We start from the raw sequence: 1066753 nt of genomic DNA, 5'->3' as shown, positions 1-1066753 counted from the left end.
TTTAGTACGTGGCAATTTGGATGTGTCAAAAAAGCGCGTGCCAGAACGCACTTGTTTTTAAATGTCAATGTTTGCCACAAATTACATTTTGCATTTGCGTTTTTAACCCCATAAGGACGCCACCATTTTATAGCTTAAGGCTCAGTCCCATTTTTTGGATTCTGACTTGCGTCACTTTATATGGTTATAACTTTTGAACTCTGTTACTTATCTAAACGATTCTGAGATTTTTTTTTTCTTCATATGTTGTACTTCATTTTAGTGGTAAATTTTGGATGATAAGTTTTGCGTTTATTTACAAAAAAATTGAAAAAATTATGAATTTTTTTAAAAATTTGCCATTTTTGAAATTTGAAATCATTGCGTTTTCAGGCAAATAGATTTACCACCTAAATAACTTGCAGAATAACATTTCCCATATGTCTACTTTACATTTTCATAATTTCTGATGTCACGTGGCTTGCAAATAGAGTATCGATTTTCTGTATTTTCAAAATTTACTATTTTGGGGATAAATACTGTTTTGAATGAAATTTTACATATTTACCATTAAACCCCCTATATAACCACCCCATTTTCAAAATCTGCAACCCTCAAACTTTCAGAAACAGCTTTTAGGAAGATTGTTAACCTCTTGAGATCTTCATAGTAATTGAATCAAAATGGAGGTGAAATTTAGAATGGTCAAATTGTGTCAGTTATACGCTCATTTAGCCCTAAAGTTTACACATTTCCACAAGATAAAAAGGGAAAACCCACCATACAATTTGTTATGAAATTTCTCCCGATTAGAGAGACCCCCCACATGTGGCCGTTTTATGGGCACACAGTGAGGCGCAGAAGGGAAGGAGTGCCCTGCAGCTGGCAGGATTTTACTTTCCTCATTGGCCCCTTTTGTAGGCTATAAAATTTTCGCTTTTTCATTATTGGGGCCATGTGACGGCATTTTTTTTGCGGAACGAGATGCTTTTACCAGTGTTACCATTTTGAGATTGGTATCCCCTATTGTTGAAAATTTAGGAACTTTTTTTGAGGTCACGAGTAGAAAAGCATCAATTCTGTACTGGATTTTTAACTTTTTTTTTTGTGTTCACCGTAAAGCCTAATAATCATGTTATCTTTATTCTATGGGTCAATATGATTACAGGGAAATCAGACTTGAATATTTTTTCTTATGTTTTACTAAATTTGCCAAATAAAACCCTAATGTGGGGGAAAAATCTATCATTTTTACATCCCCGTCTTCCAAGTGGCATAACATTTTTACTTTTTTGGCTACAGAGCTTGTTGATGGCTTGATTTTTGCAGGACATGTTGTACTTTGTAACAGTATCATTCTGGAGTTCATATGTTTTATAGCATTTTTTGTGGGATTCAATAGGTAAAAATCATATTTTTTGGCGAGTTTTTAAAGTTTTTTTTTATGGCGTTCATCGTACAAGTTAAATAATTATTTCCTTTTATTCTATGGGTTGTTACGGATGCGGTGATACTATGTATGTGGGGTTGTGTTATGATTTAGACTTTTTTGAGCGTTATATGTCTCTTTGGGGCTTATGGGCATTTTTATTGATTTATTAACTTATTTTTTATTGAATTACATTTTTTTTTACTTTTTTACTTGTTCTACCATGGGACATGAACAAGCAATCACCTGATTGCTTTTTCATGATAATACTTTGCAATACTGATGTATTGCAGAGTATTAGCAGTGTCAGCCTATGCACATGCATAGGCTGACACCGTGCCTTTAAGATGACGTCAGAGATGCCATCTTGAAGGCAGTGCCTTCAGGCATCTCTGGGGTCCCGATCGGACCCCAGAGATGCCATAGCAACGATTGGCGCCCACGAAAATGGCGCAGGGGGGCTGTTCGTGGGGGAAAGACCCCCGGAAGGCAGGTTAAATGTCACGGTCGCCCTGACTGCGGCATTTAACGTGTTAAACACCTGCGATCGGAGCCCACTCCAACCGCGGGTGTTACCCGGGGATGTCAGCAGAACAGATGTTTCAGATGTTTTTTTTGTGCAAGTGGGCATGGCCAACCTTTTTCACATTTATGTGTCTTTTGTCTGCATTTTTTGGCACAAATTTTGGTGCACAATAGACCAGCAAAAATGGTCAGACAGCAAAATAAAGGCGCAGTCCATGTAAGCTTTTGGCGCACATCTCATTGATGTCAGCATTTTTATGGCGCACGACTGATTAGTTCCGTCTACCCATTAATTACTTACAGACGTGGGCCATTTTAATATATCGGGCTGTACTTTCAAGAGACTGATCTCCGATGCCGACAGAATTAGTAAATCCCCCCAATGTGTTTCTCGATCTCCGGGTTGCTGCGGTTCTGATCTGCTTATGCGCAGGGCATTCTGGTAATGCAAGATTTTGTTTAAATGAGGTAAGCGTGCGACGTGGGTAGCACTCACCAGGCAGCAGAGTCTCTGTGTCTTTTGCTCTAGATGCTCCAGTAAGTCCAGATACAGGCAACATGACAGAAACCCCTGCCAGAAGATTGTGAGATTGAGTTTTTGTGACTGGCATTCCCCAGGGCAGGAGGAGTCATGCTTACTGACTGATTCCAGGGCAGACTGATCAGGGCAGTTATAGAGACTGCAGAATCTGATAAGGACACTGAGTTATCTCTACTCATCATGGTTTAAAAAACTCACAAAAAGTCAGACCCTGGTGTCAGATTTAAAACGGTCTATAAATTAGATCCTCGCGTGTCTGCTAAATGGCAGTTGGTTCCCAAGGAGAACCTGTCTCTAGATAAACTGCCCATGAATTCTGTCTTTCTTGCAGAAGAGTCTGCTCACCTAAGAGATCCTCTGGATTGAAAGATGGACGCTTCCTTAAAACGATCTTAAACTCAATCTGTGAACTTGCTTTAGCCTCTGTGCCGATGGCGAGAGCGCTCAGAATATTGCTCAGTCAACTGACTAATGATATCCAAGATGAGGTACCAAGAGGTGACCTCCTGAAAGACCTTCCTTTGTTGAAATCTGCATCTGAGTTTTCTGTGTGACACATATATTGATGCAGTCATATGAGCTTCAGCTAATCTAGGTCCTTATGGATTAAGCTTTGGCCGGGCGATGTTCCTGTTAAATCGAATTTTTGCAATTTACCCTTTCAGATGAAAACTGAAAAAAATTCAGCTGAATTGTAAGAAATTCTCAAAGGGATGAATGACGATAAATCATCAAAGGCTGGCAGTTCAAGGCTAGTGATAGACCTGACCTATCTCAACCAATATTTGGTGAAGAAGAGATTAAAGATGGAGTTGATGCGGACAGCTGTCATCATAAATGCAGAAAATTGTTTAATGTAATGACAACAATAGATCTGAAGGATCCATATCTTCACGTTCCAATCCTTCAGAGCCACAGGGGATTCCTGTGAGTAGCTATTCAACAGAAAGGTGTAGTCCTTTATTATCAGCTAAAGTGCCTCCCTTTCTGCCTCAGTTCTGTGCCCAGAGTCTTCACAAAGGTGGCAGTTGTACTTTCAGCTTTCAGCCTTGGACGACCGGCTCCTAAGCTCCCAGACAGAGGACTTGATGAAAGAAAATCTAACAATAGTACTGTTAAGGAGGTCGCACTGGTTTCGGATGCCATCTTGACTACTGTCTGCCATCTTAGATACAGCGGCCATGTTCCCTGACCATTGTCAAGTTAATGTCATGATTCAAACTTCATTTTAATGTAACCTGTTTGCTCGCCTGTCAGCTAATATCCTTTGACATTTAATGAGAAGCCAGTCTGTCCTTGATTATATTATGATTCTTGAGTCCACTTATCTTCTTCTTAGAATAAACAATATCTGTGTACAAGGTCTCTGAGAACTGAGCACAATTAATTACATTTTTTCCCAGAATGTGCTGATGTCCAATGAAATCGAAGTGCCTTATCTCCTTTCATACAACACCCAAAATGCTGATTTCTCTGTTTTAAAATACAGCTGGGGTTTTTTGAAATAAACAGTTGGATTTGAGTGCATCGGAAGACCAGACTGTGTCTTTCATTTACTCTGTCATCTCACTGCCGGCAGCTATCTCATCCTCCCTCAAAGGGTTAATTAGGACTCACCTTACAAAAGTCAAGAGGGCTGTTGGGGCCCTGCATGAAAATCCCTATCAGTACTGAAAGGTTTTCAAGACCATGGATTTTTAATAATACTAATAATAATAATAGTTCTTTATTTATATAGTGCATACAGATTGCAATGTCTGTTTCAGGTGTGCTAACCTTTGCCATAGACACAGTGCCACAGGCGAAAGCTCACATAGGGAAGCTACAGTTGTCAATCCTGTCTCAATGGTCAAGGAACCTGTATTCTCTAGACAAACCCATGATTGTTCTAGTACAAACTACCCAAGAGCTTATCTGGTGGTCTAGAAACCTCCTTAAAAGGGAAGTCACTCCAGTATGGGGAACCTATAGTCCTCACGTTGGACGACTCAAATTTGGGCTGGGGTGCCCATACAGAGTATCTTTGGGTCCAGAGAAAATGGTCCTCGCCAGAACAGAACCGGCTAATCTGAAGGATCTGAGAGCAGTCCATTTAGCCCTACTGTATTTCCAAGGTCTTCTCCAGAACCAAGAAGTCCTGATCCGTTCAGACAATTTAACAGTAGTCTGTTATATAAACAAACAGGGGGCACAAGGAGCAGTTCTCTATCCTTGGAATGCACCCAGCTGAACTCATGGGTAGAAAAGAATATCCAGACTATTTCAGAAATCCATCTCAGAGGAGTATTGAATATAAGATAAGAGCAGACTGGCTGAGTGATCTCTGAACAAGGAAGTTTTCGGTATAGTGGTCCATAAAATGGGGTTAACTAAGATGGATCTGATGGTGACAAGCAACAACTCCCAACTTCCAATATTCCACTCCCTAAACAAAAAGGAGAATCCATAGCTGTGGATGCCCTGAGAAAACTGGTTCCAGTACGTGTTTTGACCCTACCAGCTCATTCCGGAGGTTCCTCAAAAGATCAAGAGAGAAAACGCTTGTGCTGGCCATAATACCCTATTGGCCAAGAAGGTCATGGTTCTCTCTGCTCCTAGCCAGGTGAAAGAGACAATTCTGGAAAATGCCCCTCTGCAAGGATCCAAAAACTCTGAAAGTTTATCAGCGTATTTGGAAGATCTGCAGACAGTGGTGCTCCATGAAAAAAACCTCTGCTACTGCAGTTCCAGGACTGTTACAATCCCTTCAGGATGGCCTGAAAAAAAAGAATTGAAATTTGATACATTGAAGGTTCATTTTACGGCCATATATTCCACCATGGGAGGTGTCTCTTAAGAGAACCTGCTTATCAAAAGATTTTTTAGAGGTCTAAAAAGAATCAAACCCCCGGTTTTGATAACTCCACTTCCATCATGGGACCTGTCAGTTGTCCTGAAACACTTAGCTCGGCACCCTTTTGAGCCAATCCAGGTCATAGACCTACATCTTCTCTCCTGATAAAATGTATTTTTGTAGCCATCTGCTCCCAGAATAAGTGAGATCAAGGCCATCTTGTGTAAAGAGCCATACATGAGAATTATCGACGATTGTTTGATCCTTCGTACAATCCCAGGTTTTCTTCCCAAAGTTCCCTTGCAGTTAGTCTTGAATGAGGAAACTTTCTTAACTCTCCTGGGGATGAAGTCTTGTTAGGAAGAACAAATATGACTGCAGGACTGCCAGCCACTCTGGTATTCTGGGCCCCGGCTGCCTCCAGGCCCCAAGAAAAGGCTAGGCCCCGGTGGGGGATGTTCTCTGCAAGCTTTGCCCTGGTCCAGCAAGTTTTAACATGCTATGTCTATCTCTCCCTCTCTCTCTCTCTCTCTCTCTCTCTCTCTCTCTCTCTCTCTCTCTCTCTCTCTCTATATATATATATATATATATATATATATATATATACACTCACTGGCCACTTTATTAGGTACACCAAGCTAGTAACGGGTTGGACACCCTTTTGCCTTCAGAACTGCCTCAATTCTTCGTGGCATATATTCAACAAGGTGCTGGAAGCATTCCTCAGAGATTTTGGTCCATATTGACATAATGGCATCACACAGTTGCCGCAGATTTGTCGGCTGCACATCCATGATGCGAATCTCCTGTTCCACCACATCCCAAAGATGCTCTATTGGATTGAGATCTGGTGACTGTGGAGGCCATTTGAGTACAGTGACCTCATTGTCATGTTCAAGAAACCAGTCTGAGATGATTCCAGCTTTATGACATGGCGCATTATCCTGCTGAAAGTAGCCATCAGATGTTGGGTACATTGTGGTCATAAAGGGATGGACATGGTCAGCAACAATACTCAGGTAGGATGTGGCGTTGCAACGATGCTGAATTGGTACCAAGGGGCCCAAAGAGTGCCAAGAAAATATTCCTCACACCATGACACCACCACCACCAGTCTGAACCATTGATACAAGGCAGGATGGATCCATGCTTTCATGTTGTTGACGCCAAATTCTGACCCTACCATCCAAATGTCGCAGCAGAAATCGAGACTCATCAGACCAGGAAACGTTTTTCCAATCTTCTACTGTCCAATTTCGATGAGCTTGTCCAAATTGTAGCCTCAGTTTCCTGTTCTTAGCTGAAAGGAGTGGCACCCGATGTAGTCTTCTGCTGCAGTAGCCCATCTGCCTCAAAGTTCGAAGTACTGTGAGTTCAGAGATGCTCTTCTGCCTACCTTGGTTGTAACGGGTGGCGATTTGAGTCACTGTTGCCTTTCTATCACCTCGAACCAGTCTTCCCATTCTCCTCTGACCTCTGGCATCAACAAGGCAGTTCCGCCCACAGAACTGCTGCTCACTTGATGTTTTTTCTTTTTCGGACCATTCTCTGTAAACCCTGGAGATGGTTGTGTGTGAAAATCCCAGTAGATCAGCAGTTTCTGAAATACTCAGACCAGCCCTTCTGGCACCAACAACCATGCCACGTTCAAAGGCACTCAAATCACCTTTCTTCCACATACTGATGCTCAGTTTGAACTGCAGGAGATTGTCTTGACCATGTCTACATGCCTAAATACACTGAGTTGCCGCCATGTGATTGGCTGATTAGAAATTAAGTGTTAACAAGCAGTTGGACAGGTGTACCTAATAAAGTGGCCGGTGAGTGTATATATACATATTGTAGAAAGGCTCAAGGTGTTGTGGTGGATGGTAGATACGTGTCACCGTGGTGCCTGACCTCAGTGAAGTAAAAATTAGTATTGCTGGTGTCAGCGGCGTTCGGCCACTGACACACTTTTGTTATTTTAGCGTAGCTGCAATGCAGCTGATCCGGGACGGGTTTTTTCTGGAGCAGTCACAGTGCTGGGTGGGATGGCTGCTCCCACGTTCCAGGACAGGGCTTGCAGCCCTATGTAAAGTTGTGCTCAGGTATGTATCCCAGGCTTCCCAGACTAGCAGAGTGAAGTCACTGTATCACAAGATGACAACACGGTCTTGAGCCACCATATTTAATAAGGGAAATTACCATTAGGCTACATTCACACGGCCATATGGGGGGCATATATATGGCCGACACATATATACGGCCGATGTATATACGGCGTATATACGTCCCCCATAGACGCAATGGCCGCACAGTGCCGTACAGGAGCGGGACGGTGCTGCACACGTATGGTACCATACCATTCCGTAGCCAGGAGAAAGATAGGACATGTCCTATATTACCATGTAATATGGCGCAGTGCGCCATATATCGCTATAGCGTGGTGCGCTAGTGAGGGTTAAAAGAGCAAAGTTTATTAAATCAAAACACTAAAAAAGTGATACAACTAGAGAAGAAACTGGTAAATGGACCTCCATACAGGTCCTTGATAATTCTTAAACATTTCTTGTATATTTCTCATGTTTTATTGAGAGAGGATGCTCGGAAGAGAAATCAGAGATGTAGCCTCCTCCAATCAGATGACATAACACCGTGAATGATGTATGATAATGGAGTAGTAGGTAAGTAAAAAAAGTCAAGAAAAAAATAGTCAATAATTAAGAGATTAGCATAAATTTATGGATTATATATCAAACGCCAAAAACGCACAAACGGAAAACAATTGAATACCCATGAGAACAAACATAGCATAGTACACAAAAAGCAAGTCTTTTTTATAATTTAAAGCTTTTGGGGTAATGAGTATTAACAAGCATTATTCAAAATGCTGCTCTAAGATGTACTTTCTTGTTACTGTCTTCCGTCTTACATCTGCTTTTAGTCACATGTTCAATGTCTATGACCGACATCATGAAGCTAGAACCTCCAACACATTGACAAAAATGCTCAGAGACACCAGAAACCTGATTGAAACTGGGGCCTCTAGAAGAAGCTGGGGCAACGTAAGTCGGGTCGTGCGGACCCCAACCGTAGTATAGGAAAAGAAAACAGTTAGGTACAGGTCAGAAAGAAATCGCCACCTTCACCATACACCCAATCCACCTACTGGATTTGCAGGAGCACAGTTCGGATTGCTGACTGAAACTGTTTTCCCAGGTGACCACGATGTGTGGCATCCTCTGTTCTGCCTGAGATGGTGCCCACACAACAGCATCTAAGATAAGAGGATGCTGTATAGTGAGAAATGGAATAATCGACTCCATTTTACTACTGTGTATGCAGCAAGAGGAAAGTATTAGTAGACTACTCGGGACTTTGCCTGTATAGGTGGCCCCCTGAGAAAAGATATAAAGAATCAGGAGAGCACTTGCAGCAATACAAAATGTTCCCTAACCCTATCACTCTGGTCCCCAGTGGGCAATTCATTACACAGTGGGCTTCTATTATAATAAAACTATTATTTTGCCAGCGGAGGGCAAATCAAGTTGGTACCCCCTCACACAACATATCCCATACTGTACAAATGAGTTCCTACAGTCAGGATCTATTTTCAGTATATGCAGAATGCATATTGGTGCTATACTGTAGATACTTCAATGTTTTATATCCCTTTTTAAAGTTATTTAATAAAAGTGACATTTTGATGCACATACACTCACATATTTTACATGTCCCTTTTCACCTTCTTCTTTTAGTATTCTTTAAAAAAATGTATATAAAGCTTAGACTTCATTCCACCACAACAGTATCTGCCCTCATTTTTTAGCCATGTATTGTGATATTATTGGTGGTTAAACAATTGGGAGAAAATTTGTTGTAGGGGTTTTTGTGAATATAAACAGTATACTGTCTATAAGAACTGTATCATTGCGTAGTGTTGGGAAGTAATTTCCCACCAAATCATTTCACAGGTGTGACTTTGTCCACAGTGGCAGCCAAGGCAAAGTTCACAGACTTTAGGCAGGATCGTAGTCGGGCACAGGCAGGAAGTCAGGAATGGGCAGCAAAGATTCAGAGTCAGGAAGGGAGCAACAGATCAGGGCAGGCGGAACAGGATCAGAGTCATATACGGAACCGGGTAACAACAGGAAATCACACAAAGAATGCAGGGGATCAGGGAACAAGCTTTTTCAACGGCACTTAGCACGAAGATTGGTCAGGGTATGCTGGGAGAAGCCGACTTTTAACTAAATCCTAGAATGCCCAGCACCAACCACTGGTGCACTGGCCCTTTAAATCCACGTGTGTGTGGCCTAGGAGTCAGAGACTTGCGCACACAGCCGCGGGAGACGGAGCAGGAACGGGGACAGGTGAGTGGCGCGGGCTGAAAATTTTCCATACCCACTGTGCATGTGCAAGTAGATTACAAGTAGATTACATATTAAGCAGTTAGACAGAAAACTGGTGCAGCCAGTTTAATATATCTGGACTATTATCTTGACCTGTTCCCTTAGTAATATTACTTACTACATTAGTCTTAGTTTACGTCACAAATTCCCACCAACCAAGGTTTTTTAGTATAATGTATAAAATATACTATATTATAAGGTTGCATTCACACACATGTATGGGGGACGTATATACGGCCAATATACGTCTCCCATACGCTTCTATGGGCTCACGCCGCCCTACGGGAGCGGTACCGCTCCGTACCCGGGAAAAGGATAAGACATGTCCTATCTTTACCCGTAATACGGCGCCGTGCGCCATTTATCCCTACGGAGAGGGGCGGGGGTGAGCAGCATGGTCACCTCCTCCTCCTATGCCCGGGCGCTGCCGTGTGCCCGCCGTGCTACGGCACGGCAGGCAACGGCAGTGTGCATGTAGCCTTATACTCTACTTTGGAAGCTACTAGACTACTATGTCTAAATGATTGAAGTCTAAATTTCCTTTGCTGGAGGTTTCTTTGTGTAGCAATGATCTACTTTAATCTTTTGGTAATAAATATATATTTATTGCAGAACAATATCTTTAAATCATGTAAGTGTACCAAAAGAGGGTATACCTGTATTTACAAATTAAAGAGAGCCAGCCTCCAATGACGTTATTCGGATTTCATCACTCCCAAATCCGCCGGAATCAGGTAGAGACCTAGATGCAGATGTGTACGTAGCTGTACAGCAGAGAAAGGGTTAATCCAGAAGAGCTTACCTGTCAAAGATAAAGTAGCCATTATTTAATGTTATCCTAAATACTATCGATTGTAAGATTAAGCAGGGTAAATGTGAGCAGATTGATGATGTATGTACGTTTATATAGCAAAGGAGGAGCATATTACAAGGCAACTGTTTATAAAGAAAAACTATACTTTGCTGTCATTTGTAATGATTTATCCAGTCAGTGACCTGTCATAAACGACACCAAACAATAAGATTCTTGAACAAACAGTGAGGCAATGTAGCAAAGCAGTGACAATGAGCAGGAATGCCCTCTAGTGAAGGAACCAGTCCCCAAAATTCCTTGACAGCACCGTAAGGGTTACATTGTTTTTCCCCCAGTTCTTCTCATGTTTAGTTTAGGTTCACACAATGAGGTTTATTATAAGACCAGGCGGAGTCCATTAAACAGGAAATCACTGAGGAGCTAGCAGGGAAGGAACACATGGAGGGCATAGAGGATAACTGTCTGCTGTGAACAACAAGCCATTCAGTACTTATCCCAAACGTTTACTCAGCATACATCATATATTCTTCATGTGTATAGACCACATGCTCTCACTTTAAGACTGTATATACTTCACTGAAAGATACTGAATCTTTCTCTTTTCTTTTTAATAATAGGTATTTCTGGAGAATGTAATATGATTTTTTAGTAAATTGAATGTATATGGACCATGGGCAATCTTTTGTACAATGGCACTCTTTCAGTGTATCAAGCTAGATGGGTATAAAGTGAGAAAAGTATTTTAGGAACGCAAGTAGGGGCTGTGGGAATTAAGACATGTTACCTGAACCTCTGATACTGTGAAGGAGGGAGGGTACCTTCACCCACCAGCCAATTGCCCATTTTTCTCATCTAGCAGATGATTGAATATTCATAGACTCTCCTCCTCCCACTAACCTTACCCCATCTCAATGTGTCAGAGGGCTGCATCCTAGATCTTCCAGTATTTGGGGTCTGGAAACACAGGGCTAGCTGGAGCTCTAGCCTTGCTGAAGGATTTTTAGGAAAGCCCAAGTGGCTTCCTCTCCCCATCCCTGCAGGACCTGTGGCCACCAGAAGCTAGCACCATGGTCAGTGTATGGGGAAGCCTGCAGATCTCTGTGATCCTTCATCTCATCTGCCTTTCCCTGGCACAGTTTGTAAGTTATTTACTACATTTTTGGAACATTATTTAGTGATATATTCAAGAGGAACTGGTTGTAGTAATGAAGTTCTCTGGTTTCATATTAGTTTGCCATTCTTTGATGTGTTGCTTTTAGAATTTAGCATTTACTTCCCATTTCATACATTTGATTACAGAACTAAAAAGAAATCTGTAAATAAGACTGAACTGCATTATAGCTGAATAAAGGGACACGGTGCAGGGCACCCTACTGGTCATATAGGACATTAGCTGGTGCATATATTTGCCAAACCTGAGCAAGACTTTGAAACAAAATAGATTTTCTCTTTTGACTGAGCTGAAAGAAGCTATTTTATCTGGAGTTAAAATGTTAAAATGTTGGAATGATGGAGTTAGAAGTTATATGTCTGAGGTACCCAGATACTAGTTATGTGAAGGGTGCAGGTTACATATGGTATACTGGGCCTATAGAGTAGGAAAAGAGATTATTAAAATATGTACTCATCTTTTTATAGGTATAACATAAATAAGATATATATATATATATATATATATATATATATATATTTGTCGTCATAGTAAAATTAAAATTAAATGCATTTTATCCCTATGATATAGTTTGCAATGTCCTCTGGGATAGTTATACAAATGTGTTCAACAGTTTTGGAATTTTACCATCTACATACATTTCTAGAAAAGCTTTGTGACCACTAGTAAAGTATTTTAATAAGATTTTCACCCAACTTTTTCCAACTTCTTTACATCAAAACTTTTCATACAGTGATACATTACCTGGCTCTGCCTCACTAGATAACTCGACAGTCCCTATGGATGCTATTAAGTTACCATATTGGTTACCACCCACCTTTCCGAAATGCATATGTGTCTTAAAAAACAATGAATACAATTTCAATAAGCAAGGGGCAATGTAATTTTATTTTATGTAAAAGTATTTCCACACTGTACAGAGCTTATGGAGCGATGAGAGTGAGTGTGCTGGGTATGTGAAGGTGATTGTAGGTCAGGAGGCAGGAGGAATGCAAAACCCTGAGACATTTGGCATTCATATGTGAGAACAAAGTTTGCCATTCAGGACTCAGGAGTCGAATCCTGTTCCCCTCACACTCACCGAGCCCCTGAACACAAACAAATGAAAGAACCACTGACTGACGCTTGCTGACATGAATGCTAGCTAGTCCTTTACAGTCTCCTGCTGGGAAGGCCTCAAACTATGGAGACATAGTATAGACATAGACATTTATTTTGAAGGCCAGAAATAAATGAACAATGTAAGATCCCATAGTATAACTTACATATTTATCATCCACATTGGCACTCCAGTATAATGCAAGTATAGATCATGGAGCTCTTAGCTGTACATTAGGTATGTATAGATTGGTATCTGAAATAATGTCTACCTGGATTCATGTGGCCTGTTAACTTTTATTTAATATACTGTCTATTTTCAGTTCAATATTTAAACTACTTTTTTAAATGGCCAATTATCGTAGTAACCATCATGGAAGAGACTAATCCAATCTTTATATGCGGCCTCTAATCAGCTTATTAAATACCTTTCTATACAGTAGATATTCAGAAAGGACAGCCACTTACAGTATTAGAAGCCATAAGAGGCTCGATAACCTTACTTTTAATATATTCACATTTAGCAGCTTACTATATACCATACAGTCAGGATTTACAAATGACAGCCACCCACAGTAGTAGCTGTAATTTAGTTATCCCCTGATTTGTAAATTTGTCAATTTGATCAATGTTTTTGCTTAGCAATTCATATCTTAGTCAGACAAAAAAATAATCTTCTTTTCACTTGTTTTTCATGCGCTGTAAATAATATGTGATCATCACATAAATACATTCAACAAATAACATGTCAGCCAATGAAGAACAAATTTCACTGTTACAAAACGCTGATATCCTAAGCCACAGGACCACAGTATATCGTTGTTCCAGAACACTGTATTTATTAGCAATACCTATAATCCTGTCTTGACCGTGTGGACACTGTTTATCTTGTTACCAACCTTGAAGACTCATCTAAAAACATAGATTATATAGGAGAATGTTCTACATGTTTTAGCCCATGTTTTAACCTTTAGCCCATCATTCGCATGTAGAATCTGAGAGGCCTCCATGTAATAAGGGGCTAATTTTATTGTAGCATCCATTCTACTTCTGATAAGTAATGTTGAAAGTGATATAGAGGCAAAGGCCTTCTTATGGCCCCATGTAAACTTTTATTTCAAAATCTACAACATTGGATGTGATCAAAGCTTACCTTGTTATCACTCCACTCATGTTACAGGAAGTTGAGATTATATCTATGGTACAGAATGAACTCAGTGCAGATTGTGGTCAACAGAGGTCACCAAGAATCCTTGTAAATACTTTTGCAGTGTTGTCTATAGTTGTTCAGCTATAGCTAGATATTATAAGCTTCTGGTACAAATGTGAAATATATAGCCCTACACCCTCTCTCTTAGGCCAGTCCAAAAGTAAAAAGGAAACATAGAAAATATTATATTTAGCAAAATTACTTTTATATTTTATTTCAAAAGATTTTCTCTGTGTTTTAAAATGTTGACTGTTATGCAAATACAAATACATTGTAGTATATACATTTTTCTCTAATCACTTACTTCTTTTTCCTACAGGCTGGTCCACCAGGTCCACCAGGGCCTCCTGGTCCACCTGGCCCCCCAGGGATCCCAGGATCAGATGGCATAGATGTGAGTATACAAACCAGAAACAAAGGGCCTCTGTGTGCATCAGACAGAACACGAATACTTATAAACCACCACTAGATGGCGAGAGTAGACAGTTAATCTTCATGCACATCCATTTCCAGATGGACAAAGGTTATGTTGAATATATAATATGGACATAAGGTGCTGTCTCTTCATAAGATGAGGTGTTGCCTTAATTATTTTTTTTTTACTAAAGATATTTGAATGAATACCTCTATAACACATTGTTATGCTTACATTTGTTTTAATGTAATATTATAATGGTAATTATATCCTGAACAGTGGCAGTAATAGCAGGGAACTTCAGAAGGGATTCAGACCTCTGCAGCTCTGTGAGCTAAATACAGATGGCTTCTGACATCCCCTGTGTTTGTTAGGCCATTCATTGTGCTGTGTTTCCATCAGTGATGTCGAAGAAGATAGATAAACAACATAGGGCACATCCACATAGTCCACCTTCTGCACATGGCCAATACTCTGCCCAACATGGTATGCTGCCCAATTGTCTGACCAGTGATGGCATGATATCCTGCATGGTTACATTGCCAGTGCATGTGTGGATAGCATACTGTGACTACGAAGAAATAGAATTACCAAATAACACAACTACAGCCACCAGGTTGGGCGGGCATACGTTCGGCACGCTGGAGAGGAGGAGTTGTGACCCCTCCCCTCTCCATAGAGAAGAACAGCATACAAGGAAAGATAGGATATGTTCTATCTTTGACCTGTGTATGGTCAGGTACGGTGCCATACGTGTGTGGCACTGTATCGCTCTGTGTGCCTATTGTCGTCTATAGGGACATATGTATGGCTGCAAGCTTGCCTTACTTAAGTTTGAAGGAGGTGCAGACAATAGTCACATGCCCATTATAATGTGCTGCATTACCATGAGCCAAATGGAGAAGGTGGAGCCATTGCTGATCTTTGCTTACTAGAAAATTCACAGCATAGCTTAGAGTAGATCTCTGGGTCGTGGGGATTTCCTACAACACAGCAGAGACCTGCTGGCTCAAGTCAAAATACTAGGGAACCACTTGTGTTTACAGAATGCCACCAGTTTCTTCAACTAGCTCTATATTCCATTACTTTATATTTTTTTAAAAAGGTATATACTTTTTTTTATATTATTTAAAATTTAAAGGGGTTGCATCAAGTTTGATCGTTATTTCCTATCCAAGGCGCTGGACCTCAGGGGTAAAAGGTTTCCTTTTATTCAGAGATATTTTGGACAACGCGTTTCACACTACAACAAGTGCTTTCTCAGGTCTAGGCTTGTTGTGCTGGAGTGGTGCAGCCTAGGCTGACAAATATGTTGCAGGCAACCCCAACCACCTGTCAACCCCAACCACGCATATTCATCCTTTATTTCCCTTTTGGTTATGCGCTCAGCACCAAACCTTCCAACATATTCCCTCTTAGAATCAGCCGTAGCTGTGTGACAAAATTCTTTACCACTAAAGGCTGGACGGGTTTATATCCTGGATGCCGAGGTCCAATGAGGAAGCAGGAAGTCAGGCCCCAACCAGGCCCTCCCCCCCGTGACCTCACCCTCTCTGCTGAGCTCCCCCCTCCAACGACTCCTAATTTAGCCCTAGGCCTGCTTTTACCTCTGGTTAAGGCGGGCATACGGTTAACTGATCCACCTGACGTCCTGCCCTTTCCTGTCTAGCAATATACTTTATTCCTAAAGATCCTATAGATGCTTTCTAGACTTGGTTATTTGTCTTTTTATTGGTTTTAAGGCACTGCTGCTCTTCTACGCGGGTTAAACAGTAAACATTAAATACCCAGCTTCCATTATTTCTAGCAATGTCATCTGCCATGTGATTTCCCTGGGTAAAGAGGGTAAAGATTAAGGCATTTAACAGATTGTCCATTGTCTCAACCCGATAACCATTCAAATGAACATATTTCATGTTTCTTTTCCATGATAATGAGCTCCAAATGTTCAATTTGATAAATTAAAGCTTATGTGGTTTTCTATATCTCTTTGTTTCCTATTACTGATCTTACTCACATCTCTGCAGTCCACCTCCCAATTGCATATTTCTAGCTATCTACACTGTCTTGCTCTTTACATTTGTAGCTGCCTTACCCCAATCCCTAGTAGAAAAGCTCCACCAACTTTCTAGGCATCTTTAACTCCAACACATCTTTGCCCTCCCCACTGATGTGCAGCCCTTCCCTACCATAGAGTCTGTAGCCAACTGCAAAGTCAGCTCTGTTCTTCAGAAAACCAACCCCTCCTTCTTATACCAGTTCTTGAGGCACTTGTATATCTACTTAATCTCCCACTGTCTTTTTGTTAGTGCATGTAGTACACCTAATAAATTTTTTTTTTTTTTTTTTTTTATTCAATATTTTTTTTTTATTTATTTAAATTTAAATTTTTCTTTTTAAATACACACATAGAAACCAAAACCAATTATATAATGATGGGTAACAATCATCACAGTAGTGTTGGAAATTTCCTGTATAAACCTATACACAGCAGTTGTTGAAACAGTTTGGAGCAACCTCATTATATGGGGTAGCGTTTAATTAACAATGAAATTTGGTTTGCTTTCTTTAAAATTGAGAAGTAGACACTCTAGTGTATACTAAGATTTTATGATTAACGTACTCCCCTAATATCTTATAATATTATAAATACATCTAGAGCCATAATATGAGGTTGCTCCTCTATCCTTAAGACCTTCATTGCCCATCCACCTTTTATGTCCCCCCCCCAAACTCCGCCCCCCCCCTTCCCACTCCCCGGGGGAAAATCGTAATGTACAAACAGCGCGAGCAACCAGGATAAAAAGGGAAAAAAAAAAAAAAAAAAAAGAGACAATCTTAGATGGTAATTGATAGTCATCACATTGATACAAGGGATTTCCTATGAAACCTATACTCAACATTCGTAAAAGCATTTTGAGACAACATCCTTGTGTAAGACGTCATTTAGTAGTCCCTCGTAATAAATTGATCTCTTAAACATGGGGGGTAAGCTCCGGAGTACATTCGATAATTTGAAGTGGGAGTACTAATGCAGTTTTATCCGACTCAGATTATCTCCCACGTTTTACCGGAGCAAGTCAGAATTACCTCTGGAACATAATGTAAAGTTGTTCCGCTGTCTGTGTAGCCTTCATTACCCCTAACACCTTTAGTATTTCCCCCTACCCAGCCCTCCAGACCGCCCCCCGCCCTCTGCCTGGGTGAAAAAAAAAAAAAAAAAAAGGGGAAGGGAGAAAAAATTCATTCCATTGTTCCCCATAACTCCTCCCATTGTGCTAACTGATTTCGATTTCCAAAATATATTTTTTCATACGTCTTTATCTTCTGTGTCAGGTCCTCCCATTGTTTAAATGTCGGTGTGTGCGCCTTCATCCAGTTTCTCGCCAACAAGACTTTAGCCGTGAGAGACATTCTACAAATAATAGTTTTTTGTTCCTTAGATATCCCACCCCTGCGCACATTTTGTAATTCGTTCAAAATTAATACCTTGGCAGAGAAGGGAATTTGAAACCCCAGTTGAACCTCAATCTTTGCATGTATTCTTTGCCAGAAAGATTTAATATCAGGGCAGCTCCAACTCAAATGTGAAAAGTCTGCTTTAATACATTCGCAACGAGGGCACCTATCATCTCTATACAATTTCATTTTTTTGAGTAACAGTGGAGTATAGTATATCCTGTGTATAAAATTAAATTGAATCATTCTATAGTTCATATTAAGTGAACAGAAAACTGAGTTCCGATAGACCTCACACCATTGACCCTGTGAAAGACATATCCCATCTGAATCCCAGTGGGAGATAGCCTTAAATTTTACATCCTTTGTGTGTTCTCTAAGTAAGAGATTATATATTCGTGAAACTGTCATTCTTCCTTGCCAATTAAGAAAAAGGTGATCTATCAGTGTATTATTGTGCACAAATAATAATTTTTTTTCCTGTGTCTTATTAAATGCATCTTTCACCTGTAAGTAGTGGAAATACATATTCCTTCCTAACCCGTGAATTCTTTCTATGTCATTAATATGTCATTAATATGCCATCCTGAAATAAATGACATACCCTAGTTACACCTAGTGCTATCCAAACTTCAACATCCACCATTTTCCAAAATTCTTTCAGGTTTGTGTTGTACCACAAAGGGGAGACCTGTAGAGCACCCCTCTCTTCGCCCATCTTCTTCAGGAATTTCCAACTCTCATTTATTAGTCTGCAGGCGGGAAGATGTTTTAGTCCGCCCTTCGCCAGTTGGCCAGATTCACAGATCTCCCAAAAGGACATATTGCCCTTAGTCTTACCCTGTAGTTGTAGAAACAACCCTGAATTGTGCCATTTTGATAGAAAGCAGACCTTAGCTGCCAAAAAGTATAATTTAAAGTTGGGGATTGCCAATCCACCTTCTCTTAGACTTTTGTATAGGTAACAAATTTTAATTCGTACACGTTTCCTCCCCCAAATCAACTCATTACAGAGCCTTTCAATAAGTCTAAAAAGCTTTTCGTCCACCCACACCGGAGATGCCGAGAGGGCATATAACAGTTGTGCGAGAATTATCATTTTTAATAGGCCTATTCTGTCAGCCCTGGTAAGAGGCAATTTAACCCAGGTGGAAATTTTTGACCGAATTTTCGCTATCAGTGGTCGAATATTTAGCTCAACATATCTCCTGACGTCCTTGGAGATCGAAAGTCCCAGATACTCCATGGTTGCATGTGGTTCCAGTACTTGAAGGCTACTAAAGCCTACAGTGGGAATCTCATCTATTGGAAGCAACACTGTTTTATTCCAATTGATTTCTAGACCAGAGTAAAACCCATAGTCTCGAATCAATTGAATCGCTTTTGGGATAGATACAGCCGAGTTACCCACAGATAACAGTATGTCATCGGCATATAATAGTATGTTGTCGGAGCATCCCATACAACCACATCCAAGAATATCCGGGTCCCCTCTTATCAGGGACGCCAAAGGTTCAATGAAGAGGTTGAACAATAGTGGAGATAAGGGGCATCCCTGCCGAGTGCCCCTTTCCAATGAAAATTTCTCTGAGACCGAGTCGTTGGTAAGAACCCTGGCCATCGGGTTTTTATATAATAACTTAACCCAAGACAAAAATCCTTCCCCAAAACCAAACCTTCTCATAGCAGCCCAAAGGAAGGGCCACTCCACCCTGTCAAACGCTTTAGCCGCGTCAAGGGACAGGATGGAGCGGCCCCCCACATCCGCCCCGAGCTGCATACCCAGAAACAACCTATCCAAATTGTCTCTAATGTTGCGGCCCGGCATGAATCCTGCCTGGTCTGGGTGAATAAGGTCTTGAACAACCCCCCGTAGTCTCAACGATAGTGTTTTAGCCAGGATTTTCACGTCCGTATTTAACAAAGAGATCGGCCGATATGATTCTCTTTCTAAGATGTTTTTTCCTTTTTTGGGAATAAGGACAATTAATGCCTCCATCATTGAATCTGGGAGGTTTTCCTTCACAAAGCTAGCGTTAAAGACTTCCAATAGTAGAGGAAGCAGGATATTGCCGTACCTTCTATAAACTTCGAACGGTAGTCCGTCGGACCCTGGACTCGTATTCCCTGAGATAGTAGTGAGGGTTGTTGTAATTTCTTCCAGAGTCAGAGGTTGGTTTAACAACTGACTCTGAGCAACCGATAGCTGGGGAAGGGTAACTCTGGATAAATACTGATCTAGCTCAAAACAGTCAATTTTTAAGTCTGTGGAATATAGAGTCGAAAAGAACTCCACAAAAGCTGTATTAATTTCCTGTGGGGACTCCACTACCTCCCCCCTCTGGTCCAATATTTGATGGATGTATTGGCTATCTTTTTGGTTACGGACTACTGAGGCCAAAAATTTTCCTGGCCTACCCGACTCACAAAAATATTTCTGACCTTGGAAGAAGGCCTTCTGTTGTACCTTTTCCCTCATATACTCTTCATATTCTACTTTAGACATTTGTAGCCTCTTAAGTTGGGCTTCTAGAGGGAACCTGTTGTATTCTGCTTGAGCTTTTTCCAGTGTATTCTTTAATATCTCTTCTTTGTATTGGTAGGCTTTTTTTTTCCCCTTAATTTGATATTGCCACCATGCTCTCATATGGACTTTCAATGAGTCCCATACAGCTCCGATGTGGGTGGAGCCGATATTATCCCTCCAAAAGGTATTTATTTCCTCCTGTACTTCCTCATCTTTTGAAAGGAGAGAAAACCAATGTGGATTAATTTTAGGTGGTTTCCCTCTCTGGCTCTCACCCATTTCTACCTCCAGTGCCACCAGAGCGTGGTCCGAGTGACTCGCCCTCTCATATTTCATTTTTTTCGTACAGAGAAGGGCCTTATCAGAGGCCAGAATAAGGTCAATTCGAGACATCACTCTGGAGGAGCTGGAGAAGCAGGAGAAGGCTTTACGATCCCCGTATTTCATTCGCCACACATCCCTTAACCCTGTTTCTATGCAAAATTTGGAGAGGGGTGAGACAATAACCTTTGGAGCACCTTCCTTACTGCTACTAACTCTGTCTATGGATGGATTCATGACGCAATTAAAGTCTCCACAGATCCACAAAGGGCAATTGTCTTTTTGCTCCAAAAAGGTCAACAGGGACTTCAAAACCTGGGAGGAGAAAGGAGGGGGTATATACACGAAAGCTAAGACACATATCAGTCCATTCATTTTCCCATGCAAAAAAACAAATCTACCCCCGGAATCCACTTTATGGGAGATTATTTGAAAATTTACGGCACTATGGATAAAGACACTAACACCTCTAGCATATGTAGAAAACACAGAGTGATATTCTTTAATAGCCCATTTTCTGCCAATTCTTTTCACCGTGTCAGAACTAAGATGGGTCTCAAGTAAGCACACAATCGCTGGGAGGTGTCTTTGGACAACATCAAAAACGATACGACGTTTAATCCTCTCCCCCAAACCTCTAACATTCCATGTTATAATGGATATCATTATTGTTTATATATGGAAAGGGAAGGGGGAGTAGGGAAAAAGAAAAGAAGAAGAAAAAAAAAAAAAAGAAAAAAAAAACAACAACCCCCAGGCAGAGGCCCAACCACCCAACCCACCCCACTTCCATCCCAACCCTGATCCCCCCCCTCTACGTGTACCTAACATTAGTTGTGGTACTCTTCTTCCCTAGCAAAGCCCCTGGAGCCTATCCAGTCCCCCAATCATAGCCGTTAAATTGTGTCTAATGTCAGGGGTGCAATCATACCAGTCGCCTTATAGGCCCTTTGACTCAAGCCATTTAAAGCCCTCTTCTGGAGAGGAAAAAAAGAACGTATTTCCCTGGAAAATTACACGCAGTTTGGCAGGGTAAATTAAAGAATATAGAAGGTCCTTCTCTGCTAATTTTTTCTTAAGTTCCTTAAATTCCTTCCTTTTCATCATGGTAGCCCTAGAGTAATCCGGGTATGCAGAAATTTTTGACCCATCAAACAATGTTTCCCCAAGATTACGTAGCACCCTGAAAACCATGTCTCTATCCTTGGAGCATAGCATCTTGACCAATATAGGTCTTGGCGGTGCGCCGGGGATTGGTCTGCGGCCCGGAACCCGGTGAGCTCTTTCCACTATGAATGTGGGGGTAATGCTTTCTGAACCTATAACACCGACCAACCAGTCCTGAATAAACTGACCGGTATCCCTTTGTTCGGCCCCTTCAGGGAACCCCACAAAACGGATATTACCCCTCCTGGACCTATCTTCAAGATCAGTTATTTTAGCTTGTAGCTCTTTATTCTCAACTTCCATTTTGGACATTGTGTTTTGAAATTTTCGTGATGCCCCTTCAATTTTGGATAGTCGCTCTCCCTGCTCGTTGGTTTGACCTCTCATTTGGTTGAGATCATCCCTAATAGCCGAAATCTCATTTCTAGTGACCGCCATCTGATCTTTTAACCCCTCTATTGATTCATTTGTCTTTTTAACTACTTGGAGAATTTCCTCCCAAATGGCGGGGTTGTTTTCATGTATTTCCTCACCCTCGGTCTCAAGAGGAGAGTACCTTGAGCCGGCGTCGGCCTCTTTAGCTGTTTTTGGCGGTTTCCCTGACGGGGATTTTAAGTATTTATCTAGTTTGGTGGTTGCTGACTAAACCTGGACCATGGACATAAGTGAAGCGTGTACACAAAAAAGTTGTTTAACGTTACCAAACACCTCTCCGTCCGGATCTACGGTGTGGCTCTCGTTCCTGTCCTCACTTCACTCCTTGGGTCCAGGTGCCTCTCTATTGCGATCCTCTTAGAGCTACCTTTTACTCCGTCAGAGGCTAAGAGTCAGCATGTCACCCCCGGTGATTAGAATCGGCAACTCAGCTACAAGCAGCGACCAGTGAACCAGCAACCAGTAACCTCAAGCAAGGGGTCAGCATCTTGTTCCTCCGTGCGTCGCGCGGCCCCAGTTGCGTCGTTCGGGTGGTTCAGCGGTAATGTGCGGTAGCAGGGGGTCAGCGGGGAACAATCCCGAGTAGCACGGGCCTAATCGCGGCAGCTGGCAGTCATCGGTATGATGGGGGCGGGACAGCTCCACGGAAGCGGCGTGTTACGTCATGCCGCACCTGCCTCCCCAGTCAGCCAACCAATTTTTCGCACCTAATAAAATTTAACCTTTTTACCAGAGGAACAGTGAGTCATGTGATTTTGAGACTTCCTGTGATGTTTCATGTCTTGAGAACTTCCCATGGGTCAGGGGGCCATGTTCTTGTTGCTGAATGATGTTCCTAAGGATTTCTTTTATTCTAAATCTAAACTCCATGATAGCAGAAATACAGAGTTATATCATTTATGCTAATTACACACTTGTTTTAACACGTGTTTTCTTCCTTGTTAGCTGCAGCAGAAACTAGAAGTAACTTCATGGTTTGTTTTATACTAATCTGATTTTAACTTGAGCCACTGGAATAGTGGAGGTTGATATAGATCACATGCCTCACCATAGCCCCAATTGTTTCAAACTACTGAGAAATAAAAAGATGAGAAAAAGAAAGCAGTATTCCTTATAACCACCAGATGGTGCTAAATGAATGCTCATCACCATCAACTCAACGGGAAACATAAACATTTTTATTTTTGTTAAAGTGGTTCTTCAGTGTTTGCACATAAATGTTATTGTTTGTATGAAGTTTTGGAATAAAGTGCTATTCACAAATCCATAGCTCTTAGGATGTTCAATAACTTTGCCTATTATCTTGATTAAATATGTCCAACAGTTTTCCTTGCTATCCTCCTCCGTTTAGCCTGGCTCTGCACTAGCTGTGTCTCCAGCCTGTGCTGAGTATCTCTGTGATTCCATAGAGTTGTTTACAAATATGGTTTCACAGATTGAAGGGGCTGCTGCTTCCTTCTCAAACAGCAGGGAGGAGAGTGAGGTCATGGGACTGTGCTTACTGTGTGTAGCTGAGTGTGTGTTTCTCTGTGTCTCCCACACAGAATAGTGAGGTCTAAGATCCCCCTGTTCCCTATCAGCCCCTACATCAAATCCTGTAATTCTGCAGAACTTTCTCTGTTTCTCTCTCTCTCTGCACCTCTTGTTGTGTCATACACTCCTTTGCAACCCCATCCCCCACCTTCTGCTCTGTGGACACTTTCTGCATAGCAGGGATCTGTTAAATTCTAGTGCTCACACAGTACTACATACTTCATGTAAAAGTTTCACTGCTGGTTTCTACCACTTATTATAGTCTGCATGCTCCTCCATGTGAAGACAGCTGCCATTCTAGTCACTGTATAGTTTTGCGTGAAAACCATGCACATTTTCAAAGTAAACATTTGCATGGTCTAAGTAGAGGGCAGACTTGGGGCAGGCCAACTCAGTGGCCACGTGATTTCACACAGTTGCATGACTCGTGAGTCATGCACCTGTGGGACACATGACTGTGAGCTGATTTTTTTCTATAGGAAGTAAACAATGAAGCTTTTTATAGAATAACAACAGGGATCTAGAAAACTGTGGGCAATTGACACAGAAAGTATAATGAAAAATTGTGTAACTTTATATTTTAAAAACAACATTTATTATATGAAACTGGACATATTCTCTGATTTTATATTTGTTTTAATGAGGTCTACATTAAAAATAATACAATTGAAATAGCTCCAACAGCAGATGAACAACCATACCTTAGGTTGGATCATAGTACCTCATATTTATCCTTACACGTTTCTACAAAATGATCATCACCACGAAGGCTGGGTTATCTTGATTTTGGTTCATGAACAGCATATCAGGAAAGCTCTTGCTAAACTCACTAAAGGGATCCATAGACTTATACTGGCAGAAAAAGGGGCAGAAAAATCCTTTTTGCCTCCGTCTTCAATGGATGTCGCATCCAGCAGGAAACACAGGATCAAAAAGCACTGCTGTCTGCGTTTTTCCATCCTGCTTCCTGCTGGAGAGTGTAGTATTTGCTCAGCAGAAACCATAATAGCCTCTCTGATAGATGTAATAATATGAAAACCAAATTCTTTTAGAAACAACCCTTTTTTATAAGGTGATAAAACCTAATTTACAGAAAACTGAAAACAAATGTTTACAGAAAACATATTTAACAAATGTCTTGTAATGCAGATAAAAATTTTGGTAAAAGGAGCCTTTCATCCACACTTATAGTACCCAGGAGACCATCCAATAAAACTCCAATTTCTTTCAACCTGCTAGAATGCAAGAATTAATTTTAAGCGTGATCTTACAAAAAATGTAACATTTCAATGTGTTGAATTAAGTAAGAGGTGTAATAAGGCTTTTCTATGCGTTTTCATTAGATAAAGTGATCTTTTTGGTGACAGGTTTCAATAGTTTATGCTACGCTGTTTTTAAAAATACCTGGCAAGCATTCTGAATTCTGCTACTACTGTATCCATTTTATTTCTCATTACCTGGTTCCCTGCCTGCAGCATGTGGTGAGTCCCCAGGAGGGGGGTCAGATGCAGCCTGTATCTCCTCATGCATTCTTCCTCTCCTCCACACCATCCCCCTCCCTCCCAGGACAGGAAAAGTAGAGGAGCAGAGAGAGCTGTATGAGTGTGGAGGAGAGGAGACTGAGGCACAGGCTGTTACAGCATCTCCTTACCAGACTCACCTCATGCTGCTGGCAGGGCACCAGGTATTGTGAAATAAAGTTTTATAAGGCACTGGCTTTATTTAGAATGCTGACAAAGGCATTTTAAAATCAGCAAAGCATAGGCTATTTAACAAGCTGAAAATGATATTTCTGTTGACTGATTCTGTTCAGTTTAAGCAAACTCTTAAAGAGTATTCCCATAGAATAAAAATCCTGGAGCGTCTTAATAAATTGAGTGTAAATTGAGAATGAAGTGGGTATTGCCAGATGTGGGTGTGCTCTTTGCACTACATTTCCAATCACTGCTGATAGTGTTATGGCCTGTTCCCATGGTTACGTCAAATGCAGTAGTTTTTAATGCACCCTTTAAGTTCCCATTTTCTTAACACGTCTGTCTGCCCCATTCTATACACTTTGGAGGACCCAGGTGGCGTGTGATGATCACACTTTGCCCGCATCCTTCCATAGTGCTAGAACCCAGCAGAAGAGCTTGGAAAAGAACAAGGCAGCGGGAATTGGTAGGTAAGTATTAAATTGATTATTTTATGAATTTCCACATGGTGGATTGTATAATGGGAGGGGGTATATACTGGGTGTAGGGGGAGAGGGGGCTGCAAATAGAAACTGCGAGTGGGTGGCTGTACTTAGTCACTGGGGGTGAGGACGGAGGCTGTATATGGATAGTGGAGGTGGGAGAAGGATGTATTTAGATAGTGGGGATAGGCTGTATATAAATATTGGAGTTGGGGGGCCTGTATATAGCTACTGGAGTTGGGGGCCCTGTATATAGATACTGGGGATGGGAGTCCTGTATATAGATACTGGGGATGGGGGGCCTGTATATAGACACTGGGGTGGGCGTTTACATAGACACTGGAGGTGAAATGGGCTCTGTATATAGATACTGTGGGTAGTGGGTGGTGGCTGTATATAGATGCTGGGGGTGAAGGGGAGGCTGTATATATATACTGGGGGTGAAGGGGAGACTGTATAAAGATAATCAGACACATATGTGCTATATTAGTAGGAACATGTGTTTTACATTGTTATTTGTTTTTACTAATGTTAAAAGACAAAACACATGTTGTTACTTCTATAAATAACTTACACAAATGCATTTAATGATTTGTATTGCTTTATGTGCTCGCACTTGGTTTTAAAACACAATTCATATATAATAATAATAATTATGGGTTTCTGTGTGTAGGCCTGTTATCCAGGTGACATTATATTGTGACATTATAAGTGACAGTGGTATTTTAGGGGCCCAGTGTGGAAATGTGCTGGATAGAACAGAAGATACATTCCTGATGAAGCAGATTATATCCTGTAAGGTACTAGATGCCACTAATTTCTAAGTCACTGACTGATACTATTGTGTGAGACAGCATCAGCCTGTGTAGTGTCAGTTAATAGAAAAGTTGTAAGAATTTTCTGATCAGGGTGTGGGCGCTTTTTATCTCTTAATTCAGTGGGACGAATATAGCAGGGGATTAGTTGGTAGAGTGCTTTTCTATCTATTTACATATTACCTATCTACTTTCTATAATGTATCTCATATCTATCTGTCTATCTAGAAAAAAATAGTTGCACCCCAGTTCACGTATCAGGTGAAATAAGCTGTGATGTTTGATGAGTAGCATTTTTCATGCTTGAAATATTGCAGTTTATTTAACCTGAAGGGAGCATCTTGCTGAGTGTGACAGTACATAAAATAGTTTTATTTTGGGCCCACACTTTTGCCCAGGGCCCCACTTTGTCTACAACCGGCCCTGTTAGGAGGATAAGTGAAAAATGGATTGTTCACTTTAACCCCTTAAGGACGGAGGGTTTTTCGCCTCATTTCTCGCTCTCCAACTTCAAAAATCCATAACTTTTTCATTTTTCCGTGTACAGACCTGTGTGAGGGCTTATTTTGTGCGTAACAAATTTTACTTTCCCGTAATGATATTTATTTTAACATGCCATGTACTGCAAAGCTGAAAAAAAATTCCAAATGTGGAAAAATTGAAAAAAAACCGCACGTGCGTCACGTTTTTGTGGGCTCAGTTTTTACGACTTTCACTCTTCGCTCCAAATAACACGCCTACTTTATTCTTTGGTTCGGTGCGATCGCGGTGATACCAAATTTATACAGGTTTTATTGTGTTTTAATACATTTTCAAAAATTAAACGAATGTGTACAAAAAAGAAAAAAATTTTTTTGCCATCTTCTGACGCTAATAACTTTTTCATACTTTGGCGCACGGAGATGTGTGAGGGGTCATTTTTTGCGAAATGAGGCGACGTTTTCATTGCTACCATTTTGAGGTCTGTGCGACATTTTGATCATTTTTTATTTCATTTTTTATGTTATGTAAAAAGGTGTAAAAGTCGCATTTCGGACATTTGGGCGCCATTTCCCGCCTCGGAGGTCACCGCCGGCCGTAACCGTTTTTATATTTTGATAGATCGGGCATTTTGGGACGCGGCGATACCTAATATGTCTGTGATTTTTACTGTTTGTTATGTTTTATATCCGTTCTAGGGAAAGGGGGGTGATTTGAACTTTTAATATTTTATTAATTTTTTTTATTTTTTAAACTTTTTTTTTTCTTTTTTTTTTCACTATCTTTTAGACCATCTAGGGTACATTAACCCTAGATAGTCAGATCGCTGCTACCATATACTGCAATACTTCTGTATTGCAATATATGGCATTTTTGCAGCACATTCATTACAATGAGCCACTGGCTCATTGTAACGAATATGCAGCTGCCAGATAGCCTCGTGTCAAAAGAAGACACGAGGCTACCATAGCAACTGATCGCCGCCCCCCGATGACGTTCGGGGGCGTGGCGATCGAAAAAAAGATGGCGGCGCCCACGCGCCGCCGTCTTTTAAACGCCGCCGGCGACTTTGCCGGCGGCGTTTAGGGGGTTAATAGCCGCGATCGGTGCAAGCACCGACCGCGGTTATTAGCGGTGGGGGTTTTGTGCAAAATGCAAAAACCCCCACCTTTGTATGAAGAGGACTCAGCCCGTGAGCCCTCTTCATACATCCCTTATACCTCTGCGCCGTAGAGCTACGGCGCAGAGCGTTAAGGGGTTAAAGAGAACCTGTCACCAGAAATTTGCCTTATAAACATCTACCAGTATATTGTCAAACAGCTTTACTGCTTCCAGATCATGTTTCTATTAAGGCTAGAGTGATGGCATCATCCAGAAAATCATCTTTGAAGTGAGATGTAAAGTCAAGGAGGCGGAGAGTTTGGCACTGAAGTAAAAATCTCCTCACCTCTGAACCTCTCCTTCCCTGTGATTGGCATCATCCATCAGAATTCAGCAGATGTGGTTGGTGATATCTCTGGATACAGGACCATCAATTACAGTGAATGGGGTGTCCTGAGTTGGGGAGAGCTTGACTTAAGAGTTAAACTCTCCTTCTCCTTGACTTTTACAACAAATTTTTTTTTCAGTTCAAAGTTGATTTTTTTGGATGATGTCACCACACTGAGCTATGAAAGAAACATGGTCTAGAAGCTGCTCAGCTCTTTTACATCATGCTGGTAGTGGTTTATTAGGTCAATTTCTGATGACAGGTTCATGGATGAGAATTGTTTGTCAGTTGAATATAGCCTCTGCCCAAGTGTACACAAACCAAGGGTGAAATTGTATGATTTTGGTCAGTGAAAACTCAACTCAATTTCTCAGTAAAAAAGTGAGAGTTTGATCAGATTGTGTTTAGAGTTTGGTCAAAGGGCATCACTCCCAAGTCCCAACAGTCCCAGGACAGTCCCGGTTTTTCAGGGCAGTCCTGCCGTTCCGGATGGTTGAGAGTTTGTACCAGCTTTCCCCATTATGTTCCAAACATCTCTTCTGCGTCCCACCTCCTGTTCATAACAAGAATCGCTAATTGGAACTATGAGGCAGAACGCAGAGGAGATGTGTGGAACACAGCTCCTACATCCCCTACAACAGTGCTCTATTTAGTAGTCTTCCTGATGTGACAGCTGCACATTTGCAGTGCAGTGATAGGGACCGGGAGGTGGGTAAAATCTTACCCCAGCACATCCCACAGGTAAACCCCGCTCCTCCTCCTGAGTAGACAGTGCCCTCAGAAAGCTGCTGGGGAAGGGGCAAGGTATGAGGGGAGCTGCTGCTGGGGAAGGGGCAAAGTATGAGAGGAGCTGCTGCTGGGGGGCACAGTGTGAGGGGAACTGCTGTTGGGGGGCACAGTATGTGACAAGGAGCTAGGGGTATGCAATGTGAAGGGGCATGGGGGCACAAATGGGAACTTTACTGTGCTTGGAGGTGTAGTAAGGGGCAGGGAAAAAGGTGTTGGTTTGGGGGGAAATTCATCGGCTTTTGTCCCTCTTTTAAATATCCAAAAGTTGGAAGGTCAGAGTGTGTTCATAGTTATTCAGAGATCAGTCCGAGTGCCATGCTGCAATGTATTTTTTGTAGCTTAAATCATCTTTCAGCTGGGTACAGATTCTCCCTGCTCTCAGCCACTCCCTTGAAATTTGTGTAGGAAAAACTGACTGCATTGGGATGTGTCCTAGATCTGTCAGGTTTTTTCATACAGTTTTTTTTTTTAAATAGGTCAATAGGTCTTTGAGTTCTGTCATAGTGCTATCAAATCATCCATTTTTTGTAGTTCTGTAGATCTTTCAGCTGTGTCAGATTTTCTCAGATATTTGCTTGAAACTCCTGCAGGAAAAACTGATACATCCAAGTGCAGTCAGTTTTTTTTTACATAACCATTGAATTAAGGGGGCATATTTCTTGCAGGAGATGCACATACAGTGAAAAAAATCTGATGTCTGAAACTGAGAATAAACCATCTATGTTTCAGAGTTCAGACTGAGTGCAATTCGATGACAAATCAGACTGCACTCACATTGTGTATCCTCTATATACTCCATATCCTTAATATTGTACTGTCCATAAAAGTAATTGAATGATGAACTTCAAACATGCTCTTATAACCCATCTATTTAGTAAAGCCCATCTGTATGCCTTAGAGCTGAACTCCACACCTAATTTTACCACAAAAAAAAAAAAAACTGGGAAAAGTTACTGACAGGCTTATAAGCCCTAGGGTACGAAATGGAGCTGCTACTCATAAAATGTCAATAGCTGAGTTACCCTTTGAAGAAATGTTCACAGTAGATGCCCCCTTTAATGAAATGTCCACAGCAGATGTCCCTTTACATAAATTTCCTCAGCAGGTGCCCCCTTTAATGTAATGTCCACAGCAGAACCCCCTTTAAAGGAAACCTACCATTTCAAAATGGCCATTTTGACCTAAACATACCTTTACCTTGGCGTATGTAAGCTGATGCTGGAGGTGGTCTTGATAAGGCACATAAATCCGCAATTTCTCCCAGGAGCGCCAAATGGTGTCATTTACTTAGTGTAAAAATAGATTTTTTTTGGCGAAACTGCAGATTAATGAGTCTTATCAATACCACCTCCAGCATCACGTCTATTAACGTGTACTCACCTTCTCCGTCGCTCATGATGTCCCGCGCCATGCTCCATCTGTAAACAAAACAGGGGCACGGAAGCTGTGCTTGGGAAGCTTCGCAGCCGGCCACTCCCATCCGTCACCATATACCAGCACCTAAGTGTCCCTGTAAATAACCCCTTTAGTCTTTCTGCTCTACATGCCCATCGTCTTCTATGAGCCTTACTTTCAAGCAGCATTGATTCTCTCGCCTATCTCATGTGCCTGGATCTATGTGTAAGAGTCCCAGGTTAATCATGCTTGATTTAGATGGTAGATTTTCTTGAAGCTTTAAAGAGTGGCACATTATTCACTATGAATAATGTCTTTTCCTTGGGATTATTTATAATGAACAGTATGTTGTAACTTGTTCCAATACCTAATCTGCAAGTCCTTTAAAAGGGCTCCATCAGGAACTAAGAAGATGCCACTGCTTCCTGGTCTCTGATCACAGAACTGAAGCCTCTCAAATGATCTGGTCATATGTCATCATGCGTCTATGGCGTTACTTTAATTTCCAGGAATATGAATTAGATAGTGTGGGCTCTCTGATTGGGGATCAATTACCATTTTTTTAGTGTAATGTTCGATAGTAATACCAGTGTTGTTATTTTGCTATAATTTTACTTTGTTGCTGGAGTCTGTAATATTTGTGATCTAATTGTAAAAGACAAGTAATGTGTCTGAATATATCAATATATTTAGAATATGTATATATACACTCACCGGCCACTTTATTAGGTACACCATGCTAGTAACGGGTTGGACCCCCTTTTGCCTTCAGAACTGCCTCAATTCTTCGTGGCATAGATTCAACAAGGCGCTGGAAGCATTCCTCAGAGATTTTGGTCCATATTGACATGATGGCATCACACAGTTGCCGCAGATTTGTCGGCTGCACATCCATGATGCGCATCTCCCGTTCCACCACATCCCAAAGATGCTCTATTGGATTGAGATCTGGTGACTGTGGAGGCCATTTGAGTACAGTGAACTCATTGTCATGTTCAAGAAACCAGTCTGAGATGATTCCAGCTTTATGACATGGCCCATTATCCTGCTGAAAGTAGTCATCAGATGTTGGGTACATTGTGGTCATAAAGGGATGGACATGGTCAGCAACAATACTCAGGTAGGCTGTGGCATTGCAACGATGCTCAATTGGTACCAAGGGGTCCAAAGAGTGCCAAGAAAATATTCCCCACACCATGACACCACCACCACCAGCCTGAACCGTTGATACAAGGCAGGATGGATCCATGCTTTCATGTTGTTGACGCCAAATTCTGACCCTACCATCCGAATGTCACAGCAGAAATCGAGACTCCTCAGACCAGGAAACATTTTTCCAATCTTCTACTGTCCAACTTCTATGAGCTTGTGGAAACTGTAGCCTCAGTTTCCTGTTCTTAGCTGAAAGGAGTGGCACCCGGTGTGGTCTTCTGCTGCTGTAGCCCATCTGCCTCAAAGTTCGACGTACTATGCGTTCAGAGATGCTCTTCTGCCTACCTTGGTTGTAACGGGTGGCGATTTGAGTCACTGTTGCCTTTCTATCAGCTCGAACCAGTCTGCCCATTCTCCTCTGACCTCTGGCATCAACGAGGCATTTCCGCCCACAGAATTGCCACTTACTGGATATTTTTTATTTTTCGGACCATTCTCTGTAAACCCTAGAGATGGTTGTGCATGAAAATCCTAGTAGATCAGCAGTTTCTGAAATACTCAGACAAGTCCTTCTGGCACCAACAACCATGCCACGTTCAAAGACACTCAAATCGCCTTTCTTCCCCATACTGATGCTCGGTTTGAACTGCAGGAGATTGTCTTGACCATGTCTACATGCCTAAATGCACTGAGTTGCCGCCATGTGATTGGCTGATTAGAAATTAAGTGTTAACGAGCAGTTGGACAGGTGTACCTAATAAAGTGGCCGGTGAGTGTATATTTAGAAAGATACACCTCAAAATACCTTCACAGTGCAACACCAAAGATTTTTAATAAAAATAATTAGAGTATGTTTCCCCAATTAGTATGGTCACAACTTTCATATCTATACAATATGCCATAGTAAAATTTTAAAAGTATTGCAAAACCAGATCCATTTTACAGCCTCTGTATTATTATAATATTATGACTTTCGTAAGATGCTACCTTCCTTAGGAAATGGAAATTACATTTTACAGTTACAAAATGACCTTATTTCACAGGCATTTACATTAAATGTTTTTAACCAACAAACAATTAAGCTACGAGAAGTTAAAAAATTTCTTAGTTAAATGATGTTTATTGCTACCCATGGAGCAGTCAGAAAGAATTAAGAGTTGGATTGTTAATTGACCTCTGCTTCTCTACAGGGTGACAAAGGGCCTCCAGGAATCGGACCTGCTGTGAGTACCAATTAAACATGGGTTTCAGAACAGCATACCTTAGCCCTCTATTTATTTAACAGACATGATTGCTTTTGATTTTCTATTCAAAGTATTCTAGTTATTATGTTGCGTGGCCATTTTAGGAGTAAACTTATTCAAACTAAATTGAAGTATTCATGTATCATGAAAGATCCAAGAAAATTGTCATAAGTCCAAGAACAAATATTTGAAATATCATGAAATAACATTATCTATTTTATGCTTTGCACACTACATTTGATAAATAATGGAAAAAGCAAGAAGGAGCTGTACCTTTTACAGTCTCTATACATAGTCAGTCTGGCTGTACACAAACATCTGATCCCACAGACTGAGCACAATGCAGTGGAGGGAGTCCTTACATCATAGAGAAATATGATACAAGGACTCTCTGTCTAGCTGAAAAGCAGCATCAACATTATAATGACTGTTAGTGTTGGTGATGCTGTTTGGCCTGCGGACAGGGACAATTCAATATTATGCAACAACTCCATTTCCATCCACTTGATTGTACTCAGTCCATGTGATCTGACCAGCACATGGGCCCACTTCCATGCACATAGCATGTTTGTGTGCAGGGGGCTTTATTATCACTCATGCCAAAATAGATTATAAATAACGGTGGAATCCACCTAGCTAATATAGCTAAATCGGCTAAAAGTTACGGTATGTATTTAAGTGGACCAGTCAGGACAATCTGAGACACTAAGCTAATCAAAGCTCCTTATGGATCTGTTGTGTAGTATCCTAAATTACATTTTATTATCTATGTCTGTGGCACTAATAAAACAAACCCCATACTGCTTCCATGGTCATCTCTAGTGCTCCTGGCCCCTGTGTGTTGTTTCACTTATACAGTGAAGCTAGAGTGTACTACACAGGCTTCACTGAATAACAAGTGCTGAACGCTGTGGACCAAGGAAGGTATAAGTGTATTACCAACCTGACAACATCGGCCAATTTGGGACAGTAAATGAGGATGGTTTAGTGTCCCAAATTGGCCTGACAGTCTCCCTTTAATTTTGCAACACACTTATATGAATATATAAAAGAAATGCAATACATTTGCAAAGTATTATATTCTTGTTGGAACATTGACATGGTTAAAGGAAATATATTTATAAATCTGTAAATCTGACCATAGATTGCATGCTGACAAATCAGGGGAAATTCATTAAGATTGGCGTTTAGAACGCCAGTCTTAAAATTCCTTTTGCCGACGGTCCTGCTGTCCTATTCACTAATCGTCCCACTCACTGCCGTACGCCCCCAGCAAACTTGCAAAGAAGAGGGAGATTCAAGAGCCTTAAAGGCATAATGAATTTCCCACAATTTATTTTGACTGGTCTTTTGCTTCTTAGGATAACTATTGAGTCTCAATATGTGTTGACAAAATTGACTGACCAATATATTCTTTTGGTGAATATATGTGCAAGATATGTCTGCATCAACCAGTCACAACTGTATTCAAAAGTGTAGCAGTCATATGATCCCAACAATTGTTTTTTCTTCTGAAAAGTGGTCAGAATATTTAACAATATGAAATCTATTCTGTGTGTAAATATCTCTTTCTAATAGCTGACATGAATTGTCGTGATTTTGCAGGGTGCAAAAGGAGAACCAGGCCTTCCGGGTCCAGATGGACCTCCTGGTGAACCTGGAATTGATGTAAGTTAAAAATTATATAGATAATGGCAGAAGACTTTTAATCAAAACAATGGGGCAGATTTATCAAGCTGTCTGAAAGTCAGAATATTTCTAGTTACCCATGGCAATCAATCACAGCTTCCCTTTAAAATATTCATGAGCACTGGTAAAATGAAAGCTGAGCTGTGATTGGTTGCCATGGGAAACTAGAAATATTCTTACTTTCAGACAGCTTGATAAACCTGCCCCAATATGTTAAAATTAATAATTTTTATTTAAAATTTATATCAATAAAAATAAACTCATTTGCAATTTGTAAATGAGCTACAGTTTTGATAATAGGACCAAAGATGAATGTCTCTGTAATCTCAAAAGGGTTGTCTGGGGATAAAAATAATTTGATATATTGCTGAGGGGGCTTATACTCGCCTCCTCCTGCGCTCCCATTCTCCTGTGCCGCCATCACTGTTTGTTTACATAGGCTGGCGGGGAGATCAGGGAGTAGTAGGGACTGCTAAAGTTAAAGCTTATGGATGACATTTGGTAAATTCTCATACACTATTCTGTTTCCATACAACCCAGCAAATTAGCTGCCAATGAGTCAGAACTTAGTCTTCATCGAGGTTCATTTTATTTTTTTCATTGGCGAAACAAGTACTGGTTTATAAGGTAAAGCATTACCCAATTTTAACAAACATTGGTCAATGTATATAAACTCTAGTGTTCAACTCCATCATGCAATTCCCCATATGTTACTAAAAATGCACTTCTATTGCAGGGGCTAATTGGAGCTAAAGGAGATCCAGGGCCATTAGGCCGCCCAGGACCAAAGGTATGTAAGTGCTTAATCTTCTAACTTCTATACTCCTATTGTTCTATATGACTTTACTCTGTAATGTAATATTATATTTGTATATGTCCCCTATGATTTGTAAAGCGCTACAGAATTTGACAGTGCTTTATAAATAAATTTTATTATTGTTGAATTATTATAGTTGAACTAATGAATGCTCTTTGTACACACACCTGTGTCTACATTGTACCCATTAGGAAGCTTTTATAGAACTATGCAGTTTTTTTGGATTTCTCATTAAAATAAAAGAACCTAAAAAGCTTTTTAGTACAAATTTGGATATATGCCATGTGTAACAGTACCTTGGCACTGGTCCTGGTTCTTATGACAACCCAACATTTTTAAAATCCAACTTCCTGTACTGTTTGAATGACCAGATTAATCTGTGACTGGTAGTGCTGCTCACTACTAGGCCCTGTTATGTTTCATGCAGGAGATGAGCCCGTTACTATGTAGCTTATTATAGTTTGCTTACTCATTCTCTTACCTGCTGCTATAATAACTGCATTACTGTTGGAGTTGGAGTAAAGGAACTGATGTCGCAATTAGTGAAAGAAATGAAATGATATTTTATATGGTGGATAATAAATAGTGGCTGACAAATTCTATGTGGGTTTTGTTTGTTTAGTGTTGTTTGCTCCCATTTAATACAATAATTTCTCTTTATAACATATTGTTTAATATAATGTTACATAGGGCCAGCCCGGACTTTCAGGGCCACCCGGCAAGCCAGTAAGTATGAATGTATATTAGATTATTGCAGTATTATTCAAAAAGAAACAATATAACTCATTTACTTTTTTTTTCCATTCATCTTAGGGCCCAGGGATTGCTGGACTTCCTGTAAGTGAAACTTTTGTTTTTCTGCCATAACAAGTTCAACTAGCAGAAAATGTGACAGTATGCATTTTTTATAGGGCAGTCCAGGACCTGTTGGACTTCCTGGAGAAATTGGAGCCACCGGACCAAAGGTATGATGCTTGTGCTACTGCTTCTGTTGTTTTTGAAGGCAATGCATAAAGGTATGCTAATGGTTTGGTATGGAAAACCAGATTGGATTGCCTGTGCCTTGGGCTTATTCCAACCAAACACTGTGATAAAGTAGACTGCTAGCAGTAAGCACTTATCGTACAACCTTGGATCCCTTCCTGAGAATAAGAATATCCCCTGATTTTTACTTATGTCTTCATTCATAGAACTAGGGAATTGATTTATATTTACAAATGTCTTTCTCAAGTTGTATAAAATGTAAAACCACTTTGATGTTTCTACATATCCAAAATCCTTATGGATGCACTTCCTTAAGGTTATGCTTAAAGGGGTTATCCAGTCACAACAAGTTAGCTTATCCCGCTGCTCTCTTCATGTCTGTGATGCTGATAGAGATAACTGAGCACCATACACGGTTATCTCCATAATATCCAAAGATGGTGATTGAAGCAGCCGGACGTATGTCCCACTTGTCGCTTCCTTTTTTTTGGGGTGTAACAGGTCCAAAAGACCCCTGTTCTTGTGATCCAATGCAGTCCCACACCTGAGACCCCCACCAATCCTGTGGATGTGCACTAACATGTTGTGACTGGATATCCCCCTTTAATTCACTCAATTTTGAAGATTCAGGTCTGTTAGTTAGTCTTCTTCTTCTAAAGACTTTACAAAGCTATTTAAGCTAGTCACAAGTATAAAATATAAAGTTAACTTTTTCTGGAACTATTCAAAAGTGAATATATGCAAGTATTGCTTTGAATGTCTCTTCTATGGTCCAAATTGTCTTAAAAACCTTCAATTTAAGTGAAGCTCCAATTTCCTAATGATTTTACCAAATTGTCATATGTGAGTCATACTTAAAATGAAAAAAAATAAAACAGAACGTTGCTCATATAGTTTTGCTCACCCTTTTCATTACAGAATTATGACATTTTTATGCTTTAAAGCTACTTGTCAGAAATCCTTCTCAGCAGCAGTGAAGTGGCCAGAGACTAACCTCTACCTGTATCTGCCCTGAAGTTGATTGAAATTTAGGATGCCCATAGTTCCCATGTTTGATTTGTGTTCACAAACAGAAGGAGGGGAAAGGGTGTTGCAGAGGAGTTTATTAAACAAATTGAGGTGCAGAGAGAGACAAAGAAAGTTTTGCAGAATCACGTATAGGAGACAACCCTTGAGGGAGTATTAAGGGAGCCTTTCTACCACTCGAGGCTCTCCTCTCTGTGCAACCGTCCTGTACATTTGTGCATCCTTTTCAGACTGATAGGAATTATCAGTAAAGCCAGGGGCACAGCTATTGTGGGTATAGGGTAAACTGTGGAGAACAGGAAAGAAAGTGCAGTACACAGGTAATCAAGATAAGATACAAAGTTGTTCTTCATCCCAAGAAAAAAATTTTGTTGTTTCACTTTAAGAATTAGGGTGGCTAACATTAAAAAATAGCATATTCTACATCAGAGAACACAACTTTTACACTGTTGAGAAAGTTGTATTCCATTTACACAAATCTTATCCAAATTCTGCTTCAAAGTACGGACCATGTTATTTAATGAGGTTTTAACGTTCTAACATTTTAAAAGTCTGCAGCAGATTCCATACACGCTATCAAATATTAGATTCCCTTTCTGTTGTGGAAGAACCACTGATTTTAACAGCAGATCTCACATATTGCAATGTAGTGAATGACAAATACAGTGAAAATAATTATTTAAAAATAGAAATAGTCATGCTTTGTCTTCTGCATTCTTTTTTTTAGGGCATTAAAGGACCTTTAGGGCCACCAGGACCACCTGGACCTCCTGGAAAACCAGTATGTATATTTTATTTTTTTATACTAAAAGGAAACTGTTATGTAATAATGCCTAATCATGTTTTTTTTCCTTTGAACATGACTTATGATTACTTAAATTACACGCTCTGTTAAATAATATTGAATTGTAGCTTTGATTAAATCTACCTGTGCCATAAATCATGGCAAACCATAAACCAAAACAAAAGGATGCAACACATCCATGGCGCTTGTTTGTGGTCATGCAAAATGTAAGTTTTGCACACAGAACAGTAAAAAGGCAAAGTAAAAACATAGTGAAGAGAAGAAATAGAAGTAAGGTAGAGGTGAAAAAGAAAGGAAATTGGAAGAAATAATAATAATTGGGGAATAATGTTGCCAAATTAACCTGCACTACTTAAAGGGGTATTCCGGGAATATGAAGGTCTGACACAAAAACCCATGATGATATAACTAAATGAATACAACAATACTCAATGTCATTAGTCACAAAACGGAGCTTAAATAATTTGATTTTATGATTTACAAAGTTTATGGCCTCTCTAAAGTAGGTGGAGTTATCACTAAGATGGCCGCCACAGGAAACTACAAGTTCCATGATCCTTTAGTTCTCAGTAACTCCTCCTACCACTTATGCTCTGATGATATAACAGACTTTCTTGCTCTGTTACCATAGTAATGATGTGTAACTGCCATCACCACAACACTGACCATACTGGATGCACTCCAACCAACAACAGCCAAACATAGTGGTGATCACATGACCTGCCCAGGCAGGTGTAGGACATGTGATGTGAACATGTGACCGGCAACCATCTTCTGTCCTGCAACGGACCGTGCGGAGGAAATTAATGGACTGATTAAAGGGCCAGTGGCATTTTAATTCTTCATTACAGTCCATGTTAACAGCATTTTCTGCTAAGCGGAGCAAAATTTTAAATAACAACTAATTACATATTAGCTTATATTTTGAGTGCCCATTTGTATATGAATTATGCTGATTCCTGGAATACCCCTTTAAGCATGGACCCACTAGGGTCACATTCATCACCTTTAAAACAAATAGCCAAGGCTCAGGTTGCATGAACCAGAAGAATCGTCCAGCCATGAACTGAATCAGATGCTCTCCTTAATTGGGATCCAGGAAAGCCACTCTGTCAATATGTTGTTTATGCTCATCAATAAGCAGATATGTTCAAGCTTGTTGACCCATTCTGTTACCCAAGAGATATCAGGGACCTAAATCAACATAAGGACCCAGCTCATTTGCTATGTGGCATTCGCAAAGCCTATAAGGTACTGTATTCCTTCAGGAGTCTTGTTCTGGTAACGCTGTTTTTGGTGTGGTTTACCCCAAAGATCAAATTAACTTTTTTTACTTTTATTTTTGTTTGATACACCAAATAGCATGATGTTATTTATGTTCTATGGTTCTTTACGATTATGGCTATATAGCTATTTATTTTACTGTCCCACTCTAGGAATTAAACAAGCAATAAACGGATGGCTAATTCAAACTTGTGCAATGCTATGCGGAAGTATAGCAGTGTATTTCAGTAGTCAGCCTAAGCAGAGGCATAGGATGAATGCACAATGACAGATCATGTCAGAGCCAGGATCTGTCACTTAGCAACTCAAGGCAGTCCTGGGGTCACTAAACGGATCCCGGGGCTGCCATGCAGATCATTGGCAGCCCCCAAACCTGGGGGTTGCCGATCATGGAGGGGGAGTGGGCTGAGAAATCCCTATTCATGCCATGTTCATGTTTGACTGGGGCGCCTAAAGGGTTTGAAAGCTGGGATTGGAACTATCTCTATCCCAACTGTTACAGCAAAAGCCTGGTTTTGGCATACAACTGGTCTCCCGCACTGCTGACACTGTTGACAGTTGTCATGGTGACAGCAGTGCAGGACAAAATGCATGTACAGGGGCATGTACCTGCCAACCTGGATGTGCAATTACGTCCTAGGTTATTAAGGCGTTAATTAAGGCTACATGCAATGGAACATATGCTTCTACCTGGCCACAAACAACAGATACGAGGTCCATTGTTGCCGTCTCTTTGTCTTTTGTGTGTTGAATACATTACTGAGCAGTATGTCTGTAAAAAAGTATGCCTAAGCCACAAACATGGACAGGAATAGGACCTACTCTGGGTTTTGTGGCTCAGACTCACACAGCTCACAAACATATCTGTAGATGAGCCCGTAGAAATGAATGTGTATGTGTGCTTTACTTTGACTCAACAGATATCACACTGATGAAAACAACCTTTGTGTGCATGTAGCCTAAGGCATTCTGAGTTGTGCAAGGAAGCACAGTCCAGCAGAGAATGAAAACTTCCATGGGTCCGTATCTAGTAATCCCCCTAATTATCATAGCCAGCCTCCAGTAACTAATATAGCCAGTCCCGAGTAAGTAATATACTCATCCCCCAGTAATTAAAGGGGTTCTCCAGTGACAAAGATTGACCTCACTATACCTTATCTCCCCACACTTATCACTTGACTAATTCAGTGTCATTAAATCTTCTGCCCCCTTTTCATGAAATCAAAGTCATTCTTATGCCCTGCCAGATGTAATCTTTTAGCAGAATGGGGGGCAGCCATCTTGGAGTGATGCAGCTGCAGCAGTGAGACGAGTGTGACAAGTGCATGAAACCAAACTACAGTGCCCAGGGTGGTGAGATAAGGGTGTGTAACTATAATAAATGCAAAAGAACTTATAATGACCAGAGAACCCCTTTAATGTATCCAGCCTCCAGTAATTAATATAGGCAGCCTAATTTATTTGGTGCCCCAAGTAATTAGCTTAATAATATAGGCAGCCTAAATTATTCAGCACCCCATCATGGTTACCATGCCTCACAAAGAGAACTAGATAGTCTTGAAAGCCTGCAACTGTCATCATCCTGAGGACTCTACTTTCATCTATGTAACCACTGGCTAACACAGTATAAAGAATCTTTGAGACTTCTATGTAGCATTTATACAACCAATCAGGAGAGTGATTATTTCAAAAGTTTCAACATGAATGTTTTTTCACTGTCATGAAATGGGTCATCAAATGTGTAATTAAAGGACCTCTCAACTTTGTGTACACCCTTAGGGCACATTCACATGGCCTTCTGCGGGGACGTACATGCGGCCGGATGTACGTCCCCATAGACGGCAATATCGGCACGGCGGGGATCCGGTGTCACACATGTGTGGCACCGATCTGGCCCGCACACCGCAAAAAGATAGAGCATGCTCTATCTTCTGGTGTGTGTGTGGCCGTGCGCCGCTATTCTCTATGGAGGGAGGAGGGGCCGCCTCCTCCTCCTCTCCAGCACACGGCGGTATGCCCGCACGGCGGGCATACCGCTGTGTGAATGTACCCTTAGGTGCTAAAGTCACTTTGAATGTGACAGAATGAGACATCTTAGGCTGGTACTCCAGTTTGTAAAATAAAAGTGCATCTGCCATTACTGAGTTAAAACACATCCCCACTGTGACATTTGTTTTATTTGCATACATTGTTACTTTTATGTTATATATTTGTGTTTTATATTATACGCCTTTTCCCCGCTGTGTATTAGTCTGACTGCACTGGCAATATAAATAGACACTTGAGCAACTTGGCTAGCTGAATTTCCCATTAATAACTGACCTCCATAGAGACTTATTTTTGCATATTGTTCACATATTTTAGCAGGATGTTCTATGAAACTGTCACCTTTCACCATTTACCTCCAGGGTATGATCTGTTCTTCCTGAGAGTATATTCTTCTTGCTATAGTCTTTTCCTGCTGTATTTTGCTATTTGCATTGACATTTATTATGTGAAACTTATTATCTGCTTTCTTTTTTTTCTTTCCTCTGAGCTGTAAGACTCAGTACTATCTGTGTAACACATTGTCCCTGTACAATTCCTAAATTGCAGAATGAACAGTAAATGCTGAGTCTGTAATTATCAGAATTTACGAGTACAGCGCAGAAATGGCTAATAAGACAGTAGAGCATTCCACAATGGATTAGTCCTGCGGATTCAGTAAATGAAATTTACTGTGAGGTTTCACATTCCCTTTGTTTCAGGGTCCTTCAGGGAGCATCCAAGGCTTGGAAGGCAGTGCTGATTTCCTGGTGAGTGCCCTTTTTGGGGGTAATTCAGTTACTGCACTGTTTTTATTTTATTCCCAAAATATCTCCTTTTGTAATTGAGGTTTCTTTGTAATTCTGAACTTACTGCAGAGGGAAATTTCCTTTTGAATCAAAATAAATGAATGCTGGAAACATAGTGATCAAAGAGCAACTATATATACAGTACCGTATTAGGAGTTGTGTACTCACAGCAGAGGGTCTGAAACTGCCATAGCTTGACAATGGGCATCCTCTTTTATGTTGGATAAACAATAAAGAGAGAAAACATTGAACTGAAAATAATTGCAGTTGCTTCTGAAAAACAGGAAATAACAAGCGTTACTTTTAATCTACCAGCAGCCAATCAGAGGCTTTATTAAAATAAGAAATAGCATTTGATTGGTTTAAATGGCAGTTTGTGTTTTCATAAATATATTTAGGGATATAGTTCGTATAATACTAAATACTTAATACTCCCTCACCCTGCCCTCCCTTTCCTTATGAGAATACAGAAGGAAGTGCTCACTCCACAAGTACCGAAGAGGGAGGGCGAGACAGTGGAATAACCCTTAAAGCCAGATCACAAAGAAATGATTTTGCAGGCTAGTGCTAGCCAATTGGGTTTGTCTATTGTGGGCAGATTGATATGCTTTGTAGAATGGATATATTTTTGATTGGAAGGACCTAAGGAATTTTAGTTAAAACTATCCAGCATTGGAGTCATATTTACTGACTGATTTAAATGTACTAAAAATTGTATCATTTTCTAAATGATCCTTGTTTAAACTATGATTTTTTTCAGTGCCCTTCAAACTGCCCAGCTGGTCCCAAGGGTCCACAGGGTCTTCAGGGAGTTAAGGTGAGCATCTCTGTTACATACTATAGTCTTCCATGGTTTTATAGGCCTTTTTTTCTTGCATTTTATTAACACTTCAATGGGAACTGCCTTTTCAACAAACTGCAAAAATCAACCATACACCTTCCTCTTACTCTCCTAATCTACTTTCCCCTTTGAAATTGTGGCTAGCAATTGCATAGCTCCCAACCGTCCCGATTTTGCCGGGAAAGTCCCGTTTTTCTTACCTCTGCCCCGCGTCACGGGCAGCTATGAGATTGTCATGGATTTTCTCCCCAGGTCCCGCTGTGTCCCAGCGCTGTGTCCGCAATGTAAATACTTTGAAAGCCAGAACTGATAGTACAGAATGGCTTCTACAGACATCGGGCAGGGAATCCTTTTCAGAGAAGTTTCGGCTTAGCGGAGAGAGCAGGGACCACGTCATCAGGTTCAGATCTCTATCCATATATGGTCACTGCATCTCCTAGGGTTCCCCAGAGCAGACATCGGGCAGGGAATCCTTTTCAGAGAAGTGTCAGCTTAGCAGAGAGCAGGAACCACGTCATCAGCTTCAGATCACCATCTGTCCATATATGGTCTCCAGGGCTTCCCCAGACACAAGCTCTTTATTTAATTAAATTAAATAAAGTTTTGCCCAGGCTGAGATTCAAACCCTCTGCACCATAGACAGGAGCCTTAACTGACTGAGCTATAAGCCCAGTGATACAGAGCTGAGGATTTCTGGTAACTAAGAAGTGTTATCTGCCATTTACACTGTGACACAGACTTACTGCACTGATATATAGAGAGGGATCTTCTCAGAGGTTATTATTGTAATTATTGAGACTATTATTATTATTATAAATTTTATTATTTTTATTATTATGGAGCTGATTATTAATAATAGTAAAAATAATAATAATCATCTCAATAATATTATTATTAATAATAATAATAATAATAATAATAGTCTCAATAATTACAATAATCTCTGAGAAGATCCCTCTCTATATACCAAGGCATTAAATCTGTGTCACAGTGTAACAGTATTGACTACTAACACTACCTAGGGTAGCGCAAAAAATTCCCATATCCGGACAGAAACGAATGATAAAACGTCACTTTTAATGGTAATTGAAATAAAAAAGTGGTAGTGTGTGAATAGCTACTCCACTCGAGAAACGATGTGTTAAAAATACAGGTGCCTAGGACTCTTGAATGACACTGTTAAGGGCTATAGCAAGAATGTAGGTAGAGGATGGGCCTGTAATCAGAAGAACGAGTGGTCACCACAATGTTAGAGTTAGAGTGCTGAGGGTAGCGAAGGTAAATGGTATAGTGCGTCCCTGGTGTAAAGGGTTATTGTATTTAAACCCAGTACAGCGGGTTCGGTAGTGGGGGGATCAAAGTGAAACTCTCACATACCGAACCAAACTATGTCCCTCAAATGCGTCCCTGATGCAAAGGGTTATTGTATTTAAACCCAGTGCAGCGGATTCAGTAGTAGTCCCTGCCGTGACAGTTGGTCCTATCTTCTATTTTTTGATATACAGTGTAACAGTAGTCATAGTTCTTAGTTACCAAAATTCTACACCGTGTTAATCACTGAGATTATAGCTCAGTTAGTTGGGGCGCTGTGACATGGACACTGCAGGTTCTGGGTAAAAATCCCAATGAGGATAATTTTTTTTTTTTTTTTAATTGAGATGATTTTTATTATTATAATATGGCTAAAATTTGGGGCGTGGTCAGGGAGTGATTGGGGGTGTGGCTTAGGGGAGGTATACAATTGTCTGGCTAGCAAGATGGACAGAAGTTCACTAAGAAGTTTACATATTACATAGAAGCTCTATGGAGTATGGAGGAGTAAGTCACAGCAGCTAGAGCTCCACCAACACAGACTGAAAATAAATACCAGAAAATGAAGAAAACAAATCACATTGTGTACATAAACAGGGTAATTCCTCAATTAAACAAACTGGACTACTAATTTTGTTGAAAGTTGAGGCACACAAATGGCAATCATTTATTAATTTTCAGAATATAAATGACATTAAGACATCCGTGTCACTTGTATTGGAGCTTAGCTGCTGTTATCCGTCTTGCTCACTTCACAGAGAGCTGAGATCTCGGCTCAGATTTCTATTTTAATTCTGGCATTATGATCAGACTACAATCAATTTGTTTTTCATGATCCTATGGATTGGTTGTAATTTTAATCCTGGTGTACAACAGCAGTTATGTCATTATGGGGTACATTTTCTTATATTGTCTAAAAGTCAGACAAAGTATCAAAATGCTGGATGATAAATATGTCTCTAGGACTTTCCAGTTTTACACTAAACTCCTATCTTTTCTTATCCTAACCACGTCTACTTCCCACTAATCTACAACCCTTTTTTAAGCAACGCCACAACCTTTTTTATACATGTTTTAAAGGTTTCTAAAACAAATTATTTGGCACAAAGAATTTTAGCCAATTTTTAAGTGCAATTTCTGATAACCAAATCTTCCTTTTAGGGACATAAAGGGCGTGGAGGTCCCCTAGGTGAGCCAGGACCACAAGGAAAATCTGTAAGTATTTCAAACAATTATTTATCAAAAGAATACTATTCATTGTGAGAACTGTACATACCTGCAAATAATCCATTCATTGAATTCTGCATTCATTGCAGAAATATTAAATCATGTTTTTGTATCCTTCATTGCAGGGTTCAAAGGGAGATGTTGGCATTTCTGGAGAACAAGGAATTCCAGGACCCCCGGTAAGATGAAAAATGTCGGTTTTTCACTGACTAAAACCCTGATCGCACCCTGATCAGACTCTGGCGTGATCTGTAATGCAAGTGTTAAAGGGGCCTTAGTGTATAATGTTACTTTAGTAAAATGATTTCCTGTTGCGAGCAATAGACCATTACTATACAGGCAGTCCCCAGGTTATGTACAAGAGGTTACATTCTGTAGTTCTTAAGTTGAATTTGTGTATAAGTCTGAATAGGTATATTTTGTATGTATAATTCCTGTGACAACATTTTTGTCTTTGTGACAATTTCATTTTCAAAATTTTGGGTTGTCACCTTTGATAACTCCAACAGTTGATCATGGTAGCCTGGAGGTAAAGTTTTGTAAAATATCAGCGTCCAGAGGTCTGTATTTAGCTAGGGGTCATCTTTAAGTTGGGGACTGCCCATACATACTTTTTCTATAAAAATAATATGAATGTCAGTCCTTTTTAAGAGTTGCTAAGATAATGCCATCTAATATAGGTAGCATTTCATTTTTTATAGGTTTGCCTAGGACTCTCCACTGGTTAATGTCCTCTGTAAACTTTCTTTACAATACGATTTATAATGCAGTATGACAGTAAAGTATATTGTAAAAATCTAATACCCAATAAACTTACTATATAGTCTCTCATTGGTGGAAAAAATGTTATACAAAACAAATCTGGATAGAATAGATTGGAACGTACAGCATAATAGACTATGCAAAAATGGAGGGCGATGGACCACTGGGAAGAAAACCTAACAATAATGACTTTTTCATGTGACTCACAAGTAAAAAATAATTATGTATGTATAATATTGTATGTATACAATGTATCATTAAGTATCTTTCTTTAATGAACTCTCTTAAAAACTATTTTTGTTACAGGGACCACAGGGTATCCGTGGTTATCCAGGAATGGGGGGACCCAAAGGAGAAACAGTAAGTGCCTCATAACTTGAACCTTTCAGAGAATTTAAAGGCTGGGATTTTTCAAGCTTACAAAAAATCTCAATTGTGCTTTGCAAATATTTTGTTTGTTTTAGATAAATATTTGGTTTGTTTTAGATAAATATTGGAAAATCAGACTTGATTTGTATGTACCTGTTGCTGAAGTGTTCTAAAAATTGGACATTCAAATATTAAGATCCCCAAAATTGCCTTAAAATCTTTATATCTGGTGGTGTAGAAAGGGAGATGATAGTCAGTTTTTTCATATTGAAATCTGGTCTTTTTTACCTCTCCAAAATCCATGTTAGATCTATATTCCCGTATTTCATTAACTTCGTTGTAGACTTTTCACACCTTCTGCAGACTAAAAGGAAATTTCCATTTTTGTACACAATCAATGTTACTCTCAGGCATGGGTTCCTCTAAGTCAAAAGAATCAATCCCTATGAGGGGTACAGATTTGATAATAAGAAGCAGGATACAACAGAGGTGATTAACGAAAAAGCGTATGAGCAGTAAATTGTACTATATAGAAAAAAATTACTCCTGCAACAAAATCTTAGCTGTCAGGTTCCAATATAGTATCAGATTTGGAAATAGCACCCCTCTTCCCTTTTTCCAGTCTTGTAGTTTTTTTGATCCGGGTGCACAATTCCTGCTCTCTCATTTGGACGCTATAACATACCTTCCAACTTTTGGACTAGAGAAAGAGGGACAAGTCCCTTCCTTTTTTCCCTCAACTACGTCCACTGCCCAGCCCATTGCCCCACCTGTAAAGTATAATATTGATGCCAGTTGCCCCATCGTCCCTCATATTGTAGCCTCCTGTCATCCATCCTCCCTCATATTGTGTGCTCCTGTACTCCCTCATATTGTGACCTCTTGTCTTCCATCCCCCCTCAAATTGTTGTCTCCTGTACTCTATCCTCCCTCATATTGTGGCATCCTGTCCTCTATCCTCCCCTATTTTGTGGCATCCTGTCATCCATCCTCCCTCATATTGTGGCATCCTGTCCTCCATCCTCCCTCATATTGTGCCATCCTGTCCTCCATCCTCCCTCATATTGTGCCATCCTGTCCTCCATCCACCCTCATATTGTGGCAGTACACAATAGATTGGCTAAGAAAACTCTGTTAGTCAGTCTTATTATGCTCCAGAAGTATCATAGTGACTGATGCTGATGGTTTTATTTGTTGTAATATAAGACTAACCTTGTTTATAACATAGTCTCACCTTTTAATTACTTTTACTTGTCTTTGTTTACATTTAAAAATTGCTATGTAAATTTGGCACAGTCAATATGAACTTAGGTTACGTCCACTCCCCAAAGCTACACTTCTTAAGTGTAAGCCATGGCCTTTTTTTCACCCAGAATTGTTGAAGGAAATTTTCATTTTGCATGCACCCGTCCCTATTTTAATTGTTGGAATGGAAGTAGTGAGATGAAAAAGATAGGAATTCTAGACTCTGATGGTATGAAGCAGTCTATATGAGATGTGAAATGACATCAGAACCTATTTAGTTCTTTAAAGATAAATGAATTATGAAATGTCACACAAAATAATTTTGTTGGTATTTTGTGGATGCTCATCATGACAAATATTGTAATACATTGGATTGTGTGGATTACTGTGTAAACATTGTTACACAATACTGAGGTTATTCTAATAAAAGACTTTTATTAGGGTCCAACCGGATATAAGGGAATGATCGGATCAGTGGGTGCAGCAGGGAAGCCTGTAAGTTGACCTTCTTCATTTCTATACATAGCAAACTTTTTATAGCCTGTATTAAAATGTATTAACTTTATGCAGTGATGTTTCTGAGTTTTAATATACAGTACTCAGAAAACATCACATTTTATTCCATCAGGGGAAACAGAGGTGAAATCCCACATCCTGTTAGTGCGGATTTCTCAGTCCTCATTATAGAATTCCCTGGAGAGAAGGAGTGTTTAATAAACTGCACTTAGGGTGGCTATTATCTTTAATGAGTCTGGCCTCCAAGTCTTTACTTCTTTATGTCTGTTTCAGGGTGAGGAGGGGCCAAAAGGGCCTCCAGGAGAGCCGGGTGAGAAAGGAGACAGGGTGAGTCAAATTTCTTTCATCTTCTGTTTAATATTAAAATATGACTTCTTACTGTTAGGAACTATTTCAGTTTAAAATTAAGTAATGTCTGTTTAAAGGAGATCAGCAATGAAATTCTATGAACACATACACATTCAAGAGTAATCATATGTTTGGTTAATCATATTCATGTTTTTCCCTTTCATGCATAATAGCTTGGCATCAGGGGAAAAAAAGATGTTAGGTCAGGGAAGTTAGGGTCTAAGTCATTGTTATGAATTAATCTGTAAATCGGTGTTTATACTCACATATGCATATGGAAAAATGATTTCCAAGCACATAAGAAATGTCTTTATCTTCATATATACATTATATGAAGACACTTTAAGGCCCTTCTAGATCCATGATGTAGCAAGGAGTTTGACTACCTTTTACATCCAGCAACCTCCATACATATGCACACTGTGTCAGAATAAATGTCTGTTAAGGGACATTCTACAATTATTATTGACTACCTATCCATTTCAGATAAGTGGGGTAGACAAAGGTTTATATTAGGCAGGGGCGTAACTGATAGCAGCCACTATGGGGCCTGCAGTGTCAGGGGTCCCATCATCTGACCTGACACACTAAAGAATGGAGGACGTGCACCATTATATACATATTATGCTGCACCCTGTACAGCATAATATGTATATAACATATATGTGACATGTATATTCTGTATGTGTATACAGTGTATGGTGTCTGTATATACTGTATGCGTGTATATATGCTGTATGTTTGTATATGGAACTGTATTTGTGATTGTATTCTCTGTATGTGTGCACTTGAGTGTATAAGTGTGTAATTGTAACTTGCATGTGTGATTATACCATTATGTAGATTTTTTTAAGTGGGAAGGGAGGCTCCATGCAGAAGCCTGCTATTGGGCCCGCCTCTCCTAGTTACGCCATTGACATAAGGCAAAAATTTGTGGCTGAACATTGACCACTGTGAATGAGACTTTATAGTTTTGTATTTGTACTTGGTGTTTTAATCTATCTGCTTGTTAAGTCACCAATACATTTATATTGTAGGGCGCTCGTGGAGTTATCGGACAGATTGGAGCGATGGGGCCCAAGGGCAACCATGTAAGTTTTACTTATGAAAAACGTGTCTAAAGAGAGAGTCAACAGGGAAAATATCACCAGACATAAGCTCCATAGCATAAAGATAGATGATCCAAACTAAACAATATATACATAAGCTGCAAAATAGATTAGAGTAGGTTTTATTTATTTGATTCCTGACGTCATTAACCTTTGCCATTATCTAAAACGGTTTTCTTATGTGCCACTTACAGGGCCTCCCTGGTATTGATGGCAAGGATGGTACCCCAGGTGTTCCTGGATTAAAGGTGTGCACCTACATAATCCTTTTTATATCACAGTAAATGTTCTGGGTTTTTTTGTAATTCTTCTTTCTCTCATGTCTAGGGCAGCCCTGGCCAAAATGGTATCCCAGGCGCCCCTGGTCATCAAGGGTTACCTGTAAGTATCTGCTTGACCTTGGAAATAAATGTATATGTTTGTTGTATATGTGTTGGCAATGTTTTCTTAGTATCCGTCAGGATATGTGAAAATATATGCTGTCTTGGTAATCCTATTCTACTAAATGATACCTTCTGTATGTTTCTTAGGGTTTACCTGGGCAGCCTGGCACTAAAGGAGGACCTGGACAAAAGGTTTGTAGCTGATATTTTTAACAATGTTTCACACCCACGTTATTGGACAAGGAGAGGCTATTTACCAATAGTATGTCTTTGTAGACTTTGTACGATTATTGTGTCAGCTTGTGCAGAAAGCCTAGACACAATAATTTGGGGAAGGCTGAAATAACTTTTTTTAACTGACCTATGGTGTTTTCTTTTTCACATGTTATTACCACCATTAAATGGGTATTCCCACTAAATCAAGATGCTTAAATATACTCAGAAAAATAACACATTCTTTAATTCACTATTATTTACAAAAATACAGCATTTATCAGATATAATTTCAACCTGTCTCTATCAGTCCTGGTCTATACAACTGCGGTTGCCCCAGGATCCAACTGTAAAACTTCTGACTATGGTCCGGCATGGCAAATTCTTCTCAAATAGCTTTTCCTGCCCCTCCCCTTACCACTGTAAGACCAGCTCAGACACTTCTTGACGGCAAGCAGCAGCGTACAAATACTTACTCTACAAGAAACAGAGAGATCTTTATAGCAGGTGAAGGAGGTATAGCACAGATGACTTTGTGTGTTTTATAGTTGAGATGTAGCAGGGCTGAGAGTGTCATTCTGTTTAATATCCATCTCATGGATATTATCATCCCTCATTTCTGATCTGTCTCATCTCTCTTTTTCTATGTGTCAGATGTTAGCAGAATGCTCAGAAGCTAAATAAAAGTGTAGATAAACCTGGACCCTTATAATGTAAGCACATTGTCAGCATACATCATGTCATGGCACAGAGGATTCATGAGGCGTCTGCTTAGAGAGTTCCCGTCCACACTCTGGAATTTTACACTGACCATTACTGCGTTATAGGACCTAAAACATCAATAAAATTGAGTAAAATGCTAAAGTAAGGGGTTAAAAATGATCTTTATTTTATACACATCACTAGGGGATTAAAATCTGAGAACTTTCTTTCATGATCAAACCCCTCTGTACAGATATCATCAAGGACCTACACCTAAAGGGGACCCTTAATATGTCTTTAATAAAGATCATTAATCTTAGCTTTAATGACAAAACTATAGCTTATTTATTTTTCCATCAATGTGGCAGTATGAGGCTTCATTTATAACAATATCAAATTTGTGAAGTTTATTCTTAAGGTTTACTTACAAAAATAGTTCTTGCATTGATCCCCTGCATTGAATTAGGTTCCTTAGCTGCAGGTATCCTGCTCCTGCATTTTACTTATCACCACATTTGAGCAATGACCTTTGCACCAGGAAGATAGTGGAGCACATTTACTTTTTGGGGCACATTTTTTTATGTCCAAACTTCTTGCATGTGTATTTATGAAGTGTCTGTGCCACATATGTGTCACACACGACCCTTTTATGCCATGGCTGCACTATTCTTGTGCACGACACAAATTCCGTCACTGAAATGCACTTTCAGGTGTACAGTTGGACCAGGCACCACATTTAACATGCAAAGTGTGACAGAAATGTGTTGCAAGCTTATGTTAAAGGGGTTATCCGAGTTTAGGAATAATTTAGGGCCGGGGTAGGCTATTTAAAAATAATAATCGTGTACTTACCTCCTCTGGCACTGCTGATGTCCCGCGCCGCGGTACGTCTGATCTGTACGCTGGTTTGTTTACAAGGGCACACACGGCCAGAAGCTCCCATACGACACTATCTCCCACTGGCCTACAATGCTGAGAGATAGGGACGGATGGGCATGGCCGGAAATCAGCGACGCCGGAGGAGGTAAGTACACATTTATTATTTTTAAATAGCCAGCTCCAGCCCGGCCCTAAGTAATTTCTTAAACCTGGATAACCCCTTCAAAGATGCACCAAAAAAGGAGTTGGTGTACTCTGTCGGGGCAGTGCAGAGAGTGCCACAATTCATGAATCTAGAGCCCTCTAAACACTACACAAGTACAGTTTGCACTGTTTTTAGTAATTGTGCCCTAGTGTGGGGACAACTTGCTTAAAAGGGGATTCTCATTCCAGCTATAAATGTTATTGTTTTGAATAATTAAAAGTTACACAATTTTCCAATTACCCTTCTTTAGTTTTCTAGATCTCTGCTTGCTGTCATTCTATAGAAAGCTCCACAGCGGATAGAAATCTTTAACTATTCTCTATGATACTAATGAGCTGTACACCTGTGTGACCATGGTCAAATTTCTATCCACTGGAAGCAAATACAGAAGCTTTCTATAGAATGACAGCAAGCAGAGATGTAGAAAACTGGGATGAACTGATACAGAAAGTTTATTGGAAAATTGTATAATTTTTCATCATACAAATCATAACATTAATTTGCCAAAATGGGAATAACCTTTTAATTATGAGCACAAAGAGAAATCTCTACATTGTTCCTATGCAATTTAATATTTAGTTGGGGGGGGGGCACACCTCATTAAGGAGTGGTGGGATTAGCAAGGTAGAGGACATGTGAGAAAAGATTTTGTGATTTTTGTTCTAATTTATTGAAATCTGAAAAAGATGTACCGTATATACTTGAGTTTAAGCTGACCTGAGTATAAGCCAAGGCCCCTAATTTTACCACAAAAAAACCTATTGACTCGAGTATAAGCCCCCTGTAGTATACAGCCACTCCCCAGTAGTATACAGCCAGCCCCCTATAGTATACAGCCAGCCAGCTCCTTTTGTAGCCAGCCAGCTCCCTTTAGTAGCCAGCCAGCCCCCTTTAGTAACCAGCCAGCCCCCTTTATTAGCCAGTCAGTTCCTTTTCGTAGCCAGCCTGCTTTATTAGACAGCCAACCCCTTTGGTATACAGCCAGCCCCAAGTTTGCCTAGCACTTAAAAAAATTAATTTACATACTCACCTTCAGGTGGTTCCAATGTTGGGGTTGGCTCCCTGATGCTCAGCGCGGCTCCTCTTCTGTCTTCTCCGCAATGCTCCGGTTCCCGCAGCTACTCTTTCTGTCTGCTGTAACAGCCAGCAGAGCCACGGCCATTCGCTCTGCCGGCCGGCGCATACTATGATGTGGCTGCTGATGACATCATAGCATGCGCCGGCCAGTAAAGAGCGCATGGCCCCGTCTCTGCCAGCTGTTACAGCTGTTATCGCGGAGAAGACAGAAGAGGAGCTGCGGCGACATTGGTGAGGTGCCTCGAGCATCAGGGGGGGGCCGGAAAGTAATTTGTAACTTTATTTTTTTTATTGACTCGTGTATAAGCCAAGGTGAGTTTTTTCAGCACATGTTTTGTAGATGGGTATACACGATAATTAGAAATTTTAAAAGTTAATTACAAAAAAAACCTACTGACTTGTCAAGCTTGTTAGTAAAATTATACATTCCACGGATGATCTCAAAGACTGTGAACTGTAACCTGGCATATGCTTATTTGTCACAGGGAGAACCAGGCTCTCGAGGAGAACCAGGATTCACTGGAGCTCCAGGAAAGCAAGTGAGTGCTGATCATTTGTTATGTGCTTTTCATTTTACACAAGTGCATTTTTTTCTTCATTTCACAAAGATAATATCATATCATTTGTTCATCATATACAACAATATCTAATGTTGAATAAAAGACTGGAAATTCATTTCAGTTTTCTGTATCTCCTAGGGAGAGAGAGGTCCACCAGGAGAGGCTGGCCCTAGGGGCATTGTTGGAATAAAAGTAAGTAAATAATTTTATATTAAAAGGGTTTTCAAGGAAATAAAAGCATAAAGGAAGGTAAGTGTTTACACAATACTGCATCTTGAGTAGAGATAAAAGAGAAATAACTTTCAAATGACCTGTGTGTTAGAGAGGAGTAAAGCTTTTATGTATGGATGTAAGTTGGAGAAGCTCAACTAGTTGTGTATGTGTATTTTATGTGGGACCATATGTGGTGGGGCTGATGGGAGGATAGTGCCTTTTATCTATATTGGACTGCTTTTTTTTAGAGGGGAGTGATCTTTGTGTTGGGGGGGGGGGAAGCTGGAGAGTGATGTGTCAGGTATGTTGGAGGGGCTGATGTTGATTCTGTTTATTCTGTCCGGCGCCCTTAAATCCTCCAAATACACTGAGTTCAGTGCTTCTCTGTAGGAATGGAGGGATGTCCATTATTTTTAACAGGTACAGATGTAGCCATCATTGAAGAGAATCTCAGCAGTTTTTACCATTCTTAGGTGGAGACAGTGTTAGATAGCAGTCCTGGAGTTCTGTACCTTTGTGCGTGTGTTGCTGGTAGAAGAAGGAATTATTTACATTTCAGGAGGGACTTGGTGCACAGCTGTGTGAGATCTCTCCATCTAATTGCTCCAAATTCCTCCCCTCTGCTCTGAATAAAAGCTGTATCCAGTTCTGATTCAATACTACATCTTGCAGGCTGTAGCAAAAAAGGAGCTGTGGAGCAATAGACTGCAGAAATATTGAAGCACAGTTTCATAGGCTGTTGTGTCCATGGCTGGATAATGCGGATCTTCCTTAAGAATTTCTGTGTAGGAAATGTTTCAGCAACTTTTTGTAAGAATATCTTTTTCTGTGCTCTACCTTTGCCCTTTAAAGTATTATGATATTTGTAGCCTTCTGCTGGCTCTGAGCCCTTGTTCCCTGGTTGTCTGCTTTCTGTAAAACTGATGCTTTCTTATTCCATTTTGTGCGTGGGTACATTTGGAGGGTCTGATGTATGTATTTGTTTGCACACCAAATCCAGTTACAATTCTGGAATATTAATCCATTTTGTACCCCCACAACTTGCACAGACTCATACAAATTTTTTTACATTCTTTCATACTCATTCCTCGATACATTGGCTACATGAAATAAATCATACACACATTCATCATCTACATGAGGGCAACCATACACATGTTCCACACATAATAGAGCTGGTTGAAAATGATTAGCCTATTGCAGTTCATATGTGTTGATAGTCCCTAGCTAATAGATGCCAAGACTTTAGTTTTTAGTATCAGTTTTTGGATACATTTGTTATTTGGATAAAACATTATAGTAAAGCTGAGAAATTCAGGACAAACATGTTGTGAGATGTATCCATGATCTGACACAATGAAGTGGGGCTGAAATAATAAGCAGTGATGGCAGTGACTAACACCGATATAGTAGGTGAGAGATAAAAAAATATTTTTATTAGTCACTATTACTATGGTAACAGAGCAAGACTATTATATTATCTCTTCGGGGATCACTAGGAGCAGAGCATGCATGGGAAAATCTGTAACTGGGATTTGAGAGATTATAGGAGTTGTAGTATCCTTTGTCCACCATCTTGGATATACCTCCACCTAATTCAGAAAAACGCACAAGATTTAGTAGATCATTAAGATAATCTATTTTAGATCCATTTAGTAATTTATGTAAATGTGTATTTTTTTATTGATTTATTTGTAACATCATGAGTTTTGTATCATATTATTTGTTCATATTCTTGGAATACCCTTTTATGCATTTAACTCTACTCATTAGCATTATTGCAATCGTTTTCATGGTGATAAACAATGGTCCTAAAAATTCAAAAGTTGAACTGTAATTTATAACTGTTATTATAAGCTAATTTTTATAATATCCTTATTTAGGGGGACCGTGGTGAAAGAGGACCTGTTGGGCCCATCGGAGTTGAAGGAAAAGTAGTAAGTATTTGTTTATTACCTGTAAATCCTCACTTGATTTGATGACATACTTATATATTGCTTTATATTTTAATATACAGTTGGATAGATAGAAAGGTAAATAGATAGATAGATAGATAAAAAAAATAAAATAAAGTAGATAAATAGTGAGGACAGATTAACTGGTGGAGACAGAGAAAATAGATGCTGTAGATAGAGGAGACACAGATTGCAAAGAATCTAGTACATATCTACTATTTCTCACAGATGTTAGTGTAGTTGGTGCTTATATGATAGCTCAATGCTGTTTCCCTCTAAGGGGCATTTCCTAGTCAGTATTAACATCTAGGATTAACTAAGCCAACAAATGTGCTGTGTTGTCAATTTTTATTTTATGGAAATAAGCAAAGTATAAGTGTAAAAGTAAATGCATTGTAATGTTCCTTACCAGCCACAACCTACAGTGCCTGTACCTTTACTGTAATCCCTTACCATAAATCCTTACCATAGAGTCACACAAGACATACACTATGCGAGATATTGAGGAGAACTGTCTGCAGTATGTGGGATTGTTTATTGGATTATTTGTCCTGCATGGTGCTTGAAAGTTGAGGCATTATAACAAAATTACAATTAACCTATGAAACTAGTTTAGTACAGTAACCTATAAAATGTGTTGATAAGATAAAACTCTGTAAAATGTAGATTGTACAAAGTAATAGTGTACTACACCAGTCTTATACAGACTGTATTGTCTTTACACTTATTTGTTGGCTTAGTTTTATGTCCGAGAATGCACCATTTTAGTGCCACAATTTTTGCCAAGCCTACTTTTTAGGACGTGCCCCTATTGCAATACATGCCTTATGTATTTATTGAAGTAGCTGCTAAAACATGTGGCACAAAATGTGGCACCCAGCATGTAAGACACAAAAAATGTCAGACTTATTTAGATACGGTAATATATATATATTTGGCAGATGTGAATGAAATGTGAATGCGCTGATGAAAATACCCCTTTAATTTAAAAACTGCAAATCTGTTGTAGAGAAAAACATCTTAGAGTTGACATATATAACAGCAAACTATTTTCGTAATTTCAGTCTATAATCCAAAATTCACAAGTCTAGAACCAGAATGTAGCAGATGAAACAATTTAGGAGATTCCTGTATTCATGTAGCATATATTCCAATAGTTTTTCAACTTGGACTGTTTTTCCTTAGGTTGTTCACTTAGGCTCCATCATTTTTTAAAACACATTTCTATATTACTGCCACTGTATTTTTACTACACACTCCTCTGCTTCCAGTCATTGCAGTGGGAGTCCCATTGTCCATTATTATAGCTCTAAAGCTTGCATATTGAATGAAGTTTACATTAACACCCATCCCACTTTTGTAGGTTACTGTAGTATCTTCAAGTTAATATGGAGTTTATGTATTTTTGCAGAAGCTGAATATGTATTTTATTGAAGCATCATTATTAATTTGAAGACAGTTCCTAAAAGATTTAAGAACCAAGTAGAACTTTTGTCAAGTCTAGACAGTTTGGTACTGGTGTCCATCTCTTCTGATTTAAGGGCTTTAGGACCAAGTCTGATTTTTTTAATCTGCCATGTGTAGATCTACCCTGAGAGGTTATAACTTTGTAATGCTTTAACATATCCAGGGTATTTTGAGATTGTTTTTTCGTAACACATTATACTTCAAAGTAGTTGAAAAATTTGGATGATATCTTATGTGTTTAGTTAGAAAAAACACAGAAATTTCCAAAGTTCTTAATTCTCATTTTCAGGCAGATAGTTATAGCACCCAAACAACTTCATAACTAATATTTCACATTGTCTTCTTTATATTGAAATGGCTTTTTATGCATCTTTTTTCTAGGTTGTTAGGAGGTTCAGAATTTTTGGTGCAATTTTTTTTTTTTTAAATTGCCAAGAACTGTATTTAGAGGCAGCTGCTCAACTTTGAGTGACTGTAGGAGGCCTAAATAACAGTAAAACCCACATAAATAATGGCATTATAGAAACTACACCTCTCAAAGTATGAAAAATCTACTTTCAGAAGTTTGTTAAAGGGGTTATCTAAGGGTATAAAAAACCCTTGGGTGGCCGGAATGGGGCCTGTTAAAAAAATAAATGTGTACTTACCTCCATGGTCCCTCTCGGTGTCCTGCACTCCACGCTGCATTCAGCTTTCAGCTGGTGGAGGTGGCCGGCCACGCCCGCATGATGAAAAGCTGAGAATAGGGATAAGCGGGCATGGCCGGCCACCTCGACTGGCCGGAAGCTGAATGTATCATGTCTGAATGCATGGAGAAAAACGATCGGATCGATGTACGCCAGGAGAGACCACCAGTGATCATTTAATCACTTGTTCAGTGTAATATACTGCAATACCAGTAATGTCCTATAGACGCTGCAGTCACCACGACAATAGCATCTAGCATCAATAGCTCCCCTCTTTTTTTGTTTAATTACATTAACCCTTAAATCTAAAACTTGGAATTTATTTTAAGAAGGCAGCTTTCATATGATCATATATAGCAGCTGTATTCGAGAAATTTGGGAAACCTGGCGGAAAAACGTGATTCGGGACCCTTGGTAAATGTGCCCCAAAATGTTCTGTCAAATCATTCTTAGGGATTACAAGGGTATTCCCAACTACATTACAGAATATGTCACAAATAGATGACCTGCACTTATCTCAACAGATGTGCTTTGACCATGATGATATTTATATGATCTTTATTTTTATCTATTTTATAGGGAGCAAAGGGTGAACAGGGTCCTCCTGGCATACCAGGACCACAAGGTATTCCTGGAGTAAAAGGAGACAAGGTAAACATTTACTACTTTTTTCTCTTCTTTTTTCTCATTTTCTTCTCTTCTTTCCAATTAATTCTCTACTTATTCAAAATAATAGCAAATAGCTCTGTATTTAATGTGACACATTAAAAAAAACATTGAAATGCTTAAATGTCTAAACCAAAACAAAATGTATTCAACTCTTCAGGAAGAGACCTACGAGTTTGACTTTTATCCCAATTTATGTCACAAGGACTCTTTTCTTGAATCTTTGGCTTTACTCTATAGGGAGCTGCCCTCTAAAAGCTCTAGAGGCATAGATTTAATTTTGCCATTGAAATGTATTTCAATATATCTGTCCCAGAATTCTCAGGCAAGTTCCTTAAGAAGATATATTCCCCTTCCTGAAACATATTTAAGACTTTTTTTTTACTCCTTAGGGCTTCCCAGGAAAAGTTGGAGGAAAGGGTGAAGTGGTATGTATTGTCCGATGTTTTGCTATACGTTTATTGGCAGATCTTACCCATATACAGTATGTTATATACACACATACTGTATATTATGTATCCACAAAGCTGTCAATTGTCTTTTTTTCTTCCATTGCGAATTTACATGTTGCTAAAAATGCCGTTTTCTTTAAGGGTGATCCAGGAGTTGAAGGCTTAGCTGGTGAAAAAGGAGAAAAGGTACGTAATATGGTGCATAACAGATAGACAAAACTTATTTAACTGTAAAGTAGCAAAGCTGGATATGTGTTATATCTCTGTGAGGCAGCAAGATTTTCTGATCCTCATAACACTCTGAATATATATTATAGTATATTTTTGTCTTTGGTTAACATTAAACAAGTAAGCATGGATTTTAAAAACTGAAAACCTTCAGTTGACTTCTTTTCAACTTTTTCATACTTTGGTGTCTGGAGCTGTAAAAGGTGTCCTCTTTTGTGGGATGAGCTTCAGTTTTCAATAATATCAATTGGGGACTGTGTGACCTTTTGTTATTTTGAAATTTATTTTTTTTAAAAATTTTTTATTAAATTTGTGTTCGCAAAAAAGTGGCAATTAATATCAATGTCGCCGAGGTGGTTTGTAGTTAACACCTGTGTTTGGTGCCAGCTAAATCCCTCTGTGTATGGAGCAGGCTCAGCCCTTGAGCCCGCTTCATACATCCTTAACAGACATGTGACGTACAAATATGTCACATGTCATTGAGGTGTTAAGGGTAGGATCAGATCCGTAATCAGGGAGGGGAGTTCAATTATTTGAGCCCCCATTGGTGTACATGCCCTAAATTCACATGAAATTCACCCCGCTGTTCGTCCTGCACCAGTATTCTCTTAGATTCTCTATCCCTTTAGTAAATGTCCACAGCCTCAGACCGGTACACTAAATCTGAAGTGGCAGAAGTTTTTGCTATAGTCAGCATCGGTTTTACAGTGAGCCGGCATTCATGCCACCGTACGCCCTTCACTCCGCGTCCTCTCTCCGCCCTGACATACCCATAGTGGTTGCGGGTTAGATAAGGCCAAAAACTGTTGGGAAGAGGGCGATTCATGCACTTTCTACACCAGAAAACTCTGCCAATGTATACAACACTTCTGTCCCCTGACATCTGTCATCAGCAGAGAGTTGGTTGGTTGTTGGGTTTGGTCCGTATTCATCTAATGTGTATGGCCAACTCCAGATCACAGATGTTTTCATGTTTAAGACAACCTCAATTCTGCTGCACTTATCTTAAACTTTTCTACATTTCTCTTTTCTCTATATAGAAAGCATGTTTCAATTGTACTGTGATAGTTATAATCAGGGCATTGTGAATAGGTTTACATGTGTTGAGCAATAGTATTGGGTTGAAATAATGAGATCAGATTTTTATAATGTCCTTTTCATTTTATAATGTATGAAAAAAATTGTATTGTGATGTATTTTAATTAAATTTTAGGAAGATAATCTACAATAATTAATAGATGTCTGTTTTATAGGGGGATTCTGGGGAACCAGGCCCCAAGGGACAGGTGAGTATTTCTTGATGTAACATTTTAATTACAGTTGTTGATAGCTGGTGGGTTCAATGCTTTCGTATGCCTCTTTACAGCAAGGTGTACATGGAGAACTTGGATATACAGGTCCCACTGGAGATCCTGGTCAGCCTGGAATACAAGGTCTTGCAGGGCTACCAGGTCCAAGAGGCCTTAGTGGAGAAAGGGGAGTCCCAGGAATGCCTGGACGCCCAGGAGTACCTGTGAGTAATATCAAAATGTTCATAAATGGCCAGCAAGGAACCAAAACAACAACAACCAGCACTATTGAAATGTAGCAATTAGCCCAAAGCACACCAGACTAAATTGTAGGATGAAAAATGCAGAGGCATGCCATGTATCCATTAATAAACACACTTTATTAGATCAACACATATACACCACAATACAGAAAGCTTAAAAATATTTAAAAGGTTAACTAACTCACCACAAGTATACCTACTAAGAAAAGCCCAATATGTGTGTTGGCTATCCTAGTAAATAGTATACACTATTTATGAATTTATGATCTGAAAAAATATTATGCTCGGAAATTGAAGCTGCACAATTGCAAGCTCAAACAATGGGAGCCAAAAAGTTATATAATATCAATAATTATTAAAAAATAATACATGTTAACCCAAGCAAAGAGAGTATCAATTTTACCTGTAGAGTAAAGAGGTCAATCCAGTCTGGGGAAGCTGGGGTTTAAACCCCACGCCACTCAAGATGGCTTCCTTCAGGGGTCATAAATGGTCAGCACAGCATCAGCTAACATGATCACTAATACATATAAATACAACTGTCAGAAAGCCAGACAGTCATGTCTAGGACAAGCAGATCTCAAAGTGACATTGTGACTTTCACAGCGTTCTGTCTGATACAGTTTCGGTAATACTTTTCTTTCAGGGAAGAGATGCAGGAGATCAACACATAGTTGAAGTTGTTCTTAAAATGTTGCAAGGTGAGTATATAATTAAACCAAAGAGGCAAGAAAAACTGTTAAGATTAAACAATGTTCCATGCACCCATCAAATCCTACGGCACATGGCCAGTCATTTGTTACAGTTCTGAAAATCTGAAATTTAGGTCACCTATGCCATGCCTTGCCCTGCAGCGTTTCCCAGGTTTTTCTTACTGCCAGCTATACTGTACATCTGGCTCAAGATGATTAATGCTATTCTACATATTTTAAATCACCACCATCAACAATGAGGGATCATACATAATTACTGAATTCCAGGATGTGTCCTACAATTTACAGCAACTACGTGAAAAGGAGTTTCTGCCTTCAAAATGATGTGAACTGCATGTACTGTAAGTTCACATTTGTATTTGGCAGCTTCTGTTATGCCCTTTCCTTATTCATAATGTAAAAGAAGCACAGCAGCCCATTTTATTTTTTTGTGCTATGAATAAAGGAAACCACTACTGTACATTGAACATTACAGGAAGCTAAATTTTATTTTCCCATTACACTCTTCTAATATGAATAGTGTTCCAGAAACCCTGAACTTAAGTGTTAACCGGGATTTAAAGTGCTTGACTATTTATAGGAAACTTTAACACAATGGGCCACATTTACTAAACTGGCTGTGCCAGTTTTCTGCCATGCTTTGCTCATAAATACATATGCAAATTGCTTGCACATGTATTTTTGAAGTGTTTGCATCATATTTATGTTGCGGCGCACCTGATGGGACGCTGCAGTGCACATTTATGTTGAAAGTCCGACAGAAATGAAGTTCACTTTAAACAGGATTGGTGTATACAGGATCTGGAGCACTTTGCACTATTGATATCTCTTGCTCAATATGTATAAGACCCTAATAGGGTCCCCCGTATAATACCTACCCTGATAAAGTTTCCTGTTCGCCGACAGAAAGCATGTGTTCCTATGACATTCCATGGCTTCTCACAGATGGAGAGGGCGTGCAGTCATTACTGTCTCCATGCCCCATCCATCATAACCACTCCCATATCATATTTAACCTACCCCATATATATCCGCACAACCCTACAACCACTAATATGGGAGTGGATATGGGGGGCCAAGTAATGACCACATAGCCGTCTCTATCTGATGAAAACCAGCAAGAAACGGGGTCACATGAAACACATCACACAGGAAACTACAGTGCCTTGAACTTTTCTACCTTTTGCCACATTTCAGGCTTGAAACATAAATGTATAAATTTTTTTTTTAAAGAAACAACAAGTGGGAAACAATTGTGAAGTGGAACAAAATGTATTGGATATTTTAAACGTTTGTAAAAACTAAAAAACTAAAAGGTGGGACATGCAATATCATTCGGCCCCTTTACATTCAGTGCAGCTAACTCACTCCAGAAGTTCATTGAGGATCTCTAAATGACCCAATGTTGTCCTAAATGATTGATGATAAATATAATCCACCTATGTATAATCAAGTCTCTGTATAAATAGACCGGCTCTGTGATAGTCTCAGAGTTCTGTTTATAGCACAAAGAGCATCATGAAGACCAAGGAACACACCAGGCAGGTCTGTGATACTGTTGTGGAGAAGTTTTAAGCCAGATTTGGATACAAAAGCATTTCCCAAACATTAAACAATTAAACATCCCAATGAGCACTGCACAAGATCCTATTGAAATGGAAGGAGTAGCAGACCACTGCAAATCTACTAGGACCCGACCGTCACTCTATACTTTCATTAACAAGGAGAAGACTGATCAGAGATGCAGCCAAGAGGTCCATGATCACTCTGGATCAACTGCAGAGATCTACAGCTGAGGTGGGAGACTGTGTCTAGGGACACTGCACAAATCTGTCCTTTATGGAAGATTGGCAAGAAGTAAGCCATTTCTCAAAGATATCCATAAAAAGTCTTGTTTAAAGATTGCCACAAGCCGCCTGGGAGACACACCAACACATGTGGAAGAAGGTGCTATGGTCAGATTAAACCAAAATCAAACTTTCTGGCCACAAAAGCAATACAGCTCATCTCCCTGAACACCATCCCTACTGTCAAACATGGCGGTGGCAGCATCATGATTTGAGCCTGATTTTCTTCAGCAGGGACAGGTAAAATTATTAAAACTGATGGGAAGATGGATAGAGCCAAATACAGGACCATTCTGAAAGAAAACCAGTTGGAGTCTGCAAAAGACCTGAGACTGGGACGGAGCTTTATCTTCCAACAAGACAATGATCCCAAACATAAAGCTAAATCTACAATAAAACATATTGAGGTGTTAGAATGGCCAAGTCAAAGTCCAGACCTGCATCCAATTGAAAATCTGTGGAAAGCTAACTACTGCTGTTCTCAAACAATTTCCATCCAACCTCACTGAGCCCGAGCTGTTTTACAAGGAAAAATGGACAAGAATTTCAGTTTCTTGATGTGCAAAACTGATAGAGACCTGATACCCCAAGCAACTTGCAGCTGTAATCGCAGCAAAAGGTGGAGCTACAAAGTATTAACGTAAAAGGGACCGAATAATATTGCATGCCCTATTTTAAAATTTTTCAGTTTATTATTTTTCACAAAAGTTTAAAATATCCAATAAATGTCATTCTGCTTCACAATTTTGTCCCTCTTGTTGTTGATTCTTCACCAAAAAATTACAATTTTATATCTTTGTGTGAATCCTGAAATGTGGCAAAAGGTAGGCTCTCAAAGTAAAAAACTTGCATTCAGCCCTTTCCTATTTTTGACAAATGTCACTTATTTTAGCAGAACATGAAACTGTGTGAAAAGTTTTGTTTTTTGTATATAGTTTTGCAGGCTTGAGTATTCTTCTAGTAATTTATCTTTATGACAAGTTACCTATAGATTTATTAGTGTATGTATCGGTGAGTAATGGAGTGTGAGGGCGCTAAAGTCACATCTGCCAATTACTTGTCTCACAGTAACCTGCATCTCTCCATAATCCTGCATTTTTTTGTTTGTTATTTCAAAAACATTTTAAAATTTTGTATATAGAGCAATTAGCAGCTGTAGCTGTAAGTGCTAAGAGAGCAGCCCTTGGTGGAGCTGGAATGATGGGACCACCTGGACCTCCTGGACCACCAGGTCCACCTGGAGAACAAGGACCACATGGACCATATGGACCTCGGGGTATACCTGGCATTATAGGAGTTATGGGCCAAATTGGAAATACAGGACCCAAAGGTATGTATAGTTGTGTAGCTAGAATTAGCTAAAAAAAATATGCACTTTAATTGAACCAATTAAAATAAACGAATTAATTAATAAATGTCATGAATATTTATAATTAATCTTCTTGAATGCTTCTCTGTGTTTCTGCCTTATCAGTAAAAGTAAGGGGGGGGGGTAGATGTATTCATTTCTTAGTATGGTTATTTCAGCAGTGTTCTACTTGTGCTTTTATTTATTAATAGGAAATCACAGGAGGAAAGCTCATAGGTTGCAGTTCAGAAAGTACTAGACTGCTATGTGAAATAGGGTTCTATATTTGCCTGAAGTTAAAGGCTTTGCTGATTTCTTCCAGGTAAACGTGGAGAGAAGGGAGACCGGGGAGAAACAGGCCGTGGACACCAAGGTCTTCCTGGACCCCCTGGAATTCCAGGTGAGACTGGAACAGATGTTGTTTGATCAGATTTTGTTCTACTTTCCCTTCTGACTTTACATTTTAATCTCAGTCAGTAATTTATACCTTACGGGTGTTATTTTACATTTATAAACAACAATTATTTAGAACAAAGACTTGTGAGTCGCTAATAATAGATTATTTTCTCTTTTTAAGGTCTTCCTGGCATTCCTGGTCAGGCCATTAATGGAAAAGATGGGGAAAGAGGCCCCGAGGGTTCTGCAGGACAACCTGGTAGACCTGGCTTGCCTGGACCAGCAGGTCTGCCAGGATTCTGTGAAGCAGCAGCATGTTTGGCAGCATCTGCTTATGCCCCGGCTTCTCTGACAGAACCTGGCACCATCAAAGGTTAATGATCATACTGTTCTTTTCACGTAATTCCCCAGGACACAGGAGATGAACTGAACATTTCAGAATAACATCAAATGGAGCCAATTACCTGCTGAATGGACCTTCACCCCAAGTAGACCAACCCAATGGGTCCTTACAGCAGAGAGGAGGTTATTGTGAGCATCAGAACCAGTAACTTTGGGAGGAACAAGAAAGAATTTCTAGAATTTGTTGTCATTTTAAAATCAGTGAACATGGACTATCAACCACTTTCCTCCTAAATCCTGACCTCAACACTATCCTTTCTTTTACACATTCTTCGGATATTTGAGGATGTATCTGACTTCTGTTTTGGCTTTGGAGGATGTCACAGATTTGTACCCACCAGTGGACATGCATTAAGCAATATGTATCTGTGTCTGATACGGCAGACCTCAATGACGGCATTTGGTCTGAATTTTGTTTAAAAAAATGAAATATATATTGTCTTGACTGGTTTTGCTTTTTTTTCTTTGGCTTTCATTTGGCCATATGTAATGTTGGTTATTTGACACAGACAGGTCACAGACACCTTGTTTACTGAAGGAAGTACATAAATAAATGTGAAAAAATTAGGTTTATTCCAGTAATGCTTTCTATTGCCTTCACAGTTGAGAAACTTTTAATAATATGTGTGACCTTTTTAATAGAATAGCCTTTCATGTTATAGAATTAAAGATCTGTCGGCAAATGCTCATTACGGCACAAAGCCTAGTAAGTATAAATTCATTATAAATCACCAGTATTGGACACAACATCCGCACAATGGAGATGTACAGTACTTTGTTTTATGTTGTAATGTCAGCACAACTCAAGTTTTTCTTCAAACGACATCTGCCATCAGGATCAAGGATTGTAAACCAATAAACCAAGCCCACTGACATACTGGTGTGTGCTACCCTGGCCAGATCTGCTCTTCTTTTAGCTTCTACTGTTCTGGTTTTTACAAAAAAGGGCTTTTAAAATTATGCAAATGAGCAAGAGGGGCCCAAATCTCCGTTAACAGCTATGGACCCCGGAGGCTTAGGCATAAAAAGCTTAAAGAAGAGCAGATCCTGCCAGAGGGGCACACACTAGCATATAAGTGTGCTTGGTTTACAGTTCTTCATCCTCCATTCTCCTGTCCTCTAATCTAATCTAATCCAGGCATTTCATTACAAATGACATAACCGACAGTGAAAGATGTATCAGAACTGATGCAAATGAACCTGCAGCAGACATGTCCAATCAGGTTACTAAGGGTTTCCCCAGCAACACAGCAGCCTTACTGAGCCATCCATGTGTATTGGCTGGACTGCATATCAGATTTTATTGGTGAGATTTCTCCTACCTTGATGTGATTGTGTCACATTCTAGTTCGCTTTTCTCTGAGCATCTTTATTTTGTCTTCTGGTAGTTGTATTTGTGCACATCTTGTTGTGTCTGTCTCTATGTTGTCCTATGTGTGTGTTCCATGTTGTATTAAGTTGTGTATTATTTGTCTCTTCTGTTTGCGTTATGTGTAATAACATCATACGATTGTTTCATCCATTTTCCATGTGATGTTATTCATTTCCCTGTCTTTGTGTTCTGTATTTAGAGGTGTCTAATACAGTGTCTAGGTTTCTTGTGAAACATGTTTCTAGCAACTCTATTACAGTGTGTTTGTTGTCGATCTGCTTTGTGTTTGTCCTGCATTTATAGAACATTTTGGACTTTCTTAATGTCTGTTCGTCTTGATGTGGTTTCCTTCTGAGTGTTTTTTACACTTGCTTCCAAGTTAAGGGATCTAGATACCTGCATTCTTTTGCATTTCTATGTTTAATGTGCTTTAATGTCAAAATTGCATTTCTCTGTTTTCTTTGTGGGAAGCATGAAGCATGTACTGTATTTCTTTAAAGCTTACAATCTGCAGCTACTTTCCATTTGCAGTGTTTATGTCCAAAGATGGTTTAAGACTGCCATGGGTCCTGGGCTGTATGATTATAATAGCCCCTTCTGGAATTCACTTTCTACATCTGCTACTAGAATCAAGCTTCTTGTGGAATGAAGGATCCTCCCCAGATTGGTTCCCTTTATGTTGAGTGTTGTTACTTGCATTGTTGTGTTTGCACACATGACACAGTCTCATCGAATGTAGGACATTTTCACAAAGTTTAAGTATCAAACATGTGTCCTTAAAATATAACTAGTAGCTATTATTCCAATACTTTTAATCCTAGGGGATGTGATGAGACAGAGATGCTCATTGACCTGATGTCTGCATTTTAGAGATGCATATCCTCAAGTACGTTTTATGAGATGGAAGGTTAGTCTACTGAAGTCTGCATTATAGGAGGTCAAATGTCAAGTGTTCTTCATTAATCCCCATTGTCATTTATATCTATTTTAAAGGAAATCTACCATCAAAATCTATCATGATTAATCAGGGACACCTACTCATAGATCCAGACACTGTGACTGTGGTAGCCTTTTTATATTTGTTATTCATGGCTTCCTTCCTCCTAAAATCAACTTTTACAATTATGGTACTAGGCTACTCTTGCCACTGTGATTTTGCTTCACATGCTGACACACTGTCTTACCTCCCCCCCCCCCCTGCTCTCTCAGCACTTAGATTACAGCACTAAGTGCTCACTGCACAAGTGGTGAGGGAGCATGGAAAGGGGGGGGGGGATCAATTAAACAGTCTGTAAAGCCAGATCACAGAGGGGCTAGGGGAGCTCCTCAGGCTAATTAACTTAATTTTAAAAGTAGATTTTAGAAGGAAGGAGGCCATGGATAACAAATATAAAATGATTACCACAGTCACAATTCCTGGATCTATGACTAAGTATTCTTGGTCCATCATGCTTGATTTTGATGGCAGATTTCCTTTAGTATGATGTCTCCTTTTCTTCTATATTCTGCACATTATACCAATTTGACTCATCCCTCCCCTCTCCTTTACCATTTTTGTTCCAACAAAATTGTAGGTAAGGCCCTTTAACCAAAGTTCATGTTTGTTAAACTGTAATTTAAGTGTGTTTGTGTTGTATTTCCAATTCACAATACTTTAGCTGTTCATAGCTCAATGGATGGACTATACTATACCACAATGGCCTTATTTTTCTGTTCCTCTAACTGTAAATCTATGTAAATGATTATTTTATAAATAATTGAAAGAATTATGCGTAAACAAAGAATAAATCAAGTTGGGGTGTAGTTTTTTTCTGCTATTGTTGTGCTTTTCGATGTTTATTGCCTGATAATATTCTAGTAGACATTAAAGAACATCTACTACCAGGAAGAAGTATTGTAAACCAAGCACACTGGCATACTGGTGTATGCCCCCTCTGGCAGGATCCACTCTTCTTTTAGTTTCTTATGCCTGATTTTTACAAAAAGAGGATATAAAAATATGCAAATGAGGCTGAGGAGCTCCGGGCTCCATAGGTGTTAATTGCAGCCTGAAGCCCCTAAGGCTCATTTGTACAATTTTAAAGCTTTTTTTAATTTAGGCGTAACAAGGCATCTAGACCCTTTTTGAAGCTCTCTGCTGTTCCTACTGTGGCAGTTGACAGTTCTCATAGTAAAAAAGCCCTGTTGCCTCTGGTGATTAAACCTTGATTTCTCCAGACAGTGCCCCCTCACCTCATCTAGTTGTTTTAAACTTTACTCATAACTGAGACCCTCCATACCCCTTATCATTTTTGTGGCTCTACGTTGAACCCTCACCAGCTCCAGGGCATCCTTTATATGGACCGGTGCTCAGAACTGGACAGCATATTCCAGGTGAGGCTGAACCAATGCCTTGTACAGTGGCAATATTACATCTCTATACCTAGAGTCCAAACCACTTTTGAAACATGACAAGATCCTTCTGGCTTTACAGGCAGCTGTTTGACATTGCATGCTGTTATTCAATTTATCTACTAGTACCCCAGGTCCTTCTCAACAAGGGACTCTCCCAGATTTACTTCCCCAAGGACATACACTCACCGGCCATTTTATTAGGTACACCTGTCCAACTGCTCGTTAACACTTAATTTCTAATCAGCCAATCACATGGCGGCAACTCAGTGCATTTAGGTATGTAGACATGGTCAAGACAATCTCCTGCAGTTCAAACCGAGCATCAGTATGGGGAAGAAAGGTGATTTGAGTGCCTTTGAACGTGGCATGGTTGTTGGTGCCAGAAGGGCTGGTCTGAGTATTTCAGAAACTGCTGATCTACTGGGATTTTCACGCACAACCATCTCTAGGGTATACAGAGAATGGTCCGAAAAAGAAAAAACATCCAGTGAGCGGCAGTTCTGTGGGCGGAAAATGACTTGTTGATGCCAGAGGTCAGAGGAGAATGGGCAGACAGTGACTTAAATCGCCACCCGTTACAACCAAGGTAGGCAGAAGAGCATCTCTGAATGCACAGTAAGTCGAACTTTGAGGCAAATGGGCTACAGCAGCAGAAGACCACACCGAGTGCCACTCCTTTCAGCTAAGAACAGGAAACTGAGGCTACAATTTGCACAAGCTCATAGAAATTGGACAGTAGAAGATTGGAAAAACGTTGCCTGGTCTGATGAGTCTCGATTTCTCTGTGACATTTGGATGGTAGATGGTAGAATTTGGCCTCAACAACATGAAAGCATGGATCCATCCTGCCTTGTATCAACAGTTCAGGCTGGTGGTGGTGGTGTCATGGTGTGGGGAATATTTTCTTGGCACTCTTTGGGCCCCTTGGTACCAATTGAGCATCGTTGCAACGCAATAGCCTACCTGAGTATTGTTGCTGACCATGTCCATCCCTATAAGACCACAATGTACCCAACATCTGATGGCTACTTTCAGCAGGATAATGCGCCATGTCATAAAGCTGAAATCATCTCAGACTGGTTTCTTGAACATGACAATGAGTTCACTGTACTCAAATGGCCTCCACAGTCACCAGATCTCAATCCAATAGAGCATCTTTGGGATGTGGTGGAACGGGAGATGCGCATCATGGATGTGCAGCCGACAAATCTTCGGCAACTGTGTGATGCCATCATGTCAATATGGACCAAAATCTCTGAGGAATGCTTCCAGCACCTTGTTGAATCTATGCCACGAAGAATTGAGGCAGTTCTGAAGGCAAAAGGGGGTCCAACCCGTTACTAGCATGGTGTACCTAATAAAGTGGCCAGTGAGTTTATGTTGCCTGTGGATTATTAGTACCCAGGTGCATAACCTTACATTGATCCACATCCACATTGAACCTCATTTGCCAAGTGGATGACCAAACACCCAGGGATACCTGGGGTACACCACTCATAACTGGTGACCATTCCGAGTAGGAATCATTGACCACAACTCTCTGGATACGATCCTTCAGCCAGTTTTCAATCCAATTGCAAATGATTCCTTCCAAACCACTAGACCTTATTTTACCCATCAGTCGTCTATGAGGGACAGTGTCAAATGCCACAAGTGTATAAAAATAATAAACTTACATACTCACCTTCCGATGCTCCATGTGGCTCCTCTTCCTTCTCCTCTTTATGGGTAACAGAAGGGGCAGAGATGCATCCATGTGCACACTATGATGCTAGCAGTTGTAGCTACACTGACGCATAATAGTTACATGTGAAGAGAAGGAAGAGGATCTGCGTGAAGCATCAGAAGAGGCCCCGAGTGTGCTGCAGGAGAACCTGGTATACCTGGCTTGCCTGGACCGGCAGGTCTGTCGGAATTGTGTGAAGCAGCAGCATGTTTGGCAGCATATGCCTCTTACAGAACCTGGCTGTAATGGTTAATGATCATACTGTTCTTTTCACCTAATTTCCCAGGACACAGGAGATCCCTCAGGACTCTGAAACCCCTACTCCTTTGACACTGGTTGGAGAGGCATCCTTAGTACGCTTCTCCAATCAGTGTTAGCGGTTGTAACAATGGAAGAGGTGGAGAGTACTAAGCACAGTTTAGCGCTCATTCCACTGACTTGTATATATTTGCATTGAAGCTGTGTACACAAAATGTTAGGATATTATAAACTAAAATATAGACACACAATAATAAAAGAAAAGTGTTGTTGCTCCACTTCAGCAGATTTGTATAGCTCTCATCATAATTAGTGTTTGTTTACCTATAGACTGAAGTGAAAACAGGAATTTCAGTAGATCCGCTGAAACCCTTTTGCATCTGATCTCACTGGCATCTAAAATCTATGCTGTACAAGCACTCTCATTGTGCATCTGCCTTCAGTCTCTGTGATATATATATAATCTGGATCACTTCCCAAAAATGTCACCATGCCAAAGAGATTTACTATCTGAACTGTAACTTATTTGATATTTTGTGAAGTGAACGCTGATGTAATGTCATTAACATGCTTATTAAAGCAAAAGCAAACAGTAAGTATAAGTTTCCATTTACCTAATTCCAAAAGTAAGAGATAATTCTTAATGTTTCTCAAGGTTAAACAGTTTCAATGAAACTCTGCCACCATATGACCTGCTCAAGTCTCTACCAGTTGATGGATGCAATGGTGGATCCCCATTAGGTGCATATGGGCAGCCATCTAAATCCCTCTAATCACAGAATATTTGTGACTATCTTTATGAACTGCAATGGGTCAGGAAGAGATAGCATATACCGTAGTTAGGTGTACACATAAGGTAACATTTTAACCACATGGTTTTTAGTAAACACTTATGCTGCATTGGTACCCTGGTGCTTAGCGCTAATACATTTATTAACTGTCATCCTTTCCTTTGGCTGCTTTTTTGTTTGATAACAACTTTGGCTGAGACGTAACAATATGTGAAACTTTGTTCGCAAATAATAAACTTTTTCATGATGCAAATCATGTGTGAAATTGTTTATTCTGCTAACCATGCTGGCTATAAGGAGTTCGCACAAGATGCCCCAGCAGTACATAGGAGACTCTATTGATTTATAAGAGGGTCTGTCTGGGTTCCATTCTGGTGTTTATCATGGTAAGAACATGGCCACAAGATGATTCCCCTTTATTTGCACTAAGGAGGGGTATATCTATATACACATATATAGACCAACAACATAACAATATAGAAATCGTGTACAATCCATGCGAAACCAATTGGTGGGGCTTGGGTATAAGAATGTGTCATCCTACCTATCATCTGACTACTATTATTCATAGTGTAAAGAATACTGTCACAGATTTCTTTAGGAAACAAACAATTGTGCATAGCCCATAAAAAACATTATGATCACAATCTTTCCCCAACATGCTACAAGTGGTAAGATCAACATTGTCCATGGCATACAGAAACAGAGGTTCATGTTCAGCTGTGTCTGTGTCCTCCAATCTTTTTCTGTAACTGTCCTTGTAGTTTCTACATGTGGATGTGCCACAGGTGTTTGGGTGCTCATGAAGCAACACACCTGAAGAGCAATTCCAATCATCTGGTTGCGGGTCATGTTTCTCTATCTACTTTATCAAGTTCTGGAACTATAAGTAATTCTTGGGTGCTGGACTTTCCTTACATCTGGCAACTCGGACTAAACACCATTAGCACTATTCATGATATAGACAAAACAAATATTTATATCTTTGCTATAATCTACAGGGCTTTATACAGTGCGCGGCCAGGTGAGTGGAAGGCGTGGCCGGCCGGGTGTTACTGTCCCCACGCCTGCGCATTTGAAGGCTCTATACACAGATGTAGCTTGCAGATAATACAGGAATGTGAAGTCAAGAATGGAGAACACATACAAAAAATGGTTTCTGTTCTCTCACAATGAGGCCCACTTGGAGGGTAGAACAAAAGCACAGAAAACATAAGGCCTAATCATACTCAAGACTTATTGTAGCATTTTTGACCAATATTCTCATCTTAATCATCTGAAACTGCAAGAAAGATATAACCAGGTCCCATGGGGAGTTTACTATGCAGATGTGTGTATAGTTTTCAATCTGTCATCTGATGGTATCAGATCATCACAGTTGGGATGGACGGATGGCCTTGTGTGGCTCTGTGCTAGCAGTGGTTATCCAAGGCCAGATTTCTGTTGTTGTTGTTGTGTCCCACAATTGTGACCATGAGAGGGACAGTAAAAACGTGGATATAATTGAGGGACGCTAGTTCCTATTAACCCCTAAGCGCACATGGACGTAATAGTACAGCTATGTGGGACGCTGGTTCAAGTTCAAGTTTGTGTAAAGTAAAAAAGTTTAAAACATTAAAAAAATATATATATATATAAGGCCAAAATATAACACATTCCTATACAAACACTTAATAAACACAAAAAAACACACATACCAAAACATATTTGGTATCGACGAGTCTGTAACAATCTGTATAATAAAACAGAATTGTTACTGGGCCCACATGGTAAACACTGCGAACCCAAGCCCCCCCCCCCAACAATACCCTTAAACAATGCTCTAAAAAGTGATCAAAGAAAGTTACGCACTCTAACATAAGACCACTAAAAAAAACAACTCTTCTTGCATATAAGCCCTTGCATATAAGCCCTCAACCAGATTCGCCAGCCGAAAAATAAAAAAGTTGTGCATCTGAAAAGATGGTGATGGTAAAATTTTGATTGGATATCAAACTTTGTGGAGCCTTTTTTCTTTTAGTCCATTGTGAATGTTTAATTTTTCACCCAAATGTATGAATGTATTGTCAAAAAATATTACAATTTTTAGACTGCACCTCTATTTTATTTTAACCCAAATAAAACACATAAAGGGTTAAAAAAAACTTCTTAAAAGTGCTTTTTCATAAGTTGAGGTGTGTAGTTTCCATAATGGGGTAATTTACGATTCATAGTAAATTGAAAGTTGAGCATGTTTTGGTGGTTTTCCACCCAAATTCTGAGCCTCATAACATTCTAGTAAAATATATGGAATCTTAAAAAACCATGCCAACATAAGGCAGACATTTGGGAAATGTAAGTTATGTATTAATTTGGGTGCTATTACTATCTTCTTCAAATGTAGATAATTTTGAACTTTGGAAATAAAGAATTTTTCTAAATATTTGCCAAATTCCCATTTTTTTAATAGCTAAACACAAAAAATATCATCCAATTTTTTAAACTAAATTGAAGTACAATATGTCACGAGAAAACACTCTCAAAATCCCCTGGATATGTTAAAGCGTTCTAGAGCTATAATCACTTATAGTAATATATTCAAAAGAAGAAAGAAGTATGCTGTAAGACCCAAATTCAAAATATAAACAAATTTATTTGTACCGTGGTACACCACAACACAAAAACACATAAAAACAATTAAAAAGTGTGAAAAACACACAAACACAATGCAGCAGGAAGACCTAGCATATGGTGATACTGGTCCTCCTGACAGCCACCAGCTCCCCCTACTCTCAGCGGCCTCTCCTAACTGCGTGTATATCATAACAGTATAAACTGAAAAATGATGGCAATACATAAAACCAAGATAGCAAAACCCAAACAAACAACTGTATGAAGGTATGGAGTACTCAATTGATAATAGAGCCAAATCGCTATTTTGAAAGTAAATAATATGAAAAAATGCTCATAGGTCAATGAGGGTATCTACCTGTCATGTAAAGGATCCAAACCAAGGAAAGGTAAGGGGAAACTGGGGCACAAAGCCCCATGCGTATCGCCAACCAACTGGCTTCCTCAGGGGTACTGTGGTGTATATTGGTGTCCGCTTTATAGTCCGGCGTCCCTCCAAAAGCCCTCTGGTGCCGGAGCTTGTGACTTCCGGTCGCGAACCGGGAGTCCAGTAAGTAGCTAGTAAAAGTGTCGCGCGGGGTCCGCGCATGCGCCAAAAAGTGGCTCCCACTCCCCCTGCAAACAGTGTCCCTTAGCTGTTCCAAAGGCGAACTGCCTAAGTGGTGTGGCGAAGAGCTGAAGTGAAAGTGTGTGCACAGGTGAAACATCTAGAGGGAAGTGGAAACCAGCCCCCCCTAGTGTCTATGTGCGTGTTGGCATGTATACTAACATAAGTGTATGTAAAAATAGCTCTAAGCCTATATCATATGCGATTACTACGTTCAAGTGAACTAAACTCCACTGTCTAAATGTAACACAAATATATAAATAAATAAATACATATAACCAAGATTTGTAAAAGAGAACTATAAGACAAACCAAGCCCATGTATACAAATATACATCTAAACATTATGCATCTAAAGAACGTATGAACTTATGTCAGAAAAACTGTTGCTTAACCCCTTCCCGACATTTGACGTAATAATACTGCATGGCGGGAGGTGCGTTCCCGCAAAATGCAGTATTATTACGTCATGCTTCTGGCACCGGCTCCTGAACGGAGCCGGCGCCAGAAGCTGCGGGTGTCGGCTATATATTATAGCCGACACCTGCCTCTAACACCCGCGATCGGAGATTTCTCCGATCGCGGGTGTTAACCCCTAACACGCCGCGGTCGCGCTGACCGCGGCGTGTCAGAGGCATTTAAATGCAAGGTGAAGGGAATCGGACCCCCCCGCGGCGCTTACCGGGGGGGTCCGCTGCTCCGATCGCAGCCCCGGGACTGCCGGTGCCCGGGGCTGCGAGATCTTCATCCGGAAGCCGGGTCCTGCCTTCTGGCAGGACCCGGCTGTAAGACACTGGGCATGCGCAGCATGCTCAGTGTCTTACATTACACAGTGCAATACTTCTGTATTGCACTGTGTAACCTGTAAAATAGCTTGAACAAGTGATCAGAAGATCACTTGTTCAAGCTTAGATGTCATTACCTGTAAAAAAAAGTTAAAACAATAAATAAAGGTTTTTAAAAATAAAAATAAATAATAAAAGAAAGTGAAAGTCCTCCGAAACACCACATTTCCCTTTACACAAGTAATAAAGTATAAAATACACTAAATCACAAAAAAACCCCACTTATTTGGTATTGCCGCGTCCGTAACAATCTGTACAATAAATCCTAATCATAATTGGACCCGCTCGGTGAACGTGGTAAAAAAAAACCCCAAAAAACTTGCCAAAAATTAAAACTTTTTATCAAATTGCTTTACAAAAAATGTTCTAAAAAGTGATCCGAAAAAGTTACAAGCGCCAAAATGATACCACTGAAAAGAACAACTTGTCACGCAAAAAATAAGCTCACAACCAGCTCCGTCAACTAAAAAATACTATAGTTATGCCGCTATAAAGATGGCAATACTAAAACAAATTCAATTTTTTCTATTCTAGTTTTCCTTCAATAAAATTGGACAAATATAAATAAAACTATATAAATGAGATATCACTGTAATCGTAGTGATCCGTAGAATAAAGATAATATATTATTGTTATGCTACAGCGAACCCCCCCCTCAAAAATGCTAAAAATCCAAAACAAGAATTGATGATTTTATTTTCCTCCACACGAAAAAAGTTAATAAAATTGCTTCAATAAGCTAAACACCCTCTAAAATAAAGTTTTTTTTACAGTGCATCGCGTCTCGCAAAAAATAAGCCCTTATTTGTCTAAATTGCTTAAAAAATAAAGATTGTATAGCCTATTCCCAACGCGCGTTGTAATAGAACGGTGCGGCGGGTAGTGACTTGCCAACACGGTTCAGACACAGTGATCGGGGCAAGATGGCAGCTGATCCTAACAGCCATCCATCCTGCCCCATGGACCAGAAGGGTTATGTCCCCCCCACACACCCCCAGTTTATTATCGCTGCTATTGGCTCATCAATTCAGACGAGCCAATAGCAGCGAATTTACTTATGACGTCAGTAATACCGGTCACCATGTCTGTAGACACGGTGATCGGGGCAGAGTGGCGGCTGTTCCTGACAGCCACCAATTGTGCCTTGTGGTTCAGAGGGGTTTTGTTGCCACCCTCTGTCCATGTTTGCCGCTATTGGCTGGTCGATTTGGTCCAGCTAAAAGCAGCAATATTCGTCACAATGGGCATCGCTAGGGTGAATAAGAGCAACACTTGGCGATAATTTCCCTACTAAAACGAAGATATGGTACAAAAGCGCTGGCCGTGTACATTGTACAGATTACGCTGTACAACTCTTACGAGCTGTTCCAATGTGCAGGTCCTGCCGTATCATTTCTACGTTTTCAATAGGAAGATATAAGGAAACTAATATTGGGACAAGAAGGACGGGGCCCCTGTACCTCTGGTTTAGATGTTCCTGTATTTTGCCAGGACAGCATTTTCCCGGTGAATTCTGCTGCTTCTAATGGTAAGACTCAATAAAGAGTCTGTTCCAAAAGAGGAGTTAGGATGGACACTATATACTAAGGATGGACACTATATACTACTAAGAGACCTGCGACAACTCCAAGTGTGACAAAAGTTTAGATGGTCCCCTGGTCTATTCTACCTCCTTATACGCAACACATTCAAAATTCACGCCCAACCTGTTGTGAATTCAGTAAAATGAATAATTGTAACAACTGGTAAGTCACGTTGCTCCCTATACCCCTCCACATTATTTCATAAGGGGCGCCACATAACGGGCACTGAACGTTCCAGAAATAATTGCAATTTCCATCTTGGACTCCATCGCACATCGTATTTGGAAACCACCTGTATGTTCAAATGCTCATTTCACCACGTGTATTACCCTACACCACATATTACACCTTGCTAAATTCCCCAAGGGGTGTGCATTCAACAATTAGGGTCACTTTTCGGGTTTTCCTCTGTTTTGGTACCACTACGTCTCTCCAAATGTATCCTGACACATGTGAAGGATTTCTTGCAAATTTGGCCTCTAAAAGACAAACACCCCTCTTTTCCTCTACTGTGCGCCCATAAAGCATTTTATATGCACATGTGGGGTACTTCTACACTCAGGAGAAATAGTTTTACACCTTTTTCGGGGTTATTTAATATATTATCCCTTGTGGCTTACATAAATTAGGGGTAAAGTGACATTTATAGGAAAATTTTCACCTTTTTAATGTTTAGGGCCTAATTGGATCATTCACCTGTAGGGGCAAATACATATATTGCACATTGCAAAATTCTCTAAGGGGTGTGTGTTCAAAAATTAGGATCACTTTTTGGATTCTTATCTGTTTTATACCACTAGGGCTCTCCAAATGCATGTCAAACATTTCTGTCAAATTTGGCTTCTAAAAGGCAAACCTCCCCCTTTCCTTTTACTGTGCGCCCATACAACATTTTATATACACATGTGGGGTACTTCTACACTCAAGAGAAATAGGTTTACACATTTTGGGGGGTTATTACATTTTTTTTATCCCTTGTGGCTACAAAAAATTAGGGGTACAATGACCTTTATAAGAAAATGTTCACCTTTGTCCTATTTAAGCCCTAATTAAATCAAACACCTATATGGACAAATACTCATATTACACCTTACTAAATTCTCTAAGGGGTGTGCTTTCCAAAATGGTGTCACTTGTTGGGGTTCCGCTCTGTTTTGGTACCACTACGGCTCTCTAAATGCATCCTGACACATGTAAAGGATGTTTGTCAAATTTGGCTTCTAAAAGGCCAATGCCCCTCTTTCCCTTCTGAGCTTCACTGCGTACCCATACAATATTTTATTTGCATGTGTGGGGCAATTTTATACTCGGGAGAAATGCTAGTACACATTTTTTGGGGTTGTTTCATCTTTAATGCCTTATGGGATACAAAAATTAGCCGTAAAAGTGACTTTTTTGGGAAAATGTCCATCTTTTTCCTTTTAGGGACCTAATTGAAGCAAACACCTGTGGGGGAAAATACACATATTACACCTTGCTAAATTCTCCAAAGGGTGCACTTTCCAAAATAGTGACACTTGTTGGGGTTCCCCTCTGTTTTGGTACCACTAGGGCTCTCCAAATGCATCCTGACACATGTAATGGATGATTGTCAAATCTGGCTTCTAAAAGGCCAAAGCTCCTCCTTCCCTTCTGAGCCCCACTGTGTACCCATACAACACTTTATATGCAAAAGTGGTGCAGTTCTGTGCTTAGGAGAAATAGTTTTACACATTTATGGGAGTTGTTTCATCTTTTATCCCTTGTGGCTTACAAAAATTTGGGGTAAAAGTGACTTTTTTGAGAACATTTTCACCTTTTTTCCCTTTTGGGGCCTAATTGAATCAAACACCTGTTTGGGCAAATACACAAATTACACCTTGCCAAACTCTCCAAGGGGTGTACTTTCCAGAATGGTGTCTCTTGTTGGGGCTTTCCTCTGTTTTGGTACCATTATGGCTCTCCAAATGCATCCTGACACATGAAAACTTTTTCAGCCATATTTGCCCTGCAAAAACGAAACAACGCTCTTTCCATTCCAAGTGCCCCCCTGTGCCCGTACAGAAGGGTACAGTGACAAAATGGGCATTGGCATGCTCAGGAGGAATTTCCTTAAACATGGTAAAATGCATTTTCCTTTTTAACCCATTGTGAAGGTGCAAATTTTAGTGTTCAATGAATCTATTGTAAGATAAAATTACATTTCTGTAATTTCACTTTCATTTATCTTTCACCCTCATGAAACGCTCAAAGGGTTAACAAAATTCCCAAAGGTTGTTTTGAATATTTTGAGGGGTGTAGTTTCTAAAATGGTGTCATTTGTGGGGGGTTTCTATCATGTAGGCCTTATAAAGTCACTTCTAACTAAACTGACCCTCCAAAAGTAGGTTTTGATGATTTTCGTGAAAATCAGAAAAATTGCACCTAAAGTTATAAGCCTTTCTAACATCCTAAAAAAAAGGAAAAGATGTTTGAAAAATGATGCCAAGTTAAAGCAGACATATGGAAAATGTTAGTTATCAAGTTATTTTAGTGATATGACTAACTTTCCAAAAAGTAGAAAATTTTGAATACATAGTTTTTTTCAAAATTTTTGGCAAATTTCCATTTATTTCATAAATAAATACCAAACATATTGATAAAATTTCTTGACCAACATGAAGTACAATGTGTCACGAAAAAACAATCTCAAAATCAACTGGATATGTTAAAGTGTTCCAAAGTTATAACCACTTAAATAGACATGTCAGATTTTAAAAAATGGGCCGTGTCAGGAAGGTGAAAAGTGGCTTCAGCGTTAAGGGGTTAATAATATATCTCATTAGCCTAGATAGGCGAATAATGCAGAAATTCATGAAATTATAGCCAAAATCCATACTAACAACTACATACATGCCAAAGTCATCATTCATCCGTTCATGGGCCCATGAACATACATACACACACTCAACCTCAAAACCATGAAAAGTGCAAAGTGTTTGTGCAAAAAACGCCAGTGGATACACTTGCAAAGAGGGGGCAAGGGAAACAGAGGGGGGGGGGGAGAGGGGGGAACACAGAAAGTACAAAACGGACTACAATGTGCAATATTATTATATAAGTACAGATATACATCACATATGTAGCAACCTGATCATCAAAATATATAGCAGCCTTATATTACAGATTGATAATTTTCATTATTTTCCGCCAGTGCGTGCTGAGGTAAAGACTAGTTTCGGAGAGAAAAACATCCAAGTGAGTTATTCCCTGGGTTGTATGTAGTCAGATGTCTTCAAATGGTAGAAGGAGCAAAACTTGAGGACCATCAATTAGAAGCCAAAAAAGAAGAAAAAGGTGGAGCAATGACCTAAACGGTAAGTATACAAAACTTAAATAACATAAAATGAATAAAGGAACTCTTGTAAATGCCAGGTGAAAGGTATACAAAAAACTGGCCCGTCTGCCCACAAATAAAGCCGTGTATGAATGGCAGACTAATGTACCATAAAAAAATTAGTAAAGATAAACTAAACACCAAAGTGCTAAAAAGAGAGAAAAGAAAATGACGAATACATGAATACATCCCAAAAGTGTTATATGGGCTACTTACTAACCCTGAGTACAGTAAGTGATGAGGGGGTCACAAACAATCACCACCATGAATTAGGGTGACCCAAATTGTGCAAGACGACGTGTCAACAGAAAAGACGTGCCAACAAAATCAGTGCCAAAGTGAGCAAGCCCCATGAGGCTTTGTGCCCCAGCTTCCCCTTACCTCTCCTTGGTTTGGATCCTTTACATGACAGGTAGATACCCTCATTGACCTATGAGCATTTTTTCATATCATTTACTTTCAAAATAGCGATTTGGCTCTATTATCAATTGAGTACTCCATACCTTCATACAGTTGTTTGTTTGGGTTTTGCTATCTTGGTTTTATGTATTGCCATCATTTTTCAGTTTATACTGTTATGATATACACGTAGTTAGGAGAGGCCGCTGAGAGTAGGGGGAGCTGGTGGCTGTCAGGAAGACCAGCATCACCATATGCTAGGTCTTCCTGCTGCATTGTGTTTGTGTGTTTTTCACACTTTTTAATTGTTTTTATATGTGTTTTTGTGTTGTGGTGTACCACGGTACAAATAAATTTGTTTATATTTTGAATTTGGGTCTTACAGCATACTTCTTTCTTCTTTTGAATATATTATTGGTTGGTTTGTGTATGACTTTTGACCCTGACCATATACATTCAAGGAGTGCTAGTCCCGCCCCTTTTGTTTCTCGATAATCACTTATAGTGACACAGGGCAGATTTGAAAAATGGGGTCGTGTCTTAAAGGCCAGAATAGGCTGAGTCCTGAAGGGGGTTAAAGGAAATCAACCACTTAAAAAACATTTACAAACCTACAAACAGTCACCTCCGCTTTTCATTATCTTTACAACAAGAAAGTTATGAGGTGCATGCCAGTTCTAAATTCATAAATATACCTCAATAAACTGTAATTACTTTGTTATAGAGACTATGAACACAATAAAGTGCAAGTACTAGTCTTATGCCATGATCAAAAATTAATAAAGTGCCATATGGCAAGAAACAATAGCTCAGTACATACTTATGGAAACTGAATTACCGGTGAAACTAATTCCTTTTTTCCATATCGTCCCCCATGACGGCCCCCTGGAGACATACCAAATTATGCCCAGTCAGAGAGGGACCAGAGCCTGAAGTACTTTCCGGCCGAAGGCCAGATCTCTGGAAGTTAGAAAATTAAGTCTATAGTGCTTAACAAAGGTAGTATTTGAGCTCCATGTGGCAGCTTTACAAATCTCTTCAACAGAGGCTCCCCCTCGCTCCGCCCAAGATGTAGACATAGCCCTAGTAGAATGGGCTTTGACTGAAAGCGGTAGGGGAACACCCTTGACCTTGTAGCATTCTTTAATGGCTTCAGTAATCCATCGTCCAATTGTGGTTTTTGAAGCCTTCTTGCCTTTATGTTTTCCTGCAAATTGAAAAACAGATTTAAATCCTTTCTCCAAGGACCAGATGCTTCAAGATAATTAAGCACTGTACGTCTTACATCCAACAGATGCCATTTCTCCTCCATAGGACTTCTTGGATGCTGGCAAAATGTTGGTAAGACAATCTCTTGGTTCCTATGGAAATTAGAGACAACCTTAGGCAAGAAATTTCTGTCAAGCTTAAGCGTAATCCTATCCTCAGATATAGACAAATAGGGTTCACAGATAGACAAGGCTTGCAACTCACTTAACCTTCTAGCCGATGTGATGGCTATAAGGAAGGCAGTCTTTAAAGTCAAGAGACGCATGTTGTTAGAGTCATTTGGTTCAAAGGGGCTCTCAGTTAGGGCGTCTAAGACTAAATATAAATCCCACTGAGGGGATGACTCTTTAACAGTGAGACGTAGACATGTACAGGCCTGGAAAAATCTTTTAACCCACCTGTGTTCTGCAAGTGCGGTGTCATAGAATGCACTCAGGGCCGAGACCTGGACTTTCAAGGTGCTAGGTCGAAGCCCCTTTTCAAACCCGTCCTGTAGAAAATCAAGGATTTGACACACATTAGGAGAATCCTGATTAGGCATATCCTTAGACCAGGAACAAAACTTTTTCCATATTTTAAGTTATATGGCATGAGTTACTGGATTCCTACTATTTTTTAAGGTCTTAATTACCTTATATGATAGTCCCTTCGTTTTCAAGAAGGCGCTTTCAGGATCCAGGCTGCCAATTTTAGAAACCCTGGGTTCTGATGCAGGACTGGTCCCTGATGTAGAAGGTCTGGCCTCTCGGGAAGAATAAATGGAAGGTCCACTGCTAACTTCTGAAGAATTGGGAACCAACTCTTCTTCAGCCAGAAGGGTGCGACCAGGATAAGACTGGCTGGACTGATCAACAGCTTCTGCAGTACCTTGCTTACCAACGGGATTGGGGGAAAGGCATATACCAGATCTTGGCTCCAGACCTGTGAGAATGCATCCATCCAGCCCCGAAGGGGCCTCCCTTGGATTTAGTGAGTAGAACTTCTCTACCTTGCAGTTCTTTCTTGAGGCAAACAGATCGATGGCTGGTAATCCCCATCTTGAAATGATCTCCTGAAAGACCTCCTCATTCAGACTCCACTCGTGTGGAAGGATCTGAGATCTGCTGAGATAATCCGCCACTACATTTTCTGAGCCCTTCAGATGGATGGCGGAAATCGAGCAAAGATTTTCTTCCGCCCATGAGAATATTTTCTGGGATATCTTTAGCAGTTCCCTGGATCTGGTTCCGCCCTTAAATTTCTGCTGATCTCTGGTTGAGCAAAAGCCACGAAAAAACTGTTTCTTTGTCTGTTGCTTCGCTTCCGGAAACCCTTTCTTACTGTCAGCTGCTTTATCTAGGATATCATCCAGCTCTGTGCCAAACAAAAACTCCCCAGAAAAAGGAAGGCTACACAACTTAGCCTTAGAACGCACATCTCCTGACCACTGCTTAAGCCAAAGTGCTCTTCTGGTTGCATTTGACAATGCGGCTTCCCTTGCGGAAAAACAAATAGTCTCTGCTGATGTGTCCGCTGACTTTAGTAGCAGGATGGAATCTAGAATCTCTTCCCTAGACATACCGTCTCTAAGGTGATCCTCAAGCTGTCTTAACCAAAAGAAAAGAGTGCGAGAAACTGAGGTAGTTGCAACATTAGTTTTAAGAGTCGCCATAGAGGCCTCCCATGCTTTTTTAAGCAGACAGTCTGACTTCCGATCCATAGCATCCTTTAACTGGGTAGAATCCTCAAAGGGTAAATCAGTTTTTTTGACAACTTTGGAAATGGGAACATCAACTCTGGGCACACTATCGTTAATTTTTGTCTCCTCAGGGTCAAATAATAAACGGTTCCTAAACTCTTTGGGGATTGTTAAACGTCTCTCTGGGTCTTTCCACTCATCCAAAACAAGATCTTTCAGATTTTCAATGATTGGAAAAACTCTCACTTTCTTCCTTCTCAAACCTCCAAACAATTCGTCAACTACTGACCTTTCTTCTACTGTGTCCTCAATATTAAGGGTGTCTCTTAATGCCTTAATAAGCCCATCCATATCTTCATTTGGAAAAAGATATTTAGGGTCATTGGGTACGGATTGTTGCATGATATCAGACTCCTCAATATCCATTTCATATGAACATGAAGGTTGCTCCTCGTCAGTATCTACACATACAGGATTTCCTCTGACTTTCTTATGCGGCGGACTTCTAGAAGCTTTAATCTCCTCATGCATCACAACCCTTAATTCATCCATAAATGAAGATTTCTCTTCTATTAATATCTTGTCCAAACAATCCTTGCATAAGCTCTTTTTATATGACACATCAAGTTTTGTATTACACATCTGGCAGCGTTTAGACAATGCCTTTTTTGGTCTCTCCTTATCACATTCCCTAACTTTCTCCTTGACAAACATGTCCTTCTCCTAATTATAAAAACACAAAAACACAGGAGTGATGCTTAATCAAAAAGCCAACTCCCAAACACAGCATATAGTGCCAGTAACATTGGCGTTCAGCCAAACGTCCTACTCACAGAACCCAGGGATATGGAACGATTTTCAGCCTCCTCTGCCATCTTGTTCCCATAGACCTCAGCAGATAGCGACTACACCGCGGTCTTATACATGCTGCCGGCGTCTGACGTCATCTTCCGTGGCCCGTCCCCTAGGCTGTGACGCTGAGACCTCTGACGTCAGTTCTGGCAAAACCGGAAGTGACGTCGCGCACTGAGGAGGCGCTATGTGGACCCGCGGACCCGTGAACGAGCCGTAGAGCCGCCGGCAACTGCCCGATGGCAACCGGAGCCTGAGGACCCCAAGTAGGACTCCCTAAAGAGGCCGGACGAGGGAAGCCCCGGGGGAACAGGTACCCACGAGGGGTACAAGATTCCACCCCCCCTGGAGGAGAGAGAGGTTTACTCTCAACCCTATCCCTGTAGGGACAGGAAAAACACTGGTGGGAGGTTGAGGGTGGGGCCTTTTAATACTCTCAATTTCCTGTCCCTACAGAGGAAGGGGAAGCAACCTCCAGGGGGCTGTCATGGGGGACGATGTGGAAAAAAGTTTTTTTATTATGATACAGAATTAAAATAAAAATTAATTAATAACCAAATAACTAAAGTGTTAATTACTTTACTTATAACTGAAAAACGACTTCTGAAGCTTATCTGTACATGGGAAAAGGGATATTGGTATTGTTCACCTCTCTTACTACAAAGGTAATTCACTGGAAGTGGTACGAGAGTATAATAGGCAATAAAACCTAATGTTTATTAATAAAATATCTAAAATGTAGGGATAACCAAAATTGGAGACACTGCCCTTTAGGGGAGTCGGCTGTAGATAGAGCATATTGCTGCAATTGTCTGTTCTGCACACTGAGGGCACGGAGGGTGGTCTCTCTATGTGGGGACCGCAGCCTCTATTCTTTGTATTAGTGATCAGCCTCCCAGTATGTACCATGGATCCCAGCATGCATCGTTATCTAGTATGCTGAAGCTGGGGTCGGATCTTGACTTTCAAACCCACTTTGGACATTATGCATGATGTCATAAGGGGGAAGGGGGGGGGGAGACATTTGCTGTTTCTACCTAAAGTATCTTGTCCCAGGCTGCAGCAACACATCATTGTCTTTTCCAACAATCTCTTCTTTCATGCTGTATTGTAGATCTATCTCACATTGTTAACACATTTTGTCTTCATTCTCACAAGAGGGTCAAAACAACCTTTTTTAAAATATGGATTTTACAGGAACTGTAGCTGAAAAGCAGAATATTACTTTAGCATACAAACTGACAGCTTTATAGTGTTAAAGGTTCTATCTTGAAGCAAAGCATGGCCTTCAGATTCAGCTAATTGATTATTTAGGGGAATATTATTTAGAGGAACATTGGATAAACAAAACAACTGCAAGATATAACTAAGGAAAGTATATTTACAGATACCTAAAACATTTGAAATAGATCATTGGATTAGTAGAGATTTGTCAGTAAAAATTTGCCAGTAGAGGCAGGAAGAAACAGTCTACACTGCTTAGAATGTCCAAACTGATAAGAGACACAACAGTAACTTGCATCACCCATAGGCACTCAGCTAACTATGCATATATTGTTATTAAGTACAGCTCTCTACATATCCCCATATCTCAGCGCCTGATACAGCTCTGGGAATGGTGTTGAGAGGGAGTGCAGCTTCCTTGCCCCTCTAAACAAACAGGGGCATGACCCGGGACACCAGGAGGAACTGAAGCGGTAAGTGCAAGTTTATTTTTTTTGTTTTTGTGTTTCTGTTTATTAACTCATTTTATTCCAAAAGCCATAACTTTTTAATTTTTTTTTCCCATTTATAGATAAGTATGAGGGTTTGTTAATCTGTGGGACAAACTATACTCTTTAGTGGCACCATTTGATACATTTTCTTGTGGGCTCTAACAACTTTTACCGTGCACTTTAACTGACACCTCCCCACATTCTTTGGTCAGTGTGATAACAGGGATAAAAATTATATAAGTTTTATTTTGTACAGAAAAAAATGTATCATATATTGCCATTTAGTTCAATTTGGGACCTACATGGTAGGTTGGCAATTTTTAATTCACATATATATGGATGGAAAAATGGCAAAAAGTGGAGATTTGGGCATTATTTCCCAGATGTTCATGGCTGGGAATAATTTTCTTTTTATTGATAGAACAAGCATTTGGGGACATAGCATTACCTAACACGTTTATGATTTTTACTGTTTATTTTTATGTTGTATTTGTTCAAGGGAAAGAAGGGCAACTTAAACTTTTACATTTTTATTTTATTTTTTAATTTTTTTACTGTTTTTAATTTTTACGAAAAATTTTGCCCGCCTAAAGTATGGCGATGGCTTATAAAATTTATACAATTTGTCGCAGTAGTACTAAAACCACAGCATCAGTATGAAATTGGATTAATTTGGATTGATTGATGAAAACTTTAATGGCACCCTACCATAAGTTAGAATTACAAACATAATGGCCCACATTTACTAAAAACAGTGCAGTCTGTACTATGTGAAGTTTGCCTGAGTAGTGTGCAGAGTGCGCCAGATTCCGGATTTCTATCACAAGTTCTCCATAAATCTGGCTTCTCCCTTCACTGCTCCAGTACACCACAAGTTTTTGGTGCAACGTGATAAATATGGCGCATGGTCCGACTGAGCACCAGAACGCTAGTTTCAGTGCTGTATGGTGCAGCTGCAACAAAAATGTGACCTGTGCGACACAAATGTGTCTCAGACACTTCTTAAATACATGTGGAAGCAGATTGCACTGAAAAGGGCAAAGTCCAAATACTACACTATGCAGACCCCAGAAGAGCAATGAATAGCTGCAAGAACAAACCCTAAATATACAGAATGTAAGACATAAACATAAGACATAATGTTTTACAGTGAAATCCATGTGAATCACATTAAAAGTGTGCATTGAATTTGCTGTGGATTTCAGTAGTATTACAAATGGTAAAGACAACTGCATAATAATATTAATAATAATAATCATTATTTATATAACACAATCAAATACTGCAGCGTTTTACAAATCATGTGTGCTTTGTTGAACTACTCACCAATACAGTGTGAAATATATCCTTTATTGAGGTGCGTACAGGAACAGAGCGGGGCCAGGCGACGGGCCGTTTCGCGCTAGTCTAGCGCATCACCAAGCCAAATGTTCATTTGGCTTGATGATGCGCTAGACTAGCGCGAAACGGCCCGTCGCCTGGCCCCGCTCTGTTCCTGTACGCACCTCAATAAAGGATATATTTCGCACTGTATTGGTGAGTGCCGCTACTTTCTACGTCTTACATTTGGACTGTCTTTGTTTCTGCTGAGCACCACCGTTATGCAGACTAGTGCAATATGGCTTAACTACCCTGTCAAGATCCATGCCGAGTTTCACTGAAGGTACACAACACTGTGGTCGGCTGGTGCCAGACTACTGCCTTCTTCATTGATTCGCTTTGTTGAACCACAAACATCAGATCTGCGATCAATTGTTTGTGGCCCATGTGTCATTGGTGTATGACGTTTGCGTACAGCCAGATGATAAAAATAAAGAATGAGCCACGCACACCGGGAGCAATACGTCCTGTCATGAAAACTGAGAGTTGACTGGAAACCAAAGCCATGTTAATTAGCCCCTAGGAATCCATTTATCCGTAGACTGTCCATTATAATAATAGGTATTACAAACACTGTGGATTTTAAAGCAAAGTCACTGACAAGTGCAGCACATTTGTGGGAACTTCTAAAGAAATTCTGAAAACAAATTCCAAAAAATAAAGAATAGTTGTTCTATTCTCTGCCATCAGAAGGACCATTTCAGCAGTGCTTAAAATCCAAAACCTAGCATTACTGGATAGGAGATGACTTTCGATAAACCCTCGCCAATTACAAGAAAATTGCGGCCTTATAATGATAAAAGAAAGTAGTGGCTAGTTTTGAAAGCACATCCATCCATTCCTTTCTCTAAGGGTCTGTCAGGAATAGCCGGAGTGTTGTGCTCACAAGATGTCCCATAGGAGTGAAAAGAGCCACATGCACCACCAGCTAGTCCATTCATTTTTGGGTATAATGGATCCTTTTCTTATTTTAGGGGTCCCTGCAGTCAGACCCCAGTCATATCCCATAGGCACAGAATAGTGGATAAAGTTATATATCCGGAAACCCCTTTAAGTGATAATGATAAGTTCTCTTTAAAAGTATATTATGCTTATCTTATTGTATATTATACTGTTAGCTATTACCAGGATAATGTCTCTCCGGTTACACACAACATACTTTCTCCTGCTTCTTTAAAAAGCTGAACATTTTTGTGTATTACATTTTTGTCCATTAAGATTATTACTACTATTATTGTATAATTTGCTAGTGTAAAGTAAATTGATACATAACATTTTATTAACAATAAAATGTACATCATTCCTCTGCATTCGTTTTATCTCCAGTCATAGGAATTTTATAGCTAAATGAGTGGGGGTGCTGGATATTAAGCAAATAATACTCCTTTCCTTAGGATGCCTCGATAATTATACCACTGCTGTTAATTAACTACAGTCTCCTGCCCACAATATGAGCATATGAAAACCTCCATAAATGCAGGATTCTTTAATATTCAACAATATGGAATTTGGTTATGAGGATGTTTTTGTAACTCATCAAGTTTCTAACCCTTGATTTTTTTATTAAGAGATTTAACTTTTTATTGAAGTTTGCTACATCTCACAAAATAACATTTGAATCATAGATGAAGGATACAAAACCATTGATACATTAACTACATTTATTTATAATCTCAAATACTATTGATTCCAATACTGGCTGGTTTCACAATGTTACAGAAATTAAACAATTTGACCCATATGACCCGCAGATACACAATAAATGTCTTTGACAGAAATATCTCTTGATGAGAATCAGTAGGGAAAATGTGAAAATACATTTATATTCCAAGATTGTAGCTTGACTTGTGAGAGATTGTTACTCTTTTTTTACCTTATCAGACATTCCTGTACAAAAAATGGCAGCAAATGGAGCGTCATGTGATCTTATTTGTCCTGGAACTATCATCTTGACAGGAGCTTGATCTTATTATATTCATGAATACTATCATAAGGCAATTGCTCATGGACAGATAAAAATCACATGACCCTCCATTTGCTGCCATTTTATGATCAAGAATATCTGGCTAACGAGGTTCAGACTTTGCCAAATAAAGCTGCCATGCAGGCATGTGGAGACTTAAGGCCATTGATGCTCCTCTATGGGATTCTGGGAAACATGCAAATAAGTTTTTCAGGATGGGACAATGAAAACCATGCCTCTTTTGCTACCTTTTAAGACAGCTCCAATACCATCAAGCATGACTTTCAGGAAGCCTAATGGCATGATGTGGGATTAAAGCCAAAGCAGTATATCTATTCCAGATGTTCCTTCTCAGACTGGTTTGGCTTTAATCCCCCATCATGTCATTAGGCTTCCTGAAAGTAAAGCTTTATGGTAATGGGGCTGCCTTATAAGGTAGGAAAAGAGGCTTGGCTTTCCTTGTCCCATTCTGGTAAACTTGTTTGCATATTTGGCTGATGAGGTAAAAGACAAGAGACTTCATTTTACATATCAAGAAAGCAGAACAGAACTTTTAATACATGTATATTAGTAAATTACCTAATATCCTGCCCCCACACGCACGTTACAAAAAAATTAGGTAACGTGGCCAACCCCTTTAATATAAAAATACAATATGCATCGGTATATTGTTAACTAGTACTGAAAATGAGGCATACAAAATACCTGGAGGTAACATGACCATAAGGCACAACAATGTAACAACAAGTATGGTGTTTTATGTATACAACAAACTAATATGTTTCCCAGCAACTTGAAGTGATTAAAGTAGGTCATACATCCTGTATAGAAGTCTTGGAAGTTCCTTGCCATTGCAAGCAGGGGACTAGTTAAGTAGATGCATTTGTTTGAAACAGTATGAAAATCTAATTGAAAATGTAAAAATGTAACCACTGGGAGCCACTGGCAGTCTCTTTATATACAGAGTAAAAGGCTTTGTTGACCCTGTTTATTTTTATCCTACAGGCACAATACAAAAGACTACACCTACAATTAAGTTAGCAAGAGGTAGGAGACATATAGCAAATTGTATGAATGCAGAATAAGTCTACAAAGAGTTTGTTTTGAAGTCTGTTACCATAGAGACATGTAGACCTGTTTAGGTGTTATACAAACAATACAATACTTATATATTCATTAGTATTTACTGTGAATATGCATTTGTTTTGTTTTGGATACTTCACATTGAAACATTACATTAACGAAGGATGCAAAAGGTGAACTGTTTTTTCATACGTCCTCAAAAAAAGTCTGCCCTAAGGGTACATTCACATGCGGTATGCCCGCCGTGCGGGCATACTGCCGTGTGCTGGAGGTGAGGAGGAGGTGACCCCTCCTCCCTCCATAGGAAATAGCGGCACACGGCCGCACATCCGCCGAGAGATAGAGCTTCCTCTATCTTTTGCGGTGTGCGGCCCGGATCCCCGCCGTGCCGCTATTGCCGTCTATGGGGAAGTACATGCGGCCGCAAATTTGCAGTGTGAATGAGCCCTAAGTCTTTAGCAGTAAAAGCATGTTTTTTCTCTTCACAGACTTGATTTAATCTTATGAGGTATACATTTCAATATTAAATAGCCTTTAATGAAGTGTCATGGTGATTCTTGACCAAGTCATAAGAAACCTCTTATATCATTAGCTGGAGTTTCATTGTGTTGAACTTCAAGCATTTTCTGATTTCTTCCAATACCATGTAGTGTATTGAAAGGTTACCAATATTCCATTCCTTGAAAGTATCCAGAGAATTCTAAGTTGCTGTGCCAATTAACCAACTACAATGAATGGCTTTCTCTTTATTGATAGGTTGTCACTTACAAATCACTGGTTTAAAATAACAAGGGAAATAGATATTGATTACATTGTAATCATGTAGTCTTCCTGTTGGCTATACAGTACCTGCTGACACCAGAATATGCAGCTATAGAATACTTTACAATAATTTTGGATAGTTCTATAAGTGACATAAGTGGAACTTTTGGACTCTGATTTGCGCAGAATGACTGTATATGGATTCTGAAAATATATGGTTTTCCTGATTTAATTAGTAGAATTGTTCTGATTACAGACTGCAAACACTGTTATCTTGTAATTATCGCCAGGAGCACGCCATTAGCACATGATTAAGAGCACTGTCTGCCTGCCTAGACCTCTGCTTGCAAGATGCTTTATGATCTTAATTAGCAGGAGATGATGGAGGAGGAATGAAGATGTTTCCAAAGAGTAAGTAGATGTCTCTTTTCAACAATAGGAAATGTTTAATGAAGGCTACTGTAATTGGGATTATATTATAGGCCTATAGTTACAATTGCATAAAAATCAGATGGCCTTTTATATGTATTATCTGTAAAAACAATGTAGTAATTTAAACATGATACAAATATGTGGCTAAAATAGTGCCAATCTAATGATTTTCTCATAAAAAAATAAGGTTTAGTAAACTATTAAATAGGACTAGTCACTGATAAATTTAGAGAGCATTGTTGAGAGGTAAATTCATATATAAAGCAGATAATCTTATTGTGGCTTGAAGAAAAGTCTTAAACGTTCCTGACTTCGTTTAAGCCTTATCTTTTAAGCCCCGCATCCAGGCCTTCACTACATCATGTTACCTCCACTTTAAGTACATTACCCGCATCCGATTCTTTCTCAGCCTCAAGTCTCCTAAATGTTTAGTTCGTGCCCAATCATCTCCCACTTGGACTACTGCAACATTTTTCCAGGCTCCCAGCTAACTCTCTTGCACCTTTCCAATCTATTCTTAACTCTGCTGCACTGCTAATATATCTATCTGCCAATCCTTCATATGGTTTCCCTATGAACAACTAATTCAGCTTAAAATATCAACCAGGATTTAAGAAACCATCCACAACCTGTCCCATCTACCCTCTGTTTCCACACAAGACCTTCTTCTTTTCTTGCCTACCATCTGCTCATGTCACAACTATCCTCAGAATTTCTCCTGCGCATCCCCCAAACTCTGGAAATCGCTACCAAAACATGTAAGATTGTACCCCAGATTTCAAACCTAATGTTACCTGAAGACCTATTTAATAAAAGGAAACATTTTGTTATAATAGTCTACAGCATACTCTTGAATCATTTTATTTATTCAGATTATCAGATTTGCAAACTGGAGCTAAAGCTCTAATGTGACCATATTCTACGAACTGTAACAGGAACATAAATTACTGAGGAATTGCTTAAACAGATTTTTAGAAGTGGACAATTAATGGCCGTGTTCTGGAGTTTTACTGGTTGCCATTTATTTATGTACTTGTTTTCTTATGTGTTTGTATGTAATTTATAGTATAAGATGAGTTTCAGAGGAATCAAAAAGTGAGTGTTCGTGTGTTCAGGAGTGTTGCAGACATAGAGGACAATAAATGTAGCAAAAGTTGATGTGACATGAGACACTGGAGAGCAGAAAGAGAATTAGAGAAGAGCCAGAATACTGTTACAAGTTGAGTCCATACTTAAAGGGGTTGTCCGTGACTGTAGAAAAAACAATGGTGACCGGGAGGGGGCTGCTTAAAAAAAATAAATATGTGCTTATAAATAATATAATAATAGGAAACACCTTCCTCCACAGAGGTGAAACTCACAAACATTAATTAGTTACGTATAGGAGTACAGGCTATATGTTTCTTATAGACACCTTGATATATTCAGTCAAGAGTTTAGGAGGCATCCTTATGCACAGATAGTTCTAATCAATAGTAATAAGCATCGGGTGCACTGACACTGAAAGGGAAGTATAAAACAAAGAGTCTAGACTGTTAAGAAATCTTAGTAATAGCACCCCTGATGCGTTTTTAAAAAACATGGGTGTTCTAAGCCTGGTCTAGAAGATTGTATTGACCTGTTGGGACTGTGTATTAAAAAAAACAACATAATCTGCTGTCTGTAAATTTCCATCACATCCATCACACTGGTCTGGTCAATAAAATCTGGGCAATTACCACATTCCTTGTGTGCGATTGTAGTTCTGTTTAGAGCTATGAAAACGTTCAGCAGCTTATATTGATATTATAAATGTACTCGTATTACTAATGTTCTGGGTCATGGTCCAGGTTAATGGTATATGACTGTTTATTAGTGGAGACCACATTTTTGCATGCATGGAGGTACAAATAACTTCTCATCATATGAAGAATGCGAACCTTGGAAAAGTGAAATTGAAATTGATTCATTGATCCACTATACTCCTAAACTATCACCATTTTGTCTGCTTGCATTGTCAGCTGAATTACATTGTAGATTGTAGCTATTTATTTTTTACCTAATTAAAGGTCCCAATTTTGAGGCTTTTTCTTTTTTAGATTTACACAAATATTACCCTAAAAAGTAAATTTATTTTAGAAATATTATCATTTGGATACTGTAACTCTGTAATAAGCCCCTCACAAATGTACTTTTTCTCTTCACAGCATCTGATGCCATTTCCCAGCTGGAACTTCGCCTCAGTGCCTCTTTAATTAAGAGTAATGGCTGGTCAGCTCTAGTAATGAGGTGTCCTCTCTATGACAGACACAAGGGTTTATGGAGCCTGACAAAGAGACAGTCAGTGGGACCATCTCATGGGACCTCACTTTACGAAGATTGGAGAGACAGCTGGGCTCACCTGACATGGGCATTGAAGCTCTACAACAAGTGATTCTATTGGACATACAAGAATGCCTACTATGAAGGATGATCTGCTGCGTAAACTTTCTACATATTTCCATATTATTTTAAAAGTGTAACATAACTTTTTATGTAATGTAACAAATATTAGAGGGTTTGTGAAAGACAATTCCCTCTATGCCCTCCTATTCAGGACTAGGATTACATTTTTTAACAAGAAGTTATTTCTTTTCAGGACACCTCCTCCAATGGGCAAGTTGGGGGGCTGTCTGAGATCATATGACTGCTGACCCTCCGACCAAAAACATAATAGTGGCGTCTGTGTATATCCCCCAACTTAAGGGTACATTTAGACAGCCGTCTGTGGGGATGTATATTCAACCACAAATTTGTGGCCACATATACGTCCCCATACATGGCAATGGCGGCCCGGCGGCGGTAAATTTCCACACATGTGTGGCACCAGTCCACGCTCCATCTTTCCCCGTGTGCGGGCCATACATCGCTTTTCTCTATGGAGGGGGGAAGGGTCACCTCCTCCTTCTCTGCAGCGCACAGTGGTATGAGAGTCTGGCTGTGGCCGGACATACGGCTGTGTAAATGTACCATAAGGGACATCTATCACCAGATTTACTGGAAGTAGACTGTCCCCAGACAGGCTTGTTACCTTAGGGAGTACTGAGCACTGTTTTACTTATATTTTCCAAGGTCCACTCTGCTGAGAAATGCACTTTATAAAAATATGGTAATGAACTGGATGCACTCAGGCATATGTGACCTGAGCGCCTTCAGCCTCCATCTACTCATCAAGTTATCATGCCCCTTGTAATCAAAATTCATGCTCTTCCGTCCCGCTAGCGCAGCAGACAGTCTGTGACATCACCCGGCTGAAGTCTCAAGTATGCACAATAACTCTTTCCTTGCTCAAACGGCTGGAGCCCAATGCGGCGGCACAAGGAAAACCAGCTGGTGTTAATGCGCATGTGCAAGACTTGCAGACAGCTGGGTGATGTCACCGGCTGTCTGCTGGGCTAGCGGGAGGGAGGAGCATGAATTTTGATGGAACAGTGTAAGATCCCCCTAAGGTTAACATTGAACCAGTATGCTTTAACTGCAGGTTACACAGGAGTCAGCAAATGATACTAGGTCTAGGAAATTGGACTGGACTTCACACAGGCAACTATAGATGACACCTAAAGAACAGACCTGAGATGCAATACTAGCCCTACGACTATGACCCACAGCCTTTTTTCCAAACTCTTTAGTGAATGTAACTTCTCCCTGATTTTAATATGCTGATGGACTTGGAGCGAAAATTTACATTTTACTTCCAGGTGTAATTAATATATTAAATCTGATCTTATTACCGATAATGTAAAATTTAATAATCAATTCAATAAACAGTCAAACTGTGCAGTGATCAATATAGAAATGATCAACAAAATACACAGTGTATTGATCCCGGAGCTTTCTGATTGATCACATAATTCAGTATTGATTAGGATATTATGCTGTCCTTTTTGCCCTGGTAAAAAAAGATATGTCCTTTTTTTTCCCTTTTAATTTGGATGATGGTTCATTTTCCGGGATATTTATGTTCCCTTTGTCAGACCTCACATAATTTCTTTTAAAAGCAAACCAATAAAGGACATCAGAATTACAGCCTCCCATAATAAGCACAGAGTAACCTTGGCTAGTAGAAGGAGATCGTAAAAACTGTCTTTACTCCTCCAACATGACTTTGAAATAGATGTGACACTAAACACGTATTGGGATGTGTCAACAGTTGCTACTGAATATCTGTCCACTTAGAAGTACCTAGAAATGACTGTCCCATGGTCAGCAGAGTGGTTACCTGTCAGGGCTTAGTGATCATACCTTTGCCTCCGGTAGGTTGCTGTAGAAGTCAATGAACTGCTTTTATGTTTTATTTAAGGGACAGTAAACTGGGGTTTTCTATACTGAAAGCCAGTATATGTTGTCACAAGAGTTAACACCATTTTACCTTAGTGGAGACTATTGTTATACTTATGACATCTTTTCCTTTACCATGGTGCAAACAGATAAGTCTGCCTAATTTTGGAGAAAAATCTGCCAAACACTGGTGCTTGTATGGTGCAGTTCAGATCCTGCTGCTTTTCAAAATAAATGATACCCCTTTTATGATGCCAGGCCCATTTGTGTTACAAGTTGTAAAACGAAAATTTTCTAAAATACTCAAATGCTCAATTGTGTTTAGGTCAGTCCTCTGGCTGGGCCAGAATGGTCACAGAGGTGTTCTGAAGCCACTGCTTTGTTATTTTAGCTGTGTGCTTCCATAGCACTCTGGAAGAGGTTTTTATCTAGGATATTAATAAACACGGCCGCATTCATCTTTTCGCCAATTGCAACCAGGTGTCCTGTCCGAGCAACTGATGCTGATGCCACCACCACCATGTGTCACTGTTGGGATTGTAGTTGGCAGGTAATGAGTAGTGCCTGGTTTTCTCCACATATCCTACATAGAATCAGTAACAAAAAGTTCAGTCTTCATCTCATCAGCCCAAAGAATATTATTTCTCATAGTCTGGGAGTCTGTCATGTGTTATTTTGTAAACTATAAGCAACTTTCATATGGAGAGGCTTCCGTCGGCACGTTCTGCCACCTCGGCTGTTGGAGGGCTGCAGTGATTGTTGACTGTGGAACTTTCTCCCATCTCCTTACTGTATCTCTGGAGCTTAGTCACAGTGATCTGGGAATTCTTCTTTACCTCTCTCACCAAGGCTCTTCTTCTACGATAAATAGATAATAGATAGTAGATCGATAATAGATAGATTGAAAGATTCATTATAGAGAGTAGATAGACTGATATAAGATGAATAGTCAACAGATGGATAATAGATAAATAATAGATAAATGGATAGTAGATAAAAAGTTAATAGATAGTATAGATAGATACATAGTAGACAGATACATGATAAATAGACAGCAGATAGAGTGACTGAAATGGGAGCTGAAATGCATTGGTCACTATTTGGAGAGACACATGGAGTGCTGCCATGTTTTCTTTTCATTTCTGGAAGGACTTTGTCTGTATCCTAGGTCTTGCACCTCAGCATTGATATTTTTTGTATGTGATGCTATTCATTTTCTCGCATGGCTAGATAAATATGGAACTGAAATGGAACATACTGATTATAACAGTAATTGTTAAAAAGGATGTCGGTTGAAGAGTCAGTTTGTAATAAAGTTTGTAAAGAAGTTGGAATACCATAGCTCTGATATGCTTAATATAATAAGGTAATTTATTATACATACACACATAAATGATGCATGAAGTATATATATATATATATATATATATATTCTCCATATATGGTCTTATATGCAGGGTCATAAGAGAAAGAAAACCATTGAAAAGAAGGGATATGTCTGGAATATGGCAGCACAATGTGCAAGTTTACCAGGAGTGTTGGTAAATTGTAATGTCAGTATCCCATTGAGGCGAGTGCTATATTGATTAGCTGTCCATAGTAACAACTTTAGATGTAAGGTCATTGCTCCATGTGTAGTGCTAATGCTTCTCTTCCCCAGAGTATTTCACCCTGATTATGGGAGATCATAGAAATACATGAACGTGCAGAACCACAGCAGCAATGGTGCAAACCCTAAAGGTACACATCTTCATCTTCTTCAGATGGAAACATTTTTTATATAGACAGAGAACGCTAGAAGGGAAGTATGAGATGGATAAATAGAATGTCTTTATTTAGTCATACTTAGTATTTGTGAGGTCAGGCACTGATGTTGGACAAGAAGATCTGGCTCACAACCAGTGTTGCAGTTCATCCCAAAGGTATTTGGTTGGGACAAGGTGCTCTACATGAGGGATTTTTTTAAACTATCTTTCTGTGTATCTATGGATGTTTGATTGGGCAGAGGTCTGAGCTAAACGCCTAAATGAAAATTTGTTTTATTAACATTTTACAAATTCTGTGAACTCATTTCATCAAGATATGTTTTTATTGGTATAAAAACCAAACGCCAAAAAGAGGATATATCCAAAAATTGTATATTTTATATATTAGCTAAACATATGGCTTTGTGGTTGATGTGCCCTGTATCATAACCCTGCCTTTCTTAATAAAACCTGTGGCCAGTGTGTGTGTGGGGCAGATCTGGTATTTCTGAAACCACAAAGTTAAGAATGGGTACCCCTAATGCATAGCTCTACTCAGAAAGGTGCATACTACGCCCTGCTCTGCCATTGCTTTACAATGTATAGACAGCTCAAGGATGTCAGTATCCCCCCTCCCCTCAATCTCTTGGGCACCATGCAATAGCTTAAGTAAATCCAGTATCCTGGAATGCAGGGAGGTATTTACAGCTTTTAGCTTATGATGTCTGGTAACCCTCTGTTGTCCAAAATTACAAAGAGCACAGAGCCCTGTTGGTCACAGGTGAGTTTTCGACTTGAAACTGGACAAGAGACTGTGGATAACCTATTATAAGTAAAAATTCCTATGCATTCTGGTGCATCATTTCTCAAGGAAAACTTTTTTTTTAAGTAGGACTAATAAGGCATTATGATTGCTTAAGTCTGGGGTGTTTTAATAATTTTATAGAGAGTGAAACATTACAGATATTGCATGATGTCTTACTTAAAACACAGTTACGTCCACAGAGTTGGCGACATTCTAATTGGCTGTCTCCTAAAGTGTACCCTTCTTTCTTAAAAAATCCAGACAGGGGCAAACAGTAATTTGAAGTGGCGCAGAATGTGCCCAGACTCAGGATAGGCCCCGGCTAGGCCCCGGTGGGGGATGTTGCACCAGCAACTTACACCAGTGACACCAAGATGATACTAAGTAGGCTGTCGCCCCCATCATACGTACCTCAAGTTCACAGTGCAATATCTATGATCTTGCTCCACTAGGCAGCTGCAAACACAAAAAGCCATGTTGGGATCATACACTGTCATGGAGACTTTACGGTGGTCTCACAGTGTGTTCACAAGTTACAGTTAATGGGGGAAATTTGTTAATGTGTCCCCAGCTCCCACAATGCAGCACCAACACCAGTCTTTCTGTGCAGCAGATTCATCATTTTGATAATTAATTATGTCACAGTATAAACTGTTGGGTTTTTTAAAGACCTGCTTTTAACTGGTCTAAGCTGGTCTAAATAGCTTAAAGGGGTATTCCAGGAATAAGCATAATTCATATACAAATGGGTACTCAAAATATAAGCTAGTGTGTAATTAGTTGTTATTTAAAATTTTGCTCCCCTTAGCAGAAAATTAGAATAAACAGAAGAATTAAAATACTACTGGCCCTTTAATCAGTCCGATAATTTCCCCCGCGTGGTCCACTGCGGATCAGACACAGAACTGAAGATGGCCACTGGTCACATGTCCACATCACAGGTCCTGCACCGCCTGGGCAGGTCAAGTGATCACCACTATGTTTGGCTGTAGTGGGTTGGTTGAAGTGCATCCAGTATGGCCAGTGTTGTGGTGATGGGCAGGGATGGCAGTTACACATCATTACTATGGTAACAGAGCAGGGCAGTCTGTTACATCATCACTGGGAGCAGAGCATAAGAGGGTGGAGGAGTTATTGAGAACTAAAGGATCATGGAACTTGTAGTTTCCAGTGGCGGTCATCTTGGTGATAACTCCACCTACTTTAGAGAGGCCATAAATTTTGTGAATCATAAAACTATTTAAGCTCCGTTTTGTGAATAATTACATTGAGTATTGTTGTACATTCATATTCCCGGAATACCCCTTTAATATTTTTTGGTCAAACAGAATATTTACTGACTGTCCACGCCCATTTCAAGATACCATGTTTTGGACAAGTTGGAAAAGGGGAAAACATAATGTAAACGTCTTCATAAATGAGCCCGAAGGCATCTCTTGGCACAAATCACACCAGAAGTCTAGACAAAGTGGCTTCATAAATACCACCTATGGCCTTTCACCTGTTAAATCAAGAAACTGGACCTAAAACCACATCAAAACGGAGTGTGAATGCACCCTAAAAGAGCTCTGTGATCAAAAAGACATAGATCGACTACTAACATGTGGCAAAGAAAACTGATAGGATGTGTTCACACATGGCATTTACTTTGTATACTGAAACACAATTCAACAGCTGTGGAGAGGAGATGTGCCTAATTGCATTGCATAAACATAGTGTTAACATTGCATTTACAAAATGCAAAGTTAACACGATATTAACAATATGCAATTAGGTACATCTCCTCTCCACAGCTGTTGATTTGCGTCTCAGAGCGCAATGTAAACGCCACATTTCAACACACCCATAGAGTTCCACTTTAAATGCTGATTAGGATGGGACATTGAGCTGTGATTGAACACATTTGTCAGCTATGGATTAAACAGTTAGTGTAGTACAAGATTAACATGAGAGAAACAAGTGGATCTAATCCCCTGAGTGCTGGAGAAATAAAGACATTATCACCAGATCCAACTTGTACACTGCTTTCTATCAGATGCTTAACATCAGAGGCTGCTTGATTTCTGGCTGCCTTTTATTTTAAGGGTAGTGTGATGGCTATCTCATCACTGCTGACAGAATTGCCAGAGGTGCGTATTATGTACATTAATCGCCTTGGCGTAATTAATGAAAAAAAAAGAATGGAAAATGTGAGAAGTGACCACAAGGTGGCAGCACAGACACACAATCCAACTATCTGCTTCAATTTCTTTCATCCTGGAATGTGGGGCAGATGCAGCATATTTTTCAGGATTCTGCTGTTACCTTCCATCATAATATCTGGCCTGATATAATATTGCATTCAGTGCTTCAAAAAGAACGGACACTGGAAGGTAAACTTGATCAAATAACTCAACCAATCTCTTAGTCATTCGCCTATCAGTGGTGATGAAAGCCAAAGCACTGACATTTTTCTTGCCCCTGGAGCCTCACTTCATTAAAAGGGTAAAGAAAGTAGTAGTAGCATTAGTAGTAGTTGCATCCTGGCCCTGTTGCCTAGAAAACTTAAAAACTTTCTATCTCATAAGGGGACACCAGTATTCTTAAAGCAACTAGGATCCCCAAAACTACAAGTTACACCTCTGTTTATGTAGATGCATTTCCTGAAATCTATTTTTTTTCAATTTTTTAATGGTATGTGATGTTAAAGAATATACTATTACTGTAACCTACTGTACTAGAACTGAGCTTTCTACATACAGTCAGTTCCAGGAACAAGTATATTGCAAACTCACAGTACTAAAAGCAAACTACGCAGATACTATACCAGAATCATACAGTACCAAAGCCACCCTTACTGTATAGATACAATTCCAGAAGCCAAGTCTACTACGAAGACACAGTACAGATTACTTTATACAGTAGTAGAAACAAGCATAATGCACCGATACAGTACCAGAACAAACCTTAATACATAATTGCAATAGCAATAATGTATATATTTTATAATATAGGTCATTATGATACAATTATACTACACTTTTTTATTATTTAGCATATAACCACTAAGCAGCAGGTGATCAAATTTAATATGGCAAAGATTATACACATATATAGCAAAGTAATTAAAAAACATTTACTATGCTGATATTGTGCTTTAGGCTGTTTTATCACACACTATGGCTTTGGGATAGTTATCGCACCAAAATTTTCCAGTAAAACTTACATTACTGGAAAGCAAGATCAGTGGGGCAGATTTACTTACCTGGTCCATTCGCGATCCAGCGGCGCGTTCTCTGCGCTGGATTCGGGTCCGGCCAGGATTTATTAAGGTAGTTCCTCCGCCGTCCACCAGGTGGCGCTGCTGCGCTGAAGAGCATCGGAACGTGATGGAGTTCACCGGCTCGGGCTGAGTAAAGGTAAGTGCAAGGTCCGCGACAGATTTTTTGTTTTAAATGTGGCGGTTTTTCCGAATCTGTCGGGTTTTCGTTCGGCCACGCCCCCCGATTTCCGTCGCATGCATGCCAGCGCCGATGCGCCACAATCCGATCGCGTGCGCCAAAATCCCAGGGCAATTCAGGGGAAATCGTCGCAAATCGGAAATATTCAGGTAACACGTCGGGAAAATGCAAATCGGGCCCTTAGTAAATGACCCCCATTGTGTGATAACCAAATCACACAATGGGTGTGGTCTTGTCTGCATTTGCGTTTGCAGCGCCCTAAAAGCTTTTTCACTGCATTCATTGTGAACGTGGTCTTAGGTAGCAGCATGAGTACATGATCTTTCCTATTGTAAGCTGCCATTGATCCCATGATATGCCTATACAGAGAGATACTGTGCAGCTTTATGTCATTGGTATATATCAGCAGTTCTCCAGACATACACATATGATGGAAGGAGAAAAAATATGAACACAACCTTATTTGATTGAAACCTAGTGACATTGTCCCTTCATACAAATTTGCCAACTCTCCAAAAATGTCCAGCAAGCAGACAGAAAATACAGAGAACCTCTAGAGTGCAAAAAATGTGGGCAAATCTGGGCAAAGCCCAGCAGAAAGCACTGAAAGACCTGATGGAAGTAAGTGGGTTGTCTTGTCCATAGGCTGCAGTGAATGATGATCATTTGTCCTTAATAAGCCTTAACCCCTTAAGGACGCAGCCATTTTGTAGCTTAAGGCTCAGCCCGATTTTTTGGATTCTGACCTGCGTCGCTTTATATGGTTATAACTTTTGAACACTGTTACTTATCAAAGCGATTCCGAGATTGTTTTTTCCCCACATGTTGTACTCCATTTTAGTGGTAAATTTTGGCTGATAAGTTTTGCGTTTACTTACAAAAAAAAAGGAAATATGATAAATCTTTTTAAAAATTTGCCATTTTCGAAATTCAAAATCATTGCGTTTTCAGGCAGATAGATTTACCACCTAAATAAGTTGCTGAATAACATTTCCCATTTGTCTACTTTACATTTTCATAATTTATGAAATGTCTGGATAATATATTTTGATGTCACGCGGCTTACAAAAAGAATATCGCTTTTCCGGATTTTCAGAATTGACTATTTTGGGGATAAATACAGTTTTGAATGAAATTTTACATATTTAGCATCAAAACCCCCTATATAACCAACCCATTTTCAAATCTGCACCCCTCAAGCTATCAGAAACCGCTTTTACGAAGATTGTTAACCCCTTGAGATCTTCATAGTAATTGAATCAAAATGGAGGTGAAATTTAGAATGGTCAAATTGTTCCCTTATATGTTCATTTAGCACTAAAATTTACACATTTCCAAAATATAAAAAGAGAAAACCCACCATACAATTTGTTCTGCAATTTCTCCTGAGTACAAAGACCCCCCACATGTGGCCATTACTTGTGTTATGGGGGCACAGCGAGACGCAGAAGGGAAGGAGAGCCCTGCAGCTGCCAGGATTTTAGTTTCCTCATTGGCCCCTTTTGAAGGCTATACAATTTTCGCTTTTTCGTTATTCGGGCCATGTAATGCCATTTTTTTTGCGCGATGAGATGCTTTTTCCATTGTTACCATTTTGGGGTTGGTATCACCTATTGTTGAAAATTTAGGAACTTTTTTTGAGGGCAGGAGTAGAAAAGCATCAATTCTGTACTGGATTTTTTACTCTTTTTTTTTTTTGGTGTTCACCGTATAGCCTAATAATCCTGTTATCTTTATTCTGTGGGTCGATACGATTACGGGGATACCAGACTTGAATATATTTTCTTACGTTTTACTAAATTTGTCAAACAAAACCCTAATGTGGGGAAAAATCTATCATTTATGTATTGCCGTCTTCCAAGTGGCATAACATTGTTACTTTTTTGGCTACGGAGCTGGTTGATGGCTTATATTTTGCGGGACATGTTGTACTTTGCACCAGTATCATGTCGGAGTACACATGGTTTTTTGATCACATTTTATAGCATTTTTTGTGGAATTGAATAGCTAAAAATCATAATTTTTGGAAGGTTTATAGCAGTTTTTTTTTACGGCGTTTATCGTGGGGGTTCAATAATGATTTACTTGTATTCTACGGGTTGTTACGGACGCGGTGATACTATATATGTGGGGTTTTTGTTATGATTTAGACTTTTTTGGGGTTATATGTCTCTTTATATGTTATGGGGCTTATGGGCATTTTTATTGATTTATTACTTTATTTTTTATTGAATAACATTTTTTTTTTTACTTTTTCACTTTTTCCACCATGGGAAATGACCAAGCAATCATCTGATTGCTTGTTCATGATAATACTCTGCAATAATCATGTATTGCAGGGTATTATCAGTGTCAGCCTATGCACTTGCATAGGCTGGCACTATGCCAGTAAGATGACGTCACAGACGCCATCTTACTGGCAGTGCCTGCAGGCAGTGCTGGGGACCAGATCGGACCCCAGCACTTCCATAGCAGCGATCGGTGCCCCCCGAAAACGGTTCGGGGGGGCCGATCGTGGGGGAAAGACACCCCAGGGACATGTTAGATGCCGCGGTCGTGCTGACCGCGGCATTTAACGGGTTACACACCCGCGATCGGAGCCGACTCTGACCGCGGGTGTTACACTGGGGTGCCGGCTATTAGTTACAGCCGGCACCCCGTGTTTCCCGATGCCGGTTCGGCTCTGATCCAGAGCCGAGCCGGCATAGGCGCCGTGGCGGATATATCCGCCACTGAGCGCTAAGTCACTGCGCTCCATGGCGGATATATCCGCCACAGAGCGTGAAGGGGTTAATGTGACACAAAGAAAGTGTCTGTAAAGGATTAACACACAAAATCAATTTTTAATCAGAGGAAATATATGTGTTATATGAAAGTTGGGATTGTAGAGATATTTTGCACAGATTTTTACAGTCTAATATGTATTATATGAGCTTTTTATGTATGCCATGCTTTAGCGCAGCCACTTATGTGCATCTGCTAGTAAAACTAAACAAGCGTCTTATGAGGAAACTGGGAATGAGATTGGAAGAGATTTGTTTATTGCGTGTTGTGCATGAAAGGAAATTGGTCATCTTAGTTCACTGCCCTCTATACAAGCTGCGTTCCCTCTTTTTATAACCCTTCGATGCCTGCTTTCACCTGCCTCCTTTTCACAGTCCAGGTTAAACAGCTAGATCACAGTCATCTGTATGGGGCACATGAATCAATTTTACAATGATTGCTTTTATATTCCCAGGACAGCAGGGTTTAATAGCTGAAGCATGGCAACGCCCTCCAAGCCAGCTTCATGCAAACAGTCGCCGTGTATAACCCATCAATATGTTCTTTCCATATTTGTGAAAGCTTTTATTTCTCCCGCTATAGCTAACTTCACACAATGGCACAAGTCCTTAACCCATCAGTGCTTCTTTCTTCTGTTTGTCCTCTTTTGCATGCAAAGACATGCAAATATCCACAGCTTGGTTATAAGGACAGTGCATTGGTCACTGATCTCTGGCTGATGTTCTATTACAGGCTGTTCACTGACTAATCTCATTAGGAAAGGAAATTTTTCTGTTGAAGCTAACATCATATACAGCGCTAAGCAAGAGGATAGATTATTGCAGGGCTGAAACCCAAAGCCAGTTGGTAAACCTCTCCCCAATATGTTGAATGGTGATGGGTAGTTGACAGTAGTTGACACTGCCATTTAATAATACCAAGTGATCCCAGATAATCATGATACCAGAAATAGTACTGTGCATTACCCATAGAGTATGTAGGATGAGAACTGTAGTTCTGTGCTGTGCCACATAGTAGTTCATTGCCCAGGCATGCAGGATGGGAGGAATGGTACTCTGCAGTCATACCCTTACTGAATGAGGCCCCTTCCACACTCGTGTTGCATTTCACGTTAGAGTTTGACCAGGGTGCGATCAGGGTTTGGTCAGTGAAAAACGCACATTTTGCATCAGAGTGCAATCAGTTTTCAGTCAGTGTTTGTTCAGTGTCTCAGTTTTTCACGCGCGTTTTTTATGCAATTTCAATGCGTTTTTCACGCGCAGAAAATGCGTGTGAAATGGACTCAGGACTGAGCTCTATCTTTTCTATGGCAATTGCTGCGTGAAAAACGCATTGCACTTGCATTGCACTTGCAAGTGTCTCAGAGTGCAATGCGTTTTTGATGCGTCTCCATAGACTTGTATGGTGCGTTTTTCACGCGCATGACTTGCAAAAGTACAGCATGTTGAGATTTAAACGCGCGTTAAAAAAAACGCGCGTGTGTGCGTGAAAAAAAATGCAAGTCTGAAAAGATCCATTGGTTACAATGGGTCAGAGTGCAATGCAAGTTCTGCGCGTCAAAAGCACGCGCAGAAAACGCGCGTGAAAAACGCAAGTGTGAAAGGGGCCTAAGTGTAGTAGTAACTCGTTATGTACAGGATGGGTGTAGAAGTACACTGAACTATTAGGGACATTTATTATTGACTTTCTGACAGGTTTTTGGCAGATTTTTTCCCTTGGAGACTGTAGGAGCGTTAAAGGTGTGTGACCTGCAACAGCGATCAGTACAAGAGAAGTTGTGAGAACCATCAGTGCCTGACATTGAGCAGAGGTTGTGGAATAAAAGGCCATATCTCTTACAGCCTTTGGGGAAGTACTACTACGGAGACTGGCTTAGTGATATAGGGCTGAAAGAAGATTACAAGAACACTTAAGAACACTTAAGCACTAGCATTGCTGTTACTGTTGTATTTATTGCAGAGATTCTGAGATTTTAGCACGTGTTAATGTCCCTAGTGTAAGACCCTTGCACACAGACTTTTATAACAGTGGGGGGCACACCACATGTATTTTTGGTGCCCTAGGTGTTGTTTTTTAATGGCGATTTGCAATGTTTTGGCACACAGCTGTAAGATGAACTAATGAGCATCAGATATACCAAACCAAATTCAGTCTCATTTATTAGTCTAATTTTGCCGCAAAAAATGTGCCAAAAAAGTGCCCTGGTCGTCCTTGAAAGACAAATGAAAGGCAGGACAGAGTAATGTGGAGAATCTCCATGGGTAATCATTTCAACACTGCAGCTGGCATTGCTTGCAGTTCAGGACTGAACAGGGCAAGGATCTGTCTCATCATACAATGCCCTGACATTTAAGAGCATTCGGAATAAAAGTCCAGTCTGCAATGACAGGGAGAAGAGTGGACAAAAAAAGACAACAAAACAGTGTGAGAGACTAGTGGTGTCCTGTGGCTGCAGATGTGCTGAAGTCATTCATAGTAAAGGCCTGAACACTGATTGATGACTGTTGTAACCTTCAGAATTTACTTATAATCTTTCTCTGTCATTGCTGTTCTCTAATTATGATCATCACAGTTTTTTTTAAAAAAAACTAGAGTTTTAGTGGCATGTTGTCCCCCTTACAAAAAAAAACATCAAATGTTGATCAATGAAGATTACATTATTTCTGAAAACATCAAGTGATCATACATTGTTCTCTAATTTTGATCTCCAGTGTATATTGATAGAGGGAACCACCTCGATAGATTCTCTAATACTCACTTACTATGAATTAATGTAATCAAACAGATTAATACAGATATTCTGCAAACAACTAACTTAAAGAGAACCTACCACCACGATTCTACCTATAAAGGTAGATCGGGTGGTAGGTGGATGTAAGGGACGCTAACTTTTGGTACACTTTATTGAGCTAATATGTAAATTTCGTTATGCGGCTACTGGGGCGTGGAGTAGCCGTGCACGAGGCTACACAGTGCGGCTACTCCACGCCCCAGTAGCCACATTACTCCTCCTACCCTGTTGCGTGTGGCGCGCAGCTCCTCGTAGCTGTGCGCCCCCATCCGTCATGATGCAGTAGCCGGCTTGTCGGACGAGGGTGCGCAGCTACGAGGAGCTGCGCGCCGAACGCAACAGGGTAGGAGGAGTAATGTGGCTACTGGGGCATGGAGTAGCCGCGCTGTGTAGCCTCGTGCTCGGCTACTCCACGCCCCAGTAGCCGCATAACAAAATTTGCATATTAGCTCAATAAAGTGTACCAAAAGTTAGCGGGGACGTGAGGATTAGCTCTAAAAAGAGCTATCCTCACGTCCCTTACATCCACCTACCACCCGATCTACCTTTATAGGTAGATTCGTGGTGGTAGGTTCCCTTTAAGGCCCTGCATAGAACATACAAAAACTTTCTATTCTACTGATAAAATTAAGGACACTGAAAATTAGCTTCTTTTTCATTCACCATGCGGTAAAGTGAACAGCATCATGTGCAGTATTGAGAGTAGGGAAAGAGTAAAATACATTTCACACTAAATTTTGTGGATGACAACATGGGTTGGTAAGGTCTGTTTTCGAGGGCTGCTTTTTAGTCCTCAAATATAAGTATTCCTATCTCATTAGTAGGATATTTCACTACTTCAAATGACCTCTGGTATCTACTCTCCACAGCTGATTCAGTGCCATATCCCTTTCACAGTCATTCCCTGCACAGTAGAACTCCTGGCCATTTGGTGTCCAAGGAATTGTCACCCATATTTATTCAAGTGAAAAGCCAAGAACTTGTGAGCATTGATGTACAGGAAAAGTCTGAAGAGATTGCCCCTTCATTTTCATAACTGGTGGGGTTTCAAAGGTCATAAAACGAAGACATACCTTAGCGATATACTATTCATTTATTTAGAAAAGGGACAATACCTTTAATTCTTCCATCTTTGTAATGCTTAGGTCAGAGGTAAAATAAAGCCAAAAAAATCCTGACCCTATTGAGTAAATAAACAGCATACAGTAAATGTGAATATACCATGCCTTCCCAATTTCCTCACTTAATTAGTTCTCTGTTCTTTCAATAATGAATGAATCTTACAAATGGAAAAATCTGTTCTATGCCAGATATAATCAACAATAATGTTACTGCTCCCATAATTAACTTTTTAATTGAGAAGATAAAGTTGTAGTATTTCTACCTACTCAAACTGTTCTCCAGAGCTGGCAACATTGAATACTGCGCACACTGCAGTTACTCATGTGATCAGTGAACAAGTGACATAGCCTAGAAAATGGTGGCTGGTGTACATTTTCCATAGACAACCGATATACCTTATTAACACATATCATTACATTTCAAGCAGTTGTGATTATGATACATAGTGCAGACATAAGGTTGGCAGATTGTTACTAGACATTTTCCAGCTTTAGGATTATTCACACATGGTAAGCTATATTAGTTTTTTTAAGCAGTCTACAGAAATAGGAAAGTTACCAAAAGATTTAGTGGGGTGTACATAAATGGAGAAGGTTAACTGAGTAATTTTTGTAAATAAATAATCAGAAAAAAATGCCTGTTTTGAATTATTTGACTTCACCAAAAGGCGGCATAAACTGATTAATAAATGAGAAAACCTTAGGCTAAAAGAGAGGTCCAGAAACATAAAAAGATACATGCTGGGGCTGTAAAAATAATAACCTCTTATATTCCATCACTCTGTTTGTGTACAGAGTCTGGCAGTGAAACGGCAACCACAGACGCAGTCGAGATTGGATCGCCAGGCTCCTTATACAAACAGAGAAGTCACGGGTGACCCACGCGATCCATGTCTCAGATCGCGGGTGCACCTGTACGCTGCCTGTTCTCGGTCAGAGTCGTGGCACGGGTGCCCCGCAATCCATGTTGCGGATCGCTGGTGAATCCGTGCTCCGTTGCCTGTTGCTGCATCTGCCTGCCCCCCCCCCCCAGGTCAGTACTTACCTGTTCCGGCTCCTGATGGCTCCATCGCGGTCCCGTCCAGGCTGCAGGTCTGTCTCCTGTGTAGGCTGCATGCTCCCACGATACCTGTGTTCCGTGGTGTTCCCGTGTTCTGTGGTGTTCCTGTATTTTGGTTTCCTGTGGCGGTCCTGGTGTCCTGTGGCGGTCCTGGTGTCCTGTGGCGATTCCGGTGTTCCTGTGGCGATTCCGGTGTTTCTGTGGCGGTCCGGTGTTCCTGTGGCGGTCCAGTAATCCAGCAGCTTTCCGCAGTCCTGCCAGCCATCCGAGGTCCTGCCAGCCATCCGTGGTCCTGCCTTCTCGTGGTCCTGCCTTTCCCGTGGTCCTGCCTTTCCCGTGGTCCTGCCTTTCCCGTGGTCCTGCCTTTCCCGTGGTCCCAGTGTCCCTACCTTGGTTGCCACCGCGGTCCTAGTCGCACCCGCGGAGCGACCTGGTGACTCCCCGCCGCAGCAAGACCATCCCACTTTGCGGCGGGCTCTGGCGAAGACCACGAGTTCAGTTAGCCCCGGGTTGCGGCTAGTATTGTTATCCCCCGCGGTGGTCCATGGAGTCCACAAGACTTTAGTCCTAAGGGACTATTCCCTGAGACTGTAACAAGAGACCATCAGTCCTAGACTGTGCTGCAGCTGAACATGAGCACTGGAGTAAGTGAGTTATTCCTGGACAACCCTTTAAGGCATTATGAATTATTAGCACCCATGGGTTCAGAGTGGTGATTCCCTCTACATTACATTGCCATACATTGCACACAGGGTTTAAATCCCTCTCTGCATATGGGAAAGCTTCTGGCAGTTCTGACTGATATCATCCAATCTGGCAGCAAATTTTAGAGAAATGCACTAATTTCCAACATATCTATAATTATTTAGGTCCATTGTGGCGTTTCCAAGACATTTGCAGTTTTGAACTATTCCAGTGAGGCTGTTGATGTACCCAGGGTGTGTCCTTCGCACCCTGGGCACTGCTATTTTATTTCCTCTTCTTTCATAGTTGGCCCATGCTTCTTGCACAACTAAGTTCCTGCATATCTGAAAGAGAGGTGAGTGGTTCAGGTAGGAATAAGGCCTCTTGCACACTAGCGTTGCGTTTCACGTCAGGGTGCAATGCGTGAAAAACTGACGTTTTTGCTGCGTTTTTGTTTCATTTTTGTTCGCGTTTTTTTGCGTTTTCGGTGCGTTTTTCACGCACGTTTTTTTAAGTCAATGGGACTTTTTCAAAGGGACCAAGGTTCGGGAATAAAATGTTTTATTTAATTGAAAAATAATGTCTTCTGATAAGTTGCAAACATCTGCGATCTATTCTTCACTGTTCCGCGCGCGTATATTATCTCCCGACAAGTTAGCAGATGTGAAGAACAGTGAAGAATAGAATAAAACCAGTGAACACAGTGAAAACAGTGACCACAGGATCATTTAAGAGAAAAACACAGTGCAGAACACAGTGCAGAATAGATTACAGATGTTCGGCACATCTGCTTACTTGTCGGGAGATACGCGCGGAGCGGTGCGAACAAAATAGCATGTGAAGAACAATATATATGTGTGAAGAAGACATTGCAGATGTATGGAAACATCTGCAATGTGTTCTTTACACACATATATATTGTTCTTCACATGCTATTTTGTTCGCACCGCTCCGCGCGTATCTCCCGACAAGTAAGCAGATGTGCCGAACATCTGTAATCTATTCTGCACTGTGTTCTGCACTGTGTTTTTCTCTTAAATGATCCTGTGGTCACTGTTTTCACTGTGTTCACTGGTTTTATTCTATTCTTCACTGTTCTTCATTGTGTTTTTTTAATTAAATGATCGTTCGCGAGCAGGGGAAATACTGTTATACTGGTCACCTAGCAACCCTTACGTTTAAAACGCATTGCACTCGCATTGCACTTGCAATGATTGCGAGTGCAATGCGTTCTTGATGCATCTCCATAGACTTGAATGGGGCGTGAAAATTGCGCGTGACTCGCAAAAATAGAGCATGCTGCGATTTTGACGCGCGTGCAAACGAACGCAAGCACGCGCGTTGAAAACCACGCAAATGGAGAAAGACCCATTGAATACAATGGGACAGAGTGCAATGCGAGTTCTGAGCGTCAAATGCACGCGCAGAACTCGCGCGTGAAAAACGCCAGTGGAGAAGGGGCCTAACAGTGCTCCTCCAGATGCTAAGAACATGTCCTTGATGCACCAACTACCTTATTAGCATAAAATTGGAATTTCTCAGTAATTGAGGTTTATTTAAAAATAATATGGAGGTTTATGAAATGTTGCAATTCTTTACTAAATGCTGTCAGCAGCTTTTTATCCTCTGGGAAGCTGAAGGACTCCCTCTAATTTCTAGGGCCACATATGTACCTGCGAAATTAGTCTTCCCGCAGTCACTACTTGTCATTGAAGTCATGTCTTTTATGCCACCTCTCAGCTAGCACATGTCAAAAAAGCATGTTTTTGTCTTTTTGTAAGTTCTACAGTTACTTAAATGGGTATTCTCATCAGGAAATTCACATTGAATATAATTTATGTGTCAAATACAAACATTTCTTCAATTGCATCCTATTTAAAAATATGAACCTGTGTGAAAATAATTTCCTTTAAATGTAACTATATTGTTAGAGATGAAGGGAAAATATGCAAATACGTTTTCCAGGATGGGATAAGGAAATCCATGCCTCTTTTAGCTACCTTGTAAGGCAGCTCCCTTGACATCTAGCATGACCTACAAGAGGCCTTATGACATGGTGCAGGATTAAAACCAAACCAGTATATCTATTCCAGAAGGAAGAAACTCCCAACCTACAAGAGGCCTTATGACATGCTGCAGTATTAAAATCAAACCAGGATATTTATTCAAGAAGGAACAGACTCCCAACTGTAGACAGCACTGTTTCTATCAGGTTGGGTCTCCTCGGTGCAGTGCAGGGAGTGCAGCGTAGGGAGAAGCTTGTGTGTCAGAAAGTAAGACTTCTTTTTTAATATATACCAGAGAAGATAAAGTGACTGGCACCACCTAAACACAAGCACAGAAAAAAGTCCAAGTCCGACAGTCACAGCCACACATTGGGACCGGCAATCAAAGCAGTACTGCTGCGGGGTGCTCGTCCAAACTTCACAGTAGAAACTATTCCAACATCCGTAGAAAAAAGAGACATCGGCACTCACCGGTCACAAGCAGGAGAACTTTATTCAGGAAGGAATCAGGGCAGGGGTGATGCACGCCACGAAAGGCAGACGAGCCGTTTCGCACTGAAAGCGCTTTCTCAAGCCTCGGACATTGCGAGATCTCAGGACGCAGGTAATATACCCGCCCCAAGCACACGTAGTCCTGGCAACGAGACACAAACAAGGAAACACACAGTATCATGGGTGCCAGCACGGGCAAAGAACGAATACATGGAAATCCATAATGACAAAACATGATACATAGTTAAAAACAACACCGCAAGGATTGCGGCTTACATGTGCAACATTTAAAAAAATGGAAAAATGTTGCACATTTAAGCCACAATCCATTTTCTTTTTTAATATGACCACCTCTGCTAAAGTTATTGCACAAAGAAACAAATAGTTTTTGCATATGAAATTACTGGGAGTTACTGCGTGTCCCATACTTTCTATACTTTATTGGAATTTGTTGACAAAATGGTATATATATATGTAACGGTGTGGTTCAAACACATGTACGAAGGAGGCGGAGCCTCTGAAACATTGCTGTGTATGCTGTTGTCTTGGTGAAACACCCCAGTTGTCTACATGATCTGGAGTGGAATCCTGGACTATTATTGGTCAGTTTAATACATTTTCTTATGATAAGAGAGAAAAGATGAAGATTTTTAAGTAAGATTGTGTCAGTGGTATATTGCCATAAGGAGACTTACAGCCATGGAAGCCCCACTCGGGAACTCTGGGAAAACATGCAAATTAGTTTTCTAGGTACCATGTAATGCTGCGCCCAAGACACGATGAGGGATTAAAACCAGTATACCTATTCCAGAAGGAATTACCTGGTTGTGTCTCTTCAGTAGTGTATGGAACAGGTTTGCCTAAGTGAGAGACTTGTGACTAGGGTCAGAAAGTAAGAGATCTTTTTGAATATGACTACCTCTGCTGAAGTTATTTCACAAAAAAACAAACAGTTTTTGCATATGAAATGACAGGGAGTTACTGCGTGTCCCACTGCTGTCCTATGGTAATGAATGCTAAATCCAGGTGCAATGGCGGATCTTCAAGTAGGTGCTATCCCATGGCTTGCAAGGGGCCCACGCCGCCCATATATAAAGATCTGCCATCTAAAAAAAATAACCTATACCTGCTTTGCGTCTTCTTTCCCAGCCCGCATCTTCTCCACATGACTCCGTCTTCTCCTCTTCCAGCCCGGGTGCATACACGATGGCGTAGTAGTGTTGCCGCAGTAAGAGGTGTAGACTGAGCCATGGGGCTGGGAAGAAGAAGCTGAAGGTGAGTATAGTTTCTTTTGTAGGTGAGCATCAAGAGGGGCAGTATTTGTATTTTAATATGTCTACCAGCTAGAGGTAGATGTCCTTGAACACAGGTATGTTTTTTTTAATAACATGCAAATGCAAAAATATTTGAATATGTCAGAAGAATTAAAATAAATGTGAATGTCCAGATGAGAATACCCCTTTAATGCTCCACTGTTTGATATGATCAGTTTGATATTGTGCACCCCTCGATGAAGGATGCTTTCTGCATTTAGTGCTACAGATTTCTCTCAGGTTGGGAATTGCCACCTTATACATTTCCCTTGCCCAACCAATCTCCTAATTATATGGTCTGGGACTTTCCTAAAAGGAAATCTACCATTAAAATCATCAAAATCCACAATAATAAACAGGGACACTTACTCAAAATCAACTTTTAGAATTATCCTAATGAGCCAGAAGGGCTTAGGGGCTTTTAACAGAGAACCTTGGTGCTCTGGCTTCACAGAATGTCACACTGTCTTCCCCTACTCCCTCAGCACTTCCTTCTCTTTCTACCTGCTGTAATTTCACAGTTTGGGGGAAAATGCTCCTGTACATTTATCATGCTCAATTCCGTAAAGATCTTGCTGCAGCCCCATGAGTATACTGCACTAGCAGTAAACACTATAAATAGCAAAAACTTTCTTGCCCTTAGGAGCTACCCACGGTTCAGGACCGGTCCACAAAGGGTCCTACAATAAAAGAGAAAAAACATAGTTTTTTTACTCTGACCGGAGCTCCAAAGGTTTTCTGTATGACTTCTCTGATCCAATGTCCACCAGATACTCTGTATCTGCTGCTGATGATCAGCACAACTCCACAGATCCTTCATTGCTTTTATTCCTGGTGACGAATCACTGGAAGAAATACGCGTATTAAAGTACGTCCTTTAAATTTAAAATTTATTCAAAATACAATATGCTCATAAAATGAATATAAAAATGCGCATATCAAAAGAACGAGACGCCAGCCTCACATAACCGCCCACACTACAAATAATTGCAGCAACTACAGTACAAGTGAACAGACTGCATATCAACCAGCAGGCTGCTTCTTCAGTAGTAGTGCTTCTTTGGCAATGGACTACCTTGCAGGAGCACAGTTAATGCTAGTTTATTCTTGGAAAACCCCTTAAAGGCAGGTATGGCCATGATTTTTACTTTAGTGCTTTAATTATAGATTGTAGCAGCTGCTGAATTGCAAAATTAGAACTATCCTTAAAATTGCAAACCGTCTTTAAAGTTAAGAAGTGTTATAATGTCTTCCGGCTATGTTCACAGGAATCCAACAGAAAACTGAAAAATCCAACATTTATTTGTAGTTTAATCTGTAGTATAAATCTGACATTGCTGTGCCTAAGTATTCTGGCTGCACTCAGTTATGACCCTAGTAAAGGGGTGACCTCCATTTGCGGATGTTTCCCATTGGCAACAATAGAAAAAGGAAGCAAGTTTTTTATGCCGATTTCAACCTGGAATATAAGGCAAAATCAATGTTAAAGGGGTTTTCCCATGAAAAGTGATCTCTCCTGCTATTGGCTGATGGTTATATAAAACCCTGGTGCAGTTAGAGGAACCATACCCCTAGACGAAAGCTAGCAGCGAAACGCGCGTTGGGGAATCTGGTTGTGGCAGACGGGAGATAAATCATGGCCAAGGGTATTTTTACATATTACTATTTGCATATGCATTGCGCACTTTACATGCCATTAGGTAAGCAGCGTACACCAGGTTGGCACAGCTAGCACTTAGCTCAGTTATATGGAATTTATTTGCACAATAGTCTACTACCAGGCATGTGATACCTCATGTACTGTATAATGTGACCCTATACTGCAATATACCCTACCTCTCATTTCCATCCCACATGTTTTTAATGCTCCTATGTGATAGTCTCATTGACCCATGTGATCTTCCACCAGGCAGCAGACATGTTTCTCCATGGTCTTCTGGTGAGAGAAAGAGGAAGATAGAGCCACCACAGGAAGTGATAAATACTACTGCTGGGTCTGACCCCTCTCACAGTACCACGCTAGACCCTACATACTCTGCCCTTTAAAACAGGACCAACCCTTATTAAATGAATACTGCCCCCCGCTCCAAATAATAACCCCCCCCCCCAATTAAGCATGCGCAGAAGATTAACGGTCGTATCCTGTGACAACCAAAATTGTATAAACCAGGACTGATAGAGACAGGTTGGAGTTATATCAGTGAAATGCTGCATTTTGTAAATAACAGTGAATTAGAGAATGTGTTATTTTGTTATCGTGAGTATATTTAAGAATCTTGGGTTAACCCTTGGGTTACTGCAGACAAATCTAGGGCTTTTATCATATACTTTTTAATTATTCACACTTGCAAAACAGAACACAAATTCAGCCTTGGCTTAGGCACATGCAAAAACATTATAAAAGTAATTCCTGCCCGGCTAGGCGCTGTCTAATACATTTGGAGGACCCTAGCTATCCGGGTACCAGGCTGCCTGGCACCCGCTCTTGGCCAGCATTAAGACAGGAGACCCTCAGTTACCTTTGCTGTGAGAATGCAATCTCGCTTTCAGCTCTCCAGGTAGGGCCTCTCCTACTGCTTCTGGCCTGCAGACTAAATCAGGCTCTAACGAGGCCTGTGACCCGCACCTGTGGGCAATTCACAAACCCAGGACCGAAGCCCGGGTGGAGTAGGAGTCCCACTACCAGCCTACCCCTACTCCATAATAAGCAGGCCCAGTACGGACATTACAAATGTGTCTGTGTTAGCTAGGCCAAAACAAAGACAAAACAGACTATTCCTGCTTATCATGTCTGCATTAACCCTTGGGTTACTGCAGACAAACCCAGGGCTTTTACCACATGCATTTCATCTGCCTATAGGACAGATAGCGGTTTTCCCACACAATACCTCTTACTTTCTCACATACCCTCCCCCTCAGTTCAGACCCACCGGGGCGAACTCCTGACATTAAGCAATGCGTTCGTGACAAGGCATCCGCATTGCCCTGTAGTTTCCCGTCTCTGTGCTCCACCGTAAAGCTGGAGGGACAAGAACCACCTAGTGACCCTGGCATTCTTCTCCTTAGTTCTACTCATCCACGTGAGAGGAGAGTGGTCAGTTATGAGACGGAACTGTCGTCCCAGCAAGTAGTACCGTAGGGACTCTAATGCCCACTTTATTGCCAGACATTCCTTCTCTACGATACTGTAATTTTTCTCTGCTGGCGTGAGCTTCCTGCTCAGGTAGGTAATGGGGTGTTCTTCTCCATTCACCTCCTGAGAGAGGACAGCTCCCAGCCCTACATCTGACGCATCCGTCTGTACAATAAACTCTCTCTTGAAGTTTGGCGTAATAAGGACGGGGGATCCACACAACGCAGACTTCAAGACCTGAAAAGCACCTTCTGCTTGTTCATTCCACCGCACCATGACAGGCCTTTTACCCTTCAGCAGGTCTGTCAGGGGAGCGGACACGGTGGCAAAGTTTGGTATAAACCGTCTATAGTACCCGACAATGCCCAGGAATGCCCTGACTTGTTTCGTGCTCACTGGTTGAGGCCAACCCTGTATAGCGTCAATCTTGTTGACCTGAGGTTTAATTATACCTCGACCGATCACATACCCCAAATAGTGTGTTTCCTCCATTCCTAGCGCACACTTCTTGGGGTTTGCAGTCAGGCCCGCTGCCCTTAGAGAGTTTACTACGGACTGTACCTTGGCCAGGTGACTCTCCCAGTCTTGGCTGTAAATGATAATGTCATCTAGATAGGCGGAGGCGTATCTCCTATGTGGCTTTAACACTATGTCCATTAACCGTTGAAAGGTAGCGGGGGCCCCATGAAGCCCAAACGGTAACACAACATAGTGAAAAAGGCCCTCAGGGGTAACAAAGGCTGTCTTTTCTTTAGCCCTATCTGTCAGGGGTACCTGCCAATATCCTTTAGTTAGATCCAGGGTGGTGAAGTACCGAGCACCCCCTAGTCTCTCAATAAGCTCGTCCACCCGGGGCATGGGATAGGCATCAAACTTAGACACCTCATTCAATTTTCTAAAATCGTTGCAAAATCGCAACGTCCCATCCGGTTTGGGAATTAGAACAATTGGACTGGCCCACTCACTTTTGGACTCCTCAATAACCCCTAGCTTCAGCATCTTCTGAACTTCTTCTGATATGGCTTGTCTATCAGGAGTAATCTTACCTTTACTCCTGGCTCAGTGACAATATCATGTTTAATTACAGATGTGTAGCCTGGCAACTCTGAGAACACATCTGTATTTCTTGCTACAAACTCTCGAGCCTCTCGCTGTTGCTCTTTGGTAAGGGTATCGGCTATTCGCACTTCTGCCTCCGGCACAGGCTTATCTGCTGCCTGTGAGGGTATCGCAGGAGGTGGACTAGCCAGAACCATCTCTGTATGCAGACTCTCTCTGTCTTTCCAGGCCTTTAACAGATTTACATGATAAGTCTGCTCGGGTTTTCTCCGTCCGGGCTGACGTATCCTGTAGTTCACCTCTCCTATTTTCCCTATAACCTCATACGGTCCTTGCCATTTAGCGAGAAACTTACTTTCGACAGTGGGGACTAGCACCAACACACGATCACCGGGATTAAAGGTCCTTACTTTTGCTGACCTGTTATAAACCCGGCTTTGAGTTCTTTGTGCCTCCTCCATATGCTCCTTGACAATGGGCATGACGGCTGCTACCCTGTCCTGCATATCTGAGATATGGTCTATTACACTTTTGTGGGGGGTGGGCTCTTGTTCCCATGTCTCTTTGGCTATGTCCAGGAGACCCCTGGGATGTCTGCCATACACTAACTCAAACGGCGAGAACCCAGTAGAGGCTTGTGGGACTTCTCGGATGGCAAACATTAAATATGGCAACAGTACATCCCAGTCCTTCCCATCCTTGTTTACCACCTTTTTTAGCATACTCTTTAAAGTTTTGTTAAACCGTTCTACCAATCCATCCGTCTGAGGATGGTACACAGAGGTGCGTAACTGTTTAATATTAAAGAGCCGACATAGCTCCTTAGTGACTTTTGACATAAAAGGAGTCCCCTGATCTGTGAGGATCTCCTTGGGAAGTCCCACCCGGCAGAACATGGCAAACAACTCTTTAGCAATTAGTTTCGCCGAGGTGTGCCGGTAGTGGGATGGCCTCAGGATATCGGGTAGCATAGTCCATGACTACCAGGATATGCTGATGCCCCCGAGCAGATTTAACCAAAGGACCGACCAAATCCATGGCGACCCTTTCAAAGGGTACCTCAATAATGGGCAGAGGTACCAACGGACTTCGAAAGTGTACCATGGAAGCATGCAATTGACAATCAGGGCAAGTTTCACAATACCTTTTTACCCTATCGTACACTCCGGGCCAATAAAAACGCTGCAAGATGCGTTCCAGAGTTTTTGTGGTACCTAGGTGCCCTCCCATCACATGCTTATGTGCAAGGTCTAACACCATCTGACGATATGGCTGAGGTACCATTAACTGCTCCCGGGTTTCACCGTGGACCTTATCAATGCGGTACAATAACTCCTGATTTACCACCACTCGAGGGAACAACTTATCCGCACCTGGGTGCTGAGGTACACCATTAATCTCTACCACATTTTCTCTGGCGCGGACCAGAGTGGGGTCCTGGAGTTGTGCAGTACCAAAGTTGTCACGGGATACCTCCAAATCCGACAACTGCGGTCCTGTCACTACCTCCTCAGTTTCGCCTGCCATAACATCTAGGGGAAACATTACACTTCCATCTTCTGTGGCGGTCACCCCTACGGCAGGAACTCCAGAGTCTGGGTCATCAGGCTCGGGTTCAGAGATCTGACCAGACAACACAGGAGAACAACCCCCCAACTCTTGGTTTCCCCGCCATAGAGTCCAGAACATGGGGAAGTCCCGTCCCAAAATAAGATCATGGGGCAAGTTCATGACAACCGCTGCCTCATGTAGAGTCTCTCCACAAGAGGTCTGGAAGTTAATAACTGTGGTGGGGTAGTCCTTTAGGTCCCCATGGATGCACAGGACTCCAATTGTGCGCCCTGTGACCGTCTTGGGGTCTGTGAGGGACCCATTAATCAAGGTCACCCGACTGCCTGAGTCCAGCAGGGCCAACGCTGGATGCCCTGCCACAGTCACCCGGCACAGGTGGCGCTTATCAGCAGAGTCGGGGCTAGTAGCTGTGTAGACAGGGGCAGCATAGAGAGAAACCCTTCTGGCAGAACTGCAGTCCATGGGCTCTGAGGAATTGGGGCAATGGGCTGCAATATGACCTGGCTCATGGCAGGTCCAACAGGTGGGAGCCTCCCCCCTCCTCCTCCCCTGGGGTACTTCCCGGACATTGGGCGTTGTCCTGCCCCGGGAATTTGTGGGTGACAAGACCTTCCGTGCCTTAAGGCCTGTCTGGGTATAAGGGGCTTTCTTTGTTAGGGCCTGAGTGGCACAAAACCTCTCCACCAACCCCACCAGCGCCTCGGCATCAGACGGGTCCCCGTGTCCCACCCATTGTTGGATCTCACCCGGCAAGGCCCTCAGGAAACGGTCCAAAACAACCTTCTCGACTATCTGGGCTGGGGTTGATGTCTCCGGCTGAAGCCACTTGCGGACCAAGTGAACAAGTTGGTGCATCTGCCCCCTCGGTGGTAGCGCCTCCTGGTATCTCCAGCTATTCAATCTTTGAGCGCGTAGATGCTGATCCACTCCTAGTCGGGCCAAGATCTCTGCCATGACCTTGGAGTAGTCCCGAGCATCCTCCTCGCTCAGGTCGTAGTATGCCTGCTGGGGATCAGCGACGAGGAAGGGGGCCAACACCTCTGCCCAGTGCTGCTGTGGCAACCTCTCTCGGGTGGCCACCCTCTCAAAGCCTGTTAGATAGGCCTCCACTTCATCCTCGGCGGTCATCTTCGTTATAGCTTTGCGGACCTCTTTCCTGGCGTCCTTCACCGTCATTGCTGGGACAGTCCTTTGCTGAGCAGCGGTCAGCGCTGTTACCTGCTGGAGCAGCAATCTGTTTGTCTCTTGCTGCTGCACGTTGGACTGGACAAGCTGCTTGATTAACTCCTCCATGGCCGTGGCTTGCAGCTTCAGTGCTGTCCAGGACATGCACTAGTGTATACTTCACTGCACTATGCCCGCTCCAATCCACCATGTGTGGGGAATTGCTCTTGTAGTTGACTGGTAGCAGTGCAGAAAGCAGTGACACACGCAGGTTTAAAAGTCCAACTTAAGTGTTTATTCACACTTGCAAAACAGAACACAAATTCAGCCTTGGCTTAGACACATGCAAAAACATTATAAAAGTAATTCCTGCCCGGCTAGGCGCTGTCTAATACATTTGGAGGACCCTAGCTATCCGGGTACCAGGCTGCCTGGCACCCGCTCTTGGCCAGCAGTAAGACAGGAGACCCTCAGTTACCTTTGCTGTGAGAATGCAATCTCGCTTTCAGCTCTCCAGGTAGGGCCTCTCCTACTGCTTCTGGCCTGCAGACTAAATCAGGCTCTAACGAGGCCTGTGACCCGCACCTGTGGGCAATTCACAAACCCAGGACCGAAGCCCGGGTGGAGTAGGAGTCCCACTACCAGCCTACCCCTACTCCATAATAAGCAGGCCCAGTACGGACATTACAAATGTGTCTGTGTTAGCTAGGCCAACACAGACAAAACAGACTATTCCTGCTTATCATGTCTGCATTAACCCTTGGGTTACTGCAGACAAACCCAGGGCTTTTACCACATGCATTTCATCTGCCTATAGGACAGATAGCGGTTTTCCCACACAATACCTCTTACTTTCTCACAATATATATATATATATATATATATATATATATATATATATATTTATATATATATATATATATGCACCCTTTATGTGCGAGGAAGGGTAACCAAACCACAAACCAAAACAATAATAAATTATTTCAACATTTATAATACCACGAAAAAGCTAAAATGAAAGTGGCCCTGTGGACTTAAAATGGCCTGGTGTGCAGTGAGAAAGCAAATGTTCTTCTGTTTACTATCGTACATGAGGATTTTAGACATAGAATTTTAGAGACCTCCTTATGTTGTTAGATTCTTGATAACAAGATACAACTCACATAAGTAGTCTGTGGATTCAACAGTATTCAAAATTTACTTAAAATGATATGAATTTTTTACATACATCTAAGACATTTTGCAAAAAAATGGTCTTATATCACTAGAATAACAAGAGTCCTTCAATACTTTCTTTCTGCAGTAGTAATTCTTCATGGCTTAGGGCTGTAATTTAAAAATTAATTATGCAACTTTATTAAATTTTCTACCTTGCTGGCAACTGAATTAAAAAAGAAAATATTTGCTCTGTAAGGAATAGTATGCTTTCTATAATGGAGAAGCCAGATCAAAATGGTCACACTAAAAGATGTGGAAAAAATAAGGAAATAAAGGAAATCTGCACTAGCAGCTGTTAAAAAGTAGAAAAAATCTTCATAAGTTTATGCGTGACATTTTAAAAGCGTGACATCACAACGGGGAATAGCATAATTACAGGTGACGCGTTTCGGACAAAATATATTCCTTAATCATACCTGCTGGAGGAGACATCGAGTCAAATTTTATTATGGAGGAGAACGCCACCGGAAACAGTATGGTGGGCGTGTGAGAGGCGTGACAGGGGAGAAGGACTTAGAATTGAATCACATGACATTCAGGGAGAGGGGACATGTAAAGACCGGAATGGAAAAAATGTAAGTAAAACGTATGTGGGAGAAACATTAATAGACTAACATTAGATCGTTTCTGTAGTTCATCCCTTTGGGAAAACGGGTATTCAGCATCATAATCCAGCATCATAATCCTTTATTTCCTTATTTTTTCCACATATTTTACCTTGGATCCGGACCAAATGTCATTTTTTATCCAGCACAGCCTACAATCAAGACGTACCTTGTAAGGGTGAGCACACACAATTTTGTTTTTTCTCTTTTCCCACACTAAAAGATATTGGGGCACATTTACTTACCTGTCCCATCGCAATCCCCGAACCGGACTGTCTGACGAGGATGAAGTCCGGCGCGATTCACCAAGATCGTGCGCCCGAGATCCTGCATGTGTCGCTTTCCCACCGCACCTTCTTCTTCCCAGTGTATGTGAGTGCATGTCTTGCGACACAATTTGAGATGTTAAATCCCGCGCTGTCCGAATCCATCGGATTGTCCGACGGCCCGCTCCCCGATTTGTGTTGAGTGAAAGCGGCGATGCACCAAAATCAGACCGTGTGCGATAAAAAGCCCTTAGCGGAAATTGGCGGATATTCCCACGATAGTGCGGTCCGCGGACCCTTAGCAAATGAGCCCCATTGTCACATTGGACATTGATAGCATAACAAAAGGATTTTCATTATATGTACAGTAGATGTAGGTTTCATCCCAACCTCCATCTTGTTGCTACTGTGACCACAGCCGCCATCAGGGGGTTTAGTAGAGATTTGTTCAGGGGGCCCTAACTAGAGAGGGGACAGGAGCCACCCCCCAGAGTCCCTTGAGAGCAGTGGGGAACCAGCACAGACTCTCAGCAGCAGTCAGAGAAGAGAGGAGGGGGCGAGGCACAACAGGAGATCAAACCAGTCTCAGAGTACAGGAAGAGGAAGCAGAGGGAAGTGTTTAACCGTTTGTCTGACCCAGCATAGCTTCCTGCAAGCTCTATTGCCCTCCTGCATCAATGACAGTATGTGATGCATACATTATAATAATAATAATAACCTTTATTTATGTAGCTCCATCCAATTCTGTAGCGCTTTACAGATTCTGGGGAACATACAAATAAAATAAGACATTACAGTGTACCAACAGTCATGTGAAACAATAGAAGTGAGGGCCCTGCTCGCAAGAGCTTACATCCTATGAGAATGAGGGGGTGACAAAAGAGGTATTAGAGCTTGTATAGTGGTCCAGTACTTTTATAAGAGGAAGGTTTGAAAATAATTTAATTACTAAAAATGCTGCTGCTTGAACTAGACATCAGCCACGATCTTATATACAAAGTCCAAAGTCAGTGGGATTGCAGAGACAGGGTGAGTACCTAGAATTGGTTGATAAAGAGTTACTGTTGCATGGAGTTCGTGATAGGCTTACCTAAATAAATTAGTTTTAAGAGAAAGTGTGAAACATTGCGGGTTGGGTATTAGTCTGATAGACAGGGGTAGGGCATTACAGAGTATTGGTGCAGCTCTGGAAAATTCCTGGAGATATGTGTGGGAAATTCAAATTAAGGAAGAGAATAATCTAAGATCACTAGCAGATTGGAGAGCATGGGTTGGACGAAAGACTGAGATGAGAGAGGAGGGGTAGGGGGGTGCAGCATTATAAAGAGCTTTGTGGATGAGGGTTATAAATTTAAACTGTATTCAGAAGGAGACGGGCAACCAGTGCAGTGACTGGCACAGGCTGGAGGCATCCGTGTAGCATTTGGTCTGAAAGACGAGCCTGGCTCCGGTACTGACAATAGATTGTAGAGGAGAGAGTTTTGTAAGTGGAAGACCGATAAGTAGTGAGTTACAGTAGTCTAGACAAGAGTGACAATTAGGCCCCTTTCACACTTGCATTTTTCACGCGCGTTTTCTGCGCATGCTCTGACCCATTGTAATCAATGGGCTTTTTCACACTTGCATTTTTTTTAACGCGCGTTTAAATCTTGACATGCTCTACTTTTGTAAGTCACGCGGGCGAAAAACGCACCATACAAGTCTATGGAGACGCATCAAAAACTCATTGCACTCTGAGACACATGCAAGTCCAACGCAAGTGCAATGCGTTTTTCATTGCAAGTGCAATATCTTTTCATTGCCATAGAAAAGATAGAGCTCAGTCCTGAGTCCTTTCACATGCTTTACCTGCGCGTGAAAAACGCATTGAAATTGCATTGAAAACGCGCGTGAAAAACTGAGACACTGAACAAACTCTGACTGAAAACTGATTGAACTCTGATGCAAAATGTCAGTTTTTCACTAACCAAACCCTGATCGCACCCTGATCAAACTCTGACGTGATCTGCAACGCAAGTGTGAAAGGGGCCTTAGAATTTCAATTGTAAGAAATGTTTGGATTCTATAAATATATTCAATGTGCAATGGTCAAGAATGAACAAAAGATTGAATATACAGTGCAAAGGAGAGGTCAGAGTCCAGCAAAACCCCAAGCGGGCCTGCTGCCTTGGGGTTATAATGACATCACATACAGAAATGGAGAGATTAGGATTAGGTCAGTTAGTAGACGGTGGAAAGACAAGAAGTTCAGTTTTGGAAGGATTACGTTTAAAGTAGAGAGAGGCCATGATTTTAGAGACAGCAGAGAGACAGTCACTGGTGTTTTGCAGTAAGGCAGGGATGATGTTACATGCAGAAGTATACAGCTGGGTATCATCAGCATAAAGATGATACTGAAAACAAAATCTGCTGATGATTTGCCCACTGGGGGCAGTATACAGGGAAAAGAGAGGAGGACCTGGGACTGAGCCCTGAGGAAGAGGAGAATAGAAATATCCAGAAAAGGAGACTCTGAAGGTGCGGTCAAAGAGATAGGAAGAAAACCAAGAGAGTGCAGTGTCCTTCAGGCCAATGGAGCGTAGCATCCTGAGGAGGAGCTGGTGATCCACAGTATCAACTGCTGCCCAGAGATCCAGTAGAACGAGGAGAGAATAGTAGGAAGAACAGTAAGAAGATCGTTGGAGACTGTAAAAAATATTAAAAACAAATTAGGTAAAAAATTTAAAAAGTTCAATAAAAAGTGATCAAAATTTTTGTACAGAAGGTTTTAGTTTTTGTAAATGTATGAAAACATGATAAAACCTATACAAATTTGGTATCCCTGTGATCGTACCAAACCAAATAATAAAGTAGAAATGTCATTTGGGGCGTAAAGTGAAAGCCGTAAAATCCAAGCCCACATTTGGAATTTTTTCGTGCTTCCCAGTACATGGCATAGAATATTCAATACCATCACTATGAAGTGCAATTTGTTACGCAGAAAACAAGCTGTCACATAGCTCTTTACGTGTAAAAATATAAAAGTTATAGGTTTTTGGAAGGTGGGGGAGTGAAAAATGGAAATGAAAAAACAAAAAAGGGCTAAAAAAGGGTTAAAACACAGAACCGCAGGCAATGCAGTGTTGTCCTGCTGGATCCAGGTTTCAGTGATGGCCAGCAGGTCAAATGACTTTGAAAGAAACAGATCATAAATAGATACAAGTTTATTGCACACTGAGCTGGCGTTCCAAAGGGAATATTTAAAAGGAGCTGTAGGAGGATCGATTTGGCAAAAAAAAGCTGTGTAGCGCTGCGTGCTATATAAATAAAGGAATTGTTATTATTATTAGGAGGATAGATAGAGGAGGGGATGCACTGGATATTGAGGAGGTTTGTAAGGTTTCTATGAGTAGTAGAAAGTTGGGCACTAAAAGTAGTAGGACCAGGGTTAGGAGAGATATCACCTGCTGCTACTAGGAGAAGAATAGACAGAGAAGGGAGATGGTGAAGGGACTTTGCAGAAGAACAAGGTGGAATGGAGTGGTTGAATAAAGAATAGATTGCATGAGAGGAGTACAGTTGTGAAGAAAGGATGGAAGAGATGATGTGGATGGAGGGCACTAAGAGTATAGATGGAAGGTAGGCGAGTGCCTGTATGTATGTTTCTGCGTCTGCATGTGTGTGTGAAATAAATGGACATGCAGTATATAACCTGTGTGTGTGTGCCTGACATATATATGATTGTACATATTTCTGTATGTAATTGTGTATTTATGTATGCATATTTGTATTTATTGTTGGGTATATATAATAATATGAATGTGTTTATTTCTTTTACATGGTTGATTTATTTGTGTTTAGGACATTATTTATTAGCGATGTATAGAACGCTATATTATATTTGTAAGGCCTCCTCTCCATTGCACCCTTGGTCCTTCTGTAATGTTGTTTATAACAGGGAAAATAGAGCTGCAGTGTATGTCATTTTTTATGTTATATTTAACCCCTTAAGGACGCAGCCATTTTGCAGGTTAAGGCTCAGCCCGATTTTTTGGATTCTGACCTGCGTCGCTTTATATGGTTATAACTTTTGAACACTGTTACTTATCAAAACGATTCTGAGATTGTTTTTTCCCCACATATTGTACTTCATTTTAGTGGTAAATTTTGGCTGATAAGTTTTGCGTTTATTTACAAAAAAAAAGAAAATATGATAAATTTTTTGAAAAATTTGCCATTTTCGAAATTCAAAATCATTGCGTTTCCAGACAGATAGATTTACCACCTAAATAAGTTGCTAAATAACATTTCCCATTTGTCTACTTTACATTTTCATAATTTCTGAAATGTCTGGATAATTTATTTTGATGTCACGCGGCTTACAAAAAGAATATCGCTTTTCCGGATTTTCAGAATTGACTATTTTGGGGATAAATACAGTTTGGAATGAAATTTTACATATTTAGCATCAAAACCCCCTATATAACCAACCCATTTTCAAATCTGCACCCCTCAAGCTATCAGAAACAGCTTTTACGAAGATTGTTAACCCCTTGAGATCTTCATAGTAATTGAATCAAAATGGAGGTGAAATTTAGAATGTTCAAATTGTTCCCTTATACGTTCATTTAGCCCTAAAATTTACACATTTCCACGCAGAAGGGAAGGAGCGCCCTGCAGCTGCCAGGATTTTAGTTTCCTCATTGGCCCCTTTTGAAGGCTATAAAATTTTCGCTTTTGCGTTATTGGGGCCATGTGATGCCATTTTTTTTGCGCGATGAGATGCTTTTTCCATTGTTACCATTTTGGGGTTGGTATCACCTATTGTTGAAAATTTAGGAACTTTTTTTGAGGGCAGGAGTAGAAAAGCATCAATTCTGTACTGGATTTTTTACTCTTTTTTTTTTTGGTGTTCACCGTATAGACTAATAATCATGTTATCTTTATTCTATGGGTCGATACGATTACGGGGATACCAGACTTGAATATATTTTCTTACGTTTTACTAAATTTGTCAAACAAAACCCTAATGTGGGGAAAAATCTATCATTTATGTATTGCCGTCTTCCAAGTGGCATAACATTGTTACTTTTTTGGCTACGGAGCTGGTTGATGGCTTATTTTTTGCGGGACATGTTGTAATTTGCACCAGTATCATGTCGGAGTACACATGGTTTTTTGATCGCATTTTATAGCATTTTTTGTGGGATTGAATAGCTAAAAATCATAATTTTTGGAAGGTTTATAGCAGTTTTTTTTTACGGCGTTTATCGTGGGGGTTCAATAATGATTTACTTTTATTCTACGGGTTGTTACGGACGCGGTGATACTATATATGTGGGGTTTGTGTTATGATTTAGACTTTTTTTTTAGTTATATGTCTCTTTATATGTTTTGGGGGTTTGGGGCATTTTTAGTGATTTATTACTTTATTTTTTTATTGAATAACATTTTTTTTTTTACTTTTTCACTTTTATACCATGGGACATGAAGAAGCAATCTTCTGATTGCTTCTTCATGATAATATTCTGCAATACTTATGTATTGCAGAGTATTATCAGTGTCAGCCTATACACTTGCATAGGCTGGCACTGTGCCAGTAAGATGACGTCACAGACGCCATCTTACTGGCAATTCTAGCAAGTATCGGACCCCAGAGTTACTATAGCAACGATCGGCGCCCCCCGAAAACGGTTCGGGGGGGGCGATCGTGGGGGAAAGACCCCCCAGAGGCATGTTAGATGCCGCGGTCGCGCTGACCGCGGCATTTAACGGGTTAAGCACCCGCGATCGGAGTCAACTCCGATCGCGGGTGTTACACTGGGGTGCCGGCTATTAGTTACAGCCGGCACCCCGTGTTTCCCGATGCCGGTTCGGCTCAGATCTTGAGCTGAACCGGCATGGGCTCAGCGTCCGATATATCGGACGCTGAGCGCTAAGTCATTGAGCTCAGCGTCCGATATATCGGACGCTGAGCGTTAAGGGGTTAAAGGACATCTACCACCAGGATGAAGGATAGTAAACCAAGCATCCTGATATACTGGTGTGTGCCCCCTCTAGCAGGATGTGCTCTTCTTTTATCTTCTTATTCCCTTGTTTTTAAGAAAAAAAAAGGCTTAAAAATGTATGAAAATGAGCCTTAGGGGCTCCAAGCTCCATTAACACCTATGGAGCCTGTAGCTCCTTAGGTTTGTTTGCATAACTTTAAAATACTGTATTGTATATACAGTATAAACTGTACTGTAAGAATACTGTATTTCTGATATAAGTAGTTTGGGTAAATCAGATGTAATTTTTTTCTTAAGGATGTACTTGCTCATGTGTGATGCATTTGTTTCAAGGGCCCATTCACTTGTATAAATAGCTTTTTCATGGATCTCAGACAGCAAATAGCCAATATTTTATACATATGTATGTTAAATTTTATTTGTACTTAAGTTGAATTTGAATGTAAGTCGGAACTGTATATTTTATAATTATCAATAACGCTTCATTACAGACACCTTACAGCTGATCATTGCAGCCTGGGACTAAAGTAAGGGCTCATTTACATGGCCATCTGCGGGGACGTAACTGCGGCCGCAAACATGTGTGGCACTGATCCGGGCCGCACACCGCAAAAAGATAGAGCCTGCTCTATCTTTCGGCCTGTGTGCGGCCGTGTGCCGCTATTCTCTATGGAGGGAGGAGGGGTCACGCATACTGCGTGTGAATGTACCCTAAAGCATTCAGAGACCTTCACCAGAGGTCACAGTGGGGGTTGTCCACCTAAAATACATTTGCATTTATGGACTTATATTCTGGACATGCACGTTCATAAACAATAAAAGCTGCTGGATCATGCAAATCTTTACTGTATCCATTTGGCCTCTAGGCTGTCTGGACTATGCCCTCCAGTGCTTCCCAAGGTGTTGAGAAAGTTAACAAAACAGCTCTAGATTGACAAGGGGAGCAGACTAAGCTCTTGAGTCCCTATTAATCTGGGCAAGTCCCCTATTTCCCTGTACAGTAAGGGAGCATCGGGGCCATAGAAGCATGCTACAATATCACTCAGCTAAGGTGAAACACTGCTTTTATTAATCTGCAGCAGCATGGGCATATTACTACATCCTTGCTGAACTTGCATAGTTCACTGCAATGGACTTTAGACTACATCTCAAGGCTACAGAGCTGCACTACTTTATTACTCCACAACAGTTATCTCTCCCATTTGTAGATTACTCCACTCTGGTTGGACTTATATATAAGGGTTTATACTTTTTAACTGTGGAGTGGCACTTCTTTATTAACTTTCAACAGTTACTCCTCCCATTCACATATTACACTCCTGCTGGATCTTTTCAACGGTGCATTTCAATTTATAGTCCTTAATTCACCTTCTATCATAGTGCTTTACAAAGTACCTACCGTCATTCTTGTAACTGGTGACCTGTATCTAAAGTCATGATTCTTCTCAAATCTAAAACAGTGGAGAGACTTTGCTAAAGGCACAGCAGCATAGACCTCCAGATCCCCTCTTCCTCCATGGACTGCATCAAATAGGGCAACAAAGAATTCAAACACCTCCACGGATACGGAGGAATAAGTGGAGTAACTCACTCTGAAGCAATTGACTGCGCAGGTCCTATCTGCCTTTGACGCTTGTAAGAACTGACCAACAGGCAAGCTGGATGAAGTACATGTAAGTCTCCTGAGACAAGAGGTGCAAAACTTGCAGAAGAGGGAATAACATACTGAGGAACAGATGTTGTAAATTGAAGATCATGCAGCACCCATTCCCTTAACTCAGTTTCTGTACAGCTACGATGGATGGTGTACGACTTAAAAAATAGACTGAGATGCAATGAAATCAGAGTGATTAGCCTAATGGAGAGGGCAGAGGGTCGCTTGTCTGAGGTACTTGGATGAAGAACCTGTTCCCGGATGTGGAATTCTTGTCAATATTCCTGGTTGCGAGAGCACATAGGATGCCTGCAAGAACCCTGCAGGGCTGAAGCAGGGACATCACCTCGCTTTTTTTAGCACAATTTAAGAACAGCAGAAACAGAGATAAATTCCTGCAATTAGCTCGATGCTTTCAGGAGATCAGAAGGGATAATGCAAAAGTTTCCATCTATCCAGATTTTTCTATGGAATTACAGGAGCATAATGTGACCTTCATGGAGGTGGAACACAAGCTTTGGGATAAGCAAATCCCCTATTCCATGACTTACCGAGCAAAACTAAGAGTGGTGGACGGCAACAGAGCAGTCTTCTTCTCCTCCCCAGGTGAAGCAAATGATTGACTACGGCTTGATCTCCACCCTGCCAAACTGTCATATGTACGACCTGCTGCCTGAAGTAATTTTTACAGGGTGTAATATAATTACAGGGTCTGTAATTATATAAGTTACTCACTGGTTCTGCTATTCTAAATGTTTGGGTTAATTTGTAAACTATAAACCAAAACACCGAAAACAAGGAGAGCAAAAGACAATCTGCTCAAAGACAATACAAAATACCAAATATATGAATAAAATCTTTACATACAATATAAGCATGACTGCAGCGTGTAAGTGTCCCCACCGTGGATCAGAAGTACTAAAAATCCAAAATAAAAATTGATGATTTTGTTTGTGTCCCCCTAGAAATAGTTAATAAAATATCACGAATAAGCTTAAGACCCCCCAAAATAATTAACTATACATTGTATCTCATCCCGCAAATAATAATCTGTCATATGTTTGCATTACCAAAAAAAATTTATTTTATAGCTTGTACAATGTAACAATACAAATCTGCTGTGAATGGTGCTGCTTTCATTTTATGCGTCCATATATTAGTTTACCACCACATATGGGGTATCAGTACACTCGGGAGAAATTGGGCATCAAATGTTGCAGTGCGTTTCATCATTTAATTTACTATGAAACCATCATTTTTGGCCTAAATGAATTTATTTTCCCAAAAAATTCAAATGTTTCTAAATCGCAGGTCCATATTGTTTTAACCCATGTGAAACACTTAAAGGGTTAATAGACTAAGTAGAAGTTGTTTTACATGCGTTGTGGGTTGTAGTTTCCATAGTGGGGCAATTTATGGGGTTTTACTATTATTTAGGCCTTTCAAAGTAACTTGGAAGCTGAGTTGTGGGGATTTTCATGAAAATGAGAAAAATCGCATCTAAAGTTCTGCGAAAAATGAGAGGATGCATAAAATATCATCTCAACAGAAAACAGACATTCCATAAATGTTAATTATCAAGCTTTTTGGGTAGTTTTACTTCCTGTCTGGAAAGCAGAACATTTCAAACTTGGAAAATGAAGAATTTTTACGAACTTTTGACAAATTTTCACTTTTTTTCAGACCGAAACGCAAAACTTATCACTTAAGTTTTACAACAACATGAAGTACAATGCGTCACTTGAAAACATTTTCAAAATTACCTGGATATGTTAAAGCGTTCCGAAGTTTTAACCAATTATCGTGACACAGGGAAGATTTGAAAAATCAAGTCTGGTCATTAAGCTGAAAACTAGTGTCGGTGATAAGGGGTTAATACATCTCTGATCTAATCCCCCATAGCTCCCCACGCATAATCTTCAAACCTCACAAGAGCTTATTCTTTGCTTTCTTATTATCCAACGGCCCATCCCACGATTTGTGTCACATGAAAGTCGGCGCAGTTGCAACACAATCCCCTGCTAATTCCCTGTTCTGGTGGCGCGATCCCCAAAAAGTCGGAAAACCCGATGGAAATGTGGCCACGGGACCCTTAGTAAATAAGCCCCATTATTTTCTACAGAGCTTTAGTTGCTGTAGTTAAATATTGGTAGATGGTGGCTAAAAACTGATAGCAGTTAAACCTGTCAATCAGGGCAGGGCAGTGCAGTGAACACTACATATGCATATATTTGGTCTCACCTCAGGTGAGTTGCATATAAGTTTTTTCTACCATTACAGCCATGGAAAGGATTCATTTAGGGATAATGTCAATACTGTTTGATCATGGTTTTTAATTTGAATGGCAGGTTCCCTTAAAGAACTGCCATGGGAAAGTTAAAGCTAAGCTCGGATGGTTGCCATGAGCAACTAGAACAGTTGTGATAAATCTCCCCCTATGTTTTTTCCCCACCAGCACTGATGTTTTTTTATTTTGGATAATTGTTATAAATAACCTTTATGAGATGATAGCTCCGACTCATTGTTTTGAAATTGCTTTCTTATCCACAGGGATGGGATAATACAGCTAAACCATTACTGCTGCTTTTACCATTATAGCATGAGTATTGGCACCATACAAAGGCCAGTATTTCCACCAACACTACAGTGACTATATGGCCTGCAGTTTACACTCTGTGCTATATATATATATATATATACACACTCACAGGCCACTTTATTAGGTACACCTGTCCAACTGCTCGTTAACACTTAATTTCTAATCAGCCAATCACATGGTGGCAACTCAGTGCATTTAGGCATGTAGACATGGTCAAGACAATCTCCTGCAGTTCAAACCGAGCATCAGTATGGGGAAGAAAGGTGATTTGAGTGCCTTTGAACGTGGCATGGTTGTTGGTGCCAGAAGGGCTGGTCTGAGTATTTCAGAAACTGCTGATCTACGTGAGCATTGTTGCAACGCCACAGCCTATCTGAGTATTGTTGCTGACCATGTCCATCCCTTTATGACCACAATGTACCCAACATCTGATGGCTACTTTCAGCAGGATAATGCACCATGTCATAAAGCTGGAATCATCTCAGACTGGTTTCTTGAACATGACAATGAGGTCACTGGACTCAAATGGCCTCCACAGTCACCAGATCTCAATCCAATAGAGCATTTTTGGGATGTGGTGGAACGGGAGATTCGCATCATGGATGTGCAGCCGACAAATCTGCGGCAACTGTGTGATGCCATCATGTCAATATGGACCAAAATCTCTGAGGAATGCTTCCAGCGCCTTGTTGAATCTATGCCACGAAGAATTGAGGCAGTTCTGAAGGCAAAAGGGGGTTACTAGCATGGTGTACCTAATAAAGTGGCTGGTGAGTGTATATATATATATATATATATATATATATATATATTATTACAGATAAAAAAGATTTTTCAGGCAACAAATTTTAATGGTCTATTTAAAAAAGTGTTATTTCAGATAATTAGTAATATTGTGTGTGGGGGAATGTTGTGAGCATTTTAAACATGCTTTGTTAAGAAATTCTACTTAGTTTGCAATGAAACAGGCAAAGATCCCCATCTACCTGGCTGAAGTCAAGACTCTTTCTCCTCTCTATTTGTTTAAACAGCCCTGAGCATTCTGCTTTCTTCGTCCCTGTGGTATCAAGCGGTGAAAACTAACAGAGGAGATTAGATGTAAAAGCCAGCCTCCATATACATACACTGTGCAGGCTGAAATATATATCTCTGCAGGAGGGAATTTTATTGCCTGATTTTTTTTTTTTACAAACTAAGCTATAACTATATCAGAAAAATGTTCTCAACACTCCCTCTCACACTATATTAAAAAATATCTCAAATGACAGTTACATTTTAAGAATTAGCGTATATTTTTGGCTGACCATTCATGTTAAGTTTTGTGATCAGTCTTTTGTGGTAGAGCACCAACTCAATAAGTTTTCTTCTGCAAAATATCTACATTATCTTTATCCCTATTTCCACTAAGGTATCATGGAGGTGCTGAAACCAGTTCCAAAAACCCCTTGCTAAAGAAACATCCAACAATAATAGGTGAATGGCACACAAGGATCATTTGGCAATTTCTACATATTATTATGAAGCGCCTTGTGTTTTTTAGAATTTAATATGAGATCATGCAGGGTCTGGAGCTTGGAACCTGCAACGATGTGCTATTATCAGACAGAATAGGAAGCAGATGGCTCCATCCACTGTGTAGTGGCTGTGTCAGAGTATTGCAGCTGTTCTGACATTCATGAGAATGGGAGCTGAACTTCACTGGCACAGAAAGCCACAAGAGAGAGGTTGGAGCTGTCTACTCTTGTTTCAATTAACCTCAGGTGCATAGAGATTGAAATGAGTCCCACAATGGATCACTATTCTTGTTTCGTGAGTGCCATTGTGAGTATCACTTGTTTAATGAATAACTGATATAATACCAAAATATTGTCCTTGGGCCACCCCCCATTTTTATAGAGCCAGATCATGTTGAGCGGGTACAAAGGGCTATTTCTTTGCATAACCTGACATGCATTTTACAAGGAGTGGTGTATTGTTTAATATATCATGTGGAAACTGCAGATGATATATCCTACATTGGCAGAACACTTACTGTATGTAGGGTTCCCCATAAAGGATATGTATGGAGGTCCATGTAGCAGGATACTCTGTGATCAGCTCATCATGGGGACATGTATTACAAAATATGACTGTCAAAAAAAAGCAGACACTCAAGACTGATGACGAGCCCAATTCAGGCTTTAAACACATCTCTTCTTTGTCACTATTAGCTGGGGTTAGTCTATGCATTGAAAGTTAACCCTTTTATTATATCTTTAATGTTTGTAGAATAATAAAGTAATGACTAAACATACTGGTAAAGCACTCAATAGTGGATATTTTTCACAAGCCCTATGTTTGGACTTGCATCCTTACTAAAGCAGACACTTAAAAACACTAGAAGTACATTTCCAATATCATAATATACCATATTTCCCATTATCCTTAATACAGAGGTCACAGTAGACAAAGCAATGCAAAAATTTAGATTTAATTTGAATTCCAAAAATTTAAAATAGCTTTTCAAAATCATGAAAATTAAAAGGCAAATTGAACAAAAATGAAGCCTCATATACAGAGACACATAAATTAAACAGTTTATATTGCAGACAAGCCAGAGTGTGTATAGATTACATATATACAGTCATCTTCTGTAAACAAGGCATTTGTACATTTTTACATTTACAAAAAAGCTCATCACTACCATAGGATACAATAATCCAAATAGGACATAAAGGATTCATTTTCATTTAGATTTTTTTAATTTCTATATTTTTTTAACCTGTACAAATTCTCTTCATAAAAATATATCTCTGTACAAAATAGTCTATTTATTCTGTTTGTCCTTTCCACGGGTAGTAAGTGGGTCGCAAAGGGGGAGGCCATTGGCGGAGCAATGAGCTGTTTCATTAGTCCTGATAATGTTTGCATTTCAGACTGGATGAGCTGGGAACAGACAGGGAGAAAGAGAGTAGCCTCATTGAGAACCCGAGCTAGCCAAGTACACCATCTGCATATCAGCCATATTCCGCAGTCGGCTCAACTGTGTTGTGCAAAGAGGTTAAAGCACCGATAAAACAAGTTGCTAAACATATTATTCACTTTTAATATAATGTGTTTCTGCCTGTTTAGGATTAGCTAAAATACAACACTTAAGAATTTAACTTATTACGCATAAAAATAGAATAGAAGCTACTGGGCTCCTCACATTCTAGTGAATGGCTGTTCTTTCTTATGGAGCTTTGGATCAGCCACATTATGGAGTATTCTAGGAATCAGTAAACAGACAGAAACACCTTTTCTATAGAAATAGAGAGACTTGTTTTTTTCATTCCTGAATGTCAGTGGACAAACAATATATTTAAATATAAATAAATATATGGGCTACATTCAACTTTTCCTTTCTCTTGATAACAAGTGCAATAATAACTGCTACATGTGCCTGTACAGCATGTCCCTTTGACACTACAGTAAATTGAGTTTATCAGTCGTATGATTATCTAACTGCCAACAGCAATGAGTTATTGTACAGTAAATTGTAGCAATGCATTGCAGGCACACATGTGGGAGTACATGCCAGAACACAGTGTGGTAAGATATCTGTATAGAGGCGCATTATAGTGCCAAATATTACATTTGTCACTGAGTTTTATTAGTTGAAACTATGACTCCCAACATTCCCCAATTCCCTGGCTTAGTACCACAGAGCTCTGACACTTGGCTCTCAATTGCTGGAGGACTGGAGTTGGCATTAGTAAAAAACATTGATTTGCACTACATATGCTTCCAATACTGTCCTATAGCTAAATGTTACCAAACATTTGATGTGACATCAAACTTTGCAGAAATCAGTAGCACAGTGTATATATGTGAAATAACACTAATCCTGAATGTTATGTGACCTGTAATCCTCTCCAGCAGCTCTCATCTCCCTGCTCCCTCCTCCCCTATACATAGACCTTGTATACGTCAGTCAGCCTCTGTCTTGTTGTTAGCAAAGCAAAATGCAGGGAAGTTTCAGAGTTGAAATCAGATTAGGAGGGAGGATGATAAGAGCCAACATAGTGGACAAAGAAGCACTTTTTTGTTGTCCTTTATACTATTGATTTATGCAAAGTTGAAAAGTTAGTGTTTTTTTTTAAGATTGTGCCACATTTATGTATGTTGTATGAGAAGAGAATGCGTGCAAAGCTGACATGAGAAGTACACAGTTTAACATTTGTTTGAAGGCTCAGAATAACAAATGATTGGCCTGTTTCAGTTGTGCATATGGCAAAAAAGAAAATACAATGGGTACAAATGTCCAACAATGATGAATGACTGTACCCAGACAGTGTCAGGAGACAAAAATGCCGCAAAATGTTCAGCACACAAGAACAGAAGAGGTAGTCAATGGTTTTAGCATGAATAGTAGCACAGTAACACCAACCAGGTAACTCGGTATAAAACAAAATATTGTGTAATAAGGTTCTGGAAACTACTAAATGAGTTGATAGAAATCTGATCATTAGCACTAAAGACTTCTAAGTAAAGGGCTGGGTTTGAGATTCATTTTTGGTAGAATTCATAGAGAACTACATATATCCCTTGTAAATGCCTGAAATGAGAAAATAGACCTCTATGGACTTGCAGTGTTGGTGATTTGACATAGCCTGGTATAAGATAACATTCAAAGAAATCTTAATTTCATTCATTGTCATTGAAGGAGGTATTTACTATAGACTGTGACGCTACCACACATGACTAGTCTGCCTCCCTCAGTGGCAGAAGAACATTCAAGGTCCAGATCATTCTTCATATAGTCTGCATACAGTCTCCTGTTCAGTCCATCTTGGTATGGGTCCTTCCTATTACAATAATTTGTACTTGAAATGCCTTTTTTAACAAGGAAATACCAATGACAAACCTTAAGGAACCTGCAATGCATTGCTCACAAAAATGCAAACTTCCTACTCAACTTGACTTTGAGATCATGTGGGCAAACTTTCAGAATGATGTACGGTGGAAACATAGGTTGGTTAAATGCATCCATCTCCAGCTGGTACAGCAAGCACCGATGCACACAGTTGACCAATAGGAAGGGCTAGTTTGGGACACAGTTGATAAACAGCTCTCCTTCAAGTGTTGGCTGGTTGAAGACGAAAATGCCAACCTGGGACGTGGGGTGTAAGGCTGCGCTCCCCCTTCCCGCCAACGCCACACAGTCTGTTAAGTGCTGCAGGGATCAGGCGGAGAAGAATGGAGGAAAAGCACTTTTTGGAACTGGTTCTTTGCAGAGTAAAAATATGTATATTTCTATATATAGGTTTGTTAATATCCACTGCCAACCAACATTGCATGTATACATGTTCGGTATAAAAGCACTTGCACGGTGTCCCTGGAGGATAAGGACCTCCTGAGGTGGCAGCCTTACCACTTGTTTTGAGACACCCAGTTGCCAAGGCTGCATGAGACTTTAGCAGATTGGTGCAGAAAGGATGTGGTGTCTGCTATTGGCATTATTTCATCTTGGTACATTGGGTATGCTTCTGGTTTCTTCTGAATCCACCAGCCGGGCACACATAGGATGTCATCAAAAATTGGTGTGACTACAATTGGCATTGGTGAAATCAGCTGCCCAATGATGATGTTCAGGGCAAGGGATAGACAGGACGGAGACTCCAGGTAAACCCAATTCACTAAAGAAAGAAAAAAAAATGAAAGATTTTTGCTTTCTCAAAGTTTTTCTTTTAAGTTCCATTCAGTGAAGTAAATTGGCTTATTGCTCTGAACAAGAACAATGTAACAATGATTTATTACTTTCTTAGCCCAAAATTGTAATGGCACTCTGGGCTATAATATAGGGTCACAACCAAAATAATTGAATAGCGCCTTTTTATTCTATGTTTTTATCAACAATTCATATGAATAATAAAATTAAAAAATGGATACCATTAATAGAACCACCCCAATTACACCACTCCACTCCCACCTGGCACAAAACCAAAAAACAGTTGGAAACAAAAGTAAAGAGTAAGAAGGTAAAATTGAGATTGCAAGCATAAATCAGGAAGAAATTTTTCCTGGAGCTGTTTTTTAGACTTTGGCATAGAATATTAAACATCAACAGCTGTATACAAATTCTCCCTTCCCCTATTAGGTATAGCAAATATTGTCCTTCCACATACCTAAAAAATGGGCAGGTGCTATACAGCAGTGCACACTGTGCTGACCGTGAATTCTGTCTCATTTGCTACAATTTCTGCAGGCTGCACATTTCGTTCATACATTGGATTCTCAAATGTGGCTCGGCCATTTGTATTTTCATGTCCGGCAAAGCCATTAAAAGGAACCTTAGGTCTTCTACATAGAGAAGGAAAAATCAGTAAACAATCACATTACATACAGAAATAATACAGAATTTATCATTAAGTTGCACTCCATGAGTTTTATTTGTCCATGGTGCTCATGACCTGCACTACACATTGCACTTTAGAAAATGTAAAAATATTGTCTCTGATATTTTAAATGAACCGAGCAGCTGCATTTTATTATTAATAATTATAAGTTTGACATTTCACTTAATATATCACAATACTAGCTTATCATTTACATCCACAACCTGGTAAGGGTATCTCATTTCTCAACCAACATTTTGGAAGTATTTTAGAATTGTAAAATATTTTCTTTTTTCCTGTTATATATAGGATGAATTATGCTTCATTACAGCCCTGTAATATAACTGCTGAGAATACAGATGTAAACTGTACGGATCATACCTGTGTTTGTAGAGATATAGAACAAAACCAGCAATGATGAGAGCTATAAAAGGCACGAGAATAGCAGCTGCCACTGAGCTGCTGTTTGATGGGAAGTGTCCTATGGTGTCAGGACTGTTTTCTAGTAGTCTCCTGTCTGTGGGAGGAAAACACAACACTAGTTGATCATTTATTCCAGGTCCACACATCCATATCACAACTGTAGCTTAATATACCTATCCTTTGAAGTCCAAACTGGCCAAATCCTTTCCCACGCACAAAGCCCTGATAAACATATGTTCCTCCAGCAGATTCAGATGATACCTAAGGGTGTAAAGGGAAGAACAGTAGTAACCACCAGCATTATTTATATTATTAACTGTTTTTTATTGAGCTAAAACTTAAAAGGGTTGTTCAGTTTCAGTAAACAAATATTATTGTTTGTATAGTTCAAAGTTATTATACAATAGATATGATATTCTCCATGGATGTCTGTCAGCCAAGGTGAGGTAGGGTCGCATCCTCTGACTTGGCCATGTTGACCTTTAAGTTAGACCATTTACTAAAGCGTGGTAATTTCAGAGAGTAGATAAGGTTGGGAGCTAGGGGCTCAGTAATACGAAATAGAACATTATCAGCAAATGCTGCGCATTTGTCTTTGGTACCAGCTATAGTGATTCTATGAATATCTAGATGCCTTGTATGTTGCCTTGTAGCATTGTGTATCCAAAATGAGGCTGATAGGGATGACAACCAATAGGTTTTCAAAGAGAGACAGGATTTTGGAAGTAAAGATGTGACCCAGTCCTATTTGCTGGCTCATTTGTGAAATGGAAGGCTATAATATCCTATCAAAAGTCTTCTTGGCATACAAGGATGATCATCAAACTAATGTTTTACCTCCTTAACTCCTTAAGGACGCAGACAGTTTTTTTTTTTTTTGGCGCAGGCACATTTTTTGTAGTCTGACATGCGTTGCTTTATATGGTTATAACTTTTGAACACTTTAACGTATCAAAGTGATTTTGAGATAGTTTTGTCATCACATGTTGTACTTCAAGTTAGTGGTAAATTCAAAATTATCTTGTTTTCATAATTTTAAAATGTCTGGATATTTTATTTTGATATCATGTGGCTTACAAATGAAACATCGGTTTTCTGTATTGTCAAGGAGATTTCAGAATTAACTTTTTTGGGGATCATTATTGTTTTTAATGATATTTGAAATATTAGAAACCCCCTGCATATCACTCCATTTTCAAAAGCAAAACAAAGTGGTGGAGCGGCACCGTGAAAAAAATTATAGGGTGCAGGTCTTCGTCGGGGTCCGACAACCCCTCCAACAATAGTACAAGGCAAACGGATGAAGCAGCACTCCAGGAGAGGTAAAGTGAAAAATGTGTTTATTCCACCATGGATGCGTCGTTTCGTCTTTTCTATAAAGACATTCTCAAGCATGCCTTGTACTCCATTTTCAAATATGCACCCCTCAAACTATCAGAAACAGCTTTTAGGAAGATTTTTAACCCTTTGAGATTCAGAAAGGCCCAATTTTGGCAGTAATATACTAATTTAGCCCTAAAATTTACCCATTCACAAAAGATAAAAAGAGAAAACCCATATTTAAATTTGTTCTGCAATTTCTCCCGAGCCCATAGACACCCCACATGTGAATGTTCCTTGTTGTATGAGCGCACAGCGAGGCACAGAAGGGAACGAGGGTCATACAATAGCCAGTTTTGCCCTATAGAATTTAGTGGTTTTTAGGTTTTTCCCATTCATTTTGCCTTATAAGAGCTCATTGTTTGCAGATGAGATGAATCTTTCAGTGTTATCTAAATAATAAAAAATAATCTCCATTAAACGTTAAAAAACCAATACTATGAAGATCTGTAAATTATACTCACTATATTTGCGTAAGTGAAATTGGATGGTATTAATTGCTGCATGATGGGGATGCATGAATAAAGGTTAATAACATTGCATGTGACAAAATAAACTGAGTTTCTCCATTCAAAATGTTCAAACATTTTGAGGACCTCGGATCCATCTTTGAGGAAACCCGGTATCCTCAGAACTAGAGGCTGAAGGTATGCATCAACCCAAGCACTGAGCCTCTCATTGAGGGATCCAATGCCTGAGATGATAGGCCTAAAGGGAGGGGGGAAGATGTCTTTATGTGTTTTGGGAAGGCTGTGGAATATGGGCATGCATGGACTGTAAATAACTAAATATCTAGCTAGTTTTTTTGTTCAACACACCTAAGGCTACCCCCCTCCGAGATGGTATGACACAATAAACTTTTAATTTGCTTTGTGGGATCACCTGGTAACTGATGGTAGGTGTTCCTGTCATTCAAAATAAGGTATGCTAACCTGGTGTAAAGACCAACATCAAAGACAACAACCGAACCCCCTTTATCCGATTTGCGGATAACAATGTTGTTAATTTTCTTGAGGTTATTCAATGCTTCAAATTGTTTGAGGGTGAGGTTGTTGCCTTGTTGAGTTCATGTAATTCCTTCTCAACCAATGTTTGAAACAGATCCAGTGCAGGAACCCAAGACCCTAGGTGGGTAAGTTCTGTGTCATATTTTTTTGTTTGTTCTCCTCTATAGATTTATGTTTACATGTACAGCTTTTGTACATTTTAAAGATGAAGAAATAAAGGAATTTGAATTAAATCCTGGATGTGCTACGTAATACTTTGCTTGTGAAAACGCCTACTTAGCAAGTCAGCCACACGTGTGCACTCCAGCTATGCGAAGCCTCCACCAGGGTATGTGAAACAAATGAGCCAGGGTATGTGAAACAAAGCTTTCCGTTTTACTGATATTTTTCAGTGTTACTATTTATGGTTGTTGTGTCCTTTTGCTGAAAATGTATTAACTGGAGCTGAGGAGGGAGAGCTGGGGTGCCACAATTTCATTGGGAACTGGAGAGATATAATATCTGGTGGAGATAAGAAAGCACAATGTCAGGGGGAGCAGAGGAGCCATAATGTCATTGGGAGCTGGATAGGCATAAAATCCTGTGGAGCAGAGGAGGCACAATTTTATTGTGAAGTGGAGATGAATAATATCTGTGGGAGCTGGGGAGGCACAATGTCATTGATAGCAGGAGAGGCACAATGTAATTGGGGGCTAGAGAGACATAACATCTGGCAAAGATGGGGAGGCACAATGTCAGAAGTGTGCAGTGCCAGGACCTCCTTCTGAATTAGACCTTAAGCCTGCCTTTTCGCAACAGACTAGTGGGGTATCAACAAAGCTAGTCATAAATGAAGTCATAATTACCTAAGTAGCCAAAGTGTAGGTTCTGAATACTAGGCACAAGAAGAAATCCCATGCGTTTCACACTAGTGGTTTTGAAATATGTAGTTAATTCACAACATCAATTCTATATATTGATTGTAGGTTGCCTGGTTATGTTTGTATATAAGTTTACCACTGGGTACTGGGGCTACAGCTCTGTTGCACCAGCTTTTTAAATGTTTTAAAATATGAACTTTGGAATAATGATTAAAATGAATTTATCTGTTTGTATTGCATTTTAAAGGGCATTTCAAACACATTAGTAAATCATGTGTTTTGCCTGTTAATCTCTAATAATGGTGTGCCTGATTCAATTGCAGTGCGTTTCGATACTTAATGTAAACACAAAGTGTGAAAAAGACCAGGAATCTACAGGTAATATTTTCATGAAGCAGTAGGTGGGCCCCCAGAATCAATTTCACTGGTGGGTCCTAGGCTCTTCAGTCCGACACTGTATTTTATGATGTTCCAATGGTCCCTGTCACCAATAGTCATATCAATATTTCTTTTTTTTTTTTTTTTTAGTTTTTTTCATATATTTGTAAGGGGGCTTGGGGTTGGTGTCCCTTAGTGGTATTAGAGTAATGTTGTGAGCATATCAATGTATGAAGTAAAAATAAAATATGCAGAGCTAAGAATAGAATATGCAAATTGCTAGACAAGGTTGGTGGTGATCTGCTTTTATAAAGCAGATCTGATATGAATGCACATGATGTTTCTAACATGCAAAAATCTGCAGAATAGAGAGATAGTATGTGCCAATAGATAAGAGGCTCTTGTTCTTTCTGCAGTAAACCGATTAGATTCCTGTTCTTCATTTATATTCCGGGGAGCTGAATGTCTTTCTCAGTCATTCATAACTTGACTGTATTCACATGACAATGAGGAGTATCCTTATCATTCCCTCATCCATCCCTATTCTTACAAGCAATGAATAGTTATGCACTGAATACAGCTTTAGGCCCTTTTCTGAGCTACTGTATGATTGTCAAAAATGTAACCATCTAATAAAGGTTAAAGATTAACTCCTCTTCCCTGAAAAATAGTTTCCTTTGTTGGTGTTGATTTACAAGTAATCGAATGAATTCCTTCTTTGCATATTTAAATGATTATATAACTGGCAAACTTACATGTCCATCTAAAGCCCAGCTCTCCATCTTAAACTTCTCCATGACTATGTCCTTTGGTCCTCGTATCTGGTATGCCTGAAGCAGGAGGTGGAATTCTTCCTTTTTGAAAATGCCTAAATACGAGACATGTAATAAATGAGGATCTCAGTCTATTACCACATTAACACTTAGTCTATTACCATCATGTATGTGCTCACCACAACATGATCAGCTGTCAAAAACCATTATGAGGGGCATGATCTGGCCCCAATTTGTGTGCCTAGGTCATGGTCCCCAATACGGTCGTGTGGATGGGGCTGTATATACTATGTCCTATTCCAGATGTCCCTAGTAGTAAACGTAACATACAACTATTGCATTGCAACTACTGCATTTAATTTTTTAAATGAACTTTTTGCATTTTAGTTGCAATGCAACTACTTTAATGCTAAACAAAAGACTGTACTTTTAAGTGTAGTCAGAGTAGACTTCCTCTTATGGTCTGAACCGACATGGTGTTATATTGACCAATAAAGATTCAGCGTATGACAAGACATTATTCTTAATGGATGCCTACTAGCTCAGAAATTTCCCCATAAGTAGGACACTTTATAAACTTTCCAGAATCACATTTTTTATATTTATGCAAATTAGCTTCTCATTGCACAAGCACCAACAAGCAGAATCCCTTTCTTACAATAATTGGCATTGCTTGAGAATGAATATGTAGAAAGAATTTCCGTCCCTGTATTACTAAGAAGTTTATTTGCACAAAGATAAAAAAAAATCTTCAAAATGACACATTTTTTGGAAACAGGATAGTATATATGTAAAGCTTATAAAGTGTCCTATAACATGCTGATGTTACTTGCGGGGTTATAATGTAGTTGGTAGAATCCCTCTAAGCATAGAAATTTATAAATGTATATATATTAATGTAATGTATATATATATATTAATGAAATCAAATTTAGAACAAATAGAATAAAAGCAATGATAATTCCAAAACAATATAAACAAACTGTACATTTCTTTTACTATGTTGTGACCCAATGACTTTCTGAAATAATATAGAACATATGGAAGAATATTGTACTTGAATATTTTCCATCAAATGTACTGAAGCGAGTTATTCTTAGATCTCATTAAGTTAAACCGATCAATTGGGATTGCATCTGATCAGCTTACCAGACACTTGAAGCTCTACCCCACTGTGATCAATCATAGTAGCATTCACTTTACTGCTAGCAACCTCATAGCTGGTGACTGTAAGCATTGCTGGCTGTTTCCTTCCTTGGTATTCATAAGATCCTTTCCAAAGTGAATCTTTAGCGAAGACATCTGCAGGAACTGAAAAAGCAAGGTCATATTAAAATGTTTCTATCAATGGCTACTTTAATATCTCAGTTATCTTTTATCACAGTTATTAAAATTTTAGATGTTTCCGCTTCATAAAAGGGTCTTCCTACAAAAGACATAATTATGCAGTTTTTCTAACCTTCGCCCATTTCTATGGTAGTTCTGAAGACTATGAGATCGATAGGACAGGATCTTGGGATTTCATTTTAGCAATATCTGTGGCAATTGCATCAGTCATGTACAGATATAGTGTAGCAGTGTCTAATGTGACTTGCTAAAATTGTTAACAGAAGTGATAACTCTGTAGTGATCAGTTACACAACCGATCATAGACCCTTTTGTATGTTAACACACTTTAGGTCATGTCAGTGACCAGTGCTACATCTGTATGGCTATCTCTTGGAGATTTCTTAAAAATCTTTCATGCGAAAAGTACTTTAAGATCAGTTCACGTGGTGGATTCTGCTACAGATTTTCTGCCAGTAAAAACTGTGGCACAATCCCTCTGCCATTGAACTCAATGGTAGTCTGCCCTGTCTTTTTTCTCTGAGCCACATTGAGGGCCCTTATTGTATGATCCATCATAAAGACAGACCTGATCCAAAAATCCTAACAGGATGAAGTAGAAGAAGCACCCCCCCCTCCCAACAGTTTAATTCATAATATTACTTTAGTGTAGTTTTGGATGGAGTTCCCCTTTAATATCAACACAGAGGTTACATTTGTTACCTGACGCTTTATGGATAGGAGGCTCCTTAGCTGGAGGGATAGGTTTTCCACTGGGCCTTATATCAGCTGAAAAAAAAACAGTAGTAAAGGATTATAATTTTAGTTCAGAATAAACAAGTTCTTATTACAGTATTTCATTATGTAAACTAACAAATTGTATTGTTTATTTATATTAGAAATAGATTAAAGAAGAACTTGTTCATAATAACACTCTTAATAAATATGTAAAACATTATCTGACCATTAATGAATTGGAAATCAAAAGATAATTCTAGGATATAAGCAGAACAAAGATATGTATACCACCATCAGCTAAGCCTCAAAAACATATTCTTATCTTTTAAAGAATCACTAGTGATCAACTGCAGGGACCCACAAACTCTAAAAATGAGTAATCTGGTTAAAAACCATGACAAGTAGCTGGCACAGTGCTGCTCATACAATATTCTGTGAATAGAAGTAGTATAGTTTATTATCCAGACAGGTAAATTTGGAGTGGAGATCTATGTATTTCAACAATTAAATACACAAAGGCAATATATCGGACAAAAATAATAATACAGACAAAAATAGAGATGGACTAATAATACTATTGCATAAATTCTTAAAATTCATAAGATTCATTTGAGATATAGAATAAAAACATAATCAACATGATCAACATATTAATATGAAATAGATATGTTAATTTTTTTTTATATATATTGTGTTTATTGTGTATATATTTTTTTCTGAGGATATAGTTGCCCAAATTGCATTTACCTGTCTGGATAATACACAAAAAGAGGGAAAAAAAATTCAGCTCAACTTTCGGGAATGTGTCTGCAGCGGGATCTTTTGTTGGTCCTTTGGAAGTGTCTGGATAATAAACTACCCTACTTCTATTGGTGAAGTATTCTATTATCAGCATCGTGCCAGTTACTTTTCATGTTATTTAACTACACTACTCATTGTGTATACCATGGCCTCATTCTTCTCTAATGATCAAGCGGACCATCTGAATGTTTTTTACATGCTTGCATTGAGACGATCAAGGTGTGTTTCTTGGGGGTACATTTTGTTTTCTGTTCCCCCCTATATGTTTCTACCTTGTCACCATTTATGACCGTTACATGAGGCACTGTTGTCTACTTTTGTTTTTGTATTTACTTTCTAGTCTAAAAATGAAGGAACTGTATTGCTAACCCAGTGCTGCCTTCTCTTCAGTATTGGTCCTAGCCACTGGCTGTGAATGGGTCTGCTAGAATAGGGAAAATGAAGCCATGCATATAAGACATCTCTCAGCTAAACAAATACCCGGACAACAGTTATCTTACCCAATCTCTCCATACATACACACACACTCAACTAGACCATCATGCCACATTGTGGTCCTTTCTGATTATTGTGCTGGGTTTTAGAATTAGATCAGGTTCAATGAAATCTTGATATATCTTGGAATTTGGCTACAATAATGCCTTAAAAATGACTGAAGTTCTCACTTACCAAGACAAATGGGTGGCTTCCCTGTCCAGCTCCCATCAACTCTGCAGGTTCTATGCTCAGAACCTCCAGTCAGATAAAATCCAGACTGACAAGTATAAATCAAGGTGTATCCCAAAGATGGAAGATCTAATGCTCCAACATTTGCATGGGGAGGGGTCTCAGGTTGTCTGCAGTTGTGAGCTACAGGAAAGAAAAAATGTACATTTGTTCATATTAAGCTGTCTTCTGTCATTCATACTTTTTTTTTTAGGTAATGTATTTCTAAAACATGAGTAGATTTGTTGGCGACCAAATTTACTTAAAAGGGGTTGTCTGAGAGATATAAAAAAATTGTGGCTGGGGAGACTGCTTAAAAAATAAACATGTACTTACCTCCTCGGTCCTCCTGTTCTCCTTTGCGGTCTCTCAGTGACATGCCCCTGTTTGTTTGTGCTCAAACAGCTTATAGTCAGCCATGCCCACCCGTTCCCTGTCCCAATTGCTGTATCAGGTAATGAGATATGGTGACGGGTGGACCAGCTTCCATTTCCCTATAAAAAACGGGCACACCACGGAGAGACAGTAGCATGGGACATCAGGAGAGACCGAGGAGGTAAGAACCTATTTACTTTTTTAGTACCTTTATGATTATCGCACCTATTATTATTCGCACCTATTATTGCTTAAAGACTACTTCCTAACCATTTATAATAGAGTGCACACTGTTTATTCCTATTTACAGAAGTATACCCTAAAAATGCTATTTGATGGTTTACTATGTAGCTTTAATCTATGTTTTCTTGAGAGACATAACAGCTCATTTAGGCCACTTCTACACTTGCTTTTCACCCGCGTGTTCTGCGCATGCTTTTGACGTGCAGAACTTGCATTGTACTGTGACCCATTGTAATCAATGGTCTTTTTTAGACTTGCATTTTTTTCCATGCACACACATGCATTTTTTTGATGCACATTTAAATCTCAGCATGCTCTACTTTTGCAAGTAACGCGCATGAAAAACACACCATACAAGTCTATGTAGACGCATCAAAAACGCATTGCACTCTGAGACACTTGCAAGTGCAATGCAAGTGCAATGTGTTTTGCCATAGAAAAGATAGAGCTCAGTCCTGAATCCTTTTCACATGCGTTATCTGCGCCTGAAAACGCATTGAAATTGCGTTTAAAATGCATTGAAAACGTGCATGAAAAGCTGAGACACTGAACCAACTGACTGACCAAACCCCAAACCCTGATCAAACTCTGACGTGATCTGCAACACAAGTGAGGCCTTGAGGACACAGCCATTTTGTAGCTTAAGGCTCCATCCCATTTTTTGTATTCTGACCTGTGTCAATTTATTTGGTTAAAACTTTAGCTAAGTGATTATGAGAATGTTTTTTCCCCACGTCTTGTACTTCATTTTAGTGGTAAATTTTGGCTGATAAGTTTTGAGTTTATTTACAAAAAAAAGAAAAAGTGGTGAATTTTTTGAAAAATTTGCCATTATCGGAATTCAAAGTCATTGCGCTTTCAGGCAGATAGATTTACCACCTAAATAAGTTGCTGAATAACATTTCCAATATGTCTACTTTACATTTTCATAATTTTGGAAAGGTCTGGATAATTTATTTTGATGGCAAGCGGCTAACAAATTGAATATTGATTTTCTGTATTTTCAGAATTGACTATTTTGGGGATAAATACTGTTTTGAATTAAATTTTAAATATTCAGCATTAAAAAATATATCATTCCATTTACAAATCTGCACCCCTCAAACTTAGGAAGATTGTTAAACCCTTAAGATCTTCATAGTAATTAAATCAAAATGGAGGCGAAATTAGAAAGGTTTTGTTGGTTTTTATGTTCATTTAGTCACATTTCCAAAAAATAAAAAAGAGAAAACTCATCTTACAATTTCTTATGCAATTTCTTCCGAGTACAGAGACCCCCTGCATGTGGCCGTTACTTATTTTATGGGCGCACAGCAAGGCGCATAAGGGAAGGAGCACCCTGCAGATGCAATGATTTTAGTTTCCTCATTGACCCCTTTTGTAGGCTATAAAATCTTAGCTTTTTCGTTATTGGGGCCATGTGATGGCATTTTTTTTGCAGGATGAGATGCTTTTTCCAGTGTTAGGGCAGGAGTAGAAAAGCATCAATTCTGTACTGGATTTTTTCTTTTTTTTCGATGTTCACCGTATAGCCTAATAATCATGTTATCTTTATTCTATAGGTCAATACGATTAGGGGGATACCATACTTGAATATTTTTTCTTATGTTTTACTAAATTCGCCAAATAAAACCCTAATGTGAGGAAAAACCTATCATTTGTTCATAGCCGTCTTCCAAGTGGCATAACATTTTGGCAATGCAGCTAGTTAATGGCTTGTTTTTTGCAGGACAAGTTGTACTGTGCAACAGTATAATTGTGGTGTGCATATGTTTTTTAATCACTTTTTATAGCATTTTTTGTGCGATTAAATTGAAAAAATCTAAATTTTTGGCAGATTTTTAACAGTTTTATTTTTATAGTGTTCGTCATGCAAGTTCAATAATTATTTACTTTTAGTCCACGGGTTGTTATGGATGCAGTGATACTATTTTTGTGGGGTTTGTGTTATGATTTAGATTTTTTTGTGCATAATATGTCCGTTTGTATGTTATGGGGCTTATGGCCTTTTTTGTTTATTTATTAATTTATTTTTTATTAAAAAACAATTTTTTTTTACTCTTTTACTAGTTCCACCATGGTACATGACCAAGCAATTACCTGATTGCTTGTTCATGATAATAGTCTGCAATACTAATGTATTGCAGGGTATTAGTTGTGTCAGCCTTGCATAGCACATGCATAGGCTGACACTGTGCCTTTAAGATGACATCGTAGGCGGTTTTGGCATCACTAGCTTTGACAGCAATAAAGTGATAATCATTATAATATAGATGATAAGACTACGGTTAGAAAGCTTAGGGTTAGATTGTTCTTTCTTTAACGGCACTGCCTGAAGATAGCCCTGGATCTCAGGGCTGCCAGGGGAACAATTGGCACCCCCGAAGGATGCGGGGGGAGGGGGCGGTCGTGGGTCAGAGACCCCTAGAAGGCAGTTGAAATGCAGCGGTCATACTGAATGTGGCATTTAATGGGTTAAACACCCACAATCAGAGTCCACTCCGACCACTGGTGTTACACTGGGTTGTTGGCTATTAGTTAGAGCCGGCACCCAGTGTATCCCTATGCCGCCTCGGCTTAGATCTCAAGCTGAGTCAAGTCGCTGCGGACCCGGAAGGTGTTAAAGGGCTTTTTCAAGTTAATTATATTGATAACCTATTCTTAGAACATGCCATCTATATAAAATAAGTAAGAGTTTGAGACTCCAGACCCATGCTGCTTGGTTTTGGCATCACTAGCTTTGACAGCAATAAAGTGATAATCATTATAATATAGATGATTAGACTACGGTTAGAAGGCTTAGGGTTAGATTGTTCTTTGACAGACTGCTCTTTGGCTGGGACATTGTATAGGGACTGCTTGAGAAACAGAACAGGTTGTGAATAAAAATAATTTAGAAATTCGAATAACAAACCAATTTATAAAAAAGCTTTACAAGACTAAACCAACTACATCTGTTGTTAGATTTCTCTAGAAGGTAAACTTACGAATACACTCTGGCTGCACCCCGCTCCAAGTCAAGTTTGGAAGACAGGTCCGTGTAGTAGATCCTTGTAGTAGATACCCTTTTTGACATTTAAACAATACAGTACTGCTAACCTGTAGAAAAAAAAGAGACATATGTTCCATAATTTTAAAGATTTTAAATAGAAACTAGGCACAAAAAGAAGAAACATAAAATTCATATCACTGAAAACATATTTTCTCATAAAACACCTGCTGTGGATTCATCCAGTTGAAGATGAAAATGTTATGTAATAAAATAGTTTGACACATTTTATAATGTTGAATACAATGACAAAGAAAATAAGTTTTCCTATCACATACTACAAATATGCATTGGGGTATGTCCCCCAAATTTTTTACAAACCTAGAAATGCCAATGTTTGTCTTTGATGACTGACAGACACAGACCGGTGAACCAGTGAATGCAGCCAATTTGTGGGATTGTAGTATGGGCTACTCTGCATACCCTGAGGAAAACTTCCTTTTGGGGTAATTATAAGGATAATGAAGTAAAAAGCAAAGAACACTAATTGATGAAAATGGAGACAGGTCAAAGGGAGAGATATAGGAGACTGCTAGGCAGAGCTGCTTCACTGTTTTATTCATTAGGAGAATTAGTCAGCGCTGTCGCACCACACTGCCATTCTGTGTACTTCACCTGTTGCTTAATAATTTTAGTGCCACAGTCCTGTGGTAATGTATAAGTATACCCTGTTTTTATTCATTTAGGAAACCTCCAAGTATGGAGTTTTAGCATATGTTCTTTGGAAATGTAGCAGGTGCAAGGTATTCCCTGTGATTATGTAATTCCGGAAACATCTATATATATTTGGTCATGTTGGAAACATCTCCAAAATACATTGTATTTTTGTGACGTAGAGACTACCACTGCTACTACTTCCACTACAGAAATAGTTTAGTACTTCAAGCTTTATTTTGTACAGCCGCCGCTGCCAGCATGTCTGCTCCTACTACTACATAACTGGAGATCTTGTGCCTCAACCTTCATGCTTCATTATCTACTACCGATGCTACTAACCCTACACTTCCTGTCAATTCCTGCTTTGTCCATGCCAAAGCTGCTACTACTTAACATACTACTATCAGGCACAATGCCACATGTATTGTAGAAAGAATTCGCCATATCTGTTATTTATGTAACACCAAACCCTTTGCTATTTCCCAAAATGTTAATAATTTTGGACTTAAAAATCATTGCTTCTTCTCATACCTCTGTGTGTATAAACACAGACATAAATCCACCTATATCAATAGAAAATTTGTTAACTTTATTTAAAAAAGCTACATTCTATTCTGTTATTAAGGAGACTGTAATGAAAAATAACAGTAATATATATGGGTAAAGCTAAGCACATGGTAGCCTTCGGTAGAAAACAAATTGTTAATTTTAAAGAGCCGAAACGTGATTGGATACAGTCTACGACACGTGGGGTAGGTTACACAAATTTAAGCACTTTCAATTCGGAACTAAATCATTAGGTCTAAAAGTCAATAAAGGTCTGAAACTTAGGCGTGGTTGCTACACAAATCTGGCAAGTGCAGCTAGTCTCTGTATGGCTTGGAGGTAGTGTTGTATGGGAACCTGTCATCAGGATTTCACATTTTTACCTAATAACAGGATTCCATAATCTTTTTTATACTGATTCCCAATCTGCTTTTATAATTAACACTACTAGTTACACTCCCTTTTAAAATTATATAAAAGTATACATGGCTCCCTGCCAGGAAAAAGGCAGCGAAGGAAATCTCTGTCAGCTCAAGTCTGCAGGAGACAGGGGGAAGGAATAAGGGAGGAAGAGCTAGCAGAGAAGAGATGATGATGATGACATAGGCTAGGGAGCTAGGTAAAGTTATCTGCTTTTAAAAGTGAGTGGATTCCGTAATGTTGATTATAAAAACAAATTGGGAATGCCGAGCGGCTCATTTACATATTCTTTAAAAGTCATTTACTTTATGCATAAACACTGTTTGAATTAGTGCATATAGAAATTGCCATGTATTGTTAGATTTCTACAATCAGTCAAACTGATGGTAGATGTCCTTTAACTTGATTCCATATAAGCAGAACACATTTTCTTTGTTTCAGGAAATAGACAGCATACCATTAAAGTGCCACAAGTTAAATGTTTCAGAAATGAAACATAATGATTTTTTTTCCCATTAACTTCATGATGTATGATACAAAAAAAACTATAAAGAGGTTTTGGGTCATATATTATAGCTACATTTATAACTGGCCAATAACAATAGTTTTTCTTTAATAACTCGTACATGAAATATTAAAGTTAATTATGGCTTTTCTTTCAATTTTTACTGTCCAGGCTTAGTATTAAATGACCCATGCTAATTACAAAGAGTTGTGTTTTTGTGGGGAGATTTGAGTTAGTGAACTCCCTTGGAAACTATACAATGAAAATAATGGGGGATAGACCTAGTTATTTAGCATAGGACTGTGCCTTTAAGTGAACCTGCAAGAAGAATTTCTGCTGATAATATGTCATATCAATAAACTTTACGGAAACCTATTAAGATAGTTCTGATGGTAGGTTTATTTTAACCCACTAAACCCTAATCTATATTTTCTTAATCATAGAATACTTTCTAAACTAATATAAACTTTATCTACCTAATATGTAAATGCTTCTGCTGCTCACCACTCCATTGGAGCTCTGCGCATCTATGCATGTGCATTGGCACTAACGCACAGGGCTCTGATGGAGCAGTGAACAGCGAGAGCAGTGTGATCAGTGCGTCATGAATGTGCAGTTAGGGATTGCGAGGCTATTGCGGCATGGAGTAGCCTTCGCTCCCACTGCCCGGAGAGGCTACTCTACACCCTGATGGGCTCCATTTACATATTAGGTAGATAAAGTAGTTTAGAAAGCATTACAGGATTAGATAAAAGTATATTAGGGCTTAGTAGGTTAATAAGAACCTACCATCAAACTCGTATATGTAATATACCTAATATGTAGATTTACAATGGTAGGTTTTTCCTTTAATAGAAACTATTGGTCACAAATATATATGTATGTAAACATATGACCTTTTAAATCAAGTGTTCTGCAGAATAAGCACACATGTCAATTTATTTTTATTCAATATTAATTACCATTTTGATTATTGCCTAGTTTCATCACCCATTGCCTGTTACCAAGCCTGATTGTGATTGCGTCCTGCTTTCCCAGAATAAATGGGTTACATCTATGGAGCACTGGAATGCTCAAGTAAATTGGACTCTTAACAACATTGTTCTCCATAGATAATAAAAGATTGCTGGGGGTTTCCAGTAGAAGTACACTCCAGTCAAGCTACATCCACAATCAAGTTTTTCTGATTCCACTAGGTGGAAATTGGTAATCTCTGCAAAATGTTTTACATATTGTGCCAAAATTGGATGGAATTGGAAAACAGACGCATTGTATATTCTCTAGTTCAACAGTACATTTGAACAATAGGCATATATTCTCCTATACTGAGCATATCAATAACTGTTAATGCTACTTGAGGGAAATGTTTTTAGGCTGTGCCCGAGAGTGATGTTTTAGCTACTCTTACAGGCTCAATTTAGCCAAATTTAGCCAATTGTAAATCACTTAAATAACATAACTTTTAAGGCAAAACTTTTATAAGGCAAAAAAATTCCCATACTTGGAATCCTTGAGAACCGTTCTGCATTCCAAATGTTGGGGTTCCTGGATCTGAGCAGGTGGTGTGAGAGGGATCTAACAAAAAAAAATTAAAATAGAAGTGATGCTGAAGTGATCTTCAAAAACTGTTTTTCACTAAATCATGGATATTTGTTGTTACATGTTGTGAACTGATTTAACATAATTTATAGTACAATATTTCAAAAAAAGAAAAATACTCATAAACTGGACATACAAAGCTAACATACAATATTTTTACAAGTGATTTAGAAGAGTTGCACAGTCGGAATTTGTAAAATACAAGAAGATGACTGGCTGTCAGCATAAACTAACCGATGCAGCTTGGCTGAGTTCCACTCCAAGTGCCGTCTGATTGGCAGAACCTCCTTGATGATCCCACCAAGACGAGAGGAGGAGGGCATGAAAATGATATGGATGACCGGTAGCTGAAGCCTCTGTCTACTCTCCGAGCGTGGGCTGGAATACCAGGATCCCCACAGAACACCGCTGTAAATGTTATTACATACATTTTTTTAATACATTGCTTTAAATTGTGCTTTTATTTATGTTCTTTTCTAAAAATCCAACTTGCACACTTACGGAAGCATTGTGGAACCTCCCCTACCCAGCTCCTGTTGCTTTCACATGTCAGGATTGCTGGGAAGGATAGTTGATAACCTTCTAAACAAGTGTATGAAAGGCTGGAACCCCACAAAAAGTCAGACCCCACTGCTTTCCCATTAGGGACGGATGGAGGAGGAGGGCAAGTAATTGCTAAAAAGAAGAGAACATATAATCTCAGTTTCACAGCAATTGAAAGTGAATTATGGACAGGGATTTCAATTTGTACCTTTGCAGATTGGTTTTGTTCCATTCCAGGTGCGATCTTTTGTACAGTACAGTGTTTTTGCTCGGTCTGATTCCATCATATATCCAGGCAAACACTGAAAGGAAACTGTGCGATTGTATCGGAAGTCATTGTCTAGACGGATACCATTAGATGGTGTTCCAGGGTCCCCACAGTTGATTACTGTAAAAAATAGGCAATGGGTACATTTTAAATTAACAATTCTAATTTTTAAGTTATTTCTATAGTATTTTATTAATCTCTCTTTTTAATAAAAAGAAGCTAAATGTACCTGCACACTCAGGAGCAGTACCGGCCCATGTGCCATTTACAGTGCAGTCCCTTCTCAGTGGTCCATTGTAGTAGTAACCCTCACGACACTCATATACAATGGAGCTGGAGAATACTAGGCCATCATTGAATATCACTCGTGAGTTGCTGGGTGTTCCTGGGTTTCCACATGAAACCACTGCAAATTAGGAAAGGAAATTTAAACAAGAAGAACAGCTAGTAATATTTTCTACAGCTAGCACTTGTCTCCATTCTTTTCTATGTGTTCATGCACAAGACCGTGGAGTCAGTAGATAAGCTGAATGCCAAGGTCACAAAAGATAGGGCAGCTCCCATTCTTGCCCATGCGTGAACAGCGCTCACCCAATGCTATCACACTGGATGCGAACAAAGTTCCACAGAACATTTGCTTGCATCTCGAGAAGGTACAGGTAGCCTTATTCTGTGATAGGATGATGGTTCTGTGTTCTGGTAACAAAACAAGTCTCTTACTTGACTTAATTGTTTCTCATTTTCAATATTCAATGCTGAAGAATTTAATTTCTCTAATAAACGGATGATAATAATTGAAAGCTGGAGGGGGGTGGTGGTGTAAGTAGAACCTTTCTTTATTTTTAATTATAAACCTCCTGCAGGCACAGAACCAAGGTAAATGGGGCGTGTAGTGCCACACCCACCATTGCAATGTGACATTGATAGAAGAAATTCCATCAGGAGAAATTTGTCCTTTCTCTTTTAAAGAATTTAAGTAAAAGCAGATTCGACCATTTTAAATGAACAGATATTTACACTATTACAAAACATTACAGTAATATTTTACATTTATTGATAATACATATTTACTTTGTACTGTATTACTGTTATGAATAACCTTTTTTTTTAATAACATTTGAGTTGCCCCACGATCTATAAGGGACCCCACAGCATAAGAATAAGGGAATATTGGGGCCCATTCACCATTCACCATGTGAATGGTGTGCAGATGTGCCCCTTTCACTCCTATGGGGCTGCAGGCCATTTCAAAAGTCCAAGAGATACAAATGGAGGGCAGGTTGGGTAACTCCAGCTCCACATGAAGATCTTGTGATTGCTGGGGGTTGCAACACTTATACTCTATTAAAAATGATCACCTATCCATTTTTTTCAGGTTCAATATGCCTTGTAGACATTGTAGATTTTTGTGTATTCATTCTGAAAATTATTATATAATTAATATTATAATTAATTTAGAAAATAAGTACATTATACAAAATAGAAATAAAAAGTATTATTGTTGTAACTTTAGACATTGGAATGACTGTTTATATGGAACATAACTTTTTTTAAATGATAATGAAAAAACAAAACATTAATTTACTTCCCACAGTGAAAGTACCTTCACACTCTGGCTGGAATCCACTCCATGACCCATTGACCAGACATTTTCTCTCAGCAGATCCCCGCAGGATGTATCCAGCTTCACAACTGAAGCGCACTACACTATCAATGGTAAACTCATTGCCTTGTCGAAGACCGTGCGAAGGCACTCCAGGGTCCCCACACTCACTGGCACTTCCACCTGCAATACAAATAAAAAGATTTCACTTTATGTATTCTGATAATAATTATTATTAACTTCTGTTGAGTAGAATCCAACCCCTGGCACACATAAACAGTGATTTTTCTTTAGACTTGACAAATTAGTATTCATGATTACTAATGGGCATGGAGATGTTTAGCTGTGTGTGACTCAAAGTAATTTAGCAATAGTTACAAGGCTATTTGTGACCTTTTTTTCTTGTAATATAATAATGTATGTTTCTTGTCAATTTTACCATGATCAGACTGCTGTCCATCTGACACAATGGGGGTCATTTACTAAGGGCCCGTTTCGCGTTTTCCCGAATATTTCCGATTTGCGCCGACTTTCCCTGTATTGCCCCGGGATTTTGGCGCACGCGATCGGATTGTGGTGCATCGGCGCCGGCATGCACGCGACGGAAATCGGGGGGCGCGGCCGAGCGAAAACCCGACGTACCATATACTGGTAATCTGAATTTTAGAACACAAATGTGCGTGTGATCCTTGTAGATTGTTATATTTCTAAAATAAAAAATACTTGACAGTTTCACTTTCAGCATTTAAACAGTACAATGTAAAGTCATGTGTTAACATATTAAACATAGTTCACCTTACCACAGCCCCATAATGATGTAGACCACAAGTTACCTGAATCGACAAAACACAGGAAATACTCTGGGATAATTATCCATAGCTGGAAGATATCCAAGAGTATTTTCTACTGTTTTGTGTTGCATCATGTGGACCTTAAAGCAAACCTGTCACCACACAAACCCCCTAAGTCCTCAGTGTTTGTCCCCTGGGGGTGTTTGTAGCACTTCTAGGTTGCAGCATGAATGAGAAATCATATTTTATTCTTTTGTAGGATACAGTCAGGTAACCCCACTTCCTGTAGTCTGCTAACCCTACCTCCTGCAGTCAGTCTGCTCTGCCACCTCCATGTGTCTGGCCCAACTTTGCCTCCTCATTGGGATGTCATTCTCTGGCTATCTGCAGACCTAGGAGGCAAGTTCAGATGCATGGAGTGGGCAGAGCAGACTGAGGGCAGGAGGTGGTGTAACAATATGAGGGGAGCTGGTGGAGGTACAGATTGCCTTTAAAAAGTTCTCACACCTAATGCTGAACCTTAAAGGGGTATTCCCACCAGGGCATTTACATTTAATTGAATTTATTTGCCATATGTAAACATTTCTTCAATTGGATGTTAATAGAAAAAATGTTCCTGTGTACAGATAATTTCTCATAAATGTAGTCATGTTGCCCCTTACAAACGAGATAGCTTCCTCGGATACGACCACCCCACACTCTGGCAGCAGTGGCCAGACATGCGCTATTGACCTCTGCCTGACCTCCTGGCTTCAGCAATCATTACCACAGGACAGATGTGGGACATACAGTAACTCCCAGAAATTTCATATACAAAAAACTTTTGTTTCTTTGTGCACTCACTCCAGCAGAGGTGGCCGTAACCGAGGAGGCTATCTTGTTTCTAAGGTACAACATGACTACATTTATGAGAAATTATCTTCACACAGAAACATTTTTTTTAATAACATCTAATTGTAGAAATGTTTATATATGGCAGATTAATGAAACCGAATGTGAGTGCCCAGATGAGAATATCCCTTTAAGTCCGTGTTCACACAATGCACTTTAAAATGCATTTCAAGCGCATTTGGAGTATCTTCACCCCAAACGTGTATGTATTTAGACCCTTAATGCTTGGTCAGGTAAGTAGTAACGAGTGGTCTTTTTAACATGTTGCTACATGCCAGAAGCAGGCTACTTGCTTGCTTTCGGGCAGGAGATACTCCAGACGCGCTTGAAATTGCGTTTCCAGAAACAATTCAAGTTCAACCTGTGAACAAGGCCTTAGGTTATGTTTCTGCATTAAATTTTAAAACTCATTGCAAACACAACAATAAAAATACAATCAAAATACAACTGTGGTTTTTCCATCATTTTTGGATGCATTTTGCCTGATGCATTTTCAATGAGTTTTAAAACGCAATGAAAACGCATTGTGAGAACACTGTTTAAAATTGTACATCTAATGTTACCAGACAGTAGTAGGTGGTCCCACATATTCTATTTCGCTGCTGGGCCCTAGGCCACTTCGACTCTTGAACTATCTTGATGAAACTGGCTCCAAAGACCATTTCCATCATGTCCACCTGTAGACTTATGGCATATTATGTAGAGACACCACATACATAACAAAACTGTCAGCAGCTACTTGAAGATATTTTTTTGACATGAACAAGTTGAACTGGAACATTTGTGAAAACTGCACGCAAAGGTTAGCAATAAAAATCAAGACAAAACAAAATTCAAATTCTATTAGTCAAGTAGCCAACATAGTGGATCATCATTTATAAGGAGGTCTCCACAAGTCTTCTCCTATTCACAGGATTGGAAAAAATTATTTGATTGGTTAGGTCCGATCAATGGGGCCCATATTAATCATAAGAACAGGACTCCGCCTGGCAGTCCTATAACATTTGCCACTCCCTGCAGGTTGAATGGGACCTGTGTTTTTTCATCTCCATAGGTCACCAGCACCATTACAGGTACAAACCCCTTTATACAACAAAACTTAAAGGGGACAATTATGGACATAAAAAAGACAGCCGTTGCTTTGGAGCAGATGTGTCAGCACTCAGTCCACTCAGCATTATTATTATTAGGTAAATGTGGCTTGTAGTGTACTTAAAGGGGTTCCACCACCTCCAACCTCAAGCACAGGAAAATATAACCAGCACCATTTCTTTGAATAAGAGACAACAGATTTTACAGAAAGAAGCTTTAGAAAGTAAGGCCCCTGGCACACTGATAAGCTAATTTGCATCAAAATAAATTTTTTTATTTAAAATGACCAATTTCGAACAGAAAAGGTATGGCTAGAAAACATATAGAGTGTCCAACATAGTTCTGGATTTCTTGTGGGTAACGTAGGAGTTGGTAGACTCCCAATAAAATGCCACAGAAAAATTTAAGGGTGGCTAGACCTAACACTGCAAGAGTTAATCACCAATACTTATTTCAACACTCACATTAATCTTCCTAAAACACTTAACTGATTTCTTTTCCTTTTACAGCAGCCTAAAACACGGGCCATAAAGATCCAGGGTTTATGAGTTGTGACATAAAACTGCAGGGCAGATTCATAAAAAAGAGGGAAGGGGAAAACTTAGCATAGAGGAGAGAAACACAGACCTAAAATTCAAATAATGTTTCAAGGTTATCAAATACTACCGGCTGAGAAGACCTGGGAAGTAGAACAGACATGGAGGGCACTTTTAGATAAAGTGCTGTATTTTTAAGTAATGGGTATCATTGAATAAATGCATTACCTCATTACTGCATAACTACAACCTTTTTAGGTAAATTAATATTAAGTTGACTTTAAATTGACTTTCGGGACAAAATGACATATATTTGTTCATGATGGGTATCTTTTTCACCAATTTACAATGTGTATTGTCACGGGTGCTCCCGCGATCCCTGTCTCGGATCGCGGGCGCATCCGTGCACCCCCGTTTGCCCCCGCTGCAGGCCCGTCGCTGGACTCACCTCTCCCGGCTCCAGCTCTTCCCCGGACTGCTGTGCGCGCGCGTCCCCGCCTCCTAGGGCGCGCGCGCGGCTCCTGCCGAAAATTTAAAGGGCCAGCGCACCGCTAATTGGTGCACTGGCTGAACCTCACCTTTAAGAATCCTGCCTCTTCCTGTGTCCCCTGCCGGATCTTTGTGCCTCATAGCCTTAGAGAAAGCTTCCAAGCGAGTATTCCTGCGTTCCTGTGTATTCCTGCATTCCTGTGTATTCCTGCGTTCCTGTGTATCCCTGCGTTCCTGTGTATTCCTGTGTTCCCGCTCCTGAGTCCTGTGTTACCTGAGTTCCTCCGTGTTGCTGTGTTCCGTGTGCCTGTGTTCCCGTTCCCACCTGCCTGGACCTCCCGTTGCTGACCCCGGACTTGGACCTGACGTTGCATCTCTGCCGCCTGCCCTGACCCTGTGCCTGGACCCGACTACGAGTTGTCATCCGCTAAGGTACCTCGACCTCGGCTGCCACCGTGGGCTAGTCACACCTGGGAACGACCTAGTGGTATCCTGCCGCAGCAAGTCCAACCCGCTTTGCGGCGGGCTCTGGTGAATACCAGGTGCCGCTGGGCTCCGGTTCCGGGTGTTGGCTAGTTACATCTCCCGCGGTGGTCCAGAGGATCCACAGATCCTAACAGTAAGATCCGGCCATGGATCCCGCCGAGGTTCCGCTTCCCACTCGACCAAACTTTGCCGCCATAGTGGTCCAGCAATCCCGGGAGATTGCCGCTCAACGCGAACAGCTGGATCAAGTTACCACTATGCTGCAACAACTACTAGCCGCCCAGCAACAGCAACAGGTTCCCGTGTCTGCTCCCGTGGCTCCTGCAACCCCGGTCTGCCTTCCTGTTGCTGAACCACGACTACGGCTGTCTATGCCCAGCAAATTTGACGGAGACCCCAAACAGTGCAGGGGTTTTATTACTCAGTGCTCCCTACAAATAGAACTTATGCCTTCGCAATTTGTCACGGAGCGTTCCAAGGTGGCATTTTTCGTCAGTCTTCTCTCTGGGAAGGCCCTGGCCTGGGCCACTCCTCTTTGGGACAGAGGCGACCCGGTCACGACTACTCTTGCGGCTTTTCTGGCGGAGTTCCGGGCCGTTTTTGAGGAACCAGCACGGGCTTCTTCTGCCGAGACTGCGTTGTTGAATCTGCGCCAAGGCAACTCATCTGTGGGAGAGTATGCTGTTCAGTTCCGCACCCTGGCCTCTGAACTTGCCTGGAACGATGCAGCTCTCATCGCCACCTTTAAAAAAGGACTCTCGCCGCAGGTCAAAGATGCGCTGGCGGCTCGGGATCTACCGTCAACTCTGGGTGGTCTCATCTCACTGGCCACTCGGATAGATGTCCGGTTTAAGGAACGCGCCGAGGAACTTCGCTCTGAGCATCCTCAAGCTCAGGTAAGACGTTTTCCTCGCCTCGCACCTGCCTTCCAAAGACCGCTCCAGCCTCCGCCTGTGTCGTCTGCTGAGGAACCCATGCAGGTGGACAGAATCCGGCTCTCTCTGCAAGAGCGTTCCAGAAGACGACAGGAGAACCTTTGTCTGTATTGTGCCAGTCCAGGGCACTTCATCGGGACTTGTCCTGTTCGTCCCCCACGTCCGGGAAACGCCAGCACCTAGGGCTCTTGGGAGAAGCGTCCCTAGGTGTGTGCAAAGCTTCTCCACGTCTGATTATTCCTGTGCTCCTCAGCGTAGACACCGGCACCCAGATTCAAGTTTCTGCTTTCCTGGATTCAGGCTCTACAGCGAACTTTATGGACGCAGCCCTGGTCTCCCGGCATCACTTCCCAGTGGTTCGTCTTGAGAAACCATTGTCCATTGCCTCAGTCAGTGGCCAGATCCTTTCCGTGCCCATCCGGTTTCGCACGGAACCCCTGCTTCTGCAAGTTGGAGCCTTGCATAAAGAAAGACTTTCTTTTTTTGTACTGCCCCAAAGCACTTCCACCCTCCTGTTGGGTCTCCCCTGGTTGCAGCAACATGCCCCTGTGCTGGACTGGTCCTCTGGGGAGATTCTCCGTTGGGGCCCGGCTTGTTCTTCTCATTGTATGGATGTCCCTCGTCCGCTCTCTGTCTGGACTTCCACCTTGCCTCCCAAGCCCCTGGAGGGGCTTCCCGCTCCATACTTGGATTTCGCAGATGTGTTCTCCAAGAAACAGGCAGAGACTCTTCCTCCACATCGTCCCTATGATTGCCCCATCGACTTGCTGCCCGGCTCTTCTCCTCCACGGGGTCGGGTGTACCCGCTCTCGGTACCCGAAACAGCCGCCATGTCTGAATATATTAAGGAAAATCTGCAAAGAGGTTTCATACGTAAATCCTCCTCTCCAGCTGGCGCAGGTTTTTTTTTGTCACCAAGAAAGATGGCTCTCTTCGCCCCTGTATAGACTATCGCGGTCTTAACAAAGTCACCGTTAAGAATCGCTACCCCTTGCCGCTGATCACGGAGTTGTTTGATCGTCTACGGGGCGCGAGAGTCTTTACCAAGTTGGATCTTCGTGGTGCCTACAATCTCATTCGCATCAGGAAGGGTGACGAGTGGAAGACTGCCTTTAACACCCGTGATGGGCATTTTGAATATTTAGTTATGCCCTTTGGACTTTGCAATGCACCAGCCGTTTTCCAGGAATTCGTTAATGATATCTTCAGGGACTTATTGTACAGCTGTGTTGTGGTTTACCTGGATGACATCCTCGTGTTTTCTGCTGATCTCGAGTCCCATCAGTCCCATGTACGGCAAGTGCTCGGTCGCCTCAGGACTAACCATCTCTATGCCAAACTGGAAAAATGCCACTTTCATCAAAGGAGCCTTCCATTTCTTGGCTACATTATTTCCGACAGAGGCCTGCAGATGGATCCTGCTAAACTATCTGCAGTTCTTCAGTGGCCACGCCCAGTGGGACTGCGTGCTATCCAAAGATTCCTGGGCTTTGCCAATTATTATAGGCAATTCATTCCACATTTTTCTTCCCTGGTAGCTCCACTGGTGGCGCTAACAAAGAAAGGTGTCAATTCTCGTCTCTGGCCCCCTGCGGCTGAGGAGGCCTTCACGAGATTAAAGACGGCGTTTTCCTCTGCATCTGTTCTTACCAGACCTGATACCGAGAAGCCATTCTTTCTGGAAGTCGATGCCTCTTCCGTAGGAGCTGGAGCGGTTCTTACCCAGAAGGGGCCTAGGGGCCGAACTCTCTCCTGTGGCTTCTTCTCCAAAACATTTTCCTCCGCAGAGAGAAATTATTCTATAGGGGATCGTGAGCTTCTGGCTATCAAGCTTGCCTTGGAGGAATGGCGTCATCTACTGGAGGGAGCTCGATTTCCAGTCAGTATTTTCACGGACCACAAGAACCTTCAGTACCTGCAGACAGCTCAACGGTTGAACCCACGTCAAGCCCGGTGGTCCCTATTCTTTTCCCGTTTTGACTTCCAGATCCATTTTCGCCCAGCCGAGAAAAACATCAAGGCTGACGCCCTGTCACGTGCTTCCGATGTTATGGGGAAGGACTATGCTCCGAGACACATCATTCCTCCAGAGCGGCTTGTGCTGGCAGCGCCGGTGGACCTTCGGCAGTTACCTCCCGGCAAGACTTATGTACGACCTGGACTTCGAAAGAGGATCCTGACCTGGGGACATTCTTCTCGAGTGGCTGGGCACCCTGGGGTGCAGCGCTCTGTGGCCCTGATTTCCCGTTTCTATTGGTGGCCTGATTTGGTCAAGGATGTTCGGGATTTTGTGCGGTCTTGTGCCTCTTGTGCTCGCAATAAGCCCTCACGACAAAAACCAGCTGGTCTTCTGTTGCCGTTACCCGTGCTTACCTGCCCGTGGTCTCACGTGGCTATGGACTTCATTACTGATCTGCCGCCATCATCTGGCAATACCGTTATCTGGGTGGTAACAGACCGCTTCTCTAAGATGTCCCATTTTGTCCCTCTACCAGGTTTGCCTTCTGCCCCACGTCTTGCCAGTCTCTTCTTCCAGCACATCTTCCGTCTTCATGGTCTTCCCCGGCACATCGTTTCTGATCGAGGTGTTCAGTTCGTGTCCAAGTTCTGGAGATCTCTGTGCAATCAGCTGCAAGTGAAATTGGACATTTCCTCTGCCTATCATCCTCAGTCCAACGGCCAAGTAGAGAGGGTGAATCAGACTTTGGGATGCTATCTCCGCCACTTTGTGTCCGCTCGTCAGGATGACTGGGCTTCTCTCTTACCATGGGCGGAGTTTTCCTACAATTCCCTGGACTCCACTTCTGCTGGTTCTGCTCCCTTCTTTATTAATTACGGACTGCACCCACGGCCTCCTCTTCCGTTACCTGTGTCTGCAGATGTTCCTGCTGTGGAGGACTTGGTACAGGATCTAAAAGCCATCTAGGAACAAGTCCGTACCTCATTGCTCCAAACCTCTGCCAAGACCAAGCATCAAGCGGACAAGAAACGTCGGCCTTTTCCTGTCTTAGCTCCTGGTGACAGGGTCTGGTTATCCTCAAGGTACGTCCGACTGAAGATCCCTGGCTACAAATTGGGACCCCGGTTCTTGGGTCCATTTGAAATCCTCAGTCGCATCAACCCGGTAGCCTACAAATTGCGTCTACCTCCTAGCATGCGCATACCCAACTCCTTCCACGTTTCCCTCCTCAAGCCAGTCATCTTAAACCGCTTCACCCAACAAGTTCCTCTCCCTCCGGCCCCACAAGCAGACTCTACTGATGTCTTCGAGGTGAAGGAGATCCTGGCTACTAAGACAGTGAGAGGTAGGCGGTTGTTTCTGGTAGACTGGAAGGGATTTGGTCCTGAGGAGAGATCTTGGGAGCCAGAGGATAACATCTTGGACAAGAGCCTGCTCCAACGTTTTCTCAGGCCCAAGAAGAGAGGGAGGCCGAAGGGGGGGGGTACTGTCACGGGTGCTCCCGCGATCCCTGTCTCGGATCGCGGGCGCATCCGTGCACCCCCGTTTGCCCCCGCTGCAGGCCCGTCGCTGGACTCACCTCTCCCGGCTCCAGCTCTTCCCCGGACTGCTGTGCGCGCGCGTCCCCGCCTCCTAGGGCGGCTCCTGCCGAAAATTTAAAGGGCCAGCGCACCGCTAATTGGTGCACTGGCTGAACCTCACCTTTAAGAATCCTGCCTCTTCCTGTGTCCCCTGCCGGATCTTTGTGCCTCATAGCCTTAGAGAAAGCTTCCAAGCGAGTATTCCTGCGTTCCTGTGTATTCCTGCGTTCCTGTGTATTCCTGCGTTCCTGTGTATCCCTGCGTTCCTGTGTATTCCTGTGTTCCCGCTCCTGAGTCCTGTGTTACCTGAGTTCCTCCGTGTTGCTGTGTTCCGTGTGCCTGTGTTCCCGTTCCCACCTGCCTGGACCTCCCGTTGCTGACCCCGGACTTGGACCTGACGTTGCATCTCTGCCGCCTGCCCTGACCCTGTGCCTGGACCCGACTACGAGTTGTCATCCGCTAAGGTACCTCGACCTCGGCTGCCACCGTGGGCTAGTCACACCTGGGAACGACCTAGTGGTATCCTGCCGCAGCAAGTCCAACCCGCTTTGCGGCGGGCCCTGGTGAATACCAGGTGCCGCTGGGCTCCGGTTCCGGGTGTTGGCTAGTTACATCTCCCGCGGTGGTCCAGAGGATCCACAGATCCTAACATGTATTCTACATTCTGTAATACTTTTTTGCTTTATAGGTTCTATCTCTGATTCTATGTTTTCCTTGAAGTAGTAGATGGCAGCTAATGGAGAAAACTATATTGGTCTAAGGGAAAACCCCCTGAGGTGTCACACAAAGAATTTAGTTGAACATTTTAGCACAGATCTGCAGCATAATACAGCACCATCATAATGATTGGGAATTCTACAAATTCATTCCACTCACTGAATACAAAATCAGAAAGAATTTATGTAGTGGATTTGGAATCCACAGTATGTTACTGTATTGCTGTGGATTCTGGGTGTGGAATTCAACCCTAGAAATACAATGATTGAACTTTGTCCTATGACAGTAACAGGCTGGCCTATTTGGTTTCCTGCTATGTAATTTCTGCAGCCATTCTACTGTGTCTACTGTAAAATCACTATATAGGATGCTAATGTGAGGAAATAGAGCGCTTTGGGTTAGATAGAAAACAAGTTACAAAGTTTCTATTGATTTCTTCAAGGTTTGTTAAAAAGTCAGTGACCGTATCAATCAATTGTTCAGGTCTTACAAGTATATATTGTATATTGTATTTACTGACAGCAAAGTTCATCAGCTTGTGGACAGTTCGGGTCTACAAAATTCTTAGTATTGTTGCAGGAAATAATTCCTAATATTATTAGGATTACTGTTTATAGTCACTACAGTCATACTCACTTGGTATGTCAGTTACTTTAACTACATTAAAAATACTTACTGGAAGATTTAGATTGATCTAAAACAAGAAAAAAATCACTTGAGCATTTCTATGCATTTTGCATACCAGAAACACTTGCACAAATATGTAATTTTTTTCCACGATGAGTTTTTCTTCAAAACCCCTTTTTTAATTATAGCCACACCTGGTGTCCCGTTCTCACAAATTGATAGATTGGCAGGTCTGGCATATGTCCATACTATTTGAGCATTGGAAATTGCCAAGCACAGAGATCTACAATTACCACCAGGTCCATAGTATTGATTGGAATTGCAGGACGCATGCTCAACTTGTCTTTCCATCAATTAGTAAAATGGGACCCTGGTTCTTGTGATCGTGTGGGTCCAAGCAGCTAGTCCCATCTCTGATCAGATTATCCAATTCATTACAAACCCTTGAAGCAGTTATCAGAATTTCTGTATTTAATAACCTACAGATGTAAAAAAATTAGTTGCCCTTTTGAAAGTGAAGCAAATAGAAAAACCAGCTTACCTGAGCAGTGAGGTAGGAAGCCACTCCAGCGTCCATCAAGCTGGCAAACACGGGTGGCATTCCCAATAAGGGTTCGCTTTCCAAGACAGCTATACTGGACTGCAGAACCAACTGTGTATCTCCTTCCTGAAACCTGGGCATTGGGTGGAAGGCCAGGGGAACCACAAGAGATCACTAGAGACCAATAAAAAGAAATACCCATATTTAGTTGGAGATATGGCAACAAAATTTGCCAGACAAACAAATCTGTTGTAACCAGGTAATATCTGTAGTAGTAGTCTACCCAATGAAAAACATTTTGCTCCCACATTATTTGATAAGGTTACTTACAGTGGCAGCTAGGGAGATCTCGATCCCAAGTACCATCTCCCTGGCAGGAAAGAACATGTGTTCCCATCAAATAGTAACCATGACTGCACTCATAGGAGACAGATGTACCAAAGCTGAATCGATCTGGACCTTTCTGTAGAACTCGTCTGAGACCATTTTCCACATGTCCAGGATCTGTACAGTTCAAAACTTAAAAAAGATAATTGAAAGCTAAGTGAATAAACAGAAGCAAAAAAACAAGAAATGACAACCAGCCTCTTCATATTAACAACCACTCCTATCAGAGATAGGTCATCAATTTCAGATTTGGAACTCCCACAGAACTCCCTCAAATCAACATAGTAAACTGTGCGACAAGAACAGCTCTGTTCTCTGTGTAGTGGTAGACTTGGGTAACATCAGCTCATTTCCTAATTAAGGTAATGGAAATTCAGTTGTAGATGTAGAGTTTAGCCAATATATGAAGATCAGAACAGTCCTTCCACTTCCATTCTCTATGTTGATTCCGGTACCAATCCCGGACCCCCATCATCAGTTATTGATGACTCTTAATATAGATCATCAATGTGAAGAAGATGGAATGTCCTTTAAGGTTATTAAAAGAAAATACCTTAAAATTGTGCTGTACTCACTTCTGCATATAGGCAGGGCCTGACTCCATTGTCCATTGGCTTGGCACTGAGCTTGAGTTACACCTTGTAAAACATATCCAGGATTGCATGCAAACTTCACTATGTCATTTAGGTTAAATTGAGATCCTTGAGTCATTCCATTTCCAGGGTTACCGGGATGTCCACAAGTGATTGCTGTATGCAGAAGTTAAAAAGAAATGAAGAAATAAACACAAAAACATTATTTTAAAATCATATTTATTCCAATCACTTTATGGTGTTGTTAGTACAAGACTAGATGTTAGTATCCATTCACACATGATATTAAAGGGGTTGTCCGAGTTAAAAAAAAAAATATATATATATATGTGGCCGGGAGCGGGCTGCCTAAAATAATAAAGCTGTACTTACCTTCCGGTGCCCTCCGGTATCCAGCGCTGCTGTCGCTCCAGGCGCCATGTAAACAAACATGGCCGCCGGAGCAGCGCTGCATTCAGCTTCCGGCCGGCCGTGGCCGGGTACGCCTATCCGTCCCTATACACAGCATTGTGTATGGGGGCCGGAAGGTTGTCGTGTCCGGGCGGAAGCTGAATCCAGCGCTGCTCCGGCGGCCATGTTTTTTTACATGGCGCCCGGACCGGAGCGACAGCAGCGCTGGATACGGGAGGGCACTGGAAGGTAAGTACAGCTTTATTGTAAAACTCGTTTTTCCTCTTCCAAGCAGAGGAAAGTAAAAATTCTCTTTGCGGAGACTGACAATTAAGGCCACCATGTAGGCGTGTAGAGGCTTATATTGGTACACTACTAGGGGGATTCTGGGAAAATATGCAAACTTTTCCAGGATGGGATAAGGAAACCATGCCTCTTTTAGCTACTTTATAAGGCAGCTCTCTTGACATCAAGCATGTCCTACAAGAGGCCTTATGACATAATTAAAACCAAACCAGTATATCTATTCCAGAAGGAGCATATTCCAAATATTCCAGGGCGAAACAGTGCTGCCTACATTTGGGAGTCTGTTCCTTCTGAAATAGATATACTGGTTTGGTTTTAATGTTGATTGGTTGATGTCAAGGGAGATGCCTTACAAGGTAGCTAAAAGAGGTGTGGTTTTCCTTATCCCATCCGGGTAAACCTTGCATGTTTTCCAAGAATCTTCCAAGCAGAAGCAGACATTGTTCCTGGGTGAAAACAATCTTGAGTCTCATTTATTAAATAAGCGACAAGGAACCTTTTCAAAAGACATGCCCCAAATCATGATAATACATTATTTTTTGTTGTTTTTTTTTTTCAATTTTGATCTTGCCAGATTTGTCTTTTTGATAGATTTTCCATGTTAAGTAGACAAGTGGCATTAATGTATTGGTGACCCCTTTTTTCCCAGATTTAATCCCACTATTTGTACTTGTACTTACAGACACAGATGGGGGACCTCTCTGACCATCGATGGTCCTGCTGACATATCCTGACAGATTTTCCAATCAATCGGAAGCCTGCATTACATTGGTATACCACACTGTCTCGATAATTATAATTCTGCCCATTAATGAAGCCATTAACTATAGGTTCTGGTGTTCCACAGTGTCCAGCTGTGTTAAAAAACAAATATCAGTGATGAAAGTAGAATAGTAATGAGTTATTGCTATAAAATACATAGAGAGGAGTTGTACTGGTAAATAATTGGTGCATCCATAATACATGTACTTGCTGAGTATTCCAGAGTGAGGGACTTTCTAAAATAGAGGGGGTATCTATATTTTCTCATAAGCAGTATAGGATGGTGGATATGTCGATGGTTTTACTTAAAAATCCTTTTCACTGATCCGTTATTTCCATTATATTGACCTGAATACTGTTTTTGTTTGTAAATATGCAAGAGGTCTGAGAAGCTCAATAACACATTAATACTCATAAAGTGCAGCTCTGAATACATTAATGCATATTAGATTTTAATTATTTTATTTCAATATATCTGTTATCTGTATTATAAAGATGGACTACATGACGCATTAAGCGACAGGATACATAATTAGAATAAAAACAGAAAAATTAGAGAACCGATGACTTCTTCTGACTTCTTTGTATTAGAAAATATTTGTTTTCTGCTATTTGTCCAAGTAATTAGTGAAGGAATTAAAAATTATTTCTAGGAGGAATAACAGATAAATAGAATAATATGAATTATATAATTATATGACAGAATTAGATGAAATAATATTATTATTGGTTTTATGGGGCATACAAATATTTACTCTAATTTGTCTGGAGTAGTCAGTAGCAGTCTTCATGGCTGGTTTCTTCATTGAAAAAGAGCCTGACAACAACTAGCAGTGGTTACTCAGCTTTTAAGGTAGAAACATTTCTTTCTTTTGCAAAGTCAACTGGAAATATTCCAAGCATGATAAATTTTGCACTTGATGAATTTGGTATACATAATTTAGTCAAATGTGGGACTTAAATCTAAGGTTTGGAATCTTTTCTTATGTACTTACCCAAGCACTTTACTTCTTGTCCACTCCACAACCCATTTGCCATGCATTCTCGCACACGAGACCCCACCAAAGTGTAGCCACTATTGCATGCAAATATGGCAGTTGCCCCATACTGAGTCAACATGCCAATTTTATTTCCATTTGCTGGAGTTGGAAGGTCCCCACAGGAGATAACTGTGAAAAGAAAGTAAGTAAAGTGAGGTTTTGAATATCAAATCTGAATAACACTGATATTTCTGGAACATTACTAAACTAGCTACTCTAAATAGAGAATCCATTCCTCTCTCTTCGGGCCAATTATGGAGCAACTCTATTAAAAAAAAAAAATTACTTGATTATTTATTTTTTTTTTATGAAGATATGTCTACGAGATAAAATGCTACCAAGGTATGTAAGGAGTTAAGCCATTAGCCACTTCTCCTTATATGTGTTCTCTCTATGTGAACAGACTGGAGGGTTATTATATTAAGTGATAGGTGCACTATACTGGATAGTATAATATTATCACCTGCACTATTCACATTTCATTTATAAAATTAATAAGTATAAACGCTTTACATTACTCAATGGACTATTCTATGAAATACAATATATTGTACTCTGTATTTACAGAAAGTTTCATTTTTTAAGTATTAGACCTTGGAACCAGTATTACTGCAAAGGAAAATGTGCTAAGGAATATGACTACACAATGTTGCTATTTTTGATGTATCCACTAGTGGTTCGAGTCAAATAATAATTCTTTTTAATATGCCAACCGCATTTTCTTTATTCAACAAAGGAAATTGCAGCCTTCTATTAAATATATCAATCTGTAATATGACATATGGGTCATCCAGTAATAGAATAGCTTAGTGTTATCCATTGATATGGTAACTAAGTATCACGCTAGAATATGAAAGCTCAGCATCAGGCAGTAATATGACAGTTTTGCTACTATTCATGTTCTGAATAGCTCAAAATGACCCAATGATAGAAAGGCATATTCTACACTCTCAATGACACAATGTCCTAGTGATTTATAATATGGAAATGGCTTTCAATATGTCTCACTGTTGCAGGTTGGCACGTTCTCGCCCACACTCCATGATCCATTGGCTTGACAACTAATAATGCGTGGTCCCATGTAGTAGTAGCCAGGATCACAGATTAACATAAGCTCAGCTCCATACTGATACTGAGTTTTATGGATCAGACGCCAACGACCATGTTCTGTATTTAAACTGTTGATTTCTGGACATGTGACAGCTGAGAAAGAGAAATTAAAGATGTAAGAAGATGTCAAGTGTTCTACACTTTACCAACATGGACATGTACCGACATACTTACCTACACATTGTGGAGGGTTGTTGCCGTTGCTCCAGTGACCAGATGGAAGGCACTCTGAAACTGTATCCTCAGGACTCAAGAGATGGTGTCCTTCATTGCATTCATAGAGAGCCTTGGTGCCTACAGTGTATTCTTTCCCAAATACTGCCCCGTTCTTGGGAGCAGCTGGGACTCCACAAAACATCGCTAAAAGGAAAGGGTGGTAAATGGTCACAACTCTTGATACTGATAATTTTGTAATTTAAAACAACATACTGTAGGATTGTGAGGCAAAGTTAGTTTAAGTTTTGTAAGTAGATACAACCATAGCCCTTACAGTCTCTAAATAAAGAATACCCTAGTCAACAATGCTAAACATTGTTTATAAGAAAAAGGTCTTTCAAATTATGCAAATTAGCCCATTATGTTTCAGGCTCCATTGACAGCTATGGAACCCAGAGCCCCTCAGGCTCGTTTAATAATTTTTAAAGCCTTTTTTGTAAAAACAAAAAACTAGAGCTTAAAGTGTAACCGTCATTTCAAAAAACTAGGGCAGGTAATTTTAAGCCCTTTTGCAATTGGATTAGTTACCCCAATCTTGCTCCTTCCTCTTGTATTCTGCAGACTTCCCCTAGATGGCAGTGATAATCCACACAGACAGATATTGCAGCCCCCCTCCCCCCCCCCCATCCTTCTGTTCATAATGACGGTTACACTTTAAGAAGCTAGAGTGAAGCTATAGTGGAGCCTGCTAGGGGGGAAAACCCCCTGCATGTAAGGTGTACTTTTACAAATTGTAAACCATTTACACCTTACATGCAGGTGTTTTACCCCCTGGCCGGCTCCATCCTAGTAGATTTCCTTTATTGTTTAGTATTGTTGACTTGGGCATCGGACTTCTTTCTTTTAAACAGATCAAAAGCTTTATCTGCATAAGGAGTCCCAATGGGGACATTAGCCAAGAGTTATAAAATAATTACATTTTTCATAAACAATATTGAGGGATTTTAGAGTAATGTATGTGTACAGTGGTGAAGCTACCACTATAGCGGCTGCTACAGGCCTGGACTGACGGTTCATTGAATCTTCATCTTTAAAATAATCAAACATAATTCATTTATAGAGCTCCCCAGCAGGACTTCCTCCCTGTGCCCCAACATAGCGCCCTCTTCTGTTCAGGACTTCCAAAATGTAGAAGCAAATGCCTAGTTCTAGTTGATTTGAATTGTATTGGGTGAGAAAATCCACTTATATCTTTCCAAAATTCTAAAATAATATATTTCCATATATCTTTGGTGCTAGAGGTTAAATCTCCTAACACATTTATGACAAGCGGTAGTCAGAAAATCATAGGTTGGTACACAGAAGTCTAGACCATTGTGGCAGCATCATATGGCAAGTGGAGATGCAGCCAGGGGGCCAAATATCACAAGCAGGGAAATGATAATCTAACCATGAATTGTATGAATATAATTGAAAATTACACATGTGATTAATAAGACACAAGAATCATTTTCTTTTCATTCCTGCAAAACTCCTACAATGGTTAAATAACTGCATAAGGGAATATATAACTTTCCCACAATATGACAGCATATTGTACACAAAAAGTTTGAAATGGATAAAAAGCAGTGTGGAGGGTCTTTTATATAGTTTTATGTGTTCTGCAGCCTTCAGCTTTAAAATTCAATTGGAATGGCTGTCTGATTTCCAGAAAATTAACTATGTAAGAAAAAGGTGAATTAAGTGCAGACACAGCTCACAGAGGCCAACACTCAATTATTGTCTCAAAGTGTGGCAGCTCCTCCAGGCCTGGCCTGGTAACAAGGAGCCCGGCATCTTGTGGTGGCAGGTAATTTAGTGGCTGGACAGAAGAAGGGGGACACCTCGTGCCTCCAGTTGAAATGATAATTATGACAGTGTCAGGCTGGCTGGGAGGGAAGCTGAGGGAGATCTCCGTCTAGACTGCACGCTGTGCAGAATTCCAATGTACTAAGTGGAAGAGTGACAGGAATAAGTGTTATACAAAATCCACCTTGTGAAAAAATGCAAGCAGCAAACTTGATAACTATGGCGGTTTTGTTGCTTTTGCTAACATACATATTAATACATGATTCATTTTAATTACAATAATTTGGGGCACATTGAAAACATCATTTTCATCTAGAAAGCAGGGCATAAATAGGTGACTATGTAACTGAACTGTGCACATAAGTCTCTGTAGTAATATAAAAGGCTGAAATAAAAATATAGGCAAAAGTAAAAGCAGCCAAATTATGTTACATTTTTAGTAACAGGTGATTGTCCTGATATAAGTTGTTAGAATAATATAGACACTGACAGCCATCTGCCATCGGGCGATATCTTTGTTTCTGGCATATGTAAAACCTAAAGCACAACTTTGCCTGTTACTTGAATTACCTATGTCCAGCAGTTTCTTTTAAGGTTAGCCTCTCCCTGCAGTAGCAGTCTCCTCAGGCTGTATAGCTCTATCTCTGTGAAACCGTCCTTAGTTTACACTTATTTTCTAAGGGTTCTAACTGCTTCCTGCTTCCTCTGGAGGGAAGAGGGAATCATGTGTGTAGCTATCAGGAGATTCTTGTATCTGTGAAGATCTGTAAGTGAAGAAAGTCTCTACACAGAATAGTGAGGTACCCCTGATCCCTATCTGACCCTCCATCACAGTTTTTGAATCTGCAGAACTTTATCTGTTTCACTGTACCCCAAGCCCTGCTCTCCAATATGTACATAGAAGGGAAGCTGTTAACCCTTAGTTGCCCCACTACACTTTATGTAACTGTTTAACTGCTGTATTATACTACTTATTGCATGCAGCAGGTTCCTCCATGTGAAAGAAACGGTCAATCTAGTCACTATATACTCCTGCATATACTCGCTATGCTGAGTTTAGAAAATGTGTTTGTAGTAATCTCACTGGATTTACTGAATTATTTTAGTTACTTCTGAGTCACTGGAATTACATTTTCAGAGAACACAAACTATCATGGGAAGTGAGGGCTGCTTATCAACTCAGCTTTAGGGCAAAGACAGGAAGAGGTTACTGTCTAGCCACTTAACTGCTGCTGAGGAAGATTTTTTACAGGTAGCTTCAGAACATAAATTGCCATAACACTGGGAAGAAAAGGACAAACAGCACCATATGGACACCATTGTTTTGAAAGGGGGAATAACACATGACAATTTGGTAAAAATTATTTTTAAATCAAAGTTTTAGCTTTAATGAGATAATAAATCTTCCCAAATAACATGGTAGACCCCAAATAGCCTTACTTGTTTTTTTCGGGAACATGAATAAAAGCAAATGCTATAACATTGTATTGCACACAACATATATCATTTTCTGTCACTGTAAATTATAGATTATATTCTATTAATATGCTGAATGCAAAAAACTTCTTTGCTTTAGTACATTTTAGCATTTTTTAGAAAAACTTGAAATAAGGCAACTGCAGATGAGTTGGAAAAGGTGTCTAATTCTAGATTTCACAGGTTTGTTATGGATTTGACTGGAAAACTATATTAAACGCTTTGGGATTAGTATTCTAAACTTACCCTGACACAGTGGCACTTCTGAATTCCAGTCATAATAGCCTTGAGGACGGCGTAGGCATGTAGCTGAGTTAATTCCGATAAGTCGATAGCCAGGATTGCAGGTAAACCGCACAACTCCTCCAGGGGGGTTGATGACAGGACCCAGTACAGAGCCATGGAGAGGAGGACGGGGGAGACTACAGTATGCAGCTAACAAATAATATATAAAATAAAGCATACATAGTATATCATGAGCCGGATTTATTTTTTTTAATGTTCATGAAACAATAGCTGTGCAAAGGACATCATTGCTTTTGCTGCATCAACATAAAAGCACAAGCATACTAACAAGCACAGGGTTCATTGCACATCATGTCAATAAAACCTTGACTTTTCTCATCAGCCATACTAAAAAAATATTTACATCTACAAAAAGTTCAATATATCTAATCATAGGTCTCATGTAGTCATTAGGAATCTCAAGTCTGCCAAAAAATGTCTAGACTACAGAAGTCATACAGTATTTGTATTAGTGTAATTCTGATAATTAAAGGAAACTGTCAGGACTCATTTTTTCTATAGATACCAGCCCCAGCATTTGCAGCCTCATAAAATAATCCTTTTTCTACTACAGAAAAGTCTTGATATCATTTTTTAAAAATAGTTTTAAGCAAATTTTCCTTAATTGGTCACATGTTTTGGGAGAAGCTTTATATAGTCAAGTTGGTTGGTAGAAACAGTAAGGAACATGTGAATCACAGCTCACAGAGCGCTATTTACTACTATAGCTAGAAGACTAGATTATGCTGCTTCCTGGGTATCCATGACTATTTAAGGCCACTAAAATTTAGAAAGAAGCACCAAAGGAAAGGTCATTGCTTGAAGCTGAACATGCTGGGTCCATTTCTCTTTTAAATGTGACACTGGTTGTGTCTGAGAAGTAGAAAATGTCACGTTATTATATGTTACATTTCCAACTACTTCTGCACATTTTGTATATCTACTCCCACATATATTTATACAACTGTTTCCTAAAAAACTGTCAGCACTTATCTATCCTCAACCATTGGCCATGACAAACAATTTGTCCATCTTACCTGAATATCTTATCTTAAAACCCTTCCTGCTATACGCATGGTCAGATATCCACCGCAGAAGAACCTTGTTTCCTGTACTTGTAAAGGTCATGGGAGCTGAATAGTTGCCACTCAAGGATGAGAGCAGTGTGCTCTGACCAGAGGGTCCTAAAAAGAGATGATACAAAACCAAACCCAATAAAGCTGCACGTATGATACATATACAGTATGCAATGTTTATAAACAAAATATATTTTACTTCTAGAAGACAGCCATTACAGTAACTTCTATAGAAATAGCTTCTTAAAGGGGTTGTCCGAGTTTAAAAAAAAAAAAATATGTGGCCGGGAGCGGGGTTACTAAAACAAAAAAGCTGTACTTACCTCCCGGTGCCCTCCCGTATCCAGCGCTGCTGTCGCTCCGGTCCGAAGGGCCATGTAAACAAACATGGCCGCCGGAGCAGCGCTGGACTCAGCTTCCGGCCGGCCGTGGCCGGGTACGCCTATCCGTCCCTATACACAGCATTGTGTATGGGGACCGGAAGGTTGTCGCATCCGGCCGGAAGCTGAATGCAGCGCTGCTCCGGCGGCCATGTTTGTTTACATGGCCCCCGGACCGGAGCGACAGCAGCGCTGGATACGGGAGGGCACCGGGAGGTAAGTACAGCTTTATTGTTTTAGTAACCCCGCTCCCGGCCACATATATATTTTTTTTTAAACTCGGACAACCCCTTTAATGGGAATTATGTTGTTTATTCAATGTTTAGTTATTTTGGAATACTAGTAATGTAGATCACAGAGCACAGTAATAAAATAAGATTTTGCCAGCAGCTTCTTAACAGTTAACACCCACGGTTGGTGCCAGTTGTGATTGCGGGTTTTTACTTGTGTGGGTTCTCATTCGATAACCAAATGTAGACTCAAGCAGATTTTTAAAATTCCGGAATTTTAACTGGTCTGCTCATCACTAGATATGACTTGATCTCGGGTGTGTAACCCTCAATACAAAATCTGCTGCACCTACAGTACAGTGGACTACTCATAATGCTTCTCTATTTTGGTGTAGTAGTAGAGCCTTTGGGCAACCTCAGGCACAAAGATCTGGGATCCCTACAGAGGGAGCCTGAGAATGTGTAAATTGGTCTCCCTTGGTCAGTGCTGCTTTTCCTGTTAAATATATTTCAGTATTGATCTTATTGCTTGTATTTGTGTGATTTCCTGGCTCACAATGGAGACATCAGTGCTGTTCTTCCAATGCACACATAAGTTTCCATAGTAGTGTGTTATACACACAATTAATAGCAGAAATTGCTAGTGGCCTGAGTACCTGTTGCCTGTTTATGATCAATATTCCAAAATTTCAACAGGTTTAACTCTCATAAAAATGATAATGTATCTGTGTATCAGTACTGAAATCTAAGAAAGCTGGAAGCTTATATATATTAGTGTTGTTTTCATTGGCTGGTGATATATAAAACTATAAATATATATATCTATATCTCTCTCTCTCTCTCTCTATATATATATATATATATATATATATATATATATATATATATATATATATATATATATATAACCTGGCACATTTTTATTGAAGTCCATTGCAATTCATAACATGAAAGAAGTAAACTGGCATTATTCTTTTGATGAATTTTATACTGTTAGTGAAATTTACAACATTTTGGGGATTATTAGTATGATTCCTTGGGGACGACTTTCCATTGTAAGGCATTGAACGTTTGTGTTCACATTATCATTTCGGCTCCAGTTTTTTCCTAGCTCAAATCCCTTATATACATTTGTGTGCATGTAGCCGTATTATGTTACTATGACAGCTTTGCCAAATTCTGTTTTTGAGTTCACTGACTGACAATTTATGTGGTCAGATCATGACCCCAATACGGTGGTGTCCTGGGGGCCTTCGGCCCATTTCACATCTCCATTAGATCTTCAGTTACTTCCTTCATGTCAAAACCAGAAGTGGTAGAACACACAGAACAGTGCAAGTCTTTCCAGCGACTACAAACAGATAAGTATAATGGTTTACAGTAACTGAAAGAAATAATTTAACACCTAACAGAGATGTGAACTAACCCTAATTTTAAACTTTGGTCTATTGTTGTTTCAAAAAAGGACCACTGATGAAATAATAAATTTCTAAATAAAGCATTTATACCCAGAACGATTACAAATAACATATTTTGTATAATTTGCAACCTATATACAATAGTAGCATTAACTTTTTTGAATTTTTTAAAAAATTGATTGATTTTGAACTGGATTTTATCTCACCGTCAAAAATGTCAAATTCATCATACTGCTTTTCACTCAAAAAATATTCCACTGTCAGTGTCACATTGTATCCAGCTTCAACTTTAATAAGCCAGGAACACGTTTGGAATTGAGGGTAAGTGCCAGGATAACTCTGGCTGAGAATGACTCCAGTAGAATCTGTTAGGATTTCATTGGCTGGGCAATGTACTGCGAGGAAAATGCAAATAAAAACATTATCAGAACAGCATTCTGAATTTACTAGTGAGAATCCTTTCTTTAGCTGAATTTTATTCAAGAAGAAAATCACGCTGGGATAACTACAGATTTATCTGGACCTTTAAAGGGGTTGTCCGAGAGATATACAAAAATGAGTAATGTTGTTTGGTTTGCTGCTTAAAAAAATAAAAATGTGGTCTCTTTGTGTCGTGCCCGTTTGTTTACAGGGGCATGGAAGACCAAGAAGGTACGTACATGCTCAGTTTTTTATATCTGTCTGATAACCCCTTTGAATTGCAGAGTTTCAATGCCTTTTTCTGACATTCATCATGACAGATATCAAGCATCCTAGATCCCCTAGAGTTGTCCTGGGTGTCTGCCAGGTTTGCCAGCTGCTAATGTTAAGAATACAACGGTGCTGAGGTTTTTGTAATACTTCAATTTTTTGCTGCATAGTTCCCCCTGGGCTTCTAACTTTTTTTCTTCACCATAGATTCTAAACTATGATGCAGAACAAGTTCCACATCTGGAAATGCACTAATGAACCAGCTGTGTGTCCAGAATAAAACAAGTATGCTTAAGGCCCAGGGCAACCGAAGCAGCTGGGAGAGAGAGGCAGAGCAAATTACAATTCCAATGAGCCACACCCCTTTTTAAAAAAAAAACAGTCGGAAGGGTCAACTAAGTAGTTTGATTGTTCCCGAGAGCAAGAGCAACAAAACAGTTGGGATACCTTGCTCAATATTCTATAGCAACTCTGCCTTTAAGAAGGACCAAAATACTAATATTTTGGTTAGTAATATCTTAACGACATGCAGTTAGACTTAAGCTACCTTCACATGTCGGAGGAGGATCTTCAAACTGCAAACGATTTCCAAGTCGACATATCAGGATCTCTGGCCCCATCAATGTGAATCCCGGGAGGCATTTATAACGCACAATGTCACCTAGGGTATACAATTAGGTAAAATAAATTCTATGTGTTACGATATATTGTATTGCATATACAAGATATTGTAGTACATTGTTATAAATCTATCTGTACCCTGATAATAAAACACTTAGTCTTGGCTCAGGTTGTTACTAAAATACTCTAATAAATCTATATATAGCATAAAAAATAGGTTTTGCATGTTGGTAATGCTGACAATGTATTCTTTTCATATCCTCCTGCATAATGATTATAACAGATGCATAGCTGGAAAAATATCTTCAGTTTCATACTTTCTCGCTCTATTTGCAGACCACCTTAAATTACTACCTTTCTATATGTGGTGTGTTTTATGATTTCAGTTTTAGTAAGATTGTGAACCTTGTGCATCTACTTTAAGTTTTCATATTTGCTGATGTACTTCAAGTCCATAAAGGGAACTTATTAAAATAACTAGCTACTTTGATTTGACACTAATTCAATATGATATTTAAGACTATAAAATTAATACAAACATAATAGTTATAGGCCCTAGTTGATTAACCCCTTCTTGCCGCAGTCCTTTTTCATTTTTGTGTTTTAATTTTTCACTCCCCACCTTCAAAAATCTATAACTTTTTTATTTTTCTGTGTACAGAGCTGTGTGATGGCTTGTTTTCTGAGTAAAAACATTTTTTAAGCCGCCAGCAAGATGGCTGGTTTGACACCCACTATTGGTGCTAGCACTGATCATGGGTGTTACCGGTAAGTCTTTGCTGCCCGTGAGCCCTTTCCATGCACTCGCACCCAACGTGTGATGTACTATTACATCAGATGTTGGGAAGGTGTTAAAATCTGGTCAAAAGTCAACTATATAGGGTTAGTCAGGGGTGTAACTTGAGGAAGATGCGGTCTTAGGGGATTTAAGGGGCCCATAAGGTGTCACTTTCTCATACATTATAGTCGGGGGCCTGGCACAGACTTTGCACTGGGGACCATCAGCTTCAAGTTTTGTATGCTTCCTAAAATCTTCCAAATCTGCTTCCCATTCTGCAGTGTTCTGCCATTATATTTAGATTTTAAATGACCCCACTTCCAGGAAATATGGATGCACTCAAATTTTGTTTACTCTTATTGTCCTCACAAGGTCTGGTTAAAACCATCTCATATTATTAAAACTACAAACAAGTAAGCTTTCAAAGCAGAATATTTTGTGCAACTACCATGGAAACTCACCCATTAGAAATTCCTCACTACCTGACAGAACCTCTCCATTTGGCACAGTCATTGGAGGTTTACATTTCCGAAGTCGGTATCCTGGAACAAAAATAATTTTTCGTTTCATACAATAATATGGTTTCAGGTATAATCTGCTTTAGATACGGACTGCCCAGACATAATTTACATTAGCAATAATTTTGCCTTTTTCTAATTGGAAACCAGCAGATTCTGGCTCCAAAAGTATGATTCCTTGCATTACGTGCCAAGTAAGGATAAAAACATAACTACAATACAATAAAGGTAGAAAGTACATGTGACAGAAGTTGTTTATTTCCATTCACTTTGTCTTGCTCACCGTAGAAGTACAATGCAAAGATTCCTCCATTTGCAGCATTGCTATGAAAGGTTATAAGAACCTGGTTGGAGGAGCTCATTGTAGACCTCTTATTGGAACTGCTAGAGAAAACACCAAGCTGAGTATCCGTTTGATAAGGACCATCCCTGCACAAAAAAACATAAGCAAAAGGTTTGTTAAAATAATTGTTGAATTCAGAATTCATTGAGAAATTTATCACCATTTTAATCTCTACTGATGCTTTTTTTGCCTAAACTGAGACTTTATTAGGGTAATTTATTTTATTTTTTTTCTCTTATAACTTTTTCATTCCAGCAATGTTCGTTGCAGTTTGTTTTCAGTGTTGCACCCAATATATCTTTAAAATCCAGATGTGAGTATATAAAAAAGATGAAAATGTTTGCACAATCACAGGAAAAAAGTCAACATTTTTTCTGCAAAAAAAACTGTCCTGAGCAGACAAAAGCAATAGGGATAAGTAGTTCAAGACTGTGACATTTGGTAGACTTTTTTTTAAATGAATTGTTAAAACCAACAAACTCAAATGCCAGATGTGCAATGCCCCCAAAGATTAATCAAACAAGTCCAAAACCTGGACAAAACTAAAAAAGACACACAAATGTCCTCACCAAAGATAAATGACCCACTTTGTGTCTCAATTGAAACTAAAAAGATTTTAACAGAGACAAGAATGTCTTAAAAAGTAGTACAAGAAACCAGACAACATGGTGATAAATCCCCCAATGTATAGTAATGCTTAATGCATTATAGATGTCTAACTATATAATTTTTCTTCTTAAAAAACATGTTACTGGTTTGGAGGGAAAAAGGAATGTTGTATAATGTAACATTTTGCACCATCATGGCATACGCTAAGCTAACTAATAAACATTACACTACAATATTATTATCCAGGCCGGCATCAACCACCTTGATAAATATGCTACATTTTCTCACTGTCTACTCTTTCCAAGAATTTTATTGGAACACTAAGCATCGCCTAATTTTTTTTCTTACATTAAAAAAAAATGTTTGGATAATTCCACCTTTCATATTAGGCAGCATTTTAATTGCATGAAGAAAATGTTATATTACATGTTACACAAAATTCCATTTTAAAGAAATATACACAACCCAGACACAGTTTTACATGAGAAATACAGAATATCATAGTGTACAGAATACAAATAGGAGACAATAGATATAAATGTGAGAGAGCGGCTGCATCACAGAAATGAGAATTTGAGAAGTACAATATTCCTCAGGTCAGACGAGTGACAGTTTCTGAAAAGTGAGCAATTTGTCAGTGTCAAGTGAGTCCCCATCCTCCCAGCTTCCTCCTGTCCTATCCTCAGTATGCAGGCCTGTGGCCTTAGCACCAGGGACACTTTGACAATGTCCCCATCCTTTCCAATTATCTTCACTTGCTTTTTAAATGAGTGTTAACGAGCTGTCCTGCCACAATCCATCAGCAACCTCAAGGCTCGACCTTCAGTAGGAAAAGCCCACAAGTATTTATCAGCCGAGAAGTCGCACCATGAAATAAATCATGGATAAAAGAATGTAAATACAAGTAAAGAACAAAACAAAAGAGCGTTAAATACCACAGAGGATGGGTGTCATGGGAAACAAAGGTCTAAGCTTCTTCCACAGAAGTGAGGCTAGATTTATACCTTGTTTTTGCTGTCTCTGTTGTAAGTATGTGTGTTGAGGCCTACAATGCAGGGCTAGGACGTAATGCACTGTATGCTCTTACAGTGAGATATGTCCTCTGGACATATTTGGACAATTCCATCACTGGAGAAACACCCATAGCATAGGTTCAGTGGGATTCAGGCGCACAGACAACAGCACTTTTCAATCCAGTGTTTTCTGCTGGGCGCAACATAAACTGAGCACTGCATAAACCTATAAAATTATTTATCGGTGATTAAAATATGTACACGATACACAAGTTAATATGTCTGACTTATTGAAACATTTCTCAGACAAACATGAAGGCAATACAACAAATTTACAAGTCATTCTCTTTCGAAAGGGTAGCCTGACAAGTGAGGGGCGGAGATTGGACACTAGCCCTACATTCTCGTGAGGTGTTCTTGATCCTAATGTTGCAAACTCGATCCCAATCCAGTTTCAATTACAAAAATGACCTTATTTCATGTGGTTTCATGTGGTTTTTTTTACATGTTAAATGTCTTTTCTCTTCCTTCGATCTCTTGTTCCTGGTGTTCCATGAGTTAACAGGATTACATGACACGACCTAAATCTTGTTTCCGGTCAGGTCACCATATGCGCCAAACAGGGAATTGTTCTGAACTGAATCTCCCCTTTTATTCCACACAACGGTTTTGTTTCTAGGTGCCACAGGCATTGAGATATCAACAGTTAAGGTTAATGTTAGGAATGGGAGTTGTTTATAAAAAAAATTTCACTCCCGACTATAAGGCTGCTTTCACACCGAATGGCCTGGTGAGCATTTGGCACCGTGCTAGAGAGAGGGAGCTTACCCCTTCCCTCTCCATAGGGAAACCTGCGGCACACCTGTACTTACTGGGGAATATAGAGCCTGCTTGATCATTCCCCCTTGGTACGGTACAGCACAGTGGGCTGGATGGATGTATTGCCCATTGAAAGGCATGGGAATGTATGCAACCCATACCGCAATGGTATGGTTCGAGTTGCACATGGCTGTTTTTACAGGTTTGTGTGAAAGCGGCCTTATATTGGAAATCTTAGTTTTGGGTCACCTACAAAAATTAAAGGGAAGATTCTCCTCCTTACAATTACACTATGTTTCAAGGTACCATGGCTCCAAAAATATGGCCGTTTGTAACTCAGTCTTATTTTTGCGCTAGGCCTTATATATCCCCCAGAGGAAGCCATTATAGGTGAAACACGTGTCGGGGTTGGTTCTCTTAGCCTGTGGTCGATATATATATTTGATACGGGTGATCCTTTGCCTTTTTTACTATTATTTTTGCTTTATTCCCCTTTTCCCATGTTTTTCACATGGGTACAATCAATATAGCACTATATTTGCACTTTTGCCTATGTATACTGCATTTAATCTGATTATGCTGCTACTTAGCATTGAATATTGTTAGTGTTTTTTAAGGTTTATGATGTTTACACCAGGGCTATGTGTAATTTTTTTATCTGTGTGTTGCTCTCATGTATTTCCCAATTTTACAATTATGAAGAATTTGTGATTAAATAATAAAAATATGCATTTCTATGACTTTTTGCTTCAAGCATTTACTTTTGATAGATGAACTTATTAGCCCTGCTCTCAAAAGGCTGAAAAAGTATGCTTGGGCTTATTTTTGGGGTAGGTCTTTTTTTCAGGGAAGGTATATGATAAACACGTCTACACATCTCTTAGGGATCCTGATTTCTGTTCTGTACAGTTTATTGTTTCTATTAGATATAAAACAACAGAACATGGATTTCAGGCTCAAATCCATCAGTCATGAGGCAAAGTAGGCATAAGCATGTTTAATCATCCAGCAAATGAATCTTTCAATGGTATTATCCATTACTCTTGTGGCATATACATATGAGAAAGTGCAGCATTTTTGGCACATTAAAGGTTAAGCAGCCTGTCCAATCCATTCTGTGCACAGCAAGTTCTCCCTACAGATAGCCGGTTGCTTTGATATTCCTGGTATATAGACTCGGCATGAATTCTGTGTAAGTGAGAAATGGACTGAAGGTTTCCAGCTATGCAGTAAGAGAAGAGAGTAGGGTGGGACACCTCCATCCTCGGCAGGATCTCACAGCCCTCACCTACAGCCCAGCATGAGGTTTTCAAGATGTATCAGACATGATGCCTGATGAAACCCTATGTGATCTCTTAACATCCTTTACATTCTAAGCATCAGGTTTCAGAACTCAACAAAAAGCCTTATGTAAGTGCAGAATTCTAAGACTACTTTATTATTCAAGAAGGAAAAAGACATTCAGTCTTGTCTGCAGATCTTTAGATTTTACTCCCTTTATGTTTCCTGCATGCTATGCTTCTTGGAGCTTTACAGTTACTTACTTTGACTTAACAAAAGACATATCTTTTAAATTATAAAAAGAAAGTCATCCTAGTTTACAGAGCTTTATACAGTATGTTGGAAAAAGGCAAATATTCATCGAGTTCCACATGTTTAAAAATAAAAAAAAAACTAAATAACATGAATTGTTAGTTTATTTTAAACCATACTTCATTATATAACATATAGCCCCTTTTTAATGCTGACAAGGATTGTGCTATTACTTGTCTGGATTTACTGCAGGGAGTTTTATGTCTCTAGCTGTAAGGAACCCCAGACTATAATACTACTTGTTGTTCCCTACTCCTTTGTAAATTCATTGGAAGACCAGATACAAGTAATTTATTTGTAATAACAACACATAATCATGTATATACCATCTTCTCAGTCCGGCTTTAGTATATCCAGGGGAAGGTCTGTGCAGCCAGATAATTCTATGCCAGACAGGGCCATGGCACAAGCTATAGCTACTCTGCTGATGCACACTCCACGATCCTTCCCATTCACTTGGAGTGGAGGTAGCATAAGGAGGAGAAAAGTAAGTACAAAATCCTCCCCTGTGATTGTATCTGTCTTTTAATATACTCTAAAACATTATTTGCATTTTCAGCTTCAACTTGAGGTACTTAAAAACAGAATACCCAAAATCTTCACTTATTCTGTTGCCCCTAATTTTATTACATTTCATTTAAATGAACAAATATAGCACGACTGTGGCTGGACTGTGGTGCTTTTTGAAACTTTTCATTTGACAAAATGAATATTCACCTACAATGTTTATGCTGCAAAGATAAACTTACAGTATATATGTTGATTCGGGAAAACGTAATTCTTATTCTATTTGAGGCCGCAATAATGTTTTGTGAAGCAGTAAGTTCACGACCCTGCCTGCATGTCCTTTTTTAGTACTACAAACGTATTCTGCTTGTGTTGATTGCTTTAATATATAATTTATATAGATATATGTGTGTGTAAATATACATATTTATTCATATGCATTTAGGACTGTCTCCCTTTACATTTGTTGTGCCATCTATTCCTCAGTTTCTCAAGATCGGAAATCAGGGGAGTAAGTTGAATGAGTGCATAAGGCTCAGGGGAACCCCGTGCTTCGGAGCCCAAAAGATGTTGTTTTTTTAAAACTGTATACAGATTTTACATTGGGCCCAGCAACTTCAAGTGAGGCATCTGTCAGCTAATTTCAAGCCCAATCAAAACATTTGCTTATAAATGGTATTTGACCGATTTTGAGCTTCATACTAGTAGTATACTGCATGATCTGTCCAAGCTTTACTCATTTATTTCTATGGTAAACTATAGTGTCAGATAAATAGGTAGAAGGAGCAGCACTGTGGATAACCGGATTAAATCCAATGTGGGTGCAGGCTTCAAGGAACTGACTCAGGATCCCATATGCATACAAACTCCAAGGAAGGAAGCAGCACTCCAAGATAAATAGTGAATATTTATTCCACAAGTGGTAAGTGCTACGTTTTGGCTGACTCTATGCAGCCATTCTCAAGCTCAAATGCATAAGAATGGCTGCATAGAGTCAGCCGAAACGTAGCACTTACCACTGGTGGAATAAATATTCACTATTTATCTTGGAGTGCTGCTTCCTTCCTTGGAGTTTGTATGGTAAACTATAGAATATTCTGCTGCTCTTTCTATAATAAAACAAATAACGTTGAGTTCTACAAAGTATTTCTCTAAAGAACTCTAGTTACAGTACCTACCAAATAGTGATGTGATCATTCACAGGTTCTGTCTCCAGGATAGTGAAGTTGATGTGAATTCCATATCCTAGTGGCACAGTAATGGTCCAGGAACAATCCTGGGAATTTGGATACTGGTTAGGAAAGCCAGGAGAATAAATGGAACCATTGAAGGCAGTGACGTTTCCTCCACATGGCACTAAATAGCATATTGAAAGATACAAATATTGTAAAATATTAAAGGGGTATTCCCACAAAGATAAAATACTTAATTATACTCACAATAACAAAATAACCCATTCTCTAATTCAATGTTATTAACAAAAATAGAGCATTTCACAGATATAATTCCAACCTTTCTCTATCAGTCCTGGTATTTGCAATTGGGTTGTCCCTGGATATGACCATAAACAGACGGAGGGGTGAAGTGGAGACCGCAGCAGCTCTACAGCAAGATAAGCTCTGGATCCAAGGAGAGGGGCATAGCAGTGCTTATTGTGTGTATTATTAGGTGATTGTAATTGAGGCTTGTAGCCTTTATGTTTTTTTCTATCCTATGTACTGTGCTGTATATTTCTACTTTTTAAGAAGGATCAAATAAATTTTGCTATTTTTATTCATTTATCGACTCCCCGTGCTCAGCTGGATGTTTCCTCAATTACAATTATCTGCTCTGTGCACACCTGTGGCCAAGGTTGTCCATGCGGGAGCCATTGGAGTCAAAGAACTGAACTGTCTGGACTTTCTGGTGAGCTGATTTTTCTTTGAATATATCATTAGGTGAGGTAGCAGAGCTGAGTATGTCATTGTGTCTTATATGAATCTCATGACTCTGATCTGTCCCTCTCTTCTATCAGATACTAGTACAATCATTAGAAGTTATATTGTAAAGTGTAGTTAATCCCTGTACATTGATACATTAAGCACATTGTCAGCACACAGCATATCATGGCAGAGAGGAATCATGAAGTGTCTGATCAGCTAGTGCGCGCCCACACTGCTGAATCATACACTGACCACCACTGAGTGATAGGAGTAAAAACAGCAATAAAACTGTAAATGGAGTAAAATTGTAAAGTAAGGGATTAAAAATCATCTTTATTGTGTAAACATCACTAGGAGATACAAATTTAATTTCATGGGCAATCCCCTTTAATTACATAATCAAAATAATGACATTTTTGCTAGATCTTTCTTCATTTTTCAATTTTATCCTACATGTTGCAAATCTATGTAATTACATTTAGACCCAATAAACATATTATTATGAAGCTGGAGATTAGTTAAATTGGAATTAGAGGCTTATTCCATCCTGTACTGCAAAATTCTGCTTACGTATTTTTATTATTTCCGTACAATTGTCTGAGCTGGATTAGTCCTATGTGACTTACCTTCACACCTAGGAAATGGGTGATCCCAGTTTCTGTTGGTGCCATGCTGACATGTCAAAACAGCATGGCCTATCAACTGGTATCCGGGAGAACATTCAAAGGAGATTGATTGTCCTACGTTGTATCCAGCTCCTCGAACAACACCATGAGAAAATGGTTCTGGATCTGGACACTCCTGAAGTTCATAGGCTGCAGAGCAAAGACAAAATACATAAAATGCTACAATAAGTTTCACATTCATGTAACCCAAATACCTTTTATAAACAAATGGTTCAAAGACTTAGAAGATTTTTATAGAATATGGCCTTTGTAAAACTGAGAATGTTATACTAGTCTGACATCTTCTTTTAAGTTTGACTTTTGTAGGTGACACATAAAAGATGATTCATAATACCTTCAGACATAAAATCCACACATTTTTCTTGAAAACCACTATCACTAGCTAAGGAAAATGATAGAACTCTGCAAGAAGTCTTTTAAACACTGTATTTCACCATAGAAATGATTTCTTCTTAGATTAATGCAATCATTCTTCTACCCAACACTTTCTATATATGATAGCACTCTCCTATGAAAGGGGGGATAACAGAATGACTATGTGCAGACTATGTGTGTCTTCTTTATTGCAGTTAATCTATGTTATCTAATCTCTGTAACATTTCTTACAATTACCTTGATATTCAAGTTTAAAACCTGGCTTGTTCTGAGAGTGGTCACTGTGGAAATAAATTGATGTTTCATGGGACGTGGAAAGTAAGTTGCCTGGCGTCTCTGACCCACTAAACCGTCCAATGACACTGCTGGTATCATGAGGTCCATTGCGGATTTCTACAAAGTCATGATTGGCTTCACTTGAGAAGCTGAGAAACTGGACGTGTGCTCCTGTAAAAAGTACATCGATAAAGATTAGCTAGTACAGTATAGCATTATTTTATTGGTTTAATATTTTTATCCAGTCTTGAGAGAGAAGTCATTTCCTGAGCATATTTTGTTTGAGTAAGACAAGGCTTATTATACAGCTAACACATTTATAGAAACATAGTCTATACCAACTTACAGTGGCTGGACTCAGGAATATGTAATAACTTTGGGTGTTTTTATTACTTCCAGTCATCTCAACAATGCTTTTACTGGTACTTTACTATGGATGGTCAGCTTTGGGATCAACTAGGGATCGCTAGTATGATAACAGCCATACACATTTATTTTACTTACTATATAAACTATTGCCAAATAATTAACCTCCAATATTTTGGAAAGGTGATCAACAGGTTCTCTATAAAAGAAACTAGTTATAGTTTGGCCTTATGTAGATACATTTTAATATGTTTCAACATTTTCAATATGTGTTACATGAAAGGCAGGTTAAACCAAGTTTCAACAGATGGTCCAGTGGTTTAACAAGATGGCAACCTTGTAGAACTGCAAAATGATTTGGCAAGCTCTTTGTAATGCTGTGCAATCTGTGATTGATGTAAACATATATAAGTGACCAAGAACTTTTAATACAAGGCCTGAGGCAGGGTAACACTAAAGAACTTACATAGTTCAGAATAAACAGGAAATGAGTCTTGCTAAATGTCCAGCAAATACAGTAGAGGGTTCTTGTGAAGGAACCCTATACAGCCCACCTTATTATCCCCTATCTTATAACAAAGTATCCTCCTTACATCTCTGCAACAATCTATTAATATTTGTTTGCCACAAAATTAATAAACATACAATCTAATAAACAGTGGTAGCTAACAAATAAAATTACGGTATTAGACATACAGTTACAAAGCTACCAACCCCATAATGTGAAATAAACTGAAGAAATATTTGATGCTATCAATTTTCATGCAATATGAAAAATAATAAAGCACAGAGGCTTTGAAGTTATTGAAGTTAAATAGTTAAAGTCACACCTCATTATAGCTTAGCTTTAATTAGCTGGGATAAGTATTTTGTGCTTGGCAGAATACACCCAATTAATTCCACACATTGACCACATTAATATTTAATCCGCTTATTTTCCCCTTATTTCTCCCCTTAGTTACAATGTAAGAAGTGAATGCATATGGGTTTTATCAAAGATTGCATGCCTCAATGAAAAGAAATCCTGATGTTGTGACTGGTTCTTATATTGTGTTAAAATAAATTTTTCAGTTTAGAAAGTGGCTCATGCACAATTAAAAAGCTGTGTTATCTACGAGGATGCTATATGGTGACACACAGCAATGTAAATACAGCAGAGATCACATGGATCTGATCTCCCAAGAGATGGGATCAGCATCTATCAAGTATTTGTTACATATTCTGTGGATGTGTCAAGAAGTGTTCATGAGAAATAAAGTTAAAAAATGGATGTTCCTATTATTTGTAACTCATTTTTAAGGCCTGTTATGACAATAATATCTTGTCTAAAATACTGATAACATGACAGTAAAAAAAAACAAAGGAAAAGAAAACTTTGTCTGTAAACAAAGAATCTTGAACATCTGTGTATCTGACATCCTAATAGTAAAATATTACCATGCTACCAACTGTATTCCACATCAGACAACATCCCATAACCTCCACTGTCACAGTTCATTAGGCAGGAGTTACCAGGCTGAAGTATGTTGTATATGAAATGTGACTGCGCTGCCACTCACCAAATCCCACTGGTAAAGAGATCTTCCAGGTGCAGTCCAAATTGCTGGGATAATTTCCTGGGAATCCAGGACTCAGTATAATACCTTCCATGTCTTCTGTCACACCTCCACATTGGGCTGAATGGAAGGAAATAAAAAAAAGTACATTTGAAAAGTGGTATATCATTTTGTGCTTTTGTATCACTTGGACTAAGTGAAGACACAGAAAGTGATCTATACCATATATCCTGGCACAAAGTCATTCATCCAGGGTCTATGAGGATACATTAAATTAGTGCATTGTGCTAGATGCACAACATTGTATGACAAAGCTGACTGAATCCGCTGTATTAATATGCAGCTAGCGTAGAGACATGATATGGAAGATGAATTTCATGCAGAATAAACGGTTCATTCATATTTTGTGCATTTAATAGATCCCATGAAAATATTATGAATAATGAATGTGTTTATTATGCTGTCATCTGTACACATGGCTTGTTTTTTTTTTGCCTTGGCAAAACTAATATTCCACTTACCAGAAGAAAATATAGAAAAGTACTGCTTGTTACAATGTAAAAGGTACAAAACATTTTACGACGCTACAGATACGAGTATGGTTTATGCAGCATTAAAAATGCATCGGAAACAGCACAATGGAACTTTTCCATATTGTAATACAAACACCATAAGAGGCAGAGTATTTCATAGAAAGATCTGCTCCTGATATTATTGCTGTTATTTAGATGCTGATTATTTTGCAGTAGAGTGTGAATGGGGCTCATAAACTGAAATACCTGCAGACTGCAGATATCTCTATTATACCTTCCTTGCAAAAGAAGTGAAAGCATTATTTGTGACAGAATTTGACAGCATATTCTGCCATGTAACAATGGGGAAGTTTTACATATGGGCAAAAGGCAACATGACAGATTTGTGAAATTCTAAAATACACATTCCAGTGACACCACCAACTTTGGTTCAGGTTTTCTGTTCAGGTGTGGATCACAACTGAAATAATTGAGAACTGCTACTCCTCTTTTTTTACTCAACTCCTGATTTGGACATGAAAAATGCATCCAGAAACCTGAATTTGTGTACTGACCCTGAGTATTTGGCAAATAAGATTTTTTTTTTCTAGGATTGCATACTTTTTTAATGGAGTTGTTATTATACAGCAGAACTAGATCAAAGAAAAGTTCTTCACATACCAATGCACAGAGGAGGTGGATAGTTCCAGCGTCTTACTGTCCCCGGCATACATGAAATATGTGAGTGGCCCTGAAAGACAAAGAATACAACCCATAAAAACATCATATACTATAGTTTATATATTTTTTTTATTACATACATAAAACTCAAACCAAAACTTAGAACCTGGCACTACAACTGTGGAGATAGATTTATTTTTTTGCTACATTGTAAATCAAAATGGCAAAAAAGTCCCTTTATCAATGTGGAGCATCTAGAACGTTCTTGGCCAGTGTCAATGCATAAAGTCTACGCTGTGAACAATGGCATGGATATGTTGTTTTACAGCATGTAAAGTCTCTCAATGTGAAAATGAGTACAACCTTTGAAAAACATTGACCAGTATATAGTCAAATGAAATTTGGTTTCTATATAACTTCTCAAAGCGGTGGCCGAATTTTCTTTGCATGAAATGTGTTTTTATAAAATTAATGTGCAAGCTAACTTAAAGGTTTGCAACTTTACATTATGTTTTTACATAATTTTACATAATGTGTGTATAAATGTGGGGGGCGGGATATTAAGAAAATTACCAATATACATCTATTAATAGTTCTGCGTCACTTTCATGAAATGTAAAGTAAGTCCCCCCTTGTTCAAAAATGTCTCTTACCTTAACAGCTGCCATTCCTGTCTGTAAAATGGCAGCAAATGGAGGGTCATGTTACCTAATTTCAAGCCACCCCCCGCCCCACAAACCCCTTTAACCAAATATCGTCAGTTCATATGCTTGAATGGACCATTTCACTGGTCAGACTGATAAATCTTTGGAACATGTAGGGTTTGAATCTTCATATCCATCCAATACCCCATGGGTACATACATACAGTATAGGACAGTGGTGGCGAACCTATGGCACGGGTGCCAGAGGCGGCACTCGGAGCCCTTTCTGTGGGCACCCGGGCCATCACCCCAGACAGGACTCAAAGAATCTTCCTGCAATTGCAAGCCACTTAAAAGATGCTGCTTTCAGACATATTATGATACTTACTTTGCTACTTCAAACTGTAGGAAGAGGGAGAATGAGTAGATGGGGCCGAATTATCTTTGGAGGACCTCCTGCTGGCCCCCACAATTCTCTGTGTACAGAGGGACACTGGAAAGAAGCTAAAGTGATGCAAATTTTCCATCTTTCTACTGTGTTGCTGTCCTCAGGAGGCCAGTATGATTGAAAGTTGTTGAAGAACAGGGATCAAAAACCTACTGCTTTCATTTTTGGTTGGCACCTCGCGATAAATAAGGGGGGTTTGGGTTGCAGTTTGGGCACTCGGCCACTAAAAGGTTCGCCATCACTGGTATAGGAGAATGATGATGCAGCTTGAGGTGGCAGAAGTACCTGCAGAGTGTATCCTGGTTCACACTGGAAAGAGACCACATCATTCACAAGGTATCTTTCTCCAATTTTCATTCCATTACTAGGAACTGCTGGTTCTGGGCAACTGGCAAGGCCTACAGCTAAAATCAATTGAGATACTAAGGTTATTAACACATTCTTTAGGACCGCAGAATATTGTACTAGCTGTGCATTACACATGTTACATGTGGACTGAAATCTAGTACGTAGCTAAACTTTTCCACAATAATTGTAAGCTATAGGTCTCATTTATGCTCCAAGGGAGTTGAACGTTAATACAAATAAAAAATGTTACATTCCAGATTAAGCTCTCCAAAATATATGAATTCTTCTTTACTGAACAACCTCAAATCCATTGACAAATAAGGATTAATATGTTTTTGGTGCTATATGCCCCCTTACTCATCTACCATAAGGACTGCCTGAGAAATAGGCAGGAAGTATTGCTCCTCCCAGTAATGAGTTAACTGCTGTTAGTTTGCATAGATTAATTGCTTTTCAGCAAATCTATACAATTTGCATTTGCAACATCCTCAATTAGCAATGTGGAGACTCAGCAATAAAGCCAATACTACCTGTACTGTGATAGCTTTAAATATAAGATTTATTTGTTCTAGGTAATGGCAGGCTTACTCAGATACGCATGAGTCTAGCTTAGTATGCAGAAAGAAATGCTTCTTTACTGGTTATTTTAATGTTTAAAGAATAAAAACCCAATAGATGAGATATCATTGTACATATCATTGTAAATTGTTACATACATATCATTGTAAATTGACAAAGTGTAACAAAAACTTAATAGAATAATGGTGGATCAAGAAGTGATGCAGAGATTCAGCATATAAAATGGAATACTCTCCATTTTCTTTCACATAGTGCTAACTATGGTGGGTAACTTTCAGCAGCATGGAAAGCATGATGGATCTATACTCTAGTACTTTCAAATTATAGAAGTAGTAGTCTTCCATTTAATTTGAGGGCATCATCTACATGTTCTTTCTACGTGTGCCTTTTTTCAATCCAGGAACATGCTGATAGGATACATATGTTTTTGTACAATTTCCTACAGGATAGGGACTGACTTGCTGATCGGTGGAGATCTCAGTGATGGGACCCCCACAGATCAAGGGTCTGTTGTAACCCCTTTGTACCCTGGATGAACACAGCAGCCAGTAACACATGTGCCAGCTGATCTATTCATTTCTATGGCGCTGACTGAGATAGACAAGCGTCACACTTGACTATCTCCATCAGTGCCATAGAGATAAGTCACTCTGTTCATCTGGGGAACAACAGCGGTACAACGGTTCCCCCATTCTCATGATCTGTGGGGGTTCCATTGCTGAGACCCTATATTATTAATAGGAGCTAACTTATTGTCACTGGAGAACCTCTTTAATGTATTTCACACCAAATGGTGACAAATGACAATCTGAAGAATGCTGTGAAATCTGATCCACTGGACCAGCATCAGAAAATAAATCAGTAGTATTAAAAAAAGGATTTTGGATGGTACAGCTATAGATGACATGGCTTGCAGTGCAATGCTGAATATGTGACACAGAAGAGGTCATCATCTATCAATTGCACTTTGTGAAAGGCACAGTTGCATCAAAATGTAATGCCCTCAATAACCCGATCTTACTTTTGTATTCCAGATGAAAGCCAGCAGCCGACACACTGATATCAGAGAAGAAATGCAGGTAGAGGTGGTTGGACGTGCTGTTCAGTAATGCCGGCACTGTGGTTCCTGAAATGAGGCAAAAATATATAAAACCTTGGACAGAAAATAATATTTGTATACTGCTTTACTTATTGAAGTCATCTTTCTCCACTGTCCTACAAGATGAAAGAAAGGGCATAGCTGTTATCATAGACCTGCACTATTTACTGCTTAACTATTCAGTCTATGTGAAGACAGATTCTATTCCACAGCTCATCTCTCCTTATGCTGCAACATTCATTGCTTTATTTGCAGCTGTATATCTGTAAGAGATCCAGAGGTGCCTAATAGAAAGTACCTGCCATAATATTGTTGTCATACGTACTAAATTGTTGAGATCACTCATTTTTCAGGCAGTAAAGGGGATGTACTTTCTTTTCCTGATTACTTCTTTTAAGACTACATGGAAATACCTATAATTACAGTTTATCATTCATCTTATTTCCTTGTGGTTCCTCAACCTGGATATCAGTCGTAGTTCAAATGAATGACATTGCTGTGTCGCCTTGGACCTTAGGATAAAGCCATTTCCTGCCCAAGATCCAGGCATGACAGTCCAATAAGTACCCATGTTAAAAATGATGACACCATTTTTAAAATTTTTTTTTTTTTCAACATAGTCCCCTTTTAGGAAGATACACTTCTCCCAACGTTCCTGCCATTTTGTAACCCCTCCAAAAAATGGGATTTGTTGAACTCTCCAAAATACGCCTCTGTCTCGGCGATGACTTCCTCATTTGAGCTAAAATTTTTTCCTGCTAACCATTTCTTCATGTTAGGGTATAAGAAAAATTCACAGGGAGCCACATTAGGTGAATACGGGGGGTGCGGCAGCAATTCATAACGCAATTCATGCAGTTTGGCAGCAACAACTCCGGATGAATGTGCTGGTGCGTTATCGTGTTGAAACGGCACCTTCTTTTTTGCCTAATGTGGCAGTGTCTCCTTCAATTTTTTTTAAAAAGTGGTCCAATAACTCACTGTAGAATTGTCCAGTGATCGTTCTTCCTTTTTCTGAAAAATCCATGAAGATGACGCTGTTCGCATCCCAAAAAATCGTCGCCATGACCTTTCCAGCCGATGGAACCGTCTTTGCCTTCGTTGGAGCAGATTCACTGGGAGAAATCCATTGTTTTGATTGTTGCTTATGCAACATCCCTCACCAGGGTCTAGCCTTTTCTTGGGGCCTGGAGGCAGCCAGGGCCCAGAATACCGGAGTGGCTGGCAGTTGCGGCCTAGGCACGCAGATGTCACGGTGCCTGTTATGGTGACTGGAGGGCTGACCTACAGCTTGGCAGGTCTCCAGCAGGTGGTGTGCGCAAGAAATGTAGAGGGAGAGGCTGATGTACTGGTTCTCCCTGGGGCAACACCTGAGTGTCTGTTATGTCCCTGGGTGATGGATGGGGAGCCCTTGGTGGTACAGCTTTATCCAGGGAACAGACGGAGGCAATGTAGTGCTAAATAACTCATGGTTCTTTATTAGAAAAACTGCAGGCAAATGGCCAAAACAATCTTGGAACAGATTCTGGATTACTGGAGATTCTGGATTACTGGAGTGGTCATGGAGAGTGGTCCTCAGGAATTGGTTCACCAGCATGGTAGCATATGCAGGCTGGGATGGAGCTTTGTCCAGTTATAGATGCTGCAGCTCTTGCCCTGGGATTAACTGAGTGCTGATGGTGCACAGAGCTGAGGCCAATAGGCCTGTGGTAAGAGCATGTGCTCTCAGAGGTTTCTGGAACTCACTGACTTCTCTGGTAAAAGACCTCTGAGGTAAGACCTAGCCCCTCCCTGTCCAGGGTTTTTTTATTACCCTGGTCAGGTGGTGCTCACTCTCTAATCTCACTCCAGTGTACATGGTGCAATACAATTGGTAGACAGAATCACATCCACTTAACCCTTGCCTGTTCAGGCAGAATCTACAGCTGCTGATTACCTAATAACCAAGTGTTAGAACTTACAAGAAGGTTCATGACTCCTTCAGACAACTCCTAACCTGGAGAGGGTGCAACTACTCTTCTGTCCATGTATTGGCAGGGGTGTTGCACTTAGTTTCTGGTGTGTAAAAATGAATCCAGGTTTCATCAATGGTGAGAACTCCACGCAAAAACTCCCTCGGATCTTGCTTAAATTGCTCCAAACACTGCTTCGAAATTAACAGCCGCATCTGCTTGTTGTCCACTGTGAGCAATCGCGGCACTCATCAGGCCGACAAATTTTTCATCACCAACTTATCATGTAAAATATTCCGGTTGACACACCTACAGCCTCTGCTACTTCTCGCACTTTCGTTCGTCGATCAGCGAGTATCATGTCGTGGACTTTTTGAATGATTAATTAATTAATTATGGTTGGTCTAGTTAAATCCAGAAAACTGTGGCAAAATATTGTTGCGTTTGCTTCGTTTTTGCTGCACTCGTTTCCCTATAAAACCTCACTCCATGCTCTTTTGTCATAAAAGTATATGAAAAAGAGATTTAAACCCCTTATAGCTGTGGCACAAGGCTTTTAGAAGGAAGTTTGGAGAAAATTAGGACAAAACTGTATTGCAAACTCTTCATCTTTGAGTGCCTGCATAAGCATGTTTAAGTTCTTAAAATCTATGTTTGCTTTTTAACCCCTTAAGGACGCAGGGTATTTTCGCTGATTTCTCGCTCTCCATCTTCAAAAATCCATAACTTTTTCATTTTTCCGTGTACAGAGCTGTGTGAGGGCTTATTTTGTGCGTAACAAATTTTTCTTTCCCATGATGTTATTTATTATTCCATGCCATGTAGTGGGAAGCCGCAAAAAAATTCCAAATGTGGAAAAATTGAAAAAAACTGCATGTGCGTCATGTTCTTGTGGGCTCAGTTTTTACGACTTTCACTCTGCGCTCCAAATAACATGCCTACTTTATTCTTTGGTTCGGTACGATCGCGGTGATACCAAATTTATATAGGTTTTATTGCGTTTTAATAAATTTTCAAAAATTAAACGAATGTGTACAAAAAAGAAAAAAAATTTTTTGCCATCTTCTGACGCTAATAACTTTTTCATACTTTGGCGCATGGAGATGTGTGAGGGGTCATTTTTTGCGAAATGAGCCGACGTTCTCATTGCTACCATTTTGAGGACTGTGCGACATTTGGATCATTTTTTATTACATTTTTTATGTCATCTAAAAAGGTGTAAAAGTCGCATTTTGGACATTTGGGCGCCATTTGCCGTTCCGGAGGTCACCGCCGCCCGTAACCGTTTTTATATTTTGATAGATCGGGCATTTTGGGACGCGGCGATACCTAATGTGTCTGTGATTTTTACTATTTATTATATTTTATATCAGTTCTAGGGAAAGGGGGGTGATTTGAACTTTTAATATTTTATTATTTTTTTACATTTTTTAAACTTTTTTTTTTCTCTTTTTTTCCACTGTTTCTTAGACCATCTAGGGTACATTAACCCTAGATGGTCTGATCGCTCCTGCCATATACTGCAATACTACTGTATCGCAGTATATGGCATTTCTGCTCACTATACATTACAATGAGCCACAGGCTCATTGTAATGCATGTGCAGAAGCCATGTATCCTCGGGTCAAACGAAGACCCGAGGCTACCATGGCAACCGATCGCCGCCCCCCGATGACGTTCGCCGGCGGCAAAGTCGCCGGCGGCAAAGAAGAGGTTAACACCCGCGATCGGTGCAAGCACCGACCGCGGGTGATAGCGATGGGTCTTTGCTGCGATATGCAGCAAAGCCCATCACTGTATGAAGAAGGCTCAGCCCGTGAGCCTTCTTCATACAACCTTCACAGCTCCGTGGCGGATATATCCGTCACGGAGCGTGAAGGGGTTAATAATATACTGTACCAAATTACGGTGCAACATATTTTGTTGTATGTAAATTCTTACTGTGGCATTAATTGTACAAACCAATGCAATATATATATATATATATATATATATATATATATATATATATATATTAAGAGTGTGCATATAGTGCATATTAATGTTAACACTACACAAAAATAATGTTATAAATGTGTTAAAGAAAACCTACCATTTGATGTGATGCATTATGAAGCAATCATACCTTGAGACTGCTGTAGTTAGTTACACTGATGCAGAATCATATCTTGTTTAATCTGTGCTGAGTGGTTTTTCTGATAAAATAGATATAATATTATGATAATGAAGCTTTTTCGCTTCTATGGCTGCTTCAGCGCTTCTCCTAGCACATGAGTTATTCTCTGCAGGAGAGGATGATGTAATCCCTGGCTTGTGCCTGCAGGCAGAATAATCAACTGTTGCACCATTCCCCAGCTGCTGTATATGAGTGATCCAGCTCAGGTTTATTAGTCGTGTCTTGACTTCCCTCCATTTGTAATTACAAGCTCCTGAGTGTAATGTATTTATGTCAGCCAGCCTGACCCAGCTTTCTCAAGGTCCTGAATGTTATATTTGTTTTTTCAGCAAAACCACTTAGCTCAGGGATTACCCAACATATGATCATGCATCAGTGTAGCTACAGAATTCTCAAGCTATGTTATATGTAAATATGATGAAGCACTAAATTCTATCCACTCATGTAACCTGTCAGAACACAACACAATCTAAATGAGTCAAGTAAATGTAGACAACTGAAAGAAATTAAGGGGTTCATTTGTCTTTTTCCCCTTTCCAGTGATCTTTTTGCACCACTAGTGAGTCTATTTTTTGCACCTAATTTATCTTTGCAGTTTGGGCTCTTCGTCAAATGCAGGGTTTTTTTTTTGTGTTTTTAGGCACAAATGTAAAAAATATTTTTGTGCAACTCATAATACTGTCTTTCCTAGGGATGGTAGAGTCAAATGTAAAATTATGCACAAACATCCAAAAGCAGATAAAATACGAAGACAAATTAGGCACAAACCAGGATTACTGCTACACGGCAAACTCCGGCGCACTGCTCTAACCCCTTAACGACCAGTCCCTTTTTGGTTTTGCGGTTTCATTTTTCACTTCAAAAAAACATAACTTTTTTATTTTTCCATGTAAAGAGCTGTGTGATGGTTTGTTTTCTGTGTACCAAATTGCATGTCATAGTGATGGTATGTAATATTCCATGCCATGCACTGGAAAGCAGGAAAAAATTTCAAATGCAGTGAAATCGATGACAAAATGTGTTTGCGCCATTTTCTTGTGGGCTTTCACTGTGCACCCCAAATGACATGTCTCATTTATTCTTTGGGTCAGTGTGATCGTGGGGATATTAAATTCATATAGGGTTTATAATGTTTTCATACATATACAACAATTAAAGGTACAAAAGAAAATCCTTAATTTTGCCATCTTCTGCCGTTAATAACTTTTTCATACTTCAGTTTACGAGCTGTGGGCGGTGTAATTTTTTTGTGACTTTTGAGGATGTTTTCATTGCTACAATTTAGAGGACAGTACAGCCTATAGATCACTTTTTATAGATTTTTTTATATTTTGCAAAACGGCAAAAATGTGGTATTTTTGACGACTTTGGGCACTAATTTCCATTATGGGGTTACGGCGTTATGGGAATCACCGTTATAATGTTTTGATAGAGCAGAAAGTTTGGGATGCGGTGATACTAAACATGTTTATGATTTATACTGTTTATATTTACTGTATATCAGATCAAGGGAAAGGGAGATAATTTTTTTTTTTCTATTAATTAATTTTTTTTTACCATTCTTTTTACTTTTTTTTTTTTAACTATTTTTCAGACCCCATTGGGTACTTAAACCCTAGGTTGTCTGATTGATCCTACCATATACTGCCATACTACAATATGGCAGTATATAGGGATTTTTCACATGATCTATTACAAAGTGCAAATCGCATATTGTGATAGATGGGTAGTAATATATTTTTTATGGGTTAAAAAGTTGCTAAAACTTTAACAAATAACCCAATGTGCCAGTAATGTCACACATATAACCAAAAAAATGCATTAGCTAAGAAAAATCTGCCCCTAATAGCTAGTAAAATACCTGAAAAGCTCCCAAGCATGGTGGCAGTGTTGTCTGCTCCATCAAAGACTTCCAGTGAGTCCCAATTTTGCTCAGTGCCAAAGCTTATAACCTGAATCTAAATAAAAAAGAAAGAGAACAGGTAGGTAATGTGAAATAAACATGAATTTTACCCAGATCAAACTTTAATTATTATCCTTTCACAAAGTTTCAAGATTGTGATCGAGTAATGCTCATGTTGGTAGATTCAATTACATAATGCACAATAACAAAGACACATCTCACAGAAGTAGAAATGTTAGACAAATGGTATAAATGGAAACATTTTTCAGTCCTTTCACTCTTATAACATCCTACTACTTTTATTTCAGGAAAAGCCTGAAGATGAAAAGACAATTTTCACATCCGGAGCAGATGCTGCAGGAGAACTGAATTCAAAGACTCTTAATCTGTCCAAAAATGTGGTTCATCTCCAAAGAAGATATCTCTGGAGCACGGGATGCCATGCATTGACATCTACACCACGGTTGGATTGACTAAAACAGAAGTAGACATATGCTTGGCCAAATTTGCATCACAGTAATTAAGATTTCTAAGAAATTTTTTGAAACTCAGTTTATTCCTTAGTTGGGCCGAGGACAAAATACTCCCACTGAACCATCGAATGTGCAATCCTAGCAACAAAATACAGATGACCACTAACACAGATTATAGTGCTACAATCAGCTATTGTGGAATAGATAACAATCTAATATATAAAAGTGAGTGTGTATATGGATTTATGTGTGGGTGTGTATGTATATATGTGTTGTCCATAAAGAAATACACTGCTGCATTTGCACATACTGTTCAAGTAACCCATGATGGGAATGTCATAGACTATAACTTTTCACCCCAGAAATTTTCAGAAATTTTCACCCCATGTTTTGAGAAAAAAACACTTAGCAACATAATTTCAGACTATAGGAGCACTTGTCTGTTGGCTGCTGTGGCATTTGGTCTGGACAGAATCTAAATACAACTTATCTTCTATTTTTCTACAGATCATTAATATGAGCTCTGATTGATTGCTTTAGGCAATTAAGGACATTTTAATATAAGACACTTTATGATTTAGTTAATAAGATCTGTGTCACAATTCTGTCTCTAAGCTCCTTGAGCAGTTCCGTAGACCTCATGATTCTCATGTGCTCTGACATGCACTGTGAGCTGTGAAGTCTTATATAGACAGGTGTGTGCCTTTCCTAATCAAGTCCAATCAGTTTAATTAAACACATCTGGACTCCAATGAAGGAGTAGAACCATCTCAAGGAGGATCAGAATGAAATGGACTGCATGTGAGTTAAATATGAGTTTCACAGCAAAGGTCTGAATGCTTATGGTCATGGAATATTTCAGTTTTTCTTGTTTAATAAATCATCAAAAATATCTGTTTTTATTCTATCAAGAAGGAGTGCAGAGTGTACATGAGCAAAATAAGAACATTTTGATCTTACAAACTGGCTGCATTAAAACAAAGTGTAAAAAATGTAAAGGGGTCTGAATACTTTATGTACCAACTTTATATAACAATAGATAATTGCAGCTTTGGGTGCATCTATCTACCATTATATAATCTTAGACATAAGTATAATATAAATATAAAATTTATTAGTTTCATTCTTGTAGTTGTCACCTAAATTTGACAGTAGAGGCACCTCTCCTTTGTATACCATTACATTCATGTTTTCATAAATACCTAACAACCCAACACTGTAACTTTTTTTTGCCCCCAAATGATTCTACCTCAAATCTTTGCAGTTTTCTTATGCCAGATATCTATTATGTAATGAAGCCTTACTCACAAGCTTTACTTACAAGTTATACCAGTCAAACCTTTTTAAAAGCTTTCTACTACCAATATTACCATCCTGTGTGGAGCATGTGCTTAAAGGAAACCTACCACTTGAAGTGGCAGGTTTCAGATGGAAATACCGGGCACCAGCTCAGGGTGAGCTGGTGCCGGAGCTTAGTTTTGTTAGTGTTTTAAGCTGCTGTATTGCGGTTTAAAACACTTTTTAAACTTTATAGCCGGCGCAGGGAGGTACGCGCTCGGCGCTTACCATGCGCGCGACCGTGCGCGTGGCTACATAGGAAGTGAAGGAGAGCTGCACACATGGTAAGCGCCGAGCGCGTACCTCCCTGCGCCGGCTATAAAGTTTAAAAAGTGTTTTAAACCCCAATACAGCGGTTTAAAACACTAACAAAAATAAGCTCCGGCACCAGCTCACCCTGAGCTGGTGCTCGGTATTTCCATCTGAAACCTGCCACTTCAAGTGGTAGGTTTCCTTTAACAAAATGTAATAAAAACAGGATTTAACAGAAAGATGATTCTATCCTATAATGTAACAGACACTTTAACAGACATAGACCTTCACAAATCCTTATATACAAGTTACTCTAACCCTATAATGTTCATAAGACTATACACACTGAATATGCATGTAAATATATACACTTTCCCTCTACTGAAAAGTAACAGGATATCATAGAATGAAGAGAAGATATACTTGCAGTTCTAAACAATACTGACAAACATCAGCAGGAGATCTGCCTAACAGGGTCTGATATGAAATACAAAGATGAAATAAGGTGTCAGAACATGTTTTCTTCGCTTGGATACAGAGCTCCCAAAAACTCAAATATAAAATGTCATGCAGAGAATTTTTCTGCATTATTAAAAAAGATAAACATGGAAACAGATAACAAACCGTTCCAGATCTCCCCCTATGCACAAGCACACAGCTACCCCTTCTGCTATATAAATATGAGCACATGCTGGTTTATCTGTGCCCTGGCAATGAATTGTACACTTATTAACAGCGCAACTGGTATGTGCAGAAGGTCTAAGTTCTGGCCCAATGTGTCAACATACTTTACAGTAAGTGTTCAGAAGGGACATTATACCCGTAACAAGAATGAATGTACTACACCACAAAACATTGAACTTGGTGACATTCAGAATTTGTGACGTTTCTGAATGTCCCCTGGAGAGTAAGTTGGAAAAGCTATTAAACTGAACTTCAATTAGGAAACGAGCCATAAATATTGCACAGCAGTGGTTCCTGGGCAAGTGATTTCTGTTTAATGAATGTCCAGACCACCATACAGAGATAAAAGATTTCTCAAGAATTTGAAAGCTGCACAAATTATGTACGGACTTTAATGATACATTTACAACAAAAAATATACGTAACATAGAAATAACAATGGAAGCATTTACAATTCCACCACAGCACACAATGCAGAGTGATTCTGCTCAGGAAAGAGCTTTAATTGCCTGATTGGATGGACGAGCTCCTGACCTCCTCTACCAAGAAGATCTACAGCTGGCAACCAAAAAAAGCTACGTGCCAAAAGAACCACACGTATTTAACACCAGAACACTTTGAAGAGATACAACAGACTGCCTTATATGAGGATGGAGTCGGCTTAAGCCCCTTTCACATATTGCATGCAGAAATTGTCAGATTTTTGGAAGAGTTTGGGCAGTAAAAAAAAAAACCATGAGGGGGTCATTTATCAACCTTTTTTTTAGCATAATTGTGCCAAAATTTTACACTGCTGCACATGCTTTATCTTAAAAATCCAGATGTGGACATCTGAAAAAGTGACAAATATTTTCTCCAGTCTAGAGCAGGCGTAGACAAGGGTTGCTTAAACATTTGAGACTTTCAGACAAAAGTCTCAAAAAACCAAAATGCTCACCTGCTTCATTTATCAACCAGACTTAAAGACTTAAAATAAATGTCCCGCTATATCCATCAGATTTCAAGCACTTTTTGATTTCAGTAAGGTTTTGTTCAGTGTGTCAGTTTTCAGAGCTTACACCTTGTTTCTGATCACATGGATGTAAATTTATTACTTTGTAATATTACTGTATTTAGAAAAGATTTTTATACTTTATTATGAAATTATTATTTCTTTTTTATAATAAAATGGAGAATGAAATGGAATGGAATGGCCAATGTCCACATAAAAACGAAGAAGCTGTCCATGCTTGCAGTTAAGATATAAATATTCAGGTTTTGTTATCTAAACTATATATAAAAGCTACACATTTTTAAGGTTAACTTTTTGATTGTGATCATAAGCAGTAAAGGAAGTCATTCCACATTCCCATATACATATCACCTACACTTTAGTCCTTTCACTGCATAAGAAATGTGAAAATGATGCATACATATTCCTGGTACATTTCCTACCTGAATTCCGGCTCCCTCGGGTACAGTGATCTTCCATACACAGTTTAAACTATTAAGGTATGGCTCAGGGAAACCTGGAGAAAGAATGGTTCCCTTGCGTTCAGTCAGATTCCCTCCACAAGGCACTAATTAATAAAAAAATAAGACCATATGTTAAACCTAGTGCCATATTGCATTAGAATATATAGTGATTGTTTACTTTTTAACAAATTAACATTGAAATCAAAAAGGAGGAGATTTAAATTTTTACTGCTAAAACCTAGAAATATCAGAAAATATATCAAATATATCAAAGCAACTGCTTTGCTATAAATGTTTTATATGTTTGGTAAATTATGGGGAGGCAGAGGGGTGAGCACTCTTCACCACTTCTCCCTCCATAGATAGACGCGTGCCCAGATGTGGGGTATAAATGCCCTGGGACAGCCCACCCCGTGGCTGGGGATGGCCCACTTGATGTATCTCTACTCTCTACTTTGGCATAGAGGTGGCATAAGGAGGAAAATAGTTGCAAATCTCTCCTTTGTTTCTTGCGTTTTAAGCCCCATTTTTATTCTAGTTGGGCACAAAACGTTTCTAAGGTGTCTAAAGTTACAAATAATGCATTTGGAACAAGGCCTGTCTGCCAGATATTGGCACAACTGGAGTACATTTAGAAACTAAATTTATTAATACAATAACAATCATCAGTAAACAATATAGTCAGTGGTTTGCAAGCAAATGCTGAACATTGTTGACAAGGTACTTACCAACACAAGAGGGTACTGATGTGTTCCACTGTGCAAGGGCTCCCATTACCGCCTGACACTCAATATTCCTAGAGCCCTGCAAAGCATACCCAGGAATGCAGTCAAATCGGACAACAGCTCCAACTGAGAAGTCATTCCCAATTCTTCGTCCATACTTGGGTTCTGGTATTGAGCTGCACTGAGTGGCACTAGTACGAGGAACAGCTGTAAGAGGCAAACAGATGGTTGCAAATACTGGTGGAAACAGCATCCAGAGAAGGTAGAAGTTCCAGTAGTAATAGCAATGACATGAAAAAAAGAAAGATACAATTTCAAGTAAAAGGATGCAGCGTTAGGCTCAGTCCGTGGGAACAGATCCGTGTGCTTTTCAGATCCCACAGTCAGAACAAAGTACAATGGACAAGAATCCTTGCATCATTGTGAATAATGATGCAAGGACTCCCAGTCTGCCATCCGAACAGCAGTAGTTGTTATAGTGTCTTTGCTACGTTTCAGCAACCTATTTTTGTATGATGCAAGGACTCCCATCCTGTGCAATGTGTTTGGTCTGTGGGATCGGACCAAAATACAAGTCCATTTCCATGGGTGAACACGCAAACTATTGTATCTGACTTACTGTCGAGTAAGTCAGAACCCTAATTTAAGTGTAGTGCCTTAGTGAGGACCACACCATGCAACAAGGTTTTGAGAAATCAATGGTTCAATATACAGGAGAAATAACACTCCTCATTATGTGACATGCAATCTTCCATTTCTTTTTACTTTTCTCCACTCTGTACATGTAATAGCAGATATCTCTGAGCTGGTGGGTAGAGATCTAATTGTGACTCTCTGCTGCCCCCTATGCTCTATACTAAACTTCTATGTAACCGGACACCCAAGGGAACTTCTGTTTTGTTAGCAAAATGAAATTCAGAATAAAAAGCCAAGACATAAGGAGTGCAGGAATAAGCGTAACATAAAGAAAAAGCTACGTTCCTCTGATAAAATATATCCCAGCGTTTCTTCTATACTTGTATGGCTTGTACTATAGATTTATGCAAAGCTTTTGAGTTTGTGACCATTTATGGTATCCATATAATAAGTCAGAATTTTTCAATAGGGCACATTTACAAATGTGTTTCCTAAACCTGAAAACCGATAAAGCCTGTGAATATATGCAGTGGAACGTATTATATTTTCTATATAACTATGTGCTGGCATATGGATTTCTTTAATTCAAAGAACACAATGAGGAGTTGAATAATAGAAAAGAAGTGCTGGTTTTATGAAGTATGTTTGGGCTGCTGCTGGTATTACATTTTCATTACAAAATGCACCCCATTACATCATGTTCAATGTTCCAGGAAAACAGATGGGAGCCTCGCATTGTGTGAAAAAACGCCCTGATATGAAGATAATAAGTCTTGGCAAAAGAAAGATCTTCCATTTGTGCTCAGTTCAAGATACATTAGTATATACTGTATGGTACATTACTCTCTTCAAACGCTGATATATATCTCAAATCCCAGTTGTAAACCATATAAAATACATTGCTGCAAGGTGTATTTCCTCCCGAGCTCTGCACCTGCCAAATCCGCTTCTTTTACTGTGTCCCTTTTCACTTTCCCAATCAAGCCATGTGACAGTTTTTAATATCTGTATGACAGTCCCTGCAGGTTTCATGCATTGCTTCAATAACCACAGGACAAGACACGCCATTTATCCACCTACCTTGGTACACAAAATGAAATCCTTTGGCTGTCGCCTGTCCCTTGGCACTGAACTTAATTAAAATCTGATTGGAAGTTGCAAGAGGTAGAGATTCACCTGTAACGGCAGAGCGCACGTGTTACCGAGCGGGAAGACCTGCCTCTTGTAGATAAACCGGCTGCTGGGATATGCTGATCTGATCACAGTGTGTGAGATAGACTGGTCTGAACTCTGGGCATGGGAACACTTTATTCCGGCTGGAAGGGGAGGAACTAAATAGATAACCAAACTTATGTACGCTGATGTGAAAAAATGTAATAGCGCAGATGAGTAAAGATACAGAATCATTGAAAACAGCTGTGGAAAAATGTTTTTGGTTAGCTTTCTTCCTAGTAATAAATATTAGTAATAACACCCTTTATCGTACTGTTACTCTCAATATATTTCTAAGCCTTGAGCTCCATATAATGCTTGTATAAAACTGTATACCATGTAATGTATTACTCCCAATAGGATTTGACATAAAGAGAATGTTCCCCATTTCATACATGTATGGATGTGATCATGTAAAGTGCTAAAATGTTTAGGAAATCTCTCAACATATTTATCATATCCGGGTTACAGCCAGGAGCAGATGAAGACTGGCATGGACCCTGGGCTGTATGAATGTTATAGCCCCTACATGTCTGGAATTCACTTCCTACATATCGTACTATAATCAAGCTTCTTGGGAAATGAAGGATGTGTCCCTTCCGATTGCTTACAAAGGTCCTGAAAATGCTCTTGTGTACATGTGTATCGAGAGCAGGAACATATGTATCAGGATCTAAAGGGTTCAAGGGGGTTTTCCCATAAGCAAAAGTAAGGCCCTATCCAGGGCCCCCCAGTGATCAGTGGGGGTCTCAGTTAAGATCACACAGATCACAAAAACGAGGGGTCTGATGGGTTCCCACGTACCACAGTCAGACCCCTCGCCACTCCGTCAGACTAATGGAGCAGACGACCACGCATGACCGTTCTGCTCCATTAATCTCTATTAATTGTCGAGCGCTGCAGTCAACAAACTGACTGAAACATCTATCTGTCTATGTTCCTACTGTAATTTTCTGTTCACATTTGGTAGACACTGGGAAAAGCTTCTTACATATACATATACCATGTACTTTTACAGACCTGATGAGTCCCCAAAAAATGTACCATATTTTTCAACTCAAATATTTTCCTTGTATTGGGGGGTTTAGTAATTATAAGTGGTTGACAGATAATGATGTGTGTCAGGGGAGGAAGGTATTTTGTATCAGAGACGTGTGTGTTTGTGCGCAAATGTAGCAGAGTTATCTGTGTACATGTTACAGAGCCATTTGTTTGTGTGACAACCAGGGAATTTAAATTGGTGCAAACTATAATTATTTTTGTTTTATGTCCAAATATGGTGTGTGTCTTATAGTTATAAAATACAGCAAACATATAACATTAAAACATTCCTGGACATGTGGTAAGTAGAAATATGATGATATTTATCCTCCACTGGTATGGACCTCCATCCCCGATACAGATGCTTTAACCACACACAATCCTTAAGACATCCAACCTCATACCAGTATGTGATCCAGAGAGAGAGCTGAGAAGACGAGCCTGTTCACTGGGACCATCATGGACTTCCACTACATCATTAAGTGCAGTCTGGAAAAAGGTGAACTGCCCGAAAACCACTGAAAGAGAGATGCACACACATTACAAATAATCTTTTAACTGATCAAAACAAGGATTTATATACATTGGACAGTTATGCAAACCCTTATATCTTGTCATATCATTCATATAGGAGACTATACAGAACATCTGTAGAGTCTCCAGTAAATATACATTAATCAACTATCCTGTTGTTAGGTAATAAAGGATGTTTGTGAGAAAACTCATTTACAATGTAACTTAATCGTTCACACATAATCTTCAGATATGAATAGAGCAAGTAATAACAGTAAACTTTGTAAGGTGCTTCATAAACACCTTAACGACATGTGACTTGTCTGTATATCATATGTCATGGGCTGAGCCCACTCCATAAACAGTGAGTTTTAGCTACATTATGCAGCCAACACCCAGGGATAGTGGGTGTGAACCCCTTAAGTTTTACCATCAAACACAGCCTTATAGGGGGTTATTTATCATTATGCCGGCTCCTTGGGACAGTTCTATGTCTATTTTTGGAGCTTTGCTGACCATTAGATTCATTACAATGGCTTTGGCCCTTTAATAAATGTTCTTATGGTTAACATTCTGCCTGGAATTTTATTTCAAAAAGTCCCAAAAAAAGTCTCAAAATATATAAAACCACCAGCAGGGGACTGGAGTAACTATGATAATTTTTATGGGACTTTTTGCACAGTGTTGCACTAGCAGTAGTTCTGTGTTTATGCCAGATTAATGAAGAGGTGTCAATAGCCCTGTGAGACATTTTAGCAGCAAAAAATCTCAAAAAACCTCAATGTGACTACTAAAACAGCCTTTTTCTCAAAGTTTCAAAATGTTTTCAAATTTAACCCCTATATATTTGACCTGTTATAGTTAACACTATGGTCTACAAGTAGGATTGACAGCCTTGTGAGTTGCTCCAGTACATGACAAGATATTTTTAGTTTTTTTTAATGAGCACTTCAAAAATCAACACAGTTATACAACCTGAACTTACTGACTCATTCACAGTACTCACAGTTGTGAAATCTCATGATTAACATTATACAATTGTTTTATATTGACCTATAAAACCGAAATGGATGAAGATTGAGCTTAGAGTCCAATTTGACTATTAAAGACAGTTTAAAGAAGACAGTGTTATTCACATCTTTTGACATATCTTTTTTATAAACCCCTTAATGACCAGAACTGAGAAGTCCTTATAGGGATTTTCTCAGATTTTATTGTTATGTGTTATGTGTTATAGGGGATAGAAGATACAATATGAGCACAGAACTCCCCACTCACCATGAGAAGAGGGCTCCCTTTTCCATTTTTTTGCTGGAGCTGCAAGTAGAACATGAATCCTACTGCTCCATTCAATGTTTGTGGGAGTGTTGGGAATAGTTTAACCAATTGCTCAGCTCAACAATGCATGAGAATGCATTAGAAACCAGAAAACTGTGCTCAGATATTTCTGGCACTCCTAAAGATATTGTATCTAGTGGCAGAATGCATTCTCAACCTGAAATACCATTATAAAATGAGAATGAGACCAAGTCTTTTTCCCATATCCTGTGTATGCTTAGGAAAACAACTTGTTGTTTTTTTATTACAGTATTTTTATTACACATGTGGCAAATTTACAACTTTGTGTGTTAGCTCCCCCCCACCTCGGCCTCCCCCCTCTTCTTACACTCAAGGAACCTGTGAGGTAGAGCACGATCCAGGATGTTGTCCTTGGGCTCCGAGGATCTCTCCTCCGGCCCGAACCCCTTCCAGTCAACGAGAAAGTATCATCTCCCTCTTACCGACTTCATGTCCAGAACCTCCTTGACTTCATAGACATTGGTGAAATCAGCCACAGGAGCAGGAGGAGCTATTTGTCAGGAGAAACGATTCGAGATGACAGGTTTCAGTAAAGAGACGTGGAAATAATTTGGGATGCGCATGGTGGAAGGAAGGCGGAGCTTATACGCCATTGGATTAATATGCTGTAACACCTCGAATGGTCCCAGGAAACGTGGACCCAGTTTAAAACTGTGAATCTTCAATCGAACATACCCGGTGGACAGCCAGACTTCATCTCCTGGAGAGAAGATGGGAGGAGACCTGCGTTTTGGTGCGGGCGGATGCCCGAAGCAGAGACTGACGAGTCTGTTCCCACATGGATTTAAGGTCTCCTACCAACTCTTCCACAGCAAGAACATCGTCATACACGAAGAAAGGTAGGGGTGGACGTGGATGTCTCCCATACACAACAAAAAAAGGAGCGGCACCGGCAGACTCAGAGTCCAGGGAGTTGTAGGACAACTCTGCCCATGGGAGCAGAGTGGACCAGTCGTCCTGTTGGGAGGAGACAAAATGGTGGAGATAACAGCCTAGGATCTGGATAACCCTCTCGTCTTTTCCATTAGACTGAGGGTGATACACTGAAGAAAAGTCCAATTTCACCTGGAGTTGGTTGCACAGAGAACCAGGAAACAAACTGGACCCCACGGTCAGATACTTTATGCAGGGGGAGAACATGAAGCCGGAAGATGTGAGTGAAGAACAGGCTGGCAAGGTAAGGAGCAGACCTGGCAGGGGGACAGAATGGGACATTTTGGAGAATCGGTCTGTTACCACCCAGATGACGGTATTCCCAGAGGAACAGGGAAGGTCCGTTACAAAGTCCATGGCCACGTGAAACCACAGGCAGATGGGTACAGGCAACGGCATCAGAAAACCAGAGCACAGAAGGTGCAGGAACCCAAAAAATCCTGTACGTCTTGGACCAGATCTGGCCACCAATAGTAGCGGGAAATGAGGGCTATGGAGCGCTGCACCCCAGGATGCCCAGCCATACGAGAGCAATGTCCCCAAGTCAAAATCTTCTTCCGAAGGGCTGGTCGGACATAAGTCTTGCGAGGTGGGAGCTGCCAGAGGTCCACTGGAGGTACAGGAGATTCTTGTGGTCAGAATATACACTGAACGGATGATGAGTTCCTTCCAGAAGATAGCTCCACTCCTCCAAGGCAAGTTTAATAGCCAGAAATTTGTGATCTCCTATGGAGTAATTCCTCTCAGCCACAGTTAAGGTTTTAAAAAAAAAAACGCAGGTAAGGGTTTGGCCTTTGGGCCCTTTCTGAGTGATCACAGCAACAGCACCTACCGAGGAGGCGTCAACCTCAAGCTGGAACAGTTTCTCTAATTCTGGCCACATCAGTACAGGAGCAGAAGCAAAGGCAGACTTCAGTTTTAAGAATGCTTCCTCAGCCGCCGGAGGCCAGAGTCTGGGATCAGCACCTTTTTTAGTTAAGGTACAATGGGTAATACAAGGGAAGAGAAGTGAGGAATGAATTGCTGGTAATAATTTGCAGAGCCCAGGAATCTCTGTATAGCGCAAAGTCCTTCTGGGCGAGGCCACTGAAGTACTACAGACAACTTGGTTGGATCCATCTGTATGCCTTTATCGGAGATGATGCCAGTTTGGCATAGAGACGATTGGCCCTTAGGCGCCTAAGATCTTGCCGTACATGGACTTAATGAGACTCCAGATCAGCAGAGAACACCAAGTAGACTACGACACAGGTCTCTGAAGATATCATTAACAAATTCCTGAAATACTGCAGGTGCATTGCACAGTCCAAAGGGCATAACCAGTTACTCAAAATGCCAGACTCGGGTTTTAAAGGTGGTCTTCCACTCCAGATGCGGATAAGATTATATGCGTTGAGTTCCCTATAGTCAATGCAGGGGCAGAGAGATCCATCTTTCTTGGCCACAAAGAAGAAACCTGCACCGGCAGGAGAAGAGGATTTGCGGATGAACCCCTTCTGCAGATTCTCCTTGATATAGGCTGACATAGCCGTAGTTTAGGCATCGACAGTGGCTAAACTTGACCTCCTGGAGGTGATGTGCCTGGCAAAAGCTCTATAGGGTAATCATATGGACGATGCGATGGTAGGCTCTCCACTTGCTTTTCAGAGAAAACATAAGCATAGTCCAGATAAGCAGCAGGAAGACCCTCCTTGAGAGAAGAGGAGGAGGGCATAGTAGAGACTGGATGGAGAGCCATGAGACAGCGAGACTGGCATTCAGGACACCAGTGAAGAACCTCCCCAGTCTGCCAGTTGAGAACAGGTGTGTGTTACTGCAACCATGGAAGTCCCAATAAGACGGAGGATGTGGAATGGGGAAGTACATAGAAGGATTGTCTCTCCTTATACAAGGCACCAACTTGCAAACACAGTGGTTCAGTAAGATACTAGAACAGCTCTGAGAGAATCTGGCCGCTAACTGAAGAGATGACTAGGGGGTTCTGAAGGCGGATCACTGGGATGTGATGCTGTGAGACCAGTGTAGCATTCAGAAAGTTTTCTGCAGACCCAGTGTCCAAGAAGGCACACACTTGGAACTGGCTACCGGTACCAACACTGAGGAGCACAGGATTGACCAGACGTGGAGAAGCTTTGCCCACACCTAGGGATGCTACTCCCAAGAACCCAAGGTACTGCCATTTCCCAAACATTGGAGACAAATAGGACACGTCCAAAGAAGTGCTTCGGACTGGCCAAATACAGGCAGAGGTTCCCCTGACATCTTCTGGAATGCTCTTGGGAGGAGAGTCTGGCTTCATCCACCTGCATAGGCTCCTTTGCAGTCAGTACGGCCAGAGGCAGGAGCGGCCAGAGGCAGGAGCGGCCAGAGGCAGGAGCTAGGGGAGGTAGGCAGCATGGATGACCTTGGGGTTGCTCCTGACGTAATTCCTCGGTACGCTCCAAAAACCCCACGTCAATCCGAGTGGCCAAGGTGACGAGACCACTCAGGGTAGACAGCAGGGCAAAACGGCCATTGCATCATTAACTTGAGGCGAGAGACCCTTCCTGAAGGTTGTGGACAGGGCTGCGTCTGAGTTCTGAGGTAAGGGTACGGAACTGGACAGCATATTCTCCCATGGAAGAATTCCCCTGGCGCAGATTCATTAACGCAGTCTCAGCAGAGGAGGCCTGCGCAGGTTTTTCAAACATAAGCCAGAATTCCGCCAGAAATGCTGTGTGAGTAGCCGTGACCAGGTCGTCTCTGTCCCACAGAGGGGTACCCCTGGCCAGGGCCTTCCCAGAGAGGAGGCTGATGATAAATGCCACCTTGGATCACTCTGTGACAAATTGAGATGGCATGAGTTCAAAGTGCAGAAAGCACTCGGTGATAAAGCCCCTGCATAGCTCGGGTCCCCAACATATTTGTCAGGCATGGACAGTCATAGCCTGGGTTCAACAGCAGGAACACAACCTGGGCTAGCATAAGACACCGCAGGAGCATTATAAGGAACCAGATGCTGATGCTGAGTGGCTAGCAACTGTTGCAGCATGGTGGTGACTTGTCCCAGCTGTTTGCGTTGCAAGGCAATCTCCAGGGACTGCTGGACCAAGATGGTGGCAAGATCGGGCCGAATCGGAAGTGGAACCTCAGCGGGATCCATGGCCAAATCTTACTGTCAGGATTTGGGATAAGTGGATCCTCTGGACCACAGTGGGATATAATACTAGTGGACACCTGAGACCGGAACCCAAGTGGCACCTGATCTTCACCAGAGCCCGCCACAAAGCGGAATGGTCTTGCTGTGGTGGGGTACCACTAGCTCGTTCCACATGTGGGACTAGCCCAGGGTGGCAGCGGAGGTCGAGGTACGTTAACAGGAGAAAGTCTTGTCGACAGGTTCAGGCACAGGGTCAGGGAGGTGGCAGAGATGCAAGGTCAAGTCCAATCCAGGGTCAGCAACTGGAGGTCCAGGCAGATGAGTACGGGAACACACGGGAGCATGGGAATAGGAACGCAGGAACACAGGAACGCAGGAACATAGGAACGCGGGAACACGGTAACACAGGAACAGGAACGCAGGAACACGGGAACTCGGGAACTCAGAAGCAGGAACACACAGGAACGCAGGAATACTCAGGAATGTCGCAGGGGAGCTTTCTCAATGACATAGACTCAAAGATCCGGCAGGGAACACAGGAAGGGGCTGGAAATTTATCTGGGAAGGGGGCAGGCCAGTGTCAATTAGTGGCGCGCTGGCCCTTTAAATCTTTGCTAACCATGGAACCTGCAGAGACCTCTCCTGGAGCCAGGAGAGGTGAGTTCTCCTGCGGATAGGGTCTGGAGCACAAGGAGGTACACGGGTGCATCTGTGACCCAGGATATGGGTCGCAGGGGCACCCGCGACAGGGACAATAAAGATATACATAAAACACTGTTAATATGTATAAGACAACATAAATGAGAACTGTAAATATGCAATACAGATCAGAAGAATGCAGAATGTGCAATCAATCACATGTTCAATTTTGCTTAGAAGTAAAAAAAGTCATAACATTATAACATTTTCTCATATTTTATAAAAATGGAAACAGTAAAAACATAAACATATTTTGCATTGCTATAGGTAATTCTCCAAAATATTAAATGTTTGTATCATGTACAGTGATGTCTGTTTTTTGGTAAATTAAATCTTTAGAAAAAAATAAACGCAAAGCTACCAAAAAGTTATAAGTACCCCAAAATAATACCAATACAAATGTCAGCTTATTCCCCTAAAAAACTGACTGAAATCTGTATTTTATTTTTTCATTTTAATATATCTGTTTCACACTAACGTGAAAACCAATGAGATGGAATAGCTTATTACTAAAAGAAAACACAAAAGAAAAAGTGGATATAATTTACTGTACATATCAAAATGTAAGAAGTTGTCTTACCATAATCCTTTGGAACAACAATGAAGTAGGAGCAGCTCTGTCCAGAGGTGTAATTACTGGGGTAATTAGGAGAAAGAATCACTCCATCTTGGCTGACGTACTGTCCTCCACAGGGGGCTAAATGAGAAATGGAGATGTAGCACACATCAACTCCAATGGATTGAATCCACATTTCATCATTTATCAATGGGACCAGAAATATGTCTTTGTGCACACAATGGGTTGATTTATGACAAGAGCAATAAAATCATTATTCAAAGCAACCCTTTTTCATTTATATAGCTGTATTTTGTCATGGACACTGTACAGTTTTCATAAAAGTCCCTTAATATTCAACTATAAATGTATTAAAATGTCGCAGTTGGTTAAAATAGGGTCCGATTGATCTACTAGGATATGTACTACTGATCCAGCAAGAGACAATCCTATTTAAAGACCAAGTTATGGCCAAGAGAATATTTATCTGCATCCAATACACAGACTTCTCAAGAAAGGAATGCTTTTGGTGCAGGTTGCTTCATCTACAATGTCATATGTTTGGTTTATATGTAACCTGAGGGCTGACAGGTTCTCTATAAACTGCTCAAGTACATAGCACAAAATGCAAAATGGTAATATAAAAGTAATTTTAAAATATTAGTTCTTTAGAAAAAAATCTTTTTTAATAACACATTAACATTTAAGAAGTGGTTATATAATAATTGGAGTACCACAAGAGATATATGAATTATTCATGCACTTGATTAAAACCAATGTTTTATTTTTCCTCTCCCTCTTTTATATAATTGTAGACTTGAAAAGGATCAAAATGGCCCATGACAAGGCATTGGGATGGAGAAAAAATACAATCACTGTATATGATGTATGACAGCAAGTATTATATAATATAGAATCATACTACAATGCAATCACCTATACAAGTAGGACGGGGGAAATTCCAGATTGGCTTTCCATCTCCTCCCATCACACAGGTTAGAGTAGATGCTCCATTAACCTCATAGCCACTATCACAATAGTAAGTTACAGTAGAACCAAGTTTTAGGTCGCTTCCGACACGAGTGCCATTCTTTATTGCTCCTGGATCAAAACAGGACTCTCTGGGATTTTCTGGAAGAAAGGAAGACACATTTGATTAATACACAGTAGATAACCTATTGTCTTCTGCAGGCGATACACTTTAGGTCACAAAGTGATAGTAAACAGAGTTACAGGTTGAAAACAATAAAGTTTGAAATTCTAGCACTGTAATACTACCGACATAAAAAGAGGCAAGGTGAGGAGACATTTAAGTCGAATATTGCGTAAAATATTAATATTTATAACTCTTCACAAAAGATATATTAAAACACAATGATCTTACTGACTGACATCTACTGTGAAGCGCTAAGAATTTATACATTCAACAGATATCCCCAGGAGTTATCATTTGGTATAGTGTAATGGCATGCATTTTAAGCTGACAAAAGTCGCTAAGCTGACCCTGATATGTGACATCAAGCAAGGGATGAGAGAAACCGCAATGCAGAGGGATTCAATATTCATGGCCTGCATACACTATAGAATGTTATCACTAAACTGCTGAAATTATTAGGCATCATTAACATCTGATAATAACAATTGTACATGAAGAAGAGCCTTACGCCTGGAAAGCCCTGTACTTACACAATGCAGCTCATGTGGAGCTAGCCATAAAGTATGGGAAGAATCAAGTCCATTCAGACATTAAAGTGTTTTACTGAAGTGTGACAGAGCTTTCAGCACATACAATGGACCACCCCCGACAGTGCAATCCGCACTCTCAAATTATCTCACATTCACTTTTCCTGTTACCGGGTTTGAGTACAGTTTTCTACTTCTTAGACAACATTAATGTGTTAATCTTGCATAATAATTTCCTAGAAGGAATTTTGGCAGAATAGACATTTTATATTCAAGACTTTGAGCACCATTTCACCATGTTTTGAACATACAGGGGCACATTTACTTACTCGGTCCAGTCGCGATCCAGCGGCGGGTTCTCCGACGCTGATTCGGGTTCTGCTGGGATTCACTAAGGTCCGTGCGCCGATATTCACCAGGTGTCGCTGCTGCGCCGAGGTCCGCTGGAGTTCACCTGCTTTTTTCTGGTGTATGTGAGTGCTTGATCTTGCGACACAAATGGCTTTTTAAATTCTGCGGTTTTTCCGAATCCTTCGGGTTGTCCGGTGGCCACGCCCCCCGATTTCTGTCGCGCGAAAGGCGGCGCGATTGCGCCAAAAATCGATCGCGTGCGCCACAATTCCGTGAAATACAGCGCAAAGAGGAAATATTCGGGAAAAACCCGACGGATTCGCGGCTGCGGACCCTTAGTAAATGTGCCCCACAGTTATTGATTGTGTGTGACTATGGGCAGCACGGTGGCTGAGTGGGTAGCACCTGTGCCTTGCAGCGCTGGAGTCCTGATTCAAGTCAAGTCAACATCTGCAAAGAGTTTGTATGTTCTCTCCGTGTTTACATAGGTTTCCTCCGACACTCCAAAAAAACCCATACTGTTAGGTTGTTTAGATTGTGATCCCAATGGGGACAGGAGCCAATTTGACATGCTTTGTGCAGCACTGCATAATCTGTAGGCACCATATAAAGAATTATAATTATTACTATTAGATAGGCACATAGGTGATCTCTGCACTATAAGGGCAGAGACAGGAAATTTTTGGATAAGACATTTTTACAACAACATTTCAATACATATCTTAGTGCTGCATAGACAGTTTGGTAGTTTTATTTTTTGCATGACATACTGGACTCAAATAGAATTTTATATACTCCATATAGTAGAATAATTGCCAATCTACAGTTGGGTGTGCAAATACAGTTTTTTGTGAACTGTTTTACAACATGACACCGTTAAGGGAAACTCCATACAAAGGATCCCAGAGAGAATACAGTTTATGAGGATCCATGGAAACATATGAAACACTGATACCAATCGCCCATGAGAAATGGAAATTAATGACCATTTTTCAAGACTGCTTTTGGAAAAGTTTGTGTGCAGGTAGTATAAGAATTAAAGAACCCTACAGTATGTTGCTTTAAGACAAACTATTTTCAAGATACTCAAAGAATAAATTGTTTAACGCCATTATTAAATTCTTAGTTACAGTCGGTCCCTGGTCCCTGGACGTCTCTGCCCACTGTGACCACTTCTGAAGCTCCCTGGTTGTTTTACTTTGGTCATAGGCTGCAATGATCACCTGTAAGGTATTTTCTTCATTATCCGTGTCCCATGACTTTGAAAATCAAATTGTCACAGGGACAAAAAATGTTTTTTTCTGAAGTTACAATTATAAAGTATACCAGTTCTGACTTACATACAAATTCATCTTAAGAACAAATCTAAAGAACTTATCTTGTATGTAAACCCAAACTGTCTGTATTATGGGCTTAGCTATGGCTGACTTAATGTAATTCAAGTCTACTGCTTACACCAAGTGTGATAATCTGCTGGCAGAATGTTGTAGATAAATACACTTGGATTGACGCATACATTTATTATTTCTGTACATTATTCTGTTTACAGGATATTTCCAATTAAGGCTATAATCTAATGAATTCAGTTGGCGCACTGGAGTTGTGTCCTCATAAACCGAAGCATTGCTTTTCCCACCAAAATCACTTCTCTTTTCTAAAATCTCCAGTTTATATGTTAAAGAGGGCAGTGGTCCAAGTTGGAATAGCAGCACTCTGGGTGCTAGGTACATAACCATGGCTCAAAAATTCACTCATTAGCATTAGAATTGCAGGAACATCATTTCCTTCAAAAAAAGTTTGAATTAGATTTGGTGCCAGAAAAATAGCACATTCATACCAAATATATGAATTGCCAAATAGATTCACTCATCTCTAAGAAATAAAAAGGATATTATTAAAAAGTATACTGAATGGGAAGATAGTAGACTCCATTTAAAGTTATTAAGGCTAAAATGCATGTGCAAATAACAAATACATAGTCCTAAAACAAGCAAGTGCCATTCACAAGGGACAAAAAATGGCTTCCTCAGAGACCATCATGCTCTACACTGTCATTCCCATACTATAGGCCTGTGATGGCGAACCTTTTAGAGGCCGAGTGCCCATCTGTACACAGATAATTCGGCCCTGTCTATTTCTCCCTCTTCCTACAGTCCCAAGTAGCGAAGTAAGTATCAAAATATGACTGAAAGCAGTATCTTTTAAGTTGCTTGGAACTGCAGGAAGATTCTTTGAGTCTTGTCTGGTGTGCTGGGGCGATGGCCCGGGTGCCCACAAAAAGGGCTATGAGTGCCGCCTCCACCCGTGCCATAGGTTTGCCACCACTGTTATAGTTTGTTGGAAAAGGTGATCTTTAAGTTACTTTTGAGCTTTCATGACAATCAAAGTTTTATGATGGAATTGCTTACAATGCAATTTCCTATTTCCCACCTAAGCTCCAGCCAAACAGAAGTTACACTTTATAATTTACCTGCTTTTATTTTCACACATTATAGAGAATTGCACATAGATATTATTTTAAGCCAAAACTGATTAAGATGCAATTTTATTCCTAGCAAGCATGATAAATAATTCATGTAGCAACCTCTTTACGGTGTGCACACTTTAGAATAGTTGTCATTAGAGTCTGCCCTTTGCTAGATAGAAGTCCACTCCTTTCAATTAAATCAATATCTGGAATTGGAGCAGAGAATTTGAATTTTACAACCAAAATGAAACATTCATGATACCTGTTAAACAGCGATAAAAGCCATTAGGTGAAATATTGAACATGATATTAACCTTTCTGCACTGATTATAATAAATGTTATGAAACAAAAAGTAACCCAATGTTCTCTTATTAGGAGGCAATGGAAAAGATGGTCTACTGGTCTTTTTATGGGTATTTTTATGTGATTTTATGACCAGTTTCATGATTTTCATATATTTGGTTTTAATTTTCATGTTTAGTGAAATGAGTAAATATACAAACATAGTAATCCCTCTTTATATGCAGTATATTTGTTCAGAAATGTAGTCTTCTCTGGCTGAGTTTCTTTTTTAATGCTCTGCCCTACAGACAAATATCTGAAATCAGATTGCAACATTTAGGCTCTGTTCTTTCATGTTTGTATTGCTTTTCCCCTGTTAGGGGAAATATGTCATGATGGAATATGTCAAGGTTCATTAGTTATGTTCCATTTTATGTTAAAAACATGAAATGAAAACTTTTGTGTCAGTGTTCACGGAGTGTTCCCTATACAGAAGTGTAATACGGAATGGAGAAATTGGATGATAGCAAGAGGCACTTCATCCAGTATTATGGATGTTTCCTTCCTCAACATACCACTCTCAGATTCACAAGATAGTTAGTTTTTCAAGATAACATTGTTTCTTACCATTGTGTCACAAAGTTATTTCCTATCAATCCCTATATGTGTTGTGTCAAGTTTTTGTTATGTAAACTGCAGCATTTAAACAGTTAGTCTATCAATATTGCTTTGAATTGGTTCTGTAAGAATCCCCAACTTTAACCAAATCATTGTCTTGTCACAACTATTGACCAAATGGACATTATATAAAACAGGCCAAAAATAAATGACATCAAGTATCTCCTATTTAAGAGAAAAACCCTCCCTAACAGGAAATGTGGAATCAGAATACTCCCAGAATACTCCAAATCTTTTGTGACCAACATTCATTTTACGTTGATTATAAACATTAATGCATTTGTTATTTGTTATCTACTCTGTTATAATTGCTGCCATATTTTGCCATTACTTCCTCCTGGATTGGTACATTCCATCATTTATTTTTATATTGTTTTTCATAGACCACAAAATCCAATGATTAGTACTCATCAACAATATATCCTATTAAGTATATTTGAGTTCACAGATGGGATCTCTGGATCTTTACTCTGCAGAGCAGTTAAAACTGAGACAAGTACATTGTGTCTGGCATAATACCAATGTTCACACTTCAATATAACCTCATTGTAAATTGCCTTTATTTAATAAATAAATTAAATATTAATAAGTTATAGACAACCCTGGACCCACAAAGGGGGGCACGACATTGGTGAGGGGGACCTATATTGCCTGCATTTTTATGTAGTTGAATTGATTTAATGTGTTTGGTCTGTTTAAGAGGACCGAGTATGTGGTGGCTAGTGTAGTGGAAATATGAGAAGACCCAACAGTAGATGTCACTTCCTGTCCTGTATCTCTCTTCCTCTTTGTCTCACAAAAAGACCAAGAGGAAATATATCACTCCCACCAGCCCCATTCTATTACTACTCTACAACTAGTATACATGTATAAATATGTAAACTTTATTGTATGTTAATTGTTGGGTCCTAACTTTCTGTATCTTGTACCATGCAATATAGTTTATTTGACTACTTAATGATGATAAGAAATAGGCATTATCCTTCTAAGTCCAAGGGAAGGGCAATCCTTTAGCCATTTTTTGTAAAGGTCTCCTCCACAGGGTTTTTTTTCTCTCCTTAGTGCTGTGGGATGACGCTTTGTGAGTCAGAGGATTTCCAGATTTTATAGCTTGTATGGACATTACGCTTTAATATATATTTGCATGACTTTTATTCAAAATGAAATATGAAAAGAAATATATATTTAAAATAAAATTTTATGTAATAAAATATAGCAGATTTTGCTATCTGTCACAGCTTTGAGTTGGCAGTGGAGGAGTCAGGTGGAAGTTGCTGGTGGAATAATTTTAACTAATAGATGTAAAATCTCATAGTGGTAAACAAGCTGAACAATGTCACTAGGGGCTGGCACGCCAGTGAAACACAGGACTGAGAATCTTCAAAAGGGTCATTGCTGCCCTGGCTCTGATAGAATAGCAAGAATCTACCACCTTTTTATTGCTGTCTGGCCAGGCAGCTGGAAGTCTCACTGTCCCCATGGGGCTCAAGTTCTAAACAAACTACCAGTATGTTTTGGAGTGTGGGAGGAAACTGGAGAACCAGGTGGAAACCCATGCAAACATAGAGAAAACATACAAACTCTTTGTAGATGTTGATACCATAAAATATAGGTATTTGTTTATTTATTCCAGACACAATGGCCCAATTATATTAAAACTGTGCATTAATTTTCATTTGCATTTTCTTTGTGCAAGTTGTTATTATTATTTAACCCCTTAATGGCCTGGCCCTTTTATGTTTTTTCATTTCCATTTTTCAGTCCCCACCTTTAAAAATCTGTAAATTATTTCTTTTACACAAAAAGAGCTCTGGGACAGCTTGTTTTCTGCGCAAGAAATTGCACTTCATAGTGATGATATTTAATATTCCATGCCATGTACTGGGAAGCGGGGAAAAAATTCCAAATGCAGCGAAAATGGTGAAAAAAAACGCATTTGCACCGTTTTCTTGTGGGCTTGGATTTTACAGCTTTTATTGTTCACCGTATATGATATGTCTACTTCATTCTTTGGGTCTGTGCGATCACGGGGATACCAAATTTGTATAGATTTTATAATGTTTTCATACATTTACAAAATTAAAACCTTCTGTACCAAAATATTTTTTTAGATTTTGCCATATTCCAGAAAAAACGTTATTTTTTTATATATTTTTATATATTTTGATATATATCGGGCATTTTTGGATCTGGCGATACCTAGTGTGTTTATGATTTTTACTGTTTATTTATATTTATATCAGTTCTAGGGAAAGGCGGGTGATTTAAATTTTTTTATTTTTATTTTTACTATTTTTCAGACCCCTTAGGGGACTTTAACCCTAGGTTGTCTGATTGATCCTACCAAATACTGCCATTACAGTATGGCAGTATATGGGGATTTTCCTCCTAATTCATTACAATGTGCAAATCGCACATTGTAATGAAATGGTTAAAACGAGACAACCTGATGCTGTCATGGCGATGGATTGCCACTCCCTGATGACGTTACGGGGAGCAACGATCATCGTCATGATGGTGGTGCCCATCTCTTTGAAGCTGCCGACCGGCGCTTGGTGGGATAACACCTGCGATGGGTGTTAGCACAAATCGCAGGTGTTACCGGTAAGTCTTTGCTGCAATATGCAGCAAACACTTACTGGCTATGAAGAGGGCTCAGCGCGTGAGCCCTCTCCATGTACCCACACCCAATGCGTGCCGTACTATTATTGCAACATAATTGTGTCGTATCTCAGTAATAAATGTGTCATAAACTAAGAACAGACAATTTCACACCCTTTGAGTGCACACTGTTAAAATGTGGCAGTCAAAATGCAACCGCGACACAATTTTGTTGCACAGGCATAATAAATACATGTGCAAGCTCCAAATACACTTTTTTATATGCAAATGTGGAACAAAAAACTGGCAGAGACACAATAATGTATCTTCTTCATTGTTCTCTTTAGCTTGAGTCCCATATCAAAATGTCAAGTATATTTATGGGTTCCTCACATGCTCTTGTTATTATATTACACAACACATTGCTCTTTGTCATTATTTTTACTAAATTATTCCCAAAAATCATTTTTGTAACTACACTACTATCATTTTATCTATGGTAAAGAAATAAAATCTCTACATTAGGAGTACAGGCGGTCCCCTACTTAAGAACACTTGACTTACATACGTTCCCTAGTTACAAACGGACCACTGGATATTGGTAATTTATTGTACTTTAGTCCTTGGCTACAATAAACAGCTGTAACAGTTATCAAAGATGTCTGTAATGAAGATTTATTGTTACTGATTCTTATGACAACCCAACATTTTTAAAATCCAATTGTCACAGAGACCAAAAAAGTTCTGACTGGGATTACAATGATAAAGTATACAGTTCCGTCTTACATACAAATTCAACTTAAGAACAAACCTACAGACCCTATCTTGTATGTAACTCGGGGACTGCCTGTATTGCTAATGGGAACTGTCAATTCAGTGACAAAGCAAGATATGGAATTGTTTGTGACACCAGAATGCTGCATTTTGGTTAAGTACCACTTAAGATTAGAATTATTAATTGACCTTGAACATGAGCAGGTGCACACAGGGAAAATAATACTTATAGGGAATAAAAACACAATATCTAGGTTCTGCAACCCAACTAACTATGGAAAACTGTTTCTGAAAAAGAGCCGAAACATTACACAACTATAAATAGGATTCACAAAAAATGTAGTTAGCTGATGTTTACAGGCTGGATCCTACCTGACCACCAACATCCAAGACTAAGGAGAGACATGTATTTGTTTTAGAACTGACTCCATCCTTATGGACACCAGCCAAAGCTAAATTATAATAATATAGGACCGGTCTGTTGGTTGATAGACCCTGTGTGCAAACCCAGTTGTACATTTCCAGATGATAGGTACAATTGATACATTAGTAGTGTTGAAAGAAATTAATTCACTCTATGTGAAATGTGGGGTTTCTTCTTCTAGCACATGAGATGGTCCCATTTATCTGTCATTGGAAAGTTCTATAATACCTGTGTAATCAATGACGAACCCTCCGCTGCTCACAGAAGCATCGCTGCGAAATGCGATGAACAGATTGTTGCTGCTGCTCTCTATCCGGTCAGGAAGCTGGGAGCCATAAAAACTTCCTATTAGTGGGCTCAGTGAGTCTGGCCCATCATAGATGTGCAGAAAATCATAACCAGGCTCAAGATTAAAGCTAGAATAAAAGACACAGAGAGAAATGGTGAAAATAATGACAAAAGCAGATTGCTGTGCGGCTTTATGCTTTCTCAACAAATGGAAGGTGGCCAAGGAGTGAAACCTATTGCTAACAACTTGTTAGAAAACCCATTTACGGTAGAAAGAAAATGATAGCAACTAAAGCAACTTTTTTAACCTTCGATTGTGTGGACTTTTTTAACACTCCACCATCTTCTAGGAAAGGGAAAAATAGATACAGTGAAAGCTATGAATACATTATCATCTTCTATGTATGTTAATACAAGCTATCTATGATTTAATATAAATTGTACACAGCATGTAAGGTTTTCACACAGGTTTTAAGATTTAGTATCACCCTAGCAAGGCGTGTTCTCAGCTGAGGAGTGTATACCTCTGGAAGTAACTAAAGCAATGCTCTACGGGCTGCACACGTCTAGTAGTATTTTGGAAAGCATCGGGCTATTCTGCATGCATAGAAATAGCTAGGGTAGATTAGAAACATTGGCATTCACATTTTGTAAGATAAGAACAGAACAAAGTGTTAAGCATTGACAGGATGTAAGAAAGAGTTTTTAATTATTTTAATAAAAGATGAAATCTTCAAAATGGAAAAAAAATGGTATATTAGAACATTTTAAAACATATGATTTATACAATTATTATGTTTTATTTACCACTAAAAGTATCGACAGTGCCATACATTTTTGGGAAATTTGGGAATTTATCAGGAATCAGGATTTTAGACTGGAGGTTGAGTTGTTTACTAATCCTATGTGGCAGCAAGTCCTTTGTGTCCCCCATATCTATACTTATATATAGTGGCTAAGATGCTATATTTAGCATATGCATATTTAGCATTTAGTATATGTAGCTCAAGTGCTATCTATTTTTAGTGGCTTTGATGACTCCTCCCACTGCATAAACTATTTCTGCTGATAATTACTATTGTATATACAACATTTTTTATTTTCTCTTGATGACATTTAACATGGGCATAAGACTGCTGCAGTAGTGACCTTGGTAATGGCTGCTGCAGCTAATGCCTGCCTGCAGAATTTTGCTGTCTATATTTGAAACATAATCGCTAAAAGACAGGATACCCACTGAAAATCAAGAAATTACTAAGTTTGTTATATCACACGATTCCCAGTTTTTGGCAACACGTTATCCTTTTTTTTCTGTTGGATTGAATTTCAGTGTTTACCTGTATTTTGTCTTGGAGGTTAGCAATAGAGTTCCTACATAATGAAGAATAATACCTTTTCATTGCTGTTTCTAATAAAAGTTTAATCCTGAAAATTCATAATTGAACATCAATGAGTGGTTCCACTGCATTAATATTTAATTAAACATTTGGAGAATTCAGTTTTAAAGATTGCAAAGGAATCCATCGCAACAAAGCAGCGCTGTCTGAGGAATACTATTCACCATACAGGGTGCAGTCAGTATAAACAAATATGTTATAAGATATATGATTTGCTATGCTAGTATATTGTCAAGCAATTCTTAGCCAATACATTAAAAGGTATATTTCACTTTAACAGTGTAAAAGACATTGGTTACCTCCCTCATCAATACCACTCTCAATACTGATTCAATTCTTTAATGACTAAAGTACTAGTGCATGATATTATATTAGAGGCGTAAGAGTAATATACCTTTGCCCTACCTCCATAAGAGAGTATTTTTCATAAGCTAATTTTATGGTCCCTTGGCCACACAAAAGAAAAAATGAATGGCAGGACTCAGTAGGACTGTTTTGATTTGCTCATCTTGTGCTGGAGTGGGGTAGGAAGTAAAGAAACCATTTAAAGAGGACAAATTAGGTCATTTGGGACCCTAAACCCACTACAGGTCATTTGGTTTAGGGTCCCAAATCTTCCTTTTTGAAGTGTGCACATGGAGAAAAATAAACTTTTATACTTACCTAGATGGGAAACCGAAATGAGGATTATTCACATGTGCCATAACTACGACGCCTGTGCAGTGAAGCTAGAATTTATTGCGCCACTGTCACGTAGCGCAAAACGCAGGCGGTGAAAGGAATATGGAACAAGGTAAGTATGAAGTTTATTTTTTCCCTGAATGCTTAAAATTCTTACAGGACGATTTTGGTCCACTAAATCACCGGTCAATAAGAACCTGTGGGTGGTTTGGGGTCCCAAATCGCCATGACAGGTTCCCTATAGTGCACTTTCACATAGTGCATATTAGTCTATTAATTAATTCACATATAATCTGAAGTCAACTGGAGCACAATAATGTCTCCTATATTCTCCTATATGGCCAAAGAAGGCATTGAGTAAAAAACAATGCAATATAGAGATGTTTACCCTGCCCCTACATGTATAGATTAAATGCAATTAATTATGCAAAGAAATACATTCCCCAATAAATGATTTAGTTAATTGGTCTTTTTATAAACTTTGAATAAATAATGGTTAAATGTGGAAACACTAGCACTTATACACTTTTTGGCCTTGTACTCTGTAGGCTCTATCTCTAATTATCAAGTCTACCCGACTTGACAGTTGAGACTAGTTGCTATGATGTCTCATAGAGGACACATAGAAAGTATAGGGGAATCTGCTTCCTAACTCTTTCTTACTCAGTCAGAAACATTGTTGAGAACAGTACCAAACGGAGTTGATGTTAATAAAGTGCTTGGTGTGAGAAAAAAAAATTACTATGAACTGTAACAGTCTCTGTGTCTTTACTTACACGTCACTCTTCTCATTTTACTTTCTACACACATATTTGTAATCTGATTTCTCGTTGAGTTGCAATCCATCTTTGAGATTTCATAGTGATATGTAAGTTTAGAAAGTATTATTGATTTAAGGTTTGTAAAAATGTCAGTAATTATTTGGTAGACATTTACCATATCTATTATACACTCACCGGCCACTTTATTAGGTACATCTGTCCAACTGCTCGTTAACACTTAATTTCTAATCAGCCAATCACATGGCGGCATTTAGGCATGTAGATATGGTCAAGACAATCACCTGCAGTTCAAACCGAGCATCAGTATGGGGAAGAAAGGTGATTTGAGTGCCTTTGAACGTGGCATGGTTGTTGGTGCCAGAAGGGCTGGTCTGAATATTTCAGAAACTGCTGATCTACTGGGATTTTCACGCACAACCATCTCTAGGGTTTACAGAGAATGGTCCGAAAAAGAAAAAACATCCAGTGAGCGGCAGTTCTGTGGGCGGAAATGCCTTGTTGATGCCAGCGGTCAGAGAAGAATGGGCAGACTGGTTCGAGCTGATAGAAAGGCAACAGTGACTCAAATCGGCACCCGTTACAACCAAGGTAGGCAGAAGAGCATCTCTGAACGCACAGTGCGTCGAACTTTGAGGCAGATGGGCTACAGCAGCAGAAGACCACACCGGGTGCCACAATTTGCACAAGCTCATCGAAATTGGACAGTAGAAGATCTGATGAGTCTCGATTTCTGCTGCGACATTCGGATGGTAGGGTCAGAATTTGGCGCCAACAACATGAAAGCATGGATCCATCCTGCCTTGTATCAACGGTTCAGGCTGGTGGTGGTGGTGTCATGGTGTGGGGAATATTTTCTTGGCACTCTTTGGGCCCCTTGGTACCAATTGAGCATCGTTGCAACGCCACAGCCTACTTGAGTATTGTTGCTGACCATGTCCATCCCTTTATGACCACAATGTACCCAACTTTCAGCAGGATAATGCGCCATGTCATAAAGCTGGAATCATCTCAGACTGGTTTCTTGAACATGATAATGAGTTCACTGTACTTAAATGGCCTCCACAGTCACCAGATCTCAATCCAATAGAGCATCTTTGGGATGTGGTGGAACGGGAGATTCGCATCATGGATGTGCAGCCGACAAATCTGCGGCAACTGTGTGATGCCATCATGTCAATATGGACCAAAATCTCTGAGGAATGCTTCCAGCACCTTGTTGAATCTATGCCACGAAGAATTGAGGCAGTTCTGAAGGCAAAAGGGGGTCCAACCTGGTACTAGCATGGTGTACCTAATAAAGTGGCCGGTGGGTGTAAGCAGGGGCTTAATAACTAAGGGTCCGTGGATCGCATTTCCATCGGACTTCCCAACACTTTCGGGATTTGTGCCACTGGGACAGGTATTTAGAAGGGGATTATGTCGCATGTGATCACATTTTGCCACAGCGGTGCCGGCTTTCATGCAACAGAAATTTTGAGGGGGAGGAAACTATGGTAGACCTGATCTGGGAAACAACACATGCAGGATATCGGGTGCACAATGTTAGTAAATCGCGGCACAGTGCATTCCGGTCGGACGTCAGGGAACGGGCCAGAGATGGGTAAGTAAATGTGCCCCATAATGTTGTTTTTGTTACGATTTGCATAATTTTATGTATAGGTCTTAGTGTCTTTTATATGTGAATTTTGTGCATGCATATATTTAGTGCTTTGTTTCGGTAAATGCCGCTACTATTCTCATCCTTGGAGAGATGATGTGAAATAGTGAGTGTCTCTTGGGACTTCTGGATGACGATAGTAAACTAGGAGGGCTCATCAGTGTTAATTACAAATACCCTCTCCAAACTGATAAAAAAGTCTATGACCTCCCTATATCTAGAGCAACCTAGCATTTCTTAATTTGTCATGCAACACATCACACAGTTCCCCAGCCACTACAAGTTAAAAATCTAATAGAAGCTCAGATATATGTGTCTGTCCCCTAGGGACCTTATTATCACTGGCGATCTTTTCTTCACCTTATAAAAGCAAATGACTTCATTAACAAGTTCTGTCCAACACTTAATGGCAAGAAAGACATTAGCAAGATACATTAAAGGCAATTCTATTGCTAGTGTGCAGCTCAGCCCATGACTGATACAAGGTAACAGAGAGGCTTCGCTAATTAGAGATCATTGGGAGCTGAAAAATAGCGGCAAATTATTGTAGAAGCCATTTCTGGAGAAATCAGAAAATACAAAGCAGAGATATTTTATTTTATTTCCATTTCAAGTGCGTTTTCAACATTAATCCCATCCTGCAGCCAAAACAATCCATGTGTCTGCTCCAGCATATGAAACAGCAGATCTGCTAGAAATGTTCTCCAGCCTGGTCTGAAGCTCACGATTCACAAACCTCCCTTTCCAACTGTAATAAGGGTTCAGATTACTTCCTTATGAGAACTTAGGGAAATATACAAATAGGTTTTCTGAGAGAGACAAGGAAAACCATGTCTGTTTTGCTACCTTGTAAGACACCCCCCTTACCTTCAAGCATGACGTTCAGGAAGTATAATGACATGATGTCGAATTAAAACTAAACCAGTATATCTATTCCAGAAGGAAAGTGGTTGTGTTTCTTCAGTACAATGTAGGAAACTAGTTTAGAGTGAGAGGCTATTGACTAGGGTCATGAAGTAAGAGTTCTCCTTACGGAGACTTTGCCAATTTAGGCCAACCTGCAGGCATATGGAGACTTATAGCCATTGATGCTCCTCTAGGGGATTCTGGTTAAAGCAAGGAAAACCATGTCTCTTTTGCTACCTTGTAATGCAGCCCCTCATACCTATTGTTTCATCTGATCATGTTATTATTCTGCAATGTCTTATTTTATTAGTATATGTGCCCCATGATCTTTAAAATGCTACAGAATAGGTTGGCACTGTATAAATGAAGACTTATTATTCTCTATCTTGTGCCCTATATGACATAAACATTAGATGGGGTCTCGTTTACAGGTCAGATAGGTCCTAATTAAGCTCCCTGGTAATAATTTAGAACATTAGGAAACATATTAAATGCATGAAATAGACATTTCAACTTCTTCAATCTCCATTTCACTTCTTATTACATGTGCAGAGCTATAGCAAATTAGTGATACATACGTGTTAAATGAAACCGCAATCACATAGTCAGAAGACACGGTCAGTTTCCAATCACACTCTTTTAATGGTGGGTAAGGCTCAGGGTATTGTGGAGACAGTATCACGCCTGTTGGTTCAGTTAAATTTCCACCACACGGAGCTGAAAGCAGGAAAGCAGAACTTTACCTTGGAATTGAAATCATCATGTATGGAAATAGTCTACTTCCAGAGGTCAATATAGAAGGATAAAGAACTTTCTGAATGTCTAGAATATTGCATTAAAATAAATGACTTTCATGTATAACATTATAATAATTATTGAAGTTATTATAATTTTGGCTGACATTGGCATTTTTATAATAAAACCAATTCCAAAGATAGAATGAAAGTATCTGCAGGCTGAAAAATTACCTTTGTCGAAATTAGTTTATCAGCCGGAGCTGAGAGAGAAGTTGTCAGTGTTTTTTTGCAGTAACAGAAGCATTTCATGTCAAGCGGACAGAAAAATCAATGTTGTAGGTCTGATCTACCGGAGTCAATCAGCATGTTGAACATTCGAGCTATTGATTTCAGAATATTTGCTTACAATCTTAGACGTAACAATGAGCCAATAACAGACAACATCCACGACTTCCTTTCTCAGACCCCTTAGATTTAAGCAGCCACCATGTTATGCATCTTCACTCCCAGCACTTCTACTTAATGAAGCATTTTAATGGGTTCAAAATGCAAAGCATTTTATTCCAATACCTAAGCAAAGGCCTAGGGAACTAGTCACAGAAAACAAACATCAAATCTAGTAGAGGCCAAAAAACAATGACTTGCGGAGGCAGCTTGCACATGTGTTTTAAATTGTAGAATATTTTATCAAAATTAGCTAGCAGGTATTGTATGGTGTAAAATATATATAGGTCTGGATCTGAATTAAAATATCTAGGTGGACCCTGATAAAATATACTGTACAGAAATGTACACTATATTACAATTGTAAGGTATATTCATATGATGATGTTTGAGATTTTGTTATTTGGCAAAAAATCATATAGGCCCCCAAGCAATTCAAGCTGTAGGTAGCCATATGAATTGATAGGAAACAGGAAAACTTATGGAAATTGTGAAAAGCATGGAATAGTTCTAACAGTAATGAGAAGTTATATAGCTGTTCTAAAATAGATACATGTTTATTATAGACATGTAACATAAGGGTAAGTCATCACACTACATTTAAAGTCAAGAAAGTAAAAATTTCCCTCTTGGGATGCCACACCAAAGTAATTTAAGACACCAAAGGATAATAAATGGTAACACACTTTCAGTCAACTAGACATTCCAGGTTAGATTTAACCTAAAGAAAGGTTTATTCGGTCAAAATGTCTAGTAAAAATTTTTTACATAGGACCTGGAAAATTTTGGTGACGGATCACCGGACCAAGATTTTTCCTTTCTTTACATCAATACTTCATATACTGTAGTTCTGAATAAAACTATGCTTTTGTATAGAGGGAAGTGGAGCAGACATTACAAATGTAAGTTATAGTCAAATTCATAGAAGCCAATTGACTCTGTCTCACCAATGCAGACAGGAGGGTTTGGATTCCAATAGAACCGATCTGCAATCTGAACACAGTTGATCTTGGCTTCACCCTGTAAAAGGTAACCTGGGTCGCACTGGAATACAATAGAGTCCCCGGCATCACGACTGTCTCCACTGCGGCTTCCATTTTGAGGTATTCCGGGATCATTACAGGAAGTAGCTGTAGTAACTATAAAAAAAGAATCAGAGCAGACCATAGAGCTAATGTCACATTATCATTAATATTATTCTCAATCATGTTGCTCTATTTCTCCACTGTATCTGTACTTAAAAAATATAGATTTTATCATCTAAGCACAGATTTTCATATCACTGCCTGTAAAATTCATAAGACAATGTGCACATACTGTACACAACAGATCTGTCTAACTTATCTAATATAAACCAGAAAGAGAGGACACAAAAACTAGCCACTATGCTATTAAGGTCCACACATCACAAACTGCACTATGTAATAATGAAATGTGAAGCACGTAGAGTAAAATAAATTAACTCGCAGTGAGGAAAATTGGGATTGGTCATTAAATGTTATACAATGCTGCAGAATACATCAACCCACCAAGAGTTATCTTGGTTATCATGTGTAACAGACCGGCATCAATGACCCTACGTGGCAGCTCAGAGTACATTCTGTAAGCAGATAATACATTTCACCTCTATTTGCAGTGGCTTATAACGTGGGCATAGATTCAATTTATTGGAGACAATACTGAACCATAATGTCTACAATGAGATGAGCGAGGGATGGGGGACAATCATCTCCAACTTTCAGCACGCTATCATTTCTACATTAAAAGGTGCGGGTTCAGCAGGGAGGGGAGCCTGTCAGAGGCTAAACGCCTGATTAGCTTTCTAATCTAATCTGATATTAGAGAAACATTATTTTCTCGCTGTTTCAAGAGGCCTGTGCTTTTTTTATCGTCTTCAGGGAGAAGGAGACACTTGATGGCAATAAGTTCATGAATATAATTTGTGTGGTAGGCATACCTTATGCATGCTAACATCTGGGAAAGGGGGGTCATTGTAAATAAGGGGACAGAAACCTATGGTACATACAGTACATAAAGAATGGCATCCAAATTCAAAACGCATCCAAAGAACAACATGTAAAAGTAAAGATTGTTCTTCTTCCCCTTACATGCATGATTGAACTATATGACATACATTGCACATATTCTGGCACATCTGTATTTATAGGTTTGTCTGGACTTTTCATGCTCAATTTGACTGGCATAGGAAAAAAAAATACGAAGGCGAAAGTTTACCAGGATAAGTACAATGTGGATGACCCTATTGAGGGATTGTGGTTACCTGGTTAAACATTTTTATTTGCAGAAAACACCTTTAGGCAAATCTATAACTGTTCTAGCTTGAAAACATCAGATACTAGTAAAATAGTGAAATCTCTTTGAGAAGTTGTCTTCTAGGGGGAAGTAGGACCAGTATGAGTACTATTGTGCATAAGTTCTGGTCTGGATAAGGGGAAGGTAAACTTAAAGAGGAGCTTTCAATGTACATGAAATTTTTTTAGGTCTTACCTGAGAAATGAATGGAAAATCCTTGTTTGCTCGTGAAGAAATCAGTATTGAATTGCAAAGTAACAGAACTGAATGTGCTGTGTATGTCTGGAGGCAAAGTGGAACCACTGAGTTCTTTCATGAGAATGCCACTCTCCATGGATCCATCCCATATCTTCATGACATCATGAACATCCTCAGTGTGAAAAACAGTGAAATGTAGTCTATGATAGAATCAGAAAGAATTATGTTTATAGATTTGTTATATCCATTACAGTAGACACCTATGACAACAACCCAAACTTAATCTTTTAACGGAGGGATCTGCTCAAAGGAAATAGTGCCCCAAATACAGTTTAGAGTGTCCAATTGAGTCAGCAAACATGTACAGTCAAAAAATAATGATGAAAGGGTCCATAATCATGTATGTTCTGTAAGGTACCACATTAGGATTTTACAAAGAGCTCTACTTAAACTAGTACTAATGAAACAACCGTGACACTCTACAGAGGTCACCCAATACCCTACACATAACCATAATGTACAGTACAGACCAAAAGTTCTGACACGCCTTCTCATTCAAAGAGTTTTCTGTATTTCCATGACTATAAAAATTGTAGATTCACGCTGAAGGCATCAAAACAATAAAGTAACACAGGGGAATTAACACAGGCGGTCCCCTACTTAAGGACACCCAACTTACAGACAACCACTAGTTACAGACGGACCTCTCTGGCCACTGTGACCTCTGGTGAAGCTATCTGAATGCTTTACTTTACTCCCAGGCTGCAATGATCAGCTGTAAGCTGTTTGTACTGAAGTTTTATTGATAATCCTTGTTCCCATTACAGTAAAAAAATTTTGAAAATCCAATTGTCTTTGTACCTCCAGAAAAAAATTTTTTTGGCCCCAATTATAAAATATACAGTTCCGACTTACATACTACATACATAGTTTCTGACTATCTGACCAGGAGGCAGAGGTTGCGGTCGCACCCGGGCCCAAGAGGTTTAGGGGGCCCTTATGGTGTCACTTTCCCATATGAGAAGACTATTACTATAAACCATACATTATATTCGGGGGCCTGGCACAGCCTTTCCACTGGGGCCCATCAGCTTCTAGTTACGCCACTGTACCTGACCTTCATTTCTTAAAGTAATGAAGGCCACTTGTTTTTCTTTACTAAGCTCCATTATTCTAGCAATAATACATAATACAAATACAGTCTATTCAGTAGGACTATCAGCTGTGTATCCACCTGACTTCTGCACAACACAACTGATGGTCCCAACCCTACTTATAAGGCAAGAAATCCCAATTATTAAACCTGACAGGGCACACCTGTGATGTGAAAACATTTTCTGGTGACTACCTCTTGAAGCTCATCGAGAGAATGCCAAGAGTTTGCAAAGCAGTAATCAAAGCAAAAGGTGGCTACTTTGATGAACCTAGAATATAAGACATATTTTCAGTTGTTTCGCACTTTTTTGTTAAGTGTATAATTCCACATGTGTTAATTCATAGTTTTGATGCCTTCAGTGTGAATCTACAATTTTGATAGTCATGAAAATACAGAAAACTCTTTGAATGAGAAGGTGTGCCCAAACTTTTGGTTTGTACTGTAAATAGTTCATTCTCTTTCTTAGCCAACATTTGGAGTTATTTATTTTCTAGTTCAGCATGGCAGCATCATCCATGTTCTTCATATCTTTGTCCTCCAAAGGAAATCAACCACTGCTATACAGTGGTCCTAAGGACTGATCACTTAGAAGCTGCAGAAGATGAATCGTTGAAGCTGAAGCCCATTAACGTTATGATTGCAGAGAAAAGGAGTTTTTAAAACCCTTTACACAGCAGGCCTAGAGTGCCCGCGGGAGGTGGAGGACAGCTCAGGCTCTTCCTATATGCATAATTATGCATGCCTCTCGCAGCTTGAACCGGGCCTCATACATGGGAATGAGAGGAGGGAGGAAGCACCTCCCCCATCTTCTGCAGCATGGCAGCAGTATGTAAGTGATTGTGGCTCAAAACCACTGTATAGCAGTGATTGATTTCCTTTAGTATTGGTCCTCAATAAGATTTCCTTTTAATTTCTGATGCCACCATGGTTCCACTATCATTTTGTGACGGCCTATTTATTACATTAGACACAATATTTTATACATTTGGTGGGTCTGTAAGTTTAGCACTTTACTCAAGAAATTTTTCTTTACTTTATTCTCCATTAACACAGTAGAATTGTTTTTCAACAATTTTTGGACTTTTAAAAGTGTACTGAATGGTGTAAAAATCCAATATATTGCTACAATTTAGCTCATTAGGTCACATAACTCTACTTTTCAAAATTTTTAAGCTAGAATTTGGGGTTATTGTCATCACAAAAAGCCTGTTTAGTTTTCTCAATGGGGTCTAACTGATAAAAAAAAAGTTTTGGAAGAGGGCTGGTCAGCTCATAGAAGGGCAGTTTTTACAGAGAATAATAAAAAAAAATCAGTTGCGTAAAAAAAAGTATTTTAGTAAGTAAGAGGTCTTATCAAAGCAGTAGTTTTCTGGAGAGGTTTCATCTAATATTATGACTGGAATATCCCATTCTTCTACATCTGATGATCTATGTAAACATGTCTTTGTGTGTGTTGCTAGTTGTAGCAGGAGAAATATGAGAAAAATTGAGCTGGAGCACTGGGAAGTCACCTCAAACTATTGTGTTCTTAGATTTTTTTGCATTTAAATTGCTTTATGGCTTTATCTCTAACCAGAATCCTCATAGATGTGGAGAGCTCACCTAGGAGTACACCCTAGTGCCCCATGTCCAGATTTTTCACAGTCCTGCTGCTATTAACAAAATACATAATGGTTTCACAGTTATTGTTTCACAGATCGCTAGGCCTTCTTCTTTCTGCAGCTTTGTATGGTCAAAACTGATTCCTTTTAAACCCTTGATGTTCAGGGCCCTGGGAACTGATCAGTGCTCTCCAATAATTCAAAAGGAGGGTGCCATTTAAAGATGGTGGTAATGTAATGTGGTTTGACATAACAGGTTAACTAACATAATCAGTTCCACCACTGACCAGCAGTTATTGGCAGGTGGCAGTTGTTTAATATTCCATGAAATATCACAATGCAATAAATAATTATCTGCCTTTTATTTCAGCAACATGCCTCCGACACAGACAGTTATAGGATCCATTTCTAAACTCTTCCACTATGAGTTAATAGTTAATGATCATATTGGTATACTTTTCTTTTTTCATCTTCTATGTGACACTGATTTTTTTACTAAATGACTTCACAACACTGGTTTGTGGGTGCACACAAGGAAGGCCCTCTTGATAAAGGCCTTGCTAACATCACATGAGAAATTAAAAAGGCTCCGTGGTTGTGTGTTATTACAACCTGTCAAATATCTGTCAGCTTTGTCGTTGATTAGCATACATTGTATCCAGACATCTATTTGCATTTATATAGCACTTTTATCCAAAATTGCAAGCAACTGTTCTGTACAATCTCAGACAGAGCAAAGGGGATTTCGGAGATCAGCTTTATACAGGCAGTGAAATGAAACCCACAGATTCAAACAGACAGTCTGCTAACTACCTGCCCCCAGCTTGTCCCTTCCACCCTGGGTGACAGTGACACTCAGCCATGAGGGACTATCTGACCGAGTCTGTCCTCTGTGGTGACGCATGACAGTGACAGAGTGAGAAGGGTCTCTGCAATGAACATGTGCCTTATGTCTGTAGTGACACTGATTGGCCGGGAGGCTTCTTCATTGTATTCTGTCCATTGTATAGATATGTCATTGTCCATGACTAGAGTGTACTATGAAACAGATTTCTCTTCTTCTGATATATAAAAATAACTAAACAAGAAGATGTGAGCAAGAAATTAGTAAAGAAACTACTGAAATACTAACATTTATTAGAAATAATTTAATAACAATGTAAGTATTTATTTTACAAACTACTAGAATAACTATATACATATTTTACTGTATGTAATATATAGAGAAATAACACAAGTCTTTCAGGTGTTCTTTACAATGTCTACGTATGATAAGGAGAGTATTACTAATGCCAATATGCACATAGTACCAATAAGAAGGGTTATTTTTTTGTCACAGCACGGAGTGACCATGTATTAATGATGATTTTTCCTCCATGTCACTGTAAGATGTATATGGCCCTAGGTCATAGCATCATAGTATCATAGTATATAAGGCTGGAAAAAGACAAAAGTCCATCAAGTCCAACCTTTAAGAATTAAATAAATGTTTTATCCCCATAACCCGTGATATTTTTTCTCTCCAGAAAGGCATCCAGGCCTCTCTTGAACATGTACATAGAGTCCGCCATAACAACCTCCTGCGGCAGAGAGTTCCATAGTCTCACTGTTCTTACAGTAAAGAACCTTTGTCTATGTTGATGGTAAAATCGCCTCTCCTCTAGGCGTAGAGGATGTCCCCTTGTCCTGGTCACAGGCCTAGGTATAAAAAGATCTCTGGAGAGATCCTTGTACTGTCCGTTCAGGTATTTGTACATTGTAATGAGGTCTCCCCTCAGTCGTCTTTTTTTCTAAACTAAATAATCCCCAATTTTTTAATCTGTCAGTGTATTCTAGTTCCCCCATTCCCCTAATAATCCTGGTTGCTCTCCTCTGCACCCGTTCCAGCTCTACTATATCGTTTTTATGCACTGGTGCCCAAAACTGTACACAATATTCCATGTGTGGTCTGACCAGGGATTTGTATAAGGGCAAAACTATGTCTTTATCAAGAGAATCTACCGTATATACTCGAGTATAAGCCGACCCAAGTATAAGCCGAGGCCCCTAATTTTACCACAAAAACCTGGTAAAACCTATATTTTGTTTACTCGAGTATAAGCCGAGTTTGGGTTTTCAGCACATATTTTTGTGCTGAAAAACTAGGCTTATACTTGAGTATATAAGGTATTCCTCTCTTGATACATCCGATAATTTTATTTGCTTATGTCAGGGGTGCACAACCTTTATCAATCCAAGGACCACATTATCGGATTACTCAACTTCAGTAACTAGTAACCAACACCCTAGATGCACCAAAAGTGCAGAAAACACTACTGCAAAATACTACATTTGTACAATAACTAATACAGACTGCTCCCCCCTACAGCTTGCCCCCCCAGGCGTTGTCTCCCTTTTCATTCAGGTACTTAGCCTATGTCTGGTACCCCCTCCTTACTCAGCAAACCCCCAGATCTGTTCCCCTATATAAAAGAATATAACTACTAAACCACCTCTCTCTATGTACAAAAATATAATGACTATAATACTACTCCCTATACTCCCTAACTACAACAATATAGCTACTATAAAACTTTTCCCCCTGAAAAGACAGCAAAACATAATGCAAACGTTCCACCCCCCACTTGCACAGTGGATACATCGTGAGGATACCTCATGAAGTATTTGGAGGTATGCTGCGCCGGCTCTGACCTGCTGTAGTTTTGGGTAAAAACCTGGGAACATTCACCGGTGATAGGGCAAGATCATAGTGCAGATCACACAGGTTTATAGCTTGTTTTAAAAGTATTTATACACTACTTCTACTCACAAGAGTCATAAAATTATAGCGCTTTTCTTCAAACATTTGGCAGACTGGGACCAGGACCAGTGTGACCAGGATCTAAGGTTGTGTAGATGAAGAGGATAGCACGGAGGTTTGAGAGTACCATTTAGAATTAGCGAGACCACTGATTTTAATTTGACTCTAAAACGTAAATGAAGGTGAAATCTTGACAATAAAACTTTGTATTAATGCATGAACAATTATGGTCCTGAGATAAATTGTGAGTAGATGCTCCGTCCCTTTGGAAATGCTGCTATCTTTTATTTTCATTATACTAAAAAGTTGGAAGCAACAAACTGAAAATAAACCCCAGAAAGGATGAAAATACTGAATTTCATACCATAATTCAATTCATATCCAAGGTTTGAATACTGACTTTAGATAATAAGTCAACTATGATTATTCCTCCAGCTCGGACAATTGCAATTATGATATTCATTCATGAGCAACGTGATCAAAGTTGAAAGATAAAAACTAATTAATAAAGAATTATCTCCTGCTAACAAGGATGTGTATTATAAAATGCTCAATGGTGTCCTGGATCTCATTGTGTCTTGTACAACTGTTATGTCATTCTTTCCATAATGCAAGCCAGGCAGAAAAGTGTTACCATCAATGGAAACAAATAGGGTGTGAAGGAGAGAAATTCAGATTGTGTCTTCACCAGACCATAACACAAAGTGTAATGAACCAGTGGCAGGGAACCAAGGGTGATAGATTATACACAGGTAACCAGCACAGATAGTCTCTGAACTCCGAGTGGAACAATTCATTTGCAGGATCCTATGGAAGAATCTTCCCGGCATTAGAGAATAAACATACTTCAATCATGGGCTGTTTTGATAGATTATCCTGTTTTTTTTAATAATAAAAATGTGCTGTAAATCTTCCAGCTAAACATAAAAAAGGGGACCTGACAGAAAATATTAAGCACTCAGGCTGCCAGACCGGCTTAATACTGTAGTGTGCTGTGGCTGACTGCTGTCTGTAAAAGCTGATTTTTGTGTTGAGTTGAAAACATTATGATGTACAAATTTTAGGAAAGTTAGCACTTTCCTTATAACTGGAGTAGGACATCCTCATCCAAAGATAATTAACCACAGTATCTATGCCCCTTATGAACTAGAGATATAATAGAAGCAATTTACTAATCATTTCTACAGGGAGGGTATATACATTGAAGGAGTTGTCTTAAAATAAGAAAAACATTTCTTTGGGAAACAGCAGCACATGTCATATGTTGTGTCTGGTGCTGCGGTTCAGAATCATTGATGGTTGGCTATGTGCCAAGCAGCATTCAATTTACACTCCGTAAGCTAGAGTATATAAAGGTTATGGGTGTCATAATATGGTGATACAAAGAAAAGGTTTTTGTTAAATTATTTTATTCCAAGATTTTTATATAGCAATGATAATTCCCGAGAATAGTTATATTTTCCTTTTCTAGATTACCGCTTTAATTTCATTTTACAACTTTCTGAATAGCAAATACCACTGAAGTTGCAGTACACATTTCTTTGTCTCTTTTGTAAAAAGTGTGAGGCCAGGTAATGGGATCAATGCCTCGTGGATAAGGATTCAATGTATGGCCAATATTTTTGCTTCAACTTGAGACTTTTTTTTTTTACTATTCTTCAGAAACAGCCGTCATTTTGCCATGAACTAGTTAAATAATTGAAATTAATCCTCCCATTCCCCAGGAAGGGCGTCAGAGCCTTTGCTTGGCACGGAATAAATTTCCTAACAAATTATTCCATTTCCTTCGCCGTCCGTCACACACAGTTTATGCCTCGTGAAAAGTAATAAGAGAACCTGATCTGAAATTCAATTGTTCAATTTCTTTGTGTGTGCGATCAACGGAGGGATTCCAATGCCATTCCGGAATCCCTAAGAGCTATATCTTCCATCAGAAGATTGAGGGCAATATTCGGAAATGATAATATAATCAGTCCATCAAGCATTTCTTCTACAGACATGTATAGGTTTTAACATCTAAAAAATCAGATATTGCCAGATACAAAGAGAAACACTTTAAACTGGTTATACACTGGTGGGGCTATATCACAAAAGTGACACTTAGTTATGAGCTAATGCAATGTGCTGCAAGACCCTCTGGCAATGAGCTGCTATAGAAGGACCATCCATTTCCCATTATTATCTCATAAATCTTGACAATCATTTACATTTAATCAAGTGCAAAAATCTTTGGCCATTGAACAAAACCTCATATGCCCATATAATAGAATATTAACTTCATATTGCATACAAGTTGTAAATTATTCTTCTGTACCTCATAAATGTAATTTTACTTAAAGCTTGGCTACATAATTAGTTATCTTACGCCAGGAATAGTCATCATGGGAAAGCATATACAGTAGTATACAGAAAAAATGCATCATGGTAGCATCTGGGTTGATAACTGATAAAACTCATGGATACTGTTACCAATAATCCTTGCTCTCAGTTCTCTCAGGAAACTACATGCATTTTGCTTTTCTATATAACCTGTAAATCCTTCAGGTAATTTATGCTGCCAGAGTCACAGCAATGTAATCCCGAAACAGAGCTTAACATATTGGCTGGTGAGCTTAGATCATATTTTAATGCTTGAAGAACAATTTTGAAAATCGACAAATACTGACAGAGATGAGAAGGTTCAAAGATGTCTGTACAGTTTACATAGCAAATAGAAAAATAGATAAAGTCAAAGAAAGTTTTACAAATCAATGGAATCAATGAAGTTTCATACTTTTAAAATAAACTTTTACATCTTTAGCCCCTTGTTTTTGCAGCCAACCACAAAATAGAGTATACATGTCTGATGCTGCATGTCCTTCACTTTTGACTCATGATCATTAAGATCATAGCTTTTACCCAAAGTGTCATGCTAAATGATTGCAGATGGCAGGACGCAACATCCCCCACCGGGGCCTAGCCTTTCTTCGTTGTTTGTAGGCAGCCAGGGCCCAGAATACCTGAGTGGCTGGCTCATGCAGCATTTGGGCATGCAATGATCACGGTGCTTGGTATTGGGACCGGAGGACAGGCCTACAGCCTGGCAGGTCTCCAGCAGTTGGTTTGTGCAAGAGAAGTAGAGGCTGATGAAAGAGGTTTCTCCATGGGACAACCCCTGAGGTGTATGTAGGATTCCTGGGTGATGGATGGGGAGCCTGTGATGGCGAAGCAGCCCCATCCAGGGATCACACAGAGGCACATTATGCAAATCAACTCACCCACTTCTTTATTGGAACTTGAACAGCAGGCAATGGCCTAACATCAATGGCAGGTTCAGCGGGCTGGAAAGGTGGTAGGAGATAGCTGTTCCACAGGAAGGGTTGCTCACAGCCTGGTAGTAGCTTCAGGTTGGGCTGGTATATGGAGCCAAGTCTGGACAGTGGACTTCTGCTCTGAGGCTTAGTCTCCTGATTTGCCCAAGGTATCAGGCAGCTGGCCTAAGACACCTCTACTTCCTGGTAGTACGACTCTGGCTTGTGAAGCACAGACAGGTGCTACACTCTCCTCTGCTTCTGGAATCTGCGGACTCTGTGCTCCCACCCACAAGGGATTTTTATACTCTCCAATCATCTTAAAGCTTGCTTTACAATGAGAACACATCATATCATTGGTTACAGACAATGGTTATGTTAACTATTGCCCACCCAGGAAGTGGCAATTACAAAGTCTCTCACTTTTGGAGACCTCCTAGTGAGGTGATCAGTCTCCCTAGGCAGTTCCTAATTTGAAGAGGGTGCTATTCACAACGACTACCTACCCTGTGCATTGGCATGGTTGGTGCAAGGATAGCCCCCACAACACAAACATGTAACCTTTCCAGAGCCCGACCAGACAGCTTGATTACAGACCCTGAGGAAGACCTGTCACTAAAATTCCTTTAATATTCTCAAATACAGACCCAATAACAAAATCTCACTTAATAAATACAGACCCCTGATGAAGCTGTCTACTTGAATTCTGAACTAGATCAAAAATACAGACACAAGACCCATAAAAAGTTAGCATAAAGAAAATGCTTGTGACTATGTTTGATACATGAAATGTCTGGGATGGACAACTCCAAATCTAACTTCATTGCGAGAAATGCCCATGGCCCAGATGTTGTAAACATTTTCTGATTCACAGATTTTCTTCCTGATAAAGCACAATCATTAATAGATAGGCAAATACTTATTATTTTCTTGCTTCTTTGAAAAAGCAGACAACCCCTCCCTAAAAGTGACAATAACAAGATGAAAGGTTACTGCACATCCATCCTTGACACTGGAAGGCACATAATATAATAACTGATGATGTTTCTTGAGAAACAAGCAAAGTGTCAATATATTGTGAAATAAACCTTTGAACAGAGAAATATAGAGAAAAGTATTCTACTGTATTCTAACTAAGTACAATGGTTTGACTCTTCACCAGATAAGTCCATCATACTGCCCATGATCTACAATAAGGTGATTGCATATTGATTTCGCCCAATTTCACCAACCTGCTCTAAGGTTTCTACAAAAGCTGAAACTTTGTTCTATTTTTTTTCTACAGAACATTGTAAGAAACAAAGGCAGTGATTTGTCCTAGCTGGAAGAGCGGACATGATGGGGAGAACTTACTGTCTCCTCAAGGTTCATCTGCTCCTGACATTTATTTTGAACTCTCTTATTCACCCAAAGGTTAGCATACTAACTGACATCCACTTTACAATACTTGAATATTCTCAGCTTGAAGCTCTGTCTTTTGTTTTTCTCTGTCTAAAACTACAAACGATACTACAGTACGTGATGGAACTTAGGATAGGAGATGGAAGACAGATCCATTAAAAAGGTCAAAGGGCTCTGTATGAGAGTGAGAGGGAGAAGCAGTCCTGTAATGAGTACCATTTTTTATAATATTACCTAAAGGACTTGCAGCAAATCTTTATAACCGACTGATACTAGATAAAAAAGGTTTTTTTCATAGAGACACTATTAAATATTAATTTGTATTTGTATATTAACTAGTATTTCTCATCTTACAAAAACCCTTGCCCCTGTAAAACTATACCTTATAAAATAAATAAATGACTTTTTTTGTTCTGTATGTAAATATGAAATGCATAGTACAATACAGATTTATCAAAAGTAGTGCAATCTGCACTAAGGGCAGGTTGTACCAGATTATTGAATACTGGTGCACGGTCTTCCATTATATGGCACAGCCTGCACTGCTCGGAAAGTGTGCACCATCTTTTTATTTGGGTGCACCTTTAAAGGGAGCCTGTCAGCAGAAATTGACCTAATAAACCACTACCAGTAAGTTGTTCCATGACCCAGTGTGGTAACATCATCTAGAAAATCAACTTTGAAGTAAGATTTTATAAAGTCAGGGAGGTGGAGTCACTGAAGTCATGCTTGCTTTTCCTCAGAAATCCCCCTTGACTGTAAGTTATGGTCCTGCATTCAGAGATTCATTCATTTAGAGGAAGCATTCAGAGCTCCCCACCTTGACTTTAGTGTTAAACTCTCTGACTCTTTGACTTTCTACAATCAATTTAAATTTCACTTCAAAATTGATTTTCTAGATGATGCTGTTTGACAATGTTCTGGTAGTGGTTTATTAGGCCAATTGCTGATGATAGGTTCCCTTTCAAGGAAATCTATCACCAAGATGAAGAATTGTAAACCAGTACACTGACATATTGTTGCACACCTCCTTTGGCAGGATCTGCTCTTCATTAAGCTTCCTTTGACCTTGTTTTTAAGAAAAAAGGCTTTAAAATTTTTATTTTCAACACAGACACAGGCAACCTTGGTACACCAAACAAACTTGTTTCCTTCGGGCAGTGCTCCAGGATTGCCGAACGTCTGTGGAGAAAATCACGCAAATCTGCAGACTTTCTACACTTCAAATTTATGCTAAAAACCTATAACTCTGCCCTTTATCTTGCTAAACAGGTCTATTTCACTAATCTATTATCCTCTCTCTCTAACAACCCATTACTAACACCAAAGGTGCAGCCACCTGTCACAGACCTTGGGGCTGAAGATCTGGACACCTACTTTTCAAGGATAAAATTGATTGCATTTGGCATGAAATAATTGCTCTCATCCACTCATCCCACTAATCCCCTTCCCTCTGGTACCTTACCTTGTTCACACTCTTCCTTTGAACCAGTCACAGAAGAAGAAGTGTCCAGGCTGCTTTCCTCTGCTCAACCTACTAATTGCATCAGTGACCCCCATCCCCTCACATCTAGTACAGTCGCTCTCTCCAGCAGTCACTTCTCACCTCACTAAAATCTTCAACCGCTCTCTCTCTCTTCTGGTGTCGTCCCCTCTTATTTCAAGCATGCTGTTGTTACCCCTTTTCTAAAGAAACCTTCACTGGACCCATCCAATGCTACGAACTACAGACCAGTTTCTAACAACCCTTTCATCTCCAAACTCCAGGAATGCCTGGTATATTCTCGACTAACCTGCTATCTCTCAGCTAACTCCCACCTTGACCCCAAACAATCTGGTTTCCGCTCTATGCACTCCACTGAAACTACTCTTTCTAACGTCTTTAATGATCTCCTCACTGCAAAATCCAAAGGTGACTATTCGCTCCTCATTCTTCTGAATCTATTAGCAACATTTGATACTGTGGACCACCAGCTCTTCCTCAGGATGCTTCACTCCATTGGCCTAAAAGGCACTGCACTCTCTTGGTTTTCTTCCTATCTATCTGACTGCACTTTCAGTGTTGCCTTCTCTGAATCTTTCTCTTCTCATCTTCCTCTCACTGTCGGGGTTCCTCAGGGCTGTGTCCTAGGTCCTCTTCTCTTCTCCCTCTATACTGTCCCCATTGGACAAACCATCAGCAAATTTGGTTTCCAGTATCATCTCAGTATGCTGATGACACGCAGCTCTATACTTCTGCATGTAACATCACCCTTGCCTCACTCCAGAACACTAGAGACTGTCTCGGCCATCTCTAACATCATGTCTTCTCTCTTCTTGAAACTTAAACTTTCTAAGACTGAACTTCTTGTCTTTCCACCATCTACTAACCGATCTTACCCTGACCTCTCCATCTCCGTCTGTGGGATCACTATAGCACCGAGGCAGCAGGCCCGCCTTGGGGTTGTGCTGGACACTGACCTTTCCTTTTCACCATATATTCAATCTCTTGCTCACTCTTGCCGAATGCAACTCAGAAACATCTCCAGAATCCAACCATTTCTGACAATTGAGACTTCTAAAATGCTAATTGTTGCGCTTATTCACTCTCGACTAGACTACTGTAACTCCCTACTAATCGGTCTTCCACCCACTAAACTCTCGCCTCTACAATCTATTCCTAATACGGCAGCCAGACTTGTCTTTCAGACCAAGCGCTACACGGATGCTTCCAGTTTCTGTTAATCCCTGCACTGGTTGCCTATCACCTTCCGAATTCACTTTAAAATAATAACCCTCATCCACAAAGCTCCGAATAATGCTGCACCTATCTATATTTCTTCTCTCATCTCAGTCTATCGCTCTTCCTGTGCTCTTCGATCTGCCAGTGACATTAGATTGATCTCTACCTTAGTTCAAACCTCTCATGCACGTCTCCAGGACTTCTCCCAAGTTGCTCAAATTCTCTGGAATGCCCTTCCCTGGACTCTAACACTAATAACCCATCTCTTTAGGCAAGCCTATCACACTCGCTAACTGCATGAAACGTCCCTTTACTAATCCATCCTATGTCCTATCTCCTGTCTGTTATAATTTTTTATAGCTTTTTGTTGTAAAAACCATTGTATGTAGAAGAGCAGATCCTCCCATACTGAACACACACCAGTATGTCAGTGTGCTTGGTTAACAATCCTTGATTTTGGTGGTAGATGTCCTTTAATATACAGTGTGCAGCACAGTTATGTCGAGTCACAGTAAAAAATGTGTCGCAAACTCGACTAGGCACTCCCTTTTAGGTGCAATTTTTTTTCTGTCTTGTCGGACACAGTGCAGCCACGACACAAAACTGGTGTAAACACTAATTAAATGCTCCGAAGACATTCCTTTCAGTGCAAAGTCAGGCATAAAATTGGCGCAGCATTTATCTACTAAACACCCAAATAATTGTAATCCCTTTGTCATCAAGCCAATTAGGAATAAATGATCATCATTTTGTATTTCTTTAAAGAGCCTGACCTTTGTTTCATTTTATTTGCAATATGGGGGGAATTTATTAAGACTAGAGTTTTAAACACCAGGCTTAAGCCCATCCCCCCGCCCAGAGCTTAGTGGTTGTGTATATCTGTAGGTGTGCTTTGCCACTCTCAATCTCCTAGCGGAGATTTCTAGTGAAGGCTATAGTAAGTAATGTGGGCCATGGTGTTGTTTAGCAAGATGGCCAAGGCCTATTCTAGTTAGTTAGACCTTAAGCAAGTTTAATGTGTACTACTTAATCTAAGATGGAGGCCACGACATTGAATTTGATACAGCTACTTAGTTGTTATTAGTTGTAACAGTCAACCCATGTAAATGTTACATAAGAATAACAAAAAAAGCATATTTGTTATATTTACCATATGGACATAATATCAACCCAATATACAATCTTTTATATTCAAGCTGGTAATTTTTTGAGTAAAATTGTACATTTATCTTTCTTCTTTGCTTTGCACAATGAATAAAACCACGTAGGAAACATATGCTCCTCATAAGAACAGGAAATACAGTATTCCTCTAGTAATAGCGCAGACTGTACTTGTTGTTCTTTCAAGACATTGATTGGCACAAATGTTTTTAGTCTTCTGGGTCAACAATACTTTTTGCACTTTTCATTTGTAAAGCTGCAAAAATAAATAACTGCGACAAACAATAACAATAAAACATCCCACACAATTTTGCAGCCGCTCTGCAGACCCAGTAAAGGATTTCAGCATGCAAAGGGAAGTACTGACAATTTGACAAGTTACTTAACATGGTGTTTGACAGAAACATACCGCAAAAAAGGTTAAAACTGTTAAAGGTCAGTGTGGCAGCAATACGTGCAGGCCTTTCAGCTAGGACCACTTTCTTAATGCTCCTGTACATGCTGCTGTTACTAATAAGATCATGAAGAAAGGTACTGTAGATGAATCCCACATCAGCTATACCACCCCCATTCATTTTGAGGACAAAAGAAAAATCTGGCTATGAAATTGAATAAAAAAAGAACAGTTCCGTGCACAAATCTTCACTACTTGAATTAATAATAAAATGTCTTCTCACACAATCTGCTCATTATTTTGTTGAGGGGGAAAGGAGCATTTCAACTTTCTTAGGGAAGTGTCTTCTAATGAGAAGATGGTGAAATGTAATGGTAAGTCCTTTTTCTATTTCAATGGTAAGTATTGTAGGCTTTTTTGACTTTTATTTTACATACCGTATATTCCGGCGTATAAGACGACTTTTGAAGACAGAAAAATCTTCTGTCTTCTCTGGGGTCGTCTTATACACCGGTAATCGCGACCACCCGCCGTGTATTCACGGCGGCGGTCGGGTCGCGCTGCATGGAGAGGGCTCACGGGCTGAGCCCTCTCCATACTGTAGTATGGCAGTATATGGTAGGATCGATCAGACAACCTTGGGTTAAAGTACCCTAGGGAGTCTGAAAAATAGTATAAATAAAAATAAAAAAAAGTAAAAAAAAAAAATTATAATAAAAAACCCTAAAATTTCAAATCACCCCCCTTTCCCTAGAACTGACATAAACATAAATAAACAGTAAAAATCATAAACACATCAGGTATCGACACGTCCGAAAATGCCCGATCTATCAAAATATGGTAACAGTTTTTCAAAGCGTTTAACCCCGTAACGGAAAATAGCGCCCAAAGTCGAAAATGGCACTTTTTTGCCATTTTGAAAAATAAAAAAAAATCTATAAAAAGTGATCAAAAGGTCGCACTGTCCTAAAAATGATATAATTGAAAATATTTTCAAATTTCGCAAAAAATGACACCACCCACAGCGCCGTACACCAAAGTATAAAAAAGTTATTAGCGCCAGAAGTTGGCAAAATCAAAAATATAATTTTTGTACAGGAGGTTTTCATTTTTGTAAATGTATGAAAACATTATATAACCTATACAAATTTGGTATCCCCTTAATCATACCGACCCAAAGAATAAAGTAGACATGTCATTTGGGGCGCTCAGTGAAAGACGTAATATCCAAGCCCACAAGAAAATGGCGCAAATGCGTTTTTTCACCATTTTCATTGCATTTGGAATTTTTTTCCCGCTTCTGAGTACATGGCATGGAATATTTAATAAAATAAAAATTTAAGGTACAGTATGATAACATTTAAAGTAAAATGGACGATGGTAATGTTGTTGTTGTATGCCTTATGTTTATGAGCGACAGTTTTCCTGCTATATACCTGCATGTCATAAGAATTTAAATTAAAAAAAGGACCATGTTAAATTCAAATCTGTTTTTTTTTTTTAAATGTTACCGGTGTTTTGTATGCGTTGGAAAGGGGGTAGTCTTATACGGTGAATATATCTTAAACTCTATATTTTAACAGGAAAGTAGGGGGGTCGTCTTGTACACCAGGTCGTCTTATACGCCAGAATATACAGTATGATTCTATTTTTTTTATTATGGTTTATCATGTATGTGTATCATCTACTCACCCAATGGTGCAGCCAGCATCAGCTTCAATAATCCACACACAATTAAGGTTGTGATCATAGGGTGCAGGATACCCAGGAGACAATACTCTACCCACTGTTTCTCCACGGATAAGACCTCCACACTCCGCTACAGAAATAAAAAATAATGCAGTTGCAGCAGGTATTTCAAGGTGTTGTACCGTTATTGAAATAGTTAATGGATTCATTCTGGGTTGAACAGGCCCACCATAAAAAGAAAAAACCTAATTGGAAGTACAGTCAATTCACTAGGTTGATTCACAAATAATATGGATTATTAAATCTTATTGAGAAGAGGATTTTGTAGATGCCTACTACCTCTGGTAGGCCCATCATCCAACAGTGGGATAATCCAATCCATAATTATAACTATTTGTTGAATGGATGATGCTTAGTCTTGCATCTCTCTTTTTTTTTCTCCTCAGGTACACAAGGGATTCCAGGGACCCATCTTTATTATCAATGGAACAGAGAAAGAAGTGAAACTAGTGGTCCACTAAAATAGAAACATAATAATAATAATAATCTTTATTTATATAGCGCCATCAAATTCCGTAGCGCTTTACAAAACATCAGGTTATGCAGATCTAAAATTGTTAATGGACGGTTCAGTCTGCCCTATTATTATACATAATGACTAAGCATGACAAGCATGGGTAAGGCCCCATGCACACAACTGTATGGGGGCATATGATCTGGCCACACAATTTGGCCCTATCGTTGTCTATTGCACATGATCATGGTACAGTAAACATGGCTGCTCAGCTTCCTATGGAGAGGGGAGGGCTCTCGCACAGTCATGTAACTGAGGCCTCAGACAAATTTAAATTAATTAAAAATAAACAATTTAATCTTTGCAACTTATTTCAATCTTAAATATCTTAAAGAAGTATTTTAGGATTTTGATTATGCATGTTCTGCCCTTGAAAATGTCATCAATATATTAGTTCGGTCTCAACTGCTGGCTACCAACCCCTTCTCTGATCATCTGTATGTAGTAGTCACAGTAGACCTGGACTAGCACAGCTCAACACTCATTATAAAGGTAGGGAAAGGAACTGCAAGCTTAGATTGATTCACTTACATGTGACTAAGCTTGCAGTACCTTTCTTAGCCAATACACATTATAAAGATCATTGCTAGTTATCGGTCATGTTTTATGGCTAACAGCAGGTGTCAGATCCCTGCAATGCTGATAATAATGACCTATCCTGAGAATATGTCTTCCATATGACAACATATGTAATTTTAGATGATGGCCATCTTGAAGATAACTCTGCCTACTTTAGAAATCTGATTAAATTTATGAATCATAAAAGCAAACTTTGCATCTAAGCTCCATTTTGTGATTAATGACATTGGGGCACATTTACTTACCCGCCCCATTGCGTCCACCGATCCGGAATGTCCGATGAGGATTCGGAGCTGCCGCGATTCATTTACATTGGGCGCCCGATTTCCTGAATGTGTTGCTTCCCCGCTGAGGTCCGCCGGAGTTCACCATCTTTTTACCAGTGCATGTGATTGCTGAATTTTAAATTCCGCGGTTTGTCTGAATCAGTCGGGTTGTCCGACGGCCACGCCCCCCCCCCACCACGATTTATGTCTCATGAAATCCGGTGCCAATTTGACAAAATCCGATCACGTGTGCCAAAAAACCCTGTGCCACTCAGGGCAAATCAGAAATATTCGGGGAAACCCGACAGAAATGCGTCCGATGGACCCTTAGTAAATGTGCCCCACTGAGTTTTGTTGTTTTCATTTATTTATAGCACTATGGGTTTTCCTATCAGAAAATTTAGCGAAATACCCCTTATAAGTCCCTGAATACTCATTTAATACAAAAAGTAAACTGACAGATTGTATACTTGTATGCTAGGACTCGCTCAAGATTTTATGTAAAAACACAGATTACATATTGGGGTATACTTATCATTGCTGACATGCAATACCTGTTCCATTAAATATACAGTATTGTGTTTGATGAATATGATGCATCTACTGCACAGGCATAGCTGACTTCCAGAAAGATATGACTGTGTTAGAAAACTATCAGAGCTGTACTGATAGACATACCCCGCTGTGTTATATGACAAGTTACTACTGGAACATCAGAATTGTTTTTCTATAACTGAAATAAAAGCCACGTAAATGTCAGAATTTCTTTTAATCATGAAGGTAAATTTCATACCTATGCATATGGGAAGTGGCTGATTCCAGACTCTGCGCTCTCCGGTCAAGCAAACTAAAACGCGGCTCCCACGTAAGCTGTAACCAGGATCACAGTTGAAAGAGACAGAACTTCCAGCAAAATGCCCCTCATCTTTGTCCTTGTAGCCAAACATTGGTGTCCCTGGGTCCTCACATTTAATCAACTCAAAACCTGCGGAGCCAAGACAAGGACATTAAGGGAAGACATGATAATGCTGCAGGATTGACCAGTCTGCCTGCAGCACTGTCACTTTGTCAGCTGGTGGATAATTACAATTAGTGCCAAGTTTGAAGCCATTAAGAAGCGTTGGAGAAGCACGACAGTCTTGTCACTATGTCTTTAGAGAGAGCCATAAGGGACAGTAGCAGATTGCATACTGTTATAAACCAAGTGATTTCAACTACAGACAAACCATGTGATAAGAACAAAGCATTAATACAAGGGACAGCTGCATAATAAGTCATGGTCATCTGCTATCTTAGGACTGGAGAAATAAGCCCCCAGACTTTGACAAGCAATTAGCCATTGGATAGTAATGTATGTCCTGCTATAGTCAAACTCATCAGGGATGATCTGGCAAAACCTCTTTTGCGGAATTTCGCTAATAAGAGACTGTGGTGGCAACCTATACCAAGCTCGCCCTGTCAGCGGGGACTGACTTCAGCTAATTATTATATGTTAGAAGTTGTGCAGGCCATGCTATAGAAAACTTGTTTTGAAGTATATATTACATGAATATTTCATCTGAAACATTTGAGACTTTTTACAATTAGTCACTAGATAAATGTTGAGGTTAATAATGTAAATTTAAGCAGGATTTGGTTTTTACTTTAATGGGGACCTACTGTGATTTCTTGCAATGAAATAACATATTTACATATTTTCCAAACTTCTGGTATACGTAAGATCCTGTGGAACAGATTTAATGTAATTCAGTTGTCTTTTTTATTTATTAAGTTAGTCTGTTTTGGATAGTCAGAAACATTTTTTGTATTAAATTGCATTGTGTATGGAAATCTTTATTTGAAGTACGATGAAGAAAATGTGACATGATCTGTGTGATCTGTTACATTTTGATCCCATAATGAGGTTGCTTATTAGTAACTAGCACAAAGGACAACGTGTCTGCTTCTACCAATATCATCTTCAAAAGATGGTCGATAATGAGACAATCCTCAGATGGCTGCTTCCTCTTTCACATGGACATCTGGGAGAATATCTTTTAACGGAAAGGCCTGTCAGTCTCTTGATGTTATTATAAAAAAGTGTGGTCGGCAGGGGTCAATTGCCCAAGATGTGGTGTAGATTGGAGTAACATATGATGTATGGTGGTATAGTAGGTTAAAGTAATTGGTTCACAAAATCCAAAAATTGCATCTGTAGTTAAAATAATAAGAAAGGAAAATATATTTACCACTGCTTTAGATTCACATTGTGACTAGAAAGTGATAAAATACACACAACCATTATGTACAATATTTGAACGAGTAGAACTCTGTATCAATAAAGTTAAGTAAGAGTATATTGATGCTTTGTAACATTTACCAAATCACTAGTTCAACAAAAGTACAAAGGTCAGCATGGGTACTGGGACTCAATTAGAATGGGAGAGGTTGGAGATACATCTTTTTATAACTTTTTGGGAAGCATAGACAACACATGTAAAGGAGTTCCCTGGATACACTGCCACGCCTGTCCTTGGATAGTTTTTGGGATTTCAGTTCAGCTCTGTTGATATTGAAGTGACTAAACTACAATGACACACACATCAAGTGGACAGGTGTGGAGCTGTGCTTGAAAGAAACCATCCACCAAGTTCTAGACCTGGATGTCTCATTTTGGATGTATTGAACCATTGTACATTATACATTACACAGACTGACTGCTTATTTAAAGAGGCTCCAGTGGTGTCATATATATTTAAGTCAGCTTGCCTATGGTACTGTATATTAAAAAGGGAGCCATGCCAAGGACCAGTAAGATATATGAGAAACTGACCTTTAAACATGGGGAAACAGGAAACAAGTACTAGAGTACTGTGGTTTTGTTACTATGAGCTACGTGTACTCTTTGTTAGTGTAAAGGTATGACCTTACCTAAGGTATGAGATCTCTAGAAAAGTCCCTATATTACTGAGAAGTGATGCTTGTACACAGGAAGGTATGACGCACAGCAGTGCAGGTATCTCGTGTCACTCCATTACACTTAAGGTTGCAGTAATTGTATTTCAGAGTCCAGACAGCGTGTTATTATTAAGTCCCTGAAACACTATTATGTGAGGTTCCTCCAGAGAGAAATGATGTTGTTCAAACTTAACTCTTTTAGCTCTTCCTCTGAAAATTGGGTCATCCAAGAAAAAAATAAGGTATGTTCACATTGCATTTTCTGTGCTAGGATTATTGTAGGACATATCAATAGAATTGTGCACTGTATGATTCTATAATCAGTGTTGCTGAAAAAGGGGCACAGTTGCCACAGTTTATGTACATAATACAGCATTTAAACCATTGTATGTGACTAGAGATGAGCAAATCTATTTGTTAGTTTGTGAATTTGATACAAATTAAATTGTTTCCGATTCCCTTTGGGGAAATCTTTTATCATGGCGGCTAGCTACTGAAACGAGATATGAGCTTTTTATTTAAAAAGATCTGTGTTTTAGAGGACAATAGGAGTTTATTTATCAATTTCCTGGACAGTTGGAGTAACATTGCTGCAAATAGATTCGGACCTTTAGGGAAAAGGTGCTTCAATTAACCTCTGTAGAACCTCAAGGCTCAGTTTCCGATCTCTGTCATGGACCATATGACAGAAATACCTGTTAGATTTTTCTGATGTGTGTGTGTGTGTTTGCTGAGTGAAATTCCCCATAATTATTGTAGTTTAAAAGAACTTTTATGTCTGGGCTTATGTTTATATTTATATTGCACATAGATTTACCCATAATAGTTTTTCTTAATACTTATACTTACTGGAATAAAACAGCTCAAATCCTTTACTGGTATTTTCTGCATCAGTGATAAATTCCAACCACAATGCACTAGAGGTGCTATTCAGACTCCGTCCTAGCATCTCAGAAAGGCTAAACTTTCCAAGAAGTCGAGCAGAATTATTATGCCCATCATAGACCTAGAGAAGAGGAAATACATATGATATAGATGGGTGAGCAAAGCCAAGATTTATATGAATAACTCTATTGCTTAACGATAATGGTAACTGTAATTTTACTGCTAATACAAAAGTTAAAATTTCTGTTACTACATCATTTACAGTATGTTCAATAACTAGGAATCTAATATATGGTACCGGAAAGTGATGAGGTTAAAAAAGCCAAGCACAGATATGGACTAATAACACACAGTAATGTTATTCAGATATTATATAGCGTAAGAAATGTAAGACCTTCAGGTAGTCTCCTGGTGCAAGGTCAAATGTCCGAGCTCTCAACTGTACACCTTTCCCGGGTTGGCTCTGGATGGAGTAGATGCACTCATGGTGGTTGCTATAGTTGGCTGGATAGTTTGGAGACAACAAGACACCCTGTGTTCCAGTGACTGATGCTCCACACTCAGCTGAAATATAGGAAGGGGGCAAGGAGTTAAGATCTACAAAACAATCTAGAACTTTTAATGTTTGGGGGGGGGGGGTATCTCATTTACTATATTTAGCTGTATAATTTATCAGATAACTGTCTTTACTTAGAACAGTCTAATATTTGTATTTGGCTAAAAAATGTCAACATGAATACTTCTCCTTTAACAAGTCCTATACCCGCAACTCAAACTAAAATTGTTCTGGTGTACCCATAGGATCCATGATACAAAGATGTACCATTTTGTGAGTAAAAAATTGCTAACATCAATTTACTGACCTCTTGCTCCTCACAAAGTTCACCTTCATCTTCTAGGAAACACAGTAAACAGCAAAACCACAAATGCAGTTTTCTACCAAGAACAGAAATCACATTATTGATGGAATATTACTTAAGTTTGTTTCCTCTACCAATGATTCTTCCATCTGTGATTGATATGTACCATGTCATGCATTGTTCTGTATTCTGTTTATTATGAAATATAACCACTTTGTTAACTTTTCTGACATTCTAAGTTATTATCATTTCTTTCTATACCTGCAGTTGCACACAGTATTTCCCATCACTTGTAATGACATGCAAATTGCAAATTCTGGTATTGTATTTCATGTCTTCTTCTAATTTAGTCATTAATCATGTTGTGTATTTATCACTGGGGATCACACTGGAAAATGTCAAGTTGGCAGTTTAGAATCTATCCCTTTATGATATGAATTACTCAATAAAATATATAGTTATGCACCCCAAATCAAAATGAATGATGTTATTTTCATTAACACTTACTGTGCACAATTTTCTAGGTGTTACAGGCTCTAGAAGCTTGTGTATATTGCTGTGCTGTGTTCATATTCTAGCATGCATGATGTTGGCGCTATGATGCTAGTAAGTTATAGTCCCTTGGACTGAGCATATATATTCTTATATCTGGCCTTTTTCATAGGATTTTGCTGAATACCATCTAAACCTAAATAATCAACGCAAATCTAGGATACTATGCAGGAATTGATCTGAATACAAAATCCTCCTTCTTTCTGGACTTTATCACCAACTTCATAAATTGTAAGAGATTTCTTAATGTTCAAATAAATCCAAACATTCTTAATCTCTTAAATTCATCACAAAAGATCTAATTTAACCACACGACTATTGGTATGAAGACCTTTAATAAAACTGAGTGCTGAGATCAGACCATGGCTAATAACCAAATACTACTGCGGAGGAGTAGTGACAAGAAGAACATAGCGCATGGGAAGTAACTACACTATTATATCATAACTACATCTACACCACTATTGTTTTTTCTAATGAATATTTAACTTCAAGCCAAATATAACCTTACAAAGCTCTATGCTTAAAATAATAGGGATATTTGCATACTGAAAATTATTATTTAATGGGTAAGGGAACCAAACAAAAATGAAAGCACAGGACCACCTACCAACACACCTTGGGAGAGGCGAACTCCACACACGCCGTCTACCTCCCAGGCAGGTGATGCGAGAAGCTCCTTCCAAACGGTATCCGGGGAAGCAAGAGAATGTCAACGAATCTCCAACTCCGAATTGTAGACCTTTTCGGGTGCTGTGGGCTGGAACTTCAGGTTCATCACAGGGCTCCAAATCATACTCTATTGTAAGAAACCATATATAATGTTACACACAAACGATAAATATTCTAATCTTCATTGTCATTGTAAATGAAAGGTTAAAATTGATTGGGAAACCATTTAAATGGAGCTGTAAATTCCAAGTCCAGGATATTGAAAAAAAAAGACATCCAGCTGCTATATGTGATCTCTATCAGTCCCAAGAGATTACATAGGGAAGTAGAATGTGTGACTGCCAGTAGAATTCAGGACTGCAGCATAAAATAGTGGGGTTCTCATCAACCAGATATTTGTCATACATTTGTCAACTAGCCAGGTCCTTAATTTAGAAATGGAAAAGGCAATTTAATGCAAAAGGTCAAGCTATGTCTATACTGTTCTTGTTTACTTTGGTAAGGTACACCCACACTCCTGGTCCTCATGTAATACCTGTAAATGATTAGACTTTGGGCTGCCTACTTCCAAAAAAGCACAACATTGCTAGGAAGCAGCACTTGCTGTCAGCCCTATAAAATAAATTATACATTGTAACTGGCAGGAACATATGATTAGAGAAGTGGATGCAGTGTATACAGAGCAGCAGTGTTACACACACAGCCTCTGGCAGAACATTTGTATCCGTCACAAGGAAATTAAGTATGAGCATCAAGGAAGGATGAGACGGGTAGAGCCGACTAGAGGTCTTGCCTTCTCACTCACTCAAGTGCTGAAATCAGGATTACTACTAGGAACATTGTCAACCCCTTCACTGCCTGAATATAATCCATGACTTTTAAAAGTTCCTATCTTTATAAGGAAGGAGAATGAGAGATCTCAGCACTACAAGACACAAGGTATTATTTCATGTCTTCCCTTAAATTAAGTCCTCAGGCAAATAACTTATGAATGCATTCACAGGCACCTTCCACAGTCCCATGACATACAGTACAATCAATAGTCAAGTTTTAGAAGAAAGAAAAAAAAAACAAAGGAATCAACTCACCCAAAATAGATAGTCTTTGAGCGGATCAGGAGAAGCTGAGTCAGGGTCATAATGAAGCCAAAACAATGGAAAAAGTGATCCAGCAAAGTAAATTTCAAGGGAAAAAAATTCTTTAGGTTAAAAACATTTCTTTATTTCATGTAGTTAAAAACATCTGATGGATCCCTGATGATTTTAACTACATGAAATAAAAGAAGATGTTTATAACCTAAAGAATTGTTTTCCCTTGAAATTTACTTTGCTGGATCCCTTTCTCCATTGTTAATAGTCAAGTTTAGTCAATGTAATTTTCTTTAGTAATGATTTGCTTGCTCATATATTTTTTTAAAGGGAACTTGTGAAGTCAATTTCGGAGATTAAACTACCTACAGGTCTTGTGGTTCAGCCGCGGGCTTATGGACCTATATAAACACTGTCTATCACTGCATTTAAAAAAAAAAAAGTGTCACAAAAAATCTGGGAAATCTAAACATCCTTAAATGACATTTACCATCAGATTACCTGATGGTAGATGAATATGATGTACCTCCCCGTGTGTCCAAAGATTCATTTCTTATATCTTTGCATAGTCGCATTTCTGTAAACAATAAGTTTGTAAGATATGCAAATTAACCAGGGGCTCCATTGTAATATAATTTATGCTCTCCCTGGGGCCGTGCAAGACGCGTTCTGAGAGCTGATGACATCCCTGACTCTTAGAACAGAAGAAATAAAGCTTGGGATGCACGGGGATGAGGAGCTATGCAATAGATGTCCTTTAAGTCTGAAGATGAGATAACCAATTCATTAACTTTATAAATTTTCACATTTTTATTCATCCATTGAAATAAACTGATTTGCCATCAATTAGCCAACAGGTCACAAAACACCTTTACTTTTTTACTATTTCACTTTGACTTGAATTTGTGTGAATGAACTATGTAACTTGGTAAGTTAATCAATAGTTTTTCCCATTACTCATATCTGAAAGATATTGTAGCAGCTTTTACAGGACTTCTATGCCTATAAGGAGTTTACACGCTTTTAAATAACTCATCAAATAAAAATAGCCCCATCTAGGGCAATTTCTAATGTTTCTTCAAGATATTCCTTGAATATTAATCAATCTTGGACAAGTTGGTCCCACATGGCAAAGACAATGAAAACCAGCACATACATGGAAAGCTTAGATTGTGTCTTCTATATGGCTGTAATAGGTCAATTTACAAGACATGTTCAGAAGATTTATATTCATGATGCATATGCATAAATGATCTGTAGCATCATGATTTACAATTCTATACATTCACAGACACATACCGTATTTTCCGATGCGCCTTATATATGGAATAATTCCATATATAAGGTGCATCGGACTATAAGGCGCAGGGTCCGGGGGCGTGGCGGAGGTCCGGGGGCGGAGCGGATACCCGACGAGAAGAGACGTGACGCGACCCGGAGACGAGACCCGACGAGACGCGGCGACGTGAGCGGGGAAGGTGAGCAGGAGGTGGAGGATGGCAGCGGACCATACTTACATAGGTCCCCGCTACCGGAGACAGCAGATCTCCAGCGGGAACTGCAGACCGACGCGGCAGAAGTTGTTCGTGCCACGTGGTCTGCAGTTCCCGCTGGAGATCTGCTGTCTCCGGTAGCGGGGACCTATGTAAGTAGGGTCCGCTGCCCTCCTATAGGGCGCACCGGACTATAAGGCGCACTTTGGATTTCCAAGGAAATCCAAGGCTTTTATGTGCGCCTTATAGTCCGGAAAATACGGTATTCATTTTTTTTAACAAAAAATTTAAAAACAGAAACCTTCTTACCAGAAAAGGTAACGTTAAATCCCTCATAAGACATTGAAAAGTCTGAGAGAAAGCGTAGTTGTGCCGTGAAGTTTCCGTATAGCCCTGCATTAATGGGAGCCGGTAGTCTTGATCCTGTAAGTCTCGTCAGTGGCTGGCTGAAGCTACCGTTCTCTGTGATGAGTAGAAAATCATGGCCGCTCTCCAGGTGAAAGGTATGGAAGGTGAAGAATACACCTGAAGGATAGTTATAAAGTTAGGATTTTTCATTCTAAAATAAAAGGTTACAGCTATTTGATTCCAGCTCTGTGTTACAAAGGTCTTTACACATGAGAAAACATAAAGGATTGTGCCCTGTACTTATAAACGATTGCTGATTTAGCAATACTGTAAAAGACAGATGATTATGTGACAACATGAAATGATAAATGAAATTTTTATCTTGAATGATTAGTTTGTTCAATTAAATGGGACAATCTTTAAGACCGCTTATTATCAGTTCTATCGGATAAAATATTACTCTGCTCAGTAGAAAGGAACTCCTACATAGAGTTTTTATCCATATATTATCTTTACAATCTTTTTCATTGGGCATAGAAACAACAGATATTAAAACATGTAATAGACATACACTCATTCATGGCCCCTCAGTGCCCCTGTTCACCGTTACGTCAACCTCTTAACTGCAGATAGGACATTTATAATAATACAATAAGTTATTGAGACATTATAGTGAGCTTTCTAGTTAGCTGCCACTAGAGGGCATTATCACTCTCTTGCCTAGTCTAGGAGAATAACATCAAAATCAATATTTTCATTTCAATTTATGAGCATTACTACATCTGTGACTAAAGACAGCTGCCTCTTTAACTTCTACTGAACTTAAAGGAATCATGCCCTATGGGTAATAGGTTACAGATTGTGACTGGCAAGGGTTTTCATGCATCTGTGTGTGTGCATATTCAGTGTGGCTATTCTTCAAGATCTCATAAACAAGCCACCAAAGTATCACTAGTAATATAGCCATGTATTTCATAAATAATTGGAGATATTATAAAAGTTATGTAACTATTTCATGCAAATTCTGTGGCAGATATATAATTTAACCACTTAAAAGGGTTCATCCAGGATTTCAACAATTTTATTTACTTCTGGGAAGAGGGCTATAGAAACAATAGACCACTTATACTCACCTCCACCAGTGCTCTCATTCACACACGCCGACAACTGCCACAGCTTGAATCTCATGCTGTAGAAAGCATGGGATGGTAAACAGAGACCCGGCAGTTACAAAAGGCGCCATGGGTGGAGGGGCACACCAGAGGAGGAGAGTACAAGTCATTTGGGATGAAAATTTTTTTTACATGTTACAAGGGAGGGGGGAGCGATATAAACCTAAAATGGTGTCACTGTTTGGGATGGTAAACTGAGACCTGTCAGGTGAATGAGAGGGCTGGAGGAGGTGAGCATATATACAAGGCATGTATACATTTTAAGCTATGATCTACAAATAAGTGGAGTTTTAAGTCTCAAGGAAAAAATTTGGGGGCCCATGGACTTCATAGATCTCAGCCCATGAAAAGCATGGGCCAGAGAAAAGCTGTTGGTCAGTCTGTACGGGCAAGAAATAACCAATGATATCTGTCTCTTTAGGGTGTAGTTACAGTTGACTTGGAGAGTGCTTCAAAAGAGAGACCTATGCATGCACCCTCTCTAAGATGCAGGCAGCACAATGACATTATCCTTCCACAGAAGCTAAATAATTACAAGTGCTAGCAAGAAGCTAGCATTTGCGATTATTTCAGGGCTTATATGCCACTGACGGCTGCAGCGAGTGTGCAAGTGCAGGGGCAGTAACACCCTCCACACAGCCGGCCACGCTCCCATTCATGGCCCTTCACGCCCCACTAGTGTGAAGGTGGCGGATTGGGCTAAATATTTGCAAGTGCTAGCAATAAGCTAGCATTTGCAATTATTTCAGGGATTCGTGGTGCAGAGGCCCTGATAAATATACTTTAAGGCAGTGATGGCGAACCTATGGCACTGGTTCCAGAGGTGGCACTCAGAGCCCTTTCTGTGGGCACTCAGGCCATTAACCTAGGACAGAGTACACTAAACAGGACCAAATCCATTAAATCTTCCTGCAGTCCTAGGCAACTTATGAGATGCTGCGCTCTGCACTATTTGACAGCGACACTTCATTGACTGTTTGGAACTGCTTGAAAAGTGCGAAGGTCCTGCTGGACCCACCATTCTTCCTAAACAGAGAGACCCTGGAGATAAGCTACAATGATAGTCTGAATTTGCCCACCTTCTTTCAACTGTATTGGTGGCCTCAGGGGGCCGATACAATTAAAAGATGTTGAAGAACAGATAGCAATAAGTTACTGCTTAATATGGCATGTTGGAGTAAGGAGTAAATAAGTGGGTTTTGGTTGTAGTTTGGGCACTCGGTCTCTAAAAGGTTCGCCATCACTGCCCTAAGGTCTTTATCAGGCAGGGAGACATATAGCAGAGCTAACTATGTGTGAAATAGATGAGTTAGTAGAGCTGGAGTATGTTATTGTCCATCTCATGGATCTCATCATCTCTCATCTCTCTTATTTTATGTGTCAGATACTAGTTTACTGTTCAGAAGCTAAATAAAAGTGTAGATAAACCCGGACCCTGATAATCTAAGTGCATTGTCAGCAGACAACATCTCATAGCCCAGAGGAATCATGAGGTGTCTGCTTAGAGAGTCCCAGCCCGCACGTTTTTTCATGGGCAAACCCCTTTAATTAAGTGAGCAAGGCTAAAGTGGGTTGAGCTGCAGTACCAAGATCCCAGGAAATATGCCAATAAGTTTTTCAAGATGGTCTTTTCATACTTTAGTAAGTTCTGTTTTTATCCCTTTTATTTTATCAAACTGTTTATTTTTTCCACTATATGTGTATGCCTGTTTATTTTAGGTTACAAATGAACAAAATAATCCAGCTCTCTTTCTTCAAAAGTTATTGGTCTTAATTCATAATGCATCCAGGACATCAGGTGAGTTACAACTAAGCGATGTGTTTCTGACACCCTTCGGTGTCTTTCATCATGGCTAATACAATTTAGATCATACAAGCAATAAATACACCTTTAATTACACGATAAAACCAACGTGCATATGTAAATGAGACATGGTCGTTAAATACTCTACTAAGTTCAGTTTTTATTGCTTTTATTTTATCAAACTGTTTTTTGTACTGTATGTATATTTCTGTTTATTTTAGGCTACACTTTGTATGATAACCCCTTTGTATATAAGCACTGTCCTCTATAGTATTAAAACTTTACTTTACGTCCATGATCCTGAATCCCTTAAATCTTTAATGGCAGAATTTGCCTAAGGATTTCTTCTTACTTCCTGATCCTAGTACCAGGATACCAACTGGTGTGTTTTCTGTTGCACCTTAACGTTGAAGGTTATTACATCCTATTTTTTTACTACTACTGTTCAAGGGGACAGAATGTGGCTGAAAATACATGCATGGTGCATATCAAAACTTGACAAAGTTTTGACTCAACAAAAGGGGCGTGTTCTAAGAAAAGGAGGCACGGCCTTTTGCCAAAAATGTCCATGCGTGAGAAATACTGCTGTCCCGACAGAAATGTGTCCTAATTTTCTGGCATAGAGTAAGTCAACTAATAGAAGGTGCAGAGTGTAACTAGACAGTCTTATACTAGGACAGATTTATCACCAAGCACCAGATACTGGCGCATAATAAAACTGTCTAGTCTAACTCTGCACTGTCTAACCTCAGGACACTATTTATAAATCTGCCCCATAGTTTTGCAGGCGAAGTTTCCTGCATCAAAAGTGTCTTGAATGAAGAAAAACATTGTCTAAAACATTATTTAGATGCACACTTTTTGTTCGGTTTCTTGACAGTGCCCTGCTCCACTGTAAAACTTCTCTGCATACAGGCCACCTGTTCACTCAAGAAATTAGATACCCTACTTAATCTTAGAAACAAGTAATAATGCAGGACTTTTCTCCAAATTGGACATTTGTTAAGTTTATATGCAGACAGGTAACCTTTAAAAATGTAACATGCTATAGCTCTCCTTATTTCAAAGATATGCTTAAAACTAAAGTCTAATTCATTTTAGTGTTTCTTATTCACACCGCTAACACATTTCTTTCCATATTTTCCTAGTATTGGACATGCGGCAAACATCAAATAATACTGAAATTCGAGTTCCCTGGAGTATAAAAAGTTATGTGTCTCTCCATGAACACTAAATGTTTATTGGTTTCTGCAGTGAAATGGAAAACAGAAATATGTGACACAAACAAAACAAGAATGTGAAATATAAGCTCTTACCTTTCCCATGTGATGTTTCTATGGTCCAAGTGCAATTTAGGTTATTGGGGTAAAAATCAGGAAAACCTGGAGATAAGATTGTACCACTTGATCCCTGTATGTAACCCCCACAAAGAGCTGAAGGAAGAAGAAAATACAGTAGGTTGAAAAATTGAGAATGGGCCAGATCTATTATTCTGGCTGCGCTAGTTTTCGTTCTGACATTTGACTAGAAATAAGTTCATTGGAGCTTGCACAACACAGAAAAATTTGCACCTAAAGGGGAGGGGTAGTGCTTTGTCAGAGTTCTGTAATTTCTTACAGCGACTAGACAGAATTGTGTTGCACACTAAGGGGGTCATTTACTAAGGGCCCGATTCGCGTTTTCCCGACGTGTTACCCGAATATTTCCGATTTGCGCCGATTGTACCTGAATTGCCCCGGGATTGTGGCGCACGCGATCGGATTGTGGCGCATCGGCGCCGGCATGCACGCGACGGAAATCAGGGGGCGTGGCCGAACGAAAACCCGACGTATTCGGAAAAACCGCCGCATTTAAAAACCGAAAAAGTGTCGCTTGGGGAGCGCTTACCTTCACCTGGTCCGAGGTGGTGGATTCCGGCGCGATGAGATGACTTTCAGCGCAGCAGCGCCACCTGGTGGACGGCGGAGGAACTACCTTCTTAAATCCCGGCCGGACCCGAATCCAGAGCAGAGAACGCGCCGCTGGATCGCGAATGGGCCGGGTAAGTAAATTTGCCCCTGTATGTTAAAGGTGCACCTAAAAAAAAGATGGTTCACACTTCCAAAGTGCAGGATGCACCAGATAACTGAAGACTGTGCACCAGTATTCAAAAATCTGCCATATCCTGCACATTCATGAGACAAACAGCACTCACTATTGATTAATCTGGGCCAACGTGTTCCAATTTGGACAAATGTGTAATAAAATATAAATTATGACAAATGTAACATACATCAGAAATAATATCACATGTCAGTAATGTATATGAGTTATTGTGGTAAAAATAATATTTTTGTCTCTGCTATCTCTCGCTTATTAGGATAATCTACAGGAATTTTTTTATTTATCAATGAATTATGTATAATTTCACAAAATTCATAAAAATATCACTTTCAGGTTTTCATAACTACAGTCTAGACAATACAGGCCAGCATTAGGTAGTCCTCCAAACTTCCCTATACAATCGTGAAGTCTGAATAATTACATGCACAAACCAGCAATTCTGGGCTTTAAATTGTTTTTCTGTAAATTCTTCTTGCATTTCATAATGCATCATGTTTCCAAAGGTAGATAAATAGTCTATTGACATGTTCTACGCTACTAGACTCGGGTGTGCAGTTCGCTGAGACGCCAAACGTTCTCTGCTACGTTTCAAAGGTTCCACCTCCTTTGTGCTTAATGGAGGAAGCGGAGCCTCAAGAAAGGTAGCAGACTGTGTAATTTCACAAAATTTCCATCAAAATTCACACAAGCTTTCTGCATTGTTTTCAGGTAGTATGTTAAAAAGTACCTTCACAGCTTGGTAAGGGCCTGCTCCACTGAAAGTTGGGCTCACATTCCAGTGCCTGGTCATCACTGAGAGTATACCCGGAATCACAGCTGAAAGTCACAAGAGCCCCCACATAAAAGTCATTGCCATGACGCTGTCCATTGACTGGGATTCCTGGATCAAGGCAGTGATCTGACTGCAATTTTACAGCTGAAGAAGTAAGAAAACATTATATGAGGTTTAAAACATCAACCTCTTCACATACACTTGAAAAATGGGAAATGGGGGTTGGATATTTAAGTTTTTACACATATTTTAGTTGCTATCTTATATTAAGTAATACTAAGGCTGCATTCACACGCGGTATGCCCACCGTGCGGGCATACCGCTATGTGCTGGATAGGAGGAGGAGGTGGTCCCTCCTCCCTCCATAGGAAACAGCAGCGCACGGCCGCACACAAGGGAAAAGGTAAAGCATGTTCTTTTCCATTTGTGGCACTGTACCCCCACCGTGCCGCCATTGCTGTCTATGGGGACGTATATGCGGCCGCAGTTTTGCGGCCACATGTACGTCCCTGCAGACAGCAGTGTGAATGAACCACCCTAACTGTATTTGCGTACCTTTAAATGAATTAAAAATGTAACAAATGCATAATATTTAATTGATATGATATTTAAACACATTAAACTGTATAATATTATTTTAAATTAAATGTTTACATTTTTAATGTATTTTTGGCTTTAAATTCAGCCCTCTTGGGGGTTTGAACATGTGATCGCTGGGCTGCATGAAGAAGAGAGGGAAATACCGTGCTTACATAGTCTTTACAGTTGTAGCACCCAGCTACCATAGTTCCTGAATGGATTTTGCAGGAGAGCTGTTCGACCATTAGAGGAAACCCCTCACCTATGGTGACATCTCACATGCAGTCATTGCAATTGACAGTGGTGTCTGTTAGAAGCCATGTATTGCAGATTTCAGCATGGTCACTTCTGTCTTGTGAACCTGGTGACAGCTGCTACCACTGTGATCTCTATAGCTACCACACTGCATTTCCAACTTCCATGAGATTGACTGTACATTGAAGAGCTAGCAAAATATTTACCTCAAAATTCTTACAGCAAAATCTAATGTATATTATGAGTATTGCTTGAAAAGACAAATCAACATAGTAAATTTGCTAAGACGTTTTTCACCTGTTTAAACAAATTAAAGGGATTGGTTCTAATGTGTTAGATATTTCTCTGTTTATGGTGTTGCACTGTAACCATGTAGAGGTCTTCTTCATCAACATGTCATTAGGGGAAAAAATGTCACTGTCCAACCTTGAGCATGCTATGGTCTACATTAGATACGAATTTCACAGACAATTTGATTCGCCACGATTCGTGGGAACAAGGGTTTTTTTCCCCTCTTTTTTAGCTAAATGGGTGCGAGCACAATGTGTTACATGGGGCAGAGAACTTTGGGGGTGTTCCTTTCTCCTTCCCAATGACATCTGAAGACCTGTAGGCCAATCAGCTACCGGCAGGCTTATGTGATGTCACACAGCCCTATGAAACTGTCAGCCATTTGCAATCTTGGCATATCACACTGCATGTGCTGTCTGTAGTGTCCAGCTGATTCTACTGTACTGTGCTGTAGCGATTTCTCCTCAAATCCCATTTTGTTTACATTTAGGGGGATCTGTATAACCCAAATAGCAGTTCTTTTTTGTTAATGAAGCGACTAGGAAGAAATCTGTTTCATATCCACACAGCTGCTGTAGTGATTTTTGCCCCTCTACCAGGGTGTACGTTGAGGGGCATCTGTCTACCTCAAATACTTTTTTGTAACTGAAGGCAATAGGAAGAAATCTGTGTCATATCCACACAGCTGCTCTAATGATTTCTGCTTCTCTCCCAGGGTGTGCATTTTGGAGCATCTGTATAACGCAAGTTACAACAGTTTTTTGTTGCTAAAGTTGAGAGCAAGAAATACGTGTCAAATCCACATAGTTTATAGAGTGATTTTCGCTCCGACTACAGGGTGTCCATTGTGGGGTATCTGTATAACACAAATTCCAAAACTTTTTTGTTGCTAAAGTTGAGAGCAAGAAATACATGTCAAATCCACCTAGTTGTTTAACCACAATTTCAGACAGGTGGCAGGTGGAGCAGGCATAAGTAAGGGGACATCACAGCAGGGGTGAGTCTGTGAGACAAGAACTGCCATTGTCATCTAGCAGCAATGTGTTGATCAACAACCCAAAGGTTGTTGATTGGTTGACTAGGTCATCCAATTCTTTAAATATAACATCTGACAACCTCAGCCAAGAGTCCATGGGTTCATCAGATACAACAATTAGCTGACATGGCCCAGGAGCATGTAAGCGGCCCTCACCTGTCCTCAACCAGACTCTGTCCTGTTCATTTTGCTCAGCCAGAGAGCTACTAGGTGGTCTAGGCTCAGCGCCACTATACAGTGAGAACAAAGTGTTTCAAGACAGTAAGCAGCTGCTTGGCAGCGAAGAGGTGGGGCAGACATCTGCTGCTTCGTGTATTAGGCAGGCTGTGAGGAGAATAGCAGTGACAGGGAAATGCCGATCGCACTTGGGAGCCGGGTGTAGCAAGGGATTCATCATCGTCGGGCGAAGACAGTTTCAACTTGCGCGTCAGGCAGCAAGTCCCTACTTTGGCCGTGAGTCAGCAGGGTGGCAACAGTGTGAGGATCGGAGCCAAATGGCCGCTGGGTACAAATCCCGATTCACAGGACCTTGTAAGCATTGGCACAGGGGCTCAGCAAGGCAGCTCAGTGCACTCAGTGCAGGCGGTAAAATCACCATCTCGTTGGTGTCGCAGTTTTTTGTTAAGATACCAGAGGACCTGAGCTTGTGTATATGTCAAATCTGTGGGCAAAAAGTGAAGCATGGCCAGGGAACACATGCAGCGTCACCATCCAATGGCCTGGGAGAAAAGGGTCTCAGATGTGGTCCATCCTAGCGACGCAGCAGCAGCACCTAGTGGCACACATGCCGTTTCAGCCAGTCAAGGCTCCAGCACCTCGGCTGAAAGGAGCTGTTTGTCTTTGGCATCATCTCCCAGTCCATATGCTCCTGCTCCTCGCTACGCATGGTGCCAGCAGTCGTTGAGCGAGGCGATTACAAAGAGACAACTGTATGCGTCCAGCCATCCTAAGGTGCAGAAGCTGAACGTGCTCCTGTCCAAGTTGTTGGTCCTGCAGTCCCTCCCTTTCCAAGTCGTGGACTCTGCACCCTGCAGAGAACTAATGGCTTGTGCCGAACCGTAGCGGAGAGTTCCAAGCCGAAATTTATTTTCCAAAAAGGCAGTACCAGCCCTTCAACAATATGTAGAACACAAGGTGGGCCAGCTCTTGAGCTTATCGGTTTCTTCCAAGCTGCACTGCAGCGCGGACGTATGGAGCTGTAACTACGGCCAGGGCCAATACATTTCCTTTATGGCCCACTGGGATACATTCTAGACATTCTAAAAATGGCCATTAATGATATTTTGATGATGCAAGCGAACAGGAGTACTCCCCTGTGAAACTTTGATGTTAGCCACTGGCAGTTCATGCGTGACACCTGCCTTTTGCCCAGGAAACATTATTGAAGAGGCAACATTATTTGTCAGTCACCAGGAATGTGGGATGAATAACGTCATTCCACTGCTTAATGTCCTGAAACAGATGCTGCAAAATCTGTCTGGTCATGACACTGGAGAAGTGACGACTACATCCCATGGCCACATGAGTCCGGTGGGGGCTGAACTGGGGGAGGAGGAAGAGCTCACGACATTGGAGCACAAGCAGTGTCTGGTGAAATTAGTGTTTTTTCTACTCAGGTGACAGGAAAAGAGGAGCAGGAGCATCTGGAGGAGGTAGAAGACTAGGCAGATGACCCAGAAGCACTGTGGCAGTATACAGTGGAGATGGAGGCCGGGAGTCCCTCAGAGTCACTTGTGCAGATGGCCTGCAGCATGCTGCTTAGCCTAACTAGTAACATCCGGCATAGGGTTGACTTTTGGCTCTCCACCCTCTTGGACTCTCGCTACCAGTCAAAAATGGTTGCCTTTTTCCAAGCTGCCGAGAGGAAGGAACAGCTGGCATACTACAGAGATGTACTGTGCAGCTGCCTATGTGCGCCATTGTCCATCCTCTAACAGTTCTGAAGAGGGGATTCCTGGCAGTCATCGCTCACGTACTAATGCCATGGCTGCTGGGGGGGGGTGGCGGAGCAGTAGCAGGTCCATCAGCTGGAGCTTAAGTCTGGAGTCCTTAATGATCAGCTTCCTTCACCCATCTAGTGAGGAGGACAGCGGCCTCCAGCAGCAGCAGGACATGCCTGGTCAGTAGTGTGGCATCAGAGCGGGTGTTCAGTGCGGTGGGGCCATCGTTACCCAAAGGAAAACCCGCTAGTCCACTTGTAATGTGGAGAGAATGACCTTTGTCAAGATGAATCAGGCATGGATTGGCCAGCATTTCAACACACCAATGCCTTATGCATCATATTAGATCAGCCATGACGCCTCCCCCAAATGTTGAGAAATGAGTCTGTATTCTAACTACCTGCCTCAGCCACTATTCTGATGCTGCAACCCACCTGATGCCATACATCTGCTGCCAGTTGTTCCATCTGCCTCCTACCATCTTTACCAGGGACTGGAATTGTCAACCACCTCCACACTTTGTTATTGTACCACTCTCTGATCTCCTGCTGCTGCTGGCACCTCCACACTATATCATTGTGCCACTGTGTGGCCTACCATGTTGCTGCCACCTCCCGAAATTTTCATTGTGCCACTCTCTGACCTCTTGCTGCTGCTGCTGCCACTGCCGCCTCCACGCTCTTACATTGTGCCACACTGTACCAGCTGCCACCTCCCAAATTTTTCACTGTGCTACTCTCTGACCTCATACTGCTGCTGCCATTGCCACCTCCACGCTCTACCATCGTGCCATACTATGGCTTACCATGTTGCTGCCACCTCCCGAATTTTTAATTGTGCCACTCTCTGACCTCATGCTGCTGCCACTGCTGCCTCCATGCTCTAACATTGTGCCGCACTGTGGCCTACCATGTTGCTGCCACCTCCCAAAGTTTTTATTGTCTCACTCTCTGAGCTCATGCTGCTGGTGCTGCCACTGCCACCTCCACGCTCTAACATTGTGCCACACTGTGGTCTACCATGTTGCTGCCACCTAAAGAATTTTTCATCGTGCCACTCTCTGACTTCATGCCGCTGCTTCTGGCACCGCCAACTATGAAGTTCTTTTTTGGCAAAGACATAACATTTTCAGGGAAATTGTAATGGATGATGCATGTGGCATCTCTAATCTTCAAATTTCAATTAAAATTTTTAGCTTCAAATTCATTTCAAACTTCAAATTCATTTCAAACTTCAAATTCATTGTGCCACTCTGCGGCCTACGATGTTGCTGCCACCTCCATAATTTGTCAATGCGCCACTCTGTGGGCTACTCATGCTGCTGCCAACTAACCGCTGTCTCCCTGGAACACTGTGATTTTCATAATGCTGTTTTCACCCTCCACCACTCTATGACGTTGCCACTATGTTTGGTTTTCCCCTTTATTTCATCTGTCAGAAGGAATGAAAAGCTTCAGGATTTAAAGCCAAACGCAGGAGTGGATACAGAACACAGAGGACATGCAAATATCGCATTTACTGGCCATCTCCGTTCTGGATCCTCTCCTGTTTGGCTTTTTGGCTTTAGCAATATTGATGGATTAATGACCGATTAAAAGCAGACACTGACGGATGAAAAGAAGGGCAAAATGATCAGTGACGTTGGTGCAAAATTTCTGTCGACACCCTCTCCACTCTTTTGGGGGGGTTCTACATGTTCTGTCGTTATCTATGGAATCATCTGATGTCACTGTAAAAAGAGTGCACTCTTTGATGTTATAGTGGGATCTTGGCCCTCAGCTCAGTCCTTTCAAGCTGGAACAGACATTACCTTGTCAGGCTGCGGTCCAGCTTCACTTATTTGGTGGAGTTGGCCCCTGTAAGTGCCCATGGAATTGAAGAGTGAAGTGATTCTAAGAGTGGCGGCTGTCATGTGCCTGTCATACTTAAACACAGCATTGTTTGAAGACCAAACCACGCTCCCTATGCATATTTAAACATGGCACAAAGTTCTACAACACCCTACAGGCTCTCTGCAGCCATGGTATACCTGTTTTCAATGTCATTCAATGATTCAATTTGGGTCGCATCAAATTTTTTCTAAAAATTCAGCGAATCCCATCTCTAGTCTACATACAATTTAGATGCTCATTGTTTACAAATCTGAAGGTTTCTGGTTAATAAAAGTAGTCAAACGTGCAGCAAATGTGCTGAACCTGTTGACTGTACTTATTGGCATTTATCTCACAGATTTCTGTTCATAACTTTACTTCCAAAGAAAGACGTTATGTGCAGGTTGAATGATGGTATATGTTAGAAAACTGCTAATAAATCCTCCCTTAATCTAGGAGTAAATGGGATCATCATGACGTACAGTATTATATTGTATCATCTTGTGAACTGCAAGCTTACGAGTCTTTCTTTTGATCTATTAATTTTTATGTTCAACTTCAGCATACATAAAAATTCTTGAAATAAAGAAGTAACTTAAAATCTTGGAAGGCAAGTAAGGAGTAGTCACATTTTCATAGCAGATGTCTTGAAGCTAGGAAATACATTAATTAGATATTAGTATGGCTGCTGTCAGTGTGAATGAAGTCAGAACAGGAACATTTTTAAATATTTTCTGGGGCAGGTCTTCACAAGGTTATCTTAAGGCAGAAGTTGCAGGCAGCACAGAAAACATAATTAAAAATTATAATTTTCTTTCTGTAGAAACCTAATAGAACTACAGAACATCTGTCTGGTTAAGAAATACAAAAGTATTTTGCTTTCACAGTGTATTCAACATGACAAATCTAGCTTAATGATGAAGTTAAGATATGAAGCCACAGTCTCCAAATGCTGGTCTGCTGCCCTAGACAGGACCGTGGAATGCCTAATATTGGGCTGCTGCTAAAGACTTCATGAAAAGAGAAATAATCAAATACTTTTCACTCATTCCCCTGCAGCAGTCCTCTCCTCTTTCCTTGCTTGACTATTCAAGGCTCTGAAGCCAATGTAGCAGAGCAGAAAAGAGAACTACTGACAAAGAGGAATGGGACAAGGTACGTATTTATTCATGGGGGCATTATAAGTGAGGGGCTAGAAAAAAAGCGGCAGTAAAAGGAGGTTGTTAGAAAAAATTATAATGAGGGAGATAAAGAAAAAGGGGCATTATAAGTAGAGGGGTATCACAGGAAGGGGGCATTATACTATGTGGGAAACCCTAAGCGGGAGAAAATATAGGGGGTTCATCAGCAGTTAGACGCAGATCTGCTTTTACTATAGAAAACAGCAGGGGCATAACGATCACAGTCGCAGGGAGTGCAACTGCAACTGGGCCCTAAAGAAAATTGCTTCCTGCCAACAGTTGTTTAATTTTATAATAGGGAACAGTCAAAGATGAGGGGATTTTTGGGTTCACTGCAGCTAAATACGAGGGAGGTTCAATAAGCTCCCATGGCTACTGAGGAAGAAGCCGAGAAGAGGCTCGGAAATGCGCCTAGCTAGAAATATTTTTTTCGTGGAGAGAGACATACAACAGCACAGCATACTGCTCTTTAATAGTAAATTTTGTCAGTGGAGAGATTGTTGGATAAACCCATTTGGCATCCAGCAATGAGGAACCTCTACTGTGGAGACCATAACCCATCTGAGAGGATTGAAGCAACAGCGTGGAAATCACAACCCAGCTGTGTAGACTAGGAAGATACTCACATGCGCATGTGAAAAAGTAAAACACAGAGGTAAGAACCTGTGGCTCCATACCACACAATCGCGGCACTCTGTTCCAAGAAGAAAGTGGTCGACAAAACATGAGTCCCCATATTTAGTTGGAGAAAACAGCTCACTTATATACTTATTATCACCATATAGAAGTGACATTTCCACCACAGCCACTATTTCTCCTATATGACTGTTCACCACCCATGTATCTGGGCCTCACGTGAGCTCTGAGCACATTGGGGGTCATTTACTAAGGGCCCGATTCGCGTTTTCCCGACGTGTTACCCGAATATTTCCGATTTGCGCCGATTGTACCTGAATTGCCCCGGGATTGTGGCGCACGCGATCGGATTGTGGCGCATCGGCGCCGGGATGCGCGCGACGGAAATCGGGGGGCGTGGCCGAACGAAAACCCGACGTATTCGGAAAAACCGCCGCATTTAAAAACCGAAAAAGTGTCGCTTGGGGAGCGCTTACCTTCACCTGGTCCGAGGTGGTGGATTCCGGCGCGATGAGATGACTTTCAGCGCAGCAGCGCCACCTGGTGGACGGCGGAGGAACTACCTTCTTAAATCCCAGCCGGACCCGAATCCAGAGCAGAGAACGCGCCACTGGATCGCGAATGGGCCGGGTAAGTAAATTTGCCCCATTATATGAGCTGCCAAAAGAACACACAACTAAGGTTGCAACAAGTACCAGTATAAAGTTTAAAACGTGACATTTATATCCTGAATGGCCAGATACTGATTTACAGTCTGATTTGGAATGACATCATACCTCCCTGACAAATAGAAAGCTCAATATTACGATAATTTTTTTATGTTTTTATTTTTTATTTGTTTACAAGAAGCATATGAAGTACAAAGAACTTGCTATCTGGACTTTTTAACGAACATATATGATTTTATGATATTACAATCCATACTTTATGATCTATGCTATTTTTGTAATTTTTTTTATCATTTTCAATCAGTTTCACACTTTTTGTACAGGTGGGCACTTGGGCCCTTCAGTGCCACCCCACTCCTCGCCCAGCCTGTGATCTTAAATGCATTTAATGTGATGTTTCCTTTGTTTACTTTGTTTACTTAGTATACATCATAGAATTTAAGTGAAGATTTAGGTATATATTTCTTTTTTATGTTGCAGGTCCTATACGTTCTCACATTTTGAACATAGAATTGTATACTACACATATGTTCCAGTTTTAGATCCAATAAACATTTTTATTGTATATCTGGTGTACAGTGTGAGTTGGTGCTAGGTGTTTTCATTTCAATAAGCACCCGTGTTTGACGACAGAGGGCATTCCTGAGGGAAGTTGGTGTTATCATCATGTGCTGCCATCTATCAAATGACGGCAAAACAAATTGCAGACTGATTGATAGGTTAGTTTGAAATTGGCAGCCATTTGAGTAAGTCGTGTTTTGTGATTTTCGCTTAGATGGAAAAAGAGTATTATTGTTCAGTAATTCGCTTTTTGTTTTTGGATGGGAAAAAATGTGGGGAGATAAAATCAAAGTTGAATGCTGTTTTTGGGGACACTTTGCCATCTATGACCACAGTTAGATATTGGTTCAACAAATTTAAACGTGGGCGAACATCTGTTTTTGATGAGGAACGACCAGGACGCCCGGCAAACCTGGATTCATCATTATACACCATAAACTAAGCAACAATAGAAACAATGGATTTCTCCCGGTGAATCTGCTCCAAAGATGGCGAAGACGGTCCCATCGGCCGGAAAGGTCATGGTAACAATTTTTTGGCATGCGAATGGCGTCATCCTCATGGACATTTTAGAAAAAGGAAGAATGATCACTGGACAATGTTACAGAGAGTTATTGGACCGCTTCGACAAAAAATTGAAGAAGACACGGCCGCACTTGGAGAAAAAGAAGGTGCTGTTTCAACACCATAACGCACCAGCACATTCATCCAGAGTTGTCGCCGCCAAACTGAATGAATTGCGTTATGAATTGCTGCTACATTCAACCGATCTGGCTCCCTGCCACTTTTTATTGTTCCCTAACATGAAGAAATGGTTCGCAGGAAAATTTTTTAGCTCAAACTAGGAAGTCATCGCCAAGAATTTTTTGGAGGGGTTAAAAAAAATGGCAGGAACATTGGGAGAAGTCTATCTGTCTAAAAGGGGACTATGCTGAAAAATAAAAAAAAAATTTGGGGGGAAAAAATGGTGTCTTCATTTCTAACACAGGTACTTATTGAACTGCTCTTGTAATTTGGGGAAGTAAATAAAGTTGTTATCTATATGGTTATACATTATTTAACCTATTTTCTCCTCAGTATATCATATAATGAATAACTGTTGGAGTAATACAATCATAACTATATTCTGAAAATGCACCTACAGAGTCAAACACTGTAGGCTGCTAGAAAATGGTCTTTTGGCAGCTCTCATTCAAAGCAAAAGGAAAAAGAATCCAAATTAAGGAGGAATAAAAGCATCTTTCTTATTCAATAATACTGTCCAGAAGTCATTACTCTAGTTGTTATGGTAAAAGAAAATCAATAAAGATGATCAGACTGCAGAGTGCGGAACAGCTTCTAATAGATTTAAGTTCTCCAAACACCATGCAGCCGCCCAGCTAACACAATGACGCCAATTTCTCAGTATTTGAGGGGTACATTGCCCAGCCTGCTGAGATTACAGCTACACAAATGAACAATCCCTTCAAGACTTGCCTCCACCTTCTTTTCACCGTGTAGAAGTAATTATTTTTAACGAAATACCGCCAGCTAGTCTCTTTTTTTTGCCTTTTTTTTTCTACTTTTGATCAATTGCACAGACTTTCAGCTGAAATTTGTGTTCAATTACATGCAGCTATTTTGTGTTGTATTGAAATTGATACAGAAAAAGACTTACTTTCATAACGAATTTGGAACCCGACATCAGAATGGCTTTTGTCCGTGCTGAAGAGGAGATAGAGGAAATTGCTGGTACTGATGAGAAATTGGGGAACCTGTGTACCATCATAGACCCCAATCAAGGGAGAAGAGTAAGACTTTCCATCTCTCACCTCCAGAGTATCATAATTTACTTCAGTTTTAAACCTGCAAATGCAGTAAATGACATCATGTAGTAAATGGAATTTATACTTTTAATAAGATCAACAGTAAGGATGTTAAACCTCATTAAATCCGACGGCCTTCCCATGTCAGGGCACAAAATGAAGAAATTAAGTGGTATTTTGTTAATGCAGTCCTATTTGTAGGAAAAGATTTAGTATACTTCTGTTTGTCATTTATGCATAAGCATAAAAAATATGCACTGTTAAATCTATGATGGTGCTATGAAATCATTGTTAGAAAACTGAATTATATATGATTTTTGTTGGCACAAGATACCCTAATACTTTGATCCTCTTTTCTGTTTGGAAATAAGTTATTATTACCCCTCCCTCTTACCCCTCCTTAATGATAGTGATATGCACCCCTACCCACACCATCACAAAAATAAGGGTCTGATGACCCCTTTACTGAAGCCGGGCCAAACGCACAGTAGGCTACTATCGATTCAAGTCTAAATAAATGCCAAAAATAGCATGGATTCTGCTATTTTTGGTGATCCCGTAGACCTAAATGCTGAGAGGCATTCCAAAGGAAAACAAGTATAATGTGAGAAAAAGGAAATTGTCAAAAATTTCATGGATACCAAATAGTTGAAAAGTATATTCCATTTAAATGTACATGCATAACTTTTCTCTTCTTATTGTAATGTTTTTGTTTCAAAACAATTACATATAAGGCTTGAAAGGCGTCTTTGTGCTCTGAGCTCAGAAATGAACAAACAAAACAACAGATCTATAATACTATATTTAGTATGGCAGAAATCGATTTGCCTTTTTTTATTTGTCTTATTTCTAACATATCTAAAGTTTTATTAATGACCTTTTGCTATTACCTCCAGTTGTTATATTTTATTATTAGGCTTAGAAGCTCCACAAAAATTCTACAGAGAACTGACTAATAGTCACTCAAGACACAAAATATTATAAATCTGTTTCTGTGTCACAGAATCCTGAATGATTGATTATCCAGCATCAATCATATCACATTAATGTGAGATTAGAGGAATTTTATTGCACATTATTTCAAACATTTTACTTTTTCTTTGACTTAAATCTCACATTGTTGAAAACAAATTTGCACGGGAAATGAATTGATGGTGCCATAAGATGTGTGCATTTCACAGTGTACCACTTTTATTAAAATATATTATATAAACTATATTATACATGTGGCACACATAATAGTTATCCCTCTTTGTTTTGAAAATAAATGTATTGCATTTCCCCATAAGCATCAATAATTGGCTTATTTACCTATTATTTTCCTATATTATGCTTATAGAAGACTGACTGGGGTAACGTGCTGAATTTTAGTGAAGATTAATATAAAACCTCTCATATTTAATGTAACGGCATTTCTACCTGATCTTACCATATTATCAAGTCTATGGTTAATTTGCATATCAATGTAGTTAATTTTATTTTAGGGAAAGCCAAGTAAAAAATTAGACAAAAAGGATTTAGGGATAGTGCAGGGAGAGGGAATCTACTTCAGAAAGTAGATTCCTGATGGTAGATATCCTTTAACATTACTGTATCATTTCCAATATGTAAAGGGGTTGTCCACTTTAAGCACATTCCAGCAAATAATTGATATTCTTTGTGTACTGAAAAATTATATAATTTTCCAATATACTTTCCGTATCAATTCCTTACTGTTTTCCACATCTCTTCTTGCTGATATTCTATAGGAAGCTTCATTGTTTACTTCCTGTAGATAAACATTGGTCCTTGGTCATGTGATGTCACACAGGTGAATGAATCGTTATAACACACAGCTCTGATTACTCTTTGTGATATAACGAGCCGTGCAACTGTATGAAATCACATGACCATGGACCGATGTTGATCAACATGAATTAAATAATGAAGCTTCCTGTTGCATGATAGCAAGAGCTCTAGAAAACCATGAAGAATTGATAACGAAAGTATATTGGAAAACTAAATAACTTTTCATTAGACAAACACAGGGAACAAAATGAAGAAATTACACAAACAATATTATTTGCCCTAATGTGTTTAAAGTTTACAGAACTTTATAGAAAACAAGTCTTCCTTAGGTCACACAGATTTCGTCCAAACTTACTTGTCAAATGTGATTTTGATGGGGTATCCAGGTTGCGCTTCAAGAACCCACACACAGTTTAGGGAGTCCTTGTAGAAGCCAGGCCATCCAGGAGACAAAATCATTCCACTTGGAGCAGTCAAATGTCCACCACATGGAGCTGTTAGAGGAGAAGTAGGATATCATCAAAATATACCTAGTGAATGTTATGTGTTAGCAACAAACATACCGATAACCTTTAATTAAACTTATATATAAGTACAGGCAGTCCCGACTTACAGACAACACCTAGCTATAAACAGACCTTTCTGCCTACTGTGACCTCTGGTGAAGCTCTCAGAAGAGTTGTGAGAGGTGTCTGCAATCAAGCTTATTGTTAATCCTTGTTCCCGTGACGACCAAAATTATGAAAATGTTATTGTCACAGGGGTGAAAGAAAAACTTTGTGTGATTTACACATTTAATATACATTTTATAGTATATCATTTATGACTTAAATACAGTAATAAAGTAAACTTCATCTACACCTTCCACGATGGTAAATGTTGCTGGAGATTCAAGCTTCCCCCAAGCACACAAGATTGTCATACTTTTACCACTAAAACCTATTTTTTTACTCGAGTATAAGCCGATTTTGGGTTTTCAGCACCAATTTTTTTGTGCTGAAAAACTAGACTTATACCTGAGTATATATGGTATATGTATGTATGCAACTTTGGAAGTACAATACAACAATTTTTACTCAAATCCGACGTTTAAGTATACAAAAAATAATTTCCTAATAAGAAAATGGTTTTGTTTCTACTATAAGCAAAAGATTTTAACGGAAACTGTGTATCTGTTTACTGTACTTAAACAATTACTCATTAGTTCAGCTGTAAATATAATAGGACAGTTAAGTTCATTGCATGTCAAGGCGAGATATTACGAGCAATGAACTGTGCCCTATCTCTAGCTAATACATAAAAAATAAGTTACCCTTGTGACCAGTGACAAGCCTTTAAAACAGGAATTGATAGATGTAACATTTCCCAAAGGAGATGCTAGGATTCTCAGAGTGCCTTTGCTGGGTATTACATTAGAGAATTATAGGATCTGTGTGAGTAACAAAGATTCCTCAAGGACTGATTTCTGTTTTCTGTTTTTTTGCTTTCACTCTATCACCTTTCCATTTGATGTGTAAACAGTGCTATGCTGGTAAGGGTAATTTCCAGTAATGTCTGTTATTTGGCTAGAAGGTGCAAGTCGTGTGTTTATTTTATGACCCTGTCTTCTAGATTCACACCTATTGGCAGGTTAAATACTGACCTGCCCCCTGTCTACACTGTTTGATGTGCTGACTCTGAAGATCCTGCAGTGAGGAGTTATTCTTAGCACCGTTTTATTCCTTTGTGTCCTTCTTTATGATTGTTTCCTGCATTTACAAACCCCTTGTGTACTGCTAAATTTTAATGTTTACAGCAGTTGGAAAGATAGATCAGGTCCAGACTTAAAACCTGGAGAGATGAGAGAATTTCTGTTGCTCAGTATGATGTTGGTAGAGAAACATTGTTGTCTTCTCATATTTGTTCTTAGATATTTTGTAGGTAATGTTAAGCAGAGTGCAAAGTTCATGTCTGTGCCAAATTTTGTGTGTTCGGGTACCCAAACCTGCATTTCAGTCAGAAGTTTGGGTCCGGTTCAGCTCAATCACCTGACCAGTAACACCACAATAGGTGCTGGCACTGATTGCAGCTGTTAACTCTTTAAATGTTACAAGCAAAGCCAGTGTCAGCATTTAAATCAATGTGGCATGTACATCACATCACTAGATCTAAGTAGCTGTATTACTACAATTAGTGAATAAAAGGAAAATATGTTTTTATGAGAGCAATATCAGTAAGTTCCAGCTCATAAAAGGATGATGAGGCAGAAGTTGTAGCAGACGGAAGGAGTGGAGGTGCATTGACAGGGAACTTCTGCTCCTCACACATCACCCATAATACCAGTATGACTGTACAGGTGCTACCAGCAATAGGAGGTGTCCGGAGCAAAACAAGCAGTCAATGACCACTCCTGCTGTGTGAGATGTGAGGAGCAAATGTGGTCATGCACTTCCACCATAGCTTCAGTCAGAGGTTGCTTCTTTTGCTGTGGACAATAGGAGGTATGTAGAGTATAATCACCATTGCCAGGCACCTCTACCACATCTTCAGTCAGAAACCACACATACCTCAACCCCAGGGGAACAAGTAGGAGGGCAAGGCACCATAGCAGACTTCTGAATGGGGCCTCCTACTCCCTCCAAAAATATACATATTTGTATACACACACATTTATACACTCTACACACATACACCCATTTAGACACTTACACACGCATTCATGCACTCATGTATACATTTATACACTTATGCAGATTTGTCCCAGCATCTGCTGACCACATGGGGAAAGTACATAGCAGGAATGAGATATAAGAGATCCTTAGTCCTGTTGCTCTGTTGTCCCCTCCCTCTCTTGTACCATTTCTTATCTGATATGCCGATTCATGCTGTGTATTATGGATGATGTACACTGTTGTATACATATTTTGCTGTGCAATGTGCAGGATAATATACATACCCTCCATTCTTTAGAGTGTCAGGTCGGGTGCTGGGGCCCCCTTACACTGAGGGCCCCAGAGCAGCTTCTATTTTTGTTACCTGTGCATTTATGGCCCTGCTCAAAGCCCTATTAGCAACTCAGGTAATGCTCAGAAGTGGATGTCATATTTCCTGTACCAACAGTAAAACTATATTCAACTCTCCCTCAATCAGATATATACAGCAATAAAATTAGAGTGATAGGATGATTAATAGGTTAATGAAGCATCTGTGTCATCTGGAATTATATGGATATCCGTTTAAACCTTTAATACAAGTACATGTAGAATTATGCAAGTCTGGAGCGGAACTGTGAAATAGGATCAGGTCCTGGTTCAGGTACTTGCCTCAAAAGACTTCTGACAAAATTGGGATTTATTCACCCATGTTACAACGTTTCAGCACTTATTGGAACCTGCAAATGGCTTCAATGAAGAGCTGAAACATTGTACTGTACCATGAGTGAATAAATTCCACTTTCTTCAGGCGTGCCACTTCTTTGGATTTTTTTGCTCAAAGCACAAGTGTAGATTTCAAAAATGTGTATTGGGATTTGAACTCAAGACTTTTATACTTCGATGATAATATACAGAAATATCTTGAAATTTGCTTGTAGTGGTAAACATTACTATTATGGTTTTAAGGTTTACTACAAAAGTGACAGGAGAGCCTGTCATTCACATTGTTGATTCCACTGTCTGGAGTTCAAATCCCACCCAATACATTATTTCTATTGCCCAAAATATTTACAGAAATCTCAGTAGCAGTGTGAGAGTGCTCAGGGGTGACTGTTTTTCAGCACCAAAAATGGAGTGGGAGTGTTTCCTTTGTAGAGAAACTGGTCATCAATAATATAATGGACAAAAAAAGCTCATATAAGATGTCAAAATTTGCAATGATATCCTATATATAGAAATGTTTAAAAGACTAAAGACTATTTTCAGGACAACCTTAATATAGAATAACTTCTACCTAGTTGAAACATTTTGATGTCATATATTGAATGGAAAATTGTTTGCAACACAAAGGCAAACAATTTTATTTTGTGCAATGACCTTTACTTAACAATAATAAGATATTAATGGAAGTGTAAAAGACCAAAATGTTGACAGAAAGGGGTTAATTGTAGCTGCATTATATTAGACAGTTATGGCCTAGCAGGTCTCTATGAGAAGGTTAGCCGGTGTCAGTCTTCATTGGTGTGTGTATAAGTACCAATTAGTACAGGGTCATAATTGCAGAGCTCTATAATGTGTCAGTGATAATAGGTTATTAGAATTCTGCGCATACTGTTAGAGTCTTATTATCTGCATGGAATACAGATTTCCACTATGACATCTCACCACTGTTCTTCTTCCTTAGGCAGTTTGGGCACCACGATTGGCAAAGCATTTCATTAGATGTCATAAACGGCATTTATATAAAGAATGACTTGTGATATAATATATTAACCCAATCAGGTTGTTATTAATTCAGTGATTGATGGGGATGTTTTCATATGCTATACAAATATTCTTATTTCGAGTTTTCTAGAAACACATTTAGATCTGGTATCTGGTATCAATGGCAGACAAACAAATTTAGAAACCCCCACACATAACACTGTAGATCCAGGAGGCCAGGTATAACATGATTATAGCATGAGGCAAAGCAAAAGTTTGTGCCCAGTAAGTAGATGACACCACTTAGGACATGCAATGGTATACAATAAGGAGTATAGAAAACACATATCTAAGGAAGTGATGGGCAAAGAAAAAAAGATGAGTTGGCTTCTTAAAATTGAACATGTTTAATTCTTCCTTCCTCTGGCAACAAATCCTGATACTCATGCAATGCTTCCTAAGTCTTCCTTAAACCATGGCTTGGCTGATTTTGCAGTTAGGATTATAGACAACTTGAGATAAAATTGTGGGGAGAGAGGGTTTTCTGTGCCAAAATGAAAATCAAACTATCAACAGTGATTGGATATGTAGAACTTTACTCCTGAACACCAGCTTTTATCATGGTCATGTTTTCTTAATTTGATTTTGGAGATTGGATTTTAGTATGCTGAAACTTCTTCCTATGTGAATGGATGGATGGAGGTGACAACCATATTGGGAGTGGCCAGGGCAGGGACTAAGTTTCTCTTCACTATCTAATGCCAATTTTGCATTGTACAACTTATTTTTATTCTTAATGTGATTAAACTAGCTAATTTTAAGGATGGCTTTGTGTGTAGTGAAGGTCACTGCACTGTAGATTGGGAAGGATTCAACCTGTTTTGGTTAGTTTGGGAAACTACAGTTCTTTGCCTCTTTTGTTTCTTACACAGGTTTCTTTCCTCCTGATATGGAAAAGGTTCAGATGACTCCATCCATATGCATAAACATGGCTTGTTTTAGCCAATAACCATCATTTACTGTATAGCCATAGCCAAAACCCCACTAAAAATTAATGAAAACATTTATCACTATATTCTGATCTCTAGGGTTGGATGATCACAAAATTTCTTTGCATATGATTTGTTTACATGACTGTTTGAACCATGGGTAAGGTCATAATTTGGTTATGAGAATTCACATTCACAGGGTTTTGTCCTATTAACAGAGACCCCCATATCTCTATGCAGTATGGTGTTGATGGTACAGAATTACTTAATCCAGTTTTAGTATTGCATGTTTCATTTTTCCAGATTTTATCTTCGAGGCACATCACTTCTTCAGCAGGAAATTAATTATGGATTTCCCTATAAACATTGTTGTGTTAGATACAAAATAAATAGGATCATTTTTTAAAATGTATTGATGTGTTTACTTATTTAGGCTCAGCCCCTTCATCTTCGAACTAAATGAAGAATGTCTGTTGGTCATAGGGTTATACATCTTTCATCCAGTATTTGAGAGAATAATTATGCACTTGTGTAGTTTTGTCCTAATTTTAGTGAAATAATATGCAGTGCAGGAGTAGCTTCGCAGACTGATATATAAGGTGAGTCAAAGGACATCCTTCTATTTCTGAATCAAAAGGGAAAAAGGGCATGTCTGAGCACCCCAACAAAAGTTGACAGAGGATACCTATCTTTAAGGCTATATCCGGAGTAGACAGCATCTTGCAAGCCACCATACTATCTACAGTGGGAAGGTGGTCATGTTGCATATGAAAGAAGACCAGAATAACCACAGAAATAAATTGCTGCAATCAAATCTGCAATAGCTCTTGTAGTTGAAAATCCACACAGAAAGCTGCAACAACAACTGGGAATCTTCCCTGTAATATATTGTATATGTGATTGGACATGCTGTCCATGGTGCTGAGCACAGCGTTCAAACCTTAATCCTGCCCTGAGTAAGAGACCGATGCTCTGCAAAATCCTACTGTATTGAAGCATATGGTGAAAGTGATCAGCCCCCCTGGGATCCTCTACAATATAAAAATACAATAAAGTTTTTTTTTTAAAGTTTAAAAAAATATAAAAAACCTAAAATTTCAAATCACTCCCTGTTCCCTAGAACTGATATCAAAATAAATATACAAGTACAGGCAGTCCCCTACTTAAGGACACCCGACTAACAGATGACCCCTAGTTAAAGACGGACCCCTCTGTCCCTCTCTGGATGCTTTACTATGGTCCCAGGCTGCAATGATCAGCTGTAAGGTGTCTGTTATGAAGCTTTATGGATAATCCTTGTTCACATTACAGCAAAAAAATTTAAAACTCCAATTGTCACTGGGGCAAAAAACTATTTTGCCTGGATCCACAATTATAAAATATACAGTTTTTGATTTACATACTAATTCAACTTAAGAACAAACCTATGGAACCTATCTTGTACGTAAACCGGGGACTGCCTGTATAATCATAAAACTAAATTTTAGGTATTACCGTATCAAAATATAAAAATGGTTATTCCTGTAATGAATAATGGTGCCCAAATGTCCGAATTTCCACTTTTTCGACAATTTGCATCAAATAAAATTTTTCATATAAAGAGGTCAGAAGGTCGTACAGTCCACAAACGGTAGCAATGAAAATGCCAAAAAATGACACCTTACACAGCTCCGTACAACAAAGTATGAAAAAGTTATTAACGTTAGGATAGGGAAAAATAATTTTTAAAATCTATTCATACAAAATGAAACCTATAAAACCATTTGGCATCTCTGTGATCGTTTCGATCTAAAGAATAAATCTGTTGTTATTTTGAGCTTACAGTGAAAATCATAAAAACAGATCCCACAAGAAAATTTTTTTAGCAGAATTTTTACCACATTTGGATTTTTTCCCATTACATGGGATGGAAAGTTAAATATTGTCACTAGGAAGGACAATTTGTTGAGTAAAAACAATCTTTCATACAGCTCTGTACTCAAATCCTCTGTAAGCAAATAATTGACATGGTTTGTGTAAGAAAAAGTTTCAATTTCCCTATATACTTTCTGTATTAATTCCTCACCGTATTCAAGATCTCTGCTTGCTGTCCTTTGATAGATAGCTTCTCTGTTTACTTTCAGCTCATAAAAATCTATCCATGGTCTTATGATAAACATGCAGGTGCACTGGCCATTATTACCATTATATTAAACCCTACATTCTTACTGTACAGAGACACCCTGGTGAGAAGCTACAATGATGGTCTGAATGTGGCCTCAAGGGGCCGATACAATTGATAGATGTTGAAGAGCAAATAGCAATAAGTTACTGCTTAAAATGCAAAGTTGGCACTTTGTGATAAATAAGTGGATTTTGGTTATAGTTTGGGCACTCGGTCTCTTAAAGGTTCGCCATCACTGTCCTAGGCCATCTGGACTGCGCCTACGGCACAGCCTCCCAAACAATACAGCGGGTCAGCTCACAATTGTTTTCCCCATGTGCAGAGTGAGCCCTGTGGGTCAGCACCGCTCAGCTTATATCGGCCCAGCACAGCTGTAGACAGATAACACAGACAGCCCAAAACCCAGACTGTCTGGATGGAGTGGGGCCCTCCCTCACTTCCCCACTCCAGCAACACAGGTCCCCAGTAGGTTTCAGAATAATCAATGCAGAGACGTCTGCAAAAGAACTGACATCCTGGTCGATTTTAGAAACATGTAGTTGTGAGATACCTTTGGAAATGTATACCCCATCCACCACTTCTCCAGACAATGGGGGTCGTTTACTAAGGGCCCGATTCGCGTTTTCATGACGTGTTACCAGAATATTTCTGATTTGCGCCGTTTTTCCCTGAATTGCCCCAGGTTTTTGGCGCACGTGATCGGATTGTGGTGCATCGGCGCCGGCATGCACGCGACGCAAATCGGGGGGCGTGGCCAAATGAAAACCCGACAGATTTGAAAAAACCACCGCATTTAAAAAAAAAAAAAAAAACTGTCGCCTTTACCTTCACCAGGAATAGGCTTGTGCACTCCGGCGGACCTCCGTGGACTTCAGCGGAGCAGCAACACCTGGTGGACGTCGGAGGAACTGCCTTAGTGAGTCACCGGAAGACCCGAATCCACCGCAGAGAACGCGTCGCTGGATCGCGAATGGACCGGGTAAGTAAATCTGCCCCAATCTGTCACACCACGTACAGTGGCCGCATCTGGTATTACAGCTCAATGTATCTGAGCCATATTCCAATACCTGGGACATAGCAGCAGTACTAGGTACATCTCTTACTAACAGTAATAAGAGAAGGGGTTCTTACTGGGGTCCAATGGGCCCCTATACGTTTAGAATTTGAGAACTGCACTTCTACAGATCTAATATTGGCCTTTCCTATGGTGTTATATTTTGTAGAGTTAGGTTTATTTTGTTTAGAAAGCACAAATGTATTTTACTAGATCTAGCACAGAGGCAAACGGAAAATAATTAATAAATATTAAAACAGAAAACTAGGGCGAACTAGCGAGTCTGGCGTCCACATGGTGGATTTTATATGCACATGATTTTATTCTATTTTGTGAGTATGTTTTAATAAAATAAATTCCATATATTTGAACATACTACCCTATCTGCTGCTTAATCTCTTCTATAGTAGCTGTACACAATTTGGCTACAGGATGCAAGAAAACGCAGCTTAAAACTGTCTGAATAGCGATCTATTCCCATCCAAATACCGTTTGTGTGGAAGTGTACTGAAGAATTTGGAACATAGTTGGGAAAAGAGTGAAATCGTCGATTTATCAAAGGATATATAAAAGGACACACAAGGAGCTCCGGTCAGACTGTTTTATTTTTACTAATTACATGAAGTAATTTAATTTAATGGCATCAAATCATCACTTATTTCAACAAATGCAAATGTCTTCACAGTCCTGCTGCATCTCAGAAAAGGATAACTTTTAACTGCAAAGAAGGGATAGTTCTAATGGTCATGACTTCCTTTGAAGTCTGAATATTTCAGGAAATATGTGATTGAGCTAAGGAGCAAAGCGTAAGACGGAAAGTGCACGTTTATAAAGTATATTGGGGCACATTTACTTACCCGGTTCCTGTGTGATCCCCGAGGTGCGTTGTCCGATGAGGATGAAGTCTGCCGCGATTCAACAAGATCGTGCGCCCGAGATCCTGCATGTGCCGCTCAGGTCCGCCGGAGTTCACCTTCTTCTTCCCGGTGTATGTGAGTGCATGTCTTGCGACACAATTTGAATTTTAAATCCTGCGCTTATTTGAATCAGTCGGGATGTTTGACAGCCACGCCCCGCCACTTTCAGTCGCATGAAAGTCATCGCGATTGCGCCAAAATCTGATTGCGTGCACCAAAAGCCCCTGTTAAATGCAGAAATAGTCGGGAAACTCGGCGGAAATGCGGTCTGCGGACCCTTAGTAAATGTGCCCCATTGTTCCAGCACCTCACATACTTGATTATACTGTAGAGGATTTATGTGAATGTTTACATCTTTATTAGAGGTTTTAACACAAATAATGTCATAATGACAGAAACCCAACATCAATAGGATGTATCGGGTATATATTATGACACATCTGACACTACTTAAATTTTTATTGTGTTCCTGTACCTCACTATGTTGAAAGATTCCCTATGAATGACATTACCTTCACATCTCAGTACTGCGCTGTTCCAGACAACATTTCCTTCTTTTAAGATACAGGTGATGGTTTCTGAGCCATGCGTCCGGATAAAGCCATCATCACATAGGAAGGACACTGAGCTCCCCAGCTGCAAGCTCTCTCCGAACCTCTTTCCATTCACTGGCACGCCAGGATCAGGGCATTCATTGTGTCTGAAAGCTGGATAAAGAGGCAATGAAAAGTTTAGGAAGTTATGCTATGGACCAAGCCAATTTATACAAGCTATCCTTCCCATCACTCATTTTATACTGTTTTCAATGACTACCTACTGTGTTACATACCTCACCACATCTCTGTATAGTAGTGGCTGAACCGAATAGAGGATTAAATGAGATGAAGCAGCGGAGATCATAAATAATCTATACTATTTACAATCCGTCAAACAGGTCGTTAAGATTATCATCAATTTTTGGCTGGAAATAGTTTATGAATCAAGCTCCATAATGGAATGTCTCACTAAATGCTTGTCTTAATTAATGAGGAATCTTATTTTCCCACCTCTATCTTTATTTAATGCAGGGTTAACACAATTTCCTTTCATGCATATGATGGATATGGCTATACATTTATGAATAAATAATTTCCAGCATTTCTAAATATTAGCTTGTTTTTATTGGACTTCACTTAAGCAAAGCAAAGCATGAAGAGATGAAAAGGAAATGGGGTTTAAGTCACCAAGAATAATCCAGCTGGCTGTCTCTGGCTGTTCTACACGTAGGAAAACAAGGTCATATACTTCATGCCAGGTTCTCACAGAAGCTTTGCTGCTGCAACATTATCACTACAGGAAGTCACATACACAAAAATCTGTTTGGGACCAGCAACTGTGGCTGTAACAATAACGTGAAAATACAATCTGTGGCAACAGTTGGCATAGGAAGCTGCATTGCAGATGTCCATACAAAGGCATATTATGTGCAGTGATTTGCATTCAATGATGAGTAGCCACACATTTCATTACATGAAGAAAAGCCAATCTTAATGCTGACTTTATATGGCACTCAGTTATATGGCACTGTGTATAGGATTTCATCTAATTATTGCGTTGTTTGTTGCTAGATGCACAGTAGATGCTATATTATAAATAATTTAAATCATAGTCATAAATTTGTGTACAAATCATATTACATAGCTAATCAATGAGTAAGAAGCTACTAGTATGGGAAATTGATATAAAGCATATGGTTATATATGTGTATTTCTATCACTTATACAATGTATAATTATAATTCTCTAATGAGTTAGATAATTTAATTTACAGTACATTTTGTAAGTTTGGGAAAACTCCAAATAAGACATTGTGCCCAGGATAGTGTAAAGTAGAAGAAAAATAGTGCTGAAGAATCAAGCTTTCTTTTATTAGTGCTACAAGTTTTATCAGGTACAAGTTTTAATCAGGTTTTGATGGAGTTTTGAAACCAAAAGGTTGAAGTTTATATTCTAGATAAATATATGTGTGTCTAAAAAGTATTAATCTGCTTTATAACACACCGGTTTATAAGGTTAATTTCTGCTGACAGGTGTGCATTAGTCTGCATTAGTCTTCTGCAAGTTTTTTCAAATTTAAAATCTGATTTAAAAAGTCATTATGCAAGACCCTAAGCTGTGTCTCCTCCCGGTAGACCCTGAATTGTTCCAATCCACCGCAGAATGAGCTTTCATTACTGAAACTCTGTATTACGCTAAGAAGACAGTAGCCAGATTTTGGTTGGCTGCACATCCCGCCTCTCTCTCTTGCCATCTTGCCCTATTCTGGTTACACCATAAGAGGTGGCCCTGGGGTGGGAATATGGTGCAGATGCGTGGTTGGGTGCTTTGTGTTTGTGTTTCAAATTTGTTTATTGTTACAAGGGCATGTGCTACACTTTATTTGAACCCATTGTTGTACTGCACACACTGCACATGCATGACTATAAACCTGCTGGATCTTTTTTACAAGTTATTTTCTTTTTTTTTACTGTGGAGACGATTCATCTATGGTAGCAGACCAAATATACATACTGTATAATTGTATGGTCTTTCCTGTTTTTTTTCTCCTTTATTTTTTTCTCCTGCAAGATCACCATTTATGTGCTTTACTCATTGTATACATTGTATCTCCAAATGCCAATGTATCTGCATTGTATCTCCAAATAAAGTTTCATTGTTGTTTTAAAAAAAAAGCATCATGCAAGCAACCCTAAAAAATATTTCCATATTATAGACTGATCACTTTTAAATAATGTTGCACTAAACAGGTTTTCCAGAAGTAAAGATAAATGTCTGCAGCTCAGTTTTTATTAAAAAGGTCTCCAGCTAAAATATCCCTCTCAGCTCATGAGCAGCTGTGCTACTGCTAATGAGAGAAAGATGCCATGTTTGTTCAACCCTACAGAAACTCTTTAAAGATGTTGTAAGAGAATAAAAAATGTTATATTTTATTGGGGGGGGAGGGATGTCTATAAAAACAATAACCATTAATTCTCACATTCTGCGGTGCTCTCCGAGGCTTTTGTCGCCTCATCACTGCTGGCCTCTGAAGAGGAACAGAGACCAGACAGTAATACAGTAATATGTGCAGTGGGCAAATGGGAGCGGAGGAGTAGGTGAATATAAGGGGTTTATTGTTTTTGTAGTTCCCCCCCTCCCCTGACAATATGTAGCATTTTTTATGCTCCCTTTAACAATAATTAAGACAATTGGATCTTGTATAATATATATTTATAGTACAGACTACAACAATGACAACTTTAAAGTGACATAAAAAAGGTTTATCTTAATTACTGTCACATTCCTGTTCCGAGGGCTGGCATGGGTGGTAGGCGGGAGTTAAAAGTGAGTATTTTTTTTTTTGCTGTCACTTTCAATTATCCTATTTGATTCCTATAAAACAAACCTAGTATTAGATTTCTTTATCAGAGATTAACTTCCTGTGGCTTATTTCTCTTTTGCTGTTGTGGTGTTCTTTGTCAGTTGACACTTGTATTCTTGATTTTGTACCTCATGTAAAATCTTGTGTTTAGACTTTGGACTTCCTGGCTTCTCTTGTGCTTATGACATTAACTTACATTACCCCTTAGGTATTACCTCTTCTGACTACTCTTCCTGTATACTCCACCTGTCTGCTACACATTCCAACAGCTGCAAGTCAGAAAAAAAGGCAGTTTTTTCACTTGACACCTGATCACTTTTTCAGCATGTTTCAGATAGTGGGATTGCGCCTACCGGTAAGGTTCAATTCACTGCAGGCAGGGAACAATACAATTAGATATGACAAATTAAACTTACTTGTAAATGTGATATTGAATCCTCGCTTTTCGGTAGAATGGTCAGTCTGGAATTCCAATCTCAAAATGTGACCACTGCTAGTTAATGATGGTGGTACTTGGTTTCCAGAGAAAGTTCCCAGGACTGGTGACTCTGGAGAACCTCCATCTTTCACTGCCAGGAAGTCGAATTGCGGTTCCACGTCAAAGTCATTGAAAGCCAAATGGATGCGACTCTCAGGCTTGGCTATGATAAGCCATACACAGTGCAAGTGATTGCTGTATTCTTCGGGGTAGTTTGGAGACAGAACATTTCCAGATGGGGTGGTGAAATTAAAGAAGCAAGAAACTGTAGGAAATCAAACAATGGCAAACAAAGTCAAAAACTATATTGATTATATGTATGCTTTATACATTGTCAATAGTTGAAAATTGAATTCAGAAATCCTCAATGAAAATTATACCTAGTGAGGAAAGTGTGCCTTTTCTTTGGTTGTTTAGTATGTTTAAAAAGTAAAAAAAAAATATATTGCAGACCGTGCAGTATATATTGGCCTCATTTATAATTTTATAGTTTATAATTATAATGTATAGTTTTCCATAAGAGCATACACTTTCATGTAATGTGCAAACCAGTAGAAAACCAGGTATAATTTTTCAACAAAAATCATTAAAATATTAAATAATTTTCTAATAGAAATTATACTCCTCAGATAGCAAAAGCAATATTTATTTATTAATATTTTTGGTAAAAAATAGATGATTAAAAAAAAAATTAATTTGAAGGATGGGCTAGGTTTAAATTGCACTGAGACAGATTTACTAATAAAGATTACATAATTTGTAACAAGAATTCAAGGGATTATGGTTTTGTAGATAAAAGTTAAGGAGTAACACAATGGGGGAGATAAACTAATGGAATACAAAAGTGCCCTGGGGTTATTTGTTCAAAAAACTAACATGTCTAACATGCTTTGTAACAATTTGTATGTGTTTTAGACAGTAACCTAAAACACACCTTCACACCTCCATGCCAAGTGGGTGTGGAGGGTTATGAAGGTGGAAGTGACGGGAGGTGTCAACATTCGGCCTATCTGGAGGCTGCAGCCACTCAATATATTTTGCACATGCAGGGGTGGGGATTCTACATCTACAATTGATACATCATACACCAGTGTGTGATAAATCTCCCCAATTAATTAACTTTTTCCCTTTGTGCGACAAATCTCAGGAGCTGATTCTGATGAAATCCGCTTTTTAACTGTCTAGGCTTAGTTTTAAACACTACTAGAAATGTTGCCAATGTATTTGTTGAATACATTAAAAACATCTCCCCATGTGCTAATACAGTATGTTTCTACATGTCAGCGGTACGGTATTGCAATAGAGTGTGCTTGTAAGATACTATGGGTGACACTTATTATTTGCTGGCATTTTGTGCGCAAGAGTTTGATGAACTCCACTGGATACATCAAGAGGCTCAAGCCTCCTAATCCTGGGCCTGGCCATGCTGGGATTCTATTGTGCTATTGCTGGTGACTGTTCAGTTGAATGCAAGCCCTGATAAATGTCCTCCTGTGAGCCATAGTGATTCCAAGATTCTCCAGATATATCATCCAGCATAAGTCAGTGTGATACTGTAAATCTGGTGTAAGGTAGGCGTTAAAAATCTACTGTCTGTTACAGTTGAAAAATACAGCATTACTATTTGCTGTAACATTGTGAGTGCAGAATGACAGAGTGTTTCTGATATCAGTAAAAGGTTTAATGCTAAAGCTGAGGGCTCCTTTATTTTCATAATTATCAAAAAAAAAACCTAAAATATAGTTTTGAGGAGTATGATTTCCTGACAATAATACAGACAGTATGGTATGTGAAGAAAAGGACCCAGCAGCTATTACAATATCACACTAGACTTTTATCTTTCCATTGTATATCAAGCCCATAAAGCAATTGAACAAATACAATGTAAATTTCTTATCCATCTCTTAATCCAGTCAGAGCCAGTCATGTATAAATGTCTATACATTTGACTATTCATTGATTTTTATTTAATCAAATGTGTTAAAATGCATGAAATAAGAGAAGTAGGAATTCTGTTTAAAATGTAGAAAGCCGTAAAAGAAGTTGTTTTTATGTACTGTAAGGCAGGCATGCAATGTGCTATGGAATATAATGGCATGCAGAGTGGTAGAATGACATGCATAGCAATAAGAAGTCATGCCGAGCAAAGTACAGTACTGACCAGCATAGCGGTGTGTAGTGATAATATCCAATGTGTAATCATGGAACTGTGACTACAACCACAGAGTCCTCTGCAGCTCTTCAATCTTGCTATGACCTCTAGATTGAATGGCTTTCTGCGGCAGAGCAGTAGACTAATTCTTTATGACTATGATTTTTTTTGTCACTTATTATTTCATAGGAAGGTAGTGCTGGCTCCGCAGCATCCATTAGCATATTAGTTCTGTGTGACACAGTTGATCTTTAATTGGACAGCATTACGAAGCCACACTGACCTTCGGGCACCCTTTCACCACCCATCTTATACCAATGTTTCCGAAGCAGGAGGGGGGGATGCTTTAATGCATTGTTTTCCCATCATTGTCACCTTTTGCTATCTCCCTCTGGGTTCAATAAACCTGTCTTATGTACCAGTCGCCTGCACTTAAATACTGCTAATAAGGTGTAATTTAGAAGGCCCTAATAGCAGGTTATTAACGGTGTGGTACAGCTACATGCTATTACAGTGATGCGACGATAAACATTCTGATTTTGTAGGTATTTTTGCAACAGTCCTAAAATGCACAACCTATAAAATCTGAGGCTATGTAGATAGCGATAGTGGTTGTTGATTTTTACAGTTATTTCAACATTTGCAATTATTTACTCATCTACAGTAACTGTATTATTTACATTTCTAATAAGAAAAAAAAGTATGTTTCCTGTTATGACATATACAACAGCTAGACAGTGATACTGTGCCAGTCTACCATAAAGTGTGGTTTTACCCATAAAACAAATCAAAGACATTTATTGGGGCCCAAGAGGCCATGGGGCCCCATACAGTATTGTGATTCCAAAAATTCTTCCAGAACAATTTTGGGATTGCTTAAAGAAAAGCTACCATCAAAATGAAGTCTGATAAACCAGGGAAATTTACTCTTAGATCCAGGCACTTTGACGGTGGTAATCTTTTTATATTTGTTATCCATGGCCTCCTTACTTCTAAAATCAACTTTTAAAGGATGCTAATGAGTAGATTTTAGAAGGAAGGAGGCCATAGATAAGAAATATAAGAATATTACCACAGTCATAGTGCCTGGATCCATGAGTAAGTATCCCTGGTTTATCAGGCTTGATTTTGATGGTAGATGTCCCATGCCCACAGAGTTTAACCTATACCACTGCCATGCAGGCAGGACAGTGCATTTGGTGGGACCCCAGACATAACATAACTTTAAGCCCCAGAAAAGGCAAATCCGCCCCATGTATAACATTTGTGTAGGCCATAAGACAAATGTATGCCAAATGTAGCCATTCAATAGAATCAATGCCAATACTATCAGAATAATTTGTAGTGTAAAAGCTATAGAAAAGAATTTATTAGAGCCTGTACGTCAATTTCTGGCATACAAGTCCTGAAATAACACAAATTCCTGGCACATGGTCAGAAATTGGGACTATTTTCCTCCTTAAAGAGAAATTGGCCTTAAAAACCACTACCAGTATGTTGTCAAGCAGTTGAACAGCTTCCAGTTTCTTTCATGACCCAGTGTGGCTTTGTCTCTGGGCGTTTCTGTCTCTGTCTGTCTCTGACTGTTTCTGAATCTTGTGTTCTCTGTCTCCGACTGTCTGTGTCTGACTGTGTCTGTCTCTTTAACTGTCTCTGTCTGTCTCTTTAACTGTCTCTGTCTGTCTCTGTCTGTCTCTGTAAATCTTTGCCTGTCTCTGACTGAGTTTTTCTTTGACTGTCTATGTCTCTAACTTTTGCTGACCAATTCTGTCTCTGAGTTTCTCTTACTGTCTCTGTCTTTAACTGTCTCTGACTTTCTCTATCTCTAAATCCGGTGTTCTCTGACTACTGTTTATGTCTCCTTCTGTCTCTTTCTCTGAATCTGGTGTTCTCTGTCTGTCTCCAACTGACTGTGACTAGCTGTGACTGTCTATGTATTTGACTCTGAGTGTCTCTGTCTCTGGCTGTCTTGTCTCTGTGTGGAGATTTATCAGAAGTGTCTGAGAACAGAATTGTTGTAGTTGCCCAACGCAACCAATCTGAGCTCAAGTTTAATTTTCCTGCAGCTGTTTTTAAAATTACAGTTGATCTCTGACTGGTTTCTATGTGCAACTGGAACAGTTTTACCTTAGACATTTCTGATAAATCTCATCCATATATATCCCTATCCATCTTACCTCCCACATAAGCTGTCTTAAACTCATAGTAGCTAGTCAAAGCTCAGAGCTCATATTAATGAGCTGACCTCTGTCAGAATAGCAACCAATCACGGCTCAGCTTCTAACTGCTACAGCTCCTGTATATGGTGGTTAATAAGTGTATTTTGGAAAGCGTGGGGTGAAAATTTTGTCTCAAAACCTCATATATGACGTTCCCCAAGTCACAGAGAGCGGCTATGCAAAATTTGGTGATTGTAAGCACAACAGTGCAGATTCCTTTACTAGACATACACACACATACACACATACATATATTAGATGTAACTAACATTGAAACAAAGTTTTAATAATTCAGTAGAAAATTATGTGTCCATAGGTAATAGAAAAAATCTGACCATTTTTTGTCTATATTATGTATTTTCTATATCTATATTCTAAATGATCAATGAGGTGCATGAAGACTAACTGCTCTCACAAAGCTCTCCCACATTCTGCTTCTCTATAGGTTTGTAAGATGACAGCCAATAAGCTGCAGTTCTGTTATTCTAGCAACTCGGAATCAAAATTCAGCTGGAAAGTCAGAGATAAGCCCTTTAAGATGACCTCATATGGTGGTCATATGGTAGCTGTACGAACAATAGCTAGCATACTGCCGCCATAGGAGTGCATTGTGCACAGCACAGTATGGTGAGCACACACATGTGTCACCATAATGTGTGATCACTGGAAAAAAGATAGAGCATGCTCTATCTTTAACCGTAAGTACAGCCTGGAAGCACACCTCCCCATGAAAAGAGGAGTGGTGAGGAGCGCTCACTCTTCCACCTCTCCAGCCAAACATATGCTACAGCCAGGTCCAGGCCTAGCATATGTTCATGTGAGAGCTGCCGTAAGCTGAGGAGGAGATATTCTGTGCTGCAATATATGCACAATTTGATATATTTGCCTATCATTACTAGTTTGTGTAAAGTTTTTTCTAAATATTTACGATTCATATATATTTTGTCTTTTGCCGTTGAAGGTAGTTTTCCTAAATGGCCAACTTCTATGGAAATGCTGTCCTCAATAAAGAGTCATTGCTGGAGGATGAGTTCTTAGTTTATTTTTTTAAGGGGGCACTCTGATGGGCATTTTATTAATGGGGGCTCTCTACTTGCCATTACATTAATGGGGGCACTCTGCTGAACATTACATTAATGGGGGCACTCTGCTGAACATTACATTAATGGGGGCACTCTGCTGAACATTACATTAATGGGGGCACTCTGCTGTACATTACATTAGTGGGGGAACTCTGCTGGACATTACATTAGTGGGGGTTCTCTGCTGGATGTTACATTAATGGGGTAACTTTACTAAACTAGGTTAAAAATGTGGGCACTCTGCTGGGCATTATATTTATGGGGGCACTCTGCTGGACATTTTATTAATGGGATCATTCTGCTGGACATTATATTTATGGGGGAATTCTGTTGGACATTTTATTAAAAGGATGGGCTGCTCTGAACATTTCATTCATGAGAGGCGACTACTAGACATTTTAGTGATGAGAGGAGACTACTGGACATTTAATTAGAGAGTATTAGTAGAATTTCCCACCCTAGGCTTATACTCGAGTTAATAACTTTTCCCAGTTTTTCATGATAAAATAAGGTGCCGCTGCTTATACTGGGGACTTCTTACACTCGGGTATATACAGTACTTAATACTGTATACTATATTGTATAAAATAAAGCACTAGCTTTCATTTTCTTATATCTGAAATTATTCACTACTAGACTTTGTATAAAAAATGTACCATGTAATAAATATTTATAAAATTATATAAAGACATGTTCCAGTCTATTGTAATCTGCAGTAACTACCTTCCTTCTATTTTCAAGATGCTAACTGTACCTCTGAGACAAGAAGGAAAAGTGCAGATTTAGGTAAGTATAATGAATCACATTACTGCATACATATATTTTCATATATCTAGTCTAAATAGACATATCTTCTGGGCTTCCTAGTTTCTCCATTGTAAAAATCATGCTTTTTAAAGAGTTTTCCAGACTCTCGTGATTCATCATCAGTATGAAAAATGTCTGTGAGATCTTGGAAAACTCCTTTAAGTCCCTCATGTCTTGCCCCAGTGATGATATAAGAGCTGATGCACTTATTGGTGTAATAGATTCTTATTGCATATATAGGGCCATAGGCTTTTGATCACATTTGTTTAAAAAAGAATACCAAACAGCAGCACACAAAATATTACAAGTACATTGAGAAGAACTGTAATGAATTTACATGTCACCCTTGACAACACTTTGGCTGTTTTTCTTTTAATGTGCTTTGCATTTTTTATTGCTTTATTAGAAATCTTTGTAAATTAAGTTCAATATGCAAAATCTGTCACTCTGAGAAGCAAACCCCAGCTGCCATATGCCATACCGGTAATCCCAGAGAACAGAGTATAGTTTCTGGCAATAACATCTCCACTATGGTAATAAAGATAAAGTGGAAAGGGTCAGGGAAACTGCATTTTACCTTGAATAGTACATATATTATTTATTCAGACAGTAACTGCTGTCAGGACACAGCAAAGAGTAAAACGCTATTAATGGACCTCAATGACAAGAAAATAAAGCTGAGATTCGGCTACTTTCCCAGAATGAAGAAGACTACCATTCTAATGCTTTTATACGAGCTGCCTTTTACACCAGACAGGCCTATCACATGCTCAAGCATTGTTTTAAGTTCCTGGATCAAAAAGAAGGAGATGCAAGAATTGCTGCTGGGCTCATTATCCAAATAAACTCCAACCGTGTAATACTGAAACATTATTAGACTTACTGCCGAGATAGGGAATTTGCAAGCAAAGAATTCTCAATGTACAAGCCAAAAATAAATGAACTAAGCCCCTCTGCTATCAAATCAGAACAAGTGGGAAATAGCCCAGCAGTCCTTTAACCAGCCACCAGGGCACGGACAGAAGATAATAGAGCACGCTTCAACCAGAGGTATTACGAAAGCCTGCCTGTTTTCCAGAAAAAAAAATGTAGACGTCTATATCTCAGTACCTATCTGATTGCTTTATTTCCGTTCCTTTCTCTCCAGATAATAGACTGAAATATTTGGACCCTATGCATCAAAAATTCATTAGCTGTCATTAATTTTTAAATAACTGGCTTCATTTTAATGTTGCCACTGACTGTACTCTTTATACAATTTTCCTGGTCCCCTGCACTGATCTTATTTAACATGTACCATGTAAATGGAGATATCTGACAGAATAAATTACTGCTTTACTGAATGTGGCAACACAATAAACTGAAGCTACCGATATTCCTCATGTTACCTGCAAGCTCCTCTGACTTTATTTTTGTTAATGGCTGGTTAAAGGGTACCTAAGGATTTATTTATGATTCACTATTTAGGGCGAGTAAAAGAAAAGCAGTTGTCACAGAGAAAGCCACACATTGATTTCTTCTTGCATGACGCAGAGCATTTCCTCCATTGTGTGACTAAGTTTGCCCCGGCAAACCAGGTGTAGAACTGTGTGACACCGCTGTGCCCTGCACATGGAGCAGCACTTGTAGACCTGTAGAGCCTGAGGTGGTGGTGGAGAAGGAGGAGTTAGACATTGGCACAGGAGCAGCAGTTTGACAACATGGAGGAGAAAGCAGCATCTCTTCTTCAAGTTGTTGGTGTGGCTTTCGTCTTGGAACTCTGCACCTCGGTTCGACACAAGCCATAAGTTCTCTGAAGGGTGCAGAGTTCATGACTTGGAAAGGGAGGGACTGCAGTACCAACAACCGGGACAGGAGCACAGTCAGCTTCTGCTCCTTAGGATGGCTGGACGCATAGAGTTGTCTCTTTGCAGGTAACATGAGTAATATCAACAACTGCTGTCCTACAGAACAGATTGGTGATGGCTTGAGGACCGAAATCCTTAAGACAGGTTTTGTATTACAGAGAAGGATAAGATACTGCCACACATCTTAAAGTTTCTGTTCTCTAGTGAGACAACAAAATTGGGTGTATGAAAGCTTGATACATGTCTTTCCTGACTGCAGTTATACATTATTGAGATTCTTGAAATCAAATGGCCCAGTTTGTACATTTTGGATGCCTAGACTGCAGGAGAGTTGGGACAATAATTTGTCACATTAAAGGAGGTTGAAAAACATGGCACCATTCTTTAAAAAAAGAATATAGTAGTACATGGTATTGCAACTAAATTCCATTTATCTCTACAGAGCTGAGCAGCAATATCAGCACAAATCATGTCATGCACAGTGCTGTTTGTGGAAGAAAGTCATGTTTTCAACCTCATGAAAACCCCTACAACCTTTGGGGTGGCACATCCCTATGCAGCACAATCTGCTTATAAAGTGAGAACGGTAAATTCATGACCTTGCTTCATGGAGCACATTTAATTAGGACATAGATCTATAGGTTGATGGTGGAAAAGTGTTCATAAGGGGTGCACAAGTATTCAATAATCTAGCACATCCTGCATATTTGAGAGGCAAACTGCCCTTAGTGCAGATTGCACTACATTTGATAAATCTGGGCCAATGTATTTACTTTAGATTGCTACTTCTGCATACTGCACAGTATTGTTTTTATAATGAGAGAAAACTAGTGAAGTATCCTTCTATATTCCTATTCAGTGGCATAAGTCACAGGCCAATGAAGTCTTCAAACTTGACCAGAAGGATGCTGCAAAAGACAAACCTATCCAAAATAGTACATTGGATCACTTGCTTGTTTCACGACTAACTTATCAGCAGAATTCAGAAGACAATTGTATTATACATGTAGACCATAAATGAGGATATATAAGTGAAGTGATATCAGATTATCCATCTCTAGTAAAGAGATGACGGAACATGATGTTACAGCTTTTGTAAACAGATTGAAGGTAATACTACATCTATTCTTTTCATGGGAGAAGAATGCTTGCTCAACTGTATGCGGAACTTGCATGGAATGGATAAGAGTGAACTGCCTGCATCGGTCATTTATCTCTGTCTTCATTCCAGAAGTGGAATTCAAATATTGAAGACATTGCAGGTTATTTATTATATGCCCCGCCTCTCAATGTATTCGGTGGGTTGCTGCACTGCATTTTATTAATATGCCAGGTCTAACCTGGTGTAGAAATAAGCACAGCCGGTGACTTTTCATTCGTGAAAAGTTGATGCCAGCACAGGGACAGGAGTGGCTCTGTGCTTGATCCCTCCACCGCCAACCGCGCCTCCAAATGCCACTACACGTCCCCCTGGCATGGAAATGGTGGATTGGGGAAAATAATCACAATCTTACAGCTAACATTTTCAATTATTTCAGGGCTTCTACGCCACATTTGTGGCAGAGAAGTCCTGATAAATACTCCCATTGTCTGAGATGGAAGATAGTCTTTAGCAATATCTGATCAGTGGAGGCCTAACATCAGGCACCCTATGTGAACAATTGAATAAAAGAGCTTTATGTATTTTTGCTTATGAATTTCTTAGCTAGTGCTGTGGCTGATTTTACAAGTAAAGAACCCAAACCATATCATACATATGAATTCAAAGGAAAAAAGAATTCCAGGGTTGATATCCACAGGATAAAAGTACCTGTGTCAGCCATAAAATAGCTCCTACATATCTTATTCCATAGGCAGCTACTCAAGTTCTATAACTTGCCAGATGTTACAGCAATTTAACCTAAACTGCAACTTAGAGTTTGTCCTCCCGAAAAAGGCCTGAACAGCAAAGTCTGGAGACACGACGAGTAGCTGCAGGTCACATCACTAAATACACCATTCTTAACAAGACATAATAGTTTAGAGGAATTTGCTCCAGTCACATACACCCTTGTGAGAAAGGCCCAGGAGTTTTCTAACAGACAGCTTAAAGATGTTCACTGTAATAGAGTTTCCATGTTGAGAGCCACATATGTAGCGGTGGTATCTCAGCTACTTGCTTTTGATTGTGTCTTGTTTATTATTTATTGACTTTGCATGTGCTCAGTATACCTTCTCGATAAAAGAACTTTTGACTAGATGTTGGCTAGGGAATTGGTTTACTTAGAGGAGAAAATTATGTTGCCCTATATTATTTGTATAAATAGTGTTTTTCTCAGATAATTATATTAAATAATTTAAAAGCATGCAACTATGAGTCACTTTAAGGAATTGAAATATAAATCGTGTATATTTAGGCCCCTTTCCCCCAATCAGTTTGTAATTCATTTCAATGCATTGCATAAAATGAATGGTCTATCTTTTCTCAGGCAACTGATCAGAGAATAATGCATTGCATTTGCATGTGTCTCAGAGTGCAATGCTATTTTGATGCATCTCCATAGACTTGTAAGGGGTGTTTTTTAAACGTTTGACTTGCAAAAGTAGAGCGAGCTGAGAGTTTCACGTGTGAGTTTGCGTAAAATACATGCAAGTCTGACAAAACTGAATGAGTACAATGGGACACAATGTAATGTGAGTTCTGCACCTCTTGTTTATTCCCTCTATTCATCTGTTGGTAGAGAGTTATGAGGTGTCTACACACAAGATTGTTGTAAAACCAGACTAAAGATTGCAGTTTATGATGACTTTCCTCTCATGTCAATGGGTTCATTATTTCAAAGCTTGACTAGTAAACCTTAGAACCAATATTTAACAACACCTAAATAGTGATTCATAACTCTATATGAATCTGATCCATGCAACATGGTTTCATACAAACATACACAAACACACCCTTTCTATACAATCAAGCCATATACGTAAGGCAAACTACACCAGCAACGCCAAAATTGTGTGCCTCTTGGAGGTTGTCCTTTGGTGAGTAGTGTCCAGACATATAATGACACTGGTTGAAAAACAACTAAAAACCAATGAATAAAGAGGATAATTTTAAATATCAGGTTATGAAAATGAATTTCATTAGATTATGTTCACATTTGCATTGTGGATTCAATTCTTATTGTAAGTCACAATGCATCACTGGAAATGTAATATAATAAAGCATTGTTACAGTGCTATTTTATCTTTCAAGTATGACAGGATCTGCAACGGAGATGGTGAATTGTGCTACAAAACAGATGTCAGTAATGTCTTTACCTAGCCATAGATTGTTGTCAGTCAAGTCCACCGACTTTGGTGGCTAAGGGATTGAGTTATTAGATATTAATAAGAATAATCCTTTAATTTTCACAAAGGACACAATGGGGCACATTTACTTACCCGTCCGTCGCGATCCCCGGTGTGCGGATCTTCCGCGATTCACGTAGCTTGTACGCTCAATTTCCTGCATGTGTCGCTTCCCCTGTTGAGGTCTGCCGGAGTTCACCTCCTTCTTCTTGGTACACGTGAGTGCTGATCTTGCGACACAATTTCATTTCTAAATTCCGCGGTTTATCCGAATCAGTCGGGTCTTCCGACATCCATGCCCCCCCCCCCCGAATTTGTATTGCTTGCAAGCCACAATCCGATCACGTGTGCCAAAAACCCAGGTCAATTCATGGCAAAACGGTAAAAAGTCAGGAAACCCGACGAAAATGCAGTGTTCGGACCCTTAGTAAATGTGCCCCAATATGACATCTCCTTTCATCCCTCTTCTCTCCCTCTTCTCATGCATTTATCAGTGAGAGTTCAGTGTGACAGCTACAGCAGGGAAGTGTACAGAAGTTTATAGCCAGTTTTAGTGTTAAAAGACTCGCGGATGCACAAGTGCTTACAATGCTTACAATGTGAAACCAATTTCTAGGTAAAAAATGACATATGTGGAGATCTTGAAGCTTTATTTAATGGGACATTACTAAATAAAAATAAAAAACGGCATCTTTATGTTAGTCCTTGTCTTCTCATTACTACCATATCAAAACTCAGCTTACATTAACAGTTAACTATCATAAAGCCATATAAACTAACACTTGGTGATGATGTTACTTTGACTTATTCAGATTTCTTAACTTTTTTTCAAAATATGTTAAAAGCAAATAAGAATTTGGGCAGCATGTTGGATGCGCAATTTGCATATCCATATAGCTGTTTCTTCCCTGATGAAAGTTAAAATAATGCTTATAAATTTCACTGAAGAAAGTCATAGAACATAAGAGAACTGTATGTATATAGCAGTTACATTTATTCTACTCATCTATTGCCTTTGCATTAATGTCGGGTTGAAAGACACAGCTGACTTTGCAAAAATGCAACAAATAGCAGCAATAGTTGAGTGCAACATTCAATGTTATTGATTTATATGTACAGGTGGTCCCCTACTTAAGAACACTCGACTTACATACGGCCCCTAGTTACAAACGGACCTCTGGATATTGGTAATTTATTGTACTTTAGTCCTAGGCTACAATAAACAGCTGTAACAGTTATCACAGGTGTCTGTAATGAAGCTTTAGTGTTAATATTGATTCTTATGACAACCCAACATTTTTAAAATCCAATTGTCACAGAAAACAAAAAAGTTCTGGCTGGGATTACAATGATAAAATATACAGTTCCGACTTACATACAAATTCAACTTAAGAACAAACCTACAGACCCTATCTTGTATGTAACCCGGGGACTGCCTGTATTCACCCTTAGCTTTCCTAATATATGTCTAGATAAATATGTTATGAGAACACCATCTTTTCAAAACAATATTGTTTTGTCATCACAAAGTCAAACCTTACATGTATCTATGTTGCTAAATTGTTTATCATCTGAGACAGTATCTTAGAGGTGAATACTTTTATAAAATAATATGCAACCACATCTATAAGATAATATGGACAGTGAAATTATTAGAGTAGGTTCATCTCCAAACCAAAAAGCCTTTTTTGATTGAATGTATGTTTGTGTATGTTTCCATTTACATTTAGTGCTATACACAGACATTGCTAGGTCAAAAGATCCAGGGTCTGTGCCCTGGATCTTTTGGCCAGAGTCCCACATCTCTCTCGGTCAGCATGCCCGCGGTTCGGGCATTACCTATCAGTAATGAGAAAGTGTGCAAAAGACAAGCTGCTTTACCCTACAAGACCTGAATTGACATAAATTGATGTAAATCAGGTCTAGGAGGCTACAGGATGATGATGTCATGTCATCATATGACCTGCAGGGGAAGGCAGTGCACAGAACTGCACTACCTCACCAGTAAAGTGAGAGGGAAACATGAAAGGGGCTAACTGAGGGGAAAAGGGGAGAACATGTAGGGGGGTACCTGAATGAGGAGGGTTAACTGGGGCACATGAGGGGATATCTAAGGAAGAGGGGATATGGGGGTAATTGAATAAGGGATAACAAAACGAGGAGGTGGGACATGAGGTAGGGGTATCTGTATGAGGAAGGGGGGAAAGGGGAGGTAACTAAACGAGGAGGAGAAACATGAGGGGGTAACTGAAAGAAAAGGGGGTAACTGAGTGAGGAGGTAGTGAGAATATGAGGGGGACGCGGCGACGCGGGGAAGGTGAGTGGGGAAGGTGAGGGGGAGGTGGAGAAGGGCAGCGGACCATACTTACATAGGTCCCCGCAACCGGAGACAGCAGATCTCCAGCGGGAACTGCAGACCACGCGGCAGAAGTTGTTCGTGCCGCGTGGTCTGCAGTTCCCGCTGGAGATCTGCTGTCTCCGGTCTCCGGTAGCGGGGACCTATGTAAGTATGGTCCGCTGCCCAGCGCCATACATAGGGCGCGCCGGACTATAAGGCGCACTTTGGATTTCCACGGAAATCCAAGGCTTTTAAGTGCGCCTTATAGTCCGGAAAATACGTTATATAAAGTATATTGTTAGCGTGAGAGTTTTTGCTTTCAATCTGAACTATTCTGCGTAAAAATGGAAAAACTGTTAATGGCTTATTGCTCTCTGGAGTGTGACAAGGCATAATATCAATGTAAAACATTATAGAATATCGTTTGGAAATAATGACATTCTTTGGTAAAAAATAGACAAATAGCGACATTTTGCATGTTAACATTGCCCAAAAGATGTATGATATGTATATGTATTTGCTCTCCAGGGACATATCTTCCTCCCACTGGTCACGGTGGACTACAGGATGACAAATGGCTGGATTGGTCTGTAGAGAAATCACCCTGGCATTTAACTGTATGTCGCAGTTTGAGGCACATTCAGCATGGAAAGAAGAGCACAATTTGTATGCCATATCTCATAAGCCTGGTTCAGCTATGTAAAGTCCATCATGTATATTTGTTGTGTCAGGACCATTTGAAGGGGCAATGGGAGCAACTGCCAGCGGCCTGAAGTGCACAGAGAATCTAGCGACATTTCCACAAGAGCCTAATACGTTCTCACTGCACACAGACATGCAGACAAATAGTTTAATGCGTCTGCCATGATGCATTCTAGTTAATCTCCTAATTCTTTTTAATTCATTTTGTTAAAGACCTAGGATTTGCCAGCAAATCTCTTTTGTGAATCATTTCTGAAAAAAGATTATTACAGTGTATCCTTCACTATTGTTACGAATGGCCACTTTTCAAAACAGATACAAAAAAATTCATAAAAAATATCATAAATATGCTAAAATGTGTAGCTTTTTGGAAGAATATAACCTGTACCAGAATACTTTAAATTGTAGTATTAATAGATGAGATGACATCTGCTGTAGCCTGATAAGCTATGATCTTTCAATTTTGGGTTTCTTGGAGTAAAACTGATGATTTTGGGTTCAATTCTGAATGGAAAATTGCTGTAAGCAGGTACTGTACTATGTAAGAATGGAGCAAGAAACAGTGTACATCTCAAGAATTGTGCCTTTTTATTGAAGTATAATGCTGCTTACCACTGACCGGTGTAAATGAAGGTGATGTGCAGACACACTGGCCCACATTTATTAAAGTGTTTTCTGTCTGACTTTGCACTGAAAAGAATGTGCAAACTGCTTGCACATGTATTTATAAAGTGTCTGCACGTTTTGTGTCGTGACTGTACAGTGTGCTACAAGAGTGGTTAGTGGTTTAGCAGAGTTTGCACCACATTTATTACTGACCTGCACAACAATTCTGTCTGTGTCACAATACTGCAGCATGAACAAAAAAAAATGGTGCAAACTTCCAGAGCAGTGCAGGGGGCACCAGATTCATGAAGACAGTGTACCAGTTTTGATGAATCTGGCGCACTTTGCACACTCCACAGGCAAACTGCAATACAGACTGCACTAGTTTTGATAAATGTGGGCCTCTGATAGTACCGTAATAGTAATTAAGGAGTTTTGTTTCTTATTGTATACATTTTGTATTGGCAAAGACGTAGCATTAACAAGTAAAATGAATACGGAAACACTACCTCTGAGATATCCATGGATAATAACAGATAATTTTCATGTCTGCCTGCAATCCTTCTCATTAGCTCAACTGATAGTATATAATTATCACTAGATAGTCTATACATACATGTATATTTATTAGCACTAATCCGTTTTATTTGCTTTGGGTACTTAACCTGTAGGGATTAGCTGGTGCTGAACAGAGCAGAAATGGACTGTCTCTTGTCCCTTTAGCTGATTATCTAATGATCTACAATAGGCATTGTTCATTATTAGTTCATTTAAACGTCTCTGTGCTACAAAGAATCATTTAAGCATTTGACAATTCTTAACCTCTCAGCCATTAGGATTTTGTATCTAGAAGATGAACTGGTTACCCAGAACATACTGTCTTGATACCTATTATAACTATTATAAGTCAGTGGGCAGAAAGGGCTCTAAAGGCATAATGTGACTGCAGCCTTAGCCACCATTTAAAACGGGTGACGTACATGCCCCCCCCCCACCGCGCGGACGCACAAGCCGCTGACCATGCGCCCAATCTATTCCACCTTATGTCCACATCAGCTGGCGCAGGTGCGTTCCGCCTTTTTTATTGGTTGGCTTCTTTGATTTAATCTCCATGCGTTCTCCTTAGCACCACCCCTTGACAAAGTCCTGTGTGGACAAAACACGTGTCAGGGAGGTGCTGGGCAGCTCTCCCTCTATGCGCCAACTATGTTTTATATTTCAGGTATAATTTGTGATCCGTCTTTTAGCGCTCTAACCACTTGTGTTTACTCAGTATGGATTGTCTCTTTGGGCTTTGCACTATGCACTTTATGATGTTACATAATATTATGCCTAATGTCCATTAAATATTGATGCTGCCCAGCACCTTGTTGGTTTTTGCCTTGCAACTACCCAGAATTATGTTCTATTTTTAATGTATATCAATAAACTTTACATTTTTTAGTGACGCGTGGTCACTCTATTTTCTTTGTTGGTCATTCGCTTTCTGAGCGTAGCATTCTTTATATTTTTGGTGCCCTATTCTCACTATAGCAACATTGCTGGGATTTACGTTACGAAATTAGTTCATATTTTGCTCTAATAGGATTTTCTTAGCCACCATTTAGACATGTGACTTTTTAAGAAAAAAAAAAAGAAAAAAAGGAGGTTTTCTTAACTAACTTTTCTTTATCACCTTCTTCCTAGGTCTGCTTGCTACTAGCTAGTATACTGGATGTGTCTGCCTGCCTATTCCTTTATTAACATATAAAAATGCCACTATAAAGAACATTTCCCAAGTCTCTTTCTTAGAATGAAATTTTTTTACATAATTGTAAAATATATTTTGCTATCTTGTGATATGTCAAAGTAATTGGTTAAATTTTTAATGTTCCCAAACTCTTGGTACACATTAATCGTTAGAGGTGTAAAAGAAAAAGTAAATATCTTTAATTAATACACACAGCAGTCCCTGAGTACTCCCTGCGGAAAGAAGACTTGTCTAATCTCAGCATGATGTAAACTGAAAAACTATTTAATGTACAGGTAGTCCCCGGGGCACATACAAGATAGGGTCTGTAGGTTTGTTCTTAAGTTGAATTTGTATGTAAGTCGGAACTGTATACTTTATCATTGTAACCCCAGCCAAATTTTTTTAGGTCTCTGTGACAATTGGATTTTAAAAATGTTGGATTGTCATTAGAACCCCAATTAGCAATAAAGCTTCATTGTAGACACCAGTGAAAAGTGGTACAGCTGTTTAATGTAGCCTAAGACTAAAGTACAGTAAATTGCCAACATCCAGAGGTCCGTTTGTAACTAGGGGTCGTATGTAAGTCAGGTGTTCTTTTGTATTACCAAAACCAGGGGCAAAAAAGTCGACAATTTTGTAAAAGCAGCCAATATACTGTAGTATCAACTCTCCACTGACTCGGTAGGTCTCATCTATCTTAAGCGTTTCTCTATTTTTGGTGCATTTGTATATTTGCGCCAAAATTTGTGGCTTTTTCACTAGGCTAGCAAAGTTAGTCGTGCTAGAATCTTCCAGTGTTACGCCTGTTATATCTTAAAAATCCAAATGTGGACCCATGAAAGCCTCGACCAGGGGCAGGAAAAACTTTAGAAGGGGTTGCAGAAGAGTTTCAGTCTCAAAAACTCCACAGACGCAACTGCCTGATGTTTGAACCTCTAAGATGAATGCCTAAAATAACCAAAAAAAAAAAAAAGAAACACACAAATATACTGACTAAAGATAAATGACTGTCAACTCCTCAAAAAACAAAGGCACAATATGGTTATTTGTCTTAAATTATCTTATATATGTCTTGTTAATATTCTGCCAAACAAAAATCCAATTGTTAAAAGAAAAACACTTGGACTCACGTATTGCACTCATCGCCTATACTTACTGATTTATAGACTGAGGACTAAAAGAAAGTACCACAATGGAAGTTTGAGACATATTGCTTAGTACTTAGTACTGTATGTATGTTCACGTGTATACCAAAGGTAAAGTTTTAATGCATGGGTCAATGTATATTCCTTTATGTCTTCTTGGCTTTGTAGGTAATTTCTACTATTCTCTGATGTATCATAGACGGTAGAGACTAGTTCTGATGAAATTCCCCATACACTGCACACAAAGAATAGAGTTTATGGCCATCCTCTCTCTATCCTCTCTCTTACCCAGAGCACATCCTCATAAATAGCATCAGTAGTGAAATTATGCAGCACTACTAATTAGTTCAACTTCTTTTTTCCTTCCCCCCTCCACAGAACATTTCAGGTTGTTGTTTTTGTCTGTGATCTGCTAAACTGTCAGAAAAAGTCATTCAAGTGAGTGATCAGTCTTGCATGCAAGGGGAAAGAAATGAGTCTGATAAATGGGGAAAGAAGTTTTACCATACATCACGGCATACTGTATTAGGTAGCCCAATAGGTTTGTTTGATTGGACCTTTGTGTAATCTAGAAGTAGAAGCAGGACTGAGAGAAATATGCACCACTACATTAGATTGACTTTGTGCATTGGGGGAGTGTCCTGCTGTGCTGAGAAATCTTTGTACTCCTCGAGTTCTCCTTACAGAAACTGTCACTTAAGGCCACCATGTAGACATGTGGAGTCTTATAGCCATGGATGCTTAACAAGGGCAATTCTGGCAAAATATGAAAAGTTTTCCAGGATGGTATGAGGAAAACCGTGCCTCTTTTAGCTACCTTGTAAGGCAGCTCCCGTTACATCAAGCATGACCAACAAGAGGCCTTATGACATGGTGCAGGATTAAAACCAAATCAGTATATCTATTCCAGTAGGAACAGACCCCCAACTGTAGACAGCACTGTTTCTATCTGGTTGGGTCTCCTCAGTACAACGTAGAGAACTGGTTTGGCAGGTTCAGGGGCTTGTGACTAGGGTCTGGAAGTAAGAGTTCTCCATATGGGGACTGCCAACTAAGGCTGCCATGTGGGCGTGTGGAGTCCTATAGCCATGGATGCTCCACTAGGGGGATTCTGGCAAAATATGCAGTTTTCCAGGATGGGATAAGGAAATCCATGCATTTTTTAGCTACTTTGTAAGGCAGCTCCATTGACATCAAGCACGACATACAAGAAGCCTTTTGACATAATGCGGGATTAAAACCAACCCAGTATGTCTATTCCAGATTTTGACCTGATTGGGTCTCCTCAGTACAGTGACAGGAACTTGTTTGGGTGGGTGAGAGGCTTGTGACTAGGGTCAAGAGTAAATTTTTTCCCAGAATCCCCCTAGTGGAGCATCCATGGCTATAAGACTCCACATGCCTACATGGTGGCCTTAATTGTCAGTCAGTCTAAGGAGGAACTTACTTCCTGACCTTAGTCACAAGCTTCTCACCCAGCCAAACAAGTTCCCTACACTGTAGTGAGGAGACCCTATCAGGCTAAAACAGTGCTGTCTACAGTTGGGAGTCTGTTCCTTCTGGAATAAATATCCTGGTTTGGTTTTAATCCTGCACCATGTCATAAGGCCTCTTGTAGGTCATACTTGAAGTAAAGGGAGCTGCCTTACTAGGTAGCTAAAAGAGGCATGTTTATCTTATCCCTTTCTGGAAAACAATGCATATTTTAGCAGAACTCCTCAGTTGCTCTCTGAGTGAGTGCTTTAGTGTCCAAACAGAAACTTGAGTTTTTATTCAGAGCAAAAGCTATGGCCACGAAGCAGTTTAAACCCAGAGATCTAAGGACACAGCAGTTTGAGGAGACTCTTCAAATCCTCCAGGTCCTGCTACAATCCTGTAAAAACATTCATAGATCAAATACCTACTTCTACTAAGAACAAATGCAAAGGTATGAATATATAACTATGTAGTATGACCAAAACAGCTTACACATTCCCTTTAAAATATTTGTATATCAATGAAAAGCCTAGTGAAATAATTACATTTGTATAAAGCAAAAGCAAGGTCAATAAAGGTACATTATATTCCGGTTGAGACTATGTTCCAAACTTTACAGTATTCATCTTTGATAAAATGTTTGCAGGATCAATGCTGTTCAAGTTGTCTCTAAACCTGCTTAAAAAACATAATCCTTTGGACAGCCTTGAATGGAGCTGATTTGAAAAAGCAGATGCCACAAAATTTTCTAATCTCATATAACCACTTTAATGTATGTCGAATTTGGCTCAATAGTTATCTGGCATTAAGATACTTCAATTACGTAACCACTGTGGTAAGGATTATGCAAAATCTTATTCATATTACAGTACTCAGACATAGCCTAAACTGTACTGTATACCCCTTTTAGGGTTGTGATTGCCAACAGAGATCCAGGCATTTAAACTGCTGCAGGCTACAGTTTTAGATGGAGGTAATAAAGATGTGAGGCTATCCATTTAACCCTTTTAGCTAACTCGTTGCCTTGTGATATGTCCATGTGCAACTTATTTTGAGCATATCTGTAAAGGCAGATATATGAAAACAATAAGCACTGGTTTCTATCTAAGTATTTGAAAAAAGAATCCTTTCTATTTGAGAAAAATGTATATGGTGAGCAGGAAACTGTGCTTAGTATTGTTAGTTAGGACCTACCATAAGAATAGCATTGCTCTTATTCCTTCAAGGGTCAAAACAAAAATACTCTGTACATGGCCGTAATGTTACTCTGTGTTCTCTGTACATGTTGCATTTTTCAAATAGATTTGCTAACCACAATACATCAAAATAAATGGTGTAAACACTGATTGCAGTTAATGACAGTGCTTGTATTATATATGTGCTTGTATATATATACACTCACCGGCCACTTTATTAGGTACACCTGTCCAACTGCTTGTTAACACTTAATTTCTAATCAGCCAATCACATGGCGGCAACTCAGTGCATTTAGGCATGTAGACATGGTCAAGACAATCTCCTGCAGTTCAAACCGAGCATCAGTATGGGGAAGAAAGGTGATTTGAGTGCCTGTGAACGTGGCATGGTTGTTGGTGCCAGAAGGGCTGGTCTGCGTATTTCAGAAACTGCTTATCTACTGGGATTTTCACGCACAACCATCTCTAGGGTTTACAGAGAATGGTCCGAAAAAGAAAAAACATCCAGTGAGCGGAAGTTCTGTTGGCGGAAATGCCTTGTTGATGCCAGAGATCAGAGGAGAATGGGCAGTCTGGTTCGAGCTAATTTGCAAAAGCTCATCGAAATTGGACAGTAGGCGAAGATTGGAAAAACGTTGCCTGGTCTGATGAGTCTTGATTTCTGCTGCGACATTCGGATGGTAGGGTCAGAATTTGGCGTCAACAACATGAAAGCATGGATCCATCCTGCCTTGCATCAACGGTTCAGGCTGGTGGTGGTGGTGTCATGGTGTGGGGAATATTTTCTTGGCACTCTTTGGATATTGCGCCATGTCATAAAGCTGGAATCATCTCAGACTGGTTTCTTGAACATGACAATGAGTTCACTGTACTCAAATGGCCTCCACAGTCACCAGATCTCAATCCAATAGAGAATCTTTGGGATGTGGTGGAACGGGAGATTCGCATCATGGATGTGCAGCCGACAAATCTGCGGCAACTGTGTGATGCCATCATGTCAATATGGACCAAAATCTCTGAGGAATGCTTCTAGCACCTTGTCAAATCTATGCCACGAAGAATTGAGGCAGTTCCGAAGGCAAAAGGGGGTCCAACCTGTTACTAGCATGGTGTACCTAATAAAGTAGCTGGTGAGTGTGTGTGTATATATATATATATATATATATATATATATATATATATATATATATATATATATATATATCAGTCTTTATTGAAGTACACTGGTGGGCAATGCAATCAAGGGTTTGTTTTGGGAGTCCCCATAAAGTAAAGAATGACTAACCCTGATCCACATTACAATCTTAGATAAATTGGCTTTTCTCTTGAAATCATGTCATGAGGTTGCTCAATGACCTATATAACCAGACTGTAATATAACTCAGTCCAATAAAAAGTAAGGAGAATGCTCCAATAGGTTTAATTACATAGCAAGAAATCTTATCTTGCACCTTTCACAAATACATGTTGTATCTTTACCCCATGGGTATGACAAGCTCATAAAAAGAAGTCTAGAGAAGTAGTCCTTCAACTCAGAGCCAACATCGAGAGAGTTAATTCAACTAAAAACGTAGCACAAGGTACATTGAAAAAACTGCCTGATTGCTGAAATTCTCTTCCTCTAAATTAAAACATGAATATTTCATGATAAAAAATAAGGTTCTCCTAGAGAGGCAGTAACTCCAGCTGCACCTCTCCCTCGTTGAGCGGCTTAAATTACTGCTGAAAATGGAATATGAATGTTATTAGCATGCGATTAGTATTTTCATTTGCATGGCACTTCGAATCCTTATTGCCTTGGGCGGGGGGTGGGTGGAAAGATGAGTGGGTGCATGGCACCCATTGTTGTCTGGCTGGCCTGGTTTTACACACACACAAACGTCTCTCCTCACTTACACACACAACTAGGTTTTCTGGCAGACCACTGGCTGTTCTTTTGGCATGTGATTGTCGACTGCCCAACCAGCTCAAACGCTGGCTGGCACTGGAATACCAGAGTGTCTCCATGTCGGAATCTTGATCCATCTCTTGTTCCAAATGCTGGAATTCCTGGGTCCCCACAGCTCCCCTGATCTATTTCTGAAAGACAAGAATAGAATATAGTATACTCAGAAAACTTGCTTCATATTGCAAAGTTACTTTTTCTCTTAAGTTTCTTGTACTTGTCATCTCTACCATTCTTACATTTAGTACTGTCATTGCAAATCACAGATTGACATATTTTAGGCACATGATCAGACATCACGGTCACTATCAATAAGCACCATTATCAGACACTTAGAGGAGGAGAATGAGATGAGGCGCTCCAGAATACTCAGGTTCAGCAGCAGCTGGTGATAAGTATGCTATTCTATTGTACTGCATGCAGGAGAGCGGTAATCAAACTCAATATTCTGTTTGTCTTGAGGCTTCATTGCTTGAGAATTTTTAACCACTTGATGCAAAAGCTGAAAAAGAACTTTCCCTCAATTACCTCTTATAGACAGCTTTATAAATTGCGTGTTTAAATCACATGGAACTTAACAAACCACAAATATTTAGGCAACAGACAATGGGAATTATACATATATTTGCATACAATAATGTGTGTTGAAGCTCTTAGTTTTAAGCAGAAAGTTCTCATTCCCCTTGGTAATGTAATGCCTTGAATTTTCACTCACGTATTGCCAGACAGGGCCCCTTAAATGTATGATTTTATAATGAGAACCATTATGGTGATTTATTATGTAAAAATATTACTTCAAGGAACAGATGTTTTATAGTTATACCTCATTGTGCATCCCTAAAGCCAAACAGCAAATGTACATATAGCTAACACTATGCTGTACATAGAGGGAAATTAACAACAATGTATATTTCTTACAAATATATGGATTTAGAAAGAGCTGCCCAATGGGATTTTGAAGTGTTCAAAACTGAGTTCTGGGATTAGTTTTTATTGTGTTTTGAGTTAATTTTACAATAATTGCAAAGCCTAAATGAAGTGAAGCTGTAAACCAGAATTCTCTTTCTCATTCTTCTTCTAGTTCTACATCTGTGAGAGTTTGCCAAATTGGTTTGTATGAAAAAACAAAGGACAGGGGTTATAGGATGATTACTTTACTGCTTGTCTATAGCTTCCACTGTTGAACATAGAAAAGTCAGGCAAAACTCCCATCGGCTTTATATGTTTACATACTATATCATGGGGGTGCTCAAAAAATTTGGATTTCTGTGTGGCCATATTAATTATTAAGATAGCTATAAACAGGGGAAATATTGCCAACCATTACAATGTCAACATGTACAACCTGAGAGGTTGCTGCTAGCAGACAACTTTTCTCTGCCTATTCAGAAGACATGCTTAATTGCTTAGCATATGTATTTTTATGGCAGGTGTGTTGAAGTATTAACTGTTAACAAGCATTTTATTAGAAAGTATATGGTCATCTTTTGTCTAGACAAAGTAAAATCTGAATGGACCTGATAAGTATATCAAAATATGAGGCAAGACCATAATTAACACTAGATAGAGCAAAATAATGAGTGCAATAAAATATTTACAAGGTAACTCAACTTCATACAGTGTATAGAGTCTATCTATCAGTCCACTGGACAGATTTCACAGACCAATCACAGTCCTGAGTACGGGACTCCAATCCTCATAGTTATGTTTGATGCACAAAGTCCCTTCTTTCCCTTCAAAGAATAGTTCTGAACTGCAATCCTGCTTACAATTCAGCGCTGTTATTCCCCAGGGAAGAAGAGACTCCTTGTGTCACACATAACTATGATGCTTGGAGTCCTGTCCTGTGGTTAGTCTGAAAGCCAGCCAATGCATGACTGTGGAGTCACAAACAATCCACAGTTGTGTGACACTGGCCAAGGGTTGTGAACCTTATACGTACACCAGTGGGAGAACTTACAGCAAGGCAGCGTCCTACAGGAAGAGATGTAGTGCAGTTGGAGACAGACAGGTGGTTTGTCCTAAGAGGACTGGAATTCAACAGGAACTTTGGATCTCAGCCAGATTGCCGAATATGGACCTCACAAGAGTTACTTTTCATCTAGAAGTTAGGGTTCTAAAAATGATGTATTGTGTCCTGTGTGAAAGAGGCAGTTTTTCTTTTAATTCCTACAATCATTTAAAAGCTGAATAAAGCCATTTCATTTGGATTACCAAAAGCTTCAACACTATTTGTATGGTACTCAGTACCACCAAGACATCTGTATGGCCCAGGAACCTACCTTTGATGATAAATAACTTCAAGCCTCACAACAGATACAGAGACAGGTAACACTCAAAGAAGAGCATATGCTACCTTAAGATTCCTCCAATACCCTTGGAATTTATGCACCATTCATACTATGTAGCTAAAAATTTTTCCAATTGTATTATTATAATGAGTCCTGCTGTGTATACAATGAAAGACCAATACTATGAGGGTAATTTATGTCCTAATGAACACAGCCCATGCAGTCTGCTCCGTCTGTTGTATAATATGCTAACTGTCCATCTGCATCCGGTTAGCTTTTTGGAATGACTAAGTAGTCTCTCTAGATACCAGTTGCTTAAGGGAATATTCATGCATAATTTTCCTATTATAGTCATGGGTCATAAATAGACAGAAAACAAGCTTTTATGTCTCCTGGCAAGATAGAAATACTGGACTGACCATCTAGTTTTGGTTCCAGTACATCATCATATAGACATAATGCATGGATCTGTATGCAGATTACAGATAGGAATACTTATCATTGTATTATACTGAAAGGCTCTTATTACTGCATTAAGCTATTATAAGAATAACATTTAAAGCAATTTTCTCTGGCTGCATTTCAATTAGCACATGAGATTACATTGGAGTTTTATTAGCTTGCAGCAATGGCCTCACCACCTCCTAATTTGTAATGTGCCTAAAAGAACAAAAGTGGACTAAGAGAAATAAATAGTCTGTTCCGTTGAACAATATTTCTAATATAACTTTTTTAAATGAACCTTTATACACAATTTAGTCTGGCATGACTTATAGACATGACTTATAGACCACTTCTTGTATTTTAGATAATTACAATTAAGGTAAAGGAAAAAAGAAAACTCCAAGTGTTAGTTTTACCTTGTTTCCCCTAAAATAGAATATCCCCCGTAAATAAGAGCTAGTTCAAGCTTAGAAATATAAGGCCTCCCCTGAAAATTAGAACTAGCGGCAGTCATTGCAGTAGCTTCCCGCACATTATACATTAGTAAATATTTTAGATGTTGCAGAAAGTTATGACATGGGTGAAGAATTCATTAAATAAAATCACTGACTGTTACACTGCAAATGCCATACAAGCAGCTACTTTGACAAGTAGGGCTCTTTTAAGGAAAGTGATATTACTATACATGAGATAGGGCCAATGATTCCAATAGAAATAGAGTCACAAGAAATTCAGCATGAAATTCAGAGTTTGGAGAGTTTTTAACTTCTTTACGCCCTGGCGCAGAGGTGCTAAAGCTGTATGAAGAGGGATCACAGAGTTAGACCTCTCCATACACAGGTGGGGTTTGCTGCATATTGTAGCAAACATTCACCGCTAATGCTAGCACCATTCATGGGTATCAACTCTTCTGATGCCGATGGCGGCATTTAAAAGACAGTGGCATGTGGGCGCCTCCATCTTTGTTCCAATCTTCACTCTTCTGGATGCTATCACGGAGCGTCAATCGGTGGCCATGACAGCCTCAGGTCTTTGTCAGACCCGAGGCTGCATGTGGCATCTTCAGTTTCAGTGGCTCATTGTAATGAATACTGTGTAAAAATGCCATATACTGTAATACAGGTAGGAACGATCAGACCATCTAGGGTAAAAGTACACTATAGGGTCTAAAAATAGTAAAAAAAAAATACTTTAAAAAAGTTTCAAAAATAAAATTCTTAAAAACACAAAAAATTCAAATCACCCTCCTTTCCCTTGAACTGTTATAAAATGTAATAAACAGTAATAATCACAAACATGTTAGATTTTGCTCCATCTCAAAATGTCCGATCTATCAAAGTATAAAAACTGCTATTCCCCCAGAAAACAGCGCCCCAACTCTTCGAAACACTCCTTTTACACCATTTTACATCACATAAAAAATGTAAGAAGTGATCAAAAGGTTGCACAGTCCTTAACCAAAGAATAAAGTAGATGTATCATTTGGAGTGCACAGTGAAAGTAACGCAAATGCCTTTTCACCAATTTTCAGCTTCCCAGTAAAGGACATGGAATAATAAATAACGTCACTGACAGGTAAAACGCAGAAAAGAAGCCCTTACATAGGTCAGTACATAGAAAAATTTAAAAGTTAAGGATTTTTGATGGTGGAGAGAAAAAAAATGAGCCAAAAATGCTGCGCCCTTAAGGGGTTAAGGGGTTAGAGAAGTTATTTTTTTGTTCAAAAATAAATATGAATTCTTGTTCTTGGAAAAATAAGAATTGCTCTAAAAATAAGAACTAGTGCCAAGACCTTTTTTTTAGGGAAATACAGTACAATATCTTTCAAGAACACCTGACTTAATAAACTCATATGTTCAGCTGACTTAGGTACATTTTATAAATTTAGTAGCAACTACTATACCTACTATAGATTTAGTATAGATGTAGTAACTACATTTTAGCAGATATAGAGCAGCAGAAATAAATGCTATTAAAAGTGCTTATAAAGAATTTATCCCCACAAAAACACATGTTAACCTGCTTGGCTCCTCTTGTTCTCTAACATGCTACCTGCAGATAGGCCACTATGTATAATCTGTACAGCTCTTCCTGCTCTATAACAGGCTGCCTAATGATAGGGCACTGTGTACACTGTGCTCATCTACTCCAAGTGTGTAACACACTTTTTGTTCATAGAACACTATGTACAATTTTCTCGGCATCTCTAGCTCTGCCTCCATATATATATATTAATCACTCTGTAGAATCCTGCTCTATAACATGCTCCCTGCAGAAAGGACACTTTGTACAACCTGCCCAGCTCCTCCTATGCTTCCTACCGGTTACATGATCTTTTGTAGTGACAGGTAAACTTCTTGTTGTACAGAATATCAGTATTTGATTCAATGTATGTACCTTTTAGTAACTGACAGCTGCATATGGAAATAATTAACCTATCAATTACATATTTAATGGTTTAGATCTAATATGTAAGTATAGACACAGCTTCTATGATGTTTTACTGTCATGGTGAATGGTACACAAAGTGCTTACAGTGTGTAATATATACACAACTAGATTTAGATTATTTTTACATTCAGCTCTGTTTCCGTGAAGCTTCAAACAAGCCCCATTACAGAAGAGAAACTAGAGCAAGTACTTTTGACACATTTCTAAACATGGATCAAACAGATTGTTTTCAAAGCTTGATGCTTTTTTGTTCTTTTTAGCAACCTTTCAAAAATTGATCAAACAGGACTACAGAAAAGAGGGTGTGGGATTAGGCAATCAGTGATATAGGGGAAATGTCATCACCTCAGAATAAGTTCCTAAGATTTCCAATGCACTAGGATACACTTGGACCTTGTTAATGGAGCTCTATGAATTGAGATAGACATGATACCACCTTTTTCAATTGAAAATCTACTAATGCTTTTAGTAAACTTCTTTCTATTGCTGGAAGAGTGTAATAATGGAACTGCAACACCCTCGCCGATGCAATGGCGAGGGAGGGTTTGCGAATACGTCCCACCTGCATGTAATCACCTTACACTACATGGTCCTGATAGGACATAGGGGTATTGCAGTGGTGAATCCTGCCTGGCAAGGCAGAGGTTAAGTATTTTGTATGATGCAAGATGCTGTTGTCCAATGATATGTGTTACATCCTGTGCTCTGTAAGCTGAGATGTGATTGGAGGAGCAGCCACCACCTGACCAAAGGAAGGTAATAAAACTCCCTGGCCAGGAATGTTCTGGGTCTCAGATCTCAGAGAAGTCTCAGATTCTGGAGAGAAAGAGGACTTTAGGAGAATCCTAGAGAGTGAGTGAGTAAGTAATCTCTGTCTAGCCCATACCAGAGCAGGAAGAGCTTAGCCCCTGCCTCTGAAGAGTGGAGTATTAGACTAGAGTTAGTGTAGTGAGGAAAAGGGGTATCATCTTACCTTTAAAGGTGATACCTGAAGCCCTACAGGACAAGCTGAAGCTTCCTACCAGGACACAGCTGCCTCCCAGCCTGCCCTCTACCTCCAGGCTGGTGAACTATCTCCTGAGGCTCCCTCCAACTCCCATCTCAGCACTTCCTTTACCTGTTAAAGGCACGTTGCTGCGGTTCCTGCCGGTTCAAATAAAGAACTGTAAGTTGTTTTCTTCAACTTCTGTCTCCGTCTGGTCCCTGCTAATACGGCTGCCTTCATCACCGGCACCCTGTCCATCACCCAGAGACTCACCCTCGGGACATTAAGGGGTTGCCCCAGGGAGATCCGCTATAGCAGCCTCTCCCTCATCATTTCTTGCCAACACCACCCTGCTGGAGACCTGCCAGGCTGTAGGACAGCCCTCTGGTTCCTCCGTACCAAGCACCGTGACAATAGCGTGCTTAGGCCGCAACCGCCAGCCACTCCGGTACCGCGGGCCCCGGCTGTCTCCAGGCCTCACCTCAAAGGCTAGGCCCGGTGGGGGATGTTGCAGAACCTTGTATAGTAAAATAACCTTATATAGTAAAATAAATTGTACCTTCTGCCTTCTCATTCTACCATAAGTAAATGTAAATAGGAATAGACATGTCATACACTACATTATACAACATAACTGTATTACAGTATTTCATATGTTCACTGCAATATTGTAATGTGCAGTGCTGGACTGTAGATGGCACCAAATAAAGTTTTTCTATAAAATGTTAAGTAGCAATACCATAGGGAGTCAGCAAGTCTGTGCTAAAGATCAGTAAATGTAAATGTGTCAATCCCTTTAATAAAAATGGCCCATGTGTTCCATACTAGAAGCTGTGTGTGGATCATTAAATATTGGAATGCTTAGAGAAAAATCTTAGAAAGACATTTTCATGTTATCCTGCTGTGTGTTTCTTCATAAAGCTGCTTTTTATGCTGTATGCCATTCATTTCAGACCCAGACCACTGTATTTTCCTTTTTAGCATGAAATAGGTTAACAGACATTTTCCTCCTCCTCCCTATGCGCTAATTTACAGCTAAAGTTGTATACACATTATTTCCATCCTGTCCTTTAGCTTGCACTCCATTAAACAGTTCTGTTCACAGAGTTCAGCACCAGCCATCAGCAGGGAAAGATTGGCAAAGTGGGGAGGGGATGAGTTGGGAGAATGCATTAGACAAAAATGCCCTTTAAATATTCAGCAAACATCCATTAGGCAGGTCAGGCACTCAGGAAACAACTCTGGAGGTGGTGCGCCTATAGCAAGTGGACCTTGGTACTATTCGGATAATCATCTGGAATTATAGAGCTACGGTAGGAAGACCTGATGCTAATGATGCTGAGGAGAAGGAAATCCTGGCAGTATGCAAGGGATGTTACTCTATTCCTATCTCTATGGTTATAGACATACCAGTCTATGGTTCATTAAAGAAGTCTTGGAGAGAATTAAACCTAATGAAAGAGGAGGTGACCTTAGAAGAAAACTACTCAATTGTTTTTGGATACTCCCAAAAGATTGTATTCACCCCAAAGGTCTTAATGTTAGAAATACAGGTGGTCCCCTACTTAAGAACACTCGACTTACATACGACCCCTAGTTACAAACGGCCCTCTGGATATTGGTAATTTATTGTACTTTAGTCCTAGGCTACAATGAACAGCTATAACAGTTATTACAGGCGTCTGTAATGAAGCTTTATTGTTAATCCTGATTCTTATGACAACCCAACATTTTTCAAATCCAATTGTCACAGAGACCAAAAAAGTTCTGGCTGGGATTACAATGATAAAATATACTGTTCCGACTTACATACAAACTCAACTTAAGAACAAACCTACAGACCCTATCTTGTATGTAACCTGGGGACTGCCTGTAATTTGGTGTTAAACTACTAATGTATTAACTGTTGGTCTTTTTGTTTTGCTTTCTTCCATAGGATTTCTATTTAGTACATGATGTATTTACTAGAGCAGCTGACTACTTAGCACCTGCGTAGCTTTAGCCTTTTGACTTCCGGTGGGTGCAATATATCAGCCAGCTCTTTAGCTTTCTATGGCATCTATGACTTAATACCTGTTGGTTTGAAATTTGTCATCCCATTTTTTATAACTGTACAATGCCTGTATTGTTCCTATATATGAATAAAAAATCTAAAGATTTTACCAGACCAAGTGAGTGGGGATCTACTCTTTTATCTGCTGTCCGCAATGTTCTTACCAAGCTTTCTACAGACCCTGAGTGACCTTTAAATGCTAATGGGTTTGTTCACATCTCTTTGTAGAAATTTGAGGTCCTGGGCTGGGATTCCCAAGGACCACTAATAAAATTCATTATTGGAGCTCTTTGTTTCCCTTAGATGCAACTAGTACCTGATCCCATTTGTAAACTGAAACAGTGTAGAGATAAATTGCCAAACCTTAATCTCAGTTTCTGTAATACAGGCTTTTCCTGCAGATGACAACTAGATCTGGTCTCCAACTGTTTCTTTTATGCCCAGCTCTTGCCTTTGACTGTTTCTGTTATGTGGGCCCTTGCAATAAACGACTAATTAGCCTTGAATGTTGATGCTCTCATTAGACCGCTGCTAAGCCCTGATCTCTGATTGTTTCCGTTTCAGGGGCCCTGTCAGTAGTCAACTGCTTAGCTCTTGTCTCTGTTTCTTTCTGAGGAGCCCTGTCTTTAGCCTACTACCTAGCTCTTGTTACTGATTATTTCCATTTGGGGGTCCTATCAGTAGCCTGCTGCCCAACTCTTGTATCTTATTGTTCTGGCTTTGGGGGCCCTGTCAGTTTTTGGGCCCTGTCAACAGCCTGCTGCCCAGCACATGTTGTTTCTGACAGTTTCTGTTATGGGGGCCCTGTCAGTAACCTGCTGCCTAGCCATTGCCTTTTGCTGTGTCCGTTATAGGAACCCTGTTATCAGCCTGCTTATCAGGACATCTCTCTGATTGTTTCCTTTTCAAGGACCGTGTCAATAGCAGTCTGCTGCCGGACCCATGTTTCAGTCTGTTTCATTGATGCACGCCTAGACCTATGTCAATCTCTTTTATAGGGACCCTGTCAATCACCTGCAGACAGGCTCCTGCATTGAAATAGAACTGGCCCTCTTAAATGTTGATGTAGGCCCTAGAGCTACTTCAATAGTCTTGGATCTGGTGAGGGAAGTTTATGGTTTGTGTGCATCACTGCTAAGATGTTATCTCAGTAATATGTATATTTGTAAATAATTTACTCAGCTAGTTATATGGATGCTTAGGCTGGCTGGGATGATATGTGCTTGTGTGTAGCAGCAATCATACAGGAGGCTGGGGGCTACTATGACTCCTTGGAGATCTACCATGCAGTGTACACACCACACACATCTTTTTAATCATTGGGGAAAATGGATATTTTAGACTTTTGCTCATGTCCTCGGAAGATTGATCTAGGTGCTGCTCCGGTTGAGTACATTCTCTGCTCTTTTTATACAGTGTATTCCCACATTTTGTTTTTGTTGTAGTTTTACTGTTGGTTTTATATTCGAGCTATATAGTTTACTGTCATGACATGATCTGTTGTTCCTAGTGTTTGGTTATACCTCACTGTGTATATATAGCTGCATATGCCTTGCACAGGTTTAAGTGGTTACAATGCTATTAAAAATGTCATCTTAAGAACACTATGCCTTTAAGATGAACGTCTTGAAGTAACCTGGATTCCCATTCTCTTCAGGGTTAAGGCACCTGCTCTCTAGTTTACTGGAAAGAAAAAGCTTTCCTGACACGGTGTGCTGGGAAGTAAGAGACAGTCATTAATTATCTGCGCGTTTTATATTTATTTTATATCCAAGATTAAAAGAACATCTGAGGAATTTAGTTCTAAGCCTGGGAAATGCCAGTGGCTTGTCCCTCCCTACAATCTGGTTACAGGAGATTAGTAACTCAAACTACAAAAAATAATAAAATAAATGCGAGACGCTCAGACAGTTACCGAAAATGGATTCATTAGGGCTGCCTTTCACATTTAGGAGGAATCAAAAGGAGCAGAGAGTAAAACAGAATTAATCCTGATTAATTGAGACACTATCCTAAGGATATGTTGAGGCTTTTGGAGCTTAATAAAGTTACTGACATGCAAATATAATGTTTCCTATCTGCCTTTAAACTTTAGCCTCTAGACAGGGGCGTAACTACAGTGGTAGCAGCCATAGCCACCACTATTGAGCCTGCAGTGTCAGGGGGCTCCGTTATCTGACCTGACACTTAACAATTGTGGATATACCCCATTATATACATATTATGAAGCACATTGTACAGCATCATATATATATCACATATGTAATGTATATATGATGTATATGTGTGTGTGAGTATATAAATGTGTTTAAAGTGTATAAATGGGTGTGTATGGGTGAACTGTATGTTTATATATATAGGTATATAAATGTGTGTATATATATGTGTGTAGTATGTATATGGGAAGGGGCCCCATTCAGAAGTTTGCTATGGGGCCCTGCTTCTCCTAGTTACATCCCTTCCTCTAGATCTATCTTTCCTTTTAAATGAGCTTTTGTTATTTTTACAGTAGGCATACTAAATATTGCTTTATGTGCCTTGTCCATTTCTGTCAGTCACAAGTTCCCTTAATTTCCCTTAATTTTCCTAAAGACTGCTGCTTCCTCTGTTCTTCAAATATTATTTTATATGGGTAATAAATGGAAAAACAATATAGTCATAACTTTAAAGAGTTTGTATGTTCCGGTTTCCTCCCACACTTTAAAACATACTGGTAGGTTGATTAGATTGTGAGCCCCATGGGGACAGGGACCGATTTGTCAAGCTCTGTGTAGCGCTGCATAATCTTTGTATGCCATAAAAATAAATAATAATAATAATAATTATTATTATTATTATTATTTTGTTATGTCAAAGCTATTCTCTAGAAAATAGGAGTATGCAGGTAGGATGAATTGTTTGGCTGGAGCTATGGGGTAATCACCACTGCATGCAAATAGAAGGCACCACTGATCACCACCTCCAGATCTTTTGAGGGAGGGACAAGCTACTTTTGTTTCAAGTGACCCATACTCATATTATGAAACTTCATCTTTGTAGTGGTTTTGTATATGTATTTATATATGGGGCTAGCTACATGCTAGCTACAGACTGGACCAACTCCCCAAATGCCACTATTAAGCACTTTCAGAGTATGTATTCCAAGTGAACAATGCTTAACACATATTGCTAACTTACATGAAGATACAATAAACACAAGGATTATTGTGAACATTTGACTTGTTCTGAAAACATTTTGGTTCTAGAAACATCTCAAATACTATTCCAGTTTCATTATAAACATACAAACTATATAAGCGAAGCATATGGATTACAACTCCAATTTGCTGCACACTGGACATGTGGATGTTTATTCTGTACACAGTGGGGCAGATTTATATAAAGTGTCCTAAGGTTAGAGAGTGCAGACTTTGACTAGACCGTCTTATTCTGCACCAGATTTATAAAATTGTCTAATGCTGGATGATAAATCTGTCCTAGTATAAGACTGTCTGATTGTACTCTGCACCTCCTATTAGTTGGCTTACTTTAAGCCAGAAAATTAGGACACATTTCTGTCGAGTCAGCAGTATTTCTGGTGTACGGGCCTTTTTGGTGCAGGGCCATGCCCCTTTTTTTGAGCCAGTCATAGGAGAGCCAGAAAACTGTCTAAAACCCTTTATATGTGGTGCAGACAGTTTTTTAGTGCAAACAATGACAGAATTCTGTCTTGGACAGATTAATAAATATCCCCCAGTATTTTCAGTTTAATTCTTCACTATTCTCTACTTGATTCTGTGCATTAGGCCCCATTCACACAAACATTCATGGTGGTCGTATGCTAGCTGTACGAATGGCACCCATAATTCTATGGCTACAGGTTTTATAATGTTTTCATACATTTAAAAAAATTAAAACCTCCTGTACAAAATTTTTTTTTTGATTTTGCCATCTTCTGGCGCTAATAACTTTTTCATACTTTGGTGTACGGAGCTGTGGGTGGTGTCATTTTTTGCGACTTTTGATGGCGTTTTCATTGCTATCATTGTTAGGACTGTGCTACCTTTTGATCACTTTTTATTAATTTTTTTATATTTTCCAAAATGGCAAAAAAATTTCATTTTTGACTTTGGACGCTATTTTCCGTTACGGGGTTAAACGCAGTGAAAAACCGTTATTATATTTTGATAGATCGGACATTTTCGGACGGGGTGATACCTAATGTGTTTATGATTTTTACTGTTTATTAATATTAATATCAGTTCTAGGGAAAGGGGGGTGATTTGAATTTTTAGGTTTTTTTAATATAATTTTTTTTTTTTTAACTTTTTTTTACTTTTACTTTAATTATTTTTCAGACTCTCTAGGGTACTTTAACCCTAGGTTGTCTGATTGATCCTACCATATACTGCCATACTGCAATATGGCAGTATATGGGGATTTTACTCCTCATTCATTACAATGTGCTGATAGCACATTGTAATGAATAGGTTAAAGCGAGACAGCTTCGGGCCTTCGTGAGGCCCGATGCTGTCATGGCAACGGATCACCGCTCCCCGTGACGTCATCGGGGAGCGAAGATCCGCGCCAAGATGGCGGCGCCCATGCGGCGCCATCTTTTTGAAGCCTCCGGCAGCATTGCATAGCATAGCATAGCATTGCTAGCACCGATCGCGGGTGTTACCGGTAAGCCTTTGCTGCAATATGCAGCAAAGACTTACCGGCTATGGAGAGGGCTCGGCCTAGTACGGCGCGCGTCGGGAAGGGGTTAAATTTTTTTTTTAGCTCTTATATTTGTGACTTTTTATCATGTATATTTTTGCATATTTGTGCCAAAATTTTCCACGTTTCCACACACCAAAAAGTCACAATTTTGGCGGGATTTGTGGTAAAATGGCTCAATAAACTCCAGTCCTGAGCAGGCATAGGCAAAAGTTTAAGGAGGGAGTTGCAGAAGAATTTGCAACTTTTTAAAAATAAAGGCGCAACAAAAACAACAGACACACATGTCTGATATATCACCTTCTAATATAAATAAAACAATTCCAAAACCACAAAATAGCAAAAAGAAAAGACACACACACAAATGTCCTAAAGATAAATGAGCACCCCCAAGTGTCTTTACCCGTTTCCCACAGTTCCCACACCTGGTGGAATGTTTGTCCACTCTTCTTCACCATATTCCAGGGCCAGTATAATACCTTGATTCTTTTATTTCTTTGCCATTCTCTTGTGTATATGCTGGTGTGCTTGAGATCAATGTTCTGTTCCAAGACCCAGTTTTTGCACAGCTTTAGATATTAAATCATTTTTGCTTATTTGACTCTACAAAACTTTGATATATAGAGGAGTCCAAGATTGACTTGATGACTGCAAGTTTCCATCTCCAAAGGGTATAAAACAAGCCCAAATCATCACTTCTTGATCAGCATCTTGACCATCGTGCTTGACGGTTGTTTTAAAGGGTTTGTTTATTGTGGCCAGACATCTCCACTTTGATCTCATCCAGATCAATGTGTAGAGTACATTGTTTCAAAGTCTTCTGGCTTGTTTATTTGTAATTTTATAAACTAGTTCTTTTTCAGATAAAGACACCATCTCTTACAACCCTTCTAAACAAGCCAAGAAACAACACTTGTTCAATCTAATTGTACTGACATGAACTTGCATGGTCTGAGCTTGGGGCAAATTTTCTAGAATATTCATTTATGGTCTGTTGTTCAACTGTCCTGGAAGGTTTTTTTTTTACTTGTAAATAATCTATCTCACTGTAGAAGCTCTAGAAAGGGAGGGAGTATATATCCCATCTCCCTAGTCTTAGGATACATGCTACTCAAATCAGAAACTAGATACTGAGCATACAGTTCTTCAGTGCCACCACAGATTTCTTTCAGTGATGGGCACCTGGATAAGCACCCAATGGTACTCTATCATGGGGGTGGGGAGATATAGCCCATTCAGAAACCATGCATCTTCAAATATAGTCATCACTTTGGAAGTTCATAAGTGTATAAGGTTTTATAGTAAATTGCAAAGTATTCTAAGGTAGTGTTCAGATCTGTAACCCGGGGGCCAGCAATATCCTGATAACCAAATGTGAATGGAGTTCTCTAGATGCCTCTACGTGGACTGCATCTGAAACAATCTTGCCATAATACTCTAGACCAGTGATGGCAAACCTTTTAGACACCGAGTGCCCAAACTACAACCAAAACCCATGCATTTTTTGCAAAGTGCCAATGCGACAATTTAAGCAGTAACTTATTACTCCCTGCTCTTTCGCAGTTTGAATGGTATATGCATCTGAGGACGCCAATACAGTAGAAAGAAGGAGAACAAGTTTGGATTATCATTGTAGCTTCCTTCTAGGGTCCTGGGCTGCAAGAGGCCTTAAGTCCTGTCTGTCGAACACTGCCCTTGGGTGATGGCAAGGCTGCCCATAGAAAGGGCTCTGAGTGCCACCTCTGGCACCTGTGCCATAGGTTCGCCACCACTGCTCTAGACCAACAAACTGCCAAAACTTCTGCTTTCATAGAGCTGGTAATAGTTTCTGATGATTAATAAACAAAGAATACTTGACTAGAAGCACATGGCTGATACCTAGGTCTGTACTGTAATTCATTCTTTACACATTGTTTCTGCATTGTGGCCTAGTTTTTATTTAATAGTGACACAGTGTAATTTGTCATCTGTGTTTTTGCTGTATTAAATAACAAATTTATTTTTATCTTTATAAGTAAAAGCATTCAAATTAGGTACTTTATAGATTTTTTCATGCGTATTAAATGTGTAGGCTCTGTATGACTATGGATCTCCTCATAAGACACAATAACTCATATATATATATATATATATATATATATATATATATACTATCACTACTATCAATAAATATATAGAAACATTACCGAATACAATAATATGAGATAAGATGTATGGCCTTTACTAACAAAGGTTAGATTAGGAATGAAAAGAAAATTCTGTGTGCTTTGAAAGTAATGTTCTTTGTGTTCAGAGACATATAGTTTCTTAGTTTCTTTTCTCTAGACGCTGAATGGCGCAAGTGATACATATGGTGGACCATCTGTGTACACATTATACTTATGAAAAGTCTTGCTTACCTTCATAAGAAGCCTTAAAACCAAGGTTACTCCCTGAAGAGTCAGTCCTGAAGAGAAGCCACATCTGGTGGTTGCTGCTCACTATCAGATCAGGAACACTAGCACCTGTCAGTCTATTGGAAGAAACATAAAACACAGCAAGATCAAAACAAAACAATGAAAATTTTATTTGTTTATATAAATATAATACATATCTCTAAATAAAATCCATCATAATTTTTAAAGAATAGCATTATTAATTCCATTGTACTTACACATAGAGTACAGATTTTTGGTCCTCCGGTTTTCCACCATCTCCAACTGTGAGAGTGTCATACCCTCTTTCGAGCTCAAATTCTTCAAATGTCAGCTTGATCACCTATCAGAACATGGAAACAGCTGAGTAAATGCTACAGCAGACGTTCTATGTAAGTGGGAGTCTATAAGGAAAACAAGCACTGATAATCTCATTGGTAATATATTGTATCTACAGACACCAGAGAAGAGACATCTTTGCTGATTTGTAAAGCAGAAAATATTTATCTATTATTTCCTTGTATAATTATTATTAAAAGAAGGGGAAGATCATTTTTAATACTATTTCATTCTAAAGTTGGACTTAAAATTCCTGACAATGTAATTTTTATGATAAGGTAACAATGCACTTTCTAATAAACTGGAGTGGGCAGAGAACATAAATGCACTTCACAGGAGGGGTCAGAGCCGGCTACACCTGCTGAGGAGGCTGAGGGCATTCGGAGTGCGGGGGGCTCTTCTTAAGACCTTCTTCAACTCTGTAGTGGCACCAGCCATCTTCTTTGGCATAGTCTGTTGGGGAAGCAGCATCTCAGCTAGGGAGAGGAGCAGACTGGACAAACTGATTAGGAAAGCCAGCTCTGTCCTGGGGGGTCCTCTTGACACAGTGCAGGTGGTAGCTGAGAGGAGGACACTGTGTAAGTTGAAGTCTATTCTGGAGAATAGCTCCCATCCCTTGCATGAGACTGTGGTGGCATTGGGGAGCACATTCAGTGACCGACTGCTTCACCCCAAATGTGAGAGGGAGCGTTATTGTAAGTCATTCCTCCCCGCTGCCATCAGGCTGTTCAACAAACAAGGCCCAAACAGAAGTAACCTGCGCCCCCCACCTAACCAGTCCATGCAGGTCCCGTCCACAGACTAAACATCAAACTGTCTCTTTTTTGTCTTTTTATCCCCCTTTTAACTTAAAAGTGTATATAAACTCTGTAAAGGACAATCTCAACAGTGGTCAACCAAAAGACATTCTTGATATTTCTCTTTTCTTAAAATGAACATTATTGTAATATTTCAATGAAGAACTGTCATGTTCATAATCAATTTAACAAAAACTTTCAGTTAGACTAGCTGTGTGGCAAGGGCATACATATTTGTGAAGAATCCCAATAGAAAGGATTAAAATTGGGCACTAACTAAATCTACCAAAACCTTCAGCCAAATAGGACAGTAGGACATGGTGTTAACGTGTCCCCTATCTCAAATAGTATAGGACCTCTGTAGAGAAGATCCATTCTAGTATGAGATGCAGTCAACCTTCAGGGGCACCAAAGCAATTAAACTTGTTAAGATTTATGTAAGGCCCTTTAGGGTGGGGGGGGGGCTATTTTGCTTGGTCAAGATACAGTGAGGAAAATGCACAAATGTGTGTCACTTCACAGCGACAGAGCTAACCGGCTAGCCACTCATTTCCTATTAGCATCAGTGGGGGGAATGGTGCAAGTGGCCAAAGTCATAGATAAATATAAATAGATCAAATTTAACACTATCAGCCATGTTTTGCAGCACCATTGGTTGGGAGAGGACTGTTCTTGGACCAGTAGAAAGATATATAAACCCTATGCCATAGGTACAGTATTTTTCAGACTATAAGGCGCACCGGAGTATAAGGTGTACCATCAATAAATGCCTGCTAAAACATCTAGGTTCATATATAAGGCGCACCAGACTATAAGGCGCACCTGATTATAAGGATGGATGACCAGCAGGTGGCAGACCTATGCACAGTTCAAGGCAGCTGTTGTCTGTCAGTATGGTTCATATATAAGGCGCACTGGACTATAAGGCGCACCTTTGATTTCTGAGGAAATTAGAGGATTTTTTGTGCGCCTTATATTCCGAAAAATATGTTAGATGATTAAATAATAGAGATGCCATTGATCATATGGATATTTTTTGACTGTGTGTACTATACTTCTGTCAGTTTTGCTTTCTCAAGGATTTTTAAAGGTGTGTTTTTAACTGAGGTGTGATGATCTCAGAGCGTGACATTCATTCATCAAATTTGTGATTTAATTAGCTGAACTAATAATGTGATCAGTAGAACCGTGTGACTATACCATTTGAGGCTAAATAATTATACAGCTCATCTAATTGCATAGGATTTATTAATAGGTAGAACCGACTTCTTATCTTTTTGAGCATATTCAAGTACGCAATTATTAAAAGTAAAAATACTAAAACTGTTCTCCGGAGAGATCTAATACCTTATTTTGTTTCATATACTGAAGATATTAGGTCAATGATCAAACTTAGGTACATTGCTCCCCTCTACCGTATAACTGTATACTAATGAGCGTCTAGCTCTCATTTTCTGAGGTCTTCTTTAAACTAATAGCTGATACCTTTGTGACGGGGATAATCAATTATTTGCAGTTTCACATGTTTTCATAAATTTCCCAAATTGTCCATCTTTGGAACAAATAATATATTTAATGTAACACGTTTAAAATTCCAGATTATAAAATAGGATTAATAATCAGACACATAAATGTCTGCACAATTTTGTACCAGTACATTATACCGTACAGTAACATAACTTTCTCTATAATGACATTTAATTTATGTATTTAATTTAGGATGTTTTAAGAAATGTCATTACAGGCTGGTAAAATATACCAAATGCAGAGCTCTGCAGGAAAACTGACCTCATGTCACCAGCACTTCTCTTAATTCCAAACTACTGCAATAAATCTGTTGCTTAAAATACCTTTTCATGTCTTTGCAATGTCCCGCAATAACTATTATCTGGGAGTCTGTGTTGTGCCCTGAGACATTTGCTGTCTGTATTTTTAGAATATGTTGCTACAGTTACAACTAGAATCCAAATCAAATGCAAGAGTCACGTCTTTTTTCATTATGGTCATCAATTCTCTCACAGAGGTTTACTTGTCCTCATCCATATTTACTTGGCATAGTATTACTATGTCAACCAAATTATCGTTCTTATGAAGGCCATTTTTGCATAATTAAAAACAATCTACCAAGAAAATCAAACATAATAAACACTTATTAATAGATCCAGGCACTGTGATAAATTTAAATTTGTTATCTATTGCCTATTGCTTCCTTCTAAAATCAACTTTTAATATTGTGCTAATAAGCCTGAAAGGCTTCTGGGGTGTTACCAGAGCCCCTCCATGCTGTAGCTACACCAACTGTTGCACTGTGCAGTAGCACTTCCCCCCTGTGTGAGTTTACAGCGGGAAGAGGGAGTGGGGGGTCTGAGGGAGCAGGGGGAGGGGGAAGTGCTCCTCCACTGTGTAAAAGCCTTTTGAAGCCAGAGCACAGAGGGAATCTGGTAATGCCCCACAGAGCCCTTCTGGCTCATTAGCACAATTTAAAAGTTGATTTTAGAAGGAACAGATAAAGTAATATTTAAAGTGTCATAGACAACTCATATGTGGTTCCAATATGGCTGTTTTATTGCCATAGTCTGACTCTCTAATTTTGAATGAAAGACATAATGGAAAATCAATTTTGCCAAATGCCTTTTACAGATTTAGTAATGGACATTAGAGCAGCAACAAAGGGTCTAATTATGAAGCTACAGTGTAAGTGACAAGAAAATTCTTATAATAAATTCAATGAGTCAACACAAAAGGCAAAACCCAGGTTTGGAAAATTTTGAAGGCAAGTGAGACATGTTTTATTATGCTCTAGCATTTTTAATATCTGTGAATACATGTTGGAAACAAAAAAAAAAGGAATATGACATAGTATTAAAAAACTGAAAGCTTCACACAAACGTGAACTACATTGCAGTAAAAAGTTGAGAATGATATCATATATAGTCTTAGTGACCTTCATTTGGAAAGTAGGCTTCTCCATGGAGAAGTTTCTTGAGTTTTTGTGTTGGCACTACTGAGGTTTTTACAAGTTATGGTTCATACAGGCAAATAGGATTTGGGGACATGTGCTAGCACAAATCCAAAATCGCCTCTACAGGCTCATGGCCCCATGCATAAGCCAACTGCACAGGCCAATAAAGATGGTCCCTTCATGTATCACCAATTATTTTCTCTAGCTGTTTTTGGAGGTACTCATATTTTATATGCAACTGTAAGCTTAAAAAATGTTGTCAGTTTTCAGGTATACCAATGTCTCACAACGGTCTTAACTGCCATACAGGTCTATACAGATTTAGCAAGTGCCACTAGAAAGTCGCAAATAAAGGTCCACTCCAGTCCCCTTCTGGCATAGGAAATACTTAAGAATTAGATTTAAAAAAATCTCACATCTCCTCTGATGATTTCTATTTTCCCACACAACTGTAGTGATCATTTCTGATTAAAGTATTAATTGATCTTGTCACTAGTTAATTTAGGAGGCACAATTTACTGTTTATTTTTATGGACCTGACTATAATTCTTTGCTTCATTCACCTCTAATCACAATCTGACAAGCATGATACTTAGCCAATAACTTGCCTTACCAGCTCTTAGATTAAGATAAAGCAAAAGCTTTATTTACAGTTAGAGTTGGAAGCCAGTATATATTTTTGTCCTGTTTACCTATACATGTCACTGAAATAAAACTCTAGTTTCTGTCATAAGGTGTTTAATTTTTTTTTTCTAAATAGAATCCCTAATCCAAGAATTTCAACTTAGTTTGAGGTGAATGCTTCCTATTCCATCCCTCAAGTTCCAACCTCTAACCTCAAACCTCCCTAGTGTGCAAAACTCTAAAGCTTGTTTGCTGTTGAGTCATCCTTCACACTGCTCTTTGCTTCATTTTTCACATTCAAACCCTCTCTAAATCCTACCGCCTTCATTTAAGAAGCAATTCTTGAACCTGCTTCTTGTCTTCGAAAAGACATAACTCCTTCGAAATAGTTTTCTTCCAACTGTCAAACTCCAATCTATTTTAGATGCTACTGGTATACTCCAATTCATTCTCCTCGGTCTTCAAAAAAACAACCCCCCCCCCTTTTTATCTGCTTCTACAGTAGTTTTTCTATTCCCTTCAGAATTTAATTTAAAACCTTGGTTCCAACAAGTAAAGCCTAGAGCCAGAATGGGAATGCTTCTTTGCTGAGGCAACGACAGAACAGAAAGTTCTGTAATCCACTTTTTCAGGCCTTTAATGGATCAGATCCAACAAGAAGTCACAAAGTGACTAGACTTTGCCATACATACAACATGAATATGAAATAAGAGGTTTAACACAATTTTCTATTCATCTGATATTCTAAAGAAGTTATTTCCTGAAAAAGATTTTCTTACCTGCATGCTATAGGAATTCATAAGAACATGTATATGAATGAGGCGCAATACACATGAAAGTGTTTACATAAAATGCTAAGTATGACAAATTCTGGACATACTGAGATTTATTATTGCTGTCTTATATGTAGCTTAAAACATGACTGGCCGGCTGAACATGCACTAATTTAGACTCACAGGGGGGATTTATCAAGGCTTGGTGTACAAACCTTGGAAAGATTGCAATTTCTCAGCCTGTATCTTCCCCTCTTTGGGCTGTCCAACGGAGTGGTCACCTTGACCCAGCACATTAGTTATAGCCTGCTGCTGTTGCAGGTTAAGGTACGATTGATCTAGGCTAGAACCTCTTGGTATATCCTGGACAACCTGCCGGGCGGGGTGAACATCAAACCAAACACTGGTGCACTAGATACATTTTCCCCTTCTGATAGATTGGATGCAACTTTCAAGATATAAAGCTAGAGGAAGGGACTACAATGGGGCTCATTTACTAAGGGTCTGCGGACCGCGATTCTGTCAGGTTTACCAAATTTCTGTCTGATTGTGGCGCATTGGCGCCGGCTTGCATGCAACAGAAATCGGGGGCAAACCAGGGAATTTTAAAACGAAATTGTGTCGCAAGATCAAGCACTTACATGCACCAGGAAGAAGAAGGGGATCGCGACGGGACCTGGTTAGTAAATCTGCCCCAAAGTGTTTCATTCTCTGAATGACCTGGCTATTTCAGTTGACATTTTAAAAATAATGTTTAATACTGATATAAATTGATATGCATAGTAAATATATATATTCTATTAATTTATTGATCTATCAAATTATACACATGATTATGATCAAGGAACATCCATCTTTGTCAGGAAGGCATTTTAGAACATATAAAAATCTATTCCACAGTTATATTCCGTAGAATTCTTGTTATTCTATGTGTTGGAATTCATTTCTTTTGTGTTGCTAGTAGTAATGAGTGGAACCAAAAAAGTTTATATTCAGTCAAGTTTTAGCTTGGTTGCAAGTGTTGTCTATGGCTTTGTATCAGTCATCATATAATTTCATCTTCCTGTTTTACTCAACAACATTATATACTTTTATTTCTCCATTATGATGCTTCCATTTTCCTTACTCCCAACGAATATTTCATTGTCCTCTTGAAATCTCGAATACAATATATTCATTTTGACTAAATGAACCTGCCACATCAAATTCCCAAAATGTCCTTTAATATTTCAGATGTATATAACCCATCAATCTCATATTTTTTGAGAGCCATCTATGAAACATTTTCATAATTAAGCACTGCAGTTTCCATTGGCAACATTTTTTCAGCTATTACAATGAAAATAATTACCAAAATTTCAGCAAATTGACTGCACTCCTAGGCATTGCAATAGCGTAAAATTATTACATTTCATTTTAATGAATAAGATTGTGTTGGCTGAAAAAATGAGGCTTACAGAAAAGAAATTGTAAAAAGGTACAAAATGATGAAGGCTTAATAACAATATAACACTGTTATTAAAATCCAATAACGGCAATATTTTTATACACTCACCTTTTAACAGGGTCACATTCCCTACATCCTAAAAACAGACAAATATAAACCTCCACACAGGGTAAGAATACAAACAATATTATTCTCCTTCCTTTAAGTCACCACGAAAATGACTTGTGTTCCAATTTCATTTTGGCTGATGAAAGCCAAAGACAGATGGCAATTGCCATCTCAATAACCTGTTTCTTGGGACGTTGCCTAGTAAATCAGAAGCTCACAGGATGAAGCCACATTTGAAACATACAGTTACGATGACAGTGGACTTTAAGAATTACAATTTGCTAAGAATTTACATTGTACATTGGGGAAACACTTTTTATGATCTGTTATCATTTGATTACACTGAGAAAGAAATCGCAGCAATTCTAGTTGCCCTAATTTAGTGCATCACACACAAACAGGGGCACATGTATCATTGTATTTCAGCTGCCTCTTTTCAAAGTTGTCTGTTGTCGGCATAGTGGTGTCTTCTTATGTATCTCAGTTTGAAATACATAAGAACATGGCCCAGTTTTATTAAAGCCTTTGTGCCAGTTCTCAGTCTAACTTTGCACATTGTTTTTAGTGCAAACTGCTCACACATGTATATATAAAGTGTCTGAGACACGTTTGTATATTTTGCTCTATTTTTGATAAAACTACGCCCTTGTGCTTAAGTTTGTTATTTAAAAAAAATAAAATTTGCAACTTTTTAAGCGCAATTTAAAACATGTAACTTCCAAATTCACCACATCACCTGCCACTAATAGTTCACTAAACACCATTTACCAACCCCCGCTGTTGTTTATAGTCTAAGGCTGCTTTCACATGAACGTGTGATTTCTCCAATATTCTATTTTCGTGCTGTATTAATCCCTATATATGTAAACTTTTTCAGCCATTTGTGTACTTATGTTACTGTATCCGTATAAAATACGGAAGGCTGGCAAATGATGGCTGGCTGACAGAATGGACCTCCCACTGGCTCTGATCTCCCTTGATACCGCACGTATATACATCAGCATACAGTGCACAACCATATGCAGCACCTGTGCAACCCATATTTTATACGTTCCCATAGACTTCTATGGGGCATACAAAATGGAAATATATCACAGAATAGGCCGTGCTCTATATATTTTTTTACATCTTATAAACAGTATAGTATGGTGCACAATATGGCATTGAAATGGATTGCTGTATTTCCCATTGAAATGAATGGGGCCTTATGCTACACGTATATACCTCCGTGTTAGGAAGCCTAACATGGATCCCCCTCATTGTTTTAGTGAACAAGGAAATACCAAATACTTTCATTGCTTTTTGTATGTAACCCTGCATTCAAGAGAGAGGGATCCAGTCTCTTCTAGCCTGGCTTCATATTCTGTATCTGAAAGTCTAATGCGCTGATTTAAGAATGCCTGTGCAATATGGGCAAATACAATTGTCAGCTGTTGTTTGAATTACTTTTAAATGACACCTGAATTCCATGACAAGTTAAAGTGCAAGAGAGATGTCTTCTAAAAGATTAACCCTCTCCTTCTTGATAAAATAGCACTCAAGTATGTGCCTTAAATAGCTAACAGTTATAGCTAAGCTATTCACATGTGATGCATATCAATGAAAGCCACAGATTTTGATTGATAGGTGAATAGTCTCATATAGGTGAGTAGTCATCTGCCACCAGAATCTCTCCTGATGGTGTATGATGGAGTAAAGGAGGATCAGATATCTTGATATTCTCAAGGAAATTTTTTATGCCCTCTTCACACTGAAAACACATACACACTCCACCTTTTAGAGTTCACATGTTCAGGAGGGGTTTGTCAAAGCGATCAGCCAATATATGCATTTTGCAGGTAAATATTCAGCACTTCTAGACAGAGATCAAGGATAGCTGCATGTTAATAACCATCTATGATCTAAAACCAATGTTTTCTATGAACTTAAATGGTCTTAAATTGAAGCAATTTTTAATATCCCAATCCAATAAAACATGTTTATAATCATATAGCATACAAGTCAGATTGTAGAGCTCAACTTCCAGCTTTTCAAACATGATCACTTTATAACGCAACTCATGTTTTATACCTAATTGGACGCTGGGCCTAAATCAAATCAGCTTTGCAATTAGAATTTTGTTTAATTGCAATGTGATGGTAAATTGAAGTTAAGAGATCGTTATTTCTCAGTGGTGATCAGATCTGCTCCCATCAAGTTCTACAAGACGGGGGGAAATGTGAGATGGAAATAATTTAGTGTTATGGGGGTGTACAATGAGATTCTGAGCTAGGCACCAATCTCTAGGGAACATGTTTTACTGCCACGGCTGCTTAAAACCCTTGAAATTATTTTTCAATATTTAACCCCTTAGAGATCAGTCTGTTTTAATCCAAGATGTCCCGGCACTTTTCATAATTTTTTTTACTCTCAACATTCTAAAACCAAAACTATTTAAGAGCTAAGCCATAAAAGTATGAGGACCTTTTTCAGGCTGAGCTGAATTTATTTAATAGCCACCATTTTTGGATACATGAGGGAGAGAAAAATCTGAGAGAAAAACTGTTCTACTTGCCCATGGCAACAAATCAGAGCTCAGCTTTCATTTTCCCAATGTAAGCTAAGCTCTAATTGGTTGCCATGAGTCACTAGAAGGGTTTTGATAAATCTTATCCAGGGCAGTTCTAGAAACACCAAATTTGTATTATTTCTTTTCAATTTTTTTACTTTTACATGATGAAAACCCTAAGCCACATTTCAAGACTCACGATTGCTTAATTTTTCTGCCTAAAGGCAGTTTTTCAGGCTTATTTTGTAGGATAGTTTGTGAAGTTGTTAAACAAAAAATAACATTTGTATCTTACAGTCTTTCATGACATTTACTGTTGGAATACAAATAGTTCTAAGAGAATGGACCCTGTTTTAGTGAACTAAGAAATACCAAATACTTTCAGTATGTTTTTATATTAACATTTTCATCAATTACTATTTATTGTTTGTCTCACATCGGGACTTAAACATGTGGGTAGTATTTTACCAGGCAGCCTATAGACCCTGACTAAAATAGTTTGCTGCACATACCAGAATGAAGTAACTTAGCCTGTGGATGTTAAAGGATTTTAACACAATTTTGTGAGATATTTGAGTTAATTAGTTAATTAGCAATTTACTAAATCAAGAAAAGTACCAAATGTTATATACTATATACTGAATTAGTGAAATGCCCTAAATGTATGCACAGCCATGCTGTGGGGCAAACATGTACATTATGTAATATGAGGAGTGCACTTGTTATGCACAAGTAAGCAAAGTAATTAAAGGCCACAGTACTGGGTCTTAGCGTAGATTTGTACTTTATACTGTACACTATGAGCAGTGACTCAGGATTGAGGCTCTTGGAAAAATTAACCCTGGAGACCCAAAATGATGATTACATCTGCACCGCAATTTGGACTTCTAGAAACTGGTAAGGAGTATAAAATGCTGATCAAATTCATTCCTGTGTCTATGGCAAATGCATCAGACTATCTGTAACGACTATGAGTAGTTTCAAAATGACTAATACCTTTCTGCTCCAGAATGTCTGAGAATGTGCACCACCTGTGTTACCCCTGTTTGAATTAGGGAGCAATGTCCCATAATGATGCACTGTTAGTAACCAGACAGCCTACTGCCTTAAGATGAAAGGGACAGTGCTGAACACAAACTGTGCATTCATAGGGGACATTTATCAGTGTTTCTACACCAGTGTCAAAAAAATGGAGATTATCAATGTACTTATGCCACCCATGGGGAACTGAAGGGGCATGGAAGGGTGCGGTCGCTGGCAGAAAGGCCACTTCTGCCCACATTTTTAATGCATACTTTTTTAATGCAAAACTACGGCAGGTCGGACCTGGTGGCAGAGCTGTCCGACATATAAATTGAGAGGCCTATGCCACTTGATGTATCCGGCGTGACAGGAGAGGGTGTGGCCTTTTTCATACACCGTTGGTGTATCATATATACCTCTCATAGAGTTTAGTATCACAATGAAATCAACACATGTACTGAGCTGTGGATAAATTGTTTATGTAATCCCTAATCATTATTTAAACTCTTTCTAATAAAGAAAAAATTTGTACTATTTTTTTTGCTTTCTGTAACTGTTTCCCCAACAGGGGGAACAACCCCCAGTTGGGGAAATGGCTAATCAGTGCTGTTTAGGACCAGCAGCTCTGCTTGACTCTTTCAGACCCACAGTGTATGCAAATGCTGGGTCTACAGAGCTGGCACTATTTACTGCATAGTTCTCCTTGAGCGCTATGCAGTGACGAAAGGAGAAGGCTGGAGCGGTAATAAATCTCTTCTACCTCCTCGCTAAGGTCTCTGGCTGTCTGAGAATCCCATAATTAGTGTGGGAGTAGGAGAAACTACAACAATGTCTAAAGACGTTGCTGTAGACTTGGGACCAACACACTGTGATGTCCTATGCCAGTGGGCAGTCGCAGACAATATGGGCTAAAACTAAACAGTTTGTGGCTGTTGGCAACCATCACATTAATAATAATAAATCTTTATTTACTTTATATACTGAAATCATATCCCTTAGAGATCATGGGGCAAAAATAAAAACAAAATAAGAAATTATAGAGTAATAAAATAGTCACCAGTTGAAGCAATAGAAATGTTTCTCTGTAAAAGAGTGTCATCACCAATAACTATACCTAGGCAAAGATATTAAACTACTGAGGTTGTACTTTAACTGAGAGACTGCTTATGACTGCCATGCTCATTGCCTCCTGCAGGATAGACAGGACATAACAGTTTATTTTATTCTGCCATGTCTGATGAGTCCTCCGACATTTAGAAATGCTACCATTACATGGCCAAAACTTCTGCTTAGGTCTGACTTGCTTACAAGCAGTTCTTTATAAGTATGATTAAGATAAAGTTTAATCAAGGTGCCATTATTAAAAACAAAAAAATTGACTGTATTTCTAAATAAAATCATTCAAAGGGTTTAACAATTGATACTCATGTCTCCCTAACGGAAAACATTCTTTTATGCAATTGACAGAATTTCACTGATGATTTCTTTACCTCTTTCTACTGGTAATTATTCCCCCAGACTGACATGCTGTGAAGTTTTTGTCAGTTTTTTTTTATTTTTATTGTACAGCTATAAATAAAGAATTAACATAGAAAACAATTAAATGAGTAATTGACTTCAGGGTATTTAGCAAGCAATTAAAATAGTCAAATTCTTTTAGGGAAAGTTGAGGATGACCTTTGCCTATTCCTGTTTTATTTGGGTAATGAGTAAGGCTACATTCACACTGCCGTTGCCCGCCCGTACCGCACCGCAGGGGGCAACGGCAGTGCACAGGGAGAGGAGGAGGAAGTGAGCGCAGCTCAACCCCGCCTCTTTCCATAGGGATACATGGCGCACGGCGCCGTATTACGGGTAAAGATAGGACAGGTCCTATCTTATTCCCGGGTACAGAGCGGTACGGTGCCGCACGTAGGGCGCCGTGCGCCCATTGCTGTCTATGGGGGGCGTATATCGGCCGTATATACGTCGGCCGTATATACGTCCCCCATACTGTAGTGTGAATGTAGCCAAAGGGGTAAAGTTTATATAAAGTCATACAATGTCAGATTTGGTTATTGTTGAAGCAGTCTACATCTGGGGACTCCTCTGGGCTAATATTTCTCACATAGAGGACAGAATGAAAGAAGGAGATGATATCATGGTACAGGAATAATAAAAGTAGGGTCTCTTCTGTTCATTTAGTACATCCAGTTATCCTTGAATGCAAGGACAATGAGCACTGCAGGTGATAAAGTAACATATAAACAATCAGAATTCTACATAACCTTTGGATTTTTATGTATTTTCAACCAGATTTTCAAGGGCATTTTTAATAGACTTTTATGCCCATTAAATCTTGCAATCATTTAGATAGCATGACAACATGAGTTGGTAATCATTCAGTTGTTTACAGTATACTGAAAAAAGAATTTCACATATGGCTGTCTGTCCATTTTTGTATTTTGTACCTTGATATATAAACTGAAAGTTATTTTATTTTGATTTTTGAATATACATATGAAGATTTCTTATTGGAACACAGAAAGTTATCTTACCTTAGATGGATTGATAGCTGTAATGATCCATACACAGTGTGCATTGCTGTCATACTGGACTGGATAATTAGGTGAAGTGATGATGCCAGAGGGTCCGCGAAGATGAGCATCACACATCCTTGCTGGAGGGTAAGATCACATAATTTATTAGGTCATCTGATTAAGAAATTATGGAAATTTGTTTGTACGATGTTACCTATGAATTTATAAATTACATTTTAAAGGAGATTTGGTTGTCATGGTAAATTAATCTGAAGGTAAAGAAGTTCCTGCTCCATTATTGTGAGAGATGATGCTGACAAAAGCAGCTCAGCTCACACATGCCAATACACATGATGATGTAGTGTGTTCTTTTTTCTGTATCTAGCGGGATGATATAGTATATCTTGGTTACAACATACTTGACATAGATCAGCTGCTATCAACAGGACAGGCTCAAACTGCTGATTTTAAGCCATTTATGCCCCTCAAATATAATTTCCTTAATATCATTCACTTTTGACTACCACAACACCCTCTGTTCAACATAAATCATAAATTATTTCCAGACTTAAGTGTATGTACTTTTGTGTATGGGGTATAGTCAATGTTAAGGGAAACATTAGAAATAAAGACAATAGTAATTTGCCAGATTCAATACTCTCAGAGAAATTTTAAGGATTGTATAGAAAACATCTTAAGAACAGCTGTCAATACCGTGGATCTAATCAGTTGGCACTGTGCGGCAGATAAGTCAACGGGTTTAAGGTCATCTTCTTTACACAGGGAATTGGATGAGAGCCAGGATTTAGAGCTATAGTGTCTTATGGAATAGTAAAACGTCACTTAACCCAAGGGTGTGATTACACATATAAGAAGCAGGAGGTTAAATGCACCTTAAACTTTGTTCATTTCCAAGTAGAAACATCTGGCACAGGAAAGGTTAAGCCAAGCTTTTCTGTTCAGATAGACTCATAGAGAATGAAAGGAGGGGGAAGATTTCGTATTTGCAGCTGATCTGGACAGACTCTGGCTCCCTCATTCTTCCCAATGAAGACTGCTAGGCTTGTCTCCACCTCCCCTGTGCGTGGAGTGTGTTTGGGGTGGGTGTGTGGCTGTGAATATCAAGTGTTGCTAGGACAGTGCTGCAGTGAAATGCGATGGCTGGCTGAAAATCTCACTGACAAGAAGGAATGCTAATGAACGATCCCCATGCCACCATTCTGCAGGACACTTCTTGGCTTGCTTGTCAACCTCTTCTGAATGTATGCAAAGGGTTAAGCTGTTTCTAGGTGACCTTGTGACAGCTAGCATTGGACAGAAGAGTAAGAGAGGACCCAATCATTAATGTACAAAAGGCAGGGACAATTATTTTCCATTCCATTTACAAAACCTTGGTAATTCATCATGCACCAGTCACACGCGTCCTGCTCTTCTGTTTAATGCAATGTTAATGCTCCCTCATCACCACTCCCTACCAAATGCCTGGCAGATTGACAGACGCATTGCTACACTTCTGTGACACGTCCGTTAGGTTGCACAAGGGTATTTCTCAGCTTCACAACAGGGAGCAGAGGGTGCTGGTACAATATGTCAAAAAATAATTATCTTCCAAAGTCAATACAAGTCTGCTTTATCTGCAGCATCTTGTATCGGAACGTTGCTTATATCAGCTATTGTGTTTGCAATACTAGACACTCTCTGAAGAATTTTGGATAAAAATAGAAGAACCTGTTATAATGCTTTGCATATTTGTAGACAAATCTATTCTATCTATTAAAGTGTTACCTTTAAACTGAATGTGCATGGGAAATACTTGCACAACAATTTACAATAGCTGCAGCTTTTAAAATCCAAAGCTGACATGCTTCTTTTGCCAAAGATTCTCTGGGAAAGGGATAATACCCAGTTGAACCTGGAGAGTGGTTTGGTGGCCACTAAAAGCATTGTAATACTGGCCTCCTGCATGTCTATTGAGAAATAGATTCTCTTTGTCTATGAAATTGTCTTGAATTGTTATAAATAAGATGTCTATGCAACACCCTCGCCGATGCAATGGCGAGGTAGTGCTTGCGAATACGTCCCACCTGTAGGTAACACCGCATTACACTACATGGTCCTGATAGGACAAGGGGAAATTGCAGTGGTTAATCCTGCCTGGCAAGGCAGATGTTAATGTATGATGTAATTATGTCAACCAATGTCTGTGTTACATCCTGTGCTCTGGAGCTGAGATGTGATTGGAGGAGCAGCCACCACCTGACCAAAGGGAGGTAATAAAACCTCTGGCCCAGAATGTTCTGGAGTTCTTTCAGCAAGGATTCTAGTTGAGAGAGATCTTGTAGACTTAGTGAGTGAGTGTGTGCGTATCTCAGTCTGGCCCATACCAGAGCAGGAAGAGCCTAGCCCCTGCCTCTGAAGAGTGGAGCTATTAGACTAGAGTAGGGTAGTGAGGAAAGGGGTATCATTCCTACCTTCAAGGGTGATACCTGAAGCTCTACAGGACAAGCTGAAGCTTCCTATAAGGACACAGCTGCCACCCAGCCTGCCCTCTACATCCAGGCTGGTGAACTATCTCCTGAGGCTCCCTCCAACTCACATCTCGGCACTCCATCTACCTGTTAATGGCACGTTTTCTGCAGTTCCTGCCGGTTGCAATAAACTGTAAGTTGTTTGCTTCAACTTCTGTCTCCGTCTGGTCCCTGCTAATACGGCTGCCTTCATCACCGGCACCCTGTCCATCACCCAGAGACTCACACTCGGGACATTAAGGGGTTGCCCCAGGGAGATCCGCTATAGCAGCCTCTCCCTCATCTTTTCTTGCCAACACCACCCTGCTGGAGACCTGCCAGGCTGTAGGACAGCCCTCCGGTTCCCCCCGTACCAAGCACCGTGACAACAGCGTGCTTAGGCCGCAACCGCCAGCCACTCCGGTACCGCGGGCCCCGGCTGTCTCCAGGCCTCACCTCAAGGGCTAGGCCCCGGTGGGGGATGTTGCAAGTGGCGTCACGAACAGGATATAGACTTCTGTGCCTTATTACGGCATTAAAGACTTTCCTTTATTAAAAGACTGTGCTGCCTAACCCTGCTGCCATCCGGGTTTAGGCCTAAGGACTTGTGTGTTTCTGAACTGCGTTATACTGCTGCCACGTGCTGCCGAGCGTCGCTCCAGCACTCCAGAGGTTAATCCTGGCAAGAACTGTACCCGCTCTGCTACATCCGGCGCTGCCGCGCCTGAAGATTTTTACCTCAGAAACTGTGGCGCAGCAAATAATTCAAGCCCGCCAAAACCTTCACTGGCGGGAAATCCAGATGACGCACAAAGCTCCACCCACGCGCGAATGGCGCGAACCCCGCCTCCTGTGGCGCAGGAAAAATTAGAGCCCGCCACAGCTCTTGGCGGGAAGGACTCTGACTCCACCCCCTGGCCCGAGGCGGACGTCCTGCCCTGCCTCAGAGAAGCGCCAGTTCTCAAGTGGATGTTGAGCGGTGAGGACTGCATCATGTGGGGTCCTCCGCCCTTCCCTCCTGTGGAGCGACCAGACTTCTACGAAGTCTTTGAAACGATGGTGGTCGTCTCTGCACAGCCCGTCCGACGACCTTCCGCTGGACATCGGCTGCATCGAGGAATTACTCGGGCTTTCGTCACCCGGACCTGCTACCAGACGGTGACGCACTACCCGATTCCTCCCGGGCGGATCCTGGTCCCTATCCCGGCTGCCATCCCGGTAGCGCGGGCCCACGTGGAGGCGCCACGTGGAGAGGCCCCGACTCCTGCGGAGCCAACGCCTGGGCCTAGTACGACCGCTCCACCTGCTCCGAGGTCTACCCCTCCGGCTACGCGGCCTGCTAGCCCCGCTAGGGTGGTTCCTGACCCTCCGGTGGTTCCTGCTCCTGTTCCGGCACCTACCTGTCGCCCCAGGAGATCCGAGCCTGCACCGGAGCCACGAGCCCCAGCACCGGCACCTCCGCAGCCTCGAGGCCGAGGTGAGGCCGCCCGCCGGCGACTCCGAGACGCTGTCTCGGACCAGCGACGCCGAGAAAAGGAGGCCCAGCAGTATATGGCCGGCCGATCCACAGCTGGAGCTTGGGTCGAGAAGAACCGCACCACCGGCATGGTCAGGTTCTTCGACAAGCGGAAGGGCTATGGCTTCGCTACCCAGGACTATACCGGACGGGAAGTATTTATACCCCGCCGGTCCGTCAAGAGGCCTGATCTGCCGGAGAGCCAGCACAACCTCAAGCCAGGCGAGTGCATAGAGTTCTCCCTGCAGGAAGGACCGCGTGGACCCTGGGCGGCTGGTGTGATCCGGATCCCCGACTCCGATGAGGACCGCTACTACCCGCAGGATGACTGGTATGAGGACGACGAGTGGCCGGAGTCCCCGAACACCTCCTCTTCCTCGGCTGCGAGTCCCCGGGCGGTGACCCATGTGAATGCCCCATCCACGGTAATCGTGAGTACGGGTCCCATTGCCATCCATGGGCCGGGCATGATACAGGGCGCCACCCCCACCGGTTCCCCTGCTGGGAGCATAGCCAGGTCCCGCGGCTCTTCCGTGGGTGAGGACATCCCGGCCGGTGAGCCTTGTCCGGAGGCTTCCACTAGGCCCTCTTCTCCAATTGTCACCTACCAGTGGGGTGATGACCCGGCCCCAGAAGAACCGGAGCCGGAAGGAGCCGCGGCGCTGCCGCAGGTTCCCATTTATTTTTTCCTGGACCCCTCTGTGGTCCCTGGCTCAGTTGAGCCCCCGGCTGGAACAGCCGACACCCCGGGCGACAGCGCTCCTCCCCCTGAAGGTCCGGAGGATGTTGCTGCACCTGCAGTACCCACTACTGCCACCGGGTGTCCCCAGCCGGCATCTACTCCCGCTGAGGATACACAGGACTCCCCGCTGGAGCCGGATCCTGTCTTTGTTGAACCCAGCGATGCAGAGTAACCCCTGAAGGGCTGTAGCCCACTTCAGGTATCGTACTATGTAAATATTGTGTATATTTCCATTTTCCCCAAAGAGCCAGAGACTTTCCTGAGACTCTCACCCATATTTATCTCAGTCAAGAGACATACCTTGAACTGATTATTGGCCTGTGCTATGATAGAACCCTTCCTCTGCCACAGCAGAGATTTCTTCAAAGGACCCTGTCCCTCTACTCATAGAGGAGACCCTTTGTTTCTTCATTGCACTTTTCCCCCACATCAAGGGCTGTACCCAGAAGATGGACTTTGTCAGTAGAGACCTTCTGAGAGACTTTTGCCAGATACTACCAGGGAAAAGTTGCTATTACTATTGACTACTATTTTGCACTTAATGCCTTCCTTTTAGGTACGGACATTATGCTTGCACTTTTTTATGCCTTTCCTTTGCAGGAAAAGAGACATTTGCTACCGTGCTACCCTGAGTAGCCTATCTATCTGTAACGTTATGTTATAAGATGTGTACCCATTGGGCTCCTAAGCCAATGTGATCTTAACCTGTTTGCACACTGTCAGAAGATATGCCAGTAGTCTGCACTAACCCTTTCATAGGCTTTTCAGGTTGTAGAGTGGCTGTGTCGGACCGTCTCTATGTAGTACTATGTTTTATTGTGTCACATATGCCAATGAATGCATATACACACACTATATAATTGCCGCCAGGGAAGAAGCGTTGATACAACAAATATACAGGCCTTGGTGCAAGGAGTGGATTACAGGACATGACACCACACCTTTCCTACTGTACAGTTCGGTTTAATGGCGTCAGCGACCAACTGTCATACAGCTACATGTTTTTGTCTTAGTCCGACACCAACCCAGGTGCCTGTCTCCAGGACCATGGGCGGTTTGTCCCTACACCTCACACAGCCTGCACTTCCCAGAAGTGCCCTTAGCCCCCTCTGTGCCCCAAAACATCTATAGTCGAGCCGAGGGCGGCTCTTTCAATTGCCCCCGGGGTATGCAACACCCTTGCCGATGCAATGGCGAGGTAGTGCTTGCGAATACGTCCCACCTGTAGGTAACACCGCATTACACTACATGGTCCTGATAGGACAAGGGGAAATTGCAGTGGTTAATCCTGCCTGGCAAGGCAGATGTTAATGTATGATGTAATTATGTCAACCAATGTCTGTGTTACATCCTGTGCTCTGGAGCTGAGATGTGATTGGAGGAGCAGCCACCACCTGACCAAAGGGAGGTAATAAAACCTCTGGCCCAGAATGTTCTGGAGTTCTTTCAGCAAGGATTCTAGTTGAGAGAGATCTTGTAGACTTAGTGAGTGAGTGTGTGCGTATCTCAGTCTGGCCCATACCAGAGCAGGAAGAGCCTAGCCCCTGCCTCTGAAGAGTGGAGCTATTAGACTAGAGTAGGGTAGTGAGGAAAGGGGTATCATTCCTACCTTCAAGGGTGATACCTGAAGCTCTACAGGACAAGCTGAAGCTTCCTATAAGGACACAGCTGCCACCCAGCCTGCCCTCTACATCCAGGCTGGTGAACTATCTCCTGAGGCTCCCTCCAACTCACATCTCGGCACTCCATCTACCTGTTAATGGCACGTTTTCTGCAGTTCCTGCCGGTTGCAATAAACTGTAAGTTGTTTGCTTCAACTTCTGTCTCCGTCTGGTCCCTGCTAATACGGCTGCCTTCATCACCGGCACCCTGTCCATCACCCAGAGACTCACACTCGGGACATTAAGGGGTTGCCCCAGGGAGATCCGCTATAGCAGCCTCTCCCTCATCTTTTCTTGCCAACACCACCCTGCTGGAGACCTGCCAGGCTGTAGGACAGCCCTCCGGTTCCCCCCGTACCAAGCACCGTGACAACAGCGTGCTTAGGCCGCAACCGCCAGCCACTCCGGTACCGCGGGCCCCGGCTGTCTCCAGGCCTCACCTCAAGGGCTAGGCCCCGGTGGGGGATGTTGCATCTACAACAAACATGACGGAGCTTAGTGTATATAAATTAAAGGTTGCATGTTCTTTGTACTCATACTTCTTTGGTTTTTGAGGGATTGGACTCAAAATAATGGGGGAGATTTATTATGTCTTCTCTATCAGTGTTCTCTCAGAGAAGGCACATGCATCTCCCAATATACACCAGTGCAAAGATTTTATGTATAATTAATTTTATGTATATGGAAATTACCTGCACAAGCTACTCAGGATGTGGAGCTCCTGAGCTAAGACTACTCCACGCACCAAGTAGCCTCGCCGGGTCATAGCTCAGTGAAGCCGGCAGAGGGTCAGGAGCTTCCATGCATGTGCAGAGTCTCCTCTAGCCAGAAATGCACTGGACACCACTGTGTTCACAGGCGGTATGGACACGCAGGGGTTGGCTCTGTAAAGGTTACTCATGTTGCGGAGTAGCCTTTGCATGTAATATGCATATACATAAAAATGAGTCTAAAAAGCTTTACAAGAAGTAGTAAAAGCTATACAGTGATCGGGTAGCTGCCACTGTTCATAGGGTATCAAGGTTCAGGAAAACAAAGTACTTTCTGATGTCCACTCTTGCTCAAGGGACCCCCAGCAGTGTTTTATGGCACCGTAGCACTGGTGAGTGTCAGAATCATCTTGTCATATACAATCTGCTTCACTGCTCACAGCTTGCAACTCAAGAACTTAGACAAGAACACATACAGAGTATATAACTTGCTTACATAGCAGCAAAAAAGATGACCATCTTAAAAGGCTGAAGTGTCTGTTCAAGCATTAACACTATAAGTGCCTGCTTTTTCTAGTCTTTATGGATAGCACAAGAATAAGGGAATGAAGAAGGAGATGATAGTCTTATAAAATAACTAATTAGAATAACCTCATATGACCTAAAAGCAGAAATAACTTTATGGCTTGGTCTCACTGGACTTGCAAAAGCTCCCTGTATATGATATGTTTACCTGGATCATTAAGGGAGATGTAGCCATTGCACGTCAACAGCACATGAAGCTGCAAAGAGTTTTGCATACTGGATGATCTAACAACTTGGTTTGATTCTAGGGAATTGCAGCTATATTGTATTTAGTAGCCAAATTTAAAGCATATAATTAAGTGATTCATAGTGGTTATGAATCTTCACTGTACAAATGCCTCATGTTCGTAGATCTCTGCTTGCTGCCATTCAACAGGAAGCTTTATTGTTTACATACTGTAAATAAAAACTGGTAGATTGTCATGTGATGTCACACAGGCACATGGCTCATTACACAAATCTGAGATGCATGTTATAATGAAGCATGCGCCTGTGTGACGTCACATTACCATGGGCTGCTTTTTACTTATAGGAAGTAAACAATGAAGCTTCCTGTTGAATGAGAGCAAGAAGACATCTAAAAACCATAAGGAATTTTTACAGAAAGTATCATGGAAAATTGGATAACTTTTTTTTTTTAAACTATATCAATTAGTGGACAACCCCTTTAACAACATTATTAAGTTGGGCAACAACACTAACAACACTTTGGCTCTTTTGCTGTATACATATTCAGATGTAGAACTGGATAGCTGACTGTGTGTAAACATATTAGGGGTATTTACTTTGTCTTGTCTGATATTAAGACCCTTTTCCATCAGTTTTGTCAGAATTCAACCCCGCAAGCCACTTTTTCCCCATACTTCCCCCGAAAAAGAGACTATAGCTGAAATCTTCACTTGGTCAGACCTGGTCTCTCAGAGAACGCTTCAGGAGACCCAAATCTGGGCTGCAGAGTGCCAGCAGGGGAAAAACTAAGACTGGAATTGAAGATTCCCCAGATTCCCCAGATTTTATTAAGAAGGACCAGTTCCCACTTATCACATCACAGTTCACTATATTCACGAATTGCCACTCATTGAAAAATAATTCTGGTATATATGTAAATATGAAAATACTATATACATACATTCATACACAATGCAAACTACACACTAAGTTACCTCTGCAGATAGGTCGGTGATCACTCCAAGCAGCAAACATGTCGCTCACTTTCATGCAAGTGATGCTTTTGGAACCTTGTAGATCATAACCATCGTTGCACAGGAACTGGATGCTGGAGCCAAGCCTACCGGGAATAACACGTGTGTAAACAGATTGTGATAGGAATAGTTAATCTCAGAAACTGGATGCAAATATAAAATGGCAGGTAATATGATTTGAAAAATCCACTATGTACGTTTTGCCAAGCAACCTGACACTTTCAGTAGACATCTGATGATATGCAAAAGTAAAGGTAAAGTTTTGAATGAATGCAAAGAGCTTAAAAGAGTTCTTTTTTTTCTAGCCCGTGAGTATCGTGATTTAAGACTTGCATTCATCTTCCATGTGAGGATGATAAAAAAAACTAATAATTGATAGACAGAAGAGACACACACACAATGATAGATAAAAGCTACTTTTTGAAGGTAAATGCCATTCCAATACTTTGTATTTATATTCTTCAATAAGCAGCAATGAGATTTTCTCCCTTTCCAATTCCCTAACCACATTAGTGCCTACCAATTGTGGCAGGCTTGAATTAACCCCTGTATTTGTAAGATATTGATTTTCTGCTCCACCTGATAACATTTCAGGACCCAATCTTCTATGCTGAAGAGATGTTTGATAAATATCGACTACTCTCTCCCTCTTTCTATAAAAACAGCATCATGTACAATATTGATATCCAGTATTTCCCAGCAGCTCCATGATTTATTGTATTATCACTGTCATTACAAATCTTCTAGATGATTCCGTAGCTAGGGAACTGGGAATAGCATTGCAGTGCATCTCAAACCCCATCTGTCGGCAGAATTTGTCATCTTCATTACAGTATTACGTAGAGAGGAAAGGTTATAGCAGTAGCATGTTAGAGCAGGGCACTGATATACAACACTGGATGCAAAAGGTGTCCATTTCATCTGTAGAATCATTATGTTGGGCTGTATTTTTCAATTGCATTTAAAAACTAAAGATAGGTATCTACATATAAAAAGTGCCTTGATGTCTAAAGCTGTAAATGTTCAGATAAAAATTAAATAAAAATCTGGGATTCTGCTGCTGTATTGGCAATTTAGGTATTTAGGAGAATGCAATGATTTATGAATAGACAGATATGGGAAATAGATTACAGAATAAAAATACCATGTGGTTCCTGAAATTGAAATTACTCCAGAAAATCTATTTATTTTCATATATTTGGAATTACTATTCTGAAACATCATATATGCTCTTTGACCTTTACTACACAGTCACAAAATGTCTCCAATTCATCACTATTTAGAAGACAACAGAAATAACAACATGCAGACGCTCCTAACAACAAGACATTAACATTTCTACTCTTCTACATTTGTTCATGTTTACTGTAATATTTACAGGTAGTTCATGAAATTCAGCAGAAACATTTTAATACATGATGGGTTTTAGATCTTCACTGCAACATATTCTACAAAATAGGTCTATTTAAACCATGATTAGAGATGAGCGAATCTGTTCATTGATTCGAAGATTGGGTACAAATCTGGCATTTTGAGGCACCAAATAGATTCTAAATCTTTTCTGATTTTCTCGTGAGGAATCCTTCAAAATGGCAGCTAGCTAATACTGTCATTTATCCCACAGCTTAGGCGGCTGGGGGTTTCCACTATATAAACATTAACAAACTGAGACAAGAGCTTTTTATGAGAAATTTTGTTTTAAAGGACTGTAAGGGGTTTAATATCAATTTCCAGGACAACTGGAGCAACATCAATAATTGTTTTTGAGCGATTTGATTGAGAACCAATACAAATCTTTTGTCAAAGATTCTACAAATCTTTTCTTGATTGATTCGCTCATCTCTTCTTATGATCTTACTGTATCTTGTCATTTACCTAAGGTTGTGGTACAACCTCAGACTGTCAAATCTCTCCACATTTAATACCTGACTCAGATTTAATAAAGTGAAAAGCTTCAGAAACCACATTGTTAACTGTTAAATAACAGTATACAATATGGAAATGTTTATCCATTATTGGAGCAAACTATCTCCCCTACAAAAGAAAGAAAGCTAACTTGCTCTATGAAATGCCTATGGTGTAAGGAAGTACTTCCTCTAAATATGTCTACACCATTACCAGATGGACCTCCTCAATGAGAAGGGGTACCATTGTACCCTTAGGACTGCATAAAATTTCATCTGGTCATCCAGTACTCTGCACTGTTCTGACACAAGGCAATTCCAGAACAACTATATATAGCTGGGCTTTCAGTCTCCTTTTGGAATAGAGCAAATTTGCTTTGTTTCTCATGTAAATTGTACTCTAGCTTGTCATCTTGGATCAAAACCATTGTCTCCATACATGGCGCCAGTTACAAAGCTTAATGCTACAGCATTAAGGTCAATATTTTATCCATTCTAATTTGAATAATCAACTCCAATATCACCAGAAGGAGCCTAAAGTCTCCATAAACAGTAATGGGCTCTCTCTTTATAGAACATCATGAATTATGTTGTAATGGACGTCCTAAAAGTGTTGTAGGTCTTTATTTCAAGGAGACATTTCATAGACTCTCACAAAAATTTCAATGTTAAACATATAAATACAAATGAATCCCCTAGTTTCAAAAACATGTTCACAATGTTATAGTAGTGCATTGATCAGTTGCCAATAGAAAACAATGCATAAAAAAGCTGAAAAAACTGTTCTCTCACCTGAAATCAGAACCTATTCTTTTTCCATGTTCTGGAGTTCCTGGGTCGGGACACAAGTGGTGTCCTTGGTAAACACCCACCTGAGTTACTATAATGCAAAAGAGAGAGCATACACAGAGAGGAATCACTCCACACACAGCTGACTGTAAGAGCAAGGTTGTTGGATTATATTATTAGTATACAATTACTGACATTTTAGGGTTTCACTTACAAATAAGGTAATTGAATGAACATGATTTGCTCTCCGAACCAAAAATGCATTTTTATTACCTTTACATATTAGTTTTAATGGTTTCATATTAGTTTCATAAATGTCAAGTAGACTATAATGACTTCACCCATTTTTTAAGTGCAGTTCAGGAGGAATTGATGAACTAGGTCAGAAGTAAGTTTGACTTTGACTCAGAGCTTGATGGGTGCTTACATTCGTTACAAAGACATAATGCATTAAGACCTCATTAAAGCAGGTCTTAACTTTGAAATGGAATGTTGTTTTCCAGGATCCTTGAGCAATATTTGATTAAGTAATCATTTGTAGACTTGAAAAGACAGTTTGTTATAAATCCTTAAAGCTGGTAGATATCAGTTTTTCTCTTAGACAGAACTGTATATTCAGAGTGATTTTCAACCAGTAAAGAACACTAGAAACCTATTGGTAGCATACATTCACACACACTCACACTCAAAGACACTAACATCACCAGCGCAGTGGAAGGATATAGCATGTGGATATGCATTCTGTATGTTTCCATTATTTGGAAACATTACCTGGAATATTGCCTAAGAGTCGCATGGATAAGTGGCATGATCCAAACTGGAAATGAATTTTAAGCAACAAGACATTAACTAGTTTATAGTATTACACTCAGCTTATGTACTATATACTGCAAACTTCCAAATACTGTATATCACCACATTTATATAACCTACATCCCATGAAATGATATAAAAAGGTCACTGCCCAGTCAACATTTTGTCACAGAGTTTTGCCTGGAAAACCCAATGGAAACATCCAAGGATCCTTAAAACACATAAGGGTTGTGCTCAAGAAAATTGGCTTGAATGTTATTCCATGCATTATATACCACAGATGTTGTGTACTAGTTCACTTTGCTACCATCGCATCCCCAAACATCCTTAGTACTGTAGGTCATGTTGGTAATGATTTCAGTGGCATAAAATAGTGAGAAAGTCTTATCAAAATTTCTATTCCTCATGACAATATTACTGAATTTGGATAAAAGATTTTTACTTATTTTTTATGAATAAACATAATTACATATGTATTCACTGCATGTGTATAGATAGAAAGCTAAAGTCCCCTCTTTTTTTAAAAAAAAAATAATTTTTAAAGACAAATGTTACATTTTGATAGTTAGAATGAATGCAAAAGAAAAACAGAGAACACTGAGAAAGAAATAACAAGTAAAAATGGGCACCTTGTGAATGAATGTGATGTGAAGCAAGGATGCAGAATGCACTGAAGAATGATATGCAAGGTAGAGATTTTTAGAAATGTATATGATAAAGCAGTGATCATGAAGGATGACTGACAATGGTTAGAAGTGGCATAGCGACATGCCAGTATCGGTGAAGGATTAGTACATAGAAGTTTGTTTAGCCAGCTGGCAATTCACAAGAGTAAGGCCATGGAGACAAGAGCTGGGATTCTTGAGTTGAATACTATTCTCAATTAGTGAAATGAAGAAGTGTCAGGAATGCACCAGTCACATGCAGTGGGTTAATGAAAGCCATGTAAAATTAACACTTCATCAAAAGAAATAAAGGAGAGATGTGAGAACAGAACTATTTGATATATTTAGAATAAATACTAAGTTATTCCAATGTATGCTTCCCCTATAAATGTCTTACAGTAAGCTTTGCCACAGAAACAACAAACGTTGATGTCTCTGCTGTGATGTACTGTACCTATATTTCTCACATTTCTCTGTCTAAGAATACCTGCTACCCTTGATATATAACATTTTTGTACTGCACCTCCACAGACTGGTCACTCAAAGACAAGTCAACGTGTCATGAAACCAGGACATTACCTGGTTTAAGTTCATATGGAGAAAAGATCAGACACACCTCTGGAGTTTCAAACTTAAAAGGTGGGAATAAGTAAGTTACAAGACAAAAAAAACTGGTAAAATACACCATGGGTTCATGGATAAAAGATTGCAGGTGAAGGTTTGGGGAATTCATCCATATGGTGGTGTAAAACATCTAAAGTAGTAAAGTCAAGATATTGACTATGACAACACAACATAAGAAAGCAAAGTTAGGTATAAAGAAAATTACAGGTGAGGTGATTTGAAAGGTCCTCCATGTAAAAATCTGAATTTCACAGATAAATTCAACAAATCAGCTTTCTATTCAACCACCTAAAGCTCAAGTTACTGGAAGATCTAAATGGAATGAGTGATTGAATGACTTAATGCAATTTACCATAGGAAATAGTCCAATTTAAGAAAATAGACAAAACAGCTCTCCAGAACAAAAGTATTGTTATGTTATGACTCTGGTGGCCCCTCTCTCTATATATATATATCAAAAGGATAAATGGCAGCACTCCATTATCGTGAAACAAATGGTGTTTATTCTACCCTTTGCAACGTTTCAGCTGTATCCCAGCCTTTGTCAGCCTTTGTCAAGTTAGTACATATATATCCCTAAAAATTACCCGATGAATAGCATTACTACCATCATGACCCTTGATTCTTAGAAGAGTTGTCCTTGATTAGTGAGATGAAGAGACTTTAGAGACTATAGACTTTCTACCATTGTCATACATAGCCAGAAGCTGTGCCTTGTATTGCAGCTCAGACATGGCCCTCGATGCAGAAGTTTCGCTTACTAAAGTGTCACAACTGCTTCAAGCAGATGATGAGTGTGGGTGCCAAGACCCCCACTGATCTCAAAATGATCACTATACAAGACGAACCTCATGAAAATGGACAACCATTTCTAATGATCCCTGATACCACATTTCCAAAAAGATATTTAGATTTTTTTTCAATTGGTATTCATCAGATTTTATTATGTCAAAAATACAGAATCCCTTGTCAGAATTCAGCAGAAGTGTGAACATTATCTAATATTTGTGAATGTATAACTTCACAGTGTGTTTGGTAATAGGAACTATGTGTGGCATACCTTTGGAAAAACCTAGGGTAACTAAGACTTTGTATTTACCCTACCTATGTTTCTACAATCCAGCACTACAGTAAAAACATAAGGAAGAAAACTCTCATATGTCATCTCAACTAGCTGTGAATCACCTCACATACCTCTACTGAAAAATAAAAGTAAATGTATCAGTTTTTGCTGATAAAGCCTGTTTATTTGTGTAAAATGGTGACTTACTATATGAATCATTTAATGGAAAGAAATAAAGCAATGGCATGAAACATGTCAACATACCTTGCAAAGAAACAAAACTGACATCAGGAGGAAGCAGTACAGTATGTCATATATGCAAGGTATTTCAATTCACTTATTTATATTATTCCAAAATGATTCTGAAATTATTTTGTTATTATTAGATTTTAAACATAGATTATTTTAGCTATTTAAACCTTTAATTTTATTCTGAATTTATCCTACCGCTTTAAAGACATCTACCACCAGGACCAAGGATTGCAAAAGAATCTCACTGACATACTGGTATGTGACCCCTAAGGCAGGATCTGCTCTTCTTTTATTGTCTTATGCCCTTGTTTCTAAGAAAAAAAAAGCTTTAAAAATTATGCAAGTGAATCTCAGGATCATTTGCCAAATTTTTAAAGCCTTTTTTGTATAAAACAGCTTAAGAATCTAAAAGAAGAGCAGATCCTGGCAGAGGGGATACACACCAGCATGCAGGTGTGCTTTCTTTACAATCCTTAATGTATGATATTAAGCATCATAAAGTATATATTGGCTAGACATATATTTGTAATTTGGACTCATAGCCAATATTTAACAACATATAAAAACGCAAAGAAAATAGATGTATTGTAAATGACTAATTCTACAAACTCTGACATATCGAGAGTTAAAAGTCACAAGTGCGATTGATTAATAATATACGTCCTTACAGAAGAGAGCATGTCAATAATTGAGATCTCCAATACCATATGCTTTCCAAATTAGGTTTGAAAAGCTATGTTACCTAGGAAACCAAATGGATCTAAGTCTGGGCTTGTGACACGGGCCACCAAGCAGATAATACATAGTCCTAATTAATAAATGTATTGCAATGGTCTTACTTCCTAAAGCTGCAGCCTCTGAGAGGAAAAAGAGGGGCAGCTTTGAGTCTCTGAAAAAATTGGAGGGAGAGGGAAAAGAGAAGCTGGAAACATCCGTCAGGTGCTGCCGTGTTGCCACGGCAACTCATCCAGGATACAGTGGCGCATATTCACGGGGGTGAGCCTCTTTGGCACCTCTCTCCCATCCATCACTCAAAGGGTTAACCCTTAACTAGCCGCCTTCTAAACCATTCATTAGGAACAAGTGCAGCCTTTGAGGATAGAAATGCTCTAGACAATTATTTGTTTCTAGAACAAGAATTCACACAACGGATGTGACTGCTTTTAGAAGCTTTAAATCTTTCCTCACAGAGCAAGCGTTGTGAAATCGATGACTACAGCAGTAGAAATAATCCTAGAAAATGACGTACTTTGCAAAGCTAGTGTTAAACATGCATTTTTTACACATACTTATGAGTTCAACAACGTGGCCTGGAATATTCTCTGCCACCATAGCAAAGCCCTTGTGCCTACCACATCGGATGCTGTACCTAGCGTTCTTCAGAGAATAGAAACTTTTAATGCTTCCTTCACCTAGCAATTCACCTACAGCTGAGGCGAATGGAAAATCTAAGGGATTTGTAGTTGACCTTTCCTAGATAAGGCATATGGACAAAGCACAGTGTCCTTTACACAGGGATATTTCTGGTTTTACTCAGCCCAACAATATTCGGTGAGCTGCGCAGGACACAGAATTAGAAGCTCTAGGTGAGCAGGTGCAGACGAATGAGTGAAAAGCTTGTGTAAACATGAAACCAATAGAGAGGCCTTACATCTGTAAGCTACTGTACAGTCTTGACGTTCCCTCAAAGCGCTCTTGCTATGCTATCCTTGGGTTGCAAGAACAACTATAGAAGCTTATCCAGTTAAATTAACAGTTTCTAAATTTCCCTATCAAGCGTGAAATAGCTGGGCTACACCTTACATTTCTTTAGTTTGAGTCCAAACGTTGGGGGAAGGTCTGTCAAATAAGCTGTATTTCCTTAGCGCCTCTAATATTGAATATTGGCACATGATTTCCCCCAAAAAAGAAACAATAAGAACTTTTATATTTATGCTTTGTCTTATGAATTTAACATCTATACTTTAATATTTTATTATATGGGGTATGATCTTCTACTTATGAACTGTGATTTTGAATATGCAGTTGTATCTGCAGTCTTCTTAGAAGAAGGGAAAACAAGGCAATGTTAAAGCATACCCCCATCCACAGTAATGAATCTATGTGCGGTGAAAGGAGAGCCATCAATCCACTTTTGATGATGCAGGAGGAATGGTCTGATAATGGCAATGCATGAAGGTGTAGGAAATGGAATTAAAAACTTACACACTGATGTCTTCTGGTTGCTGTCCTTGTTGGGGAGAAGTTTGACTCCTCTGGATTTCATCTCCATTTGTTTTTTCACTAAAGGGTTTTAACAAAAAACTTAAAGTTAACAAGTGAAAAAAAAAGCCAGATTATAATACAATGATACTTAACATCTTTTGTTATAATAACTGAAATGTCTTTTCCGGGATCAAGATTAGCATGAGTACTTTTTATTGGTTACCAGGCACAATAACATTCATGTAGTCCTAGATATATCCAGGGGCATATTAAGACTGCCATGTGGCTTTTATAATGGGGGGGGGGGGTGTATAAAAATAGGTGGCACTGACAACTCTAGTGTTTTTTTAATTGATTTACTTCTGAAATACAGTACCAGGACTATGCTTCTTGGGTAAGGAAAGCTACCTCTTCTGTCGACTTTCAGTTCTGAAGTTTAAGGATCTCTTGTAATTCTTGTACACATTTGTGCTCAGGGTTAGACTGCCCCACCAGAGTTCAGACTTCCGGAAATAGGCAATCTAATTTATAAGCTACATGCAGTATGTGAAGAGAGGACCAGCAGAATCTATATTTCAAAAATGTTTATCAACTTTTATATAGTTTTTATAGTCTACAAATAATAGCATAGACCTTACACAACCTACTGCTGATGTTTCCTAAAGCATCATTATGTTTCTTCTTCCAAGCCAAAGTACAGCAGTTTGGTCAGCACCTCTATACGAGTAAACAGATGCTAGTCAATGGAGAATGACCATGCAGAATGCATACACATACTTGTGTAATGCCAATCACACACAGTCCAGTGAATTCTGCCACTCGTAATTCACACATGTATTTGTAGGTCCAAATGTAGATAAAACAAATGCTTCATTTCTAAGACTGCTGTGCACTGAAGTCATGTTTTTCAGTCTTTTCATGCATTCATAATGTTTACCATGAATGGGTTGTTCCCACTTCAGCAAATAAATATTATTGTTTGTTTAATGAAAAGTTGTACAATTTTCAACATACTTTCTATTAATTCCTTACGGTTTTCTTGATCTCCGCTTGCTGTCATTTTATAGGAACCTTCTATGTTTACTTCTGGTGGACAGAAATCTGTCCATGGTCACACAGGTGCACGGCTTTTTATATCACACAACTCTGATTACTCTTTGATATAATGAGCCGCTCACCTGTGTGACCATGGTCAGATTTCTATCCCCTTGATGTAAACAATAAAGCTTTCTATAGAATGAAAGCAAGCAGAGATCTAGAAAACGGTGAGGAATTGCTACAGAAGGTATATTGGACAATTATATAACTTCTCATCATGCAAACAATAACATTTATTTACTGAAATGGGAATACCCCTCTAAATGTCCATTTTTGTACCTTCTGGAACTCAATAGATACCATTTGTGGCCTGCTTCCCATTCATAATTTATGTTATATCCCCTGTGGACTTAGGCTATAATTAAAGGGATTTTCCAGCTTCAGCAAATTAATGTCATTTGTATGAAAAGATTTCCAATAGATTTTCTGTATTAATTCCAAACAGTTTTTTATACCTCTGCTTGCTGTCATTCTAAAGAAAGCTTGTGTGTTTACTACCAGTGGATAGAAATCTATCCATGGTAATGTGATGTCACACAGTTTCATGGCTCATTATAACACACAGCTCTGATTAGTCTCTCATCAGCAAGCATTGATCTAAAAAAACAATGATGAATTGATACAGAAGGAACATTGGAACTTTTCAATATACAAACAAGGACATTTATTTCCAGAAAAGAGGACAACCCCTTTAATAGACTCTGTACCACATGGATTTTCATTTACCAATAAACTTTACTAAAAAAAGGCATTTACTATGTGTATTGAAAATTCATGTTTTTCAGTATATCCAGCCATCAGTTTTAAAATGTTTGCTTACTGTACTTCTGAAACCCAATACAAAACAAGGTATACAGTAAGCTCTGATTTACATATTTTGCACTTTTTGCACAGTTCGGTAGCCATAACCACATATGAAGTGGCCAGATACAAATGGATGCAGGCAGCATTCTGTTTTCTGAGATAGCTGGAATTTAAAAAGCTGTACCATATGCCTAAACAATGCCATAGAAATAATAGGATCAAGTCTTTCCCCTTTGTCCTGGATACAGCAGTATGATCACAAGAAGGATGGCAACAAGTATATTCTCATTGTGACTGCACAGTACAGTAGGGGCAAGAATTCATGCTATCAAACTGCAAAAGCTTACAACACACTTGGATGACCACTATCAAAATATTCTTGGTATGGAACTAGTTTTTGTAACAACAAAATAACAATAACACATTATTCTAAGAGAGTGTAAATGGCTTTTCTGGCACCTAGTTTTGGTTTCTGGATAGCTGACAACTACTTAAACTTGAAGGGCAAGCTGTCAATATCTCTGTGTGGAGAGAAAACCAACCTTATAGAACATTCAATTCAATAACAGGCACCAGAAAAGACTAAAAGGGCTTGGCCACTTACCAAAGTTTAATAGGGTATGTAGATAAGTAGGAGACCCTAATAGCGTCACCCATATTATAGCTACCCTGTGAAAGTGTGCCATTTCCGTTTTTCTTAGTTAACCTACTACAACATCCAATGAATATTTGGAGGCCTGACTGTATAGGTGTTTTCATACAATCACCGATATGGCCGCTTGTGTAAATCAATCAATAAAATAGGTTTGCAGGTCATCGCTCATAGATACCTATTGTGACAAAGTATCACAACATGACATTGTCTTGAATTGTTGATTGTCTCATGACACAAATATTGGAAATATTTATTCAAGAGGAAAGAGAAGAAAGAACAAATCTGTATCGTGAAACCACACAGCAAGGAAATAGAAAATATTCATAAACATGACACTAATCAGTCACCTAGCCTTTGTTTTATCTTAAGTACATATATGACTTTTTACTGAATTTCTCAAGTGAAGGTAAAAGAAAAACTCACTTCTAATGGTACTTTTTCCCATAACTGACACAACATGATAAAAAAAAAAGCTTGGTATTGCTACGGATGCAGCAATACCAAATTCATTTGCAATTGTTTTTAATTCTTGTGCATAATAATAAGATGGGAAAGGGGGTATTTGCAAGGTTTTTGAGTATTTTCAATTTTTTCAAACTTTTTTTTCTTTTTTGTCCTTACAAAAACTAGACGATGCCTTTAACTATTTTATTTACCTCTTAGGTGCAACTTTCATTAGCGATTGTGGCATCTAAGGGGTTAAACAGCCACTTATGCAATTAGTATGACTTACAGGGAACCTGTCAGCAGAAATTGAACTAATGAACCACTACCAGCATGTTGTCAAGCAGCTGAACACCTTCCGGATCATGTTTCTTTCATGACCCAGTATGTTGGAATCATTAACAAAATCTACTTTGAAGTGAGATGTAAACTGGTTGTATAATGTCAAGAAGGCGGAGATTTTAACACTGAAGTCAAGCTCTATCTTCCTCAGAAAACCCACTTCACTGTTATTGATGGTCCTGCATCCAAATGACAGAGGAGGAGGCCTTCAGAGCTCACTGCCTCGACTTAAGTGTTAAACTCTCCTCCTCCTTGACTTTGCATAACAATTTACAGCTCACTTCAAACATGATTTTCTGGATGATGCCATCACACTTGGGCATGAAAGTGGTTAAGCTGCTTCACAATATTCTGGTAGTGGTTTGTAAGGTAAATTGCTGATGACAGGTTCCCTTTAATGGTATGCCAGGGTGTGCTGATTATTAAAATGGAAGGCTGTGATAAGTTTTTTTTAACTTGCTTTCCTTCTGTTCATGTGCTTTCTAGGAGATTATACATTTTATGTGATAGATTTTATAGGAAACTAACTCTACAAGTCAACCCCTTAACAACATCAGTCTCTGTGGACTTTTCCTGAATGCCAGAATAGAAAATGAACAGCTTTACCTGCCACAAATAACATAAGGCATAGTTTACATTCTACAAAGGTTATTAGACTGTATTACAATGCTAGGGATTTATGCACAAACATTGGTTTCTGTTTTTCAACCATTTAAATTGCCTTTTGATCCTTCTTATTTCTCGGTTATCTAGTAATCTCTGCAATCTTTGTGAAAGAACAACGCTTCTGGAGATTACACATTAAGGAATTGAATTTTCCTTTAATAATAACCTTACATTATTTCTAAGGATCAGTTACTGCACATTGCATAGATATTGATGAAAATCCCAGGATAGATGCAAAACATGCTGGTTTATGTCAGGCGTAAAATGAAGCGTTGTTCTATTACATAACAGGTAGTAAAGATAATTATCCACACTGAAAATGGAAAAAATGGAAGCTTTTATATGACATTACATACTGTATGTAGTAGTCATTGACCAGTGTATTTTCTTATTTGCGGCAAAGTCCATTTTTTGCAGCATTTGCCACCAGAGCCCCATGACCTCTCTGGTTGTAAGTTCATTACTATTATTACAAAATCATTCATTGCAACATACACATGACCAGATAGTTCCCTAACAGTGGCCTTATAGAAAACGTGAGCCTATAAAGAATCCTCCCTGTTGATCAGCCAATGAGATCTTCTAATGAGACTGCTGCGGGCTGCACAAATGCTCAGTGTCGGGAGACTCCCTGCAGCAGGATTTAATACCTTGAAAGCATAACAAGGCCTGAAAAATATATTAAAATCTGAATCATTACTGAAGTAAAGGACACACGGGGGACATGAGAAATATTTCTGTGCAGATTGTTCTACCAGCGGCAATAAGGGATAAAAGAATAATGTCGCTTAAAGACCCTACTAATTCTCACAAATGAAATCTTTCATTTATAATTTATGGGGAAATATTTTATCTAATTAAACAAAAAAATGAGACCAAAACAAATAAGTTGTATAACATTATACTTATGCCCCAACTGAGGCCCTGGAATGTTAGATGAGGTATTTCTGAAAGCTTGCAGCCTGGAGTATTTGCTATCTTTTGTTTAGATATTACATAACAATGCCGAGCCAATATCACCCATCTGGTGCCAGACATACAAGTTATTGCATTTAGCTACGCTTTTGTGTATTTCTCCCTGTATTAATTTAACTACTTGCTATGATTTTACAATTTCTAGAATGTCGTGTACATAAATCTAGCGTTATTTGCAGTGATTTTACTGAAATATCATACTTCATATGTACATAAAGGGCACAAGATGCGTGATAATATTTACCATGGGTTCAGTTCATCTTTCAGTGAGATATTACATGAATATTAACCTTTTCCATGAAGAGTTTTCCATGAAGACTTTTTCCAAGAAAATTTGGAAACCTTTGGAACCTCTCCTTCTCAATCCAGACAATGTATAGGCCACAGCATTGAAGGAACAATGTAGCCGGCTACCTGGATGTGCATAAAACTGTGGCAGTTACCCTACTGTGCAATACAAAGCAGTGAAGGGGCTGTAGCACGAAATTAGCACAGTGGCCCTATTTCTGCCTGGGTGTCCTAAAGATCAAACCCCAATATAAAAGAGTGGTAGATGGAAACACCCCTTAAACAATCAGCCAATACCAAAGATAATGTTGTTTCCAAAGTCAGCTATAGTTAGGAGTAGTGATGAGCAGACTCAAACTGCCTAGCAACCATAGGCATGTCTTCTATTGGCATGCCTGTGATTGGCCGGGAGACAGTATAAGAGCAGGGTCACATGCACAAACACCATAACACATAGCAAATAAAGCTAGGCAGAGGTGCTCTTCATAGGGTCAGTCAGATAGGCAGGGACTTCTCATAACCCAGCAATTTCCTTTTAAAGGCACTTAGGTATAAAGAGGAGGGTGAGGTTATAAGGGACCAGGCACAGCACTCAGCTTATAGCCACATTGCCGTCTACTGCTGACCACTCCCAAGGCAACCCAGGAAACAAAGGCCAATAGACAGGGTTTCTGAAGGTTGGCATTTTTTCCACAAAGAATTCAGAAGACAGAGCACAAATCATTTGCTCACTGTGCCACCAGTCCATAAGGTGTGCCCAAAGCCTTAACAATCTAAACACCCCATGTATGACCAGGCACCTCCAGCGTAAAACATAAGCTGCTGTGACGGAACTACCTGTAAACACTTTAGCCTTCCCCTGCTGCTTCAGTTGGCCCACTCCGTGCCATTGCCTCTCAAGTCACAAGGTCACCAGACTACCCACAAATGGAGGATGTGACATCCCCATCACTGTGCATAAGTGAATTGTCCAGTTTATTTTCTCTTTGTATGCTCCTGTAAGCCTTATTTTGCTTCTTTATAAGTTTGTATGATTTAAGGTGAGAAAATAATTAGGTCAGACTTGAGGTCCTCTATGAAGGAGGATCTGATGGAGGTAATACTATTTCTAAGAACAAATTCATAGACTCACTAAATGAATATTATTCAGTTATTTTTTGTTGCAAACAGTTATCATTCCACAAAGTATTTTGAATAATTACAGTTTATTGAAGTTATAGTTCTACAGTTGCATTACCATCAATATTTTTAAGTTCAACCTAAATAACTTGGTTATTGTATCATAATGGTGATATAAAGGGCTTATTATTACTGTAAATGTAGCACTTAAACATGACCCATGTATGTGGTAGTCTGAGTTAGGGAAATCGAGGAGTTGGAGGTTTAGCTTACCAACTCCACAGCTCTGCCAGTAGCACCTACATCACCATTACCCTGCCTAACAACACCATTGATTCAAATCTACATCCCCAAATAATGGAGAGAAAGCAGAAGTATGGCCCTTTGCATGTACAAGCTCTGGTCCTGAATAGGAGCATTTCCAAATAGTTGGCCTTTGAAATACTGCCATTCAGGCTGGTTGAAATCAACAAGATCTGATGGTGGTAACTGTCTCAAAGTATGACGTTCCTAGAACTTTAACTTAAAATTTAGACTTTCTGTATTTGGGGAGCTTGAACTTGAAATTTTGAAAATCCTCATTACCAGAATGTAATACTCAGAGTAAGGGCTTGTGGTTTTCCTATTGCTTCTTTTACCTCAGAGAATAACTGGGACTGGACACCCCAAGTTCCTTTTACTGCAATGAGAGAAAGGGTTGCTAGTTTACCCAGTACTTCTTTTAACTTATCGAGAATAAATAGGTCTGAACACCCAGAGTGCCTTTAACCGCAATGAGTGGAAGGGTTTGTGGTGTCCCATTGGTTCTTATACCACAGAAAAAATACCTGGGTCTATGTATAAAGAGCACCTTTTTCCACTGTGACATAATGTTTTAAATTATTTTTTAAAATAATTTTAGCTTTGTTTATTTTTTTAACAACTGTCCTGTTATTCCCATCATTTTTCAGTCGTCCAGCCTTTTACTACTCTAATTTTAAATCCATTTTTGGTTGTTGAAATCCTTGTTCCCATTGAGTTAATGTGGTTCGTGCTTGGGATCAAGTTCAGCCGGCACCCAAGACGAATTTTTCTGCAGAATTTAGATGTTTAAGGTAGATATTCATTGTTTAAAAAATGACATCAATATGACTTGGTTAGGCTTTAGACAGTTTGGCACATATGTTGAAAGTGTACCATAAACATTCAGCAATTTTTGCTTTAAATGGAGTATCACTTTTAATTATTTGTCTTTATTTGTAATTTTTTTAATTCTATTTTTTATTATGCTTATGGGGTCCACCATCTTAGCCCAAACTCTAGAAACAGCATTTAGCCATATGCTTTACATCAGCCCCATGGCCATAGACAAAAATGGGCTTGAACAGACTCTTTGAGGTCTATGGAACATATTCCAGACATGCTCTGTGAAGATAGAAGGTGCACTAAGCTGTAACATCATAGAAATGGAATTTAAACTAAAAATGTTTAGCAAAATGACATGATTTAAAATAGGTAATTTATCTGGTGACACTTCAGATCCCTCTGGTCATTAGAGGGCCTCCTATGTGGTCTTTCTAAGGGTATCATCTATCCATTTCAATGGGACTGGTGAGGTTCAGCATAATGTCCTCTGGAGGTGCCATATAACTTAATGCACATACAGAACCTGATGTACCATTCATATGGGGCACAAGAGACTCAGTAACAAATAAATTAATATAAAATAGGTCACTGTCTAATATATAACTGGCCATTGATCTTAATGCAATAAACAATCTACTCATTAGTTTTAGTGTATTTATGCTCCATGGAAATCTCAGTTGATCATCTTTACTTATATATTCCCTGTGCCTTATGATGACCTCACTGTGGATTTGTTGATTGTTAAACCTCAATCCTTCCCAAGATAGGCATTGTGTGACATTAATGAAGAAGACTCAAATAACAAAAGGCACAGCATGTCAGTTCTGCCTTTTGGGATATCTGTGTTTCTGTGAATACAGCTGCAGAGTTTGATAGACTAAGGAAACAGATACATCTTCTCATGAATGATTTATAATGCAGAAGTAGGTTTACTGTATATAAACAAGACTGGATTATTCCATAAGAAAAAAACATCAAATTTATGGAGCTGAACTATTTTCTACAGCTGCCTACACTAGCATAAAACCAGCTTATGAAGGTCTAACTAAAATAGAGAATCCCTCCCTTTATTTTTATGTCAAACTTCCAGGGGTTCAGAAAGTATGGAAGGTCATCATTATAAAGAGAACATTTCAAAGGGCTGTCCTACCTTATTATACTGTAGCCACCCTAATCAAAGTTCTTCCTGAATATCTAAATCCTGCCAAACAACTGTTAATGCCAATGTTACTATAGCAAGGCAGCCATTTAACTATTCATATTTACTGACATGTTTAGGCTAGATTCACATCACAATTTTTCCCTCAGTTGTCAGGACACATTGGGAGTCTTCCTGATTCATTGTTATAATAGGACTACTACAATGTATTCTACTATATGCTTGTACAGGCTGATAATTCTTTTGGCTTGGCTTATGCATCATCAGCAGCATCCAGTGCTGTGCACTCAGCAGAGGTCGGGGATGGAAGCAATACAATTGCATCCATCCACCATAGGTTATTATGGCCTCTAATGGGTGCGTACTGGGCTCTTTAGCAGGTAGTAGAATGGAAAAACTGCTAAAATTCTTCATCCTGTATTTCCTGCTGGATGGACATATACTTAGCAGTCAGATGCAAAAAGGCTAAAAAGGAGACACCTGTAGCTTTACTAGCGTACATCCTAAATGTGTACACAAACTAGACGTGAACCCAGTATTATTAAACAATTTTCGGTTGTTTTTCTTATAAAATGTATCAGTTTTTTTTGTAATTGGGGTTTCTCTCTGTCGCAATCTATTAATGTCAGAACTAGTTAGACAGTACAGGCAGTCCCCTACTTAGGAACACCCGACTTACAGACGACCCCTAGTTACAAACGGACCACTAGATGTTGATAATTTACTGTACTTTAGTCCCAGGCTACAAAAAACAGCTGTAACAGTTACCAAAGGAGTTTGCAGTTAAGCTTTATCCTGGTTCTTATGACAATCCAACATTTTCTAAATCCAATCGTCACAGGGACAAAAGAAAATTTTGGCTGGGGTTACAATCATAAAATATACAGTTCCGACTTACATACAAATTCACAACCTATCTTATACGTTACCCGGGTACTGCCTGTACCAATATTCCAACTCATAAATCTCCCTAGACTAACCATTTATACATTTCTATAAATAACAAAGTAATATCTAACATAGATATGTTAGGGAGGATTTTAAGATTTTTTATTACTAGTACTAGTATAATACTAGTATACTAGTCAAAAAAAGGTGACATGCTCTCTTTAAGCACTGGTGAAAAAAAAACACAGGTGAATGTATGGATTCTCATCTGGTTTATACACACCTTGGTATTGTGCACTGAATCCCTTCTGTCTATGATTGCCATCAGAGGTAAAGTGAATTCGAAGCCAATTCTTGCTGCTAATAACTGGAGGTGGTAAATTGGATCCTGTAAACCTGAAAAAGAAGTAGATTTTAAGGTTAGAAACTGTATATATTAACAATACAGCTAAGACACAGTACATAGTGATATATGAAATGATTGATAATCAAAACTTTATTTAAATGTATTAATTACATTCAAATTCAGTTGTAAATTCTTTGCTTGTTATAAGGCATCGTTTAACCTTTAACTTTTACCAAATCATCTTACCGAAGATGAGATAAAGATAAATGTCTGTAGAAAAGTGTGGGGGCTTATTTTTTGCTTTAAGACTTTTAAAGACATTTTTTTATTTGTACAACTTTGAGGTTCATAGAGATTCATATTTTGTTTGTCTTATGGGATAAATACTATTATAGTTTTCTAGTATGGGTTAGCACAGGTAAAGAAATAGAAAATGTGTTTACTTTTTCTTTATATTTTGTAGAAGGGCATTTTTTTGTGTATGGAATTTTTACTTTTATTAAAAACTTTATTTTTTTAATTTAAGACTGCTTAGAGATGGACACTGACATGAGATCACTTGATCTCTGATATAAAACACTGCGATACCCATGTAGTACAGTGTATTATACAGGCCTTCGCCAACTTAAAAATAACCAACTTAAAAGTAACTGTTGGTTACAGATGAGCTTCTCTGGCCACTGTGATCTTTGGTAATTTTCTCTGGATGCTGGTAATTTAGAGAATTATAGCCCCTGGCTTCAATGGTCAACATAATAGTTATAAAAAGTGTTTGCAATGAAGATTTATTGTTAATCCTTGTTCCCAAAATTATGAAAACCACATGGACAAAAAATACTCTGTCTGGAGTTACACTTAAATATACCAGTTCCGGCTTACATTCAACATACATGCAATTCAACTTAAGAACCTATTTTGTACGTAACCCGAGGACTGCCTCTCAAGCCTCAGCCATGGCCTAAAGAATATAACACAGGTAGCCCTGGTGAATGACTCAGTGAAGTCATTAGCACCTCAGGATCACAGGTATGGAGCACCAATGGTTAACAGAGGGAGCCTCCTTCCTCTGCACCCACCTAGACAAAGAAGGTGATACTTGAGATTTTAGCTTTTTTGATTTCAGGTGTTAGCACTGTGATAACAGAGCCCAGCTCTGGCTCCTGCACAACCTGATATCCTGCAAAGTTCTTTTGATGCACCACCATAGAAAACCAGAGCATTAGATGAACTACCCTGAATTGGGTTTCACAGCAGTTGTTAAGGGGTTAAATGGCAATTTAAAAAAACAAAATCTAAAACAAAAATCACTGCAGCACAATAACCCATTAAAAATTCTTCATTCCTTCCATGAGTGCTCATATCAATTTGACAACAAATAGTTGGGTTATTGTAGTGTATGAGCCTCTTGGTTTGCTCATTGAGGATGAGTTCATTCATTTAGATGTAGGACCACTTGAGAGGAAGACATGTTCATTAGGCAGTTACAGAGAATCCACTATGACTATTATGCTCATATTTATCCTTATTGTTCTAGTCATAGAGGTTAAACAATGCTCTCAAGTAAAAAATATTTCATTAAAATGTCACGTTGTGTTCAGGAAAATCTAATCCTGCTCATTTGTCCTTACAAGTCAGAATCGGTGCTGATAATATATGTTTAAAGTCTAATTATGTGTGGAAAGCTAGCGGGGTAATCAGTTTAACCACTCCGCACAGAATGAACCACTTATCTGGGTACTCTACCAAAGAACAGATATATCCAGCATGCACATGTACACAAAGCACTTTATTCTCAACTGTTGGAAAAAAAATTACATCAGTAAAAAATAGATTTAAAAAAATGTTCCTTTTTTTCAATTTTGCAAAAGACCTCCTGAGTTATAAAGTGACTTTAAGGGAATTACATCTGAAGTGTGTACCAGTCATAAAATTATGGTTCTTTTTAAAGCAAAATTACTCAGTAAATAACAAGGACGTACACCCAAGCTGGCAATTTACAATTATGGTGGATGAAAGGATCTCTTCAGGTGAAAACCACTAAAGTGGCATGTTCTTCAATATCTGCTAGAAAGTACTTTCTATACATGGCTCTCACACACCCACCTAGACTCCATTTTTATTTTAAAGGAACAAAAAGGGCTGGTAAATGACAAAAAACCTCTCTGTACTGAAGATATTATCAGACACTACACCTGACATCTGTGTAGAATAACCATAGTAAAACTTCTATGATAAATATTGCAGAGCTGTTTTAGTGGATACCATGAATAGGAGGACAATATTAACATAGAAAATGTGGGAAGCATTAAACCAAATAGATATTTTTAGACTATATTTGATTAAATATGAATAAAACAGTAACAGGATATTGCGTGTTTCCTAGCCTTGAGGATATCAAGTCTCTGATTGAAGAAAAGAAAGATAGGATAAGATATAGGAAATGTTTTTTCACCGCATGGATCTGAAGTAATCATTGTGATGACCTATTAGGCCCTATACATATCTTATCCGTATATTGGCTTGTGTTGATAAAAAGATCATGCATTTTGTATCTGCTTTTGTCAGTGGTGGTACCCAATGCTTGTTGGTCCATGGCCAAATTTAAATGACCAACTACAGGCGGTCCCCTACTTAAGAACACTCGACTTACATACAACCCCTAGTTACAAACAGACCTCTGGATGTTGGTAATTTATTGTACTTTAGTCCTAGGCTACAATAATCATCTGTAACAGTTATCACAGGTGTCTGTAATGAAGCTTTAGTGTTAATCCTGATTCTTATGACAACCCAACATTTTTCAAATCCAAATGTCACAGAGACCAAAAAAGTTCTGTCTGGGATTACAATGATAAAATATACAGTTTTGACTTACATACAAATTCAACTTAAGAACAAACCTACAGACCCTATCTTGTATGTAACCCGGGGAATGCCTGTACAGTGCAGACAACAGGATTCCAAGCATAACAGCGATATACTATATGATTAAGAAGGGGACAACTTGCATCATATTTTGCTATAATGCTCATAGTTGCGTCTTAAGACTGACCATTACAGTTCAGACTGACCTTGTTTGCATTTTGTTCCCTAAGCCCAGAAATGGACTGAAGAAATCATTGCTGGGTTCAGTTTTGGAAACAAGCTACTATAGCTGAAACAAAGGAAACCTACCTGAACGCTAAAAAACATGCCTTTTCTGTGTTTATCTGATATTTTTGCTGATTTTAAAGACAAAAACCATCACTGATGTGATATTGATGGGCAATCCTATTCACATATATTCAGCACTTCTGGTCCAACTTGGCTACTGGAAAGAGAGCTGCTGTAGCCATGATATACATTATTAGGTCTATTTTTTAAACAAAATCAGCATATGGCAGGAATTTCTACACAATCTGGATTACCCATTTAAGGTTAAAAAAAAACAAAAAACATTTTAATTAGTTTCCATAAATGTAAAGGATTAAAAAAAAATGATGCTCAAAGGGCAAAAATGTAAATAGCACAATCCCAAATAACAAGAGTTGAAATTACATTTAGGATTTGCAAGCAAAATAATAATTCAATAAAAAAAAATCAAACATATGAGGTCTTTAAAATGGTTTACCAACCGCAAAGTATTAATGACCTTTACATGGGATAAGTCATTTACAGTTTATTGGTGAAGGTGCAGCAGCAAGCACCCCAGAGACCAGCTGTTATATACAAAACATCTCCAAGCATATTCTATCAGCTTAAGTAACGGCTAAAGTGCAGGTACAGCTCTTATTAAAGTGACTCTGATCTCAACAAAGTCCCTTGTGCTTAGATTCACTATTGACACACAATTCCTACTGTGCGCAGATTTTGGCACACTGGTCAATTAGTATTGTATTTGCATTATCCTTATAACTTCAGCAAATACTATAAGTAGTTTTCTTTCTTTAAAGAGGTGGCAACTGGGAAAACTGAGATAAACCCTGTAAAGAACGAAGTGCCACAGGAAGAAGAACTAAATAATGAATGTGATTATTTTATATCAATTCCTGTAAAGTGGAGCTTCATTAGAGGACTTGGCATAGAAGAGGAAATCCTATTCTATTAATTAGTCGTATTAGAGGTAGAGAGGAGTATTTGAAACTTTTTGAAGCTATTGAACCCATGCCGTGAGACTTTGTTCTTAATGACATGCCACCTACTGAATAATGATTCTTAACTTAGGAAGGAAACTTACTACTAAAATACTCTTTGTAATGCATTTCTACTCTCCTACTGTTTTGGGGATATTCTCTTTTAACCCACATGGATTGGGCTTTCAGTATTCAAATCATAACAAATATTGAATAGAAAGAGATTGTCTTCTAATCAACATCAAAAGGTATCTCACGTCTAGGGTCCAACCACTGAGAACCTCAAAAACCATGCGTTCTACCCCTCTATTAAACATATGTGATATTGAAGGTGATGGCCATATGCATTTGTAAAAAAATAAGTATTAAAGCTGTATCAACCACAGACATAAGCTATATGCGTACAACTGTTATTGTGGCACTGCACCAGATCATAACCACATTAGAGGTTTATGGCACCAGGTCATGGTGCACTGCATGATGATCTGGCTAAGAGGCTGTGGTCCTATCTTTTGCCAAATTTTGGCTGCTTGGCTTTCGATACAGTGGAGAGAGGAGAGAAACACTCCCCTCTTCTGCACCTGTCTGGTTGCTCACCTGGGGTTTTGCCCGGTAAAGCACACAGGCATGTTGATGTAGCCATACACAAATTACCCACATGTAACAAATTTCACAGCAATTTGTGGGATCACATCCTGTGATATTGAACTTGCCACCGATAAACAAGTTGGACTTGCAACGGCGAATACCACCAGGGCGCTCCACAGTTGCGACTTGCTTGTGGTGGCGGCCAAGGTGAGGTTCAGCGCCAGCGGGAAAAATCGGAGTTGATGTCAGGCGGAAGAATAGGACAGGTGGCACAGGATTGTAATGGAAGGTCAAGAGAGGCGGCAAAGCATTGAAGTCAGGAACGTAGCAGGAGGTCACCACGTTAGGGATCGTTTTCCGGCGTGGTATGCGGGAAGAGGTTGGCTATTTATAGATGTTACAGATTGGCAGCTGACCAGCGCCAATAAACGGTGTATTTGCCCTTTAAATCAAAGATGGCTGGCGCAAACGGGCCCTAGAGGGGGGGGATGGCGCGTGCTGGAGCAAGGAGACCGTCGCTGGAGCGCGGCAAGGTAAGTGAACCTGGCATCGGGAGGCATCGGGTGGCATCGGGAGGCATCAGCGGTGCGTCTACAACCCGGAACATGGGTCGCAGGAGAACCCATGACACAATTCTGTCTATTTTTTGGGATTGTCTATACAGGGGCTGAGCCTAAGGTCGGACAATTTGAATTACTTGAATTTTTCCGATGTGCATATATAATATATATATATATATATATATATATATATATATATATATATATATATATGCCTGATAATCCAATTAAACAAGTAGTGTTGTTATCTAGTGTATATAAAACAGCAAGCATTGACATCAGCCTATGTACTTGATACACTGTAAATGTTGTAGTCATGGTTCATCAAACATCAAGATGTTGCCTGTACATGCAGCAATTTCACTTAACATGTAAAAACATCACAACTGTCCCTTGCTTTACAATTGCTCATTATTTCAAAGGAAATTTAACTTGATTTCTAGCTTAATAATACAAACAGGGGTAATTTATCATGAAACATTATTCTTAAAATGGATAAAGGGTTCTTCCATGGCGTCAATATTACCTTGGTGGTGTACAACACCGAGTACCCCCACCAGTCAGAATCAATTTGCTTTTATGCATTGTGAACCAAACATACCTTGAGAATGCTGAGAATGCTTAACCGAGTGGTATTGCTGAAAAAACTATTATAAAATTATAATAATGAGGCTCTGTGGCTCCTGTGGCTGCCCGACGCTCTTCCTCACCCTAATTATGCACTGCTCCAGCCTTGTGCTGCCCAAAATATGTAATCACTATGTTGTCCCTGACAGGCAGAAGTAATACAATCGTTGCCCCATCCCCCAGCTGAGGTGTATGAGTCATCCAGCTCAGGTTGATTAGTAATCCAGCTTCCCCAAGGTTCTGAATTGTATAATTGTTTTTTGAGTGAAACCACTCGGTTCAGGGATTAAACAAGATATGTTTCTGCGTCAGTATCATGGTATGTTTGGTTTACATGAAAACAAATGGATCATTTCCTTTAATCTTAATCTCTTCTAATTGTCCAAACTCTTATCGCAGTGACGTAACTCTCAGCGTCCGGTATATCGGAAGCAGAGCTGATGCCGGTTCAGCTCAAGATCTGAGCCGAACCATCATCGGGAAACACAGGGTGCCGACTGTAACTAACAGCCAACATCCCAGTGTAACACCTGCGGTCAGAGTGGGCTCCAATCGTGGGTGTTTAACCCAATTAAATGCCACAATCAGCGCGACCGCGGCATTTACCCTGCTTTTGGGGGGGGGGTCTTTCCCCCACAATCTGCCACCTTGCCGTTTGTTTGCCTTGGGCGCTGATTGTTTCCCTGGCAGCCCCGAGGTTGCTTCTTCATGTCCCATGATGGAAATAGTAAAAAAGGTAAAAAAATGTTATTCGATAAAAAATAAAGCAATAAATCAATAAAAATGCCCATAATCTCATAACATATAAAAAGACATATATCACAAAAAAGTCTAAATCATAACACAAACCCCACATATATAGCAACTGCATAATGACTTCCATTATACAGTATACAGTATAAAAGACTGCCATCTTCAAAAAAAGAACCTTGTTTAACAAGAACAGATATTCTCGGACAGATTTTTTATGTCTACATTACTTGAAAATGATAGTCTCTTAAAGCAAACTCCCCTGTTTGCATCAAAGTGATTAATCAAAGTTATAATTTATTGTCAGTGTCTACATCTCTCTTTACACTTCTCAGGTTTCCACAAGTAAGTGTGTGGCCAGAGGTTGTGGAATCCATCGGGATCTGGGTTTGAAGCAAGAGCAATTGAAATTTGTTTATAGAATGGATAGTTTTTATTGACAGGACAATTAAAATGTAATATTGAATATCTGAGTGCTGCAAGTAGTGACAAAGCACCGATTCCCATTGATGCAAGCCTGGTAAGTTTCCTACATTAAAAGTATGTTTTATTTTCCTGAATGATGGCAACAGTTAACATAAAAGAGTAAAGTAAAATCAGGATTCCATTACTGTTTATGGGATGCAGTTTTAAGAAAACTCTCTGCAGATCTTTTTGGAAGAGAGAAGTGATGTTTTATAGCAATAGGAACTGGAATTGTTTGTCTTGCTGTTGAGATGTTTATATCAATATAATGTGAAATGTAGCCTTTAGTTTAAAATATCATAAACTTATATATTCTGTATACTGCAGTGAGCTACTTTAAGTGGTGACTTGGACTTTTTGTGTGGGAACACCCCAGGAGTTTTGTAAGATGCTGTCACACGTAATACAAAGCAGCTGGAAAGACAGGGGTTGTTCATTTAATGAAATCATTACTTAAATATTTTGCCACACAACAATTGATGCACCATCTGTGTGCAATAATTCATCTAAAGTGAAGCTGGAAACAATAATGTGTTTAAAGGCAAGTGTAAAGCGAATAAGACATTGTCATATTACCATTAAATAGACTAATCTGCTCCATACACTACAGTGAACCAGAGTTCTCCGATAATTTTATTCGCAAAAAGCTTAAACAGAATCGATCAGGTTGTTTTCCAGCCTAAACTGGCATTCAACATTCAGAAATTACTTCTCCTTTTGTGTCCCTTACTATATATTCTGTTGCTAAAAAGTCCAGTTATAAACTTTCAAAACCTTAGATCAGCATATATCAATCGCTGTCTGATGCCCTCCTGTAGTGCCAGTCAGTACAATGACAACATAACTAGAAGAAGCTGCACTTTGTCCCAGCAACTTTTCAAGATAAATTTACCTATGATAATCTAAGGTTTTAGAATCTTATAACTTGACTTTTTACCAACAGAAAGATTATCGAGAATTACCATAGAAAAGGTCATTACTTGATGCTGCACATGCTGAGGTCAGTTTATACTGGAAAAAACACCTCAAAGGTTCCCTTTATGCAATAAAAAGTTCTAAACCTTTTCGATTCACTTTAAAGTTGAAATCATTTTTTATTTTTCAAGGTTTGATCTTGCCGTGACACCAGTTATTTGACTATTTTGTTCAAGTGACACTCTAATACACTGAACAAGCGTTACACTTTGGATACATAATGCATAGAAAAGGCGGACAAGGAGAGACCAGAAAGCACTCATAGAATAGTATTGTGCAGAAAAAACTGTTAATGACAGAATAAGAATAAGGCTCACTAGAAAGGGTTGTGCTGATTTCAGGCACAACGCTAGTTAAAAGCTTAAGAGGGGTACCATATGGTGCTACCCATTGACAGGATCATAAGAACACAGTTGCCACACTGGATCAGGTTGATTGGGTGATAGGGTGGTTGTCACTCTGGCTCACAGAAATAATCAATGGAATTCAGAGTAATCTTCATAAGAAATTGTTTATTGATGTCTAAATAACACAACACATTTCAAAATCTTACAAAGAGACTGAAAGATTGGGTGTATCCTACTTCCCAGAGCTGTCCGAAGACCTGAGGCTGTCTTGTTTTCACCCATTCATGAGGAAGAAAATCTGAATATACTGCCATACTGTAGTATGGTAGCATATGGTAGGATCAACCAGACAACCTAGGGTTAAAGTGCCTTAGGGGGTCTGAAAAATAGTAAAAAATAAAAAAGGAAAAAAAAAAATTATATTAAAAACCCTAAAAATTCTAATCACCCCCTTTCCCTAAAAGTCTTGTAAATAAACAGTAAAAATGATAAACAGATCTATCATCGCATCTATCAAAATATAATAATGGTTTTTCACTGTGCTTAACGCCGTAATAGAAAATAGTGCCTGAATTTGAAAATGGTACTTTTTGCCATTTTGAAAAATATAAAAAAAATCAATAAGTGATCAAAAGGTCGTACAGTCCACAAAATAGTTACACGGAAAATGCCATCAAAAGTTGCAAAAAATGACAACACCCACAGCTCTGTACACCAAAGTATGAAAAAGTTATTAGTGCCAAAAGATGGCAAAATCCTAAAAAAAATGTTGTAAATATATTTTTTGTAAATATATATGAAAACATTATAAAACCTATACAAATTTGTTATCCCATCAATTTGTGATTGCACCAACCCATAGAATAAAGTAGACATGTCATTTGGGACGCAGAGTGAAAGCTGTAATATCCAAGCCCAAAGGAAAATGGCGCAAATGCGTTTTTCACCATTTTCACTGCATTTGGATTTTTTTCCGGCTTCCCAGTACACAAAATGGAATATTAAATACCATCACTATGAAATGTAATCTGTTATGCAGAAAACAAGCCAACACAGAGCTCTTTATGTGTAACAATAAAATAGTTCTAGATTTTTGAAGGTGGGGAGTGAAAAATGGAAATGAAAAGACAAAAAAGGGCCAGGTCGTTATGGGGTTCAGGGCTTTTGTGCTCATTGCTCAGTGTTTGCATGTTATTTCTAGTATACAATGAAAGTTTGGCTTCCTTATTCTGTCACAAACGCTCTTCACTATTTAAGCATGATATATTTACTGTAGAATAGTGTCCTGCCATTTTAATGAAGCAAAAAGAAACTCTAAAATACCATGCATGTCTCATTCTTCACTTACACATGAAGAGTGAACTTGTGAAAATTATTTTTAAAGACTATCAAACATAATATTCAGGGGGATGTTAAGGCATCAGGTAGTCAGGTTTAACCCTTTCAGCAAGCGATAAGCCTGGGAAGAGAATAATAATCAACTTTGGCCAAGCTTCTCTTCTAGTTTGCATATAGTTTCTCTTAATTAGCAGCAGAACACTCTTTGCCCTGAAGCAATGCATGCAGGGAAGGCCACCTAAATACAGTTGCTGGTGAAATAAAGCAATGTCTATGTTGTGACACAAATATGGGCACAAATCCACCACTAATGAGGATGACCTGAGGAATCAGGGCCAAGCTGACTTACAGCTAGTTAGTTAAACAGGAGTCATCATCACCAGCTTATATTTAGTGAGCCATAAAAACTTAGATATACTAAAAAAACACTATGAAACACTATATTTATAAGTTATCATATTTGGAAGGGTTTTACTGTAAGATTCATCCAAGATTTCCACTTGTGAAAGGAAAGAATATCACTGATCATAGTTTTTCCTTCTCCATGTAAGCATTGAGCTCTGCCAATATAATTCAGATATGGAATTCAATTTCCTTAAAGGATTTTTCTTTACATCTGATTGAATTCACTAGAGAGTTATACTTATATACTGCTTCTTGGAGGTAGATTATTTTTCTTCTGATGATATGTACTACATTGTCATAGAGGAAACATATCCCCATCAGCCAAATTCATTGAGAATTCAGGATGAGAACCAAGAAAAAAGCTGCGTCACTGAGGTCTGTTCACCTTTGGAAATAAGCAACAGGGGTATTGACACTTTGATCCTCCGATATTACTATTCTAACATCTAATGATGCTGCATCTACCTCCCGGGCAATGTACACTCAATGCTTGGTCTTTTTGGTTATTGAAAATTGTGTGTAAACTAAAGGTTTACATTGGAATTAATTTTACTTAATAAAACATATAGTTCCCTATAAGAATTCACCTTGAGGCCTTTAGCTACAATATAATAAAAGATGCTGAAAACATTTGAACTTTATAATGAAACAAAAGAAGGCTATGAAATATGTGTTTTCATTGTGGTATAGCTTAAAAGGAAGAATAAGATTTGAAGAATACATTGATCGTTTCCATACAATAAAAAATCAAATGAACAATTTAGAAAGACATCTTGTTTGTTATTAAAATAATACATATTTTACACATGTGTATCTAATAGGTCTTTATTGGAATATATATTTTGGTCTGTAGATTCATGCTCTAAACCTTTAGAATCAAAGTTCCATGATATCATCAATAAGGAGAAAGATGTACGTTGCTGCCAGATAAAATCTCTTCTGAGGGATCAAGGATCAAATTTCACCATACAAAAAAATCAAATAATAGATGCTTACCTCTTCAATTCATCAAATTTCAACCAAGAAAGTTCAAACAAGGAAGACGAGTTCATGGACAGTTCTCACCACATTGAGAGTGGAAAAAAGATATTCAAGACAAGGACATGTAACATGTCTTGAGCTATCAAAACACCATGCACATTGGACTCTTCCTTTGGTTTAAAGCTGAGATCAGCAATTATGGATGTCTGATGCATACTAAGTGTTAAAATGTGCACACATAAGAAGCTGGAGCAAGCAAAATCTGGGCTGGCATCTGGTCTTGATGTTTTTAAAGGGGGTAACCGCTATACCTCATGTTTTTGTAATACGTGTAAGTATGGGGGATAGGATATTAGGTAATTTACCGATATACATCTATTAAATGTTCTGAATTTTTTTTTTCTTATGTTAAATACTCACAGGCCTGAGGGAGCTGTGTCTTCTGCCACGTTGAACCCAAAAACAAACAAAAAATACTAAATATATAATGTGCCAAGCTAAGCTAAAGGTGCTCTGCCTGTGTATAATGCTCGGTGTGCCAAATTAATTAAGAATGTGCACCAGAAATCATGAATCTGGCCCTTCCCTGCACTGACCTGGCAGAGTTCACCAACTTTTTTGTGGTGCACCTTTAACAAAGGGCGTGCAACAGACTTTGCATGTTAAATCTGGCACACAGTCCTACTGAGCACCGGACCGTTCCTACTTTTTATCACATGGTGCCTAGTGTAGCTGCACCACAAAACGGTCGTATGCGAAACATTTGTGGTGCAGACACTTCTTAAATACCTCTGCAGGCAGTTTCCACTACAAAGAATGTGCAGAGTCTGACATAAAACTAGTGCAAAGCCAATAGTAAATGTGTCCCTATACGTTAAACAGAGCTCTACAACATCTTTTGCCAAATTTAGCTTCTACAAGTCTTTTCTGTGATAATTAACAACACCAGTCATTTAAAAAAAAGTCATTGTTAAACCCTTCCTGCTTTGCGACAGATTTATCTGTTGCTTAGCTAATGTCAGTTTAGCTCATCACCAAAGCATCAGAAAACAACTAATGGCAAGCACACCAGTGTAACATCTGTGGTCAGAGTGAAGAGTGAACTCCGATTGGGGGTGTTCAATATCTTCAAACTATTGACCCTTCCCCCACACAGACAGGATCTTGCAGTCTATATCAACCTATGCATCTGTATACGCTGTCAGTGACAATACCCTGCAACACATTAGTATTGCAAGGCATTAATAAACAAGCATTTGCTTGTTCATGTCTCATAGTGGGACTTTTAAAATATGTAAAAAAAAATGTTTAAATAAATTAAATATAAAAATACCCCAAACCCACATTACATACAAAAATTTACTTTAAATCCTTCATCTTTGTCCATAACGACCCGTACAATAAAACCATATTATTATTGAACCTGCCCAATGAACTCCATTAAAAAAAAAACACCAAAAATGTTTAATTTTTAGCTACTTTGACCCACAAAACTGGCACTAAACAGTGATCTGGAGTGAAACGTATCTACTCCAGAATGTAAAGTACAGATATGTCCCATAAAAATAATCAGTCAACCATCTCCCTAGGCAAAAAAAAAATTATTACTCTTGGAAGAGGGTGCAAAACTATACACTATACTGCACTGAATAAGGTGTCCTGTGCATAGTCGGACCGTGTGTCACATTTATCATGCAGAGTCAAACAGAATTGTATTGCACACCCCATGTTAAAGGTGCACCCAAAAAAGTTGGTGCACTCTGTTGTAGCATTGCAGTGGGTGCCAGATTCATGAAGAACATGCAACACATTTCATGAAGCTGTCACACACTGCACACTCCACATTCAGTCTGCACTATTTTTGATAAATGTGGGCTTTTATGTTTGGTTCTTCAAAATTTGTAAAATGTAAGAAAATATAGAAATATGGTATTGCTATAATCTTGTTGACCCATTGAATAAAGGTACCATGTTTATGAGGCTACATGGTATAACACAAAAATAAAAGACTGATTTAATGTATTAACTACCCCCAAAGGAGGGGTGGTGGGTGGCTATAGGGAATAGCCACCCAAAAATAGTAGACAAGGAAAGTAGACAGCAATCTACCGGTATACAACACTACCGTATATTGAAAGGTTAGAAGTTGGTGCTCACGGCTGTTGGTCCAGGTGCAAAAACCCAATGGCAATTCATTTAGTTGAGGAAGCCACAGCACTTGTAGATTTGAACAATAATCTTGTATTCTTTATTCACCCAAGCAATGTTTCGATTCACCAAGAATCTTGATGCTTAACAAAGATTCTTGGTGAATCATAATGCCGCTTGTAACATGCTTGGGTGAATAAAGAATACAAGATTATTTTTTCAAATCTACGAGTGCTGTGGCTTCCTCTGCTAAATCAACAGCCAAAAATAGAATTGAAAAATGGAGCTCATCCCACAAAAAATAAGCCCCCACAAGGTCACATTGACAGAAAAACAAACACTTTTAAAGGTTGATACACTTTGCTGCTCTATCATGTGGGTTATAACTTCAGAAGACCTGTGTTCTAGAAGGCGCAGTCTTTGCTCTTTTTTACCTTGTGTCATAAAGAACAAAAAATTATAGTCCATTTTCATTGCGCTGACATTTCAGAGTTAGCTTTCTCTTTGTTTTACTTTGTATAGAAAATATGAACATCCAAAAAGTAAAAAAAAATGATAACATTGTAACCATATACAAAATCGAAGACACGTTTCTGTAAAATGAGCAGCAAAAGTGTCACTCTGTGCCTGTGAATGGGACAAACAACTCTACCTGGAGCTGCCATCAAAAACATGTTCAAGAGTAAATTACAAACATTAGCTGAACCGAGGTCTCCAAGAGCTGCTACGGGAAACAAGAAATGTCCTTCTAGTTGCTGTTCTGACCACAATGTGCTAAGACTAGAAAACTTAGAGAAAAATAGGTGGCTTGTAATAATATAATAATAATAATAATAATAGGAAAAATAAAGTCATGCTTTTGCAGAGGGGACTGATTTACAGTATCTCCAAAGTTGCTTGCGGATGTTTTCTTAACTCTGCACGGTAAATGTAGAGTAAAATTAACAATCTATGTTTATGAGTGGGAGTAGCAAGACATAATGGCACTAGCATCCTAGACATGTTCCCAGGTAAATTACTACCATTAGCTGAACCTTGGTCTATGAGAGCTGTCACCTTTATTGCAGTTGTCCTGAACTGTTTTGTTTTGCACAATTTTTCAGTGTTCCATAGCTTAGCATGTGTAACTGCCGGAAACCTTCTAGTGATTTGGGTTAAATAGGACAACAGAATTTGACTGACATTGATTTCTGTATTATATATACCTTTCACTAGTGGAAGGAAACACTATGGGTAAAAGGAGGTGGTGGGAGGAGAGCTTTTCACTCAATTACAGAAAATACCATTATCCTGCTTGCCTCTTAAATATCATTGGTGGCGCCGACCTGTAATTACATGTGCTCACAATGAGCTACTCTTATCAGCACTCTCAAGGGACCACATTTAAATGTCTACCATTCAGAAGAATTTATTACAGAAACCAACACACATCCAAGAGCCACTGCTAAACTTATTTAGCACTGGAATTACCATACTAGAAATTAGGGAAGTTTTATTCATAGCTTTCGGGAACAATACAGGAGAACCACAGAGGTTGATTTCAGAAGTGAAAAAAAACCTCACACTGTAGAACTTTTTTAACCCCTGCAGACATCAGGGCAATGATAGTTTTTGTGTAGCAACTGCTATGAAGAAAAAGTCTGTCAAACGATACCCCAAGCTTGTGTTTAGTCATCTCCATTCTTTGCTATAGACAGAACACATTCCCCAAATCATGAATGTGTTCAATTAGATCTAAAATAAAAATCACATAAATAGTATAATTTCACTAAGACTTGTGCCCCTGCCCATACACATGCGACTGCAGATATTGGGGTACTAAAAGCCATCTATAGCAGAGGCATCGGTTATGGGTCTTACATTATAAGACATGCATGTATTATCATAAAATAGATATTGTTCTGGTAGTATTGAGACATTAATATGTAATTTTAAAAACTGAAATAAGGAGGCAAGAGAACAAAATGTTAAAAATGGCTTCCAAATTACATGCGGTCAGAATTCTGGCTTTCATTACGTGCAATTCTCTCTCCTCTGGCCATGTTCTAATATAAAATGGAGTGAATGCTGGCAGTCCTATAACCTGAGAGTGTTACAACAATGTGTCATTCATTTCCTTAGCCAATTTCCAAAGAATTCTGAGATTGCTTGGCAGTACAAGCAAACTTACCAATGCCATTCTCTTGGGCTGAAAATTGACTTGCATTACAAAGCTGTGGTCTAATATTTAACTATATAGGGTAATTGTTGGAACATGATGGGTAATTCCAGCACCTGTAGGTGATAATTACTCATTAATATTAACCTATTCTAAGTCCAGGTTACAAATCATAAATGCAGTAGAATAGCTATATTTAGGAAAAAAGACAGTTTACTGCTTCTGTAGTGATGCTGGACCTCTCTGGATGCCATAGTAACTCTTGAGAATGTGTGGTGACAGCCGCTGGCAGAGCTGCGATCATCTTGTCAATACACCAGACTAGCCATGCAAGAACAAGAAAGTGCATAGAGACAAATGGACTTTAGACATAAAGGGCTTTCCTGGGGGCACACTAGTTAAAATGACTCTTGAACTGCCAATGATGACAGCAGCTGGCTGAGCTCCATGAGTAAAGAGAAATAGAGATCAGATGTAAGATGAACTAAAAAACATTGCATGCCAGAGGGCACTGCAGCGAAATGCTTTGTCTGCTATTTTGTTGAATTGCAAAACACTGCAGGACGTGCCTAGCAGACTGGTGAGATTTGCAGCTGAATAAGTGACGTGGGGTTCTGTTAGAGCAGTAGGAATGTGTCTTAGTTTGTGCCCATAACAGCTTGCTATTCAGTGATCGCCATCTATGTATCTTCTAAAAGATAAACTATTTTTTCTAAGGAGTAAATAATGTTATGGAGAATTCAATGGGGGGATTTAACATTAGACAAGCTTCTTGCAGAAGTTTTTTTGGACTGGAGCTTATTGTATCAGGTTTATGACAATGGCTAAGACAGCTTGATAAATGTGGCATATGAGGTGTTAATGTCTGCATTGGGTTTGAGACTTCTTGGTGAAAAGTCACAAAAAAGTCAAAGAAAACTGGAATAGATTTGTGACAAAATTTGTGACATTTTTAAAAGTCGCACTTCATACATCCCTCCAACAGCTGGACGTAAGTAGGATAAAGTCAAAGGTCGAGTAGGTTTGCAAATGCATAAAAATGTACATTTTTTGCACAAATCAGCAGTTGAATCACATTGGTTTATAACTAAACTCCAGCTGCCACCCCCATCCAGCACATTACATTTGAGAATAGATATATGCTACACAGAAATATTGGGGCAGATTTATCAATTGTCTGAATATTTCTAGCTGCCCATGACAACCAATCACAGCTCAGCTTTCATTTTAACAGTGCTCATGAATACTTTAAAGGGGAGCCATGGGCAACAGTGATTGGTTGCCATGGGCAACTAGAAATATTCTGACTTTCAGACACTCGATAAATCTGCCCCTGGTCACAGCACCATACCCATATACCAACCTTCTCTCATTCCTGAAACGTTCAGCAAACACCTCTAATTTTAAAATGTCCAGATGCCTACCCTCACAAATGAAATGTCCAGCAGCCTCCGATTAATAATAAAGTGTCCAGCAACCTACCGTTAGTAATAAAATGTTCAGCAGCCTCCCCTCACTAATGATGTGTCCAGCAGCCTTTCCTAAAAAAAAAGTGTCCAGTAGAAGCCTCTACTTACAAATCAAGTGTCCAGCAGTAGACTCCCCTTACAAATCAAGTGTGCAGCAGCCTCCCATCAAAAGTGAAGTCTTCAGCTGCAGCAGCCCCTTAGAAATAAAGTGTCCAGCAGCAGCCCCCCCTCACAAAGTCAACAGCCCCCCCATAAATAAAGTGTCCAGCTGCCTTCCCTAACAAATTAAATGTCCTTCAGCTTCCCCTTAATAATGAAATTCAAAAAAGCCTCCCCTCAATAAGATGTCCAATAACCTCCCTCACTATTGTTTCAACAGAAGCCATAGTAATATTAAATGCATTACTTATCTGCCTCATTCTGGTGTTCCGCATGAGGTCCACTTCATCTGTGGACTGTATGATGTGGTTCCACCTGATGACATACAGTGTGTGCAGATAGAGCACAGACTTTTTGTAATCAATTGTATGCATGTCTTGACAGCAGATACAGAGCCACTTCATCCCCAGGCCTAATCGTGGCCACGGGGAAATCGTTAAGCTCATGGTGAGACATTTATAACTACAGTGACAAATTATCCCCATTGGTCAAGGTCTAGTCTATAGGCCATGGGCTGAAAAACATGAAATAAAGAGACTAGTAGTTTTATCATATTTCTGACTTGTAACAACACATTTTGAACAGAAAAAGCGGTCAGGACTTAATCCCTATAACAAAGGGGTAGATCATTTAGAGATGTTTCCCTTTATATCCATTACTATATCCTTTGCAGTAAAGTGTGCACAAATGCAGACACAATTCTGAATTCAGTTCTCTACAAATCAAAACACCATAGACTGTGCAGTCAAAAAAGAAAAAATGACAGTGTTTCTGTCCCCTTATTTTATCCATTAATAGGGTCTTTACACCCAGACCTTGCTATTGTTCAAAGCTTGTGACATTTTACTGTGACATGACAAAAAGGTTAAGTAATGTAGATAACACTATAAAAATAACTTCAAGAGTAGTACAAAGAGTTGAGAAATTCAGGACCAGGGGCAGCACCCAGTCAGTTATTTCATTGCTTTCAGCTTTGAAATAGCAGTTCAATGTGGTTTATCCAGACTGATTCCCAAGAAGTAGCTTATTCTAGATAGCACTAAGGTATATGTTTTCTCTTCCACTCCGCATGCTCCTTACCAGATGCTGCTGACAGGGAGCCAGGTAATGTGAATTAAACGTATATAAAGTAGTGGCAGTATTCAGAATGCTGACAAAGGCGTTTATAAATTCAGTAAAGCAAAGGCTATTGGAACCTATCAGCAGCTAAAAATGACATTCCTGGTGACAGGTTCCTTTAAACTGAAATAATCCTTACTCATCTGTCTAAGCCCAGCTGTTCCAGCATGGATCCTTGATTCTTTTGGTGCTTCAATGACGATATACCAATCTACCTCACACGAAGTAGGCAAGTTATTGTGTGATGCATTAATGTGCAGTAACTGGCCTTGTCATTGATACAGCACAGATAACTAGATAGGTGACCGTGTCAGGTGTCAAAGTCATGTCTCAGAGTCAGAAGTCATGTGTCAATGTCCGGAATCAAATATACCATTATATGATCTTTGACTCTGACTTAACCTAACACATTCCCCAGGTAGGTTGGTGTATGACATGTATGGTTTATAAGAGTAGCTGACAATAGTTGAGCAAGTAGAAACAAATCACAAGGATGTAAACCATATGTTGTCCTTCATATTAACCTTTGACTTGTACAGCTGACACAGTTTGTGAGAATTTATCATAAATAAAAGAGTAAATCAGTGGTAAAAGATCCTAGATTTGGTAACATAACCACATATTCAATTGACTAAGTTTTAGCTGCCGTCGTCCTGTCAATAAGTATCACTTACAGTAACGCAATACTAGTCAAATGTCACCTAGCAAGGAATAGTAATGATTGCTGATTTCCACCTGCATCTCGTAAGCGTTAATGTTTATTGCACTTCCACTGGATTCATTGAGAACAAAGGCTCTCCGGATAAAATAGTGTCTTTATTTTAATCACCTATATTTTAGAGCTTGTGCTGCGTTATTACATCCCCAATGACCACTTGTTCCAGCATTTTTCCTCATGAAATATCCATTCCTATTACACAGTAATTGCTTCAACTGATTTTAGGGCTGTCCAAGCTTATTATGTTATGGGCCACATGTGTTTTAAATACTGTATACGGTGATAAGCCAGACAATGTGAGCAAATTATATCATCCTACTATGGCCAAGCTGCTGAGCAGAAAGACACAAGTCAACTAGCCCCAGGGCTGCAGTTTAGATGTTTTGATTTCACTAAAATTTTTCGACCAAATATATTTATATACTAGTTAAGTTGTAAGCAGAAATGTGTACACACCTACCTGGGTCAGGAAGGAAGAGTTATAAAGGATTAAGGCCAATTAAGGCTGCCAGGTAGGCATGTGGAGACTTATAGGCATTGACACTCCACTAGGGGATTGTGGGAAAATATGCTAATAACTTTTGCAGGATGGGATAAGGAAAAACATGCCTTTTTAACTATGTTGTAAGGCAGCTCCCTTGACATTAAAGCACATCTACCATCAGATTGCCTGATGGTAGATGAATATTAGTTACCTGCCCTTCCCATTCCTGTGTGTATTAAGCTTAATTTCTTGTATTTTTGCATGGCCGCAATTCTGTAAAAAAATAAGTTTATATTATATGCAAATCAGCCTGTGGTGCTCTGCAGAGCACTATCAGGCTGCACCATAATATAATTTATGCACCCGGGGCCATGCCAGCCGTGTTCTGAGAGATGGTGATGTCATTGACTCGATGTCATTGACTCGCACTGGCAGCGCAATGAATGTGAAAATCTTGCATGTGAGCAAGGAAAAAACTTCCTGCACTGCCGGCTTGCTGCCCAGCATGAGATTTGAAAAGAGAGACAATGACATCACCATCTCTTAGAACATGGCTGGCACGACCCAAGGGGCTTGCATAAATTATATTATGGTGAAACCTGATGGTGCTCTGAAGAAGACCACAGGCTGATCTACATATCATATAAATTTATTTTTTACAGAACTGCTACCATGCAAGAATATAAGAAATTAAGTTTGATACACACGGGGATGGGACAGGGAGGTAAGTTATGGTCATCTACCATCAGGTAATCTTTAAGGATGACTTTCAGGAAGCCTAATGACATGATGCAGGATTAAGACCAGACCAGGATATCTATTCCAGAAGAAACCAATCCCCAACTATAAGCGGCATTGTTTTGATTTGATTGCTTCTTTTCAATACAGTGTGAGAAAAGCAGTTTAGGAGGGAGTCAAATTATTTGGAAAAGGAAGCACTTTGCTCTTTTTAAGAAATATTACAGATTTTCTTGTAATCACTTGTACTATTAACTTAATTCAGCTGGACAGCAATACCAGCCTGTTAAAATTACTGGTACTGTTTCTGTTAGATAAAACTATTTATTCACTTCTATACACCTATTTTAACTCTTTAATAAGGCATTAATTCGTTTTAACAATATGATATTATTGGTCCAATTTTTTTTTTTTTTTATGAAGAAATAAAAGAATACATTTATTCCACAACATGTAACAACCCATGGAAGACATCCCTAACAGGTCAATATTACTGTAAACAAATTTTGTATATTCTTCTATTCTCAGGTATATTAACAGAATGGCTCTCTCAAATGACTTGCATTTTCCGTTGTTCCGTTTTTTGCTATATCTAGAGACATTTGCCCTTGACTAAGTATAACTTTTTATACAATTTTATGTAATACTGGCTGCTTTGTACTTTAGTTTGCAACACTCTTGTATACTAGAAGATGTATTCTCCATCTTGATCCTTCTATCAGATTATTCTCCTTGAAGGTAAGATGTGCCCAGAGGCTTTAGCAAACTATCTGAGGCTGTCTAGAGTTATTACATGTATGGCTGCTTTTTTAAAGTAAATCAATAGAATCTCTATCTTACTTACTTATTCTGTTTCTCAGAAAACATATACTTCCTGAACAAGTTTCTGCAATGCATTCAACACTTCTAATAGCTGACTTGGTTATGTTACTTTTATTTAGCAGTATAACTTGTTAGACTTTTTTATGATACAACAAATCATGCGGCCCTGGGTTAGTAAAATTATTTAAATAAAATTGGAAAACCAATAAATGTTTGCAGATATTCTTTACCATGTAATCGATCCTCTTGTCTATTGTTGACCGGCATTGTATAATGGGATAAAATGATTACTACTAATAACTATGTGCATTAATGATATCTTGTCACGCCCAAGTAACTACTTACTAGGTACCACACCGGTATCCTGTCTCTACACATGGCTAAGTGACTAGGGCATCCAATTGGTTGACTGGTTGAAGTGGTGACCTTAGCAGGGCCCTGATACAGACCTTGTGGTCGAAACATTGTATTATAACTCTGCTGAATAAAGAAAAATTACTGATTTATTGAATCTTCTTGGAGTGCTTCTGGTATCTTTAACTATTGTCTTATTAGTGTGCAATTACATATCTGTGTAGACAAATGAATACCCTAATACTGACACCAAGAGACCCAGGCAATGGGGACATAACAGCACAGGATTGGTAATGTGACTATAACTTACTTTATTAATATATATTAATTAATAATAATTTAAAAAATGTCCTATAAAATCAACCCTAAAACCAACAACCCTCAAAAACTGCTAAGAAAAAAATGTCATTGGTAGTATAGTAAGTAGTGGACAGTGGGGAGGAATTACAACTGGCATGTGGCTAGCAGGAAACACTAAATATGGGCAAACATCACTGCAAGAGGAGCCTTGACAAAGAACATACAAACATATGTAAAAAAAATTACATAAAACAATAGGAATAGAGAAAATAGAGAAATGAAGCGGCACTGTGAATCCGGATTAAATCTCAATGCAGTCATTTTCAAGTCAAATTTGAAAGTGGCTGCATTGAGATAGCTGAAACATTGTAATCCCCACTGGTGAAATAAACACCCATTTGTAACGGAGTGCTGCTTTTCCATTTTTTGCCTAAACAATAGGAATAGATGTAGAAAGTGCAAACCGCTATATGAGTATCATCCCATGGAATAATAATTGTCATGTCACGTATAGTTTAAAAAGTAAGTGATTTTATAGTGCAGAGGCAGATTGTGGACAGGTGTCTGAATGTGCAAGATGAGAGAATTTATGTATATTATGCGTGGTACAAGGTGATTCATTCATTATTAAATGATGCAATCATGTAAATAATAACCAGTGCTCTCCATCAGGTGGATAAACCCTTGTTTGTCACAACAGATTCCACATACATTTGGAAAGTACATAGATACAGTTTAGAAGATGAAGAAGAACTTCAAGGATTTTTCTGCAGATTTATGCATTCTGACACTAAAGTGGATCATTTGAGACCACTATGGAGTAAATAAGATTAATTAATTCGATTGAATTTCCCACAAAAGGGACGCAAAAGGATTCTGGTACTGTAGGAACAATGCATACAATCCTTAACCTATTAGAAACGCTTATCCCTGAGTCCAGGAATGAAAATAGAATTAGCTTCTAGTGAATTTGGAACCAGCTCTGTTCCTGAGATTACATATTTTATATTCTATTTGGTGAAAAGAAACAGTAATATAATCTGTTCACGCTAAAGCAATAAAGTTGCAAATGTCAAAAACATATTCCCCTGAAGAAATGTGATGTAGATTTATCTGAATGTGCCGGAGCGAAAGGAAGTTTAGTTTTGCCCGATGGGGGGAAAGAAATCTGCTTTTTCCGTCACAGAACGGACCCTGCAGGGGGATGGAATCTGTCCCTTAATCAATGAGACACGTAGACTTTGCGTTTAAGGAATATCTTCATATTACCACACCTTGAGGCTGTGCTGTGTCTAAAATCTTTCCAATTTAAGCTGGTGTGAAACCCTCCAGTTTTTTAGGATACTTTATGACTCAGACATGAACAGTCTAATTCATATACTGAACTGGTTTTCCACAGAAATCTAAGAAGAAAATAGAGAAAAGTCATATTATCAAAATAGGGCTAAACTAATGAATGTTTTCTGAAACAGGGTCTATATGTATGTCAATGGAAAGTTGTAACATAGCAACTGCACCACAACTGTCCCCAAACAAAACCACACATAGACAAAAAAGAAACTGAAACAACTCCCACAGTTAGTGTAATATTTTGGTGAATTATATTAAGAGAAAAAGGAATGACTAAATAACAGAAGATAAGGCACTAGTTCTTTTCCTATATAACGGTTTGGGATAGCTTTTCAGTAGGTTGAATCTGTCTCCAGTGACACTTTTTCTATGCTTGACTGTATGGAGCTATGATCACAGGCATTTAAATTCCCTTTACGAAGAAACATACTACAAATGCTCTCCAAATGGGGTTGACAGAAACTAACATCAATGTGATTAATAATAATTACACAGGTTCCTGTCACACAGCAATAACTAAAGAGCACTCACACTGTATACTTATGGAATGGAGTATTTCATGTCTCCTTGTTTGGAATTGAACACTTGCTGTGTTGCTCCTGCATCATCATCCCATATTATGCTGTAGTTCTAGGATGGAATTAAGTAGTAAAATATAAGATGTTCTATAATATTGTTACATAGACTTTTTTGTCAAGTAAGCAACTTGACTATGCTTAGTCAAATCCTTTGTAGTGTTGAATTAGTGGCAGGACTTCAAGCAAGTGTCTTCTTTTAAAGTCAATCAATTTTTGCTTAATTGTTATTTTTTAAAGGTTCCTTAATAGGTTTTTTAATTTCAAATGAATAAATCTAACAGAGAAGTGGAACCAAGTACATATGTGTACTATATCATTTTTCTATGGCTCAGATGCCCATGATTCGAATTTCATGTATACTGTATAGGTATCCTCACCATTAATTGCCTAACTAATGAGATTGGCTGATATCGGAATTCTTCTCAGAAGGCTAGTAATAGGTCCTATTGAAATCAGCAGACCTGTCTGACCTGGAATCTATAACACCACAAATTGTCCCAACCATCTCCCAACATTCTCCAGTTCACTTGCTAAATAAATTGTTTCCACTAACGGACCCTTGCAACTTGCTTCACCTTAGGGGCCAGGGTATATCTGTTGTCCTGTTGGATACCAAGGGGAGTTTTTTTTACCTCATCTTGATGATGTCAGTATACCGTCAGTTCTTCTCATAGGTGGTGCAACTTAATGCAATTGGTAGTGGCATATCCTGATGCATTATAGTGGGCGGGTTTAGGGACCCAATAAGAATCCTTCCTCACTCCACTCCTCGCTCACTAATTGTTAGTTTGGCAATTATGTTTGCTGTATATAATCTGTGTTACTGACCTCATCGGCACCTACATACCTTGGTAGACTCCAGAGCTGGGTTAAGTCATTAGCTATGAAGAGGAGATTTTAGAGGAATCTTTCCCTTATTGCTGTCAGCCATATACTTGTAGGTGATGGCTGTATACAGTTCATTAGCTATTCCAACCCCAGCTTGAAACTAAATAAACCAGAGAGCCAGGATGGAAGCATGAACTCTCTTTACACACATTGAAACCTAAGCAGTATATATAAGATGTTCATAACCTTGACACCTCTATACCGCTCTATAGGTTTTTTAATTTATTTTTATTGTTTTAGTTAGTTGGCCATTATGCAGAAGAATGTAACCGATTGAGCCAAAAATCTTCCATCTTCCATCTAGTCTCAAAGGGGTGATCTCTTCTATTTTAGAAATTGAAATTTGAAAATAAAAGTTTGCCATAGTATATGCTCCATAGCTTCATTCCCTGGTAAAAAAGCACATGCCTTATTGTGTCAATATACAGATTGGCTGTATTTGTTTTTGCACTGTTGATTTTAGAACTGACTACAACTGTGATCGTAACCAGATTAAAATACATATTACCTATTAAAGTTTTAATCGGATTTCATCTTGCTTCTACCCACTATAAACAATGTTCATTAGTGTCTTGTATAAAACTTTAGGTCTAGTGACTTGTAAATTTATAAATTTCAATCTAAACAATCTTTCTAGCTCAGCCTAAAATGAAAAAGTCCACCAAAATGGCAACAGTTCACACTTCACTGTCTCTTCTCATTTGAAATCTTTCTTTCACCATTTCTCAATCTATCCAAATAAATAGCTTACAAAAAATATTCCAAACACTTAAAAGATAATTATCCAAGAGAGTCTCATACAAAGCATCATGTTTGGTTCTTATGTATTCTTGCTGAATTGTGATTACAATAAATTGTATTCCCTATAGAGGTGGAAGCAATCACGTTAGAGAAAAAGGCTTTTTTTGGGTGTACAATGCTTGGAGAAAATAAAGTGCAATTTAACTGAGTCAGTGAAACTGAAACAATAGCACTTAAAACTGACATTGCTGATTCAAGGAAAAGGGAAGAAAATTACATAAACCAGATCCTCAAACCTTCTGGAGATCCAAGAGGAGAAAAAAAAACAAATAAAATAATGTGCATTGTCCATAGTCTTATCCTGTACTTCTGTATTCTGTATTAAATCAGAATTATTTGGATACCTCTATGGTGAATCCACATAGTTGGGGCCTACCCTACCTTGATACCCTACCCACTAGTCATACTTTCATATTGACTATACAAGTCACAAAAATAACAAACATGTAGCTTAGATTGCATATATTTATCATTTTTATTGTTCTTTAGCTTAAGTGAGACATCTGAATTTGTGTAGTTAAATCCCTCAAGACTATGTAGTGTTGAATTAGTGGCAGGACTTCAAGCAAGTGTCTTCTTTTAAAGTCCTGAATTTTTTGCTTAATTTTTTATTTTTTAAATGTTTCTTTAATATGTAATTTTTTAATTATAATATTTTATTTTTTAATTGTAAGTTTTTTTAGGTGGCAAATTGGCTTAAGTGAAGCATCTTGACTACTTGTAGTTAAATAAATCATAATTATAAAAGTGAAGTGTCTTTGGATGGCAAATGGGCTTAAGTGAGACTCTATGGGTCTCTTTTATACTTCTCTACTTATACTTTTGTACTTCTATATTCTACACAAGATATATCTTACAATGGAAATATAACCCTTGTGTAGCATGTATGATGGAATCAAATATTGATAGTATAATAAAAAATAGTAACAAGCAGGATAAATAGATATAGGTATTGTAAAAAAAATGTTTCTGAACAAACAATCTGAAAAGAAATTTACATTGGGCGGTCCTAAAGTGGTTAACCTGTCTGTCCATTTCAAAGAAATCTCACAAGAAAATATTGAGTATTGGGACCCCAGCTAATGTCGGGGAAATGGGGATTTGGAATGTAGGATTTTATTCCATTTGTTCTGCTGCTGCCATTGGATTCTATCCTATGAAACAAATAAGCATTCTTTGACAAGCCATGTGTTCATGTTTAATGGATGGTAGAGAAAAGTATCAGATGCAATACAAAATTAGTAGGTTGAACTTTACAATGAAACAGCAACAACAGCCAATTCTGGTGGAGAAAAAAAATAATACAGTTGTGAGACGTGTCAATGTGCAAGCTAATAAAGAACAAATATTGTTTGTAGTTTCCAAGGTCAAACTAGAAAATATGCCACCATTAGATAAGCACTGACCAAAATCCACCAAGTGTTAATCTATGCACAAATACAAAATAGGAGGTTGGATTATCTGTAAGATACTCCTGGCATCAGCTAGGCAATTAAAAAGGAACATCTGTGTTTTTGGCAAACAATATTCTTATACAACAACAGCCTTGGTAGAATCATTTGTCAATGCAACTACTGCAATCCAAAATACATGAAAAACGCAGAGGCTGGAGAGGAAATATTTTGAAAAAAAGTGGGAGCAATGGGATTGATGAGGGTTCTCCTCAGCTGGATGCCTATATTCCTGTGGTTGTTCTTAGTATATTGCTATGCAAAAGCAACTATTCAAATTAATAACTGCACTGTACATGCTTGGATTGACTGCTCCCTGGCATCTAATATCACATTTAATGCTCATCTCCATACAATGCAACTAGCATATTACTAAAAATATGGCACAGTAACAATGCAGATATGCAGTTGCTACTTAGAATTCGTACATAGAACCACACTTTTATTCAGGGAGTATAAAAGCTACTAGGACAGATGAAACAATAGGTCTTAGGTAGCAAACTGTGTAATGCTTAAGGTGGGTCAGCAAAGGGTACATAGACTTATGGTAAATACAAACATGATAATGACAGTAAATCTATTACAGTAGGCTCCTTAAGCATTCCAACAATGTTTGGTCACAGGAGTAAACTCTGTATAGTGTCTCTTCACACCAAATTTCATTACGGTTGTAAGACCATAGAGTACTCACCTACTAGATCAAAAAAACTACATATTTCGACTGCATGGGATGCAGTAGGACGCCATTCTAAAGCTCACCTCAGGAAGCAGAAAGAGTAGGTTCACCTCTGCACATTTGGCATGCAACTTAAGACAACAAGACATTATTCCGTCCAAAGTGTATCTCAGGAACATTACAATAAGGTCACATGCATACAACATGAAAATTGGCTGTGTGATGTCCTTGTGCAGGCAACAATGAATGTTATACTTTTTTTTTAATGGATAAGTGTCTACAGCCTTTATTTTAACAAATTTGCAACAAATCTGTTAAAAAGTGGAGCATGTCCAAAGTGTTTTTGATGGATTTGTCATAGACTATAGTTTAAGAGAATACATGAAAAAACATATGCCAGACCGAAGCAAATTAGATCTTGCCCACCATGGTAATTGTATACAATATGGCCATAACTTATTTTTTGAGATCCTCATATCTCTCACACGAATCTGAATATGTCAGCTATAACCCAACTTGGCAAGGAAGCCTGCACCAAGGGGCTACCCAGTCACACACACTACATTCAAAGAGTGCTCTGGCAGGAGAATCAGAGAAGTTCACACATCTTAGGAGTATGCATACATTTGACACCTTAGCTAGGAAAAAAGAGCTATGTTAAGCAGTATGTGGGGTAGCCTGTCCTGAATTCCTGCCTAAGCTACAGCAATTTTTAAATATCAATTTAAAGTAAATTTATAGTTAATTGGATAATCTGGAATTTGTTTTTCTAAATTGTTAAGGGATTTATGTAGACAGGCTCCTACTTCCCTACTTATTATAAATTAATAAGTAAGGTTTAAGTGGTAGAAGTGAAAGATTGGAGTGAGTGCCAGGGCGAAGGGAGAAGAATTAAGCCATCTTGCATAGGTGGTGTGAAAAATGTGACAGGGGGAGGCCTTCTAGTATGCAAATTCCCCACCTTCCCCCAGCCTCAGCTTAATTGGCCTAATTGATCACAGCATGTGACCTGTCTGCAGAGTTATTTGAAGCATGATGGACTCCAGGCATTCCCCCCCCCCCCCACTCTATACACACAAAGGACCATAAACTCCAAAACCACTAAGTTGAATACGGAAGTTATGGTCCATCTCACCAGAAGAATAAATGATCAAGTAGGTGCAATTTGTGGGGCTCTAGGATACTCTGTTCCAGAGATATCAATATCTCTGGTTTGGACCATAGCAAATGGGTCAGGTTTGGTATCAATGTGATCCAGGGATTCACCTGCATCCAATGATACTAGAACCATGACCCTGTGAATTCCTCTTGAGAAGCTACCTAGTACCAGGTAGGAGGGACTCATGACTCATCCAATTAGGGTGGCAGAGGTGTGTCCGCACCTGATATAATCAGGTACCTCTGAATGGGCCTTGTCTTTGTCTGGGAACCATTTTACCATCAAGCAGGGAAGGATCTTAAGGTGTGGTCTATTGGGTTCCATTAGCCATCACACACAAAGGTAACTAACTTGCTGAACTGCTGTAATTTGTAGTGCTACCTTGTAGTTTGTACTCTGTGTAACTGTATATATCCAACTGTATGTATTTTTTTGACTAGTGTGACTAGGCAATTAAATTTAAAATTTAATATGTGTTGCTCTTTTATCTCAATCACGAATCCCCAAGTCTGTGTCTCGCATATATACATGCTACTGGGTTGGTGCCTCACCCTATACAATCCCGTTCTGGACCGGGCTTATATTAAAGGAGAACTGGAGGCAGCTCCTACTGTACAGGACTGTGATTTATTGTTGTGCCATATCCGGAAGTTGTGTGGACAACTTTAAATCACTTCCTACACCTCTCAGAACCCGTGCGTTCTGGGAGTGTCTATAAAAGGGTAACTAAGTGACTTTCCATATCCTTCAGGGGTCTGGAACGTTGCAGGTTCCTTCACAGGTGGGTGGAGCTTTATGTACTTTATTGTACTCAAGCATATGTGCACCCCATGATGTGACCTAAGAGTAGGGGTTTGTGACAGTCACATTCTTATGTAAGTAGTCTAAAGCATGCCACTTCTCCTTTTCAATTAACTTTGTTAGGCACTGAAGATATAAAAATAAACTTTGCATTATTATAATGTTTATCTGAGGGCAATTTGTTTGCTAATTCAAAGCATATCTAAATACAATCCTAAAATATATTATCTGATTTTAAGATCCAAGAATAAATGCATTATTAAACCTGTTGCTCAATATCTTTTAGAACAGAACAGTGCATCATACGGTCTTACAGCCATGGGGGCAACCTTTCATGTACTATCTATTCATAGACAACATATTCTGCAGAGTAGCTCTGGTAATCGTACTCTATAAAGATTTTTTGACCTTGGCCATTCTATCCATAATGTTAACACAAGTCACTAGGCAGGTTTATTATACAGATAAAGTGTCACATAGCAAACTTGTTCGGAGTGGATTTGTATTCATATTTAAGAAACATATTTGTAGATGAAATCTCTTCAACAGAACAAAACCAATGGACAGTGTACAGGGAAATACACAGAGAAAGGCTTTACAGTAAATCCATAGCTACCTTCAGAAGCACAGTACAAGGAAGAAAAATATGAAAGAGGTTTCAGAAGAGTTAGATGTAACTATGCTGCGTCTGCACAGTTTGTAATTGGAATAGGTCCTATCTCATCTCTGCAGTCCAGGAGGAAATCATATAGAGAGAGGTCATGTTCTTAAGGAAGAAGGTGGATTAGAATAAAGGGATTAATGGGCTAGCCTCCCTGAAGAATGGCTGTGGATCAATGGTAGAAGATGTTGAAAACTTATTGGAAGCACTTTCCTTAAACTGTATAAGGTCACATTTCATGTACAGTGTGTGCACAGGCAGTAGAAGGGCAGACAGGGTGGTATAAGAAGTCCTTGTTTACTGTGACATTGTGCGTCCATTTACAGCAAAATAAATTGTCAAGTAATTTACAGACGGACTATGCACTTTAAAGCAATAAACGACCTTGAAACTCCATTCTTCGGAAATGTTTAGCTGAAATAAACACCTATTCCAAAGTATTAATCTGTAGAGTTTCATGAGCAATGTTCCTAACAGACATTGGTAGAAAGTTTTTTGCAATTCTGTCTGCAATCGCGTGTTTGCAAGCAGGTAATGTCTGAGGACAGGTTTAAATGCCGCCATTAAAAAGATCAATCAGAATCTCGTTTGCATGCATCCTAAGATTCCAAGAGACAGGGAAGGTTAAGCCAATTTTTCAAGATTGCATTTTAAGAATTTTAAAAGCTTTGTTATTAATTCAGAAAGCGAGAAGACACTGTGTATCTTCCGCAAACAACCTAATTGTAGTTGTTCCCTCAACTCTCACCTGCAAACCATGTCCTGTCACTCATCGCTTATGGAATGCAGAATGAGGTTTCTGTGAAAGATAGGCAAATACTTGGTTTGATTTGTACTGTCACACTGCTATTTTCTTCCACTGCCTTTAAGCTGTTCATCACCAGATAAAAAGGCTGTTTAATGGAAGCAAACATACAATATGAGGCTTGTATAGAAACATGATTGTAACTACTTCACCGTCTATGTTACTTGATAGGCAGCATGGAAAGTGTGCAATGAATGCTGAAAGTAAAGGTAATTTCAAGCTAATTTTAATGTGAACAACCCTTCCTTAGGATGGGTAAATAATTTGGGCACATCTTAGAATAGGGTGAAATCTATACACTGTTCACATGTACAATATTTGCTGCATATTGTTAACGCTATACTCTTTAGTTATTAACAGTGCTAGGATCTAAGTAAGTGAGGTAGATGCCATACAGGAGTGCAATGTATGTTTATTAGAAGATGTGTAGCATAAATTAGAGGCATTTAGAAGTTAGCTTTGTTAGTTTTTATATTGTGATATTTTTTTCTAAGTATTAATGGATTAAAAATTTAATAAAGTAATATACCAGTAAGCTGAGATTAAAAAAAAATTGACTTACATGTGTTCATTCTACAGTGATTTTCTAAGGACTTAGAATTTAGGGGATGTCATAGATAATACACCTTCAATCTACACAGGGCATGTCTAGAAAACTCAATAGGGACCTCAATGAGTTGGCTTCACTTTTTTGGAAATGAGGCTGCTGTAAAGCACATCACTACATGAAGTTAAGGTAACATGAATGACCATAACCATAGTCTAAAAATATTAGAAAAAAAGCTGCAAAAAGATTTGAAAAAAAAGGATTTTGGCATGTTGTTTAATGTTTAAAAAAGTAAAAATTGCTCATACCTTCCCTTTAACCCCTTAGGTCATTTGGACATACAGGTTCATCAGGAAATGCGGTTTGTTGCCCCATGTTGATGTACATGTATGTCCTACCGATTGCCCAGGCTTAGAAGCAGATTCCATGCAATCTCTGCAGGAGCTTGGCTGTGTGTGACAGCTGGGATTGTAATTAGAGATGAGCGAACACTAAAATGCTCGGGTACTCGTTATTCGAGACGAACTTTTCCCGATGCTCGAGTGCTCGTCTCGAATAACGAACCCCATTGAAGTCAATGGGAGACTCGAGCATTTTTCAAGGGGACCAAGGCTCTGCACAGGGAAGCTTGGCCAAACACCTGGGAACCTCAGAAAAGGATGGAAACACCACGGAAATGGACAGGAAACAGCAGGGGCAGCATGCATGGATGCCTCTGAGGCTGCATAATCGCACCATTATGCCAAAATTATGGGCAACAGCATGGCCATGACAGAGTGACAGAATGAAGCTAGATAGCATCTAAAACATCCAATAATTGACCCTGACACTATAGGGGACGGCATGCAGAGGCAGCGGCAGCAGCGGCAGGCTAGAGAGTGGCATGGCGACATACCCTAAATGGACTCAGGCTTCAAACCAATGGGTGGCAGAGAGGAACCAAAGGAGGTGAGCAAGAAGCGCTCAAATAATATCGGTACATGATAAAAGTTTGCCAGTATATTTTGTGGATTACACAGCAGGGTGGCGACAAAGTTAACATGGAAGCCATGAAAACAACCCAAAATTCTGCCTGACACAGCTCGTTTGATAAGGGGACCATGTATGGAGGCAGTGAACTAGTAGTAGATTAAAGGTGCTGCAGTTAAAACTATGTTAGTTGGATCTTGGCATGGAGCTGGCGCTCCGCTGCCAGGCGAGCTTTCGCCAATCCAAGCCCCTGTCTCTAGGCTACTCCCCAAACAGCACTTCTAAGAACCTTTTGTATAAGATCAAGTGTAGTAGCGTTCTTATAAGTTTAGGATATGCCGGGTGAGGGGAATGTAAACAGATGCGCAAGAAGCGCTGAAATAATATCCCTAAATGGTAAAAGTTTGCAAGTATATTTTGGGGATTACACAGCAGGGTGGCGACAAAGTTAACAACTTTGATGTGGAATGCCCTGTAATAGCTCTTGGGCGGTGTGCCTTTTATCGCCTAGGCTCAGCAGTTTCAGCACCGCCTGCTGTCGCTTAGCGATGGCACTGCTGCTGTGCCTAGAGCTACCGACTGATGGCGCCATGCCCACGGATGGTAATTCGGAGGAGGAGGAGGTGGAGGAGGGGTGGGAGGAGGTATAGTAGGCCTTTGAGACCTGGACCGAGGTAGGCCCCGCAATTCTCTGCGTCGGCAGTATATGACCAGCCCCAGGGTCAGACTCGGTCCCAGCCTGCACCAAGTTAAGTGTAGTAGCGTTCTTATAAGTTTGGGATATGGCGGGTGAGGGGAATGTAAACAGATGCGCAAGAAGCGCATGATGCGCATGGAGCTGGCGTTCCGCTGCCAGGCGAGCTTTCGCCAATCCAAGCCCCTGTCTCTAGGCTACTCCCCAAACAGCACTTCTAAGAACCTTTTGTATAAGATCAAGTGTAGTAGCGTTCTTATAAGTTTAGGATATGCCGGGTGAGGGGAATGTAAACAGATGCGCAAGAAGCGCTGAAATAATATCCCTAAATGGTAAAAGTTTGCCAGTATATTTTGGGGATTACACAGCAGGGTGGCGACAAAGTTAACAACTTTGATGTGGAATCCATGAAAACAACCCAAATTTCTGCCTGACACACCTCGTTTGATAAAGGGACGATGTATGGAGGCAGCTATATGGACGACTTTTGGAGGTAGCAATGGAGACAACGTGTGGAGGCTGCTATGGAGACAATTTAATTTGGATAGTGCCTGTATGTGGCAGTCCCAAACATTTTTCAAACCAGAGGAGCAGGTAGGTGGCCCTCCAGTAAAATGGGATAGATTGAGTGCCTGTATGTGGCAGTCCCAAAAATGTTTCAAACCAGAGGAGCAGGTAGGTGGCCCTCCAGTAAAATGGAATAGATTGAGTGCCTGTATGTGGCAGTCCCAAAAATTGTTCAAACCAGAGGAGCAGGTAGGTGGCCCTGCAGTAAAATGGAATAGATTGAGTGCCTGTATGTGGCAGTCCCAAAAATTTTTTAAAACAGAGGACCGGGTAGGTGGCCCTCCAGAAAAATGGAATAGATTGAGTGCCTGTATGTGGCACTCACAAAAATTGTTTCAAACAGAGGACCGGGTAGGTGGCCCTCCAGAAAAATTAAATGCATGAAGTACTATAGCAAGAGCCAGTGGGCCCTGTCAAAAAATAGCCAGTTTCCTCTGCTTTACTGTACAAAGAGGAGGAGAAGGAGGAAAATGAGGAGGAGGAGGAGGAGTGGATCAATTATTCAGGTTGAGCTTCCTTCACCTGCTGGAGATTGGAAATTAGGAGAAATCCAGCCTTTATTCATTTTAATAAGCGTCAGCCTGTCAGCGCTGTCAGTCGACAGGCGTGTACGCTTATCGGTGATGATGCCACCAGCTGCACTGAAAACCCGCTCGGACAAGACGCTAGCGGCAGGGCAGGCAAGAACCTCCAAGGCGTACAGCGCCAGTTCGTGCCACATGTCCAGCTTTGAAACCCAGTAGTTGTAGGGAGCTGTGTGATCATTTAGGACGATGGTATGGTCAGCTACGTACTCCCTCACCATCTTTCTGTAAAGATCAGCCCTACTCTGCCGAGACTGGGGACAGGTGACAGTGTCTTGCTGGGGTGACATAAAGCTGGCAAAAGCCTTGTAAAGCGTACCCTTGCCAGTGCTGGACAAGCTGCCTGCTCGCCTACTCTCCCTCGCTACTTGTCCCGCAGAACTACGCACTCTGCCGCTAGCGCTGTCAGAAGGGAAATACTGTTTCAGCTTGTGCACCAGGGCCTGCTGGTATTCATGCATTCTCACACTCCTTTCCTCTCCAGGGATGAGAGTGGGAAGATTTTGCTTGTACCGTGGGTCCAGGAGAGTGAACACCCAGTAATCGGTGCTGGAATAAATTCTTTGAACGCGAGGGTCACGGGATAGGCAGCCTAGCATGAAATCTGCCATATGCGCCAGAGTACCAACGCGTAAGAATTCACTCCCCTCACTGGCCTGACTGTCCATTTCCTCCTCCTCCAACTCCTCCAACTCCTCTTCTTCTGCCCATACACGCTGAACAGTGAAGGACTCAACAATGGTCCCCTCTTGTGTCTCGCCAACATTCTCCTCCTCTTCCTCCTCATCCTCCTCCACCTCCACCTCCTCCGATATGCGCTGAGAAACAGACCTCAGGGTGCTTTGGCTATCAACAAGGGAATATTCTTCCCCCGTCTCTTGTGACGAGCGCAAAGCTTCCGACTTCATGCTGACCAGAGAGTTTTTCAACAGGCCAAGCAGCGGGATGGTGAGGCTGATGATGGCGGCATCGCCACTGACCATCTGTGTTGACTCCTCAAAGTTACTCAGCACCTGACAGATATCAGACATCCACGTCCACTCCTCATTGTAGACTTGAGGAAGCTGACTGACCTGACTACCAGTTCTGGTGGAAGTTGACATCTGGCAGTCTACAATCGCTCTGCGCTGCTGGTAAACTCTGGATAACATGGTCAGTGTTGAATTCCACCTCGTGGGCACGTCGCACAACAGTCGGTGAGCGGGCAGTTGGAGGCGGCGCTGCGCTGCCCTGAGAGTGGCAGCATCTGGGCTGGACTTCCTGAAATGCGCACAGATGCGGCGCACCTTCGTGAGCAAATCAGACAGATTGGGGTATGTCTTGAGGAAACGCTGCACTATCAGATTTAACACATGGGCCAGGCATGGCACATGTGTCAGTCTGCCGAGTTGCAGAGCCGCCACCAGGTTACGGCCGTTGTCACACACAACCATTCCCGGCTTGAGGTTCAGCGGTGCCAGCCACAGATCAGTCTGCGCCGTGATGCCCTGTAATAGCTCTTGGGCGGTGTGCCTTTTGTCGCCTAGGCTCAGCAGTTTGAGCACCGCCTGCTGTCGCTTAGCGACGGCACTGCTGCTGTGCCTAGAGCTACCGACTGATGGCGCCGTGCCCACGGATGGTAGTTCGGAGGAGGAGGTGGAGGAGGGGTGGGAGGAGGAGGAGGCATAGTAGGCCTGAAACACCTGGACCGAGGTAGGCCCCGCAATCCTCGGCGTCGGCAGTATATGAGCAGCCCCAGGGTCAGACTCGGTCCCAGCCTCCACCAAGTTAACCCAATGTGCCGTCAGCGATATATAGTGGCCCTGCCCGGCAGCACTCGTCCACGTGTCCGTGGTCAGGTGGACCTTGTCAGAAACGGCGTTGGTCAGGGCACGGATGATGTTGTCTGACACGTGCTGGTGCAGGGCTGGGACGGCACATCGGGAAAAGTAGTGGCGGCTGGGGACCGAATACCGAGGGGCGGCCGCCGCCATGAGGTTGCGAAAGGCCTCGGTCTCTACTAGCCTATAGGGCAGCATCTCCAGGCTAAGCAATCTGGAGATGTGCACATTAAGGGCTTGGGCGTGCGGGTGGGTTGCACTATATTTGCGTTTCCGCTCCAGCGTCTGGGGTATGGAGAGCTGAACGCTGGTGGATGCTGTGGAGGATCGTGGAGGCGACGATGGGGTTTTTGTGGCAGGGTCCTGGGCAGGGGGCTGACTAGCAGCTGACACAGGGGAAGGTGCAGTGGTGTGCACGGCCGGAGGTGAACGGGCTTGTTGCCACTGAGTGGGGTGCTTAGCATTCATATGCCTGCGCATACTGGTGGTAGTTAAGCTAGTAGTGGTGGAACCCCTGCTGAGCCTGGTTTGGCAAATGTTGCACACCACAGTCCGTCGGTCATCCGGTGTTTCCTTAAAGAACCTCCACACTTCTGAAGATCTAGCCCTCGCCGCAAGAGCCCTCACCACGGGAGCTTCACTAGTTGACAGTGGCGCTGATGCACCAGCTCTGGCCCTGCCTCTCCGTCTGGCCCCACCACTGCCTCTTCCAACCTGTTCAGGTCGAGGACTCTCCTCCGTCTCAGAAGCACTGTGTTCACCCGGCCTCTCAACCCAGCTTGGGTCTGTCACCTCATCATCCTCCGATCCCTCAGTCTGCTCCCCCCTCGGACTTCCTGCCCTGACAACAACTTCCCCACTGTCTGACAACCGTGTCTCCTCATCGTCGGACACCTCTTTACACACTTCCACTACGTCAAGAAGGTCATCATCACCCACAGACTGTGACTGGTGGAAAACCTGGGCATCGGAAAATTGCTCAGCAGCAACCGGACAAGTGGTTTGTGACTGTGGGAAGGGTCCAGAAAACAGTTCCTCAGAGTATGCAGGTTCAAATGCCAAATTTTCCTGGGAGGGGGCAGACTGGGGGGGAGGAGGCTGAGGTGCAGGAGCTGGAGGAGTGGCGATTTCGGTGACATGGGTGGACTGCGTGGAAGACTGACTGGTGGTGGACAAATTGCTCGAAGCATTGTCAGCAATCCACGACATCACCTGTTCGCACTGTTCTGGCCTCAACAGTGCTCTACCACGAGTCCCAGTAACTTCAGACATGAACCTAGGGAGTGTAGCTCTGCGGCGTTCCCCTGCTCCCTCATCAGCAGGTGGTGTCTCACCCCGCCCAGGACCACGGCCTCTGACCCCTGCAGTAGTTGGACGCCCACGTCCCCGCCCTCGTCCTCTACCCCTAGCCCTCGGGTTAAACATTTTTAAAATGAGAGTTATAACTTTATTTTTTTTTTTACTTTTTTTTGTTTTTTTTTGTGTTTTTTTTTGTGTTTTTTTTTTTTTTGAGTTTTTAAAACCAAACAATGCTATCCTATTGCTATGGCTATTTTCTAGCCAAGTATCAAAGGAAGCACAGTACTATGCCAGATGAGATGACACTGAGTTATTGCCTAATAGAAATCCAACCCCTACTGAATTTTGCCACTTCGGCCTTTGCTATGGATATGTGCGCCACTAAGCGCAGAACACAGCGGTCGCAAGTCCCACTACAAATTGCTCAGAATTGGCAAGTACATGCACTGCAGAAACTACAGTCACCAGCAGATCAACCAGAAATCAAATATATAGAACGCTACTGTAGGCTTCAAGAAGCTGTTTGTATTCTCCTATGGCTATTTTCTAGCCAAGTATCAAAGGAAGCACAGTACTATGCCAGATGAGATGACACTGAGTTATTGCCTAATAGAAATCCAACCCCTACTGAATTTTGCCACTTCAGCCTTTGCTATGGATATGTGCGCCACTAAGCGCAGAACACAGCGGTCGCAAGTCCCACTACAAATTGCTCAGAATTGGCAAGTACATGCACTGCAGAAACTACAGTCACCAGCAGATCAACCAGAAATCAAATATATAGAACGCTACTGTAGGCTTCAAGAAGCTGTTTGTATTCTCCTATGGCTATTTTCTAGCCAAGTATCAAAGGAAGCACAGTACTATGCCAGATGAGATGACACTGAGTTATTGCCTAATAGAAATCCAACCCCTACTGAATTTTGCCACTTCAGCCTTTGCTATGGATATGTGCGCCACTAAGCGCAGAACACAGCGGTCGCAAGTCCCACTACAAATTGCTCAGAATTGGCAAGTACATGCACTGCAGAAACTACAGTCACCAGCAGATCAACCAGAAATCAAATATATAGAACGCTACTGTAGGCTTCAAGAAGCTGTTTGTATTCTCCTATGGCTATTTTCTAGCCAAGTATCAAAGGAAGCACAGTACTATGCCAGATGAGATGACACTGAGTTATTGCCTAATAGAAATCCAACCCCTACTGAATTTTGCCACTTCAGCCTTTGCTATGGATATGTGCGCCACTAAGCGCAGAACACAGCGGTCGCAAGTCCCACTACAAATTGCTCAGAATTGGCAAGTACATGCACTGCAGAAACTACAGTCACCAGCAGATCAACCAGAAATCAAATATATAGAACGCTACTGTAGGCTTCAAGAAGCTGTTTGTATTCTCCTATGGCTATTTTCTAGCCAAGTATCAAAGGAAGCACAGTACTATGCCAGATGAGATGACACTGAGTTATTGCCTAATAGAAATCCAACCCCTACTGAATTTTGCCACTTCAGCCTTTGCTATGGATATGTGCGCCACTAAGCGCAGAACACAGCGGTCGCAAGTCCCACTACAAATTGCTCAGAATTGGCAAGTACATGCACTGCAGAAACTACAGTCACCAGCAGATCAACCAGAAATCAAATATATAGAACGCTACTGTAGGCTTCAAGAAGCTGTTTGTATTCTCCTATGGCTATTTTCTAGCCAAGTATCAAAGGAAGCACAGTACTATGCCAGATGAGATGACACTGAGTTATTGCCTAATAGAAATCCAACCCCTACTGAATTTTGCCACTTCAGCCTTTGCTATGGATATGTGCGCCACTAAGCGCAGAACACAGCGGTCGCAAGTCCCACTACAAATTGCTCAGAATTGGCAAGTACATGCACTGCAGAAACTACAGTCACCAGCAGATCAACCAGAAATCAAATATATAGAACGCTACTGTAGGCTTCAAGAAGCTGTTTGTATTCTCCTATGGCTATTTTCTAGCCAAGTATCAAAGGAAGCACAGTACTATGCCAGATGAGATGACACTGAGTTATTGCCTAATAGAAATCCAACCCCTACTGAATTTTGCCACTTCAGCCTTTGCTATGGATATGTGCGCCACTAAGCGCAGAACACAGCGGTCGCAAGTCCCACTACAAATTGCTCAGAATTGGCAAGTACATGCACTGCAGAAACTACAGTCACCAGCAGATCAACCAGAAATCAAATATATAGAACGCTACTGTAGGCTTCAAGAAGCTGTTTGTATTCTCCTATGGCTATTTTCTAGCCAAGTATCAAAGGAAGCACAGTACTATGCCAGATGAGATGACACTGAGTTATTGCCTAATAGAAATCCAACCCCTACTGAATTTTGCCACTTCAGCCTTTGCTATGGATATGTGCGCCACTAAGCGCAGAACACAGCGGTCGCAAGTCCCACTACAAATTGCTCAGAATTGGCAAGTACATGCACTGCAGAAACTACAGTCACCAGCAGATCAACCAGAAATCAAATATATAGAACGCTACTGTAGGCTTCAAGAAGCTGTTTGTATTCTCCTATGGCTATTTTCTAGCCAAGTATCAAAGGAAGCACAGTACTATGCCAGATGAGATGACACTGAGTTATTGCCTAATAGAAATCCAACCCCTACTGAATTTTCCCACTTCGGTCTTTGCTATGGATATGTGTGCCACTAAGAGCTAAACACAACGGTAGCAAGTCCCCCTGCTAATTCCTCACAAAATGGTAAAAGATGCAAATTAAAATAAAAAAAGTAGAACGTTATTGTAGCCCTAAGAAGGGCTGTTGGGTTCTTTGAGAATCACTCCTGCCTAACAGTAAGCTAATAGAACACCCTAACGCTTTCCCTGAGCAGCAGCAGCTCTCTCCCTAGCGGCATCCAGAGACAGAATGATCCGAGCAGCGCGGCCAGCGGCTAGTCTATCCCAGGGTCACCTGATCTGGCCAGCCAACCACTGCTATCGACGTGTAAGGGTACCACGTCATGCTGGGTGGAGTGCAGAGTCTCCTGGCTTGTGATTGGCTCTGTTTCTGGCCGCCAAAAAGCAAAACGGCGGGAGCTGCCATTTTCTCGAGCGGGCGAAGTATTCGTCCGAGTAACGAGCAGTTTCGAGTACCCTAATGCTCGACCGAGCATCAAGCTCGGACGAGCATGTTCGCTCATCTCTAATTGTAATACATATGATCCTGTCTGTAAAACCCTATAAACACCGTAGTCATGGAGGCATCTACAGGGTAGTACCAGTTACTCATTTGGCCAATGGGCACCCTCCGTGCCAGGGGACCACTTCCATTGCAACCTATGAAGGGCCCCAGGGCTGCTATCAGTAAATGCCTTTTGAAAAGCACAATCCAACAGTGCTGTTATCAGCCTATGCACAATGCACAGGCTGACTAATGTAATATGCTTAAATACTTCAGTATTGCAGCATATAACATTGAACAAGTGATTAAATGATAACTTGTTTAAGTCCCACACTGGGACAAAATAAAACAATAAAAAAAAATTGGAAAAAAAAATCATTAACAACAGAATAAAAGTTCCATATTTCCCAACACAATGTTAAAACTTAAGACTCTGCAGAAAGTGAATTCATTCTTCCAGCACCATTTCTGTTTTTTTTTTTTTTTTTTTCTGGCGCTGAATCAGCTGATCGGTGTGGGTGATGATCAGAGCTCATCAATATTAAGAAATAGGAAAACCCCTTAGAAACTTATTGCAAAGTGACAGCTTAACACTAAGGGACATGCTTGATGTCCTACTAACAGTACTGAGATTTGTTGACATGCATTCCTATTAGTGTGATTATGTTATTAAAATAGATGCCATTTCCTGAGGTTTTATTATTTTTGGAAAAAGTGTCATCATGGATTATTGGGAACAATCCCTTTGTTGGTAATGTCATCTTTCAGGATGCAGGGTTGTTGTTTATTATTTAATATGAATTTGGGTAAAGTTGGTGCAGTTTGTTTTTTAGCTCCTCAATATCTCAGGGAACTAATTATTTAAATTCCATAAATTTAGATTCACCTGAAAACCTTTATATTACATGAATCATACCCTCTCCAGGGCACAAACAGATTAACCACTGAAAAACTGCAGAGAATGAATTCTTCATTTTTCAGATTTTAATAGATAAAAAAATGTGCAACTCATAAAATAACATGAAGAATATATGAATGTTACAAAATTACTGCCAGAATGGTGTCTTAATAACGGAATTGAGTACTTCGGAAGGGATTTGACATAAGCTTAAAATATGAACATCTGATAACTAGCTTGCTTTCTTAATCGGAATTAACCACAATATGACCAGCTTGGTAGATCATTTCAGAAGCACAATGGGACTTCATAATCAACAAGGGATGCTAGTGAAGTCATTATCAAGGGCCATTCAAATCTGCTGATCGAACCCTAAGCATTTATTGTATTCTAAAAAAAGATAAGTTCTTCTAATTGCAAATTCAGAATTACATACTGCACATAAAGCTTAATTGAGAGACATTGTGCAGGAAGCATGACTTGATGGTATGTGCATGTTCTATCAAGCAGGCTGTTCTGTATAAAGCTCCAAGCACAAAACATCCATTCCCCGCCAACTTCAATTATTAATGTCACAATGCAGTATGGGCTGTACCAGAAAATATTCTCTTCTTATAAGGAAAATCCCAGAGGTGATGACATTTGAGGGTTATTAGAAAAAGAGCTCACACACTGCCCTCACTAATTCCATTGCTTCGAGATTCTGTTTACCTGGCGTCATGTACAAACACATATGCTTTATAGTGCTTTATATACATTCATGGGTCTCCTTATGTCTTTCAGTGTAACATGTAAAGAAGCTTGTTAATAGAAACTGATAATTATATACTATCTGCTAAGTAACATATATATATATATATATATATATATATATATATATGTAACCTAAATAGTATCAATTCATCTACAGTAGTTGATTACTAGAGACTTTAAAAAATCTTTTTTAAATAATGGAGCCATGTGAGAATTTAAGGAGCGGATCCAGCAGTTGCTATGGTTGAAACTAATACTGTAAGAGTTATAAGCTTTACAGGTTGCTAATCTACAGTCAAAGCCAGTGTACCTACATTAATACACTGTACTAAGGGAATTGCTTAAGCATCCATTCCTAAGACTTTTATCGTTGGAACTGCTCCAACCCTTAGGGGAGTTTAAATAACCTGTTCAACAAAAGATTCAGCAGTTCCAGAAGAGTATTTTTACTTATGCAGTCTTGCATCAGACACACCATGACCTGGTTAACATTATGGGCATAATTCTGCTCATCTAAGAAAGCCAATGGGAAGAAAAAAATTATAATAAAAACAATAATTATAATTAGAGATGAGCGAACACTAAAATGCTCGGGTACTCGTTATTCGAGACGAACTTTTCCCGATGCTCGAGTGCTCGTCTCGAATAACGAACCCCATTGAAGTCAATGGGAGACTCGAGCATTTTTCAAGGGGACCAAGGCTCTGCACAGGGAAGCTTGGCCAAACACCTGGGAACCTCAGAAAAGGATGGAAACACCACGGAAATGGACAGGAAACAGCAGGGGCAGCATGCATGGATGCCTCTGAGGCTGCTTAATCGCACCATTATGCCGAAATTATGGGCAACAGCATGGCCATGACAGAGTGACAGAATGAAGCTAGATAGCATGTAAAACATCCAATAATTGACCCTGACACTATAGGGGACGGCATGCAGAGGCAGAGGCAGCGGCAGCAGGCTAGAGAGTGGCATGGCGACATACCCTAATTGGACTCAGGCTTCAAACCAATGGGTGTCAGAGAGGAACCAAAGGAGGTGAGCAAGAAGCGCTCAAATAATATCGGTACATGATAAAAGTTTGCCAGTATATTTTGTGGATTACACAGCAGGGTGGCGACAAAGTTAACATGGAAGCCATGAAAACAACCCAAAATTCTGCCTGACACAGCTCGTTTGATAAGGGGACCATGTATGCTTACAGTTCATGCCAGTCGCTGCACTGGCTGCCAGTCTCCTTTCGAATACAGTTTAAAATAATAATAACCCTCATCCATAAAGCTCTGTATAATGCTGCACCCCCCTACCTCTCCTCTCTTATCTCAGTCTATCGCCCAACCCGTGCTCTTAGATCCGCCAGTGATCTTAGATTAACCTCTACCCTAGTGCGGACCTCCCACTCGCGTCTCCAAGACTTCTCTAGAGCTGCACCAATTCTATGGAATGCTCTGCCCTGGACTATCAGACTAATACCTAACCTCCAAAGTTTCAAACGTGCTCTTAAAACCCATTTCTTTAGGCAAGCCTATAACACTCATTAACTGCATGAAGTTTTAACTCTTCTACTAACCCGTCCTGTGTCGTCCTCCCATCTGTTATCCAGCAACCAACAGGCACCAGACTTCTCTGCAGTCCCATTCACCCTGGACCTGGTATATAAGATGACGGCTGAGTGGTTCAAGCGACAGCAATTCCATTTATTATATTTTTTTCTATTCCCTAAGAAGAATGGCTTGACCATTAAATATTCTTTTACCTCGTGTTACCCCATCATCTTCATAAACCGTAAGCTCTGGCGAGCAGGGACCTCACTCCTGTTGTTCCATACAAATGTTGTGCTCTGTTACATTACATTTGTATTTGTTTCCTATGATTTGTAAAGCGCTACAGAATATGATGACGCTATATAAATAAAGATTATTATTATTATTATTATGGAGGCAGTGAACTAGTAGTAGATTAAAGGTGCTGCAACTATGTTAGTTGGATCTTGGGATGGAGCTGGCGCTCTGCAGCCAGGCGAGCTTTTGCCAATCCAAGCCCCTGTCTCTAGGCTACTCCCCAAACAGCACTTCTAAGAACCTTTTGTATAAGATCAAGTGTAGTAGCGTTCTTATAAGTTTAGGATATGGCGGGTGAGGGGAATGTAAACAGATGCGCAAGAAGCGCTGAAATAATATCCCTAAATGGTAAAAGTTTGCAAGTATATTTTGTGGATTACACAGCAGGGTGGCGACAAAGTTAACAACTTTGATGTGGAATGCCCTGTAATAGCTCTTGGGCGGTGTGCCTTTTATCGCCTAGGCTCAGCAGTTTCAGCACCGCCTGCTGTCGCTTAGCGACGGCACTGCTGCTGTGCCTAGAGCTACCGACTGATGGCGCCATGCCCACGGATGGTAATTCGGAGGAGGAGGAGGTGGAGGAGGGGTGGGAGGAGGTATAGTAGGCCTTTGAGACCTGGACCGAGGTAGGCCCCGCAATTCTCTGCGTCGGCAGTATATGACCAGCCCCAGGGTCAGACTCGGTCCCAGCCTGCACCAAGTTAAGTGTAGTAGCGTTCTTATAAGTTTGGGATATGGCGGGTGAGGGGAATGTAAACAGATGCGCAAGAAGCGCATGATGCGCATGGAGCTGGCGCTCCGCTGCCAGGCGAGCTTTCGCCAATTCAAGCCCCTGTCTCTAGGCTACTCCCCAAACAGCACTTCTAAGAACCTTTTGTATAAGATCAAGTGTAGTAGCGTTCTTATAAGTTTAGGATATGCCGGGTGAGGGGAATGTAAACAGATGCGCAAGAAGCGCATGATGCGCATGGAGCTGGCGCTCCGCTGCCAGGCGAGCTTTCGCCAATTCAAGCCCCTGTCTCTAGGCTACTCCCCAAACAGCACTTCTAAGAACCTTTTGTATAAGATCACTGTGCGTCACTAAGCGCAGAACACAGCGGTCGCAAGTCTCACTACAAATTGCTCAGAATTGGCTAGTACATGCACTGCAGAAAGTACAGCCACCAGCAGATCAACCAGAAATCAAATATATAGAATGCTACTGTATGCGTAAGTAAGCTCTTTGTATTCTCCTATGGCTATTTTCTAGCCAAGTATCAAAGCACACTACTATGCCAGATGAGATGACACTGAGTTAGTGCCTAATTGAAATCCAACCCCTACTAAATTTTCCCACTTCGGTCTTTGCTATGGATATGTGCGTCACTAAGCGCAGAACACAGCGGTCGCAAGTCTCACTACAAATTGCTCAGAATTGGCTAGTACATGCACTGCAGAAAGTACAGCCACCAGCAGATCAACCAGAAATCAAATATATAGAACGCTACTGTATGCGTAAGTAAGCTCTTTGTATTCTCCTATGGCTATTTTCTAGCCAAGTATCAAAGCACACTACTATGCCAGATGAGATGACACTGAGTTAGTGCCTAATTGAAATCCAACCCCTACTAAATTTTCCCACTTCGGTCTTTGCTATGGATATGTGCGTCACTAAGCGCAGAACACAGCGGTCGCAAGTCTCACTACAAATTGCTCAGAATTGGCTAGTACATGCACTGCAGAAAGTACAGCCACCAGCAGATCAACCAGAAATCAAATATATATAACGCTACTGTATGCGTAAGTAAGCTCTTTGTATTCTCCTATGGCTATTTTCTAGCCAAGTATCAAAGCACACTACTATGCCAGATGAGATGACACTGAGTTAGTGCCTAATTGAAATCCAACCCCTACTAAATTTTCCCACTTCGGTCTTTGCTATGGATATGTGTGCCACTAAGAGCTAAACACAAGGGTAGCAAGTCCCCCTGCTAATTCCTCACAAAATGGTACTAGATGCAAATTAAAATAAAAAAAGTAGAACGTTATTGTAGCCCTAAGAAGGGCTGTTGGGTTCTTTGAGAATCACTCCTGCCTAACAGTAAGCTAATAGAACACCCTAACGCTTTCCCTGACCAGCAGCAGCTCTCTCCCTAGCGGCATCCAGACACAGAATGATCCGAGCAGCGCGGGCAGCGGCTAGTCTATCCCAGAGTCACCTGATCTGGCCAGCCAACCACTGCTATCGACGTGTAAGGGTACCACGTCATGCTGGGTGGAGTGCAGAGTCTCCTGGCTTGTGATTGGCTCTGTTTCTGGCCGCCAAAAAGCAAAACGGCGGGAGCTGCCATTTTCTCGAGCGGGCGAAGTATTCGTCCGAGCAACGAGCAGTTTCGAGTACCCTAATGCTCGACCGAGCATCAAGCTCGGACGAGCATGTTCGCTCATCTCTAATTATAATATATTATTACATGGGAGATCTTATTACTATGGATAACCTTTCTGATGTATTATCCTCAACTGTGCTATTTGCTTGTTCATTTCTGGATTCCAAGAGTTTTTCCACCTCTTTTATAAAAGAGAATCCTTAAAGGAAATCTACCATCAAAATCCATCATGATAAACCAGGGGCACTTACTCATAGATGCAGGCAGCTGGACTGTGGTAATATTTTAGATTTGTTATCCATGACCTCCTTCCTTCTAAAATCTACTTTAAAATTTATTCTAATGAGGCAGAAGGGCTACTGAGAGTGTTACCAGAGCCTGCTAAAGCTACACAGACTGTTATACTTTGCAGGAAAATGTCTATCCTTTCCCCTTCTCTCTCAGCACACTCCCCCTCATGCCCCTACTCTAATCTCACACAGAGAGAAGGGGAAGTGCTCCTGCACATTGAAACTGCCTGTGAAGCTACAGTAGAGAGGGGCTTTGGTAACACCCCCAGGAAGTCTTCTGGCTAATAAGCATAATTTTAAAAGTTGATTTTTAAAGGAAAGAGGCCTTGAATGACAAATATAAGAAGATTACCACAGTCACAGTGCCTGGATCTATCAGTAAGTGCCACGGGTTTATCAATGCTTGATTTCCTGGTTTTTCCTGGTCTCTGGTTTATTAAGCATTGGCAATACACTACATTAGTGTTTTCTTTATTTGCCAGAATAAAAATATAAATAATCGAAAATCACTTGCTTAAAATGTGGATGTGCGACATTGTGTCTGAGCTCCCGGTTTGACAAGGTGAGAAACGCTGAAATTAACATGCCTGATTAGTCTATAATTAACCCAATGAGGGTTGCAGGTTACTTGGAAACTGCGGAAAGCTGATTACTGTATAACACTGACACTGCATGGGGGTGACTATGAGAACTGTAACTCCAAACATTTCTTCAGACTGGTTAATGTCTGCTTTTGGTTTTAAAATCCTTTACTTTTACTTTATTTTTAAAACAAAAGCCATAGGCAAGCAAAATTAATACAAATCAATACGATTTTAAGAGCCATGTCATATAGGTTTAAAGGCTTTTTTGATTTATAGTAGAATAATCATTTGATGTGTAGAGTACTATAATTTATATATACTGTAGTTCAACACATTCTACATAATGCTCTTTTTCCCATAGTTTAAAGCCCTTATATAGTACCAGAGTATATTTTAATGCCATTTATATAGTGCCTCATTGTATGAATATCCCCCTTATGTCATGTGACATGACTGAGGTTGATTATCTCAACCACCAGGTGGGTGACTGCCACTTAGGTGTCTACCATTCAGTACATTATATGCTGCACAAGACTTCACAAGACTTCAGCTTCTGTGTCATGTCACCTGCTCTAGGGAACTTAAATCCAGTGCAGTGTTCTCTGCACTGAATGGCAAAGCAATATTTTGACTGTATAGCAACTACATGGTCTTCTACCATGAGAGGCATGCCAATGACATGTTGGAGATTGACAAAGCTAAATGCTTCAGTATTCTTAACAAATTGCCTGAAAATAATTTGTTATGCCTGGCATTAGAGTTCTTATGTATCTTAACTTTACAGTTGAATAGCGTAAAACGGCTCATAGTTTCACTGTGACCGGCGTCCACCTACTGTTCTGCACCATAAAATAAAAGAAGATGGGGAATGCTGCTATTTCTTCTCTTTTTTTGCATAAAGTGTGTAGCAGAAGGAAAGAGACATGATGAGAAGTTGTACAACCTAATAAGTGACAAATTGCGCCAGAAGTAAAACAAAATATAGTAAAATGTACAGAAGTTACAAAACTGATAAAGGCACAGAAACTACCATCAGTATGATCAAATATCACAAAAAAATTTGAACACCACAAAATTACCTTAGTAAGAAATTATCTAAATGTTATAATTCTTAATTGAAACATAGTAAAATCACAAATACAAAAGACAATAATGACTACAATGGATTAAAAAATGCATATGTCTACAGTAACGGCCACCATGGGCCTAAGGGTAGGTCACACAATCAGAATAGCAATGGATAATGGTGAGTTCGTTAAAAATCCCCTTGATAAAGCACCATAGTGAAACACATGTCGGAGTAATTTGCATGTGGTCCTCCGTTTTGGTATGATATTTCCAATCTTGTTAAATTTTGGTTGTGTAGGTGTTTTACTTTGGGTGACACTATTGTTCAGTCTGTTATTTTTAACGTACTTACCATTATGCATTGCTATTCTGGTTGTGTAACCTACCCTTAGGCCCATGGTGGCCATTACTGTGGACATTTTTTAATCCATTGTGGTCTGCTCATTATTGTCTTTAGTATTTCTGATTTTACTATGTTTCAATAAAGAATTATAACATTTAGATAATTTCTGACTAAGGTAATTTTGTGTTGTTCAAAATACAGTAAAAGTCTAAAGAAAGCCAACCAAAAAGTGTTCTTCCCGTCTCACAAGATCCTCCAATCATACAGCATGAACCACTATGATAACTTTGGTGCATTTGCCTGTCTTGTCTAGTTATAAACTGTATAAACACATTTCCTTTACTGTGCACTAAATTTGATTAATTATGCAGATTTTAGCATGGTAGAAAGTGTGCATTAAAATTATTTATTCATAAAAATGTGGAGAGATTTTTTCTTTCTTAGTATTATATCATGTCTCAATTTCTCTATGTGTGAAATGGGTTAGGTTTAAAAAGCTTAAAACAAATGAGAAATATTCTATAAAGTTGATAGGATGTCAAAAGTGTTAAATGGTTAAGCACATTCAATGTTTTTTTTTGTCCCTGTTGAATATTATAAGTGCTTATGGTACTTCAAGTATAAGTTAGAGGGGACATGTCCAAGTGCTTATATTAAATTAAGCTAATCAGTAAAATATATGGATTTGCATTTCTTCTCTTTTAGTAATTATGGTTTCTGAGATAGCTAGCAGAAGCAAAAAGATCCTATAATCATCAGATAGTATCATTTGTCTTAGGAATGAAAACATGGATCTAGAAAACCAGGGTACCAAGGGATCATGGGAAATTTGATGAAGTTCATTATCAGTAGGATGTATTACAATTGCCCAAAACATGGAATTGATATGAAATTTATGGAACAGTAGAAAGCCCATGTCCTAACGTCTTGGCTTCTTTTCAATCTGTATTCCAAGGCAGCATCATGAATAATGTTGCAATTCACTTATATGATGATGGGTGGACAGAAAAGGATGAGGGTATTTGGAGGAGTAATGATCCATCTACAATGTGTGATGGCCACTGTATTTTCATTTTCAACAATATTCAGCGGGGAAAGGAAAATCTAAAAAGTTTACTTTGGTTTAAAAGTTCGTAATGGGTTCTGAATTAGTTTTGCTTCATACCTTTTAGTGGGGTTAATATGCTGTATTGTTCAGGGGGTAATTACTTTTGCAACATGTTTTCTATTTTATTTGTAATTAACAAACATGGTGAATTTTAAAAAAAATGAAAACACTCTTGTTTATACAGGATTCGACCGCATCTCTCCAGCTCCTCAAAGCCAAATGTTAAATTTACAGCTGGCTTGGTGACACAGGATTAAGCCGGGCCGTGATCCGGCACTCTACCCTTGTAAGCCACAGAGCAAAAGAACCTGTAGCTGCCTTCTCTGTGCCTCCCATATTACATGCTGCAGTCAGTAGCCCAACCCTGCTACACAGACATGAGGCCTGAATAAGCCTTTGACCTTTGATGCCTCTGTCCTGGGCAGGCACAATATCATTGCATCGCCACACGAGACAGTAGCAGTGAGTTAAGTACTTTTTTACTGGCTACTCTGGGGCATTATTAATAAAAGCTACTGAGTACACTGTTACATTTTGCTACTGGTGCAATTTTTTGGCTTCCCGAGGCATTGTTCTGGCTACTGGGAGCTTTTTTACTATTGGCTACTGGGGGCTCTGTAACTATTTTCTACTATGGGGCACTGCGACTTTTGGTTACTGCGGGTCATTGCAACTAATGGCTACTGTGGGGCAATCTTAATATACTGGCTACTTTGTGGCACTGTTACTAAACTGTCTACCCTGGGGACCCATTTACTATATTTGCCATTGCTGTGGCTGCTTGTGCCGGCATTAGCTTGCCACAATAACCCTACATAAAATGAGAGCACTCAATACCATCCACATGCAGCTTGTGTGCAGCCACAGCAATATAAATGCAACTGGCAACTTTGACAGCAGTGTTTAAACAGTTAACACCCACGGCTGGTGTCAACAGCAATTGCGGGTGTTACTGGTGGGCGTTTGGGGTCTAATTGCAACTTCTGAAACAGTGTACATCATGAATATGAACTTAGCTTTAAGTAAACGCCAACCAAATCTTCCTGCATGGAGTCTTCCATATAGCCTGTATGATCTAAGATATTAAATGTCTTAACTGTAAAAAGGAACACCACAGGGTGCAATTTCCTATAATTTCTATAATAATAATGATTTATTGATGTCACTCAAAATACACCTCTGTTGGTCGCACTGTATATGCCGTGAGTGCCGAAGGAAGTTCAAATACTATGGATACAAAACCTCATTGAGTACAAAGGATCACTAGTCTAAGTTCTATATACCAGGTGAAGCGCCCATCTTTTTCTTTTCCCAAAGCAGTTTATTTCCTTCTACAGTATATGCCATATTTGTGTTAAGTTCTTTACTGAAAGTCACACTAAGCTCAGTGGGTGTTTCTAAAGTCAACCCCCGAAAGAGAGAAACCCTTTCATTTCCTACAGAGCCACAGCCAAGCTGAAAAAAAAGTGAAAATCTAGGGAGGAAATTTGCAGTGTTCGCACAGCTAGTCCAAACTCAATTTTTCAATGAAATCAGCTAAATTTTCAAAGAAAAGTAATTGATTTCAAATAATTCTAAATAGTTTTCAGAATTTATTATTTATTTATGTTTTAATAGAATCTTTAATGTCATGTTTTCAGTTAGGTGTTTCATTAAAGAGTTGCCTAAGCTTCAAATACGTTCTTTATGTTCAGTGTTTTTGACATTTTTATTATCTATAATATATTTTTGGAAGAAAAAAAAACCCCTTTAAATCCATCCTGGCCATTGAGTCGCAGAACAGGCTATTATTTCCTTGTCCTGTTAAGAACAGATCTGATCAATCATCTGATCATAATTATACTTAGCATCTGTATAGATAACACAGGATCATTATAATGGTAGAATTTCTGTGTAGATAACACAGGATCATACAAAAGAGGCAAAAGTGGTCACGTTTTCCCTCTTTTCCTTCTAGGAAGGTCACAGATAATTCCCATAACATTCAATGACAGAAGTAAAAATACATCTCCAGAATATGGATTCAAATGGTACATGTATCAAACATGATAAAACAGTGGCACTTACTGCCCCTATGACTGTGGTAATCTTCTTATATTTGTTGTCACAGGTGCTTCCATGACCCATATCGCGGTTCACGGCCTGACCCGTGCACCTCGTGCCCCACCAGTGCCTGCGCCACTCATCTGTCCCCGTTCCTGTTCCAGCTCACACAGCTGTGTATGCACCCCGACTACTATGGCATGCACGTGCTGGCTCACGAAGATTTAAATGGCTAGCGCACCACTGATTGGTGCTGGCCATTCCAGGAAATAGTTAAAAGCCGGCCAAACTTTAAAATTCCCTGCCGAATCTTTGTGCTATATGCCTCTGAGAAAGCTTGTATTGTTGCCATGTGCATGTTTATTGATTTACCATTGTGACCCCGGACCGGTTCCCGTTTACACTCCTCCGCTGCCAGCCCTGACCTTCTGCTCTGCTTCTGACATTGATCCCGTGCCGCCTGTCCCCGACCACAAACCTTCCTTCAGTTTTTATACCTCGCCTTGGCTGCCACCGCGGACAAGTTGCACCTGTGGAACGACCTGGTGGCACCGTGCCGCAACAAGTCCAACCTTCGAAGTGGCGGGCTCTGGTGAAAACCGGGTGCCACTTAGATTCTGGTCCCAGGTGTCGGCTTACGTCATCATTCGGGGTGGTCCAGTAACAATATTTGTTACCTTCTAAAATCAATTTTTAAAATTATTCTAGTGAGCCCAGGGGCTAATAAGCCCCTCTGTGCTGTAGCTTCACATGATGTTACACTGTGCAGGAGAAATTCCCCCTCCCACTGTCCTGAAACTTCCTGTACTGCAGTAAGATCAGGCAGAGGGAGAAGTGCTGAGGGAGCCGAGAGAGAGGGGAGACAGTGTAACAGCATGTGAAGCTACAGCATGAATGGACTCCCCAGTACCCCTTCAGGCTCATTTGCATAAGACATTTACCACAGTCGCTCTGCCTTGATCGATGAGTAAGCGCCCCCAGTTTATCATGATGTATTTTGATAGTATATTTCCTATTTTCTGGGGGGTTTTGGAATCTGTAAATTTCTGAGCAGCTGTAGGATACACTTTAAAATATAAGTTTTAAAAAATATATTTTTGTGAATAAGGAGCAGAATGCACATTTTGCCAATACTAAGGAGGAGGTCTTGTATGCTTTTTTAAATTCTAAATGTACTACTGGATTATGAATTCTAGACAGCAAAGTAGTGAGACACCTGTGACTAAGTATTAAAAACAATGAGGCATGAATAGTTACAAGCAGTTTTTATAATGACTACTGCATCAGTAGTATATTTCTAAAGCAAAATGGCAACCTCTATTAGGTTGAACTCTGGATTTTCTCTATCTCTGTAGTTTAATGTTTACATTTTGTTTTTCTTTCTTTTAGTTTTCACAAATGCAAGTATGAAGCAAAGATTCTTCTATAGTGTGAGATAATCCCATATGGCTCATAACATTGGATTTCAATGCATCTTTCAAAGAAAAGAAAGGTTGTGAACAAGGTGATGACAGTTACCGCTGATTGGGTGTCATTGCCACATAGATGAAAGCAAAATATTCAACAAAAGAAATTGTGACCTGACCTGTCATTGATTTAGACAGATCTAGTAAAATATCTGAAAATATCCAACTCAGCAATTGGTATGGGCCATACAACCATCAGTTTGTGTCATTATTTTGTTGCTAAGATATTTGTATCTCCCAATATAGCATTCTCATTTAGGCTGTAGATTGTAGTTTTTTTATGGTAAGAGTTAGAATCTGAAGCCCATGTGAACAAGTCACACAACATTTTCTCATAGAACATGAAAATAATTGCAAACTTGTTCTTCTTTTTAACTGGCAAATAAAATCCAAAGACTTCTTTGCATAAAACCATTATTAACCATAAAGGAGATGTAAAGCTGGGGGTATAGGCACTAGACTGAATACAGACTTTATCCCCAGCTAAATCAAAATACGATATTCCAAAACCTCAAACTCAAAAAAGAAAGAGTGTATACATTTTAGTGTATGTTCTACAAGTATAGAGAAAGAATGCCCACTAGAAGCATAATGAATGGTAGGTATGGAACAATAGTTGAGAAGGTCAAGTAGAGTCAACAAGAAATAGCATAGGGAAACATATATGGATAATACCAGCAACCTTAGACATAGCTACCATACCAAATGTGTGAACACACACTGTGAAACCCCAACATGTGTTTCACTAGTAGCTTTCTCAAGGGGAGTCAAGATTTCTTGAGTTCAAGATTTTGGTATATCATAAAACCATTTTTGCCAAGGCTTAGGTCTGAAATGAGGAAGGCGAAATGTTTAAAAGATGCAATTATTTATTTTTTAAATGAAAAATTACCATGTACTACTTAGAAAGGGTGTATACATAAAGGTTAACCTCTTACTGCTGTCATATTGGTAGAGGTTAAATCTGTTGTGCATCTTCTGCATGGACATCAAACACTTGGGTAATGAGATATAATGAACACTAAAATACAGTGATTGAAAGGGCTGAACTAGATTGCTGTAAAAGGAGAGCTACGGCAGGAATAGGAATGGGGACTTATGTCATCTTGTATATACATTCTAACCTAAGACTTCCTTTTCAAGACTTCCAAAATTTTACTTCCAAAATTTTACTGAATTTTGCTAACAAGATGGACAAAAAAACTTGCCAATGTGTCAGCTAACACAGAAGCTTAATGCTGGTGGACAGGACTGTTAGTCACAGCAGTATGATATCCACCAATGCCGGATTATAGGGGGGGCTCCCTGGGCGCACGCCCCATGGCCTCCACCACTTTGGAGACAGGGAGGACCCCAGCAGAGCTGCAGGTTCAGAATAATCCTACCAAACCTGCAGCAGCCACGGTCATGTGTGTTTTTTATGTATTCCTGTGGGGCTGTGAATATTTGTATCTATTCCTGTGGGGCTGTAAATATTTGTATGTATTCCTATGGGGCTGTGTATATTTCTATCTATTCCTGGGGGCTTTGTATTTATCTATGTATTCCTGGAGCTGCCTGTGTATATATCTATGTATTACTGATGGCTTTGTATATTATTATGTATTATTGGGGAGGCTGTGTACATATCTATCTATTCCTGGGGGTAGCTGTGTATATATCTATGTATTGTTGGGGAGGCTGTGTATATATTTATGTGTAATTGGGGGGAGACTGTATATCTCTGTGTTATGTGGGGTGGCTGTGTAGATATCTCTCTGTGTTACTGGGGGTGGCGCTGTATATATACATCCAGGGCAGCCATCAGGAAATTCGGGGCCCCATACAGCAAAAGTGTCTGGGCCCCAACACACCCCAAAACCGAACAAGCCTCCTGCCCCCCGCAGTGACCTTTCACAAACAGGGTTTGAGGCCTGTTGCTACGACAAGGCACACTCTTCTGGTAGATTGCCAATAGGAGTCATACTATTGAACGTCACGTGCAATTTTTCACATTTTCATAAAAAAAGCTAAATCCTGCTATTGAGGGACCTGCTCAGGTTTCAAGTCACTTTGAGAGGCCTAAATAAAGTAAAACCCCATAAATTACTCCATTATAGAAACTACACCCCTCAACGTACGTAAAACAACTTTTATGAAGTTTGTTAACCCTTTAATTGGTTTACAGGGGTTAAAACAAAATCGGATGCAATTTCGAAATTACATTTTATTTGGCTAAATTAATGTGTTTTTCATAAAATGTACAAATTCTCAGTGGATAAAATTCCAAAACGCTCCTCAAAATTTGATCCCCCATCTCTCCCGCGTATAACAATACCCCATATGTGGTGGTGACTGCTGTATGGGCACACGCCAGGGCATTGAGGGGGAGCTGCGCCATTCAGAGCAGATTATGCATTGTCACTTTTTATTGGCTATACAATCTTTATTTTTTTGGCAATTTGGACATTTAAGGGCTTATTTTTTGCGACATGAGATGCACTTTACAAATACTTCATTTAAGTGGGTCTATAGCTTTTCGATGAGATTTTATTAACTCTTTAATGTATGGAGGAAAAGAAAATTGTCAATTTGGGGTTTCTTTTTTTTGTATATTTTGGGGGTCGTACACCATACACTAAAAATACTATAATATTTTCATTCTATAGATCACTACGATTACGGTGATACCTCATTTATATAGTTTTTCATTTATTTTTACAATTTTACTGGAGAAAAACTAATACAGAGGAAATCTTATTTGTTTCTGCATCGCCATCTTTTCGGGAACTTAACCTTAATATTTTTTGGTTGACAGAGCTAGTTTAGGGCTTATTTTTTACGTGTTGAGTTGTTCTTTCAATTGGTACCATTTTGGGGCACATAACTTTTTTTGATCACTTTTTAGAACATTTTTGTAAAGGGATTTTATGAAAATTTATATTTTTGGCGAGTTTTTCGGGTTTTGTTTTTACGGCGTTCACCGTACGGGTCCAATAATGTTTCTGACTTATTGTACAGATTGTTACGGACGCGGTGATACCAAATATGTGGGGGGTTTTGGTGATTTTCAGGTATTTTTACTTTATTAGATGTGTATAGGGAATGTTTGTGTTTAGGGGACTTTAACTCTATTTAATTAATTATTTTTATTAAAAATTGTGTTTATTCAGTGTTTTTAACTTTTTTTTCTTTACTTTTACAGGTTAGCTTGAACAAGTGATCCACTGATCACTTGTTCAAGCTATTCTTCACCTAATACAGTGTAATACAGATGTATTACACTGTATTATGTGAAACACTGAGCATGCTGCGCATGCTCAGTGTGTCACAGCCGGGTCCTGCCAGGAGGCACGGACCCGGCACCCGGAAGAAGATCGCGCAGCCCCGGGCACCGGCAGTCCCGGGGCTGCGATCAGAGCAGCGGGACCCCCCCGGTAAGCGCCGCGGGGGGGTCCGAATCCTGTTAAATGCCCCTAGCACGCCGCGGTCAGCGCGACCGCGGCGTGTTAGGGGTTAACACCCGCGATCGGAGAAATCTCCGATCGCGGGTGTTAGAGGAGGGTGTCGGCTATAATATATAGCCGACACCCGCAGCTTCTGGCCCCGGCTCCATTCAGGAGCCGGGGCCAGAAGTTTGACGTAATATTACCCCACCGGCCGGGCCCCATAGGGCCCCTTAGAGTCCGGGCCCCATAGGGCAGTACCAGTTGTACTGCCCTATCGGCGGCCCTGTATACATCTGTTACTGCGGGTGGTGCTCTATATATTTGTTACTGGGGTAGCGTTAAATATATGCGTGTTACTGAGGAGCTCTATATATTTATTACTTGCTGAGCTGTATATATTACTAGCAATATTTACTTTATTGAAAACATTTTTGGGAAGGGCCCCCACCAGTTTGCGCCCAGGGGCCGCCACCACCTTTAATCCAACCCTGGTATCCACCCATCAACTGAAAGTGCACCACAAACTCACAAAGAAGGCAGAGAACAGATGGAAAAAAGATTCTGACTAGGAACAGTGTTAGTCTTCAGGTATACAAACTAGACTAATTTCCTTATAGGATGTTGAAAAGTAAGCCGTGTTTAAAGCGTCATATCAATCTATAAGATATTTCAGTGGAAAGACTGTGCCTCATAGGGTATCAGCTTAGTAGATGGAAAATATCCTCTTGTGTTGTCATTGCAGTATTGCTTTAAAGCTGTCTGTGTGCACTAGACCTTACAATATTTGATCACCAGTGAACAGAAATATTCTAATAACTTGGTGAATATAAATGTTAACTACTTGCTTGTTTTTTTGCTAATGTACTTGTTTGTTTGCCTGAGGCATCATTTTGAGCAATAATGTTACAATTATTTTGGCTGATGCAACATGAAGCAGGAGAACTTTGATTTCTGTTTAACAGTGTATTAATACATGAGTCACAGATTATACTCATGGACATGACAGTAAGGACCTAGGTGTCAATATAAATACACATTGAGCGCTTCAGATTTATCCCAGATATAACTACATTATATGTTCTTTGTCTATAAGAATTTTAATAAAATGCTACAACAGCACAAAAAATCAATTTGGTCCCTGTATGAATTTTACCCTACACAAAGCCCCAGAATTAATTACCCCTATTTTTCTGAACAGTGTAGGTTCCATATACAGCTCTGCGTAAATTGACTTACTCGCATACATATTTATGCTTTGATAAAATATTGAAAATTACTTTTCTCAAGGACTAAAGCAATTTGATTTTTCATTTTATACCTCAGAGTCTTCCTACATCTGCACTTTTTTTTTTTCAAAGTGATTTGAAGGCTTAATACAGATGGAGGGTTGTACTGTGATTCCTGGTACTAGGCACTTGTCCAGAGCTGTGCACAGTACTGTACATTGTAAAACCACTATAATGGCAGTGCAGTGAAGCGTGACATCTCCTTATTTAACAGGCCTTCCATAATTTAAGACGTTACACACTTTAATCTGATGCTGTGTGTTCGGAGCTTGTACTGGACATAATAAACAAGTTTGCGGAGGAGGTGGTTGCACCACAGAAAAGCCAGCTTAACATAAACAATGCTAGAGAAACATGGAACATACTGCATTAAATATTGTTACAGGAAGATAAGTAACAAGCGGAGGAACTCCCAATGGAGAGTAGAATGAAAATTTTACTTTCTAGGAAATTATATGTTAGCCACACAGCCTTTCTTTGGTTAGTTTTTAAGTGTATCTAAAATTTCATGGACATAGTAAAACCTAGGCTAGTTTTACATGACCATGCATATTTTTCGTCATGAAAAACAAAATTCTCCATTGTTTTTGACAACCTAGTTACATCTGTGTGGCCTAAATTTTTTACTGAAATATATTCACTATAGTCCATAAGTTATCCTCTAAAAATGCATCGGACTGTGGCACAATGGACTTCTGACCTACACAGTAATGCTGACACAGAGGTACAAGGTGCAACAGCTGCTAATTCGTTAATAAGAAGATCCACAGCCAGACAATAGTGCCAATAATACAGCAGCTAGCAGCCATCCATAGTGGTAACCTACATAGGACATAGGAGTGGAGTTTTTGGAAAACAACCAAACTGCCATGCTACACCATAGCTGGGCAATGGCACACACAATAAAAGTGCAGGAAGATGGTCTCAACTCAGGTCTGCTACTGACAGAGGATAAGGAATATCAAAACAGGTTAAGGAATAGTACAATTAAAGGTATGTCAGAGGTTATAACACATGACCTCTTACATACTAAAGCCATTGACCTTTTTCCAGAACTACTACCTGAAGAAAGAACTAAGTCTATTGATGTTGAAAGAATCCACTGATCTCTGAAACCGCCACTAAAACCAGATGAGCCACCCAGGATGTGGTGTGTGGGTTGCTTACCTGTTGCTACACAGTAGCAATACTGAAGGCAGCTATGGAGAAGAAAGAGCTTCAAATAGATGGCTCATCAATAACCTTTTACTAAGACATTGCACCTTCCACACTATATAAAAAGCTTGTGCTGAAATCGCTTAGAGACTACCTCCATGATAGGAAAATAATGCTCAGGTGGCTATACCCTTTCGTTCTTCCGCAAGTTTGGCAAATGATGCACAAACAAACATCCAAATGACTTGCAGAGTTATAACATGTTCAGCACCATAAGACCTAGGCCTAATCTGTTTGCATGTGGTTTTTCTGAAAAATATCTCTCCAGGTGAGGATTTCTAGTTTTTCTGTCTTATCCTATGATTCTGATTTTGTAACTGTTGGTTTTTCTTTTTTAATGTTCAGGACACTGCTTTACAGGTTATATAAGGACAGAAAAGTAAGGACATGCAGTATACGGACACCAATATCACCTTGGAGCCTCCATGATTTACCAGGACTTTGAATATCTTTTTCAGTCAGGGTCTGCAAGTATGATCAGGTCTGTTTAGCATGACTGATTACCCCCACATGCCCTTTGCTCTTAGTGTGGTATGTTGTTGCCATAGCTATGACACAAAGTAGACTTTCTTTATTGTTTCATTTCAACATTATTGTTTATTTCATCATTATTTGATGGAATTTTTCGCTTTTGTTGTTCGGTATTGGTCAATGTCACTATTGAGTGCATCCTAACCCAGAAGTCACAAAACCTCTTTCAAAGTAACCTACTATAATGTGAGAGGGCTAAATATAGCGAAAAGGTCTTAGTTGTTGCACTTAATTAAGAGAGAAAAATCTGACATATGCTTATTGCAGGAAACACATTGTAAACATGATTATATTCCTAACTTCGCCAAGAAGCGGTTTAGTATGCGTTTTCATAGCACCTACCATAAAGCGACGAGAGGGGTAAGTATTTTTATTTTTGAATCAGTACCATTTATGCATACCTTAACATGGTCTGATCAGGAAGGCAGATTCCTTTTAGTCAAAGGAATTCACTCCTTTGCAGAAGGAATAAGGATAATAAAAGGTGATTTAAATCTTTCTCTAAACCCCTCTTTAGACTGCTTATTAGGGAAATTAGCCCAATCCCAGAAAACCCTGGGCTCTTTTTACATTCTCATTTTACATTGCGGGTCTAGTAGATACATGGAGACTAAATTCAGTGGTACACAGCTCTTACCAAAGGCTGGACAATATATTTTTTGTTCAGCTTCCCACATAGATATTGCTAAACAGGCTTGCATTGGTCTGACCATTTTGGACCATGATCCAGTAACAACCACACCGATTTTTAAAAATTTTAAGTAAACCAGACATTTGTAAGAATTTGCTCTAAATTCATTATGAGAACTTAAGTTCCTTTCACACAAACATATGCTCACCGGGTCATAGCCTGGGAGAGCATAAAGCATTGCACTGGACAGAGGAGGGGTGAATGCTGTACATGTAGTGCAGCCTGGTAAGGGGAAAGATAGAGAAAGAACTATCTTTTTCCTATCTTCAGTAAAGTAAGGTGGGCAATGTGTGCATTCATTTGGATGGATTTATTGACCATTAAAATGTATGGCGCTGTATGCTACCTCTACTGAAATGTACAGAAAAATTACATTACGGGTATGGGTAGCATACAGTTAAAAAACAGGCCGGGTAAAAGGGGCCTTATACTGCTGTTAGCATGATTATATCCTGTCACTTGCACAGCAGACACTGATTTCCAGGAATTATGATTCCTCTTTTAGTGTAAATGCAGTGTTCATATTGAATTATATTTTAAGTGGATGGGAAACTAATACTATCAAAATCTTTTAGTATGGTTGGCTCATTATAGTGTTGAGGCATCAAAACATCTACTCTGCCCCTCCTGGCACAATTCCTGGATTAAGTCTGCTTCCTGCACATGCTGCAGAACCTAGCAAACTGTCCTAGGTTTAGCTATAAATATGTAATATAATGCTTCTATTTTTAATGACCATGACACCCTACCTTGCTGATTGTGGTACTTCTCCAGTTCAGTTCAGCTAAAAATCTAATGGGTGCTTAATAGAAAGAAAAGTAATTGAAGAGAAGCAGGTGTTTAAATAAACCATCTTCTACTGAGTAGACCTTAGCACCACATTAAGCTGATCTTGCTTACTGAGCTGTTTTCTATATATACACAAGACTGAAAATAAGATCCTTATAGTTACTGAATTTGAGTTTCTTGAAATGTAAAAAATTAAATAATTTAAATAACCCGTAGACTACCGCTAATGACTTTTTATAATAAAAAAAGCTTCATCTTCATCTAAAATTAATAGTGCATTCATCTACAATTTCTTTTTAAATAAGAGTCATGCTAGTCCAAGATGGCTCTTCCACCTATAATACTGCTGTATATTGGTCCTTTGTGGCCAAAAACCCATGAAGAAATGCCGATACAATAATTTTTCTAGGGATAAAAAAATCTGTCTGCAAGTGAAAAAAGAGGCAGATGTGATATTCTAGAAATGGTCACAACCTGATGTTATACTGACAGAGACTGACAAATCCATGGAAGAGCTAAAGCAATCTGGGTTGTCTCTAGGTAAATCAGGAAATTAGACCCACCTCTAGTGCACTTGTAGACTGATTTGCATAAAAAGATGATTAGCTCTGCATTTCAGACAAATGTATGTTTACGCTCCAACATCAAGAATATTTTTAGAGTTTCAGAGTAATATTCAATAATATTTCTCTACTATTAGCCCTAGCCATTTAATCATAGTAAAAAATAATGCATAGAAAAAACAGCAATGTCAATAGCGAAAATGAACAGATCTACTTGGTAGAGAAACATAGGTTATGTTGTATAAAACAGAGGCTAACTACTGTTAGTTAGTGTTACTATTATGCTGCAAAGAATATCTCATTTTAAGAACGGTCCCATAAAATATACCTTAACCAATTGTTCTCCATCATTAAAACTTTTCATTTAGGGCTCATATGCGTGAATTAAAATGTAAACAGCTAAATGTCATTAAACATGAAGCCGCAATGACCCTTTATAATTATCAGATCACTAAACCTGCATATCTCATGGTTTATTATATTGTATGGGATATTATAAGCCATTCAGATGGCCTGGGCTGTGTGGATCATGCACATGCTAATAACCAGTGACAGGGCCAGAAGATATCAATAAATCCTCCTCCTTTGGAAGTCTCCATTAATTGCAGTTAGAAGTGAGATGTGTGTTTAATTGAGCAATGCATGTTGTGGATCAGCGGCCCATGTCTTGTTGCTAGGCCATAAATGGTAATACTCTTTGAATAAAGACAAATTTGCTGCCATGAGATGTCAGATTTTCAAAGCCACACCATACTAAAATCCATAGAGTTACAGAACAAGGACCTATTCTACAAAAGGCTACCCCCTCTATTCAGAATAATCATGTGGGAACCATTTTTTGTCCATTATCACTACCACATTATGCTTAAAGGAAACCTACCACTTGAAGTGGCAGGTTTCTGATGGAAATACCGGGCACCAGCTCAGGGTGAGCTGGTGCCGGAGCTTATTTTTGTTAGTGTTTTAAACCGCGGTATCGCGGTTTAAAACACTTTTTAAACTTTATAGCCGGCGTAGCTCCGAGCTGGTACCATGAGCTGGCACCCTGAGCTGGTGCCCGGTATTTCCATCAGAAACCTGCCACTTCAAGTGGTAGGTTTCCTTTAAGGCTGCATTCATATGAACATGTGATTTCTCCAGTACTGTATTTCCATGCATATGTATTTCCATATGAATTTGTATATACGTGACAATTTTCATCCGTATGTGCATGTATGTGTGGCTGGCTGACCACTGGTTGGCTGACAGAATGCACCTCTCACTGGTTCTGGATACTGCACGTATATATGGCAGCATACGGTGCACAACTGTATGCACACACATGCAACCCGTATTTTATGCATTCCCATAGACTTCTATGGGGCATATAGAATGGAAAAACATGAGAAAATAGGACATGCTCTATATTTTAATATGACTCGCTTGCGGTAACATAAGGTATGGTCATATGGCAATATGGCCATTTAAATTGATGGTCGGATTGCCCATTGGAATGAATGGAGCTGTATGTTAATCATATATATGTCTATATATAAGTTTTCATATGTTTGTGTGAATGCAGCCTTAAGTAAAGCACATCAAATAAATAAACCTTTATTTCTATATGTGCCATCATATTCTGCAGTGCTGTACAGCATTTTTTGCCACGGCCACTGTAGTCATTCTTTTGTAATATTAGAAATTAACTTGGTTTTCTGTAACTCTTTGGAAATCCTTTTGTCAACAGCCTTTTGTTTTCAATTGCTTTAATACCTCTATTGTGACTCGCATGTTCTATTTATTGTCCTCTATGCTCAGGGACACGTTGGGATTTTAAAGCTTGTCCCTGGAGATGCCCTTGTATTCTTATTATTAACAGAGCACTCAAAATATGCCTTTGATTTCCAATTCATTTGCTTACTGTAAATTAAGTAAAATTGACATATTTGTAATTTAAAGTCGACCAACCATCATCAGAGTCAGGAACTTATCTCAACCTCCTATTCCTGTAAAACAGCAGTATTATCTAATAGGAATAGCTACATGGTTCTGCTTAATGGATGACAGGTCTCTTTCCGTATTAAAAATCAGCCTCAATCTCAAAGGTAGCTATAATTTCCACTGCAACCCAGTTTGGTCCTTGATCACATTGTACTTTAATGTAAAATCCAATCTACATGCATTTGTATTGATTTCAGATCCCCTTGATACAAAGTTTGAAACTTGCTGCTAGTTTCAGAATTAGTGATGCCTGTTGGGGTGGGGCAGTTGAACATTATTAATTATATTTAGGACAGGTCGGCAATATCCAAGTCTTCAGGGATGGAAACCACACTGGTTGCATGCATAGGGAGGATAGATTGCATACTGTACTTGCAGGGGAAGGATGTAGAATTACTTAATACAAAGAGCATAGAGAAGTCAGAATCATACCCAGTGAAGCACATGTATCTAATTTATGACTTGACTTTTTCTTCTATTTTTGCAACTTGCAAGTTTACCATGGTTGAGATTTCTGCAGTGTTCCTTGCGTTATAAGCCGAATTCAGATGAGCAAAATTTGCATATTTGTACGCAAATACACATCTGTCCCTCTACCAGATATAGGAAATAGCTCAGAACTGTTTGCAACTTATTCGAGACCCATTTTGCAACTTTTATTTTAAAAAGTCACAAATTCAAGACCTTTAAACCCTCAAAAAAAAACTCATTTGTCAAAAAGGAAAGCAACTAAGTTAAATCTGACCAAAAAAAGAAGCAAAAACAAAAACACAAAGCCAGAATTAAAATACATGTACCCTAATGTTTCATCATTGTCTGAAAAAAAGCACATTCCTAAAAATGAATGCAAACATCACGAGATCAACATCACAGTGATCCATAAGCAGGCACACTGCTTTATCATTCTGAATACAAAAGGGAAATTAACCCCTTAAGGACCCAGCCCTTTTTCATTTCAGCATTTCTAATTTTCCCACCCAAATATCGAAAATCTGTAACGTTTTTATATTTCTATATACAGAGCTATATGCTTGTTTTCTGAATAACTAATTGCACCTCCTACTGAGTGTATTAAATATATCATGCCATGTACTGGGAGGCTGGAAAAATATTCCAAATACAGTTAGGTCCATTCCACACTTGTGAGTGTGATGCAATGAACTTGCGAGCTGCCGGGATCTCATGGCTGCAAACCGGGACTGAACTGACATGCTGTGGTTTGTAGTGTTCAGGCCTTTTGGGCCCTGTTTTTATAAGGGTTTGTCCATGACAGAAAGTTCTCAAAGTTTAATCCCCTAATTATTTTTACATAATAAAGATACTTTTTAACTCCTTACTTTACAATTTGTTACAACAGTTGTATTGCTACTTTAGCTCCTATCAGTGATGGTTCGTGTAAGATTCTTGAAGAGTCACATGATTATGTTACCGGAAACTGAATGTGAATGGTGCTCAGATAACAATTGGCACCCATATTTTTTCACGTTCCCTTAGCCTTTTATGGGAAGGCTCAAGCTCCAAAAAAGGCCAGGAATGGGAAATACTTTTTTACAAAAAGATCTGTGAAAAACGTATTCATGTGCATGGATCCGTTGAAATTTTGTGTCAGTGAGCCATCAGTTAAAGGGGTATTCTCATCTGGGCATAAAAATTTACCGTATATACTCGTGTATAAGCTGAGTTTTTCAGCACAATAAATGTGCTGAAAAACGTCCCCTCGGCTTATACACGAGTCATACAGTCATAAAAAATCTTTAAAAAATAATAAACTTATATGTTCACCCTCAGGTGGCCCCGACCTGCAGCGCTGCTCCCCCGATGTCCGCGCGGGTCCTCTTCTGGCTCCCGCGGCTGTCTTCTGTCTTCACTAACTTCGTGCCGGGTACCGCCATGTTTTTCCTCCAGGCAGCGCCTAGTATGACGTCATCAGTGGCGCGTCATACTAGGCGCCGTCCAGGGGAGAACAATGGCGGCGCCCGGCATGAAGTTAGTGAAGAAAGAAGACGGGTGCCGAAGCCAGAAGAGGACCCGCGCGGACATCGGGGGAGCAGCGCTGCAGGTCGGGCCACCGGAGGGTGAGTATATAAGTTTATTATTTTCTTTAAATGCTGGGCTGGCTGTATATTACTGGGGGCAGTGCTGTATACTACTGGGGGCAGTGCTGTATACTATTGGGGGCTGTGCTGTATACTACTGGGAGCTGAGCTGTATACTACTGGGGGCAGTGCTGTATACTACTGGGGGCTGTGCTGTATACTACTGGGGGCAGTGCTGTATACTACTGGGGCAGTGCTGTATACTACTGGGGGCAGTGCTGTATACTACTGGGGGCAGTGCTGTATACTACTGGGGGCAGGCTGTATACTACTGGGGGCAGGCTGTATACATACTGGGGGGGTCTGTGATTAATGCATTTCCCACCCTCGGCTTATACTCAAGTCAATAGGTTTTCCCAGTTTTTGAAGGTAAAATTAGGGGTCTCGGCTTATACTCGGGTCGGCTTATACTCGAGTATATACGGTACTTTAATTCATCTACCATGTACATTTCTTTAATTGCATGGTTTTTTTTAAACAATGTACATGTGTGAAGATGATTTCCCATTAATGTAGTCATATGGTCCCTTAGATTGCTGTCTTTGAATATGACCACCACTGCTGGAGGAATTGCACAAAAAAGAAAATAGTTTCTGCATATGAAATGACAAGGAGTCACTGCATATCTCACAGCCACTGAAGTGTTTGGGCAGATAAATTAAAATAAATGTATATGCCCAGGTGAGAATTTCCATTTAAAATGGACAGCACGTGGATGAAAAATATCTGTCTGTCTGAGCCTTAAAGACAAAAATTGGATAAAAGATAGGGTCGATGTTATGTACTAAAGATCAAGACCAATTGCAGGATTCACAATCATCCCAACTAGTAGGACACAAAGGAGCAACTATGGGTCCAGCAGCTAAAAGAGTTTTTAGAAAACAAGGCTGTTTTTATATTAAGTTGCATTTTGAGCTTTTGATAGGTTAATTCCTGAGTAAATGATACCATAGCAGATTACATAATAGAGCTTCCATACAAGTCAGCCAAATAGTCGGATAAAAAAAACAAACCTATGCTACCTCACTGTGTGAGTAGTAGGCGTCTAAGCGTTACTGCTTCCTCATGTAAGTGTGTGGGTTCATTTCTACTGAATTCTAAATACACTGTCATAGGACTCTACATTATTTTCCATTCTCAGTAAATGAAAGCTTCTAAATACTGTAACAATGGTGCAGCATTACAACACCAGCCACAATTCACTTCTACTGAGCACTTACATAAGGTAAGACCCCAGGTAGAGTACCATTTCAAACACGTCTGAAGGAAATTGTCTGAGCAATTACATGTCTGATGATTCATTTTAGATTGAGAATTTACACAAAGCAAGTGTCAATGAAGGCGCATAGATAAGTATTAATTTCAGCAAATTTCAGCAAAATGTTTTTTTTTTTTTTAAAGAATGTAATCATATGCATACTGTATAAAATGGTAAAATGGTTGTGAATGTTGCATTATTCTTCTGCCTACAGAACCAGTTATATTCAAAATCATTCTTGTCAACTATTGTTATCCATGACTTCCTTCCTTCAAAAATCAACTTTTTGAAGTTGCCAAAGAATATGAGAGGCTCTGGAGGATGTTACCAGATCCCCTCCATGTGGTAGCTTCACAAGCTGTCACAGTAGCACTTCCTCCTCTCCCCATCTGTGATATTAAAGCTGGCAGAGGGAGGGGGGAAGTGCTGAGGAAGTGGGGGAGGGGGAGATGTGCTCCTGCACACTGTAACAGTCTGTGAGGTTACAGCACAGAGGGGCTACAGACCCCTACTGACTGACTGAGCATAATTTAAAAGTTGATTTTAGAGGGAAGGAGGCCATGGATAACAAATATAAGAAGATAACCACAGTAAATGTGCCTGGATCTAAGAGTAAGTGTCCCTGGTTTATCATACCTGATTTGGTGGATTTCAACGGTAGATTCCCTTTAAAGAAGTTGACAAATATTTTGTATTCCAGAGCTTTCAGTTTTCTGCCCTCCTCTAAGAGCAAAATCAATTAATCAAGTAATGCATCATGTACACAAACGTAATTTGGTTTGTAGGTTTGCATGTAGCTCATGCCTTCAATTTACTTCTATTATGCTTGGTCATGGTGCTGTGAGGCCGTCTCAACACACAATGAACCTGAAAATTTGGCCAGGAATTGGACCTGCCGAGCATTTTGATTGACCATAGGTGGGTTGAGTGGAACACACACCGCCAATACTGGGCAGGAGGCAAAAAACAGCAAATGGCCCATTGCTCGTGACCCAGATATAGTACATGGTATTCATGAGGCTTAAGAAAAATGTCAGATTTACTATTCAAAGTACAACTTCAATTTCTGCTCAGATTTATGCTGAATCCCAGCGCTTATTTGCACAGCTTTCAGTGCTTTAGACTTCAGAAAGTGTCTTTGGTGATACATTTGGTACATCAAGGTGTCTAAATTTAAGACCATGTTAACAAATATGTCACATTTCTTCTGTGAGTCACACAGAATACAGAGCAAACTATGGCATTTATTGTATGTCCAATGCATCCTTTATTGATTGATAACTCAAGATGATGGACTATGTCATGAAGAAGTAAAAAAGCCAGAATCTATTTTGTGGGAATCATATAGAGGTACAGTGACAATGTTTTGAGTATTCCTACATTGGCACTTATCTTCAGAAAGTTAGGCTTTCTGCTTGGAAATTCAATCGCACTTGTGTTTCATCTTATCAGATTTATTCTGAAATCCTTTACCGTTCATTAATGACAGAGATATTAGGAGAACAGAACAACTCCATCATGTAATTAAAGCCCAGTACAATCCAATAAGAGATGAACCAGTCAATTCCATGGTATGTAGCCGGCACCTCTTTGCTTGTATAAATCACAGTGGGGATGATTAAGTTAACTACAAATAAATTATATAACTAACTAATGCAGAAAATGTAAAAGTATCCCAAAAGCCTGAAATGTGGTTCTTACTTGCTAACCAGAATAAACCAGAAGTATCTTATGCCATACTACTTCAACAAATCTTGACCCCATTAGGACACAGGGATATAGTTTACAGTCATATAATCATTTCCAATTGTTTAAATCTTTTAAATTAACAGGGCTTTTTTTATAATTATTACATTTGCATCTGTTTCTTTAAGTATAAAGCTTGTAAAAGTAAAACATGTAAGAAATCAGACAATGGCCAACTTAACGTTGGGTGGGGGTCTAACTGGGACATATATTATTCATCACAATATGAGTTTCTAGTACAGTCAACTGAATGCAGCAGTGATTGCAAAGGCAAGCTGCTCCAATTATATTTATGGGACTGCTGCTGAGAGGTTGAGTGGCAAACAAACGCCAGCAGTCCTTTACAGTTGTTCATGATACAAGTTACTTCCTATTTTGTGGCTATATCTTATATCTTGAAAACTTGTCATTTCCCCTTTAAGTGACTATATCTGTTTAACATATGAATGAATATTGTTTAGACACTGAGTGTTTTCATAAGTGGAAAAAGCACCCACGTCATCATCACTTCATGCTCCAATTATTGATACAGTAAATCATTGTAAATCAGTGTTCCTATGACACATAGAAATCTTAAGGGTCAGGATGATTTTTTTTAAACATAGACTTTCTCACAGGAAAATTTGTTGCAAATTTTCCTCTAAATCAATGTGAGGCCAACATGTCTGTTTTCTGCATGTGGCATCTTCTCCTTGTGGATAAAAGAACCATCATTCCCTTTGTATTCAGGATAGACTTAGGGCAGACAACACCAAGAATAAAGGGCATTTTAGACAGGACACAAATCATATGTGGTGAATTTCATTATGGGGAGCTTATTAGTGATCTCTCTACGATTAGCAATATTATCCTACAAAGATCCCTACCACTGCTGAATTCAATGAAAGCTCATGAATTGCTGAGTTTCTGAGGTTAGAAATAATATGCCTATGCAACTTTCCAAAAGAAAACAAAGTGTTAACAAAGGTTCTTCCACTTTATGAGTTGAGTTCAAGTTTTAAATGAAGTACATGGAGCCTTCACCGAAGGAGGACATTTCTAATTACCAAACATGATTACTTTGTAACGTAAGCCGCCACATTTATTTTAACTTAATTAAAATCCGTCATGTGTCTGAACATTGCAAAACGACTGTACCAATGTACAAAAGCTCTGGATTTATTACAGATTTCTCATGCTGAATCTGCACTCTTCTGAATACATGGAAATTTCGCTATGATAATAATGCAGGGTCTTTGGAAATGACTAATTGTCACCTAACCAAGATACCATCTGTTTACTTCATTTGTGTAACAAAAAAATGCAGGTGCTATGTTATTAAAAATGCAATTAGAGGAGTTTTTCCCATGATTGGTGATGACTTCCAATGTGCTTTTTTTCATACACATTATCATTTAGAGTGAAAAAATAAATATTTAGATTGAGGGGTCCCAGCTCCTCTCTACATAGCACAAAATGAGCAATTGCAGTTTATGAATGTAAACTTTACCGTCGAGGTGTAATTAAACGCAAAGACAAGCAAGAATCATTCCTCTCACCTCGGTTGCACTTTGTCTAGCTCCAGCTGAAGCTTCCAATGCACTTTACATAGGATATAAATGCAGGCACTTATTCTGGCCTTTTATCTTTAAGATTGGAGTTTAAGCAGCTCCATATATCTGAGCTAAACTGCACAATTTACTTTGTGCTTTCTGATTGCAATCTTCACTTTTCAAAGGCTTTTTTTTATACTTTGAGGCTTAAAGGGCAGTTTCACCTTTTAACATCATTCTAAAAATTACTTATGGAATGAACCTGCATACAAAGTTGAGGAACATTGTAGAAATATCACATTGCTTATCCAGGTACTATGTCACAGCCTATATATTAGCCCAAAGCTGTATGTATAATTCTGCCAGCTGCAGAGCTGAAATTTTTGAATATTCCTACCGTCTTTGAACATTCCTTTCATTGCATATGCAAAGTTTTCAAACTATCTATGATCTATATTCTTTATACAGGCAGACCCCGGATTACATACAAGATAGGTTCCGAAGGTTTATTCTTAAGTTGAATTTGTATGTAAGTCGAAACTGTATATTTTATAGTTGCAGTTTGATGCAATTTTTTATTTTGCCCCAGTGACAATTGGAGTTTTAAAATTTTTTGCTGTAATGGGACCAATAAAGGATTATCAATAAAGCTTCATTATAGACACATTACAGCTGATCATTGCACTCTGGGACCTTAGTAAAGCATTTAGAGAGATTCACCAGAGGTCACAGTGGGCAGAGGGGTCTGTCTTTAACTAGGCGTCGTCTGTAAGTCGGGTGTCCTTAAGTAGGGGACCCCCTGTATAGATAAATGTTTCTTAAAGGTAGACATACCATATGAAGTAGTTATACTGTTCTCAAATAGAACAGCATAACTTACCTTGACTGCTCCCATTAAAGCATTTTATAATCCTGGGTCTTCTGTGTTTTTGTGGCACAAAATCTCCTTCTATTCTCCTAATATCACATTACAAGAGTGAAACATTATTATATATATAGGGGTTTTCTCACACAGACACCCCCTTTGCACTGGGCATATAATAAGATAGAAATGTCTCATTTTTAACTCATTGCTAAATCGCACCAAGCACAGACATTACTGGTGGCGTGTTCTGATGAAGTTCGGGGTTGGGACAGAGGACCTGAATCACCAAGGTTTGTCAGCTACCCAGAATTTGCAATTCAAGTCCACTCAACACTATTAACTAAATTATATAGTATATTTTGTTCTATAGTGTATATTACTGGGCAAGGGTATTTTATAGCATAATATGGGTATTAATTTATGTGATTTCTTGTCATTACACATAAATTAACACCATTTAAAAACTGCTAAAAGTTTATGAGATATTTGCCTCTCCCCCCCATTTGTAAGAATTAATAAAATAAGGTGATAATTGAAAAGTGCAAAGATTATTCTATTTTCTGGGACACAAAGAAAACTTTTAAATCACAGCTGTGAGATTTGAATGTGAATTAAAAGCATGAAATTAATATCAGTCTCTAATCCATAGAGCATGCTCAGAGTTTGATTAATGCAAAATCAGCCATTAACAGTCTGAAATAAAAATTATTTGACACGGTTATTAAAATGTGTCAGTAGCCTTCAAAATACCACTACAAATGAACTTCTTAATCTTACATTATTTTTTCTTTTGGGATTTTTCTGAAGGAAAAAAAAATAATCAAATGAGAGTAAAAACAGGGACAATTTGTATAAGGTAAGAACATTAGTCAGCTCTTGGTCAGCTCTTATTGGTTCCCAAATAAATTATGTTATAATATCTATAAATTGCCATATTATCTTATACAATAATTTTAAGGCATTATATGGTGATACAATATCCTGTGTAACAATTGTCAAAGACAACCACAAAATGTCTCCCTATATTTTACTTTTGACTTTCTATAAACCCATAAAAAATGTTATTCTCTACCTAATGATAATATCTTATGGCCTAAGTTTTAATTAGTATTCTCCAAGCTGTCATCAAATGACTTCAATAGATGGAACAATGGAAAATGATCACATCGGAACTGCTTTTTTTATTAAAGTTCCTATACACCCTCCGCAAATGATGTCAACATCATAATTTTGTATGTTTTTACTTATAATGCTACATTTACATCTGTGTTCAGCAGATTTGAAGGGGAAGGCTACCTTCCACACACCGGAGTCAATGGGATTGGAAGGAATGGAGATTCACCTTTCTTTCTTAGTTTAGTATTACACACTTTTAAAATATAGAGTGTAACGGAAACACCCAATACAGGTGTACTTATAGAGCTGAGCTGTAGAAAATATCAATCTGATGTTGAGTTGAGCCGGAGATCCAGATTTATTAATAGTGAGGCAAACTGCACATAGTGCTAATGTTCATAGTGCGCCACATTATTGAATAAAGTGCACAATGTACATTATTCTGGCGCACTCTTCATGTGCCAATCATGCTTAAACTGAGTGCACCAGTTATTTTATTGGTGCACTCAGTTTAACTGCCACAATTATGTCAGACATTGGACAAAAATGTAGTGCCCTGTGTGAATCAGCACCTGAATGCCTCTTTAGGTGCAGAGTTTTGTGTCATGTCATTTATATACTGTTATATTACGTATTGTGTGGTGTATATAACATTTTGCCCTTATTTTATTTGTTGCAAAAATTAATTATAATTTTTCTTAAACCTAATTCCATTGAGAATTATGAACCCATGACCTCTTCTATGCAGGGGGCATCTGCCACAAGGCGAGTTGTTCCTTTCCACTAAGGAAGATTGGCAAATTATGTCAACAATATGCACAGAGCACTGACGACACCTGTGGGACATCCATATTTTTACTCCTACATGGGCATGAATAGAATCTACTCTGAGTTTTCTGCAGCCTGCAGACGTATACTTGAAAAGCACATTGATGGGAATGGACCCATTGGAATATCTGTGTCAGCTTGTACTTAAAAAATGGATGGGGCACCAACGAAAAACAACATTCATGTGCAGGTAGTCTGGCATCCTTGGTCTCAAATTCTCAGAAACTATAGTCTATATGATTGACTTGTCATGGCAGATTTCATGGCAGTTTTTCACTTTTCGATAAGTGACAGCTCTTTGATCTTGCCATCTTTAAAGGAATCGGGTACAAAGAAAAACAATCTAGAAAATCATTCATAGTAAAAAAAAACAACAAATCCAGTATTTTCCCTAAGCTCTTTCTCTAATCACTGCAATGAATTAGTGTAGGTAAACTGCATTAACCCCAAGTCTGTATTTGCCTCCATCAAAATGATCCTAAAAATTTTGCACATGTTAATTTTATTGTCTAGGCTGGATGTAACTGTAGCAAACTGTCAGTGATCAAAAATCTGAACAGAATTGATTTGAGTAAGCTGTAATATATTTTTAGGGCACACAACACAAATCCCTTAATGCTCGACATTAGGCAGTACTATTGAGAGATTTGGTTGCACCTGGCATTCTCCAGAAGAAATGTAGGAGTCATTACTTCACTTAAAGGAAAAAATTGAGTAAATCTTCTGAATTTCATGTGATGAAGACAGAACATGTTTCCTTCCTTTTCCACCCTTTAATCTGCAGAGCATTTTTAGCAGTGTTAAATGCGCATATTTTTTAAACACTTCTTTGGTAATCAGAAGTTGTCTTCCCATCTGATGTCGGAGATGAAGTTAAGACACTGATCATATAGGGAGCATGTTAACAGAAAATCATATATTTATGCAAATATAAGATATAAATCTACAACTATGACAGACAGAATAAAGTGTTAATCTCCAGAGTATCTGGTTGTGCATGTGAAAAGTCTTTGATCAAATGGAAAATAAATCTGTGTAGTGCAGTAAATAACTGTACTATGCTGTATAGAACTGTATCGATTTTTTATGGGAATCTAAGACAGGTAGTGTTTCTCTTTGTTGTCCAGCTTTTTCCAATCCAATACATTTTAGGATATATATATGATGTTCTGAAGTCTATAGGGAATATATATCAGGAATTGTATGCCAGTCTTCCTGCAATTCCCCATGAATTGTGTTTATTTCTTGCTTTACACAAGCACCATGCCAAGTGAGCATGAAGAGGTGTAAAGGCGGTTGTGCCCAGCAGTGTAGTGGGCTGGAACTTGGCCCTCCTGTCCTGTCCTGTGCTTGCTTACTCGGTATAGCCTGCGCCCGCTCAGGCCAGAGTGTATTATGTATGTGGCGCAGTGAAGGGGCTGGGCTTATATTAAATACTGGCACATGATGGGCTGGCATATAATATATGTCCCTTTGTTGGAAATACAGTGACAGCTTTATCAAACAGTTTTTATTATTTTTCCATACTGATGTGTCTATGGAACATATAGTACATATTTCAATAATGATTTTTTTTTTACATATTTTTTATATTTATTTTAATAAAGGCATTATATAGTACTATGTACTAGTTTCACATACGCAGAGGTGTATCTGTAGCCTGTATGGTGTACAAATATACTTTACTAAGATTGGTAATATAGTATTGGTGTATACTGAGGGATCAACTGAGTTGGCTCAAATTAGTCTTCATATATCATTCCTCTGGTAATATATTAAACAAAAAAATGGTAATTAGAACAACAAATAACATGACATTATTCCAAAGAGCATTACCTCAATACTTTTCGGGGAAATTTGCAGGTGGGGGGGGGGTGCAATAATTTATAGTTGTAGAGAAGATGTAGGAGTTATGATTTTCCTTAGAGTTTGCCATGTTAGTGTTATGGCATGTTTAGAGGGTGCTCATGGAAACCAGAGGTCTTGGGGTTATATTATATTGTTATATTGATGTTGTGATGTGTGTGATTTTTCTTAAGGGATTGAGATTCTAATAGTAATATGAATAATATTTTAATAATATATTATATGAATAAAATAGGAAGCTACTACTGGACACTGCACTTGTAAAGAAGCTCCGCATCTTAGCTTGTTTTTTTCATGGAAGATTAGTAATAGCAATGGACTAGATACACTACATTTTACAGACCTATGGGGAACATTACTACAAAGCTTTACATATGGATAAGTGATGTTAAACTTTAGTTGGTAGTTACATGATATCATTTAAAGGCACATAAAAGACTTTAAAATAAACATAGAAAATATAGGACAGAAGACATTGCTTTAGGAGAGAGCACCACATTGGATGAAGAAAAAATAGCTTTCCAGCCATTTAATGTTATTTTCCGATGCAGCCGTTCGCTTCTATTCTTTATATAGGTACAGTAGCAGATGACACATCAGATAATTAGGGAGCTGTCTGGGTTCTGCACTCCACAGGGACTATTTAGGAAAACGTTTTGTACCGCATTCACAGCCACAACATAAGGCAGAAGCACATAAGATGCTCATTATTCCCTCATCACTTTATCTCAAACTGAAAATTTACTTTCCCAAATGGTTGGGAATCACAAAGAAAGGGGTGACAAGCCAGTTGTAAAATACAGCACAGTTTCATGCACACATTATTATGCTGGTAGCGCTAAAATGTGCTTTTAGCACAGAAGATTTGTGTGTTTAGTACTTCTATACAAAAACACCTGATTTTTCCCTCAGATCTGGAAAAAGATTACTAGCGTGCAATGTGTTTAAGGTTATCTATTTACACATTTCCAATTTACTATAATTTGTACCTAGAAATTTCAAGGTTTGGCATTTAAGGATATATTTATTACCTAAAAATCTATATTACATGACTTCTGAAATTGCTGCAAAAGTGATCCAAAAGCCAGCAGAGCAAACAGGAAAATTTAGCTTCTAAATGTGTTGAAAATTAGAGACTGGAGGTCATCCAATGCTTTTTACACTTCAGTAAAAATGGAACTAACGTGTATTCTGAACTAAAGAATAGTGCAGTAAAAAATGGTTATAACCCTCCAGCTGCAAGTTATGGTATAAGTGAAATCCTGAGTAGCAGACATGATTTACAAACACATTTCAAGGGATTAAAAAGGGTTTGCCTAAAAATGTCCAGCACACAAAACAGATTTTGTTGTAAAACACCATCCTGTTGTAGATTCTGCCTATCTAATCTAATCTGTAGAAGAGTTGAGCCTCATACACACAAACGCGTTTATCTTGTGGGCCACACGGAACTGGCTGTGTGCTTTTGCTTGTGGCCCATCTGACATTTGCATGTGCACCCTGCCAATGTCCATAGAAGAAGTTGAAATAAAACTTAGGCCTTATGCACACTAACATGAGTATTTTGAGGGTCACTAGCAATGGTCACGTGCTGTTGCTTGCAGCCTTTTTGACATTGGCGGTGTGCATCGCTCATCCCACCAATTTACACAACAAGTGACTGCCTTGGCCAAAAAAATGGCCGGAATAGGACTTGCCCTATTTTTTGAGGTGTGGACAGTCAGCTTGTTCACTGTGCGTTGATGCACTGCCACCTCACCGTGAACAGGCCTAATATAGCAATGGGGCCGTGATTTAGACACAGATTTTGCAGCTAGATCATAGTCAAAGCACGTGATCATTTGCCCAAGGCTTTGAAGTGTGCCTGAGTTGGTTTTTGAAGGAAAATATTGTAAATACTGCACCTTAGGAACTCAGTAAATCTCTTTCTCTTGTTTTTTTTGTAAATTAATTGGGATCAGACATTTTTATGTCCTTTTTTTTTCTCTCTTTTTGTCTGTTGTTGTTGCTTTTTTCTTTTTGGTCTGTCTGTAATTGTGCTTTTTATGTCAGATGTGATCGTAATGTAAGTTTTGTATGTTGTTTTTGTAAAAAAAAAATGAATAAAAATGTAAAAAAAAAATATTTATATAGTGACAATATGTTAGATATGGTTTTACAAAATATTAAGCTGCCATGCATCTCCCTAAACATGGATCAAAGTAACAACACATTTACCGAAGGCATTTACCACATATTGAACTGGACACCCAGATTTAAGATGTCAACAAACCGAAAAGATTTTATCATCTTTAGTTTCCAGTGTGCAAAGATTTAAATATGTTTACCAGCAGAGGAGATATAGTACAGGCGGTCCCCTACTTAAGAACACTCGACTTACATATGACCCCTAGTTACAAACGGACCTCTGGATATTAGTCATTTATTGTACTTTAGTCCTAGGCTACAATAAACAGCTGTAACAGTTATCAATGGTGCCTGTAATGAAGATTTATTATTAATCCTGGTTCTTTTGAAAATCCAACATTTTTAAAATCCAATTGTCACAGAGACCAAAAAAGTTCTGGCTGGGATTAGAATGATAAAATATACAGTTCCGACTTACATACAAACTCAACTTAAGAACAAACCTACAGACCCTATCCTGTATGTAACCCGGGGACTGCCTGTACAGACAAACCTGTACAAAAAAACACCTCTTTGAGAAGATCAACTCGTTAGACAGCCTTTATTTCCTGCGATGAATTTCTAGTTTCACCACTATGCCTTCTTCTTTGACTGTAGAACTTCAGTGCAATTTTGGGCGATCACTTCTAGGAGTATTCATTGAACATCATTAAATGTGAATATTGATGAAGGAAAGCTGTATTGGGTAAATATGTTAGGGATGCATTAGCATCTTTTCACAATTCTTCACAAAATACATTTGGGGACAAGTTCTCCCCTTGATAAATCTTGAACAGCATCTGTTCTAATGTCTAATCCAAGAGACGACAACATAACAGGATGTTACATACAGCATATGTCTTTCTTCAGTTTTTTCTGTTTAGGTTAGCACTGAAATAAATTCATTCCCTACCTTCCCTAATTGAGTTGCAAGCACATTTAGATTTCTTTTCTGTTGACTGCCTGAAACTAAAAAAAAAGATCCCCTGATGCTGTAAATTTGCAGATTTGATTCTGTCATCGATAATTTAAAAAAATTGTGGTAAGTCTTAAAAACACAGCATCATTCTCCAGTCTGAATATTTCCCAAACCAGCAAACAACATGCTGGAATTATTAAGAGCTGTGCCCAAATTAAATCTATGCCAGGTCCTGCCTGGCATGTATTTCAACTATAAAGTGCACCAGTATCCTGTGCAGACTTCAGTAAATTTAACGGGATGGATCCTCCCTGCCCTGCCGCACCAACTTATCAGAAAAGTGGTGTGAGGGTGACAAAAGGGGGGAAATGTTGCAGTTTATAGGCTGTGTTTCCTTCTAATATCAGTTAATGGTCAGTAATAAATGTATGTGAAATACTCTCTTGCTAGCCAGGTAGACAGACGTTCAAAGAATTGTCAGGTTACGCCGTTGTATGAAGATGGGAGGGAAAGCAGAGAGCAAATCTTCAGCTAGGTCTCCACCCAGCAGCTTAGGGTGAACTGGCAAACAGAGAATAAGAGCCTAGAGAGGGGAAAACATACAAAGAATCCTGAAATAGCATAGTCCCTAGTGTACCAGGAGCTAGGTCTAATGTTGAATAGAGGAGGCTAATAATGCCCTCAAACCCACTTAATGAGCAGTAGTAGTTGACTTGCTGAGCAGTTCCAGGACAAAACCTTTGAGGACGTTAATAAAAGTAGGACTCTGTTAGTACTCCAACTAAACATTCTACAAAATACACTATCTAATACTAGTTATCCCTGAACGTTATTTCATGACAGAAGAATTTAAACAAATTTTAGGATGTCATAATTTTATGTATCCATTGATCTATTTTCATTCAAATTAAAAAAAAATAGATTTTAGTGTTCACTCAAACAATTCTGGAAATATATATATTTACAAGCAAGTGGTGCCTGTGTATGATATTAGAACTAAATCATGGAGGAGTGGTTAGAGGTGGTTAGACATTGGTTAAAAGGTTAGGTTTACTTCAACATTTTACAGTTTTTTCCCCTACATTACATTTCTTTTAGAAGCACTTTAAGACCCAGAGAGTAGACAGTGATATAATTGAGACAAACTGTTGCAAACAGTTTAGCCATCCCTTTAATGTTCAGCAATGTCTGTATTTAAATGTATTTACATGTATTTTTACACAGAGGTTTTTTATACTCATTGGTGCAGATTTATCAAGCGTTCTGAAAGTCAGAATATTTCTAGTTGCCCATGGCAACCAATAACAGCTCCCATTTAAAATATTCATGAGCACTGGTAAAATGAAAGCTGAGCTGTGATTGGTTGCCATGGGCAACTAGAAATATTCTAACTTTCAGACAGCTTGATAAATCTGCCCCATGGGTACATAAAATAGGTGCTGAAAATGAGAATGGAAATATACTTAATTCCATAATCTTTAAATGGAAGTCAGAGACAGATTTGTTTTTTGTCCAGGGGAGAATATGGACTAGCCACTTAGCAACTAAGGACAATTGCGAAAACCTTAGCTTAGCTTTTTTTCTTATGGGTTCTACAGCAAAAATACAATTTTTAAAAAAAATTACATAGTCACTCCTGGAACTGGCGTAAAGGGGGAAATAATCTTAACTACTAGTGGATCGCCAGGCATTCGCAATTATGTCAGTGTTTCTAACCCCTTTTCTGGCGTGGAAGCTTTGATTAACAACCCTCATTCCCTTACAAAAAGTGACAATAACCATTTTATTGACCTCTGTAGGATACAGCTATCTTCATTAATGTGCTATCATTAATTTTCCTGTAAAATTCTTTACACTAAATTAATTCCTAACTTATCCACTGATATAACAATGTTCAAATATGTCATTGATTCAGCAAATTGCAGTAAATGATAATCCTGTGTAATCCATTAAACATCAAAGTGTTAGTCAGCTCAGACAGGTTTCCATTTATTGCCATTATCCCCTGGTAACTGAGATGAAATATACCTGAGTATTAGATGACTTTTCCAATGATAAATTACATAGAATACACTAAAAAATTCTTGGACTTGCATTATTTAATGTAACATATTTTACAATAATAGTGTTGTGCAGTGTCAGTGAACAGACAGGATTGAGTGAAAGGATAGACAAGGACAGTGAATTCTTGAAACTTGCCTCATTTTCCATCCTACCCTGAACCGTAGAAGGCAACTGGTCAATCATCCCTTCATGCACCAAAGTGCAAATAGGGAGACAAACACAAAACAAGAAGGATCGACTAATTATGTGTCAGAACCAAGAAGACATTGAGTACAAAGTAACTGGGTAAAAAGGTAGTCAAAAAATCAGCCAAACGGGTCAAAGATACCAGAATGCAGAATAAACAGAGACACCCAAGTACAATACTAGTACAATACAAAGAGCACAAGGCTAGAAAATGTTATATGTGATACCAGAACTAGCATATGATTGAATCAGTTATCTGGCATCAGACAGGCAGCAATCAGAGTCGGGAGAGATTTTATCAATCACAACAGATTAACTGTTGGTGAACCACAGCAGATATCACAGCAAATAGCGAAATGGGGAAAAAGCTGAGAGGCGCTGCTCGTTAGTTCAAATCAATTATTAGCAGATGTTGTAAAGAGGACAACATGTTTCGGGGGTGAAGTGCTCCCTTCTACATGTCCTAATAGGAATAACTGCATTCAAAGGCTCTGTGTGTATATTACAGCACCGGTAGAATGTTCTATGGATCCGGGTGGCAATCTTTGTTCGGAGGGAAGCAAGCCTTATACATGGAACCCTGTAGGAAGATTAATTTTTTTTTTTTACACCATGAGAATTTCATTCCCATTATGCTTGTCTGTAGGGAAATTGCTATTTGGAAATGTTTTCTGATGCAATTTTTAAGAAAAAAGTTTTTTAAACATGTAATTTAGGGTTTCACTGCTCTCCACTCTGAACAAGACAGAGACAATGGGGGACATAGCATATATTTATTTCTGCTAGTCTCATTGTCTTATTTTTGTGAATTTTGTTACTTTTGCGACTTTTCACTTCAACTTTTATTGTTGTTTTTGAACTGCAGCTTGGTCTGTCTTATGTATCTTTATATTCCAGATTTTCCATGCGACTTTTTACTTAGGTATAACTTTTTTGCTTATTTTTGCAACTTTTTAGGCGCCTCATATGTCGTCATCTCCCTGGGGTGTGATTAGAGTTTTTAAACATGCAGGACACAGCCTCAAATCCAAAAATTACAGAAGTGTCCACCCTTGCATATAACCCATCACATGGCTTGTGTCCATGTGGATTTGAGACATTTGCAACAAAAAGTCTCAAAAAGAAGCTCAAGGTTGCACCTGCCAGGATAGGAAAAAGACATGATCATGTCCCCCAATGCCACAGCTGTAAAATATATATATATATATATATATATATATATATATACAGTTACAGTTACTAAACTGCTTAATGTATCCAGAAATTATAGGCATCAACAGTGAACATTCTACTGTTGTGCAGTCCCGATAAAACTATGTTAAAAAGAGCAATAATTTTTAAGGCCAAAGGATTGATGCAAAAGTCTATCTTCAACAATGGGAATCTAAGGGGTCTTGATAGGCTTCTATTGAAGCCCGCTCCCTTATGCATTCATGTTTTACTGTTTATTTTTTACTGTATCATTTTTTTTCTAAAGATTTCCAGGGTCTAGCAAATCTTCCACTGGCTTGTGCAGGAATATAATTTTATTGAAATCGTTTTCCTGCCTGACAGCTGGATTTCATTACAATCTTTAGCTTCACTTAACTTTGTTTTGTCTTAATAAATACAATACCCAGGCAAATTAAAGAGAAAAGAGGACATAAAGTAGATAACAGAGCTGGTGTCTTGCAGTGTGTGCATGAGTTTATAGCTTCCATATGCCGTTCTACAGCCACAATGCATTCTGTTTCATGTTGAATGGTTTGTTTCGCCATGAAATCTTTTGCCTTATTCATGTGTTGATAATGTGCATGAAAAAATATTGAGCTGTGGACACGGGAAAATTCTAATTCTGTGGCTAAACTCATATTGAAATAATTTCCTCAGAATAATAACCCAAAGCCCACGCCTCTCCTGTGAAAAAAACCCTAATGTTATGCTATAATTAAAACATTATCCTTCACCTGTACTTGCCATTGTTTAAAATAGCAAAAAACGGCTGCAGCTCAACATTGCTGGCAAATTGCATATGTTTTTACCATGGTTAGGGTACATCGGGTCCAGGTGCCTCCTGTGTGATAACAGGCAGAAGAAATAGATCTTATAGTACCAGCTTGGCATACCAGGGGTTAAATTAATGGCACACTTTACACAGTAAAAGGACAGTAGATTTCCAAGCAAATTTAACAAAGTATATGAAAAGCACTTTGTATAAAGGGATTCTCTTAAACTAACCAAAATCTTAATCTTCTGTAGGTGGATCTCGCACGCTGGATGCAACTTTATAATGCAGAATGCAGAACCAATAATATAAAACTACAGTCAAAATCAGCTTCAGGTTGGCATACATTTGGTTTTCTGGCACATTGAGAGCATTTGCACCTTAATGAATTAGATGAACTCTACTCTAACATGCAGGGGATTGAGAATTCCCCTTGAGTCTATGAACAAGAACATAATACAGTTCTTTGCAAACTCTGAGTAATACAGATCCATAATATGATAAACCAGTATATCTACTCCATAAATATATGATGGCAGCATAAAATTTATGGAAATATCAGCATTGCTAAAATGGAGATCTTTTTCTAGGGAAACTTAAGAGTTCTCCTTACAGACACTTGCCAATTAAGGCTTCCTTGCAAACGTGTGGAGGCTTATAGCCATTTATGCTCCACTTGATGATTCCAGGATATATGCAGATACATTTTCTAGGATGGGACAAGAAAAGCCTATCAGTAGACCCCAATCTGTTAAAAACTAAAGATCAAAGTATGCACTACCAGCTGAAGGCTTGTAATTTTGTATTAAAATGGAAAGCCATGGGTTCTGGACCACTACTGTCTATACATATGCATATACATTGTTAGGAGTCAGAAACAGCGGGGCAACAAAGAAAGAAAAAATTCATACTGATGGATTGTAGTTTGGATTGGTGTAATGGGAGATTGATCTGCTACACATTTCCTCCTTTACTGCTCTGAGTAACAGCTGTAGTAGCCATCTAGATAGTTACAGAATTCACTGAGAGCAGAAAAGAGGGGCTGTGGAGCACCAATTCCCCAGTGCTTCACTCTAGCTACAATCCTGGAATAACACACAAAGGTATGATAACACGATTCTCCAGGACTGCCACCTAAACTTGTCACTAGTTTGGATTGGTTAAAAACAATGTCAAAATGGCTAGGTATTTTGATGATAAATTATAGGTAATAGGAAACTGTATTTTACAAATGGTTGTACAATATATATCATCTTAAGTTAGGAGAACACAAATAATAGGAAAGAGCATATTAGAAAATTCATTATCTGAAACCCATTAAAAGTCCTACACATGCACATTTTATGTTACCTTAATCTTATGCTTTATAGGGTTCTCTATGAGACAAACTCTATAGGTTTCTGAATATAATTGTCAAGTCTAACAAACAATCTAAATAACATGTCACTTATAATAATGTTTCATTTTTCATATCTATTCAATTTTCACGTGAAAACGTTGCATTTATTCATAAGATTTGCCAAAGGCAGTGGCATGATTTTATTCCAAATATCTTTTTTCTATTTGTGATGTGTTAAGTCAAATCAAATTTCATTTTTTTTCACAGAATTTCATAGATTTATCAAAGCCATTGTCTAATGTTTTAGAACAACCGCATTTAAACTTAGAAAAGTTTTTAAACTTTGTTCCTCCTTGGGTTTCAACTAGCAAGTTAATGTAAGGTAATATAAGGTAAGATTTAAAAAAATTAGAGATAGTAAAATAAATATAGTTGTGTCCCCTTTAAATGAACTCTACTATCTGGAATCTACTTAGTAGATCCAAAGAGTTAATCGGGGGCATGGAGTAGCTTCTGAGAGCACCTGGGGATAAGGCTACTCTACAAGCCCTGCACATCTGCCACCTCACGTGTGCATCCACATGTAAAGGCAGTGGCAAGGCATGTGCAGATGCAGCAGAGTGCACAGCATCAGTCAAGCGGGCAGGAGACCAGGAGCATCCCATCTAGCCACTGCATTCACAAGTGGCATAGATGCATAAGGAGACAGATATGCATAACTAATATCATTACAAAAGGGTAGTAGAGCAAAATTCTGATATACTGATATATAAATTGAATATATACTGCCCTATGTAAGACTCTGAGAGTTGTATGCTGTTGTATGCAGTAACAGAAGCTTTTGTTATGTTTGCTTACTAAACACTTAATCCTGCTGTCAGAGCATGGAACAGAATAGAAGAAAATGCAGGCAGCACCTTGGGTAGTAACATACGGGTGTGTTCACACACACATATACAATCAAATTTGCTCACTTTCAAAACCCCTTGGGTTTCAGTATATGAAAAAAGGAAGCAACTCGAGTATAAGATGACCTGAGTATAATCGGTGGCACCTAAATTTTACCACAAAAACTGGGAAAATCTATTGACTTGAATATAAGCCTAGGGTGGGAAAGTTATTGGTCACAGCCTCCCCAGTGTTTAGCCAGCCAGCCCCCAGTAGTATATAGCCACCCAGCCCCTTGTAGTATATAGCCAGCCCCCTGTAGTATATAGCGAGCCCCTTGTAGTATATAGCCACTCAGTCCCTGGTAGTATATAGCCAGCCCCCTGTAGTACATAGACACCCCCCTGTAGTATATAGCCAGCCCATGTAGTATACAGCCAGCCTCCAGTATTCCCAGAAAATAAAAAAATTAACTGAGTACTCACCTTTCCGATGCCCTGGGCAGGTCTTCTTCTTACTTCAGGCCAGCTTCAGGTCAGCACAGGTTCATGCACACGGCTGGTGCATAAACCATGATGTCAGCAAGCAGCTAACAAAATAGTGTGTATGCAGCCTGTTGCCGTTCGCATTGACCTGTTGCCGACCTGGAGCTAGTGCCATGGACATGAAGTAAGAAGAAGACCTGCCTGTGGGGTCGGAAAGGTGAGTTTATTTTTTTTATGTACCCGAGTATAAGACGAGTGGGGAATTTTCAGCACAAAAAGTGCTGAAAAACTCGTCTTATACTTTTGTAAACAGTACTTGTTTTCACCTTGAAATGAAAGAAGGTGAAAGAAGGCCTGTTTGTGGTAAATATTCTAATACAGCATTCCTTTTTAGTATAATTCTTGAATGTGACAAAGGGCCATATGACCAAAACATTCCTTCCTGTACTGTATGCATTTTAAGAACTAAAAAGAAAAAAAAAGTGGACATCTTTCTGGATTGGGTCCAATCAGGTCCCGATTTCTTCTTATTTCTTCTCTATGCATGCTGTCAGGCAGTAATACATAGGTAGTAGATGGATTAAAGACTAAGGGAAGATATGCTATGGATTGCAGTAGAGTGGGTGAAAGATGGATAGGAAACAGTGTGAGAAATATGATATGTGTTGGATTTCATGGGAAAAGCAAAGTCAAATATATATATGGTATATGATATGTTAGATTTGCATGTTGGATTCAAGCTCCAAAAGAAACAAGTAAAAATAAGGTATATAACATCTTTATCACTGTACCATGTTATAAACCAAGGGAGTTACTAAAGGCTAAGGGAATGAACCTTCCATAACATGATAGCTAAGTTTTGCTATAAAAAAAAAACTAAAAGAGTTAAATATACAGATCTCCTTTTAATGTGACACGTCTTTGCTTGTGATTTTTTGGTCAAATTACGATTTGGCGATGTATGTGCTGCTGTTGGGATTTCATGTTGATAGGGGCTGACAACATCACAAAATCAATAGCACTTACACTTGCCATCATTTTCTGCTGAGTGTAATTGAAGGCTGGAAGTGTTCTACTTTCATCCATTTTCAAACCAAACAATCTTTTATATCTTCATGTAAAGAGGGGATACATATGGAGCATATGGATTTTGCTTGGGTATCACCAAACATATACAACATATACTGTAGAGATGTAGAGAATGTGAAAGGCCAGTATATTTTTTTGTGTTCACCAATACAATTGTGGAAAGGATTTGTTGTGAGTTCCTGGGTTCTTTTTCTTACCTCTATTTTACTTTTACCTTGGAAAAATGTGATATTTTATGTAAAGCTATTGTCTTTGTTTTCCATAGCAACTAGTCATGGTGCAGAATTTATTTTATAATGAAATCTGAAAAATTAAAATGAAATCTGTGCTGTGATTGTTGTTATTTGCACCCATAAAATACAATGACAAGGGATTGGAAATAATAATGTGAGAAAAATATACCAAACAGCTTTCACTAATCAAATGACTTTCATACTGTAGCCAGGTTTTTAAATAATTTTTTTTAACATTTATTTATTTTTATTTTCAAAGTGTTTATTTTTTTTACATTTTTTTCTATAAATTATTTGCTTATTCCTCCTTACTTGATGTGGTTTGTGTGATATCTCTGGGTAATATAAGTATATGTAGGGATCTCATACAGTCATGCTGTCTGACTGCCAGCTCAGTGACTTGAGAGTTGTGCATGATCAGCGCTCTCCACAGCAGGGAGAAGCCTTAGGCCTATACCTGCAATGCTGTTTTCACAGAAACCTCTAAAGGATGGCATAGCCTCTGGCCAGGGCTCCCTGTTATCATTTAGTGGGCAAATTGGTCAGAACAGACAACTATCCTGGTGAAGCTGAATTTAGTAGTCAAGTATTTTAACTCTTCATAGCTGATTAAAACATATAAATAAACATACAATTCATTAAAAAATTATTAAATGAACATTGTAGACAATAGTGAACATACATATTCATTGTAGTTCCAACATGTAGATTTACCAAAATATGTCATGAGAGATATTGGTTTTCATTTCTATGACAACATGGTTTATGCTAAATCTATCTGCCACCCTTACACCATGGGAGGGTATGTGGGTAATTTGGAATAAATGGAGTATGTTATAGCATTCGCTTTTATATGTCATATGCATAAGGTTTTATATATTATGTTATTGAATTTGTGGTTATGTACTGTAAAAAAAAAAAGAAATACAGAATTTCCTATTTATACACATTACTAAGAGGTGAACTGGAGGACCCTTATAATGCAAAGTATGCTTCTTTATTATAATTCAGAGAGGTAAAGGATTTTCTTTGAATAGCATAGCAAAAATTAGCCTAAATAGACTAAACTGAGCAGCATTAAAATCATACACGCTACATGCACTCAATGAGAAAAGCCTTAAAATAAAAAAGATTAAAAAAATTTCTAGGAATTGTAATAGTAAAGCAGTTTCAATGAATCTATTCTGTATCATACTGTGCTGATATTAAAAATAGACTCTACTGCATTGGAAAATCTATGACAGGCCGGTGAGAAGTGCAGTTTATCACTTACTGTTCTGACTGAAAATGCTAAAACAAAGCCTAAAAAATGTCACCAGAGGAAAAATGCCAGAAGCAAAGTGACTGTTGGCAGATTCCTGCTCTTCTTCAACAAACAGCAAATCAATCATTTCTTCCCCTCGGACTTAATTAGTTGAAATTTTCAGTGAATGACACCAATGAAGATGTTAAACATTCACAAATCTTCTGTTAAGGTATTTAAAAGTCCAGCTTACGTACAATCCATCATGATCTATATATAGTATATGAATGTCTGGCATTAAAATGGTTTACCAGATTTTTATAATGGATGGCTCTTCAGTTAAATTGGTCAGTCAAGTATACGTGAAACTATAACATTGATTCCATGTTTTGATGTTATGTACAAGCCTTGACAGCAACAAAACAGTGTGGAATGTGAACACAGTCCTAACCCTGTCTAATAATATATGGGTGCTTCAGACACTTTAGTAACTGGAGCCTAACTGTGAAACTGATTAATTTCCATGGACCTTTGATGGTTCTGTTATCATCCGTTTGCACCAATTGCTTTAGGCCTCTGTTGTTATCATTTTAGTGATAACTTAACAAAACCAGATAGGACCTTTTTATTTAAAAAAAATAACTTCCAGGATCCAAAAGGAGTCTTATAGTACCCAAAAGAAATCTTATAAAAAAAGTACACAAACCTTGAATAATTCACTCATCTTTAGTGACTAATTTACTTTTTTTCAGCTGTCTTGCCTTTGTGGGTGCAAAAGGTAGTTGTTGACAATGGACTCACTGTTTTGTTATGTTCACTGTAATTTTTTAACACATTTTTTGGTCCCTAAAAAATGTTTGCTGTTGTTGTCCTCTGGAATCCAAGGCAACAACAGCAAATATCTATAATGTACACAGGAGCATAACTACAGTGGTAGCAGCCATAATAGCTGCTATGGGACCCACAGTATCACGGGGCCCTGGCATCTGGCCTAACACTCTAAAAAGGATGTGCACCAATACATACATATTATTCTGCACATTGTATAACAGTACAAAGCTGAGCCAGCATCTCAGATAAGAAATGTCAGGGAAAAGGGAATGGACAGCAGGCCAACAGGACTAGGGATTTCTCATCTCTACTTCCTGCCATGTACTTCCCCCATGTGGTCAGATCTTTGGGACAGATCTGTGTACGTGTATAAATGTGCATATCTGTGCATAAATGTGTGCACAAATGTGTGCAGCGTATAAATGTTTTGAAGTGTAAGACCTTCTCAAACTCCCTTAAAAAATGACAATGTTTGAGTTTCTCCTATGGCCTTTGCATGGATGGAAAAATGTTCATGTCAAGATGATACTCAATGAGAAGTCAATGAGATGACATCACAAAGGGCCCTGTCAGATAAACCAAGGCAGATAATGAAATTTCATATACACAAAGTAAAGGCTTTTCGAACATTTGGTCAAGAGTCTACAACCTGGAACTTACATTAAATTTAAAAAAGGCAGTTCAATTCTACCTCCGTTCTACTATTAACACACTTCTCCTCTCCTGCCAAATTACCACTTCACACTTTACTACTGTTACTTGCTACTCAATGTTTTATAACCAGTTTGTATACTAAGTCCTTAGTGATGCGGCCTGAAAAGGCTCCAGTGACCAGGCATTTTTAGCGAATATTTGTAACGGCGGTTAAAGGGCCATAACTTTTTTTTGCGTGCTTAAATTTTTTTGAGGTGTATTTTTTGGGACACGTAGAGCTAGTTAAAACGTAATAAAAGTTTAAAAAATATTTTTCATTTATATTCTTATTTGGGGTTAAAAGTAGAAAAAGGTTTATTATGTAATTTACAAAGTACATTTTTTTTTTTTAATTTTCAAATTAACATTGTTAACCCCTTCCCGACGCGCACCGTACTAGTACGGCGCGCGCCGGGTCCCGGTGCATGGAGAGGGCTCGCGGGCCGAGCCCTCTCCATTGACGGTAAGTCTTTGCTGCCGGCGGCTTCAAAGAGATGGCGCCGCATGGGCGCCGCCATCTTGTCGTGGATCGCTGCTCCCCGATGATGTCACGGGGAGCGGCGATCCGTCACCATGGTGACCTCGAGTGTTCCGAATACCCGAGGCTACTTCGTTTTAACCCATTCATTACAATGTGCTAATGGGGAGTAAAATCCACATATACTGCCATACTGTAGTATGGCAGTATATGATAGGATTGATCAGACTACCTACGGTTAGAGTACCCTAGGGCAGTGATGGCTAACCTATGGCACTGGTGCCAGAGGTGGCACTCAGAGCCCTTTCTGTGGGCACTCAGGCCATCACCAGAGATGACTCCAGGTATCTTCCAGACAGCCCAGGACATGCTGTGCACAGAGCTATTTTAAAGTGACAGCTGTACCTGGGACTATTTTCTGCTTTATTGGTGTCCTCAGGGTGCCGGTATCAATGAAAACTGTGACAGAGAAGGGAGTATAAATCACAAATCATATTTCTGTGTTGGCACTTTGCGATAAATAAGCGGGTCTTTGTTGTAGTTTGGGCACTCGGCCTCTAAAAGGTTTGCCATCACTGCCCTAGGGAGTCTGAAAAATAGTAAAAGTAAAAATAAAAAAAAGTTTAAAAAAAAAAATATATAATAAAAAAACCTAAAAATTCAAATCACCCCCCTTTCCCTAGAACTGATATAAAAATAAATAAACAGTAAAAATCATAAACACATTAGGTATCGCCGCGTCCGAAAATGTCCGATCTATCAAAATATGATAATGTTTTTTCACTATGTTTAACCCCGTAACGGAAAATAGCGTCCAAAGTCGAAAATGTCATTTTTTTGCCATTTTGAAAAATATAAAAAAATTAATAAAAAGTGATCAAAAGGTCGCACAGTCCCAAAAATTATAGTAATGAAAACGCCATCAAAATTCACAAAAAATGACACTATCCACAGCTCCGTACACTAAAGTATGAAAAAGTTATTGGCCCCAGAAGATGGCAAAATAAAAAAAAAATATTTTGTAGACGAGGTTTTAATTTTTTTAAATGTATGAAAACATTATAAAACCTATACAAATTTGGTATCCACATGATCGTACCGACCCAAAGAATAAAGTAGACATGTAATTTCGGATGCAGAGTGAAAGCTGTAAAATCCAAGCCCACAAGAAAACGTCACAAATGTGGTTTTTCACCATTTTCACTGCATTTGGAATTTTTTTCCCGCTTCCCAGTACACGCCATAGAATATTAAATACCGTCACTATGAAGTACAATTTGTTACGCAGAAAATAAGCCATAACACAGCTCTTTATGTGGAAAAATAAAAAAGTTATAGATTTTTGAAGTTGGTGAGTGAAAAATGGAAGTGAAAAAACTAAAAAAGGCCAAGTCGTTAAGGGGTTAATAAATTCCCTATCGGCCAAACAGTGCGACTATGGCAGTGTTTTTTGTAGTGTAGCTGGGGAATTGTTTTTATTTCATGGGGGAATGTCATTGTATTTTTATGAATATTTATGAATATTTTTTTATGTATGTGTGTTTTTACTTTACATGTCCCCCATGAGGTCATAAAAGACCCCAGGGGGACATTTTCACTTTTTTTTTCTAATTTTACTTTATACATTTTTCCCCACGACTGAGGCATCTATAAGAGCCTCAGTTACAACCTGTCACTTCTTCAGCGCAATGCTGTGAGGGGCAGAAAAGGGTGAAGTGTTAATGAACCACATCTCCCTTCTCCGTAGGGTCCCCGGATGTGTCTGACAACCGGAGACCGGGTGCTGCTCCCACAATTAGCACGGGAGCAGTAGAAAACTGCAGCATCTAAAGTCAGTTTGTCGGTCCAAGAGGAGTTAATGGAGAATAACATGATGACTGTATCTTATCGGCCATAAGATTTCTTATTCCGTTTGTCAATGTCCTGACTAAACAATAGCAGTCTATATGCGGCATGTTATAAATCAATAAGTTAGAGTATCCGGGAAAATACAGACTGCAAACAACTAAACCTGAGTAGCGTCCTTAGATTACCTAGCTTATGGATGACCTCCTCAACTCACTCAGTCTGCTAAAAATTTCATTCCAGAGCTGTAATTTTATGTGGGCAACAGAATTTTATGTGTTTTTCTGACCTGAGTAAACTAGATGTCTGAAGCATCCACAAATCATCCTCAAATGCAGAGTGACAAGAGTATTCCAACCGCATTATATCTGTGACATGCAAGTTACTGTATCTTAACACAAGAAAATGCGACTGTCAGTCACTTCTGTCATGAAAACAATGTACCATTTATTATCACTGATTCAGCTGCCCACAACATATCCTGACTGTTTGGTTCATCAATATATTTATTACATTCACTCAGTCAAATAGTAGAATAGACAACCCTCTATGTCATTAAACTATCCATGAAGTATGTATGTATCTATCTATCTATCTATCTATCTATCTATCTATCTATCTATCTATTTTTAATCATTTATCTATTTATCTATTTACCTATTTACAATAACTAAAAAGGCAGCACTCCAAATCCACAGTCAAACTAGGTGGTCTCAAGTATCGGCCTTCATTGTGGAATATTCAAAGAACCCTTTTTGCCTGGGCATTGGCTAGCGCCTTACTTCACTCATTTGTTGGTTTGCTTTCAGAACTTTCTGAATGGGTTCTGGCTGCAGGGTTTTTGATTTTCTGAACCACGCCCAAGGCTGCTTGCAGTGATTGACAGCTGCTCTGCTGAGATTAGTTCCCTTGGCTGAGCTGGGTGAGTAAAGGGAAAGCCAGGTTGTTTTATTTGGAGATTAGAGTGTGTGTTAGGTGTGGGTTGAGTGATAGATGGCCAATAAAATCTGCTGCTTGGGCAGCTTCTAGAAACTCAGGAAAGGTTATACTGGTCTTTTTCTATATGCTAGTATTGTTGTATCTTGACCAATAGCTTCATTTTCTGACTACTCTTTGCTTCATGCTTCTATACTTCAACTCCATCTTGGTTTTGACTGGCTATGCTTGTGTCTGTCTCTCTCTATTCATCTGTCTTCTGTTCTGAGAACTTACTCATAGTAGGGAACGTTGGCCAGTTGTCTCTTGGGTTTAGTGAAATATGTACAGTTGAACAGGGACAGGGGTCATGGGTAGCTCAGGGTCTGAATCTGTTTCTCTCCCTTGACAATTCTGCAGTGCTGCTTTGGACCTTCTTTTTGTTTCTATCTACATCTCCATGTGAATTAATTGCTGACTGGCTACCCTACTATGTCTCTGTTGTGCTGTTTGAGTAAATTAAAAACAGAACATCTATCTTCAGATAGTGTACAAAAAGTAAAAGAAAATCAACTCACCAGACGCAGGTCTGCTAGTGATGTGTGAATGGTTGTTGGTCACCATTGCTCCAGTAACCAAAAATAGGTATGCACTTGAAAAAATTACAAAGCTGAGGATTCTAGAACATTACTTCAGTAAAAATATATTTAAAATCCCATATTTTTTGAAAAATACTAAAAAAATTCTAAAGTGTAAAGAAATGGACACACACAGAAAACACACAGAATAAAATCACAATGGGTTATGAGTTTCAGACTTGTAAGATCTTAGTCTTTGTGTGAAAGAACTTGTGCTGGAGTTTCAGCTGCCAGGTTGTCCTCTGGAATGGTTGGGGCACATTTTAAGTTAACCCGAGATGCAATGAAATACATAATGTGTATCTGTTTGATCATGAACAATGTATTTTGCATCTCTAATTCTATTTCACACAAGAATATAATCAAGCAGAGCAACATGAAATAAAGCAGGACACCCAGGGTCCAATAACATTTCTGTTGAGTGCTTGCCCTGCAGCAAAGTGTCTCTGGATATCATTGTTAAGAATGATTGTCTAGTTTCTAAATCCTGGATAGGATATAGGCTCTCTGCAGAGTCATCTGCCTGAACATGAGGCGGCAAGGGTAATGATAACTTATCAATCACATTGGGAAGTTCTAACGATTCATATTGAAGCTAACTACAGCTACACAAACACATTTACGGAGGTATCTCTTTTCCTTTAAGAGTGGTTTTATTTTGAAGAGGGTTTATAGAGTGCAGTAGGACCCAGGCATATAAGTTTAAGGGTGCCCATAAGATGTATTTTCCTATAAATATATAAATGTTACATTCTAGTTGGGGAGCCTGCTAAAGATGTTGAACTAGAGTCCAGAATCCTTAAATAAAACCTCTACCCTTCATTAGGATCTCTTAGCACAATAAAAGTAAAAATAAACTGTGATGTCAAATGAGAAACTTTGAAAAATGCATGCCAGTCAACAGTATAAGGTGCCTATAATATGTGAGCATTGCCGGAGTCAGCTAAATTTACTCCATGAAATGAATGGAGAAATAGGGCAGTGGATACTGGTGGGGGTATAATTTGTAAACTTTGCCTTTTGGTCTCCAATGACTTCTCGCTAAATAAAAACATATCTTCTCTCAGTTTAAGGAAACACTAAATGAGTCAGCAAGAGCGACTGTGAGAAATGCATTGCATACATTGAATATAATTATCACAAAGCAGAGTCTTTAGTGTGAACTGACCTTGAAAGAGATGGCTGCATTTATTGTTTAATAATCAGCTGCTATAATGTCTTAGGGACAAAGAGGTTTAGCTGAAAGAAGTTAACCTACCCAATTCAGAGAGGGGCATAAGAGATTATCTTTGTCAATGCTTCAGCTTTAGATTGCCCTGTGATGTGGATAATGCATGAATAAGATAGATGATAGACAGACAGATAGACAACCACCTATTACTATTTTTGTCTAGCTCTCAATATATTGGCTTGCCATTGTTCCCAGTATCTTTTCATTGTTGCCAACAGCTAGGTTCTGCTTAGAAGCCATGTATACAGCATGGGCTCAAGCTCATTCAGATGAAACTATAAATCACATACAGTTCCATATATACACACGTCTCAATAGCTAGGAATATAGTGTGTAAATACATAATGCAATGTATACTTTTCTGAACCGCCTGGGGTTCCTAGTTCTGGTGCACAAATCTTGAAATAGGTGCAATTCCTGTTGCACGGCTAGGCGCCAATTTTCCCCCTTATACCACCTCCAGGCCAACAGAGACTGGTAATTACATGGCATAGTACTGGACAAAGATGAATCTTCACCAAATTATTTTTAGAAAATATTTGCAGGAATATAACCAATGTTTGTAGCTGGTATTTTAAATCAAAATTTCCCCTTTTTTATTGTTACCGTGACCTTGTTACTTACAGAAGAGACATTGCCTAAGGCAGAGAGTTTCTACACAGGGAACACGTAGGGTCAGCGCAAGTTTATTCATTTCCAACTCCAACTAAAACATTATCATAAATTTCACATTAAAAGGAGAACAGCTATCTGTTTTGTGGTAGCTTATACAATACCAGAAACTTATAATTTTCTTAGTTTATAGCTTTTTTTTTTTTTTTAAAAAAATATTGTTTGTAAAAGATATGAACCAAAAATAAAATAAAATAATTAAAGGTTAATCTAAATCCTCTTGTTCACCATAAACTCACTCTCTTTATTAGGTGAGAAATCACTTTTTATGGTGGTCTGTAATCTACAAACTGACAAAAACTATATCAGACAATTCCATGACGGAATAATGCAAGGGACACAAACTTATTTCTATTTAGAGATTTATTTTTCACAGTTTGCACAGTATGCACAGGGCCGGATTAAGGTTCGTGGAGGCCCTTGGGTAAATTGCATGTCTCTCTGCAACTACCACACTCCGTATAGTATACCTGCAGTAATTGTAGGAATCTCCCTAAACTGCATGTCTGTCTGCAACTACAACACTCCTCAGATACAAAACTAATCTATTGGACTATAAACAAGAGTTTATAATGTGGCCCAACATAAGGAAAATATAACTTTTACAAGATACAATGTCTACACTAGTGGTTAGCATTACAGCCTTGCAGCGCTGGGGACCTGGTTTCAAGTGCCAGGGTCAACATCTGCAAATAGTTTGGATGTTCTCTCTGTGTTTGCATGGGTTTCCTCTGGGCCATCCGATTTCCTCCCAAACTCCAAAACATACTGGTAGGTAGATTGTGAGCCCCATTGGGGATAGGGACCGATTTGGCAAGCTCTGTGTAGTGCTACATAATCTGTGTGTGCTATATAAATAAAGGAATTATTATTATTACCGTATATACTTGTGCATAGGCCGAGTTTTTCAGCACAAAAAATGTCCTGGAAAACATCCCCTCGGCTTCTACACACGTCTATAACAAAACCCACTTAAAAAAAATAACCCACTTAAAAAGAAAATAAACTTATATACTCACCCTCCAATGTCGGCGCGGCTCCCCGATGTCGGCGCTTCCCGTCTTCTTTCTTCTCCGTGGCGCTTCTTCTTTCTTCTTATTTCTCTCATGGACGTGGCCATGTTTTCTTCCTGGCCGGCGCCTTCTATGACGTTAGCAACGGCCGCGTCATAGATGCGCCTGCTGGAAGAAAACATGGCCACATCCATGAGAGAAGAAAGAAGAGGAGCCACGGAGAAGAAAGAAGATGGGACGTGCAAACATCGGGGAGCCGCGCCGACATCGGAGGGTGAGTATATAAGTTTATTTTTTTTTAAGTGCTGGGGGGGCAGGCTGTATACTACTAGGGGCTGGCTGTATACTACTGGGGATTGGCTGGCTGTATACTACTGGGGATTGGCTGGCTGTATGCTACTGGGGGCTGGCTGTATACTACTTGGGGGCTGGCTGGCTGTATGCTACATGGGGGGGCAGGCTGGCTGTATACTACTGGGGGCTGGCTTTACACTACATGGGGGTAGGCTGGCTTTATACTACATGGGGGTAGGCCGGCTGTATACTACATGGGGGTAGGCTGGCTGTATACTACATGTGGGCAGGCTGGCTGTATACTACATGGGGGGGCAGGCTGGCTGTATACTACTGGGGCTGGCTGACTGTATGCTGCTAGGGGTTGAATAGCTGTATACTACAGGGGGCTGGTGGCTGTATACTACTAGGGGGTAGGCTGGCTGTATACTACATGGGGGCAGGCTGGCTGTATACTACTGGGGGCAGGCTGGCTGTATACTACATGGGGGGGCAGGCTGGCTGTATACTACTGGGAGCTGGCTGACTATATACTACTCGTGCCGGCTTATACTTGAGTATATATGGTATAAACATAACACCATATAAAACCAACGGTGGACTATATGCACAAATGTAAAATGTATACTCTTTGGGGAATATTTAGCAGGACTTGTATGTTAGTTTTCTGGTGCAGAAGTCCTGAAATAATCTCAATTACTGACGGTTCCCCAGTAATTGGGATAATTTCTTCCTTCACACCATTTCCACGCCAGACAAGCATGAAGGGGCATGAAGTGGGCATGGCCACCTGTGCAGTTGCTACAAGATGAACATTATATGTTATATGTAAGTTTTGGAATATCGGTAAATAGGTATTGCTTTAACTTTCTAAAAAACTATCATCAATAGGAGCTTTTTTCCAATTAACATTACTATATGGGAATAGATAACATTATTTGATATTTGTGTCAGACAATTTGTAACATACAAGCACAGCCAAAAACAATGGCTGTGTGGCCCTCCCCCCTCCAATGTCAATAAAAAATTCCCTACTGTGCACAATAGAAGTAAATGTGGGGTATGAGCTTGGTGCAATTTGTGTGACTAGCTCACAGACCCCCAAATACGATTATGTGCATGAGGCCTAAGTGTTCTGTGTGCATGCACTGCCAAATAGCTACAGAAGTTACAAAGTGATGATTCCACAGACATTCTGCAAGTGTAAGAAACCAGTCAAATAGTCTAGTTTCCGATGTGGTTTTATCCAGCATTTATGTGCTGCCATAGAGCTTAAACAAAAGGCCGGATTCACACGACTGTGTGCTTTACCCAACCTGGATTCTATACAAATCATGCAGCTAGATGGAAAAGAGAAAGGAGATGAGTACTCCTCACCTCTACACTCTTCATAGAAAGCTGAGCGGTCGTGCTGCATATCCGGGCAAAAATATGACCTGTCACGGCCCCCGGCAAGGTCTCGGGTGGCTGAGTGTCATCCACCTCTGGGAGCCACGATTGGGCCCTTAATATGGTCACAAGCATGAGGCCTAAGAACCACAGAAAAATTAGACATGCCATGGTATGTAAATGCTAAGAGAACAATGGGGGATGTTTCATGGGATGAGAGTAAACAAAGATTTGGTAGCTTATTTACCAGTGGGTGGCACAGAGATGAGGTGTACATGAGCTGGTCTGGGAGGGTATGTGGGAGTTACTAGGATTCCAAGCCCACCCTCCCACAGTCACTGGCCTGCTGGGAGTTTATAAGGTCTTATGTATTTCCAGGCAGAGGGAAGAATGCTGGTGATGTCCCTCCTTATTTCTGCTCCTGTATTTCCAGGGCTGCCATGTTGTGGGTCCTTCTCAGTACTGGCAGGAGGTAGCAGCACTGTGCTAAATTGCCATCTACTGGACAGAATAATTGTCTATCCTCCAAACCAGGGGGTAGATAATTACTGGAATGTTCAGACACCTGTTGATTCTTCATTAAGTTCCTGCACAGCATGACTGAGTGAACTGTAACCATTTGCTCTGTTCTACTGTAGTAGGACCTATTTAATCCCCAAGTCCATGGCTGCTGCAGGTTCAGCAGGATTATAAATCCAAACTTGAAGGTCTGGTGGAGCCTCCCCCTATCTCTAAAGTGGTGGAAGCCCTCCATATATTCGGATCGTGAATATACTTGTATTGTCTTGTCTATTGACTATCCCAACATTTTGTGACCACTTTTATTTTATGCTATTAAAAATATTTGTAATAATCTGTCAGTGTATCACAATCTAATTTGTTCTGGGCTGCTGGTTCCTGTGGTGTAAAGACTGGAGATTATCCTGGGGAGAACAATCCTGGGAATCCAGGTATCCCGTGGCTCTTCAGTCATGAAATAAAGGGTACACTAGCAGTCTTCAAACTTGGCAACCTTGTATAAATCCAGTATACATATTTTCTACAATATCATCATAATCTGTCTGGCTGCACAGAGAGGGGGCTACACCAGCACTGTGCATGTTGTGCATGAATATGGAGTATAGACTTGGAGATCCGTACTGTCACTTCAGTCTGCATGAGTTTAAGAAAATATAGATTATTGTATTCATGACTTGACATGCTCAAAGAATACAGCCTGCTGGTGGAAGTGTTATTTAGGAATATGAAGGGAGTAGCTACACAACAGGATAAAATGTCATGATGAAATGAATCTTCAAAAGGGAAAGAAAATACAATAACATTCATCCCGAGAGCTGCAAGCTAATAATTCAATAGAGAAGTGGGGGATAAACATCAAGAATCACATGAGCCATCGCAGAAAGCTTCAAGTTTTGTGTGATACCACCACAAGTCATGAAAAGTCACCTCCACCCCAGAGACCAGACAAGTATCAGACCAAGATTTCATTATGATTGCATTTATTCCTTACTCAAATTTCAAAAATTCTTAACTATATGGTGATGTCAGATACAAATAACAGTGTTACTTTAAATTTTATTTATGAAAGTTGAGCAATTAGGATCTCCAAAGAAACTCAATCACAACTAATTTGTTAGTGTAGTCGACTTTACTTCTCTATGCATTGAATCTTGTGTTGAAATCCATCACTCGCAAAATTTATAAAAGCCTCATTTTAATAAGACTTTGGTTTTGATTAATTTAAAGATTTTGGTTAAATGCTTTTTATGATACCAGTTTAATATCATACTGTTACCTCAATCCTGCCTCCTACATATCACACACATCGCAATATCACAAAAACATATCATATTAAAAAGCAAGTTTACTTGCAAAACACACCTGTCCAGCCAAGAGAAACAGTAAAGGTCATCTGAACATGATCTTTAAATGTCTACTTCTTGTGTTCTTTAGAGGGCAGTACAGTAACTTTCATTGAGAATTAGCCTGGGTGTGGCTGGGAACTAGGGGAAATACTTGAAGAAGTTTCAGTTCTACAATAAAAACCTTGCATATAAAACACACACAAATATACAAACGGGGCACACTTATTGAGGGCTTTGCGCCGCTTTGTGAGTCACTTTTGTCGGACTGTTCATGTTCTTCATGGTTAAAAGACTTGCACAGGCATTTAAGAAGTGTGAGCGCTGCGATTGTGGCGCATGCAACCGTTTTGTGTCTCAGCTACACTGGCTTCCGTGCAACACTTATTAGGGGGTGTGCTGGTGGACGGTCCAACTGATTCGGACTGAGCGTCGTATTTAACTTTCAAATTGTGTCTCATGCCATATGTTAAACATGCACCACAAAAAAGATGGTGAACTCTGTGGGACCTGTGCGGAGAAGCAAAACATTCATGATTTCTGGCGAATGATCTTCACTGCATGCTGAATTATAGACAGACAATGGATTTTCAGTGAAATCTAGTGTCCCGGTAAGTAAATGTGCCCCTATGTGTCTAGATTCAAGTTTCAATTTAAATTTATTTAAAGATTTAGTTTGAGCCTCAATCTAATCAATCTAAACCAATGTTGCTCCAAATTGTCCTGTAAATTTGTATTCTCTCTTGTGCCTTTTTCCCCTTTTTTTGCACTTATCTTGGAGACTTTTAGGGTACAATAAAGGATTTGCCTCTTTTTTGGCACATTTATCACCTGCAGGTTAAAGTTCGTAGTCACCAAGTTTTTCAGTGCTGTGCCTGATTTATGGTAAAAGAAGTCTTAAAGTTTTGCATAGTATAAAAAGAGATTAAAGTTTGCTACATTTGTGCAACTTTTAAAAAAAAAAAATAAATAAATAAACAACAGACTCAGATGCCAAATTTTAACACCCCATTAGATAAATCAAATAAGCCCAATACCTCCCCCTCCTAAAAACAAAAATATAACACCCAGATATTGTTGGTTTGTTCATTTTATTTTTACTCATTTCTAAAATATTTCCTCTCCCATCTCCCCACCCTAAGTTCAAATGTTCATACAAAACTAATCACAACCTTTTTGGATTCAATTTGTCACCATTTATATTGGATGTTCAATGAATATACAACATTTCTTATACTCCTCTTAATCCAAGTAGTGGGAGAGATTCTGCTTCATCAGATAACACTGAGATCAGCTATCCTTCATTGACTCCAAGACCACAGTAGCCCAGAGGTGTGTTAAATATCACCACACTTACAAAAGCTGCGTAAATGACATTTTCTCTAATATATGGTTTCCTACCTGTGTTTTATTCAGCATACACAGCAGTATTCTTGTATATAAATATTAATGATGGGTTATTAAAGGGCTTCATTTAATGACCATGGAGGGATTTGCATATTATGCTAGTTTTATTGCTGGAGATGTAACAGTTGTCATAGAAACACTGAAATTTCTGGAAAACGAGAGCTGCATGTCCCATACAGACCCTTATTCCATATGCTGTGCAAACTCTGATGCTGCTACTTATTTCAAGGAAGTAGAGCAATGCATTCCCGCTTAAGTGTACATCAGAATGCTACTGTCAATTAAGACTGTACCCAGTAATGCAGAAAAATTAGGATGTATTGTATTACTACATGAAGATGGCAACGATTGTTCTGGTTAAAGTAATTATTTAATGTTTGTGGTAAGTAACATTAATAGATCCAGAGGAAGTACAGTACTGATTTGTAACAACAAGGCTTTAGCCATATAAACTTGGCTAGGATTATCCTGCAGTGTTGATTTAGCCGAAGGAAAATAAGTTGCATAATATAAGGAAAATAATATTCTACCCAGCTCCAATTAGGAAACAAGCCAGCTCATAACCTAATAACTTATGGGGATACAGTATAATGAAAAATAGACATTTGCAAAAGTTCACAATGAGCTCTTATATTGGTGTTTGTTGAATGAACTGAATTGTACGGTATTTACTAATAATATTTAAATTATTTATTTATGAAGCACCATAATTCCATTGGGTTTATATTAGGTATAAGCTCTTGAGCCATTGAATATAATAACCGTTTTTATATTTTGATAGATCGGGCATTTTGGGACGCGGCGATACCTAATATGTTTGTGATTTTTACTGTTTATTATGTTTTATATCCGTTCTAGGGAAAGGGAGGTGATTTGAACTTTTAATATTTTATTATTTTTTTTTATTTTTTTAAACTTTTTTTTAAATTTTTTTTTCACTATTTTTTAGACCATCTAGGGTACATTAACCCTAGATAGTCAGATCGCTCCTACCATATACTGCAATACTTCTGTATTGCAATATATGGCATTTTTGCAGCACATTCATTACAATGAGCCACTGGCTCATTGTAACGAATCTGCAGATGCCAGATAGTCTCGGGTCAAACGAAGACCCGAGGCTACCATGGCAACCGATCGCCACCCCCCGATGACGTTCGAGGGCGCGGCGATCGTAATAAAGATGGCGGTGCCCGCGCGCCACCGTCTTTTAAATGCCGCCGGCAAAGGGTTAATAGGGTCTTTTAAATGCCGCTGAAAGGGTTAATAGCGGTATTAGCGGTGGGGGTTTGCTGCAATATGCAACAACCCCCACCTCTGTATGAAGAGGACTCAGCCCGTGAGCACTCTTCATACATCCCTTATACCTCTGCGCCGTAGAGCTACGGCGCAGAGCGTTAAGGGGTTAAGGAAGCAAACCTTGCTTTCTCTCTAGTGATTGGAAATCTGTTTCTGTTCTCTCTGTCTCTGCATCCTGTCTGTGGAATTCTGAATCAGTGCCTTTATCCATAGGTTTTAATTGATAAAAGCCCTGTACCTAGAGCTGGACATGATCTTCTTCGATAAACCCCCAAAGCTTTGTGCTAGGCCTGCATACTATATGTGCTTTCATCTTATATTGTATCCAAACTTCTACTATAACCACAGAAATGAAATTAACAATTGACCAACTAAATATTGAATACATTGTGGCACATTTACTTACCCGTCCTGAGGAGTTCACAGAAAGTGCATTTTCTGACGCGATTCACTAAAATTGTGCTCCTGATATCCTGCATGTGTGGCTTCCCTGCTCAGGTTTGACGTTCGCCTCGATGCATGTAAGTGCTTGATCTTGTGACACAATTTGAAAGTTAAATCCAGCGTCGGATCACAGCACGCCCCCAATTCCTGTCGCATGAAAGCCAGCGCAGCTGCACCACAATCTGATAGCGTGCAACACAATCCCCTGTCAAATACCGAGGGCCCACCCCCTGATTTCTGTTGCATGGAAGCCGGTGCAGCTACACCCCAATCCGATTACGTGCGACACAATCCCCTGTTAAATACCACTGTGAAGTTGTCATCTAATGTTTCATTTTACATAATATACATTTAAAAAACCAAATAAAAATGACTGTTGAAAAAAATCTATCTGTATCTGCCATGCCCATGCTCCAGTATCCTGTATGCTCGAACTACTGTACTCCAAACTCTGTCCTGCTATTCCAGGACTACATCATCACCTCTGCCTTTTCTGGATAGATTTGGCTCGGCTTCTTAACGCTATGTTGCCTTTTCCCCATTATTTTTACTTTGTAAATCAAATCTTTATTAACAAAGCTAGAATCTCTGCTCAGAATAGCATTCCTGTTTATTATATTATAACCAACAGCAAATGCAACTCTTGGTACAAAGCAATACCATGATCCAGACATGTATATAGTTTTATTTGAGGAACAACAGCGTTTCTGTATGATCTTATCATTGCTCTAAGGTGACAGCATCTTGTTAGCTCTACAGTGTAGTCTAGCTGTCGTTACAGTAGATAAATGCCTTTGGGATATGGTGCATCCACCCAGCATTATGGCTGTGTGATCTCTTTCTGCATTGAAAATTGCAAAATGCAATCAGCATAAAAAACCTTCAGTATATGGCTTTAGAAGGCTGTTCTTAGATCCGGTGCTTTGGACACATTCCGTGTCAATGCCATGAAGGCTCCTTGTATATATACGCTGAACTTGTCCATAGACATACTAGAATATGAAGGCATCCTTTTTGTCTCCATCTGCTTAGCATAGGAGCAGATGGGGACAAAAAATGAAAAAACAGTCTACGTTTTTTGATCTTCCTTCCTGCTCTATTGTGCTTACGCTGTGGGTGTTTCTCCAGTGATATAAATGTCCAAACATGGACAGCAACAAAAAATCTACAGCAACAAATCAGTGGCTGCAGTCAATGTTTATGATGCTTTCGATGCCTTTGGAGGGAGGAGCCAAACTGGTGTATGTATACAGTGGGATTTGATACTGTAGGGTAAATTGTAATAACAAAGAAGAAAAAGAACACTGCATGTTTTTCCAATGTGTGAATTAGATTTATAAAAATGTTCTAGTACTGTCAATCCCTCTGCACCTGTTTTTCATGTTAAAGGGGTATTCTCATCTGGGCATTCACATTCAGTTTAATTAATCTGCCATATATAAACATTTCTTCAATTAGATGTTATTAAAAAAAAATGTTCCTGTGTGAAGATAATTTCTCATAAATGTAGTCATTTTATCCCTTAGAAACGAGATGGCTTCCCCGCATACGGCCACCTCTGCCTGAGAGATTGCACAGATAAACAAAAAGTTTTTGTATATGAAATGTCCGGGAGTTACTGCAGGTCCTACACCCGTACTGTAGTAATGATTGCTGAATCCTGGTGGTCCGGCAGGACTCTATAGCGCATGTCTGGCCACCGCTGCCAGAGTGTGACGTGGTCGTAACCGAGGAAGCCATCTCGTTTCTAAGGGACAACATGGCTATGTTTATAGGAAATTATCTTCACACAGGAACATTTTTTTTAATAACATCCAATTGAAGAAATGTTTATATATGGTAGATTAGTTAAACTGAATGTGAATGCCCAGATGAGAATACCCCTTTAAGCCTAGGCCATGTTCGGTGTTTTCTCGTGTTGGCAATGTCTTCCACAAGCTAACTTTGTTTTTTTCATCCTAGATCATAGATGTTTGCGGTTTTGTCTTTTTCAGGATGATATGCAATTTTGGATTACATATACATATATTCACCTACTGGTGAACTGTTATTAACTCCTTCCATGCAGTACATTTTCTAATAAAAATATGCTGTTTTAACTGTCAAACCCATATAACATAAACAATTTTTGGGGGGGTCAATATGCATACAGCAATACCAAATTTATGTATATTTTTTAAATGACATTCCTTTGCTTGATGATATAAAAAAAATAATAAATTGAAAACACCTTCCAAGCGCCATAACATTTTCAATTTTACATTAAAGGTACATAAAGATTTTTGCTAATGATTAATATAATTTTGTGTGTGATGGATGATTAAAATATGTCAATTTGGGCAACTTTTTAAAATTATTTTTTTAATGGAGTGTGAAATTTTTGTGTGTTTTGCTGTTTTTTGCAACTTTTTTTTTAGGCTTGGAAGTAGACAGAGAGGTTTGTTTGCAACAAGGTGTCATCTGTAAGTCGGGTGTTAAGTCACCTGTACTACTATAATCTGTGAACAAAACCTGAGAAATAGAGCATTACTTGAGATGTTTCAATAACACTGTGGGGCACATTTACTTACCTGTCTGAGGGAGGTCAGAGAAAGTGAATTGTCTGACGATAATGCACTCTGACGAAATTCACTAAGATTGTGCACCCGATATCCTGCTTGTGTCGCTTCCCTTCTTTACCTTCTTCTTCGTGGTGCATGTAAGTGCTTGATCTTGCAACACAATTTGAAAGTTAAATCTCGTGCTCAGTCCGAATCAGTCGGATCATCCAATGGCATGCCCCCCAATCCCTGTCCCAGCCGTACAATCCCTAAAAACGGCACATTTTCCGACAAAGCGCAGTCTGCAACCCGAAGTAAATGAGCCCCTGTATCTTTCTATTTGTCATTTATCATAAATTCCCTACAATTCATGTGGTCATTCTAAACTCTTTGAGCACAAGATATGTGAACTGAGGACACAAATCTTTCCATAGTATTAGGTGAGCAAATAACCCAGACGTAAACGACATTTTAAAGATTAAACATAAAACACAGACTGATTAATCCCAGAAGTAAAATAGAAAATTCTTTAAAGCTAAAAAAAAGTCTGAATATTCATGAAAATGTTTTGCATCATTAAGCGAATAGAATTAATTATAATTACGCAAGGAAAAAATAAGATTATGCAGAATGCAGCAGGTGGAATGCTTGTGATTTTGTTGGACGTGGGAAGTACTCAATGGAGTATGAGCAATTTTTTATTAGCGAGAATAATTTGATCAGTCAGTAATGCGCTCTAAATATTAGAACAGCAAGATAAGAAGCATGTAATACTTTCAGGAATTAAAGGAGACCATTGTAAAGGAGTTGTGTTTCAATTAAATCTGGAAACCATCCTTAGCACTTTGCATTCACAACCCTGTTTTTGCATTCCCCTTTTTTGTACTCCATAGCTTTCAAAAGCCATAACTTTTTTTTATTTTTTTACATAATCATTGGAAGTTGTTACCAATTTATATTGCAGTCTTGATCACTTTTTATTAGTTTGTAGTTTGTAGTTTTTCCATAATTTGTAGTTTTTCCATAACAATTTTCAACATATGACTTCCTCCCTTCTGACTTTTATATTTTTATATGGATTTTTATATTTTTTAAACTCTGTCCATTATTTTTACTTTTTAGTTGACCTAGAGTCTGATTGCTCTGAACACTACTTAGAAATTCCAGCAGGTTGTATTAAAGCCCCTTTCACACTTGCATGTTTCATGCTTGTGCTCTGCGTGTGTATTTGACGTGCAGAACTTGCATTGCACTCTTGGTTCAATGTAGTTTCCATAGTGTGGTAATTTATGGATTTAACTATTATTTAGGCCCTTCAAAGTCACTTGAAAGTTGAGTTCTCTCTCAAAAAGTGAGTTTTGGCAATTTTAATGAAAATTAGAAAAATCGCACCTAAAGTTCTAAGCCTCATAACATCCTAGAAAAATGACCGGAAGCATAAAATATCATCCCAACATAAAGCAGATATTCTGTAAATGTTAGTTATCAAGCTTTTTGGATGGTTTTACTATCTGCCTGGAAATGGAACCTATTGGTTCCAATAGGTTCCATTTATAATTCTCCAACAGGCCACATGGTATCACACTATGTAGGGACAAGGACAGGTTACAACGCATCATTATATATTTTATCATTTTCTTCCCTACTTTGGTTTGTTTCAATTTTTTTAATATCTGCCTGGAAAGTAAAGCATTTCAAACTTTGAAAATGAAGAATTTTTCCAAACTTTTTCCAACTTTAATTTTTTTTCAGAACGAAATGCAAAACGTATCACTTAAAATTTCCATCTAACATGTGTCTTGAAAAGAATATCTCAAAATCACCTGGATATGTTGAAGCTTTCCGAAGTTATAACCAATTATCTTGACACATGTCAGATTCTTAAAATCGAGTCTGGTCTTTAAGCTACAAACAAGCGTTGGTGATAAGGGGTTAAATACCACAGTTGCATATGACCCTGAGATGTCATGGGTTGACAGTTGGCATGGATGGAAGCTTTTCGCTGCAAGCAACTACTCTGTAGTAGTTTTTAGCTCCTGAACTCTCTGCATGCACCTTTAAGGTCACTGCACAATAATAGTAAGGCTTGTTTTGTTAATTAATATAGCAATATACACTCATCAGTCAACACATAGGAACCATGAGCAGATGCCGAAGGTAACACTAAACATCTTGTCTAGTTTCAAATAGAAAGTACAGGTATCACTTAGCGAAGAGCATTAAAGTGTATGTGATTACAATAGCTCAGTAGAGGGTCACTCTTAAGAGTTGCAATGTATCAGGAAGCAAGTGAATGATGTGCTTGAAGCAGGAAAAATGGCCAAGCATTGAAATCGCAGCAACCTTAACATGGGCCAAAGGTCTCATAGCAGGTAGTAGTTTGTTCTGTACCTAATATCAAAAGTTTCAGAGAAACGACAACCAGCAATAGGGACCTAAGCGCCCAAGGCCTACTGGTGCAAGTGGTGAGAAGAGGCTGTTGGGTCTGATCCAACAGAAGAGCTACTGTACAACAAATTGATGAAAAAGTCAATGCTGACTTTGATAGAAAGGTGCAAGAACATTCAAGGTCTTACAAGTTGCAGTGTATTGGGCTGTGTTACTGCACACCATTCAGAATATTCATGCTAAGCTATGTCTAGCACTGAAAGCATCCACAATGTGCTTATGAAAATTACAAGTAGAACATGGAGCAATAGAAAAGATGGCCTGGTTTTATGTTTTCATTTCACACTGTCATTTGCAAAGGAGATGTCATCATTGTTGGAGGAAGCCAACTTTCCATTAATTTAAAGGTAAAGCTAGTATAAGTTATTATTATTATTATTAATAATAATAACAATAATAATAATAATCAGCCACATTTTAGTGCTCCATCATTTGGACTGCACAGTAAAGGTCATCAAAAACAAAGCCTGTTAGAGCTTCCCACTGTATTGCAATGAATATTAGCTTGTGCCACTAAAAAGTACTCTCACAGAAAACAAACTATAAAAGGGAAAATAAAAAATTTTGCTTTGGAAGATGGGTTATGAAAATCCAAAACACAAAACGGAAAGGTTCCACCATTATTATGATCTTAAGTGAGGTTTTATTCAATTAGAAGACATGTGAAATGCATCACTTATACCTCAGTAGGGGAGCATGTGCCTAGGATGAAGGACATTGTCTACCAGAGGTGCATCATCAGGGGGCAGCGTGTATACATATCGCACTATGCGAAGCTGTGGTGCCTAATAAAGCAGATTACTTGTATAATTAATAAACAGTTTTGCTTTATCCCACCGCTTATCCATTCACATCATTATAATTATTCTAGATCTTCATCTTTCATTCTGCCTTCACTGTATCTTTTTCCCTGACATTTTATCCTCATACTCATTTAATCTTCTAAATTATTCAGAACATCAAAATATTCAAATTATTCTTGCATCAAATTAATCTAGCAACAAATCTTTTTTTTTTTTTTTCATGGTAACTGCAGACCATTAGTTGTTGTAAGTACATAGCAACATAATAATAAACCCTGGTAGTGACACAGATTGTCATGCTGCCTTCATGGTCCTTGTGGCATTGTCCATTGTTCTTGATCATTTTATCACTAACATTGAAGTAGACGAGGAGTCATGTACTTTTGTCGAATACAGTTGTATGACACATTTATAACAATGTATATGTGCCAAAGGTATACCAGAAGGAATTCAAATAAAGATATTCATTTATCATTACACAATACATATTTTACATGTTGCATATTCCTGGGAATCAGTCTATATGGGGGCCATTTATAATATGCCAGCACCAATGCAATCAGATACATGAAGAGGCTCCGGACTCCTGATGTATCATGATTATATCCATTATAATATAATTCTATGCCAGGTCCTGCCTGGCGTTGAAGTTGTCAATTAATTAGAAACCGTTCAGCTTGCCTTGCCCCTCTTTGCGCCCCTCCATGCCTAGTGAATCGAGAAATAAGCACAATTACTGGATGTTTTCCATTTCAGGACTTATACAACAGAAAACTTGTGTACAAGTCTTTAAAAATCTCCTCCTATGTGTATTAGATGGGTACTTCGAAAAAAAATCCTGCTGTATACTGATTTAGCCAAGTTTAGTTTAAAAACTATAGTTTGTAGATAACTACAGCCAACCTTATGTCGACTTTTCTCAATGATTTGAACAAATTATGCTTTTTTACACCACACTGAATTATGTTAGCAGAAAAGAAGTAAGGGTACTAATATCTTATGTCTGAAATGGATAGGTCATTTTATCTGTTTTTAAAATGTATACAGGCTTGTATTCTACATTTCACAAATTTTTGCCTTAAGATGTTATAAAACTATGACATAAAGGATCATTTTTTTTATCTACGAGTGCTGGATCTTCTACTCACCTCTTTCCAATATGTTAACAGACTGAAGTTGAAGAGGCATTCCAGCTTATTTAGATTATGGATCTATATATAGAATGTCATCAACATCAATGGATGGTCATCAGTGTAAATAAGATGGAAAGACCCTTCAAATATGGTTTCTTCTGTGTGCTGAAAGTAGAGGAAAAGCTACAAAAATATTCATTCTAATGGAAAGGAACCAATATTTTTGAGGTTTTTAATCAGCTGTTTGCCACTATTATTTTCCAAAAGTTGTTTTTAAATACTATATCAAAAGACAAATAACTATGTAACCATGAAATACCTTAGGAAAGTTGGATTTTGTATGTTCTGCCATAGCTGAACAGATGTTTCCAAATTCATATCTGTAGCATAAACTGATTTTTTTACTGCTCTGGTATTCTTCAGCAATATGTACCCTGCAGTAAGGGTTTAAAGGAAATTCACCAATGCTTTACAGTGGTTCTGAGCACTGATCACTTACATAGTGCTGTTGTGCTGCCAGTGAAAAGTCTGTAAATCTGAAACCCAGAAATAGTGCATTTGTGGAGAAAAAGAAAAGAAAATACTTGTATACAGCAGCCCTCGAGTGCCCAAGAGAGATGGGGTACGGCTCTGGTGCTCCCTATATGCATAATAATTCAGCATGCCTATCGCAGCTGGAAGGTCGCTTCTTCTTCCCTTCTCCTCCCTCCCATTCCCAAGGAGGGGACCCAGCTCGAGAGGTATCCCTTATTATGCATATTGGGAGCACCCAAGCTCTCCCTCGGGCATTTCAGGGCTTCCTTGTGCAAGGATTTTAAAAGTATTTTTCTCCACAAACGCACCGTTCCCAGGCTCAGTTCTGTATAGCAGTGGTTAATTTCCTTGAATACTTGAACATTACTCCCAAGGTTGTGACAATATTTTATATATTTTATAATATTTCATATAACATAAGTTGCTGGACAATCTTTTCTTCAATTTATGTTGATTTTCCACAGACCCAGCAGGGAGTCCCACTGCACCTTTCATTATAAAAGTTTGGATAGGTCAGCATGGCCTTCTGAGGACAAGAAGTTATTTGCTTTAAATATGACGTATATTTGCTCTTTAAGCGATTACTATAATTATTATTATTTACCAAAGCTCGCCAGGATTTACAATATGGATCTGCAGTGGTAACATATACATACTGCGGGTGTATCTGGCAGGTGCATGCACAGCATTTATTTGTATGCCAGGCCCTAACTGGTGTATCACTAAATGCAGCTTGACCGAAACACCCCAAGCTGACGCAATCCCAGCCAGTTGCACCTACCCCCTGGCCGATGGAGGAAAGGGGTTAATAATCTCAAGGGCTAGCAATAAGCTAGCATTTGCGATTATTTCAGTGCTTGTTCGCCACTCGGGTGGCATAGAAACCCTGATCAATACCCACCCATATATATGACATATCATTGTTGCAGGGAAATAATCAAAGATCTTTGGAGATCACCAAAGCAAAAGGGTATTTTGGACCTACTGCTTGCTTGCTGCTGATTAGAATATCTTTGGATTTTTCCATTTTTTGCATAAACTGTATTCAGTCTAATGAAAGATTCTATTTGCCTGATAAAACTTTTCCCTGCAGCACCCACTATTGTTGTGAATAGTGGGATTTTGTGATAAACAGTGTGGTTTTGAGTACATACTTCTTTTCTCTTATGATACTCTTTATTGTACAGTCTTGCTGTGTTTTTTCTCCATTTACTTTAACTGCCAATACATATTCCAAGTATCGTAGTCTTTCCATAAAATTGCAGTTACATGTATTCTATATGAGCGTCTATTTTATAGTGTGAGCTCCAGCAGGAAAAGACTGGCGTCAGTGGATGCAACTTATATACCGGGCAGTAGACTGTGTTGGAGCTATACTGTATAAAAGGCAATTACTGGGAACAAAGACAATGTGACATGTCTCCTTCAGTGTAGTCAAATATTATGCGTGAAACTTGCAAAACACAAGTTATCTTATCGAAAGAACAAAGTTTTAATAGAAGCTGATAATTAGTCTGCTTAATTAAGAAGATGAAACATTGGCAGCTGCTTTTGTATTAAAGCTTTAGTGAAGCGATAAGATGTGGACAGGATTGCTGAAGTGTTTACTCATACAGTACTAGTAAAAAAATATATCACAGCTTTTAGATTTTGCTGCAGTCTCCCCACTCCGGCCCCCTCCCATTATTCAGGGATAGAGGAGATTCAATCTCTGTGAAGAACGTATTTGAACATCGCTACAGCATGTCTGGATCTTGCCATCGGAAAATGAACGCAGCAGTTTTCTTCCCTATTTAAATTCTGCTTTGTATTTCCAATTACTAAAAGATTATTTATTTATTTGTGTCTTCTCTCGAGTCTGGAGAGATATATTGAAAACAGACTTAGTGAAATGCAGAGGCTGCCATAATGAAGAAAATAGAGGGATTCAGATTATTTTAATGCAATCTTACAAAATATATGTTACTATTCTTTTGTAACACATTTGACTACATATGTCCGACCGGCAGCCTGTGTATTCTCTAATCCTTACAAGGATTGCTTGTGAGGCATGCATACAATTATCTAGAAAATACAAGTAACAAGTTCTCTTTAGGGTTTGTGCACACGAGACTGAAACACTGTGAAAAAAAGTTTTAGGATTGGCAGACATATTGTTTTCCTGTCTGACGCTGATCTGAGTTGTTCTCCGCTCTCGCCCTCTAGCCCCCACTCTTGCATTCCAGGACAAGCTCACACGGACACACACTTCCTACCGGCAGCTGGTACAGCAGATCTGACAGCATGTGTTATAGGTGAGATATAGCAGAGCTGTGCATGTTATGTCTGTGATAGCAGCCATATGTAATATGCATCTTATGGAGCTCATCCTCCCTCATCTCTCATATGTCTCATCTGTCTTTCTATGTGTCAGATACTAGTACAAAGTTCAGAAGCTAAATAAAAGTGTATATAAACCTGTGCCCTCATAATCTAAGCATATTGTCATCATACAGAACGAGCGGAATCATGAAGTATCTGGTTAGAGAGTCCCTACCCCCACTCTGGAATGTAACACTGATCATCACTGAGTTACAGGAGCTAAAACAGCAATAAAATGGAGTCAAATTGTAAAGTAAGGGTGATAAACATTATCTTTATTGTATAAACATCCCTAGGGGATTAAAATTTGAGAATTTTCTTTCATGGAAAAATCACTTTAAGGAAATCTGAAGATAGAATATTAGTGCTGAATATATTATACTGTGCACTGTGGATTTCCACTGCTGACCTCACCCTTTGTTAAGTCACCCACTACCTAAATTAACCTACCAAGGGAAATTCAAAGCTTTACTTATAAAATTAAATAGACCTGTTTCATAGGCAATATAGAAAAAACTTTATATAGGGATAAGTGCAATTGCAGTTAGTGCTAACTTCCTCTCCATCTGCCCCCCCCCCCCCCCCCCATGTATTTTCAAGATTATTGTATGAGACTGAGTGGTTTTTGGTGAAGATGAACCCAAGTGTTTAAAGGTCCAAGCATTAATATAGCATTACGTAATATATTATAATCGTATTAGATGATTATTGAAGGTACTTCTATTATTTTAAAATAATGTTTTCCAAGGAACATGTTTTTTTTATCTACAGAAACTCTTCAAGATACGACATGTTAAGGTTTCTTAAATTGAAAAGGAAACACTTTTGCAAAGTATGTTGTCAGTTCACTGGTCCCAGTGCAAATGTATAAATAGACAGTACAGAGATGTAAATGTTCTATGGATCCTTGTTACCTAGATCTGTAATGATGGCAAGAGGCATTGTCTGCAGCTAAGTTTATAATCTTTGTAGTAAGAGATTATGCAACTCTCTAATACATAAGGGGAAATATATCTTGTCTATCATGCCAAGTAGGTGGGATGTGGGTAGGTGGGGAGTGGTCCGGCCGTGGATGTACTAGACTGGCAAACTTGTTATAGCTGGCACCAGGCTATATCAGAATTCTACACCAGACGAGGCCTGTCATAGAATTCAAATGGTCGCACGTTGAAACCGCTTAGAATATCTGGTGCATTCTGATATCTTGCTATTATCTGTTTAAATGGTTCAACAAGGGCCAGGGCGCCTTTCTTGAAAAATATTTATGGTTGCTGTAAGTGGGTCATTGATGCCAACTGCTTAGATTTGTGTAACTTAATTCACTCTATTATTATGTAACAGAAGATTTTTTTACACCTTTTCAAAAGTGAGCGTTATTGGCATGTAACATTAATACTCAAGTTAAGAATGCCCATTTAATATTTTAGACATAATACACTGTGTTGGAATATATAAAAGAGCTACAAGTTAAATTCCTCTGTGGCAGAAAAAGGGTTTAAATACATCTGCTTCAATAGATTAGCTGATCCTATTACCATAATGCCTGTGTTTTTACTGATGAAATGTTTAATCCTACACAACGTTCCATTTTCATCCTGGATCCATCCTTGCTGTGGAATTGAATTCATGAAAATAAATAAATGTAATGCTGCATGCATTTCTCTGATTACGTTCAGGATAAACACACGTTTCTCATTAGACCGTCTACATTTTTCATTAACAAACATGTCAGATTTCACCGACTTCCTGTCAAGCTAACTCATTTAGAATCAAGCTCATGATTTTGACCATCAGAATGTAATATGTGTGTTCAGCAGCATCTGTTTGATTAAAATAAGCACTTTTCCTTGTTTATTTTTCCACAAATCCGTTGGAATTTTCTGCATACCCTCTTATAAACAAGGCAGTGTGCTGGAGCATGCTATTTACACAGTAACTCTTTTTCTACTCCCTTAGTTCAATATAGATTTCCTACACTTCCCTGGAGAATATGTGTGAGTTAGTAACCTCTGCTCACGCAAGTCTACAAACTTGGGTAGGTATAGGACCTGCTTTATCTTTTGGGGTCCAGGCAGTCAGCTCATGCACAGGCTTTTGAATCCATGGTATGCTAGCCACTGAAACAATAGCTAGCATACAGCCCTATAACACCTTTATGCATATGTAGAACTTTAATTTCTACATGTATTAATTACTTTCTTTTATGTAATTTATATTATTTTTTCCCCCCATGTTTTGCATTCTAATATTAATTTCATGAATTTACTATTAAAACCATAACTAAACAGTCTTCCAACCCCCAACAGTAATACAATGTGCATTCATTAGAAATTATAATATACAAAACAAATACTAAACATTCACATCACCTAAAACCAAACGTATTTATGTTAACAGGTTACAATTGTCTGCCATATAGGAACATTTGTATTAGATACTTTTGTGGGTTAGTATATTACATTTTCATAAACTTTTATATTTGCCTAAAATCTGATTCTACATTGTTGAACGATATTCATTTGCAGTAATTTGCAATCCTAATGTGCAATACTAACATTTGCACTTTTTAAATTGATGGTTTTGTATTGGTTAATTGTTATTGGGCATCCAGCCGTCGCACCAATCATAACAACGGAATCTGGGGTCCTTGAAGTAGAATTGAGTTACGGCAAACCATGTGTGATAGATTGATTTTTATGCTGAGTAGGGTTCTTAACTATCTCCAGAAGTACTTAGAATTGCATCTTGTTGTTATTTGCCAAAGACTGACAGGTTTGTTCCAAAAAATTCTTTATGCAGAAACATGTGAAAACATAGCCTCTAAGTATTATAATTATTCTATTTATTGTCTCCTTCCCTCCATCCGCACTGATCAATAATGATTTTAAGTCATTAAGGAGTTATAGATTCTATCATGAAGCACTTAGTATATTTTGAAGAAAAAAATCAAGATGTTCCAGAATACAGGTCTATGTAATAAGTGGAAATATAGATATGTAAGTATCTCATCTGCTTGAGATGTGATTATTTATTGTACATTAAGCTTTAAGCATAAAATGTGCAGCTAATGTAAATTTCTCAATAAGTTATAATAGGAGTATTATAAATATACTTTCTATTTTCCTAAGAATATCTTCATCTCCACCAATTCAGCATCTCCCTATCTCCCAGTTAATAAGAAATTGATTTGCAGATCATTATTATTCAATTTCTGTTGCCTTGTGATTGAAGAACAGCAGTTGCAATGATTAAGTTCCGCTCAAAATGAAACATTAGCCATTTCAGAAATTTGGAAAAGTCACAGTAAGAAAAAAAGCTCTCTACAGAGAAAGGTAGCCCCATGTTATTGATACAATAGGGGCTCTTTTAGAAATAATTTGTCTTTTAAATAAATCTTGTATAATTAAAAAAAAATACATTTTTGTACTTTTTTATGTACTTGTGACGGAAAAACAAGACATTTCAGACCCCTGAGGGCTACGCAAGGTTAATTAATTATCCTTTTATAGACACTACCAGAATGCACACATTTTAAAAGCAAAGGAACCCTGAATGGCTGAAAGACCCCTTCCACTAGCCTCAGTGATCCTTATCAACCCAAATAAGCCACCACCAGCTCTCCTTCAATATAAGCGCGGTCCGTAAACAGATTATATAGGGTGAGGAACCAACTTGGTAGCATGTATTAAACCGAGACACGGACGTGGGGATTCGTGGATCATATTCGAGGAATATATATACAGCTGAGCAGAGTAAAAATACACAGGTAGAACTACAACTATCAGTATGCAGTATGTTAGTTACCTTGTTTGGGAATAACGGGAATGGATAGGCCCACACCAAGATCCTTCCTGCACTTGTGATGGTGAATCATTCCCCCAGGCAAAGACACTGTGCTTCAGGGGTGCTCTGATTATATTAGGTGCAGACACACCCCTGTACACCCACAGGAGGGCTTTGGGGACCCTCCTACCTGGTATTAAATCCAGAACCTTGGAGAAGTTCTAGATTTTTAAGGGGAAGTCATAGCGTCAGGGTTCTGGTCTAATTGGATCCGGGTGAATCCCTGGATCACACTGATACCAAACCTGACCCATTTGTTTTAATTCCATTCAGAGATATTTGTATCTCAGTGTACAAGAATCGTAGAATCTAGTGAGTAATAGCTATATGATTCCCTGGCTGTACCAAATCCAAAAATGTATTTGCCAAACAAAATGGAGGAAAGTCTCTGAGGGATTCTTGGAGCCGCTGCGGCTGGGGAGTTCTTTTGAAGCTTGATCTCCTTTAGTGTTTTAATGGCAGTCTAGCTCAATTAGACTAATAAAAATGAGGCTGGAAGAAAGAGGGAATTTGTGCTAACACTGATGATCCGGTCATATTTATCACAGTACTGTAAAGTCAGAACTCTCTAAATGTTTTCTGCTTAGCTTCTTAGCTTGTGAACTATACCCAGGGCTACTCTGATGGAACTTTGATTAATAGCTGGCTTGCAGAGTCCTTGGCTGAGCTGTGTGCGTGTTCTCTGGAAAGTTGAGTGGTGTCATCTTGGAGCTCAGTATGTTTTTCAGCTGTGGGTTGGGTGATGGATGGGCAAGCCAGTTAGCTGCTGAAGCAGGAATTCCTTCTATAAATGCTTCTCCCTTTATCTAGTCGCTAGTTCTGCTAGCTAGGATTATTCCATGTCTATTCTTTTATTTCTGGGTATTTCTGACCTTGCTAAATTTATGGCTACTTGTTTTCCTTATGATTGTGTACCTCACTGTCTTGCTTTGGTTTGACCTGGTTTGTCTGTTCACTTACTCAAAGTAGGGATTGTTGACTAGTTGTTCTTTGCGGTTAGTGCAGTCTAGCTAATTAGGGCAGGGTCAGAGGTCAATGGTGAGCTCAGGGCCTACTGCTTTTATTACTTTATATTACTTTTTCATTATGCCCCCCCCCCACAACATTTATGATTCAGCCAGTTTTAGTCTATATAGCTATTACTTCAAAATAAAAAATACACTATCTAGCCATTTCTTTAAAAAAATTAAAATTCCCTTGGGTCATGTGAACACCTAACAATATCCTTAACCCGTGCTTATTTTGGATGTTTTATCTTAGCTGTATTATAATTATATCTATTTCACGTCTCAAGGAATTAAAGCATCAGTTGTGTAATTAGATGCAAGCTAATCGTCTCTTGGCTCCTGCAGCAATTTCAACCCATCAATAAGGTTAAGGAAGCCAAGCCTGGCCATAGAAAACTTGCATTGAGGCTAAAAGACATTGGACTGGGAGCAAATTAGATCAATTGCATCAAGAACAGATTTAAAAAGTTAAACACCATTGAAAGGTCAAAGATCTACCTTTGACACCCTGGAGACAAATTTGATCTTAAGTATGGAGAGAGAAAGTGCTCTGCAGCTGTCTACAGTCATTTATAATAAAGAAAATAAAGTGTAATATAAGAACTATATTTATTTATAATTATAATTTATAGAAATATAAAGAAGTATAAAACGTAATAAAAGATAAAGTGCATTTTTAAGGAACATGCCAAGGATAGACAAAATGTGTACCCTCTATTGGCTAAACACTGTAAATTGATAACAATTTAAAAAAAAAAAATAATAAAACACAAAAATAAATAATACAATATATGAGATGTGATTTTTTTTTCCAGTAAACACTGAACTTGTATGAGTATTATATTCTACCATTTTATAATTTTATTACATATAATTTGGATACCCCATGATATTTGCTCAAGTAGATCTAAATTGAGAGCCTCTTGGATATACTAAGGTGGAAGGAAATTTACATTTTCTTTCAGCACATGGATGTCTTCATTTAAAGGAATGGTAGTTTGATAATATTTCCTGGACAGAGGGTGGACAGCTTTAACTTTAAGCAGAGTTGTATTTGCTTATTGGCAACAGCTTATAATTTATATGTGTATGTTTATTTTAAATATATTTGTTGTTTGTGAGTTAATATTTATTGTATGTTTATGACATGCCTTGATTATTCATTTAAATGTATTTTTATTTGATTTTCAGGCAAAGAAGCTCCTGATATCTTATAGAGCTATAGAGATTACTGGATTGTGTTATTTTTAGTCAATCACAGGCAGTAATAGTGGAAATATGACACCACTACCTGTTACAGCAGCAGGAAACAGACCACAATGATGTGCAGTCAAAGCCTATGTCATCCTTATTAGTCACCTTTCCAAATACAGGCATTCCCGGGGTTACGTACAAGATAGGGTCCGGGGGTTTGTTCTTAAGTTGAATTTGTATGTAAGTCAAAACTGTATATTTTATAATTGTAGATCCAGACAAAAAAAAATTTGTCCCAGTGACAATTGGAGTTTAAACATTTTTTGCAGTAATGGGACCAAGGATCATCAATAAAGCTTCATTACAGACACCTTATAGCTGATAATTGCAGTCTGGGACAATAGTAAAGAATTCAGAGGGGTCTGTCTGTAACTATGGGTTGTCTGTAAGTCGGTGTCCTTAAGTAGGGGACCGCCTGTAAACTTTGCTCCATCTAGTATGTGCAACAAACACATATACATGTGAATGTTATTAGTACCAATTTTTGGATCATCAGAGTATAATGTGGCTGTAAGCGAAAGGACAACACGTTTGATAGGAAGGACAGACTTAGACAGTGAGATCAAATACTAGACCCACCCAGCTGTCCCTACCGGCTTGCCTATCCTACCCTAAGTAGCACATGACAACTGGTCATTGTTTCTTTACTGCACCAAGCTAGAAACATGGAAACAAGAAACAAACAAAGCCAGAAGTATGGTCATGCAAATACAGGTTAAAAACAAGAGTACAATGCAGTACAGAATGAAAAGAAAAATGGATGGTCAGGAGACACTTGTCAAAGGATCAGAGATGTCTAGAAAACTGTAGCAAACTCCAAAGATGACCTATAGCAAGTACTGGAAAGTGAGCAGAAAATCTGTTTATGAGATATCAGAGAACTGGTTTGAAAGGTGATTGAGGCATGTGAGTAGAGGAACCATCTGTTCACAGCTAGCTTAACTGTCTGCAGCCTTGAACAAAGTCAAGAGGAGACAGGTGGGTGTGGTGGAAATCAATAAAGGCAGACAGGAAAGAAGTAAGGCAGTTTTCATACTAGTACAAGACAGAATTCAGATTAAGTACCAATGACAGTTAGCAACCCATATTCTGTGGTACTTTCGGTCAAAAAATAACTCTGAAGCGTGAAAAGACACATGTGTTACACAGATGTTTTCTCTTTAGGAGAACATATCTCGACATTACCTCCTGTAATTTTATTTCAATTTATCAGAACGGAAATGACCCTATTTATCCCTATTTATCCAGCACATAGTAAAATATTTTCCAGAAAATTGTTTGTTGGATAAATATATAAAAAGTCTAATTACAGCAATGATAATAGATGTTATATATAACATTCCATTAAACAAACATCCAGAGATTTCCTTATTACAGTGCAATTTCCTCCAATTTATATTAGAGCCGGTCTTCTGTTTTATTAGGTTTATTTACCATCGTGGTTTTGTTTATGCAGCAAAGACAAGATGAACACCACCTAATTACACCTATTTTTTCATTGCTGTTAAACAGCTTGTTAGTTTTATTACATAGACTGTATGTTTCATATTTTTTGAACACTATCTTTAACTATGAATATGAACCAAATGACAACAAGACTCTGTCTAATATATCTGACATATGACATTAACGGGCTGAATGTGTATGAAAAAGTGATCCAAACAAACCTTTTAGACCTCATTATACTGACCAATACTTAATGTGCTAAATATGAATACCACCTCATTCTACTGATTTTAAAGGTTCTTATATGTTCTCTACTGCAGTGAATGGGAAACTAAGTCCATTCAGTAGGCTGACAAAAACCCACAGAAGGATTAACTGGATATTTATGAAAATCTAACACAAATCCTATTACAAAATAAGCTTGTAACCCATTGAAACTGTAGGATGACAAAACTAATCAGCTTTGGCTGGCGGCACTGGAGAAAAGAGAAGGAAAGAGAAAATGAGATCAGATACACAGATGTTCCATATCTGCGTATCTGAAACACAGAGAGAGTATATGCATTGTAGAGATTAGAGAGGATGTTGTTTGAGAGCTACTTCTAAACTTGAGTAGAAAAACACAATATGAATATAACACCAAATACTGTAATATACAGACATGCTGTACTGGATGTGATTGCCATGGATAAAATCACTACAAGACACGTTCACTTTACCGAATATTTAACATGTATTCATTTACAACATACATATGTAGCTCCCCCCGATAACTTTCTGCATTTTAATATCCTATTTCAGAGGGCAACAGGCAATGAAAAGGCAGTCACTACTTTGTGCCACATTGTTGTTAAATAGATATTAGTCATGTTTACCCCTTGCCACCAATGCCTTTTTTTCTTTTTGTGTTTCCATTTTTTGCCCGAAACTTTCAAAAATGCTTTTTTGCTTTATATCATGTTTACAGATCTGTATAAGGGCTGTATAATATCCCAGGCGATGTCCTGGCAAGCTGGAAAAAGTTCCAAAAATTGACAAAATAAAATGCATACGGGCTTTGATTTTATAGTTTTCACAGTGTTCTACAATTGACACTTCCCCCTTTATTGTTTGGGTCCGAATGGTCAAATGTATATAGGTTTTATTATGTTTTTAAGGATGTCTACCAGCAGCATTGACCTTATTGAGCAGCAGTACTGATGTGTGCAACCTGATTTTGGATGCATTCTCATATTTATGTTTTTATGGGCTCCTTTTCCAGACAAAATATCTTGTAAAATGTGCAATGAACTCCTCCCGACTTTGGCTACTCACTGGGAAATGGAAAAGTTATGTTTGAAAAAATGAACTTTCATTTTAGATAATATGATCTAATTTCAGCACTTGTGAACTCCAATTTAGGAATGCCAAAAATAAAGATAAAAACAAAACCTTTTTAAAGCAAAACTGTCACCCAGAATGTTATTTTTATCTGGCGTCAGTTTACAATACCCTAGGCTAGGCTGATTTTAAATATGCCTTTGTCAGTATTCTGAATTATTTAAGTAGTTTAAAATTGTTCAATTTACATTACCTGGTTCCCTGAGACCAGCATGTGAAGCTCCTAGGGGTCAGCTGCAGCTGTGTGCCTGTATCTCCTCATCCATTTTTCCTCACCATCCCCCTCCCCTACCTGCTCAATGCACATTACAGGAAGTGGGGAGGGGAGAGGGAGCTGCATGGGTGAGGAGGAGAGGAGACACAAGAACACACAGGCTACAGCTCTACCCCAATTCCCCACACTCTACTGTCCTTGAGCCAGGTAATGTGAATTAAACTTATATACACTACTGAAATGATTCCGTTTTGGAACCTGTCATCATAACAATCACATTCCTGGTAACATGTTCCATTTAACTAGTACCCAGTAAGTAAGAATATTATTGTAGGTCTAGACTTTCTAGATAATGGCTACAAGGTGTACATTTTCAACAAACATCCGATAAAAAGGCAAATTGCTTCCTTCTACACTTACTTTGGCTCATCTTCCTTTACCCCTTCCCCTTACTAGGCAGTTTTTTCAATTGAAATTTCTTCAAAATTCCTTCTTGCTAGCAAGATGGACAGAAGCTCACTGAGGTATCTAACTACTAAGACGCATAGAGAGAGATAGAGAGAGAGGAGTGAGTTATAGCAGCTAGATCTCCAACCACCATCTAAAAGTGCACTGCAAACCTACTTAAAAAGCTGCAGAAATGATCACAAGAATAATCACCCTAACAAAACCTGTAATAACTCTATGGATTAGTCTGGGAGTCAACCACAGCCATGTAAGCATAGCCATAGCCACCAAACTTTAACAGAAATTCAATAGAGATAACTGAGAAAATAAACAATAGAAATGAAAACAGATCTACTGTCAGTTAAACAACATCTTGCACACTGCATATCTATATTACTACAGCAGTGAAAAATACAGACGCTAAACACGTATACCTTGTGTAACCCTTTGAGCATTTGAGCAATTCTCAGTAAAAACAATTGAAAGTTGAAGTCTATAATCAATAATATTGAGTGTACACTTGACATCAATTTCTGACTACAGGACATCTACAATTAACGCTTTTGACAAAAACCTTCATTTTTCCATTGACAGATTAACTCATTGTAACATGTACTTGTACTGTGTGTGTCATCCTGACTACAAGCCCAATTCTCTTAAATACTTCTTCTCTCAGCAACTGTCCAAACCAACCAATGTTACAGAAGGAGAGAGCCAGAGCTGCGTGACTAACGGAACAATTATCGTTGAGCTGCCAACATAACACAGCCATATGTTATATTTACTAGCTGAGTGCCTGGCCCATATTTTGTGTAAAAGATTAATGCTTGGTCTACACTTTGTCTCGAATGTTGGCAAGTTTAGTCCTTCATCATGACTCCCACAGGTCATGTCTGATACCTTGAGTCTGTGTTGCCTTATGCATAAACTAATTAAGAAAATGATGAGGGATTGAAGCGACTCAAAGAAGTATGTAAAGCATAGGCTTCAAGTGTATATTCACAGCTGACAATTAAGACTGCTAATGATGGTCAAAGAAAATCAAAGCCGTTCATTTTTTCTCAGGATTATGTTGGCTGCCATCTTGCCTGAGGTCTAGTAACAGCATTTAGTGACATGGTTTGCAAGAGCTCTGTGGCTTTAGGCAGAAATGGTTTAGAGCTGGCTCACTAAGCTCTATACAGAAATATCTAGTATACATAAGCTGTAACATAATCTCTTGTCAGTAGTGTATGTAATGATGGTGGTTTCTTTAGAGGTGTAATATTCCACTGTAATACAGGAAGATGTGGTGAGAATGAGATTAGGATAGGCAGTCCTTAGCATAGAGTGGTGGTGCTGGAATAGAGTAAAGTATTGGTAATGTAGTTCTACACAGGACAAATACATGATGTAAACTATAAACCAATAGTATTAAGTACTATGAAGCATTATAGGTATAATATAAGCTCATAAAAAGGTATTCAAGAGACAAAGACATTGTAGCTTTATGAAAATATGAATTTTGGGCTTAGTGTACCCAGTCCAATTCAGTGGCCAGATTGAAAGTTGCAGGATCTAATCCGTTTTATTAAATATTGATGACATGAAAAAATGTTTAAAATTCTTGATAAAATGAATGTTTACCATAGAAGCTTAGATAAACTAGGTTCATTGTCAACAGGGTTCTTAGGCACCTCCCATATGTATACTAAACATGTTTACATTCACTTTTATTAAAACCAACCTAATCAATCTGTCAATGCCAGGATGCTGGAGTAATCTGTATCAGAAATGTTGTGTGCCACATGTATTCAGGGTTTCAGACCATTTTTAGTCACTTTTCAGTCCCTGCACCAGAAAATTCGAGCCCTGCGCGTGCGTCCTTAACTGGACCCTAGTGACAAGTTAGCAAAAGTGTCCAGCTTTGTGGCACATTATTGGTCAAAGCAAGGGTCTAATAGGGGTCTAAAGTCCTGGTGGCACATTCTGAAGCTGACACTACACACTTGACACATAAGAGTATATCCTTGCATGTTCCTTTTTTTGAAAAGTAACCGGTGCATCAATAATGTTAAGGTCTCTCTCCCTGTGTCTTATTAGGATAGATGTTATGCATTCCTACTTAAGCCCTTCAAGGTGGTAAGGAAGGAGAAAACACTTCTTAACATTTGCCCCAATAATAAGCCAATCATAAAATGTCCTACTGCTAGTACCCCCATTAATGAGATGTAACCTGCAGGTAACACCAGAATAAAGTTTAGCATTTTCCAGCATTCCCACCCTTGACTAACATTTGGCATCAACCTTGATGGAATTGTTTGTCTTCTTTTTCATCTGTATGCACAATGATACTATGAATATGAAAAGTCACACAATTTCAACTAGCTCAACGGTCTGTTCAGTGTACAGAAATGTTTGGTCTTTAATACGTTCTACATTTTCTTTATGTATTTGCATTATATGGATAGAGATATCAATATTAAAGACTTCTGAAGCAATGTTACAATGGTACAATGTAACTTACGTTGCCTGCATTAAGAGGACCTGTCTCACCAGTAATTGCAGACAGTTAAACAGGATAGGGAATCAATTAATATACAGTAAAGCAAACCGCTTTTCCAACAGCCTTTGCACATTGCCATTACATTTGAGTCCTGGAAACCAGTAAACCACTAGAGACATAAAAATGAGTAACTGCTCTAGAATTTATGTCTTGCCTTTAAATAATTGTCTAATATACAAATTAAAGGAATAATATTGCGCCTTGCCGCTTGGATTTATGTCGAGCAGTTAGTGACGCTACATTTAGGAGTCTGTCTCATTCAGTCTGGAAGGAGACCAGAGCTTAATTGTGTAGAAAATGTTGGGTATAATTTGGCTGTTTATGAACTCCACTGGTTTACGATGATTAATTTATCAACAATTAAGACATATTAATAATTAAAAGTTTAAGATAAACAGGGTGTTCTGAACAGGCCTCCCAGTGTAGGCATAAAAATACTTCTAAAAAGCTTATATTATCTCCAAATAGTCTTTCAGTCACCTCTGCATGCTCCTAGTCGAAGAAAAAGATTCAGAAGAATATCCATTATCATTTATCTCTTTGCTGCTTTGCTTTGTTTCTGACATATAAATAAAAACACTTTACAATAGAAATGTAATTAAACTGTAACAACAGCACAACATTTTCATGTAGTGTATTTTGAACAAAGGTTATATCAGATGACAGCTCATTGGAGAATGAGCTGTAGAAGCATTAGGTAAAAAGTAAAAAAAATAATGAAAACAGTGTGAAAGATGGGACTTATAGTAAGTTAGTAACCATCTTAAATGTGGTATTGCTGAAAAAATATATCCAGAAAAATATTTTCATATATTGATGCTAATTTCGGCTGTCAACTAAAATGAACTTATGGAAACAAATTACCAATGTATCATCAAAAACAACTTTATGCAGCCTATTATAAGCCTAAAATGTCAGCTATATAAAGATGATTTGTGCAGCCTCCACAAAATTAGATTAGAATTTAGTTTCCATTGCCCACAAAATTCCCAAATAATCAGTGCTGATAGTTTGTATCCAACTGTTATGAGGGCAGTCCTAGGCTGGAGACAACTGAGAGTAATAAACCTAAATGGAATATGGGGGAGATTTAGCAGAAATGTCTTAGATAATACTGTGCTAGCGGCTCATAGAAACCAAACAGCTGTGGGAAAATTAAATTGAGCTCTCTTTGGTTGTCATAAGCAACTTGAACAGTTCTGCTCTCAGACACTACTGATAAATCTCCCCCATTGAGTGGAGCAACAAACTGTGTTTATAGCTTTGTGGTACTAGAGATAAAAATTCCAACTACTCTAAAATCAATGGATTGACATCCATAAAAGTATGCAAAGAACTGGTTGGCAGTAGTGAAGGTCCTCTTTAATATTGGGGGAGGGGTGTAGGGAATTGAATTTGTAGAAGACAGCATAATCAACTTTCTGTTTGGTGCAAACCAGCGTTACATGGCTCATCCACTTATTTTTATTTTAACTCTTTATTAAATATTTTAGATAGCATATTTTAATGTTGTTGTAGATGCACCAGTTACAAAGCATATCTTGTACAGCTCTCACAACAACCGGTTAGGAAATGCCAAGACAGAGGAAAGTAACAACATAACTATGTCATGCAATGTTCATTGAAGCTAGGCTAGAAAAACTATTAATATCGGGTGACCCCAGATAAGTACAGAAAATTATTTCCTCAGGCTAGAAAAATAAGACAGAAAAAAGTCTTACTTTACACTTTACACTTATATACTTGGTGTTTGTGTCACTGCAATTTTCTAGTCTCTACATTTAGAGACTAGAAAATTGGGTGTTAAGCCCAATTCACATTATTTTCTTTCCATTGTCAGAGTTCAGTAGGCTTCTATGTATTCATGCCTTCCATCAGTGCTTATGCCCACCTTCTCCCTCACTTCTCCTGCAAGAGAGCAGGTGCCAGCCAACGGAGCCAGAAGGGCTTCCATGACATACACAGGACCCCCTGAGGCTCATTTTCATATTTTTCGCAAAAAATAATCCATCTAACATCTAAATGAATAACAGGTCCTGTTTCAGGAGGCACATGACAGCGTATAAGTATGCTTGAGTTAAAACCACAAAATCTATGTGTTTGATTTCCTTTAATCATTGGCACACCCTACTCACGATATACCAGGATACTAAGAGGTATTAAAATTTACACCATGGACATTTCAGTTACTACTTGTGCCAGATATTTGGTAAGGGCGGCGCATGGGTCAGAAGAACCAGAAGTAACAAATTCTTTGCTGTTTGTTAGAAATTGCAACTTTTCCATCAGCCTCAATGTCTTTAACAACCTCAGGAATTGAAGTCCAGAGCAGATCACAGACCAAAGTCTATATTAATCTACCAATTCATAATGATTTATTGTTTCAACAAAATCTCAAATGGTAACTAACTCAGGCAAATTGTTGAAAAGTATGTTCAATTTTTTATATATTTATACTTTACAAGAAAACTAAACCTTAACCTTGTGATCTCTTCTCCTAAATGGCCTTCAACAGTCTTTGTCCCATCTTACTTTGACTAATAGCAGTAAGTAGCCTCAGCAATAAATGATTGTGTTTTGGATCTGACAAGCAGGTCGATAACAAATTTCTCCCACATGAAAGCAATCCATTTCAGAGAAATTTTACTTAAAGGAGATCTATGGTCTTTCTTGACATTTACATATAGGTTGTATGAAATATTTGTAACTGGATTAGATAAGAGTATTTTAGAGTTTCCTTTTTGTGCTGTTCCCCTGTTGTTGTTCCAAGAAGAAAATTGGTTGATCCAGCACTGAAAGAATATGACGATAAATAACATTTAATTCCTTCTTTCCAAAAATGTCCTCAGATGAATGCCGTGCATGGGGAATGATTAAGAGTGGGAAACTGACTTATTTTCTTCTATTTTACAAAAATTTTAAACATTTACAATAACATTTTTATTAGTTACCAAAGGGAGTGGTAACATCCAGTTGCCAAATAATTCTTCCATTTTTCAATAACAGAGCTTCAATATTTGTGAAGTATTTATTACAACAAACGCCAGGAGAGATAAAATATCTTCTTTATGCAATGGTCTACTCATTTAGTTAAACTAACCAAATTCAAGTTATGTCGGAATTGTGATACCAAATTTCGCATCCAATTTTTGCAAATGATTTTGATTTCATGACTGTATGTAGGAACATAGCCTAAACTCTCCAGTGACTTCCCCTGTCAGAGGCCTGTAAATTGAATACAAGCCAGCTGTTTTGAGACATGAACCCTGCAGGTTGTAATATAATACAAAAGGAATAGTCTGCACTAGGAGGGAGGTGATACAATGTTATGATACATAAAATTGTAAAGATTGATCTCAGGCTGTGGCTTAGCATTCATTTCTAAGCGGATTAAAATGAGATTTATTTCTTTGCTGTACTCAGATGGATGATGGTACATTCTGTGCGATACCTCCCCCTTGAAATCAATACATGAAATAGGATGCAGTGTGGGCTAGACTTTAGTATAATAAATGCCTGCTGAATTTATAAGGGTGTTCTGTAAATGTGTACTATCTCTCCTGCATTGCTCCAAACTTTTACTATATTTTGAAACAGTTTCAATAGTCAAACAGAATGTATAGTCTACATTGCTGCACCGTAAGGAAAATGTAGAGTGAATCATCTATTCAACTTCCCAACCAGTGCAGAATTTTGAGGGCCTCAAAATGCATGTTTGATGGGATTATTGCGTTGTTTCTTTCTTAATCAGATATAGTATGTCTGAACTATAAATTCACAGTTGTCTGACTCTTAATATATTGACCCCTTAAGGACGCAGCATTATTTCATTCATGTTTCACTCTTCACCTTCAAAAATGTATAGCTTTTACATTTTACTGTGTATAGAGATGTGTTAGGGCTTATTTTCTGCATGACTAAGTTTCTTCTCGGTGACATTATTTATTATTCCATATCTTGTACTGGGAAGCTGGGAATGTAGTGAAATTTTCCTTTATTCTTTGTTTCGGTACCAACACAATGATAGAAATTTTTTAAAGGTTTTCTTGTGTTTTAATACATTTTCACTTTTTAAACAATGTGTATGAAAAAAAATAGTTTTGCCATCTTCTAATGCTAGTAATTTTTTCATACTTCGGTGTAGGAGCTGTGGTGTGGTGTGATTTTTAGCTAGATGAGCGGAGGTTTTCATTACTACCAAATAAAGGACTGTGCAACCTTTTGATCACTTGTTCTTACATTTCTTATGTGATGTAAAATGTAAAAGTTGTGTTTCGGACATTCGGGCGCTATTCTCCATTATAAGGTTCACCGCCGGGAATAACCGTTTTTATATTTTGATAGATCGAGGCAAGCATTTTGGGATGTGGCAATACCTTATATGTTTGTAATTTTACTTTATTTACTTTTATATCAGTTATAGGGGAAAGTGAAATTTGGATTCAAATTTTTATTTTTTTTAATTATTTTTTTTAACTTTTAAAATTTTTATTTTCCTATTTTTAGACCATCTACAGTTTTTTTTTATCCTTAGATGATCTGATTATTCCTACCATATACTGCAATATATACTGCAGTATTTGCCATTTTTACATAGGATTTATTATAACGCGCCACCATTCACAGGTAATCGTGGTTGGTGTTTGCTAAGCCCTCTTCATACACCCTTCGAAGCTCTGCATTGTAAATTTCCTTGAAGGACTTAAACGGGTTTTCCCACAAAATAAAATTCTCAAATCAGAATCCCCTAGTGATTTTACACAATCATTTTACAACTTAACTCAGTTTTATTGCTGTTGTAGCTCCTTTCACTCCCTAGAATGCCCAGTGGAAAATCTCAGGGTGTGAGGGGGCGGGGTATCTCTAAGCAAACACATTATGATCCATCTAGTTCTGTGAGCAGACAGTGTGGTTACATTAACAGGGTACAGGTGTATGTGCACTCTTGTCTTGTATTTGACATTAGAAAGAGATGAGCCAGATCAGAGATGATGAGATGCATGAAATGCCTATTACACAGAGACATGAGAGACAGAGGCTGACAGACTTTTACACTGTCAGCTCTGCTACATCTCTGTTCTCACAGATATGTGCTTGTCTCCCTCTTCCCCTGGATCACTTATGTGCTTGTAGTTTGTAGCCTGCAGCTTCTCTCTTCTCACAATGTGTTTGCTGGCAGGCTTTGCTCATAATTTGTTTGCTGGCAGGAAGTGAATCAGTGAGTGTCTGTGAACTCTGTGCTGGATTGCAGGGGGGCTTGGTTATAGGCACAGAGCAGAGAGACAGAATCTCAGCAGCACAGAGTCACACAGGAATCCAAGATGGGGGCCAGCCGACCCCAAAGTCAGAAGTTACAGGGTCGTGTCTAGGGGCAACTGAAATTGTGTACACCAAGGATGATAGAGACAAGTTGTACTTATATCTGTGAAATTCTGTATTTTTGTCAATTATAGTGATTAAGAGAATGTGTTATTTTGCTACCCTGAATACATATAAGAAACTTGTCTTCATGGGAATACCCCTTTAAGGGTGAAGATCTAAAGTAATACAAGTTAATGTTCTAGTCTAATTGCTCATTACTCCTAAACTCCTCTATATTTATTTCATAGTATAATAGTCATAATATATTTTACCTCTGTAGTGTTGTTCCAGAGAAAAGAACAAAATATCCTTTAGGGCAGATGCAAAGGGAAAAGAATTCCCTACAAATTTGAGAATAAATCCCTGGATTAACATCCCATTAAACCAAATTCCAATAACATGCAATACATTTGTACATCTGTATATATGCCTTCCCTCTCATACATATGATGAGACCTTATTATAATAGTCACATAAGTGCATCCCCCAATGTAGCTGATCCAACAAGATACACTACACAATGTAGCTATGTTAATGTTGTGAAAATACTTTCACATGTTCAGATAGGAACTCAAAGATCCTCCAAATGGATTAGAATTTTTTGTAAGTACAATACTTTTAATAGTGTCATCCAGGGGGTTTAGAAAAATCTATTTGTCCCTATTTATTCATATTTATTCAGCATTGGCAATAAATATAATGTACATTTTGAACATTTAATATAAATATGAAAGAAAAAAAACAATTGCAATTTTAGTTAAATGGAGTTCTTGGATTATGAATCTCATTATGGTCATGATGATGTCAGCATGGTTCCACAATAAATGTCTGAAATTGGATATAATCAGCACTATCAGAACTCATCAATTCCCTGTAACTAAAAAACATAGAAAGGCAAAGAATAAAAAAATGAAAAAAACATAGAACAAATAAGGTTTCTGTGGTAATCATAATAACATTCAAAGGGGTTAAGAGTCCCTATACTAAAGGGGAAAACGCTGCCATTGATTTCTGAATTTATTGTAGGATTTTTCCAATTAACACATAGGCAACAAACATGCTACATAATGTTGTCATGACAACTCAATTGTGCAAGTTCTGTAAGGTCTACAACCTTCCTGTCACCATGCATCGTGTCTCATTATATTAGGTAAAACATATAGAAATTAAGATGCAGACTTTGTTGTAATATCCACATACGTGCAGACAGACAGGGGCTGTGAACACTGGTGTCTCCTCAAGGTGACCTGTTACTCTTTCTTCTTGAGAGACTTGCAGAACACCGTGTGAAATGTCGTGAATCAATAAAGTAAACAGATAGAATCTTGAAACAGATAAAGGGCAGCAGTTTCTCTTCTGTAAAAGTGAAGCATTCTGCTACGTTTTTATTTATTATTCTCCATCCTTTCGATTTATGTGGATTCCTCCAAGGGATCCTGACACCTGGGACAGTAGTGTAAAACTTTTATTTGTAATGTAATTTGGAACAGGCCTGTGCGTGCTCCATATCGTCCAGGGATAATGGCTCTTCTCTTGTTATCGCTCACAAAGCATATTTCAATTTGTTTTTTTGGCAGTCCTTGCACTTGAGGAATGGAGCTATTAGTTTGGAAAATCCAATCTAAAAGTTAAAGGAACTCCGATGGCATCTCTACAAGGATATGTCCATCATATTCCACAAAATGTTACTATTTATTCTAATTTCTTATAATCAGGATTTCTAATACAGGGTGTTACTCTATGTGCCAAAGGCAAGAGACTGCATGCAAGGAATAGAAACAGGAAAAAAAATCTCAAATAACTTTGCCCCATATACAAAATTTTCTGAAACAATCAAAGAATTAACTTAGATGTGAGAATTATTCTTAAAATAATTTTGAAAGTTAGATACGCTAAAAGTTAGAAGAAATACTTTTTTTCAATTTTTTTTCCTTTTATCCAGTTTAACCTCATTTGTATTTGCATGGAACCAGAACTCCACAGTGAGTGCAAGCCAAACATTAGTTACCTAGATGTGTTTCAGATTCTCACAAGTCCTCCATCATATTAAACAAGGTTGCTCACCAGGTGAAACCAGGTGCTCACCAGGCGAAATAGATGACTATGGGGCTCATTTACTAAGGGTCCGCGGAGCGCATTTTCGTCGGGTTTCCCAATGATTTCCGTTTTGCGGCGCATTTAACAGGGTATTTTGGCACACACGATCGGATTTTGGTGCTTCGACGCCGGCTTGCACGCGACACAAATTGGGGGGGCGGGTCCGTCAGACAACCTGCCGGATTCGGACTACGTGTGGGATTTAACATTTAAAATTGTGTCGCAAGACACGCACTTACAAACACCAGGAAGAAGAAGGTGAACTTCGGCGGACCTCGGTGGGGAAGCGACAGATGCAGGAACTCGGGCGCACAAGCTTTGTGAATCGCGACAGACTTCATCTTCGGCGGACCGTCCAGATCGGGGATCGCGACGGGACCAGCTAAGTAAATTTGCCCCTATGTGTCAAGTCTCTTTACTTTTCCTTGTCATTGTTTAGGGCAGGATAGTCTGATTTTATACCTATTCAAATAGCAGTAAATGATCCAGTGTAAAGTCAGCATTTTTCAAACCAACCATGTAAACTCAACTCGCTGCATCATTGTGATTTTTCATACAGTGAATTCAACTAAGCTGAGCAGTGCTTGTCCTTGGAAATGTTGTCACACACATTATTTACCTGACCAAGCAATGTCATATTTGGAAGGAACTACTGCGGCAGTCAGATAGTGCCACGTATTACCCTACTGAATAACATCTATTCATATATGAGCTGGTTAACCGACAGTAATTCTAGTTCTACGCCAAATTAAGTGGCCTTTAAGACTTACTATTGCATGTTTTTGGCTATGCTGCTGGGACTATAACAACTACAAAACTAAAATCTATAGAGCAATGGATGATCAGCAAAGGACAACATAGAACTAGACATTTAACTGTTATTCTTAAACCTACCACTTTTTACTTTTTATTTAACCAGGAAAGTGATTATTTCTTGTAAACATAAAGAAAAATGTTCTCAATACTGACAATGTATTGTGAACTACTGTCCTCACAGACTTACTCTCATCAGTCATTAGTTGATCAGGCGGTCAAGGAGATGCTGCCCTGTAATGACTCTCGGTAAAATATGATTTGTAACTTAGTTCACCTATGCTATGGCAGGCGTAACCATGACTCTGTATTAGGAAAAAGAGTATTAAGAAAAAGAGTAACCAATAATTACAGAGTTAATTATTCCTGCAAACTTTCATTAGCCTCAAGCAGAAAACCATTCTCATTAGTAAACATAAATCATATAATAATAGCAGAATGTTCACTTTGTGAAAACCCAACTTACAAAGCTGGAACAGTTAAATGGTCTACAAATCAGTGTAATGATATAACAATATGCTACTTAAACCTTTGGTATTTAAGCTTTTGTTCTTAAATCCTTCCAACGGCAAGTGTTTCCTCAAAGAAAACACTTCATTAGACAAAAGAAATTAATTGCAATTATGAATTGCTGTGAATATGGAAGCACCTGATACAATAGTCTTTTGGAAACATTGTGTCAATGACAAGACGGGAAAGTACAGAAACATTTGTCTGTTCATTTTTGTTGACTATTGGTTTTCTGTGGCCATACTATATAGGCATATTCACCAAGTGGAAGAGGATATGAGGACATGTTCATCAAAGTGCTTTTTATCAGGTATGAATGATTCATAGGTTTCGAATACTCACTACATTTGTTCATCCAGTCACAGAGCAGGAGAAATAAAAGAATTCACGTAAGAGAAAGAGATGAGATCTGTCTTGTAATAGTACAGATGCTTTGTTTTATGCGAATTCTCATATTCTTTCTTTTTCCATTTAGAAAAAGAATAAATGCATTCATTTCCAGACCAATTTTCCCCAGACACTAAAGGACATTTATTAGCTACAAAAGTGGTGTGTATGATGTAGGCACACAATACATTTCTATTAAGCTCCAAAGTGCCCTGTGCATATTTTGATGTACATCCATCCATGTTTTACAAGTATTCATTGTGAAAAAAGTAAAACAGTACAACACAACTCTCAGTAATAACTTCTTTTATGAATTGAATGCTTTTAACAGGGAGAAACAATTAGCTACTTTATTCGGCATATTTGTTCGGTCTGGGTGCTCCAGTATTATTATTCTCTGTTCTGGGGATCTCCAGTCTTATTGTCTGCCCAAGTGGGTCTATAAAATTATTAGTCTGCTCTGGGAGTCTCCAGTATTTGTCTGCTCTGGAGTTTTCATTATTTGTCTGCTGTGGGGGTCTCCAGCATTTGTTTGCTCTAGGATCTCCATTATCATTACTGCCCATGGTTAGGTCTACAGTGTCATATTTGTCTGCTTTAGTGGTCTCCAGAATTAGTCTGCTCTGGGGGTTTCAAGCATTTATCTGCTGTGGAGGTCTCCAGAATTTGTCTTCTCTCTGCTCTGGAGTCTTCAGTATTACTTTTTGCCTTCTCTGGGGTCTCCTTTGTTATTATTAGGCTGCTTTGGGGTTTTCATTGTTATTTTTAGTCTGCTCCAAGATCTCTAGTATAATTAATCTGCTTTGGGATCTTTATTTTATTAGTCTGCTATGGGGGTTTCCAATATTATTTTTTTTTTCCTGAAGTGGTTCCCAATGTTAGTTTTCTACACTGGGGATCTCCAGAATTATTTGTCTGCTCTGTGTGTCTTCGCATCTGTCTGTTCTAGGGTCTCCAGTATTCGTCTCTTATGGAATATTATTATTATTATTCGATATCTGTTATTATTATCTGCTTTGGGTCTCCACATTATAATAATCAAGCAAACCACAGAGATGTCATGAATAATAATGTGGAAACCCAAGAGCAGATAATAATAACAGAGATCGAATAATAATAATAATATTCCATAAGAGACAAATACTGGAGACCCTAGAACAGACAAATAACGAAGACACACAGATCAGACTACCCTAAGACTGGAGACACCCAGAACAGAGAATAATACTGGAGCACCTAGACCGAACAAATATTAATAATAACAATAATAATGTAGACCTCCAAGAAGATAAGAATAACGCAGACAAGAATAATATAGTATTATTCTCTGTTCTGGGTGTCTCCAGTCTTAGAATAGTCTTCTCTGGGAGTGTCCGGTATTTATCTGCTCTGGAGTTTGATTATTTGTCTGCTGTGGGGATCTCCGGTCAGACGGTAGGTGTTCTCCAGCATTTGTTTGCTCTAGGATCTCCATTATCATTATTGCCCATGGTTAAGTCCACAGTGTCATCTTTTTCTGCTTTAGTGGTCTCCAAAATTAGTGTGCTCCAGGGGTCTCAAGTATTTATCTGTTTAGGAGGTCTCCAATATTTGTCTGCTCTCTGCTCTGGAATCTTCAGTACTATTATTGTCTGTACTAGGGTCTCCCAAATCAATATGGCCTGCTATGTATGTGTGTGTGGGGGGGGGGGGGAGTACAGTATTATTATTGTCTGCTCTGGAGTCTCGATAATTATTTTTTTTTTTATAATCTGCTCTGGGGTCTCCATTATTATTATTGACTGCTCTGCTTTTTCCATTTTTATTCATTGTCTTGTTTGGGTTCTGTTTTTTCATGTTTGGTCAGGGGTCTGTTCTTATTATTAATTGCCTGGTCTGCAATCTGTATTAGTTATTGTCTAAATGTAGGTACATCTAGGTGATGATTACTTGTGCAACCCCCTGAAATGGCTGCAACATTTGTAGTTACATGTAACTTGTACAGCCACTATTAATAATGATTATTCGCTGCATACTGCTGCAAATACAATGTTATAGTATTTAACTAAATTCCAAGAATGTTAAAATATTTCATACAACATCGATAGCTATGGGTAAGTTATTCCTTCTAACTCCCCCATAATATATAGATGTGGCAAATATGGCAGAGCAAATAAATGTTCTTTAAAGTGAGTAAGCTACTGCATGACACCTCTAACTGAGGCTTAAAGATGTGTCCAGATACAAATTTTGACCATGCTAACAAAAAACCTTTACAGACTACATTAAACAACCGACACACAGATGGCTACACAAAGACACATGCAGGTTGGACATCTTACAATACAAAATATCATAAAATAATGTTGTTTTGAAAAGCTTATTATCTTGTGACACACATACTGCATATGGGAATTGCTGGTCAAGTAGAATTGTAATGAAAAAAAAACATTTATTTCTCCCTATGGAAATTCAACATGCATGATTACAACAGTAGCCAGCAGACAGTTGTGACCTAAACACATCCGATTCTCCATTCCCAATTCTGACAAAATCAGTGAGTTACAATACAATAATAGTTTTGAATCATGAAGATAGTGTCTGTTTTATGAAGTTGTACTGTTGTAACTGATATTAAAGATTGCCTTATCTCTGTGGCAACTTTGCAGTCATAATGCAATGAAGGAAGAGTTCTATATAGAAAAATGGGAGTGATCACTTCACAAGGTGACATAAATCAAAGACTTTATAAGTTAATTCTATGGCAAATGTTAATCAATACCAGACTACATACCTATTAAAGAGAAAAAATATTGATGTGTAGCATGAAAAGGCATTAATAAAAGACTTAACCTAAATATAGCATTATATAACAATGTAACATTTTACAAGGCATTTCACCTTTGTTGTACCCTTGCTGTTACGGTTTACTTGCAGTGTGAGTTAGAATAAAAAAAGCCTTGGGGACCTGAGCCTATATTTAGCAGGTTTATATCTGTCAGTATTCACACCGTGTATGTTATCCTGATTATTTCTTTCTGAAAGATTCACATTTTCAGCACAATAATTGTGGAATGTGATGATTTCCACAAGTATGTATCATTATAATTCACTAGACTGTACAATGACAGTGCCTGCCTAAGGCCATATAATTATCTTCTGCCATACCCTCTGCATATTAGCTTTATTTATGTGTTTCAGTCAAATGGGAGAAACAGAGCGAAATCTTTAAAGCGATGCACAGCCCTTGTTCACAATGACTCAAAGCCCTATATGCTTTCATTTACAGGCTTCCTCCAGTCACAAAGCATGAATGTTTTACCAGAGGAAATATAACTTGGGCTTAAACTGGTAAATCAGCAGATATTACTCATTTAGGTCACCTGGATGTGCACTGCATTGGGCAGGGCTGCTTTTAGACAAAAGGGGCCCTGGGCAAAACTAAAAGTGAGGCCCCAAAATAAAACTATTTTATGAAGTGTCACATTCAGTATTAACGGTATTTAAAGGGAGCCTGTCAGCAGAAATAGGCCTAATAAGCCACTACCAGTATGTTATTATAGATAGATGATATATAGATACGAAAGACATTATAGATAGGAGACAGATAGATAAATAAATAGACAGAAAGACAGATAAATAGATATACAGCCCCTCAACACCCTACCCCTTTGCTATATTAATCCCACTGAATTCACAAATCAGAAACAAATCTTCAAATGTTGTTTTTTGTTAATTGCACATGCACTTTATTTTGCTACATCATATGTATCATGATAAAGGAATTAAGTTGCTTGCAGACTTAATGTCTTTTTGCCACTGACCACATTTTACACATTTAGTGTATATCTGTATTTCTCAGGTGTACCTTGGTCCCTTGTAGCACACTTCTTTTTCTGCAGTTTTTCAAACCCCAATAACATTCCCCACAGCCCTCCTAATATCCTCCACAGCAGCCCAGCAATATCCCCCCACAAATGTCCTCCAAAATACCTCTGTAATATCCCCACAGCCCCCCAGTAATGTCCCCCACAGCCACCTAATGTCATCCACAGCACCCAGTAATGTCCGCCAGATACCTCCTTTATGTTCTCACAGCCCTCCATTAATTTCCCTGACAGTCCCCCAGTACATTACCCCACAAAACCCCAGTAATATTCCCCACAGTCCCCCTAATATCCTCTACAGCACCACAGTAATGTCCCACACAGCTCCTCTAATGTCCTCAACAGCACTCCAGTAATAACCCCCATAGACCCCCTATTGTACTCACAGCCCCCAAGTAATTTCTCTAACGGTCCCAGAGTAATGTTCCCCCACAGCAGCAGCCCTCCAAGTAAAGTTTCCCACTACAGAAGCCCCCCATAATGTCCTCACACCTCCCCCATTGTCCCTTACATCCCCCAATAATGGCCTCCCATAATGTGCTTCCTTTTCATCATGTAACATAATTAAAAAAAATAATAAACACAAATACTTACCTCTCTCCCACCTGTCTTCCTGCCTCTTCTTCTTGTAGTGTAGGACGGTTTGTGGTGACATCATCATACCTTGTCTCCTGCCTCTGGCCACTATACTATGTAATTGCCCACTATTCCCACCTGTTTCGCTCTTGCTGTTGGGTCTTTATTCTTTTGGTTTATATCTAAGAGCCGCAAATATAGCGTACCACACATATAAAATATCCTTTCTTATGATTAGTGACCAGAAAGTAGAGTTCTGTATAAATAGGCAGTGGTTTCCTAAACATATGAATCTCACAAATTCTCAAAACTATGCTCAATCTAGTGGGTCAAGTCACCTGTCACCTGGGTGGAAACATAAGAAAACTAAGTGCTGAAAAGACATTAGAATATTTATTGTAATTCAACCTATCTACATTTGTGTGAGTTCTCAATTTCTACCTTTCCAATACCCACTACTGCCATGAATAATACAGGGCATTTTCCATTTTGGGCAAGGTGGAAACAATATAAGTTTGACATTAAAGGAAATCAAACACTTGAAAACAGTGTTTTTTAGGCGAGATCACTTACCACCAGTTCGATTCGCGTGGTGACAAATCATTTCTTGAGAAGTCCCAGGAGGGCCCCATTGCAGTGCACTATATCACTTTAATATCACTTTGTAATAACTTAACACATCATATTGCTTTTAGATAAGCTACTAAACTTATTATACATAAATCCTGACATACCCAGCTAAGATCATGGGTAGAAAAGATTCATGTGTACTAAAAAACAGTTATTTGCATGGATTATATTTTTAGATTTGTTTGCTGTACTTGCCTATTCACACATAAGTCAAACATATTCTGGACTCCCATAGTAATTCCTTTTATCATCTATGCCATAGATTATATGAGCGTACAGTACTGCTCTTTATATATATACGATACATACGTAAAGCCACTTTGACTTGATTTCTCTAACGCCAACATTTATTTCATGCAACAGTTTCCATTTCTTTTCAACATTCAGAATTTCTTATATGTTTTTTTTTTATATATAGTTTTCAATGTTTTATTCTCTTAAATGTTATCCTTGGCTTCATGTTTTTATTAGTTGATGCAGTAATACACAAATAATTAACATTTATCCCTCTGTTTTAGGAACATTTCAACTTTCTCACCAGTCTCTCTAATTAATTCCATACATTATCTTTAGTACATTTTTATCTAGGATATTGCTTGCCTGCATTTCAGGTATGTTATGCCATACACATTCTTATATCTCTTGTTCTTTTTGTACATTATTCACTGCTACCTATTCCATGCACTTTCCCTCTCTGATATGAATCTTAGAATGAAAGTGTATTCTATAGTTTGTATTCTCTGTTGCATATACATTTTTCTTGAAGTCCTGACTACCTTATTTCTCCCATGTGCTTTACTTCCATATCTGCTTCCTTCAGATATCATGTCTTTTGTCTTATGACTCATATACCATCTATAACCCTCCAAAGTATTTGCATCCAGTTTATCATTTTGCTTTGTTATCTGTGGTATTTGGCGTCACTGGCTTCAAACTACTAAATAACTTCTGTAACAGAACATATATAATCTTTCTCAATATCTTGCTCACTGTACACACAGTACACAGAATCTAAAGTTGATGTATACTATAGAACAAAGGAAGTAGCAGCACTCCGTTCCAGTTCAAGGAAGTTTATTCACCAAGTGAGGGTATAGCAACCACGTTGCTATACCCTCACTTGGTGAATAAACTTCCTTGAACTGGAACGGAGTGCTGCTACTTCCTTTGTTCTATGCTGTACATAGCGGTCTAGGATCGGACCTGCTGTAGCTTTGCACCCACGGGGTTGAACCCTCTTTCTACTGTGCCGCCCATCTACATCACGTTTAAAGTTGATGTATACTAATACGGCCAAAAAAGTTTACAAGATCAAAAATGTTCTAAAAAATATGTCCTATCATTCATTGTTTGCATCAGGGCTGGATTGAAGGAGCTTGTGGAGTTATCTTATAGCTTGCATATTAAAAGAAGTTTCAATGTCACATTTCCCTTGTCCTACTGCACATGTAAAAAGTGAACCTGTCAATACACTAACCCCCCAAGCCAACAAACAGTAGCTTTTTTTTTCTTTCGTAGGATGCAGCTAGACAATCAGGAAACCCCTCTTGCAGTCAGGAATCCCTGCCTCCTGCAGTCAGTCTGCTCTTCCCACTCCATGCATCTGACCTTGCCTGTCTCCTAACTGCAATGTCATTCTCAGGCTTACTGGAGATCTAAGAGGCAGGGCTAGGGTGCTAGATGCACGGAGTGGGCAGAGCAAACTGACTGCAAGAGGTGGGGTTACCTGACTGTCTTACTGCTTTCTACAAAATAATAAAAGATGAATTTCATTCATGCTGCAACCTACAAATATGCTAAAACACCTCAAGAGGATATACATATTACAGAAGGAGGTACTGTTTCTAGGCTTGGGTGGGGGTCAGTGTGGTAACAGGTTAATTCCTGCATTTCACATGCAGAGAATACAACTCCCATGACTACATGCAAAGTAGGCTGTAAAGGTCCTTTTAATATTTAAGTCTGGTATTTTAACGTTTATTCCTTCAGATATGTTTTTTAATAAAAACTTTAAGTAACAAAATTTGTCTTCTTTTTCTTTCTAACTCTTAAAAGATTCTTTATTAAGTCGTGTCCACATAAGAAACCATGGTCTTATTTAGTCAGCAAAATCTACATAATTAGCACTGTGTAACATGCCATGCATTGCGTGAAAGGACATGTGACTTCAATAAAAGGGAAATGGCTTTGGTAAAAGTGGACATGGCTTAAATTACTAACACTTTTAAACCTAATGACAAGTTACCACAGAAGACTTCATGCTGTGCCCCAATGCTTTTTAGTAAAAAAAAAAATAACTTTTAAAAAAGCTGCTGGTACCTTGCCAGAAGACTCACTTAGTCACAAGGGGCATGCTTTCTCTTTAAGTGAGCCACTCCATGATTCCCCCGCTTTACTGAGGCATGGGGAATGAGGGAGTTGAGAGAGATGTTGGCTATGTGTGACTCGCTGCAGAGCATTCCTGAGGGAGGGGGGAATGAGGGAGTTGAGAGAAATGTTAGCTGTGTATAACTTGCTTAAGATTATTCCTGAGGGAAGAAATGAGGGAGCTAAGGGAGATGTTGCTGAGGAGAAAACACCCACCTTGTGACTAAGAAAAGTCTTTAAAAACATGTTAACAATAAAGACACACAATTAAGTAGTTTGTATTAGTATGGATTTTCTTAATGGTATTTATTCTACAAGGAAAGAAAGTTAACTGGAATTAACTGGAATTTTTTTACAATGAAAGTAATATAAACAATAATACATACATGCATACATACACATCTAATATATAAAGCTGAGTGTATGTGTGTGAATGCATATATGTATGTATGTATGTCCGCTAAAGGAATCATCACGCTTACAATCACCAAATTTTGCATAGCCGTTCTCTGTGACTCAGGGAACGTCATAGACTAGGATTTGAGTAAAAATTGCAACCCCACACTTTTCAAAATCCACTTATTAACCACCATAGAGGGATAGATACATATAAAATATTTTTTGTTAACCCATTTTATTTTGTTATAGCTAAGAACAGTTATTTCCTATCCCGAGCAGCATTGAGATATAGAGCTAGTATATACAGTATAAGCAAATGACCAACCTGCCACAATTTATATAGTACAAGTATTCACTCACCAGAGAGATGAGCCTTCTGTTCCTGTGACTTCCAGATAATCATATGCATCTTCTAACTGAAAGTCTGTGAAGATCAAGGCAATTGTATCTCCAACCTCTGCAAGGATTGTCCATGTGCAGTCAGCATTATTATTGTATTCCGATGGGAAATGCGGACTAGTGATGATTCCACTTTGTCCTCTTAATGTTCCTCCACATGCATCATCCGCTGCAAAAATATATTCATATGCATCAAAGACCCAATTTATAAAGTGGGGAAATACTTTTAAATAGATCAAATATTATCACTATTTAAAATGTTAACAGATCAGGATAGAAATACATAGAGGACAGAATTAATAACAGTGTGATGTGCTGTAATAGAGATACATAGTAGAGATAAGTTAATCTATTTGTTGAATCATAGATTTGTTACAAATCAGACAATTTTCAGGCACCCAAGTGAATATGGATCTCGAGTATACAATAATCACAAAAGACCAGGGACATAACTACAGTGGTAACAGTCATAGTACTTGCTATGTCCACAGAGCCAGAGGGCCCAGCTACATGACCTGCCACAATAAAGAATGGTGCATATGCAATATAATATGTATATAACAGTGCACATCTTCCACACTACATAGAGGACAATTAATATAAAAAAAAAAATTAGGGGAGGTGGCGGCAGGACAGGAATCTCTTCTTTCTGATGTCTATTTCCTCCACATGGGCTGCATGAATTCATATATGTGGCCTCTGACGCCTTTAGGATTAGAAGACTGCCTGAATTGCATTTGCCATGCGAGTGTATACATCATGTGTGTGTGTTCATGAATATAGAGCTTTTTGTGTACATTAGTGTATAAATGTTTGTATATATGAGTCTATAAATGTGTGAACATACAAATATGAATATATTTTTGTAAGGGGAAGGGAGGGGTTCACATGCAAAAGTCTCCTCTCCTAGTTACGCCCCTGCAGAAGTTTAACACATCTATTTAAATGTCCATTGATTTTAATAGACTTTTGATAGATTCTGTTAATGTCCACTAGCAACACATCCATAAAAAGGCTTTCATTATAAGCATTTTTGTGAAAATTGAAAATGAAAAAGTTGTATAAATAGAAGAAATTTTATGAGAAAGTATGGGAAAATAATATTGGTCCAGACAGAATAGATTGACCCAAATTTGTTGAAACTTCAAGTAAAGCATATCTTGAATGACTCACTCAACTCTAATAGCTTAGTATTTAGACAGAGTAGCAAGGGTTAAACATTTTCTTTTGATAAATATGCATATTCCTGCTATCATTCTGAAATCATATGATTTAGCATTTCTTAGCGGTGTTGTCATTTCATTTGCTAACATTTTAGTAGCATTGAATCCCCCAGGCATTATCTTGTGAATTCAGGTTATCCAAGTATTTAGATCAGTTTCCCTCATATCCTCATGGGTAGATGGGAAGTAAAAGGTGGGGGCTTTAAAAGACCCAGTGGACACATTAACTGCAAAGTGTGTAGTCACGGTTTCTGTGGAATCACCGATTCCTTGCTAGAGAACCTGACATTGCAAACTCATCACTGAGATATAGTGTGAGCATCATGAGATGCATAGTGTATACCCCACTTTATACCTATGTCCCCAGGAGACATACCATACTTAAATAAAAACAGTCTGACTGGAGCTCCTTTTGTGTCTTTTATGTATCCTTCAGCGAATCCACAGTTTCATTCCACTTTCACTCCTTAGGAACTTCTCTGGTGTAGTTCCCCACAAATGGTATTTGGATGAGAATAGACCACTATTCAGACAGTCCTGCTGCGTTTTCTTATATCTTGTAACCACTCAATTGCTCTAGTGTCACTAGCGTTCTAGTGACACTAGAATTGTGAATGAATGAGATCATAGGGGGTGTGTCTACAATATATTAGATTAGGGAAGGGTGTGTAGAAATAGAAGTTATATATTTATCGTCCTGGTAGAACTTTTTGTTAGCTGTATGTATACCATTATATTATGTATATGTGCAATAGTTGCTAAATGGTATGATGTATATAATATGTACTAAAACAATAGATTTTAATTGGGTTATAAGAAAGATATAAAAAGACCGAAAGGACATTAGTCAGCAACGCCCCAGAAGAAGTCGTGGTAGCGAAACCCTGGGTCGGACGAACTAGCGAGACTGGCGTCCGCATGATATATTATATATGCGCATTTTTACTCTTGTTTTGTGAGTATGTTTTTATCCTAATAAATCTTAATCTGTTTGAACATACTGCATTATTGCTGCTTGAATCTTTTCTACAGTAGCCCTATAATTAATTGAGTGGTTACAAGATATAAGAAAACGCAGCAGGACTGTCTGAATAGTGGTCTATTCTCATCCAAATACCATTTGTGGGGAACTACACCAGAGAAGTTCCTAAGAAGTGAAAGTGGAATGAAACTGTGGATTCGCTTAAGGATACATAAAAGACACAAAAGGAGCTCCGGTCAGACTGTTTTTATTTTTCACTATTTGTTGGACGTGGGATCGGTGTGTGACTGTGAGGTAGCTCCCAATAGGGTTTAGTGTGCAAAACAGTGTCCAAAGATATTATATACTTTATATACTACCTAATAGGTTGCTCACCTATATTATTCTTGACTGGAGAGATCATGGCCCTTTTTTGTTTTTGTGTGTCTGTGTTTTTGCTCCCCACCTTTAAAAATCCCTAACTTTTTTAGAGAGTATGAGAGCTTGTTTTCAGCGTAATAAATTGTGCTTCCTAGTGTCAGTATTAAATGTTGTTGTTGCATGGCAGGTACTGGGAAGCCATTAAAAAATTCCAAATGTGTTAAAATTCACAAAAGAAAGATGTGCACATTTTCTTGTGGGCTTTGTTTTTATAGAGATTTTATTGTGTTTTAATGGATTTAAAAAAAAATTTACATCTTGGGCCAGATGGATCACTTGTTTTTTTTTGTTGTTTTAGCCACTTTTCATTTTGTCGCATTACATTTACACCAGTTTTGTGACGCATTAAAAATAATATTTTCCATATTTATCCTATCAATCCAGATGTTTTTCTGCGCCTACTTATGATTTATCATTAGCAACTTTTTTTATCTGGGCTTAATTTTGGCGCAATATATATATATACATATATATATATTACAGCAACAGAACAGAACATGTATTTACAATACATGTAGCCACTGTTTAAGGAAGAATATGTCCTAAATATCTCAGATCAGACATCCCCTTTAATTGAATGTGGTGGAATAAGATGTAGATCAAGCAAGCGTTCAGATTAAAACTGTCATTAGAAGTGATGCACATAACCGCCCTGATCTAACTATATGGGAATAAGTATTAGAAGTTTTATTATATTTTAACTACCGTATATACTAGAGTATAAGCCGACCCAAGTTTAAGCCGAGGCCCCTAATTTCACCACAAAACCTGGTAAAACCTATATTTTTTTACTCGAGTATAAGCCGAGTTTGGGTTTTCAGCACATTTTCTGTGCTGAAAAGCTAGGCTTATACTTGAGTATATATGGTATATTAGTTTTATTATAGTATTATAAATTAACACAACAAATGCAAATCTCCTCAACACACTATTAGGATATCTTCATTATTACGTACCCTTAAGATAAAGAGGTTAAGAAATATATAGAATATTAAAACTACAGATGTCAGATCTAAGACTTTAAATAACCTAATGTACTGATCCTTGAAGGCAGCTGCTGTCTATAAATATGCTTTGTGCAAATATGTTTTGGCAGTAGACAAACTAGCTTGAGTAGACCATTAAAAATGAATGTGAAGACAAGAAGCATTGGATGAAACCTATGCTGGACAGGAACTCATACTGCACTATTCTGTCATTCCAGATAAAACATTGCTGACTAAAATACTCGCTTAAGCACAATGACAGGACAACGTTTCAGAAAAGAGACTGACAAATATACAAGCACATACTTCTACAGGTGGGAAGAGGAAAGTCCCACGAGGCGCTGTTCTGGGAGCTTGATACGCAGGTTAACAAAGCATGTCCTTCAAGTATATATCCTAGATTGCAGCTGTAGCGGACCTTGTCCCCCACATTAAATGATGTCCCCTGTTGCAGGCCATTCTGTAGCCGACCAGGATTCCCACACGTGTGGCTTGGCAAAACTGTAATAATAAAAAATTACACAAAGAGTTATAGAAAAATCAATCATTTACATATAAAACAATTGTGAAAAGTCTTCAATTATATAGGCAGCAATAATAGAAGGTGTTTGACAAGCTTGTCCTAAATTAATAAAGTTATATACTTCTAAATTATATGTTTGTATTAAGGAAATACTACTATATAAGTTGTACATTTTTGAGCAACTTTCATTTTTTTGCAATTCAACTTCTAGTGCACCAGTCTATACAGAACTCACTTTATATATCTTTTTTCCACATGTTTGGTGAACCTGGCTGGAAGAATGAGGACAAGCCTTTGGATACTTTTTTGCACAAAAATTTGCAACCTTTTTTTTAAAAAAAAGAGCAACACACCAGCCAAACATGTTAGCCTAACAAGCACAAGGACATAACACTTAAAGGGGTTGGCTACTTTCATTAGTCAAGTCTCTGCATGCATATGTCTTTGCCTCCTTTGTTAGCTTCAGTATTTCCCTGTTCTCACCATGTTATCCTTTACATATATACAAAGTTTCCTTTCTCTCACTGCTCTAAGCGGTCCTTAAAGAGGACCTGTCTCCCTTAAAAACAGCATTAGGAGATGCTTACTAAAGTAAGCAGCTCCTAGTGTTACAACAGTCCCAGCAGTGTTACACTGCTAGCGTTATCATAAACCTCTGATAACACCATCAAACACTGCCGCGATGTACACTAGAAACTCTGGACCACTTTCAAAGCAGCTTGGCCAATTCATGAGGGGGCGGGATTAGGGGAGGTGACTGAAGGATGACACTCGAAAATCACCACCGGTCTATGGAGTGGGTGGGGTGGTCCGGGGAAGCAGCACCTCGGACCGCCCAGTCATGAATACGCTGGACCACTTTGAGAGGGGTCCGGCATTTCTAGTGTACATAGAAACGCCTTTCATCATGACGTCTTTCATCAGTGGCCGGTCAAGTTCGAGTTAAAGGGGTTTGCCTATGAAAGAAAGTTCTCACATTTGAATTCCCTAGTGATGTTTACACAACAAAGCTAATTTTTAGCCCCCTTACTTTACAGATTTACTCAGTTGGTAGATGCCAAGGACCTTCTAGAGAAGGATTGGTGAAATGTTCTTGACGACTACTGCTCAGTGGAAGTCCAAGTAGTTACATTTTAAGAGATCATGTTGATGTTGTTTGTGGGCCTACTACTTAAAGTCATACATTTTCTTTCTTTCTTGGCTTTTAAATACTGTGGGTACAATTTACAATTTTTTAAAAATAATATTGGCTCCCCAAGCATTACCTTTGCATACAAATATATACAAAGCACAGGTGAAACCATGTTATCTGTACTTCCACTGCCTTAGAAATAGTGTAGTATATTCAATGCTATAACCACCCTGATGTGTAAATATAAGTATACTTTTGTATCAAAACAAAACATGTTTTTTTTAGCAGGAATATTCTGTATTAAGAATTAAAAGAACAGCATAGAAAGAATGGAAAAGGTCAGTGGTAATGAGAAAATATTACAATCTGTAAACATTATTCATATACAAAAACAACTAAATGACTCCACATGATACATAGTTCAACGATACATGTAAAAGCCAATAGTCCCGGATCAATGTAACCTAAGGACCTCAGTGTACGGATTTGAAAAAGAAAAACAATAAATAAAATGGATGAAAATAGTGATTAAATATAATTGAAGTCATAGTACTGATGCTAGTGAGGGCAATCATTAATCTTTGACAAATGATCAACGTCTTGTGTCTATTAGTAATGTGACACATACGTAAACTCATGAAAAAAAGTGAGTAATGATACCCAAGGTGTAATATCCCCTCCCCAACAAAGCTTCAGATGGATCTCTGTTAGCACCAGCTACAGCTCATAAATAAGCATAAATCAATAATACTTGAGGCCATACAAGCACACTACAGTGTAGCTGCTAGCATACCCCAGTGTATATTTCGCTAAGCTTTGCTTTAGTACTTTCAGCACTTCTAATCCATTGTAGCTTTCCATGGTTTCCAATAACAATGTAAAAACACACATCACCATATTTAATCCTTAAAGGGGTTATCAAACATATTTTTTAACAGCTAAGAATACTTTAAAATGAAAGAAATCTACTTTGTTGAAGACGGAAGCCAGTGTTTGAATATAAAAATATTATTTCCAAGAACCTAAGATAGAATTATTCTATATCTGTAGCTAGGATACCATTCAATTCCAAAACAGTTCTTAATAGATATGCATTGCTAGATAAATGTTAGAGTTATACTTAAAGGAAGGCTTGAAGAGATAGATATATAGGACAATTACCGTAATCATCCATTTGTTTCCTTATAAGTCTTTCTAAGCCATTCTTGTGGCCAACATTGGTCTGTTTACTTTGCTACATCTGATTGTTTGTCAAACCACAGTGGCACCTTTGTAGCCCATCACTGACCTTAATTGTTTCATACAAATGGATACTGGGTCCGAGTGTTTCTCTCGGGATGGGAGGAAAGGAACAGGGGAGACAAAAAGCGCAAAAAGACTCAAGTGTTTCCCCAATGAAGCAATAAAGAAATGCTGGATTGTAACTCTCACCTGGTATGTGGGGGAGTCAAGGCGTGACGATGAGCACCTCTGTTGTTGAGGATATCTGGATGTATTTGGGCATTGGCAAAGCTGACAGCCACGAGAATGTACGTTCTCCCAGGAAGATGGACCGACAAGCAGACGAAGAAGATGCACGTGGAGTGGAGAATCTCGTTTGTCACGGCGCTGCTTTGCTAGAAGTCACTCGTATACTCACAGTGAGTACTTTAAAACGTATTTTATTTTACACCTGAGGAAGGTCCCAGACCGGGACCGAAACGCGTAGTGTCTTAATAAAATAAAATACGTTTTAAAGTACTCACTGTGAGTATACGAGTGACTTCTAGCAAAGCAGCACCGTGACAAACGAGATTCTCCACTCCACGTGCATCTTCTTAATTGTTTCATGTGATATGTATAGGCATCACTACTAAGGTTAGTGATTGGCTGCTATGGTCTTGTGGGTTTAGACCACATATGGAACTCATGTTTACCATTAAATTAAACCTCTGACTCTATCTGCACCAGTGCACCAGTACAACTACTCCTCCTTACGGCTTTCACTGTGCGCCCCAAATGACATGTCTACTTTAGTCTTTGGGTTGATATGATCAAAGGGATGCTAAATTTATATAGGTTCTATAATATTTTTATACATTTACATAGCTGTAACTCTTTCATACTTCAGTGTAAGGAGCTGTGTGTGGTGTCATTTTTTGCAAGATGAGATGATGTTTTCAAAGCTCCTTGGAGTTACAAAGATGCAAATTTAGAATTTTTGACTTTGGACGCTGTTTTTTGTTATGTTTTAAACGCTGGGAGTAACCATTATTATAATTTGCTAGATTGGACATTTATGTATGCAGCAATAGCCAACATGTGATTTTTACTGTTTATTTTTATATCACTTCTAGGGAAAGGGGGGTGAATTTTTATGTTTTTTTTTTTACTTTCTTTTTTCTTACTATTTTACAGACCTCCTAGGGTACTTCAACCCTAGGTTTTCTTATTGATGCTAACATGTAGCGCCATACTACAGTATGGCAGCATATGCAGATTTTACTTAACCATTTATTACAGTGTGCCACTGGCACATTATAACAAATGGACAGAAGACATGCAGCCTCTGGTCTTATAAAGACCATGATGTCATGGGGAGAGACGATCTAAGTCAACATGGAGGCGCGCCGCGGTGATCTAAGAGCAAGAGTGTTACCAGCGGTGTTTGCTAAAATATGCAGCCCCTGACCTCTCCATACACCCGCAGCCGACATGTGATGTACTAATACATCACACAGGCTGGCAAGGGGTTAAAGATAAGAATTTATCATAAAACCATTTGAAAACAAGTTTGCACAATTTTTGAAAAAATGTACAGCTCTCTGCTATTCACAACATAATAGGATGCCCTTGTGACTCAATTTTAATAATTCACTTTGTCTCAAAGAGCTGATTATCTCTAGGCACTTATATTTGGACAAAGCTATTCAAGATGAAAGGTAAGGAAAGACACATTGTTTTTTGTTATTCATAGTTCATTAACAATAACAATATTGAAGATACAAAATGTATTTAGGCCTTATAATGTTTTCATACATTTACAAAAATGTGAACCTTGTGTACAAAAAAAATTCTTCATTTTACCATTTTCAACTTTGGACGCTTTTTTGGTACAGGGTTGAACGCAGGGAATAACTGTTATTATATTTTGATAGATTATCCATTTTGGGATACGGCAATACCTAAAATCTTTATGAATTTTACTACATATATATTTATCTTAGTTCTAGGGAAAGGGGGGTTAATTTAATTTGTATGCTTTTTTATTTAACTTTTTTTTAAATTTGTACTTGTAGTTTTCAGACCCCCTAGGGTACTTTAACCCTAGGTTGTCTTATTCATCCTACCATATACTGCCATACTACAGTACGGCAGTATATGGGGATTTACCACAAAAAGTAATGAAAAGCCATACAGTCCTCAAAATGATAGCATTAAAAACGTCAATAAATGACACCTTATACAGCTCTATACACTAAAGTTTGGAAAAGTTGTTAGCGCCATAAAGATGGCAACACAAGATTGGTACACCAGATTTTAATTCCAAATTGCACATTATAATATGCGGTGTATAATGAGACAGCCTTGGGTTTTTGTGTGACCCAAGACTGCCGTAGCAACAGATTGGCGCTCCCCAATGGCGTCACGGGGAGCGATAGTCCCAGCCAATATTAGTGCTGCCTGCTCACTGGCTATGGAGAGGGCTCAGTCCATGAGCCCTCTTCAATCACCCGCAGCCAAAGTATGACATAGTAATACATCACACGTTGTTAAGGGATTAATTACATTACAGAGTAAAAGCATAGTCATGTGAAACAATGGGAGTGAGGGCCCTGCTCGCAAGAGCTTTCAGCTTATCAGGATAAAGAGATGACACAAGAAGTGTAAGAGCTTGTGTAATGATCCAGACATTATTTATACGGGAAGAGCATAGAAATAATTTATAAAATAACATTTTTTACAGATAACAGATGGAAGGAGTACATAGTATGGGTTAGTAAACGGAGTGTTTGAGTTTCATGCAGTTAGGGAATGTGATAGGATATAAGACATATGCAGATTTTAGAGATGCATGAGGCAAGAGCATGGAAGTGGTTCAGCATATGGTGCAGAGGAGAGGTCAGAGTCCAGCTAAATCTTCAGTCAGCTGGTCTGCTGCCTTGTGGTTGTGGTGATACCACAGACCAAGATGGAGAAGTCAGGACTGATTTGGTTAGTAGATGGTAGAAAGATAAGTAGTTCAGTCTTAAAAAAGATTAAGTTTCAAGAAGAGACATCACATGAGACAGCAGAGTGACAATCACTTGGGTTCTGAGGTAAGGCAGGGGTGATGTTACAGGCAGAGGTAAAATCTGAATATTATGTTTATAGTTTTGAAGCCATCTAACCCCTGTACTAAAGCAAATATATAGTAGGTTTTATGTTTGGTTATATTTTAAAAAGCAAATAACAATAAAACAGCCTTTTAATATAAAGCATGATTTTTGTGCTTTCAATGAAGTTTTTAAAGAATGGAAGGCCCTTGGGTGCATGGAATCACAAAACATCAATAGAAGAACAAAAATGCATTATAAAGTCATTATAGTGGCTTAAATGGAAACAGAATAGATGATTTGTTTCTTAATTATGTACCTCTTTCTAATTCCAAGACCACAATGCTTAATCCATATTTTTCAGGCTCTAATCAAATATGTGTTTCTTTGTAAACTAAAATGCATTTCTGTATATGTCATACATTGCCTGGTGTCAGTTTTCCATGCTCTGACTTGCTCTGATCCAAGCCCATCTACCTACCTTATCTCAAATGTATTAAAAAAGAAAGCTGAATGCATCAGAAACTGCAACTTTTTAGCATGGTATATGGCATTAATGGCATGTATATTACCCACTATTCACATCGTTTTCCACTTTTTTTTCAAATGCGTTTCTGTGATTCTCATATCCTAATGGTAGAATGGATCATCAATAACAGATCGGTGGATGTCTAACTTCTGACACCACCCCAGATGGAAGAGGTAATGACAGTGCTGGATATAGAAATGCTTATTAGAGGAAAAGAGCTGCAGTACCTTTCTATGTCACTGCAAAGTAGATGAAACATCTCTGTTTCTGCAGTAGCCTTTCAATCAGTTAAGAATTGCAGTTAGTGAACCTCCACCAATCACATATTTATGACCTACCCTTACATGGAAAAGTGTCATTCCAAACAATAGACATCCACAGAGCTGTATTACAGAGCTAATTCTTGTGCTTTGATTTCCTTGTAGCCCAATATTTACAACTCTAAAACCACAAACAACTTGAAATTTCCTAAAAATAGCACAAGATGTTGGGAATTGTGTTAAGCATTCAATATGGAATGAGAAGCGAAGTTGAACTAATGTTTCATTTTATGCAATGATTGTCAAAGAACCAATTTCATCAAATTACCAGTGTCATTTTTGTCCTTCTAATGAATCCATTTTTTTAAGCATTCAGCTTTTTTTCATTCTGTAAAATTAATGATTGGAACGTCACCATAAATAAAAATCTAGCATTTTTATAAGTCATTCTGTAATAACCACAGATCTTTACCTAATGAACTGTTGAAAATGAGACAGGATTGACCTAAATTATTGTTTTATTAAACATTTGTGAAAGAAATTGATACTGTTAATGAAAGCTTAGCTGTTGTTTGCCTCCTTTTAGCTCTGTGAGACATGGTTAAGGGAGCTGTCACACTAAAGACAACAATGGCATTAGGCCTTATGGATCAATGTTTGATTTGTTCAGTATTTTACAATTTTCTGTTGATAGCTAGATGGAAGTGTCAGAAGCTCTAGAAAAGCTCCATGGCCTCTCTACTCTGTGAGCTTCAAATGCAATTTGAAGCCTGCACAACTGGCCCATTAGAGTCAATGGCACACTATGTAGCCAAGTAAGCACAAAATTGGAAGCATTGATATAATAAGGATCAACGATACTTCAAGTGGACATTGAAGGATTGCATAGAATTGCACTATATGCTGACTCATGCCTGTGCCAGACCCAGGGTGTTCTTGCATCAACCATGCCCCCTCTGCATTGGTGCATGACCTCCTTTATGCCCCTCCAAAACCAATTAGCGTGAGTAGAAAAATAGTTGTATAGACTCTGCAATCCCCCACATTGACTGCAAGGGACAGCAAGGAATAAAATGGAACACAAAGTACCAGAAAAATGCTAAAACGCTGAATAAAAACGTAATGTGAAAAAAAGAGACTTGGGGGTATTGAGGGATATAAAACTTAATTTTAGGCAGCTTATAAAGAGCTCATGACGAGGGAATGGTTTTGTTGTTACACAAATCACTGAGGACTATGTAAAGTTTTTGGCACCAGTGTACTTGAAGGACATAGTGAAGAATTTAGATAAATTGATGGAATATAATTCAAAGACAGGTCATCATACTTATAGTTACAAGCACCTTGGTGCTAAAGTTTTTTTAAATTTACTAGCATCCAGGAGCCTCACCTCAGGTCACGGTGGGCTGAGACGTCTATATGTAACTAGGAGTCATCTATAAGTTGCATGTTCTTAAGTTGGGGACTACCTGTTTTCATTTTGAAAAAAAATATATATTCATGGGGCATCATAGAGTTCAAAGGGGACTTCCTCTTTGTCTAGAGGGAAGACAGTTTCACCATCATTGACTAATGTTTTTTTCTGCATTTCTCTTGATCAACATTGTAAAATTATGCAATGGACATGATGGACTTGTATCTTTATTCAACCTAAATCTACTATGATACAATGATAGCTTGACTAACAGTGTCACTATGCATGACCTGCTGCTGACTCTTGATATAACAAAACCATGAAGGTTCCAAGGTATTGTTGAAGGTTCCATCCAAAAATACCAGTTCATAAACCTTGCAAGATATTCCTTTGCTCATATGTAAGGTTTTCTTAGCATCATCCTAAATACAATCAATGCAAACAGAGAACACTTCCATATAAGTTTATTAGTCACAGCCAACAGCTGTCTATGTATGCAATTTGTCACCTACAAATGTGCTGGTGCTGACAAGAAATTCATTTCCAATTATTCCCTCCATATATTTATGTCAGCTACTTAACACCTCCTTCCTATTTTACTTGGAAAACAATGTCTGTACACACACAAAAAAAGAATAATCACTATAAACTTAATGTCCTATATCCTTACTGTACAAAAGAGATTGACTCCAACAGTACCAACCCAGTTAGAACTGCCCAGATATCACACATTAAAGAAACACAATATTACAAATTTGCATACTGAATTAATTTAGCTAATCATGTCATGAACATATCTACATAGCATTGCATGAGTTTGATATGTGAAATAGAATTTTCAGCATGGGTAAAATAAAATCATTCTTAATATTAGGGAAACTGCTACCCTGCAATAAAACGTGAGTGGTGTGTTTAGCTATTGTCTGTCTTCAAAGTGTGAATGGCACATGCATTGTTTGTCCCTGATGGATTGTAGAGGTTTCATACACTGCTTTGGCTAGAGGCTTACCTTGAAGAGGTACTGAGTGCAAGTCACACCGGGTTCAAAGCTTTTAATGGTCTAAAATACAGGCAGTTGAATTTGCATGTGCAGTAAGTCAGACAGGAATTTTTTTGTCGCTGTCACAACTGTATTTTGAGAATTTTGGATATCATGGAACAATAAAGCTTCATTAATAATAAAGCTTCTTTACAGGCACCTGTGATGACTCTTATAGTTGCTAATTGCAGTATGGGGTGAAAGTAGTAAATGACCAGCATCCAGAGAGCTTCACCATAAGTTACAGTGGACAGAGAGGCCCATCTGTGACTAGTGGTTGTGTGTGGGTCGAATGATTTCAAGGGTATTCCCACAAAGACAAGTTTCTTATAAGTATTCAGGGTATCAAAATGACACATTCTCTAATTGACTGTTATTAACAAAAATACAGCATTTCACAGATATAAGTCCAACCTGTCTCTATCAGTCCTGATGTACACAAATTCAGTTGCACCTAGACATGACCCTGTAACTTTTGACTTTAGGGTCAGGCCGCCATGTTGGATTTCTGTGTGACAGCCATGCTTGCTGAGTTTCTGTGTCTTTCTGCACCGTGGTTGTAGCCCTGCCCCTTGCACAGAGCTCCCTCACTGATTCACTTCCTGTCAGGACATTGTGAGCAGAGAAAAGCTGCAAACTGCAAGGAGATAAGTGATCTGGGAGAAGTGGGAGGCAGGCATGTATCTATCAGATGTGGCAAAGCTGGCAGTGTAAAAGTCTGTCAGCCTCTGCCTGTCATGCCTTTGTGTTATAGGTATCTCATGCATCTCTGATCTGTCTCATCTCTCTTTCTGTTTCAGTGTGCTAGTACAATGTCAGAAGCCAGATGAAAGCATATCTACACCTGTATCCTGATAATCTAACCACACTGTCACCCCACAGAACTGTATGGATAATAATGTGTCTGCTTAGGGAGTCCCCCCTCACCCTGGGATTTTGCACTGACCAGGCTAGAGAGTGATAGAAGCGCCAAGAAAACTGAGTAAAATTGTAAACTGTTATCTTTATTTTGATAACATCACTAGGGGATTGAGATGTGAGAATTTTCTTTTGTGGGAAAACCCTTTAAGTTGGGGACTGCCTGTACTGTAGTTGAGGGTCTGGGTACAGATTGTGCAATGGACACCAGTAGCTACAAAATACACTTCAGACTATGGCAGTCCTATTTTAGCTATGTTCAAAATGGAGCTGTAATGTATTGCTGCAGTTACTCTGGGAGTTTGAGTTTGTTTTTAAAATGTTGACATAATTGGCGAAATGCTGCCCTATGCAAAAGAAAAATCTGTGATAAATACATTTAAAATAATTCTCCTCCCATTTGGATTCTAATGGGCAAGCATTTTATTCAACATAAAAGTTGTCATACTCATTTTGCAGTACTTTTTCTTTACAAGAAATTTTATTTGCAGCTTGGACAGAAATGTAAATTTAGTATTCTATTGGAATATTATTACCAGGGAACACAGCATTATAGGAGATCAGATGCTAGATGCACATTATAAATATGTCTGACCGGAGAATCAAGCTGAGCCACTACCTCAATCAAATGAAAATATAATATTTTAAAATGCCAGTGTACTACAAATACATACATGGCAGCATGCTATCATACAAGTTTGCTTGTAGACGGCATCAATAGATATCCTCTCCATTAAACTATTGGTCAAATAACTACTGGATCAATACAGTTCATTAGGTCGCTTTCCTAGTTAATTTCCTTAACCTTTTAAAATGCTGATTCAGTTTTCTGATGTTTCAGTTTGGAACAGTTAAGGACAACTTTTTGACAAGCTTGTGACAAGTTAGGCATCACAATAGGAGGTATATATCGGTTCTATTTGTGCAGAAGATAATATGGCTCTATTAGTTGAAATAATTGATGTGATTTCTTGGCCAAGCAAGGTCATGATGGGAATACAAAGCTTTTTTTTTTCTCATCTACCAGTTTGGAAGTTATATCAACACCCAAATTTAGCTTTCCTATCCTGGAACCTTCACTGCCACGGAGGTGAGATGGAATCATGGAAACAGCATTGCACAGTGACCTAAACTGTTTCTGTAACTTCGAAAATAGAGAAAAGAGCATATCTCATTGAGCTACACTGTTTCCGAGAGTTACTGAACATTTTAGCTCTGTTTAGCCAATCACCTCAGAGAAGAAGAAAAAGTATTTTTTTTCATCCCAGAAAGCTTTTAAGATGCAAGATGACCAATTTAAAGGAAAAGATGCTCTGGCATGGGAGTATGCAGGAACACACTTGATATTTAGACAGATGTTGAAAAAGGTCTTTTGGACGTATTATACACTAAATTCTGATGTGACTATGTACACGTTATATTGACATTCAGTCTGAATAATCAAATAAACACAAAGACACTGTAAAAAGAAAGTTGAGTGCTCATTCTATTGCTTATCTACAGTACCACCACCCCAAATGGAGTGCCCCGATTATTACCCGACAAATCTAAGATTTGTCGACAGCAAAATATCTGACAGACTTTGGCATGTTTACAATCATGTTGGACAGTTAGTTTTCAACTGTCCAACTGCATTAAACACTACCACCTTCACAAACAAGGTGCAAAAAGTGTCCTAAATAAGAATGCAGTCATAAAACCCTGATGATATAAACATTCATTTTAATTTGTTTACTGAAAAATGTCTCTTTCTCTAATATATATATATATATATATATATATATATATATATATATATAACGAATGGTGAAGGCAGGCAGCACTCCAAGGTTCAAATCAAACGAGGTTCAAATGAACCACACAGGGTATATAAAGGAAACATGGTGTGCAATGCAGATAAGGGGGTGTGTCCTTAAAGTGCAAGTGCAGTTGAGATCATAAACATACATTGTTATTTCATCAAAAAATTCATATACAATAAAGTGCATAAATAGTACAAATGTATATAAACATCTCCATATGTTACACATACAATAATAAAGTGCAAGTGTTGTGCTACTGAGTGTACATAAAAGGGTTAAAATTACCCAGTATACTTGTGGGAGAGATCACCCGGGGAGGAAGTGTTGATTTCACCTATGATTGGATATCCGCGTCAAGATCACACTGCACGTGCGCCAAAAAAGGAGCACATGCGCAGAAGTAACTGTGGACACGCCAAAATTTAATATTAATGTTTGGCAAGTTCTGTGCGAATATTACTGTGCGGACTTGAACTTTTTCCATTATATTTATATATATATATATATATATATATATATATATAAACAAATAAAAAATTTGTTGAAAAAGGCTCAACACGAGCTGAAATGTCGCTACTGCACATGGAATAAAAGGACCACTTTTTGCTTGACTTGGCCGTCTGGAGTGCTGCTTATTTTCTATTTGTTTGTTCATGGAGGAGTTACTGACCGACTCAACAAAGCTTGCACCCACAATTGATTGTTTGTAAAGTGTGCTGCCTAGACTTTCCTTTCGTATATATATACACTCACCGGCCACTTTATTAGGTACACCATGCTAGTAACGGGTTGGACCCCCTTTTGCCTTCAGAACTGCCTCAATTCTTCGTGGCATAGATTCAACAAGGTGCTGGAAGCATTCCTCAGAGATTTTGGTCCATATTGACATGATGGCATCACACAGTTGCCGCAGATTTGTCGGCTGCACATCCATGATGCGAATCTCCCGTTCCACCAAATCCCAAAGATGCTCTATTGGATTGAAATCTGGTGACTGTGGAGGCCATTTGAGTACAGTGAACTCATTGTCGTGTTCAAGAAACCAGTCTGAGATGATTCTAGCTTTATGACATGGCGCATTATCATTCTGAAAGTAGCCATCAGATGTTGGGTACATTGTGGTCATAAAGGGATGGACATGGTCAGCAACAATATTCAGGTAGGCTGTGGCGTTGCAACGATGCTCAATTGGTACCAAGGGGCCCAAATAGTGCCAAGAAAATATTCCCCACACCATGACACCACCACCAGCCTGAACCGTTAATACAAGGCAAGATGGATCCATGCTCTCATGTTGTTGACGCCAAATTCTGACCCTACCATCCGAATGTCGCAGCAGAAATCGAGACTCATCAGACCAGGCAACGTTTTTCCAATCTTCTACTGTCCAATTTAGATGAGCTTGTGCAAATTGTAGCCTGTTTCCTGTTCTTAGCTGAAAGGAGTGGCACCTGGTGTGGTCTTCTGCTGCTGTAGCCCATCTGCCTCAAAGTTCGACGTACTGTGCGTTCAGAGATGCTCTTCTGCCTACCTTGGTTGTAAAGGGTGGCGATTTGAATCACTGTTGCCATTCTATCAGCTCGAACCAGTCCGCCCATTCTCCTCTGACCTCTGGCATCAACAAGGCATTTCCGCCCACATAACTGCCGCTCTTTTTCGGACCATTCTCTGTAAACCCGAGAGATGGTTGTGCGTGAAAATCCCAGTAGATCAGCAGCTTCTGAAATACACAGACCAGCCCTTCTGGCACCAACAACCATGCCACGTTCAAAGGCACTCAAATCACCTTTCTTCCCCATACTGATGCTCGGTTTGAACTGCAGGAGATTGTCTTGACCATGTCTACATGCCTAAATGCACTGAGTTGCCGCCATGTGATTGGCTGATTAGAAATTAAGTGTTAACGAGCAGTTGGACAGGTGTACCTAATAAAGTGGCCGGTGAGTATATATACACACACATATATATATATATATATATATATATATATATATATAAATCTCAGTAGCTCCAAAGCTATTACTATTATCTTTCAATGTTTTATGGGGTGGGGGTCGGGAGTGGTAGTTGAAATGCTGAAAAATAGCAGGAATTTGGAGTTTGGGAAATTTGGGAAAAATTTAGAATATCAAAGTAAAATAAAATTAACAATTTGCAATGAATAAAAAAATAAGCTTTTTTTTTAGTAATCAGTGTCTTATTTTATTTTTTTATTTGGAAGATGTAACAACATTCATTAAGTGACTCATCATCATAGTGTTAGATATATCTGTCTCTCCCTATTAAAATAGAGGAAAGAAACAAATGATATTGAAGGAAATATATCTGGGTTTCTTAGTAAGCTATCTTCAGCCCTCCTCCCAAGGGCTAAGCAAAGAATAAAGATGATTTATCATCTAGATTGGTTTGAAAAATAGTCTATTCAGCATCCATCTCATGCAAGTGAGAGAATAAAACTGGATCGTTTTCCACAAAGTAAGCTATCGCAAAGGGCGAAGCCTTATGTGTGGAGGCACAGCTGCATCACTGTATAAAAGCCACACTTCCTTTGCGCATTTTGTCATTTACGTATGAGCGTTCATCAGGATCAGATAAACAGTGGGAAATCTCTCTCTCTTCTACAGGCCGAGGCTTCTGTGATTCTGAGCAGGATGGTGTGTTCAGCTGAGTGCGATAAAACCTGCAGACATCCATCATCTGCTATCCCAGCTTTTACTTCTCCTTGTAGCATTTGTGTTTTTACTGTCGCACTTCTCCTGCATTCCATGGGAAATGATTTGTAATTTCCTTCGCAATACCAAAGCGCTAGCTTTTCTTGTATTGATTTCACAATTTGTCTCCAGAATTATATATATGCCTCCAGTCCATGGAATATATATAATTTAAAGAATCTTATCTACTGTTTATGCTGTTTTGCAATAGCGCCTTCAGTTCTGTTCTCAGTAGAGGTTACTAAATATTTCTTGCAACCCACAGAGGATTCTTTATATTAAATGCTTTTCCTTCAATGTAAAGAGATACAGCGTGCTGCATCTATGGCTACAGGCATACTCTATTAAAAGTCTATCTAAAGATCTGGCCTAAAAAGAGGACCTGTCACTAGTGATAGCAGATGATAGCACATTGTAATGAAATGGTTAAAACGAGACAGCCTTGGGACTTCAGAAGACTCGAGGCTGTCATGGCGGTAAATCGCTGTTCCCCGATGATGACCTGGGGAGCAACGATCCTCGGCAAGATGGCGGCAGGTTTTTCCAGCTTCACAGTGGAGTTTTTGTATATGGAGGCCTTCGAAGAGGAGTACATTTACTCCCCCGAGAACCCATATAAGAACCATATTTATGCCTATAAGAGGTACATAGATGATTGTATCCTATTGTGGTTGGGTGGCACTGATGAATTGAAGGGATTCATGAATTATTTAAACCAAAATCGATATAATCTAGCATTTACCCATGAGAGTGATTCCAGTAGGAAAAATTTTCTAGATTTGGAAATTTATATTGAAGACGATAAGATCCTGACTAGGACACATTTTAAAACCACGGATGTTAATAGTTATATAGATTTCCACAGCTGTCACCACCGCCCGTGGATAGAGAATATACCAAAAGGGCAACTCAGGAGAATTCTAAGAAATTGCAGTAAGAATGAGGACTTTGTAGCACAAGCAAAAACTATTATGGATAGGTTCAAGGAAAGGAACTATACAGAAGAGATTTTAAACAAGGCTTTTAAAGAAGTCACAGGCGACATGAAGGGGAGGAAGTACATAGGAAAGAAAGAAGAAACCTGGAGGAATCCAGTTTTTGTGACAAATTACTGTAAGGAGGCTCTTGCAGTGAAAAAAAGTATAGAGAGGCATTGGTATCTTATCACCAATGATCCAGTCCTAAACAAGATTGTCACGAACAAACCAACAATAGTCTTTAAGAGAGCTAACAACATGAAAGACATACTCACCTCTAGCTATTTAAAAGATGTTAGCATTAGAGGGAAGGGCATGCAAGGTTTTTTCTGCTGCAAAAAATGCCAGGGCTGTAAATATCGGGATTGGTCAGATAGGGGAATAGTGAAGGAGTATGGTAATGATAGTGATGATCCTCACCCATATAAAATAAAAAACTTCAAAAATTGTGATTCATGTGGAGTTATATACTTAATCATTTGTCCCTGTGGGTTAAAATATGTGGGGAGGACGGGCAGGAAATTAAAAATTAGAATTGGGGAACATGTGAGAAACATCAAGAAAGGTCTAAAAACGCATAGTCTATCAGCTCACTTCCGTGAAAAGCATAACCAGAACCCTAAGGGACTGCGCTTTTTTGGACTTGAAATGGTAAAGGCTAACTGGAGGGGGGAGGATGTGGACAAAAAGCTGAATATCAGAGAAGGCTTCTGGATTTACCATCTGGAGTCTCTCCAGCCGCGGGGTCTGATTTTGAGTTGAAGAGTTTTCTCCATTAGGCAATCGGATATGTACTAATCGTTCATTTTGTTATTTAATAAAATTTAATTAAAAAAAAAAAACCTGACCGCTGATAGGTCCGCTGTTTTAGGGCATCTGATTGGTTGCAACTACATGCAGCATATTTTGAACTTCTCCTTCTAAATGAATATCTGTTTTTTTCCTTTTGGGATAATTTAACCCTTGAGGGAAACTGTCTGCCTTCTATGTATAGGTCCTTTTTGCATAGCAGTGCAATTGCTAATTGTGGACACATTGGCATTATGCACAGACTGTTTATCTGCAAATCCTAAAAAAGGAATGTTTTTGTGCGAATACACGTATGTACAAACAGGGGGAATTGTTTTTTAATGTTCTTAATGCTTTTAATGTTTTTTATGAAGTTTGTTCTAAACAGCATGTGTTGTACTTATGCAAATTTTTGGATTTAAAACACCTGTGATAGCACTGAACACCCATGCTCCAGAAGAAGCCTGAAGAGGCGAAACCTGGGTCGGGCAAGTGTGTTTGGCGTTTTTTACACCGTTACATGCGCGCTTTTTAACTCCACTTTGTGAGTATATACAATAAAATATCCTTCTTGAACCTTGGGATTCTGCACTATTTGTTTGTCTATCTTCTGGCACAGGACTAAGAGTGCACCACGGACACGGGAGTGGTTCAGGGGTGCATTGGAATCCAGTGTTCAGGAGAACGAAGAAAAGGCAGGAGAAACCTAGGAGATCCTCAATTTCTAACTGAAGGGAAGGTGGTGAGATTACCTACTGAATGTGAATTGTGACTTAGAAGAGTTGAGCACTGACCTTTTTTTATCACAGTGGAGTATTACATGCAGTAACAAGTAAAACAATTTGTTGTTCAGAAAATAAGCCCTCATACAGCTCTGTATACAGAAAAAAATTTAAAGTTGTGTTTTTTTAAAGAAGCACATTTCTACAACTCCTGAGATATTCATATTTTTTAGAAGTTGTAGAAATATGTGTTTCTTTTATAAATATATGCAATTCCCAAGAAATTCTAATTTTAAAGCATGCACACTATTGGAACTTTAATGGAAATGAATGAAGCATGCTAAGTGTTGTTAACCCACTTAACATCACTGCCCTTTTTGTTATTCCATTTTTGTTCCCCACCCTCAAAAATCCATAACGTTTTTAAGTTTTCTGTGGACAGCATATGAGGGCTTGTTTTCTGCACAAGAAAATGGTTTTTCCAAGTTACACATGTAAACAGGATTGTTACTTTTTATTAGTGAAGTGCTTTCATGATTCCATCAAACCTTTTTAAGACCATCACTATTGCAGAGAATGTTTCTGAAGGACAAAGAAAAAAAATGTATTTATGCAAGTACAAAGTCATGGTCCTTCATTGACAAATCTGTGGAATGTGAATGTGTCTGCTGTACAAACAACACATTTTTTTACCCTTCATTTTACCCAATCATTATTCTTTTAATAAAGGGATTCACATAGAGTGCATAGGAGCTAGAACACGAGTAAGAATCAATTCTACAGACCTACTCTTCAATTAATAAAGAAAAATAGACATATGCATGTTATTTTTTTAAAACCATACATATTTCTTAAAGGGCTTAGAACATAGGAATATCTCTCATAAATGAGTCTCTTTAACTTATGTAAATCATTTATCTAGTGGAGCAGTGTCCTGTCCCTGATGGCCCAGTGACATACACAAGGTCCCGGGGTATATAGTGGATGAAGAATAGTCTTTTTGCTCCAGTGTCATTTCAAATGGAGACCTTAATGTGTCTATCTGGCATATTTGTATGTGTTGCTTACCGATTACTGTGTTGTGAAAAGTGCTGCCACTAGGAAGTTCGGGGCACCCCGACTGTCAAATTTTGTGGGCCCCTCACCTCCCACAGAATGATTATCCAGCCCCCCCTATGTGCACAGTGAGTTCCCTGCACCTTGGAAGGGAGGAGGGTTTTCTGTGACTTAGGGCCCCATCTCCTTCTCAGGGCCCCAGAACACAGTGAGACTAACCCCCCCCCCTGATGTCCGCTCTGGTTGTGAATAGCAGGCTTTAAGGATTTTTTTTTAAAGGACTCTAAAATGTGTTTTATTGTTTCATGAGAAATTGGAGTATGTAATAGCCATACCAATTACAACTCTGTTTTTGCTGGAATAAACTTACATAGATTTTGCCCTTTAGCGCCCTTGACATTTGGTAGACATCACCCACTTCCTCTATTAGTTAGAGTGGACCTTTGATATATGGGAATCTGAAGGATCAGACCTAAATAACTGAAATATATTACAGCTAAATGAATATGCTTTATTATAAGTAATTAGATCTTATCATGCTACATGATGTGTTGTGACCATGGAGTGCCACAAAAATGTATTAACATTGCACTTGTCTGAAAATGTACTTTGTCAAGCAGCTTGGAAATGTTTTACTTTTAGATCTCTTTTATTTGGTTTTAGCGTCAAATCCAGCGTTCACGTTTTACTACAATACCATTTAGAAAGTGTTTGCTTTCCTAGCTGCTCATGGTACAATGATATTTGCTCAGACAGAACATTTAATCATACTGATTTATCACAAACACGTAGCGGAACACTGTATTTTTTCCAACGTAGATATCCTACACATTAACGCTGATAATGGAACGAAGGAATAATGGATTTTGAAGTAGACACAGATGTCTGAAATTGCTACTGAAGTTGGTATCTTGTCACACTGACACATGTACATCCTCAGAGAGGATTCTGGGAGAAGATACAATCGCTACAAATACTTTCATACATAAAGAACATGAAGAAAGGCTACACAAATCCTGAGTCACGATTGTGCAGCTGTCGGTAGAGCTTGTAAACACAGAATTATTCAATCTCAGACCGAAAATGGTGTCATCTAAGGCTCCTGTAAAAGACCATCTCTCAAGATAAATGGTCATTTACACTCACTTGAATTCTTTGGTTGCAATTGCTCTGAATTCATAAAGCTGAAAGAAGAAATGACTGAGTAGGTGAAGAGGTTTATCATGTCTATTCTGCCACAGCAATAAGTTGTGCTGATGCCATAGATATCACCCGTAATGTCAATGTTGGAGACACAATCGCATTCACTACGTTACATCACCTGTATGGTAGCTCCAGGCTGATATACGTGAACTAGATTTTCTGAAAAAAAAAATAAACCCATTCAAAAACATAAAAAAAAAATATCCACAGCACTATGATCACATGACTATTTTTTGCCTCACCTTCATTGCCCTTTATTCTTTGGAACTTTAAAAAGACTTCAGTCAGTAATTTCAGTTAGTACTACACAATGAACACACATAAATTGGGGCTTTTAAAGTTTAGCTAAAAACTGGCCACAGTGAGAAATTACATACGATAATAAAAGAAACAATAATCACTTGTCAAAAATTCTGCCCATTTACTCACATGCCAGTCTTAGTGTTATATGGCCTAAACCAGTAATTCCAGTGAATCGGTCACTTTGATGGGGAAGCAGACATAGAACTATAGGGAACTGAACAGGATTGAACCAACGGTTCCTTTAGATGATATGCAATTTTCTTCCCTTTGCACAATTTAAGTTAAACTCAGAGAAGTCCATTGCAATGAAAGGTGTCAAGAAACTGCACAAAAGCAAGAGTTCTTGTGAAAAATAGGGATATTAAATTGTAAATTTTATTACTATATAAGGGTGAATATATACGTAGCAGCATGGTTAAATACCCAAATTTATAGGTTTTTTTTTAAAGTTTTCATATATTTCCAAAAATTAAAACCTCCTGTACAAAAAAGAAATTCTTCCTTTTGCCATGTTCTGGTGCTCATAACTTTTTCAATACTTCAGTGTACGGAACTGTGTGTGGTGTAATTTTTTTGCATCTTTTGATGATGTTTTTATGCTACCGTTTTTAGGACTGTATGGCCTTTTAATCACTTTTTATTGCATTTTTAATTAAACAGTCGTTATTATATTTTGATAGATCAGACAATTTGTGACATGGAGATACTGTTTATTAATATTTATATCACTTCTATGAAAAGGGGATTGATTTGAAATCTACGTTTTTTTCTTTTTATTTAATTTTATTTTTTACCTTTTTACATTTTTTTTAACACTAGGTTGTTTGATTGATCCTACCATATACTGCCATACTACAGTATGGAAGTATATGGGAATTTTACACATCATGAATTACAATGCGCAAATCACACATTGTAATACACTGTGTAAAAAGAGACAACCTTAGGTCTTTGTGTTATCGGAGGCTGCCAAAACAACAGATCGCTGCTGCCCGATGACACTCTTGGATGCCGCCGACATGGTGTAGAAGAGGCTGTAGCGTGAGAGCTAAAAGGATGAGCAAATATGTTAGGTATCCCTGTTAGTTTTTTCACTTCCATTTTTCACTCCCCACCTTCAAAAATCTATAACTTTTTTATTTTTCCACATAAAGAGCTCTGTTATGGCTTATTTTCTGCGTAACAAATTGCACTTCGTAGTGGCGGTATTTAATATTCCATGGCGCGTACTGGGAAGCGGGAAAAAAAATCCAAATGCAGTGAAAATGGTGAAAAAACACATTTGCGACGTTCTCTTGTGGGCTTGGATTTTACAGCTTTCACTGTGTGCCCCAAATGACAGGTCTATTTTATTCTTTGGGTTGCTACGATCACAGGGATACCACATTTGTACAGGTTTTATAATGTTTTCATACATTTAAAAAAATTAAAACCTCCTGTACAAAATTTTTTTTTTTAATTTTGCCATCTTCTGGCGCTAATAAAACCGTTATTATATTTTGATAGATTGGATATTTTCGGACGCGGCGGTACCTAATGTGTTTATGATTTTTACTGTTTATTAATATTAATATCAGTTCTAGGGAAAGGGGGTGATTTGAATTTTTAGGTTTTTTTAATATAATTTTTTTTTTTTAAACTTTTTTTTACTTTTACTTTAACTATTTTTCAGACTCCCTAGGGTACTTTAACCCTAGGTTGTCTGATCGATCCTACCATATACTGCCACACTGCAATATGGCAGTATATGGGGATTTTACTCCTCATTCATTACAATGTGCTGATAGCACATTGTAATGAATGGGTTAAAATGAGACAGCATCGGGCCTTCGTGAGACCCGATGCTGTCATGGCAACGGATCACCGCTCCCCGTGACGTCATCGGGGAGCGGCGACCCGCGGCAAGATGGCGGCGCCCACGCGGCGCCATCTTTTTGAAGCCTCCGGCAGCATTGCGGATCGCGGGTGTTACCGGTGTTACCGATCACGGGTGTTACCGGTAAGCCTTTGCTGCAATATGCAGCGAGCCCTCTCCATGCACCGGCGCACGTCGGGAAGGGGTTAAATATAAAAATTATTATTCCTTGGGGTAAACTCCCACGTGTCTGCTTCACCAATTTTTTGCTATTTTGACACCCATAAAAATTTGAATAAAATGTGATCATATAGGTCCTAAATTGATATAAATGAAAACATCAGCTCCTCCTGCAAAAATTTACACCTTACACAGTTCCATACACCAAAGCATGAAAAAGTCATTGGTGTCAGAATATGGCAAAATTGCAACGTTTATTAAGTCCCCAACCTACCATGATCTACACTGCAGTGTATAAAGGCACTATGATGCTGTGGAATGTCATGGCTTCTGATTGTCACCCTGACAACACTCAAGGTCATAAAATCAAATGCCCTGATGTCTCTGAGAGCCTTGGCTCTCAGAACCATCTCAGGTGAGGAACAGAAGTTCACCTCCTCAAGCGATCGCTGTGATTTGTCAGTTAGTACATACTGACTAATCACAGCAGAAAGTGGGCTTTGAATAATTTAAGAGGTGTAGATTCTTAAATGGGGTAATTTATGTATGTTTTCTGTTATTTAAGTCCCTTAAAATCCCTTAAAAAATCAGGGGATATATGGTGAATATTATTTATTAAGTAATTCTTGTGGTATGACTATTTGTTCAAAAATCTTTTGTTCACTATTCAAAGTTTGAAAATCCTAAAATCAACTTGGTATGTTAAAGTTATTACAATTAATCACAATTAATTGACACATGTCCGATTTGAAAAAAGGGGCTGTGTTCAGAAGGTCAAAATAGGCTGTGCCCTAAAGGGGTTAAATCAGAAATATTCACTCGAAAATGTTAACACATATCTACATATAGTACATTGTGCATTAGTATTTCATTGAGGGGGTTAAACAATTTATCACCTTCACAGTTCCTCTCGGTAGTGCCATAACAATTCTGGATAGCTGTAAATTGTAATCTTTCAAGGTTCTCGGGTTTATACATTTATCAGCTAAAGTCAATTATTGTACCTGTAATTGTAATGTAAATATAAAAATAAACAGAATTCTATGGATTTTCAATATCTAAATTCACAAGGGGATTCAAGACTTTCATATATAATGTTTTTGTAACAGTTGTTACAGTCAAGTTCGTATGTGCCAATCCATATGCCCACAAGATAAAGATTGTGGACACTTAAAAACATGCGAGCGACAAGAAGGCCATTAAGGAAGATTGGGAACAGTCATTTAATGTTACAAATAGTGTTGAACAGGATTATATCTGACTTTTTTTTAATGAGCTTAGCGATTGCTGCAGATATTAGACCATTAGCTAAAGGACATGTTTTGGCAAGTTCTCATCCTAATAATATTCTTACAGCCAAGCCAGGAAGTGCCCTTCAGAACTAAGACCTAGACGGTAGAAACTATTTCCTTATGTGGGTGTACAAAATCCCAGGAGACCTCTATCTATTTTACAGCATGTGAGACCCAGACCTCATGGTGTCACTTCCTGAACAAGTTCTTGTGATTTGATGATAGCCAGTTCTCTATGTACTCACAGTCCTCTAGCTCCATTGGAAAATTTAATACATTCTCCTTTTACAATTTGTCATTAAAATAGCAAAATAATCTTTTTTTTCTGACAAGTCTAAAATAATGTACTGTTTCTCCCCCGGCACTCTCTGAGTTATATGGAAGGATGATCAGCTTAATAGCTAATTAGAGAATTGGGAAGATATTCTCCAGAATATAGCTTGATCAGAGAAAGGCTACCATTTTAAGAGGATATTTATTAAGAATATTGGAATTAGATTAAATTGATTATGTTGTATACAGTGATTAAAAAATGAAGCACAGTTGAATGTATTCCATATTACAATACTCAATGACTTGTTTCAGATGCTGTTCTATACCAATGTGCTTTGTCCACGTTTTCTGATAGATGTCCTTCTATGACGGCAAGGTTGATTGGAACTAAATGTATCTACATGGATAACAAAAGCCAAGGTTGTAATAAAATAGAAGAACATTTCCACAAAAATATGCTATGCTATATAAAGATTGTGTCTATATTAACCTTGTGAAGACTCTTTCCCACCATGTAAGTTATGCTAAAGGGGACTGTTAAACACCACCACTAACTAACACATTCTTCAATTGGCCCTGCCCTACAGATCCTAAGATGTTCATCTCAAACAGTAGTGATTGTTACAGCAACCAAGAAAAACAAAAGAATGAGATTATGAGGATCAATATGCTTAATCATTCCTTTACGTGAGGGAAAAGTTAGCAGATAAACTAAAATGAGTATATTTTGGGAAGATTGTTCTAAGCTGTAAGGGGGGTCTTTATTACTCAACTGCAAATATTCTATTTTTACAGACATGGAGGTGTCCTAACATAGTATACCTTTTCTATGACATCTACAGGCTATCTACAGCAATTCAAAAGCTATTTTAACAGCTTTTATAGACTGGGGGGGGTGCTATTGTACCCATGTACTCCTGATTCATTAGGGTATTGACCTAGAAAGGTTTAGCACCTATCCCCTATGCTATGTATCCAGTACCTGTGTTTAGATAACCCCTTTAATGAAATAGCACTCTACGATTTCAGTTTTTACTACTAAAACATTTTAACCTATCTATGAAACATTGGTAGACCCTGTAGCATGGATTGTTGGGTGAAGCAGTGGTCAGACATGTGGCCAGACACAACCATTCATTGGGGGGTCATTTATCTTATCTCTGTTTGTTTTGGCTAGTTTTTGCCTTTCGTTCTTCTGTCTGCTTCTTTGGTAATTAATCAATCTCACTTTTTCCTTGCGTTAAATGTTTTTTTTTTCAGATCTCTTTTTGAGATATTTGTTGCAAATGTCTCAAAAACGTTGCACAAATGTCTCTAGTCACTTCTTTCCCCTTTCTACGTTATCCTTAAGTATGGTTTCGTCTGGAGTTTTTTTACTCCAAAAAATGTAGCAAATTTTAGACAATTTGAAATGATAAATGTCATTTGCGACATTTAGCACATCTGGGATATTAGTTAAATGTGTCTTACTGACAAAAAACAAATGTCCGGCGGACACAAAAATTGCAATTTGCCAAAAAAATTCTCAAAAAAGACAGAAAAAAACCAGGAAGAAAAATAAAGCTAAATTGTAATTTTTTATGAAAACTGTAAGTGACTGAGTTTTTAGCTGAGAATACTCTGTATGTGGAAAGCATACTAACAAGTCTTCTATGGGTAATTCCCTGATGTTACACAGGTTTAAACTGGCTCAATTGCCCTAAAATTGAATGAAATTAATTAGCCTGAGTTCAATGCACAAAATTAATGATTATTGATGCTTTACAACACTTCGGGGAAAAAGGTGATTCATGAACCACTAAACCAGACTAATCATGGCACTGCATAACACTCGTCAGTATCTGTGTTGTAGAAAAAATAACAACTTATTATGTTAGACTTACATACTGAAACACCTACTTCCTGGAGAATGTTCCTCCCTTGGGTGGATGCTGTGAAGTGGTTTTCATTGTCATAGAAAGTATCCTACAATCACCCACCACCTTTGTGGACATCAAGGCTTGGTTGGGTTCTCAAGCCCTCCAGCACTCTCTTTTTACACAGAATGTACCAAACTACCACTCCCAACATTTCCCTGATGGATTTCTTCTTTTTTTAACCCTAATTATTGTTTTACATCCATTGTCTGTTTTACATCCATTTGGCGGCATCTTGTGGGTTGAAAACAACATCTTCCAAATGTTTGCATATATGTAAAAATATGGATGACTAATAGTGTGGCATTACTGTCAAGTATCTGCAAGACACAGATTCAGACTAGCAAAACAATGTGAAGCACTGGACTTTAACATCTTATAACTTTTTCTTTGGTGAAATAAACTATAGCCAGGCATGTCCCAGTTCTGTGTGGGGGTAACAGTGACAGATATAGTATATTACGTGCTTGGCTGGTGTTAGTCAGAATCTGTTATTTCAAAATAAAAGCCCCATTATAAAGAGACAGGCATTGAAGCTCATATTTATAACATACTGTACGCATTTAACCCCTTACCGCATTTTCATTACTGTATGTCCAGTAGTCGTGGGGGGAGTATGAAGCAGGCTGAGCCCTCTTCATACTCAGTGGGTGTTTGCTGCACAATGGATCAAACACACGCTAACACCAGCAATCGGTGCTAGGTACTAATGGCATTAATGGGCTGTCGGCGATGGGCACCGCCATCTTCGCTCCCTAGGTCGTCAGGGAGCAGCGATCCATTGCTATAACAGCCTCGGGTCACAAAGACCTGAGGCTGTCATGTTTTAGGCTATCTATTACATTGTGCAGTTTGCACATTGTAATAGATGATGTGCAAAATCTCCATATACTGCCATACAGTAGAATGGCAGCATACAGTACAGTCAATCAGACAACCTAGGGTCAAAATACCCTAGGGGAACTGAAAAATAGTAAAAAAATATTTATTTAATGTATTTAAATTTAAAAAAACAAAAAATGTAAATGACCCCCTTTCCCTTGAACTGATATTAATAAACAGTAAAAATCCTAAACATGTTCTGAATCACCACATCCCAAAATGTCAGATCTATCAAAAATATAATAATGTTCATTCCCGGCGTTTAACCCTGTAATGGAAAATAGTGGCCAAAATCAAAAAGGCCACTTTTTTGCCATTTTGCAAAATATAAGAAATTCTAATAAAAGTGAGCAAAAGGCTGAACAGTCCTCAAAATGGTAGCATTGAAAATATCATCAAAAGTGGAAAAAAATGACATCACCCATAGCTCTGCACACCAAAGTCTGAAAAAGTTATTAGAGCCAGAAAATGGAATATGAAAACATTATAAAACTTATACAAGCAGACATGTCATTTATGGTGCTCAGTGAAAGCTGTAAAATCCAAGCTCATCCTTTTCACTGCATTCAGATTTTTTTTCCTGCTTCCCAGTACACGGCATGAAATATTAAATACTGTCACTATTAATTGCAGCTTGTTACACAGAAAAAAAGCCCATATACAGAAAAATAAAAAAGTTATAGATTTTTAAAGGTGGGAGTGAAAAATAAAAACGCAAAAACGAAACAGGGCCTGGTCATTAAGGGGTTAAAGCTCTTTTTACTCATGTACAGTTCCCACATTCGCATACACAGCAACCTATTCTTTAATCTGGAGGTGAAGTACAAAGGCATTTGCCATAACAATGGATTGCAATAAAGTTATAGTTAATAAAACTGTCACATATGCTTTCAAACTGCAGCAAAGGAGAACTTAAACTACATGAAGGTGCTGACATGACTATGTACTTTTAATGCAAACCAAATATTTGAGACTTTAAGTACAAGTGCATTGGTCTTGTGACAGTGGTAGCAGACAAAGAAAGGGGCAATTGGGAGAATGAAATTGCTACAGAGTTTTAAAGAAATACGCACTCAAACATATATCAGCTCAGTGGACAATAAAGGAGAGCAGATACAATGCAAATGCATCTTAATAGAAATTGTCTTCAAAAACTACCTGCATACAAACGTTGCTTTCGCTATTTTGTAACTGATAAAAAAACAGAAACACACAAAGAAGATGGTGCTTCAGGTAATGATATCTTGGATGTAATCTTGAAAAATAAATGGGTGCTCACATTGCAACCACTTGTTAGGATGCATATAAACCCTGCCAGGGTGACAGATGTCATTTTCAGTTCCTGAGTATAGTTAATCCACAGAATCCAGAAATGTGGACATTGCTTATAGTATTGAAAAGCAGCCAACCGCCAACTAAACTGAAAACCCAAAAAATAACGGTGGCCAGAACAAAAAGGTAGAAACCACAGATTTTGCTTTATAAAGCAATAACCCATGAAAGTTAAATAGGAATATTTATTTGGTAAAGTAAGATTATAGCCTTAAGATAAAAAGCAGTATAATGCGTTTCGGGTTATCAGACCCTTCATGAGATACAAAGTTTCATGATGAAGGGTCTGCTAACCCATACACCGTTATTCCACTTTTGATCGTCTCTCCAGTTGAAAGCTGAACACATCACAGCTTCTGTGCCCCTGATTGTTAATAGAGGCACAGACCGCAGAGGCAGCAGTACAGGACGCCAGCAGGGTCTGCTGAGGTAAGTAAATGTTTATCTCCCCCCCTCCCAGCCAGCAACGCGAGGAGATACACGCATAGTACAATATGCTAGGTTGAGTAAACTTTGACTACAACTCTGCTCTAAAATTGCGGTATATGGAATAAGTACAAGGAAGGCGTCGTTCATACTTTAGTTCATAGTCATTAACTTGCATACAGGTCTTAGAAATTTTATTAATTCCAATCTGGCTCCCATCCCTCTAGGCTGAGACAGAACTATAAAACTTTCTTCCTAATTTAAATAGCACTTCAATGTCCCCATGTAAATAGGCATAAAATAAATTACCATATGAAATAAGTGTGTTCTGCAGATAATTTATAACCGCCATTGCTTTTCTCTACTACTAAAAAAAATACGCTAAGCCAATGCAAGGAGGATGTACTGTCTATCGCTCAGGCTCTGTGGCACGGAGCCGCTGATGTCTTACCATTAACCATTTTCCATTAATGAATATTTGGGCAGCTCTGCTTCATCAGCAGCCACTATCGACCTAGAGCCCTTTGCCTTTCTGGCTACAAATAAGGCTCATAAGAGAATGGCTGGACAGAATAATGACTTCAAGGCACACATACCATTAGCTGTGATGCTCAACTGGCAGGTCTGGAACACAAAGCAATGTAAAATAGATTGCTTAGACTTGCAGTGTATATGTTGTTAACATGCGAGAGCACACAGCTATTTATCAGGCAGTAAACAGCCTACAAGCCAGACCGTGCTGCATTATTACTATGTAAGTAATATTCTGTCCTTTTGCGTCAGCGTCAAGAGTAACAAGCCTTCCCTGTCAGGATTCATACGCTCGAATCTCATTTCTTTGTCAAACTTGGCTCTGTAGCGAGCGAGAACAACATGAGCCGGAACTCAGATAGAAAAGGCGAGATATTCAAAGTACAATAGATAATCCAGCTTTAAATAGAGGGATGTGGGAGACAAAAATGTAAGTCTCAAGAAGGACCAAAATAAAATTTACAAGCTGTGCCAAGAAAGGCGACTAAAATAAAATGGTGCATGATCTACTTTAGAGCAAAGATTTGATGAAGATGAAACCAATTTTAAAGGAGTGCTACACTGTAAAATAAAAGTCACCCTTACTCAGTGTCAGAGGCATTGTTAAAGGGGTTGTTTTTATTATTATTTTATAATTTAGTAATATATTTTGTTGCAGATTAAGAGCAGTGAACTAAACTGTAGGGTTAGTTGTTTTTTGTGTATCACATTTAGAAATGGTTTTAGGCATTATTGCAGTACAGATAGTGGGGACCATGAAGCTTCACCCAGATTCCACAACGTCAGTCACAGGCTGTCACAATTATTTCACTAAAGTTTTTTATACTGTTCTCTATTTCCTTTCAGTCAGTGAGATGAGATAAAATGGCATAATATTGCATTGGTAGTCCCCTTTCAGAGTGCTTAAGATGAGTGTAAAGCTCTGACAAGATGCAAACACTACATTGTGCCAGTGTTATTACATGGCATCTGAGAGACCTAATTTCCTGCATAGTACAGTAAAAATCAAAATTCCCCAAAAAGGGTTTTATAAAATACAGGCAGACCCCTACTTGAGAACACCCGACTTACAGTTGACTCCTAGTTACAAACAGACCTCTGGATGTTGGTAATTTACTGTACTTTAGCCTTTGGCTACAATGAACAACTGTAACAGTTATCAAAATTATCTGCAATTAAGCTTTATTGTTAATCCTGGTTCTTATGACAACCCAACATTTTTTAAAATCCAATTGTCACAGAGACCAAATAAAATTTGCCAGGAGCTACAATTATGAAATAAAGAGTTGACTTACATACAAATTCAACTTACATACAAACCAATAAACTTGATATAGCTGTAAATCCATTTCACCAGAGAATAAAGCCACAATGTGAATGGTGAAAAATGAAATATGTTAAAAGACACTGGTAGAATTGCTGTTTATCACTGCAGGACGGAAACTCGAAAAGGGATCTATCGGGGGTCAGACACTGAACTAGCCTGTGTTTTAAAAGTAATGTAATATATTGTATCACCATATTAAGTACTTCAGATGATAGTGATACAGATATTACCTAAACGCCAAAGTCAAATGACATGAATTGTAAGATTATCGATAAATGTTCCTAAGGTATAATGCAGCAGGCAGCTGTCTTTGCTTGTAACTATTTTACTTTTCACTGCTCTGCACGAAAATGTATTATTAGCAGATCCTCACTGCAATCCTCTGTTACAGTCACGTAAATGTCCACATTACACCAAACTAACAATAATGACTCTTGGAGACAAGGAAACCTGTGTGGAGAGAGCTGGTGGGATACGAGTTATTGCAAGGCATTTCAAATGCAAAGCCTCTTCATGTCTGACTACCAGGACATCCGTATTGTGTGCACAGTCATCTGTCAAGATTCATACACAAGGACGATACTGAGAAGCTTGGCAGGGCTCAAAAGGCACACCTGCTGCTTGCTTTCTATTCATTTCTCCTGGAGATGCAGGCGCCAAGAACTGCAGATATAAACAGCTTTTTCCCCAAGGGTGCAGAATGAGAGCTGCACTATTGTTAGACTAAGTAATTATTTGCTTTCGGTGGACACATGAATCCACCCTTGGCACATCACCGCGGCCCCTAGTGTTGTTTATTTTTCGACAGCTGCCCCGGAGAGCTCAAAAACATAGAATCCAACAGAAGATTAGAAATAACTTGACCCAATCAGATTGCCCTTACCTGTAATAGAAGAGATGCCATTTTATTAAGCCCTTACAATACTTTAATCTTTTTGCCAGGAGGCCTCTGCTCAGATGTGTTCTTCATAAAGAACATAAAGAATATTCATAAAGAATACCATCAGCACATCACAACATGTCATTTAAAATCAAGGGGATCCTGGTAATTCAATGTGTAATATTCCTGTGAAATTATCACCATTCCTTAACCATAACGCATATTCTTTCAATAAGGATTTAGGACAGACACATAGATTTACAAGAATGTTACAAAAGTTATACATAGCTATAAACACAAAACAGATTAAATAAATATCGTAAATTTGTACACTCCAGTCACACTGTTTCTTGTTGCAAGTTGTGAATTTTATTAAACAAACTTCTAAACGTGACGTTTCGGTCAAACAATTGACCTTCATCAGACTCCGTTTGTATGAGGTATGTCAGGAAGCGTTTTTGCATATAGCAAATAGTGGCCCAATGGCATAGGAATAGCGTTTGCCACCGCTCTGAGTCTGAAGAAGGTCAATTGTTTGACCAAAACATCACATTTAGAAGTTTGTTTAATAAAATTCACAACTTGCAACAAGAAACAGTGTGACTGGAGTTTACAAATTGTCTATACTCTAAAGGATTGGGACCTTCTCCAGAGCTCCTGTGCATTCTAATTCATTTAGTGTGCAGCAGAAATCCTCCTTTTACTAAATAAATATCGTGGCGGACTGATGTTTAGTACATTGGGGCACACTTTCCTAATGGAACGCAAATTTCTGCACGGAAGGGGTGTTCTGGTGCTCAGTTAGATCATATTCTAGATTTAACATGTAAAGTCCGACAGAAATATGTCGCACACTTAGGGGCAGATTTATCAAGCTGTCTGAAAGTCAGAATATTTCTAGTTGTTAATTGCAACCAATCACAGCTTCCCTTCAAAATATTCATGAGCACTGGTAAAATGAAAGCTGAGCTGTGATTGGTTGCCACGGGCAACTAAAAATATTCTGACTTTCAGACAGCTTGATAAATCTGACCCCTTATGTTAAAGGTACACCAAAAGGAAAAGTGGTGCAGCTATCCTGAATCTGGTGCACTCTGCACTATACACAGGCAAACTGCACCAAATAGGGAGAATTAATAATAGTTTAAAAAATATATTCATTTATTTTAAAACTAGACAACATATTGTATGTTAAAGTTGTCCTAGTAGTCAATAGAAGATGATAGATTTTGCAGGTTTGTTGTCACTATACTATAACCTAGTGGGGTTACTTAATAAAATGTTTTTTAATATTTTGCAGCCAAACTGAGCAACATTGCTACATTAAACACGACACAAAAATATTTCAAAATATGTGGCCAGACTTTTACAGAAAGATTGATTGTGTGTGACTAATGTGTTCAAATCTTTGGACAATCCATACCAGTATAATCCACTCTAATCCCTTTCAGCAACCAGCTTTACTCTGTAGGGAAGGCTGGAAATGCTGAAGTTCCTTGTCATGCCACCTTAAGAAAAGAGAGCATTATAAAAAGAACATTCTGGGTAATGCGAGGGGGGAGGTTATGGAGTAGGAAATGCTCTTTTTTGCTCCACCCTACTCTGGAAGATGAGAATATCAAACAGAGGTTCCTATTATTATCTAGTTCCTTATTTGTAAAAGAGAACCCTTTTATGAAGTATTCAATAGTTTTGACAACAAGTGATTTATAATTTTGTATTAAACTCAAACCCGCCAAAAATCATAACAAATGATCACAACATTTTGAGTTCATATATAAAGTTAACTTGGTTTAGTACTTATGCATTTATATGTCAGGGCATGTACTGCATGTGTGTGTCTTAAAAATGTAGTATACTTTATAGAAGTTCAATAGTTTATTTATTTACAGACTCACCATAATGTGAGGCTCATTCAGACCCCAGCGGTTTCTAACTGAAATATGCAATAAGTTAACCTACTCTGTATAAAAGAAAAAAAGTCTGATAACAGCCATTTAAAACATAAAATCATGTTTTGTCTGAGTTTTACAATTGCAAATTACAATTTGCTTGACAAAAATGCATAAAATTGTTTTGTCCGGAATGTATTTCATATTAACCCTGCCAAGATGATTTTGCTTTGTTTTCAATACTAAAGGTTAGAAGCATTCTGGTATATGAAAAATGTAAAAAAAAAAAAAAAAAAAAACATCCTCTATCCACACAGGGTGCAATAATAGCTCTCCCGATCCTCATGGGCAAGATAACAGGACTCTCACCATTTCTACTAGGAGTTTGTTCAAGATTTCCTTTTTTTTAAAGAAATTGTATAGCAAATCAGTGTTTTCAAAAATTATTGTATAATACGTACTCTGACTGTTTTTTCTAGGAGCCTTGTCAGGATTTAAAGTACTTTTAACTAGCACCCCATTTCATAAAATCTTATATACAAATCTAAATAATCAGGTTTACTTTAAACCTGATTTTACTTCCACATTCACTAATGTAATGCCACCTTCTCCTGATGTCTTATTGTTAGCTATGGTATCATGTGGATCAGCGAAATAAAGGATTGACTCTTATTAAGATAATACTCTACAGCTGTGCACCACCATCGGCTGTGTTGTGTTGTTTGCGGCCTGGCTAACATGGGTGGAGGGAAAGTGACCAGCCAATCGGCGGGGCATGGTGCATGCACTGCGCCATGAAAGTGTCTAAAAGAAGGTTATGGGGCCATTTATGCAGATAGCTCAGCTCCTCTGCACATAGTCATATTCAGGAAGCCTAAAAGAGTAAAAATAACTCTAAAAATAAATACAGATAAGACTGCATACCACTGTTATAACAACTGCAAGATAGGCTTGTGTGTTGAAAAATAAATGATGCAAATCCTCCTCGTTTATTAGTGACATTTCTTCTGGGCCGAATCAGCAAATCATTGAATAGAGAGAGAAAGCAGCAAGAATGTCCAAAAATAAAGCCTTTCCTTTGACATTCAAGAGAACATGCTAATGAGCATTGAGGGAGCTGCACATAGACAAATCTCTAATTGCCACTATACTGCAAGTCCCATTAATCTGGCCAGCTAGTAAATTCTGCTCCTTTGTACTGGTATTAATTTACTTACATCAGTTATATATAGTTAAAGCAACCACACATAAAAATATATAATTATTGCCATTTATGTTTTAGAGGCTGCTCAGGGGATTTAGCTATTTTTGGTTGTACTTTGCACCTGTATTTTTTTTTAGAGTTTTGGGCTGGTTTAAATGACCTTAGCATATATTTAATCTTGCTTGTAGTTGTATTATTCTTTGCAATTTTTTTTCTTAAACTGTTTTTATCAAACATTTTTTTTAAAGGGAACCTACCACCACAAATCTACCTATAAAAGGTAGATCAAGTGGTAGGTGGATCAATAGGACATGAGGATAGCCCTTTCAAGGGCTAATCCTCATGTCCCCGCACTTTTTTGATAACTTTTATTATCCCTATATGTAAATTTTGTTATGCTGCTACCGGCTTCGGAGCAGTGACCGCACAGGCGCGGCCCTGCTGTTCTGCGCATGTGCAGACGGCAGGTTCGAGGGCCGAAGATTGTGGGTAGGAGGAGTAAAGAGGCTACTGAGGTGTGGATTAGCCGCGCCGTGTAGTCTCAGCTGTGGCTACTCCGAGCACCAGTAGCCGCATAACAAAATTTAAATATAGGGATAATAAAAGTTACCAAAAAAGTGTGGGGATGTGAGGATTAACCCTTAAAAGGGCTATCCTCACGTCCTTCAGTGACCCCGGACTGGCACAATGTGGAAGCTGATTTAATATTGACCCAAGTTGCGATAGCAACCTGGCTATAGAAAAACACCAAGTCATGTGCAAATTATAATACAATACAGAAACAAGTGCAAACAACAATAGAAAGAGAAACACAAAAAAAAACCCATGAAATATAACATGTTGTAAGCTTACTGTCTTCACCTCCCAGTGATGACATAGCTCCCATGCCCCTCAGGTCACTTCACAGAAAAGCAGGAGCAGTTCAACCCCCACCCGGCCCATAAACCAGATGTTTGGTCAGGTTATGTTGTCCATGTAGGCCCCACTGGTTGGTTATAAGATGGTTTTCCTACCAACTTCTGCTACCACAGGTAGGATAAATGCATCATCCTCACAGTTTAAATCTTTGTGGAATTATTTTGGGAATTCATTGCAATCTTAGCACTCTAGACAATGCTTTTGTGGTAAAAATTGCAGTTACAGTTGATGAAATAGCGTTAGTTGCAGCAAAACACCTGTTTGACAAGGATTTATGGAGTATAAATCAAGGGCAGATTTATCATATGATTGACAAGATACTCAGAACTTAAATTAATACTTCTACAAAGACATTGTAAAGTACCTTAAAAAAATGTTAAAAATCTAATATGCCACACAGTATAGTGGGTAGAGGTTGTAGGAGCTGAGACCTAACATCCATAGATACCCAACATTGCCATCCTTTTTTCCAAGTGTGACACTATATAATGTTGTGAACATTAATTTTCACCAAGGCAGACGATTCTGAACACTGAGCTTTCCTCGACCTTCTACAAAAGATGTGTTTAGGAAACTTCTACAAGCTTGTTCTGTCAAATGGGAACAACTGTCCAATGACATATTTTGCTGCAGGCTGACATGCCAGAATTATTGCAATCGGCTATGTGGTATGTACTGCTGCAAATTCCCTCTGTGTGCCATACACCAGTATGAAAAAGTATGAGCTTTTACATCTACAGAATATTCCTGTCTTTCAGAAATATTGATAAAAGTTGAATGGGGAAGCTCTGAGCTTGGCAGCAGAAATTCCAAGATTTTGGCTTTTCTGTACATTCACTGTGGCACTGAGCGTATTTTATGTTCAGTGCTAATGCTTTGTGTTATAAATAGATGGTAAGGACATCATTATAGGAGGCACAAATACAGGATTTCAGGCAATCTTTTGGAAAATGTTTGTTGTGTCAAGCTAATTAACTAGCAGAGCCAGAGTAAATTAAGCACATAAAGCTGAAAAATGAATGTCACACATCTAGAGTACAGATAATTCATAGCCATGAAATTCCATATAAGAGACATGGTTTTGCTTGAAAATCATTTGATCTACTGCATGAGATTGCTACTTTTGCATTGTGTATTCTATACTAGGAGACAAACTCGATGATTTACATAAGGCATACATAGCCATTCTACTCTCTCTTATGTGAATATCAAAAGAAATTGCCTTGCACATCAGTATAGTAGTTGCATGTAAAATGTATTTAGGTAAATAAGCTCCATATGGTCTCACACTGGGGATTAGTCTTACAGCAATATAAAAACATGGATATGTGTGCATTTTATCTGCATATCATTTATAAATTTTAAAAAAAATATAGAATGACAGATAAACTGGCCATGCACCTTCAACAGATACACTCAATACACAGTACACTCAAATTTAGCTGAAAGTGCACATGCTTTGAAAGAAGAAAGGGGAAAAGAGTAGGCCATTGCCAGGCACTTCTAACAGTGGCTTATGCTTTTAATGAAAAAAAATGTTTGGGTATATTTAAAACAAACCTGTCAACTCTCCTGACATGGTTTGATATAACAAAAGTTTAAGGGGTTGTACCAACTTAGCAAGCAATCCCTTATGCAAAGGATAAGGAATAACAAGCTGATTGGTGAGGATCTAAATGCTGGAACCCTACAGCCCCCCACCCCAGCAGTCTTGAGATGAGGGACCTGTTCTCACTTAAAAGTGGACCTTTATGTCTTTGTGAGTTCTGTAGATGAGTGTTGTGCTTGCCAATTTCCCAAACAGTCACACTAATGGATGGGCATAACTGAGAGGATTAGTGAAAAGGGGACCCCGTTCTCTGTAGCTTTTGTAGTCCATTCTCCTGACATGTGGGGTCTCAGCAGTCGTACCTTGACCAATAAACCTGTTGTAGATAACTTGCTAAGATGTTACAAAGATAGGAAAAAACAAAGGGGACACAGTAAAAGACACAGTGATAGTAATTTAGTGAAACATCATAGTATGGTGCCCAGTGGTTGGCTTTTACACTACTGCAAGGTACCAACATTGGATCATCAAAGTGAAATACTGGATATTATGTATATAACCCTAGAGCACAAACTCATTTACTTGTGTATAAATGAGGAAAATTAAAATGTTACCTTTATTAAAATCGGTAAAAAGATTGGACAATTGCGTGTATATTAACATAGTTCATGGTTTCCCAATGTGCAATATACATATGAAGGCAGAGTCCCAAGTGCAACTACCCAAGTGCTCACAAACAAATGTGTACTTAGTGCACTTTCATTTAAATGGAAGATGGGCTGGGTGGACTATCAAGAAATACACACTCCTATTTGGACCTGTTCTGGCCAGAGGAGGAGGAGTATATCCAGAATAGTTCTTAACAAAATTGCTGATTTTTATTTGCTGGGTTTTTTTTATGAAAAAGAGAGCACAAACAATCAAGACGGATAAAGAAAGCAAATCTGTTTCCCATATCATGCAGAAAATGCAAATGGTCATATAAGTTAAGAACCGGTATATCGTTGGCTGCCTTCATTACGTTAATTCTTAAACATATATCATTTACCAACTAGTGTGGATAAGTATTGAAAAATGTTTAAGACTCAAATGATTTTGACTAATCAAGAGATGAAAGGTTATAAGACTTAAATCAGAATATCTTCTTAGGTAAAATATGACAGAAATCTTTACATATTTTCTGAGAAACATTCATCATGAAATTACTTACCACAGTGGAGCGTCTGAAATTGAAGCCATGAATGTGTTGTATTAAATGACAAATTGTTTTATCATTATCATGGCTGTCTGATTCATTTATACCTCTCATCACTGCACATCACCTATTTCTCACTCAAGACAATGTTCTCACTTTGGCCTCTAGAATTACATTCAGCCTAATCACTTACTTAGCACTTGAGGAATGTTCTACTAACTACATTTTTGGCCTTGTCTTTTAAATCACTGTGTCCGAAAAGCATTATTTAAGGTGCAAGTATGATAAAAAATGAATTCTATCCACTTTTTTTGGTTTGTTTTGGCCTTGAAAAGCTCACAGAACTTAGTCTGCTTTTCTTTACTGAGAAGGCATAGAAATCACAAACACTTTACCAAGAACCTGGAGACTATCACCGGTTTATTGTACTACTTTTTGAGACTTTTGGAGATAACTATCCCTCCCTAATGACTAAAAACTATTCAAATGACCTAAACCAGTCACTCCAACAAATAATTTTTGTCATCTCACATTGGATGGCATGAGCTAAGTTTCATACTTTCTTCCAAGGAGCATTAACTGAAAGTTACACACATGCTGTGTCTCCTCAACCAGAACCAATAATCCAAAAAAGTCACATACTATACATAAATTTGCCTTTTGTGGCAAAACTAGTCGCCAGACATAATATTAGTAAAAAAAAAAAGAAAAAAAAAAAAAAAAAAAGAGGCAACAAGTTATAAAAGAATTTAAAACATGAAAACATTAACATAGGAACTATAACTTTAAAAAGAGTTTCACAAATATTTTTACTCTGTGTACTGGAGATTTTCTTTACACAATAATTATGTGATAAACTCTAAAGGGCTTAAAGTAGTCTGACCTTTATACTCAATTGATCCCTACAGGAAAGAGTAAAAGGGCATCCATTAGCAAGAGTAATGCCGCCAAAGCCTAAAATATGTCTGACCATAAATAGGCATCTCATAACAGGGTTATGCGATTGGCACCTGTCCACATTTTCTATCAAGCCTCAGTCTTTCAATGCGACTGGCACTTCAATGGAAGACTCCATCACACTGTCTTCAACATACTTGTTTTACTGCAGAGAAGAGAATGAATTGGCTGCTTGGCAATCCAATATCACAGCCTTATCACAGACAGCTCTATCTCCCTACATCCAACTTAAAATTAGATTTAACGACAAAGCAATATACAAGATCATTCATTGGTACCTGCTTTTGTGCCAAGTTATGTGCCCCTTGTAGAGGTAATAGAGAAAAGGCTTTATTACAGCAGTAGAGAACAACTGGTGTGCTTGGCGTAGGTGAGAAAGTGATAGAACATAGTATTTGACTTGGTTCAATAAGATCATAAACATGTCTTGATGGTGAAATTGTATTGCACTTTTCTTGTAATGTTTCAGACTGATTAACTTTTTCTCAATCCCAGGACAATAGGAAGGGAATGTGATATGCTAATATTTTCTAAAGGGTCTGTCACTTGTAGTTTTTCATGTCTTTCTGAATGTGTCTTGTCTTCGCTATGGTTTTCAGTAGAGAACACAGGAAATTACTGAATTCTCAATCCATAAAACATTTAGTCTCAATGTTAGACAGGGGTACCATGGGTTCCTGTGGGCTACTCCAACAATGCTAAGTCTTGTTATTTTCTTCATGTTTTTTAGGCTTTTATCTAATAAAGAAACAGGCCAAAATTGGCTTAAAGCAATGAAAATTTAGAAGAAGTGAGCAAGAAAGAGAAAGAAGGGCCAGAAGAGAAAGCAAGTCAATCATCTGTAAGAACCAAAGTATAGTCAATGAAACTCCAAAAATAAAGTGGCAGCCTTCCCTTATAAATCCTGTAGATGGTGGAATTCCAGAAAATAGGGTATATAGCCAGAATATCCATACATCAGCTCACTGTAAACCAAGAGCAAATGCCACACTCATTTCATGGAGAAAGCAATCTCACAAGGTCACTTTTCCCTTACATCACAAAGAGTCTGCTGTGACAGCAGGAAAAGCAATTGACAATGTAGATGCTTCCTACATTTCCTAGGTCATCTCTGGTTGTGATCTCCAGCTGGTTTATTGGCTATACTAATACAGAAATATATAGTTCTTATATATTGATACAACTATTTTAATATATAACATTCTATTAAAATGATAAATGTAAAAAAATATGTAAATGTGTATACAAATTCCATGTTATTTTTGTGGCTATAGATGAGGCTTTCCTCTAGAGAAACCAAAAGCTTCTTTGTACCGAGTTAGCGAGTGGTTAAATGAAAGTTAACTTTCCTTTATAGAAACCATTATATATAATTCCCGTCTTGAGGGTTCAGCAGAGTTCATGTGAATATCCATTCAGTGACAATAAGGAAGAAGTGACCTCTGAAGGACATGTCCAAATTCAATGTTTTCACAGCTTCTGGTTTTATCAATGGTTATCATAAACCCGTTCCGCCAATTTCACTTTTTATTTATGTCAATCGCTGCTTGCCACTAGATTCAATACAATATTAGTGGATCAATGTTATCCTACTCATGCAGATGGGGTTTGCAGTCATAGGATTCTGCTGTTGACTAAAGTAAAACACTGATTAAAATCAGGCAACACAACATTAAGCAATGACAAGGTTTCTCTTTTCATATCAAGGACAAATGAAGCATTTCACAGGGAAGCAGCTCGATAACAGTGATGAATGATACAAAGGCTGGGAGAGCAGCAATGACAAGCCATGGGTATATAGATAGTAAGGATAGGCACAGGGATGGAACCCTAAAATATTTTAACCCCTTCCTGTTGATGCCCATCTTCCAGTTTTGTTCCCCTTCTTTAAAATTTTTCTGTTTACATAGCTGTGTAAGTGCTTTTCTTCAGCGTAACAATGTCTGTCCTAGTTACGGTATTTAATATTCTATGCCGTGTACTGGAAAGTGAGAAAAAATTCTAAATGCGGTGAAATTGACAAAGAATGCATTTGCACTATTTTCTTGTGGGCTTTGCTTTTACGACATTCACTTTTCATTCCAAATGACACTTCTCTGGGTCACTTCTTCTATGGGTCGGGGATACAAAATTAAAAAATTAAAACCATATATTTTTTTTACATATATTTTTTTTTACAGATTTTAAGCCCCCCTAGGGTACTTAGCCCTAGGGGGTCTAAGCATCCTACCATTTATTGCAACTACTGTTTTTTATGAGTTTTGTGGCCTGCATCTATTTATATACAGTATATCTAAAAAATATTTAAGTGTTTTTAACTCATTGTCAAAGTCCAAACTAAGGTGCTAAATTTCATAACTACATGAATAATGTTTGCAGCTTTGCTGGGATCTTATCCATTTTTATCTTGTTTGGAGCTATGTTTTCAGGCTGCCAGCAGTAAACAAAATAGAGTACATTTACACGTTGAAAGCCGTATGTGATATTGATACACATGTACAGGCAGTCCCCGGGTTACATACAAGATAGGGTCTATAGGTTTGTTCTTAAGTTGAATTTGTATGTAAGTCGGAACTGTATATTTTATAATTGTAATCCCAGGCAGAACTTTTTTGCTCTCTGTGACAATTGGATTTTAAAAATGTTCAATTGTCATAAGAATCAGGATTAATACTAAAGCTTCATTACAGACACATTTGATAACTGTTACAGCTGTTTATTGTAGCCTAGGACTGAAGCACAATAAATTACCAATATCCAGAGGTCCGTTTGTAACTAGGGGTCGTATGTAAGTCGAGTGTTCTTAAGTAGGGGACCGCCTGTATATACTGGGGCACATATCAATCTATGTGCAAATCTTTTTACAAATGTTTAAGATTGGGAGGTGTAAATGGTGTATTGCTATTATGCAGGTGAAATGGCTATTTCATTGTTATCCTGATCTGGTTTGTTGTTAGATAGTATATGAGACTGGCAACATGGGAAACTTTGCATGTAAATTCACCTGATATTTGGCTATATTGTATTTGGAATCCTTATATCCTATTAATTGTTTGCGTTGTAAGAAATGTTTGTACAGTATATGCAGGCGATCCCCTACTTAAGGACACCCGACTTACAGGCGACCCCTTGTTACAGATGGACCTCTCTGCCCTCTGTGACCTCTGGTGATCTCTGGATGCTTTACTTTTGTTTCAGACTGCAATGATTAACTCAATTGGTTTAATTACAACAAAAAATTTTGAAACTCCAATTGTTACTGGGACAAAAAAAAATTGTCTGGATCTACAATTATAAAATATATAGTTTCAACTTACATACAAATTCTACTGCCTGTAGATTTAATAAAAAGAAGATTTTTATGACATAAGTGTAGTCTTGTGTATATTATCCTGAAGTCTTGAAAATAGATAGACAAATTAAGTAATAACCATGGATTGATGTTAGTAAATGAGATCTACATTGAGTATTGAAAACTCGCCTTCATGACCTGCATGTGGTTAGAAAACATAAAAAGGGTAACCCAATGATACCATGTATATTATACCATTATATGTTTCAAATATAAATTAAGCCAATTTTAAGTGCAAATTATTGTAAAATACACTTTTTATCTAAATAGAATTAAATTGCGTATTGAAGTAAAAATACTCCTAGGATTGGATCACAGGAAAAAAAATAACTGTTTCCCATGTCCAGTCAATCACTGTAAGATTTATCCTCAAACTCAGAAGTCTTCAGCTAGACCTCAACTCTTTTAATCTGTGAACAGTTTCAGACTGAAAGTAATGATTTAATATTAGTACTTAACTTCTTATAATACATAAAAACTCCTGAACACCTTCAAGCTTGACCAGTCTCCAATTCTTGCAGCTCGTTTAATATCCTGGACAGACATTCAATTTTGTTTTTGTACTTTTACACAAGATATGAGATCAATTCCATACAACCAGTTTCCAATATGAAACAATGTCATCTAGAGAGATCCAGAGTCAATAAGGACTGCATGTGTTTCATCTTAGTCACTTTTGATGAGAAATATATCCAGAGAGCAGCATAAATGTTTTTCAATCAAATAGGCATGGAGCCCTCCCATGTATAAGTCTGTAGATTTTCATGCTCTCTCTTCTGCGCAGGGTCAGATGTCACATCTTAGTCACAGTTATATTAGCACATACATTAACATCCCACAAAATAACACAATATAAACCTGAAAGGTACAGCCAAGTAGAAAACATAATAAAAGAGAAATCTAAAAAGGTTCTTTTTATTAATGTTTATTTATAAGGGGCTGTCTCATCAAAGGTACGTAACTCCTTCACGACTGCTATACGGCTATAAACATCCTTTTTTCACATCCCTTATGCATAAAGGACCTTTATAAACGTAATGACAGTGGCCAACTTCAAACAGCTATATCTCCTGAACCCTGGCACCATTTAAACAGGAAAATCTCCCTTTAATATAATATAAGGATTGTGTATGGATGCATCACAGATATATTTACATATAGCTTTCTATTTCCAAGATTTCCGACTGCAACTTTAAGAGTGCACATCTCTGGTTCTGTGATCCATACACAATCCAGATATCGTATTAAAGAGGATATTCTCCTGTTTATAGGCTGCCAGGATTGAAGAGATGTAGGTGTTTGAAATGAGCCCCTTCCAGCTGAAAGCAGAAGCTACAGGAAAGTCTTAACTGCAAATGCAGAAGGTGCATGTACTTCTGCAATTCTGCGAACTGTAAGTTGAACTTGGGGAAATGGTGTTATAATACATAATACATATTTATAACATATTTTGGTAAAATTTTATTCAGTTTACAATGTATTAAAAAACTTTAAATGGAAAAATGAAAAAAGATTATTTTTTCACATTTGTAAAATGTAGTTAATAAAACTATCCTATAAAATTAAAGTCTCACATGTCATGAAAAAAAAATAACTAAGTAAAAATTGTCTTGGTATAAAAAATGTTTCCAAACATGTAGTCATTTAAAGAAGTGCATAACAGGACTATAAGAATTGACCTGGACATTCAGGCACCAATGACCCTCAGTCACAAAAGGGTTGGAAGTTACCACCAAAATAGGAACCTGCCTACACTCTGCCCTGCAGCAAATATAGCAAGGAAATGTCATATAGCCTATGCTTATATAAATAGCAGCTAATAACTGGCTCATGCAGTATTTATTTCTTTTACTACCTTAAAAAGAATGTATGGACCATGGTAAAATCCCTTTTACCTCGTCTGCCTCTCTCTCCTTCTGCCACATAGATTTTATTCCTTCCTATTGTTTCATGTTATATTATTTGTTTCAACTTATATAACATGACTATTGTATTACTCTGTAATGTCTTATTTTGTTTGATACTATATAAGTAAAGATAATTAACTCCTTTATGACAGTCATATGGCAATATACATCCCATAATACATGCCCATAATACATGTGTACAGCCCCTGAATACACCATAACAGTGATAAACATCAATTGCTTTATCTTCTTAAAAGTGGCCCCTAGAACACACACATTTCTGGTGTCATATTACATCTCTCACCATATAATATTATGTGTAGATTATGTTTCTAGGTGCCACAGAACAAAAGATATCCACTCAAAGTTTTAGTACAAAATGTAATTTTTATATACAGCTCTCCATTCCTCACTGTAAATTTAACAGTGAATATCTCAGGTTCTGTGGCTAGAAACAGAATCATGGCATGGCAGTAAAGGAGAGCTTCAAATCTTTAATATGGTACCAAAACTTTGTTTCTAGGTGCCTTAGAATATATAGACATTTTAAGTGTGCCACCAGTAGACTATCAGCTAAAGGCAGAAAGGAGAATGAGCTGCAGAGATACATAATTTACAGATTACAAAAGCGCATATACTCTCTGCATTTGTAACTGAACCTGGGGAAGGGCAATGGATTCACAATGTACATATTTGTTTTGGATATTTTGGCAATGGTGTATTCAATTTTGCTACTTATTAATAAACTTTAATGGGAACATTTTTTAAAAACTAATGTTTCCACATTTTAGTTGTCTGTCTGCTAATTTTGTACAAAAATGTATGTAATTAATAAAAAATATCCTATCAAGTTAAAATATCACATGTTGTTTAAAAAACAAAGTAAAAATTATCATATGTAAAGCTGCTCCGAAGATTTGTCATTTAAAGACGAGTATAACAGAATTGTAAAAATTGACCAGAACATACAGGTACTTGATAGGGTTAATATTCTTATTGTTACACTATTTTATAATTATGTAAATGGTCAATGATGTCCCATGGAAACTTGTCATTCTGGTTTATAGAGGGGGTTATGGAACCCACATTATCATGCCCAAAGACAGGACTTATTGGGATTGGAAAAATTGGAAATAATTGGGCTATTATTTAGGGATTTGTTTAATTACCTTAAGAGAATAGACATGTTTTACATATGATGAGTTAATATTGGATGTCGTTCAATAGTAATCTTCATAGGATGGTATCACTCAGTGCTGCTGCTTTGACGGGGACTTCAGGATTTAAACGGTAATAAGTAATATCTACTGAATATCTCCCACTGTAATACTTTTACACTTGTAGCCACTGGAGCCACTCATAAAACCCATGAGAATTTTTTTCTCTGAAAAAGTTCCATATTTAAAGCCCATCATCAAATATCTTGTGTGTTTGGTGTGTTATACAATAATCCTTTAAAATGAATAAATAAGATCAACAGAATAGTCACTGCATAAAAAAACAGGTATATCCCATTAGCATAGTAATAGGAGGCTCAGTATACAGCATTGTAGAAAGCTAAAAAAACTACAGGTCTCAGAAAGCAATGATATCCTTTTTCTGGGAAGGCTATTACTGGGAAGGTTTTGAGGTAGGAGATCTGCAGCAGGAATGCTAAGATGTAATGCTCTGCAAATAACAGCTTGTTAACAGCACAACCTTCCACACTAACATTTACAGAGTGAATGGAGACCAGAAGAGGCCGCGTTCTCAGCATAGCGTGCAGTAAATAGCATCAGCATTAGCTAAGACAAGTGCATAATGATGCCACGGCTCCTGTGTTGCTGCATTTGTAGACATTTTTAAAACCAATTGGCAATGTGTCAAAGGAGGAAAAATAAGAGGTATTAAATTATTTTTTGTTATTTTTTATGTCAAGGCTGCATAAAGGGAGCCTGCTATTCAAATTAACCCATCCAAAATAAAAAAAACTGAATTAAAAACTATGATTTTTAAGCATTCCCCTTATCCCTAAATGGTTCCTATATATGTCTGCAATGTTAAAAATATCAGTTTGTAAACGTATATACAACTCACATGACATATACAATTTTCTTTACTTTCCCTTGCAATGGGTTTATGAAATGCTACACAGTGCCTTGCTGGAACATTTACAAAGAGAAAGAGACCTCTGAAAGGCTGAAGGGAATTCTTGAGGGAGGGGTGAGAGAGACAGTGGTTGTGTGTGACTTGGCAATGCTACATCATTAACCACTCCCTCATAGAGTGATGCTGAATATGTGAAGAGAAATGAACCTTCCTCCTAAACCCCGCTGTTATGAATTCTCTTCAGCCAGTTGAGCAATGTAAGTGTCACTGAGTGTGGGGCTGTCACTGGTGGCATGTTCTCATTAACTTCATTAACTTTATTTAAAGGTGTTGTCCATTAATTAATAATAACTGAAGAAACAGTATATTTCTGTAATCATCACATGTTCCTCTGTCCTTGTATTGACATATCATTGTTGAGATGCAAAGAGAGACTGATATGGGACTAACTATATAGATATGGTTCCATAAAACAAGCGGTAGTCCCAAAGCTTGTGAGGACCAAGTGTATGAGTTCAAACAGCACTGTTTATTGAAGTCTTTCTGAAACCAAGTATGTAAAACATGCAGTAAATGCACAATGTAGTAAATGTAGTAACATGGATTACCAAAATTATTTACTGTATATACGCAAGTATAAGCCGGCGTACCTAATTTTAACTAGCCCCTGCCAACAGGCCCTGCCCACAGTATATAATAATAATAATCTTTATTTATATAGCACCATCAAAATTCATAGCGCTTTACAAATCGTATGGGACATAAACAAATATTATATTGCATTACAGAGTACAAACATTCATATGGAACAATAGGAGTGAAGGCCCTGCTCGCAAGAGCTTACATTCTATGAGGATAAGGGGGTGACACAAGAGGTATAAGAGGCTGTATAATGGTCCAGCCATTCTTTATAAGGGAGCAATAAAAAATTATTTAATAAATAAAAATTCTGCTGCTTTAACCAGTCACCATCTTATCAGGGGGCTCGGAAAGGTGTGTATAGTGTTAGTTTTTTTATAGACTTGAGTATAAGCTGAGTTAGGGTTTTTCACCACATACTCGAGTATAATAAGATTCTCTGGTCTGATGAGACAAAGATTGAATTTTTTGGTGTTAATTCTAAGCGGTATGTGAGGAGAAAGCCAGGCTATGCTCATCACCTGCCAATTACACTCCGAACAGTGAAGCATGGTGGTAGAAGCATCATTTTTGGCTGCAGGTACAGGATGGCTGGTTGCAATTGAAGGAAAGATGAATGTGGATAAGTACAGAGATATCCTGGATGAAAACCTCTTCTAGAGTGCTCTGGACCTCATACTGTGCCGAAGCTTCACCTTCCAACAAGACAATGACCCTAAGCACACAGCTAAAATAACACAGTAAATTAGCAAAAATATCTACGTATTAGTTTTTTCAGTCAAGATGGGGTGTAGAGTACACATTAATGGAAAAAATAAATTTGCTAATCTGGCTGGAATGAAACTAAGAGTGAAAAATGTAAAGGGGTCTGAGTATTTTTTGTACCCACTGTAAAAGACCACTACTGACTTTTGCTTGACAGGTGAAAATGTAATATAAACAGTATAAATAGTATAAAGTCATATTGCAATATATCACTTTGGTATTCTAATCCTTGTAAAAATGTATTTCAATCACATCATATGGTGTCTCTTCTTGGTAATTAAGTTTATAGTAATGCATTGGTTGTATTCTATTATAGAATTAAATTCTTCTATCTTATATACACATAGGGCACATTTACTAAGGGCCTTGCGCCAGTTTTCTGTCTAACTTTGTATGTTTAAGAAGAACATTTTTGTTACACGTAACCGTTTTGTTGCACAACTGCGCTATGCTTCATGCAACGCAAATTTCTTCACTGAAGGGGGCGTTACGGTGCTCAGTTGGACCATGCAGCAGATTTAACATGCAAAGTCTAACAGAAATGTGTTGCGTGCCCTATGTTAAAGGTGCACCAAAAAAATATGTGGTGCACTCTGTTGGGGTAGTACAGAGAGCACCAGATTCATGCAAAACAGGCAGAAATCCTGAATATGGCACCCCCTGCAGACAACACATAAATGTGCCCCATAATGTATGCTTTTTAGGTACCAGGGGAAGCCATTTGATTTTTGACTATTGATATAGTTATGCTTATGGTTATTTATATAACACAAAATACTTTATTGCAATGAATTGATGCATATGATTTTTCTCATCTGGCAAAGCATGGGTTTACAAGGGGGCGATTTATGCATTTCGGATGGAAGGATAGTTTTACATGTGCGCCATTGTTAGCAGAAAGATCGTCTGAACAACTGGAAGATAAATACTTTGTCTTGCACATTACATAGCAGAGCTCTACTAATGGATGATCTTGTCACAGTGACTCGATAAGACCTTTTCCAGGCACTGACCAGAGGAGATTGATAGCATGAAGCCAGCTGACACAGCCAATCTCGGTTTTAGGAAGGTTTTTTGCAGCTCTGAGCCCTGTAACAGGCTTATGAGCAAGATGTCAAGTTCCTCTAATGATCAGCAGGGAACATTTAGAAAAAACTGCAGAAAGTTAAACAAGCAATGTCAGTTGATCTTCTTTATAGAGCATCATAAATAGGTGGCAAGCATCAGTATTTAACAGAAAATGCCAAAATGCCAAGAGCTGAAAAATATCTAAAAAAAGACCAGCAATAGCAATTAACATTAAAATGAATAGTAAAACAAATGTATCAATATTATGGAAATTTTTTCTGCGTTATTGTGTGCATTCACTTTCAATTTTCTCTTTGTAAGTGGGATTATTTGATAAATCAAATTGTGCCCTAAAAAATATGATCAAATGAAAACATGGTGATAATGGTTATTAGTTCACCTTTTATAGATTCTCCAGGATAATACTAACATTTCCAAGAAATCTAGAGAATATAACATCCACTAATTTGCTTTACATAAGTAAAGTTCCTATTAAGCAGCCTTAGTTGGCAAAGTATCCATAAGGAGATCTCTTACTGCTTGACCCTAAGAACTGGTTTGGCTGAGTGAGAGGCTATTGACTAGGGTCAGGAATTAGGAGTTCTCCTTATGGAAAGTTTGCCAATTAATGTCATCTTATAGGTGTGTGGAGACTTATAGCCATTGATGCTCCACTAAAGGATTCTGGGAAATATGCAAATATGTTTGGAAAAAGAGCAAAGCAGTTCCCTACAATGTACTAAAGAGACCCAGCCAGATCAAAACAGTGCTGTCTACAGTTGGGAATCTGTTCCTTCGGGAATAGGCATCGTTGTCTTGGTTCCATCCTGGAAAACATATTTGCATATTTCCCAGATGTCTACTGCACAGAAGTCATTCTTTTCCTTTATCTGAATCAACATTGCAGGAGAGCAGGCAGAGCTAGACAGACTTCAAAAGTGTCCACACTAATCTGACCTCCAGTTTGGTTCACTGGTACACAGCAGTCACATGAAGCCAATCTAATACAATTTTACATCATGTTAATAAAAACCTGTAAGGTTGAAATTCACAAATCCACCCTACAAAATGGCCACAAAGATACAAATAGAATAGTTAATATACCGCTCTGTGTTAACTTGTTATGGTATATTACTTTTGGAAAGGCTGCTGACCTGATAACACACATATCTACTGTAGAGTAATGGATAAGAAGGACACATATGTATTCAAGGTTTGCTTCAGATGTAAAATAAGACCTTCACAGAACAATAACCTGTAAAGACCGATATGCTCTGTCTTGTATTAAGATTCTTAACATCTGACTTCTAAAGACATATTTAATGTTCTTTGCGGTCACCTACCTGAACCTAACCATAAAATACTGATAGTAAATCTTAGAAGTGACATTGTAATGATCTCAACATTAGCCCTCTCAAGCTTATTGGCAGGATTTAGCTGAAGCAATCTTGAAGGATCTCATACAGGGATTTATACATAATGCAGATCAGGTGTGGCTTCAGAGAACTGATAATGACCTAAAAATGCATTTTATCCATTGACTTTAAAATGTACATTAAAGAAAATCTACCAGCAGTAGAGTAGCAGAGTGATCACATCCATATGTTCCTCACCTTCCTTTATTTCCTTTATTTATAAAGCACACACCGATTATGCAGTGCTGCACAGAGTTTGCCAAATCGGTCCCTGTCCCCATGGGGCTCACAATCTTATCAACCTACCAGTATTTTGGAGTGTGGGAGGAAACCGGAGAACCCAGAGGAAACCCATGCAAACACGGAGAGAACATGCAAACTCTTTGCAGCTGTTGACTTGGATGGGACTTGAACCCAGGACCCCAGTGCTGCAAGTCTGTAGTGCTAACCACTGAAACACACTGAGTTTACAAGGAACTTTACTCCGGACTCTGGTGTCTCTGACTATCTTGCAGCAGCAATGAGTATAGGTTGCCTGTGTTGCCATAAGATTTCCGTAGACAGCAGGAGGGGGTGAATAACAGGGAGGCTGGTCATATGTCCTTCAGAGGACATTATCTACCAAGATCTCCTCTGGCTTCTTGGGTGATTCTACCATATATTGATGGTAGCTCTAGTGAAATTTATTGAACTTTAATATACAAATAAATCAGAAGAACTCAATAATACAATACTATTAGCCAACTGTTTTCTTTCTGATTCCACACATGTGTATAATGTGTCTTTTATTGTCACAAGAGGCTCCATGTGGACTGGATAGGAGCTAATGACATTTTTATTACAACTGTATAGAAACCATACTATGATATGCAAAGATAAAGTGAGCTCACTGCTGAGACTGCCTCCAAGTACACTTGATCCATCAAGAAGAGAGACAACAAGCCAGAAAAAAAGAAAACGATCCCTCACTCATGGAAGGACTTTAAAATGATCAATCCTTTATTAGTAGCAAAAAAAAAAAACAGAACAACATGTCGATGTGGAAAGACCTTTTTTTTCACCACGCCATGTAGTTCAGTTTTTTTGTGCTACTAATAAAGGATTGACCATTTTAAAGTACAAGCTTTTCCATGAGTGTTGAATCGTTTTCCTTGCTTTTCTATCCTATGGCACACAGCTCTCCTAACACTGTCTGCAGCTTTGAAGCAATGTTGAAGATTAATGTCCACATGCAAATAGTCATCAGGACAGATCAAAAAAAGAACTATAATCCACAGGTTTATTTTATACTGATTAAATCCATAAAGCAAATATTCAATTAGGAGACATATAATAATCTGAACACAAACAACAAAATGCAAAACAGGTACATCTCAAACTGAGCAAAAATGAATCTGCCATGTGTTATGGCGGTTAATGGTCGAATATTTCTCTTTTTGAATAAATCAATTTGATTTACATTAATTTATTCATGTAGTAACTCCCTCTTGTGAAAGTTGCATTAAATTATTCATATGTGCACCACCATCACCCATTAGGCTAATACAGATTTATTCCTACTCAGCAAACACCACCCATTAGACTAACATCTTTCCACTAATGCAAAGTAAACTAAATGTTTTCTTATATTTCCAAGGAAAAAAAACATCTATTCTGGCTCATTATAGCTCTACTTAGATATGTCAGCAGCATTATAATGCTTTCCCATTTCTAAATCTTCCCTTTTATATATGTTATTTAGTTATATTAGCCTGCAAAAAGGAGAGTGAAAAATATCCTTAAACCTTCTATTTTAAAATGCTCATCTGTATTGTTGCACACGCCGTGCTTTTATGGCCCAAAGCTGCAGATCTTTAAATCTCTCAGTCACTCTCACTTGCCAATTTCCCTACACTTGCCAAGTTTCCCATTTTGCTATGACAAAGAAGATATTTCTGTCATTTTATTTCATAATCAAATCTTTGCTGTTTTGGCAGCAACTTGCCAGATGTATACAGTTCTTGAACTAAAGGCACACAGTATTCCGAACTTAGTATTGTATTAACTGTCAAGGGCTTTTTGAAAGGTCTAATGTTAAGTGACTATCCAGCTTTTTGGTTGTACAGTTGCTGTGGGATATATTAACCATTGCTGCAGGGTGGAAAATGAAACAAATACATTATCACCTTGTCTCATACCACTCTGCCTTTTTTGGCTTAAGAGTGGGCAGACAGACCATGTGCCTATATGCTACTGGCACTCAGTGCTGCTAATATTACACATGAATCAACAGTCTTAGTCTATTGCCGTAGGGACTGCTAGCAAGGTGCGAGGACAAGAAATTGTACCTACATTCTGCTTTTATGCAGGGCCCAAAGACCTTAACAGAGATGTGAACTGGACCTTACTCCTTGATTGATTTTGGGTGAAGATCAGATGATTGCTCAGAATATATGGGAGTGTGGACAGACCCAATCTGCTGTGTCTTATATCCTTTGGAGATGAAATCTATTTTCCTTCAAGGGTGGAGATCCAGGGTCTGCTTTATTTGCATTAGTGAAATTGTATGCATTGGGCCTTGTGTGTTTTTTGCCATGAGAGGCTCCATGTAAACTAGATCGGATCTACAACAGTATGGGTACTTAGTTCCTCTAACACTGTTTGTTTGCAGCTTTGTAAGGTCAAAAAAGCTGGTAGATTCTCTTTAATGGCTAAATATCCAGTTTAGGGCTTAGAAAGATAAAATAATTATTCCTGAATAAAGCAAAATAAATTTTATATGTATATTTTTCTCCATCAGGCATTAACAGACATTGTAATAGCCCTATCTTTCTTGCTCTCTTATTCTGTTTGTGTAATATGGTCAATTACTGTACAGTATAGTAACAAGGGGACTAAATATCTGTTTTAATTGATGTAAATTTCAGTTTACAGGTGGTTTACTTAAGGACACCCCACTTACAGATGACACCCAGTTACAAACGGACCTCTGGATGTTGGTAATGTACTGTACTTTAGTCCTAGGCTACAATAAACAGCTGTAACAGTTATCAAAGGTGTCTGCAATTAAGCTTTATTGTTAATCCTGGCCCTTATGACCATCCAACATTTAAAAAAAAAAAGACCAAAAAAAAATTTGTCCCGAGCACTACCTGTAGTAGATATAACATTTTTAATGGAGCTCAGCAGATAAGAGAGGTCCATTTCTATTCAAATTTGATCGATAGTGGAACATTAAACATGGTCCAACTGAGGGAAAAAGTAGGAAAATACCTAACACTCACAGGAATAAAGACCTCAGTCGTTCATCTATGAATGTGATGTATTTTCCTTACCAATCAAGAACTGGTTGACATATCCTATAGGCATCACAATTTAAGACTCAGAAAAGTAATTTCAATTCTTCTACACTCAAAGAATTTCAATTTTACTTACAGCAAAAACTTAATTTAAACAAAAATTCTCATAGCTAGTTCATATGGAAAGTTGAACTGGCCCTTACATCTAGACTGATTTCCGGTAAAGATTGAAGGCAGATGGTTTGTTAGAATATATGGGAGTGTGAACTGACCCATTCTGTATGTTGAACATGGTCACCAAAGGAAAAAAAGGTAAGAAAAGACCTAACTTTCACAAGAATAAAGATCAAAATGATTATACACTTTATATATTTACAACCCACATCCTTTCATCTAGGAATGTGATTTATTTTCCTGGTCAATGGTTGACTTATCTTATAGAAGGAATCAAAATTTAAGACTTGGAAGACTCATTTCAATGATTCAACTCTCAAAGAATTTAGATTTTCCTTAAAGAAAAAACCTAATTCAACCAAAAAAGCCCATACATGTTAGGCTGTTTTAAGAATGAGAACCATCATCTGAAGAGACAAAGATGTATACAATATATATCTTCATATATATCATCATGTTGGCACAGATAGCCTGTTGTCCAAGGCTTAACCAATTACATAAATCATAATTTTAGTCATGGCTGGATTAAATAAACTGTATTTCTTCTAAATGCCATAATTAGGTTGCATTCCATTTTTTCTATGTTTACTCATTCAAGCATTGTAGATGAAACTTTATATAAATTACAATAGAAACCTTAACCTCCCAGCTGTGTTATCCCTACTTTTAATTCCAACATAAACTAATATTGTAAGACAATAGAAATACTTATTTCACAGCAGATAAAGGAGCTCTTGGAAAGATAGAGACGTCCTTATGCAATTTAGTCAAAACATTTACAAGACAATTTTCTAGGACTTAGAGCTTCTAAGTTAGATTTCTCAGGAATTAAAGTAATATATGTTGTGTCATGTATCTTCTAGGAGAAACATATAATTAGAATATTTAACAATTAGGTCTGTTAAGTGAAAAGCTGATTCCTGGGACATCCAATGCAGTGGAATCTGAGTGCTCCATCAGACAAGTAGACCTATTAAAATGGTGTTTAAACAACACGTCTGGCAGAACGGATTAATTGCGTGGCACAACCCAAGTCACCCGCAACGTATAGTTTCCATAGATCTGCAATAACAGGTCTCAGTGATTTAAACTAGTAAAATCATTGTGGCAGATAATTAAATCTTAACAGCATTAGACCATCTGACTTCATTGCAATATGATAATCATTCCTGAATGCAAGCAACATTTCATTGTCCTTTAAAATGAACCTACTAATTCTATTATTCCATTTTGCTTAATAGCACAACCTTTGGTGCCCATGGTAAATGCAACAAATTTGTTTTCATGTAAAAGTATTTATTTCAGGCATCTAGGGAATGGAAAGCTAAGAGTAAGAGTAAGCACTACATACATTTCATTTATTATTATGCAACTGGCTATAATCACAACTGAACTTAATATCCATTATTGTTAGAAAAATGAACCATTATGCTGTTCCTTTTCTTCCCTACAAGAAAAAGCTGAACAAGAATAAAACATGACTGCAGGATCTGACAACACAAGGTTTGTTTGTAGTCTATAGCCATGAAAAAAATTGCCCTGCTCAGAATCTGTACAGTGCTGTCTACAGTTGGGAGTCTGTTCCTTATGGATGAAAGCTCCAGACCGGAGCTGAAACGGGTCGCATTGAATTGCCGTAATAAAGCAAGTTTTCTTCTACATGGCTTCTGACATCCTTTGGAAAGCCTGGGCGCCGGTCCATCACCTTTTGGTATTCCATACGGACTCGCACATTATCTACCTCGACAAAGGGATGTCCTGGACCCATTCAAGATGAGGTGTAAGATTTGACTGGCTGCCACTGTTTGATTTACATTCAAGGCGTTGGCTCATCTAGAACCAGGTGAGGGTTTTATTGCACAGATACACCTTTTGTTCCCATTTCCTGACAATATTACACTAGGTTTGCGCCCTGGTTCTTTGTGCTTGTTCCCTGGTGGCCTGACACGCAGGATTCCGTCTGTCACCACCCTCCAGGCACCCTTGTCTCAAAGTCTCTAAAACATATAATATACTAGTTCCAGAACCCTGCATTATAATGGTCTACAACCAGTAAGTACTGAACAGTACATCCAGAAACATTAAGTATATCAATGCCAGAACAATAAAGTAAAAAACCCACCAAACATAAAGTAAAAACTGACCTTCATATCCTACAGTTTACTCAATAGAGAAGTATAAAGTATAACCTAAAGAACAATAGTTGTAGAAACATGAGGTATTCTGAACCCATAATCACCACATACGCTTGACATAAAATGAATCATAGGCACATTATATAATATTATAACAATATACAATATACCATCCAAAAATCAAAACCATACTAGGCCCAAAACTAAAGGAATATGATCCACACCAGTGTGTATTCTACTTGTTAATCTGCAAAAAATGAATGTTAGTGGATAATATAGAAGCTCTTAATATTCTGAATGGTTTTTATAGCACACCCAAACACTCAGTAAAAGTTTCTTTGTTAGTGGCATGACTTGTTTCCTTCCCCTCCTGCCTCCAAGTTTTGACACAATTAGCTTTAGTTGTACACAAGCTGTGAACAAATCTGGCAATACCCACCATCCACTCAGTCACCCACTCAGCATGTCAAATGCATACAAATGTATACCCTGAGGTTGGACACTTGTGCAGTTTATGCATATAGTACAGTATAACTGCTGTGGTGGGGAAAATATTTGAGGGGTTTATTAGAGATGCTATCCTGGAGTATATCACTGTGCACAACCTTATAACCCAGCGTCAGCATGGGTTTATGAGAGATCGGTCCTGTCAGACTAATCTGATTAGTTTCTACGAGGAGGTAAGTTCAAGACTGGATCTGGGGGACGCTGTGGATGTTGTATATCTGGACTTTTCAAAGGCATTTGACACCGTGCCACATAAAAGGTTGGTATATAAAATGAGACTGCTGGGAATAGGAGAAAATCTGTGTATCTGGGTAAGTAATTGGCTTAGTGATAGAAAACAGAGGGTGGTCATTAATGGCACATTCTCAGATTGGGTTGATGTTACCAGTGGAGTGCCACAGGGGTCAGTATTGGGGCCACTTCTTTTTAATATTTTTATTAATGACCTTGTAGTGGGTTTACACAGTCAAGTTTCAATATTTGCAGATGATACTAAGCTGTGTAAAGTAATAAATACTGAGGTCGATAGTTTAGCATTACAGAGGGATTTGTGGAAGCTTGAGGGATGGGCAGAGAAATGGTTGATGAGGTTTAATGTAGATAAATGTAAAGTTATGCACTTGGGCCATGGAAACAAAAAGTATAATTATGTTCTAAACGGTCAATTACTTAGTAAAACTGAAGCTGAAAAGGACTTGGGCGTATTGGTGGATGATAAACTTAATTTTAGTGACCAGAGCCAGGCGACTGCTGCTAAAGCAAATAAAATAATGGGATGTATCAAGAGAGGAATAGATTCTCATGATAAAGACATAGTTCTGCCCTTATACAAATCCCTGGTCAGACCACACATTGAATATTGTGTACAGTTTTGGGCACCAGTATATAAAAAGGATATAGTAGAGATGGAACGGGTGCAGAGGAGAGCAACCAGGATTATTAGGGGAATGGGGGGACTAGAATACAATGACAGATTACAAAATTTGGGATTATTCAGTTTAGAAAAAAGACGACTGAGGGGAGACCTCATTACAATGTACAAATACCTGAACGGACAGTACAAGGATCTCTCCAAAGATCTTTTTATACCTAGGCCTGTGACCAGGACAAGGGGGCATCCTCTACGCCTAGAGGAGAGGCGATTCTACCATCACCATAGACAAAGGTTCTTTACTGTAAGAGCAGTGAGACTATGGAACTCTCTGCCGCAGGAGGTTGTTATGGCCGACTCTATGTACATGTTCAAGAGAGGCCTGGATGCCTTTCTGGAGAGAAAAAATATCACGGGTTATGGGGATAAAACATTTATTTAATTCTTGAAGGTTGGACTTGATGGACTTGCGTCTCCTTCCAGCCTTATATACTATGATACTATGATAGATACAGTATGCACACATATGGTAACATCTAGTGATGAAATAGTAATCATAGGAAAAGATATTTGTCTCCCATCGGCAACACGCACGGTGGTGACTTTGATATTTTTTTTTTTTATACTTTTTCATATTTATTATATTGTGCATCTACTGCCAGTGTGTTAGGATTGTTCCCGACCTGGACATTAGCGGGGGAGTTCTGAGCCACCTATATATTTTAGTGGTCTGGATTAGTACACACAGCCTATGGATATGTGCTTTTTAATGTTTTTAATGCATACCAATAAATTTGTACTTATTTTATCTTGAGTATTTGGTTATTGGCCAGTTAACAAATACTTAACAAACACCAGATCTTTGTAATTTTGTTGATTAATAGAAAAAGATATTTCACTGTATTCTTAAGTATAAAAATGGCCACTTGCATGCAAAAGAAGTATTACATTTAGACTGGGTTCACATGTCATTTTTGTTATATGCTCAGCGTATACTTAGGGAAAGCTCCCGATGTATACTCTGAATTTACCCATTGATATGTATTGGCAGAAGAGGTAAAATATTTGTTGCCTCCGCCTGACCAGTATACGATGCATTTGCTGAACTCAACAGATGGAAAGATGTAGGAAGTTACGTTTTTCCACCCGGTTCCCTCCTGCTGAGCGATATTATATGCTCAGCGGAGGTAATAGAGGGTTATGGGGAGCTAATGCAGCATATTGATTTTTGATCAATCCAAAGCTAATACCATTCAGAAACTAACAGGATGCTATTGGCTCTTTTTGTTCTAGAGCAGCTTGACGTTCAAGAAATTCTTGAAATTGACCCCTAACCATTTGATCACTGGCCACTGCAGTTCCCTGCTGCAGAAGGAACCCCGTCCATGTCAGCCAGGCCACAAACAACGCTACATGTTGACTTGTGTGCATGAGGCGTAAGTGTGGGACTTAGCCAATTGCAAAATTTTAACAGAATTAAATCCAATGGCAGTATGCATGTTTGGAAGCCACATTCAAACAGGTGCATTGTTGCTCATGTCTGAGGTAGGTCCAGGCTCCAATAATCAGAAACTTTCATAATCCATCTGGTGGAAGGTGTGAAATGTGTGAATCTTAGATAAAATCTTCTTGTGGTGCCATTACTTAAATTTGTATACTACAGTATTTCAATTACATTATACATGTATTGCATACTGTTCTAGTATACCAGACTACATGCATGTTGCAAAAGACAGCTCATATATAGGGCTTTACTGACTAAGCACCTAAAGTGTTAAATTAAAACTATTAAAAATATATTATGCAGTGTTTGATATGAATTAATAAATGAATGAATGAATTATAAATGAATAAATACACCCTTCAATACGTCCAGTCATATTACAGCAAATTGGGTTCAGTGAAAAAAAAATTAGAACATAGGTCAATTAATTGAAATATCTACATATCCAATGTAGAATTAATTGCAATATACAAATTTAAATTTAATTAATTATGTTCAACATACAAGTCCTAGTAAAGTAAATTAGTTCATGAAAAGCAAGACAGCACATACTGCGTCAATAAACACGATTATAAATTCAGTTTGTCAAATTACATGATCTTGGGAAAAATAACTCCTGAAATAACAGCTGCAGTGTAATATAGAGACAAGTCAGAGAACTCTCAGGAGAGCAGTCTAATAGAGAGCAGTACCATTAGGACCTTGGACAGAGGCCTGCATAAACACTGTACCATCCGGCCCTAGAAAACATTCTGGAGGAATACAGTATCATCAGGACCTTGGACAGCAGTGTGGATGAATATTGTAATTTTGGGCTTGTGGCAAAAGAATATGCAAATCAGTTTTGAAAAAGGAAAGGTTTGCTTTAAGAGGTTCCCTTTATGTAAGCTTCCAACTTTGAAGGGGTCTTGGGAATTGTCTTGGGCTGTATGAGTTGTTTGTTACACATACTGTGGTGAACTTATCATTAGGTCGGTTCCTTGGGACAGTACTATGACTTTGTATGTCTTTGTATAACTTTGTATGTTTTGGGAGCTCTGCTGCCCATCAGATTTAATTAAATGTCTTTTGGCCCTCTAATTTACAGTGTTCTTATGCACTGCTTGTTGTCTGGGACAGCTGCATAAAAAGTTAGAAAATACTGGGGCTGTTTGAGATAAAGGGGGTTATTTATCATATGCTGGCTCCGGCCGCTTGATGTATCCGGCAGGGGACTGCACAGCATCTATTTCTATGCCACTGGCACTGGCATGGTGCAAAAGCCCTAGTAAATACCCCCCAAAATGTGCGTCTAATGGAAAGTTTCAAATCTCAAATCTGGCAATAAAGGCAATGGTGAATTTGTCACAGCATGGGTCTATGTGTAACAATTTGCTACAAAAAAGAAGGATGTGCCAAAACAATGTCACAACTAGATAAAATGTTAAAGATCCATCATCACCATTGTTTCTGAGGCAGAACTTTCTAAATCCTTACTGCAGCATACTACATAAAACATACAACAACCATCAGCACCTTGGACAGCAGTCTGAATGTTTGCAGGGCCATAAGGACCTCAATGCAGTCTGGATAAATAATGAATCATTAGGACCTCAAATGGAGTGTGGAACGCAGTCTAGATAAGTACTAAACTATAAGGACTTTGGAATGCAGTGTAGATGAATATTCAACCACCTAGACCTTTGGATGCAGTCTAGATCAAAGCTGAACCACAAGGACCTTGGAATGCAGTCTAGCTAAAAGCTGAATCACGAAGACCTTGGACAGAGGGTATATAGCAAGAGTACACTTCAGGGATGTATTGCTCGGAGCAATTCTTCTTGCCTACCTATTAGTACACATTTTTCCATGTTGATTCTGATGCTTAGCTATAAATGTCTACTTTTAAAAAAGATAGCCTTATCCAACCATCACCTTGCTATGCTAAGAAATCTTTGAATTTTACAATACTTTGAACACTAAAAGATATCTACCATTGGGTTTTAACTGTATTTACCAATCACTTTGATATGTAACTCCAAGCAGTATAACTACAGGCATATGTTTATTAGAATGGTTAATTAGATAGTTTACTATAATTTTATAAATTAACTTAATTTATTTTAATGAAGCACAAGAGCTTTGGGGAACCTGGCTCTCTACTCCCTCAGTGGTCCCACCCCTCCCACTGTTTGCCAAAGTCTTGTGGCAACTGTGAGTATGATACCATTGAGTATTTCCTTTAATTGCCAGTTTATTAGGTCCCAATATATGTGAATAGTATGAACTGTGACCTGTAGATGGTAGTGTTTTTTCTACACTGAACGCCATTTTAACCAATGCTTAGACAGTTAAGCTACTTCCATGCTTCATGCTTTTGGGATCTAGATGTTTTCCAACAGTGATTAAAAATTGTAATGACATGCCTGATAGCAAAAAGCACATGTGCTTCCTCATCCCAAAATAATGGAGATTACAGTACAGAAATCTAGTGTAAAATAAATAAAAGTCTATGTTATGACATATAGACATAATGAAGGGGCATCAGTCCCATCTTTATTAGTAGTCTTGCAGAGCCACAGCAAAATCGCACTCTGGTACACTAGGCACATCAGTGGATAAGATCCAATTGAATGGCTGCCATGTAACATTACAATTCCACATAACATTGCAGCTGCAAGGTAAATTTATGACCAACTGAATCTTCACCATTGATAAAAGAATCAACATAGAAAGCATTGTCATGTACAGGCAAATCATTTGTCCAACTGCAATATTGATATGGCACAGATAGTTATACTCTCCTCCATATTTCACAAATATACAGTAAAGTGAATTGTGAACCATTAACAAAAGATCCAACCTTTCCTTAATTACCTATGGATAATTAAATCTGTGAAAGACAGTGCAGGCCTGTGATGGGGTTTTTGTTTCCTCTCAGATCTGTAATTTAAGAATCTTTTAAAAGTGGCGCATGACACCTCGAACATTCTCCTTACACGCTGCTGATTGCTGGGAGTTTAATTTTGAACTTTACAAATGATACGACCGCACTTGAACTAATTAGTGACAGAGAAAAGGGCACATCGTGGGGAGATTACTAATGCAGTGGTATGGGTTAACATGGAGATATAGACTCTTAGTAAACATTACCTAATTTATTATCATATGACATATTGGGACAGGTTTATCAATCTTTCAACAGCAGGATTATGTTGCAATGTTCACCACAAAAAGAGTCTTGAATGCCTTATGACAAAAGGAAAGGGGCTTTGTGGGAAAAGGGGGAAGTAAATGCGACAGAGGCAGGCATTTATCAATTTGAGCACAGGGTCTGTGTATTTTTGGCGGACAAATCATGCTATAATTTACATTGGGATTTTAGATTGTGGCGCAAGGGGTTAATTGATTGGAGCAGGACTAAAAAAGTTTAGAACTGTCTCCACATTCAAAGACCAGCTTTTCGCTGCTCTAAGTATGCACCAAAAATTCCACCAACAAATTGTCAGAAAGCTTAAAGAGCAGGAAAAGTGTTGGCATTTAAAAGTTGTGCCCACATTGTGTGCCCCCAAAAAAGGTGTGTCCGGAAAATAACAAGTATTGTTGAGCTGACACTTTACAAATAAGGTGCAATAGGCGCAGCAAGGTAAAGAAAAAACAGACAAAAGTCTTAAAGTCAATTAAAAAATGTGGTGTGCTAACTGCAGACAGCATGCAATAGAGCAATTATCACATCACTAGGAGGTCTCTAAGCACTGGAGAACTTAGAGAACTTATATCTTAGGTCTGAGAGCCTTAGTCTGCAGAGAGCTGTGAGGAGAGAACCAGACCTCAAGGGTTGACTACTACAGCCAGTGTCCACTACCAGGAATTACAGGTGCCTCAGACCAGTGCCTAGCACCCAAGGCAAGTCAGGAGACTTCAGCCCAGAGTCAAGATCCATCACCCAGACTCAGCTTCATCTGTACCCACCCAGCCTGAACCTACTACCAGGCTGTGTGTAACCCTCCTGTGGACCAACTCTCCATGACTCTTCTAGCTTGCCACTTTTGCTGCTAAATCTGCTGTTATCATTTGGCCATTGCCTGCTGTTTAATAAAGAACTATAATTTGATTTGCACAACGTTGCTTCTGTCTAATCCCTGGATAAGGCTGCTTACCACAATGGGCTTCCTCATCCAGCACCCAGGGATTCATCCTACAGACACCTCAGGGGGTTGCCCCAGGGAGAAACCAATGCATCAGCCTCTTCCTCACCTGCTGGAGACCTGCCAGCCCTCCAGTCCCCATACCAAGCACTCTGACCACAGCATGCCCAAGGCCGTATGAGCCAGCCAATTCGGTAATCTGGGACCCGGGTTGCCTGCAGGCCACAAGAAAAGGCTAGAATCTGCAGCTAGATGCTGCAGATTGTACATAGTTCCTTACTGCTTGTAGCCTATTATAGTAGAAGTAGCTGGTGTTCTATCTGCAGAAAGTATGTAACAGACCAGGAGGAGCTAAACAGATTGGACATAGTTTCCTAACTGCAGGCAGCATGTTATAGAGCAGGGGAGCTTAGCATAGTATACATTGTTGTATGTTTTAAGCCAATGACATGTCTTCTCCTTACTGCTCCCTTCATAAAGCTTGTAGCTTTTCACACACAGGAATGAGAAGATACCAGGATTTCAATGTTTTGTAACCTCGGTCAAGATAATCTATTCTGTTTGAATTCAATACTGTTTTCAGTATACCACAATCCTCTGCATACCACATCTGTCTGTATGAACCTTATGAATTCATGACTATCAAATATTTAAAAGAAAATGTATTAGAGCCACACAATCTAAAGAAAATCCTAATAACATATACAAAACTGAAGGAACTAAAAATGTTTGTCTGGTAGATCACAAAATTGGACTATCTCCTGATGGTTCAGCGGGCAATTTCCACATTCTCCTTGTAATGGTACCTTAGGAAGGGCCATTTTAAGCCTGTAAATACACAAGTAGCATTTATAGAAATAAGAATAACATTTGACCTGACTTTCTGCTGCATGTGCATTCTTTCTTCTTACGGGAAAGAGAAATTCTTCTTCTCAAGGTCACAAAGGGTTCATGATCAGATATTAAAACAGGATTTATTCCTGCGCCTTCTCCCCAAGCATCACATAAATACTCCTTTTCTTCAAATCTCATTGTATAAGGCTGAGGAAAATAGTCATGCTCCTTTGATCTATGAGATTTGAGTAGAGGATGGAAAAGTTGTGAAGGTCATTAGAATGTGATCCCATTTATAACAGCTCTTCCAATGTTCTCAGTGATAGGGACCAGTAACCTCTCTATTTAAGAAGGAAAAGGATTGTGTATTGAAAGAACACTAAAGTATCCTCTTAACACATAGAGATTCATTCTTCTAAACACACTGGAGCGTGCGAATATACAACGCAGTTTGAGCTTCTACCATCTAGGAGATATCTACAGGAGGACTACAGTGAACGCACTGATAAGTAGAGATTACTGAAAGCATTCTCTCAGGATCCGCTGACAGCTTTTCAAGAGGAAATGTGAACACCTTGTTATCAAATGGGAACCACATATAAATGAAAAGCCGCACATTGTGCAGGTACAGGAGGCTGGCGAGGAAGGCCCAGGGGAGAGACAGGCTGTTAATGCAACATTCCCAGCACAGTTAAGATAGTGCTGTGTGGTATACTAATTCTTATTAAGTGGTTCATAAACCTAGATTTCCAGTGCAAACATGAAAGTATACTTGTATAAAGACTTTGGTAATGTATTTTACAAATGTAGACACCATTCGGTTAGATTTTCTTAAAGGGGTTAACCAACTCAAAAATATTGGCTCTTCAAAGCAGCAATACGTCCAGGTGGAAAAAGAAATACTTTAATTACTCTTCTGACACCATATAGGTCCTAGGTAATATCTATAGCAGCGCCTATGGCTCTGTGAAGGAACTCTCTGCTATTTGTAGGTAGGTACACAAGGATCAATCAGGAACCTTTTTGAGACTTTGTGCAAACCATGAAAAGTTATTAAGCCATCACTGGAAAATCTGATGTGTAGAAATTAATGAAAAGGTTTTTTATTCAAGGAAACACCTGTGTCCCCCTGCTTGGTCCCACAGGGCACACATGCTGTTTTAGAAACTGTGTGGAACATTGCTTCTATGCCGTTAAACTGGCATAGAAGCTCTGAAGTAACTGGAATTGCTAGCAAATTTGCAGCAATTGTGATTATTTCCCCTTTCATGCCATCTGTACACCAAGGGGGCATGGAAGGGTGTGAAGGGGGTACGGCTGGCGAGGCAGTGGGCACACTTGCTGCAGCTTGGAGACTTTCATTAGTGAAATAAATGCTTCATGGAACAGCCTCCAAAGGGGCTGGATCTCATCATTGGCGCATGAGCACTGTTGTATGATAAATTCACCCCTGTGTTTCCATCTAGTCCTATTGTTGTAAAAAAGGTTCCTAGATAATTCCTGTAAGGATTTTCTGTGTTTGCACTTGCTGATTGTCTTTCATGTCCATGACCTTTAGCTAGTCACACGTCTTTATTTAGTTTCTGATCTGCTGATCTTCTGTCACTAATCTTGCTTCTGACATCAGATTGGTTCTGTTGCCCTGACCTACAGCCTGACGGTCAACCTTGTCTGAATGAAATATGCCTTTATTTGACTATTCTCTGCATGACCACCTAGTGTTTTACATTGGCTTCTGGGTCAGCTAGCTCCTACACCAATACTATGACAAATGACATAAACAGAAACCGAACATTTTAATTGGGTATTTTTGCCACCATTAGTAGCAGCACTATGGAAACCCAAAGCAAAGACATAATGTTAACCATAGATAAAAGTCAACATTGATAAGCATTAACAACATTTGCCCCATTGTGTTGGTTTGTTGTCAGTATTTCTTCTCTTTATTTATATATAATTTTACTAGATTCTAGCAAATTTATTGGTGCTATATAGAGTACTCCCCTATAGTGACATTAGGAGGGTGAGTATTACAGTATTACTAAGTTAAATGTATCTGTTCCCATCAATTATATAGTTTCCTTGCGCACAAAATAATTTTTTATTTTCCTCATTTAACGCTTGCTTAAATCAGAATGAGCTAAAATAGTAAGGAAATTCACATTATTTTATAATTTATGTCTTCAATGTTTAAGATTCCTTTCTAATGGAAATATGTATCCTGATGAAATGGCTAAACACAGGTTTTCATCACTGACATGTAAACAGCAGATGATGAACAATAAGGCACCCTGATACCCTAGGGCATCCTTAGCCTCTGATCAAAGATCACTGGGACAGAGCGTCTGGCGGATTACACAGTTTTAATTTGCTAAACTCTCCGAATACACCACGGTCTGCTACATTAGGCAAGAATCCAAAGGCTGCTATATAGAAAATATACAGAAAATAGACAGAATTGCTTTTCTCTTGAAGCAAAGGACATTACACTGACAACTCCACAAAAGGTATCCATTTATAAGCTGGATCAAGGTATTGATATCACCCTCAATTACATATTACGTAGACAATGGAGAAAGCACAGGTTTACGTCAAATTGTTACTTTCCCTCCCAAAGGGCAAACGACAGAGAGCCAAAATAGTCTATTTCCCGTGGTTGCAGCACTATTTCAGGAACAGATATTGTAAAGGAGGAATGTTATCTTCTACCATGAATAATTGAAATCTTAATAAACCTGCCGTGCCTTTGAATCTACACATACACTAAGGCAACAATCCTGACTGTGATACAATCGAATGGGATATTTGCTTCTGCATTTCAATATTATCACCTTCAAGTAAAATAAACTGTTGCCCCTGTTTAATCTATAATATGCATTAAAAAAACAGCAACCTGGACTTATATTTTCCTGCCATCTGCATTTTGATCTTTACACACAAAAGGTATCTCCCCTCCCAAGTGCTTTCTAGCTGAGTTGGCAAATGCTAATAAGCTCCATTGCTTTCAAGCCTTAAAATCAATTAGCGGTATATTAAGCCAGACTTGCTGGGAGCCAATTTAAGTAATAAAAAATCTTTTTGTGTATGCCTAAAAACAAGAGGCTGGGATCCAAGTCCCAAGACTCGTGGGACTGTGATAATCTGTAGTCATTAGAAAACAGAGGCCTCTGTCGGGACAGTGAAACAACAAGAGGCTGTATTACTTGTATGACCCTCAAATCCGCTCTGCTCCAGTGCATTGAAATAGAATAAACTGCTGTTACATTAAAAAAAAGATTATTCACAATCCTACAATAAATGAAAGGGAAAGATTTAAGAAATGTCATGTCGTGCACCATTGTTGTTTAAAACTGTTCTATTCCATAAAAGCACAAGTGTCACTTAAAAGCCTAAAAGTCTTTTCATTGGGTTATAATAATAATAAAGGACATTAGGACAAGAAAGCAACAGGACTAAGGAAAATGCCAACCGGGACTCGTATCTATTCAATTCCTTAACTATTTTTTCTTATACTATAGAATGATGGCTAGATTGTGTTCTTACATTTAGAGATGTATGAAATGCGTCTCTTTATCATCCCCTGCTTTATTATCGCCTTCTCCTCAATAATGCTGAAATGTATTTCTTCTCCAGTTGTGCACATCCCAGCAGTATCCATTTTATATTCACACATCTCAGCCAGCACTTGCTTCCATAATAAAATGCTGGTGTAAATTTTAGCTATAGTCTTGTGATTCTAGTATATTTCTGCTGTAAATATATGGTTGTGTTCGTAGGGATATATTTTCTGTCCCCTCTGTCCTCTCTGTAAGGTTTATGCACACCGATGGGGAACAGTCATATAAATGTAATTCCAGAAGTGATTGTGACTGCTATGAGTGTTAGGAACAGGCAATATAGGTTGTCTGACAAATTAACCTCCACCCACCAAATAGGCCACACCTATAGCCATGTACCGCCTTAAAATATACTAAAAGCCTACAGCCTTCTCCGTCTTTTATTCATCCCCATAGAAAATGAATGTGAACACGCATGGTTAAGTGTTTAAATATGTAAAACTACCCACCTGTTTAGTCTAGAGTCTAGGCCCACTATACCTATAGTCTTAAAGGTCTCAGCATCTGTTGTGGTCATCTTAAAATTATGTTACAAAAAGATATAATGCAATAAGCAGGTTGTGTCACATTTATATCTTACATGATATGGAAAGTAGGTGGTTGTTGTTTCTTATGATGGGAAATAAGTCACAGTGGGAGAGATGCATCAATCTGTCTATGCCAGTAATTTCCACTTGAATGCTATGCACCACATTTATTGCAGGTTTTGGACCATTTTGGGCAGACTTGTCTGAAAACGGAGTGTGACTTAGCCCAGGAGCCAGAAGATTCAATCTTTGCACCACAAAAGTCTGAGCGCCAGAAATTCTTTGTAAACTAGACCAACTAATAGCTAGTCTACAGATCACCAAATAAATCATCCAGCAAGATTTATCTGGTGCAGAATAAGACTTTAGAGTCTAAGCCAGCAATGATCTATTCACCAACACTTTATTAAATCTCCCCCAGTATGTTTTCACTATTACACCTTTACTACCTTTGTGAAGAAGACATAGGGGCAGATTTATCAGGTGTCTGAAAGTCAGAATATTTCCAGTTGCCCATGGCAACCAATCACAGCTCAGCTTTCATTTTACCAGTCCTCATGAATATTTTAAAGGGAAGCTGTGATTGGTTGCCATGGACAACTGGAAATATTTTGACTTTCAGACACTTGATAAATCTGCCCCATAGTTTTTAACAGAATATTTTTTTTTATCAATCCTTTAAAAAGTTATTTAATAGCTAAAAGGTATATGCCACTATATACCCTCACAGCAGGGAATTTGATAGATGCTACTATAAAACTAAATGATGTGCCCACTAACACAGCGCCCATGAAAATTGCTGAACAATAGGCTGCCATATGCAGGATTGTCAGTATGTCCATCCAGAATACTTTCAATGGTTGTGGAATGATCTACTACAACAAGCAAATCAAAATCTATAGTGTCATCTTTATTCCATTAATCCATTGCATGCAACACAAAGAATGTGTTGGCCATTTTGAAGCCTTTGGTTGCTACGTTTTGGTTGCTACGACAGCCATGCAGTCTAGACTATAAAAAAGTATCCAGCCTTGTCAGGAACAACGCCATTTCTTTATTTAGTCACGTTATAACATTCCATAGCAAGTAATCTTTTCCAACGCGTTTCAAACAGACTAGCCGTTCTAAGTCATGACTAAGAACGGCTAGTCCGTTCGAAATGCGTTGGTAAAGATTACTTGCTATGGAATGTTATAACTTGTCTAAATAAAGAAATGGCGTTGTTCCTGACAAGGCTGGATACCGAAATCTTTTTTATTGTTTATACTGCCAGAGTAGAGGGGTTATCCGAGCCATACACTCTATATCGCTGGAAGGTGAGCTGGTCTTCATCTTATTCATGCAGTCTAGACTGCTTATAAGATGGTAGATTGTAAAAACAGAGTTAAGCAAGCATTTAGTGCTCAGACCCTACCCTGTATAAGGAACTGTGACAGTATATAAAACATGCTTTAGATGGAAGCGTGTGGTATATACTGTATATTTTCCCTTGTAAGTGATTTTGATCAGTTAGATAATTAAATCTATTCACTGGAGTCCTTACTTCTTGCCAAATGTTAGACAACCATCCGACAAGCCTTGTTATTTAGGCTTTAAAGCTTATTTGTCACAGCGAAAAAAGAAACATGTGCAGGAGATCTGGGAACAGTTTCTGCTTCCTTGTGATTTGCCTTAGTCTATTCAAAGAGAGAGCAAGCTGTCCTGATAGCACAAGAGATCCGCTTAGCAACTATTCTCTTTACCTAGCAGGCAACAACAATATACCGAACAATGGTCTAGGTGACATGATAGAGCGTACATAATATGGTCACATTATTCCCGCTCACAATGATCAATAGTGGTACAAGAACATGAAACCTTTGTGGAGAGGGCTGAAATGATTTGTTTCTTCTGTGCCAGTTCATGATGCAGAGTAGCTAGGCCTTGTGTTATAAAATAATTAAGAGGCCTGAATAGGATATACACTATTCGTCTGTAAATACATCAAAGCGAAACCAATAGGGAACACCTGAGTTTTTCACAAATATTTTAGTAAATGGGAAATAATAACTCTATTTGCAGTGGATTCCCTAATATCTTTTTAGTTCTTGTATTCATGTATCTTATTTATAATTGTTTTTATTTTATTTACCTGGACTTATTGTTACTTGTGAACCTTTGCAGGAACCAATAGTAGCTTAGAATATGTTTAAATATATTTTAGGTGGTGCTTAATGCTCTATTCGTATGTTGAGAAATATTTCTACAAAGACAGGGTATCATGAGTAGAAATGAGCAAACCATCAAATATTTGATTTGTAAAAGCTTTGTTTATTTTTTTCAAAGGATTTAGGTTGGGTCTGAATCTACCATATATACTTGAATATAAGCTAACCCAAGCATAAGTCTAGACCCCTAATTTTAAGACAAAAAAACTGAAAAAACTATTGACTTGAGTATAAGCCGAGGGTGGGAAATGCATTGGTCACAGCCTCCCCAGTATATAGCCTGCCAGCCCTGTAGTATAGCCTGCCAGCCCCTGTAGTATATAGCCTGCAATCCCTCTGTAATATATAGCCAGCTAGCCCCCTGTAGTATATAGCCTGCAAGCCCCCTGTAGTATATAGCCCGCCGGCCCCTTGTAGTATATAGCCAGCCAGCCCCCTGTAGTATATAGCCACCAGCCCCCAGTAGTATATAGCCTGCCAGCCCACAGTAGTATATAGCTTGCTAGCCCCTGTAGTTTTAAACTGCCCCCCCTGTAGTATATAGACTGCCAGCCCCCTAGTTTATAGCTTGAAGCCCCTGCCCCCAATATAATGCCTGTAAGTAAAAAACAAACAGTATACTTCCGATGCCCCCTGGCAGTTCCTCTTCTATACAGTGATGCTCTGGCATTGGCTCCGTGTCCCCGCTCCATCCGTCGCAGGCACCATTACATCAGCCGCTCATTGACATCATAGTGTGTGAAGATGCCGGTGCACATAGTAGTAGCTGATGGCACGATACCTGGGACTGACGGCGCGGGGGCACGGAGCCGATGCTGGAGCATCACTACATAAAAGAGGACTTACCGGGGGGTTGTTGGAAGGCGAATGCACTTTTTCTCTTGACTTGAGTATAAGCCGAGGTGAGATTTTTCAGCACATTTTTTTGCTGAAAAACTCGGTTTATACTTGAGTATATACAGTATTTGGTCTGAACCGATGTTGCCCCAATTGTTCTAAAATTGGTATATACATCCCCTCCAGTGCTCTTTAACACATATTTTTTTATTTTTTTTTTTTTAATTTCATCTTGCAAATCTAGCTTCCTAGGCTCTTAAATGAATTTTAAAGTATTCAACTAAAAAGAATCAGAAAAGATTTGGATTTCATTCCTGAAAATAGACATATGGTGATCATTTATCTTTAGTCAGGACATTTGTGTATCTTTGTTTTTTCTTTTTTGGGGGTTTTTGGACCTGTTTCATTTATCTTAGAGGGTGATATATCAGGCCTGTGTATCTGTAGTTTCCACCTTTTTTTGCACAAAAGTCAAGAAAGTAACAAATTCTTCTGCAGCCCCCTTCTAAACATTTGCATACGTCTGCTTGGGACTGGAGTTTATTTGACCATTTTACAGCAATTTGTGCCAAAATTCCAACTTTTGAATACAGTTGAATATATCAGGCACACAACTGAACAATTCTGGTACTGCTAACTTTGCTAAACAAATGGAAAAGTTTAACATTTTGAAGCAAATATGCAAATACATCCAGAAAAAAATTACACATATAAGAAATAAAAAGAAAAGCCTAAGATAAATGACTCCCATCATCTGTATGTCATGGATTGCAACTGACCTAGGTCAGAGAGTTATGAGAATGCATATTTGATGATGCAGCAGCAATAACATTTTGATAGCTATAATGATTGCGTGACAAAATCTGTGTAACCAGACCCTAAATTGTAAATTGCATTGATTTCTTAAAAAGAGAGGAGAGTAGCATTAAATGCCAGTACATGGCACAATAAATCAAGGAAAACAATAATAATAATAGTATAAAAACAATAAAGCTTTATTACAGACACCTTTGATAACTATTATAGCTGTTTATTGTAGCCTAGGGCTAAAGTACAGTAAATTACCTACATCTAGAGGTATGTTTGTAACTAGGGGTCCTCTGTTCGCAAGTCAGGTGTTCTTAAGTAGGGGACCACCTGTATATTTTGTATACATTCCCCTTGTGTTACTCCAGTCACAATACATAGTAGATTAATAATCCAGCAGTGTTAGAGCACTGTTTGTGTTTGTAGAATCCTGGTAGTAAAGTATATGTAATATATATATATATATATATATATATATATATATATATATATATATACACACACACACACATATATATATATATATATATACATATACACACATATTTATATATACACATTTTACTAAGAAAGAGCCGTTTTGGTAAGCTGTGCTGAGATTGTTAGTTGAAGGAACGCCTTGTACTGTTTTTCCAAGCAGATGCTGTGATGAGTGAAAAGGGGATGTATCATCACATCAAATTGGCTCTACACATATTGCTGCACTCTAACACAACAAGACATGCAGCAAAGTAACGCAGAAAACAACCTAAGCAGAACGAAAAGGACAGATGTAAAGCCTGAAAACAAAGGAGGCTAAATGCTAAAGAGACATTGGAATAACAGAAGAGTGATTTATTTTGAAAAGACATCAAACATTGGAGGAGAAATTACAACTAGTACAGCCAATCTATGCATTAAGTCAGTGAATACAACAATAGATTCAGCTTTGTATACCGACAATTGTGTTCATCCTAACCCTAGCTCAAATACTAATAGGGTCTCATTCTCCCCGAAGCATATTTAAAACAATATTGTATCATATTAATGCATTTTGTTAATTCGACAATTTGGTTCCATATAGAGACAAATATAGATATCCTATGGTAGAATATTGCTAAATAATGTTTAGAATAGGTGGATACTTTCAACCAACAGAAAAGATAAAGAAGGACATGTCTATGTTTCAGATTTGTGTAGCGATTTGAGGTTCAGATTATTAGCAGTAAGAGGAAATTCTAGAAACAGAAGAGGCTGTTATTCACCACTATCATTCTTGTGACACCTAAAAGTTTTATTGGTTAAAATCTAATTTTGAAACAGGAATTATTCCATGTATAAAAATATTGGGTTACAAAAGGTGGAGATGCGTTTCAAGTTAAAAAAAATCTATACATTACAGATCATAGAGAGATACAATGCTTTAAAAGTCCTGCAAACTGCAAAGAATGTTTGTAGGGGAGGATAGCAAAACTAGAATATAACAGATAACAGAGAGAAGGAACCACATTTCAAAGTGATAGTTAATGTAGTTTAAGGACTTTTAAGGAAGTTTGTGGAAGCACTTCAGGAAAACCTGACAATATGATAAATTGAAGCTACTTCTCAGAAGTGTATCTTGAGGCTCCTGGACACTGATGCCATACAGCAATGACTATATATGATAAACTATCAGGTCTTACTGTGAGCCTAAAGCATTCACTTGCTTGGAGAGATATCTTCCCTAGGTAGTTTCTATGATATCTTATCACAACTCCTGAGCCCTCACTACTTTTGTTTTAAGAGTTCTTTGTTATCCTTTATACCAATCATGCCTCTATAATCCTGACAGTATGTTCAAAGGGGAGATTCATCAGAAGTGTCTAAGAGCAAAATTGTTCCAGGTGTTCAACTAATCAGAGCTCAGCTTACATTTTATAAACTGCTGAGGGAAAATGAAAGCTGAGATCTAATTTGGTTGCCATGAGCAACTAAAACATTTTTGCTCTCAGTCACTTGTCTCAGTCTCTCTCTCCCCATGAAATGCAATTTGTTACACAGGAAACAAGCCCTCGCACAGCTCTTTACATGGAAAAATAAAAAAAAGTTTGAGATTTTTGAAGGGAAGTGAAAAATGAAAATGCAAAAAAACAAAAAAAAAAAAAAAAGGGCCTTGACGTTAAGGGGTTAATCTATAATTACAACAGAAGCAGTTTGTCCAGTGTCATAGTATAATCCAGTCTAACCTTTAAGAATTAAACATTTTTTCCCCATAACCCGCAATATTTTTTCTCTCCAGAAAGTCATCCAGGCCCCCCTTGAACAAAATTGAGCTGAGCTGATGCGTTGATCAGTGAGCCGATGGGTTAATTGATCAGTTTAGAAAGTGAACTGCAAATTTCAGTCAACAGACAGCATATATGCTTCCAGAAGAACTAGATTCTGTTAATTACTGGAATTGGCAGGAAGGTCCTTGCCGTTCCTGTATATTTTACATAACAATCAACAATACATTATAGCACTCAGATATTCCTCTCCTGCAAAAAAGAAGGTTAAAGGGGCAAGTTATTATTGGCAGCACCTTTAAATATGTGCACTCACCAAGCAACACGTTTAACGGAAGAGAGGATTCAAAAATAATCTTAAAAAATAACATTGTGGAGAAAAGCTGAATGTGCCATATGGTGCAAAAATTATTTCCTTCGCGTGCCAAAAGAATCTTTTGGGGGCTGAGAAGGACAAAAAAATAACATCCCACACACTTGAATGCAGTCACTGACTAATCCCTGGAGAATTTCACATTGAAGCTCTCATGACTAAGTGGATCCTCCTGTATTCTTGTTAGCGCTGAGATGGACAGCTTCCCTTACATGCTGTTATTAACAGTAATGTAATTACTGCTTTATCCTATTATATCCACTCCACATAATTCCTTGTAACAGGTTTAGATAGATATATTGCAACACCCGCTTAAGTGATCATGTGTCTGAGACGCTATACTGTATCTTATGGCCACATACTGTACAGAGGTCGATATGTACATTAGGACTGGCGTGAATTAGATAGATATCAACTACAATTCATGAGAATAATAAAAATTAAGCAACGTTTATGAAGGGTATTTTCATCCAGCATTTTTTACACTCGTAGGGAAAAACATTACATTATAAATATAAATTTCTATTATCCTTCTCCATTATGGGTGAAAATAACAGAAAGCACATACTGATTGTACACGAAAATCAAGCAAATCTTTAAAGTGTTGGACTTTTTCTCCAGTCTTCTAAAAGAGTCCTGTCTTATCTCTTAGATTCAGCTTTGGCTTTCGGCTTCCAGTGCCTATATACTAGTCAGATTTCCTCATGTGTATTGGTTGACAAAGTCAACACGCCTAATCAAATTACCCATAAATGAACTCAGTTCTTAAAAATAAACAATAAATATATTTAAAGTTTTAATTGGTCTTTTTATCTGTCAAAGGTGCTGTGAAAACCATCTAAGAGCGACATGTGCATTAGTAATGATATATATGGAGTATAATATAGTGGGGCACATTAAATATGGACCTTGTGCCAGTTTTCTGTTGGACTTTGGACATTCATTTATGTGCACGCTGCTTGCACATGTATTTAAGAAATGTCCGTGCCACATATGTGTACACACAACCCTTTTGTGGCACGGCTGCACTATTCTTCACCACACTTCCTCACTGAAATGGGTGTTCCGGTGTGCAGTCAGACCGTGCACCACATTTTACATGCAAAGTCCTACAGAAGTGTGTTGAATGCCCAAAGTTAAAGGTGCACCAAAAATAAGTTGGTGCAGTCAGTAGGGGCAGTGCAGGGATCTCCATATTTATGAAGAACGTGTGCCCTCTGTACACTACACATAGTGCACATGGTGCAGTGTGCACTGTTTTTAGTAAATGTGCCCCATTGTGTTATTGGCTGTATGTTACTATGCATAATTTTGATTAGAGTGTGAAAAATCTGTTGGAAAGTGTACCAAAAAATTTATGTATAAGTACTTGTGTATTTGTGTGTATATTTGCTTGTATTTAAATTCCCTGTAGTATTTGAAATAAATATAATGCTTCCTATAAGGAATGATGACATTAAAGGAGCTCCTCCTCCCTTAACTAAATATATTAAATTCATTGCTTCTTTGTTAAAAATGGACAAACCCTTTAATCTTATATTCTTTAATACTATCATGAGGTCCTGGCAGGGCAATTGCTCAAGGACAGTCAGTATCACATGACCCTCCATCTGTGGCCATTTTATGGTCAGGCATATCGGGCCGATGAGGTAAAAGATGCAAGGCTTCATTTTACGTATCAATAAAGAGGTGCAGATCTTTTAAAGGGGTATTCCAGGAATATGAACATTTGAAACCCATAATGCTATAAATAAATATAACAAAACTCAATGGCATTAGTCACAACATGGAGTTTAAATAGTTTCATTTTCTGATCCACAAAATGTTATGGCCTCTCTAAAGTATGCAGAGTTACCACCAAGATGGCCGCCACTGGAAACTACCATGAACCTTTACTCCCTAGTAACCCCTCCTCTCTCTTATGATTTTCCAACCAGTGATGATCTAATAGACTGTCTTGCTCTGTTACCATAGTAATAATGTGTGTAACTGCCATCACTACACATTATCTCACTGAGAGAAAGCCTCACCACAACACTGGCCATACTGGATGCACTGCAACCAACCGACTACAGCCAAACATAGTGATGATCACATGACCTGCTCAGGCAGGTGCAGGACATGTGATGTGGACATGTGATCAGTGGTCATCTTCTGTCCTGTATCTGCTCCACGTGGAGGAAATCAACAGACTGATTAAAGGGTCATTAGCATTTTCATTCTTCATTACAGTATATCTGCTAGGGGAGCAAAATTTTAAATAACAACAATACATAATAGCTTATATTTTAAGTACCCATTTGTATATGAATTATGCTGATTTCTGGATTACCTCTTTAATAGATGTATATTGGCAAATTGCCTAATATCCTGCCCCCAATACAGTTTTATGAGGAAAGCTTAGAGCTATATGTCTACTGTTGTAATAGGACATTTGGGATATATTTTTCCCAGTGGCCTTGCACTCTCACTCTACATATGTTTGCTTGCACAATTTCATGCATACGGCCAGATATCAGCTATACAATATATTGTTTAAATGGGCAGAGATATTCAATGAATATTCAGACCGACTTAAGATGTTCTTAATGCCCTGCTGAGCACAGTTTCATGCTTCGACTGTTTCTGAGCTCATTTAGCGTATTGCAATTGCACAATGATGGCTTCTATTTCAATTTAAGATGGAAAGTCTGAGACCATCATCTAGCTGACAGCAAACTGAAACTCTTCCCTTTGAAACAACAGCCATTGACACACGCAGCATCTGATAGGAGATGATAACATATTGCAGCATAGTTGCTGGCCTCTTCTTATATTGCATTTTTGAGAGTCTTTGATCTGCAATAATTGTTTAGTATTCCCCACATCCATTACAAACTTTTCTCAACTATGTTCATTTATCTGAAACCTAAGTAATTTTAAGTAAAGGAGACAGAAAGGAGAAAAACATTTTTAAAGGAATGGTCCAATATAAAAACGAATTATCAGCCCCTTGACTGAAAGTCCATATCTGAAAAATAAAAAGGGGAACAAACTGCACTTCCTACTACAGACAACATGAACAAACACTTGAACAAACAGGCAGTAGCATGATAATGTTGTTCAACAACTATACAATAAGCGTAAACACAGAAAATAGTAGATTGTTGCTAGTCCAGAGTTTCCAAATCAACTTATGGTTAAGGTTTTTGTTGGCAATAAAACATATTCCAAAAAAGCAGAAGCCCTGCCAAAGGATACAATACAAGTATCAAGTTAGGCTTTCAACCAAGGTGGACGAATTAACAAGACGGAGAGGAGATTTATTACCACTTTGTTTGATTTCTTGTACAACTTTATGAGACTTTTTTTAGTCTAACTTGAAACAAATATGCCTCAAATAATCCAAAAAAAATCTCAAAAATTTGTACGAGTAACCAAGTGGTGATAAATTCCCAGTGGAGAGTCTATTCCAAAAGAGGATATACAACACCTTTCTTCCCACCATACTGGATCACCTCATTATTCAAACCTTTGAAGTGTTTCCTTCAAAGCTCTGCTGCACCTCTTCCATTCCCCACTCTGTTTTGCTTGGAAAGTCCTGATAAAGGGGCTTATCATTATTGCAGTCAAGCACTTACCATAGCAGATTATTTTATAATATACTGATATATTGATTTTATGTACATATATAATGTACAAAATAATTAGACAGATAGGATCTTCTATATTACTACAGCTGTATTATGGTGTCATTATTTCCATAGTGTCACAGTTGAAGCCCCATTTCTCTATTTTTAACAGAAATATGTCTTCATGGCCACTCCAACACTACAAAAAGGCATCCTACTATGCTGCAGAAAAAATTAGGGCATGTTCTAGTGATATTGAGGTCACTTTCTTACAGTGGGGGGCCCAATGTATACCCAATGGTGACAGTCAAACAGGTTCTTTTACAACTTATAGATTTGAAAAAATCAGCCAACCTCAGCTGACATCATTTTTGAAGGGACACAATTGTATCATTTGTTTGCTGGTTTTTGTGCAAAACTACACCAGGTAAAACCTGCAGCATCTCACCGGATAAATCAAGAGGCCTAAGCCAGTGTATACATCAAGAGGCCGAGCACAGGTGTATGATAAGTTCTACCCATGGTGATCAAGACATTACAGTCAATTTCTTCTTCATTTCTATGGAGTATACTGTAAATATTCCTGGGGTGATATTACAGGCAGATTCTGATCGGTACAAGGATAAGCATCATGATAGATTATATTCTACTTAAAGAAGAGCGATGAGACAAATTACAAAGACTGAGATGGTCACATAACTTGCAGATATAAAGCTTGCTGTAGTCTGGCCTTGAAGAAAGAAGTAAAGTAGAAAAGAGAGATGGTGACAGATGTTGGATCGCTTACAGGTGCCACAAGGTGGTGTATAATTGCTACAATTAGCGCCCATATATCACTGTTCAGCTGTGATCATATAATGTTCACTTGGTTGGTTCAGGAAAGCATGCAAGATGTCACCCACACAGGAAGCATCTCCATTAAATAGTCCCCAAATATATAACACTCTGCCGGCTGTTTCAGGAAAACCCCAGATGTTCCTCATTAAGTGCCTCATTCCTTCAATTAATATGAAATATACTCCAAGATATTTACCTATATACTGTTTGTATTCTGCAAGCTACTTCTTTCAGCTTCCACAATAAGTGTTCGAGGAGTATATAACACAGTTTACCGGAAAAGACCATTTACTTTTTTTCCTTTTTTTTTAAATTTTATTTTAGGTGAGAATGGAATAAACTGTCTGGAACTGTCATAGTGGCATTTGTCAGCTATCTGGCATTTTGCTACAGAGATTTTACATATTTTTAGAAATGCATGCTTTTAATAGTCCAGAAATGTTCCCTTTGATTCTATTTTGTTTTACATGAAAATGATTTTCATAATAGTTACTCAATGGACTTTTCCGATTCACTCTTGTCTAGACTACTATAACTCCCAACTAATCTGTCTTCTTCTTACAATGTATTCTTAATGCAATAATCTGGCTCATCTTTCAGCCCAAACACTACACAAATTCATTTCAGTCTATGTTAGTCACTGCACGAATGGAGTTTAAAATAATCACCCTCATGCTGGACCTCCCTACCTCTCCTCTCTTATCTCAGTGTAATGCCAAACCTGTGCTCTTTGATCTGCCATTGATATTAGATTATTCTCTACCTTAATTAGAACCTCCCATTCACATCTCCAGGACTTCTCCCAAGCTGCACTAATTCTCTGGAATACTCTTTCCCAGTCTATCCAGTTTCCCTGAGCGGATGTACCTGCCATTCCTCTCTCTCTGAGCGCTTCAGCGGTCATAGCACTGCATCCTTCATTGCAATCTTTGCCTGATGTGAGGTCTGATGAGGTCTGATGTATATAGACCAAAATGTTGTATGTATTATGTTCATGTTTGCCGTAATACATTCACTCAAATAAAATATAGCACTCTGAAAACTTACTCATTAAGGAGTGCCAGCTATTTCTGAGATTATCAGACTAATACCCAACCTCCAAGGCTTCAAACATGATCTTAAACCCCATCTATTAAGGCAAGCTTATCCCAACATTAAATTTCAACTCTCTTTTTGTTAACCAATGCTGTGCTGCAGCGAATGAACGGTTCATTTTGATTTATTAAATTATTTTTATTCTGTTTCCTTATAATGAATTGCTGGACCATTGTACAAGCTCTTATACATCTTGTGTCACACCTTCATCTTCATAGACTGTCAACTCTAGTGAGCAAGGCTCTCGTTTGTATTGTTCCATATGATAGATTATAAACAGAAGCCCTATTAGGACTGCCTAGGCAAAAAGTTAATCTATTTGCAAATCTGTCCTAAGACAGGATAGAGCCTTGACGGTCAGGCCTAAAACATAACCTTTATTAAGTATATAAAAGTAAAGGGTAAAGTAAATTGATCACACTAAATATTAAAAACCGCAGGTATGAGGCCACTAGTGTCCTAGTGTCATTAACTGTGCTGAGTGTTCACTCAGCCTATACCTATGTGAATGGGTCTCTGCAGTGACCCTTCACAATGGTGGCCTCAAACGAGTCAATTTAAGAACCAAACACAAGCCCCCCCGACATGTTTCGCTGGAAACCCAGCGTCATCAGGGGATCGGGGCTAATGGTTTGTAGGAGGAGCCTAAGTGGGGATATATAACTTTGGGGTGGGACTAACTGACAAATTAGACCAATGAGTTACAAGCAGTCTCAGGTTCCTGACCGCTAGGATGACCAATAGATGTTCGAAAGGGTCATCCTAAGTGGTTCGCGATGTGAGGGGAGTTGCTCGTATGCCCTATCTTTTTAAGGTCATTGGTCCCAAGCTATTTAATACACGCCCAGTAGCGTATCTTACCTCATCATGATTGGATGCCTCCAGCCACTTAGGGCATCAATAGATGACGTCCATCCCCGATGACCTCAGCATCACTGAAGTGTCGCGAGTTACCGCGACACTGCATAAGATGCGCGCATGCGCTAAATCTTAGGAGACAATCTCCCTACGAGCATACCGCAAAGTATCGCGATATCTCGAGAGTATGCGCATACCTGCGGTTTTTAATATTTAGTGTGATCAATTTACTTTACCCTTTACTTTTATATACTTAATAAAGGTTATGTTTTAGGCCTGACCGTCAAGGCTCTATCCTGTCTTAGGACAGATTTGCAAATAGATTATTGTTCCATATGACCATGTTATTACTCTGTAATGTCTTATTTTATTTGTATATGTTCCCCACAATCTCTAAAGCATACAGAATATGATGGCACTATATAAATAAAGATTATGATCTTTATTATCTAAAAAAACGGATTTCAAAATAATTTTACTGATGTTAAAAAATTACTGTCATTGCAAACTGTCAAATTGACAACAGAAATGTCTAACGAATACTGTATTTAAGCATCTTATTTTTTTTATTAAGTACTTTCTACATATGTAAATATACATATATTCTATACATATACAAGTATATATAGAGAGAATAATTCACTCAGGAAGCAAAACATGCAATTGCTTTAGGCCAATGAAATCAAGAGACCCACACAATAGTGGGATGCAGCCAAATCTCTCAGACCCCATTTTAAGGAAAGTTGGATCCCAAAACTTGTAAACCTAAAATTGCAAATCCTCCTCTTGGCGCCAATCATTGAGTTCATGGCAGCAGTGGGTGATTAGAAATTACTGCTGCTTTTAATGGAGGAGAAAAGAAGCAAGATTATGCAATGGTCACCAAAAATAATGTCTGTAACTAACACATTAGAATTATTAGAAATGACTCTCAGGATCGGGATTGTAAGGTTTTGGAGCAGCCATGTTTTTCCCAAAGGGGTTCTTTTCCGTCATTACCACTATTTTACTAAACTAAGTCTGGTGTTGCAGTGCACCCTCATTCAGTTAAGTGCGACTGTTTTTGCAATTGCCCAACTGGCCTATGAACAAGAGTAGCACTGTTTATGATCAAAAAAAGCATATCCTCTGTCTTTATCTTATACTGTGCCTTTAATCTCTCTTTCATTTACCTGCAGTCTTATAAAAAAAATAGCAGACATGATATCAAAATGAATGACAATAAATAGATATTTTAATCCTACTAAAATGAAAAACTCACCTCTGCTACATCTGTTATCCCTTCACACCATAATAGGATTTCCAAATCATCTGTCAGGATTTGCAATTCATTGAAGGTGTGACGGGCATTGTTTGGTGAGATGTGTGCTATGTAAATGAAAGACTGCTGAGGTGTATGCATATGTTTGGGTAGATAATTGCAATGCTAGCTAGCCCTGTTTAATTTCCTAATTTAAGCCGCTTTCCTCTGGCGGAGTAAAATTTTGGAAGTTATGCCTTGTATTACTCCAAAAAAGCTTCCACTTTGAATTTGTCAGTGCTTTATTGTTTGTTTCGGACTACAGGGCCCTTTTGCTTTATTTATCTGAGCCCTCCAAGAGTAGACAAAGCAATGGCTAAGGCCCCTTCCACACTCGCGTTGCAGATCACGTCAGACTCTGATCAGGGTGCGATCAGGGTTTGGTCATTGAAAAACTGACATTTTGCATCAGAGTGCAATCAGTTTTCAGTCAGAGTTTGTTCAGTGTTTTAGTTTTTCATGCGCATTTTCAATGCGTTTTTTCACGCGCAGATAACACACCTGAAAAGGACTCAGGATATCTTTTCTATGGCAATTGATGCGTGAAAAACGCATTGCATTTTCAAGTGTCTCAGAGTGCAATGCGTTTTTGATGCGTCTCCATAGACTTGTATGGTGCGTTTTTCACGTGTGTGCGTGAAAAAAAATGCAAGTCTGAAAAAGCCCATTGATTACAATGGGTCAGAGTGCAATGCAAGTTCTGAACGTCAAAAGCATGCGCAGAAAATGTGCATGAAAAACACATGTGTGGAAGGGGCCTAACACTGTATCACCTCTGCCACCCTCCTTCTCTAGCACATGCACCTGCTGGCTCCCTGTGCAGCTTTCTTGTTCCTTCTTTCTATGTTCAAGCCATCCAAGATAAAGACCACAGATTTCTTTTCTCCAAACGAATCTGCAATCTGATTGACAAGGTTACCTTCAAATAGCACTTAAGAAAGAAATAATAATGAGAATAATAATTCTGAATCAAGGGTTGCTAAAGACTTATACAATATTTATATTGATTTTAAGAAACATATTCATCACATTCACATTTTATTTGGAAAATAGTTGTTGCTGATCCATATGGTCCACAATCAGATCAGCACCTCGATCAATGCTAGGCTAGTTTAGCATGTTCAATATCACCTTGTCTGCCACCATATGTCTGTATTTCTGCAATATCAATTTGCTTGACTGGGAAGCAGGTATCAGGTACACAATAAAGAAAGTAATAATACTGTACAAATAAAAAACAATTCTTGGCGAGTTACCTTCAGGCGCTAAGGTGGCTGCAATGAACAGAAACTTCTATTCTGATAATAAAAGCTAGGTGAATGCTCCAGGAGTGCGCCATTTTCAAAATTGTACCTATTGTGCATTTTCTATAACCTGAAGAAAGAAGTTAGTACCCCATTATCTTATCCTCAAGTCACCGCCCTCCTTGGTAAACAAGACCAAGGATGCATGATTCTACATCCGTACCTACAGACATTCTAGAATATTTGGGACATTTTAAGCACTGTAAAATGTGTTGGTTTTTCAAATTATATTGAAATGTAATAAAGATTTCAAAGTGTTGAAGAATTGTTGAAGAGTGTTGCAAATGTAATAAGAGTCTCAAGTGCCAACAAGTTTTAACAGTTCAGGTATCCTGTTGGCTCATGTAAGGCTGTAGAAATCAGAAAGCTAGTTGCTTGATCTATGAACAATGAAATCACCTTGCTCTTTGGTGGATATTTATCAAGTCATAAAAGTGGTGTAAAATCCCTGAAAATCTCAAAAGCAAGTATGATTACTTTCCACCAGCTCCCCGCCTTGTTGAGGGTGGGTATGGTCGGCGGCTGAGTGGGTTGACAGGGAATTCCGGCAACACACCTGCGCACAAGTTGAAACGTGAGAACTTTCAGTAGTGAAAATTTGCATGCTGTGGAATGTTTTTACACCAGGTAGGATAGTGGACCTGATACATCAAAAGGCAGGAACCTCCTGATGTATAGCTTTGCAAAGAAAGAGCTGCCCCATTATCATATGCCGATAAACAACCCCCATTGCAACCATGTGTGAAAAGTTTTTGTTTGGACATTTGTGTTCTTCTGAATCCTGCCTCCTATCCTCCTATGTGGGGACCCTCTATGCCTTCAGGGCTATTCCACCAATGACCACTATATCCTACTGTTAGCCAGTCATACACTTAAGTGAGTTGTGAGCCAAACCATCCTTCTAATTAAGTTCTAGAAACTGATTTAATGTATTAAAAGAGTAGTAGAATATATAAAGAAGGTCTATACATGGTTTACCTGTGGAGGATGGCCAGCAGTAGAATAAAACCTCAAACTATGGAAAATTTCGTTATAAACTTCAGACACTCTGTATAGCAAGGCATACCAACATAATGTTGTGCTATGACCATCAAACACTACAGAGGTCACATAGACATTAATAAAACATTGGATCCCTGTGGAAATCCCATTAAAATAATGTTTTATTTAAATATTCTTTGTAAGCATAAATTTTGCATTCATGGTGGTATTTTTATTCAATAGCAGCAAATTCTCAAGTTTTAATGGGTCATGACATTTTGCAATGCATTCAAAGAGGAATAGAGTGCCTTCACCAGAAAATCGAGCTGAAAAAATAAGAAGCATTCCTAAACTGGTATCATGTCCACATACATCCAGGTAGTGTTCAGTGTGCAGGGAAATAGCTGCAATTGCCACTTTTATTGGTTTTGGATCATCTCAATTTGCTGTATTTGCCTCATGAGGATAAGAAACAATTTCTACATGGTATGTTATAGTAATGTCATTCTCTTTTCCAATTGACATGTTGTGTATTTAGAACCAGGAAGATAAAACTGACACAGGTTACAGTATATGTAGAAATGTAAATTAAACTTCATATTTACTATATTGGCATCCACAGAAGGTAATGGATATAAATGGATACTTTATAAAGTTTACAATACATGGCAATGTATCTTTCACATTACATCTAATGACACTGTATTTGCAGAATTCTTGTAATTTCTAATGGGTAAAATATATTCAGTTATCAAAATGGCACCATTAGTTGGAGATTTTTTTCCTCAGATGATTCAAGAAGAATGAGATGCACATTTTTTGTAAACATTTTTTCTATTAACAAGAAGAAAAAATTACAAAAAAACCCCAAAACAAACAGTTACCGTACCATTCAGCACCAGGCCCAAACCTTACTGCATCAATTCCCTGGATTTGAAGCCTAATATGTCGACAGTAATGAATTATGATAAAGATGGTTTGGGCTATAGGCTGTGACCTAAGACTTCTAGGGGGACCATGGCCACCCAAAACATCCATCAAAAAGTTTATACTCAGAAGGACCTTCACCGTCACCATGAAATCCTCATACATATATCCCTTCTCAATAAACATGTACACAAGAGCCATTTCAGGACCTTGAAAGGACCACCAAAGGTCATGAAACCACAGCTTGAAAGCAGGCAGAAGTGGTCTATTCTCCATTCCCCAAGAAACTGATTCTAGTACCATATGTAGGAAGTGATTCTGGACTTGTAGGGGCAGTCATAATACGATCCTGGAGATTGATCCACAGTGACCACAATGTTTCAAACTTCACCATCAGATTCCTCTTTCAATACATGCCCTTTTCTGAATTCCCCTATTACTTTACATGCTTAGTAAATTATTCTCTAGTAGGAATCTTACATCAAGTGTTGCATTGTCAATTCCAGGTCATATACCACATTAGAAACACGTCGGCTTAACAAATCTCCTACATCCCTTTATACACACATATTGGTTATGTGTGACTTATAAGATAGAAGCGGCATTAATGATTGCCATCACCCAACAAAAAACTACTCCAAATCAGGCCATGATAGCTGCTTTCTGCATTGTACCTAGGCTGTACACTATTCCTCGCTGAAGGTTATGATTCCTTGTACAACATGGGGCATTCCACAAACATGATGAATTCCATACAAAAGACATGCCTTATTTGCAAATATTTATACAATTTGAGAGTGATTATGCAAATTTTTATTATATTGTATAGAACAACTTAGTTCTAATTATGACATCCTGGTGAACCTATTCTGTTCCAGCTATAGGCTCCTGTTGCAACATATGAGGAATATGATTGTACACTACTGAGTCATTTTCCTAAGGGATTGCAGGTCTTTCTCTACCATAAAGAAGTGGCAAGGTAGAGAGTACATTGCCTGACTGCTTTGATTTATAAAACTCCAATTTCTGGAGACACTGCTACTAGGGAATAACATTGCCATCAATTGGTCCCCCTACTTCTGTTTTAAAAAAATAAAACTCCCTCTGACATTGAAAACAACAGTAACTTCACCCGTTTCCAGCCTTTCGTTCTCTTTTACAGCTGGGATAGCTGGTATACCACTGCCAAATATGCTCTACTTCCCATACAAACTTCTCTGTTCAGGATAAGCCGAATCGTTTCAAGCAAATCAAGCAACATCTCCAGAATGTGCCTAGATGGGATTGTGAATCCGCAAGGAATCGAGAGTGATTAAACAATGTCAGACAGGCAATCCTAAGAGCTGCATCATTAGTCGTTAATTTAGAATGTAATGTAATGGCACTAATAATTAATGCAAATGAGACCATTCCCAGTCCATGCACATCACCAGACGAGTTCTGCATGGTATTACACTTTGCTTGTTACATCTCCAGAGCAACACAACTGGTTGCCATACCTGGACCTATCAATAACTGCCCAGAAGATTTGTAGCTAGCTTCACGGCAGTGCTCCGATAATGGTGTATACACAATGTCTAGCCTGGAAAAATACCTGCTTGTTTCATGATCAAAAGTAACAACCAATAAAGTTTCTACAACTAATAAGGACAAAACACTTCATTACATTGCGTTATTGATTGGCAAGGTTATTTGGATAAAAGCCTCATATGCATCATTTCTATTCCCTTCAGAGACCTGGCACTCTGCTGAATATGTGTTACAATGGTAATGAAGGGCCCGGAGTCTATTTTCTAAGGTTTTCTGGGAAAGAATGAAAAATCTTCATGCTGTATTTGTAGAGAGGAGGAAGTAAATACAGAGGGGGTGTAAGACACAGTTGTTTGTCTAGTTTAATAGAGGCCACTCAAGTGTGTAAGCAGAAAATAATGTGCTTCAGAGCACAATTCTTAGCATCATGGGTGTCTACTAAAGCACAGTCTGGTTACTGTCAGCTGCAGTCCGGTTTATGGCACCGCAAGTGGAAAGGGCAGTTGTGTAAAAGTATAATACACTGGGAGATTAAAGAGGTGAGTGTGCAACACTCACTATTCCCTGAGGAAGCCCGTTTAGCAGGCGATATGCGTGGAGCATCCCTGGTCTCCCTGGCTCCCAGCTTTGGACCGATCTGGTAAAGTGACCATATATTTTCTTAGCACGGATTATTGTAGCTCTTGGGTTTGGGCTCTATTAAGAGGCTTATCCTGTTTGGTACACATACTATTGTGAGCTCTGATTGAATTAGATTTTTTATATTACCATACTAAGATTACAGTCATTCATTGTATACATATGCTGGGATCAGGGTGATCTTTGTTCTCAACCCTGGTTTTCAGGTTAAGTGATTTTAATTCTATATTTTTGTACTTAATAAAGATTCAATGGTTCTATTATCACATCTGCCTTTCTTTCTTGTTTTTTTGCATGTATTTTTTTCAGATGTGGGAACATGTATTAGTATTAGGTTCCAGCAATAGAGCAGTTAACATGATGTCAACTATGCAGATTCTATGCACAGATAAAACCAAGGTATAACTTATTGATATTTTATATCAGCCCCAAATCTACAAATTGCTTTTATGATTTATGGACCAAACATACCTTGAGAATGCTGTACCTACACTGATGCAGAAATAGATCCTGTTTAATCCCTGAACTGAGTGGTTTTGCGTATGATAAAGAGGCTTTGATGCTCCGGTGGTTGCTCAGAGCTTCTCATTTTACCCAAATTATGCACTTCTTCAGAGAACGATGTAATCACTGTGTTGTCCCAGACAGGCAGAAGTAATCAATCACTGCACCATCCCGATGCTGTGTATGAGTTATCAAGCTAAGGTTGATTAGTCCTGTTTGGACAGTCCAGGAAGCTCAGTGTAATTTGCTTATGCATGGCATGCAGTCTTCACCCAGATTTCCCAAGGCCCTGAATTTTATAATTGTTTTTTGAGCAAAACCACTCGGATCAGGGATTAAACAAGATATGTTTCTGCATCAGTGTAGCTACTGCATTCTCAAGGTATGTTTGGTTCACAATGCATAAAAACAAATGGTAGATTTCCTTTAACAGAAACTGAGTATTGGAGCTGCATTGGATCTGTTTTATCTCATTGTATAAGTCAACTAATTTACATTTGACACAGCTCCGCTAATTAGAAGAGCCATTCATAGAGATATCCTTTGCACCTATACTGATGTGTATTTCCATGCATGTATAACATTTTCATTTGCACGCAGAAATGCTAAAACATTTATAATCTGTGACAGTCCAGGCTATATCTTTAGTGTTACTGCTTCTAAGGATCTCATTTTCTGTGTTGCATATTATCATCTAACAGAGTGTCATTTCAGAAGTCATGTTGTTTTTTGGTCAAAATTTGTATTCTGAGTTATTACCCCTTTTAAGAAAAGCTGCCCAGTTTAATCAAATGCTTTGTGAATCAGTGATAACATGAAACCATGTCCTTCCCTCTGTTCTCAGCTCCTTCAAAGAAATGCAAAATGAAGGCAGCGTTATGGATACAGCCAACTGATTAGACCGGGAGAGTGTAAAGATGGCTGCCACCCAGTGGCCAAAGTGAGGCAACAAATCTGCTTTACCATTTTTATAAAATTAAATATATTTCATAACATGCCTTACGTAAAGTCTGAATAGATAAAAGTTTAAATATTAAGGTAATGTGAGAGATCCACATCAATATTTTATCCTGTATTACCTGTGCTAATATTTAACATTCACATACAATTTGGAGTCATCCTAGTAGGTATCTGTGAAGAGCACAGGGCTATAAGTATGCAATCATCTGCAGCGTTGTACGCACACAGTTTGGAAGGACATGTGACAGGTGTCCGCGTCTGAATAGAATACAACTACATCACATAATAGGAAGGGATGGTAATGTGCTCAAACACTGCAACTACTCGCTCTGCTAGCAAAGATTAAGTCTGCTCCAAATATAAATGATTTTGGCACACCAAGAGAACTAGGCATCCTCATGCCTTTAAGCCATCTTGAGGAGATTCACAGCCACTTAAACTGGCACTGCTCTCCAAATCCAGCTGCACTTGTCAAGTCTTTTTTTACAGTAGAATCTTTTCCATAAATAATATTTTATAATGTCTAGGTCAGGGGTGGGAATAGGTCAAGATGAGAAAGGATATCTTTTACACAGGGTAAGACTATAAAATCCAGTAGAGGCTAACCTCTAATAAGAATTATAGCTGTATCCTAAAGCTGTTGGAGAAGAATTCAGGGTAATATAATGCTTGTTTTTATCTATTAAGATTGTAAAGATTTATAAGAAGTGATATGACTGTGGATTTCTGCTTTAAGAACCATATTTGTTATGTTGGTATCTTTGCTTCAAGGAAAATAAAAAGCAGATTGACCTACTTAAAAGGAGTGCAATTCCCCGAATATTTTGTTTTCCTAGAATAAATAGCAAAGAACATCGAGCCTCTGCTGCTGCTGTGTATTTAGTTACAGAGGCCAGCAGGCACCATGTGATGATGTCACCACGCCAGCCAGCTGCAATACTACACACAGTAACAGGAAATACATAAGAAGAGGAATGGGAGAACATTAAGGAGGAGGGGTCACAATGTAAATAGGAGGGGGCACAATGTAATGAGGAGTGCACTATGCAAGGAGTTGGAGAAGGGGGCACACTTTAAGGAGGAAGGGACACAATGTGAGGGGCTGGGGGACAAAAAGATAGAACATTTTGAGTAGGGGGATAGGTAAAAGGATCAAAGTGGGCATATAACTATGTGGGGGCCATTATGGGCCACATTAGGGTTTGTATTCTATTGTATTAGAAGGCTATAGGTTGAGGTAATGGGCAGGGCAAAGGTCATGGCTTAGGGCATAAAAAAGTCTGCATTGTAATGCATTGTCTTTCCCTCTTCCACTTTTACAAAAGTTGGAATTTATGGCATTGGAAGTGCGTGTGATTAATGTCTTGTTTCGGAATGGGTTATAAAACAGGTCATCCATGAAGAAAACATCATATATAGATAACTATATGTCTGACATGTCCATAGAATAAGCTATTCAGCAAAGAACAACAATGGTGACCATGACCTCATCTCCTTCAGAAAAAAATGACTAAATATCATAACTTGTCTTCCCATGTTACATAGATGGATGAAGTAGCTTATTAGACGGTAAATCTAGAACATTTTAAATAAATGTTCTAGATTTCTTCACTTACAATGAATGATGACTTCATCAGTGCGGCTTGACCCGATGGCTTTGTATGCTTGTATGGCCCTGAGTCTTTGAAAAGCCATTCTTACCATCTTATTAGGCTATTAGACAACATCCCGTCAAAATATTTTCTACAAAGCAGCAAATCAGAAAGCAGATTTGCAATACAAATAAAGGATAACAACTGTATATGGACATTAATGTTGACCTGGTTGTGATGGAAACAGAACCTGGTTCTTATTGTTTAATTACAATATTTTATCAATATATATATATATATATATATATATATATATATATGCTGTGACATGGGAAGTATCATATGTCATTCTGTAATAGAATTGTGTACAATGTTTAATGTACAGTGTATGGTGTTTATTGTATAATATTATGTAATGTTAATATCATCTTGAAATGTTATGTGTATAGAGTGTATATCTCAGTTTATCTAACTCGTTTTACCACAGGAGGGGGGTACACAGTATTGTCTGCATGGTGTCCCTTATCCCCTGGAAGCCAGTAGGACACTGGACATGACAGGAAGTCCTAATTCCTGCTGCCCAATCATCATGAGACCCAAGGCTCCTGGTGGCGAATGGGAAGGTAAGTATAAAATGGATGACCCTATTCGGATCTTCTCATTTATTGTAATTCTAATAATGGTGTTTTACCATGTCTAATATTGATATCATCTCCGATCATATACCAAACTTTGTAACTCTTACATTATAAGAGATTGGGATCTGACCACATTTATAGTAATTATGTTAAAGTAGAACAAGGTGGATTCTGCTTTACTTAACTTTTTAAAAGTATTTATTTTTGCAATTTTTGAAATTTTATACAATTACAATAAACAAAACCAGAAAACAAGATTGTCTGCCACATATTTCCTTCCCCCCATTACAGGATTATTATACAACAGCCATGGTAACAATCAGGTTCTTGCTGTGTTACAAAACTACCTGAGGGATATTACACAGTATATAACAGCAGGATACTGCAGCCAGACATCTTGATACAACACAAACAACTATTGACACATAGACAATCAGTCACACACACACACACACACATACCAGCACGCTCAGTCTCCTTCATCATGGAGAGGAGTATATGTCACATGTGATTATAAGGCTGTATGGGGAGTCGCGCACCATCTGGACCAGATGCGGTCAAACTTCTGGGGACACTTCCTGTTGGTATACAGGGACCGGTAGTGGGGAATGACGCTGTTAATAAGTAGTATCCATCTTTTTAATGGAGGGGGCTCCTGGTCCTTCCAGGTCATCACCACCACTTTTCGGGCGTAGTATAAGACAAACCTAAAGAAAATTTTGTCATAGTGGCCATTGACAACTTCATTTATGATGCCGAGGAGACACACAGAGGGAGACATCAAGCGTGGGAAATCAAAGTGTATATTTAGGAATTCCAGCACTTCAGACCAGAAGACATGGACCCTAGGGCAGGACCAGACACAATGCAGGAAGGATCCGACTTCAGCCTGACAGCGAAAGCAAAGATCATTGGGCATTGCTCCCATGCGGAATAGTCTAGCAGGGGTGAAGTATACTCGATGGAGGAATTTAGATTGGATCAGGAAGTCCCTCGCACTCACTACAGATGTGAAGTAGGACAGTTCGACCTCCCTCCAGTCATCATCTGACAGGTCAGGGATATCCTGTCTCCAGCGTTCACAGGCTCTATCAAACGGTCTGGACTTTTGCTCTTGTAGGAGAGCATAGCACTGAGTGAGTGGCTTAGGGAGGTCCGGGGTACTCATCAGAGTCTCTAGTTTGGAGAATTTCACTGTCAGGCTGAAGGAGCCGAATTGGGCTTTGAATGCGTGCCGCAGTTGCGTGTAATGGAAGCTGGCCGTATTGGGTACAGTATGTCTCTCCCTTATCTCGTTAAAGCTGAGTAACTCTGCTTCCGGGGATAAGAGCTGGCCTACAAATTTCACCCCCGCTGCCCCCCACATTGTCCAGCCCGGGAGGGAGAGGAAGTGAGAGAGCCATGGATTGAGCCACAATGGAGTCCTAGGCGAGAGAGGGGGAGAGCTGCTCGGATCTACCAGGGATTGTGCCCTACGCCAGCACACCGCTACCGTACGTAGGGGAAGTGGGGTATCAGATGGGGACTTATACCTGTACAGCAGGTTTGTAAGGGCCTCGTAGGAACCTACCAGGGCACCAGCCAGTGCAGTAGCTGCATTACCCATGTCTATATCTATCCACCACTGGGCATATACTAGCTGGGAAGCCAGGTAATAAAGATACAGATCCGGGGCAGCCAGTCCACCCCTAGACTTGGGAGCCTGAAGCAGCGCTAAACTGAACCGCGGGGCACTACTCTGCCAGTAAAAGGACCTGAGAATGCCGTCTAAGCGTTTAAACAAACTCTTAGGAAGGAGTATAGGACAGGCATGGAAAAGGTATAGAAATTTTGGGAGAAAAATCATTTTAAATATGTTAATACGCCCGTACAAAGACAGGGGGAGAGTGGACCAGGCTTTTAGGCGTGATTCCGTTGCAGTTATCAAGGGTGTAATGTTTAACTCCGTATATGCCTGGACCCTGCGTGACACCTGAACTCCCAGATATTTAAAGGTGGACACCACCTGGACTGGGACGGGGAGGGAGTGTACCCCTACATCAGATAAGGGGAAAAGGACCGATTTGTCCCAGTTAACCCGGAGACCTGAGAACCCCCCGTAGCGTTCTATCAGGGACAGGAGGGATTCTAGAGAGGGGCCCAAATCCCCAAGATATACAAGTGTATCATCAGCATAGAGAGATACCTTTTCAATGATAGGACCTCTAGTAATACCCTTAATGCTATCAGAGTGACGGATCGCCACAGCAAGGGGCTCAATGGCAAGTGCGAAGAGGAGGGGAGATAGCGGGCAGCCCTGCCTAGTGCCCCTGGCCATAGGGAGAGTAGGTGAGATGTTAAGGTTGGTCCGTACCCTAGCCTTGGGATCATTATACAGTAGTTTAACTAATGCTGTAAAACGAGGGCCAAGACCCATTCTAGGCAAAAGGGTCCACAGATATGCCCATTCCACAGAGTCAAACGCCTTACAATTGTCTAAGGATAAGATAAACCCAGGGTCTGGAGACCGCTCTGCCTCTGCTATATTCAGGTGTAGTCTTTGTATATTTATGTCAGTTCCCCTCCCAGGCATAAAGCCTGTCTGGTCCGGGTGAACCAAGGATAATATCACTTTATTAAGCCTTGTTGCCAGAATTTTTGCTAGGATTTTAACATCTGAGTTTAGGAGGGAAATTGGGCGGTACGAGTCGGGAAGCAGGGGATCCTTGCCAGGCTTAGGAAGAACTACAATAAGGGCCTCTCGCATGGAGTCAGGGAGGGAACCACTGTCGAGCGCATCGGAGTACAGGCTAAGTAGATGAGGGACCAGGGTCTCACAGTTATCCCTATACCACTCGCCTCCCAGCCCATCAAGTCCAGGTGTCTTACCGAGGGGCAACGATTGGATAGCCAGTTCCACCTCCTCCGCCGAGAGCGGAGCATCAAGCTCCGATGACTGTGCCGATGTGAGTCTCCAAAGTGGAAGACTGTCAAGGAATCTGGAAATCTCGACGGAAGGGGCGGACAATCTGGAGCTGTAAAGAGAGGAATAGAATTCATGAAATACCATGTTTATGGCCCGGGGTTCTGTGATCAGGGTTCCACTACTGTTAAGGATAGAGGGAACGGAAGCACAAGGACGTTCAGCCCGCGATAGATACGCAAGCAGCTTCCCATTTTTATCTCCGAATTCAAAGATGGACGCTTCCCTGGCTAGCAGGCGCTTACTGGTGCGCTCCTTCACTACAGCTAGATGGTTCCTCTGCGCCTGAGCCCAAGTCTTTTTATTCCCCGGAGTAGGTTTCTCTAGGTACTCCTTTTCTGCATTTACCAGTGCAGCGGTCAGCCTCTCCTCCTGCGCGTTTAGAGACTTTCTATGGCCAGCTACACCTGACATGAATGCCCCCCGCACCGAGGACTTGTACGAGTCCCAGACTAGGAGAGGATCAGGATGGGTTGAGTGTACATCCCAGAACTCGCTGTGCGCAGCCCTGACAGTACTCAGGACCGCTGGGGATTGGAGCCAGGCCGGGTGCAGGCGCCATACGCGGGAGTCGCTGGGGGGGCCTATAAGGAGACTAATGAGCAAGGCGGAGTGGTCTGATGCACTGCGTGGGCAATAGGATACCTGGTCAACGTGCGGCAACATATCAGGGGAGACAAAGGCCAGATCAATCCGAGATAAGCTCCTGTGCACAGAGGAATAGAATGAATATTCTCTCTCTTGAGGGTGTTTACTACGCCAAACATCGGCGAGGTCTAGAGAAGTGAGCCACTCGTTCAGACGGACCGAGCCTGTGTCCAGACCACTTGTACGATCTAAGGAGGGATTAGGGACTGCATTGAAGTCACCAATGCAGAGTATCGGACTGGGAGGCATAGCAGCCAGCTTACTGGATATTAGGTGCAGTACAGCTGGATCAAAGGGAGGGGGGACATAAATAGACGCTATAGTAAAGGTAAAGCCCCACAAGGCACAATGTATGATCACATAACGGCCAAAGTGATCCGGCGCTACCTGTATGACCTCTATGGGAAGCGCTTTGGATATGAGTATGGATACTCCCCTAGCGTAGACAGAGTAGGAGGAATGATACCCTCTAGCCACCCAGGCCCGCTTCAGGGAGAGGACCTTCTGACCCGTAAGGTGTGTCTCTTGGATACATACAATGTGAGGGGCTTGACGCTTAATGACATCTAACATCAGAGCCCTCTTGAATTTAGAATTAAGTCCCCTCACATTCCAGCTCATTACCTTAAGTGAAGACATCTTAGCGGAAGGGAAAGGGGTGTGGGGAAGGAGACGTGAGCAACCAAGCATTCATCCTTTCATACCACAGAGACATAGACAGACAGACAACAGTGAGCATAACAAATATAACAGAACTGAACTAACAATCCCAAGAATACAAACCCCCTGTCTAACACCCTAACAGCAGTAGTGTAGACCTATACCCACTAACAGTCAAATAGTAGAACAGTGGTCCCTAACTCAAGACAAACCTACACCATTTGTCCCGGGACCTTCAACCCTTAATGTATATATGATCAGGAGGTTATTAGGCAGCCATATTTAGAGAAAACCAAAGAGGAGATAGGGGATGGGGGAAGGGGGAGGGGAGGGGGAAGGGGGAGGGGAGAGGAGGAGGGGGGGGGAATAGGGAAAGAATGAAGTGCCATATGTGGCGCACTGGTCGATATGACCAAACAGAGAACACAAATCAATCACAGGGTACATTTGTGAGGCACGTAATGTGTAAACAAATATTAGAAAACTGTAACAGTGATTTGGGACCCCTAGATAACTATTCAGGACTAAGTCCAGCATTGTCATAGCACATCAGATAAAAGGATATGTGAGTCCAGTCACTCAGGAGGTGCGGGCCTCCCAGCAGGAGCCCGAGGGGCTGCATCAGCCCAGTGAAGTGCTTCGGTTGGGCAGGTGAAGAAACGAGTCTTCTGGCCGTCCACAATTCGGAGCTTGGAAGGATACATCATGGAGTATTTATACCCCTTGTCACGGAGACGAGCACGGACCTCGGTGAATTGTGCTCGCTGTTTCCTGACGGATGCAGAGAAATCAGGGTAGAAGGACACTCTGCTGTTGGCATAGAGAATTTCTCCCTTGGTACGGACAGCCCTGAGGATAGAGTCCCTGTCCCTAAAGTGCAGCAGCCGGGCCAGGAAGGGTCTCGGATTGCCCCCTGGGGGGCCAGGGCGGGATGGCACGCGATGGGCCCTTTCCACTGTGAAGAACGGGGAGAAGGTATCTGCAGGAAGCATATTTTTGAGCCAATTTTCAAAAAAGGATACAGGATCAGACCCTTCCACTTTTTCGGGGAGGCCAACCACTCTGACGTTGTTCCGCCGTAGGCGGTTTTCGAGGTCATCAGCTCTGTCGATGGATGCAGACATTTGGCGCTGAAGCTCTCTGATCTGTGTCGGCATAGGCCTCTGGACGTCCTCCACCTCAGATATTCTGCGTTCAGTTTCGGTGATTCGCTCTTTGGCTTTGTGGACATCATGTCGTAATAGAACAAAGTCCTGTCGCAGCTCATCCACCTTGGTGACCAGTTTGGATTGGCATCCGTTAATGGCCGCCAGCACCTCTGCAAATTTCCGATCCAACTCCGTGGCCGCGTCAGACGGATCAGCACCCTCTTCATAGCTTACAAGCTGTGGCGGGCTCTGGGAGCCTTCAAAGAGGGAGGGAGAGGAGTTTGGGGACCCCTGAGGAGAGCAAGGCTGTGTGCGGGAGAATCTCCCTAACTTTTTGGCAGCGTTTGACTGTATCTGCTCCAGAACGGCTTGTGATGTGGAGCATTCCTGCGCATCCAGGGGTTCCAGGGACTGGAATGGAGGATCTTCATGGACGGATTCATCATCCGAAGGAGGTGCAGACACCCCGGACGCTGCTTTGAGCATTTTAGCCGTCTTCCTCCGATTACCCATGGCGTCTGGGCAGGGGGGGGCCAGTGATAAACAATCAGGAAGCCTAGCGTCCAGTAGTTAGCAGAGATACAGTCCAAACCCACGTGGAGTATTGCAGCAGGACTGCAAGGGTTAATATAAAACAGAACCCAGGAACAGGGGATCCCTGGGAATATGGAGGACTCAGTGCTGGGCTGTATAGCTTGGGGTCCCCAGGGCAGAGGTGGGCAGCAGCAGGGGAATTACTTCCCTACCTGGTCCTGGATCAGTCCAGCAGTGACAGGGTTAACCCTGCGCGCCTAGGCCTCAGGCAGCGCAGGGGAGTCCACAGGATGGCGCCTCCAGCAGGATGAAGGGCTGGCTGGAGCGCTGTCACAGTGCCCTCGGCGGTGGGAGCGATGTCCAGGCAGCAAGGTGCAGGAAAATGTCCCCGGCGATCGGTTTACCGCTGCACCGGGCGGCTAGGAGCGGGCCGCCGCGCGGGTCACGTGGTCGGCCGCGGGGGAGCACGGAGGAGCGGCGCGGTGTCCGTAGCCGCCTCCAAAACGGCACCGGAGGACAGTGGCAGGTGTGTGGGGCACCCCGGGGCGGAGGGGAACGGGCACAAGTGAGGGATGGCTGCCTTAGGAGGGAGATGGGGTGTCGGGTCCCGGGAGCTCCGCGGCGCACGTCCTTCTCAGTCCGGCATCAGGCCACGCCCCCCTGCTTTACTTAACTTGATAAGACAGTAAAAATGTTTACTTCCCTGTCTGTTCGCAATCTAATACAGATATTCAAGAATCATCAAGTATACCAGTCAAGTAAAATGAATAAATATAAAAAAAACATGATCTACATGAAGCAAATCTAGTAGGAGATTTAATATATTTATCTGTGCACTGGAATCTGAGAAACTAAAATTGCAGTGCAGTGGGTTAATCCTATAAGATGCTGTTGCATTTGGTTGTTTGGTACCTGGATGAGTGGTTCCCTGAGCACCTCCACACTTGATTGACAGGAGATATTTGTGATTCATATTAAAATAAACAAGATATATCTGATGGTAGGTTGTAAGATTTTGTATAGACAACTCTGCGGTATGCAAATGCATTTCTTATTCAGAGACAGATGCTTCTGTGTCACTTTCCTGACCTTCTTGTTTTTGACTAAGTAAACTTTACCAGCTGAAGCATCATCTAGGATATGATTTTTTTTGTTTATTCATACATCTATAATGCGCTGCCATACAACATAGACACGGTTTTGGATGTAACCATGGAAAAGTCATCTACCCTAGGACTTAAGAAGTCTTCTTATATGGTTTCCCTGGAACTTGCATCTATTAATAACAGCTGTAGCCTTCGATCAACAGGCGACTATGGTAATTAAAACAGCGCAGAGGAAAAGATGGCTTGCAGCACAATTAATTCACTCAAAAATAATAACAATAATTCATTGTAATGTACACCAGATGTCTGATACACCTGTTCGTTCTGCTAATGTTGGATGATCATTTTGAATGGCGGCGAGGCTTGCAAAACCCAAAGTCTAAACATAGCTGCATGTCCTTAAATGTTACTCATAAAACTAATGAGTAATACCACTGTGTTCTATCAAGAGGTAAAGTTTTCTTCTTGTTAGTCATATGAAACTAAACATTTACAGGGCACAATATGCTACACAAATTATCTTTTGGGATGTCATACTAATTTTCAGTATGGCGCTAAATGAGAACTTATTTGTATAAAAAATGCTTAGAGTTGCTGAAACATATTCAAATTCTTTAGTTACCGTATATACTCGAGTATAAGCCGACCCGAGTATAAGCCGAGGCCCCTAATTTTACCACAAAAAACTGTGAAAACCTATTGACTCGAGTATAAGCCGAGGGTGGGAAATGCATTGGTCACAGCCTATCCAGTATGTAGCCAGCCAGCCCCTGCCCCAGTGTATATAGCTTGCCAGCCCCTGCCCCAGTGTATATAGCCTGCCAGCCCCTGACCCAGTGTTTATAGCCTGCCAGCCCCTGACCCAGTGTATATAGCCCCCCCCCTTCCCCGTTGTGCAGCACAACAATACCGGATGGATCGCACAGAAGATCTACGGGTGCCGCCAGAAAGGCGAGGTTTGATTTATTTTTTTGACTCGAGTATAAGCCGAGTTCGAGTTTTTCAGCACATTTTTTGTGCTGAAAAACTAGGCTTATACTCGAGTATATAAGGTATATTTTATGTGATGCAGCTCAGACCATTCTGCTTGGAATTATTGGGGCAGATTTATCAATGAATTTCCGACACTTTCTAGTTGTACTATGTGCATGAAAGAATGGTATGCATTACATTAAAGGGATATTCCAGGAATAAGCATAATTCATATACAAACTGGTACTCAAAATATAAGATAATGTGTAATTAGTTGTTATTTAAAATTTTGCTCCCCTTAGCAGAAAATGCTGGTGACCTACAATGCAATGGAGAATTAAAATGCTACTGGACCTTTAATCAGTCCGTTAATTTCCTCTGCGCGGTCCGTTGTGGAGCAGACACAGGAAAGAAGATGGTCGCTGGTTACATGTCCACATCACATGTCCTGCACCTGCCTGGGCAGGTCATGTGATCACCACTACGTTTGGCTGTAGTCGGTTGGTTGAAGTGCATCCAGTATGGCCAGTGTTGTGGTGATGGGCAGGGATGGCAGTTATACATCATTACTATGGTAACAGAGCAAGAAAGTCTGTTACATCATCACTGGGAGCAGAGCACAAGAGGCAGGATGAGTTACTGAGAACTAAAGGATCATGGAACTTGTAGTTTCCAGTGGCGGCCATCTTAGTGATAACTCCACCTACTTTAGAGAGGCCATAAATTTTGTAAATCATAAAATCAAACTATTTAAGCTCTGTTTTGTGACTAATGACATTGAATATTGATGTATTCATTTATTCATATCATCATGGGTTTTTGTGTCAGACGTTCATATTCCCGGAATACCCCTTTAAACATTTCAACGGCCCTGTTTATGAGCCAACTGCCAGCAAATTATGGAGCAGGTTCTGTTCCTAGCCGAGTTTGTGGCTTGGGCAGACTTTTTCTATTCTCATCATCAAATGAAGGGGCCTAAGCTGGAGCCATTGAAGGGCCCTTACATGGAGCCATTGTTTGCAGTCTGTGAAAGGCACACATTTGTGTGCTTGTAGCCTTAGAAAGTACAACTAGACAGTTTGATACTACAACATAGTTTTAATATAGCATAATTTTGGAGCAGCATAAGACTAGTCTTACTGAAGACATTTTTGATAAATCTGCCCCATTGAGATTTTATACAAAATTGCCTTCAAAAACAGAGGAGTTGTTTAATCTTTTTATTCCTAAACTCAAACAAGCAAAATAATGACTTAGGGGAATTTATTCAGAATGGAGTTTTGAACCCCAATCTTAATTTTCCCCCTGATGGTACACCTTATGCAGAATTTACTAAGAGGTTCTGGCATCTTAGCAAATCTGAAAGCAATCTCCACAAAGTCAGACCTGCTTTTCAGATTTCAGCTAAAGTCTCTGATAGTTGTCAGAAACCATAGTATATATGGCAGTCTGGTCCCACCCATCCTTCTCCCGACCTGTCACACCCAAAGTAGTATGTTGGGCGGGATTCTGATAAAACTGCCAGAATAGGGGCTGACAGAAAACGGGCAGACAATCCATGTTAAATTTCTCCCTCTATGTCTGCTTAACAAGGAGAAGAAGCACTACTATATATCCAGTATTTCCTGAACCTCTGAATTCTATAGTTTGTAATTTTGTTATTTCCATACAAAATCACAATCACCCAGTGGTCAATAACGTCTAGTTGCTATGAAAAAGTGGCATTGCAAAAGGAAATGAATTGCCTGCTCCAAACTTCTACATAATTCTGGTGTTGAGTGGAAACGAAGCGCATTACAAGTTCAGTTTCAGCCCAACCTTCCAACCCCGCTCTTAATGCCTATGATTGGCGCAGATCGTTGACGTTAACCCTTTTAATGTCACTGGAAAAGTCACATCCAGTATTTGCAGGGCAGCAACATTTGGGGGGGGTCTCTCCCTATGATCATGCAGTGGTATTTAAATGCCACTGGCCAGTGGTATTTCAACAGTTAAAGTGGTATTTCCGTTACAGCATATTAATGTCATTCTTTTATGATAAAAAGTTATACAATTTTCTAATATACTTTCTGTATCAATTCGGTACAGTTTTCTAGATCTCTGCTTGGTGTCATTCTATATAAAGATTCTGTGTTTATTACTAGTGGATAGAAATCTGACCATGGTCACACAGGTGCACGGCTCGTTATAACCCACAGCTCTGATTAATCTCTGTGATACTAACGAGCTGTGCACCTGTGTGACCATGGTCAGATTTAGTAGTAGTAAACATAGAAGAGTTCCATAGAATGACAGCCAGCAGTGATCTAGAAAGCCTTGAGAAATTGACATAGAAAGTATATTGAAAAATTGTATAAATTTTTATCATAAAAGCAATAACAATTTGCTGAAATGGGAATACCCTTTTAACACTTGCAAGCATTGCCAGCACCAGTCGCGTGTGTTACTGGTTGGGGTTCACAGGCATTTTTTTCATGCATTAACATTGATTGATACAATATATCCACGTGTACAATCAATTGTTTTGATTTTTCCACTTAAGCTAATAGTCATGTAAGCATTCTATACTAAGATGAAATGTAAATCTTGTGTAGGCCAATACACTGTATTGTACCTTCATGGAAGCCATCTTCTAATAAAGCCTTTGCACAGTATTATCCTGCAGTCATGAGTTACTTCATTTCTTTCCCCTCGTAGAAAAGTAGAGATGGAACACAGTAACACATGACCCAAGGATAAACCTACTAAGAGTATATTTACAGTCTGTAAGAATGGTAAGACAGAGGTATACTATGGAACTGGATATACATATAAACAGGATTCATTATGACAATATCAGATGCATCGTAGTAATTGATATTTCGGGTTTAGACACACATGAAGAAACACAGTTTAAACTGTAAAAAAAAATTTATAAAGAACATTAAACTGTAGATTTCACCTCATTATACTCTTCACAATACTAAATAGATTGTTTCAACGTCCCTACCTTATGTTTGCTACAATATAATGATATCTGATAAAAGCAGTAACAATTCAGCCACACACCACATGCTGATGAATTGTTGAAGTTTCAACAAACTGCAGAAGTCTATTGTGGGTATCTGATGAAGAGGCTGTTTATGTTATTATGTCACTAATGCTCTATATTTTACAGAGTGCTTTTGTCTATACACCCTCTGTTTGTAATTTAGAGTCGGCTCTGAGCTGGTTTTCATGCAACACAGACATCTTTGTAATCTCTCCATTTACAATCGCCCATTTTGCTATAAAGAAGGAATGAAGCTGAGATTTGAGGGAGAATTTTTTTTTTTAAAGGAATATGAGAGAAGTCAAGTAAATGGACAGAGAAAAAATTTGCTCTGATACAAAAAATTACAAAACTTCTTGTATTTACTAATTCTATTAGTGAAAGTTTGTCTAAAAGTTGTTAAACATTAAAAGGGTTGGCCACTTATTGTAAACTTCATCAGGGTAAGTATAAGATCCAAATACAGTCCCCCATATTATACTTACCTTGATAAAGGAAGTCCTGAGTCATGTGACCTGCGGTTCCTAGTAAACTTCAACCGTATATGTTTAATATGGCTGACCCTATTAGGGTCTAAGTTTTCTTCTTTATACATGTCACTCCTACGAGGATAATGATGCACCAGTAGGGTACCACCCCTTTCAGCATAAATATACATTAACATGGCACTCAGTTCTTGTGCAAAAAGATCACAATTTCTTAATTGAAACATCAGAAAGCAATCCACATTAATGTAACATTTTGGTCTGGCGACCTTCCTCAGAAACGGATTGCTGTAGGTTATGGAGAGAAAGAAAGAAGAGACCGGCTTATGGCCATGGCTTATGGTGTCATATGGAGCCGCGGTATGATGGCCGCCATAGAAAACAAACGCAGAGCTATCAGGGTCTAACACCACGATAAAGTTAAGCATATGTGGCCAATCCCTTTAGCACTCCAGAGGTGTGTGTAGCAACATTTTCCAGACCCCTTCCCTACATCTTTGAATGACATATCCTGCATCATCCAACATCTTTTTCAGGAGGCAACATTTACAATCAAAAGAAAAAGTTGCCAATAATTTAGGACCAACTTCCTACTTGTTTCATTAGCAGATATCTGAAGCTCATCTTTTACTGATGTATGTTTAGATTATCATGGCAGATATGAGTATATTTGAACTTGTTTCCCAAGCACCTATGTAGAATCTACTGTCATATTCACAGTGTAAAGGAAGATATTCCATAGTAGTATTTATGTATTTTACAAATCTAAAAACGGCAGTAAATGTTTACATTGTACAGTCATAGCCAATAGTATTTTAATTTAATACAATCCTGACCTTCATAGGTAGAGCGAAAGCCTTGAGCACTGACTGCGTAGTCTGACACCATCCACAGAGTGAGGCGGTTTCCACTACTCACAATCGGAGCAGGAAGATGAAAACCTGTTAACCTGCAAAATGAAATAAAACAAAGAATTAACATTAAAGCCATGACCAGCAGAGAGAACTGTAAACTCTTTGATAGCATATAAACCACATTTTATGGCACATTTCCCACCTGTCTTTTCAATTTTATTAATACTATAAACCATCACATAACTGGCTTGCTTATAATATTATCCTTATTTTAGGCTAAATACCTTCACATATGCTACGTGCAGAATTAAAGCTGGACTCATGCTAAGGAAACACATATGACAAATGAGCTTTAAAGGAGAAGTGCTAGCGTTATTGAAAATAACTATTATTATTATTGTTATTATCATCATCATTGTTCATAAGATGCTGTTTTTGCTAACTGGCAGAATTAGTTTTGAATTGGTCTGTGGAACTGTCAACGGCACCTCAGATATAACATTTAAGTCAGTGATATTGAGGAAGTTGTACAACATGTCTAAATTGTGCCCATGGGTAGAGAGAACAGTCTTTTGAGATGGTTATAGTACTATAAATCTAATGACAAGGACAAGTAAGCTTGTACTTGTACAAGTAAGCCATGTGGGTCACATATAGTACTCACTGTACAGGTCCATCTATAGTGGACCATTTGATGATATCAGTTATGTAGAGACCTGGTAAATGCAGACAAGATGTATAAAAGAAAATTAGGTACATGGTGGTCCCATATATATATATATATATATATATATATATATATATATATATAATATATATATATATATATATATATATATATATATATATCCAACTTACAGACAACCACTAGTTACAGACAAACCCCTCTTCCCAGAGTGACCTCTGGTGAAGCTTTCTGGATGGTTTACTTTACTCTCTGGCTGCAATGATCAGCTGTAAAGTGTCTGAAGCTTTATTGATAATCCTTGGCTTTTTTGAGTATATTCTTGGTCAATCAAATATATAAATATATATATATATACACTCGGGATTAGAATATACTAATCATGACCATTGAAAATAATCAAGGGAGACCTTCTAGTGAAAAGGACTATGTGAACACAAATTACTGAACCATTAAAAGAGGCAGAGGTGATGCCAAGATTCTTATTCTATTCTATTCTTATTATGCTATTTTGAGTATATTTTTGGTCAATAAAATGTGTATATATATTTTTTGGGGGTCAATAAAATTTGCATATATATAAATATATCTACATATATATACTCACACATTTTATTGACCAAATATACTCAAAATAGCATTATGTGTTTGCATAAAATACAGCACTTGTGTTGTATTTTCTTATAACTTTGTCCTTTTCACTAGATGGTCTCCCTTGATTATTATCAAGGGTCATAATTAGTTACGAGTTTCTCAATATACTCTTCATACTATTACACAAAAACAATTGGCCGATTTCGAGAGAGCAAAGTATGATATGCTCAGATGAGTCATGAACAGGCAGTACTTTCATTCATGCACAGTCCTGGAGTGGCAGTGCAAAACTTTGGTAGGCTCTGTTAGAATGGAAGCACAGATTGTGTTGCCCATTCATTCAGGGGCGTAACTAGGGCAGGAAGGGCCCCATAAATTTCTACACTTACACAAATCTGTTCCAGTAGCTGCTGACCAAATGGAGAAAGCAGACTTATCTGAGCTGCCGATTCAAGCTGTATACCGTGAAAGATGTGCAGTTCTATTTACATAATATGCTGTACAAAGTACAGTATAACATGTATATAACGGTGTATATCCTCCATTGTTTAGTGTGTCAGTTCCCATCCCAAGGCCCCCTGATAATGCAGGAACCATAGTAGCTGCTACGGCTGCTACCATTCCAGTTACGCCCCTGCATTCAATGGTATCTTCATGGTTGCTGTTGGTCATATGGGTATTTTTCGACCAACTAACCATGTAATGAGTTTTCCTGACTCCTACTATGAACATTACACTGTAGAATGCGTTGAGTCCTTTTTTGAATTCTCAGATTTAGTCAGTGTAATTGCTATGCTTAGAACTGAAGGTCTGTATCTTATCGAAAATTCATAAAAAGTTAAATCTCAAACTACTTCTACAACATTACTTCTGATTTATTAACATACAAGATAATCTTCTCAATTTACTGTAATAAAATTTGGATTGTTTCTGTAAAATTTAATCTGTACAGCTTCTAAGGGGCAATTGGCCATAAAACCATATCAAGGAGATCTCAAGGTCTTAGCGTGAATAACCATATAGAGTGTCCCATTTTAAGTGACTTAATGTATTCATTTCAGGAAAGAAAAGAACATTGAAATAAAAAGTCCCTTCTGTCCCTGCTGCCCCTATCTGAGAAGACAGAAAGCAGCATACAATACTTTTGTATAGCATGCAGTACATGTTTCCTGGCTGCCATCCTGTATATTATCTTTGTGAGCACAGAACAGTATATGTATTACGCTTTTTTTAAACTGAGATCACTTAACCTCACCAATAATTACAGAAAGGATTAGAAAGCAGGAGAAACAAATCCTTTGGGATGTGAAAGACTGTCTGAAATGGCTCTGATTGAATTATGTACAGCAGGGTTAAAATCTGCATTCACAATCTGTCATCTGCAAGGATTCTGTGATCCAAGGAGAGCTGGAAGTTTCTTGATATTGTTGTCTGACAGTGGAAGCTATCAATGTGACAGAGCTGGATAATGCATTGTAATGCTAATTCTTTTTCCTTCAAGGTCCTGAAACTTGAAATCGCCAGAATGTTCTCATTTGAATGCATGTTGTGCATGCGCAGAGGAGCTGAGTATGCTTCACAGTTCATATATAGCCACAAAAGGTTCATCGAGAAAACTGTCGTCATGTCAATGTATGCTATACTGTAGCTCTGTGTCCTTTTCAATTCTATAATCTTAAATACATATATCCATATTGTAACAGCGATCAGGGGGATAATACTAGCACCGTAATACTAGCACAATATGCAGCTAACTCCACCTCTGTATGATCAGGGCTCACCCCGGGACATTTTCACTAGGTGACGTTTTCACTGATGTAATTTTGTTCACTTTTTATTACCATTTTTATGTGCCTTGAAATGGCAGAAAAGTGACAATTTGGATATTTGGGAGCTATTTTCCATTATGGGATTCATCACTGGGAATAATTGCATTTAATTTTTGATAGTTATGACATTTTGGGACAAGGGAATATCTAAAATGTTTAGTTTTTTACTTAATTTACTATTATTTCAGGCCCCCCAGGGTACTTTAATCCTAAGGGGTCTGATCACTCATACAATATACTGCATTACAACTGTATATGTTGTTAATATAATGCTTCTATATTACAGTCTGCCTCCATAACACTGTAATATAGAATGCCTAATGACAGCTATTATTATCTGGCTTCCAGCTGTCATGGAGCCCACCGAAGAAGCCACGAGGAGGAGGGGCAGCTCTGATTCGCCATCCAAGAAGCTATGGACAATATGAAGCATTGCTAGGTTTTGCCGTTGGATTTAACTGCGGTACCTAACAGGTTAACGGTGGTGATTGGTGATAGAAGCAATGGGGTCAGTCTACATCGGTAAATGTATAGATTCAGATAAATGTGCAGATGTTTTTAACATCAAAAGGAACCTGCTGCAAGAAAGTTGATGTTTTTCTTCTGGGATAAAAAAGTATTGGGCATCATTACATTGAATATGGAGGGGTCTTTTCTACACAAAAGACACTTGTTCAATTCCATTAAAATTATCAGGTTGGAGTGGATAATAAAAGTAAATCAAAATATATTAGGTCACTGGATTTCTGTCTATTTGGGAGATGTTTTTGGGAACCCTTGGCCCATATTTTCACATAGGAGCTGTAAACAAATAACTGTTCCTTAAGGGAAAACACATCAATTTAACAAATTGATTTGTTCCAAACCATTTGAAGTAAACAAGATATACCTTAAGTTTGGACACTTAACAGTCACCAGAGACTGGAAGAATTAGAGCAAGATGAAGTATAAGTGAAACCACGTTCTATTAGTCATGGAGTAAAGCAACATGTTTTCAATAGGTGGCATAAAAGAGCCCAGAGTGGATATAGGCAATCAGGAAAGGTGCTTCATCAAATCTACTGTATCTACAAAGGAATGAACTTCATCTAAGAAGCTAAATTAAAAGAATATTTCCGGAAACTTAAGAAAGGTGAATGTATTAAAGGTAATGTAGTACATATTAAAAAATCACATGTCATTATTAATGAGTAATAAATTATTTTAACCACTTTATTACCGGTGTGTTTTTGCCCCCTCCTTCCTTACAGGCCCTTTTTTTAGTTTTAACAGTGGGCCTATTTAACTGCAAATAACTATATAAATTCTAATTCAACATACATATGTTCTATATTGTTTTTAAGTACAATTTATACTATAGTTTTATACAATATTGCATACAATACAATATTTTTTTAATAGAAAAGGAAAAATGCAAAAATTATTGAATTTTATTATTGAATGTTATTTTTAAGTGGTAATATTTTTTTTGAGACAAAATGGTTTTGGGAACTATACCCTTATACTTGCACTGTGAATCTACCATCAATATTTACCTTGCCTGCCTGTTACAGCTGAACCCTGAGATTGTAATGATGTACTTAACTTCCTTTTATTGAGCTATCTTCTATATAAAAAAGACAGTTTACATTTATGTAAATAACACAGAGGTGCCAGAGGGTTCCAGCTTCACTGGCTAACACAAGCACTTTTCTCAAGTCCTCTCTCTCCACCTTCCCAAAGCCAATGATGTCATTCTCTTCCCTTCAATTCCTGCGTATGCACCCAACCATCTGTATTGTGCAGCTACCTGCTACCCACTGGAGTTGTACATTCCAACCTGGAAGTGGCTTCAGGCAACTATGAGAATACACGAACCTCTGGCTCCGAGTAGAAAAGCAGAAGGTTGGGTGCATACATGGGAACTGCAAGGCTGTAGGAAGGTCTGAGGAGGAGGCTGACAGCATTACACAAGAGCTTCCGGGAAGGAGGATTGGGCTGGTGAATTAGCCAATAAGCTCTGATAATGCTCCCTGAATCACTTATGCCTCATCTACATAAATATAAAACGTCTTTTTTACTATACGCAAGAGCTCACTAAAAAGGAAAGACTAATATATCATTACAATCTTTGTACTCTCTAACAGGCAGTGATGCTGCTTATTCAAGGTAAAGTTTGAAAATAGATTTCCTTGATGAGGCAGTATTTACTCAAAAGACACAGCAATAGTGTATGCCCTTCTATGCTCGAAACTTAAAAAACTGTAAATGTTCATTTCAGTCTTCTGGAAGAGGCCATACCTTTTATAACATATTTGCTCAATTCTATTTCCACTTCTCTCTATTATAAAATATAAAGCTCCTTAGCAAATAGTCTTGAATATAAAACTCTATTCCACATCTTTTATAAAACCTGTGCACACTGATGTACCTCTATAGTTAAAAATCGCAAACAAACCCTGGGAAATAAAATACCTACAGTAAGGAGTTACACAGACCTCCATGATCAGATTTCACCCAGGGCTTGTGGATCAATCCCATAGTCCTGCATAGTATGTAGCCATGCATGTTTACTTTGGGCTGTGGAACGTGTCATCTGACCTGGCTGTCGAAATAGGGGCAGGTCCCACCTTTGTCATATATTTATGAAATATTCTGTGGATAAAGTACGTTATAAATACCAAAGCTTTGAGCCTACCCTTCTTTTCCAAAGTTGCTTATTTTTTCCATTCAATCCGGCACTTTTTACATTTTTGCTTTTGTCACACTTGCAGGAAAAAAAAATTGCAGACACAATGGGAACAAATCAGGAGTCTGTATAGACAGTGTTCTAGCTTTAGGTATCTACACTATAATAGGGCATAGGTCTGATTTTTTGTGCCAGGTTTTAGGGTCTCCTTAAGAGTCACAGTTACTTTTACATTAACTGTAAATTCAGAAGAAATATTCAAGATAATGAGGCTTATTTACTAAGGGTACGCGGAACGCATTTCCGTTTTTTTCTTTTTACATTTTCAGGGAACGCACCGCTGGGTCTGGTATTTAGAAGGGTTATTGCCACACGCGATCGAATTTTGGCGCATAGGCGCCGGCTTTCATGCAACGGATTATTGGATGTCCCGACTGATTCGGATTTAACTTTAAAATTGTGTCCAAGACATGCACTTACATACACCAGGAAGAAGATGGTGAACTCAGGTGGACCTGATCGGGGTAGCAACACATTCAGGAAATCGGGTGCACAATCTTTGTTGTCGGGCAATGCACTTTTGGGAACTCCGAGGGACCGGGTAAGTAAATGTGCCTCATTAGGCAGAGAATTAGGAATATGCATATCTCTTCCCAACTTATCAACTTATCAAAAAGACACAATCATTTTATTGTTATCTACCAAGATTCAAATGTATTTACTCCCATTATGGCTCTAAATTGGGTCTTGCACTATTCATTCTATCAAATTTGAAGGAAGTGCCAAGAAAGGCTACAAACAAAGATCTTCACAATATTCTGTATAGAGATGTATTTTGATAACACTTATGGCTGATGACTTCCTTGGGGAGTACTTATTCTCACTAGGAAGTGCTTCTATTGAGAAACTCCAGGCTAACTCCAGGATAATGCAAACTGAAGAATAGATTTGCAGATTTCTCCTTGAAAATACTCACCTTATGTTGGGAGAGATTGTGACACAAAGTGAGTCTTTTCAATGAGCTAATATAAACTCTGTGTTGACCTTAAGTAAACTTACTAAGTTATCTCTATGCTGCTGTGAGTTATCATGGAACAGTAAGCAAGTTGTAGAGCGATCACTAATATATTTCTCTCTAAATGCTTCTATACAAACCTATGTTTAATAGCTATTTCATTCAAAACATTCCACTTTTCTAATACTTTTCCTGTGGGCAAATGTACAATATCACATAACACACATCACTCCAGGATGGTGCAAAAACATGTTAGTGACTTCCGCGTAATACAACGTCCTATACAACCACTTAATCCAATAGAGACCATTTGTGATTGAACATGAGATTGACAGAATAAATGTGCAGTCAATACATTTGTAGCAACTGTTCAGCACCATATTGGGGCAGATATATTATTGCATCCAAGCCTATTTTACTAAGGTTCTGGCGGACTTTGCAAGATCTTTAACGGGCAAACTGCTTTCACATGTATTTAAAAAAATCTACCATTTGTTTTCATGCATTGTGAACCAAACCTTGAGAATGCAGTGGTTACACTAATGCAGAAACATATCTTGTTTAACCCCTGATACAAGTGGTTTTGCTCAAATAACAATTATAAAATTCAGGGCCTTGGGAAAGCTGGGTGAAGACTGCATGCCATGCATAAGCACATTACACTGAGCTTACTGAACTGTCCAGACAAGACTAGTCAACCTGAGCTGAATGATTTATACACAGTAGCTGGGAGCTTGTGCAGTGACTGATTACTTCTGCCTGTCAGGGACAACACAGTGATTACATCATTCTCTGGAGCAGTGCATAATTAGAGTAAGAGGAGAAGTGCCGAGCCAGCCACAGGAGCAACAGAGCTACAGAACTATTATTTTATAATAGTTTTTTAGCAAAACCACTCAGTTCAGGGATTAAGATATGGTTCTGCATCAGTGTAGCTACAGAATTCTCAAGGTATGTTTGGTTCATACAGCATAAAAGCAAATGGTAGATTTTCTTTAAGAAGTTTCAACGCCACATATGGTTCACAGCTGCACAATTTTTACGTGACAGATTTCGTCATTGAAATGGGCATTCCAGTGCACAGTCAGACCATGCGCCACATTTAACAAGAATAGTCCGCCAGAAGTGTGTTGCACGCCCCAGTTGGAGCACTCTGTCGGGGCAGTCCAGAGAGTACCAGATTCATGAATAACGTGTGCCATAAATCATGCAGAGTGCACACTACACAGGCAAACTGCACATACAGTTTGCACCGTTTTTAGTAAATGTGCCGGTTTTAGACAAAGTGGCCCCCTCGACAAAACTAAAAGTTGGGCCCCAAAATAAAACAATTTTATGACCAGTCACAGTCAGTAAGAGGCTTCTTTAGCCCTGCACAATAACACTTTGTAGTTTACAAACAGAAGTATGGTTATGCAATCTGTAATATGGGACTGTAGGAGAATTTTATAGGAGAGACAGATGATATATATTTATAGATAGATGATAGATTGATTTATAGATGCATACATATAACATAGATCATATATGGATGGCTAAATATATGATAGGACAGATGGATATGAGAGATAGATACAGTAGAAGAGAGATAGAAGATCGATTGATAGATAATAGAAGATAGGTAGATAGATAGATAGATAGATAGATAGATAGATAGATAGATAGATAGATAGCAGATGATAAGCATCTTTACCCGGGCATTCAACCAAGGATTATTATAAGAGAAATACATCCTTTGCCCACAAAAATCCACAGGAGGTCCTGGGCAAATGACCAGTTTGCCACCCCCTAACGCTGGACCTAAATGTGCTGCAGTGACCTGACAGTGTTGGGCTAAATCTATTATAAACTTTACTAGGATACTAGCGCCAGTTATTGCTGAAATCCATGCCAAGTCCAGGCCATGAACCTGGCTGTGATTTCATTGTGCACAGGTATTAATAAGAGACAGGAACCTCTAAGTAATTCTGCCGTATTGTGCATCAGGATTCAAATTATTACTATTGTTAATATATCCCCCCCCCCCTAATTCATTGCTGTATTTTAGTATTTACTATATAAACCAGTAATGGATACAATACTGTGAAGAGTGAAAGTCCTTGAAGATTTTTATGCAGGTTTTTATTCCGTTTACCAATCCTCCCCACAGTAACCTTGGCACTCATTATTTAACTCTAACACAAAGTCTACAAAGATCCATGATCTACACAATTTACAAATCCTCAAGGTTCCCTGTTGTGCTAATAAACTGTGTACATGGCTCTTACACAATTTTATAAATATATTCATGAGTCTAATAAGTCATTGGCTTTGCCTCACTCCTTACACAAATGAGAATTGTGGAGTTTTCTTTATGGTGATGCCATCAGTTGTCAAATGGGATGCCGCAATGTTATGATGAAGAGGGGCCACTCAGTCTCAATGGGGAACAGTTGAAGTTAATGCCTCTTACGCGGTAGATCAGAATAATGAGCAAGATGCAGTCAATGGGAACCCATGGAGGATGATCACATCCATTATGTGAAATGATTTTAACATAGCATAATTTTCTGTGGTTGTTTCCTTAACATCTTCGGGTTTGAAATGAGAGAATGGAAGATGCATTTAGCAAATGTAAGTATTTGTCTGAGAAGCTACTTTGTATGTCTAATAAGGTTTTCAAGCTTGTCTAGTCTCATTACATGATCAGCTAGAAATCCTTACAGCATATGGCTCGGCCATGTTATTTACGAAACAAGGAAGATGGGAAAATCATTCTTACTTTATTTTGTTAGGTTTTTAGTAATCAAGCACCATGCAGATGCTGACAGAACTCCCAAGCCTCAAGGCTAGCTCCCGCATCAGATGTACATTTGTGTCTAAAATTGGGGTCTGGAACTCTTTACTATCTTTTCTTTAGGGGGCCTGTAACCATAACATTTTCCAAAAAATTAAGTGTTTATATCAGCTTTCAATAGGTTGCTACATTTTTTATTAAAAAAAATCTAATAAATGATTGAATATAATTTTCAACTGGGTATATCAGCCAAATTATTAGGAAATTACTTCATGTTAATTGAAACATCAGTTTCGGTTATTTTGATCTCATCAACAAAGATAGTGAGGCTATAGAAAAGGCCCTACTAAATTATTACCTCTTCTTCTTACTATAGACTTTTATTTAAAATACATGCATATTATCCTATTAGACAAATGGCAAAAAAAATATACCAAAAAAATACAATGCAGTGTGTTACAGACCCCAAACAAACTATATAAACCAGAACACTCTGTATTTAGTAATTGCAATATTTCACAATAGACCGTTAATAATGTTATATTGCAGACACAATACCTTACCCCCTCGATTTACTGTACCACATTTAAATAGTGGCATAGTGGCCAGTGTGAGTCCAGCTAATGGTACTTGAAGGAGATTTATCAATATCATCAGGGCAATGGAAATGTAGTCATAATTTGCACATATATATATAGGACAACTAGGAGATGAACCCTACTACAAGAAAGTGCTCAGAAAAAATGGACAATCAACAGACAAGCCAGGTCTGACAAACCAAGTCAAATCCAATATGGTGGTGAAGTACAGAATCGACTAGTAAGAGACTATCGAACCCCTTTAATGTTTTTGACTAAACAGTATAAGCATAGAAAAATCAAATGAATGGTTGGACAACTATTGCCAGAAGACTAGTAATAACCAGTACCTAGATGGGGGAGGAGCAAACATTTAAACGTATACCTGGACACCACCCAGTGGCTGACTGGCTAGGAGTCCATTACTAAACCTGGACCTGAAACATACACTAACTACCAGTTGACACCACCCAGCTTTTCCAAAAAACAATCACCCACCTTAGCTCAGGGAACCGACTCTGAAAAGCAGCTGTTGGTTAAATCTCCAACAGTGCAATCCCACAGCGATTCAAAAGCACAGAAGTCCGAAACCATATCTCAATCAGAGAGCAAGGGTGTATACTTTACCTCTAACACATATTTTAGCAGATGTTAATCTACTTTTATGTCACTCCTTAATGGAATTAGATTGGGAGATATGTAGTAAGTTTCTAAAATTTGATTTGAATCAGCTGTTCAGCATAAAACCTTGTATAACGTGTAGCCAAATGTTTACAGAAATAAGCCCTTAACTTCTCCAAACCTCTATTTGGGAGCTTTTTCTTGAAGCCCAAATTTTTTTGTCTTTAAGGAGACTTATAAAAGCCTTTGTGGTCTATATTCCTACTGCTGAAAACAGCATAAAACATTTTGTACCATTTTTATTAGTTCGGCTTAAAGGATAAACAAGAAGAGGAGAATGGCTTATGAGTCCAGTGTATTAATGCGGAGCACATTTACCCTCTCCCAGCTGAAGTGAAACATATATTCACAAAAACATGTCATTAAACATCACAAGTAGGGTTGAGTGGACCATAACCGCATTGTTCGGATCAAACATCAGCCAGAAGTTCAGTTTCGACATTCAGTCTCAGTCCTACTGGTAACATCCGCAATCAGGGAGCAATGATTCTAGGCAACATTATGGCTCAGAATTTAAAGGGTTAAAACCCACTATCGGTACTAGCAGGACATTGAGAAAACCAGGCGACAATCCATGTGAGGTCTTCCATGGTGGCCAAACTAGCTGTCATACAGTATTTAATTAAGATGTATATTTGTATGACAGATTAAAAATTGTAAGGGCTATAAAGGGGATTTTTTTAATATCTAAGGAACATGTTTTTTTTGTTAAACATATCCTAAATATTATTGCTGCCTACTGCATTCTGTACATTCTGTAATCAGAATTATCCAACACAATTTACTATGGTACTGACATCTGAGCTTTGACAGGGGCACTTAGAAATGATAGAAGAGGACAGGCTTCAATATAGAAACATACACAGACTGTCAGATACAGTACAGTATATATCTGACAATAAGAAGATGGATTACACTATATTGGTTTTTATGTCATTCTCATCACACCAAGCCCATGAAAAAAAACACAAAAAATTGAAAAACATCACAATTGTACAGTATTCTCCAGAAAATCTTGGCAGGCCTTCTATGAAACCTTCACCATATAATTGAAGGCCTTTTCTTTGTTGCTTTTCGAGCAGCCTCCCTGAATGGCATGATATAGTGTCAGTGGGGGAAGATGGAGAGGTCCTGCGTCAGCAAATCTTTGACCCTTCTTAAAGCCAAGTCCTATTCATCCAAGGATGATATATAATCCATAACTCAGAGTGTTAGATCATGTGGGGGGGATGTGAAGTTCACAGTGGATACCGCATACAAACTGAAAAAGAAAATAGCCAAAAGAAGACAAAAATGGAAAGAAGCTTTGCTCTGATTATAGGGTAAAGTACAAAAAACAGGAACATGTATCCAAAGATGGATGACAAGGCGAGGATTTGCTGGCAGGCGAGGAATGTCCCTTTAATGATGTCCGAAGCAAATGTGCTTTGTATTGTGTAGCGAGTGACTCTCTTCGATAGTCTTACCTCATTAATATACAGCCGCTGACCTTTATCTGCTACAGTGCTAATGGCAAGAACCATATAATTTCCTTCCAATCTATACTCACGTCAATTATATGAGGAATAATAAATATAAGTAAATAAAGCTGTGCCTATAATGTGAATATTACATATATAGAGGAAATGATTCTAAATTAATATTAATTACCTCTGCACATACATTTCAGTGTGACTTCTATATTACATTACTTATCATTTAAGAAGATTCCCTGAGCAGAAATGGAGTCACTTATAAATCACCCTTATTAATTCATAGCCACACAACAAGTACATTAAAATACATATATGTAATTCAAAAGGTTCTGGACATGGTTCATGATATGACCCTTTACATAGTAATATCTCAATGATCTAAAACATATAACATAAGTATATCAGAAGTACATCAGATATATCAATATGACGCAGATACAAGAAGATGCATTTATATATCACAAAAAGTAATATGATACTTAGGGACTGGTAGTGGATCTCTGAGATATTAATATGTGAAGAGGAACCCATGTATGGGAGATAAGTCTTATTTTAATGTGTTTGTTATGTGGCTATGAATTAATAAAACTGATTTATTACACATTAGGTTTACAGAGTGCTATTATGTGATGTTGTTTATTATAGGACTAATTTGCACCCCTGCTTTGTGCTCACTTTCCAAGGTTTGTCAATGCACCAGGGGCATAGCAGTACCTGATATTGAGGTAATTATCTTCTGCCGGGGACCATCCAGCACTACCCTTTACACATGGTTATAAAAGAAGAATACATGTGCCCCAGAGAGTCTACCATACCCCTGATGCACCAGTTTGAATCCCATATCATGCCTAATTTTAAACCCCTGTATCATTCAAGATTGCTCCATAAAGGGAACCCCATCACTTTGCAAATATATAGGCAGCATGTCTTAGAGCAAAATGAGCTGAGCAGATTTTTTTTTTGTGACCAAATATTCAATACAACTGGTTATTTATTCACTTTAACATTGTTTCAATCTTCCAAAAATAATAGGCTCTCTAGATGCCACCATAGGGAACAATAATTTTAGATGACACAAATTCTATAAACTTTAACATGTAAATGTGCATTAATAACAAAAAAATTTAGGTTAAGACCATCAATCGCAGAGAGGGACTACCCACTGTATTTATAGGCAGAGAATTTACAGTTACCAAATTACTAGCCCTAGTAAATCTTTAGTGAGTCTATTAATTTGTTCAGTGCCTCACGCTTGGTATCAAGCTGGTCATGGATTTGACCCTCTTGGAAGGCTTATCTTGTTAGTGGACTCACCTCCCATTTGTGCATGCCACTCTATTGTTTACCATAGAGTATTATCCAAGACATAACTCATTGTGGGTCACTGTAGGAAAGGTATCAAAAAGATATCCTGTTTCCAGTAACCAGGGTGTAGCACACAGCTAAGAGGACAAGGGAGAGTTCCTCACCCATTTCTCCACTTCAGCACAGCTCGGCCACAGTGTGGTGAGACACTGTGTGCCCACCGTACAGTGCCTTAGACCTCATTGTTGGTCAGATAAATGGCCACTCATACGGTTGTTTGCCCGAGGCCTTACATATACCAAGGCAAATCACTTCCCTAAAACCTGACATGTGAATATGGCCGCATATACCCTTCCCAGATAGGATTCCAGAATACTAGCTTCTTAGACAGAGACAGTATATAATGTCATTATTAAAGAGCACAAACCTGCTGTCTACTCATTCCCAATCCGGTATACTGATATGTACAGGTTACATTCCACAATGTAATGGAGAATTTCAAAGCAAATGTAATTGGAAGATAAATTAAAATAAGATAAGCTGCAGTCTAAAAAGCCTCCCAGCTTCATTAATAGCAGATCAATATTTCTAACCTAATATAGATATGATAACTTTACTGAAATGGCATATTTCAAAGAGCATGGTAGGAATCTAATTAGATTAGGAATAGCCTGTCCTATAAAGCAACATCAAGAACTGGATGTAATGGATATATATATTTTACATATATATTCCAAGCGACTGAGAACATCAATGAAGAGAGTGTTCAAGGAGATTTAGCATGTATCCACCAATTAGCTAAACCATTCCTTGCACACTTAAATGAGGTTTAAGAGTAAACGGGTGACTGCTTTTATTGAAATTGCTATGAGAAGTCAATTATTATTTTTATTGCTGTACATGATAAAGAGGTACAAATACATACATCAATATGGCGGAAAACACACAGCCATCAGCATGATACTATGAAATGGTATTAAATATTTCATTGAGGCTCAAGGTCAAAGGTTAGACATGAGGAACATAAGTTCAATAGTGATAATGTTTTGCTTCTATAACATTATGCTATTTGCACACAGTCACAAAATAGCAAAGCTATTAACACTGTAGAATGGCTTTCTCCCAGTTCTACTGGACTGTCAAAAATCAAGAGTGCTGATGTATAAAAGATATGCTCAAATATATATAAAATATGGCTATACAGATCCAGAAGCACTTCTGGTATCTGTTATTAAGCTGGTGGCATGTTATCATTATCAGTGGCAACATTCCTTACTTACTGGCATGATGGTTCATGTTGCAAGGCATAAAACAAATAAGTACAAAACATGACAATCTTGGTTGTAAAAACAACGAGAAGGGAAAACCTCTTCACACGATCCAGCTTTCAAGGAGACACCAGGTAGTAAAATCTTCAAGGCTTTATTTTTAGTTAAAAAAGACACATAATAGCCACGGGATACACATGTCACAGCAAAGCGGTCTACGCGTTTCGGATATCACATATCCTTATTCATCAATGGTTCATGTTGCAAGGCATAAAACAAATAAGTACAAAACATGACATTCTTGGTTGTAGTGGTTATGTTCCTCAGTAAAGCTGAAACACTGCCTTTATGGTCAGGGCTGGATGACAGGCGGGGATCATGGAGCACATGCCCTGGGGCCCCCACCATCTTGCTCCCAGGGTTAACCCCAACCAAATGACAATGTCAGTCAGACATTAAGCAAACAATGTATTTGGGCATAGCCCTGGCACTCCCAGGTACTGAGCTGGCTGTCTCTCTCTGGAACTAGGAGAAATGTGCAGCAGCAGTGCTGAAGCGCATCTCTCCCAGCCAGGCAGTGATAACTAGCTGCACAGTGTTGGTGCCATGCCATCATGGCTACTCGCATGCCTCCCAATCCCAGTGCCTCGTAGGCGATACCCAAACAGTCAGCTGTGAGCTGACTGTCTCTGGCTGGAGCTGCAGCACATCACTTCCAGCCAGAGATAGTCAGCTCTCAGTGACAGTACAGAAGATGCAGTGCCTAGAGGGTATGAGGGTAGGGATGGGCTGTTTCTAGATGTGTTGGCAGCTGTATATAGATGTATTACTGGAGATGTTGGTGGCTGTATGTAGATGTATTACTGGAGATGTTGGTGGCTGTATGTAGATGTATTACTGGAGGTGTTGGTGTCTGTATGTAGATGTATTACTGGGTGGTGAGGTTTCAGTATATAAATAAATTACTGGGAAGTGAGGTGGCTGTATATAGATGTATTACTAGGGGTGAGGCAGCTGTGTATAAATGTATTACTAGGGATGTTGGCGGCTGTATGTATATATCACTGGGGGTGAGACAGCTGTATATAGATGTGTTACTGGGGGTGGAGGCAGCTGTATATACATCTACCCTTTGTACTATTATATATATAATATATATATATATATACTGCTGTATTGGCTGCCCCAATACATCAACAGGCGGAAGCCTCTTGATGTATCCCGCTGCAAATATGCAGCGGCGGGGCAATCATACGCTGGCGCACAAGCCCCAGCGTATGATAAATATGCCCCACTGTGTCGAGTGAATAACTGTAAAGAGTAACAGTAAAAGAAGCACATGATTAGCTCGATATCAACATCTTAGCTGCCTAAAGGCCGATGGCCACATCACCTGGGCTACAACCAGAGTTCCATAAAAGAAAATGAATGAAGTAGTAGCACATCTGTGTGACCTGCAGCTCAATTCAACCACTGGAATTGGAACAATCACTTGGAATCCTACTCTTTATTTGCTAAGGAGTCCTCAGGGTGGTTTTATTGGTTGACATACTGATATTCTACCTATATTGGTGTATGTACAGTGATATATGGCCATAAGTGGGTAGGACCCCAGAATGGACTCCCTAGTAAAGGTTTTTTTAAATAAAAAAAAAAAGTTTTACTAAATATTTTCAGACAAGACGTTATATGAATCAGCTTCTCCTACTTAATAACATGATCTACAATGGTAGGTTACTATGTACAATCTGCTCAGCTTCTTCTGTTCTATTGCATGCATTCTGCAGATTGACACTATGTACATCGTGCTTATCCCCCTTCTGCTCTATAACATGCTTCTTGTAGAAGGCACACTTTATACAACCTGCTCAGCTCTTTAGTTGGTTCCCACAGAGTTCAACAGATAGGATACTATGTACATCAGCCACTTTTGCTCTATAACATGCTCCCTGCAGAAAGCACAATATTTACAGTCTCCCCAGCTCTTTAGTTGGTTCCCATAGATTGCATGGGGTGTACAATGGAAACAGAAAAATGGCAAGGCACCATTTGTTCTTCTCTAAAGGAAGGAATAGTTCTTTTATATGTCTTTAGAGTCTATTAGTCAACTTGTGCTTTCTCTAGATATATGGCTTGCTCTAACAAAGTACATGCGGCTTACATTACAGAGACTTTATAAATGCCATATTATTCCAGCTAGAATTAAAGGCATGCATTGAAACGCTCTAAAAGTTGTCTTTCTGTCTGATGGAAATTAGAAATACTGTTTTATTAAAAAGAAAGGTCTGAATAGCTCCTCATTGCTGACTTCATTAGCAGACTTCCAAGACCCACCTATTAATAAAACATTGTAAAAATTGATTCCATCCCTTCTGCGAGAGGGGTCCACTGACATGGTTTTGTGCAGCGTAATGTGTCTCTTTACTAAATCCTTTCACTGAATGTGACTGCAAACCAATTACATCTCAAAAACCAGAGAGCAGCAAAATGCAGCCACTTTACAAAGTATCTAATTTATCTTTGAAACGCATGTTTGCCTGATGCCGGGACTCGAGGCAATTTAGCAATACACGTTTCCTAGCAAGGAATGGGGCCAGTAGTTTTAATTGGAAAGAAGAAAAAACATCTATGGTTGATATAAAAAAAATGATACAGCACTTTCAGAGAAAAAAAGTTCATTTGTAAATAAAATATAAATGACTCCTCTATTCTGCATGTTAGACTGGCAATTCATCACAGTGTAAGTAAAATGCACTGGCTGATGCTGGTCAATGTTACTGGTCGTAGACATAATACATAACGGATGATTCAATGATGTTTAATTGTTGCTTCCTTAATTCTTTTTTTGGGAATCAGAAACCATAATTTCACATTCAAAGAGGTTTTTCATCTATCAGATGATGAAACGTTTCTAATAGTAACCATAGACATAACACTAAAATGTATGCTTTACATCATTAAGGTAATCCTTAAAGGGGTATTCTCATCTGGGCATTGACTTTCAATTTCATTATTCTGCCATATCTATACATTTCTTTAATTAGATGTTATACATTTTTTTTTACCTGTATGAAGATTATTTCTCATAAATGTAGTCTTAGGGTCCCTTAGAAACAAGACTGTGACCTTGGATACGACCACCTCTGCTGGAGTGATTGCACAAATATGAAATGTCCAGGATTTACTGAATATCCCAAAGCTGTCCTGTGGTAATGAGGGCTCAATACCTCAATAGTGCATGTCTGTCCACCACTGCCAGAGCACGGGGTGTTCGTATCCCAGGAGGCTATCTCGTTTTTAAGGGACAACATGGCTACATTAATGAGAAATTATCTTCACACAGGAACATTGTTTTCAATAACATCTAATTGAAGAAACGTTTACATATGGCAAATGAATTAAATTAAATGTAAATGCCCAGATGGGAATATCCCTTTAACATTGAAATCAATAATGCTTTTATCTAACAGCAGGGTAACTAGGAAAAGGGACATATAAGAACTGTAAACAATGTCCTATTGGGACACAATTTCTGGGGTCCACCCCTAAAAACTTTTCTTTGGGACCACTGCTCACTCAAATAATATCTGTCACCTGTTTTTAAAGACTTAAAACATACCACAAATTCCTTCCATAAACTGCTTGCTTTCTAGTCCCTGGAACTGTTGGGTTGGACTGTTATAGTCCTAGGAGTAACCTGCTGACAGGCTCTTGCCTGGTGCTTATGCTCTGTTAGCTCTGTGAAACAGGAAAACATGTCCACAAAGGTAGTAGGTCTTAGACAGCAAGAAGATAGTAGAAGATGATTGGCCCACAGCATGATTGAAAAGGTGGAGCTTGAGGAGCAAGGTAGACATTGGTTGGATAGAAGCAGCTTCTCCGTTAAACAATGTATGTCTGCTTAATAAAGGAAAACCGAGGGCTTTTTTATATAATTGTGTAAATGCTGTACACCAGCATGAAGTAAAGTGAATATACTCTGCCATACACAATTAAGGCAAGGACTGGAGGCCCACCCAGCTCTGGAGCCTACCCGGTGGATTCAACTGTTCAACTTTGGGCTAGTCTGAGCCTGACTGATACCTGACTTATACCTTAGGTTAGTGAGTATTGCAATCTACGTTATATAAAATTAATGACTGTATTTAGTGTAGCATTAGTAGGGAAAAGTATAAACTTCGCTGTCCTCTATATTCATGAGTTGAGAGAGTGCAGTGTACTTGCTTCAACATTGGCCCTGTGTGGACATCAACCTTCAATTACAATGACAATTGCACATTACAATCTGTGCCCACAAGTCACTAAAGAGTGACAGAAGCCGAAATAAATAGTAATGGCAATAAACACGGAACATTGACTTACTATAAACCAGATACATTACACTAAAAAGCTATTGTGATAGATTCTTTTTCATAGTTCTGAACCGTACACTTAAACCAACCTATTCTTTAGTCACCAGGAGGTAGAAATGTGAGCGATACTTATTGCACATGCAGAGTAATGGCAGCCATTAGACACAGGGCTTCACAAATCATCCCAAATGCATTAAGAAAGACATTTCTTAGAGCAAAACGCCTGTGCATTTTTGTGGCACAGCACAAATCTGTAATAAATTCCAAGTAAATAATTTTATAACATTTAAAACCATAGAGTATTGCTAATGGGATGATATACTCTGAACATATCATTGCACAAGAAGTATAGCCTAAAAGGGGATATGCATCGTGTGTTCATCAGTAAAACTAGCTAAACATCTATTTGGACAGATTTCTTGGCATATACTGTCTGTAAAAGAATTGACTGAAAACTCACATTTCGATTGAGCTTTTGAAAGTGTATACATGCTGTGATATTGCACCTTTGCCCAGACTGGAAGCTGCCCTGGCACATCACTTCTCAGCATTGGAGATGCCTGCCAGGGTTGATACACAAGAAATGACAATCTCCTAGAGCAGTGATGGCGAACCTTTTAGAGCCTGAGTGCCCAAACTTCAACCAAAAGCCACTTATTTATTGCAAAGTGCCAGCACACCAATTTAAGCAGTAATTTATTTCTCCTTGTTCTTTGACAACTTTCAGTTGTTCAGCCTCCTAAAGACACCAACAAAGTTGAAAGAAGGAGGGCAAATTCACCTATCATTGTAGGAAGATTCTTTGAGTCCTGTCTGGTGAACTTCATGATGGGTGAAGGCCTGGGTGCCCACAGAGAGGGCTCCAAGTGCCGCCTCTGGCACCAGTGCCATAGGTTCGCCACCACTGTCCTAGACAAATGGCCTCTATGTATCGTACTGCATTATTCATAATATTGATATGATCTAAGTTAGGCACAAAACATGGCAATATTGTATCAATCCTACTTGATAGGCTTTCATTCAACCATAGGCCAAATACTATAAGCAGAGGGTACAAGTGGCAACTAGCCTGGTCCTTCTACCACGCAGTTCCAGATCATCTCTGCAGCGGATTGTATTAAAGGCAGCACCTGATCTTCAAAACATATTCATTAGGTTTTCCTAAACACTCCCTTATGGATTATTTTCCTTCGGCAAACTCTATTTTGTCTTGCCCAACTTCCCCTTTGATGTAAAGCTATTACATTTTGCCGAAAGAAATCAGTACATATGATTCTAAAGAAAACTGCTAGAAATGTTGTCAGCATCGGTGAATTCAGGCTGTAAACTGAAAAGGAAATTAACAGAATGTTCCAGAAAGCATTTTGTACACAATGAATAAAAATGTATTTTCCCATGTCTGTTTATGATACTTGCAGCAGTGAAATCACTTTTTCTGACAGCTATTCTTTTACATGGACACAAAGGCAGCTGTACTGTATCCTAGAAGAAATAATCCAGACATAATGGAATATCTTTAATATGTTTCATACATAGAAAAAAACACTTTTAGTCATTATTTGGTCCAGTATTAAAATAAATTAACATAATTGCAAGGGGAGGGGGCAAGTAAGACAAGTGATTTGAATATGGAGAGTCTCAGAGGTTTCACGAAGTCACTTGGCCTTGGCCAAGATATTTAGATGCAGGAGCAGGGAGTAAACTTTGGCCTCATGCACATATTATGTGTCTGTTGTTTGAGGTCCATGATAATAGAAAAGACTCCTGATCTGCAGACAAAGGCAGGTATCGGATCTACTGCAATATCTGTGGTCCTGGCAGTCAGCTCATGCACTGGACCAGTGTAGACAACGACCGGGTGTATAAGCTTATAGAAATACATAAAACAGGTACTATCCATTGAAAATTATTTCTAATAACTCTGAAGCCTCTTATACTTCATACAGCATGTTTTTTAGTGCTGTTCCTTCAACTTCATTATTTCTCTTATATAAGAAATCTAGCATTATACAGGGCCACCTACCTAGGTGCCACTGCCTGCTCAGAACACTCTTTCAGAGTACCTGTAACAGATCCATCTCTATGGTGACTGTACATATGCTCCATAAGAGTTCCTGTCACTGATCTCTGCCAAGTGTACCAGCAAGAGTGGCACTTGTTGGGAATGTAACACAGAATGCAAAGCAAATCCTAATAAAACAGAAGAAATCAAATAAACTTCAACAAAGTAATGGCCAGTGTTGTGGTGAGACATCATCTCAGTGGGGTAATGCGCAGTGATGGCAGTTACACATGATTACTATGGTAACACAGCAGGACCGTCAGTCAGGAAATGTTACTGAGAACTGAAGGATCATGGGAGTTGTAGTTGCAGATGGCCATCTTACAGATGCCTCTGCCTACATTAGAAAGCCCATAAAATTTTGTAAATCTGAAAGGCAAACAATTTAAGCTCTTTTTTTTCGTGAATAATGACATCGAGTTTTGTTGTATTCATTTATTTCTAGCATTATGGGTTTTTGTATCAGACGTTCATATTCCAAAAACACCCCTTTAATTTAAATATCTGGGTCTGAAGCAACAGACAAAAAAAATGTATCTTGTGAATTTGATGATTAAAGCCAGACAAGTGAGAAATAATGAATCTCTGATGCCTTACCAGAATTACCAGTGCTATCCAAATATCTGGCCTATACAGAAGATATAGTCAAGATCCATTCTGATAATGGGTGGCTGGCTAAAGACTTGCTTTGGAAAAGCTAATGAACATTAATAACAACATCAGTTAATTAACTCTAAGGAACCAGTCTCTCTATGTAGATCATTGCTTGGTGACTACAAATGTCACTGGATGTGAACTCCCTGCATCTGAAAGCACTTGTAAGCCACTCCAAAGTCCTGCAGCCTCCATTCTTTTAATGTTGACTTATATTTTATGAATCCCTTCTAATGCCGATGGCTAAATAAATTTTGATGACATGCAGGCTATGATTTCTTTGTTCAAGGTCCATTTGTTAAGCGAGACAGAAATTACTTTAACTTCACGCTCTGTGAGTACTTCCAAAACATTTTGGGCTCTCTTTTTTCTACAGATCTGACCTTCTTTGTGCACAGGCAAGCACAGAAATCCTTGCAGCAGTCGACTAATTAATGTACGATAAGGCCGGCATTAGGTCCTTTCCATTTGGCAGAACGCTGGGGGTTTGTGAAATAAACTGAAGCAAATATGTTAACCAACAATAGCATTCTGTGTGTAATGGGTATTATTGCATATAAAGAATCCTGCAAAAAAGTGAAATTTAATACCAGCTTCAATAAAATGTGTTAGAGGTGAGTGTCTGCTGTGTAAGGCACTAAACACCTGTCCTGCATGGAGAGATCTCTGCCCGTGAGCCAACTCCAGACGTTATTCCTAGTGGCAGCCCTGGTCATTACTGATGGCTTCAGTTCCATATTTATCATTAAAGGAGATTCGCCATACTGTAAAGAAACCTCCAACATATCATTAAACAATGTTTTATGCCACAGTTAGCTTCACTCCTCAATATGGATGCCTCCTTGATGCCTATGTGTGCCCTGTTTGAACAAAGATGCCACATACGTAGCCCATGTGATTTATCATGCCGCAACTGAATTGACTAAATAGTGACTTTTGTTCTTTTGTTCACTCAATTTACCCATGGGAATTAAATGGTGTGGGTGTTGGTTCTGCAGTATACAGCAAGGCATTATGTATAAAAATGCATAATTTTATACCATTTCAGAAATGTCTTGAGAATGTGACAAACCCCTTTACTCTACCAATGCATCATTTTTAATTCTTAATAGAAAAAATTTGACCTTTAAAAGGGTTTACCTATGAAAGAAAGTTCTCAAATTGTAATCCCCTGCTGATGTTTACACAATAAAGATCATTTTAAAACCCCTTACAATTTTACTCAGTTTTATTGCTGATTTAGCGCCTATCACTCAGTGATGGTCAGTGTAAAATTCTAGAATGTGGGTGGACGATGTTGTGTGCTGAGAATGCAGATTTATCTACACATTTATTTAGCTTCTTAACTTTCTACTAGCATTTTACACTTAGAAAAAGAAGCATCGAAAAAGAGAGATAAAACAAGTCAGAGATGATGAGATCCATGAAATCCATGAAATGGATATAAAACACAATAACACTCTCAGCTATGCTAACTCACCTATGAAACACAGAGTCAGCTCTGCTATATGCCTCCCTCCCACATAAAGACTGATCTGTCTGTAGCTTGTAGAGCAAGTCTTTCCACGCTGCTTGCTGGCAGGAAGTACTTGTGTCTGAGCTGGTCTTGTAATGCAGGGGGAGGGGCAGTAGGCACAGAGAACTCCATTGTGCAAATAAGAGAAGCTATTCGTGAGAAGTATTTGACCATGATCAGAAGATTTACGGTTATATCCAGAGATAATTAAGATTGTAAACATCAGGACTGATAGAAACAGCTTGGCCTATATCTGTCAAATGTTGTATTTTTGTTAATAACAGTCAATTAGAAAATGTGTTATTTTGCTATCCTGAGTATATATAAGAATCTTGTCATCATATGAATACCCTTTTAAAGGGTTCTCATGCCCCCCAGACACTTTTCATACTGAGGTTAAAATTATACTCATACTGGGGGGAATTCATCATTACAATTTGTCTTTGACTTGGTTGATTATGTTCAATTCCATCTTTGTTTTATTTGAATTCATCAAGTGAATTCGTTTGTCGCAAAATATTCTTTTTTTTGGTGTACATGTCCCTCTAAGGAGCAAGGAGTCTTGATAAATTTGGTGGTGGTTTTTGTCCTATTTCCACACTATGGGGAAACTGGGGTCATTTTGCGCCAAATGATGTATTTAGTTCAGTATTGTGAAAACTAGTCAATGCAAATAATACATTTAGCATATTTTAAAATGACTTTGCACAGTCCTATGTTCATATGACACAATGAAAAGTTGCAAAACAGCATTTTGTACCACAAGAATAAAAATTTTACCAAATAAAAGACCAGACCTGTAGACCGAATCCAATTTTTTGTACTACTACTACTACAACTGTGAATGCTGTAGCTTTGTCCAAATAGATGGCCATATTCTGTTGAGCTACATATATTAGACGCACAATCCCTGGTTGATACTTGGACTGTGATAAGTAACAGAAGCTGCAGATCTACTGAGCGTAATATCCCTTCTCCCATATCACATTACCCTGGACAGCATTAACATCATCTTGTACGCCCAGCCAGTTACTAATTAAGCTGTTTTTAATAAGCACATCAATACAATGAGTGCACACAATACCGCGCTTGCCGTATATTATGCACACAAATGCTGCACTGAAAGGTCACTAGAAGAATTGCTTTGTTATTTCATTGGCTTGTGTTAACGGTCATGGAAATTAACTACAGTACTGCCAGCAACATTTGGAGGACTGGGTCTGTAACCAGAAGTGATGGTTGTGCACAGTGACATGGAGATGTTTCATTAATTTGGTAATTATACAAGGTTCACTTGTGTTAATGTCACTCCTGGAGAATAGAAATACATATAGGCAGTGTTAGTTCTTAGCTTATGTTGGGTTTTACCAAGTGATTTTAGTATGTTATATATTTGTGGTTTGGCTTTTGAAGTGACAAGACACTATCAAGCTTTAAGAAGTGTCTTATTAATCAAAAGTGGCGCATGGCATCAATATTCTGGTGCACCCTGCTCTGCTTGGGATGTGTGCACCATTTTTATTTGGTGCACCTTTAACATAGAGAGCTCAACACAATTCTGCCGAATCGCTTTATTAAATTTGGTGTACGGTCCAAATTGGCATCAGCCTGCTGCTTTAACTACAGAATCTTGTGCTATTAGTGATTGATATAAACATAAAGTACTAAAGGGAATGTTGGTTATTCTTTAAAGATATGGGCCCCTTGGTTATCCTTTAAGTATTTATTGTGTGTTTTTTTTGGATTCTGAAGTCAAGTCTTTCATTTTTTTAAGGTGGAGAATTTCCTCAAACCAGCTCATCAAGGTTGGGGCTCTGGTGGTCTTCTATAATCTGGGAATCAAAGAGCGTGCTGCTGTCAACATAAAATTTAGTAAAGTGTAATCATTATGTCACTCTTTTCAAGCTCTCAATGCATTAGGTTGATCAAACGCTTGACCAGAAACCTACTCCCCCACATCCCAATATCAACCCACCCCTTATCCTCCTTGACCAGTGATGGCTAACCTATGACACGCTTGTCACTGCTGACACACGTAGCCATTTTCACCGACACGCGGCTGCCTGAGAGTTAAGTTTCATCCTACATGACCAGGTGCAGTAGCCAGGAGGCTGAGAGATTGCACTGAGCTCCCAGCACTCCCCCCTACTCCTCCTCCCCCGGGCCGGCCCCTCCCCATGTGTGAGCTGTGCCTAGTGTCTCCAGTCAGCACAGGTATCAGCACGGGGCACAGCAGGAGAGGTGACCCGGCCGTAAACCAGGGAGACTCCTCTGCAGCTCCTGATAGTTATGGTGGAGGGAGGATGGCAGCACAGTCAGAGGCCACATCATTGCTGCCCTGTGTGATGTCCCAGCAGCTGCCACCTCTACACTGACCATCTCCACAGCAGGGACCAGGGAGCACAACCACTCTCATCATACAGTAAGTAAGGTCAGTGCACTGTATGATAGAAGACAGTCATCAAGGCTTGTGTGTCAGTTTTGTGATGTACAAGCCCTGAAATAATCACAACACTTTGCAAATTGCCAGATTTTGCGATTATTTTGCTCCTCACGCCTTCTCCATGCCAAGAAGGAATGAGAGAGATGCGGACAGCAGCGCCTGCACCCTCGCTATAACCTGTGAACTTTCATGACTGAAAGTTTGCAGGTTACTAATCTTTTCCACACCTGTCTGATTGTAACCGATCTATTACAATGTGCGAATTGCATATAATAATAGATGATGTGGAAAATCCCCATATACTGGAATACTGTTGTATGGCAGTACATGGTTGGATCAATCAGACAACCTAGGGTTAAAGTACCCTAGAAGTTAAATAATTATACATATTTGTTATTTAAACTATAAATATCATAAAATTATGTTTTTTTGTCAAGGTGACACACCACCCGAGTTATGCTCGGTTTTTTGGCAAATTTTGACACACCAAGCTCAAAAGGTTGCCCATCACTGTCCTAGACCATTCACCCACCCTCATCTCTCTTTCCTGTTCAATCTTTAACTCTGTTATGTATGTTAAAAAAACTGTTGAATCATATTATGACTGATATACAGTATCACAACTTATAGAATGTACATTGTCCCTTATAATGTTATATACTTGTTAAAACTTTCAAAAACTCTCAATAAGGCGAGATTGATAAATAAAGTACTAAAGGGAACTTGTCACCACATTTTTTACAAATACAGCTAGTGACAGGTTCCTATAGATCCCTAGTAATTAACGGACACCCTTCATTTAGCTAAAAATAGTTTCCCTCAGATCCCCATAAAATCAACTTTATAATTTTACCTGGTATCCAGGGATTTCTATAGTGGGTAGAGGGGGCGTGACCTCCTTGGGTTAAATCCAGCAGCTCATCCCTTTCTCAGCATTTAGCAATAATGTCATGTGAGCAGGGAGACATCATCACAGGTCCTTTAGCCTCTTAATATTAGCAAACTGTACCCCATGCATATATCTCTGATCAATGAAATCACTGCATCTTGCACTTAAAATTAGAAACGAGAAGGGCATTGAGGGGGGAGGTAGCGGGGGGCTTAGGGATAAGGTCTGCTTATATGCAGACGACATAATTATGTATGTACGTAATTCTCCCAGGTCAATTCCTAGGGCCATTCAGATAGTAGAAGGATTTGGTAAGTGGGCAGGCTTAAAGATCAATTGGAACAATTCCAGCCTAATGCCTTTGGACGAGGAGGCTAGGAAATGGGGTAGTGAGGAAAGTGGATTGGCCTGTACGGATAATTTCAGCTACCTGGGCATAAAAATTTCGAATAATTTGAAGGAGTTCTACAGACAAAATCTAGATCCTTTAATAGAATCCCTAAAAAGGAGAACAGGAAGCTGGAAGGGGCTACCACTTTCCAGAGCGGAAAAAATAGGACTAATTAAGATGATTCTCCTTCCCCAGATATTGTATGTACTAGCTGCCTCGCCGATTTGGCTGGAGGATTCCTTTTTCCGTTTAATTGAATCAATATTGAACAGACTTATCTGGGGAAGGAAAAAGGTCCGGATAAAAATGGAACATCTTTATGGACCGGTGGGGGAAGGGGGGCTTGGTCTCCCCTTCTTCCAGGGGTACTATTTAGCTGCCCAAATGGATCGATTGGTGAAATGGAAGAACGACTACCTGTTAGTCAAATTGGTCCACATATCAAAGGGACAAACGGAGTCTATTATTGAGCTGTTGGAGAGCTCTCTCTTGAGAGAGTCATCCTATAAAGGGTGGATATCAGTGAGAACTTTGGTCAAGTCATGGAAGCGCTTCAAAAAGATACTCCAAATCAAGGGCTTTTTGCAAGAAACCCCACTATGGTGTAATCCTCATCTCACAGAACTTAGGAGGATCTCGGACTGGAAGTTTTGGTGGAGGGTAGGGTTAAGATACGTGTCACAACTAATGAAAGAAGGTCAGATGTTGTCCTTCCTGGAGCTTAAGAGAATTTACGGGTTGAATGAGGGCGATTGGATTCGATATCACCAAATAACACACGCGATGAAGGGTTACCTACACTCCCCTCACATTCAGGGGGAAACACATGAATGTCTAAGCTTGATAAGGGAAGCAACGAATCACAATAAAATGATGTCAAAGATATATAAGTTTATACGAAATAGTTTCACAAAGACAAGGATTCACTGGTATAGGAAGAAATGGGAGATAGCGGTAGGTGAGATGAGCGAATCAGAATGGAGCACTATATATAGAAACACTAAGATTGGGTCCATCAATTGGAATCATAGATTAATACACTTTTTTTTTTATCTACCAAACATATCACACCCCACTGGTGTTAAATAAAATGAATATAAGAAGACTCCAGATGCTGGAAATGCGCCTCTACGGGAGCAGACTTCCTCCATCTGGCCTGGTATCCTCAAATTCTGGAGAGAGGTCTTTCAACGAATTTCGGATGTACTGCAAATTGACTTGACTCTATCTATCCAGACGGCAGTGCTGGGGCTGGTAGAAGAGGGGGTGGGGGTTAATAAACATAAAAATCTTATCATTAAACTGCTCAATGTCGCACTTGTATGTATAGCTCGGAAATGGGGAGCTAGCGATTACCCTGTAGTGGACGCCTGGTTCAAGTTATCTCTGCAAGTAAAAAATGACGAAGTACTATGGCTCAGAAAAGGGAATAAGGGGGAAAGGAAAATTAAGCTCTGGGAAGAATGGAAGGGGGACCAATGGGTGGGGTGGGGGGGTTACTATGGGTATTAATATTGTCTGTGGAATGATGTCAGGACAGTCACAATTCCGTTTATTTGTACGGAGTACTTATGTGGGACAACCTATTGTAAATAGCTATAAGAGCCTAACAGGGTAAGGAAGGCCCAATAAGCTGTTCCTTCTTTCCGTTTAGGAGTTGTTTGTATTCAGGCCAGCTGATAAGAAAGAATTTATACCGGAGGAAGGAATCAGAAACCTATGCAGTATTAACAAGGCTCTTGGTAGACACTGCAATTGTAGAATGTTTAATGTACGGCTTTTGTTATATGTAAAGTGAATACCTCAAATACGATTATGTAAATTGCTGGTTGTGCCCATATACTGTGTTAACTCCTGACTTCGTTTGATAATAAAAATGGTTTAAAAAAAAAAAAAAAAATGAAATCACTGCCTGCATGGACTTCAACTCCTTTTCATGCCTCCATGCAAGCATGCTTTGTTTTCATTAATCTAAGATATGTGCATTGGGTACAGTTTACTAATGTTAAGAGGCTAAAGGACCTCTGATGATGTTGGCCAGAGGAGGCCATGCCCCTCTTGACTCACTATAGCTATCCCTGGATACCAAGGATTATAAAGTTGATTTTATGGGGTTCTGAGGGAAACGATTTTTTGCTAAAAGAAGGGTGTCATTTAGTTAATAGCGCTCTATTGTTTTTTTACTCTCGGTCCTACTAAAGCCAACATTTCTTTGCTTCTGTATAAGATTTGTATTTTTTATTTCATGATGCAGCCTTATTGTTTTATCTTTACCTATTCCCTAAGAATCATACAGTATATTCAGAGCAGGTGCATATGTCTCTGAAACAGCCATTGTAATATGCAGATGAAATAACCATTCATCAGGTGTAACGGAAAGTTGTTTTCTAGATTTATTCAACCAATTTCACAAGTTACAATTTAGTGTTTATTCCCCACTACAATATACATTTTACTCAGCTGTGTCGTTCTTATTTGTCATATGTATTTCTTCTCCTTTTCCCATGTTTTCTATAGAAAACAGAACAAAGAACTATTACAAGAAACCATTAGCTACTGTACAGCTGATAAATTATTATTGATCTGATGGACAATTTGTGCTGTCAGCCGTATTGTGTTGTTTTCTCATGTTTGTGATTGTGACCATGTATCTTATAGAGCCTTTCCAATTCTTCCTGAGTTTGTAGTACTTTCTTCCGTGCATACATAGTCATTACATTATTTGCTCATTTTGTTACAATAATATCATTATACTTAATATTTAATGTTATTCAAATTTATTTAAATACTCCAATGTACAATGTATTACTTGCTACTAAATTTAGGGGAAAAAACTGAATATAAAAAGGGTAGGCTGTGCTAATAGGGGCACATTTACTTACCGGACTGCTGGAGTTCACAAAGTACGGAGTGTCCGACGATAATGCACTGTGCCGCGATTCACTAGGATTGTGCGCCTGATATCCTGCATGTGTCGCTTCCCTGCTCAGGTCCGCCGAAGTTCACCTTCTTCTTCCTGGTGCATGTAAGTGCATTGTCTTGCGACACAATGTGAACCTTAAATCCCACGCTCAGTCCGAATCAGTCGGATCGTCCGACGGCCCGCCCCCCGATTTCTAACGGATGAAAGCCAGCGCAGCTGCGCCACAATTCGATCGTGCATCACACAATCCCAAGCGCAAACCCCTGTTAAATACCTGTCTTGACAAAAGTGCAATCCCCATAGTGTCAACAGGGCAAGTTACACAAGAGAATCGCAAACTGAAATTGTGTTATCACTGTGATGATAAAGGCTGAGGCTGAATGTACATGTGGATAAGTTTTAGACTGCTACCTCTAACTATATACATCCTGTATATACTAAGTATGTCAGCAGAATCCAGACTCTGTAGAGACAACCCTAGACTTCAACTCTTTCTATATCTCTCTTACAGTTAAAGTTCATGAATAATAATAATAACAATATCTTTATAATGCACCATCATATTTACACAGATCATCTAAAAGTACTGAGTAGATTTATAAACTGTATAAAGACCAATTATCTTTGGTGTTCAAAGAAACCAATCACAGTTTCATTCCTGCTCTTGGAAAACATAGCTTGACCATAATTAGTACATGAGCATTAAAAGCAGGACTGTTCTATGAGCTCCATATCCAAACACAGTATTAGTCCACCCAAAACTTGGATAAAAGGCCATGTATTCATACTTTGACTTCCCTCACTGTCATATTGGAATGGGATCTTAGTCCCTCAATGACATCAATATACCCCATATTTCTGGGGACCCCCTTCCCTGACTTTTATTCATGTTTGTTGCATTCACACCCTTTTGTGAATGTTGTAGGGGCTGTATAGACACACATCTTGTTACAACATACTAAAACAATACTGCGCAAGTTGCCCCCTGTTCATGGGGATCTATAGCATTAACATCAGCAACCTTAATATTATGTTTGCACTTCAATTATAGTGTAAGGTCATAAAATGAGCTCATGATTTGCTTTTTGCTTGTCTATAAAAGATATTCAAGTACCAATATGACCTAAAACAGTCAAAACTTCCAGATATATGTTTTTGGAAGAAGCCATTGATCTGATTCTCCAGCAAAAAAAGACTAATAGTAAGGCCATCAGCTTTGTCTACTTCTAAATACATAATGAGACATGAAAACAATTAATAATCCCTGTGCAGCAGTACAGCTGTTTCCAGCAAGTCATAGAAAGCGTTAGATGTGGCAATTTGAAGTCCACCCAACTGCCTTAAACTGTTTTTAATTCAATATTTAAGAAATTCTCAATGTTTTAGATACTTTTGTTAGTTTTTGTTTTTAAACAGTCCTGGTTGTCTGCGTTCAGTAAATGCATGCAGTGAAAGAAGTATCAGCAGAATTTTAGCTCAGTTTTAGTCTTGAAAGTGTGAATCAACTCAATTTTAGTGTGGCTTGTACTTGAGAGGTAAAATGGTACAGCTTTGTAGCCGTTAAAAAAGCAAAGATTGTGAATCCTCCAAAGCGTCTTCTGAGCTGTTATTTAAAGACTGTATTATCTGCAGAAAAGCAGGCTCCTGCTTTAAAGGAAGCTGGTGCTCTCAGTTCTTCGGAAGCATGTTGGTCAAACAGGCTGATCAAACACTTTGTATCACAAGTGCATTGTGTGAGAGGAGAATGAGAGCACACACAGAGATAGAGGTCATGGGCATACGACAGCTTCCACCTTCTCACATTCATAGCATCATCAAAATAAAGAGGAGGCCTGGGGATGTAGATGTGTGTTCACCAGTTACAGTGGGGAGGAGATGTCAGAAAATAATCTCTTCTTATAAAGTAAGCTTGGACTGCATCAGAATAATAACCATTTAGATAAAAAAGCAATATACAATACAAATGTTCAATATATGTCAAGCTCTACAATGCAGCGGGGAGAGATATTTCATGGAACGCATAATGCAATACCAAGATGGATACAAAATAATAGGAAGGACTGTAATTCAGCATTACATTAAGATCCACTGTAGAGCAGACAACAGTGGTAAAAGGAGCCCCAAAGATGTGCATGAGACAGTTTAATACGGCAGGATAAATATTTCTTCTGATCCTCCTCTCTCTTTGTGAAGTGTGCTAGAATGACCTGGCTTTAATATAGAAAGTGGCATAATGAGGAGCTGGACTAAAGATTGGAGATTGGGTTAAACCCCGTGACCTTACATTAAGACGACAGAGGAAATGAGTAGGTTAGCTGGGACAAACAACTTATTAACCTCACTATTCTCAGCTTCATAAGTAATGGGAAGTATAAACTGGCAATTCTGCAATGCATAATCCCACGCTACTGTGATGTCAAATAGAAGCAGGTGAAAGGGCTCCACAAATGTTCTGAAAATTGTTGGAGCATAATCACAGGTCCAAAATCAGATGGGTAATAAAGAAACCAGGATCTTTCAGGCTTCTGTGGGCAGTGGAAAGGAAATATTCATTTCTATTAGTCGCTTAGAATAAAAGGCTTTATTGTAAATGCAGTAGGAATACTGAGAGTGGCTGAAAGAAATGTAAATCAAGGTAATAGCTTAAACTTGGATAAAGGTTAGACCATTCCAGTTGTTATCTCATATTCGTCATGAACACTCACTGTTAATCACAGCTCTGCGAACCATTAGATTGGCAGGATTTTTTTTTCTAGATTTCTTTTTTTTAGTTAAAACACAAAATGAAAATTTTTTAAAGGATTGTACATTTTCTTAGATTTTTTTGGCATGAGCATGCTTGTTAATATTTCCGGAGATCTGAGTAGAGGGGATTTGGGTGGTGCTGGAGCAGAGGTGCTATGCCAAGGTACTTCCTCCACAGCGGTATTCGGGCATCATGGCTGTGTAGGATAGCAAAGGTAAAACAATTTTCCATTTTATCAAGACCCAAAAATACCATGATTGACCAAGAGTAACCCATGTCCGTTGTGGAGAGATTTTTAGATGAAGCTGTATTGATAGACTGGTTAGTCTTTATTGTATTTATCACGTGCCCATAGACACAATTTAGCCAGGTATATGCCCAATCAGTGCCCTAGTAACATAGGCTTGGTAAACACATATTTTAGTATACCTCTGAACAGTAATGAATTTCAGTATTGTTGTGTACTACTAATATACTAATAAAGTATTGCATAGAAATAATTACATTTCTGGGGAATATGTTTGAAACACATTACTAAAGAAAACATATCAGGAGTGGTAGAAGTTCTTCTATAAAATAGATAATACTGTATATGCTGAGATTTGTACTGGAGACTTCTGTAACATGACAAAAACATGTGAACATTCTTTTCTTGAAAACATGAAGGTTTCCCTTGTGTTCGGCATTATGCGTATTGTAAGAAAGTATTTGTGGATCTCATTTGTCAATGTCTGGTGATTAAGATGGACTTGTCACCTCCACACCATTCTGTTTTTCAGCTCTACTAAGAGATTGTTTGAACATTTTGCTTGTTTGTCTTTATTATTTGAAGGCAAATGTACTATGGGGCTTATAAGTGTCAAATATAGTGTGGTATTATGGTCCACCTGTATTGGGGTGCCAGGGGTGGTTTGAAGTCCTCTCAGCTGCATAAGAAAACAATGGTATTATACATGGCACATGGGTGTCCCACCAATTAGCATATAATTTTACACCATTGATACAAGCTATTAAAGGACATCGAACACCAGGATCAAGGATTGTAAGTCTCTAGCAGAACATGCTCTTCTTTCAAAGGACATCTACCACCAGGATGAAGGATTGTACACCAAGACCACTGGCATACTGGTGTGTGTCCCCTCTAATGCTTCTAATGTCCTTGTTTTAAAAAAAGCTTTTAAATTATGCAAATTAGGCCGAGGAGCTGCAATCTACAGCCTTTTTTTCTTAAAAAAACAAGGGCATAAAAAGCTTAAAGAAGAGCAGATCCTGTCAGAGGGGGCATACACCAGTATGTTTGAATGTTTGGTTTACAATCCTTCATCCTGGCGGTAGATGTTCTTTAAAATAAAAAAAGTTTTAACAATTATGCAAATGAGCCTGAAGGGCTCCAAACTCCATTAACACCTATGAATAATATTGAAAGGCCTTTTTTTGTAAAAACAAGGGTATAAGAAGCTAAGAGAAGTGCGGATCCTGCCAGAGGGGGCACACACCAGTATGTCAGTGCGCTTGGTTTACAATCTTTAATCCTGGTGGTAGATGTCCTTTAAATAAAAACAAATCAAGTTTATATTTGTTGTCTTTTTTTTTTAGTTCTTTTTCATACATGTGCTGTGTATTTGCCCCACAGACCACACATAAAACTGTCTGCATGGAAAAACTAGGAGCATGCACTACTTTATCTGGCATACAAACTTAGCCTATTCAAGTCAATAAGTTGTGTCAATATCTGTGCTGTGTGTGTTTTTCACAGATCTGTTGTTAAGCAAAGCTGGAAAAATGTGAAACCTGGGAGTACAGACAAGAAAAACAGATGGCATGTGGACATAGGGAAACAGAAATGCAAATTCAAGAAAAATGGAATGCATGCAATTTATTCATAGAAAAAACTGAGAAACTGAGGAAACTGAGCATGTGTCTCTGAACGAGTCCTAAATATAAAAGATTCAGGGGGACTGTAGGTGGAAAATATGGACAATGAGAGCAACTGCAAATACAAATAATGAAAGGTAATGTGAATGTACGCTCTCACCCCTATTCCTGCTTGTGCAATGATTTCTCTTCCACGGCTTATAACACCATCCAAAGTTTCCATACCTTCACACATCCATCCTCCGCATTTGGCACAGATTATAAATATCATATTAAACGTCACTGATATGTCTTTCAGGCAGATTTCTTCAGTGACATAATCACTAAACTTTCTTCTATTACTGAATTCAGTAAAAGAAAGACTAAGCACTTAAGAAACAATGGGGATAATATAATTGCAGGCACATTCTACTCTAGTCTTGAGTCTCTCTGTGCCAAGGAGACCTCTTAGGGAATTAGGAGCATTTCCTCTACTCCATCCATTACATTCTCAAATGTACAACAGTTAGGAGATGGCATAGATTATGGTCCACATTTATCAAACACACTGCAAACTGCATCGTTCCACAGGAGCTTCTTATTAAGACACAACTACTGTCAGGACATCTGATGGTAGATGTCCTTTAAGTGTTTTTACGCTTCAAATTAGTCAGGTGCATAGATAGGGTCTATGGGGGACATTTATCATACACTGAAGCTTTGAGACATATTTGGCTGCTGGTTGTACGTCAGGCCCTGTCTAGCGTACAATTGCGTTATTGGCAGCAACCATTCAGCCCTGAATGGTCCCAGCCAAAAGCATGTGCGCAGTGATAGCCCAATCCGCTGCCGACCGTGCCCTCTTCACACCCCCTTGGCACAAAAAAAGGGGAAAGTGATAATGATAAGTTATAAGTACTTAAAAGGTATATTCCCATGAAGACAAGATTCATAAATATACTCAGGATTACAAAATAACACATTCTCTAATGCACTGTTGGTAACAAATAATATTGCATTTCACAGATATAATTCCAACCTTTCTCTATCAGTCCTGGTGCATTTCGGTCTTCATCAGAAGACAAGATGACACACACACAAACTTCCTACCTGCAAGCAGTGTGATTAGAGTAAAGCTACAAGCTACAGACAGATAAGGTCTTTATCCTGGAGTATGGGAGGGAGGCACAGCAGAGCTGACAGTGTATGTTATGGCTGTGATAGCAAAGATGAGAATGTCATGTATTATATGCATCTCATGGATCTCATCATCTTTCATTTGTGATCTGTCTCATCTCTCTTTCTATGTGTCAGATACTAGTGAATGTTCAGAGGCTAAATGAAAGTGTATATAAACCTGTACCCTGATATTCTAAGCACATTGTCAGCACGCAGCATCTCACAGAGCTAGAGGGATCATGATGTATCTGCTTAGAGAGTCCTCACAATTTGGAGTTTTACACTGACCAGCCTAGGGAGTGATAGGAGCTAAAACAGCAATAAAATCTTAAAGTAAGGGGTTAAAAATTCTATGTTGTGTAAACACCAATAGCATATTGAAATTTGAGAATGTTCTTTCATCGGCAAACCCCTTTAACAACCGGGTATTTCAGAAACCAGGGGTATGAGGGTCCAGTGGGCTCAGAAATCATGCTCTGAAGTAAGGGCGATTGGTGACTTCAAAATGTCTACAGAAATATAACTTATGTAAAGGTATCATGATAAGGGTTGTTTCCCAAAATGTGATATCAAGTATGTAGTGCAATGAAACATTATAAAATACAGATATTATGCATGATACACGTGGAATTGAAAATGGGGAATGGTCTTATGGTGGTCTTTTGGGGTAGTTTCAATGTCTTCTTGTATAAGCCCATCAAGATGTCTTACAGCATTCCAGATTCTATACAATAGTCTGTAGAATACCCCTTGTGCCATTGTTCATTGTTCATTGGTTGTCATAGAAGTGGGTAATGCAATGTACAATTAAGAATAGAGGACCTATAAAGAGACATACGCACTAGCAGGTTGTGTGCTGTTACCACATCTGCCACCTATTTTAGCAGGCTGCTGTATATTAATATTTTCCTTGCTGTGCTCCAGTTAAAAACATAAGAGATGAATGAGAAGTGTTTCCAGGAGAACACTGCGCACTCCTGAAAATTGTACACTAGCCAAGTCATTATTCTTCAATATTGTTGATTTTGAAATGATTGTATATAGAGAAGATTCCAATTCCAAATGAAAAGGAGAAAGGGGGGAAAATTACCCAGAATATCATGTTGGGAGAGATGCCCTGAAGCGAACAGTATTCGCTTTTGACATTATTGATTACTAGTCTGTGGATATTCTCCTAGCAAGATAGAAACATAATTAACCATTCTGTCATAGAACCAGCTGTCCCAGAGACATTTCAAATTGATATTTAGTTGCCTTGTAAAGCGGCAGAGGAGAAAAAAAAAAAGTACATTGTGTTTTTTTTCCCACCTAATTATATTGCAGCATCGACGTCACAGGCAGTGCTGCAGGAAGACTGCATAAAAATATGTACTTCTCAGGAGCCCTGAGATTTCACTGTCCTGTCCTACTTGTCCTTACTATTGCTCTTTCTATGGGCTCACATGCCAAATCTTGAGCACATTGATCACATTCAGTATTAATTATTGAGTTCAGGATTTTACGTGTAAGCTAGATGAGACTAGTGAAACTAGGCTGAACTGCTGGATTTATGGGTTTCAGGTGCTGGCTGTATTAATATGAATAGCATTATTTAGTTTAGACTTTATAGTCTAAAGTCAGTGTAGTCCATGAGTGCCAGTTCCTCCTGACCACTGTCCTGTAGAGAGAGTGAAGCACTTGATTCATTTACCCTGTATCTGAGAGTAGCAATCCTTTTTCCTTGCCACACTCCTGACACTGATCACTTATCCAGACAGAAAGCATTGAGGATATATTGCACTCTATCATGGATAATAGGATTGTAATTGTGTATATACATAGCAGTTCTATGTATCTATGTATATATATATTGTTATATTGATACACATGCACACAGCCCGGCTGTTAGAACCTTCTGCATGAAGTCATGTTTCAGGCTTCTGTGTTTGAAAGCCTGAACCTTTCAGGATCAGATCCTTGGGAAAGCTGGATATGCATTCTGAGTTCAGTTTGTGTTCAGCTGTTGCTTAAGTAATGGGCAGTCAGACCAGTCAGCTGCTGGGGGCATTATCCAGGATCTCCTATATATCTGCCCACTTGATTACAGCTTGGTTAAATTTCTGTCTTCTGACACTTCTGACTCTCGCTATTGTTATTGCTTGCTATTCTGCATAACCATTCCAGCTAATTTCTTGCCCCCTGATTCTGTGCCTTGCTGCCATCTTGGATATGACCCGGTTTTGTCTGACTTTTGCTTTTCTGTCTTTTTGTTGTTCCTTCATGTTTTGTCATCTTTTCTAAGCTCCTACTCAGAGTAGGGATTGTCGACAAGAAGGCTCTGACCACTAAGGTTTGAGAGGCTTGCAAGGTAGGTGACAGGAGTTGTGTGTGAATTCAGAGCCTGCATCCCTTTCTCTACCATCACCATGACCAGCTTAATAGATAAATGCACACAGCCATGCTATGCACAATCATGCTTAATTATACAGTTGCGACTTTCTAAAATTCAGATTTCAACAGTATGAACCTGTGCCCGATGCAAGTATGATCATTCTTTATTTAATATAACCCACTGTTACATTAAATCAGCTTTAACAAAACATATAGGTTGACAAAACTGTGCAAAAGCAGAGCGCAAATGTGCCTAGAAAAACATTGTAAACATTTGGCAAAGTAAGGGGTGCACGTAACGCATATACTGTATTATTTGTGGCTAAAGAATAGCCATCGATAGACTTAGGGCAAGATGTACTTGATTTTGTTGTTGTTCTAGCGACTTTTTTATATTTTCACAGTACTATTGCACCAGTTTTGCGACTTAACACCAAACTTGTGGTGCACCAAAGATAACTATTTTTCCTCAATTATCCTATTTGTTTAGATGCTTTGCTGCGCCTACTAATTATTCATCATTAGCAACTTTTCTTTCAGGTGCAATTACGAGAGCAAAAACACTCCAGCCCGAAGGTGCCTTAAAAACGAAGCCGACACTAAGCCAGCCTACAAAGTTAACACGTCTTTATCCTTACACTTACAGACCCTTTGCAACAGAAGTTTTCAGTGTTTGCTTTAGAAATGACCTAACTGGATAAATACTTTATCCTTGGTTTTTCATTTACATGTGTTTTGTCCATTTCTGGTTTTACATCATTTTTATTTCTATTTTCTCAATATGATTTATTGTATTATCCTTATAGTGGTCTACATAGTTTTTTAGGAACCAAAGAGGTTTTCTATTGACCTATTGATTATGTTGCTTGAACATTGAATTGAATACTGTGCCTGTATTAATTAATTGTACGTGATGAGACATTTCCTCACACACTTTTTTGAAAAAAAATTTTTTACGGCCATGTATTGCATCCATTGCACTCCCTGGGAAGTCCATGCTAGAGTCTTCAGTAAGATTAGTAGATGGTACTCTGCGCCATTCTTTTAACTTAATATAGTTTGGAACACAAAGGCGTGCTGGGACTAACAAGTGATTAATAAGACCATTAAACTGAACTTATCACAGATGGTTATAGCTTATGGTAATTCGGGCACAACGATAACTAAAACTAGTGCACCACAACTGTGATACATCTGGCCCAATATTGTCTACACCATGTCATATATTTGTTCCATTAAAATCACTAAGCCCTTATCCCGTATAGTTTTTAAAAGAACATTTATATGGTCAAAATACTATATTAAAAAGCAAAGGAATAGAAAATGCCTTTTTCATTGGCACCTGTTACCCAGGTGGTGATATACTATTTACAAGCATCATCATAGGCTTTCATTTTAAAGTCATTTTATTGTCAGAGTAATCCACAGAGAAAGACTTGTATAGCTACAGATATGTCATGAAAGGGATTTTTCACCTCCTTCCCTCCCATAGAGGAATTTCTGCTCTTTCTAGGCTTATTCTTCACATAGCCTATGGCTGATATACTACTGTCTCAGCAACACACAGGCGCTGTCCTCTAATTTATCATATGTTACATCAATGCTAGCTAGTCTGTCTGTCATGTTGGTCATTATGTTGGTGCTAACAACCTCTTGGGCAGTTTGTATGCATCTTTATCCGCTCTGTTTTATGTCTACATTAAAATGGTATACACACATCCATAGCTGTTGACAATGATCCAGTTGACAGAGAAAGAATAAACCTTTTATGATATCTAGTTTCAAGGACTGCACTGACCAAAGACGCAGTGGGGCAAATTTATCAAGCTGTCTGAAAGTCAGAATATTTCTAGTTGCCCATCACAGCTCAACTTTCATTTTACCAGTGCTCATGAATATTTTGAAAGGGAGCTGTGATTGGTTGCCATGGGCAACTAGAAATATTCTGACTTTGAGGCAGCTTGATAAATCTGCCCCAGTTTATGTTTACATATGTAATACAAGATGGACACATAACCTATCACATTATTTTACTAGGAATACGTTGTATGCAATTTATAAATTAGAAATGCTTTCTAAGATTTTAATATTAATGGTCTATCCTTCAGATAGGAACTCAGTATCCAATGAATAGGTTATGAACGTTCAGGGCCAACAAAACCTGTGAAAAGGCTACCATATTTTGTATTTAATTGATATGGGATTTTATCTTGTGGGGGTTTTGGAGGTAAGTTATAATTTGCCCACATGGCTTTTTCACATGTACATATTTTCTGCAAAATCTAGTCGCATTGTGTATTCAGTTGTAAATAGAAAACTATTTAAGGATAAGGACCAAATCTTTGGATACTCACATAATCTGCAAGCAGGACTTATCTAAGAGCAGCCAAATGGATCCCATTGTGATCTATTGGTTTTTGTTGGTGCCTGTTATGTAGAGGGGAATAAATTCTGGCCATGTAGCCTACGTGCTGTATGATCCCCTAGACACCAAATCAATCCCTTACCCCCCTACCGTTTTATACTCCAATATGATAACTGCATTCATATATTAATTCAGCTTTAAATGTATGTACAGAGTATGTTATACCAAGTATCCATATACCATAACATGGAGTAATGTTCACAAGGTTTAACAGAAGGTTCTGTGTTTAAAAAAAAATACATTTTGTTTTATGGTCCTAAACTTGTAACCCTCTCCAAGAATGGATACAGCTCATTTTAAACTAATTCAATGAGCAATGTATTATTTGGGAGTAGTATATAGGAAAAGGTAATTACTTTATTATTACTACATTAGTTGTTTCAGTTTAGGATTCTCATGTGTCCAATTTTTCTTTAAGTTTTCCTTTCAGACCTATATAATCTACTTTCATGACAACTGTAATAGTCCCTACCTACAAAAGTAACATTTTCCAAATGAAATACATTATTTACCAGTCTATAAACCTCACATAGACATGACAGTTATAGTTCATTGTAATGTTGTTGATTCATATTTGTAGTGTTTTTTAACTATAGTGCTGTACTTTTAACCCCTGATAATGAAGTTGTGACGAATAACGCTATGGGGGCAAATCTATCAATTTGTTTGAGATCTATTTAAGAAAAACTTAAATGTTGCATACCATATTTATCAATGGTGTTATGCTGTTTTTGGTGATTGTTAAAACAAGACAAAAGTGCATGGCCTCAGTTGGGGGAATAGCTTTTAAGGAAAAAGGAAGGATTTTATCATAAATACACTAGTCAGCAAATACACTAGAATTTTGGCACGTTTTTCTAGGCCAACCAAAAAGGAGGTATACGCTAAAATTACACCTTATCATCCATCATAAGAGACTTTGATCTAGAATAACATTAATAAATCTATGCTGCATAAATTTGCTAAAGCTGACCCAGTAGGATGAGCAGAGGCAAATAGCTAAGATTGGGCTCCCTACCTTGTTCGGGTCAGGCTTAAACCCACCGCCGGTAATGGTGACAGCAGCGTTACTATGGGCATGGTCCTGATCCAGGAATGGTACAAGAACCTGAGTCTGAACAGGTTTTTATGTTGGAGTCAGACCAAATTCGGACGGACCCAAACTTTCGTGTGTCCACTTATTCCTAATGAATATTTATTCAAAGGAGGAAAATGTGGTAAGCTGACATATCTTGTATATCTACCGAAAATGTAGAGAAAGACATTTCTATAGCTAAATGTAATCATTAGCTTTTGAGCATGAAGCTTTTATTTGGACTCTATTCGTTGGATTTTAGATTTGGGAGGAATCTGCCATTTTTCAAACACCCAAGAGAATCTGAATCCTTTCTGCTTATCTTTTTTTTTTAATAAAAAAGGTGTCTAGTTACTGCAGTCATTCTTCCTAAAGATTAGACATGGAGGACTGGCCATGGGAAATAAAAAAGAAATTTTAAAATTTAAAAAAAATTAGATAGGACCTTGAAAATATGTGTTTTAGATGACTAGAAGGGGTTATCTACCAATTTGCAGGACAACTGGAACAATACTGTTTCTCCCTGAATAGATTTTAAGCCAAGATTAATATTTTGGAAAATTTGGTAGCTTTAACTAAGTAAATCTTGTATGATTGCCACATCTGCATCAATAATACAAGTAAACTTTGTAACATATGTCCTCAGAGAAACAGCATAATTCTCCATTTTTCATGCTCTTCTAGCCTCCTTTCTATGCTGATATTATCTCTGAAATATCTACTGAATTCTTTATAAAAGGTGTGTAATGTGAAGGGGGGGGGGGGACAAAAAAGAGAACCACAAAAAGGCAAACATAAGAAACTGGAAATTTAGTGTTACATCAAGTGCTTTACTTATGATTATTATTAAGTCCTTAGAGAGCCAGTAGAGTGGGAAACTGGTGAAAATGCTAAATTCAAGTATATTATGACCATAAATAGTGCTATTCATACATACGACATGTCATGTGCAAGATTAGGTACAGTTTGAGCAGGCCATAAACTACATTTATACGTTTTTAAATGACCCGTCTGTAAAGGTTATTTTTTTTATAATGACAATGCCATGAATTATCAATAACTGCATCTAATATTGACCTGGACTCAGATTAGATATTTCACATAACTGTTTCATATTTTATATATACAAAAAAAGCATAATTAATTATTTTTGGTATTAGATTTTTAGTAAACTGGCTGTAATCATAAAAAGTGTTCCTCAAAAACTCAAAAATCTTCATAAAATGATGCTCTGTCCCTGCAACTCCGTTACCTGAGATTACCCCAAATTAAAAATGAGAAAAACTTTTAGATGAACTTTAATGTTAATGGAAAAGTTACAACAACCTTGGTAAATTAGAATATAATTTCTAGGTATACAGTGACAGAAGTGAGCGGCAGGTATTTTTTAGTAATGGAATCACTTAGTGTAATATTTATATGGATTCAATACAAATACAAACAAGCACATGTACTTTCATGGCCACCGTACCATTAAGTAGTATTGGGTAATCTAATAGTTCATTGCAATAACAGCATGAAGTCAACAACATTTAGTACAATATTTCATGTCACAGCGAGCTGATGCCCTGACAGTTGTTCTTTACTGCCGTATATGAGGATATGGTGATGAGAAAAGTTGAGCTCTGTGATATTTAGTTTTATTTCATTAATGAGAACAAACAGAAAAATCCTGACAGCACTCCTAGAAGAGATTCTAAGAATCCCTTTTAACCACTGACTCCACCCTCACACCTAAAATGACTGAAATTCATATTAAGGATACACATTTTTTATGGAAACTTGTCAAACAATACACATCATTGTGTCTCTTAGGAGTTCTATACATTTTCTAATGCTAACATACATAAACTGAAAAACGTTTGTTGCATCCTGTTTTTTCATGCTTAGATCATATATCATGCCTTATATATGAATGTCATTTCTAAATGCTGTTTTCCTTAATGGGGACAATGACCTTACTCTTCTCTAGGTAAGGCACTCAAATGGCCTTTACATAGTTAACCTTTCCCCTTTAAATTGATTTTCCACAATAACTTAATTAGAAAGTAAACATGTCACCATATATCACACCCTGTACAATCTACTGGCATCATGTAATATAACAGAAGTAGATTAATATTGTTTATAGTGTTATCGAAAAATATGTAGTATAATTTGTAAATTATTTCTGTTCGCTATCTGGCTAGAATTTTAGTGAGGCGTTTCACTTGACGATTGACAGCCTTCTATGAGGCATACAGAGTTGTATTAGACCCACCCTTGGGCTCCTATACCCAATTCTCCCCAGCCTACCATACCCAACCCATGAATAACACAATACCCTCTACCATGAATCGGTGATTTTTTTCATTTATATATAAAGGTATCATCCTGTATAGTTTCCTCTTCTTTCCTCAAGGTTATACAGATTTACCTCTATATGAGCTGATGCTCATCTTAACATGGATGAAAGCATCAGATTTATGTCACTTTTATATTCCTCTTGAAATACATGTCCACAATACATCCAATGTTTTGCAACTATTGTCAGCTAGATCCGCTTAATGTGCAAAAATATTCTTTTTGTGAGTACCTTTTTACTAATAACCATGAAATGACATCTTTGTAGTACACAGCAACAATTGTGCTGGCAAAAAGTGTAGGCATGGCTCCGGACAAAGGGAAATATCAATGCTGATTAGATGCAGTCCGATGTCAACAATATTTATCGACAAAAATCACTCTACCTACATTCTCCTAGCCCCTAGGTAAATAGGTACTTAAAATGCATAAGGGATATGAACAAGGTCTATGTAAAAGTTCCCCTGCTGATCTTGGGCAGCCTTAGAAGTAGCTGAGTTAATTTGAGCCATGGTTGGTCTGCTGAGCACACAGTAGATCAATAAAAAATAAATCATTAAGGCCCAGCGCTCTTCTTTCCCCTTTAGAGCGATAGAACGTGGTCGCTCTGCTGTAGAAACACTGCACACATTGCATTTTTCCATGTAAGCCTCAGAACACTAATTGCATACACAACCGTATCAACAAGTTCATAGCACAATCAAACCGACAACAGCAATTCCCTGCACATCCTCACTAAAACAGTACAACATATTTCCACCAAACAATCCATACAGTATGGATTATGTACTAAAACATTGATATGTATGCCAATAAAATTACTAAATACTACATCAGAATTCACTAAATTATGCCTGAAGCATCTCCATAAACAACCCTTCCAGGATCACTCTGTAGAAGAAAAAGCAATAACCGGGACAACCCCTATACATCAATGCAGTCAACTTCCGATAAGTTTATCAGCCCATCATTTCATTTTAATATATTTCTCTTAACTACAAGTTTTTGTCTTGTATATAATATTTAGTTTTATCTTAAAGGGTTATTCCCATCTGGGCATTTAATTTAATTCATTTACCAAATGTAAACATTTCTTCAATTGGATGTTATTTAAAAAAAATCTTTACTGTGTGAAGATAATTTCTCATAAATGTAGCCATGTTGTCCCTTAGAAATGAGATAGCTTCCTTGGATACGACCACCCCACACTCTGGAAGCAGTGGTCAGACATGTACTATTGAGTCCTGTCTGACCTCCTAGCTTCAGCGTTCATTACCACAGGACGGCTGTGGGACATGCAGTAATTCCTGGACGTTTCTTTGTGCAATCCCTCCAGCAGAGGTGGTCGTATCCAAGGAGTCTTGTTTCTAAGGCGCATATTACTACATTTATGAGAAATTATATTCACACAGGTAATTTTTTTTAATAACAATTGAAGAAATGTTTATATATGGAAGATTAATGAAACTGAATGTGAATGCCGAGACGAGAATACCCCTTTAACCATCTTCCTCTTGTACATAGTTTAGAAAAAATAGAAATCCATTATTGTATTATTGTATCCATTATATATAATATAGAATATATATGATATTTCCAATTGCTACTGATCATGTGTATACAATCTGCATACTTCATTGAAATGTTTCTACCAGTACTGATATGATATGGTGTGTAAGTATGATAAAGGAACTGGATTTGCATATATAGTCATTGGTATTAGATATATACCTTGGATATACCTGAAATATTTTGGTAAATTGTCAGGAAAGCTATTTGTAGAGGTGTAGATGTAATATTTGTGTAAGTATGACAATGCAACAAACCCTCAGATTTTGTTTTCTTAAAGGACCTAGATGTATAGCACTTACATGCGTGCTTCTTTATGCCCTAAGTGGAACTCTTTTTCTCACAAATTGTGACTCTTCTTTACTCACCCGGAGCAATTCCACTTAATGCATAAAGACATGTGTTTCAGTTTCCAAGTTTCACTGATGGTAGATGTCCTTTAATGTGGGTTAAATTTACTAAGAACAGTACAGTGTGTACTATCTGCAGTTTGCCTGTGTATAGGGCAGGGTGCGCCAGATTCATGATTTCTGGCACCCGTTCTGCATGAATCTGGTGCTTTCTGTATTGCTCCAACACAGTGCACCAACTTTTACATGGGGCATGCAACACATTTCTGTGGGACTCTGCATGATAAATGTGGCACGCGGTCTAACTGAGCAACGGAACGACCATTTCAGTGCAGAAATTTGTGTTGTATAAAGAATAGTGCAGCTGCAACACACTGGGGCACATTTATCATGCTGTCTAAAAGTAAGATTATTCATATTCATAAGCACTGGTAAAATGAAAGCTGAGCTGTAATTTGTTGCAATGGGCAACTAAGAGCCTTCTTATGGGTCTATAAATCTAGCATGCTCACCTGCTACACATGCAACACATACAATATGTGGGGCTGACATTTCTTAAATACCTGTGCAAGCAGTTTGCTAATAAAATAATGTGCAAAGTCCAACAGAACACTGGTGCAAGGACCTTAATAAATCTGGTCCAATACTGTGATAAATAGATCTCTCTATGTATAAAAAGAACATTTTTTGATTTTCAATGTTCCCTTACAAACTTCTAATAAACAATGGAAAGTTACTGTGAGCCACGTCTTGATGAAGATGCAATCCTTTCTCAGTCTGCTTACTTATTGAAAGTGAACCCGTCACTATGTAATTAGAATGCTGCATAGCATCTCATGAATATAAAGATATCCATTGAGGTGTACATTATACTTGTGTGTGTAAACCTCAAATAGTCATATTCCTATACTTATCCTTTTGGAAAATAGAGGAAAGATCTTTATTACAATATTTGCATTAATAATTACTTTCCTGAAGGATGGAATTATCAGCAATGCCATGGAAGGAGGGTTAGCAGTGCAGTAAGGCTGAACAAGGTCTTTGAACTGTGGTTGTGCTGTAGAGCCTAAGATGTGGATCCTTTCTGAACATGGCAAGGCTTACTAAACCAATGCTATAGCTGGAAGTAGATTTCACTGTTGCTATAAGCAGAGGATTCGTCGTTGCTGACTTGTAAGGAAAAAAAATAAAGGAAATTGCATCTGAGATTCTTTATCATATAAAAGACAATTATTTTAAAGAGACTACAATGCGCAAATATAGGAAGACGTCAATCATCCCGTTCAGACTTCTTAGCATTCATGTGCTTAATTGGAGGAGCCGGAATCTACATTGCCATGTCCCATGTGAAATGCTGTATCTATTTGTATGTATAGATTAGTAAGATAAAGATATCTCCACATTAATCACGCTATTGCTACAAAGAGTCATTAGACTGATAAGGGTTTGCAGGGCAGTAAGGCATGACATTGTATATTAAAACAGCAATAACATGAAAGCACTCAGCCATATTAAAGCTTCCCAGCCGCCTTTAATGTCCTATAATTAAAGATATGTTTCAGAGCTTGGTAGGTTTAAGCCTGAAGGCCGAACTCTGGCAGTGAGGCATATTACAATGAAATACGACCGCTGCGTTGCATTCAACTGAGGGACACTTGTGTGCATGGCCGGCGCCAGCACCCGGCTTACCCGGGCAAGTGCCGGGGCCCCAGAGGTCCCAGAGGGGCCCACGGCACATACTGGCAACATAAAAAACTCAATTACATCGGCATGCTTGTCGCCGATGTAATTGAGAGAAGCGCCGCACTCACAGTGCTGGCGCAGCTGACAGGGGGCGGCACCACAAGCGGACGCGCACATAACAAAGTAACATCGACGCGGCCGATGTACTTCTGCCGGGAAGCGTCTAATACTGTGCAGGACGTTGCCGATGTGATGACGTCACGCGGCCAGCGTCCCTGCTGCTGCACAGTAGACGCTGCTGTCACTTAGAAGATGTGTGCAACCCTTCAGGTAAGTTAGCGTTTTTTTTTTTTTTCTGGCCACTGATAATGTATATTTAATTAATGAATGGAGCCTGTCTGGGGGGGTATATTATTTAATGGAGCCTGTCTGTGGGGGTATATAAATGAATGGAGCCTGTCTGGGGGGTATATTAATTAATGGAGCCTGTCTGGGGGGTATATAAATGAATGGAGCCTGTCTGGGGGGTATATAAATGAATGGAGCCTGTCTGGGGGGGTATATAAATTAATGGAGCCTGTCTGGGGGGGTGTATTAATTAATGGAGCCTGTCGGGGGGGGTATATTAATTAATGGAGCCTGTCTGGGGGGGGGGGGGGTATATTAATTAATGGAGCCTGTCTGGGGGGGGGGGTATATTAATTAATGGAGCCTGTCTGGGGGGGTATATTAATTAATGGAGCCTGTCTGGGGGGTATATTAATTAATGGAGCCTGTCTGGGGGGGTATATTAATTAATGGAGCCTGTCTGGGGGGTATATTAATTAATGGAGCCTGGGGTGGGGGGTATATTAATTAATGGAGCCTGGGGTGGGGGGTGTATATTAATGGAGCCTGGGGGGTATAATAATTACTGTATTCTGGCTGGGGGGTGTATATTACTTAATGGAGCCTGGGGGACTGAATATTAACGGAGCATGGGGGGCTGTATATTAATATTGGTATCTTAAGGTTTTGCGTTTTTAATGCCACCACATGAGTTCATTGCTAAGGGGCCCAGTGAGGCGCTATCGCCCAGGGGCCCACTGAAACCTGGAGCCGGCCCTGTTTGTGTGCAAGGGGAAAGTAATAAGAAGCAGTATAATGATATGTTTGGGTGGGAAACAAGGCCCTGAGATTCACAGAAGTTGTCATTTTTACTAATATGTTAATGGAAGGCATTTATTTTAATGCAATGAAACAATCTGAATGAGACTTACATGGTGATAATACTGATCACTACACACAGGTCACTTCATGTGCTGAAAACAGGTAGAACAGTAGATTCCAAAGGTTTCTGGTTCTTCAAATAATAGTATAGACTATGTGTAACCTTGTTAAAGGATCTTGTCACCAAGTCTGGGGCCCGTGAATCAGCTGTTACTCCTAATGTTTATTACAATATATCTCTCTACAGTTGAAACCAGAAATTTGACATGACGAAATCAGAATAATCCTTTCCCATTTTAGGTCAACTAGAATTACAAAAAATTATTTATGTTTGCCAAATGCCAGAATAATGAGAGAGAATTTGTAAAGGCACTTGTATTACTTTCTGCAAAGGCAAAAGTTTGCATACAGTAAGGTTATTATACCATTAAACAATTTGGGACAATCCGTGATGATGTCATGTCTTTGGAAGGTTCTGATGGCAATATGTGAGTTAATTAGAGAAAGACATGTAGATGTATTTAAAGGCATGTCTGAAATGCACTGCTTCTTTGTATAAAATCATGAGAAAGTCTAAAGAAATCAGCCAAGATATCAGGAAGAGTATTGTGAACTTGCACAAGTCTAGTTTATCCTTGGGTGCAATTTCCAGATACCTGAAGATTCCTCATTCATCTGTAAAAACAATTATACACAAGTACAAACAAGATAAGAATGTCCAACCATCATAATGCCCAAGGAGGAAACGGGTTCTGTGTCCCAATGATGAAAGTCCGAAATGTTCAACCCAAGAACAAAAGCAAAAGACCTTATTGAGATGCTGGCTGAAGCTGGCAAGAGGGTGTCATATCAGATAGTGATAAAAACAAGCATATGTGTTTTTTATATATAATGTACACAAACTCTGATTTCAACTATATATTGATTGAATAAACTTTCTATCTATCTAAAGAAAAAAGACAGCACTCCAAATTCAAGTGAATCAGGGTAACTGTATTCCTTGCAGTGTTTCAGTGGATAACCTTTTTAGTAATAAAGTATCCCTGTTTCTCTAGAATTTAGACCTGGTGCTAATAGGTGTCTTTGTATACATTGGTATCTCAATATCTCAGGAACACATCTTAATACCTGTATTACCTCTTAATTGTAATCTGTGCTTCATTGTTAATATAGGCAGTCCTCAGGTTACTTACAAGATTCTTTAGATTTGTTCTTAAGTTTATTTTGTATGTAACTGAGAAAATGTATATTTTATAATTGTAAATCCAAACAAAAATTTGTTCCCAATTGGATTTTCAAAGTTTTAGGCTGCTATGGGAACAAGTATTATCAGTAAAACTTCATTACAGACATCTTACAGTTGATCATTGCAGCCTGAGACTAAAGAACAGCATCCAGAGAGCTTCACCAGGGGTTACAGTGGGCAGAGAGGTCCGTCTGTAACTTGGGATCATCTATAAGTCAGGTGTCCTTAAATTGGGGACCTCCTGTATTTGAATGTCATAATATTCAGTACTATTGGGAAGATATATGTCTTGTGTAGAGGGTTGTATTATTTAAGAGCTTGTATAAAGTGTAGAAATAGGTTCTCTAGATATATTTCATGTCAGGTGCTGTGAAACAATCATACAAATATGATAGATAATGTTTATAAATTCATTTTCCCACTGTTTTATCTATAAAATCTGTAGTACAGCAGTTATATAAGCTCACTGCTTCTAAGATACGCTGGGAATTAGAAGAAATGGTTTATTTGAAGCCAGTTGACAGAAGAAACATTGTGTTACTCTTTGGTTGATTTAATGTCCCATTTTGAGTATATAGTTGATGTAAATAAGTTTCTGTCAATAAAACAGCTTTTGTCTATCAAAAGAACATTTATTCCTTTATAAGCTCAGTAAACTTTATGGTAAACAGCTTCCAACTTAACATAAGCATGTGTATGCTAACAAAGCCTTTGATGGAAGGCAAGGCACAGTCTGTTAGCTGGTTATCTTAATACTAACATCAAATGATTGCAATCATAGAGGACCCAAGGGTCAGCAGATGCTCCTATAAAGTAAAAGGGCTGTGAACATTACAACCATCCCTTCTTAAACCACATGCAAAAATTAAGGATCAAGAAAATAAGACCTACCTCGAGGTGCCGGGATCTTCTTTTCTTGATACTTAATTACCTGTCCACGAGCACGAGGAGAGGGTAACCGAGTGCCGACCAGTTACAAACATGCAAAAATCATTAGGTCTATATATATTTATCTAAGGCCACATCCACATGAACATATGCATTTTGCAGGTAACAAACAAAAGAATGTGATCCCTTCTTTATGGCAGGTAAGCACCACTCACACCACCGATGATGATAGAAGAAGAAACTGGCTGCAAAGACAGACAGGAAAAGGACCTGCGCTATAATTTTATGGCACATGTATGTTCATGTGCATGAGGCCAAATATTATGGTATCTACAGGGATATGTCTCTTCTTTTATATACAGCATCAGTATTATATACAGTATCTATTCCCTGTGCATAGACTCCTTGCAGAATATAAAGGTTGACTGATGCCCACATCAAAATTGATTAAGAAATATTAAAGGGGTTCTAATAGTATTAAAACATTTGCCAGGAAAAAAAATCTAGAGAAATGTTTTAAGTATTGATCTTCGGGAAAAGATGTCAGTCCAGTGTAATATTTTATTAAGTTTACTGTTTAAAATCCATTTGAAAAGTATGAACTATCACTCTTTTCAAGCACTAGATCCACCAGGGCCTATACCATTACAGAGGATGTCAACCAGCTGTTTTCATCATTCCCATGATCCCATGGGGCATACTCCTTGGAGTTTGTGTACTCTACTGCATATGGTCATCAGCACAGTAGCAATGACAACTGCCATCTGCTGCGGTTTACATTCACATTTCCAGCAGTAAGTCATTACAGTGGCTTTGGTAAAAGTATTGAACATTGGTGCCCTGCTAGAGGCATGTACAGCAAATCTTAACCTCATTACGTTCTAAGTTGCTGTATGTATGACCATAAAACTTACTTCCATTATATGACTAATGGTAAAGCATTCCCATAAACAATTAGATTTTAATACAATTTGAATAGAATGTTTGTCATGTGATTATTTTCTTCATTTTAATTACATTTCCCTAATTATGTATTACCCATATGTTCCCTGCTGCTGCTCTTCATGCTGTGAAGACACATCCCGAAGAGGGTCATGCGTGATTTTCATTCTCATAGATGTACACATTTTGGATGTGGCTTGGAATAATGCTGCCAGATAGCATTCCATGGAAAAGGTAAAACAGCAGGGGTTGTGTGCGCACATAAGCCACTAATATATCTAAATAATCTCCTTATTCTCTTTCCAGCATTAAAGGGAAAAAAGTGAACCTGATTAACACATTTCTTGACAACACTAAAGAAAAGCAGCTTTTATTGTCCGCCAAGAGAACATTTTGCAGGCGGTTGATACACACACAGTCTCCCCTGAGTCCAATATATTTCAAGAGGTTTTATCCTTGTAACAAATAAGGAGAAATAAATAAATAAATAAAATAAAATAAAAGCTTACACTTTGGTCTGCAGTCTTCAGCTGTAAAAGAAATGACTGATATACACCCACTAAAACACCAGATCATAAATGAGACAGACAAAATGAATTTAGGTGGGGAAATGTCATTGAAAAAAGAACATTATTTCGGAAGTATAAATCAGAATAGAAGAGAATAAAAACTTTATCTCTCCTTCCATGTGTTGGACCTTTTCCAGGTTTCGAGGAGGTTCTAGTTTTTGGTTTCTGTCAATAAACCTTTTCATGTGAAGTATTATTGAAGGACAAATATCTTTTTGTTTCTGAGGGTCCTGTATTTCTAGGTAAGATTAAGAAGGTATCCTCATACAGTTGAAAAAAAAGAAAAACCTATGTATAGGGAATGTGTTTAGAATAGTTGTAATAGTTAAAGTAGTCGTATGGTTCAGCTTGTCATGTAGCACAAGTTATAATTGCAATAGACTTCTGTGGTTTACCATTGAAAATAGAAAAAAGCATTGAACTGCATTATAAAATCTGCCGTCTCTTATGGTTACTACTGTATAAAATATTTTAAAGCTATAAAGAATATAATATATTCTGGTATATTTTATCACAACTTCTGACAGTAATGAGCAGTAGCTGCAAGAATGTGGAAAAAAAATTATATTCCTGGATTGTAGCTGGACTAAGAGCACTTGGGGTGTATCCTAAAACTGCTATGTTCTTTGATCCCTGCTTCCCCCTTCTACTGTAATATGTAAACAGACCCCCTTACTTTACAATTTTACTCAGTTTTACTGATGTTTAAGCTTCTATCACTTTCTAAGCAGACACATTGGGGCTTATTTACTAAGGATCCTGGGGCCACATTTTAGTCGGGTTTCACGACTTTTCGGGGACCGTGCCGGGGATTGTGTAGCACGCGATCAGATTGTGTTGCAACTGCTTAGGCTTTTACGCAACACAAACCGGGGGGCAGGCAATCGGACAATGCGAGGGATAGGACTAAGCGCAGGATTTAACATTTAAATTTGTGTTGCATCCAATGCACTTACATACACCGGAAGGAAGACGGTGAACTCTGGTGGAACTGAGCGGGGAAGCGACACATGCAGGAAATCGAGCACAGGATCTACGTGGCACAGTGCATTATAGTCAGAGAGCCCGGATCAGGGATCGCGACTCGGACGGGTAAAATAAGTGTTCCCCATTATGATTCCTCTGTGCTATGTGCTGACAATGTGCTTAGATTAGATTATCAGGGTCCAGGTTTATATACACTTTTTTTAAGCTTCTAAATATTTACTGGTATCTGACACATAGAAAGAGAAATGAGAAAGATCACAGATAAAAGATGAGATGCATATAATATACGACATTCTAAGCTTTGCAATCTCAGTCACAACATACACCATCAGTTCTGCTGTGCCTCCCTCCCCTGAAAGAATACCTTAACTTTCTGTAGCTTGTAGATTTACTCTCCTCATGCTGTTGCTTGCCAGCAGGAAATCTGTATTTGTGTGAGCTCGTCTTGGAATGCAAGGGTGGGGGCCGATGTAGAGAGGAGCTCAGTGCAGCATCAGACAAGAGGACAATCTGTCCTGCCCAACCCTAGACTTCTGATTTAGGGTTGGAAGCCGGGGCAGCCGAAATTGTATACACCAGGACTGATAGAGAGAGGTTGGAATTATCAGTTAAATGCTGCATTTTTGTTAATAACAGTGAATTAGACATTGTGTTACTTTGTTTTCCTTATCCTTTATGAAATTACATTGCTAAACCCCAAAGCTGTTCATACACATATGAGCATATGGATTAAGGAAAAGGGAGAATACAGCCTTCAATATCAGTAGGAGTTATTTATGTATGGGTTGATCTAACACTTCTAATCAGGAGTATTGGATTCCCCAAGTTCACTGTATAATTGAAGCAGCAGTAACCATGCTCCATTCACTTCTACAGCACATAATAGTTAGTGGGATGGTGTCAGCATCTGCACTATGCTGGTCTTTTTGCATAAAGAACTAAGGAACCCTTGTTTTAGTGATTGTTGAAGGTCTAATGCAGTGATGACGAACCTATGGCATGAGAAAAATTGCTGTAGTGCAGGGGCGAACTGATCAAGGCTGTCTCGGGTCAGTCGCCGATGTCTGGGGCCGGTCTGGTCAACTGGCGAGCAACACCAACTGATGCCCGGTAATGTGGTCTGCAGCGAGCGGCTACATCTCAGTCATAGAGATCACAACTGCTGCTCCTGTTTTCCCATCCTGCATTGCGGAAGCTGCGCAATGATATCAGAGTGGAGCGTGGAGACAGAGCAGCCCCGGCTTGCACAGACGCGACCTGAGGCGTCGTTGGAGCCTGTGCCAGTTAGGGAAGTTAAATTTTTGAGTTGAGCGATGCCGGGCTGGGCTGTGATGTATACTATTTTGGGGGGCACTTCTCAGGACACAAATGTCCTTAAAACTAGTTAAAAGGTACACTGCTTTTTTGTTATTTGTTGGGAGGGGGGTTCTTAATTGAGGAATTGAGCACTGCCAGTCCTGTCTCTGTCTAAAGGCGTTAGACAGAGGGGGTTAATATGCACTGCTTTAGGGAAGGGGGTCAAATTTTGTTGGTTATACGTTATGCAATTGTGTAGTTCTCATTGGCCCCTTTTGTAGGCTATAAAATTTTTGCTTTTTCGTTAATAATTATACATATTTGTTATTTAAACTCTAAATATCACAAAATTACTAATGGTGACACACCACCCGAGTTATGCTCGGTTTTTTGGCGAATTATGACACACCAAGCTCAAAAGGTTGCCCATCACTGGTCTAATGGGTAAGAAAGTTATTAATAGGAGAATCATTTTGAGGCCAAATTTTCATTAAATTTTTTGTTATTTTTGGCTCCATTGCCAATATTTTGACCCAAAAGAGAAAAATATAAACCTCAACTGTACAGCAACAATCTTAAGACTGATACATATTGGAGTTAATTTGAAATGTTATTAAAGTAAAAAAATAATGAAAAGTAAAGGAAGCAAACCTGATACATCTTATTAAAGAAGACTTGTCACCAAAATTTTACCTCTCATACCGGGAATACCTGCAGGTAAAGAGCTAAAAGTCCTTTACTGTACATTAACTACAGCCATTTTTCCGATATATAAATGAGTAGACAAAGAGTCAAATTCTGAATAGAAAAGTCATGTTTCTCCAGGCTGCCAGTGAACATTGCCTGACAGCTCAGTGTATCTTCAAATCTCGATCTGAGAACACATAAAGTCCTCAACCTGTCTTTACCAGAATGCTCTCCCTGTCACTTGCATGGTGAATTTAGAAGTGTACACTGTGTGGAAAACTGAATAACTTTTCACCATTTCACACACCTCGAGGTGCGCAGGACCAAACAGTGGAGGGTGATGTGGTAGTGAGCGGAACCAACATAGGCAACAGGAGAAAAGGCTTGGGGAAGGGTTTTACTGGCCGGAGGAGGCAGACTTAAGCTGGGACGCTGGCACTGCACTTTTCACCAAAGTGGGGGGGGGGGGGGTGAGCAAGGTTTATTGTGCCTGTTCCGGATGACAGGTTCCCTTTAAGCTACATTCATCTGTACTTATATTCCACCTCTCTTTTGGATTGATTCCAAAGCTGCACCATAAACTGCTATAAAAACTTTATATGTGAATTAAGCCTAATATTTCAATCTAGACTGAAAACGTAGGCCAGTCCTCATCTAGCATGCATAAGTTTCCTGCCGCATAAGTTTTGTCTGGAGTGATCCTTCGGCATTTATTTTTCAGCAGAGAGAGAAGCAATATAGTGTGAACTGAATTATAATATAAAAGATTGTAAATGGGAATGCATATTCCGAGAGAGGGTGGAAATGAACTAAAATATTGCAAAACAGAATAATATTTTATGCACAGAACATGTCTACTTATTGATATTTTATTTCCGTATCTTAAACCAGTGCTAAATTATAAAAGCCTCTGAATGCAGTAAATTTGGCCCTTAGAGCCTGAAGCTTTCTTAATTATCTAGTATGGAGAATCCTACAAATAAATCTATTTCTCATTTAGAAATTAGCACCGTGTTTAACGCCATTGCAGCTTCAGATAATAATAATATTGTTAAATCAGATTATCCATATTAAATAATCCACATTCCGAGTTATTATACAATTCTCCAGGAATCAGTAAGAAGAAGTCTAATGCAAGTTTGCTTTCCCACAAATCCACAGCTCAGGAATTAGAAGTCAAAGAATCTTTGATCAGACTTTTCTCTACCAAACACAAAGAAAGTGGAACATACAATATGCAGATTCACACAGACTCAGCTACCAACGGAATTCATTATTTTTACCAAGAATAAGACACATTGAGGTTTATTGTACTCAAGAGGGGTTACATTCTGAGTTGCTGAAATGTGCACCTTGTGGATCAAAGAATTCTTATTGCAGTTGTTAGGATCCCAGCAAATGTAAGAATCATGTTAATGGCGTAGCATAGAGTCGAGGCAGATGTTAGACAGACACAGTAATGCTATACAATACACTGTGCAGCTGCCAAATTCAACATTTCTGCCTGAGATAAAGGAACGCGCCATTTTACTGGATGCTGCCATGTTATGTAAGTCATTAGATGCATCTTATCTTTCTGTACTGTACACAAAAACAGGACTAATTCCAAATGTTTCTGTAAAATGCATCCTTATTATGAGTGATCTTATTTCTTATGGATACAAAGTAAGTCAGAAACAGGGAGAGTAGTGTACGGTATTATTAAGATTATAGGCTTGTCCAACTCAAAATCTATTTTGAAACATTGTAATGGGGTTGAGTGAATATAAAAATCAGTACTTACCCACCTGGTCCCATATTGTTCAGCATTTGACCAATATCATTACATTATTTCCTATTTCTTTATGTTCTTCACAGAGTTATAGTATTGAGTTTTTTTAAGAAGTATATATTCAAATCAGTGTTGTAGACCTGTGGCTTAATACCATGGCCAAGGCAGAAAATACTGTAGGTGTCCCCCTGGCACCTACGATCAGCTGAATATGACTCCTTCTAATAGGAATAGATACATAGATGTATACTTGATGGTATGTCCTACATTTTCATGAATGCATTCTTGATTCAAGCTTTCCATATCTACATATAGACTGATCAGAATTTGGATTTCCAATATTTTAAAACTATAACAGTATCATATCTAAGTAGCAGAGCATGGTATGGGTTACTGAGTTTTCCAACAGGCTATGTGTGCAATAAAAAGAAGAAAAAGAAAAAGGATACAATATATACATGGAAAGTGTATAATAGAAGTGAACGAAAAAAGATTATTTATTGAGCAACACCAACATATTCAACAGCATTTTATAAATCATATATACTTTTGGCTTAAAAATTCCTGATTTTGTAGCTATCATATAGCCTATATATTAAGTATATCAAACCATCATTTTAAATAATACCACTACCAAGCTCATATTTTATGAACACAAGTTATGCAAGCAAGCCATTTGCACTAACATGTTCTACACTATTGCAGCATGCCAGACAGCAAAAACAGGGCTGAACCACCTCCTATACATCTGCTTCATATTTAATTCTGAGAATTCAATAGCGTAGACTAACACATAAAGATAAAAAATATATATAAATTTTCTTATCTGACCAGAGCTCCAAATGTTCTCTATAATTCCACTTCCTTTTCCAAATATTCAAGATAATTGCCTTCACTTGTCCTTCATTTCGCTCACACGGAGTAGTGACACATGCACACTGGGCAAGCAGGAACGCTGATGCAGTGAGTCTGAGAGGGATAGGAGTGTCAAGTTCTCTAGTGGTCCGCGGTGTTGAACGGTGGAATCAATAGGAGGAACCAAACCGCATTCGTGCCGGTCTGAACGGTGGGCTATTCTTATCTAGAGGATCTGCGGATTTGTGCGAGTGAGCAAATGAAGGACAAGTGAAGGCAATTATCTTGAATATTTGGAAAAGGAAGTGGAATTATAAAGAACATTTGGAGCCCCGGTCAGATAAGAAAATTTATATATATTTTTTATTTTTATTTGTTTTTAACATTAGGACTTCTGGATCAGTCCCGGACCAGCTCTATGAGACTTTAAAGTGAAGAGTGCAGCACGATACTAAAAGAACGCCAAACATAAACCAACGTTGGACCCCAAGACAATAAATATATGACTGGTCTATTATTTCCTGTATTGCTTGAGTAAGGCAAAGGCTACTTCAATATGTTACTATTTCATCCAACAAGCTCCTCATTATGAAACCCCATCATCTCATTACACAATCCAAAGCAGAGTATTGATAAAAGGTCAACAGTTACCTTGTCTACTACATCCCCAGCATACAGGGAGGTGACATGGTGTTCAGCTACTCTCTGCCTTCACATTAATATTCTTGTCACCATCTTCCCCGTGCTGGTAGGGAATATAAAGAACATTTTGTTTCAATGAATGGGACAGAAGGGGGGGGGAATCCATGGCTTGCTCTGTTGCTTCTGTAATAGCTGGAGTGGAAAACAAGACAGATTTCATATTACCGTAATTAAAAGGCTAAAGATTGGCAAAAACTATTATTTGCCATCTGTAAATAGATCAGTACTTTGGATAAATCAATAACTGGAGCTCAGGCCCAGCTTACTGAGTAATTACAAAAGTGTTTTCCTTGCAATCTCACAGTAACAAGGCTTGTTTGGGAGAGAAGTGTGTTCTCCCACTTCATAGTGTGAGTAATGATACCAAGTCCTAGTGTTTCCGAGCTTTCAATGGCCAATTAAACAACCCAATATGACTGAAGAAAAAAACAGATTGTCCCACCCACTCTTCTCCAGTTCTATCTGCCACAAGTTACACGCCAAATTTGATCCCTGACCTTTTTTGTATTCTGTAAAGCATCATTTATTACTTGAGACAGGCTTTGCAATAGCTAACAGGGCCTACTAGATGGTGTAAGGGGTCAGGAATGTAGCTGCGTTCAATGGCAACCACAGGGGGTATACCTATGATGAAAAATATCTATGTCATGGCTGTACTGGCATTGCTTGCTGTGCACACAGATGTAAGATTTCTGAGTTTGACATTTGTTATATTACAGTGTATTTTATTTTTAATCGTCAATTGTGGTTCATAAAAGAAATATGTCAATGAAACTTTCTCCTTTATTACATCTACATTTATGATCTTAGATGCTTTATGACTTTTCCTACACAATTCACTTCAATAGAGTAGACTTATTGTAAAGTTCAGTAACTGCAAAGCAAGCAAACAACCCTACGATCCCAAAGCATCTAGTTCATAATGATATTTGCCTGTTTATTACATGTGCTATATAAGAGTGTGGTAAAAACACTATTGCCATAATGGGTCATTATATAAAAAAAAAGCAGTTCTGAAACCTGCGGAGCATTGATGAGCTCTGATCTAGAAGTGTTAGAATAAGGTCACCTTTTACATACTTACAAATCTTACGAAAAAACAGATACATAAAAAATGAATAAAAAGAAAAATATAACTTATAGTGTACATTTTCTGTCTTTTTGACTACTATATACAGTATATCATCAAAGTTATTGCTAGGTTTCATTCACCTGGGGCAAAGCCCCTGACAGAGAAAAATATATCAGATGTCTTGGCTTATGGTGCGCTTATGATTTACTATAAGTTGGTTGCAGCCCGTTTTTTTTTTTTTTTTTTAAATCTGTCTGTTCTTTAAAGAGCAACTGTAAAGTATAAAAAAACCTTTACCTAGCTCTGCACTAAGCCAAATAAGCAATTCTCTAATTTACACTCATTATCTATCTGCAGCCCCTTTTCAACTAACAGGCTGAAAGCTAGAAATACCCTATCTCTCTGGCTGTCTGGCTTGGTTGGTTGCCATGTGAATCCATAGCTAGATGGTGGAGAGGAGGGTAGAGGAAGGGGTTCCTAGCACATGCAGACTCCTTATCAGTAAACAGTCCCATGCAGCTGCAGGACCTGCCTTGATGTCATAAATATACATACCAGAAATAGGATGTAGCAGATCTGTTTGTGTTTGAAAATTTTGAAGTGCGTATGAAAATAGAAGAAATGTGTATGTATAAAAGTTTGAGGGTAAACATAAAGCCAGAGCTCATGCTCCCCATCAGTTCTAATGAATAGATATACAGTACAGCCTCTTTGAGCAGATCTCTTTGTACAGGAAAGTGGTGATCTGCAGATAGGATGTAGCTTCCATAGAGTATAATGGCAAAAAATGAAAAACTCAGTTATTGAATAAAAGAGCAGACTTTTAGGGAGGGTGTCCTTTAAGAAAGGTAGTCTTCTGGATAGGTTTCACTGTGTGTATACTTATATGAACACATACAGTGATGCTTCCATGTGTTCATCTTTCTATTCCTTTAGGACATGCTTTAGGGTGCATTCACAAATGGCAGTAACGCATGCATTTTCAAATGCATTAGAACAGCTGAGAAAAGGAGCTTTGTCTGATTACATAGATGTTAACACTGCATTAACAAACACATGCCCGAGATACACTGTGTGCATGTTACCATATATTAACACAATGTTAACAGCTGTGTTAACATTGCATTAACACATGCTTTTTGTGAATGCAATGTTAACATTTATGTAATCAGGCAAATCTCCTCTTCTCAGCTGTTCTGATGCATTTGAAAAGACATGCATTACTGCCATGTGTGAACATATCCTTAATATATCTTTTTCTATGTCATGTAGTAGATTTCTATATGATGCAGAGATCCAGTGCTCTGTATCTTCCCTGCCTTGCTCTGCACTAGATCTCTGAACAAGCAGTAACAATGATTCTGTGTCCTGATTGGTGAGGAACTGAACTGAGACAAATAAGTCAAAGACAAATTGTAATGTGTTTAGTTGCTTTTTGGTGAAGATTATTCTGCAGTTTTTTAGAAAAAAAATATGACTGGATTAAGTTTGAAGAAGTATAAATCCAATTTTTATAATCCCCAATCCATTTGAATGAACTAATCAAGGTGCCTTGTCTTTGTGGCGTAAAAAATGGCAAAGACATTGTGTTTTTACCATTTTTGGGGGCAACAAATTGCATTGGTTTACTGACCACTTTTAGGACATCTGACCATGGTGTCTAAAGCCATATTTATGATCTCATAGTCACTCCACTATGTACATGTACTTGCTATTTTTTTGCTAATCTTGCTATAATTTTTTTTTAAAAATCCCAGATACTTATGAAAGATTTATTAAAGAGCCAAAGCCACCTTAATAAATCTGACAGACAGCAGAGCACCAAAGAGCCTGCCTAATGATGAATAACCCCCTATGTGTCTCTACTCTCAAATAGAAATTCTTGCATACACATGGTAGCATCATGACTTTTGATCAATGAATATAGCTACTCAATGTCAAATCTCAGATCTAAACTAAATAAAAGTGTCCTGGTGGTAACCATGGGACCTGGATTTTTACTAAAGTAAAGAAAAAGATGGCCACACCTGTCTCTATAGACCTAATATGCAATACTAAATCAAACTCATTAGCAAGTGTGGAACTGATAGAAAAAATGTTTACTTTTAGTTATTTTTAACATCTAGTTTTTCCAATTCAAGGTAGTCTCCATTACTACATTGTCTATGGTTAGTTGAACTGTTAGCCTACTGTAGATGGTAAAATTCATTGAACACGTAAAAGGTATAAACTTTGTTCACAATGTGAATTATACAAAACATACAAAAAGAAGCCATTGCCCATTTCCATTTTCTGTATAGCATGGGATTATGGAATCCATGGCCTTGTGGATGAAGACATAGAAGCGTGTGAGAGTGTTTGCTTTCTGTAGAAAAAACGGCTAGCACATATCCCCATTTCCTAGTCATGAGCCCCAAGACTTACATCAGTCAGTGCTTCTGGTTGGGTGACACTATGGTGACAGGCATATTAACATACTTTTTGGCAAGAAGACTTCAGAGAGTAATCTGTATGCAAGGAATATCAAGTGATTTAATGTCACTGAATGTAATTTATTGATTCCAAGTCCTTACCCAAGTTTTCTCTCCTATTTATCTTAACCTTACCTTCAATTTTACTGCACAAAATCAGGTTTTTAAACTTAAATAGTCGCTGCAGTGAAATGAAGATGCAGAACTACGCCCCACTGACATTTAAGAAGCTAATGTGACTGACTTCAATGAGAAATGGAGTGAAAACTGTCTTTCAAACATTCTCCTTGTTCCTATATCCAGAGCAGACACCTTCAGAAGATGTGTAAGTCATCGTTAATAGTAATAAGAGGTGGAAGCTGCACACTTTCAGAAGCTCATGTTACGTGAACATATTTTCTATATTCATTTGGTATAATTGGATGGGAATAGGAGAGACCCAGCATCTCACTTCTATAAAGTAAAGCTCATGCCACCTATTATGTCTCTAGATCAATTTCTCATCCTGATGCCAGCCAAGATTTCCTGGTGCTTATTTTTTTTTTTTAAATCGCTGCAGCATTTTTCAAAATAACATAAAAACCTCATACTATACATTCAGTGATGCAGAACAGTCAGTTATTGTATATTGTTATTATCTGCAGCACGCACATTTACACTATCATAGTCTCCTGCGGTAACTTAGCCACACCAGGTAAGTGATCGGCAGTCATGCAGAGACAGGAGCACAGACTCACATTATTCCCCCACAGATCAGTGTTCTTATGCTATATTCCAGTGTGAATTCTGGCATAACAATTCTGCACAAAAGCATATACATTATTCAGTGAACCAGTAAAAATCACAATTTTGTTTCCTTAATTTCTTCTAGACAGTGACTTTGCAGATGCAACCATCCATCAACATGTATATATCCACATGAGATGTTTGCAGTACCATATGTTTGTCCATACACAGATGCATAGTTTAAAGGATATTCAAGTCTTATCCAAACAAAGCTTAAATTATTGCACATTGCCATCAGGAACAAATACCATAAATGTGGTAGCTGAGGAATAATACCATATCTGATCATTACAATATTTATATTGAGCATTTAAGCAGTTTTACATATTCAGACTTTATCACATATTCTCAGTTGTCAGAGACCTAGAACATGCAGACTATTATTAGTATTATTTATTTATAGAGCACCTTTAATTCCATGGTTCTGTACAATCAGTAAGGTCACATACATTAAGACAAAAACAGGTGCAAGATCAGGAGACAAGTAGGAGGAGGACCCTACCCTGAGGGCTCACAATCTATATGGGATGGAGACATGAGGTGAGGGAGCAGAGTTCTCCAATTGCCCTCAGCCTCCTTAGCAGGTATAGCCGGCTCTGACCGGTCCTGTGAAATGTGTTTATGTTCTCTGGCCAATCCAATTTATTTTTGAGGAGGACATCTTAGTACTTTTAGGACTTCACTACCTCAATGTCTGTCTCCTAGATAACTACTGGTTGAGAAGAAGAACTGCACTTACGGAAGTCTGACCTACTATAGCAGAGTCATCAGAGAACTTTTGAAGGTAGCTGCTAGTTGAATTGTACTTGAAGTCTGCTGTGTACAATGTAGAGAGGCAGGGAGCCAGGACAGTAGCTTGAGGTGCATCTGTAATCCAAATCACAGTGCCAAACACACAGCCCGGGCTCTCACATACTAATGTATCGTAGTGCAGTGTAGACTGTCTGGCAAGCAATGGCACGGGGGAACCAATCCCTTGGAGCATGTAAGGGCTAAACACTTGCAAACGGAGACAGCTCTGATCCCAAGTGCTAGAGCATGCTGTCAGCTGTAATATACAGTGAACTGGTTCCAGAAGCTGGATGTTATAGCACGTCCTGGTGCAGGAAGTATCTTCCCGCAGGGACGTACAATTATACCCAGGTGCAGGAAGGGGTAAAAGTTCCCAGCTGTTCCCTTCCATTTACGTTGGTTCCAAAGATCAAATTAATTAATTAAGAATTCAGGTGGCTATTGAATTTCAGTAGTAAAAGGGTATTTCTGTTCTGATATTCAAATAATCTTGGTGGTTATACATTGGGTGTTATTTTTATGTTTTTTCAACAATATTTTAAAAAAATAAATAAAGGATTTGGCTTTTTCACTTTTCTTTTTAAAAGTACAACATGCCAACATAGTAACTTTCTAAATGTTAGCTCTGCCATGATCAATTAGAACATATCTGAAATAAACAGTCTCTGGTCTTTCTGATGGTGCAGCGACATCTCCCTTTTCCTGTAGTTGACCAATTTTTGTGCAAGCGCAGGGTCTGTATTGAACATTGTAAAGGTGCTTCCTGACCTGCCTTGTGTTAGGAGTTAACAGTGGGTAAGCAAGTCGTAAAAAGACTTGTGTGGGCAATTCTTCATTTTTCCATAGAACAACATTTTAGCTAAAAGTAAAATTGCATGCATTAAACCTTATTTTAGCCAATGTGGGAAATTCTCAGCAATAACCACAAGCAACTGCAACAGAGTAAAATTGCAAGCAGGTGTGATACATTTATATACAGGCAATAATTAAACCACAAGAAGCAGCAAATCAAGGAGGGTAGTGAAAAGTCACAAGAAAAATTTAACCCGTGCAATAGATCACAAAGAGGAGACTAATCTAAAAATAACAAAGAGTAAAAACTAATACTAAACTAAGTATATCACATTTCTGGTAGCTTTTCATTTTATCATAGTAATATTAGGTTAAATAAAGATGTGGGTCTATCAAGCCCAACCTATGATCCTACAGTGTTGATCAAGAGGAAGACAAAAACCCTATAGGCTGTCCAAAGGCTGCCCAGCTGTCCAATAGCAGGAGGAAGAGTATTCAATAGGTTAAATATGGCAGACAGAATAAATCCCTGGATAACTTTTTACATTTTTTTTTCAAGGAGACATCCAGGCCCCTCACAACATCCTTTGGCTGTGGGTTCCATAGTATCACTCCTCTAACAGTAAAGAATCCCTGTCTATGACGATGATAAAAGTATGATTACTGTGCAGTGCTGCTGTTTTGCAGGTAAAAAGGGACTTGTTACATCATATGTCACTATGATGCACGGAGTCCCTTCCTCTGCACTGTGGCTAGTCTGTGAAATCCCTTCAGCTAGCAGTTTTTTCACAGATTTTGCCACCGTCATCTGTCACCGGCCTAAGATATTTGCTACCCCTCTTACAACTAACACCACATTTAGTTAGTTAGTTAGACCACAGCCTCATATGTTGTTATCTTCCTGGGGTGTGACTCAGTGCTTAAAAATGCAGGACACAGACTCAAATCCAAAATTTACAGAAGTGTCCACTGTATATAACCCCCTCACATGGCTTGTGTAGTGGATTTTAGACATTTGCAACAAGTCGCAAGAAAAAGCCAAAATTTGCGCCTGCCAGGATAGGAAAAACTGAACATGTAACACAAGTAAAAAGACAGGATCATACATAAGGAGAAAAAACTAACCACCAAATGTCTCAATTTTACATTAAAGGAAAAGAAAACTATGATACATGTCCCCCAATGTTTCTTATTTCTCAAATAACATATTAGGATTATTAAGTGTTAATACACCCTTTTTCCTTTTCTTTATTCTAAACAAAGGCAACTTCTAGGACTAAACAATCTCATAATGTTTTGTCCAGCATTAGACACTGTGATAAATGTGGCCAAGTTTAAGCTTACATTTACTGTGCATTGGCTAACGTTTTAACGGTTGAAGGACATGTGCCCCACAGACATATGCTTAGTCATTACAGTATCACTATGCGAGTCACACAATACAGCATGTCATGCCATTTTCAACTACAAGTTCAAGTAGTTAAAGGGATTGTCCACTTTCAGCAAATGATTGAATTTGTGTAATACAACGTTATCCAATTTTCCTATATACTTTCTGTATCAATTCCTCGTGGTTTTCTGGATCTCTGCTTGCTGTCATTCTATAGGAAGCTTCATTTACTTTCTGTAGATTAATATCGGTCCATGGTCCACAGCTATGATTATTCTATGTAATAAAATATTCCCCGCTTACTACATTGACAATTCATATTATTGAAAATCTATGGTACAGAATAAACACTACATGACAAAAATAATAGCATCAGTAATTTGATCAGGATGATATCCTTTACTTGATACCTTGGTAAAGGTATCAAGTGTTACACACATTTCTGACTTTTTATATTATGTAAACCGGAGTTAGATACTTTGGGTGTCCCGTTATTATAAGATTATGTGTACTATGTGTATTGTTGGGTCCGATGGGTCAGACACATGTGTATTGTTGGGTCTGATGGGTCAGTCACATCCACAGACCCTGTCCCAGGCTTTAGTTAGTGGGGCTGATTTAATGTAGGGAATTGTAGTGGTTGATGCTGGATGATAAATCTGGTAAGTTTATGACTGTCTAGTCTAGGTTTCGACAGTGTTAATAAACCATAGTGTATCAGTTCAGCCCTCATGGCCCTGGATATAATGGATTACTGCAGTTCTATTACATATGATCCATTTTTATTAAAACAGCCAAACTGGAAACCCAAAAATGAAGGATTTAAGAGGTGTATGTGTTAGAGGAAAATAAAAAAAAGAAGTCAACTATTAGGGAAGACAAGAGGATTTACTGTATGTGGAAAAAGCTGTCTTTATTTATGGCTTTATTTTTCACTTTACAGGTCTTAAAAATATTTGAGATCTTACGAATCTGTCATAAAAATATATGACACGGTTCAATATATCGGAGAAGTAAATAAAACTAAATGCAACTGGGATCAGAATTGTTAAAATAAGAATTGAGAAATATAACCAGCCTGACAGATTTATCTTCCGTGCTATGAATGGACACACACCTGTAATATTTTACATTTATAGATCACAGTATAGTTGGATTCTACTGTCCTTGAGTAGGCTTTGTAGGCCTAAATCCAAATTGGTCCCTATAGTGTAGGGTGCAGCCTGAATCAGGTGCCTTTGTGATGTCAGATGGGCAGCTGTGAATAGTGCAATAAGGTAGGTACATGTGTAGTGCAATGTGAGAAGGTGCCACCCTCTGCCCCTCCTCCCCCATGGTCGATGTGCTCTGCTCCAGTCTCTAGCACAGTTCCATCTGCTGGCCAGGCCTTGTTAGTATAAGTTCCCCCAGAATTTTCTGCTGAAGCTAGCTTAGTATGCAGTAATTCTTGAATTGTGGTTGTTCTTTGCCAGTGAAACCCAGCCAGTGAGACTTCATGGCTACCTAGAGATGTTGTCCTCAGGAGCACTTCTGCATTATTCTTTTCATATGAAGACCAGAGGAACTGTGTTATATGCAATTTATCCCAACTCTGCACTCTGAGGCTTCAGAAATTTGCTGTTTGCTTCTATAAGCGACAATTGTGTGTGTACGGGTTGGTGCGGTGAGATCAAACCTAAACCGGTGATCTATAGAATAACTATATTAGTAATGCTAAACTTGATCGATTCTATTTGGAATTTTATTAAGATTGGTGTTTTCTGAGAAAGAGATAATTTATTTAAAAGGGCATCCTTCCTTATACATTATACTAATCTCCTGCCCTCCAAGTGCCTCCTGGAACAGATGTAGGGTGCAGAGTTTAGCTTGGTCATTTGTCGGCTGCAAAATTGAAAAAGAATGTGAATTGCTGTAATCCTTTATATGGTCTGCAGAGTGTCTGCGTAGAATTGGTCTTTGTGTGTTGTTTTATTTTCCAAATTTGTATTGATTTTATTTATCAATATGGTTGTATAATTTGGTTATGTGGTGGTAAATAGTAGTGGTTATTGTGCGGTGTTATAGAGAAGCAGTTATGTCATTTTATACACTAACCACACAGTAGTAATGGAAAGGGTCAAAGTGTGCCGGTATTATTGAATGATTATGTGGTGTTAATTGTAGAGGTAACGGTATTATCTTGATTATTATTGATAATACTATTTTTACATACAGTGTTTGTTCAGTAACAGTGTGACTTTACTATTAAAAACTGTATGGTGGTAATTTTGGTCCTGGTACAGTGATATTATTGGTAATATCAGTCTTTATACAGAAGTTTATAAAGAAATAAGATGTCTTTGGTAGAGGGGGCGTTGGGGCCCTAACCTGACTTTTGCTTCAGTGCCCCAAACTTCTGCTGCTCCCATTTGGCTGTTTTCAGAAGTTTTTTCCCCAGCGGTAACCTCTACACCCACTGAATGTCAATCATGGGCCTTAACACATTTATTACCATTTATTTATAGGTAATATATCTGATGAAACCTTTATTCATTCCATTCCTTTATCCACATATGTATGATAACTTATACCAGTACACCATTACAACACAACATTATGAATGAGAAAATGGAAACCCTATTTGATTTGTACACATTCTCTATGGCAATGACTTAGATGTACAGGACTTATGTGTACCCCGGTTGTGGCTTCTGAATTATGGGTTCAACTTGCACCCAATAGGGTACTGTGCCTTACTATTTATTGTATCCATTTCTGTACTCCCCTTGGTGCCTGCTCATTAGCTACACAAACCTGAGAAGGGAAAGGGAATACTGTTTTCTGTGGGAATACAAATTTTGTGGCTTGGAAATGATAACTGGGATGTGATGATGAATAATAATCCTTTATGCATTTATAGTATCTGGAAATCTGTGGCTCTAACAGTCTCTTGCAATCTTTCCCTGTTCTCTTACTTTTTAACCCTTGCTATTGATGATTTATGTCTTCACCATATTCTTTTCAATAGGTAGTTGCTTTGCCTATTATCATACAGAGGTGTACAACCTAAATTGATGGCCAGAATAGCAATGTAATTCCATGTGGCTCCCAAATATCTGGTCCCAGTCATGCTTCTTTTTGTGTAGTGCCTACTCACGTGTGTTTTCTATGTCAGAGAGAAGAAGCAGGGAGGAGAAACCAGAAACAGATACTATTTTCCAGCAGTTAACTGTGTGACCATCTCTGGACACAAATATTTTTGGAAGAGTAAGTGGTCTCAGGATCTCTTTGTGGCAATCTAGAAAAGTGCTACTTTCTTTACTGTAATTTATGTAAGTAGTAAAACTTGGCTTTGTTTCAGTGTAATGCAGATCACTGATCTCCATTCTCCAAATATTGCATATACTTTTTGATACACCATTTATTTTGGCCTCAGAATTGGTTTAATCTGACTATTTAGCCTTCAGGTCAGAAAAAGTTGTACACCTGCTGTAAAAGGCTATAACCCTCCTGGCAGAACAATTCACTTGGTGACACAAGATCCAAACTAGTCTAATTCATTTTAGTGCTTTTAGCCACCAAAGCCATTCACCATGTTTGAAACTTAGAGATAATGAAGAATAGTATTTCTATTCTTAACCTGCCTACAAGCGTGCAGTACATTACTAATACTCTTCTGTATGTATAGATATATAGCCACTGTACAGTGCTACTACTCTTTTCTACATATATGGACAATGAACAGATCAACTTCTACTATTAACCTACATATTTGGCACAGTACAATGCAACAGTTCTCATCCTACAGTATAGATAATGGGCAATACATAGTACTACTGTTATATCCTGCATATTAAGGCACTACACAAACTACTATTACTATAGATCCGCAGTACTTTCTGGTGCTGGTGCAATACCTAGGCAATAAGTGTAAAATGTTTAAAAAGAAAACATAATTTTTAGTGTGAAGAAGAGACATTTTCAAACAACCCTGGGCCCTTTCCAGTGTTAATCCACCAGTAAAGACTCAACCTACTTTGAGATATGCTGGATATGCCATACATATGAAGAAGAAGCAGACATTCAATATGTGAGGAAGATTAGCTGCAGAGCTATTGTCAATACAGACTTTTATTGTTATATTATGCATTTCAGCATCACTGTAAAAGAATATGACCTTGAGAAGCAGAACAGTAACTTTCCAATTGATGTTAAAGTCAGTGTTTAGCTGATGATTCATGATGAATAAGAAAAGTGTTTTCTCTGTCTAACAGATTATTCCCCCACTCACTCTTCACACTTATTTTTGGAGGTTTAAGTCTTGATAAATGAAACACTGTTGAAGCTCTGGTGGCCAAGTGTTAGATTATTGATGAGGTGCATTTTCGGAATAGTACAATAGGAGATAGAGGAACAGATTTATGGGGATGGGAGATTAGGACTGACATCATAAAGGGGAGCTATTCTCTCTTCAGGGCTTTGTTTCTGGCATGAATGGTAGTTTTCTACAATATTTATCATCACTGATTGTACAGACAGTTTAGGAGCATCAAAATTGTGCTTCTATCACATCGCCACATATGGCATGACAGGTCACGATAAAAGGAATGAGAAATGGGCAAGGATCTTACCTCCATGCACAATAATAAGTTTATTACTTTATGTTTAAGTGGGTTACAAAAAGTAACCTCAAACAGAAGTTATCGTTTATATTATTGGCTAATTTAAAAAGGTTACACAAAGGCTATCAACAAGTTCTGTTGCAGAGGAATGTACTTACCTCTATTCATTGCAGAGGTATGTACTTACCTCTATTCATTGCAGAGGTATGTACTTACCTCTATTCATTGCAGAGGTATGTACTTACCTCTATTAATTGCAGAGGTATGTACTTACCTCTATTCATTGCAGAGGTATGTAATTACCTCTATTCATTGCAGAGGTATGTACTTACCTCTATTCATTGCACAGGTATGTACTTACCAACACTAACCATCATATGTTTCCATCATTCAGAAGAACAACTTGGCCCCTCATTTCTGTCTCCGTCAAACCAGCTAAATTCTGATAGTGTATAATACACCACACTACACGATTACTGTTGTGAATTATAAAAGTAATCAAATTATCAAGTTTTCAAAAAAAGTTAAGATAATTTGAGAAAAAGTAAAAATGAAAAAAAAAATTAATGTTTAAAAAACAAGCCCAAACACAATTCCCTTAACTGGTAAAATTTTTTTAAAAAATTGTAGTAACGTGAAAACTTTTTTCAGAAGAGCGCTGTTTTCATTGTGTAAAAGCTTAAAAATAAGAATCATGGCCGTTTTGTGGCTACAGAAATGGACTGACCGACAATATATGCTATTTATACTGCAATTTTACACAATTCCCCAAGGGAAGAGTTAATAAAAGTTGTCCAATGAGTTCTAAAAAAGCCATTTAAAATAAATGTAACTCAACCCACAGAAAGGCAAAAAGGGCTTGAACATCTCATTCCAAAATAGATCACTAAGGGTTAACATTGATTATTTAAATAAAAAGGAAAATCTTTAAAAATATACAGTATTTACTGTAAAAAATTATTTTACAAAACGTTAGCAACTATAATAAAATCAGTGAAAATTCTCAATGAATGAACATGCTAGGTAACCGAATATACATCATGCCACATAGATCTTCATTAATGTAATTAATGTAATACAATTTAGGCCTCGATAGTTGTTTTTTTACCTCAGACTATATTCTTGGTCAATGACAACTGATACTTGCTTGCTTAATTTTTTCCCATTTCACAATTGTTTTCATCTTATCTTTGCTTATTTATGAAGGACACCCCAATATGAACCATTCTCAGAATCAGGGTTTAGCTCTGTAGTGACTGGTTACTTCACCTTGAATCCTATACATAGGAATGGTAGCTGATCGCAATTGACTCAGCTCATCCCTACACAGAAATATACTTATGGGATACCAGCACTGGTTATAAATGGATGACCTATGGGGATACCAGATGGTGGACCCCCACTGTGCATCAGTGCTGACAAGGATAAGTTGCCTATATCTTTCTGACATTTAAGGGAGATAGAAAGTATCTCTGTAGTAACTTGTAATGTGTTGGTCTATAAGCTTCTGCACCATTTATGGTATTGAGGACGGTTTATTAAAATTATTCTCAAAAAAGTCAAGGAGAAATGGCTCCACAACAAACCTTTAACTTTCATCATACATTATATACCAAAAGCAGTCTTCAAATGAATAATTTATTGCTCTCATAAAAGCAAATTGATGAAATCTGGCGTATAAGCGAAAGGCAAGGAATTCCACCTCTTTCCTTATTTACACTATCTCCATGCCCATGGGCATGAAGGGGTGTGATGGTGGGTGCCCATGGCAGCTGAGTGGGCCAGTGCAGGGCATTCCTGCCCTGTATCTGTGCACTAGCAGTAGACTGAAGGCTATAGCACAATTCTATGCCAAGCCAGACCTGACATAGAACTGCCCGGCCAATGTAGCGCAGCACTGCTGCGCGCCAGGATTTATCAGAAAGGCTTCGGTCAGGTGGTGCCAGGGACTGGGGGATTACATAATACACTAATGCACAAAGCCCCAGCATATGATAAATCTCCCCCAGAGACTCAGGTTTTAAGTAATATAGTTGATGTATAGTAATATAATTAGATTTTAAACTGTGTGGGTTGCTTGTAGGTAATGTTCTAAAGCAGACACATAAAAATACACAGGGAAGCTATAAAAATATTTGACCACTCATTAATTCTCACAAGATCCTCTAGATCCACACACATTTGGCTAATTTTCAAGAATTATTTGTATTCTCTGCCGAGTTACTGTGCACTTCTGCCATAATAATACATATTTGTCTAGTGCACTAGAGCAGACATAATGGGGCACATTTACTAAGGGTCGCACGCTGCAGTTTTGTTGGACCGTGCACGTTCTTAAAGGGCACCTACCAGCACGTTTCTACCTATAAAGGTAGATCAGGTGGTAGGTAGATGAATGGGACGTGGGGATAGCCCTTTTCTGGGCTAATCCTCACGTCCCGGCTATCTTTAAAAAAACTTCAATCAGGGGATATGTAAATTTTTTAAGCGGCTACTTGGGCGTGGAGTAGCCGGACATGAGGCTACATATTGCGGCTACTCCACACCCCAGTAGCCTCTTTTCTCCGCCTACCATTGCATCTTCGGAACGCAGCTCTTCCTAGCTGCGCGCCCTCATCCGAGTACCCGGCATATAAGTGGTGATAGGTGCCGTTTAAATGGTTTGCAAAGGTATATAAGAGGTGTCTGAGCTGGGATGGTGGCGCACACGACCCTTTTGTGGCGCAGCTGCACTGGCTTCCATGCGACACTAATTAGGGGGCATGCCACCGGACGGTCCCACTGATTCGAGCGCCGTATTTAACTTTCAAAATTGTGTCACACCCCCTATATTAAAGACATATATAATATAAACAGACAATGCACTTTTAGTGAACTTGGGTGAACTTGTAAGTAAATGTGCCCCATTGTGCAGCTATAGCATTTTTTCAACCTACAGAGTCAGATTCCATATTTCCAGGGCTGACATGTTGACTGGACCTCCTTATAGTTCTGGTTTTTGTTACACTTCTTGCTGATTAATGAAACAATATCATATATTGGTACATACTTACAGATACATGGGTTAAGAATACACAGTTTTGTCACTACATATACTAAAAATCTAGCTTGGTTATAACTCTACTTGGAGACAGTGGGGCACATGTACTTCCTGGTCCAGAGGAGTTCACCGAAAGTGCATTGTCCGATGATAATGCACTCTGCCGCAATTCACTAAGATTGTGCGCCCGTCATGCACTTGTCACTTCCCCGCTCAGGTCCGACAGAGTTCACCTTCTTCTTCCCAGTGCATGTAAGTGCTTGGCCTTGCGACACAATTTGAAAGTTAAATCCCGCGCTCAGTCTGAATCCGTCGGATCGTCCTATGGCCCACCCCCAATTTCTGTTGCATGAAAGCCAGCGCAGCTGCGGCACAATCCGTATCACAGCCGTGCAAAACCCGAAAAAGTTGGAAAGTCAGGCGAAAGTGCGGCCGCGGACACTTAGTAATTAAGCCCCAATGTGCTTTAAAGATATGGTGATCAGTGTCTGATGAAGCCATTAATATGCTTGAACAACTTTTAAGAAGAAGACTGGATTCTTAGAGGAATATTCTACCTCTTGTGGATGTCCTTTGGTGGCTGAAACACTATTCTATAAGACTGCACTAAACTATGGAGGCTGCTGCTATAGTCTAGTCCTGGTTGGTACGATTAAGTCAAAAGATCCTAGGCAGGATTAGTTCTCTATAGAACATAGCTGAAATGGGTTACAATGGGTTTCCGTTTCTTCTGTGCTATGGTACCTGCTCTGTTGTCACTGATGCTATAAACTTTTGTTATTTTTTGAGTGCTAGAACAAAATATATCAAATAAACTATTTATAGATAAAATAAGCTTTATAAAAATATACAGATAAAAGAGAAAGATGATATAATGCATAACTGAACTCCTAGAGTCATACTGATTTAATTTCTGCATACAATCTCTGTCTGACTCTGATATTGTAGGAATAGAATAAAATAATTAATTTCCTTTAATCTGCTGTGGGTGGGCCATTATGTTGAATTACTGACATTGATAATGAAGAAACATACTCCTATATACACAGTGGAATGTCTTTTTCCATTAATTAAATAGCAGAAACTTTGATCTTTGCAGTTTATGTACATGTAACAATTCAATGGGTAGTGTCAAAGAATTAATCTGCTAATGTTAAGACGTCTTTCAATCTTTTAACTTTTAATTCAACAATTTTGCCTTTTGTGGCTAGATGGTAATCCAGTAATTAATATGTGTGTCGCCCAATTTAAAGCTGAAACTGATCTTCTTTTCACAAACTACTGAATCGAAATGTACAAAACGAATTACCAGCACATACACCTAAAGTTTTTTTTACCTTTCTTAGGAAAAAAATAACAGAGCAAAATCCCTTTTCATTGCTCAATAATAATCCTGAAAATCTTACTAAAGTATTAAAAAGGCAAAGAGTTTCATCTTATAGGCATACTTTCCAGCAATTTCCATGGAGCCAAGGTGCTACATTGAGTTTCTATCCTGATTTTTAATTTTTGAGATCAAGATACCTTAAAGGAAATCTGCAATCGGAGTCAAGCATGGATAAACCAGGGACACTTACTCTTAAATCCAGGCACTGTGACTGTGGTAATCTTGTTATATTTGTTATCCATGGCCTTCTTTCTTCTAAAATTAACTTTTGAAAATATGCTAATTAATCTGCGCAGCTCTAGTGTTTCCAGTGTTGCAGATTCACAGGCTGTTACAATGAGCCAAACAGGTTTCCCCTCCCCCTGCTCTCCCTCCTCCCTCTGCCTGTGTAATCTAGCAGCAGCAGGAAGAGCAGGGGGAGAGAAGGTTATGCCACATCTGTTTTGCTCATTGTAAACGAGTGAAAAGACATCACTGAGGGGCTCTGGAAACAACCCCCATAAGCCCATGGGCAACTTTTGGAAGGAGCCCTTGGACAACATTTAAAGAGAACCTGTCACCTACTCTGGAAACAACACCCATAAGCCCATGGACAACATTTAAAGAGGACCTGTCACCTAATTTATCGGCACTAGGAGCTGCTTACTAGTGTAAGCAGCTCCTAGTGCTTGATCAAACGCCGCAGTGTTAGAAGGATAGCGTTACCGGAAACCATCTAACACTGCGGCAGGGTACAGTTTAATTGTCGGACAGCTCGCAAAGCTGTCCAAGGTATTCATGAGGCAGGGTTGGGGCGTGGCTAGGGGCGGTGACTGCTGCCTGGCGCGTGGAAGTCACTGCCAGCCTATGTTGCGAGCGGGGCGGTCCGGGGAAGGGGCAGCTTCTCGGACCACCCCCTCATGAATACATCGGACCGCTTTGCGAGTGGACACTGCAGCGTTTGTTCAAGCACTTTAGTAAGCAGCTCTTTGTGCCGAAAATGTGGGTGACAGGTCCTCTTTAAGAAGAATACCAGAGTCACAGTGCCTTGATCTTTGAGTAAGTGCCCCTGGTTCATCATGATGGATTTAGATGGTGAAATTATGTAAGTTTACATCTAGTTATACTAAAATAAAGACATCAGCTTTATTATTTATTAGGACCTAGTGGTTACCTGTCATGTTACGTGTCCTGTCACATAATTAGGCACATTAACTAAGAATAAAGGAAACTGCACTAAAGGTGGTTTGCCTGTGTATAATGCTGGGTGCGACCGATTCATTAAGAATGTGCGCCAGAAATCATGAATCTGTCGCTTCCCTGCACTGACCTGACACCAACTTTTTTGTGTTGCACATTTAGCATAGGGCATGCAACAGACTTTGCATGTTAAATACAGCGCACAATCCGACTGAGAACCGGAAAACCCCTAATTTGTGCCGCCTGGTGGGTCGTGAGTACACAGCAAGCTTGTCCTAGATAAACTGGATGAGCTTGTGATGAAGGTTAAAAATAATAATAATTCATTTATATAACGTCAACAGATTACGCAGCTCTCTTGCCAATAGGTTGTGCTGAGAAGAATGGTGGTCAAGTGTCGCTGAACGCTAACAGCATTTAGAAGGTGTAGTAGTACTAAAAATATGATGTTCTTAGTTCAAAGGCTTTTGCCTTTTGATTCTTTTTAAAGCATGTTTGTAGTTTGGTAGTCCACATTGAATGGAATTAGAGACATATATTTAATAATATAGATAAGATGTAAAAGACGTCCACAGGGAAATCATATTTTAATGGTTGCATAAGGAGCTCATCAATAACCCCCTATCGTGTGTGTCTATAAGCTGCAGGCTAAGCACATATATGTAGAGCAGTCTGTAGCCTTTGTGTAGGCTGCAGCCAATTAGTTTTTCCTGTAGTATTCCCGATAAAACTTCATGTGTCACCGCTACAGTTTTTAAAGCAAATACTATTTCCTGCTCTATTAACATGTGTGCCTCCAAATTAGAGACAAATCATTACATCTGTGCAATATCTCATTGAGTAGTATTTTGTGAAGTATATATACAGTAGGCTTTCATTCATCCCTCAAATAGAACATTGGCAGGGATGTATATTAACGTAAGTCCCAGGTGCAGGGGTTTTTGGATTTAACCCCTTAGGGACGTGGCCCTTTTTTGTTTTTGCATTTTAATTTTTCACTCCCCACCTTCAAAAATCTGTAACTTTTTTTATTTCTCCATGTAAAGAGCTCTATTTGGGCTTGTTTTCTGCGTAACAAATTGCACTTCATAGTGATGGTATTTATTATTCCATGCCGTGTACTGGGAAGCGGGAAAAAAATTCAGAATGCAGTGAAAATGATGAAAAAACGCATTTGCGCCTTTTTCTTGTGGGCTTGGATTTTACAGCTTTCACTGAGCGCCCCAAATCACACGTCTATTTTATTCTTTGGTTCGGTACGATCACGAGGATACCAAATTTGTACAGGTTTTATAATGTTCTCATACATTTAAAAAAATTAAAACCTTCTGTACAAAAAAAAATCTTCATTTTGCCATGTTCTGGCACTAATAACTTTTTCATACTTCAGTGCACGGAGCTGTGGGTGGTGTAATTTTTTGCGACTTTTGATGATGTTTTTAATGCTATCATTTTGAGGACTGTATGGGCTTTTGATTACTTTTTATAGAATTTTTTATATTTTTCAAAATGGCAGAAAAAAAAGTGACATTTTCGACTTTGGGCGCCAATTGGGCGCTTAACAGGTTAACTGCCGCGATCGGTGCCAGCACTGACCGCAGCAGTGACAGGCGGGTGTTGGCTGTTTTATACAGCCATTACCCGCTGTGTATGGAGAGAGCTCAGCTCGTGAGCTCTCTCCATACACCCCTTGCTGCGCGAGGACGATATAGTTCGTCCTCGGTCGGCAAGGTGTTAAAGGAAATCTACCATCAAAATCCATCATGATAAACCAGGGACACTTACTAGATCCAAGCACAGTGACTGTGATAATGTTCCTATATTTGTTATCCGCGGCCTCCGGATAATAATAAATAATACTAGTGTTACATTCACAAACATGTATGGAGGACGTATATACGACTGACGTATGTATGGCCTACAAATGTCCCCCATACACTTCTATGGGCTCACGGCCCTGTACGGGAGTGGTACGGCGCAGCACATGTGCGGCACCGTACCGCTCCGTAGTCCGGGAAAACATAGGACATGTCCTATCTTTTCCCGTGATACGGCGCCGTGCGCTGTATAATCCTATGGAGAGGGGTGGGGGTGAGCAGCACTACGGTACGTCAGGCATACATCGTGTGAATGTAACCTAAAGAGCCAGGAGTACTCTGGGGTGTTACACAGGCTTTTACACTGTTAACGGCCACCCTCTCTCCAAACAAGCACCACCGCCCTTGCTTGATGCAATCTCATGGCAGCAGAGACTGTTTTTTTTCACCGTGTAACAGCAGGGTGGGGTTCCTGAGTCCTTCTGACTCGTTAGCATAATTTAAAAATCTGATTTTAGAATGAAAGAGACAATAGGTGACAAATATAAGATGATAACCAGTCACAGTGCCTGGATCTATGAGTAAGTGTCTTTGGTTTATCACACTTGATTTTGATGGTAGATTTCCTTTGCTCATGATCCAGAACGGGGTGACATATGTGCGATATATATTTATTAAAGGGTCGGAATATTGCTGGTATAAATAGATACTATTTTGCATACATGTATACATAATTAAGAGGCAAAGCTACTAAAGCACCTGTTCACAGTTTGGGATAAACCAGATAAATGTACATTTAATTTACATGCATTCACTGTATGATAGATAATTGATCTACACGGAACATGAATAAAAATAGGTTAAGTACCCTTAGGGTGAGACAGCGCAACACATTGCATAGCAAATTTCTGATTGTGATTGCTCTTAAGAAATTACTCTGACTTATGTCTGTGCTGAAAATGATAAATCCATAATATGTTATCCATGTTTTAAAGATGCTGTTGGTAATAGGAAAGTTAATGATCTAGAACATTTGTTGTTTTCTTTGGGTTTAGAGGTACATAGATGCTTATTATTGCCATAACTTTAGTCTCTGCTTCCTGACCCAGACCCATTAAACATACAAAACAGCTATTTAAAAATATTTTGAGGTAAAGCAAGTTTGGCTTCAGGAAATCCCAATGATCATTACTGATCAGTAATGATTATATATGCACCAGCCATTCCTACATTGGAGCTCTTCATTCGGACTCACAGGGGTGTACCAAGGAACGAGATAACAAAACTCAAGTACAAGTTCTCACCGATACAATACAAAACCCATTATGCTTCTTTATTGTCCCAACAACAGTCACATAAGTGACTTCTGGTACTTATAAGGATGAGTACAAATGTGAGTTGCTGAGTTGAAGATGTTAAACATCTTCAAGCTTAGAATCTTACACTTAGCACTTTACCTTGTCCTTAGGTTTTCAGCTATTAGCTCTCCATCATACACAGATAGGACATCAAAGTCTTCTTCTAAGGCAAATGAATGGAACCACAACTGTATTCGATTTTGCGCTTCTGTACTAATAGTCCAAGTGCAATTAGCATAATTTGGATATCCATATGGGAAACCTGGACTTTCTACGGTTCCATTTGGTTCTTGATGGGTGAAACTGCAATTCTGACCTAGTGAAACCAAAAAATAAGGAAAATTAACTTGAGTTTATTTGAATGAGGAGTAAAGTTACATAAATGTTAAGAACAAAACCATAGTGCGGCAAATGAAACAGCATTTTAATAGTTAAAGGAAATGCCATCAGGAAGATTATGAGAATAACTCATCAAAGGTCCTTAAGTTACTTAATATCAGCAAACTATACCCCATGTACATATCTGACCACATAAAACAATCACATCAGCTTCCATGGACTCCTACTTCTCTCCATGCAGTCTGCTGTGATTTCATGGGATAAAATATGCTGTGATTTCAGGAGATATGTGCTTGGTGTACAGTTTCTAATGCTACAAAAGCTATAAGACCTGCGATGATGCCACCCTGGTTACAAGATATTAGAGCTGCATACAGAAATAGGATGGGGAGGAGCTGCTGGATTCAGCCCCAGGAGGCAACGCCCACCTCGACTAGCTGTAGCCATTCTTAGATAACAGGTAAAACTATGAAGCTGAAAATATTGGAATCTCAGGGGAATCATTTTTAGCTAAAAGAAAGTTGTCAGTTAGTTGGTAGGGCTCCATGGGAACCTGTCACTACCTGTATTTGTGAAAAATGTGGTGCTCTAGCTGCTCTATAGTCCCTACCCTCTTGTAATATGCAACTAGAAGCTACTTCACAGAGCTGTGGAGTGTGAGTAGAATGGCTCAATGTGGAGAATACAGAGCACTAAAGTACCTTTCCAAGGTGGGCTCAGAACAGCAGTACCCCTTGTTGACTCATACAGTATTGTATTCATAAATGTTGAATTATGGTTGCAATGACTTCACGTTACATTCAATACAAACATAACTAATACACATATTTTTTTTAAAAAATTGGAATGGGAACTGATGCAACAAAGATTTTATAGCTTAAACCGACCTAGCAGAATAAAAGCTGCGTTCTGAATGATTTCTATGGGAAACAAACAGACTCTTGCTCTATTGATACCGTACATAACATTTTTTTTTTACTTTTTAAATACAACTTTTCAAGCAAAAAGAAAATTCTGTAGTTACTCATTTTGTTATGAACGAATGTTTCATTTAATATGCATATAAAGAAAGATCTCCATAGAAACAAACATTCGTCATCAGTGGGAATCAAACAGTGAATGCTGAGCTGAAATGTTATTAGCACTGAATACAATATTATTTATCTTATTAGTGCAGATGACTTCATTGTAATACTGTACATGTCCTCAATCCACAGTAAGAAATTAAAATTGTGTAAAATACATGACAAACTCGGATCAGACTGCAGTAAGACAGCTGGCTGAAGAAAACCCACTTCCACTATTGTGTCTAGGAAAGTCTCCTCAGAATGTAATTTATAAGGTCATATTTACATAGCCCTGATGGCTTTTAATACAAGTGAAGAACAATAAGAAAAATTAAACCTTTAATGCAAATATAAAACTATAAAAAATATAGCCTTAATAATATAAATAGAGACAGGTATTTATGATAAAAATCTGCAATATTAATAACATTTTTATAAAAATCCCCCAAAACTTTAATCCTTCAAACAGATTTGTATTGTATATTTGTAGTCATAAAGGAAATCTACCACTTTGTAACACATACCTGCTGTTTGGGGTTTAGATACTGCTGCTGGAACATATATTCTTTAGGCATAACAGCATTTCGTTAGTCTAGTAAATGTCTTTAGGCAATATGAAAATTGGGTTCCAGCCCAGCGCTCACACAGGGGCTTGTTGCTCTGCACTACTATGGATTATGCACACCTCTAGCTTGCATCCCATTCCGGCCACCCTGTCCCCTTTCCTCCCCTTCCCGAGAGCTGGTGATGTCACACAGGTCTTGTGGAAGGGAGGCAGTTGGTGGTTTCTAATGCATGCTGTGTGCGTGCATTATTAGGAGCTGAGCTGCTCCAATGGAAAACTGTAGGAAGGGGAAGAGGTGGCGGGAATGTTTGAACGCCGGGCAAGTGCACCTAAACCTAATTTTCATATTGTCTTGTACATGTTTTCTGCACTAAATAAATGCTTTAAAAAGTAATATTTTCCAATAAAATTTAAAAAATCCCCTGGCTGCACTATACCAATTTTTTTAAATAAAATGTATAATTTTTTTTTTTAGTCATATACTAAACAATAACTTTATGATGGTAATTTTGAGTCAATTAGAAAACTAAAAAAATATATATATAATACAGTACAAAAAATTTCACCAATTTTTGTCATTTTCAACCACCAAAAAAATTAAAATGCGCCAAAATTTTCTACATTTTCTAAGTCGTGGTCATTAGACCAATAAGCATAAAAAAATTCACCAAAAATGCATTTAAGCCTTTTAAAGCCTGGTCAGAAAGGGGTTAATATACTATGCTCCTCCTGTTCTTCAGGCCTCATGCCCATGAACGTATGAAAATGGCCATATATACGTGTAGTATTAGTTTACGAGGACAATACGGCCATCCATTTCAGCCAGCCAATAGTCAGTCATCCATCATTTGCCAGTCCACAGTATTTTATACTAATACGGTACGGATACGGTGCCATACATGCTCATACGGGTGAAAAATGTCCTGTATTTATGGCCAAAATACAGCTGTATTTACAGGACAGGACAAAGCATATGGTTGTGTGAATGAAACCTTAATGTGTTGCCTGCAGAACTGTAATTTTATACATTTGCTTCAATGATAGGAACAAATGAAGGACACCACCACCAAAAAATCAGCCCAAAATGTGTTGGTTTTTAGTGATAGTAATATTACATTACAGAGTGACAACATAATCAGATGAAACAATAGGAATTACACTGCTGCTCACAAGAGCTTACAATCTACTCTTATATTCATTGAACTCTTATCCATTTTATTGGCACTATACAATGCAGCAGGATAGCCAGGTTATCTAACATGTGATGAGTCTACTCAGCCTAAGAGGTTATTAGAAACAGTTACATGATTGTTATATTATTTTGTATTTACAGGAATTGCTATATGCTTAAATTGTCCATCACTGAACTACTCTTTGAAATAACCATCCATTAGCCATACATGCATGAACACTTATTACTTAAATCATTGACTTAAATTATCTTTCCAGACTTAAAGGGAATATCTTAGACGAGTCTCAGCCAGCAGGTTAAATGGGTGATTCTTCAGTGCTAAGCCTCAACATTTCCCCCCTTAAAATAGTCTCCAGTCACTATTTTGAAACAAATCATTGTATAGAGTTACCTTTATATCTCAATTATAGATAAAATATGACTCTGGCCCACAGTCATATTGTCTAAATAATATGCAGGAGAAAAATGTGCACCAATTCCCATGTCTCATCCATCTCCCTGTAATCACACAGCCTAATTTTACAATGCATGCAGAGAATTGGAGCTTATTACTGAGCTGATATAAAGAATCTAGCATTGGGCTTCCACTGGGCGGAGGTGGAATACACATGGGAAACACAAGTTCCTTTCATCTATCTCACTCTTGTTAGGAAACTAGTGGGGGAGGACTTTGATGGTATTCAGTTCTCAGCTCATTTGTATCATCTAATAATGTAACTGAATGCTCAATAGATATTAACCCATTAGCTATATACTGTGAACGGTCATATTTTGTGGCAAAATCTTGTACTATTGGAAGTTGATTGTATTTAACACATGGTTCAAAGAAATGTTGTCATCAAGAAGTTATAGTTCAGTTATAAATGGGAACTCTATACTAAGAAGAAGAAGAATTTGTCACCAAGACCACCTCAACTGAATGGTTTGCTGTTCCAGTGGTACAAGGGTTAAGCTTGTGGTGGAAAGGGTAGACAAATTACTGAGAAGAGCTAGGGATGACCCAGCTGTCATAGTCCATGTGAGAACCAATGACCAAAAAGTTGGTAAGTGGAGGAGCCTGAAAGCGAACCTGTCAATATAATGTCATTTCTAACTGGTGACAGGTTCCAATAGCCTATGCTATTCTGATTTTAAAAATGTCTTTGTTAGCATTTCAGTACTTTATACAACTTTATTTCACATTACCTTATATGGTGAGTGCCGGAAGGGAAGGGATGGTGCAAAGCTGCAGCCGGTGTATCCCTGTGTCAGTCTTCTCTCTTCCACACTCATCCAACTCCCTCCTCCCTCCACACTTCCTGTCATGTGCAGTGAGCAGGCAGGGGGTGGGGGTGGGGAGGGAATGGGTGGTGTTGAGAAGAGGAAGAATTCACGAGGAGACACAGGCACACACAGTATCACAGTAGGGATAACAGAGAGCTTCAAAAAGGATGCTATTTTAAATCAAAATAACATTCTATATTTTAACATAACCATCTATATCTTTTTCTTCCATCCCTTCCTCATCCAATCTCTTTCTTTTCTTGGTTGAACTTTATGGATATATATCTTTTTTCAACCTATGCAACTATGTAACATTAAAGCCAAAGCAGCTGACAAAAACAGCAATAGTGTGACCGTCAGGCACCTTCATTCTCGGGGTGAAATAGATTTTAGAGTTGTAAGAGTTAATAAAAGGGACAAATTTTTAAGTACTTCTTCTCGGGAATAGACCATTTTATAATCCTAATGATAAGAAAGATTTGATAGTCTTTACTATTTTGTCAATACTAAGAAATAAACATTTCTTTATGGAAAAGATTACGGAATTACCTTTATATAACAACTACTGTTAAAGTTTTTTATAACATACAATATTACATTAATCCACAGCATAAGGGATAAATCTATGATAAATGGGGACCTTATCGCTAAGACACCCTGTTCCTCGGAGTGCCCAATGTTTTTCAACAATTAAATGGTAAATTTATTTAGGTTAATAAACTTCAATCTTGTCAAACAATGATGGCAATGAGGTTTCTTGCAGGTGCCATCTGAAAACCATGGTCGACCAGCAGGTATTTCTAAACAGCTGTTGACTTTAATCTGGTTTTCCTTTCTCACAAAAACCAATAGCGTAACATATGCTTACACTTTACTATCAATAGGATATCAACCTCTGTGATTTCTACTGCTCCTGAAAATGAAGGCGCTTCAGTGACCTCATTAAAGGGGTTCTCATTTCAGCAAATGAATGTTATTGTTTGCAAGATGAAAAATTATAAATTTCTTCAATATACTTTCTGTATCCATTCCTCATAGTTTTTTAGATCCCTGCTTGCTGTCATTCTATAGAAAGCTTCTATGTTTACTTTCAGTGCACAGAAATCTGACCATGGTCGCACAGGTGTACGGCTCGTTAGTAAGGGCGTAATCAGGGAGTAATCAAAGCTGTGTGATGTATCGAGCCGCACACCTGTGTGACCATGGTCAGATTTCTGTCCACTGGAAGTAAACAATGAGCTTTCTATAGATTGACTGCAAGCAGAGATCTAGAAAACCATGAGGAATTTATACAGAGCTTATATTGGAAATCTGTATTATACATACATTATACAAACAATAACATTTATTTACTGAAATGTGAATACCCCTTTAAGTGTTGTATCCTGCCTGAACATTGCTCTGCTATAAGCATCTTCATTTTCATGATTGATAAGAGCTTGGACCCCATGAAACATATAATTATGGAATACTTTAACTGTGGAGACTCATTTTTGGAAGACTGCACATTATGATAATTTACTTAAAAGCAAAACTTAATTTTAAAACATTGCAGAAATCAATAGTGCAGAAGATAATAGTAAACTTTGTAATATACTTTATGAAATAAAGATATTTCTGTATCCTTTTCTTCGACCTTTTTTTCCTTATTTAAGCAGTTTGTGTAAATCGGCTTTCTATCCCATACTCCATTGATAGCTAGATATGAAGAAGCCTGGTTAGTTGTCTAACGACAATTTACAGCAAAGATTTATATCCTTAGAGAGCTGAATAATCAAAATGTTCTCTAGGTATAGAAGGTTTCAGTGAAGTAGTTTACACATCATATAGATATTGAAAGATGGTCAGTGCAGGAGAAAGAAGCAGCAGAAGAAAGGCACATGCTTTAAAAAGATAACATGTCACCAGGTTTTACCCAACTGAACTATTAGTACCCTCAGGTAGGGTATGAAATACCCTTTCTAGAATTTCCTCTTTTATGTGAGACTTTACCTGTTTACCAATAAAAATAAATCTCCCCCAAAGTAAGGTAATAATGACTCTTCTTACCTCATTATAAAATGAGATGAGTCAAGTTTAGTGGTTGCAGGAGTGGTATCATTTTAGAAGACCCGTTCTTCTGTTCTGCAATATCCAGAAACATGCTTTTTGTGTCATGTTAAAGATCAGGATCTCATCGTTAAGATCACATCAAGCTAATGGTTTTATGAGCTACAAAACTGGACAGAAAAATATGTGAAGTGTTTTCTTGGCTTCCTGTTCTTTGGTCCTATTTTGAATGTTGTCCAATTAGCAAGTAGGTAGATAACATAGTGAACATTATTAGCACCATATTTGAAGGGAACTTCTGTTTTTAGCACGTTTTTCCAACAATGTCTTAAAATATCTGCCAGAGAATTGCAGATGGAACTTTTGATTCCGTACAGAAAGCCATATGCCAGGAGTGAGCTAATCGCAGACAACAGGTACCCAATACACTAAGAAATGTGCTGCTGAAACTACACTTCATGTTTCCTTCTTTTTGTAATGTCTTATTATAAAATATCAGACTAGCCTTGACAGTTATAAATGTCTTCTCAGGTTTGCAGCAATTTGACATTACACATATTTGGGGCCATGCCTGAATGCTACTGCTGAAGATCCTGTATTCAGGTTTCACATTTTTCTAAAAAAAAAATCAAGTACCAGCTATAACAGATATTAAAAGCACAGCACTAAAATAAGTGTACTATGTGCTCATTATGCATTTTCATTTTATACTTATATGTAAACTGTTAGTGCTATAGTACCTGGATTTCTGCATTGATTTGTGATACAAATAACATTTGGACCTATGTAGTATCCAGAATTGTAATCAGTTTATAATCACCAGTACACACTTTTGGCTTTTAGTTAAGATACTCATATGTTTTTGGTTTTTGTTCCGTTGTATAAATTGATATACTTTCAGCTTGAGGTTAATTTACCTTAGAATTCATTTTCCCGCAGTGATAACAGGAAATCAAGACCCGAGGACATCAAAACCACCCCAAAGCATAATGCCTCACCATTGTTAAAAGTTGGGATCAGATTTCAGTTGGTTTGTAATGTGTTTTTTCCTACCTTGAGTTTATGTTGTGTTTTTAGAGTGAACTGCCACCAACTCTTAGTGGTAATAGTCCTGAATTGCCTTTATTTGTAGACAATTTGTCCACAGGAACCTTTCAACTTTTGTACATCTATGTGTACAGTAATGTTGTTGTAGTCACAAAACAGGCAAGAAAAAACAATTTCTAAAGAATGGTAGGATTCCGCTCACTGGTTAAAATGAATCTTGTAGTGGGTATTCATAGCTTGGAGAACGTCTTGGCTGCTTCAAGGATATCAGTAGAAGACAAAAACTACTAATGTTGTTGTAGTTGTCTATTCTTTTCACAGATTGAAATTTTCAAAGTACTTTGTCTCAAGACATGGTTCCCACTACTCAAACATTATCAAACAGTTGTCAGCAATAAGGTTTTGTGTGTCTTTATTCAATAGGTTATGCACCTAATTTTGCAAATTAACACAGATGTACTCTAATGACCCACATTTATAAAAACTTGTGCAAACTGCAATGTGTGCAGTTTGCATGTGGAGTGTACAGAGTGTGCACCATTTTTTGGTGCACTTTGTTCACGCTGGAGAATTGTGGCCCAGACAGAACTCCGGCTAAGCACTAACTTTTTTTAGGTGCACATTTTTCTGTCTTGTGGGACACTGTGCAGTCGTGACACAAAACTGGCACTGACACTTTATAAAAAACATGTGCAAGCAATTTGCATGTTCTTTTCACTGCAAAGTCATACAGAAAACTGGCTCAAATCATTAGCCGATTGTGTCCAGTTAAAGACACAATACTACTCTTTTAGCGTTATTAGTTGAGTTGTATTGGGTACTAATAAAATTGTGAAAAATCTGAAAACATTTTATTAGTAATCAATGCAGACATCCAGGTGGTTCCAAAAGGTTGAGTTACTTTGATTTGCAAGCGTGCAATGAGCCGAAAAGATTATGTAAAATGAAAGAAAAGTGAAAACTATCATTTTATTGTCTCCTTGGATACAACAAGCATTTCTCATTTGCACCCAGGGGAAGATGGTTTATGAAGCGTTAAGCAAATATCATACATGACTCAGAAGTAAGAAGACACAGGTCGAGAAAAGATGTTATTCAGTGGTGAAACAAAAGAGAGATGTTTCAGGCAAACATCAAAGAATGTTCTGTTTGTTTGAAGAGCAAATAAAGTAGAATGTTGAAGGCATTACTTCCCAGTAAAGATGGTCTCTCCTAATGCACTGAAAGAATAGAACCCGGCCATATAGATTAATGACAAAATTCTTCAGATGACCATAGCTGCACTCAAACAATGACCCTCCATTGATTTCAACTTCATTTTTTTTTACATGTATGTGTAATTTGTCATCATGGTACAATACAGTAGTTCCATTGAGGTGATCAATACAGTCTGTCTTGACTTAAATATTGTTTTACCAAGTTTAGAGATTAGGTTTTATTGCTAGTTATTAATTAGCACTAGAAAGTTAATAAGTAAGGTTCGAGGCAGGTTAGCTTGATATGATATAATATATTGCCATCGTATCGCAGATTGGTTTCAGACTCAAATCAACACTAACTCCACAGGTGACATCTCAGATGGTTTTAGTCATGTAAGTGTGGGACGTCAAAGAATATTGAGATTATGATTTATGTAATGTTTACTGTATCCACAAACAATAGTTAGCCAGATTTTCTATTTCAAAAAAGGTGCATTTTGTTCTATATTGAAATATAAATCACAGGCAACAATCAATACGCATGGGCATTCAATGGGCAGCTCCATGTGATTCCACACACAGAGGACCATGCTGCTTACATTTAGATGTTTGCATCCTGTATTATATGGAATGCTCTCAGTGATCTGATTGGTTGGCACTGGTAGCATCACTTGTTCTCTGTACTGTTGATAGATGACCCAATGTTCACGTGAAAACATTTGAAGCAGCACTCTGCTGTGCCTGTGTATTTCTGACACTATCCAAAATAGCTATTTTCAGCACACATTTATTTCTGTTCTTCAAGCTGCCATTTCGCTAGGTTCCTTAAGGATACCAGATTTATTTATTATAAAGAGGATCTATCTGAGAGAAGCAGGGATAAATGTTACATTGAGAACTTTTTGTTCTAGATCTGCGCTTAGGAGAATATGATTTTAATATGTAATGGCTGAATAGCCACATTAAATAATAAACTACTGTACAGTCAGATAACAGCTTTATTCAGAGCAGAAGATGATGCAAAACAGCCTTGGACTGAAAATGGTTTATGGAATGAGAAAATAGCAGGAGCAGAGAAAGGCGGCTTCTCTCAGGAGTGTACCCCTGCTAACTACCATTTAAATCAGTCTGAATGTGCATGTGATGTTTAGATATTTATTACTCCCAAAATGTACAGCTGAGCAAAACAGGCTGTTCCTAAATGAATAAATGATCAATAAACTTAACAAACATCCAACATGATGAGAAATATGAGAAGAAAGCCATTGGAGTATATTCTATTATTAATTAAGGAAGGGCTGAAAGTCTACCCTTGTCTTCCAAAGTGTACTACTACTCCTATTAGAAAAACTACTTTTAGAACTACTATTTCTACTACTATTGGAATTACTACTTCTACTACTATTGGTATTAATACTTCTACTACTATTGGAATTACTATTTCTACTTATATTGGAATTACTACTTCTACTACTACAGGCAGTCCCTGGGTTACATACAAGATAGGGTCTGTAGGTTTGTTCTTAAGTTGAATTTGTATGTAAGTCGGAACTGTATATTTTATCTTTGTAATCCCAGCAAGAACTTTTTTGGTCTCTGTGACAAATGGATTTTAAAAATGTTGGGTTGTCATAAGAATCAGGATGCACACTAAAGCTTCATTACAGACACCTCTGATAACTGTTATAGCTGATCAATGTAGCCTAGGACTAAAGCACAATAAATTACCAATATCCAGAGGTCCGTTTGTAACTATGGGTCGTATGTAAGTCGAGTGTTCTTGAGTAGGCGACCGCCTGTATTAGAACTACTACTGTACTTCTACCACTATTAGAACTAGTCCTCCTACTACTATTAGAACTACTACTATTAGGTCTACTACTTCTCCCACTACTATTAGAACTCCTACTCCCACAACTATTAGAAATAATATTCCCATTACAAGCATGTCTAAATTTATGGGCCTTATTTTTATAATTCAACAGTAAAACATTTTGAAATTGCTTTGTGACAATTAAAGCTGATATGTGTTTGGTTGCTATGGGCAATATTTTTGACAGTTTATATAAAAAGGTGCAATGCATCGCCAGTTATATACCACTTAGACTTTTAAATAAACATAGAACCTCCTGTCTTAATTTTAGTGCTTTTAGCGAACAATTAGAGTTCAGTTTTTATTTACCAAAGCATTTTAAGGAATGTAAGATCAGCTCTGATTGGTTGCTATGGGAAAAATGGACAACCTTAATTTTAGACAGCTTTGGTAAATGTGGCTGAGAGGGCCTCCATAGGTCAAAAAATGTTCAGCATGGTCAGAAAAATATGAATACAAATTTGCATAAATATGGAGGGCATGTCATGCTGACTACACAAATTTGTATATTTTAATGTAAACAGACTGTCCCCGACTTAAGGACATCTGACTTACAGACAATTCCTAATTCACTGTACTTAAGCCACAGGATGCCATGATCAGCTGTAATCAAAGATGCAATTAATGTATATTGATAATCCTTGTTCTTATCACAACCCAAAAGATAGAAAATCCAATTGTTATTTGCACCAAAACATTTTTCCAGAGTTAAGTTTACAAAATATTCCTGTTCCAGCTTACATACAAATTCAACTTATGAACAAACCTAATAAACCTATCTTGTACACAAATGCCTTTATACTGTCATATATTTCTAAGCGAAAAGAGGCAAATTCTGAATGACTTATCTTTGTGTTTTGTCCTCTCACTCTCCCACATCAGACGCATCAGTTTTTCTCTGAACCTCAAACTATATTTTCCCTTTTAACGGAACAGCCATACAATCCATTAAAATGAGGGACATGTGCATGAACCCATCAAAAGGCATAGTTTGTAGTGCAGCCATGTTCTAGCATTATATGTTTGTTTTTCCATCTGCATCTGCCATTTCTTAACACGCATAACATAAATACAGTGGGTACAGAAATTATTCAGACCCCTTTAAATTTTTCACCCTGTTTCATTATATCCAATTGATAATATCAAAAAAGTTTCTTTTGTTGCCCATTAATGTAAACCCTGCACCGCATCTTGACAGAAAAAAGTAGAAATGTAGATACTTTTGTTAATTTATTAAACAAGGCAAACTGAAATATGACATGGTTATAAGCATTCATTCCCTTTACTGTGACACTCATATTTAACTTACATGCAGCCAGTTTCCTTCTGATCCTCCTTGAAATGGTTCTACTCCTTCATTTGAGTACAGCTGTGTTTAATAAAATTGATTGGATTTGATGAGGAAAGGCACACACCTGTCTATATAAGACCTCACAGCTCACAGTTAGAGCACAAGAGAATTATAAGGTCTGAGGAACTGCCCTAGAAGCTTAAAGACAGAATTGTGACAAGAAACAGGTCTGGCCAAGTTTGCAAAAGAATTTCTTCAGCATTCAAGGATTATGGAGCACAGTGGCCTCCATAATCCTTAAATAATTTTTTTTTGGGATGAGTACAACTCTTCCTCAACCTGGCTGCCAAAACTGTTATGGGAGAAAAAACAACAAGTAACCAACCAAGGACAAGACTTCCTTCCTCACTTTACATGAAGTGCAATATCCTTACAAACTATGCTTTTTATAAATGTTTCCAAAACCAATCACACTTAAGCCCCATACCAAGGACAGCCTTTTTCTGCTAAGGAGCAAGCCAACTACATTGGCTGGCAGGGGTGGGGTGGATTTTCTCAAATTATGTCTATATGTGGTTGGACAAACTTCCCACCAAATTTCTAGAACTTTTGCCTATCATTTGCTATTGTATAAAAAGATAGAATACTCTTGTTAGCAAAAATAAATAATAGGAGTTAGATTTGTGTGCCTAGGGACTAAAAGCAAAGAAATTCATGTACTCTGAACACTGACGGGTCCCCCTCACAAACACCCGAAGCCCTCTCTAACAGGAATAACAGGAGTGATCACTAGCTTTCCATCCATATTATCCACATGAGGCATGAAAGGAGTGGGGAGCTGGAGAGGAAACAACTACAATGGAAAAGGAAAATGTATTATATTTCTCTAAAAACAGAAAAAGTTAAATGAACAAGGGGTCTCAAATTTTCAATCTCTCAACAAACAGCATTTTGTATTTCTTTATTCTCTGAAGTACTGGCTGTTACTTTTAATCAACTCTATTTTTTCTGGGATGAAACAAAATGGCATGTCCATTATCCCATTTTACGGCATGTCAGAGTGTTTTCCTTGGAAATCGTGTGATAAAGGTGCATTGTAATTTGACTGAGCTCTTGCCAAGCTGATTCTGATTAAACTCATAATAGATATGCAAATCTTTTCCCTAGCATTCGGACTGATGTATTTATGTATACGTCCGCAGGGAATTTCCCGGCGAGATTTTACTTTGTTTGTCTTTTTTTTTAGCAGAATCATAAAAGAAGCAGTTTGATTCATTCTAAGGAGCTATTTCTGTAGCGTGTTGTTTGCTTACACGGCAATGGATGGAATATAATGTATATTTCAAGATTCGTATTGTGAGGCAGTAAACTAACGAAGTGTGTTCTTTAGAGATTAATTCATGATTTGTTTTCTGATGAACTGAAGTGACTGCTCTATTTTCCAACAAACACTTTGCATAATTCATGCTTAATATACAGCTCACTCCAAAACAGCTCCAGTTGTGATAACCCACTGATAACTAGTATTTTAAGGCAGGGTGCCAACATTAAAGCAGTTTTAGCCACGTCTCAAGATGTTATTGAAGACATCCAAATCCAATTTAATTTCTGAAACAAAGTATTCAAAATCCTTTTCGTTTTCTTATTCAAGTAAATTTAAGGAGTTTGCCCACAAAAGAAAGTTCTCAAATCTAGTGATCCTAACATAATAAAGATAACCTTTAACTGCTCTGCAATTTTTGCTGTTTTTGCTCATATCCCTGCATCAGCTCCGTGTTAGATTCAGATCTAAGCAGATGGTGCCTTGGTCTTCAAAAGGAAATTGCACAACTGTGCAAATAATTTTGTTGGTATCATAATGTCTTTTAGCACATATATTTTAGATCTTGTAATGGTTTTTATGCTTTGAGTCCAAAAACCTTACATCATCATTTATATTGTTTCTGTATACACGTTTAAGTATTTCTACTGGAAGCCCGGTGGCAATTATTTTTGGATAAATATAGGTAAACTCAAATCCATCCTCCTGGTATCGCTCTTGGTTCCTGCTTACAAACTCCTTAAAGATAGCACCTCTCTCCTCCTTCGTCCCCACTCCCAGGTTCCCCGACGTGACTGCTAAGAGTTGCTATTCTTGAGGGGGAGGGCAGCAGCAGGTCCAGCTGTGTGTTCTGCCTCCTCTATCTGACTGTTCAGGCTCCCTGTCCACCCCTTCTCCTCCTCCTACTGCTGTTGCTGCTTCTGAACCAGAGTATGGGTATAGAAAGTGCAGGGATGTGGCCTACTTTCTTGATGTATCAAGTCCCAAGGTTTCCTCTCTTTTTGGATTTTTTTTAATAACATCAAATTATAAAATGAATTATTTTTCTAATCTAAATGTAATTAAGAATTTTGCCTTTGTGAGAATTCCCCTTTACATTGGAGACTTTCTTGACAAGGCTTTATGTTCACATAGATTTTAATAAAGAAGCCTCTGTATGAAGATAACACAGGGCACACAGCATGATAAAGGAGGAGTAAGGTGGCGACAAATATGAAGATTTGCCCCTGTAGGTCAATGGTAGAAAGAAACTCTTGAGAGCGTGTCTTCTCCATGGTTTGATACATGGCACATGGGAAATGGCTCAAATAGCTTCTACAAACTACTTTGATCTAAAATTGCACTTGAGGAATGATCATTCAGAAGTAGTCACTAAACATAATACATTGATGAAATCAACATTTACAACAGAGATACTGTTCCCATTTCAACAAATACATTTCATTGTTTGAATGATAAAAAGTTATACAATTTTCCAATATACTTTCTGTATTCCTCGCTGTTTTCTAGTGAAAGTCTCTGCTTATGGTCATTCTTATGTGTTGTCACTTGGGTTCTTGGCTCACTATATCACTGAGAGTAATTAGAGCTGTGTGTTATAAGGAGCCATGCACCTGTGTGACATCACATGACCAGGTACCGGTTTTTATTCACAGGAAGCAGACAATGAAGCTTTCCAAAGAATGTCAGAAAGCAGAGATCTAGAAAACCATAAAGAATTAAAATAAAATATATATTGGATAATTGTATAACTTTTCATTTTGCATACAACAATACTGAAATGGTAACCAGAGGCCATGCTTATTGAAGGCACAGTATTTATTTACAGCTAAATCCCCCACAACAATGTAGGTCTTATACAAAGCAATCAATCACAGAAATAAATGTTACTTGTATTCGTTGTTCTAAAAAACAAGATACTCTTATTATTATTATTATTATTATTATTATTATTATTAAAGGGTGTTCATTCGGAATATCAACAATCCCACCAATTTATTAGGGTTTCTGTAACAATGTTACATTGGTATGCTAACTGTGGTACGATTAAAGGGTAATTAGTAATCCACTACTTTTAAGATCCATGCTTTTCAGTGAATGAAAACATTAAAAAAAACACTATAACCTTGTTTTGAAATACAGGTAGTCCCCGATTTAAGAACATCCAACTTAAAGATGACTCTTCATTAAAGACACACCTCGCCACCCATTGCGATCCCAGTTGATGCTCTCCGGATGCTGGTAATTAAACTGAACTTTAGCCCCAGGATGCAATGATCTACTTAAAGGTGTATGCAATGAAGCTTTATTCTTAATCTATGTTCCCATTAAAATCCAAAATTGTGAAAATCCAATGGTCACAGCGACAGAAAAATTCTTTTGGCTGTACTTACACTTTCTAAATATGACTTACAAGCTCATATTAAGAGCAAACTTAAGAGCAGAACCTAGTTGTCTAAAATAAATTTTAATAAAAAGTTAATGTCATAGAAAATGTATTCTTTATATGTTCTTTAATATATTACTAAGACTTTAAATTAGTCCAGAACTGGTACAAAATGTCCAATGAACAGTTTGTCATCATGCCGCTTGCTTGTTTGTTGGCACACTGTGCCATGACACATGCTGTCACCCCCTTTATTGATATTCCAGCTGGTAAGACCAATCATACAGATATGAGAAGAATGTACCATGGAACATATTAGTTTGTTATTGCCAAAGAGGAAATACAAGGAATCTGTGGGTGGCTAGTGGCATGTAATAGAACAGATGTTGAGCTAACTCTGAATAGAGAATTAATATGGTATATGAAATATTCTCTACTGAGAAATTTTATATTTGTATCTGACTAATCTGTTTGTAATGTTCACTGTAGCATTACTGTAAAAAGTGAATTAGATATTCTAAACAGTAAAGAGCCCAGCAATGTACTATAAATTGTACCTTAATGATGCAAAGAATCAATGTTGTTTTTCTGAGTTTACTATTGCATAGGCTACTGCATGTGTTAGATTTGTGTTTGCTTTCAGGGAATGGAAAAAGTATGTAAAGGTCTAGCGTTGCACAGTTTAGAAGACTGATGAGTTTTCTGTAGCAAACTGGAAAGTTGCAGTTTTATTAAGATCCTTTATCTGTGTGATGAAAGGCAAAGACATGTCTGATGATTCTGTAGGATTATACAACAGTCTCTATTAGCCAACATGCTTTAACATATAAGCACCTTTAACCCCATAGCGCAATAAGACGTACCCTTACGTCTTACTGCGCATGGGGGAGTATGAAGAGGGCTCACAGGCTGAGCCCTCTTCATACTCACCGGGCATTTGCTTCATAATGAAGCAAATGCCCGTCGCTAACACCCGCGATCGGTGCTTGCACCGATCGCGGGTGTTAACCCTTTGATTGCCGCCGGCAAAGCTGCCGGCGGCATTAAAGAGCCGGCGGCGCGTGGGCGCCGCCATCTTGGCTCCGATCGTCACTCCCCGTGACGTCACCGGGGAGCGGCGATCCGTTGCCATGACAGCCTGGGATCACACAAAGATCCCAGGCTGTCATGATCGAGGCTATCTATTATAATGTGCGATCTGCACATTATAATAGATGGTATGCAAAATCCCCATATACTGCCATACTGTAGTATGGCAGTATATGGTAGGATCAATCAGACAACCTAGGGTTAAAGTACCCTAGGGAGTCTGTAAAATAGTAAAAAAAATAAATAAAAAAAAGTAAAAAAAAAAAAATTATATTAAAAAAACATAAAAATTCAAATCACCCCCCTTTCCCTAGAACTGATATAAATATAAATAAACAGTAAAAATCATAAACACAATAGGTATCGCCGCGTCCGAAAATGCCCGATCTATCAAAATATAATAACCGTTTTTCACTGCGTTAAACCCCGTAGCGGAAAATAGCGCCTGAAGTCGCAAATGGCATTTTTTTGCCATTTTGAAAAATAGAAAAAATTCTATAAAAAGTGATCAAAATGTCGAACAGTCCTAAAAATAGAAGCACTGAAAACGTCATCAGAAGTCGCAAAAAATGACACCACCCACAGCTCCATACACCAAAGTATGAAAAAGTTATTAGCGCAAGAACACGGCAAAATGAAGAATTTTTTTTCTGTACAGGAGGTTTTAATTTTTGTAAATGTATGAAAACATTATAAAACCTATACAAATTTGGTATCCCCGTGATCGTATTGAGCCAATGAATGAAATAGACATGTCATTTAGGGTGCACAGTGAAAGCTGTAAAAACCAAGCCCACAAGAAATGGCGCAAATGTGTTTTTTCATCATTTTCACTGCATTTAGAAATTTTTTCCCGCTTCCCAGTACACGGCATGGAATATTTAATACCATCACTACGAAGTGCAATTTGTTACGCAGAAAATAAGCCATCACACAGCTCTGTACATGGAAAAATAAAAAAGTTATAGATTTTTGAAGGTGGGGAGTGAAAAATAAAAACGCAAAAACGAAAAAGGGCCTGGTCCTTAAGGGGTTAAGGATGTTCCAACTGGACTATGTTCCTTACACTAGGTAAGGTGAAGAGGAAGGAAACAGATAGGCAAAACAAAGCCAAGATCATACTCCACATGATGTGGGGATGCAGGGAACTGGAGTCTTTTTGGAAATCTATATTAGAATTGACGCGTAAAGTTTTCTCTGTAACTATTGAAGAAAGCCTACTAGCATGTCTATTGGGAGTTCTGAAGATAGACAACCTGACAGAACCTAATAATATTGCAATACAAAGGTCTTTATATCAAGCTAGAAAAGTCATAGCTGCCCATTGGATTAGGCCTAGGTCACCGGACAAGAAAGAGTTTATAGACCGTTTGAATGCAGTAATACTATTGGAATATAGCACATATGTGAAGAGGAATGGGGTCTCTAAATTTGAAAAGATTTGGGGCAAGTGGCTAGATACACCTGGTTTACCATCAAACTCCCTAATAAGGCTAAGAACTAGCTTAGAATATCAACTATCACTGGTAAGATAAGTAAGGATAGGTTTAGGTCTTCTTTAATATGTGAATAAATATATGAGACCGGAAAGGTCTTGAAGAGCTGGCTCGCAGGGGTGGGTGGGGGGAGTTGGGAAGGGAGGGAGGGAGTATGTTACTAGTAATAAGCATTTATGATAAAACAGACATTCTGTAAGAGAAAATGGATACAAATGTAATTACCCTGTAATGCTTTAATGAGTATAATTTGAGGCTGTATTACTGTACAAAATCAGAGCTTATTGTAAAGATATGTACATACTCCCCTCCAAGTTGTGCTTGTTGGGTGTGTTGTTTTTTTTTCTTAAAAAAATGTTCAATAAAAATATCTGATTTAAAAAAAAAGATAGGAGAGTATACCTACACAAAATCACTGACCAGAGAATAACCAAAGTCACATCAAGAAGTCTCCAAATGCCAAATCAGAGATGCTAATGAGTAAGGAAAACAAGTTGATGTCAGTAGGTCAGCAGTATTTGCACTTGAGGTGAAAGGTCCAAAATAACTGGCAACTCTACTAGAGACTGAGAGATAGTTTTATGTGAGAAGCAGATGAATAATATCACTTGCCTGAAATACAGAGATACGACATGGATATTGCAGTTTATCCCAATCTGCATAAAACAACGAGCCACTATATAGAGTTATTTTTGCGGTTTTCTTCAGAGTTGCATCTAAAATTTTTCAAAACTTTTCAATGGAAATGTCATTTAATGTCTAATTGCCTACATAACATTCTGGAAAGTGTCTGTTGAGAGGAAAACTAACTCACAAAATAAAGTAGCAAAGCTGTTAGGCTTAGGTTTTGGAAACGCAAATGTTAACATCCATGTAATTAGGCAAATCTCTTCTCCTCAGCTGTTGTATTGCATTGCAAAACATAATGTTAACGCCTTGTGTGAACATAGCCTTAGTGGAAAGTCTGTTGGCAATAAAAAAAAAAACTCCAATTGAAACCAATAGTAGAATCAAAGAAGTCATCAAATTGTTATTCAGTAAATCATTTGTTAGTGTAAAAGAGTGAGCAAACTGTTTGCAAACGGTGAACAAACTACCGTATATACTCGAGTATAAGAGCAGACCCGAGTATAAGCAGAGACCCCTAATTTTACCACCAAAACTGGGAAAACCTATTGACTCGAGTATAAGCCGAGGGTGTAGCATACAGCCAGCCAGCCCCATGTTGCATACAGCCAGCCAGCCCCCCCAATGTAGTATACAGCCAGCCAGCCAGCCCCCCCAATGTAGTATACAGCCAGCCAGCCCCCCCCACTGTATTATACAGCCAGCCAGCCCCCCCAATGTAGTATACAGCCAGCCAGCCAGCCCCCCCCCCAATGTAGTATACAGCCAGGCAGCCCCCCAATGTAGTATACAGCCTGGCAGCCCCCCAATGTAGTATACAGCCTGGCAGCCCCCCAATGTAGTATACAGCCAGGCAGCCCCCCAATGTAGTATACAGCCAGGTAGCCCCCCAATGTAGTATACAGCCAGGCAGCACCCACAATGTAGTATACAGCCAGGCATCCCCCCAATGTAGTATACAGCCAGGCAGCCCCCCCCCCAATGTAGTATACAGCCAGGCAGCCCCCCCCCCAATGTAGTATACAGCCAGGCAGCCCCCCCCCCAATGTAGTATAAAGCCAGGCAGCCCCCCCCCAATGTAGTATACAGCCAGGCAGCCCCCCCCCCAATGTAGTATACAGCCAGGCAGCCCCCCCTCCCCAATGTAGTATACAGCCAGGCAGGCGACACCGCCGCATCATAGTGTGGGCCCTCCACAGATCGCATGGACGCGACTCTGCCGGTGAGAGAACAGAGAAGAAAGAAGAGGAGCCACCGGGACCCGCGACGAAGATCGGGAGCCTCGCGCTGAACATCGGGACCCGCGCCAACGATCTGGACACCGGAGGGTGAGTATTAAGTTTTTTATTTTTTACTTTACTCGTGTATAAGCCGAGGGGAGTTTTTTCAGCACATTTTTTGTGCTGAAAAACTCGGCTTATACATGAGTATATACGGTAAATGGGAATTATAACCATATGAAAAACCCAGCCTTAAAGGGGTATTCCTATCTGGGCATCCTAATGTAATGGATGCTATTAAGTAAGAAAATGTTTCTGTGTGAAGATAATTTCTCATAAATGTAGCCATGTTGTCCCTTTGAAATGAGATAGCTTCCTCGGATATGACCACCCTGCACTCTGGCAGCTGTGGCCAGACATGCTCTATGGAGCCCTGCCTGACCTCCTGGATTCAGTAATCATTACCACAGGACGGCCGTGGTAACTCCCGGACATTTTATATACAAAAACCTTTTGTTTCTAAGGGACCATATGACTACATTTCTGAGAAATTATCTTCACACAGGTACATTTTTTTAATAACATCTAATCGAAGAAATGTTTACATATGACAGATTAATGAAATTGAATGTGAATGCCCAGATGAGAATACCCCTTTAACTTTGGTCTTCATGCACTAGACTCATTCACATCAGTTGAGGGCAAATGCCAATCCATGGGAAATGCAGCCATCACATAGACTGTGTCCTGCACCAAATAAAATCATCTGAATGCAGCCTAAGCCTTCAATGAAACAACCGGGCACAAAGCCTTCTGTATTCAGAACAGTATACCTTGGCACATCAAAAGAATTATGTGATCTGCTAACAGTAGCTCTTTCGTTAAAAACTGAAAAACATTGAACACATCAAAATAGTCCTTGAGTTCTTTTTTCTATCAAGTTGAAATTCTATTCGGCTTTTCTTTGTTAGACTCATTTTCACAAAATTGCAGCAATACAATATGGCTGACAGCACAGCGAGTACGTAGGTTGACAGCAGCTTTCTAAGAAAGACTTCTAAGAAATGTGCCTTGTATGGACCACTATAAGAGAAGAGAAATCTGGTAAAGTTTCCTTCTTGACCAGACCTTGTCAGGATCAACAAAAAAGTTGTAGCATCAGATGACAATACCAGATTTAATTTTGCTACAGTGTTCAGTTTTTCTGTAACATGGAAGATGCAGTCATCAAAAGCCATAATGTTTAATATGCTGCATACACAAGGACTGGTTGACTGCATAGCAAACCTCACTATATGGTATTATCCAGAATAAACGTATCCACTATCTCACTGTGTGAAAGATCCTTATTGGCTCTGTAAACCAATCAATTGCATTAATTCTAGACAAATAGACTCTTTTCCCAAGTCTCTTAACCTTCTCTAAAATAAATAGAAGCATGGAGGATAAATATTTCTGATGAAACAATCCATACAAGAAGGTTTGACGTGTATTATGTCAGCCTTAGATAATGGATATTTTGCAAGGGATCATTGTGTGTCAGCTGAGCCTCTGCATTCCCATAAAACAAAGCAACAAGCCTGCTTGAACATTGCATTTTATGAGGTCATTTATCAAGGGCAAGAAAGGGAGAGTGATACAGTTGAAGTAATAATCGCTTTTCATGTATTTATGATGCTGATCTGCATGCGATGAAGGCCGTGACTCAATTCCTTCAGGCACAAAAGTCCCTGTTGAATGTACAATGAAGATTTCAACCTTATTTCATTCCGCAGACTTGTGCCCATGTTTACTGAACAGCATGCCGACAGAAATGGCTTTATAACATATTACAGTATGTGATAAATTGCACCAACTATAGCTGGGATTTAACTAATCTAATGTCACTATGTACATCTAATCGCTTTTTTAGATCAAAGCTCAATATAAAACATTCAAGTTTTGTAGGAAATTCCTAAACTGTAGAAGGAAAAACTTTCTAGATATTGTAAATATTTTAGAATAAAAAAATAGAAATGATAGGCTTTCACTGATGCTAGACTAGATTCACTGATGGTAGACTCCAACTTCCTGATGAATCATTCTTCTCAAAGCTTCATTTTTTTTCTAACCCTATACACCAAGATTTTGACAATATAGAGATATAAAAATTATGCTTAATCAGTCTATGGAGCTGCGGCTACGTCACAGGAGCGCCTCAGAGCCCTCGCCTTATAATTCATTCAGTTCCCTGCTACTCTTCCAGTTCCACCTGGTCCCTGACATCAACTGCTCTCTGCACTCTGAAGACGAGGGCCCGGTGATATAAACCATGGCACCTCAGACTGATTACCATAATCTTTATAACTTTATATTACAAGGTTATAAAAAAAGAAGTTTTGAGAAGAAGAAGAACAATTCCTCAGGAGCTTGTAGTCTATGGGTCATTTATCTTAGCCTTTTCTCCTTTTTTCCTTATATTTGTGACTTTTTTGGCGCATTTGCCTGGATTATTCTGTGTTGCATGTGATATTTCTCTAAAATATGCTGACCTACAAAAATGGCACAACTTTGGTGAAAATTGCTGTAAATTGGTGCAATTTTGGTGCAAATTTTATTTAAAAAAGTTGCAACTAAACTGCAGTCCAGATCATGTGTAGAAAAACTTTAGAAGAGATTGCATAAGATCATATACCAAACCACCAAAAACATTGAGAAAAAACCTGTCTGATCAGAATTTATGTCACAAAAATATATGAAATCTTTATTAGAACTACAATGATTTAAAATAAATACAATTACACACATAAAATTGTGTATCCCAGGTGGGACAATAGGTACTACCAGGTAGCAAAGCCCAACAGTTATAAAAAAAATGTAAAAATGCATCACTACATGTATAAATATATAATGATAGACCTTCAGAGATAATACACAGTAAACGAGTGATCCAGTTTACTTTTTGCAAATTATATATATGCACATGCGGGGCTAAACATGGAATACTGGATCTGCACTAGGATGATAAACTACAAAACGTGCCTTTAATGGCTACACTAATCCATGATGACAGGTAAGAAGATCATGAAAAACAGGGAAAAACACTACCTCCCTGACGCGCATTTCAACCGCAGATGGCCTTTGTCAAGGGGAGATTGCCTTTTGTGTGACTTTTGAATAAAATGTTTGAAAAAAATATACACAGATTCAGCTGCCTGATGTATCAACCTCTAAGATAAGAAATTAAACAGATCTTAACCAAGACATGCACAAATGATAAATTACCCCCTATATGGCTAAAAAATAGAGCTCTAAGATTAGGAATCCAAAGAATAAAAGGGTCATTGTGGTAGCCCCGTTATTTTTTACCCCTACATTGTGGTACTGCAGACTTCCACTTTGCAGGCAACTTTAGCACAGTTTTATTTTATAGGTTTGTATTTCTCTGGTGTGTGGGAGCACAACATCCCAAGGAAAACCTTAGAAAGGAACATAACGCTAGATCAGGGTGACTTAATTCTTACAGTTGATGGAAGACCCCAAAAGTAAGACTTTCACTGATCGTAAAGTGATATTATAGCAACATGCTATCTTGAAATATACCTTCCTTATAAAACAGAAATCCCCTTAAAGAAGACCTCTCTGCTCTACTCTCATGACTGTTTAGTCTGTACAGAATTTGTATCCCAGAGGCATAATGGGATTGATGGAGAGAAATGTAACCATTACAATAATGGTGAATTAGAGAAGACAGGAGGCAGTACTGCAGGGAAATTAACAACATTTTGAATTTCTTTCATGCACATTACTGGCAGGACAGGGATGGAAAAATGCTATGCACAGACATGGCAAAATTAACCACTCTAGTAGATTAGTATAATTGACCAAGATCCTTAAAGGGGTTGGCCACTTTTCCTCATGTTTAATGTAACGTGTGTGTATATGCGAGGGGCAGGATATTAGGCAACTTGCCTATATACATCTATTAATAGTTCTGCACTGCTTTCTTGATATACAAAGTAAATCCCACTGTCTTTTTCTTCATCAACCAGACATTCCCGTCTATAAAATGGCTGCAGATGGAGAGTCATGTGATCTCTAACTGTTCATAAACAATCCCCCTGCAAAGACCTTAATCTTATATTCATGAAAGTCCTGGGAAGGGCAATTGTTCATGGACAGATAAGATAATCTGTGGCCATTTTATGGTCAGGAATATCTGGCTGAGGTAAAAGACAAGAGGCTTCACTTTATACAGATGCAGCGCCGGTTAACAGGACTTAAAATGAGTCATGACTCATTTAGTTGTCACAGAAAATGAACAGTTCCCTCCATTCACTTACACAACAGACTGAGTTATCATGCCTTTATCTGAATCAAGAAAGAAGTGCAGAATTTTTAATAGATGTATATTGATAAATTAGCTAATATCCTTCCCCCCAAACTTACACACATATTACAAAAACATGAGATAAAGTGGTAGAGCCCTCTAATCTACCGCTATAGTGTTTTTCATTTTAATCAAATCATTTTAAGCATTCCTTCACATAAAATGATAGTGATACTGACTTTGAAAAGTAAAGAAAAATGAAGGGTAATTCACCTAAAAACCCTAATAATTTGAATTACTAGAGTTACATATTTATAACAAAGTATAAAAAGCCAAAAAGATAGCGTCAGCTAAATCCTTTTGCTTACCAAAGTCAATGCACTCTCCGCTGAGGAACTGCATGTGTCCAACACAACTGTCAAGACGCGTTTCTCTGCTGTCAATAGTGTAAAAGGGCATACTATTGTTTTAAGTATAAATATCCTAAGGTTCTGTCAAGATCTTGACAGCTATCCTAAAAAAAATCTATAAAGAAGAACAACTGATCCAATATAAAAGAAAGATAGTAACGGGGACAGGAGAATAAAGCAGCTGGTTTATTTCACAATTCATGAAGTGGAAAACAGACTGGACAAAATTTAACACCTTGTCACTTAATGGCAGAGGATTTGTGGAAATTGTAATACATAATCAATCCAGACAAAGGCTGCTCTCTCTTTTATCTAGTGCAGAGGATCGCAGGGTAAGCTCTAGTGAACTCGAAAGAAAGGAACCAAAGTTTCCGATCAACAAACAAAACAGAGAATTTACAATTGTGTCCAAGCTCATCTTAATTTGGATTCAGTCGCTTTCATAAAATGTTGTAAAATGTTAAAACCCCAAAGGTTTTTAATTCACAGTAAAACCAGAAACATACACTCACCGGCCACTTTATTAGGTACACCTGTCAAACTGTTAACACTTAATTTCTAATCAGCCAATCACATGGCGGCAACTCAGTGCATTTAGGCATGTAGACATGGTCAAGACAATCTCCTGCAGTTCAAACCGAGCATCAGTATGGGGAAGAAAGGTGATTTGAGTGCCTTTGAACGTGGCATGGTTGTTGGTGCCAGAAGGGCTGGTCTGAGTATTTCAGAAACTGCTGATCTACTGGGATTTTCACGCACAACCATCTCTAGGGTTTACAGAGAATGGCCCGTAAAAGAAAAAACATCCAGTGAGCGGCAGTTCTGTGGGCGGAAATGCCTTGTTGATGCCAGAGGTCAGAGGAGAATGGGCAGACTGGTTCGAGCTGATAGAAAGGCAACAGTGACTCAAATCGCCACCCGTTACAACCAAGGTAGGCAGAAGAGCATCTCTGAACGCACAGTACATCAAACTTTGAGACAGATGGGCTACAGCAGCAGAAGACCACACCGGGTGCCACTCCTTTCAGCTAAGAACAGGAAACTGAGGCTACAATTTGCACAAGCTCATCGAAATTGGACAGTAGAAGATTGGAAAAATGTTGCCTGGTCTGATGAGTCTCGATTTCTGCTGCGACATTCGGATGGTAGGGTCAGAATTTGGCGTCAACAACATGAAAGCATGGATCCATCCTGCCTTGTATCAACGGTTCAGGCTGGTGGTGGTGGTGTCATGGTGTGGGGAATATTTTCTTGGCACTCTTTGGGGCCCTTGGTACCAATTGAGCATTGTTGCAATGCCACAGCCTACCTGAGTATTGTTGCTGACCATGTCCATCCCTTTATGACCACAATGTACCCAACATCTGATGGCTACTTTCAGCAGGATAATGCGCCATGTCATAAAGCTGGAATCATCTCAGACTGGTTTCTTGAACATGACAATGAGTTCACTGTACTCAAATGGCCTCCACAGTCACCAGATCTCAATCCAATAGAGCAGGGGTCAGGAACCTTTTTGGCTGAGAGAGCCATGAACACCACATATTTTAAAATGTAATTCTGTGAGAGCCGTACCATATGCACATGCCTTCCAGTAGATAAGTAGCCACAGCACATGTCCCCCAGTACATAGGTAGCCCCAGTCCATGGACCCCAGTAAATATGTAGCCACAGCACATGCCCCACAATAAATAGGTAGCCCCAGTAGATAGCTAGCCACATCACATGGCTCCCAGTAACTAGGTAGCCACCGCACATACCCCCAGTAGATAGGTAGCCCCAGTACACACCCCCAGTAGATAGGTAGCCACATCACATGACACCCAGTAAATAGGTAGCCACAGCACATGCACCCAAATAGACAGCTATCCCCAGCACATGTCCCCAAGTAGATAGGTAGCCACAGAACAGGTCCCCCAGTATATTGGTAATCACGGCACATGCCCCCTAGTAGATAGGTAGCCACAGCACATGCCCCCCAGTAGATAGGTAGCATCATCACATGCCTGCTAGTAAATAGGTAGCCACATGCCCCCATTAGATAGGTAGTCACAGCACATGCTCCCCAGTAGTTAGGTAGTCACAGCACATGCTCCCCAGTAGATAGGTAGCCACAGCACATGCCCCCCAGTAGATAGGTAGCCACAGCACATGCCCCCAGTAAATAGGTAGCCACAGCACATGCCCCCCAGTAGATAGGTAGCCACAGCACATGCCTGCTAGTAAATAGGTAGCCACATGCCCCCATTAGATCGGTAGTCACAGCACATGCCCCCAGGCCCCAGTAGATAGTTAGCCACAGCCCATGCCCCCAGTAGATAGGTAGCCACAGCACATGCCCCCCAGTAGATAGGTAGCCACAGCACATGCCTGCTAGTAAATAGGTAGCCACATGCCCCCATTAGATCGGTAGTCACAGCACATGCCCCCAGGCCCCAGTAGATAGGTAGCTCTAGCACATGCCCACAGTAGATAGTTAGTCAGAGAAAAAAAGGGAATACTCACCTATCTGCTCTCCCTTCAGTGGCTTCTCTTCACTCCTGCGCTCTTCTCTTTGACCCAGGCGCCGCTGCCATCATTGTTTCGGTCATAGGGAAGAGTGGATGATTCTCTACTCTATGACACAAGCGCTGTCATCTAAGCAATGGGGTGGCGATGGCACCTTGGTCAGACAAAGGACGCTGGCAGTGGTAACATCCCTCCCTGCATCCAGTGATCATCGCTGTGTGTGTCTTATATTTGTCTGAGAGCCAGATGCTGCCATCAAAAGAGCCACATATGGCTCCCGAGCCATAGGTTCCCTACCCCTGCAATAGAGCATCTTTGGGATGTGGTGGAACGGGAGATTCGCATCATGGATGTGCAGCCGACAAATCTGCGGCAACTGTGTGATGCCATCATGTCAATATGGACCAAAATCTCTGAGGAATGCTTCCAGCACCTTGTTGAATCTATGCCACGAAGAATTGAGGCAGTTCTGAAGGCAAAAGGGGGTCCAACCCGTTACTAGCATGGTGTACCTAATAAAGTGGCCGGTGAGTGTATATCCTCTATATGAAATGCGATGAACCCCCCCCCCTCTCAAGTTCAATCACGTGGTACACTTACACTAGGGAGTCCTGCAATTTACAACATAAAGCCCCACCCGCCTACACAGGGTGAGGTCTTTATGCTACATCTACTCCCAAGTGCTCTCAGCACTTAATTATTATCACACTCCTTAATTATTTAGGGGCTGTGAATATTACTGGTGGACTGTATATTATGGGGGGGTGTATATACTACTGGTGGGTTGTATATTACTGGGGTCTGTATATATTACTGGGGGCTATATATTAATTACTGGGGGCCAAATATTTATCCATTACTAAAGGGCTGTATATATTACTGTGGGCTGTAAATTTATTAATATCTGGGGGCTGTACATTTATTAATTACTGGGGGTTGTATATTTCTTGCTGGGAGCTGTATATTTATTAAAAACTGGAGCAGTATATTTATTACTGGGGGTTGTATATTTATTAATTAAAAGGGGGCTGAATATTAATCATTGGAGGCTGTACATTTATCACTGGAGGCTGTATATTTATTAGTTACTGAAGGGGCTGTATATTTTTTTTACTGGGGAACTGTAGACATCTATGGGGATAGTAATCCAGCCAAAAATTGTGTGGCCAGATCACGGTCCCCTTATGTTTTTGTGCAGAAGGCCTAAGGAGGTAACCTGTCTTACATAGATTACTTACTAAGGGGGGACCCTACTTATTACATGGATGCTAAATGTGTACCCTATCTTGGCTACATTCTCTGGGAAGCCTCCACTAGATTTTGCGCACAAGGGCCTCCACCAATCTTCATCCAGCCCTGCTTATGGCTATATTCATATTTTTTACCAAATGAAACATATAGGAAACAGATCTTCCCAAATGAATCCTAGGCAAACACAGAGAAACTAAATTGTTTTGTTTCATACTCTGTGTTGATCCATACCATGGAGGCTGCCAGAATCATCTGATCAGAGGGGGTCTCAACTGTCATATGGTCAAAGATAGGGTTTCGTCTAAGGTAAATTTCCCTCTGCAGCTTTCCCGGGCTGATATTTTACCACCTAAGAATTAGGTCAGCTTTAAGAAGGCCTGCTTATGCCATGGAAACTTTAATATGTAAGTACTGAGAAATTAGCCAATAAAAATTACCAATCGCCTTCATACCAAGAAAATATTTTTTTTACCATAAAATATAAAACTAAACTCAAACACTTTTTTCCCTGCTGTCTATGGTCTAAATCACAGTGGTTTAATGTATTGATTCTAGCTTGTAACCCTTTATGACCCATCTTGAAAGCAAACATCCTCCAGAATACTCACATAACAATCAATAATTTGTAAGAATTCTGCAGATAAGTTCGTTTTTTGACTCAGGAAAACTTGTTTTTAAACCATGTCTGGCTTGTAGTTCCCTGTTTGACTCACAAGCAAGCTCAGTAGGGATTACTCCTTGCCAGCAAACTTGCTAATGAAAAATTAAGATGGACTCTTGTTCTGCCCTGAACATTTCATGCATTATTTCCTTGCATGTACAGATTGTATATGATATACTGTAAGTAGTAAACATATGTATAGCACATACAATATTTAACCCGTTAACGCTCAGCGTCCGATATATCGGACGCTGAGCTCAATGACTTAGCGCTCAGCGTCCGATATATCGGACGCTGAGCCCATGCCGGTTCAGCTCAAGATCTGAGCCGAACCGGCATCGGGAAACACGGGGTGCCGGCTGTGACTGATAGCCGGCACCCCAGTGTAACACCCGCGATCGGAGTTGACTCCGATCGCGGGTGCTTAACCTGTTAAATGCCGCGGTCAGCGCGACCGCGGCATCTAACATACATATGGGGTGTCTTTCCCCCACGATCGCCCCCCCCCAACCGTTTTCGGGGGGCGCCGATCGTTGCTATGGCAACTCTGGGGTCCGATCTGGACCCCAGAGTTACCTGCAAGAATTGCCAGTAAGATGGCGTCTGTGACGTCATCTTACTGGCACAGTGCCAGCCTATGCAAGTGCATAGGCTGACACTGATAATACCCTGCAATACATGAGTATTGCAGAATATTATCATGAACAAGCAATCAGAGGATTTCTTGTTCATGTACCATGGTATAAAAGTGAAAAAGTAAAAAAAAAAATGTTATTCAATAAAAAAATAAAGTAATAAATCACTAAAAATGCCCAAAACCCCGAAAACATATAAAGAGACATATAACTAAAAAAAAAAGTCTAAATCATAACACAAACCCCACATATATAGTATCACCGCGTCCGTAACAACCCGTAGAATAAAAGTAAATCATTATTGAACCCCCACGATAAACGCCGTAAAAAAAAACTGCTATAAACCTTCCAAAAATTATGATTTTTAGCTATTCAATCCCACATAAAATGCTATAAAATGCGATCAAAAAACCATGTGTACTCCGACATGATACTGGTTCAAAGCACAACATGTCCCGCAAAAAACAAGCCATCAACCAGCTCCGTAGCCAAAAAAGTAACAATGTTATGCCACTTGGAAGACGGCAATACATAAATGATAGATTTTTCCCCACATTAGGGTTTTGTTTGACAAATTTAGTAAAACGTAAGAAAATATATTCATGTCTGGTATCCCCGTAATCGTATCAACCCATATAATAAAGATAACATGATTGTTAGGCTATACGGTGAACACCAACAAAAAAAAGAGTAAAAAATCCAGTACAGAATTGATGCTTTTCTACTCCTGCCCTCAAAAAAAGTTCCTAAATTTTCAACAATAGGTGATACCAACCCCAAAATGGTAACAATGGAAAAAGCATCTCATCGCGCAAAAAAAATGGCATCACATGGCCCTAATAGCGCAAAAGCGAAAATTTTATAGCCTTCAAAAGGGGCCGATGAGGAAACTAAAATCCTGGCAGCTGCAGGGCGCTCCTTCCCTTCTGCGTCTCACTGTGCGCCCATAAAACAAGTAATGGCCACATGTGGGGGGTCTTTGTACTCAGGAGAAATTGCAGAACAAATTGTATGGTGGGTTTTCTCTTTTTATCTTTTGGAAATGTGTAAATTTTAGGGCTAAATGAACGTATAAAGGAACAATTTGACCATTCTAAATTTCACCTCCATTTTGATTCAATTACTATGAAGATCTCAAGGGGTTAACAATCTTCGTAAAAGCGGTTTCTGATAGCTTGAGGGGTGCAGATTTGAAAATGGGTTGGTTATATAGGGGTTTTGATGCTAAATATGTAAAATTTCATTCAAAACTGTATTTATCCCCAAAATAGTCAATTCTGAAAATCCGGAAAAGCGATATTCTTTTTGTAAGCCGCGTGACATCAAAATAAATTATCCAGACATTTCAGAAATTATGAAAATGTAAAGTAGACAAATGGGAAATGTTATTCAGCAACTTATTTAGGTGGTAAATCTATCTGCCTGGAAACGCAATGATTTTGAATTTCGAAAATGGCAAATCTTTCAAAAAATTTATCATATTTTCTTTTTTTTTGTAAAGAAACGCAAAACTTATCAGCCAAAATTTACCACTAAAATGAAGTACAACATGTGGGGAAAAAACAATCTCAGAATCGTTTTGATAAGTAACAGTGTTCAAAAGTTATAACCATATAAAGCGACGCAGGTCAGAATCCAAAAAATCGGGCTGAGCCTTAACCTGCAAAATGGCTGCGTCCTTAAGGGGTTAAACATGTTAAAACTCTAAATTGGAAAGGTTTCTAGTTCCAACCTTTGCATGGTCTGTCTAGTTAAAGCTCCACTGTCTATAGGAGCACTATAAAATGGATCATATGGAACTATCACATTCTTGTCCCTGGGGGCAGTATCTAAAGCAGGCACACACTAAGAAATATTGCATCAGTTCTGTCCAATGATTTTTTTAGAGGATGGGGAAAAGTAGGAATTGAACTTAAGTGTAAAGTAGACCTTGTTAATTTATAATGTCCTCATAAACACAATGGGGGACATACACTCACCGGCCACTTTATTAGGTACACCTGTCCAACTGCTCGTTAACACTTAATTTCTAATCAGCCAATCACATGGCGGCAACTGAGTGCATTTAGGCATGTAGACATGGTCAAGACAATCTCCTGCAGTTCAAACCGAGCATCAGTATGGGGAAGAAAGGTGATTTGAGTGCCTTTGAACGTGGCATGGTTGTTGGTGCAAGAAGGGCTGGTCTGAGTATTTCAGACTGGTTCGAGCTGATAGAAAGGCAACAGTGACTTAAATCGCCACCCGTTACAACCAAGGTAGGCAGAAGAGCATCTCTGAACGCACAGTACGTCGAACTTTGAGGCAGATGGGCTACAGCAGCAGAAGACCACACCGGGTGCCACTCCTTTCAGCTAAGAACAGGAAACTGAGGCTACAATTTGCACAAGCTCATCGAAATTGGACAGTAGAAGATTGGAAAAACGTTGCCTGGTCTGATGAGTCTCAATTTCTGCTGCGACATTCGGATGGTAGGGTCAGAATTTGGCATCAACAACATGAAAGCATGGATCCATCCTGCCTTGTATCAACGGTTAAGGCTGGTGGTGGTGGTGTCATGGTGTGGGGAATATTTTCTTGGCACTCTTTGGGCCCCTTGGTACCAATTGAGCATTGTTGCAACGCCACAGCCTACCTGAGTATTGTTGCTGACCATGTCCATCCCTTTATGACCACAATGTACCCAACATCTCATGGCTACTTTCAGCAGGATAATGCACCATGTCATAAAGCTGGAATCATCTCAGACTGGTTTCTTGAACATGACAATGAGTTCACTGTACTCAAATGGCCTCCACAGTCACCAGATCTCAATCCAATAGAGCATCTTTGGGATGTGGTGGAACAGGAAATTCGCATCATGAATGTGCAGCCGACAAATCTGCGGCAACTGTGTGATGCCATCATGTCAATATGGACCAAAATCTCTGAGGAATGCTTCCAGCACCTTGTTGAATCTATGCCACGAAGAATTGAGGCAGTTCTGAAGGCAAAAGGGGGTTCAACGCGTTACTAGCATGGTGTACCTAATAAAGTGGACGGTGAGTGTATATATAGTTTTGTCTTTTTGTGGTGAATTTTTGAGACTTTTGGCAGCTCTTTTTTTCCTCCTTATGCATGATCATGTCTTTTTACTAGTGATACATGTTCAGTATTTCCTTTCCTGGCAGGTGCAAATTGTGGCTTCTTTTTGAGACTTTTTCTTGCAAATGTCTCAAATCCACATGGACACAAGTCATGTGATGGGTTATATGCAGAAGTGGACACTACTATAAATTTGTGTGACTACAGTGCATTTTTAAGCACTGTAGTCACACCCCAGGGAGATGATGACATATGAGGCTCCAGTCACACGTGGTGTTAAGGGTGTGGTCGCATGTTGCGTTTGGATTGCATTTTGAAACCTATTACAACAGCAGAGGTGAGGTGATTTGCCTAATTACATTACTGTTAACATTTGCATTTACAAAACGTATAGTATGTTAACACATGCGTTAATGTTGCGTTAATATTGCCTTTTGTAAATGCAAATGTTAACAGTAATGTAATTAGGCAAATCACCTCACCTCCGTTGTTGTAACAGGTTTCAAAATGCAATTAAAGCGCAATTAAAATGCTACGTGTGACCTCACCCTTAGTAACCAATAAACGCAAAAATTTGCGAATTTTCAAAAAACAGGTTACTGTGCAAAATTGTAAACATTTAAAGCATGTGAAATAATTCCAATTTACATGGTAAAATAGGATCCATAAAAAAAATCCTTCCTTTGCACCTTTTTTGCAAAAATAAGCAAAAAAAAGTGATACATAAGTGAAAAGTTGCACGGAACATCTGGGAAACAAAGATACACAAGGCACACTGCACAAAGTGCAGACCAATGGGGTACTTTAAAAAAACCTGCAGCAAAAAGTCGAAAAAAAAGTTGCAAATACGACAAAAGTCGCAAAAATTAGACAATTTGACAAGCAGAAATAATGATACATGTCCCCTATTGATTTTCAGTGTGGGAGTTTAATGGAATTATGGATTAATGATTTTTCATTTATGGATTCTTGGTGGGGACTTTGTATGACAATGCCAGCAGCTTATAATTGGTGGAAATGGTGGTAGACTTTAAAGACAATTGATTATAAAGGCAAATATATACCATTGTGCTGCTAGAACGGATTTAATGGAAACTTTGTCATGATATGATATTTTTATATTCTACTTTATAGTAAACAATACTACAATAACACTTGAAGGCATACAGCATTCTGTGTTTTATTTTAAATGTACCCGTATATACTGAGTATAAGCCGACCCAAATATAAGCCAAGGCCCCTAATTTTATCACAAAAACCTGGCAAAACCTATATTTTTACTCGAGTATAAGCCGAGTTTGGGTTTTCAGCACATTTTTTTGTGCTGAAAAACTAGGTTTATACTCAAGTATATATGATATGTACTTTAATCCAACACTTATGTGGTTTTCAAGTGCAAGAACCAACAAGTGACCAACTCCTTTATTCCAAAATCTGTGATGTCACAAATACACATGATAAAACCAAGTACAAATGCTAACATTGTACAATGATACTAGTGCTTCATATAAATAAATAGGGGGTGCTGGTGATGTATATAAAATAGTAAGGAGGGGCTGTCAATGTCGCACTAGGGGTCCTAAAAGCCCTCCAGTGAAATTGACTCTGGGGACCCACCAAATGCTATATGGAAATATTATCTGTACATTTACAATAGGCAGCATTCGCACCATGCATTTAAAGGTTGAAACAAATGCATCAGGCAAAATGCTTCATAAAACCCATGAGTATTAATGATTGTCAAAATGCTGATGTTTTTTTCCTGATAAAGTTGTGCTGATGTTGCACTTTCCTGTTGTGGTTGGAATGTTTTAAACACAGTGTGAATGCAGCCTAAGACCATGTTCACAAGTTGCACAGAATGTGCAATTCAAGTACATCTGGCGAAGCTCCTGTGTGGAAGCAAATGTGTTTAGACCAAATCGCTTGTATTTGGCAGGTTACAACACGAATTTTGCTGTGTTACTTCTTACCGGACACAAGCATTTAGGTCTCCAGATGCGCTGTAAATGCTTTTTTAAACACAATTCAAATGTGTCATGTAAACATAGACTTAGGGTTCAGCATGTCCCTTTCATCTACTCCTCATATTGTAACCCCCCTCTCCTTAATCCTCCTCCCAGTTGCATCTTTGTCAGGAGTAGCCATGGTGTTTTTAACGGTACACAGTGGCCGGCTCAACCCTGGTATTGTATAAAAGTATATTTTTAGATCCTGGTGCTTTATACGTTTTGTGTTGTTTATAAATCAATTAGGAAATTGCTGCATATGAATGTTTAAGCTGGTTCTGGTGCTATCTATAAATGTATATTTATTGGGGGTCACTGGGTCTGTAGATACATTAATATATTAGGAGGTTCTCTCCATAAATTGAATTATTAGAGTATGATGTAAACACAACTTTCAACTTTATGAAACTGAGGGGCACAGTATATAAATTAATCAATTGTATAAAATGGAGGGTGGTGCTGTATAAAGGTTTAGCAACACAGTGTGGTCATTAATGTTGCCAGTGGTATATACTATTTAAAACCACAGTTTGGCAGTAAGCTGTTATCCAGGGTAAAGAACGAATGCAATTTGATCAGCACTCACTGGTTTGTATTAACATGGAATAGCCTTAATTTGTGCAGGATAAAAGCACTACAAATATACAGGCATGAGAATATAACATGCAATCTGATGTGTTTCAGACCTGAAAGGTCTTTAGACATAGATCTATGACTAAAGACCTTTCAGGTCTGAAACGCGTCAGCTTGCAATTTATATTCTCATGCCTTTATATTTGTAGTGCTTTTATCCTGCACAAATGAAGGCTATTTTATATGAACAAGTGAGTACTGACAAAATAGCTTCCATTGTATGCATGTTCAAAGAGATTGGAAAGCGTTTCGCTGCATTGAGCACCTGCGTTACAGAGGATTTGCATGTTCATATAGTTTGTTATCCAGGGTACAATATATTGTAAGTGATTGTGGTAATTTCTGGGACACAGCAAGGAGTTGTGCTATAAAAGCTGAAGACATCAGAAGGGAGAATTCTGAAGTCAATTTCTGGGGAAGTCATCATGCAGTTCTCTATCCAATGGGGAAATAACATCACCTATGGGGAATCCACTAGGACAAACCAGGCTAGCCTTTACAGGGAGGAGGCAACAGCTGTATAGAATAAATTAGTAAATTATATTTAGTTAGATGTATTCCAGGTAAAAAAATGCAATGTGTGATCGATATTATATCAGGGGGGTGGGGGATCAACAAGCCCCAATGATCAGAAGTTTGAAGCACTGCTTCAACTTTACATGCCAGTAAAGTTGCGGTGTAACATACGTGATGTTGCATCTATACACCAAATGGCTTAGTCGCCAGGGAGGCCAGCTGTCAGACCCCCACCTGTCTGATAATATAAAAAAAGAATAATATTTTATCATAAATCATAACTACATTACCATCTGATGAACATATAACTTGATGGGCCATCGAAAATGGCCCATTAAAAGGTTTCTGTGAATTACCTTTGCTATGTTACCTATGTTGTCTCTCTATGCACCCTCTTACATGCAATGAATAATTATGTGTACATTTCTTGAAATACCTTAAATATAATGACAAAGATGACATCAGCCATTACAGTCGGATTCATGGTTCCTCACATTTGTGTCACTAATGGACATCCAGTGTTTATCAGAAGATTACTTCCATTTGTTCCTCATTATTTTGCACAGGTCATTTATTTCTATGGATAAAAGAGCATGTGGCAGGAATGAATATGTGGGATTTGAGCTCCTTTCCCTTTTTCTCCTGGATGCCCTTGCTACATAACTTCTGCACAGGGCCCGACTTTATGAAGACTATCAATCAGCTAGAACTAAGCATTTGTTTTCACAAATTCCTCTCCAGAAACAACAGCCGTAAAGGCTGAAAAATCATGCTGTGATGTTAAAGTACATTTATTGAAACATGCAAGAAAAATTTAATTGACATCGTAAAGTAGACAGGTTTATGGAAATATTTTGCATACAGTATAATAAAAATATTATTTGCCGAGTTATGTTTAAAAATATATTCTGCTTCGCAGTTTCTGTACCAACAGTTAATTGATGGTAAATTTTTCCCATGATAATAGATATAAAGAAGATCTGTATATTTTGCCCATAACCGAGGAAAAGAATTGACTCTCTTTCAAATGTTTTACTATTTGTGCACAGTTAACAGATATTTTCTGGGACAGATAAGCCCACGACTGCATTGGAGAAGCAGAATGTCTATAACAGCCATCAAATGTAAAACTATTTCATTTATTATTATAAATGAAGTGTATAATTATATATAATTATATGTACAAAGCCAAAGTACCATTTCCAGTCCCATTTGTTCTGCTTGCCCCACATGTTATTTGCTCTATTGTTCTTTCCACCATAAAGCTACATACTTTTAAGTTTTGTTAGTTAGGATACAGAACCAAAGATTGCTATATAGAATCATTCATATTAAAGGGAGAGAGACGCTAGAGGTATCCAGCAGAGGTGAACAGTTGAAATCCATTCTGCAAAAGGTTCTGTAGCTGATCAGACATGAAGGCTAGAGCATCAGGAATATCTTTGATATGACCATATATGTGATCTTATACTGACTATCTCCCCTGCTGATTCAGAGACATGAAACCAAGGGACATATTCCTCTTTATTAGGCGCCATAAAGCTTGTATCACCATTTGGACGACAGACCAATATAAAATAAAATGTTTCTAAATCTAAAGGAGCCTTAAAGCTTGAAGGGAACCGATCACCAGATCTTACCCCAATACACTGCATGTAGATGGTTCTATTATCCGGATGCCGAGTGGCAGTCAATATTGAAGCTGTGGGGCATAACATACAGAATGTTGCCCAATGCAAAAATGTAAGGAAACTAAAGGTCTTATTACAAAGCTCCATAATACAGTGAGTGCTGTGTTGTGCAATTATTTCCATTAAACCTTTTAATCTGGAGTCTCTATTTCTGGTTTTGGCATACAAATAGTAATGCTAAATGCTGACTAGGATAGTGCTGTGTGGAAATGTCCGATTTCCACATAACCAGGTGTCCACGGTTGGTGGTTCACTTTTGAAAAGAAAGGATCTCTTTTTTAAACTTTGCCACTGACCTTTCACATCTGTAATGATTCTCATACGTAATTTCAGTGTGCATGTATATGGCATAGTTAGGAAGAAAAGTTATGGAAAAACACGTTTTAAACTGACAGTTAGTGCAGGTGTATGATCACTTGTAAACCTGAGGATGGGTAAAAGAAGTGGGAAGTGGTCACGGGGGTTGGGACATTGTTCTGCATTTTCTTTTTTTAATAAACCCATTAAAGAACAGAGCACTGGTATAAAATGGCAATAGACAATGCAAATGTACACTACAAATTCTGTTATTATTCATGGCAGGAGCTACAGGTAAATCTCACCCACACCATGGTTCCTCATTGATGTTTCGAGTGACTGTTTGTCAAATAATTATAGTCATTTTCTGCCATGAATAACATAAAAATAAAAAGCTTCCTACAAATCACTTTTTTAATGTATGGACTAAATATGTAATTACATGTAATACTCAATATAATATTTGCTTTTGATAACATTTAAACACCTCTTTTTTATACTCTTCTTATAATTTTTAATTCTAATATGCAGGGAAATCAGCCCTTTATTCCTTTAAAACATCTGGCATGGGGATTCAGATTTCCTTTCACAAGTTGCCAATTTTCTGGTACCTTAGTAATGTTGGAGCACAAATTCTATTTAGTGCAGAAACCACTTTGGTCTACTGCATCAGTATTTATCTATACAACTTCTTACCTGTTTTTGTCATCACAGTGTTCATACATCATGAAACCTACCTATAATCATAAACACACAAACACACCGGAGGGCCATTTACATAGTCATTGTTTTTTTTTCCCTCCGTTTACTCCTTTTTAAGCAATTTGTACCACTTTTGCACCTATTCCAATTGTTGCTGACAAAATTGCAGAAAATTGGAGACATGCTTGTTGGATTTGTGCCTTTTTAGGCACAAATCTTTTGTATTGCACCAAAAATATGTACAAAAACATTGGCAGCAAACCTTGACATTAGCAAGATTCATCATGAAAGGAGGAAAAAAGTTGCAAAAAGGGAGCATATTGCATTGTTTTGATAATAGGTCAGCAAATTTTATATAAAAAATGTGTAAATTGTAATGCAATTACAATTGTAAAGTAGTAGCAATTTAAAATAAAACCAAACATGATATTGAACACATTTAACAGCAAAAAATCCTTATGGTAAATAAGTACCAAAAAGAAAATAAAAACACTGAACAAGAAAGATGAACAACAAAAAAGAGACCAAACTATGATAAACGACACCACCATACTTCCATAATAAAGACTTCTTTAGGAAACCCCCATACTTCTATAATAAAGATGTATATAGGACAACAGCATACTTCCATAATAATGACTTCTGTAGGACACCACAATACTTTCATAATAAAGACTTCTGTGGGACTCCACAATACTTTCATAATAAAGACTTCTGTAGGACACCACAATACTTTCATAATAAAGACTGCGATAGGATACCACCATACTTCCATAATAAGGACATTTTTATGGGACACCACCGTACCTCCATAATAAAGACTTCTGTAGGACTCCACATTACTTTCATAATAAAGATTACTGTAGGATACCACCATGCTTCCATAATAAAGACGTTTTATGGGACATCACCATACCTCCATAATAAATTCTTCTGTAGGACACACCATACTTTCATAATAAAGACTTCTGTAGGACACTACAATACTTCCATAATAAAGGCTTCTGTAGGATACCACTATATTTCCATAGGCCTCTAATTTTAGAGTTTGTCATAGGGTTTCATGTTCCATTTAATGCCACATTATGCTGTATTTAGCCACCATAGTAAAAATGAATCAAAGTTTGCCCTTTGATAAGTGGCTTCTCATTTTTAATCACCTAGAATTTACAATTAAATTATAATATACATGACATAAACATTGGTGGTAAATCTAAGTCTTTTGTTGCCAATTTCTATCAGGGAGACAATCAGTAAGGTATAATGGTTGTCACTCAACTTTCATAAAACAGAAAAAAATCAAGAGACAACTTGACATCAAAGGACAACTCAAGGACTTAAATGTATTTGTAGGCTTTTAGGTCAAATGTTCTTCACATTGCACAGCATGAACTACCTTGTTAGATGGAATTCTTTAAGGTTCAGGCAATAGGTCAAATAGACGTGTAGGGTATAAAAGGTCATTTTCAAGAAAAAAAAAGTCTAAAAAACAATAAATGGTAGTAATTGTAGCCATGGAACATGCTGACCCAGTATAGGTGTTGATGAGAGTTATGAATGTACAAAATATGAGCTGCACACAAAACCGATAAATGAGCATATTCCTGAGGTTCACCTCACAGTGAGTTTATTACAGAAATATTTTATATGAATAAAAATATAAATAACACCTGCAATCATAATAGATTAAGTCAGACCCAGCAGCAAACAGTGGGCGCAAAAATAAAAAGCAGCTATTGACTGCTGTGATTATTCCCACAGTGAAAAGTATTTCACATTTGATAAAAATTATGCATGGTAATATTATAAGAGTCATAAAAAGCATAGTAGTAGAAAACAGCAACATAATTTAAGGTGCTGGATTTACTGGTCCAAATCTGTAACTGCTGAAGTGACCTGACATGCTGAGTTCAGTTCTGCAGTTCTACCTTAGGATCAGTAAATTTTGCAGTAAATCCTTTGGACCAAACTCACTTGTGTATAGCTGGCATAAAAAGAACACATGGAAGAACAGATACCATAAACATACATACACATACCTCTTACCACATTACCATATATATCTCAGAGAAAATATCGGCATGCCTCATTATGATATTTACTCTGATTTCATATGTAGAAATATGGATCAGTAATATGGACATATGCACGATGCCCAAACAAGATATGTTCAAGTCAAACAGGGCTTATCGTCAAAAGAAATAAAATGGTTATCTGCGAATTTGATGTTGCTATCCTCCATATTAAATTGGTGAGGGTGCAGTACCCAATACCAATAGCTGCCCTCTGCTTCCTTTACTACAAGAACTATACAAAAAACTGCCTGTTTAGTGTGCAGAGGGCGCCAGATTCATGATTTATATCTCACATTCTTCATGAATGTGGCGCCCCCCCCTCTGCACTGTCCCGACAGAGTGCACCATTTCTGTTCTGGTGCACCTGTAACATGGGGCGTGTGACACACTTTTATCGGACTTTCCATGATAAATGTGGTTCAAGCTCCGACTGATTACTGGAACACCCACTTCAATGCAGAAATTTGTGTTGCATCGGGTATGCACCACAAAGCATTGCGTGTGCAACAATGATGTCTCGTGTGACAGAAATGTGTCTCGGACACTTCGTAAATACCTGTGTAAGCAGTTTGCACTGAAAAGAGTGAACAAAGTCCAACATAAAACTGGTGCAAGGGCCTTAGTAAATGTGGGCCATGCAGCATGATTTCTTTGGATCCTGCACAGGTACACTGATTTATCACTATCCAAGTTGATCAATTTAGTTGCAAAAGTGTAGACAATGGGCCAGATGTATCACTGTTCTGCGCGTACGTGTAGTAGTTGCGCCTATATTCTGGCGCACTGTTGCACCAGAATTATCACAAGCTACAACATTCTGTGATGAGTGGAGTTCCTACATCTTATTAATCACTTTACATTAGGCACAGTTTAGGTGCAGTTTAGGCACAATGTTTGATTGGGGCACTTACATGTGATCATCCTACAAACTCCTCTCTGCTTCTCTCCGCAATCCCAGAATGAAAATGACACTCACAGCAGAGCCCAGGTGTGTGACACCCTGCACCCAGTGATCTCCTCAGCATTGGCTTTTCTTGGAGGGGATCCCCCAGTGCTGGTCTCCTGCTGCACCCCTGTAATTCTGGCCAGTATCCTCCTCAGACACCAGTAAGGTCATCCTGCTAGAGGAACACTTCTCTGTAGTATCTGCAAAATCCTACAAACTACTCTTCTGTCCTGCTGTCAGCTGAGGCTTTTGCAGATTGTTTTGTAAATAGAAGGTCATGACCTGCAGGCAGTGTAATCATTGGCTGAGCTCTGCTGTAGGGGATGAGCTGCTCTGCACAAGAGCTCACTGCTGCTTTTAAGTATACACCACCATCGGGCTGGAGTGTTTTTGCGGCTGAATGAAAAGTCGTAAATTATGAATATCAGGCGCAGCAAAACATCTGAATAACATGGTTATTTTTGCTGCGTGGCTTTTGCAACTTGGTGTTTAGTTGCAAAACTGGTGCAAAAACAGTGCAACACTATGAAAAGTCACAAAAACAACTGAAAAAACAAGTGATACATCTGGCCAAATGTAGTCTAGAAATCCACATTGTAGAGTTGCTGTGGATATCCACCTTAATCTGCAGCATACATCATTTTAGCCTGCTAATTTTATACACAGCATATGAATGAGATTTGTACGACACCACTATTTACTATGCTACTAGCATAAATTCGTATAGGTTAGCCACCAGTAATGCTGCTGTAGCTAATCTGCAGCACTTCCACAATATGTGTCCCCAAGCCAAAATCAAATACAAGAAGACCAATTCCACTACAAATTACAACCTGATTTCTCTTTTGGAAACACCAGCACTAAATACTTTATAAGTAGCATTCTTAAAGGGATTTGACCTCCACACGTTTTACCTTCCCATTATTCACCTCCAATTAAACTACCATTAAAAGAAACAGTCATGTGGATAGAAACCTTTGATGATCAAAATTTGATCCCCATAATCCATACTTTCAGGCACTCTCCATACACTCCCATGCATCTTCCAATTATCCACTTTCTATATCTTGAGTTCCTCCGTTCATCTCTTATATTTTTATTTTGCTTTGTTCCATTTGCTAACTGTTTTGCCAAAAAAATGCAATAGCAACATTTTTTTAATTTGAACATAAAAAAGTTGATTTTATAGTATACAATAGATGTCAATGTGCACAGTCAAGTCCTGTATCTCGGAGAATGTTAATTAAAGAACATGTTATAAAATATTGGCAAATTAATGAGAACTAAACAGTTTACAAAAACGTAAATGTGCCTTGAAATTTAGGAAAGCAATTAACAAATAAAACAAGTATTTTGGAAAGTAACAGTTACAAAATTGTGCAATAACAATTCATTCCGAGAATTCTCCACTAAATAATTCACAATAATTCATTCCCAGAATTTTCTACTCAATAATTCACAATTATTCATTCCCAGAATCCATTGGTACTAGTCTTTGTCGAGTAACATGCTGTCTGTAAAATATAGAAGCAACTGCCCTATTATTATGCTGGATATTTGTATCTTTTTCAGATACTGAATCATATAACATATTAGGTATTAGAGATGTTAATGAAGGGTTTCTTTGAAACTTGCCTGCATAAAAATGGCTTAATTTTGAATCCTCTTTTCTGAGTTACAAATTAACCCAGCAGGACATTACAATATAATGCTGATGGTTCAGCAATATAAAAAATGTAAAACTTTTAGTGACTAAGAAAATGCATGTACATAAGCTCAGACTCACCACTTTCCTTGAAATTCAAGCTCCTACAAAAGATGTCCCGTTGTTTTCCGACTTTATACCCAAACCGCCTGAATGTCTATCTTACAGAGTGTGTGTGTAAAAGAAGAAGTCTTAGTGTAGGATACAAAGTATCATAAATGGGTCACTTACTTTTCATTTGACCGTCATAAAATGAAAGAGGGATCATGTTAACGCTGATGTTTTGATGAGCTATTCGGGGATTGAATGATGTCCCCTAGAGGTGAGTGAAACTGGTAGACGGAAGATTCTGTAAAGCACTTATAAAAAAGCTTTCAATCTCAGAAAAATCAAAACTTATTTCCATCATGATCTAACAAGCCATCTCAGACCATTCCCACTTGTCACACAACCTGAGTCTGCACTGGTTGCAAATGATTATATATGTTGCAGCCTATTAGAGTGAGTGATGCGTAGCTCTAGAAAGCGGACAAAAACGAGAAATTGGATATTATGATACAACAACAATTTATCAAGTGGAATGTTTTCGAGAAAAAGGACAAATTACTTATTTATTTGTGTATTAGGCTTTTCATCAGAAGATAAAGATATTGCTGACAGCACACTTACACGGTTTATAAACTAATACAGTAGCAGGTGAAGGTGAACAATACTATAATAACGGTGAAGGTTATATAACTTGTAGTCTTTGTTGCCATCAGTGGTATTATTGTGGGGTTCATTGCAAAATATACAGTTTTGGGAATAACATGTCCATAAGAACTTTGTTTTAAATTGGCAGTTTAGATAGAGTGGTATAGCTGTATGTATAGTTGATAGCATTCACTCAAGAGCCTTTGGTGACTGCAATGAATTAACTAACAACACTACTGGGGTAGATGGGCACACTGCAAAACAGCATTCCACCCCGCGAGATGGGGTAACCCGACCTTGGTCAGTTATTCTATCTCGTTTTACAGAAACTAAACATGTACAATAAAATCCTTTGCCTCTATGACTAACACATAGTTGTCCTTCTTAACACTGTACCTGCTTAGTGCCTTCTATAATCTATTACATCAGGTGTTGCATCGTACCTATGCTGAAGGCAGATCTAAAAATGCTACATGCTTCTTTCTATGATCCTGCTCTACATTCCCTGAAGGCACCATAGAGTTCTATATGTCCCTGAATAAGACCATCAGTTGTATCTGGCTCCAGCAAGAAGGTGCTCATCTGATTCTGCTATTACAGTATATGTTAACATACCCTTAGGCATCATATACACAAACAAGTGCATGAGGCCTAAGTAAGGATTTATCCACAAGCAACAGGCCGTGTGCCGCAGCTTCCAGACCGTATATAACACACACAGGTGAGCGCCTCTCACTCTGTTGTTGTCCACAGGATGTGACTGCCCAGGTAACAAAGGCGATGATGCGTAGTACTACATGGTACATGAATGTGCCCAGTAGAAAGAATTGTGACCATAAGTTTCTGCTGCTCATGGTCAAAGCACATCATCATGTGCACAAGGTCTTAGTCAGTGACTGCCGCTAGATATCTGTTTGAAATGTATAGCAAATTTGTTATATATCTGTCTAGTCATATCATCATGCAATAGATTTGTAATCAAATAAGAAATCCTGCAGTGTGCAACAACAGGTGTACTATCCTATGTCTGTTTATTTTCTTGTGGAATCACACAATCCTCAGAAATCCAGCAAAATAGCTCATATCAACAAGCACGTCATAAACATTTTAATGTCAAGGTTAAGCTGTGGCATGAACAAGGCAAAGCAAGCCTCCGCATTATGGACAAACTCCAGTTCCCCATTCAATTACTATTCTAATACATGCCCAGTATGAATTCTCCATGTTCGTATGGTGTTGCTAGGCTGCGTTGCCAAGTAGAAGTACACTGAAGGCCGATCTGTAGTTGTGTACGGCACTTCGCTATGTATGGTGGGGGAGGAGAGGGAGCACACAAACAAAACTTCCTTTTTCTATGAAGCTTCTTTTTTCATGGCATAGATCAGGAATTGAAACCATCAATAGCCAGGGTCACATAATGGTGAAGCAAGTGAGGATCTATTCCACTTAGTCTTTTCATATTGTGTTTTCTCACAGCTCCTATTACTTCTTTTCTGTAAGTCTTTAACTTCCAAAAAGCAGTAAAATGATGTGTGGTTCATTATTTTCTAATAAAAGGTTAACAGTTGAAACTATAGCAGTTTGATACTAATATATCCTAGCAAAGATGGGTGAATAGCAACCTAAATGTCACCAAATTCTATAACTAACAATACTTTATGGAAAAGGGTTTAGACTACTCTTTTTTCCTAAATAAGATACTGAAAATAAACTGACACCCGGGCATTGTGCTATTTGCCACTGACTCCAAATGAGGGATTACATATTGTTAAACTATTTAAAAAATGTTCAGGACCCAATTGAAACTGTAATTTTCTTCAAAATAGAATTAAGTCCAAGCAAACAGATTGTACGTGTCTGGTATGATTACTCTTAATCATATGTACAAGTCAATCAAATATGAGAACTTTAAAAAACAATCCAATTTCAGGTGCTAATCCAGGTCCAATGTAATTGTGTTAACTAAAAACTAAACATAGATCTCCTATGAACATAAAGGTTGATCTCAGTTATAAGAACATAAGTAGATAAAATATCGATACATGTTTCAAACCCATACTGTGTCCCATCTGAAAAATAATGGCAATTGCAGGTAACATTAAGGACACCTGAATTCCGTTAGAATTTGAGGTTCTCTTCAGCAATACAGATTTCTGGAGTTGATAATGACATGTTGCCAGTGTTGTAAAGATGCATTTTTCTTCATTTGTCAGTGCTTCCAGCTTTTATCTTACTAGTCTCACCAATTATGACAGTGTGAATGTAAGGGAAACAATGCAAATTTTAGTTTACCAATCTAACAAATTATGACAATCTGAATGTTAGAGAAATAATGCAGCACTGAGTTTATCCATCTCAACTCTTTTGACAATCTGATTGTTAAAGAAATAACGCAGCCTTTTCTTTGTGGAGTTGCTAGTCTATATCACATAAGGACAGCCTCTATTATCAATAATGGTAGATATAAATAAGTGTACTGTATATACTCGAGTATAAGCCAACCCGAGTATAAGCTGAGGCCCCTAATTTTACCACAAAATACTGGGAAAACCTATTGACTCGAGTATAAGCCGAAGGTGGGAAATGCATTGGTCACAGCCTCCCCAGTATATAGCCAGTCAGCCCCTGCCCCAGCGTACATAGCCTGCCAGCCCCTGCCCCAACGTACATAGCCTGCCAGCCCCTGCGTATATAGCCTGCCAGACCCTGCCCCAGCGTATATAGCCTGCCAGATCCTGCCCCAGCGTATATAGCCTGCCAGACCCTGCCCCAGCGTATATAGCCTGCCAGACCCTGCCCCAGTGTATATAGCCTGCCAGACTCTGCCCCAGTGTATACAGCCTGCCAGACCCTGCCCCAGTGTATACAGCCTGCCAGACCCTGCCCCAGTGTATACAGCCTGCCAGACCCTGCCCCAGTGTATACAGCCTGCCAGACCCTGCCCAAGTGTATACAGCCTGTCAGACCCTGCCCCAGTGTATACAGCCTGCCAGACCCTGCCCCAGTGTATACAGCCTGCCAGACCCTGCCCCAGTGTATACAGCCTTCCAGACCCTGCCCAAGTGTATACAGCCTGTCAGACCCTGCCCCAGTGTATATAGCCTGCCAGCCCCTGCCCCAGTGTATATAGCCTGCCACCACTGCCGGACAGATCACACCGAAGATATACAGGGGTCCCGGAAAGGTGAGTTTAGATATATTTATTTTTTTGACTCAAGTATAAGCCAAGTTTGGGTTTTTCAGCACATTTCTGTGCTGAAAAACTAGGCTTATACTCGAGTATATAAGGTAATTGTAAACATGCCAAATATGATGTCAAGAAAAGGGTAAAAATTCATTTTTGCTCATCGCTAAGAAAGAACTTCTTTAAAAGGAGTTGGTACACGTTTAAATTACATTTTCTATACTGTATTTGAAGACTTTGGCTACATAGGTAAATATTGGACGGGTCTCAATTTTTGTTTAAATCCAATAATACAGATTTTGTAATCTCTCATTTGTCCAGTTCTGTTACAGCAAGACTGCAATGTTTTCCAGTTTGTTGTGGAGACACTCCAGTGGGGTACACATGAGGCCCCTTTCACACTTGGGTTGAAGATCATGTCAGAGTCTGATCAGGATGCAATCAGGGTTTGATCAGTGAAAAACTGACATGTATCATCAGAGTTCAAGCAGAGTGTGAAAGAGACCTAACCCTTACTGGATGAATTAGAAAGATGATCGCTGGAAAGATTTTCAATCAACAGTGCTTGACCTCAGAAATGGTGAATTAATGCAGATTCTCATATTTTGAGTTAAAGTCGAATTCAAGCATGAGTGACCAAGTTTCATGGTCATAGTGAACTTGTAGTTGCTCCAAAATAATGGATTTTAAATGTTTTTTCTTTTTTTCTTTTCTTTTTAATAGTCAGGTATTCACATACTTTTGGTCATATTATACAGTAGATTTATACAAATTCCCCAATATGAGATGTCTTTGAAGTCTGGATGTTTCTGTGAATAGACCCAACAATTGGCATAACTTAATTCTAATCAAAGTATTTTCCTCTTGCCAGAATGTTCTTGTAACCATTGGTAAAATGTATATATTAGCAAATTGGCTGCTGTTAAATTCATTTTTATAAGCTTTAATAAAATTGCCACAGCCTTGCTAAATCACAATTTAATGTACACAAGCTGAGCTGTTTACATTGAAAAGGTGTTCAGGAAAAATCAGCACAAACCTACAAGCACAAAATGAGGCAAGATAAGGGAATGTTATGCACTGTACACAAAAGCTGTGCTAGACTCGTCCGAGGCAGTAAAATGTTCAACTCGCCAACCAAAAATACAGGATTTGTAAGTCTTTCATACATAAGATACTATAGCCATATACTTTTTTCTACTTAATAAACCACTCCCTCATAGTACATTATTGGCAAAATACCAAATATTAGAGGATTTCAGGATATTTTGCTATCTGAAATCTACATTTTAATGCTGTGGACCTTTTCAGTTTCGGTACTTCCGGTTTCATCACCCTGCTTCCAAAACGTATGATATTTTATGAACTTATAAATGCGTCATTGAAGAAACCTTTAATAATAATATGAGGATATCAACTTAGATCTAAAGTACAGCAAATTACTGGCATCCAGGGAGCTTCACAAGAGGTCACAGTAAGCAAAATGTCTGTAACTATGAGTTTTCTGTAAGTCAGGTGGACCTGTCACCAGATTTTGTCCAACTTGACTAACAATGCTTGCTGATAAAGGGTTACAAGTCCTCCCCATGTCACCTAAAATTAGCTGCCAGTGAGGTACTGTACCTTAATTACAGATGTTTTTCTGTAGCTTTTCTGACTCATCTCTGGTATCTGTGACTCATCTCTCTCTCTGGCAGTGAACCATGCCCCATTATTGTGTCTGACAGCTCTGTGTCTCTTCAAATCCCTGCTCTGCTTCCTTGTACTTAGGGACCGTCATACAAGAAGATGTATGAGGGTCAGCATGAGAAATATATGGCCTCATTGTGTAATTGATTTGTAGGTGAAAAATTGATATCACATTTTGAATGTTATAACACAAGGTAAAAAGATTGCATGGTGACAAATATCGTTACATAAAGTACAAATGAACAGCTCTGAGTTAAGAGCAGATATAGACAAACACTTCCATTTGTTCTATTCAGAGAGTAGCCTTGGAATAGATGCTATAGATTCTATTAAAGCAGTCCAAAGTATTTCAAACAATGAGACCCAGTAACTATGTGATTGCGTAGGTACAATAGTCCATAAACCAGATATAATAAAATGAAACTGATGTGATGAGACATTGAGAAATTATTTTATGTCATTCAACCATGAGTTGCTCTGGGAATAGAAAATTGAATTATTTTGAACATATGTATTGTTATGAATTCCATTATTCTTGATTCTTCTTATTATTAAAGTTAATATAGTTTTCATTACAAGTAAAGGAAAGCACCTGAAAAAGTCCTGTAACTTGAAGTCGTTTCTGCTGGCACCGAGGCCGTTTCCCCAGCATAGAGTTTGCCAGACAGGACTCAAGATCTTCCCTAGCATTTGCAGGCAACCTAGAATATGCTGTACTGATTGCTCTATATTTCGATTTTCTTTTTTAATATTTTTATTTGGTTTTGTGGTTTTCAGATATATAATTTACAAAGAAACAAGGTCAGGTGGTACATGCGAAAGAACATTTTGTCTGTACAAAGGCGAAAAGGACTTTAGTATGAATGTTACATAGTGATGAACAAATACTGTGAAAAAAGTGCCAATGAGTATCTCAATATCCATTAAGACTCGCAGAGCCTTTTTTGTAAGAAGAGGGTAAAGGGAGGGATGAGTGACATTTTAAAGTGAATCCTCCTTGGCTGGAGAGGACTGCAGGAGGAGTGAGAAGTTGTTTGGGGCCCTGGAGAGAATTTAAAATAATAGTCCTTCTTCAAACTTTATTGGTTTTCTCAGGATGCCAATACAATTGAACGTTGTGATAGACCAGTTAGAAATAAGTTGTTTCCTTAATTACAATAATATGGACTTTGCAATAAACTAGGGTGTTGGTTTAGGCACTTGGTCTCTAAAAGATTCACCACCTCAAGTCTTGGTTCTTGAGTACCTGTTACGATGTGTGACCTTGCAAGCTTCATGCACATGAGCTTTATAGGTTTATAACAGCTAAAGGGGTTGATTGCTGCCACCTCTGTAGATACAAGTAAAGTAATTGCACCTCCCATGGATACATCTTGTGTAGGTGCGTAGGAAGACAAGGTTATGATTCATGATGTACAGGCTTAGTTTTTTTCCTTTACCTCATTAAAGATGTCTAAATATATATGAACTGCGACAAAAGCAATCAATTCCTATACTTTCCCTGACCTGAGAGAATAATGAACTTTTGGTTCATTCACCTCTTGTCTGTTTACATATTGGTCATCATCCAAGCCTCAATGCCTGGTAGAAATACTCATTACATTGGGCATGCTAATTGGAAATGTACTACATATAATAAAACTAAACAAGATATATTTTCACATAATCACAGACAACCTAATGAGGAAGAATTATTTTTCAAGCAGCCATTAGAACATAATGTGTTGAGCTTTTAACGATACATTTAAAAAAAAATCCCTCCACGATGGAGAAAAAATTTGTACAAAGTACTGTAGGCATTATGCATCTGATACAAAGGATCAAACAATGCAGAAAGTATTAAGCTGAAATGAGAAACACCACTTTAGAGAAAGAGCGGATTACTATATAGACAGATACGCCTTTGGTATACTAAACATTTCAGCTGTGAAGTCTATACAATTACTTTCCATGTAAAAGTAAATGTCCTTGCACTATTCTCTATCTTCTTGACAGCTCATTGTGTTGAATTCGTTTTTTAGTTGTGGCACCTTACTTCTCTAAGTAATAGCATACACATAGTCTAATTACTGCCACACACTATTGCAGAATTTCTTATTTCTTTTTTGTTAGGGGATTCTGTAAGCTGTATTATTATCTGAATGGGTCACCCATTTGCATGGGTGGATAAATGAGCCTTTCCAAATGTTTGATGATTACCAGAGGTTTCAGAGAGCTAGCTCAAAAAGATGATTTAGACCACTTTCTGGACACCCCTTTCTGACAATTGTTGGTGTAATTTGTTAAGGAAATGAGCATATCAGATACTGATAGGAGGCAGATATTGCCTCGAAAAAATTATTTGCCACATTGTATTTTTTTTTTTTTTGCCGCATTATTTTTTGGCTAGTTGTTTTTAGTGTAGCCATTGTAAAACGTTGCTCAAATTATAAATGTATTTCACATCAATAGCAGAAGATCACTTTGTTCATGAGACAGACATCTAGAAAGAGAATTTTCACAGAGCAATCATTCTTCACAGCAAGGGAAGGGACAATAAACTACAGAAAATCATATTGTGTCATTTAGAATGGAAAAAAATAAAGAAAAAATTGTGACTGCAAGTTGCGGTAACTAAGAAATGGCAATTGGGTTTAGGAAATTTGTAAAAACAACAAAGATTAATATTTATGGGCATAATTTTTTCATTGGGCAGTAGGACAATGGCAGAACTTAATGCTCTGATGATCCCTTAAATAGTGGATCATTTATTGTACTAGTCACCGTATGGGGAAAAAACACCTAGGGTTCCTGGGTCTGACACAATGATACCCTGTAGAATTTGGTTTGGTTTGCTTAATTAAATCGAATACAGTATTTCACACCAAAATATTGTCTCAGTTATTGGTGCCATGTAATAGATTTCTAGACACATGTTTTGTATGAATTGAGACAATACTGGTTCTTATACTGTAACTTGTTACAGTAAATGATCTCCATAGTCCAGTCCTGTAAAGTCTATCTACCAGTGTCTCCAGTCTGATGCTGCTCCGACAAAGTTTTCCAAAAGTCATTTATGATGGATTCTTCTTAAAATCTTCATTTTATTGTATTGTCTGTGACCTCCTTTGCCCTTTTACAACCTTTATATTAGTACAGTAAAATGGTCTAAAATCGGATGTATTTATTAATATTGATGAGCTAATTAGACAAAAAAAATCAACTGTATGCCCAACCTTTAAAATGACCTTCTAGAAAAGTGAATTACAGAAAACTCTTACATTAAGCATAAAATGTTAGAGTCTACAACAGTCAGACTTCCCCAATAGCTCTCAATAACACCTGGAGATGTCTGGCTACTCTTTGTTACATCAAGGTAATACCTGTATTATCCTTAAGGACTTTGTTGATGCAACATCCTGATAAAACACTTTATCTTAAAGCTGTAGGATATGTGGGTTTATCCTCGGCCTTCCTGGGATTGGTTGACATATTTCCATTAGAAAATGAAGGTACTTTGCTGCTTTCTCGTGTTACTGTAAATGCCTAATATTGCATTAAGAACATATTGTACTATACATTAAAATGTAGGATAATGCCAAGAACTATATATCACAGCAGATACAATGACTTACATAGGATACTGAGTAAGCTTGGTAAAGAATTATTTTAAGGCTCGGTTCACATATGCTTCTACGACTTTTTTTCAAGCATAGTATAGATTTGCTGAAAAATCAAAGACAAAAAGGTTCCTTAAAATTATTTTGGTCTTGTCATTTTAAACACCTGTTGACCCCAATATGTTGGTTGTGTATCTCCCAAAATAGAGCAGAACAACAGAAAAAAGGAACATTGATGTTTTAAAGACCTGTATTTTTTAAGTTGTTCAATCACAGAGCCGGGTACAGAGCAAGATATGTATATGAAGAACACAAGTCACATTTGCATGCACACAACACTGTTCACAGAACAGCAATTTTGTTTTATAATGCCTTTTAAGCCAAAGGATCATATTCCATAATTAAACTCTTTAGCTGAAACTACATAATTCAGTCGGTCCTTAAGCCTCCATTATTGGCTGGATTTATGCATTATTATTATCTGTAATTCCATACTCTGTTTTAAAGAAAGTACACTTACATTTAACAATGCAACATAATTGACAAAACAAAGTAGGAGCTACCATAGGCTCTCTTTTGTTCAGTGCAAAACATCCATTTGCCTCAGTATCTTCTTGTGGGTGGCACTTGTTCCGTGTGTGTGGCATGTATGCTGCAGGTTCTGTTTGGTGTATGACTGGCATGTGTGTTGAGTTAGTCATATGTGTGGCATTTACTCAATGGGGCAGATCCATTATCAAGCTGTATAAAAGTAAGAATGTTTTTAGTTCCCCATGGCAACCAATTACAGCTGAGCATTCATTTTACGAGTGCTCTTGAACATTTTAAAGGGGAGCTGTAATTGGTTGCTATTGACAAGTGAAAACATTCTTACTTTTAGACAGCTTGATAAATCTGCCCCAATGTCTTACTGTGGGTGCCACTTTGTTGATGTGTGTGGCATGTGACAAATGTGTGAGTGTCAGGAGTGTGCAAGATACCCAAAATCTTATTTACTAAAAAAATAATACAATATTTCTTGCAATGTACATAGGAAACTGTTTAAGAATTCCACAAATACATTAACCCATTATAGCCCATCTACTTTCCCTGTTAATTACCAGGCTATTTTTCAGTTTTATTTCTCATTGTATTCTATGAGCTAGGACTTTTTACTTTCAGGTCACCATAACTGTTTGGGGTCGTTTTTTGGGAAAAAATGTAGTTTTTGCAATCACAATTTTGGGTTTCATATGGCCTACTGTTAAACTTTTCTTAACCCTTTCTGTGCAGTATATTTTAAAAAAAAGATGACAAATCTGACATTTTTCTTTTAAAAATGTTCTGCATTTTTTGGGGAACTTAAATAGCATAAACACTTTTTTCTCCAGGTCAATACTCATACAGTGTTACCAAATTTATAGTGTTTTTCTTTTTACATGAACTTCATTTCCATATTGAAATCCTTTTGGAGAAATAAACACCTTTTCCATAATTGCCTTCCAAGTGCCATAACTTTGAAATTGTTTGTCAAGGGGAAATATTTTTTGCCTAAAAACCTGCAGTATTTATTTGTTCACATTTGAGGTCATAAAGCTTTTTGATTGTGTTTAAAGGGGTTTTCTCACGAAATAAAATTCTCATAACTCATTCCGAGTGATGTTTACACAATAAAGATCATTTTAACCCCTTACTTTACAATGTTATTCAGTGTTATTGCTGTTTTAGCTCCTATCACTGCTCAGGCAAAATTCCAGGGTGTGGGCAGGGCCTCTCTAAGAAGACACATTATTATCCATCGGTTCTATGAGCTAACAGTGTGATTAAATTACCAGGATACAGGTTTATATACACTTTCATCTAGCTTCTGACCTTGTATTAACACACTGACATGTAGAAAGATGAAACAGATCAGAGTTGTATGTGAGATGAGATGCATATTACACAGAGTCATGACAGACGGAGGCTGACAGACTTTTACACTATCACACTGTGAGCTCTGCTACATCTCACAGATATATGCCTGCCTCCCTCTTCCTCTGGATCTCCTTGTAGTTTGCAGCCTCTCTCTCTGCTCATGATCTCATGGCAGGAAGTGATCAGTCTGAGCTCCATGCAGGGGGCGTGTCTACAGGCTCAGAGCAAAGAGAGACAGAAATCTCATCCGCAAACTGTCACATACAAATCCAAGATGGCGGCCAAACGACCCTAAAGTCATAAGTTACGGGGTTTTGTCTAGGGGCAACTGAAAATGTGTACAGCAGGACTGATAGAGACACGTTGATATTTTTTTGTTAATAACAGTGAATTAGAGAATGTGTTATTTTGTTATCCTGAGTACATATAAGAAACTTGTCTTCTTGGGAATACCACTTTCATTTTTTTTGATGGATGATTAAAAAATGTGTACACTTGGACGATGTTTTTCCTTTATTTTTTTGTTATACGGAATACATACTATTACAGTTTTTTTTAACATGGGTTGAAATGGGTGTGCAACTACAAAACATGTTTGATTTTATTTTTTTTAAACTTTTTTTATTACTTTGCCCCACAACAGGGCACTGACAGAAAATCAATTGATGTCTTTTACAATGCACTGCACTACCTATATGTAGTGCATTTTACTGTCAGTTTATATTAGGCATCTGTTAGGCATCTAATAGAAATTTACTGGAGGCAGCCCAGGGGGTTCTTCAGAGTACCCCTAAGCTGCCTGTGACATAATCAGAAATACTAAATCGCTGCTGTGGGGTGTGGAGAGCCTACTCCCTGCAGTCCCTGTTTGATCCCTATATCTAAGGGGTTAAGCGTTTCTGAGCTTTTCAGATCCTGGGTGTTAATGCCAGGGCTAGGCTTTTAAAACGCAGCCCAGCTACAGCAATAGCAGGACGTGATGTCCTGCAAATTTCTTCTCATCTGGTGGTGTAGAAAGGCATTGCATCAGAGAGAGTACAATTCATGACTGCCATGAAAACCCAATACGATGGTCATAAGGAGTTAAAGTGCATCTCTAATATTTTTGTTTTCACAAACCTATAGCTCTTGTGACATAGGACAACTTTGCCTATTACTTTTATTAAAGTTTCTTTGCAATCCTCTTCAGTTTAGCCTCTCCCTAGAGTAGTTGTCTCCTCTAGCTGTACTGCTTACCTTTGTGAAACAATCCTTTGTGTAGACAAGAAATTCTACAAATTGTTACTGCTGGAGTTGATACTGCTACCTCTGCACTCTAGAAGGAAGTGGAGTTCCTGTGAATTTTTGTGTGTATATCTAGCAGTTAAATCTTGTATCTATCACTCTGTGGATGCAGTAGGGGATGACCTTTTATCAGTTTGCTAATCCTAGACTGTGACCTTGCAGAATCTTCTCTGTCTCTATCTGCACCTCGAGATGTGTTATAAACTCTTCAAAGTCTTACGTAGCTTCTATTATGTAGGCACTATGGGGCACATGTATCACAGTTTCAGCTAGGCAAATTGTCTTTTTTTTTGCGACTTTTCTCGTTTTTGCGACTTTTTTTGCGACTTTTGTTGGCGCTCTTCAAGTACACCTCAGTCTGCACCTTTTGCAGTGTGCCTCATGTATCTTAACTTTCCAGATGTTCCGTGCGACCTCTCACCTTTTTTGCGACTTTTTAGGTGCAAATCTGCACCTGGTCCAGGGCAGGTGCAAAGGAAGTTTTTTTTTTTTTTTCATGGACCCGATTTTAACATGTAAATTGGAATTATTTCACATGTTTAACTGTCTAACATTTTGCACAGTAACCTCTTTCATCAAAATTCTTACATTTTTGCATTTTTAAAAAAAATTGGTTACTTCTAAGGTCACACGCAGCAGTTTAATTGCGTTTTGAATGCATTTTGAAACTAATTACAACAGCTGAGGATAGGTGATTTTCCTTATTTCATTACTGTTAACATTTGTGTTTACAAAATGCAATATAAACGTTGTTGCATGTGTTAACATTGCATTTACTATGGGTTTTGTAAATTCAAATGTTAAGTAATGAAGGCAAATCAGCTCCCCTCAGCTGTTGCATTTAGTTTCAAAATGCATTAAAAATTAAACATGTTAAATCTCAAATTAACAGTAGTGTTCACTCCTGTATACAACCCCCTCATGTGACTTGTCTCCATGTGCATTTGAGCCAAAATTTGCAACTGCCATAATAGGAAAAACTGATGAAAACATGTATCACAAGTAAAAAGACAGGATCATACATAAGGTGCAAAAACTAGCCGCCAAAAGTCTCTAAAATTCACCTCAGAGAGACCAAACTATGATACATGTGCCCCTATCTTCACAGCAAGAAAACTGTTAAACGCTTAGTGCTCACACAACACAGATTAAACACTTTATGTAATTGTTTCACTGCTGGTTTCCATTACTTTTTCCATGTTCCACATTCCTCCATGTGACAGATGATGTCAGGCTATTTACTATGTAGATCCTGTAAGTACAGACTCTGTACAACTCATGGGATTTTCTTGTAGGGATATAACTAGGGCGGCACGGTGGCTGAGTGAGTAGCACTTCTGCCTTGCAGCACTGGGGTCCTGGGTTCGAATCCCACCCAGGTCAACATCTGCAAAGAGTTTGTATGTTCTCTCCGTGTTTGCGTGGGTTTCCTCCGGGTACTCTGGTTTCCTCCCACACTTCAAAACATACTGGTAGGTTGTTTAGATTGTGAGCCCCATGGGGACAGGGACCAATTTGATATGCTTGTGCAGCGCTGCGTAATCTGTGTGCGCTATATAAATAAAGAATTATTATTATTATTATTATTATTATAACTACATATGCAGCTAAATTACCTTATGTAACAACAAAGAATTATGGGAAATGAGGGCAGCTTATAATTGGTTTTCAGGTAAAGACAGGAAGAGGTTAGTCCCCATGTACTTCACCACTCCAGGGGAACATTTCTGACAAGTAGAAGAATGAAATGGCCCACATTTACTAATAGTAAGGCAAACTTCATGAATATGGCACACGCTGCAAGCGCCAATATGCAGGAATGGCATGCACCACATTTTTTCTGGTGCACATGTTTTAAAGTGCAGTCTACGCCAGAATTCTGGCACAGACTGCTTAGTAAATGTGCCCCAATAAGAAGAAAAAGGTAATCAGCACAACATTGGTATCATTTCGTTTGTTTTGAAACAAACACATATGACAACTAAAACATAAAAAATCATTATGGAATTGGAGTTCGACATTAAGCCAAAATCTTACGAGTTATTTGGATTCAGAGTGGTACCTCAAAATGTTTACTGTTTAGTGCAATCAGTAACTTTCTAAACATTACAACTATAGTGGCATTTTAAATAGCACGCATTTTAAGTTTAATGGTTTTTTATGTAATGTACAAATACTTAATTGAAAAAAGCAGGAATTCAAAGTTAATAGCTAACATAAATTTGTAAATTGGAAAGAAAAATTACCACCAGCTAATTCCCACAATTTGCACTTAAAGGAAGATTAGCAATATTTTTGTAAACAAGCTTTACAAATGAATAAATTGAGCGATTTCATGTTATTTCTTTAATTAAAAAAACTGTGACTCTCAACTTCCACAATGTCTGAATGGTTCTGCAGTCTGTCTACTCGATACAGAAGAAACAGGAAAATTGTAGAAACCAGACACCAGGGCACACATCAACAAACAGTAATAAAACATTCTGTACAAATTACAATGAAATATAATGTTATTATAATTAACATAACATGTTAAGTCAGACATTTCTCTAACTTAACCTATTCTTAGATGGGTTCGGTAGGAGTCACATTCTAGATCTGACTGCATTTAAGGGCAACATCTGCACAGATTTCATATGTTCTTCTTATGCTTGCATAGATATAGGAACTCTACCAAACAAAGTTTGGCAATTGACTTTCCAGCAAATTATTATGCATGGGTAGGGCTACATGTTCTGGCAACCATGAGCAGGGCCGGATTAAGGTTTGTGCAGGCCCGTGAATGTAGCCCAGAAAGTGCCCAGAAAGAACATTACTATTCTAAATTATCAATAATATTCTTAACTTTATCCTACTTATATGTTAGCCTAGCTGCTGGTCTAGCTGACAAAGTTGCATTAGTACTGACTACTTGTCCTAGGTGTCCCTGCTTCCCTGAGAGTTCTCTCTTCTCACAGATCGGGCTGAGTATGTGAGTGCTGTCAGGAAGTAAACCTAACTGTTTGGCTAGTATTGGAAACCAGTTCAGCTAACCAGTGTTAGGTACTATGAGCAAAGTGATGAGGCCCAAGACACACATCCCTGAAGCCCTGCCTATAATCTGGCCCTAACCATGAAAATGCATATTTTTTGTCACCGAATACAGCATGTGCTTTACGGTAATACCTCAGTGTAAGTTGCACACTAGTTCAAAGATCTGGGTGCACAGCCATAGCCCAGACCAGAGTACGTGTGTGCTTCATATTAATTCAGATTGTGAGCCTGAAAACTGATATAGCATGATGTAGCACTGTAGAATATGTTGCCACTTAACCCTTTAACGACTTGTTTTTTTTTGTTTTTTCACTTCCATTTTTCACTCACCAACTTCAAAAATCTATAACTTTTTTATTTTTCCACATAAACAGCTGTGTTATGGCTTATTTTCTGCGTAACAAATTGCACTTTATAGTGACGGTATTTAATATTCCATGGCATGTACTGGGAAGCGGGAAAAAAATTCCAAATGCAGTGAAAATGGTGAAAAACCACATTTGCGACGTTTTCTTGTGGGCTTGGATTTTACAGCTTTCACTCTGCGTCCCAAATGACAGGTCTACTTTATTCTTTGGGTCGGTACAATCACGTGGATACCAAATTTGTATAGGTTTTATAATGTTTTCATACATTTAAAAAAATTAAAACCTCCTGTACAAAATATTTTTTTTTTATTTTGCCAACTTCTGGCGCCAATAACTTTTTCATACTTTGGTGTACGGAGCTGTGGGTAATGTAATTTTTTGCGAATTGTGATGGTGTTTTCATTGCTATAATTTTTGGGACTGTGCGACCTTTTGATCACTTTTTATGAATTTTTTTATATTTTTCAAAATGGCAAAAAAATGCCATTTTCGAATTTGGCCGCTATTTTCCGTTACGGGGTTAAACGCAGTGAAAAACCGTTATTATATTTTGATAGATCAGGCATTTTCGGACACAGCGATACCTAATGTGTTTATGATTTTTACTGTTTATTTATATTTATATCAGTTCTAGGGAAAGGGGGGTGATTTGAATTTTTAGGGTTTTTTATATATATTTTTTTTTAAACTTTTTTTTATTTTTACTTTTACTATTTTTCAGACTCCCTAGGGTACTCTAACCCTAGGTAGTCGGATTCATCCTATCATATACTGCCATACTACTGTATGGCAGTTTATGTGAATTTTACTCCCCATGCATTACAATGTGCAATTAGCACATTGTAATGCATGGGTTAAAACAAAGTAGCCTCGGGTATTTGGAACACCCGAGGCTACCATGGCGACGGATCGCCGCTCCCTGTGACGTCATCGGGGAGCGGCGATCCGCGACAAGATGTCGGCGCCCATGCGGCGCCATCTCTTTGAAGCCGCCGGCAGCATTGCCGGTGCCGATCGTGGTGAAAACACCCGCGATCGGTGCTAGCACCGATCGCGGGTGTTACCGGTAAGCCTTTGCTGCAATATGCCCTCTCCATGCACTAGTACGGCGCGCGTCGGGAAGGGGTTAAAATCAATAATAAGCATTTGTTCCAGTGACTCTATTATGCTTTAAGGATATATGTATATTTACGATTATCAAACATTAACTCAAAAAATAGAACAAGGTCTGAGAAATAGTCTTTGAATTCATCTCCTCGATTGCAACACCAGTGTAAAGCATAGTTAATCATCCTAAACAAATAGTATGTAAATGCACAAAGATCAAAAAATAATTTGCATACAGTGGAGCAAAATGTAAAATGTATTCTGTGGCATTGGTGTCCAGAACCATCATAGGTGTTTGGCCACTTTTCTAATTGTAATGTTAAAGTTAAACTTTCTCCAGTACATTCGGTATGAATGAAGAAATGCCTCTAGTTTTATCATATCTTGCAGTTAAGCTGCTCCTAGTGTCCAGCCAATCAGTACTGTGAAATCTCTGAAAAAAAAAAATGTTGTACTGTGATTTGGTCGCTATGGGTAACAGGGCTAGTTTTGAGCTTTGATAAATAAGGCCCTCATTTTTATTTCCCAGTACCACTCCTATAGTACCACTCTTGTAGATGTAGCAGACAGCCTCCTTATAATATGGCTGTTAGTAAACATGGTTTTTACCTGGGCTCTATTTGTGTGGGCGGAAAACTTACATCGTTTCGGAAACATTTTCTAAAAAGACTCCCGCTGTGTTTATATTCAGATCTGGCTTTAACACTTCTCTTTGAAAATAATACAATCTTTACAAAGGTTACAGTCATGTCACGTATAGATGTGGTTCATTGTTAGCTAATTCTAGATAATATTGGAGCTACACGTAATGGGGGAACCTTTCATTTCATTTTATCATATATCTGTAGTAGAATTTCAAGACATTTTTGACGTGTACTTTGCTTAATCTTTAAAAGGCTTTGACTTTGACGTATACCCAAATCAAATCAAGTTCCACTAATTACATAAGATGTAATAATTTAAACGGAACAATCAATTTGTCACAAGTAATATAAAAGAATGACCAGTTTGCATGCACAATGTATACAGGTGTATACAGGTGAATATCAAATACTAATACAAAATAGAATTTCATAAATAACAACTACTTAATAGGATTTATAGGATTTGAAAACATGGCTGCAACACTCTTAATCCATGGGAATACATTGGGGGGGGGGCTTATTACAAGCTTATTGCATGCCTTGTTTGCCAAAAAACTGGTGTCACTAAAGAAGGTGCTCTTAGAACGCACCCCACAACCCTTTACAAAATTTTTGAATAGATAAAGGATTAAATGGATTTTAAAAAACTGATATTACAGTGGAATGGTGCAGTGAAGTGCTGAGTAGTGCTGAGAAGACCCATTAAAATGCTGGTTCAGCTGATATCTGTTAGGGTAACACCTGTAACACCCACAATTGGTGCTGTCACCATTTACAGGCCAGGCCATTGTTCAAAGCTATTCCTCATTCCAATGTTCTTGTTATAAACAGGACCAAAACAGCCCACTTATCTTTTCATGTATGAAATAAAATAAAAAGGTAAGAGATTCTGACATCCGCTTCTCTGCATGATCTACACGGGACTTTTTTACTACTATTACTTATATACTCTTCTTCTATTGCAATTTAACAATGAGTGTGCAATGCAATTCTAACATTTTTCTTTGGGAGGTTTAGATCTTTTTTTTGGGTTGTTTGACTTTTTGTAGGGTGGCTGCGCCATGTTTTGTAAAGCGGTCCGGTTTAGCATTTGGCAGGTGGGACATGAAATTCTCAATACCAAAATATGACAAATTTGTGATCCACTCTTCCTTTAAAAACTAGCAATTTCCTATCTCCATCCTTTTGATTTTTTTGCAACATTTTGATAAAATTTCTGCGCAGAATATCTTGAGACCTATAATTAGTATAATCACTTAGCCAGGCAGATAGTTGGTTGCATCATAGTCCATAGTCCTTGTTCTGCAGAATATACTAAAGTGGACCTTTTATTCCACAGTGTTACAATACTAATTACACTATGTGAATGTGTTTACTGCAATGGACTAAGGCTTTAATGGATAATTATTTTCTCTATTAGTCTCATAGAACCTTTTTGTGTCTCCATTGCAAAAAAAAAAAAGCAATGAAATTAAGAAGGAATACTTTTTAAAAATGGCTCAACCCATAAAGCCAAGAGAAAGTAATGGAAGGGAAAAAAGAGGGATTATAATTTAGTTAAAACAGTTAAATTAGCGACGTGAAAGAGAATAGTAATTTTTAAAGATCGCAATCATCTCAAAATATTTAGTCTCAAATACATAAACAACACTGCACAAACTACCATCTATAATTAACAATATTCACAATGTTCAAAGACAAAGATTACAAGGCATTAAACATTTGGTGAGCTCTGTTGTTATAATTATGAGTTTAGAGAATTATCCAGACAAGTAGGAGCTGTCACTGGCATTTGTATAAAGCATTTGATACCACAGCATGGGTAGTGCGCTCATTGCTAACTAAGTATATTGCTTCAACCATGTCCATACTGATAACATCAGATTGTGGCTGAATATGCAATAGAAACAATAGAAACAGTGATAACTGCTCAGACGCTTTTCTTTCTGAATTCATGTTTTGCTAACTAAAAACTATAGGCATTTTCAAATGCTAGCTTTATGGTTACTAAGAGCTGAAGCATAACGGGGCCTATTTATTAACCGGTTGCTGCTGACACCCTTTTAAGTTTTGGGGTTTCTTTCACTCACCTCCTTTAAAAACCTATAACTATTTTATTTTTCCATGTATTTCTCTGTGTAACAAATTCCTAATGCAATGTACTAGAAAGCTGAAAAAAAATTCCAAATATGGTGAAATTGAAGAAAAAACTCATTTAAACCATTTTCAAGTGGGCCCTGTTTTTACAGCTTTTACTTTAGAGTCCAAATGGAACCTTCGCTTGATTCTTTAGATCGGTACCACCATGGAAATTATTTATATATGATTTATAATGTAAGATAATTTTAAAAAATACAATTTAAGCCAATAACTTTTCACACTTCGGTGTACATAACAGTTTAAGGTATAATTTTTTGCTTGATTAGCTTAAGTTTTTTTTCATACTATTTTTGGGACTGCATAACCTTTTAATTTAAAATTTTTATGTGTTGTGAAATGGCGAAAAAGTGGCAACATTATTTTCCATCATGGGGTTCACCTGCGGGAAAACTTGTTTTCATCGTTTGAAAGATCACATCATTTTGGGACATGGAGATACCAAAAATGTTCATATTTTTCATTTATTTTATTTGTTTTTTTTAATTTATTTTTATTTCTGTTTTTTTAAATGTATTTATTTTTTTTACTATTTTTTTTTTACTTTTTTTTTGGTATTGTATTTTTAGGACCCCTATAATACTGAATCCTAGGTCTGATCTCTCATATCTTATACTGCAATACAACTATGTTGTAGTATATTGGCTTATTACAGCAAAATTACTTCAAAATGACAGGCCTAGGAGTCTATAAAGACTTTGAGCTGTCATGAGATCGATGTCATTAAAATGTCGCAGGTGGCATTTTACAGGGTTGGCACCAAACTAACATGTTACTGGTGGGTGTTTGCTGCATTATGCATTACACTGCATTATGCATCAAACACACGCTCAGCTCCTGAGTCCTCTTCATACAACCTTAACAACACCATGAGAGACTATTCCTGTTAAACTCCGCCTGGTTTATCATCCTGTGTGATGTTGTGTTATAAATGTTATTGCCATTAAATCTCCAACTTTAAGACAACTTGATAATTCTTCCCCAGTGGGTACAGAATAGTAATAATCATTTTATAAATAAAACAAATTATAATAAGAAAAAATATAAATAATTGTCTGAAAATCTTTGAAATAATAATATAAATGAATAGGAAAATACACAGGAAAGAGACCCAGAGGTCTTCACATCTATGAGATGGGATATAGTAAAGGTATTATGGGATTATCTATTATACCGAGTTTCTACAGGCTACTATTTGTTTGTTTAGCCCTCTAATTTATTTACTTTTTCAAAACTCATGCCCATTGACCTGAGCGTCACATTACTACTGCGTGGAAACTCTACAGCAGCAATGATACCCATACATGTCTCCCCATTCTCTCTTATTCACTATGCAGTAAACAGGACATTAAACAGAAGGTTCATGCAAGACCATAGCAATAGAACTCAGGTCAGCGGGTGTGATGGAGAATGAGAAAGGGAGTTTTCTTTTTCAGCCAATTTCTGGGAAAGATCTTTTATTCCTTATCAATAAAAACACTTAAAATACAGTTTAGAGAAGCCCTTCAAGGGCTCGATACCTCCATTTATGTTTATGAACTGTATACATACTTTGTACTTTTCATTTTCTTACATGATCAATGTATGCCATACCTTCACAAGGCAGAAGTCAATGAACCATGATTCACAGTGCCTACAATTAGTCCTTGATACTCTTTCATTTAAAATTTTATCATAAATGACATAGCCAATTAATTCCCGAGACCTTTTCCTGACTTGAGAATATAATTTGCAGCAAAGTGGTCAGTTATAGTCTGCATAAGCAGATACTGTTGAGGCTTGCTAAAAACTATGATAAAGCAATGATATTTTATTAAAGTACTCTATGTCAGAGGTCTAACCTACTAAATTATCTTAACCAGGCAATGTAGATAACTTCACCATAGGGAATAAGAATTTGAGCAGTCATTCTGTCTTTCTCTGTGTACATATGCCTTGACAGAGTTGCATATGAGTGGTACACTTGAGGGTAAAGTGAACATTAAAAAAAAACAAGCACTAAATAAAATGTTTCCATTTAAATGATATGTTGTGGGAACATTTCTGGTAAGAAAAGTCTGACCTGCGGCTATTTCAGATTCCCAGTGCTCAGTATTGTGAGTCAAACACAAGCTGCCTTTTGAGAAAGGCTTCAAATAAAGTTATACTGATCAAAAGTCCGATATTTGCAAAGGTTGTTGCAAATCAGGGCCAATCCTGGAAGGTGTATGTGTAAACTGCACCGCAAAGTTTGGGGCAGTCCCAAGACTGTATTACCCATTATCAAGTCATGTGGCAACAAACTGTTCCTTCAGGAGGCCAACTTTACTCCCATTAATCCAATAAGTAATAATCTGTCATTTGCCATGTAATGGAGCATGCAATAGTTTATCTTCTGAAAAATTCAATCTCTTTGATTATGGTACATTAAAAAAATCAAAGGCATTAATAGATAAATTATATGGACTGATAGATATCTAAGGGAATCACATTATCGCTTTGTAGAAGACCTATCCATGATTGAGATTGTTAAATTACATAATGCATTTAATATGTCGGGGCAGGGAGGGAGGGGGATATTTTGGTGAGGGATAGGCAGGGGCTTAAAAGTAAATGGGAGACAGCAAAAAAAACTTGGAGCCTCTTAGTAGATATGGGCGCCAGACTGCTAGTGGGGGAAATTTTTAGACTGGAGGTCAAAACACCAGTCTTAATGAATTCCCCCAGGACTTCTACAATTTCCAGAAACTGTTTACTAGAAAAAGAAGATACAAATTTCAAATGTTTTTTTAATGTGTGCCTTTATTATTTTTAGTCTTAATGGAGAGGTTATTATCTGTAAAGAATGCCCTTAGGACTTCCACCCTCCTCTTAACATAAGAACATAGACCCTTTACATGGTCTATGTTGTTATGTTAATGACCCTTAAAGGGAACATTTTTAACCTCTGGAAAATTAAAGGTGTATTACAGGAATTAGCACAATTCATATACAAATGGGTCGTTAAAATATGAGCTAATATTTAATTACTTGTTATTTAAAATTTTGCTCCCCTTAGCAAAAAAAATGCTGTGGACATAGACTGTAATGAAGAATAAAAATGCTACTGGCCCTTTAATGCGTCCGTTTATTTCCTCCGCTTGGAGCAGACACAGGACAGAAGATGGTCGCTGGTCACATGTCTTCATCACATGTCCTGCACCTGCCTGGCAGGTCATGTAATCACCATTATGTTTGTCTGTAGTTGGGTGCTTACAATGCATCCAGTATGGCCAGTGTTGTGATGAGACATCATCTCAGTGAGGTAATGTGCAGTGATGGCAGTTACACATCATTACTATGGTAACAGAGCAGGACAGTCAGTTACATCATCACTGGGAGCAGAGGTGGAGGGAGGGAGGAGGAGTTACTGAGAACTAAAGGATCATAACACTTTTAGTTTCTAGTGGCGGCGGCCATCTTGATGATAACTTTGCATAATTTAAAGTGACCATAAAATTTTATGATTCATAAAATCAAACTATTTAAGCTCCATTTTGGGACTAATGACATTGAGTTTTGTTATATTTAGTTATAGCATCATGGGGTTTTTTTCTCAGATGTTCATATTCCTGGAATACCCCTTTTAATTGATTGCCCTAGGTCATGTACCTGGCCCCCTTGCAACAGCTGTTTTTAGGGGGGAATCCATGGCTAGTTGCACAGGACATGTACAATAGTATTACTTGGCAGTACCCTACTATGCTATATGGTCAGCTCAAGTCTACCACTACAAGAGACACCCCATTCTGACACACCAACCCTCCCCCAAGATGTCCATATATCCTAAAACTGCATAGGGACTATAATCTTTGAATCTTTTTTTTTAAACATTTAGAGGATGGATTGGAGTTTATAATAAAAAAATATGCCTATAAAAATGAGTTGAATCTGCTTACATATTTTCCTGACATTTACTTTTTAAACAAAGCATATATTTCCAAATATGAGGCTCATTTTTCCCTATAAAATTCTTATTTCTGAAGGTTAATGCAATTTTAATGATGCAGCAAATCTTAATTTTGTTATTAATAATGAATACATATAATGACCATTTATAGCATTATCTAGTACTTACTCACAGTGACATAAGATTAATGAGTAACATGTGTGCATTCTAAACCTAAGTGTGTGAAATATTACTGCAACACTACAAGATGCCACGTGCTTGTGACTGTGCTTTGTCATAAATGCTAAACACTAGCTATGAAAAGCTTTACTTCTCTTACTCAACCAAGTCCTTTCTCAAAATGTTAGGTCCTGTGGAAATTCTAAATAGGAACCAGAATTGGACAAATTAGATATGTTGCATGATTCCCTGTTACTCCCCGCTAACTAATAATCTAATTATTTCCAATATCATTGCTCTGCACAATTTCCATAGTTTCTATTAATTCTATTTAATTAAATTACACTAACTGTGTAGACAATGGTAAAGTAATTAAAACAAAGACTTGTATTAACTAATTAATCTTAAATGAACAGGCTGTGAAGGTGATTTACAGACTTAATTTGGGCTCTGGCCTAAAAACATTAACTATACCTTCCAGCAGGTTGTGGTTTTGGCGACACATCTCTCCTGCCTGGTTATTTAGGAATGCAGAACACATACGTATACTTAGTTTACAGCCCTAAGGAGAAGATCATGTTTTAATGGAATTTCATTTGAAATCACAAAGGAGAAAAAGTTGGCTCAGTAGTTATAGTTACTGACTACAAAATCTGTAAACAGGAAAAGATACATTATGGCATACTCTCATAGGATAAAGCTACGCACTAGAGATTGAGCACATTACATATTTTCAGGAAAAGATTTTCAGCTGGAAAGGTTTTATTATATTTTCTCTAGATGTAGATATATTACAGAAAAACAAGAAAAACAATACACACAATGTAAATTATAAAATATACCCATCAGTAAATTGTTGGATTTATTGATCTCTGGTTTTAGTTTATTATAGAAACCACTAAGTAGCACAGGATTTGTAGAACAGTAAATACCTTCAGCACTTGAGGGGTCTTAAAGTGGTTGGCCACCTTAGGAAAAGTTAAACAGGGTATGTGAGGTGACCCTAATAGGGTCAACCATATTATACTTTCCTTGTTAAAAACTTTCCTGGAATCCGCTGCCCAGAAAAATTCTTGTCTCACTGTGTCCTGTCCCTATTATGGTCTCCCATGTACCCTGTTAAACTTTCCTAAAGACTATCAGACAATATATATAAGTAGACTGTAAATTGAACAACCATTGACAGAGATCAATCGGCGCTTGATCATTACAGCAGCACAACCAATATTTTAGTCTTTACTATTACAACTTGTCACACCGCAGTATACATATATTACAAATTATTATTGGTCATATAAACAATTATTTATTTTAAATTTCACAGGATGATCAATTGTTTTGGTTGATATTATCACTTTTAGTCAAATTCAGACATGAGTGTATGGCCAGCTTATGTGGTCATGAGGTATGAGCCTCCAAAACAATGGGCTAATATTTAACTAAAAGTCCAGCCAAATAATTATCCGAATGGGAACATGGGGGATAATTACAAGACAAAAGTATTTTGATAAGCTTACAATGACGAAAACAACAACATAAAAGCCATCCATACACAACAGCATTATACCATAAAATCAATTAGTGGAAGTAATCATAAAGATTACTAAAAATGCTGGAAAGTAACTTGCCAACTTACTGAAGATATGCAAAGCAGATGTCCATTTTATACCACACCACTGGTCTATCCAGACCACACATTTACGTTGCACTGCATCAACAAGTATATACTATTTTTTAAGTTGTATTTGCTTTCCTCTACATAGATTTGCGATATTTGTTGCAAAACAACCTATTTATATGTTTTGTAAATTAATGCACAGATGTAGCAGGGTTCTGCTTCCAGCGCCTCCTGCTAAGCTTGTCATTTGCCACAAATATGTTATATAGAATTCTCCATTTGTCTGCAGGTAACTTTACTGAATAATCTTAACTCAGTGTGCCGTCTTATGCACAACGGAAACAACTTATGCATAACCGTAGCTACATCTGTAAATAGGGACTGTACAATATTAGATTTTGTAAAATGTTTTCAGCTACAGTTGCTAGCCAAAGTAAAAGTTACTTAGGTAGTTTCTTCTACTATAAATGTTTTGTTTTAGACACAGAATAAAATTTACATTAAATTCTGTCTTTAAGATGATGCCTATAATGTAACTGCCAGTACAGAGCAGTCCATAGGTTCCAAATTAGGCTCATTTAATGTTACCGTTCCTTCCCTACACCCCTTAATTCCGTTGAAAAGGTGAAGAACGGAGGCTTAACGTATCACTTAAAATTAAAAAAAAATAAGGCTACATTGCCATTGCATTTTCCTCATATGCTCAGTGTGTGCGCCAGGAAAGCTTCTGTCCTACACTTAGAGTGTGCAGTTTTTATTTTTCTGGAACTTCTTTCTGCAGAGGACAGCAATTATTGTGTGCCTGCTGGTGTGGTTGTGGGTAGCATGGAATCATTTAACATTCTCTTGCCCTATAGAAATGTTCTCCTGTGCAACAAATTTCTAGGAAAATTTCACAGCAATATAAGAGTATGAAGTCAGCCTGTTTCATTGGTGTTACATTTCTCTCCAGGTTTCTGCGTATATAATTTCTCTTACTTGCTGCCCCCCTGCTGCCTTTCTGCAGATCTGTTTAAACATTTTATTCAGTGCTATGTTGCTATGCAACATGATGCTCTCCCTGGGTGGGCACTATGATGTCATGAAGACTTACTTGTTGTGATCATGCACTGACTAAAACATGCTCTGTAACATGTAGGCACTTACATTATTGTTCACCATCATTGTATACTAATCATTAATCAAAGATTTGACAACTTTCCCTCCTTGGTGCCGGATGGATTTCTTTTTCTCTCTTTAACCCCTTAAGGACGCAGCCTGTTTGCAGGTTAAGGCTCGCAACTTTTTTTTTAAATTTGACCTGCGTCGCTTTATATGGTTATAACTTTTGAACACTGTTACTTATCAAAGCGATTCTGAGATTGTTTTTTCCCCACATGTTGTACTTCATTTTAGTGGTAAATTTTGGCTGATACGTTTTGCGTTTATTTACAAAAAAAAGAAAAAAATGATGAATTTTTAGAAAAATTTGCCATTTTCGAAATTCAAAATCACCGCGTTTTCAGGCAGATAAATTTACCACCTAAATAACTTGCAGAATAACATTTCCCATTTTTCTACTTTACATTTTCATAATTTTTGAAATGTTTGGATAATTTATTTTGACGTCACGCGGCCTACAAATCGAATAGCGATTTTCCGTATTTTCGGAATTGACTATTTTGGGGATAAATACAGTTTGGAATCAAATTTTACATATTTAGCAACAAAACCCCCTATATAACCAACCCATTTTCAAATCTGCACCCCTCAAAATATCAGAAACAGCATTTACAAAGATTGTTAACCCCTTGAGATCTTCATAGTAATTGAATCAAAATGGCGGTGAAATTTAGAATGGTCAAATTTTGTCGGTTATACGTTCATTTAGCCCTAAAATTTACACACTTCCAAAAGATAAAAAGAGAAAACTCACCATAAAATTTGTTCTACAATTTCTCCTGAGTGCAGCGACCCCCCACATGTGGACATTACTTGTGTTATGGGGGCACAGCGAGGCGCAGAAGGGAAGGAGCACCCTGCAGCTGCCAGGATTTTAGTTTTCTGGTTGCCCCCTTTTGAAGGCTATAACATTTTTGCTTTTCCGTTATTTGGGCCATGTGATGGCATTTTTTTCGCGGGACGAGATGCTTTTTCCAGTGTTACCATTTTGGGGTTGGTATCACCTATTGTTGAAAATTTTGGAACTTTTTTTGAGGTCATGAGTAGAAAAGCATCAATTCTGTACTGGATTTTTTACTTTTTTTTTTTTTGTGTTCACCGTATAGCCTAATAATCCTGTTATCGTTATTCTATGGGTCGATACGATTACGGGGATACCAGACATGAATATTTTTTCTTATTTTTTACTAAATTTGCCAAATAAAACCGTAATGTGGGGAAAAATCTATCATTTTTGCATCGCCGTCTTCCAAGTGGCATAACATTGTTACGTTTTTGGCTACAGAGCTGGTTGATGGCTTGTTTTTTGCGGGACATGTTGTTCTTTGCAACAATATCATTCTGGAGTACATATGTTTTGTTGATCACTTTTTATTGCATTTTTAGTGGTATATAATAGGTAAAAATCATAATTTTTGGCGGGTTTTTAACGTTTTTTTTTTACGGCGTTCATCATATGGGTTCAATAGTTATTTAGTTTTATTCTATGGATTGTTACGGACGCGGTGATACTATATATGTGGGGTTTGTGTTATGATTTAGACTTTTTTGAGTGTTATATGTCTCTTTATATGTTTTGGGGCTTATGGGCATTTTTAGTGATTTATAAAGTAATTTTTTATTGAAAAACATTTTTTTTTACATTTTTTTACCTGATCCACCATGGGATATGAACAAGCAATCATCTGATTGCTTGTTCTTGATAATACTCTGCAATACTAATGTATTGCAGGGTATTATCAGTGCCAGCCTATGCAGATGCATAGGCTGACACTTTGCCTTTAAGATGACGTCACAGACGCCATCTTAAAGGTAAACCCTCCAGGCTTCTCTGGGGTCCCGATCGGACCCCATAGGTGCCAAAACAGCGATCGGACCCCCCGAAAACGGTGCGGGGGAGACCCCCAGAAGGCATGTTAAATGCCGCGGTCGCGTTGACCGCGGCATTTAACGGGTTAAACACCCGCGATCGGAGCCCACTCCGACCGCGGGTGTTAGCCGGGGATGTTAACGGTAGATTACCGTTGAAATCCTGCGGCTAACGATGCCGGTTCGGCTGCTATACAGCGCTGAACCGGCATCGTCTCTGCGCAGTAGCTGTACTGCGCTGAGCGCTAATCACGAGACTCAGCGCAGTACAGCTACGGCGCAGAGCGCTAAGGGGTTAAAGAACCTAACTGGCTTCTGTTGTTTTTTTTTTGTATAAAACTTTTTATTGTTTTTATAAATTTTTATCATAACATACTTGGTTGTATACATACTTGTTATCTCTTTACAACTTATTCTTAAATTGATATCTCAGCTTACATAGCGTAGTTTTACCGTTAGTTTCTATTGATACGGCTTCTGTTGTTTTGCTATTGTTCATTGTGCTCTACTGGTTTTGTTTCCAGTCAGTTTTGTTGATGACATTCTCTATTTTACTACTTGGTCTGCCATATACTGTACAGTTGGTGCATCCTGGCTTTTGTCCCTGACTTCTTCACCATTCTTTATATTTCTGACCTTGCTCCTGTCTCATTCCTGATGCTTGATGCCCTGCATGGAAGTGATATATATTTCCCTGGACATGACCTCTGGCTTCCCCTTGACTTTGCTTCTGGATAATCCTTCGCCTTATGCCTCGTACCATATTTCCTGCTTACAAATCATGTTCTAGTTACTGATCTTGTTTTTGTCAAAGCCACCAACCAGAGACTACAAAACCGGTTGACTAGGGATATCCTATAGGACAGTGATGGCGAACCTTTTAGAGACCGAGTGCCCAAACTGCAACCCAAAACCTAATTACTTATCGCAAAGTGCCAGTACGGCAATTTAACCAGAAAACTGACGGTTTAGTTTAGAATCAATTTACACAGGACTGCCTGAGCTCAGATTCCAGCAGTCCTATACACACTGAAACACCACTTTTACACCATTTTACATCACATAAAAGAGTAATAAAAAGTTATCAAAAGGTCACGCAGTCCTCAAAATGGTAGCAATGACAACAACGGCTCATTAAGCAAAAAAATCACCCCTCCCCAGCTCCGTGCACTAAAGTTATTAGCGTCACAAGATGGCGAAACTATTTTCTTTTTCGTACAGTGTTTTAATTATAGAAAAAGCATTAAAACACAATAAAACCTACAAATCTGGTATCACTGTGATTTTACCGAACCAAAGAATAAAGGACACAAATGATTTGGAGCGCACAGCGAAAGTATTAAAATCCAGCTTCCCAGTACACAACATGGAATAATAAATAAATGAGAAGTAAAATATGTTACGCAAAATATAAGCCCTCACACAGGTATATACAAATGCACATATAAATTTATAATATAATATGCATATACATAAATACATGCATAGAAATACACATGTTTCTTACTCTTGCTCAGGTGTCTGTTGTTCCAAGGGGAGGGGGGGATGCAGCATCTGGAGTTCGGGGCAGTGTGGTTATGAGGCATGAGTTCCAGGGGAGGGGGTGATGGGGGGCAGAGTGACCGGAGTTGAGCGGGGGGGGGGGGGGGAGTGAAAGCGGACGGAGTTCTTGCGGCGGGGGGGCGGCTGCGATAGCGGGCAGAACAGGCTGGGGTTCGGGCGCGGGGGGGGGGCGGGGGGCGGCTTGTGGTAGCGGGCGCAGTTTGTGCCATGAGTGTCGGGCCGGTTGCGGGCGGAGTTTTATGGGAGGTGCGGGAGCTGGCAGGAAATCAGCCTTCCTCCTGATCTATTATGCCCGTGGATGCGCTGAATTAAAAAAAATAAATAAATACACTCACCTCAGACTCGTTCCTCCGGCTGATCACTGCAGCGCACACGGAGTAAGGTTCCCCAGCGCTGGCAGCGTAATGACATCATTTCGCTGCCAGCGCTGGGACGCTTACCGTCCTGTGCGCTGCTGTGATAAGAGTGCCCTGCTCTGTCATGGCTGTTAGCAGTATCGGAGCGCAGCTCCGATACTGCTAACAGCCATGACAACCAGGTGTGGACAGTGGTTGTCCGCACCTGGCAGTGGTAGAGAGGATGGGGCGCGTGCCAGCCGTGAGGGCTCTGCGTGCCCTCTCTGGCACGCGTGCCATAGGTTCGCCACCGCTGCTATAGGATATATATCACTGTAAAGTTTCAGGGATCTACTCACACTACTGACCGCAAAGTGAACCATGATAAGCAGGCTCTGTTTTACCTTCTTCCATTTGTGATACTTCTAAAGTGTGTCTGATGACTAGGCATCCAACCTACAATTAGTTTTTTGTAACAGTTTCTTAGATGTCTGAAACCTTTGGGATACAATGATTGGATTAGAATAATAATGTTTACTTTTCATATGTATCCTACAGTATTTTTTTGGATGGAGATATCCTATTAATGTTTTGTTTAACCTCAGTAAAAAAATGAGAACATTTGAAAGTTGTCTTTATAACTTGTGCTTTAAATTTCAATAAAATGTTTAGAGTTACAATGACTTACTGATTTGGGAGTTAATTTTCTAAGTCTATATTTACACATAGTTATGAGATTTTAGTGCATCCATCATCCATTAATTCAGATCAACGTAAATCAGTAAAGCCTAAAGGTATACTTTTTAATATTTAATACTACATATACGGTTTCATATGTAGGCTGTCTTAATAAAGGATAATACCGTAATGTAGCTAGTGTATCTCTGTATGTTTGTAGATAATGGTACAAATGCAAAGGCCAAGTTACTTCTACCCAAGGTTTAATTTCCTGTAGTCATACAGTTAAAATTTCTACCTTAGCCCTGCTTGTACTAGGGTGATGGTCACATGAGTTCTGAGTATTCAGTCAGATGTAATAATTGCCATTCATTACAGTCAATTAAGCATAGAGAGGATTCACTTGAGAGCATTTACAACAAACACGAAGAAAAAGAGAAACACCAGCTTAAAATATTTTCATCTATTTCGTATGCTATTAACATATTTTACCATCCCACGATCCATGTCCCTCATTGTCTAAAGAGCACATATAAAGAGCTCCCTTTAATTCTACATTCAAGGCCAGAAGGTCTACTACTATGATGTGTCTGAGGATCTACCCAGCTTCCAACCAACTGCAATGGAAGCTGGTCCACATGGCCATAGCCACAGGAGAATCTGCAGGGGGCCCTACACTTCCAAAGTGGTGGACACGGTAGGAGAAATGGCAGCCTCTAAAATAAATGACCGATCCAGTAATGAAAATGTTTCTAAAGATTCCGAAACTGGGAAATAAAATAATAAAAAGTGTATATTTTTCGTAACCTATCCTTATCAATAACTTCACAGAAGAACAGTGGGGGTCATTTCCACAAGTGACCTACTTGGAACAATTCAATTTATTCAGCTACACTTCACCTGTAGATAAGATAAACTACAAGCTTAATGTTCTTTTAATGATGGTAAATAATAACCTCTAAGTTGAGTCATCAATAATTCTAACAATTTCTTCAACAGGAATGTGTCCACCTAGGTTGCATACAGGTCCTCTTAGAACATTTAGGTGGTTTATTTTATCTTATTGTATTAGAAAATGGCATGCTCACAAAAATTCCAAAGTGCAGAGAGAAATCCAGAACAATCTTTGTAATTAATACATTCACTCTTTACAGCATGCTGCAGTTGTGTGTGATAACACAGGCTAAGGGATGTTCATTTTACAGCCTGTCGATTAGGAGTAAATCTGTAATTTATGATAGCCTCCTAAGGTCATTGAAAGGAGCTAAGTTTCATTCTGGTAAACCAAGAGTTCTCAAACCAAAGCCAGGATCCATTTACAGAGGGTACGGAAAGTATTCAGACCTCTTTACATTTTTCATTCTTTGTTTCATTGCAGCCAGTTGGTACGATCAAAAAGGTACTTTTTTGCCCATTAATGTAGACTCTGTACCCGATCTTGACAGAAAAAAATAGAAATGTAAATATTTGTGCAAATTTTTTAACAAGAAAAACTTAACTATCACATGGTCATAAGTATTCAGACCTTTTGCTGTGACACTCATATTTAACTCACATGCTGTCCATTTCCTTCTGAGCCTCCTTGAGATGCTTCTACTCCTTCATTGGAGTCCTGCTGTGTTTAATTAAACTGATTGGGAAGGCACACACCTGTATATATAAGACCTTGCAGCTCACAGTGCATGTTAGAGCACATGAGAATGATGAGGTCTAAGGAACTGCCCAAGGAGACCAACTGTGTCATTGAACAGGTCTGGCCAAGGTTGCAAAAGAATTACTGCAGCACTCAAGGTTTATGGAGCACAGTTGGGAAAATATTTAAGGGGTTTACTAGATATGCTATCTTGAAGTATTTCACTGTATATAACCTTATATTCCAGCATCAGAATGGGTTTATATTGGATTGGTCCTGTTAGACTAATCTGATTTGCTTCTATGAGCAGGTAAGTTGCAGACTGGATCTGGCCATTTGATACAGTACGGCATAACAGGTTGGTACATAAGACTGCTGGGACTAGGGGAAAATCTGTGTATTTGGGTAGGTAGTTGGCTTAATGAAAGAAAACAGAGGGTTGTCACTAATGGCACATTCTCAGATTGGGTTGAGGTTACCAGTGGAGTGCCACAGGGGTCAGTATTGGGGCCACTTCTTTTTAATATTTTTATTGATGACCTTGTAGTGGGTTTACACAGTCAAGTTTACATATTTGAAGATGATACTAAGCTGTGTAAAGTAATTAATATTGAGGCTGATAGTATAGCATTGCAGAGGGATTTGTGGAAGCTGGAGGCATCGGCGGAGAAATGGTTAATGAGGTTTAATGTAATGCACTTGGGCCACGGAAAAAAAAGTATAATTGTGTTCTAAAAAGGTGCACAGCTAAATTAACAAAAAAGTGGCTTTGGATCAACTCTGTGACCATTCTTGACTGACTCAGCTAGAGCCTTGACCTAAACCCTATTGAGCATCTCTGAAGAGACTTGAAAATGGCTGTCCACCAACAATCAGGTGTGAAAAACTTCCCAAGATGACTCATGGCTATACTAGCTCAAAAGGTGCTTCTACTGAATACTGAGGAAAGGGTATACTTCACTTCACATGTGATATTTCACTTTTTCTTGTTTAATAAATTAGCAAAAATATCTACGTGTCTTTTTTTTTTGTCACAATGGGGTGTACATTAACAAGCAAAATAAAGAATGTTTTGATGTTATCAATTGGCCACAATGAAACAAAGAGTAAAACATTTAAAGGAATGTGAATACTTTCCATATCCACTGCATACTTAGTAGTAAGATAATATGACATGTAATGCTTATTTCCATCCATCCAAAGCCAGATTTACATGTTGTAAAATTATGGTCTTTGGGATGTGGCACAGGATTGTAAATTCAAAGTATTCCCTATGCATTACAAGTATGCACCAAATTTATAAATCTGTATGTAATATTAAAGGGTAAATATCGGCAGTTTTTACATTTTTTCCTATTTTCCTTTTCTGTGGGCATCAACACTACTCTTATACCACTTCTAACCGTATAATTGTAATAAATAATTGATACACCTAGGATACATACACACATTAATACCAACAACATGGAAGGGTTATTGCCTTCCTGTAGAACAAAAAAGTGTCAATAACCTAGTGGTCAGGTGGAAATTCACTAGTGTCCAGCTAAACAATAAAATTATTGGGTAGGAAATTATTAAATAAAACCACCTTTTCCACTAAGCTATTACCACAACTGTAGAGCCTTAATCTGTAACCTGTTACTTTCCACAGCCACTGCAAAAATTCAAGTAACACTAGATCTCAGACCACGATGGTCCATGCATTTTTCATTGACACTTTCTGAATATGCCGAAAACTGGCTGTTGGTATAACATGACTTAAACAGCAAATTTTGTAAAATTGGGTTTTGAGGTGTTAATCCTTTTATATACTAGTACTTTGTGCTTGTAAAGAAGGATATAAATATTGAAACTTGTAAGATAATAATATCAATTATGTATGTTGCTATATTTGGCCCCAACAATCTTGCATTTAAATCCCATTTGAGACATATTACAGAAACTGCATAAAATATTTACAGGCAACTTCATAATAGATACAGTTGGAAAATGATGCAGGTCCATCAAGGCTAACTTGTAAATCATAAAGTGTTGATCTAGAGGAAGGCAATTGGTCAAAATTATGGAAAAATTCCCAATGCGGCAGTCAGAATAACTGGTCACAGGCCTATGTATAAAAAGATCTTTGGAGAGATCTCTGTGCTGTCCATTCAGATGTTTGTGCATTGTAATGAGGCCTCCATGCAGCCATCTATTTCTAGGTTGAATAACCCCAAATTTTGTAATCTATCATTGTATTTTAGTCCCCCCATTCCCCTAATAATCTTGGTTGCTCTCCTCCGCACCTGTTCCAATTCTACACTGGTGCCGAAAACTGTACACAATATTCCTTGTGTGGGCTGTTCAGTGATTTGTATAAGGGCAAAACTATGTCCTTATGAGAATCTCTTCCTCGCTTTAGACATCCAATAATTTTATTTGCCCTATTACCAGCTGCTATTATCCACCTAAGGCCCCTTCCACACTAGCATTGCAGTTAACGTCAGGGTGCAATGCGTGAAAAACTGACATTTTTTGCTCCTTTTTTCCTTGCAGTCATTACCTTTTTTGCGTTTTTAATCTTAAATTGATATTTCATGACTTTCTTTCAAATCACCTAGCAACCCATCAGTTTAAAATGCATTGAACTCGCATTGCACTTGCACTTGCATTTTTGATGCGTTTCCATAGACCTGAATGGGGCATGAAAAACGTGTGTGAAGTGAAAAAGTAGAGCATGCTGCGATTTTGATGCGCGTTAAAACAAACGCACGCATGCGTGTGAAAAAAGACGCAAATAAGGACGAGCCCATTGGAAACAATGGGAGAGAGTGCAATGCAAGTTCTGCGCATCAAAAGCACGCGCAGAACTCGCGCATGAAAAACGCTAGTGATTTACTAATTAAAATACAGTTGTACTTTTAGAAGTAACGTGAGAATGCTGAGGGGTCCACTAACACAGAGGCCAGGGAGGTTCCTGTAAAGAAAAGAGTATAAAAACGCAGAAATTTGTAAAGAACAACCCCTCTAATCTACTAAATCATTAAGAATAATTAGTAAATACATAGAAATTTGATGACAGAAAGGGAGAATATATATATTAATATCTGTGTGGTACATGATCAAGCAGCAACCAAGAATGGACAGTGGGTGGATTACTTGCCTTGCCTTAAGTACAGGAAATCCTAAATAAGAGTCAACAGTAAAAATTATTTGCTTTTAACTATAAAATATGTAAGAAGTATTGACCTCTAGTGTTGGTTCTTAATTTCCAATTAACAGTTATAATTGTCGGTTAAAGGAATTGTATGTTATACAGATGCAATACCTAGTGTGCCTAAAGACAAGAGTGGCACTATTTCTGGTGAGGTGCCCATGTTTTTCTCTAAACTAGCACTACCTTGTTTATGTCTGAACATTTGGGATGCTTTTCAACCAGGATTGTAAGGGTATAAGGCCTAGTTTTCTCATGGATAAAGAGTGGCATGACGCCTACTGTATGTCTAATTAATTAACTGATTGTGCTGAATTTTATGGTTGACAAATGTATAAAAAAGAATAGTTAATTTGTGGATATTCATAGTTTTAATAAGGTTTCATAAATTTTAGAACAATCTAATTGTGGTGTACTAACAATGGCAATGTTAGATTATTTTTTTTTGCTGTAGTTTTATTTTATTTCGCCGTTTTCTTTAGATCAATGGCAGTGCCTTAAGTGTTCAGCAGTGACCAAAAAATGCTCATGAAATCCTCATGGATTAATAATGTAATAGTAGTACATGTAAAAATATTTCTTTCAAGACACATATGGATTAAGTATAAGGGTAGGCATTGTGCCTGTTCATACTTCAAAGGATTTTCTGGGACCTTCCACAATTGTAGTTCTATATCTGCCCATGCAACATAAAGAGTGGCCCTTTCATGGAACAGGCCCTATGAACAAGTGGTTTTATGAAAATGTCATATAATGCTCTTAGTGTTACCAAAACCATGTTGCCTATAAACTATTGCCCATACAATTGCCTATAAATTATGGTCAATATATCATTAACATTTTTTGACCTTTAAACCCTCTATTTATAAAAATATGGCCTGATTACAAGTTCAATCACTGCTAAAGGCTAAAATAGTTTACTGGCCAAGGATGGCCACCCATCATGAGAAACCAGCTAATTTGGTCTAAAAATCAGCAGATTGCATAATATTATTAAGACTTTCTCGGGTACAGCTGAGCACATAATGGATCATATAGGAAAAAAATAATTATCTTCAAAAGGCATCCGTCTAAGTCATATCTCATTTATGGTTGTCACACACATGTATAATCACAATTATCTTTAATGAGAATGCAGGCTCTAAAGATGCCAGCACCAGCTAAAAAAATGAATACATGCCCGAACATGGAGTATTCATTAATTAACCCTCACAATCAAGTTGGCTGACAGGTAATGGAACTGTACATCCATGAGATACTTAAGTGAGAGGATCACTTAAGGGGCTAAGACAAGCTTTTAGATTGTAGGGGTTGGACAGGGGTATGAACTGTCCTACTATCTGGGTGGTTATATGTGTCCTGTTGAGAACAATCCCTAAAATACCTTTTATAAAATGTATGGATACCAATTCACCGGTGAGCTGGAAAAAGCTGAGCAACATAGCTCTGTGAGCAGAATCCTTTATGAATAATGATAGCCTATCACAATCAATGAAATGAGTTGCTCAGGTTTTGTGCTATACACTCCACAAGCGCATGAATGCATGAACCTTTCCGAAATCTTCCCTGTGTCATGGAATTCTGCAATTGACTAAAAATGCTTGAGCCAATACCCAGGACAGAGATCTATGTAATCATTTCATATTTTTTAAGGATGGCTGAAATAGAGCCTTGGCTGTTTGATAACAAATTACATATAACACATAGGACTTACATTCAACAGGATACTATTGCATTTCTAATCTATTACCATGCCTAATTAAAAATGCATGTTAAAGCGTCAAAGGCTAGGCTACCTCCATCAGTGTTATGCTCTGCACACCTACAGACTTAGACTACTCTAGGAGAATGGATAGATAGATATATAGATAGATAGATAGATAGATAGATAGATAGATAGATAGATATAGATATTGACTTTAGATAGATGAAGATTGCTACACATGTCTATTTTATCAATATTCATACATAAATAAATAGAAACCAGCCTCCAGGATTGATCCATGTACCGTACTCTTATTCCTCATTTAATTGAATATCCAATACATGTATTTCCTACTGTAGTTTTACATAATATGTACCATTATTCATTTAAATAAACCATAGAAATTCCAATTTGAAAATAATGCAGGTGATCAGGCAGGCTCCTTGCTATTATACAGTGTTACATTTCCAAACCGATAGTTTCTTGCAATTATGAGATTAGGGACATTTCATTGCTGCATACAAGTCTAGAGATTCAGTGGCCCTGGGCCTCATATACATGGACATGCACTCTTGTGAATTAGGGTAAAATGAAGGAAAAAAGATAGTATTCATTCAATTTATTCCTAGACAGAAAATTGTTGCAGCAGTTTATTAATTGCCATGTTTATTTGGAAGATGGAGATCAACATAGTCCAATGTTCACACTTGTAAATAGGAAAAATAATAAAACATTACATTTCATCTAGATGTTTAGATGCAGCCATGAGCTAAAAGTATAAGCCCGGGTCAGTCTAGATTATGTCTAGATAAAAGCGAAAGGTCACATCTGGGGAATCAATTAATAGGGTAAACCACTTCCAAATGCCTGGAATTCTGAAATGGCAGTGACAGATCAAGACACATATAAAATCCCAGGATATTTCCCTGAGCAATGGAAATTTCCACAAGTCCTACTGGCAATATATGGATATAAGTGATGTATACCATGCTTGCATGCCCAGGCTGCACTTTGTGGACATTTGGCTGCTATGTTTTCCCACTGGTTAATAAAAGGTACATGATTCTCTATGCAGAATGCAAAGTTTGCTGTATCTACACTGTAAAGCTGAAGGGGATGCAGTGTGTAATATATAAAGGTAGGTGATTTATGCCTGCAGCCTATGTGAAATACAAGGCTTCAGTGTGTGACCAGGGAATATCACATAAAGCCTCAGAGACTGGATTTTGTGACTAGGGGGTTGATTCCTACAGGTACAAGATGTTCACCTCCAGACTACACCTAGATGCCCATATTGCTGCAACAGCACAGAGGATGTGGTGCTGAGGCATGGGACTGGCACAGCAGACACACAGCACATCATATGGCATGATATCTCTCCATGGCATCTGCTGGATTCCATCTATACAATCCATACATATAGATCTCGAGGCAGCCAGGTTTCCTCAGCCCTAGGATAAGCATCGCAGACAGGTTGTAGAATTAGCATCCTACATGCATCATCTCCCTTCCTGAGCGCCTATGGCTCCACACAGCAATGACTGTCACAACTTGGACGCTATGTACAAGGACTCACCCGTTGCTGATGCAGCCAATAGCCCAATGCTGATGAAGACCAGCCTGCTCCAAGTTTGCACTTCCAGGAGCCCCAAAACCCACCATGCCCCCCATATCCTCCTGGATGCGCAGCTGCACCCTGTCCTGTGCCCCCACTTTAGCCATCCAGAGATGGTTCTCATGGCAGATTCTGCGGGGATCTCTGGAAAAGGAGGTCAGGTATTCTTGCAAAGAAAATCCCACTACATTGAACAGCTCTTTGCTTCTGCAGCCGGAATAAACCAAGTCTCTCCCTGCACTGGGGAGATGAGATCAGGAATCCTGTTCCTCTCTCTCACTTCCAAATATTCGATATGACTGTGTAGCCACAAGGTTTTCCTGCAGGGAATATCCACATAAAGCCTCCTGCTCCAATATTAATCAGCTCTTTATAAGAATATTCTATCCACTATCAGAGAAGCATCCACAAGAGGGAATAGGGTTTTCTCCCTTCCTCCCCTACATACAACAATGCTGCAAATTACATCTTGAATTTGTCTCCCTCCCTCCTCCTCCTTCTCCTCCTCTCACACTGGTCCCCACTCATAGGATACTTGTCACATATTTCTTTACCATAAATCCCCCCCACAGACACTCATTTGGAAAGAACAGAAGCAGATTAATGAAGATAGCATGTTTTATAAAATGTGATGTAAAGAAAACAGATGTGTACAGCATAGAAATAAATATATATGAAGACTTGTGTGTCAGGACTTTCTGGTCACATCCTGATGCCCAGTGATAGTGAAGGGGCTGCTGTACTGTCCTGCTGTCCTGGCACACACTGCAATACTGGCTGCAGTTAAGATTCTGCTGGAGTTTACAAAGGTTCATTAGCTTTGCAAATATGTCAGGGATGAACATCAGCAAATGAACCTGGGGGGTGTAAAAGACAGGATGGTGTGGAAGACATAGCAGGGAAGAGATCTGTCATGTGCTGTGTACTGTAGAGAGCCACTGCTAGGGCTTTTTATAGCTTTATCAGTACAGTTTGCTGCTCTAGCCCTGTATCCCACTAAAAAGACAACAAGGTCTATATAAATTGTATAAATCTATTTAAAACATGAAAATCCATAGCAGCACAGTGTCAATGCCCCCTTAATGGAGGGGGGGGGGGTGCAAACAAAGTACCAAAGTCCAGGTAAAATGGTCTTGAAAGCTATCCAGAAGGTAAAAAATGAAGCAGTACTCCCAATAATAAATAAATAAAAAGAGGTTGATGTTTTATTAACAGAGAGGCAACGTTTCGGTGCAGTGTGCACCTTTCTCAAGCTTAAGATAAGATAAGATAATCCTTTATTAGTCCCACAGTGGGGAAATTCACAGCATTACAGCAGCAGAGAGGGTACAGAGAGTGAAGTACAAACTATGACAACAATAATATTAGGGATAAATGAACAAAAAGAAAAGGGGATAAAAAGACAAAAAAGAGACAAGCAATGATCGGCAGTTTGATGTTTAGTCTGTGGAGGGGACCTGCAGGGACTGGTTAGGTGGGGGGCGCAGGTTACTTCTGTTTGGGCCTCGTTTGTTGAACAGCCTGATGGCAGTGGGGAGGAATGACTTACGATAACGCTCCCTTTCACATTTGGGGTGAAGCAGTCGGTCACTGAATGTGCTCCCCAATGCCACCACAGTCTCATGCAAGGGATGGGAGCTATTCTCCAGAATAGACTTCAACTTACACAGTGTCCTCCTCTCTGCTACCACCTGCACTGTGTCAGGAGGACCCCCCAGGACAGAACTGGCTTTCCTAATCAGTTTGTCCAGTCTGCTCCTCTCCCTAGCTGAGATGCTGCTTCCCCAACAGACTACACCAAAGAAGATGGCTGGTGCCACTACAGAGTTGAAGAAGGTCTTAAGAAGAGCCCCCCGCACTCTGAATGTCCTCAGCCTCCTCAGCAGGTGTAGCCGGCTCTGACCCCTCCTATGAAGTGCGTTTATGTTCTCTGCCCACTCCAGTTTATTGTTGAGGAGGACACCCAAGTACTTATAGGACTTCACTGCCTCAATGTCTGTCCCATGGATAACCACCGGTTGAGAAGGAGGACTGTGCTTACGAAAGTCCACCACCATCTCCTTGGTCTTTCCAGCATTAATCCTAAGGCGGTTTCGCTGGCACCAGTCCACAAATTTCCGTATCAGTTCTTTGTACTCCCTGTCGTTCTCACCTGTAATGAGGCCGACTATTGCAGAGTCATCAGAGAACTTCTGGAGGTAGCAGCTACATGAATTGTACCTGAAGTCTGCTGTGTACAATGTGAAGAGGAAGGGGGCCAGAACTGTACCTTGAGGTGCACCTGTACTACTCATCACAGTATCCGACACACAGTCCCAGGCTCTCACATATTGAGGTCGGTTTGTGGGGTAATCTAGGATCCAACTAGAGAGATGGTGGTCCACTCCAGCCAGATCCAGTTTGTCCCTTAGTAGCCCTGGCTGTATGGTATTGAAAGCACTGGAGGTGGATGATGGCATCATCTACACCAATGCCTGGCCGATAAGCAAACTGTAGGGCGTCCATTGATAAAGCTGCACCGAAACGTCGCCTCTGTGTGTATAAATGTGAACCTCATTTCACTTATTGGGTCTATCTATTCATCTAAAAAATGAAAATGACAAACCTTTAATTTACCACACCCTTGGTTCATAGCATAGTATAGTGTGTGGAGAAAAGGTGACAGCAATTCCAGTTGCCTATATTTTGTGTATCATCAAGAGTTATGAAACGTATTTATTATGAAATATTTAAGAAGAGTCAAAGATATCCACCATGTGTTATAATCTGCAGCATGTTGTAGAGAAATTGTCAGAACTCACACAATGCTGCCTGTGATTGACAGCTCCATTTCTGATCTTGGGAAAGTTGGGTGTGTCTGGACGGCTGAGCCAGTCTGTGCTGGAGTTAGTGTCCATTACGGCCTCATTCTGCCCAGCCCCTTCATTTGGTGCTGGTTATTGCAGTCTGTGTATCTAGTGCTGTTGCTATTGTGTTTCTTGCTATTCTGTGTATTGACTTCTGCTTTGCCTACTGACCATTCTATTTGCTATACGATTCTGTACCTTTGCCGCCATCTTGGTTTTGACCCGTTTTATAAAACTCCACTTGTCTGTCTGTATCTGTTGCTTGTCCATCAGTATCGTTTATCTCCTACTGTGACCCCACCTTCCTGTCTGTTTTGTGTCGGTTTCTGTTACCAGTGTGAAATCTGGCCTATATCTGTATTCCGGTTACCTGTCCGCTCCACCATCCAGAAGCTGCCAATCGAAGTAAGTCTTCCCTGTCATCTTGTAGGGTAGCTCAGGGACCGTCAGTTAGGTTCTTGATAGTAGTTTTGCCCTTGTCAGGGCGGTTTATCTGCTGCAGGCAGGGCCTTAGCCCGCAGGGACGTCGCAGGGTGAGTTCGCCACCATCTACCTAGTCTGACAGCTAGCACCAAGCCTGGTTGTGGTTGCGCCGTTGCTGGACAGGTACTGACAGAAATGCACTGTGATTTCCAACATACTTTTATTATTACTGTCCATTATGCCAAGATATTCCAAGTTACTCTGTATGCTAATGAGGAATTTGGAACACAAAAGTCATGTTCTTAACCCCTAAATCACTGATCTCTGTCAGACAGACAGCAGATTTGTCTTGTAAGAAGCATGCTAGAAGAAGAAGAATTTAATTTAGGCAGGAATAGCAGTGCGGTGCCAAGTGCCTCACATTAACATACAGATTAAACAGGGAATATCTTGCAAATGGCATAATGGACAGAAATAATAAAGGTATTTTTTGAAATATCAAAGAAATTTTTCTACAAGCTGCCACCACCTTATTATGATTGGGGGGTGTAGAACACTTCTTTTCAGTGTGTAAAGGACATCTACCACCAGAAAGAGGGATTCTAAACCAAGCAAACCTACATGCCAGTGTGTGTCCTCTCTGGCAGGATTCACTCTTATCTTCTTCAGCCCTTGTTTTTATGAAAAAAAAAGTTTTAAAAAAATATGCATATAAGCACAAGGGCTTTGGGCTCCACAGAAGTCAATGGAGCCTGGAGCCCCCAGGCTAATTTGCATAATTTTTAAAACCTTTTTTTTTTCATAAAAACAAGAGCTTAAGAAACTAAAAGAAGAGCAGATCTGGCAAGAGGGGGCAAAGACCAGTATGTCAGTTTGTTTGGTTTACAATCCTTCATCCTGGTGGTAGATGTCCTTTAAGTGCAATCACCTTTAAGTGAGTATGTCAAGCGCAGATTAAGATCTAAGGTTTAGCTTTTACACATTTAGAATATCTGCTACATTCTAACGTTATTCTAACACCATACATGTACTCAGAGCCCTTCCATTCCTAAAATATCCAAATTAAATACTAATATATTATAAGTACTTGTCCAAAGAGAGCTTTTTTGGTGAATTTTCCATGCCAAAAAAGTGAAAATATTGTACTGTGCTTACAATGCTTTTATTATTGCATATGGTGGTTATACATTGAAGCCAGATTAAAAACAAACATATGCTATTTTTCTTGGTCTGTTTTCCAGACTAGGACCACAAAAGCCCAAGTAAGCAATGGAAGACCCAAAATTGCCACAACACATGCCATAGAGTTGATGCCAAAACAAAGTTAAATGCAGTTTCTCTGTATAAAACCCTGTAAGTAACAGATTGATTTGTCACACGGTCACACGTTATCAACATGTCTTAGAGACAGTGAATGCGGATTGTCAATTTACCATTTCTGGTCCAGACAGAAAGTTGACAAATAGATGTCATGGAGAGGTTTCAACCATAGGCAATTACACTATCTTTGCTCCAAAACTGAAAACTGATTTGAAGCTTGGATCATGGCATACAGTATACCTCTGTGTAGGTGGTAGGTGGCTGACTGCTTTGTTCAGCATTTCCTCACTATTGCACATCTCATCTACTACCTTGCACTCAACCTCCAAATCTTTACACATCATGTCTCTTTCTCACATGGTTACCTTGATACCACTGCTAGGCAGTAGGGATGTTCATTTAAAAATGTATTATCGCTTTTTAAAATGACATTTGATAGGCCACGTTACTTGCAATTTTGTTTGTTTTTTTAAATATCTATTAGCATCCAAAACCTACCTTAAAGCCTTGTTGCTGAACAAAGTATAATATATTGGTTATATGTTCAAATTCCTCCATATAACTTCATTTTTTAAATTGTGCCCCGAGGTAAAAGGAACGCTGTGTTATACAATAACACAACACATCAGCGGAGGAAGTTCCGATCCCCACCTCTAAGGCCTTGAAAAGAGGAATGTTCCATGATTCCATGAGACTCTACAAAGAACATACATCTTGTCACATTCATGGACTGTAGGCTCCAGCAAACAGAAACAGTAGCTTGCCAGTGAACTTAAATGTACTAGACAATACATTGAATGGTTACAATTGCCACATGCTTGCCCATAGCAGCAGAAGGGAGAGGAAGCACTCCTAAACCCTTCCCTCTCCATTGAAAGTGAGTTCATGTTGTTGTGAGATACTGGGGGTCATATACTAAGGGCCCGATTCGCGTTTTCCCAACGCGTTACCTGAATATTTCCGATTTGCACCGATTTTTCCTGAATTGCCCGGGATTTTGGAGCACGAGATCGGATTGTGGCGCATCAGCCCCGGCATGCACGCGACGGAAATGGGGGGCGTGGCCATAAAAAATACTGATGGATTCGGAAAAACTGCCGCATTTAAAAAAAAAAAAAAAAGTGTCGCTAGACACGCACTTACCTTCACCCACGATAGGACGGTGAACTTCAGTGCATTCTGATGGTCTTCAGAGCAGCAGCGACACCTGGTGGACGTCGGAGGAACTGCCTTAGTGAATCCCGGCGGACCTGAATCCACCGCAGAGAACGCGCAGCTGGATCGCGAATGGAACGGGTAAGTAAATATGCCCCACTGTGTACTCACTACACTATAACCGGGTGCCATAGATCTCTATGGGGGTCGTTATCCAGAGCAAAATGTGCTATGTTAAATCACCAGCCCCCATACAGTGATGTGCATGGCGCAAAACACACTTCACTGATTCACACAATTGGGAATTCTGAGGGTGCCCATCATGTACTGCAGCAGCAATACCAACACTGTGGAATCAACTATTGAGGAAAGCCATCACTGCCTCTGTGGGCAATACCATCCATTGCCCTCTGTGCCAGTTGTGGAGCATAATATGAAGCACCCTGTGGACCCAGGCATAATTAATTCACTGTGAGTGGGGATTTGGTAAGAAAGCATGATCTTTATTAATTATTTTTACCCACTGACAACTCGAAAATCTTTGTTATAGATGCAGTTATATTTATGGTTATTAAACTAGCTATTAACTAGCTGTAGATCCCGGCATTAGCCGGAATAGTAAATAACAATATAAAATTATAAAATAATAAAGAATCAGTTAACAAAAAATATTTTATATTTAGCTATGTATCTCTCTGCCTGTTTGTCCCTCACTGTCTTTCCCTGTCTGCTTCTCACACTCCCTTCCTGTCTCTCACTCACTCTCTCCCTGCCTGTCTCTCTGTCATTCACTCACTCACTCACTCTTCCTGCCTTTCTCTCACTCTCTCTGCCTGTTTCTCTGTCTTTCACTCTCCCTGCCTGTCTCTCTGTCTCTATCCCTATCAATCTTACCTCACAAATAAGCTGTCTTATGCTCATTGCCTATAGTAACAAAGCTCAGAGATCGTATAAGTGACCTGTGGCAAAATGTTAACCAATCACGGCTCAGCTTCTAACTGCCACATCAGCAGACAATGGCTCCTGTATATTGTGATTAATAAGTGTATAGTGGAAAGTGCGGGGTGAAAATTTTGATTCAAAATCTAGTCTATGATGTTCCCTGGGTCACAGAGAGCGACTATGCAAAGTTTGGTGATTGTAAACACAATGGTGCAATTTCCTTTAGTGGACATACATACAACCACACACAATTGAGCAAAGGTCGAGAGAATTTGGGCTACCTGTATCATATATTAAAATGCTGTGTGCTGAAAACCCAAGTGCAGGTCAGTGTGTAGAACACAATTAAACTGTGCAAGTAATGGATCTGCAAAAATCTACATTTTAGGGTGGATTTATTTTGTAGTGGTGATGCACAAAATAACCCACTGCTGTATTTCCATCAAGGAAATCTTTGTGGACACAGTTGTTCTTGGTGATTTTACCCTGAAAAACCTGAGATATAGGTCATTGTTTGACAGCTTAATCTTTCTAGTAGAAAGCTGGTGAATGTTGCTGCTGACTGGATATCATCTTTCTTTGCTTGATGTGGGAGAAAATGATGTGTGACCATTTTTGACTATGAGCCACTTATCACATTATGAGAAATTGTGGGTATCAGCAATCATACCTTTTCAGTTTTTTTAGGTTCTTTAAGATTACAGCTGTAGAATTTTATATAGTTATATATGTTGATCTGGTCAGAAATTGCACCCTACTCTATCCATGTGCATAAACGTTGTACGATTCTCTAGGCCAGAAAACCTTGTTAGGCATATCAATAAGCAATAATCTCTCCTTTCCCTCCATATTCAGAGATGTGACTGTCCCTATCACTGTTCATTTGATCGCTAGAGACAATTCTCAGCCTGAGCTCCAATTCTCTTCTCCAATCAATCTCCATCTATCCTCCCTCCCTCTCGCTCTCCGTGTCTCTATTTTCTGCCTTTTCAATCCAACACTAAGAATTGATACCAGTACATGAAAGGTTTGTTTCATATCTGGTTAACTGCGCGCCTATTCTAGACAAGTGTTTTTTTTTTTTTTCAAAGCAGGAATCAAATTTTAAAAGCATCGACAACAAGAGGTACATCATTCTTATTTGCCCCAGACATTGGATTTCTCTCTGCTCTTTTATATGCACTGAATATACATTCAATTTCCTCTAGTGGAATGCAGAAAAGCCTCATACTCATACAGCAGAACTGGGATTCACATACATAAGTCATTTTATTAACAACGCCTATGAAAGGGATTTTCTGCCATTGTTTCCCTTTATTTACTCTTATTAAAAGTCAATGCAGAACATTTGTATCACCTATTTCACAAATGCCTTTCTATTTATTGTAAGCATAGCCATGGAACTATAGGTGAACCTGTTTTCTATGAATAATAATAGGACATGTCAACCTGAAAGAAATGGTTATCTATCTATCATCTATCTATCGATCTACAGTATCTATTATCTATCTGTGCATCAAACAATATCAGTTGTTATGGTCATTCGTTTTCTGGTACTAGAGCTCATTACTGACTACATTATACAATGTACATGTGAAAAGGATTTTTACTCTGTAGTGCCACCCGCAGACAAGAAATGGAAACATTTCCAAGTCCAGATACAGGCAACATAATTTAGCAGAGGAGCAGAGTATATATTCATCAAATGCGGTTATTTCACCTTATATGGAGGAATATAGTTATTTCACCCAGCTGATTAATTAGGCGCTGCCTTATTTTTGACACTATAATGAATCAGTCGCATACAGGAACACAATGAGATAAAACAAAAGTGGTTGAGTACTTCACATGTATTGAGCAATGTATACACATGCCCTTGTAGTCGTGGATATGCATAAAAAAGGGTCATTTAAATTCCAGAAAATTTATATATGCAGATACACATTTCTTTTTGTTTATTGTGAAAGGCGCTGTCTTTATATCTTTATTTCATATATTAGTTCACCCAATGTGTAGCTTATTAGAGCATTTCACACACATTTAGGGAGCTATTTATCATACACCACCACTCGAGCGCCAGCATATGATAGTCCCACTGTGCATCTGATGGAATCGGACACATCCGGCAAAGTGGTTAACTCTACGTGAAAATTCACGGGTGCACAAGAGCGGGGGACAGGAATGCCCCGTGCCGCCCCAACCGGCCAGCTGTGCCCACCCTCCGGTTTGCCAAGCCCCCCTTCCCGCTCCCCTGTTGTGAAGGTGGCGGATTGAGGAAAATTATTGCAAGTGCTAGCTATAAGCTAGCATTTCTGATTCATTCAGGGCACAGAAGCCCTGATAAAAAAACCCCTTTTAGTGTTTATTTGTCCAAAACTGCAATTCATGTTTGCAGGAAGTAAATTGTATTACCTACTATCATTTGTTACTCTCTCTTTAATGAACTGACTTTCTGGGCTCCTATTACTAAAAAGCTATCAAAAGGAAAGGTTTTTAGTAGTTGATTGGACATCTTCAGCAATCAGCTGTAATATACTACCTTTAACCCCTTCCCGACGCGCGCCGTACTAGTACGGCGCGCGCCGGGTCCCGGTGCATGGAGAGGGCTCGCGGGCCGAGCCCTCTCCATAGCCGGTAAGTCTTTGCTGCATATTGCAGCAAAGGCTTACCGGTAACACCCGCGATCGGTGCTAGCACCGATCGCGGGTGCTTTCACCGCGATCACCTCCGGCAATGCTGCCGGAGGCTTCAAAAAGATGGCGCCGCATGGGCGCCGCCATCTTGGCGCGGATCTTCGCTCCCCGATGACGTCACGGGGAGCGGTGATCCGTTGCCATGACAGCATCGGGCCTCACGAAGGCCCGAAGCTGTCTCGTTTTAACCTATTCATTACAATGTGCTATCAGCACATTGTAATGAATGAGGAGTAAAATCCCCATATACTGCCATATTGCAGTATGGCAGTATATGGTAGGATCGATCAGACAACCTAGGGTTAAAGTACCCTAGGGAGTCTGAAAAATAGTTAAAGTAAAAGTAAAAAAAAGTTTAAAAAAAAAAAATTATATTAAAAAAACCTAAAAATTCAAATCACCCCCCTTTCCCTAGAACTGATATTAATATTAATAAACAGTAAAAATCATAAACACATTAGGTATCACCGCGTCCGAAAATGTCCGATCTATCAAAATATAATAACGGTTTTTCACTGCGTTTAACCCCGTAACGGAAAATAGCGTCCAAAGTCAAAAATGACATTTTTTTGCCATTTTGGAAAATATAAAAAAATTAATAAAAAGTGATCAAAAGGTAGCACAGTCCTAACAATGATAGCAATGAAAACGCCATCAAAAGTCGCAAAAAATGACACCACCCACAGCTTCGTACACCAAAGTATGAAAAAGTTATTAGCGCCAGAAGATGACAAAATCAAAAAAAAAATTTTTGTACAGGAGGTTTTAATTTTTTTAAATGTATGAAAACATTATAAAACCTGTACAAATGTGGTATCCCTGTGATTGTACCGACCCAAAGAATAAAGTAGACCTGTCATTTGGGGCACACAGTGAAAGCTGTAAAATCCAAGCCTACAAGAAAACGTCGCAAATGTGTTTTTTCACCATTTTCACTGCATTTGGAATTTTTTTCCCGCTTACCAGTACGCGCCATGGAACATTAAATACCGTCACTACGAAGTGCAATTTGTTACGCAGAAAATAAGTCATAACAGAGCTCTTTATGTGGAAAAATAAAAAAGTTATAGATTTTTGAAGGTGGGGTGTGAAAAATGGAAGTGAAAAAACTAAAAAAGGCCAAGTCGTTAAGGGGTTAAAGACCAAACAACACATCTTGCTATGTAGAGTATTGACCATCTACAGACAATGCTCGTAAGGAGGTGAATAAGAGCTACTTTAGGATTGCCAATACACTATGAAGTGAGCCAGGGCAATCAGCACTGGAAAAGAGGTAAAGAATAAGCCAGAGTTATACACACTAACAGACCAGGACTGTAGTCAGGAAATAAGCCAAGGGTCGAGCAAGGATTTAGCAAAAACAAACTCAGAGTATTGGAAGATTAGAAAAGCCAAGAATCTTTTATCAAGTACTGGGAAATAGTGCATGTGGGGCTTTATAGACTCCTATATTTAGGAATGGGCTGGATTCACTTAGGTTGGTGTGCCCTGGCCCTTTACGAATCTGAAAGAGCTAGTGTGCACCACTTATGGAAACAAAAGCTCGTAGAAGGAGGACACAGCAGGGAGCTGGATTATCCAAGCAGGACAGGTGACAGTTATCAGTTGGCAGGAGAAGCCATCAGGGATTGAGCCCTATGTTTATCCTAATGTTTACTTATTTCCATATAGTCATATTTTTGTTTCATCTAGGACAGTACAATTTGATGTAACAAAATGCCCAACAGTTACAAATCCAAGCCAATCCTGTGTGGATTTAAAACTACTCTGCAGCACAAGGTATTTTTATTGATTTCTTATTCCATCTTTACCTCAGGGCACTGCCACATACAGGGTCCCAGCACCACCCAACATCAGGGCAATGTGTTTACTGGCACACACTGGTTCCTGGGGCTGACCAGCCCAAGGAGCCTGTGGATTGCAGAATATGTAAAATCCTTGTTCACTGTGGGACATCTTTACTTGAACTCACAGAATGTTGACAGTGACAACTCAGAGGCAGTATACAAAAGGAAAGAAAAAAAGAAAGGAAAAGATATGAAGAGTAATGTAAACTTCCTCCACAGAGTCTGACCCTTCAAGCTCTGCCTGTTGATAACTGCCAAAGACCATTCCAAAGAACAGATAAGAAATGAACAAGGGAAAAGCAATAAAATAGTGCAAAATCTGAAATGTGATAAATTATTACATGAAATGTATTCTAAAATGCATGGGTCTGTTTCAATACTCATTTTCAAAAAATTCCATTACACAAACATCCCAAAACTCCTCCTTTACTCTTTCAATCTCACACATTTCAAACACACACATACAAACACATGGCTAAATCTATCCTGTCACAGCGTTTTGTTTGGCCCACAATGTCTGCAACATGTAAAAATATTTAGATGTACCAAAGACTAGCCTTTCATTGTAGCTCTTACTATAGGCCACACAATGGCCTGAGGTCATGAAGCAAATGTTGAAGCCAGGAGGAAAATAAAGGAATAGTTGAGAGGAAAACCTTTCTTTCTACAGTCTTAGGCCTCTTTTAGATGGTGCACATATTCCTTCCTCCCTATGGAGAGGGGAAGGGCGTGGAGTGCTCACCCCTCCACCTCTACAGCCAAATGTATGCTATTGCCCATGCCCTGGCCCCAGGAATAGCATACTTTCGTGTGAAGGAAGCCTTACAATAATTTGGACTGCCTATCCAAAAGTAGCATCATTTCCATATAATACTTTACTAGTGCAAATTTAGTAACAGATATCTAGGGGGCATTTATTATTATTTATTATCTGTGCCAGGTTTGTGGTGTATGTTGCAAAATTGTCACATTGGGGCGATATTTTTTCTTATTTTTTTTAGTTTTAACCATGTACTCTGCTTAGACATAGACCCTCCAAAGGTCAAAGTGACTATGTGTCAGCGAGTGTAAATTTAAAAAGTCATAATTTTAAGCACAAACTCACCCTATTTCCCTCTAGTGTAAGAAAATACACAATTTTACTTAGCTCCTCATATGCCAGATTTATCAAGCAGACAAACCCATTATAAAAGACCTGATGGGCTGCAGTCTAAAAACTTTTGCAGGATGCCTGTTTACTGAATGTTCCCCAATATTTCCCCCAGGATCCCCCAGTTTTTTCTATGCCTGTGTGAATAAAGGTTTAACCTTTTTTCATCATATTGGATGCTGTGGCTCTTTTTTGTCTTGGACTATGGATCCTGCACACTAGGACCCTGGGCTGTGTGCATCAAACAAACAGCTTTTGATAATTGCATGGGTTGCTGTCTTTTTTTCTTTTTTTTGCCCCAATATTTCTTACTACAGTACTGGAAGGGGTCTCCAAGACCAAATGCTTTTTACATGTATTTCTTACTTAATGGGATCAAAAACTACAACTTTGGGATCTTCTAACTGTCTGAACCCTACACTAGGGACTACTGCTGTTATTATGCTAGGTTAGTGTAGGCAAGACTTGTGTAGTATTTTCTTATGATAGATCTAGGACTTAAACTGGGTTTATTAAGATTGATGAAGGTCCTAACAGCAAGGCAGTTACCAGTTTATAATTATCCTAATAATAGATCATGAAACAATCTGAATGAGAAAGTTAGTTTGACATAAAACAAACACTAGTATATGAAAATAGTTTGCAAATAAAAAGTTTATGTCATGCACATGATTTCATTACTTATCAATTACCACCTGGGTGAATCAGAAGGGGGAATTTCCTATGACTTAACACTTTGTCATGATGTTTCCGAGGTGCAGGCTACAGAGGGTCTTGTAGGGGAAAAAATGTTGCAATTCCTGGCCAGAAAACTGACATACAATCCATTGTACATTCCCTCCAGAGTCCAAGAATCTATTTGTATTTTAGAAACAAATTCAGTCAGCCTAGAAACCACATCTCAGCACTATATGAAGTGGATATCTATTAGTACACCTTGGTTTAGAAATGGGTGTAACTAATAGAGTAGCAAGCGTGGCAGACACTTTGGGGCAGATTTATAAAAAGTGTCCTAAGGTTAGACAGTGCAGAGTTAGACTAGACAGTCTTATTTTGGACCAGATTTGTATAAGTGTCTATGATAACTGTGTCCTAGTATAAGGCTACATTCACGGGTGATATACATCACCCATAGACGGCAATGGGCGCACGATGCTCTACGGGAGCGGTACGGTGCCGCACACGTGCGGCACCATACTACTCTGTACCCCGGGAAAAGATAGAACATGTCCTATCTTTTTCCATATTCGGCGCCATGAGACATACATTCCTATGAAGAGGGGCGTGGGTGAGCAGCGCTCACCTCCTCCTCCCCCTGCACGCTGCCGTGTGCCTGCCATGCCATTGCACAGCGGCAACGGCAGTGTGCATGTAGCCTAAGACTGTCTAGTCCTACTCTGCACCTCCTATTAGTTGGTTAACTTAATGCCAGAAAATTAGGACACAATTCTGTCAGGTCAGGAGTATTTCTGGTGCATGGACATTTTTGGCGCGAGGCCACATCCCCTTTTCTTAGGCCACACCCCTTTTGTTGAGCCAGTCGTAGGAGAGCCAGAAAACTGTCTGAAACCCTTTATAAATGTGGCGCAGACAGTTTTTTAGTACAAACTATGACAGAATTCTGTCATGAACAGATTAATAAATCTCCCTTTTGTGTGTACTTTAGGAAAGAGGACCCATATAAGCTCAGAAATAGGGATCAGTTCGTGATGATGGTTGCATGTTACTGAGCATTCATGTTTTTTATTATTATGAAACTATTTTCTCATTGTGCACATTGTCACCGAGATATGGCTGTTAGTACTGTAATATTACTGATTAAATTATCATTGACTGTACTTTTATTTTTCTCTAAGGTCAAATAACAATTTATTAAATTTCACTTTTTTATCTGTGTACTGTGACATCACTGTTTACTCCTAAAAGCAACAATAATTGCTTATACTTTCAGTACAATGACATAATTGCTTATTATCTTAGTACTGTGTGCACTATTCATTCTTGCTATTTAATCATCCTTATTATTATCCCTGTAACCTGACATCATTGTGTGGGTTATCCTTGCACTATGACATCAAAGTGTGTACCATCAGTGTACTATGTGAAACCTGTGTGCATTATCAATTTACCATCTCTGTGCTGTGACATCACTGTGTGACAAACAAAAAGGGATAAGGTCGTGACCTAAAAACACAGGAAAGCCACTAATGGAGTGTAATGATTCAGCTAGGACTGGTCTCCCGGGTAGCCAGACTAGCAACCGAATCTGGACATACATAGTGGTGTACCTGCAAAGTGCAGTAACTAAAAATTGAGTAGGGCAGATTGCGGTGGGAGATGTGCGTGTGCTGTGACTATTGGTCCACAATAGAGTCTGGACCACTGAAAATGCTAGTCGCATCCTATCCCTAAAGTAACAGGGTTTACTCTAATTCAAATGATCCAGGAGGTTGTAGGTGTTATATGTCAATTAATAAACGCATAAACAATCCTGCATAGGGCCAGGTACAGTGGTCTAAATGACATGCACAGGTAAGGTCGCCAGGAAAACACGTCTTGAATTGAAGTGTCGAACCACAGGGACAGTAGGAAGCTACAGTGGTTTGATATAGTATGCATCAACACCTATGCCGACTTGTGGTGTCAGCAGAGGTGTAAAAGATGCAGTCAAAGTACAGCCGTCAGCAGGTCAGGCGATCAGATTTTCAGCCTTGACATAACACTTTTCTGGAGTCACACACACAGATTGTTAGATTTTAGTTTTGGACTCCTACTGCAACACATGCACACCCCACCCCCTCCTAGTCTGCCCACGATTCTAGTTTAAAGTACTCAGAGTCATACACATGGTCGGTGGATCCTGCTATTTAAAACTTATTGCCGGAAGCCCCCCAACATGTTTCGCCGTTCGCGCGGCTTCACCAGGGTTAATGGGCTTAGCTCGCATGCACCATGCAAGCCATATATTTATATGGTAACCCAGAATTCCATCTGTCAGGTGTGCGCCCAATCAGAGGTCAAGTTGGAGATAGGAGGGCGTAATTAGGTGTGTTTCTGTTGAGAGACATTAGGTGATATCACAACCTGGTGTGGCTGGGAAACACCTGACTGGTCATCTGATACATGTTTTTAGTGATGCCAATCATTATCCCCGCCCACACTATGTGAGGTGTGTGAAGTGTAGGCGATATGAGTGTCCGATCAGGTGATCGGGCCACAGGCACGTAACCCCTTAAGGACGCAGGGTGTTTTAGCTAATTTCTCGCTCAGGTTAACACCCGCGATTGGTGCAAGCACTGACCGCGGGTGTTAGCGATGGGTCTTTGCTGCGATATGCAGCAAAGCCCATCTCTGTATGAAGAGGGCTCAGCCTGTGACCCCTCTTCATACACCCTTCATAGCTCGTGAAGGGGTTTTAATAATTCATGGTCGTTAAGACATTTCCTCTTGATACATTATTTATTCATGTGTCGGTGGACCAATAGAGGTATTCATTGTTGTGCAGGACTCTGTTTCTTGTCTCTGGCATATGGTTTCAGTGATGCCAATCATTATCCTCGCCCACACTATGTAAGGTGTGTGACATCACTGTGTGTACCATCTCTCTACTATGATATCACTAGTAAGTACTCAGTATTTTGAAATGTGCTGCTGAAAGGATTATATTATATAATCAAAGGTCTTGGTACTTATAAAGTGTCTTGGGGGCTCTCCAGGCTTATGGGCCTGATTACAACAGCAACCAATACAACCTTTATTGGAGTAGAATGGGTCACATTAAACCTTTTATCCATTTCATCCTGTTGCTATGGGCAACAACAACAGATTTCCTTTTGACAGTTTAATAAAGCTGTTACTTTTCTTTGCAACTAATTTTCTGCTTGTACAATACCATAAACTTTGGGGGAGATTTGTTTGGCCACTATGGTCTTTATTGCACATTGCTATCTTCCACAAAAGTAGAATAAGACATAAAAGCTGCACTGTAATTGGTTAGTATGGGCATCAAATTTACAATTTTCTTTATAAGAATTTCATAAATCACCCAAAAATTGGAAAATGTTTATATACATATGTAACAGCCACACACGCCAGACCACGATGGGCTAGCAGGGGCAAGTTCTTTTAGGATTCTGAGGGTGTGTAGTTTAGGGGATATTAGGCCCAGATGGATATTACATGTTTATTCTCAACAGTCTGAACACTTCAGACAGCAATCACAGTTATAATAAACCAAGACAAGTTCTAGGGGCTGGGGCCTTCAGTACCTAATGTATGGAGGCTGAGGTGTCTCTGTGCTCCAGTGTCCTCCCTCTGCAGATGTCTCTGGATCCTCTGTAGCTTCTGCAGTTACATATACTCATTCTCTCTGTCCTGTACAGAAATATCTTGTGCTTCCAGCTCTTTCTAATGTGCAACTAATGTGCAATCTCTTCCCAGCTTTGCTAAGGTGTCTTCTGCTGCTACAGGTTGCTGCACTACAACTCAGACACAGGACCTGCTCTGCAATGGTCTCTGCAAATGTAACAATATTGTGTGATGTCACTACAGCAGCTTTGTTTAGTTAACTCTATAGTTGCTGTGTAGTAGTGTGATACACATGTGTATGTGCACAGTTTAGCTGTGTTTGTGAGGCAGGGATGTAGAGATGATGATACCCCTGTTTTCACTGGGTTACACATAGACTCCTCCAAAAAAAATGTAGGGAACACAAACAACACAATATAACTCCAAGTAAATCAAACTTCTGTGAAATCAAACTGTTCACTTCGTAAGCAACACTGATTGACAATCGATTTCATAGGCAACTCGCAAGACACACTCAATAAAGGAGTGGTCCTGCAGGTGGGGACCACAGACAACTTCTCAGTGCTTATACTGGCTGATCTTTTGGTCAATTTTGAATGTTGGTGGTGTTTTCACAGTGGTTGTAGCATGAGACAGACTCTACAAACCATACAAGTGTCTCAGGTAGTGCAGTTCATCCTGGATTGCACATTAATGCGAACTGTGGCAAGAAGGTTTGCTTTGTCTGTTTGGTGGTGTCCAGAGGCTGGAGGTGCTACCAGGAGACAGGACAGTATACCAGGAGATGTGGAGGGGACCATAGGAGGGCAACAACCTTGCAACAGGGCTGCTACCTCCGCCTTTGTGCAAGGAGAAGCAGGAGGAGCACTGCCAGAGCAAAATGACTTCCAGCAGACAGCAGATGTGCATGTGTCTGCAGAAACTGTTAGAAACCCATAGCTCCCAACCGTCCCGATTTTGACGGGACTTTCCCGTTTTTCGTACCCCTGCCCCGCGTCACGGGCAGCTATGATATTGTTACGGATTCTCCCCCCAGGTCCCGCTGTGTCCCGCCGCTGTGTCCGCATAGTAAATACTTTGAAAGTCTGAACTCACAGTACAGAATGGCTTCTACAGACATCGGGAGGGAATCCTTTTCAGAGAAGTGTCGGGCTTAGCGCAGAGCAGGGACCACGTCATCAACTTCAGATCTGTCCATATATGGTCACTGCATCTCCTAGGGTTCCCCAGAGCAGACATCGGGCAGGGAATCCTTTTCAGAGAAGTGTCGGCTTAGTGGAGAGAGCAGGGACCACGTCATCAGGTCAGATCAGTATCTGTCCATATATGGTCTCCTAGGGATTCCCCAGACACAAGCTCTTTATATAATTAAATTACATAAAGTTTTGCCCAGGCTGAGATTCGAACCTGGGACCCTCTGCACCATAGACAGGAGCTTAACTGACTGAGCTATAAGCCCAGTGATACAGAGCTAAGGATTTCTGGTAACTAAGACATGTTATCTGCCATTTACACTGTGACACAGACTAATGCACTGATGTATAGAGAGGGATCTTCTCAGAGGTTATTATTGTAATTATTGAGACTATTATTATTATTATACATTTTATTATTTTTATTATTATGGAGATGATTATTAATAATAGTAAAAATAATAATAATCATCTCAATAATAATAATAATAATCTCCATAATAATAATAATAGTCTCAATAATTACAATAATCTGAGAAGATCCCTCCCTATATACCAAGGCAGTATATAGTTCTTAGTTACCAAAATTCTCCACCTTGTTAATCACTGAGGTTATAGCTCAGTGGGTTAAGGCGCTGTGTTATTATTGTACATGGACACTGCAGGTTCTGGGTTCAAATCCCAATGAGGATAATTTTTTTTTTTTTTTTTAAATGATGATTTTTATTATTTTAATATGGCTAAAATTTGGGGCGTGGCCAGGGAGTGATTGGGGGTGTGGCTTAGCGTGCCGCCATTTTGTCCCTCTTTCCTTTTCCCAAATGTTGGGAGGTATGGAAACCTGCTCCATTAGAATGGTATGAGGGCCGTGACATCCACAGATGGGGGTTGTGCTCACAGCACAACACTGTGCAGGACACTTGACATTTGCTAGAGAGCACCAGGATTGGCAAATTCACCACTAGCTCCCTGTGCTCTTCACAGATGAAAGCAGATGTCTCACTCCATCCACCAACATCACATTGCACTGTGTGTTTCCACTTTAATTTTGTGTCTGACTCCGAATCCAAGCCTCCTTGGTTTATAAATTTGATTTCCATTGATGAATTATTCAGATCTAGGGAGTGTTTTATATATTTATTGTGGGAGATTCGGCCCAGTAGAGACCGTGGTAGCGGGGTGCTGTGATGCAGTTCAAGACAGTGACACCAAGGTTTAGTCCAAACAGGTCTCGCCTGCATTTATTGTAGCAGCAAAATAAAACAGCCTTTACACTCAGGCATTAAATAAACAAAAATCCTACCCGTCAGGGTGCTAACTATACAGGTGTTCACTAACTCACCACTATACAAAAACTTGGCTGCTCCAGGCACAGAGGTCAGGGCTGTGTGCTCTCCAGCCTCCTTCCAGAGAGAGACAACATTCTGAGCACTGCTGAGCGGCTTTATGAGGCTAATTGGGCTGTTCCCACCACCTGTGTCCAAGGTGCTGGACAACACAACCTCAGCACTAAGGCCTTGCATAATAGCAAAACCTAGGGGAAACATACCGCCCATCCACAGTTAACCCCTTCAGTGTCTCACATACCCTCCCCCTTTGTTTGACCCTGTGGGGGCGAACACTTTTGGCCATCAGACAGTGGGTACGAGACAGGGCATCGGCATTCCCATGCAGCTTTCCTGCTCGATGTTCCACCGTGAACTTGAAATTCTGCAGCATTAGGAACCACCTTGTGACCCTGGCGTTTCTCTCTTTGGCCTGACTCATCCAGGTGAGGGGAGAGTGATCGGTCACAAGTGTAAACTGTCGCCCTATCAAGTAGTATCTCAGGGATTCCAGAGCCCATTTTATCGCCAAGCACTCCCTCTCAACGATGCTATAGTTCTTCTCAGGGGGTGTGAGCTTGCGGCTCAGGAATGTCACGGGATGTTCCTCACCCTCCACTACTTGGGACAGGACAGCCCCTAAGCCCACGTCAGAAGCGTCAGTCTGCACAATAAAGGTCTTGGTGAAGTTAGGGGTGATCAGTACCGGTCCCTCGCACAAAACCGTCTTAAGTCGCTGAAACGCCCCCTCAGCCTCTTCACTCCACTTTACCATCACCGCCCTGCTACCCTTGGTCAGGTCAGTCAGGGGTGCCGCTATGGTAGCAAAATCGGGGATAAATCGGCGATAATAGCCCACTATGCCTAGGAAAGCCCTCACTTGCTTCTTGCTCATAGGTCGTGGCCACTGCTGGATCGCCTCCACTTTATTTACTTGGGGTTTGATGACACCTCGCCCAATACGGTACCCCAGGTAACGGGCCTCTTCCAGACCCAGTGCACATTTTTGGGGGTTCGCTGTCAACCCTGCTGCCCTCAGGGAGTCTACCACTGCTTGCACCTTGGCCAGGTGACTCTCCCAATCGGTACTATAAACTATGATGTCATCCAGGTAGGCCGAGGCATATCTCCGGTGAGGTTTTAGCACGAGATCCATTAACCTCTGGAATGTGGCGGGAGCCCCATGTAGCCCAAAGGGGAGTACCACGTACTGAAAAAGCCCATCAGGAGTAACAAAAGCGGTCTTCTCTTTGGCCCTGTCAGTAAGGGGTACCTGCCAATACCCTTTCGTCAAGTCAAGGGTGGAGAAGAATCTAGCCTGTCCAAGTTGTTCTATCAACTCGTCAACCCTGGGCATGGGATAAGAATCAAACTTGGACACCTCGTTCAACTTCCTAAAGTCATTGCAGAACCGTAGGGAACCATCAGGTTTGGGAATCAACACAATAGGACTCGACCAGTCACTTTTAGACTCCTCGATAACCCCCAGGTCTAACATCTGCCTGACTTCTTCGGATATGGCAAGCCGGCGCGCTTCGGGGACCCAGTAGGGTTTTTGGTGTACCCTGATGTGGGGTTCGGTTATGATGTCATGCTTGATGACTGAAGTACGTCCCGGTAACTTAGAGAACACATCCACATTTCGGAGCACAAACTCCTTCGCTTCCTGAATCTGGGCCGTGGAGAGGGACTCCGAGACCCGTACTTCAGGCACATTGGCATCGGGTACACCTACCTCCGGTGTCCCCTTCTTGGGGACAGACGCCTTTTCTACTCCCATGGCCATCAGGGACTCTCTTTCCCTCCATGGCTTTAGGAGGTTCACGTGGTATATCTGTTCGGGTTTCCTCCTCCCCGGCTGAGATACCTTGTAGGTTACCTCCCCCACTTTCTCCATGACCTCATATGGTCCTTGCCATTTTGCCAAGAACTTGCTCTCAACGGTGGGCACCAGAACTAGCACTCTGTCGCCTGGGTTAAAGGTCCTGAGTCTGGCTGACCTATTGTAGACCCTAGACTGGGCCTCTTGTGCCCTTGTCAGGTGCTCCATTACAAGGGGCATTACCGCCGCTATGCGGTCCTGCATAAGGGAGACGTGTTCTATCACACTACGGTGGGGGGGTCCTCTCCTGTTCCCAGGTCTCCTTAGCTACATCCAACAGCCCACGTGGGGAACGGCCATATAACAGCTCAAAGGGTGAGAAACCCGTGGAGGACTGGGGAACTTCACGTATGGCAAACATCAAATAGGGCAACAAACAATCCCAGTCCTTCCCATCTTTGCTGACCACCCTCTTTAGCATCCCCTTCAAGGTCTTATTAAACCTCTCGACCAGGCCATCTGTCTGAGGATGATACACAGAGGTGCGGAGCTGTTTTACCTGCAGTAACTTACACATCTCCTTCATTACCCTAGACATGAATGGGGTGCCCTGGTCAGTCAAGATTTACGCCTCGGGATACCGCGTAGCGTAGTCCAGGACAACTAGTATGTATTGGTGCCCCCTTGAGGATTTGACTATGGGGCCAACCAGATCCATGGCAATCCATTCAAATGGCACCTCTATGATTGGTAGCGGGACCAAAGGACTCCTGAAGTGGGACACCGGGGTAGTAAGTTGACACTCAGGGCAGGAGCTACAATACCGGTTGACCTCCTCCCACACCCCAGGCCAGAAAAATCTCTGCAGGATCCTCTCCCGGGTCTTCTCAGCACCTAAGTGCCCTCCCAGCACATGTTTGTGTGCCAACTCTAGCACCAGCCTACGGTGAGATTGGGGTACTACAAGTTGCTCAACCTCCTCACCCCGTATCTGGTCGACCCTGTACAACAGCTCCCCAACAATCACCATTCGGGGGTATATTTTGTCAGCCCCTGGTATTTGGAGTACCCCATTTATCACCTTAACATTTTCCGTGCTTTAAACAAGGTAGGGTCCTGTAGCTGTGCAGCCCCAAAATTCTCACGGGAAACCTCAAGGTCCGGCATGTCGGCCACCTCCTCGTGGCCCTCGACCTCACCAGCTAGGACCTCTAGGGGAGAGAATTCATCACATGGGGTCACCCCTACTGCTGGTGTGGGTACATCGGCCTCAAAGGGTTCAGGGGCCAAGGCCGGACATACCTGACGTCCATTATCTGCAACAGCACCTGAGGTGGGTCTTCGTCTCCAGAGGTCCCAAAACACCGGTAAGTCTCTGCCGATAATAGCTTCATGAAACAGGGTCCCCACCACCCCCACTTCAGGGGTAATTGTACCACAAGGGGTATGTAGGTTGATGACAGCAGTGGGATATTCGCGAGTGTCCCCATGTATACACAACACTCCCACTTTCCGCCCGCTGTACAGTCCAGGATCAACCAAAGTTCCCCGCACCAGGGTGACCAGACTCCCCGAGTCTAGCAAGGCTTCCACTGTGTGACCACCGATTGTGACCATGCACACTTGGGGTTCTGCATCCGTGACTGACTCGGCCGCCAGAACCGGCCGGGCAAACAGTGACACTCGCCGGGTCTGGTTGCAGTCCATTGGCTCCACTGACAGTGGACAGTTGGCAGCAATATGGCCCATTTCATGGCACCGCCAGCACTGGATACGGCCATGACCTCTGTCACGAGCCTCACTGGGTTTCTGGGTATCCACGCCCCCCAATGAACCCCCTCCCAACCTGACACGTCTCCCCTTTTCCGCAGTAGCAGTCTTACCAGCTGGTTTGGTGACCCTGGGAGAGGTAAGTAGACGGTCCTCCGTAGCCCGATACCTCTCTACTAGGGACACAAGCTCCTCAGCTTTTGTGGGACCGGCCTGTCCAACCCACCGCTGGAGCCGAGAGGGCAGAGAATGGGTGAACTTGTCGAGGACCACTCTCTCTACCATCTGTGCTGGGGTGCAGTCCTCTGGTTGTAGCCACTTCCGGACAAGATGGATCAGGTCATGCATTTGGGAGCGTGGGGATAATTTTTCTGAGTAAGCCCACTGGTGGACCCGGCTGGAGCGAACTTGAACGGTGACCCCAAGACGAGCCAGAATCTCCGCCTTTAGCTGGGGGTACTCACGGGCTTCCGTTTCACTCAGGTCGTAGTAAGCCTTCTGCGACTCGCCGGTCAGGAACGGTGCCAGGACATCTGCCCACTGCTCAGCCGGTAACTCCTTTCGCTCAGCTACTCGCTCGAACACAGTGAGATACGCCTCCACGTCGTCCGTCGTCGCCATTTTTTGTAAAGCCTTTTGTACTGCAGCCCGTGCGGAACGCTGGACAACCGGGTACCCTTGCAGACCATTATGGGACCCCTCGGTAGTCGTCGCTTGCGATGCTGCCATAATGCCAGACAACTTCTCCATCATCAGCTGGAACATGGCTCGGGACTCTTCCTGCTGCTGGCGGGACCTCTCCTCCTGCGGCTGGAACATGGCTTGCTGCTGGCGTGACCTCTCCTCCTGCTGCTGGCGGGACCTCTCCTCCTGCAGCTGGAACATGGCTTTCAGGTGTATGTCTTTTTGAACTGCCCGCAATCCGAAGCACCATATGTGGGAGATTCGGCCCAGTAGAGACCGTGGTAGCGGGGTGCTGTGATGCAGTTCAAGACAGTGACACCAAGGTTTAGTCCAAACAGGTCTCGCCTGCGTTTATTGTAGCAGCAAAAATAAAACAGCCTTTACACTCAGGCATTAAATAAACAAAAATCCTACCCGTCAGGGTGCTAACTATACAGGTGTTCACTAACTCACCACTATACAAAAACTTGGCTGCTCCAGGCACAGAGGTCAGGGCTGTGTGCTCTCCAGCCTCCTTCCAGAGAGAGACAACATTCTGAGCACTGCTGAGCGGCTTTATGAGGCTAATTGGGCTGTTCCCACCACCTGTGTCCAAGGTGCTGGACAACACAACCTCAGCACTAAGGCCTTGCATAATAGCAAAACCTAGGGGAAACATAACGCCCATCCACAGTTAACCCCTTCAGTGTCTCACAATATATATATATATATATATATATATATATATATATATATATATATATATATACAGGCAGTCCCCGGGTTACATATAAGATAGGTTACAAAGGTTTGTTCTTAATTTGAATTTGTATGTAAGTCGAAACTGTATATTTTGCCCCAGTGACAATTGGAGTTTCAAAATTTTTTGCTGTAATGGGACCAAGGATTATCAATAAAGCTTCATTATAGACACTTTACATCTGACCATTGCAGTCTGGGACCATAGTAAAGCCTTCAGAGAGCTTCACCAGAGGTCACAGTGGGAAGAGGGGTCCGTCTTTAACTATGGGTCGTCTGTAAGTCGAGTGTCCTTAAGTAGGGGACCGCCTGTATATAATATAAATTAAGGCTTTATAGAAGCATATTACAAATTGAGACTTCTGCATGATTACAGACATCAGAATAGTTATATTGCCCGATTATTGCTATTGCTTAGTGGTAGTTGACAATTTTTGGCATTCCCTTTCCTTTATAGAGCACAGCTTTCCAACAATTTTGTAGTCAAATGTCTTCAATTACTCCTTACATGCTAGCTATATTTACACACTGCTAGCCTGATGTCTGGCTGTAGATGAATATCAGTCTGTACCTATAACCCTGGCTCAGGGCCTAGATTCTTCTAGTACTGTACTGTTGACGGTACACAGTTGTTTGGCTCTTTCCCGGTATGTTCTTGGCTGGTGATACATATTGACACTCACAGTAAATTGTTATGCAAATAGCTTACTAGTACGAGAAATGAGAACAAGAGAATTAGTGAAGTAATGCATTACGTAGGCTCAACATCATGCAGGAAGGCATATGGTAAAAAAAAAAGCACAAAATACAGAAACATATAAAAGTGTAATGAGAAAATGTTTATATGCATATGCTATGATGTGATATTGGCCAGTAAAGTTGCTTATGTAATGAGAGGGAAGATGTCACAAACATTATTTCATTTAAGAGTAGTGAGTGAAAGGAGTGAAAAATATGCAAATATGTATTTTACCCCTTCTTCTAGTTGATGCTTGTGATTAGATTCTTTGGATGGTTTGGAACAATTCTACTGTCCATAGATGTTGTAATATAAATTCCTTCCTCTCATATTCGTAAAGGTGGCTGCATGCAATGCAGAGAAAACCGCAAAAAGAATTGACTTGCTGTGGATGAAAAATCTGCATCAAGTTGCTGAAAACTTACACTGTATGTATAAGATTTAGATAATTGTATTGTATTGTAGACAGAAAGAAAGTTTATTTTGCAGTGAACCTTCAACAAAAAAGTGTCAATCATGCAGCCGGCTTAATGTTGCCAATTGTATGAATGTTAAAGGGGTTTACCCCATTCTCATTTTTAAAAAGCTGCCACATATGTAATGTCTCAGTTCACTAAATTTTGTGTTCGACACTTAATGATTTGCTACTGTGCCTATGCAAATAAGAACAGTCAGAAACCCTATGTTACTGCAATGATGTTTACAGTGATGTCATGTGACTGCCTCATACAAAGCGTTTTAGTGATGCCCCTGTAGTGGCAGGACATGCTACAACAACCTAGTGTTGCCAACATAGGCACAGTCTACAGTGAGCTTCCACAATATTCAGTGCTAGCACAAGTTCATTAAGTTCAGGCTGAATACTGGAAGATGCTTTGTGCCTACATTGGACATGCGAGTGGCACCCTTTCACTGAAGGGGTGTCACTTATGGATGAAGAAGTCATATAATGTTTGACTGCTCTTACATGGTAAAAACAGAAGACCTTATACACCATAGTTTTTGGAACGAAATTTACAGGAATTATCAAGAGGAAAAAACAGGAATGAGGATACATTTACACTGATGTATGTCTGCATGGCTAGGGGCCATGCGGGCGGGCATACGTCAGCCGTGATGGAGAGGAGGGGGGGGGGTGACCCCTCCCCTCTCAATTGAAATGCATTATGTAGGCCCATAACACGGGGAAATATAGGACATGTCCTATCTTTTTCCCGTGTACGGATTGGTATGGTCCGGCCATTGTCCTCTCGTGTGAATGCGGCCATTGCTTCAAAGTTAATACAGCCACAACTTGCTTTCTTTAATGTAATTCCAAATCATACTTTAATTAAATGAGTAGTGCCTACATTCTGCATTTTGGATATGGGGGACAGTATATTCAGACAACACATACAGTAATTAACACAGTAAAAGCAGGCTTACCCATTTGGACACCACAGAAAGCTCATGTACCAGGGATAACATCGTCCCTGATGTGTGTTTCGGCTAGAATCGCCTTCATCTGGGGTGCCACCGAAACGTGCATCGGGGATGGCGTTGTCCCTGGTAGGTGAGCTTTCTGTGGTGTCCAAATAGGTAAGCCTTCTTTTACTGTGTTAATGCTATTGATCTAGCTTCCATTTTTTCTCTACTATGAGATTATAGCAGTGTGTATATGAACCCTTTGTTCACCCACATTATATGAATGGCATGTTGGTAGCACTGTTCTGTATAGGCAGCATCATCCTGTCTACAAGTAATCCTGTCTTTAGCTCTCTTTGTGCCAATAAGTGATAACCCTATCTCTGTGTACTATCACCTATGGCCCCATGTGTTTTTGTCAATTTAACTCTACTTTTTCAAAATTAATAAAGATTTACAATTTATGTGTGTGTTGTCTAGATATCCTGCCCCCCATATCCTTATGGTGGACAATTTTTTGGTAATGCAGTGCATTTGGTATCTTTGACATGTTGATGTCATACACTGTGTTTTCTTGCTTCACAATCATTTCATACATTGATGTTGTAGGAAGAAGATTGAGTGCTTGACATGCATCACAAACCAAAAGGTTATATACAAAAAAAGTGTGTTCGCTCACCACGGTCCATCAGGATTACACATAGTGCATGGAAGAGACCTAAAGCTTTGGGGTAGATAGACAGCAAAGAATGGCTGGCTCTTAGAATATGTGTGGAATATGGATCTCTATGGGAAGGCATCGCTTGATTTCTTTTTATAAACTAAGCAGGATTTGTTAATGAAGTATATTAAAAAAATGTTCTCCAAATCCCCCCCACACAATATTAAAATGATCTCAAATTATTGTGCTTTAAAATAACTCATATCTTGCATTGAATGACAAGGCACTAGTAGCAGCAGATGGACATGTTTCAGCTATGAAGCCTTAGTCTTGACAAGGACATATAAGTGTTGTTTGGCTTATAATCAATGATGACAAATACTGATGTGTGACAATCAATAAACTGCTGTGTGAACAAGGTCTAACAGTGGTACAAAAATGTCACATGTCTCAGACCAATCACCACTCAAGTGAAACAAAATAAAATAAATCCTTAATGTTGTTAGTTCTGGTTTTGTTAGACATGTGGTTGGGGTGAGACATGCAAACAATATTTCTGTATTTTGTTTATGTCTAATTATCCTTGTGCTTTGCTACTAAACTGTACATAGTAGACATGTATGGAAATGTATAGAAGCAGTATATATAAGAATTCCATAACTTTTATGTATAAACTTAAATTGACCTTTACATATTTTAATGCCTTATTCAAATTTGCATGTACATCCATTGAAATCATAAACTGAGGGGCCACATTTCATGGTACCAGTGTATTACAGCAAAAGGGCACTTCTTATTGGAAATGATTCAGGGATTGTTCCATAAAGGGACCACCTATTCTAGAGGCCGTCATGCATGTTTAGCAGGACACTGCCCTCCCACATTTTATATTCTCCCTAAAGTCCATAAAGGTACAGACAGATTAAAGGGGAAACAATTAGTGATAGAGGGATAGGGAAAACTTCATTATGCACAAATCTAGGCGTTTACGTAGATAATGTATATGCCCCTTTTGTATATGATCTACCCGTACAAGGGATACCACCAAACTACTAATACAACTAGAGAGGATACCGATAGAGAGCAAATGCATTCTGCCTATTATTGACTTAGAGTTGCTGTACTCCTGAATCCCACATAAGCTGGGCCTAAAGGGGGTAGAACATTTTCTAGGAGGGGGAAACAATACAGAGGCCATAACCATTTAATTTTTGAACTCCTATAGTGTTCTCTCACACATGACTTCATTTTTATTGACAAACTGTTTAACTGGATCAGGGGCACCGCAATGTTGAGTTCATGAGCAACATTGTATGCTAATTTGTTCCTGGGTCGGTGGGGGGAGACAATTATGTTTGGTGAGAGCAGGGCAAAAACATAAAAAGGGTGTCACTTTGGACCAGATATATGGAGATAACGTTTTTTTTCTATGGGCTGGGGATAAAGACACTTTTTAAGAGCTCAAAGAGACCTTAACAGCAATAAAAATAAGCATGATATAAGCAGACATAGACTCTACTTGATGTAATAATAACTAAGAAGAGGGAATGCAATTTGGATTCTACGGTTATCATTAATTTAACAGTGACTAATATAGCACGGCGGGCACACGGCAGCACGGGGAGAGGAGGAGGAGGTGAGCGCAGCTCACCCCCGCCCCTCTCCATAGCGATATATGGCCGCGGCGCCGTAATACGGGAAAAGATAGGACATGTCCTATCTTTTCCCGGGCTATGGAGCGGTACTGTGCCACACATGTGCTGCACCGCACCGCTCCCGTAGGGCACCACGAGCCCATAAAAGTGTATGGGGGACGTATATCGTCCGCATATACATCGGCCGTATATACGTCCCCCATACTGTAGTGGGAATGCAGCCTTAGATGGGAATCTATCTATCCAATTCCCCTGAAAAGAGGGATTCCACATGAACAGTACCTGGGTTTAAGCAGCAACTATTCCCCAACAACTGAATATAAGATACAAGTGAAGGACCATAGGTTAAGGTTTAGGACACGTGGATACCATAACTATATATTATGGAGGGATACCAAGATGTACTTGAACAGGAAAGGAACAAACTACTTATACTAAGAGTAAGAAAGGAGCAACAGAAATAAATCAGACTAATAAGCACTTTTGGCGGGGCAGCTAGGGATATTCCTAACAACATTGCTAAGTTCAGGGATGTCTTCAGAATTCTGAAAAGCAATTTGGAGAAACTAAGATAAATAGAACCTGGCTCCCAACACAAATCTTGGGTTATCACTAGAGATGGGGGAATCGATTCTAACAAAGTGGAATTTGTTTAAAATTTCAGGAAAAGTTAACGGTGTTGCCGCGAGCACAACGTGTTACATGGGGCAGAGAACTCTGGGAAGAAGAAAGAAACACCCTCGATCACATGTGCAGGTAGAGGATCCCCAGGACTACTGGGCAGCCAAACTTGATGCTTGGACGCAAATTGCCCTGTACAGAATCTTCTTAATAAAGTTTCCCGCACATAACCTTGGTAAGTGCCGTATTATTTTTTTCTTGGATTTATATGTTTTAGAATTGTAGATAACATATTGAAAGTGAAAGAGTAACTAAAGGTTTATTATGTTTCACAAATCAATAGCTCTTGGGATGTAAAACAACTTTGCTTTTTATCTTTGTCACTTATATTCATTAGTTTCTTTGCTATAGCCCTCAGATCACCTCACTCATAACTTTGGAAAGAAAAGGAACACGCAGCACAAAGTAGGCTTTGTTCTGTTTGTTTTTCTAAGGGGGAATCACATATAATAATTTGATAAAATCACTATAGCTTTACAGTTACGCTTTAAGTTTTAATATTTAGTTGCTACTTTTGGACTACTTGTACTTTTGGAAGCAGGTGACTTTGATTGTAAGCAAATAACTGTGCCTCCTTACTGAGTGTGGTTTTCAAAGTAGATATAGTAACAATGTAATATAACATATTAAAGTAGGGTCTGTACACATACATTTTAGCTCCTGTAGATTAATTCTATATCCTTGAATTAGTATTCTTTGGCATTGCTGCACCTGCTATTTATGTGGCATGGTTAAAAGGTGCTAACTAGTTCCATAAAATGCATGCAACAAATTTTCACAAACAAAAAAAAATGCAGCAAATGATGTCAGGTTCCCTGTCAGTTTTGTCTTTCTGATATCAGGCTACCTGCTGTGCAGCATAAAAAAATATGAAAGCTGTTTACTGGCAAAGATCTTCAGGTATGAAGGAACTGCATTTATAATAAACTTTCAGATTTACGTAATAAGAGATTGAAAAGAATAAGTGCAAACATACTTAAGCTAAACCATAATTTTCTTGAAAGCACTGCACAGAATGATAATAACTAGTGTAGTAGAACAAAGAAATGGTATACAAATAGCAGATAGGAACATCAGAAGGATTAAAAAGTGAAGAAATTTCTCATTTTTTAATTAAATTAGATTAAAATCTGAAGCAAGGTTGTTAAAGGTTAATAAAAGAGGGACTCAAGAAGACTGATAGGCCTAATAGGTATTACAGCTGAAATACAAAAGAGGAAAAGTTATGTGTTAAGGCACGAATACCCTTGGGCATTTTTATGAATAATGTCTAATTAATTTATACATATACTACTCTCGTGAACATCAATTTGATGATTTCACAAATATATTATGCAAATAACATCACTTATATTCATGAAAGCACACTTTTCAGTTTATAGCAAATTTCTATAAAATTCTATAAAAATTTCTATAAAATTGCCAAAATTCTTATTTAGAGACACCTGCTCAGCTTTAAGTGATTATGAGAGTCCTAAATAACAGTAAAATCCCATATATTATGCCATTTTAGAAACTGCACCTCTCAATGTGTGAAAAATCAACTTTAAGAAGTGTGTTAACCCTTTAGATGTTTCACAGGGGTTTAAATGGAGGTGTAATTTACAAGTTGTAACTTTTTTAGACAATACATTAATTTTAGCCAAAAATTAAACCGTCACAAAGTATTAAGTGACAAGAAACTCCACAAAGTTTTATATCCAATCTCTCCCGAGTATGAGGATGCCCCATATGTGTTGGTGACTGCTGTATGCGCTCACGGCCAGACATAGGACGGAAGCAGCGCCTTTCAGAGCAGATCTGCATTGTCACACTTTACAGGCTATAAAATGTTATTTGTTTGTAATTTGGACACATTTGGAGATTATTTTTTTTTTGTGGATAATATCCACTTTTCAGGTACATCATTTACGGAGGGGGGTCAATAACTAATAATCAGATTATATTAACTCTTTCTCGTGTTGGTTAAAAAAATCATTAATTCTAGTTTATGGTTTTTAGCATTTTTTTCCCCATAAAAATAATGTGTTATCTTTATTCTATGGGTCATCAAGTTTATTGGGGATTTTCACTTTTTTGTGTTGTATTTGATTATTACATGAGACTTAAGAGGACTTTTATTCTTTTTTAAGAATTTTTTTTATTTTTTTTTAAACCTTTTTTTTTTACTGTTTTATTTTGTCCCAGGGTGGGACATGAACAAGTGATCACTTGATCACTATGCATTCTGCATAGGCCGACATTAGCACTGTTAGATCGTGCATTATGCATAATCTAGCAAGCTTCTAGTGAATTCAGTCCTGGGGTCCATCATAGGGCCTCAGGTCTTTCATGGCAACAAACGTCGCGACAATGCACAACAGATGCTGCTGTCAGAATGACCTAGGCATATATAGGGTTAAGCAGGCTGTCACTGTGGGATCCCGGCTATCACATACTGGTGGTCGCAAGGCTCAGCATCTGAGCCTGGGTAATCACCATGACATAACTCTACATCAAGGTGCGGGAACTGCAAGCAACCTATGATGTAGATTTATATCAAGGGGATTTAATTACTCCAAATTGTCTAAAATGAATTTGTGATGAACATTCATGTACATGGTAGATTCACATGCCAGATTTGGTCTTGTTCATCAGGCCATCAATAATCTTCACTTCCCCCTAGCCTTATCCTGTATAATTAACGAGTTCTTCTACAAAGGCTGCAGAGGGGCTCTGGATCTGTAGGGGGTAGCTATGAACTGACACCTTTGCAGCTGCAGCAACTCCGGAAATATTTCAGGAGCTTCCTTCCATTTTGGTTGACAACAAACAAAGGGTAATAAAAATCTCAGACCAATATATTGGTTATGGACAGAATGAAGTTATAGTCCATCTCAACCCAAGGCCAGACGAAGCCTCCGGACGAAGGCTCTATTTTAGCCGAAACCGGCGTCGGGGTGGCAGTCATCCCCGGACATTGGAGGCACACACACGGTATTTGGTAAGGACTGGCGTTTTTTTACTACAACTACCCCTTCCTCCCTTGATTGCTTACTGCGATGCCATGCATGAGCGGAACGCTGTGCATTAACCATCAGCTGGGAGGTTTGAGTGGGGTTGTTGCATCATGCACAACTTACTTTCTAACCAGTCCAGTTGGCTTTTACCTTTACTACACACCTCCATCGTATGTCCGGGCATGACTGCCCTTTTTCTGTGTATCATTTGTATGTAGCCTGCATCAACTTATGTGTCTTTTATTATGTAATGTTAAGTATTCATATCAATAAAATTTGTATTAATTTGTAATTTTGTATTGTTGTAAGCTCTGCCTCAGTCTCTCCGACTTGGAGTACAATAAGTATTTTATTTGGTTTTCTCGGGTAGTTAAACTGGTGTTTATAAGCACACAGGGACACCTCATCTAACTGTATACTGGGAATGAGACTCAACTCCCCCCCCCCTTCCTTTAGTGTGTTGTTTATGTTCCTTTCTTTGTCTATATTGATGTCACACAGGTTCTGACTACTCTGTGTAATACTAACGAGCTGTGCATCTGTGTGACATCACATGACCATGGACAGATTTCCGTTCACTGGAAGTAAACCTTATTTATATAGAAAGACAGCAAGAAGAGATTTAGAAAACAGAAAGGAATTGATAAAGAAAGTATATTTGAAAAGTGTATAACTTTTTATTGTACAAACAATAATATCTATTTGATGAAATGGGACAACCTCTTCATAAAAATCTACCACTTGCGTGGTAGTAATTCAAACTAAAACTATTTACCTGCCATTGTCTAATGTCTTCATTAGGCATGTAGCAGGGAAGAGGAGGTAACTACCACGCTGGTAGTGTGCATATCAGCCAAGAGCACCTGCGTGACGTACACAGAGCACCTGAGGCTAATTAAGATTTTTTTGGAATCTTTTTTTGCAGGGGTCCTGGCATGTCAAAGCTAATGAATTTATGTGCCAGGCAGGGCTGGTTCTAGACAAAGTAGGGCCCTGGGAAAAACTAAAAGTGGGGCCCCAAAATAAAACTATTTTACAACCAGTCACAATGAGCAATATGCTCCCTTTAGTATGGTAAAGCAAACTGTAATATGGGAGCATTTTATAAGAGATAGATGATAGGGAGATTGATGGGCAGCACGGTGGCTCAGTGGTTAGAACTGCAGCCTTGCTCAACATCTGCAAAGAGTTGTTCTCTCGGTGTTTGTGTGAGTTTACTCGGGGGCCTCCGGCTTCCTCTGACACTCCAAAAACTTACTGGTAGGTTGAATAGATCGTGAGACCACGGGGCCGGGACTGATCTGGTAAGCACAGTGCAGCACCCTGTAATCTGTGTGCGCTATATAAATAAAGAATTATTAATTATAATTATTATGATAGAAGATAAATATGAATAATGATAGAGATTTCTAGATGCAGAACTATAAAGTAGATTATATATACAGAAGATAGATATGAGAGATAAATACAGTAGAAGAGTGATAGAAGATTGATTAAAAAAATTTATATATATATATATATATATATATATATATATATACTCACCGGCCACTTTATTAGGTACACCATGCTAGTAACAGGTTGGACCCCCTTTTGCCTTCAGAACTGCCTCAATTCTTCGCGGCATAGATTCAACAAGGTGCTGGAAGCATTCCTCAGAGATTTTGGTCCATATTGCCATGATGGCATCACACAGTTGCTGCAGATTTGTCGGCTGCACATCCATGATGCGAATCGCCCGTTCCACCACATCCCAAAGATGCTCTATTGGATTGAGATCTGGTGACTGTGGAGGCCATTTGAGTACAGTGAACTCATTGTCATGTTCAAGAAACCAGTCTGAGATGATTCCAGCTTTATGACATGGCGCATTATCCTGCTGAAAGTAGCCATGAGATGTTGGGTACATTGTGGTCATAAAGGGATGGACATGGTCAGCAACAATACTCAGGTAGGCTGTGGCGTTGCAACGATGCTCAATTGGTACCAAGGGGCCCAAAGAGTGCCAAGAAAATATTCCCCACACCATGACACCACCACCACCAGCCTGAACCGTTGATACAAGACAGGATGGATCCATGCTTTCATGTTGTTGACGCCAAATTCTGACCCTACCATCCGAATGTCGCAGCAGAAATCGAGACTCATCAGACCAGGCAACGTTTTTCCAATCTTCTACTGTCCAATTTCGATGAGCTTGTGCAAATTGTAGCCTCAGTTTCCTGTTCTTAGCTGAAAGGAGTGGCACCAGGTGTGGTCTTCTGCTGCTGTAGCCCATCTGCCTCAAAGTTCGACTTACTGTGCGTTCAGAGATGCTCTTCTGCCTACCTTGGTTGTAACGGGTGGCGATTTGAGTCACTGTTGCCTTTCTATCAGCTCGAACCAGTCTGCCCATTCTCTTCTGACCTCTGGCATCAACAAGGCATTTCCGCCCACAGCACCAACATAAATTAAGTTGCACATAGTACAATAAATAATATACACCACATTAGTCGTGTTGCAATTTAAAAATCCCTCAATTGGGAAACATTTTTGACCAGTGTTATCGGAAAAAGATTTCTTTTTGTTAGAGGCAAACTTGCACGTGGTGCACCTGGTTGCTCCACACTTGTAAAACCCTTGTGTGGCTAGCCATGTTTGTTTTGTCTCTGAACTGTATAGTGATGGTGACAATAAATTACCAAGACTTTTCCCCCTCTTTGACACAATTCTGCAACCCCCATCCAGGATTTGCTCCATGATGGAGTCTGTCTTTAAAAGTGAAATGTGTCGTTGGACGATCTCAGAGATAGCATTGAATTGAGGGCTATATTGTAACACCAGTGTAGGAATAGACCGTGAATCCGGTCTATTCTGTATGGTGGAATTGTAATCCCGTTGTGGGTGAATGAGTGTTAATCTGTTCTTATTCTTAGCCTTGTTATAAGCCCTTTTCAGAGTCCAATCAGGATAGCCCCTCTTACTCAATCTAATGCAGGCATTCTGGGATTCAATGTTAAATGAATTGTCAGTACTGCAATTCCTTCTAATACGGGTCAATTCCCCTACCGGAATTGCTCGGATGGTATGGGGTGGGTGCTGTGAGCTGGAATGTAAGATGGTATTACCCGATGTGGGCTTGCGGTATGTTGTGGTGACTATGTTCTTGCCAATAATACCCTCCAGATGGAGATCCAGGAATGTGATCTCCTCTGGATGCGTACTGTGTGTAAAATTCAGATTAATTGTATTGTTGTTGAGGTATGTTATAAAAAGTGGTATGGCAGGCACATCTCCCCGCCAAATGATCAGGATATCGTCGATGTACCAGCCATACCACTCAATATACGGGGCATATGGATTATTCGTTGTGAAGATGGTAAGTTCCTCCCACCACGACATCGTTAGATTAGCCAGTGATGGGGAAAACTTGGCCCCCATACTAACACCTCTAATCTGTAAATAATAAAGATTGTCAAACATAAAAAAGTTATGTGTGATGAGAAACTGACACACAGTTATGACAAATTCCTTGAAATCTGCAGTATAATCTGTAAATTTTTCCAGATGGAATTGTAAGGCTGCAATTGCTACACTATGTGGAATGGAGGTATATAGTGACACAACGTCGCAACTGACCCAATGGTAATTTGCCTGCCAGCATTTTTGGTCCAACGCACTAAAACATCTACATAACTACAACTACATAAATTCTCACTCAAAGAACCAATACCCGATATTATTGGGCGCATAGGTGGGGGCGATTGTCCCTTGTGTGTCTTTGGTAAAGCTTTCATTATAGGTGTTATTGGATTTTTTACTGTTATCTGGTCAACTTGGGCTTGTGTTAACGCACCAATGTGCAGACCTTCATTAAGGAGCCTGGATAATTCTGCCTTAAAACACTCTGTGGGATTTCCAGTGAGTTTTTTGTATGTGGAGCTTTCACTGAGTAATGATAAAATCTGTTCTTTGTACATAAGCTTATCCATTACCACGACTGTGCCCCCTTTGTCAGACATTTTGAGAATGACATCCTGCCAGCTTTTTATCTCAATTAATGGGGAGGAGAGAGATTGTGGGATTTGGATTCCATGGAAGTTGTCAAGTTCTTAAGATCCCGTTCAATCCTCTCCTGAAACAGATCCATGGAATCAGTACGTGAGTTGATTGGATAAAAACTGGGGTTCTTGACTCTGAAACTGTCAATCATATTAGTATATTTTTGTACATCATTAGTGTTATCCAAAGACATCAAATCAAGCAGTGTGAGTTGATCAGCAAAATCTAATGTTTTAAATTCATTAACAACAGTATTATTACTTGTAGAGACTGTCATGCGACCTTCTTTAAGATTAAAAGTGTTGCCTGACAGTCAAATCTCTAACAAACTTATTAATATCACATATAGTATGAAACATATCAAAATCTTTGGTTGGAACAAAATTGAGACCTCTGACCTGTTCCGTGGTAAGTTCATGTTTCGATAGGTTAATGATGTCCAGGGCACCTATTTGGGTTTCTGACTCCTTAATGTCCATGAGGGGATGCCATCTGGTTTTCTGGTTTCTGTGTTTCCGCCCCCCTCTGCATTTTTTGTTGGTTTTCTATTTTTTTTCTTTTTGTAGTAAGATGCATTTTATGGAGTACTTGTCCCCTGTTCAACTTCCGAATCATGAGTCATATACTCAGATGAGTCCTGGTCCGATGAAACAAAACCCACCTTGCGAGGTTGATTGCGGTGTTTCCTGTATGATTTTTTCTTTAAGATTGATTTCGGGGTGTGTTGTGGTTGTTCCCACCTGCCCCATGCATAAAATTGATGATTATTGTAATCATATTCATCACGCAGGAATTTTGCCCTCTTCATCTCCGCAATCTTTTCTTCAATATTAGTTGTATGTTGATCAATTTTTTGTATTTGGGCATTAAATTCCTCCTCTGTTGAGCTTTGTTTGAGATTTTCACGTGCCTTATTTATATCCATTTGTAATTCTTGTAATCTTGTTTCCTCGCATTCAATAATTAAGTTCATTAATTTAAACGAACATTCAGATAATGCATTATTCCAGCTCAGGATGAAATCCTCAGAGTATGCCACAGACGGTATATTCTTGAGGCGTAATCCTCTTGGAATGAAACCCTTCTCGGTATACTTTTTCAGTGTGGTTTGATCCCACCACACGCGTGTTTCCTGTTCAATTAATTTCTCCAACAACCTTATATTATCTGCAGTCCCACATCGTCACATGTTCAAGAAGATCACGTGATCGGAGGCATGGTCAGCTGATTCATCTCCTAGGAAACGGAGCGCTGGCCATTTTAAACAGGAAGATGAAGGATGTAGAGATCCGTTCGGCATCGCGGTGACAATCAATTTGAGGAATATGATCCGGAGCGAGGAAACGCAGACCTTCGGTAAAGGTAAGTCAGGTAAAGCTTCGTGTTGGGAAGCGACCAGCACCGCGTGGCCGAGACAGACTCTTGTTTGAGGTGTAATGGAAATGGTGTAATGGAAATGGTGCAATTTCTGCCCACAGAACTGCCGCTCACTGGATGTTTTTTTCTTTTTCGGACCATTCTCTGTAAACCCTAGAGATGGTTGTGCGTGAAAATCCCAGTAGATCAGCAGTTTCTGAAATACTCAGACCAGCCCTTCTGGCACCAACAACCATGCCACGTTCAAAGGCACTCAAATCACCTTTCTTCCCCATACTGATGCTCGGTTTGAACTGCAGGAGATTGTCTTGACCATGTCTACATGACTAAATGCACTGAGTTGCCGCCATGTGATTGGCTGATTAGAAATTAAGTGTTAACGAGCAGTTGGACAGGTGTACCTAATAAAGTGGCCGGTGAGTGTATATATATATAGATAGACAACTAGACAGCTAGATATATAGACAGGAGATAAATGATAAGCATCTTCACCCGGGAATTCAACCAAGGGGTATTAACCCTTTCACTGCCAGGCATTTCTTTATATTTTGTCGCATTATTGGCCAGAGCAATTTTTAGAATTTTGACGTTTACAGATAAAATCGAAATTATAGCAAAAATAATTAAAGTAAACTGCAGCAAACCACATATTTTTTGAAAGCAGATACTTGTCCCCTTTTTTTAAATTGCATTAAACCCTTAACGACTTGGCCTTTTTTTGTTTTTTCATATCCATTTTTCATTCCCCACCTTCAAAATTCAATAACTTTTTTGTGTTTATACGTAAAGATCTCTGTGATGGCTTGTTTTCTGCGTAACAAATTGCACTTCATAGTGATGATATTTATTATTCCATGCCATGGAAGCAGGAAAAAAATTCCAAATGCAGTGAAATTGGTAAAAAAATGCATTTGCGCCGTTTTCTTGCGCACCCTAAATGACATGTCTACTTTATTCTTTGGGTTGGTACGATTATGGGTATAGCAAAGTTGTATAGGATATATAATGTTTTCATACATTTACAAAAATTTTAATCTCCTGTACAAATTTTTTTTTTGATCTTGACATTTCTGGCGCTAATGACTTTTTTATACTTCGTTGTACAGAGCTGTGGGTGGTGTCATTTTTTTGCAACTTTTGATGAAGCTTTAATTTCTATCATTTTTAGGACTGTACAATCTTTTGATTACTTTTTACCGATTTTTTTATACTTTTAAAAATGGCAAAAAAGTGCCATTTTCAAATATGGGTGCTATTTTCAATTACACAGTAAAAAATCGTTATTATATTTTGATAGATCAGGCATCTTCAGATGAGGCAGTATTTAATATGTTTATGATTTTTACTGTTTATTTATATTTATATCAGTTCTAGGGAAAGCGAGGTTATTTGAATTTTTTTTGTTTTTTTTAATTATATATATTTTTATAACTTATTTTTATTTTTACTATACTTTGACCCTAGGTTGCCTGATCAATCCTATCATATACTGCCATACTACAGTATAGCAGTATATGGGGATTTTCCTCTTCATTCATCACAATGTGCTGATAGCACATTGTAATGAAAGAGTTAAATGGAGACAGCCTCGGGTCTTTGGAAGATACAAGGCTATCATGGCGACAGATCGCCACTCCCCGATGTCGTCATGGGGAACGTCAACCCTTGGCAAGATCGCAGTGCTGTGGCATTGGCGGCAGTGTCAGAAGATAAGGTGTGAGTGATAATGTCTATTGTCAGTGATAATGTCATGATGGGTCAGTGTTATTTATATGGAGGTCATTGTGCAGGGCTGAGATAAACATCATCTATTGTCAGAAATGATGTGACAGTGTTTTATCTATAAAGATGTCATTGTACAGGTAGGGGTATAGACACCATCTATTGTGATGTAATGATTGGAAAGTGTTACCTATATAGAGGTCATTGTACAAGGAGAGGAAGTAGATAATCTGTGACATAATATATTGCTAGTAGTGATGTAATAAATTGATATCATCTTCTATGGTCACAAGTAATGTAATGATCACTGTGACAGTGATATCTATATATTAATCATTGTACATGGAGCGAGAGAAGATAAGCCGTGACATCATCTATTGTCTCTAATAATTTTATGATGTATCAGTCGTGTTTTTTTATACTGAGGTAATTGTGAGGAGGTGGAGATAAGTGATAAGCTGTGACATCATCAACTATTGTTAGTAGTGATGCAGTGATGGGTCAGTTGTGATATATATATAAAAGTCACTGTGAAGAGGGGAAGATATAAGCTCTGACATCAACTATTTTCAGTAGTAATGTAATGTTGGGTCAGTGTTCTCTGTAAAAAGTTCATTTTACAGAGAGTTCAGTTGTGACATCATCATCAGGTGGGCATCATCATTAGGTGGGCAGTAAGTTTTTACATCAACCATTGTCAGTAGTGATGTAATGAGCAGTTAGTGGTGTTATCTGTAGATCCAATGTCACATACTGTGGGGCTATAGGTCAGTGGTGGTATCTATATGTTGGTTTATGTTGGAGTTAAAAGCTGTGACACCCTCTATTATCAGTAGTAGATTTAATAATGATGGGTCAATAGTGTTGTCTATATAGAGGTTAGTAGTAGAGAATCATATAGTGTCAATAGATAAGGCAATTATGTTGTTTTCTATGAAGCTTTATATTTCATTATCTTTCGTCAACTTATGAAACATAACACAAATTAGTAACATTAAACAAATAAAACATTGCTGAAAATCCATAAAACAACTACCAAGATGCCAAGATCTGCTTTCTATAAAAGGTGTTGTCCTCTTTTGCATTCCTGGGGGCATTGTTTGTCATGTCAATGAGGTAAAAGCTTCAAAAATGATCTGTACAGAAGCATGTCGCACTGTGGTGCACTTTATCGGAGCAGTGCAGGGGGCACCAGATTCATGAAGAACGTGTACCACAATTCCTGAATCTGGTGCACCCTGCACACCTGTACTGTCTTCAGTAAATGTAGCCCATAGTGTTTTGAAACACAATTCAACTGCTGTGGAGAGAAGACTTGCCTATTTGAATGTGAATACATTGGGGCAGATTTATCAAGCTGTCTGAAAGTCAGAATATTTCTAGTTGCCCATGGCAACCAATCACAGCCCAGCTTTCATTTTGCCAGTTCTCATGAATATTTTAAAGGGTAGTTGTTATTGTTAACCTAATGTTGTATGTCCATACATTGTTAAAAATCTGATGTAAATACTTTTGTGTAAAAACTACAAAAGTGCTTAAGGAATGATACCTTTATTGGCTAACCAGAAACATTATATTTGGTGCAAGCTTTCAGGGCACACAGGCCCCTTCTTCAGGCATGGATACAAATGAAGCACTGAGAGAAAAACACAATATTTGAGGGATGTTACAACAAGATAATTAGTACATATGGTGAGACTCAATTAAGATAAGCTGGGGCAATAAAACTAGAGGTTATGTTACACAGAGAAGGGTGATGGGCAGGGGGGGGGGCAAGGATGGCAGGGGTCTGGAGTTAGTCTCTTGTGGGGATTGAAGCGAGTCCATGTAATGAGCCATAAATCCATAAATCCAGGTGCAATATTGAGGCCTTGTGTCAGTGACTGGAAGGTCATCATCAGTTTGAACTCCCAGGTTTTCCTTTCTCTGTTGTCCTTAACAGAGGACCTTTAAATCCTTCTTGCTGTGGCCTGGTCCAGAAAAGTGTTTTCCCACAGGTGTGTCCATCCCCTCACTTATGGTGTGTCTGTGAGAGTTCATCCTGCTCTGAAGTTTTTGTTGGGTCTCCCCAATGTATATATTATTTGTGTGACACCTCATGCACAGTATCATGTACACAACATTGGAGGATCTACAGGAGAATGTGCCTGGGATTTTATACTCCTGTTGTGTGTTGGGGATGTGGACTGTGCTTGATGATAGAACATGGGCACACGTCTTGCATCTTTTGTTCTGGCAGGGAAAAGTGCCCGTCTGTGTTGGTGGTGAGAGGGCACTTCTTACCAGGAGATTCCTTATGTTTGGTGGCTGTTTGTAAGCAAGGAGGGGTAGGTCCGGGAATATGTCCTTTAGCCTGTTGTCCTTATGAAGAATGGCTTGGAGATCTTCTGCAATTTTCTTTAAAATCTTCATTTGTGGGTTGTACATGACCACCAGGGGCACTCTGCACTTGTCCTCTTTCTGTTGGTATTCCAGCAGGCTGCTCCTTGGAATCCTTCTAGCTCTGTGGATCTGTCTATCTATAACTAGGGGGTGATACCCATGTTGTAAGAATGTTCTTCTTAGTGATAGAAGGTGTTGTTCTCTATCCTCACTCTCTGAACAGATCCGGATGTATCTCAGAGCTTGGCTGTAGACAATAGATTTCTTGATATGTTTTGGATGGAAACTGTTCCACTTTAGGTACGCTGGACGACCTGTAGGTTTTTGATAAATTGTAGTTTGTATGCTGTTGTCCCTAATGTATATGGTTGTATCCAGGAAATGTACCTTAGATTTTGAGTAGTCCAGGGAGAGTTTTATGGTAGGATGAAATTTGTTATAACTTCTGTGGAAAGACAACAGTTCATCCTCAGATCCTGACCAGATAACAAGCAGGTCATCAATATAGCGGAAGTATGCTAGAGGTTGAGTGGCGCAGGTTGTAAGAAACTCCTCCTCTAGTTTTGCCATGAACAGGTTGGCATACTGTGGTGACATTCTGCTTCCCATGGCACTTCCCATACACTGCAAGTAAATGTCCTCACCAAAGGAGAAATAATTGTGATGCAGTACAAACCTGATGAGCTGTAGGACAGGTTCTGTGGCCATGTTGTTCTTCTGCAGAAAGTATTTACAAGCAGCTATACCATCTTCATGTGGGATGTTGGAATAGAGGGATGCAACATCCATAGTTGCCAATATTGTGCCATCCGGTAGTGGACCCAGGTTGGAAAGTTTACGGAGGATGTCGGTGGTGTCTTGGACATAGCTAGGCGTCTCCTTCACTAAAGGTTTTAAAATGTTCTCCACCCAGCCAGAGATACCTTCAGTTAGGGTTCCAACACCAGAAATGATTGGTCTCCCTGGATTTCCATCTTTATGTATTTTTGGGAGCATGTAGAATGTACCTATTCTGGGAGTGTTTGGTATTAAATCCAGTAGAGAGTCAGATATTGGGTCAAAGCCATTAATGATCTCCGTAAGTTCTCTTGTATATTGTACAGTCGGATCTTCCCTCAATGGTGTGTAGTATCTTTCATCAGAAAGTTGTCTGTTAGCTTCCTGAATGTAATCTGAAGTGTTGATAATTACTACAGCTCCACCTTTATCTGCTGGTTTGATGACAATATCTTTGTTGGATTTTAATGACCGTATGGCTTTCCTTTCTTGTACGCTTAGGTTGTCCGTAATGTTGTGATTTCTGTCTAACAATTCCGATTTCACTTTTTTTCTGAAACAGTCTATGTAGTAATCCAAGGTTTGATTAAATCCGGGTTGAGGGGTCCAATTAGACTTTTTCCTCTTTCTTGATGTTTCAAGTCCCGGGTCAGTCTGTAATGCGGTCTCACTTTTGTCAGGTTAAGGATGAGAGCAGGTCTCAAAGAACAAGGTAAGAAAAGTCAACATCACAACTTGGATGCATCATCCCCTGTTGTAAACCTCTCTCAGTATGAACCTAGCAAAGTGGAGATAAATGTTTTATCTAAAGGACTGACATTTTGTCCCACAAAACCACTTGACAAGGTACAATTCTGCAGTGATGTAGAAGAATTTTTTCGCAGATTACGACTGAAAGAATTCTTTTTTGACAAAAGTGAGACCGCATTACAGACTGACCCGGGACTTGAAACATCAAGAAAGAGGAAAAAGTCTAATTGGACCCCTCAACCCGGATTTAATCAAACCTTGGATTACTACATAGACTGTTTCAGAAAAAAAGTGAAATCGGAATTGTTAGACAGAAATCACAACATTACGGACAACCTAAGCGTACAAGAAAGGAAAGCCATACGGTCATTAAAATCCAACAAAGATATTGTCATCAAACCAGCAGATAAAGGTGGAGCTGTAGTAATTATCAACACTTCAGATTACATTCAGGAAGCTAACAGACAACTTTCTGATGAAAGATACTACACACCATTGAGGGAAGATCCGACTGTACAATATACAAGAGAACTTACGGAGATCATTAATGGCTTTGACCCAATATCTGACTCTCTACTGGATTTAATACCAAACACTCCCAGAATAGGTACATTCTACATGCTCCCAAAAATACATAAAGATGGAAATCCAGGGAGACCAATCATTTCTGGTGTTGGAACCCTAACTGAAGGTATCTCTGGCTGGGTGGAGAACATTTTAAAACCTTTAGTGAAGGAGACGCCTAGCTATGTCCAAGACACCACCGACATCCTCCGTAAACTTTCCAACCTGGGTCCACTACCGGATGGCACAATATTGGCAACTATGGATGTTGCATCCCTCTATTCCAACATCCCACATGAAGATGGTATAGCTGCTTGTAAATACTTTCTGCAGAAGAACAACATGGCCACAGAACCTGTCCTACAGCTCATCAGGTTTGTACTGCATCACAATTATTTCTCCTTTGGTGAGGACATTTACTTGCAGTGTATGGGAAGTGCCATGGGAAGCAGAATGTCACCACAGTATGCCAACCTGTTCATGGCAAAACTAGAGGAGGAGTTTCTTACAACCTGCGCCACTCAACCTCTAGCATACTTCCGCTATATTGATGACCTGCTTGTTTTCTGGTCAGGATCTGAGGATGAACTGTTGTCTTTCCACAGAAGTTATAACAAATTTCATCCTACCATAAAACTCTCCCTGGACTACTCAAAATCTAAGGTACATTTCCTGGATACAACCATATACATTAGGGACAACAGCATACAAACTACAATTTATGAAAAACCTACAGGTCGTCCAGCGTACCTAAAGTGGAACAGTTTCCATCCAAAACATATCAAGAAATCTATTGTCTACAGCCAAGCTCTGAGATACATCCGGATCTGCTCAGAGAGTGAGGATAGAGAACAACACCTTCTATCACTAAGAAGAACATTCTTACAACAGGGGTATCACCCCCTAGTTATAGATAGACAGATCCACAGAGCTAGAAGGATTCCAAGGAGCAGCCTGCTGGAATACCAACAGAAAGAGGACAAGTGCAGAGTGCCCCTGGTGGTCATGTACAACCCACAAATGAAGATTTTAAAGAAAATTGCAGAAGATCTCCAAGCCATTCTTCATAAGGACAACAGGCTAAAGGACATATTCCCGGACCTACCCCTCCTTGCTTACAAACAGCCACCAAACATAAGGAATCTCCTGGTAAGAAGTGCCCTCTCACCACCAACACAGACGGGCACTTTTCCCTGCCAGAACAAAAGATGCAAGACGTGTGCCCATGTTCTATCATCAAGCACAGTCCACATCCCCAACACACAACAGGAGTATAAAATCCCAGGCACATTCTCCTGTAGATCCTCCAATGTTGTGTACATGATACTGTGCATGACGTGTCACACAAATAATATATACATTGGGGAGACCCAACAAAAACTTCAGAGCAGGATGAACTCTCACAGACACACCATAAGTGAGGGGATGGACACACCTGTGGGAAAACACTTTTCTGGACCAGGCCACAGCGAGAAGGATTTAAAGGTCCTAATACTGAAAGGTGACTTTAAGGACAACAGAGAAAGGAAAACCTGGGAGTTCAAACTGATGATGACCTTCCAGTCACTGACACAAGGCCTCAATATTGCACCTGGATTTATGGCTCATTACATGGACTCGCTTCAATCCCCACAAGAGACTAACTCCAGACCCCTGCCATCCTTGCCCCCCCCCCTGCCCATCACCCTTCTCTGTGTAACATAACCTCTAGTTTTATTGCCCCAGCTTATCTTAATTGAGTCTCACCATATGTACTAATTATCTTGTTGTAACATCCCTCAAATATTGTGTTTTTCTCCCAGTGCTTCATGTGTATCCATGCCTGATGAAGGGGCCTGTGTGCCCTGAAAGCTTGCACCAAATATAATGTTTCTGGTTAGCCAATAAAGGTATCATTCCTTAAGCACTTTTGTAGTTTTTACACAAAAGTATGTACATCAGATTTTTGATTTTTCCTGGCTAACACGGTACGTCAACAATTTTCTCAACATACATTGTTAACACAGAGTAAACACATCACGTTAATGCAATGCAATTAGGAAAATATCTTTTCCACAGCTGTTGAATTGCATTTCAAAATACAATGTAAATGCAACATGTTTCCATCTGGAGAAATCAAGGTTTAATCACCAGAGGCGACAGGGCTTTTTTACTACGGGAACTGTCAATCTGTGGAATAGCCTGCCTCGGGCGCTGGTCACAGCAGGGACAGCAGAGAGCTTCAAGAAGGGTCTAGACGCCTTTTTACACATAAATAACATTGGTGGTTATGTTATATAGAATTGTTTCCCATAAATCCAGTCTTTATCCAATCCCTCCCCTTCCTTTGTTGAACTTGATGGACATGTGTCTTTTTTCAACAGTATAAACTATGATGCTATGACTGCACCATCAATGTTTCTATAGCAACAACTAAATGCACTATATTGTGATACTAAACATATTATCTAAACCAGCAGCATTTATTAAACACATTTATTGTTTTCAAAATAGGACAAAGAGGTTTCTTTCCAAGCATATTTATGTAAAGAACAACATAAGTATTGTGAAAATGGGCAAATAAATAAAGTGTTCCAAGTGCCCCTCCCCCATACTCATAGAAAGAGACCTAACAGGTACAGAGATAGAGAGGCATGAAGCACTTGCAGTATTATGGCAACATTAGATAACCTTTAGAGCATATACAAAGGTCACAGAATGACTAAAAGCATTAGCGATAGTGTCATGTTGGAAGACCTCTCCTCTGGGTTCCTATGGCTAATCACTCTGTAGTAATTTTCTCATCCGTATTGTTTAGATGATCATTATTTTTATTTACTATATATATATACAATATACAATATATTATCTATAATGGCCAAGGTATAAATGTGACTATACTCCATGTAGTTATGGAAGTTCCCTTCCTTTCCTTTCCTCTAGGCCGGGGATACTTAGATATGACTTTCATGAGAGAATTAGCTTTTCAAGACAATACTGCTTTGTGATATTACAGGTAGTCCCCTACTTACGGACACCCGACTTGCAGATGACCCCTCGTTACAAACAGACCTCTGTGCCCTTGTGACCTCTGGTGAAGCTCTCTGCATGCTTTACTTTAGTCTCAGGCTGCAATGATCAGCTGTAAAATGTCTGTAATGAAGCTTTATTGGTAATCCTTGTTGACAAAAATGTTGTCTGGAGCTACAATTATAAAATGTACAGTTTTGACTTACATACAAATTCAACTTAAGTACAAACCTAAAGAACCTTTATTGTACGGATGTCAGTAAGGTGGGTTGCCACCTAGTGTTGTTTTTTGTGAATTGCAACCTACCATGAGTTTTGCCACAATGTCACAGTATTGATTAATTGCTTCAATAGAAAATTGGAATTTCTACCTAAATTTGATCTAAATTAAGGGCTACATCTGTATTCCACAGATTTAATGGTAAGTGTCATGTAATTGTAGGAACCCATCCCACCAATTTTAAGAAATGTTAATATTAAGCTACACGTAATAGTACAGTAAATGTAGGCACTATATGGGGTGTTTACATGATTCAGCTCACAAGCTGCTTTGCAAATCATTGCTCTCCCAGCTGCCAGCTGCCGTGAGACATTTCTTCCGTTGCCAAGCCCTAACTGGTAAATAGGCATCTTTGTGCCAACTGACACATTGTATAGTGCACAGGAGACCTAGACAGGATGTTTCTGCCTGAATCTGCACCAGAGAAGGTCTCAGAGACAGCCCAGCATGGCCCTCCTATAGGCCCATGCCCTAGGCATATCTGGATCCACCCATATGCTCCCAAAGATGAGTTTGACAGAGTATGCTATGAAATTTGGAAGCGGGCCCAAGGTTTACCAGAGGGTTTAAAACCCAAAAATGGAAATTCGACACTCAAGATTGAAAAGAACCATTCAATGACACATAATACAAATGTGAGGTAAGATTACAGCTTTGATGGAAGAGTTTTGTTAACATTTGTTTATTTAGATGACAAGGAGGTTGCTTAGGGCTTTCTACCATCCAGTCTCCTTTTGTCCTTCCGGGCCATAACACCACAAAATAAGATATTAGTAAAATGAAAAGCATATCCCACTAATGTTACAAAAGACTGCCCAGAATACTAGTGGGTGCTCAGCTCAGAGATGAATCTTTGTTGCCATAAGGAAAGAGGTAGAAGATACAGTTCACAGTCTTTTAGGTATCACCTATCCACATTTGAAATGTGTACAATCACCATTTTGTCACCGCTGAGACCACCATTGATCACAAGAATGGGGTGTCCTGATTCTGTATACGGCTATTTCTGGCAGTCCCACAGAGACAAATAATGCAATATATGGTGTAGATAAGATCCTTCTTCTCAGATGTCTAGAAACAGTTTCTCTGGTTGGCCCTTGGTGAGAATTTCTAGCTTCAAATGATCATAAGATTGACATAACAAACAATGCGACAAATATATTATCGTATCTGTGCCATAAAAGTGTCTGGAATTGTTTGTATTTGTTGTGCATAATGTATATGGATCATTTATAATGGGTTTTGCGCCAGAAAGAATGATTTCTTCCGACAATCCTCAATCACCCAGCTTTTTTTGGCGCAAGTAGGCGTGCCCTATATTTTCCACATCATCCACCACATTTATGTGGGGTTTGTCTTCATTTTTAGGAACAAATTTTGGCGCAAAAGGATACCAGAAAAAAATGGTCTGAAATCAAAATTAAAAAAAAGGAAGTCTTGTAGAATTTTGTTGAAAGTGCAAGTTATAGGTAAAGTGTACTAGCTAGGTCATTATTGTGACAAAAAATATGGTGAGGAGTATAATTCATAGACATAATGATATATTTTAGAAACTGCGGAGGGTCACTATATATAGCATAGGGAAGTGTATAGAAATGGCATTCAGACCCTTCACAGTGTCTCTGCTGGCCACTGACCTTACTATAAATAAAGGAACTTCATATAAAAGAACTATTCTTCTGGTGATTCCAACTTTCAGGGGACTTTAAATATAGAAACCTGCTGATGCGTCCACAGTCCTTGGGACAGGAAAAAAACTGTCAGCAATGAGTCTTTGAAGCTTGGAAGAATCACACTTGCCTCTGAGGACCAAGTAGCTGCTATATCTCTGTGACTGGTCATATTATTTTAACCCTTTTATAGAGAATCCATAGACACATTTGTGTGTACTCGTTCAGAGAACTTGTGTCTATACAGTGACATACTCTGGCTGATTGGTTATCTATGATGTCTGTATTTTTGTCTATAGAAAACACATGATTAAATATGTGGTTAGACATAATTCCTTCTCTCCTCCAGGCCATATTGGTCTGATGTCCAATCACCATCCCCTCAGAGGCTTATAGCCCTAGGCAGTACATTTTTTCACAAATACATTTACATTAATACATATTACAGTGCAACTGCAGAGGTAATACGTAATATATGGAATTTTCGACTTTAATATCCAAATGTTATTTTTAGAATGAAAATATGTTTCTACTTCTCTTTCTCCCTCATTCAAAGAACATGAGGCAACCCTCTAAAATAGATTAAAATAATTATATCTAATCTATCTATTCATTCATCCATGTTATGTCATCTATCTGTCCCCCTGCTATCACATATGAAAGATTACACCATTTTTTCTTACAGATTTTAAAGAGTTTACTGCTGTCAAAGATATTCATAATGGTTATTCCCTGCTCCTCTTTGATTGCACAAGCATGCCAAGCCTTCATTTGCATAGAGGAGTCGGGTGGAAAAGCTGCCACCCTATTCACAGCTGTACTGAGCACCAGCAGCTTCATAGAAATTCAATGTCTGACATGAATATGTTTGATTTATGGGCAAATTCCTAAAGATCACTTTCTCATGAATGTAATTGATTACAATTTACCGTCGAGTATGTATTATAGCCACAACACCTTTCACTCCAGGTCGTAGTGTCTAGTTGTTGAAATAATGCTTAGAACCCAAAAAGGCGGACATTTTTCGGCTATGTAACCTTAACCTTTAAAGAAAATCTACCAAGAAAATCCATCATGATTAACCAGGGCCAATTACTCATATATGCAAGCACTGTGACTGTGATAACCTTCTTATATTGTTTACCCATGGCCCCCTTCCTTCTAAAATAAACTTTTAAAATTGCACTAATGAGCCTAAGGGACTCTGGTGGTGTTTCCAGAGCCCCTCAGTGATGTATTTTCACTTGTTGTGGCAATGCGCAGAACATGTCTTCCCCTCCCCCTGTTCTCTCTTTCCTCCCTCTGTCTTTGTAATCTGCAGTAGCAAGAAGTGCATGGGGAGGTGAGACCTGCTCTGATCATTGTAACAGCCTGTGCATCTGCAGCAAGGAGGGGCCATGGAACCCTCTCCTCCCCACCCCCCGAGCTCCTCAGGCTCATCAGCATACATTTTAACGTTTATTTTAGAAGGTTGGAGGTCATGGATAACAAATATAAGAATATTACCACCATTATGGTGCATGGAACTAAGAGTAAATATCCCTAGTTTATCATGTTTGATTTTCATGGTAAATTTCCTTTATGTTAGCCTATAGCTACAGTTCCCTAGATGTTTTTTTCTTTTTTGCAAAATGGATTAGACATTTTTTTTGGAGGTGGGATGGTCATCATGCTGTTTATATTGGAAAAAAATATAATTTTCTGATTAGTCTTTAATTGCACCTTTTGGCAGCTATAGGGGACACAGAGGTTGCAGTTGCTACCAAGCCCCTATGCGAGAAGCACCCATAGGCCTCCTGACCACTAGTACTAAGCTAATTTAATCTGACAATTGATATGGTCACACTCCCTGAAAACTTTGCACCAGTACCGCAGTATAGAAATACAGCCTATTACTTTGCTAACATTAGTCTTACCCTTCACTTTCAATGGATTCCTTTAGTAGGCCAGGTTTCAATTTCAGAAAATAATAGTCTGCTATAACACATGCAGTTAATTTTCTTTGAAATAATTAAACTCAATTGTCAATGTTCCAGACATAAAAGTAAAGCATGTATTAGGGAGCAAGGGCAGCATGACATCTATCATTTATTTACTCCAACCTATTATGTAGGAGTCACATCTGCAACGCACATTATTGGGTCTTTTAATTTCATCTCTTATACGGTTTCAAGATATTTAGAACGTAAAAATAAGAAAAATCTTTAAAGACATAAAATGCATCTAAGAAGCATAATGACTGTATGTACCCTATGTACTTCAATAAATGGAATCCTATTAGTAATATTACTAAAGAATATACATCTAATAGTGGAATCGAACAATGTTTATGTGCACATCCTATTTACTACTGTATCTACCTGCTTCCAGGGACCACCCATGAGGCGACACGCTCCGTAAAATACCTTCTGGCCGCAGCCCAGGGACACCCGGTCCTGAGCCTCGGTCAGTGAATTTACATGTAAAAAAACCATGTTATACTCACCTTCGGCTTCTCCTCCCCACGGCTTTGTCCTCTTGCTAGCTTGGGCGCACACATTATGACATCAAACATTATGGCGACTGCGTGATGTCATTGTGTGTGCGCTCACAGGGTGGGGAAAAAGAAGGAGCCGCAGGGAGATGAAGCTGAAGGTGAGCATAGCATGTTTTTTAAAGGGGCCCTGCTATGGACATTGCATTAAAGGGGGCTCTGCAGAGGACATTTCATTATTGGGGGGGGGGCTTTAGAGGGGACATTCTATTAAAGAGGGGCTCTGCTGTGGATATTATATTAAAAGGGTGATTTGCAGTGGACATTACATTAGAGGGTGGCTCTACTGTGGATACTACATTAAAGGGGGACACTGCAGTGGACATTTCATTAAAAGGGCCTCTGCATTAGACATTACATTAAAAGGGGGCTCCACTGTAGACATTACATTATAGGTATGTGTGTGGCTATAGAGATAGGGGTATTATAGTGTCCCCATTTCTGTATTCCCTTCTTATATAAACAGGCAACAGAAAAAGGAGCATCAAGAGGGGCTACAGAAAATGTGGCGCCTGCATTTTAGTCTAAGAGCTGCTTGAAGTTGCACATTACATGGCAAGAAGCATGTTTTACCGGTATATGGGGGGTGGGTGAGTCTTTCTATAATTCGCCTCAGGCAGCAGAGAGACTAGGTTCACCCCTGCCCGCTGCATTATATTGGCATGTAATAATCTCCTTCATAGCTAACAGATAGGTTCCAGAGCAGATACCTCCTCACGACCCCCTTTGTTGGGTTCTATATTGAGAAAGGTTATACTCATAAATGAACCATATCCAACTTTATGGTAAATATTAGGCAGGATTAGGGAACCAACAATCAATATTATTTTCTATTTTTTGTATAGTTTTAGAACATTTATATGATTGAGAAGTACAGAAACAGTATAACAATATACAATTCTTCTGTGTATTGACAATATGCCATGATCAAGGTCTGAAACATAGGAAAAATAAAACAATTTTCAGCCATTTCTGTATGCAAGGCCATTTAACTGTATTCAGTGCATACATTTCTGAAAAGTAATAGTTTTGTAATGTATAATAAAGTAACTGATCTTCATAATGTCTAATAGGAAGACTTAGCATCAGAATCTTATGGCTTAAGAACTCACTGATGAGCTCAAGTTTCAGAAATGATCCTTGAATTATGTGTTTGGGCATTTGCTTATTGTATTTATTATGGACTTATGTTTATATTTTTAATTGAAAATCATTGATTATATAAATTATATTGTTATAGGTTTTAGAGTGATTCTCATTTTCCACAATTTCAGCAATGTCTCATTTAAGGGACCATAACATTTTATTTCCTTGCTGATTTATCTGAATGTTGTTAACCTCCAGGACAGAGCAAACAATAATTTTTCATCATTTTAGGTTTTTTATTTTCACTGCACTCAATAGTATAATAGACATGTAATTTCATGTCTCAGGGTTATGCACTTACCCAGATATCAAATTAATTTTATTTTTCTTTCAATTCTAATGTATATTTATATTGCGAGACAGTGACTTTAGTTTATTTCTATTTCAAATTTTTTATTTCTAAAACAAAGAGGGACATGGAACCATGGCTTCACTTTTCTGCCATTCTTTATACACATATTTGTTTTACAAATTATAGCATGGATAGATGGAAGAGAAAGTGTGAGTACCCCAAATAAAGTAAGAGGCAGGGAAAATATGAGTGCTTATACTCAATTCACTGAATTCTGCTGTACTCATTTGGGAATAAAAAGAATACCCATACCCAAGCTCTATTTCTGTCCCCTCGACAATCCTTGTTCCTGTACTCACAGTTAATCAGTTAGGTTGCATTTGTTAAACTCTGCCATGGGGCAGAAACAACTGATTTGGGGCAACAATCAGGAAGCAGCGATCTTCTGGCTATTGTATCAAGATCCCTATTACACCCTAATAGAAACAAAGTTTTCACAAGCAAGCAGTATATTAACAATCTCTCTCAGTCCAGGCAGAGTGGGTTTGGATGGATTTTTTAATTGTACATGTATGCATAAAATGTAATGAAGATAATTTGGATCCTGTTAAAATAATTCCTAGTTGTACATAAGACAACAAGCCCTCATAGGGTTTTATAAAATGAAAAACAAAATGTTGTGGCTTTTATACTGCGGGCAAAATAGAAACAAATTAAAAAAAAAACAGGGACAAAGTCAGATTAATGGGAATCTAACTTCTGGGACTCCAAGTGTCCACCTGAATCATTCATATGAAAGAAGTGCCATTGCATTACTTCTTCTGAGCAACTGGGGTGGTGATCACACACAGTCCAATAAAAGTAAATGCAGTGCTGGTAGCATATGCTCACTAATGCTTGACTTACTCAAGGGGTAACTTACAAGTGGAGATGAGCTGGATTGCTTTTTTGGGTCAGTGGTTTGTGTGCTTCATCCATGGCTATAAGACTCCATATGCCTACATGGTGGTCTTAATTGGCACTCTCCATAAGGAGAACTCTTACTTCCCTCCCGTGGAAAATCGTAGATATGGCTGGTGGGGAGGAGCTGCACAACCAATCCTGGAATGTGTCTAGGGCACGCTGGATGCACCCAAACTTTGGACTGGACTTTCTTCTATACTCACAAGTCCTTTAACAAGTTGTGCCAAAGTAATCAATAGCATCAAGTATCAAAACACTAGCTCATTAACTCCTTATAAACGCAGTCAGTTTTTTTTTTTTAATCTGACCAGTGTTTCTTCGTGTTGTAACAACTTTTTTAGACTTTAACTCATCAAACTGATTTTGATTGTTTTCTCATGACACATTGTAGTTTATATTAGTAGTATAATTTTTCTTATTGGTCAGGTTTTTTGGGGGTAAAATTCAACATTTTAGGAAAAATGTGAAAAAAATTACAATTTTCTAACTTTCAAATGTTCTAGTTTTTTGACAAAAAGTCATACCACAAATTTATTTTTTGTAGAAAACTTTTGCCATTTGTCTTCTTTCTATTTCCATATTTTTTATGTTTGCTTATTTTTTTATGAATTTTAGAAGGTTAATAGTTTTAGTAGCAAGTTCTCAAATTGCATTCACCACTACCTCCTCCAAACATTTGTGCGCTACTACATCCTCCACACACAGCGCGCACTACTACCACCTCCACACACCGAGTACACTACTACATCCTCCACACACTGTGTACACTACTCCTTCTGATATCACAACCCACTTTGGTTTGGTTGGGGGAAAGGGAAAATGGACAATGGTAACAGTATCTACAGGACAGATCACACATATCTGACTTACAATACAGTGGCAGATCTGTTCTGACTTACAATATGTCATGACACAATCTGTCATGTCATAGATCAGTCACGACATGATCTGTTATTACTGAGATCAGTCACGACACAATCTGTCATGACATAGATCAGTCATGACACAATCGTTCATGACGTAGATCAGTCATGACATGTTCTGTCATGACTTGCATCCCTGAAACTGGCCAGTCTGCATTGATTGGCTAGTTTCAGCAATGGACATCGTAGGACTAATCAAATTGGTCATGTGATGTCAGTGGGTGGTTGTCGCCATGCAATCCCTATCTGCCCCTAACACTTGTCACCCTGTTGCAAGAAAGGGCGACGTCACAAATCCAGGAAGCACTTGCGTCTGATATTTTAGATATATCGGACTCGGAGCGCCAACGAGTTAAAAATGAAAAAGACATGAGGAAACAATCTGTGACAATATATAGTCCATGAATAGGGGCATATTTGCTTTTGGTCTGGATTACAATGCATGACTTTAGTGATAAGTGATAATGGATGATGCATCTAATGTAGATTCAGTAACATAGTGGAGATTACTCACAGCACAACCTGTGTAGAAATTTGAGCCTAGTAGCATATAAAGAGTGTATCAGATGGGTGATGTTCTATCATAGTTTCTGACTTGTATCAAACTGGGCAGATGAATGGAAAAAGCGTAAATTATGTTCTCTATGTGCCTTTTTATTAAATCAGTTTGTGTGGAGGTATAATATTGCCATGTGCATGACTCTAAAGGCTTAAAAGCACTGAAAAATGATTCAATTTACTCCTTTAACTAGTCTTATCTATGTTATATTGATAGCATATTGTTAAGGCTCAAAGAAACAGCTGCTGCAGTAGCATTGCATGGTCTGAGGGCCCGATTTGCCATTAAGAAGAAAGGTATGATATAATTGCGTATATAAAAATCATCTACTAAGACCAAGAGCCATAAAATGCTTTATCTGTCCAATAATGCCAGAAAATTTCACAGCCAAAAGTCATGGAATGTTTGCTGAGTAAAGAATTCATTAAGAATCACATGCTTTATGAGTTAACCTAATCATTTAAGAAAATCAATAGGCATGATAAATCAATAGCTACTTTTTATCTGGAGAACTGTGAAATTGAGTTTTAGAACCACTCTCTAGCAGATTTTGATAGCAGGGACCGGCACAGGTTTTTCTTCCCCCTTAAATAATGTGTCTCTTTTTACATAATTGTAAGTATTCATTTAAGAAATTCCATCTTCACAAACAGACAGATTTACATTTGAAAAGCATCTATTTGTTCTAAGATGAAAGACAAATCTAATGGAGCATCTGTTTTGCATTCATGATAACTGTATTAATTTGTCTTCATAAATAACATTATGGATAATATCCAGCTAACGATGACCCGTGCCTAATTTAGCCACCTTTGATTTATTCCCTGAGCGAGATGTTTTCAGCAAATAAACATCACAATAATCAAATGATTGAAGATCTGCACACCCTAGTCTTTAAGAAATTAGAATGGAAATGTTAATGGGAGATGCTGGACAACCGTGTTCAATTACAACAATTATTGATAGTAGTTGAGTAAGCCTTCTTTGTTCGCTAGGCATAGAACTTGTTGATATTTCCTTACATGTAGTTGATCAGTGTGTTTCTTGGTTGCCAACTTGCCACGTTTAAGACAAATATTCAGTTAGTTCCATTTATCAATGTCAAATACCTTACCGATGAATGAATATGGATAGAGAGTACATGACTCTGGTAACCATTACAATACTTTAGAGAGATGTTTATTAGCCTTCAAATGGTGAAGAACATCTGGAATCAGTGGAGCGGTGTGAAGTTTGCTCAGTTTGAGCCTTGAAAGGGCTCATATCAGTCATGGTTAAAATGGCATTGGTCTTGTCAGGCTGCACCTGGTTAGAAAATAGTGTTTATTATCACTAGGATACAATTAGCTGAAGAGATTATGAGGCCCAAACTCAGTAAGCTTTAAAAGACTGAAAATGGACAACCTGTAACCTCTTTAGAGGTTCAAATAGAAGCAGTGATTATGAATAACTAATGTGCATACAATATTCTGTAGAGAAACTAAAAAAAAGAGACTTTCAGACCCAGATTGATCATTAAGCCACAAGACTTAAAGAGGACCCGTCAGGCAAAATAACCCCCCTAATCTAAATATATTTTCATAAACTGCCATTAGAAAGCATTGTCTCTATCCCTTCATTTTCCCTCTACATACCTGTAAACCTAAGCAATGAGGTCCTAAAGCTGTATGCAAATGACCTGTGAGATGTCCAATGAGTCATTAGCATATTCAAGCTGTCCAGCTTATTCATGAGTGGAAGGCACAGCCACACCCCCTGTGCATGACTGACAGCCTGTGTAATGATGTGAGGCTGTATAATGATGTGCTTCCTGGTGCTGGCAGCCACGCCCCCTGCAGCCTGTGTGTGTATAGGAGACATACAACAGCTCCAGGCAGCCATGGTATACCAGCACATGTCAGGTACTTGTGTAGCTGATGTCTGTGTCTCTGTGTATTAGGAGGATCCAGCATGTCAGCAGATGCAGCACAGACAGTAACTATACATTACTATACATTGCACACAGACATGAGCAGGGGGAGAAGAAGGGAGGGGTAACAGCGGTGACATCACTGCCTCTGACCATGTGACCAGCCTCATTTACATAATAAAGAAAAGATGATTTTACAACGAATAATGTATGAATTGACTAGATAAAGGCTGGGATGAAATCCTCGTGAACTGCTCCAACAGGTAGAAGTGACAGAAATAGTGACAGAGACCTGATAACAGGTGTCCTTTAAAGGGGTATTCCCATTTCAGCAAATAAATGTTCATGTTTTTATAATGAAAACTTAGACTTCCAATATACTTTCTGTATCTATTCTTCAAGGTTTTCTGGATCTCTGCTTACTGTCACTCTATAGAAAGCTTCCGTGTTTACTTCCAGTGGACAGAAATCTGACCACCATGTCACACAGGTGCACGGCTCGTTATAACACACAGCTCTAATTATTCTCTGTGATACTAATGAGCTGTACACCTGTGTGACCATGGTCTGTCTGTTTCTGTCCACTGGAAGTAACATAGACGTTTTCTATAGAAAGACAGCAATCAGAGATCTAGAAAACCATGAGGAATCGATACAGAATGTATATTGGAAAATTTAAAAACTCCCCATTATACAAACAATAACATTGATTTGCTGAAATGGGAATGCCCCACAATATGATCCTGGGAAATCAAATGCTTTATCAAACACTGGTGCTACTGCACTATTCCCCTCCCACAGTGCCAGATATATCAAGAGGCTTCAGACTTGCCTGGTGTTGAATTGTGCTATAGCCTGCGGGAAGAATGGGCCCGCTCCACAGCCTAGAACATATGAAACAATGCCCCTCCATGCTCAATTGGCAAGAAGGTAGCTTAATTAGAGAAATAGATGAAATCCCTGGCCATGCACCAGGAATTGCAGCTGTATCAAGGCTTTTACGTCAGTACAAACCTTGATTAACCCTTTCAGGACCTGGCCCTTTTTTGTTTTTTCATTTTCATTTTTTACTCCCCATGATCAAAAATCCATAACTTTTTTATTTTTCCATGTACAGAGCTGAGTAATGGCTTATTTTCTGCGTAACAAATTGCACTTCACAGTGATGGTACTGAATATTCCATGCCGTGTACTAGTAAGCGGGAAAAAAATTCCAAATGCAGTGAAATTGGTAAAAAAACGCATTTGTGCCGCCTTCTTGTGGGCTTGGATCTTACGGATTTCCCTGAGCGCCCCAAATGACATGTCTACTTTATTCTTTGGGTCGGTACGATTACAGGGATACCAAATTTGTATAGGTTTTATAATGTTTTCATACATTTAAAAAAATTAAAACCTCCTGTACAAACATTTTTTGGGGGATTTTGCCATCTTCTGGCGCTAATAACTTTTTTATACTTTGGTGTACTGAGCTGTGGGTGGTGTCGTTTTTTGCAGATTTTGATGACATTTACAATTTTATCAATTTTAGGACTGTTCGACCTTGTGATCACTTTTTATAGAATTTTTAAATTTTTTTAAATGATAAAAAAAGGGCCATTTTCGACGCGATTTTCCGTTACGGGATTAAACGCAGTGAAAAACCGTTATCATATTTTGATAGATCGCCATTTTCGGACGCGGCGATACCTAATGTGTTTATGATTTTTACTGTTTATTTATATTTATATCAGTTCTAGGGAAAGGGGGGTGATTTGAGTTTTTAGGGTTTTTTATTATAATTTTTTTTTTTTAACTTTTTTTTATTTTTATTTTTAGTACTTTTCAGACTCCCTAGGGTACTTTAACCCTAAGGGGTCTGCACGATCCTATCATATACTGCCATACTACAGTATGGCAGTATATGGGGATTTTACTCCTCATACCTTACAATGTGCTGATAGCACCTTGTAATGCATGGGTTAACCTGAAGTAGCCTCGGGTCTTCGCGAGACCCGAGGTTACCATGGCGACGGATCGCCGCTCCCCGATGACATCACGGGGAGCGGCGATCCTCGAAAAGAAAACACCCGCGATCGATGCAGCAAAGACTTACCGGCTATGGAGAGGGCTCAGCGCGTGAGCCCTCTCCATGCACCCGCGGCCGACCCGTGACGTGCTATTACGTCACGGGTCGTGAAAGGGTTAATTCCCTTACTGTTTATACACAAGCAGAAAAGCATGGCCGCTTTCTTCCAAAAATGGAGGCATACTCCATGCCTAAAGTTTTGTTTTTTAAACCCTATTCACCTTAACTACCGAACACAAGTAAAAGCTGGTCTGATGCTGCATTTTTAAGAAAATGTCCACATTTTTCTAATCTTGGACAACTTAATAATAATAATAGTAATCTTTATTTATATAGCAACACCAAATTCTGCAGAGCTTTAACTTTGTGACTGAACATCAATGCTCCCAGTTGTTTTTGTTGCTGCAAAGTATAAAACACTAAATTCACTGTCGAGCTGTGTTGACATTATAAGAACAAGGTATGTCTGCAAATTCTGTGCAATAAAACTGCAACCCTACTTTTAATAGCATCATTCAATATCCTAGCAATATTTCATAATAGGCTGAAGTCGGAAACAAGTTTTCTGGATATTCTTGAATTCATTTAAAAAAAAATAATTGATGCCACTCATCTTCTAATAAAGACTAATACAAAGATAAGTGCAGTTCAGTTTTAGATTTTTCCCCAGTCGAGCTAATAAATGCAACATTTATAAATTATTAAGCCAGTTTTATTTTATTAACAAGAAAAAATATCCCAGATGGTGTAAAAAGTGTTAATAGAATGAGTGGTTGAAGTTTGTGCAGAATCAATTTTTAAGCCCTGTTTACATTCCCGTCAGCCTCTAAGTGCAATTAAATACGAGAATCATATTCCGTGTGGTTGATACAAGCATCAAGCTCTTGGAGAGGAGCTATAATGACTGCATATAGGAAATGTGTATTTAATTATTTATAACCCTTGTATTGTTCTCTTATTCTGCCTTATTTTATGGGGAACACAGATTCTTTTTTAATGAGATGCATATTAAAAAGAAGTTTATCTACACTGTCGCTAGTGTCTTTTATTCTTTACTCCTTTACTCTTTCGACCAGTAAAAAGATGAGTCTGGTTAATCCCAACAATGAGCTCATCATTAGAAAATAAAGCTGCATCTATTTTTTTCAGTATTCAGCTTTTCCTTAACGTGTTCCCACAAAAGCAGACAAATGTATGAATATTTCATCTGAGTATTTAATAAAGTCACTCTGGTGCAAAGGTAGGACTAATGTAGAATGTGTTCCGCTCTTGTTATTTATGAAGGGGGAAAACCTGCAGCAAATAAAAAGTATTAGAAATCAGTTGCTTATAAATAATCGCTGCTAAAAATGACCCTCCAAAAGATTTTAAATATTTGTATTTGGTTCCTGACATAGATTTCCAGAGCCACTTGGGTTTTTGAGTTTAGGAGTGGGAGGGGGGTTGTTAGCTCAAAGACTACAATTTATTACAGAACCGGATTTCAGACTAATTCCCTTTTCCCATCACATTTGGGAGATCTAATTCACCTTACATCTTTCCTTAGTCTGTATGGTGACATCTTATGCATGAATAAATGTAAGTGTGGCTTCATGAAGATGATGCTAACGGTGTTGACGAGAAAAATGTACATCATATGACGCTAAAACATGCATAAATATAAATAAGGTGCAACAATGTGGGGACATTATGCATTGTCACAGTAAGGAGAGAGGACATTGTGCCATGTTTAACACTGGAGAGTGAGAATCAGAAGTATAATAAGTAGATGTCTTTATAACCATAATAATCCTGTATCAATATGATAGGTGAAGGCTCCTCTTTGCAACATACTTAGCACATTTATATGATTGATCAATTATGACGACTGGGATTTAAGTGGTAGAAAATGTGCAATGCTATCTTAAGAAATCGCACAAAAAAGTAGCAAAAAAGTTACTGCTCACCTCCCAGTTTTACTGATTTCCAGCGCAAGAAGCATCAAGAAAGCCCCACGGACTGCAGGCACATGTTCCAAGAAGAAAAAACGATGTCCGCGCTTCGGGGATATCCAAGTAAAAAACTATTCTTTATTTTCACATTCTAGTAAAATCCATATTAGGCAAACATGTACAAGTGTGGTGGCCCAGGTAAGAAACCATACTAGAAACCATACTAGAATGAATGTTTACATTCACCTATCCTCTTCACTTTGTAAAGACACGGTGTGTTTCTTTTTTTCTGGATGAGCACACTGACGTATCTCGCCTGAGACAATACTAAAAAACATGCATCACGTATGTGGAATACGGATAGGTTGTTTGGTGACATATGCTGCTGAGCCTCTAAGGTGAGCCATGTACTAGTTCCTCAATTTTGCTGTTTGTATACTTTAAAGGGGTTATCCGGGTTTTAAAAATTTCTTATGGCCGGGCTGGGTGGGCTATTTAAACATAATAAACATGTACTTACCTCCTCCGGCGCCGCCGATGTACCGCGCCGCGGTCCCTTCGATCCGTGCTCCTGTTTGTTTACAGGGGCACGGAAGCCGCGCACAATGAGCTTCCGGTCCGCGATGTGGCCGGCTCCTCCCATCCTTCCCTATCTCTCAGCGTTGTAAGCGCTGGGAGATGTGTCGGATGGGAGCTTCCGGCCGTCTGGAACCTCCCTGTGCACCCTTGTAATGAAACCGGCACACAGAGGAGACCGGCCGCGGCGTGGGACATCGGCGGCGCCGGACGAGGTAAGTACATGTTTATTATTTTTAAATAGCCCTCCCCAGCCCGGCCCTCAGTTATTTTTAAAACCCGGATAACCCCTTTAAACATTAAGGCCACACACTTCATATGTAACAAAATCAAGGATATTCAAGACCTCTGCATTTCTCCGCAACTGTCTTTTCTGACTAATTCCATCAGACACTGCCTTCCCTGCTGCAAAGGTGTTCTCCAGTTTACTCATACTGGCTGTCATCTACAGACCCCCCAGGCTCTGCCACCACTTTTTTTCACTGCTTTAATACCTGGCTTCTTAACTTCCTCTTATCTGACATCCATCATCATGTGTGGCTTTAACATCTGCATCTATATAGCTTATTCTGCTACTTCTAAACTCCTCTCACTTACCACCTCCTTTGACCTCTCACAGTACTCCTCTACAGCCTCACACAAAGAGGACTACATGTTTGACTTAAATTTCACCTAACTCTGTTCCCTATCCCACCTGTCTAACACAACTTTCTACCTATCTGATCACAACTTACTCACTTTCTCTACCATTTTGGATTCAATCACTCCTGCAGTGTACAAACCTATACTCCCAGGAATCTCAAAAATCTGGACATGTGCAAACTCATTGAGACTCTCCTACCTCTCTTCTCCATTTCTTCATGCGCAGTGAGAGGTAGAAGCTTCTGCCACCTTTTACAACACTACAGTTTCTTCAGCCCTGGACTCTGCAGCCCCCTCACTCTCCTTACAACTAGACAACCCAACTGGCTGATTATATCTCTGAACTAGTCACCTAATAGCACCCCACACATAATCTCCCCACAAGAGGTTCAGCTTCACTCTATTACCATCCGCTCTTTTTACAACTGTATCCAGGGCTGCTTCCATTCATCCACCAGACTCTGGAACTCCCTACCAAAATATGTCAGACTGCCCCCCCCTTTCAAACATTCAAACATAGCCTGAAAACCCACCTGTTCAGGATAGCCTACAATATACAATAACTGCACTGCTCTGCTCCCTCACATCTTGTCTCCATCTACCCTCTCATATAGATTGTGAGCCCTCATAAGCTCTTGGGATGTGAAACAACTTAACGTATTATCTATGTTACCTATATGCAGCAGTTTCCCTACTATACCCCTAAGATTATCGCAGTGCTGTTGGAGCTGCATCCTCTGCCTGTGCTAACCAGCCCTGGAGTCCTTAGGATAAAAAACTCTACAATGGTGCTCACAGAGAAGGAGGTCATGTGACAGAGCTCTCTCTGTGTATGTAGCAGAGCTAGATGTGTTCCATACAGTGGATACAGATGTCTCCTGCACAGAATAGTGAGATACAAGATCTTCCTTGTTCCCTACCAATTCCTCCATCCCAATCTGTGATTTTACAGAACATTCTCTGTCTCTCTCTGCACCTCATGCTGCTCCCCTCCCCCACCTTGTCATGGACACTTTGTGTTCTGTGCAGATAAGCTATTAACCCCTTGTGCTCACACAGAGCAGGCTATTGACTTCATGTAGCTCATGTACTTATGATATATACCACTTATTACATGTTCCCTGTTCCTCCATGTAATGGAAGCTGCCAGCCTAGTTACCATATACATCCTGTATGTTCACTGTGCAGTGTTCAGTGGAATTACTTCAGGGAAACTAAATGGATTTAATGCTAAATTACTTTGAGAGAGAACACAAGGTATCATGGGATCTATGGGCAAGCTAACTGGCATCAATGGCATAGGGCATAGACACGTAGACATTTTATCTCTGGTGAGAAAGATTTTTGTCAAGCACTTTCAGAACAGAAAATACCATAACTTTGGAAAGAAGCGAGTAAGCAGCAAAGAAGGCATAGTTCTGTTTGTTTTTAAAGGGGGAATCATATATAATAATATGATATATAATACAAAATCATTTTAACATTACAGTTATGCTTTAAGTACGACTATCAATAATACTTTATGTACGTGCCATGTTTGGTTTTACTAATACAATCCGTTTTATAAATCAGATATCCTCTCCCAGCTCTGAATTTAAACATGTGGGAAAGAATTATGGTTCATCTTTAGAATGCTTTTTTGAGCAATATTATATATTTGCAAGAATATACAATGGTATTTATCAACTGAAAGATAGGAACTAAAAGATATACAATATAACAACAAAAAACAATAATCTAATATATTTAAATAAAGATACAGCAATAGAGTGTTTAATTTTTTTGTCAGGTTTTTCTATCAAAGATGAGAGCAATGTAAACTGTTAAAGAAAGGTCTTTTGTTTGCACGTTTACTTTATTTGTTTTCAAAAAGTTTTTAATTTTTTTCAAGCATAAAAGTAAGCTGCACATCAACAGTGAGATCAAATTTTGGGCTGTATGCAGAATTAGTACTTTAAACAAAGCATATGTACTCAACAATGTGGTGTTGCTACAAGTTAAAGAAAGTACACAATCCATTTGTTGATACAATAATGGTTGATTTGGCATTCTTAGAAGAACATAATAAAGTAGCATTTATATAATGGGTAGATATTAGCTAAATAGTAAGATAACATCTGAAATATGAAACATAACATAAAATAGTGAAATATAACAGTGATCTGGACAAGGAAATGGGGGGGGGGGTGCTTGAGAGAAGGAATGGGTGGGCGAGAAAGGGAAGAAATGTTAGTACAGTTGGTTAACTAGCTGCCATTTTTGTTGAGTAGAAAGAGGCATCTTTCATGTCCTTGGGTACCATGGGTCCCATAGACTAGTAAATGCCCTGGGTCCAGTGTATCGTCTCCTCCAGATGATAAAGGTCACAAACCTTTTGAGACCATCTAGTCAACGTAGATGATACCCTTTGTCTCCAAAGTTGAGTTATCAGTAGCTATCATTATTCTGCCACAGATATACGCTGGAGAAGACCCTGATAGGTTGTGAGTGCAGTCTCCGTATAAACTGGATGGTAGATAGTAGAACTCACTGACATTCATTCCACAGCGTTTCCATTTGCATGAAGGAAGGATGCAATGGATGTGCTTTAGGTTCAGTGTAATGCCTTTACCTTAGAAATGACATGCCATGCGGTCAAAACACATTGCTACTGCACAGTGAAGATGAACATGTTTGCTACAGTCACAAATGGAGGACAGCATGAAGAAGGAGGAAGTGATGTCACAGAAAGAGGAGGAGAAACTGGGTAACAGTGCATGATGGGATAGCTAACTTAAAGATACAGCAAGCAAGCACCGACCGCAGGTGATAGCGATGGGTCTTTGCTGCGATATGCAGCAAAGCCCATCTCTGTATGAAGAAGGCTCAGCCCGTGAGCCTTCTTCATACAACCTTCATAGCTCTATGGCGGATATAGCCGTCACGGAGCGTGAAGGGGTTAAATAATAGTTAGTCCATCAGTCTTAGGGCATTTTTTGCTAAGAATCATATTATGTATGTCGCTTAACAGTGACTGGTGCTTGGAGAGCCTCACGTTCTACCTGAGAGAAGTCGGAGAGTTTAGACAAAAAGCTATCTATTTTGACTCATCAGAGGAGCAAAGGATGAAAGGCTAAAAAATACTTTGGCAATTTGTTTGGTGTCTTGCTCTTCTTCTTTTTTAACTAAGCAGGACATTTATTTGCCTCCCCTGCATCTTTGAGCATAGAATTATTCCTTAGATTAGTAAGTTTTAGTAAGTCAGTTTGTGGGTATGTTCTAACTTGGATATGACAGTGAACATAGAGTTTAGAAACTGGCACAAGTGGGGCTTAACATAAACACCAATATAAATAAACATACCCCGTGTAGCAATCTTGTGTGCCAATGTAGTGGAGTCAACATGTCAGGTACTTTGTTTCTAGAGAAGAACTTTGTCAAAACTGAGGTATTGTGTTCTAAGCCTTAAAGGGGTTTTCCCACAAACAAAAGTTAGGCCCTATCCACGAGGGTCTCACTGTGACATTAGAAAGACTCCCAACTGCAGACAGCATTGTTTCGACCAGATTGGGTCTCCTCAGTACTGCATAGGGAACTCTAACTTCTCGACCCAAGTCACAAGCCCCTACGCTGTACTGAGGAGACCCAATAAGGTCGAAACAGTGCTGTCTACAGTTGGGAGTCTGTTCCTTCTGGATTAGATATACTGGTTTAGTTTTAATCCCGCATCATGTCATAAGGCCTCTTGTTGGTCATGCTCGATGTCCCTTGAGCTGCCTTACAAGGTAGCTAAAAGAGGTGTGGTTTTCCTTATCCCATCCTGGGATATTTTCCTGTGTTCAAGTAGAATAAGTGTAGGCCTGAAAGTCTGTCTGTGCTCCTAACATGTGTGAATACAAGTACTATTACATCTGCATATTAAACAAATTGAACTGTGGCTTAAAGTGGTGTAGTACACTTACATGGAAGGGTATAGAAGCTATTGATATGATTCTGCTTTTAATGTGTTATGAGCAATTTAATATTGCTATCATCAATGCTGCATTAACTACTAGACCAAAGTAATTGTGCAAGCACCCTGCTATATCTTAAAATAAGTCAAGACAAAAGTATTTGACTGTGTGAACAACAGAACTACTGAGCTAACATGCATCCATCAAAGAGCAGCTTGGCTCTGCCCCCACAGGTTTAATTTATAATGATGAAAATTACTTGGGCTGTATGGCTATTTTTTCCATTAAAAACTATTCAATAGGAAGACAAAGGGGCACCGACAAAGATATTAACTCAGTCTTATTTTATGTTAGAACCATAAAAGTGTACACAAAGTGATTCAAAGTATAGAGTATGTATGAAAAAAAGAGTAATTCACAAACATAAAAATGCCCCAAAACATGGAAAAAGGCCACTATAATAACTCATAATAATTCAGAGATATGTTAGAAATAAAGAACAATTTTCTGAAATCTGCTGAATCAATCTGTTGACTTTTTTGTCTCATCATTAAAAATATAAAATATTTAACTTTTAGAGCTAAGCTTTTCACTAATCTCTATTAAGGCCAAAAGAAGTATATGAAATACAGAGTAGTAGAGGGGAATTGTCAAAGATTTATTTTTTTTCTTGTATTTGCTCTCCATTATTATGTGGTCTGCCATCTTGACAATACTTCAACACTAACATTAAGTGATATGCACTAAAACAGCCTTATGTACAAGTGTGAAGTCGCCTCTTGCAGTTTATGGTGAGTTTTGTAGCTGTACTCTATGAGAATAGCGGGTGTAACTGAGCTATGATATCATCTAATGTCAACAGTGGATGCAATTATAGGGGGGCATTAATCATGGATTATATGCCAGCTTCCCCTTATGCCATCTCCACGCTGAGTGGGCTGGGAGGGACCATGGCACTGGGCAGGACACAGCACATGATATAGCTCAATTCTACAACAGGTAGAGCCTGGCATTGAATTAATAAGTAGAATCTGCAGAATTCATTATTAAATTTGCCCGTGGTGTTTTCTATTGTAATCCTTTTTTTATATATAAATGAGACAAGTACTGCTATACAGAATCCCCCCCTACAGAATTAGAAAGTCTCAGTTTATTATTAAGCCACTTTTTTAAAATAAAAATACAGATGGTGAGAAACATTTTAAATAATTTAAAAAATTTAAAAAATCATGAATTCTTACAAATATGTTCATCATAAAAAACTTTATTAAATAGATCCTTTTCTGGCGACACCTTCTTTTTACATGGGTTGTACAGTGATTACAACTACAGGCAGTCCCAGGGTTACATACAGGATAGGGTCTGTAGGTTTGTTCTTAAGTTGAATTTGTATGTTAGTCGGAACTGTATATTTTATAATTGTAATTCCAGCTAGAACTTTTTTGGTCTCTGTGACAATTGGATTTTCAAAAATGCTGGGTTGTCATAAGAATCGATATTAACACTAAAGCTTCATTGCAGACACATTTGATAACTGTTACAGCTGATCATTGTAGCCTAGGACTAAAGTACAATAAATTACCAATATCCAGAGGTCCGTTTGTAGCTAGGGGTCGTATGCAAGTCGAGTGTTCTTAAGTAGGGAACCGCCTGTAATTACCTGATAAGTGACCAGACGGAACACATCATGAAAAGTGTTACTGCTTCTCCTTAGCACTCAACTCCATAGATGAATGAAGTTACACTACACTTGTGTAATCTCTTTCTGTGAATAGATGATAAGTTGTAATCACAGACCCAATTTTGATGTATGCCTTGTCATGTGAACCATGAATGTACTCCTGGATCTTGGCTTGACTCATTGAAGACAAGCATTGTTGAACTCTATGTAGGTGCTGTACATCTAAGAATGATATACAATAAAATCTTGAAGTTGTTTGATTGATTGACCTGCTGTAAACTTTTCTGCAACATAACAATAAGTCTCACTTTAATTTTTAATTAAGTTCATAAAATTACTACTTGTTACCATAGTGTATTTTTATTATATATTATGTATGAAAATGCATTATAAAACCTTAAAAAGATATTATTTTATCATCAAAGGCTTTTTGCTATTGGAATTCCTCTTCTTATAAAAGAAAGTAATTACATTCAGAGTTTTGTAACATAAACTCTATTTTAGTATCTCAAATATTAATCACAACAGTTTATTCCTTGCAACTGATAATTAGAGTTGACCTAAATAAATAGTAATGAATGAGTCAGTTTCTGTAGTTTTTTTTTTCATTTTTGTTTATGTTTTTAGAATATATATAATAGCAGCGATTTTTCAGCTCAAGGTGTGAGCCTTCCTCAAGGGCTTGAGAAAGGCTCTTACCTTATATGATATGATAAAGTGGGTATCAGCAAGACATGGCTGTACATAAGCTATGACTGGGCTGTTACTATAGATGTTTATAGTCTTTTTAGAAATGATTGTATAAATAAAAAGGGGGAGGGGTTTGTTTATACGTGAAATTTTGCCTTAAGCCTGTGCTGCGAGATGACATCAGTAACGCAAATGCAAATGTGGAGTCCCTATAGGTGAAGATAAGAGGAGGGAAAAGAATAATAAAACATTACTAGGGTTTTGTTATAAGGCTCCAAATATAATGGAGGCAGCAGAGGAAATGCTGATAAGTCAAATGGATGCAGCTTCAAAGCATGGTGAAGTACTTATCATGGGGGACTTCAATTACCCAGATATTGACTGGGGGGGGGGGCAGAAACCTGCAGGTCCTTCAAAGGTAGCAGTATTTTGTTGACAACAAAAGGCAATTACCTGTCGTAAATAGTCCTGGAGGCAACAAGAGGGCGGGGGGCATTGCTGGACTTTATCCTAACCAACAGCCCTGACAGGGTATCAAAATTACAGGTTGGGGGGAACCTGGGTAATAGTGATCATAATATCATTGATTTTGTATTACGCTTTACTAAGAGCGTTAGTGGAGGGGCAACAAACACTCTGAACTTCAGTTGGGCAAAATATCAGCAACTAAAGGAAGACTTTATAGAATAAACTGGGACAATGTTCTCAAAGACAAAAGCCCAAAAATTTGACTTTTTAACAAATATTCTAAAACAGACCTGTGAGAAACACATACCATATGGGAAAAAGCATAAGAGGAACAAGAAAAAGACAACGTGGCTATCTAGTCTTGTAAGTAGAGCAATAAGCAAGAAAGATAAGGCATTTAAGGTGCTAAAAAGCAAAGGTAGTGATGTGGCGTTATAGGATTATAGAGAGAAACATAAACCCTGTAAAAAGCAGATAAAGGCCGCAAAAATAGAGACAGAGAAATATTGCTAGGGAGAGCAAAACTAATCCCAAATTATTTTTCAAGTACAGTACGTTAATGATAAGAAACTAAAAACTGAGAGTGTGGGCCCCCTGAGGAGCAACATGGGGGTCATGGTGGAAGAAGATGAGGAAAGAGCCAATTTACTGAATGTCGCTTTCTCGACTGTCTTTATCCAGGAAAATCCCCTGGTGGAAGACACAATGAGGAATGATGTAAATTCTCTTTGGAATGTCAACAGTTTAACCCCGGAAGAGGTACGGCGCCGCCTCACAACCACTAAGATAGATGAATCACCGGGCCAGATGGCATACAACCCTGGGTTCTACATGAACTATGTACTGTGATCTTACTGTCAGGGCTCAGGGTCAGTGAACCCCATGGACCACCACAGGAGATGGTACTAGCTGACACCTTGGACCGGAATCTAAGTGGCAACTGGTCTTCACCAAAGCCAGCCGCAAAGCGGGATGGTCTTGCTGCAGCAGGGTGCCCCAGGTCATTCCACAGGTGTGATGCCCGCGGTGGCAGCCAAGATCGAGGTACAGAATCAGCATTCAGGCTCGAGGTCAGGAACAAGCACGTACTCTGCCGCACGGGCTGGCAGCAAAGATGCAAGGTCACAGGTCAGGTCTGAGTTCACAACAGGAATTCAGGCAAGGCAGGAACAGGAACGACAGCTAGGAACACAGGAAGCTTACACTGAGGCTAGTGAGCGCAGAGATCTGGTGGGGAATGATGGAAGGCGTCTTTATGGAAACCTGGAAGTGGCCAGCGCCAATCAGCAGTGCGCTGGCCCTTTAAATCTTCAAGTGCAGACACGTGCGTGCCCTAGGGAGCAGGAATGCGTGCGTGGTCTAGCCGGATGAGAGCAAGATTGTGGAGAGGTAAGTGAGGGCGGGGGGGGGGGTGCTATTTCACGAATAGGGGCACTGAAGCACCTGTTACACAATACATGGATACTAAACTAAACTGAAATATATAAATGGCGAACAAAGGTATGTAATAAGGAGGCAAAAGTGAGGAATCATATTACATGGTTAACCCCCAATAAAAGAAAGGATGTCCCAATTTTTTCATTGGTCATCATAAACACCATAGAACGTGCCTAAAATAAACATCAATAAGGTAAAGAAATAGCCAATACCTCGTCACTATCTACAATGGGGCATACTCCATTGTGGCATAAACAGCAAAGAGCATGCTATTAAATAATATTAAGTGTGTCTGTGGTTCACTGTAAATAATCAGCCAGATCAGAAAAAAACATAGAAAAACACATATCGAAAAAAAAGAAAATTGATCCCAAAAATAGTAATTCCATCCCCTGTAGTGTGAATTCTCTGTACTATTAGACATCTTTAAAAGTGTCAGGTTAAGATCAATATTAAAAAAAAAACCTTATGCTTACCTCCTCTGGCTATCCCTTTGTCCTATGTTGCTGTTCGGCCCTGCCCCTGTTTGTTTACAGAGGCAGGCATGCTCCGCTCAGACTACTTCCGCCCACCTGGTATGTCCACACATCCTTTCCCGCCACCCTGATACATATTGAACCTAATGCTGTATAAGGCTTTATATTTGATATGAATTGCCTATATATAATATATATTTATCTCTTAACAATTGGGATTACATTGCAGTTTTACAACCATGATCATATTCTTTTTCACCAATTGTGTTTCACTTAATTTAGAAATTAAATTCCTTAATGCATTTCTATATGTAAAATAATTTGAGAATGATGTCACTATGTGTGTGTGTGTGTGTGTGTATATATATATCTATATATATATATATATGTTATTTTGTTATTGATTTCAATGAGCAACTAGAACAGTTTTGCTCTCACACATTTATGATACATCTCTCCAATAATGATTGAAAGTTAAAGGGGTTGGCCACATTACCTCATTTTTTTCATAATGGGGCTTATTTACTAAGGGTCCCGCGGTCGCATTTCTGTCGGGTTTTCCATTGTTTTTGGGGACTGCGCCACTGGGACAGGCATTTAGAAGGGGATTGTGTCGCATGTTATCAAATTTTGACGCATCGGCGCCGGCTTTCATGCAACAGCAACAGGTGGGGTGGGCCATCGGACAATCCGACTGATTCAGACTGAGAGCGGTATTTAACATTTAAATCGCAGCAGATGTGCATTCCAGTCGGACAATGCACTTTCGGGGATGGCGCAGGACAGGTGAGAAAATGTGCCCCAATGTGTGTAAGTGTGGGGGCCTGGATATTAGACGGGTCTATTTAATTAGTGAGAGGAAGCTGCTGGGTAGTTAATTCATGGGGGAGGTTGCTGGGTATTTCATTACTCGGGGAGGCTGTGAACAGTGCAAGTTTTCCAATTTTTTTGTTGTAAAATTAGGTACCCTAGCTTATATTTGGGTTGAGATATACTCAAGTATATAAAGTATATTGGTAAATTACCTATATTCTGCCCTTTACAGTAACAAAAAACATGAGGTAAAGTGGCCAAGCCCTTAAAGTCATCTGAAAATCTTATTGCTTCACTTATTTATTTCTTAATAATGGAAAGAAATTATGAGTTGTTTTCTCAAAACATTTTAAAATAGTCTACAGAAATTATTATCACTTATATCATTCCCTACATGCTATTTTTCACATATACACTAGAATATGTCAGTTGTTTGGATTGTGGAAGAAAAACAGTTCTAAATGAGTTCATACATGAACTCATACAACTATTGTATGGGGGGGACAAGGGAAACCATAAATATCTGATGAAATATATGATAAAATTCATTGCCAGATACAAGAGACTTTCGCCTCTCAATGTGTCTATGGGCTGGCATGTGTGTAATTTATTTCTGAGTGTAGAAATATGCACAGCAGGTGAACTCTCCCACCAGCCATGCCTTACTTCACCCCCCATACTCGTCCACTTTAGCATAGAGATGGCATAAATAGGGAAATAATCAGAATTGTTGGCAGTTCACTGGCAATTGTAATTATTTCAAGGTTCTACTATAGTTTTTTGGCATTGAAGCCCTGATGGATCTCCCCCATTTCATTGATTTTAGTTACACTGGTTTAATATATTATTTACTAATGGCTTGTGTATATTTTTTCTTTATTAGATCAGTACATGGAAAACAGGATGATATCTCTCATATGGTTGAACAGGAGCATATGAACATAATCATTGAGAATCTCAGTGAGAGCTTTAGTGGAATGAGCATCAAAGAACATGATAGACAAGTTTTAGATGAAAGAGCTGAAGCTTTGAAAATTGAGAGGTTCATCAAATCTATATTGGCCAAAGGAAATTCAAATAAGAATGTAACTGTAAAGGCAAAAAAGTGCTACATACAAGACAAGTCAAGAAGGACCCATCGATTGGATGAACAAGACCTCTGCAGTATCGAATACACCAAATTGGAAGCCCGTAAGTTACTAGCACATTTACCTGTAAAGTCAAAAGATACAAATGTAACAATTACTAAAACAGATATGAAGAAGGTAAAAAAAAGACATGAATCGTCTTAATATTTTACAACGAATACTGTATATTTAAGAAAAATGATAAAAATGTGCTTAAAGTCTATGCCAAGTGAAGTGCCCAAGGCCATCATCATGATGGTGACAAGCCATTCTCCACAGCTTGTACAGTACACATGCAGTCAGCTTTTCTCAGCAGGGAATTGTGATTACAATGAGCCATGTATATTTTCTGAAGGCAAACACAGCTAGTTTATAAATCTTTACAATATCTGATCAAAAGAGTGAAATACAGAAATGCTTGTCTAGTGATTTCTGTCCTATCAGAGAGTGAGTGATTCTGTGCTTGGTGACATATAAATCTATGTAGAGTAGAAAAAGCACAGAAAACCTTGACACATTGTGGATAACAATTATACTTTTATCTGTGTATATACACAAAAGATCATGAACCATTGTGTGTATGCAGTGGCTTAACTTGAAGCTGGTGGCCCCTATTACAAATTTTTTGCCCGTTCCCTTAATATAATGTATGTTTTATATTATTAGTCTTCTGACATGGGAAAGTGACAATCTATGCCCCCCCCCAAGTCTCTGTACCCCTTCAAGTTACACTCCTGTGTGTCTGTGTGTGTGTGTGTGGGGAGGGGGGGGGGGTAAGCAGGACTCTCACTCTGTATCAATTCATCATGGTTGTGTAGATCTCTGCTTGCTGTCCTTCTATAGAAAGCTTCTATGTTTACTTCAAGTGAACATACATTTGTCCATGGTCACGTGATGCCACAAGCTGTTAGTATCATACGGCACTGATTATTCTCTCTGATACTAGCAGCTTGTGTACATGACCATGATTGACAGGTTTCTGTCCACTAGAATCTTTTAAGATAATGGCAGGGAGCATAGATCTAGAAAACTATGAGGAATTAATACAGAAGGTATATTGGGAAATTTTAATTACATAATCAATTATTTGCTGAAAGTGGACAACCACTTTAACAGATCTACTGTTAAGCCAGTTGTCTCACAATAAGACAAGTCAAACAGACTGTGATGAGGGCAGGGGATATCATTGTATAAGAAATTATATTACACAGCTATATTTCTCCACATCGTCAAAACAAAGAAGGAGCTAGAGAAAGGAATTGCTGGGATATTATTTTTTCCTGCACACAAGATTTTGTCTTTAATGAAGCAACCTATTTCCTTTCTAATGTATCCCTATATAAATAAGAAACATGCTGTAAAGTTTAGAGATTTGTCAAGATGCTGAAGTGTATAGGTTCTCTCAAAGTGTATCAGAGATATGTAGACAATGCACATTTTATGCACTATGTCAGAAACGGACAAATATTTTACTGCTAATTTCATGGAGAATAAACTTTATTTGGAAGGCTTTGCTAAATTTCCCATTATTCTGCATGGATAATGCAAATAACCTTGAATCTGTCTCATTATCTCTGCATTGGAATCAAATCACAGGTGAATGTTTTCTTGGCATGTTACCAAAAAGGCAAGTTTTTAATACTGAAAATGTTCTCAGAGAGGTACAACAAATGATCAATGGAGTGCCAATAATAAGGAACATCATTGTTTTTAATTTTGTCTGAAGAAAAGTTTAATTAAAACCTAACTCATTTGTAATCTAAGAGCAGACAAAAAGTTGAGCAACAAAACGATTGGAGAATACTCGGCCTACACTTCTCAGCATTGTTACAAACATGTATAATTTTATGCTAGGACAATAAGAAACAATGACAGTACTTGCAAAGATATGGATTGCATTACTACTATATCTGGACGGCAAACATGACTCTTTAAGGTATTACGCATCACTTTGCGTAAACTACACATATTTACATGTATTGTAGTTTTGCTGAATACGGAGTAGTTTCTTTGTTAAAATGTTTATGTTCGTATGTTACACCACTTCACTGTTTCGTTTTAGTGTGCTCTATATATTCTATAAGCCCTTGTTGGCCTACACTCTAGGTCCTGCTTGCATGAAAATATGTAGAACTTCTGGATCTCTACAGTCTTTATTCTTTAGGTCCTTCCTGGCATCAAAACCGGGGCTAGTCCTGGGAATGGTTCAACTGACTTGTGGTGGTGGCGATACATTTTTCCATTCTTTCTCTTACATGTCAGCTTTTTCCTGATGTAATAGGTACACCTGTAGTGATGATCTCTTGATGCCAAAATTTCTGCTGCTGTATTTCTCCTTGCTCAATTCAGTAACAACCACTGAGCCCTTTTATAAATTCTAATCTAATCTCATCATTGATAAAAGTTTCTAAATGGAAGGGATCAACGTCTCAGACTAAGAGGGCTTGAACCTTAATAGAAACCTACCACCACTGATCTTCCTATAACGGTAGATTGGGTGGTAGGTGCATCTATAGAACATGAGGATAACCCTTTTAAGGGCTAATCCTCATGTCCTCGCAATCTTTTTTTAACTTTTATTTCCCTAATATTCAGATTTTCTAAAGAGGCTACTGGGACGTGGAGTAGCCCGAGCTGAGGTTACACGGAACGGCTACTCCATGCCCCATTAGCCTCTTTGATCTTCCAACCAGATATCTTCTTCTGTGAAGCCTGTGCACCGAAGATATCCGTGATGTCATAACAGCTTGGAACCTACTAAAGGTTCCCAATGCTACCCTTATTAGTTCTATATTACATTCTCAGACAGACTATTATATAGAAGGATTATATCTACAATATACTGCAATATAGTTCTGATGCAGTAAATTGTATAAGTGATCAGACCCTGTAGGGTTTAACCTTGTGGGCTCAGTTTTTACGACTTTGACTGTGCGCTCCAAATAACACCTCAACTGTATTCTTTGGTTTGGTGTGATCGCGGTGATACCAAATTTATATAGGTTTTATTGTGTTTTAATACATTTTCAAAAATTAAACGAATGTGTACAAAAAACAAAATAAAATTTTTGCCATCTTCTGAAGCTAATAACTTTTTCCTACTTTGGCACACGGAGCTTTGTGAGGTGTCATAGTTTGAGAAATGAGCCAAAGTTTTCATTGCTACCATTTTGAAGTCTGTGCGACATTTTGATCATTTTTCATTCCATTTTTTATGTGATCTAAAAAGGACATTTGGGCGCCATTTCCCTTCTCGGAGGTCGCCGCCGGCCGTAACCGTTTTTATATTTTGATAGATCGTGCATTTTGGGATGCGGCGATACCTAATATGTTTGTGACTTTTACTGTTTATTATGTTTCATATCAGTTCTAGCGAAAGGGGGGTGATTTGAATTTTTAATATTTTATAAATTCTTTTTTATTTTTAAACTTTTTTTAAACTTTTTTTTTTCACTATATCTTAGACCATCTAGGGTACATTCTGTATTGCAATATATGGCATTTTTGCAGCTCATTCATTAAAATGAGCCACTGGCTCATTGTAACGAATCTGCAGAAGCCATTAAGCCTCGGGTCAAACGAAGACCTGAGGCTACCATGGCAACCGATCGCCGCCCCCTGATGATGTTCTGGGGCGCGGCGATCGGAATAAAGATGGCGGCGCCCGTGCGGCTCTGTCTTTTAAATGCCGCCGGCGACTTTGCCGGCGGCAACGGACGGGTTAATAGCCGCGATCGGTGCAAGCAACGACCGCGGTTATTAGCGGTGGGGGTTTGCTGCAATATGCAACAACCCCCACCTCTGTATGAAGAGGCCCGTGAGCCAGTAATTATTGGACACGCTTAGTAAACGCTGTAAAAACAAAACCCCAAAAACTTGCCAAAAATGTAAATATTACATAAAATCCATTCAAAAAAATGTTCCAAAAAGTGATCAAAAAAAATTATGTGCACCAAAATGGTACCCCCAAAAAGGACAACTCAACATGCAAAACATCTAAACCAGCTCTGTCAACCAACAGATATAAAAGTTTTCTCTCCAAAAAAATTGTGATAAGAACATAAATGAGATTTTCTCTATATTAGGTTTTCTTCAGTAAAATTGTAAAAATGTGTTAAAAAAACTATCTAAATGAGGTATCGCCATAATCGTAGTGATCCATAAAATAAAGATAATATATCATTTTTATGGTACAGTGTACGGCCCCAAAAAAATACAAGAAGAAAGGAAACCAGAATTTACGATTTTCTTTCCCTACATACATTTAAGAGTTAATAAAACCTCACCAATAAGCCAATAACCAACTAAAATGAAGTATTTGTAAAGTGCATCTCATGTCACTGAAAAAATTGCCAAAAAAATAACAATTGTATAGCCGTTAAAAAGAAACAATGCATAATCTGCTCTGAATGGCGCAGCTTCCTTCGATGCCCTGGTGTGCCCATAAAGTATTGGCGTACTCAGAAGAAATTGGGTATCAAACTTTGTGGAGTGTTTTGGTATTTTATCCACTAAGATTGTGTACATATTTAGAAAAACACATTAATTTATCCAAAAAAATTTAAATTTCAATTGTACACAATTTTGTCTTATCCCCTGTAAAACAATTAAATGGTTAACAAACTTCATGAGAGTTGTTTTACATACATTAAGGGGTGTAATTTCTATAATTGGGTAATTTATGGGGTTTTACTTTTATTTAGGCCTCTTAAAGTTACTTGAAATCTGAACAGGCCCCTAATAGTGTGATTTTGTGTTTTTTATGAAAATGTGAAAAATCGCACCTAAAGTTCAAAGCCCCGAAAAAAATGAGAGGATCCATAAAAAACCATGTCAACATAGACCAGACATTCGATTAATATTAGTAATCAAGATGCTGTTATGACTATGTATGGAAAAATTTTGAATTTAGAAAATTGAGAATGAATTTTGAAAAATGGGCCGTGTCAGGAAGGTGAAAAGTGACTTTGGCGTTAAGGGATTTAGACATAACTAAACTACATAAATTTGTTATCTCTGTGATCAAACTGATCCAAAGAATAAAAGAGAGGTGTATGCTAACTGGAAGGCGTAAAGATAAAGTCCCTTAGCATATAGCGCAACTGTGAATTTTTGCCTATTTTTACCACATTTTCCATGTACTGATGACACAGAACATTAAATGATAACACTAGAACATACATTTTGTCTTGCATAAACCAATTTCTTATACAGCTTTGTAAACAAAAAAATCTAAAAGTTATGTCTTGTGGAAAGAAGTGAAAAACAGAAACGCATAAAAATGAAAAATCTTGGTCTTAAAGGGGTTAAAGACTTATAGCCCACAATACGTGTCGGCATGGCAGACTAGTAGTTGGGTTCGCTTAACAAAATTTGGGAGCTATAGTTGTTTCATTTTCAGAGAATGCATCAGAAGTTAAAAGTAGTAGTAGAAATTACTTGACCTGGGCAAAAAATATAACATTTACAAAAAAACCTGCCAACGTAGTAAATAGCAATCAGTTAAAATTTCATTTCGTACAAGATTTCAGTTTGCATTTTTCTCTTAAAAAAATATAGCTCCATAAATCAGCCAACATTTTAAATTCTTAGAGAAAACATTGCCACTGGTCTGTTTAAATATTTATGTAATATTTTTAAGCAATTTAATATAAATTTAATATAAATTTAGTAAAAGATATTCTGATATAAAAAAAAAGTTTCCGAATAAAAAAAAATCATCAGTTGTCATACAGGATTTCATGAATTGATAAACTAAATGTTCAAGTTTACAATTTACAATGTACTTGGAACCTTTTTAACAATTTGTCACCTTGATAAAATAGAGCACAGAATACATGCTATTGAGGCAATTACGTAACATATTCAGTAATACACAAAATAAACACAACTATAAGCATAGCAAATTAATACTAAACCTAAATTCACAACAAAAATGGCAGAAAAGCTTTCTCCGGTAAGTAATGATAATATACATATGTGTATAATGCGTAGTCTGTGACACATGTAAGTTCATGGTTGCCAATCTGGGTCTTTTAGTATTTGAGAACCCATCTGTTTGTTTTGGCACATTAAGGTAATTTGAACAAATAAAGCATGATGGAAAGTCATTGTGACAGTGAACATCTACAAATAAATGACAATGAGCTGTAGCAGTACGAGGAATCCGTGGTGTTTACATAGATAGTCATAGTCTTTTGAAATGACCTATGATTCAAAGTTTTCCACTACCTATAGTCTAAGACTCTTATATCAATTGATAGCAGAGAGAGCCAGCATTGCTGACATATGTTGTTCTGCTATATCAGTTATATAGCCAATAAAGCCAGCATTAGACCCAAATTCTAGGGTTCTATCCAAACAATGTTTATTGAGTAATTGAGTACATTACTGAAATTTGGGATCACACAGAAAAGATTTTCTAATAGATATTTTTGTCCTTATGAAATTTTATTTTATATTAGACGTCTATTAAAATTAGTAGGTAGGGTTGAAAAAATATGTCAATTTATCAAGTCCATCCTTTAAATCCTAGAGTGATGATCCAGTGGAATGCCAAAAAACCCCACAAGGCAAATACCAATAGGCCTACAGTAGGTAAAACTCCAAAATGGCAGTCAGAATAAATCCGTAACCATGTAAGTAGTGCAGTGTATTATGTAAGAGATTAAGCAATCTCATGTCAGTGCCCCCTTATGGGACAAAGTATCTACACAATGTTAAACAAAAAATATAAAGTTTTATGTAAAATAAAAACAGACACCAAAGTCTGAAAAGGTTAGAAAAAAAACCTACCAACCCTTTAAAAAAAAGGAAGCACACATGTTGTGCTTCCACACTTATACCAACCCTGGCTGGAAAACTACAGTAATATTTATCCCATATGACAAAAAAAAAAAAGAATTGCTCATCTATCACATAAAAATATATTAAATGCAGTCAAAAAGGTTTATGATGCCCAAGGTTGTACAAATAAAACAACTTTTTCAAAAGATATGGCTCTTGACTGTGACATTGTGAAAAGTTTTTATTTCCCTAAAATTATTTAATTATGCAAATGAAGGTAAAGAAATATAAAAATGTGTTATCAATATATGTTTATTGACACTGAAAACGTTTTTATGCTATTTAGGTTCCGCCATGAATGCATCAAATTTTTATTAGAAAAAAATATCATATTTGCGTTATTTTTTAAATATTTTTTAATAGGTACCAGCATCAGCACCCACTGGCAATCACCGGCATTACAATGAAACACAATGGCAATAATGGAATATAGTGCTCTAAAAAATCTGTTCATGATTTTCCCATTACAGTGTTGATTTTAACCACAATTCTTAAATAATGAATAAGAGATAAACACTCCACTACTGCTATAAAAATTTCAAGTGAGCTTATGTGCTTTTGATCTCTTCTCTTCTAGTACAGTTATATTAGCAGTATGTATTCCATCCTGGAGTCTATTCACTGAGACCTGATGCCATGTGTGACATTGGAAGCATTAGACTTTGCAGAGACTATCATTTTATATTCACCTGATCAGCTTCTGCATCTTTCAACATAGCAGGAACCTGTATTATAACCTGGACCCATGTGTACCAAGCATAACAAATAGCATTGTGTCCTGATGTGTCAGAGACATTTTTCCTTTGTTTACTTAGAACAAAATGGGTTTTACAGGATCTAGAGCATAACCTGCAGACATGTTCATACCTCAATGTTTTATCCTAGGATATTGTTTCATCCAAGGTATTTACAAGCATTTTATATTACTTGTGAATCCCTTCATTAGTTTGAGTGTGGATTAATGCATGTAAATAATAGACAATTAATTAGTGCATACTGGTGATTTTATTATTTACCTGCCTCTTTGTCAGCTGTGTCCCTGTGGCTTGTTCATCCCAAAGTCCAATCCCACACCCCTGTAAAATGTTCCTCTTCTTTAACTTTGAAGAAAAAAACCTGGGACTGGCTGGGTGTGGTATTGGAATGGATAGGAATAACAGGAGGCCTTTGCAACTGTGTCACTGCCCTCTACTGTAACCCCATTGCTAATGTAAATATTGATAACATAAAAATTACAAAATGAACTAGACAGGATGCCACTGTCCCCACTACAATGCAGCATTGCTCTCGAGCCCCTGGCACACTTATTAGAGTACTCCGATTTGTATGAGGGGATTAAAGTGGGGAATATGGCAGTGAAACTAACACAATTTGCCGATGATTTACTACTGTTCTTGGAGAACACGCCAAGGGACTTACAAAGGACTATCAAAGCTATACAAGACTCTGGGTGCCTCTCCGGGTTTGTGATCAATGTTGACAAAACGGAATTACTACCATTAAGTAAGAGGCTGATTGATAGGCTGGTTATTAAGCAATAACAGACACATATTAAAAATCTGGGAATCAATGTGGGAAAGACTCCAGAATCCATTTATCACCTCAACTATCCACAATTTTTTTCTAAGATACAAGCAGAACTGAAGAGGTGGATGGACCTATCTGTATCGTTTTTAGGAAGACGCTGCCCAGTAAAGATACTAGTTTCCCTATACTACCTTTCCCTATACTACCTTTGCTACTACGACACTTGGACATTATACAACATTACTCTTCTTACCTGACCTTCATTTGGGAGCACTTTATAAATATGAAATACTGTAGCTCTATTTAATATAATTGCTCACAAGAAAAACAATTTGAACAATGTTAAGAATTAGTTTGGGCAAAGTTCAGGACCAATGAAACTCGATAATAAGGAGGAAAATAATGTTACAGGCTATATGAAATCTTTCTCTTTATTTAGCACACCAATCCAAAAGTAATCACTCAGATTGTCTGTTAATCTAAGGTAGTTAACATAAGGCAATAAAAAATATATTTCTATTAGTCCCGTAATATAATTCAATATTCAAGAGACCAAACTGAATTTCACAATTTCTCAGTGAGTAGGAAATGACGGCAAAATTATCTGACCTATGAGCATTATGATGAAATTAGTTTCATTTGTTTTAATGTATAAATGCTTCTTTGAAGTGCATCATCTCATTCATAATATGGAAAATACATTGTGCTATTAATGTCTGTAGACTTAATCAAGCTAAATTGTTCTCTGAAACAATAAGTCTTCTTTTGGCATTAAAGCCTGCTAGCTTTCCTTTCCTGCTCAAAGACCACTGGTTTTAGGGGATGGAGCTACTTAAAGGGGTATTCTCATCTGAGCATTCACATTCAGTTTGATAAATCTGCCATATATATACATTTCTTCAATTAGATGTTATTAAAAAAAATGTTCCTGTGTGAAGATAATTTCTCATAAATGTAGCCATGTTGTCCCTTAGAAATGAGATAGCTTCCTCGGATACGGCCACCTCTGCTGCAGTGATTGCACACAGAAACTAAAGGTTTTTGTATATGAAATGTCCGGGAGTTATGTCGCACAGCCGTCCTGTGGTAATGATTGCTGAATCCTGGTGGTCCAGCAGGACTCTATAGCGCATGTCTGGCCACTGCTGCCAAAATGTGACGTGGTCGTATCCGAGGAAGCTATCTTGTTTCTAAGGTACAACATGACTACATTTATGGGAAATTATCTTCACACAGGAACATTTTTTTTAATAACATCCAATTGAAGAAATGTTTATATTTGGAAGATTAGTGAAACTGAATGTGAATGCCCAGACGAGAATACCCCTTTAACTCTTAGTAACTCTTAGTAAAGCATGTCTTGGGAAAATGTAATATATGTGCAAAATTGGAAAATTGACATTTTCCAAAGAATCTTGTTTTCGAATCACTATATTAAGTTCCATTCTAATCTCTATTCTTACATTTGGACTTCACCACAGCAAATCAAAAGATTGGTGCTCTATTATTTACTATAATATATTAAACTATTAAAATTATTTTCAGTTTACCAAACCACGATTATCCAATCTATCAAATAAACCAGCCAATTAAAGGTGTCCAATTGGAGCTAATATTTTTCATTGATACTCTTAAATAAAAAGACGATTGTACTTGTTTAGGATGTTGCAGTTCACAGTTACACAGTTAGTAAAGTTGAAAATACATATGTCCATCAACCAAGGAAGGGAAGGAATGCAATGAGGAAGGGATGTAAGGGAATTTCATCATTTATATTTCTATAATATTTCCTGTGTGTGGCCCCTTCAAAAAGCTAAAGGCAATAGTGCTGAGAGGCAGACCTCCACTAATCTGATTTACGGAGCGTATGGTAAGGCCAGCATGATGGGGAAAATGGTATAAAACATGTATAGTGATGTCATATCATATGGATGGGGGATCAACTCATTATGCTTTGCAGATACTCTGTTTTATTGCTCACTGGAGAACATGTATCTTATTTTTTTTCCGGATTATTGAGACTTTTGGTAGGTCTTTTTTGTCCCTTATGTATTTCTTGTGATACATGTTTAGTTTTTCCTGTCCTGGCAGGTGCAACTTTTGGCTTTTTTGAGACTTTTTATTGGAAATATCTCAAATAATAATAAGAAGAATTCCTTTATTTATATAGTGCACACAGAGCATGCCAAATCAGTCCCTGTCCCCAATGGGCATCACAATCTAATCAACCTACTAGTATGTTTTTGAGGAAACCTGCGGACCTGGAGGAAACCCATGCAAACATGGAGAGAACATAAAAACTCTCTGCAGAAGTTTACCCTGGGACTTGAACCCAGGTCCACAGTGCTGCAAGATTGTAGTGCTTACCACTGAGCCACCATGCTGCCCTATGAACCTGGACACAAGACATGTGAGGGGTTATATACAGGAGTGGACACTACTGTAAATTTTGGATTTGAGGCCATGGACTGCATTTTTAAGCACTCTAGCCATACACAAGAGAGAGGGTAAGGGTGTGGTCACACATGGCATGTGGAATGTGTTTTTCAAAGCATCGCAGAAACTCATTACTTTTTATATTTTACCATGCGTTTGGTTGCTTTGAAAGCATTTCTCTTCATTGTTAACATTTTTAAACCTGCTTACACCTCCAGCAATAACGCTAAAATACTTTTTAACCAGCCAAATGCATGGTAAAATGTAAAACACATGCATTTCTGCAATGTATTTAAAAAATGCAATGTACATGCCACAGGTGAGCGTAGCCTTAAAGCATGTCAACTAACTCCAACTTACATGTTAAAACAGGGTCCAAGAAAAAAATCCTTACTCTGTACCTGCCCTGGATCAGGTGTAGATTTGCAGCTAAAAATTTTTAAAAATAAGCAAAAAAAGTGATACATAAGTGAAAAGTTGGCACACCGGACCAGGTGCAGATTTGCACCTAAAAGTTGCAAAAGTAAGCAAAAAAAGTGATACATAAGTTAAAATTTGGCACATTGCACAAGGTGCAGACAAAGGTGTACTTGAGAAGCAAAAGTCACAGTGAAAAGTCACAAAAACACTAAAAGTCGCAAAAAATGTTTTAAAAATATAGATACATGACTCCAAATTTCTTTTGAGCAGCTCTGGTGTTGGACATTAAAGATGTAAAGCCAATTTAAATGAGGGGGAAATTTCTATAATTAATACCCAATGTGATGTCAAATAACATTTTATTTTGTTTTCAAAAAAATGTATGCAATGTCATTCATTATTATTCATTGCAAAAATACTTAATAATTTTCAGTTTAATTTTGTTCATTCTAGGTATTGCAGTGCCTAAGCAAGCTGTTGTATCAGTTGGCAATGAGACTGAAAAGAGACATGTTAAGCAGGCAGGCCCTGTATTGATGCCACCAACTTCTTCTGTTGCTGATGGTCCTACAAACCAGTCACATATGTCAACCCTTCCTCCAATGCCAGTTTTCTGGATGCAGAATGAGATGAACTATGGACACTTCCAGGTAATGTTTTCTGTAATATACACTATATATATTTTTCTATACTATACTCAGTGTGAAAATGTACGATACATTACATCTTTTCCTGCATGGAGTCAACCAGTATCCAAAGCATGCAAAACCGTGCATAGGGTTCCAAACATTTATCACCTGTGCAATGGATTAAAATTTCCACACATGCTACTACTAACACCCCAACCTCATAACTGATATCACTCACCTCCTCTTCCTTGCTTGAAAGTAGCTGCCCCTGTAATGCAATATCCAGGATTGGCCATGACATTAATAGTTTCACTGATTTACTAATTATGAAGTCGCAATGACCTTTTCAGCTGCCTGGCTGTTTAAGAGGGGTATGTCACAAGAAGTGACATTTTGGTTTTGAACACTTCCTAAAGCATTCTGTACCTGAACAGTATCTACTGTAAACTATGTCATACAGCCATAGTCTACTTCATATAGAAGCAGAAAATATGATGCCTGTTCAATAAATAAAAACAAACTATAGGAGCATTTTTAACATGACTTGATTTACATTGCAGAACTATTTTTAAGCTCTATATGAAACCCTGAGTAATTTACGTAAAATGGAGCTGTACATGAGGAAGCCAAACAAATGTGTTTTTCAAAATCTAGATGTAACATTTGAAAGCCTGCCAAATTCAGCATTCATTATCAAAGGACAGCTTTCTGACATGTAGTAACTCCTGACCATGAAAAAAAAAATCTTTGCTTCTTTGTCCTTTTTGTTTTGTTTTTGCAATCACTCCACCTGCAGAGGTGGTCGTATCCAAGGATAGCTGTAATTCATTTCTAAAGGGTGATATGACTACATAGGAAATGATCTTCACACAGGAACATTTTTTAACATCAAATTGAAGAAATGTATATATATGGCAGATTAATTAAATGGGAATGTCTACTTGGTGATACTCCTTTGTGTAATTTCAGTAAAAACAGAACATGGTTTAAAATTTTCATGCACATTTTACATACTGTCACTACTATAAAAAAGTTAAAGATAATATAATGGTATAGACTCTTACTTATTTGATATATATTTATCTAGTTATAGATTTCAGTTTGCACTTTGCAAACCACCATTCATCCTGTTAAAATGGTAAATACTAATTGAAAGTCTACCACACTGATGCATGACATTTGTTGTGTGCTTCGTGCCTAACATATGCTCAGGATTCACACAGAACAAAATAAAATGAGACGCCTAGCAAAGAGATACAGAAAATGAAAAGTTACTCTCCTCTTAAAGTGCTGTTGCAACAGAAATTGAGGGCAGCATGACCTTTCGTCTGATTTTGTCTTATTTCCTTTGTTCTGTTTAAGTAACGTTACCGTGCATGTGGTATTGTAAATGGAGGTAGTGGGCAGCTAATTAATGATTTCTATCATTGTATATGTACTGCATATGAACTATAGTCAGCAGTGTAGCATGGAACTTGTGCTGATATAATTGTTTTCCCATTACAGTTGGTATCATGGTTTATAGCATATAAAGCTTCTTTAATTTTACTCTGCAGGGGCTGTAGGAAGGGTAGGTAGGAAGTTGGACACAACCCATATTTTGAACATTGAAAGAGAGAGACAGACAGTGGCTGTGTGTGACTTAGCACTACTACATCATTAATCACTCCCTAAGAAAGGGGTGGTAGGGGGGTAATAAAGACCGGGTTATGTTAAGAGAAGTCAACCTCATTCTGCCTTCAAGAATTGTCTTCAGAGAGTCACATGTCTCTCTCATACATGAGAAGGTCTGGGTTAGCAGTGTTAGCCTCAGTAAGGAAGAGGGGTAGCTTGACTGCATAATGCAGCTCCCTGCCTCCATGACTGTAATAGAGGACAACAATAAAGTCTTTTTTAGAAAAATTCTAGCTCTAATCCCATGGATAGAGGGATCAGTGGAACATGTTGAAGGACAGTTCCCTGGTAGCAGGTTCTTAAAAACTGAAAATATGGGGAGAAAAAAATGTAGCCGAAACACCAATTTCTGACACCTGTAGCTTATTTTATAGTTTTGCTTACAAAGCTAGGTAATGTGTTTTCAATTATACCAATTCAGATACTGTTAGACCTTTTGATCAAATTTTTACTCAAAAAACTTGTAAGGGACCAATTATTTTTTTTTTCCCTTACACCGTAAACCACATAGGATAATCATGTTTAAATTTTAATAAATCTTTCATTTTCAGATATGGGGATATGTAACATGTTTCTAATTTGGTTGTTTATTGCCATACATGTTCTTATTTTTAGGCCCATTAGAGTGTTTGGACCCTCATACAATATACTACCGTAAAATGTATTGCAGTATACTGCTAATATAGTGCCTAAGCAGTCTGTTATTGTGGTACTTGATTGACACTCATACGAGCCTCTCAAAATAAATAGTGCCACACAAATTCAATCACAGTGGCATTGCTGCCAATGGACAACACCCCCAACGATGGGTAATAGTGTAGAATACATACAAACTTAACAATGGCACACTGTATATGTATGGTGTGTGAAGTTTAATCCAAACCAGAAAAAATGTCCCTAAAATCCTTGGAAGATGTGTCCAAAAGAAAACTAGTCATTTTTTTGTGCAAACTAGCCCAAGCTCATTTTGCTTTATTTATCTACCCCAAGGTTCACACATATTTAATAGAACAATAATCGATAGGGTGAAAATATACCAATAAATGATACACATCCCATTACATAAGCACTTTTTGGGGTTATATTTTTCATCTGATATTCTGACATTAAAGGAAATATACAATTTAAAAAAGGAAAAACATGCTCACATACCCACCTATGCTCCTCTTGATCTTGATCTCGATGCTGTCCGTTGCTAGTATTGACATGCTGAGATCACCTAGAAAGTTATAGTTGCAGGTCAGAGCTGTGGGACCAGATGTTCAGTACTCCAGGCTGCTAATTATTCATGCTTATTATTATTATGCTGGGAGAGGGAGGTGACATCATGTGAGAGGCGTAAATTTATGCCTCCTGTGTGATAGATGCCACCCTCTCTAACATGGGGAAGTGCATAATTAGCAGCCCGGAACAGCAGACATCTTATCCCCATGCACCTTGCTGCTAATTTTAAGTTTCTTTTCTAGGTGATCCTAGCTTTTTAAGATTAGCTGAGGATAGCACCAGGATCCACATAAAGAGGATTTCTGTACATGTGTTTAACTTTTTTTAAACAATAAAGCTGAAGAGATGATGTTACAGCCATCTGTTTAACTTACCTAGACTAAGAGAGGCTAGAATAGATATTCATCCAGTTTTTGCCTTTTCTCCTGGACCTATGCGGCCAAGAAAATACGTTAAAGTAATGCCAATAGAAAACATTAAAATACAATATGTAGCCATCTTTTATTGTTACAGTTTTAATTCTTATATCACTGGGTAAATTCCTTTGTTTCTTTTTGAAAAACAAAAAAATTTGGATTATAAGACTCTCCTTACTATAGGACGGACTCCAGATTTAGGCTTCCAACAAAGGAAAAATATATTTTACACCAATTGAAATATCTCTGTTGGTCGCACAAAGGCACACACAGATCTGTTTCGTCCATAGATTTACACACACCGCTCTGCATCATCCAAGAAGTTACACACACAGCTCTGCATCAACATATAGTTACACACACAACTCTGCATCATCCATACAGTTACACACACAGCGCGGCATCATCCATTCAGTAACACACACAGTTCTGCATCATCCATACAGTTACAAACACAGTTCTGCTTCTGTCTCCATTCTTGGCAGTATGTGGTGATTTAAGAAGCATGTGATCAGTCACATGTTTATGGCATCACTACAGGTCCCGTAGGACACCCGGGAGAGAAGAGAGGGCAGTGCAGAGGCTCTCCTCTCTGGGAGATCGGGTGCAGCTCTATATCACTGCATCCCTCGATGTCCATTACAGCTGTCAGGAAGGTCTGGCGGTGCTGGATCCTCCTGATCTTCTGTCTATAAGACACAGGCACTTTTTAGCATGATTTTTTCTGGCAAAGAAGTGCGTGTTATAGTCCAAAAAATATGCTAAGTAAAAAGATACTGATAATGAATAGAGGATTGTTTCCACGTGGGCATGCAAGTTGTAGGATTGCTGCAAAATGTTATCTGGATTTACAGTGAGATGCTGTTTACAACATCAAGGGTTGTTTTATATCCTACTTTATATTGTGGCCTTCTGGGTATAATCTATTGTATGTAAGATATGCCTTTAGCAGTGTTGGAAATATTTCCAAGTGATTTGTATTGGAGAAAGCAGCAGTAAATTACATGAATATACAATCAATAACCCTTTTTTGTTTCCGAACTTTATATTATTAGCTCTTTGTATTCCATATACTAGTTAATCCCAGAACAATGTTTTTATGTTCCCTGGCAGTAGAGGAATTAAAACTTGTTGCAAGACGGATTACTGGTTTACAGATGCAACAGCTGTTTATGCAAACCTGTGTGGAATGTTTGATAGCGAAGAGAGAAAAGGAAATCAAAAACTCTTGGTGTAACACACCATGGAGAATAATAATGAATTCTGTACATGTGACAGTAACTGGGATACATGGTAATAGCCTTTATGTTGTAAAATATGACATTTATGCTTTAATGATAAACCAAAGCAGATCAAATGTTAACTTAACGGGAAATATATTATTAATTTCTACTTTTTGTATATCAAAAAGTCAGATTTTTTTGCAAACGTGAGCACGTTTAGTTTGAAAGGTATGACCTCCCATGACCCTGCAGTAACTATCATTAATTATTTTTATGGCCAGCATCGAACTTTTGGCACAGTATTGTATGTAGATAAGTTACTTACATTTAGATATTATGGCCCACATTTAGTAAAGTTTTAGCACCAGTTTTTTATCTGACTTTGCACTGCAAAGAACGTGCAAACTGCTTGCACATGTATTTGTAAAGTGTCAGTGCCAGTTTTGTGTTGTGGCTGCACTGTGTCCTACAACACAGAAAAAATGTGCACCTAAAGGGGGGTGTTAGTGCTTAGTATTATTGACATATGCCATATTTCTGTCTGTGCCACATTTCTGCAGCTTGAAAAAAGTTCACAAAAAAAAATAATGCAGACTTCTAAAGCAGTGCAGGGGGCACCAAATTAATGAAGACCATGCACCAGTTTTGATGAATCTGGCGCACCCTGCACATTTCACAGGCAAACTGCACATAGGACAGTTTGCACTCATTTTTATAAATGTGGCGGTATGTTTCATAGATTCAACTAATTGGCCCAGCTTTATCAAAGATAGCACACACTGCATTATGTGGAATTTGCCTGTAGAGGGTGCAGTTTGCCTTTGCAGTGTGCGACAGATTCCTGAAATGTGTTGCACGTTCTTCATGAATCTGGTGATCCCTGCACTTCTCTGGCAAAATGCACCAATTTATTTTTTTTGGTGCACATTTAACAAAGGGAGTGCAACACAATTCTGTTGAACAGTGCATGATAAATATGGTGCACGGTCCGACTGCACAGGGAAACCCCTTTATGTGCAGAATTTTGTGTTGCGTTGGGCATAGAGCAGCGGCGGCACAGATGTGTCGAATGCGCCACAAATGTTTCTCAGACACTTTATAAATACATGTGTAAGTAGTTTGCACTAAAAAGAATGTGTCAGACAGAAAATTGGTGCAAAGAGTTTAATAAATCTGGGCCATGGTTGGGTAGAATAAGGGGGTTGTAAGGCATTTAGAGGATGATAATAAGTTTAGCAAAGGTCCACAAGGTTAGGCAAAGATTTTGTTGTGATTGCCATTATTCTTTCCTATTAAGGAGAAAAATGATGATCAATGGAAGTCTTCCATTTCACATTAGTTAAAAAAGACTTGCATTCACATAGGATCTCTTCTATCATGCTATTATTACTATGACTAAAAAGAAAACAGACTGCAGCTTCATTGTTATTGTAACTGAAGAATGACTGTGTCTATGGGAACTAATGTTAAATGTAATGCTGTCACTCAGAATTGGTTTTTGATTTTCGCTTCGCTCCTCCATAACAGAAATCAGGAAATGGGTAGTGAGCTTGACCTTATTGGGGAAAAAAGAGAATTAAAGGGGGAGATTTGTTATTGCTTCTACACCAGTAGAAGCCCCAATATAATCGCAATTTCTTGCACATACCGGTGACTACGCCACCTCCACACGATGTCGATGTGGAGGGCTGCACTTACCGGCGGAGTAGGCTGGCACAGAGCAGCAATGTGCAATTTTGCAGAATCAGCTAACATTCACCAGTGCAGGCGTCGAATACATCATGAAGTCTAAACCTCATGATGTATCCGTCGTGGCGGCGGGTGGATGTGGCTTTATGTGCCTATGCCCATATGTGGGTTCTAAAAATGTACTGTAATATAGGGTGGTTAAAATCGTATGATAAAAAAGGGCAGCAAAAAGGCATATTTTTCAGTAAAAGTACCTATTTTCTTTTTTATCCTTAAAGGGGATTGCTTATGAAAGAATGTTCTCAAAATTTAATCCTCTAGTGATGTTTACACATTTTATTTAGCTTTTAAATATTCTACTAGTTTCTGACACAGAAAAAGAGAAATGAGATAGAGATGATAAGATGAGGATATAAACACAATGATTCTCTCAGTTCTGCTAACTCACCTAATTAAAAAATAAAAGAGTCAGCTCTACTCCCTCACCTAATCAATAAAATACACAGTCAGCTCTTCTATAAATACCTTATCTGTCTGTAGCTTGTAGAGTAAGACTCTGTGTGCTGTTAATAACAGTGTTAAAGGATGTGTTATTTTATTATCCTGAGTATATTGAAAAATCTTGTCTTTTTGGGAATACCCCTTTAAGAACAAAGGTAGTTTATAGGTCAGATTTATCAAGTGTCTGAAAGTCAGAATATTTCTTGTTGCCCATGGCAATCAATCACAGCTCAGCTTTCATTTTACCAGTGCTCATGAGTATTCTGACTTTCAGACACTTGGTAAATCTTCCCCAATGTTTTTATTTTTTTATCCTCAAAAGACTGCACTCCTATATTAAAGATCGATATAACATATATCTACACTATGTAACTATGTAACATTCCAATTCTACAGTGCGACAGAACAACCTTAAGGGTGTACCACATTCGATTTTTCATATGAAGTTTTTGGAGCCAAAAACGGGTGTGGATCATAATGGGTGAAGACTTATCGTTAAGAGAAGCTGCTCCTACTTTATTTCACTGCATTCCTGGTTTGGGCATTGGAAACTACATCTGAAACACTCAATGCGGCAGATTTACTTACCTGGTCCATTCGCGATCCAGCGGCGCGTTCTCTGCGCTGGATTCGGGTTCGGACGGGATTTAATAAGGTAGTTCCTCCGCCGTCCACCAGGTGGCGCTGATGCGCTGAAAAGCATCTGAACGCGCTGAGTTCACCGGCTCGGAATGAGTGAAGGTAAGCGCGTCCCGAGCGACACATTTTCTGTTCTTAAATGCGGCGGTTTTTCCGAATACGTTGGGTTTTCGGTCAGCCACGCCCCCCAATTTCCGTCGCGCGCATGCCGGCGCCAATGCGCCACAATCCAATCGCGTGCGCCAAAATCCCGGGGCAATTCAGGTACAATCGGCGCAAATCGGAAATATTCGGGAAAACACGTCGGGAAAACGCGAATCGGGCCCTTAGTAAATGACCCCCAATGTGTGGACACACCCTAAATGGGCAGTCTAAGTGACAGATTCCCATCACATACATGTGTCATTCAAATAAAAAAAAATCCTATTGCCATAAATTTCTGACAATATTAATATGAAATTAAAAACATGAGAATACTTTGTTTAGTAGTTGTATTTAAAAATATACTATAGTTTTGATCTGTTACATTAAATGGAACCTGTCACCAGGAGACCCATTTTTAGCACTCCCCTAGTTCCCACAGAGCATAGTACACACACTGCCAAAGTGTTTTTGTATTAAAAATTGGTTTTACAGAAAAAAAGATATGTTATATTGTACCTTTCATTAGCATCTGCTGTGTGACTAGGCAGTTGACAAATGGGAGGGGCTGGAAAAGAGCAGTCCACCCCACCCTTGGGGAATAGCTACTCCATGTGACCTTTTCAAATATATGAAAACACCTATCACTTGGCTTAGCGACGCCCCCCTGCTCCTCTACAGCCAATCCCGAGTGTGGGGAGTAATTCATATATTTGAAAAGGTCACATGTTCCCCAAAGGTGGGGGGGGCCGCTCCTTTCCAGCCCCTCCTATTGGGCAACTGCCTAGTCACACAGCAGATGCTAATGAAAGGTACAATATAACATATCTTTTTTTCTGTAAAACCAATTTTGTATACAAAATCTATTTGGCAGTGTATGTACTATGCTCTGTAGGGACTGGGGGACTGCTATAAATGGGTTTCCTGGCGACAGGTTCCCTTTAAATATCTGTGGGGATCTAATTCAATGAAGTCCTAAAAAGGTGGCTCCTGATTCAGCAAATAAAGGTTCATTTTTGTTTGTACAGTTACATAATTTTACACTATAGTTTCTGTATTAATTCCTCACAGTTTTCTTGTGTTATAACAAGTCTTGCACCTGTGCACCTGTGTAACATCACATGACCATGGACAGATTTCTATCCAGTGGAATTCAGCAGCTTCCTATAGAAGGACACTAAGCAGAGATCTAGGAAACCATGAGGAATTGATACCAAAAGTATATTGGAAAATTGTATAACTTTCCATGACATGTATATATGGTATCATATCTATCATATATCACTTTATTTTAAAACAACTTAAACAAGAAACAATACACACCTACATAACTTAATAGGTCAAAATGTCCACAGCTTTATTTGAATCACTGGAATAAAACAATCAGAGGAGTAGTCAGGTGACATGCTAGGAGTGGGATTTACCAATAGCCCAATCCACAGCAGCCTGATATACAGCACCCAGCCAGACAGCGATAAAGGGGGGCGTCAGGCTCTGGCTTGACATTCTAGCAGAGCCAGTACACTTTAAGGGCACCAACGACCCTAGTGAATATTATACCTTGTGTGCTTCACCACCGTGCCCACCCCTGGCTGCTTTTACCATTAACAGACCCTTGAGGCTGGCCACTTCCAAAGCTAAGCCTATTCGCCACCATGAGGCTTTACATCCTCTATAAGTTGAATTAGTCCACCAATAACTTGCCTGCACCTTAAATATGGGCAACCTCCGAGTGACAAAGAGTCATCCGACAGAGCTCAGGAGAGGAAAAACCCCTGTGGAGGAAACCTCTCGGGAACCATGGCCGAAGAATTGCCCTTCCCCTGGGCTTAGGAGGATAACACCAACTTCATCTCATCAACAGTCAGAAAGAAATTTACATGATACAAAATAAACAGTGTCAAAGTTCAACAAATAACAGACAATCATTTTCATAGCATTATACATGTAATTGGTAAATAACCAGTTGTAAATTACTGATAGAAAAGGGCAGGTGAGAGGGACATGTTTCTTTCTGTGCTTCTAGGGAGAGAAAGAGAAAGAGAGCTACAGGACAGGAAGTGACATCTACTCCCTCCTTACATTACTACACTATACCACATACTCTGTTCTTTTAAAGTGGACCATCATCTTACATCAATACTATCACATAAAATTCAGGCGTTATAGGTCCCCCCTTACCACCGTCATGTTCCACCTTCGCCTATGGCTCTGGAGTTGCATTTTACAAACAATAATATTTATTTTCTGAAATGGGAATACCCCCTTTAGCAAAACCCTCATTTTTGTACTGTATAATAGAAAAAACAATCAAGCAAGAAGATATTTCTTATAGGAAAAGCAAATCTCATATAGGGAATATGTTACAAAGTTATTTGCTGTTGTAATTTGAAAATGGTTCAGTATAGTGACTGTATGGTGTATTTATTATATTACATTCTACCATGCTCCTATTTTATAATGCGTGCATGTGTCTTATTCTAGAAATGTACATATTGATTATCATTTATCCTACCAGCAAAGAATTGAATTCATCTTCAAATGGAGTAAAGTATAAACTCAGTTGTGTCATTGAATAATAAAAAAGAAAACAGTTTTGCTCTATAATATTTAGCATTTCCTTTGTGGTAAAGTCATCAGAAATACTGTTTGCTTGGTTGCGCCTATCCACTTCCATCTGTCACCTTTAATACGCATCGCTGGTCTGTGTATGAAAACTGATTGCAGGTATAACAAGTTATCCACATCCCATAGACTGCCTGTTAATTATTGGAAGATTACCGCCTGTGCACATACTACACAAACAGGCAATGCTACCATGTGGAATGCTAAATTCCTTAGACACTAATTAATAGCATTTACAATGACATACACATAATCCTTCCGGTGATATTTTCTCCCAATCTGATTCCAAGTTCATTTTCAGTAGTAATGACTCACTGACAAAATCTTTAAGTGACCTTACCAATCACAGTAGCTAGGGCAAAGCCTTGCTTCTGTGTGAGCCTGTTTCAACAAAAGACATGAATGCTTCTGTCTCATATAGCTATTTGAGGTGTTCTACGTAGGGTTAATCTAGGAAGATTTTAAAATGAAGTGAAAAGCAGATATCAAAACTCTTTCTTGAGTCTATCAATCTAATTTGCTAGGTTGGAACCTTTTCTCTAAATAAGATTCTGAAAAAGACATGAACACACCTGTTTTATATCACAGTCTTATTATGTTTCCTTTGGGATTCATCTTGACAGATTAAGAATTTAGTAAAAGGAAGACAGGAAAGAACAAGATGGCCTAACACAAAATGGGCTTCATGCATAAAATTATGCAGATGAATAGGTGTGCAGGCTGTGAACAATACTAATATATTATTTCTCAGGCTTCACATACAAAAGCGTATTAAAGCACTGTACAGTCTTCAAATAATGTAGAGATATTGTGGGGATTTTGGCCTGGCGGCACATTGTAACAGGTCTTCAGCAGAAATGTCACATACTGCAACACAGATGTACTACAGTTATTGATAGGAACGATCAGAGCCCTATGGTTACAGTACACTAGGGGATCTGCAAATACAGTAAAAAAAAACAAAGTTCAAAAAATAAAAATTCAAAAGTCCCCAGTTTTTTTTAACAAATCATATAACAATCAACAAAAAATTAGTAAATATGTCTATCAAAATAAAAAAAAGTCATTCCTGGCAGTGAACTCCATAATGGAAAACTGTGCTCAAATGTCCTAATCACAACTTTTTGCCATTTTGTGACTCATGAAAGTTGTATTATTAATTTATCAAAAAGGTTGTAAAGTCCTAAAAATGATAGAAATGAAAATGTCATCATATGCCACAAAAGACGACAACTTGCACAGCTCCATACAACAAAGGGTGAAAAAGTTATAAGTGCCACAATATGGCAAGATTATGATAAAATGTTTTTCATACCAAAGGTTTTACTTTATAAAAATAAAACCTAATAAAATGTATATAAATTTAATTGCATCAACCCAGAGAATGCACAAGAGGTGTCATTTAGTGTAAACAATAATAGCTGTAAAAACATACCCAAAAGAAAATGGCACAAAGGTGTTTTATTTCACCGCATTTGGATATATTCATTCAGATGTCAACCTTACCAGCTGGAGAAGAAGTACTTCCTCCATAGTTTATGAAGACTCAGAAAGATGACCAGCAAAAATAAATGTCCTATAACCCTAAATAATGGGGTGTTTTACTGGGAAGCCAAAGTGTTTACCAAGTTGGATCTGCAAGAGACTTAACCACATGCACAGCCAGGAAGGATATAAGTAGAAAGCCATGTTTAAAACACTTAGATGAGTGAGAGGGGATGGGAAATCATAATAGAATTACCAGAGATCTGCAGAAATCACTCAGAATCCCTGGAAAATCAAATAGTTATGACAATAAAATGAAAGTTCAGGCGGATAACCAGCAGCTAACTGCAAAGTTTTTTGATTTGGGCAAAGTTCGTAACAGTGTACAGATATTTTTTAGGGGATAAAGTAACATTGTTGCACTACCTGGTACATTTTAAAAATTAAAATGTATCAGTGGTTGGCTAGGTTTTTACTTGTGTTGTGTATCTGTTGCATGGTGAATATTACTCTTTGGACCCCAATGATTTAGATTGGCGTCTGTTGGCATCTTTTGGTAATTTAGCTGTATGCAGGAGGAATAACTTTGTATAGCAGCATAAACAATGGCAAAATGGTCTACAAGCTGAATACTCCCGGTGTCCCCGTAGAAATTAATTCAAGCCGAACCAAAAATATATACGGGTGATCAAAATCACCTAAGACAATGTATTCAGACAATGCAATGTAGAATTTTCATATAGGTTTTGGCTTGTTGACATGGAAGGACATAGTATCATTGTAACTACAGTTGGACCTACATAAGCTGTATTCTTTGTTTGAATGTCTCACATTTAGTAACACAATGTTGACCATTTCTCAATTTTTCAAAGTTTCATATAAGCCAAGGGCAAAAAGAAAGTGCTGCTAATCAGAATAAACAGTAAATCTGCCTGTATTGATTTTCATATTAATAACACTCATGTTACTGTGCCGAAGTGCCTGTAGCTCTTAATATAAAATCAATGTGCATGGATTTAAAGCTCACTTTGATTGGTAGCCAGAAGCCACTCCACAGGTTTGGCTTCACAAGAATCTGACTTGTGTTGAGAAAGTGGGATTATGCTCTTGAACTACAGAGGAATTTGGCCACATGTTGCAGGGGATAAGATTCAGATCTTAAAAATAACAGGTCAGTTCACACATAATTAGCTATGAAATTGACTTGGAGTGGTCTTTAGGACATTTTTATTAAGTATTGACTGCTTGACATCTCACCTCAGAGAGTACTATAACAATTCTTTGGGATTTAAAAAAAGATGTCTACAATCCTATTTAAGATTAGCAGTCATTGCAGATAGAAGAATATAAAACAATGGTTCTTAATCATTAGATACCACTTTTAAATATTTGTCATAAGGAAGACACATAGTAAGGACCCTTGTACACAAGTGTTTTGTTATGGCCATGTGCTACCTGTACCATATTGTTTTAATAAGGGTAGCACATGACCACATTCATTTTAATGGACAATACATTCATCCATTTGAATGGCTGCATTGCCTCTGATCCCGTGTCAGAGCCCGTCATAAAGGAGAAGACAGAAGTTACCTTTGTTCATGCCAAGTTCAGAGACTGATGAAGACCTGACTTACTCTTGCATGATGGTCACTCAGATTAACATGCTAAAATAGAACTATTACAGGACTGGCAAGGTCAGTGGAATGATCTGTATATTATATGTTCAGCTACTCTATGCTACACCATAAATAAAGGTTGACATACAGAATTTGATCACAGACATGAAATCAGTACATGATATCAGATCCCCACAGGATTTATTATTGGAATATACTTGCTCTAAAATTATATGAGGTCGATATTAAAACTGAACAGTCTGGTCGAACCTTAAGTCATACGAGTCCACTCATCACTAGTGATAACATTTGAGTAACTAAGAATAGGAATGAACGTGTCCCATAGATTTGTGTAATTTTATGACTCTTTAAGGAATGAGCTACTCAGTCCAGGCCGGGTCATAACAGCCATTGACCAGATATCAATCACTGGACAATAAAACCATCAAACTCCTGAAGCGCTATAATATTTACTGAAAGCACTTTGTAATATCTATTCTAGCATCATCCTCAGTCAACAAAGTGCTGATGAGAATGTGCCAATTTACACTGTTCTGTCTGAACATTGGTCTATTTCGTTCAAGCAGCACTGATTAAAATGCACACTATATCCCTTGATAAAAAGTTGACAAAATGGAGCCGTTCTCTTGGGTAAATGGGTTTGTGATAGAAAAACTACTGAATCGCCACTTTGATGCCATTTTACAATACCTAAATATTTTAAGAAAAAGTTATCCAAAGGTTGCACAGTCACCAAAACGGTAACATTGAAAAAGTTGTTGCATTCTGTAAAAAGTGACATCTTATACTTCAAAGTATGAAAAAGTTATTAGCGTCAGAATATGGTGAAATTAAAAGTAGATTTTTTATTCAAAAGGTTTTTTTTTGTATCAAAACAAAATAAAACCTATAGACATTTGGTATCCCTGAGATCATACCAAAGCAAAGAATAAGTTAGATGTGTCATATGGAGTGCTTTGTAAAATCTGAAAAAAACAAAGCTCACATAGTTTATACGGTTGAAAAAAGACACTTGTCCATCAAGTTCAACCAAGGAAGGGTAGGGATTGGATGAGGAAGGGATTTAGGGAAAACAATTCTATATAGCATAACAATCAATGTTATTTAGCTGTAAAAAGGCAGCGCCTGAGGCAGGCTATTCCACAGATTGACCGTTCTCATAGTAAAAAAGCCCTGTCGCCTCCGGTGATTAAACCTTGGTTTCTCCAAACGGAGGCAGTGCCCCCTCGTCTTTTGATTTGATTTAATCTGGAACAACTTACCACCATATTTTTTGTATGGACCATTCATATATTTATATAAATTAATCATGTCCCCTCGTAGTCGTCTCTTTTCCAGACTAAATAAATTTAGTTGTTTTAATCTTTCCTCATAACTAAGACCCTCCATACCCCTTATCAGTTTTGTGGCTCTACGTTGAACCCTCTCCAGCTCCAGGGCATCCTTTTTATGGACCGGTGCCCAGAACTGCACAGCATATTCCAGGTGTGGCCGAACCAGTGCCTTGTATAGTGGTAATATTACATCCCTATCACGAGAGTCCATTCCACTTTTGATACATGACATGAACCTACTAGCTTTAGAGGCAGCTGATTGACATTGCATGCTGTTATTCAATTTATGATCTACTAGTACCCCCAGGTCCTTCTCAACAAGGGACTCTCCCAGATTTACTCCCCCAAGGACATATTTTGCCTTTGGATTATTGGCCCCCAGGTGCATAACATTACATTTATCCACATTAAACCTCATTTGCCAAGTGGATGACCAAACATTCAGTTTGTCCAAGTCACCCTGCAGCCTATGAACATCCTCCATAGACTGTATTACACTACACAGTTTGGTGTCATCTGCAAAAATAGACACAGTGCTATTAATTCCTACCTCTATATCATTAATAAATATATTAAATAGTAGTGGGCCAAGCACAGAACCCTGAGGTACACCACTCATAACTGGTGACCATTCCGAGTAGGAATCATTGACCACAACTCTCTGGATACGATCCTTCAGCCAGTTTTCAATCCAATTGCAAATGAGTTCTGCCAAACCAATAGCCCTAATTATACCCATCAGGCGTCTATGAGGGACAGTGTCAAATGCCTTTGCAAAGTCCAAGAACACAATGGGGGTCATTTACTAAGGGCCCGATTCGCGTTTTCCCGACGTGTTACCCGAATATTTCCGATTTGCGCCGCTTGTACATGAATTGCCCCGGGTTTTTGGCGCACGCGATCGGATTGTGGCGCATCGGGGCCGGCATGCGCGCGACAGAAATCGGGGGGGCGTGGCCGAACGAAAACCCGACGTATTCGGAAAAACCGCCGCATTTAAAAACCGAAAATGTGTCGCTTGGGGAGCGCTCACCTTCACCTTCTATGGGATGGTGCATTCCGGGGCGTTAAGATTATTTTCGGCGCTGCAGCGCCACCTGGTGGACGGCGGAGGAACTACCATCTTAAATCCCAGCCGGACCCGAATCCTGTGCAGAGAACGCGCCGCTGGATCGCGAATGGGCCGGGTAAGTAAATGTGCCCCAATATCCACAGCTGCTCCTCCATCCAGGCAGATAAGGTTAGTTTGACAACTTCTATTCTTAGTAAACCCATGCTGGTTATCACTTATTATTCTATTTGATGTCACATACTCCAGTATGTAGTCTTTTACTAACCCTTCTAGTATTTTCCCCACAATGGAAGTTAAGCTTACAGGCCTGTAATTGCCTGGCGAAGTTCTAGAGCCCTTTTTATATATTGGCACCACATTTGCCTTGCGCCAGTCACTTGGCACCACACCAGACATTACGGAATCCCTGAAGATTTTAGACAGTGGTACAGCAATAACAGAACTGAGTTCTTTAAGAACTCTGGGGTGTAACCCATCTGGTCCAGGAGCTTTGTACACATTGATTTTATTGAGCTTAGATTGGATAATGCCTACATTCAGCCAGTCTACTATATTACAGGGTGAGTGACCCGCACTGGCACCACCCAAGTCAGAAGTTCTCTCTTCTATTGTATAAACGGAGCTAAAAAACCTATTAAGTATCTCCGCCTTCTCTTGGTCTCCAGTCACCGATGCCCCATTTTCAGAATAAAGGGGTCCAACCTGTTGTGACCCATTTTTTTTTGCACTGATATACTTAAAAAATTTCTTGGGATTTGTTTTGCTATCTTTAGCCACCTGTCTTTCATTTTGTATTTTGGCTGATTTGATTTCCTTTTTACAGATTTTGGTAAGTTTTTTGTAAGTATTGAAAGCCTCAGGTGACCCGTCAGATTTATATTTTTTAAATGCCCTCTTTTTCTCATTAATTGCCCTTTTAACTGTAGCTGTAAGCCACGCAGGGTGTAATCTAGCCCGTCTATACTTGTTGCCTATTGGAATAAATTTAGAAGTATAAAAACCCAGGATAGATTTGAATTTCTCCCATTTAACATTAGTATCACCATGTGACAATATCTGATCCCAGTCTATATCCTGTATTGCAGCCCTGAATTTTTGGAAATTAGCCCTCTTAAAATTCAAAGTTTTCGATTTTCCCACCTGTTTCTGATTTTTAAAGTTTAAGAGGAAAATAATTGTATTATGATCGCTGTTCCCAAGGGGTTCCCTGATACTGACATTTTGGACAATCTCCGCATTGTTAGAAATCACAAGGTCCAACAATGCGTCACCTCTTGTGGGATCTTCTACAAGCTGCACCATAAAATTATCCTGAAGAATGTTCATAAAATGTCTCCCCTTTACAGATGAAGATGAGCCCTGACCCCAATTTATATTTGGAAAGTTAAAGTCTCCCATTATCACTACGGTCCCCTCCTGTGCAGCCCGCTCCATCTGTCTATATAGGTGACCCTCTATTTCCTCAGAGATGTTAGGGGGTCTATAAATTACACCAAAAATAATTTTCTCAAAGCTCTCTTGGCTTTGAATTTCAACCCACAAAGTTTCAGCCTCCTCACACTCTGAGACCACTTTCTCACTCACAATCGCTTTTAAGTCTCTTCTGACATACAGACATACACCACCTCCCCTCCTATTTGCCCTGTCTTTCCGAAAGAGTGTAAAACCTTGAATATTAACACCCCAGTCATGCGATGCATCAAGCCATGTCTCTGCTACACCAACAACATCTAACTGTTCCTCTAATATCAGAGCCTCAAGCTCACCCATTTTGCCTGTGATACTTCTGGCATTTGTGAACATACAATTTAATTTTCCACAGTTATTTATCTGATTTAAAGTAATTTTACTGGCACATATATCCTCACCACTGTTCTGCAACTTGTGGATCTCCTTATCCACTGCCTTAGGCCCCCATACACCGCCCACCTCACCACCCACCAACATAACCTGCCCCCTCTCTGACCTGTCTACCCCTTCAGTGTCTTCCTTTCCCTCCTCCCCCGATCCTAGTTTAAATACTCCTCCACCCCTGCTAGGATCTTCTCCCCCAGCACAGCAGCCCCCCTTCCATTTAGGTGCAAGTTATCTGCGGAAAACAGGTTGCACCCCAGTGAAAAGTCAGCCCAATGCTCTAGGAACCCAAATCCCTCTGCTCTACACCAGGATCTGAGCCATGCATTTAACTCCCTGAGCTCCCGCTGTCTGCTCTGTGTAGCGCATGGCACAGGTAGAATTCCGGAGAATACTACCTTGGAGGTCCTTTTCTTAAGCTTTGAACCTAATTCTTTAAAATTATTCTTCAGGCTCCTCCACCTACCATCTATTCTGTCATTGGTACCAACATGGACCACGACAGCTAGGTCATCCCCAGCCCCTCCCAGTAATTTATCCACCCTTTCCACCACATGCCGAACCGTGGCACCAGGGAGACAGCAAACCATTCGGTTGAGGCGGTCTTGGCGACAAATTATTCTATCCGTCTTCCTTATTATAGAGTCCCCTACAACCACTAGCTGCCTTGGCTTACCTGCACTCCCATCCACCCTACTACTAGCTGGTCTGCTCCCCCGGCTGTAAGGGAGAGCAGGATCCGCTAGGGCTGCCATTTCTGACACTGACGTCCTTACATCATTGCACAATTTTGCAATTTTGCTTGGATGTTCAGAGTCAGAGTTGGCCTTCCTTTTCTTTGACCCCTTCCTACCCCCTCTAGTTACAGTAACCCAGCTACCCACCTGGCCCTGCTGGCTTTCCTCTCCACCCTCCACTTCTACCCCGCTTATTGCTTGCTCAGTGAGCAGCATACTCCTCTCAAGATTGTCAATTGCTCGCAGCCGTGCAATATCTTCCTCCAGATCTCTAACACGAGCTTCTAGTAGAAAAATATGGGCACATCTGTCACAGCGGTATTCACCCTCGAACTCTTGCTCCAGCAGTGTATACATGCGGCAGAGTGTGCACTGGAGCATACCACCAATCTTGCTAGCCATTTCCTAGTAACAAAACAGTGATAAGTATATAAATCAAGAGATATGTAGGTTACTTACAGTTCTGTGGACTTCTCTTTTTCAAACTCTGCTTTTTTCAACTCCACTTAAAAATCACTAGCCACTTGAAATCACAAGCCAAAACTGAGCGAGCTCAAAAGTGAGTTGCTAGACCTTAACTTATCAGGTGTGAACACTAATCCCTCCTCCCAATTAGCAGACCAGGCAAAGAAAGGAAAAAAAAAAATCTATTTAAATTGTGACACTCAGAAAAGTGCCTTGCTATTACCTATATACTCAGTCCACAATCACCCAAACAACAGATTCACTTTTAACACACACAAAACTCTGCTTTTTTCAACTCCACTTAAAAATCACTAGCCACTTGAAATCACAAGCCAAAACTGAGCGAGCTCAAAAGTGAGTTGCTAGACCTTAACTTATCAGGTGTGAACACTAATCCCTCCTCCCAATTAGCAGACCAGGCAAAGAAAGGAAAAAAAAAAATCTATTTAAATTGTGACACTCAGAAAAGTGCCTTGCTATTACCTATATACTCAGTCCACAATCACCCAAACAACAGATTCACTTTTAACACACACAAAACTCTGCTTTTTTCAACTCCACTTAAAAATCACTAGCCACTTGAAATCACAAGCCAAAACTGAGCGAGCTCAAAAGTGAGTTGCTAGACCTTAACTTATCAGGTGTGAACACTAATCCCTCCTCCCAATTAGCAGACCAGGCAAAGAAAGGAAAAAAAAAAATCTATTTAAATTGTGACACTCAGAAAAGTGCCTTGCTATTACCTATATACTCAGTCCACAATCACCCAAACAACAGATTCACTTTTAACACACACAAAACTCTGCTTTTTTCAACTCCACTTAAAAATCACTAGCCACTTGAAATCACAAGCCAAAACTGAGCGAGCTCAAAAGTGAGTTGCTAGACCTTAACTTATCAGGTGTGAACACTAATCCCTCCTCCCAATTAGCAGACCAGGCAAAGAAAGGAAAAAAAAAATCTATTTAAATTGTGACACTCAGAAAAGTGCCTTGCTATTACCTATATACTCAGTCCACAATCACCCAAACAACAGATTCACTTTTAACACACACAAAACTCTGCTTTTTTCAACTCCACTTAAAAATCACTAGCCACTTGAAATCACAAGCCAAAACTGAGCGAGCTCAAAAGTGAGTTGCTAGACCTTAACTTATCAGGTGTGAACACTAATCCCTCCTCCCAATTAGCAGACCAGGCAAAGAAAGGAAAAAAAAAAATCTATTTAAATTGTGACACTCAGAAAAGTGCCTTGCTATTACCTATATACTCAGTCCACAATCACCCAAACAACAGATTCACTCTTAACACACACAAAACTCTGCTTTTTTCAACTCCACTTAAAAATCACTAGCCACTTGAAATCACAAGCCAAAACTGAGCGAGCTCAAAAGTGAGTTGCTAGACCTTAACTTATCAGGTGTGAACACTAATCCCTCCTCCCAATTAGCAGACCAGGCAAAGAAAGGAAAAAAAAAAATCTATTTAAATTGTGACACTCAGAAAAGTGCCTTGCTATTACCTATATACTCAGTCCACAATCACCCAAACAACAGATTCACTCTTAACACACACAAAACTCTGCTTTTTTCAACTCCACTTAAAAATCACTAGCCACTTGAAATCACAAGCCAAAACTGAGCGAGCTCAAAAGTGAGTTGCTAGACCTTAACTTATCAGGTGTGAACACTAATCCCTCCTCCCAATTAGCAGACCAGGCAAAGAAAGGAAAAAAAAAAATCTATTTAAATTGTGACACTCAGAAAAGTGCCTTGCTATTACCTATATACTCAGTCCACAATCACCCAAACAACAGATTCACTCTTAACACACACAAAACTCTGCTTTTTTCAACTCCACTTAAAAATCACTAGCCACTTGAAATCACAAGCCAAAACTGAGCGAGCTCAAAAGTGAGTTGCTAGACCTTAACTTATCAGGTGTGAACACTAATCCCTCCTCCCAATTAGCAGACCAGGCAAAGAAAGGAAAAAAAAAAAATCTATTTAAATTGTGACACTCAGAAAAGTGCCTTGCTATTACCTATATACTCAGTCCACAATCACCCAAACAACAGATTCACTCTTAACACACACAAAACTCTGCTTTTTTCAACTCCACTTAAAAATCACTAGCCACTTGAAATCACAAGCCAAAACTGAGCGAGCTCAAAAGTGAGTTGCTAGACCTTAACTTATCAGGTGTGAACACTAATCCCTCCTCCCAATTAGCAGACCAGGCAAAGAAAGGAAAAAAAAAAATCTATTTAAATTGTGACACTCAGAAAAGTGCCTTGCTATTACCTATATACTCAGTCCACAATCACCCAAACAACAGATTCACTTTTAACACACACAAAACTCTGCTTTTTTCAACTCCACTTAAAAATCACTAGCCACTTGAAATCACAAGCCAAAACTGAGCGAGCTCAAAAGTGAGTTGCTAGACCTTAACTTATCAGGTGTGAACACTAATCCCTCCTCCCAATTAGCAGACCAGGCAAAGAAAGGAAAAAAAAAAATCTATTTAAATTGTGACACTCAGAAAAGTGCCTTGCTATTACCTATATACTCAGTCCACAATCACCCAAACAACAGATTCACTCTTAACACACACAAAACTCTGCTTTTTTCAACTCCACTTAAAAATCACTAGCCACTTGAAATCACAAGCCAAAACTGAGCGAGCTCAAAAGTGAGTTGCTAGACCTTAACTTATCAGGTGTGAACACTAATCCCTCCTCCCAATTAGCAGACCAGGCAAAGAAAGGAAAAAAAAAAATCTATTTAAATTGTGACACTCAGAAAAGTGCCTTGCTATTACCTATATACTCAGTCCACAATCACCCAAACAACAGATTCACTTTTAACACACACAAAACTCTGCTTTTTTCAACTCCACTTAAAAATCACTAGCCACTTGAAATCACAAGCCAAAACTGAGCGAGCTCAAAAGTGAGTTGCTAGACCTTAACTTATCAGGTGTGAACACTAATCCCTCCTCCCAATTAGCAGACCAGGCAAAGAAAGGAAAAAAAAAAATCTATTTAAATTGTGACACTCAGAAAAGTGCCTTGCTATTACCTATATGGCACAAATGCATTTTCTTGTCAATGTCACTGCATTTGGAATTTTCTGACTAACCTGTACATGGCATGGAATATAAAATATTGCCACTAGGATGTACAATTTGTTGAGCAGAAAACAAGCCCTTATTCAGCTCTGTACAAAGAAAAATAAAAAAAGTTATGGATTTTTGAAGGAGGGGACCCAAAAATAGAAATGTAAAATGTAAAAAGCCTATCAACAGCAGGGGGTTAATAGGACAACTATTGATCTTGTGATCACTTGTTCATATCAATGCACTGCAATAGCCTTGTACTGCAGTGCATTAGTGATGTCAGCCTATCCACTTGCTTAGGCTGACAGGCCTGGTCCTGTACAGAGCTGACAATACCTGTGACCGAAGGTCCTCAGCTATCCATCTAGAGGTACCTAGAGGCTGATGGTACCCCTCACCAAGTATGTAGATCCTGCGGTTATATTACCAAGTTTTGCATGTATTCTCACTGCTAATATCTGGTATCTTCTGACCCCTTGGATTGTCTTCCAGGTTATTCCTTTGTCTGTCTATTTGGTACTTTGTTGTCCTTTAGGTTTTTGACTGGCTGTGGTGACTTTTCTTATTCATTTTGTTTGTCCTGTTCTCGTCTGTTTTCATAACTTAGAAATCCAGCAGAATGTACCAGTACCATAAGTAAAACGTAACTTTTAATAATTACTGATAAAATAAGTTCACAGTGAACCACAATAGTATGCGCATCAACCATCTAGTCAGCAAAAACACATCAGAAAGGGAGCTCGTTCAGACCTCCAATAAGTCTCGTCTGACACGGTCCCCATTAATACCTCACCGTGTCTTAGTGCATTCCTGTATAGTATATGACACGGTGCATCATCTCAAAACCACGGACCAACATTAACCCGGACAGTAAGGAATAATAGGGTGGATCTCACCAGTCTTCGATGCGCCGTCTCCTGGTCGAGCGGTACTGGTCCGGAGGTACAGGACCTATTAAGCCCTACGATCGCTTTGTATCCTGACCCCGCAATATTGCTTCCGCCCTGACAAGGACGGTCCCAGTACTGTCCCTTTCAGACCCTGTTAGTCCCTAACATGTAATCCCTACGCGTTTCGTACGTCGTGTGATGCACTCATCAGGGGAATAAAGTAATGTAGTGGACTATGCAGTCTTGATGCTAAGTATGGCTGTAAAAGCTCCACATCAAAGGGTTGAAATGAATCAAAAATGAGCAGTGGCGCGTATATTACAAGTTATACTAGTATGGTGGCTAGATGTAGTGGCATGGGCGCCACAATATGGTGCCCCCACACTTTTAAAGTTGATGCTGCCCTCCCCCATGCGCAGTCAGAAAGCTGATAGGCTGAGGACTCCCCTCCGTCAATGAGTGGTGCATTCTGCTGGATTTCTTACCGATTTATGGATGTATTTTTCTTGACTTGAAAAGTGAGTTAGCCAACTAGGCAACCTTTTTCTGTCTTGATCGGATTTAGAGTTTTCATAACTTAGAGTTAAGTGTGACTATGGCAAAGATACTGGCCACCTCTTAGGGTGGTTTCAAGTAAGTCGGTAGGGAAGGTCTATTGGGTTCAGCTTTAGTCTGTCTATCTTTCTGTTCCCAGTTTGCACATAACACACTGTTTACTCTTCTTCTTGCATTGCTTTCTTAGAGATTCAGAGTTAGGGAAAAAAAAGGAATCAATCTCACATATTCTATTTTAATTTAGCCTAACCTTTTAACCCTTTTCAACTACACATACCTTCCTTCTCTGTTTTCATTCTATTGCAGTGAGTGGGAAACTGTGCCTATGGTAGAAAAAACACAGATTCCTTTTTTTTTCTGAAATATATATTTACTGGTACTCAAAATCTGTGCTTTAGAAAATTGACTTTTTATGTGATAAAATTGCATTTTAAAGTTTAAACAAAAAATGATTTAATGACTAGACTCTGGAAAGACTATTTTCTGCACCAAAAGATGCATAAGTGACACCACATTGAAAATTATAGTTAATGTTCCTATCAATGAGGTGATAAAGCAACTTCTTATCACTATGTAATCAGGTCTTCGGGCAACAGCATCAAGTAGAGACCATCTTTACAAGAGGGAAGAATAATGTGCACTTTTATAAATGAATTTATAGTTTAACATACAGTAATAACTTCTCGTATATCAGATCGGAACCTCTGCATGAAATCAGTTACTCTTAGTAGGAGGTGGGCAGACCCACAGGTACAAATCATAGCTCATTTCCGTCAGCAGCAAACCATGTACTTCAAAACCATTAGTTTAACGCAGACCTGGCAGACATCAGGAATGCTAGGAAATAGAGTATATCATTAAAAAATGCAGAGTACTTATCAAAAATTAATTTGGCAGGACTATACATAGCACTTCACTGTGCATTTCCCATAAGTACTGGACTTATACTTGTCATTCTCAGGGACTGGAAGGAAAACATACTTCATACATGGATTTAAAAAAAATGTATCTGAAATATTGACTTAGAGAAGCTTAAAATACAACTGTGTCGTGAATAAATTCTGAGAAAAAGCTGAAAAATCTGCATTTTGTTTTTCTCTCTAAACCAAACATTTGTTACTGTTCTCTACATTGCAGTGTTTGGGGATGAGAGATTGTATCACCATCAGGATATCCAGCAGTGCACAGAGTAGTTGTGACATCAAAGAGAGAAGAGAAAAAGTTGGGGCTCTCTGTGAAGCTCCTTCGAGAAGCTCTAGTCTTGACAAGCAAGAAGATATAGAGAAATATATAGCCCACAGAGTATTTAAAGTTAAATAGAGGTAGCTGAACAAAACTCCATTATACAGCCCTAACAAGTAGATCATTGCAGAATAAATCTGTGTAATTATGTTTATGATAACATAGAGATAAGCATGATAAATGATCCTGTCAACTCCAGGATGTTCCATGCTGAAAAATAATCTGTTACATTAGCATTTTTACTAAATAGTGTTATTGGCCTTAATAGCATATTATACATAGTGGTCCTGACTGTAGAGAGCACAAAGAGCTGTAGGAGACTTTGTGTGCTACCATACAACCTTTGCCATGTGTATATAATAATAATAAATAATAATAATAATCTAATTTATATAGCGCCATCATATTTTATACCACTTTACACATTACACAATAATGTATAACAGGTATTTAAAATAACAGGCACTGCTGGTACAGCTTCATTTTTTGGCCAGTTTTTTTTGCATCTGGTAAATAGTCACAGGAATTCTCTTACTGGTTGGTTTCTTCTTGATTTATCTGCTTTTTTAATGACTTAAGCCATGGGTTTCTAATACAAGACCTGTTGGCATTGTGTTATCCGACATGGCTCTTGTGACCCTGCCTCTATGCTGCTCTCATCAGGAGCTCAGCATAGAGGTAGGGTCAAATACTTTCTATACCTTGCTCTCTTGAAGCAGCGCTCTCCACTGTAAGAGCCAGCTCTGAAACCAACACATGTGATGTCATCTCATCAAGTGTGCCAGCTTCAGAGCTGGTGCATACAGCAGGCAGCACTGAAGTAAGATGACAGCTGATGGCTATGTGGGAACGAGGTAAGAGTATATTTCTTCCCACATTGGAACAGGGGAGGGGCAAGGATTACTAGGGGCAGTATGGAAGCTCTGGCTGTTACTGAGGGACTTTGTGGGGACTTTGGCTGCTGGGAGATGGGTGAGGGCTCAGGCTACTGCTGACCTTGTGGCTGCTGGGATGGCTAGTGTGATGACTCTCCCTAGTAGGGGCACTGTGGCTGCTGGGAGGCAGTATGAGGACTTTTCCTACTGGGGGCAAAGTGGCTGCTGGGGAGCAGTGTGAGGACTGTGCCTACTGGAACAAAGTGGCTACTTGGGTGGAGTCTCGGGCTACTCAGGGTACTGTGGATACTGAGGGGATTGTGGGGCCTCTGGCTGCTGGGGGGCTTTGAGGCTACTGAGGCAGTATGTGGGCTCAGGGTTAGTAGCACTGTGGCTAATTGGGGGCAGTGTGAGGTCAATGGCTGTTTGGGAGCTCTGTGGCTGCTGAGTGGCACTGTGGCTACTAGGAAAAACTGTAGGGGCTCTGGCTGCTGGGGGGGGGGGTGGCAATGTGACTGCTGGTGGGTTGCCCTCAAATGGCTTATTGTAATGGTAATGCTATATTAATATAACTACAGCTTGAGTAGATATATTTATGCACTCATGAAATTATATCCAGTCCATTAAGGCAGCCATAAGGCTGATATGGAACCCCATGAAAATGTGTTTGACACCTCTGACTTAAGCTGTCACACATTTTTCTCATGACACTTTGTACTCTTTAAATCATAAAGTCTCATCTCTTTTGTCCAGATAAGCCCATAAGGTATTCTATTTTCTATGTCAGTTCTGTTATTATTTTAGCAGGATCTGTTTCCACTATTTATTATTAATTGATTAATCAATTTGGCATTATGATTGGTCACTTATAGAGGAGAGAAATTTGACTGAAATCAAATAAATGTTATATTGATAAGTTGTTTACATCCATTTGTTACAGAGAACTAATGATCTATACAGGAAGCTTCTATGTATGGAAAAGACTATCCATGGGGTCACTTTAAGTGCTAGCTGAGTGGTACTGACCTCATAGATAACTGTTGTTGACATGCTTCTTAGCGTAATTTTAGTGCAAGTCATGTTATTGTGACCCTGGTTCTTTGTGCAAATAATCATTATGTGACCCTGTACCCATTGTGTGGATTACCTTTTAAATTCCATATTTCCCATATTCACCCTTCAAAAATAAATCTCTTTACTGGATAATTGAAGTCTTTCATAGCCTTAGTGAGAGCTCCAAAGGGTACCAGAAATGTTCTTTTTTTTATTTTTTTTAAAGATTTTATTTACACAAAAGGCAACAACATCCGCCTCATGGAAGTATAAGGCACAATCATAAAGTTAGGGTTAGCAGCACAAAGATATCACTAATAGAGAAATACATCAGTCAGTAATGCAATAACAAACCCGTATAATGCCTCACAGGAGGAAAACCCTTCCCCAAGGCAGGTTAATGCTCACTCACTCTCTCATTCACACCTCACACACACAGAGCTATCCCTCCTCCTCTCCTGAAGCAGTCTGAGCGGTCACCCACACATCCCAAATAAAGAAAAAACGGTCCGGAGCACCTCTAGCAGTGTAAGTGAGTTTGTACATTGGAAGTTCCACATTAATCAGTGAAATCCATTTGGCCAAGGTGGGGAGCTTAGGAGGCTTCCAATTTAGAAAAATAACCTTCCTACCATAAAACATTAACAGCCGGAACAAAACCCTCTCGAATTTTGCTTGGAGGACATCTCCTACTAGGCCCAGGAGACACACCTGAGGGGAGCAGACACCCGGAAGACCCAGACGCCCATTGATGTGAGATTGAATGCCCACCCAATAATGCTGAATGGGTGGGCATTCCCAAACCATGTGGAAGAAGGTACCCATACTCTCCCCGCACCTAGAACAGACAGCCGAGTGGAGTCTATTCATCTGGCGTAGCCACAGTGGGGTCAAGTACACTCTGTGCAACCACTTAACTTGTATCAACTGGTCTCGGGCACTAATAACTGTTGAGCGCCAGTGATGTGTAATTTCTTTGAGGTGATGGTCCTCTAAATCAGGGATATCTCTTTGCAACACATGGAAACTTCTCTCAGCAGGAGAGGGCTGGGAATCCATCAGTTGTTTATAGAAGGTGGAGGTGGGTTTCCCAAGGTCCTTAGTTCTAGAAATGACCTCCATGGGACAATGTTCCAATTTTAATTCCTCCCTCCCAAATTCCTCCCTCCCCAGTGCATGGCGCAATTGCAGATATCTGTAGAAGGCTGTTGGAGCTAAATTAAAAATAATAGTTGTGCATATGGGGTAAAGCTAGTCCTCCTCTGTCTGCGGGCCTTCAGGGTTTCCCTTGCAATTCTCGGTGGACTAGTCCCCCACAGAAATGGGGTCAGGAGCTTGTCAATGCCTAGGAAATGGGACCTGGGCAGCAGTGTCGGAGCAGCTCGGTAGAGGTAGAGGAGTTTAGGGAGAAGGACCATCTTGAAAATATTCTACCTACTAGAGATAGAGGGAGATTCTCCCAAGCCTTAAGCTTTGCGGTCACATGTTGCATAGTAGGAATCAAATTTAGGGATGCAAATTTGGAAATATCTTTGTGAATGACTATCCCCAGGTAAGTGAAATGGTCCACCACCATGAGATTGGAAGACAGAGAGATTAGATCAGGGTCAAAATCATCCACCATAAGAAGGGCGGAAAAGCACCCGAACTCATTCACCACAGCCAGCAAGGCGTCAAGCGAGGGACCCGGGTCAGCTAGGTAGACCAGTAAGTCATCTGCGTAAAGAGATAGCTTTTCAGTGATGCCAGCGATATTCCAACCCTTGATTGCTGTGCTACTATTAATCAGGGCGGACAGGGGCTCCAGCACTAAGGCAAAAAGCAATGGGGGAAAGTGGGCATTCCTGTCTAGTTCCCCTCCCCAGCCGAAAGTACTCAGATTGGTATCTATTGACCCGCACTCTTGCTCTGGGCCTATGGTAGAGAAGCTGGAGCCACTTGACGAACCCAATTGGGAAGCCCAGTCTATCAAGCACCTCCCACATGAAGCCCCATTCAACGGAACTTTATCTCACTATCTCCATTTATTATCACAAAACAGGCTCAGGCAATATTATTGTATAGCCAGAACCAGTGAGGGATTCATCATAATGAAGAACATATTTTGTCTTTTATACACATTCTTAGCTTTGGCAACAAAAATACATCAAAAACTTCATTAACCCCTTCTCGCCCTCTCCATAGCCGGTAAGTCTTTGCTGCATATTGCAGCAAAGGCTTACCGGTAACACCCGCGATCGGTGCTAGCACCGATCGGGGGTGTTTTCTCTGCGATCGCCGCCGGCAATGCTGCCGGCGGCTTCAAAGAGATGGCGCCGCATGGGCGCCGCCATCTTGTTGTGGATCGCTGCTCCCCGATGACGTCACGGGGAGCGGCGATCCGTCGCCATGGTAACCTCGGGTGTTCCGAACACCCGAGGCTACTTCGTTTTAACCCATGCATTACAATGTGCTAATTGCATATTGTAATGCATGGGGAGTAAAATCCACATATACTGCCATACTGTAGTATGGCAGTATATGATAGGATCGATCAGACTACCTAGGGTTAGAGTACACTAGGGAGTCTGAAAAATAGTAAAAGTAAAAATAAAAAAAAGTTTGAAAAAAAAAAATTATAATAAAAAAACCTAAAAATTCAAATCACCCCCCTTTCCCTAGAACTGATCTAAAAATAAATAAACAGTAAAAATCATAAACACATTAGGTATCGCCGCGTCCGAAAATGCCCGATCAAAATATGATAATGTTTTTTCACTATGTTTAACCCCGTAACGGAAAATAGCGTCCAAAGTCGAAAATGGCATTTTTTTGCCATTTTGAAAAATATAAAAAAATTAATAAAAAGTGATCAAAAGGTCGCACAGTCCCAAAAATTATAGTAATGAAAACAGCATCAAAATTCGCAAAAAATGACACTACCCACAGCTCCGTACACCAAAGTATGAAAAAGTTATTGGCCCCAGAAGATGGCAAAATAAAAAAAAAATATTTTGTACAGGAGGTTTTAATTTTTTTAAATGTATGAAAACATTATAAAACCTATACAAATTTGGTATCCACGTGATCGTACCGACCCAAAGAATAAAGTAGATATGTCATTTGGGACGCAGAGTGAAAGCTGTAAAATTCAAGCCCACAAGAAAACGTCACAAATGTGGTTTTTCACCATTTTCACTGCATTTGGAATTTTTTTCCTGCTTCCCAGTTCATGGCACAGAATATTAAATACCGTCACTATGAAGTGCAATTTGTTACGCAGAAAATAAGCCATAAGATAGCTCTTTATGTGGAAAAATAAAAAAGTTATAGATTTTTGAAGTTGGTGAGTGAAAAATGGAAGTGAAAAAACTAAAAAAGGCCAAGTCGTTAAGGGGTTAAAGATAGTTCCAAAACCAGCACCACATTAAACAGTAGGCATTTGGTGGGATTGCAATTGAATATAAATTGCAAAAAATCTGAGCTTTATCAAAAGGAAATTCATGATTCTGTGAACTGTTTCTCTAAGGATTATGCTACCAGAAAGTTAAAGAGAACCTGTCACCAGGCACCCTTTTTAAGCCTCTTCCATGTCCCCACAGACAATAAATAGCTTATCCCCAAATTGTTTTAATCTTTTACTCGCCTCATTCCAAAAGCAATAACTTTTTAATTTTTATGTTTACAGAGATGTAAACATGTCTGAGGGACAAATTGTACTTTTTAGTGTTGCCATTTATTATCCCATGCAATGTACTAGAAAGCTGGAAAAAAATTCCAAGTGCAGTGAAATTGACAAAATTGGGTAATTGGGTTTTATTGGAACTTCTTTTGGACCTATATGACTGTTTGATTATTTTTATTCAAATATTCATGGATCAAAAAATGGGGGAAAATTGGCGATTTGGGCGCTATTTTTTATTATGGTGTTCACGGCCGGGACTAATAGTTTTTATATTTTGATAGAACAGGTGTTTTGAGATGCGGTGATATCCAAAATGTTAATGATTTTTACGGTTTATTTTATATGTGTTTTAGGGAAAGTGAGATGATTTAAACTATTACCTTTTTTACATTTTTCTTTTTTACATTTTTTGACCATTATTTCAGACCCTCCAGGGCACTTAAACCCTGCATGGTCTAATTGATAATATTATATACTGCAATACTACTGTATTGCAGTATATAGCAATTTTAATGTTGATCTCTAATAGCCTGCAATCTGTAGAGATCACTACACATGGCGAGCCTAACACTCTCAATGAGACTTTAGGCTGCCAGGCAACTGATCGCCACCCTCCGATGATGTCACAGGGGCAGTGATTGACTATCCAAGATGTCGGCACCCATGGGATGGTAAGTTAGGTGCCGTGGTCAGGTTTGATCGCAGCACTTAACAGGTTAACTTCCACAATCGATGCCAGCACCGACTGTGGCTATAACAGGTGGGTGTCAGCTGTATTATACATATAGTACATCCTTGTGCACGTAGGGGTTAATAAACCTTCTGGTTAAAACAATAACTTATATTAAAGTTTACCTGGCTCCCTGTCAGCATGCGTCCTGTGTCCCTGGGGAGTTTTCAGCATGGCGCTGAGATCCCTTCCCTCCCTCCTCAAATGTTCATCTGTGAGTTTGAAAGAAAACCTTCCACCTCCCAGTCACCTCATGGTCTAAAGTCTAAAAGTGAAGCTCTTGGGTATGAAGCTGTTTAATAATTAAAGCATCATTGTTGTGGATGTGTATGTGATGGAAATGTTTGACTCATTCTCCATTACTGTTTTATTCATACTGACATTTGCAGGACCATTTTATATATTGACACATTCTAAGCAGATGTTACACAATTTACCCATAGATGCCTCAGCAAACTCAAGTGCAAGTAAAGTAAGTGGTTCCTAACTCCTTCACACTACATACACATGTAGTGCAGCGCAGAGGTGTGGAGGCTATGGGAAGAGAGGTGGGATTTGCTGCATATTGCAGCAAACGCACACCGCTAATACTCGCTAATGGTAGTAGCACTGACTGTGGGTATTAATATTTGCAAAACCATGCATGGGTGCCACCATCTTTGTTTCGTTTGTCTCTCCCAGGAATGCCATCAGGGAGCAGTGATCGGTTGCCATAACTTCATGGCATATACAGTTTAGTTACAATGAGTCAGTGGCTCATTGTGATGAATACTGTGTAAAAATAGCATATACTGCAATACAGTATGAGTATTACAGTATGTGGTAGGAACAATCAGATCATCTAGGATTAAAGTGCCCTAAAGGGCATGTGAGGTATTGCTGCGTCTCAAAATGCCCAATCAAAATATAAAAATGGTTATTGCTGGCGATGAATGTAATAAAAAGTGAACGAAAGGTCACGCGGTCCTCAAAATTGTAGCAATGGAAGGGTCAGAAAATGACACCTCACACAGCTCCATACACTATATATGAAAAAGTTATTAGCATCAGAAGATGGCAACATTTTATTAATTTAAATTTGTTAACACCATGATCATATTGAACCAAAAAATAAAGCAGAGGTGCTATTTGGAGTGCACAGTGAAAGCTTTTTTCCAGCTTCCCAGTACACAGCATAGAGAAATAAATAATGTTACTGAAAATTAAAATTTGTTACACAGAAAATAAGCTCTTACATAGCTCTAAAAAGTTTTGGATTTTTGAAGGTGGAGGCCGAAAAATGAAAGCAAAAACCCTGCGTCCTTAAGGGGTCAAAGGGGTATTCTGATTTGAGCATTGACACTTAATTGTATTCACCTGCGATAGATATACATTTCTTTATTTGGTAGTTATTAAAAAATTTACCTGTGTGAGATTGTGGAGTACCTGTGTAAGATGCCAGGAGTTACTGCATGTCCCACAGTTGATCTGTTGGTAATGGATGCTGAATCCCGGAGGTTGGGCGCCTTAATAGCGCATGTGTGGCCGCTGTCTGAGTGTGGGGTGATAGTATCCAAAGATAGCCATCTTATATCTAAGGGACAACTTGGCTACATGTATAGAAATTATCTTAACACAAGAACACATTTTTTCAACTAAAATCCAATTGAAGAAATTAATAAATATGAAAAAAGAATGAAATAAATGTGAATGCCCAGATGGTACGATCCATTTAAGGTGACATTAAGATGGGATGAAGCAAATTTTGTAATAAACAAAACATTCTTAGGCTTAGTTCACATCTACATATGTACATCTGTTATTATCTTCCATCACTAAATTTCAATAGACTTTTAATGACTTGCATTGTGGTGTCTATTGACACTGCTTTCATTGCCTCTTCCATACAGTTTTCCACTCCAATAATAGAAGCACTAAAGTTAGTGGTGCAAATGGACACCAACAGAAGCCAGTAAAAGTCCACTGAATTCAAAATTGTATATAATTATGTTCCATTTTAACCCCTTAGTGGTAGCAATGAAAGTGTCAGCTTGTCCGGGTAAAAATGACACTATAGCCAACTTCATACTCTTAAGTATTGAAAAGTTATTGGAGTCAGCATATGGTAAATGTAATAATTTTTTTTGGCACATAATAGATTTTACCAAAAATTAAAAACTTAACACCTAATAAAACCTATATACATTTGGTATCCCTGTGATCACCCCAAACTAAAGAATATATTAGAGATTCCATTTGGAATATACAGTGAAATACGTAAAAGCAGAGACCACAAGAAAATGGTACAAATGCGGTTTCTTGTCAATTTTACCGCATTTTGAATAGTTTTTTCCCTTCCCAGTACAAGGGATGGAATATAAATTACTGTCAATAGGAAGTACAATTCGTTATGCAGAAAATAAGCCCTCACACAGCACTGCACATGGATACATTTAAAAAGTTATTGATTTTTGAAAGTAGGGAACGATAAACAGAAAGTAAAATGTAAAAGTCCATTAGGTTCAAGGGGTTAAAAATGCCCCCCTATGCCACATGACAAACCTTCATTTTGTTTGAATTTCTGTAAAATACATAGAGGGTTAACAACCGTCCTACCTGCTGTTTGGAATAGTTTGAGGGTGAAGTTAACAGAATAGGGTGATATGTGGAAGCTTTCTATTAACAGAACCTTCAAAACCCCTTATGAAATGAAATGGTCTCATAGATAATAGATTCTAAATTGTTTTGAAAATTTGAGAGAATGCTGTTCAATTTTTGATCTTTCTAGCGTCATAATAAAACAAAAGGACACTTCTAAAATAACGCCAACACAAAGCTGAGATATAGTTTATGTTAGTTAGTAAATAATTTGGGTAGTAAGACTGTCAATTTGAAAACCAGAACATTTTGAAGTCTGAAAATAGCAATGTTTTTCAAAATTTTTACCAAATTCCCCTTTTTCATAAATAAAATGTTAAATATATCAAACAAAATTTCCCACTATTTTGAAGTACAAAATACTGTAGTGGAATGGAATGGAAAAACGAACTCAAAAACACTTGTGTTAGTTAAAGCCTTCTAAAGTTATAACCGAATAAAGTGGCAGATGCTGGTTTTGAAAAATATGCCTTTGTTATGAAGGCGCAAATGAGCTTGGTCACTAAGGGGTTAAATCTTCTCTTTACCCTGTCCCATGGATGTGTTTGTTCCCCTGCAAAGACTTCAGTTGACTGTAGCTTACAACTGGACGTGTTTAAATCCAACTTGACCATTCTCTCTTTTTTTCATCTACCAAAGATAAAAGTGAGAGCTTTCTACACACAACTTTATCTATATATAAGGCATAGTCAACTTTAGAGAAACCTAATATTTTTTATCCTTAAAAATAAGGCATATTGCTGATGCTAATTCTGTATTCAGATTGTTGGCATTCTCACAATGTCAACAGCTAATTTGCTTGTTCTGTGGACTGGATGGCTATATAGAGACATACTCTTATGTGTGGCTCATTAGGTAATTAGTGTTCCTTCTGATCCATTGCTCCAAAACTCAAATAACTGAAAAGCTTATCCATTGACCCCTTCTTTGCCAGATGGACAATTATTTCACTGGTCGTAGGAGCAAATCTTGGCTCATTGGTTTCTCATTCAGTGTAAGGAATTTAATTGCATTTGTTGACATATTGACCATCAGCTTAATGATTGGTCATTACGTTTTGTCTAACTACCTGTAAAACTAATGCTATCAGTCCTCTTAAATGATCTTGTTACTTACATCAGTCTATTCTTTGTCCTTTATTTCAGTTTAACTCATGGGTTCTCAGCCTTTGGTTTAATTACTGCCCATTGGTTGCAGATTAGATACGGAGATGAGTTGCTTGTGATGGGGCACCTAATAAGCAGATTATAACTACAATAGGCTGGTTTGAGTTAATAATTGCTTAGAGATGTCCATAATGATTTTCATGAATAATAATGGACACCATGCTTTATCAAGATGTCAACCAATTTAGGACAGTTTTAAGTAATCTATGATACAGTATTCCATTTTTGCTGAGGCTTGTATATCTCTCTGCATTCTTTTTTCTTTACAGTATTATAATAATTATAATAATAATTACTAATGATAATACTAAGTTTGTTGCATAAAATTCCTAAATCATTGATACCTTTTATCTTTCCGACCACTGATTAAGGGCTCTTTTACATTGCCATTGTTTTCCACATCCGAGGTTCTGTGATCTCCATGGCAGCTTCACCCGTTGATTTCGATGGGTGTTTTCACACTGGCTTGTATTTTCACTGATCCGTTGTCTGTGGAAAAATTATGAAACATGTCCTATTTTGTCTACTGATGCGGATCATGGAACGCAATAGAAGTCTATGGGTTTCCAAAAAACTGATGAAATATCCATTTTTTTGAGGTGTGATTTTTTCAAAGCAATGTTTTTTGCGGACACTAAAACAAAACAGACAAAACGGAAGTGAAAACGGAGACAAAACTGATCCGTTATCAATGCACACAAAGCACTAACACCACTGTAAAAGAGCCCTAATTCAGTACAAAGAATAGTTTTTAATTCATATTTAAATTCTCATACAAATACTCATTTTATTAGTTGTTACTCCTTATCCATTTTCCTTATAGTAATGTACTGGAACTGAAATGTACTCTTGCTGGCTGCTGCTCTTGGTACTAGCTGGTATAAATTTGTCTTTCTTTGCCATTTCATTTTGTTATGCATTGCCCAAGTAACAGTTTTTCAAGGAAATAGTGTTTAACTAATTTTTCACAAAGTTCATACTGTATGAGAGCAGATAGCTGACAGGTTCCCCCAGCCATAATTAGTGAATTTTCAGGAATTGATGTCAATTGTGTATGTGTAGGAAGTTATGTCAGTAGACAGTGTTTATGTGTGGGTATTTACTAAATTAGTGCTTGTGTGGGAATTTATTTTAATTATAGTGTAAACATGTGGGCATTTATGCCACTGATACTTGTGGCGATGTGAATGTGTGGGCATTTATGTCAGTAGATCTTCCAGTAGTACTTTTGTGGGCATTTATATTAGCAGATCTGCCAGTAGTACTTGTGTGGGGATTTGTATTAGTAGATCTGCCAGTAGTACTTGTGTGGGGATTTGTATTAGTAGATCTGCCAGTAGTACTTGTGTGGGGATTTGTATTAGTAGATCTGCCAGTAGTACTTGTGTGGGGATTTGTATTAGTAGATCTGCCAGTAGTACTTGTGTGGGGATTTGTATTAGTAGATCTGCCAGTAGTACTTGTGTGGGGATTTGTATTAGTAGATCTGCCAGTAGTACTTGTGTGGGGATTTGTATTAGTAGATCTGCCAGTAGTACTTGTGTGGGGATTTGTATTAGTAGATCTGCCAGTAGTACTTGTGTGGGGATTTGTATTAGTAGATCTGCCAGTAGTACTTGTGTGGGGATTTGTATTAGTAGATCTGCCAGTAGTACTTGTGTGGGGATTTGTATTAGTAGATCTGCCAGTAGTACTTGTGTGGGGATTTGTATTAGTAGATCTGCCAGTAGTACTTGTGTGGGGATTTGTATTAGTAGATCTGCCAGTAGTACTTGTGTGGGGATTTGTATTAGTAGATCTGCCAGTAGTACTTGTGTGGGGATTTGTATTAGTAGATCTGCCAGTAGTACTTGTGTGGGGATTTGTATTAGTAGATCTGCCAGTAGTACTTGTGTGGGGATTTGTATTAGTAGATCTGCCAGTAGTACTTGTGTGGGGATTTGTATTAGTAGATCTGCCAGTAGTACTTGTGTGGGGATTTGTATTAGTAGATCTGCCAGTAGTACTTGTGTGGGGATTTGTATTAGTAGATCTGCCAGTAGTACTTGTGTGGGGATTTGTATTAGTAGATCTGCCAGTAGTACTTGTGTGGGGATTTGTATTAGTAGATCTGCCAGTAGTACTTGTGTGGGGATTTGTATTAGTAGATCTGCCAGTAGTACTTGTGTGGGGATTTGTATTAGTAGATCTGCCAGTAGTACTTGTGTGGGGATTTGTATTAGTAGATCTGCCAGTAGTACTTGTGTGGGGATTTGTATTAGTAGATCTGCCAGTAGTACTTGTGTGGGGATTTGTATTAGTAGATCTGCCAGTAGTACTTGTGTGGGGATTTGTATTAGTAGATCTGCCAGTAGTACTTTTGTGGGGATTTGTATTAGTAGATCTGCCAGTAGTACTTATGTGGGGATTTGTATTAGTAGATCTGCCAGTAGTACTTGTGTGGGGATTTGTATTAGTAGATCTGCCAGTAGTACTTGTGTGGGGATTTGTATTAGTAGATCTGCCAGTAGTACTTGTGTGGGGATTTGTATTAGTAGATCTGCCAGTAGTACTTGTGTGGGGATTTGTATTAGTAGATCTGCCAGTAGTACTTGTGTGGGGATTTGTATTAGTAGATCTGCCAGTAGTACTTGTGTGGGGATTTGTATTAGTAGATCTGCCAGTAGTACTTGTGTGGGGATTTGTATTAGTAGATCTGCCAGTAGTACTTGTGTGGGGATTTGTATTAGTAGATCTGCCAATAGTACTTGTGTGGGGATTTGTATTAGTAGATTTGCCAGTAGTACTTGTGTGGGGATTTGTATTAGTAGATCTGCCAGTAGTACTTGTGTGGGGATTTGTATTAGTAGATCTGCCAGTAGTACTTGTGTGGGGATTTGTATTAGTAGATCTGCCAGTAGTACTTGTGTGGGGATTTGTATTAGTAGATCTGCCAGTAGTACTGTACACATGCAAGAACTGGTCAGTAAGAAATCTCTAAACAGAAATGTACCATCTACCATGCATGCTTTTATTATAAGAGTTAATATGAATTTTATAATTCAGATTTTGAAAGCTACTTTACCCATTCAAGATTTTTGCTAGCTTCTAAACAATCGGCATTAATATCTTCCAAGACTAAATACGTAGAGGCAGCCCTCCTGGTGAAGAAAAGGCGTTTATTCGCCCAAAGTAAAGGAGCTATTTTCAAGTATGAAAACTGCACAGTCCCCAGACCTCAACCTAATCTAAGAAGAGACCTGGGAACATATTTTGCTTGAGTCATACTTGAATCTGATCTAGAGAATGCCCAGAAAGGTTTAGGAAATATTGAAAGCTAAAGATAGATTTACAAAATACAAAATTACAAAAACATTTTATTTAGATTTTTAGGATCAAAAAAGTAACAATGCAGTTACATGACAAGAATCTGCATAACAAAGCATAGGCTTAATAATTGCAAATCAAATTTATGTATGAGATATCCAAATAAATATCTATCAAAGCTATAGGGGTTGGTGAGATGCAGAGCCATAAAGTCAAAAGTTCAAAACCATGTTACACTTTTGCATGTCACTTTATAATTCACTGACTAGCTAGAGCAAGATTAGTTGTATGAAATTGTCTGTTTACTACCAGTCAGTTTATAATCAAGAAAATGCCCAATGTTGAATGAATACAAAAGATACACCTGCCACCTAAGTTTAAACTATAGAATTTATGATATTAACCAGACTCTACTTGTGAACAGACTACTTCAAAATGCTTTCATTTAGGTGTCACCTAGTAAGGCTTCCTTGAGCTTTTACTATAATCCATTTTATATGTGTCTTAAAGTGGTTTTCCCTTCAAATGACCTTTCCATAGAATATGTCTTTAATAGGCTACCAGTTGGTGTGTGACACCTGGAAATCCAGCTGATCATGTGTTGAGGTCTTTGGGTCTTGTTCTTGGGTTGATATACACATTTGTGCTTTACACCAAATTGTGCATATAAACCAAAAAACAAAAGTCAATACCTTGTGAAGAAGATGGGGAAACTGGTAAGAGTTTGCCATTATCCACAATGAAAAGAGTATTGTATCGATATGGGCTGAAAGGCCACTGTGCCAGGAAGAAGCCAGTACTCCAAAAGAAATATAAAAAAGTCTCATTAATGTTTGTAAATGACACAGCAACAAAGACCTTAATTTTCGAATAGGTCGACGGCCGCACTTTTGTTGGTTTTCTCAACGTTTTGGGGATTTGCGCCGCTGGGACGGTATTTAACTGGGGAATGGGACATGGCTGCACTGGATTTCATGAGACAGAAATTGGCGGGGTGCCGTCAGACGATTTGACTGATTCGTGCTGAGCGCGGGATTTAACTTTCAAATTGTGTCGTAAGCCAAAGCACTTACATGCACTGGGAAGAAGAAGGTGAACTACGGCGGACCTGAGCGGGGAAGTGACAGATGCAGTATATCGGGCTCACGATCTTAGTGAATTGCAGCAGAGTGCATGATTGTCGGACAATGCACTTTCATGAACTCTGCAGGACCGAGTAAGTAAATGTGCCCCAGTGTTTTGGAGTGGCCATAAAAATTCTCACTCTCTCCTTATTCTGGCATTTGGCACATATAAATACTTTTGCTATTTCTAATTGACCTAACAAGATAAATTGATTCAATTTCAGTGAGAAAACATGCATATGGGTCTATTTACATAGTTTATACAAACTTGTGGTTTAAACCGTATATGGTAACTGCAAATATACTGTATGCATAGAGTGTGTTAAATATGGAGCTGCACAGTCAAGGAAAGTTCAAGGATGAGTAACAATTTGCGTGTTGTTTAGCATTTTAAGCAAACTGCCTTTTTCCTTTTGCCTTCAAGCCCTACTGATATTTTCCTTGCCCTCTGAACACACGTTCCTGAATGTTAACACTCAAAAGTTCCAATAACACATTGCTTTGGGAGTATTGTGCTGTATCACTAGACCACTGCTATTTTTCACTCCTTTTAAATTGCACAACAAATGCCAAACCATTCATATTGCAAGGTTACAATATACAGCAAATCCCTGGGAAGTTGATTGTATTCTTGATGTGCTGGCCTCTAAAACAGAGGAATGTAACAGAACAGGGAAAGGTTAAAACAGACTTTGAGATTTAATCATTAAGTCTAAAAATGGAAAGAAGCAGAAAGAGAAAAGCCCATATTCCTCTATTATTCCTGCAACGTTTACACATTAAATGAAGACTGTGTTGTATATCAGTATTAGGCGTTAGAGAGGATTCACACAACAGCACAATGGAGAGAAGGAGGAATGAGCACTACTCACCCCTCTCCTCTCCATAGGAAACAGCGACACACCGCCGGTCTGTGGGCTGAAGTTAAAACAAGCTCTTTTTTGCGGCGACAGCACCATACCATGGTCAGGCGCCATAGGCGTCTATGGGGACGCAAGTTTGTGGCCGGATGTATGCCCCCACAATGGTTATGTAAATGCGGCCTTAAAGTAAATCTGGTCGTTATTTTCTATTGCCCATTGCTACCATAATTAAAGGGAACCTGTCACCTCATTTTCAGACAGGTTAAAAAAGACAATTACAGCTTCATCATAAATATGCATCTCTGCTTTCTCTAAGCATTTTCATTACAATATAATTGTGTGTTATAATTTACCTTGCACCCTGACAGAATCCTCCTTGTAGTCCCAGGGGTTGGGCTTTGGTTTGGATGCTTTTTAGAAAACAACACATGGATTGTCTGTGTTGCTCACTCCTCGGCTCTTGGTCCCCACCTTTGTGCTCCTGTACACCTCCTCCCTCCCCCACTGATATCAGCACACCAGGCTGTGAGCTCTGTGAAGGAGCAGGAGGGTGAAGTTGTGCAGGAGCACAAAGGTGGGGGCAAAAACTTAGCAGTCTGCAGCACAGACAAGTCACGTGTTTTTTAAATGCATCCAAACCAAAGCCCAACTCCTGGGACTACACAGAGGATTCTGTCAAGGTGAAAGGTAAGTTATAACACACAATTATATTGTAAGGCTAATGCTTAGAGAAAGCAGAAGGGCATAGTTGCAATGCAGGTGTGATGGGCTTCTGCAACCTGTCTTTAGTGAAAAAGAGGTCCCTTTAAAGGTTTTCCTTTAAAGGCAGAATATGACCGAAAATTATGCTTAGGTCAATGATAGACAAGGAATATCTGATTTTTATGAGAATTTTTGAATAAAGCAGAATAATTCCACTTACCCCATGAATTATTCACATGCTGGATACAGTACATTTGCTTTAACACAGCAAAAAAACTAACAAACTGTGTGTAATGTAGCATTAACAAACATGTGCATTAACGCAGTATTAACAAATGCATGCATTAATACAGCATCAACAAACGCATGCATTAACGCAGCATTAACAGCTGTTCTGATGTGTTTGAAAATACATGTGCAATGCAAGGGTTAAGTCTAGTGCTGCAAAACTAAATCCCTCTCCATGCAAGAGTGTCCTCAAGGAGCCTGATCAACTCACTGGGTACCTCAAGTGTTGGATAATGGTAATGAGAAGGAAGATTGATAATGTTGACCAATCAGATGTGATGTACTATTTTAATGCAAAGAGACAACTGGTTGAATAATGAGCTTTCCATTTCACAAGGGGAGTTTATAAAAGCCCCTGTGACTGGAAAATTCCAGAGTTCTTCCTATGACAGAGGAAGAGGGGGTATTCTCTCCAGGTCTTTGAACACAGAGCTTTATAGGAGCTCAGGTGACTGTGGCACACTGCCCTGACACACTTAGCCTCTGTGGAGACCAGGTCCAAGCAGACCTCCACCCCTGTCTTGTTCTGCTGCGAAAGCTGTGGAGCCGTCTCTATCCAGTTGAAGTTACTGCTGTTGTGGCTATTGCCGAGTTCCAATAAAAGGACTGTTAGTTGAATGCTTTACCAACGTTGCCTTTAAGTGATCCCTGTGCAAGGCTGTTTATCATCAAGGGTGCCCCACTCACCAACACCAGGGATCCCATAGCTACATCAGGATTGCCCCAGGGAGAAACCTACATCTTCAGCCTCTCCCTTCATTTCTTGTACCATCTACCTGCCGGAGACCTGCCAGGCTGTAGTTGAGGCCTCCGTTCTCTGGTATCAAGCACTGTGACCACTGACGAGCACTAGACTGTGCTCAGCCAGCCATTCAGATACCTAGGGCTTCAGCTCCCCCAAACTATGCACCAGTGGGTGATGTTGCACATGGGTTACAGCCACATGCAAAAGCCCCTCATGGGTAACATTAAAACTGTCAATGTAGTCCACTTTTCTCTAGAAACTGCTTAGACTAAATATGCTAACTAATTTAGATGCAAAGGTAAACAGATCATTAGTCTTGTAGCTGTACAGGCCCCCCCCCCCTACAAAGGGGAAAACAGAGGGTCCATAAAGTATTTATCCACAGGGGCAATCTATCAGTTTCCACCACTGTTCTCTCATAAGCCTCTTCTCTGTATCCAAAATATTTCAGCTATTTTTATGTAAGCTAAGTGTGGCTATGAAATGAACAACTAAGTGTAGACAACATCAGACCTGTAATCCCATACTTTCAAGTTAATTATAAGTCTTTGTTCTCTAGACCTAGCATTATAATAAACCATGGAGAACAGTCGAGTCACATTCAGCTTTATAATACTCACTTTGGTTATTTTAACAGCAAGTATGAGAATAACAGCAATTTAGAAAAACATTTAAGGTTAAATAACAAGATGTTTAGAATATTTCACTACACTTCCAATGGAGATTTTCCAGTGTCCTTTAAGTTTATGCATGGTCTGCTAAGTAACCTAAATTGATGCCATAATAGAAGGGAATAACCACTACTTTTAGAGGCTACTCTTTTATTTTAATATTCCTGGCAAATGTAGTGAAAGGAGAAAATCAATGCACTAAGACATGAGTGTGCCCATTGTTGTGTTACTGCTGATAGGGTAAGCTATAAACATATTTCTTAATATGTAACAGAATTGTGAAAACTTAATTTTTACTGTATTAGTGTAAATGAAGATGCACTGCTAGTAGAATAGGTATCTTTTATGGAATCGCTTCTTAATATTGATCAGCAAACCAATCAAAATTTGGGTTTGGCGGGTTCGACAGTGGGTACGAGACAGGGGATCGGCATTCCCATGCAGCTTTCCTGTTCAGTGTTCTATCGTGAACTTGAAATTTTGTAACATTAGGAACCATCTCGTGACCTAGCATTTCTCTCTTTAGCCGGACTCATCCAGGTGAGGGGAGAGTGATCAGTTATTAGCGTAAACCGCCACCCTATTAAGTAATATCTCAGGGATTCCAGGGCCCATTTGATCGCCAAGCACTCCCTCTCAACTATACTATAGTTCTTCTAAGGGGAAGTGAGCTTGCGGAATGTCACGGGATGTTCCTCACCCTCCTTTGCTTGGGACAGCCCCTAAGCCCACGTCAGAAGCATCAGTCTGCACAATAAAGGACTTGGTGAAGTTAGGGTGATCAGTACCGCTCCCTCGTACAAAAACGAAACGCCCCCCTCAGCATCTTCACTCCACATTACCATCAACGACCCATTACCCTTGGTCAGGTTAGTCAGGGGTGCCGCTTTTATTGCAAAATTGGGAATAAATTGGCAATAATAGCCCACTGTGCCTAGAAAAGCCCTCACCTGCTTCTTGTGGTCAGCTCTGCTCAGCAGCTTTATGCAGCCTGATTAGGCTGCTTCCACCACCTGTGTCCAAGATGCTGGACAACATAACTTCCTCATTATGGCCTTGCATAGTTGGAAAACCCAGGGGAAACATTTGTCCAATACACACTTAACCCCTTCATTGCCTCACAATATAGATAGATAGACTGATCAAAAATTTTGTGACAATTAAAAATTTGCTTATTTTTGAAAAAAAAAAGCACATTTTCTTTTAAATTAAGCTAACATTAACCCCTTCAGGAAGTAGCCAGTTTATAGCTTAATGCTCAGCCCCATTTTTGTATTCTGACATGTGTCGCTTTATATGGTATGACAATACATATAGTTATCATCAAATGTTGTACTTCATTTTAGTGGTAAATTTTGGCTGATAAGTTTTGTATTCATTAATTTAAAAAATTCAAAAATAATGAATTTTTTAAAAAATATTGCATTTTCAAAATGTGAATTATCTCATTTTTAAACAGATAATTTTAACTCCTAAATTAGTGAATAACATTTCCCATACATCTGCTGTATGTTTTTATAATTTTTTTTAAATGTCTGGATAATTAATTTTGATGTCACACGGCTTCCAAATTGAATATCAGTTTTCCGTGTTTTCAATGAGATTTCAGAATTTACCAGATATTTTGGGGATCATTACTGTTTTTAATGAAATTTTAAATATATAATATAAGAAACTCTATATATCAACCCATTTTCAAATCTGCACCCCTCAAACTTCCAGAGAAAGCTTTTAGGATGATTGTAAACCCCTTAAAATCTTCATAGTAGTTAAATGAAAATGGAGGAGGAAATTTAGAATGGTCCAATTTTGTCGGTAATACGTTCATTTAGCCCTAAAATTTACACATTCACAAAAGATAAAAAGAGAAAACACATTTTAATCTTTGTTATCCAATTTCTCCCGGGTACAGAGACTTCCCACATGTGGATGTTACTTGTTGTAGAGATGCACATAGAGGAACATAAAGGCCATGCATTTACCAATTTTGAGAATTTAGTAGTTTTTAGTTGGTCCATGCCGCACTTTTTTGAGCTATAAAATATTCGTTTTTTCATTAATATTGCAGTGTGAGGGCTTATTATTTGTGTGATGAGATGCATTTTTAGTGGTACTATTTTGGGGTGGCTATGCCTTATTACTGAAAATTAATTATCTCTTTTTCTGTGTGTGTATGTGTGGGTGTGGGGGGGTTCTATTAAAACATCAATTCTGTAATTGATTTTTGACTTTTTTTGGATATCACCATAGACATTTGTACAATAAAACCTAATGTGGGAAACAAATCGATAATTTTTGCATCACCATATTCAAAGTAGCATAACTCTTTTAATTTTTGGTCTATGCAGCTGGATGAGAGCCCTTTTTTTCAGGACATGTTGTGCTTTACAACAGTACCATAACTTTATTAATTTTTATTGCATTTTATGTGGGACCAAATAGTTAAACATCATAATTTTTGGTGTCTTTTTAAATAATTTTAATATTTTTATGGTGTTCATCATGTAGTTATAATAACAATTTTAATGTATGGATCATTACAGACGTGGCAATATTACATAAGTGGGGTTTGTATGGTGATTTTCACTTTTTTTTATTTCTATATGTAGTGTAAATTTATTTTTTTATTTTAATTTTTTTTCCACTTTTTTACTTGTCCCACTATGAGACCTATGATACATAAGCAATTGTTTGATTGCTTGTTCATTATAATACCCTGCAATACTGACACACAGCCTGTAAGGTCCCATCTGTAACAGGACCTTAAAGGCATTTACTTTGGACAGCCCTGAGGTCTTAGCTCAGACCCTGGGGTTGTGATAGCAATGATCGGCACCCGCTGAAAACTCTGCAGGGGGCGCCAATCGAGCATGGAATCTCCGTGCAGCCATTTATATGATGCAGTATTTAAAGGGTTAACACACACGATCAGAGTTTGCTCTGACCGTGGGTGTTAAATGGGGATGTCAGCAGTAGATAACCACAGACACCCCCGCAAATCCCGATGCCAGCTGAGCTCCGTTGCAGAGCCGAACCGACTTTGGTTGAGCGCTAATAGCAGGAGTCCGTGCTGAGCGTGAAGGAGTGAAATGAACTCTCATGTGAAACATGATAGTGTATTCTTCTTCTTTGAAATAAAGCCCATTTTATGCGACAAATTGCCAAACTTAGAAAAGAGGAGAGCATAAACAGGCTCCAACCAGAGTAGAAAGAGAAGTTGAAGGCCCTGCTGCACAAATAAGCAACAATACAAATACAGTGGACAGAAGAAGGTTGGAAAAAAGTGTTATGGACAGGCAAATCTAATTTTGAGGTGCTTGGATCACACAGAAAAACATTTGTGAAATGCAGAACAACTGAAAAGATGCTGAAAGATGCCTGATGCCATCTGTCAGGCAAGGTGGACGTAATGTGACGGTCTGGAGTTGCTTTGTAGCAGATAAAGTGGGAGATTTGTACACGGTGAAAGGGATTTCGACAATTTGGACAATGACCCAAAACACACCTTCAAGTTACTCCTCAAGTATTTAGGGAAGGAGCAGGCAGCTGATTTTCTATCTTTAATGGAGTGGCCATTCCAGTCACCAGATCTCAACCAAATGAAGCTACTGTGGAAGCAGCTTGTCCGTATGGCATGCAAAAAGTGCCCATCAAGCCCATTCAAACTTTTGAACGGTATTATTTATATATACTGACAAATAAATTCATAAAAATGGCTTTTTACTTTTGAATAGTCTTAACCGGTTCGCGACCGCCCGCCGTGTATTCACGGCGGCGGTCGCGTCGCGCTGCATGGAGAGGGCTCACGGGCTGAGCCCTCTCCATAGCCGGTAAGTCTTTGCTGCATATTGCAGCAAAGGCTTACCGGTAACACCCGCGATCGGTGCTAGCACCGATCGCGGGTGTTTTCACAGCATGGGCTGCCGGCAAAGCTGCCGGCAGCCTCAAACAGATAGCGGCGCATGGGCGCCGCCATCTTACCTGGGATCGCCGCTCCCCGTGACGTCATCGGGGGGCGGCGATCCGTCTCCATGGTAGCCTCGGGTCTTCCGAAGACCCGAGGCTATTTCGTTTTAACCCCTTCATTACAATGTGCTGATAGCACATTGTAATGAATGAGGAAGAAAATCCCCATATACTGCCATACTGTAGTATGGCAGTATATGATAGGATTGATCAGGCAACCTAGGGTTAAAGTACCCTAGGGAGTCTGAAAAATAGTATAAATAAAAATAAAAAAAAGTTTAAAAAAAAAAAATTATAATTAAAAAACCTAAAATTTCAAATCACCCCCCTTTCCCTAGAACTGACATAAATATAAATAAACAGTAAAAATCATAAACACATCAGGTATCGACGCGTCCGAAAATGCCCGATCTATCAAAATATGATAACGGTTTTTCAATGCGTTTAACCCCGTAACGGAAAATAGCGCCCAAAGTCGAAAATGGCACTTTTTTGCCATTTTGAAAAATCTAAAAAAATCTATAAAAAGTGATCAAAAGGTCGTACAGTCCTAAAAATGATATCATTGAACATATTATCAAATTTCGCAAAAAATGACACCACCCACAGCTCCGTACACCATAGTATAAAAAAGTTATTAGCGCCAGAAGTTGGCAAAATAAAAAAAATTATTTTTGTACAGGAGGTTTTAATTTTTGTAAATGTATGAAAACATTATAAAACCTATACAAATTTGGTATCCTCTTAATCGTACCGACCCAAAGAATAAAGTAGACATGTCATTTGGGGCGCTCAGTGAAAGACGTAATATCCAAGCCCACAAGAAAATGGCGCAAATGCGTTTTTTCACCATTTTCATTGCATTTGGAATTTTTTTCCCGCTTCAGAGTACATGGCATGGAATATTTAATACCATCATTATGAAGTGCAATTTGTTACGCAGAAAACAAGCCGTCACACAGCTCTTTACGTGTAAAAATAAAAAAGTTATAGATTTTTGAAGGTGGGGAGTGAAAAATGGACATGAAAAAACAGGAAAGGGCCCGGTCCTTAACCGGTTAAAGAACATGACATGGAGGCTCAGTAATTTCCAGATTTGTCTGCAGTGCTCCAGAGCTGCCAATGGCACATTTGTTTCTATGTACTTTCTAACCATCATTAAACAAACAATAGATAGAATAGAAAAAAATACCTTCTCTAATTTGGTTACCAAGAAAGCCCAAGTTTTATTGTCATCACCAGTCAATACATGATAAATTGACTCTGTTTATCCCCATGTCTCAGGCTTTGAGACAGATATTTCACATAGACTAATGTTCACTTACACAAAAGAGGAATTTGTAATGAAGGATTACAATGCCAGGGAACACAGACAGTACTTATCTATAGAAATGACCAGAGTTATAGTAGGTAGTTACAAGGGCAAAGGAAGTAGGTATTTTATGTGGAGCTGTCGTCAGTTACCTCATTTTCTCCAGCTCCTATTCAGTGCATTACAAGCCCATCACGCAGTTGACAGTGAATACACATACCCTGCTCTAAACATCATTATAGGCAAGCAGTTCTGTGTCACAGAGGCATCTTTATTACACTAAGTGCAGCATGCCAAACTGAATTACACTGCGATTCATAGCATGATAAAACAATGGTACCTGTCATTAAAATCCTTGTCAGGCTAGCAATCACTTACAAATATTGGGAGGTTCACCGTTCTGGAAATTAATCATTTCTATGTCCACAATATCCTTTAAAATAATCCCAGTAGAAATCATTTTGTCAGCTGATACTCTGCAACATCCTCTAAGAGCTCAAATAAAGACTATTGTTCTATCTGTCTCCATCATATATTTACAAGTGTATATCTTGATAGATAAAATGGTAGATAGACGGATAGGTAGATTTATTTCTCATAATAGGATGTAGGGGGCTTATCTATCTCACAAGTCTTATTGAAATTTATTATGAACTTATGTGAATTATGTTAAATATTTACTATAAGATATCGGGGTTAATTTATCTTTAGGCTGGTTCCATAGGACAGTTCTGTGTCTACTTCTGGGGCTCCACTGCCAATCAGATTTGTTAAAGTGGCTTTGGCACTTTAATAAGTGTTCTTATTATCTATTTTCTGTCTGGGATTTTTCCCCAAAAAGTCACAAAATGAGTGGAGATATGAGTGGATAATGTTAAATTCTCCTTTTCCCCTGATTTCTCGATGGAGCTACAAAAATTAAGGGCCACACTCGCTGATATCAAGAGGAGGCTGCGTGAGAGGTGCAACCTTTATTCAATGTCATTTCCTTCCATCTGTGAGTGGTGGACGGTAATAGGGAATTGTTCTTCTCCACTCCGGGGGATGCTGATGAATGGCTGCATACCCAGCGTAGATCTCCACTGCATCCATGAGGCACTTGTGCATCCAGACATATACTACTCATGGTACTGATGATGGTACTGATAATGGCTTTGTTATGGTCATGGAGAATTGATCCCTCAATTGTTTATTACAAACAGTTGTTGACTCTACCTCTGAATGCTATCTAATATTGTATGTTTATCCCTATTGGTAATGCTTTTGATGCAATGGTGTACCTTGTCTAAACAATGTTACTGCAGGCGCTCAAGCTCATATTACCTACCAGCGAACCATCATTTCTCTGTTTTTAAGTAGTCATGATTTGGTTTGGGCACACTTAGAAAGCGCAATTTGGTCTGGGTCCAAATTAGAATGAATAACCCTCATGTTATTTGTTTGCAAATCTTATCATTGATAGATCCCAGGTGCTTCAATATTGCTTAAATCTGTTCAGGCTGATAACAATCATTGAATGACTGATCATTGTGTTATGTTCATACAGAGTAAAATTAGTAAAACCCAAATGAAGCTAGTTTGCTATTGTTAAAATTAAATTGACCCATAAATTACACAGACTTTTTAATGTATAACACAAATGTAAACATAGGGGATTATTTACTAAGGGTCCGAGGCCTCACTTTCATTTTCAAGTTTTGTGTGGCTGGGACAGCTATTTAACAGGGAATTTTGTTGCACGCAATCAAATTTTGGTACAGCTGGCTTTTGGTATTTTGGCTTTTCATGCAACAGAAATCAGGGGGCGGACGATCAACGGATTCGGACTGAATTCAGGATTTAACTTTCAAATTGTGTCGCAAGATCAAGCACTTACATGCACCGGGAAGAAGGTGAACTCCGGTGGACCTGAGCAGGGAAGCGACAGACGGGTAAGTAAATTTACCCCATAGTGTTTTATCTTAAAAAGCCCATAGAAAGATTTGATATTTTAGTTACCTAAAGTTACCTAATGACCTATAGACACTCAGAATTATGTCATAAAAACCCTCAAACAGCAACATCAACAGAAAAAATATCCACAGTCCAACATATTAACAAAACTAAAACCAGTTTCTTCCCAACTAAACTCACGCAGTCTTCTGGCAGAAGTTAAGTTTAGATGGTGAATACATTGGGATCATTACTTTTCTCTCTAGTTGGAGTCAAAAATATTAGACAGGAAAGGCATCATTCTGGTGTAAATTATCAAAGTAAGGACAACAGCCTCACCTGGGACTGAAATGGGGACCAATATACGGCCGATCTCAGACTCCATAGAAGCCTAAGGCACCTGGTCATGTTGCGGTGAGCACAAGTTATCTCACTACACTGTGACTGTGCACGGAAATACAGTATACAGGGCATTTCATATATATCGCAGTACTATGGCCTGTGCAGCCCACACCCCACCTCTCTTCTGTGCGTGGTTGAGGCTATGGCCCAGGTGAGCATAAGTTTGTGTGCAAGTAGTCTTATTCAACATTGAACTCAGTAATAACATTTCATTGTAAAAATTCTCATTTGCTTGAATGAAAGCAACTACTTCTAGGGGTGGGTGACATTTGTTCCCAGTCTTGGAAGCATATATGTATTGGCTGTTTTCCCATTTTTGTATATTTATTATTGTATGCGTTTTATGCATATTCACAAATGCGTATTACTTTCACTTGAGATCATTTTCCTCTTTCTGCTACATCCACGGCAAGAGTGTGTGGAGGGTGTGGGGTGGCGCAGCCGGTCTTGGCTGTGGGCTCAGCTGGCGGGGCCTGAAAAGTTGCTGGCTGCACTTACTTCTATGCCAGGCAGGACCTAGCATGGAAATAAAATGCTGCCCGGCGGATACATCAAGAACCTGAAGCCTTTTAATGTATCCAGCTGCACCAGAGGTGTGGTGGAGCTATAACACGTCAGCGCATGATAACTACCTCCCTTAATCCACTTAATTCCCAAAAATTATTATTCTTCTCAAAAATCCCCTCTTAATTTTCATATCTAAATACCAGAAAATGCTTACTTTGTCATATTAAAGCATCTGTCAATTTTCCATTTATAAAATAGTCATAATAAAATTAAAATGGAAGTTCCCTATTGTATTTATGTTTTACAAAAGGAATGTGACCAAAGTTTTTGTTCTCACTTTTTTAAGTCCCAAATTGTATCTTTGGTGATGCCTTGTAACTGAAATGCTTACTGTAGTTTTAATTAGAAATCTTTTTAATTACCGTAGATGTATGGAGTTTACAAATATAATCTTACTATGTGTAAAATATTATTAAATAATTTACTAGATGACCGTTTAGTACTGTAAGTGTAATTTCAGGTGACTTAAAGGGGTTAGCCACTTTACCTCATTTTTTTTGTAATGTGTGTGTAAGTGTGTGTGGGGGGGGCAGTATATTAGGTAATTTTCCGATACACATCCATTAAAGGCTTTATTAATAAGTAAAGTGAATCCTCTTGTCTTTTACTTCATCAGACAGAAATTCCTAACCATGTAATGGCTGCAGATGGAGGGTCATGTGATCTCTATCTGTCCATGAACAATCGCCCTGCCGTGACCTTGAACTTATATTCATGAACACTATCATAAGGACCTGGCAGTGCTTTTGTTCATGGACAGATAGAGACAACATGACCCTCCTTCTGCAGCCATGTTAGGGGGCAGAAATTTCTGGCTGATGAGGTAAAAGACAGGACATTTTTTTCTTTGCTGCTGTAGTAACTGGGATAGAAAACAGTTTCTTCAGAGAATTAGCGTTGAATAGCTCATGCAGAACCTGATTGTGTGAGTTATTGTGGCCCTTTATTGTGTCCCTTATTGTTAAAAGGTGTCCCTTTTACTCTCATTGAAAATTCATCAGGAACTGGTGCATTATGTGTTGGTTTTGACATTACCCCCCCAGCAAACATCGACCCGGATATACAAAGAGTATATATATATATATACATATACGACCTCTTAGTATATCGAGTGCATGATTATGCCCTGGCTATGTTAAATACATCCTAATGTCCCTGTCATTTGGCCTGAGGGTGGTGTAGAGGAGAAAAAAATTCTAAATGCTTGAACGTGCGCCAGGAATTGTGAACTTTTAGCACCCTGTATGTCTTGTTCATTCAAGAGGACCTTTCGCCACCTCAAACCTGTGCAGATTAGCACACCATTCTGTAGTGCTGTTACACAGATTCAGGGGCAGTTGAATTTTCTGTCAGGCCCCCATGGTTGTGGAGATATCAGTCCCGGTATATGATCATTATAATCTGTGTTTGATCAAAGCTGATATTAGTTGATTATGTATGAACACAGCCTTTAGATGCACATAGAAAAATTACCACTCACTACTGGGCATAGTAGATTCTCTGACATTGCCTGCCACTGATTGGACAGAATGAGAGAAGACTAGCTTAAAACACACCTCCAGCTCCAGCCCCTCTTCTCCGACCAAACACAGATTACAACAGTCAGATACCAGGACTGATATCTCTGCAACCGTGGGAGCTGAGAAAAAATTTAAACTGCCCCAGAATCTATGTAACAGCCCCTACTAAATGGTATGCTAATCTCCACATGTATGAGGTGGTGAAAGGTCCTCTTTAAATGTTTATTTTATTAGTCTTACAAGGGTCCTGTATCTTTATTTCAACTATTCACAAAGGGTCAACAAAATGCCTCCTTGTCCAGCCCAAGTGCTTATTTACATCAATATTGTTCAGTAGAGCTGTTTTGTTCTGCATTATGTATGTAAAAGAGCAAAATTGAATCAGGGAGCAGAATCTTATGATTTCTGAATGTCTGTAAAGGGCAAGAGAATGATTAAATTAAGAATTATTTGAGAATTTACAAGTTTCTGGTATATTGGTTTTGGTATAAGTAGAAGGCATTTGTTTAAAGTCTAATACCCTTAAACCTTAATCAATGTTTCAATGTTTTTTTATCATCTGCCTTTTTAACTTACAGCACAGCACTCGCCCTATGTTTTATATGCCTTATCTTCAGATGATGAATTACATGCCATATGTACATCCATATTACCTAATGAGAAGTTTTCCAAAACCTAACGTTGATACAAGAGACCACCTGAGAATGGCAGGTGATGGACCACAGTTTCCCTTCCCCAATACTTGTGGGTAAGTTTTTTATGATCCTCACTTTTACTTTTATTATTTTTTTTTGCTACCTACGCTGTTCTGCTGCTGTTTGCCCAGTTTGTCTGTTATTTTCTGAGCAAGTACAGATATTTACAATATGTTGTTCTTGTGGATTTGCGTTTTTAGAGTACAGTGGTTTCCTTGTAGTAAAAAAAAGGTTGCATTAGCATTTGAGTCAATTAAGGAGGTTGTACGTCTGGCATTTGGTACTTTTGACAGGCAGCACATAAGGCCTACAATTTCTCAAATACTGTAGAAGATGTAAGGCATTGATCTTGAAATCCTTGTTACTTGAAATATACCAAACAGCAATACAGAAAAGCATATTTTTATAAAATAATATAGAGAAGACTTTAACTAGAAAAACCTAAATATTTCCTCCTTAAAGAAAACAATTGTGCACATTTACTGACCTGTCTAAGGAGTTCACCCAAAACGCATTGTTCTAATGATAATGCATTGTGCCGCGATTCACTAAGATCGTGCCCCCGATATACTGCATGTGTCCCTTCCCCGCTCAGGTCCACCGGAGTTTAACTTCTTCTTCCCGGTACATGTAAGAGCTTGATCTTGTGACACAATTTAAAAAGTTAAATCCTGCACTCAGTCCGACTCAGTCAGATCATCCGACGGCCTGCCCCCTGATTTCTGTTACATGCAAGCCAGTGCAGCCGCGCCACAATCCGATCGCGTGCAACACAATCCCCAGTTAAATACCTGTCCCAGCGGTGCAAATCACAAAACGTCAGAAAACCCGACCAAAGTGCAGCCACGGGACTTTAGTAAATAAGCCCCATTATATCACATGATGTATCAGTAAAGTATGACAAAAAGAAGTCCTCCTTGTATCTAGTGCATTTTTAATATTGTCACAATAAATTCATATGACAAAGACATTAGAAACATCCAATTGAAAGAACTATGCAAAGAACGGACAATGGGGCACATTTACTAACATTTTTCAAACATATAGGGGCACATCTAGTAATGGTCACGTGGCCTTCTATGCAACACATATTAGGCGGCAAGATGAAGTGCTCATAGTAGCGCAAAATGGGCTGTCCTTCACACTCCTTCCATCCTCCATGGAGGCTGCTATGATTTTATATAATCACATACATGGTGTACAATTTGCTATTCTTAGAAGGCTGAAGGACCTGAATGTAACACAAGTAAAAAAAAAAAGGAATTAGCCCTTACCGGTAATTTGGTTTCCATAAGTCCACTATGATGACCCCCTGGAGGTTGCTTCCCCTTCCTATGTAGGGACAGGAAATTGAGAGCATTAAAATGCCCCACCCTCAACCTCCCACCAGTGTAGTTTAGTAGGTTAATTTCACATACAAAAATGGGAGGGAAAATATCAGGGCCTTCATGGTGGACTTATGGAAACTGAATTACCGGTAAGGACTAATGCCTTTTCTCCATATCGTCCCCCATGTTGGCTCTCTGGAGACATACCAAATTTTTCCCAGTTAGGGAGGGACCACAGCCAGGAGAACTTTCCGACCACAGGCCAAATCTCTAGAAGCTAAAAGGCTCAGTCTATAATGCCTTACAGGTGATAAATAGCACTCACAGATAGACAAAGCTTGCAACTCACTTAGCCTTCTAGCCGATGTGATGGCTATTTGGAAAGCGGTTTTTAGTGTTAAGAAACACATGTTGTAGGGGTCATTTGGTTCAAAAGGGCATGTGGTTAAAGCATTCAAGACTAAAGATAAATCCCACTGATGACTCTTTAATAGTAGGACGTAAGCTTGTACAGTCCCTGGAAAAATCTGTTTACCCACCTGTGTTCTGCTAGCGCTGTGTCAATGAAGGCGCTCATGGCTGAGAGCTGGACTTTCAAGGTACTAGGTCGTAGCCCTTTTTCCTTCCCCTCCTGCCAGGGCCTGAAAATGGGGGGGCTCCCAGGACGCACCCTCCCGTCACTTTGCCCTTAAAGGTTCCCCCACCAAATGTGGGCGATTCAGACGGTCGCATGACCGCCCGAATCGCCAACAGTGTACAGGCGGTCCCCTACTTAAGAACACTCGACTTACATACGACTCCTAGTTACAAACGGACCTCTGGATATTGGTAATTTATTGTCCTTTAGTCCTAGGCTGCAATAATCAGCTGTAACAGGTATCACTGGTGTCTGTAATGAAGATTTATTGTTAATCCGGATGCTTATGACAACCCGACATTTTTAAAATCCAATTGTCACAGAGACCAAAAAAGTTCTGGCTGGGATTACAATGTTAAAATATACAGTTCCGACTTACATACAAATTCAACTTAAGAACAAACCTACAGACCCTATCTTGTATGTTACCCTGGGACTGCCTGTATATGGCTCCTGGTTCCCCAGGCCGAATCTTGGCGATGTGTCTGCCTTTCATCTATGGCAGAGCGAGGGAACTATAAGTAGCATGTAAACAAAAATGGCGGTGCCCTGCCGCTGACTGCGCAAAGTGTGGTGTCGTGCGGGTGACCTCACTGTGCCGCGACAGTCACGGAGCCGCCTGTAGCAGGGCGCCGCCATCTTTGAGGACGGCACGCATCGGGGGAACGTTGGAAGGTGAGTACAATTTTATTATTTTATCTACGACTGTATATAGTAACTATAGGGGATTGTATATATTTATTATGGGGGGAGTGTATATAGCAATAATAGGAGTCTGCATATAGTTGTTTATTATTGGGAGGCTGTATATTGTTATTATAGGGGATGTATATTATTATAGGGAGACTGTATATAGTTATTATAGGGAGACTGTATATTGTTATTTTAGGGGGACTGTATATAGTTATTATAGGGGGACTGTATATTGTTATCATAGGGGGTGTATATAGTTATTATGGGGGAACAGTGTATAGTTATTATATGAGGACTATATGTATCTATTATAAGGGGGTGTATATAGTTATTATAGGGGGACTGTATATAGTTATTATAGGGGAACTGTGTATAGTTATTATAGGGGGACTGTGTATAGTTATTATAGGGGGGTGTATATAGTTATTAAAGGGGGACTGTATATAGTTAGTATAGAGGGTGTATATAGTTATTATAGGGGGTGTAAATAGTTATCATGGGGGACAGTGTATAGTTATTATAGGGGGACTGTATATAGTTATTATAAGGGGGGTGTTTATAGTTATTAGAGGTTGACTGTAGATAGTTATTATAGGAGGTTTATATAGTTATTATAGGGGGTGTATATAGTTATTATAGGGGACTGTATATAGAAATTATAGGGGGATTGTATATAGTTATTATAGGGGGACTGTGCATAGTTATTATAGGGGGACTGTGTATAGTTATTATAGGGGTTGTATTTAGTTATTAAAGGGGAACTGTATATAGTTAATATTGGTGGTGTATATAGTTATTATTGGGGTATATATAGTTATTATTGGGGGGCTGTATATAGTTATTATATGGGGACTTTATAGTTATTATATGGAATCTGTATATAGTTATATAGTTATTATAGGTGGCTGTATATTTATTATAGGGGCTGTACATAGTTACTATAGGGGGCTGTATATAGTTAATGCTGTGGGACTGTATATAGGTAATCTTGGGGGCTGTATATAGTGATTACTGTGGGCTGTATATAGTGATTACCGTGGGAGCTGTATATAGTGGTTGCTGGGGGAACTGTATACAGTGAATGCTGGGGGAGCTGTATACAGTGATTGCTGGGAAAGCTGTATATAGTGATTGCTGTGGGAGCTGTATATAGCGATTGCCGGAGGGGCTGTATATAGTCATTACTGGGGGCTGTATATAGTGATTTCTGGTGAGCTGTAAATAGTGCTTTCTGGGGGCTGTATATAGTGATTACTTGGGGCTGTATATATTTATTACTGGGGGCTGTAAATAGTGATAGCTGGTGGAGCTGTATATAGTGATTGCTGGGGGGCTGTATACAGTGATTGCTGGAGGAGCTGTTTATAGTGATGTCTGGGGGCTGTATATAGTGAATTCTGGATGCTGTATATAGTGATTACTTGGGAGGCTGCATATAGTTATTGCTGGGGAGTGGTATATAACTATTGCTGTTCCAACTACATTCAATGGGGGCTCCCACCATATTTTGCGCCCAAGGGTCCCTACCAACCTTAATTCGGCCCTGCCTCCTGCAGAAAATGAAGGGTCTGACAGATATTGGGGAAATCTTGGTTAGGCATACCTTTTGACCAGGAACAAAACTTTTTCCATATTTTAAAATATATGGCATGAATTACCGGCTTCCTACTATTTTTTAAGGTTTTAATTACCTTACACAATATTCCTTTTGATTTCAAGAGGGCGCTTTCAAGATCCAGGCTGATGAAGATCTGGTGAAGATCTGGTCCCTGATGTAGAAGGTCTGGCCTCTTGGAAAGGATGAATGGAAAGTCCACTGCTAATTTCTGTAGAAGTGGGAACCAATTCTTTTTTGGCTAAAAGGGTGCTTTTAAAATAAGGCTGGACTGACTTATTGATTCTACAGTACCCTTCTTATCAACGGAATCGAGGGAAAAGCATATACCAGATCTTGGTTCCAGACCTAAGAAAATGCATCTAGTACCCAAGGAACCTCTCCTGGATTCAGCGAGTAGAACTTTTGAGGCAAACAGGTCGATGGCAGGTAGCCCCCATCTTAAAACAATCTCCTGCAAGATCTCTTTGTTCAGGCTCCATTCATGGGGAAGGATCTGAGACCTTCTGAGGTAATCTGCCACCACATTCTCTGAGCCCTTTAGATGGATGGCTGAAATTGACCAAATGTTTTCCTCTGCCCACAAAAACAAATTTTTGTGATATTTTTAGTAATTTCCTCGATCTGCTTCCAGTTAGCAACTGTACTGGTATTGTCTGACATGATTTTTAAGTGTTGTCCCTTCAGATCGCTGGCGCAGGCTTCTAGTGTCTTAAGGACTGCGCCCAATTCTCTTTTCGTTTGAAGAGACTTGCGCCATTTTCCGGGACCATAGGCCCTGAACATATTTTCCTGGCAGGAGAGCCCCCCGATGCGTAGCTACTGACATCTGTTTGGATCTGAATTAATGATCATTGCACCCAGTCTACTCCTTTCTGTAGGTATTTTGGATTCTTCCACCAATTCAATGACATTTTCATTTTTGAGGGAATTACTAAAGGCCAATGTAAATAGTAACGATTTCTGTCCTATTTTGACAGAATACATGATTGCAAAGTCCTTCAGTTATTTTGGCACCAGGCCACACTCTGAATGCATGATGTCATGGATCCCAGAAAACTCATTGCCGTCCAAACCGAAACAAACTTCTTCTTTTGGAAATTCCTGATCTTTCTAATTAGCTTGTCCCTTTTTTCCTGTGGAAGATAGGAGGTTTGTGTTACAGAATTCAGTGATACCCCTAAAAACTCTTTTATGTAATTCTGGACCAGATCTGTTTTTTCTAAATTTATGATCCAGCCCAGAGATTGTAGCACTTCTATTGTTGTCTTCTTCTGATTTTCCAAGTGGCTTACCGAGTATCCTATCAGCACGAAGTCTTCTAGATAGGGGACAACAAATACTTCTTCAGTTAAAAGGTATTTCACCACTTCTGCCATGATCTTGGTGAAGATTCGAGGAACTGAAGAGAAACCAAAGGGTAATGCTGTAAACATAAAATGAAATTTCCCCCCCAACAGAGATAATGCTGCAAACCATAAGTATTTTTGTGACTCTGGGTTTCTAGGTACATGATAATATGCATCCTTGAGATCCAAGGTACATAAAAGGACTTTGTAAGATATTAATGGAGTGGCAGATTTTACTGATTCCATTTTGAATTTGACATATGTTACCCATCGGTTCAGATATTTCAAATTTGTAGTCAATCTGAAGGCTCCATTTGTGTTTTTTTGTTTTTTTAATCAAAAATAAAGGAGAATAATGACCCGTACCATTTTCTTCTGGATGGACTGGACTGATCACGTTCAGCTTCAACAGGCAGTATACTTCCTTCCAAAGGTGACTTGTTAAAACTGTTCAATGATTGCCTGGATAGAATAAACCAATGAGGAGGAGGCGATGCATAAAAAATCCATTTTTGATTATAGAAAGTACCCACCATCTCCTAGGCCGTGATGCTGAGGTCTCTAACATCACTTCCAGTCAAACCGGAAGTGACTTTATGGGTGATAGAGCGCTATGTGCCAACTGCTGCTGACCCAAAAACTAGCCGTATGGCCGCTGACACTGCCTGATGGCAATCCAGGACCTGGAGACACAAGTAGTACTCTCGAGGAGGCCGAACGAGGGAATCCCCAGTGGAGCAGGCACCTACCGGAGGTACGAGATCACCCCCCCCCCCCCCCCCCGCCTTGGAGGAGAGAGAGATGTTTTACTTTCAACCCTATCTGTGTAGGCACAGGAAAAACACTGCTGGGATGTTGAGGGTGGGGCCTTTTAATGCTCTGAATTTCCTGTCCCTAAAGAGGAAGGGGAAGCAACCTCCAGGGGGCCATCATGGGGGACGATATGGAAAATTGAAACAATATTTCCCATCTGTACATAGAGCTTTATATGTCTGTAGTTGAATATTAGCAGACAGTCCCTAAGTACAAGAAGGCAGAGCAGTGATTTAAAGATACACAGAGCTGTGAGTCACAATAATGGGGCGTGGTTCACTGCCTGGGCGAGAGAAGAGTCACAGATACCAGACATGATCACAAAAAGCTAATTTGCATATCATAAAAACGTCTGTAATTAAGGTGCAGAGCCCCTCTGGAAGCTAATTTTAGGTGCTTTGGGGAGGACTTGTAACCCGTTATCAGCAGGCATTGCTGGTGACAGGTCCTCTTTAAGAAACATACTGCACATTCAAGCTGCCTTGCTAGTGACACTCTAGCATTTTTCTTACCACATTAATATGTTGCACAGTATTTGATCTTTACTGTATTTGATTTACAAATAATGTTTGTGTCCTAAATAACTATTATAATTTCCTTGATATGGTAATTATTGCTCTTATTGCTCTAGATAATGCATAGTTGTTTACACTTGACGTGACACATTTTAATATCAAATAAAGTGTATTATAATGCAGTGATCTCCTGACAGTTATGAATTTTAATATAAAAAGCGTTGATGCATTATGTGACACGAGTGATCTCCTGACTGTAGGTATTAGCAAATTTCATATAAAAATTAAAAATGTTTCATTTGATCTTTATTTTGGGCTATGAAAAAGCAAAGTGTTAAAAAAAATGTTAAAAGGACCTTGCATACTTTATACTTGGCATGACTGTGCACTTGGGTCTTATTAACTTTCTTTAATTAGCTAAAGCAAAGAGAACCATTCAGAGCTCCTGTGCCCAAAACACCCATTGAAAACCATGGCACTGCAGTGAAAAGAAACAAGAGAAAAGAACTTTATACAATATATTTATGTCAATTAACAGCTTATAATGGGAATTCAATCAACAGGCCTTTTTGTTCAATTTTTTTGAGCAATTGATAATATGATTTCAATTAAATTATAAAAAATACTACATTGTCAGATTCAGTTTAAACGATAGGCTCACAATGAATCTAAGACAATCTGATGTCTCAGATATTCAAATACAGTTACTTGGGTACAGTCAAAAGATGGAAAAAGAAAGGACAAACACAGACATTATTGAGCCTTAAATCTTGACCCCCCCAATGTTTCTACCTACTTTCTGATCCTAACCTGGACAATAGATAACAACTGCTTGATGTTCTCTTCCTTTGACGAAAAGAAAACACAGTGTCAAAACTGAATAAAACAAACACAAATGACTGGTCATATATATATGGATCTAATCCAAAAGGACAATACTGTATAGAATCCAGAGATAAACGGATGGTCAGAAGACAAACAAATTTAAAATGATCTAAGAATATAGATGTCCAGAAAATCCTAGCAAGCTACAAAGAAGGCTTATAGCAAGCACTGAGAAGTGAGCAGAGAAATCACGCTCTGCACTGGCCCCCTGACAACTGGACTATCCAGACCAGCAGAGGAGGAAGGACACACAAGTGTATTGTGGAAATCATTTGAGACAGCCAGGAGTGAAATAAGTGATTTTTCAGACTTGTGCAGGACAGAATGTAAACTAAATACAACAGAAAAACAGAAAAATTATATTTTTGTCCTGTAGAGTGAAATGATATGCAGCCAGATTTACATATCTCTAATGTCAGATAATGTAATATTGTTAGTATGATCTGAGTATTGCTAAAAGATATTTCTTAGTGTAAACCCTTAGGAGATTTGTCAATCTTGCAATACAACAGTGTAAACATGCATGGTTTAATGAAAGTGACATGAAAAAAAAGGGGGGCAAAATTTATGCAAAAAATGACAAAAGGGATTAAGGTTTTTTTTTCCATGAGAGTGTTTACCATAGGGGATATTTATTTCATAGATTGGATATTTTGAGATATGGGGATACCAAACATGTTTATGATTTTGTTTATTTATTTATATATACCTTCAGGGAAAGGCAGGAGGTTAATTTGAATTATTTTATAAAGTTTTTTAATTTTTAATTTTAATTTTTTTTTAAATTTTGTTTACTAATGTTTACTATTTTCAAAGCCCTTTGGGTACTTGAACCTTAATGAGTCTGATCACTCATGCAATATACTGCAATATAATTTTATTGCATTAAATTAGTAAAATATTGCTTCACTATTACAGTTTGGCAAATACTTTATAACTACAAAATGGATCAAGAGGTTGTGACTGGTTCCCAGAAGGTGGCCGTGACATTTTAGTGCCATGTAGTGTTTGACTGTGGTCCTTAAAAGGCTAGCATTAATACCGGATGTTAGCGATGTGTGTTTATTAAAGCAGTCCCTCATCCCATATGGAGAGGATTCAGCATGTGATGTGAGCCCTGTTAATAAAGCCTTAATGCCACAACACTGTACATGTACAGAATTTGGCATCAGTAGGTTAAACTAAGGCAACTATTAGGAAATGCAAAGTAAATTTTTTGTCCGCCAGTTATAACAATAAGCATTTTATCCCAGAATAACCCTGTGTGTGATCCATTTATTCAAGAATATTTTTTTTTAAATTCTTTTGATTGGTTTTTTTTAATCATTTTTACAGCAGTAAAACAGGCAAGACATACATTTTGTAATGTGGATGGAAATGTTGCCAAACTGTTCAGTGAATATTCCTTATTAATATCTGTCTTCAACAAAATAACATATAAGCCAACTATATGTATATCATTGTCACAGCTAAGGATAATAATAATAATAATAAGAAATAAATAACAACTGAACATTCTAGAGCCGTGGCAATGTATTTGAAGAAACAGGCGAAAGGTAGAAAAAGATGGCTCTACTAAATTGAACAGGAGTAGATTAAAGGGGATTTAGAAAATGAAATTAAATTTGAGTGACTCTCTCTAATACACCTTTCATCCCCAACCTGAACTTGAGAATTGGGGAGAGGAGGAAGAAAATGGGAGAGAAGGTAGATGTTCAATTTATGTTTTCCTCTAGAAATTTTTTTTGCAAAGATTGGTTTCCATGAAGGACAACCGTGGGGTTGTATGCATGAGAGGTGTTGAGTTTAGGCAAAATTTGTTTTAGGTAGTCAAATGTAGGGCAGGCTGAGTCTGACTGGGTGTCATCTAAGCCTAAAAAGTCACGTACTTTGGTAAGGGGTTAGGGAGGAGCCCCAATTGCTGAGTAGGAAGAAGTATTATGCCAAGTGTGTATGACCACTTGAGAGATTGGGTTGGAGAAGTGTATAGGCTGGTCCTTCTTTAATAGTAATTGAGAAATGGAGGTGCCCACAACCTCCTCTTCGATTTTTACATAAGATTTTGCATCAGAATTTTTGACCGAATCTCTTATCCTGACTAATTGAATTGCCCAGTAATATTCCTTCAAGTCCATTAGGCCTAATCTACCCTGTCCCTTACGTCGTATTTAGGATCTGCTGAGATATTAACCCCTAGGTATTTGATAGATTTAGTGGCCCACTAAAAAACTTCTAGTTTTTTCAATTAGTCTTTTAGAGCAGGAGATGTTTAAAGCCGTAGATTTGTCTGCATTGATTTTGAAGTTTGATAGGTATTGGGATTGTGAAAAAATGTCTGAGAGGGCAGCAAAGGAGGATTGTGGATGAATAAGCGTCAGTGAGGAGAGGGGGAAGGATAGTTTGACTGTATACTACAGCTCCTTGCCTCCATAACTAGAACAGAGGACATCAATATAAGTCTTTTAGAGAAATGGTGACTCTAATCCCATGGATAGAGGCATCAGTAGAACATTTATAAAAACCTGGTGACAAGTTCTCGCTAAACATGAATAAAAAATTTGTAAACCATAAGCATTTTTTTTTTTACACAAAACAAGAACTAGACTTTTTTTCTACATTTGGAAGTTCTTTCACTGAAGCAGTGCAGTGATAGAAACAGTTCAATAAATGTTTGTTGCAGAATCTTTGTTGTAAAATGTGCTTGAGAAGAAAGCATCTCAATTGGATAGACTGTTATTGCTTGTTTCTTTGTCACATAGATTTTATAAAGTGAAGCTTTAAGCACTTTGAAGAATATATTGGGAGATTTGCAATTTTCTAATGTTACACCTATACTGTAGATTGCAGTAGTCTATTGCTGAACTCAACTCAACTCATCGCTCTGCTATGCTATTGTTAAGTGGCTTGTGCCTTCTCTTGAAAGAACAGGACAATTTCATGAAAAAGACATAATTTCAGAAAATAACATTTTATTGAAGAACTAAATTTAAAGCTTGTATACATAATTAGAGTAAAACTACTCCACTACAAGGAAAATAACCAGCAACTGGACCCAAGGTCCCGCCTCCGTAAAAATGACATTACAATTTTTAGTCTCTTTAATAACAGATATATAATATTTTGGGAGAGAGAAGTCCTTTGTGTAGAGCGACACAAGAAAAAAATGAGATCTACTCTAATAAGCATTTACAATATTAAAAAAGAACTTTATAATAATGTACTATTTAAATGAACCTTTTTGTATCTAAAAGTCATTTAATTTACGTTTTTAAACTTTATAGCCTTTCAGCCTAGAATTTATAGGAAATCTACCATTTGTTTTTATGCATTATGAAGCAAACATACCTTGAGAATGCTGTAGCTACACTGATGCAGAAACTTAACTTGTTTAATTCCTGATCCGAGTGGTTTTGCTCAAAAAAACAATTACAAAATTCAGGACCTTTGAAAAGCTGGGTTGCATGCAGTCTGCCATTCATAAACACATTACACCAAGCTTCCTGAATTGTCCAGACAGGACTAATCAACCTGAGTTAGATGACTTATACACAGCAGCTGGGGATGGCGATTACTTATGCCTGTCAGGGACAACACAGTGATGACTTATTCTCGGCTTAGGCTGGGCAGGACAAGGCTGAAACAGTGCATAATTAGTGTAAAAGGAGAAGTGCTGAGCAGCCACAGGAGCAACAGGGCCTCATTATCATAATTGTTTTTTCTGCAAATCCTCTCAATTCAGGGATTAAACAAGATATGTTTCTGCATCAGTGTAGCTACAGCATTCTCAAGGTATGTTTCGTTCACAATGCATGAAAACAAATGGTAGATTTCCTTTAAAGGACTTTACCAATAAAAGAAAGTTTTCAAATTTTAATCCCCTAGTGATCTTAACATGATAAAGATAACTTTTAACCCCTTACTTTGCAATTTTACTCAGTTTTTGCTGCCTACTTTTGCTCCTATCCCTGCATTAGCTTAGTGTAAGATTTAGCTATGTAGGCGTGGATCAGATGAGCAGTCACATGATGCAGAGAAGACACTTCCTGATTCTTCTTTCTACAGTGCTCAAGCACATGAAAATTCCTGCTCCTGTTGCTGTGTGCTAACATGTCCTAGAAGGAAAGCCATGGCGAGGGGGAGGCAGTGGAAAAACCTTACACCCTCATCATATTGTTTCTGAATGCACTTTGAAGTCTTTCTGCTGGGCACCCCATGGCCATCATCTTAGGATAAATATAAGTCCAAGTCGGATCCATACTCCTGGTATTGCCTTTTGTTCTGGCTGATTCACATCACTGCCCCTACTCCAGCATGCACCCTTCAGAGCATCTCACACACATCACCACTGATCCTAGCATATGCCCTGCAGAGAATCTCACACACACATCACAACCAGCCCCAGCATACACCCCGCAAAGCATCTCACCCACACATCACCACCACCACTCCAGCATACACCCTGCAGAGCATCTCACACACACATCACCACCGGTTCCAGCAGACACCCTCCAGAGCACCTCACCCACACATCACCACCAGTCCCAGCACACACCCTGTAGAGTATCTCACCCACACACCACCACCACAACTCCATAAAACACCTTTCAGAGGTGTTTACCAGAATTTCAACATGTACCAGTGCCCTATCATCCCACCAGTGTTCCACAAGGTTCCTCCATTGTAATGCCCCCTACTACCATCCCCCACACAGTGCCCCTTACTACCCTCTCCATCACTTGCTGCCCACTGTGCCTTCTCTGTACCCAAGTACTCACTGAACCTGACCTCTTGCAGGCTCAACTCGTAGCAAGCGTGCCCTTGGAGCTGCAGTGGATGGGGAAGACTGTGTGCGGGAGGAGCATATTGTCCTCATTCTTGTTCTTCTGGCTGAGGGACGTACTGTCCTTGCCTCCTGGATGTACTCGGGGTTTCCCTTCTCTCCACACTACAGCAAGGAGGAGATAAAATGTGTGGTGTCACTCTGCGATCGCCTCCTGCATGGACTGGAAGCTATTGCAGTATACAGCTGTCCTCTTGTACACACACAAAACCGCGATAGTAATACAATAGTAATAAGGCTACCCACTTCATGAATGAACAGAGGGGACAAGTGTTACATGTGAGGGAATCCAACCTGACAAGACCTGCACAACCTCTGTCAGGATGAGTTTATGGTTGTATCCAGGGAAAAACTGAACAGTAGAAGAACAACAGGAGACAAGTTATACATATATCTGTGAAAAATCAAATGTTTAACTTGATTTTTTTTTGTTATAACATCAAATTACAAAATATGTTATATTTCTATTTTGAATGTAATTAAGAATTTTGCCTTTGAGGTAATACCACTTTAAAATACACATTTAGCTAACTATGAATCTAACAATTTTCATACTTACCTGCACAGACTAGTTAGAGATCTGTATGCTTTTATTTATAGATGTATACTGGCCCTTTAAAATCCCATATGTAAAAAAATGTTGAGTTAAAAATAGAACCAAACTCTGTGTATAAATATTGAGTACAGAATTGTGAGCTCACGGGTAATACCAGCACTTAATGTAAACCGGCAACTCACAGATAATGTTTTTGATTGGAGGAGTTCTTTTTCATTTTCTACTTCTACCAATCTGCCATTTCAGCTTCTCACATTCATGACTCATCTCTGCAGATGAACAACAGAAAAATTTTAGAATCTTAACTTCATTATCACGGTGCCTCCACACAGTAGACAGTAGTCTAATTTCCCCCATGCAGTAGCCAATAGTCACAGCACCTGTGCCACAGTAAGCAAAAGCATAGTACCAGCAACCAATTTTCACAATGTCTCTTTTCATTAACCAAAAGTCACAGTACCTACCCCAGCACTGACCTAACATTAGTTAGTCAATAGTTACTGTGCCTGCTCCCAGTAGCCCAAAGTCACAGTGCCTACTTCCAGTAGCCAATATTCACAATGCCTGCTTTCAACAATCACTAAAACATAATAATCAATATGACAATATGAACTGTGGGTCGACATATTTTTTGTTATAATAGGAAGGTATAGGAAATGCATAGGAATGAATAGGAATGTATAAGAAATGTAAAACTAAATAATAATATACCCATATGCACCCATATACCAAGCCAGCCATGGCAAAAGGTTAATGTTTACATTAGTTAAATCTCAATTCCCTAATAGCATGAGAGTAATGCAAATTGACACGGCATGTAGTATAATCAAGCAACTTGGCATGTTACAGGTTCAATCCTCCCATTTCAAGAGTGGCAGTAAACAACTGGAACTTGTCTTCTAGTGGAAATTGCAAGAAACCGTTTTGACTTCTTATGTAGCCCTGAAGTCAAAAACTCAGGTAAAGAAATTGTCCCTTTCTAATAAAAGTTATTGCTGAGAATTCAACCTCATTGATGTGCTTTAGGCCCCTTCTACACTGGCGTTTTTCACGCGCGAGTTCTGCGCGTGCATTTGACGCGCAGAACTTGCATTGCACTCTGTCCCATTGTATTCAATGGGTCTTTCTTCATTTGCGTTGTTTTGCACGCGCGTGCTTGCGTTCGTTTGCACGCGCGTCAAAATCGCAGCATGCTCTATTTTTGCGAGTCACGCGCAATTTTCACGCCCCATTGAAGTCTATGGAGATGCATCAAGAACGCATTGCACTCGCAATCATTGCAAGTGCAATGCGAGTGCAATGCGTTTTAAACGTAAGGGTTGCTAGGTGACCAGTATAACAGTATTTCCCCTGCTCGCGAACGATCATTTAATTAAAAAAACACAATGAAGAACAGTGAAGAATAGAATAAAACCAGTGAACACAGTGAAAACAGTGACCACAGGATCATTTAAGAGAAAAACACAGTGCAGAACACAGTGCAGAATAGATTACAGATGTTCGGCACATCTGCTTACTTGTCAGGAGATACGCGCGGAGCGGTGCGCACAAAATAGCATGTGAAGAACAATATATATGTGTGTAAAGAACACATTGCAGATGTTTCCATACATCTGCAATGTCTTCTTCACACATATATATTGTTCTTCACATGCTATTTTGTTCGCACCGCTCCGCGCGTATCTCCCGACAAGTAAGCAGATGTGCCGAACATCTGTAATCTATTCTGCACTGTGTTCTGCACTGTGTTTTTCTCTTAAATGATCCTGTGGTCACTGTTTTCACTGTGTTCACTGGTTTTATTCTATTCTTCAATGTTCTTCACATCTGCTAACTTGTCGGGAGATAATATACGTGCGCGGAACAGTGAAGAATAGATCGCAGATGTTTGCAACTTATCAGAAGACATTATTTTTCAATTAAATAAAACATTTTATTCCCGAACCTTGGTCCCTTTGAAAAAGTCCCATTGACTTAAAAAAACGCGCGTGAAAAACGCACCGAAAACGCAAAAAAACGCGAACAAAAATGAAACAAAAACGCAGCAAAAACGTCAGTTTTTCACGCATTGCACCCTGACGTGAAACGCAACGCTAGTGTGCAAGAGGCCTTACTCTACTTATAATGACTCCTGCTTAGAGTTAAGAGCATAAGATGTTCATACTTTAGAGCATTTATTACCAGCTTTATGTCTTGAAGGGAATTGTTAAATTATCTTGGAAAACAGCAGTTTAAAGGTGAAATACTTGCAATACAGCACAGATACTTTTATAAAATTGCAAATTCTGTTCTGGCTTGACTCCTAAGATGTGCAGATAGTCTTGTTTCCGCAAGACAGTTCTGGTAAACCCACTTTCTGAATTACAAGGGAAGTAGTTTAGCCAACGGATATGCTGTATTCACACCAGAGATGTTCACAGCAAAAGTCACCTAACAACAAGTACTGAGCTGCACTATCGTCCTGTTTAGATGAATATAGTGCAGATTATCTCAGGGTTTTAGCAAAAAATATTTATTAAGGCTACATTCACACAATACTGTGGGCATACATCTGAGCCGGGGAGAGGAGCAGAGTAACATAGGGCCCGGCGCCGTATTCCGTCGAAAGATAGGACATGTCCTATCTTTCTTCGGGCTATAGAATGGTACAGTGCCGCACATGTGCGGCACCGTACCACTCCTGTACGGCGCTGTGAGGCCATCGAGGTGTATGGTGGACATATATACACTGTATATATACGTCGGCCATATATACGTCCCCCATACTTTCGTGTGAATGCAGCCTAAAACATACAAACAAATGGTAAAATCAAGCATATAATATTTTTCTAATAAATACTTTTTGGATTTCAAAAATTGTAGCATATTGTGTCAGGCAGATTTACTAGTCATGTCTGATTTGTCATCTGATGAAATTCAAAAGGCCACTTTGAATCTTAAATCCTATTTGTCACAAAAAATAATATTGGTTGATAAAATTGGCACATTTTTGGATAATCAAATCTTTATTTTAGCAGCATTGAGTTTATAGTTGTTTATAGTGTATAGCAAAATGTTTTCCATACATAAAGAAAATGTATCCACGTGCAACAAAAAATTTCTCCACCAAAAACTGTAGATACAGGTGCACCAAATTTATATAGGTTTTAATACATTTAAAACAATGAAAACCTTTGGCACATTTTTTTTCGCCCTTTTTTCGACACCAATAGCTCCAATGTATGGAACTGTGGAAGCTGTTTTTTTTGCTGGAGAAGCTGACATTTTCATTGTTACAATTTCTGGGACTGTAAAGTTTTGTGCAACACACATTGGCTTATACACGAGTGTATAAAAAAACAAACTTACATACTCACCTTCCAATGCTTTCCGATACTCCCTACAGCTCTTCTTCATTCTTTTCTTCAATCCGAACAAAGCGGGCAGAGACGTGACAATGCCATCACCGCTGCAGACTCTGCCCACTCTGTTATGAGTGAAGAGAAGAGGCGAGAGGAGCCGTGGGGAGCATTCAAAGGTGAGTATGTAACTTTATTGTTTTACACATTTGGGTTGCTGCAGGACATTTCATTAATAGGGGGACTGCAGAGCATTGCATTGATAGGGGGGTTGCAGGGAATTTCATTCCTATGGGAATTGCTGCAGGGTATTTCATTACTAGTGGGTCTTCTGTGAGGTATTTACTAACTAGTGGGACTTCTGCAGAGTATTTCATTACAAGGGGACTGCATGTAGCATTTTTTATTGGGGGAAAGCTTCTTGGGGCATTTTCTGGGGTAGGGCTGCATGCGGCATTTCATTACTGGGGAACACATTACTTAAAGGGAACCTACCACCCCGATTCTACCTATAAAGGTAGAAGGGGTGGTAGGTGGATGGATGGGACGTGAGGATAGCCCTTTTTTGGGCTAATCCTCACGTCCCGGGTGTCTTTTAGAAAACTTTATTGCATGTATATGCAAATTTTTTTATGCGGCTACTGGGGCGTGGAGTAGCCGGACATGAGGCTACTAGTCGCGGCTACTCCACGCCCCAGTAGCCACGTTACTCCGCCTACCAGGTAATCTTCGGCGCGCAGCTCCTGGCGCGCCCACGTCCGGGTCCCCTGCGTTCTGAGCATGCACAGAACGCAGGCCTTCGGCTGCGCGGCCCCGAGGGGGGCATGCGCAGAAGGGCAAAGATGCCGAGGGAATCGGACGAGGGCGCGCAGCTACCAGGAGCTGAGCGCCAAAGATTACCTGGTAGGCGGAGTAACGTGGCTACTGGGGCGTGGAGTAGCCGCGACTAGTAGCCTCATGTCCGGCTACTCCATGCCCCAGTAGCCGCATAAAAAAATTTGCATATACATGCAATAAAGTTTTCTAAAAGATACCCGGGACTTGAGGATTAGCCCAAAAAAGGGCTATCCTCACGTCCCATCCATCCACCTACCACCCCTTCTACCTTTATAGGTAGAATCGGGGTGGTAGGTGCCCTTTAAGCCAATGCATTTCCCTTATACTCAAGTAAATATGTTTTCCTAGTTATATGTGGTAAAATTAGGGGCCTTGGCTTATACTTGGGTTGGCTTATACTTGAGTATATACAGTAGTTATCAGCATTATCTTGCTGACCCCAAGAATGAAATTAAATTTTTTTGGTAAGTCTATCTCCAAAAAGATTTAATAACATTTCATCTATAAGTTATAGGTACTCCTAAAGGGTTTCAATGAAAAATCACCTCGTTCAGCAAATAATGTACCTTAATTAGGCCAAGAGCAAGTTTTGTGCAAACCCCAGGTTTAGCATTAACAAGGAAAAAGGCACTATAAATCACCTTTTCTCCCAGAATGCCTCCCATCCAAGTAGTATGCCCATTCTATTTGCACAATATATATTCACATTTTACCCCTATCATTGCTTAATATTAAATTAATCCTATTGCTGTAGGTAAAAAATGCTCACCAAACTCATCGAAGACGTCACCATAATCTCACCACCAGTAATTCCTGCTAGTAAAGGGTTAAAATATCTCCACCCATCTCCTAAAAATTTCTTTTACTGAGGCTCTGTTTGAAAAGCCTTTGAAAAGTCCAGATATACAACATCCACAGCGTCCCCCAGATCCAGTCTTGAACTTACCTCCTCGTAGAAACCAATCAGATTAGTCTGACAGGACCGATCTCTCATAAACCCATGCTGACGCTGGGTTATAAGGTTGTGAACAGTGAGATACTCCAGGATAGCATCTCTAATAAACCCCTCAAATATTTTCCCCACCACAGCAGTTAGACTCACGGGTCTGTAGTTTCCAGGATCGCTATTTGATCCTTTTTTGTATATTGGTACCACATTTGCTATGCGCCATTCCTGTGGAACATAACCAGTCCTCAGTGAATCTTCAAATATTAAAAATAACGGTCTGTCTATCACCGTACATAATTCATGCAGAACCCGGGGGTGTATGCCATCTGGCCCAGGTGATTTATCTATCTTAGTGGTTGCAAGGCGGCGCCGTACCTCTTCCTGGGTTAAACTGTTGACATTATAAAAAGAATTTACATTATTCCTCATTGTGTCTTCCACCAGGGGATTTTCCTGGGTAAAGACAGTTGAGAAGGCGACATTTAGTAGATTGGCCCTTTCCTCATCTCCTTCCACCATAACCCTTATGTTATTTCTAAGGGGACCCACACTCTCTGTTTTTAGTTTTTTATCATTTATATACTTGAAAAATAATTTGGGATTATTTTTGCTCTCCCTGGCAATATTTCTCTCCGTCTCTATTTTTACGGCCTTTATCTGCTTTTTACAGGATTTATTTTTCTCTCTATAATCCTGTAATGCCTCATCACTACCTTCACGTTTTAGCACCTTAAACGCTTTATCTTTCTCGCTTATTGCTTTCCTTACAAGACTAGTTAGCCACATAGGCTTTTTCTTGTTCCTTTTATGCTTTTTCCCATAAGGTATGTGTTTCTCACAGGACTTTTTCAGAATATATGAGAAAAAGTCCCATTTTTTTTTGGGGGGGGGGGGGCTTTTGTCTTTGAGAGCATTATCCCAGTCTATGCCTTTAAGGTCTTCCCTTAGTTGATAAAAATTTGCCCTCCTGAAGTTTAGAGTGTTGGTTGCCCCTTCACTAACGTGCTTAGTAAAGCGTAATACATAATCAATTTGCAACAGAAAATGCAGTAGGACAGTAGGAACTTTGGTTTGGAGGGCTTGATGTGCCTGACATGTTCCCTTTAAGGTTTTATAAAAGGTGTCATTGCACCTGAAAATTATTTATCAGGTCATGTATTTATTTATACGCTTTTCACACATTCTATAGAATCAAAATGATAAAAAATGATTTTGAGAGACAAAAAAAAGAACATAGTAAATTATAGTTTTTAACTAATTTGGATATAGCTAACTAAAAACTATAACTATGGCTATAACTAAAAAGCAGAACATTTCACATTTTGAAACTTGCAATTTTTTCACATTTTTGTTTTTTTTTTTAGAAAATTTCCAATATTTTCATAAATAATGATAACAACGAAAGTGACCACAAAGTAGAAGTACAATCTGTTAAGTGTAAAACAAATGCTTAATCATTTGGATAAGTTAAAGAAAATGTATCTAGAATTAATGCCAGATTTGATAAAATGGCATAACTGACCGCACTCTTATAGGGTTAATAGAGTTCAGAAGCTCTGTAGTCATCTCGCCAGCTTCTGTTATGTTTTAAAGGGAAGACTAGAGATGAGCGAGCACTAAAATGCTCGGGTACTCGTTATTCGAGACGAACTTTTCCCGATGCTCGAGTGGTCGTCTCGAATAACGAGCCCCATTGAAGTCAATGGGAGACTCGAGCATTTTTCAAGGGGACCAAGGCTCTGCACAGGAAAGCTTGGCCAAACACCTGGGAACCTCAGAAAAGGATGGAAACACCACGGAAATGGACAGGAAACAGCAGGGGCAGCATGCATGGATGCCTCTGAGGCTGCTTAATCACACCATTATGCCAAAATTATGGGCAACAGCATGGCCATGACAGAGTGACCGAATGAGGCTAGATAGCATCTAAAACATGCAATAATTGACCCTGACACTATAGGGGACGGCATGCAGAGGCAGCGGCAGCAGTGGCAGGCTATAGAGTCTCATGGCGACATACACTAAATGGACTCAGGTTTCACCAAAGGAGGTGAGCAAGAAGAGCTGAAATGATTTCCTATGTGAACAAAAGGTTGACGGTATATTTAGTCGATAACACAGCATGGTGGCGACATAGTGACCAAGTTCCATAACGTATCTGGTGAAACACCCTAAAAATGAGCCTGACAAGCTCTTTTGATAAGGGGACAACATGTGGAGGCAGCCATGGAGACGACTTCCATGATTAAGAGCGACAGTATGGGGCATTCATATTGCGCTGCTATGATTGCAACTTCAGGTCTCCAGCATGGCGGCGACAGATGGGCCGAGTCCCACTATGTATCTGGTGAAACACCTGAAAATGCTGCCTGACACAGCTCGTTTGATAAGGGGATGATGTGCTGCATATCCTCTCGTGCTCCAGCGTCTGGGGTATAGAGAGTTGAAATGAGACATTGGTGGATGCTGTGGAGGATCGAGGAGGCAAAATGGACAGGAAACAGCAGGGGCAGCATGCATGGATGCCTCTGAGGCTGCCTAATCTTGGGATGGAGCTGGCGGTCCACTGCCAGGCGAGATTTCGCCTGTCCAAGCCCCTGTCTCTCGGCTCCTCCCCACCCAAAATGGGCCTGGGGGCCAGAAGCGTTTACTTTGAAAAAATTATAATTTTCAAAGCAGGCCGGGTCGTTTGAATATTTCACCTAGGAATAATGGAATAGCATAGTGGTTCTATTTTTAATTGTTTTTACGGAAATGGTTCCATGATTAAGAGCGACAGTATGGGGCATCCATATTGCGCTGCTATGATTGCAACTTCAGGTCTCCAGCATGGCGGCGACAGATGGGCCGCGTTCCACTATGTATCTGGTGAAACACCTGAAAATTCTGCCTGACACAGCTCGTTTGATAAGGGGACGATGTATGGAGGCAGTGAACTAGTAGTAGATTAAAGGTGCTGCAGTTAAAACTATGTTAGTTGGATCTTGAGATGGAGCTGGCGCTCCGCAGCCAGGCGAGCTTTCGCCAATCCAAGCCCCTGTCTCTAGGCTACTCCCCAAACAGCACTTCTAAGAACCTTTTGTATAAGATCAAGTGTAGTAGCGTTCTTATAAGTTTAGGATATGGCGGGTGAGGGGAATGTAAACAGATGCGCAAGAAGCGCTGAAATAATATTGGTAAATGATAAAAGTTTGCCAGTATATTTTGTGGATTACACAGCAGGGTGGCAACAAAGTTAACAAGTTTGATGTGGAAGCCATGAAAAGAACCCAAAATTCTGCCCGACACAGCTCGTTTGATAAGGGGACGATGTATGGAGGCAGTGAACTAGTAGTAGATTAAAGGTGCTGCAGTTAAAACTATGTTAGTTGGATCTTGAGATGGAGCTGGCGCTCTGCAGCCAGGCGAGCTTTCGCCAATCCAAGCCCCTGTCTCTAGGCTACTCCCCAAACAGCACTTCAAAGAACCTTTTGTATAAGATCAAGTGTAGTAGCGTTCTTATAAGTTTAGGATATGGCGGGTGAGGGGAATGTAAACAGATGCGCAAGAAGCGCTGAAATAATATTGATAAATGATAAAAGTTTGCCAGTATATTTTGTGGATTACACAGCAGGGTGGCGACAAAGTTAACAAGTTTGATGTGGAATCCATGAAAACAACCCAAAATTCTGCCTGACACAGTTCGTTTGATAAGGAGACCATGTATGGAGGCAGCTATATGGACGACTTTTGGAGGCAGCTATGGCGATGACGTGTGAAGGTAGCAATGGAGACAACGTGTGGAGCCAGCTAAAAAGACGACATGTGGAGGCTGCTATGGAGACAATTTAATTTGGATAGTGCCTGTATGTGGCAGTCCAAAAAAGTTTTCAAACCAGAGGAGCAGGTAGGTGGTCCTCCAGAAAAATTAAATAAATTGAGTGCCTGTATGTGCCAGTAAAAAAAGTTTTCAAACCAGAGGAGCAGGTAGGTGGTCCTCCAGAAAAATTATATTTAGTGCCTGTATGTGGCACTCCCAAAAATTGCTTAAAACAGAGGACCGGGTAGGTGGCCCTCCAGAAAAATTAAATACATAGAGTATTATAGCTAGAGCCAGTTGGCCCTGGCAAAAAATAGCCAGTTTCCTATGCTTTAGTGTACAAAGAGGAGGAGAAGGAGGACAATGAGGAGGAGGAGTGCATACATTATTCAGATTGAGCTTCTTTCACCTGTTGGAGAATGAAAATCCGGAGAAATCCAGGCTTTATTCATCCTGATAAGCGTCAGCCTGTCAGCGTTGTCAGTCGACAGGCGTGTACGCTTATCTGTGATGATGCCACCAGCTGCACTGAAAACCCGCTCAGACAACACGCTAGCGGCATGGCAGGCAAGAACCTCCAAGGCGTACAGCGCCAGTTCGTGCCACATGTCCAGCTTTGAAACCCAGTAGTTGTAGGGAGCTGTGTGATCATTTAGGACGATGGTATGGTCAGCTACGTACTCCCTCACCATCTTTCTGTAAAGATCAGCCCTACTCTGCCGAGACTGGGGACAGGTGACAGTGTCTTGCTGGGGTGACATAAAACTGGCAAAGACCTTGTAAAGCGTACCCCTGCCAGTGCTGGACAAGCTGCCTGCTCGCCTACTCTCCCTCGCTACTTGTCCCGCAGAAGTACGCCCTCTGCCGCTAGCGCTGTCAGAAGGGAAATACTGTTTCAGCTTGTGCACCAGGGCACCAGAGTGGAATGATTTTGCTTGAACCGTGGGTCCAGGAGAGTGAATACCCAGTAATCGGTGCTGGAATAAATTCTTTGAACGCGAGGGTCACAGGATAGGCAGCCTAGCATGAAATCTGCCATATGCGCCAGAGTCCCAACGCGCAAAAATTCACTCCCTTCACTGGCCTGACTGCCCATTTCCTCCTCCTCCAACTCCTTCAACTCCTCTTCTTCTGCCCATACACGCTGAACAGTGAAGGACTGAACAATGGTCCCCTCTTCTGTCTCGCCAACATTCTCCTCCTCTTCCTCCTCATCCTCCTCCACCTCCACCTCCTCCGATATGCGCTGAGAAACAGACCTAAGGGTGCTTTGGCTATCAACAAGGGAATCTTCTTCCCCCGTCTCTTGTGACGAGCGCAAAGCTTCCGACTTCATGCTGACCAGAGAGTTTTTCAACAGGCCAAGCAGCGGGATGGTGAGGCTGATGATGGCGGCATCGCCACTGACCATCTGTGTTGACTCCTCAAAGTTACTCAGCACCTGACAGATATCAGACATCCACGTCCACTCCTCATTGTAGACTTGAGGAAGCTGACTGACCTGACTACCAGTTCTGGTGGAAGTTGACATCTGGCAGTCTACAATCACTCTGCGCTGCTGGTAAACTCTGGATAACATGGTTAATGTTGAATTCCACCTCGTGGGCACGTCGCACAACAGTCGGTGAGCGGGCAGTTGGAGGCGGCGCTGCGCTGCCCTGAGAGTGGCAGCATCTGTGCTGGACTTCCTGAAATGCGCACAGATGCGGCGCACCTTTGTGAGCAAATCAGACAGATTGGGGTATGTCTTGAGGAAACGCTGAATTATGAGATTTAACACATGGGCCAGGCATGGCACATGTGTCAGTCTGCCGAGTTGCAGAGCCGCCACCAGGTTACGGCCATTGTCACACACAACCATGCCTGGCTTCAGGTTCAGCGGTGCCAGCCACAGATCAGTCTGCGCCGTGATGCCCTTGGGCGGTGTGCCTTTAATCGCCTAGGCTCAGCAGTTTGAGCACCGCCTGCTGTCGCTTAGCAATGGCACTGCTGCTGTGCCTAGAGCTACCGACTGATGGCGCCATGCCCACGGATGGTAATTCGGAGGAGGAGGAGGTGGAGGTGGAGGAGGGGTGGGAGGAGGAGGAGGCATAGTAGGCCTTTGAGACCTGGACCGAGGTAGGCCCCGCAATCCTCGGCATTGGCAGTATATGAGCAGCCCCAGGGTCAGACTCGGTCCCAGCCTCCACCAAGTTAACCCAATGTGCCGTCAGCGACATATAGTGGCCCTGCCCGGCAGCACTCGTCCACGTGTCCGTGGTCAGGTGGACCTTGTCAGAAACGGCGTTGGTCAGGGCACGGATGATGTTGTCTGACACGTGCTGGTGCAGGGCTGGGACGGCACATCGGGAAAAGTAGTGGCAGCTGGGGACCGAATACCGAGGGGCAGCCGCCGCCATGAGGTTTCCAAAGGCCTCGGTCTCTACCAGCCTATAGGGCAGCATCTCCAGGCTAAGCAACTTGGAGATGTGGACGTTGAGGGCTTGGGCGTGTGGGTGGGTTGCGCTATACTTCCTTTTGCACTCCAGCGTCTGGGGTATGGAGAGCTGAACGCTGGTGGATGCTGTGGAGGATCGTGGAGGCGAAGATGGGGTTTTCGCACGGGAGGTGTTTGGGCCGTGGTCCTGGGCAGGGGGCTGACTAGCAGATGACACAGGGGAAGGAGCAGTGGTGTGCCCGGCCGGAGGTGAACGGGCTTGGTGCCATTGAGTGGGGTGTTTAGCATTCATATGCCTGCGCATACTGGTGGTAGTTAAGCTAGTAGTGGTGGAACCCCTGCTGATCCTGGTTTGGCAAAGGTTGCACACCACAGTCCGTCGGTCATCCGGTGTTTCTTTAAAGAACCTCCAGACTTCTGAAAATCTAGCCCTCGCCACGGAGCTTGACTACGGGCAACATTTGGCGCTGATGCACCAGCTCTGGCCCTGCCTCTCCGTCTGGCCCCACCACTGCCTCTTCCAACCTGTTCTGCTATAGGACTCGCCTCCGTCTCAGAAGCACTGTGTTCACCCGGCCTATCAACCCAGCTTGGGTCTGTCACCTCATCATCCTCCGATCCCTCAGTCTGCTCCCCCCTCGGACTTCCTGCCCTGACAACAACTTCACCACTGTCTGACAACCGTGTCTCCTCATCGTCCGACACCTCTTTATACACTTCTTCCACTAAGTCAATAATGTCATCATCACCCACAGACTGCGACTGGTGGAAAACCTGGGCATCGGAAAATTGCTCAGCAGCAACCGGACAAGTGGTTTGTGACTGTGGGAAGGGTCCAGAAAACAGTTCCTCAGAGTATGCCGCTTTAAATGCCAAATTTTGCTGGGAGGGGGCAGACTGGGGGGAAGGAGGCTGAGGTGGAGGAGCCGGAGGAGTGCTGATTTCGGTGACATGGGTGGACTGCGTGGAAGACTGACTGGTGGACAAATGGCTAGAAGCATTGTCCGCAATCCACGACATCACCTCTTCGCACTGTTCTGGCCTCAACAGTGCTCTACCACGAGTCCCAGTAACTTGAGACATGATGAACCTAGGGAGTGTAGCTCTGCGGCGTTCCCCTGCTCCCTCATCAGCAGGTGGTGTCTCACCCTGCCCAGGACCACGGCCTCTGACCCCTGCAGTAGTTGGACGCCCACGCCCTCGTCCTCTACCCCTAGCCCTCGGGTTAAACATTTTCCAAATTAAAGTGTAAACTTTTAATTTTTTTTTTTTTTTGTGTTTATTTTTTTTAATTTTTATTTTTTTTTTAACAAAACGATGCTTTTCTATTGCTATGGCTAGTTTATAACCTACACTGACAGCACACAACTGGATTTTGTGCTGTGCCTGATGAGTTTGAGCTATAAAATGAAATAAAGGTAAAAAAAAAAAAAAAAAATCAGCAGACTCTGCCTAATTCTAATCAAACCCCTAATAAATTGTCCCACTTCGGTGTTTGAGGTGGATATGCGTGTCACTAAGAGCTAAACACAACGGTCGCAGGTCTCCCAGCAAATTCCTCACAATATGGTACTAGCTGCACTACTAATGCCAGCAAGCCCAGCCACAAGCAAACAAAAAAAAGGAAAATATAACGCTATTGTAGGCCTAAGTAAGCCGTTGGGGTTCTCCTATGGCTATTTTGTAGACGACACTGAAAGCACACTGCTTTGCAAGATGAGTTTGAGCTATAAAATGAAATAAAGGTAAAAAAAAAAAAAAAATCAGCAGACTCTGCCTAATTCTAATCAAACCCCTAATAAATTGCCCCACTTCGGTGTTTGAGGTGGATATGCGTGTCACTAAGAGCTAAACACAACGGTCGCAGGTCTCCCAGCAAATTCCTCACAATATGGTACTAGCTGCACTACTAATGCCAGCAAGCCCAGCCACAAGCAAACAAAAAAAAGGAAAATATAACGCTATTGTAGGCCTAAGTAAGCCGTTGGGGTTCTCCTATGGCTATTTTGTAGCCGACACTGAAAGCACACTGCTTTGCAAGATGAGTTTGAGCTATAAAATGAAATAAAGGTAAAAAAAATAAATAAATCAGCAGACTCTGCCTAATTCTAATCAAACCCCTAATAAATTGTCCCACTTCGGTGTTTGAGGTGGATATGCGTGTCACTAAGAGCTAAACACAACGGTCGCAGGTCTCCCAGCAAATTCCTCACAATATGGTACTAGCTGCACTACTAATGCCAGCAAGCCCAGCCACAAGCAAACAAAAAAAAGGAAAATATAATGCTATTGTAGGCCTAAGTAAGCCGTTGGGGTTCTCCTATGGCTATTTTGTAGCCAACACTGAAAGCACACTGCTTTGCAAGATGAGTTTGAGCTATAAAATGAAATAAAGGTAAAAAAAAAAAAAAAAATCAGCAGACTGCCTAATTCTAATCAAACCCCTAATAAATTGTCCCACTTCGGTGTTTGAGGTGGATATGCATGTCACTAAGAGCTAAACACAACGGTCGCAGGTCTCCCAGCAAATTCCTCACAATATGGTACTAGCTGCACTACTAATGCCAGCAAGCCCAGCCACAAGCAAACAAAAAAAAGGAAAATATAACGCTATTGTAGGCCTAAGTAAGCCGTTGGGGTTCTCCTATGGCTATTTTGTAGCCGACACTGAAAGCACACTGCTTTGCAAGATGAGTTTGAGCTATAAAATGAAATAAAGGTAAAAAAAAAAAAAAAATCAGCAGACTCTGCCTAATTCTAATCAAACCCCTAATAAATTGTCCCACTTCGGTGTTTGAGGTGGATATGCGTGTCACTAAGAGCTAAACACAACGGTCGCAGGTCTCCCAGCAAATTCCTCACAATATGGTACTAGCTGCACTACTAATGCCAGCAAGCCCAGCCACAAGCAAACAAAAAAAAGGAAAATATAACGCTATTGTAGGCCTAAGTAAGCCGTTGGGGTTCTCCTATGGCTATTTTGTAGCCGACACTGAAAGCACACTGCTTTGCAAGATGAGTTTGAGCTATAAAATGAAATAAAGGTAAAAAAAAAAAAAAAATCAGCAGACTCTGCCTAATTCTAATCAAACCCCTAATAAATTGTCCCACTTCGGTGTTTGAGGTGGATATGCGTGTCACTAAGAGCTAAACACAACGGTCGCAGGTCTCCCAGCAAATTCCTCACAATATGGTACTAGCTGCACTACTAATGCCAGCAAGCCCAGCCACAAGCAAACAAAAAAAAGGAAAATATAACGCTATTGTAGGCCTAAGTAAGCCGTTGGGGTTCTCCTATGGCTATTTTGTAGCCGACACTAAAAGCACACTGCTTTGCAAGATGAGTTTGAGCTATAAAATGAAATAAAGGTAAAAAAAAATAAAAAATCAGCAGACTCTGCCTAATTCTAATCAAACCCCTAATAAATTGTCCCACTTCGGTGTTTGAGGTGGATATGCGTGTCACTAAGAGCTAAACACAACGGTCGCAGGTCTCCCAGCAAATTCCTCACAATATGGTACTAGCTGCACTACTAATGCCAGCAAGCCCAGCCACAAGCAAACAAAAAAAAGGAAAATATAACGCTATTGTAGGCCTAAGTAAGCCGTTGGGGTTCTCCTATGGCTATTTTGTAGCCGACACTGAAAGCACACTGCTTTGCAAGATGAGTTTGAGCTATAAAATGAAATAAAGGTAAAAAAAAAAAAAATCAGCAGACTCTGCCTAATTCTAATCAAACCCCTAATAAATTGTCCCACTTCGGTGTTTGAGGTGGATATGCGTGTCACTAAGAGCTAAACACAACGGTCGCAGGTCTCCCAGCAAATTCCTCACAATATGGTACTAGCTGCACTACTAATGCCAGCAAGCCCAGCCACAAGCAAACAAAAAAAAGGAAAATATAACGCTATTGTAGGCCTAAGTAAGCCGTTGGGGTTCTCCTATGGCTATTTTGTAGCCGACACTGAAAGCACACTGCTTTGCAAGATGAGTTTGAGCTATAAAATGAAATAAAGGTAAAAAAAAAAAAAAATCAGCAGACTCTGCCTAATTCTAATCAAACCCCTAATAAATTGTCCCACTTCGGTGTTTGAGGTGGATATGCGTGTCACTAAGAGCTAAACACAACGGTCGCAGGTCTCCCAGCAAATTCCTCACAATATGGTACTAGCTGCACTACTAATGCCAGCAAGCCCAGCCACAAGCAAACAAAAAAAAGGAAAATATAACGCTATTGTAGGCCTAAGTAAGCCGTTGGGGTTCTCCTATGGCTATTTTGTAGCCGACACTGAAAGCACACTGCTTTGCAAGATGAGTTTGAGCTATAAAATGAAATAAAGGTAAAAAAAAAAAAAAAATCAGCAGACTCTGCCTAATTCTAATCAAACCCCTAATAAATTGTCCCAGTTTGGTGTTTGAGGTGGATATGTGTGTCACTAAGAGCTAAACACAACGGTAGCAAGTCCCCCTGCAAATTCCTCACAATATGGTACTAGCTGCACTACTAGTGCCAGCAATCCCAGCCACAAGCAAATAAAAAAAAAAAAATGTATAACGTTATTGTAGCCCTAAGAAGGGCTGTTGGGTTCTTGTAGAATCACTCCTGCCTAACACTATTCTAATAGAACAGCCTAAAGCTTTCCCTGACCAGCAGCAGCTCTCTCCCTAGCGGCATCCAGACACAGAATGATCCGAGCAGCGCGGGCAGGGGCTAGTCTATTCCAGGGTCACCTGATCTGGCCAGCCAACCACTGCTATCGACGTGTAAGGGTACCACGTCATGCTGGGTGGAGTGCAGAGTCTCCTGGCTTGTGAATTGCTCTGTTTCTGGCCGCCAAAAAGCAAAACGGTGGGAGATGCCATTTTCTCGAGCGGGCAAAGTATTCGTCCGAGCAACGAGCAGTTTCGAGTACGCTAATGCTCGAACGAGCATCAAGCTCGGACGAGTATGTTCGCTCATCTCTAGGGAAGACTTAAGCCCCTTCCACACTGGCGTTTTTCACGCGCGAGTTCTGCGCGTGCATTTGACGCGCAGAACTTGCATTGCACTCTGTCCCATTGTATTCAATGGGTCTTTCTTCATTAGCGTTGGTTTTCACGCGCGTGCTTGCGTTCGTTTTCACGTTCGTTTTCACGCCCCATTCAAGTCTATGGAGATGCATCAAGAACGCATTGCACTCGCAATCATTGCAAGTGCAATGCGAGTGCAATGCGTTTTAAATGTAAGGGTTGCTAGGTGACCAGAATAACAGTATTTCCCCTGCTCGAGAACAATCATTTAATTAAAAAAACACAATGAAGAACAGTGAAGAATAGAATAAAAACAGTGAACACAGTGAACACAGTGAACACAGGATCATTTAAGAGAAAAACACAGTGCAGAACACAGTGCAGAATAGATTACAGATGTTCGGCACATCTGCTTACTTGTCGGGAGATACGCGCGGAACGGTGCGCCCAAAATAGCATGTGAAGAACAATATATATGTGTGAAGAACACATTGCAGATGTATTTAAACATCTGCAATTTGTTCTTCACACACATATATATTGTTCTTCACATACTATTTTGGGCGCACCGTTCCGCGCGTATCTCCCGACAAGTAAGCAGATGTGCCGAACATCTGTAATCTATTCTGCACTGTGTTCTGCACTGTGTTTTTCTCTTAAATGATCCTGTGTTCACTGTGTTCACTGTTTTTATTCTATTCTTCACTGTTCTTCACATCTGCTAACTTGTCGGGAGATAATATACACGGGGAACAGTGAAGAATAGATTGCAGATGTTTGCAACTTATCAGAAGACATTATTTTTCAATTAAATAACACATTTTAATCCCAAACCATGGTCCCTTTGAAAAATGCTCGAGTCTCCCATTGACTCGCGCGTGAAAACGCTAACAACACGCGCGTGAAAAACGCAAAAACGCTAATTACTCCAAGGAAAAATGGAACAAAAACGCAGCCAAAAACGTCAGTTTTTCACGCATTGCATCCTGACGTGAAATGCAACGCTAGTGTGGAAGGGGCCTTAAGGTTTGAAAGCTTAATACTTAACTTTATTTATATTGACAGACAGGACCCCTGTTTATATAATTACTCAAAGGATTAAAGTGTGTTTTTTACATTTTTAAGGATGGACATAACTTTGGATGCTCCATTTCTTTTTGCATAAATCTTAAACTTGCATCTCTGGTGTAGTTTGGCAGATCTAACCCCTTAAGGACGTAGCCTGTTCGTATGTTAAAGCTCAGCCCTTTTCTTAAAAATTTAACCAGTGTCTCTTCTGTGGTAATATCTTTTCAACACTTCAACATATACCTGTGATTTTGAAGGTTTTCTTGTTAGACATTGTAGTTTATGTTGGTAGTATAATTTCTTTTTTTGGGGGGGGGGGTGAAACTTAATATTTTAGAAAACAAATTGAAAAAATTACAATTTTTAAAGTTTCAAATGCCTTTTTAGATAAAAAGTAATACCACAATATTCTTTAGTAAAAAAACCTTTTGCCATTGATACTCTTTTTATTTCCATAATTTGTTTTACGTTTCCTTTTTTACGGATGTGAAAAGGTTTAAAGTTTTATAGTTTTAGTAGCAGATTTTCAAAAGATTTCAAAAATGTTAAATTTTTGGTGACCAATTCAGTTTTGAAGTGCCCTATAAAGGCTTATGTAATATAAACCCCCACGAGTAACACCATATTATGAACAAAACATTTCAAGCTTTTCAAATCAGCATTTTAGAAGTCTGTCAACCCATTAATTAACTCTCTGGAAGCAAACAAAAGTGGATTGAAAATGTAAAACGTTCAATTTTTGTATAAGATTATTTCATTTAGCCCTAAAATGTACACATTGAGAAGGAATATACATCCCAAAATTTTTGGCCTGCTTCTTTCAAATGTAATACAAAGGGAATAGTGCAGAGTAATGATAACCTTTTTTTTTCCTCAAATATTCCATATTAGTGCCAATGTGTTTTGCCATACTTATGCCACTGGGGATAAACACCTTAAAAATCATTATTCAGGTTATTTTAGTTATGGAAATACCCCATATGTGCCAATAATCTACAGGGTGTGCACACGGCAGGGCTCACTAGAGAACAAGCAATTTATAGTAATTTTCACCAGACTGGTTTTGGAGTGCCCATGAGGTACCAGTACAAAAGAAACTCCTGAGAAGTGACCCCCATTTCAGCAAAGGGCACCCCTCAAAGAATTTATTTTTCCTAAAATATTATTATTTGAGCATTTTAAATTCTGAACATTTTAACCCCCAAGATACTGGTTAAAATGTACTACACATTGAATGATGTAGAGTAAAAATTGCATTGCAATTTCTCAAATTTGCCATTATAGCATCAAAAGTACTTTGCTCAACTCATACCACTGGAGATGAACACCCCAAAAATCATTAGGTGACATTTTACATTTTGTTTTGGCATCATGAAAAAATTGTAGATGTCCTTAGGGATAAGTACAGTAGAAACCCCTGAGAACTGACCCTATTTGAAAACTACAACCCTACATGAATTTATCTAGGGATGTAATGAACATTTCAACCCCACATGTGGGCCCCAAGGATAATACCTCAAGAATAGTGCATAGTACAAATTATCCATTATGTCATCTTCTGCCCAGCTCCTGCCACAGGAGACAAACACCCCAAAAATCATGATACAGGTTCTCCCAGGTATGGCAATACCCCTTATAGGGCAATAATATACAGGCTGGGCACACGGCAGGGCTAAGCAGGGAAGGTCGGTATGATGCATAAGCTGTGGAGAGCGCATCAAGGTAAATCGTTCAGGGTAAAATTATATATCCAGGGAGGTGTGATAAATGCTAAAACAATCCTTCATGCATAAACCTGGTTTCTTGGGGCACTTGTCACACTGGTATGTTTTTTTAAGCCACTTTAGGAGCACTCCCTGCACCTTTTTTGTGTCCCTCCCTTGCTGGCAGTTTGGAAAATGCTGTTCTGGTACAATACGTGTGACCAAGCTCCCAGAAGTACTGGCATTCTACTCTTCCTGGTCTCCAAAAATCAAATGCTTGACTATCACCACTTGAAATTCCAGGAAAGTTCCCCTCTGGCCTGCACATCGTTGTAGCTAGAAAGCATTATACAGTGCTATCTGCATGATGTGCACGGCCAGCTTCTTGTACCACACCCTCAACTTCCACATTGCATTATATGGCTGAAGCATCTGGTCCAACAAGTCAACCCCTCCCATGTACTTGTTTTAATCCAATATGCAGTTAGGCTTGGCAGTTTCTGTACTGGTACCTCGTACAGGGGACGGGGTGCTGGTGTGCCCATGTATTTTTGTTAATACAAGGACCTGTCTCTTGTCCTTGTACTTAACACACAATACTGAGTCGCTGCTTAGTGCTTTCTGAGCTCTTGTGCCTTCTGAGCTTTTCCCAGCCACTTCGGGAGACCTCTCTGATTCCTTCTAGCAGTGCCGCATGCCACAGTTTTTCTGAAATCAAGGCTCTTGAACAGGTTAGTGCTGGTGTAAAAAATGTCTACATAGAGGTGGTGGCCCTGGTCCAGTAGTGGGTACACCTTTTCCAGGAATTCCCTGGAAGGGGGGCATTCTGGGAGCACTATTTTAGAGTCCTTCCCTTCATAAACTATGTACTTATATGTGTACCCTGATGTACTCTCACACAGCTTATATATCTTCACATCATACCTCCCCTTCTTATTTGGTAGCTACTGGCGGAACTGAAGTCTCCCTTTGAGATGTACCAGGGACTCGTCTATTGATAGGTGCGTCTTGTAGGAATATACTTCCATACATTTGGCACTCATATAGTCTAATAGGGGCTTGACCTTATATAATCTATCGTATCTTTGGGCGGGCACTGTGCATTGTCAGCAAAATCCATAAACTTATGGATGGCTTCAAATTGCACCAGGCGCTTCAGCTGAAGCCCCAGGCACTTCAGCCCTAATCTGAAGGCGCCTTCTTGGGGGTTCCTCAAAGTCAATTTGGGAGGATGAGGTGGACATATAAAATGGACACTCGTCTCCACTAGACTCCAAATTAGGGGCAATATAACTTTTTGCCTCCAATGCCATGTACGTTTTCCGAGACATGATTTTCCCTGACCTGACACAGGGAAAACGTACAATAGACGGCATAGTACATAACCTCCTCCCTAACTCCAATCTTCTCCACACAACTACTCATACACACGACGACTACTTCTCCACAGAACTACTCCACAGAACGACTCCTCCATAGAACTACTCCTCCTCCACAGAACTACTACTCCTCCACAGACCTACTCATCCATAGAACTACTCTCCTCCACAGAACGACTCCTCCTCCACACGACTACTCCTCCTTCACAGAACTACTACTCCTCCTCCACATGACTACTGCTCCTCCACATTACTACTCCTCCGCCACACGACTACTCCTCCTCCACACGACTACTTTTCCTCCACACCACTGCTACTCCTCTACATGACTACTGCTCCTCCATGGAAATACTCCTCCTCCACACCACTCCTCCTCCTTCTCCACAAAACTACTACTCCTTCTAACAGACCACACTTAAAAGTGTGGTTGTTACAGTAAAGGAAAATGGACAATGGTGGCCGGGTTATAGAGTGTATTAGGGAACAGTAATGGGACAGATTGCTAGCACTCCTCTCTCCAACACCACCAAACACAAAATGCCAATGATGGAGAGCAGGTGGCTAGGAAGATCTACCCCCCAGATTGCTGATTGCTATCTTTAGATTTGTCCTGTGATGTCATCGGGGGGGGGGGTGTCCCCGAGCGATTTCGGGTCCATCCACTGGACCGGAAGACGGTTGATGAAACAAATGTAGGAAGCGCTCGCATTCTATATATATCGAATGCTAATCGATAAGTCATTGCGCTCTGCATCTGATATGTCAGACGCGGAACATGCACCCGTTAAGAAACCATTTTGTTTTCCTGAAAGGAGATTTTTTTTTCTTTATCAGGAGTTTTTATATTGTGCAAATAGTTTAATAAATTAATAGCAGAAGGACTTAGGGCTTCCAGATGTCTAGGGTCAACAAGTAGGGGTTTTCGAAGTCCATGATCTAAATAGCAGGTTTTCTACAGATTTACAGGAGTGTGTGCAGATTGTGTAATGGAGCATATTAAAGTTACTGATGTTGAAGAAAGGTATCTTTTGTAATAAACAGATAATCTTACGTGCTGTAGGTGTTGGTGAAGTTTCTGTATGCCAAGGGTCTAACTAGAATGTATATCGCCTTATTGCAATCTTTTGGTGTCCTTCAATAAAATTCATTAAGTGCCTTAAACCCAACCTTAAATGTGGACATAAAGTATAATACCCCTTTTGGAAGCATTCATATTGTATAATTCCCCCTTCCTTTAGTTATGTTAAAAGTAGAAAAGTAGAAAAATTGTTGATAGATATTAGAGATGGGCGAATCGATTCTAATGATTCTAACTTCGGTTAGAATTTCAGGAAACATTGGATTCGTCACAAAGCCGATGTTTATGCTGATTCGCGGGAACGAAGTTGGTTTTTTTCCCCTCATGTTTCTGCTAAATGGGCGCGAGAAGAACGTGTTACATGGGGCAGAGAACTCTGGGAAGGAGAAAGGAACACCCCAATGACATCTGCAGACCTGTAAGCCAATCAGCGACCGGCAGGCTTATGTGATGTCACACAGCCCTATAAAACCTAGCCATTTTCTATCTCAGCACTTCACACTTCATGTTGTAGCGTCCAGCTGCTGCTATTGTACTGTGCGATTCTTTCTGCAATCCCTCGCTGTTCTCTAAGGGGGTTCTATATACCCCAAATAGCAGTTCTATTTAGTGACAAAATCGAGTAGGAAGAAATCTGTTTGACTTTCATGCATCTGCAGTAGCGATTGGTGGACCAATCCCTGGTTGTTTTTTAAGGGGGATCTGTATACCCCAAATAGCAGTTCTATTTAGTGACAAAATCGAATAGGAAGAAATCTGTTTGACATTCATGCATCTGCAGTAGTGAGCTGTCAGTTGTGGGTTATCTGTATAACGCACATTGCCATACCTTTTGGGGGCTCCAGTTTACAGCCAGATTTACGTGTGAAATCCACATAGTTTATACAGTGATTTTCACTGTAATTACAATGTCAGTTGTGGGGTATCTGTATAACGCACATTGCCATACCTTATTGTCGCTCTAGTTTACAGCCATATTTACGTGTAAAATCCACATAGTTTATACAGTGATTTTTGCTGAAATTACACTGTCAGTTGTGGGGTATCTGTATACCGCACATTGCCATACCTTATTGTGGCTCTAATTTACAGCCATATTTACGTGTGAAATCCACATAGTTTATACAGTGATTTTTGCTAAAATTACGCTGTCATTTGTTGGGTATCTGTATAATGCACATTGTCATACCTTATTGTGGCTCTAGTTTACAGCCATATTTACGTGTGAAATCCACATAGTTTATACAATTATTTTCGCTGAAATTACACTGTCAGTTGTGCGGTATCTGTATAACGCACATTGCCATACCTTATTGTGGCTCTAGTTTACAGCCAGATTCACGTGTCAAATCCACATAGAACCCCGACTCATTTCATTGTATAAACTAACTACCTGCCTCAGCTTCTATACTGATGCTGCCACCCACCTCATGCCACACAACTGCTGCTAGTTGCACCATCTGCCTCCTACCATCTTTACCAGGGACTGGAATTGTCCGCCACCTCCACAATATATCATGGTGCCACTCTGCAGGCTCCTGCTGCTTCTGATGCCACCTTCACACTATATCATTGTGCCACTCTGCGGGCTCCTGCTGCTGCTTCTGATGCCACCTTCACACTATATCATTGTGCCACTCTGCGGGCTCCTGCTGCTGCTTCTGATGCCGCATTCACACTATATCTTGTGCCACTCTGTGGGCTCCTGCTGCGACTTCTGATGCCACCTTCACACTATATGATTGTGCCACTCTGTGGGCTCCTGCTGCGACTTCTGATGCCACCTTCACGCTATATGATTGTGCCACTCTGCGGGCTCCTGCTGCTTCTGCTACTGATGCCGCCTTCACACTATATCATTGTGCCACTCTGCGGGCTCCTGCTGCTTCTGATGCCACCAACACACTATATCATTGTGCCACTCTGCCGCTCTTGCTGCTTCTGATGCCACCTTCACACTATATCATTGTGCCATTCTGCGGGCTCCTGCTGCTTCTGATGCCACCAACACACTATATCATTGTGCCACTCTGCGGGCTCCTGCTGCTGCTGCTACTGATGCCACCAATGCACTATATCATTGTGCCACTCTGCCGCTCTTGCTGCTTCTGATGCGACCTTCACACTATATCATTGTGCCACTCTGCGGGCTCCTGCTGCTTCTGATGCTACCAACACACTATATCATTGTGCCACTCTGTGGGCTCCTCCAGCTGCTGCTGCTACTGATGCCACCTTCACACTATATCATTGTACCACTCTGTGGGCTCCTGCTGCTGCTGCTGCTTCTGATGCCACCTTTACACTATATCATTGTGCAACTCTGAGGGCTCCTGCTGCTTCTGATGCCGCCTTCACACTATATCTTGTGTCACTCTGTGGGCTCCTGCTGCGACTTCTGATGCCACCTTCACACTATATGATTATGCCACTCTGCGGGCTCCTGCTGCTGCTGCTACCAATGCCGCCTTCACACTATATCATTGTGCCACTCTGCGGGCTCCTGCTGCTGCTTCTGATGCCTCATTCACACTATATCTTGTGCCACTCTGTGGGCTCCTGCTGCGACTTCTGATGCCACCAACACACTATATGATTGTGCCACTCTGTGGGCTCCTGCTGCTGCTGCTACTGATGCCGCCTTGACACTATATCATTGTGCCACTCTGCGGGCTCCTGCTGCTTCTGATGCCACCAACACACTATATCATTGTGCCACTCTTCCGCTCTTGCTGCTTCTGATGCCACCTTCACACTATATCATTGTGCCATTCTGCGGGCTCCTGCTGATTCTGATGCCACCTTCACACTATATCATTGTGCCACTCTGTGGGCTCCTGCTGCTTCTGATGCCACCAACACACTATATCATTGTGCCACTCTGTGGGCTCCTCCTGCTGCTGCTGCTACTGATGCCACCTTCACACTATATCATTGTGTCACTCTGCGGGCTCCTGCTGCTGCTGCTACTTATGCCACAAACGCTCTATATCACTGTGCCACTCTGCAGACTCCTGCTGCTTCTGATGCCACCTTCACACTATATCTTGTGCCACTCTGTGGGCTCCTGCTGCTTCTGATGCTACTGATGCCACCTTCACACTATATCATTGTGCCACTCTGTGGGCTCCTCCTGCTGCTGCTGCTACTGATGCCACCTTCACACTATATCATTGTGCCACTCTGCGGGCTCCTGCTGCTGCTGCTGCTACTTATGCAACAAACGCTCTATATCACTGTGCCACTCTGCAGACTCCTGCTGCTTCTGATGCCACCTTCACACTATATCTTGTGCCACTCTGTGGGCTCCTGCTGCTTCTGATGCTACTGATGCCACCTTCACACTATATCATTGTGCCACTCTGTGGGCTCCTGCTGCTGCTGCTACTGATGCCACCAACGCACTATATCATTGTGCCACTCTGCCGCTCTTGCTGCTTCTGATGCCACCTTCACACTATATCATTGTGCCACTCTGTGGGCTCCTGCTGCTTCTGATGCCACCAACACACTATATCATTGTGCCACTCTGTGGGCTCCTCCTGCTGCTGCTGCTACTGATGCCACCTTCACACTATATCATTGTGCCACTCTGTGGGCTCCTGCTGCTGCTGCTTCTGATGCCACCTTCACACTATATCATTGTGCCACCCTGCAGGCTCCTGATGCTTCTGATGCCACCTTCACACTATATCATTGTGCCACTCTGCAGGCTCCTGCTGCTTCTGATGCCACCAACACACTATATCATTGTGTCACTCTGCAGGCTCCTGATGCTTCTGATGCCACCTTCACACTATATCATTGTGCCACTCTGTGGGCTCCTGCTGCGACTTCTGATGCCACCTTCACGCTATATCATTGTGCTACTCTTGCTGCTGCTACTGATGCCACCTTCACACTATATCATTGTGCCACTCTGCGGGCTCCTGCTGCTTCTGATGCCACCTTTACACAATATCATTATGCCACTCTGTGGCTTTCCCTGTTGCTGCCACCATGTTGCTGACACCTATGGACTCCTGCTGCTGCTTCTTCTGTCGCCACCTCCTCACTCTTATCATTGTGCCTCTTTGTGGCCTCCTGTTGCTGCTGCTGATGCCATCTCCACACTATATAATTGTGCCACTCTGTGGCTTTCCCTGTTACTGTCACCATGTTGCTGCCACCTGTGGGATCCTGCTGCTGATGCCATCTCCACACTAAATCATTGTGCCACTCTGTGGCTATCCCTGTTGCTGCCACCATGTTGCTGCCACCTGTGGACTCCTGCTGCTGCTTCTGCTGCCACCACTTCCACACTCTGATCTTTGTGCCACTTTGTGGCATACCATGTTTCTGCCACCTCCATAATTTGTCATTGTGCCACTCATGCTGCTGCCAACTGACCGCTGTCTCCCTGGAACACCCTGTGATTTCCATAATGCTGTTTTCACCCTCCATCACTCTATGACGTTGCCACTATGTTTGGTTTTCCCCTTCATTTCATCTGTCAGAAGGATGAAAAGCTTCAGGATAGATAGCCAAAAGCAGGAGTGGATACAGAACACAGAGGACATGCAAGTATCCCATTTGCTGCTCATCTCTATTCTGGATCAACTCCTGTTTGTTTTTGGCTTTAGCAATACTGATGGATTATTGAAAGATTGAAAGAGGACACCGACGCGTGAAAAGAAAGGCTTAATGATCAGTGACGTCAATGCAAAATTACTGCTGACATCCTCTGCACTCTTTTGGGGGGCTTTCCACATGTATCCGCGTTTAACAGAACAGGTTGTGTCGTAATCTATGGAATCATCTGATGTCAGTGTAAAAAGAGTGCACTCTTTGATGTTATAGTGGGATCTTGGCCCTCAGCTTGGTCATTTCGAGCTGGCACAGACGTTACCTTGTCAAGCTGCGTTCACGCTTCGCTTATTTGGGGAAGTTGGCCTATGTAAGTGCACATGAAAGAGTGAAACGATGTCATGTGCGTGTCATACTAAAACACAGCATTGTTTGAAGACCAAACCACGCTCCCTATGCATATTTAAGCATGGTACAACGTTCTACAACACCCTACAGGCTCTCTGCAGCCAGGAAAGCCTGTTTTTTAACGTGATTCGTTTTGATTCGATTCGGGTCGAATCAAATTTTTTCAAAAAAATTCGGCGAATTGGGACGAAACAAATTTTAACAAATTAAAATTAACAAATTTAACATCTCTAAAAGATATGATGATATGTTCTATGCTAATTGGAACCCTCTTGAACTGTAAGGTATTAAGCCTACCTCTTTTGTACCTGAAAATCCAACCTTTTGTGGAGGTGGTTTTGGCACATTGAGCAATATATGTGTCAGGATCAGTGGATTCTCTGGACCTCCGCGGGAGGTGGTACTAGCCGACACCTGGGACTGGAGTCACCAGTGCCCGCCGCAAAGTGGGATGGACTTGCTGCGGCAGGGTACCACTAGGTCGTTCCACAGGTGGGACTAGTCTGCTGTGGCAGTCGATGTTGAGGTACCTTAGCAGAAGACTCGTGGTCAGGTCCAGGCACAGGGTCAGGTCAGGCAGTAGAAATGAAATGTCAAGTCCTATCCGGGGTCAGCAACATGAGGTCCAGGCAGATGGTAACGGGAACACAGGCACACAAGAACACAGGAACAGGAACTGGAACACATGGGAGCAGGAACACAAGATACACGGGAACACACAAGAACGCAGGAGACACAGGAATGCAGGAGACACAGGAACGCAGGAATATTGCTGGGGAGCTTTTTCATAGACATAGGCACAAAGATCCGGCAGGGTTTACAGGAAGAGGCAGGGTTAAATAGATAACCTGAAAATGGGTATCGCCATATAGTGGCGCGCTGGCCCTTTAATTCACCTGAAGCCGGCGCACGCGCGCACGACCGGAGAGGATGGGGCAGGAGTCAGGACCTATGGGTTGTGGAACCACTCATGACAATATGAATGACTTGCCTTAAGATAAATCTTCAATATAATAATATTGGAGGTCTAATACTCAGTAAATTCACAGATTAGCTGTTTCCAGAAAGGAACAAGAAGTTTTGTTTACTGGCCAAGCTGATTTACTGTTTACAGGTTATCATCCATGGAATCTGTTCTGAAGTATGTACAGTATATGGCAATTTAAGCTGATAGGTATGATGGGGGGTATATTGAAGTTAGATTAAACCCTCTGCTTAACTACATTCACTACACTGGCTATTGTAAAGACAATAGACTAAAGTTTCCAGGCCTTTGCATATATGCTGGTCTCAACAGCAAAATATCCAGGAAGGTAGATGGATAAGGTAATAGTAATGTACTGGATAAGGGGTTGATGGTGTTTATTGGGCACTACTTCTCTTGAAAGGTTCCTTTTAATTTGATGTTTATATGTCTTTTTGGGTCTCATTTTGAACAGTTCTAATCAGGATTCTTTCTTTAGAGCCATTGACATTTTCTCAACCAGTGGAGCAGCTGGAGTCCTTAGGCCAGCGTCTGAGGGCAAAGGACAGCAGCAGTCCCACCCATAAAAAACCCTTAAACCCTGGGAAAATGCTTTGTTTGATATAACTGTGTAACGATATATATATATATATATATATATATATATATATATAATATATGCCATTGTTAAATTCACTTAATTTTTCATCCACGTATGCTGCAAGTTTGTTTGAAGTAATTTTCAAAACATATGATGTATTCATATGCTCATTATTGCAAATTCATTTGCATGCAGTAGCAACAACAACATATTCTCCAGCAATTTTGTAATATTCTGGAGTACATAGATTCTAATCACTTTCAGTCTAATTTCCAAATCTCAAACAGTACACACACACTGGGGCCAATTTCATATGACACTAATTAACCTATCAAGATACATTTAAAGTGTGGGTGGAATTCTTTCTTACAAAGCTTTTAAAGTTAAAAATCTTATTCTTGGGGGTTCCTCAAAGTCAATTTGGGAGGATGAGGTGGACATATAAAATGGACACTCGTCTCCACTAGACTCTGCGGGCTCCTGCTGCTGCTTCTGATGCCTCATTCACACTATATCTTGTGCCACTCTGTGGGCTCCTGCTGCGACTTCTGATGCCACCAACACACTATATGATTGTGCCACTCTGTGGGCTCCTGCTGCTGCTGCTACTGATGCCGCCTTGACACTATATCATTGTGCCACTCTGCGGGCTCCTGCTGCTTCTGATGCCACCAACACACTATATCATTGTGCCACTCTTCCGCTCTTGCTGCTTCTGATGCCACCTTCACACTATATCATTGTGCCATTCTGCGGGCTCCTGCTGATTCTGATGCCACCTTCACACTATATCATTGTGCCACTCTGTGGGCTCCTGCTGCTTCTGATGCCACCAACACACTATATCATTGTGCCACTCTGTGGGCTCCTCCTGCTGCTGCTGCTACTGATGCCACCTTCACACTATATCATTGTGTCACTCTGCGGGCTCCTGCTGCTGCTGCTACTTATGCCACAAACGCTCTATATCACTGTGCCACTCTGCAGACTCCTGCTGCTTCTGATGCCACCTTCACACTATATCTTGTGCCACTCTGTGGGCTCCTGCTGCTTCTGATGCTACTGATGCCACCTTCACACTATATCATTGTGCCACTCTGTGGGCTCCTCCTGCTGCTGCTGCTACTGATGCCACCTTCACACTATATCATTGTGCCACTCTGCGGGCTCCTGCTGCTGCTGCTGCTACTTATGCAACAAACGCTCTATATCACTGTGCCACTCTGCAGACTCCTGCTGCTTCTGATGCCACCTTCACACTATATCTTGTGCCACTCTGTGGGCTCCTGCTGCTTCTGATGCTACTGATGCCACCTTCACACTATATCATTGTGCCACTCTGTGGGCTCCTGCTGCTGCTGCTACTGATGCCACCAACGCACTATATCATTGTGCCACTCTGCCGCTCTTGCTGCTTCTGATGCCACCTTCACACTATATCATTGTGCCACTCTGTGGGCTCCTGCTGCTTCTGATGCCACCAACACACTATATCATTGTGCCACTCTGTGGGCTCCTCCTGCTGCTGCTGCTACTGATGCCACCTTCACACTATATCATTGTGCCACTCTGTGGGCTCCTGCTGCTGCTGCTTCTGATGCCACCTTCACACTATATCATTGTGCCACCCTGCAGGCTCCTGATGCTTCTGATGCCACCTTCACACTATATCATTGTGCCACTCTGCAGGCTCCTGCTGCTTCTGATGCCACCAACACACTATATCATTGTGTCACTCTGCAGGCTCCTGATGCTTCTGATGCCACCTTCACACTATATCATTGTGCCACTCTGTGGGCTCCTGCTGCGACTTCTGATGCCACCTTCACGCTATATCATTGTGCTACTCTTGCTGCTGCTACTGATGCCACCTTCACACTATATCATTGTGCCACTCTGCGGGCTCCTGCTGCTTCTGATGCCACCTTTACACAATATCATTATGCCACTCTGTGGCTTTCCCTGTTGCTGCCACCATGTTGCTGACACCTATGGACTCCTGCTGCTGCTTCTTCTGTCGCCACCTCCTCACTCTTATCATTGTGCCTCTTTGTGGCCTCCTGTTGCTGCTGCTGATGCCATCTCCACACTATATAATTGTGCCACTCTGTGGCTTTCCCTGTTACTGTCACCATGTTGCTGCCACCTGTGGGATCCTGCTGCTGATGCCATCTCCACACTAAATCATTGTGCCACTCTGTGGCTATCCCTGTTGCTGCCACCATGTTGCTGCCACCTGTGGACTCCTGCTGCTGCTTCTGCTGCCACCACTTCCACACTCTGATCTTTGTGCCACTTTGTGGCATACCATGTTTCTGCCACCTCCATAATTTGTCATTGTGCCACTCATGCTGCTGCCAACTGACCGCTGTCTCCCTGGAACACCCTGTGATTTCCATAATGCTGTTTTCACCCTCCATCACTCTATGACGTTGCCACTATGTTTGGTTTTCCCCTTCATTTCATCTGTCAGAAGGATGAAAAGCTTCAGGATAGATAGCCAAAAGCAGGAGTGGATACAGAACACAGAGGACATGCAAGTATCCCATTTGCTGCTCATCTCTATTCTGGATCAACTCCTGTTTGTTTTTGGCTTTAGCAATACTGATGGATTATTGAAAGATTGAAAGAGGACACCGACGCGTGAAAAGAAAGGCTTAATGATCAGTGACGTCAATGCAAAATTACTGCTGACATCCTCTGCACTCTTTTGGGGGGCTTTCCACATGTATCCGCGTTTAACAGAACAGGTTGTGTCGTAATCTATGGAATCATCTGATGTCAGTGTAAAAAGAGTGCACTCTTTGATGTTATAGTGGGATCTTGGCCCTCAGCTTGGTCATTTCGAGCTGGCACAGACGTTACCTTGTCAAGCTGCGTTCACGCTTCGCTTATTTGGGGAAGTTGGCCTATGTAAGTGCACATGAAAGAGTGAAACGATGTCATGTGCGTGTCATACTAAAACACAGCATTGTTTGAAGACCAAACCACGCTCCCTATGCATATTTAAGCATGGTACAACGTTCTACAACACCCTACAGGCTCTCTGCAGCCAGGAAAGCCTGTTTTTTAACGTGATTCGTTTTGATTCGATTCGGGTCGAATCAAATTTTTTCAAAAAAATTCGGCGAATTGGGACGAAACAAATTTTAACAAATTAAAATTAACAAATTTAACATCTCTAAAAGATATGATGATATGTTCTATGCTAATTGGAACCCTCTTGAACTGTAAGGTATTAAGCCTACCTCTTTTGTACCTGAAAATCCAACCTTTTGTGGAGGTGGTTTTGGCACATTGAGCAATATATGTGTCAGGATCAGTGGATTCTCTGGACCTCCGCGGGAGGTGGTACTAGCCGACACCTGGGACTGGAGTCACCAGTGCCCGCCGCAAAGTGGGATGGACTTGCTGCGGCAGGGTACCACTAGGTCGTTCCACAGGTGGGACTAGTCTGCTGTGGCAGTCGATGTTGAGGTACCTTAGCAGAAGACTCGTGGTCAGGTCCAGGCACAGGGTCAGGTCAGGCAGTAGAAATGAAATGTCAAGTCCTATCCGGGGTCAGCAACATGAGGTCCAGGCAGATGGTAACGGGAACACAGGCACACAAGAACACAGGAACAGGAACTGGAACACATGGGAGCAGGAACACAAGATACACGGGAACACACAAGAACGCAGGAGACACAGGAATGCAGGAGACACAGGAACGCAGGAATATTGCTGGGGAGCTTTTTCATAGACATAGGCACAAAGATCCGGCAGGGTTTACAGGAAGAGGCAGGGTTAAATAGATAACCTGAAAATGGGTATCGCCATATAGTGGCGCGCTGGCCCTTTAATTCACCTGAAGCCGGCGCACGCGCGCACGACCGGAGAGGATGGGGCAGGAGTCAGGACCTATGGGTTGTGGAACCACTCATGACAATATGAATGACTTGCCTTAAGATAAATCTTCAATATAATAATATTGGAGGTCTAATACTCAGTAAATTCACAGATTAGCTGTTTCCAGAAAGGAACAAGAAGTTTTGTTTACTGGCCAAGCTGATTTACTGTTTACAGGTTATCATCCATGGAATCTGTTCTGAAGTATGTACAGTATATGGCAATTTAAGCTGATAGGTATGATGGGGGGTATATTGAAGTTAGATTAAACCCTCTGCTTAACTACATTCACTACACTGGCTATTGTAAAGACAATAGACTAAAGTTTCCAGGCCTTTGCATATATGCTGGTCTCAACAGCAAAATATCCAGGAAGGTAGATGGATAAGGTAATAGTAATGTACTGGATAAGGGGTTGATGGTGTTTATTGGGCACTACTTCTCTTGAAAGGTTCCTTTTAATTTGATGTTTATATGTCTTTTTGGGTCTCATTTTGAACAGTTCTAATCAGGATTCTTTCTTTAGAGCCATTGGCATTTTCTCAACCAGTGGAGCAGCTGGAGTCCTTAGGCCAGCGTCTGAGGGCAAAGGACAGCAGCAGTCCCACCCATAAAAAACCCTTAAACCCTGGGAAAATGCTTTGTTTGATATAACTGTGTAACGATATATATATATATATATATATATATATATATAAATATATGCCATTGTTAAATTCACTTAATTTTTCATCCACGTATGCTGCAAGTTTGTTTGAAGTAATTTTCAAAACATATGATGTATTCATATGCTCATTATTGCAAATTCATTTGCATGCAGTAGCAACAACAACATATTCTCCAGCAATTTTGTAATATTCTGGAGTACATAGATTCTAATCACTTTCAGTCTAATTTCCAAATCTCAAACAGTACACACACACTGGGGCCAATTTCATATGACACTAATTAACCTATCAAGATACATTTAAAGTGTGGGTGGAATTCTTTCTTACAAAGCTTTTAAAGTTAAAAATCTTATTCAACTTTATTTATTGCTATTGTTCTCTTAAAGGACACAGTATGAGCAATGTTATTGTCCGTATACATATAACATGAATATCAACAGATCTGACCAATGCTCTGAGTACCATGAGGGAACCGAAACTTTACTGAATTTCATGGATTCAGCACCCACAGACCCGGAGCCCAAACACACATTATTCAGGATCCGGGCATGTGTTTAGTTCTGGAAAAACTGCATAGCTGCTTGATCAAGCAGTTTCCATCCACTTAGCAACCACAGGGATGTCCTCTGTAGGCATGCCTGTGATTGGCTGGGATGGACATGTGAATCTACAGTATAAGAGCAAGATCACATGTCCAGACGCCATTTAAGGAAACCTACCACTTTATAATGGTCATTATGACCCACACTAAGAGATGAGCTGGTGCAGGCACATATTTTGGTTAATCAAATAACGAAATGGATGGATTATAACTATAGATTGTGAACTTTGCTAATAACCCATTTGGCGCTTGACTCTATGTCACAGCACTTGGGCATTAGCATACTAGGGGAGGCATGCAGAGTGCTGTCCCCGCCTCCCCCCCACCCTCCCTTCTTCGCTCCTGAGAGCTGGTGACGTCACCGAGCCCTCAGGAGCATTAGAGTATGCGCATCGCCAACTCACATGGCAACTGTGCGTACTGTGGCAAGGAGACCGTAGAAGTCTCGCCGCCGTAGTCATGAGACTTTGGCGATAGTAGGCGCTGCCGCCATGTGAGCCGAAGATGCGCATGCTCTAATGCTCCTGAAGGCATGGTGACGTCACTGGCCAATATATAATATAATATTCATTAAGTCTGATATGGTTACTACACTGCAATCAAGATGCATCCCTAATACAGAGGGGGAGAAGCGTTATATATTATATCCTCTGGTGTACTTCAAGTGTTAATATGGTGCCAATGAGAACAAACATAAATGTTTGGGTAGCAGTATCCAAAGATTTTAAGATACTGGTAAAGCTCCCCATCCTGCTTGTTTCCTCAGGCCTGCAACAACTCCTGAGCTAGAGCATTTCAGTTAATGAATGACACAGCTTGCATGTTTCTCCATTATTAAGAAATTTGGCCCTCCATTATCAATCTACATTGGATATAACAACCACCACTCTAGTGGTTTAATGATTCATTGGGGCAGATTTATCAAGCTGTCTGAAAGTCAGAATATTTCTAGTTTCCCATGGCAACCAATCACAGCTCCCTTTAAAATATTAATGAGCACTGGTAAAATGAAAGCTGAGCTGTGATTGGTTGCCATGGGCAACTAGAAATATTCTGACTTTCAGACAGCTTGATAAATCTGTCCCATTGTGTTTGCCAACTGTGTAAGAAGGATAATGGATGTTTAGAAAACCCTTGTTCAAGTATGCTAGCACAACTGAAAACAGTTTGTCTGATTAGAGAAGCTATAGAACTGACCTTCCTTTGCACTGGTTGAGAATCTGGAGCATCACGTCTATTTCTTCTATGAAACTCTCACAAACTTTGATTTGAAACTCGACAGTCTATTATTGTTCTTAGAAATGAAGGCCATTCCATGAAACAAATTGCCAGGAAACTGAATATTTACGACAATGGTGTGTACTACTCCCTTCTGAGGAGAGCACAAACAGGTTCTAAGCAGAGTAGAAAAAGAAGTGGGAGGCCCTGCTGCACAACTAAGCAACAAGACAAGTGCATTACAGTCTCTAGTTTTAGAAACTGATGCCTCACAGGTCCTCAACTGGAAGCTTTATTAAATAGCACCCGCCAAACGCCTGTGTCAAGCTTAACAGTGAAGAGGTGACTCCAGGATCCTGGTCTTTAGGGCAGGGTGGCAAAAAAGGCCACATCTAAGACTGGCTAATAAAAGGTAAAGATAAATATGCAAAAGAACACAGACATTGAACAGAGGAAGATTGGAGAGGGAGTTGGTGGAGCTTGCAAGGAATAACACGTGTTCATAATCCAAACCTGTACAAGGGGCAGCAAACAGCTATTCAAGAGTTAAAAACAAACCCATACCTTACAATTCAGATAACAGTTTTCCAGTACACGCTTTCCAAAATACACTTATTAACCACCATATGCAGGAGCCATGTTTGCTGCTACTGTGACAGTTGGCAACAAATCACAGCTCAGCTTATATTTTGCCACAGGTCATTAATATGATATCTGAGCTTTTATTGGTTACTATAGACAATGAGTGTAAATAATCTTATGTGTGAGGTAATATGGATATAGAGGTATAGAGATAGATAAATATATATAGAGAAAGAGATACATATAGATAGAAAGAGAGATAAATGGTGATAGATAGATTGAAATAGATAGAGTTAGACAGGTAGATGCGGATAGATCAATAGATATGCTATTTATTATGTTAAATATGTTTCTATTTTGCATTTTGCTACAACTTAGAGCAGTTATTTATTATTCCAGTCAATTCCGAGGGCTACAGCTAGTGTATATATATATATATATATATATATATATATATATATATATATACACACACAGAGTATACAGAGGGAGACAGTATACAGAGTGAGGGTAAGCCTTCAGACTTATCCTATTCTATGTTTTTGTCTCCCTCAAAAACTGAAATGACTGAAAAGCCAACCAGTTGCTAGTAAAATCTGGGAAGTCTAAAAATGTATCTTTTTATTATTGTGTATGACGCTTTTGCAATGCCTGAAGAAGCAGTCTAATATTCCCCTTTAGTGTCCCCTGAGTCAGTTATCCCAAATTTTATTCCTTATAGTGCTTCTTTTAACTGCATGTATGTATCACAATTTGCTGTAGAAACATTTTAAATGCAATGTATACAATTTTTGTTTATCCACAGGTCCAAAGCGGAACCAAGAAATTTAGTTAAAAAGTCCAAAATGGTAGATCACACTTTTCTTCTTTGTTTTTTTGTTCTCTTTTTCAGTTGACTGCTTTGTTTTGTTAGGCAATGAATAAAGAATTATTCAAATGCTATTTATGTATTTATCAATGATTGTACATGGTGAAATTATTCTTGTTGTGGAGTATGCGATCAGTAAATGGTTTGGGAATAAGGAAACCCGTAAACACAATATTAGAGATAATCTTGCGCTGAAAGATGTAATAATTACACAATATTTTCTGTTTCATGTTGATGACAATACTGTATAAAATCTCATGCATTTGTTTGACGCACAACATATATTTAAGAGGCAGCTGTAATCTGGGACTTCTACGGAAAATAATAACTAATTATGAATGCATTCTTAGCAGCCAGAGCTGTACAGTGTATTTCAAAGCCTCTATTTTGTGCATTTCATGCAAGATTAATCACAGAAGTGAGATTCATCCACCTTTGTTACAAGAGGCTTTAAAGCTCAACGTGTTTGTAAGGAGCTTGCAGGAAACAAGAATAAAAGAGGCAAATATAAGCCTCTAACTACAGACACAAAAACCTCTTTGTAGTTCCAAACTTTGTAGGTACGGGTACCCAACCCCAAACTTGTAATGACAGATGGAACCGATCGTGGGTGTAAACTCTTTAATTGGCCCTTGACACAAGGCACACCATTTTGGGGAGTATTGTCACTCTTCGATGATGTCACTTAAAGCGACGACCTTCCTCAAAGTAGCTTGTTAGTGCCTGTGTATAACCACACTAATTTAAATGTAGCCCTCAACTGCCGCCAGGGGCATTTAAATAGCACCGATTGCAGATGTAAGCACTGATCCTGGGTTTTACTGGTTGGTAAAAAAAACGGACAGGTTTTAAAAGTTTGAACCCAGGCGAACTTAGCTAAACCCAAATTATAACAAGCTCACTTATCACTAATGACAAGCAAAACATTTTATAGGTTTCAGGTATTGAAATGGAATGAAAATGGCACTTTTTCCAATTACAAACAAAGATTTGGAGTCTCCATTACATCATCTAACATATGACAGAAGCTAGTATATCATAAAACAGTGTAGAAACACAAATGTGTACTTTGCAAGCAAGTTCAGCTTTCTCAGCCTACTTCTGTTTACCGGGTAAAACGGATGAATTCCATAGAATCATCATGCATTCTGCTAAAATTCACTAGTCTACTTAAATCAGGTTCTCCACCCTCCTGGCTCTCTGTCCACCTCCACCATCCTCCACACTTGGTCCCATGCGGTTTATCTAGCTGGGTATTGTATCAGTAGGGCAGATATTCCACACACTTAATACAATCATTTACTACAGGTTCTATGCTATTGTTTACTTTACTGTACCAGCTTTGATACTCTAACATATTGTATTGGTGGGCAGTTTTGTATCAGGGGGGTCTGGGTCATTTCTGGACCCGTGAGAGCTGGGTACATATTATTGTTGTACCCTTTTAGTGTTATTATTGTATTTTTTGTCTTGTCTTGTTTTGATTAATAAAATTTATATTTGTACATTGGTCCAGTATATGCATCTATCTTTTCTGGTGTTTTTTTATACATGTTGCTTAGGATGCATGGGCAATCTTTGATTCTGGCAGTGCCTGTCCTTTTTTGTGTATTATTGTCCACTGCTGGATAATTTGCAGCAGTGTGAATACAGGCATATCTATATTAAAAGGGTTAAATGGTTTAGTTATAAAGTGTACTTTTAACTTTATGCTAATTTCATGGCAGCAGTGTAAAATACCAGATAAGAGAGGAGGAAGCATAGAGGGAGCATGGTGCTGGGAATCTTGAGGCAGCAGTGAGATTACTTCAGACAGTGGGAGGGTGAGCACAGAGGGAGCAGAGAGGCCGGGCACAAGTGTGTTCAGGGGTATATAAGTGTCAGAGCCCCAAAGCCAGGGAAGTACTCGAGAACACTTGTGCTTTATTAGCATAACATTAAAAGTACACTTTATAACTAACCTTTAAGGTTAGGCCCATATTCTCACTGCTGTTAGATATCCAGGAATGTTAATGGTTAATAAAGCCCAAACATAATGGTAGATTTCCTTAAAAAAGTTGCACAAAAGTTGCAATATACACAACTCCTATGCCTGATGGGTATTGAGTGTGTATCAGGTGATATTTTCAAAGGTAGGTTGTCTTAGGCACAAAAAAAATTTAGCACTGCGCCCCAAAAAGTCACAAAAAAGCAAGAAATAAAGGAGCAAAATGAATGATATGTGTCTTTATGTGTACATTTAAAAATGTTAAGAAATTTATATTTATGTCAATAATCCCATTTTGGCACATTGAAGGATCTTAAAGGGGTTGGCCAATTTCCTCATGTTTTTGTAATGTATGTGTGAATGTAGGGGCAGGATATAAAGTATTTTACCAATATACATCTATTAAAAGCTGTGCACCATTTTCTTGATATATAAAATGAAGCCTCCTGTCTTTTACAACACCAGCCAGTTATAACTGTTATATAATGGCCACAGATGAAGGGTCATGTGATCTCTATCTGTCCATAATATATAATAAATTATTCCTTATTTATACAGATTACGCAGCGCTGCACAGAGCTTGCCAAATCAGCCCCTGTCCCCAGGGAGCTTACAATTTAATCAACCTACCAGTATGTTTTGGAGTGTGTGAGAAAACCAGAGGACCCGGAGGAAAGTCACGCATACATGGACATTGTCTATATCAATCACCCTGCCAGAACATGATCTTACATTGAAGAATACTATCATAAGGTCCTGGCAAGATGATTGTTTATGGACAGATATGCAACATCCCCCACCGGGGCCTAGCCAATCCTTGGGGCCTGGTGGCAGCCAGGGCTCAGAATACCAGAGTGGCTGGCCAGTGCGGCCTAGTGCACGCTGTTGTCAGGGTGCTTGGTATGGGGACCGGAGGGCTGCCCTCTTCTTGGGGTAACCCCTGAGGTGTTTGTAGGATGAGTCCCTTGGTAATGGATGAGGAAGCCCATGGTGGTAAACAGCTGTATCCAGGGATCAGACAGAGGCAACGTTGTGCAAATCAACTTACAGTTCTTTATTGAACTTCAAACAGCAGGCAAGGGCCTTCACATCAGCAAACTTCAGCTGGAAGGAGATAGCTGGTCGGATCTGATTCCTCAGATGTTCATAACCTGGCAAGGTGGTTTCAGGCTGGAGGATAGTAAGCTGCTACAGCAGCAAGGTTGAGGCAGATATCTGGTCATGGAGATCTGCAGGCCTCATGGCTGCAGACCCTCTTCTGAGGAGTGCTGTGCCTTAGCACTCTCTGGGCTCTCCCTAGAGAGACCTCAGGGAAATGAGACCAGAACCTTACACACCCAAGGTTTATATAACCTTGGGGTGTGTCCAGCTCAGTTGGATCATCCAACCAGCATAGTCCTTCCTTACAGCAATTAATATGCATATCATTGGCTAACAACATTCACTTTGTTAACTCTTGCCTTGCCGGGCAGTATCTACAGCTGCATTTACACAATGCCCAGGTTTTAGAACATTTCTAGAGAGGTGATCAGTCTCCCTAACAGTTCCTGACCTGGAGAGGGCACTATTCGCAACTACCCACCTGCCTATGCATTGGCAGGGGTATTGCAGATGGAGATCACATGACCCTCCATCTACAGCCATTTTATGGGCAGGGATGTCTGGCTGACAGGAGGCTCCACTTCACATATCAAGAAAGCAGAGCAGAACTTTTAATAAATGTATATTGCTAAATTACCTAATCTCCTACTCCTCACACTTATACAATATATTATATACACTCACCGGCCACTTTATTAGGTACACCTGTCCAACTGCTCGTTAACACTTAATTTATAATCAGCCAATCACATGGCGGCAACTCAGTGCATTTAGGCATGTAGACATGGTCAAGACAATCTCCTGCAGTTCAAACCGAGCATCAGTATGGGGAAGAAAGGTGGTTTGAGTGCCTTTGAATGTGGCATGGTTGTTGGTGCCAGAAGGGCTGGTCTGAGTATTTCAGAAACTGCTGATCTACTGGGATTTTCACGCACAACTATCTCTAGGGTTTACAGAGAATGGTCCGAAAAAGAAAAAACATCCAGTGAGCGGCAGTTCTGTGGGCGGAAATGCCTTGTAAATGCCAGAGGTCAGAGGAAAATGGGCAGACTGGTTCGAGCTGATACAACCAAGGTAGGCAGAAGAGCATCTCTGAATGCACAGTACGTCGAACTTTGAGGGAGATGGGCTACAGCAGCAGAAGACCACACCGGGTGCCACTCCTTTCAGCTAAGAACAGGAAACTGAGGCTACAATTTGCACAAGCTCATCGAAATTGGACAGTAGAAGATTGGAAAAACGTTGCCTGGTCTGATGAGTCTCGATTTCTGCTGCGACATTCGGATGGTAGGGTCAGAATTTGGCGTCAACAACATGAAAGCATGGATCCATCCTGCCTTGTATCAACCGTTCAGGCTGGTGGTGGTGGTGTCATGGTGTGGGGAATATTTTCTTGGCACTCTTTGGGCCCCTTGGTACCAATTAAGCATCGTTGCAACACCACAGCCTACCTGAGTATTGTTGCTGACCATGTCCATCCCTTTATGACCACAATGTACCCAACATCTGATGGCTACTTTCAGCAGGATAATGCGCCATGTCATAAAGCTGGAATCATCTCAGACTGGTTTCTTGAACATGACAATGAGTTCACTGTACTAAAATGGCCTCCCCAGTCACCAGATCTCAATCCAATAGAGCATCTTTGGGATGTGGTGGAACGGGAGATTCGCATCATGGATGTGCAGCCGACAAATCTGCGGCAACTGTGTGATGCCATCATGTCAATATGGACCAAAATCTCTGAGGAATGCTTCCAGCACCTTGTTGAATCTATGCCACAAAGAATTGAGGCAGTTCTGAAGGCAAAAGGGGGTCCAACCCGTTACTAGCATGGTGTACCTAATAAAGTGGCCAGTGAGTGTAGATTGTAATACTATTACATCCTTAGTTCACCTTCAAATATTGTGTTACAGTGATGCTTATGTGATGCAGGCAAGTCAGGTACAAGGACGCAGTGTGTATCTTGGCAACAGAAATGCATACATATTGTGAAGATATAATGTGAAAAGAAAATACAACTTAATCTTTTTCATATACTTACTAGCAGAATTGTAGAATTCTTCATGTTCCTATTTCACTAATGCATGATTCTTCCTAGATGTCTGCGTAGCTGTAGGTTTGGGGTTGGGTACATAGTGCATAGTTTTTGCTGAACGTTTTCAAATACACCTAGTAAACCTCGTTCTCTTTTCAGCTTTGGAGATAACTTGAAGTGAGCAAGTAAAGAGATAGTACCATTAAATACAGTATACAGTATATAGTAAACAAAAGACACACATACAATAAATAGTAAACACAAGACACACATACAATAAATAGTAAACACATTTTTTCATATGTGAGAAAAGTGCTTCCTTCACCACTTACATTACTCTCATCATTTTCCCTTCTTTCTTACTAATCTTATTTTCTGTTTTAAATATCTGCCAAATTCTGTCTTTCTTAAATGATGGACAAAATTCAATTTAGGTGTAAATTACATAGAAGCTCTATGCAGGAAAAAGGGAGAGCAATGAGTCAGAGGAGCTTCTGGTCAGCAACTTAGATACAACAGTAAATTCACAGATAAAGGCTACAATGGGAAAATCTATTACAAAATGTCTCATATTGACCAGAAAAATACTGGACTACTGGTTTCAACAAAGTTTCTTGTAAGGGTGAGAAGAAAAGTGACCATCGGGTTTGCCTAGGATTAAGACGTTGGGCTGTCTGGAGATAAAAGATTTTAAGGTCTGTATATACGCAGACCGGATGGCGAGCTCCCTCCAAAAGATATTGCCATTCCTCCAGGGCAAGCTAAGGGCTAAAAGTTCTCAGTCCCCAATAGAGTTATTTCTCTCTGCGGGAGAAAAGGTTTTTGAAAAGAATCTGCGCATGAGCCCTTCTGAGTGAGCACTGCCCCAGCACTTACAGAAGATACATCCACCCCGAGATGAAAGGCCCTCTCCATGTCAGGCCTAGTGAGAACAGGAGCCAAGGCAAAGGCAGACTTTAGCCTAAACAAGGCCTCTTCAGCTGCCGAGGGCCAGAGACGTGGAATGGCACCCTTCTTGGTGGGCGCCACGATGGGAGATACAAGAGTAGAGAAATGGGGAATGAATTGCCGGTAATAGTTTGAGAGGCCCAAGAGCCTATGGATGGCTTGTAGACCTTCTGTACGTGGCCACTGCAGAACCACAGGCAGTTGAGCAGGATCCATCTGGAGGCCTTTGTCGGAGATGATGTAACAGAGGAATGGTAGAACTGACACTTCTCGAGCTTGGCGTCGAGGCAATTGGCCCAAGGAGGCCTAGTACTTGCAGTACATGAGATTGGTGGGTCTCAAGGTCTGGAGAAAACACCAAAATGTCGTCAAGGTAGACCATGACACATGTATACAGTAGGTCTTAGAAATTGTAATTGAAGAACTTCTGGAAGACAGCTTGAGCATTACAAAGTCCAAATGGCATTAGAAGGTACTCGAAATGTCCATCATGAGTGTTAAACGCTGTCTTCCACTTCTCTTCCTTGCGGATCCGGATGAGTTTGTAGGCCCCACAAAGGTCCAATTTGGAGAAAACCTTGGAGCTCCGCAGGCGATCAAACAGTACTGTGATCAATGGCAGGGGTTAGCGGTTCCTAACCGTGATCTTGTTAAGACCTCGATAATCTATGCAAGGACAGAGGGAGCCATCCTTCTTGGTCACAAAAAAGAACCTTGCGATAGCTGGAGAGGAGGACTTACGTATATAAACCCCTTCTGCAGGTTCTCTTTAATATACTCCATCATAGCAGCGGTATCGGGAATGGAGAGAGGTACCCGGCAACAAATCAAAAGGGCAGCCATAGGGACGGTGTGGTGGCAATGTCTCTGCCTGCTTCTTAGAGAATACATCGGCAAAGACTTGCGGAGCACAGAAGAGAGCATTACTGGCACAGGATGAGGAGCTTTCATGAAACAAGGCTGGCAGTCAGGTCCCCAATGGAGAATCCCCCCTGTTTCCCAAATAAGGAGGGGTTCATGGAGCTGCAGTCATGGAAGACCTAGCAGCAGGGACCGGACAGCACAAAGAAGGACAGTCTCTCCTTATGCAAAGCACCGACTTGCATGGATATCGGCTCTGTGCGGTATTGGACCAGATCAAAGAGGATATTTGTCCAGTGACCGAGGAGATAACCAAAGGCTTGTGAAGAAGGTCCACAGGGATGTGGTGCTGGGAGACCAGGGCAGCATCCACAAAGTTTTCCACAGAACCGGAGTCCAAGAAAGCAGGGACCTGAAGCTGGGTGCAGATGCCAATGCTAAGGAGCATCGGAATAGTCAAGCGTAGAGAAACTTTGCTTACACCAAGGGACGCTTCTCCCAAGAACCCTAGGTGCTGGCGTTTCCCGGACAATGGGGATGGAAAGAGCACATCCAAATGAAGTTCTCTGGGCTGGCACAATACAGACAGAGGTTCTCCATATAAGGTCAGGAATGCTCCTGGAGGGAGAGTCCACCTGCATAGGTTCCTCAGCAGATGATTCAGGTGGAGCCTGGAGCACTTTTGGAAGGCAGGTGCCAGTCGAGGAAAATGTCTAAGTCGTGGGTTCTGGAAGCATAGTTCCTCGGCGTGCTCCTTAAACCATATGTCAATCCGATTGCCCAGTGTGATGAGACCACTCAGAGTAGAGGGCAGGTCCCGAGCAGCCAATGCATCTTTGATCTGAGTAGAGAGACCCTTTTTAAAGGGCTGCATCGTTCCAGGCAAGTTCAGAGGCCAGAGTGTGGAACAGAGCAGCATACTCTCCCACAGACAAGTCACCTTGGTGCAGGTTCAGCAACGCAGTCTCAGCGGAGGAGGCCCACGCAGGTTCTTCAGAAATGCCGTGTGAGTAGCCGTGACCAGATTGGCTCTGTCCCACAGGGGGGCAGCCCAGGCCAGGGCTTTTCTGGTGAGAAGACTGATGATAAATGCCACCTTTGATCACTCCGTGACAAACCGTGATGGCATGAGTTTAATTATGCAGGGAGTATTGGGTTATGAAGCCCCTGCACAAACTGGGGTCCCCATCATATTTATCGGGCATGGACAGTCGTAGGCTAGGTTCTGCGTCAGGAAGTCAAACTAGGGTAGCAAGAGACACCGCAGTCGCAGTCTCAAGAATCTGATGCTGATGCTGTGTGGCTAGCAACTGCTGCAGCATGGCGGTAACTTGTCCCAGCTGTTCACGTTGCGCAGCAATCTCCCGGGACTGCTGGACCCTGATGGTGGCAACATCAGGCCGAAAAGGAAGCAGAACCTCGGTGAGATCCATGGCCGGATCTTACTGTCAGGTTCAGAGGTAGTGGATCCTCTGAACCACACTGGACGATTACACAAGCCACTACCTTGGACCGGAGTCTAAGTGGCACCAGGTTCTCACCAGAGCCCGCCGCGAAGCGGGTTGGACTTGCTGCGGCATGGTAACAGCAGGTCGTTCCACAGACATGACATGTCCGCAGTGGCAGCCAAGGTCGAGGTACAGAAACGGCAGGCAATCTCATAGTCGGGGACAGGTAGGAGCTCAGGATGGGCAGCACAGGATCAAAATCGAAGACATAGCAACAGGTAAGGGCAGGTGGCAATGGAGCGAAGTCAGAAACCGAACCAGGGTCACAAAGGGAAATCACAGAAATAGCGCAAGGCATCTAACACAGCTTTCTCTAAGGCATGAGGCACGAAGATCCAGCAGGGCTTGCAGGCAGACTTAAATAGTTTTCCAGGAAATGGCCAGCGCCACTTAACAGTGCGCTTGTCCTTTAAATCCCCTGAAGTGCGCCCTATCAGTCGTGAACGTGTGCGCATGGCCGAGGAGGACGGATCCGGAGCCTGGGGCGGTAAGAAGCGCTGGCAGCGCGCGCTTTACAAAGATAGCAAAGAGCTTGTTATCTTGTATTTGGACTTTTTTCCCCCCGACACTTTTACTAAAAGTGTCAAAGAGAGAATTTGTACTAGTTGCTAATGACAACTAATCAGAGCTTAGCTTTCATTATACCACAGCAGTTTATAAAATTAAAGCTGAGCTCTAAATTGTTGCCATAAGCAACTAGAACAGTTTTCCTCTCAGGCATTTTTGATAAATCTCCCCCTATAAATTTATGTGTTTTTTTTTTTTTTTGCTTATTTTTATAAGGTGGTAATTTAAATTTTATAAAAAATTTACTATTTTAACATTTTTACATTTTTCAGCGAGTCTGACCTCTCAGGCAGTAAACTTTATTGTAGTGTTTTACATTATACACTGCTTCCCTTTAACACCCTCGTTATAGGTATTCTGCTATGACAAGCCTAGAAATCTCAGAGAGGCTCCAGCAGTTAGGCCCCTTTCACACTTGCGTTTTTCACGCGCGTTTTCTGCGCGTGCTTTTGACGCGCAGAACTTGCATTGCACTCTGACCCATTGTAACCAACGGGTCTTTTCAGACATTTTTTTTCACGCACACACGCGCTTTTTTTTTAACGCGCGTTTAAATCTCGACATGCTCTACTTTTGCAAGTCATGTGAAAAATGCACCATACAAGTCTATGGAGATGCATCAAAAACGCATTGCACTCTGAGACACTTGCAAGTGCAATGCAAGTGCAATGCGTTTTTCACGCATCAATTGCCATAGAAAAGATAGAGCTCAGTCCTGAGTCCATTTTCTGCGTGTGGAAAACGCATTGAAATGGCATTGAAATTGCATCAAAAACGCGTGTGAAAAACTGAGACACTGAACAAACTCTGACTGAAAGCTGATTGCACTCTGATGCAAAATGTGCGTTTTTCACTGACCAAACCCTGATCAAACTCTGACGTGATCTGCAACGCAAGTGTGGAAGGGGCCTAATGGTAACTGATCGGTTTAGGGGTGGTTATAGATGCTGCATAGGTCCTGCCAGCATCAATTTACTGCTATTTTTGTGTCACTATGAGACAGTGGTGTGGCTCAATGAGAAATAGAGTGCATGGCCATGAGAAAGAAAGGGACATAGAAGTGCAGCTATGTGAAATAGAAGCAGTATGTGAAATAGAGGGATGCAGTGGTGTAGCTACCCGGAGAGGCAGGGCGAGCTGGTGCTCCAACCCATTGGGCTTCTGCGAGCCCAGGGTCAGACAAGGCATAGGCGCTCGCCTACACACTCTGTGGGTGCCGGCCCTCCATAGTGATCAGTGGTGTTTGTCTTCAGACGCACACATCGCTGATCACCGATACTACTGCTGCCTGTGACCACCATAGCCTAAGCAATGACATCAGTGCCTGGAGCAGAATTTCTCAGGACTGCACAGCCAACTGCAGGGAGCGCAGGCGGGTGAGTTTTATTTTTTGCTGCATATATACTGCTGGGGCATGTGTGGTGTTTACTATGTATTTTTGTTGAGCCATGTTTGGTCCCAATTTCTTATGTGTACCAATGGCACTTCCTCTTGACCATGTAGCTACTTGTTGGCATTGCTTCGGTCAGCTCGCTCTGCCCTGCAGGTCACTTCTACTACTTCTCCATGCTTCCTTCAGATGCCAGGCTAAAGGTAACACATTTCAAACAGCTATAACTTCTGTACAGTGGCCCCTAGAATCCCCCCTTTGATATTGCAAAAGGACTATGTTTTAGGTCTCACAGACAAGAATACATCTAGATTTAAAGTTATAGTCAGGAGTAGGAGCTGTTTATGAAAATTGTACTCCCTACTGTGACTTTGACAATGGATATCACTGGTGCTCTGGTACCTAGAAATACAATCCAGGTGTGATTCTTCAGGGGAATTTCTTTGAAATTACAGAACTATGTTTCTAGGTGCCAAGGTACAGTAGAGAGCCACCAATAACTGTGTGCATTACACGGCAGCATGTTCTATGAAAAAATCCCCAGAAAAACCCAAAAAGAAAAATGAAATAAAGGCTAACTAAGCTTGATGTATATGCCCCAGTAATATATTAATTCTGTTTTGTTTTCCGTAGACTAACAACCTGCTAAAGTATTCCAAATCTAATAAACAGAATAAAGCATTCAATCTACTTCATTTGTTTTCTGTGCCCTGGATAAAGATGACAAACTAGGAATTAGTGAATATATTCAATTAGATTAGAAGAAAGGGGTTGATTAAGTAACGGTATACAATACCAAGTTATCATTTTTCATGTTAAAATATAGAATGAAATCAACAAGTAAAACTGCTGATTATCTTTCATATCACTGCATGACCAATAAACATTAGAGCGATTACCCAGAGGAGAGGCACAGCAAATCAGAGTCTTTTGTCCCAGTCAATTCTTGGTTAGGATTATGACTGTGGAATGAATTATAGGCCAATTTCCATGTTAATTGTGAAAATGCCGAGCATATTATGGAATGCTATGCTCTACACACAAGCGTATTTTAATAAATTATGTCTAAGCTCATTTACATGTATGTGTATAGTGTGTAATTAGCCTCTATGTGTTAATTTCAACAGCTTTTAAAATTATAAAAAGTCTATATATTAGTGAGAGACTAGTAAACTCTAATTATAGAATTAGAATATTTTTACTAACTGGTATTTGTAACATACCCTGAATACAAGTTATGATGAAATCTTACCCTTCAGCACATGCCCTTCCATATTTCAGACTCAACATGAAAATACTCCTAAATTTTACAGAAATGTAAGTGCTTCCCCTAGTTCAGAAATCCCTTTTACCTCATTCGTGGCCATTCCTGTCTAGAAAATGGCAGGAAATGGTTGGCCACCTTTAGAAAAGTTTAACAGGGTAGGTGAGTTACCTTAATAGGGGCAACCATCATTATACTTATCCTATATTTGCTCCTTAAAGCCACCGGGAGCCTAGGGAGTGTTGGGCTGTCCAGCAGAATTCAGGCCTTCCTCTGACTTCCTGTGTCCTGCTGGCCTCCGGCAGATAGAGAGGCTGTGTAGTGTGGTTGTCCTTGCCACGTCTCCAACTATTCATAGGGCAGTGCTTATGATGGAGAGGGTGTGCAGAAAGTAATGACTGTTCCATGTGTCAGAAGCCAACAGAAACAGGACTTAAAGGGGTATTCCAGGAATCAACATAATTCATATACAAGTGGGCACTCAAAATATAAGCTAATGTGTATTTAGTTGTTATTTAAAATTTTGCTCCCCTTAGCAGAAAATGCTGGTGACATAGACTGTGATGGAGAATTAAAATGCTGCTGGCCCTTTAATCAGTCCGTTAATTTCCTCCGCGCGGTCCGTTGCAGAAAAGAAGATGCCCGCTGGTCACATGTCCACATCACATGTCCTGTACCTGCCTGGGCAGGGTCATGTGACCACCACTATGTTAGGCTGTAGTCGGTTGGTTGCAGTGCATCCAGTATGGCCAGTGTTGTGGTGATGGCAGTTACACATCATTACTATGGTAACAGAGCAAGAAAACCTGTTACATCATCACTGTTAGCAGAGCATAAGTGGTAGGAGGAGTTACTGAGAACTAAAGGATCATGGAACTTGTAGTTTCCAGTGGCAGCCATCTTAGTGATAACTCCACCTACTTTAGAGAGGCCATAAATTTTTTAAATCATAAAATCATATTATTTTAGATCCGTTTTGTGACTAATGACATTGAGTATTGTTGTATTCATTTATTTATATCATCAAGGGTTTTTGTGTCAGACGTTCATATTCCCGGAATACCCCTTTAACATAAGGTTCCTGCTCTCCTGAGAAAGGTGGGACTATGTGACCCGCTGTTCCGGAGCCTCCCGGTGGCTCCATAGAAAATTAAACGGCAAGTATTATATGGGTGACCCTTATCCTTTTAAACTTTCCTAAAATGGTCATCCACTTTAAAATTGTATTTAAGAAAACTGAAAAGAAAGTAGATTGTTCATGGACATCTCTAGACATTTAAGGAACAGTAATGGCTGATGAAGTAAAAGGGAATTTCTAATCCTGGTGGCTTCACTTTATATTTCAGGAAAGAAGTGCAGAACATTTAATATATGTATGTTGGTAACTTAACCAATATCCTGCCCCCACAATTAAACAGTAAAGTAGCCAATCCCCTTAAATCCATTTAAAATAAACTATTTAGAAGAGGCATTATATGGTCAAAAATGGGCTTATAATTTAATAAAATTATTCCATGGTACATAAATGTTATTGATCAATTACAATTTTTAAAGGGGTAGTATGCTAAAACAAAATGTTAGGTTAAAAATAAACAATTTCATGACCTTTCATGACCGGCCAGCGAAAATACAAGTCAGTTGGTCATAAAAGGGTTTATGTAAAGGTTCACAGACCAAGCTCTATTCCAACGCGGTGGATATCAGCTCTGTTACACAGCTGATACCTGAAAGTAACTGCTAGTACTAATCATGGCAGTTAACCTGTCATTTGGTTGGCCTATTGGCACTTTGGTGCTGATTGGTTGCCATGACTGCTGGAAGCCTTTTAAAGGCTCCAATAGATGTCATTTGGCATCTTCTATTACAATCTCAACAGTATTGCATAATACTGTATAAGTAATACATCTATATACAGCCGTCAACCCCCTGTAATACATCTACATATAGCCACCAACCCCCCCGTAATACATCTACATACAGCCGCAAAAGTCCCCAGTAATACATCTATATACAGCCGCCAAACCCCCAGTAATACATTTATATACAGAAGCCAACCCCCCAATAAAACAAATAAATACTGCCACCAACTCCCCAATAAAATATCTACATACAGCTGCCTCAACCCAATTAATACATCTACATACAGCCGCCAACCCCTACTATAATACATCTACAAACAGCCGCAAACCCCCCATTATTTCATCTACACACAGCCTCCAACACCATAGTAATACATATACATGCAGACGCCAACTCCCCCAATAATACATCTACATACAGCAGCCTAACGCCCAGTCATACATCTATATATAGCCGCCAACCCCCCAGTAATACATCTACATACAGCCGCCAACCCCCAGTAATACATCTACATACAGCCGTCAAACTCCAGAAATACAACTAAATATCTACCTCAACACCTACCAGACAGTCCCATGTAACATACACCTCAGTCCCCACCAGCCATAAGGTCCCATGTAACATACACTTCAGTCCCAACCAGACATGCAGGCCATTTTAACATACATGTCTTTTTCCAGTTCAGCTCCCCTGACCTTACCGGTGTGCCGGGGTATGATATGCCCGCCACTGCATATTCACAGTGGGATACATCAAGATGCTTCTGCCTCTTCATGTTTCAGGCAGGCTGCCACGCAGCATTTATTGTATGCCAGACAGGTAGAAATAAAAGGATCCAGCGACTTTTCAAGTGTGGCAGTACAGTAACTCCCCACGCCGGCCCACTCCTGGCTAGCCACGCCCTCCGCTCAGTTCACTGTGCCCCCCCCCTTCACGCCCCTGCATGTAAAGGTGGCAGATTGGGGCAAATAATTGCAAGTGCTAGCAATAAGCTAGCATTTGCGATTATTTAAGGGCCCCTATGCCACTGACGGGGCACATAAGGTACTGATAAATATGCCCCTGTGAGTTCTCTCCCATGTGTAGTCAGACGTTACAGCTTCATTACTTTTTGCAGTGTGAAAAGACTTTCCTGGGAAGCTCCTTTCCATGACATTACACCTTCTAGGAATAACTGCATTGTGGAAGAATTCTTTAGTACCAGGGATTGTTCATGCCGGTATATGTGGATTGTTGTCACTGTGCGCTGACTGTCTAGCTGGGAGCAAAGTGCTGCAGAATCGATGCAGAGCATTGCTCCAGCAAGAGGCAGTAAGCTCACAGGTGACCATCTTGCACTTGGAACTGTCTATCTGGGACAGGGAAGCAGTGTGCGGCGACATGGTGCACTGTGCAGCTTGCTGTGACTGCAAGCTAACTGTACCTGCCTGACTGGGGGCAATGATCTTCAGCACCCCCACTGCACAACAATCCTAGTTCCAGAGGGGAAAGTTAGCTCTCTGTCTAGGAGCACCAGCAGTGCACCATGTGGGCAGCGATAATGCTGTCAAATGCTGTCATCTGGTGGTGGCACCCTGTGGGGGCAAGATGGTGGGGGCCCCAGGGTAGGAGACCCCAGGAGTCCCACCTATAACCCAGCCCTGGACAGATGCAATGCAAGAAATAACATGTAACAGAACTAATTTGCTTCAGAAAATTTCTAAGGAATTAAACAGCTGTGATTAATGTTAAGACGGACCTCAACAATTTCAGGAAGAGCCCAAATGTTGGGTTGGGCTACGCTCCTGCAGAGATCATATGGGTTCGCCTGAACCTTGCAAGCACCAACACCTGACTGTAGAGCATGGTGCAGTATATACCAGCCACTACAAAGTACAGTTATGTTTTGATGTATCTAGAAATAAAATGATATGCAAACCGCAAGGACATTCAAATGAAGGCAACAAGCCTAATGAATATTGAATTAAGTAAGGGTAAATTTAAAAAAAATATATTTCAGGGAGTATAAGGGTCAAATAGACTGGGAAAGGGCCTATGTAAAGAAATGTGTTTTTTTGGACACTTTGATATTGTCACAGTTAGATATAAGTCTAATAATCCATGTTAGTGAATTTAATGGAATCGATGAAAAAAAACTGAAATGATACAGGGAGGTGCAGCTCTGTGAAAAGTTTTGTGAAAATGTGATCAAATCTTAAATCTTATTTAAAAGTAGATGGGTATCCAGTTACTTGACTCGTAAAGACTGGCATCGTGTAGCATTTGGATTGACAAATGACCCTGCCTGCTGCAATCAGGATGGAGTAGGAAGAAGGCTGATTAGTTGTAAGTTACAGTAATCAAGACGAAAGTAAATCAGAGCAACAATAAGGATTTTAGATTTTTTTAGGTTTTAGATGTTCACCCATTAAATATAATCTCTTTAACCCCTTAAGGACCAGGCCCTTTTTCGTTTTTGCGTCTTTATTTTTCACACCCCAACTTCAAAAATCTATAACTTTTTCCATGTAGAGAGCTGTGTGATGGCTTATTTTCTGCGTAACAAATTGCACTTCATAGTGATGGCATTTAATTGTCTATGCCATATACTGGGAAGCGGGAAAAAAATTCTGAATGCAGTGAAAATGGTGAAAAAACGCATTTGCGCCGTTTTCTTGTGGGCGTGGATTTTACGTCTTTCACTGTGCGCTCCAAATGACATGTCTAATTTATTCATTGGGTCAATACGATCACATGGATACCAAATTTGTATAGGTTTATAATGTTTTCATACATTTACAAAAATTAAAACCTCCTGTACAAAAAAAAAATTCTTCATTTTGCCGTCTTCTTGCGCTAATAACTTTTTCATACTTTGGTGTACGGAGCTGTGGGTGGTGTCATTTTTTGCGACTTTTGATGATGTTTTCAATGCTTTTATTTTTAAAATTGTACGACCTTTTGATCACTTTTTATTGAATTGTTTATATTTTTCAAAATGGCAAAAAAATGCCATTTGCGACTTTGAGCACTATTGTCCGTTACGGGGTTAAACGCAGTAAAAAAGCATTCTTATATTTTGATAGATCGGGCATTTTCGGACGCGGTGATACCTAATGTGTTTATGATTTTTACTGTTTATTTATATTTATATCAGTTCTAGGGAAAGGGGGGTGATTTGAATTTTTAGGTTTTTTTAATATAATTTTTTATTTTTAATTTTTTTTTATTAAAATTTTTTACTATTTTTCAGACTCCCTAGGGTACTTTAACCCTAGGTTGTCTGATTGATCCTACCATATACTGCCATACTACAGTATGGCAGTATATGGGGATTTTGCACACCATCTATTTCAATGTGCAGATCGCACATTGTAATAGATGGCCTAAAACATGATAGCCTCGGATCATTGTGTGATCCGAGGCTGTCATGGCAACGGATCGCCGCTCCCCGATGACGTCACGGGGAGCTGCGATCGGAGCCAAGATGGCAGCGCCCATGCGCCGCCGGCTCGCTTTGCCGGCGGCGATGAAAGGGTTAACACCCGCGATCGGTACAAGCACCGATCGCGGGTGTTAGCGACGGGTGCTTGCTTCATTGTGAAGCAAGCACCCGGCGTGTATGAAGAGGGCTCAGCCCGTGAACCCTCTTCATACTACCCCATGCGCAATAAAACGTACAGGTACGTCTTATTGCGCTATGGGGTTAAAGAAACTATTTTTCTGTAGATATTTAAAAAAAAAAAATGTCTTTATGTCCTAATGATGGTTCACATTGTAAATAATATTATACTCTTGTATACTTTATGGTTAATGTCGGGCCTTCAAGCTCTAGATATACAAAATAGAAAAAAAGTTTCCATTTACTGACAACAGGCAGTGTTCTTGAAAGCTGTATAATGTCACATAATCAAGATAACAAGTGAAAATTAATTTCAGAAAGTATATACTCAATAAATGAAACATAACTGTGGAATAGGGTACAATATGGCAATTGCAGTACACATAAAGTATTTTATGATATGCTGTTTTTCATTACACAGATTTTAATACAAAACATTCTAAAACAAATTGTTCAACTAAAGGGTTCAAGGAGATTCTGAAATATCAGAGCAGAACCTTTAACAGGACCCTTGTTCAGCACCTTAGAATGAATTTTTGAATCGCATGTGGAAATGTAATTCTGACCTTCAGAAAGTGACAAACCAAACTTGACCTTTAGGTCAGCCAGCAACCCTGTGGCTTCTTATAAATATTCAAAGGATTGGTCATTCATAGAATTTCCAGTGAATTGTTTAACTTTGGATAATAGGGTCGCTGTGAATATACATAGCCTGCTTGCTGATTGAAATAAATCCCTCATTAAAACTTTGATCCTCTTTAATACAGGAATAGCAAAACAATGTGGTTTGATTGAGAGCAGGAGGATACATCTTTATCCATGGTTTCTGCTTCAAGAAATCAAAAGAGTGTGAATTATTAAACGGCAAACCATACTTTTCTGCACATTCAAAACAGCCATGTCATGTGCCCCTGTAAAGATAGAGTATATAAAAGATCTCGCCTCACCATGCCATCACATGTCTACCTACCAAACCAGATCTAACTTGACAATGGTCGAGATAACCGAAAGTTGTAATTTTTGATCTGTTTCACATATTTCTACTTTCTCATGTATTACGGTGAAGTCTACATTCTTATTCACTAAAATAAAATGGAAAGAATAACTCTGTTTGTGCTTTGTCTTCTAAAAAGAGTATATAGAAGGGGCGTGGCTTGGCTGCTGACTGAGATGGCCGCATGAGAGAGGAGCTCCGTCTCCACAGCCTGCATACAGAGGAAAAAATGGAAGAGATATCCACGGCGCACAACAGCCTGGTTGATTCTCATAACATCATAGAAGAAAGGGTAAACGCCATCCAAGCTAAATTAAAAGACTCTGAGGACAGAGATAGGAGGAACAATGTTAAAATCAGGCATTCCAGAGTCAGTTCAAGGTCACATGCTGCGTTCTTACGCCCGCAACAGCTTACCAAATCACTGCTTCCTGATCTTACTGACTATGAATTGTGTATTGACAGAGCCCACAGGGTTTCGAAACCAGCATATTTACCAGAGACAGTTCCAAGAGACGTCCTGGCTACATTCTCTTTTTTTCATATCAAGGATCAACTACTATCACAAGCAAGGAAGATCCCATCGCCCTATGAGGAAATCAAGCTTTTTGTGGACCTTTCCTCAGCTACACTCCAAGCCAGGAAGTCATTCCTGCCTATTACCTCAACCTTAAGAAAGCACAAGATACCCTATAGATGGGGCTTCCCCACAAAGCTCCTCATCCGCAGGAACAATGAGGTGCATCGCTAGATCCACTGAAGAAGGTCTGGCTCTACTAGAAAAGTGGCAGATCCAGATAGAAAACCCAGCTTGGAGATCACGTCTCCGCTTGGAACGAGAATGGCAGAAAGTTGGTGACAAATAAAACTCTCTCTTAGGGGTAATGTAAATGTAATTTTCTAAAGTGGAGATGTGATCTTGTAGACCCTCCTCCCCATGATCACTTATGAGTGTTTTTCTTTCCCCACTTGAAACCGCACCATTAATGTATTACACAAAAGGTGTACCTTGTGTTGTTAAGTTTGGCACCACAAAAGTGCCTACAATTCTATTTGTTGGTTTTACAGGTTTATTTTTAAACGTGACCTTGTGAACACTTATCTACCTATGTATCTCTAATATTACTGTTCCCACTCACTCAGCATGCATAGGGGGACATAATGGGGATTAAGATTGCCTTAATCAATGCAAAGGGACCTTTTAAAGGTCTCTGCTGTGGAAGGAGGCCTCTCAACAAAAGGCAGACATTCTATGCGCCCAGGAGACCCACTTCTCTAGCAGACACCATCCTAAACTATCCCACCATAAATACACCACAGTAGTGACATCCACCTTCCACAAAAAAAGAGGGGAGTCATGATAGCATTTAACTCATCTTTAGCCTTATCGATACAGGATCAAATCGTTGATCCAGAAAGTCGATTCATTATTATTACATGCTTAATTAACATCGTTCAATACACTATTGTCAAAGTGTATGCCCCCAACAAAAAACAAAGCTCCTTCGATAAGAAGCTTTTTAAATTAATATCGAAAGTTAAAAAAGGCTCAATAATCATTACAGGCTTCAATGCTATCAATGACCCCTCTCTAATAAGAAGCCTGCATCATATATATCATATACAGGCGGTCCCCTACTTAAGAACACTCGACTTACATACGACCCCTAGTTACAAACGGACCTCTGGATATTGGTAATTTATTGTACTGTGTCTGTAATGAAGCCTTAGTGTTAATATTGATTCTTATGACAACCCAACATTTTTAAAATCCAGTTGTCACAGAGACCAAAAAAGTTCTGGCTGGGATTACAATGATAAAATATACAGTTCCGACTTACATACAAATTCAACTTAAGAACAAACCTTCAGACCCAATCTCATATGTAACCCGGGGACTGCCTGTACTCTTAAACACCTAATCTGGTCTTATGGTCTCTTTGATATCTGGCGGCTACAACATGGGGGAGAAAGAGACTACTCCTTTTTCTCCAACAGGCATGGGAGCTACTCCCGAATAGATCTCATATTTATTGACAAATCACTTCTAGATAGGGCATCCGACTCTCAAATTGGTGACATCAGATGGTCGGATCATGCCCCAGTATCGCTCACCATATTAGATAATCTTTCATCCCACTGCGACTATGTATGGAGAGCGAACAGTACTATTATCAACCATTCCAAACATACCCCTAGACTCCTAAGAGCCCTAGATGAATACTTTAAATTTAACACTAAAGAGAACATGAACCCATTATCAATATGGATGGCTCATAAAGCATTTATTGGAGGGGAAATCACAAAACTGCAAATTTTGGCAAGTAAAGAAAGAGAAAAGGAGATAGTTTCTGCTCATAAAAAATACACATAATGGAACAACAAAACAAAGCCTCTCCCTCCCCTAGTCTAACCAACACAAATAGAGAGAGATAAACTAAGAAATCTTATGTTGCTAAAACATGCCAACAGTCATAGAATAATGAAAACTAGATATTATTCCCAGGGCCAAAAAGCAGGGGCCCTACTAGCCCGCAGCCTCAAGCAAAAAACACAGAAAAGTAAAATCCCTTTCATCAATCACCCCACCACTGGGGAAAAAATTATCTCTCCCAGGGGCATTATTGAAGCCTTTAAATATTGTTACGAAAGTCTTTACAATCTTTCAGAAGACCCTCAATAATACAACTCACTCAAGACATGATAGATAACTTCCTCCATAGAGTTAACCTCCCTAAGATATCTCGGGATCAACTTGAGTTGCTCAACCGCCCCATCTCTCTCGAAGAAATCAGGAATACTGTCAAAGCGATTCCCTCAGGCAAAGCACCTGGACCAGATGGCCTCCCCTCAGATTATTATAAAAAATTCATAGACAAAATTATCCCCCATATGAAATCTTCCTTTTATCTAGCCTTCTCCTCTGGAGAGTTCCCTAAAGACATGTTAACAGCCCTCATAATCACAATCCCCAAACCAGGGAAACCACCCACCTCTCCTGCAAACTTCCGACCCATTAAGCTCCTCAATTGCGATGTTAAAATGTACGCCAAAATATTAGCTAGGACACTCCAAACTATTATCCCAGACCTGGTTAAAAATGATCAAGTGGGCTTCACACTAGGGAGACAAGCTCCAGATGATACTCGTCGGTTAATTACATTAATGCAATTCTGCGAACACCATAATATAGCTTCAACGTTTATGACCACTGATGCCGAGAAGGTGTTCGATCATGTAAATTGGTTGTTTGCCTTCTCGGCTCTCACTAAATTTGGCCTGATAGGCCCCATCCAGACAGCCATTAAATCTCTTTACTCACTCCCCACGGCCCGGCCCACGAACGGATTACTCTCTACTGAATATGCTTTAAAGAATGGCACAAGGCAGGGGTGCCCTCTATCACCTATTTTTTATTCTCTCCATAGAGCCTTTGGCTGAGCTTTTAAGAACAGACCCTGGTCTTTCAGGTGTGAAGGTGGGCCCTATAGAACACAAAATTGCGCTTTTTGCGGATGACATCATCATGATCTCCACAAACCCTACTAAATATCTCCCCTCAATATTTAACATTATACAAGACTACGGTGCAGTGTCCTATTATAAAATGAATACATCCAAATCCCAAATCCTCCCCATAGCCATTCCACAAGATCAGATTCAGTATCTTAAACATTGCTTCCCCCTGGACTGGCAAGCGGACTCAATCCCCTATTTAGGGATCCAATTAACCCCCCCTACATCTAAACTTTATGAAACAAACTTCCTATCACTTATAGCCGAAATAGACAAAGATCTTTCCAATTTCTCCAAAGCCATACTTATTTAGAACTATTCCAATACAACTTCCCAAGTCCTTCTTCTCAGCTGCAAATGCTCAACTAAGGAAATTCATTTGGCAAAATAAATATCCTAGGATTGCACTACATACCCTCACAAGACACAGACATATAGGGGGCCTTGGTATACCTGATTTACATGACTATTACATATCTGCAGTCGCAGACCAAATGACTCACTGGTGCGGAATTCCACCGATAAAGCTTGGGTAGTACTAGAAACCCACCTAAATAAGAACTTCCCACTCGGGAACAGGATGATTGCAGCATTGTGGCATCTACCCTCTCCCCCAGTACTCTACTCAGCATTATCCGTATCTGACTGGGCGTTAAACCAAATTATTTCCACATTACAACAGGATTATATCCCCGTTCCATATGACCAGATTCCGCTGTCCTTTTAGGAACAGTAAATCCAAGGTACCAAGCTTACAACCTGGAAGCACAAAGACGATATTGGGAAATTCAGTGACATTCTTTCTGAGTCAAAACTTCTCCCTTTTTCAGAATTAAAGGAAAAATTCAGCCTAGTATCACAAGAAATGTTCACTTATCTCAAAATTCGTCATTTTCTCCAACAAAATACAGAGCCACAGCCTGCAGTCATCCGCTCCTTATTGAACTTCCTAGATAATGCTCTCATTACCAAAAAAGGTCTATCCATAATATATAAGCTTCTGAACAACAGACATAAGCTGGGTAAGACTACTTTCATAACAAAATGGGAAGAGGAACTGGGGAAATCTTTCGACCTAGCCCTGTGGAATAAGACATTTTAATTCACACAATCCACCTTTAGATGCACCACTTATCAGGAAGCAATTATCAAAACTACCATGAGATGGTATTTCTCTCCTACCAGATTAGCTTCAATATATCCCTCCTCCTCCCCCCTGTGCTGGAGAGGATGTGGAGCCAGGGACACCATCTCGCATATACTCTGGGGATGTCTGGTTCTACAACCTCTATGGAAGGCCACCTTTCTTCTTATTAATTCCATTTCCAAGAAACACATTCAGAATGCGCCCCAATTAGTGCTACTAATGCTAGGAATAGAAGAAGTTGGCCCACAGGCTAGAACAGTACAGTACGGCACATTTACTTATGGCCACAAAATTAGTGGTCACTAGACATTGGAAAGAAGTCTCTACCCCTCCATTTCAAGAAATATTAGGTATCCTTAATGCAACTTGCAAATACGAGAAACTACTGTCCTTACACAACAATAGCCATAAACTTTTCTTAACAAAATGGGAGGCATGGTTGGTAAACCCATCCTGCACAGTACGGGATATGCATTAAATAGGGTCCTGAACACATACGCAAACTTTATACTGAAGGGAGACGAAACACTTTCCTCCCTAAGCAATCCAACTAGATAAACTCGTGAATTGTCATCAACCAAATTCAGTGGAACAAAGTGAATATTGCAATACACTTATCTCTGCATTTGTATATTGCTGTACTTTGGACAATACCCACGTACACTCACCGGCCACTTTATTAGGTACACCTGTCCAACTGCTCTTTAACACTTAATTTCTAATCAGCCAATCACATGGCGGCAACTCAGTGCATTTAGGCATGTAGACATGGTCAAGACAATCTCCTGCAGTTCAAACCGAGCATCAGTATGGGGAAGAAAGGTGATTTGAGTGCCTTTGAACGTGGCATGGTTGTTGGTGCCAGAAGGTCTGGTCTGAGTATTTCAGAAACTGCTGATCTACTGGGATTTTCACGCACAACCATCTCTAGGGTTTACAGAGAATGGTCCGAAAAAGAAAAAACATCCAGAGAGCGGCAGTTCTGTGGGCGGAAATGCCTTGTTGATGCCAGAGGTCAGAGGAGAATGGGCAGACTGGTTCGAGCTGATAGAAAGGCAACAGTGACTCAAATCGCCACCCGTTACAACCAAGGTAGGCAGAAGAGCATCTCTGAACGCACAGTGCGTCGAACTTTGAGGGAGATGGGCTACAGCAGCAGAAGACCACACCGGGTGCCACTCCTTTTAGCTAAGAACAGGAAACTGAGGCTACAATTTGCACAAGCTCATCGAAATTGGACAGTAGAAGATTGGAAAAACGTTGCCTGGTCTGATGAGTCTCGATTTCTGCTGCTACATTCGGATGGTAGGGTCAGAATTTGGCGTCAACAACATGAAAGCATGGATCCATCCTGCCTTGTATCAACGGTTCAGGCTGGTGGTGGTGGTGTCATGGTGTGGGGAATATTTTCTTGGCACTCTTTGGGCCCCTTGGTATCAATTGAGCATTGTTGCAACGCCACAGCCTACCTGAGTATTGTTGCTGACCATGTCCATCCCTTTATGACCACAATGTACCCAACATCTGATGGCTACTTTCAGCAGGATAATGCGCCATGTCATAAAGCTGGAATCATCTCAGACTGGTTTCTTGAACATGACAATGAGTTCACTGTACTCAAATGGCCTCCACAGTCACCAGATCTCAATCCAATAGAGCATCTTTGGGATGTGGTGGAACAGGAGATTCGCATCATGAATGTGCAGCCGACAAATCTGCAGCAACTTTGTGATGCCATCATGTCAATATGGACCAAAATCTCTGAGGAATGCTTCCAGCACCTTGTTGAATCTATGCCACGAAGAATTGAGGCAGTTCTGAAGGCAAAAGAGGGTCTAACCCGTTACTAGCATGGTGTACCTAATAAAGTGGCCGGTGAGTGTATATAACTCTGTAGCAATTTAACCCCTTAAGGACGCAGGGTTTTTTCGCTCATTTCTTGCTCTCCACCTTCAAAAATCCATAACTTTTCCATTTTTATGTGTGAGGGCTTATTTTGTACATAACAAATTTTACTTTCCCGTAATGTTATTTATTTTAACATGCCGTGTACTGCGAAGCTGAAAAAAAATTCCAAATGTGGAAAAATTGTGGGCTTGTGGGCTCAGTGTTTACGACTTTGACTGTGCACTCAAAATAACACCTCAGCTTTATTCTTTGCTTCGGTGCGATCGCGGTGATACCAAATTTACATAGGTTTTATTGTGTTTTAATACATTTTCAAAAATTAAACGAATGTGTACAAAAAAGAAAAACATTTTTTTGCTATCTTCTGAAGCTAATAACTTTTTTATACTTTGGCGCACGGAGCTGTGTGAGGTGTCATTTTTTGAGAAATGAGCCGATGTTTGCATTGCTATCATTTTGAGATCTGTGCAGCATTTTCATCATTTTTTATTCCATTTTATATGTGATGTAAAAAGGTGTAAAAGTCGCATTTCGGATATTTTGACGCCATTTCCTGTCTCGGAGGTCACCGCCGGCCGTAACCGTTTTTATATTTTGATAGATCGGGCATTTTGGGATGCGGCGATACCTAATGTGTCTGTGATTTTTACTGTTTATTATGTTTTATATCAGTTCTAGCGAAAGGGGCGTGATTTGAATTTTTTATATTTTATTAATTTTTTTTATTTTTTAAACTTTTTTTTTATATTTTTTTTTCACTAATTCTTAGACCATCTAGGGTACATTAACCCTAGATGGTCAGATCGTTCCTACCTTATACTGCAATACTTCTGTATTGCAATATATGGCATTTTTGCAGCTCATTCATTACAATGAGCCACTGGCTCATTGTAACAAATCTGCAGAAGCCAGATAGCCTTGGATCAAACGAAGACCCGAGGCTACCATGGCAACTGATCGGGGGCGCGGCGATCGTAATAAAGATGGCGGCGCCCGCCGGCGACTTTGCCGGCGGCAATGATAGGGTTAATAGCCGCAATCGGTGCAAGCACCAACCGCGGTTATTAGCGATGGGGGTTTGCTGCAATATGCAACAACTCCCAACTTTGTATGAAGAGGACTCAGCCCGTGAGCCCTCTTCATACATTCCCTGTACCTCTGCGCCGTAGAGCTACGCCGCAGAGCGTTAAGGGGTTAAATTGTATAGTGCATGCTTCTCTGTTATTACAACTGGAATGTTCTAGTACATCCACACATGTTTAATACCATGCCAATCTTTAATATGTCTCAATGTACTGCATTGTTCAATGTGAAAAATCCAATAAATAGTGTTAAAAAAAATAAAATAAAAATAAATAAATAAAAAGAGTATATAAAAGAGTTAGCTATGTTTTAAATGTCACACCTTAAGGCCCCTTACACACGACAGTGTGTTCACCCAGCTTAGTACATGGCTGGATGGAGAGGGGAGGGGGAGTGAGTGTTCCTCACTCCTCCCCTCTTTATTGAAAGCCGAGTGGCCACAATAGGCTAGGTCACGGTGTGGTAAGACTCTATGTGCACACCGCACTGTGACAGGCTGCCATTAGGCTTCTATGGAAGCCATGATATGGCTGCAACTTATGCAACCGTAACACCAGCACCTATATGTTCATGTGTATGGGTCCTTAACCCCTTAAGGACGCAGCCATTTTGTAGCTTAAGGCTCAGCCCGATTTTTTGGATTCTGACCTGCGTCGCTTTATATGGTTATAACTTTTGAACACTGTTACTTATCAAAACGATTCTGAGATTGTTTTTTCCCCACATGTTGTACTTCATTTTAGTGGTAAATTTTGGCTGATAAGTTTTGCATTTATTTACAAAAAAAAAGAAAATATGATACATTTTTTGAAAAATTTGCCATTTTCGAAATTCAAAATCATTGCGTTTTCAGGCAGATAGATTTACCACCTAAATAAGTTGCTGAATAACATTTCCCATTTGTCTACTTTACATTTTCATAATTTCTGAAATGTCTGGATAATTTATTTTGATGTCACGCGGCTTACAAATCGAATAGTGCTTTTCCAGATTTTCAGAATTGACTATTTTGGGGATAAATACAGTTTTGAATGAAATTTTACATATTTAGCATCAAAACCCCCTATATAACCAACCCATTTTCAAATCTGCACCCCTCAAGCTATCAGAAACCGCTTTTACGAAGATTGTTAACCCCTTGAGATCTTCATAGTAATTGAATCAAAATGGAGGTGAAATTTAGAATGGTCAAATTGTTCCCTTATACGTTCATTTAGCACTAAAATTTACACATTTCCAAAATATAAAAAGAGAAAACCCACCATACAATTTGTTCTGCAATTTCTCCTGAGTACAAAGGCCCCCCACATGTGGCCATTACTTGTTTTATGGGCGCACAGCGAGACGCAGAAGGGAAGGAGGGCGCTGCAGCTGCCAGGATTTTAGTTTCCTCATTGGCCCCTTTTGAAGGCTATAAAATTTTTGCTTTTTCGTTATTTGGGCCATGTGATGCCATTTTCTTTGCGCGATGAGATGCTTTTTCCATTGTTACCATTTTGGGGTTGGTATCACCTATTGTTGAAAATTTAGGAACTTTTTTGAGGGCAGGAGTAGAAAAGCATCAATTCTGTACTGGATTTTTTACTCTTTTTTTTTGGTGTTCACCGTATAGACTAATAATCATGTTATCTTTATTCTATGGGTCGATATGATTACGGGGATACCAGACTTGAATATATTTTCTTACGTTTTACTAAATTTGTCAAACAAAACCCTAATGTGGGGAAAAATCTATCATTTATGTATTGCCGTCTTCCAAGTGGCATAACATTGTTACTTTTTTGGCTACGGAGCTGGTTGATGGCTTATTTTTTGCGGGACATGTTGTACTTTACACAAGTATCATGTCGGAGTACACATGGTTTTTTTATCACATTTTATAGCATTTTTTGTGGGATTGAATAGCTAAAAATCATAATTTTTGGAAGGTTTATAGCAGTTTTTTTTACGGCGTTTATCGTGGGGGTTCAATAATGATTTACTTTTATTCTACGGGTTGTTACGGACGCGGTGATACTATATATGTGGGGTTTGTGTTATGATTTAGACTTTTTTTTTAGTTATATGTCTCTTTATATGTTTTGGGGGTTTTGGGCATTTTTAGTGATTTATTACTTTATTTTTTTATTGAATAACATTTTTTTTTTTACTTTTTCACTTTTATACCATGGGGCATGAAGAAGCAATCTTCTGATTGCTTCTTCATGATAATATTCTGCAATACTCATGTATTGCAGAGTATTATCAGTGTCAGCCTATACACTTGCATAGGCTGGCACTGTGCCAGTAAGATGACGTCACAGACGCCATCTTACCGGCAATTCTTGCAGGTAACTCTGGGGTCCAGATCGGACCCCAGAGTTGCTATAGCAACGATCGGCGCCCCCCGAAAACGGTTCGTGGGGGCCGATCGTGGGGGAAAGACCCCCCAGAGGCATGTTAGATGCCGCGGTCGCGCTGACCGCGGCATTTAACGGGTTAAGCACCCGCGATCGGAGTCAACTCCGATCGTGGGTGTTACACTGGGGTGCCGGCTATCAGTCACAGCCGGCACCCCGTGTTTCCCGATGCCGGTTCGGCTCAGATCTTGAGCTGAACCGGCATGGGCTCAGCGTCCGATATATCGGACGCTGAGCGCTAAGTCATTGAGCTCAGCGTCCGATATATCGGACGCTGAGCGTTAACGGGTTAAAGAGAATCTGTAAAGAGGATTTAAGCCCACAAACAAAACTCTCTATTCAAAGGCCTGTAAGGAGTCAGGAGATGGAGAAGATTCCCAATTGGATGTCCTTTCCTGGCATGAATGTTTTATGGGATAAATGAATTATTACAAGTCTCCCATTACAGGTTGGGAAGTTCTGAAGGTATCTTGCAATGATGTAGTATAGCAGGGAGACAACATTTAAGCCATCAGAGGAAATCCACAGGTCATTTGAATGCACCTTTCAGCTTTCCCAAGTGTTTTTTCAGCATAATTATATGTTTCTTACAATACAGAATTTGAGCAAAACCAACATTGTGAAGGGCACCATATACGTAGGACTTTAACAGATATTTTTCCAAGTTTTCAGCTTTTGTTCAGGTTAGCCTCTCAGCTCACCAAGGATGGGATCATGCTTGCAGAGGCATTTGCTTTTTGTTTTCTTTGCCTAGTGTTTTATGGTGGGTTTATGAATTGTGACTTTTTGGTATACGAACAAAATGATAAATGGCCTCCATTGTGTGAAGTAACAGTACTGTGTAATGGTCACCATCTATGTCACACTGGGGATCCTAGGGCCCACCAGTGAAATTGATACTGTGGGCCCACCAAATGCTTAAATGGAATTATTACTTGTACATTCTTAGGCCGAATTCACATGATGTGTTTTCAGTGCATTTTTAAACGCACTGCAAATGTATCAGTCACATCAGACAAAACATGAGTATTAATGATGGTATAAACACACAGTGTGAACGCAGTAATGTGGGAAGGGATAGACTCTCTTTGAGGTCCTAAATCTCTCACGAAATCAGTACAATAGAGCATTTCGCTATACGGGTAAACTCATAAAAGGATGCAAAGAACAACACAGCCAGAGAGTGGTGGCAGGATATCACTTTTAACACAAAGTGGCATAAGAGTATTATCTTGAAAAGCTAAGCATATGATGACATACATATCTAGACTTGTCCAAGCAAAAGGATGGGAAAAGGCAGAACTCATCTGTGTGCAATTAAAAGGGGAAAAATGTATGTCTCCTCTATGGCTCCATAAAAATTTCTTGATTAGCATAAGATCTAGCATAAGATAAGCCTGGAGCCAAATTTCCAAATTTCCAGGTAGAATACAAGGAACCATTCAGCAATTATCATGCTTTCAATATTGTGTCACAATATTTTGAGACCCATAACTTGTATATTTCTCAGTTGACTTTTCATAGGTTTAGCTGCAGTTTTTGGTTTAATATTTTGGTGTTCTTTGAACTTTTAGTTAGTACTTCTGCAAACTGTCAACACTGTCTCAGTTTCTTCCTTTTTCTCCATTCTTTCTTCACTTGACAGACTGGAGGCAAGATAGACTTATAAGGCTATGTCTTCTGGGTTGCGGTGCCTGGAAACCCAGTTCTGTCATTTTGAAGGGGATCTCCCCTTTAGTGTTGCATTGGGATTGTGCTTCTGGATGTTGTAGGGTAGAGATGTCCTCTGTTAAAGTTGTAGTTGAGAATGGGTGCTGTATATAAATATAAACTTAACAATAGTGTTTTTGTTGTCTTTATTATTGGTTAACATTAAGCCTTAGGGGAGTTATTTCAATATCCTCCCCTTCCATTTGCTTGCTTTTGTGACATTTACTATAGCAATTCTTTTTTCATTCCTGTCTTTCAATTTGTTATACAAAATCATAATCCTCAATAATGAAAATTAGCAGCTATCTATAACAATGTTTCCGACCTATAAAATATTAACAGCATTCATTTTAAGATGTGATTCATTTTGCAATGAAATAAAAGACATGGTAAAACTTTGTGTGTCCACAAATGTTGTTGTTTAGTTTATTGATAAATAGATTAAAGTCATAAAATCTATAAATTCCTACCCAACAATATCAATAACAATAAGTGGGCACTCCAGTCATTAATACGTGATAGTTATTCTTTATTAAAAATATAAATTGATTATCCACATTCATTTCATCGGACATTTTGGTCATAAGACCTCTATCAGAAACTGTGAAATATGCATACAATAAATAACAAATAAGTATTGTGAACATCATAGAAAAGAAATATAACAACATACATGTGCAATAACACAGTATTAACATGATAGAATGTGTTAGGTACAATGGTAATGTATAACAATGTGCAATATCTGATACAGCTGAAATAGAATCAAGACTGCAGTGTAATGAAAATGGCTTGTGTGACAGACAAAGTACGGCTCTTAATACCAATCACGCCAACCACAACTGGAAGTGACGTCACGCCAATCATGACACATTTCTGGTATTCCCCGAGGGGCCACAACAGAGAATATGAGGTTGAGAGCCTTCTAAGCTAACTGTATGGGGATTATCGTATGATGCATACATGACAGTATTTTATGTTACAATATTATTTCTGATTTATTTATGGCTATTTTAATCAGTGCTATTTTAATCATTACAGGGGGAAAAGCGGGTTCTCCTTGGGGTAACGGTGGTCCTCGGCGCACTGATTACCCACTATGATGCCACACTACTGGCCAGACAGGACAGCTTCTCTACTGCAAACACCGCAAGTTGGGGACACGCATCAAGTTTGGCTGCCCAGTAGTCCAGGGGATCCTCTACCTGGGGTGGTAAAGTGCTGTCCGAATTGATTCGACCATAACTAATTACCATTGTACCTAGCATATGCTATCATGTTAAGGCTGTGTTACTGCACATGTATGCTGTTATATTTCTCTCCTATGATGCTCACAATACTTTTTTGTTATTTATCATATGAACCCAATGTGGATTGTCAATCAATGTTTTCAATAAAGAATAACTAGCATGTATTTCTGACTGGAGTGCCGAGTTATTGTTGTTGATATTGAAGAAGGGCTGGTACCCTACTCCGCACATTTCTAAATTCCCCATATTGGAGTGACATGTTAAAATATTTTATTTCCCCTTACCCTTACCCATGTGGAGCAGAGGGGAATGAGACAGAGGGAGCGGAGAGGGAGTGGGGGGGTATGCGGGGTGGGAGCCCAGAGCGGCGGGCCTCGTCCAGCAGGTGGCGCGTCGTCTGAGGCGCGATTCTCAACTCGCCTCATGGCAGTTGCGCCCCTGCCCTTAGGGTCAGAATAAAACGCCTTTTGTCAGATATAACGAATGATGTAGGCAGCATTTCTTCAGTGTCTAGAAACTTCAGGGAAGTACACAAAAAGTCCACCTGTCACTTCTCTCGAATGGGCATAGAAAGAGTTACACGACCTGTCAGATATTAACCCCTTAACGCTGAAGCCACTTTTCACATTCCTGACACAGCCCATTTTTTAAAATCAGCCCTGTGTCACTACAAGTGGTTATAACTTCAGGACGCTTTAACATATCCAAGTGATTTTAAAATTGTTTACTCGTGACACTTTGTACTTCATGTTAGTTGAAAAATTTTTTTTTTTTTTTTTTTTTTTAACTCAATTTTTATTGAAAAAAATTTTGTATTTTACAAATGATATGGGAAACATGTATATGTCGTATCACATAACACACAGTTATATGTTTCTGTACTTAAATTTACAGTCAATAGCTCTACGTCTCTTACTCATCTTGCAGTACAGGGATAAAGTATTATTATTTGAGCCATTAATTACTTTGTCAATAATAACAACTTTCGACAATACCATACCATAACAAAAACAACAAACAAAGAAACAGTGGTCTTCACGGTGAATGTGTATTAATGACCTTTAGTGTTATAGGTAGTCTTTACCATAGAGAGAATCTGTTTAGTTATTTAGGCGGATTATTTATTTATTTATTTTTTCCATCTTTGGAGATTTTTGGCGATTTTTCTTCCATCTTTATTATTTTATTCGGATAAACCTCTTCTGCACGGTGAAAGGTTTGGGTATATTGACAACAAACCGTCCCAGTTTTCTTGAAAATTAGTTAATGAGTTATTCCTTAATGCTACCAATCGCTCAAATGTGCAGTGCTCTGCTAGTTTGTCTAATAATTTTGTTATTGTGGGTGGGTTTGAGGATTTCCATCCTTTCGCTATGAGGAGTTTGGCAGTAAGGATAATGTGTCCCACCATGCATCTTGCTTTATTAGGTACTTTAATTATATCGACTCCCAGTAGTGCTAGACGAGGGTTTAATGGGATGACGTTTTTAGCTACTTTGGTGCACATCTGGAATACTTCTTTCCAGAATGGTAATAAAATAGGACATTTCCAAAATATATGAGATAAGGACCCCTTTCCCCCGCATCCCCTCCAACATTGGTCAGAGGAATGTGGTGCCAATATATAAAAAGGGCTCTAGAACTTTGCCTGGCAATTACAGGCCTGTAAGCTTAACTTCCATTGTGGGGAAAGTATTGGAAGGGTTAGTAAAAGACTACATACTGGAGTATGTGACATCAAATAGTATAATAAGTGACAGCCAGCATGGGTTTACTAAGAATAGAAGTTGTCAAACTAACCTTATCTGCTTTTATGAAGAGGTTAGCAGATGCCTGGATGGAGGAGCAGCTGTGGATATTGTGTTCTTGGACTTTGCAAAGGCATTTGACACTGTCCCTCATAGACGCCTGATGGGTAAAATTAGGGCTATTGGTTTGGCAGAAATCATTTGCAATTGGATTGAAAACTGGCTGAAGGATCGTATCCAGAGAGTTGTGGTCAATGATTCCTACTCGGAATGGTCACCAGTTATAAGTGGTGTACCTCAGGGTTCTGTGCTTGGCCCACTACTATTTAATATATTTATTAATGATATAGAGGTAGGAATTAATAGCACTGTGTCTATTTTTGCAGATGACACCAAACTGTGTAGTGTAATACAGTCTATGGAGGATGTTCATAGGCTGCAGGGTGACTTGGACAAACTGAATGTTTGGTCATCCACTTGGCAAATGAGGTTTAATGTGGATAAATGTAAGGTTATGCACCTGGGGGCCAATAATCCAAAGGCAAAATATGTCCTTGGGGGAGTAAATCTGGGTGAGTCCCTTGTTGAGAAGGACCTGGGGGTACTAGTAGATCATAAATTGAATAACAGCATGCAATGTCAATCAGCTGCCTCTAAAGCCAGTAGGATCTTGTCATGTATCAAAAGTGGTATGGACTCTCGTGATAGGGATGTAATATTACCACTATACAAGGCACTGGTTCGGCCACACCTGGAATATGCTGTCCAGTTCTGGGCACCGGTCCATAAAAAGGATGCCCTGGAGCTGGAGAGGGTTCAACGTAGAGCCACAAAAATGATAAGGGGTATGGAGGGTCTCAGTTATGAGGAAAGATTAAAACAACTAGATTTATTTAGTCTGGAAAAGAGACGACTACGAGGGGACATGATTAATTTATTTAAATACATGAATGGTCCATACAAAAAATATGGTGGGAAGTTGTTTCAGATTAGATCAAATCAAAAGACGAGGGGGCACTGTCTCCGTTTGGAGAAATCAAGGTTTAATCACCGGAGGCGACAGGGCTTTTTTACTATGAGAACGGTCAATCTGTGGAATAGCCTGCCTCAGGCGCTGGTCACAGCAGGGACAGCGGATAGCTTCAAGAAGGGTCTAGATGCCTTTTTACAGCTAAATAACATAGATGGTTATGTTATATAGAATTGTTTCCCCTAAATCCCTTCCTCATCAAATCCCTTCCCTTCCTTGGTTGAACTTGATGGACAAGTGTCTTTTTTCAACCGTAGAAACTATGAAACTATGAAACTATGAATCTGGGTAAATTTTTGATATTCTATTTGGGGTGAGATACCATCTATTTAGTATTTTAAGATGAACCTCTAGTAGATTAGCATTTTTAGTTGCTTTTTTAGCCCAATAACAAGCAGTATTCCATTCTTTTTGTGTGATGTCCGAGTCTAATTCAGATTGCCATTTTAGATGTGATGTAAGTTTGGTAGGAAACAATTCTCCTTGAAATATGTTGTATAGCGATCTAGTCTTTTGTTCCTTCATTTCTGCTGATTGCGAAATGAGATCTAGGAGTGGGATTGGCAGTTGGGTTTTGTGCAATTTTTCTTTTCCTAGACAATGTGTGACTTGTGTGTATATATAGCTATCTCTATTGGACAATTGAAATTTCTCGGAAATTTCCTGGAAGGATGCTAACTTGTCCTGGCTGTATAAATCTTGTATGTGCTTAATGCCCTGGTTTGCCCACCTTTCTAATGAGATGTCTGGAATTAAATATTCTAATACTTGTATGGGAACTTGCAGTTCCTTGCTGGGAATTGTGTTTGGTATGGCTTTCCGCAGGGCTTTCCAACTGTCTAGAGTTATCTTTATTGTGGGGGACTGTATCTCGGGGACATTTAGTGGTGTAAAGCATGCGTGAGCTATTAAAAGATTATATAAGGACTTACCTGCTAATGAATGTGTTTCAATTGTGGGCCAACTAGAGTTGTTAGATTGGGTGCACCATTTCTTTATTTGTTGACTAGCTATTGCTTTATGATAATTTGTCAGATTTGGGACCCCCATTCCTCCTCTTTCCCTAGTTGTCGAGAGTAATTTTGCCGCTATTCTAGGCTTTTTGTGGTTCCATATAAAATTAGAAACTAATTTTTGCAACCTAAGTATTATACTGGGTGGTATTGGAATAACAAGGGTACGGAACAAATAGAGTATTTTTGGAAGTATCATCATTTTAAATAATACCGTTCGTCCCATCCACGATGGTTCTTGTTTGGCTAGAATTTCCAACTCTTTCTGCAAATCTATAATTAAAGGTTCAAAATTTATGCTCGCCAGGGATTTCAGGGGGCTACATAGTTTTATCCCTAAATAGGGAACGTGATCCTCCGACCATTGGAATTCGAATTCCTTTCTAATACTGTTTTTTAATTCCCGGGAGCAATTGATGCCTAGTATTTGGGATTTATTCACATTAATCTTATAGTAGGAAATTAATCCAAAATTTTGTAACGTTTTTTGAGTTTCTCTTAATGAGGTTAATACTGAGGAGAGTGTCAAAATTACATCATCTGCGAATAATCCTAATTTGTGTTGTCTCATCCCAGCTGATATCCCATAGATATTCGGGTTGGCTCGTATGGTTTCCGCCAGCGGTTCCATGACTAATACGAAAATGAGAGGGGAAAGGGGGCATCCCTGACGGGTTCCATTTGTGATATTAAAAGGTTTTGAGCTGTATCCATTAGCTAGTACTGTGGCAGATGGGCAGGAATATAAAGCTTGTATAGCATTATAGATGGGGCCTTGGAATCCAAATTTTGTCAGTACAGAAAATGCATAACCCCAATGGATCCTGTCGAACGCCTTCTCCGCATCCAAAGTGAGGAGCAGAGAAGGCGCTCGAGAGGACTCCATCTCCGAGATTAAATCAATTATACGTCTAGTTCCATCAGAGGCCTGCCTCCCTTTTGTGAAGCCCACTTGGTCGTTATGAATTAGAGTGGGTAAAATATCTAATAGTCTACAGGCGATTATTTTAGCGTAGAGTTTTGTATCACTGTTTAGCAATGATATTGGCCTAAAGTTTGGGGGAGACGATGGGTCTTTGCCTGGTTTAGGCAGAGTTGTTATTGTGGCTTCTAACATTTCTCGCGGCATTGATCCACTTTTCATTGCTTTATTAAAAACAGAGATCATGTACGGGATTAATAGATGGTAGAACGTTAAATAATATTCGTTTGAAAAGCCATCTGGCCCTGGGGCTTTGTGCTTTTTTAATTTTTTGATGACCGCAATAATTTCATCGGATGTAAAAGGTCTATTTAGGCTTTCTAATTGCTCCGGTGATAGGGTGGGGAGTGTTAGTTTAGATAGAAAGTCGTTAATATTTTGTTGTGAAGGTTGTGGGGTCTTGGGGTCCCTCTCTAGGTTATATAGAGACTCGTAGAAATCTCTAAATAGGTTTGCTATCTTAAGTGGGTGTGTTTCTTTGTTGGGGGGGTTTGTATTGCTATATAAAAACTTTATTTTGTTTCTGATTTTTTTTGGTTTTACTTTATTTGCCATAAGTTTACTAGGCTTATTATACGCTGTATAATATGAGGCTTTAATTGACGACATTGTTTTGTCGTAATCTGATAAGAGAGCTGCTCTTAGTTCCTGTCTAGTTTCAGTTAGTTGCTTATGTATATTGTCTGCGTCTGTGTGTTGGGCTTCCCTTTCGAGATACTTTATTTTGTTAAGTATGTCTGAGACTACCTTCTCTTTCTTCCTATTATGTTGTATCCCTATTTGAATTAGAGTCCCCCTTACTGCTACTTTGTGTGATTGCCATAAATTGAACAAATCTACTTCCAATTCTATATTGTGGTGGAAATAGTTGGTGATAGCTTGAGAGATTCTCCTCTTGTATGAGGGGAGGTTGAATAAGAAGGGTTGATTGCGCCACCTGTTCTGGTTGTGTATGAGGAGGGAAAAAGATATTGTAGTGAAGGTGGGTGAGTGGTCTGACCACGTTATTGTTCCTATTTCTGATTTGCTGATGTGCGGTAGCGCTTCCCTATCAGCTAAACATAAGTCTATTCTAGTGAATGACTTGTGTCTATTGGAGTAAAATGTATACTCTTTTGCTGAGGAATTTAAACACCTAAATGTATCATAGAGGCCTTCTTTATGTAACCAAGACATTAGGGATGGGGGTGGCACCCTGCCCCTGCCCGTCGAATCCATCTTAGAGTCCGGGACTATATTAAAGTCACCGAAAATCAATATTTTGCCCTTACCTTCTTTTTTAATTTTTCTCAACATTTTATTCAAGAATCTTACTTGCCCAGAGTTGGGGGCATATACATTAACTAAAGTGTAAGGGATATTGTTTATTAAACAGACAAGGGCAAGGAACCTCCCCGCTCCATCCTTTAACACCTCTATGACTGATAATTCTTCATCATTTTTAACTGCTATTAATACCCCCGCCTTTTTAGTTTTTGCATTAGACATATAAACTTGTGAGTAGTCTTTGTTTATAAAGTGTGGGACTTTCCCTTCCATAAAATGTGTCTCCTGAAGACAAATGATGCTTGCTTTATGTTTTTTGGCATCTTTCCAGATGGAAGCTCTCTTATAGGGTGAGTTAAGCCCTTTTGTATTGAGGCTCATTACTTTCAATTCCATCGTAAATTAAACTTACAGCTGCTTTGAATCTTTCTCTCTTTCCCTATGGTATGACAATGGTATGTGCTATATCGTGAAGACTGAACAATAAAAAGTTTAAAACAAAATAATTTTAACCTAAAAAACAAAGCGGCAGAAGCCGGGACCGCTTGGTCCTGCTGCTTCCACCATTTTAACTGGGTAAGTAACACAGAGATAGCCAGGAGGGCTATAAGGAATAGTGCAGGGGTACATTTTACCTGCATCAAAGTGGGGGGAAATTAGTCCACCTATGAGTCCTTCAGGACCTAAAATGGAATAAACAAGGTTATAAACCGAGCATTTTATGCAACTTGCCAGTCCTTTGCAATCTCTGCTGCTCTTTGCGTTGCACGATCTGTGTTTATGTCGCTAATGGTAAGATCCCACGTTTTCAGCAGCTGAATTCCTTCTTCTGGTTTCGTCAGAACATGTGTTGTTCCTTCCCGTCTAATTATCAGTTTCAATGGGAATCCCCACTTGTAAAGAATCTCATTCTTGCGTAGTGTCATTGTTATGGGGAGAAATTTTTTCCTCGCTTGTAGTGTGGTTTGTGATAGGTCTGTGTAGACTTTTATATTTTCATAAGGTTCTGGTAATTTCTTTGCTTTCCTAGAAAGGAGCATGAGGGCATCTTTGGTATGAAAATAGTGCAGTCTTGCAATAACATCTCTTGGGAGATTCTCAGGGATTGATTTTGGTTTGGGCAATCTATGCGCTCTGTCTATGAGGCAATCTGTCAGCGGGGCTGAATGCAGAGTGGCGTGTAAGAGCTCTGTAAGGTACTCTTTTAATGCAGCCGGAGTGATGGATTCCGGGATTCCTCTGAATTTAACGTTGTTACGTCTCCCGCGGTCTTCCATGTCTGCTATCTTGAGTTTCATGGCCTCCACTTCCTCCTCCAAAGCATAGTGGGCCTCAATCAATTCATTGTGAGAGTTTGTAACTTCTCCCATCTTGTCCTCTAGGTGGTCGACCCTTGTCCCCAGCTCATCAACCAGTACTTTGGTTTGATTATTTATGGATATAAAGTCTTTATGGATGGACCCTCTAAAGGCTAGCATCATTCGTTTTATGAAAGTCTCAGATGCTGGTTGCTCTGATGATGGGAATTCCTGCAAGGGGTCAGACTCACCCGTCCCGGCTATTGTTGTTTCTAGCTCCCCTTCATGCTGCGGATCCGACCAGCGTGGTCTTTGCTTGTCTGGGCTGCAGCTCGGAGATGTCGTCTGCCTTGTGTGGTCAGGCGCCATTTTATGTCTCCCGCTACCGGACTGGTGCGGCCCGGGTCTCGGATCCTCCGGCTCTTCCTCTGCAGCGTGCGCCGTATTCGGAGAAGGTAAGCTTTCCTGCCTCATTGGGGAGCTCGCAAATGATGAGGTGGTTGGGGATACTGCTTTACCTCTTTCCTCCTCGTGTCTGATTCCCGCGGCGCCATCTTGTGTGGATCCCTGCGGGCTGTTCCTTGCCGAGAAGAAGTCGGTAAGACGTTTGGGGCCACTTTTTGTGAGTCTTTTGCGAGTCATCATACCTCCGACAGCTACAGAGACTTTCTGATATTATTTCCCTGCTCGGTGTTGCTTTCTTTAGTCGCTTTTTAGGCCGCGAAGTCGGAGCTCAGAGCTACACGTCTGCTCTCGAGCTCATCCAGGCCACGCCCCCCATGTTAGTTGAAAAATTTTGATGGTATGTTTTGCATTTATTTGTGAGAAAATCGGATATTTGGTGAAAATTTGGAAAAATTATTGATTTTCGAACTTCAAAATGTTCTACTTTTTCCATCGTTTCGGAGCTGGAGCCAGAAGCATGACATAATAGTACTGCATTTTGGGGGAAAGCACCTCCCGCGATGCAGTACTATTACTTCAAATGTCGGGAAGGGGTTAAAAGGACATTTTAGCGAGAAAATTTTTGGATATTTGATTTAGAGTGTAGGGTGTCATCAGGTCTGAACAAGAGGCAAGATCTAATTCTCACTTATTGATATACTCTTTCCTCTACTCGCAGTTCTCTTCTATGCATAGCAGATTTGGTTCATCAATAGCATACAGTAGTGGGACACTGTTATATATATGAGTTTAGATATTTCCTAATCAACTTGTGATGCATTTATTTGCGTGTCATAACATATGCATCCCTTTAGGGCTGAATCAATGCTTTAATAATAATAATAATAATAATAATAATAATAATAATAATAATAAACATGTAAACCAATTTTGTGATAGAGCCATAAGAATGGAATTCTTAGACTAATCAGTTGTGTAGGACTCCTGGTGGTGAGCTTGGAGGGGTGGGTTTTCTGTCCACCTACGTCACACAAAGGTGAAGGAGTTAAAAAGCGATGTGTTGTGGGTATGTGCAGGTTATGAGTAAGATGCTCAGCGTCAAAACTCGTTAACCCTGTTGTCTCCTCATTTTGGAATATGCATTTTTTAATGGAATAAAAGAAGACTGGATAACAACTTTTCCATCGAACTTTCTCTTAAGTGCTGGTCCTGTTCAAATTGTGTCAAGATATCATAGCGGCTGTGTCAGATCTTCTTCACGTGTGTCCGAGGAGTTTGGGAATTCATGTGTCCAAAGAAGTTTCCCTGGTGGGTTGAGCTGGCGTTTTTTCTATTTAGTGTAGATATTTGTATTCAATGTCATCTATAGGTATGTTCCTTTTCCAGCCCTGACTATTCTTAACTATAGAATGCTGTATATCTGTCCACTTCTGGTATGAGGCAGCTATCAGTCCCAGTCTTCAATTTACGGTAAAGTGTCTTTAATGGCATAGGAAACTATTCTTTTCTTAAATTGCTTCTTTTTAAAGGATTTCAATCAGTTGTGACTTTGAAGTGCTTTGAATATTTAGTTTAGTGTTTAAATGCCTTCTTTCTATTGATTTTCTAATCTTTTCCCCTAATGGATGGGAGAATTGTCTTACAAAAATTACTAATCTTCCCATGTGTTTACTTTTTGTATTACTCATGGAAAAGTGGTAAAATAATTTAGCTGTAACGCAATGTGATCATCATTTATCAACTCCATTGATTGTGCAAATGAGCAGATTAAATGCTTACAGGTGTCAAAGAGTGATGTCATTTTCAATTAAAAAACAAATCAGCACAGAATATTGCTCAATTGACTAGCCCCGGAAGGGTTGTTGCTGATGAGCTGTGATTCAGCCATGAATCACCATTGATATTGCCGAAATAACCATTACCCATGTAGAGATAGGTGAAGTGATGCATATTGCTAACATTAATAATATGATTGCAGAATATTAAACGGCACAACAGCAAATGCAGGCGGCTATGAACACAACTTATGGCTTGTACTGCAGTGAGTACATTTTAGTCATGTATAAGTATAAGTCAAGTATAAGCCGACCCAAGTATTATCCGAGACCCCTAATTTTACCACCAAAAACTTGCAAAACCAGTTGACTGGAGTATAAGCCTAGGGTGGGAAATGCACTGGTCACAGGCACCCCCCCCCCCCCGGTATATAACTAGCCAACTCCTGTAGTATTCAGCCAGCCCCCCAGCAGTATACAGCCAGCCTCTAGGAGTATGCAGCCATGCAGCCCCTAGGAGTATACAGCCATGCAGCCCTTAGGAGTATACAGCCAGCCAGCCCCCAGGAGTAAACAGCCAGCCAGCCCCCAGGAGTAAACAGCCAGCCCGTCCTATGTAGTATACTGCCAGTCGGTCCCATGTAGCATACAGCCAGCCCGGCCCATGTAATATACAGCCAGCCGAGCACATAAAAAAAAACCTTACATACTCGATGTCCGGCACAGCTCCCAGATGCTCCGGTCCCCGCCGCATCATTTATGAGAAATTATCTTCACACAGGAACATTTTTTAAATAACATCCAATTGAAAAAATGTTTACACATGGCAAATGAATTAAATTAAATGTGAATGCCCAGATTGGAATACCCCTTTAACAAGTGGCTGTGCACAGTTGTGCAGGAACACCCTTAAAATACCACATATTCTGAAATACAGTTTCAAATTACCGGTTTAGTTCACACAATAATTTTACATTAGTTTCAAACTGTATTATTCAGGTTATGTCACTGGTAAAAGCCCTACACTGGAGATGAGCGGGTTAGTTGAAATTCAGGTTTGACATAATATCACAATAAAATTTGGTTCCAGACCCATATATTGAATTCAATGGATGCCCGGGTAATTAACACCCGAAAATTGATATAAAATGCGGGTGGTAAGTGCTAGAGGGCTGAAAAATGGTCATAATAACAAAGCAGTTGCCATGTCCACAAGCTAAATGAATGACGTGGGCAGTGGTGCTGCTAGTGGTATTGTGACTTGGGAGGTAGTGGTACAGGCTGAGCCAACTGAATTAGTAGGGGGGCCTTAGGATTTTCCAGGCTTCATAAGGTGCTCAGATGGTTTAGGCTTTGGCCATGCTCTGTGGACTTGTGGTACAGCCTGCAAATCATGTGTGTTCTGTATTCTGCATTTTATGAGAAAAAATTCCACACTCCAGACACCCTATGGGATGGCCTTTGTTTGCTGGTTCCCGGGGCACGTGCAGTAGCGGGCATTGACATGACTATGGACTGACCACTTTGATTTGGGCCCCTTTTGCTTGTGCTGACTGTTGCTCGGGGTTTCCTGACAACCACCTATGTGTCTGAAGTATCGCTGTGTTCTATGCAGGTCATGTCTAAGACCCTATCATCACCTTTTGCTTCTTCAACCACCGGGCCAGTTACTACATAGTTATTACTTTACAATCATGTTATTAGTTTGCACTATTATTCAGCAGGAGCTTTAGAATCTTGGTATTAGTGCATGCTATTCACTAACAACAGCATATTTACAATCTAAGTTTTAGTGCACAAAATTCATTGACAGTAAAACCTTTACTTTCTTGATATTAGTACACGCTATACAGTGACAAAAGCACCTTTGTTATCTGTGTATTAGTCCATGCCATTCATTGACAATCTAGGTATGAGTACTCACTTTTCAGTAACAGGAACAGCTTTAAAATCTTGGTATTAGTTCACACTATTAACTGACAGGAGTACCTTTAGAATCTTGGTATTACTGCATGCTATTAGTTAAAAACTGCAGATCTACAATCTTCATTTTAGTGCACACAATTCACTGACAGGAGCAACTTTACAATCTTGATATTAGTGCACACTATTTAACAGGTTCACGACCCACAGCTCTGTACACCGAAGTATGAAAAAGTTATTAGCGCAAGAAGATGGCAAAATTAAAAAAAAAAAATTGTACAGGAGGTTTTAATTTTTGTAAATGTATGAAAACATTCTAAAACCTATACAAATTTGGTATCTGCGTGATCATATTGACCCAAAGAATACAGTAGACATGTCATTTGGGGTGTGAAGTGAAAGCCGTAAAATCCAAGCCCACAAGAAAACGTCGCAAATGCGGTTTTTCACCATTTTTACTGCATCTGGAATTTTTTTCCCAGTTCACGGCAGGGAATATTCAATACCACCATTATGAAGTGCAATATGTTACGCAGAAAACAAGCCATCACACAGCTCTTTATGTGTAAAAATAAAAAAGTTATAGATTTTTGAAGGTGGGGAGAGAAAAATGTAAATGAAAAAACAGGAAAGGGCCTGGTCCTGAACTGGTTAATGACAAAAGGACATTAGTGCATGCTTTTCACTGACAGGAGCACCTTTTCAATCTAGGTATTGGCCCATACTATTCAATGACAACAGCACCTTTATGATATAGGAATTACCACAAGCTATTCATTGACACAGGTATTGGTAAGAACTAAGTATTTTCTGCATGATATATTTACTGACAAAGGTTCCTTTGTTATCTAGGTATTAGTTCATGCCATGCAGTGACAGGAGCTTTACAATCTAGGTATTAGTGATCACTCTTCACTTAAAGTAGAAGCTTTACAATCCTGGTAGTAGTAGTAGTTGTAGTAGTAGTAGTAGTAGTAGTACTATATATCATATAATTACTGGGGTTTTTTTTCATCGTGGTATTACCATGTTCCTTGGATGTTTTGTGTCTCCCCAGCACAGTGTACTTGTAATTTACATATGTCTGTTACCGTTTTCTAACATGATATTAAAAAAATTATACACTTCTGATGAACCCCTTTTTGGAAATCTGGCTTTTTTTCTATATAGGTTTTTGGCCAAAAGATATATGAGACGGACTCCTGATCTTTGGAACTAGCAACGCCCATGCTGCTCTGTTCATACAAACACTTTTGTACAAAAACCTTCCTTGATGTTGAGCGCTTCAAGAGGCTTTCTGTACAGAGGGAGTTGTCACATGCATTATTCAGGTTTGATTTTAGCCCATTCTTCACATATATACTCCTCAAATCCAGAGGGTTCCATGGGCCTCTTCTGGGAACTCTGATCTTTAGTTCCTACCATTGATTTTTTTAAATTGACTGTGCCATTCGGGAAGCTTTATTTCTTTCTCTGAAACCAATTGAGATTTCCCTTGGCTGTGTGTTTGGGATCATATTCTTGCTGGAATGTTCATACTCCTTTAATCTTCATCAGCGTGGCAGATGCCCATAGATTTTTATCAAGTATGTCTCTATCAGTGCATTTTTCCATTCATCCTTCCTTCAATAATATGAGGTTTGACAGTGCCGTATAGTAAGAAACAGTCCCACACAATGATGTTCCCACCTTCAAACTTCACAGTTGGCATGATGTATTTGAGGTGATATGCTTTGCCTTTTTGCCTCCAAACATCCTGTAAATTATAGCATCCAAAGAGTTCAATTTTGTTCCCTTGTGACCCAATTGCTCTCCCAGTATTTCACAGGCTTGCCTAAATGTTTTTGCGCAACATTCTTTAAACATGCTTAAAAATACTTTTTGTTCAGAAATTGAGTCTTCCTGTGAAGGTTGAGATCATTACTAATTGTTTTCTTTAACCCCTTACCGACGTATTAGTACGTCACATGCCGGGTCCGGGTGCATGGAGAGGGCTTGCTGTCGGCGGCTTCAAAAAGATGTCAGCGCTTGGGCGCCGCCATCTTTCTGAGGATTGTCGCTCCCTGTGCCGTCATCGGGGAGCGATGATCCGTCGCCATGGTAGCGTCGGGTCTCACGAAGACCCGAAGCTACTTCGGGTTAACCCTTTTCATTACAATGTGCTATCAGTAATGTATGAGGAGTAAAATCACCATATACTGCCATACTGTAGTATGGCAGTATATGATAGGATTGTACAGACACCCTAGGGTTAAAGTAACCTAGGGAGTCTGAAAAATATTTAAAAAAAAAAAAAAAAAAGTCTAAAGAAAATTATAATAAAAAACCTAAAAATTCAAATCACCCCTGATTTTACTGCGTTTAACCCTGTAACGGAAAATCATGCCCAAAGTCGAAAATAGATCTTTTTCGCCATTTAAAAAAAAATTAAAAATTATAAAAAGTGATCATAAGGTTGTACAGTCCTAAAAATGATAACATCATCATCAATGATAATTATCATCAAAATCCACATAAAACGGCACCACCCACAGCTCCATACACCAAAGTATAAAAAAAGTTATTAGCGCCAGAAGATGGCAAAATCTCAAAAAAGATTTTTGTACAGGAGGTTTAAATTTTTTTTAATGGATGAAAACATTATAAAACCTATATAAATTTTTTATCCCCGTAATCCTACCGACCCAAAGAATAAAGTAGACCTATCATTTGGGGTGTACAGTGAAATCCGTAAAAACCAAACCCACAAGAATACTGCACAAATGCATTTTTTTACCAATTTCACTGCATTTGGAATTTTTTTCCCGCTTCCCAGTACACAGCATGGAATATTAAATACCACCATTTTGAAGTCTAATTTGTTACACAGAAAATGAGCCATCACACAGCTCTGTGCATGGAAAAATAAAAAAGTTACAGATTTTTGAATGTGGGGAGTGAAAAATGAAAACGGAAAAACAAGGGCTGCAGCGGGAAGGGGTTAAAGGTCGTCAACCACCCAGATCAAGGATTGTAGACCAAGTACACTTGCTAGTGTTTGCACCCTCCTCTAATTATGCAGATTAATCTCTGGGGCTACAGACTCAATTAACATTTGCATAATTTTAAAGCCTTGGTTTACAAAAACAAGGGCATTAGAAGCTAAAAGAGGAGGGTATCCTGCCAACACCAGGATGTACATGTGCTTGATTTACAATCAATTTATTCCGGTGGTAACCTGGATAAAATAATTTAACCTGGTGGTAGATTTCCTTTAGAACAATTGTACTTCCTGGACCTTATGTAGCAACGCTTGTGATAATTGTTTTCACTCCGCTGTCTAAAATATTGCTGGCCGGTTTATGACCAATGAAAGACATGTTCTTCTTTGTTTTATGTGTCTCTCTTTATACTTAGCAGATGAGGTGCTTAATACACATGGTCCAACTATATTGCTGTATCACAGTTATTTGTTCTTCCAGATGAAATAACAAAACTGATAAGTAGAGTTCGTGTGATTCAATGAATGTTTTATTCCCCTGTACAATGGCCACAAGTGGAACTTCTCACATCTACCAATGTGGGAATGAGACAAATGCAGTGAGACAAATGACATTTATTTTATATGATGTTCCCATTATTTCTTAAGTATCTTCACCATTTTGGCTAGGTCTTCACATTTTGTTCGCAGAGTGATAGTTTACCAATGAGAAAAAAAATGTATGTGGTTACTCTATTTGAGTGCTATGATACAGTGGCAAAAATTAATATTTCATACACTGCCAATTTTGCAATCTTTTCGCAGGTACACTTCAGCTGTGAGAGATAGAGGAGAAAATATATACAATTATACTGTATAATTTTTTTAAAAAAATAATTAATTAGGTTTTTACTGAATAGGGCTTTGGCTCACTCCTCCATACAGATCTCCTCCAGATATTTCAGGTTTCAGAGTTGTTGCTGTGAAACATTGAGTTTAAGCTCCCTTAACAAATATTCTATTGGGTAAACATCTGGGGACTGGCTAGGCCACTCTAGGACCTTGAAAAGCTTCACATGGAGTCACTGCATAGATGTCCAGGCTGTTTGTCCTGGGTCATTGTCATGGTGGAAGACCCAGCGATGACCCAACATCAATGCTCTTACTGAGGGAAGGTAGTTGTTTTTTTTACCAAAACCTCATGATACATGGTCCCACCCAATCTCTTTTCAATATGATGTAGTCCTCCTGCAGAATAGCCCTCCCAAAGTAAGATATTCCCCCCATGCTTTACAGCTGGTACTGTGTATGGGAGGTTGGGCTCACCCTTCTTCTTCTTCCAAACATGGCGAGTAGAGTTGATGCCAAAAAGTTCTGCTTTGGTCTTATCTGGCCACAAGACCTCCTCCCTTGCCTCCTCTGTCTACAATTTTGGCCCTGGTGTCCTTAGACATATGGCTGAATTATGGAGAGGGCCCCACCAATGATTAGGAGGATGCACCCCCTCCATTCTTCCTGCCTCCACTTTTGCTTTATGATCAGCATTATTGGTTTACTATTGAAACCAATACTGCAGAGCGCTTTGCAGTACAGGGTGTTATAAACTCCTTGTAAAATTCTTACCCCTGGTCTAAAACACACATTTAAAGGAGGCAGAGCTTTGCTATTGAGTGGTTGGAGCATCACCGGAGACATTCGAGGGTCTGGAAAAAGCTGCAGTATGTGCCCTCAGGTGAGAGCAAAAGGGGTGTGAAGGGATACATGTGTGGGATGGAAGACAAAGAAGTATGTTTTTCAGCAGCTGAGGTGTGTAATAAGAGGTCTGTGGCAGCTGAGGAGTGTATTAATAAGGGTTCTGCAGCAGCTGAGATGTTTTGGCAGCTGAGGTATGTATGTAGATGTTCTCCAGCATCTGAGGTATGGGGATAAAAACTCGGAATTCTAATCTACCTGGACACACAGGGTAGGTATGGATTTAAGTATATTTCTGCATAATAATGGTCTTAGTTCTTTGAAATATTGATTCAAATGAATAAAAAAATGGGTTTACTGGAATATGCTGCAGATCTGTAGCAAGTACAGGTGAAGTACATTCACAACCAATATGTGTACCCATTTGTAACACCATATTCACGCATTACTAAATGAATGGATGTGACACTTCACTTTCATTGACATACAGAAATACTAATTTCTGAGAAGCCTGGCGGTGAACCAGATTATATTAGATATTAAGACTAATCCAAATCCAAAGGCTCCATTCATGATAACATATTTTGCAATCTTACCTCGACATGCGATTGCAGAGGGAGCCTTTGGATTGCATTTCAAAACCCAACTAAAAGCCACTTGTGAATGTGGCCCCAGGGGCTCTGGAAACATGTCATGGCATCTAAAAACTATTCAAAATTTGCCCTACAAAAGCTCAATGGTGCTCCTTCCCTTCCGCGTCCAGTCATGTATCCAGACAGCGGGTTAAATCCACACGTGCAGTGTCCTTTTAATTAAAAGAAACTGTACAATATATATATAGTAGATGCATTTTCTACTTTCAGTTTATTTGGGAAAATTTTAGGGCTAAACTAATGTATTATTGATAAATATTAGTGAATTCCATCTGAAAACTTCAATTTGAAGTTCTGTAAAATAAATAAAGGGTTAACAAGCTTCCTTTGTGTTGTTTCGAATAGTTTAAGGGGTTAAGTTAATAGAACAGGCTGAAATGTGGGTGGTTTCTATTAAAAGAACTTTCAAAACCCCAATGAACAATAAAATGATCCTTAAAAAATTTGATTTTCAAATTTTCTTGATAAGACGCAAATGCTTGATCACTACGGGGCTAAACATAAAACTTTAGCAAGAAAAAACTTTGTTTTTTAAAGTACTACCAAAAGGTGTTACAGCTAGTTCATCATGGTGCCATTGTGTCTCAATGTTTGGCATTGACATGACATGGGCTGTTAGTTAGTGACAGTCTTGTTATGGGGGATATAGCAGATAGAGAAGGATTTTGCACTAATCCATTGTAAAATGCCATTTTGGCTATAAATCACTGTAGTCAGACTTCATTGATCAGAGATAATCTGGGTGCTTGTCAGAAAATGTAAGATTTGCAATGTCAGCAGTTGTCAGTATTGCAGGTGTGTGTTTTCAGTGTTTTCATGTCTGAAGAAAGTATAGATAATATCACTGTGAGAAAAAAGTTTTTTATATTTGGTTTGCGTATGAGCCTCTACATAATGCATCTTGCTGTCATTGTACAACAATGAAAATGGCTTTAGCTACTTACAATCTGAAGATAAACAAAGAACACAGTATTAACTTCTACCAATTCATTTTATAGTTATTCCATCACTGGCTTACATGCAAAAGCTAGTCTCATCATTTTTCAGTAAAATACACGAAAAAAAAAAAAATTCAATGTCAGATGAATAGAGCCATACACAAACATGACTCGTGTTTCTCTGTTTGTAGCTGACCAAGAGATTGGCTCATGGTTGCCTTGAAGGGGGCAATTGTTATTTTATTAATTTATATATATATATATATATATATATATATCTATACAAAATGTTAAGTAGTTACATTTATACACTATTACCAACACAACCAGCTATTTGAAGGAAACCCCAATGCTTAACATATTGTTAAATAACAATAACCCCAAACAAAAGAAGAAAAGACGATGCAGGAGAATGACCAATATCAAAATCTTTAATCACATATCTCAGTACAAAAACATAAAAACACTATAAAAAGGTGCCCGTATGCTTGCAGAGTGGAGCACAAAGCAATGCTCTACATATGTTGCCCCTAAATCCTGCCAAACAAAGTATAGAAGCATTTCAATCTATCAAATTTGCATCCCTGAAATGCAGTATGTCAACTTAAAATTTTCTGCATTCCCTAAACATCAAATTTAAAATTCATGAAAGAAAATTCTCAAATTTCAATCCCTAGTGATATTTACACAATAAAGATGATCCCCAGTGATATTTACACAATAAAGATTATCCCCTTACTTTACAATTTTAGTTTTATTGCTATATTAGCTCCTATCACTCCCTATACTGGTCAGTGCAAAATGCTTGGACTCTCTAAGCAGACACATTGGGGCCCATTTACTTACCCGTCCTGTTGACGCCATTGATCCAGAATGTCCGATGAGGATTCAGAGCTGCCGCGATTCACTAAGATCGTGCGTCCAATTTCCTGCATGTGTCGATTCCCCGCTTAGGTCCGCCGGAGTTCACCTTCTTTTTCCCGGTGTATGTGAGTGCTGATTTTGCGACACAATTTCATTTTTAAATGGCTGTCTTGTTTTGCAGCATTTATTACAATTTGCGATTTGCACATTTTAATAGATGCTGTGGAAAATCCCCACAGTATGGCAGTATATGTTAGGATCAATCAGACAACATAGGGTTAAAGTACCCTAGGGGGTCTGAAAAACAGTAAAAAAATAAATAAAAAACCTCTAAAAATTCAAACCACAATTTTCCCTAGAACTGTTAAATATAAACAGTAAAAATAATAAACATGTTAGGTATTTCCGTTTCCCAAAATGTCAAAATTTTGAAAATTATAAAAAATTCTATAAAAAGTGATCAAAAGGCCGAACAGTCCTAAAAATGGTAGCATTTAAAAATTCACACATCTCTGTACACTGAAGTATAAAAAAGTTATTAGCGCCTGAACATCGCAATATTTTTTTTTGTACAGGAGGTTTTAAGTTTTGTAAATGAATGAAAACATTATAAAACCTAAATAAATTTGGTATCCCTGTGATCGTACCGACCAAAAAAAAGTAAAGTAGACATGTCCAAGCCCACAAGAAAATGGTGCGAATTTTCCAGCTCCCCAGTGCACAGCATGGAATATTAAATACTGTCACTATGAAGTTCAATTTGTTAAGCAGAAAACATGTCTTCACCCAACTTCCACCATGAAAAAATCCCACTCCAATGGTATTTGTGTTCGGATCAAAATTCATCCGGAAGTCCAAGCTCCGAAAGTAATTTCATTGTGCAATTGGGATGAACTTGTTGAACTCTAATTTCTACCAACCTGTGCATCCCTAATATGAATCATGTGTAAAATTCACGTAGTAAAATCTTTTATAAAAAAAATATTCCATTGACAGCTGCAGGACACTTAGAGAAGTACCATGCAGTTGTATGACTTGTTTTGCTAAATATGATTTTATCTGGTCTTTTATCCGATTCTTTGATATTATTTACTGTATTGAGTGACTAACGTTATAGAGGTATTGAAATATAAGCATGATGTTCTTGTATATTCCAAATTATTGCTATCAAGGTTTCATTTACACATGCAGTTTTATGCACGCTCAAGAAATAAGATCAGCTTCTGACATTGGCTTAAAAAACTGCAGAAAAATGTTACTTTTGAAAGCACCCTAAATTATATAGCTCAAGGATAGATAATAAATAATTGTTGATCCTATTACAATGACATTCTGTAATAAGGTAAAATGATTATTTTCTCCCATGCTCTGTTGCTCTCTTCTACAGGAATATGTAAGAAGGTTGTCATCACAGGTATTGTATGTGCACTACTGAGAGTTTAGAGAAACACACAAAATATATTATCCTCCCCATCATAATCCCTGAATTTTGGTTTCTGCTTCAATAGACAGAAATGCTTTCTTTATCCATGATGCTTTATCTACTAACATTTTAACACCTTAAAGAGCATCTACCACCAGAATGAATCACTTTATGCAAATGAGCACGAGGGGCTGCATAGGTAAATTTGCTACATAGGTGTCATAGGTCATCTTTCATCCTGGTAGTAGATGTCCTTTAATGTTAAGTATGTTGTAGTGGCTTTTTACAGTTGTCATTAGGTGTACTTCTTTTGATAAAATGCCTTCTATGGCTGAGCATCAGAAGAAGATTGCCGGGCAACATGACCTGCCGCTGCACAGCACCACAGCACCAACAACCAGGATCTTACAAGTTCTGCTCCCGGCTGTGCAACCCCTCAGACACCATGGTCACCCCACAGCAGCAATCATGATGTCAAGGTGACAATGACATCTAAGGCAGCCCATGGGTCCACTGTAGTATCTTTCTATAAGTATCACTCTATTTCTATGAGAAATATATGTATAAAAAAGGCTTTGTAAAAATGTAAAAAAAAAAAGTAAAGATAGACTAATAAAAATGCTAAACACACAAAAATCCCCCCCCCTTAAAAAAAAAAACCTCATAAACATTCTATACTTTTATACTTTCACATCTGTTCCAATACAGGCTTATAACAGTATTTGTCCCATTAAAAAAACCCTACAAAAAAAAAAAGGAAAAACAATGCTCAAATGGATTTTTATTATGCAAATGAATGTCATTTAAAAAATACCCTATAAATTTGTTATCACTGTATGCGTATTGACCCAGCAATTTTCGATGTGATTTAGGAACCACAATAAATGCAGAAAATTTTAATTAGGAAAAAAATTCAGATTTGTCTTTTTTGTTATTTTAATATGGCACACAACCAAAATGCAAGTGGGGGGAGCTTTGTTCAAAATGCACAAGCTTTTCCACCAAAATGTATGCATTTTGGAATGAGTACTACATTATTTGCATTGCTTACATGCAAAACATGTGATGCTCATTTCAAAACGCATGCACTTTAATGTTAACGCTTATGCGTTTTGGACGAGCCTGTCCTACTTGTGTCTTGGACGCATCCAACACATCACATGTGAACACACCCTCAACATTGACCTGATTTAAGTTGGTCCCCCCACCTTGTTCAAATCAAACAAAATTGGTGTCAAACGTTTGTGCTATGTTTGTGAAGCAAAAGTTTTTGTTTGTGCCGCTATCGTCTTTAAGATATTAATGAAAGTTTCCAGAGGTCATCAAATGTCAACCAGCCCCCCACATTGCCCAAACCAAACCAAACTGGTGCCGAACAATTCTGCTACGTTTGTGCTAGTTTGTGCTGCTCAAATTTTTGTTTGTGCTGCTTTTGTTTTGAATAAATGAACCAAAAATTAAAGGTCAAAAGTTCAAGCAAGCCCCCCCCCCCCACATTAACTGACTCAAACAAAACTGGTGTCAAACGTTAGTGCTACGTGCTGGTTTGTGCAGCAAAAAATTTCGTTTGTGCCGCTATCATTTTCAAGGTATGTTCAGGTGTTTACATAGGTTAAAAGTGTTTAGGATGAACTGTAGGGATGAGCGAGCAATAAAATGCTCGAGTGCTCGTTACTCGAGTCAAACTTTTTCCAATGCTCGAGTGCTCGTTTCGAATAATGAACCCCCTTGAAGTCAATAGGAGACTCGAGCATTTTTCAAGGGGACCAAAGGGACCAATAAAATGTGTCATTTTATTGAGAAATAAGGAAGTCAGTGCTGTTTCTTCATTTTTTTTATTCAATGGAATATTCGTGGAACTTCAAAAAGGAGAATGACCCGTGTTAAACATCTGCAATGTGTTCTTCACACATATTGTTCTTCACATACTATTGTGAAGAACACCTTTGTGTACTCATGTCTTCTGAGAAATACTGAAAAGACAGTTGGCCACTGCCTTTGTGCGCTATTGTCCATCCTCTCTTAGGTCTGACCAAGGGATTTCTGGCAATGATCACTCACGTACTACTGCCACGGCTGCTGTGTGGAGATTGGGGGGTAGAAGCAGTAGCAGCTCCATCAACAGCAGCTTAAGTCTGTAGTCCTTAATGAGCAACTTCCTTCACCCGCCTAGTGAGGAGGGTGCTGCCACCAGCAGCAGCAGGACATGGAGCAGACCCTGCACACCAGCAGGTGGTAGCCTACTTGGACAGCACTTTACCACCGCAGGTAAAGGATCCCCTGGACTACTGGGCAGCCAAACTTAATGCCTACCCCTAATGTGGAGAGACTGACCTTTGTCAAGATGAATCAGGCTTGGAACAACCCGGATTTCAACTCACCAATGGCTTCTGCATCATATTAGATTAGCCATGATGCCTCCCCTAAATTTTGAGAAACGAGTCTGGACTCTAACTACCTGCCTCAGCAACTTTTCTGATGCTGCCATCCACCTGATGCCACACATCTGCTGCCAGTTGCTCCATCTGCCTCCTACCATCTTTACCAGGGACTGGAATTGTCCGCCACCTACACAATCTGTCATTGTGCTACACTGTGGCTTTGCATGTTGCTACCACTTCCACACTCTGTCAATGTGACACTCTGTCAATGTGACACTCTGTCGGCTCCTGCTGCTGCCGCCACCTCCACACTCTATCATTGTGCCATTCTGCGGGCTCCTGCTGCTGCTGCATACTCCACGCTCTATCATTGAGCCACTCGGTGGGCTCCTGCTCCTGCCACCACCTCCACAGTCTATCATTTTGCCACTGTGTGGCCCACCAGGTTGCTGCCACCTCCACACTTTGTCATTGTGCCACTCTGCAGGCTGCTGCTGCTGCCACCGCCTGAACACTATCACTGTGCCACTCTGTGGTTTTCCATGTTGCTGCCACCTGTGGGCTCTTGCTGCTGTTTCTGCTGACGCCAACTCCACACTCTATCATTGTGCCACTCTGTGGCATTCCATGTTGCTGCCACCATGTTGATGCCACCTGTTGGCTCCTGCTGCTGCTTTTGCTGACGCCACCTCCACACTTTATCAATGTGCCACTCTGTGGCCTACCATTTTGCCTCCACCTCCACACCTCTGACCTTTTGCTGCTGCTGCTAGCTTTGCAGTTCTTTTTTGGCAAAGGCAAAAAATTTTCAGGAAAACTGTAATGTATGATGAATGTGGCCTGTCTAATCATCAAATTCAAATTTAAATAGAAAATTTAAACTTCAAATTCATTTCAAACTTCGTCATTGTGCCACAATGTGGCCGCCCTTGTTGCTGCCAGCTCCAGAATTCGTCATCGTGCCACTCTCTTTCCTCATGCTTCTGCTGCCATCTCCACACTCTGTCATTGTGCCACTCTGTGGCCTACCATGTTGCCGCCACCTCCAATCTGTCATTGTGCCACTTTTTGACCTCCTGCTGCTGCTGCCACCTCTAGACTCTGTTATTCTGACACTCTGTGGCCTACCATGTTTTCCCCACCTCTACACTGTCATTGTGCCACTCTATGGCCTACCAGGTTGCTGCCACCTCCACACTCCACTCTGTGGCCTCCTGCTGCTGCTGCCAGCTCCTCGCTTTGTCATTGTGCCACTCTGTGGCCTACCATGTTTCCACCACCTCCATAATTTGTCATTGTGCCAGTCTGAAGCCTACTCATGCTGCTGCCAACTGACCGCTGTCTCCCTGGAACACCCTGTCATTTCCACAATTCTGTTTTCACCCTCCACCACTCTATGACATTGCCACTATGTTTAGTTTTCCCCTTCATTTCATCTATCAGAAGCAATGAAAAGACTGAATCTGATGTCAGTGTAAAAAGAGTGCACTCTATGATGTCATAGTGGGAGCTGGCACAGCGTTTCCGCTTCACTTATTTGGTGAAGTTTACCTCTGTAAGTGCCCATGGAATTTAAGAGTGAACCTATAGTAAGAGCGGCGGCTGTCATGTGTGTGTCATACTAAAACACAGCTCGCTATGCATACGTTCTACAACACCCTACAGGCTCTCTGCAGCCAGGAAATACCTGTTTTTTGAAGTGATTCGTCTTGACTCGATTCGGGCCAAATCCAATTTTTTCGAAAAATTTGGCGAATTGGGTCGAACCGAAGTTCAACAGATTCTCTACTCCTCACTCATCATCTTTCCAGCCCATAGACAAGAAACAGGTGTCATGTCTGTAGCTAAGGTACCTGCACGCCACAAGAAAATTAGGATTTGTGCACTCCATATTTTCAACAGCTAGCACATGTTCTCATTTGCTTCTATGGGCTCCAGCACACATTTGTGAATTTCACAGCCCCATGCATGTGAGGACTGTCTGAGATACAGCAGATAGAGCAAGTACTATTCCTGTCTGTTTGTGTCCTGGGCAGTGATTTTCTATTGTTATCTGCACGTGAGCACAGCTCAACCGTGGATGACACACCAGATCCTGTCTCGTGTGCAGGTAGCCTAACAGTGAATGCTCCCAACCAGGTTAGTTTAACTCTTTCCATGCCTAAGGCATATTTCCTATGTCTTAAGACTTCAGTAACAGTGGACATGAGATATAAAATATGTCTATGGAACGGATTCCATTATCTCAAAAAATATGTGGTCCAGAAGCTTGTCCTTGGGCTTATAGTAAAATTGATAATCTGGCATTTGAAATGATTCCTCTGCTCCAGCAGCAATAGACCTTAAAGCATAACTGTAAAGTTATAATCATTTTAACAAATTATTATATGTCATTCCCCCTTTAAAAACAAACAGAATGGTGCCTACTTTGTGCTGCTCATCCTTTTCAATCCAAAGTTATGGCATTTTCTGTTCTGAAAGTGTTTCACAAAAATCTTTATCAGCAGAGTTGAAGTGGGTGGAGACTAATGTCTGTCTGTCTATGCTCTCAAGCAGAGGCCATTAAGATTGCCCACAGATCACATGATGCCTTGTGTTCTCTCTCAAAGTAATTTAGCATTAAATCCATTCAGGACATCCACTGAACACTGCACAGTGCACATACAGGATATATATGGTGACTAGCCTGGCAGCTTCCATCACACGCAGGAGCAGAGAACATGTAATAAGTGGTAAAAATCATTAGTACATGAAGTCTATGCCTGTCCTGTGTGAGCACTAAGGGTTAATAGTTTATCTTTACAGAGCTGATATGACAAGGTGGGGGAGGGGTTCAATACTTGTAGAAATTCCCCTGCACTCCTGTTTCAGTATTTGATGGTGCCAAAATAGGGTCCCAACCCTGTATGCAAGTAAGGATATGCAAGATGGCACTCAATCCAATTTTGAAAATAAATGCTTTTATTCTTGTACCAATCCACTTTAATACATCATATACATGACATTTCGGTATGTAACTGTATCATTAATAGATGTACAGAAATTCATTTATGTCAAATAATCACACAATATGTAGAGAATAGAAAATACACAAATGCAGTCCGTATCTATGTAAATTGAGGAGCTTCTTTATAGACTTCTCATGTTATACAGCGGTAGTATTATGCAGGATCAATTGTTTTTTCGCACCTGTAGGAAACTGGAATGAAAAAACATATGTGTAAAATTATATGCATAAAATGACCTCCTACTTGTGGGAGATAATTGGGCACTGTTTACATGCTGTTAGTGGACAGACAATTGGATGAGGACCTGTTGCAGATCTAGTGCACATAGGTATAGATCTCAATTGGTGATCAAACGTTGTTGGTTTTTGCTAGACATAATAAGCATCACTTTACATTTACATAAAGGGAGACTCACCAGATTCTATTGTATAGCCTGGAAGATAGAAGCGGTATCTACCGCTTCAGACCTTGGCTGTGTGTCAGCCTTGTTCTGGTCTCAGTGTGGGGCATAGAAAATGGCTGCTGAGCTATATCCTGTTTGGTCCAATCATGTGACAGGAAGTCTGATGTGTTCCACTGTGGAACGCATGACTCATAGCTTACTTCCTGGATTGCCATGAAAAGAATATGCATGCTGATACCTCTAGTCCCTCATCCCTGTTTCGTGTCTAATCTCCAAAGTAGCATATAAAGTACATATAGGATCATAAAATACGATTCAAAATGTTGTAGGACCAATAAAAATGGGAAATGACACATTTAGAATGAAAGCATATTAACATATCAGAAACAATTGTATCTAAGTCACTTATATTATGCTATGTATATTATACTATGTATATTACCCATTTATGGCCCACCGACAACAATCTTGCTATAGTTTCTGTAGGAAAAACATATAGTAGATTAGGAATGTCACAGACTCAAAAAATTGGGATTTTCCTAGTCCCCGGTGCCCAGGTTTAAAATCCATTTCATATAGGTAATTATGGATTAAATTACTAACTTGTTGCACAGTAACTTTATTTGTACCACACTCGTGGGTCTGATATATACTATTTCATGCGTTGTTTATTACTGTTGCACTTTACTTATAGCTACTATGTACCATATCTCAGGCACCAGGTCTATTGGTTTGCTTCATGCACTGTTATTGCTTTTAACTGTTTTTAAATGTGTGTTTTGATACTTATCAACAATAAAAATTCATGATTTATGACATATCATGGATATCACTGTTTATTTGTATAGTCTAAGCCATTCATTTTGGACCCTAATTTATATACTTAATGGACTCACAAAATTCAGCATATTCTTAATAAATCCATGCATATGCATGTATATATAATTAAGATCATATTAGTCAAATGAAGGGTAACACAGTTCAGGTAAAACTTAGGATGCTATAGTCCCTGTTCATCCCATCAGGAGCCAGCGTCTGAAGGGTATGAATCCAAAAAGATTCCGTCTTCTTTAGTAGGGTGACAAGGTCACCCCCACGTCTAGGAATGTCCACTCTGTCAATCACTTGAAATTTCAGATGATTGACTGAATGACCAGCTTTGGCAAAATGGGCGGGAGCGGGCAACAGAAGATTAGATGTCCGTATGGTGGACTTGTGTTTCGAAATACGGTTGAGCACATGTTGGGTTGTATCCCTGACATAGGCGAGGTCGCAGGAGCATTTTATGAGGTAGATTACGTAGGTAGAATCGCATGTGTGGTAACCTTTAATTTGATATCAATAGCCAGTGTGTGGATGCGTGAAGGAATCTCCTTTTTGAACATTGGTGCATTGAGCACAATGTAAACATGGGAACGTGCCTTGTTTTGTTGTATTGAGGAAAGTTTGCCTGGGGAGCCTGATGTCTGAACCTATGTCTGCCCCCACTAATCTGTCTTTGAGATTAGGAGGTCTTTTGAAGCATGCAAGAAAAGGGTTTTGGAATTCCTGGATCCCTGGATGGCCCTCATTTAGTAGAGGCCAGTGTTTAATAATAGATTTGTGAATCCTGTATATGAATGGGTGGAACTGGTGTACAAAGGGTATACAGGGTGTTTTGGGGCCAAGTGTTTTTGGTCTAGGAGAGTGGGTTTTATTTTGTTTAAGAATATTTTTTGGGTAGCCTCTCTCTTCAAATCTTTTTTGCATATTGTCAAGATGTTGTGTAAGGTGATCTGTCTTACTCCCAATCTCACAATTCCAACGTGTGAAATGCATCGTAAGTGTGTTTTTGGTTGATTGAGGGTGACAGCTTGTATAGTGCAAGAGATTATTCCTATCTGTTGCCTTTGTATAGAGGTTGGTCAAGATCAGATCGGTGGAGTCTTTTTTGACCATGGAGTCAAAAAAGCTGACCTCCTCTGTGCTCTAATGCATTGTGAACTGAAGTTCAGTCCAAATGGAATTGAGGAAAAGAAAAAATTCCTCTAAGGATTCTGTGGACACCTCCCATACGCAAAATATATCATCTATGTATTGTTTCCATATTTTGCAGTGAAGTGAAGGTGTCCTGAAATAGGAAGTCATTTTTTGTCAGTACTATCTCAAGGAGTTCCATTGGTAGGTTCACTTGTTGTTCTGTATATTGGGTGTTCTGAGTAATCTGAAAATCTGAAGGTGGCCTATAGACCTTTTTGGTGTTCAATTGAGGTATACAGACTATTTAAATCAAATGTTGCTATGATGGTAGTGGGAGTTGCTCTCGGATGGTTTTGAATGAGTTGCATAAAAGTGCCTGTGTCTAGTAGAAATTATTTGGTTTTGTGAATCAGTGGTGCTAAAACCTTCTCAAGAAAGATGGATAAGGGTGACAGAATTTCCTTAGATCTACAGTGATGGTCCCTAGTTTGGTATGTCTTTGAATGGTCTCTTGGATGGTGTTAGATATATCACCGCCCTTGTCCGCTGGCTTGATTTTGATATTTTTCTGGGTAAGGAGTGAGTTTAGGGCTTGTCTGTCTGTATTGGTTAGGTTACCTTGTGCATGTAGGTTACCCATCTGGATGTCACGTTGGAATTGTTTAACATCTCTACTAATCAGTGAAATGAAGGATTCACACCGTGTGTGAATCTCTTGGGGGTAGGAAGGAACTCTTATTACGTAAACCCAGTTTCTTAAGATCAAAGGGTCCTGGGGTAGTAGTAATGTCTCTCTCTATAGGTATTTGTGTGATGTCCTTGTCTTCAAAATGGGCCTTCAACCGAATGGTTCTGAAGAACCGTTGGAGGTCTATTTCAAGTCCAAAGGTATCTAGTTTGTAGGTACGGCACAAAGATAGTCCCCTTTGTAGCAAGGTAGTTTGTGCTGGAATTGAGATGAGATGTTAACAACTAAAGGAGTCTCCCTACTTGGGAACATGTGGTGACTGGATTGGTGGGTACTCTTCCATTGCCCGCCCCTCCTCGTCTTCCTTTTGTGGTCGGTGGTGGATTGTGTCCTAAAAAGGACGTGTATGTTGTAGATCCAACTGTTCGCCATCTGTGCTTGAGGCCGAGGAGTATGGTGATCTGGGTGTTCTGTAGATCCTTCCTCTTCCAGGATACTTGTCGTGCCATCTGTAGATTCTGTTATTGAGATAGTCCTCTGCGTTGCGGAGGAATTTTTTACGTTTATTGCTTTCTGTGTCTCTGCGATGGGCTTCAAGACTAGTTTACAGTTTAGTCTTGAGAGATGCGTATTCTTCTTGTGATAATGTGGTTTTAAGTTGTGTCTCTATGTTCTGGATCTTGTCACCAGTTGTGGTGATGTATTTATGAAGACAGTGAATTGTCAGTGTCATCAGATCTTGTGAGCACTTATTGAGAATTTGTTCAAAGCGGGTGCAAAATTCTTTATTATCCTTGAAAATTGTTCCGCGTAGAGATACGCGTAAGCCTTGTGGAATTCTTAATAGTTTCAAGTATTCAAATAATGTTGCACAATGTAACTGTGAATTCAAAAGGTGTCGTGAGGTTCTCTCTAGATCCTTTGTTTTAAATTCATTAGTTGGGATCTGTAGGAAGTCTGTTGGAACGGTTGTTTGAGCCAAAATACTGGCTCATACAATACTGGCTCTCTGGACTGTAGGAGAATGTGGGGGAAAGGAGCAGCACGAGGTTTTGAACACTGAGCTCTGCTACATACACAGAGAGAGCTCTGTCACATGACCTCCTCTTTGTGATGAGGGAGCTGCAACCGCTCCCATGAAACCATCAGATAAACAAACTATGGACTCACAGGGCTTATAACAGACAGAGGAAACTAAGCACTAAGGTAATCTGAGGGGTATAGCAAAGAAACAGCTGGATATAGGTAACATAGATAATAGACAGACAAAGTTGTTAAATCCCAAAAGCTATTGATTTGAGGAAAAATAAACCTTTATAGTTACTCTTTGAATTATAAGGGATACATGAGTTTTACCCCAGCATCTGCAGTGAGTACAATCCTCGTCCAATAAAATGAGCTCTGGGGCATATTTCTAGCACATATACATTGTTATAGAGCCTCAGACTGCATTCACACATTCCGTACAAAGGGAGTGGCTTGGCCCAATCGCATATGCTTTTCAAAAAAATGCAAATGGATGCTTGTAGTCAATCGCATGCGTTTCACTGAAAACACACACAAAATCGGGTGAAGCTCTTCTCTCGCATTGCATTTCTGAACACATTCCAAGCACTGCTTTTGACTGCACCCTCACTCTAATGAAAGTTTGTCACCCCAAAGTTACATGTGAACTACAAGGAAATATGGATCTCAGCCCCCTTCGTACAGGGCAGGTATTTGCTGTATTATACAACAATCACTTGTTGTTAACTGCCACGGCCAAACCTGAGGCTGTGTTTACACATGCAGTTTGAATGCCTTTTGGTGCAAAATTTATAGGGGGGTCTTCATGGTCTTGTCGCCACCCTGTATACAACTCACTATGGAGTTTAGTGCATAATCATCGGCAGAGTGACGATGACCCACAAGACTTTGCTGTTGTGCCTACAGGTCTACTTTTACTAAATGAAGTCAAGTAGGAATGTTAACTTTGAAAGCAAGTTGGGACTCATTGTTAAATCCTGCAACACAGCATTTTATATATTATAATTTGATTATTTGTTTCAAAAATCAATATTGCAACCAATTTTATTTTTTGTTTCAAAAATCAATAGTGTTGGTGAACAATATTTGGTGTACTATACCTTAGGTATACCTAAGGTAAAATCCCAAACTTTTGTACTATTTTTTCTTCGATTCTTCATGTACTTGTCCATATGTCCAAATCAAGCTGCTTTCCAGAAGATAAGACAAAGAGAAAATGTAAAACTCCATAGAAACACACAAACTTAACTCTTTACAAAACTGAACGTCAAACACAGATTTTAGTACAGTCAAGGCATTTTCATTATGGACTGCATTTATTCATACTTAAAGGGGTTTTCCTATGAAGATAAGTTTCTTAAATGTACTCAGGATAAGAAAATAACACATTCTGTAAACATGACATCAAAACCAAAAGTAGTTACCCACCATCTCCACCCACGCACCAACCTCTCCATCAACAAAATAATTAAAACATTACGCTGCTTAGTAGACGTCAATGCAAAATCAAGGGATTTTTATTCTCCAAATGAGTTTAATGTGCAGAACAAGTCAAAGATATAAAAGCTATATAAATGGGATATCACTGTAACAGTACCCATGGAACATAAGTTACAAGTTATCTATGCAATTTTTTATATAAAACACAAAAAAGCTTGAAAAAGTCAATTACTGATAGGGATAACTTCATGATCGGTGGGGTCTCAGTGATGAGACCCCCACAGATAACGAAAATGAGTGGAACATTGGGGTCCCACATTCCTCATTCGGACCCCTCGTTTCTCCATGAGAGTAATGGAGCAGACAGCCGCGTACAACCATTCTACTCCATTCATTTCTTTGGAGATGCTGAGCACAGAGTAAGTTTCCAAAATGGGATAATTTGCGGGAGGGTTCACTGTTCTAGTAGCTCAGGAACTTTTCTTAAATATATAATGGCACTTGAAAAAATGTAATTAAAATCTGCCCTCTAAAAGCTCAACGGCTCGTTGCGGTCTGCTCTGGGCCCCTAAGGTAGTTTACATTGACATGTGGGGTATTGCCGTACTCGTAAGAAACTGCACAACACATCCGATATGTGTTTTCTCATTAACCTGCATGAGTGTGTAAATTTTAGGACTAAATAATCATGTTATTATCAAATTTAAAAAATCCAAATAGAACCTCCATTTTGTTTTAATTCTTGTGAAATGCTTGAAAAGTTAACAAGCTTAACCCCTTAAGGACGCAGGGGTTTTTCGCTCATTTCTCGCTCTCCACCTTCAAAAATCCATAACTTTTTCATTTTTACGTGTACAGACCTGTGTGAGGGCTTATTTTGTGCGTAACAAATTTTACTTTACCGTAATGTTATTTATTTTAACATGCCGTGTACTGCAAAGCATGTTAAAAAATGTTAAGAAAAAAATTCCAAATGTGGAAAAATTAAAAAAAAAACATCACTTTCTTGTGCGTCATGTATTTACGACTTTCACTCTGCGCTCAAAATAACACCTCAGCTTTATTCTTTGGTTCGGTGTGATCGTGGAGATACCAAATTTATACCGGTTTTATTGTGTTTTAAAACATTTTAAAAAATTAAACGAATGTGTACAAAAAAGAAAAAAAAATTTTGCTATCTTTTGAAGCTGCTAACTTTTTCATACTTTGGAGCACGGAGTGTGAGGTGTCAATTTTTTGTGAAATGAGTCGACTTTTGCATTGCTACCATTTTGAGGTCTGTGCGACATTTTGATCATTTTTTATTCCATTTTTTATTTGATGTAAAAAGGTTTAAAAGTCGCATTTCGGACATTTGGGCGCCATTTCCAGTCTCGGAGGTCACCACCGTCCGTAACCGTTTTTATATTTTGATAGATCGGGCATTTTGGGACGCGGCGATACCTAATATGTCTGTGATTTTTACTGTTTATTATGTTTTATATCAGTTCTAGGGAAAGGTGGGTGATTTGAAATTTTAACTTTTTTTTTTTTTTTCACTAATTCTTATTTCTAATTCTTCCTAGATGGTCAGATTATTCCTACCATATATTGCAATACTTCTGTATTGCAATATATGGCATTTTTGCAGCCCATTCATTACAATGAGCCACTGGCTCATTGTAACGAATCTGCAGAAGCCAGATAGCCTCGGGTCAAACGAAGACCCGAGGATACCATGGCAACCGATCGCAATAAAGATGGCGCCGCCCACACGCTCCCGTCTTTTAAATGCTGCCGGCGACTTTGCCGGCAGCAATGAAAGGGTTAATAGCCGCGATTGGTGCAAGTACCGACTGCAGTTATTAGTGGTGGGGGTTTGCTGCAATATGCAACAACCCCCACCCTTGTATGAAGAGGACTCAGCCCGTGAGCCCTCTTCATACACTCCCTATACCTCTCCGCCACAGAGCTACGGCGCAGAGAGTTAAGGGGTTAATAAAGTCTGTTCTGAATAGTTTGAGGGTTGCAGTTTTAAAAATGGGGCGATTTGTGGGGAGTTTTTAATAAATAGAACTTTGAAAACCCTTACTAAGATGAATTGTCCTCTAAAAATATTGAATCTGAAATTTACTTAAACATTTGGAAAATCACTGTTAGAACTGTAAGCCTCCTAACATCCTAAACAATAAATTAACATATAAAGAATAATGTCAGCATAAAGCAAACATATGGTTAATGTTAGTTAGTAACCATTTGGGCAGTAAGACTAACTGTATGATGAGTATAACATTTAGAAATCAGAAAATCCATATTTTCTTTCAAATACCTGCAATATATTTAAACTAAAACATAGCATTAATGTGAAATATAACATGTCATGAAAAAAACAGTCTGAAAATAAACTTAGAAAGATAAAGCATTCTAAAGTTCTAACTACATATCGCGACACAGGCATATTTGAAAAATCTGCTGTGTCCTAAGGGTGAAAATGAGCATAGTCCTAAAGGGGTTAATGCTATTAACAAAAATACGGAATTTCACAGATATAATTCCAACCTTTCTCTATCATTCCTGTGATACACAATTTGGTTGTCCCTAGTCCCGACATTGGATCTTCTGAGTTCAGGGTTTCAGACATCTTGTTCTTCTATCTGATGCTGCACTGAGCTGCTCTCTGCCTCCAGCTCCCACCCTTGCATTCCAGGACAAACTCACACAGAGATAGACACTGACTTCCTGCCGGCAAACACTTTACATCAGGAGGAGAGAAAAGCTACACTCTACAGACAGATAAGATCTTTATGCAGAGGAGGGGAAGGGAGGTATGTTGCAGAGTTTATTCTGGGTGTTATAGGTGAGTTAGAAGAGCTGAGAGTGTCAATGTGTGTTATATATCCATCTCATGGATCTCATCAGCTCTCATCTCTGATCTGTGACATCTCTCTTTCTATGTGTCAGATACTAGTACAATGTTCAGAAGCTAAATTAAAGAGTATATAAACCTGTACCCTGATAATCTAACCACGTTGTCAGCACACAGCACTAGAGGAATCACGAAGTAAATGCTTAGAGAGTCCCTGCCTACACTCTGGAATTCAAATGTAAAGTAAGTGGATAAAATGATATTGCGTAAACATCTGGATTTACTGTCGGATTGAAATTTGAGAAATTTCTTTTATGGGCAGACAGACCGCACAGATAGATGGGAGCAGTGCATACGAATGAGGTGGGGGGTGTGAATAAATAAGGCTTCGGATTTGAATATTTAAAAGATTATTTTCTTGATACCATTGAGGCCCCAGAGGAAGCAAAAAGGGGCTCCCACATGTGCATAAGGTAACGCGGGTGCAATATAGGACAGTCTACCAAAGAGAAAATGGTGGTAGATGTCCTTTAAGAAAGGAAGGAGCCCACGGGCAACAAATTTAAGAAGATCACCACAGTCACATTTCCTGCTTCTATGAGTAAGTGTCCCTGGTTGATCAGGCTTTATGTTGATGGTAGATTTTATTTTATTTCTTTTCTTTTTCAAGTTTGATACAAATAAAGTTTACTAACCCCTTTATTAACCCCTTAAGGATTTTTTTTTTGTTTTTGCGTTTCCATTTTTTACTACCCTCCATCAAAAATCTATAACTTTTTCAATTTTCTATGTAAAGAGCTGTGTTAGGACTTTCTGCATAACAAATTGCAATTCATGGTGACAGTATTTATTATTCCATACAGAGAAATTGGTGAAAAAATGCATTTGAACCATTTTCTTATGGGCTTGGATTTTATCTCTTTCACTGTGCCCCCAAAATAACATATCTGCTTCATTCTTTGGGTCGGTATGATCACAGGGAGACCAAATTTATATAGGTTTTATAATGTTTTCATACATTTACAAAAATTAAAACCTGTACAAAATAAAAATTCTTATTTTTGCTATCTACTAGCACTAATAACTTTTTCGTACTTGTACGGAGCTGTTTGTGGTGTCAATTTTTGCAGGATTTTTTTTTACTATTTTTGAGACTCTATAGGGTACTTTAACCTTAGGTTGTCTGATTGATCCTACCATATACTGCTATACCACATAATGGCAGAATTTGGGGATTTTGCACATCATCTATTACAATATGCAAATCGAAGCCAATGACTATCAAACCAAGATGGTGGGTGGAGCCCATGCGCCACCAGCAGCTTTGCCAGTAGCAATCACAGGGATAACACCCGCTTTTGGTACTAGCACCGATCATGGGTGTTACCGGTGAATGTTTTCTGCAATATGCAGCAAACACTCACCGGCAATGGAGATGGCTCAGCCCGTGAGCCCATCCACACACTCGCACCCATGAATAAAAATATCACATGTCTTTGACGGGTTAAATAGCAGACTTTGGTGCAGCAGACAATAACGTAAGCCGACACCTGGGACCAGAGTCTAAGTGGTACCCGTTTTTCACCTGCCACAAAGCAGGTTGGACTTGTTGTGGCATGGTACTACAGGTGTGACTTTGTCCGTGGTGGCGGCCAAGAGGAAGTACTGAATCATAAGGGACGGTCGTGTTTGGGGACAGACAGGAGGTCGAGACAGGGAGCACAGGATCAGAGTCGGGATGTAGTGGCAGGTCAAGACGGGCAGCACAGGATCAAGGTCAGGAATGGAATCAAAGTCACAACGGGAAATCAGGACAATCGCACAGGGCATCAGACCAGCTTTCTCTAAGGCTATAAGGCACAAAGATCCAGCAGGGGACACAGGAAGAGTTTGGAATTTATGAGGGCAGGCGGCTGGCCGGCACCAATTATTGGCACGCTGGCCCTTTAAATTTGACAGAGCCGGCATGTGCGGGAGACGGGGACACGCGCGCCAGAGTGCAGGCATCATGGAGACCGTTGCTGTAGCCGGGAAAGGTGAGTTAACATGCAGGCTGGCTTGGGGGGCACACGGAGGTGCATGGGTGCACCTGCAACCTGGGATATGGGTGGCAAGGGCACCCGTGACACTCTCAAACTATTCATGTTTATCTATTGAACATTTGTGGTTAAAAAAAAAAATTACATTTCTTTCCTTTAGTGTTTCTTGTGACAGAATGGTAAAATGATTCTCAAATTGTCTGAAAATGGTAGTAAAATCTAGCGATTTCTATTTAATAGAAAACAAGTTGCTAGAAAACTCTGTATAATCTTGAGTAGAATAAGAAAAATGACACTAATGCATTATAAAGAAGACCCAACTGTTAGCATTGAAATAGAGGGGTAATTTTCTCTTTTTGGGGGTTCAGTATGAGAATCTATTAAAGAAATAAGGAACAAATCTCTAGAATAAGAATACACAAGTAAAACGATGAATTGAATAATGTAATGAAAGCTAATATACCAAACTTTAGCAGCATAATGTAAACACTATCAGGGAGATTCATCAATATGATGGAAAAACACCATAACACAATTTGCACTTAAGATTAGTATAATTATATGGGTCATAATTATATATACACTCACCGGCCACTTTATTAGGTACACCATGCTAGTAACGGGTTGGACCGCCTTTTGCCTTCAGAACTGCCTCAATTCTTCGTGGCATAGATTCAACAAGGTGCTGGATTTTGGTCCGTATTGACATGATGGCATCACACAGTTGCCGCAGATTTGTCAGCTGCACATCCATGATGCGAATCTCCCGTTCCACCACATCCCAAAGATGCTCTATTGGATTGAGATCTGGTGACTGTGGAGGCCAATTGAGTACAGTGAACTCACTGTCATGTTCAACAAACCAGTTTGAGATGATTCCAGCTTTATGACATGGTGCATTATCCTGCTGAAAGTAGCCATCAGATGTTGGGTACATTGTGGTCATAAAGGGATGGACATGGTCAGCAACAATACTCAGGTAGGCTGTGGCGTTGCAACGATGCTCAATTGGTACCAAGGGGCCCAAAGAGTGCCAAGAAAATATTCCCCACACCATGACACCACCAGCCTGAACCATTGATACAAGGCAGGATGGATCCATGCTTTCATGTTGTTGACGTTAAATTCTGACCCTACCATCCGAATGTCGCAGCAGAAATCGAGACTCATCATACCAGACAACGTTTTTCCAATTTTTTACTGTCCAATTTCGATGAGCTTGTGCAAATTGTAGCCTCAGTTTCCTGTTCTTAGCTGAAAGGAGTGGCACCCGGTGTGGTCTTCTGCTGCTGTAGCCCATCTGCCTCAAAGTTCGACGTACTGTGCGTTCAGAGATGCTCTTCTGCCTACCTTGGTTGTAACGGGTGGCGATTTGAGTCACTGTTGCCTTTCTATCAGCTCGAACCAGTCTGCCCATTCTCCTCTGACCTCTGGCATCAACAAGGCATTTCCGCCCACAGAACTGCCACTCACTGGATGTTTTTTCTTTTTCGGACCATTCTCTGTAAACCCTAGAGATGGTTGTGCGTGAAAATCCCAGTAGATCAGCAGTTTCTGAAATACTTAGACAGCCCTTCTGGCACCAACAACCATGCCACGTTCAAAGGCACTCAAATCACCTTTCTTCCCCATACTAATGCTCGGTTTGAACTGCAGGAGATTGTCTTGACCATGTCTACATGCCTAAATGCACTGAGTTGCCGCCATGTGATTGGCTGATTAGAAATTAAGTGTTAACGAGCAATTGGACAGGTGTACCTAATAAAGTGGCCAGTGATTGTATATGAGTGTGTTTTGGAAATTTACTGAAAACAGATTATTCTAAAAGTGTGGATGGTCAATCATCACCCGTTCAATTTATTGTTATTTATTCATCTCCGTTGGATCAGGACACATAATTGCAGTTTCACATTAAAAACATATTTCTTTCTAATGTGAGATCAATATTATAAATTCGATCTTTATAGTTGAGTGTGTTGAGCAGGTGCTCTTGGCTTTTGAAACTCCTATACCTTGCTGACCTGACTTACAATTGCCCTACTATACCCTACCCCTGTGCTGAAATGATGTTGATGATGTTTTGAGCATGATGATCTGGATATCTGACTTGTTAAAGTAGACCTTTCACTGCAATTTCATCCTTTAGTACTATAAGCATTGTTGCAATGCTTCTAGAGAGGTTGGGATTTTTGCTGTAGTTACCACTGTTTCCAAGCCAGTAATTTTGGCACCCAATTGATATATTGGCCCGAACAGGTAAATAATGTGGACCTTTTAGGCTTCAGTTGGATTTCTAAAGGTGAAAAACATGAATAATCAGTCATAATAGTTCACTGATATCATTTATACAAAGAAATGTAGAAAAAGTAAGGTCTGTAGATAAAAAAAATCAGGCAAAAATCACTAGTTTAAGCAATGAATCTCCTTAGCGCTAGACACCATTTAATTTTCTTATTTCTGGGCCTTTGTACATTTTAGCTTTTATTTATGTTATCAAATAGTAGCTATTTTCCCATGCATGCCTATCATTTCTTCTCAATTCCTTATTATCTATTCCTCCTACTACATTATTCTTGTTGTCTGCTTTTTGCTGTTCAAGTCTCTCTTCACCATTCTTTATTAATCTTTCCTTTGTCTGACTGTATTATCGCTATTGTTCTCTTTCTTCAATTGCATTGATATATTCTTCTTGATAAACTCTCTCTTCATTGCCGCTTGAGGTCAGATTAACCTACGTCGATGCCCCCTCCCGCCTCTTTCTCTGTCTAGTTGCTTATTCTTGATTTTCTCATGTCAACATAAAGGAGAGGTTTGTGGTAGTGATAAAAAGAATTAATCATTTCAGCTCAGGGACAAGGGACGTGGCTTTTTCACATTAGCCTTCCAAATCTTCTGATGTTCTTTTTCCCTCTGAGATTATAAGCCACAGCTCTCCTTCCTCTACCTGATGGACAGCTCCATCTGCCATGTCACTGATTCCGTTTTAGAAGTGGGTCTGACTGACGTCAAGGAAATAGAAAGGAGCACAAGTAACATGAAAAACCTACAATCGCATTGTATTTGGCAGAATAAGGGAGACAAGGTTTGTTTCATCTCACTGCCGACAGTTAAAACACGACTGAAGTCATGGACAACAAAACATCATTAAGATCTGAGAGATTTCTGGCTATATTGCTTCAGGATGATTTTTAGCTGCCCCTACCTAGTCAATCCAGTGACTATCACCAATATACAAAAACCTAAAATCTTGCTTTCCCTGTGTATTGAATTCATAACCTAATCTGCAAAACCTTCATATTAGTACAAGTAGAAATGAGTAAATGATGAGGTTGAAAAGAAAAGGGCATAGCTAGTATATAGGTTCTACTGTTGTCTAAGTTTAACCCCTTAACGCTGAAGCCACTTTTCACCTTCCTGACACGGTCCATTTTTTAAAATCTGACATGTGTCTATTTAAGTGGGTATAACTTTGGAACGCTTTAACATATCCAGTTGATTTTGAGAATGTTTTTTCGTGACACATTGTACTTCATGCTGGTTGAGAAATTTAATCAATATATTTAGTATTTATTTATGAAATAAATGGAAATTTGGCAAAAATTTTTTAAAAAACAATGTTTTCCAAATTCAAAATTTTCTACTTTTTGGAAAGTTTGTCATATCACTAAAATAACTTGATAACTAACATTTTCCATGTGTCTGCTTTAACTTGGCATCATTTTTCAAACATCTTTTCCTTTATTTAGGATGTTAGGAGGCTTATAACTTTAGGTGCAATTTTTCAGATTTCCATGAAAATCATCAAAACCTACTTTTGGAGGGTCAATTTAGTTAGAAGTGACTTTATAAGGCCCACATGACAGAAACCCCCCACAAATGACACCATTTTAGAAACTACACCCCTCAAAATATTCAAAACAACCTTTGGGAATTTTGTTAACCCTTTGAGCGTTTCATGAGCGTGAAAGATAAATGAAAGTGAAATTAGAGAAATGTAATTTTATCTTACTATAGATTCATTGAACACTAAAATTTGCACCTTCACAATGGGTTAAAAAGGAAAATGCATTTTACAATGTTTAGGGCAATTCCTCCTGAGCATGTCAATACCCATTTTGTCACTGTACCCTGCTGTACGGGCACAGGGGGGCACTTGGAATGGAAAGAGCGTTGTTTCGTTTTTGCAGGGCAAATATGGCTGAAAAAGTTTTCATGTGTCAGGATGCATTTGGAGAGCCCTAATGGTACCAAAACAGAGGAAAGCCCCAACATGAGACACCATTTTGGAAAGTACACCCCTTGGAGAGTTTAGCAACATGTAATTTGTGTATTTTCCCCAACAGGTGTTTGATTCAATTAGGCCCCAAAAGGGAAAAAAGGTGAAAATTTTCTCAAAAAAGTCACTTTTACCCAAAATTTTTGTAAGCCACAAGGGATAAAAGATGAAACAACCCCATAAATGTGTAAAACTATTTCTCCTAAGCACAGAACTGCACCACTTTTGCATATAAAGTGTTGTATGGGTGCACAGTAGGGCTCAGAAGGGAAAGAGGGGCTTTGGCCTTTTAGAAGCCAGATTTGACAATCATCCTTTACATATGTCAGGATGCATTTGGAGAGCCCTAGTGGTACCAAAACAGAGGGGAACCCCAACAAGTGTCACCATTTTGGAAAGTGCACCCTTTGGAGAATTTAGCAAGGTGTAATATGTGTATTTGTCTGTAAAGGTGTTTGATTTAATTAGGACTTAAATAGATAAAAGGTGAAACTTTTCTTATAAAGGTCATTTTACTCCTAATTTTATATAGCCACAAGGGATAAAAAAAATGTAATAACCCCCCAAAATGTGTAAACCTATTTCTCTCAAGTGTAGAAGTACCCCACATGTGTATATAAAATGTTGTATGGGCGCACAGTAAAAGGAAAGGGGGATGTTTGCCTTTTAGAAGCCAAATTTGACAGAAATGTTTGACATGCATTTGGAGAACCCTAGTGGTATAAAACAGAGAAGAATCCGAAAAGTGACCCTAATCTTTGAATGCACACCTCTTAGAGAATTTAGCAATGTGTAATATATGTATTTGCCCCTACAGGTGAATGATCCAATTAGGCCCTAAACATTAAAAAGGTGAAAATTTTCCTATAAATGTAACTTTACCCCTAATTTATGTAAGCCACAAAGGATAATATATTAAATAACCCCAAAAAAGGTGTAAAACTATTTCTCCTGAGTGTAGAAGTACCCCACATGTGCATATAAAATGCTTTATGGGCGCACAGTAGAGGAAAAGAGGGATGCCAAATTTGTAAGAAATCATTCACGTGTCAGGATACATTTGGAGAGCCGTAGTGGTACCAAAACAGAGGAAAACCCGAAAAGTGACCCTAATTGTTGAATGTACACCCCTTGGGGAATATAGCAAGGTGTAATATGTGGTGTAGTGTAATACACGTGGTGAAATGAGCATTTTGAACATATAGGTGGTTTCCAAATATGATGTGCAATGGAGTCCAAGATGGAAATTGCAATTATTTCTGGAAAGTTCAGTGCCCGTTATGTGGTGCCCCTTATGAAATAATGGAGGGGTATAGGGAGCAACGGGACATAACAGTTGTTACAATTATTCATTTTACCGAAATTAATTCACAACAGGTTGGGCGTGAATTGTGAATGTCTAGTGTATAAGGAGGTAGTATATATCAAGGGACCAACTAAACTTTTGTCACTCTGGAGGTGTCGCAGGTCTCTTAGTAGTATGTAGTGTCCATCCTAACTTCTCTTTTGGAACAGACTCTTTATTGAGTCCTACCTTTAGAAGCAGCAGAATTCACCAGGAAAATGCTGTCCTGGCAAAGCACAGGAACATCTAAATCATAGGTACTGGGGCCCCGTCCTTCTTGTCCCAATATTAGTTTCCTAATATCTTCCTCTTGAAAATGGAGAAATGATACGGCAGGACCTGCACATTGAAACAGCTCGTAAGAATTATACAGCATAATCTGGACAATGTACACGGCCAGCACTTTTGTACCATATCTTCGTTTTAGTAGGGAAATTATCGCCAAGTGTTGCTCTTAGTCACCCTAGCGATGCCCATTGTGACGAATATTGCTGCTTTTGGCTGGACCAAATCGACCAGCCAATAGCGGCAAACATGGACAGAGGGGGGCAACAAAACCCCTCTGGACCGCAAGGCAAAATTGGTGGCTGTCAGGAACAGCCGCCACCCTGCCCCGATCACCGTGTCTACAGACATAGTGACCGGTATTACTGACGTCATAAGTAAATTCGCTGCTATTGGCTCGTCTGAATTGATGAGCCAATAGCAGCGATAATAAACTGGGGGTGTGTGGGGGGGAAGTAACCCTTCTGGTCCATGGGGCAGGATGGATGGCTGTGAGGAACAGCCGCCGTCTTACCCCGATCAGTGAACAGCCGCCGTCTTACCCTGACCGGTGTTGGAAAGTCACTACCCGCCGCACCGTTCTATAACAACGCTCGTTGGGAATGGGCTATACAATCTTTATTTATTTTTTAAGCAATTTAGACAAATAAGGGCTTATTTTTTGCGAGACGAGATGCACTGTAAAAAAAAACTTAATTTTAGTGGGTTTTTAGTTTATTGAAGCAATTTTATTAACTTTTTACGTGTGGAGGAAAATAAAATCATCAATTCTTGTTTTGGATTTTTAGCATTTTTTTGGGGGGGGGTGTTCAGTGTAGCATAACAATAATATATTATCTTTATTCTTCGGATCACTACGATTATGGTGATACCTCATTTATATAGTTTTATTTTTATTTGTCCAATTTTATTGAAGGAAAACTAGAATAGAAAAAATTGCATTTGTTTTAGTATTGCCATTTTTATAGTGGCATAATTATAGTATTTTTTGGTTTACGGAGCTGGTTGTAAGCTTATTTTTTGCGTGACAAGTTGCTGTTTTTATTGGTATCATTTTGGTGCTTGTAACTTTTTCGGATCACTTTTTAGAACATTTTTTGTAAAGCAATTTGATAAAAAGTTTTAATTTTTGGCAAGTTTTTTTTTTTTTTTTTTACCACGTTCACCGAGCGGGTCCAATTATGATTAGGATATATTGTACAGATTGTTACGGACACGGCGATACCAAATAAGTGGGTTTTTTCGTGATTTAGTGTTTTTTATACTTTATTACTTGTGTAAAGGGAAATGTGGTGTTTGGGGGGGACTTTCACTTTCTTTTATTATTTTTATTGTAAAAAACCTTTATTTATTTTTCCTTTTTTTACAGTGACTGACATCTAAGCTTGAACAAGTGATCTTCTGATCACTTGTTCAAGCGTTTTTACAGGTTACACAGTGCAATACAGATGCACTGCGCATGCCCAGTGTCTTACAGCCGGGTCCTGCCAGAAGGCATGGACCCGGCACCAGGAGGAGGATCGCGCAGCCCCGGGCACCGGCAGTCCCGGGGCTGCGATCGGACCAGCGGACCCCCCCGGTAAGCGCCGCGGGGGGGGGGGGTGGGTCCAATTCAGCTTTAAATATCTTTAAATGCCTCTACCACACTGCGGTCAGCGCGACCTCGGCGTGTTAGGGGTTAACACCCGCGATCGGAGAAATCTCCGATCGCGGGTGTTAGAGGCGGGTGTCAGCTATAACATATAGCCGACACCCGCAGCTTCTGGCCCCGGCTCCATTCAGGAGCCGGCGCCAGAAGCTTGATGTAATAGTACTGCATTTTGCGGGAACGCACCTCCCGCAATGCAGTACTATTACGTCAAATGTCAGGAAGGGGTTAAGGTAGTAGGCTTATTTTTTACCATTAGAAGTATGTAGGTTAGTTTGAGGCACCAGAATTGAGTGGATCGGTATGCTCATATAAATATTGTACAGGGGAAACGGCTCTTAGTTTATAATCCAATGGTAACATTTTATTCCAGAAAGCTACATTTTGTCCATATATGTAAAAACATATACTGAATAGTGTACAAAAGTAACCATTGCCAATAGCATGACTTTCTATTGACCAATCACTACTGTTAGCACATTAAAAAGGTTGCAATTAATTAAGGTTGCAACAGAGCGCCGGTAATTGAACCTGGCTGCCAAGAGCTTCAGTAGAAGCTTCATCGGAGCACCTGAAATGTAAGTGATCACACCCAGAGCCTTACAGCAAGTCAGGAGGACACTGCACCAAGGCTCCAGTGGCAGGCACAAGCAGGCAGCTAAAGCACTGGTACTTGACAACAGTGGAACTACGGACAGTACGTCTTCTGCCAAACCAATACCTGCAGCAGCAGTGCACCACTACTACACCATACACTGCCAGCACCGCAACTGCACCACCAGTGTAATATCCCCTACACATGTCTGTCTAGTCTGTGTCTATGTGTTATTGTGACTGGTATATTTTTCTACCATATTTGCTTCCCCATATGTAATGTAATGTGTCATGTAACCTGTATTGTGCTGTATTGCAATGTCTGGAAACTGTTTTTATGCAACCAAGGAACCAGCAACATGTAAGAACGCGCCTCTCAAAGTACTTATGTATTTGTATTGTTAAACCTGTGTCTAACTGTGTAACAATTGCCAGAACACTATGTACAAAATAATTTCCCTCCAGGGGATCAATAAAGTTGTATTGTATTGTATTAGTAATAGCACATTTAACCATGCCTCCTAATGTGATAGGTTACATGGATGTGAACATCGGATTACCACATTCCTACATCCTCCTTAAAAATGATTGATTGTACCACAAAAAGCTTGTCTATATTGTATTGCAAGTGTTTCTGTTGCATAAAGTGTTTTATACCCCTAAATTGCTGAATAGATTTAAAAGAAAGAAGGAGGAGAAATGCCATAGATGTGACTTGGAAGATGCAGACATAATCCATATGACATAGATGTGGCCAAAATTATTTCGATATTTGGAGGATGTATTAGAGAGTTCAAAATTGTCATTTGGATGTATAATTCAGCATAATCCAAGCATCTGTATCCTGGCCATAATAATTGGAGTAAGTGGTACAAGTAAAAATATATTATTCACTATGAAAGGGTTGCTGATGGCACAGAAAGTAATTTTTTTATAATTGGAAGAACAGAATTGCACTCAGGATTCAAGAATAGGAAAGAAATGGATAATTTGGCACCAGGTGAATGTTATGGTGGGATGGAAGTAAAGGGCAATGAGGGACTGATATGAGAGGCATGGTTTAATATTTAAATCAAGGAATTTAATATGGCTATAGGAATAGTTTGAAGTTATCTCTGAAGTGTTATGTTATGTCTCACTAGCCACTAAGGGAGGGAAGGCAAGGGGATAAAATAAAGTCTCAGTATTATAGTAGTTATTTTCTTGTTGTCTCTATCAGGGTTCTGGGTCTGTGGACCCTCTGGACCACCACCGGAGATGGTACTAGTTGACACCTGGGACCGGAGTCTAAGTGGGACCTGGTCTTCACCAGAGCCTGCCGCAAAGCGGGATTGTCTTGTTGCAGTGGGGTGCCACCAAATCATTCCACAGAGAAGGGCTGGGGTGTGCCCGCAATCCAAGACATGGATCGCGGGGGCACCTGTGACATTTGTACATAAGAGGCGGTATTATAGTATTTGTGTTCTTGTACATAGGGGCAGTATTATAGTAGTTATATTGTTGTACATAGGGGGTAGTAATTTCTCAAGACTCAGTCTTAGGATCATTCACACAAATGTAATGTGAACCAATATGCGGCACACGTTGTCTCACCACACCTTGACCGTACATCGCAAAATATAGGCCATGTCTAACCTACTGAAAACACCAGAGATTGTCATGTCACTGCCCATCACCTTCCGTATTCAATTCATATTAATCATTCTTATGCACAAAACTGTGCACAGTGCTGCACCTCCCACCTCTTCACCCTCATCTCCATTTATTTCCCAACCTGTGCTCTAAGATTTTCCAGTGATTACTGTACTCTTTAAGTTGAACCTCCTACCACATCTCCAGGACTTCTATTGAGCTGCACATATTCTTTGGAATGCACTACATTGAACTATCAGGCTAATACCTAAATACCAAACTGGTTTCTGTAAATATGGATAGCAGCTGGTTACTGGTTCATTCAGCATTCTTAACTATTTATTTATTTAATTAATTAAATCTTAAAGAATGGCTGGACCTTCTTTGCCACTCCTTCATCCTGATAGACTATAAGCTCTTGCAATCAGGGCCAAATTGTTTACAACATTTTAGTATACAGAGCGAGGTTGAAAGTTTTATTATGCTCAGATTGTAGATGTTGCATGAGAGGAAGTTCTCTATTGCAGCTTGTTGGTCTTCCTTACTTCCTCATTGTCGCTGTTTTCAAGTAATGCACCAATATTATTAAAAGTTCATAACTGCTTAAAGTTTCTGGCAGGTCTTTACCCATTGGAGCATATAATTATCAACACAATGATGGCCTTATGGGTACTAATGGGCCACTTTGAGTACTTATTTTAATGCTACGCCTTTCTTAGAATTCTGCTGCTGCTTGCATGGGGTTATATTATCATAGCCCTGGCACTAACACCTGGGATCAGAAAAGCTATACAAGTATGCTATACAGAAAGGGTTAATTAAAGTTCATAAGTAGGATATATGAAACTCAAAATTGTGCTACTAAAAACTACAAAACAAAATCCAAAACTTTTCCCCATACAAGTCCCCTTACAGCTATAGAGACAGAAAAATAAAAAAGTTATAGCTAGCAGAAGGCATTTGCGTGGAAATCAGGACAGTAGATAAGGGGTCAGGAGCAGAAGACAAAGCACTGGTAATAATATATATATATATATACACACAGATATACACTCACCGGCCACTTTATTAGGTACACCTGTCCAACTGCTCGTTAACACTTAATTTCTAATCAGCCAATCAAATGGCGGCAACTCAGTGCATTTAGGCATGTAGACATGGTCAAGACAATCTCCTGCAGTTCAAACCGAGCATCAGTATGGGAAAGAAAAGTGATTTGAGTGCCTTTGAACGTGGCATGGTTGTTGGTGCCAGAAGGGCTGGTCTGAGTATTTCAGAAACTGCTGATCTACTGAGATTTTCACGCACAACCATCTCTAAGAATTGAGACAGTTTTCAAGGCAAAAGGGGGTCCAACCCGTTACTAGCATGGTGTACCTAATAAAGTGGCCGGTGAGTGTATTTTTCACCATTACTCTTTCATATTTGTTTTTTGTACTATTAATTATGTATTATATTGTATCCAGTGGAAACCATTTGAAGACTGTTTATATATTTATGCAGTCTAATAATCAGGGAGGTAGCGCTATATGTTAGGGTGTGTTTTCATCTTTTTCTAGCTTATGGTCCACTTGCCAGGCTATTTATCTTTTTAGTTTACTTGTATGTCCATCTATTAATTAATAGATAATTGCCCACACCTCGGCCAATACTTAAGACGGCAAAGGGGTGCGCATCACTCCGGCGCATGCGCTTGTTTTGGTGGTGGCGCGGAATTCCAGTTCACGATGACTGGCATAACATGCGCGTTGTGCGTCTTCCAGAACCCGGTCCCGCTTCCGGACGAGCGTGTGCCGACTGCGGTGATGCACCGTCCATCTGCTCACCAGGTATTATACAATTTGATTGGCTCTAAGGTAACATCTGACCTGCAATACTAGGTATATATGCTGGGCACCTACCACAGCCCACCCCCTGGAGGAAGTGACGGCGAAACGTACATCGGGGTGCTGTGGCGGTGGTCGTGACTCATTGGTTTTGACAATTTTGGTATTATGCAACACCCGGGTGGGTACAACCGAAATTGGGTATACTGTGATCATTGACACTTGTATTTGATAATGCCTGTTACACATTAAAAGAGTGGTGACCATCGCCACACTCTTGTTCTTGTGGATTTTATGATGATTTTTTTAGATGTTTTTAATTGTTTATTTTTGATGGCCATATTTAATGTTAATAAAGTTTGTATAATGATTTCATCAAAGTAAGTAGTAATGAGTATGATGTATTGATTAGGAATATTTAGGTCCTATACACCTCTATTGGTATTCTATGTTTTGTATTGATAATAGGAGCTGTTTACCTAGTATTGGGTTTTCTTTTTTTGGTATTTATCATGGGCGGGAGTCTGCTCCATTATTCTGAGGACCAGCGGGACGCCCCATTTTCACGATCTGCAGGGGTCTCAGCACTGGGACCCCCACTGATCAGCAAGTTAGGCCCTATCCCGTGGATAGGGCCTAACTTGACTTTGTGGGAAAACCCCTTTGACCTGATTGGCAAACATAGCTTCGTCCTGGACTGAAAAACTACCCACCCATGCCACATCATGGAAACTATTCATGTCATATAGAATATTTCCTTTATTACTCTCAATTGCTATATCTTTTATTGTAAAAATGCACAAAAATATTTTTTTTTAAAAAGGGGTCTGTTTTCATAGGCCATGGCAAATGGATTCTCAGAAAGTTGATCTCATACCACCCAATTATCACATTCAGTTTTAGTAAGAAAAGCTCTGATACATCAAGACATAACTTTTCTAAGAAACTACTTTTGTAGCTATAATGCGATTAATTAATACTTCTTATATTTTCCTTTTCTATCCTGCCTCAATTAAATCATGAAAACAGGGGACATTGGCACTCTCTGTAATTCATTTGTCAAATTTGCATATTTTGATAGTTTCTTTGGTTTATGCATGCATCATAAATGTTCTGTTGAAAATAGTGATCACCTGTGCTTTAATAATGAGTATAATGAGGACACCCTAAGGACACTCAATTCACAAGGATCACCTCCCTGGAAATTTAGTGTTTGCCCCTTGAAGTTTATTAGAATATCATCATTTAATGGTTGTCAAAATTAATAAATGGGATAGAAGTCATCATAATACAGATTCAATGCAAGCCTGTTGGATTGCTTGAACACCTGATATTTAAAAATGGCCATGTGTAAGGATAAACCATAAAAATGATATGACAGTAACTTACCAACGTCATGAATTATTTGTTAAACACCTAAAAATATACATATGTTGAAGGATTAATCTCTGCTAAAAAAAAAAAAAGTATCTAATTGCTTTATGTTAACCCCTTATCACCGACACAGCTCAATGACCAGGCTCTATTTTACAAATCTGACATGCATCACTTTAGATGATAATAACTTTGGAACACTTTAATTTACCAAGGTGATTTTGATATTGTTTTTTCATGACACATTTAACTTTCTGTTCATAAAAAAAATGAGCGTTATATTTTACATTTATTTATGAAAACAGAGTGAATTTGGTGAAAATTTGAAAAAAAAATGCTATTTTCAAAGTGTGAGATTTTCTGCTTTTCACACAAATATTCATACCCCCCAACTAATTAAGTTATTAACATTTATCATATGTCTGCTTTATGTTGGTTTATCTTTTCCAACTATCCATTTATCCTACGAGGTTGTTAGAAGGGATGTAAGTTGAACAGAAATTTTCCACATTCTTAATAAAATTTCAAAAGCCATTTTTATAGGGAACAATGCAGTTGTGAAAGTGATTTGTAATGCCTAAATGTCAGAAATTTCCCAAAAATCTCAAACTATTAAAAAAAACATGTAGAATGTTTGTTAACCCTTTAAGTATTTCACAAAAGTTAAAGCCCTGAAAACTGATTGCACTCTGATGCAAAACGTCAGTTTTTCACTGACCAAACCCTGATCGCACCCTGAGCAAACTCTGACGTGATCTGCAACGCAAGTGTGGAAGGGGCCTTAAATGACTCCTCCAGAAAAGTTATAAGGGGACGTATTTTAAACAAGCGATCACGGCCAGGATCACTGGAAAGGGGGGCCTGCTGGTTATCGTTGAAGTGGAGAAAGCGCATAAGCACCTCAAATCTACTTCTGGGGATTACCGCAGAAAAAATTGGTGTTGCATGCGTGGGGTTTGTTGCCCAGTAAGATCTAATTGAGGGCTTTTTTACCAAACCCATATTGAGTATGAGCCCCAACAATTTTCTGATTTCTTCAATCCTTGTGGGGTCCAGTTTCTTGCATAGGAGGAAGCTGGATTTTCGGTCAGGAACTGCCAAGCATAAAGATTCTTTTGGATGACAATATTCTCCAAAACTTCTTCCGTTATAAACGTTTTGTAAAATTCTAGGGGGGTAAAATTTTCTACATTTATATTTATCCCTGGTGTGGTTGTAAAATAAGGGATATTTGGGGAAAAGGACTCGGTGGGTAGCCACTCCATATATTGTGAGGAGCGATCTGTGTTTTGCTGCTCTCCTCCAACACGCCCTGCGCTTGTGGATGCTACAGTGGCGCTAGCAGTTAGAGAGAGCGTATCATGTCATCACTGTCACTGCTAAAAAACATTTCCACCTCAGACGCAATTTCTGTGTCGCTCTAAGAGTCTGAACATAACATAGCGTATGCTTGCTCCACCGTGTACCTTTGACGAGCCATAGTACACGTGTAGTAAAACTTTTTGTCACAAAAAACTGATATGAAACTACACACAAAAAAACTGCAGTCACAAGAACGGAAAAAATGACACTTATGACACTACCTAACTATATATGTTTTTTTTTAGTTTTTCTTTTTTTTAGTTTTTTGTATTTTTTAAAGCTAGGGTTGGGCTTACAACTAGGGTTGGGGTTACAGCTAGGGTTAGGGTTTCAGCTAGGGTTAGGGTTTTAGCTAGGGTTAGGGTTTCAACAAGGATTAGGGTTACAGCTAAGGTTACGGTTAGGGTAAAGGTTACAGTTAAGGTTAGGGTTAAATTTACAGTTAGCAGTGCTAACTGTAAGCGTAACCCTAACCCTAACTGTAACCCTACCAGTAACCCTAACCCTACCAGTAACTCTAACCCTACCTGTAACCGTAACCCTATCGGCTAACAAAAAAGGGGGAATATGTGTCTGTTTTGGGGTGACTTTCTTCTGTCGCTGTATCCGCTTCTCTCTCTTCTCACAGAAAGTAACAACTGTGGGGAGAGACAGAACTCTGGAAAGCAACAAGGTTGCTGTGACCACTGTGATTGTTTATTCCATTGGTCTCCCTTATTTGAATAGAATGCCTGAGGCATTCAGTGATGTCAGAACCCTGCGATCCATTTGGCAGGGTGCTGATAGTTAGCAGAGGGATTGTTCTCCCTCAACATCTAAAATAAAATGTACATCGGCACCCTGCGATCCATGCAGGGTGCTGATCGTTAGCGCTCCCTCTGCACCCACTAAGACACCGCGGTATATGTATGACCACGGTGTCTAAAGGGTTAAAATGGGCTGAAGCCCCCTGTAAGACATCGGCATCCTGCGATCTATGCAAGGTGCCTCTTATTCATTCGGCATGCTGCCGATCGTTGGCAGAGGGAGCGCGCATACACTAAGACACCGCGGTCTGTGTGTGACCGCGGTGTCTAAGGGGTTACAATGCCCCAGAAGCTAATAGGCACCCTGCAATCAATGCAGGGTGCCTCCGATTCAGTCGACATGGTGCAGATTGTTAGCAGAGGGAGAGCGCTCCCTCTGCATCCACTAAGGCACCGCGGTCTGTGCATGACCGCGGTGTCCAATGAGTTTAAATGGGGCGGAAGCCCCCTGTTATAAATCGGCACCCTGGGATCCATGCAGGGTGCCTCTAACTCACTCGGCAGGGTGCCTATTCATTCGGCAGGCGCGCTCCCTCTGTATATACTAAAACACAGCGGTCTGTGTTTGACCGCGGTGTTCAAGGGGTTAAACACCCGGGATCGGAACTTTTCTGATCCCGGGTGTTAGCGCCGGGGCTTGGCTGTGTCAACACAGCGGAACCCTGGCAGAAGCAGGACCCGATGTCCTGCAAACTTCTTCTGATGTGCCGCCGTAGAAAGGCGTCGCATCAGAAGAAGTACCCTCAATGACCGCCGTAGAATCCCGATACGGTGGTCAATAAGGGGTTACATTAAATTATGTTTGTAAGCTAGATCCAATCAGGTCATATCTATCCCATCCATATAAAAATATGTCTTTTAGCTTTCTCTATTACTGAAGGGAAAATCTGTCTGGTTAAAGAGAACTGCATCCCATTGTTCTATTCTTGCAAAGCTAGAAAGCTCAGTAACAAATGTTATGGGAGCTCAAACGTCATGGGCATAAAAACCACTACAATGGGTTATAGTGGTCAAGTGCATACCTCTATTTATACGTGATGATAAGGCAAAATGGAAAGATCATTGAAAATGTAATGCATTATGCAGACAAAAGAAAGGTGACTTATACACAGGCCAAGGCGACTGAAGACCAAAATCATATCTCATCTGCTGATACTAAAAGTAACTAAAAGTGGTTGGTGCAGATAAAGAATCTACAAAATATTTTTTTCTCTTTGGTGAGGTTGCACCTGCCTGCAAAATACAGGCATCTCATTGCACTGCATTAGAGATGGGCTAATTTTTCAAAAATTTGATTCGCAGATTTCGCCGAATTTTCTGACAAAGTTTTTTTTTACCCGAAGGGTGTTGTAGAACATTGTGCCATGCTCAAAGATGCATAGGGAGCTTGGTTTGGTCTTCAAACAATGCTGTGTTTTAGTATGACATGCACATGACAGCTGCCACTTCACTCTTCAATCGTGGGCTCTCACAGGGGCCAACTTGACCAAATAAGTGAAGCAGGAACCCACCCTGAAAAGGTAACATCTGTGCCAGCCCGAAAGGACTAAGCTGAGGGCCAAGATCTTACTATAATATCAAAGAGTGCACTCTTTTTACACTGATATCAGATGATTCTATAGATTATGACAGAACCTGTTAAACGCGGATGCATCTAGAAACCTCCCAAAAGAGTGGAGAGGGTGTTGGCAGTTATTTTGCATTGACGTCACTGATTTGCATTTTGCCCTTTTCATCCATCAATGTCTGCTTTCAATCGGTCAATAATACGTCAGTATTGCTAAAGCCAAAAACAAACAGGAGTTGATCCAAAACAGAGATGACCAGTAAATGGGATATTAGCATGTCTTCTGTGTTCTGTATCCACTCCAGCTTTTGGCTATCAATACTGAAGCTTTTTATTCCTTCTAACAGATGAAATGAAGGGGAAAACCAAATATAGAGGCAACATCATAGACTGGTGGAGGGTGAAAACAGCATTATGGAAATCACAGGGTGTTCCAGGGAGACGGTGGTCAGTTGGCAGCAGCAAGATTAGGCAGCAGCTTGGCACAATGACAAATTATGGAGGTGGCTGCAGCAGTATCATAAGGTCGGAGACTAGTGTCAGACAGTAGGTGTTCTCCTTAAGGAGAGATTGCCAATTAAGGCCACCTTAAAGGCTTGCGGAGACTTAAAGCCATAGATGCTCCACTAGAGAATTCTGGGACAAATGGAAATAAGTTTTCCAAGGTGTCAAATGGAAAATAATACCTCCTTTTGCTACCTTGAAAGGCAGCCCCCTTAACACCACATATGACCTACAAGAAGTCTAAAAACATTGTGTCGGATTAAGCCAAACCAGTATATCTATTCCATAAGGAACAGACTCCCAAATGTAGACAGCACTATTTCAACCTGGTTGGGTCTCCTCAGTACAGCGTAGGGTACTGATTCTTCCCAGATCACTAGAATGGAGCATCTATGGCTTTAAGTCTCCACACGCTTTTAAGGTGGCCTTAATTGGCAATCTTTCCTTAAGGAGAACACCTACTGTCTGACCCTAGTCAATAGCCTCTCACACAGCCAAATCAGTTCCCTATGCTGTACTGAGGAGACCCAACCAGGTCAAAACAGTGCTGTCTACAGTTGGGAGTCTGTTCCTTATGTAATAGATATACTGAATTGGCTCAATCCCACACCATGTTTTTAGACTTCTTGTAGGTCAAATTTGGTGTGTAACAGTCACACTGACAAATGAAGGTACTTGGGAGTACCAGGGAGGAAAATCTCCATGGGAAGAGTCCGGAGGGAGGAGTCTGTGGACGCTCTGGACCACCGCAGAGATGGTATGAGGCCCGCGGTGGCAGACAAGGTACAGGGATGTGCAGGAAACCGTCCAAGCCAGGGATGAACACTGGTGACGCTGGCACAAACTGAAGACACAGCTGGACTGGAGCCCTGGAAGGCACAGCAGGAAGCATGGAGAGAGACTAAAGACACAGGATGCCCGGAGCACACGGAGGTACCCTGGTAATGCTGGAGACAGGAACACGGAGGAACACTGGTAACGCTGGAGACAGGAACACCAGGAGCGTATGGGAACGCAGGAGACAGGAGACACAGAGGCATCTGGAAACGCTGGAAGAAAGGACACACCAGGAGCGTATGGGAACGCTGGAGACAAACAGAAACACAGGAAAGTGTCTGTAAACGCTAATGGGCTTTCTCTTCCACAGTAACAGCTTAGGGAAGCCGGTCATGGAAACCACAGGAGATCCTAGGAGAAAATCCATCCAGGAAGGAAGGAAGGTGCTGGATTATGAAGGGTGAGGGGAGGACACTGGCCCTTTAAATCTCGAGAAGTCGGCGCGCGGCCTGCAGAGAAGGAGACGTTCGACCTACATACCGGGACTCGGAGCACAGACAGGAGCCAGGAGTGGTAAGTGTGGGCAGGGGGATGGGGACCGGCAGACAGTGGAGCACGGGTGTACCCGCGATCAGCGACATGGATCGTGGGAGCACCCGTGACATGGTGTTAAGGGGGCTGCCTTTCAAGGTAGCAAAAGGAGGTATTGTTTTCCATTTAACACCTTGGAAAACATATTTGTTTTCTTCCCAGAGGTCAGAGACTGGCACAATGACAAATTCTGGAGATGGCAGCAACATGGTAGGCCACAGAGTGGCACAATGACAGAGTGTGAAGGTGGAGGCCGCAGCATGAGGTCAGAGAGTGGCACAATGACAGTGTGTGTAGGTGGGTAGCAGTAGTTGCAGCACCAGGAGGCCAGAGAGTGGCACAATGACAAACTCTGTTTGTGGCAGCAACATGATAGGCCACAGTGTGGCACAATGACAGAGTGTATAGGTGTCTGCAGCAAGAGGTCAGAAAGTGGCACAATACAGATTATGGAGGTGGAAGACAATTCCAGTCCTTGGTAAAGATGGTGGTAGGCAGATGGAGCCACTGGCAGCAGATGTGTGGCAAAAGGATAGTGGCTGAGGCAGGTAGTTAGAATCCACACTCATTTCCCAATGTTTGGGGGAGGCGTCATGGCTGATCTAATTTGATGCATAAGGCATTGGTGTGTTGGCCGATCCAAGCCTGATTCATCTTGACAAAGGTTGGTCTCTCCACATAATGGGTGAACAATCGGGTTCTCCTTGGGGTAACGATGGCCACCGCCACACTGAACACCGGCTCTGATGCCACACTACTGGCTGGGCAAGGCAGCATCTCTAATGCAAAATCCGAAAGTTGCAGCCACATATCAATTTTGGCTGCCCAGTAGTCCAGAGTGTCCTCTACCTGGGGTGGTAGATTGCTGTCCAAGTAGGCCACCACCTGCTGTTTCAGGGTCTGCTCCATGTCCTGCTGCTGCTGCTGGTGGCTGCCCTCCTCACTAGGAGGGTAAAGGAAGTTCGTCATTAAAGACTCCAGACTTAAGCTGCTGCTGATGGAGCTGCTACTGTTCCTACCCCCCATCTCCCCACAGCAGCCGGGGCAGTAGTGCGTGAGAGATGACTACCAGGAATCCCTCTGTCAAACCTGAAAGAGGATGCACAATGCCGCACAAAGGCAGCGGCCAACTGTCTTTTTAGTATTTCTCTATAGTACGCCAGTTGTTCCTCCCTCTCGGCAGCTGGAAAACTGTCACCCATTTTTGACTGGTTGCAAGGGTCCTAGAGGACTCTGAGGGACTCCCGGCCTCCATTTCCACTGTATACTGCCACAGTGCTTCTGGGTCATCTGCCTCCTCTTCTACCTCCTCCGGATTCTCCTGCTCCTCTTCTCCTGTCACCGGAGTAGAAAAACCACTAATTTCACCAGACTCTGCTTGTACTCCAATGGCCTTTCTCTTCCTCCAGTTCAGCCCCCACTGGACTCATGTGGCCATAAGATGTAGTCGCCACTTCTTCAGTGCCTTAACCAGACAGATTTAGCAGCATGAGTTCCAGGACATGAAGCAGTGGAATGATGTGATTCATCCCGTAGTCCTGGCAACTGATAAATAATGTGGCCTCTTCAAAAGGCCTGAGCAAATGGCAGGTGTCACGCATCATCAAAAAATCATTAATGGCTTTCTCTGTTCATACATGCGTGTAAAATATCAGGAACCTTTTAACAACCAGATTGAACATGTGCGCCATGCAGGGCACATAGACCATTCCTCCTTAGTGCAGCACGGACACCATGTTCCTCCCATTGTCTGTCACCATGGTTCCGTTTTGCAGTTGTCGCGGAGAAAGCCACACATTGATTTCTTCTTGCATGACGCGGAGCAGTTCCTCCCCTGTGTGACTTTGTTCCCCCAGGAAAACCAGGTGTAGAACTGCGTGACACCGCTGTGCCCTGCACATGTGGTATGATGGAGCAGCACTTAGACTTGTGGAGGCCAAGGTGGTGGTGGAGAAGGAGGAGGCGGACATTGGCACAGGAACAGCAGATTGACAACGTGGAGGAGAAAGCGTCGTCTCCTGTTCAAGTTGTTGGTGTGGCTGAGTGGGAAGCACATTCACCCAGTGGGCCGTAAAGGACATGTACTAGCCCTGACCGTAGTTACAGCTTCACACGTCCGCGCTGCTGTGCACTTTGGTAGAAACCGATAAGCTCAAGGACTGTCCCACCTTCTGTCCTACATATTTTTGAAGGGCTGGTCCGGTAGATGATGTCAAAGACAAACAGCTCCTTTCGGCAGAGGTGCTGGAGCCTTTACTGGCTGAAATGGCATGTGTGCCACTAGGTGCTGCTGCTGATGCTGCGGAGGCAGGCTGGACCACCACATCTGAGACACGTTTCTCCCAGGCCACTGGATGGTGATGCTGCATGTGATGACGCAGGGCTCCTTGGCCATGCTTCACTTTCTTTTTGCCAATTCTACATATATACATTTTTGGCTCCTCTGGTGTCTTAACAAAAAACTGCCACACTGCCAAATTGGTGATTTTACTGCCAACTATCTACACTGAGTGACTACTAATGCCCCTGCCTCACTGAGCCCCTGTGCCACTGCTCACCTGGACCTGCAAAGTAGGTCTTGTACCCTGCAGCTGTTTGGCTCCAGTCCTTGCACTGCTGCCACCCTGCTGACTCACGGCCACTGAAGCGACTTGCTGCCTGCCTCACTGCTTAACGAGCAATCTGACTCACTCTTCTCCCAACGATGATGATGAAGCCCTTGCTTCACCCGGCTCTCAAGTGTCATCAGCTACATCATCATTGATTTGGGTTTCCCTGTCACTGCTGTTCTCATTAACAGTCTTAGTGTGCACAGTCTGACTACTTACAAGTGCAACATAACCTCCCGTGCCACATCTCTACTACCTTGCCTACCGCACGAAACAGCAGTTGCCTGTCATACCTCTTAAATGCCAAGCATCTGCTGGCTTTCCTCAAAGAGTTGATCCTCGCTGTATTTTGATGCTGAGCCCAGACCACCTAGTAGATCTCTGGCTGAGGGAAATGCACAGGACAGAGGTTGGTTGAGGACAGGTAAGGGCTGCTGACCTTCTCTTGGGCCATGCCAACTAAGGGTTGTATCTGAAGAACCCACTGACTTTTGGCTGGGGTTGTCGGATATGATTTGGGAGGAAGTGGATGACCTAGTCAACCAATCGAGAACCTTTGGGTTGTTCATCAACACACTGCTGCTAGATGACAACGGCAGTTCTGGCCTCACAGTCACCCCTGCTGTGACGTCCTCTTATTGTGCTATGACCTGTGCCTACTCCACCTGTCCCCTCTCTGTCTGACATATTGGTTAATCAACTTTGTGGATTTAACATGGATTTATTGATATAAAAAAAGAACTAAAATTTGGCTAATACAGAACCCCAAAAACGGACACCCTGGACGTTGAGAAAAATATCACTCCATCAACTATGTGCATTTTACAACATTTCTTGATATCTACTTTAGCAAAAAAAAAGAATTGAAATTTGGTATATAGAGATACCCCAAAATGGACACCCTGGGCTTTGAGCAAAAATCACTCCACCAGCTTCTTCCCAGAGTTCTCTGCCCCATGTAATACGTTGTGCTCGTTGACATTTTCTAATAAAGTGGAAAAAAAACCCCGAACCAAAGTGTTCCTGAAATTCAATACAAATTTGTTCAAATCAATTCACCCATTTCTACACGGCATTGAATAAGCATTTTGTGATACTTAATATACGCTACAGTAGTGCTATGGCGGATTTACTTTCTTTTTACTAGGATGGCATGTGGTATATTATATACAGGATCTGTCAGCTTTCCTATGTAATAAATACAAGATCTGTCAGTCATTAGTGTGGAGTAGTATATAAAGAATCTGTCAATTTACCTTGTGGTGTAGTATATAGAGGATCTGTTAGCTTTACTGTGTGGTGTAGTACATAGAGTATTTGTCAGCTCATCTGTGGGGATTAGTATATAGAGGATCTCTCAGGTCCCCTTTGTGGTGTAGAATATAGAGAATTTTTCAGATTTTCTCTATGGTAAAGTATATATAGGTTTTGTTAGCTCTCATGTGTGGTGTAGTATAGTGTATCTGTCAACTCTCCTGTGTTGTGGATCTATCAGCTCTCCTCTGTGGGGGTACTATAGATGATATGTCAGATCTACTGTGTGGTGTCATGCAAAGGTTATGTCAGCTCTCCTGTTTGTGGTATGATATTGAAGATCTGTCAGCTTTCCTGTGTGGTGTAGTGTAGAGGATGTGTCTGCTCTCTTGTGTGTTGGAATATACACTCATCTGCCACTTTATAAGGTACACCTGTCCAACTGCTCGTTAACACTTAATTTCTAGACATGGTCAAGACAATCTTCTGCAGTTCAAACCGAGCATCAGTATGGGGAAGAAAGGTGATTTGAGTGCCTTTGAACGTGGCATGGTTGTTGGTGCCAGAAGGGCTGGTCTGAGTATTTCAGAAACTGCTGATCTACTGGGATTTTCACGCACAACCATCTCTAGGGTTTACAGAGAATGGTCCGAAAAAGAAAAAACATCCAGTGAGCGGCAGTTCTGTGGGCGGAAATGCCTTGTTGATGCCAGAGGTCAGAGGAGAATGGGCAGACTGGTTCGAGCTGATAGAAAGGTAACAGTGACTCAAATCGCCACCCGTTACAACCAAGGTAGGCAGAAGAGCATCTCTGAACGCACAGTACGTCGAACTTTGAGGCAGATGGGCTACAGCAGCAGAAGACCACACCGGGTGCCACTCCTTTCAGCTAAGAACAGGAAACTGAGGCTACAATTTGCACAAGCTCATCGAAATTGGACAGTAGAAGATTGGAAAAATGTTGCCTGGTCTGATGAGTCTCGATTTTTTCTGCGACATTCGGATGGTAGGGTCAGAATTTGGCGTCAACAACATGAAAGCATGGATCCATCCTACCTTGTATCAACGGTTCAGGCTGGTGGTGGTGGTGTCATGGTGTGGGGAATATTTTCTTGGCACTCTTTGGGCCCCTTGGTACCAATTGAGCATCGTTGCAACGCCACAGCCTACCTGAGTATTGTTGCTGACCATGTCCATCCCTTTATGACCACAATGTACCCAACATCTGATGGCTATTTTCAGCAGGATAATGCACCATGTCATAAAGCTGGAATCATCTCAGACTATGCACACACTATGCCAGCCACCAGTGACACAATAGTGTGTGCGTGGCGAGCACACAAGGACCCGCAGCTGCCGGAGCACAGGAAACAAGAAGAGGACCTGCAGGTGGTGAGTACTGAGTTTATGTTTTTATATACTGGTGGCTGGCTAGCTTTATACTGGGGGGGCTGGCTATATACTGGAGGCTGGTTGGCTGGATACAGGGGCAGGTTGGCTATGTACTAGGGGCTGGCTGCCTATATACTGAGGGCTGGCTATGTACTATGGGCTGGCTGGCTATCTACTGGCTGGCTATAGACTGGGGGCTGGCTTTATAATGGGGGCTAGCTAGCTATATACTGGGGGCTGGCTCGCTATATACTATGGCGGATGGCTGACTATATACTACTGTGGGCTTAGTGACTATGTACTGTACCTTTTACCCCAAAATTGTCTTATCTCAACCTGTTTTCTTGTCTTCCAGTTTGAATTGAACCTCTTCCAGCTATTTTAACAACATGAAACAGTGTCATCATCTTCAAAAGCTTCAATATAGGTCCCTAGAGCCTAAAACTTGACTTTTAGCTTAGTAGTTATTCTAGTCTTTAAAGTTGACTATTTGTCTTGACTTCCACTCTGGGTTAAGTGGTGACTGAACTATGTTGCAGCAATTGCTTTATCGAGGAAGGGGGATGAGGCAGCAAATATACCCTAACTAGATTGGTGGCTACATAGGGTTGATGACCGCTGAAAGCCGAAGAGAAGACTATCTTGACATTATGTAGCTATTGTTTGTTTTTGTTCAATTTTTCTTTTATTTTTAAATACAAAATTACATACACATTGTAGGGGTTCAGCTCAAACGTGGGGGTCGGCAATGACAAAGCTCTCATGGACAGCAGGATTAAAGTTGAAACTATGCATTTATTTCAGAAAAATACCAGTATCAAACAAAACATCCAATAAAATGCTTGCCTTCCTGCCATAACAGGGAGCTTCCGGTCGGCCCGCTTACAATGCTGAGAGATAGGGACGGATGGGAGGAGCCGTCCACATTGCGGACCGGAAGCTCCTTGTGTGCGGCTTCCGTGCCCCTGTAAACAAACAGGGGCACGGATCGAAGAGACCGCGTCGCGGGACATCGGCGGTGCCGGAGGAGGTAAGTACATGTTTATTATGTTTAACTAGCCCTCCCCAGCCCGGCCATAAAAAATTTTTTAAACCCGGATAACCCCTTTAATTGGACAGAGATTGCAATAGTACACCTACATGGAGGCAAATAGTGTCCATCTAATGCCAAGGAGAGTATGTAAAAATGCCTTATATACTGACAGACTTACCCATTGTACACAAACATAAATCATATTACAAAATTGGTCTAGTTATTAGGAGGCTAATAAACCAATTTCCTACTGATCATTATGGATGGTGTCCATGCATTCTAAATGTCCACTCTACTTCTAATAAAGGAAATGATGAAATGTTAGTGCCTTCAACATGAGTGACAACATGTTAATTACAAAATAACGGTAACTGATCCTGGTAATTACTTTCCATTAGATACTAATATGAAGTTAGAATTGAAAAGTTTCCACTGTGAGAGCAAATGGATTGCTGCCTCTCTGATTTATTTTTGGCATTTTTCTGGATCAACAGAGTTCGCAATACTTTGGGCTCTGTGAACTTATGCAAAGTTCGAGTGTTTCAAGTTTATTTACTTTATATATTATTATATGCACATTATATTTGGCTAAAGCTTGCTTCATGTCACCTGAAATGACTTCACTGTATTCAGTACTTACATTTTAAATTGTGGTTTGGGATAAAAAGCAAACCAAATACATAACTGAAGTTCAACAAAATAAAATATATTTCCCCTTCACCACGACGGCACCAACCAGAGAGAGGGATCCGCCCCCAGGGACAGGAAACCTGAGCATAAAAACATGCTCCTCCTATTCTGCCTCAGTGGTTTCCTGTCCCTGGAAGGGACCTGAGCGTGGGCTGAGGGAACCTCTGGTTGGTTCCGTCGGGTGCCCACAGTTTCTGACTTACCGGGGGGCGCGTCGCGTCTCTCCGGAGAAGGCCGGCTCCACGTGGTCTTCTCCTCCTGTACTGCGCCTCGCTGTGGTGTCGGATGCGCGCGACCGGAAGTGCTCGCTCTTCACTTCCGGGTCGCATCGGCGCTGCCCGGAACGGAGTGGGCAGCGTGAAGACAGGAGGAAAAGAAGAAAAAACACCGGTGAGATAACCACCGGGGTATTTGTGGGGCTGGCTGGGCTCGTTCTGTGCATATGTGTATATGCAATAGAAGAACGAGCCGGCAAAGCTGGACCGGAAGGGGGCGTGGCCTGGCTGAAATTTTCTTCACATTTAAGCGCCATGCAAGAGTAAGCATTTGGTGCTTTGCAGCTCAGGCCAGGAGAATGGCGGATAAGCGTGAGCTCCCTGAACCCCTGAAGAACCCAACTCCGGTAATGAAGGTGTGGTGAGTTACCCGATGGGGCATTTTTTACTTACACACACTAATGTTCTGATTCTTAATGGTTTTAGGGAGAAGATACTCCCAAGAAAGCCACTAGGAAAACACACCACAGGGAATGTAGGATGTGCGGTAGGAAGTTGCCGTCTGGTTATGAAAAAAATACGTGTTCGTCCTGTATTGGAAAGATTATCTCAGAGGAATCCTCCTCATGGCTGGAGACCCTTCGTTCGGTAATTAGAGAAGAGGTCCAATTGACAGTAAAAGAAACGATTAATCCGGCACCTATATTACCGGATAAAAATCTCCCGGGTCCTTCCACTGTAACAGCCCCGGAAGACCCTTCAAACTCTGAAGAAGAGGGTATTATTCAGGATGAAACAACCTCTTCGCTCTCTGAGGAGGAATTGACGGGGCGTCCTTTATTCCTAACGGAGGACACTGATCAATTGTTAAAAATGATTAGAGCCACTATGGACATTGAGGAAAAGAGAGAGCCAAAGTCAGTCCAGGACATTATGTTTGAAAGTTTAGCGGAAAAGAAAAAACACACTTTTCCCATTCACAACACTATTTCCACATTAATTTCAAAGGAGTGGGAAAACCCTGACACGAAATCTTTTATTTCCAGAGCAATTAAAAGGAAATACCCCTTTGATTTGGATAATACTTCATCCTGGGGCCCTCCACCTAAAGTGGATGCTTCGATCATAAAAATGGGCCGTGGGGCTTTCCTACCCTTTGAAGATATTAGTTCCCTAAAGGATCCTTTAGATAGGAAAGCGGATGGATACCTTAAAAAAACTTGGGAATCTTCGACAAATGCGTTTAAACCAGCTGTGGCAGCCGCTTGCACGGCCCGAGCAGTATTGATGTGGTTAGGCCAATTGGGGAATGATATACAAAATAAAGTCCCTAGAGAAAGTCTGCAGTCCTCTATTGCAAATATACAGAAAGGAGCAGCTCTTTTAGCAGACGCCTCGATTGATAGTCTAAGACTATCAGCAAGATCTGCGGCACTATCAAACTCTGCAAGAAGAGCCCTCTGGCTAAAAGACTGGTCGGGTGATTTGGCCTCTAGGAGCAGACTGTGTAATATACCCTGTAATGGAGATTTTTTATTCGGTCCCATCCTGGATGATTTACTAGAAAAAGCGGGGGATAAGAGGAAAGGATTCCCTTCCCCTTATGTTCCCTATA

At 39.3% G+C, this 1066753-nt stretch overlaps 3 protein-coding genes and 2 long non-coding RNA genes across 8 annotated transcripts; 3 read left to right on the top strand and 2 right to left on the bottom strand.

Moving 5' to 3' along the window:
- Positions 1–11424: 11424 nt before the first annotated feature.
- COL9A2 (collagen type IX alpha 2 chain) lies at positions 11425–69677 on the top strand. The gene is made up of 32 exons (XM_072136729.1): positions 11425–11654; positions 14314–14388; positions 33338–33370; positions 34997–35059; positions 35817–35870; positions 36588–36623; positions 36711–36734; positions 36809–36862; positions 38635–38688; positions 42744–42791; positions 43591–43647; positions 46144–46197; positions 46335–46388; positions 47278–47331; positions 49027–49080; positions 49375–49428; positions 50487–50540; positions 50753–50806; positions 50886–50939; positions 51089–51133; positions 54503–54556; positions 54716–54769; positions 56674–56727; positions 59478–59549; positions 59957–59992; positions 60158–60202; positions 61498–61530; positions 61611–61757; positions 62443–62497; positions 65498–65686; positions 66027–66104; positions 66282–69677. Exons 1-32 carry the CDS (start codon positions 11583–11585, stop codon positions 66476–66478), a joined length of 2061 nt encoding a protein of 686 aa, XP_071992830.1. The 5' UTR covers positions 11425–11582; the 3' UTR covers positions 66479–69677.
- A 68143-nt stretch (positions 69678–137820) lies between these two features.
- On the bottom strand, positions 137821–786037 carry CSMD2 (CUB and Sushi multiple domains 2). 2 transcript variants are annotated; one of them, XM_072136727.1, is made up of 71 exons: positions 785544–786037; positions 703115–703331; positions 623463–623575; positions 521054–521248; positions 517098–517305; positions 375124–375236; positions 365278–365355; positions 359659–359746; positions 356924–357048; positions 348058–348179; positions 335139–335242; positions 334885–334997; positions 319512–319694; positions 296925–297251; positions 293622–293816; positions 284004–284142; positions 281713–281900; positions 270993–271181; positions 269479–269595; positions 265148–265363; positions 262196–262384; positions 260568–260737; positions 260138–260294; positions 257145–257336; positions 254936–255062; positions 238716–238918; positions 237155–237346; positions 235605–235743; positions 229544–229731; positions 220991–221185; positions 220079–220195; positions 213260–213373; positions 211683–211778; positions 209970–210173; positions 209221–209345; positions 204998–205094; positions 198931–199035; positions 197268–197386; positions 195892–195961; positions 194702–194818; positions 192738–192947; positions 192066–192254; positions 190696–190873; positions 184917–185062; positions 184577–184657; positions 183264–183377; positions 182233–182421; positions 179960–180106; positions 178884–179072; positions 175332–175517; positions 175056–175250; positions 174003–174176; positions 172926–173099; positions 171532–171705; positions 170900–171088; positions 170570–170743; positions 159925–160107; positions 158551–158727; positions 158262–158441; positions 158012–158185; positions 157745–157918; positions 157413–157486; positions 153722–153833; positions 150081–150260; positions 148596–148661; positions 147696–147857; positions 146529–146641; positions 142322–142409; positions 142107–142242; positions 141516–141690; positions 137821–141026 (listed from the first exon to the last, which is right to left on the bottom strand). In XM_072136727.1, exons 1-70 carry the CDS (start codon positions 785704–785706, stop codon positions 141534–141536), a joined length of 10794 nt encoding a protein of 3597 aa, XP_071992828.1. In that variant the 5' UTR covers positions 785707–786037; the 3' UTR covers positions 137821–141026; positions 141516–141533. The 2 variants fall into 2 exon arrangements, with proteins under 2 accessions (XP_071992828.1, XP_071992829.1); XM_072136728.1 differs by lacking the exons at positions 319512–319694; positions 334885–334997; positions 335139–335242; ... (1 more) ...; positions 356924–357048; positions 359659–359746.
- LOC140118606 (uncharacterized) lies at positions 506183–521225 on the top strand. The gene is made up of 4 exons (XR_011853220.1): positions 506183–506242; positions 508764–508822; positions 512168–512229; positions 520966–521225. It is a non-coding gene; the product is annotated as an uncharacterized lncRNA (long non-coding RNA).
- Positions 786038–833169: 47132 nt separating the features above from the next.
- Positions 833170–972537, top strand: C2H1orf94 (chromosome 2 C1orf94 homolog). 3 transcript variants are annotated; one of them, XM_072133093.1, is made up of 6 exons: positions 833170–833479; positions 858432–858739; positions 870358–870554; positions 923158–923327; positions 937355–937465; positions 972406–972511. In XM_072133093.1, exons 1-5 carry the CDS (start codon positions 833238–833240, stop codon positions 937431–937433), a joined length of 996 nt encoding a protein of 331 aa, XP_071989194.1. In that variant the 5' UTR covers positions 833170–833237; the 3' UTR covers positions 937434–937465; positions 972406–972511. The 3 variants fall into 3 exon arrangements, 2 of the variants coding, with proteins under 2 accessions (XP_071989194.1, XP_071989193.1); XR_011852854.1 differs by lacking the exon at positions 923158–923327; XM_072133092.1 differs by lacking the exon at positions 937355–937465 and having other exon boundaries at positions 972406–972537.
- Positions 972538–1028891: 56354 nt separating this feature from the next.
- LOC140116614 (uncharacterized) lies at positions 1028892–1029496 on the bottom strand. The gene is made up of 2 exons (XR_011852853.1): positions 1029374–1029496; positions 1028892–1029149 (listed from the first exon to the last, which is right to left on the bottom strand). It is a non-coding gene; the product is annotated as an uncharacterized lncRNA (long non-coding RNA).
- Between the last annotated feature and the right edge of the window lie 37257 nt (positions 1029497–1066753).

This window comes from Engystomops pustulosus, chromosome 2 (assembly GCF_040894005.1).
Source record: "Engystomops pustulosus chromosome 2, aEngPut4.maternal, whole genome shotgun sequence".
Lineage (NCBI taxonomy): Eukaryota > Metazoa > Chordata > Amphibia > Anura > Leptodactylidae > Engystomops > Engystomops pustulosus.
The sequence above is the reverse complement of the archived record's forward strand: the minus strand, read 5'-3'. Positions and strand labels throughout refer to the sequence as shown.

Excerpts from the sequence above, each read along its gene's own strand:
- CSMD2 (XM_072136727.1), bottom strand. The coding sequence starts at position 785,706 with ATGAGAACCATCTCTGGATGGCTAAAGTGGGGGCACAGGACAGGGTGC. Across the intron at positions 199,036-204,997 it reads CATGCTTGGGAGCTTTTCAG|GAACCACAGTGCCGGCATTA; the intron begins GTATTTTACTAG and ends GCCTCATTTCAG. Across the intron at positions 160,108-170,569 it reads CTTCCTACCTCACTGCTCAG|GTGGAAGTGCCAGTGAGTGT; the intron begins GTAAGCTGGTTT and ends TTTGTATTGCAG.
- COL9A2 (XM_072136729.1), top strand. The coding sequence starts at position 11,583 with ATGGTCAGTGTATGGGGAAGCCTGCAGATCTCTGTGATCCTTCATCTC. Across the intron at positions 42,792-43,590 it reads AAGGCAGTGCTGATTTCCTG|TGCCCTTCAAACTGCCCAGC; the intron begins GTGAGTGCCCTT and ends GATTTTTTTCAG. Across the intron at positions 51,134-54,502 it reads AAGGAGGACCTGGACAAAAG|GGAGAACCAGGCTCTCGAGG; the intron begins GTTTGTAGCTGA and ends TATTTGTCACAG.
- C2H1orf94 (XM_072133092.1), top strand. The coding sequence starts at position 833,238 with ATGTTTCTGCCTGAATCTGCACCAGAGAAGGTCTCAGAGACAGCCCAG. Across the intron at positions 833,480-858,431 it reads ACACATAATACAAATGTGAG|ATCAGTACATGGAAAACAGG; the intron begins GTAAGATTACAG and ends TTTCTTTATTAG. Across the intron at positions 923,328-972,405 it reads CCCTTCCCCAATACTTGTGG|GTCCAAAGCGGAACCAAGAA; the intron begins GTAAGTTTTTTA and ends GTTTATCCACAG.